This window comes from Platalea leucorodia (genome assembly GCF_965183815.1).
Source record: "Platalea leucorodia genome assembly, chromosome: 4".
Lineage (NCBI taxonomy): Eukaryota > Metazoa > Chordata > Aves > Pelecaniformes > Threskiornithidae > Platalea > Platalea leucorodia.
In genome coordinates this window covers 36,135,350-37,202,368 of record NC_138826.1, presented here as the reverse complement: position 1 = coordinate 37,202,368, position 1,067,019 = coordinate 36,135,350, and the positions used below count along the sequence as shown (strand labels likewise).

Genomic DNA, 1,067,019 nt, shown 5'->3' with positions numbered 1-1,067,019 from the left:
GGCAAGGCCAGTAAGAGCAAGCCCAGCAACTTCTTCTGACGTGGTACCAGTGAATGATGTAGGGAAACCTGAAATAAGTATTATCCCTGAAAGCTGATGACAAAGCACAAAACAGGGACTCACCTGACGTCTGTGCATACAGTAAGACAATGGCAGCATATACCTTCTCAGGGGAAAAAAAAAAAAAGGCTTTCTTCTTTTTTTTTCTTTTAAAAAAGACTGATGGTCTGTTCCCAGTACCTGCTGGTGGTCTGTGCTTCCCTCTTCTGTGTTGCACAGAAAGCCCCTGGGTATCCTCAGCTGCCAGAGCAGGCAGAAGGCAGCAGGGACTCCCGATTACTTCACAAGGCAAAAACTAGTGTTAAATGCTAACAGTAATTTTCCCACAAGTAAGAAGTGACATTTTAGATTAAGTGATATTCATGTTTAACTGAACTGCAATTGGATAGTCTGTTGGATGGCTCTGTAACCCAGTATTTATCCTTTAGGCAGAAAACTACAACACAAACATTTCTCTGAGTAAATGAATTAAGCAACAGCACTTTGAAGAGCTTAAATTGCTCTTGACCTTTGTTTTACAACTGCTGCTATGTTCAACAAAAAGCACTCAGAAAAAAGTCCTGGCATACAGTTTCCTCAGTGATGTTGCTAGGATACTCCTTGCAGGTGCAGAAACCATTGCAAGCTTGCTTTTTGTATGGGAAAAGACCATCAGCATTCAATAATAACTCTTGTGAGTAGTTTGCTGTCTCAAGTCTCTGCTGTAGGCACAGTATGCTGCTGCCAGTTTTACCATTTGCTCCTGCAGAGTGCCAAACTGCAAAGGAGTAAAACACCAACATTTATTCATTATATTTTTTATTATTATTATCTTGCTATCATTGTCTGCATCTGTCTCACAGCTTCAAATCCCATGTCTCCATTCAGGGAAGGCCCTTTCAGAATAATATTTAAAACAAAGCATTAAGCAAAAGCCAGCTTGGTACTGAAGGAAAAAACCACACCAGTAAAATTGTGTTCAAACGCAAGTCTATTTAAAATTATTACTACAGATCAATAGTGCCAGAGTACACACATGCTAACAACATGAATATTACATACCATTCCCTCCTGACTTTGAAATAAAATCTGAAATAGTGAAAGCAAGAATTAGATCATTGGCAATATTGATAAGCAATGTGGGAAAAAGCCGAGGCAGCACCCTACAAGTGTCTATCAATTTCTTATTAAAAACTTTGTTGATTTACTTTCCATAGTTAAATAACTGTTGTGGTTGCACTTCAGATGTTCTCCCAAGCTTGATAGAAACACATAAAAGCTGCATCCCTTAGATTTGCACAGGGAGCAGTCTTAACTATTTGTGCAAGCTATGTCTCATAGGCCTGGCGCAAAATCACCAAAATGCCATGCCCTTTAAAGCTTTTCAGTATCTGTCCCTTTACAGCTCAAAAAAGACTGCAGAGTCCCCTGCCCCCTTCCCTACTCTATATAAATCATCTGATGAGAATAATCTTCCTGGTTTCTTCCTAGTGTTTATGAAGGACTTGCCTATGCCTATGTGCAAGGTACCTATGTCAGCAGTCAAGGAACTCAGGCTAATCCTCTTCATCATTTAAATACAGCAGAGTTCCCATTTCACGCTCTGCAGCTCTTACAGAATCATGTTTACCAATGCCAAACTAGGCAGCTTGCCAGTACTCATGTATTGTTATCCTTCAGTTTGGTTTACCTGTCTATTCAAACTCTGCTCATTACCTGGACACCTGAAACCCAAGACGACCCTTTTGGAGCATTTATTGGTCACAATGTGGGGAAGTCATGTGTAATACGAGCATCAGATAACAAAACCCAGCACACAGAAAAGCCTCTGGGTATTCTTGACTAGCACAATGTGAATTTTTGTTCCATCTCTGTAATGTGAGCTTTACCATTTTTCGCTGAGTTGTTTAACAGTTGCAGAACTTTTGCATCTTCTGGCTTTAAGAAAAATTATATAGAAGAAAAGTTTTATCTGGGTAAAACCCAGGCTAGTTCTGGGGAAGTGAACAGAGAGGCATTTTATTACAATAGCACTCAATTTACCTCTTAAAAGTTCAGGTAAACAATTCCTATAATAATACATGGTTAACAGTAAATTCATTGAAAAAAAAAACCAAAACACAAATGCAAACCAAGAATAAACTCCCTTATATGATTCCACTTATATCTGGTGAGGCAGAGAAGACATAGCACATGGAAATGGAAGATTGACTTTTCTGTTTTGTAGCCTGAAAAATCTATCTTGGAATTGCTTTGTATGCTCTATTAAGTTGAACATACAAAAGATCCCACAGATCCTGTGCGTCTCTGCATGAGAGCCCTGGTATGTTTGGTACACTTCACTTTTTGCAGAAATGCACCAGGAAAGCCATAAACAAGTACAGTTCTTCTAGAATTGCAAGGCTTTTGTTTTTCTATAGACTAGAGTGCATCGCAGTCACATTTTATAGCAAAAATCGCATTTTATAATTAAAGACAAAGAATTTTAAGAAACAAAAAGTTAATAAGAACATAGAAAGTTGGAAACTGTAGCAAAACACTTTTTGAACATTAATGGAGATTTTAGAAGATGTTTCCTTATTAAAGAACAAAAATTCTATATAGGTTATAAAGACAGAGTTAAGATCAGTAAAACATTTTCAATTTTAAGGATATAACAGGGAAACTCTATTTTGGCATAATTATTGTGTACAAGATCCTGTTTTCAGAATCATCCTTTACTGAAGCAAAGAGTAAATAGTTCAATTGCATTAAAACTGTCAAATCTTGTAACATGTTTAATCTGTTACTGAAACAAACAAAAGCTCTCAGGAACAGCAGACAATATCTTTCTGTTGTTTGATTATTTTGTACAACTCTCAAAGAGAGAAACAAAATGGTTAAGTGTCAGTTAAGGTCACTGACACTTTGTCAGTTGATGCTAAAAAAGAAGCTACAAATACATCAAAATGTCGCATTTCCATACCTACTGCTTTCTGCAAGAACAGACACTTCCAAATCAGGACAACTAGGCAAACAATGTCCTCCATTTGGACTCAATTGCTGATTTTTACAAACAGAGGATGAGGCCATGCAACTTGGGAAAAAAAAAAAAAAAAAAAACAACCACAAACAAAACCGAACCACTTTTTCTGCCTTCCCGACAACACCCAAAAGTCTAGTCCCAACTGCAAGTGTTATGAACTTTAAAAAATACAACCTATAAATGCTTTCTGAAGTTCCTAGGCAAGAGCCATGAAATCCTAACTCTACTCTTAGGGCTAATGGCAACCCACAACCATCTTTTCTTTCATCAGCAATAAAAAAAACCCCACAGGCAGGTATGGTGAAAACAAAGCAGGATTCAAGAAGAAAGGCAAGAGTTCTCTCCTGCAATCTTGGTTCAAGCCCCCAGATAGGAACAAGTTACAGAGCAGACACCAACATGTTCGGTGTGGTACAGTTTTCCTTAAGCTGAGCACAGTGGGAAAGTTTTTGCCATTGAAACACGTATCTGATCTTCAGAGAGATCGACCCCTTCAACACTTGCCGAGGCCACTGACATGTCCACTTAAACGCTCCAAGAACATCTTGAGAGCAGGTTTCAAGCTCCAGAGGTACTGACTGAACGCGTGAGCAAGCATGCAGCTTCAAATAGACCGTTTAAAAGAAAACAGCACTGCTGCTTGCTTGAAGACAAGCAGGCAAGTTGTCCAGTAGAGATCTGTGTTTCACCCACAACAGCTGGCAAAATAGCCAACAAGCAAAACCATGTAAACACATCTGCCTTTGGGGAACTCCTGCTGTTCACTGCATAACTGGCAGAGAAATTGAACTATGAGCAACTCAAGAGAATTATTTTTCCTATACTTTAGCACGCCGATAGCTTTTAAGTCAATTCACATATGGCATTGAACATAACCAGCACAGCTGATAGCAAGGAAGATCATCTTTAACCATTTCAGCATTCAGTGTCAGGCTTGATCATAAAAGACAGATAGATTGATTTAAAAGCTTCATTGCAGGGAGATAATACAAAATGAAACAGTCCCAGGTAAGTTGCAAAACCGTCAGTGACTAGCCCATGGACAACAAACAACAGAACAGGAATAAACAAGTCATTGGCAACGTCTCTGGCTCCTTTAACTGTCTGCAGATGCTGCCATCCGCTGCTACAGGAATTTGACACAAGCACATCTTTTCCACTTGGCCTCGTCCAAAAAAGCCCCTTCGCAACCCTGGCATTTCTCCACTAAAACAGTTCCGCCTTCTCCTTGCTCCCAGCCCTGTCGTCTCTTCTGCAATAAATCTCAGACCATCCAAATAGCTCTTTAATGTCAAAACCTTTGTTCTAAGCAGAAAGTGTTACTGAGTGTTGGTTAGGTACTTACCTATACAGTACAAGACTTACTATAAAAACATCAGTGTGCAGTTGTGCATTCCTGTGCCTGTTCAGCTAAAGGTCAACTCCAACTGCTGCCATATTCCCAGGGCTGACTCCTTTGCCTGGAAATGTGCTGTCACACAAAAGGCAGTCACAAAAAGTATACAATATAAAGCTGCAGTCATAGGAGTAAGATTTACCTACGGTCATGTCTCCCCTCCCCAGAATGGACCAAAATTCATTTCTTTGCACACTCCCTGGCTTCAGCTCACATTTACCCCAGCCAAGGAGAGTCACACACCAGTCTTTCAGAAGAACAGCACCCACAGAGCTATTCAAAAGAGACACAGCCCCCTGCAGAGGGTTTCCAGCAAACCATGAATCAGGGGACACATGACAGCTATTATGTCCAACTCGCTCCCAGGCAACACTTGGCCAAATCCCACCTACCGCAGAAGAAGCTGTCAGAGAGCTTGGTGCAGTTGTAGCTTCCCTCAGACCCAGGCCCCTGGCTTGCAGTGAGGACAGGAGTCACCATCACACACTGAGGTGGAATGAAGCAGGCCTCAGATCTTGTTTCAGGACGCTACAGGGAGGTTTTTTTTCATTCAGCTGAGAACAAAGCTTTGATGGTATATGGGCAACTTCACACCTGCCTGAGCAGCTCGTGATGTGTGATGTTGATGGATGTGCACAGCCACTTTTCCTTCCACTCTCTCTAAATGGATATCCAGCTTTAAAGATGTTCTCTAGGCTAGAAAATAAGTTTCTGCACCCTTTCATTGGGCTGGAATTTATGGCCCACAGGAAAAAAAAAAACCAACAACAACAACAAAAAAAACCCAAACCAACCAAAAAACAGTTTAGAAATGAAAAGCAGCATCTTCACCACCACAAGAGGTCTCAGGGGAGTTGTTTGGACACTGCAGATTAAACAGCACTAGTTTGGAACTGAGGACCTTAGCCCGCAGTTCCCAAACCTTTCTCCATGTCTTTGGCACTATTAAACATTCTTTCCATGTTTCAGTTCATCTAAATTTCAGCCAAAAGGAAGTGATGGAAGACAAACAGAGCAACTAAGCACCTCCACTCTATTACAGAAGATTCAGTAAACATATCTTTTCAAAAGCCAGTTTAGCAGAACCCTTACTGTGAGGATACTGGGTTGTTGGATCTCACAGACCAATGGAAATTACAGAGATGTGCAGGTGTCTGCGGGATGTTGAAAATGTAGGAGAACAATTTCAGGGGAAAAAGTAAATAATGCAGTCCATGAAGTACCTAAGCAAGTGATCTGAATGACAGGCTAGCTTTGCTGCAATATTTTCTTGGGAACACGGAAAATATTTCATAATTTCAATAGAGTTTTCAACCTTGGAAATTCAGCATATAGCTGGCCATAGCCCACAAAAAAGAAATCCAGTATCCAGAAAAAAAATATTGCTACAAGACAAAAAATAAAGCTCGCTTCTTTTTTTTTTTTTTAAGAAAAGCAGAATAAAGTTCACAGAGGTTCAGTTTATTTCAGTTTTTCAAACAAATAGTGTTTCAGCTTTCAAAACAGACTGAGTTTGCTGAACAAACAGCAGTTGCAGTTTCAGTTGTTTCATTGCCCAGAAATCTTTCTGCTTCAGTACAAATCAGGCTGCTTATGGAAAAGCTGTGCACCGCCACTGAATGGAACATGGATTGCTGCTGATGCATCAGTATAAGATAAAGCACACTAGGGAAAAAAAATTGTTTCACATCATATATTAATTATTCCCAAGGCCTTCACTGTGTTCTCACCAGTGAGGGCAGTTTATTGGGTTTTGCATATTGAGCTTTCTGTTTTGATAGCACTGTGTGAGTCACATTAATGATACACACTACTAGTATATCTCTTTACTTCAGTTCTCCCAGGTGTGTTTTTATAAAACACAGTAAGGAATTGGCAGAGCAGCTCTGGATGTATGTTATTTTAGAAGTGCAGATACCTACATTTCTCTAACCTGATGTTTAAAAAAACAAACAAACAAATAAACAAAACAAAACAGATAGCAAGAAAAATCCTGTGCAAGTACCACAGCAATTTTATCAGGTTAAAGAAAACCATACTGCCATCAGCCTCAGCTTCTCTGTGCACGTCATGCTTCATTCTGCAAATTTTTAGCTCACGAACTGTATAATCAGAAGATCACTAAAGCTCTCTTAAGTATGAAACAAGAAGCAAAGTTGTCTGAATAAAGCCACTCACCTCCTTCTGATGATACTTCTAATCAATTTTTATTTGTTACTGAATGAAAGCAAGCCTTTTAACAAGGCTCCTCAGAATTGAGGAGGCTCATATTACTCACACAGCAACAAAGGCCAAGAGCATCCTGGGCTGTATTAACAGGACCAGAGCCAGTAGATCAAAGAAAATTATTGTCCGCCTCTACTTGGTGCTTGTTAAACCACGTCTGGCATTCTAAGTCTAGTTTTGGGCCCCCCAAATAGAAAAGACATCTATAAATAGGGGCAAATTCAGCAGAGGGCCACCAAGATGGTCAGGGCTAGAACACTTCCCCTGTGAGCCAAGGCTGAGGGAACAGGTCTTGTTGAACCTGGAAAAGAAATAGCTTTGAGGGGACCTGACAGCAGCCCCTTGAGAAGATGGAGCCAGGCTCTGCACAGCAGTGCGTGGTGGGAGGATGAAAGACAACAGACATCTGTCAGAACAGGAGAGGTTCAGACTGGCTATAAGGAAAACCTTTTTTCCTTTAAGGACAGCGCAGCAGCGGAGCAGGTTGCCCAGAGAGGCTGTGCAGTCTCCAATCCTGGGGTGTTTCCAAGATGTGACTGGATAAAGCCGTGAGCAACCTGGTCTGACCCCATAGCTGACCCTGCTTTGAGTAGGAGGTAGGATAGGCTCCCAGGAATAAAACAGTAGTCCAGTCATCTGGTTTAGTTGGACGCCGGTACCTGTGCCTCCCACAGCCACTCTCACCCCCCACTTCGACCACCCTGCTTTCTGTAACCCAATGCAATGGCACTTTTGACCTCTACTAGCTGTGAAGTTTTCTTGGGTTACACCAAGTTAAAGAAAAAAGGTTACACTTACATCATACTGTTAATGAGACCATGCAAAACAGTGTCTGTATGGTAAAACTATTGCTTTTCTCTTCACCCTTCAAATAAATAGCTAGTGTTTTCATAACTTTTTTTTCATAACTCAACTCCATCTGTACGGGCTCGTTGTTAGAGCTAGTGCTCTCCACGGTGATGGAGTGGACATGTCCTAAAGCAAGATGGCAGTATAGAAAAGCTAAAACTAGCCTTGAAATGAAGTCTCTGATTTTGAAACTGTATCAATGACCACAGCAGAAGCATTACTAATTAATGCAATTTGTTTCATTAACTACATGATATTAACACAAACTGTTGTATTTTCTGACTGAGACAGAGAAAAAAATTAGCACTGTTCAAATTACCCTCATCCTAAAAGAGGCTAAGGCAGTTAAGATCTGCCGTTCAGGATTCAAGGTGCAAGAACTCAAAAGACCGAGGATAGCACAGCTCAGCCTGTTTTCTTGAATTTTGTTTTCTCACTCAAAAGACAGAAGCAAGAGCTTCTGCTGAAAATCTTTAGCACTGAGAAATACACGATACATACCAAGTTCTTCATAACTAATCTTGTTAGAGGTTATTTTTACAAAAAAATCAGAGTAAATTAAACTGAATGGAGCTTATGAAAAATTATACTTGTTAAACAGTGTGACTAGAGACTACTTGCTGAGACTGTGAAAAAAATTTGCACGCACAAATGCTTTTGCAGATTACACCTTTCAGGTAATTCAATCTGAGCAGATCTGGTAAATGCATCAGGATTTTGAAGAACGTTACAGTACCTTGTACTTTGCTGCTGGGAGTTCAATCAGTAGTTTGAATACAGCATTTGGGTTTAGGGCAATACATATTCAACTGTAAAAAGGCTTTTATAATACAGGATTAATACCTTAGCAAGAATTTGATATGAAAATGCATGAAACATGCAGGGTTATCATCTCATCTGAAGTAAGTGATAAGGGCTGAATGCCAGCTAAAATTAGGTGCTAAACATTATGAAGTAATGTAAGGTTTACATAGCCATTACACAGAGAGAATTAAAATAGTAAGCAAATAATAGCAAGGTAGAGAAAAAGTAGTACTTCAAGGAGTACAAATGTTTTCTTCCTTTTTTCCTCCTGAAAATATTTCGACAGAGTCACCACTGGAACAACTGTTATAACCAGGAAAACCCAATTACAACAGAATATAAAAGTTAGTAAGTTCTGAACCAGATACCTTACTGAAAATAACTTTAAAAGTAAGGTTTGAGAATAAAACAGTTAAAAACTCAGTTACACTCTTCTTCATGTTCTGGCAGCCTATACACAGCAGTGCAAAATAAAGCACCATTTTAGGTCATCCACTCTTTTCAGGCCTGAAGAAAATAAAAAGGAACAGAACTCTAAATAATCCTAAACAGTCCAATACTAAGTATGACCACATACTGTGAGTTACACTTCACAGAAGCCAGCACCATTGAAGTACAAAATTATTCCCCTTTGACTTGCAAACCTACATCGCTGTTTGTGAGGCAGGATGAAAGACACTGGAAGAAAGGAACTCCAAAAGAAAGAAATCCCATGAAGGACATCCCCAGCCTCTTGCTGAGCTGCCATCCTCATTAAGATTGTGTGTTCCCGTGCGGAACTACAGAGTGCCTGACAAACAACATCCACTCCAGAGTCATGACCTTTCGTAAGCAAAACAGGAATCAGCTACTCACAAGGCCATAATTTCATCTGTAGTTTCATTAGACATGCAGCAGAACAATGCCGATACTGAAATTAATTGCTGTGAACAAATTTAAGTTATTCAAATGAAAATAATTCTGTTCTAGAAGCTTGCCAGGTCCATTTTGGAAAAGAATTTGTCTCTCATTTTAAGCAAGGTTGAGAATTGCTAAGAAGTAGAGAATACTCAAGTACGCAGTTATAGATGGACTCCAGGTGTACCGGTTCCACAGGTGGCACTTCAAAACTGTTCCTGAAAGCTGGCAGAAACATGCAGAGAAGCTCAGCAGGTGAGGGCCTCCACAGCGAGGTGGCCAGTGCCTGCAGAGCCATGTGTCAGCACTGCAGAGGTCACTAAATAAGTTACATTTGGGAGTCATCACACAGGAACAAATATCGTTCCCCAAAACTGCTCCCCCCCGCCCCCCCGAAGGTAATTACAGCCCATAAATACAACGGAAGTTTTACTCCTCAAGCTGTTGCTGAAACTTTTTCAGGAGATTCAATTCCACCCCTCTCCTGCCACAGGGATACTGTCTGAATACCAAATTGGCATTAAACCCGCCCCCAAAATCAAGGAGCTTCAGAGACCATCTCTGCCCATTTTTCAGCTCCTTTTCTGAGTGCTTTTCTTCTCCCTGTTCTGGGAGACTCACACAAGGGAAAAGAGAGGTGAGGAGCTAGACCTATCAGACTTCTCCACCAAATGCACAAACAACAAGAACACGATACAATTCCTTGTCTGATCTTGTTCCAGTTCGGTCAATACCTTCAGCAATAAGGGATAAAACTTAACACTTCACAGAAAAGTGTACTGTCCTTTCATGTCTCTCTTCAATAGGATATTTTCCAAGTGAGATAAGTTTGCAGCTTGCAGCAGGGACTTAAAGCTCAGCAGAGCTCAACGAGCAGACCTGAACACATTATGTGACCACAGAAAAGTCACAGTCTGCATGCCAATCCCAGCCTCAGCCTAACTGGAAAATGCAGGGCTTTCTTAGCTTTCATTGTGAATAGTTTGTAGCCCTGCAACGGGGTTGCTGAACCGGCAGCAAATTCAGCCTCTAAAGGTTAAGAAAAAGTGTTTCAATTTTCTGTTGTTCGTTTCTACCCAATAGGAACCACAAAAAAGGGAGTCAGGCAGTTCAGGCACATAGAAAATGCTGCTGTCAAGAGAGAAGGCAGGCTGGGATGACAGAAACGAGCTGGTTGTGACTAAGGACAACAAGCAAGCAGCTACCGAGATGCATTCTCCTGGACTGATCGCCCAGTTTCTCTCTTCAAAGGCTCTGGAGGTCAGTGCCTTCAAACTGAGTATTTCCAATTGTATCTATAAATCTCAGTTGAGAGCCCCCTACTCCTCTCCCAGCTCTGCCCTGCATGCATCCCCTGTGGCTGTATGGGAAAGGTGGGAGGGAGCAGTTTGCCCCTCGTTTGGTTAACAATTGACTGAACAACTCAGCTAAGCACAGGAGATGGTCCGACAGAGGGATGTTAGCATTTCGACAGAGACTGCTCAGTTATCAGATCAAGAAGAAAAGCTTTTTTAAACTAGCCCCTACTTCACCCTCTGAGGGAGATTTGAATTGCTGTGATTTTCCCTTCTTCCCTTCCATCCCCCTAGGAAGAGAATATAACAGCTCCTACCCAGTCCTGGGTGTACCACGCAAACCAGAGCTGGGCTCCACATCAGAAGGAGAGAGAAAGACATTTTGGATTTTACCTGGGAATAAATACAGAAGGACAGTTTGTGATTCTTTATAAGCTTTTGAGACTGGATTTTCCCTTTATTTGATTAATCTTCCAGTGGCCGACATCAGTCAAGGTGTAGCCTATTCTGTAAAGTCAGGATGTCCAACTCGCCGGTGTGTTTCTCTAGAACAAACCTCATTTGAACTGCTGGGATAGAGTAACACAAAGATCTGTGGGACAACAGCATCTTCTGATGATGAGGAATAGCCAGGAAAGCTCCTTGAGATACAGCACTGAGGGAGGACTTCTGAGTGCTGAGGACTTTAAAGCCAGCGTGCAACAGGGACTGGAGCATGACAAGACCCGAGTATAATTCTTCACTGAAATGTGACCATTGCTTCTCGCTTACTGTCCAGCAAACAAGCAGTTGTGGATTAAAAAGGAAAAACCTCAAAATGGCTAGCTGATTTTTGTCATGAGTCTGAAAACTCAGTCTCAATACTTTTTGTGTACCATGGCCAAGGATAAAGATACTGCAGGCCAAGTGATTCCCATCACACACACCTGGTGCCCTCAGATACCTGTGAAAATTCACCACACACTGCTGGAGTTTGCAGACACTGCTATTGCTATGTGCTGCAGGAAATGTTTCCTAAGAACCACTTAGGACATTGCTTGGTTCGCAACATCCCAGCCTTTAGTCATGAAGCATGAGAAACCCAAGTGGCTTGAATTCCACATTATTGCAAACAATAACATGAAAGCAGGTAGATCTAAAAAAAGCAGTCAAATCTCTCTCTATGTAAAATAAAGACAGCAAATGTGATACCAATCGCTTCCTTTATAAATATTATCAATTCCTTTAAAAAAAAAAAAAAAACAAAACAAACAAGAAACCTTTATTCCTTGCATTTTAGTTGTCTAACTTGTCACTTGCTTTTCTAGAGCAAAATGTATATCAGGAACAGGAGAAAAGTCTTCCAAAGCAGAAAATGGTCGTTATGATGACTGACGGAAGAGAAGGCACAAAATACATCCATTTTAACCAGAAAATTACCTAAATAAAGACACTCAAATTGCAAATTTGTTTAGGCTTCCAGAAATGGAAGTAAAACCATGAAAACATCGCTTCAACATCAATTGTCTGAAAAAGTGAAATTCACAAAGAGAAGCTTCTTCAAAGGCATTCAATTAAAGAAACGGTGAGAGAACTCTAACTTGTTAGAAACCCCTTTGGGTGTTACTGCAGCAAGAGACAAGATGATAGGGGAAATTATCTAATTCATTTACCAAAGTAATTTACATTTGGATTCAACCAGCCATGCTATGCATCAGAAAAGAGGTTACTGGGAAGCAAGGAAGTAAAAAACAAAGGAGTCAAGGACTTTCTGTAAATCATCCCCAGGAGACCGGCAAGTAACATATCAATATTCACCAGTGATATAAAACTTAAGTATAGTAAGAAAGAACCATTCCCAACATACCTAGAGGTATTACTGCTTTTAGATGGACACTAGTAAGTAAAACACTGTTCTTCCTTTTAACACCTCACCTGGCTTAATAAATAGTTAAGAAGTCAGCAGGCCACTTGTGATCAGGGAAGATGAACTCATGCTGGAGCAGATGCTACCAGAGTTTAGTGAAGTCACCAGAGTACCCAAGAAATGAGACTGCATGAAGAGATCAATTTTCTAGTCAGAGAATGGGGCTGCGACAGGCAGTGGCTGTTCTCTACAAATTATTGGGAAAGAAGGGTAAATAACAGGAAAAAAAAATCGATACGATTTAAGATAAAGCTAGCGTTAAGAAAAGCATAAAGATGTTGAGCTGGCCAAGGACACCACAGGCTAGACATCAGAAATTGTCACGTTAAAAATTTTGAAACAGAACATTGAGGAATTCCTCAAGTCTTCCAAAAGTTGACAAATTTCTTGCTTCAAGAAGTAATTCAAAACTGCACTTTTACTCAAAGAAATGCTAGTTAGCTTCAACAAAAAGCTTTTGTGATTTAATGATTTATTTGTGATCTAATTAATCTTATTTGTGATATTATTATTACCTGCCTGAGATAAAACATACTTCTAACTTAAAATATAATTCATCCCTGGACAGAGAGGATTACAGAGCTGCATCAGGGAAAAATAACAATAAACCTTTCAAATAATGACAGCTATAAAAATCCCTACTAACCTTTGGAAATCCAACTGAAAAGGGATTTGCTGGCACTTCACCAAGTACCTAGTAGTTACTGTGGGGCTGAACAGCTGTAAGTCTTCACTTCAGCATCTTCTACTTGGTCTTTGTTAGCAGCATTCTTGGTTTGGCTGCTAATGCTTCTGATCCTTTAGTTTTGGGAAAGCTAAAGCGCGAGTGGCTCACATCAAAATGTTAAAGCAGACATCTGAGCTGACACCAAGCAAGGACTACACTGCTCACTTATCACTTACCTGCATTATGCTTAGTAATTAGAACTTGGTATCTCCTATAATCACCTTCACCAGAGAGCAATCCTAATCAATCACGTCAAAACCACACAGAAAGTTGCAAGAACTACCGAAGTGCCATGGTATTGTCTCCTCCCGCTAAAGCTAAAGGTCAGTCAGAAAAGAGCAGCCTTCCAGGATGCTCCACAGGACGAACTGACCCAAGCCCCACGGGACCAAGGGTAAAACAGACTCAAGGATTAATGACCCCAGCATACCGAAGTCTGCTCCCCCTCCAGGAACTGCAAACAGTAAAGGGATTTACTGACCAAACCAATGCCTCGAGTAAAAACTGAAGAGCCGTGAGGCAACAGTCAATACCAGGAACAGAAATTTAATCTGCTGTGCTTGTGAACCGCAGTTATGCTGGCTGGCGTATTCTGCAACCACTACCGTTTCAGAGGACTTTTCGTGGCAGCCTTGCATTAAGAGCACTCAATAATCCAGCAGCTGTACTTTTATGTATAGACTAAGCCCTTGATTGCAGCCTGGCCTCATTAGACTGCAGAGGTCACTAGCACAATTAATTGAGTATGAACTAATTGCAGGTAGCAAACAGAAATGATGGCAAAATACCCACCAGTACGATCTAGTTTAAAACACTCATAAATTTCCCTCGAGGTTGTTTTGTCGTTGTTGTTACTACCGCCAGATCTCATAGCATGTTCTCTGTGTATCCCATGAAAGTTAATAAATTCCATTTAAATGATGGGGGGAAACAAGACAGTGCTGCAATATGTCATCTGCAAAACTCTCATCATCTAAATTTTTAATGTGAATAATTACATATTTAAGGTAGCAACCTGAATATGCCTGAGCCTGATTTCTTCTTAGATCTTCCATCAATTTCACTTCTATGCATTTTTAGAAAAGATTTAACAGATCACTTTGTAGTTTTTTTTGGGTTTTTTGTTTTGGTTTGGGGTTTTTTTGTCAACATTTCCAGAGGAATTAAGACTAAAAGCAGCTGCTGACTTCAGAGCATCATGTCTGCATTAGATAGCAAAGTGCCTTCCCTCCCGGGTAGCTGTCACCCCACCCACGGTGCTGTGTGACCTCCACCTTTACCTTCTCCGGTGGCAGCACGTTCTGCAGCTCTTCCTCAGAGAAATCTTTGTGCCGAGTCAATCCATAACATCCAGCCCCAGCGTTTCTTTCTATGCATCATCCTTTGTCTAAAAACGTTTGTGATGAATGAAACTAATTTAGTCTTCCGCTGGTTATGAATGCACCTTCCAGTTCATTGCAGTAGTCTCTGGGCATATTATATCCAGTCACCTCCTCCAGGAAACAACACTACCCGCAACAAAATACCGAAACCAACCAACACACCTGCTTCCTATCACATTTTCCCTAAATATTGAGTGCCCATGTCTACATTGCAATGACTCACCGGGTCACCACTGACTTGACTTCAAACCAGACTACCAGCAGCTGAAACCCAGTTTGTCCCAGTGTCCATGCTGACGGGGAGGCTGTGCCTCTGGAGAAAGCTGTGGTGGTGATGCCCTGCTTGCTCCCAGCTTTTCTGCTAGGCCGGCTGCAGGATTTTTGCCTGCCAGGATTTACACCAATACCACTAATCACAAAATGCCACAGGCAGAAGTTACCTGCCGTGAGAGAGTGGCTTGGTACTTCCAGCTGATAAAGCCTCTGATGGTAGCTCAGGCTATCCTACCCTGCTTGAATCAACCAGCAGCTCTGCAAAACAGAGAGGATCTCACCATCCGGATCACACAGGCAGGCAGCGAAGGAGACAAGAAACAGTCAAGATGAAAGCAAATAAATTCAGTGGCACCGGAGGGCTCCAACACTGGCTATGTGCTGCTACCACTGTGTTCAGCCTTGCCCCAGCTCTCCCCGCCCGTCCCTGCTGCTCCAGGATAGAGCGCTCTCCCTCCAGAAAATCCCACTCTGGGCTGGAGGAACCTGCCTCTATTTTGCGCTAAAATTTCACAGAGACGGGAGTCCCTCCCACCCCACCCCCGCGTTTTCCTCCCCCAGGACCAGGGCTGTTGCCCTGTCTCAGATTACCCTTTCATGAAGTGAGGCCCTGGCAGAGCAGGCAGGGGAGGCACCGGTGCAAAGATATACGGGCCACACTTCAGCGCGGCTCCACACGATTTTTACATGTTACTCGTGCAGTTTGTTCCTATTCTGCAAAGCTACATTACTGTGGAAAATCCTTGACAGACAAGATAAGGGCACTGCTCACTTTGGAACTTGGTGCTCACAGAGTGATTCTGTGTCCAATTCAGCGCGTTCTTTAGGCAATTCGTGTAGGTTCTTAAATCACACGTTGCATTTGAATAATCTTTTTTCAAACTGCCTTCGTTGAGAAAAAAGACGTAAAGTGGATTCGTTTTCCTTTTCTTTAAACTTTAAGCGTGAAGTAGATACCGGAATGAATTCACCGCTCAGAATATCTGCACAGCCCTCTTTTACCAATCCTACCTATTCTGAGCCCCTGCTACCCAAAGGTCACACTATCCAACTACTGCTTTTGTCTATGGATCACAATTATGGTACATTGTATTACCCTCCAAGTCCCCTTTTGTGCTGTCCATCATTACACGCCCAAATCACAAGACTGAAAATGCTGACTGCACATTCCTTGCAAGCGTATTACTGGATCCCATGGATAATCAGAGGATTTATTGATGTGCTGCCACCCATACAAGTCCCAGTACTAAAGGTCATCTATTTGTCCTCTCCCCAGTATAATGAAGATATGCCCCACCCGCTCCCGCCCCCCCCCCCCCCCCCCCAAAAAAAAGGTCATTAGCTTGATTTCAGGAGACGCTAAGGCAGAAAATCAGGTTCAATATTGGTAAGCAGCTAATCCTCATTTTCATCTGTTCAGTCACATTATGCATGGCTTCCTTATACCAGAGAAGATACTTGACAAGTATAAGCTTTTCTCTGTAAACAAACGTTTTAAGAATACTCTTAGGCTGCATTTGGAAACCCTTCCCCAACATTTTACAACTCATAACATGAATGTGCTAATAGTTACATTTAATGTAATGTACTTAGTAGAAGTACTTAATTTGCTGGAATAGTCCTTTGATGAAACAAGGTATCAGGAGACAAGCTGAAAAGGAAAGTCTGTTATGGGAGACCTAGACTAACTCTTGTGAAACAGACGAGTCTTTCCAGATGTTTAAGAGAACTTCCAAAATTCTCTCATTTCTTATTAGAGCCAAGCTGAAAGTGTAACAAGCCATCTCCCCAAGCTGCGTGTACATTATACTTACAGTGGAAATTGCCTACTTCTCTTTTACCTTTTCCTTTGCACACATGCAATAGACTGTTTTACAGTAAATCAGGTTGGTCTGCGAAACAAATGGGTTTTTTTGAGACCAGCGTTACAAGGTACTTCTATCTCCATTCATTTCTGTGACATGACATGTGCCAGCAATTTCTGCTTTTTTATATGCAGATCTGCTGGCTACCATCCAGCCCTGCTAAAAAGGAACCAAAAATGAAGGCTGCTGTTCTCCAGCTGTTTCTGCCCCTTGCATGACAAAACAGGAACGTAACCGGATGACCCTGTGTCAGGAAGACAAAAAAGAATTAAGCCGTATAGGGGAAAAAAACCAACTTGCACTCAGACAAATCCTTCTCTATACCCCTAAAAAGGTTGCAAGCAAGTAATAAAGCAAATCAGTACTCTATAAATATTTGCTGAAAAGCAGAGTAGTGAGAGTTCAGGCGGGGATTCTCTGCAGTGTTCCTCCCCTCCACTCTTCCCCTCTACCCAGCTGTTTGTTCACAATGAAATGTGAACAATGATTCAGCCGACAGGATCCTTTCCCATGTGCCCCTCACTAGACTGAGGGAAAATAATCTAGGAATCAATTTCCCATCAAAACACGTGGCTTCGGGAATCAGTTGCCTTGGCTGAAATCCAGCTCAAGAACTTTCTCTGCATTTTCAGAGCCCCCTCACAGGACTATCATTACCTACTTGTTCCAACAGATCACTACAACAGTCCAGTATCTGCTAAGGTGGAAGACCCTAGAGCATATGAGAGAAGGGACTTTCAGAGGCACCACATGGACCATATTACTTGCCTCCCACAAAGAACTGAAATGGTCAGACCTCACCACACTGGGAGATTGCTTGCCTATGGGACGTTCACATGAACACGCCTTGACACTGCAGACCAAGTTATTAGCAAGAATAAAAGCTTGCTATGCAAGCTCCTTCCTCAGCCGGGGGGGAGATAGGGAAGACTATTAGTTCTAAATAGGAGGACATCGCTGAACATTTTCAACAATTCCAATCAACAAAGTATTTAAACATGCACCTGGGGCTTAACATGCTCTGTAAATGGTCCCAGTGTAGTGAAGTACTGCCGGAACTAAGGAAAAACTCTAGTAGTTGAACCTCATAACCCAGCACCAAAAACCAAATTGCAGCATGCAAACAGATCTACTCAGCACCACTGTTCTGCTGTCATAAGAATAAAGAGAACTGAACTAATATTGTGCTAGACACAACAGCTTGCAGGATTACTGAATCACACCTGAAAAGACTCTAGTTCTTACATGTACTGTAGGGTACTCGACCTGAATCCTGAAACAAGTTAGAATCCACTCGTTAAAGAGAACAATTTAAAAACTAGCAGGATACAAGAAATCAAAGCAGCATACAGCTGCAGTGTCACATATTTTCAATACAAATTCAGGTATCGGATATCTAGAAATTCAAAAGCAACGCTCCTAACCACAGTTAAAAGACTACAAAACATATGACTTCAGGCAGTATTTGGTGTGTTCCAAAACTCTGAATTTACACTTTGTATCATGATGCCGTGGATTATATAGTGGATGAATAAAAGAGGAAAACTATTTTTGCTTGAAAGTAATGCATTTTGTTATTAGAGCTTTTTACTGTAACTACTTCCGTGCAATACATCTAATGAGACCCAGTACGCAGAAACATGAAAGTTTGGTGGGAAAACACTGGCAGTTTTGATAGCTGAGTAGAGGTATTAATTATTTATGCCATTTTTGTTGTTGCACTACGTGGCAATGTACAAGTTCCAGTTGAATTTCTACTTGAACCGTTTCTGCTTTCTGGAAAATATTAGCTAAGTGTACCGACTGTGCTACCTACACATTTTGCAACCTACTGCTGGCCATAAGACTCAGTCACTCAAAATGAATTATTTTATATTTTATATTTTTAAATATAAACTGCACTGAACAAATGCATTCAAGGTAAGAACCTGACCTGGGTACACAAAGATTACAGAGAAGCAAGAGAAAAAACACGTTTTGTGCACATTCCTGATAAAATTATCAGTGAAAGTTAACTGTGTTACATAAGTCCAAACAGATATTCACACAGTACATTACTCAGCAGAAAGATGGACTGAAAGCCATTCATCTCTCTCAAAGCAGTTAAACATTGAAAAAATGTTATGTTAAAGGACTAGGCTTCATAATGTTAGATTCTGAAACAACTCAATTGTAAATGCTGGATCTGTGGAAACCCAGGGGCAGCAGAGAATTCCAATTTCTCCATTGTACGCTTCAGGGCACCCCAGGCTGAGCCAGAGGACACCAGATAAACCAAGCAACAACAGGGAAGTGATTTTGCAGCAGCGCCCAGGCGCTACAGGCACAAGCATCAAGCACTGGGCGAGTCAAAACAACATTACGTATCTTCATCATGGCAGAACATGCAGCAGCGCTGGAAGCAACTCCATTATCCTGCATGCAATCCTCAACACTTCAGAAAACTCTGGCAAAAATTCACTATTGGTCTATTTGCCACTGTTGCTATGTAGCACTGAAACTATATACTTCTGCCTTTTCATTACCAGAGCAAAAGCAAAAGGGCCCCAAGAGAGTCTACTTTATTCTAGACCATTTTGCATGCAGATGTATCACATGGAACTTTCTTCCTAGCCTTATTCACAGACATCCACTAATCTGAATATCACTTTGTAAGGGTTTAACTCATTAATTCCCCCATACTAGACAAAATACAAAAGGGAACTGAAGTAATCTATAAACTGAGATCAGATTCCATTTACTGGCCTGCTGTAGCAGTGCCTTCTCTACAGAACAAGTCAGTCTGAGATTTACTACTTTCCACAGAGCATCTATGATGATTTTAAAACTAGAAACAAATTGGACATTGACGCATCAGAGTAAGACACGGCTTAGGCTTACTTTTACCAGCCTTTCGCCAGCAACTGATACGTAATGAAAAGCTTGAAAGTAGAAAGCCCATGAGGTGGGAAGTGTGGACATGAAATGCAAAAACATCGTTCATAAATTAAAACTCACAGAAGATTGCTTCTCCAAACCTCCATTACTGATACTGTATTTAATTTTCTTAAGAATTAGTTATATTTCTGGGAATATTACCAAGAAGCTTTAGCCAACAGCCAGCATGACACTGTGTATATACAGAACCTTGTGCTGTTTGATAAAGCGACTTAAACAGTCTGTAGAGGTGTCTGTTTTTCCTCAGATTAGTTGTGCTTCAGGAGACTGGTCAAGCTCTGTGTAGGCTGTAAAACTTTTCCTTGTTTTTTTTTCCTTTATTCTTTACCCTTTTAACTTCCTTTCCAACAAAAATGCAGACTGTACATAGTATCTGAAAGACTATTACATCAAAGCAATATACAAAAGATTACACTCATTCTAACAAATACTTTTTCCCTTAAATACTGTAAAAATCTGTATCACTAGCAACTACCTCACAGGGCCACTCACTGAAACACAAGATGAGGCCTGCTTGTTGCGACAACTGCTTTCAGCTTAGCAGTTTAAGGTAAAAACACCCTAGCAAAATATTTCAACAGATGTTTCAGTGTGCCTAAAAAGATGTTACTTTGAATTCTAGAATTCTTTTCTTGTATGTTCACATGTACTGCTGAAAATTCATGAACAAAGTATTTCAAACGCAATCCTTTCAAAGTCCATTTAAATAAACAGTGCTCAACAAAAATTAAACATGCTGTCAACAATTTGTACAAAGGTAAAGGTGAAAAATATAATTTGATTACAAAAGAATTTAACACCATCTGTACACCACAGGTAACGCTTTTCATAAGATTAATTTATCACCATCCTCATTCAATCATTCTAATGAGATGTTATCTCTTAATTCATAAAGCATGCACTTTCTGTGTACTTATATGCAATAATTAGTGTTTCTATAGTAGTTCCTACTTTAGTGTGAACAGTTAAGATATTATACAGTGACTCAACTGAGATGAATGAGGGGGAAGCTTATGCATGTTATTTTACTGAAAAGATATTTACTTGTCTAGCTCCAAAAGAGCCAAGAAAGGTAAGTGATAGAAGCACCAGCTAAGACTCTCTTGAACATAAATTCAGGCATTTTAATGTGTATCTCAGTAAAGCTACATGAGTTTCCATGTAGGTTATTCATACATATTATGGCACTTGGACTCTCCTAACAGGTATTTAGTTACCTAGGACATCTAGGCTAAAAAAGAAAAGGTCTGCTAAAATTAACCATTTCTATAAGAAAACACTTCTGTCCCAACCTTCAAAACCCTTAATTTTCCTGGAAGTTGCACCAAAATACAATTGTTCATATTTCACATTATTTGAATAAGTTGCCTTTGACAACGACGTCACGTTAACTTTTAAGTTTAGATCTCTAGTAATTTGTGAACACAAAGGAAGGCAACCTTACCCACTTTCAACAAACCAAGTTGTGCCCTGCTCCTTAGTAATTATAACATGGAGTATCGATACTTGTGTATCCATTCTTCTGTTGGACTTAAGTCTCTGAAGTAATTACACATATTAAGAAAGAAGTCCAAATTTAATTAAAGGCGGCTTACAATGGTAGCTTTTTCTCCATGTAAGGCATTATTCTGACATCTACTGGCCTGGTATCCAACCATACATTTTAATACACTGCATTTGTTATTAAAAAGGAGCATATATATTAATCCAAAGATAAGAACAATTAAAGGAACACAAATGACATACATTTAAAACAGGCCCGTGTATTTTCATATAAATCTCACAACCCTACCAGCATTTTGGTAGGTTTCTATTGCTTTCTTAACTCATCTGAACTACTGTATATTATGAGGCTTTAATACAAGCAGCTTTGGGGAAGAAAGTTACATTTGGAAGGGAAAAGAAAGTTGTGACAAGTAAAAAAAAAATCCAAGAAGCTTTTTTAAAAAAAAAAAAATCTTTACTTGCAAAATTAAGCAGCATGCTATTTTGTGATTTATATTTGAATTTAAAAAGACTAATTAGACCGAAACAAAAATAAAAACCTAAAAATGGCAATTCTATAAATAATGAAAAATTTTGATTTCACTAGACTTTAATGAAAAACATTTGGTAATTAAATACTTGCTACTGTTCATTACGTTGATGAACTTTATTAGGGTTAAAACTATAACAAAGTTCATCCTAAAACATTTTGCAATGCAAAATTATTTTCACTCGAGGAGTGTCTCAAATTGAATGCTAAGAATTACAAGCAATCTTCAGAAGCAGACACTCACATTCATAAAACTTTATACATCTTTTGGAACTAAGATATTTATACTACTAAAATCAAACATGCATCACTTCCCATACATTCTGGTATCATGATTTATATTACATTATGTAACACCATTCTTCTAAACAGCAGCAGGTTTATCATACGTTTGCTCCATTTTCTTTGGATTTCTGATCTTTATCTTCGTTCTTCACAATATCCTTTAAAAGAAAGAAAGGGAGAGGATAACATGAACTCTAGAAGCAATATTTCTCATGTGAACTGTAAAGGAGCATGAGACAAAGATACTGTTTGGTGTCAACTTTAAATGCTATGTGAACTGATATCTTACTCTGTTTACTTATAACTAATTCATATTTCCAGTATCTTCCTGAAAAATAGAGGGGGCAGAAACTAAGTGTGACCTAAGCACTTCTGAAGAGAAGCACAAAAAACATCCCCAGAAGCCCCACTTTATAACCTAAAGGTTTGGGGGTTGTTGAGACTTTTGCATAACGACACTGATGACAGATAGCTGCAAGGTATTGCCAGTTTAATAAGCTACAGTGACTTATATGATGCATCACTTGTATCCTACAAGGGGGGGAAAAAGTTCTAACGTTTGTCAAGTTTTCTAGGGGGGTGTGGGGGTGTGTAAGGGGCTGGGTGGTTTTGTTTTTAGAGCTTCTGTAGATGCTACATTGTCTTTTCAAAACAAATGTAGACAGAAGTAGAAGCAAGGCTCCCTCATAGTACCAGTTTGCCACTCAGTAGCCTTCATAACCTACTTCTATTCAACCTTACTTAACAGGCCCCCCTCCCCACAGCATTCCTAGGGAATATGCAACTATCTTTCTGTACAGGGATAGAAATGCTCTGGAACATTAGGTGGTTTGCTTAAAACTCATTTTACTGGAATACCCCCACATAAACTGAAATACTTAAGAGTAATTTTTCAAGGCAGAACCTAACTGATCAAACAGAAGAGCAGATTTGGACTGTTGAGGATGGACAAGATCAGGATAGGAAAAGATTATGATGGTTTGAGATTTACATTAATATTTATACATTTTAAAAAACAGTTAAGTCAAGAACATGTGTTTCAAGCTTATAAGATAATACTGCCCTGAATTCACGTGAAAATTCTTTTTTATTCTGAAGTTTTTGTTTTGATAATTTAGTCTACAGGAAGTCTGCATACAATAATAAAAAAATGGAATTAAACAATTCTAACCTGTTTAAGAACACACTGTATTTCATCCATAACAGTAGCTAAATTTTTGATTGTCTTATTCAGCTGACCCTCAAATTGCAAATTTTTATCATCAGAGATCTTCAAATTTTCTTGCAGTTGGCCAAGGTCCTTCTTCACTTCTTTAAGCTCCGTAGATAGACTTTTGTTAGAATTCTCCAGTTGCAGTATGGTCTTTTCATCCTCATCTGGGGGGCGGGAAGCGAGGAAGGAGAAAAAGGTCAGTCACTTCCAATGCTGTGTACTTTGCATCTTAATATTCCATTTACATGCCAACACCACAACTACTAATTTTTAAAGAATAATAAAAACTGCATTGCATTACCATTTGATAATATTCTGACTACATTTGGAAGTCTTACATTCAACTTGAATAAAAAAAAATAAAAGCATTTAAGCATGGTGACAATGGTACTGAACAACAGTTGGTGTGCAAGTTCAAAGGGCTTGGGAAATAGAAAATATAAGTTTATGGTAAGCAAATAGCTAAGAAATTTAGATTACAAATTTTACTCAAATTGGTTTATCTACTTAAAAAGTCTTAGTATCTTGCATCTATGTAAGCACCACCTTCAAAGTAATGTCCCACCTGTTTTTTCTTCTAGTAACTGAAGCTTTTGTTCTATCTCTGCCCGCACTCTTTCACTCTTCTCCAGCTTCTGTAAAAGGCTCCCAACATCCACCATAGCTCCGTTGTACACAATAAGGCCAACGTTTTCTTCTATGGCTTTTGATTCTTGCTTTATAGTAGGTGATGGTAACAGTAATCTGTTTCCTGTATTAGATTAAGCAGCATTAGGAAATAATCACTCTGTCACTTTTCAGTTCTAGTGACCAACCTCAAAAGCTTCTTAAAAGAATAAATTCCTAAAAGAATAAACATAGATTCAAGTTTGCTGGTCTATCCCTCACATTTCTCTCCTCCCTCCTTACGCCAATTTCACACACACACACCCCCACCCCCCCGCCAAAGGAGCATGTGCTTTCATTACATTCTTCCCTGCCTCCTGTCTGCAGTAATTTGTCCTAAAAAAATCAGGCTCTGTTCTAGTACCTACAGCACTGATCCTCCTGACTGCAAAACTGCTGTCAATGAGAAATGTTGTTCATCAATACTCAACATTAACCTCTGTCCTCCTTCCTGTTCCAAGATACTAAGATTTATCCTATAGATGCAACAAGATGTGTTGGAAGCCAGAAATACTGTAATTTATGAACTGCCCAAGATTTACTTTTCCAAACTGGCAGGGTCCCTGCAGACCTGAATTAGTTCTGCAAGAAAGCAAGTATCTCAGAACTCTCATTATCATTCACACAGAAACAATTCTCTGGAAGTTTGTGGCATTAAAAGAAAAAAAATAATACCACCTAACATATCTTCCTGTAGCTCTTCAGACTCTTCTTGATTTTCTTCGTCTTTAGAAGTATCTGTTAGTCTTCTGTAAAAGCAAGATTCTCTAAGCACTACTTTATTAAGTAGCTTCTTGACCTAAAACACAGCCATGGAAAGAAATAAGGTGTTACTTAATACACAGACATTGTATTACCTAAACAAGAATGTTGTAATTTGGAAAAAACTTAGACAAATCGCACAGCTTTTTTAACTTTAATATACTGGGGCTTAAAATGAAAACAAGCTGGGGCGGGAAAAGATACCATTTTGAGACAAAAGCTATGTATACAATATGGGCATACTAAGAGCTGCAAACTTTCCCTTTTCATTCCAAGACAATTTACAAAATATTGAACTATTCATTGTACATCTGAAGTGGCTACATAAAAATCAGGGTTCAAGTATGTAAGCAACAGCCTTTAGAAGCTAAACTATATTCCTGCCAGTTACAGCATTCCTTTAATATTTTCAAAGAGATTTCTATTACTATACAAAACCTGAGCACGTGACAGGTGTAGTCCAAGAGTGTACAGTATCTCCTCCATGTCCTTCTCCAGAAGATATCCACAATGACTTTGATCAAAATAAACGAAAGCCATCAGAAGATCCCTATTAAGAGTTACCATCTGCGTCTTGTCTTTCTCCTACAGAAAATTCATTATGGGATCATTAGGAAGTTAAAATATAATTTTCCCACCATCTACTAAAAACACGTAAACTTTTTGGTTAACAGAAGTCTTCCTCTGTTCATTTTAGCATTACTTTCAGTTGAGTGATTAATATAACTAGCATTTACCTACTGAGCTCAAATATAATGTAAGCAAGCTATTTAGGACAAGTAATCTTTCAAATATTTAAACAATTACAGCACAATGGAGAGTAACATCTGGTAGACATACTTTCCTTTTGCTCATGCTACTGTGTAAGAAAATTTGCAAATTACTTAACCTATTTGAACAAGTAATAGTAAACATCCCTTCTCCTCCCAATCATATATTCTACTGAAGAGCTGTTTTCAAAGTGAAATCCCTCCCCATAAACATGTAATGGATGAGCATCCAGCTCTCACAGCTACAGCAGTTCTGCAGACTGTGTTTTCCCATTATTCCTGTTCCTACATCTCCTATTTTTCCTTGAAGAAAAAAAAAAACAAAGAGTATCAGAAACTTGTTTTATTCTTGCATTTATAAAGAAAGTTTAAGCTTAACAAATCAAATTTATGCTGTTCCTTAATCTGAACTGTGGAGGCAAGCTATTGGCCTCATGACATGAAAAGCATCCATTTTCCTGCAGGGAGATGTAAAAACATCATATAACAATTCCAAGCTTCCCAATTGAAAAGCCAGTTTATCCATCAAGCTAAGCTTCAGCTTTTCTTATGTAAGAATACAGCAGTTTCAAATAATGGATAAAACAATCACATCTGCCGCCTCTTATGTGCACATACAGCATTAGTCCTCACATCTTTCAGATCAGTATCTCATCTAAGAAAGTTCTTCCAACAGCTTTCACCCAATGAACTCTAAAATCTACGTCAAAGTAGGTTGTAAGCACCTTACCCAAAGCTGTCACATGTTCCCTACCTTCTATATACACTTAATGTTTCAGCCCAGAAGTGCTGAAGGAATCAAGGAGTGCAAATAGGTCTTATAATAAAAATAAAGTTGAGGTCTAATTAGGCCACCTCTAACAAGGTTATATGTAGTTGTTAAGAAAGGTGTTAATTACTTTATCTTTCGACGACCTCTCTTTACAATGCCTGTTTCCCTCTCTTCTGTCCTCCCGTTTGTTCATTTCCTCTTCATCCCGGTCTGTAAAACAGAAAGAAAATTCAGCACATTCACAGCAGATGATTCTAGAACCATTATCTCAAAATACATATGTTCATTGAAAAAGTTCACATAAACCCCCAAATATCTGAAATTAATATATTTCCCTGAAAATAAAAAAAAACAAATGGCATATGAGTCCTGTTAAATTTTGATTTTTCTCGTCTTATTTTAACATAAGCCATTTGTCATTTTTTTTTCCCTCTGCATTTCTTTCACACACACAGGATAGAAGAGCTGAAACAAATGCTAACTAGGCCAAAATGAGTTCCGCCAGCATCACCACCTATTTAACTGGTGTGCAGAAAATTACCACAGTTCTCCCTAAATGAGGCTTGGCAGAGTCTGCATTCAGCTATGGTTATTCCTATTAGGACAAAATCAGTACTATTTACTCTCAAATAATATTTTATATCATAAAAACCGTATCAACTATATCATTAAAAGCATGTGTTTACACTCATGTCTGAGTGCGATATTACTGATCCAATGATTTGGATTCTCCAAAAAGTTACAGATCACATCGCTTATTAGATGTGAATTACAAACTACAGGTTTTTTGTTTAAAGGTAGACAGTACAGTAAAACTAAATCTAAAATCAAGAGAGAAAGAGGAATATGACAACTGCAGGGACGGATTATGGCATGCAGCTCTGTACCTTATGTGCAAGTCTTTGGTCAGAGAATCACGTGCCAAGTTCAGCTTTAAGCTCACCTTTCTTGTGAGAAAAACTTTGGAAAAAACTATGTATCGCAACACTTGTCTAATTTTGCCAACACGTTTCTGAGAACCAATAGCTTTCTCCTGCACCTCCACGGCATGTTGGATTGTTCTCAGCAACTGTGACTGGGAACGGCACAAGGACAGATTATGGGAAGTAGCAGCACTTGTACAGAACAGACAAGCCCAGGGCACTCTCACAGCCAGATTATATGCAAGTAAGAGTTATTTTGGAAACCACAGGTTAGCACCAATTTTTTTAAGGCTGGTGCAGTACTCTGCCAAAAATACAACTGAAAATGCTGGTTAGAAAATGCTGGGACTGCAGTATCTAAGCAGTTCAAACCCACATCTCTAGCAAAAACTCTCCACAAAAGGACAAAAACCCCAAAGAAGTACAAACCAAGGAGCATACACCATGTCTTACGCCTTTCTGAATCTCCGAGCAGGGAAAGAGGGCTACTGCTGCTCCCTGGAGACAAGAAAGCTCCCCAGCCCCCATTCCCAGTTTCTTCAGTAAACACAACTCCACCCAAACAGAAATCAACTCCCCATAACATCATGTAAAGAGCACCCCACACTACATTCTGGCCTAATAAAAACAGGATGACATTTCAGAACTGAGGAATAGGAAGTTAGGCACTTAAAAGTGGCTTGGTTTTTCAGAGGTGCTGAATACTCACATCTCCTACTGACTTCAATGGGAGTTGCGAGTGGTCTGCATTCTGAAAAAAATAAAACCACTTCTATATGCATGCCTTGCTTTGAGTACCGCAGCTAGTTTATATTAACTATGTTCATACAATGCCTAGCATAAAGGCACTTACATTTTAAGTAGATCTGGTTAGAATTACTAAAATAAAATTAGTCTAATAACACAGTTTTAAATTGTCTAGTTCCAGTGCATTCTCCAGTTTGAAAGAACGTATTCAGTGGCAATAAAAAAATTTCTAAAAGCCACAAAATTCATAATTCAAGATACCTTCATCCTCATCTTCAGCATCTTCTGCCTCCATTGGATCATATTCTTCTTGATTATTGTCATCTTCAGTTTCTTCTTCATCTTTAGAATCATCTTTCCTTTTATCTTCCCTCTGTAATAAAAGTTCCTAAAAATTTATCCAGTCAGAACTAAAAACCAGGAAAGTAAAAACCTCACTAACATTCATTCAAAATTTGCCTATGTTTATATTTAGTCACTTAAAAAACCAATTACAAATCTATGTGATATAGCTGAATGTTAAAATACCCCCAATACACCTGTAAAATTTTTAAATTACTGAATACAATTTAAGCATATTTAAATAGATCAATGAGTCAAATCAATTAACTAACATTACAAGACCTGAGTTTTCGAAAGCAATAAAGTAAAATTCAAATAGAAACAGTTTAATATTGATCCAGACAGGATAGTACTTCATATGAACTAGCTGCAGACCTTCTTTTCATCTCTATCTTCTTTTTTGTCTTTATCATCTCCAGATTTTCTCCTCTTAGGTTTTGGATCATCTGTTTCATCATCCTTTTCTTCTTTTTTTTCTTTTCTCTCATCTTTTTTGCTTTTTTTGTCTTTTTTGTCCTCCCTCTCTGGGAGAGAAATCAGTGCTTTGTAAATTCTGACACCAAAATCTCTCTGAAGCATTTCATTGAAGAGTTCTGCAAACAGCGATACCTGTACATAAAGGAGAATGAAAACAGAACTGACAAAAAGTTTTAAAATATGTATTAAAAATCTGTACACTTATGATTAAATAGCTATGAGGTGCTATCTTACCAACTTTCACCATGTCAGAATTTCATGTAGTGTCAGATTTCTTAATATCTGCTTTGAATACGGAAACCTTAAACAACTTTATAAAAATGCTTCTTTCCTGCACTGCAGTAGCTTAGGACCTAGACTAGCTGTATAAATTATAAACTCAGTTCCATATCTGAAAACCTGTGCATTTCTTCTGGATATCATAGAGTGAATATACTGGTATTGTAAACCATGTACCAAAGACTGGACAATTTTTTCTAGGTATTGCACAAAGAAACTAACTTAAACAAGTTTTATTTTGCCATGCTATCATAAACGATTACAACTGAAGAATACTGCAGTTATCACACAGAATTAAAAAGAAATGAGAATGGCTAAGTAGCATAGCTAAATTACCTCAAAGGAATGTTCTTTGTTATCTTCTAATCTATAGTCCAGAAGAACACTAAGAGACATAATGCTACAGTCAAACTTCCCACTCTTTGCTGCCCAGTTAGGATGTACAATGATTGCTGGTTCATCAGGCAAGATATATCGTCTCTCCCGCCGCTGACGTTCCATTTCTTCTTGACGTTTTCTTTCCTCTTCCTAAAAAGAGACAAAAAAATAATATACGGCATATTCCAAAGCTGAAGTTTCAGCCTCTATATTAGTTTTTAGGACTCACTTCTTTAAAGAAAGTGAAGGAAAGCCTAAGCTGCGGAATGCAACACAGAAGACAGACAGAAGTCACAGACTAGAATTTCCAGAATGCATGCCGTGTCCATTGCCAACACTCACCTAAGACAACTGGAAACTTGAGCAACACAAAGAAGGACATGCAGCGTTCTTTAGCCCGCAGAGCAACGAGCACCTTCCAACTATCTTATGGTGCTAACTGCAGCATGTTGATTTGACACTGGAAGGACTCAAGCTAGTTCACTTCAAAAAATGGTATGCAAGCTAGCAAAGGAGTCAATGCTCCTGAGGGGTCTATTGTTTATGTAGGGGTGTTTTTAAAGCTGTACAGTACAGCAAGTTCTCTTATTCCTTACACAGGAAGAGTAAAGGCTTCATGCATCATCTTCTCAAAGATAGCCAACACAGCTTTAACACTTAGAAGATGACAATTTCCTCAGCTCTTTTTGTTATGGGAAATGCAATCTCTATAGATACAACTGATGCAAATCAAACAAAAGGTTAAAAAAGGTAAAATACCAAGCAGCTTACTGACTGCCAAGAGAGACATATTAAAGGCTTATGAGTATGGAAAAAAAGTCATGGCAGAGCTTGTGCTTTTTAAAAAAGCAAGCACAATCAAAGCTCCCTCCCCTAATCTTAAAGAAAGCTGTGGCAAGAAACCCCAAGATAGCAGAAGCCCATCCAAGCTGTGGGAGAAGGCAGCAGCTGACAGAATTAGCAAGTACATGGCCTTTGCTCCCTCAACAAGGTTTACAGAAAATTTCAAATCATTCCATCTTGGTTAGCAGGTAATACACAAAAAGGCAGGTTTAAAAGCAACTAACACACAATACATTCTCCAGACATTTATGCCCCTTTTCTGTGGTTGAAGTTTGGCCTTACTGCACAGATCTTGTTTATCCTTGTGAAATAGCAAAACAGACTAAGTAGTACTGAAACACCAACCGCAAAACTGAGAAACTTCAATACACAGGAAGTTTATCCAAAAGCAAAAGTTAAAGGTTCATAACAAGGGAAAACAAACCTAAGCAAACCATTAGCCATGTGAAGAAACTGGACTGTTTGACACTATAACCTTCTACAGACTGGAACCTGCCCTCCTCCCATTTCCACAATAATTCCCTAAGGCCTGTATGCCACTAAAAGCCAATACAACTGAACAGCTACTTTTCACATAGGTTTAAGAAGTTAAGATCTTGTTAAGTGTGTTCACCTGTTTTCAAGCATAGTTTTTCTCAGGAGTTTGGGATTTATTTTTCCTTACATTTAAGGTCTGACATTAATTCAGACACCCTTAGTGCACTTGCACATTTCAGCTGACTTTGCTGATATAAAGAAATGCAAACTTGCCAAGATTTCACTCCAATTCAGCAGCTCAAGTTACAGCAAAAGCTCCCAGTACAGTCATCCGAGAACTACAAAATCCCAACACAACTAGGCATATTCCTCTACTTTTTATACTTATATTTATTTATACAGATTTTAGATATGATATTTTATGTATTTATGTGTATTTAATAAGACTGAAACCAAATATGTCCAAAACCTAACCTCTTTGTCATCTTCAGATTTCCTATCCTCCTCCTCTTCCTCTTCTTTCTCAGACTTCTCTAGCTCCTTTTGCTCTTCTTTTTGTTCCTCTACTTTCAGCTGCTTTGTCAGTCGAGCTATCAACTGAGATTTCAGTCCTTTAGAGCTAAGGGTTCGACTTTCTAATTCTTTGCGAAGGTCATTTACCTGGTAAATAAAAGCTCTGTAAGTGGTATCAACCAGTGACATTGCAAAACATTTGATTAGCAGAAAAGGTGAAGTAAAAATTAAGTAAGAGCACTGAAAAGTCATCTGTAGTTTTTAAATCTGTACTGAAAAACACTAATATTTACTGATATATAAAACATATTACATTTAAAGTTGTGTTCTCCTCAAAGAACCCCTTTTTGAGGAACTTTTCACAGGGGCAGGGAAAGGATTTTACTACAGTAAAAGAGTTTATTACTATTATTCCTTTCGCGGAAACTTTTTATTATGTCTCCTGACATACATTTTTGTATAATTATTGCCTTTTTAAACTAACATTTAAGTATTTTAGATCCCGCATTTTTAATACAAGTAGATACAATCCGATTACTGCAGAACCTTCATTTTCCAGTTATATGTATCATATGTGATACCCTTTAATTGTACAAAGTTCAAAAGTTCAGAATAGTTTCAATTAGCTGTATTCGCTTATTAAAATCAGGAGTCACACTTGCATACTATGATATCACATCTAATACCTACAAATCAGCAAGGAAGATAAAACACTACTGAAGTTTTTCAGTCAGTTAAGGGAATATACAGCCATATTTCAGGTTGTGCCTTAAAAATGAAAATGTACCATGGAATCAAATTTTAAGAAAAGTGTTAGTTACCTTCATTGTTTTTGGATCCAGTTTAGACCAGTGCGTAGGTGTAGAGATCTCTTTAGCTTCCCCATCATCCTTTTCCTCTTCGTCCTGACAAATAAAATTTAGAAATTATCATTCAGAAAGCTTGAAACCATTTCAGTTATTTTTTAAATTCTGTTGCTGATCTGTGCAAGGTCACAACTGTTTCAGATAGTCTTCTCCTAAAGTTATTATTTAGACAAGTTCACACACACATTCTACCACTTTATAAATGATCACAGTGCCACTCAGCCAATACAAGCCAGATCTGTGGAACACAAAAGGGTGATAAGCAACACCACAAAGATTATCGGGGTTACACAGACACTGCTGGTCTCCGTTAACCACACAGTGTGTGATCTTCCCCCAGATTTTAAATCCCCAAAATTACTCTTTGTTCAGTCAGACCTTCCCTTATTCCAAGTTGTTGATCAGCCACATGGCCTGAAATTCAGATGTTTCAGACTAGTGTTTGTTCGATTTCAAATATCACAATTAGAACTGGCCACAAGAGAGAATTTAGAAATTTTAGAAAATGGCAAAATGTTTAAAGACAGCTATTCATGAACTGCATCTCACTCAACAACTGGTCCCAGATTCCAGCAACTACGTCTATGATAAAAATTTTCTGCGCATCATAAGCACAATTTAATTCCGTTTGTGATATCAGCATACACATTTAAAGTTAGTGAACTAGCTGAAATAAAAATAAAAACCAACATTCACTACACTGCTGAAAGCTGGTTTACCAGTCATTGTTACCAGTTATGTTCCTCCTATGTATGTATGTTGTGTAGTATGTGGTGTGCATTTTGTGCCTGTGTTCCTGTGCCTGTGAGAAGCAGAAATAGAAAAAGGGATTAGCGTTCAGTGCCTGTTCTCCATCAGCCTCCTTGCGTTCACCCTGAAGCTTCTCGACCAGCTGCTGCTTGTATCCTCGGGAGAGGGTTTCCCACTCTGAGCGGGTGGGAAGGCAATGCCAAACATCCGGGAAAAATAAAACCACTGTCTCCACATGAGCTGGAACTGTACGCCCCTTGTGGGTCTCCTCAGGGCGATGGTAGCGAATCTCTGCAAAACGGTACCTGTTGCAAGGGAAGAAGCATGTTGGAAAAAAAATTCTACAATACATTTTAAAGAGCCTAGATCACTTGTAGCACATCAAGTAAAGAAACTTTGCTGCAAGACCTTGAAGTTTATCTAAAGAAAAAAATTATGAAAGCCATATTTTCTCTTCTGGCACATTTGTAGAAAGGTATCACAATTGAAAAGGAGGAAACCCAACAAAGTTCTTTTTTCTATAACTTGTTGTTTAGCACACATAGGTTTGATGCGCAAATAGAAGTTGTTGAAGCACTTCAAATTTAGCATACAATTGACCTTCCTGGTATTAGTAAAACCACAATGAGTGTTAACACAGGACAAAAACTTATCAAGAGAAAATATGGCTATATAACGAACAGCTATTTATTTATAACAAAAGAACAATGAAATGAAGTTCTCTTGACGATCTTCTCCAGCTATGCACAAAATGAAAAATATTTTCAACGCACATTCATTAAAAAAATTACAGCATAACATGTCAAAATAAACCGAGAATTTTTAATTAGTTCTTAATGCAGTATTCAGCACAGTTGGCACCAATCAAGCTTATTACAAAACAGAACATCCTTTGAGTAGTTTACCTGCACTACCAAGAGCAGCCGACAAAGAAAAAGAGGTTTTTCCTTTTTTTTTTTTTTAAACTTCTGGTAACAGACAAGTATTTCTACAGCATACTTTGTTTTGCAGTACAGTACTTACCATTGTGTGCACACACTTAAGTCAATCCCTGTAAGAGCCTTGCAACAACGAATAGCCGTCTTTATCAGCACGGAAGGGTCCTTTTCTGGATCAGGTCCATCCAGTGATGGGGACCAGTGTCCTCCAATAGCCATAGCTTCATCTTTGCCTTTCATACCCACTAAAAACTAGACAAAAAGAGTCTTCTGAATGTTCCCCAGCTAGGGGTAAAGAGTCATTTTTCCCAAAGCACAAAGAATATTTCAGAGCACACACACTGAAATCCGTGAGTAAACTGTCACATCATTTTGAAATCTGAAAATGAAAGTCAGTCAAGAAAGAGTTCAGTTATTTTCTTCCACAGAGTATTTCAGAAATGGAATAGGTTTAAAACATCATCACTCATTCTTGTTTGCAAGACTTTCCATCAAGTTGCTTTATTGGTATAGGCTTGTTCCTTTGTAATTAAAAGCTTTCTAACACAAAAGATAAACAGATACTAATTTAAATGGTGTCTTAATTCCGATACACATTTATAGACATTCCTGCTTAAAAGTGATAAAGCAAAGCTATAAAAGACCACAAGAGCATTATATCTATAAATTCAGGTACTCCCATTTGCTTTAAGACAATGGACTTTAATCGAAAACAAGTCTGTGTTGTCCTGAAACACCATAGCACTTACAGGTTGTTCAGTTAAATTTCACTTAATACAATGGTTACTTAACTGTTGCTTCATTTGTATTCTCTTCACAGCTGAGCCCTTAAAAAAAAGTCTAAAGTGCTTGTAAAAGAAGGCTAACAAGGGTAATTATTATATAATTAATACAGGTTTCTCCAAATATCTTTTGTTTAACTAAGTTGAACAAAGCAGTAAATACAAAAGCAGTGAAGATGGAGCTCCTATACACTGGAAAAAGAATTGACATATAAACTAGCTCTCTCCAGAGGAAAAATGAACCCATTATTTAGCTGCCTACAAACTCCTTCCTTATCAACAAATATTTTAAAGCTCTATAACCAACCTTTATTGCCAAAATTGTCTGGCATTGAAGCATATTTACCTTTACAAGTCTAGCAGGATGCTGAAATCCATCACGAAGTTCTTGGGGATCTTCAGCCAGAGCACATGACTTGTGATAGAGATCCTCCATACTAGGACTAGCCATCAACATCACCTGTTGTGTAAGTCAGATCAGTCTTGTGAAGGTCTCCCACTATGACTGGTAAACAATGACCACAACTTGCAAACACATACATACCACTACTTTTTCCTTAATGTCATAAAAAATCAGAACAAGTAAAGGTAAAAAAAAAAATGTAGAACTCGGTGTTAAAATGTCTGCCAATTTCCCTCCTTTCCATATGGACGTAATGTGTGATCTTATTAGAAAAAACTAAACTGAAAGCATATAAAAGCAACATGCTTCACGTGTTATCACTATATGCCAAATACCCTATACCAAGAAGCACACGGGGTACATTTCTGGTTTCAGTAACTGACTCCTCCTATTTTGTCACAATCACAAGAGAACTGATCAACGCATTCATCTGCATCCTCATAGCATCCCATTAGCCCAGTCAAATCTAACAAGGTTGCTTTATATCCTGAACAGGTTAATATTATGAAACAGGATGCTATTCCTCAGTTACTGAATACATTTTGAAACTTAACCTTCTGAAAGAGAGCTCTTGCTTTGCATCAACAGACTGAAAAAAGCAGTATGTCTGATATTTGAGCCAAGACTTCAAAGTTTTTATACACAGAAGGCAAGTAAAGTCTTTCAGAAATACAGGGGTTAAAGGCAGTTTTGTTTCTAAAAGTATCTTCAACATGAAATACTTCTAAAACAGATTGACCTAGAAATCTTAGACCTATTTTAATGAAAGTGCTTTCAAATGGAACACGTTTTAAGAAGATGTTTTGACACCGAGGTCTTTTACACATTATTATAGCCCTTGCTGCAGTGGTTTTTGACATTCAAATAATCCCAATATGCTCAATCTACTTTCAACAAAATAATAAATATTGAGATGAATCTGTAAGAAGAAAATATCACTACAGAAGACCACAAACTGCACAGAAAGGACCCTTAAAGGAGGGGAAAAAAGTGTGCTCCATTAACTATTTAGAATAAATTGCCTAAGAAATACATTCAGAGATCTTGCAGGAGCTGACTTTCCTATAATCACATCAGTGCAACTGGGTGCAGAGATTGGAAGAGACCTCAGTAAAAACAAGATTTAGGACAGCTCTAGTAACAGAAAAACAAACTGAATTTCAGCCATGATTCTTCACACTCTACATACTAGGTCTTTACTGAAAAGTTTAAAATGCTGTATTTTGCTCAAATGGCTGTAGAATATTTTCAGTTCAGTTATACTCACTTTTTCACCCTACTGGTAAAAAAATTTCTAATTAATTGTCACAATACTGGAAACCCATACAAACCTTGGCACTGTATAGATGATCAGCATCGGGTGGATCAAGGACAGCAGCGTTTTTATCTATAGGATCTACTTCTCTATGCATTACGTAGAAATTACAGTAGTTTCCCAGCTGAAATGGTCTAGACATAGGAAAAGCATCCACCCATGTAAACTGAGCATCAAAGAAATCGCTTGGGATATACAAGTTCTGGTAACGCCTCCTCAGCTCCATCATATCACAGCTACGGCTGAAATAAACAACATCATTTGAAAGATACAGCAATAAAAGAATCATTAATAAAGCACATAATTAAGAGGTATATTAATTGGAAATACAACCATTGTATATTTAATACTACATATATAAAATTTAAAGAGCAATATATTTAAGTTAGAGTGTCATGGATTGAAGTTTAAAAACAAGTAACTACTAAACACTCTTCCAATTAAGGTGTCTGTGTATTAGGGAATATTTATTAAACAGGGTTATAAAGGTATTTTGCTGTAGCATTCAAAAATAACAAAGAACCTAGAATAAGTTTATCATACAAGGTTCTCAGCCATTACATACTTGATTTTTCTTCAAAGTTAAAATCATCATTTAACACTCAGTACACACAGTAATCTGTGCCCACAATTAAAGTGAGATGTAGGTAAACATCTGGCACTATAAACATACCAGTCCAATGAAAACTTGGAAAACTGAACCGTGTAACGAGGAACAACACGTCGCGGTCTTCGAGGCGACCTCTCCCTCTCTCGCCTAGGTGATCTCTCTCTGGAGCGTTTTCTCTGGGGTGATCTCTCTCGGGACCTACGTCTCTCTCGTTCTCTTTCACGACTTAAAAAATGCATAAAAGATACAAATATTTTTGCGTGCTGGTAACACAAAATGGTTTCTAGCACAACATAAGCTAGACCCGTCAGAGATGACTCACAAAAAGGAGAGGAGAAGTTCCTCATAGTTTGTTTCAGTACACTGTCTCTTGTAAAGAGAGACTGATTACGCAATTCTTTCATTTCAGACAGACAAGAACTCGTCACTAATATCTAACAGTAAAGCCATCTGTGCATATCACCGATTCCCTCTGGAGCAAGAAGCTCAGCTCTGTTTGAAGACAGGTCTTTACCGAATGCTTTGATTATAGTCTAGTCTTCTACAACATACCTCCTGTCATCTTTTCGGTTTGGCATAGCATCTCCTCCTCTGTCATTCCTCCCAGAAAATCTGGATGGTGGGTCTAATCTTCGAGCTGGCTGAGGCTGTGAAACTAGACGAACAGGGGGCTGTAACAAACCACCTGAAACAAAAATTTACAAGATCAATACATAATAGGGGGCAACTATCTACACTTTACAAAAATTGCTGCTTTACAGTTGTTTCACTTGTGTACATCTTCTAAACTAACTCCAGAGTCAAATAAATATTAATAACACCCATCCCACAAAACTCAAGAGACCTATGCTTTTCTTCACTGATGCAAACCGAGACTCTAGTAAGTGAAACGGGTTTAAAAGCATCATCTTGAGATGGAAGCTAATATAATCTAAGCACATAGAAGCTATCATAGTAAATAGCTAAGCTTTTTCTTGGAAAAGTAATTTGTTTTAAGATAGATATACTACCTACTCATTGAACTAAAGAAAACCTAAAACTTATTTTTGAGGCTATTCATAGGTAAAAACAATTAGCTTCCTCAAAAATTATTCTTAAATCAATTTATTATACTGCTGCAGCAATCCCCCAGCATATACTTTTACTGTCTTAAGACATTTAACCAACTGATTGTAAATGGAGCAAACATTACCAACACCAATGAACAACTAGGACTAATTAGATCGTATTCAGCATTTATCCAAATTTATCCACTCAAAGTTCAAGTGACCCCACAACAACCTTTGTTTTAGATTTGCCATGTTCATGGCAGTGTTTCTTCTCCCAAATGCCAACTTGGCTAACTGAAATAAATAAAACACAAATACAGAAATAATAGTTTTAACAATACAACTGTGTGAAACCTGATCTTGTTGAATGCTCCCGAAAATGCTGAAGACGACAACTGCCATTAATAATTTCAACTCCCCAACTTGTCTGTGAAAGTGTCAGAACAAAAGCTACACTGAATTTGATTTCAGATTATGAAATCTTAATATGAACATAAGTCCACGGGGATTTCACTAACCAGGTGATTCTTGAGCTACTGCAGGCAACGTGCCTTGCATATAGGTGCAGGAAGATGCATATTCAAACTGAAAATTCTATAGGGTCCTTTCCGTATTATTTCAACTATTACTTCAGTCTTCTAACAAAAAAATAATATTCACGCACTAAGCACCAGAAGGACTACAACAAATTTTGTGCACTGAAGGAGCACCTTTCTGCTGCGGCTGCTGCAGTAATGGCTGAGGCTGTGTCTGAAGCAAAGGTGTGATTGAAGCTGCTGATATCTGTGCCTGCAACAAGGACTGCGGCTGCGGCTGTGCCTGAACACCGAATGCAGTCTGCTGTGCAATGGGCTGAAGAACTGCCGGAGGTGTCTTCAGTAATGGCTGAGCTTGTGTCTGGTTCTAACAGCAGAAGACAAAATGAGTTGTGAGTGAGCTTGAACGAAAAGCAGTCAGTACAAGTTACACTGGGTAACCCCATGTACCTGATTTGGAAGTGTCTGGATCCTTTGTGCATTCCATTTGAATGGCATATTAGGATTGTAAGTAGCTTCTACCAAAACTCTGTCACCCACCTGAGGTGTCTTTCCTTTAACCGCACTGCAAACATTGCAGAAAATGCATTGTGAGAGTCTTATTTAGCTAGTTTTACATTCGCAAGTTACATTTAAAGTGGAGAGAAAGTAGATAAAGTTCATTAAAAAAGCTTATAGGAACAGCATCCACCCCAAAATTCAGTGAAAGTACTATCTGCTTCAGTTCTGAGTAGGCACAGGAATTTAATTCCCGTCTTTGGGCCAAAAGCAGAAGTTCCCTAAACAGTACTGAGTAAAGATAGGCAGACAGAAAGTTATATGCATTTAATCACCCACAAATTCTGCAATTTCATATTATAAGGAGCTTAATACCTCCCGAGTCTCCCAGCTTTGGGTTTTGCATTAAGAAAACTCAAAAATTCACATAAAAGAACTCACATCTACTGTCTGTTAACTTATCTCACCATCTGACTTCCAGTGTTGACAGAAAAAACCATACTAACTGCAGGCACTACCAATGGAGTCACAGAATTAGAATGCAATAATCTAAACCTTTTATTTAGGGAACGTATCACGGAGTACATCTGCAGGCAAGTATTTACATCTTACCTAAGCTGAAAAAAGACATCTTCATCCACAAAACCAAATGTATCATGTAGTTTAGTAACTACCCCAGTGAAGACACGCTGCTTTTGTGGCTGGGTTTGCTGTTGACTTGACCGGGGTGCTGGATAAGAAACAGTTATCTGGGCTGCCGGTTGAGGAGTAGACAGGCTAAGACTGGTAGGTAGCGCAACAGCTGGCTGCAAGCAAAATAAAGCAAACTATAAATCTTATAACCAGCTGACATACCTACAAGGAACAGTTCCTTTACCCATGTAGACAGGAGTTTAAAACTTCTCTAACGCAATTATTCTGAATAGAGATTTTCAGAACGTGGAAGTTGGGGTTTTTTGTTTTGTTTTTTAATTTTTTTGAATTTTTTTCTACTTTGAATGAAGACTGGCTTTGTTTATCCTTTTCTTTTAAAAAAGTCAACTTCCCCAAAATACACACATTGCCTAGAAAAAAAATAAAGACTGCATTATTGTTTACAGGTAACCCGTACAGTGGGCCTGAAGAGGAGCCAAGTTCCTAACTTTGCTAGGAATACACACTTAAGAGATTATTCTCCATTTATATCCCAGCTGTAGTGCTGGAAGTCAGTAAAGGCTGAGGCTAACACGAACCCTTCCTTAACTCAACAATTCACGTGCTTGCCTTCTTGCAAAAGCAGAAGACAGTAAGATATGAAATTAAGTAACCTATTTTTACCTTTTTTTTAAAGCACGTTTAAAAGGTTAAGTGAAAACGGAACTAGAGCAACTTACAGTGTGTTAAATGGTTGCATGTTTTAAACCTGTCAAGCTCAGCAGGATTCTTTTTAAACCTCTCTATACACATACTGCAATACTGTTAACACAGAAAGTTAAATTCCTTCTAAAAGGAGAGAAAGAAAGATTTTCCCAGTTTGTTACTTACTGCAAAACAACTGAACACTTGAAGTTCAAACCAAAAAAAATTATAATGTAATCAACACGCATATTCCCTTCAAGATTAAGGAACATGGTTGCCATTAATTTTTGAAACCAAGGCTATGCATATTTTAACATCTGGATAAAATAAACCTGTACCAATAAAATGCCCATTCATGTTAGTTCATTTTACAGATTAAACTACCCAAGACGTCACAAATTTGCACTCTTGCATTATCTGTGTTTGGGGATGAAGACCAAACAATAAAACCAAACTAACCTGAGTTAAAAGGGTCTGCTGAGGTTGCTGCAACTTAAAATAAATAAAGTTATAAATTAATTTTATATGCTTAAGGAAATTGTACAATTTTACCTCCTCTTTACAAGTAAGAGTTTTTGCTTAATCTGAGTCAGTTAATGGTCCTCTGGGGCTTGGTCATTTCAGCAGTTTGCATATGCATAAAATTGTGCTCATGTGGTTAATTTTGAGATTGTATAATCTAGGTTTATTCAGTAAGCAGAAATGCTGGGTTTTTTTGTAACTGAAAGTTAATAGCAATACCAAAAAAAGTTTTGGCAGCTGGAGAAGCTTAGGCCTGTAATTTCCGTGTCCTTTTATTCTTTTTCAAAATCCTGTTAAGTTCAAAGACCATAAAAAAATGTAAAAGGGAACTTTTTTTGGACAGCATCTTTCCAGCAGTTAAAATACACGGCCCTGTTTAGACCAAACTTTAGCAGGAATCGTGTACACATGGAATAGTATACATTTTTAAATTTCCTTTTTGCATGAAGGTAGGCAGGCTTCCATTCTGGATACGTCTCTCCAAGTTTATGAACTTCAAGCTCTCTTTCACTACAAAAAAATACTACTTAGTTTCTTTAACAACTTCCCATACGAGGATGATTTCGGAGACAAATCCTACAAGACACACAACTAACATTATTTTTAAAGTTATTTGTGATGTACACAGGAAGAATCAGACAAACCTGTTGCTGTACACTATAGAGAGTCTGCTGAGGTTGTGAATATTGCTGAAACAGATAAAAGCAAAATATCTCATAAACAGGAAGTATTATTACCCCAATAATACCAAATACAAGTTATCTGCTAAGCAAGTTTTAGACAGAAACTATTCACATTTAACAACTCTAATACAAAACATAAGCAACAGTATCAACCTATATTACTTTCATAACAAATATTCTTAGCTTTTAGAGCGGACTCTGATGTGGTCTTTCTAGCTAAAATCAGCAATTTTTGTTAAACCTGACACTTATACGGTATCTAGAGCACAGTATGAAATCAGGCAAAATGCTATTAAGGATACGTATAGTGATGGAAGATACTTGGAACTTGAGATTCTCAGTTTAGGTGCAGCAAAACTCCTCGCCACAAAAGGCTTTCCATAGCTAAAGTCAGCACCTCCATAGCCAAAATTCCCACCTTCACAGATTAATACAACTATTGATAGCTGTAGACCTAAAACCCCATTGTTTTTTTAAACAGGTTTATACTGCAATGTTCACCATTTCCCATTCTGCTTTTCTCCTGGATACTTTAGCTTTACAAAGCCACTGTTTTATATTGTTAAAGTTCATACAGTCAACAGCAAATGCTCCTTTTTCTTTACCTGCTGTAACGCAGCTGCTGCAGCTGCAGCTTGCTGCTGTAAAGCAGCTGTCTGAGTTAGCTGATAGTTCGTTGGTGTTTGTGTAGTTAGGCCTGCTGCTGCCAATGCCGTCTGCTGGGTGTATATTGTAGGAGAGGCTCCAAGCAGCGATGGCTGCTGTACACCAAGAGCAGCTGAAAAGAGAAAACACACAATAAGCACTAAGAGCAACTTTAAACAGCTGAGGTTTCTGACAGTTGTACTAGACGCAGTACGTGATGCTTCACTCCTGACTCAAGCTCGTGAAGTAGACAAATCCAACTACAAAATACAAGATAAAGGATCACACCTCACTAGCTTCTCTTCTAAGTTCATTTACAAATAGTACACCACAGCAGAGGCACAGAGATCACTTAATTTCCTTCTCTCAAGTTGCTCATGATTTTATATCTCTAGTAGCTGTCATCCCCATCTGCACCCACCCCCAACGCACACGCTGTACTCTTTCTTGAATGTATTTCAGGTTTTGGATGAGCCCCATAAAGATTGTTGCTCTGTTCTGTAAATCAATTACTACATTTCATTCTATCTGAGGGCAAGAGAAATCTTTACTGTAATAGCAGCTATGAAACGGAGGCTTATAGAACGTGTCCTCTGAGAATGCACAAGGCTTCGCTTCACTCAGTACTGTCTTTGTCCCCGAGTGAGCTGGATTTTGTAGATGTGGGGGCTGGTAGAGAAGGAACAGCCTTAAAAAAACAAGGAGTTTAATCAGTCCCCACATATAAAGGGACCAAGTCAAGCTCTCTCCAGCTCTCACTAGAAAGCGTTTGTGCTGCCCAGACTCAAACTGCCTAGAAGGAAATATGAGTTTATTTTATTGTTATATCAGCTTTTAAGTCACTGCAGAAGATTAAGCAAATCATGAGGAGCAGCTATCCATATGCTATACTTCTTATGCATGCGATACTTCTGAACACGGTATGCTTAAGCCTTACGGTCAGAACTTTTAGAGACAAACTGCCCTGCACAATGCAAATCTGAGTGAAGGACTGCAAGCATATCTGGAAACCTGCTCCCTCTGTGCCAGGAGTTTCTTCTTTTTTTTTTTTTTTTAAAAAGTTATCTGCAGCTGCATGATCAAATATCACTTCATCAAGCTATCAGTCTAGTCCACATGTTTAAATAAAACCAAAGAGAAACTCAACAGGGAAACTTATTGCCAGCAAAAACAGGTCAGCCAGCCACCTTCAAAACTGAAGAACATTCAAGTTGAATAGGGTTCCTTTCTCTTCCAAAGCCATTAAAGAGGCACAATGAAATGAAGAACAGATTTACAGTATTCTTCCTGCAGAGTTTGTGCTCCTCACTGTTCTTACTGATCCAAAATGAAGCTGTCATTCCTGACCCAGGGATGCAGTTGAGATTGCTTGTAGCTGGTGATCATCACCATAGAACACACAAAAATGCTGTAACCAACTCAACAGATCTGAATAAGGTAATCCTCTCTACCATGTTGTTCTTTCCAGCAGAGCACAATCTTCAGAAAACAAGTTGATGGCACTGACCATCTTACAATTTTGGAATGAAACATGGAAGAAATATATAAGCAACAGTGAAAATAATCACCATCACTATGATCTGTATCAAATATTGTCACATAAGTGTTCCAGAAAGTAATACTATTTTAATAGTGAAATCAAGCATTCTATAGTACAGCAAAATTACAGTATTACATTATTTTTCCCTGGAAAATTCCAACATTTGGGTTTCTTTAGAAGCAAAGCAAGCCAAGTCTGAGGCTTCTCCTGTGACAGGCCCTCCATTCTCTTGATCCTCTTCCCTCCTGCTTGCCCATCAGCTGCAATTTGAATGTGCATTTTTGACCATCCAGACCACTGTCATCTGGAACCTCACCAATGCCTCACATATAACACACCTTAAACAGACCTTTACATCTAATGAAAATGCTTTGCTGCTGCATCCTGGGACAACTTTCACTTTTCTTGGCTGCACTACTTTGCTGGCTCACTCAAGGCAAATAACCAACGCACTGATCTTTCTACATGCTAAGCAGAAATTCCTATTAGTGCGGAAATTCACTTCATGCTATTACTTTTGAATCTGTTTGACTACGCTAGCTATTGTCATTCAGTCTAATGTTCTATTCTAATGTTGTACCAACACAGGGCAATGGAGCTGGGAAGCGTCATCAAGCAAGTTTCACAAGTTCTCTTACTTTTTGTACCAAGGATACCCACAAAAACATTAACATGCTTGCTCCCAAAACCAGATCTTGGAGTTACTCTGCTCTTCAGTTTCCACTATCACAATTTCCCTTCCAGCATAATCCATAATTATCTCAAACAATTCCCAGCACACCCTAAGACTCTTATCCCATTTTGTCCATTGAGGGAAAGGAGGGGAGGGGGGAAAAAAAAAAAAAAAAAATTTATTTGCCACCTCTACTGTCACTTTATGAGCATTTAATATTAACTGGGTATCATGCAATCTACAACACAGCAGATCAACTTACTAACAAAGGGGAAAGACAAAAGACTGCTGAGATCCCCTCAAAGGATAACACCTGTAGTAACAGGTTTTTCAAAGCTGTATCTTGTTCCTACGGATTTGCCCCGAAGTATTCCAGGAGTTTAATTTGACTACCTTTCATCTACGTACTCATCTTGGTCAAACAGGCTCCGATTAGACAGGCGACTGTGTTTGCATTACTAGTTTAAAACGTAAAAAAAAAAAAAAAAAAGGAAAAATGACACAGAAAACCAAGAGACAATGAATCGAAGACTGACTGTGGAACTGACATCCGACTGCCATATTATTACTACTAGCAACAAGCATCTGCAATGACAAACAATAGCTTCTTAGGATTTGTAATTATCTCTGTAAGTACAGTGATGGAGATGCCTTCCTTCAAATGCAGTCTAACCAACTTCCATTCCCACCAAATACTGCATGGCACGTCCATCTCAAAGGGCTCAGATAGAAATCGGAGTCGTAGGCTGCAGCTCAAGCATCTTTCTAGGTAACGGAAATTTCTGTTGTAGCAAACAAAGACAGTATTTAGTAGTCCCTCTTGCTGCTTCTGAATTCCAGAGACCCTTTAAGATTAGGGAAACATCTTCAAAATATGTAGCTACATGTATCTCCTTGATAAGTGATGTAGAGTTATTAGGATTACAGTAAGGGAGTACCCTATCCAGGGCTTTGGACACTTTTCACAGTTGTCAGAAATTGTGAGTTTGGGTCCTTGGGTTTTTAAGTTTCTTCAAGCTTAACACTCTTGCAATACGAATGCCATAAAACTTACTCCAAAAAGATTCCTTTTAACAGGCACACAATAGAAACTAGGCTCAGCATATTTATCACAGGACATCCGTTTACAGCAAGCCAGCACATTGTGCATGAGCTACTAGTTCTTAGTGGCTCTGAGATCCACTACATGCTTGTCCCATTCTTACACTTTTCTTTAGTCACCTCATAGGGGCCACCAGCAACTACAAGATACTGAGCGTCAGGCACTTTTGCCTTCATCAGGTGCACTGTTCTCCACTCTAATGTAATGAAGTCTTGATATAGCAAAGACAACAACACCAATCAGCCAGAACACAGCATAGCTAGGACTTCCCCTTGACTACAGTTCTATAAAAACAGGCTTCACTATGCAACCAGAACCCATAACCCTGAAAACAGCAGATGCCAAGCACGGCGATACAAAACCTAAGACCTGTAAAAAATGAATAGCTGAGAGAATAGGAGGGGATTCTCCTTTGCAGGAGTGTCAGGAACTTGCACATCGTTATGCAAGTTGAAAGTATAAAGAGTACTTGCAAAAAGCAATCTGTGCTATCTAGGAACTTTATAATTTTTAATTTTTTAAATTTAATTTTCTGTAGTAGGCATGATTTAATTTATGCTTTAACAATGCTTAACCAGCACAGCAGGGACTTTATTCTAGTTTTAGTCATGTGATGCACAAAACCATGAGACAAGGAGTAGAGAAACAATTTCACTGTGTTACAAGTAGGAGTCTCTCTTCACACACAGATCTTTGCTGGCATCTGGAATTACCCGCCTCTCTTCTAATACCACAGACAGTAATTAGTAAGTTATCCCAAAGGGATCCCAGAAACCCTTCATTACACAGCATGTCATTCTACAGCTACCTTAGAGTGTCACAGCTTAATAATTCCTTAACTCATATAGTTACTTCTTCACCAGGGATGGCCAAGACAGCATCCAAGTCAGCAATACAAAAAACCAAAAACCCACCCCTGAAATTACCATTCTGCAATTATCAAACTGGGTTTATAACACCGTCACTCACCACTTTTGACAACAGCTTAGGGAAAAAGCTATATATCATGTTGCTTGTGTTACAAAAATCAGGATCTCTTTCCCCCATACCCAAGCACCTTGATGCTTTGGAGAAGGAACCTGACACTTGGATAAAAGCCACTGGCACGCATAAATATATGTAACACCTTTTGTCAATCCTCTGAAACTATGTAAGACTTTGGTAAAAGTAGTTCTTTTAAATCAGTTTATGAACATTGAGCTTCACAAGGGTAAGCCAATCTGCACAACTTCTTGAGCGCAGCCACAGATGAGAAGCAGTACACGCTAGTCAGCATGCCTGAGCACTGACAGCGTCTCTCTTCATCAGGCATGCAACCTAGCTGAACAGTCATAGCTTCATGCTGAAAGGTGCATGAAAGGTGACTACTTAGCTGCAGTTCAATGGTAAACGCTGTTCTTCAGCTCTCAGCAGGCCCAAAGAGCGCTACACACTTTTCAAGAGAAGTTTCCTATGCTCTGTATTATAAATCATTATAAATCAAAATTGCCAATAAAAAAAGCAGGGGAACAAGTATGTACATGGCTACTAAAACAGGAGCTGGGCAGCAGAGTCCCGGGGACGGGATTCAGTAGTACAAACAGGGAAGAACGAGGACACAGGCATGGTGATTGTGTATTGCGGTAGGAACAGGAAAGGGCTGCACAGAAGGACACAAGGAACTAAATGCCTTCAAGTAATACTGGAGAGAAGATACTACAGTGTGAAGAGGGACGCTAGGAACATGAAGGAAGGTGGAACTAACGCAGGAAGAAGGTAAAAGTGCAACCAAATGTTGGTCTTTAATGGCTGTCACATTTGAGTCAGGTGCTACTGGATCAGATGAGCAGCTAAAAATCCCTGGAGATACTGTCCTCATTGAGCAGGTGAAAAAACTCCCAAAGCGACTGATGCTGACTAGTCCTATCCCAATTAAATTTTGCATTTCATTTAATTTAAGGAGGCTCAAAAGTAGGCTAGCCAAAGGCAGTCACAGGAACAGGAAAATGGATAAGTTGGTGTGTGCTTCTAGTGCCCTTGCTCCATCCACCTCTTCTCCAGGGCCCCCTTCTGGTCCTAGCTCAGCAAGGTCTAAGATGGCTGCCAGCTCCTCCCCTTCAGCAGGTTTTATGCAGCTTTCCCTCTGAAACAGGACATGGAGCTGGCCCTCAGTCTTCCACCACTATTTTTGATACACCAGCTGTTACATCAGCCAACGTACCAAGAATACGCCAGCCCAGATGCTGTCATCCTTTGATCACTCCAAGGTATCACCCAGTCACACACAAGAACCAAAAGCAAAGTTTGTCACTCCCACGCTCACAATGCCGACCCTTTCCAGCCGTTAAGCAATTTCTTACAAGAGAGTAGTGCCATTTGGATCAGGGAAGTGTGAGCTATTCAGAGAAACAGCGCAAAACTGCTTGTAGGCAGCTGGTTAGGTACAGCAACAGTCTAGGTAGAGAGTGGGACTGAATGGGCATGGAGGAAAAGGAAAAGGCACACTGGGACCGAGTATCATGAAACACATGGCGAGGGGGGCAGTGGCTGTTCCCTGATGATATGCCCTCAGATTGGACCAGTGCCCAAAGTAAAAACTGGAGATGGAGGAGTCATTTCAGGAAAGAAAACTGAGTCAGGAGAAAAATCAGATTTGTTCCTCAAACCCCCCAGCCCGACATGCACCTCCAAAGAATGGCAGGCATTCCCAACTTTTGCTAAGCTCCCAGACGTAAAACCACTGACGAAGGAGGTATGTCACTCAACCTCATATCAAACTAGGGCAAGATGCAAAGAACAACTGCAAAAAAAAATACAGCTCTTTAGAAAGACATCTCTTCAACAAGGTTACTGCCTGTGCTCACATATTGACATCCTGAAAGCTTTGCTGAAGCCTTTTCACATCAGACAATGAAACTACAGTATTTAGGAAACACTTTGTATTCAAGAAGAGAAAAAGGCAGCCCAGAACTGGAAATGGAAGCACGAAGATTCATCACGTAGCAAGCTTCACATTCTTGCCTCAAAACCTTTTATGCTACAAAACAATGTGAAACATGAAAATCTAGCCAGCTAGGTTTTTAAATACACTAGCCTGTGATTAAATAAGGCTTCTTAGCTAAACCAAAGGAAACCTTCTATCATTATCAGGGTGATATTTTTGGTTATAGGGATCCTTGAGTTCTAACCTGGCATTAAAAAAAAAAAAAAAAACAAACAAAAACAACAAAACCAAAAAACAAACCCCTCCCCATCCAAGCAGCAAATTTTAGAGACCTAGTCACTATGTGAAGTCTGTCCAACATATTAGTAAAGGTAAAATACTTTGTAAACATTGATTTAGGCTGCCCGGGAAATCAAATTCAGGCAGCACTTAAAAAAATCTGTAATGCCTTATTAGTGCTGTTATTATTTAATCTAGAGCAATGCAATTTGATGAAAGGTAATTTGATTTGCACATCTTTGGATACGAGTAACTTAATATCTTGTTTACTGACCAAGAGAATCAATAAAAATTCACCTGGGATTTTACTTATCACCCCTTAAAGAAAAACCCAACCCAACAGCTAGTATTAGGCAACCATCTTTAATGTCTCTATTGTGTGAAAAACTCTCAACTTAAACCATTTAAATAGAATTTAAATAACTTGGTTAGCATGGTGCCACTCTTAACTGCATACCCAACTACGGAACCTCCAAGTCTACTAGATGTCAGGGTTCAAACATTAAGTGATATGTAAACTGACCTGGCTGAGATACTGCAGTGGCTGTAAACTGAGTAGCCCAAGGGGGATTCTTCTGTCCTCCAAACTGAGCCATGGCGAAAGGCAAAATCTCCTGGGTGTCTATCTTCTATAACTGCAATCTATTAAAATAAAGCGCAGCTACAATCTTTGAAACATATACCATCAAGCTATTTTAATTCTGGGTCAAAAAAAAAAAAAAAAAAAAAAAAAAAGAAAAAGAAGTGTTGAAAGATTATCTTTACACCCCTAAACCTGGTGGGCAACACGCATCAAAAGCGGGAAACACAAAAAGTTGCAGGACGAGTTATTATCTTCTCCTACGGCACGATCTCCACCCTCCCCTTCTTAACAATGGGACTAACGCTATTTAAACACAAACATTTATTCACGTTTCCAACGAAGACTAAGGAAAAGGTGACCCTACGGATTTTTATTCTTTATTATTACCATCATCATTATTTCTTTCACAGGGCGGCCGCCGGGAAGCGCTGCCGGCAGAGGCGGAGCGCACGCTTTCAGCCGCCGCTCCGTCCCCCTCTCCCCGAACAAGGGCAAGTTCACCACGCGAGCACGGCAGGGCCGCTCACCAACCCCCGACTTCCCTCCCTCCCCCCATCCCTCTCCCCGCGCCCGCCGGGGGAACCGCCCGCTCCTTCCCCGCAACGATTATTTTAAAAACCGACTTCAACCCCCCTCAGCACCGCTAACCCTCCCCCCCCCCCTTTTTTTTTTGCGCGCGCGCAGCCTCCAGTACCCGCGGCGTAGCCGGGCCCCGCCGCCGAGGAGCGGAAAACACGGCACGGGAGAGAGGAAAAGGGGAGGCGGCGGGCGCCGGCCCTTCCTCCCGGCCCGGCGGGAAGCAGGCGCCTCCCCACCCCCCGCCGCGGCGAGGCCGCCGCCGCCCGCCCCTCCTCCCGCTGCTCCTCCCGCCGCCCCCGGCCAACAATGCGGGCCTGAGCGCGGGCTCGCGTCCGCCGCCTTCCCCACCCCAGGCGCCGCCGGAGCCCCCGCGCCCCGCCCGGGCCCCTTCCGCCGCCGGCGGTACCTGAGCGGCGCCTCGCCGGAGCCATCGCCAGCCCCTCCGAGCCTCCCGCACCGAGCGCGCCCCCACTGCGCAGGCGCTCCCACCCCCGCGGACGGCGGCGGGCGGCGGCGCACGCTGCTTACGTCAGGGTCTGCGACCGCACGGAGCCGGCGGGACGGAGCGCGCAGGCGCGGGGGCCGGGCTGGCGGTTGGGCGCGCGCCCGGCCTGCCGCGTGCGGAGAGGCCGTTAGGCGAGGGGAGGGGCCCCGGCGCCATCTTGGCCGGGACAGGCGGAGGTAGGGCGGGGCTGGAGGGCCGCCATCTTGCAGCTGGGCCTAGCTGGTGCCGCCTGGGCCGTGCCTGCCCTTTCGTCCCTTCTGGCCGCCGCAGGTGCGCTGCTCGACCCTCTCTCCCGCCCCAGAAACGACTCGTAGCTGGTGTCAGGCTGGGCAGTTGTCAGACACTTCCCACGCCACCTTACGGGTGCCTTATCGCTGTAGGAAATAGGCAGCCCTCAGCCTGAAGCAAAGCCACGCATGAGCCCCTGAGAGCTGATTTTATGCGCACAAGCATTCAGGCTGTTATGTGGAGGGGGGGGTGGGATAACAGGATCATCTGAGGTGAAGGAAGAGCAGACTCACCAGAGGGACTCATCAAAGCACTTAAGATGCTTTGAAACAGAGATTGCAGCCAGGAATCATTGCAGTAAGTAGTTCAATAGTTCATGGGCAACAGTAATGTCTCTTTCCTCTTTTGTTGATATTATAAAGAGCCTTCCATCCCTTAAATAGTTTTTTACACTGGTTTGCTTTGGAGTGAAATAGGCACATGGGATATTACCTAACATTTGAGAATAAAGTCAACAAGACACATTTTGTAAATGAAAATGGGACTTGGAAGTGTTTTATTGTCATTAAAAACAAAGTTAGTGATGGAATAAAATCTTGAGAGGCAACAACATTAAACTGTCACTTGCAGTGGGCTGGATTATGTTGTAGGAAGACAACCAGAGAAAGAAGCAGGAGGCCACCAGGTGAAGGTAAATTTCATGTCAGCATTTCGTACTCAATAATATACAAAGACAAATCTGCCTTAGCCCTTTAAAGTATATTGCAAATTACATGAGGGTTTAGATGTTTTACACAAATAAGCATAGTTCTTCATTTTTAAGTCTACACATTCTATACCTTACTCATGTCTTTTCCTGGCATAACTCCATCCAACTCAGTTGACTAAGGCAGAATCTGTACTCTTTAACCTGGAAATGTAGAGGCTAAAAAGGTAACAGGGCTCTCCCACGCTATAAATGAAAAGGACAGTGGCAAAATTGTATTAAAGGAGAAAATAAGAGTCAGCAAACGTCAGAATTTTATGAAGTAGCTCTGCTCTTCGGTCTTTTGGCACAGGGCCTTTTTATCAGAGGATACGTAGTTCTTAGAAAGAAAGCCTTAGAACCTCCTAAGAAACCACAAGCCTGATTTCCTGTACCTCAAGTAGAACTTTACTTCGTGTACGTTCTCCTTTCCACATACATATTGCTACCATTAGCTGGCAAATTTTGCCACTGCCATTTATAGTACACTAATGACTCCTTTTGAATTCTTTAGGTCTCTCTATCCTCTTTTCAAGATGAACCATGCTGTAGTGATGAAGAACAGTTGTAAATGAAATCGCACTGAAAAAATGTGAGCACTTCCAGTCTTGTTTCTTCAAGTAACTGTAGGTGCCCTAAGTATCTTTTAAGGACATTGGACAATTTCATCCAAAATTGATGAAGGGGCAGAAGTCTGAAAGATATGATGTATCTACAAGTTACCTTAAAATAATCGGGCAAATGGAGAAAAAGATACAAATTAGAAGGCAAAAAGTGTAACGCATCTCCTGCTTCCAGCCTTCTTGGTGGTTACGGGAGTTAAGAACAAGCTGGGGATATTGTGGAGAGAAATGATAATTTTTAGAGCTTATAATCAAAAGAAAGTCATATGTATTTTGTTACAATCACTACATTTAACAAAGATGAATGGAAAAGCACAAAGAAAAGAACTTTAGTATCAGGAAATGCTACATAGTAGTAAAATCTCCTAGTGCAAATAGTTAATACTTTGGATCTCTGGCCTTTAGTACTCAGCTGCCTCCCTTTGCTCGAGAAAGCCATGAAGTTGGTCTATGGCACCTTCCACAGTGGTGTACGTGCTCTTTACTAACCAGAGTTTTTCTGGAATGAAAACACATATATCCCCTTTGAACAGAGGCTCATTTGGTACTTGATGAAATACTGTTATTTAAAAAGGTTTAAAACTAACAGCTTTCTGGTTTGCTTTTTAAGGATCTGTGACTAAAAGAGCTCTCAGAAGCAGCACCTCTTTGTATACCACTTAACACAATCACAGAAATAAATACGTTTTCCACTGCCACAACAGGGCCTAGCATTACGGATTCAGCACTGTAAGAAGCAACAGCTAACACACCAAAAAGTATAAACACTGAAGTAGCAAGTAAAAGCACGCTGATCTTGCTGTTGCGTGTAGGTGGAGTGCAGATTGAGAAGTGGGTATCACAGGTCTCTAATAAGCATACTGGGTGTCCAAAAAGCTAGCGTATGGCTTGCTTTCAGATAGAGGAGTTTCTCCATTAGCTCAAGGAATATGAAATTGTATTGTTTCTGCATATGGTGTAAATTTTGGGCCGGCACTGATGTTGGTATGTATCAACATTTGCCACGTTGTATTTGTTGTTTGGTGCAGTATCTCGCCTTCAGCTGAGAAAGAAAGAAAAAAAATCCTGTAATTCATTTCAGAGATACAAACATAAATGCCCTTAGTGAAGCTGACTAATTACTCCAACTTCAGATCCCCAAGGTATTGAAGAAGCAGAAAAATAATCACATTTGCCATTAAACAAATCTTGATTGTCTTCAGAGTGCCCCTAAGGTGCCTCTGTGCCGCAAGGGTTTTACAATCAAAGGAATCACTGCGTATCAGCTGCAACTAATACTTGGCACTGCCTTTGGAAATAAGTTCTACCTTACAGCCTTGGAAAAGCAGAAGTCCCATTTTTGAAATAAAGTGAAACAAGAAACTGTTATAATGGTTTAACCCAGCAGGCAGCTAAACACCACACAGCCATTCACTCACTCCCCCCCACAGTGGGATGGGGGAGAGAAGCGGGGGCGGGGCTGGGGAAGTTGTTGGTTGAGATAAAGACAGTTTAATAGGACAGAAAAGGAAGGGAAAATAATAATAATAATGATAATAATGATAAAAGAATATACAAAATAAGGGATGGACAATGCAATTGTTCACCACCCACCGACCGATGCCCAGCCAGTTCCTGAGCAGCGGCCCCCTGGCCAGCTTTCCTCTAGTTTATATACTGAGCATGATGTCATATGGTACGGCATAGCCCTTTGGCCAGTTTGGGTCTGCTGTCCCGGCTGTGCCCCCTCCCAGCTTCTTGTGCACCCCCAGCCTTCTCAGTCGGTAGAGCAGGACAAGCTGAAAAGTCCTTGACTTAGTGTAAGCACTACTTAGCGACTAAAGCATCAGTGTGTTATCAACATTATTCTCATCCTAAATCCAAAACACAGCACTATGCCAGCTACTAGGAAGAAAATTAACTCTATCCTAGCTGAAACCAGGACACCTTCTTTTGAAAATGAGAACATGAGTAAGGTTGGTTGTAAGGAAATTATAAGAACTGTATGCTTCAGAGGCAAGTTCCCCTAGTATCTACACAAGCTTCACTATTACTCTTTAATAAATCACTGTATGTTATTGACACTATATATAGAGTTTGACAGCATAATCAATACATTATGGCTGAACACCTGTTACATAGTGTCCTTTATACAAAAAATAAGCACTTACCAAACAGTTGTCACTGTACAGCAGCAACAGAGGTACTGTGATATTTTCCTGCATCAGGTAGAACAAAACTAGTTTGAGATACCTTATGTGCATGCTGTGAAAGAAAAATGTAGAAGAAAATGTGGAAGAGGCTTATTTTTGGTTGAAGCAAACCAGAAACAGATTTAACTGTATTCACACTATGTATTTAGGAGAATTAATTGGAGGAGAAATTATAATTTTCTAATAAACATAGTTTTGACAATCTGTACAATTGAGAAGACACAGAAATTAGTGTTCCATACCAAACACAAAGCTACTGGACAGAAAGCTAATAATGATCAGTAACTGGTCATATTGTATCTGTCCAGTTAAATATAAGACTTTTGCCAATTACAAGGAGATGGTTATTTCACTCAATTTTGATAACGTATCAACTTTGAAGAGGAAAGATAATTATGTTTTTTTCGTATTCTTGTTGGAAATACATTTCTCTGCATGCTGCTCAGTTCCTGAATTAACTTTCAGATCTGTACGTATTACTGGAACCTGCTCTTTGTAGCTGTTGATGTGTTTATTTATGTATTCTCTTCAGAAGGCCAGAGGAGATCATTCAGAAATTCAGACACGTTTTCACCTCCCTAGATATCCAGGAATACCTGATGATAACAACAGTTCAGTTAATGGCTTTTTTGACACTTAAGTTGTAGGAGCCAAGTGCAGCATATAACCTTCTGAGCAATTTATCATCGTTTTTTTCTTGCACAAAAAATTCTGTTGTAGTCTTTATGACTGTAGTCATACGTACTGCGGCTTTACACTTCCCTATACACATGATACATTCAGTACCCTAAGTTTATTACATGCTGCTATACAAAGCATTTGACAAAAGTGTTTCTGAACTGGCCAGACGCCTCAAGAACATAGGAAGGACATAATAGAGTTAAATTAACCTGATCAGGCTTAGAAGATTGCAAATAACATTTATTTGTTTGTTTGTTTGTTTGTTTGTAAGAGTCCCAGGGTAAGGAGGGAAGGGCTTTTATGGTCTACTATATTGGGACAAAATTAAATGGGTTGAGAATGGACTTGTCACAAAGTTGAAATCAATCAGTATAAATGCTCTAGCATAAATAAAACAATTTTTAATTATTTTGAAGTTAATACACACCAGGAGCACAGGGAAAGTTTTTCATCTTGACATAAGAAAGAAATTTTTGACAGTAAGAACAATCAATCACTGGAAGAACCTCCCCAGGGATGTGGTGGAGTCCCTGTCACTTGAGGTTTTCCAGATGCAGCTGGACAGGGTGCTAGATGCTCTCGTCTAGACTCCCTTTTCCACAAAAGGTTGGCCAGATGATCTTTTGAGGTCCCCTCCAACCTGGGGTGTTCTGTGATCTATGAACAACACGCACAATATATTTAACTGGCAAAGTTCGCTGTCTAAGGGAACTGGCAGTGACTCGGTAAAATGACTTAAGATCATGCTTTCAGAGAGCTCAGAGAAGAGAATCTTATCTCTTGGTGAAAGTTGCTAGCATTTATCGATCTTGCAAAACTAGCTGGAGATCCTAGTCTGAAAAAGGTCCCATTTGTAGAGTTTTTATATAAGGACTTTTGCTGAATGGGTTGTTTGTAGATTTTTATCAGAACATATACTGTCTTGGGTTAAAAAATTGCAGTCTTACAGTACAGAGAAAGGGCAGTAAAGTCTGTACATCCCCTAAATACTGAATTTCTGTCACATCTCTAGTCTGTCATATATGTTTGTGAGACCGGATGCACTGGTAACCATTTCCTTAAATTTAAATGAAAAATACATGTATTTGACAAGAGGTTGGTCCTTCCTAAATTCAAGTTTGACCCTATGTCGTCGAGGGCTGAATCCTAGAATATTTTACAGAGCACCGCACAGCTGTCTGCATTCGTATCACATGCAGAGGTTTGACCCAGTGAAATTTTTAGGGGATTGGTCTTGATGTAGCACATTTTACTACCTGTCATATTGATGCCACTCACATCTCTAACTCAAGAATAAGGGTTTCTGCGTTTTGCTATGGTTTATACAGATTGAATACAGCATTTAATCCCACTGTGATCTCAGTAAGTGGTACAGTGTTTATTTACACTGAATTTAGAAGGTAAATGGCACGAATGTCTTTCCCAGGCATAGGAAAAAAACCTCCTTATTAAGGTTGGTAGGTGTTCATAGCTATGATTTAGCTTTATTTGAATATCTGGCACTACTCCTGGTGCTGACAGATGGTAGTGCAGGGGGGCTAAGGCATACTTTCACTGAGAAACCCCAGTGAACTCCACTGGAAGTACCAAGAATTAACTCTTAGACAAGCTTTAAAGGTCTTCAGAGGTTTACAGAATGACAAAAGGTAGAATGCACTTCTCAATACTCCGCAGCTGCATTGTGTATGGTACCACGCATATATTCCACAGCTGCATTGTGTACGATACAATTTGGAAATACATCCCAATCTATTTCATGCAAAGGTTTTTAATTGTCACTGTAATGGCTAAGGGGGATATGACAAGGGATATATAACAAGGCTGGCTTCGTTCCAAAGAGGTTCTGACAGAGAACTGAAGCAACTCCCTTCTTAATATAGTCATGTCCAAAGTTGAAGTTAATTTATGAACAAATAAAAATATTTAGAGAAACAGTACCATTTTTGGAAAAAGATTTGAAATGAGGTAAAAAATTGTGTAGAAAAATTAGTCTGGTAGTAGGATAGCGCTGCCCACAGTGGCAGCTGGACTAGAAAGGAGAGGGCTCTTTAGATGGAAGTGATGAAGGTCTTTTCTTGCAGACCTGCTTCAGTGCAGGCAATGGTAGTGGCAGTGCAGAAGAGATGCATGCTATTAAATGTAGCCTTGCTGTTAGCTGAACTGTGGTTGTTGGCTGCAGTTACGGCATAAAGCCTTCCACAGCCTCTGTGGTTACATTAAAAAAAAAAAAAAATAGGCTGAAGTGATACATAAAAATCTTCAGCTAAAAAATCTGGAACACAGACTAGATTAAAGGAAGAGACATATTTCTTTAAAAATAAGAAAAAGAAACTCTTAACGTGTTTCTGCTAATAACTTAGAAGATATTCTGAGGTAAACAGAAGAGTGAACAGATTGTCAGTGGTGCCGAGATGAAACGTCACCTCAATACCGTCTGGGTGCTCTGTCAATGCAGCGACTCACCACTAGTGAGGTAACTACTAAAAACATTTCTATTTTGGTTCTGAACTCAGATCCCACACAGAGGCCTGCAGGGTCTATGTTGTTTGCAGCTATTCTTCTGCCAATCCCATGAAAGCTTGGCTTTCATTCAGTTGAACCGACGCTTGGGCACAGTAATTTAATATAAGCAACTAAACATCGTTTCCTAACCGAGTATAAAATACACTGTTTCTTCTGAATACTCCCATTTGACACTTCAAAATTCAAAGAAATACATTGTTATGATTGAAAAGATACATTAGAAGAAAACCCTTTTGAAAATTGTTTTAGGTGATCATAGTTAATGCGAAATTTCAGAGAAACACATTTCTTGCAAAAGCGGGAAATCTCTTTTTGGAAAATGTAACTATTTTTTAAGAGTAAAGTAATGCCTGAACTAAAATCAGACAGATTTGATTTCAAATTTTATGACTTTTGGTTTGGCTTAACCATTTAACATTTGACTTTAATCAGAAGTACTTACCTGAGTCATAGTTCTTAGGGGAGTGCAGGATAGCTCTTACCTAACGTTGGTTGAAGGAGAAAATATTATTACAAATGTTAGTTTAATGTGAGGTTTCCTGTCTAGGGAGAGCCACAATGTTTGGATCATTCCTCATGATTCACAGAAGATAAAGAGGTGTAATTCACATTGACCAGGGAGCACAGGAATAGCTACCCTGCATAAGGGCATAGGTTTTAAGGATTCCTTTCTTAACCAAGCTGACTTGAATTCAAGTGCTTTAGGAAAGTCCGCAGTACCTTTAGGAAGGCCCTGTTTTTCTAGGTGTATCAGATTTGATTGCATATACGAGAAGGGATTTCTCATCTATCTACTTACAATCTTGGGGTAACCAAGCTATATGAAAGAGAGAGTTCATGCACTTCTATAGACAGGCAATAAAGAAAAGAGATCAGAAGAAGAATCCTGACCACCTTTAAAATCTTAGCTCCCTTGCTTGAAAAGCAGGAGGTTGAGAGCTGAGAATCTATTTCCCTTCCACTACCGGCTGCAACATTTAGCCTCTTCACGTAGCAGGGCACAGGGCTCTGATCTGAAGGACAGGCAGGTGTAATTCCCAGTACGGCACAGCTGAGCGTAGAGAGTCAGAGATTTAACTTGCTGTGGACCACGCGGCTGCGATTTACAGGAAGAGCAGGGAACATCTTGAGGACTTCTGTGTGCAATAACAGCCCCAAGTAATGCCCGTTTCAGCGTGAGAGGGCAAAGGAGAAAGACTGAAGCTCTAGTATTTGCTCAGATGCAATAGAAATTACATATAAAGGGAATACTTGCCTGTACTCTTTGGGGTGATCCAGGGTACTTGAAAGGGTTGCTGGTGAGCGCTCTACAGTAAAACATTCTTCTTTTTTTTCTTTTTTGGAATACATAGCTAGTCAGACCTCACAAGAGCTACAGCCTACGGGGGGGTTGTTAAGCAGTGGCACACCTGGGCCACTTACAGCTTCTTACCCTCATAGAACAGGATAATTTGCAACAGCCTAGCAAATCTCACCCTTAAAATTTGTAGCAGCTGTAACGCAGATGCATCCTTACAAGGCTTTCTGCTATTGTGGAAGTGAGTTAGGGTCTATCATAGAAGCGTTTGCTTGATGAAGCACAGGATTAGACTTCATTTCCCTGAAGGGGTTCCTCAAGTGAAGGGAGTCAGTCATCAGCACGCAAAACCAGACACCTACGTGTAAAACAAAGCAGTCACAAGAAGCTGAACTGCAGACTTGTTAAACCACAGGAGGCCCAAGTTTTACTGTTCTGAGCTGAAAAATAAGGCTAAGTCATGATGCCTTCAGCAGCAATTCGGGACTACTTCAGGATCCAACAGCGAAGTGTTACCCAGTTATGTTATGAATGAATGGAGATGTACATGCGATACAGTAGGGATTTTAAGTAATTTTTGGCTTGCGTAGAAAGACATTGACATTTTCAAGAATTCAACTGCTAAGAATTTTGTATAACTGGTGTATATCATAAAAGCAAGAGTATCCACAAATAAGCAGACTGGACAGGGAATTAAGAGGCCCATCTTGGGAACTGTGCTCCATCCAATGGTTATTTAAATAGCTGGGTTTAAATTTCCACATTTTAAATATTTTTCGAGTGTGTCTTAGATTGAAAATACAGATGGGTATCGGTGGTAATTACTTTATTTTAGACTATCTAGGACATTTCTTGAACCAAAACACTACTACTTGAAGCACTGTCTTGTGTTACATTTGAATATGATGCTTGTTCTGATGTAGAAAATTCACAGGAACTCCTATATTTCAGTGAATACCCCATGTGAAGATGTAAACTAATATTATAAAATAATATATGACAACAGTAATCAGCATGAGCCTTATCGAACAGCAGTCAGACCCTGCTGTTCTATGATCTTTATCAGGTATTAAGAGTACTGCAGAAACGTGTAACTGTAGCACTAGCAAAAAAGTTTATTCTGCAATTTAAACTAGTGTTAACAATTCATACCATTTTAATAGGTATCATAATTTAAGGCTATAGCATCTTAAGAATGTAAAAGCAACGAACTGTACGACATCAATATTCTATTATCTCTATAGTTTATATAAGAAATCTAAAATATGAGAAAGCACCGACGCCACCTCTAGGTGTTGAGCTCTACAAGATAAACTCATGTTTGGCAGCCTTTCAGGGATGTCAGGGCAGGTAAATTTGGTTTGGTTTTGTTCCCACAAGCTACAGGTGAAGCTGTGTTTTAAAATCCCAGTAACGTGCTCCATAACGTATAAAGAAATGTCGCTCTGACTGGGAACACACCAGGCAGCGGGAATGCCGGGGGAGGCAATAAGCAGTTGGCTGGCAGTTCCTGAAAGGGAACTGGAAAATGTTGCTTCTCATCAATCTCTCCCTCGATAACGATGTTCTTGGGTCTACTCCCAAGTCTTTAAGTGCCGTTCAAAAATCCACATGCTTTCTTAGAAACCTGTGCTATAGGTTACAGACTCTAATATCAAGCTGTGGAATGCATAGGTCTGTTGAAAAATGTGATGGTATGGTTTAGAGGAGGCCTGGGGCAAGTTGGGCGATGTTGCTATAAAAACCCAGTAATGATTATCCTCTGAAAGAGCAACAAATAACCCAGAAGGGTAAAGGCCTTCCTGTTGGATTACCACATTCAGCTCCCAGGAACTAGATGCACCGTATCATACAATGTAGTTTATTACTAGGCAATTATTGAAGCCTGAGGATAGCAGCATTTGTTTGCCCTCTAGGAGATTCCAGTTATCTGGAAGATTATTTTAACAGCAGCTTTTGCTACTGCGCTTACTGGAGAAGGAAAAGAAGCAAATATGAACAGTTGTATTCCTCCTTTCTTAGGATCTAAACAACAGGAATTCTGTCTAGTATTGTTGTTCTGCGCTAAAATGTCACGTAGTAAGGCGGACTAGCGCTGAGGTCTGTTTTGTTTTGAGAGAAAAAAGTACCCTCCGATTTGAAGCAAATAAAACCTGGACTGTTTCCACTGGATGGGAATTAAAAGCCACAGTGAAGGATTCCTATAACCTTGCTCTGCCAGCCCTGTCTGGCAGAAAAAAGAGACACTGTGTAGCTGTGCGAAGCATTTTGTCCTTTTTAGTCAGAAGATGATGAAGTTGAGAATTTTCTGGCTGCTTCTCTTGCTGTACGGCTCTGCCCGGGACAGGTCAGCCCTGCCCGAAGCAAAGGCAGCCTGACGACGGGGACCAGATAGCTGACAGATGTATGCCCGTCCCTTTCCATTGCAGAAACCTCGCCGACTCGGGCGAACCTACTGTAGTCCTGTAGGGCCGAGTTAATTCATAAATGCATTTCTACAGGTAACAATGGTTATTAGTGGCAAGAGCAAAATTTCTGCAGGGAAAATGGCTCATAAAATGAAAATACTTGTATTAGCAATTATTTTCTTACTCCTCCCTTAAAAAGATGTTTCACTGACTTCTGTTTTACTGACTATAGGATAAATTATATAAACGTACAGAATCTAAAGGCTAGTGTTTTCATTAGAGTAACTCCTTGCTATTGTCAGAACATCTTTGATGAGGTTCTCGGCACTCTCAGATATGCTGCAAGACTAGACTATTGCTAGCTTTAGAATCAGTCATTTTTTAATTCCTTGTCTAAAATTTCAAGCCACGTAATGGTTTGAAATGGGGCATACAGGTAGCATTATATGCTGTATTACGAAGCAGGGCATTAACTTTGCTGTAAGTTGTACGGTACAGGCTCTCCTGGCCTACATTTTTAGTCTTTACGTACGTCAGCATGACTTTGTTTTGGTTTGTAGTGGGAAAACAACTTTATTTCTCAAAGCATTTTACAAGAAGAAATGCAGGAAAAATGCAGGAAAGAAAAATTAGACGACTAAGTGCAAAATAGAAGTATAAAATTTATTTAAAACCACCCACAAAGTTCTGTGTAATCAGGAATGATACAATTTGTAATAGTCTTTTTAAAAACTCATGACAAGATTTAAAATATATTTTCAATTACAGTATTCATTTAGCCTTATTCAGTTAGGACAATAAAAAAAAAAAAAGAAAGTTTACGTTCTAAACAGATGAGACACACAAGAAAAATAGAACAGAACAGACAATTTCCACAACAACAATTTTTACATGTATGTTTCAATACTAGTATCAACATTTCAATGCATCTTGCTACATAAACATGAAATCATGTACAACAACTGCTTGCACCAAAAAACATAGCTTAATTAGATCTTTCAAGTAACATGCAGTCACAACTCACAAGTCTTCAAGTACTGCTGGTAAGGGTTCCCTTGTCTGCAAAGAAGATTTTCAGGTTCAGTTTCTCAGCTAGCGTAACTCTTCACAGCTTCACCAGACTCATGAAGCTATGCTCAGTTATACTAGGAAAGAATCAGGCCCCAAATGTTTTTTGAGAAAAGAAGTGATTTTTATACTTTCTCCTGTAAATACTGTGACATAATGAAGTGCTTTTTCTTTCTGATTTTTTTCTCCCTGTACATCATCTTTTGTTTAAAAAAGTTAATTTTATGTTCCAGATCTAAATACAGTAGGTTGGTAACTGGAAATAATCCAAAACTGCAAATTCAAAGTTGAAAAATAAATATCAAATGCATCCCAAAGAAAGAAAGAAAAAGAAAGAGAGAAGAGAAGGAAGAGAGAAGGAAAGAAAGAAAATGCTGACTTTTTTTTTTTTGCTTTGGCATACTGTTAATCTTTTAATTTTGCAAAGCAGGAAAGAGTTCATTAGCCATAGCATTTCAGTACATTGTGTCCTTACGTATTAATGTTCTTTCTTCCGACGGCGAATTCTGAACAGTATTTATGACCTGGTATGATACTGTCACATTACGAAGAGCTGTCTCTTCCAAACTGAACAAATAATGTCTGCATGTTTGCATTGGTTAGAACTGGCTTTCTTTTAGTGGTATTGGGATATCACATTTGTTTTTCTTGCCTACAGTCATTTTTTTCATTTTGAGGACAAGAGATTGATGAAGTTCAGGCGCTGCCTTTTGAGTTGCGCGGATCAGACTGGCATTCACAAAGTTAGTACGAAATCTGTTCTCATTGGGCTCTGCAGCATCACTGCAGTTTAGAAATTTAAGAATGAAAACATATTTCCCTTTCCTCAAACTTTTTTTGAAAGAGAAGTCTGCATTGCATTGCATTTCGTAACTGCAATGTTCTGGGGCACGATGCTTACTTACGTAAAGCTTCCACTGGCAGCGAGGGAAGCTCTGCGTGACTCACGCACGCCGGGCGGTGCCAACAGTTTCACTGTCGAGCATCACCACAGTTAGGGCAGTCAGAAAATGTTGGCTTTTAGCTTTGTCTCTCAAAACTCACCCCAGTGTGACAACAGCACACGATACTGCACACCCGGTTGGGTCTTCAGTCAGAAAAGAACGGAGTTCAGTAGATTGTCACAACCCCATTTTATATAATCACGTAAAAGGGATCAAGTTATAATAAAGAGAAGCAAGTATTTTAAGAGAAACTACCAAAGCTTAGAAATAGTATTACTGATGGTTCTGTGAGATTTCTGGCCAGGCCATTACCTAGAGGTACAAATCTGTTACCACATTCTCTTTGTAGACCATGTTGGGAAAAGGACAGCCAATGTAAGTGAATACTTAAAACCTGATAAAAGCCAGTTTCTTTTCAACCTGTATTTCTAAACTAAGAACAATCTGGATGTTACTTGGCCAGTATGTGCGCAATAGGGATATCATGAAATTGATTTCAGATGATTGTACAAATCAGTCATTTGGTCACGGTTTTGATTTATACTACTGACCTTTTATACCATTATCCGTGTAATGGGATACTCCGAAGGATGTAAGCTAAATCGACATCCATTTAAGGCTCCTTTATCCTTTTAATGTGATGCAAAGGACAGTAGTATAAATGAGAATCAGGGCCTTCATTCTTATTTTAAGACGACTCTCAAACCCTAGACCCTTTTCCATTACAATATTATAATAAAAATACAGATATACATATAAAATATTGATCAGGTCACGAAACTTTCCACAACAGTATTCAAATGTTCTTGGCAACAACTGCAATACTGAACATCAAACTAGCAGTTCCCTTGCTCCACTGCAACAGCACGTCTTTGGAATAGAGTTCATCTGCGGTAACTGGTAACTCTGGAGATTAACTGCCCAATCTGTCCTCCTCCGTACGTACGCAGTTTTTTGCGGTCTACACCTGCGTCCTCTGACTTGATGAGAAAAGCTGGTAAGGTGTGCAAAGTGCTGAAAACAGCGTTGTTCATCAGTCACACCAAAGAGAGCAAGTCACCTTCACGCTAAGTTATTTAGCACCCCAGTCCTGCATTTGCTGCAAGTATGCTGTTGGAAGATTCTAGCACTTTAATATAAGTATGTGTGGAAAAATTACACATATAATGGTCCAGTAGAAGAAAAGAGAAAAAGATACTGTTGTGGGAAGAACTGAGGATACAGCATCGAGAAGCATCTCATATCTTTTAAAACTGAAGTTATGAGTACGTGGTTAAACACTGCAAACAATGTTGGGATGATGAACTGGAGAACTGGACTGAAAAAAGGATCCTCAAGTCTTTATGTCTTGGAAAGAGAAAAACAGCGATGCTGACACCCCTATACCCTTTAATAAAAGGCAGTAAGTACTTAATTCTTTTCTGCTCAAGCTCAATCAATTCCACTTGCTGCTACAGAGGAAGAACAACAACAACAACAAAAATCCATTGTTCCACTCTTTTTTCCAAGCAGTCCAAGTTAAGGCATTTAACTTACACAATACTTGGGTTTCTCACAAGGACTATGACTGATCTCTGCACAGGGATATAACCCGACAATGTCAAGAAACACTCCTGCTCTTGTGATTGTGCAGGGTCTGCAGCGTCTGTCTTAGGTCTAAGATCTCAGCAGAGCTGGTGGAGTAACTCAAAAGAAAAGAGGGGATTCCACAGAGATGCTAGCAACAGAAGCAAAAATCTTGTACTCTGAGAAGGGATGACTTTCCCTTCTCAGGGGGCGAGCAGTTTTCTCGTCTAGCAAAGTCTCTTTTGTTTGGCTACTTGCAGGTATAAGAACAGAGTGTCACAATTACATCAAGAAATCTGAAAATTAACTGGAAAATTGATTATTTGATTTAAAAAGTAAGAAAACACTGATTGTGACAGATAATGAATTGTCCCTCTTTCCTGGAATGAAAAAAATATCCAACTGCAATATTCTAGGCTCCCTGTGAGAGAACATGAAGTAAAAAAAAAAAAAACAACAAACCTAGAACTGTCATATATTGAATAAAAGATGACTGAAAGAAATCGATTTTGGAAGAGTCATAAGGAGAATAAATTTTTACGATATTCCTGAGATGAAGATTGGCTGATTTACATAGAAAGCAGCGACAGGGTGCGGGGGGAATTCACGGGCAGGCTGACAGCTATACTGCTGATGCTGAGTACTGAAGCAGATCTGCAGAGGGACAGACAGGAAGAACTTGTGGAGTAGTTAGGAGCATTTAAAGCATTCAGCAGCAGGGTATAACGTGATCTAGCGCTGACTGTGAAAACAGCTAACCGCAGCAGACGATCCAGAAAGAGCCCATGGAGTGAGAAAGGTGGCTGTAGTATTCGATGTCATCTGTACAGAGTAGAAAGTAATACCTACTAATCAACACTAGTCAAATTAAGTGTTCTTCAGGGAGACAACACAGCATTAATGTAGAATTAAGTCTTCATAATTTAGTCTAGTATATCAATGACAGTATTAAACCAAAAGTTTTGCTCACTCCTCTGAAAGAACCAAAAATGTTTTAATAGGGAAGTAATAAAGTAAATACAAAATACATTTTCAGCCACTCTAGAATATGTGATACCTATGTATACTGGTGCCTGACTAGATACTATTAGAAATCCTTAGTCTTTGAGAAAACCTCGAGTATAGAACTCTTTCCTTTATGTAATTATAATATTGCAGCAACATACTGGAGCAGCACGTAGACAACTTGTGAAAACGGTCTAACTAAACATCAGGTAATTCCAGAAGACAACAAAGCCAGTTTCTATTCTGTTCCACTAAGTAGCCACATCCCAGGACTTTTGACACCGGCCACTCTGTTTAAGATTAAAGCAGAACATAAACGTGTTACAGGCTAAATTAAAAAGCTTACGAATGTAAAGTTGGATGTACCAAAAAAGTGTCAATATAAAGAAGTACCCTGGCAACTACAACGTGTACAGAGAAGGCTGTCTGTCTCAAAAGCTAATTGTACCTTCACAGCTCTGCCTGCAACTTATTTGCGCTGTGCATCCCATCAGCTTTCCACTTTCTCTACCTCTCTCTGATCGTGGGACGGAGCAGCAGACTGGTGGTGACAGCAGTGCTCGCTACCTTGTTCGTCTACACAGATTAAAGACAGAGTGACCAGCTTTCCTCCTCTTTTTTTTTTTTGTTTTGGTTTTTTTTTTTTTCCTTAAACCGGTATACGCAGGCAGAGAACAAAGGAGAGCTGTCTCCAGAGGAGCTGTGGCAAGAGATGAATTTTTAGATATATCCACAGCTGCGTGACATGACAACACATCCTTACTGGTTAGAAACAATGCTGTAACACAGACACTGCTGCGCAGTACCGTGGTGTCACAATAATCAATGGCAACTTTCTCTACAGTTGAATTTTACAAAAAGATATTCCCTCTACACTTCCTCCTGAAAGTCAGATCAACACCTGATAAAATTAAGAAGAAAGCCAGAACTTCCAGATGTGATTGGACTGTTCCTCATCTCTAATTGTGTTATTTCAGATCAGATCATAGACAGCATCACGGGTCGCAGCTGGGCAGACGCCTTTCACACACGAAATAAACGACAATTTTATGGAAGATATGTCACAAAGACCCTGATCTGAATTTTAGGGACCACAATAGACCTGAAAGAGAGTTTGTTCAACACTGCCTGAATGTAATTGCTGTTAGGTATAAAAAGTGTGGAAGTGGACATGCAATTTAGTTTTTGATATATCTGAGGGCACAGTAATTTCCTCCTGTTAACACAGGAATTACAGGATTTCTGTGGAAGAAAAGAACTAAATCATATATGTATAAATGGATTACAAAGCTGATGACTGCTTGATAGAAGGAGCTGATTTCCACATGAGAGAAATTTCATGGGAAGTGAAAGGGCAAGATTGACCTTACATTTTAAATATAAAAACATGAAGATGCAGTTTTATTAGCATGCTTCCCTAACATCTCTCTCTCATTGAGCAACCTATCAGATAAGAAAAATCAAAAAAGCTGCCAAGAGCATAAGCCTGAAGGTGGTCTGAACCAGACCTCCCTGCATGCCTGAAACTTGAGGTGAAGGTACTATGTCTCTCTACAGACCCTGAATCACATCTCATGCTACAAACAATATAACCTCTGTGTTTGACCAGAAGTACAACATTTACTCCAAATCTCTCTTGATCTGTTCTTGCAAAACCTATTAATTGTGGTAGGGTTGCAAGGGTCTGAGTCGGCACAGACTTTGGTCAACTGTATCCACATCCATCCAGTTAAGTATGAAGATTGCCTGAAAGCTTGATGAATGAGCACATTGCAGTCAACGGGGCTGCAGCAACGTAAACAGGACCCAAATTTAACCCACCAAATTTAGCGTAATACCGCAATGATATTAAAAAGGTCTTTAAAAAACCCCAAACAGTTGTATGTTACAAATAACGTTAAGTACTAAAGAAGTTGTCATTTGCCCATGCTTAACATAAAATGTTGCTTAAGATACTACACTTATTTCCTGTTCTAAGTATAGAGAAGCACTGTCATAGGTAAGATAAGGACTTCTAACAGCAGTTATTCCTAAGTAAAAGTTAGCTTAGAAAGTCCTTAAAAAAAAAAAAAAAAAAATCTGCATACAACTGTTACAGCTAGAAAGTCACAAGTATTTGTAAGTTCTTAAAAAGCTTTTTGGATCTTGTGACTAAAATATTTATAGAAATAATTTTTTCTATTTTCTGTAATACAATAGCATGTTACAAATCAGTAAGCGCAGAGAAACTGCACGAGTACAATTCACTGTTTAATTGGGCACGACTGCAGTAACTCCAGCGGGGACTCGGTGAGTCCAACAGAACCGGCTCCGGCAGAAAGCACTACTCCGTCCCTCCAGAGCGAAGGTGGAGGGGCGGTACCGGACCAGGGGACAAAGGGACGAGAGACATTTCTTCCGGCAAGTCAGAGGTGTCCCATGTTGGATCACGACAGTTTTTGCTAGCGTACTGTGACAAAGGATCAAAAGACAACCACACCTCACCACCAGCCCCCACCGGAATCCATTTTCTGTTTTTTTCACCCAGAGCGTAGTGCCAGCTGTTGGAAACCAAGTAAAATACGCAGGTCTGACCTAGCCAGCTACCTTAGTTTTAGATCCAGCTCCTAATCTGGCCATCCTGGATGGACTTTGTTACGGGGTAAGAGCAAATTACAAGTGGTTGTGTGGGCTGCAAAGGAAAGCAACAGACCCACAGATTTGCAAATTTCAAGAGACAAATACTGTTATAAAATGACAACCTTACTCAAAACAACACAGTTTGTGTACAAGACTGATAAATATTCTGAAATGTTACAATAAATAGCACACAGTTGTAAAAACAGTAAATAGTTGCATTTTCATACCGCAGTACAGCAATAGAAAATATTAGCTTCTCAAATCACAACCTGCTGTGTGCCACAGCAGGAACAGAAGTGGCCAGCTAACCTGCCTGTTAGGTCCACCTTGAAAAAGTAGTTACGTGATAGACAGTCAAGGAAAGAGCACCGCGAACGATATCTGATTGTATAGATGATATATTTTTCTCATGTAAGTAATCTTAATAAAGTAGTAACTGTGAGTTTTAGCACCTATCAGTTAATAGCATTAACTATTACGTTAAGATACACTTTTCTCTGTTAAAATTGCCATTTCAAAAAAGGTAGACCTGGACTTACGGAAAGTCTGTTGGTGCAGTCACTCGAGCGGTGACGTGCCGGGGCTATGTTCGGAGGTATCCGTTCAGATCCACCTTTCAGTTTCTCACTTCTTTGAGGGAAGCTGCTGGTTTTTTCAATGGAACATTTTTATCTTGAAGTTTCCAATCATACCGAAGTTAAACACGGGCATTTATAGGGGAAGGTTCAAGTAAAAATGATCCGCTTTAACGATCTGAACATTTTAAAAGGTAAAGAGATGGCTCTGTAACTTACTAGTTTTGCGTAGAAAAATTGTTATTCGCATGGGAGCGCTGAATGAGAAATGAGTTTTTCGATTGGCGTTATAGAAACTAAAGGTATCGGCACTATCCGTGAAACCAATAACCGAATCTTTTCTGTAAATGACCGATCGTGGTGTCGGACAAGGGTTTTCAGATAGCAAACACATGAATGGAACAGCTAGAGAACGTACAGTACTACTTACTGTATGGACAGCTGGAATTCTTACTAATCTTCGGCTCACCAAAAATATACAAGTTTTAAAATGGAAATCTAAGGCACACAAAATACCATAATGATTTGATGTATACTGTATATTACATAGTCAAGAAGCATAAAACTGCTGGTACAAAACGATGGCATAATATTGTTTCTGTTTTATTATTATTTACAATCCCTTCATATCCTCTATTTGAACTAATATTAAGCTTTGAACTAAAATTTGCAGCATACCCGGTTTTTACAAATTTTACTTAAAATAGGTAAGATACAAAGAATGGGTTCAATTCGGCCATCCTCTGCCATCGACATTTTTGTTAATTGCGACAGGAATCTGTAGAATTGAACCCAAGGTCGTTACATAGTGATTGCTACTTCAGACCTTGCTCCTGCAAACACTACACGTGTGTACATTTATACAGGAGAACCGTCTCATCGATCTACAGCCGCATTTAAGTATTTGTAGCACCAAGGTCCTAACTGGCACTATGTGTTAAAAATGCAATTTATGTACTTTTCGTACCGAAACTGTAAATATAGCGCTTACAGTTCAACTTCTCAAGGAAAAAGCACCTTGTCTAGGTTTTAAATAAAGCAGATCTAGATAGTTCATATTCCTCTGTTACAGCACCACTACGTTATAATATTATCAAGTATATTATTAGTATATTTTCGCACTGGAAAACTCTGACCTCGTTATACCTACAGGTCACCCAGCCGGGGAGGACTCCGAGGCAGAATTAAGGTACAGCTTCGTCTCTGGGGCCTGATCCTGCAGCTCTCAGTCACGAGAGGAGTCCTGGCTTGAGCGGTCCCCCTGGCTCGGACCGGGCAGGTATGGCTACGCAGAGCTGTTCCCACGGAACAAGTTGCAGGATGAGGTCGGTCCTTAGCTAACATTGTCATTTGGTAATTTGTTTAAATAAATAAGTTTAAACAAGAAATACACAGGAGAGGAGAATCAGAAAGAAGAGTGGGATGCTACAGTATTTAAAAGCAATGGAGTGTCTGTTTTTCCTCTGGTTCAGCAAATAGTCATTTCATGATATGTCACTTTTTCAACAGAAATGGAGAACATAAATTTCATATGTTTGGAAGGAAGAATACAACCCTTTCTCTACATGAAATGTATAAATCACTTAAAAATTTACAAAACATTTTTGTAAAAAAAAAAAAAAAGAACTTAGAAAGCTGGTGAATGTTACAGGTGGGTTATTCTTAAGGAAAAATTTGCGGTTCAATATTAGAAATTTCCTACTTTTCCAACACTTCCTTTGTATTTTCCCCAAATTTTTTTTTTTTTTCCCAGAATAGAATAAGGCAACTCTAGGGGGTATTTTTTTTTTATCCCAAAACAATCCTACCCCTGAGGCATTAGGAACATTTGGTTGTCATGTTAACTTATAATGCTCCAAACGAATGAGATTTATGCACTTATTGCTCAAAGAAATCATAACAAATGCTGCCTTTAAAAAACCAAATAATATTCCTAACTCCCAATAGCAACACACGTATTGACAAGACGTCTCCTAATTTCATGTTTGTACACTCTCTTGAAAATAATAAAATGTTTCTGTATTTTGTAACTGTTGTTTATATGCAACATAAAATCTTTGATGAAAAAGGGCAAGTCTAAAAACAATCACATATGCTATTAAGCATACATACTGCAGCTGTAACAATATGGAACTCTACACAGCAAGAATAAAATGATTTCTTCTGTAGAGTATGCACAAACCTTAGACAATATGATCCTTATACTATACTATTTCAAGTTAATTTTAAAAATAGAAAGTGCTTTTAAAATATATATTTACAGCTTAAAAACAACTTCCAGCCATCATTACCAATAACTTCATTTCATACATAATGACAAATCTAGAGAAGAAAATTCATTGGTTTTCTAAAAGATTTATCTGTAATTTGGACTATATAGCAATGGTTGGAAGTTGTTAAAGCAATGGCACCATGAAGTAATAATTCAGCTTATTTATTTTTAACTGTTTGATGTGGTTAAGCACCAAGAGCTGTGTAGAGCTATTACTGTATAACTTGATTTAACACCATAAAATGTGAACCTGTTAAAATCCCTATAAATGATTTTTGTAGTAAACAGACTTGATTTAAAGCACCAAAATATAAATTCCTAAAGGTAATAAACTGAATGATTCAATCAAGGTTAATAACCTAAACAAAATCTTTTTTAGAATGTATTAAAACTATACAACTTTTTTTTTTTTTTTTTGCTTAAAATGTGCTTGAGCACCACCAAATGTTAAAGTCACAGTTTAAGAAGAAATCCCCCCCCTTTTTTTACCTCAGCCTTAAAATGGTTGAGATGAGCAAATAGTAAACGACACGAGACTTGTTCTTTAACAGCACCTTAAAGAAACACTGTGTAACACTGCACCAAGAGGAGGCATTTGATACTTAAAACCTATGCCCAATGGTTGTAAGGCCCTGCAACTCGCGTAAGGGCATAAGAAGATACTGTTATCACGTTATCCTTAGTTACTGTTAATGCTCTGCGTGAGGGAATTTGGTTGAACTCATTGTCTTCATAAAAAATATCTCTGTTTTCACTCGCTTGCTTTGTTTTCCTGCTGTTAGAGTTTAGCTGAGTATTCTCCGTTCCTAATCTTTCCGCTTCTTTTTCTTTTTCTTTCGCCCTCTCAGCCATCTTTGCTTCCCACATGGCTAAACCATGTTTTGGCTCATTTAAATTTTTGTGTTGGTAGAAAACTAAAGAAATTCTCGTGGGATGATTGCGGTTGGGTTTTTTAATAGGTGTGGTAGCATGGAGTTCACGTCTTGCACATTCAATTAAGATAGAACCATGAGAAGGTGCCACAGCCACCCCGCCAATGTCATCATCCAAAAAATTGTGCTCGCTGTCTGACCACAATTCCTCAGCTTTTTCTTCAGAATCAGTCGGTTGTCCCAGTGCACTGTTTTGCTTTTCGTCACCACAGTCAAAATCGCACATCTGTTCCCGATGGGAGCTGCCCTTTTCCATTGGGCATCCATGGGAACAGTCAGCTTCGTTTCCGACTGCATCCTTTGCCGGGGAGCTTAGCGGTACTGACAAATCACAAGAGCTGATCATCTGGGAAGGAGGAGAATTGTCTAACTGAAGCTGACAATTCTGTTTGTCTGGCTGATGTTCAAGTATAGTGGGCAGGGGGTCTTTATGGGCTGGGGGGCCTGGAGCAGTGACCTCTGGAAGAATCGGTGGCACGCCATTCATCTTCTCATTCAGCAAAATTCCAGTATAATCTTTGACCGACACATCAAAGTTCTTACAATTAACATAAGGTGTCACGTGAGGTTGCTTACTACTGCATTCAAAATACCCGTAGGGAACTGAAAAATCTTGTTGAATATTAGTCACTGCTGTTAGGCCAGGCTTATGTGCTAAAGATGAATAAGGATGTAAACTATCCACCTTAAAAGGGGAGGAAGCCGTGTACTGTTTTAATAGGGAGCAATTTTTAGTAGTGTTTGAAGTATGTTTCATGGCATAGAGGTGATCGGAAGTCTCCATTTTTATTCCAGGTTTTAAAGCATCTGTTTTGTTCCCTAAAAAAAAAAAAATGCACACCAAAGCATAAGTACTTCTCCTCACTTCGTTAATAAAATATACCTTTTGTAATATTTTCATACGTGCTCTCTAATATGGAAGATACACATGATGACTACAGATTTTTTCAAAACGGTTATTTTCAGCTTTTGGGGAATATCTCTACGACCGTAAGCGCATACATAAAACCTTGCTGAATTAACGCCTTAACCTTTTCCAGTCAGACTGCTGGTATATAAAATAGATAGGTATTTCCCAGAGGGATGAATAAAATAAACAGATAAAATGAAATAACCACTCAGTCCCGATTCACACAGCCCAATTCTACGCAAGTGCTTCCCAGCAGCTGACTGCTGGCCTTCAGCACTGCCCGGGCCAGCAGGAAGCACCATGTAAAAGTTTTTACAGAATTGATGAAATTTAGTCTGTCTGAAATTAAGCCTGTGAAACAATCAAAATTCTTGGCTGCCTTAACCCCATATGATGATTGAAGGGAAAAGTGTGTTCATACATTTTGTCCATTGCAGTAAAATAGTTACTGAGTTACAATGATTTGTGCATTAGCAAGTAACTACTCAGAAATTTTCTTTAAAAAAAAAAAGAAGCATCTGGCAACATACTCCAGGTAAATCCATCCTTACAGAGCTGCATCATGTGATTTGGCTGTCTTCCATGTAATTGCCACGCATTAATTATTTCAGATCTTTGTGGAGGCGTATTTATTCAATTTACATCAGCTCCCTAATCAATTTCTAGTCATGGCCCCCTGCAGTCGTGCTTGTTTGGGGAATGGTCTCCTCAAATGACTCATTCTCCTCATGGGTAAGTTCAATCCAGGGTCCACTGGAGTAATGGGAAAGAATTCCATCGACTTTGATGGGCTTTGCATCAGGCCCTGAAATTGCTTTACATGTGTTTTGCTGGCAAGCTGGCACCCCCCAGAGAGCTCTCGCATATTCTCATAAAAGACCGTCTCTGTCAGTGCTTCTTCTTTGTTCCATAAATACACAGAATGTTTAATTGCTTTACTGAATATAGAAGAACTATTCCTTCTTCTATTCTGTCTTCTAATAATTTATAAATAGTGATGGATTGAAAAACATTACTTCAATAGGAATGCAAAAAAGGCAAAGTGGGATAAATTACGGACACAACAGTTAGTATGCAAATACTGAAGTTGTGGAGGAACATAAGGAAACCGCACCAACTCTTTAAAAACCTCTTCTATGAAATCAAGCTCAAAGCATTTAATTTAATTGAGAACACCCCGCCAGACCAAGGCCTTCCTCCAAAAGACGTGAAACACAGCATTTGAGAATTGCACTTTCCATCATCTCTGAAGAGAGACCTACATTCTCTGAAAATCAGTTTTAACAACCCGCAGCGCTCTCAAAATGGCTGTGGCTCCAGCAAATTCCCCATCTCTTGCCAGAAGCTCCTTGCCCTGCGGGGCGAAGTAGCAGAGATTAAGAGAAGCTAATTCAAATACATGGGTAGAGGGAAATCAGGAATGGTTCAGATAAGGTGGCATTGCTCCCCAGGAACACCTCCTGTTCAAAGAGAGCCTGGCGCGCCTCCGCTGGGAGCTGCTGGCCGAAGCACCGCTCTGCTGTGGCCAGCTGCGAAACTGCCTCTAAGTTGGTGGTTCGTCTCCTGTTCTATCCGATACAGGCCAAGAAGAATTGCTAGTATTTATGGAGACAAAAATAACCTTTCCGTCTGTAAAGTTTATTTGTCCAGAATAATGTGGTTAAATGACAGGACTATATAAGGGAGGATGTAAGGCCTCTTATCTTTAATACGTTATTTCATAACACTCTAGGATTTCAAAGGCTCTCAGCATTAGCACAAATGTAAAAATTAACAGCTGTGCTGCTTGCTGTTGGCAAAAGGTGCACGACAAGTGCACCCTACTTAATACACAGAGTATTACATCCTACAAAGGACTTGGCACAGTCGAGATTCAAACCAAGTCTCCACATATGCACACCCTACCAAGCCGACTTAATCTGTCTCCAGCACTCAGAAAGTCCTCCTCACCACCACCTTTGCTGCCAGGTAAAGACAGTAAAGAGGACAAGAGAGTCCTCTCTTATCCCTTTTTAATTTCCAGTTCTCTGTCTGGTGAAGGCGTGCAGGTTAGAGGAGTCTCTCAAGCTTTCCAGGCTTTCCAGCGGGGAATACTGCAATGGCTTTGAAATGACGGTCAGGTCTCTTCCAAAAGCACGTACTACATCTACCTAACAGGCGATACGGCACAGCCGGCCCCGTGACGCCTTCATGGTCCTCCCAGGCTACTCCAAAGCGCAATCGCCTCACAGGGCCGAAACCATGACTGACGGTATATACCATGGTTATCTCATCTCATCTAACTGCACGCTCTCCATGTTCTTTTTAATATTTAAAAAGCCAAACCAATATTCTAAACTGTTGTCCTCATTAGTAAATCGAGTACTATACATTGTATACACCATTTATCAATACCTTTACAGTTGAAGCATAGCTAAGTATGCTTTTGTTCTTACATTAGGAGAAAATTTAATAGTAATCTCTGACTTGCTTAACGTACCTTTAGCGGTACTTTATTCACTGCTTACCTAAAACTATAGTCAGTATTTTTTTGCTTCCCCTAGTAAGTTTTTCTATTTTTTTTTTTTTTTACTCTTTTTCAGTCCTTTGTCTTTTATGTTTAAATGGTATGACCAGATTTGAATGCCACTATTAATATGAAGGGATCCTGATTTAAAGAATCAATTGTTTCCTCTGGTTTACCATCAGGAGTGACTACTGGACTGTCTAGTTTCAACTCCCCTGTCTCACAGGCCCTTTGATTTCGTTTCCATATTAAGCCTAACAATCTCAGCTAGACTAAAATTTTCCGTTCCTCAGGACTGAAATGATGCCTCCCACTGGCAGAATGGAAAGAACCAATCAATGACTGATCCCCTATCACCGCCAAAACACTGGATGGACAAGTACAATACTGTAGTATTCTAAATCCATAATTTACCGATCTTTGCATTTTACTGTGGGTTAGGGGCAGGGCAGCAGTGGTGGGCTGAGGTCTTCACCCAGCCATCGTCCTGTATGACCAGAGTAAACACATAAATGACGTGCATAAATGCTTCAAGTTATTTATCTCCCGCAGAGCTCACCACCCGGCCCTTTGCAAACCCGAACCTCCTCTGCCGCTGCTGCCCAGGCAGCGAAGCCTCTCTGGAACGGTTCGCACGGCCAACCACAGCAATACGTGCCATCGGCAGATTTGGGGGTTACAGTGTCGACATCTATTTTGAGGGATTCCACTGTCAAAACTTCCATGACAAAACCTGCGCTTCTATGATAGAAACTAAATATTTCTATTTACATGTTTATTTTTCCATCTCTGAACACTTTTCTCACTCATAAAACTATTTCTTCTTCACTCTGTGACTTACTTTTATCAGCAGCCCTTTTAAATTACCAAAATACTTCAAGTCCAAATGAATTATCTAAGTTGGCTTGTTTACACAGTTATTTTATTATTTTTGCATGTTCAAGGAATAAAGTTCTACGTTCCCAAAGCATACGGCAAAACTCTGGATATTGTACCATTTCTTAAAGGCATGGTTTTCAGATATCGAAGCCATGCCTGTTTGTAACTACAATGTCATGTACAGGTAGGCGGTTCATAGCTCTATTTCAGTGTTTCAAAACAACGTTCCAGTGGGATCAGACAATTTCAGAATTCCTAGCCAAACCAGAGCCCTCTAATGCTTCCAGGACTTCCAGTCCGCCCCGAGCACGATGGAAGTTATTAATCATTGCTTCAGAGTTATTGCTGGACGTCATCCTCAGCCTGGGGGGGTCCTTTTATATTTGTTTCAAAGCCTGGACCGTGTCTCCTAAGCTTGCATGTAGGTTAACTGAACGTCTGTCTAATTTCCTAGGGGTGTCCGTAATGCTGCTTTTCTTGTTCTTACTCCATCTTGCTATATGCAAAGTTCATTGGTTGCCCTGACTCCTCTACTGAGACAAAGCAGGGTGCTGAGTGCAAATTACGGAAATGTGTCAAATGGATTTTTTTTTTTTTTTCATTTTTCCTCCCAAAATGCAGACATTCTGCTAAATACATTTAACCATTATTCCTCCCCTTAAATCTACTACATATGTCTCAATGCCTCTCATGAAATAAAATTCAAAATTATAGCCAATAAACGGCAGATAGGCTACGCTTTAATTCCCTCTATTTAATTTTTCCCCTCTAGACACAGAATCTAAGTCCATGGCTTCCCCCACCTCTTCCTTCTTTTCTACTTCGCATTACTGCCACGTCCCATGGAACAGTTCTGTCTTCTAACGTATTGGTCCACAATCTGACCCCAGGTACCACAGCAGAAACCAAAAGCTCAGTCACACCACGATTCTGTGTGCCACCAACACAGGTTGTAGCGGCAGACTCTGGCCACGGTCGTCATCTTGTAGCAGAGCAAACACGGCACGCCTTTCACCTGGCTGCTGAGAGGTTCCAGCTCTCTGGCCCTTGCTAATAATATTTCAAGGAACAATTTGAGCAGCGCGGTCTTATTAGAAAAAACCTGGGGTTCTTTCGCAAACCCCTTGCTTTGCAGCAGCATCCATGCCATTGATAGGAAATGATCATCAACTCCGATTCCGAGAAAGCCATCGTCTTTCATACGAAATGGATAACAGTTCTTGTACTTACAAATGACAGAAATTCACGTCTGTTATTTAGACAAACATTCCTACAACAGTATTTCAAGATGATCCTACTACCATTACTTATTAGAATAAGGGAACTTGGATATATTTCACTGGTGCTAACACACCACCAACAACTTATTTTTGGGCGATCGCCTGTTTTTTTTCCTGTGCCAAGAGACAATATTGACTACAATGACTTGCTCCTTAGCCCGTAAAATGCAGAATATGCGAGTATTTTATAAAACTGAATATTAAGGAGCTTTTCCTTCCCCTCTCATGGGTAAGAGGCAACACAATATCAGAAGAGACTGGCAAAATTTAATAAGCACCACTCACCTAAACAATGCAGAGCGTTGCCAAGATTTTCTGGGGCTTCAGTTTTCAGCTTTACTGGTGTTGAATATTTTTTGTCTATTAATGGCTGCTTTTCAGTCGGGGTCCTCCTTGTGTCTGGTTTCTTTTTCTTTGTAGCTCTGAGAGGCTCCGCTAACATTCGTACTTCTCTGGGGAAAGCTGTGAGCACCTGTATGGCTCCGGCTTTTATCTTAGCTTCCAGTCCCTCTTCGGTGCCGAATTCATCCGTTTGTGAAATTTTGTAAAGAGGCAACACATGGAGCTGTTCATCGCTTGGAATCACCCCCACTCTCCGGTTATCTTCCTTCGTTAACGTACAGACCTGGCAAGAACAGAAACATTTACAAATACAACCACATACGTAAAATACAAAAGTTATTTAAATATTTAAGCAGTCATCCTAGACTTCATTGTTTTCTCACGTTTGATGGCCTCAATGCTATGGGTCTTTCAAATGGAAACATCTGACAAATATTTTGTTTGGTTTATGATGATGCAGAAAAATTATTGGTACTTGAAGAGTAAGACCAAGGCACGTGTCCCGGAGAGGAAAAAATGAAACTTTGGCTCTACTCACACTATCCACCAATATATGCCAACCTTGGTAAATAATCTGAGCTGTAAATATACTGTAAATTCCTGAGCATTCAGATTTTTTTTTTTGGTTTTATACATATTTGATGTTCAGATTCATTTTTAAGGACTAAAAATTATGCAAAAACTTAAAATAGTCTTTTTGGATTGAACAAGAAGTTTCTACGACATGGAACTGGTTTTGGTTTTGGCTGGCAAATAAGAAAAAAGCGCCCAGGAGTCACTGATACTGCTCTAGTTTTTTAGCAAATCTGAGCTCCAACTCCCTCCCTCTCTCTTTATACACACTGTCTTAAATTAACACCCTTCCCCAACCCTGCCTGCCTGCTGTAATGAAGCCACGAGACCCAGCAAATGTTTGGTTTCTCTTAGGCCACTGACCTACTTTCTGTTATTAAATTATGTGTTGTGAGATACTGGAGCCGCGAGGAGAATGCTGGGTAGATCCAGTTTGATAAGGGCACATCAGACACGTGGATAAATATTCTAACTTATTGCAACAGTTTTCTCACTATAATTTTGCCGAATCACTGCTGAACCTTTGCAGTATTTACAATTTTCAGCACTTCTAGAGTTCCGGCCATTGTTCACATTAGCCCTTCACCTTAAAAGAAGCTCTAAAACCAGCAGTTTGCTCACTGGTTTCATTCTCTGCTTTCCAAGGGATGGCGACAGTTTTACACGTATGAACACGTGTACGAAGAGTCACGCCATTTATAGCTTTATTGACTACATTCATGAGAGACTATACTGTTTTTCACCACAATACACTACATTACTAGAAATCCATGCAGGAATATCATGGCTTAGTTAAGCTGCTGTTTCACAGGGAGCTGCTAACTACACAGATAGAGGAATGTGAGCACCATCCAAGGATGAGATGATACTCCCTAAATGGAAACATTATCATTCCATCATTGTGTGGGCAGAATGTGATGCCCATCATAAACAGCTAATCCAATTTCCCAGAATCTTGCCACCATGCCTGACATTCCAGGGGAGAAGCATAAGATTATTATTTAGGGGGGGAAAAACCAAACATTTTTTATTTTACAGCACAGCTTTCACATAAAGGCATCACACAATTATTTCTAGAATAATAAAATTACACAATCACAAACTAAAAATCCTAAAATCAATAAGGTGGTGGTTAGGGCTTTATAAATAGCTATATGCAAAGCTTGACAGTTGCAGAGCAGCAAAAGGAGAAAATCTGAGGGGCACAGACAAAGGAGAAGAGCTTTTCAGGTGGCATTTTGAAAGGATCGAGAGAAGGGCTCTTAAGAAGGCAAAGTGAAGGGGCAATTAGAAGCTGATGAGTAGCGTTTACTGATGTGCTTGCTCCATGCGTACTTACCTCTACTGGGCAGCCTTTGGACTACGAGGAAGATTTAGAAAAAACAACAAGTTGTTCCATGAGCAGCGAATGACGCCTGGTTCCCTACGGACTTCTCCGTCCCCGCGCTCCCGCGCGCCCAACCCCAGCACCGTTACCCCTGCTCCCTTCCGTGCCCCGCTACCACCTCCGCTGGGCAGCCGCCAGCGCGAGCAGGGCCCGGCCGAAGCTCGGGGCCTCCCGGCTACCGGGCCAACAGCTGCACGCGGATCAACCGGGGGCCGCGGCCGTGAGGACCCTGCCACCTCCTCAGCGGAGGAGCTAACCTGCATCTGCCTCCCCCGCGCGGCAGTCAAATTTCACAACTTGGAACAAGAGGTTAAACATCTCCACAGACAGTTAGGTTTCTGCAAAGTTCAATGAAATCTGGTTAGAATTTGCCGGCAGATTCCAAGTTATTCAGGAAGGGTGCGAGGGTAGGACACATAGAGAGCACAATTACATATGACTCATGTTCTCAGAAAGCCCAGCACATCCTTCCCTTCTAAATTAAAAACAAAAGCAGTAATAAAAGAAGCACGGAGGCCTAGTTCCCACTTGTTCTCATCAGAAACTGTGCGATTCTCACTTGCCTTTTAAAATAATTCTGTCCCACCTGTCTGGACCCATGCACTAGTCTGAAAAATGTCCAAACCTTGAAGGTTCAATCCACAATCTTGCTATTTTGAAAATTGAGACCCTCATCCAACTTACAGTTCTAAATTTTCAGGCATTTCGCCAGACACTTTCATGGAAAACTGATCTTGTACATTTATCAGTCTTTTCCATAAAAAGATTTACTCTTAAAAATGTATTAATCGTCTTTCATCTGACTTATAATGAGGCAAAGGTAGATTAGCTCTACATTTTCACAATGCTCAGCCCAGGGGAGAGCATACAAGCAGAGACAAAACTCAAAGCTCGTCTTGGTTGAAGGAAAACGTATTTTAAGCAAAAATGAGTATTTGTCACTATCACAAAGCCAGCACCCCCTTTAGAACAAGAGAGCTCAAGAACTGTTTTGAGGAACTAAAGAAGATGAGGGCTGCAGTATATTGGCAGAACTACGTTGAAAGTATAGTCAACTCCAACACACACAATATATTAAATACTGAGTTAGAATACGTAAAATTAAAGAAATTCATGTATATTAAAAATTCTGTTGAAAACCTGAAGACCAGTACGCCTACAGCCTAAATACCATGACAGCAAATTTAATATATGTAAAATTTCAAGGTCAGTGTCCCCCACAATATATTTTAATAGAAAAGGAAGGACACAGTGGCAAGTGGATAACTGCAAAGTTAATGTTACGGGGAAACCAGCTATAAATTAAGGCCCTAGAGATAAGCTAGCAATTTACAGCTGAAGTAGAGTAATCCACCAAATGAGAAACATGCGTTTCAAAAGCCAGTCTAATATTCAAATCTGTGCAAAATATTCCATGAAGAAACTTAAAGGGAAGCTATCGCTGAGAAGTTAGAAGCGCCATTTTCCATTGGTACTGATACTGTGCTGCAAACGGACCAAAATTAAACCCGAACGTGAGAAAATCATGGTCTGTGTTAAAGCCCGTTTACACAGTGAAGCTGCAGAGCCTGCTACCCTCAGTGCTTTTTCCAGAACACGCAGCTACATCATCCAGGATGCTCAAAAGCCAAAGAAAACGTTGGCCAAGTGGTTTGTTTAGGTTTCCAGTGTGCTTGGTGATCAAAATCATTACCTATTCTGGGTTTAGTGATGTCATGGTAAATCTTGCATATTCATAAAACTTTTTTTTTTTTTTTTTTTTAATTTAAAATGCACCCATGAGCTCGATGCAATTCCCCCCACAGATCTCCAAAGAAACACCTGCAGCCACGCAGCTCCCAATGCATTATTCTGGGACTCTCTGATCTGCCTTTGTCCTCTTGAACTTCACATGTAGAAATGATGTAGCCTTTCCCACTGCGTTGTAAGAACAGGTGTTTTAAATTCAAGTTTCAGCAAAGCAATCAAACAGCCTTTCTACACTTGAAAGATGGAATCAAGTTTCCTGTACTCATCTTCCCTTCGCAGATGGAAAGCAGCGGGTGCCATTTGGGACTGAGGTGCTGCTGCGTCATCACCGCTTACCGTTGCAAGTACAAATAACGTTGCTTTTCCTTTACAGCCGAGACAAATGGTATCGTTTTATCGGCCTGTTATACCCCGAGTAAGCGTGCGTAAGTCTGAGGGTCAGAGAAGGGAACCCCAAACGTATTTTCCTTCTGACCCCTACATACACACGGAGGAGGTGTCACCCGGCAGCATTTCTGTACCGTATGCTCTAACACGGGTATGGCGCACAAACCAAACCACTGTCTGGGAGCTCGCAGGTTGGCAGAGTGAACTCCTAGTGTTTCTCCATTTTCACAATATAAAGAACAGTAACAGAAATCCTTCCTTTACAGCCCTGTGGGGTTTATCTTTTCTGCTTGCTATAATCTGAACCGCCAATTTAAGCATCTAGTACTTCTGTAGCTCACAAAGCAAGCTGTGGGCATGGTCCAGAACGTAGTCTAACCCCTCAGAGAGACATTCTGTCATTTATTGCAAAGGCATGGACCTATATGCAATGACCTGATGAGCTACAACTACAGAAATAGAGTAAGTTATTGGAAGAGCAGAGGATTATTTTTCTTTAAATAAATCAGGAACAGTTTGTTGATGGATTGCTGATGGACACTACTGAGTTCTGCTGCCAATAATAAATTTTATATTGTAGCTGCCCTTGGAGCTTAGATTTATCTTCCTCCCCTTCTTCCGCAGTGCCTGCTACAGACTGCGTGGCACCGACGATTACACGTAATTGCAGCTGGTCTCTCTCCTTCCTCGACCCCAGCGAAAAGGGCACCGTGCCCCATAGGCTGAGAAACACCCATATACATGCTACAGAACTAGCGAAGTCTTCATGAAACCATTTTGTTCTTGTCACTGTAAAACCCCATACATCAGTGATTTAAACGGACTCACACAGGTGTGAAGAATGTGATCCTTTGCAGCTAATCCAATAAAGAAACAAAAATACTTACATTTCACAGACTCCATTAATAACTATAAAGCTTTTCTTTGCGCGTTGCTCATTCACAGTCTAGCTTTGTTATCCACAAGGAACGCTGCACCCTAACACTGCAGTTGTAGTGTACATCAGTGGCCTCAGGAGAACATTAAAAGATGACAAAAGAGTCTGAGTAAAAGTGGATGGTACATTTATTGACTTAAAGGTTCTTAAAAAACTCAATTCATAGGCAGAAATTACTTTCACTTCGTTCAGATAAATATGTTAGTTTACACCTCTGTAGAACTGCCAAGTGTTTTCATTCTACTACAGAGCAAATGGGGAATATTAATTTTTATTTTTAGCTTTTGTACCAAAAAGCAGCTCTGCTAAATTCAGGGCATGATTTTGCTAGCCAGGAGAGACGTTCAGCAAATCACATCTCCCATGGTAATCCTCAATTTTTGTAAATGAAGGTGTACTACGCTATCTTGTATCTACAGAAGACCTTTTCAAGACTTCTTCCCCCAGTGCTAACAAAAAGGACAGCCTCATTTATTTTCAGTCACGTACAAATAATGCAGCTGATCATCAAAACATGTACACCCAGAAAAAAAAAAGGGAATGCTTTTCTGAAATTCTGGCACAGACAGAGCAGGGAAATCGTTATTGGCAGCTCATTAGCTAATATATTCTATGAAGTACACAGTAAACTCCATGCTTATCATTAAACTCATTTAAGTGCTTTGCTGAACTCGTGTCTGCGTCTGGTTTAAATAATTTAAACAGATTCTGTTTTTCCTTTACTTTCGGTGCGCTGTGCAGCATTCCTTTCATATTTGTGGTAAAAGTGAGTCACCAACAACTGAAGGGAGAAAATGAAAAGGTGTCACTTATGCCATAAGTAGCGGTGATAGAGCTGGCAGCATTCGGAAATACCATCCTAGAAGGTATTTATTTTAACCTTTTTAGTCTAGAGGAACTTTAGGTTTTATAAACGAAGATTTTTGTGTCAGAATAAGAAGGAAGGGAAGATATCTTACCAAAACTAACGAGGTGCAAGATGAGAAGTACACTTAGTACAGACTTTAAACTGCAAGGTGTGACTACCATTTTAAAAAAATCAAATACACAAAATACAAGAGAAAAACACTAAAGAGAGTTATGGACGTTTGAGGTTTGTAAGGCAGTGCAAATCATTCTCATTCTGTTTATTACCACCTTATCAGAAAACAATCATCTATACGAAAGCTGTCACCGCAGTTAGCTGTATTACTTGCACCTAGTACATTTTACAGACAACGTATGTCATAGTTAAGATGTAAATGACTCCTCCATCAGTATTACCAGTGACCTGTAAGAAACCAGTGTATTTTAAACTAAGTGGGTAGCCAAAGCAGCTTCTGGAACTAGAAGGGAATGCAGGAGGTGACCAGACAGATGCTAGAATCACACGTAGTAATTTATTTTTGTGTTCTGACCACTAGTTTTCCTATTTTATTACAGATTTGGTTGCAAGCTAAAATTAACCACCCTAATTTTGATCATCATCACACTGGTCTAGACTGAAGAAAGCCCAGCATGTCCTATCACCCTGTTTGCAAAACAAGAAAATTCTTTGCTTTAGGCTTCCAATATGTACCACTGTAACCGTACGCCTCGACAGACTAACGGAGAGCAAGCTCTCTACGTCCTGCAAATTGCACCCACGTCTTCTCACTGCGAAGGCTGTATATAGATCATCGGGTAACTCTGAACTCCAATTCACCTTCCAAATGCCCCAATTCAAGTATATAAATCAAGTGTTAACACTTGCAACGATTTCCTATTTATACATAGCCCTTTTTTGCAAGCATGTTAAAATAAAGAGATGTCAAATCTAAATAAAGAGAATATCAGGTATGCAGTAGTTATTTCTATGAGTGAGCTATCTGATGAAAATCAGATTCCAAGGTATAGTTTTCAGCAGTTATAATGATTTGATAATGTTCTGCAAGACTTACAAAATTTGGTAGAACTTGATAGAAAGACAATTTTAAGTCCTGGCCTACATAACGAGATACCTTACACAGGTTGTAATTTTCCACGCTGCTTAGATTTGGAATTACTTGCAACACACCACGTACAATCCATAGAAAGAAAATATCAACACCAGCAAGTAAAATCTGAAGCTGGAATAACATCAGATGATTACAGATAAATATACATCCGTAGAACTATTCCCCAATAAATTCCTCAAAAAAAAAAAAAGGGCTAATTGTCCCTCCACCCACTTCTGGCCATAAGTTACGACTTTTCTGGGATCCAATATGGCAGAATGAGTAGCAGACTCAGTTTCCATTTAATTTTGTCTTTAAGTTAAGAGGCAATGTAGCACTTAACAAAATATTATTATTTTCAGAGTGCCTAAATTAAATTTCATTTAGAAGTATACCATGCTGTTTATCATGAAAAGGAAGTCTCCTTTTCAAATTTGGGATCTTCAAGAGGTTTGAATTCCTATGCTTCGGAAGCTTTGAAGTGACTGTACTTACACATGAGCTTACTCATAGCATCGTACTAATATTTTGCAAAGTACGCTTCCAGCATTTTCTTATAAAATATCTGCATGTAAGTGGCATTCAATGCTAGGAAAAAATATTAATCTATTCAGGACTGGCATTCCCGGTGAATTCCGAGACCTGCTTCCATACTTTAAAGCAACAGATATTTGCCCAACATACAAGCACAAAATTAATATTAAGCAATTGTTCAAGTCATTTCATTGCTGTTACAAACAAATGCTAAATGTTAAGTATAAATGCAGCGTTTTATTCAATCACAACAACATAATAATTCAATTTTCATTTCCAAGTTTAAAAAAAGACTGTTTCTAAGCAGGCAGAGATTTTAGATGGATTTTTTTTCTAGATACGCATCCTTTGACAGAGAAATTATTCTTGAATCTTACCTCCACTGATGTACAAGAATTCATCCTAGCTGTTTAGAGCATTACAATGCTCTAACAACTAAAAAACCCGAGATTGTCAGTTTTATTTTATCTTTTCTCTTTTGAGATTGTCTTTTCTTCACAACTACTGTCTCAATTTCTAAAAGATCACTTAACTGACTAATTCCCAACTGATCTTCTCACTAGCAATCCAGCAAAGTCTTTGGTACAATCACCACATCTAAGAAAACCACATCCGTGGGCCTTCTTTTCATACTGAGCCTTAAAGATCATCACAATCACCTGACTCCACCTCCTGCCCCTTGGTACCGTACTCCCTGCTTTCTGGCTAGTAACTGTACCAACACGAATCATAGAATCGTTTAGGTTGGAAAAGACCGTTGAGATCCTCAAGTCCCACCGTAAGCGCACAGTGCAAGAAAAAGTGAATTTGATGAGAACTGAGCCTGGGGGAGGTAAATGAATAATGAGTTTGGTTTAGCTCTTCCTCTACAGAAGTCCATACAGCTCCTCGGTTGGATCATTATTTGCCTTCAAACATCAAACCTCTACTGTGAATAGCTTATCTGTCCTACGGCCAGTCCTCTCCAAAGGGCCCGGGTGTCTTAAAAGAATTAAGGTGCTTTGTAGGAAGGCTCACTCCCATGCCTTTCTTGATCTGTTCTGTAATAAGATGAACTTATATCCTCTGCAGACCAGTAATAAATAGATGCAAATAACATGGGAATTTATAAATAGGAACATGCAGTTAATTTCATAATACCTTAAAAAACTTCATGCAAACGTACCCACTAAATCAAGCAGCATTTAAAAAACACACAGTAATCACAACAGCATACAGTACAAATGAGAAAATCCTGTGTACATACCACAGTGCTTCCATTGTGCATGTTATGTGTGTCCTTATGGGCATGGGCACAGAAATCTATGCAAGCTGTTACACCAGAGAAAGGCCTACCGTCCTTGGATCCGAGCCGACAGTCCGGGCCCATGTGTTCGTTTTCCACCTAAAAGTAAAATAAACTACAGGTACTTGGGACTGAAAGTGAGCAACGTGGAACCCCATGAGCCACATCTGCACTTGTGACGGAATAAATGCAGCCAGGAAGAATGATGGGAAAGCACGTCTTTTCCTATGAAACATGCAACACTGCGGACTGGACGGCAACGAGATAATCAGCTCAACCTGAGTCAAAATGTCTTTAAATAACAACAACATTTTATTTACAGTATTATCTGTAAGCCTTTTACGTACGCACGGCTCAGGGCATTAACTTAACCGTCAGCTGAAATAAGAAAGGTGCGGCATTTTAAAACTAACCAAATAAAGCAACCGCTGTAAGTAGGCACGGGGGTTCCCCGCAGCTGCGAGGTCTGCGGCCTCCACCCAAGAACGTACTTTGGGGTTTCATCTTGTTTTAAAACTAGGCTGCCTGTTCAGAGCTACAGCCACGCCAGCTGAACGTCACAGACCTACCTGGTTCTGGAAGGCTTCAGGAGCAAGCTTTTTATAAACCGGAGCCACATCAGTAGCTAAAGTTTGCAAATTATTTTCAAGAAGTTCCTCCTGCAGAGAAAGGCAACATTTAGAGCGCTGTAATTTGCTTTAGAAGAATCGAATCCAGTTTAGAGATGCCTGACATGTCAGCCTCGATCTTATATTTTATTAATCTGACCTCTGTTCTGCTGCCCTTTGTCACCAACCACAAATAAGCCTAGTTTTACATGACTAAAATACCAAAATTGTTAAAGATAAGTCAACCAAATAACAACGGAGGATATCTGCTAGGGCAAAGAAACCCAACACACAAGGAACTGATTTCTGCATCGTTTCCCCCTTCCGACACAGAGACAGTCAAGGAATGAGGTATGTTCCACCCAAAATAGAGAAGTAACATCTAGGAGAGAAAAAATTATATCACGTGCTGAGTGGAGATGGAACCTCAGGTCTTCTTTTAGTGTTTTGCTTATGGGGCCTTAACTTATGTCAATACAGCCCTGCTAAAAGAATCCTAGGTTTCCGCCTTCTTTTTCTTTTAATCGTATGAGTAACTCCCAATAGCATTTAACATTAATTTCAGCTCTCAGGGGAAGAGGTATGTTTCTAACATTGCAACAGAACTCTTATCAGCAACATTTACTAACTAATTTGTTCTTTGGAGGTGCAAAACTTAGGACTTATCTACTGGATTAGGAAGTAATATTCCTTTCCTTGGGGTAAACCATATAAACATGGAACTAGCTAGGTGGGCTTCTATGGCAGTGTAACATTTAAGCTCTTATTTATAGAAACAATCCCTAAATTCTTTCCCTAAATTTCTGCCTTTCCAGGAAAATCACCAGCCAACTGGGGAAGGAAAGGGTGATGGCATACTCCCTACTTTGTTTGCCTCCAAGGGCCAGGCTTTGAGAGACAACTGCAGCTTCAGTTTTGCATACTGTACAGCGGCAAAAAATAACAGCTTATTTTATTTTGTTTAAAAAAACAACCCAACCCACTTATCACCATATATTGTAAACATCAATGTATATAAACATATACGGATACTTTCACATTTTTCAGTGTGATGTTACATTACAAAATGATGCTGTATTTTTAACTCATACTGTAGTTTATCAACTGTTGATTGCTACCACAAGTTTTTCTGAACTGTGTTGAAGGCAATGCATCCTTAATTATCTATCCTACGTACTATTCTTACCTAGGTATATTACACCCTTAACCTCATCTCACTCCATCCAGTGCCTCAAATGATCCAAATCTTTCTGGACTTCGAACTATCTTCTTCTTAATTTGCTATACCTCCTAGCTTTATGTCATCTGCAAAATCATCAATATCCGATATTTAGCTAAAAGAAGCATCTGCTAGAAAAATTAACGACAAAACCAAATGAAGAGAAAAATTATTTACCATTATTTCACTTCTTTGAGACGCACTGACAACCTGCACGCACACTGCAAGTGCCCAAGCACCGCTGTCGCCTACGCTTTTCGATCACACATCTAGAAAATACCCTGGTTAAGTAATCTTCTCTTTTAGGCGACTGCTTTTACACTGTGGTAGAAAGCATTCTCCTCCAAAAATTGACAAGTTACCCGTGTCGATGAACAGGCAATGCCAGACAGCTCTCAGGAGCGGGGCATCATTTGTAGATGCGGCTGTGAATGCCGCTGTGCTCGACTCAGTGTCTGCCTGGAGCTCAGGGTGGCCATTTCACAGACTCCGCGGAGGAGATGCCACCAGCAGAGCCTGCAGTCTCACAGTGTGTTCTGATCAAAGACAGATCTATCTGAGCTCGCTCCTAAGAGATCTGGCCCAGCCTAATATTTCATTAGACAGTACGTATGAAGGTTGCCGCCTTTGTTGATTCCCCAGCTAATCTTATTAAAAACATTAGAAACCTACAGAGAAAACACATGCACAGAATGCTCCATGCACAGCACGACACAGGGGAGAACTTAAAAACACAGGGTCACAGAAAACAGAAAAGGACAAAGGAGAAGAAACAGGATTCCTAAAATGAAAGAAGGCCCAATAAATACGTTTTTCTATAAACCGAAAATTTATAAAACAAATTCCCTCTTGAGACAAGCAGGGCTATTTTCAGCTTGTACTGCCTCAGTCACGTATTCAGTGAGAAGGAGGGCAGACAGGCCCTGTGTGCTCTGTTCTGCTGAGGCAGAGGTTCCCCACTTCAAGCGCTACTGAAATTTGTGAATACCCACAATGCGAGTGGACAGCACAACTCAGAGGAAATTGAGGGTTTTGCATTCACGCACGTATGCATAAAAGATGCTTCATCAACTCTTTCAGGAAAACATTAGGACGTGGGAGGAATATTTAGCTCCAGTCAATCAAGTGACATCTCTCTCTTCCAAGAAACGATACTTCACGTTGTGCGTACATACGCATGTGTACACTACACATTAAAAAATGCAAGAATACCTCTGCTACTCTCTAGACTTCAACCAGCTAGGTCTTTTCTGTAGCTGGCAGCAGTGGAGTTCAGCAGCCGAGAAAGATTATCGGCAGGGTAACCCAAATGGACAACCAGGTACCTGGCTGCCCTATAGCCTGTGTCTCTTAAGCATGCCAGACGTGCTAGTAAAGGCGTGATACTTTTATCTAGGAGTTCCACAGGGAAGCGGGGTTAGAGACATCTACAGTCAGAGCAAAAGGCACTTTCAAGTTACCCTGAGGACTGTATGTTCATCAGGCAGCGGTTATCAGTTTACAACACCTTTATTCCTTCCTCATGAAAATATTCCCAATGTAAAAAATGAATTTGGTTGGGTTTTTTTAGAGGTTCGTTACTTCACATAATCCATCACCGTATCTTCTGTGCTATCTCAGCTTTATGTCAACACTAACACTCATAAGCAGCAATGACAGTATCCTGCATCATATTTTAGTGTACTCATTCCGCCAAGAGTGTTTAAAAAACATGCTGTCCACAGAAAAAACAGTTTATTCTAGGTGGCGGACAGAAGACCAGGTTGTCAGCTGGTCGGACAGCAGTGTGAAAGCAGTGCAATCCAAGGCACAAAATTTTCTATGACAAGGCAGAAGGACTGAATCTCTGAGGTGCAGCCTTGGTGTTTAGAAAAACCTTTAGATCTCTTTTATACTTACAAAGAATTAACATTTCATACAGAGTTACACAGTGGAGCTAAATATGCATACAGAAAAGCATTTAAGGATAATTTTAGGGCATTTAAATACCCTAGTATTTAAATACCCTAGTATTTAAATAGTAAACGACACTGAGTTTTCATACAGTGGAAAAATTATAAATACTACAGTTACAAAACATTTAGCTGGGTGCCTGTGCGATAAGCTACGCATACATGTGTGAGAGAGAAGGGGTGGATATCCATAGATTTCATTTCTAGTTCTGAAAATCATCAGACTAAGTATTTGGAGGAAAACAAAACAATAAAATAAATAAAATAAATCTTACTTGTTTAGGGTCATCAGTGAGAAGCCTGAATTTCCTGGGGTTTTTGCTTCTGGCAAACTTACAGCCATTGAAATACATACTCCACGAACAGCCAAATGAGAATGACGCTCCACAAGTTTCTGGATCAAGCCCTTGACATGCACAAGTACGACTATGAAAGGAAATAAAGACACGTCAAGTCAGCTGACAATGCAGATTTTTTTTTTTTTTTTTATGTCAATGCTATTTGCTATTTCTTTTATAACACACAGCGCAACAACACGGGAATTTATAAAACACATGGTTTAACCAGATACTTTCTGTTAAGCAAATGTTTGTGTGTAGAGGACAGACTTTCTTGCCCATAAACACAGACTCAACCCCCCGAAGTCCCCCTTCTGGGAAATACATAACACTCAGTTATAGCTAGATAAATATACCCATGCTGCTTGATTTTGACTTCTCCAGTTGGATAACATTTTCATCCAAGGAAAAAACACTCCTACTAAAGCTTACTCCTAAATCTAATAATTATTTTATTATGTATGGCAACACCGCTGGCTCCAAACCGATCCAACTTTCAAAGTGGAACAACCCTACTTAGCCCGACCCTTTACGAGCATGAGCATTAGAGTCAGGTCACTGTACAGCTATTGGAGTCTGCTTAAACGCAGGCTACACAAAAATCAGCACAACGGCAGCACTGCTACAGAGCCTCAGTAGCAATATATCATCTAGTCAATTAACTAAATTCCTCTCATAGAGACAGAGAGGAAGATCCTAATTTTGAGTGTTCAATCTCTTGTTTATTTAAAAAAAGCCACGTATCACCTTCTTAGCAGCTCTTCAGCATGGCCGTGTGTGCAAAGGGCACACTGAATGACTTGGGCAGCGTGCGCAAAGCCAGGAGAGAAGTTCACCCTTTCCCTGGGTGTAGCACGTACAACTATCCCTTTGAGCCCAGTCTCTAGGAAAAGCCGGGAACTAAGTTTTATACTGAAATGACACCTAGTGGTTTGCAATTTTAAATGGGCTTTTGTATATTTATTTTATTAGCAAATTCTCAAGTTATTTATTGCAGAACATTCAAAAGGCAACACAACAATCATTTACTATTAAAGTAACTTACTCTTCATTTAACGCACACCTACGGCTGGTGGGACAGCCGTATTTTCTGAGGCTCTGCGTCAGTTCTTTGTACAGCGTATCAGCCAGGAGATGAGGGATCCCTTCCCAGGCCAGGATGAGAATCACGATGACGGCAGTTTGACAGTGGTGTCCTGCACGCTGACGTACCAAGCACAGCAACTTTTCCTCATCACTACTTCTTCGTATCACCTGGAAGAATCATTTTGTTTATTCTTTGATAAGTGTAGGAAACAAGTAACACGTTACTCTTCTCTGGGACAGGTAAAGCCTGGAAGAGTAAGAAACACTGGTGCCCAAAGAGCGTCCATCAGCAAGCAGGACCGCGACAGCATCAAACACTGATGTCTGGTGTAGAGCGTGATTTTGCGTTGCCTTTTTACCTGTAGAAGAAATCGCAGCACATTTTACAGGAGGAGGAGTATTTCAGGTGTTCTACGCAAACAATAAAGAAGATGCATTGAGAGGAAAATAACCACTAGAAGGAAATAATAATCCTGAGACAACAGATCCACTGCGAACCTAACAGTTACCTTGAAAATAATACAGAAAATGTACTGCCACAACCCAGAATGCAGGTACCTAAAAGCACATCACAGACACACATATGCATGTGTTAGGGTGGTTACCACAGTTACTTATCAGTACATAAAATGGTTCCCACCTTGCAAAGTTAAGATTAGAAGGAAGCGATGAAAAGAAACTGTGTTCTTAGTGAAAGAAGCAATGAGATTTTTCAGAACATATCCCTAGACAACCTACATTAAAGTTCTTAGCAGAGTGCTGAAGTTTTTTACTAAACTGTATGATATGCAAAGCAATCTTTGTCAACCTTATCCATAAAACACAAAGACTAATACAATATGGAACAGTACAATATACCACTGAACTAAAAAAAAAAAAAAAGAAAAAAAAAAGCTAGACAGTCCTACTCCCACATATTTAGTTTTTTTCTCACAATCTGAAACAGAGTTGCATTGTAAGACCACCAAAAAAAATGCATTAAAGCTAAGTAATACAAGAACATCAACTTTGGAAACACGTTTATCTATTCTTCAAATGTGTTTTAGCCAGCACAGCCTGTATGAGGCCTCCAACAAAGGCATCAAGACCTCAGCATCAAGCATATTAGGCCTGGGCTTCTCTCAGGCACTAGAGGCTAAATCCTCTTCCTCAACCCTGTCGTACATAGGACGGGGATGAGCAAGTCTCTCTTCCTTACTGCGTGCTGATGGTGAGCCCTTACGTTGCAGATATCCTCTGCCAGCTCCATAGCAATGCACTTGCTGAGGGCAAGGGGTGGGTCACCCGGGTTTCCACCCAACACCCCCTCTCCATCAGCAGAGCTCCCGCAGACGTGTTACTCGTCACGGACTCTAACAGCAGGAAGGCAACAGAGTTTCGCTTACTCTTTGAATACCTCCAAATATCTGAGTTTTCACACAGATTCCCTATTGGACTGATGTCAAAGGTTCTTTGTTGCCAGACGTGCAGCTGTCACTCATATGTGACCTCTAGCCTGATCAGCTCTGAATAGCTAAATTATTTGAACTGATTAAAAGTGGGGACCAAAGTACACCTGCAATTAATCTGCAACTGAAAAGATTTTCAATAGATGAACAGTTTCAGAGGGAATCTGTGCAGGCTTTGCAGGAAGAAGCAAGCTTAAAGTTTATGTGTGTCAAGAGAGAAAGCATCACCCTTCTAAAGTTAATCATACACAGCCTTACAATCAGCCTTAAACTTAATGAGAAAACAAGAAAATGCATCTGAGACACCATGACTGACCAACCACTACAGTATTTTTTATAAAGAAAGAAAAATAATGCCACTCATTTACATTTGAGTGAGGTTTAACAGAAAATCTATTACGGCTGATGTACAATACAGGTTATTCATGTTAGTGTGAGTTTTACATTACTGAGGCAGCACAGCTCCTTCGATTCAGAAGGAGAGGGATTTCATTTTGTTACCCTGCATGAAGGGTGATGCTTTTAATCTCTTTTCTCTTTGTTTGGTTTCTAGACTTCGTAACTTCAGTAAGGAAACCTGGCACCTCTTAGTTTCTCAGGACAACATCAGGTTGCCCTTTCTGAGTTCTCGTATAGCTCTGAACTGGAAATGCACAGTCCAGGAAAAATGACAAATGGACAGGCAGGAAAGTTATAGTTTCCTTTAACACCACACACTTCCCTGGAATTAAACATAGCTGGAATGTGCTTCCTTATGCATGCAGCAGAGAATGCAATACTCTTAACGGACCTAAAAACATTTTACAATCCACCATCTTTCAGGCCACAAAGGTAACTAATGGATTTATTAGTGGCCTGAATTTAATTCCTGTGGCTCTTAAGAAGTTACATCATATCATAGAATCATAGAATCATTAAGGTTGGAAAAGACCCTTAAGATCATTGAGTCCAACCGTCAACCTATCACTGCCAAGTCCATCTATACCATGTCTTCAAGCACCGTATCTATCCATTCTTTAAATACCTCCAGGGATGGAGACTCAACCACTTCCCTGGGCAGCCTGGTCCAGTGCCTGACTACCCTCTCGGTGAAGAAGTTTTTCCTAATGTCTAACCTAAATCTCCCCTGGCGCAGCTTGAGGCCATTTCCTCTCGTCCTATCACTTGTTACTAGGGAGAAGAGACCGACCCCCACCTTGCTACAACCTCCGTTCAGGCAGTTGTAGAGAGCAATGAGGTCTCCCCTCAGCCTCCCCTTCTCCAGGCTAAACAACCCCAGCTCCCTCAGCCGCTCCTCCTAAGACTTGTGCTCTAGACCCTTCACCAGCTTCGTTGCCCTTCTCTGGACACGCTCCAGCACCTTGATGTCCTTCTTGTAGTGAGGGGCCCAAAACTGAACACAGGACTCGAGGTGCGGCCTCACCAGTGCCGAGTACAGGGGCACTATCGCCTCCCTGGTCCTGCTGGCCACACTGTTCTTGATACAAGCCAGGATGCCATTGGCCCTCTTGGCCACCTGGGCACACTGCTGGCTCATGTTCAGGCAGCTGTCAACCAACACCCCCAGGTCCTTTCCCTCCAGGCAGCTCTCCAGCCACTCCTCCCCAGGCCTGTAGCGTTGCATGGGGTTGCTGTGACCCAAGTGCAGGACCCAGCACTGAGCCTTGTTGAATCTCATGCAGTTGGCCCCGGCCCAACGATCCAGCCTGTCCATATGCTCATATGCAACCCGTCCTTTCGTTACCAGAGATAAGGCACTTTTCTCGCCTGGCTGTTATGGTCTTAGAAGAGCGCAACTTGCACCGAAACAACCACGGTTCCTCCAGGCCCGCAGCCAGTGACAGCGCGGAGAGAGCTGGAGCCGCGGTGCTTTTCTCGTATAAACCGATGATGCCCCTTCACACGCTGTGGCTGACATTCTCAAAGCAGTCATAAACAGAGCCTCCGTTTCGTAACAATAATAAATCCGCAGCAATGCCACACTCAATATACAGAAAAGCACATTTGAGCAGGACAACTGAAAACTCTGGAATAAATCCAGCCAACAGAAACACCCTGCCATTCTTAATGATTTGACAGTTTTTCTAGTGGGGGAAACTGCAACTGCACTGTTTGACTTGGTGACTTCTTAGTTACATTAATGCTGATGTAACTGTTAATTTCCAACTTGCCATTTGTTTTCCAGTGCCTGACTACATCAAATAAATTTTTGAACTCTACAATAAATTATATGTATATTGTATTATATGTATATACATATTAAGCTAAAGTAAAACGGACTGCATTTGCTTTTGTTACTAAACTTGTTATCTGAGTAGTTGGTACAATCCAAAATATGACTACAAGCTGTGTACCACTTAGCAAGATTTTGCCTGATGTGCTTACAGATCAGATTTCTTACTGTTTTTCTGAGTAATGGATGTAGTAAGGCTTTACTTGACCGATCATTTCTTCAACTACTCTTCAGCTGTCTCCAGTTTATTTCTTTATTTCTGTTCCAGTTTCTGCAGCTTGAAATTACTGGGGATGGTTCCAAGATCTTTTCGCCCTTAAACATCCCCAAACCCTACAGTGTTTTAACCAACTGCTGCCCCTCCCCCCCCCCCCCCCTTACTTTATGGAAACATCACACTTGTTAAAGTCATACAACAGCAACACTGTCTTAATGATGTCATCAGGAGAGCGGCATATATAAAATCTCAGCCTGTGCTTTAGTTCACTTGATTCTTTTCAGCGTGCCTTTGACACAGTGGTCCTCCTCAGTAAGGCAAATGGAATTAGTATACTGTCACAGCCACAGAGAATATGATAATAATGCAATTTATTAATCAATTCTTTATGTAATAATTTAAATTGCGTATTTATTTGCTATTGAAAGGTTGCAAACATAATCCCCAGTGTACTTATTGTTTACCTATGAAACACCGAGATGCCAAATATTAAGATAAATATGCAACACACAGAGCAAGTCCCTGAATGTTTCCTCAGACCGTGAACAACGCACAAATCAGCTGGCAAATCTTGTCTCCAAAAGTTGTTGGTACTACTCATGATTTCTGTGATGTAGTTAACAACAGTGATAAAGTAAATAATTTAATACTTCAGGTTTTTTAATTTTGGTCCCTAATGCATTTAAAGGGAATGAGAAAATAAACATTTGTTAAGTGGTGGAGCTTTAAAGCCAGCTTTTTAAAATGGAAGAATAAAAACTTTTCCCCCGCAATTACTTTTCCACACAAAATAACCACACCTTCTTAGTGACTCACATAGAAAAATAATATAATCAACAAAACAGACTTGTAGTAAGTTTGTAAAGTATTATGCAACACTTAAATGTCATATGGTCATCTTTTTGCAGGTATGTGGGGACAGATTATCCCTGAACTCATTTTAGCAAGCAATAACTGTCATCAGTACTGAGTATCCATCAAAACAGTCCTACGTTGACAATGAAAAATCTGCTTCAGCTGCAACGCAGCACTTCTGGAAAGCAACCGACCTGACAAACTCCTCCACAATGCTTGACCCCGATACCCATCAGCCCTCTTCTGCACTCACAATAGCTGGGCACGAAGTTACACGCTACCCACTCCCTCACCTGTCTGTAACATAACCACGTCCAGGACAAAATGAAAAAACAGCTTTCTTATGCGCATACATATTTGGATACACAATAGTATCGTCCTTGTAGGTTGCCGATTTGGGCAGGATGCTCATTTATTTCGGTCATTTTTGAAACCAAGTTTTGTACATCCCTCCCACGCTGTAGTCGGGCACCCACCACTGCTTTCTGTACCATGCCTGTCCCGCGCTACTATGGCTATCCTTGTGTTCTTGTTTATCTGTACATCTAAGGGCAGACGGCAATTCAAGCCCAGGTATTCTCAAATGGCTGAACCTGAGAATATGAGCAAGCCTTCACGGTGAGCCACAGCCTGACAGCTAGGACAGAAATACAAGCAACAGCTATTACGGCATCATACCACAGCTAAACCACTGGTTCTACAGGTCACAAAGGTAGAAGTTTACCCAATTTTCTTAACAGAAAGCATGAGCCAAAAACTAGAGTATATTTACTGGAGAGATGCTATACGCAGCAGAATTTGCTCCAGCAATTTAGCAACAAGTTATGGGATAAACAAGAGGAAAAGTTAGCTTTTCACTCCCTCACATACAAGGATAGTGAAGAGACAGAAAGGGATGCTAAGAATTAAAGAACTGAAGAATACAAGAGCAGGACGAGGTCAGAGGAGTGGGCTGCCCAGCCGTATCCTCCTCCTGACAGTGACCGGGAGGAGCTGCCTAAGGATGGGTAAGAAAGGCACTCGGATGCAGAGGGGCTTCTCAGCAACCGCCAGGCACCTTCCAGCCACCTGCCGGCAGCTCGGGGGACGTGCTCTCTCCCAGCTTTTGAAAGATTTGCCTTCTGTGCATTTGTCCGCTCACTTCTAAATCTATGCAGCATTTTACCATCCACTGCAGACCTGGGCAAAGCTTAATTCCAGACTACATGAAAGAAAAAAACATTACCTTTTCTTCGTGCGGAGCTCCCCCCCTGCTAGTGCCCTCTAGTTTTGGTACAGGATTGCTATTCAGCTCTCCATGCCACCGACGATTCGAGAGCCCTGCTTGCACCCCTTCCCTCTCTGCCAGGCTGATGAGTCTGTACCTCTACCTGTCCTTCCCAGTTCTGCTGCACTTGCTTGAGCTGGGGGACCAGAACTGCAGACAGTATTCAAAACTGGGGTGCAGCATGCTTTCTCGCAGAGGCATCATTATGCTTCATGTTTTCTTTATTCCTCCCCAGTAACTCTCACCAGTTTCTTTTGCTGTTTTCAACACTACTGAACACTGAACCTGATGTCTAATGAACTATTATCCCAAGCAGTAACAGTCAACCTAGCATCCATCACTGTGTGTATGAAACTACAACACTCCACTTTTTGTGTAACTTTGTATTTATCTATCATTTTAGTGGACATTCCTTCTGGATCACAAGTCCTTCCTGCTCTTCATGGTATCTGTCCCTCCTCTTCATTATCCTGAACAACTTTGTATCATCAGCAGTTTGTCACCTCACTGTCTCCCACTTCTTTCAGATAATTTCTGAAGGTATTTAACAGCATCAGTAAAGTTACGCTATCAATAAAACCTGCTTCAGCTGTCCAAATATGCTTGAGTTCTACGGACTTGAATTCTTTTAGATCATTGAAGCAACTGTCGCAGCCCTCGGCAGGAGCTCTAGAACAAGGCATAAGTACACCGTGAATAAAAACTACTTGATGTCCTTAAACATAAGCCAATCTATCTAAATTAGCACGTACATGACTTATGTAAGTAGCTAGGAGTCAGGCTGCAGAAGCTCAGCATACCAGATGCTGAATTACCACATGGATGAGAAATTACTTTCCAATTTAGGATCGCCAGAATAGTTGCGTTAACTTTAACATGACATAAACCAGACACCACTAGCAAATAGTATAAAATTTTAATTGCGGGTTAAATACACTGCCATAAATTACTGGATGGGGAAAAAAAAAAAAAAAGGAACCAACAAAAAGGTCCTTTTTAGGTTTATTTCATCTCCCTGTGGTTCCACTGCAATACTCCCTCCAGCCCATGCTGAATTTCTTCAGTAAAATGTCTCCTCTGCAGGATATCAGTAGTTGATTTTAAAGTGAGAACACAGCGTAACTGTTCACTGCAATTTCCTGAAATAGGCGACTCATTTAGAACAGTTTGGCTCCAGGTTTTCTAACCTGTAGATTTTGCCTCTCTGCAAAGTCTGCGTATGGAGTCCGCTCTACACAGGACAAGATTCTCGGCTAGGCTGCTACTCCATAATAACCCACACCAGCGCAAAGTGAGAGCACAGGGCTGTTAAAACCTGCTGCTGTTCTAGCAGGTGATCCTGTGTAACAGACAGCAGGAGCAATGTTCTTGTTTGCCACAGAAGTGAGTCTGCTCTCCTTTTCCTAATTCACCCCTCCATACAAATTAAACCACATTAAACTCTTTCCTTACTGGAAAATGATATATCCTTTTATTCTCAGCATGTCTAAGAGATACTAGAACGGAAATAAGTTCCACTTCCCTAAATTCTCTCGTCTCGAGTACTAGCAGACTACATCAAAAGAGTTAGCACAGAACAGTTACCGTCAGTCACACTACTATGATGTTACTTCGCTGTTTTTACAGGAATATCACTGAAGTGCGCTATCTGCAATTATCTGCAAACACCTTTTTCAAGGTGCTACTAGAAGTGGTATTGTACCATTTACAAATGAGCAAACTGCATTTATATAGGTTAAGTGATTCTTCTACAATCGTGCAACCAATACTGCAGAAATGAGGACAAAACTCCAGTCTCGACTCCCAGTGCCCTCTTACCCTCCTTACTCCCCCAAACTTCCCTTTCTGTTACATTGCGGGCAATGGTAAACTGCACTTTGTACGATACGGATGACAATAAGAATCTGCTCTCTGTTTGTTCAGATATCCCATTGGTTTTAATTAAAGTAGTGATAATAGCAACTTAAATGCTTGCTCGTTTATAATACTTAACTTTGTTTACCTTAACATAGCTTTTTCATGTTTACTCTATTAAAGTATTTGAGTAGTTCCGCATATAAACAATATTTAAACACTTCTATTTACTCCAGAAACCATGTAAAAGTTTAATAATTTTGACTCTCAAAGCATTGCAGCGCTTAACAAAGAATGGCTTTACAAACATTTTTGTCTAAAATAAACTCCTCTAATTCTGTATTTAGCAGGTATGCCTCCTAGCAAACAGTGAATATAGTGCCTGCACAGCTATCGTACCTGCTATGCACACTAACTTAACGTATTGCAATATTACGGCAAGAAAGCGATGCTCTAATACAACGTTGTCCAAAAAGGTGAACAAAACCCCCACCAACCACCCTCTCCGTGAGCCAAAATTAATTTCCTTCCAGACTTTTCGTATGGAGAGCTTCATTTAATCATAAAGACGGTTTAATAAAAGAAATAAAAGCTTGAAGTACAGTAAGCTGTTTAAAGCAGAATGGAGCTGCACATTCTACTTAAACCTGTGGCCAGGGGACAGTCAGTCCAGGAGAATTTACTTTAAAGCCCTTTTCAAATATATTTCAAAAATTCCCCGCTCTATAATGTCTCACGCAGCACAACAGCTTCACTGTCCCCTAGCTAGCAGTGCCGCACCAGACCTGCTGACCATTTCACTGCCAAGCGCGATACAGAAAATAAAGCATCAGAGTCTGCTTACAGGTACCCAGCTCCCTGATAAGGCGGTGCTGTGAGAGCTCAGTTGATCAGAAATGATCATCCGCTGCAAAGTATCTCGCTCGTCAGTCAGTTAATTTTCTTTAACAAATTACACATCTCTTCTAATACTAACAATAACTTACACACAGAGAGCCTAGAAGGTGGAGTAACTTCTCAGTTTCCTTGCTTTTTCAATTCCCAATGTCAATCACTTTCTCAACTGAAGCGAAACTAGCAAACTGAAAAAAATCATCTTCTCCGCATCTGCAGAAGAATCCATTGTTATTAAGGCTCATTCAGCACAACAAATTGTAGTTTCTGGCATGTAGTTACAAATTCCTATCAGTTCAATGATCTATAAAATCTTGGTTTTAACAGTGGGTTATCTAAGGATTACTCTTCAAAAATTCATCAATTTCAGTGGCTAATACTTATACTAATAATAGGTTCAGGTCTGTACAGGACTGTAATTTCAAATTTAACTACATTTTAGAAGTATTTGTAATCAGGTTTTTTATCCATTTTTAAGCCACCCCAACTTTTTTATTATTTATATATCCTACTAATATACAACCAACACTACAGAAAAGATAATAAAGATCTGTCAAGTTATAACTATAAAACCCAAAAAAGGCAGACAGTACAGAAGTGAAAGAGTTTGAGAAACTACTTGCAAAAGGCATAAAAGCCCCATAATACTGTATTTGCAAACAAATCAGAGCCACCAGCAGGCGAACAGAATCTGAAGGGTCAACAGATCGTCCAAGTGTTTTAAAAAAAAAAAAAAAAAAAGGGGCGCGCAGAGAAAATAAAGCTCGAGATGCAAAGCCCACTTCTGCTGTGTTCGCAAACAGGAAGCTTCTGAAGATTCCTATATCAGAAACCTTCACAGGGGACAGCTAAGGATTTTTTTTCTGAAGTTAAAGCCCTGACAAAAGTGGTTATAGGACAATAGCGACAAAAAAAACAAACCAAACCAACCATCCCCCCAACCAAACAGTAGCAATTTGCCAAGTTCAGATGATATCCACCGAAGAAACTCAAGGATGAAACAACTGAAGTATTAAATGTGATGTGCATTGTCTTGACTTATAATACATTAGTACCAAAGGGCCTGAAGATTATCAAGAGGACGCCACTTTGGGAAAAGACTCTAGAAGAAATGTTGATTCAGTGATCACATTAGCCTGGTATCTGCGTGGGGCAAAGCAGCGATCACACAGGAAAGTGTGATACACAGGGAGAAGCCAAATAAACTTTTCTGAAGTGAAGTCACAGCTCAGTCGTACTGCAGGTCTTTCTAGACTTCCAAAATCCAGTCGGTCCCTCTAGAAAGGCTCTTAAAAAAACCCTAATGTGTCTTGGGACAAATCAAAAGACCACACATGAATAATTGGTGAAAAGACACGAAACAAAGGCTGGTATGTCTCCAATGGGAGCTCTGTAGAACTGCGTCCAAGCTTGTGCTCTTGAGCGTGTTTGTTAAGGGTAAATAAAAGGATGACAACATTTGTTGATGACACTAAGCAATTCAGAGTAGTAAAGACAAGCACAATCTGCAAACAAATGAAGGAGTAGTTCCTGCTGCTGAGTGGGCAGTAAAATGGCAGACAAAATTCACTGTAGATGTGCATATTTAATGCACATGGTGAAAACAATTCTATTTTTAGACAGATACGGACTATGAGTTGGCCATTACCATGCAGGAATGAGAATCTGGCATAATGATAGTGCTATGAAAATGCCAAATCACTGCTCTGCAACAGAGAAAAAGCAAAAACAACTGCTAGGAATTACTGGGAATAGAGCACAAGGCTGAAAATATTATGCCAGCATTTTAACTCCTACCATAAGAGAACAGGAAGGAAAGGAGAAATAAAGATGACAACATTTATGAAAGGCAACTGAACACAAAGACACTGTCTCCAGCTCAGGGCACCACAGAGCTAGGAATTACTGGAAACTAAGCGAGTCTTCTGGAGGCAACTGCCCTGCTCTTACACCTTTCTGCTATCCGTCAGCGCTGGAGACAGGATATCGGCAAGAAGGACCTCCACCCTGACCTGGCCATTTTTATCACTTCTTATCTCTCGTCTTTATTCAGAGCTGGAGCCTTAAAAATTGCATTGCAACTCTGAACAAAGACAACAGATAGCAATGACAGCTAGTTGACCCAAGCCAACGTCCACTGAAACCAGGAGAAGGAACCCATAGGAAATGGGTTTAATCCAGAAAACCATGAAGACCCGAAGCTGACCTCCTCTGAGGTCAGTGACACGCATCTTTGACTTCAGTGCAGCAGGACGATGCCTACAGCGAGTTACTCATGAACAACTAAGGAATTCATAAACCATTTCACATAAATTGAAGTAATTGTAATTTACCATCAGACATACCGAGAGCAGAAAAAAAGGACCAGCAACGCATCCGTTATCAGCTAAAGCACTGATAAAACAAGTCAAGTCACTTAGCACTGGCTGGTTATAGGGGATGCACAGTAACATGAAACTTTTTATTATATGAACGGCCTACTAAGAATGACAGGCCAGTAATTTCAGTACTTCAAAGGGTTTTTTTTTCTTTAACATATTGTGAAGAAGTACAATGAACTCGGACAAAGCAAAAAAGCAAAAGAAATGCAAACACAAAAGACAGAAGAGTACATTTACCCTGGCATATGTCACAGAACGGCAAGGTATTTTCTAATCACACCGTTATCACCTACACAGATATCCACACATTTGAAATCTGTGGCAAAACTCAATTAATTCTATTTTGACGTAAAAATGAGACGATACAATTTCTGATGCAAAAAATATCAGAGGTCAAGCAGCCTCCTTGCCACCGCATGTAGTGAAAACAATAGCAAGCTCATCTTCACTGCACACAGTTCAGCTCATGTGGGTGTCAGTCTAATGCTTACACATGCAACTATAATAAGGTTTCAAACCCTAGGTAGTATGTACTGATAATATTTAGGTTCAACTAATAGGACCATTCTTGTCCAAATCCAGAGGGACAAAGTATCACCCTAAAATATAATACATCAAAAAAATACAGAAGAGACAGATGTTTATTCCTTCTCAAAAGAAGACTGAAAGAGAAAAGGTTCTGCAAGTTTACGGTAACCTGAAATCTAAGGAAGAAAACATCAGCTCCTTTTGGGGAAAGAAGTCTGTCTCAGTAAATGTTTAACACACCAGGCACATGTTTGGAGCCACTTAAGCGAAAACAATCTAGGAGGGAATCACTATTATGAAATGCAGTCACTAACAGAAGAATGTATGGACACAGGTATTTTAGAAAGCCTCCTTTAATCTTAAAATGTTTCCAGTGAACCAATAAGACAAAATAATCTAGCGGAAAGAGGGAAAATTAATTGGGAAAAAATAGTTCAATATGATCAACAGATACATTCAATTTTTTTCTTATCATATTTGCTTCATCAGAGCTCCATCGTGGTGCTCTCACCGACAAGCATCTCAGGAGCCCTAAGGGCAATAGCTTGTCCATCTGCAAAGCAGAAATGAGTCTGTCCCAAAGTACACTGTAAATGAGTAAGTGAAAGTCTCTGTGCAGCTGACGGAACCTTGTGACTGCAATTATCAGAGAGCACAGCAAACTTTTTCCATATGCTTTCAAACAAATTTCACAATTATGTTTCTTTGGTCATAGCCAAAACCCAAATATGCTCCATTATAAGGATTAAAATTAGCATTGCCAATGAGAAGTTAATGCAACACATTAAGAATACCAACCCCAAAATGTGGATTTCATACAGGATGAAACAGTTCTACAGAGGAGATTTCAGTGATTTCCTTCCCTCTCTTGTATTGAACAGTCACACAGTAACAGTTAGCAGACTTGGATAAGCATTCATCCTCTTTAGGTCTGAACTCACACACAAAAAAAGTCACTGCTGCATAAAACAAGATTGGAACTTAAGTTAAACGAACATTAAAGCTTACTCTCGCAAACACTTTGCATATAGAAATGTGAAAATGTAATTAACTGGAGAGCAGGTCCCCACACCTTAAAACAGCCTTTTCTGTATGCATCTGAGTGCTTTCTGGCTGTCATACTGTACATACATGTTGGACACCTACAGCCATGCAGATATACAATAAAAGCTATAATTTCTGTTTTACATAAAAGACAGTATGTTGGTACTGGCAACAGAAAAACCAAGGTTAAGAGTTAGTTTAAAAGGCCTTCTTCCTTTCGACTGTTCACAACTATTTCTAAGGCAAGATTTTTAACTCCTGCCCTCCGTTAAAACTGAACGTTTTATTTAGTTGAAACACTGCGAAAAATCATTCCATTCTTTTCGAGTCAGTTGTTTATGAAATTAATTTTACCATCTCTTTTTCTTGGATGCTGATTTGTTATTAAATATTATCTGAAGCAACAGGCACATATGGGATTCCTTTCTGAAAGACAGTTTATGTATTAAGTATGAAAAACACATTTTGACTGTTTCAAGCATAAGCAGCAAATGTTTAGCATGCAATACCATTCACAGACAATATGTAATAACCTTATTTTTCTCGTGTAGTTACAAACGCTAGTCTACCAACTGTACAGTTATCTTCATCGTTTTTTCAATCAAGTCTGATATTCCTAAATACAACAATAAATTTTTTTTCTTTTAACAACCAAGTTTTTTTATTAGTTTACAAGATTTCCAGTCTACTTTTTACCTCCCTCGGTGGTTTCAGCAAAGATTAAGGACAATCAAGTCTTTCCAAGCTCTTTCCTGGAGCTTGTGTCTGTTACCTCATTTCCTGGCTCCTATGAAGCAATGTGAGACAAGACTTTGGTGAAAACTATCACCATAACATTTACATTTCCAAATACTGAGTTCAGTTCCTCAAAATAGTAATGAACTCCGTGGCATATGAGATTGAACTTCCTCATCCAGCACACTCTCTTTTCTTCAGGTGTTCATACAACTGAGAAGGGTTTTAAAAAAATGTTACTGGGTAGTTTTCCAACTCGCCCAAGCAACCATCCCTTCTTTTCTCTCTTTCACACTTCCCAATAACATATTTCACTAGACACTCCAACTCTTGGACACTGTCAAGGTCTTCTTACCCTTGATTTGGTCATCTCTGCTAGCTCTATTAAGCACCTTCCACACTCATTCAAACCACAGCATAACATATAGTACCACATCCCAAATAAAAAAAAAAAAAGTTTTCCTTAACATCATCATTCAGACAGACTTGTAGATCAATTAAATGAAGAACCAGATCTTCGTTAAAGATCAGATTATATTTAAGCTCAAGGACTACACATCGTTTGGTATTTAAAAGCGACACAAAACAATTTTACTGCTGTAACATAAAAACTTACCCACTTGGCAATTGGACACCCCTGAGAGCTTTTTCCTTCCTTTCCTGTATAAACCACTACCTCTATTCTTACAGCGCTTCCTTTTGCTCCATACCTGCATTAAAAAAAGTTCATGAGTAAAACGAACTGCCATAGACCACTTTAAAACAGGAAACATTTTCAATAAAACAAGAATAACATGTTTATTTTTACTTTACTGAGAACAGAAGAAAAACTAAGTATTTATAATGTCAAAAAATACTTTTAAATTTAAAATCCTACTTGCGAGAGTCATTTTTGACATCTCTCTTCCAATAACAAGCTTCTGCCACTAAGGAAACATTATTTGGGGAAGAAAATGTTATTTGCATGTAAATCCTAGTGCACTTAGTCACCAACGTGACATTTCTGTCCACTTTGCCACAGCTTCTTTGCACGTAGGACACTAGAGAGCCTGATTCTGCCAGCTGCTGGTCTCTGTCATTCCTATTAACTTCAATGGCACCGAAGAGCACACTGCACTTGAAATTCAACCCTAAAGTTGCAAGAGCTCAGAAAAGACACATGAGTTTGGGACTGAAATGCTAGTGCTCACCTCATGCACATCTGAACAGGAAAACACTTTACAAACAAGTACTGCAAAAAGTTTAGAAAAACAAAGCTAAACATAGCACCTCATTTCTCATAGCTCTTCTTTCCTGTTTAGACAGTCAAAAATGCCGTGAGCATTAAATGCTGAATTTTCCTCACCTGTTCTCCATTATTTCTCTCACAGCAGCAACACTTGGTCCTGTCCCGAGGTGTGTGTAATATGGGCCTTCATCTTTCTCTATAATTTGCTCTGTAAGCAGGTTGAGAAAACTTAAGTTGGCATATACAAAATTTATTTACACCATTACAAGTAAGCTTAGAAATGGTTAACAGAAACATCTTCCAAATTAAATTACAATATATGAAATTTGTCCCTGAAATGTCATGAATAAAAGAGTGTGACAGATTCTTCTCCTCAGAGAAGAATCCTCATCAAAATTGTTTAATACTTGTTTCCTCCTATTAATCTGCTAGTATTTTTTCTTTATGTTATAAAGTAATCCTAATTATAGTAATATTTTGCATGCTTTACAAATTTTCATTATAGGAGCTGGCATGTATTGACTAAGCAAGCTACGCAATATCCTTGTTGGTAGGACAACATTATTAATTCATTTTAAACAAAGGAGAATTGAGGGGGGGGAAATAACTGATAGTCATATACTACAGAACAGAAAACATAATCCAGGCCTCTTAACTAGCACTCTGGTGATTCAGAACATTAAAGCAAAGATGAAACAATCTGCCTGTGTACAATTTGTTGTTAAGTCTCCAACTTGTTTTTCCATCTGTGCGCTTTGATAGTCTGAAAACACAGCATGTCTAACACCATCAGTCAAGCTGTAGTTGCAAAATCCTCAATACTGAGTTCGGTCTGACATCTCTTCCTGCAACACAAATTATTACGCATGTGGCCTTCTCACGTGAACGCCACCTCACATCTCCCCTCTGCGACGAGAGGCATCTAGTAGCCTTTGACATGGACTCTTCAAGGCAAACTGACATCGGTCATCAGGACTAAGAGTGACTGTAACAAGACCGCCCACAACTACACCCTGCCGCTTGTCTAACAGCATTTAGGCAACAATGACAACATACTAGGAAATTTTTGCCCAGTCCATCTCAGGCAAAAACTAGTTCTAAACCATAAAAATCAGAGTCTGACACACTGCAGGTAAATTCACATAGAGGACAAGTCAGCAATGACAAAACAACAAACAGAAAAACTCCCTTTTCCTCCTGGGTTTAAGTAGAGAATTTAAACCTGCCAGTTGCAATACCAAAAATACTCAATTCTGCTGTGCTTTGCAGGCCCAAAGAACACCTGGCAAAAGTTACGGGAAGGCAAAAAAATAATTTCTTCCCACTTCCTAATGGTGAAACACTGATCCTTTTGCAACAGCTCTGTGTGTCAAGTATGTTTCCTCACATTAAAGGAAACAACAGGAACACACCTCCATCTGAAAGGTACAGGCAGAAGTTAGCAAAAAGACTTACCGACACAGTCACAAGTTGGCAATTCAGATTGTCCTTTTTTTGTAGGTGTGTCTATTAAATTTTTTGTAGGGGTATCAAGAAACTTCATAGGTGATTCAAGGAAACTGCTGAGCGTGTTTTTTGCTGGAGAACACCCTGAGTTGCCTGTGCTCTGCGGGTGGTCAGTACCCAAACCGGTTGACGTCAATACGGTCACTTCGCCCGCACACTCCATATTCCTGAGAGCTTCAACGGAACCTGGTACCTGGGCCCCACCGCAGGGAACAGGCAGCACCTGCGACTTCGGATCTACGTGTTGTTCAACAGCACCCTGCTGAATATAGGTTTTGCCTTCACTACGCATTTCGTTAGCTCTCAGGTTAGACTGATTAAAAGTTTGAGGCAAAGGATGCGTCTGACTGACATTCGCTGTTTGCTGTACCTGAGAATTACATTTTTCTGTAAACATCTGTAGGTTTTCACTTGGTCTGTTCAATAAGGATGCTGTTTTCAACTGTGAAACAGCCAGAGGATTACGGGAGGACAGGTCGCTATATTGGTTATGTGCAACAACTTCATTTTTCAGTGGATCAATGCCTAGCGGGGCACCGGAGCCTGCAGTTTTGATTTGCTCATTCACCACTTCACAGCCAAACAACCTGTCTTTTTTTTTCTCTTGCGGTACCTCAGGTAAACACCTATGGAATTTTATCTGCGTTTGCGGGAGAAATAATCTAGTTTTTTCTTGTGATGCTAAAGTATTTTGATTCAGTGCTCTCTGTACTTTGGTTCTTGGAGATTTTTTTTCAGACGGGGCTATTCTGGAGTCCTGTGGCATGGTTTGACCAAGCTTGTGCAGTTTTGATGATATCCAAATGTCCTGTAACTCACTACGCTGGCATGACAACAGCTCTAGCTGGTTTTGATTATTTTGTTGATAGCGTGCTTCTTGAGGCTTCTTTTTGTGTCTTGGTTTCCATGGTACAGCATTTCCTTTTTTATTTGCTGGTTGTTTTTGCTTTAACAGTAAGGAACTATAATTATGCCTAAAAAATACAGATTCTTTTTTCTGCAACACATCTTGGTTATATTTTGGCTGCCTCTCCTGTGATATCAGATTAAGCAGTGATGCCTTTATGTCATTCTTCTGCTCTGGATTTGTCTGGTTTGATTCAATTAGCGCTGCAAGTTGAGTTAGTTGCGTAGCTACATCCTCTTCATCCTGGCTGTGAATTCCTCCTTCTTTAATCAAAGAACTAGCTTCCAAGTTCAAATCATTACAGGTTGGCTTTTGCTCTAACTGGCCAAGAGTTTCCAAGTTGTTACTTGTTTGCTGGACATGACGTGAAGCATTGCAATACCGCGCAAGGGTGACTGGATCATGAGTGTAATTTTTCTTGGTAGTATATCCTGAAAATGATTTTGCATTAGATGTTAAGTCGGTTTTGGTATCTCTTGAGGATAACTGTAATTTATACATCTCACCAGCCAGAGTGGCAGGTTTATCATGCAATTCAGAAATTGAACTTTGGCCATTGTATAACACTGCCTTATTAGGGAGCTGCTTCTGCGAGTGAGCGCAGTGAGCCAAGAGCTGTTGCTCATTCTGTAAGTAAGTGTCTTTGATTTCTTTTAATGCAGAAGATGTGAAGGAGGATGAGATATCCCTTTTATAACTATGGAGCAAGTTAGAAGTTGCTTCTTCTGTACATTCAGTACTTTCAGTTTTAGCTGGTGAAGTTGTTTCTAAAGGGACTTCGGATAACTGTGTTAAAGCTTCAATAGCTACAACCTGCTCTACAGTTAAATTTCTGTTTTTAATCAGGGACAAGAAAGTTGGCTGGAGTGAAGAATCCTCATGCTGCGTCTCTGCGTCAGGTACTTTAAAGCCATCCTTCCCTCCGTGCGCTTCCTCTTCAGGCAGTGGAGGACAACGCAAGCTTTCTTGCAGATCCGAAATGGAACCCGTCGGCAAAACTGACTTATCAGAATCCTCAAAGATGCTGCAAGTGCAGTTTTCCTCTTTCATTAAAACATTTCCTTGTTTTTCTGGGTGAACACAGCCAACGCCAGTCGTCAGAGAGTTTACTATGTTATTCAGATTGGTACCCTTCATCCATTGCATATGGGAGTTGCTTGTCAAATCTGTCCTTTCTTCTACGGATACTTTTTTCAGTGAAGCAACTGCTTCTGGTGGTGAATAATGTAGGGTTTTTATGCCATTTTTGATGGTCTGTGCAAATGATTTTTTTGGCTCAGCTAACTGACTGGGAGAGACTGCTCTTTCACCGTCTTCAGCGTTTTTCAAGTGTTCGTTGCCTGTCACAGTTCCATGGATATCTCCGTTGACATGGACACCAAAAGATGGCTTCTCGTTATGTGCCCACTTCTCTGCTTCTAAGCCTGTCATTCTTTCTTTCTCCTTAGACGGCACATTTTCAATAGGTACGGTTTGGTTTGTTTTCACCCTGTATTTTTCACCATGACCACATATACTGCATTCCATGAGTTCTGGTCTGCGGCCATTTACTGGTTTGTTTTCTAAATTTGCCTATAAAATAATAATAAAAAAAATTGTTGTAACAGCTGTTCAAAAACATTAAAAATAAGAAGTATAAGATTTACAGCAATTAAACCCTACTTTGACAGATATGAGGAATATCCTAATTAAGCACAGGCACAGACGTTGGAAAAAAACCCCAGGAAGTCATAAAAAACCCTGAAGCCTAAAGACCCTATCCATATTTATAGCTATTTTTCCCTACTGTTGGGGGGGGGGGGGGGGGGCAGAGGAAGAAAGTGTGTGCATGTGGTCATGGTGGGAGACTGAAAAAAAAAAGTCAATGAACATATAAAGGATGTTAGCATTTAGAATCAGATGTAAGGATTCCATTTTTAATGAATTTGCATAAGCAGATGAAAGTCTCCCTTGAGTTCAAAGCAGGACTGAAATCTAAAGGCTTGTACCACAGAAAGTTTAGCAGTAATTTGGTATAATTATACCAATTTGGCTAGACCAATAAACTAATACAACACTTGGTTGGACACTCTAGCAAGAATGGCTGGTTTTCAGGCAAAGTTTCAAGTCCTTAAAAAATGACAAAACCTAAGCTGAAACGGATACTAAGCCGATTAACACTAGCTCACCTGAAAGTTACCCCCTAAACACTGTTTAGGTGATAACTTCCAGGTTTCTGAATAGTCTCTCATGTAAGCTATCCTCAATGGTATTTTAGTAAACTCTAAATTCTAATATTTGGTCAAATATATTCTTCATCTTCACTGATATTATACAATTCATGTGGTTGAAGCAATGTCAAAATCTAGATAGAGTCAGGATACCGTGTCCTGGAAAGAATATGTATACGGGCCTTAAGATAGTATTAGGGATATGAAGTAAGGGGTTATGTAATTTAAGTTAAGGAAAAAAGAAAAAAAAAAAAGGGCAGGAATTCAGGCAGAAACAGCAATAAAAGGCAGGAATCCAATTTTTGTTACGTTAATCAAATTTTATTTCTATTTGTATTAAATTTTCTTTAAAAAATAATTTTAAGTCACAACAGACAGTGCTGGTACTTCATCTTATTGTAACATCTAAGAGTTATTTAAATAATCTGAAGCCTTAAGCCCTACTTAACAAGAAAACCAGTACTGCTTTTCAAACCAGATATAAGCAATACAACTGGTTAATTAACCATACGTTGGCACAGTACATCTTAGCAGTTCCCAGAAAACAGCACCCAGTTTAATATAAAACATTCAGTTAAATCAGACATGGTTTTTTGGCCATACCAACTATAAAGTGCATGGACTTCTCTGAGAAAATAACTCAGAAGAACAAATGCAAAATAGATTTATGATTAATCATAACCATCGAGATGGAATTACCAGAAACCCCCAGGCAAAACAAGGCATACGGACCCAGCTCCATCTGGAGCCCAGTGTTCACCTCACAACTGATTCCCAACTGATAAAAAACAAAACCAGGAATCCATAGCATGCCCTAGATATTATGAGAGGCATCATAAATTCTCATGGAAGTGCTATGTAAGAACCTGTCCAGCACATATGCAGCTAAGTCAAACCTATGGAAACTACATTAGGAAAGAAAGATACCTCATTTAATGCTTTTTCATTACACGGAGATGCTGACTAATGGTCTGTGAGCCTGAACTCCTCTGGATCCTGGTCATTTTCAATCAATGATCCACAGACCCAGGGGATCTCTGCACAATTTCTAAGGGATCCACAAAAGCGGTTAAGCAGCTCTGTTGTTAGCAGGGGTAAATGCATTACACAGGCCTCTGCAACCGTACCAGAAAATCTTTTAAGGGTCCACCACTGAAAAGTTAAAACGCACAATTCTATACCTGTGCAAAAGCTGAATTTCATTACCTTAACTTCAGAAAGAACCAGAATATGAAATTGCTGGGTTTTCTTCAGCAAAAGCACGCCTAAGATCTCTATCAGTCCAACAGTTGTTCCAACCATGTAAAACTGTTACTAAAAATTATTTAATTAGACAATTAGCAGGCTGAGGAGACAGAAGCAAATAGATTAAAGTAATTCCCCAGCATGTGTACGTTTTCAACACGACAACACAGTTTTGTATTCCCTTCATTTTTAGAGGGTGTCACTCACTACATTAAAAAAAGAAAAATCTAAGTCTGGTAAATTGAGAGCAATGAGAGGTGAGGGGAAGCAGGAGGGTTCATCCATGATCAGCAGAGACAAGAAGATTTGATACAGAGTCCACTGAGCACTCAAAGTGCAAAAAGGTCATCACACTTCTCTCTCAACTATGTTGCTCCTCAATAAAATACTTTAATCTGACCAAAAAGCACTGCTACGCTCAAAAATACTCAGTCTATTCCCTAATCTGCTAGTAGTGCACAGGTGCAGTGCTGTGTCCTCATAAGACTCCAGTGATCCCAGCAGTAAAGTGGGATTTCTTTTAAAATAAAATTATTCCTCATACATCATAATTTCCATTAACATTACTGGAAGCTGCCCACATGCAATGAGGAAGAAAAAAGAACCAGATGAATCATATCATTGGCATGATTTCATTCATATTTTATTTTTCCACACAAAGAATAAATATCATCATAAAATCGGATATATTTTTAAATTAAACTCTCTTTCTTTTGAGCACTATGTTGCTTTTTCTCTTCTGTTACTGAACTGCAATGAATCCTAAAACATACCTTTTTCTTTCCTCTTTTACCAGACTTTCCAGTGGCCTTTTCTGTTTAATATGTGAAATTATTGTCTCCCAGCATAAGAAGTGCAGACATACTAGAAGAGGCAGAGCTCATTTGATTCTCCTCCTCAACGTAAGTCTGGCAGACCAAAAGTAATAGCTCAGCAAAAACCTTTTGCAGCTGAACAATGTAGAAGCAATCTATCTTCAAGTCCTGAATCAGGACTCAAAAAAGGTATAGTGAAAACTACAGACAAGGATACCACAATTCCAAGCAATGGTCTTAAAATTCATGGAAGTTAAGCACATAAGTCTGATCTGATTGATTTCTAAATCTTTTACACAAGTATAATGACAAGCTGAAGAATAAACCGGATCAATAAAAGTAATTTCCTCTCTTCCTCATCAAGGAGAGCACTACTGTATCTGGAGACATAAAGCACTAACAAATCATGCTCAAGCTTAGACTCTGCAGTAGTTAGTGCTATTAGGACAGGAACCATAGAGTACAGTCTGCTGCAGCCATTGCTGTATTACTTCAACCAGATATTATCTCTTATACACACACAAAAAAATTTCACTCCATGAGCTAATGCTTCCAGCACACATGAAAAGCCAGTCACAGCAAATCACTTCACCATTCTGAAAAGGGTCAAACTTTAATATTAAACTTCTCTTTTAACAGAAGATGCCTCTGAGGTAATGCAAAGAGTTCACCAATTCACAATCAAAATACAATGCTAAAGCTACCCTAAAGACATTTCCACATCTTCTGAACAACAGAGAGCAGGCCATAGGTTTATGTCTCATTTCAAACCTCTATAGGTGGTAACAACACCTATTGTACTAAAGGCCACAACCAGAAACAATTACTCCCAGAAACCAGAAACACCAGGTGAAGCCCAGATCAACTACTGATAAAATGGCTCTACGAGCAACTTGTGACAAGTTACACGATAACCAACGCCAAGTCCCCCTAACCAGCCCTCCCAACAGGATTCTGCCCAGGTCCCTATGAGAATACAGTACCCAACAGATCAAAAAACACTTGGACCTCCTAGTTTGTGCTACGCAGTTCTTCCAAGGTCACAACGGTCATCAACATAAAAGGACGAGCGGGTGAGAAGCACTTGCACTTTGCATCTCTTTTCCATTGCAGTGCAATGGGTGAGTTTGGATCCTGCTGCCGTGTCTGCAGCCACGCAGCCAGCCCCACGTGCCCTTCCACGTTGGCACAGAGCTGGCAGATCCTCAGAGCTCAAATACCACAGCAGAAGCTTTCTTTCAGAAAAACTGTTTGGAAAAAAAACCCAAACATACTTCATCTAACATTCGAACAGGGTGTTGTTTTATTCATGGTCCAACTGTCAGATGTCACTGCTTCACCAAGAGATAAGAGAGCACCAGCCAGCTGACCAGCAGCAATTTACTCCTATGCAATTTATTCCTACCCTCCAGCGCTTGCTCCCCAGGACATGCAGAAATTCAGTGGAATTCAGGACCTGCACTGTACAGGACCAACATACAGGGATAAGGAGAGAAGACATGGACAGGACAGGGGATAGGGAGACAAAGAGCACAGGTGTGGAGAAGCAGTTGCTTATGCTGAGCGCTACGTGGAAAGCTGTGCACTGGTTAGAACAGAGACGAATGTAAGGCTGTGGGAAGTACAGGCCACCTTTAAGTACAGCCAAGTTTTTTCACATTCCAAAATAAATGCAGATACAATAATACATTTAAGGATAAACTTCTATTTAAGACCACACTACTTCATGTTTGACTACCGTAACGCAGACAACAGCAACGTGCTCTAAGCTGCTGCCCAAGGCTGCAGCCTGAGCAGGGTTTCCGAGCAGGCTACCAGCAGAGAGGGGTGGACAGCTGAGTAGGGGCCAAGCTGCAAGCTGGGGCATATCCCCATAAAGCTCATCAGAGGCATAAAGCAATTACCACCACACTTGCGTAACAACCACAGACATGAAACAGTCTCTTAGTATACTGCACTTCTACAGCGGCTCAGGTAAGGCACATTTGCTATAGGTCTTCTTGCAGAGAAACAGACTGGGGCCCTTTATAAACGTAATGCAGCCTGCGTGTACAAGATGTTTTGTTCCTCAAGAGAACATCGTTCACAGGTGGCACTGAAGGACAGGACAGGTAATAATTCTCCCATTTTAGAAGCTATTGCAATCAAAGCAAATAACCTTTACTCTTGGCAAAATGATGTAGACAAGTTTTAGCAGAGAGGCTGGTTTATACAGAAAGTCAGGGGAGCAAGAGGTTCTGCAAACCTGGAGAAAGCAACCTGACCTGGGACATGCGGCAGAGACTGCTCAGGACGCCCGGGCTTCCCTGAAGGGACCCCCCTCACTCCCCACTCCCCTGGCCCTGAGTATCAAATCCACCCAAAGCCACCAACTTGAGTATCACAGCAGGTACCATTTCACACTGGATCTTACAACAACTGGAAAGTCTGCTCTAGTTGATGGTGCATTTTTTTTCATATCCGTAGCCACAACGGCAATGAACATTCTCCAAACTACAGCTTAGCTCTCTCCTTTCAGTTTCATCTCCATTTTATCTACGTTTATATCCTCTTTGCTATGTTCTTCAAACACCAGGCAGCTTTCCCGCCAGAAAAGTTCCTTATCTTGTCTTTCCATAAGGAATTAATACATTATGGCTTAAAGTCTTTACATCTCCCTTCTCTTCATTTTTCTCTCCTACACCATTACCACAGCTCTCCTGCCCTCCTTGTGTAACAACTTCAGCGAGACCACTTACAAAGAAGATCTACAGTATCAGACCCTAAGGGATGCACTTACTAACAAAATCAAAAACTACAGGATACTAATTCTAGCTCTAAAGGCTTCAAATGGTGACCCCCAGAGAAGTGTATGTATTGGATTACTACTTGGAAACAGGCTCTCTCAGCCACAAACTCAAATTATTGTTTCCGTCAACTCTGAGCTCTAGGTTGTACGAACAGGAGCAAGAAACAACACAGAACAAAGGACACCCCGTTCTCCCACACAGGCACCCGAGAAGTAGATGTGTTAAGAAAGAAAAAAAACCCCAAACATTACAGTACTTTTTCTGCCACGGAAGCAAACACAAACAAGCATCTTGCTTGGCAGTTTTTGTTTGGTTTGGTTTTTGGGTTTGGTTTGGTTTGTTTTTTACTGGTGTTTTGAATTACTCAATCATTTGTCTTCGACATTGAAACTGAGCACTCGAAGAGATGCTGGCAGCTCTGGAAAATATAGCACACAATTAAGCCACAAAAGACAAATCATACAATCAGCAGCAATATGTATTCTCTAATACAACCTTCCCCTAATGTGCTTTCACTCAAACGCAGAGATGAAAGAAATTCAGCCTTTGAATTTATCCATCCTAGCTAATGTCTCTTGCGGTCTACTCATTTATGAAACCATCACTATAGCATTAAGAAAGTACTGCCTGGCCCTTAACTGTAAATGGAGAATCATCACAGCGCTCATAACAGGGTCTTCAGGGAACAGATCACAGCTACATATAACATTTTTAGCAACGACCTGAAAGAACAGTGAAATTAATACTGATAGAAAAATAGAAAATAATGAAAAGATCAGACATGGTGCTTCCTAACTTAACTGGCAAGCCAGCTGCAAGCACACATTTCAATACAGCTAAAGGTGAAGTTGTGTATCTAGCAACAAAGACATGGGACTATATTTACAAAATGCAGGTTTCTGTCTTAGAAAGCAATGACTTTAAGGAGGATATTAGCATGGTCAATAATCAACTACACAGTAACTATAGAAACTCCTGTTGCAACTTCATGGCCAAAAGAGTTTGTGAGATTCTTGGGTGCATAAATAACAATGTAATTAGGAAAAGACGAGTTACTTTCTATCCCGTGCTTGGCACTTTTGCACCTGCTAGTGGAATAAAGCATCCAGTTCTGGCATACCCAATTCAAGCAAGACATTGATATGCTGGAGAGGGCTTGGAGGACCATGAGGGTGACAAAGGATTGAAACATCTTGAAGTGAAAGCCTCAAGTTCACTCTCTACTCACTCTCTGCAATTTACCAAAGGAAATTGAAAAGCCACAAACTGCGGCTAAGTCTATGTGGAAAAGAAAGCTGATAACAGAAGGCTCCTTGTTCTAGCAGACAAAAGTATTACAAGACTCAATGACTTTAAGTTAAGGCCAGAGAAGTCTGGGCTGGAACTACGGTACACATTTTTGCAGCGGGACAGAGAAAGAGTAAAGAATCTTTTAAGCATCTTGTTAGGTGTTTTGACGCACTTTTCATCCATGGGAATTTTCAAATTCAAGTTCTTTGAGGTATTTTTAAAACATGATGCTTAATCCAAATGCATTGATACAGTCTTACCACCTCTCGGGACAAGAACAAGTGATCACAATGATCTTGCCTGGCATTACCATATGTGAACCAAACTGATAAGTTAATAATTTTCCTTCGGTTTCAGTTCAGTAAAGATCTGAACTGCTAAGGTAACATAATTTTTCAGTTCCTATAACGTAACCAGGAGGATATTCAGCTCCTTAATTTAGGACCCAGTGTAAGGGCCTAACCATCTGTTGTACAACCAATTGTATTATTTACAAGTTGCTACATGCTGGTAGCTGCTTTGAGACCGGATCTGCTAAAGACACACAACACCGTAAGCTAACAATGCTAAGCAGCCCTCACACATATATATCCTCCGAAATATCAGCACAGGTCCCAAATACACATTGCAACAAGTCACATACAAGTCTTCTCCAAATTTAAACATCTATATTATGGATATATTCTAGCCTGATTTTAAAGCTGACGAGGGGCCACAAGACTAAAGGAATAACTAATACTCTTTAGCAACAGAAAAGTTGGTGACAGTTATATCAGAGGAACAGCTAAAAGTAATTCAGATAAAAGAAAGAAAAATAGTCATGCTGATCACTTAAGCCACCAAGCTACAAGGCTGCAGCCCTATTCAGGATTTTGCATCTATGTTTTGCTGATTTTCATGAGGAAAAAAAAGCCTAAAAAAAGGCAAATTATGTTTCTCTTCTGTCTCTATCAGAGCTAGCACGCCTATGGTTTTAAATAAAGTTCAAAATAGAATTTACACTCTATGTAACTTCCACTTTCTCTTTACAGGAGTACCAACTTTCACTCACATACCGGAATCACAGCAATGTTGTTCTGGAGCAGCACTACAACAACAGTGGTGTTTGCATTGCAGAATTCAGACAGTGATCATCTGTCACAAAAGTAAATGCTTTACATTTTTAAATACACAGAAATTTTCCCTCTCATTCACAAGTTCAGCAAAACCTTTATTTTAGGAAAATTAAATGTAGAGCCAAATTTTACTACAGAGCGTCAATTAAATTATAATACAATACAGACAACACCATCAAAATGCTGATTGAGAAAGGAATTCACAGTCAAGTGTCAAGATACAAACCACTCAATTTTAAGTCAGCCTTGAAAAATCCTAATATTCCAAAAGGCTTCATATTAAAGCTGTTAGGACAATAAGGACAGCCAAATACATTCTATATACTGATTTTATATAAGTTAATGAAAAGTGATTATTGTTAGTTCCTTATATGTAATTCCTGTTTTCTTGATGTTGGTTAAGTTTCATGTATTTGACATTTAAAGAGAAAATACCTTTATAAGAATGCATGAATTCTTCTTACTTCCCAAATGAAACCCTATAATTACGGATTTATTTTAGTAGGAAAATCTTTTGGTCTCTACATAGGCAATGCTCCTACTAATGTCAATGGGAAATTTTGCTGCAGTAGTATCTGCTAAATTAACTTTCTCATACTTAGTAACAGTAAATATAAAAATCTTAGTATAACATCGCAGAAAGAAAAAAAAACACAGAATTGAAAATCCGGTGCCACTCAAGTAAGTTTGGGGCTTCCCACTGGTTTGCTCCCACACCAGTTACTAAAAGCAATAAACAAACTTGCTTAGCAATATGGTATCTGATTCTGAACAAGTAGTGCCCATTTTCAAAGCATTCTCCAGATATTACTATCTATAAATGTACAGACAAACAGCAAACACTGACAACAGATTTCTGGAATTTGCAAAGCTGTCTCAATTATTTCAATGCCTACATTACATACAGCAAGTACAAGTATTCAATAAAGTTCATAATTCAGTAGTAAATACAAACAATATCAACAAAACTACATGCCTGGAATAGGCAATCAGTGTTTATTTCATAAGGCTGTAACTTCATTAGAACGCCTAAAAATGTATCAGTATCCTATGCATCTGACCTTCATCGACACATGTACATTTTCCTTCCTTCCCACAAACTATGTTACTTTTAATATTTTATGACGTTTTTGATCACAAACACGTTTTCTACCTCTTTAAGAAGCTCCACCTCTAAATCCACTGAAGTGGAAGACCCAGCACTGCACTAAAATACACAACGACAGTCAAGATCTACAAAACGTGCAAAACCCCTCCAAAACCACCGTAATCACTAGGTTCAGCCTGGCCTTACTCAACACTTTCCAGCTTCATTGTGCCTCTGCCTCCACCATTCCCGGAGAAGAGGAGGAATGGCGCGATCCTCACAACTGCTCTGCTACGGCAACAAATGAGTTAAAACAGAAAACCCTACTCCTCCCTGTCCTCCCCTCAAAGGACAGCGTCCCGACATTTTGGGGAGTTGGGCTGTGGGGGCAAAGAGCAGCGTGATGGTGCTGCTGGGCAAGCAGTGCAGGGGTCCTGAGAAGGAGGTGGATGGGAGAGGGGGGCAAGGGAAGGAGAGTGTCTCTGCATCCCATCCAGCTCACCTAGCACCACAGGAAAGAGTCCACAAGGGACAGGCTTCGACTCCCCCAGAAGCTGGCTGGAAAAATTAATGATTAGAAAAGTACTAGAGTAGGATTAATAATTTACAGACCATTTCCAAAGGCCTTCTTTGTGAGGACTCCATTCAAAAAATGTCTACATACATGAGTAGTCTTAGCAGTACTGTACAAACAAAATATGGAAGTGCTTCGTATGTTCACATGAGTGCATTCATGTGGAAGTGCTGGAAAGGCTGCACATGGAAGCATACTACTAAATTACAACCATAATCATGCCTGCACACATCAAGTGAGGTACATGAGTCTATCAAGAGCAAAAAAAAAAAAATAAATTAATCCTATTTAGACAGACACGTATCCAGCTTGAAAAAGGTCAAAATTGCAAGAATATTTCTTTCAAAAAACTGATACCTACATTTTTTTAAACTAACTTAATAGCCAAGTTACTTATTTATCTTATTTTTTAAAATAAAAGTTAACTCATTTGTGTAGGCTACTCACATACCAAAAGTAAGCTCTCCCTATTAAAAAAGGGAGCAGAAAGGCACGTAAGAAATAGGCAGACACTTTCAACCAGTACTCAAAGCAATTTTAATTGGTATTTACTGAAGGAATACGTTCCAAGGTGATAATGTCCCTTTAAAAAACACAAAGAATACGGTAAGTATTTTCTCGACAACATCCTTTCCAACTTGTATGACACCATTCTGTCTTCTTCCTCTGTAAAATTCCACTGCAGTGCAATTCCATCCATTGACTTGCTCATATCTTATTTTAAAGGGGAAAAAAAGTAATAAAATTTAATTTCTTCCAGCTAAATATTCTGGCAGATATTTTGCACTAAAAACATACACCATAATTTAGAATAAATGTTCAAAACCAGTTCAATCCATGCTCACTCAAAGCATTATCATGAACATTAGCGGTTACTTTCCTTAACTCTTGTTAACACATATATGAGCTTGACAAAAAAAAGTGTATTTTTAATTTCTTTAAGCAGCAAAACTAAAACTGCATCATAAAAAGGGCAACAGCACGTCTGCAAAAGCAACTTTGTATTTTCAAAGTTGTTTTTGATAAGAAAGACTATGCTTTGTATGTGTGGAAGAAAAAAAAAAATAAGAGTGCTCAAATATATATTTGTAGCTTTGATGGAAATGAAACTTTTACTGGTTCCTAATACGATGTTTATCAACAAACCAGAAGTTCTAGATACTGAGTCATCTCTGGCTTTCAGCTTGGCTTAAACTGACAGGATTTTACAGAGTTTAGCAGGCATCGTTTGCACTTCTCTGGCACACACGATTACCGTTACAGTGTTTATGCATAAACACGTAAACAGAATCAGTCAGAGAACAAAGAATGTGCATGCAGTTATAATACTTACTTAGCACTGCATATATTATTCTGGATCTCTCCCACAGTCTCTTCCCCTTTTTGTTTTTTCTCCTTTTTATTTTTTTTCTTCTTTTTTTTTTTTTTTTTTTTTAAATCTCCATCAACGCAGCAAACATCTGTAGCCATCCAAATGGTAGCCTTGGCTCCACAGAACCTAGTAGAAAGACCATGGACTGTACTTCTTCGTCAGCTGTATCTTGATCTGTGGGAGGTTTCCTTACTGGCGCCACTGCTGTCTATACTTGGTAACTGTAGATTTCCCTGACAACATGATGCCATGTTCAACTGTCCCATTCTTCTGAGCTCTGTGTTAATCAACTTGCACGTGACTGCAAACATTTCCCCACTGTTAAGGAGAGGTGCACTGCACTGCTCAAATTGAGTGAGAACACTGCTAAGTGGCTAAAAGGAAAATTATAATAAGTGAAGCAGGGTGTATAATACGCCTTTTGAAATGCAGGCGAATGAACTTTTAAGTATTAATCCCTTCTATATAGACTTTCTATTATCAGGAATAAAATTAAAGAATCGTCTGCTCAACTGGGGAAAGCACACAATGTAAACGGTAAGAAAAACCATGAGTATATTCCTTCCTTAGTATCCATTACTATGAACTCACAAAGACTCTTTCTTCAATGAGCATTCGCTTGCTAGAAATGATGAATATTTCAGATGTTCTTTCAAAATAAACATGGAGAACCTAATACAGTATTTATGGCAGAGAAGAATTTCCTACATGACTCCTCCTACAATAACCAGAAAGGAGCACTAAAACACAAGTGTGGAAAATGACAGATAGTAAACGAAAGGTACAGTATAATAGTATGTACCACTTTTAGTCTTAATGTTTGTATCTGTCCAATCTGTTTTCAACAGGAAAGCATTGCTTATTTTCACACTGTGCAGAAGAATTTGTAAATATGTTGGTCCTAAGAAGCACAATTAGAAAGGGCACTAGCCCTCCAAGTAAATAAACATGCATCTATAAAACTTAGGAGGATTAGAGAAATACCAACTCCATGTATTACTGGAAGAGAGTACTACAAATTCTCCTTTAAGAAAATTTACAATACTATTTGAAGCAAAATACAAAGAAAAAAAAAGGAAATATTCTGTTAAAATTTTGAAGCTGTCACCGGTCGGATGCCCTCAATCACTACCGATCATTAAATTTAAGGTTGAGGTTATAATTCAATAGATACAACAATACCACCTTACATGGCAGTCCCACCAATAACAGAAGCCAGGTTAGAAGGTCATATACCAGAACGTCATATTGCTAAAAATGCCTAAAGAAGCCTGCAAATTATGTAGCTTTTTCTAAGTTTACTGCAGCTGACGGAGATAGGAAACCTAAGTTAAGATGACCAACCTCTCTCCTCCCCTCCAAAAAACAAAGGAAAACCCCACCAACCCCAACCTAGACGTTTCATGAGGTGCCTTCAGGGGTACCATGCCTTACTTGGTGCATGCAAGTGAATAAACTCTTATGAAATACACTTCAGCACCACGAAACAAAGACGAATAGTAGAAAACACAAAGAACAGCACCTAAAACCAAAGAGGAACCACTACAGAATCAACTCAGCAAAGGAAAAGTCAAACCAGAAATAAACACAAGTCCAATGACTAACATATGATACTACGCACACACAAAAACAGACAAGCCTTTCCATTTAAGAGCCAAGGAAAAAAAAAACCTCTTCAGAAGGCTTTTTGGAAAGGAGAGGAATGACAGCATCGTATTACATAGCAACCTGCCCTGCCATCAAATCAGAAACAGTGGTAAAAGGAACTCAAAGAGAAAAACCTGAAGACCCACTATGAGCGCCTACTGTAGACAGACACTTAATACAACGTATCTGCCTATCACCAAAAAAAAAAAAAAATTCACACTTTGACAGAACAGGTGTCATACCAATTACACATTGCAAAGTTGAATGACCCATTCACAAACAGTCCTTATTTTGCATGCTACTATCAACTTAACCGCACAAAACAGAATGAACAAATGCTAAAGTTTTAACTACACCTATGCGCTATGTTACAAGAGCAGCAGTAATTAAAATGAGGAATTAAAAGCATATCCATGACAATGAAAAATGCTAATTTTTTAATAGATTAATTTATTTACTGAAAGAAAAAAGCACTTGCTAGTGTTATACAATCACAATTACTGTTAGCATACAAGGAGGTCGTTTGCACAACTACTCCCACATGAAAAGACAGACACCCTTGAGGCTGGACATACTTGCAAGTCAAATAAGGTTATTTGCTCCTTGGTTAATCTTAACTTTTAACTTTGCTTTGTCTTACAACATTAGAACCCCTTTAAGCGAGTTTCTGTAACATGTAACAGTGAAGACAAAGCTAATAAGGAATTGGGATGTTTTCAAGTAAAATTACACTACAGACATTCAGCATTTATGAAATCCATTATGTCCAATAACTTCTGAAATTTTAGTGTACTGAAACAATACTAAACTATCTTATATTACGCTTAGCTGGTATAAGAGAATAGTTCTACAAAGTAAGTAAGTTTAACAACATATATTTTTTTCTCATTTTCCTCAGCTTCATCTGACGTGTACCATCCATCTTACTTGCACCATCCATCCTCCAACATGTTAGTTTGAAACAGAATGACTTATTTCTATTCAAAATATTCTAAAGACTAACCGAAAGATGCAGTATCAATGTGCTACCTGTTACTTTTTAAAAAAAACATTAGCCATGAGTGTAGTAAGTCTGTATTTCGTTACAAAAGCTAAAACATTTCCGTTTGAAACACCAATCTTTTGTTATCATGAAAGATAGCCATCTTAAAAATCTTGAAGAAACGTGTTACCATGTGAAACTGAAGGCTGTTGTAAGTTTACAAAATTTTCAGTTTCACTTGAGGTGGTCTAAAGTTTAAAGAAAAAAGGAAATCAAAACTACGGTAACGTACGCATAAAATTTCCACTTTCCTTAATTTGGTTTGCGTTATAACATTGACTTCTCGCATTAAATTTCAGATGCCATAAAATCTGCACACTAAAAACCCCACCAACATTCAACTGCTACCTTTGGAAGTATGAAACTAGGAATAGAGGAAATTAAAGTGAACCTCCAATGCACTGGAAAGCAAACTTTTTGGTCTGCAGACTCGTGCAGAAAGATTCAAGTATGTATACAACACGCTGGAGAGAAAGAGGAAAAAAAGAACATGTTCTGTGCTTTTAAAATTAGCTGATCTCCTGAATAGCTGGAAAGCGCCGCTTCCCAGAAATTAACCCTTTGGCTTCCTAGTCTATATGACAAGAAAACGCTGCTTAAAATGGGAGGGGATAAATATTAAAGCAATCATCGGTTACCTTTAAAACTCTTTGCTTCCTCCTCTGAGGTCTTTTGTTTTCAGTTAGAACCTAAAAAAACATCAAATTGCAGAATAAGTTGTGGTCACAAAGGCAGACACCTCCGATTTTATGATCAAACTGCACAATATTTCTTAAATACCCAGAATGCTTTACATGCGGCACTTTAGAGGGCTGACGGAGGCTCTACGCGGCCCCTCCGCCGCCACCCCGACACACGGCGACGCCGGAGACGGCCGAGGGGAGAGGCCCCGCCGCCCCCCTGGAGCCGGCCTCGCTGGTGCCCCGCATTCCTCACAGCGGCGCCCACCGGGCGGCCATCTTGCTTCCTGCCGCAGCGGCGCCCTCCTCCAGGCGGCGTCGCGGGCGCGAGCCTCGTGCGGCCCCGCGCCGCGCCCCGCCCCCGCCTGCCCCGCGCGCGCGCCCGCCCGCCGCCGGCGCGAGGAGCCGCGGGCCGGCCCCAGCCAATGGGGCGGCCGCGGCCCGCAGCGCCCCCCCCGGCCTCCTCCCGCGCTCGCGCCGGCCCTGCCCAAACAAAGGGTCTCCTGTGCGGGCGCCGCAGCGGCCGCCCGCAAGAGGCGGCACGGACTCGCCGCGCCGGCGGATGCGGAGCCGGCGCCGCCGCCGCGCGCCCCCGCAGGCGCGTGCACGGCCCGGGCGGGGCGGGGCACCCACCCGGGCAGCGGTCCCGGGGTCCGTCGGCTCCGCGCGGGCCGCTGCGTGCGGGGTCAGGCGAGGACACGGCCCCCGTGCACCCGCACGCATGCACGCGTGCCTCCATGCACGCGCAGAGATGCGCGCGCCCCTGCGCACGCACGCGGGCGCCGGGCAGCGAAGCGTCGGACAGGGCCGGGCGCCCTCCGTGCGGGCAACGGGGTAACGGGGTCCCCCCCCGGCCCCGCGGGGGCAGGCAGGGGTAGGGGCGCACCGTGGGGGGCAGCGGCCACGGAGCGCGCGTGGGGCCGGGGGGCCCCGCCGGGAACGCTGCCCCTCGCACCCCGGCTCCTCCCGGGAAGAGTGGAAATCGCCGCTCAACTGGAGGACGCTGCGCCTTTCCCGCTGCGCGCAGCCGAGGGCCTGCCCTCACCGGCTGCCCCCAGCCCCGGGAACCGCTGCGCCGCACCGGCCCCCTCCGAAAACTCTGCCTGGGACCAGGAGCCCAGCGCCCACCCGACCCGAAAGCCAGCCGGCTCGCGCGGACCCAGCCCGCCCGCCATAGCCCACTGCGGGCGACCCGCACGGCCCCGCCGCGAGGTACGGCCCCGTCCTCAGCGGCTCCTACAGCACCCAACGCCGCGTCCGCTGCAAACAGGTTACGATGCGAACAGGCCACCGCAGAAACGTGAAATGCAATTATTTTCCCACGTCTCCACCTGTTTAAAGCGTTCATCCAGACGGAAGGAGGACGGAGGGGTCACAGCGCTCCCGCAAGTTTTCACGCCCAGCCCTAAGGTACCAGGCAGACACTCGCTAACCCTGGACAACAAACAAACAACAACGTATCTAGCGCACCACTAGTCAACCAAGCATTTACTGAAACAATTTGCAGTTGACATCTAAACCAGAAAGTTGGCCATGGATCTATGCGCTACACACGGAAAAAAAAACTGTAAGAGCATCTTCTCAGCAGCTACAGACCGCAATTTAAAACCGTTTTCTTTATCTACTGCTAAAATACAAGAGTAATTCGTGTCCAATTTATGGACCAGTTAATGGTGCAAATCAGTTAAGTAGTGCAAACACTCAGATGTGGACACACAACTCATTCTGCAGCGTATCAATAAGCAAGAGAAAGCTGTTGCTCATTTTTCTTGTCTGATGCTACCTTGTATTTAAGCGCCTCATTTAGGCGCTTAAATAGGATTTAGGATCAGGTAAAATAAAAGTACGGGTCTGTAATGTTTTCCTGAAATACCACAAGTCTCCAAGGGTCTTTAAGCGTAATAAAAACAAGAGAGGTATGTACACTCAGTGATCTGATGATTCTTTGCAGTTTTGGCTACTTAAGATGCTTTACAGTCCAGAACAAAAAATATTAAAAAAAAAATATTTATTTTGTTTGCTTAGAAACCTAAGACCCAGTATCCTGATTCAGTCCCCAATTTGTTGCGTGCGCTGGACAGCACTTAGGCGGTAGTTTCAGGTTTCCTTGTTAGTTAGGCAGCTTCCCCTCCTGTTAGGATGGGTCCTCATACACAAGGAAGGAAAGAAACCTCTTCAAATAAAAATTTCTCTGTAAAAGCTGTAAGAAATGGCACAGAAAATAAGGAGCAGTGAAGAGGCAACTTTTTAAATGCATCCTCTGAAAATAACTAGACCCCAAACATTTCCCTGTCATTTAGGCTGCATTATAGTCCACACCCAGGATCAGAGAGAATGGCAAAGAAGTGTGAGTTGTTGTAATTATTTTTACACACCCACGGAGCATGCGTGTGTAAAATAAGAGTAAACTGCGCTACTCCAACTCCCTGCCCTGCATCCACGGAGTAAGGTGTACACAGCTTTGCTCATCTTTGCCACACGTTACCAAACTCCTCTAGCCCCCGTGCTATCCCCTCACAAAACTCTCAAGTAACATATTCAAAAGGAGTGGTTTTATGCGCAGTCATTTTAAAATTTAACTGGCTTAAATGTTTCTGGAGTCTATTGTAAAATAAATACCACAAAGTCTAAATTTCTTGATTATAACTAGGTCTGGCTAGAAAACAAGAATTCCATTTTGCTTTTATTTTTTTGAGATTTCGACATTTGGTTGTGTTCCAAAAGCAGAGCAAACCTTTCAAAAATTCAAGGGAGACAGATGGGATGTGGGAGACCAAAGTTCAAGCCCCTGGTCTGCATCAGGCAAAATGTCCTAACCACCGAGCTCCTCTGATCATTGTCTCCCCCTTTTCAAGTTTTAAGCAGAAATTTCATTTGGAACCTTGAGAAACCTTCCCCCAAGAACAGTTGCATCGAGACAGATAGTAGCTGTGAAGGCTTTCTGTTAAATCAGCATTTTCCATTCAAGGAATGGCTCACTGGAAAGTTCCCAACCAACTCTAATTGCAGCATCCTTTTTAAATATGTCTGGGTTTTCGGCAGCATGTTAAAAACCCACAAGCAAGCAGGCCCTTATTGTTATTTAATATTTCATGTTACTCAGATTACAGCTATTAAATAAGACGTCTCGAGACACCTTGGTCAACCCAGTGAACTTACACTCAGTGACCTGATTTTTTTTCAGTTTGTTGACTCCAGGTCCCACTAAACCATTAGTGGTCCCTTACCTAAAACAAACTGAAGCTCTCCCTGCCAGATGCTTTCAGCCCGAGAGGGCTCCTTGCCCAGGTAGGACCCTAGTAACGGGAGCCGCTCATCTTGGCACCCTCCTGGGCCAGGGCTGGGGCGATGGCTACGCCCAGGAGAGCAGTGGCCAGCTGGGAGCCAGATGAGATCCGAGTCCGCCCACCCAGCCGGAGCCCAGCACACCACCAAGCACAACCACCGTGCACCACAGCCAGCTCAATCAATGACTGCAAGCACCCAGAAGGCAGCGTTTTCATCCTGAGCGTGTGCTGCTGCATCTGCAACACCCGCCTGTGCAAAACAGGAATCCTTTTTTCCAAGGAGAAAATAAAATAAATGATGGACCACCTTCCCTATCTACGTGCTGGTGTTGAAGCCTACGAGATCCTTGCCCCACACTGCAACGCATCCAGACAGCCTTGACACGCGTGACGATGCAACGGCAGCAAAGACGACCGCTTCTTGAAATGAAATATGCTTTTTGGTAGAAAATAGCTGTGGAATAGCCTTCAGTAACTGCTATACTATTTCAAAAAACAGCGGTCTTGGAAAGACAAGACAAAAAAGTGGAAGCATCACACTCTCGTGTACGTAAACTCGTCAAACCCTATTTTCACTGTCAAGCATTCCCACATTATTCATTCTGAGAGGGACGGTAACCCAATATAAAGCTTTTTTCCTCTTCTTTTCAAAGTCTGCTGAAATTTTTTATTTACCAGGCTGCTCTTTCAAAAAATTCAGTAAGCAAAAAAATATATTTTACAATTTTTTCATACCAGCTCCTAACTGAGCAGCCACAGTGTGAATCCCTCAGGAAGAGGGGCATTACATATAACAATATTGCTACGCACAGGGGCTGTGAACTAGAGCTCACAATGCTTTATCCAGACTTTCATTATGTCACGTCCCTGCAAAACCCATTACATTCAGCAAGGTAAAGTATCACTGAAGGCTTATGTGGATATTATTTTTAAGTGATATTTTTCAAGTCCAATATAGTTTTCAAATCTTTATCTGGATTATGTGTGAATTAATGAAAATAACAGTAATGTAACTAATACCAGCTCCAAACATGCAACCGATACTCTCTGAGGGTTGAATGCTTGTGTACACATGGGCATGTGTGTTGGAATATGCACTTCAGTCTACATTCACGGCTTCTACCAGCCATGCCTTACTCCCTATAACTGTAAATGCACAAGTTCTTCAGGAAAAACAGCACTTTTTGCTCTTTAAACAGTACGCATGGACTGCCAACCCCTGCACTGGCTACCCTACAGCCATTTAATGTACAGAGCTCTCATTGACTTCATTGTGACTTTTGCCTTGTTTAGTTAGAATGAGAAGAGATAATTCCCTTTAAGGCAAAACACCAATGTTTAAACGATGCCCATGAAGAGCATGTCTATCCCCTACACCCTCCTCCCAGTGAATCACCTCCAAAAAATGCTTACATTCCACCAACATGAGAGAGAGATGCATGACTCTTCCGAACAAGGAATGCACTGAAGCCAACCTCATTTCTCTTAATTATTATGTTCACTTTCTATACCATGGACAGAGACCTACAGTTTTGGTTTTTCCCCAGCTGCCCTCTATTTGAAACACATTACTGTCATAGAAGTCCCAGCTGTTGCAGTCTCCGTCCTACCAGTTTGGGAAAACACAACGGGATTCCCTTCCAGGGTGCTACAATCTTATCTAAAGGATAGCTGCTGAACAGAGTGATATAGTGTTTCCCATCCCCCAACACTTTCCCCTGTATCTCAACATCTTTAAAGAGCTCTTGTAACATATCTACATTGTAGAAATGCTTTCCTCTTTCATTTTCTCAGAGCACGGTTTCTAGAGATTACAAATGAGGCAAGGCTCGCATCTAGGAATATCTAAAAAGGCACCAGGTTTCATTCAAATGTAACTTTATAAGGAAATACCTGACATGTTCTTAAATGTCAGGAATACTTCATTTCCTCCACGCAGTACTCTGAAACTTCATACGAAATTTAACAAGAAATGAAGGAGGCCTCTGGTGCAGCTTTAAAAGCATTGTACAAAATGCGACCAGTTTAATAAAATAAAAGCACACACAAAAAAAAAGCTGCCCAAGAAAAGAATAAAAACAAGGAATCTCTCATAAAGAAAGCAAAAGGAGTGCCCAAAGAGGACAAAGGTGAAGGGGCAAAGCTAATCTGCAAGGAGAAGGTCAGCCTGAGCAACAAGAAAAGAAGTATGTTTAGCCTGGAAAACAAAGGTTGACAGAAAAGCTGGAGTGCTTCCTTTCACCCACCCTGCCAAAACCCTTTTTAAAACATGGCTTTTAGATCACTTCCTACTGCAACTCCACCAATTCTCTCCCATGAGCTTCTTCAATCCCACTGACTAAGTATACAAAAGGACATAATGTCGTTACTCTTTTGCTGTAAAAAGTCACGATCAGTCTCTATCATCTTTATTCTTTTAATATATATCTTAAATCACATTATAGCTAACCCTCCCCTCACTTTTTTTTTTAAAGAGCATTTAGGAGCAGTTGAGACACAAAGATGTTTTAGAATGAACTTTGAGCCAAGCTGTTTAAACCTATTTCCCTAAACATTATAACTTAAAATATACTTCCCCTACAAAGGGCAATATATCATATCCCCTCAATGCTACAGGCCTTTTCTTTCTGCTTGCCTACCTCAAAAACAGAACAGACTTCTCTGCAAACCCTGGTAAGCACAGGACAGAGTGGTGAAAACAGGAGGTCGCCTGAGACCTCCGCAGCTGACAGGAATTCCTACCTGCTGTAAGGACACGGCGTTTTAATGGAACTGCTATCGAGAAAGGTTTTGCAGGTGCATTCTCCCCAGTGTGAACTGCTCCACTTGGGAGCACAAACTGGTGCAGAGACTTGAACCTCAGTTTCCCACATCCCAAAGCAAATGTCCCAGTGACTCAACTACCGAGACAGCATCTCCCCCTCTATGGCTCAGGCCCCATTGGATCATACGAAGCAGAATGCTTCCAGCAGGATGTGGAGGTGCAGAGGCTAACTCCGCAGCTCAGAGGTCAGGGAATTCAATTGGGATGTGGGAAATCTATGTTCAACTCCCTACTTACCTGATTTAAAGCCTGATCTTGAACTGATATCTCTCAGAAGGTCAGTGCTGTTATCACAGGGGCATACAGATTGTCTTTTCCCCTTCTCTTTGTTCCAAAAGTAATGACCTGGGTTATAAAAGGCTGATGGATCAGAAAAATGAGTAAGAAACACAGAAAAAGAAAGTATGTATGGGGGATGTGGTAAAAGACAAAGGGAGACAGGCAGGAGAAATGAAATGAGAGAAACAGAAGAATAGACAATTAGAAAGGCAGAGAGATGTGAAAGGGGAAATGCAGCTACAATTTGACCCTGAAGTTCTTAACTTTATTTCCACCAAATCTGTCATCACAAGCAAATTATTTCATCTGAATTAAAGAGCAAACAGCCTACCTTCCTTTGCTTTTTAACCTGAAGTATTTTGAAATACAGACCCTCTCCCTAATAATTTACAGTCTCTTAAGACTACCCTCATTCCTCCCCCTCCCCACATTTTGTACTTACATCTTTCTCATGTCTTCGTGCTCTCAACTAATTAATTGATGTTGGCCAATATGCGCATATCTGGAACATAGAGTTAAAGCCATACTTACCTCTGATTTTATGCATTTACACAGCAGGAACAAGAGTAACTCCAGCTCACTTTAATCTACGCCTCTACAGATGACACGAGAAAGTTACTATACAACCTGTTAGCTCCAACAGTAACCCTAAGCTCTCTAAAGCTGTACAGTGACCTTTGCAGAATTTTAAGATGTACCTCAAGCCTCAAAAGAGTGACTTAATTTGCAACTTCTTTGGCTTACCTCAAAAGGTAGTGTGATTGGCGGTGGTGGCTTTTTCAGTTCTTCACATTTTCTCTTTTTACATATCCTGTGACTAGTTTTGCGTTTCCTGCAACAGCTGCATTCTTCACAATTTGTTTTCCGCAGACAGGGCTCACAGACTCCACAACGCCTTCGTTTCTTTTTCTCTAGCATAGGGAGCAGAGATGAATATGGAACAGGGTAATCACCAGCTGGATTTTTAAGAGAGGATGGCCCTGAGGCCTCAACTGCTTCAGTGCTGCTGCTCACGTTGTCCTGAAACAAATTCAAGCTTACTCCGACTCTTCCCAGCTGTGATGAATAATCATTATGCTGCAGTCTTGAGTCAGCTGGCAAATCTGCATTTATGGCTTTTTCTGAGGCAAGAGCAGAGATTTCCATGCTTGAAGAAACAACTCCATGCAACTCCGAAACAAAACCTTCAGAGAATTGTCCAGAGCTTTCACCAGAGATTTTATCGACTGTGCTTTTTTCTAAATCTGGAGATAAAGTGGGGACATAACCTGAATTCAAAATTAATGTCTCTGCATCAATACATCTAACAAGCTGTTCAATGTCCTCCACTTCAATATTGTTTAAAGAGGTATCGGAAACTGGTTCACATACTGTAAATATGTTTTTTGAGTCAGATTCTGAATTCTCTCTTGCACAGCTCAAATCTGAATTTGAGTCAAGTTCTTTGTGAACAGGTACAAAATCCACAACCAGTTTCACGTGCGATTCTGCAAGTGAGCTTGCACTTTCAAAAGGTAAAAGTGAATTTGATTCAGTGGCAGCTACAGAGCTGGAATTTGAACCAACGTCTTTATTCTCAGACTCTAAATCCCAGCCTGCCTTCAAGCAGGACTCTGCAAGTGAGCTTGCATCTTCTAATAAATGTTCTTGTGAGCTAAACTCAGAGGTAACTATCGGTGCAGAATTTGAGTCTTGTTCTTCACTAGGTAGCACCAGGTCCGACTCTGCTTCGATGTGAGATTTGGCAAGCGGGACCGACTCTTCTAACAGTACTGCTGAGCTGAGGTCTGAGGTATCGACAGAACTGGAGTCAGGTTCCTTACTGTTAGGCACCAGATCGAAGGGAGTCTCGGCACACACCTTCGAGTTTGATTCAGAGGCGATTACGGAGTCAGAAGGAGAAGATGGAAGCACAAGCGCAGCATTTTCAACAAATGCTTCAGCCGAACTACCCGTATCGAGATTGCTGGGTGTCTGCTCACAGGGCAGGTCTTCATGCTTGTATTTCACCTCTAACGCTTCTGTATCGTCACCAGTTACCTGACTGCTTGGAATGGAGTCACTTGTTTCAGGTATTTCTACCTCTTTGTCTTGACTGGCACATGTGGTAGCAGGCTCTTCGCCTGCACTACATGGAGTATCTTCTACAGGCAGAGGAGCCAACTCATTTTGTGCTAAATCTTGTTTCAATACTCTTTCGCCTGCTTCAACGTTTTTTTCTTCTACTACTGCCAGGGCTTCCTGTTCATGTTTTTCCTTTGTTTCTAGCCTTTTTTGTGCTGCAGCTTTCCTGGGTTTTGCAATTGTTGGAGTTTGGGACAATCTACGGGAGAATGATCGGTTACGGAGAGACATTGTAAAGCCATTGATGTTGAAAGAATCCTGGTTATGAAAGAGGATATTGTCAGCTTTCTCCAAACTCACCCAAGATGCTCCAGACAAGGTTCTGGTTACACTGCTCCTGAGAAGTCTACCTGAAGAGCTCATGATTGGTTTCTTTTCTTGCTGTTTTTTCTTAACATCTTTTTCTTGTGCTGGCTTTTTGCCTTTTCCAGAACTAACAGCTTTTGTGGAAGTCTTTGTGGTTTTCTTTCTCACTTGGCTAGATTTCTTTTTGCCCTGGTTAGTTTTCCTTTTGCCTAACTCTTCCTTTTTGACTAATCTGGAAGGCCTCGCGTGGTGAGCCATGTCTGCGGAGTAGTAGAAATGTTAAGAGGAGAGATGGAAAAAAATCATGAGCTCTTGAGAGAACTTTTCAATAGAAAACTGCATACTCCCATCGCTGCTCTCTGGTGATACAGTGTTAACTCTGAAACAGAAAAAGATGTGAAATAGCATTAGTATAATTCTAATTAATGAAGGGTGCAGACATATTAAACTGACCAATTTTTAATATTTAAAAATACACGGGTAGAATTAGAAAAGCTCAAATGACCGGGCAAGATCACGTATTTACTGTTCTATGCCAGTTCTAAGAAGTTTGAATTTTCTCGGCCTTATTAACAGTTCATTAACCACCCCTTCCCTAGAGTAAGAACGGCTAAAGTTTACGTCCATAGCTTTTATGTTCAACAGCATATCTATCACTGTAAGGACGTTCGGGGAAAAAAGAACAAAGCTGAGTTTATTGTGTGTGTGTGCATTCATACACCATCACCAGGCCCTTGTCATTCCATTCGTTTACCATTTACTGGCTGCCCACCATGGTACAATTCCAGATAAAATGGTAGAAGCAACCAGCTCCCCAAAGATGTCTAACTTGGGGTGTTTCTCACAGGGAAACTGGACCAGGGAAGAATTGCCTTTCCCGGTGTAATCTCCCAGGATAACACACCAGCGCACTGTATCACATTGCAAGCCTTGATTTTGTCCTGTCTAGCTATATCGAATGTATCATGCAGGCAGTCTGCTCTGTTTCATCATTATGAACAACATATTTGCCTTCAACAAAATACCACACTTTTGTCCTAAGCTTTCATCCCCAAACACAACTGCGATGCAGAAGTCCCCCAATTCCCCAAATACTGTTGAGTCATCTCAGAAGATACAACAGATTCTTCATGCTCCAAATCAATTTCCTTCAAGGTGGGTTGGGGTTTCTTAAATGTAAAGCAATTCTCGTAAGTACATACTTTTTAAGCACATGGTGCTTTTAAGTACCTGTGGAAGGTTTTTAAAACTTTATTTAGCTGTTTGAGTAGATCAAACAGGTAGACAAAGGCATCCTAAAAAAGGGAACAGGCAGAGCAAGAGACTCTGTAGTCTCAGACAGGAGGGTGCCTTCCCTTTGTCATCATTCCTTTGAATTCCTTAAGCCCAAATCAAGTCACCTACAGGCCACCTGCACCTCACTGATGGGAAGAGGGAAAGAAAAGGAAAAACAAGAAGCATGGGGATGATGTCCAAAATCCTGACCTCTAAGGGAGGTAAAAAAAAAAAAAAAAGAAAAGAAAAAAAAAAAAAAAAAGGAATCCTCGCTTCTAAAGAAGTCGAAAAGGGAAGAAGGGTGCTACCAGGCTCCTGACACCACCACTCCTTCCTATGACCTCAACCCCACCCTGAAGGCAGCAGGGTGATCTTACAGAGGCTGCGCTTACCCACAGCCTGGTCTGAGCTCTGCTGAAGGTGGGGAGAGCTATGCTAGTGCAGCCCAGTGTACTTAACACCCCAGAAATGTTTAATGGTACTACACCAGCCACGTTTGGCTGGTGTAGGGCAAATGAAAAGGCACAGGGCACGTGAAGAGCGGGGTCCTCAAGCAGAACAGACCCCCAGACCACAGAAACATATCTACAGCACAAGGGGTGCAGAAAGCTTACAACCATCTGCACCAAACAGCACTGCACTGCGCCAAGATAAGCTCATTAGCCCGACGAAGGGATGGTCTAGCACAACCAACGTGCCTGGCCTCTGTGCGCGACCACCAGCTCCTACCACTCCCCAAACCAGCACACTGGCAGCGAGCTTGTTTCTGACTGTCTCAGCCTGGAGCAGGCTGCCCAGTGGCCACATTACCTACCAAGACTAGCAGTAACTCCCCAAACTACTTTCAAATAGCTTATTTAAAGCATTTTGAAGCCTAGCTCTCGTTTGTTCAGCAGTAGTAAGCCACCTGATCCTGTGTACTGCAACGTATAAACCAAGTATCTTACCTAAACGTGCTGTGATTATTCGGTATCATATCCTCATATGACGTATCAGATGAACATTATTACCAAGACAGGAATTTTTCCACACACTCAAATACCATTTTAGAGCCAGCACTGCTGTACAAGACAAGGCTAAACACACTTGTAAGATCAGATCAGAAAATGATGCGCAGCAAACAACACAATAAACAAGCTAACAGCATCCCTGCTCCATCACAGCAAAACATCCAACTGGAGCACCTAAATAGACAGGTGTAGTCGTTTATAATGGCAGGCAATGCTTCAAAGGCCACAGAAGAGACCTGAAGAGCTCCTGCAGAAGCACTCTATAGAAGTTGGGTCAGACACTGAAATAGCAAAATAAATACAAAGCTGAAATGAAGGTAATCTGAGTGCTCTCCTCCCCCTCCCCTTCTCTGGAGACATGTGGGGGAAGAGGGACATGGCCATTACTACTCATTCCATGAACCGAGTGTCAAAGAGGGCATGGGCATCACATCAGCAGGTCCATGAAATAGTTGTTGGCAGCCTGCAAAAAGCTTCCCCGGTTTCTTGTGGTTTTGACAGAGACTGGGCTCCTCATTCCAAAGGATAGCCTGGAGGGCTGCAAAACCAGTTGGAAGCAAGCAGCAGGCAGCATATCTGTAGCCATTAGCAGCAGGCGCTACATAACAGTGGCAGGAGAGGAAATGCGAGCTACTTTCAGAGACTATAGCCAGGAGAGCAAGGAAGAAAGCAAGCAAACAAGAAGGGCCAGGCAACCTGGGAATGTGTGAATCAGGAGGGGAACTGAAGAGATAAAGTTTTTTCTCTTTATCAGCCCTGAAACAGAAGCAGAATGATGAGAGAAAACAGGAGATCTGGAGTGGAAAGAGAGACTGGATTTTTGAAGATACTGAATGTGTGTAATGCTTTGCTCATATTACTTCTCTACATAAGCAGTTGCCACTGCTGTTGTGGAAGTTTGGGAAGCATGATCATCACAATTATCAATTACAAGCTTCATTTATAACAATTCTGTAATTTTACTTTTTAAATCATCGTTATAATTACACGATAATACGTCTTTACCTGCATTTGGAAATTGCAACATGGCTGCTTCAGGACTGAAGAAGCAAGACCATCCTGTTGGGTTTTTTTTTTTTTTTCTTTTAATACTGAAAAACATACCTGTCTGGCAAGAATGTAGAAAAGTATCAAAGCCAAAGCGTTGCTTCTTTTCAGGGCCAAAATTAGAGGCTACGAACATCCAGTGGCTGAAGACTTCCCTTTTTATTGGTAAACAAAGAATGCCAATATTTGTAGGAAATTGACTGGCATTTAAATACTGTGTTAAAGAAGACGGCAAAAGCTGCTTGTATTTGTCTTGCTCAGAGATGACAATACAGAGGCACAAGAACAGCAACGGTTTGATCCATTTTGTTTCAATCTTGTCACTGGAGTGAATTTAGGTTTTTCAGAAGAGATCTGGGTGATAGAGCCCTAAAGGAATTTTTTTTTTCCCCCCAATTAATACTTGACTTCAGTTATATTTGTCTGGGACTCTGAGCACCTGACCCCCAAGGTGACTGTAAGCTCTTGGCAAAAATGCCTGTCAGCAAGAGATCTTTGCTTCCCTTAAAGAAAGCCCATAGTCTTGATGAATACTAGTCTGCCACAATAACCTTAACCGCTAGATAAAAACTGTCTAACATTTTTTTAAATAAAGTGTCTAATAAAACTGAATTACATTGTTATTTCTTTGTTTACTCTTCCACCTTTAGGACCAAAATATTAGGTAGCTACAAGCTCAGTATTCAATTTTTGTTTTCTGTAAACACTAGGAAATATTTTACCTTCCCTTTTCCATTTAAAGCACTGGTAATGACTCTGTTGATGCCTGCAGCAGTTGCAAATTGCCTCATGTCACTTCTTAAGGACAACAAATGGCTGTATCACACTGGTCACATTTCATAGCAAGAAATTAATTATATTTCCAAAATATTTATGTGGACTTAGTGGGGATTATCAAACATAAACCTCATGGGGCAACATAAGAATTTGGCAGTTTTCCATCACCCTGGAGAGAAACAAACTTACTTCAATGCTCTCTTCCGAAAGCCAAATGAGGTGGGACCTACCGTACCCTCCCCGGGAGCAGAGGACAGGCGTCCCTATGAAGTAAAACAGGTAATAGGTACAGGAGGGTTTGCAGGGAACTGCCCTAGATAATAACACTGCATCCCGAAGCTGTTTGTTACTTGAGCTGACTTATCTCTTCTAATTCATGTGCAAAGCTGAAAGCTGGTTTTAAGGCCAGTTGCTTAAGTTTTGCTCATTCACAGTAATAAATCTGGAGCAATCCCACTGACTGCTATAATCCTCAACAAATACTGCTAAAAAGCTAATCAAGGGCTAAATCTTTTAGTCCCATCTTGGTCAAAATTCCAAGCAATTATAATGAGAATTTTACCTACAAAGTAATTGGGGAATTTAACCCCATACTGCTGGAATGCCTCCACACACACAAAAAAAAAAAACACCACACAAAAACAAAACCAAAAACCAACCCCCACAAAACCCTGCTTTTCTTATTTACTTTCCCTTTACACAAGAGAAGAAAAAAATAAAGCAAGTTTTCCTTTTAGAGTTAGTGTCCACCAAGATTCTGCTCCATACCTCGATTCTTGTTGGAAGATGGGGGTAAAAAGAGATTAAAAGATGCATTCTCATAAAATGGTGGCAGCTTTTTTATGGCATTGTGAAAGAGAGCAAGTGACCCCTGAACAAACACAGCTGCATGGGGAAAAAAATGACACAGCTAGGACTAGTTCAGCCTGGTTTCACTACAGTCAGATGCACTGATTAAATACATTTTGTTTCAGTGTTTAGGTATCTTTTTAAAACTCACTTGAGATTGGCCTGGTGGGGAAACAAGACCTGGAAGTTTCCTAAAAGCCACTTCATACACAGGTCCCAAGCAATAAGGGCCACAATTTGACTTAGAAGTTGTCACACAAGCTCAGATCTGCAACTTTGAGCTGAAAAGCATCTCATCTTCTGGCAGCAAATGCTCTAGAGGAAGATGCAAGAGACACCAGAGAAGACAGACATTAGGTAATCTAGACCCTCATGTTAGGTGCAAAAGTTTTTTTCACAGTCTTTTCAAGATTGTCACATCATCTGCATATTCTTCCCAGCTGCATCAAGCCAACCCGCTTTTCAATCTTGCCAAATTGCCTGCATCTACTGAGTGCTCTGTACAACGCTTTGTATGTGAAAAGAAGGGAAATGGGTTAGGAGGAGGGAATTACCTTTAATTTTCCCTTTCTCCCCTTCTTTAATCCTTGAGTACCCATTTGGTTTTGGTTAAGAAATAAAAATGAAACTTCTCATCCGCCTTCTTAGTACCATGAGTTATTTCATACACAGTCTTGTAAAGAGGCCTCTCCCCCTTCCCAGGGCAGGCGGCGGGATTTCCCCCAGCTCCCTCCGCAGAGGCACCCCCACTCACCACCCCGCCGCCCCCCAGACCTCTCCTCCTGCAGTCCTGTTTCAAGTGGCATTTCTATAATCTCACAAGCCATACATAGTAAAATGGAAAACAGTACTCCTGTATAAGTTTTCTGCTTTACTTTCCAGGATTATGCCACCCGAGGCATATTTTACCCACGTATATTAAACCTTGACTTAAGTCAACACTTTCCAGTAGCATAACTGCAAATCTGGGACAGGCACTGCAGGATGCCACCTCAGTTTCTCACAAAGGTGTACACTCAAAGCATAATCCTTTTGCCACTGACATCAGTAACACCAGATGATCTTGAGACCTTCATCCTCAATTTTTGTCCTCGCTGGACCTGGAAGGCCACCTCTGTGTTTGGAGGATAAGTCTGGATAAGGCAGGACTGCCACCACATCCGACCTCCCTCCACTGCGTGGGGAGCTGAAGACAGCTGCAAAATACACACTCACGATGAATTCAGCAAGAGATGTCAATGTTTAGCATTTCGCAATGTCATGATTTCAGCAGGCACCTTGGAGCCTGCACAGTGAGTGAAACAGATAAAAAAATACCACAAAAAAAAGCCCTCCTGGTTTAGGGAAAGCTCTATTAGAACAATAAAAACAGTGCGGCAAGGAACCACACATGCTTAAACCACAAAACGAGATTAAGCCTCAGACAAACAACTGGCACCAAAAATCCATTGTGAGGACTCACACCGCATGTGCAAGTACCCTCCCTCCTGCCCAGCCAGGAGCACGGGCTTGCTTTAACCTCTGTTCAGTGCAGCCAAACACTGACCTTAACAGGGGGAATGCGAAAAAGTAAAAAGATATCAAGTAATTTCTAAGGGTTCACCAAATGAAAGCCCTTTCCACCAGAACACTCCAGGTACTCTTGAATAAAAAAAAAAGCAAGCAAACCAAACAAAACCCCTCAGCAAATCATATGACCCTCTAATTCTGCATTTATGCCGTTTTAAACACTGAATTTCTTTTTTATAATATTTGACTCCATTCTTCAGGGGGTGTGCCTTTTCTTAACAAAAAAAAAAAAAAAAAAAAAGGAAAAAAAAAACCACTAACTGAATCACCTTATCTCAAACTCAATTAAAAGAAGGGGGAGGTGGAGGGAAGAACCTTCAGGCAAAGATTAAGCCTGGAAAATTTCAGCCTGAAAGGTGTTTTGAAATGTAAGTAACTGAAAACAGAAAGCAGGATGGAAATGCTTAGGCCAGCTTTAACAACCACGGGTAGCACGCCAGCCATAATAAAACGCTATCAGTCAGGATTTTGAATTATTACACAGTGAAGACTTGGGTCTTGCAGAAACCATAAACGTCAGAAAGTTCCTTGGTACGTCTCACCTTGAATCCTTCCCCGAATACCTGCTTTGTGCAATCCAGCCCTCCCTGGTCTCCTCCAAGCACAACCAACCCCTCCTGTCCAGAGGGCTGAGCCTCACCCTGAGAGCAACCACCACCCGCCCTTGTGCTGCCGGACAAACTGCTTCTAAAAAGCATAAACCAGCCTCCTCTTCCTTTACAAACAGGGTCAACCAGGCTACCTGCCCAAGTTCGCCCAGACCAAGAATAAATGCTACATTTTCTGGATTCAATCTCTGCTCCTAATTTGTGTTGACTGACATTAATGAAAACAAGGTGATTACTGCACAGACCAGCCTCTGCCTCTCCACAAGGGTACCTTAAAAATAGTACTGAGCACAGCTGGGAAGAGCTACTATTTGGAAGATTTTTTTATTATTATTATTTTCACAGGTTTCTCCATTGGCTTTAAATTTTAAACAGACACTCTTGCCCTAGAAGTCTGCTCGGTCCCGTTCAAATATCTAATGCTGCAAGTGCATCTTTGTCCAGTTTTGCCATTCCTGCATTAACGCTTCTAGAACGAGAGCTCCTTGGCCAGATCCACGCTGGTGCATCTGCCCTGGCCAGCTTGTTTACAGGGGCCGGCTCTCATTGCCCCACACAGGGCTGCGCGCTGACACTGGCGCGCTGGTGCCCTGCTCTAGATGCCTACTTGCACGCTCCCCTCTCCTCCTTAAAGGAGTAGCATCTCACCACGCTGGGCTGCCGCGACGTAGGCCAAGATGCAAGTGATGCGGACTGCGTCGCTCTTTAAATATCTTTGGGGTGCAGGATAGGCTGGCTGGGTGTAGGACAGGCTAGGCACACGATTGGCGCGACTCCTTTGACTACCGCTGTGCCTCGTCCCTTTGCAAATCCAGCATGCTCCACCGCTCCAATGCTCCTCGGGCATTAGCAGCCATACCTTTGTGAGGTTGACCGGTCCTGCCTCCCAGCAGGCCCCCCTGCTCCGTTTTCCTTACCCATCCCATTCGGTGAAACGCATCCTTCTCCCCTAGCTCCATCACGAGCCCGGCACGGACCATCCCCACCAGCACCAAACCTCCAGTTGCCACAAGGCCACCACCTCTTCGCCCCCAGCTCCCAGAGCAGCTGGATGGGCGCCCAGGAGCACCTCGGGGGCTGCAGCCCCGCCGGGCTCTGGGTCCTTTGGTGCAGGCAGGCGGACCCCGGGGGGGGGAAGGGGCAGGCAGGGCCCGCCTCGGGGGGGAGGCAGCGGCTCCTCGTGGCCCGGCCCCGCCGCCCCAGCCCCAGGAGCCCTCCCCGGGGCTGCAGACAATGGGGCCGGCCCCAGCGGGAGCGCTGGGGACCCGCGGCGCCCATCCGGACGCGCCCAGCTGCTGCGGGGCAAGAGGCGGGGAGCCGCCCCCGGGGATGCTCCCCCCGGCCCCGCACACCGGCGGCACCTCCAGGGGGTGATGCTGCTGCACGGCCCTCGCTCGCCTGTTTTTCTGGGGGGGTGGCTGCGGGGGTTTTCCGGCTGGCCGGGGGCCCCGGCTGCCGGGCAGGGTCCCTTTAATTGTTCCCTGCCCTCCGCCGAGGCTGCAGGCAGTTTCTCTCGCCTGGCGGGTTTTTCCAGGCAGGCTCTGGCTGCTGCAGCGCAAACACGCTCCAGCACAGCCAGGGAGACCGGACTTTTTCGCTCTTTCGGCCAACAAACTGCGTTTTGCATTTGAATAACCCCCAGCCTGCCCGCCTGCCTTCCTCCCCGCCTCGAAACGGCCCGACCCGCGGGGCTCCGAGCCCGGCCGCGGGGGTGCCCCTGCCTCCCCCTCCCCACTCCACCCTAGCTCAACTTTGCAACCAGCCAAGCGCCTAAGGGGGAAGGGGGGGGGGGGGGTGTTAAATAAATAAAAAAAAGAAAGGGAGGGGGTCCGAAAGCAGAGGTCTCCGTCGCCCCCCCCGCCCGCAGCAGCCCCGGGACCCGTCCCGCACACGTACCAGGGCTGCGGCACGGCCAGCCCGCAGCTCACAGGAAGGGGCGATGCTGGCATGGCTTGGCGGTCGGCGCTGCGAGGGGGGGGGCGAGGCGGGGTTCACGGCCCGGGCCCCCGCGGGCGGGCGGCTCCCATGGCGCGACGAGGCCAGGCGCGGGAGAGGGAGCCCCGGGCCGCGAAACGTGCTCTCGGCGGCGGCGGCGCGCCTCGCCCCTGGCCGGACCCTCCGGGAGGGAGCGGGGAGGGGGCGGCTCGGCGGGGCGCTCGCCGCACCGAGCCCTCCCGGCAGGCGGCAAAACGCGCCCTGGATCCCCGCGGCTGGAGCGGGATTCGCCGCCCCCCCCCACACGCCCCCGCGCTGCGGGGGGACCCGGCGGCGGCAGCGGCGGCGGCGGCAGCGGGGCTGGCCCGGCCCGGCCCCGGGGAAAGAGAGGGCGAAGAACCGCGGGGGTGGCGGCCGTCCCTCCCCGGCGGCCCCCCGGGAGCCGCAGTCGGCGTGCCGGGCTGGTAACGCCGGGGATTATTTAACAACAGCAGCAGCAACAAAATAAATAAAGTGACGATAATAAAAGACAAATTATTCCGTTACTTGCGGAGGCTGAGGTTTGACGCCGCACGCCTCCCGACCAGCAACGGAGGTGACACCCTCTGAAATCATCCCTTTTTTTAGGCTGGAAGAGGGAAAGCCCGGTCAGCGGTGACGGGCGAGGGGTTCGCCAGGGGCCAGACCCCCTTCTCCTCACACGTGCCGCCCGGCAGGACCCCCCCCAAAACGCCGGCGTCCACCCGGGCCCGGCCGTCCCACGAGGGGAGCGAAGACGCCCAGACGCGTGGGGAGATGCTGGTGGAGAGGCAGAGCTGCTGAGCTGCCCTCTCCCTCCCGCAGGGACAGGGGGGAACAAAACAAAACAAAAACAAAAACAAAACAAAAAAAAAAAACCAAACCTCCCACGAGTCTTGCTCTCCCCATCCCCCACCTCATCCATTACAAGCCGCGGATGATATTTGCTGCTCCTTCCCAGAGGGAAGCGGGTGAACAAAATGTTATAATAAGAGGAAGAGTGGGTCCAGCCTTCTCACACGGCTCATTATCGCTACAGCCTTTTGTCAGAGTGGAAAGCAGGCCACCGAGTCTAACGTCTCTTCGGACGGGAAAACAGATGTTGGAAATGGGATCTATCAAGCAATATACCCTAGCAGTACTTTTTTAAAAAAAGCTTCATTATTATTAAGTCTCTAGCTGTTGTAGTATAAAGCACTTCAAATGTGAACCAACCCATTCAAATGGGAGCCTGCAGAGAGGCTTTTCTACTGCATGCAAGACAGCAGTACTGTCCAAATCCATTCATACACGGACACTTTCAATGCCAGTGCTTTGCTAACTGTTTTAATTGACATGTGGGAAAGGAGAAGCAGTGGCACAGATCTGCACAGCTTCTTGTTACTGCTGCAGTTCAGTGCCAGTGGGTAGGTACCCCATCGCCAATTTGTACCCCCATCCTCTTCTCCCTTTTATTTCCTTGCAGTGAAAAAGGAATACAGTCTGGGAATCTTAGCTGAGCTCGCAGACATTTCAGATGCAACAAGGTGAAACCAACACCAAATACACCTGAATTTTGAACATTTGCCTGATTAGCTCTCAGTGGCAGCTAATTTCAGCAATGCACATTGAGTTCTCTTTGCTGGGTGTAACCATAGCATCTCCTCCTCAAGCTGACAGTTTGCTGAAGAGACTGCTTTTCTAGAGCGCTGGATATCAATACTTCTGTCATTCCAAAGACCTGCCCTGCTAAAAGAAGAGGTAACACAAGCTATTTTTATAAGATAAAAGAATAGAGTATTTGAGAAGTGAAAGAACTATTGCTCTCCAAGTGCTGCTGCACACAGCAAAACTAAGTAGAAGGAATTGGAACTTGATGATAAAGCCTGACATAAGCCAAGTATGTGTCTTGGGAAGATGGTAATAAGTTAGAAGTTGTGGGCTTGAACAAAATGCAGAGCAAGAAATGAGTAACTTGGAGGAAAGCAACAACCAAGGAGGGCTAAGGCTTGGTTAGAATGAGCAGGTTAATAGGAGCACCCAAACACCAACATGTACAATCACAGCTCCATGAAAACATGCCAAAGGCTAGGAAACAAACAAGAATTAACAATTGTTCATTTTCACAGCCACAGGCATATATGCTTATGGTTTTTTTCAACACTAATGAATATCTCAGGAAGCAAGTAGCACCAGATGACAATCTTTCCTGACAACACCAAGGGTACTCAGCCTACCAAGACAAGCTAAGTATAACTGTTTGGAGAAAGATCTCGCAGTAATGACTGGCTGGGCAACAAAATGGTAGATGAAATCCCTTCACAAAAATGCAAAGTGAGGCACATGGGGGGAAACACGGAAATCATGGCCTCTGAATTAGCTACTATCACTCAAAATAGAGATGCTGGTACTATGACAGATACTTCTGTGAAACTACTCTGTGTGCTCAAGCAGAGTGTTTGGACTCATTACAAAAGAAGGGGAGAACAGAACAGGAAACATCACTACACCATCGTTATTTAGTCTAGATCTACTGTCTGCTCACATCTTGAGTATAACATGCAGTTACAGTCTGCTGAAAAATTGCAAAGTGGAACTTAAAAAGGCACAGAAATGTAGCCAGGGTGGTCAAAAGCACAAGGAGCAGCTAAACACACCAAGATTTTCATCCTGGAAAGAAGGCCATCTAGGTGAAATGCCAACCAATATATTAAAAACAAGAGCAGCATGGAAAGTGTTATCAGAGAGCAAACACTCACTGTTTCCCCGAAGTAGAGGATATCAAGTCAATTTATCGAACAGATACCTCAGAACAGCAGACAGCTACTTCTTCATGCAACGTGTTGTCAAACCATGGAACTCACTGCTACAGCACATTGTAGATGCTAAAAACTCTACAGGTTAAATTTTTTTTTAAAGCAAAATTAATGGAAGAAAGTTTAATCAAAAGCTACTCAACACAAAAGTACTGTTTTAGCTATACGTTACTTGAAGGTGGAAAAGTGTGCTGAGGAAATAACCCTGTATGCTACTCAAGCCTTCTTCCCTGCATATGTGCTACTGGCTACTGTCAGGGGCAAACTTTTAAGCTGGTGGGACCTTTGGTCCAACACAGTGCTACCATCCCTGTGTTTTTATCCAGAATAACATGCAAATTGGTACATACCTGCAGAATGAATAAAACTGGACAACATAATACCAAGGAATACAGTGCATAAACCTGTAACTAGCTCTGCATTGCAGGCAGCTCTGGCAAAATTTGAGCCTGTGGTGAGTATCAGGGAGCTGTGAGGGGGTAGTTGTTCCCTAAGAGACAGGGAGCCCCACACAACAGCCAGCAGGACAAGGACCTCATGAGCCAGCAGCCAACCCCACTGTACACACACAAGGCAAACAGGACAGGCCTGGGGGAGGTATCCACATTCAGCCAGGAGTCCAGATAAGAAATCAGCTTCCAGGAGATGAGGCAGGTCTGAGGTTGAACTAAGAAGTCAGTATGCAGGTCAGAAGCAGGTCTGGCAATCCAGCACATAAGCAAAGTTAGACACAATCCAAGTAGATATGGAGCAGGCTCCATGATGACTAAACAGGGCCAAGACCAGACTCCAAGTCAACAGGACCCATAGCTCAGCCAGGGCTGAGCTTAAATAGAGCTCCTGGGCCCATGGGCAGAGGATGTGGCTGGAAGCCCCAAGTGCAGCTGGTCAAGTGCATTAAGGCCTATTAGTGCCCTCAGGGCCCTGACCCTGCAACCAGAATTGTTCAGGTATCTTGGCCCTAAATCAGTCCTGCAGTCATCTGCATCAGACCTCTGCAACAGGCACAGCATCCATCCAGGCTAGGGAAGGTTAGACGTGTCACTGATGCTGAACCTAAATTAAGTCCTCCACAAACCAAAAGCTCTTGGAATTACACTGCAAAGACACCTATGCTGCTTTGTAAGGGAAAGACTGGATCTAACCAGGCCTGTCTTGGCTCCCTTGCCTCCCTCAGTGAAAACGTGATGCTGAGACATTAGCGCTGCCTCTTTGTACAATTACAAAGCATGGACTAAAGCACCTACCTTGCAAAGCCTCCCTCACATTTGTTAGCTCGGACTCCAGTGTGACAAAGTGACCAGCCTGCTCCCAGACCAGATGTGACCTAGGGCGCTATGTGCTGCTGTACTGGGTTTGCGTGGCAAGGTTTTGGTAGCAGGGGGGGCTACAGGGGTGGCTTCTGTGAGAAGCTGCCAGAAGCTTCCCCTATGTCCGATAGAGCCAACGCCAGACGGCTCCAAGACAGACCTGCCGCTGGCCAAGGCCAAGCCCATCAGTGATAGTGGTAGCACCTCTGGGATAACATATTTAAGAAGGGGAAAAAAACCTGCACAATTGCAGTCAGAGAGAGGAGTGAGAACATGTGAGAGGAACAACCCTGCAGACACCAAGGTCAGTGAAGGAGGAGGGGGAGGAGGTGCTCCAGGCACCAGAGCAGAGGTTCCCCTGCAGCCCTTGGTGAAGCCCACGGTGAGGTAGGCTGTGCCCCTGCAGCCTATGGAGGTCCACCATGGAGCAGATCTCCATCTGCAGCCCATGGAGGACCCCACACCGGAGCAGGGGGATGCCCTAAGGAGGCTGTGACCCCAGGGGAAGCCCACGCTGGAGCAGGCTTCTGGCAGGACTTGTGACCCCGCGGGGGACCCGCGCTGGAGCAGTCTGTTCCTGAAGGACTGCAGCCCGTAGGAAGGACTCATGTTGGAGAAGTTCGTGGAGGACTGTCTCCCGTGAGAGGGACGCCACGCTGGAGTAGGGGAAGAGTGTGAGGAGTCCTCCCCCTGAGGAGGGAGCGGCAGAGACAACGTGTGATGAACTGACCCCAACCCCCATTCCCCATCCCCCTGCACCGCTGGCAGGGAGGGAGAGAAATTGGGAGTGAAGTTGAGCCTGGGAAGAAGGGAGGGGTGGGGGGAAGGTGGTTTAAGATTTAGTTTTTATTTTCTCATTACCCTACTCTGATTTCATTGGCAATAAATTAAACTGATTTCCCCAAGTTGAGTCTGTTTTGCCTGTGACAGTATTTGGCAAGTGATCTCTCCCTGCCCTTATCTCGGCCCACGAGCCTTTCATTATATTTTCTCTCCCCTGTCCAGCTGAGGAGGGGGAGTGACAGAGTGGCTTTGGTGGGCACCTGGCATCCAGCCAGGGTCAAGCCACCACAGCTGCACTGATGTGGTGCTGTGCCTGCGAACCCAGCTGAACGCAAGCCAACCACTCCTAATGCCTTTGTATTTGTAATACAGATGATCAGATAAATCACCCACAGCATTGTTAGTTGGCAGTATCTGAAAGAGAAAAGTCTTGAACAACATGAGTTTAATGCAGAAACTCTTGAATTGTAATTGTGGTTTTGACGACGACTTCCTCATTTAGTCTTTCTTGGCCCTGGTTCTGTAGATAGTATCTACCTGCCCGATTGGCACCGAAAGTAAGTTAACATTTGTAAGCGTGCTGAACACAGTTTAAGTGTTAACACCATTTTACGTGAAGTAAGGCCAGAAGGGACTATGATTTCATCTTCTGACACCCATTGTACAGGCCCATTGCATTTATTCTAAATATTTCCTATCGGATGTTCCTGACCTGTGGTAGACAGCAGTTTGCCCGCAGTTTCTGTTTTTATTGGAAATCTTGGCCCTTACTTCACTGCATGATTGTGCAGAACGACTGTGTTGCGCCTGGCCTGTGAACACTACATCTGGGAAGGCATGGCTAATTTTGCATGGACCGACCTGGCATTTTTGGATGCTTCAAGTCTACTGCACTTTTGCAGTAAGCCATGTGACATCAGAGGGCATGAAGTGCACACCTCTTCCCTGCACCCGAAAGAAAGGAAGATGCCTGCTTAGCTAGAGAAATTTGGCACCACTGTATTTGCAGACTCAATGACTTCAGAGAGTCAAATATTTCTGTTCCCTAAAGACCTCACTGACACGCTACGGGTAGGGACTGTCAGGGTCCTGAGGATGCCAACAGGCCTTAATGGCCCTCACCAGCCTCACCTGGGGCCTCCACCCACACACCTGGTCCATGGCCTGGGAGCTCCATTTAAGCTCAGGCCTGGCCAGGTAATGATTCCTTGGCTGGGCTATGTTATAGGTGTGCTTGTTTTGAGTCCTAGCTCTGGCCTTGTTTCTTGTCTGGACTTGGCTGCTAGATGAACCTCAGGCTTGCCTCCAGCCTTGTTTTGGGCTTTACCTCTTGCTGTTCCTGACTTGCCTCTCTGGATGGACCCTGGACCTGCTTTGTGCCCTTGCTGTGACTGTTGATGGAGCCGGTTCCCAGCACCCAGCTTTGCCTGTCCTGCTGCAGGACTGCGCCCTGTCGGTGAGGATACTACCTGTGCTGTGGTCACCCTTGCCTCCTAGCTCACATTGCCTCAGGAAGCAGCGCTGTCCTGTCTGCTTGCTGATAGAGATGAAGGGAACTCAAGGTGCCATATACTGGCAAAGAATTGAGATTTGCTCAGGTATTTCCAATCTGCAAGCCATAATGCTTGTTGCAGAAAGAGGGGGAAAAAAAAAAAAAAACCAAAACCAAAAAAACCCTCAAATTCCTGAGCCTCATGTGGGAAAAGTTCTGTAGTTCTGGTAGTTTTGGATATGGTTTGGGGCAAATGAACAGACAACTAGATAGATGTTACTTCAGATCACTAACTACTAAAGACCAGAAGCAAGTATAAAGTGGAGAAAATCTTTCTGATCCCTATAGCCCAGAGGCATGACAGTTGAGGATAATCTGTACAACTGTCTCAAAACAGAGCTGGATGTACATCAGCATTTTAAGAGCACTGAAAATAATCTTTTCAGCAACAACTGCCATGAGGATAGCTTATCTCACTTTAGCCTTGATAATTTTACTTCAATTGATAAATATTTGAACTATCTTTACAAAAACAAGCATCCTCAACAACAAAAAAATCAGAAACAAATTACAGCTATTGATAAAACTACCTACCTGCTTGAATTTTTCTTCAAATTAGCAGCTCTGCTCTTGAGTACCTCGACTTTAATGTCTTCCCCTGTTTATCATCAACCTGCCAGGGAAGGATGACATAGTGTCAGGCATGCGTGTAACGTGAGCGACATTAAAAATGCTGATGACTTTGAAGAACGGGTCATAAAAGAAAAGTCATGAGAGAATTCTGTAAAGGGCATAAACACTTCAAGGTAAAAAGATGAAGTGACAGCAGTGAGAATGTTAAGATTTGAAGGTGCAAATAATGAACTACTACAGAAGCTAGTAAAGAAAACAGAACTTCAGAGCATTTTATACCAGCAAGTATTAAAAAAAGAAAAAAAGCTATACACATAAAGCTCACTGCTGAATTCCTTTGTGTGTTAGTGTATCTCTACAAGATGTTCTGTTAAATTTTGCAATGCAAGTTTCTTGTTGCTTTCCTAAACAGTATGTACTCATGGTGCACACTTCCCTAAATTACAAGGGTTGACAAAGTACCTTCCTGAAATATCTTGCCTGTATCCAAAAGAAGTAACAACCCATTTATGCAGTTATCTGATTTTTTTCTAGTCACTGGTGAAACTCTAGAAACTAGATGAAACTCTAGAAACTAGATGACTTTCAGCCATTAGTGTAGTTGCAACGCTTTTCTGTGAGAAATCAGTAAATAAATTAAGTTTCTACAGTTGGAGCTGTTAAAGTAGTATGATTGCTGTGGCAGCAGGAGGCTTTTCCTGAGCAGAATCCCAAAAGAATACAAATTGGCTGGGGAAAACCACATCAACAGTGACTATAAAGCTTGCTTCAGTAACTCATAGAACAGTTGCTTTTCCATTAGAGACTTAAACATCAGTGTGACTTCAACAAAAACTATGAATTTCCCAGGTATATTAAAAAATGTAAAAAGGCTTCAGAGTTTTCTGTTATAAAGGACTTCTTCCATATTTTCTGGAAGAAATCTGTCCACCTTTGCTATGTATTTTTTTATTATTGGAAAAAATGTGTATTGTAACGGCCATTTCCCAAATATATAAATGACATAATGATCAAACAGTACAAAATAAAGTTTTTCCCAATGCTGAAGCAAACTTCATTTTAAGGAATGTAACCTATTAAGGGAAAAAATGAGTAATTTCTGTTGAAGGCAGTTTGACACAAGCAGGAAGAAAAAACGTTCCAGCAAATTTGTTTGGAAATGGGTTCATTTTATTTGTGCAAGCATTGAGACCCATTTGACTGTTTTCTTTATGTTTACAGACTGACTTGTAAAAAAGGGATTTTGGTATATGAAATACTTGAAACTCGGGTTAAGATGTATGGGGCAAAAAGTGCATGAGAAATATATGAGTAACTGCAGAAAACTGAGAGAAAAGCTGAGAGCATTAACTTTCTCACCAGTGCCTGGCATCAGGTATGCTCTCCTTCCTTATACCATGCACCAGCATTCAGCGTACGTGTGGGTTTTTTTTTCAGGAGTTGAGGACAAAAGTTTAACTAAATGCCTGCTGGAAAGCCCTATACGCTGTATTCAACAGACACTGCAGAAAACCTAAAAAATTAAAAAAATGTTGACAGCTGCAGAGATGATACTGGGTTTGACCTTCCTGATTCTAAAAAAGCTGAACTTTTTTTTTTTAATATCTACTTCCTGTTCTGATGCATTTTGAAACTCGAGTGTGAATAAAAATACCGAGTATTTTTTGCTAGATAAAGAACTGTAACTGTAGACAAAAGAAATATTGATGTTCTAGCATGAAGTTTAAGTAGCTAGTTAAATGCGTAAGAAAAATCCGTGTACTTTATTGTATAGCCTCATTAAAGCTATTCAGGTTTTGGCTGCATGCACCCGCAGGTCTAGAAATATGCATTTGTTGGGAAGGGCATGGATGAGCATTTCTAAGCAGCGGCAGGCGGTCCCCGGGGCCACTAACGCTTTCCGCCGCCAGCTGAGAAGGCGGCTCCCGGCTCCGCCACCCTCTCCGCCGCATCCCACGGGCCGGCCTGCCCTGCCCCAAGCCAGAGGTGGGAACCGGCGGCTGCGGGCGGGTTACCTCGGGCCTCGCCCGGGCGACCCGCGGCCGGCCCAGGGGAGGCGGCGGCGGGGCGGGCCGCCCCGCAACCGCCGCCTCTGACGCGATCGGCAGGCGCCGCGGCGCGGCCCGCGGGCCCCGGCCGTGGCTCGGCGCGGCCGGGACCGCAGTGACGGCGGGGGCCGCCCCGAGCTCCGCCCCTGCGCCGCGGCGGGGGCGCCGCGCGGCACCATGCGCTGCCCGCCCGCCGCCTGAGGGAGCCGCCGCCGCCCGCCTCCCGCGCCCGGCCCTGCCCCATGGCTTCCCCGGCGGCGGCGGGGCCCGGCGCCGCGCTGCCCCCGAGCGCGGCGCGCCGCGACTTCTACTGGCTGCGCTCCTTCATCGCCGGAGGTGGGTGCCCCGGGCGCGCCCCTGCCCGGCGGCGTGCGGTGCCCGGTCTCTCCGGGCCTCCCGCCGGCTGCCAGGGGCGGGGGGCCGCGCTCTGCCGGGGGAGAGCAGGGGAGCCGCGCCGGGCCGGGCCCCAGCGAGGCCGCACCGCCCTGCCGGGCGGCCGGGGCCCGGGGGCGGTGCGGCAGGCCGGCGGAGGTCGCTTCCGTGTCAGCATCCCCGGGGAAGCCGCCGTCGTCTCCGGGGGAAGCGGGGCGCGCTCTTTTTTTCCCCCTTCCTTCCCCTCATGTGCCAGCGCAGGTGACTCGCTACGGGCGAGTGACTCGCACGTGTGTCGGAACCGGCGAGGAGCCCCGAGCAGTCGCCAGCTCAGTGTTCCAGGAGCCCGAGGCCTCGCTGGGGTGCTCGGGGGCGGCGGGGTGTCCGCCTCCCGACGCTGCCGCGGCGGCTGTTGTGAGGATGAAGGTGGTGCGAAGCGGGGGCAGCCTAGCAAACGCAGCCCCACGTTATTAACCTCTCAGAGAAAAAGCCTATTTTTTCTTCCTATAGGGTGTCATCCCAGCTGCCTGGCTTGCAAGGGGCTAGGAGGATGTTTGGGTTATTTAAAGTTTTCACGCCAGGCCGCGCTCGCTGTTGGATCTCGCTCTGGAGCAGCGCGGGGTACACGGCGGGCACGGAGCCCGCTCCCCTGGGAGAGCAGCTACGGCTGTTCTCCGCAGCGGGGAGGGAGCAAGCGGGGCGGAAAACTCCCCAGTAACTTTCTCTGAAAGCTTCTGCTGTGACTTCAGCAGCTGGGAGACGGCGGCCTGGGTTTTTGTAATCTGGAAAAGTAGCTTACACATTTCGTGATGGCTTTAAGGGTTTTGTAACATACTTGTAATAGCGGCTGTTTACTTGTCATCGGGGCTTTTTTGAGGTCCTAATTAGTTTCTCCTCACCTATTCAATTTAAAAGTACATTAGAATAATCCCTTATATATCTGCTGACATAAAGAACTTTTGCATGCCGTCACTCTTCTTTTTCCCCTCTTGGAAAGGTGTTGCAGGATGTTGTGCCAAAACAACTACTGCACCACTGGATCGAGTAAAGATTTTGCTGCAAGCTCATAACCACCATTACAAACATCTAGGTAAGATGGCTGCTGCGTGTCTAATTTTTGGTTTTAAATGCAATGCGTATGGTTTGGGTATGTTGATTTATTCAGCGATGTGGCTGATAAAAAAAGGTGCTAATCAGACAGAAGGTTGTATCGGCCTGGTTAGTCTCTTTGCTATGTTTTGTTAGTATTTAAAAAGAAAAACAAGGCGAGTAAGTTGCAGTATTGGTTGATGTATTAGAGATTGAGATGTCAGAATAATCCTTAATAAGGCACGTAAGAGCTAGGCTTGATGTTCCCCTTCCTGAAGCCAGCAGGAGACTGGTAATCACAGGTTCAAAGCTTGGATCGCTTGTGTAAAAACTGTCACCCCTGGTAACTGCTGCAGTCTGCCACAGCGATGGCCCGTTTCCAGGGGCTGTGGGAATCGGTGCCTTTCAGAGCCCGGTAGCCCTCACGGGGGCTGGTGATGACAAGACAGTGACCGCCGAACCCTGCAAGACTCACGTGCGCTTACGCTCGCAGCCTGCAGCGTGGCTGATGTGAATTGAAGCTAGAAGTGGTTCTGTGCTTGGCGTAAGGTGCAGGTGGTCTGTATTTGGCATCTGTGTTGCATCATGGTGAGAGGATAAACTCACAGTTGTCGGCGTGTTCCGAACCATTCTCTGTGGGGTTGTAACAGTGCCCTCTTGTGCATAGTATTTGAGGCATTTTATGTCATATGTTCTTGAAATAGGTTATAACTCATGTTCTGAAATTTATGCATGTTACAGTTGTCAAAAAGAAAAAAATTTGAGTTGGTTAAGTTTACATGTAATGAAACTTTGGAATTTTTAACTTAGAGACCAAAGATAATTTTTTTTTTTTAAAGGCTGGAAAAATTAATCTTGAAACAAAGTTCAAGGGCTATATATGCACTTCACTGTACCAAAAAGGGAAACACAAGTAATGTGGCATTTTGGTAACACAGTCACATAAGTATGCACTCAAATCTGCAGTCTAAGAATTGAAGGCTGAAGTAAGTGGTTTGACTGAGATTAGTCAGACGGAGACTTAGTTTCCATTTGCTTTGTACTGTGCCATAATTGGCATGTAAAATCTTATATGCTTCCCTATTTAGGGTGTTAGATAGGATTCTGATTATTAGAAATGTGTCTGACTTGAATGCATGTCCTTGTTACATGTAGGCAAAAAAGAAAATTATGTGGATGGGATACCTTTCAGTGCAGAGACACTATGGATTCGTTCATCAAAGTCCTCACTAAATGTTTTTACTGCCCTGGCTCTGTGGAGTTTGTGCCACGTGGATCTCAGAGCATGTGTTTTAAGAAATAAGAACAGTAACTCATCATTCCAGGGTAGAGAGAAATTCTAATTATGGCATAAGTATTTTCAGAGGCATTTAATAATCGTGACATCTTAAAAATACGTTTAATATTGTATTCTTAGAACCCCAGAAAGTAATTAATACTTGCTTTATTTAAACTTCAAAGGAAAGTTTGTCAACCACTCTCTTTTTCTGCCTGAAAGTAAGATAAATGTGTAAGCCTTTTTCATGTTCAGCTCCTATATTATTAAGTAGTTGCATATGAATGAAAACTGTTTAACTGTTACAGTTTATTCCTTTACAAAAGAAAAAGTCAATTCGCTAGCAATTGTGCATAACTAAGAATATGTTTATAATAAAACTGTAGGTTTTTCCCAAACTTTGTGTGATCTTGCATTGTTTCCCACTTGTTAAAAGGGAATAGGATTGCTTCTTATTGCAACAACTCTGGGACAGGAAGTGTGAGATGTTTAAGTTGTAAGTAATGAGAGTCTTAAACTTGTTTACTTCATTTCCTCAGTGATGACATTTAATCTGTAATTCAGCATGTAGTAACATTGGATTGTTCTCCTGTGGTTTTAGATTTTTAAGTACTTATTTATTTATTTATTTTGAATTGACTGAATTGCAAGTCGACCAGTTTCCTTCATTCTGTTGCTAGTATTAGCTTCTGGGGGAGGATAGTATCATCTGCAGTAGGATTGCTTGCGGTCCAGGCAAGTCACGGGGCCTGAAATGCATGAATTCAGAAAGAGGTCCACTGAGTCTGGGAGGTGAGAAGGCTGATAAAACTTAACCTTAAACCTCCTGCTTCTGGCAATGTTTGGGCATTGAAAGTGGATTTTCCACTCTCCATAGTTAGATGAGCAACATGATCTGGCCTTAGTTCTATGCATACTTTCTTATTGTCAGTAATACTTGATTCCCCCCCCCCCCCTCCCCCCAGTGTAATTGTTCAATACCTCTTTTTGTATTGCTGGCAGGAGTGTTTTCTACATTGTGTGCTGTCCCCAAAAAGGAAGGTTACCTTGGGCTGTATAAAGGAAACGGGGCAATGATGATTAGAATCTTTCCGTATGGCGCAATTCAGTTTATGGCATTTGACCAATATAAAAAGGTAGTTAAATTTATTTTGTTTTCCTTGTCTTTTTTTCTGCCTACAATGAATACAGATTCTTTAAGTGATCGAAACTAACACTGAAACTTTTCTGTCTTATTAATTAGTTGCATGTCTTTTTCTAAGGTTGCTTAATTTTATCTGAATCTACCCAATAAAAATGCCAGGGCAACAGTGAAACTGTTTGCAGTGTTGCTTACGGAAAAAAAATTCCCACCGATTTTGGGACTTTTGTATTGTTGAGAGTAATACTTTTTTTTTTTTTTTTTAATGAAAGAAAAAAGTAATTAAAAGTCTGCTGCTATTTGTAATGCTAGAAGGTAGCCCTTTGTGACTAATGCAGGAACAAAATGTAAAATGGAACCTCTTTCTTAAATTGTGTTGGGATTCTTAGTACTTGACGGATGGAACAACCTAAACTTGAAAGTCTGTCTGGATATGACTGTTATATTTGACCTGACAAATGACTATGTCAGGCTCTAGATAAAAATGACCTGGAAGAGAAAATGCTCATTTCAGGGTCCCCCAAGATTTGTGGATTCCTTTCTGCTCTCATGCATTTACTCTTTCGTAATAAATACATAATAAATCCCTGCAACATCTTTTGGAGGTCAGGTGTTAGCATGAACATGTTTTTAAACATTGCTTATATGTGGTGAAAAATACCATTTTACGGTTAGCGATGAGGAATGCTGTGTTTGAAAGGTCAGATTTAGTACCCAGTGAAGTAACTTGCATGATCTTTCCTGAAGACAGTGAGATTGAAATTGTGGTTCCCTTCCCTAAAGAGCAAATTTCAGAAGGCTGATGCAAAGAAGTAACTGTAGTGAGTTTCATATGTTCTTTTTTTGTGGTGTAATCATAAAGGCTGTTGAGCTATGCTTGTTTCATGTTGTATTAAATAAAAGACTGCATGCCATGCTTTATAATGAAATGATTTATGAATCTGCAAATTTCAAGAAACCATTTAGCATCATAGCAGATTCTTTTATCTATTAATTGACAACAAACATTCAAGATGTTTTGCAGGAATGTGTAAAAGGGGAAAAAAACCCCAATTCTTAAAGAAGGAAGATAGGAAATTATCTTCTTTATAGCAATAACTGCTTCTTAAATAGTCTCAGTTATTTGATAAAAGCCTGGAAACTAGTTTCTAACTTCCTTCCAGGACATAATGTAACTTTGGAAGTTCTTGCTCTCAAATGCTTGTCCAATTTCTTTCTTCTCTCTCTCTCTCTCTTTTTTTTTTTTTTTTTAAATCCAGTTAAAGTCTTAAAAAATATCTTTATAGGAGTACATTTCACAGGCTGTGCATGGAAGAAAAATTTACTTTTCTCAAACGTGTCACGTTTCAACTTTGCTCAGTGTCCTTTGCTCTCTATCACGCAACAAGGATAGTATTCAGTTTGCCTTGTTTGACACACATTAAAGATAACTAAATAAACAATTAATCTAGTTTCTGAAGTAAACGGTACAAATACTGTCAACTAATCGTTCTGCCTTGTTAGTAGAATCTTAGCAATTTTGTGTTCCTACTGAGAAATTGGTAACAGCAGCAATGTTCAGAAAATTCTTTTAACAGTAATTAAGTGCTCTGGTTTGAATTTGTAGTGTTGTAAACTTCTTGGAAACAGCTATAGAGTTTGCATTAATGTGCTAATAAACTGTGTGATGTACTTCCCTGTATTTTCTGATATACGACTATTGTAAATGTTCCGTATTTTGTAGGTAATAAAGAAGCAACTTGGGATTTCAGGGCATGTGCATCGATTAATGGCTGGATCCATGGCAGGTATAGTTTTGTACTTGAATTTCAGACATCCCTTTTGCTGAAAAGTTAATATTTGTTTAGAGGATGATTTGTTGTGTTTTCAGGTCAAACTGTTGCAAATTTGTATTATGCAAAAATACTAGTAAATGGTTAATGTAACAACTAGTTGCCTAATTGAAAACTGTTTGTCTAAGAGTATTCTTTAAAATATATTTGTTCAAGCACTGAATTTTGTGCTATGTTGTAAAGCACAGTTTTATAGTGTTTATTATGGCTTTTAAAAAATGAAAAATCCAGTGTCATCAAGATGAAGTATAAAGATGCAGGTTTTAGTAGAATCGTCTCATCGGCCTGTCTGCCACTGCTACTACGTTGAGAATAAGCCCATAGAAATAGAGAACTGCAGCTTCTTAAATGGGTGGATTCTTTGTATTTGCCAGAAACATCTATACTTAACATCCGACACAGGATTGTCGTGATACTCTTTAGAGCATATGTGTGAACGTTAAAAAACATCATTTATCAATTAGTGCAATAGCAGCAGAAAAGCCCCACTTGTAAGCTGCCAGTATATAGTATGATTATACATTTCCATTTTCCTCTTGCTAGTCATTCAGCCAAAAGTAGCTAAGAAAAACCAGGGAAAGGTAAGTAATAGCGGACTGATTTTTAATCAAGGTGGTTCTTTGTGTGCTTTTACTTTGTAAAACAGGCTTAACACTGTCTAGTGACAGTCCTTAAGTAGTTATGAAATGAGTATTAATATTTAGCTGCTTTTGCAATAAAAATACTGGGGTTTGTTAAAACTACCTTTAGTTAAACTAGGAGGACTTCATGAAAGTATTTTGGCTTTGCATGCCATCAGACAAAAAGGAAAGACAATGAAATGAAACAATTCAGAGATCTTAAAAACTAGCAAAACCCATTTAGCACAATATGTTCCAGAACCTGGCTGGCTTTCTATCTGAAAGAAGTGGAAAAGAACCATATTTCCCCCCCCCCCCTCTTTTTTTTCTGTCTTCCCCCTGGCTTTAACTGTACTAAAGAACACCCCCCCCCCCCCCAAAAAAAAAAAAAAAAGCTTATTATTAGCTTTTTCAGGAGCCTTGTTAGAGACCTGGAACCTGACTTGTGAGGCACTGTGAAAACACTGAATAATCAGCTTAACTGTCAGTGTTGGACATGCTGGAATTCTTTGCGTAGATAAATTAATGGCATCTGGCATCATTTTAAGCACCTTACTGGTTAAATCTGTTTTGTGTAGTTAGTGTAACAGAAATAAAATTAATATACAGTACCATCTGGAAACCATGATCAAATAAAATGCTTTGTGTGGTGCATTTAAGTACGATATACTCAGTAGTCCAGTGTTGAGAACCCCAAAACTGAGTAGATGAGCTAGACTTAGGTGTGTGGTGAAATGAATATAGCAGTCAGGTATAGTAATAGTATCACATGTGAGTGTCTTACTATTTGTTTACTTGGTGGCATTAACTGCTTTCTGGGATATTCATTGGATAAATAAGAAGGGAGGGTTTATATTGAGTATGCCAAGAAGATATAGGGGAGGAAGGAGGCGCGGAGAAGAGCATAGAGTTTGAAATCTGATACAGAAGTTCACTCGGTGGATAAGGAATTGGCTGCATGGTCGCACTCAAAGAGTTGCGGTCAACGGCTCCATGTCCAAGTGGAGACCAGTGACGAGTGGCATTCCTCAGGGGTCGGTATTGGGACTGCACTGTTCAACATCTTTGTCAGCAACATGGACAGTGCGATGGAGTGCACCCTCAGCAAGTTTGCTGACGACACCAGGCTGTGTGGTGAGGTTGACATGCTGGAGGGAAGGGATGCCATCCAGAGGGACCTTGACAGGCAGGCCTGTGCAAACCTCATGGAGTTCAGCAGGGCCAAGTGCAAGGTCCTGCACCTGGGTCTGGGCAATCCCAAGCACAAATACAGGCTGGGTGGAGAACGGATTGAGAGAAGCCCCGAGGAGAAGGACTTGCAGATGTTGGTTGATAAAGAAGCCCAACGTGACCCAGCAATGTGTGTTTGCAGCCCAGAAAGCCAACCGTATCCTGGGCTGCATGAAAAGAAGCATGACCAGCGGGTCGAGGGAGGTGATTCTGCCCCTTTACTCTGCTCTCATGAGACTCCACCTGGAGCACTGTGTTCAGCTCTGGGGCACCCAACGTAAGGACATGGACCTGTTGGAGTGGGTCCAGAGGGGGGCCACAAAAATGATCAGAGGGCTGGAATGCCTCTCCTATGAGGAAAGGCTGAGAGAGTTGGAGTTGTTCAGCCCGGAGAAGAGAAGGCTCCGGGGAGACCTTAGAGCAGCCTTCCAGTACCTGAAGGGGGCCTACAAGAAAGCTGGAGAGGGACTTTTTATGAGGGCCTGTAGTGATAGGACAAGGGGTAATGGCTTTAAACTGAAAGAGGGTAGATTGAGATTAGAGATAAGGAAGAAATCCTTCACTGTGAGGGTGGTGAGGCACTGGAACAGGTTGCCCAGAGAAGCTGTGGATGCCCCATCCCTGGAAGTGTTTGAGGCCAGGTTGGATGGGGCTTTGAGCAACCTGGTCTAGTGGAAGGTGTTCCTGCCCATGGCGGGGGGTGGAACCAAATGATCTTTAAGGTCCCTTCCAACCCAAACCATTCTATGATTCTAAGTTCTCTAGACTTGCAAACAAAATAAGAAAATACTTTTAAAATCAATTGGTAATTTCTTGCTTTAAGTCCTGTGGCTTAGTCTCTTGGTGGCTCCAATAAGGGATATTATTTTGTTTCTTCCAAGTTTAAGTGACTAAAGAAGACTGAGCTGCATGCACCCCAGTGTTGGTGGAGAGGGGTCTTCACAGTTTCCTGGAATCCAATATTATGCAGTTGAAAATGGATAGCCCTTGTTTCCCTTTCCTTTTTGTCCCCTCTACACCATCTAGCCACACAGCTGTCTGCTTTCACCTCTTTGTATGCTACTGATACTTCAATCTTGCTTATGTCAGTGTTTCCAACATTACTAGCAGTCAACAGACCCGAATCAGCTTCGAAGTGGTGGGGAACATTTGAGTATCTTCTGTAACTGATAAACAGGATCAAAAGCATATCCACAGGGAAAAACAAGGCAATGAGGATGGGGGTAGTGGAGTGAGAGAAAAGAAAAACCTTTTGTAATGCATATATTTAAGGAGGCCAAGTTAAAGTTACTGTGGAAACTTTAACTCTGAATTTCCTGAGCCTTGTGTGATTCAAATTTCAGCTGTAACACCTCATTAACAGATAAATGGTGTATAACTTCTTTTAAGGAAAGACAGAGCTGGGGAGAAGATAGAGAAATCATAGAGGTTAGTGGGGTTTAGGAAACAAAATGATCAAACAACACCTGTATCACAGGATGATTTTGCAAATCTAAATATTGTTTTAGTTTTCTAATTGAAAAATCTGGATTAAAACACAGAAATGTGTATTTCCTCCCCTGCGCTTCATTAACTTCACAACAAAAAAAGCTGAAAAAGACTAGATGTTATCTAGAATAAACTCGAGTTCCATGAAACTGATACAGAAAGCATGTTTTGTTTTTATCTTTTTTACTTTTAGTAAAAGCAATTGGAAAACAGTACTGATTGAGGAGGATCCTGCTGTCTCAATTTTAAATAGCATGTAATTAACAGTTACCTAGTTGAGTCAACATTTTAAAAGAATCTGTGCTGTTTATTTCTTCAGGTGCAGTTCAGAAAGAAACAGAATTATATACTGGAGGTCTAGAAATATTAGGACTTGTAAATCGGGGAGTTCTTTAACCTGTCTGATAAATATTCTTTGTCATCAGCTATTTCTCTGTATGTATAGTTTCTGAAGCTTTGATTTGTTCAGAAGATGCCTCCTTGATAAATTAATCTGCTTTATACTAGTTAAGGAGCATATCTTCTGCAGTTCAAGGCTATGACTTGTGCTTATCGCTTTATGAATTGTATACCTCTGAATCACTTGGTAATACTTAATTTGATCTATGTAGTTATTGATAAAGTACAGAGAGCATGATACAGAAGTCATAAAAACTTGCCTATCAGATATGTTTACAGTACCTGATCTTTATAAATGTATTTCACTTGTTTGGTTTTTTTTTTTTTCTTGCTCCAGATTTTTTTTTTTTTTTTTTAATTTTCAAAGAAAGAAAATTACTAAGAATGGAGGAATAGTAGGGAAATTGGGAGACAGAGGTAAATCTTTGTCCACCTAATCTCATTGTTAACTCCCAAAGCCTGGGAAGCAAATCAAGGACAGTCTAATTCCTGTTGTGCTTCATTGACGCTAAGTCTCAGTAAAGGTCTGTGTAACCCAGTATCTTGTCCCCAAGAGTGGTCAAAGGTGCTTGAGGACAATGTGGTAAGTGAAGAATGGTCTTCCCTTGACTTCCTTGACTTCTGAGTCAGCATTTGCAATGTAGTATTTTGCTTTTTTTGAAGAAGTGGTTTCTTAAAGGAGGGAGGAGCTACATTGCTCTATTATGATTATTTCAGGTCAGATAGTGGGAATTGCAGTATGTATCTCTTAACTGTTGAGATACTTGCAATTCTGTCCTGTTTAACCAACCGTGGGAGAGATTTTTGGCTCAACTCTTGTTACTTGGGTAGACTTTGCTTCCTCAAGACAGGTAATCAGCCTTAAGATGTTGTGGTCTGACTTCTGATAAGTCATAATATTTAGGGAGTAGAGATGAGATTAGTAATTTTGTAGATTTCACCACAGTGACTTTGTGTCCCAAAGCTGGCCACCATTCCTTGCAGGAAGGATAGTGTCTCTTCTGAGCCCCAAAGGAAATCTTGATCCCTTGTATGTACATTTTGCTTATATGAACAGTAAGCAGTAACATGCCTCTCCCAGTTGCTTCAAGAAAGCATATTTTGTGGCTGATGTTAGAAATCATGTTTTCTTCCAGAATTCATGGCTAGAGGATTTTAAGTAAAAAAAAAAAAAAAAAAAAAAAAAAAATCCTATTTAAATCCTTACTACATATGGTTTCTTTCAGTTCCATCTGATTGGGTTTTTTTTCAGTTGTACTACTTTTGGAATGTGTTCACTAGTTAGTGCATTCACCGAGCTCTTGGTTGGTCTGTTTGCTAGCCTTTGTTCAGAGAATATTCCTGGATACATGTCAGTGCATGATTGGAAAGAGAAGGGGGATAAAGTCTGTTTTCTGAAGTGGGATGACTTTCCTGTGAACTCTTAATCTCTGTAAAAGCTTTTTTTCCTTTTTTAAAAAATTTTTTTTTTAAACTGCTTGAATTCATCCACTTTACAGTATTTCTGGACATCTCAGGTAATCCATTAGGAAAAGGCTGTAGTCTGAGGGATTGCATTTAATAATGTAGGTCAGTGGAAACAGTCCTAAAGTTGCTTTGGTGTTTTGCAGCTTCCAACTTTTGAACCCTATGGGTGAGATAACATCAGAAATCAAGTGCAGATGTCTGCTTTTTGTTCAGAGGAATCGTCCAAAATCTCTGAACGAGATGTTTTTGTCTTCTAAAATAAATTACTGGTAGGATACTCCGGAAGGCCACAAACTTTACTCTCAATTGACAGTTGACCTGTGTCAGCTTTTTGGATAGCTCACTTACGGTGTTCATTTTTTTTTTTTTCCCCGCCCCTCCCCATCTAATCCTGATATCTGCTGTCAGATCATTCAGCTTACTAAAGTTGCTTTTTTTTCTTTCCAAACATAAAGGTTATGAAGAGTGTGTGTGCTGGAGTTGTGTTGTGTTTGGGTTTTGTTGTTGGTTTGTTTGTTGTTTTTTTTTCTTTTCCCCCTCCCTGTTGTGGTTTTCTCTTGACCTTGTGGAAAGGAGGGGAAATGATACACCTACAAAAAGAGATATCATTAAGAGACTATTAAAACCTAAGAGGAAGTGGCAATTACCTGCCAGCATAAAAAGTGTGCTTATCTTCTGTAGGGCCCGTTTTTAAGGGTGGTGTTTAGCTAAATCAGAGCAGCTGCTAGAAGACAATCACAAAGGTTTTTGCTTTCTTTTTCTTCTTTTCCCAGCATTTGTTTTTTTTTTTTTAGTGACAGTGGTATACCACCAGAAAATGACCTCTGTTTTTAGTAAACTGTTTTAACTATTCCCTCCAAATCATTTGTCAGCATTTGAGTGGTTTACCTCAAAAACTAGCAGTAGGAAAGAATTTGTTATTCAGGTAACTGTTAGAGGAGTTGTTCTCTGTACTGGAGTTCTGTTTCCAAAATTACAAGTTGGTCAGCATCTAATCAGTTTTGAAGCAGTTCATAACTGGATGAATCCTAAGATTTTATTTTTTTGGCATCTTAAGTTTAGAAATAGCTTTTTTGTCAGAGTGCTGGTGTAACACAAAGTATTAAAATGCAGTAATATAATGCTGTTATGTACTCTTTATCAGTATGATCCTGACTTTATTTTAAATGTCATTAGAATATATTTGGTATTTTCAGATGCAGTAGATAGATACATGTATCTATATCCAGTAATCACATCAAATTCTGACACAACCTTTTTGAAATTAAACATGTAAATTTTGTGGTTTGATTTTTTTTTTTTTTTTTTTAAGATATGGTAGGATTAGGTTTCATGATTGCAATCCAGTAAAGCTGATGCACTTGACTAGCCTGATGCTTATGAGCCTTGGACTTAAATAAGATTGCTCATGTGAATATAGTTAGGCCCATAAATCTTTGGAAAATCAAAGCCTAGGTGTGCAGCTTCAGTGAACACCAAGTATAAACATAAATCCTTTGTGTGTTGCTGAAGGTAGTGTTCCTATTTGCTGATTATAAGTGACTTTAAGTGTTTCTTTAACAAAATAATTTGTATATGCTATTATATTCACTGCCACAAAAGGAAATTATAATTTTCAAAATAATCCTAGAATCAGATAAGGTGTAGGTGAGTTTTGTTTGCTTGTTTTGTTTTTGTTTTTAATAAAGGTATTACAGCAGTGATTTGTACTTACCCTCTTGATATGGTTAGAGTTCGTCTGGCATTCCAAGTAAAAGGGGAACACAAGTACATGGGAATTATCCATGCATTCAAGATGATTTACACAAAGGTATTTTTTTCTTTTAATCTTCAGTCCTGTCAAAGCAAAATATGCTCTTTTTAAAGAATGTTGCACTGCATTGAAAATAGTGGCTTGGTGGAAAATAACATGACTTCATTGCGTGCACATTATATAAAAAAATATTAAAAAAATTATCTGGATGCTTCCTTCTACTTAGGCTGCTAAGATGTAGCCAAGACTTATGTAAGTGGGAGGTCAAAGACAGCAGAGAGAAGTTGCTTTTCAAGAACAAGTAATAGTGATACAAAAAAATTTGGGGAGGAGGGATATGTATAATGCAGAGATGTCTGCTAGATTATGATGTTGGATGTAGATTTTTCTCCTTCATTTTCATGTCTCTTATCTCCTGTGGAGCCAGGCAGTTGTCCCCTCAATTCTTCAGGCACAAGAAATGGAACTTGGTATTAGCTCCTTGGTGCTAGATGATGCTAGTCAGATTGCTGTCATATGTATCAGTATGAACAGTCGTATAACTTGTTAAGGCATTTCTTGTATTTCTTGCCGCAAATGTACTCGTCTCTTTCTTTCAAAGGAAGGTGGTTTTAGTGGGTTCTACAGAGGGCTGATGCCAACTGTTGTAGGAATGGCACCATACGCGGGTAAGTTCAAAACAGAACGTGGCAGTCCTTCAGCAGTTATGTGCACTACTAAATTTATGTAATATATTTGCACACCTAGTTAATTAACTTCTGTTAAAATCAAGCATTCTGGTTTTTACTGAATGGAGAGGGGAGGCCAGTAGAAGCATTTGCAACTCTTCAATCTTAATCTAGAATTGATCAGTGTGTGTTAAAGTATCTTCAGTAGGCAAAGCCTAGCTTTTCTGAAACTTGGAGTTGAGAGGAAGAGAGGTAAAGCAGGGGTTCTTTCTCTTCTGCTTCCCAGTTTTCCCACAAGAAAGCATGTAGGATATTTCTCTTAAATACGTAGATCCATGAAAGAGCAGAGCGCTCTACAGATGGAGGCTTAGAGCCTCTGTATTGGCTCCATCTCCTGGTGACTTTTATGTGAATACTTACACGAGCTAAAGCAACGGGTGACGTGGGATGGAGGAACATCAGAACTGCCCAGCTAAACTACACCCATATTTAAAAGATAAGAGATGTTCTTCAGTTAAAAAGATCTTAGGACTTACTTTTAATAGCAATCCAGTAATTTAAAACCCACAGTCTAGCTTATTGAAATCATTCTTTTAATGTTAATTATAAACACCAATTCATTTGGACAGAAGTTACTGTGGAAGTTCAAAATATTATTTGTCTGTTTCTTTTTGCTTAAGAAAATCTTCTAAAGGAATTGGAAAATAGTTTCATTTTGTTTATGATGATGATGAATCAACAAATAGTTTGCTTTTTTGTGAAAGTACATAAAATTAAATTTCCTTTTAGGTTTTTCATTTTTTACCTTTGGTACCTTAAAGAGCATTGGACTTGCTCAAGCACCAAACTTGCTTGGACGGCCTTCATTAGATAATCCCGATGTCTTAGTTTTGAAAACACATGTAAATCTGCTGTGTGGTGGCATAGCTGGAGCAATAGCTCAGACGATATCGTAAGTTTGGGTATTGTTTTTTGTTTTTTTGTTTTTTTTTGGTTTTTTTTCCCTATATAGTTCTTCATTCTAAAGAAACTTTTATCTGAGAATATGATTTTATGTAAGTCTGGTTATTAGTAAGGTTTTTAAGTCAGGTTAATCAGACACTGGAATTCAGTTATTTCCTATTGTTTCATTTACTAAATATCTATTTGATCTTCATGGTCTTTAAAGATACACGCATTGAGTCAATTAAACAAATTCAGACAAATCTCCTAAAATCAGTTGGAATCTCGTTTGGTAAGCTATGAAATTTTGACCATGAACATAATTTGCAGAATTTTTCCAATATATTTTCAAAACAATGTAACCTGTGAAGCCATACAATTAAAAAAAGAAAAATCTTAGATATTGTATTTGGCATTAATTTTTCTTACTACCTTGCCTGCTTTCTCCATTCTCATGCTGTCCTTGCCATATTTTATTTTGTCCATAAAATAAATTAATTTAATGGACTTACATGGCATCAATTTTTCACTAAATCACTGCATTACAAATGTTATTTTCTATTAATCCTTAAACTGTCAATTTTATTTTCGATTCAGGTGTCTTCTCCCTCCAGCGTTTTACAGACTGTTTTATACTCTCATCTGATCTTCATGTGTCTTCCTTACTCGTGCCAAATGGAATATATTAAGAGATCTGATTTGCTGGTTTTGGTTGTATAGGGGAAGTCTCCCTTTTTGGAGAACTTTCAGCTGTGTTGAGAATCTGAGCCGGATTCCTGACTCACTGAAAAGGGAGCTTGGAGGTTGCACATGGACTTCTTTGTATTCTTTTTAAAACAATATTCATGTAGTCATCACACACCTGATTGATCTGCTGTTCAAATATCTCCTCTGTAGATATCCCCTTGATGTAACTCGTAGGCGAATGCAGTTAGGAGCAGTTCTCCCAGACTCGGAAAAGTGCCTGTAAGTATTTTCTTTTCATCCTTAGTAACTGATTTCTCAGATGTCTGAGCAAAGTTAAATTCTTAAAGTTTAAAAAAAAAAAAAACAAACCCAAACTACTATGTTGTTGATTTCTTCATTCTTTTAATGAATAAGTTTCCACACAGGCAAAAGCTGCCATTATCACTCTGGGGTTAAAAAAAATAACTGAAAACACAATGGCACTTTTGTTACTAATACTCTGTTTGTATTAGTAACATAGGATTTTTTTGTATTTTAACTCAACTTGCGGTGTTTTTCTTTAATATCAGCAGGATCCCTAAGAGAGAGACTGAATGCTTCTACTGAAATGAAATACTTCAGTGTTTTTTAATGGTGCAGAATCTATTCCATAAGATGAGTTTACATAATACTGTTTCATTTGACCTTTCTTGCATTTACAGTAACGTCCCACACCCCACATGTAGCTGGGGTTCCTCCCAGGTTTTTTAGTCATATGCTTCAGTCCAGTAGAAGTACCATAATAACCTTAAAATCATAGTATTAAATCAGCTCTCATCTTGAAAAACTTTCTGAATTTCAAATTTCCTCAACCAAATTCAATTCCAGGACAGTTTTATCTTGGTTACTTTCAATTTTGTAGAATTGTGTATGTCTGAATCCAGCGTGATGTAGTGTGAACCTCCTGCATGGTGAATTGGATCTTACTAACGGTAGTCTGTCTTAGTGACCCTCCATAAACAACATAGATGTTGCTTACTGTGAAAGTTGCTGTTCTGTTTTCCTTAGCAGCCTAAGTTTTGTTTGTTTTGCTGGGCTTTTTTTTTGTTGTTGTTGTTTTTTTTGCTTGGCTATTTTCCACTCCAGATACTTTTAAAACAAAAATGTGTTAATTGTTCTTGGGGTTTTACTTTCTGCATTGGTGAGAACAACCTTTACAGATGTTGGGCTTCCCAGTTTAACAATATTGTTGTGACCGTGTTTGGAGAGAGCTATGCCTTGAAGCAGAGTAGACATATATGTCTTTAGAGGATGAGAGGATAAAAAAAATAGGAAATCTTGAAGCTTTGAGGCATATGGAAGATGTTCTCAAAGAGCAATGTCTTTAATAGCTTGGAAATACCGAGCACCTTACAGATTTTTACTCAAGGGCTTTGCATTTAATGTCCATTGGCTCAGTTTCAATATAAGTGTGTGAGGAAAATCCTTCTCCTTGCATACATACTGCAAATTCTGCTTTTAATAAGGTCAAATATTATATACTTACACAAATCCTAGCATTTCTCTTTTGAGAGAAAACACTAGGCCTGTGTCATGGTGGAGCAAGCTATGCACATGCAGGATGTAGAATACAGAGCTAAACATAAATTTTATGTGCAGAGCTTTAGAAGGACAGGTACGATCCTGTGCTCAAAGAAGAAGAATGGGATGCAAGCCCTAAATAGTGATCTTTCATGCAAGAAGTGTGTGCTACATTGGGCAAATTATGTTTCTGTTACTCTGTGTTACATTTGTAAGAAGAATTGATGCTTCTCAACTCCTTCCTGCCAGATAGGCAACAGAATATGCATAGCTATTCTGGTGTAAAATGTCTTATTGTGTCTTTTAGGGCAGGTATTTTCAGACTGAAACTTCTTTAGATGGGCTTGCACTGTCCTCTGTCCAATTCGCAGCCCTTGTGCCCAAATTTCTTGCAGAAGCTCAGACTTGTCTTCTGAATCCTAAAAAGACTATAATGCTTTGCTATATGGAGTCCCCTGGGTTTTTTCTCCATAGATCTCTTAAGAACCAAGTAAACCAAGTGTCTTGTATTTGAAGAAAGTGATTTTGACTATTGATTATACGTATCCAATAATGATTTGAGTTCTTGTTTTTCCAGTACAATGGTGCAGACACTGAAATATGTGTATCAACAACATGGAATACGAAGAGGATTATACCGTGGTTTATCTCTAAATTATATTCGTTGTATTCCTTCCCAGGCTGTGGCTTTTACCACATATGAACTTATGAAACAATTCTTGCACCTCAACTAATTTTTTTTTTTTAAGACTTTCCTGTAAAACTACATTATCAGTCCTCAAATTATATTGGTGAGTAAATTACTTGAAGTTTAAAAAAAAGCTATCTGTTACTGTGGAACTGTTGTTGTCTGACATTTTTATTTGCCAAAATGTGGTTGATTTCCTGGAGTCAAACCAGGAGACAGATCAAAATAAACATTAGTTAGCTATAAACATTTTTTTTGCACTTGATCTTCTAGGCTTCATTAGATTAATGTTAAGAATTACACAGTTTTAAAATTACACCCACATTTTATATGGGTTTCAAGCTGTTAGTTATTTAGCTTTATCACCATTCCAGGAGTTACACACATGGTTGTATTGCTTTTTAAGCTAGTAGTTAGACATCTGTTCTTCTTTAAAAATTAAATTGAATAAACTGATTCGAACAAAATGCAATGATTTTCATATTCACATACTTGTGAGCTCTGTAGAAGCTGGACTCAGCAAACCACAAATCTTTTTGTTCTTTTTTTGTACACGTTTTCTGTATGCAAGAACAATGCATGTATCTTCAGATTGGTACATATGAAAGTCTCTTCAACTGTTTTAATACATAATGACAAGATGTATTTAACAGTACTAGAAATCTTGCAATTTGGAAACCAGTTTCTTGGCATATGTTCTATTCTAAAAATTGCTATATCTACACATAAAAAACCAGGGGGAACTCTTAGAGTGACAAGTGCTAGAAAAGATCTCCTTAAGGCAGTTAGTATGGGCCTAATCTTACAAGACATTTCTGTACCTATTCTGTGGAGCTGAATGTTCTCAATTCAGTTTATCGAAGGCTGAGTATTTTATGTATTTTCCAGTACTAGCTTGTGTAAACAGGTTTGTCCCTACCTTAAAACACAGTGACAAACAAGACTGCATGCTGCTGCATTTACTTATTTAAGCATATGGACCATATTCAACCTCTGCGCAAGAAAAGAAAATGAAGATTGTATTGGAGTCTGTAGATGTGTACATGTACTGTTTCTAAAGTATAGTATGCAATAGACTATTCCATGTTTTCCTCCTCCTACAATTCCTTTTGTAGAGGGAATTATTTTCCAGATTTGTTTATACATGATTTGCATTGGTACTCCGGATTTTACTCACTTGATTCAGGAAACTGTAAAGCATTTACTTTAAGTAAGTTATTTATTTATTGTAAATATTTTAGCACTGTCTTTTAAGAATTGGTAATGGTTATGTTAAGTGGTGGATGGTAAGATCGATTTCCTTAATTTTGACAAATTAGACAAACTGGATTTTGATTTATATATTCAATACCAACTTTTGTGGCTCTTTTTTTTTTTTTTTTTTTTTCCCCCCTCAGTTTCTTAAAAGTATGTATTTCTTTGATATTTAACAATGTAGCTATGGACAGAGAATGAGATGTATTTGAATTTATTTTATTAAAAGTTTTGAACTAATGTCTTTGTGTGATTTGTATGTGTTGCAGCCAGAACGAATGCATGTTTCTGGAATTATCTGTATGTTTGCCCTTGTGGGTAAATCTGCACAACATAGTCATTCTTAATTAAGAGACAACAAATAAGATTTTTTCATATGATCCTTAGTTTCACTTAAAGGAAAACTAACCAATATCACAGTGAATCTTTAAAAGTCCTTGTGGGAGAGCTAAATCCACTGTATTAAAAAAAAAAAAAAAAAAAAAAAAAAAAAAAAAAAGAAAAGAAATGTGCCATTTTTCTTTCCTGTATTGTTTTACTGTGTGAGCAAATAAGCATCTTCTCAGGTGCCAGTTCTTTATGTTAATACTGTTAAGGATGTTTAAATTCAGAGTTTTACATCTTAATTTTACTAAAAGTGATACATTCGAGGAACTCAAATAGGTTTGAGCTGTGTCATGAAAAGTTAAGCAGTTCTTATGCAGAATAAAGCAGAATCCAGCATATTCACTTTTGAGAGGAAAAGAGCAGTAAAAAGTGCCCCCTAAATAATTGAGTAGGATATTGAATGTGAAAAATAGACCTACTGGATGAAACTGTGATGTATTTTCAGGAATAGTTTTTAAAAATAAAATTTAAAAGTGTATGAATAATTTTAAATTTGGAAGCATTTTAATACTTTTGAGCAAGGTCTATGAAAGAAAAATACTTTTGTCCAGGGGATAGATGGGAGGAGACTGGAGTTTCTAAATTTTTTTTTTTTTAGTAGCTATTTCTAACTCTTTCTGAAAAGCTTATTCAAGTATTTCTTATTCAGTTAGAACACAGAATTTATTTAGAATATCTGACTACCACAATGGAAACATGGGACTCTAATTGTAAATCCTCTTTCTTTCTCCAGTGACAGTCCTATGAAAACTGGGTTGGTTTCATTTTGAACTACTGAGGGATTTATTCCTTTGTCTTTTCTTGTCTGCCTCTTCAGTATTTTCAGTGTACTGAACAAGCAACATCTAATTTTAGATAGTAAAAAGTACAAGATTAGGCTCCAGCTAAGCTCATTTCTATGCCTTAATCACATATTCTCTAATTATTTTTTCTGTTTACTTTTTCAGCAAATGGAGGGGACCTAAATATCTGTTTTTGACTTTATTTCCTAAAAATTCATATAATAATAATCTCATAACTAATAGTTCTACCCAGTGAAGTAATTATTTTTGTGAAGAACTGCTTATGTACCCTTGGATAATATTTTTAAATTCTGCTAAACCCACCTATTTCCAGTACTCTTTGCCGTGAAAGTAGAAAAGGAAGCCTCACCATTTTAGGACTCCTTCAGGTGAGGCAGTCTCATACAGGCTTATCCATGATAAGTCTTGAAAATCTGTCTCGGGGGGGTTTGTTTCCAGTGATTAAACATTGTGTCTTTAAAATAAACTCCATACTTCATCTCCACATTCTTACAATTGAAAATTTTGCCTGCTCTAACTAAGGCATATATGTATGACCAATATTTCAGTTTGCAGTCATTACACCGAAAAGTTTCATGCATTTGAACCATTTTTTCTGCATGAATTCCAATGCCTCTATTTATTTCGTTACTAATATTCTCCAGGTGTCTTTTTTTGCTCATTTAAATGAGCTGAGACCTCAAAGTGGACAAATTCTATTGACACTCTTCAAATTACTCCCCTCCTTCCCTGAAAAAGGAGCATGCACGGCACTTGTTATAAGCCTTCTTTTATGTTTGCAACTCAAAGCAACTATATTTGTTCAATTCAAATAGGTATAAAAGAAAAGATCTCTGCGCTTGGTCCTTAGCTGTGTTTTTACTCTGTGCAATTAGTGTGAGTGAGTCTGTTCAGCTCAGAGATCTCCGCTTCACTGAAGTGAGTGACAGACTGCCCCCTGAGCATCCTCAGGGTGGATCCCAGGATGCTTCAGGCTGGTCGAGTTAGGTTTCCTGTATTCTTGCTCTCCTTTCCACTCCTGTTGGCAGGATCTGACCTGTTCTCTTACCACAGTGCTAGCATGGCTGTGTAGTAAATCAGTTCAGGAAGCTGACGGCTTTCCTTGCAGCTAATTTATACTGTTTTATTCTGCTGTTTAACTGCACCTTTGGGTGCTGTTTGACATTTTGCCTCATCCGGGGTAGATAGACTAGATACCACGGTGCTTCTACTGATCTGATGAAAGGTTAACCCACCAAAAGAAATGAATGGGCTTTATTGGTCTCACCTTACTGAACCAGCTCACACTGTGGCTGCACACTTGCTAGATCTGATGCAAGGTAAATTTATCTCAGATTTAGCTTTAGGAATAAACTTGCTACCTGGGGTGGCAGCAGGCAAGTATATGTTACTGAGTCAGTTGCTGGGGAAGACACAGCTATAGGTTCCCCTCATAGATTTCCCTGATTAAATCCGTGGCCTAAAAAATGAGGGCATATAAAGCATGTTAACTGTAATTATAAACAGCTAACTCCCTGTTTGTCACAGGATTGGAAGGAACAAATTTCATTACCTTGTGATAACAAATTTTTGACAATAAATTCCTGAATTTACACAGTTCAAACTTGATGGAGAATGCTGATGTATCTTAAAATTGTAAGAACATTTTTCTCAACCACTGATAACAGAAAGAATTGAAAGAGCCATAGTCTGAACATTTTAGTGCAACTTTTGGTACTAAAGTAAGGTTTGGTATTTTTCTGGATTTCACAGACTGTGTAGAGATTCCCCAGACTGCTTGGATTTTAGCTAACTTAAAAAAAATATTTAAAGCATATTTTGTACTTTTATAACCATATTCTGTTAAGATATTTCTTTTTTAGTGTATGAGAGATGTATAGGCAAAATGAAAGAGAGTACCGAACACAAGGTTATCAAGTGTACAAAGTACAGGTATTTATGTAATCTCTTTTCATACCATACCGAATTATGTTACTGTGCATTTAATACTATCAACACATAACTATTAAATTACAAGTAAGCTTATATTAGAGGTTCTGCAATGGAAAGCAACATAAATGTAGTTCACTGCATGTATTTCAGGACTATGCCAAAGAAAAGTAAAGGGGCTAATTTAAGAATGTTCTCACCTTTTAAAATTCAAGCTTTGATCCTTCCGTCGGGATGTCTAACCATTGGCCAAAACTGTTGTTATTGCAGGACTAGAGCCTCATACTGTTTCCCAATGTTTGGCTACATTAAAGAGATAGAAGACCGAACTCTTAATACATCATTTTCCTGACATTTAAACTACAGAACAGTCATACTGATGTATTAAGAATAGATTTAATACCTGTGTCCTTCAATCTTTGCTAGAAGCGATGGTCTCAGATCCAGTTCTGCATTGCAGAAGTAGTGGCCAAAAAAAAGAGCGAAGAAAGGAAATCTGTGTATCTGAAACTTCTGTATCACCCCAGAAAGCCTCTGTCAGTGAACAGTGCCGAATGTAACAAGCAGCTCTTATCAGAGAAAAACTTTGACTCTCAGGCTGAGATTCACCCACAAGCAGTTGGGAGCAAAAGGCACTTCTAATTTTACCTCATACTACTGCACTGGTGTCAGAAGAAGGGCCACGGTTGTAACAGCAGTTGACGCTGTGGAAATAAACGACAGGTCAGACGTAACCGCCACCGCTGGGCTGCCTCACGGCGCGGGCCCCGCCCACGCGGCAGCACCTGCAGCAGCCGCGCGCCACTTCGCGCCTTCAACCCCCGCTGCCCGCGCGCGGGAAGCGCGCGCCCCACCCCGCCCGGGCGGAGAACCGCCCTCCCGGCGCCTCCCATTGGCTGCGCTGGCTCTCTCCCCGCCAGTGGCCGAGCTGGGAGGGGCGAGGGGGCGGGGCTTCTCCGGAGGCGGGCGGGCGGGGGCGGGATGCGGCTGTACTGCGCCTGCGCCCTGGCGGGGTGGCGGGGTCTTGTGGGGCGCCGGGCTGAGGGGGTCCGCGCTTACCGGTCTGTTCGCCTCGGAGCCGGCTTGCGGGCCGGGCCGTGGAGCTGAGGCGGGACGAGCCGTGGGCGGCAGAGGACCCGCTCATGGCGGAGAGGTAGCGGCCGGCGTGGGGGAGAAGAATAAGTGGGCGGAGACGGCCGCGAGCGCGGGGGGTTTGAAATTTAAAGAAAGTTGAAAACTTCCCCCGGCCTCGCGCTCCTCTCTGCCTCTCTCGGTCCCGCCGGCTCCGGGCGCGGGAAGGCGGAGAGGAGTCCTGAGGGCCGCCGGAGCGGGGACGGGGCGGCACAGGCCTTCCTCGGGGGTGGGGGAGAGGTGGGGAGCCCTCGGGACCGCCTGGAATAGGCGGTGAGAGGAACCCGCCGCTGCTTAGCCACTAACTGGTATTTGCGGTGGGCGGGGTGCGGGCGCCTGGTGTGAGCTCTGTCCTTGCCTGCGCCCTGCAACTCTGGCAGGCATCCTTCGGTGTCAGGAGAGTAGCTGGCCTGAGCGCTCTGTCTGAAGTTTTGGCCGTGGGCCAAATGAAAACTGAACGTTGAATATCAGTTTTCTAATTATCTTTATGTTGAGGTTAAGGGGGGGGGGGAGTTAGTTATCTGTGTTTAATGTACTTTGGTGATTGTGGGAATTCTTATGTGCCTTACAGTATTCAAAGAGATACAAGCTTTCTCACAAGCACAGTGTTGCAGTACAGTTATAGTTAACTTCTAAATGGATACAAATATATGGACACCAAAAGGAAGCACTAGCTGCAATGAATAGCAACTTACTTAATGTTTATGTCTCCTTCCTTATGTCCTGTATGTCCAAATGCTTGTTTTTCATCCCTATGATCCAAAGAGACAATGTGGAGACATTACCAGAGAGAAGATTTCCTACACTCTACCTGTATAGAACTAAAAAACCCACACTAAACGTATATAAAAATTGACAAGGGTTAAAGTTGGGTTTATACTTGAGGCTTTCCCACTTCTTGTATATGGGTTGGCTGTTTTCTTTTCAAATAGTGTTGTGTCTTTGTGATGAATTGTTACTTCAGTTTTCAGAAGAAAGTGACTGACTCCCCGGACACAATACTTAAGAATGGGTTGAACAACAGATACCGTGTGTTGGAAGTCAGCGTAATACAGAGAAACGGGAGTGACCCTGAGAAACACTTGACAATTACAGCATCTCAGTCACTGGAAGATACAGAACTGTGCATTCTTAGGAATGGCTGGTAATCCATACAGAAATGTAGATGTCTGGAAAGAGGATGAAATATTGGACTATTAAGTCACTTTTCTTTGTGTTGTGTTTGAGATGAGTTTTAATCTCTTAAGTGATAAGAAATCCTGAAACAACCTTTATCTAATGTAATATTGTCAGTATATTAGTGTAATGGATATTCATCTTGAGAGAACTCGTGTCATGTAAATTGTGTTGAGTGGATGTTGCTGCCTTAAAGTTTTAATTTGTTTTTGAACTAATAAACAGCAAGACAGTAAGCTCTAAGCAGGGTATTTTGTTTAAGTGTTGTCTTGCCACAATTAGAAGTGTTCTTCTAAATGATGTACCCTTATTGTACATGTAAATGTACAAAGCTATGTCTGTAAAACATGAGGTTTTATACAGTCTGTTAAAATCACCTTAGCTTGAGCTCTACTGCAAAAGTTTTTTTCAAGCGTGAATCAGTGAGGATTCTAATTTAGGTGTTTGTGCATTGTGTGGAATGTTATGGAAGACTAGCTTAGTCTTAGTGCATGCTATTTGGTGCTGCTTTTCAGTTTCCGTGCAAGCCTGAAAGATGGGAGAAAAGAAGTCTAAGGCTCCATTTCTTGGAGGAGCAAGTATAAAAGATCTTGAACCCTGACAGTTTATAAAATATCTTTAGATTTTTCTGAGTTTCTGAAACAAGTAGAAATGTTAAGTGCAAAGGTAGATCTCATGTAATGACAAAGTGTAGTATGCCAGTATAAAACATAATGATACTAAAATGGCTTAATACATGGATCTGGAATGACTTGAAAGTCAACAGGATTTCCCTACATGCAGGCTGTCCTGACACACGATCCAGTACTCAAAATTATGGAAGTTTTGTCAGTAAAAAATCTTTTATTCATTCTCAAAATTTACATAGATCAACTTAAAAAAGAATCACAATAACCTCCTGTTTCGAAGTATGTTGAATCTGATATATGAATGTATAATTTCTAATATGTGGTGTCCTTATCTTGCAAATGGTATTTCAAATGTATTGCGTTATAGGGAGTCTGTTCCGGTTGTTCCAGGAGACATCATTCATTTAGAAGGGGAGTGTAGCTCCGGTACCTGGATAATAAATGAACAGTCTGGATACCTAGTTCTTTACCCAGATCTGCTGCTTTCTGGCACTACGATATCAAATAGTATTCGATGTATGAGACGAGCAGTGCTGAACGAAAGGTTTAGGGTAAGTGTTAATTCTAGAGCATCAAGCATATCAATGGGTTACTCTTTCACTGAGACTAGTGGTTTGGCTCTATTAAAACTGGCTGAGATGCTGTATTGCAAAATGTCGTTATTGGCTATTCATAATGTTTACAACACAGAATAATTTAGAATGGAAACTGGCTGTCTCTGGCTGAGCTTCTTGTGGTTTTCTTGAGAATTTTGGCTAAAATAATCCTATATTCTTAATATAATGAATGGGGCAAAGAAATGGTCTTCCCACTTAAAATTCTGGCAACTTTTTTGATAATCTCTTGCCACATTTTGTGTGGATATGAATCTTCTGAGGGATGTGCCTCTTTTTGGCCATATGAAAACATAACCACACTTGGCCAAGTTAAAAGCCTCTGAAAAAGGAGCCCATTCAGTTAAGACTCTTTCTAAATACCCTATGAGAAGCAGGCTTTAGTTCAAGATCAAGCTGGAATATATGTGTGCTGTAATCGGGGTTTGTGTGTGCTAACTCTGGAATCTGAATCTAGCTGTTGGAACTTGGAAAGAGGAAAGGTTTCTTGTGGTAGAGTCCTTGCTGATATGTGGATTCAGCTGAGGAAAACTTATAGACATGGTGGAAGTATAAATCCAAGTGGGCAAGGGAACTGGAATGGAGTGGTGTAAACAGCCACTGGGGGCCTATGACTGAAACAAGAAATTTAAGTACAGGATGAGACAGTGTCAGGCCTTCATTAAAGGAGTAAGAGGAATAAGCTAATAATTTGGGAGTCCTGAGTCCAGGATAACACCACCCTCCACTTGTGAGTGGAAGCCACAAGTGCCAGATCTGTACAAGATACCCGTAAGTACTTAAAAAACATACTGATTAGATTTCCAGTTGTTTGGTGGTGGCTCATGAGAGGTCATAACTTACTACCACTTTCAATTCTTATGAGTCTACAGAGCGCAGTCCTGCTGATGGTTAGATGGGTTTCTGAGCCATTCTGGTGATACTTGGAATAATTTAGTGAGAGTTAGTAAAACACAGTAAACTCCTTACTGCAAAAAATAGTATCTGTAAGATTGTAAAGGTAAGTATTTGCATTAGGAAATACTGCTGTTAATACTGCCCACAGGCAAAACATGCTCAAAATTCATTTTAATCTTGTGCCTTTGTTTCTCACTTGTCAATCACATAGGGATTGTATCCTAACATTATCAGGGTTGGCATAAAGATGAGAGATAAAGCAATAGGAGAGACACATTTCAATTTGGCTGTTTTCACGGTCAGGTTTGAATAGGTTTTAATTAGTGACGTGAAAACTCTAATGATCTTGCAATTAAATAAGTGCAGTCCATGATGTGCAGCAAATAAAAACTGGAAACTTTATAGAAAAGTTTGCATGAAGTGGGCATAAATCATATATATATGTGTTATATAACATCTGTTGCAGGGCTCCGAGTCTGGTTCACGCCAAACCCTCATTGGTACAATTCTTCATGAAATTTTCCAACAAGCGGTAACAAATAACTTGGCACAAGAAAAAGTTGAAGAACTAGCAAATAAAATTGTATATGGACAAAAGTATCTCAAAGAAATGTAAGTAGCATTGCAGGTATCTTTTTATGCTTGGAAGACAGGGTAGGAACATTTGAACTAGCAGATAAATTTCTACTTTAAAAAATGTAGCACCGATATTGGGAGAATATTCTGCCAAATGACCTTGCTTAATGAAACTTGGGTATATTTTAGTAAAGTATTTCCCCGTTTCATAACGTAAACGTCACGTAAAAAACCCTATTATCTAGAATATTATAACTTGTGTGTTGGGCAATGTCTGTATCTGTTAGCTCCAGACGAGTTGGAAGTTAAAATTTTAACAAGATCTGTTACTCTAGTTCTGTTATGAAGGTGGATATTTTAAATTGTGACTGCTAAGATTACTTAAAGGCTTTTGTGTCACTCTGAGCCTCTGTGTTTGAAACTGTTGATTTGTGATTCCTCTTTGCATGTGTAGGCTACTGTTTGTTGGGATTGAAGAGTTTTATATAAAAGTCTGATGGCTGTGGTCATTTGCACTTGTATGAACCTTTTTGTGTAAAACCCACTTGCATTTCTCTGTTGCTGTAGAATAACAACAGTATTTCCAGTGAATGCCAGCACTGAATTATATAATGCCACATGATTAGGTTCTGCTTTCTTGTGTATTTGTAACTGTAGCAACTGGAGAGGATCCTGATTCCTTTCCAATTAAAATGGTCTGAAGCCTGTCAAAATGTATATGAAGAACAAACAGCAAATCAGTGTATTCAGACAAAAAGCAAATGGTCTTTTAAAAATTTTTTTAACTTTTTCAATTTTGCATAAAGCATAGCAATAGCCATTTTTAAATGCATGAGTCTGGTACTCCTTTCTTGCAGTCTGTTAGTTTTGTTTATCGCATCTACCATGCTGGTGCTTTCCTTGTGCTACACTTGTCATTTCAAAAGTGACATCAGAAATGAATATAGTGTAATTCTGTCTCTTGTAATGGATGTTCCGTTACAGTTTTATGAAGTAGTCGAGTTGAACCTTAATGAATCTGTCACTGCCTACAATTTTTAGATGTTTAGTCAAACTTGACAGTTATTTCCATTAATCTTGTTAGTACCAGCCGCAAATCTAATATTTCTGTCTCCTTAATGTGCATGGCTTTATTTTTTAGGTATTACTTAAATCTGAAACAATCAGAAATAATTCAGGAAGTGGAGGAATATTTGCCATCTTTTTTTAAATGGGCAGAAGACTTCATGCACAATCCAGCTAACCAAAATACAATGCAACTAAAACTGTAAGAAGCCAGAATTAAAAGTTTAAAACCGTTCTAAGCTGTATATCTTGTTTGGTTCGCTCTTAATCTTTAGAACAGCACCTTTTATGCAAAACAGTTCAGTGATATGGAGCTAATTCATGGCCTCACTGCCAAAATAGCTACTCTTGAGACTGCATGTTTAGCTGCCATTGTGAGTATTGGGGAAGACATTAAGACTGAGGGTGAACTGATACAGAAATCTTATTGGTCTTAAAATCCTTGTAAACTGTGGTTCAAAGTAGAAATTTTACTAATTAGAAAAGCAAGCATGTGTGATCTACTGGCTAAGCTAGAAGTTACTGTAAATATGTGCAAAACTACAAATCAGAGTGTGAAAGTATTTGTTAATCAAATGTAGTTCTTCACTGGGATAACAGTTTATCAGTGAAACGGTAATTTTACTCAACTGCTGCTGAGCTCTTCTTGTCTATGGCTTCTTGCTGCTAATGGTAATAGCCATAGGGTGTTAAAGTTTCAGCGAAATGCCAGGTCTGAGTAAAATCTGTATGCTGCTTTCCAGTGTATGTCATTAAACTTTTTGAAGAAACAAAATGTTTTAGAGTGTGCTTAGTCAGAAAAGACCAGAACCTATTAAGAACAGTTTAAGATTCTTTTTTAACTATTACATTTAGGTGAATAGCAAAACTACATGACAATGTGCAATTTAAAGTAACTTTCTGATATGCTTCCTCTATTAATGGGAAGATAGTTTGAGTGAGACTTGATGCACTTTAGAAATAAAGTTAGTGCCTAAAGAGTGCCTATAATGCAAAAATATTAAATATTTAATTCCAACACGTTTTAATATTAAGAATTACAGGAAATTGTAACTTCTGGCTTAACTTTCTTCCTAGGTCAAGTGGTGAAAAACCAGATTTCTCTTCTAAGGTAGAGATTGTAGATATCTTGGACATTGAAGAGAGTATCTGGTCTCCCAGGTTTGGGTTGAAGGGAAAGATTGATGTTACAGCCAGGGTGAAAATTCATCGCCAGTCTGGAGTACAGTCTAGGATAATGCCGTTAGAACTCAAGTCTGGCAAGGAATTGAACTCCATAGAGCACAGAAGTCAGGTACAAAACCCAAATGTCTAATTTCACTATTAGTGGTTATGTATACTTTTTTTATTTTATTAGATGACCTCTTTTGTCTTATGAATGTGAAACATGTTGTAGGTAGTATAATCTAGATTTATGGATGGCAGATCCTGGCATGCCTAAAGCTGCTGATGTAAAATGAAAGTGAACTGAGGAGTGAGAAGTATATACATTTACTACTTTCAAACACATTTATAGTTTTTTTTTTTTTATCCTGCAACAGCTGTTCCTTAGTCTCGTCTTACTACATTCAAGTATTAAGTTGAGACAAACTGCTTCAGGAATTAGTGTCGTACGTCTTTCCAGATAGCTGGTCTGATCTAGAGCGAGTAGCCTTGTATAAGCTTTTGTTAAGGAAGATGCCTTTTAATTGAAATCCGTGGTTAGGTGCCTACTACTTATGGCTTCTAGATTGCTTGTGATAGTAATGGCTGCTTAACCATATAAATGACGGAAAAACTAAATACAATGTATTTTGTTTTTAATACATTGTAATAAGTTTATGTATAATGTTTGCAGGTTATTCTGTATACACTGTTGAATTTAGAACGGAGAGTAGATCCTGAAGCTGGATTTCTTCTTTATCTTAAAACTGGTACTATGTACCCTGTTTCTGGAGCTCGCATGGACCGAAGAGGTAAAGTTGTTTCCCTTCCCCAGAAACCATAATTATCTTAATTAAAATGAAACATTTTAGTAATAGTTATAAGGTTTACTCTTGTGAACATATCTGTACTTAGTGATGTATCACTTGTTATAATGTTACTAAGTCCAATAAGCTTATGTTAAAAACTTGATTGTTTTAGTAATACTCCACTAGGGCTTTTCTATATGAATGCACACTTCTTAGCTGACTAAAAAGTTGATGGCTAGTTACTTTTGAGTTGGAAATTATTACAAACAAACCCCAAAACATCAGCTTAGTTTGTTCTTTTCTTGACAGAATTAATGAAGTTAAGAAATCATGTGGCGTTCTACTTAACACACAGTACATATAAATCTGCCGTGGGAAGACAGCAGTCGCAGCTTGCTGCTTTGCCTCCTGTAATTGATGACAGTCAAGCCTGTAAATATTGCTCCCAAATACACAATTGCTGTCTATACAGCAGGTAAAAAAAAAAAATTGACTTGTGTTTTTAAATAAGCTTGAATAATTGTAGCTTTTGATATTGATATTTCATTTTTGTGGTTGACAGTTTCTTATTTCTTTATTGAGGAGTCTTGCACCCCAAAAGAATGTTCCATAGACCCCACTGCAACTTTTATAGTGCAAGTCCCTGATCTCACACAGACTTAATGTGTTTGCTCAGGTACGCTTTCTGCAAGACAAAATCTGAGAAGTCTCAACAAAATACTTGATGACGGTAACAGATTTCTGTTATATCTAAGTTAATAATTACGATTTTAAAACGCTATATTCTTGTAACTCTTTGAAATGGGCAGTCTTTTGAGGCTGAATTATGCCTGGCTCTTTCACTTCGGTTCTATAGGAGATTGTTTCCCTGTAGGGTATCACACAAGTAATGATACATTTATATTACTCTGCTGAAGTGTTATTGCATCTCCTGTTAAAGAGAGGTCATGAGCAAATAGTTGATAAATTTTCACATAAATTTATTGAATTTTTTAAAAACCTGTTTTTCAGTCTTGTCTTTATGCTGCATAAAAACCCAGAAACATAATTGTATACTGGAGAGATCAAATGAGATATGTTAAAGCAGGGGAGCTTTTGGAGTGGTTTTGTGTAAATATAATGCCTGATCGTTTTTAAAATTGTAGGGGTAAAAGTGTATGTTGAGGGAACTAGCTTTGTGGGCCTACATGATATGTTTTTGTAAACTAGTTGTTGTGAAATATTACTTCTCATATTCAGTTGTTGCAGCAGCAGGATTATTACTAACTGGATAGCTATTCACTTCTGAACTAACTTTTTTCTCTTTGGTTGCATTTTTGTATACGTGATTAGGTATAATGTCTATTGATATTTAATTTTGAGATAAATTGACTTGAAGTCTGCCTGTGTATTAACTATTAAATCCCCTTCGCTTAGCTAAATCTCACTATAGTATTCATATGTTACAAAAAAGGAATAAAAGATCAACTATCTGAATGTATAGAGTACTATCCTTGAAATGTCTTTTAATTGGTCTTTGACTAACTTATTGTCCTTAATAATTCCAAAATACAGAAGTGATGTAAAGTTACTAATATGAGATTGTCCATATGAACAAAGGATACAGATTAATCTACCATCACTGAAATAAAGTTAAATCTATCTGCTATGTTACAGTATATATTTAGATTGGCATTACCTACATATAGACTTGCAAGAAAAAAAGGTACAAGTTGACTGTTTACTGTCTTTGGCTCTGCTCCTAGAGCTGTAGAACAAAAGATGGACAGCGTGTCTCTTCCTCCTGCTATGGTACCCATCATTGAAAGAGAGACCCAGCACCTGAAACCCTCCCACTTAGAGTATTTCAGCCTCTGGTATCTAATGTTAACCTTGGAGCTGCAAAGTGGAGAGGGTAAAAAGGGATATAAAAATATATGGATGATACCTTCTTCGGAAAGGTAAGATGCAATTTCTAACCTGGTACAAATGATGCTTCCTTCAGTAACTGGAAATGAAGCATTGTCGACTTGCGTTTTCAATATAAGTAAAACTGTTTTCTAGTGCTTGCAGAAATAGTCAAACATGCTACTTGCATAGGTAGGTTTTTTGTGAGATGTGACCTAATAGAGACATTAGCCTACTAGATTTATTGATTTTGTATTTGCAATACAATGTTTGGCTTTTTGTTGTTGTTAAGTCACACGTAGGAAGCAGCAAGCTGCAGTCTCAGTCTCCAGAAACAAAAGTGGTATAATCCTGTTTCATTTGTGTCTCTGGGGGCTGAGGCTGGGTGCTGACTGTGAGCCCAGCTCGTTGCGCTGATTTCCTGAGGGTTTACTGGACAAGCAAAGATGAGTTTTGGACGATACCTCGAGGTGTGGCTATGAATGTGGATAAAAGGAGACTAAAGGCTCTTGCTGGCTGAAGTAGTGTGTTATTGTACGTCACCTAGTCCAGCAGCTGTGGAAAAAACAATTGGCGGTTTGTAGGCCTGTTTCAAGGCACCTGTAGAAGTGAAATGTTAGCTGAGTTGTTTTACGTGAAACAAGCAGCTCCATAAGTGAATGTGGAACATCTTACTGAAGTGGATCCATACGTTTCACTATTAGTTTTTTGACAGGAAATTATAGGTAACTATAGCCTAAATATCCGAGTCTGTTCTCGGAACACGTACAAGGGTTCTACATATTTTTACAATCCTTTTCTGGTCAAAGGGGCTATTGTAAAGTGACTGTTTAATCTTCCTGGTTCTTGTTGTGTGTTTGGGTTGTTTTGGGGAATTTTTTTTGGTTTTATGTTTTGGTTTTGGTGGCTAGTTGTGGGTGGTGTGGTTTTCTTACTTGTGTTTTTTTTAATATTTCTTTTACTGAGAGGATCTTAATATTAAAATATACTTCTTTTTCTAATATCTTCACAGAGAGAAGGCTGGAGATTGTATTGGAAACATGATCAGAATTGATCAAGTGCAGGAAATTTCCGAGGGACAGTATCTACATTTTTTCCAACGTAAAAATGGTGCCATACCTGGAACAAACCTATTGGCTGGTGATAGAGTGGTTGTGAGTGGAGAAGAAAATGGTTTACTTGGTTTGGCTACTGGCTATGTTAGAGAAGTCAGTGTGACAAAAGTCTCCTGTTTGTTGGGCAGGTAATAAACAAAAGTAAAAATATCTGTTTGAAGACACTATGATACTGGCGTCAGGAAGGGTACTTCTAGGTGTCCAGAAAGCTCTGATATGGTCTGACTTTTCTTGCTGGGCTTGGGGAATTACCCTTTGGAAATTTTTGTATGTTGATTGAAAATGTCAGTACTTTGTCAGTGTATATGCCTGGCTATTTAAGTAGGTTGTTTAAAAGTATGCTTGCAAACTCCATTTACTTATGCCTCCAACACGAGACTATATGGATACTGTGATTACTATGTTAATAGTAACTTTCATTATTCAGACAATATTGCCTTTAAATTGGGTTCTGATCATGTTTTATTTAGATCAGTTAGTGTGTTTCTTCTAGCTATTGCTTCACTCTGGGATCTCTAGGAGGTATCACTTAACACTTAGTAATAAGGCTTTAATCATCAGCATACTGCTTGTAAACAGAATTATTTTGTCATGTTATTGTCATCCTTCAGGAATTTGTCAAAGCTCCCCAAGAACACTCTATTTAGGTTGGATCACGAAGAAGGAGATTTTGGTATAGGAGTCCCCTTTGAAAACCTTTCTAAATTGATGAAAGATTCCCCAGTCAGGTATGGAAAATCAAATTAATTTCACACTTCCAATATTTTCAGGTAAAGTTTCTTAACTGGTAACTCTTGATTTTTTGTTCTTTTTATCCACAGTGAAAGGCTCCGCAACTTGATAATTGACTTCCAGAAACCACATTTTATTCAGCATTTGAGCTCTGTCCTTCCTCCAGAAGCAAAGGAAACTGTTGCAAATATTTTAAAGGGTACAAAGTGGTTTCCCCAAAAATCTTCTGTTTAGTAGTACATCTCTAGCCAAAGCATTTATCACACTAAATATAAGGGTATTTTCCTACTTTGGGGTCTAGTGATAGTTTTTTGGCTTAAAAATTAAAAACAAGTTCTTACCTTGCATGTCTTCCTGTGATTAAATTAGTCATAAACTAGTTGGAAGACATGGCCAGATACTTGATTAGAACTTTATTTTACTGTTATTAGTTGCTGCAGCTTGCAGTTTCAAACAAAGTGCCATCTGACTACTTCTCTAACTCTTCAAAAGGAAGGAACAGGGAGCGGGGAAGGCTCTTGGGATAGAGGAAGCAGGCTTTGGGGGAGTGGAAGGAGATGGGCTTTTGTGTAAACATTCATTTGTATAATCACTCTTGCTGACTGTTGGCTAATCTGTAGTGTGGGATGCTTTGTGGCACACTTGTTTAAAAAAAATTTGTTTAGGTATTTGGCAGTGTCTCATTCGGTGAAAATACTTCATTGTTCTCTGACAGTTGTCTATGAAAACAGAAATCTAACGGAATTCTCTTAAAGCAAGTAGAACCTTTTATAAAAACTCAGTCTGAAAACTGAAAGATGTGCCTTGTTGCTTTGAGGACTAATTCAAATAAGAATTTTGCCCAGCTTTCTGGAAAACTGCTGACAGGATAGAAAATGAGAGGAAGGCATTTATTCTGAAACTCAAGAATGACTGATTAGAAGTACTGGAAGACAGGGAGAACAGTGTCTTCCCGTACTTGCAAGCCATATATTTTCTTTACAGAAAAGCACTGATAAACCTAGATGTTTCCTTTTTTTTTTTTTTTTTTTTTTTTTTTTTTGGCTTGAGCTTTGCCTAGTCCAAATAGCTGGAACACACTGCCTGTTTGCGTCAGACTGGGGAAAAACAGCTCTGATGCAACGTTTCTTCGAATCAAGATGATGCCATATGTGCAGATCATTTCCCTTTGCTGTGAGCCCTGTGTTTGAACATGAAAGTGGGTATGATCAAATAGAAATGCCCATACAAGATATCATATGGAGGTAGTCATTTAGGATATTAGAAAAGAAGTCACAAAAGGTCTAAGAATAAACATGTCTTCAGTGATTTATTTCTAGGACTGTAGTGCAGACCCTGTACGACTTGTCTGTGTATTACGTTTAGTATCATCACTTCATTAGAATCTACAGACTTACTCTGCTCAATTCTTTTCTTTAAGGGCTTTAGTGGAGGATGAAACTATACTTTTGTTTTATTAACTGTAGCAATTATTACAATGATTATGAAGTATCGACATTTAATTTTCATTTTTCTTCTGTAAAGGTCTGAATAAGCCGCAGAAACAGGCAATGAAACAAGTACTACTTTCAAAAGACTACACGCTTATTGTGGGTATGCCTGGAACAGGAAAAACTACTACAATATGTGCTCTAGTAAGATCACGTACCTTGATGTTGAAATTCTTTTTGTGAGATTTAGAGGAGAGCATTAAACAAACTGTGTATAAAGCATACTCTCCAAGATTAATTGTCATGACTTAGTCTACTGGTATCTACATAATTTCAAAGAAGAAAACACATTTCTTTTTACTTAAGAACTTATATTTGGTAGAACTAAAAATGTATTTTGTGGAGTAGGATTCTATTTTGCTTGTGTGGGAATATATGTGGGAGGGAGGAGACTGAAGTGTGATATTTAATCACTTCTGTGACACTATAATTTTAAAATTCTTTGGGCCCAAATGTCAGCAACTCCTCAAATCCTAAGTTACAGCTCAAAAAAAGGACTTATTGGGGAAGCCAGTAACTTGTCCATTGCAAATTGTATAAACCCACAGTGCTGAAGCTATGTGCAGCCTGGTAACCATCTCCTCTAGTTGGTGGTTCTCTTTCCCCAGGAACGGACTGTAGGAGCATACTGGATTCAGGCTGTGGGCCCAGTGAATTTTTCTTGAAATAGCAGCATCATCTCACTTCCAGTTGTCATCAGCTCATGGGGAAAGGGGAGGCTGGAGAGCAAACAGCTGCTGCTATTATCAGATCAGCTCATTCTACTGGATCTGTTGTGGCTAAATTGTCACAGAGAACAGCATTTGTGGGAATGGGCTGCATGACTTGTTCTTACAGTGAGGATCTTCAGAGTGCAGTTCTTTCTTTTCAGTGCAGTTTGCGAGTATGCATGGATGTTCTTAGCTCTTGCTGTTTGCAGCATGCATAGCAAGCCTGCTGTTTACGATAACCATTGTGTCTGTTGCCCATATTGCTTTGACAGTAGCTAACTGGCAGATCTGGCCAGAAAGACTGATATAAATGAAGACATACTTGTTAATGGCTTCCTCTGAAACTTCTTGGGTGGTTTTTTTTTTGTTTTGTTTTTTTACCCAGTCAAACATGGGATTGCTGATTCTTGTATGTAAACTAATATTTTTTTTTTTCTTTTCTTTCCCTTTGCCACTCGTTAGGTGAGAATTCTTTCTGCTTGTGGCTTCAGTGTTCTTCTGACTAGTTTTACACACACTGCTGTAGACAATATCCTGCTAAAGCTAGCCAAATTCAAAGTTGGTTTCTTGCGCTTGGGGCGAGCTCAGAAAGTTCATCCAGATATACGGAAATATACAGAAGAAGAAATTTGCAGGTCCAAATCAATTAAATCTGTAACGGATTTGGAAGAGGTCTACAACAGTCAGGTGAGAAAAGTGTTTTTGCTGGCCCTGCAAAATATTAAGGATAATTACAACTAGTATTCTGGTTCTTCAGATGCTGCAGAGAAGGAACTTATCCCAGGGGTGTGTTACTCATGTGAGAAATCTGAGCTGAAAAAGATACTTAATTTCTGCATCACTTCAATTTCTCTACAGCCAATAATGACCAATATTAACAGTCTGAAAGCTGAAAATAATTTTTTATGTCTACATAAAATAACTAATTATTATAAGTAAAATTTCCAAAGACTCCAGTGCTTTTATCTGAGATATTGTGTTGGATTGTTTACTTATATATCCTCTCCCAAAGTGCTCTCTCCTAAAGTGTGGTTCCTTGACAAACTTATCTGTTAAGAGGGCGGTGATTAACTGCTGTGACCTCCTCTGTCTTTACTTACATATTGTTCCTGTCTGTCCCTTTTTCCCTCCCACTTGTGCTAGTTGTACCATTTGTACAGTCAGGGGATGGGGAAGGGGAAGGGTGGCGTGCTGTGGAGCTGATCTGGTCAAACACTAATTTCCGATTGAAAGATTAGTGCTGCCTGTGTGAATGTGAATGCGAAGGGCTGTAATGGGATCTGGGTAAAGTCAGTGGCAGCTTTAAATTAAATTCGTTGAAAGAATGAAGCTTCATGGTAGTTGGAGTAAATGCCAGCATTGCAAAAGCCACCATTTAGTTTTTGTTGATGGATGTTGCAGGGAAATGATTGAAGTCACGAGGGAAGTGACTTAACGTTTTGTATTTCAGTCATTTTAGATTGCAGTGGAAGCACAGAGGTGGGAAGAACTGTGCTGCTCTTTTATCTTTTTGGAATTAAAAAACCGAACCAAAACACATAATTTTCTAAGGTAGTCATTTCAGCACACTCCATGAATTGTATATGCATAGAACCTGATGTCACTCTGAGCACATTGCAGGAGCGAGTTATTTGCTACAGTTTGTTCTAAAGCTGTTTTTTGTTCGTCATTTGGAGTCGATGCAAGAGTATGTGAGGCCAGTACGTACGCAAGGTGTGCTGGTCTGATTTCAAGGATTAATAATTTGATTTATTTTATCTTACATTTTAGTTTAGTTTAATGGGAAGGATTATTTTTTCTCTTAATCTGAAAAATGTAGTGCTAAAAGATATAAGATGTATCTTATCCTTAAAGCATGTCTCAATTTTCAGCCAGTGGTAGCAACGTCTTGCATGGGAGTAAATCACCCCATCTTCGTTCAGAAGCAATTTGATTTCTGTATAGTTGATGAAGCTTCCCAAATAAGCCAGCTCATCTGTCTGGGCCCACTATTCTGCTCCAAAAGGTTTGTGCTGGTAGGGGATCATCAACAGCTGCCTCCGCTTGTACTGAACGCAGAAGCAAGGTAAGATAAAAAGTTGCTGGACAATTATTAGTAACACGAGTTCTGGGAAGGCTCTTGCAATATTTTGCCTGACACGTTTTTGTATTTTTTTGTTTGTTTTGTAACAGAGATCTTGGCATGAGTGAAAGCTTATTTAAAAGGCTGGAACAAAACCAAAATGCTGTTGTCCAATTAACTGTGCAATACAGAATGAATAGGTATTTGAAACTTTTATTTATTACATTGAGTTTTTTAATGTGGGATTGAAACCACAAATTTGACGCCTTTTCTTGTTTTTTAAATCTTCAGTAAGATTATGTCACTGAGTAACATGTTAGTGTATGAAGGCAAACTGGAATGTGGCTCAGAGAAGGTGTCAAATGCCACTGTTAACTTGCCCAACCTAAAAAAACTGAAACTGGATCTTGCAGATGCTTCAAAAACATGGTTGAAAGAAGTACTTGATCCAGACACACCTGTGTGTTTTCTGAACACAGAGAAGGTAAAGTTCATTATGTTCTCCTTTCAAAATCGTATTTTTGATGCACGTTCTCAATACAGTCAACACGTGAAACTTCAGCTTAAGGTAAAATATGTAACTTTAAAAAATGGTTTTCTAGTTATGTGTAAAATGTGCAACATGCAAAAATCTTGTCAGTATAGCTGATCAGTTGGGCTGGTACAGCTACTGTTGGAAGCATTGCATCTGAGAGCAGCTGAAAAGTTTAATTCAGATAATAATTCAGACAATATTGAATGTACTATAGACTTTGTTCTCATGTACAGAATGTAGCTCAAAGCGTGTAGCCATATTGGATGCCCTTGCAACCAGAGAATGACCTCATTTCCAGCAGCTGAGCATCAGTGGTGTCGAAGCTGTGTGCTGGTGGCAGGAATAAGTGTAATTCTCCATTGAATTTTGCAGAGGTTCTATACACTGAAGTGTGAGGGAGGAGTAAGTTGGTTTAGGTGTGCCCTTTCACAGAGACTCAAATTTTTGCCAGAAAAATAAAACTCTAGAACGGGTAAGAATTATGCAGAGAAACTGACTTCTAGGCAAAATGGAGACATTTAAAAGCACGTGGAAAAAGATTAATAAATTAGTACATATTTGTGGTCTGTAGTACTTGCTGTCACTGTAGTTAGTGACTGGATTATGAAGATTTGAGTCTATCTTCCTCTCTAACAGGTTTTATGGTGATTCCTGTTAATACTATGTTTTGCTAATAGTTGTATTGATTGGTGATCTTTTATGCTGACCCTGGAAAGAACTCCCCAATCTTCCTGTGCTCTCCAGGACATTCTACAGGATTCATTTTTTTTATGACTATTCTGATAGAATCTCTTCAATGATCTAAAAAGAAACACAGTGTTTACTTTAGTGACTTAGGCATTCTTATAAGTTTCCCTAAACTAAACAGGGGGACCTTTTCCAGGAGTGCCTCCCCAGCCGCTGTCCCTTTCATAGAAAAGCAGACAACTGGTCCCAGGGAAAAGGTGTGTTCCAATAGGAAGCTGGCTGATCCACTGCTGATCTATTAATCAGACCAAAATTGGTAATGTGAAAGTCAGAGTTTCTGTTCCATTTTATTTTTTTTTCTTCCCTAGAAAGCCCATTTCAAGTAGGAGACAGCTGTTCTGTTTGTAGAACCAGGAGGAAAGTTTCACTTTCCAAAATACTCTTGGGTTTGTTGAGACATTAGGCTATAATATCCTATCTCTTTTTGGACTTCTGTCAAAACTCCATGTATTGTGGTAGTCATAAAGGGGGGAAAAAAGTCAAAAAAAGAAAAAACCCAAACAACCCAAATCCCCCTACCATAAACAAAAAGAGCATTTATTTTGTTTTCTTTGACTTTACAGTGTTTTTTTTCCCTGTATATTGTTGTTCGTAGTGTAACCAAGAAAACCTTCTGAAGAAACATATTTGAGGGGATACAAAAGGGGAGAAAGGAGAAGAAAAAATATGACACCACCAGGAAGCTTGCATTTATTATGCTTACTTTTTAAAAAAAGAAAAAAGCCGCTATTGTTTTCTGTTTAATAATGTGACATGTTTGTGACAGTAATTGCAAATGTTTGTTCCTTTTCTGCCACACCCTGTGTCAGTCTGCACTTCCTCTGGCAGCTTGGGGTCTGAATGTTGAAAAAATTATATCCTTGATTTAATGCCAGTCTTCTAAGTAATTCTAGGCTGAAGTTGTTTTTGTTGGGTTTTTTGGTGTACTATGTGAACATAAATATAAATGTAAGCATGTGTTGTTATAAGTATGACCTACCTTTTAGAACTTTTTTTTCCCCTAAAATAGTTTTTTTATATAGTTTTTGGCTACGTTAATGCTAGTATGGATAGAAACCAATTGTTGATTAAAATAGTGCAAAAAAAACCCCAACAGCACAGCTATAACAGTATAGTTCTTAATTCAGTTGTGATATGACAGGTCGTAACAACAGTTAGACTGAGTGCATGATGGCAGTATAAAAACAAGTTAGTTTACAGTAAGTATTAAGCTGTGTAGCTGTTGAGAGACAAGCTATGGAGAAACTGCTGTTTCGGAAAAGGCAACGGAATCTTCTAATAGGAAGGAATATTTTTCTGCTTCTGTAATCTACGCAACATACTGAAAACCTACTATGTCATGTAAAAGAAGCTTAGGGGGTATGTTGCAGAAAAATAGGATTCTTGCTGAAGTATGTAGTACCCTACTTAAGCAATGGAATACAGACTACTATTTTTTTGCATGTGCCTGGGATCCTAAAAGAACCTTGTGGATGCAGCAGCCTACTATTAGATATATACGTATGTGCTGCCTGGAGAAGACCGCTATGTAGAGATGCAGCAGTACCACATATGGGTTTTATGGGTTTGTCAATCTCTTAGATTATTTTATTTTTTTTGTTCATTTGCAGTGTTTTAGCGTGCTAGGCATTGAACATAGATTACCCTTGATGAGCTATGCAGTCAGTTGAACTTCTGCATTTGTGAAGCTTTTGATGCATATTGTACACACAGATTCTGTACATGTACAGTGGTACTGCTGCAGTAAGCCAATGCCACTTACCTGGCATACTCTTACAAATCTTAACTATGTATTACTTTACCCACATGTTAAACATTATAGCGATCTCCAAATTCAGCCATTCAGATGATACTGGGGCGGTTTGGAGAAGTAAAACCAGTTGTAACAGGACTCTGAGAGTGTTGCTTTAAGTCAGACTATACCACCTCCTGTGTTAAATGGCAATGCTGTCATAAAAACTTAGAAGGACAACTGAACAAAGTGGCATCTAAGAAAACAAAGTTGATGTATGTCAGTAGCATCAGAGGCAAATAGTGAAATGGGTAAAGTAGTAAATGGCAGTAAATGAGTAAGGTAGTAAATGGAATTCAGAGCCAGAAAGCAGTTGGATGCTCAGTTTTAGACATTTTAAATAAAGAGGTTTGTTACTTGACTCCAGAGGTTTAGCTGCATGCCAGTTGACTAGAAGGGACACATCAGGAACACATTCATTGCTAAAGATACTACTTAAACTTTAGAGAAGGCAAGAGCTAAGTACAGAGAATAAATTATAAAACTGTGATACCAAAATGACAAGAGTTTACATTCTAAGCTTGTTCCTGGCTTTCTGGTCTCATTCATACATGATGCAGGAAAAGGGAGTTAATAGTTAAGAAATGGTAAATTCAGTGAATACTTTTTTTTTTAATTTGGAAGTTAAATTGAATACTACTATTTTGGATAGTTCTTCCAGTAGTTTTGAATGTAGGCTTTCAAACATCTTTTAAAAAAAAAAAAATTCCTTTCTGCCATGGAAATGGGGAAAATTCACTGTAAACGTTCTTGTATGGAAAGCCTTAAAGCAAAAGTGCCATGTAAAATGTAGTTTACTCTCTTACCTTATCTGGCTGGGAAATTTTTTTTTTTTAATATGATATATATCGTGTGAACTGTGAAGTCGGCTGATAGAGCTTTGGCAGTCTCTTAAGGTGACTTGCTAGTACTAGAAGCTCATTTCAGCAGATCATTCCAATTTGTTTTGCAAATACAGTATTCTGCAGTTACGGTATAGGCTCTTACACTCTGTACAATTTAGCATTTAGCCTTATTTTTTCTTAAAACTGTTGCTACAAACATATCTATGATATGGTGAGTTAGGGATCAGAATATAGTATGCCACTGTAGACAATAAAAGTCATTATTTTCTGTTTATATTTTTAAAGGTCCCAGCACCAGAACGTGCAGAAAAAGGTGGTGTAAGTAATGTGACAGAAGCCAAACTAGTACTTTTCCTCACATCGTTATTTATTAAGGTATCTTTTACTTTATTACATTGTTTGGAAGTACAGCTTTATAATTATTAATTTTTATATTGCTATAGTAATGGCAACTATCTGTATTGGGTTATTCTTTGAGGGATAACCTTAAGGATAAATTGGAGGTTGGCTACATGTCGGTATAGGGGGCAGCTTGAGGTCTGCATTCAGTTCCCTGTCCCTTGCCTGGTTGGATTTGGGATGCAAAAAAAGCTGGATGCCAAATTCTTTTGAGAGATGAGGACTTTCTTGTGAGGGAGAGGAGAGGATTTTTCTTTCTTCCTTATTCCATCCAGTCAACTTCCGGAGCAGTACTGAGCATCCCAAGCTCACCGCAGTGATAGTGTTTTGGTTTTTTTTCCTTCTGTTTCTTCTTCATTCAGGCTGGCTGCAAGCCTTCAGACATTGGCATTATATCACCATACAGACATCAATTAAAAACAATCACTGATTTCATCGCAAAATTGAAGGAGAACAGAGTGGAAGTCAACACAGTAGACAAATACCAAGGAAGAGACAAAAGTATCATAATGGTATCTTTTGTTAGGAACAGTAATGATGAAAATGTAAGTTGGTCATATAACTATTGAAACTGACTGAAACAAAGTTTAAACCACTCATTTTCAAAATGTATCTATCTATATTAAAATCTGAAATTTAAGTAGGAAAAATTAAAATGAATTACACTTATTTATCAGCTTGGTGCCCTCCTGAAGGACTGGCGACGTCTTAATGTTGCTATCACAAGAGCCAAGCACAAACTAATCATGGTGGGCTGTGTTCCATCCCTGTGCCGCTATCCTCCTTTAGAGAAGCTACTCCGCCACTTGCAGTCTGAGGCAATGATATCCTTTTTCTCCACCCTGTTTTGTGAAAGGGGAAAGGTAAGATTGACTTACTGGATTTGAGATAAGGATGGGAAGGTCTTTGATTATTTAGGTTATACTTTTAACACTGATTGGCAACACAGAACAAAATGTGCTAGTTAAATATGCCAAAAATATACTTGATATCAAGCTAATAGATGGATTTAGGACCTTCACTGTTCTCAAAAGTAGAGAAAGTCCATGCTGATTTGCAAGTCAACTTTGACATAATTTTTTAATTTTGAGGCCAAAATTTTTAATGTTTAATGCTTTTGCATTTTTTTTCTGTGATCATCCTAGTTTCTTGGCATCTTAATGTCAGTGTGATTGTTTTCCTCAGAAGTACCATGCATTTAAACACATCTGGTGAGAGAACGGTTAATGAATAACGTTGGAATGGAAAATGGTGTAACTTTCAGATGACTTGTTAATTTTTTTCTTTGGCATTGGACAGAGTTTGATCTAGATATGGCTGTTTCCATCTCCTATTTAAATAGGAAAGGCCTTGCTAGTTGCTTTCATGGCAAACACCAACACATATTCAAACAAGTTTTGTGTTTTTGTGAAAGCGATCTGTTATCAAAATGCTTGAGAACTACTTCCTTAACTTGCTACATCCTCAATCTTCCAGCAGGGGCTCATGAAAGCATCCATAAGTGTAATGTTTTATGATTGTGAAGACGGAGAGTTTTACGGGCATTTGTGTATTTTCTTCTGGTGCTGCTGAATGTAAATAACTGGTTAGTGGGGTATGAGCGCTGATGTGCACTGGTTAATCTGAACGAAGTCAGAACAAAAACCACGTTAAATTATTTTAAAGGTTTTCTTTCGGTAAGATAACAATACACATGTCTGTCTTTAAGCTGATTAAGTTGGTCATTTTAGTACAGGTGTACTTGTAACAAACCAGAAGTATGAAGTGTTATGTTCCTTCAGGTACTGGATAGTTACGTCAATATTCACTTTTATCTTGATAAGCAGTTATCTGCATAAGTGAATGGGAAACACTTGAGGCGGAGGCAGGGGCTAAACCAATGCTGCATTGACTCAGTTTTCTGGTCTCAGTTTGGTTTTAAAGACTTTAAAATGTAGTTTACAGACAGTAATTCCATTTATTAGAATTCCTAATTAAGATGCTGTGTTGTGCTGTTTGGAAAAAAGTAGGAAAAAATTCTTCTTCAAAGCTTCACGTTCTTCTTTAAAGTGTACTTCTGATTTTTTAAATACTGAAGTCTTTGATATTTATATACATAATGTAATTAATCTCTCTTCATATGAAGATCTCTTGATGATTTTTCTAATCCCTTGATTTTGCATACATCTGGGAGAAATGTGATGTTGATTCACTTAATTCCCTTTTATGAACCAACGTATTCAGCAGATAAAACTGTTGAAGTGAAATGCTGCCCAGTTGAAGATCATAAAATGAAACCAGAGTTTTACTATATGATCTGTAGTCTTTTCTTCAAAAAAAATTCCCAAGGAACAAAACTAGAGATGCAGCTCAATGAGTAAGACGTTTACATGCTCAGGTTCTATTTTTTGTAAAGATAATAGCATATGTACAATACAAAATATCCTTTACTTGACAGATCTGTTTTTTTAGTTTCTTTATACTACCTCATACTCTAGACTATGACTGAGAAGTTTCTTTTCAAGATTGCTTGTGGAAACATTTTTTTTTTTTTTGACTCTTCAAAATCATTAGTATTTGTTTGCTCTTGGATCAGTATCAAGTAGTTGTGTACACATAGTTGCAGACAAACTTCTAGATGTTAAATGTGGGCACTTTCACTCTTTTTTTTTAAACTGCTCCCTAACTTTTTGTAATGTTTGAGATAATAAAAATTTGATGTTGGTTTTGTTATAGTTGTTTATACTTTGTTAATACTTTGCTTTATATAATACAAATATTTTGAACAGTACAAAAATAATTTGGGTAGTTGACAGGATATCCTATTTTTCAGGTGAAAATACATGCTTCATCAACTGTGTGTGTGTGTGTGCTCTGGGTCTTTCAAAAGAAAAAATAGGGTAAAATATACTCTTATTACGGTAGTGATTTCAGAATAACGTCCTTGTATAGAAAAGTTTTCTATGTTTAGGATCTATGTGTACAAAAGTCTTAAGATTTTAGCTTATCTATTTTCTTACACCAAATTATGCTTATCCAGGAAATTATCTGCATGCTATTAAAAAGTTAATAAATAAATTATAATCAGTAATAAATTGCTATCCCTCCACAAAGTTGCATGAGAAACAGCCACAAGAACAATCCCTTATTTCCTTATCTACTTCTGAAATACGCCTTTTCTTCTTGTTGCATGGTAAAAATTGAACTGAGCAGAGATCTACAGATTAAACAATGTTTTGAATAGTAGTCTCAAACAAAATTGAGATGCGATTCTCTAAACCACTCTTGCATTCTAATGAATATGTATCTCTCAAAGGAATATCTCCTAAAAGTAAAAAGCATGACTTTTTCTGTTTGGGGCCTTTAAAACAGCTTTCTAATGCAGAAAGAGTCATTGATACTGCTGGAAAATCCACAGACACAGGGTGAGCACGGGCTTCGTGCATTAGGTGTTGCTGGGATTCTTTAAAAAAAAAAAAAAAGGGGGGGGGGAGGGGAGAAGAAAGAAAGGTAAATTGTTTTATGCCAGACTAGTAGGATCAGAGCCTGACTATTAGGACTGTTCAATGTTTAAATGTATAGGTTCCTTTTTTCTTTCAAGAGGTGGGAATCATGGATGTAAGAAGCGGCCCTGTCACCATGAGCTGTGTTCTACCCCTGTGCTGCTCCTGTCCTTCGGTCGTCTTTCCTTGCAGGTGTGGCAATGATATCCTTTTTCTCCACGGCTGTTTTGTGTGTACTCTCTGAAGTTGGGCGAGGTGGAACACATCTTCTTGTCCTACCGCTTGCTGGTTAACCTTCCTTAAGAAGGGGGGAGGCAAGAGCGTGATTTAGAATAATTACTAAAGCAAAGCAAAGGGTAGCGCTTAGGGTGCAGTAAGCATAAACCAAGATCCTGACTGTATGCTAAAAATACTTGGTGTTAAACACCTCAGACTGCTGTGGCTGCAGTGGTTTTTGGTTTTTCTGGTAAGATTCAAATTTTTTTTTTTTCCAAATTAAAAATCAAAAACTTGTAATTGAGTTATCTGTGTTTTTTGAAAATACCAACTCTTATTCCCAGCACACTGTTTTTTAAGGTACTGAATTCAGAGCTTTTCCTAGGTGTTTGAATTTAAGAATAAATAGTATATATTTCTGACACACGCTATCCAGCTTTAGAGAACTATGATTTGGAATAAAAGTCAGGGCAGCGTGATGCCCTCCACGCTCAGGGAAAGGGATATAAGCCCTGTAGGTAAAAACCCCCGCTGTCGGGATGCGGGTTATCGCGATAGGAAGGAAACCGCCGCCCATCCCGGCAGGGCCGCAGCGGCCGGGCGGGGCCCGGGCCGGGGGCGGGTCCTCCCGCCGTCGGGGGCGCCGTTGGGCGCGGGCGGAGGGGCCGGGCCCACGCAGCGGCGGGGCGGGAGGAGCCGCAGGGCCCGCAGGGAGCGGCTGAGGCGGCGGCTCCTCCTCTCCAGCCATGGGTGAGCGGCGGCTGCGGCGCCCGGGGAGCGGGGCCGGGCTGCGCGGGGCGCGCCGGGGCCAGCGGCGGGGAGAAGGGGGCCTGCGGCGGCCGCCGACCCTCAGCCGCCGCGGGTAACAGCTGCGAGCCGCGCTGCGGCGGCGCCCGCACAGGCAGAAAATGTCCGCTGCGGTTGGAGCGGGGCGGGGGACGGCCCGCGGCCTCGGGGGGCGGTGGCGGGGGCGGCCCGGCCTCGGGGGCGGCCTCCGGCCCCGCGGTCTGTCAGCCGGTGCGGGGGCTCGGGCGCTGGCGGGTCTCCCTCCCTCCCAGTGGGCGGGCGGGCGGTGCGGCCGGCGCTGAGGGGAACGCGGTGGGGCGCCGGGGGGCCGCGCTGTGGGAGGGCCGGGGGGCTCGGGCCGGCCAGCACGCCCGAGTGGAGGGAAACACTCGTTTTCTGCTGTAGCTGTCGGGTGACACAGGGCGACCTTGCTCAGCCTGTAGCCGTAGTGACTACGCGCTTGGTTGTTTTTTGTTGGGTTTTTTTTTTTTTGTTTTTGGCTTTTTTCCCCACAAATAGTGCTTGCAATAAGGGTTTAGCTGCTCATCCAAACTGGGAGAGGAATATTGTCTCCTGGGCCAAGCCTTGCTAGTCAGGCTCTGGTGAGGCTGGCAACATCGGAGCCACCTGCAAATCGTCCCTTCGGGAGCTGCTGCTTTGGGGTGGGAAAAACCCTTCAGGGCCGTTCGTAGCTCATTTTGCTCCATGTATGTACAGTCTACACCATACAGCCTCTGACCAGTAGTTACTAGAAAACGTGCCATGTAAAATTCTAAATCTTGATCTTTTTTTAAGAAGCAGGTGAAGAAAAATAGCTATATGCAGGTAGACCACGCGTTAAAACAGACCTAAAATGCATTTCTGCCTCAGAAGGACCAGGCAAGAGGGCTGACAATTAAAAGGACAGTAGACTTGGACGTCTGTCTGTGGGGAGGATCAGCTCCAAAAGGCAAAATGAGGTCACCTGAAAAAGGAATTTTTAAGATGCCTTTGGGGAAATAGACTTGAATACGTAGTAAGGGAGGGCTATCCACCTGAAGTCTGAATTGACCAAGGCTTTTTCTACAATAACATTCATATTTAGTACTGTCAATAGCAAACCTACTAAAAAAGCAGGAAGTCTGACATGAGCTTTACCAACAGAGACGCTCCTGTTGTTGCAAGCCTCCATCTGTTCCAGACAGGGCTACTGATGCTGCTCTTGGTAGGGTTGGTTCAGTCCCTGGCAGCTGAGCGGGCAGGAGGTCAAGAGACAAACTAGGGAGCTGTGGCTGCTAACTGGGTAAATTTTTGCCAGAGCGCTGTTACTAATTGTTTGCTGTGTCTTCTAACATCTGTTAGTGTTTTGTGTTGAAGTACTGGTAAACTGAGAGACTATAAAAGTAGTTTTTAAGGTTATCCTAGGTACATCATCTCAGTCTTTTTTTTTTTTTTTTTCTAGAAAACTGAGATAGCTTAGGTTGTATGGTAATACAGTAATTTGATATTTGGCAGGCAGTTAGGAATACAGAAGATTAGAAAGTAATTTTCTAAGTTTCTAATATCTAATACCTAAATAACTAAAGCTGTGGTATGCAAGAAATGAGACAAGTCATTTCATTGCTGTTTGAGGAATCGAGAAAATATACATCTGTTATAATGATTCGGGTTTTTTTGGTTTTAAAGTATACAGTTCTTTATGCTTTCTGATGTGCAAAGAAATAAGGTTATACACCAATACTCAAATTTGCAGAGGAAGAGGCTCACGTTTTTTCTCAGACACAAATCTGTATAGATATTTTGACATCTGTGTCTCAATGTCTTAAAAAAAAAAAAATCTGTGTTCTTCGTTTGTTCGTTTTTTACTTCATTTGTTAGATTTAATTGCAGAAGACAGTAAATCATCGACTTTTTTCGCTTCTTTCCAAGTTACTTTGATCATGGTGAATAAACAGAGAATTGGTTTGTCTCTGTTTAAGTTTGGCAAAATAGAGGGTGGCCTGAATGTTTGAACTGCTTCATTACAAATGAAAATAAACTAAGAGTTTCCTGAACACTCTGGTCTCAGTAGCAGGAGCTCTAAGAAGAGGAACCTTGTCCATTCTGTCAGATTAAGATGATTTTAAAAAGCTATGGGTTTTTACTGACTAGATTTAATCCCCAAATGTATTTTTGTAGTGTACATTTTGTAAAGTTTACCAAAAACATAATTTTAAGTTAAAGCAAAACCTTTAGTTCTTAAGCTTTCTTGTGTAGAAAATATTTTGTAGCTGTATGAGAAACTGAAATTTCAGTATGTAATATGAGTATTTTCCTGAAACTGCTCCTGGTTTACTGGCTGAGACAATGTATAGCCTAAGAAGGAAAGCATGCGTTCATGTCACTGTGAAATTAAGACTGCAGCAGAAAGTGATTATATATAAGAAGTATGATGTCTCTTTCTGTAGGCAGACTATAATACACCAAATAGATATTTACATTAATAGGAATGCTGCTTCGATATCATGGTAAGGGCACTCGTTGCTGTTATGCAGCAGAGCTTTTGAGTGCAGCATTGATGCCTGTGTTAATTTGCAGTTACTGACTGCTTCCGAGATGTACTGAGACAACACAGTACCTGAGAACTGACATTTCCAGCCTTGTTTTTTCATTCACCTATTAAAACAATGTAAGATCTGTAAGGGTATTTGTTGGAGTGGATGCTCTTCTATTGCATGGTGGTTTATAGCACTTACTAAATTATTCCTTTGTGTTTATCTAGATTAAGATAAGTTTTTCTTTGAACAAGGCGGCCATGAAACATTTTATTATTTTGCCTCTCTTCTAAAACTTGAACGATAACTCTTTTTTTCTTCATTGTCTTAGCTGTAAAGGACCCTACAGCTGTAGAAAGAGCAAATTTACTGAACATGGCTAAATTGAGTATCAAAGGACTCATTGAATCAGCTTTGAGCTTTGGCCGCACTCTGGATTCTGACTACCCACCTTTGCAGCAGTTCTTTGTTGTCATGGAGCACTGCCTGAAGCATGGCCTTAAAGGTGTGGTAATTGCTCTAGCTGCATATTTCTCATCCCAAACGTGCCATTTTTCTTCCTTCCTTTCTTAAATGAGATAAAATCAAAGTTTGTTATGTTGCGTTAAGAAGTGAAGAAAATACGTAAATCGTCGCCTTTTCTAATTAATAGTGTCATTATTAATACTTTACAACATATATTTCCATATTTTTCAACTTTTTCTTTTGTGTACCATCTGTTGTAAGTGGTCCAGGGATTACTACAACTGCATGTATGTATGTAGCTTGTATTTTTAGCTGGTTATCTGTTTTCTATTGTTTTGTTCTAGCACAGCAATTTTATGTTCACAGTGAAGTAATTCAGAAGATGGCTTTGGATACTGGTGAACTGACCAGTGTTGCAGTTATCTGTTATCTGGAAGTCTAGGCTCAGCGGTTAACCCTTTGGTCACACTAGCTATTTTGACGGAAGCTACTCCAGTAATTTAAATTAATTCAGTTACTTAATTTTTCTTTTCCTAGTAAGAAAATCCTTTCTAAGTTACAATAAAACCATCTGGGGTCCTCTGGAACTTGTGGAGAAACTATATCCAGAAGCTGAGGAAATAGCAGCGAGTGTCAGAGATTTGCCTGGCCTTAAGTAAGTAGTATTGGTAAAATACAGCAAGAAAATAAAGGACCTGATTGACTATCTACAGATGTGTCATGGTTTTACTTGGTGTTAGTCAAACCTTTGAACAGCTAGCACGTGATATTGGGGAGAGCACAGGTGAATCTCGCTAGCTTTTAATGATCTGTACAAAACAGCTAAAAAAGTAGGATTTTTGTGTTCTTTTCGTATGTTCCTGGGAGAAAAGTTTCCTGAATGGTGGTCAAAAACGGTGCAAAAAGGAACGGGTTGTGTATCAAACAGTCTGCAGTCTAGAACTGCAGCAAACGCGCGAGTCTAGTCAGCAAAGGCTGTATAAAAACAAAAGGTAACGTACTGAAGTGGAAAGTATTAGGCAGCTTTTCAGATTCTTGTGTGTCGGGTCCTTCTCAAATGTAAGTTTATGCTGTGAACTACAGTCTCCTCTCATTCCTCTGCACTCTGCTTTTGTGTTTAGCTTTATAATTGGCTGTACATTAAATTCTAAAAGGGTTTGGTTACATTGTGATTGGTATATGGCGGCATAAGGGTTATAATTTATAGTTTTAGACTTTATCTACGGCGCATAGGTGTATAAATTATTATTTACTCTTGTATCAGGCGAGATGAAATAGTACCCTTCGCCAAGTGTGTTACACTCTTCCTATCTGATATAGCATTTACGTGCTTACCACTTCTTAACTCTGCAAACACTAGAAGAGGAGGATCTAAAGATCCAGGCTTAATTCGTTGGATATGAATGTTTGCCAGTTACATACATTTTCATCTTTTTTGAATTGTCTTTCTAACATACCACTGAATTTGTAAACAAGTATGAGTTAGAGGTGGAATTCAGTACGTGTCTTGTAGACCCAGAGAATAGGATTGGGAAGGCAAGCTTGCATGAGGAGTTGTAACGGACATTCAATTATTTTTCTCACAATTCCTCTGAAGACTTCATAAGCGAGTTGCAGAAAGGAGTCTGAATTGTCGCGGATGTTTTACTTCAGCTAGAAACAGGACTTCCAAGGTTATCTTTACAGGCACTGTCAGGTTAAGAAGAAGGTACTTACAGGAAAACAGCACCACTCTTAAATATTCTTTCCATGCTTCTAGCCATGTACTCTGTGAGAACAAAGTACATTCAAATACAACAGCGTGTAGAAAGTTGCATGTTTTTACTCTCCGAGCAAAGCAGTTACATTTACTGTCAGGCTCTTGTGCTTTCTATATTCCTGTTCTTTCCAGGGTCTGCTCCCAAGCCCAGCTGAGTTGATGAAAATTTTCCTGATATTATCCCAAAGCTTGGAGTCAAAGCCTAGACATTATGGCTTCCCAGACTGCATTGCTCAACTAATAGTTTAAAACACTTTTTCAGAAATACGAATTGCTCTACCAATAGACTGATAAGATGTTTAAGACAGTGAATTAATTGATATATTGTTGATTTGGGACTGTTGATCTTCATGGCCTTTTTTTCAGAACACCACTGGGCCGTGCCCGGGCCTGGTTACGGTTAGCACTAATGCAGAAGAAAATGGCTGACTATCTTCGCTGTTTAATCATTCAGAGAGATCTTCTCAGGTAAACTTAAGTAGATTTTGTTTGTAATTTTTTTTTTAGAGATTTAGTCTCCTGAAAAAAAATCATTATTTTCTATTTGCTACTTTTTAGCGTATCCTTAGTGTAGCAAGGTGTAGCTTCTGGCCTGTGGGCTGATTTCTTCCAGGCCTCAGGGTAGAGGGACCAAACACTGCTTCCTCATCAAGACTGAAGGCCAGCTGATGGGTGAAGAGATGTTTCCTCCTCATCATGTAGGTGGGCCTTCTGCAACGTGCCTGACTATTCTTTCATAGATGAGGTTGATGGGGAAGGGCTCCCGCTGCATTCCTCTGCCGTGCAGAATACGGACTAGAAACCTCTGGAGATGAGATGAATTCACCCCTACCATATGCATGGTTTCCTACTGAGCTACCATTCCATGGAGGACTATTGCCTTGAACTTTCCTTTTCTTTCACAGTTCTAAAACTGGCATTGCTCTCTTCTAGTATAATTTCTCCTTTCTGATGGGGCACTTGAAGCACAAAGGGGAAAAAAACCCTTGTCATCTTAATTTCAGTTCTATAACCTCTACATATATTTAAGACTTCTCTTGTATGCTTAGATAATGCTGGTATGTCAGGATGACATTGGTATTCAACAGCTATGGACTTTTCCATTGAAAGCACAGTTTGTTTCATAGAATCTAAAACTTTATTTAAAAAATGCAAGGAGGAGGAAGTAAATGTTGGTATTCTGTTGTTTAGTGGAGAGTTTTTATTTTAAAAACCTTTTTAGCTTTTCAGCCCTTTATTTTTCTTTTCTCTTACCCATTTAATCTCTTACTTGGCATCTTCAATTTCAAGCGTGTGTTCATTAAAGTCCAGACCTTTTTTCATACAAGGTAAATTTTTTACCATTATTCTTTTGCATTCTCTAGTGTTTCTTAACAACATAAGAATTGTCTGACTCAGTGTGGCCAAACGTCCATCTGCTGCAGTATTCTATTCAAAAGTGGTTAATAACAAGTGAAGAGGCGCTTTTTTTTTAAAAAAAAAAAAAAAAAAGGCAAAATAAGTCTTGCCCCCCCAGATTTCCCAGCCCTCCAGCAGCTTGTGGCTCAGATTTCTGGAGCCAAAGGTAGTATCTTTGTTTGTAGTAGCCTCTGAGACAAATCATGCACTTTCAATTTTTAAATATTTATGAGGTGAAGGTATGGGCAGACCCAGTTCATCTTTAAGGATGTGGAAGTAAGGCTAAAATAAGAGAAACAATTCAGATTTGGATGTCACTTATTATTAATTTATTGCATGTAAATATACTGAATATACCAATAAGATGGAATTTTCTTCTTTAACAGTGAATTTTATGAGTATCATGCACTAATGATGGAGGAAGAAGGAGCAGTTATTGTTGGGCTATTAGTTGGGTTAAATGTGATAGATGCCAACCTGTGTGTGAAGGGAGAAGATCTAGATTCACAAGTAAGTCAATACAGGTAAAGTAATGTACATGCAACCCCTAAGATTTTTATGTACAATGAATTTTGTTACTATGGATTTGTGACTTGTTAGAAATCTTACTAGAGACTGTTTAGGGTGTGATCCAGCTCCTGGATCAGTGGGGGCTGTTGCATTAACCTCAGTATCGGTTGGGTCAGACCTTCACGTGGTGATAATTGTCAGAGTGCAAGGGTAAAGTTTTATGCTTTGTCATCAAATGGATGCAACAGTAGCAAAGCGGAGTTCTTTCCATCTTAATTGCATAGCTCGGTCCTTTTCCTTTGCTTGAGAAGTATAGTTCCGTGATCAGTTTATCCCATTTGGTTCATTTATTGTTGTTCTGGAACATAATAGGAATGTTTCAAGGACCCAAAACAAAAACTTGCTTCGCATAGTGTAATAAAAGACCTTATAACAGGGTGACTGCTTTCAGTCTGCAAAACAAGACTTAGAATTCTTCCTCCTTTGCAAACTGCTTTGACTTTGAACTCTGATCTTTTCCAAGAAAATCTTGACGGATTCTTTTTAAAGGCAGTTGCACAAGTACTTATAAATAAATGTAGTCTGTGTTCAGTCCTGATTGTTTTTGTCTAGCTTCTTTGCGGAAAAAATCGTAATAGTTTAAGTTGGCAGTGTTAGGTTTACGGTTGGACTCGATGATCTTAAAGGTCTTTTCCAGCCTAAATGGTTCTATGATTCTAAGTGATTATTACTGTATTTCAGCATATATTTGATGAAAAAGCAATTTCTATGGCAAATAAAAGTTACAGCTAATTGGGTATGTGTGCCGTTGAATCATAGGGTTAACGTGTCTTCGATTGTTCATTCTAATTACTATCTAATGTTTTAGGCACTGATCTTGTGTTACCAGAAGACATACTATTGAAAGGCCTGTAATTATAGAAAACTTACCAACGTACTCTTCTTAGTATTGATAATTATATGAATGTATTAAAAATGACGAAATCTATTGCTAGCTACACCTTTGTTATCTAGGTCACTTGGTGGCTTTGCTGTATGACAGGAGGCAAAACTTGATTTGAGAAGGTAGTAGGTGGCTGTCCAGATGAGATTTTAGAGTAATTCGGTTTGCGAAGAGTAGTGTAAATACAGCACCTTCTTAGAGAAGCCAGAAGCAGCAAGTTGTATTGAGCAGAAAGAGAAACTTCTGAAGGACGACGGAAGTTGCATCCAGGAGCATAGTTTTGGTGTGTTAGAAGAATGCTATTCAATAGTGAAATGTGCGTATGCACACATGGAGTATTAAAGCAAAGTAACTTTTATAGACGTAACATTTTATTTTTTTATAGAAATAGTATTTTGCTTTAATAAGCAAAACGGTTTTAAAAAGCTTTTGGAGGAGCGACTTCTTAGAAAAGATATGGAAAGAACAAGTAGAAGACCATTGTAGGAAACTGACAGGAGAGTATTGTACAAACCAAGGAAATGTTAGACTTAGCAAGTTATTTGTATTCAAAAGCTAAAGGGAGCTCAAGGCGGAAGCAGTGGATCAGAGAAATTGAAATACTTTTGTGAAGAGGCTCCTAGAGACCAAAAAGGAAGGGTTTTGGTAAAGCAAACGTGGTTAAATACTTTTGTTAGAGGTTCATGAATAGAGTTGGAAGCAGAACTCATGGTAATGATGTTATTTATAGTATATATGATTAAATTACAATTGAATAGAAAATAAATTAATTAGATTCAGATTTAGAAGGTTTAAAAAAATGAATGCAGTTGAGTTGGCACAGCTGGGAATCGGCAAGTGTGGAGAGGTAGCATTATTTGGCAAGGAATATTGAAAAGCTAAACATGGGGGGGAAACATCAGTGGGAGATGTGGTGTGGTAGGAAATCACGTGAAACACTGCAGACAAATTATCACAAGTCTGCTCAATCAGTGATAGGGTTGAGTGGTATCTGATAATTCCCCGAATGAAAGTCTTGTAAGTTCTTGGCTAAGCTCAGTCAGAGGTAAGAAGTCATCTTGTCTTTGGGATTTGGTATCTGGCACGTTGTTAATTTTGTTCAAAGGTAACATAATTCTTAACAAATACGTGAGACTACACTTTAAAAAAAAAATCTTGTTTAAAATGTTATGGTTCAGTTTTTTGAGCTTCTGGCTGAAACTGGACCGATCTTAAAAAATGCTGAAGTAGCTGAGGTATTAGTGATTATGTAGATACAAGACTGTGAATATCAACAGCAGTTACTTGTATGATATGAAACTATGTACATTTGCTTTCCCCTAGGTTGGGGTGATTGATTTCTCTATGTATTTAAAGAGTGATGATGACATTGGGGGTAAGGAAAGGTACGTTCTCACCAAATACCTCAGATTTTGCATGTTAACAAATGATTTCTTGACCGGTGTCCTGTTCTTTGTAGAAATAAGTCAGGTTCCCTAAAGATGAAGTTTTCTGATCTCAGTGTTGAGAAAAATTGTACGCTACATTGTTCGGTGTTACTAGTTAGCTGGATGAATATTTGCACTCTGAAGCAAGCCTCAGCAACATCTCCTGCTTCCTTTACCTGATGGACAGTACTGGAGGATTGCAAGGCGGCAGTGAAAAAGAACCTGCTGACCTGTAAACCCTCAGCTTGGGATTTAGTCAGTATTTCAGAGAACCAGAGTTATGGCAGAGTAAACAAACATCCTTTTTCTTTTGAGACTGTATATGTTCTTATGTTTCACGTAGAGAAATTGTTTGCAGTTAAAGCATTCGGTTTTTTTGGTCTCTCACTAATGCAATGTCACAACATGTAAGTGATTAACTTCATGATTGTGAGATGAAGTTGCTTGCTTTCTTTTTAAAAAGCACAATTAAGATGGACATTTGCATATGATAGGTGTATTTTCAGTACATAGTTCACTACGTCATTTTGTGAAAGCTAATTTTATTATGTGCTTGCTTTAGAAATGTACAGATTGCTGCAATTTTGGACCAAAAGAATTATGTTGAAGAACTGAACAGACAACTGAAGTAAGTATTACTTTGAAGTATGCATGTCAGTCTAGGCTTCGAGGTAAAACATCTCTAGTTCCTTTTTTTACCACAGCTTTGTGAGAGAGAACTTCAGAGAAAGGGGCGCAAATTCTTCATGTTTAGACTGAGGATGTAGTGAGGTTGAAAAGGATACACTCTTCTGGAGAGACTCAGGAAGTCTCAGTTTTCATGCTTTTGTTTTTGACAGTCAGAACCTTCATTCTTCAAAGAAATGAAAAACAGCAGGCCAAAACTGATCAAGGTCCGCATGATTTAAAAATTCAAAGGAATGAAAAGCTTGATCTGGATTTTAACTGCATTCTATTTAACAGTTTTCAAATAGTATTATTGAGTGTTCTGGGTGAATCCACGTGTTTTTGTTTCTTTGCCTTTCGTAATATTTTAGTTTGTAGCTTTAAAGCCTAGGACCAAAACTAAATAGGTTCATTGCTTGCTGGAAACTACTTATACATTGTAGGTTGTGGTTCCTGTAAAAAGAGTTTTCAGGAAAGCAGCCTTTCCCCCTTACTTTGCTGGATGGAGCAAACATAGTCCACCACTGTGTTTGTTACTGTATAAATAGAGGAACAGTGACCGTAATTCCCTGAGGAATATTATACAAAATTAAACAGTGTGAGGAGCTAAAGAAGGAAAAAAAAACTAAAATGAAACAACAAACCCACAAAGAACTTCTGTAGAATATGTAGTATAGCTAGTCGTCTTGATCCCTTTTTGAAATGTAATCATGTTTTTTCATTTTTAATGCTGGTAATCTTGATCATTAGTTACTATATGGCTACTGTTGGGGTAAAGATATTCTGATTTGAAACTGTTGTCAGTCACTGAGCAGAAAACTTCAACAGGACAGAATAACTGAGTGTGTCAAATATGAGCAAAATGAAAAGAAGTTAAGGAGGAGAAAGGAACTATCACAATTAAGAATAGTGGTGTTTGTGTGATGATAGCTGTCATTATTCAGGTGAGCCCCTGCATATCGAGTATGTTGTTGTATGCTGGTCTATGCATGGAATTACTTGCAAACCAGTGGTTCAATAACTCTCCCATTTTATTTCAGGTCAGCCGTTCCTTTCCACACATCCTAAAATGCATTAATCTCCTTTACCTTGCCATTCGTAATGAACTGGTAACTTCTGAGGGCACCACAATAGAAATATGTGGAAAAGTAAATGGTGTTACAGAATAGTTCTGGGTTTTTACTGTGTGTGAAGTGCAGCCTAAAAAAAATGTGCTTACAGCAGAAATAGGCAATCAGGTAATGGAGAAGGCCTGGATGTAGTTTGTTATGATAAAAAAACACAGAGTAATAAAAGGGAATAAAATTCTGATGAGACTTACAAATGAAGTCAAGAAGCATCAAGAAAGAGGTAGCCTGAGGATAAATCTCAAAAAATGTGGAGAAGCAAATAATTTTATAAAAGAAATGGGTTTTGGAGGAGGAGAACCTGGAGAATGGTTCCGTTATATGGAGGGGAAAAAAACAAAAAGACGGTAAACTGTCTTTTAAGGGAACTCATTAAACATTTGGATACAATATAGTTGTGAGGATAAAGGCAAGGGAGAATGCATGTAAAGTCACACCCAACCAGGAGTTTAAGTGACAGGGGTGACATTGGAGTTGGAAAGAGGTATATAAATGTTCGACAAAGGAGACTAATTTTCTTATATTTAGGAAAACCTCAAATAATGGGAGCAGACCTTTTAGCACTTTAACCATTAATCGTTCTACCTCGCATTAAAGCTTTTGAGCTTGATGGAATGAGTTTTGATGTAATTTTGAATAACATCTTTTCTTTTTCTCTTTCAGTAGCACAGTTAGCAGTCTACATGCAAGAGTTGATTCACTAGAGAAATCAAACACTAAACTGATTGAAGAGGTATTATTTTCTTTTAGTAATGTATAATAGATACTATTTACTTTCAAACACTGTTTTTCTAAATATACTTACATAATTTTAATCTACAGAAGTTCTGCATAATATGTTCAGATACTTGTATTTTGGCTTGAAGAAAAGGTGCAGTAGCTGCAGGGATTTGAAGTCAGCTTGCCTAGGTAGCCTGAAGCATCAGTAAATTAATTCTGTAGAACATCGCAATTTTCCACTTTGGACAAAACCAAAAGCCTTTCTTAATGCCAGCTGTCAGTCTGATTTTGTGCAGATGACTAGTCCATAATGGATGACACCAGTTGCTACAAAGAGACAGAAAGTAGTTCACCAAGCAATTTCTGTTACCGTTCTCAGCTTTAGCCAAAGGAATGTTTCTTGCTTATTGTCTAGCTCTGGTTTTGTATTTATATCCTATATGTCTGGTTATCTTTGATGCTTAACTAGATTCCAATATTTTTAGCTTTATAAGAGAGAACACTATTTTTTTAATCTTGAGAAATAGTTAATGCTTGATAAATAGTTAATGAAGTGGAAAATTGAAATGTCTAAATTCAGCTGTTGAAGGGATAGCTAGCTCGCTCTGGGAGTTAATGTGTCCAGATAGAGGGAAAACATTTTTTCTGAGTGTTAATTCTCAGAGTATTCTGGTTCCTTTATAAGCCTTCAGCCCAACTGTCCACCTATTTTGATCAGCTGGCTTATAATTCTGACATTAAGGTATATACTGTAGGGCCTATATACTGTTTCCTCTTTTGTAAATATGTTTTCTTTTCATCTGGGAGAGGTTTTCTTACGTAAATTGCTCCATATGGTATATTAAGATGTCCAAAAAAGAACAAAACTGGATATATTTGAATCCAAATGGAAAGAAAAAATTTAGGATGAGGAAAGAGAATTGAGGGTCTTTAAGTCATAATGAAGCAATGAAAAAAAGCATATTCTTTACCAGACATGAAATAATGAAGTATCTTGAATACACATGCTGTTGTGTAATGAAAGTGGCTCATTACTAAAACCAGGAGTTCTATGTTTTCTTTAAAAATGATTAAATCTCTGTTTGGCAGAGTGTGAGAATAGAGCAGAGAATGTCGTGGCCTTGCATTCATCAGAACATTTTTTTCTTTTTTTCCACTCACAAAAGTGGTCACACTGCTTTTCCTTTTATTTTTTCTTTTTTGTTTCTTTTCAGTTAGCGATAGCCAAGAACAATATAATTAAACTTCAGGAAGAAAACCATCAATTAAGGAGTGAAAATACCCTTATTTTAATGAAAACACAGCATCATCTAGAGGTATGTTAGTTTTACCATATTTAATGTAGTAACATCGTGTGGTTCATTATCATTCAAACGTTCTTATCTCGCAACTTGAAGTAAGTAGTAGTTGAACCAAATCTAAAATCTTCATTGGTGGTCTGGATGAGGAGATTAAGTGCACCCTCAGGAAGTTTGCAGATGACACCAAGTTGGGTGGAAGCGTCGATCTGCTGGAGGGTAGGAAGGCCCTGCAGAGGGACCTGGACAGGCTGGATCGTTGGGCTGAGGCCAGCTGTATGAGATTCAACAAGGCTCAGTGCCGGGTCCTGCACTTGGGTCACAGCAACCCCATGCAACGCTACAGGCCTGGGGAAGAGTGGCTGGAGAGCTGCCTGGAGGGAAAGGACCTGGGGGTGTTGGTTGACAGCCACCTGAATATGAGCCAGCAGTGTGCCCAGGTGGCCAAGAAGGCTAGTGGCATCCTGGCTTGTATCAGAAATAGTGTGGCCAGCAGGACTAGGGAAGTGATAGTCCCCCTGTACTCAGCACTGGTGAGGCCGCACCTCGAGTACTGTGTTCAGTTTTGGGCCCCTCACTACAAGAAGGACATTGAGGTGCTGGAGCGTGTCCAGAGGAGGGCAGCGAAGCTGGTGAAGGGTCTAGAGCACAAGTCTTAGGAGGAGCGGCTGAGGGAGCTGGGGTTGTTTAGTCTGGAGAAGAGGAGGAGGCTGAGGGGAGACCTTATCACTCCCTACAACTACGTGAAAGGAGGTTGTGGTGAGGTGGGTATTGGTCTCTTCTCCCTAGTAACAAGCAATAGGACGAGAGGGAATGGCCTCAAGCTGCGCCAGGGGAGGTTTAGGTTGGATATTAGGAAAACCTTCTTCACTGAAAGGGTGGTCAGGCACTGGACCAGGCTGCCCAGGGAAGTGGTTGAGTCCCCATCCCTGGAGGTATTTAAAAGACGTGTAGATGTGGTACTTTAGGGACATGGTTTAGTGGTGGACTTGGCAGTGCTAGGTTAACGGTTGGACTTGGTGATCTTAAGGGTCTTTTCCAACCTTAACGATTCTATGATTCTAAAACAACTTTTATTAGGGAAAGGACCTATTAAATCTGGGAAGCTTTATAATGGCATAAATATATTAAAATTACAGGACACCAAATTGTTTTTTAACTATAGGCAAATTTTGTAGCATTTTTCCTTACAATCTTTCTATTTTTCTTCCCTTCCTCATTTAAGGCAATATTGTAAAAAAAAAAAATCTTGTCAAAATAGTGTGTGTTTTAGTTGGCAAACTGTCCATTCTGACCTGTCTCATTATATGGAATATCATTTGGAGTAATTGTGTATATGGTTGCTGAACTTTTTTTTTTTTAAGCTGTGATTGGTAGCTCCTTATGTAACTTCTTTGATGTCTTTTACAGGATAATTGGTAAAAGCACAGGTTAAGCAGATGTTTGGATTGCTCATTACTGAAATAATTGTGTATTAGAGTGACTTACTGAAAGAGGACTGTACTGCAGTACAGATGTTTATTTTGCTAGATTTACTCAATTCTCATTATAAAATTGATGACCACATAGCAGAAACAACTCTTTCCATGTTTGTACTGTGCTTGGAGAATGTATTTTTAAGTTGTGTCGTCCCCCCTCAGTGTTAAATTTATGCTATAAACTTGTGATGAAGAAAGATAGATTCTCTATATCTTTGTAGGCAACTAAAGTGGATGTTGAAGCAGAACTTCAAACATACAAGCACTCCAGGCAGGGTTTAGATGAAATGTACAATGAAGCACGGAGACAGCTTCGAGAAGAATCACAGCTTCGACAAGTAAGTGTTCTTTTCTAGGATTACACAGCACTTCCAGAAAAGATTATGCTTGAGAAGAGTCAGTATATGAATATTTCTAGTTCTGCTTTTGCTGAGCTTAGATGCTGCCTTTAATCAACTTTAACCTCCTTTTCTCTAACTGTCTGTAATAAAAAGGGTTATTTAACAGAGCAATCAATACCTCAGTATTTCTGTAACAATGTAGCTAAAGCATTGTAAAGAAAATACATTTTCTTTGAGAAATTTTTCGATAAGTTGTTAACAATACTATATGCTCTGTATGTATGCTAAATCTTTCTTGTGAAAATAGAAATCCTTTATTTTTGTAATTAATACTTAGGCAACTCTATGCAACACTGGCAGGGTGATATTTTACTATGTGGGTTGTCTTCTCCCAAAGTTTAAAAAAAATAAAAAATCGATCACTAATTACACGAGAGTGTAATGTTTATGTAGTGGATAATTTGCAAAGTTAAAGAGGGGCAGAATTTCTGAAGTGGTGAAATAGGTGGTGCTGTAGCTCTGTTAGAGTCAGCTTTTTGTGTTTTTCAAAACAGATAAAATGTTGCATAATTAATTACATATTCTGTGTTGCATTGTGTTTGTGTTTTATAGGATATGGAGAATGAGCTAGTGGTTCAAGTTAGCATGAAACATGAGATCGAACTTGCCATGAAGTTGCTGGAGAAGGACATCCACGAGAAGCAGGATGCCCTCATAGGCCTTCGACAGCAGCTTGATGAAGTTAAAGCAATTAACATGGAAATGTACCAAAAGCTGCAGGTAAAGGAACAGTCTGCTGTTAAACTGATGAAATGACTTTGATTGGAGTGAGAGATGCATTACCATTTTCTTTAGTTAAATACTGCTGTTGCCTTAATTTTTGATTTCTTTGCTTCTTTTGATTTCTTTGCTTCTTAGGTCAGCTTGTCATTTGGAACATTACCGATGCAAGCATGATTTCACACAAAGCAGTTCTTAAGGCAGTCACTTAATGTTAGTGAGTTTATAGAAGAAACGAGCATGAGAATGAGATCATAGCCTAATAACATGTTGTGTGGAATCAAGAGAGTAATAGCGTATCTAGTGATAATGACACTTTTTGGCCTGTGTTGTATAAAAAAAACAAGAGAATGTAGGCACGTAGTGAGGAGTTAAAGAGGAGATCTGAACTTTCAAAGTAAGGAAAGGAATTTGGAAAACAAGGTTGTGTTAAATGGAAAAAGCTAATTACAGGGTCTTTTTTTTCTTTTAATCTGTTAACAAACTAAGAAAATCTGTAACGATGCAGTGCTGCTTTGGGGGAATATGGATCTGAGAGACCCAACATGCAGTTAACAAATGACGAAACACCATGGAAGTTTAGCAGTGAATTATTTATGCAGAACATAAATTTGATTTATGGAATAAATTATCAAAACCAGCACAAGAAACCAGTCAAATCCGTGGCAGAATGAGGGGAAAAAAATCAGGATGCTGCAGAGAGATAATCGAGATGATGGACAAGGGATGCTACTTCTCCACCTAGAACTGTGAGGAAACTGGACCACAGGAAGAGAAATATAGAGCTGGAAAGAAAAATAATAAGAAAATGTTCTTCAGTATGTTAGGATCTGTAGGGTTTTGTTTTTCTTTTAAAGCTGTGCTTCTGGAGACCATGGGTAACACTGGTTTCACTTAATGAGATTCAGACCCACTTCCTGGGCAGAGTAAAACAGTTTAGTCATGCCCAGTCTCTGCTGTTTAGGTACCGGTTGATAGTGTTGTTCTGTATAGCAAGGATAATGCTTTACATTTTATTTAGATCTTCAGGATGCGGTTATAACAGCTCTGCAAGCAATCGAAATTGTGAAATGTGTTAGTAAAATTCTTAAAAGATTTTTAGGCGCATATGGTAGCTTGATAAGAGTTGGAGAACCTTAGGGATTTCCGGGACTAAGCATCTTAGTTCTTTATTGGTAAGGTTCTGATGGGCTACTTAAAAATATGATCAGTGAATTTAAGTTGACTTGCAAAATGATTAACTAAGAAAGGAAACCAAAATGAAAAATGTACACTTATTAAATAGCATCTACACTTGCAAAGTACAAAACTACAAATTTGCTAGGCATAAAATTGTAAGTACTGTCAACTACATTTTTTAGATGGGAATATTTAAAAAGAAACAAAACCTGAAGCCATTTTAACATTTTTCCCTTCAGATATTGAAGAAAAAAAACCCCATGAGGTAACAGTGTAATGTATACCTACTTCAGTTTTAACCTTTTTATAACGCAGGTTTCTGAAGATGCTATGAAAGAAAAGAACGAAATAATTGGTCGATTAGAGGATAAGACCAATGAAATTAATGCAACTATGAAACAACTAGAACAAAGGTACAGGCCCATCTTTGTTTTTCTTCATTCATTTCTCCATCCCCTTACATTTTACTGCATTCCTACACAGTTGTCACTGAAATGTAACTTTCAACTAGAAAATTTAAAAGGAACCTTTCTGAAACTTTAACTAGTGCTTTACTGTTTGATTTTTTTTCTTTTTAACAAATACACTTGTTTTAAATACAAACTTAATCTTTCATTTTTCTTCCTCCACCATCTTTCTTCCAGTCCTAGGTTTTTGTGCTGATATCAAAAGTTGTTCTTTCAGCTATTTCAAAATTCTGATTTATTATTATATCTTCTTTTTTTTTCCCACCTGAATGAAATGCAATAGAAACCAAAGCATTGATCTTGCTTATACTTAAGCATGTGCTTAATATAAACATTTAATGCCTTCATGGATCACTGCTGTATTTGCTGAAGCTCTTAAAATTGTTGTCTGTTGCTCTGGAAGTACCATTATTTTCAATGACGTAATGAGTTTTTACACTGAAAGGTTGAAAAGTGAAAGACTAAAATTCCAGTACATGAATTTACATTACGGTTAGACTGCATGTATTACATAATATTAAAATGTGATTCATGTGTTTCAATTTAGTGGCCTATATGCAACATCGATCTTTTTAACTGTAAAATATAACATACCCATAAGCCCCGTCATGTTGGTGTTTGACATGTCTTTTTTTTTCATTTAAATCTGATTATGAAAAACATGGTTATGTATTAAAAAATATAGTGACATGAATATTCTTTTATTGACATCCTTTTTTCCTCTTTTTTCTTTTTCTTTTTATCCTTTATCCCAATTTTTGTTTTTACTATTTTGCTGCCTTCATCTGTCTTTGATTTTTGTCTACTGCATTCATGAAGTGACAAAGATCTGTTAACTCAAACTAGGACTATTGCAATGTCATTCGTCAAATGTGCCAGCAATGAAGCTCAGCACCAGTATAAACTTGTGAAAGATATATCATTCTGAAAGCTCCTCCAGATCTGTTGTGTTTAAATAATTACTGATAAAATACACCTTAAGAATTTTAAAATTACAATTTTAAATATAAAGTGGTATTAGAAATCCTGCACTGTAACTGATCGTAGCTGGGTTCTATTTTGTTTCCTGAAAGAACATCATCTCCGATCTCACTTTACCCCTCTAAAAAAAAAAAAAAGAAAAAAAAAAAAGAAAAAAAAGTAAATTATTGCACTATTATTAAGCAAACATAAGCTAGTTTTCTAATGCTATTTAATTACTTCTTAATTGTCAAACAAAGTTTATTTTAAAAAGTTAGCTATCTTTACTTTGACTGTACATTTTTATGACATTTGTTTCTAATTAGTGATTTTTCTTGTTCTTTATGGTACTAACGGATTTCAAAAGTAGCCCTTCTGACTAGTATTTCCCTTCTCCCCTGCTTATTTCTTTCCCTTTTATGCTGTATTTATCCCAAAAGCATGCTCTCCGTTGGGTTTTTGGTTGTAACTAGCACTGTTTTCTTAAACAGCGTGACAGGAGTTTGGGGGAAGGGGGGTTGAGTGCTATATCAGAACAATATATTTAAAAAAAGAGAGTGGTGTCAACATACATGTTCAGTATGTACAGTGGAAGAATTGCAGGGCTTCGAGATAAAACAGCTGAAGCACAATTCCATTTTGCTGATGTGACGTGGGGTAAAATATTTTCACGAAGTTAAAATGTGTTTGGAGCCTGGACTTGGATGGGGCTCCAGACAGGGAAGGCAGCATGCTCTAGCAAATCCTGTAGCTGTGACTCCTGCCTAGAACAGCTGCACCATGATCGCTACAGTGGAAGTTGTAGTAATAAATAGGATTTACATTCAGGGCCCAGATCCTGAACTTGTCTAACTCGTTTGTCAGCTAAGGATCTTGCCTGTCTGTGGCTTTGTCTACGCTGTAATCACAACCTGTGGTTTTGCCCAACTCCTTTTCCCTCCCTCCACCCATCATTAGGCAGTCTTTACAACTGCTGTTTCTGCTTTGAGTTGCTGCTTGCCTGCACTGCAGAAATAAGAGCGTTTTAGCTGGTGACTGCCCTTGATGCACTTCCCACTGTTTGCTCTGAAGCGTGGAGGGGAAGTTTACTGGGAAAAGAATCTTAGGGTCTTTCAGCAGAAGGGAATGTGTTTGCAAAAGTGGAGGCAGGACGCAATAATACAGAGAGGGTTTCTACTCCATGATTATATATTACCTTACTCCTTGGTTTGGAATCAGAAAGAGCCTTTAACATGGGTTGTCTGCTAAAAAAGAAAAATAAATATCTCCCATCCTCAAAGAAAACCCAAACCAGAAGCACTGACTAAAACAACAAGTAGACCATAGCAGAAATGGGAGCGTTAACCATCTCACGGTCATCTATGCAAACAAGTATGTGCCTCAGTATCATCTGAATCGCAAATCCTGCTGCGAACTCGGTCCAGCTCAGCATTTGTCTGAATTACAGTGGTGCAGTTAGCCTTGGTGCTAGTCTAGAGGATGGTGCTGTAGCCTGGGTTGGCTAGCATGTGTCTTGGGTAGCAAGCTCCCTTTCTAACTTGGTTGTAGAAACTACTCTGCAGCTTAATTTGTGCTTTAGGGAGGGTTTTAACTTGCTTTTGGTGTTACTGTCTTGTGTAGCTTCATTCAGCTTCTTTTGCTCAGTGAACTGACCCTGCTTTTTCCCAGTGTTCTCCTTTCCATATGTGTTTTGGCCCTCTGTGCACTACTATAGCAAATGTGACTGGGAACATTCTTAAAGCAACTGGTATAGTTGAATGAGATAGTACACACTTTATAAGGTAGTTTAATTCCAGTCTTTTTTCACTTGTTTACTGGCAGCTTTTGGAAACTCCTGCTGGTGCAACTTCATCAGTAGAAGCACAAATGTAGTCATATTACTGACTTTATTTCTTTTTAGCTGACATTAGGAGTTGTGACTTACTCTGCATTCAGCTAGCTGCTGGGAAGTGAGAAATCAAGCACAGAGTATCACAGATTTCTCCCACCACTTACCTGAGAGGGCCTTGAAACAGTTTTGTTAAACAAGATGCAGCAGGTGGGGACATTCAGTGGTATTTTACAGGCGCTTTTACTCTCCTGCCTTTTCATCAAGACAGGTGTAGCCGTGATATAGCACAAATTCCATTTTAGTACCTTTACTTTTGTTACATTACATCCATCTTTTTTTGGACTGAAGAGGTGACCAAGCAGAGAGGAACCACAGTGAACTAATGGATTCCAAGGGGGGTGAAGCAGAAACAAACCCCTGGAATTCAGAAAGGAAAGGTTAAATTAAAAAAACCAATCCCTCACTTCTTGATTAATTGGTTTAATTTATTTTGTCTATAGTATGGAGCTATTTTAACCACTGTAAGAATGCATTATTTTTAATACAGATTATTTAAATTAATTTCATAATATGATGTAGTTGAGGTAGTTCTATAAATGTAGTGGGACCTGTCAGGGTGTGTCTTGCTGTATTAGGCTAGTTAAGTTTTTTTGCTGTCTGATTGCAGTGCTCTGTATTCAGCCTTATGCCTGAATTGTTTTGAGCTGCTTTTGCACAACACATGCTCTGCCCTGTCTTAATGGGTGATTAATACAAGCCAAGTACTTCTACAGGATTTACTTAAAAAAAAAAAAAGCTTCCAAAAATAACACATGAACATATGCTGAAGGAAAAAAAAAAGCATTAACGTATATGCTTCAATTCTAAAATATGTATCATTATGCTTTCGCATCTGTTATTCATGAACATAAAATAAAACAGTGATTACTTACAGTGATTACTCTCTTACTGTATGAAAAAACAGGAGCTAGTTCTCTAGGCATTGTATGGATTTCTCATTTGAGTTTGTGAGTTTCCCCCAAACTTTGTTTTTATTTAGAAATGTTTCTATTTCCCCATTTTTCTTTTATTTGTCTTCTTCACCCTCTACACCCTAGTTCTAGCTTCAGTTTTACCCAAAGTTGATTTGAATTACACCAGATTGCAGCAAGCAGAGAAGGCTCAAATGGAGGCTGAGGCCGAGGACGAGAAACTTAAACAGGAATATGTGAACAAATCTGAAAGTCTGCAGAAAGAATTCTCCCAGAAGGAGAAACAACTGTAAGTATCTTTCCTGTTTGGAAAAATATACAGTAGTAAACATTCTACATTGCAATATGTCCTGTGTCTTAATACAGGCCGGTTGTTGATAAATGGTTTTGAACAGAATGTAAATACTAAAGATCTTCATGTTAGGTACTGACAAGGTGGAAGAAAATACGCCATTCCAAGAAAGTTAAGCTACCTTTGGGTGCCTCTAAAATGGTGTGCAGCTTGAAAGGAGGGGGAAGAAGAGTACTATTTTTTGTCTAAAGTGCCAGCTTAATTCACGAGGAAATGATCGTAAGTGGGGGGCAAATACGTAGTGATGTAGTAGTAGTAATACACACTTTTAACAAAACCCACAAGTATGTAGTAGTATAAACTTAAACAGAAATGGCATAAGAATAGTTTAATTGATCAGGCTTATGGATAAGGTAAAAGTGGTTTAACTTACCACTGTGCAGGAAATAAAAAATAAAAATCCACTGGAAGCATAAATATTAAAAAGCAATATAAAAGCCAGCCCTCTACCCTTTCTCCTGTTAAATCCTTCAGTACTGATTTAAATAAATACATAATGTAAAAAGCTCCCTGTAAGGGCAGGTGTTTTCCCTGTTTGGAAAGAAAACAAGTAAATTATTTAAGGCAGTGCAAATCTGTGGCGCAAGGATTGGGGCATAAAAATTAGTGATTTCCAATCCAGTTATTAGCCCGCTCTGCCTCTCTTACAATTCTGAATGTTAATAAACTTGTTTAACTGTCATGACAAATGTTCACTTTACTACCACAGTCATCTTTGCAGATTTTGGCAAAAGAACAGTTCAGACCCCAGCCTTAGAATTCTGCAATTCTGAAACCTCAAGGTCATGTTCACTTCTGATCTTTTCCAGCCAGATGCTGAGGTAGTGTCCCAAAATGTAAGTCTTTCCTTTAAAAATGGTTTTGGTTTTAAAACAGGAAAATTAATGTGGATACAGGTTTTCCATCAAAAAACCTTGCATGACTACTCTCAGATTTTTTCCTCTTTTATTGTGTTGGCACAATTTAGATATAGAAGGTTGTCCTTTGGTTTCTCCATAACATTCTAAATACCAACTCTTCCATGAAACTGATAGTGAAATTCCAGCTAGAGTGGATCCTCAATCAGAGTAGCCCTAATTCCTCTAACTGGACTCCAGTTAAACTAATAGAATTTATATCCTTCTTTATGTTGAACCTCAGCTATGTAGGAAGCTCAATAAAAATAGTAATGTAAAGTCCTTCCTCCTTCATTTTCAATTCTGTTCAAAATGCCATAAGCCTTAGTCTAAAATAGAAGATTCATATCTAAGGGTGTAATATTAAATAATTTTTATGAGCACCAGAGATACATGCAATCATCGTCTGCATCACCAATGGCAATGTGGTTGGTTGGTTTTATTTTAGAAACAAGCTGTGTAAGGTTAAGGGGGCTTTCCCTTATGCATGTTTTAAAAATACTTTAGAATTTTGTGGTTAATCTTCTCTTGCTCATTTATTACAAAGGTCAGCTCTTCAAAATGATGCCATATTCTTGGTCCTTTAAATACATTTCTTTTTAAAAGCATTTTCTAAGTGACAGTGTTCTGTTTTATTTGTTACACCGATGTCTAAAATATTATAATATTGATACATTATTTCTGTTTTAGAAAACATGTAAGTTGATCATTTTTTATTATGATAATAGTATATTGCACCCAGAAATAAACTAATTTTTATTTTTAAAAATCATACTATTGTGCACAGTGATTGGTTTTTTTGTTTGTTTTGCATATTCTAGGCTTCAGCTGGAAACAGATTTGAAGATAGAAAAAGAGTGGCGGCAAACCTTAGAGGATGATCTTCAAAAGGAAAAGGAAACTGTATCTCATCTGAGAACAGAGACCCAAGAAATAATTAACCTTAAAAAAGTAAATTCTGCAGTAAAACTTGACTAGTAATTTAGAAATTGACTGCAAAGTTAATTATGGACTTAGACATGGTATTTTTAAGACTTTCTGCAAGTAGATAAAGGTTAGATTAATGTATTCTCACAAATAGAGTAAGAAAAAAAATGGGTTTTTTACTCCGCATTTAGTCCTCAGATCAGAACTCAGTGCTTTGAATAAGGAAAAATGAAATCCTTGTTTTCCCTTCTCAGTTGCTATGAAGACTCTGTCTTCTCGTCGTAGACCAGAAAGTGCTTCAGCTTCTCTCTGACTTGGTATACATGGCTATATAGTGTTGTTGATCTCTGCAATCAATCGTTTTTATTTTCTTCCTGGAGAGGACTGCAGAAGCAAAAATGCTTCATCTCTTGGGGTCTAAGAGTGTTCAATCCTGAGTTGTTGTTGTTCGAGATGGATTTGAGAATCATTCATTCACTTGGCTTTCTCAGTAAGATCAGCTTTGGGTAGTAGTGATTTTCTAGGCAGTAGGCAAATACAATTTTGGGAATAATTCAGGTTTTTTGTTTTGTTTGTTTTGTTTTTGTTTTAAGGAGTTCCTTAAACTTCAGGAAAAGAACAAGCAACTGAAAAGGATATGTCAAGACCAAGAAGCTGCTCTCGAAGAACTGGCATCCAAGCTGAGCGAGTAATTTTGTTATTCATGATAATAATTATTTTTGTCATATAAACTTGAATTAAGAAAAATTATAGGATGGTGGTCATGTGGGTGGTGGAGCACTGGAACAGGCTTCCCTGGGAGGTAGTCACGGCGCCAAGCCTGACAATATTTAAGAAGCACTTGGACAACACCCGCAGGCGTATGGTGTGGATTTTGGGGTTGTCCTATGCAGGGACAGGAGTTGGACTCGAGGATCCTTGTGGGTCCCTTCCAACTCAGGACATTGTATGGTTCTATGTGAATTAGACTGTATATGACAATATTACCTAGCCAGTTATCAAAAAGAAATACGTCTAGTTAGGTCAGGTCTGTTTATTTTTATTTTTGGCTGGTGGGCTACCTGTGAACTCACGGGTAATTATCGTGCTCTGAACAGAAAATCCTAGTTGAAAAGGGCCTGGGGGCATTAGGAGTTGTTTTGCATTGGAAACGGTTGGCTAGTTTGTGTGGTGGGGCATTCCCAAAGAAGAACCCAAGCAGAAGATAACAGCTCTGGCTCCAGCAGGACAGGGCTTATCTTTTTGTGAGGATGCAAGCTCATGGATTCCTTTCGTTGAAGAGATGAAGATTCTCTGTCTGACAATCGTAGGCCATTGTTGCTAAGTCTGTAGAGGATGTAAGGCATTACCTTATCTAAACCCCTTCAGACTGTAGTGAGCGATAAGCTCTGAGCACAGCTTGTTACGTGTTGTTAAAGTTTCATTTAATGATCTCTGTCTTCTAAGTAGTTTTGCTGTGCCTAGTGTGGACTTTCATGCCCTATAGAATAATTTAGCGTATAGAATCACTTACTGTGACTCAGTCAATTCTGAGTGTGTTGGCACTGGATGGCTGTGGGGACTCAGTCAGTTCTGAGTCATTATGGTTTCTCCATAATGACATCGTGCGGTCTTGTGCAAATCCAGAAGTTTAAATTCTGGTTTTGTACCAGTGCTGTGTGCTAGCTTTAGGTATTTGCACAGAGCTATGCTGGTACAAATTTCTCTTATCCACATAACCCCAAGCAAATTCACAGGCATTCAAAGGATTCTGAGCTCTTCGGAGAGAGCTTGTCTTTGTGTGGTGCTTAGTACAGCAGGGTGTGATATCGATTGCATCTCCTGGATGCTGCTGTAATACAAAATACTAACTAAAAGTTCAGAGTACTTTGCTTATAATTTTTTAAGTACCTACAACTTTTAAAGTTGTTAGACCATAACTGACAATATAGAAGTTTGAAATAGCATTATCTTATTCTTTAGATCAAAGCTGAAAATAGAAGATATAAAAGAAGCGAACAAAGCATTGCAGGTTAGTAGTATTTGGAGGAAAGAGAAACCTTTTTTTTTTTTTACTGTTCCCTTTGAAATATTTTGTAAGCATGAGAAGACTTCTCTCCAACAGCAGCTATTCAGAAGAGACCCATTGTATGACTTTCTCCAGTGGGAGAGGACCACAGACTCCCTGAAACCTCACGGGGAAAAAGATACTCAGTTCTTTTTGATTTTTCTTGTTTGTTGCACAGCTGTTCAGTTTGACACTTGTCTTGCAATGGTACACCCTTCTCTATTTTACAAAGTGTATCTGGGACAGAATATGAGCTTAAATTATGCGTTACTTCTTAGTGATCAATAAATATTTGATCAGATATTTGATCAATCAGATATTTGAATAAATATTTGATCAAAGTGCAGGGAGCACTTGAGAGCAGAGATTTTGTCTGCACATGTTCGATCATGTGATATGTCACCTTGCATATTATTTCAGTCCAAGTAAAGGTGTCTGAAATGGTTTTGTTGAGCAGATTCCTGGTTTTATTAATTGGTTTAGGCGGAAGGAAATTAACAGTTCTTGGCATATTCTTGGTTTTTTTTGCTTCTGTGCATCTTGGGGACCGTTCCTGTGTGACGGGCAGGGAAATAGGCTTCAGCTCTGAGGCTTGGATACCTTTCTGCTTTTCCCAGCTCAGCCATTGACCAGCTTTACCACCTCAAGCACGTTCTGTTTGCACCTATTCCTGCTCTGTCTTGTCTCATGAGGTTTTGCAGTGTTTTGGAGCAGTCTTGTACTGCTTTAGAGTGTCTTTGTGACATTATACCGGTCTCAGGCCATTAAGCAATTCAGGCTGTTAAATGTACTGCTATTGATTTGTCTTGTCCCCTGGAACCCAAAGTTTAACTTCATCAGATACATATAGTTACGATAATTTTTTTCTCCAGGGCCAGGTTTGGTTGAAGGACAAAGAGGCTACACATTGCAAGTTATGTGAAAAAGAATTTTCTCTTTCCAAAAGGAAGGTAAAACTTTTAATGAAATTTCTTCCAACTTGTTTACATGTATTACGAGAAAAACATTAATTATCTTAGAGATGCGGCATGAAATGTCAATGCTCAGATGAATGCGTAGTTATTTTTGAGATGTCTTTCTAGTTCTTTGATATGTACAATGCAGCTGGGCCCTAATTTGAAAAGAAACACTGCCTTTTGGTGAAGTGCCACAAAGGAACATGTTAAAAAATATTCAGCCTACTTTGTGCAATCATCATCTCAAACGCTTGTCAGCTCTGGCACTGTTACAATTTGACACGTGTGGAAGTCTTTTTATGACATTTTTTTATACAGTAGACTAAGAAATTATGAGTTTATCGTCGTTTTAAAGTAAAATGTGATGTTGATTTCCATGCTTTATTAACGTGTGCAGGAATTTTTATTTTACCTTTTAATGTTAAAGCTCAGTCAGCTACCTGACAGAATCATCCACTGTCTTGAATATCATTGCTTATATTTTTATATAGCAGAGTATGTTCTTAATCCAGGGATTGAATGAAATCTGCAAAGCATATATACACATATATATAAAAAAGTATTTATATATACGGTCCTAGACAGACCATCTATCTATCTATCTATCTGTGGTCTGTCTAGGATTGCGTCATAGATCGGGATTTAGATGATCTTTTGAAAACTGATTCCGTGCTCAGACCAAAGAAGTAGAAGGAATCACATTTCAGATTGCTCTGCACATATTGTTTATTGGTATCCAATTACCAACTATATTTCCATTGTAAATTTTAATTTTTAATCTCCTCCCCGTTATTTAGCATCATTGTAGAAACTGCGGTGAGATCTTCTGTAATGCCTGTTCTGACAATGAACTGCCTCTGCCTTCTTCACCAAAGCCTGTTCGGGTCTGTGATTCCTGCCACGCAATACTTATACAGAGGTGCTCTTCTAACGTGCCATAAGATTATTTTACAAGATATTTATTACCTTTTGGTATTTATCTAATCCTGTTTAAAAAAAAAAAAAAAAAAAAACCAAACCAGAACAAAACCAACCAACTAAAGAATGTACAGCAGTATTTCCAGAATTTCAGGTAAGCAGTTGAGAGTTGCGTTTTCAAGGTACCGTGGAGGAGTTACTTGTCTACTTCCTCTTGAAACAAATAGAGAAAATGGGACCCAAACGTAGAAGATGCTCGTGTTAAAACTACAGATGACAACGTTAGTCTAACAAACGGCTCAGAAACTCTTTTGCAGGAAGCAGGGCAGTTTAGAGAGGAGACTCGGCGTTAACGTGTATTTGATGAGTATCTTAGTTGTTATGATGGTCTCGAAAAAGGTGATACGCTTACCTGCTTTTACAGGCTAGTCTGCAACAAGTCCAACCTAATTCTGCTACAGGATGTGCCTGTGATACGCTGTTGTGAAGCAAAACTGTTGGGTAGCTAGTTTGAAATTGTATTTTCAATTTTCAATTGTATTTTCAATTTCAATTTTCACTGCAATTCATGCAGTGGTCCGATAAGTTATTGCCAAGTACCCTATTTGTTTACTTCCCCTCAATTATCAAGATTTGGTACATCCAAGGGTATTGCGCTGACAGCTCTGTTCTTTGTAGTCACGGGTGTAAGGGGAGATTTTGTCAGACTGGTAATCAACAGTGCCTCTAGGCACTTGATGAAAGGTGCGTTTTGCTGAATTATTTTTAGAAAATTAACTGTTCATTTGATACATCCGTGTTTCCATTAAGAGAGAGATGTCCGTCACAAAGTCTTTGCCTGACGTTGTCTGTAACCTTGAACAAATATCTTTGCGTGACTTTAAGTCCTGCTTTCAAGCTTGTACGTGCAGGCACTGCGTAGCTCCAGAAGCAGAGTGAATCTGCTGCTAAGAGAGGCTAGGACTGGATTCCGTACTGGGGACCATGTCCTTTCTGTGTTGGACAGGAAGGTTCTTCCTTCTTTTGTCATCATCTTTCTCAAACTTCCAGAGTTTGTTCCTAAACTTCATTTTTTTTCCCAGAGCGCTTTTGAGTACGTACTCTTCACGCTGATGGTAACTTCTGCTGGAATGTAAATTCTTATTCTTCCTGTAGGCGAATACAAATACATCCTTGGATAAATTGTCCTCACTTCCACGTCACTGCACTAGAGCCCGTCTGCCCTCTTCCCGTAGCCGCTCCTGCGATGGGGTCCAGCCGTGGAATCCCCACGCTCTGCTCAGCGCTGACCAGCCGTCAGCCGAATTACCGGCCCCGTAGTTCCTTCAGCCATGGGCTTGGAGTATTCTTACTAACGGGAAAAGGGAGGCTTTGCAACAGGTCTTTTAATTGTTCTTGCACTTTGTTTAGCTTAGCTTTGTCTTCTGAGGATAGGTATTTAGTTAACATTCTAAAAGCTAATACAGCTGTTCTTTTTAACACCTGAATGTAGTTGCTTTGTGTAGCTTTTGTAAAGAAAAATGTTTTTAAAATTACCTGATGTAACTTTTTGTAAAATACAAAACAAATACTTGTACATCTGTAAATAGCTTTTGGAAAAAAATAAATTTAATTGATCTGCAACTTAACTATGGGAATAATGTCACTTTATTTAAATTTGTAATTCGGAGTGTTTTGAGTATTTTATTATGACTCGCTCAAGTTGCTTAGAAAGTCTTTGCATACGCTGGGGAGTGGGGAGCTGCCCCGCTAATGAAATAACAAACCAAGTGCTGCTCACGTGCCTCCTGAAAGCATTCCGAGAATTTTTTCCGGTGGCTTTTATGTGGGGCAGGTATGGAGGCAGCAGGGTTTGATCTAGGATACAGACGCTGCTAACCTGTACTGCTTTAATAAGAAACTTTTCAAAAAGTATGCAACTAAACAAAATTAATTTTAGAATGGGCAATCTTTTAAAAGAAGAATATAGTGCATTTCCATAACATGCAATAAATTAAATTTCTATTACTTAACTGCACTCCTTTCCTCTCCTCTGTGCTGCCCTGTTTGCATGGGAAACTGTCACCGAAGTAGTGGGTAAATTATTCAGGTTGCTTTTACTTACTCTAAGTAAAACTTCCGCGTTGAACTAAGTGGTGAATATTGCACGTTCAGTGTGGTTTTATTTCCCTTAGCATCAAACTACGTACCTGGCCTGCTTTTAGCAGTTTTTTGGGCCGCGCTATTATTAATCCTGTATCCTTGTCTTTCTATAAAGCCCTGTTCTTGGACAGACGGTGATTCTCTATCAATCATCCTCGCAGCCAGAGTAGGAAGAGCTGCGGGCTACCTACTCCATTCATCAAAAGAACAGAGCAGCCTCGTTTGTATTCTCGGGAAACGACTTCTGACTTAGCAAGTAAACAGAGAAAAATACGCTCCTGCTCCTGCTCCTCCTCCGCCCCACACAGGGATGGTAGGAGCTGCGCCTACCTTCTTGCAAAGGTGGTTCACTTACCTGCCCGCGCGCCTGCTTCTCTGACAGCAAAGGGGAAGCCCGGCCGCTGCCTGGCCCTCATCATGGCGCACCGGCCTGCACCGGCCGCTCTCGGCAGGCGAACGCGCGCTTCAGCGCCTTGTACCCTCCGCAGCAAAGGCTAGGAGATATCCTCGCGTGCAGCGATCAAATCTAAAACTTCCTCACCGACCGAGCGACCTTTTTCCATAGGTTTTCTTCTCAAGACCACTCCCTCTGGCGTAACTCCCAACCTGCTCTCGAAAGGTAAGGCTTCAACAGGCGTTAGCCTGCCTTCTCGTAAAACGGAACGCAAAGTAGGCCCGAGCGAGGCAAGGGCACAGCGCCGACTCCGTTTTACAGGTATCCGCTGTGCTGCTAGAAAAAAACACGCTTCCATTAAGCGCAGACACCCTCTACCTTACTCTCAAGCTATTTTTTTCCTGCAACTGGGTTAACTCTTGCCCTGACCGTTGCCATCCTAGTTCTGTGAAACACACGAGCTTTTTCAGCAACAGACCAAGAACCCACTAGTTTTTTACAAGCACCGAGTCAGAACAGAGCCCTGTAAGATCACTGGTGCTGAGATCTCATCTTCCCTCCCCTTCCTAGCCAAAAATACTCCAGTACTTGGAAAGCGTCCTGTGCCAATTACCCTTTCCGCTGGTATTTCCAGCCACTTTGACACAAGAACACGCTCCTGCTAGTGAAATAAACTCCATTCTCCTCTCTCCCACAGCAAGACATTTATTACATAGATAACACAGTACTAGCAAAACAGGTGACAGACTTTCAATACCCAAGATCACATTTTGACATTTGAAGGGAGGCATCGAGGACAAAGCAGTTAGTCTGGGAGATCACACTGGCTCAGAAGAATAAATACCTTTTTTCATTACACACCAGGTATGTTAAGTGTTGTCAAACAACAGTTTCTTACATATCTTACATGTTACAAATGCACAAAAAGGTTTTACCGACGTGTTTGGGTTGTGTGTCATTTGACAGGTATTGGGCTTGTAGTTATTTTGGAGATACTTTGCTTCCGATGAGCTCACCCGTGTTAACGGCTTGTCAAGTTTTGAACAAATACAGACAAATCAGCTCTGCGCAACAAAAAAAAAAAAGCTGAACCATGTTTAAATACAATTTCTAACTTGCTTCCGAATCCCCCACTCTTCCCAAAAAGCAGCGTTTGTGGGAGAAAAAAATACCACGTAGATAGCTCCAAATTAACCTGTATCTGACCTATTTCACCTTGGCTAAAAGCTCTGCTAGTGTTTTAGTTTGCAAGTTACACACGTGAAATGCGGTATCCAGGGCTCTACGGCAAAGCGTGGAAATGAACGTTGTTGCTCGGTTTTGTGGAGGCGCAAACCTGGGGCACGAGGCGTTTAGGCAGCTGGGCGGTGGAAGGGGACGGCAGAGCGGGCAGTACAAGCAAGAAAGCCAGAACGATGACTTTGAGCCTCCACAGCTTTACGCTGTGTCGAAATTATTACATACAGCTTATCAAAAGGGTCTAGGAAAGATTGTTACCAAATAAACTAAACTTTCATCTACCTTTTTCCCCTTAAACAAGTGAATTTTCCAAACTCGTTCACTACACCAAGATTACATAGAACTGAATCAGTGTTCATAGGAGTTACAGTACAACCACCTTTATTGAACCATAGTACAACATCTTAAACCGACTGTAGTCTCGAATATGTAATACATCCTTAGGAGTAACTAGTATAAAAAGTATCAACATCAGTGGTTTGAATATAAAAATTTATTTAAAGTCAGAGTATGCAACAAATAAAACCTACAGAAAACAGATTTTCCCATCACAATCTGTTGCTTACCAAATAATATTGTGAAAACACATTCCTTCAGTCATTATAAAGTTCTTAAAATACAAAAGAAATTAAATTTTGTAAGAAAGTCTAGTAGACCAGAGACTGTTTCTTCCAGGATGTTTTGTAGGAGCAAGGCTATCCTTCAATACATTCCACGCCATCCTCCTCCACCCATACTGCCTTGCCCATAGTATCCTCCACTATTTCCACTGCCACGACCTGCAAACAATTGACACAACGTCACGCATACATACCTTAAAAAAAGAAAAAATGTGATGGGTAATAACAGTTGGTTGAAGATGACTTAACTTACACTAAAATAACAATACTTCAGCGCTGTTTTTCTAAACGAGCATTTGCTGCAGTAGCAAAATGCATAAACCCCCAAGCGATTTACGGTTTAAATTAAACCACCCCCCTCCTTCCCCTTCTCCCAGCACAAATACTCCGCAGCCCACCACCCTTCCCGACTGATTGTCCATCGGAAGACGGACGCAGCAACGTTTTCACAACGTAATACATTTAAAACAGAACTTTTACTTACTATATCCGCCCAAGCCGTCGGGAGTTCCGTATCCGCCACTGTAATTGCTACCCATTCCCATTCTACCAACAGAGCCGTAACCTTGATCTGAAAAGCAGGAAGCGCACCGTTACAAGCCTGGGACTCGTTAGACTCGGCACAACGTCAGCTAAAGCGGGAATTGATGCGTACCCATTCCATCTCTGCCATAGCCTCCCATTCCAGAGCCACCTCCAGCAGTTGAATTCAGGAATAGCTCAATATATCGATGCTCTGTAGGAAACAAAAAAGCCTTACTTTCTATTTTGTTTCAGAAACCAGAAGCACAGATACAAAGCAAAAAAACCCCCACCTTACAAGGAACGGTTAGAAGCCCACAAAAACCGAGTTTGAAATGTGGTAAGTGGCAAAAAGTCTTTATCATAATTTGTGTATTTACTGCACAGCAGCTTAAGTGAAATGCAGTTTAAACCCTTATATTCCGTTTACCCTTATATACCCTGCTAAAGCCCGGTCAACGGAAGCTTCAGGTGAAGACGACACTCACGCATGTGATTTTTATCCTTAGACATGGCAGCTACTGCATCCTCGTGTGTTACGAATTCCACGTCTGCCTCTCCTGTGGCTCTTCCATCTGCCCCAATATCAATGTGAACTCTTATAGGATTCAATGGTGAGAAAAACTAAGAATAAAAACAAAAACAATAACAAAAAAAAATCACATTAATGCAGAATTCAAGCCAGGTACTTTTTTTTCATCCCAGTGGTTAGTGGAGCACTGCATTAATTTCATCTCATCCTACCACATAAATGTAATTACTAATTTCCAAAGTCTTACTTAGTGATAGCGGACCTTCAACATGAGGTCAATCTACACTTACAATCTATTATTATTACACAACACGAAGGCCTCCAGCTATAGAGCTTGAGGAGCTTTCTTTAAAAGCAAAGATACAACAAAAATTCCTGCCCACACACGTTGCTTTAAGCAACAAGTTCTAATATGATACTATCCTGGAAAAGGAAAATAATTACTTTGTTTTTGAAGAAGCGGAGACAAATCTCTCAAAGCCATATTTATGGAATACAAAAAAAGCTCGCTGTCAATCAGAAAGAACTCAAAGAGCTACAGTGGTATTTCTGACTAACAGCCTTTTACTGAACAGAATGTGCAAACAAACCTTTGGTACAGTACTGGAGTACTACTCATCAACTTGCAATAACATGCTCTGAATCAAAGCCTGAAGTTTGGCCCTTGTTCTCGAAGAATCTTTAGACTAAAGAAAACAATCAAACTGATAGAAGAAAATATAGCTCCCTTAAAAAAAAACCACACAAAACCAACCAACAACAAAAACTAAAAAGAAAACAAGCACAAGCTTCAGAATGGGGTTCCGCATGTATAATATATAGGTGCAACTAGTAACGATGGAGCCCCCCTGGAGAGAGGCTATGTTTAAACCAGGCCTTATGTCCCAGGAAAACTTCTCCTACAAACAACCCACCTATACTGAAACAAGAACGTCTTCTCTAAATCTTGCAGATGTGCTTTTATCTGCTACCCCGATCTCTTACGAGATGTGGGATACCGTCCCCTCCAGCCGAACACAGCTCCCCACAGTCTTCCCACCCTGTCCCTCCTAAAATAAGTCTCAGGTCAACAAACAAATATACAAGCCACAGTCAAAGTTTCACATCCTCTATCGCTCTTTTACAAGATTATAAATCTTCAGTTCAGCTTAAACAAACTTCTGAAAGCCTTAAAACGAAGATACTGATTGCAACAACTGTTCTCTCTCCAGTACACCTTTTATGGAAATGAAGGAGCAGAGTACAGAGATTAATGTTAAATATAGTTTGGCTGACTTCTTCAGTAATCTTACCTCAGACATTACCTTTATAAAAGCTCATTTACTACTAAGCTTTGTAAAACTCCCATAAAGGGCCATGACTTTAGTTAGCAGATGTCTTAGAGCTATCGATCACTTGTTTGAGAACTTTAACCGAGTTTGGAATACAAAAGACAAGATCATGCAAACTCCTGCCATCAGAAAGCCCTCTTCCCCCATTGTACTTACATTAGCAATATCATTTTCTGTTGCTCGAAAAGGCAGTCCTCTCATGTGAACAAAATGACCGCCACCATGGAAACCCGACCCTGCATCTCCAGCTCCACCATAGCCATGTCCTCCCATGCCTATTACAAAACCCAAATCAGACAAAACCACACACCTGTGAGATCATCATGGAAAGCCAGAAAAGTCATTACTACTGTTCTTCTGAAAGCACTCACTTTATGCCACTGAATAGAAGATGTTTACGCTTCCCGTCCATCAACCCAAACACTTAACCAGAAGATATCCTAAGCAATATATTTACATTGTCCTGAGATATATATTCCCTCTGCCCCCGTTTTTAAACAACCTTCTTTCTTTACAAAACAATCTAATGAAGAAAGTGATTATTTCTGACTTGGAAATACTACGTCTTACAACTCAAATAATACAAAAATCTCTCTAAACCAGCCATTAAATTTTTTTTTACCTCTCCCATCTCTCATTCTGTCATCATAGCCATCATTTCCATAGCCATAGTTATTATAGCCACCATAATCATCAAAGCCACCATATCCTGTGCAATGGAGAGAAAGAAAGGAATGATTACATTACTACTGAAAATTCACCAAGCGATGCACAAGAGTCAATTTTTCAGTCTTTGGGCACCCGGAAGAAGCCTCGACAGACTGTTAAACCTGGATTTCTGAACAGAGTGAGAATGTAAAATTCCATTTACATAGTAAGAAGACTGAAACATGCAAGTGAGAGATCAAATTCTGCTGAAAATACAGTTTCCTTATGACTTCCATTAATCTTAAATACTAAGCCACATTTTTTGATACATTACAAATAAAAATTTTTTGAGAGGCGTGTCAAACCTAACAGGCACTGCAGCTACTGCCATTTCTTTATTTCTTGACAAAGATGTCAGAAACATGACACTGACAACAGAACCTCCATTCATTAGATAAACATACCACCGTCATATCCACCACCTCCTCGACGCATTCTGTCATACATACTTCCACGCCCAGCTCCATAATAACCCCCTCTTCCTCCTAATGGTCTATCATATGGTCCAGGTCGTTGTTGTCCCATCATTCTTCTTGGCATGTCACAGAATCCTCTGATTTCGCTCTTACTACTTTTGAAGATTTCAATATATCTAATAAAAGAGGATTTTCAAGGCACCAATGAGAATACATGCATAAGCTGTCTGAATATTACAAAAGGCCATACTACGTTTTCTACAACTAAACGTACAATCCAATAGAAGTGACTAGAGATACCATACAACTTAAGTTTCTCCTCAAAACCGTAAGAATCTTAAGTGTATTAAAAAACCCAAAACACTTTACAGTGGCAAAAATTACTGTGTGAAAATTCTAGCTGTACAAATTAAGCATAAAACATGTCTTTCGTGTATGAGAAACATACTGTTGAAAAACAATGTCTAGCTATAGTAGTATTTAGCACAAATTACCCTACACAAGAACGATTGAAACAATTTTCTGAGTTTAGCAAACTACCCAGAGCAATACTGTCTCCCCCACCCCCCAAATCTACTGTATTCCCCAAGTTAACTTAGGATCAGTTATAAAAATTCTTAAAAACAGCCAGTTCCATATAATGGTCCCCAACCCCCCCAAAAGCATTACTGACCCACAACCCCCAAAAAATAAAGATTTAACACCATCCCAAACTCTCCATCCCCACCTGTGCCCTATTCTTTCCTTGTGTTTCCCCAGAGCATTTTCTGCTATCTCCTTTGAAGCAAACTGCACGAAGGCCTCCCCTGTGCTTCTCCCCTGGTAGTCCAGCGTCAATGTTATCCCATTTGGCACGATTTCCAACCCTTTAACCCAAGGACAAATAACCCCATCAAGGGGAACAGTGTTAAAGGCTGAAACATTCCCATCTGTAGCAAATACTTAAAGCATATCTAAACAACAACAACGAAAAAGAAAACCACCTTGTTTCCCCCATCACCCAACAATACAAGCCAATGATCTTTCATTAAACATTTATGGATTTAGCCATACTTCTGTTTATACTATGCAAAAATACAACCACCTAAGTTACATGAAGAAAATATAGCTACCAATCAAGCAATTTAACTGATCCAAATGCTAACATTCAGGTTATCCCCATATGCATAATAGGTTTACCACCTCGACAAAATTAGATACATACTGTGTTTTACTACATCTACGGTTATTTGTACTTCATTTACAGGGCATAATTCTTACTTAAGATAAACTAATTGAACACAATCCCTCCCATCCACCCCATTAACAGCTATTACAAATTAAAATGTGCAAAACATCGCGTAAAAGGTACATGAAAACTCAGTCACTATTCTTCGACTACACTAGAGGTACCTTGGAAAAACTGAACAATCTCTTCTTTGCTGCAACCAAAGGGCAGGCCTCGAAGTCGTACCACTGTTCCATCATTAGTCGTATCATTTGGCCCGTTATGTTTTCCACTCCAGTCCATCTTTTGTTTAAATCAAACCCTACAAAAATAAAAAAAAGAAGGAAAAATTTTGAGATTCCATATATGCCGAAGTCCCTCCCCTCCAAGAAAATTTGGTAGTTTTTCTTCAGATAACTACTATTACGGATAACGAGCTTTATTTCTGTTACATATTTAAAATCGCACTTTACCACATCTACGGCACGCACACATCTAAAACCACCCCAAACTCTGATAGGGAACGCAGCGTGCAGGGAGGGCAGCACGTGGGTAGGCACAGCACATAAAGCTCATTATTTACTCAGAGCACATTGAACATCTATCCTATAAGGTTCTGCGGGTTTTTTTTGTTGTTGTTGTTTTGCTTAGTTGGTTTTTTTTTTTTTTTTTTAAGCACGGCGGTTGAATAAGGAGTAGGAACCACGCAACGGTTCCTGCGTGGAAGCACAAGGCCTTCCTTTGTCTGCAAACAAAGCGCCACGGGCCGCGCTCCCACTTGTTTTTTGTTTGGGTTTGTTTTTTTCATTCCCCCCCTTCCGGATTCACCGGCGGCGCGTTACCTCCAGTCACAGGGGCCCGGGACAAGAGAGGGAACCGCAGGATCACCTTGAGGGGCAGCGGCGGCGGCGGGGTCGGTGCGGGCCGGGCAGCGAGGCGGGCGCCCCGTACCGAGACCCCGACGGGGAAGGGGAGCTCGGACCGGCGCGGCGGGGGCGGCTCGCACCGCCCTCAGCCGGCGTCCGTGTGTGTGTGTGTGTGAGGGGGGCACGGTGAGCGCCCCACAATGGGCCGTGCAGCCGCCCAGCCCCAACAGCGAGGGAACCGCGATCGCCGCCCTCGTCAGGCGCGGAGCGACACCCCTCCCCTCCCCCCGCCCCGCCTCGCCCGCCGCCGTCCTTCCGACCCGCGGCGCCGACTACCGCCGAAACCGCGGCCCTGACCCACCGCCCGCTCCCCGGCGCCATTTACCGCGCCTCCCCAGGGCCGCCCCCCTCCCGCCTCCCCCGCTCCCGCCCAGCTCCCCGCCGCGCCCCGCTGCCACCTCTCCGCCTCGGAGGAGCTGCCCGGCCTCCGCCCGCGCAACCTCAGTCCCCCGGGAGCCCCTCGCCGCCGCACGCCGCTCTCCTGGGGCCGTCGCCGCCCTCAGCTCCACCACTCAAAATGGCGGCCGCGCTCGGGAACGAGGCTCCGCGGAGAAGCGCCGCGCCGCCCCCTCCCCCACGCCCTCCTCCGGGAGCGCCGCTGCCCGCGGCTGCCGCAGGCGGGCGCCGGCCCCGGCCCCGCGCCGAGGGGCGGGAAGGCCCGCCCGCCTCAGGGCCCCAGCTCCCGCTGCTATCGCCACCCCGCCTGCGGGCACCGCGGGCGGGCCCGGCCGGGGCTCGCTCGGCCCGCTCCCCCCGTCCACTCACCGGGAGAGCCTCGCACACCCCTCGACGTGCCCCGGCAGGAGCTTCTGCCGGGAAGGAAGCTCCTCCTCACTTCCAACCGGCCGGCGGGCTCGAAACCTACGCAACGAAGATGGGCAGGATGGCGTCCCGGCCGCGCAAGTATCGCGATAGCCACGCCGCGCTCCTCAGCCCCGCCTGGGCGGCACCGGCACATGCGCGCCTCCGGGGAGAGGCGGTGGCGGCGCATGCGCGGCGGGGCGGGGGGGAGGGGGGCTTCCCGCCTATTCCTCTCACAGCGCCGGCGGCGGGGCGCGTGCGCGCTGGGGCGGCGGTCACGCGGGCCCTTGTGTGCGCTTGGCGCCAAGCGGTCCCGCGCTGGGGGCGGGTTGCGCGAGCGCCTCGGCGGGTGCCGGCCGCGGCGCGTGCGCGTGAGGGCCGCCGCGGGATCGGCTCCTCACAGGGGCGGCGGTGGCGGCCGTGGCGGCCGGACGCGCCCGCACGCGCCCGCGGGTCTGCGTCCCTCAGGGTGTCCGGTTCCCTCGGCTCGGGCGGCCCGATGGGGAAGGCTGTCCCCCGTGGGCGCACGCAATGGCTGCCCGCGTCTCCTCGGCTTTGCAGCCGCGGTAAACCCGCGGCAGGCCGCACCCGGGGGGAACCTCGCACGGCTCCTGCCTTCCTAAATGCCTCCCCGCGGGACAGGCTGGGCCGGGCGCCGGTGGTGGCAGGGCCCGTTAGAGCGTTCTGGAGCTGGTAGCAAGCGGTGCAAGAGGGAGGTTAAAATCTGTTTTAAAGAACTGAGCACAATCGGTGCTGAGCGCTGGGGGTGTGGAAGGAGGCTTGAGTCCACGTCCGTGCTCGGACGTGACGGGATGGGGGCCGCTGGCTCCTCCTGCCGTTAGGGAAACATTAACTTAGAGTTCTGCTGTCATTTGGGGGTAAAACAGGTTAGAAAGTACCTTGCAGAAAACAGCTTAAGACTAAATAGACGCAAACGACAATGCAAATTCCCGTTTTTACGGTCGATGCGTTCACAAACCGGCCATTTTCTGGAAATCCTGCGGCAGTTTGTCTGCTTGAAAATGTAAGTTTAAAAAATAACTATTTTCTGAGGGACCGCAGTGGCATTTAGCATTCTGTACTTGACCTGAGCACTCAGCACTGTATTAGGCTTTGCTTCCTTTACTTAGGAACTCCGCTTGCAAGCGTAGTTTGCCGTTGCTCCAGAATACAGAGGCATTAGCACAGGTGTGCTCTTTTTCCATCAGAACGATTTCATACAAGACATGCTTTATATTTTTGTGGGTTTAAAATTTTTTTTTAAAGGAATATACTGGTTTTATTCTGAGTTAAGTCAAAAAGAAATGGCTTAATTTCTTGAGCCAATGGATTCAGAATGAAATCTCTGAAAGGAAATTCAATACCATACAATCATTACGCAGGGTTTTTTTTTGAATGAAATATTAAAGTGTGTTTTTTAGTTTTGGTGTGGGTTTTTTTTGTGTGGGGTTCCCCCCCCCCCCCCTTTTTTTTTCTCTTTATTTTTTTTTCTCTTTCTATGGAGGGAAAGAGGGGGAGTAGAGACCTGGATCTGAGTCTTTCACTGTTAGTGTGTCGGGTTCAGCTTTAGCCAAGTTTAAACAGCCAGTTTTTATTGCTTCAAAGTTGCATGGTAGTTTTAGTGCAATTGACAGTAGTCATTCTCCTTATCAAGGTGTTCTGAACAGTTGGTACTAATTGGTACACTGTTGACAATTTCTACCAAAAACTAATTATTAAACTGGATTAGAAATTTGTAGGCCTTATATTATTTGTATAGTAACACTTGATGAGAATTGTAAGTATGAAAATATATGTAGAGCAGTCAGTGGCAGTAGCTTGTACTGACAAAAGGAACCCTTTCTAGATGTTCCTAAGCCTATCTAGATCTCGTACAATATAGCCTACTTACCAGATCAGCTAAAGTTATGACTGAGAACATCTCACTTCAGAGGTATTTTTGGCCCCCTAAAATCTAAATACTCCCTCTCAGAATGAACTTACTTTAAAACTATGAGCTTCTAATTGTATTTTTATATTAATTTTACTCTATTACATTAATATATTGTGAAGGCAACTTGCTTGCATGTTGCCTTTGGAGTGTTGAGATTTTAAAGTTTTTTTCTACAGTACCTGGGGCTAGAGGCTTTAGTGTCAAAGTTAAAGCTGAGATTCTAATTAATAATTTTATTCTAAGCTCCGAGAAACTATTGTGCAGCTAGCAGCAATATTTCTGTTCACTGTTCCCTTCAGAATCTCAGCAAATGCTTTACAACAACCGTTGGGAGCAATGCAAGAATGGCAAAACAAGCCCTTTCTGTGTTTCAGAAGTGCCACAGGATGGCAGTATTTCAATAAAGTTCTATTATTTTTAATAACGTTTTGGTTGGTCTTTGTTCTGGTTTAGAATCGGTTTAGTATCTTAAGTGACAGAACTATTTTCCTGAGGAGAGATGCTTGCTACTGGAAAAGTCAGAATGTTGTTTCATTGTATAGAATTTACTCTGCCAATGCAGGTCTGTGGTATGCATCAGTAATTGTTTCATGTCTGTAGTATGGGATCATTGGCTGAGAAGGTTTAAAATTGTTAAGGGAAATAAGTAAAGTTGGCAGGGCAAGTTTTTCTCTCTCAGAGGTTGAACCTGACCAGGTCTGCTTGGTACTTTGTTTCATTTGTGTTTCAATGTTTTAAAGACCAGATTCTCAAACCTGGCCAGTCAGCGTAATTATGGGGAAAGAGCAATGGAACAAGGGTGAAGTAGAATTTTGTACAGTTGCTACAGCTCATGTATCCTGGGATCAATGTTCACTGGTTTAAATCTGCAGGCAGTTAGAGCAGAACGTAGTGAGCTCCAGCATTTTTGTTTTTCGGTTTATCTCCTCTCAGCTTCTACTGACTTAGCATATTGTTCCTGTTGTTCAAAGAGTAGTATCGAGGGTACAGCCCTTAAGCGCTGATCAGCCATCTTGGCCATTGCCCTAGCCAGTACTACATACCTCTTGCTGGCATGGATTTTTCAGAGTTATAAAAAGAGAGTTGTCGTTATTTTTAGATTATGTTAATAACGACTTCTCAGTGTGAGTTTAATCATGACTTTAAAAAAATACTAGTGTTCATGGAAAGACTGAGTTTAGGTTTTTTGGTGATTTTATTTTCCATGTATTCCAAGAATTTGTAAGCTAATAGGATAGATATTAGAAATGCCCATGTATCATAATGATTGAGCTAGGTATCCCATATTATGCTTCAAGTTTTTTTTTTTTACTCTCAGAAGGTATTTTCAACTAATAATGAATCTATGTTTTCTTATAATAGAAAAGGAAATGACTGTATTTATTTGACAGAAAGTTTGATTCTGCATTTTTTGGCCTGCTTTTAATTGGATTTGTTGTTTCATCATTAGGACTTGGATGAAGATTTGCACCAAAAAATTGCAACAGAAATGAACCTTTCAGAAACAGCTTTCATCAGAAAACTGCACCCTGGAGATGACTTTACCAAAAGTGAGTGCTTCTGTTTACCTACCAAAATCTCTCACAAGGGAACAGGAAGACACTGTGGGTGCATTTATAAGGAATGGTGCTAATTTGCAAGACAGCCAAAGCAAAATCTTGGAGTTGTGATGTGTCTTACGTAAGATAGTAATAATAAGCCTTTTGCACATGGATTCTTTAAAGTATTTGTGCTGCATATCAAATTTATTTTGCAATATACAAACATTTATTATTCATAAGTTGGACCATTTGTTTTAGTGCCTTTTACTAAGTAAGCAAGTTGTATATAGAAATTCTCCTAAAAATGCTGTGCAAAGATCCTTCAATTAATACTTCCATTACTACCAATAATCTCCTGAGAAAATTTCTTATTATACCAGCAGAAGAATAGAGACGGAATGTGCTTATTCCATGCAAAGTGAGTAGAATCTGGCTTGGCTGTTCAGGAAATCATCACTGGGGTAACTGTAAGCTATTATTTGAGTTTGTCACAAAATCTCATAAGCTGCCTGTGGAGCCAGTACTGGAAAATACAGGTTTCCAACAAAACTGGGAAGTCTGAAGTTGCCCAAATCAAACACATTAGGCTGCTCATTTGATTGGTTTGAGTGGAAGGACTTCACTGGTGTTCTTTGGTAGGGCATGTATATATGATGGGAGAGGAAATGGAGAGATGCTAGACAAGCTAGCAAATATCAGACAAATACAGAGCCTAGTCAAAATTGCTCTGTGGATTAGTTTTCAGCTGAATCAGTTTGCTGAATCTGCTCACTTTGCAGTTGTGTGGTGGCGTGAGCCAAGGGGCTGGAACACCACTAGCCTGGAGTTAGATTCCAGGTTAAGGTATCATGTTGACATGCCCTCGCTTTGATGTGACATAGTGGCAGAGAGAGATAAACAGCTTTGGGGTTATCGGCTGTCTGAAAGAGGCCCTAGAACAGTATGCAAAGAAACTGTTCTTGATCGTTTGATTGTTTGTTCAGGAAGTGGGATTTTGCACAGTCTCTGTAATTAAAGAGAATTTTCTTAAAGTAGTAACTATCATCACTCCTATTGTTAATAAACTGGAATTTGTTTTAGGGTTAGATTAATTGCTTGAATCAAGAAGTGATAATGCTTTTCATTTTTCATGTTGACATTTTTCATGTTAACAGCTTGCCAGTATGTTTAATACATTTATACAGCATATCAAATGCCAGCTGCTTTCTCATTAAGGTGCTTTTGATATTAATGGAAATAGAATTTGTGACATCAGACCCACACAGCTGCTGAAGAGGGACACAATGTTTTCAAAGGAATTTAGTCACTGAGCTACACCTGAGAATGTGTGTATTGAGGGGTGGTAGGAGCAAGAGGAGACCAGGAATATCAGAATGTCATTTATAAGACTATCATCTGCTTTTGGAACATTAATTGGTATAGTAAGGGCTCCTGGGCAAAGAGTATGTCATTGCAGGAATATGAGTTTGTGATCAGTGTGTTTCATTTAATTGTGATTTAAAAAAAAAACTGCATTATTTTAGGGATACATTAATTTATGAGAGTACAAAATGTCTTCTCAGTCTGAGTACAGCTGTAGGTCTCAAGCATCCAGGCAGGTGTTCTGAGTCACAGAGCTTGTCTGTCTCTGGTCAGTCATGGCTGACTCCATTTCGTCCTGCTTTCAGCCAGGATTTCCACTTGGGGGAGCGCATTAACACCACAGGGAAGGCTCACAGATGGGTTCTGTGTCTGTCCTGTCTCAGAGCACTTCTCTGCCGTGCCCATTAGTTTCATCCACTAGGTTTTGTTGGAATTGTATTTTGTTTTCTTTAGATAGGGGACTGACTTCAATGCACTAATTTTTCACAGGTTTGGGTTTTTTGTTAAATATCATTTGTTTCTTTTGCACCTTTTAGTTGTGTTTGTGTGGTAATTATTCACTGTAAATATATTTTCATAAGCATTATCTTAAATGCCGTGGTGCAAGAACTCTGCAAAAGCTACAGGAAACCAAGTATAGTGAACTTGGGTTCCAGTTTTTTAAAACAAGAAATAGAAATATGATTTCTAGTGAAATGAAGGGTTAGTATACATTAGAGGCTTTTACCAGACTTGACTGGTGATTTAAGCAAAATAATTCGTAACTGACCTAGCTCTGATACAGGTTCCATTATACCAACAAAACTATTGTTAACCCTTAAAGGGTAACCCAGCCTGCAGGTGTATAGAGATCGCGACCGTGACTTCGTAGGATTCCATAATACACAAGGACATGGAGGCTTTATCTTCTAAATTCTCTACTTTATTACAGATTACCACAAATACCACAAAAATCACCACTAGCAAGCGTACCTATAATTAATAAAGTGAATGTATATATCTCAACCTATTACAAATTATTGTCAGTGATCAATAGTATAGCAGGAATCAATAATAGCAGCGAGAAGTATATATATAATATTACAGGTTACTACAAACATCACTAGTCAATAATCAAACTTATCAATAATATAACATTAGATGTACTTATGATAGATTACTTATGTGTATCTATATATATGGTACCAGGCACATTAAATAGATTCCAGAGGGGAGGACAAACAGATCCCAGAAGGGGATGAAGCCATCTCAGAAGCAGCAGGACAAACCAAACCAAGCCCAGAAGTGGGCCCAGAGGGGGACCAGTAAAGTAACAGAGTCTCACTTCAAAGCTGATCTGTGTCATGGAGTTTGGAGTCAGCCACGTGTCCCTGGCAAGGGTCCATAACCTCATAGAAAGTTCGTGCAGACCTGTTTAGGAAAGGGAAAAATATATGCAGCACAGAAAGTTCTTGGAGAGAGTAGCTCCATTTTCAGTAAAAATTAAGTAATTTTTATACAATAGAGACATAAAAGAACATAGGACACCACCACTTCAAGAAGCCAGTAGATCCTGTTAATTTCTATTTTTCACCTGGAACAGTCAGTAGATGATGGTGTTTTCTGTTCTCTCAGACCAGTTTTTATTTTTCCAGACTGGTTTTCTGTTCTTTCAGTTAGAACAGCCAGCGGCAGTAACCAATTCTTACTTTCTCAGGATGTTTCCAGACTATTTTCACCTTTTCAGGTGCTAAGTTGCTGTTACAGTTTGTTGGTTTTGTGCTTACCGATGATATCTCTGCATGTCTCCAGTTTCTAGCTACCCAGCAGCACTTCAAAGGTGCCAGCTGTGCTTCTCAGGGATGCTTCTGGTTCTCAGGCCTAGTTCCCAGGCCAGCAGGCGTTTCTACCCTGCAGCCCCTTTGCTCTTGTAACAAAGCAGGTTTCCTCTGTTAGCAGTAGACTCCTGTTGTTGACGCGACTCAAAAGCACTAGTCCAAAAATCAGTACAAAATAGGTTCATATAAAAGTGTGTTTAAGACCAAGACTGATTATAACATGCATTTTGATTAGCTGAAATGTCATCACTGTGTAAAGTTTTGAGATAAAGTGAAGAAACAGACTTCTTCCACTTAGTACCGCTAAATAAACTTTATTTTCAAGGTTCCTGCTTTGGACTCAGGTGGTTCACCCCAGCCAGTGAAGTTCCTCTCTGTGGTCATGCTACACTTGCAGCAGCTGCTGTGTTGTTTCACATACAAAGTATGTTTATTACTATAACTTTTTAGAAAATTTACTTCTAATTAAGAAAGTCTCTGTTTTCTGCAACAAAGGCAATTAATATTCAGAACATTTAGAGAACACATATGGGGATACCTTAGGTATTGTCTTTTACAACCGCTCTGTCATTATAAGGTTGTAGTCTGATGCCTACACTTGGATTCTGATGCCCTACTATTACTCTTGTTTAAGAAAAGTGCTAAATATGCAAATGGCATCTGGGAGAGGTACAGTAGAATTTGATGAATAGCGAATATTGCTCTTCCTGTTAAAAGGAAATTCCCATTCATTCTAGGAACATGCAGGAAAGATTCACTGGCAATTGCTGTGTTTATTAGTCTCAGCAGATTATTTATTGAGTTAGATGGGAATTTTGTCTCAGAATATAGGTTTACTGTAGTTATTATATTTTAGCTGTTTAACTTTTTCTGAATATACTGAGCTAATCTAAGAGCTATAATAATTTAGATTCAAATTCTTATGTTTGATAATGTTGCAATGTTCTCTCTCTAGAAAACACAAATTCAGTTCTCACATTTGTGACGCTGAGTGGGGAATTAAAAGCCAGACAAGCAGAAGATCATATTGTCCTGGACTTACCACTTTACTTAACCTACCCACAGGTCTGTCAAAATTTTATTCATTAAAGGCTTTCAAGGAAAGTATGTGTTTACGTTTCTATGTGTATGTAAGTATATCTGTCTATCTGTAGTTGGATAGATACATACATATATATGCTCTGTTTTTTACAGTGTGGCTTTTTTTTTTTTTTTTTTTTCCCCTTCAGGTACTTCAGGAAGTAGAAGAGTTAATAAAGGTAAAAAAAAGAATCTATATGTGGTCTTAGAAGCACATTTACAATAACTATACCTGGTTTTATATATTAAAATGGCTGAAAAGTGGCAACGTGGCATTGCTTGACGTACTCCTGAACTTGAAACGCTAAACTTTAAAGGTCTGAGTCATGCAGCTCAGGAAATGGAATTCTCCAAAATGCTGCAGTTGAACTTTTGTCTTCCACTACCATTGGCTCGAGTGTCAATATTTATTTTAGTGGCATTTTCAGCCTATTGTATGCATGTGAGAGCAATCTAGTGTCCTTGCCCTCTTCTAGGTCCCTGAATTTCTTTCCAAGTTGACATATACAGAGCCCTTAGCACCTAGCCATATCCATTCATGCACTTGGTGCATTTACTTTTCTTGCTTGCATGTGCTTGAGGGCTGCGTGAAAGACCTTGCATAAGCCCTGTTCTAGCAGGGAATTTGTTCGACAAAAATGTTAAGGAAATAACATTTCGTATTCCAATGGTGATGCTTTTCTTTGTCTCCTTTAACTTTTTCACCAGGCAGCCGTTGGTGACATGATTGTTCAAGATCTCCGTTATTCTCCTGACACAAAGAAACTCTTAGTCCGCCTCAGTGATACTTATGAAAGGTGTCTTATACTTTTTTTTTTAAAATAATCCAGTGTGCAGAAATTGAGTCTGCTTCTTTAACCTCTGTTCCTTGCAAACTAGGCTCTCTTATCTAGTTTTAAAACAGATGGATATTAAAAACTCTAACTTAAACTCCAGTGTTAAGTAGTTGTTTTATCTTCTCATGTGAGCTTATTGAACCCGGAAAACTGAATAAGATCAATCTGAAATCTATCTCCAAGAAAAGGAGGTGTAGGAAACAGTTTTAAGGATGGCGTATTTTCCCCCTCCCTCTGAGTAAAAAAATGATCCAGTAACCTAGCAGGAAATTAGGAGTCTTGCTTCTCAAATGAAGGAGTAATAGTTACATAGCTGTAGAGGTCCGCTTAGTGAGACAGGGCATACTGACAGAATGCCATGGATTCTTATTCCCGTTTGACTGTAATCTGCTTACACATACTTAACAGCATCATAACTAGCTTTATAGAGGAAATTCCAATTCAAATGATTTCAAAGCATTTGTTAATCTCAGAGAGCTGAATTCATTGTTAAGTTGAGTATGATTTGGATATATATTGCCGAAACACAAATTCTTTAATCAGGCCAAATTACTATTATTTTCACTTGAAGTTTGGCCTAACTAATGTTTAAAGGTTGGGCTAGTGGGGAGATAAAAATATTCTCAGCTGAGTACTTTTTATTTTTATTCTTTTAGACTTTATTTTGTAGGGAGGTATCTGCAACTTCACAGACTTGAAGCTGTTGTAGAGTGCTTTAGAATCCTGTGAAGATCTGAATGGTGTTAGTTGTTTGCTTGCTCTGAAAGGAGGTGGAGTGCCTACTCTTTGCATTCTGTAGTGATGAAGTATTTCTTTCAATGATTGAAATGTTGAAACAAAAGTGTGCATTTTTGTAGCTAATATTCCAGCATGCTTTGTTTTCAGAAATAAATAGGAAATGCATGGCTTGAACTTTTTTCTCTGCTCACTTGGAGTGTATTGTATTCAGGGTAGTCTTCTGTCCAATGACATTGGGAGGACAATGCTAGGAATCTTGTCTCCTCTAACATTTTACTATGGCTGTTTTGGGATTGTAGAGAAGATGATTTTGTAGTTTTCTGTTTCTTTTCAATACTTAAAGTAATGTAAAATGAAGAATACGGGCCACTAAAATTCTATAATTATATTCAAGGTCTGTGTTGGAAGAACTGCAAGTGAGCGCACAACACTTTTTGTCAGCTGAAAAGACAGGAAAGGTGAAAGGACTCGTACTCACTCTTAAGGGAAATCCCAGTGGAAAACATAAAGGCCATGATTTTTACTCCAGATATTTTACACCTTGGTATGGAGTTCTGGAAGACCCTGTTACAGGTATGTGTTTGTGTGATAAGTGACTCTTACTCTTGTTTCAATTCCATTAAAAGGTTCTTATTAAACTTTACGAATCTGGTTTTGTACTTTGGATTCTCTCTCCTAAATTACTGTTTTATATGGACAGCAGGAGTCTGCTCATTAAACTGAAAGCTTTCATGACTGATGCCAGCTCATTCAGAAAAAATCAGCTTCTTGCTGTCATCAGGCCAGATATTCCCGTGTCTTTTTCAGATCTTTTCCCTGAAGTATTCCAATTAGAGAAAAGCAAAAGACTGGTTTGATACTGAATGAGTATTGCAGTAGAAGTTCATATCCGCTTCTGTTGGTGTTCTTTTTTTTTTTTTTTTTGCGCTTCAGCTGAGGTCTCCTCTGGTTCCATGACACTTATTGTGGGTATTCTCAGGCCTATGAATAATATGAACCCAGCTAGTTGCATATTTAGGGGCAGGAAGGCTAGTTCTCTGCCTGTTCCTTTGATGTTCCACTCAGTAGGTGTGATGATGATTGCTGCAGAATGATGTTATTTGCTTATTAACCAGTTAATCACAGGTTAATTATTAGTCAGCTGAGAACTTGATCAAAAACGCTCATTAAATGTTTTGCTAAATAAAGAGAAAACTATTTGTTGGAATAATGCTAGTTATTTAGCACTCCTAGCAGAAAGAAAGGTTTACAAAGAAATATAATCCATGTATTTCAGTTATTTTTTTTTTTAAGCTTTCAGTCCTGCTTTCCTGATAAAGCCGGGGACAGAGTCTGGTAGACATATCTAATCCCAGAGCTCATTCCTTAGGATTTCTGGGAAGACTAGTATTGATATGTAGGAATAGCTAGAAGTTTCTTGAATATCTGACATTTTTCTAGGCTTGTTATAGCTCACTGTTGCTTGTCTTCCATCTTTGTGTCCTTTCTTTTATAGAAATAAATCTTTGTATTGTATTGCTGAAGTACAATTTTAACAGTGTTATGGCTTTGTATTAGATTTCTTCGTAATGATTTCTTAATAATGCTACATGTCCTGGTTTCCTTGAGCCCTGATAATTATCATTACTTCACAGTAGGGTTTCCAGCGGAGTGTCTTTGCCCCTAGCTGCTAATGTAGGCTGAAGCAGCATTTCTAGCTATGAATCTGAGGAGTCATCCTAAGTTTTTAAGCCATCTGTTGGTCAGGAAACAAGAAATTGGTCTTTTAGTTTTCCGAAGCTGTGGTCGAGACCTTAAAGATCTCCTTGAGTTACATCCTGATGCTTACCAGCATTCAACACTGAAAAAACCCCCGAGGTTTTGTTGTGGAAACTGTTAGGAGAGAAAATGCTTTTGTTTTACACAGTGACTCCTATCCACCTGTTCCTATTCTCAAAAAATATCCAAAAGCCTGTTCAGATTTTTGATGGGTAGCTGTTCATGTTTCATTGAATAACATCATGTTTAGATGAAGAATATTTTGAGATTCTGTTATTAGGAAACTTCACTTTTGGTGGACAAATGAGTACTTTGTCTCAAGTATTTTAATCGGTCCTATTAGTTATTCCTACTAATTGTGGCTAATCATGAAGCCCTCACCTCGGCGAAATTGAAGCCAAAGGATGAGGAAGTAATACTGCTTTATTGTAAATAAATGAAATGTTAAAGCCTTAAGTTCTGTCTGCTGTGCAAACACTTAGGTGGTTTTGCCCTAGACACATGTGGCACTCGATTTGTTTATGGCACTTAGATTTTGAATGTGCTTGCTCTATAAAGTAGTGATTCTAATTTAATTCTGTACTTTGTTTTCCAATTTCTTTTAAGGATCTGCCCATGCTGTTTTAAGCAGCTACTGGTCAGAGCAGCTGGGGAAGAAAGAAATGCTCGGTAAGAGAAACTGTGTTCTTGCAAAGCTGCCTGCTTATGTAAAAGCTACTCACTAAAAAAGTTATATTATTACTACAATCCAAACTGTAGCAATAACTCCCTATCCATTTTCTCAATATGAATAGAATATTATATGGCATTTTGTGTGTGCGGTAATCTTTAAGAAATTGCTTTCTTCCCTACCCTCCAACGTGGCACATCATGCCTGCAGGGAGTTAGAAGTCTCAGTTTCTGTATTGTAACTCTCTGCAGTTAGTTTTTGATCTCATCTTTTGTATTTTAGTTCTCATAGCCTTTCATCATAACTGAAGCTTGGTGAACTTCAGATGATATTGTTTTTATGTTGTGATTGAATTTTACTTTACTTCTTGGTCTTTATGGCTTGCAGTTCACGTATTTGGAACAGGTATCGGTATTTCCATTCACAATGTGTACTTTTCAGTACAATTTGGACAGTGTTTTCCTTTCTCCTCATGTGTATTGAGATGAGATTGAAAAAAGTCATATGGTTTCTGCCTGATTTGGGAATTTTCTTGAGAATTACTCCAGATTAATCCCTTCAGTGACTTCTTTAGGAAACTTAGGGTTTAGAATAACTAGTGTTACTATTGCTAGATAAGAAGAGATGATGTATTTTTAAGTCAGATTCTATTTACAGAATGTGCTTTATGGTACAATTTTTTTTTTTCTGGTTTCTGATACATCTGTATTTAGGTATGAAGATCAGTTTTCCTCAGGATGATGATCTTTTACATGGTAGCAAGGAAGGATATAATAAAGAATAGTCACATTACAAGAACAGAAAGAACATGACTGATCTTAAATATTTGAGAATGGGGACAAGATACATGGGCATTGGCAAATTTTATTTGTTTGTGATTTTACTTGCAGTCTTAGTTTTAAGTGATTAAGCCTTAAAGGAATCTGAGATGACTGGACCTCTGAAGTCAAAGAAGAGATTTATTGGTGGTATTACAATCAATGAGATATGCTCATTAGATCACATATTTGTTGTTAAGCAAGAAACTGAAGAAGTTGGTGGGGAAAAAAGGAGAGAAACTGTTAATACATGACAACACTAGATAAAGAGACATGGGGTGTCTTTTTGCTTCCCGTGTTTCTAGTGCTTTGCCAGAGAATGGAGGAACAACAGAAGCAATACAAAATACCCTAGTACCTATCTGATTCCCTGAGAGGGGGCAGGGGATTACAATTCTTTTGTGCGCCTGACAACAATTAAGTCTTTGGTAACATTTAGTTTAGAACAGAGATTACATCCCTCATCTAATAGGGTTCCTTGTCTATAAAAGTAAACAGTTTTCCAAATAAACAGCTACCTTGAATATAAGCCTTCCTATATTTGGTCAAATGAATCTCAAAATAGATCTTCTTAAGAATGATAAACTCTTTGAAGGATCTGTTTGCGCTCTATAGCTCGGTATGGTAATCCACAATGACTGAAACCGCCTCCATTGTGAATTGAAGGAAAGGTTTAACATTCTGTTCCAAAGGTCTCATATTTGCATTTACATCACAGAAATCAGTGATAGTTTCCATAATGTTAGGGGGAAAAATCCCAACATATTTTCTGAAGAGGAGAAACTGTCTTTGGTAATGCGTCCTTATGGACTGGCTGTTTCTCAGAAGATTTGGACATTTTCAGATGTTAATGTGGAATTTAAAACTCTTCCATGCCATCTATAGACACTGCCTCTTTAAGTAATGAAACAGACAGGAATTCTGTCTGTATTTTTAGATGATACTTTCTACCTGTTTTGCATTTTCATGTATTTTGTATATACTGTGCCATTTCGTCTTTTAGAGAAACTATCTCAAGTAGCAAAGGCAATTGATACTGTAAACAGTTTCTCTAATGTGTTTAGCACAAAAAAAAAGTCCTATCTTCCCACAAGATAGATTCCCCCCCCCCCCCCCCCCCCTTTCATGCATATATGTCCTCAAACTTCTTTTGTGGTAAAAATCGTACAAAACAGATTTAAAGAGAACAAGTTCATTTGCCATCTGATCAACATGTGGCCTTTACGTGGGTTTATGAGAAATAACTTTTCCTTACATGCACATGACTGAGGGGTATCAGGTAGTACTGAGGTGAATTCTATTACTAATGAGAGTATTTGGAAAAGATGGCTGGCAATCAAAAAGATTCCATATCACCAAAGATTAATAAATAAGAGCATCTTTTGACTTTTTAGAAACCTTTGTGGTAGTGTCATGGTTTAACCCCAGCTGGCAACTAAGCACCACACAGCCACTTGCTCACTCCCCACTGGTGAAACAGGGGAGAGAATCAGAAGAGTAAAAGCGAGAAAACTCGAGCGTTGAGATAAAGACAGTTTAATAGGTAAAGCAAAAGCAGTGCACACAAGCAAAGCAAACCAAGAATTCATTCACTACTTCCCATGGGCAGGCAGGTGTTCAGCCATCCCCAGGAAAGCAGGGCTCCATCAGGTGTAACGGTTACTCGGGAAGACAAAGCACCATCACTCAGAACGTCCTCCCTTTCCTCCTTCTTCCCCCAGCTTTATATGCTGAGCATGGTGTGATATGGCATGGAATAGCCCTTTGGTCAGTTGGGGTCAGCTGTCCCAGCTGTGTCCCCTCCCAACTTCTTGTGCCCCCCCAGCCTCCTCGCTGGTGGGGTGGGGTGAGAAGCAGAAAAGGCCTTGGCTCTGTGTAAGCACTGCTCAGCAAGAACTGAAACACCCCGGTGTTATCAATCAACACTGTTTCCAGCACAAATCCAAAACATAGTCCCATGCTAGCTACTATGAAGAAAATTCACTCTACCCCAGCCAGAACCAGCACAGGTAGCTTCTGTAATATCCGATACCTTTTATTGCAAGATTAAAGGAAGATTTTCTTCCATAAAATGAAAGATCTGTTAGTTCCAAAATAGATCAGATATGAAATAATATAAAAATGAGGAATGTTAAATCTATTGGCAGATCTCTCTGGGTGTTGTGACCTCTAGGAGGAGGTCAGCTGCATCTGCTGAAGTATCAGACATAATTTCCTGTGTTTGGGTTCTCTTCCTACTTTTTTTAGACCAAATTGTCAAACAACAACCAATCCCATCAACTACAAAGAGAATTTTCCAGTCTTTTTACAAGGTGAAATACTTTATGATCTTTCTTGAAACTGTGTACATATCCTTGAATTTAAGCTGTCTGTTAGATCAGAGTTCAGTATCAGTCCTTGCCCTTTTTTCATTTGAAGAGTCTCTGCAATATTTAAAAAATCATAATCTCTCATATCAGATGTATAGACTTTCATAATTGCTAATGAATGCAATATTTAGCATCTGTCTCTGTATACAGCCCTTCACATAGTTTTCTCGTTTCTAAGATAACATTTATAAACATGCATAAGGAATTCAATATAATGAAAGGGATTATGGAGGACTTTCCAAATTATTGTGAAGAGGCTTTATCCAGGACAATTTTTAGTCTCAGGTGAAGCTAGAGGAATCTTTCTGTACCTGTTTACTTAATAATTCGACGGGAAATTTTGGCTCTTGTTACTGCCTTTAACTTCTCTGATTCCTTCCCAGCAGAGGACAGGTTTATAGCATTTGAGGGGGGGGGGCACAAAACCCAACCAAAAAACAAACCTTACTTTGATAACTGTAAGATCATACTTTCACAAATTTTACCAGGATTTCTTTCAACACAAAGTCTGTCCCATCTTCTAACTTTTCAGTCTCCTCACTTTTTTTTTTTTTTGGTAAAGAAGCTGCTTTATTCAGGTAGACTAAATCTGCCTGTATTTAAGTTTTTGCTAATTTGAATTCTCATGAAGCGAAGAGTTTTGCAGAGTTGTAATTGCAGCTTTCATTTTTCCCAAGTAATCTCAACATATAGATTGGCCACATCAGATTTATACACAAGTGTAACACTTCTGCCAAAGGAGAGCTGTTTCCTTCCATCGATCATCAGATTTATCCACCTTCTTTCCTAGAATAAAAAGAAAGTCTTGGCAATCTTAACTTCACTTAAGGAACAAGTGTTCCTTTCATCAGTCTTTTTATATAGGATTTAGAAATTTAACCAAAATAATGGTGATTTCTAAAAATAGTTATTTTCACAAGAGTGGCACTTGTTCCTGAGTTGATGTCATTATGATGACATCATGAAGAAAATCCATTACTCCTCAAATTCTGTAAGCAATGGTCGTTTAGATACATCTAGGCTGATAAGAAGCTCCTCAAAACAACAGGATAATGTTCATACAAGGCCACTGGCCACCTTGTGAATGCAGTGGTGCATGATTCTATGATTCTGTAATATCAGCATGCTCAATCTCACAGTCCTTGTACCTACTCTTAAACTTTCCTCTGTCTCAAGTTAATCACAGAGGAATTGAGGGCACTGTGAATTCAGCTGTTACGTATTATTTCTACAGATCAGAATGTACCTATTTGTTTTTGTACCAAACATGTATAAAATGTATACATAGTACCAGATACTCCTAGTAAATACAGACATGGAATGGATGTGCAGCAACTTTGTGATCCAAAACACGAGTGCACATCAGAGATGCTTGAATGTCTCTGGAGATGTTGCTATTCAATGAAATCCTCTAGTTATTGAAATGTTCCATGCAGGTCTGTGTGAAATACCAATGCGTCTGCATGAGAGAAGGAAAAGATCAAGTATTATTTTCATGTAAGCTTGGGTAAAATTTTTTCTTTTTTTTTTTTTTTTTTAATTTTATTTTCCTTCTTTTCCTCTACTTTGAAGGTTTCTTTAAAATAAAATGAACCAGTATCAAAACAGTCTCAGTAATCCTGCCATCAGACAGACAGCACTGGTTCCACATTTACAGAAAGAAGAAAACCCCCCAACCAACCTCTGAAGATTAAAAATAATTAATCTCTTTTATTTAAGTCTACTATCAGGAGGACGTGGGAGAGTTTAGCTGTGTATCCCCACTTGGCAATAATAATTGATCAAATTTAGCACGGTCTGGATCTTTAAGTGTCCAAAACACTCCAACTGAAGGCATTACTCCGTGCATAGATGTCGTTCTGACAAGTTAAAAACAATAACTGGCAGTTCTATAAATGGAAAAGAACAGAAAGTATGAATATCAATCTTTCTATACCTCCTGTTTCCACTGTTTTGGAGTGTTTGCTTTGTCTGAGAATCTAATATCCTGTTATAAGGAAGAGGTTTCTTGTCAGCTGTGGCTGAGAAATTGTTTTAAAGCGTACCGTATATATGCCATCTGTTAGAGATCCTACGCTCTGTCAGGATCTGAATATAATCTCTACCCAATTTACAAATTGTGGGTTTGTGAAGAAAAACGTGCTCTTTGGCTTTGAACAACTTTTGTAGTAGTTGGAAATTCACTGAGTAAGGAGACTGTGAACATTAATTCCTTGTCATCCATTTACAGCCTTTTACAAAAACAACACTATATGAAACTCAAACCTTTGCTAAATGCCATCTGAACCAGACCATTTTCTGATCAAGTAGTTGTGCAGCTAAAATTGGACTACTGAACAAGTCTACAGACTCAACATGCTAAATGAGCATTATCATCCCACCTGTATATGACTAAACAGTTTAGGCAAAAGTTCAGTTTTGTAATCATTTACAGGTGGAAAGCTATTTCTGTTGAAACTTTATCCAGCTGTATTAAATGATGTATTCAGGATTATATAAATCAATATCTTTTCCCGTCTATGTAAAAATTTGGTCTCAGTTTGTGACAGCTGAAGCAGCATCTATGTTTCTTTGTAGACTTTTTCCACTGGCTGCTTGAGTTTTATTTACCCCTTAGCTAAACACATTCTTTGAACCTAGTATCTGCTTCAGGTGTTCAATACCGGTAAACTGGTTCTTCATTCTTATGCAGATAATACTTGGTGTTCTTCCTTCCTACCCACAGAAACTGTCTGTCCCATGAATGGGAGAATTCAAGACTTCTTTAGATACACAAAGGAAACTTGGTTGGCTACAGCACAGCAAACTATCCTTCACTACTCGTATTAACTAGCATCTTTGTCAGACTCAATAGACAAGTTCTAGTCTGAGATACACCCTCAGCTAATCTTCATCCATAAAGACGATTCATCTAGAGTGTTACTGGTGCAGTGCTTGCCCTGGTGCTGCTTGCTTTCTGGAGACAGAGGCCTTATTTCCCTGAATTTTCATGGATTTTTAAATAATTTGTGATAGATACTAGTTTTTTAACTGTGGATTCTTGTTTCCATTTAGCTTTTCAATGTTCCCGCCGTGGAGGAGAGTTGAAGATTTCACTGCGTAATGATGGAAGAGTTGACATTGCGGGGCAAATAGCTATTGTATTAAAAGGAAAACTGACTTTCTGAAGAAATCGACACTAACAATTTCATCTCCCACACCTTCAAACTATTCATATTATGCTGATTATATCTTAGCTCTAGGCAGTGAATCACCACTGCCCTCAAAAGTCTTTGATCACATATTGTCCATTTTTAAAAAGTGCTTGAAAATGCTCACTTCTAATCTTCAAGATCCTTGGTATTGTTTTCTTCACTTTTATCTTGCCGTTTCATATGTACTCTGACTTCAGAAAATGTCCAAGGACAGCTATCTTGATTTTCTGCTTTTAAATGATTCTTTCCTTTATTTCCAAATTCCATGTTAAAAGCCATTCCTGCTTCCTGGATTGAATTGTACACTTTTCTGACTGATAAAATAATCAAACTTTTTCCATATTCAGTCATTCTCCATGAAATCTGACTACAGTCCTTTTAAAAAAACCCAATCGTTTCTCTGCCATATATTGAAATGATGCTATGTTCATTAATTTACTTGAATTAAAATATGAAGAAAAAAAAAAAAAAAAGGTTTAGAAATGTGCTTTATGGTTCCCTTTTCCAAACAGTATTTTTCAAAGATGAATGGTATTGCAGTGGCTCGTAGTACTGCTGCTTAGTCAATATTTTTAATTAAAGTTTTAGCAGAAAGATTTAAGCGATTGACATAGTGATGCACATAAAACTCGTTAAAATCCGAAAGAAAACTTTATTGGTTACAACAGTATCATTTACTTTTCAAAGACTGAAGATCTGCTCCCAAATTAAAAGTTTCTTCTGTAATTTTCTTCATGAGATGTACTGCTTCAGATTTTGTCACTTTTTCCTTTAGTGTTCTCATCTTTCTCTGGATTTATTAGGAATATTGAACTGTTTCAGTTACTGTAGCTAAAACTCTATTTTCCCTTTCAAATCACTTTTGTCCTAAGCTTTCCTTTAGTTCTTTTCTTTGCAATATTTCAGGATGAAGTACTTTGAACTGAAAGGTGTTTTCATACTGTGGGAACAGCTGGATGCCAGCCCTTTGTAAATGATGAGGAACTTAGTTGTGCCAAGTTCCCCTATTCCCAGTTATTTTGAATTTTATCGTAACTCGTAACTTACGTGTTACTTAAGCCCAAGTAGCTGGAGGCAAGTAACAGTGTGAGAACCCTAGGATTCATTTGAAATAAAAGTTTCTAGCTCCTACCGCTACACAGAACATACCGAAAATATGATTTAAATGCACTACAAAGCTTGAGAGCTAGGTGGCAAGCAAAAGGAACTGCCAAATGGAAATGCATGTTCTTCTTCCGTATTCGGTCTTGCTGAAGTTCATGGACCTGAAATGTGGTTTATAAACACGGACTCATCATCCGATGCAAGACACAGCTATGGAGGCAGCTTAACAGCAATGTTGCAACGGCATATTTAGCAGCTACCTTGACCTTGCCTTCTCACAAAGCAAATTGATCACTTTCCGGCTAGTGACCTGGATCTTCTTGAGGAGCAATCCTGCAAGCTTGTTTTGCTGCATTTGCTACTTCCTACTGGCTCACGCAAAGAGTGAATCTGGCCCATAAGCTGAGATGCTTTGGAAAAAAACAGCCCTCCTTAAGAATATAAATGAACCGAAGAAGCAATTATTGTTCACCTGTCCACATTTAACAAATAGACAGTACAATTATTTTTTTTTACTCAAGGGGACTAATAACGAGCAAAGCCCAGTAAATTTTAAATATACTTGCTATCTAAATTTCCTGACCAAACCAATATCTTTGCTGCTTAATGCATTTTTTTATAATTTACTACTACTTTGTCTCTATTTCTGTTCAGGATAGAAAAATCACCAGAGCTCAGATGGGAGACTATGCAGTAATGTGTTTGTAATCAACAGATTAGTTAATCAGCCATGATTTATTAATGATGAATTAATTATACCTGATTGTGCAGTTCTGCTGCTTAAATGGAGCTTTAAAGGAGTTATTTTATTAATCATCATGGTGCTAATTGCAGACACTTACAGAAGGATTGCTAATTAAACATGCAACCGTATGCAAAACAAGCAAGGCTGCTGAGAGTGGCAAGAAAAAGAGCACTCATTTTCTGAGTAGCAACTTTATTCTCATGAAATATTGTGTAGTTGACCTGGTGATCCTAATGACTCACTAAGATTTTAATACATTGCACATTTTCAGTCAACAGTAAAGGAAATTAATTGTGACAAATTCTGTCCATCTTTCCTAGTGCAAAAAATAAGTTGCACAAACTTCAAATAAAACTGTTTAGAATTTGTGTGGCCTTGTTTCACGTTTTCATGCAAACCTGTTGGTTTTATTAGCTGTATATAGATAACTGTCTTAACTTCAAGCAAGATCCTGAATGCTAAGTTACCTTAGCACCAAATGAAATGTCTGATTACACCTGAAATGGGAATTCAGATTCAAAATCGCATGAGTTTCACATCAAGAAAAAGAGGAACACAGTGATGTTTAACTAAGTTAATTTCGAAAAGCCAAAGTCAGCACAGAAAATGCAGAAAGGGAACAGTACAGGTAGATTTCTGTGAAGAGACTACTATAATTTAAATAAATATTAGTGCCATGTGATCTTCAACCTATGCAACACAATTTTTAGGTCCTTATGATGCTAAATACAATCTTTTGAGTGCTATAGAATTTCATGCAGGCTTCATCATCATGGACTTTCCATGGACTCTTTTTTTTTTTTTTTTAATGCAAGTTGCTAGGCCTTCCTCATTAATTAAATAAAAGTTTGTTTAAGAATTTTCTGGAACTGCCTGCATCATATTACAGCTATTAACATAGAATTTTGGAATTTAGTAGTTCTCTAAGAAAATGGTTAACTTGCATTGTTTGATTAAATTAAAATATTGAATCAAAAGTTAAAATAAGTGAAGATACTAAGTGGAAGGTTGGAAAAATGCAATGTCTCTTTGTTTAGTGTTTCTGGTGCAGAGGATTTGCAGCACTGCTTTGTGCTGCTCTCTTAATTAAGACTGTAGCATAGGGCTGTGTTGAACCAGGAGCAAATTATGTGAAGGGAAAACACAATTCCAAAAATTCCTGTGCGCTTGAGAGTTATTTATCATGAGAGTGTCCAACAGAAGGTCATTAAGTTACAGGCCACTGTAAGGTTTGAGTAAATCCCTGGCTAGATCCAACAGCCAAAACATGAAAATTTAAATGCGTGTTTGCTCATTTTACTTTTTTGGTGTGTGCCTCTGCCAAGGCATAGCTCATATAGGGACCAGGATGAAAGCACATAACCCTGAGAAAGGAAGCAAAATAAGAAAAAAAAATATTGAGCAACCAAAACCACTTAAGTTTGTTGCTATGGAAATGAATGTACAGCTAAAAGGGATGAAAAGAAAATGGGAAGCCATTTTTTAATTCAGTAAGCCATTTAACAGGTTTTCTTAAAGGATTCATGAAAATACTTTGCATTTCTTTTGTGTTGTCTGGATGAGGATAGACAGAAAACATATACTGAAACGTTGTTACCAAAATGGGAAAATTTTGCAAAAGGTGGGAATAAAAGATCTCATGAATGTGTACACAGCAAGACGTCATAGAAGGGAGCCATGTGTTCTATAAGGGATAGGGAGGGAAATTAGCAACAGATGAGGCAGTTATTTCTGGGAAAGGAAAGATTTCTTTGTCTCAGTATTCATCAGAGTGACAGGGAAACATGCCAGGAACAGAGGGAACCTTCCCAGAAGTAAGAAAAGGGAGCTAAATGACAATTAAGGGTGATGACAGATCAGGTAAAAATTAAATTAGTTCAATTAAAAACTAAAAAATCTGCCAATTAAACAGTTTGATTCTGACTTCTAATTTTTTTTTCCCCCCAGAGGAGTAGATGTCTTTAAAGTAATTACCAGGCTTAAACAAAAAGACAGAACAAGGGATTTTTCTCAATTGCTGAGTCACTGTCCTCTTATTGTCTAAAATTTACTACAAACCACAATTAAAAATTTTCAAAAGAATGGGAAAGTGGAATAACAAAACCCAATATATTACCAGATAGTTGAAAAGTGTGAAAATTTTTTTACTACAAGTCAGTTTTAGACTAAGACCTCTAGTTTAGACTTAACATCTAAAGCAGAATGTGAAAAAATAAACATTTCTAACTGTTAGTTTCCTTAGTGAGAGGTGCAGTTTGACTTGTGTTTTTGCCTCATTGACTGGCGAAGGAGGACATTCCCTGGTTTTTAATGTCGTGAATCACATAAGCCTAAGTTTTATCCACTTTCCAGTGTTCTGTGACTTTTTTTGGTGACACACCCAAACCAAGAAACCACTTTCCCATACGTAATTTTTGTCCTGTTAAGAATTACAGGGTAGATAAAATACATTAAGCAAACCCAAGAAAAATTCTCAAGAACGTTTCTAGAATTGTGAAGAGGAAGGAGTTTGAAGGAGATGAAGTAGGTTTGTGAGGAGCAGGAAGAGGAGAAGGAGGTGCAATACCTGTGTAGAGACTCTGTAATATGTGGGCATAGTTAAAACACTTCAGGGCATGCCCTCAGTTTTTGCCACTAGTTGAAGCTGATGATGCAAAGACAGTTTGTATGATCCGGGAGTCAGGTTGAGAGATGTTAGGCTAGAGAAGAGATTATGTAGAATCTAGTAGAGCTGGAGCAGAGTATGAGGTGCAGCAAAGCCAGGAACCTGAATTTGAATTCAAATGTATTCTCTGCTGACCTTCTGCTGTGCTTTGGATCCAAACCAAATGGGACTCACCAGAGTGCCCATCCCACCAAGCTCAATTCAGGTGGGAAATTCCAGCTGGAATTCTTGAATTTTTCTTTTGTTTCAGAAAGCCTCCTTTCTCCGTATACATTTATGGCTGTAAACAGAAATAAATTATAATCTTAATGACTATGATGATTTCAGTCACCCATATTCAGAAAGAAATGCCTCCTTTCTGAACAAATTAATTCTGTTTTAAAAACAGCCTTTTGGACTTTAATATATTTATGCATAGCAGCTTTCTGAAGATGTGTCTGATTGACTTACGTATTTAACATCACAGCCTCTGTTCTTACCCGTGTTTTTAATGAGTATGGTTACTACAACTTTCAGAAACCTTTCAGCAGTTAATAGGAGCAATAAACAAAGTACCCTCTTAATAACAAACTGCAGGCACTTTCTCAATAAAGTTACAATTTCAGCAGAAAAAAAATGTGGATTAAAAGGAAACACCTGCTCCTGTAAATTACTATGCTGCAGGTAGCAACCCAGGAGACTCTGCAGATGGTTCTGTATTTGCAAGCCTGACCTCACCACCCCTTCATCAATCTCTGACTGATTGATTCTCTCCAAAGCAGAACACACCATATCCCAAGGTACTAGAAGACACCTTTGAATTAGTCCCAGACAGAATACCAATTAAGTGGTACTTTTGTTTCATTTTGGAAGGTCTTAACAAAGGATTCAACTGTCTCATCAAGCAATAGCGCTGACTAAAAGGTGGATACAGTCAGAAAGTTCCAGGAAGAGCTGCAAAAGGGAATTGTACTTCAGGAGGTATAATCTTTGCTAGATTTCCCTGCTGACTGGGAGTGTGGATTAAGTTGTGCTATGCCCTAGGATTTTGAGGTGGACCAAAAGAAGGTGGAATCTTGATCCTTAAAATGGTACAGTACGAATTCTTGACTTCAGTTAGCCTTCCCTGCCAGCCAAGAAAAAGTAGAAGAGACATCATAAGTTCTGTATGTTCATTTTCACTCTTCAACTGTTTTCAGGCATCTTACTTCTCTTATTGAGACCTGAGACTGATTATGTTGATCTTTTCTTAACTAGGACAAATTTTCTCGCGTGCTTCTTCCAATGTGTACCTATTCAAAGGCCTTGTACAATGGTCTGAGATGAGTCTGATCAATACATCCTTTTTCTTTGTGGAAGAATACATTAACACACTTTCTAGAAAACAACCCTTCTGAAAAAAACAGATACAAGCTTGCGTTCCCTGCCCAGTCTTACATGTTCCTATTTTGTTACCCACACTCCTCAAAATTCAGAGGAAGACAGAGTGAGATGGTGATACATTTTGGGCTTCAGTGATACCAGTAAAATATTTGGGTTTGTTTCCTCTTCAGCACTTTGAATTTTACAGTTTCTTTATTCTTTATTTATACTATTTTGCTCAGATACTTTTTTTTAAGCTGTAAGGAAAAACAAAGTAATACATACCTTTTTGCTTCTCAATCGTGTATGAAGAAGACCAGCTGCACCAGAAACATAGCTGCCTTACTGCATTTTTTGCAGTAGGAATTAAGGTCCGTGAGCAGTTGATGACATAGACCACAAAGTATGCAATTAAATAAGCAAGATTGTGTCATTTATTTGGTATATCAAAAAGGAAACCTGTTTAACAGAAGTGGCTGAATAGATTGCTGTAAAAAGCTTTTCATTTGAAATTTCCACTGTGATATTAAGTCTGAGAAAACTTCCCCATCCTCAAGTTTGGATAATTCAAGAGAAGACTCCACTAAAATATGATAGAATGCTGTCATTCGAGATTCTCGAAATCTCTGAAATAATAAGGAATGAAAAGAAACAACTAGCTTCATGGGAGAAAAAACAAACAACAAACTTTTTGATACCAAATATTCAGTCCTTTTTCTATATACATTGGATGAAGTGAGTTTTTGCTCTTCTAGTCATGGTTGATCACTTTTTATTCTCATGTACCTAACAGGGAACGTTGTCCTTTGTGCATTCTAAATCCAGCAATATGTATTAGTGATCACTACGTTAAGTGTTTCTTTATTCACAACCAGCTTTACTAGTAGCTTTTAGAATATACCCGTCACATCTAATTCATTATAGTTTGGAAATGTGACACTTGGGAGATTTGAAAATCTGAAACATCAAATGTTACCATGTGCCGAACTAGAACATCTTAATCTTTTAGAATTGCATTTCTTTTGATGGAAAAACCTCTGTGGCGTCCTGCTGTCCATTTGGACAAAAGAGCAGATGTGTTATATGCATGTGTGCATGTGCACTCATCTGTCTATGGCAGGATGCAAACCAATATAGCTACAAAAGTTCCTAGTTAATTTGGAAAGCATTAATTGCAACATCAGCCCTTACAGTTAATAGTGTAAACTTTTGCTTAAACTGAATGTAGATAACATAATTTGCATAACAGTTTGATTAGAAAGTAAAAATCTAATGGTAAAGTACTATAAAAAATGAAGTGTGTATATATATATATATTTATATGTGTGTATGTATATGTATCTATCAATTTGGTTTAAGGTTTCCCTTTTTTTTAAATATATATTTGGTCCTTGCCATTTTTCAGTGTTTCAAATTTTAGCAAGTAAAGATAACCTTATTGTAAAGTTTTTTTTAAAAAATAAGTAAAAATGTGCTTATGGAAAACATAAAGGTTTAACACATGCCCTCCCAGAAAAGGTGAATGCTATGCTTTCATTAAACAAGTCACTTTCTAGTTCACACTAAAAGCATTATGAACTGAGGTCCTGGATGACCAAAACTTAGAGCTATTTTTAACTTTGGACACTTGATTAGTCCCATTAACTGCAGTAAGATTACATAAACATGTGAAATTAAGCATGTATGTAAAATTAGTATATAGAACATCTAATTAGAATTCTCATTTTCTTCCCTAACGGGATTTTTGTAGGGCATTTCTTCACTTAACATTCTGAAACATATTCATGGAATATTTACGTGATAACTATTATACATTACCAAAAGAAAAGAAGTTAAGTCTGCAGTAGTGTATTTTAAAATATAGTGTACCCTTATGGACATACAATATTTAAAATGCCATGAGAGAGGATTTTTAATTCACAAAACTGAATACATTAAATCAGAATTATATATATCAAAAGCATTTGATCCATTATTTAAATAATTCAGCTGATTTCTTTAAATATATATTATTTTGCATTTAAATAATTCAACTGATTTCTTTATATATGTTCTTCTATATGTATTCTCTATATGTATTTCTTTAAATAGAAGTGCCTTGAAAAAGGCACTTAGCTAACATTTTTTTTTAAAGTTGCTAAATATGTTATTAAATAAGAGAATTCTTCTACCTCATTTTTATGAAGCGCCATTTGACAGTTCAAATCCTTGAAAATGTTACTGAAAATGCTGTCATTTCTTATTTGTACATATTTCTTGGTGGTCATATTTATTTTCTGTATTTTTTCAGTGCAAAAGTGAAAGTTAAGAATGCTTACGAATAAATATCTGGACTTCACGGCTCTTACCCGAGAAATGCTGTTGTGAAAACTGATTGTAAGTACATTTATGTAACAGTTTTGCAAGTATATAAAGTGAAAGATAATCGACAAAAGTCTCATTTGTGTAACAGCTTTGACCCATTAGGGGCTTTTAAATCATGCATCACTGACTTTGGGATTGCTGTTGTCGAGCTACTTACAGATCCTAGTTAAATCAAGCATTTCATATTTTTGCCCTCATTCGCTTTTGTTTACCAGCAGGAGACAAAATATTTAATTAGTTTTGGGGCATTTATAATCTCCTCTGGGCCAGCTCCAGCCACAACGCTGGACGCCACTTCTGAGTTAATTCCAGTCAGGCTGGCCCCTCCACTACAACATATGGGTAACCTCTAAGCCTTTAGCAAAAGTTGCAACCGAACTATTAGCGGGGTGGGACCTCCCTGCTGGGAAAATACTGCGCAACAAAGCAAAAAGGGGCCAGCGTCACCAGTGGAGGTCAAGGCAACACTTAGACCAAACAGCATCTGGCAAACTGTGCCAAGTAGAAATCAATGAGAAGCAGGGCAGTGGGTAGTAATTTTATGCCTATTTGCACGAGAAAATAACTCCTTCTGCACTGAAAAATTATTTTATAAAAAACTTACAGCATCCTTTGGCATCACCCTCTCCATTGTTGCTTCATATATTTTTATTTTAGTCAATAAGCTATATGGCACAACCTATGCACGATTTTGTTTTGGGCAAGCAACATTAATTGTAGCATTAATTATGTTTCAGGAGATGAGGAGTTTTGAGTCTTCTTCCTAATTGGTTAGGAACCAGATGTATAACTGTAATTAATTTCCAAAGTGCATTACATTCTCTTCTTCATGTTACAACAATGAGTCAAAGGGTTTGAGAAGAAAAAAAAAAAACCAGTCAGTTCCTAATATTAGAGACTCTAGATTCCAGCCACTGTACACTGTTGCAGCTCAGCTCACTTGAAACCTGCCCTTGTTTTTCATCTTCCTTTTATTCTCACTTTCTGCTCCTGCCTGTATCTCTGCTTATATCTCATCTTGTGGCCCTTGTTTTTCCCCATTGTCTTTCTTTGCTTTTTCTCTTTTCCCTGAAATTCCAAATGCTGGTGTTTATCTTAAATATTGTAAGCAGGCTGCCATTGAATTCAGTGGGATTACTCAGGGCTTAATATTAAACACACTCAAGTCTTTACAGGTTCATGACATTAGACACCATATTTTATCCCGTACAGAGCTTCTTTCTTGTGCACTTTTCTGCTTCTCAAAACAGGGACCATTCTCCATGGGTTTTGGTTTATGTCTGCTAGTCAAGAAGTATTTCTATTTACAGCAATTTCAACACTCATTTTCATACTTAAACTACTTTGTGTTTTCCTGCACATTAATTCTTTTTCTACTTTGAGTGAAGCAGGTTGCAGATTGCAAGTCTTTATGGTATAGAAATTATACACAAGTAATAGTGTTTCATAAATAGATTGACTATCTTGAAGCACCCACTTACATGTCTCCTTAGTTTTCTGTGGTGCTGGGAAGATGTCAGCTTCAGCCTGGCAGTCTTCATGCCTCTTGGTAGAGAAAAGAATAGACTATAGACAGTGACTTTTCACTGTAGGAAAAAATGAAGAAAATGAATGTTCCAGCACTTTGGTGGAGGGAATAGAAACCTGAATGTTCGTAGAGTCTGTTATTGGTCCTGTGCCATGCAAGGATGCCATATGAGGAAAAAGAACTCACTGGAAGTGGACTAGCTGTTCGTGTCCAGGGGGAGAAAGGTACTTCTACTCAAAGACTGCAATTTTTTGACAGTTATAAATTATACAGGAAAGTTTTAATACAGTAGATAAAATGCTGCAAATTTTTTTTTGTTCTGCTTTTGAAGTATGTCAAGCTACTTGCTTGAACAAAATCTGCATGTGCAAGCAGGTTGTTTGTTTGTTAGTTCATTTTTAAATAAGATTTTTTCTCTGCTGATGTATCTGGGGAACTCAGTGGGAGCACATTCTTATATTCCTCTCCTTTGATACCATGAAGCGCCTTTTATGTCTCCCTTTCTCTACTCCTCTTTCTCCCCTCAGAAAACTCCACTACTGTAACAGCTGTCTCTTCCCTAGGCTGTGATAAAATAAGTTCATTGCCAATACAAAGAATCTCTGCTACTGTATGAACAGCTTTAGTTTTCTCCTGTGTATCAGCAAGACAATCCCCACATATTAAGAGAAAAAGGCTTATGAGAAAATAAAAAGGAGTTGTCTTTTCACACTTTGATAATTAATGATCTTCAACAGCTAGCTGGGGAGAGCCCTAACACCCCATAACTCTGAGAACCTGCTATGACGTCTGCAACATATAGTTAGCATTGTTGCCCATGGTCTTGTGAAAGCTGGAAACCACAGCTCTCAACAAAGCCTAAGTAAAATACATATTACTGATTAGGAAGTAGTTGGATACAGGCATAATTGAATTGGAAATTATAGTATTTGCCATTTTAGGTATAGGATTAGACATGTTCTCAGGAGGAATTTTGGTAAATGTAATACTTGCACTGAAAAAAAGGCATGGATACTTCTAGGGAAGTAATTTCATTCCAGGATGAAATTCCAAACTGTCTCTCAGCATAGCTACCTGTTTAGTTTCTGTGTTTAGGAATTTTTGTGGCTTTCATTCTGAATTCCAAAGAAAAAAAAAATTTAAAGGCTAACTTTTGAATGATCTTGGTAGTTTTTGTCTAATTAAAAAAGAAGAAAAAGTTTTTTTAAATGTAGAACAACTAAAATTAGGTTTGTTTTTTTTTAAACAGTGATTGTTTCCAATAACATTAGTTTTTTTCTTATGCTTCAGGTGGCATAGCAAATAGGTAATTTAAGAGTTAGTTGCTACAATATAAGAAAGAATATTTTTAGCAAAGTCACGTTGGGGAACTGACTCACCCTATGGCTGCATTATTGCCTATGTTGCCAGTGTTTGGGAGGAAGCAAGAACCTAGGGACGGGAAAAGAGTAAGAGCACCTGTTTCAGCAAAAGCCTGAAGTTTCAGCAGATAAGATGTAATAACAAATTACACCCTCTGCTGAGATGACATCCTAAACTGCATTACCTTTGTTGCTTGAGATTGACCGTATCTTTTGATTAAGGAAGAACACTGAGCTGATTTTCCTGTTAAGAAGCTGTAGTTTATCCATTCTTTGTAACAAGCTTAGAAGTTTTTGGTTTTGTTTTGCTTGTAGCACTGGTGTTGCTTCAGTGTCAGGGATCTCGTTAAAATTAGTTACGTTTATAAACTTTTAAAAATAAGCGCATGAATCCTAGTTCACATGTGCTGGTTCATAAATTGTTGGGCTTTGGCTGTTGCCATCTCTGCAGAATCCATTTGGAACAAACGTCTCTGGTTTGAGGTTAAAAGGACCATCTCATTGTATTTGGAGGGCAGTGCGCACAGGAGGTGAAACATGGGAGTTTATCTCACTGTAATCTCAAAGATACCCTTGTATTTACAGAGGTGATTGTGATGCACAGGAGTGAGGAATGGGCAGGATGACAACTGGATGAGAGACATCTGAAAAATTTAGAGTGTAGGGGCCACAAAAGAGGGAAGTCAGGACCAAGAGATAAATAACCCCTGGAATACTGCTCCCTCCAGAACCTGGAGTTGAACCCCAGAGTCCTGAGTTTATAATTTCCTTCTGCGGTGAAGAAATACGGTCAAGTCAGCAGATGAAATATGTCCCAACCACCTACTTTATCCTTCTAATCCTGAGGTACCTGATATATTAAAAGATAATAGTTTATCACTTGTGCTGCTAGTTATCCCGTTAGAGGTTTTTCAGAACAGATTAGAAAAACATCTGTCAGAGATCATAAAAACAGTAATTCCTGTCTGGAGTCAGGAGAGTAAACTAGATCCCTTCCCTCATCTGTTTCTCGGTGCATAGCACAGGTATAGTGCTTTTAGTAAGTCTCAAGCTATATAGTAAAGGAAGGTCTTCTCTGGAAGACTCTTGCCTCATTGAAATTGGGTACATAGGAAAATAAAAGATGGTTGAAGAAACTGAATTACATCTTAAATAGCTGGATTCTGCTCTTGCCCGTGCCAGAACGCCTATGTAATTCCTAACAAGTAATTTTAATTTTTTTGACGTGGTTGCTGTAGGCATATTTGTACTGCCCAGTGCTACTGAAGCTAGTGCCAACAAGTTAATTCATGTTTGAAAGATGAACAGAGGATCAGTGTTTTGCCCAGGCTAGTTAGTTCAGCTGTAGAGAAAAACTTACACAGCTGTACTACTTCAGTGTCCCAGCTTCCTTGCACAACGCTAGTTGGATGGTGAACAGTGAACATTGTGCCAGGTAACTGTGTGTCCCTTATTGCGTGTTGCCTATAGGTCCCTTTGTGAAAAACTTCAGGCCAGCTTTTGCAGATCGCTGAGCATGCACAGGTGGAACTGATCTTGATAGATAGCTATATTTTTAAGCACGCAAGAACCTATATGATGTCAAGTAGTGAGAAAATTTGCTAGCTTTGTAATGATATGTCAAAGCTTTTTTTGCTGCTTTAGTGGTGCAATGGGTTGCAATAGCATTCTAAGTGGAATCTGAGGGGATCAAGTGCACCCTCAGTAAGTTTGCAGATGACACCAAGTTGTCCGGGAGTGTCGATCTGCTGGAGGGCAGGAAGGCCCTACAGAGGGATCTGGACAGGCTGCATTGTTGGGCTGGGGCCAACTGTATGAGGTTCAACAAGGCTCAGTGCTGGGTCCTGCACTTGGGTCACAGCAACCCCATGCAACGCTACAGGCCTGGGGAGGAGTGGCTGGAGAGCTGCCTGGAGGGAAAGGACCTGGGGATGCTGGTCGACAGCCACCTGAATATGAGCCAGCAGTGTGCCCAGGTGGCCAAGAGGGCCAATGGCATCCTGGCTTGTATCAGAAATAGTGTGGCCAGCAGGACTAGGGAAATGATAGTCCCCCTGTACTCGGCACTGGTGAGGCCGCACCTTGAGTATTGTGTTCAGTTTTGGGCCCCTCACCACAAGAAGGACATTGAGGTGCTGGAGCGTGTCCAGAGGAGGGCAACGAAGCTGGTGAAGGGTCTAGAGCACAAGTCTTAGGAGGAGCGGCTGAGGGAGCTGGGGTTGTTTAGTCTGGAGAAGAGGAGGAGGCTGAGGGGAGACCTTATCACTCCCTACAACTACGTGAAAGGAGGTTGTGGTGAGGTGGGTATTGGTCTCTTCTCCCTAGTAACAAGCAATAGGACGAGAGGGAATGGCCTCAAGCTGCACCAGGGGAGGTTTAGGTTGGATATTAGGAAAACCTTCTTCACTGAAAGGGTGGTCAGGCACTGGACCAGGCTGCCGAGGGAAGTGGTTGAGTCTCCTTCCCTGGAGGTATTTAAAAGAAGGGTAGATGTGGTGCTTAGGGACGTGGTTTAGTGGTGGGCTTGGCAGTGCTAGGTTAACGGTTGGACTTGGTGATCTTAAGGGTCTTTTCCAACCTTAATGATTCTATGATTCTATGATTCTTTTAATGAGCTGTCTTGTGTATATGTATGTGTGTACATATATGTATGTAATAGTAATCATATTCAATATATAATATAGGTGAGAAACATTTTAGTTAAAGATTTGAAACATGGTCCTCTAGTACCATGATAAAATGAACCCTTTCTCTTTTTTTTTTAAGAGGTTTTACACCTCCTGTTGTAGAAGCATACTTTAAAACAAAGTTACATTGTAAGGGTGTTCTGTGCAGGATCACTGAGGAAAGCTATGCTTTTTGAGCCTCACCTGAGGGAAAGCTACTTAAGAAAGATAACGTGGATCAGAAAAGGATGACTGGCAAGGAGAAATGGGTAAATTGAGAAGAAGTGACAGTTGGAGGGTAGTATGGCAAGCAGAGACTTAAGTGTGGTTGGGAGACTTACTTGTTGAACTATTAGAAAGAAAAACTCACCCCAGAGAGACTTCAGAGGAAAATGAAATGTTTTAAAAACTCTGTAGAAAAAGGTGTCCAGTATGAGGTTGGGAAGCCCTGGGTGAAATGATTGTAAACTCATCTTACTGCTGTAGATTGCTATTCAGCTTCCCAGTATGAGTCAGTGTCTAAATTCCCCTTCAGTTCAGGGTACAACATTCATTTGTGAATTATTCCATTTTCTGATTGTCCTATAGCCATGATAGGGAAAACAATGTAAATAACGAAGGAAGGAAAATACATTATTCTGCACACCGTGGATTTCTAGCCTGTCTCGTCAGCTGCGTCAAATATTACTAGAAACTGGGCCCTTAAGGATGGTCATATTTTGGTAGTTACCCACCTGCTCTTAATTAAGCACCATACGGCATGCCAGTCTTTCAGCTTTGCTCAGTGTAAACTACAGTGGTAAGAAGTCTTGATAAAGCTTTTAGAAAGGATCTACCTGAGATGAAATAGTGAGTTCTGGCTAGAAAGATGAGGTAAGATTCTTGCTTTGATATATTGCTTGTATATGTTATTTTTAGTACAGTTAGAGAAGAGAAGGTATTGAATTAGACTTTAACCAGAAATATTACTTTCACTTCCTTTTAAAATTAGTATTTGGCCACAGTCATTCCACAACAAAAGTAATTAGGTTGTGTTTTCCATAGTAGTACAGGTGAAAGATAGCCAGCTCTTCTTAGTGGGTGCTGTGATAATCACATCTGAGTTACTAACTTGGATATCTAGCAGACAATTTTTTATGTATTTCTGTATGTAGCCATAAACCCCAAAACTAGTTAATTTCTTTAATGGACTGAAATTATCCCTTATTTTCCTAATATCAGTGGTGACTTAAAGATGATAAAATAATTTGGTTTGTTACTGAAATAGCATTCTTACCTGTCTCTCGTTTTTCTTTGAGAAAAACATAATGTTTTGATTAAAGATACTGTTTTAGAATTAAAATATGAATCAAGAATAATGCTGCTAGGGTCATGGAGTAGCACTGAATTTGTACCTGCATAGTTAGACATTCAAAGATTGAAATCTGAGTAATTGAGTAGACACAGAACTTTTTTCTAATTCTAATGTTCTTCTGGCTTGAGATTATTTTATGTCAATAAAATACAAGTAAAAGGGAAATTCTTGAGAAATGATTGATGTACAATAAAGATGAGACTAATATAAGCTGGAATCTAGAAAAGTTTTTAGCACCACAGCAGCATTTCCCATCAGACTATATTAATAGCTTTTTCAAAACTTATATCATAAAAATCTTGAGAATCATTTGAAAAAGTATTTCAAAGAATAAGACCTCTGAGAAATGATTAAAAATAAATGGAGAAGGGAATAGAATTACATAAGCAATAACTGAGACAATCTGAAATATAAAGAAAATCAAACAAGGTGAAGGAAACCTGGGAAAATTTCACTGACACCCTTTCTATTATTGACTGAGCAATAAAGCAGTTGATTTTCTAGCTTGAGATAACATATTTTCATATGGCTGGTGGGCTATGCAAATGAACTAAATTAATTTGTGTGGATAAGACCTTAATACTTAATTTTCTTCTTTCTCTTTCATAAAGCAGAAACTTAAAAAAATTGTAAGTAAGTGATGAAAAAGCAGGCATTTTGATCTGCCACGGAACAATTTTTAGCCTTGCGTGTAAGCTGTAAAATCCTGTTAGGGGTTCGTTATTAATCCAGATGGATTTGGGCCCTCGTCCTGTGATTTGCTAGTAAATCATTTAAGGTAAAGTTACAATTTGTTCAGTAAGAGAGATAAATCACAGCTTCTCTCTTGAGATTATACCACTGTATTAGTCAAAGCATGATAATGGTGGTGAGTCAATTAGGAAAGGGAAAATTAACAGCACTGTCATGTACTATGTTGCTATGCATTAGTGGAGTAAAATACAAAGTTTTTAAGAACTGTGATTTTCAATATATTTGAAGTCTTCATTGTAATTCATACTGGCAGGACATATTAAGTTAAAAATAGGAAAACTGATGACAAATGAAAAAATACAGTATTATACCATATGATATTTTAAAGGCGTGCTTTTCTTATTTCTGGTATGAAGTTAACAGCACTCTTAACACTCAGAGTGATTAATTATTTGAATTGAGTAATAGCTACCTCATGAGAATGCACGATATTTATTAACTTACAAAACACCTTAATTTTATTGTGTTCTTTTATGTTAAAAATCCCTTGAGATTCGTTTTAAGAGACAAAGGATTTAACTAACAAACTTATTTGGGCATAGAAGGCTGTAGCACTAAAATATGCTCAAGCAATAGCATGAGGATCAGAGGTGTATTCTTTTTTTTCTACTGCACATGCAATACTTTCCGTGAAGCGTCTTCAGAAAAAGAAATATCTCACAAGTGATAATTGCTGATCCTTCTGTGAAAGACTTACGGTTATGTGGTTTTTGAAAGGTGCTTTTCTCAACTCTCATCTCTCACACACACAAATAGTCAGAAATTTTCACTCAGAAAGTAGCATTTTCATGTGTGGTAGTAATTCTTTATGTTTGGGAGAATAGGTCAATGCACACAGATAGAAATGTTGAACATTTATAATGAAACGTGATGGAGTTGTACGTCTTTAAAAATTGAAGATGTGGCATACATTTTGATAATGGACTAATGGAGAATCCTTACCCCAACCATCATCTCTGTTCAAGACCATTAGGATTCAGAATATTAAGAGCAGAGCAACTGGGCGTAACAGCCTACGTTCAACATCTGTCATGCTGGAGTCCATTAGTGTTCAATTGCATCCTATTGTTTTTGGATTATTCAACCTCATTTCATTGTCATTGCTTCTGCTAGGGATTAATCAGCTGTTTACAACTACACCAAGTTTTGGAGTCATAATGAAAACAATTGAGCTATAGTTCTAAATAAATATACAGTATTCAGTCTCTAATGAAAAAAGTTACTAATTTATGAATGCTGGTAACAATTTAATTAAGTTTGAAATCAATACAGATAATAAATCATTGTGTGGCGGGTTTTTTTTTTTTACCTTTTGTATATATCATAAAACGATCATACGATATTTCCTTGCAAGTTTATGTAGCTAATGGTTTTAGAAATACAAGCACAGTAAAGCAAAGATGTTTTGATTATGCGGTGTGAGTGTGTGTATGGTGGCTTCTCTGTCATTACAATTGGTAGCAGAAATGATCCCTTACTGCCAGCAAGCAGATTTCTTTTTTTCCCATCCTCTTGTTTTCTCTTTACCTATTTAGGGATATGACTAAAAAGACACATTTTTTTGAAAAATTCACATAAAATACACATATATACTTTAAAATGGTGTATTAAAAAGGGCAGTTTTCAGACTATTTGTATACTTACATGTTTTTGTGCATGTCCTAACCTATCCAAACATTTTTACAATCTTTATTAGAGAAATCCATAGTTACATTTTAAGTGTTTAAATATATTTTAAATTATTTTAATGACATTGGATTTCCTGACGTGCGAATACATAATCCCCATTTTTCTCAAGGTACTACTCTCTCTGCAATGTTGTCTACTTCATACAATATTAAAATTGTGAGTCCTGAAGGGTTTCTAATAATTTGAGTCTACTTATTTTGGTATCGTATAGTGCAAAACAGTAGTATTCTTGGCCATATACCATTAAGCTAATTCTCCTCTGTTTCATTAGAACAGTTATTTCTTCTACCCTTAATACTATCTAACCAGAATTTTCACATGTTTTAATGTACGAATACTACAATGAACAGAGATTTTTTTTTTCCTGAGTTGCAACAGATTATCCATTGAAAGGATCTTTTGCTTAACTGCCCAGAGTCTTGTGGGGCCAGCCAGACAGTACTCCAGATGGCAAGTTGTTAGGGCTGGACAGAATGGCTTTGGAAGACTTCTCAACAGATGAAGGCTGTTCGGATTTTACTGTTTTTTTTTTTTTTTTTCCCCCTGTAGTTCCCAGGGTGGGAAGGTACTGGGATGGAAGCAGAGTGCCGCCCGCCCACCTGCTACCACCTGTTTAGCTTTTGCAGTTTCTATAAAGCCTCATCTTGTCTGTAAGACACAATCATTGCTTGCCGGCAGGAGTCAAGAAAGGAGAGATTTCTGTTACGAAGTTATGTCCAGATCGCAACAGTTCATCATTTCAAAATACTCTCCTAAACTGAATCAGAACTTCTTTCTTTTGAAATGATCATTTGGAATTGATGTGTTTTTAATCTATTAAGATCCTTGTTGGACTAAATGGACCATTTTCTTTAGTAACACACATTTTGAGAATGGAGACTTCAGTGTTTTCTATCTATCTCTCTGAGTTTAAAGAAATTAAAAGAATGAAAGCATAAGACATTAAAAACTCTTTATTCTTTCTTTAAACAATAAGAAGCAATCTCCAGACATTTCCAGAAGAACTAGAAGACCTTTTATTTTATTATTATTATTTTTTCGGATGCTAAGAAAAATATCCCATCGTTGATATCTGGAAAGATTCAAGAGGTACGCAGGCTACTCACATGAGTGCTTTCCCTACCGCTTTTTAGATTCCTAATTTTTAAAAAGTAATCTTTGTGTGTGTGAAACTGAAGCTGCATCAAATATGAAAACCTGTAAATCCAGTCATTTGGATTCAGGCGTAGAATCAGACATCCAGTGCAGAAGTGGACCAGGCTGTGTTGTGAAGTGCAGTTCAGAAAGGATGGAAAATGCTGCAAAGAGAAGACTGGCTGCCAATGCCAGGGAGAGAAGACGGATGCAAGGACTGAACACAGCCTTTGATCGTTTGAGAAAGGTGGTTCCACAGTGGGGTCAAGATAAGAAGCTGTCCAAGTATGAGACCCTTCAGATGGCTTTGAGTTATATCATGGCTCTCACTAGAATACTTGCTGAGGCAGAAAGATACAGTACGGAAAGAGAATGGATTAACCTTCACTGTGAACACTTTCATCCGGAGAGCTACCACCATTACGCAGGACAAAAAATGGCAATGGACAGTGATCCTTACACACAGCGAATATTCAGCTATCACCCTGAACACTTTCAAATAGCTAATTAGAACTTCTTACGAACTAAGAATATGCAGCAGGCCAGATGTGTAATTTAATAATTAGCAAGAGTTAATCTGCTTGAATAAGGTAATATTGGCATTATAATAGCTCATTCTTGTTTGCATCTTATACTAATTTGACAAAATAAATTTTCTTTGAGAACTTTAAATCAATATGCATTTAAGAAGACTGAATTGATTTAATGCTGGTGGAAAGCATACTTTTAATTTGAAATTTTTCTGACAATTTCTTCCTAGTTCATCTAGTTCATTTGACTCTTTTATTAAATACGTTTTTAGTGTTTTGGTTTTGGTTTTTTTTTTTTTTACTGTAATGAATCATGACAGTATTTTCTACAGATCATGGGCCAAAATGACCTGTGGTATAACTGAATGGAGTAACACTAGAAGTTAACTTCATTCCATGTTTTTATTTTTATGTCAGCTTTAAAGTTATTCTTTCATTTCTTTTCACATAAATGGCTCCCATGGAAAAACTTTTATAATGTATTGGAGTTCTAGTCCTCAGAGAACCAACTTTCTTAAACTTTGTAAGTTTGACGTATGGGTTCCAAGGTTGTGTAGGTTTGCTTTAATCCAATTTATGGTATCTCCTGTATGCTTGAAAAAGAGCTATTTTCAAGTCACGGAAGGAATGTTATTATTTTCAATGGCTGTGAAAGCACATGTGGTTATATACCATAAATGAGAATGCTCGTGTGAAAATAATCTAAACTTCTAGATTTTTGTAGACTTTAAATGTTTGAATTTTATTTTTCAATTTTATGTTATCTGGAAACAATAACAGATTTTGTAAATCATAAATAAAGTGTTTTCTATGATATGACCTCAGCAACTACCTGAAATTCCTACTCTAGGAATTACTTACTAGTGGCTTTCCCACCCTAAATGTTACACTACTTCCATCACAGTCCTGGCAGTTTAATGTGCAGAAGAATCAACTAGCAAATGATGCTGGCTTCCCAGTTAGAGTAATTATGTACCTTCTGAAAAACAGCCTTTAAAGCTAAGAGTTTGGTAAAAAGTTCCAGAGTATTCTTGCAAAGCAGTTGAGTTCATTTCAGCCCCGGTGATGCCCTGAATTGCCTTTTGCTTGTTTGCTTCTTTCACTTGTGGAGGAGAGAAGGATCTGGGTAGAAAAGGCAGAAGAGGAAAGGAGGTTGGGAGGGTCAAAAAATGAGTAGGAGCAGGAGCAGGACAGCTCCTGTGTGTAGCAGGATGCAGAGTCCCCAAGAGTTTGACCGCCGATGGCTGTTGTGATGGCAGCAGACTATGAAGCTGAAGGGTAATTCTGCCGGTGCTTGTTTCCAGAAACAAGCCTTAGCTACTGTTAGCCATGAGGGAGAAGGAGAAAAGGAGCTGCTGTCCCAGAACAGCTGTTGGTGGGTTTCCAGCAGGGAAGGCTGGCAGGTTCCCTGCTGGCTGCTGCCATATCTTATCTTTTAGAATTCTTTCAAATGACAAATGAATAGCTTTGATGATAGGAGTTATTCTCAACAATTAAGCGACTTTCAGTGACAAACAAAAGCATCAATAGGAATTAAGCTCTGTTTTGGGGGAGAGGGACTCTGCTGCAGGAACAGTTATATACAAAGACCTGACCTGACTGTCTGGCTTCTCTCAGAACCCTTATTGACGTTTTGCCCTTGGTCACCGTCGTGCAGACTGGTACGTTTCCTGAGGTGGGATTTGGACTGTTCCCGGAGTGAAAGCTGCTGGGACAGACTTTCAGGCTAGGTTAAACACATATAGAAGAGGCTCTAGATATTCTGAGCAACTCTCGCCTTTAAATGCCGGCATTCGGGACTGTTTTTTAATGTATATTTTAGCCTCTTTAAAGGTAATGAATAGTGTTAATTATTAAAATATGGGCTTTTGCTTCTTGTGAATTACATTAGATCTTTATTGGCAAACAGCGAATTCAGCCTTCTGGGAATATGAAGTCATGTTATTCACCAATTTCTTTGCTGAAGTTTATATAGAGAGAATAGAATTAATTGTAGTCCATCATATAGCCAAGTTAATACTGTTTGAATATTACTCATCATTAAGTGGCAAGTTTATGTATGTAATAACAATCAATACAATCCTTAAATAATTAAATGATGTGCCATCTTACACTAATTTATTAGCTGTAAACTTTAGCCAGACATTGTGTCACCTGCACTGCTAGCACAGTAGTGGGTTTTCAATCCTGAAATGGGAATATGATACAAATAAATTGTGCAATTGTATGACATGGAAAACTTGGCTTGGTGAAAGATTGCCTTCTAAACCTTAGGTGGGAAGGGTAATACCATACAAAAGTATAAATACCAGAGTAGCGGGCGAGAACAGTACTGATGTGTTTCTGCACTACTGGCATATAATTTGATTTTGTGGGACATGACATTGCGGTTTATATGTAATTTACATAAAAGTACTTAACATCTATTTCTCTTCCAATTTTGTTTCTTCCATGCAGCGTTGTAATTTACTGTCTACTGCATAAGATGATAGATATAATTGTAAAAATAACGGATTAGTATGCAGTGAATGATTAAATGATAGTAAGCTCACACCAGGACAAAACATAAAATACCTGTGGTCATGCTACCAAAAATTATTAAGAAATGAAACTGAAGTCCTAAAAAGCACTTTAGTGCAGTACATAGCTTGTGAACACTTTGTAAATCAGGTCATTGCATCAATCTCTGCTGTTGAACAATATGATAAGATTATAATCCCCATTCTCTTAGATTTGGTTGTGCTAGTGGGAGGGGAATGTTTTATTGATCTCTTTATGTTTTGATAATAATTAGTAATATTACTAGTGGAAAAATTGTGATTTTATATAATGCTGTAGTACTTCTGTTTCTTGGGAGGGTACAGTGTTGAGCTGGAAGTTGGAATTTCCAATTTACTATAGCACAGAAGGCAGCAGAGTAAGTTCTTTGTAGTGTATAGACAGCTGTCTGTTTATTGATGATCTGTCAAAGCTTTTTGGGGAGTGAATTGGGGCGAGGGGGAAGTTTAATCATTAAAACTTCTTTCTGAAGGCAGTCTGAAAAGCAGCTATTATCCATGCTGGTTTGGACTTCTCAAACTCAACAACTATTCAGGAAGTCATTGGTTTCTTTTCATAGCTTTCCTTTACAAATACTTTAGTGATGCTTTGTGAAATGTAAACTTGACTGTTTAACCTGGGTTTGATTATTGCTCCCAAATATTTGTTCCCCACTGGCTGTTTGATGCTTTTTGATGGCTGTGACCCTTCTTCTGTACTCGACTTCACTGGTATGGGCATTTGAAGCCTCCTCCCCTTAAATAATAATTGCTAAATTAACCTTTATTCTTCTAAAAGGTTCAGACTGCAGGGTTTTCTATTCGAAGTAGCTATAGATACTCTGCTTCTATGATTCTTTGAATCATGTCACCCTGTGTTGACAAGTTGACCAGAGTTATTTTTGAGCTTGGAACTGGAGTGACATTTTTTAACTGCAGTGACTTTTCAGCGACTGAAAGCAGAACTAGGGTAGCGTGTTCCGAAAATGTATGTATGTTAGTAACGAAAAGTCAGTGGTTTCCTCCTGTCTAAGTATTGAGGTCACCAGTGGATATGTATTAGCACATCTTACAACTTTAATTAATTCCAATTTTTTAGGCTTCTATTTTCCATCTCAGCATTTATAAAGTATTTAGGACACAGTCCATCTTGTACTATACACACATACAGGACAAAGCTCAGTTCTTGACTGGAATTCCTAAATGGTGCTGCAGTACAAATTCTGAAAAGTAAAAATACTGCTAACCTTAGTTATAGTCTTGTAAAGTCAATGACATTACAACTTCTTCACATGGGGAAGCATGAGTATCATCAGATTTTTTTAATATTTAGCTAAGTTTCCTATACCATGTTAAGTAGAACTTCCCTGGTGAAATCTTTTGGGAAGTCCCTACTGTGATGTGATTTGCTAGGCACAAATTTTAAAAAATACAATTTCCAGTCAAATTTTTTATTTTCCAAAATAAGCTTTTGCCTTAAGATGGGTACCCTTACACTTCCAGTTAGTTTCCAGCTATTTGGGCTAAGCAATATGGATGCAGTTTTCTGTAATTTAGGAGTGAAATTTATCTAGATTTTAAAAATTCAATAAGAATTTACAGAACAGCTTCTTTTTGCTCTAAATATGTTCAGCTGTTCTATCTCTACAAAATATCCAGGGAAAAAACAAAGGCACTGAGAATAAAGACATGTTTATTAATTGAAGAAGCAGTCCAGTGTTGCCTCCACACGGATATCTTGTAACAAACATTGATTTCACCTGGTACTTGGGCACTTTAAAAAAAATACTTTATGTTTTTAACTTTAATTACATTTCAAGAAAACATGGCTTTAAAAAACCCAAAGCAGCCCCATGTATAATGTTAAAATATATTTTCTACCAAAGAGTAGATTTTACTATTGTCTACTGATTTTTTTTTCTAATTTGTAATTCATTTTCAATTTGTACAGAAATTAGCATGCAAAATGTATCTTTATAGCCAGGTAGAAATGCAGAAGCATGGTTACAGTTACATGGGAAAGCAAAAGCAGTACCAGCAGATGTAATGGGGTGCATCCGTTTTTGCCCCTGTTCTCTTCTGTATCTGAGCTGTAAGATCCAGCTTCCTTCAAGTGTTGGTTTTGCATCTGCTGCTCATTTAAAATTCATTCCAAAGTCTACTAATGGACCCTTATCCAAAGAATATGCTAAATAATTCAAGTGGAAGACCTGTATAGGGAAGAGTGAAATTCAGTGTGGTTTGTGTGTTTGATTGGCCCTCATTCAATGTTCACTTGTTCAAGTGCTGGATACACAGCTAAGTGTTGAAAAATAAGTCCTCTGTAACAGGTCTCCAGTGCCCTACTGCACAGAAAGACTTCTAGGAGCATCGGTCTAGGCCCAGCAAACAGGTATTTCAGGGTCTGTGTGGGCTAGGCAACCAATGCAGTTAGACAGATTCTGCATGAATTTTTGAGATACAATGGCGTTCAGCTATGACAGTCTGTAGGTAGAACTATAGGCTCAAGCGTAGGCTTTGGAGACTAATTCTCCAAGATACCGAGAATTTGGCAGATCTATTGACCTTGGAAACGTGCAAATTGCCCTACAGACTCCTTGGCTTCTGCTCTGGTACTCCTGAGAAAACTTGTCCTTTCAAACTTGGAGGAAGGGGCTGAGGTTATCAGAAAAAGAAACCATGATTTAAACCCAAAGCAAATTGATATTAAGAATTGTTTAAAAAAGCAACAACTGTATTTCACAACTACCTGCTAGAAGCATGGCTAGTATATAACTTGACAGTATTTTATGATTTTCTTCTAAATAATGTAAGGTCTGATTCCATTAATCAGCTGTCACAGTAAAGTTCTGAGGAAACCTCTGGTCTTGTTGCAGATTTTCACAATTACTTCAACACGTGAAGGACACTCTTGTATGCAACTCTGAAGCATTTATTTAAGTTTAGGTGAGACGAAGGGAAATACATTACTGAACAGGCAGGTGTTTGATTTTTTCTTTCATATGCACTTAAAATACACTTTAAAACTGACATTAACATTTTTCTTCCCAGTGAGAATGACTTTGGATCAAAAAATAAAAAATAGCAACTTTAATAAAGAAAAAATTATAAAATAGAATTTTAAGGCTCAAAGTGAACATCTTTGTATTGGAAATAGTAAGGCAATTAACAGTTAATAACTTCTCCAATATTTAACAGTTAAAATAGTTCATTAGGTTTTGCTAATCATTTTGTATGAAGACATTTTCCAGAAACTAATGCTTTTAAACCTGGTAGCATTAAGAACTTTCTTAAAGGAATTTTTATTCCAGATTTGTTGCTTTGAAGTACCTAAGATTACTGTAAACAGTTGGAATTGGCAGTTGTTTACATATTAAGATAAAGACTGGAGACATGGCTTTTTGTGTTTTGAAGCGTATGCTCTCATCTTCTCCTCATGTTAGCAGACGTGAGGCATTCAGAAGGTATGCTTCACCTTCCATATGGAAGCAAAGGAACTCAGTCCAGCTGTTCTAAGGCACGAAGTCCAACGGTATCAATCCAAACGGCTATGCGATGCTGCTGAGGACTGGGTTTGCACCAAGCTGGACCAAAATTTTAAAGCAAAGATAATACTTTTGCTTTCTAGAATTGCAATACAAAAGTTGTCATTTCTGCTCTTCTGTGAAATACGCTGTGCCTCTGTTTGATTGTATACAAAACCAGGACTAGAACGAAAGAGGAAACTAAATAAACCTACAAGATTCTGAGTCAGAAAACACTGAGAGGTTACAAAACTGAGCATTTCTGTATCTCACTGATACAATGTTATGCTCCACAGTGTGGTGATTTAACAGACTTTTGGAAGATAATAGCTAACACTGACTTCAGTGGAAGTTCTGACATTGATTTTTGTTGTTGCAGTAGCCTGCCCTGAATAAGAGAATGAAATACCACAGTAGTGTGAAGTCAAATCAGTTATTCAATTACACAAAAACAATGAACAGCCAAGCTGTTCTGGAAGGGAGCACAGTTGCATAGTCTCTAGTGCATCTTGACACAGTATGATTAGGTAGTGCCGTCCTTCATAGGACATGAACTCAAACAGCATCACATGTTTTGTGACAACTCAGTGTTGTCTCCACTGCTCACACAAGCCTTTTTCCCTTGGCTTTTCCATCAGTTGACAACACAAACATAATTTTTGTGTCTTTTTCTAGCAAGTCGTCTTTGTGATGAGCACATCAGTACTACTATTAACAGCATTTACATCCATTCACATATGCTTCCTTTACATACTCATTTTATGGGCTCAGTATATGCAGAGGAGAAATGTCCTGTAGCAGTTAATGAGCAAAATTTAATGACTACAGAATATTTAGGATCAGATTCTGATTTTGTTTCTATCATCGGATGCACTGAACGTAATTGAAATTACTGACTTCTGCATTATGTAAGGAGATGTGATGGGTAAAGTTTTGATCCTTTTGCTAGTAAATACTGCCAAGGAGAGAATATTATAGTTCAGCCAACAGACTTTGGTGATCCACTCTCTGTAGGCTACCTCTCAGTGAGACTGCTGGGGCCCCTTCTTGAATGACTAAGAATTAATCCTTCTTACACAGATTTTTGGGAAAAGTCTTTCAGCCGTAGCTTCTTGTCCTCTCACTTCCAAAGAACTGAATGTACATTTTAAAAAACATTGTACCACTTAATCCTCAGCTTGTCAGTTCAGGTTATAAGGATGTAAGTTTGGAGACATTCCACTGAAGTCACGGAGAAAAGGTTGAAGAGAGATGGTTTACATATTTTTCTCTGTGCACTTTGTGTTTTAATTTGTACTGAGTTTTTGGGTGTGTTGTCTGATGTTGTAAAATGTGAGAACCACTACAACTGTCAGTAATATTAACAAGTATGATTCCAGCACTGGTAACTAGATATTTGTTCATAGTAAGTACTAGTGTTCCTTTCTTCTAAAGTACGTAAAGGACTCCAATTAAAGTGATCACTCTCGTAGTTAGAATTGCCCGATAGGATATATCCCAGTCAAAAAGGAAAAGTTTGTGCTTGCTTGAATTCTTAGTTTCTACTCAGTCAATAGGTAACTTCATCCACATAGGGTATTTGGACAAGCAGTGGAAAGTAAAATAATTTAGGAAGTATAGAGTGATTTAGTTCTGAAGGAACCTCAGGAGGTCATCTGCTCCAACCCCTCACTCAAGGCCAGACAAGGGGGCCACAGGGGAGTTCTAAGCAGACAATTCGCTTGACTAAGCCTGTGCTAGGTATAAAGCCTGATGCCTGATACACAACTTGGAATATGTTGAATCAACATCTACTCTTCAGTTCTGGCGTGAAATAATGGGAAGACCAGGGCTGTAGGTGGGAGTAGAATTTGACCTTTTGTGTCTTAATTTTCTCTCTTCCCACTTCCCAACAGCACTGGATTAAGTAAGCGAAATTCAATAACTTTCCTTGGATTATTTTCCCAAGAGTAGTTACTAATATGGGAAACTTTAACCTTTGGGTTGCCCAACTCTGACTCAGTCTAGGTTTAGTTTTGGAATCCCTAAGGTATCCTAAAAACAAGTGAAGATAAGAGGAGCAGTAGGTTCTCTATCCTGGAAAATCAGACCCACAATGTGTCCTAAGTTGGGCACCCCATAACTGAAGTCACTTGAATCAATGCATCACTTTTAATAGCTATTAGTTTTATTTTGTTTGCCAGGGAGGAGGTACAACATGGGCAACAGCTGGTATTTCTGCTTTCCCACTGAAATATGTGCACCTTCTTTTGTCTCTCAGGATACGAATGTATTTTAGCTTCCTGGTCTGTTCAGTCTGGGGTGAATTGCCTGAGATTTCTAACAAAAGCATGAAAGTTTTAATGATGGTTTTGTTTTATGGTCTTCACTCAGGTGGGAAGTGGAACAATACAAGAAATTCACTTCCTCTAAACCCTTAGGGAACCAACAGTTAGAGACAACATAAGCTGTATTTGTAGAAAACCCAATGAAAGGCTCTCTCTTTCTCAGTCTCAGGTGTATCCAGTATCCTTTGCTCTTAAGATAACTCCTTATTGTTTTCTTTGTGTATGTAATTATTTTTAAGTTACATTTCTAGCTTTTAAAAAATCCAAATAAGGTCTAAAATGAAAGTATCTGTTAATTTTTCGTTTCATCTCTGTGACTTTCATCAGGACTTTGTTGCATTCTCCAGCCGTGTTGAGAGCAGTAAGAAAGAACTGCTTGAAAACGATGTCCAAAGAAGAGGGATAGCAATAATTTAAAGATGCAGGAAATCATTTTAGATATTCACAGATTCTAAGTGCTGGGAGGTATTAATACAACTGTATAGATGCTAAATATATTTAAATCAATCACTAAGTGTTGTCACTTAACACCTTCTGTTGCACTTTCATTAAATTGCTTTATATATTACCACTATTAGTTACAGTAGGTTTTTTAGCTCTTTGCACCTAACTGTTGCTTAACTTCATAACTTTTATATATTAACAGAATTTTCTCTGTCTTTATAGTAGACACCACACTGGTGATTATTTCCTAAATGATGGCGAAAATCTAAAGTCCACCAGATCATAATTCCTTTTCAGTTAGTTAAAAAATGAGCTAGATGGTAGATGCACTTTTCTTTTAGTCATGTTAAAAATTAGAAAAAAAGAGACTGATACTTAAAAACGGTGAAGTTACAAGCCTGTGTTTAAAGACAGAGAATCACTATCATGGTAAAGAAAAAAATATGAAGCACATCTGGAAAATAGTTTCAGCTATGGGCTCTAGAGAACATGCTTCAGACAACAGGAGTTTTGGTTTCCTATGTTAGTGTCCTATGCACGTGCCCTGTGCCTTACTTTATGAATCCTTACACCATGAGTACACAGTTCATGGAGTACACACACACAAAAATATAAATATATAGGGTATACAGCTGTACCTACATGAAACGCTATATTTTATCTAGTCTTGAGTTCAAAAATTCTAAGATTATCTGGCATAATAATATATAAAAATGAGTTACATCTTTTCCCTTTAACTTGTGCTTTGTGATTATCTGGCATGGTTTTTTTTAGAATTACATTCAAAGTCATGTTGTTTACCCTCATTCAGGATTGTTGTTATTGTAATGTCAATGTTTTCACTGGCAGTATTCCAGCAAAACATCATCAATCCTTAACATGGCTTGCTACGGTACCGTAGCTTTAATTCAAGCAGTAAAAGTGGTATTGGCTTTTAAGTGCTGAAAACTATGTTTACTATGTAGTTCTTAACAAACTACACAGTACTGAATTTATTGCACAACACTCCATACCACAATTATCCTGCAGTAAAATAATATGCAAAAGTCTTGTATGATATGTTACTTGCAACATTTGCAGCAGCAGTACACTTAATTACAAACAAGTTGCTTGTAAACTTTGAGCATCTTGACTTGTACCTCTTTTTTTTTTTTTTTTTTCTTTTTCTTCACAGTTCTAGTATCTCTGCAGGTGTAACTGGAACAATTGTTTGTTTTTCAAAGTTCTTCACTCTCCACCACCTTCTGGGTTGGGGATGAAAACAGTATAGGGCTTTCAGTAGTTGGGAAGGCAGAAAAAATATCAAGTCCTTGACCGGTAAGGTTTGCGTACCGGCTGCCACCAGGTCGAAGCTTTATTGGTTGTGGAATTTGACGGTGCCACTGAGCTGAAGCAACAGAAACAGAATAGGCTGTATAAACCTCCAATGAAGTTAGCAATGAAACAACAGAAATCAACACACACAACTGAAAAGTTACTTCCAACATCCTTGAAGTGAGCACAGCGTTGTTGTTCCCTGTTTTAGGCTCTGTTCCTTCAAATATTATCGTTTACGTAGTTTATATGTTGAGTATTTTTATTGATGTCTACAGGTGGAATTCCATCCCTGTTCAGTTCAATGGCAACATTTACATAGATTTCACTAAGTCCAAAATTTAATCATTTAATCTTTGGAGCCTTCTCCAAAGCTCTTGCAATCAAAACTAAAAACATACCATAGCATGAACAGAGATGAACGAGCTGGACATGGCTCTGATTTTATACTACTCCATCCTCTGGGGGACTTTTCTTTCTGTTTTTTTGTTTGTTTGTTTGTTTTTGTTTTTGTTTTTTTTATTATTTTTTTGTGGTATTTAATTTCAAAGTAATAATATAGGGATTTTTTTTAAAGAAGCAATTACAATTTTTATTTCCCTTTACTACTTACTTACTACTTACTACTAGTAACACATTTCCTAGATTTTTTTCAAGATACTGAAAGAAATGTAATCCAAAGACACATATTCAGTAATTTAAAAGTAACATTCAGCATGCTCCTATATAAACAAATATCTGTCAGCATTTAAAATGAAAGGGTAGAAGTTCAGGCTACAATACTCTGAGAAAAGCTTGGTGTGGGAGACCTACAATCTACATGTTAAGCATTGAGAGGAAATGTTCATTATCTTTCCATGCTGAATTTTGGCCCTGTCTATCTGGAAATACTTGAGAGAGAGCCTCCATTTTTCTTGCAGCCCCAAATTTGTTTCTATTTGAACAATACAATCATTATTTACTGTACTGCTTTCTTTGCACATGGAATTGCAAATATCAGACCACACTTTCAATCCCCCAACCCCATCCATTCAAAATCGCACAAAGAAAAATGATTTCTGACACTGCTTTTGGTGTCCAAGACTTGCAGGGTCTTTAGAAAATATGGTTGGAATCAGGAAGCATTTCTTTCTGTTTTTTTCCTGTTTGTACCTTGAATCCTTTATATGAAAATTTAATTTATGTCTTGCAACATTTAGATACCTCAGGAATTATTGTTCATTTTATGTGACCTTTTTTGAATCAGACTCGCCAGCCCTCTTGAACTTTACATTACTATTGTCTCTATCACCACAAGGTGGCGGAAAACTGACAGAGATGCACCGGTGACTTGTAGTTATCCCCGATAATTAAGTCATTAAGTGTTTGTTTGTTTGTTTGTTTGTAATGAGAAATACAAGGTTGAAAACGTGGGTTTTTTTTCTTTTAGGGTATGGCTATAACCCAATAGTTTGTGGAATGTGTTTTCTGTTTTATTATGCTGCTTAAGTGATCAAAATACTCTCTTGCTCTAGATAAATTCTTTTAACTATTACATCTGGCATAGATACAGAGTCATTAAATGATGTGCGGTAGTTCTTGAACTGGGCTGGGGCCTTCCGAGTCCTAGACAAACATACTAGATGCAAACTAGCCTCCATTAATTAGACATAGTTTGTATCATCATACATACTCCATAGAAGAAGGGGTCTGCTTTCTTGTGTGCGATTTATTGTTCCATCTCAGGTCAGGGCTGTAGCATAGGCATACGTCAGAGGGAAGAGAGTTAAGGTTCAACTTGAACACATGTTTATTATATGCTTCTGTATCTGGGGAATTTGGAAGGTGTAAAATGGAAGTAGAGAATACTGTGAAAAACCCCTCCTCTGTTTTTTCTCTTTACCTGCCTTTAAACTGATGCAGGAGAGGTAATTTGGCCATTTAGCTGTATCGTTATACCTCCTCCTGGTGGCCATATTAAGCTGTGGCCATGCTGTGACACTAATTTCTAATCCACGTTAAAACCAGCAATTTACGGAGTAAGAACTAGGTGAGGGCTGGGGCCAGTCAAAGAAAATAAATTCTGATTTGTTTTATTTACTAGCCAATACCTACCGTATATGTCAAGCCTAGCAGTACAAGAGGCAATACCAGCTTCGTTTTTTGCAGACAAGGTATACCAGCCAGCATCTGCTTTCTTGGCAGGTTGAATCAGGAGGCAGACATACCCTGTTGTATCTTGATGCATGCTGGGAAAACAAGTGTTTTGGAATTAGTATTTCTCAAGAGCATATCAACTTTGAGATTTTACAATATATACATTAAATATGAAATAGATAAGTTGTAACTTCTATTCTCAAAGAAGTAGCAGTCCAAGACATTTATAGTCAATAGATTTGCTTTCAGTATGGCCTCAACCAATAATCAGAGTAGCTGAAATCTGTTCTTGCTCCTCTCAGCTGTGCAAAGCCACGGTGTGACAGTGTGAGCAGAATTGTTGCTCTGTATGTGTTCGTATTGGAATTGTTTATTGAATTCCAATGAAGTAAACCCATGCAAAGCTGCTGCACAGTCATATTGTATTTTCTAGTTCAGAAACTGGAAGAATAACATAACAAAATACCAAGAACACTTGTACAAAGTTATGATATTTTTCACAACAGTAGCCTGAGTGAGTCAGAGACTTTCTTATGGCACCCTTTTCCATGAGAAAATGCCTGAGTGGCAAAATCGTAAAGATTCGTTTGGCCAACACCGCTAAAAGAAATCAACTGCTTCATTATTCCCTCTTCTTCCTTTGCTCTTCAGTGATCCAAGACCTTCTGGCTGCAACTTCCAGGAAAAAAATATTCAGTAGTGTATCAGAGAACTGGGGATCCTCTGCTCTGTAGGCTGTGGTTGGTCCTTTTTATCAACCCAAGTGTTTCCCTCATTATAAAGGAAGAGGTGGGAGATGAGCACATCACAATACTTGAAGTTGCAGGATGTTCTGAAATTTGAAATTTTGTTTCCTTGTGAACTGGAATGAAACATCAAACCACAGAATTTCAGGTCAAGAGGACATTTTGTGCTTCTGACGGCTCTAATAAAAAAGGGAACGTTCACCCTTTGCTCCCTGCACTACATAATTTGCCTTATGCTGGGGGTGCAGTAGTATAGAAGCTCATGCGTGTCCATATCTTGATACAAAAACGGTCTCTTGGCATCAGGCAGGAAGATAATAGTGAGGCAAGATAGGGGCGAACAAGGACAATGCTGCCCATCGCTGGCGTGGATCTATGCAGAACCCCTTGGAAGCCTTGGGGGCCGGCAGTTTGGTCGTGACTGGCTGAAATAGCAGAGGTGTTACGAGCCTGATGTTAGCTCCTGGCATTGTGAGGTGTGGGAGGTTTCCCTTAGTCATTCCTCTGCTGAGCTGAAGCAAAAACTTGTTTTCTAACCTTCTGTGAAACAACTAGAAATGAGGCATTTTAGGACAGTTGTCAATTTTACATTAACTACAGAGTTTGCATGTGTATAACCATAATTCCTGTGAAAGTACCAGTACTTGAAATAAATCCTTGAGTAGTCTGCCTAGAGGCCGAGGAATAAAGACTACAGGCTGTAGAAGATGAGAGGCAGGTGGGCTTTTTGGAGGGACAGCAGTATCTGAGTGGGGACAAGGAGACCACTGAAAGATTTTTTTCAGGTAAGCTTTCCCTTGTGATAGGTGTGCATTCATAACAAGTGCTGCTGCGGAGCCAGTTTTCTTTACAGAGAGCCTGCAGGGTACGCATGTGAAAATGTAGTACTTCTTGAAGTTGATCTCAGAGATCCAGCGACTGCATCAAATCATTAGCTGGAGCCAAGTGAAATAAAATATTAAAAATCAGATTTGTGCCAAAGTAGAAATCTTTAAAAAATAAATGAAAGCAATTAATTTCTCATTAATTACAGCCAGGCACATTATTTCATCAGCTTTTCTTTTGCAAAATCTAAAAGATAGCTATGCATTTGAATGCAAGAGCTGAATCTGAACATTGTTGTATTTTGTAAGCATGGATCAAAGTTTTTGCCTGTGTTTGTGACCAAACTTTGTTATCAGCCTCTGTATCTGATATGCTAAACTCTCTATTATCCTGTGCTCTGGGGCATTCAAAACCATGTTCTAACTGTTCTGAGTTTGAATTCATCCGTAGTTGGAAGTAAACTGAGGAAAAAATAGTTTAGAGAGAGAATAAGGTGCTAAAATGCATTAAAATACCATATCATAGCATCTTTGATAAGAAGATGCATGTGCTGTATCAGGCCTATGGCCCAAAAGGTCTGTCTATCCCCACTCTCTGAAGCAGTGGCACATTGTGCTCCAGGCCTTTATTCTGAACCAAGGAAGTAGCTATTGTTCACCTCACAGTGAAGCTAGCTTTTTAAAACTTTATGTGAGTGAAAGAAGTTGTTTTAAGAACACCACCTGTACTTATCACACAGGTTTTCATGGAAACAATTGGTCCAGCCACAAGAAACTCCAAGCATGGGTACGATGGTACAGTACCTCATCCTCTCTCTGTTTGATGGGATGGTCTCATTATCCTTCTTCCAGTAAAATATGGGGGGTGGCATTCCCACAACTCTGCACTCTAATCTGACGGGGTACCCTTCAGGAACACCACAGTTCTGAAGCTTCTCCAAAAACATGGGGGCTTTTTTTACTTCCTTTGCTGGAAAAAGAAAAAGAATTCTTGAACAACAGGTATTTTATTCTTTGTTTCTCTTTGAACAGTATGGAAGAACACGACCAAAAAGTATTCTTGTGGTATCAAAATAAGTTGTGAATTTTTAATGGGATATTGGAAGGAAAGTGAAATGCTGTGACATAGCCTCCGCAAGGGAACATAAAATAATAGGCAGAACTGGTGCTTGTAAACAGCTGCATGCATATCTACTGGGTCTAAACATATTAGCGTTGCAGGAAATTAATGCCAGATCTATGAATTTCAATATCTTGCATCTTGTAAGACTTTATTAAAGAACAGTATTCAGATTTGTGTTTTCCTATTTAAAAACATTTTTAAACTAATAAAATTGGGACAGAAATCTAGGAGACCTCAATGTGTATTATGAATTCAAATCCTAAGCATTTTCTGGGGAGAAAATTAAGAATGTCATTTTGCCAAGGCAAGAGAGGTAAAGTGATGATGAGACAGAATTCTTACAGCCCTCTGCTAATAACACAAGTGCACCTATTGACTGACCACCAGGTCCATTTCCCTCCATCAGATGACTTTTATAGCTGTTGAACTCTCCTACTATCAGTGGATTAACTATTTATTTATACTTGTCTGTAGGGAAACTACGTAAGGTAAGTTTGAAGAAGTGCGTACAAATAACTTCATCATTGCGACTAGTTTTTCAATGATTCTTACCTACAACAGTGAGCTCCAGACTGAATGAATTTTGTCCTGTTTTATTAGTGGCAAGGCAAGTGTAAGTTCCAGCATCATTTTGTGAGAGAGGATCAATAAGCAGAGAGTGGACTCCAGTCTCTCTGACCAGCATCTTGTGGGTGCCATCTGGCAGCACAGGTTTGCCGTTCAGAAGCCACGTCAGGTCTGGAGTTGGTAACCCACTCACCTAACAGACAGTGAAACAGTTAGAGACAAATGTCAAACTGACAAATAGATTTTAGTAAATTCATAGGTAAGCCTTTTTTCAGATACCCTCTGAATTATATCAGACTCTAGAACAGAAAGATTTTTTTTTTTTTTTTTTTTTCTCAGCTTCTGTTTTTCTACTGATTAGTTCCAACAGGGAGAAAAACAGAAAACAAACGAGCAACAAAATCTCAAGAGAAACAAATACATGAAATGCCTAGATTTTTCTGTCAGAAAGGAAGAAACTTGGTTATATATCAGATTCACAAAAGACTCCTAGTAATCTGCTGGTTTTCTTTTTTTTTTTAGCACTGAGTATAAATCAAAACCCTGGATCTAAACCACTACAGAGTTTAATAGAGGTGTAAGAGAGTTCTATACAAATGACTTTGTATCTTGTAAAATTTGATGAAGAATGATATAGTTCTTTGTAGCTGTTAAACTTACATGCTTTAGAACACTATAGATTAAGTATTTTTTAGAAAGATTATTAGACTGTATTATAGTTGTAAAGATCTTTCCAATAGATAAAAGTACTTACTCATGTCTAAAATATTGCCTTCCAAACAATATTCTGCAAACCAAAGAAAGAGGGAAGTGGAACTTGCCTGAACGAGGACTGCTGTCTTCCAGGTTTGTGCGATACCAGACATGCTTTAAGGCTTCACAAGCTCTGCCAGGATAGCAGAGCTAAGAATAACCAAATTCTTTGGCATACTCCCTAGTAAACTTTACATCGTAAATTAAGTAGTAATGAATCTTGTTCATCTTCAGGGCATTAACTTCTGCTTCAGAGCTTCTACCCTCTTCAGGGTAGGAGACATTCTGGAGTATGGAAGAGGTCAGTGTCAGCACCGCCACCTTTGCTGTGCTACTGGGACATAGAGGGACTACCAAAATATGTTGGAGCAGATGAGTTTCTTAAAGCTGTCCAATAACAGGATGTTCACTGCGTGTACTCTAACCTCTGACAACTCTCTCATGAGGGGATTTGAATCTGTAAATGGGGATGTTTCTGCATTTGTGCATGCTGGGGAAGCATAAAATGAACTGGGCTCTGTTCCCTCTTTTCAGGGAGTATTAATCTTCAGTAATTCAGTCCAATACAATGGGAACATTTGTTTGAACAGAATGCAACATGCTGAATCCTCTCTTTCTCATGCGTTTGTGCTATTCTGGATTATGTTCAAGAATCTGATAATGGAGCAGAAGGACCTGTCATTCCCAGGTGAACTTCTGGAGTTTGGACTGGTAAAGGACGCAGTGAACTTATCTAGTAATTTGAACAACCTTGTAAGTGAGCCTTCTGTTTCTGGGGTTGTTTTTTCTGTGTTCTTCATTCCGTGTAGCATGTGTTGAAAAGAAATCCCCTGAATCAGCTCAGAGGCAATGGCAGTAAGAAATATTTTTTTTAAATTAAGCATTAAAACTTTAACAAAAAGTGTTCATGCATGCAATAAAGAACATGAAAACACCTAGCAATATATGTACAGAGGTAGGGAAAGTGAAAATGAACAGAGGAAACAGGTAATACCTTACAGTCCAACCTGCAAAGTCGCCCTTCATGTGCTACCATGTCACCTGGAGCCTGTAGAAAGTATGGCCTGAAAAAGCGTTCTTGAACTGCCTCTTTGTCTCCTTCTGGAACCCGGGGTCGTGTTCTGCAACACAAAAATTGCATGTATATGTTTGGAAGTCAAACTTTTTTTTCCTAATGCTTAAAAAAAGGAAGAAATTGTGGAAAAGAATGAACAGATAGCTTGGGTTAAATAAAAGGGCAGAAAGAAATGGACTGATTGTAATTTAATACTTGCATATTTTCCATTTAGAAAAATTATCAAATTAACTCTATCATGGAGTATCGTTGGATTCCCAAGCTGTCCTTCACTTCTTTTTGCTTTTTTGGCTGAATTTCAACTTGCTAATCCGTCCCTTGCCTTTAACTCCACTGCAACAGGTAAATGAAATCATACTTTACACTTAAACTTCCCTGTATTTGAAGATGACCTTCAAAAATGTTACATTCTAGAAGTGACCTGTTGGGAGGGAATTGCTGCTGTTATTTCCATTTTATGGTTGAGAACTGAAGTACAGAGTGCATTAAAGTACAGTAGCTAGTTATTTTGAATGCCTTCAGTAAGAAGCATAAAGAGGGTCTGAAGGACTTGTCTTTCCTTTTACCTGTGAGGCTGAATTGTTGATATTCGGCCCCGAACAGGGATACTCTGAACCATCAGATGGCCTGAACAACTGATTCTCCCCTGCAAATCACAATGGAAACAGAATTAATAGTTGGTTAATAGCTCATTTCATTTTAAAGTATAAATATTTAACATTTACAATGCATTAGGATTTATTTTTATAAAGTAACTGAGCTATAGTGTAAATATTACTTTTTCAAAGCAAATGCTATTTAGCATGCGGTGGAGTGCAGTTGAGGCAGGGGTTTCTTTGCGTGCCTAGAGCAGTGTGTTTCTCAGACTCTTCAAGGCTGTGGCAACGCATTTAGCAGTGGTGCTGTGTAAACCAGCTTAAGCAGTGTCTGTCCCTGCTTGTTCATTCCTGCCACGGTCTCTCCACAGGTACTGTCTGATAGTGCCTTTGTACTAGCATCCTTGTTTGTGCAGCCACGCAGAAACTGAAAAGTAGTTGGGCTGAAATATGATTCAGAAAAAAGGAAAAATATAAACTGCAAAAAGTTGCCTGGTCTACTTGACTGTACTGCTGAATAAACAGCTAAGCTAGCACATAGGGTGACGGACAATGGTATTAGGGGATGAGCCTATTTGCAGATCCACATCTTTGCATCCTAGATAGAGACTAATTGTGTTTAGTAACACTTCCAAATTTCATGTAACTTTTTGTTTCCCCTTGCTCTGTTCTTTCTGCCTGAAATATCATGTCTTTCTTGTCACCACATCTCAAAAGGTATCTATCAGCAACAGAGGGGGGGGTCAGAAGATAGAGCAGGAGTTATTAATGTGAAAAAATATCCTTAATGATTGTGACTGGGATGTGTAAGAATAGGGGAGGAGTTTCATCATTCTTCATTACATGGTTTCCTCTGCTGTCCTCTGAAGCATCTGATTTTTGATACAGTCACCACTCAACGTCAGACTAGGTGGCCCAATCTGTGTTCCTATTAACATATATTAGAAAAAGATGAAACAAGCATTTTTGTAGAGGAAAATAAAACACCTTACTTGTGGGTTTGCAGCCATAATTGTGTAGTTGCCATCATCATCATTAGTAGAAGCCTCGATATGTAAAGAACATGTTCCATCTTCTTCTCTGTTCATTTTGAAATGCGTGTTTTTCTTTGAAATCTGCTTGCCATCCTTGAACCAGTATACCTGTAGTGATCAGATCCCCCCCCAGTGACTTAACACTTGCTCTGTAGTGGAATAGTGACTAGAAAAAATGTAGATAAGAACATGATATAAGTTGACCAATTGCTAGTAAAAATTTTAGAATATTATAAAATTTGCAGATCAGTTACAATGTGAAATAGAATGATTCCAGGTTGAACTCAGAAAGCTGCATATCTCCTTTACATAGCTGGGCCTGTCAGGCTCTCTTTTCTTGGCTATAGACACATTACTGGTTATCTCAGATCAGTTCTCATCTTTCTGAGAAGTTAATTTTTGGGGGGTTTATGAAGTTCTGTTTCTCTTGGAGTCAGGTGGTTGTGAGGCAGTCCATACAGTACGTCAAGGCCTGATACATGCTCAGGAGCAGATGTTGCTATTTTAGAAAGCCGGGGGGGGAATAATTTGTTTTAGAGCTCTCTCTGCAGAGCCATGTTCTTAGGAGTGAGACTTTCCAGAGGGATGTATAGAAAATAGCGGGTAGTTGATTTTTATTCCTTTACCACTAACAGTGAGAATGACCTACCTTGGGAACTGGTATTCCAACTATTTTGCAAGTGAATGTAATAGGAGATCCTTCCATTACCCGAAAATGCTTGAGTCTCTTGTCAAAGATCGGTGCTATGTATTTGCCTGTAGGGATTTCCTCGTGTTGGACTTCATCGTCTGATTCATCCACTGGGGTGCGTTCAAGGCGAAATTCAATTTCATTCATCAGTCTCTGCTCAAAGCTTGAAATCCTGTATTCCTGCAGAGTGAGAGAGGCACGGTTCTGAACAAGACGAGTCGTGTTCTGTGGTATTTGTAGTCATTTGCGCTTTTAGACTAATTCTAAAATGGGTGAAAATAGAAAAGCCTACATGAACTAGGACATATTGAAACATTCTGAATTTGGTCTGCAGACACAGATTCTCACTGCATCTTAAGTCTGCAGAATGTAACTAATGAAACTGAGTTTTTTCAAAGGCAGCTAAAAAAATCAAACACGTAATTCCTTGAACTCCCTATGAAAAACCTGTACTCTTGTACACTGTTGATCAAAAAAGATCATTAAAATATACCAAATTTCTGAGGATTTTGTGTTCAAATATTACTCATCTGCTAATTATAGAAATGAATACCGCTATACATTTCCATTCAGAATTAAAAAAGGGAAACTATACCTACTAAAAGGGAAAGCTAGGAAGGAAGTGAAATATTTTCAGAGTAATTTACCTTCAGGTTAAAACTTGACCAGATTTCTAGCTGGTGTAACTGAGAAAGCAAAACATAACACATTTAAATCCTTAGAAGATTAAACAGATGAGGCAAGAAAACCAGTATATTTCTACATAAATGACCATTTCCAGATAGTTTGATGTGATTATGAGCCTCCTCCTAATCCCCTGAAGTCAATTAGAAACCTCTTGTTACTCAGCTGGTTTGCACGAGGATGTCTCTTGGCTAGACCAAGAGACATGTGACCAAACGTCTCTTGCTGGGGCATGTGAAGCTTCAGACCAACAACCAGCTTCAGGTTTTGACACCAAACCAATGTTCATCCTGGGCATGGTGGAGCACTACAGATACACCTGAATGGACTTCTCTGGGAGCAGATGCTGCCTAGTTACACTAACACAGACAGCTACGAGAATATCTTGCTTAAGTCATTAAACTATCTTGTGAGGAAGCTTGTATGTACCATATTGTACCATATGTAGGCCCATAGCAGTAACCAAATTGGTTTGCTCAGACCTGGATTTAGGCAGTTTGTAAGTCCAGAGCTTGCATTCCTGCTTCTGTTGAAGGGCACTGACATCTCTGAGAGCAGGCTTATGTTTTATTCTACTTCTGTGGCAAGCTTGGATCTTCTGAATCTCACTTTAATCTGTCAGATAGTGCTGTTACGATGGGTTTTGTTGCTTTGTTATAGCAAGGAAATGATCTATGGCTTGGAAGAGAAATACTTGAGCAATTCCGAAAGTGCAATTCTCATTTTTTAGATAGAATTTTAGAAACTGGTGAATAGTAAATAAGGACGTAGCCTATCCTTAGATAGATTCCATTTGCTGAAAAAACAAGGTTCAGAAAATGCATCTTGTCTGAAATCTTGTAGAAAGTTAATTAAAGAACCAGAAAAGATCCCAAATCACTGGGACTTACATCCCTGATCATTTAGCCATTCCATCATGCTGATGATGATGCTCTTGACCAGCAGTTCCCAAATAGTAAGGAGCAAAGATGGAGAGGCACCACAAATTTTTAGCTGACAAAGTCTTCCGATTTCCTCAGGAGACCAAGGAGACAGAAGTGGCCAAAGGTTGAGAGGTTACAGGGGAGTTTTGAGGAGAGAGGGGTCTGTGGGATTTGGGGGTGAGAGGAGGAAAACATGGCAGCCACGAAGTAAAAGAAGTTGGAAATTGTCATGGTGAAATAAACGCCCTGGTAATACCTGATTTTGGTACTGTAGTGGTAGATGTTGTATATCAGTCTCTTCATCTAAAATCTTTTTTTGGGGGGGTTGCTGTAAGGTCAGCTCTAGTAAAGATTAACTATGGTAGGAAAAGGCAGACAGCTCAGAGTAGGACAGGACTTTGACGAATGAACTCTCTTTACTGGAAACTGAGTCCTCCTTCCACCCCTCCCTTCTTCTCTGATGCTGCCGGGCTGTTCCTTCCACACAGCTTTGGAGCAGTGCTGATAATTACAAGGTAACGGGAGTGTTCACAGGGAGCTTAGATCGCTGGATCCCCCCTTCAAGATACCTTCCTTACCTTTACAACTCTCCCTCCACTCTGACAAGGACAGTCTGCTCTTTGAGACTTTCTTCAAATGTACCTCTGTGAGTACAGCTTTGCCAAGCAGGAGTTTTTGAGCTTGCAGGTCTGTCGAAGTGTGCGAGATGATAGGCGCCAAAGGGTGGGAGCCAGCCACTAGATGGTATCATCCACTTTCTTGGTTGGCTTTGTTTGCTCTGTGGGCTGGCCCACAGCTGGCGATCAGCAAACCCTTATAAAGTTTCATCTTGTTGAGCTTTTTTTTTCTTTCACACAGCATGTCTCAACAAATCACTTTACTCGATCAAATTCTAATCTCAGTTAAGCCAGTGTAAAACCAGACATTCTCTCATTTCTGACCAACCAAAGCTATCATTTTTCCCTTCAGATGGTGAGAGCTGATTATAGAGTTCTAAGGGAAAGTTAAGCATCAGTCTTTTACCCTTGATACTGACAAAAAGCCTGTGTATTTTTAGGAACGAAGAATCAAGTAAAAATCAGGGAGTGACTACTATGTTTTAAGCAGCAGCCATGTCACCAAAATGGCTGCAGCCATATTTTGGTTCTCGAGTCTCCCATAAGTTAAGGAATTCAGACTTAAATACTTTGTTGCTAGCAATGTACTGAAGAACATATTTGAAGTTTTGCTTTCCTTCCGTTTCTTTGAGAGCTTTAATAGTTTCCTTCATGTTGTTTAAGTAGCTCTTGACAGCAGAGAGCAAAATCTGTGGCAAAAAAATTGCACCTACCGAGAAAGGATTACCTTGAGTCTCTGAATTTTCCAGTAGGACCTGAAGATACTATACATAATTCTTCTAAGAACGAAATTGTTTTCAGGGATTTCACGTGCTGTGGAGGCTAATTAAGGATTAATTAAGCTAGGGGTAATCTCTTTTCCTCCTTCCCTTTCCATCATCTAATGATTTGTCACATGAATAAAGGCCAGGGCAATATCACAAGTATGGTACAGAGAGTCTAATTTCTGCCTGTTTAAACATGTTACTGTTTATTGTGTAATGACCTTCTCAAAAATTCTGTGATTATTTCTGGATATTGGTTATATGACAGCATAATTATAAAGCTAAATACAATGTTTTGCATACATGTTTCTCATTTATCATATTTGAGCACTTTTGAGCACTGTTATTCCCTTTGTAAAGATAAGCCACTTTTCAAGTGTTAGGTATGTTTAGAGGGCAACAGGGCTGATGGACAGAGTAGGTGAAGTGACTCACAAATTGGTTATCTCAGAAGCTAGACACAGTAAGCCCATGAAGAATTTTTACTCTAAGAGGGCAACTCTGAACTCAGATTAGAATAAAATGAGTGGGGATGAAAAGTGTTAAGACTTCTCAGACTCAAATAACAACCAAAAGCAGGAGTCTAGAAGACTAAAAATTGGAAGAGGGCTTTTGGAAGAGCCAACACCTTTTATTTGTTAAGTGCAACATAATAAATAACAAGGGAAGAAAAAGTAAGGGGCCTGCATCTGCTCCCACATCCAAAACCATTCAATCAGTGTAATCTGGAAGTCAGCACACCAGTTATTTACTGCCCTGTGAACCTTAGCAACAGTTAACATCATTCTTTTATGGCAATACATAAATCTGCCACTGGCCTATCTTAGTTGAATACAGTCTTCAACTTTATTGAGCTCCATACACGTTTCATTAGAACTACGAAGCATGAATGTGATGACTTTTTTCAGAACGATGTAACTAATCTCTAGATCAAATTTTTCTTTAGTTCACTTTTCTGGTGACTGTGGTAAAAGCAGGTTTTGGAAATGAAAATTGCTAATGACAAGAATAATGTTTCAAATTAAAAAGGCAGTATGGTACTTTTATACTTTTAATACATCCTTAACGGTATTGTTGAAGATTGGGGAATCATTGCTTGGTCCCTGAAGTGAGTTTTTCATCATATGGTGTTCTCTAGCAGAGAGAAGTAATGGGGCTAGGAAGGCATTACCATTACACTTTCAAGGCATGATGTTAATAAGTATGGTATTGACTCCAGAACAAAATGCTATAGAGTGGAGCTAAGAGGCAATGAAATACTGCAAGCTAATGGGAGAGCTCAGTATTGTTTATAGACAGTTGAGTTTAGTCAGCAATTTTTCATACTGGTTTTTTTTTCAGATTCATTGCTGTTCAAAAGAAGTTGTGGTATGTAATAAGAAATTGATAGTGTAGGGTTGCTGTAGCCATGATAGCCTACAGATGAAACCAAGCAATGCTGATAGAGACAGTTAACATCTTTTATTACCTCTACTCCAGGTACAGGTTTGTCTTAAGTTGTCTAACCAACTAACATAAATTAAACTTAGAGCAATTATTTTCAAACTGTAATTAACCTAGTGTTTCTTGCCTCTGTTTTAGATCTGAAAAAGTTTTCTGTGAACACAAGTGTATCATTTTTTTCCTGACTGATGTGCTGAAGAGACTAACTTCTTACAAACTTGACTTCATTAAGAAATATGGGCAGTTCTTCCTTTTCAAACGTCTGCTTGCAGTAGAAAATATGATAGAGGAAGGAATGCATTTCATGGGGCCACTTTGAAATTAATCATGGACAGGATTTCTTTGACATTTCTTGAGTGCATGTGACTCTGGATGTATGTGCCCGCACAGAAAAAGGTGTAAAATAAAAGTAGCAGTTTGTCAGAACAAATGCGTATTGCTGCACTGTCAGCGCTGGGCTGTCATTACTGACGGCTGCTTCTCTGCCCACAGAAGCCACAAGAGTCATTGTGTTTCCGTGCTAACGCAACAATCTCTGGCTAGGAACTGTGCAGGCTGACTGCATGTGTTTGGGCTGATCATTTTAAGGAGTTATATTCAAAAATACATTTTAAATTAGAAAATACTGAAGTTAGGGTTCCCACGGCCCCAAAGTGTTGCCTGTGTGTTATGCTTCTACTTCAGTCTTTGTCTTTCTAAATGTGTTGTTTAGTGTGCATATATATGCTTATATAAATTTACACACAAACCAACAAGACTAAATTAACATTGCTGTGAAAATTTTAATGCCATCATACGTAGACTGAAGGCGTTATACCAAACTTCTTATAAAGAACAGGAATCTCTGAAGTAAGTGGATATACACAATTGTACAGAGAATATAATCTCGGGGTTTTTTGCTTGTTTGGTAGATTTTCTTCTAGGATTAGCAAGAACAGAAAATATTTGCTAATATAGCTTTCTGAAGAACTGGTTGTATCACATAAGCCATAAAGCTATTTCTGAATGTGATTACATAAGTGGAGTAGGGCAAAGTGTTTGTGGTTGTGGTTCAGACAAGTATTTCGTAAAGCGTCACACAAAGAACAAGTCAATGTGATCGCTGGGTACAATGTTAAAACTAGGCTGCAGTTCAGCATACTAAGGAGACTAAGGGAAAGAGTGCAAAGGTTCAAGCTCTGGTTTTGGGTCAAAAATGTAGGGTACCAGCTGCTTTTTGGCAACTTTCCTGGAGCATGAAATTTTTACAGACAGGAATTCACACACTTGTTTAATATAGTAGCCAGATGTTTAAAAATGTGCTATCTCCCAGCTAGGAAACTGTAAAATTCAAGCTCCTATCTAGAGGTAAATGTTCTTTACAAATTATAATATATATAATACATATATGTATTATAATTGTATATAATTATCTATATCGATATATGCTGAGTAGACTGCAACTTTTGAAACCTGGATATTTCACTTACATGCAAAAGGGGAGTAGGCAGTGGTGGTTCCATTAATATTGGCAGGGTATAAGTAGAAGGGTACAAGACTGTTAAAACTGGCCAGAGCAAAGCCAGGAAATGCGCTGGTGAACATCTGTCTTAAGCAGTTTTGTACCATTTTTCTCTAGTCATTAGTAGCACCTAGTAAGTGAGCTGTGCAGCATTATTGCCACAGAGATGTGTAGCGCATTCAGTATATGATTTGACGATGTAGCTGAACCAGTTTAGTTGCCAGCTTGTGCTAGCAGCAGCATTCCCTTGCTTCTCTCCCTGCTCATATTCATATGCTCCCACATGTCCCTCATGCTATCACGGGCGGTCATCCGGTCCCACAGTGACCTGCTCTGCAGGAGTGAGCTAGAAGAAAGTTAACTCAAAAAGGAAAAAAAAAAAAACAAAAAAAAAAAGCCAGACAAGTGCTAGTGGGAATTTGGGGCAGGAGAAGTGAAATGCAACCCCTCTTCTGAGGAATTGCTAGCCTCTGCGCTGCCTTGGCAATATTGTAGGGTGCTGCTGGATGGTAGTAATTTGACCAGCATGGCAAACAAAATCTTCTCTCAATGCAAGTCTTGTTGAAGGTATGGATTCACATCAGTTTGTCTCTGTGATTGATCTATTTGGCCCCATCACCATCATTTTTTGAGCACCTGACAGCAAGGCGCCCTTCAGTGCAGGGCTATTACAGGCATTTTACATATGAGAAATTGAGGCCTAAAGAAGCTAAGTGACCTGTTAAGGTAACACAGAAAGTCTGTGACAGAGCAGGTAGTTGGATCATGTTCTCCTAGATCTTGAGTCAAGTAATCTAGCTCCTGGGCCATTCTGCTACCTGTGAACCTTTTTGGCAAAAAGGGGAATTGCATAGACTGTAGTAATTCCTGTAAGTTTTTAAGCACCTTTGTGTGTGAATATGCGTTCTAAAATCCTGGATCTGTTGAAGTTAAAACCCATCTTGCTGTTGACTTTAGCAGGATTCAGATCTTAGTGAAAATACATGCTTACAGTTAGTAGAAGCTTGTAGCATCAAAATATTCTGATTTTAGCATAGTACCCCATGGAAATTACCACAAATAGAAACGCTGGAAGAACTTTATTTGAATGTTGATTCTCATATACTGTATAAAAACATAATTCTGTTTGCCACTCATTGCCAACTCCAGACAAATTTCCCAATTTAATCCCAGTTTTGTAACTTCTACTAGATTGGCTTTTTGGCAGAGTTATTCTAAATCCAGTTAACAGTTTATCTAAAAAACTGGCATATATTTTATCTCAGTGTCTGTTTCCAAGCTGTAACACTACTTGGCTTCAATGTCTAAACTAGGCTACTCTGACTGAAATCTTCTGTTTTGTTTGGATTCTTTCTCTCCTCCCCGACTCTCTCTTTCAGCAGCGGGAATCAAAAACCAACAGATTCAACGTGCATGCTTTTCTTCACTTATCATGTCCCATGGAGAGGTATCACTTAAGTGACTTATTTCTTGCCATTGGGCCCTCTTATATGGAACAAGGTATGAATATCATGCTATCCAAATGTAAACACAAGCCCTTGAAGAGTCTAGCGAGTCATCTGTGGTACACAGCTAGACAATATTCAAAATGCAGTTCAGCTCAAAGTGATAGAGCAGGAGGAAAACAAAAGAGAAAGCAAATGAGGTTTGCATCTCCAACTCCCACAGACTTATCAGCTGGAGTGAGCGGCTTAGGAGTGTGTGTGAAAGCATGAGGAGCTCAGGTTCCATTTCCTAGGTAATAAGTTCTGCAAGCTGGGATCCTTACCAGAAAAATCTGTCTGTACTTTGTTGTTGATTAGATCTAGATCTTGAGAAGACAGCTACAAGTGGTTGTTCAACTATTCATTCCCACAATTATTGGGAGTTTATAACTATTAATGTCAAGATCTAGTAATTGGTCTTGGTCAGGTTCTTAAATCTCTTGTCATTTCTAGTATAGAGCAAACATCCTTAGTCTAAAATTGCCTACATTTGCTGGCCTTTGGGAGATAGTGTCAAGCTTGTTTTTGAGGAAGATTTTTGGAGTGATTGAATTAAGTGTAATTCTTGTGCTCTGGAGAACAGAGCTCTTGGTGGTTCTTGCAGCCTTTCTGAGGCTGACTGCTTAGTATGGGAACTGCAAGGAGATGATTCTGTTTGATCAGTGTTAGTGGTGATGTGGCCTGTGTGATGAGTTGGGCTCTGCATATGGCTTTGCAGGCTGTGGTTTTTAATGATCTCAAAGCTTTTGGACAAACCCTGCATCTCTTCTGCTCTGAAATTTCTTATGAAGCTTTCCCTAGCAAAAGTAAAGAATATTCATGTGAGGGCTGTGCATAATTTTCTAAACAGCTGTAGCTTTACTCTTTGTCCTAAAAATTAGGCAGTGACCACACTGCTATCTTGGTCTTAGATATGACGCAACCAACCAGCATTGCTACATGATACTCTTCACAGTAAATGACACAGATATGTGAGCACAGTTTGTAGCTCTTATAACCAAAAAGTATAAACCAGGCCCAGGTACTTAACTCACCTTTCCTTTATTATTGCACAGTTAATTCCTTTATTACTGTACAGGATTTTGAGGTTTAATTATCTCATTTTTCTATTTTATAGTACTTGTATAGCAAAGTTTTGAGGAGATAATATCATTAATTTATAAGTTTTGCCTGTAAAGCTGAATTCCCTCTATTTATAGTCCCATTGGTGAAGCCTGTAAATGTTTTCAAATACCAGGGTAAAAGAATCAGTTTGCATTGCACATTTACATTTTTTTCCCATTTGCCAGAGTCCCCCCAAATTCTCCATCTGTCCTTTTCTGCCCACATGTCTTTTTGTTTCTACATGGTGTAGTCTGATTGAACATTACCAAGACATTTTGCTTGTGAGGAAGACAAAAGGTCCAGTGAACTAGATTGACAGAGTTTGGGAAGCGGAGATAACACTGGCTGTGCTCTCCTTTTGTCAAATGGTGCAGTAGGCCAGACACTCACTGAGGTTATGAGACTTGGATGCTTTGTCTCACAGGATTTCAACCTCAGTCTCCAAAAGGAAGGTCTGAGCTCCATGCTAATAAAACATTATGGGGGCAGAGATGAGAGGACGGGGAAGTTCTTTGTCCTTCTTGTCCTTTTGCTTTGCAGAAATACTGAAACATCCACTACAGCAAGGACAAGAATCCAGGAGTTTATTCTAGTTCCTAGGCAGGAGAGTGATTCTCTTTCTCTCTCTCTCTCTGTCTCTCTCAGTCTGTCTCTGTTTCTTTTCTCCAACACAAACTGGAAGAAAGGATTCTAGCAGCTTCTTCAGACATCCCTAACCATTAAGCTGAAATGCTCTCTGAAATGTCCTGCTAAAGGAGGGCCTGTTCCACACTGCCTGAAAATCTTAAGTTTTATTCATTGAACTGGAGAAGGTGAGAGAAAGGCTCCTGTTAAGGGAGCTGTTCTGAAAGGTGGAATTTCCAGATTTTTATCCTGCTGATAAAGAATGCTTAATTATTTGTGAAACCTGGGACAGCACCAACAGTACACATACCCCCTGGCAAGGGGTTAAGCTGTCCTTACGGGAGTTAAGAGTTATGAATTGAACTGGCCAAGGAAGAAACTGAGTTAAGTCTCCTGTATCCTGGGATTTGTCCTAACGTCTTCCTGCAACTGCCTAAAGCTAATCCTCATTTAGTGTATCTTCTGTTTGAAAGAACTGAGCAAATCTGACTGAAGATGTTTGGTATAACTGAACCTCTTTTTTTCAACCCTCCTAATTGTGATGAAATTTCACCTGGCAATGTAGCATACTACCATCTGCATAAATGACAAGTATGGTATTTTTTTCTGGTAAAAATGACAGCTTGTTAGTGCAGGTACTTGGTCAAAGTTGCAGCTAGAATCTTAGCAAAATCATGTTTGTATTTCTGTCAGCACTGCATGATTATCATAGCTGTAGAAGACCAGAGACTAATCTGTTCTGTCGCATGCAACATCAGCAAAATTACCAGCTATGTTCTGATTCTGGGTTTCTTTATTGTTGGTGATGAATGATGTACTGGATGAAACAGAAGGAGTACATCTGGATTATTAGATATCACGCTGAGTGCATAATGCTGACACTTAGGAAAATCTTGACTTGTAAGCTAAACACTTTTCATATGGAAGTCAATGACAGATAATAAATAGAGCACCAGGATGTAAATCACTCATGTTCATTACTGCACTTTATATAGTAATATAAGACAATACCAGTGCTTTAAGACACAGACTTGTCATCTGCAGCTTTCATTCTGGATGATCCCTACGTGCTCTGCAGATATTGTAAATGAGACCAAATGCTACTATTGAAATATGGGGTTACAATACAATTCTCTAAATAAAAATATGCTATAGGGCACATTTTATGAGAAGGAATCCTTAAAATAGCATGTAGAAAATACAAGGAAGCCAATAGTTTGAGATTCTTATCGGATGCTGTACTGCATTCATTATGCAGTGATCTCTCATACAGAGGAGAGTTGCATTCGTATTTATGAGAAAGTGAATAAGAAGCCCTTCCCTACCATTATAATAATCAATTTAATGCAGATATGCTGTATATAGGATGAAAATGTCTCCTTTTTAATTCTGTGTTAACTACAAGAGGAAAAAACAGGACAAAATCTATGGGTGTGAATCCAGCACTCCAACATATTATTTTCACGATGTTGATTGGTCTATGAACGGCAAAGCAATAAGAATTTTGGAAAATACTATGCATCCTCACATCGCTTTAAATAATCACTGCTTTCACTGAGGAGAAAACTCAGACTTGAATTTGCTGGAGTCAGTCTGAGCAGTGATTTTCCTGGATGTGGAAGAATAAAATCAGAAGTGATTAAAGGTGGGAACTGAGGGGAAAATCAGGGAACTTTTATTGAGCAATCCTAAAATTGTTTTCTAGTTCATTACCATTGGCATTCTAATTACCGTAACAATTAGAGAAGTGCCAGCTTTGAAGTTTTTCAGTGTTTGAGGGATTTGGGAATCGAGATTTTGGTTTGGTCTCATACAGAATAGCAAATAAGTGTATAAATAACTTCTGCTGTCAGCAGATAACTGACACTAGTAGTGATCATCATTGTTTCTAAAGGGGTTATCATGCAGTTAAGTTGAAAGACTGATTGGTATTTCACAGTAGCTCTCTAAATAATTTGTCTTACTACCATAGCAAGTACAAATTGTAACACTTGTGATTCATCTGCAGAACACACTGCTTGCCAGTTGTTTTACTCAAAGTGCTTTGGCAGCGTGATCTGTCAGAAAGAAAGGTCAACAGCAAGATTAAAAAAACAGGGATTACACTGCAGTTGTCCACAGAGGGTAATTTACTCCAGAGACTCCATGGCTTTTTGCTTATCTTTGCATGTTCTCTGTCAGAAGGGCTAACAGACCTTGTGAAAAGTTCCCTTGTTGACGACAGATCAGGGTAAACCATTATTTGCTGTGTTAAGCCTGAGCTGGCGGGACAACTATGGAGGGCTCTGTGGCCAAGGTGAGAGTACCATAATTGCCTACAGACAGAAAGTTAGCTAGCAGTCCTTAGTGTGTCCTACTGTTGTCTGAGGGTGGCTGAACCTGATTTACAGTGATTTCAACCTCAAAATATTATTTCGTTTTTTATTTCTTCCTTAATTTTGTAGACACTGCCCAGACCCAGTGAATTGATTGATTCCAGTTAAGAATGAACTGATATTTAGTTCCTTGAACTGCCTAAAAGGCTTGTTATTTTGCTAAACTCTAATAATGCTAGGCCTAAAGTTCAGTGTAAGCCAGTAACAGCTACCAAAAACTTTATTAAGGTCCTAACAAGTCCCTGTCAATTCATATAAGTCGGGAAAAATTGAATACTGCATTTTAGTTCAACCAAAGTAAAAACAGAAACGATTTCTTAAGCACTCCTTAATTTGTGGTAAAAATATAATGTATGAATGTGTATGTGTGCTATAAGTTGAGCAACTTGTAAGGTGAAAAAATGAAATCCAATGTACAGAAGCTTCCATGAAAAGAAAAAAGTTTTACATTCCTACTACTCTCTAATAGAGATGATGAGAAATTAAAAATGCTACTCAGTCACAAAGTAAACCCTCTGCAACTGTATCCTCTCATGCTTCCTATTTAAGGCTCCAGTCTGCTATTCCAAACCAGTACTTACCACAAAACTTTACTCTGCAAAGTAGTGTAGCAGCTCAACCACACAAACACCCTGTGTTTCACAAGTCATAATACATATCTTGTTCATGAGTGACATTTATTTTAATAACACTCAGTTTTCTTACCTGCTGACTACTTTGTTGATTAACATCCTCTCTGAAACGCAGTTTTCTTTCCAGGTCCTTTACAAGTGCAGCTTTATTTTCCCGAATGGAATCATCTGTTGCTAATGGCAGAGGCTTCACATTTTTCTTTGTTAATCCCTGGGTTGGGCTATTAAAAGAAAATTCTAACATGCAGCAACCACTATATATATTTTGTTGTTATTTGTGTGATATGATATGTTACACTTCAGTTGTCTGAAGGAGCCTATTATTTATTTATGTAGAAGCCAAAGCACAATATGAGATTTGATTTTTTGGTACTATTTTAATGGTGCCTCCCATTCCCATGCCAGTAGGAATTAAGGACACACATCTTAAAGAGAATAAGCATTATAATACTATAATAAGCATCTAAGTTCCATGATATTTATCCTGGAATAATGATGTCACAATGAATGCTAAAGAAATGTGTATAGGTGTTACCACAGGTATGCAATTTGTACATTTTACTGTATCAGGCAATAATTTAAAAGTTGATACAATTTCTTATTGATCTTTATCTCACATCTTCATTGATCATTTACTCTTCCCATGAACTTTTACTTCTTTCATTTCTCTCACCCTTTTATGTCACCTTACATCAACAGTTCTTTTTATTTTTATTTTATAGATGTAGTCTGTTTTATTTTAGTAAGGTTTGAAAATAGTTGAATTCTTAAATAAGACTGTCGGGAGACTGTGGGAGTGCACTGCTGAAGCACAGCAGCCGCACACTACTAGAGAGTGTGCAACGTTCTAGTAGTTTACCAGGAGTTGGCATCTTAATAACAGGGGGTCTAGGTAAAAGGCATAACTAATGGTTGCTGTGCAAGCTATCTTCCTTTTGTTGTTCTGCAGACATGGTGATCTCTCGCTGCTTTTGTAACCAGAATTATTTTAATTGATAATGCCAAAAAAGGAAGCTGAAACTTCAATAGATATTCACAGATCAGCACGGATATTGTTCAGGTTCCTTCCTGATCTTTTGTGCTCTCACTTTGACTCTCTCCCATGTGGAGATCTAGATTTGAATCTCAGCACAATGAACTCTAGTTATGTGGGAATTCAGCTCTGGGCTGGGACCCAGGAAACGTGAAATGAAGAAAACAATATTTAACTAACTACTCTACTTGGTAGGCATTTAGGATTTAGGTAGGTAAGGATTTATTTGGTAAAGCCTGTACAACAGTTAGAAAAAGTAAAGCACTTTGCAAGGGTTAAGTGCCGTTAATGAAAAGAGAACAGCGTGCTTGAGCACTTGGGCACCAGCTCTGAAGGGGAGGAAGGGGAGTGGATGAGTAGTTGCAGTTGATTTTTGCTTGCTGTTGGTACAGTTAAAACCTTCACTGTGACCCTTATAACTTTATTATGTATGCCCGCCCATAATGCCAGGGCCAGGAAGGCCTCCAGGCCTGTGCCAGAGGGTGATGGTGATTATGTGGCTGTGCTGGGGAACTAGGAGGTCTGGGAGTAGGAGTGCAATAATGGTTTAAAGGCAGGATTTCTTGGCACACAGAGTGGTGAATGTTATGTATACAGGGACACTTTTTTTCTGTTATAATTACAGATTGGTTGATGTGGTATCAGCAAAATAGTTACGAGATCATGACTTACTGATGGCTATCACTACCTTGAAGTGTACCATTGGTAAAAGGGGGAAATATTCCTTGCTTTGTGCAGAATTTGGAGTTCTATGAATAAAAAGTTGTATCCATCTACTGGTGCTAGCCATGCTAACATAGGGCTCGCCTGTTCCACAAAAGGGATATTAATTTCAATTCTGCTAGTAAAGAAGGAACTCTTAAGGTCACAACCTTTCCAGTACATCATCATCCTTATTTGCTTGTATGGTAGTAGCCATTTTGTCACAGAAATCATGCTGGCTGTCAATTAAAATATTTGTGTGCAAAACATTAAATCTCCTGAGATTTTCTGGGGGACTTTAAATATAGAAAGTATTGCAACCAGAAAAATACCTTTACATAAGTTATTTCTTAGATTTACCTGGACTAAGAAATAACTTAGATTATGAGGTACCTTTTAAAACTTTACTCGTTGCTTAAAATAGGTAAGAATGTTTTTATAGCTCATATAGGCAAATGGTCTTAGAGTGACTTATCCTGCAAGCTCATGAAATCTCTTTTACATAGCACAGTGTTATGAATCTCTGAGCCCCCAAATTCTTGTATATATCTGTTTATAAACTCCCATTTCTCTATCTTGAATTTATCTTACCCTTGATGTATCTTATTATAGAAGGTACTATCCCTTCCTTTCTTAACTGAAAGTAAAGGTTAGTTGAAATGACCAGAATATATGAATAACTCGCTTTTCTATTTTATGAATTACTTGCATTTCGGTAAACTCTCCACTGAACCCTTGAACAGAAATACATCTTAGTTTCCTTTACGAGTATTTCTTGCCCCTGCTTCTGCACGTATGGTTTACGCTACTTACGTGGCTGGTGTACTTCGGGGCAGTCCCATAGCATTGGTTGATGGCACCGTAGGAAGTGAAGGAAGAACAGCACTAAGGAAAGCTACTGGATTCTGAATCCGGCCAGTTGGGGAGATAGGAGCAGGAGTCACGCTCTGCGGCTGAAACTGTTTTACACTAGATGTAGAAAGTGTTAACGGAGGCACCATGGATTCTTTAGGGCTTGGTAGAGACTGTTCACTTTTGCTTGTAAACCCTCCTGAAGACCTTGACTGGGCAGGTGGAGGATTTCCCGCGAAATTTTCCTTGTTATTTGTTCTTTGAGTTCCTTGAGGGACGTTGCTGAATGTTGTAACTGAGGAGCTAGAAGAGGAGCTGGTAGGCGGTGTGGTTTGTGATGGTAGGAACTGCTTAGGTCGGGTATAGATGAATGCTTGTGAAGCAGAGGCTTTGCTTTGTTTGTACATAGTTGAGGTGGACTGTTGATGGAGCGAAGTAGCAGAATTCAATAAAGCTGTGTTGAATGACAGCTCTCTTGTAGGTGTCTGATGCACCTGCTGTTGTTCAAGCAAGACTTGGTTGTGGAGCTGTTTTAACTGGGTCTGATCACTGCATATAAAACAAAGATGAGCAAAATTGGTCATGAGCCCTGAATATGCTGGCTGACTACATTTCCATATGTGAATTGCAAGAGAAAAATGCTATGATGTCTTGTGATACAGTAAGAGGTAGGGGAAACTGCTACATGACATATTCTCTAACATTATGAGAAGAACATAATATTAGTTTGCTACTAAAATAAGTTTTTCCTTCCTCTCCCCTTCTTTGCCAGAGGCACAAAAGCTTTTTGTCTGAAAATTATTTGACTGAAGATGATTCTTACATTTTAACACATGAAATATAAATATAAATCTTATTTGAAGATATTTAAGGGATAGCATTGTCAATTTCTGCTCTACGTCACCTTAGAACCTCTCTGCTTGTGTAAATAGGAGTAGGATTTGGTTTATCGATTTTAAATGAGCGTTTGTAAGCCAGATTGCAGTTATTTGGCCCCTGTTAAAGTGAGCTCTGAAACCAGCATTTTGGCTAATAAAGCTTTGTAATCCACCAAAAGAGATATTACCAACGTAGTTTAAGTGGTGTTGACATTTGGTGACAGGCAGGAGTGCATAATTCAGAGAGGACTTGTGTTTCATGCAATTGTTGTTCCCTAGATGCTATCTACTGTATATGTCTTCAGGGCTTTTTTACTTTGCAATTAAGGAAAATTATTTTGCCTTGTCAAGTGGTTTATTTAGTTATTATGTATATGGAAATACAGCATATGGAAAACAGGCTTTTCCCTTTCCAAAACCAAAAAGGACATAGAGGATATGGAAAATGATCATGTAATAAATTGTCAAGTATTAAATGACTATTGTTAAAAAGTGAAAAATGCAGAAGTAGAGACCAACCACAACTGGTACTGACAAACCAAATACATGAAGTCAACAGAACTTCTTTTTATTTAAAAAGATTATTGTTTCTATAATGTACTAAACAAAAATCACATTAAAGGTAAAGATAGCACAGATAAAGATAGCAATTTCAAGCTTTCAAAAAGTAGGATGTTAGAGAGTTAGAAGTTGTGCAGTCCTGATTTTGTGTCCTTCATATACACATCTGCATAGTAATACACGCCTTTGTTACAGTATTTTGGGGGACGGTTTTGAGAGATATTCCGCTTTATGCAAGCATTGGGCAACTTAAATACTGCTTCTGCTCTGCCCCTAAACAGACTATAGCTCTGAAAGTAAATAGGGCTGTGAATATGGGCTTAACAAATTAGAAAAACACTGCTCCAAGTTCTTCCTCTGCTACATGGTATGTACGTTCTGTCTTCTCACTTGTAATGTTTATGCTCTGAAATTACATCCCTGCTGAAGAGTACCAATGAATTACTTCATAAAGTACTTCCTGAGCCTTTGGTTAAAGCTTCTGCCTATTTAAGAAATGAAATTAAGGACTCCGCATGCTTTTTGTTAAACTAGATTTGGGAGGTTTCAGAAATGCTGAAAATATATTTCTTAAACTGCAGTGTGAATTCCATAAATTGTCCTCTAAGAAAACTACACTACTTCTTAAAATTTCCCCTTGAGCTCACAGTGCACTAATCATGCAGGTGCTTTTTAGTTTAAGCGGTTTCACATTTTCAAACATTTCAAAGTATTTTATCTGTTTTAGGAGGAGATTACATTTGTGAGACATAAAAGTCACGAGGCATGGCCTTTGGGACTACAGTTGCTGGCTAGTCGCTAGCCCATACTATGTATGAGACTGAATATGTCTGGTTTTGGCAAAATTGCATAGTCAGAATTGAGCGAGAGATATTTGAAGAACCTGCTTTTATTTTGCCTGCATAAAAGCAGTGTTGTTCACCTTTTGTTTGCAGCAGAAAACATTGTGGAATTAAATACAATTTCAAAGGGAAAACATTTTCCTTTTAAATTTGGAGAACACTTTTCCCAAGAGGGATATAGAGAAAAAATATCTAGCTCTGTAGAATATGTTTTCTAAGAGTATGGTTAATTATGCCAGCACCATGTGATACTATCTTTTTGTTCTGAGTTTTTTGCTCTAGTGCAATAGTGTCCTGGTCTATTGATACTAAATAATATCAGTGATGCTCCTGAGACTTAGAATCCCTTTTACTTACAGCTTTGGCTTAGCCAGTACTGGGGGGGGTTCCTTGGATGGCGATGTTGGCTCTGGTATTTTCATTGGCTGTCCATTTATCCTCTCTTGGAAATAGTTGGGTCTGATTTGGTTTGTAGCGCCAGGTCCATCCTCTGGTGATGATTCACTTCCTTTGTCATCTTCAGGCAGCTTGAAGTGCACACGGAGACCTATCTTGGAACTCGATCTGGGTTCATTGTGGTTCACAAGAACACCTTCAAGCTTAGGTTTGGGGGTTTGATTTACTACATGATGGGAAGGAGTACGTGGGGGAGGTTGATGTTCAGCAGCAATTAAGTTGATTGAGCTCATTGTGTGAAGGGTAGCAGCATTACTACTGTCTTCAGATGCTGAAATAGCAAATATCAAACTTTTGGTGATATGTAAATACCATAAGTTATAGTGAAATGGAATCACAAGAGTTACAGTTAGAAAAACTTACTCTGATGTCCTTCCAGCTGTTGGACTCAGTTGTTTGACCTCATTTGTTTAACAACAAATTCCCTTAACAAAGGAATATTGTAAAGGCGGGGGAAAAAGAGACACAGTTCTAGTTTGGAAGACCCAGCAGTGGTCTTCAGCCATGTCCCCTGTGATTTCCACCAGCATCTTTGAAATACAAACTTTCTTTTCAGAGAATTCTCTTAACTTTTTAGTTATGAAGAACACTGCCAGAACTTGAGCTGAATTGGAGTCAACAGTGCACTGTTGTTTTATGTACTGTACTTTGCTCACCTAACTGCTTAGTGCATTGGCAGCATAAATCGTGTAAGCAGTATGAAAGAATCTGTTTTGAGGTTTCCTTTTTTGGGCTCTGTACCAAAGGGTTATTGAAACAGCAAACTAGACACTCCATACAAATTCCAAAAATGGCTATTGCCCAAATCTTGAGGTCAGCAAGAGTTGTGTTTTTGGAAGGGCTGTGTGGGATTCGTTCCCTAACATTCCTTGTTCGTTCACGTTTCTAATTGGGGAAGGACACTTTGAGAAGACATAGCAATCTGTATGTTCAATAAGCAGCTTGGACTGTACAGTGCAACAGCCTGCTCTGCTTGTATTTACTAGCAAGCAAAGGACTAAAACAAACTCTTACCTTTGACAGTTAGATGAGCTATACTAGATACTGTGCCGTATTTATTGCTTGCAGTACAGGTGAAACTGCCAGAATCTTCTGAAAATACTTCAGCAATAACAAGAGTACAAATTTCCTCTGCAAAGCATCAGAGCAGTATTATTACTTGAAGTGAACATGCATTGAACAAACACACAAAGCCTTGACGGCCCTCGGGGACATTTCCTTAAGGTTTTCCACCTTGCTCCATCTGATTTTAGTTTCATCAGTATTATCAAATTTGGCAGCCTTTGTGTGCAGCAGCTGTTATCAGCATTGTCTGCAGCAACTGGTACCCTCTGTGCTCCAGCATGCCCAACGAAAGTGAAGAACAGGTGTCAGCAGTGTTTGGAAAACATTAGAAAATGTTTTCCTAATCACATGAAGTACAGACTTTCCGAAGAACTTAAAATTTAATTTGGAGAAATACAGCGTACTCTATACTCACAACTCACTAAAATATATGTATTTTTCTCTCTTTACAGATTGAAAGATTAGTTATAATTAACTGGGAACAATTCAAGTGTAAGATGTAGAAATACAAACCACATACATATAGGCTGGCATTTTCCAAAAGTACCAGTGCAGATTTGCGGATAGAGGGGATTGTGCTAATTGTGCTTATAGAAAGTTGCCTTTTCACTTCTTTGTGAAGACGACTAATGGGCACCAAACATGTGCTAGCAAAATTGTACTAGCAAAAATTAAATTCCATCTTGAAAAGTCAGTCTGGGGTTATGACATTCCTGTCTGACCAGTATCTGACATGTCCGGGCAGGAGTACCAGCTAATAAATACCTCTGGTGATAGGATTTTAAATCTTTCATTTAGCTGGGTAGCTGGGATGGGGAGGGAGAGTAACATCTAAAGTGTATTGAACTGTGGGCTGATAGCATTTCTTCAACTAGTCAGTGACTATTTTGCTACCATTTTGCAAGGAACTTTCCTAAAACCCCACAGGATTAATATTTTATGAGTATTTCTGTAGAAGACCATACCACACTTAAACTTGATTGTTTCATGTCATCACTGAGGAAAATCTAGTAGCAACAAAGAGATTATTTGCTAACAACTATAGAAGAATAATAGTTTATTATAGTACTAGGATTATAGAACTAGTTTAAGGCATTATAGTATCTAGTTTATAGTACTTGGGTTTGCCAACCACTGCATGCATGGAAATCCAGATTCCTTCTGAATGAGCAGCAGGTGATGAGGCAGTGACAACTGCACCCAACTGATTACCCTCTAAAAACTGCTTCACATTACTCAGCAGTGATGCCACTGGACAGTAAAGGAACGGCATTGGTGGGTTCTGGTAGAAGCTCCATTTATTCATTCCTAAGTCTGAGCGAAAGACATTGCAGAGAGAGGGAGTCTCTTTCAAGACACTTTTTGGGGTAAAAAACTTTCAATAGGGCAAGGAGAAGAGTTACAGAAGTTTATATTCCATAAGAATTAATACTCCTTTGGTAATTCTCTGTCTGAAGAGGGGCAGCTTTATATTTTTAATAGTGAAAAGCGTAACGGGGAGAGTGATTGTCTCATGGAGAAGTGATCAAAATCTATAAGGCTCCTTTGCTCCAATCATGCAGAGTAGCCCACATTCTGCTCTGACTCTTGAAATAGTAGCAAATCCAGCCACTTTTATAGGATTTGCTGATATCAGGGGTGGAACACCTGATGTGATACTCTCATATTACGCTGGTAGGGAGCAAAGGGAATGGCTCACATGGCTAAACATCTGATGCAATGTTCCCTAACTGGTAAACTAGATAAAAATAGCTCAGTCCTACATCATCTGGTGTACTTCTGAACCTCAGATGTACAGGGCACCCTCATACATTAATTTTGCTAATCTTTAGCTCATAAGGTAGTAACGTTTAGGTCCTAAGTTGGAACTGGGTAAAAGCAGAATGAGAACATTATTTTCTTCAAAAGTGATAAAATTAATTCAAATTATATGTTTATGGAACAGTCTATAGTGAAATGCATCTAACTAGTAGCTATAGAACATAAGGAATTATGTTAATTAAATTATGGACTTTAAATAATTGATATTTTGTGAGGTTAAATCACCACATTTGTATAATCAAAAAAGCGTGAGCCTTTTGATGGTCCTCACCTGGTTCAGCCATAGATCGTGGTTCTAAAGGGAAGGAGAGCAGAATTAGTAGATTGAATAGACTTACTTTTGCCAATAATTTTTTTTTTCTTAAGCACTAAATATGAAGCTTGCTCTTCTCAATATGACGCAATACTCCTTTTGATCCAATTCTCTGTTTAAGGGGTGGTGGAGACAGCCAGGCCTTGTACTCAATGGTATGTCAAATCCACTGAACAATATGAACACTTATGAACACTTCTGAGAACGTATGAGTAGGAAATAAATTCTGCAAGAAGTATTTTTTTGCAATCTTAGTACTACTTTATTGTGTCTTGAAGACAATTTCTGAAACTATTACATACATGAAATCAAGTTATGATAAAACATTGTTTCATTTAGGTGTGATTTAATGTGGTATTTAAGGAATTTCTATTGAGTTTTAGCAATTTTAGCATTCCAGTGACTTATGAGGAAACTGCAGATGTTTTGACTGCATTTGAAAATTAAAGTAGAAGTATATGTTTACAACCTATCATGTGCACACACATGTATGTGTAAGCATGCTAACATGTACATTAGGTTGCTTTTGTGGATAAATAAGCAATCGGCTGCCCATAAGCACTATTGTAATACCACTTAACTAAAAGATGAGGGATTTATGGGCAATGGAACTCTACATAAATGGTGGAAAACCAAAACCAAATGGCAGAAGTCAGGCTGAATTAGAAAAGGACATTGAAGTGGCAAAGGGATCAAAGCAGAAATTCAGTAGTTTGGGGAATCTCAGACAAATACTATCTGTGAGTATGCCATTCAATTCATCCACAGTTTTGGCTTCTGGAACCCAGATTTATTGCCATAAATATGGCTTATATAGTTCTTACCATTGTAATAAGCAATTCAACGTGTTGCTATGTTGCTATGCAATTTTGTTGCTTGCCTATATTTTATTACACACAATATTTCCACACAAGAAACATACTTTTCTGTAATATCCTAAAATCTGGAGAATCTTCTATCAGTGTTCCTTCTCTATACCATTCAACCTTTGGGGAAGGAGCTCCTTTCACCCGACATTCAAAGACAACAAGCTGCCCCTCAGAAGCTGAAATATCCTGTAACATCTAATAGAGAAAATGAATAGACAGTCAGTAAATGTCTTATTGGTCTGGAAGTAATACTGATTTCAGTAAGATTTCATAAAGCCACTTAAATCCTTGAATGGCTTAAGAAATGCATAATTCCTTTTTTTATCTTTGGTAGCTAAAAAAATTAATTATCTGTCCATACAATTAATTGACCTCTTTAGTTTTCAAATATGTCACAGAACAAATTACCTTTGTAAATACAGGAGCGGCAATTATAGGTCTTCCATCCAGTCCTTGCAAATAGTTAGTGGGGCTTTGAGCCTGTAGATTGCAAAACATCACATGATGGTGTTTAGGTGTACAGAGGATATTTTTCCACATACAGGAGAAACATGTCTTGGAATGACACAAAAGAGATTTTGGTGGGTGAAGTCCAAAGCTAAATATTTAATGCAATGAATAGAAGTTGCTCTATTGCAGACAACTGGTAGCGATCTTCCTGGATGGGTTACTGCCTGAGTAACAAAAATGCTGTTATTGCCTTATTGAGCTAATCATGGCAAGGAAAACTTCACTGCAGTGTATTATAACATCTGGTATTAATACTTCACTAAGGCAAATTTATGTAGGCTGCTTGGTGGTAGTATCCTTTTAAGAATTCTTACTTACAAAATATTTATGGATGTTAATAAGGAAAAGCTAAGTCAAGTCACGTGTGTGACTGCTGCTGTAATTCTTCTCCTTTGCCAAACCCAAACAATTTACAGAGGTGGAACATCACCCTATTGATCCTCAGTGAAATCAGAGTGAAATTATTCTCCCCCTGGAAAACTTCCTTATATAACTTGATTAACAGAGTTTTTCATTTTAGTGAAATAGAAGCTGCCCCAGAACAGCAGAATTAGTGATTCAGTATCTCAGGAAACATAGTCAAATTTTATAGATGGTGTCTTATAAGCCAACAAGATTAAAAGTGGTAATTTTTGAGATAACTATCACTCTTGACTTAGGCAACCTCTGTCAAAACGGCAAAATGTCGCAAAGGCTTGGTTCTATTCTCTTTGTAGTCAAACGTAAACGTGCATTACTTCACCTATTCAGTATCTGTTTATTGGTTACCACCTAATTCTAGGCTGTAAACATTGAAAAGGCAGTGTAAAGCAAGTTTCTCATTAACTTTTCAGTTTTATTTTTGAGTAAACCTGGCTCTTCATTCCTATTGGGTAAGAATTCACAGTTATGAATATTCTGATAGTTTTCAACAAAAAGGACTCAAAATGCTTGCTAACTTTAATTAGAAGCTCTTTGATATGGATATTAAAATGTGATGTGGTAAATAAGCGTATCTACATATAAAGTAAACATAGGAGTGAAGTGATTTAGCTTAAAATAAGTTTCATAGAAAGAAAATGATTTCAATTGAGTTCTGTAGAAAGGGAGAGGAAAAACTTATAGGCTGCCGCTATTGAAAGTGAATGAGTCAGTCTGCAATGTGAAGAGGCCAGTGAGTTGACTTACACATCCAAGTGCCCTTCACGGCATGCAGTCTCTGACCTGCTGGAGTGCACACAGATTCCCGCCGCTGGCTGAGCTAGCAGCAGCTGCTCCTTCTGCTCACTACCGCCGAGATGCCTGTAACCTGGGGATGAAAGGTTCCCTTCCCTTTGCCAGGTGCTAAAGGTTAGCTAGTAGGCAGGACATCTTTTCTGTATATGCAACTACTGTATGGCTGTAAGGCTCAAACCTGAAGTTCAACAGGAAAGTGAAAACTAGAAAATTTGGGGGTTCTGAGTCACAATCTGTAGAAGAAACACCTTTTTAAGAGCTTGCTTTTAGTGCTTGAAATTCACCGTATTGTCTCCCTTACCTGATTAACTGGTGTTGACACAGGCTGGACAGGTACAGACGCAGGCTGAACCATGGCAGATGGTGCCTTGGAGGTTTCTTGATGCTTGGTTGCAGCTCTAACAGCAGGAGATGCTGCATTCAAGGAGGTGTCAGCTGGCTTTGGTTTGCTGTGAAATAGTAACCAAAAACAAGTTCTCTAATTGGAAGCTAGAGCTATGTGTGTGTCTCTTAGTTATGTCTGCCCCAGTTACATGTCAACCCCAGCCTCACTTCTGGGATTGAGTTCCAGTTGATCTAAACTGATGCATGCTCCTAGGTAAACTGCATTTGATAAGCATCAGGCTGCATGTCTTGCCACTCTAATCTCTCATACTTAGTTCAGTTACACCAAGTGTAATAAATGGCCTGGATTAACCCAACTGTGGCTTGAAAGCTGCTGTTACCAGCTCTGAGCAGCATGAGAGAGCGATGCTAGTTTCTCAGAACACAACGCTAGTTTCTCTTGCGCTGCTCCCTGAGCTTGTATGAAGATTTGGGCCTATAAGGTAATGAAGATACCATGGTCTGCTTGGATATAGATTCAATAATTTACTGCTGAAAAATAAAAAAAGAGAGGTATGCTTTCTGACCAACATATCACTCAATTTTGGTAGTGTACAGGTTGGCACCTCTTCACTTCTTCTAGGTTGTTACTATATGGAAGTAAAAGAGTTGACCCTGTTTATTTTTATTGCAAAGTAAAATAATGCAGACAATGAAGAGATGGTCTTTTTATTCAGTTTGAGGTACGCACTGGCTGCTCTGGAATGTACCACAGGTCCCCCCAGGAAAGCCAGCCTTCAAACTGGAGGAAGCCTTACTCAGAGTGAACATACAGTTGTTGAGATCACTGATTTCTCTTTTGAAATTGTGAACTTCTTTTTGCACCTGTTCTCATATTAATTCCCTTTTAATTACAGGTGTTCAGATTCATGTGACGACAGCTGGAAGCTAAGCAAAAATAAAGACACTCTGATTATACCCAAACCTGATCTTTCATAATTCTATCATTGGAGGACATCCCGCTACAATGTCAGAGCAGTGTTCTTTTTTTTTTTTTTTTTCCTAAGAAATACAGAATGCAATACATTACTTCACAGTTTAATGAGGTAAGCAACTTAGAGATGCCATCAAGTGATCAGGATCATGGTCAACACTACATTAACACCTAATGAGATGAATAAGAAAAACCATTATGCCTGAGACATTTGGAAAAATCTGAGCTAGAACTATGAAAAATGTAGCAATTCATCCCAAAACCTTTGAGGTCGTGTTGATCTTAAGTTTTATATTAAACCCTTACATTTATCAAAGTCCATAAACCAATCCAGTCTGGAGTATTTTATGACTGAAGTAAAAATCACCTAAGGGAGGATTTGCTGTCAGCCTGAGGTCTTCGGTCAAATACACTGTAGTGTTTTGTATTTGCACTTTAAAAGAAAATGACATTTGTAATGAGTATAACCCTCCTTGATAAATAATGGAAAATAACCAGGGTGCATAAGTCTATATGATTAGAATTTCCTCTTTATAAAGCACTGGTTGCTTTTGGGATTGAATTAATGCATACAAAGGAGTTCAAAATAAACGATTGATTATTGTAGTTTTCAACGAGTCTGATGCCCTTTCCAGTTAATAGAAAGACTTTGATTCTGAAAGACTGTAGATTTTAACAGCACTGGATCAGGTTCTAAATGCACAGGGAATGGATTTCATTTAGGAAAAATACAATTATTTCCTAGGTTTTAGATTGCATCTGACATGTTTTCTTTGTTTTTATAATTAAGTCTTTTATACCTGTCATTTCAGTTTACTCTAATTAATATGTATTAATTTCCTTATCTTAAATCTAAGTAATCCAGGTATAGCCATCTTCTGCCAAAAACTTCATGACGTGCCATATTTTCATGTGAGAAATTTTACTACACTGTTTTTCCAAGTCAGATGCTTAAACAAACCCATTTAAGTTGGGTCTAGTCAAATGGCATCTGTTTTAGTAAATTAATTTTAGTAGCTTAATCATGAAGGTAACATATTTTTTCTTATGTTTATATTTAATATTAAAGTTTCAATTCTTAAGCTAAAGTTGAAGACATGCAAGCAAATGTGTATTTGTTCCATACTATTTGTAAAGCAAACAAACAAACACACAAACAAAACCCAACCCAAACAATCCAAACAAATCCCAAACAAAAGCCTAATATGTTGGAAGTTGCAAAATATTAATGGAAACTGAAATATCTACACTTGTGGGGTTTTTTAACTGGAACTATGGAAGATGTAATTGATTTTAAACTTACTGATCCATTTCGTCTTTGATTATTTCACCTTCAGAGTCAGAAGAAGAGACTCCTATGAAAAAGAAAAGAAAATCACTTAGCAGAGGTCTTTTTGGAGAAGTTTATCTATGAATCATACAAACCTTTATTCAAATTTCCTCTAGAGCATTTTAAGGATATATATTATAAAGCTATGCTGAAAAAAAAGATTACATTGCAGTGGAAATGAACCAATGTTGCATACTCTGTAAGATGCAGAACTGCTATTGACATGAGGCAGATTTGGGATGAGGTGCGACTGAAATGAGGAAAAACAGCATCCAAGAGTGAATGTATACTTGGGTCTTCCTCAGGTTCTCTTTAAAATGCCACTACTACGATTTAGTCTGTAACTGCTGTTGTGAATCAACTAAGAGCTTTTTTTCCTCAGACACCTGATACTACCAGTTTAAAAAAAAAAAAGGAGGGAGAAGAAAAGAGAGATAGACCTGGAATCATAGCTATTATTCTTAAACTAGTGCCTTGTAGCAGAGTTTGGAGAAGATACTAGCTTGGTTTACTAACAGCTGTCCTATGAGACATTTTACACTTCTGATTCAGCCTTCACTGAGTTTGGAATTTGCATTTTCTGTGCAGTTCCTCCCAGTGAGCATCTCCATCATCCATGGCTTCCATCCAGCATCCACTGAGTTAGGTAAAAGCAGGCCTTGACCCCAGTCTTGAGAACTAGTAAATCCCTGCCAAGCACAGACATCTCCCATTAATGTCAGGGGCAGTGCAGATACTAAAAAAGGATTCGTCCTTTCACTGTCAGATTAGAGACGTGAAAGAAGAATAACAGTAGAGCAAAGTTAACCTCGTATTAAGTAGGGTAGGTGCTGTAATTTATGAATGGTCCCACTGTTGTCAGTGATGGTACTCATAGTATATTTCTCTGCCTGAGAAATGGAAAAAAGACAAAAGAAAAAAAAGATTCCATGTCTTTATTTTAAATTTGTAATCCTGCTAGCACAATGATGGATGCAACCTAAAACCTTACCCCCAAAAAAATGTTAAAAAGAAATATAATAAACAGACCTCTGTTAAGTCAAGTAGGATACATTAAAAAGCATAAGGAGAAAGAAGAGAGACCTAAATCTGCAGATATATATTCTGTTTACAGCATTTATTGTGCAAGTAAAATATCAGATTGCTGGCATATTTATTTTGGTTACAAGGTCCCAGTAATGGGTTAGGATGAAGCTATCCTATATTCAATTTGTAATAATGACTGTAGGGAAAAGGGATTAATAAAAATTAGACACAAAGTTTAGGTTCTTGTATTTCTGTAGAGTAACCACAGACAAAAAATATAAGGTGGCATCAGAATCTGAATATTTCTAGACTTCAGTCTGGCAGTGAGATATATAAAATCTCTGGGAAGCAACAAAATAAAATTATATATAAAGGGCAGTCACTTGTCTGAAGGGTATTTTACAGAGAAATAATAAATATGTTAATAATGATGAAAAGTGTTGACTCCCTGCTATGTATTTTTTGTGACAAAACATACAAAATACATAATTGTATCTTAATCCTGTATGACCAACTTCAAGAACCAATTTCCACAACAATTCTAACATTACCTTCTATGTAAATCTCTGCAGAAGTGGAGTCTGTTCCATAGATGTTTGAAGCAAAGCACGAGTAACGTCCTGTATCCTCCTCAAAAGCTTCAACAATAACCAATGAGTGCTGATCACCTGTCTGGATAATTTGAATGTCTGGTGAGTTTTCAAGCTCCTTCCCTTCACAGTACCACCTGCAAGGCAAAAAATATTGTTTATCAGTGCGAACAACTTGACAACTAGAATGACAATGTTGGAAGTCTTTCTGATGATAAAATGGGTGGGTTTTAGCCTGAAGATTCTGACAGAGTACTGCAGCTAAATGTTGAATCAACAGTCATAGGAATTAAATATTTATGATTTTCATAATCTTCAATTACAGCAAATAATAGAGCTCCTTTCTTTGCAGTATTTAAACATACTAACAAACTCATTTATGTAAGTGATTCTAGCACTTATTTTTCTTGACATACAGATTTCAGTAATAGAGTAGAAGAGCTCTGAATATGGAACGCTATCAATCCAGCTCTGAATTTCTCTTCAAGTACATTCAGATCTGTGTTGTGACTTAAGATGTAGCAAAAAAAACCCCAAAAACAATCTAACTAAACAAATTTCTCTCAAACTTGTGATTCCAAAGTTCATGTTGAGTCAGAATGTGACTGAAATTTACTATAATGTTACTCTTTGTTTTGTCATATATTTAAGATGATCTGCTTTTTATAAAAGATGGCATAAGTGCATCACAGGGAAAGAGAAATGCTCTATTACAATATACAGGCACGTCCTTACAGGGACACAGCCAGTGAGACAGCTGGACCTTGAATTCTTTTCTGCATCATGGTGCTGTATTTCTCTTTTAAACCCAGCTACATATCCAAGAATATACTGGGCCTTTTAGAGACTTCACGCTCTCATCTAAGGCATTTCTAAGTCCTTCAGTGCTCAGAAGAGTTGTTTCAGTAGAAAATGCAGGAATCCAAGCAAAGTAAAATCAGCACCTGAAAAGACAGCTGCATAGGATGTGTTAATCACCGTAACCATCAGCTCAACCTGAGAGCTAGTAGGAGGGCAGAGCAGGCCTGATTGCTACTGCTTGTTAATATGGAAAAGACAGAACAGAAAGAGAAAAAGCAGGTGGGTTTGCAGAACCAGATTCAAATTTAATACGACAATCTAGGTTTTATAGAGAAGGTGTAGTACTATGTATAGGATCCAGAGTTAAATGTTTGGGATAATACCTGTATTTTTAGATAACTAGCTAAATTTGAAAAGCCAAACTAAGGTGCATTCATCTTCACCACCATAACTTTCTCATAAATATAGATAGATATAAAACTCCACAGAAATATTTGTATTTTCTGTTTACTGCTGCTTTCTTAACTAGGTATGGTTGATTAATGCATCTTGTGCATGTGTGCGCTGTCATACTGATAACATTTTTTATTCAATTGATTTTTTAAAATTAAGAATTGCTTCCTCCATCTTTATATGGTAACTGGGTAAAAGTACCTGCTGGCTTTTGAGTGCATACAAATGCTATCAAAGCAATGGCAAATGTATTTACTGTTATATATTACAGCATAAGATTAGTTGTGGAAAGGATAAGGATAGGGTTTTGAGTAATAAATTGTAATAATTCATATTTCCTGGCTTGTACTATAAGGTACTTTGATACATTACCATCTTGGATAATTTAGAAAAACATCAATTAATAAATTTGTTTAACCATTCGATTCTATTCACCTCTTGGAAGCACAACTTTTTACAGGTTTGTGCTACAAATTGAGCATAAAAAAACCCCCCAAATTAATATATTGGAAAAAAAAAAAACCCTATAAGACAGTCCATACCAATGGAAAACAAGAATTTAATAGAAGTATAATGTAGAATTGAAAAAGGAGCCTCAAAGGGACTATGAGGTATGAAGGAGTACAGATTTGGAACTTAAATACTGATTACATAGCTAAGAAGTAAACCATGCACTATTTGTGCACCATCAGTCCTAGCCGTCCAACATGGCTTTCTTAAAGTAGACAGGGTATTCCCCAGTCCACTTCAAGTTGCATATTAGTGTAATCTGTAGCTGTACAGTCAACTGACTTGAATGTACATCTTGGAAAGCGTACAGGTCTGCCTGTTACAGAGGGAAGCTCCTGCACTGTAGAATGAATCATACTGCTTAACACAATTTCCCCTTTTAGAAAGGCAAACCCTTGTAGCTAGAGAGCTAGAATTTAAAAGTCTTGGTTCGTGTCTACATCTGCTTGCTTATCCTCGTTTACAAGCCTCCATTGTAAAAAGAATTGAAAACAGGTCTAAGAAAATTACTTTTATAAATTCAACATTTCCGATTGCAACAGACAGTCATGTAGTAAATATCGTCATGTTAAAAGAGGATGCCAGTAGGGTATAAAATGTCCCAGCTCTCTTCCCTGACATTTCACAGCTGCAATCCAGCTTTGCTTCACTGAAATACATCCACATCATTCTTGCAGGGTTTTACCAACGAGAAACTGGCACTGCTTTATGCAGAGAACTTTAAACAAAGTTACTCATTTCCATTGGAGCCTTAGGGCTCTGATAGACAAACTCTTGCAGATTTGGCAGCAGTACTTTAAAATGTTAAAATCCCAATGCCGACTTCTTTGCTGGGGGTTTATCACTCTGAAGCAAGGATGGCGAGTTCAAATGTGTTCCCAGGCCCAGATGCCCCAGTTCTGGTCTAATGAAAAGGGGTTTGCGCCAGGACACTAGACATGTGGATCTATGATAAATGAACCATACAAATTCTCCTATATATCACTTCTGGTGAATGTTAATAACCATAAAAGAAGGGATTGGGCAGTCAGGAGGCTACAGCTGCATCTTAAATTGCCACAGGTGTTTGCCTGAACTCAATGTGTGCCACAATGATAAGGGAGTATTCCTCCTTCCCTCTGAAGTTCAACATAGTTCATTTGCTAGGTTTTCTACCAAGCTGGTGGGCAAAATGAGATGCTCCAAGGTACTTTATGTCAGTGAACAATCTGCCTAGGACAACACTTTACTCTAGGGTAGCTTTCAGCAGCCATTCATGCTACTTTTCAAACCTCAGTGGAAGCTGTTTAAGGTGCTTCACAATACAGTGTAAACAGTGTTCTGGATATTAATTATATAGGATTCCTGTGATCCTGAAGGGGGAATTTTTGTTATTCTATGTACAATATTGTTTATTCTTTTGTTGTTTTCAAGATTTGCAGTTAGTGATAATCAACAATGGTCACATTTTCAGGAGAGAAGACCTGAGGTTCATGTACGGTTATATGACTACAAGCACAAATTAGGTATATGAACATACAAGTCACCTACTAGGTGTGTAATTCATGTAGGCAACTGGGTACTTTGGGAGCTGAGTCATGGCACTTACTCATGTCTTTTTATATACCTACCTCATGCCACTTCCTTATAATGTAGTCTTGTTTAGCATGTTAGCTTTAGCAAATATGTAAAACTATTAAAGAGAATACCCATGTTCTAGAATTTGATCTCATTTTCAGCAGCATCTTTTCAGAACATTAACATAACTTATGTAGTACAGTGATATTTTTGTGTCCGCTCAAATGTGGCTCCTCACTGCTTTATGTGACACACAAAGGAAAACACATTACACAAAATGCTGCGATATAATCACCAGTAAGATATAAGAACTCTTTGTGTTCCTACTGATCAGCTTTTTCAATTAACCTGTTGTGTTTGTGTAGAGATAAGTCTGTATTGCATGCCTTTGTGAGGCACAATTCTAATTGCCTATAAGCAAAATTAAATACATCATGTAAGCTATTTCTCCAGTTATTTTAGTAGTATGTGAATAGTATGTTCTTTTAGTAGACTCAAACAGAGAATGAAGCAGGATTGAGTTAATTCTTTTCTTTGCAGTTATTTTTTCCTTTGACTAGTCCAAAATTTGCAACATAAGTGATTTAAAACTTCAGGAATAAACTTCTGTTTCCAACCTGTGTTTGGTTCTCCTATGCAGCGTGTTCTTTAGGTGCTATTTTAACCATAATGTTAAAGTATTTTGAGATTAAGCCAAGAAAAAGAGTGTGCTATGTGAATGTTATCTCTTCACAATGCTTATGAATGAAAGACAATTCTCTCTTATGAAATTAAGCCTTACGTAAATCTTTGGTATGGCCATATCTACTCGTTGCTTATGAACATTTTATTTTATTCTTACCATCAAAATGTTGTACGTGGTAGCAATGAAATGTCAGTTCCAAGGGGAGTTCTGACATTGAGATACGTGGCATGACTGAAGTGGCAATACTCTCTGTCACTGACATTTCATTCCTGCCATGAATTTTAATGATAGCTTCATCATACAAGGCAGGTTCACATTAAGCACAAGCAGCGTCATTCACTGTGCCAAATTCATCCTAGGTCTTAATCCATTGACTTGATTGGAGTTGCCTGTAAGAGAAGTTTGGCTGTCTAGGCTTTGAGCACTAAAGCAGATAAATGTTTTCATTTGTCAGCCAGGGAAAAAAAAAAATCTGAATCAATCTTAAGTTACTTCAGTCTCTAAAAATCTGTGATTAGTTGCAGATCTAGTCTCCTTAAACAAAGCAGCACTAAAATGCACTTTTTAAGCTTTGTATGCCTATGTTAAAGAATGTTTTCATGGAAACCTTATGACATACAGCCTGTTTTTAGAACATCAAATCCTCATGACACTTCCAGGATAGCTGTGTATGCCAAACCATGCAATGTGATTCATAAGTAAAATTAACCTAGGAGTGATGTGCCAAACAGTTTGGAAAAATGTAGGCACCTCTGAACTGGAGGGAATAAAGAGTGCTCTCTTCACGGAGAGGAGTGAGTGTCACACCTATCATTACTCATACAGAAACTGAGCTGTAGAAGGAAGCATGAGAAGGAGGTCATCAAAACCTTTAACGCTTTGGAAATACGCTACACACTTCTCTTAAATGCTTATTTCTAACCTGCAGTATAGTCAGAGTAAAGTAATCAATCAATAATTGTAGCAGTGCTCTTTAATTGTGAGCTAATGTTTGAGCTAGCTAGAGGCCCATATACTATAGTATCAATCTTTGTTCGTCTCTTCTATGTCACTGCATTCAGCTGATGATAAGTGAAAAATGGGTAACGTTTCATTGAAACTTCTTTCTAGATAGGTAGGCTTAACGAGCTTCCTCTGACATGTGGGCTTGTCACAGTAAGGCTGAGTTATCTTAAAAAGCGGTTGAACAGGTCTATCTGTATTCAGCCAAGCAGGATTTAGCTTTCCATATATTGATACTTCAGATCTGTTCCCGGTTTCTTCTCTTGCTCCACCATCCAATTTTGTGTCCCTCAGTGAGCCCTGGTATATGCCAGACAGTTACCTACCAAGCCTGTAAAGTATACTGCTTTATCATTGCCAATGATATTTTGACCCTGATCCGTCGTGAACGTCATTTACACCTTTTACATCATCAATTTTGTTTTGTACTGTCTTCCTTTCAAACATGGTATCTATCCATCATATTTTCCAGTCCTTTCCATTCCTGTGATCAGCTTCTTTCTAAATCTCCTGTCTCTAATTTCTCTCTTATAATCCCCATTACATCAGTTTAACCATCTGATTGCTCCTAGTGTTGACTGAGAAACTACGTTACAGAGCTTGTTGAATCTTGTTCTTGTTTCACAATGCTCTGAGTTCCCACAGTACCACTTCTACATTGTAAGTGTATATATTATAAGTAACTTGGGATTCCTTTCTGTAGTTAGGAAGTCCATTTTAAGTCAAAGGTCACACGCAAGCATGCGTTAGCACACGTGTGTCCAAAGGATGCTTGTTTACTGAGCGTGGTCATTCAGCTAAGTTGGAGGAAGAAGAAATGCCTTAAAGCCAGTCCATATTAAGCTTTCTTTCATCAGTTGCCACCTTGCCAGTTAGTCCTTTCCTGGGACTACTGATTTTTGTATCTGTCTTGCTTATCTATTAGGATTCTTCTCTCCTTGCCCAGCTCCACAGGTACTGACCTAACTCACCACAAACCTCAGAAAACTGTTACCCTCAAAGCAAGACAGTTGCCAGTTCTGAGGCCAGTTTTGGACACAGTTCCACAACTATGGCCAACAAGGTGCTTCCTTCACTGTTTTGGAACCTTTGCACACTAGATCAAAGACAAGCACTATTTTTAGTGAGAAAACCTGCATTCTCATGGTCCCCATGGTTAATGGAACACATACCCCAAATTACACTATATTTTCTGGTTTCTTCTTGCTGTAGCAGTGACTAAAAAGGTCATGATCACTGGAAGCTCATGAATATTTATCACTCAGGCAAGTGAATTTTTTTACACCCTTTCTTGGTGTTACTCCTGCACATTGGTGGAGTTGAAAGAATCTTGGATGAACAGGACAAAAGTTTTCTGAACAAACAAATATGATCAGGAAACTGCTCAAGCCGCTAACATTCCCAGCTTTCTCCTTAATACAGCATGTATTACATACAGACACACACAAAAACACAGGGGGAGAGAGAGTTCAAACTTACCCCCTTGTGATTTATCTTTTATTTGTTGGTTTAAATTGTGAAACTGAAAGCTGAGCCTGATCTTTTTCTTGAGCTTGACTGCTTGGGACTGATTTTCCCTATGGGACTTCTTTCTCCCTGTCCCTACTTCCCTTGGCCTTGGGGCATCAGCGTGTGAGTTCTGGACTTCTGTGTTAGCTCCTGTAAGACTCTGATTTGGCTACAAGCATGAGTCAGTAAACCAAGTGTGCATTTCTGTTTGGAGCACTGTATTATTGGAAAAGGCTGATGGATGCTTATTCTATAGAAGTGTAACAGCTCCTGTATTGACTGTCATTCACACAAGTACCTTATTTTATTATTTACAGTAACCAAAATCAAATGTTGAGATAGAAATTTCAATGGAAAAGCTTCAGTTTTCTTGGGACAAAAATAGACCTAAGTTACCCATCATCCAGTTCTGTGGAATCAAGCGGTCCCTGAATTGGATGCATAGGCATCCTGGCCATCCCTGGATACTCCATGGGATGAGTCATTGTTCCTGGGTTCTCCGATCTGCCCTTGCGAGGCTTCAGTGACTTTATAGTGTCAGCTTCTAATTCAGATAGTTATAAAAGTCTAAACTTAGATGGCATGAATACCTTGTCGCTTTTATGTATGTGTCAACGGCATGGGCACGATGTGCTGTTATAAGGATGGTGGTGTGGCCTTCTGGAGAAATACATAAAATTAACATTGTACGCCAGAGTATATGTCTATAAACAAGCAATTCAGTGTTCACCTTTTCTGAATACAAAGAAAGCCAGATTGAGTTTGTGTACAGGTCTATATACATAAGAGAAGACTGTTTCAGTTGTTTTCTTTGTATTACAAACTATGAATGATGAGAGCAGAAAAAAATTATTTCTCATGTCCAGGGGTCCTGCTGACATTTTTAATATCAGAAAGATTTATCAAGGCAAGTGCCTGGAGAAATAAGGCTCAAAGTCTTTTATAAGGAAGTCTTCAGAGAGTGGTGCTAATATCTAGGGGATGATGATAGTTCCTGTCTGTTTTCTGTCAAAAAACCCAAATTGCTGTTTTCTCTTTTGATCAGACTCCTCTCTGAATTTAAGGGCTGAACACAATACACCATTTATAATGGCATAAACCCCATCAAGGGAATGCCTCAAAATTGTTAATTGAAGCAGTGAGTTTAGACATGAAGCATAGTAGAAAGCATATTCTTCCCAAACAAGGTATTTCCCCCAGCTTTAGAACAGATTCCTTTTCTATAAACAAACTATTTAGTCCTTTGGAAGTTCACATTCCTGTCATGTACAAGAGACCTTGCGTGGCACAACGGATCAGGACAATGATCAATGGATCAGGACTGAGAACCTACATGTTACTACTAAAGGCGCTAGTGGGGCAAAATGGTCTGGCAGTCACAGCGCAGGGATCCTATGAACTGGGTAACTTCTTGTCTTCCTGACAAGGTTGTCCATAACTGCAGACAGGCCAAAACAAGAGGATTCATTTGTAGATCCTTGTTCCTATGTACTTAATATTGTGTCATAAAAGTTTCTTTCTTCTGAAAAATTAGCAGCCGGTGTGCCAGAAATCCAAGGGAGTGGAAGACAAAGATTCTTTACCACAGAAATCTTTGGAGCTTCTGTCTTTGGACGTTGAGATAGTTTTCATTTGATGAGAGTGCCTTTTAGTTTAGTGAGAAAGATGATAAAAGCTGTTGACTGCAGTAGAAGTGGTAGTAGTGCTGTACCCAGCATTGTCTAAGGTAGACAATGAACTGACAACTGGAAAAAGTGGACCATCTGTGAGGCTCAAAGTCCTTTAATTAGATGCTGAAGATGCAGACAGTTCTTTTCAATATTTAGAAAAGCAACACAGATTTCTAAAATGCCTATAAAAGGATAGGCAACCATCTAGACTAAGGGTATCTATTTATGATACTGCAGATATTAGGATGTAAATATGTATAGTACATCTCTAAAAGATGGATAGACTTTTCCTTTCTATTGGATTGCTAGAGTCCCAGCAAAGAAAATATAATACCACCACTGTAACTGAGAAGTAAATTTGGCTAATGAGCTCTAGATGAACAAATTTAGATTTAGAAATGCTGATGAGATCTAAGAATTTTCAAGATGAATTTAAAAGTTACAATAATCTGTTTCTCATTCCACTGATGTCATTGAGAAATAAAGTGTAGCTTCTCCACATTTCCTTTCATCTCCAGTGATCTTTGCAAATGTTACTTATTTAAGTTTCAAAATCCTCATAGATATCCATAGGTGAAAACCGAAGCATCAGAATTAGCATGCTACTCACACAACATGAATAAGTATCAATTAATAAGGGTGTCTTATACTGATAAAATGGAAGTGTTTTTTCTAAGGTGACAGCAGAATCGTTGTCAGAATCTGAATTAGAACTGAGCTGTTCCTGGGTATTTGTATAATAACTTAAATTAACTCCTTTCCTCTGTTCACGTATGGATGTTTTTGGTTTATAGGAACCTATGTTTACTCATCTCAAATACCTTCAGACATCGGCCTGAGGTCTCATGGCCACTGGTGTTCGTGCATAGATGGTTTTGGTTTATAGGAGCCTATATGTTCACTCATCTCAAATACCTTCAGACATCAGCCTGGGATCTCACGGCCATTGGTGTTTTTAGCTGGTTTACACAATCAGTCTTCATTTCCATAAAGATAACTAACATTTCTCTCGCTAAGGAGTTAGCACTTTCTTTTAATTATGGCATTTCAGTATTTAAAAACAGTTCTCTAAAATTCAAAGAAAATAATGTGTCCCAAAATATGTTGTCTTAAAATACAAGCAACCTTTGATAAGACTTAAAGAAAGCAATTTTTATTCTTAATAAATTTTAATAACCAAGATTAAGGGACTTCTGCTGCAGATTACTGGAACATACGCATCAAAATACCTGGAAAGAGTTAGGCATACACCTACTGTTACAGAAATACAAAATGGCACGTGCGGAATATGTTTACCTGACTTCAGGTGCTGGGATTCCTACCACAATGCAGTCCAATTGCACTTTGGTTCCTTCAGGAACTTCCCTGCTCTTCAGTTTTTGAGTAAAGCGTGGTGGTTGTCCAATAGGCTCATCAGAATATACAGATGCAGATTCTGACTCTGGTTTTAGCTCTGCACTTGTTAATTGATTGATAGATTCCAAGTTTGCTGCCTGCTGATCATCTGTTTGTTCAAATGTTTTCTCTGCTTTGTTTTCCAGGTCTTGAGGTACTGGAATGGAAAGCCTTTCTCTGCTTTCTGATGTGCTAGATAGGCTAGAGCTACCTTTTTGCGCAGACTTATTCTTCGAATCAATTTTGCTCCTGTAGTTTTTGCATGTTCGGGGTCTTATTCTTTCAGAATTGTGAGCTTTGAAAAGTGATGAGAGCTCCTCAATAAAATCTGCTGCCTTGTTTAGGAATTCCTTTTTTGATTCTGATTCAGAAGGAAGGTGTTGCTTCTTTAGGTCTTGAGAGCTCCCTTTGGAGCCCTTTGTATTTCTGACACGGTCCTGACAAAAGTTTGAGTGCAGGCCATTGTCTGATGTTTTCAAAGCTGAAGACTGGGCCATTTGTTTGTGTTTTCCTGTGTTTTTCAGCTGATCTGGGGGATGCTGTGAACGTGCCTGAAGCTCATCCTGTTTCGTTTCCAGTGGATTCTGACCAATAGCTTGTCTTGCCAGGTTTACGCTTTCATCTAACTCTTCTTGGCTCAAAAAGGCAGAGAGATCTGGAAGGTCATCTTGGGCAGCTACCTCGTCTGAATCACCAGAAGCATTGCCATAATGGAAATTATGAGAAGCTGGTTCTGATCTGCTTCTTTCACTCTTCCCTTGATGTTTAGTTTCAGCTAAATAACTTTCTCTCAGAAGCTGAGATATTGAAGTTGAGGATTCTAAACTGTCGTCTTGCATGCTGCCAACAAAAAGGACAAATAGGACCACACCTTATCAATAGTAAATTTTTTGATTGCACACAATTACAGGCTGCTGAAAAGCAGAACACATTTTCAAAGTGCATCTGTGTGCTGAATATTAACTTGTAAGTAAGCCTTGTTTTAAAGGCCTGCTTCTGTACATACTGCCAGATACTATTGCCTTTACCCAGTAAAATCCATCTTTTATCACTTTCTACTGTTGGTAGCCTTGCATAGATAAAGCAACGGCAAGTGTGGTAATTTATACTTTGTTCCAGGCAAAACTTCAACTACAGAGCTATTAACTGAGTCTCAATGTCAAATCTTTATCATTGCTGATGTGTGTTTCTTAGCTAAGAAACAACCTCATCAGGTAGATAAAATGCTGGATATTTCAAGGACTGAAAGTTGTGAGAGAATAACAGTATTTTTAAATTAAGTAAATTTAGCTTGGAAGACACTGTAGTAGTAAGTAGATGAACCCTCAAAAAGCATTTGAGGGATGAGAGGAGGAAGGAGAAGGGGAGAAAAAAACAAAAATATTCTATAATGACAATTTTTCATTTAAAATTCTTAAAGATATTACATTATAGGAAACAATAATGGTGCTAAATGTACTATGCCTTCTTAAATTAAATATTATTTCTAATAAACTATTTAAAGTAAGTAGAGAATTATGTCATTATTCGATACGAACATCATTTCTACAACAGGCCTTTCAAAATCATTATCTTAAGTCATCCTGATTCTGAAAAAATGTACCACAGATGAGAAGACAGTATCAGAAAGCCCATATTTAACCTGCATGCCTGATAAGCAAAGCTAAAGTATCTCTTTTGGTTCTTAAGTAAGTACGTCTGCCTAATATTCTCCCTTTTATTTACACAAGAGCTGTGATGAATGTAGAGGGATTCAGACATCCTACTAACACACTCATCTTAAGGTGGCTTAAATATGAAGACAAATAAGACAAATACTCTTCACAACCTTTCAGCGAGCTGATACTTCACAGATATTGAAACAGGTGCGTGACTAGTTACTGGATCTGTCTCTCAGAATATGCAGTGCACGGTACCGCTCTCCTACTTCATTTATGGCCTGACAGGTCTTGCTGTGGTGGTTGCAAAATATTCCTACCCCAAGGTGTCTGATTTGTCGCACTGCAGAAGGTTCTGTTCCTGTCGTGGCATCAAGAGGAGGGAACGCGCACGCCCTTGCCTCAGCCATTTCCATTCCTACCCTTATGTAACAGCTTCAGTTGCCAGAGAAAGAGAAGAAAAGTAAAAAAGGTATCTACGCTGTGAAAGGCTTTCTGCTCTGCTAGTGGGACAGTTGTCCCTGGAAAAGGGATGGTAAAAAGCAAATGATGTGGTAATATCTCAGACACTATTTCTTCCTGGAATGTGAGTTGCATTTCCTTATTTACAGAAAGGAAAGCTTCAATTTAAACTGTATATATTCTTCTTCAATGAATGAACATAAAACTATCATATTCTGATGTGCATTTTGAGACCTTACTCCCTCTCCCTGCGGCACAATCGTTATAATGAAGTTCTTTTTCTTACGTAAATATTTGGCGGTTTAGGTTTATTGATTTTATTATTTTATTCTGGTAACATGAAACAAGCAAAATCAGTAAGACAACAAAGGCACACAGCCAAAATATTAGTAAGTTTTTGCCTGTACGAAAAATGACAATAAAATACCATATCAATTATATGCTTCTAAGCACCCAATCTAGTCCCTGCAGCTGAGCCAGGGTCTGCAATACTAATTGAACACTTGGCGTTAGGTTATCTGGCACAGTGGTTCAGTGAAGCTGTGGCACGTAAGAGAACATTGATTTGGGAAGCCCACATGAGATAATGTTGTAAGCTGTTTCATGACTGGACAGAGTATGTAATTTAACCTCTTCAGAGAACAAAGAGGTCTCCGTGAGGCTTAAAGTTCCTGCTCTACGGATACTACTTTTGCTTGCTCAGCTTTTACTTCTTAAACAGCTGTGCAACCTTACTGAAGCTGAACGTGTTTAAGGGGTTATATTATCTTGTTTATGTGCTGATAGCATACTATGTGCTGTAAAGGTCACAGCTGAAGCTACAGTTTCAACTTCGAAGAGTTTAAATACATTCTAACATAAGGAATTTACAGCCTGGAAGACAAACCTCGCACGTGAATGAACTGAAGACCTGGAATATAGCTGTAACATAGGGCAAGTTTGCTTTAGACCTCCTTCCCATGTGCCACCTCGTATCTACTTAAAAACAGAAGGGAAGACGGAGAGCCACAGCCAGCTCTTTTCTCTGCACCGTGCAGCTGGCTTAGCCTGCAAAAGGAGAGCAGGGTGTGCTTTTAGTGGGATGTCATAGAAGGTACAGTCTCTCAGAATAGCTCTGGAGGGATGCAGCTCCATGCTAACCTCTCTACATCTGGCTATGGCTAAATTATAACATCCAGCTGTATGTATCTTTGTGTAGCTTTAGATGCTACAGTGGAAGGCTGTATTTTACATGGTTGGAGAGGTACGTATTTTACATGGTTGCAGAATTTAGTTTGCTGTATTTCTTGACCACTCTTTCTGAAACATTTCAGAATAGCACGTCTTCATTTCATCTCAATGTCTGTAAATGTCATCAGAGCTTAAAAAAGAAGATGCAGTTCTTCAGAGAACACTGGACACTCTAAGGAGGAGATGCAAGTAGGGAAATAATACTGTGTGATCAAAACCTGCCGAAGTAAAATGAAGTTAAAGAACTCCTGCAGTAATGTTGTTGAGAGGGTATATGAAAATCATCTGCCTGTGACTATTCGGGGTTTCATTTTCCTCTGTTGTAGAGCTATTGCTTGGTTTTCTCATTTAAGTGCTACGTCTGTTTCAACAGAGGTTGTTAATCACAGTGCAGCTTTCCTGCAGATAACTATTGTAAAGCAACTGTTTGTTCAGTATGGTCATTTGAGACTTTGTTCTGGGTCTTGCATATATTCTATTCATCTTTGGAACAATGCACTGAAACATGAAAGAAATAATTCTGCTAACGTAAGAAATAATTTCTGCTAATTCTCTTAAGGGGTATTACTCCAATATGAGGAGGTGCTCTCAAAGAAGATGTGTTTAGATTGGCAAAATAGCTTTATAATTCTATAATTTAAAATTTATAATTTGCAAAAAAGTATAATGAAGAAGCCACTGTCTGGTAGCAAAAGGAGGAAAATTACATGCAAATTACTGTAAAGTAACAAAAGCAGGGGTGCCTATACCTGGTGAAAATATAAAATTATAGAGGAAATTAAAGTAGTCAAATCAAAACTTTCTTGTACTGATGGTTCATTTTGGCTAGCTGTATTGCAGTTGTATATAGCATCCTCCATTCAGATGACCAGCCTAGACAGCACAGCCATACGTGGAAGAGCAAAACCCACTTGTCTGTCACAGTCCTGAGTGAACATGTAGGAAGCAAAGGGACAAATCGCTGGTTCAACCCTGTCTCTGCCCCTCTGAGGGCAGTTGAGCAGGTGTGAATGGGAGAAAACAAACAGTCGCCCAGCAAAGGAGCTGGAACAACTTCCTTCCTTCTGCCCATCTGAACAGAAGGGGTAGAAGGGAGCAGAGTGCTCCTTCTGGTCTTGGGAAGCAAGATATTGATGAGAATGACTCTGATGCCAAATTCTTGATCCTTAGAGAGCCGTCACTTTTCTTTAGAGCTCACCCAGGGTCAGAATATTATATCTAACTCTTCTCTATTTTCAGCTTGTGTAGAAGATAGATAACTTTTTATTCTATTTTTAGTAAGGAAGAAGTTGGGTACTAGTCAAATGTAGCACTTTGAGGCAGTGCTTGGCTACTGAAGTTTTAAGATATTTTTAATTATGTGATATTTCTAATTAAATGGAAAATGTTGAGTTTCAGCAAATGTTGCTGTGAGGCTACCAGACAATCCAGTTACAATTATTAATTATGCCTTGCTTATGCCTTGAGAGATGTCCAGTTTCTTTTTTTTTTTTTTTCTTACTACAAGTAGTTATACTCTACAAGGACTACAGAGGACTGATTGAGGGAAGCGCTGGGTAGGCTGAGTCATTCAGATTTCACAGTCAGGGGAGGACAGCTTTGGTTCAAATGAGACCAAGAATACAGCCTCACAAGGTCTCTGGGCTAGACAGCAATAAGGCTGAATTCAATATATTTTCTAAAATATCTATTAAACCAGCTTTCTAGTGAGCAAAAAGATACCACCAGAGGAACAACTATGCTAATACAGGGTTGATTAATTATAATTAATAATAATTTAGTCTTTCTGTAGCCAAAATTGGAATCTAAACTCCAAAATTAAGATCTGGTCTTGAATTCAGCCTTTCTCTTTGCCTGACTTTCTGGATTGTTTAGACTGAGATGTGGAATTGGCCTTGATATGCCTTGAGCCTTCCCTTTAATTTTTCCTGATTGGGACTTTGGAACAAAAGCATCTTTGTGGCTGCACAGAAGCCATCCCACGGTCCCCCAGAGCGCAGTGGCACAGAATGCTGGCACTGAGTGGCAGTGCATGGCAGACCGCTGCCATATCATGGGGCTAGCAAAATGTATACAGTAATTGCAGATGTTTCTGATGAGCAGATAACTGAAAACAACTTTGCAGATAACTGTGTTGAGTAAGCAGTAAGAAGGACAAACTAGAAAAAGCAGAGTAGAGAGCAATCCGTGGTGTCAATGAAAGCACCAATAATTTTGCAGACTGTAAAAATCTGTTTTATAGTGAACCAGTATTAAGGGGAGGAATTGTAATGCAAGTTACAAAAAAATAGCCCTAAACTGGTATTATTTAGGATTGAAAATGGGATGCCTGACTCCAGCAGTCAGCAGTTCTCTACTCTTGACTGGTTCATTACCTACATCACCAAACAAATGCATTGAGGGCAACATTTTTTGCTTTCCTGGAACAGTAACAGCAGTGACCTTGGGCACCTGTTGTCTTGAGAGGGATCAGAGGATATCATGAACAAAACGGACTGCATGAACTTCTTCAGTCTGCTAAGTCAGTTTCCACTAGCCAACTAATTGCACAAGCTTTCTGAGTTTCCAAGAGCCTATATTTATGGCAATGTTCTCTTATTAGCCAAGTGATCTGTAGGATAAAATATTCATAAAGGTAGAATTAGTTTCCACAGTTTGTTTTGGCAGTGACTCGACCTGAAAATCCTTACATGGAAGGCAGGAAAATCGCACCCCAGGAAGCTTGCACAGTGTGACACCAAACCCTTTCATCTCCTCTTGTTTGAGGCTTGTTAGACTCATTGCGGTCGTCACTGAAAGAATCTGAGCTTTTCCTAAGAAAACAGCAGTAGTGAAATCTCAGCAAAACTGAAGGGAATCCCGGATATATCTGAGTGCAGATCCTCTGTTTTATTTGCTGAGAGACAGCTTTGAATGCTTGATGCCCTAAAGAAGTTTTTTTCAAACACTCCTTCTCTTTATCGTAATAAAGAGGTTATCTGCAAATAGTATATTTAATGCAAAAAGCATTTGAACATCTTCTTTCACCTTCAGTTGTGGTTAAAAATGAGTAATTCTAGTCAGTACCTGTTGTTCCTGTCTGGCTTTTCAAGCTACTGTTACTTTAATTGAGACTGCTTTTGTTTGCAACCCCAGTATCAGGACAGCTAGCAAACTGCCGCTTCTTCCTCTGCATAGTGGCACCTTTGTGGCCTTTACACAGCAAGGCTCTGGACCTGTACGCCCACCACCTCTGTTTGGAAACTGCAAAGTTTAGCATGTATTGGAGGCTATATCCTTTTTCCATTTAATTTAATTGCACATAAATTGCATTTACCCGTACACTGTTGAACACTAACAGTTATATGGGTGTTTCAAGTGTATGATTACAGCTATGAAAAACAAGCTAGGAGATGACACAAGTGATCTGTCTTGCAGACGTTTAACGATCACAATCACATTCTTACGTCCTTGCAGGAATTCTCACTTAGCCGCTGCCATTGTCACCGTTTCCTTTACTGCCTGTTGACAAGCTGTAGCTGCTGCAAGACAGATCTTGAGACTCCAGGCATAGGAAAGGTTAGGCTGGAGCAGGGGACTAAGGCTAGAGGTCTTGTGTGTGTTTGGTACTGTGAATGTAAGGTATTTTTAATAATTGCATTTAGAAAGCTATGTACAAGAAGGTGGTTTACCTTTCTTTGTGTCATTGAATTCTATTCCTTGTAATGAATCAAGAAATTTAGATAACTACACTCCCATTTCCAAGTAATGTAATTAAATAATGGAAAATAAGGAGAGAGCCTCCAAGCCCAGGAGTGTAACAGCTTCTGATGGTAACAAAGTCCCTCTAAGAACAAGTAGGCTAAAGTTTATGTCCATGTTTAGGAAACATCCTACTTCTTTGTGTGTATTTCTCAATATAATATTTTAATGTTCTAAGCATATTTTGCATTTTCTTCTGTCTCTAATCCATTTTATAAATTCTAGACCTTAAAACACTCATTTGATTGAAAGTCTAAAAGAGGCTGGTAGCTATTTCTTGCTCGCTGTTACATAATTTTGTAAATAGTGAAAAGACTGGTGGTGATGGTGTTTTAAGTATCTTCACATACTGCTGCTCTTTGCTTTAATGTAGATGTCTGCTGTTCAAGGGATTTTTTAATTGCTGTTACAACTGATGTATGGCTACTACTGCTTCTGTTCAGAAAAATAAGTAGAATCAGGCCCTCTTCTGTAAATAAAACCTCTAATAGTCCAGCTTCTGCCCTTGGGTACATTACAGTATAGATCTGGAGCAACTTCACTTAAACTGCCTAGGATTTACTTGAAGTAGCTGTGAACACAATTATTAACTCCCACCTCGCAGCCCATCTATTTGTAAATGCCACACAGTTAAATTTTTTAAGTAGTTTTGAGGTAAAATACAAAGTTTTCCTCTACAAACTTGAATCTTAAACCTTGAAAAGTGTTACCTACGTACAATTTTCTAAAAGGAAGGGAAAAGAGAGAAAGGAAGGGAAGAAAGGGAAGGAAAAGGGAAGAAAGAAGGAAAAAGAAGATAAATATAGAACATCCACTATTTAGAATTTTGGGTAAATTTCATTATTTTTAATAAATTTTTAATGGCTTGGCAGTTGAACAATGCCTTATCTTTTTAATACTTGTGATAGTGGATTGGGGCCTTAACTGGTAAAACTAATTCTAAATTCCTTTTAAACTGAAATTGCTATCTGGCTTTTCATTAGAAGGGGAATATAGAATTGAATTATCTATATACAGTTATATATAATCTATATTTAGTTTAAAATATTATGCTGGAGTAATAAATAATTTGAATTTACAGAGATATAATTTAACATGTGAATATTTTATGAACATTAGGCAAATAATATCAAACCACAAGCAAGTGATTTGAAGCTGGGAATATTTAAGAGTCTAGGTTTCTGTAGCAGATGCTCTATCTAGACTGTTTTTTGCAGTGATATTGGTCTCCTCTAACACAGCTCTTTTCCTCTTGTCTGGAGGTATTCACGATTTCACCCACAGGCATTTGAATGGGACTCGAAGTGTACAAATGTTAAAGCCTTAAAAGCACCTATTTTGCTTTAAGAAACTTTTAATGAGCCTTAAGAGAACCTATTTTGCAAGCAAACAGTGATACTTGTCCTTCTGGTGCTAGAAATGTGAGAGGTGAAATGCGTTCTTCACTACCACTGTATTTAGTCCCTGATGTCTCTTCCCTTTCCTGCTGACAGCATACTCACACAGCCCACAAAATAAAAAAAGTTGGAATTCATCATCTCAGGAATGGAATGGGATAAATCTTCTCTCTAAGTCATTCTGCAGAAGACACTCAAGAGGCCTGTGTGCACTTGGAGTCATGCCCTGGCCTGTGACCTCAGTGTTACAGTAGTGGGCACCCTAAGCAGCATAAAATACTCAACTCTTCTTCAAGGAAAAACCACATTCAACGCTGTTTGTTTAACCTTTTCAACATTTCCTTTGTACTATCATATAATCAAAAGACTTTTTTTTTACTCTGATCACAAAAAGTCTTTATTTTTTCATAATTAATATTGCCCCTTAGTAGTTCTCAAAATGAGAACTGAGACCCTTCCTTACCCATGTCTCAAGTTCTCTTTGCCTCTTCAGTGAATCTCCTTGAACTACAAGGTAAACAATATCTTGAAGAAACTCCATATTAAGTCAAATTGAAACTGAAATAAATTTAATCTGATGTTTAAATTAGGTGGTCAAAAAAGAATCACGTGACGGCTGTCTTTGAGGCCTGCCTGGGGTGCTTCTCCATCCTCCTCTCCCATTGACCTGTGAAGGCTGGGCTTCAGATGTCAGGGCAAGCTCTGAGTGTAGCACTTCAAGTGCTCGTAATGTAGAACAAGTTTTTATTGACTCAAGTAATGTATGCAGTCCAGTTTCCTTCAAGGATTGCCCATATGAGAAAGAGTTTATATGAAAGCTCAAAAAGATACAGCAGAGGTCCACAATTTGGTGCTGAATGTACATAGAATCGTAGAATCATTAAGGTTGGAAAAGACCCTTAAGATCATAGAGTCCAACTGTTAACCTCTCACTGCCAAGTCCACCACTAAACCATGTCCTCGAGCACCACGTCTACCCTTCTTCTAAATACCTCCAGGGATGGAGACTCACACAGAAGTCCTCAATGGAAAATATAACTAACAGGCAACAATATTAATTTACCCTGGTCCAAACACAGGCACACCACTCCGCAAGCTTTTCATGGCTAAAACTGCAAATCCACTTTCATGGACTGTGACCCAAATGATTTAAACGAGGTAATTTCTATTATTCCTGCTAACAGTATGCGTGAGCAGTGTAGAAATCCACAAACGTATGCGGTTGAGGACTACTGTAAAGTTTGAGTTCAGGACTGAAGCTACAGCTTAGCTCCAGTGTTAAAAAGTGATTTACATGTTGCATGGGCTCAGCCTAGACTGACAAATTACAGCACTGCACAAGGTACTGTAATGAGAATCTGCACAACTTAAACCACTTAGCAAATGTTTCTGTTCTACCCGTGTATGTAAGTGGCACCGATGTCAAGGGAATTGTGCACGTGTATCTGAAGACCGGACAACGGACTGCTTGTGTAGCCAGACTGCACAAAGCACAAACTGCACAAAGAAAAGCCCTGAAAAGCAGGGGTGTGCAAACTAGATGGCATTTGCCCATCTTTTTGTCTGGTAATTGCAAATCTATGGGCTGTTTTGTTTTTAAAATGAGATTCAATTTTCATACAAATACTGGTTCCTAGTGAAAAAGGGAACTAAAGCCTTAAATTAGACGCAAAAGAAATCTGGCCTGCATTTTTTCGCCCAAGGTTTTTCCAATTGTGCCTTTCTTTTTTCACACTTTCACTGTATTTATTTCTTTTTGTCTGCTGTTCTGTCTTTTTTATGCTTTTTCATCAGCCCTCGCTAAGAACATTGTAACATAAAAACCTTCACATTTGAATCATATTTTCAAACTATGATGTTTAAATGAGATTTATATTAGGCAGAATTAACTTGCCTGTCCCTGCAGAATATTACTGTTTATGAAAACAAGTACTAAACCAGTTCAGTTTTAAACAGAAAAGTAAAAAGATTTTTTTTTTTTTTTTTGCTAGTGATTTAGATTTCATTGTCCAATTGCTGTTCTGGTATTGTGGAAATTTTTAACAAACCATCTTAATGTTGTATTTATGTGCAAATATACCTAGACTGCTAATTCTTAGCAGCTGTTGTTAAGAAACATTCCGTCAGTACCACAGCAAGACCTGCTGTAAAATCTCTAAAGAATGCAGAGGAATAGCAAACCAGCACAGAGCACACAGTTCTCCTTTGTCTTTGATAGTCTGTCACATAGAAAACCTAGCTAACTCCTGAATTGACTACAAATGATTTTTGATATGTAAACATCGTTCTGCTCAGCTACAGGAACTAACACACCTCCTTTTGCTGTTGAATTTCGTTAGCCCTTTCTGAAAGAAAAAAGAAAGGCAGGAAGAAATATCCTGACCTTAGGAACCTTCAGGAGGTGTAGGAGAGGGAGCAGAGCAGTGTTGAAGTTTATGAAATTGTTCCATTAACATTTGCTGATTTTGTTTCCACTCTTAAACTCTAGAGCTTCTTCACAAATGTAAACCTCACGACCAAAACAAAACTGCTGATAAAGTAATCAGTGTCTTTAGCATGATTTGTAGAATGTTCTATTGACGTAAACTCAAGAGCTACTCTGTTCTCTTGTCAATTGTTGACATATTATTTTGTAAAACTTAAGATGGGCTTCTGATTACTGCTTAATGTTGCAATATATTGGGCCAAACATTTGCTACTGACAGTCAAATACTTTTCTGAGAGAAACAGAGCAAGGGAAATAGTGAGAGCTCAAGGGGGAGAGCTATGCCCTTCTAGCAGGACTGTTTCTGCAGCTGTTGTGTACATTAATCCAGAGAGCAGATCTCCCAGCACTAAATATAGCCAGTGGGGTCATTTTACACGACAAAATAAATAAATAAATAAATAGAAAGCATTTAACTATGGGCTCACGTTAAATTAGGTTTGATTTTGCTTAAGAAGGAAACCCAAATTATGGCATCTCGGTTTAAGGGTGAATACCAGAATGTAAATATTTCAGAATGTGGAGGGAAAATAAGCGGCAAGAAGAAGAACACAGTCCCGGCAAGGAACTTGTCAGGTCATTACAATCTTCTGTTCACTCTTTGGAGGAGTCAGACTGGCTCCGAGGGATTTTGAGAAGCCCACCAATGCTATTCAAGCCCTTTATAATGCTGCAGAACATTGTTTCTCTTTCACTGCAATACACATGCCTCAGCATAATTTAAGTCAGTCAGTTTAAAAATTATTTGTTCCCTGTATATGTCTTATCAGCAATAATTAGCATTCATATATACATGCTTATCAAACCCTTCTGCACCTGTGCTGCAAAATCAAAATGTAGACCGATCTAAAGTTGAGGGATTACCTTTTTTAATTCCTCCAGAGGTTGCTGCCCAACCCTGGCAGTTAGTAGCGATGACAATTATCCAGAAGTGCGAGATTAAAGTTAAGGAAGCAAAGGAGTTCTTCGAGTCCTCAGGAACAGAAACAGCTAGGAGTCCATAGAGTGAAGGAAGTTAACCTTCGTTATTGTGAGGATGGCTGTAAGAAGCTGGACAACCTGTCACCACCGGAGCAATAGCATTTGTCAGTTTGCAGGTCCCAAGTTATTTTGAGCGGCGTAAACCATGTGCCCGCGGAGCATTCCACCTCATTGGACAGGGAATCCACTGCTCCGACAGCACCTATGGGCACCGAGTGCCTTCTCCTCACTCATGAAACGTCCCCTATAGATGCTTATGTGGGTTTTGCTGATTCATCCAAGAGGCACTGTAGTGGCATTATATTATTCTTGTCAGCCGGTTTAGACTTCAGCCTTTTAAATTTACTAGTTATTGCTATTGTCTTTATGTTTTGATCAGAACTTGAAGACTGCAGTCACTGGGAAACCCATTAGCCGGTAACAATGTAAAAGTTCTGCAACTCCAAAGGCAAACTTGGCAAATGCCTGTGATTTAATAGTAAAATATTCCTGACTTCTTTGAAGTGTTCGATTTAATAAACACAGCGCAACAATGTAGAAATCCTTAAGGATGGCCTGTAACTACAAATCCTCAGAAAGCTAGGACTTCTAAACTTGTTATTGAATGCACAGAAATAAACTGCTGAGGGAAAAGTAATTAAAAGAGGCAAGTGAAACGTAGCTGTAAATAAAATTGAGATACAAATATAGGTGGAATAATTTCAAAATATTTTAAGGAGTACACAGAGAAACCCTATTACAATATAGAATTTCATTTTGTAAAACTGAGCTACTGGTTAAAACCTTGAGTAACTAAAACCTACCACATCACTTGGAAAACATAGAGACTGTTTTCTTTTCTACTCATCCTAGACAACCGCAACAGAAAAAAATCTGTAATTCTAAACAGTTCAGCTTACCAAAAATGATGCTTGATTGTTGATATATTGTTTTATTAAAAATGCTCATCACAATTCCAGTTTTAAAAGAAAGATTATTAAAATGTTATGCATTTATTATGGGGAATTGATATATAGCCCTTTCTACAGCTGATGATGTAATTAGCTGGCCTTTTGACCTTCTCCCAATTCTCTCAAAATGTTATCAAGTGAGTGCCTTTGCTAGAAAAGAAGTTCTACCATGGGATGTAGTTCTTCAGAAAGATGTTTTGTGAGGCATAACAGTATGAAAAATCAGAGGTAGAGGCAAGTCTTTGATGAAACATTTTCTGATGCATTGGAGGTAGTTTTCTTTTGTTTCTCTCTCTTTTTGTAAAATATCATTGTCAGAATAGCTTGTGAATCAGCTTGTCCTATGTTTCAGATAAGCATCTATCATCTGAAAGGGTCTGGATGTATTTGGGTATCTTTGCCTACAAGAATAGCTTGCGATACTTCCTCACCTGGCAGTGTCTCTGGTAAGGAAAGCTCATTCTAATGTCCTCTTGCCTTTGTTGTGTCATTATTTCAGAAGAACATAACAGCACTCAGTGTGTTTATTCTGGGGTGTTAGAAAGTGCCACCAGTGTCTACAGGAGAAAGAATTGTCTGTTTTACAGCTCATCAGTCTCTTGGCTTAATTTTTAAACCCATAAAAGGAGTTTGCAGTATGATTAAAGATACAGGCAATGATGTGCACATCACAGATTGTGATTCTGTACTAAAAGTGTTGGTTAATGGGCAAATACAGATTGCTGTTGCCACGTCTGCCTCTGCAAGGGACAGGCGAGAGTGCTGAGGCAGATCCAGAGAGAGTTGATATATGAGAGTTGAGTATATATATCTCACATTAGAAAAAAAAATAACAAACAAAAAGAGAAAATGATGGTCCAGCACTGCTTCTACATTGCAAAAAGCAAGTTGACCGTTGTGCTGGTTTTGGCTGGGGTAGAGTTAATTTTCTTCATAGTAGCTAGTATGGGACTATGTTTTGGATTTGTGCTGGAAACCGTGTTGATTGATAATGCAGGGATGTTTCAGTTCTTGCCGAGCAGTGCTTACACAGAGCCAAGGCCTTTTCTGCTTCTCACCCCATCCCACCAGTGAGGAGGCTGGGGGGGCACAAGAAGTTGGGAGGGGACACAGCTGGGACAGCTGACCCCAACTGGCCAAAGGGATATCCCATATCATATGACGTCATGCTCAGCATATAAAGCTGGGGGAATGAAGGAAGGGGGGGACCTTTCGAGTGATGTCGTTTGTCTTCCCAAGTAACCGTTACGCGTGATGGAGCCCTGCTTTCCTGGAGATGGCTGAACACCTGCCTGCCGATGGGAAGTAGTGAATGAATTCCTTATTTTGCTTTGCTTGTGTGCACGGCTTTTGCTTTACCTGTTAAACTGTCTTTATCTCAACCCTCGAGTTTTCTCACCTTCCAATTCTCTCCCCCATCCCCCCGGAGGGGGAGTGAGCGAGTGGCTGTGTGGTGCTTAGTTGCCAGCTGAGGTTAAACCACTACAACTGTCACTCACCCAACAGTGGGCAATTTCCTTCCTCTAAAAGAACACCTAAGTACAACTAGACTATATATTATTGTGAAGAAGGTCTGCATATTCTGAGAATTACAGTTGGGAATGTACTGGGATCCTCCAGGAGCTTTGTGTGGAGACCAGGAACTGATACACAAATGGTAGAAATGACGAATCAGTGTTTGGATTGTCAGCAAACTCGTGTCCCACTGTCTCTCCGAGACTGACAAAGGGGTTTACATCCAAAGGGCTCCAACTGATAGCAAGAAAAGCTGGCATCAGGTACGTCATAATAACTTCTTACCATGCTGTCACAAATGGGTTCGCGAAAGTGTATGTAATCTTTGCCATTAAGCTGATGAAGGTGCTATACAATGCAACAGAAATTTGCTGTTGATTTACAGGAACACAGTACATGCTTTTGAAAATCACTTACTTCCTATAAGATATAATTACAGGTTTCACATGGACTTTATTAAAGTCTACAAAAGAAAAGAGATAAAGAAAAGAAACAAAAGAAACAGTGATATCATACTAATAATAACACTTGTGTCTTCAATTTTCATCTATAAGAAAAAGTTTTGAGAAAAGACACACAAAACACCTTCTGCATACTAGTTTTATTGATTTTTTTTCTGAGAGATGATTGGGAAACACCCAATATACAATACAACAGCAGACTCTGTTATTGCCCATAAATATGTGCAATAGCAGCAATAATCATTGTGTTCTTGTGACTACCACATGTGACCTTCAGTTACACGGAGCAGGAAGATGATGTTTATATAGCTATCTCACAAACAGAAAATGTGGAGAGATGGGGAAAACTGGAAAAGGAGGAAAAAAATCTCATTATGTCTAAGCAAGATTTTCTACAAGATCATGTTTTTGCCCATGATTGTAATCCAATTCCAAATTACTGTCCAAAATATTGTCTTTGTTGTTGGTCCTAGATTTCTGATAGGGTGTCAGATTGTGATTTTTTAAAATTTTCCTTGGAAATTCTGGAACCAAAATACTAGATGTTCCATTTCTCTGAAAGCTTCCTTAAGGTTCTTTGCAGTCAAATGCTAGTGAGGTGGTGATTTTGCAGATCTCTCTGGAGCCCTGTGGAGCACAGGGTTACTACCCACTTTTGGTTTGCATCCCACCAACCACTGGTCTTGCTCATAGCAAAGCTGAACTCCTTTCTTTCTAATGTGGAGCATGAAATAGACATCGAGTTAGACAAGTTTGCTCTGATGGGCTGAAGGAGTAACTTCAGAAGGGAAGTTTAGCAGATCTGTAACCATTTTGCTGGTCAAATATGAATGTTGACTCATAAAGTACCCAATTTGTCTTTTGCTATACTAGCCTGGTTGTGCTAGCTTATTCCAAGGGCAGTGAATTGCTCCCTACCTGTACAGCTTTGGACAAGAGCAATGATGTCTTTCCTTGAAGCATCAGTGACTCGTTGCTGCTTGAGATATTACATTTAAAGGCCCCGTAATTTGAACAGGAGTGGCAAGCCCTATTTCTTTTTCAGGTTATAGACTTTAATGAATTATCTTGAGGCCGTTACTCTTTTGGTAAGAAAAGTGTTAACAGCAGTTTTCTGGATATTTCTGGTAAAGTTAGTTTCATAGTGACTTGCAAACCTTGTGTAAGATAATATGAGTTGGATATTTTCTATTCATATCATTATGCAGTGCATCTCTTAGCATGAGCCTGCCAGGTATTGTGTGATTCTAACTCAGATTCTAATTTTAGAAGTGCAGACATATCAGAAGGATGAAAGAAATGGTAGCTCTTTTCTGTTAAAGGCACAAATAAAAATGTTGACATATTCCTTCAGTGTCTATTTCTTTTTCACCCAGCCGAAAACAGGCTTTATCATTTCACAGGGCAGCACTCGTGAGGATTGCCTGAGTGTTACTACAGAATTTTTCGGTCTCATTAATTATTTACATGAAATGTACTAGTAATTTATGGGGCCTGATGCTGTTTCCAATGAAATCAGTGATTGTTCTGTCACTAACATCAATAGGAGACGAGTCAGACTTTTCCAAAAAGTTAATTATAACCATAGTAATGAAAGCAGTCTTTCAGTCATCCACACAGAGCCACAATCTCTTGTGCTATCCTCATCCAGTTTCATCCAATGTTCCATCTATTTGCTTTTCAAAATGAATCAGTAGGTAAAAATATACCAGTATTTTGCTTTGTTGCAGTAGAAATGGTACAGCTGAAAAATGTTATAAAGATTTCTATAAAACACAGAGATAATCCCCAGAACATGAAATAATTGATGTTATGCGTGGCAATTGCAAAAGGGGATTTGTAAAATCTCTTTTTTGTAAAAAACTTTTACTCAACTGTAGAAGTGTCAGATTCTTTAAGGTAGATTCCCTGCCTAAAAAACATGGAGGATACTGTGTCCTTATTTTAAATTTTGATTTTTTTTCTTGTGCAGTATTATCCATTGTACAATACTATCTCATATCATATTAGGCTTTCAGAGAATTTGGTCAGCTTGCAAAGGTACCTGTAATACAAAAGAGTCAGCAAAAAGTGTCTGTTCACAACCATTTTACTGTTCCCTGTGTCATTAATATTTTATTAGGTTCTCCTACATTCTTCCTTTTGTAAAAGAAATTATTTTTTTTATGTTGGGATATCTAAACAATGTTCTACAAGCAGCTGGGTTCTTTAATTTGCTAGCATTCAAATTTTATAGTGGATAGTTTCCCTTTATGGTTGAAATATAAAGTGCATGAGCTCTACCTGGAAGTGCTCATGTGGCTGTGTAGGATCTCCTTGAAGTTACCACCATCTCTGGGTGCAGGGTTTGGCTCACATCAGCCTTCTTTCTGGGGCTACCAGACTTCTATGATTTGTAGAGCACACAGCAAATATTGATAAATAGAGACTGACAGTTGCCCAAAGAAGCAAAAGTTTGATGCAACCTGTTATATAAGGTTGTTTTTAAAAATCATTAAAAAATCAAATACAGAAGAAATGGAGATAATACTAATGAGGATTCCTATCTATAAAATCCAATGACTTGGTGGAGGCTATGTCTGGTAATCAACAGAAACACAAGATCAGAAATCAATGGCTTAAAATTAATAACCCAGAAACTGGGTTTGATTACTGAACAAAATATCAAGGGGATGTGCTGTTCCATTCGTGACTTTCTTGGGGCAAGTGAAGCAGGAGGAAGCTTGATTTGACACTGATGCCAAAAAAACAGCTTGATCGAAAGGTGTGAGATTTACAGTCAGGTTACTACTCCCAGCATCATCAGAGACTACAGGCTCCATTCTGACACTAAGGATTTCACTGGCCTGATTGTGAGGCATGACTAGTCCAAAACAGACCATAAAAGGGGGTCTGAGAGTGCCAGTTCTACTGTCTTCATCTAATTTGGGACACTATGATATGTGAGATTTGCATTCTTTCTTACTATGACCCTCTCCTTCCCCATCTTCTTTTATTTCCTCACTTTATTTCTTGACTTTCATGTCTTTCCTTCTCTTGTTGTTAATAAGAACTCAGCTTAGCAGACAAGACTAATTCTGCTATGTTGTTTCAGGTCTCCAACTAAGAGAGCACCAGTTGGCACCAACTCAGTCCAATGCTGGTACGGGTTTGCCAGATCTTGCTGTAGCTGATACGACGATGGACTTGTTTTCCTCAGATTATATGTAAGAGAGGGCACTAAGCCAAACACTGTGTTTGTACTTCTGCTGCTCTTTTCTGGGTTTTGCTCTCCCCTTTTTTGTGGCTCGTCTAATTTGTTCTTCAGATAAAACAGGATTAAACCCTAGCAGCTACAGATCTATCCATTCCAGTTGGCTTCTTTACCTTTCTTCAGAACATACATTTCCAAAACATCTAAAAAGGGTGTTTATAGCCATGATTAATACCAACTGAACAGATTGTCAGCGGGACTGGTAGAAAGAGGGGAGGTACCTAAATCTAAAGGAAACGGAAATACAGGAACATTACTAAAGTGAAAGACATATTATATACTTTATATTTTGATTATTTGAACTTTTTCTCCTTTTATTTGTATTGTAATAGAAGTGTTTTTTTTTTTATCATGGTGGCTATTTCTATGGTTGATATTAAGCAGACCTGACATCTACACTGTCTGCCTCTGTTAACCACTTACTGTTGGCCAGAGACAGGGTTATATACATGAATGCTTTTGATTTGGGGTTGAGATTAACACAATAACACATTATGGATTGTATTTTTAAAAGTGGATTAAGAGTCAGTCTAGAGAGGAGTATTTTGCAACCACACAGTCTCTATTTCCAATTACACATTTGTCAGAGATTTACAGTGCAGTCCTTATTCTTATCACTTAAATGGCATTGCACATCTAGAACAGAGAGCAGCATTTCATCCAGGCTACTTACAAAGGAATTCCAAAATCCTTAAAGAACTGAGAGACTTCACTGAGAGTCCATCTGTAAGTGCTTTTAACATAAAAGAACAAAATAACTGTGGCTATTATTTGTGGAAACCTGATTAATGTGAGTTGCAGGGTAATGAGGAAAATATACTCAGAGGTTCTTGCCTTCTGTCTGAACTAAGAACATAGATATCATTTATATAAAATATAGGTATCTTCAGTATCTTTTTTCTAATTAGGTATAGTGGCTTTCCAGTGTATTTCTTCATTTTATATTAGAGGCCCTGAGGCCTACAGCAAATTAAACACAAAGGGCCAGGCAGCTGGCAGGAGCCTGAGGCAACTCAGCCTAATGGCAGTGTAGATCAGGACCTTTAGGATTTTAGAGTAACCAAAACCGGAATGAATGGCTGGTGTTTTGACCATCAGAGGCTTTGGTGCCTGTTATAGACAACTAGAACTGTAGAGAAAATCAGCTCTAGTCAGATGTTTAATAGGACAAAACATTCAATAACTTAGTTGCCAAAATTACACTTCATGAGATACTCCCCTAGAAGAGAATCAGGAGAGGGCATTCATGGATAGTCCGCATTTTTAAAATAGTTTCTTGAGACCTCTTCCTTTCCAAGCACACTCTGATAAGAGTTTCAGTGGTTTATCAGCAGTGTGCATGGCAGTCAGCTCACCTCTGCACTTGTGGTCATCGGATCACTTCAGCTAGGTAGGCCTGGGATAAATGGTTTGGAGGACAGTGACATGGTTGTTCAGCGAGGTGACTAGAGGAACTAACTAAAGACAAGAGCTTGACATGCATAGATTAGGTAGCAGAAGAGCATAGTTTGTTAACAGTTTGCTAAAATACAACAGAAGCAAACTCCATGGAAAGGAGAGACTGTGTCTAGTGTATCACAATGGTGCGACAGGGTGAACTGAGAAATGGTCAATCTGAAGGGCCGCAGCTGGTGAAGAGAGATTGTATCCATCCATACTTACGTGGAGCCTATCATCTCGACACATGGTGGCAGCAGAAAAGCATGGCAGTCTTTGTGCCAACAAATAAAATGCAGTAATGGCCTGTGGGTTAGGGGAATCGTGTTGTCTGGTTAGAGCTAGGGGAATGAGTGCTAGCTGCTATTATTTGACACCTTGTGCATAGGGTTCAGAAAGCATTGACTCTGCCCATCTCTCTGTACAGACAAGGGGAAAAAAACCCCACTTCTGAAGAAGTTCTATGGCTTCTAAAATTATCCTCCTTTCTATTAAAACAATGCCATTTTGTAATGAAACAATAACTAGCATCTCATTCCCAAACTCTGAATCTCATTAGGCGACTGATTTGAGAAATAGTTACTGTTTTACCAGCACTTTAGTGTGTCACCTTATTATGCACACTTGAGATCAGCTTACCAGCCCCTCCCAACGATGCTGGCACTCTTTCCCTTATGCTGCCTCATCTGTCTGGAACGCCTTCCCTCAGGCCACTGAGTCACCTTCCCACTTTAAATGTTGCTTTTTTCATTGTAATTTTAAACTGACTTGCATTATAACATAATTTGGAAAAATTTATATGAAAATGCACTGCCAAAATTGTATCTATAGATACCAATGACGCTTCAAAAAAACTGGGTTTTTTTAGGATACAACTTTATTGACAGAATTAATTTTAAAATAAGGGTCTTTTTTGTCAAAGCACAAGCAAACTGTCAGAAGGAACAGAGATGAGAATTAAAGGAATTTGATAGTACCATCTTATTAAACACCAGAAGTATCAGAATCACTCTGTCTAGCTAAAGAACAAGTGATACTCAGATAATGTAAGCTCACTTACCAAAGTAAGGATCGTGACCCAGAAAATTACCTCAGAGCAACAATAGCAGGAGGTACTGGCCATTCTGACTAGCCGTGCAAACTGTTAACTATGCCAAACGTGACTTTTTCATAAGTATATAAGACAGAGGAAGAAAGAGAGAGGAGGATATACCTTTTATAACAGGAAACTAAATAAGACCTCTAATTCATTTCAAATAAATTACCTAGTAATCAAAAATGTTTACGACTGCTTTCCCAGGCCACTTTTAAGCCAGTGGTTCTGCTTATGCAGTTGTCAGTCTCCAGAACCATCTAATTTCCAAACAGTCAAAATATCAATTTACTCAATGGAAGGAGTCAAAAGATATCTCACAGATTTAAAATATATTCTGATCTGATAAACCACACATATTACAAGCCAAGCTTAGACCAACTCATATATCAGTGACATATAGTAATGCCATGTGCTATCACACAAGTTATAAAACGGAATTTTCTTTCTGCCTAGGGTGCCTTTGAAAGTGCTTTTTTAAATGTCTCACTTCTTTTTGCTTCAGAAAAGGAAGAATATTGGAAGACTGAACTGTGACACTTAGAAAGAAAATGCAAATATTATGGTAAGTATTTTTCATTTAATCTAATTAGTAAAGGCCTCTTAAAACACAAAAAACCCTTTTTGGTGTGCTTAATTGGTGGTGTGGGGCTGTGGAAACTCGATATTTGAACTAAATTTTAGACATAATGCTCTTAAAGTATATGCTTAATGTTAAATCAGGACAACATAGTAAATCAAGAAAACATCTATTTTATAAAGAAGTATTTGCTAGTTTGGAAATTCAAAGACAGGATATGAAGACCAAGCCTATGTTTTCAATAAATAGTTAAAAAGATATACTTTCAATTTTCTTACCTATTTGTTGAAAAGCTAAGGGATTACTTGTGTAGATCCAGTTGTATATTCTCATTTGGGGTATTTATGTACCTTCATATTGGCCAAGATTCTGACACTTGAGTAACTAGAGGCAGTCACTTAAATCTTTACTCAACATTTTTTGAAAATCAAAATACACGTTTTGAAGAGACATACATTAGAAAGTCTCAACCATAATGTTTATAATCCATGGATATTGTATATGAAAACTATTCCTCCTGTATAGAGCAGGTTTGTTTTGTTGTGTATTGAGCTGTTAAATAGAATTTAAGGTGTTTGAGTGAACAGAGAAGTTTAAGTGGGGGCTGGAGCAGGAAGGGGAGCCAGAACTGCTGGTATCATGCTGTGATGGATAGAGTTTCGTGAAATGCATTTCAGTTTGCTGACTGCACTGCATGAAAGGAGTATGAACATGTATTTTTTTCATACTTGACATACTCAGTTGCGGGTTTTTGAGCTCTGATATAAACCCATCAAAACTCAGCTAGTTTAAATTGGCATTAGTTCCATTGACTTCCATTGAGAAACAATTTACCCATCTGAGGGTTTGACCTAGAGGAAAGGGAAGCAGGGAAAATGACGGCTTTGACTTAATGGCCAGGGAGGGCCAAGAGAAAGAACTCAGTGGAAAGAACTTCCAGAGGTTTCCCAGCTTTAGTTAAGATAATAAAGTTTAAAATCCAAGAACCAATGAATAATTTGATTTCCAAGAATGAGGCCTCTAATGACAGTCTCCACCTTGCAGATACAGCTACTTTCTGTGCCCTCTCATCATCTCCTTTTGATTGTGTTACTGAAACTATTAAGGAGGGATAACAGTGCTCCAAGCAGTATTGTTTCCTTTCCTGGTTTTAAAAAAACTTAGGAAAGAAACTCTTTACATACTGTATGCTTCCTAATCCTGAAATACTTGCTCTCTATTTATGCGGAGCAAGAGAAAACCTTTGGTTCTTTTGCAGAGATGTGAAGATCTCACTGGTTTAGATATTGAGATGCAGGATTTGATGCAGCCAAATGTTTACATCGGAAAATATGTGACGATGAATATATTATTAGTTTCTGGTTTTATTCTTTTTATGTTGATCACTCTATGTCCAAAGAAATTATGGCAAAGGCAAGCATGTTATTTGAATCTTTAATTTCTCAAATATTTAAAAAATTACAAGTTTCCTGAAATATAGCTATAAACTTAAATTTATCTGGTAATTCTTGAGCTTTTAAATCTCACTTCAAAATATGTAAATTTAAATTATATTTTAAAAAACATTTTAATTCTACTTGTCAAATGGTATTTCTTTTAACTTGCTGTGGTTTTGTTAGAAAACATTAGGAAAATTAATGTAACAGTATTTGTTTTGTTGTTACTTGGGCAAATAGTGAGTTCTGTATCCAGTCAAAATTAGCCGTAAAACTAATCATGTAGGAACTTTTAAAGTGAAGACTTTAAAATTGTATGTATTGCTATTAACTATTCTAAACTAAATATTAGCCAAAAGATAACAATTTTAATAAATTTAACTTGAAAATGTGCAGACGCTGTAATCTCAAATACTAGATTCTTAAGAGATCATTGCTGATATAACTCACTGGGAATTATGACTATTTGTAATGGTTATAAATGAAATGCATCTAGGTTCATGTTTATTATAATTCTGCAGGGAAGCCAGTAGGGATTATTATAGTATGAACAGACTATTTTAACGCTTATGGTTATTATAAACTCAGAAGATAACCTAAACAGGTTTATAATGGTGATGAGCTATTTAGAGGCTTAAACTTGAACAAGAGGTCGGGAAAAATTATAGAGATCACATATCATTTGCCTCTCAGGAAAAGTGATTTTTAATCCTAACACTGTTTATTACAAAGCAATCACTTGGCCATAAGGCCAAATAAGCATTATTTTCATTCATTTAAAAAAAAAAAAAAAAAAAAGTTATAGTCAAAGGAATTTAATTTGTAATATTTATACTGTCTGCTAAAGGGCCAGTTTGCCTGGCTGAGTTTGCTGCAAGCTTATAAGCCTACAATATTGTTTGTATTGAATTGTTCGTATTTGCAAAAGTTTTATCATGTTGGGCACAATATTTTTTTACAAGTCTGTTGGCTAAAAAATGTTGTGGGAGTGTTTTCTGATTAAATTGGAGTTTCAAGCTGAGTTTCCTGCTGGTAATCTGTCTGGTTTTGGATGTCTCCACTGGGTCATGGGGTGAACAGAAGCTGCTGTGTCTCAGTTGGATACTGTGGAAATGCTGTGTCTTTTCCCAAGACAGTCTCGGGAACAATCTCTCTTGAATCTCCAGGGATCCAAGCCCTAAGACTACTTTCAAATTGATCTCTATGTATGTTTAAGAGTAATTCTGCTGCTCTAGAACCCTGCCCAGAAGCTGAAAGTAGCCCTTTATTGTTCTTTTACGAAAGTAAATATACGTGTCTTAAGTGGGGACTATCCAGTGCCCCGCAAATGATCATTTCTGATTGGGATCAGTGATCATATTTAGTGGTGGCCTAGTGGCTTGCTGACATTAATGACAAGAAAGCCTTCATCAGTCACACGTGGGTGATGAATCACTGCTACCTCCCTCCCTATCCAAGAAAAAAAAAAGCCAGCTAAATGCAATGGAGGTTTGGCACAGGTGGCTGCTCTACTGTTTCTGCTTCCAAATGATATAGAGTTGCTTTGGCCTCCCCTTTACAAGCTTGAAATTTTAAACTGAAACAGTTTTTTGTGCACTGGTAGACTAAATAAACAAAGAAACATTATCCCAAAAACACTGTCCCAAGATTTTCTGGAGAGAAATAAGAGCCTCTAAATCACTCATATTAAAAAATCAACAAGAAGATTGTCAGCATTTTGCACAACTCCAGTGTCAGTAAACAGAAACGAAAGATTACAAGTTTGTGGCAGTTTTTCTTTCCTAAATGGGAGCTTAGTAAATATTGGCATAGGAGAGCTCTGGGCACATGAGGAGTCAATAGGTTTCTGTACATACGAATTGTGCAGTGGGTAGCAGCAGAGATTCCATTTTTCACACACTTATGCGGATTTGATTGCTCATCTCATACAGCTTAGTTACCTTCTGTCTCCAAAATCAAATAAAATTTTTTCGAAATCTTTTATTCTAATGCTAAGGTTGAGACTTACGTCATAGGGAATTCAGAGTTACAGTTCTCCAAGGACTCCAAGCTCTGACTGCTCACATATAATTTCTGTGGAGCCCCTTAACAACCTCTGCAAGAGTAATCTAATTTTCCATCTGTCCAAGAGTCTTCATCCCCTATGAATATTTAATCCACTTTTTGAACAGAGATGTCCTATACTGTAGTTGATACAAATGGCGCAGATTCATTACCACTTTGACACCACATTTCAGTCCATGCTATACCAAATATCTATCAGTTGCTAACTGCACCAAAATAGATCTCACAGTATCATGCCCCTCTGGGTTTCAGTAATACATGTGAAATCATGAGTCTTTTCTTGAATTAAATCACAAAAGCTGCAGAGTACTGTCCAGCCATCTTTACTAAACAGAAATATCTTTGTTGCAAAATAGTCCCATATTTTTGAGCGGCAGAAACAGATGGATGTAGTTTGAACATACAGGTCACAGTTCATGCCTCAGAGTTATTATTTTCTTCCCAGCTATTCTTCGCAGAGTCCTACCATAGGAATAGAGAAAACAGCATGTCCTGACAATTGTTTAGGCACAGGGCCACAGGCTGTTACACGGAGCTGATGGCGGAGTCCCCTGCTTCCTAGAGACGCATGCTGTGTCATCTTCTCTCCTAGCAATCAGCCCTAACATCCATTTCATGTCATGCCTATTGCGCTCTCCGATATTGAAATGTTTCCTTACAGTTTCTTTTTTTCTCCTCATCTGCAAGGTTTATTCTGGTCTAAGACCTTTTCCTTCACTATTTCTGTTCCCATACCCAAAGACATCCATGCTTATCGTCATACTGCCTGGAAGTTTTTTTCTCTCAAATCTTACTCCTTGTAAAGCCAAGGACTTTATCACCCAAGCAACGGGGCAGAGAGAGAGCTGAATATCAGGAAAAATTCAGTCTGGCTCAGCAGAGAGGGGGCTTTATCATGGTATTTCTGGTTTCCATACCAGCACTATTTTTTCTTCCATTCCCAGTCCTGTTCCATTAACAACAAACTTAATTCTGTGAATCAAATGCGACCTCCTACCACACCTCTAAGAAAAGAGACCATCGGTGTCATTTTCACAGTTAGTTTTCCCCTGTGCTGTCTCCCAAGCCCCCTGAGAGAACAGATCCCTCCACCCCACCTCTGTTTACACGAGCACCTTTCTTCTTTCACAATCAGGTCACTCTGTGCTTGGGATAAGAAATGACACCAAACAATCCAACATGGAAATCTGCAAAGAAGCCAAGACTGCTCACCATGAAGTGTTGTGACCAGCCCGCGTGTGAGCCTCAGTTCTCGTCCTCCCCCGTGTCTCTTTGTTCTCCTCAGGGCAGTCTGCTACCTTTCTGCCTGCTCTTTACGAAATAGTAAGAAGGCTAATTTTAGGGTGCTTCATCATCCTGCCATGCAAAGACACAGTGTCATGTCAGAATCAGCAGCATGTGGCGCCGCTTGGAGCTGCTATTTTATGAGCTGAGGTTCAGTGTGTTCTCAAATTGGTCTCTGCAGGGCAGAACTGGCTCAATTATTGATCTTGTATTCCTGTAGGATTGCACCTTAAAAATCAAAGATCAGTTTTGGCCTGACCAAAAGCCCAGTTTAATGACATCGGAACTGGTGTCTCAGCATCCAATACTTAAGCCAAAAACCCAAAAGGTTACATGGGAATTTCCTGGTGTTCAGTTAGCACCTGGCCTGCTGATCTATTTATAACAGAAAAATTCATGTAATAGTGTGAAACATCATTGCAACAGGAAGAGAACGTGAGGGGCTGCACTCCCAGCCCTCTGTGCGGGATGTCGAAAATGTTCAGCATCTTCAGCCCCAACCTGAAGGTGCCTGGGCACTTATGTGGCTTCTGCCGTACTGCCAGGATATGGGGTAGTCGCTCCGAGTGCCAGCTGCAATTTGTGTGGGCTTGGGGATATTGGATCCACACAGGAGTTTGCGAGGACAGGAGCTTCATACCTAACGCAAAGGTCAGCTGGTTTCCTTCATTATACTCTTCCTGTCCAGGATTCATTGTTGTCCTTCATTGCTTTTCCATTTTCTTTACATCTGTGATCCTATGAATTGCATTCTTTTGGCTATTTCAGCTATATTTTGTGTCCTGAGAGGATGAAGGGAATGGGGCATTGCAGGGTTTTGTTCTTGCTTATTTTATTTGAAGGTATGCCTCCTCAGCTTATTAAGCTTATTAAACAGCTCCCTTCATTAGGTGCCTTGAGTTAGACACAGAACTTGCAATATTCTAGATTTAGTATTTATACAGTGATTTACCTTCACAAACAGGTCCAAAACTGTTCATTTTTTTTCACCGTATCACCATCAGTTAATAATTAACTGGACTTACTGGTAAGCACATTTGCATTTGAGCTAACCAGAATCATTACAGTGAGCAGGGTGGGCAGACAGAGAACTAAAACACGCTCAGCTATAAAGTAGCAGAGCATATAAAACAGGTACTCTGTGTGTGTGTGAGTCTGTCTACATAGGCACTTTCAATAATTATTAACATCAAAATACTGATACTGTGAAGAATATAAGGATAAAATGTAAAACAAATGGCATAAAAGGGTCTGACCGTACCTTGTTTGTACGGCTATTTGCATTCTAAAGCCTTTCCTTTGTCTTAATCAAGAATATTCTACACAAAGGTTAGTAATTTCTCACAGCAAAATGCTGACATCCCTAATTTCATGTTATCAGCTGTTCTGGACACCCATTTCTATTTTCCGTAGTCTGTGACACATCAAAGTATAAAACAAGGGGGTTTGAAATGAGGAAATAATGTTTATAAAGTAGGTACTGACTGTTGCCAGGAGAAAATGGAGCCAGAGAGCAGAGTCCATTGCTGTTATTAGCTATACAGAAAGTTTTGTGCCATAACACTGTAGCCTTCAAAAACACTTATATTAACTGAAAGATGTTTTCCCATAATAAAGCATAAAGTATACATTAGTTAACGCTATATATGATTTTTTTTAATTTTTGTATTATCTGAATGGGTGATTAACTGGGGTGCAATTTAAAAAACGCAAGTGTGTGGACAGCAATCACCGGGCAGTAGCCACACATTGCTATTTTAATAATGGCAGGGCAACTGAAAATAGTTTCCTGCTTGTTGTGACCATCAATAAGGCGGCTGTGCAATTGTAATAGGAAACCCTCTGTGCTAAGGCACTTAGAAGGAATAAATCTCTTCCCTGAAGTTAACCAGATTTACATTTCTTGTTTTCACTGGATTTTGCATCACTGCAAAATACTGGGGTTTTTTGCAAGTACTAAAATGGACATTGGGAATTCTGAGGCGCAAGCATGCCCGCCTGCGGTTCTCTTGACCGCTGCAACTACAGAACCACATTTTGGCAGATCTGATGCCAGTGGATGTAGAACTGGTTGTACTGAGTGGCTGGGAGTCCAAGCAGGGATGTGGCATCAGGGCAGGCACTCCCTTCCCCCCACTGCCTGTGTATCCTTAGCCCCATGAAGGAAGGGGCTTTCTCAAGGCATTAAGACAGGCACGATATGGCTCCTCTGGCACAGAAAAGAAAATATTCTAAGATAGGTAGTAAGTGGAATAAAAATATGGCTTATACTTTATTTGAAGACACATTTGAATTATTTAACTCACAGTAATCTGATTTTAGGACTAAAATAGTGCTTTTAAATAACATAGCTATGTCTGTTACACAAGGAAGTTGAGATTTGTGCAACATTGTATGTTGTTTCATGCTTTATATATTTCTTATTTAATGTGTTAGGCCAGTTATACCAAAATACTTTCCTATGTAAAAATTGTACTGGGCATATAATGTCCTCTTCAAGTACATGGACATATCCCCACATGCTGGTCAGAGGACACACTGCACAATGAATGACAATATTTAAAATCTACTTCACAGTGTATTTATTCGCAGTTACTACTGTGGTGGTCTCATAAATGAAAGGAAAAGGAAGTTTAGAAGATAATGAATGTTGTGTTTTCCTCCCTTTGCTATGTCTACCAGCTACTGCTAACCTTCCATTCTTACATGCAGAATGGAAAAAGGCAAATCACTCACATCTCTCCTTTAAATAACAAACCGGTGTATTTGCTACCCTGAAAAGTGCTGCGTCATTTAGCCTTTGTCAGCTATGCAGTGATCTCATTTTCTCCATGTATAAATTTAATATTGCTGGTTTGGATCTTTGCTGATAAATTTACAACCACAAATCCTGAGAAGTCCTGTAGAATCTTACCTATTTAGATACACAAAGGAATGTTTAATGGCTGGACCAAGACAGCTCATTTGTTGGGTTTTTTAAAATGCTTTCCATTACAGGGCAAAATGGCACCAAACACAGAACCTTTCTTACCCATAGTTTGGAAAATCACTTGCTGTGAAGTATGCCTGGTCCTGGCCTTTTTTACTTCCTGACCTACATAAAGGTGGATCGCAGAACTACTATAGAGAGGCTGCTAAATAAGGAAACCGCATTTGGATTCCCAACCCAGTCCACTAAATCGCAGTGGATTTTCCTCCCAGTAAGTAAGCAAAATCCTAGGAAAAAGCCACAAAATGTGTCTAGCGTGTAAACTTATCTTTAGTTGCTCCACTAGTGAAAACACCGTTTTAACATGCCCACCTCATGTATGCACCGACACCGAGAAAAGCTTGTAACCGGAACTCAGAATTCAGAAAACCGCATTAATTCCTGCCGGAGGGGTACAGCAAAGCCCCGCAACCCAGCCCTCGCCCTGACCCAGGAGGGCCAGCGTTCACGCTGCTGCCTCACCGCCATCGGGATCGCCCCCAGGGAGCAAGTCCGTTGCGTCCCAAGTTAATGACAGGGAATTGGAGTATGAAGAACAGTTTGTTCCTGCTTCTACCCTGGAGGATCCGGTTCCTTCCCGCTCACTGAGCTCACTCTTTTTGTGCCCTCAGAGATCAAGCAGAGGCTCCTGCAGATCTCTGTAGATCACGGATAAGGAATAGCAACACACAGCCAAGTCTCTAACCACTCTGCAAGGAAGCAGAAATATGCCATCACGAAGACCTCTCCTCAGCAAACACAGAGGGAGTGATTTGCCCCAGAACACACTCAATTTTTTTAATGCTTGATTTAAAACCAGGGATGTAATACAACGATGGTTTGCTTTAAAGCTGCTGTGTCGTTTTGCGCTCACTTGTTCCCAAGCCAGGAGTACGTACAGCTGCAGTCGCCACCCCGGAGCCAGCACCTGAGCTAACGGCACCCTCCCGCACCCCGCTCTGCTCTTCTCCACTGCCGTTCTCCAGGCGCACCGGGAGGACGAAGGCATCACTCCAGCATTCGTCACTTCACCGTCACTCTCCTAAATGCCTTTTTTTGTTGTCAACTTCTCGCTACAGCCGCTTCACGGCCCGACAGCGGGAACCGAAGCCCCGCGGTGACTCCGACCGCAACCTCCCTCCGAGCCTTGCTCGGGGCCCGGCCCCGGCCCCGGCCCGGCTCCAACTCAGCGCCCGCCGGCACAGCCTCCGCGCGGGGCCGCTGAGCCGCCGCCGCCACGGGCCTCTCGCCCCGCCGCCCGGGCGGTGCCTCCCGCTGCCGAGCCCCGCCGAGGTCCGGGCTGACGTCACGCCGCGCCGCCGCTGCGTCACCGCCCCTGACCACGAGGCCGGGGAGGGAGGCGTGCGGGGCAGCGGGCGCGCTGCGGCCCCGCCCGCCGTGTTCGCGCCTGCGCAGTAGCGGCGGCCGGGCCCTGTCAGCGCTCCGCGTTGGGGCCGCTCACGCCCTCGCGGTGGCCGGTGGGTGCCTGCGGCGGGCGCGCCGGCCTTGGGCGCGGCCTGGCGGGGAGCGGAGCCGAGCGCCTCGCCGCCGGTGAGTGCCGCCGGGCCGTGGGGCGCCGCCGGACCTCTGCGGACCCGGGCGCTGCCGCCCTTCGGCCCCACGGGGCGGAGGGGAAAGTGGACGGGGCCGCGCTCGGCCCGCGGGGCCCCGCCGCGGGGCCGGTGGGACGGCGGGAGCGGGGCGGGACGAGCGGCGGTGCCCGCGGCGCGGGGGGGCAGGTGCGGGGCGGCCGGTGGGCCGGGGCGGTTGGGACCGTTACGGGCGACGCCGCTTAGCAGCTGCGGGGCGCGCTGAGGGGATCTTGGCGCCTGGCGCCGCCCCGCCGGAACGGGCGGAGGCCCCACTCCGGCCGCTGACCTGCGCTCCTCCGCCGGGGCCGCCCCGGCCCCGCCCGCGGCGCGGCCGCTCTCTCCGGACCCCAGCCCGGCGGCGGCGGCCGGTGGAGCTGCGCTCGCGGGAGGGGAACCGTTAAGCCGGTGCCGCAGGCTGACCGCGTTCGGCAGCGGCGGCGGCCAAGGCGGGCGGCTTCCCGCTCCGCGGGGCAGCCGGAGCCCGTGGTACAGCCCTGGGCATCGCCGGGCGCGCAGCCCGCGGCTGGGGCGCGTTAAGAGCGCGTCAGTGCCCCTGCACGGTGAGATTACACGGCCCGCTGCAGCCTGCGGGAAACATCCAGACCCTTCCGTAGCTCTGTTACTCGCTCTCTGCTAGTAGAAAATGAGTTGGGTGGTTTCCCTCGCGTTCTGTGTTTCGTGTCGGCATTGGACTGCTTTTGACGTCACGCACGGTAGTATCCAGCAGCTGACAACGTGAGCTGGCTTTCGTGACTACATACAGGGATAACATACTGCCGTGATTTGAGATCAAAGTACAGAACGTCTTTGGCTACTGACTCTTCAAACAAAACAAAACAAAACAAAAACCCCGCCTTCTGTGAAAATACACATCTGTTTTAACAGAAGGGATAACTTTTTTTCTTTTTGCCCCGCTGGAGATGGAGATAAATCTTGACTACAGCAATCTTGAAGCACTATAATCATACATCTTTTCTACCTTCTTGTGTTGCAGGTTGAAGCTTGCATTGCAGTCGTTGCTACAGATTTGTGAAGCTTGCATAGCTATGTCTTAACCGAAGGAGTCTTCGTTTTGATATCCCCTTCTGAATGTGGTAGGATATAGCTAGTGATAGCTAGGGAAATATTTGATCATGCGTCATCTCCTGCGATAGGTAAACAGAATGCAATATATTTTAAGATGTTTGGCTCTTTTGGTTTTTTTTGTTTTGTTTTTTTATGAGATCACAAAAATAAGCATCTTGTTTACTGCATTTTGACTTTTGCAGAGAAAAATAGTTCATCCTGTTGTGCTGACAAGAATTCTGCCCTTTGGTTTATGTAACACTTGGCTGCTAACTAATAGCTTGCTTCTCTGAGCAGTTTTATGTTTAGGCGGTTTATACGTGTTATGACCCCGCAGAATGTAAGACTGAATGCATTTGTAGCGCATTGTATTCCACATTCCATTATTCATGCTGTCTTCCAAATAATGGTTACAGATGAAAATTTATAACAATTTTACACTGTATTGCATTGATTTTTAAATTGCTCTGAAAATATGGGGAAACTTACACTACACGTCCGTTGACAGTAAGTAATAGTGAAAACATTGTCATAAATTCTTCGTCATCTGCAATACTGAAAATGAAGGAGCGGTGTAGCTTTGTATCCTTTCCAAATAGGTACAGAGTCTGTCAACATATATACTGGTAATTGTAGTTTAGGCATTAGGGATGGGGGTTTGCCTGGATGAGTTTGTATATGTGGCCTCCTGTTACTGCAGAGTAACTATGAAGCTGTAGCCTGTGTTGATTTCAGTGCAAGATGGGGGACTTGAGTTTCAGCTGTTTATTTTCTTTTAAATTCTAAGTGTAGTTGACTCATGGTTGTTTAAATGTAATGATTGACACATCGTATTATTCTTTGTGTTGCATAACTGGATTTGATTAGAGCTGACCAATTTTTTCCAAGATATGAGTCAAGTGTTGTTTTTGGGGATGATCTCGAGGCCGTACACAGCGCTTTCTGGAGTCATGCAGCTCTCTGGGTAAAGCAACAAGCCTGTACTGTCTCCTTAAAAGATGCTTGAAGTCATTTCCACTGGCTAGCATTAGTTGTGACTGCCATTTGTATAGTTCTGGATTAGACATCAGAGAAGTTTTACAAAAAATGATATTTGAAATTTTTAAAACAAAGTTTTATAAAACTGAGGACCTGCACATCTTAAAAGTTGTATCTGAAATGGGAAGGAAAGCATTTTACTGCAGAGTTAATGTAAATGCTGTCCAAGAAAGTAAATCACACTCTTAAAAATTGTTCAGTGTTTCAATATATTGGTATATAGAAAGTGAACTTGTGGATTACATGCCATATAAAAGATAACATAAATGTTAGGGACAATACTGAAAAACTGTACGTTTGTTGTTTGTTTGTTTGTTTTTTTTGAACAGCTACACAGAAGGGATATTCTAGAAAAGTGAAGTTGGAAGATCTCTGCGATCAAGAGAAGCATAAACATGTTGTGCTGGGGAAATGCATCTTTTGGACAGCTTGGATTGGGTGGAATTGATGAAGAGATTGTTTTAGAACCCAGAAAAAGTGACTTTTTCTTAAATAAAAGGGTCAGAGATGTAGGATGTGGACTGAGACATACTGTTTTTGTCCTGGATGATGGGACTGTTTATACATGTGGATGCAATGATCTAGGACAGCTAGGGCATGAAAAAGCCAGGAAAAGACCCGGTAAGTTTAGAAGAAATGAATCGTGGAGAGTACACGTGGTTGTGCATGTATTTTTTTGTTTCATTATGGTACATCAAACCCAAGACTGCCAGCGTCTGTGCATGTGCTGAATTGTATGCACAGTAGTTCTTCCAAGAATGGGCATATTTTTAACTTAAAAAGCATTCCTTTGCTTGGATTGCCTCTTCTGACAGTTGGAAATAACCAACTGTGAAACGTGGCTGTCCCCGCATAGTTTTGCCTGCCATGCAGCTGGATAGTGCCACTATTTTTTATTTCCAGCATGGAATCAGTTTACCTGAGGCCGTGGGGACTCAGTGGCTGGTTTTAATCTCAAGGGGAGGTGACCTGCTTCAATACATGGATTAGCATTGTGCTATATGTATGGGTTTGGCTACTGGAATACAGTAGAAAAGAATATTTGGCATACCTTAGTTGAGAAACATGCTGTGTGTTTTTAATCGTTTAATATGTGATGTAGAGCAGGTCTGATTAAAGCAAGGTTCTGAATTTTCTTTTTCTTGAGAACTAAAAATAAAACTTTTGATAAGACTTTTCAGCATATGCAGTGCTACAGGAAGAGGATTTGGAAAAGCCTAAAAGATACAACGTAAAACTTCTTTGGGCTTTTTTCTTCCTATCTATGTTATATGCGTGTTTCTGCTTCCTGCTAGTGCAGTTCTATAGCAGCAGTGGGTACACGTCTTGCAGGAACTGCAGAGGAGTGTGCACACGGGCTCCCTTCAGAGCTGTGCGTGAGTCATATCTGCGTGCTACTAAGAGATATGGAGCAGTGCTTCTGACTGTTCTTATAGCGTAACATAAGCAAACTGAAAAGGCTTCCTAAGAGTTTATTCTAATCACCGCTATAGCAATTTTACAAGTTACTTGGCACAATAATTGATATTTCAAATATTTCAAATGGAAATAAGGCATTATGCAGTATTTCAGTAGTTCTCCATTATTCAGAGTTTCGGATTTGGTGCCAAGTAAAGATTTTTCGTGTAGTTGATATGTAACTTTTAAAACTAATTTGGACTTCTATTGGGAAACAGTAAATGGATATTAAAACTGATAAACTTGAATCCTGTGCAAACATCTGCTTCATGAACATGAATAGGAACTCAGCTTGTCAAACTTAGTCTGAATACTTGTTACCCACTTTGAAAATTATGCTGAATTGTCTTTTAAATCTGAAAGTTACAATAAAAACATCTGGCCTTTAATTTTTTGTTTTTTTTTAAAACAGCTTTGTGTGAGCTTTCATATGTAATGGACAAACACCTACTATTTTTTTTTTTTTAACATGCTCAGATACAGCAGTCATTAGGATTGTAATGTCCTCCTCCCTAATTTTTCTTTCATCTGGAGGTTACTGACAATACTGTTGAATGTTCTAATGTGAAGTTGGTGCATTGGGATAACTTTACTTGCGGAGTCTAAAGAGGCTCAGTATCTTTACAAATGGGTGGATGCTCTCTTTTGAATGTATTTCTGCTAGCTGAAGATAATTTTGTTGCTGACTGCATGTCTTTGCCACCTCAGTGTCACCACTGGCACTATTTAGCCGTCCCTCTTTCCTCCCCACAGAGCTCTGCTTGCCATAGGGACTGGGTGAATGTTTCTTAACCCGTATTAGGCAAAGTCAGCCTGGCTGGTTTAGCAGCTGGTGAAGATAGTCTGAGCTAAGCTGCATGCTGTTGCCTGAACTGGAGAGTGCTTTCATGACCTCTTCCACTGGCAGAGCTGTGGAGGCCGTAATGGGCTGAATTGGGGTGGTAACCTCTTTAATCAGACCAGCTGTTTAAAAAAAATGAACTTATGTCTGCTGCCTGTGTTACTTTATTTTGGGAACTGAGTACCTGTAATGTTGCACATACTGTTTTAAAATTGACTTAGGCTATGCTAGCCTGTGTTTACAGCGCACGTTACGTTGATGATACACAGGCTTTTTCAGTGATGTGCCATTCTTAGGCAGGAATAGAATATATGTGTTTGAAAACTGGGCGTAAAATGTCCAAGCAGGCTCTTATTTAAGGGGGCTGTTGAAAATTCCCGCCTTCATGACAGGCCCTGATGATATTTCTCCACTGTTGCTGAAGTGAAAATGTTAGACTTCTGATCACAAATGCTAAGCATGAAAACAAACTTCGAGTTTTTCCAAATGTATTTAAAGGTATTGATGCAGGCTACTGGAAGAAAAATCACAGATATTTTAGTGTTTGCTTTTCAGGGGTGTGCACTGCATATCTAGAAAAATTACTCTTTAGCATCTGTTTCTACAGTATTTTGCATTATAAAGAGGACATTGTGTTAGCTCATTGCAAAATCAGTAGCTTTAGTCTTTAATTTGCCCTGCCTTGTTTTGCAGGCTTTTTTGTTAATAATGAATAGGTGAATTTAACTTGCTGTGGTGGAATGTTTTCCTCTTACATAATGTCTACACGTGTAGTCATTTGACAATAATCTGTTTGACCTTAATGTTAATTGAGTTTCTACACTCATTTTCAGATGGCAAGGTTAGAAGGAACCATTATGATCAAGCTGCAGTTTTTGTACACTTCTGTATATTGCCCCAGATACAGTGGTTGTTTAGTTACCTTGGGGTGTCAAATTTAACTTACTTCTCCTAGAACAGCATGCTTATAATTTTAAATAAAGGATGTTTTGGCAGACTTCTGGGCTTACTTCTGTGTCATTTCAGTTGATACTGTAGTACTGAGTATAGCTGTCTTGAACCAACACTAGCTTGTTAGTAGCTTTTTTTTAAACAACTAACTTTTTTTTTTTTTTTTAAGAGCATGTTGGTGCACTGGATGCCCAAAATATTGTAGCTGTATCGTGTGGAGAAGCCCACACTCTTGCATTAAATGACAAAGGTCAGGTGTATGCTTGGGGTCTGGCTACTGATGGACAGCTTGGCTTGCCGGGAACAGAGGAATGCATCAGAGTGCCCAGGTTAAAAATAATTAGTATATATAATAAGTTGTTTGTTTGTTTGGTGTTTGTTTGTTTGTTTGGTGTTTGTTTGTTTGGTGTTTGTTTTTTGTTTGTTTGTTTTTTGGTTTTGTTTGTTTTTAAAAAAAGTACTTAAATCACACTGGTTAAGATATTCTGCTGTTATAATTAAAAACACGCATTAGAAAGTGTATTTTAGCTATGGCACTTGCATGCGGTAGATGGTTTCCTTTCTCAGAAAGTCAGCTTATGTGAGAAGTGTGTTACAGGTTTGCTTGGTTTCGTTTGTTGTGTTTTTTTTTTTTTTCCCTTTTTTTTTTTTTTTTAATAGTCATCTACTAAAAATGAGAGTTATGTTGGAAAAGTAGGATGGGTATTTTAGGAATGTAAATGGGGATTGATAACTGCCCATTTAAGAGAAGTTAAAGAGAAGTAGAATGTTAAACTTTAAAAACCAGTTGTGGGAGTACGTTTGCTATCTGATCTTCATACTTCAGTTTTCACCCTGAAGTTTTTCAGCTGTGCTCAAATAATATGCCTTCTAGTTACAAAAATGAATGCTAGCCAGATTTCACTTGCTTGTTTTCAGAATGCTGTAGGCATTCCGGCTAGCTGAAGTCCACATTTTTACTGCGATGAATAGGTTCACTGAAATCAGTGGAACTGTCTGTAGCCGTAAGTTTGCATGTTTGCAAGCTGCAGGTTTTCGTCTCTAAATTTTCTTTTTTACATAGGAAAATGACACATGAAAGTAACAATTTCTTGGAACGTTAGTAATATATAACTTTTTCGTGGCTCTCTGTGACATACGTATAAATACGAAAGGTGTAAATAGCTAATACAAAGGTTATTCATTTCTATATCAAATTTAAAAGCCCCCAGGCCTTTAGAAACTCCCATTTTTTCTCAACAAAAGTTCAAAGCGTACTAGATTTAATGTACGTTTGTATGTATTTGCAACTTCTTTATAATATTTTGCAATACTTGGTAGCTCTGTAAACTGAAGTTTCGATTGAAGTTAATGTTGGTAGAGATGAAAAATTGAGTGTTCAAATTTTAACAGAAAGTAATTCAATCTTTATATCCAATATTCATATGAAGAAGATCGTAAAACCTTTTCTCTTTTGGAAACTAGAAAGTAAGAATCATTTTCTTCTTGCATCTGATATTCATTTCCTCCATTCAGCTGGGTGACACCTTCCTAGCACATGAACCTCCCTCATTCTTCATTATGGTCTTTTACTGACTTTATTAATTTGAAAATAAGACAGAACCTGCCCTTGAAGCTGTTAGAAAAGAAGCAGTTTTGACTTAAGACTTTACTAAATAGCTTCTAATTAAAGTTAGGATATTTAAATTACTTTCATATATACTTCAGTGAAAAGGATTCACTTTTTGTATATTACCCTTTGGCGTGACTTTATATTTCATACCATGACCTAGTAGCTTAATTCTTTCTTTGTTTTCTTCCCCCAATAGAAATATTAAAAGCCTATCAGAGATCCAAATTGTTCAAGTTGCCTGTGGTTATTATCACTCATTAGCACTCTCAAAAGGTAAGCCAAATTCTTCTGAAGTTTTGTGTAATTTCTTACCAGGTAATTCTAAAGGTTTCAACATTTATTTTGTTGTCTTTTAAAAGGAAATTTTTTTTTTAAACATACTACCACTCAGCACAGCTGGCGTTTCAGGTTGGTAGGAGAAGTGTAATTTAATGATGGAAGCTTGAATTTAAAAAATATATGTACAAACAAATGTTGTGGTGTTCTGCTTTTTTTTTCTTGCTTTTTTGCTTTTTATCATCTTGCTTTCATGTAATTTCCTTTTTAAATTCATTTTGGTTTTTCTCCTTTTTTTGGTCCCATTTCTTTTTCATCCTGCTAGCATGCTGCTTTGTCACTCTTTTAACCTCTAACTTCAGGTTACTGATCCTTGCAGGCAACGACTTCCTTGCCTGCTTTTCTTTTGCAAAGCCTCTGTTTTGTTGGTGCTTCTATAGTTAAAATGTAATGTCACATTATCACCCCCCTTTTGAAAGGTTTAAACATCTGTCTTCAAAATTTTGCTGGGGCTAGTTAGTATAGCTATCCAGAAATGAATATAAATTTAAATTTGCTGCTTGTTTGTTTCATCATGACAAAGGAATATTTGGAAGAAGTGGCTGCTGGATGGGGTTAATGGAAACTTAGAAACTCAAAACAAAAATTCCAGAAAGATTGTAAAGTTTGACAGTGTTTCTTAACAATGTGTAGCTAAAATATAAACTAAATAAACTGTGGGGAAGGAGGTGTTAATTGTATGCTGAATGATTTTTTTTTTTCTTTTTCTTTAAATATAATAGTTTATACTGACTACACGTGCCTTGATTCTGTATGTGACTTTTCATGGGCTCATATTGAGTGTTTTCTGTGCCATGATGTATTCCCAGGCATCTTTACCATTATAACCTAGTGAGGTTCCTTTGTTTTCAGGACAGGCAGGCAGAGATTTACAAATAACCCTTTGCCTGGGTAAAGATCAGCAGTAGAACATGGGGAGTATCAGAACTGTGCTGTTAAGCCTTCTATTGGTCCAAGGTGCAAGAATATAATAAGAATAATTGCAATTTAAAATTCACTTAGTGTTCTAAATAGTTACAAGCTTCAAGTACAGCATCGCTATCCTATTGCCAATTCATGGATTTGCAGCTCTGTGTTTCTGTTCTTCACATGCATTGCAGGGTGTTTTTCTGTTGTTTTCTTTTTTCCTGGTTCTAAGAGAACCTGCAGAAATACTTGCAATGTAGCAAGGTTATGGTCTTAAAAATAAACCCACACAGGGAGGAAAATGGGATGAACTTACTTGAATCGGGCATTTTGAGAGGAGACTTCGTAGTATTTTTGGATCTGTATATGCGATATTGATCAGGTGGATGAGTTCATGTGATTCTAAATGATTGGTATAGGATTTCTTTGGTGTTATGAAGATTGTTTTGTATAAAAGTGGTGGTTTGGGTTTGTTGGCTTTTTTTGTCTGGTTTGTTTTGGTTCGGTTTTTTGGTGGTTGTTGTTGTTTAAATAAATAAATAAAATCTGAGAGACCTGTACCCCAGGGGATGGGTTTCATTGCTTTCCATCTTGATAAAACTGTTATTGGAAGGGTGGAGGTAGGAGAGACATAGGAAACAGTACTGTTTGAAACGTATCACAGAAGCAAAAGCAAAATATCTTTAGGTGTTGGTCTTCAGGATGGTAAATACCTTGACAAAATGTTGGTTGTTCAGTAGAACGTTTTCTTTTGGAGGCAATCTTAACATAAATAGCTCTCTGATTTGTGATCTTTAAAATGTTTTTTTCTTTATATGGCATCAAATGACGTTTTAAACTTTGTGCTTCATTGATCATATCAGTGATACAATTTAAGTGACATTTTAAATTTCAAAATATTGTATGTGAAAATTAAGTATGTTACTGTATAAAAGATTAAATGAGGCTTGTGATTGGAAAATGGAAATTTTTGCGTGTCCACTATGCAACCTCAACAAGTATCTCTGCATAAAAATATGCAATGGAACAGGATCTTGCTTAGTAATGACCAAAGTTAACTTATCTAATGCTTTCGAAACAGGAATCTTAAGAGCAGTTTTGAGGGTTTTGAACGTGATTTAAATACTTTGTCTGATTAAATATTTGAGTTGAATATCTGCAAATTACACAAGAATGCTTAGCTTCACAAGTCCGTAGTTCGTATGCGTTTTCAAATTCAAAAATATTTGAAGAGTAACTGTGTAACTTTTAGCTTTTCTTACAGTAAATAAACTTTATATAATTAAACTATATTGATTGGTTTTTTGTTTTTTTTTTTTCCTTTAATCAGGAAGTGAAGTGTTTTCCTGGGGACAAAATAAATATGGCCAGCTGGGCTTAGGTTATGAGTATAAAAAACAAAACTCCCCACATGTGATCAAATCTCTGCTGGGAATCCCTTTTGCACAGATTGCAGCAGGAGGAGCTCATAGTTTTGTACTAACTCTTTCTGGAGCCATTTTTGGATGGGGACGAAACAAATTTGGGCAGCTGGGTCTTAATGATGATAATGGTAAGTAAACATTACTTCTGTTAAATTTCATGCTGAAGGTCTTGGTTTGTGAATCTAAAGACAGAGGTATTCCTAGAGAAGGAGCAGACAGAACAAACCTTTGCTGAATACTGTCAGAGAGTGCTGATATCATGTGAGATTGCATAAGGAAGAGACAGTTTTTTTCCTCAGCTGTTTTGTAGTGAAAATTCTGACAGTGTTATGTTGAAATTCTAGCCCGCTTGACTTGTTTTCTTTCCCTGTTCTAGATTTTTCTGACTTAAACTTTCTAAATGGGATTGAATTAAGATACTGTGCAGTAGTTACAGTTTGAACTGAATTTTAGGTAGATGAAATTGCTTGACAAAACCAGTAATCTATCAAAACTATTTGGTTGTCCTTAGTAGACACATTTAAGGCATCTTCGTTGCTTTACTGCCATGTGGGTATCTGCCTTTTTCAGGCCACTTTTGATAATCATTCACGATTTTCAGCTAACCATTTCCAAAATTTCCTCTATTAGGGTGTTGATACTCATTAACTATTTTAAGTGAGTAGTTAGGTTAGACAAAAAATTGTTTCTTTGCTGGTTGTATTATGTTACACGCACGCTATCCATGTGCAGGGCTCCAAGAGGGGAGTTTATGTGATGAGGTTCATGTAATACACAGTTTAGTATAGGATGATCTATAGCTAGTTTCATTAATTTAAATTCTCTCAGTGGTTCATTGTTCTCAACACCATTTAAAATAAGAAAAACGTGTTGTAGTTAAAATGTGTATCTGAATTAATGCTTTAAATCTGGTCACACTCATGTAGTAAGAAAATTACATGTACTTTTCAGAAATCAAATTTTCATGGGAGACTTCAGTTGCTTCTACATATTATTTGGAATATGTATGACCCCAGTTTTTTATATAGCATCACTTCTCAGTAAAATCCCTTTTTTGTGTCTTGATAGGGCTTCTTCCAGGCATCTTAGTGTACCTGACAAATTTTAAGACATTAGCATTAACATTTAAAAAAATTGCCTTTGTGCAACTGGATGACAAAGTTGATTTGTTCCGGTGATGGAGGGAAATTAGTTGCGCTTCCTAATTATTCAGTGTTCCATTCTATTGTACATTTAGTAATATTGAACTATGGCCAACTGATACCAACTTACACTTTAAAAACATGAAGCACATAAACAACTTAAAACAACGGTCATCTGTTTTCTTTTCTCATGGCCAGTGGCAGGTCTAATGTACTGTTCCATATTTCATGATTTATGTATTGACATATGATCCTATGTGAGTGAAAATGAGACTATTTGCTACAAAGTATATCGGTATACTAGTCTCTCTGTTTTTCTGTAATAACGCTTCTGTCTCAAAGGTACGTAAACTCAGTCACAATGATTGCATTACGCTAACAAATTTAAAGTGCTTGTTTGATTGGAACCCGATTAGAATAAATGAGCAAAACTATTTGTTTTCTGCTTTTTATTTTCAAAATAAGCGATCTACTGCTGTATTAAACCTTTCAGACAGGTATGTTCCTACGCTGCTAAAGTCACTGAGAACTCAGAAGGTTGTTCATATATGTTGTGGAGAAGATCATACTGCTGCCCTTACAAAGGTACAATATTTAAAGATACGTTTAGGCTTTGATTTTTGAATGTTTTCAGGAGAAGATGCTACCTGAATAGGAAATAATAAACAAAATTCCACATAAAATTTCTTCAGAGTTTATTGGATGAAGTTGAGGAAGCCCTGGAAGAATGGTTAAATATTTGAAAAAAACCTTACCAAATACAAGGGAATCTTTCTGTAATTTTAAACATTCGTCAGATTTGGTGAAATTGAGCGTACAAAATGTAGCATTTTTGATATGACAGTGCATATTGCATTATTAAAATTGTGCAGATATTGAAATTTACATTAGTGTATCCTAAAAAGATTAGCCGTTTTCTGACTGTAATGCCTCTGGCGTTGCTGTTACCACTGTTCAGACCAAGTTAATTTTGAATTTAAATTAAATGCTCAGGGGATTGGTGTGTGTGGTTGTTTAAAGTTTTCTTAGTGAATTGCTGTTTGCTATTGTGGTGGGTTGACCCTGGCTGGATGCCAGGTGCCCACCAAAGCCACTCTGTCACTCTCCCTCCTCAGCTGGGCAGGGGAGAGAAAATATAATGAAAGGCTCATGGGCCGAGATAAGGACAGGGAGACCACTCACCAGTTACCGTCACAGGCAAAACAGACTGGACTTGGGGAAATTAATTTATTGCTAATCAAATCAGAGTAGGGTAATGAGAAATAAAACCAAATCTTAAAACACATTCCCCCCGCCCCTCCCTTCTTCCGGGGCTTAACTTCACTCTTGGTTTCTCTACCTCCTTCTCTCCAATGGCACAGGCGGACGGGGACTGGGGGTTGGGGTCAGTTCATCCCATGTTGTCTCTGCTGCTTCTTCCTCCTTGCTCTCTTCCCCTGCTCCAGCCTGGGGTCCCTCCCACAGGAGACAGTCCTCCACGAGCTTCTCCAGTGTGGGTTCTTCCCACGGGCTGCAGTTCTTCACGAACTGCTCCAGCGTGGGTCCCTTCTACAGGGTGCAGTCCTTCAGGAACAGACTGCTCCAGCATGAGTCCCCGCGGGGTCACAAGTCCTGCCAGCAAACCTGCTCCAGCGTGGGCTCTCCAGGGGGTCACAGCCTCCCCCGGGCGCATCCACCTGCTCCAGTGTGGGGTCCTCCATGGGCTGCAGGTGGAGATCTGCTCCACTGTTAACCTCCATGGGCTGCAGGGGCACAGCCTGCCTCGCCATGGTCTTCACCAGGGGCTGCAGGGGAATCTCCGCTCCGGCGCCTGGAGCACCTCCTCCCCCTCCTTCTTCACTGACCTTGGGGTCTGCAGGGTTGTTCTCTCACATATTCTCACTCCTCTCCCTTCTGGCTGCTGTCGTGCAGCAGCTATTTATGTACTATTGGCAAACCAATAGAAGAAATTGAAGGTTTACATAATTTGCTACTCAGTATGATAGTGTGAGGTTCTATGAAAAGTTGGTCATTTATTTCAAGGTCAATTTGGGAAAAAAGCATGTATTCTGTGTCAGTGTGGCATGTTTGTACAGAGATGTAGGAATTGATTAAAACAGAGCTGAAATGTGTCAAATTGCCTTATACATAACTTGGCTAAATGCATCATTTTGAGTCTTATTTTAAACTTTTAAACTTATTCGGAAACTTTTAGGAGCAACATAGAATGTATAATGCTAGTGCTTTTTCTTACACTCATTTTAGCAACAAATAGTGTATTTCAAGCATCAAGTGATGATAACTACCTTTATTTTGTGATGGGTAAAACAGCACATATGCATCTGTCTTTAAATGATTGACTCCTGTACTTTTCTTTTTGTGTTTTGATAGTTGGATTGGACTTCAACATTTAGGTATAAATGACATTTCCTGTTGTTCATTACACTCAATAAAATGTATCCATTTATAAACAGAATATTTTGAGCTTACTACTCATAGCAGTAGAAAACAATTCTGGGCGATCAAGATTTGGGCAAGTGACTAAATAGACATTTCATGTCTGAATCTGTTGAATTCAGAATATTGTAGTAGAAGGCATTGGAATTTTGAAAGTAATTATTTTTAATGTTTTATTTCTGAAGAAAACAAAACTGTGTTTATTTACTTTTGGAAAATGTATGGGGTTTTTTAATGTGTTTGTTTGAATTTTTACACTGCAAAAAGTGAAAAGTTGTTTTGAAGAATTTGATTTGCCTAAATGTGACCATAGTTTTGTTGTTTATACACACTTAATTTTCTACAGTGAAAGGAAAAGACCATTCACAAACAATTGCTTTTTGTCCTAAAATGTTCTCTCACTTTGACTGAAAAAGATGTGGCAACTTTACATTCCTGAAATTGATGTTGATGTATTGTGCAGTTAGGGAAGTACAGAATGTAAAGAAAACAGCAATCTGTAACTTGGATTCTAAATGTCTTTCCCTTTTTAATGTATAGAAGTTAATTTCAAATTTGCTTTAAAGCTGATGGACTCAATTAAAATACTGAATTTACTGTAAATGTTTCTACAGATTATTTATGTCACCCATTTGTATAGCTCCATTTTCCCTTGCCTGATAGGCCTTGCAGAACGAGTGGTCTTGATTTATATCTCTTGTAGACAGTACTGTGTGTATGTGCGAGCATTCTTCAAGTCCTCCTGAAATTCAGAAAAAACCTGTCACTGTTTGTTATCCTGATTCAGTGAATGAGGCTGTTGGTTTTTCTCAGTGGATGCTGCCATTTTAATGATGATTTCCAGCAGAGGTCCAGTCTGATGCAGAGTAGAATTGAAAGAAACAGCTTTACAATTTCAAAGCATTTGAAAACGGAAAGTTTCAAAGTTGTTGTAAGGTAAGTTGTATAACTTCTGAAAATGTTTCTGATTTAACATTCTTTCATTAAAGTTTTTGGTTAATTTATTGATTAAATTAATCAAAAACACTTTTAAAAAATTACTTGCCTTACAACAAAGTTTACATTTTCTGGTTTCTCACACTTTCAAATAATGAAGCTGACTATTTCAGTCATACTCTGCATCATCTGCCTGAGGAGGGCGGCTTCCTGTTTGGTAATTGCTTTGAAATTTATATTCAGAATTTAAAAGCCAAAGTACACTTTTATAATTGTGTGAGTTTATATGCTGTTGTAGTTCATCAACAAAACTGGAAAAGAGGGAAAACGAGGATTAGTATCTGTTAATGACACAAGTTAATGGCAGGACTATTGTATAGTAATATGGAAATTACAAGAACGCGATTTAACATGAATAAGGTAACACTTGGTACCTGTGCCACATTTTCATAACTGCAGTTAACTTGTGACCCTCCTGTATCTCAGGGCCCTCTTGTGCACGTCTATTTTCTTTCCTTTCCCCACAATTCCAAAATCGTCAGAGAAGGAGATTTATGAAACCCCTATCTCTGTTAAGTTTCTTGTTCTGAGATATACTATCGTTTTAATGCAAATAATTTATTTGTTTAGGAAGGTGGGGTTTTTACATTTGGAGCTGGAGGCTATGGTCAGTTGGGTCATAACTCTACCAGCCACGAGATAAACCCAAGGAAAGTTTTTGAACTTATGGGAAGTGTTGTGACGCAAATCACTTGCGGCAGGTAAGGTTTATTCTGTGCTAGCGCTATGAACCTTATAAATAACTTGTTTTGTATAAAACTTCATGTATATTGCAGTATGAAGTGTTTTTTGGCTTACCCTTTGTGGTTAGGGAAGACAAGGTGGTCTCTAACAAAAGATATTTAGAGACCTTGCTGGGACTTTAAAAACATTCAATAGAAGAACTAAAGGAAGTTATACTATTTGAGAGGCTCTGATTTTCTAAACTGAAACTGTGAATAATCAGTGTGAAGGTGTTGTTTATTGCTGTCACTTTATCATTTCCTATTAAAGAACAAGTGTGTTTGGGGAGATACATGAGCATCACTGAGGATAAGTTTAAAATTTGGAAACATAACTTGTTTTGTGAAATACCTGAAATACTGTATGGTGCTTCAGTTCCTAATGGGTTTTTATTGTATTTTATTTTACCTGTATTATACCACCACTCAAGAAATTGGAAAAATTCCCAGCGCACGTGAAAATGCTCTTGTCCGAAGAATTACATTCTAAGAAGACAGAATGAGGGAGACAACATAATTTTTTAAGAGATGGGCGCACTTTGTTATTTGGGTTAAAGAATATGTGAACGTAAACCTATCTTTCTAGCCGTTTGGTTGACATGGAGCGGACCCATTCCGTTTTAATAGTTTACATAAATTCCATCCTGGTTCTTCCCAGGCTCATGATGGGAGAGAGGGCATCTGGAGTTGAGGGGGTGGGAGAGGAAAGGAAATGCAGCCAGTCTGGTAGAAACTTCAAATTTCTGAATGTCTAGAGATATGCTCTAAAGGTCAGACTGTGGCTAAGCAGGGGTTTGAGGCAGAACCTGGCATCGCTGTTCCATGAACTTTTCCATGGAATATTGCCTGTTGGAGTATAAATGGAGTATTGCCAGTAGCAGTGTTTTGCCAGTAGACAAGTGGAGTGTTTGATACTACAGGACCTTTAACATACTGTTCAACACAGTTCTTAGGCTGGCCAGCACAAAGCGTGTTATAATGCTTAGGTTTTTGTTACTGAATTTTGTTTGCCCTAGGCAGCACACTACTGCGTTTGTTCCTTCATCTGGAAGAATTTATTCTTTTGGACTCGGAGGTAATGGGCAATTAGGTACAGGCACAACCAGTAATAGGAAAAGTCCCTTCACAGTAAAAGGAAACTGGCTTCCTTATAGTACTCAATGCCCGATAATCACAGGTAAGCAACATCTGGCATATTTTCTTCTTGGATTCCTGTTCCTTTATAGTGTTTTACAAACCTTGAGATTTAAATGAAATGCGGGCTATAATTGCTTTCTTCCAAACAGTACGTGTTCACTGTGCTTTGTTCCCTAAAGTCCATTTCTGCTGTAGGAAATACATGCTTACTTGTGTTGTCGGATTAGGTCCTTTGTTAGCACTAGAGCTAAAACTTAGAGCTGTTAGCATTTACCTCAGTTAAAGGTAGTCTTAACTATTGTATTGCAAAGATTTGCTTCAGCGAGGTTACGTAATGAGGGAACCTTTTTCTAATTGAGTGTTGATTGATGTGTCCTAATCACTTCTCAAATTCACATTTTCACAGTTGCCTTTTTTTTTTTTATTTGCAGACAGCGAGGAGTGTTACTGTGTAAAGAAAATTTTCTCTGGTGGGGACCAAAGTTTTGCACACTACTTTTATCCACAGGTAACAAATCAAATATACTTTGGTTCCAAAGTCTGTCAGAGTTAAATTTTAGTTTTTCTGATGCATTTTAAAAGATTTTCATATTGAAAGTGCATGGGTACATTGTGAAGTTCGTTAGAGCAATGTGGAAGCACAAGACACTAAGTCAATTTAGAAATTGGAGGACTTGTATCCAGTTATTGAGTGTTAGCTGTCAGTTAAGGTCCTGAGGCTTTTTGGCATAAGCTTTTTTCCTCAGTGATGGATTCATGCACTTCTTTTCCTTTTATAAAGGAAAAGGTGATCGAATATTTGAGCTCTTCACCCCTGCCCAGCCCTCCTCAGTAACTCCTGACTGCAGCTATGCTGTCTTCTGCTCTGTAGCCATGTTAGCATACCACAAGGATGAGGAAACAAATAGAGCTTTTCGCTAAAAACGATAGGTGGTGACATAGTTTGTTATGTGATAGAGTTTTTTGCTAGTCTTAAGTTTTAAAAGGACAAGAATTGATCTGTTTAAATTCTAGTACGGGGAAAAAAGTCTAGAATAACTTTACAGTACAAATGGCAATGTGAGAGTATGATGGAAACGAAATGCTACTGGAGGATGAGTTGGGAGGAAAAACCAAGATGAAGATACATGACTGGATTTGTATAGCGACTGTTTCCAATATAGCCCAGCAGATATTAGAGCATAGGGATTAATGAAGCATCAAGAGTTGAGTATGTGGGGTGCAGACTAATTTGGACACAAAGGAAAACAGATTTTAGTGGGAAACATGTTTGTCAAGAAAAACTGAGTACAGGTCAGGCTTGCAGCAGCCCTTTGTTCCCACAGCCTGTTGTGGTTGTACAGAATCAACAATTTTTCTAGATTTTTTTTTATTTTTCCCTAAATTTTGATTGAGTTGTGGTAACTATTGCTGTATTTGAGAGAAGCTTGTTTAGCAGGTGTAGACTAATATAGGCTCAAAACTTCTTTACTAAAACTCCTTTCTTAAAAACTTTATCGTCTGCAATTTTCTAATCACTGAAGTAGATTTTGACTGACTAATTGAGGTGAACTGGAGACTGTATGAATGCAGTTATTGTGGCTTGTTCTGTACAAAAAGTATTAGCAATAGATGAACTTTGATGCTGCAAAAGTATTCCTTTCGGTACTCCTTAGTTTGGTAATTTGTATTGAACTCTTCCAAAGTTATGTGAGTACTGTACTCCTGGGACTTGTGTGTCCTTGCCAGTTAAGGGGTCTCAGCCAAAATCTGTTTGTTTTCTCAAGTTAGTTTTTGGGCAGCTCAGTTCCCTGAGTTGTTTCATTGTGGGTTTAAATAACACTTCTGCTGGACACAAGGGAAACAGCAAGAGGGTTTCTCAACCTCATCCTGTAGGTTGAGATCAGAAGTACTGACTTTGGCAACAGCTAGTCATCATTATACTGAGTCAGCTGTGTTGTCAGACTGCACCCTCAGAAGATACATGGTTCCTTTTACTAGTTTAACCTTATTTTTGGCGCTGTTTACCATTTCTTTTTGAACAGTGCTCCTACTCAAAACTGTGGTCTTGGTTCTGTTCCTCTTTAGTATTAGAAATCTTACTGGAATTCATGTGGTATGAGCAGCACATCAAAATGCAGCTCATCTGGTGATGCAGTAATGTTCAGAGAAACATGATTCATTCTCAGAGGAGTCTGATGGAAGTGGGGTGGGAGAGCAGCTGTCCAAAAAACTGAATGGCTCTTTTTCTGTATGCTCACAGACTGGCTCATAGTGACTAGGGAGAAGAGGTGCTTGCTAGTCTTGTATAAAGCTTGTTTAGCGTTCGTCGTCTAGAAAAGTACTTGTATGTTTAGGGAGTTTACCATGAAGTAAGCTGTGGTATAAATTAATCTAGATGTTTTTAGTGTATGCTCTGCTTTCATAGTGAATGCAGAACTGCTAGAATACAGTAAATTTATCCATGGGCTTATTTCACAGTAATAGTCCAGGTAGGCAAATTATCAGTCAATGAAGAGATAAAGAGCTCAACCACAGGATTGATTTTTCTGGAAATCAATTTTGTGTGCCTGATTCTTTACACTTTCTCTTAAAATTTAGAACATGGTGCCACCAGATGACTTTAGGTATCCTGACTTTTTGAAGCAGATCTGGACTGTGAATGAAACGTTTATTCAAAGATTGCTGACTTTCCCATCTGGAAGACTTCCTGTAGAGATAGCTAAGTGAGTGATGTTGAGGAAAGAAGTTGTCTTTCATAATTTTACTTATGAATTGGACATTAATGGAGTTTTGTACATACATAGCAAAGCTATTTTTAATTACTGATTTTATTATGTGCAGAGCTTTTGCTGTGCTTTCATTGTCATGCTTGTCAACTAGTTTAGATCCTTTAGTCTGTCATTTCTGTCACAGTTTAGATGACTATACAAGATGAAATTAAGTATCTAGTTGCACATTAAAAAATAACAGTACATGTAAAGGAATATGAGAACAACTCAAAGATTATTGCTTCTACTTTAATAAAGGAGGATGCAAAGAAACTAAAAACAAATTGCAAAACTTGCTTTGATTTGAGCTGTCTTAAGCACTGCGTCTTGAACGGAGGTTTTATCTAGTGTTGTTTAGTCATGTTAAAGTCAGAGTTCCATCCTATGTACGATGTAATTTATTAGGGATTAAATATAGTTTTTTATTGCAAATGCTAATTTGTAAAAAGAAAACAAAATAAATGTAACTTATTTCATATGAACAATTTCAGTGAAATTGATGGAACATTCTCTTCAGCTGGGTGCCTGAATGGCAGCTTTTTGGCTTTGAGGTAAGTGGTTAGGCTTTTAAGCAAATATTCCTGTGAACAGAATTAATGGTGACTACCTTCCTAGTGTCTCTTGTTTCAACTGTAACACCTTCCCAGCATTTCCTTATCTTACTGTTACTCTGATAGCCACAGTTTAAACTTCTAGCTCCTTTACTGCCATATGGTTTGTCAGCTGGTCCAAATGCAGCATGTCTTCTGCCACTCTTTGGAAGCGTGTGCCACCTGGCTGCTACCACGTAAGCCAGCAAAACTCATTACTTCTCAGCCACAGTTTGTATATAATTCAAGGGGAATATATTGCACAGGCTGTTTTAGATCCTAGTGTTTTTACACGATTGTGTTGCAGTTAGAGAAGATTTTTTTTCAGTTGTTTCAAAGGTCATATAAGAAATGGAAGTCTGATACTGTGATCTCTCATGTTTTAATTCCTTAGTAAGTAGGACTAAAAATTCAAGGTGGAAAAAGTTCTTGAGTTGCCAAGAATACAGGATTCAGTCTTTTTCTCTGTATTTTTTGTCTTGCTGCAGCAATGATGATCATTACAAAACCAGCACTAGGTTCTCAGGGGTTGATATGAATGCTGCTAGACTACTATTTCACAAACTTATACAGCCTGACCACGCTCATATATCACAACAGGTTTGTGCTGCGTATTTTCTTTGTTTGGGATTATCTCTCTGTGTTACACCTATCCAGAAGTACTATGGTTATGCTTGCTCTGACCCTTTTAATAACTTCCTTTACTCAATAATATATCAACTGCAAATACGTAAAACTGTGTTGTGTTGTGCCAATTAGGTAACACATCAGCATATTGTATGTGTCTGTATTTTAATATTTAATATAATGTCTTTTTTCCTAAATGTAGAATAGTGTAATTTAAACTCTTGATGATTGTTTTGTAGGTTATTTTTTATCTAGATGGGCATTTGTTTGAATTCACAACTGCATTAAAATAAACTGAATTTTATGATGTACTGTAGGTGGCAGCTAGTTTGGAAAAGAACCTTATTCCCAAGTTGACCAGCTCCTTGCCAGATGTTGAAGCTTTGAGGCTGTATCTCACTCTACCAGAATGCCCACTGATGAGTGATGCAAACAATTTCACAACGTTAGCTATTCCCTTTGGAACAGCTATTCTGAACCTAGAAAAGGCTCCTCTGAAAGTTCTTGGTAAGGAAACTGAATTCTTCACTGTTAAAACTAAGGATCTCCAGGTGAAAATGTGTAGAAAGTCCATCAGTGAATACATGGTTTCAGCAACACCTGCTGTGCATTTACAGTTCTATAGAATTCCCCACTGAGAAGGTTAAGGGTTAACATTGCTCGATGCGTAAGAAAACACCTGTTATTTTGCTTCTGGGTGAGTTAACTGGCCATCCGTATGAATTTATCTGGTATTGTAATTTTTGGACTGATTCCATTTGGGAGGAATTAAACTGTGTAGTTCAGTGTATCTGATAGGTGTCTTCACACTTTGAAGTGAAAATTACATGGTCAGACAGCTAACAAGCTCTAAGCAATTTACAGGAGTGTTGCAGAGCAGATGTTAAATTGTCTTTTTTGACTACAGCACCTGTTCTGTTTCTTCTGAGAGGTTTTCTCACTGATCCTAAGATGTGGTCTTCAAATATGCAGCTGAGAAAAGCTCTGTTTTTTCTAAATCTGCTTCCTTACACCTACTTATTGTGACTCCTGTCACCTGAAACTCAGCTTAAAGAGCTGAGGTTTCAGAATATTTACTTTTTAATTGGTATCTTTTTGAGAGGGTGCTTTCTTCTTCCTCAGTTATTTTTTGTAACCCATCTCTTGTGTTTTTCAGTAGTTTTTGGTGAGAGTAAAGAGCTTGTCTGCTGTAAAGAAAAGCAAACTGATAATTTCTTTGAACTGTATATCCCTTGTTTGCGTTGCTTCACTTTCTGTTGCTCTCAGGACTGTTTGCTTAAGTCAAGGCTTCAGCATTTGAGCCATCTGTTTTTATGTCTAAAGTTACTTTGTGATACTGTTGTGTACTCTGGATGAACAGACAATTTAAAGAGTTGGTGTGTAACAATAGAGCATTTGAATAGAGGTTTCATTGTTTATACAAAGAGTAGTTTGTTGTTTAAAAGTCTGCACCACTCTTGCTGTGTTTTTTTGTTTTTTGTTTTTTGTTTTTTGTTTTTTTTCAGCAGGAGGGAGTCTTTGGTAACTGACAAGTAGCAAAACATGTTTTTTAGTTAAAAAGATAGCATAACATAATGTTGTAGTGGCAAGTACTAACTTTGTGTGTTCACCATTTGTTGACAGAAAATTGGTGGTCTGTACTTGAACCTCCATTGTTTCTCAAGATAGTGGAACTCTACAAGGATGTCGTAGTCCACCTCTTGAAGTTGTGCAAGATTGGCATTCCAGCTTCTGAAAGAAGAATACTTACCAATTTTCTACACACGGCTTTCAGAGTTCTGGAAATATTGCACAGAGTATGTTTACATCAGTTTTAACCAGTTTACTTATCTGTTTGTTTTTGTCAGCATGTGTGTGCTGTGTAGTTGTTAAAAGAAGTTAAGTTACTAAAGAGTTTTAAATACTTAGGCTTGCATCTACAGAGGTATCTGTAGTTGTTCAGTCTGGACCTATGAACCATTGGAATTCTGGATTCCAATCTGACATGGTGATGGAATGACCTATTTTCTTGGGAACACAGACTGCCCCAGTCAATTGCATCTGTGAGGGTATGTTGGAAAGAATTGCCTCTTAAGCTTAAAATGATAGCAAATAAGATCACAAATGGAAGATAAGAGCAAGCTGCATTTTGAACAAGAAAGATCTGCACAGTTTTGCCAAGACAAACATTTATTTTCTGATTTGTTTATTCTGTTTGTTAGTGTTGTAACTTAATTCATGAAAACTAATGAATTTATGAACTTTGAACAAAAATAGCCTAAATCGTTTGGGGTAAGCAGACTGTGCACATCACAGTGTATTATCTAATTGCTGCTGGGGTTTCCCCTCCCAACCCCTATTTTTTTCCCCTCTGTAGTTTATTCTGGTCCTATGGCATTTTGTGTTTATGTGATAAAAGAGCATTTTAGGCACTCCTTAAGGGTGTTGGTCAAGTACTGTATTTGTACAATCTAGCAAAATGGGCACAGGTGTCTAAATGTGCTGTACGTAACAGCCCTCCTCCCCAAGCTGTCAGAGAGAATGGAAAAGATTTCTGCTTTGGAAGTTGGAATTTGTATGCTATGGTTGGCTCAGCTTTTCTTTATTCTTTATGGAGACCATCAAATTAAGGCCAAGAGTAAGACTGTTAAGTAACTGTCTTGTGTTACAAGTGCAAGATGTCCATTACAGATTCCCATTTGGAAAGCTGTTGGTATATAATAAATGATTATTTTGCTGCCTTTAGAATTTCTGTCACTGCTCAGGCTTGCAGTAGCTTTAAGTCTTAACAGCTGAAGTTGATCCTAAAATCTTAAAGCCTTGTGGGTAGTTGTAGAATTGTAATGTGGCTCTCCTAAGTTCCTAATTTTTTTTTTTGAAACCCAACTTTGACTAATATGTAGCTACACTGTAGAAATAGTTAAATTTGTACCTATCCTGCTGCCCAGCTATTTATGTTGGTATAGTCTTAATATTTAGCTGGTGTGGACTAAAGTAAGAGTTAAAAAAGGGCCAACATATCTGGGGTACTTCGTGGATTTAGTATCTAGTGGTTTGGGACAGGTCGGGGAGATGTTCGAGAAAAATAGGCTTAGATTATCTGGTTATAAAGCCAGAATTGGGGATCTTGCTGTTTTGGGAGGTAATGGTGCTTAACAGTCCTTGGAAAAAGAAGTGTGTGTTAGGAAAGTGTGGATGCTTCTGGATTAAAATTATACTGTAGAGACAAGCCTTTATATAAAGTTATTTTTCCACATCCCCCTCTTTTTCTAAGCTTAATGTTTTTGAATAGAAACTGTTCCTCTGGTCATGGGTAATAGCAATAGTATTCATACTGTAATTAAGAATAGAGTTCTTGAATCGTAGTTCTTAAGCAAATACAGGAACAAGTATTTGTTCCATTGTATACACGAATATGTATTCATCACTGTTCCTGTGAGATCATATGATGTTTCAAAGTGGCAGCACTGTATTGTGCGATGCTGTATGCTCAGTTAGTCTTATTCTGCTTTGCATCTTTGATGGGATTCTGAATAATCCATGTGTCCATGTCTTTAACATTGTATTTTGCATTCTTGTAGGCACTGTTGTTTTTCTAGAATTTCTTTAGTAGCTGGGTGTCTGTGGCTGATGTATCAAATGCTTGGAAAACATGGAAAATGTCCTTTTGAAAACTGTTACGCAAAGTGCTAATAAAAAAATAAATTGCACTTCTTCAGGTAAATGAAAGAGGACAAGTTATACAGTACGACAGATTTTACATTCATGAGATACAAGATTTGATAGATATCAGAAATGACTATGTCAACTGGGTCCAGCAGCAGGTATTTGGAATGGTAAGTTGTGTTGGTTTTGGTTTTCTTGTGGTGTTTCCCCCTCTCCACATTTCGTTTTGGTTTTGTCCCTTTAGAAGCCTGTAGATTCTCTAAATATGGGCACTTCTTTTCATAAAAATATCTTCACAGGTCACTGATGCTGAACAGACTCCTCATGTCAGGTATTAGCTAAGGAAGAATTGTTAAATAGCTGTGCTCCTTGTAGGGTGTCATTCTTAGGACTGACACTGTTCAACATTTTAATCCATCAATTAAAAAGTGATTTAGAATGCTGTCACTTGACACTTGCCATGTCAAAAAAGTTAGGAAAGTGATAATTCATGATAGGAAAACATCCAGAATAACCTGAATTGCTATATAAGATAGGCTCAGTCAATGAGAAAGCTGAAACTGTCTTGGAAAACTAAGTCTAGAAGCATAATAGGGAGTTACAAGGGACAGATTACTAACACAGTTTTCTGCTTTGAGTATAGCAGCAGGAACTGAGCTAATTAATTCCTGGATCTGTAAACAGGAGAGTGGTAAGTGGGAGTAAATTAATGACTCTGCAGAGAATTAGTGAGTTGGACAGGATTTTGCCACACAGTTCTTTGACTTAGACCTTGAAAGAATATTGAATAAGTTAATATGCTTTCTCTAGCCACCTAAATTTAATTTTTATGCCACGGTACCTGGAAGGTCCTGAGCATGGGAGACCTACTTTTGCTGTATTTTATGAATACAAAGCAAGTGATGCTATCTACCAAAGAATTAAAATTGCAATGTAAAATAACAACAGCAGGGAGACTGGGGAGCGTAAAGAAATAATGAGTCAGTACTGGCAGTCATGACAGACATTTGTTTCAGCCAAGTTTGTCTGAAAAAATAACCGGCGTGTGATGTAGGCTGGTGTTGGTAGCTAAGAGGGGTGGTATGCTAAATGAGATGTAGAAGCTAGGGATAAGTATTGCAGGGCCTTGGAATTAGAGACAGGTTGTATATTTGGAACAGAGAAGGGTATGCCAGTGAAGGGTACAGAAGTGGTGGAATTTAAAAGATGATGACTTTTGCAGCTATGCTTTAAATGGATGTAAACAAACCCAGATTGCACATGTCATGATCAGAGAAGAAAATACTGAATATGGGAAAATGAGAGGTGGAAAATTGCTTTGTAATGAAAGTCTTAAGCTCCATTTGTTAATTAAATCGGAAGGTTGAGCAGTAGCTTGATGTTACTGAGAAAATACCAGACACTGACTTTTTCTTTAATCATCATTATTTTGTCATGCATTTGTGTGGTTTCAAGTTCAGCAGAAAAAGTTACTTTGATAAGTTATTTATTATAGGACTGAAAGAAATTCCGTGGCCTTAGTCAGATCTCCTTCGTAAATGGGGTTGATGGCCTTTTCCTGCCTTCAGGTCCACTAGTTTCCTGTGTTCTTGCTTTTAAAATGATAAGAAGCCCTACTTGCCTATCAAACCAGTAGTAATGAATCAAAATTTCTTTTGCTAGTGTAATTTTTATTGTCATAACTTGAGGCAAAGCTGTTTGCTCAGTTCCTTAATTAAAATGTGGAGGGGAAAATAAAGAAGAAAAGAGAATCTCAGAAGTATTCAGAGTATTCTCAGAGAGAAACTTGTAATAAAAAACTTTTATTCTTTCAACAACAGAAAAATGAGTGGGGGAAAAAATGGAGCTACTAAATAATGAACTATTGATCTGAAGAAGTATTCTTGAGATACAACTTAAAGGAGTTGAGAAAAACCATTTTAATTAGGAATAAATAATGGCAGATACAGTAGGAGTACAGAATTGCATAAATCTGTGATGAATGGGGTGCTCAAATCTGATGTTTCGTGTAGGAATTGGGGATAGAGATAGAAAGCAAAATATTCTGGCCCTCACTTTCTGTGAGTGATGGATGTCTACATATTTGACTTCTGAGTCTCATATATATAGTCAAATTTAAAATTTATTAGTTTGTCATTACCTTTATTCTTTTTCATTCCCCCTGCTGGGTGGAAACAAACTTAGCTTTCAGTGCAGGATAAGGAGGGTAGCATGGCACCAGCTGGATAACATAATTTCTTAGCACAGTTAATCTAGCTTGTTGTGGAAGTCTCCACACAGTCCCAGCGATATGTATTGGTCTGTCTCAAATTTCAAGAGTCAATTGCTTTTCTCATATCATATCTTATCATAGACCCAAATGATTCTTAAGACTTTATGACAAAGTGGTGGGGTTCTTTTGTATTTTTAAATTTTTACTTGTTAAAAATGTTTTTTGCATTTAATTTGACATGCTGCAGTCATTTGAGAATGAAAATACGTAGGTAAAAGCAAATGTCATTTATTATTGTATGGAAATAAACATTTAAAAGGTTTAATTTTTTGCATCCAAGAAAACTTTAATGGTCCTTTTTTAAAGACTGATATATAGGGTGTTGAAGGGCATGGTTGTGTTTGATAGATTAATTAGAATGTTTATGGTTGATATTTATTTCTCAATAAACATTCTCTTGGGGGGGGGGGAAGCTGTAGATGAATATTTTTAATTCTACACCAGAGATGAATAATCAATGCAGACACTAATGCTGCTTTTTCATCTTAATTATTGCTACCTTTGTGCAAATGCTGTCATAGGATGTCAACCATGGATTAACTGAGGTAAGATTGGTTGCAGTCTGATTTCTTTTGCAGAATGTAAGGAAATCAGAAATATGAATGTTAAGGATTGTCTGATGTGTTCTATTGGGAGTAAAGCTTAAAGTTAGTATGGCTGTAATCTGAAAAGATTTTTGTGGGACAAAAGTATGTAATGCTTTGTATTGCAAATTCAGAGCAGCATTTGAAAACAAGGACTACTTTGATATATACTAGCTGTAATAAAAGTTCTGAAATTAAAATGTACTAAGTGAGAGTGGTGTTTGTGTGTTGTGGTTTTTTTTTTTCTTCTGAAGTACTAAACAATCGAAAATCTACTTAATTTTCCTAAGATGCTTTGGCCCTTCATTGACGATGAGTAAAGACTTCTTTCTCTTTTCAGTAAAATAGATGTATTAAATGAATACTATTGCAATGGCTTCTTTAACCATGATTGTGGGTTTTAAATAAACAGAGATATGACATGGTTCTTTTCATTCTAGTTAACAGATATTCCTGTTACAATTTGCACATACCCATTTGTGTTTGATGCCCAGGCAAAGACAACTCTCCTACAAACAGATGCAGTCATACAGATGCAGGTAAGAGTCTGTTTTTAATGTTATGAATTTTTTATTTTTATTTATTTCTTTTTTTTTTTTAGTTGGGGGTCTTAGGGTGTTGCTGGTTGTGGGGTTTTTTGTTTGTTTTTTGTTATTTTTAAACTCTGTAATCTCTTCTCCATAAGAATGAGGGGTCTAGTTTTAATCTCAGGGTATATACATGATAGAAGCCAGTGGTTTTGTGGGTTTGGGATCTCATTGAAATTAGATTGTTTAATAATTGCATAAATTTCTAAGGAACTTCTTTTCCTTTCGTACATGAGATGGCTTGAGGTGTTAACAACCCATAATACAGGTATTAAAAAAACCCAACCAAACAAAAAAAAACCAACCACCACCACCCAACCAAAAAACAACCCCACCTCCCATATGAGCAGACTTTAAATGGTATATGTGTAGAGCCTAGAGTTGGAAGTCAGTTTATCTTGTTAGAGGCAGCAGCCAGTTACAGTTACTTTTAATTTCTTACCTTGATGGGACTAGGTGCTAGTGCTTTTCTTAAGATTGGTGGTATCAGAGAGACAACATGTTGGCACCACATGAATATCTAGCACACACCTAATTTCTCATTTCATCTGTCATGCCACCCTCAAAACACTGGTAAACTCTGAAGTCTGATCAGTCTGCAAGGCAGTAGAAAAGAAGCTTATCTTGAAAATCTAGCACCTACTTGGGACAGTGGGAGTAGGTTTCCTGATCTTGCAGTTTGCTGAAGTTTTTGGCTCTTTTCCTGTTAAATGCAATTATATGTTACTCCTAATTTGTTCACTTATGTTTTTAACTAGAAACTTTCCTAGAAATTAGGTACTTGATACAAACAATTCTATATCTTAACCCATATCTTGTCTAGAGATAGATACGCTAGACAGCCATAGAGTAACTGAGAGGATCTTATGTGTTTTCATGATTGTCTAGGTAGAACTGAAACCAGTATGATGTGGTGAGCTATACTTTTGTTCGATGTTTGGAAATTTTTTTTAACAAATATAATCCATACCTGTTCAGTTGCTGTAAGGGTATAATAAGTCATATCCTTAAAAAAGGAAAGGAAGAATGAAGAGACACTACAGCAAAAGTAACAGCAGTAAGAGCACCAGCCCTCCCCCATGTTTATAATGTTTAACGTAATAAAAGTTACTGTTTTGAGTCTCAAATGAAACGGAAGAGAGAAGTCATGCTCAAGTAATGGGCTCATGAAGAAAAATACTAGCTTGCTTTTGTAGTTCATAATAAAAATAGTTTCTTATGCCTTTAAAAATGTATATACAGAGTCAGTACCAACATTTGATGAATTCAGGGAAATGTTCACATTGAATCTTTCTATTAATGATATTAAATAGTATTAAAAATCACGAACTTTCAAGAGTTCTATGCCATTCAGAACATTTGCAACAGTATTTTGTTTTTTAATAGTTGTAATACAAAAATTATAATACAAATTAAATAAATGAACAAATCACTTTTCATTCTGTGAATTAGTTTTTAATGGATGTTTTCATGCCAGATTTATATTAAACAGCTTACTCTTCATTAGATGAAGTGCAGTATTTTTTTGCTTCTTTCTGTTATCCGAAGTATTTTGACTGGAATGTCAAAAACTGTATCCTAACACTTCCCTCAACATTAGCATTGATGAAGCTAATGGGTAAAGGAAAAATATTTCCCGAGATTAAACATTTCCCAAGATAAAAGGAATATGAAGCAAATTTGGGGAAATTCGGTAGCTCTCATAACGGCTATTCCCATTCATGTCTTCTGCACTTTTTAAGACAAGACTGATGGACATTTAATCTTGGCAGGAATCTTATGTTACCTACTGACACTTCCACTTTGTGTTTTTTTTTTTTTTTTTTTTTTTTTTTCCAGATGGCTGTTGATCAGGCTCACAGGCAGAATTTGTCTTCTCTCTTTCTGCCAGTATTTGAATCTGTCAACCCATGCCTGATACTAATGGTACGGAGAGACAATATTGTAGGAGATGCTGTCGAAGTCCTAAGAAAAACAAAGAATGTAGACTACAAGAAGCCACTCAAGGTATTATCAGTACATACTGCTCAAAGTGTCTTTCTCTGACATGCAAGTAATTGGGAGTATTTTTGGACAAATCTTGTTTCACAATCCGTTTTAATTCAGTGCTAACTGAATTGTGTGTTTCAGGTTATTTTTGTAGGGGAAGAAGCTGTTGATGCTGGAGGTGTTCGCAAAGAATTTTTTTTGCTCATCATGAGGGAGTTGCTAGATCCCAAATATGGAATGTTCAGGTATTATGAAGAGTCCAGGCTGATCTGGTTCTCTGACAAGGTAGGGTGCAATCTATAGTAATTAGTTTTCTTTTAACTTAAAATATTTATATTACTAATATATGAACATAGTAGTTTGTAGTAGTTTTATTTCAAGAAAAGCTGAAATAAGTATTCTCAAAAAATGTTCATTTTTGTCATTGTTAGATCAAAACTTTCCCCTTCTGTTTTTCCCCATTCCTCACTTACTCCTTACCAGTTGTCTCCAACCCAGACAAGCTTAGTAGGAAGAAGTGGCAGCCAGAGTAAACTGATTCCAAGAGCAGAATCAGTAAATCAAGGTGGCAGGGAAAAATTCTTGAGGTGTCATGTTGAACAGGTCTTTCTGTGTTCAGTCATGTTTATGGGTCTGTTTGTAGCTAGTCATCTGGTCATACTTTCTCAAAAGTTTTGGTCACTGACTTTTTAGCCCTCTTTCAGAGAAAAACAGTGACTAGGGGGGCTATATCACAAATACCTGAAAGTTAACATTTCCACAGTGGTGTTTTAAGCCTTGGCTATTAACTCCAAGGGAGTCAATAGTGAGCTCCTCGCTCCTCCTCCCAAAAACATTTTTTAAAAAAATTGACATACATTTAAGCACTCAATAGTAAGTCACTAGCAAAACCAGAATCTTATTCCAGTGCTTTCAGCACTATGCATCACTTGTAACACAAAATATGTTGTATCTCAGCTTTTTTTTTTTTTTAAGTAGAAGAGTTTTTTTTCCTTGGATTTCAGTGTTTCTCTCAGCTGATTAAAACTTTATCCTGTTTTCTCAGTACTTATGGATATATACACGTTCAAAGAAAATATTAATGAAACTCAGATTATACTGTACTGTATGCTTTTTTCTGGACTCTGCAAGATTAAAATAACTATTTGAAACCATTGTGTCTGTTTTCTGTTCTTAGACCTTTGAAGACAGCGACTTGTTTCATTTGATTGGTGTTGTCTGTGGGCTAGCAATATATAATTTTACTATTGTAGACCTTCATTTCCCTTTGGCTTTGTACAAAAAACTATTGAATAAGAAACCATCCCTGGATGACTTAAAAGAGTTGATGCCAGATGTTGGCAGGTAAGCAAGACAGAAAAATGAGTGTTACTAGGAATTAATTTTTAATTCAATGTTTTCCTTTAAGAACATAAAGAAAATGTGTTATTTTCACACTAACAGGATAAACAGCTCAGAGTAACTTGCAGCCATCATGTCATTTGAGAAAGGATACATGCTGTTGTAAAACACCTGCTTCTAAATGCTTAGGTTTAGTATTTGTGTCTTCCGTTTTATTATCCTGCAAGAAATTTAGGGGAAAATAATATTTGAAATTCAAAACCTTCGAGTTTTAGCCATTAATTTTATAACCCTAAGTGTGAGCCTAGTTTTAATTCTGAACAGCTGATTTAGTCCATCAAGGAAACATTTTTGCTTATTTCAGGAACAAGTACGTGCTAAGTATCTGCCCTTGAGTAGGGATTTGAACACATAGGACGTTCAAACAAGCGGAAGTGGATGTTTGATTGCCTCAGTGTTGTGAAGGCTAAAGTTTTCATAGATTCAAGGAGAAATCAAACAAGTTAATCGAAGAGGCCATCAACAGTTATTAAGTACTTACCACCTCTGGTATGGGAATCCCTTAGCTGAAGACTAGGATATGAATCTTCTCTCTTCACCTCTGGAGATATTCAAAAGGAAATAACGCTACAAGTAATAGCAAAATGATTGCTTGAGATTTTCCAGCACTGCAAAAGGTGCAAGCCAATGCACTAATAAATGAAATAACAGTAGAAAGATTTTTTTTTTTTTAAACTGGAATTATCAGAGCATAAAGAATACTTCAGGATAATAAGTTCATCTTGCTTTCCACTGGTACAAGTACTTTGCAACTTATTTTGCAGGGGAATGCAACAGTTACTGGACTATCCAGAGGATGACATAGAAGAAGCATTTTGTCTTAATTTTACTGTGAGTTTTATACAGTGTTTATCTAAGTGTATATACTGTAAGTGTTTATGTAGTATTTCTTATCAAGCTAATACCAGTCTATTATAACTGCCTCTGATGGAGTGTTTGAGCAAAAGCATCAGCTGCTGATTCCCATGAATTTTAGCATCTGTGTCTGCTGTTCATGTTGCTGTTAGCTAAGTGGTGGGAAGAAGTACTCTACACAGTAAATAAGATTTATACTATTTTTGTTTGTTTTAAATAGATCACTGTGGAAAATTTTGGTACAACAGAAATTAAAGAGCTTGTTCCTAATGGTGCTGACATTCCTGTAGTCAAACAAAATAGGTGAGTTTTATGGGTTACAGGGTAGTTCACTGTTGCTGTCTGCCTTGGGAATGTCACTGGGCTGCTATAAATACCCTTTGCCAAGCTGTTACAATAATGTTGGAGGCAAAACTACTTTGCTTGTTTTTCCAAGCTGTTCTCATGTGCATTGTTAAAATAGCTACTGTATTTAAGAATTTGCTAGCTGTGGAGAGGCTATCTAATTTTACTCAGAATGTGTAATACTTCTTTTTCACTTTGAACTTAAAGGTATTTTGAAGCTCTTTAGGGCCCTTTTTGACTACACAATATTCATTTTATAAGATTAAAAATGGTTGTGGTTCTGCAGGAAGTTATATATAATTGGAATTCAGTGAGTAATGATGAAGACTTCAACCTAGATGCCATTATGTGGCAACTGTTCATATATGAAATATTATTTCAGAGAAGTCTTCCCTATGTGGAGTGGAAAAATTAATCTCATGTTAGGTAGTGTTATTGTCAGAAGAGTGTGTGAGGGGTGGGGTTTTTTTCCTTGGTCAAGGATTCTGTTACTTCTATTTATAAAAGCAGCCTCTTCCACCCTTTGTTACCTTTCTGCTCCTGGAGGATAGGCAGAATATATCTGGTGGTGCTTTTGTCCCTTTTTGCAGAATACTACCATTTTCCTCTCTCTTTCTGTCCATCCCTCTCATGTATTCCTGTCTGTTCTTTAATCTTCGTGAATTCTCTGTGCTTTTACTTCTCCTAGAGTAAAGGGGGTATTGAATGGAAAGAACACACTCTACGAGACCAGAATGCACCTAGGCTGTGCATGGTAGGAATGAGGGAGAAAATGTACCTCTAGGCATGTTCCTAGAGGGCAAATGTTTTGGGCAACATTTTCTGTAACTACCTAGGTCTGTTGTAGAGGAAAGAGTGATGATAGAAGATTCTGAGGGTATCATAAACCTGCACATGGCCATGTGCAGTGACAGTACCTCCTACAATGGAGTGATTTTTATCCTACCATTAAGAACTGCAATCACCACCTATACCTGTCACACTTTTTTTTTTTTTTTTAAATCCTTGGCTCATAGCTGAGGATTTGTGATACCTTATCTTAAACATGGTAACTTTGAAGTTCTGTGGTGGTGGTTTGGTGTTCTGTGACAGTATGACAGTAAAATTGCAGTTGAATTACGAGAAAAGTTTTCAAGGTGTCCATGGAATGTATGCTGCACTGTTGTCACGTGTTGTCTTGCAGCAATGAAGAATTCCTGTTTCTCAAGATCCAAGTATTCTATGATGCTTTAATTCAGTTTTAAAAATATTAACATAGAGTATAATAATGCTAATTAGCTTATTACTATGAATTTTCTCTGGAGCAGCCTTTCCTTCTACTGTTAGTATTACACAAGTTACCTGCCTTTCCGTTAATTACATAGCGTGCATAAAATGGATATCTCATAGAGCGCTGGAAGAGGAGGAGCATGATTCACCACTTTGCTCATCTCCAGTATTTTCAGTTCAACAACTTTAATAAATGTGTCGTCAAAATGTGTTTAGTTGATTCTTTAAATTATTGGTGATGTTATTCAGATACTGTGGGTGTTGTTCAAATACCTTGGGTTTCCACAGAGAATGTACGTTGATAGGATAATTGTAATCTACAACTGAAGTCACTCTCGGCGTAGAAACGAGCAGTGTTAACTAGGCTTGATGAAAATGGAAACTAAAAAAAAGTCATAATCATAAATACTGCCTCACATCAAGGAATTTTAGTTCTCCCCTGAAATGCTGTGGAAGATGCTTCCAACAAGATATGAGAACTCCTTGTACCAAAGCACAGATAACAGGCAGTCTGTTTTTCAGTATCCTAGCTCCTTTGTGCTGATCTTTCTACTGTATAGGACTCAAATGTCCATTTGAAGTTGATCTGCGTTTTCAGTGCAGATATGATAATCTTTTTAATTAAAAAATTCACCAGCAAGTACGACTAGTTGGTTTGAGGACACTGCATGTAACTCAGGCCTTTAAGCTTATTGCCATTCAGTCCAATTCACTGCAATGCATACAAATAAGAGAAATGTTTATAGCACCTGAAATAAATCACACTAAACCTTACTGTTTTTCCTCTGTACATTACAGACTCTGTCTTGAGGGGTGTGGAGGGGAAATCATTGAGGTTATCTTCACTGTGGTTGTAACGTGAAGCAGACAATATAATATCTTAGGATCCTTTTTGCTTAACTTTCAATGCTGTGTTCTATACAGAAATGGGTACTGTTTTATTCCTAGAAGGGTGACGTGCTTTTGGTTTTTTTCCCCTCTCAACATAATTCTTTTTTTCTTCTTTGTACAGGCAAGATTTTGTAGATGCATATGTGGATTACATCTTCAATAAATCTGTGGCTTCCTTATTCAGTGCATTCCATGCAGGCTTCCACAAAGTATGTGGAGGTAAAGTTCTTCAGCTCTTCCAGCCCAGCGAGTTGCAGGCAATGGTGATTGGGAACACAAATTATGATTGGAAAGAACTGGAGAAGGTAAGAACCATAGTTAGCTATTTGTTTCATACATTTTTAATTTCAAGATGCAAAAGCAAAATCTTGAAGTATCCTTTTGAGCTCTGTTTTAACTAATGTGACTTCCAGCCTTGATTGGATTGACTGCATGATATTTTTTTTTTAAATATCAGTGAATGAAGACACTAAAATATTATTTACCTTCCTGCTTAAAGTTTTTCCATCTAATTTCTGAAGGAAATCAGACTTAGAAGGAGAGGAAGAAAAATCCACAGAGCCAAAAGGCAGCTTTATACAATGTATTATGTTAGAAGGGGGGAAGCGAACAAAATGCACACGGTTAATAAAAGTAAATATTCTTGATTGCCAAAACTCACTGTGAGACTTTGTCACTACTTTATTGGGATTGAAAATGCTTTGGAGTACATGCAATTATCCATGTAGTTGAAGTCAGACAGAACAGCTGAAGAAAATTGACCGAAGAAAACAGTAATGTCATTTGCAGTATCCCTTTACACAAACCGCATTCATTCTACTTTAATGTCAGATTATCCTGTTAGTTCTACGTCCAAACAATAACCTCATCTCCTGTTCATTTTAGAATACAGAATACAAAGGAGAATACTGGGCAGACCATCCTACAATTAAAATATTCTGGGAGGTTTTTCATGAGTTGTCTTTGGAGAAGAAAAAACAGTTTTTGTGTAAGTATTTGAAACTACTTTGCAGAAGTTGCTAACTGAACAGGATCACTGTGATTTCAGGCTCTTGCTATAAGAGGGCAGACTAAGTATTTGTCTATAATGATGTGATATAACTTTATTTGGAAGGAAAAAAATCATAGTAGAAGAAAGTGATTATGAGCTTGTCTCTGATTTTGTGGGGTTGCCCTGAATGATTCTGGGTGGTGGGCAGTTACAAGATCACACTAGACCAGAGCAGCATTAAAAAAACAAGGGGGGGGTGGGGGGGAGAAAACCCAAACCCAAAAAACCCCAGCAACCTAAACTGCTAGTGTCATTTATCTGATGACTAGGAATTTTTTTTCTGTTTTTGACATAAGGTTCACATCCTCCAGTTTTTTCATTGCACATAAATGGAATTTTTGACTTATAACTGATTGTAAATACCTCGAGGGGCTGATATGAGTGGAAATGTACAGGGAAGAAACAAAATTACAGAAGCTTCCTGTGAACAAGCTTTTGTTGAGAATAGATCACAGATTAGTTTCCAATTCAGATAAATTTCTTACTGAGCAAACTAATTCTGTGTATTTACAAGATGCTTGCAAATGCTCAGTAAAGGTATAGCCAGTGGATTTTAAATAACAAATTCTGATGCATTGAGAACTTCCTACTCTTTTTCCTACTTTTTTTTTTTTGTAGGACTGTTTGGTTTCATATGCTAATACGAAAGGTTTTGCTTTATATATCACCTGTTTTGTTACAGTTAAGAGTTCATATGTGTAAGCTGGAGATGGAGTTAAGTCATTATTCCCTGTTTTTCAAACTTGTCAGAACAACTTCAGTATGAAAAGCTAACCACTGCTGGAATAATTAAAAAATACGAATAACTATTAGAACTGCATATATGACATACACAATGTTAGTCTTAAACTGCTTTCAAGACTTTGTTTGTCTGTTTTTTCTTGGCAGTGTTTCTGACAGGCAGTGATCGTATTCCAATTCTTGGAATGAAGTGTCTTAAACTAGTCATCCAACCAACAGGAGGTGGAGAAGGTTATCTTCCGGTAGCTCACACTTGCTTTAATCTTCTTGATCTTCCAAAATACACAGATAAAGAAACCCTAAAATCTAAGTTGATCCAGGCTATAGATCACTACGAAGGTTTCAGTTTAGTATAACTTCAGAAATGAGAGTTCTGTGTAACGTGGGATCATTAAACTAACTTTTTGTGTCTTTCTTGTGGTGGTAAATTCAGTGGATTAAATGATGGCGTTGATAATATAACTGATTATTCACAAAAACGTTCAGTGGTACAGATATTCCTGGGAGCCAAAAAACATTTACAAAAATGAGGAACTGTCTTAATACATAGCTTCTTGTACAGAACCATGTGGATTTTGCCATCTTACAATAAAAACGAGAGTATTGTGAATGGGAGTCAAGTGTCACTAACATGAATTAACATTTCACCTTATGCAAACAATTTGGCGTGTGAGTGCATGAGAGACTTGCTTAAGTTTTTCAGATCACTTAGTAAGAACATTTAACTTTTTCCCTGATAAATTCACTTGGTAACTTTTCATTTTGTAAATAATAAATTTTTGTGATAAAATAATTATGTTCCGATAGCAGTATGGTTTCTATTGCTTGTAATTGAATATGAGCTTATTTTATGGCTTTTAACAAAAAAGTGACTACTCTGATTTCTGAAGATATATTTTTCTGGTTTGTTTTAAGAACCTTAATAATGAAAGTGAGTGTTTAAGAGACATTCATCTTCATGATGTACAATCCATGAAGCAGTCACTTAGTGCCGCTGCATACAATGGCATTTTTAATATGTGGATGGACAAGCTGACTTAATACACTGTTTTATTTTTAAGGACTAATTATGTAATTAAGTGGACACAATTATAAAAGAGGTTGATTTATCATTTGAAACCTCTGCAGCCATGTGTCAAAAATACAGCTTATAAGATGCACCGGACAATTGTTGCTGTCAAGAGGTTAAACGTTTATTTTTAAATGCTGAAAGCGTAGTTTATGGTTTCTAATAGAATTTTCACTTTTTTCCAGATGAATGCATTTGAAATAACTCTTTAACACCCCTCTCCCCTTTTCTTAAGATTTTATTTTTAGTATAATTGCCCTGAGACGATTGTGCTTAGCTGGACACTTTTGGATTTGACTTTCCTTCTCTGGTTAAATTCCAGATTTTGTGGTGTTAATGCATATGTGACTTGCAGCTGTGAAACAAATATTTATTTTTTTTAGATTTTTAAATGCAGTGAAAAAATTCAAGCTATAATAAAAGACTTGAATGAAAACCTTTGTTGGTTTATGTGTATGGATGCTTGCATCATGCATATTTCTTCAACTGGAGGGCAACTTTTGCATGCATTAAATCCAGAGTACAGCTAGGATACCAAGATCTCGCTTGAAAAGCAGGGGAATTCATTCATTGTAATAAATTGTATAACATGCAGTTTCTGTGCTGGCAGTAGATGTGGTTATAATACAAAGCAGTCAGTACAGTTAAAATCTTTCTTTTTTCCTTAACACTGGGTTTTTACAGCTTTCTCATGCAGTGTAACCTCCAGTAATTTCTTTGTATGAAGCCCATATTCCATCTTTTCCAACATTTGTTACCTACCTGGCTGGGAAATTCTCCCTCTTGTGAAAAACAGGAAACCAACAAATACTAAAGCACCTTAGTCTTAATATACATGGAAGAAAGAAAAGGAGAAAAGAAAACCAAAAAAAATTATCCCTTCATTTTACCAGGTAATATTAAAACACTGTTTTTGTAAATTATTAAACACGAATTTGCAAAGGCAAATTTTCAAAAATTAGGAAGTGGCTAATGTAAACCTGTCTTCTTCCTTTTTCCGTTGTGTATTACTACATGATCAAGTGCTAGTTTTTTTTTTCTATGGGACTCTTGTTTCATTCAGTATATGCAGTTGATGGTGTTCACTGAATAATAGGGGTTTTTTATATTCAGTTGTGCAGGTCCAAGTCTAATTTAGTGTGTATCATCTAAACCCAGCACTATGTATATGTATTTAATTTCCTTATGGGACTTTCTCCAATTTTTGCTGTATTGGATTTTTCATTAATATCAATACTAATTGGAAAGTTGAGTAACAACCTTATTCTGTAGATGAGGGGGTCTGAGACAGAATCCAAGCCGTAGTTACTGAACACTTGCCAATTTTTGGTGCCTGATTTAGGGTGTGCTAGAGAACTTAGGTCCTTTGTCTTTGAAGTGTGACTAAAACTGCTGTGGCAGTTACTTCATGTTGCTGCAGAAGTTTCTCCAGCATCAGCAAGACATGTTTTTTACTCTCTTGGAACATTAGTGGACATCAGTAAGCGTTGGGAGGGTTGGGGGGTGTTGAATGGTTGGTTAAATGTCAAGACTGGCAGAGCAGGGCTAGAGTCATTTCCCTCAGCCCAGCGTTCACCCGAGACTACTTTTTGCAGTTTTGGCCTTGGTTTTATCCACCTCTGCAAGAAGTGGAGCTGGGTCCTACAGAGCATGATCGTATTTGCTAAACGCTCCTGATTATCTTACAGGTGTTAGCTCAGGCTGTGCAGTGAGACAGGTACCCTATTGCAAAACAGACATTATCTGCGTAAGAAGGTAAAAGACTTTTATGTAGTACTAGAACAATTAATAGTCATTCTGTTGCTTCTGTTAAGTAGTTTAATACTTTCTGCAATGCTTTTGTTGCCGTCAGTTCTGTTAACAGTTGTAACAGCCCTGTGAAGGATCTCTACAAAAGTTGTATGCTTAAGTGTTTCCTCTGCCTGGAAAAAGGTGGGCAGCGGGAAGCGCTTTCTCTTTCTTGGATCGAGTGTCATTTTGCGTACAGTATTTGATGCTGTGCGTCATGTGAGAAAGGGGGGGGGAGAAGAACCCTTCCATTCTATGCTTAGCTAAAATAGCCATGGTGTTAATGAAGAATGCCTAGGGCCTTCCTCCTTGTCAAATCTCCAATTAGTCAGGAAAGCTTGCATATCACTTTTTAAAAAGGATAATGCAAGCAACTGGGGGATAGTAGTGGTTTGGGCTGCAGTGGGAGCATTTTACAGTAACTAAAAATCTTTAAAGAAAGTATTTTTATTTGATAATTAGATTAGCATTTTGATAAAGATTCAGAATTATCACTGGAGAATGCTCGTTGCACGTCAAACTTGTATCCATCTCCATCATGGTTACTAAAGGAGGACTTGCCATAGCAGTGCAGTCATGTACTGGATTTATTGCACCTGTCACGTTAGTACAGGGCTGAAGATTGAATTTGCATGACAGAACTACACAGGGTGTTTCAACTATACATGTAGCAGAAGTTTGTCCCTCATTTTCCAGGGAAAATCGAAGAACGCTGTTGCCCTGCGCCAGTGTAGAGCTATTAAAGCAGTGAGCCCTGCTTAAGCATAATGACTTGTCTCCTTTGGCACTTTATGGGAGTTACTACTACTAAGGCTGTTATTAATGTAGAGCATCAAGTTGCGGTATTCCCTTCAAGAAGGTTTATGTGCTACTTTAAAAAGGATTTTAATTCATTGCACTGCTCTCTGCTGCAATAACCTTGATTTATCAGGAATAAATGAAGTTTAATGTAATCAAATATAAACCACCATAAAAGAGAGCTCTTTATTTAAAGGCACAAGATGTTCTGCAGTTAAGATAAATACAGAATAAAAGCTTCTTTTAATAATATAGTTTTCAGCATGATAGACTGGTATATAGCGAGCACCATAAAAACGGCCATGTTGACTTTCTCCAGTGTGCAACCAGAACTATGTACTTGGGTGCACTATGTACAACTGTCTTAGTTGTTCGAGAAGGGGGGGAGAGGAAGAACAAAATATTTGTTTCTTCCGATAAGTGACAGTTGCCATTGCTTACCAAGTGGGTATTTCTTAATTGGTAGGTCAATGTGGGGTTTGGGAGAACTAATCATCAAGATACTATTTTTGTCTTTCAAGGTGCTGTTCAGGGTTTTGTTGATCAGGTTTGGAGCAGTAACTTGAAATAGTTACTGTCACTTGCCATAGCCAGATTTAATACTACACCTTAGAGCCCCAAGAAATCCCCTTGACTGTTTCTCTGGAACACGTACACACTTGATCAGTAAAATACCACCACTGGCCATAGTTGCTATACACTTGATTTCCCTGACCATTTGACTGAGTCCTCGTTTTTTTTTTCTTGAAGGAGCCTGTTCATGCCTATACACATTATTTAACTCTGTGCTACCTGTTACACTGAATTCCTTTCTGCAAGTGGAGTATGCTAAAACTCTCACTGCAAAACTCCCCATTTCTGCACTGATGCAGATCTGTTGAATGAAAAAGATGTCTTTTATCTTCTGACCACAAGACAAGCAGGAGAAAAAAAAAAAATGCGCCTAAAACCAACTGTGGCGATACCATAGGTGTACCAGAACTGTGTAAAAGTATCGTATGTACAGACCGACTGCCCTGTTATTAGCGGTAGACTGAACAGTGTGAGTTCCTGCATATCCCTTGGGTTTGAACATACTGTATCGATCTTTAACAAAATAACAAAAATCATCTGTTGCTGATGCCAGGAGTGCAATCAAAGAACTTGTGTGGGCTACGGTAGCAGTCAGCGGTTTTTTTTTTTTTTTTTTTTTTTCTCAGACTCAGATTATTAGAAAGGAAAGTGAGGTCTATGAATATTGTTCCACATACAAACTACAGAGACCTTGCGTTGAGCACAGTTAGTGTGTGTGGTGCTAGTGGGGATCTCTATCTCACCGAGGCTCCAGGCTCGTCTTACCAACGGGTCGTGCCCGGAGCACATGAATCCTACACTGTGCAGTGCCTGGGGGGCTGTGAATGTCTACAGGCATTCGCTGCCTCCCCCCACATGCCTGATTCCGGGAGGAATTTCAGTGAGGAAACAAAAGATTAATGTTGCATGAAGACTTCAGTTTGAGTAGCGTGCAAAACTTCACTTTCCTTCCCTTTTGTGAGCAAATACACCAGCTTTTCCATTAGAAGGAACAGAGCTGGCAGACGGTAGCTAAACAGCTTCCACAGAAATTGCATTTGCTGTGTCTTTGAAAAACGTTAAAGGTGAAACTAATTTAATTATTTGTGGCTTAATTCTGCACAGAGGCTATGTGGGTGCACCTGCTAGCAGCAGCGCTTGACTGCTCTGGGAGCTACGTGCAGCACCTCAACAAGCCTGAGGCTGGCCACGGGCAAGGTACGAACATCCTAACGCCCTCCGAGGTGCCAAGAGTAAATCGGCAGTAAACAAAGGGAGAGGGTAACTGAGGAGATAAGGGAGATCAATAGTGTCTTTAGATGAGGGAGTAGCTGGAATAGACCTATAGCGGCAGCTCGGAGGAGCTCTGTGCTGCCCACACGCTGGCCACAGGGCATTAGAGATGTCTGTAACCTCTTCTCTGCCAGTGGCCAGTGGTGAATGCCTAGAGAAGTTTTCAGGGTTGGCGTATGAAGGTGGCGATACCCCCCTGTAAGGACTAAGGGTAATCCCCTTGAGCGCGCAGTGTTTCTGGGCTAGTTGCTGCGTGGAGCCCAGGGCGGGGATGCGCAGCAGCTTCTGCAGCACAGCTGCAGAGCAAGCGGGGGCCGAGCTGGTGTCGGCGCCTGCAAGGCCTGCTTCGCATGGCGCTACCGGAGCCCCGAGCCGCGGGGGAGGGAGCCGAGCCGGGCTGCCGGCAGCTTGCAGAGCGCTGTCCCGTCTGACAACGGACCGGTCCTTGCAGCCGGCAGGAACGGGGGCCGTGCGGCCATCGCGTGCTTACCCGAAGGGCGCGGTGCAGCCTTAAACCTCTTTCCCTTGCTGGCAGAAGGCCTCTCGCCAAGCACCCTCGTTTCCCCGGGTGCCCTGTCGGGAGCAGCCTGGGGGGGGCCGCCCCGCCCCGCCCTTCCCCTCCCTTCCCCTCCCCTCCCCGCGGCGGGAAGCCCGCCGGCCCCTGAGGCGGCGGCGGGAAGCGGGGCTGCCGGCGCGGTCTGTCACGGCGTGTGAGAGCCGGGCTCCAGCGCGGCGGGGCTGGCGCTGTAAGTGCGTTTCTCTGTAGCTTTCAAAAGCTTATTCGCTTACTAGGAATATATAACGTCTATGACTTCATTTGTAGTTTGCATGTCAGTTGCTTTGCTAGCAGCTCCTTCACAGGTGATGCTGGTGGAGGGGCTGCTCTGTGAGGGGCTGGGCTGTGGGGAAGCGGGGTTCGCCGGGACGGCAGGGTGTCTCTTGCTCCGTGACGGTCAAAACAACAGTCCCCTGGCCACAGAGCCCTCGGGTTTGTGTCTCTTAAGAAACTTAGTCCTTTAAAGACCTGTGGTCATGTATCTGCTCCTACCATCTCCAAGGCAGGGTAAATATACGCTTAGGGTGTGCCTTACAAGTGGTTGCTTGGTCTGTTGTTTAAAAGGTCCAGTATAAATAGTTGTAGCGCAGCTCTTGGAAGTACTCTTGTTTCTGTATTTCACTTGAGAACTGCTGTCCTGGGTTAATCTGAGGTACAAATTGTCTCCACCTGTAGCTGGTCCGGGTGCTTACAGGAGAGCGTAGGGAGAGGAAAATACTCTTTTCCTTGGAATCCTCCTCAAGGAGCTTCAGTAGTCCTGTCCTGCCTGAGTTTGCCCAATTCCTTTTTCAGGCCACTTTGGGCTCCCACAGCGTCCTACGTGAGTGAGTTCCACAGTTTGTGTGCGATGGTTTACTTCATTGCTTCTGCTTTTCTGCATCTGCTGCTGACTGGTCCTTGGGCCTCATCTTGTGAGAGTAAATAGCAACTCTCTTCCCTTCATGCACCATTACTAATATTATTATTACTTTCCTTACTAAGTCCTAGCAGCCTGTGTGTCTTCTCAAAACTGCTGAGCAAAGAGTGACTATACTAAGGGTACTGTTATGACTCCATGACTTTTCTGGATTAGTTATAGCTGGTTTAGAACCCTTTGTTACATAGACATGGCCAGTTGTTTTAGCCTGAAATTCTGCATTTGGAACTGGATTTTATTCTCCAGTCACTCTGTAGATAGATAAGTATATTATGCAAGTAATTGCAACTGCCTTAAGATTTGACCATTCTGATTTGGTATTTAAGCATAGCTATTGAACTTAAGGTACTGAACTGCGTCTTCCTTTTTCTCAAACTTTTTTCAGCTTTTCAGATTGATTCTGAATGCTGGTTTCATTCAAATTTTGTACTCCTATAGCCCCTCCCAATTTGATATTGTTCAACACTTTGCTGTCATGCATTTAAAAACATCGTGTATTTTCCATAATCAAAAACACTAATTAAAAATGTACTGGATTCAAGATAGACCCATAGAGAATACATTAAGAAAAAAATCATCACAACATTTTAAAATATGGACTTCTTTTACATCACTTGAAATACTTTTGCAAGGTCATTATTGCATCTAATGCATCCAAATAGGCTGAAAGGGGGCTGGGGAATGGCACCGTCTTATTGAACAAATGCTTGTACTTTGCTTTTTTTTAGTCTGTCTATTTAATATAAATACTAAGAAAGAGGGTTAAGATGCTTTCATAGGGTAGTAACGCAAATTATGAGAAAAATAAGTAATCTCCCTTTTTGAGACTGTACGTATTACAGCTGGAACTGAACACGCTCTTCCGTGCTTCCAGATGAATTTCATGTAAGATGCTGAATACTTCGGGGTAACAAAGAGCTGTGATACCAAATGTTTCCTCTCCTCATCCCCATCATTTGCCTTATGGTTGTTTTAAGCAATATTTAAAGATGACATCTTCGCTACAGGGAAAGGATAGCGTGTGAAATGGAGGAATAAGGCGACACATTGTAGTTTGGGGTTCCTCTTCTGTTCAAATAATATTGGCAAAGATACAAGAAAGAACAAAAAGCAGAACTTCTTCATCTAGATGCAGAAAAAGGTGCAGCTGTTTTATTCTAGAGGAAAAACATTTTCAAGTCCTTTCAGAGTAATAAGCAATTGATAGGGAAACATCTGTGTAAAAAAATTCTTAGTGTTTTTAATACTTTATTTCATGTCTGAAGTGTGCAAGTTTTATAAATATTTTTTTTTGCCTAATACAAATGTAATTTATATTTGAGGGATGGTGGTTCAGAAGTACAGTGGAATCAACGACATAGTAACGTGTTGCGTAGTGGAGAACCAGTTAAACTGGGCCCTGGCCCTCGAGGGCCACCAGGAGCAGATCTTTGCAGTGTGCGTGGGGTCAGTACGGCTGCAGCCCCCAGGAAGCCACGGGACAAACCAAGGACCGTCCCACCCAGGGCTCTCGGCAGTCAGGCTTCATTTGCGGGCGCGCCGGGCAGGTGAGAACACCACCCAAAGGGAAACACGGGCTTTACCTGTCAGTGTTACCTGCGTGAAGACAAAACACAAGCGCAATATTTGTGTACGCGATGCCAAAACATGCCCCGAACTCCCATGGTGCAGGTTCCTTACAGGGAGAAGCTCCCAGACGCGGCTGTTCGGGGTTGGGGTGGAAGCAGCAAGCGCCAAACAGCAAGGAGGCTTTGGGCTGGGTAGAGAAAGGGCGGCAGAGCTGCAAGGTACTGGAATGCCAGCAGAAATAAACACTCTTGTTCAGCAAATACATCTAAAGTTAACGTAGGGTTTGGAAGGAGAAAAGTAGTTTTCTGAAGGACAACAATGCATTGTGGTTTAGGAGGTCATTTTACCAAGACAGTGCAGAGTAGCTTCATGCAGGCTGTTTTTTTTTCTCCCCAAGGAGGTAGGTGGAAAAAAAGCAATTTACTATATAATGCCTTACATTAGCTAGAGTATACCTTGACTTTATAGGGCGTCTTTTGCTAAGATTTTAAGATCTAACTAGAAATTAACAGAAACCAGAAATCAAATGACAATTTTAATAGACTTTAGAACAGAGTGTACGAGTATAAAACACTGGTTTTGTATTTCAAAAGTTGCAGGAAGATAGCCAGTCATTTTAAACAGTCTTCTACAAAACATATGCCAGTAGATTACATAAAAGACACTATATACAATATAAAAGAGCAGAAAACAATCCTCACTGTAAAAATAATTTAAAACAAAGTATTTCAATTTAAAATATCTCCTATAGCACAAACTAATACATTGTGACATGCAAGTGAAAACTAAACATATTGCATTCTTTAGTGTAGCCAAATAAGAGCTGTATTAAATTTGGACAATGAGACAACATGCCAACATTTTCTCATGAATACAGGAAGCTGTTCTTAAATATTTATTAACTGATGTATCTTATGTTCAAAGAACAGCTACTATACATCTTCCAAAATGTAATAAATATTAAAGCAAAGTATATGAATAATCTACATCGTAGAGTTCATTTGGGCCAATGTTGAAAAAGTGGTTTATAGAAAAATGCTGTTTCACTTACTACTGCACTGTGCAATTTTACAAAATAGTTCTAAAGGCTTGGAAACAATCTGCACTTGAAAATTTGCAACATCCAGTTTTAAGGCAGCCTAGCACTTGAATATACAATGTAATAATTTGAGAAGCTGCTTTGCTTTTAATATGCAAGGTGGAGCTAGCAGGTGGAAAATTATTTTCCTAACCTGAGATATGACCTCAAAACAGCGTGCTTCCAGGTTAGGTTATTAATCTGTGTTTTATCCACTCAGCAGTGTAAGCAGAGGCCCTTGGTATCTGAGCTAGCTTCTCCTGGTTTCGTTGCATCCATAAGTATAAAGGAAGAGCTTATTTTTTTGCACCTTCTCAGATGCTGGTAGAAACACTATTCTGAACTCAGCCTAGCTTCCACATTAGAGCCTTGGCAATTTATTTTCAATGCAAGCTGTGCTATATTTGACTTTTGTATGCAATGTGAAAAACTTCTACCGTGGGGGATCCATTTTGTTTAAAATGCCAGTATTATAATTGCTAAGGAGCCAATGTCAACATCGCTTCATGTCCACAGGAAGTATTAAACTCAGTAACCTAAGCATTTTCACAGCACTTCTTGATCAGTCTAAAAAACATAGGATTTCTCAAGTGCTCGCTGTCTTGTTTCCATTTAATTATCTACTCACATTTAAGTATGTCTCAAACATACAAAGTAACTGTTAAAGCAAAAAATTAGCTGCCACAGTAGGTCTTAGAAAATGCCAGTGTTTAATGACAGACTAGGCGAGAATGAAAGGTTTAGCAGAAGCGTAAGAAGGTTTTAAATAAACCAAACTGTTACAAAGCAAGAGGTGTGAAAATACCATTCTTTGGTCTAAATTAGCTGTTCCCTTTATATTAGTTTAACATTCCAATGGCTTTTTCAAAACTGTTTAAAAATAATATAAGCTGAAATTCGTTAAGCAAAAATATGTATTATATACATGGATGCCTGATCAGACAGATGAACTTAAAAGTGAACATAGTGACAATTGTTTAGATATTCCTAGTACCTTTAAAAAAAAAAAAAAAAAGATGAGTTAGTGTTGAGTGCGCAGTAATAGAATTTATTGAAAAAGGTAAAAAACTAAGCATGAAAATCTGTTTTAGTTGTTTATAAACACTACATCCTTATGGTTTTGTTGCTCTAAATTCAGACGTAAACATTCATTCTGACATGCCAAAGCTCCTAATGCTGGTGGAAAGTTCCTGTAACCAGTCAGTGATCACTTTACAAGTTGTTGCTTGGATGATCAGTCCCTGCAGCTTCATTTGCATAAGCTGATTCATCGGCTGCCGATTCATCTTGTTCAACTCCATCTTCCCCGAATCCAGGTTCCTCTTCCCTTTCAGGAGCATCCTCATCCTCTATGCCATTGTAAAACTCTTCGATCTCACTCTCATCCTCCACATCTAAGCTCTGACTACGACATGAACCACTTTCACTACTACTCCCGCAAGAGCTAGAAGATATGATATCGTCTTCAGAATCTGAGTAGACCTCAGCGCCGTGGAAAATATAGCGATTTGGTGGCAAAAATAGATACTGAGTACCTGAAACAGAATTTTAAAAGTCAATAAAAGGCTAAAATAAATTATTCATACAAGCTCTTGCAGACTTCTGGTTAGAAGGTACCTACCTGCATATATGTATTTTCAACAGCGAAACTTAACTGACAAATCAGGTTACATTAGAATGCATTTATTTCACTGTATATGTATTTATTATGAAGCACATAAACGCTTCGCTGGAAAGCTCAGCATTCCTTCTCCCCCCTCCCTCTGACACAAAAGAGCATTTAAACTTCAGTTTTTAGCAGTTTTTTTCATTGGTACACGTATTCACAGCTAGATTTCCATTATTTGTAACAGAACTGGAACCCACTGCACAGAGTACTTGACAAAGTTTAAAAACAGCCTTTGCTTTGGAAAGTTGCAATTTAATACCTCTTTCTTCATCTATACTGATTTTCTAGTGTGATAACTCCTTACATCAGTTAAGAGACTGCATACTGGAAGGCTTCCTTGGCAAGTCTAAAGTTTCCTTCACAATGTGCCTGGCTCCAGCTGCAAGATTTGCTTTTCAACTCCTATCATGACTTCATCTTTCAGTTCTACTACCATACCAAATTATGACCTAGTGTGACCAGCTTCTCAACACTTGAGGATCAAACTAATTTTTCTGAAAATGCATTTGAAAATGTTAGAAACGGATTTATTTTTTTATACATACCTTCAACCTCCTAAACTTTGATCTTTTTAGGGAGTATGTAATCACTGATTATGAAAACTATTATGAATTACAAAAAAACTTCCTATTGGCTTCTCCAAAAGAAATAAACGATACAATGATGAGTTACGTAGACACTTGTCTGAACAAAAATAACCACCAAAGCCCACTGATTCCCTCAAGGGTAACTTATTTATTGCTTTAAAGTAAGTCTAGAATAAACACCTTGGCCAAAAAATGCAAAATACTGAAATGAGTCAAGACTTACCATCCAGCCTTTTGCTAATCTGTTCTTTCGCAGATCTGTTTACCCAGCACTTCTTCAATATTTCATTTTTTTCTTTATTTTCTCCATTGTTAGATCCATTTTCCTTCATTGTTTCAGAGTTCATTAATTCACTAGTAGGATTTTCAGGGTTTTCTGATGTCTGTGTCTCCTGAAGCTTTTCCTCTGTGCAGGTGCCTTTAGTTTCTGAGGCAGGATCACAGTTTTCTACCTTACATTCAGCTGGGTGTTCTGAAGACACCACCGAAGTATCTGGTGGAGTCATCCTTTCTGGTGAACTAGAGTCTTCTGAAATGTTTAAAGGGGTAGGCGGTAGCTCGGCTGAGTGTATTTCAAGCTCCTTGTGCGTTCGTGGAGGCTTTTCTGTTATTTCTGAAAGTTTTACTGAGTTGTAGCAAAGTTTTGTATATTCGCTACCTAGCCTTTGACATAATTCATTAATAATAACATCACAGTCTCCAAGAAGCTCCACGTCAAAGTGTAGATGAGGCAAAGGTTCCCTATTAATTAAGATCTGAGGCACTTCATGGGGGATGGAACCTATAGAGAGAGAATTTAAAGGTAGTCACTTCAGTTGCACTTTCAGCAGAGATCTTAGACAGTTTGATTCCTCAGACTCCTCTTCATACATTCACTTGCAACAAGACCAAAACAGACAGATCAGGAAGAAGACAAGCAAATCTCAAATTTAACAATAGTAGTTTGAGGTGCTATGCCTACTGTAGCCTATATAGATTTTTTTCCCTCTGTTTTTTTTCCAGCAAAAACTGTTCCTCTACTCCATCACCAAGAAACACATGCACAGAAATACTGACTACAGCAATGTTAGGTCAAGTGTTAAAAAGATTATTAAAATTAGTACTATAATTTCTTAGAAGAACGGTGTTGATTTTGTATATTTATTTTATGTCCTTAAGTGCACATAAAGAATATACTGCTGGTAAATGACATCCCATTAATTAGGTCAAAATACTTCCAGGTATGGCCTACACTGTACAGGGTTGCTCAACCCATTTCTGACATTTAGGCTTCCAAAACCCGCCAGTTTGGTAACCTAGCATCGATTCTTCAGATAACCAGCTGATGAAATCCAGTTCTAGGACACAGGAAGAGCAATGGTTTGTGTAGTGGATCCTAACTTTCCAGTCCTTATGCGTTTCCCATCAGCCTAAACACTAGGCTCTGCCTCTTGTACAGCGAAGAGGATGTTATTACAAAGGCCGTGGGTGCGGTACTGTTCCCAGTTAATAGCAGACACTAAGCCCATGTGCTTCTCAGGCTACACCTGAAGAGAATTTCTTCAGTACCAGTAGCTCTCGCACTCAGTAGGCAAATAAATTGCCTGTCATGGGATTTTCTCAGCCTTCCCGAAGGGCATTTTTCTGTAACGTATATTAGCAGAGATGTTTTTCTATATCACTTTTAAAAGCTAAGGATCCAAATAGTGACACGCTAATATAATGCCCACTGCGTATCATTTAGTATTAAGTACTGACTTTAACATAAGCTACAACTCAGACACTTGATGTACTTGATCTCATTTTTTGATGCTACATTTATCTTTTTAAAGATGATTCCTTTCTAAATCTTTCAAGTAACTCTGAAAGCATATTGCAAGCAGGGAGAGAAATGAATTGAATCTCAGAACGAAGTCAAGTTTTAGGAGAGTATTTTTTCACATTATCATTTCACTACTTCGAGATCTGCCTGAAGCGTAGAAAAAGCACTTAGAATTTGTTACTTTCTCTATTTTGCATTTCAGCTTTACATAGGCAATCAGTTTTCATCTTGGAAAACTAAATGCTTAATCTAGTTTCGTCACTGAATCAAGCCTAAAGCATTTTTTAGAGCTCTTAACTGAGAATTTCACTTTTGATCCAAATTTTTGGAAGAAAATATTACCAGAGATAGTCACTTACTTGGAATCAATGCTACTGGTCTTACTTTCAGTGAAGACCCAATAACAATAAGGAGATCAACTTCATTTTTGTCGTACTTCATGGCACGATGGAACTGCTCAGGTAAGTTCTCTCCAAAGAACACTATGTCTGGCTTCATGATAGCGAGCGGTTCATCAGGTGGACATCTGGGACATCGAGGCACAACCTGCATGAGAACAGCTTCTATTACTACAGTTCAAGGCTGCGCCCTTGAAAACCTCAGATTTTAGCAATTCAGAGTGACTTATTTTGGGAAAAGACAAGGAAGTTTCAGTGATTATTTCCTCATTTCTTTTTTCTGTGGATGTACAGACAAGTACATTTCCTGCTCTAGCCTGCAGCAACTACACACAGAAATAAAACTGCAGCAGGAATACAGAGGGAGTCCTCTTAAGTCAAAAGGGAGAAACCACGCAGATCTACACCACGGTTCTTATCTGACGACTAAGCCAAAGTCCCGAAGTCATGCTCAGCACCAATGACTAATTACCTCCTACTTGACAGGAATGTATTTTTCTTGGTTTAATCAGAGCAAAACCATAGATTTCACTGTCAGTTTCCACTATAGGATCTGATACAAACCCCTTCCTAATCAAAGAGCATATTGCAGAGCTTTACCGCTCTACTTTCTCCTCTCCTCCAAAAGCCTATGTGTGTTACACACATAAAGCAACATGGCGCTGTAGCAGGTGGCTTGCAAAAAGCATACAGGACAAGAACATAGGGAAGAACTTTTGTTTGGTCTCCCCTTTTAAACTTTTCCAGTTCCTCCAAAAATAGAGCATAATCCTTGTTCACTAAAAAAAGTGGACAAGATTTACATTTCAAATAGTTCGTGTCTTCTCAGCTTTAGTGTTAAAATATGATACCGCAGAATAAATCTAAGGAGCTAAATGTAGCTGCAATCCTACAGCAGCCATCACAAGCAAATTAGTGCTATGTAAAGGTGTAGAGAGATGTATATTACCTATTGTAATAGGAAAATAGATGAAAACTGACATTTAAATGTCAACAACTCCCTCTTGTACACAGAATATATGCAGAAAAAATAATACAGAACTTAGAAAGTTTAAATCAAAGAACTAGTTTATGGATGTCTGCAGTAGGACAAAAGACAATGCTTTCCATATGAGAAAACATCACAAATAAAAGGTCTTCCTCTAGTGTCAAAGGACCTTTCCCAAAAATTTAAGTCTTCGAACAAAGAATCCAGTCCTTCTTTGAAGAAAACCTTGTAGGAGGGATGCGTAAGAAGCAATATGGCACAAGACCTAGGAACTGGTATGGAGGAAACCTTCACAACATAGCCAAGCGAAAGAGTGTCTAGTAACCCCATGCTAAAGGGAAACCAACTAAAGTATTCCCCAAAAAGGAGCAGATGGGTAGAATGGATCTTGAACTTTTTTCTCGGATCTTCACATATTAGAAAGAGAGCTCGTAACACACCAACAGCTGAAACTTTTCTGAAGCTTTTTACCCTGCTGTCTCTTCTGTTGTGTTAGTGATGCCTTTGCACTTTCAGTTGGAAGCTTAAGGAGGGAAAAGAATTTGCTCTGTATTAAGAGGAGGATGAAATGAAGACCTCTAACTTTTGATTTAAAGAGACCAAGTAATATTAACTCTGTTTCCATCATTTCTCACAGAAGTCCGATGACTTGTGACTTAGTGGATCTCTGTAGAGCAACTGATGTCCCTATCCAAATCATCTGAGTCGCTGTAATGGGCCCATAAATGCGTTTCAACACTACACTACTCGCCAGCTTCTCTGCTAATCCTCAGAAAGGTCGTCAGTAAGGGGGAAAATCTATTCCAAGAGCTGAAATTGATACAAAGAAGTTAAAGCTAGATAATTGGCCACTCACTTGCCTAGGGTCCTCTCTCCCTCCAGAAGTAGCGCTCCCCTAAAACCCAACCACCTCTGCTGATGTATTTCTCTAATGAAAGAGAAATGGCATTTCTCGTTGACTATTAATGTTATCCACGTATCAAAAACGAGATTAGTAAAGATTACGTTGGTTTAAGAATATCCAAGAACCGGTGCATGTTTTCCATTTCTTGGGCCTTTTCCTAAATCTGAGACCCTTTCACTATTTCTTGAAGCTGTCTAAAATAGTCAAAAGCAAAGTAAAAGTGATATTTTTGGAAGTGACTGAAAATTGTTTCACTCCAAAGTTCTATCTGTGTGATTTAGAACTATTGCTGCTTCTCATCCAGAAGCACGGCTGCGTACAGCAACCAAGAGAAAGAATCATGCTATAGGGAACTAGCACGTTATCTTGGAAGTGGCAAAGAATGAAGAGCAGTAACAAGAAATTGGTAGTTTTCTAAACAGATGATCTCAAACAATTTTCAGTCTGTAATATGTTGAAAGATTTTCCTGGCAGAAAGATGCTGAAACACGACCATCAGAGGATGGACCAGAGCAAAGGAAAGGTAGTATTTTTAGGGAAAACTAAGGACCTGGGGCCGTGTATAACTGAACTTTCAAGTAGTGGAGGACAGTAGAGACTAGAAACTGGACTATCTTTTGGGACCCAGCTGCCAAAACCGTTTTTGTGACAGGGGACTTGTTAGAGAACAAAGCTGTTGAAATGGATGGTGTTTTGTTTCCTAAGTACAGAAAAGGTTTCTTTTGATATCTAAGGAACCAGATTCTATATCCTAGGGAGGCAACAGAAAAAGAAACTGCATAGCACTGGTTTGGGAAATGCAGGCTACGGAATAAAGATAATGATGACAAATAGAACAATTTTTTTTTTCAGGCATAAAGGAGGAAGGATATGTTTTCTTTCAATAGCGCTATTTCTTGTTGTGTGAAATTATATTTGGCAATATGAAAATAATTCAGTATTACAGCTAGGGCCTGCCCTGGAAAGATATACCTGGCAACAGTACTGTAAGATTAGGGCTGAGAGACTGAGTGTAAAAAGCTCCTTCAGTCTCATCGCGGGAGAGAGACCCCTCTTTGTTCTCATGCAGAAGTGCTGCTACAGGCTTCTTCTCTCCACTTCCCCACGCTTCCATTACTGACCACCAGCAGGGATGGGCAATCAGGGCAGAAGTTTGGTTCAGCATATAAATGTACAATGATTAAAGTGCTGTTAGGAAAAGGAGTCCTGACCACTAACAATCAAAACAGAAAATTACAGAATGCTTAGGAATGGTTGCTTAGAAGGAAAAAAACCCTAAACTCCAACCAGCTGGCTTTGAAGGGAAAGGAGCAGCAAACATCTGCAAGACAAAAAGTTCTCAAAAATAATATTCTTAATAGCAAAGTAAACCAGATTTCACATTCAATATTTCAGTGTTACAAAGCTTCAGGCTTATGAGGGTCACATTTCTTAAAGCTTTAACTCAAACATCTCTTCTGGAAGGCTTTCATCGAGTTTCATTTCAAATGTAATACTTGAAAAATTTACATCCGTTCCATGTTTCTCATCTAAAGTTGCAACTGTGGACTCTAAGCATTAATCAAAAGCACATGAGCCTGCAGAAAGAGAGTCCCCTTCCATTTGTATAAACAAGATCTTTTTGATCGGAGAATCATCATCTCTCTTCCTTCAAAAGAAGAAGAGCACAGAGGGTCTCACCAAGCCAAAGGTTCCCCTGCTCTGACAGAGCAGAAGTAACTCCTGCCTTGGCCCTGGGGCACTTCACACACAGATGTGGGGAGTTTGGAATACGGAATAGTTCAGAAGTCCTAGAAAGCACATGTCAGACATCTCATTTGATCCTCTTCCTTGCTCAGAGGCTGCTCTGTAGTTAGCAATTTCTCCGTGCATCATCTACTGTTTAAACATATTTTTAACGTAGGTAAATGCTCAAAGAGCAACTGATGTTATAAATAGCTAAGAATGCTTTCTCAGTGTGACCGAGATTAACTTAAAACAGGTATAAATACAACTTTCTACTTACCATTTTAACCTCTACTTTTCTTGGAGGTGCCATTAAAGATGGATTCCTATGGTTTTGTTCTGCTTTTTCCCATTACCTAATTTTTGCAGTATAGGATTTGAGTATACTTTTAAATACTAGAGGCAATGCTAAAATACAGATAGGCACTTTTATGAAATACATGAGAAGATATGTAGCCCTTTAAAAGCAGATCTTTTAAGCAATCCAAGGGTGGTGTTTGGGGGGGGGGGGGGGGGGGGGGGGCTGAGAGTTACTTATTAGAAAGCTGCAGTGAGTTAAAGTAGATTTTTACCTGATTGAAAATATCTCCTCGAACAACTTCACAATCGACTTTGTATTTACAGATCAGGCAGGAAGCTGTTGCAAAGGAACCTGAGGGGAAAAACCCGTATGGTAGAAATAAGGATTTTCAGTCATTCAGATTTGGTCTTTTTGCCCAACCTGTTTTGACACAAAGGCTGTTATGCTGCAATGCTATAAAAATCAGTCATTAAAAAGTAATTTAAAATAAAGATAAGATACTTGTAGTACTAAAAATAGTTCTTCTAGATGTTAGTCAGCAGAAATCTTGTTTTAGGAGTAGGATATACCACATATATGTCAACAAAAATTATGTTGTGTCCTCTCATTCCCCCAACCTGTGCAAGCATATACAAGGAGGAGAGAACAGAACCTTCCCTTTTCCCCTTTACACAATTAACGGTAGCAGCGACAGCTCTGCAAACAGCAGTGGCAGGACATGAACCCACGTGAACTCAAGAAACTGTAGTTATCAAAGGACAAAACAACTAAGAAAATGCATGAGTAAGGACTTCAGCAGGGATTGAAGGGATTGACAGCAGCCCTGAGGAGAAGGACGTGGGGGTGCTGGTAGATGAAAAGCTGGACATGAGCCGGGAATGTGCTCTCGCAGCCCAGAAGGCCAACCGTATCCTGGGCTGCATCAAAAGAAGTGTGGCCAGCAGGTCGAGGGAGGGGATTCTGCCCCTCTGCTCTGCTCTGGTGAGCCCCCACCTGGAGCCCTGCCTCCAGCTCTGGGGCCCTCAGCACAGGAAGGACATGGACCTGTTGGAGTGGGTCCAGAGGAGGCCACAAAAATGATCAGAGGGCTGGAGCAGCCCTCCTATGAGGAAAGGCTGAGAGAGCTGGGATTGTTCAGCCTGGAGAAGAGAAGGCTGCGGGGAGACCTTACTGCAGCCTTTCAGTACTTAAAGGGGGCCTACAAGAAAGATGGGGACAGTCTTTTTAGCAAGGCCTGCTGCGACAGGACAAGGGCTAATGGTTTTAAACTAAAGGAGGGTAGATTTAGAGTAAACACAAGGAAAAAAGTTTTCACGATGAGGGTGGTGAAACACTGGAATGGGTTGCCCAGAGAGGTGGTGGATGCCCCATCCTTGCAAACATTCAAGGCCAGGCTGGATGGGGGCTCTGAGCAACCTGATCTAGTTGAGGATGTCCCTGCCAATTGCAGGGGGGGTGGACTAGATGACCTTTAAAGGTCCCTTCCTTCCCAAAGCATTCTATGATTCACTACAGGCAACTAAATAGCAGTACTGTTCCTTTCAGCAGAAGTGAGAAGTTACATTATTCAAATTGAATTACTGCTCTGAACTTGGTATCAAGCTTAGCTACCGTGTTTGTATTTGGCAAGACCGTGTTAAGTTGGTTGCTCCATCCAGCCACTTGGTAGCTCTAACTGGCCTGTTTCTAAAGCAGCTGAAGGTGATGCCCAAGTATCTGGTAGAGGATTCATGTCTCTATCTGTCTAAAGGGAAAGCTTATCAAGTGGCTATCACACCAAAATACACAGTGTGAAGTCACTGTGGCAAACTAGAGTGGCCTTTTGGTGTGCACGTGTCCAGGAGAGAAAGGCCTACAAGGCGTTTTATCTGCTGAAGAAATAATACTGGAAGCTGACAGAATGCTGAAGAATGAAGTGAAAAAATGACAGATTTTCTCCTAACCATGAAACAACGCTTAAAAAAAAAATAAATAAATTTTTTTTGGAGATATTTTTGACCGTGCCCTGGAATGTGCCAGTCATACAGTAAAAGTCTGGAGCTCTCCAATCTCTAATGGTGACACGAGGGCAGTAGGAAAGCCCTGTGACCAAGTAATGTACGGGGGGATACAAAAGCCTGTCTTCAAAAGGAAACTTTTAGAAAGGTAACCATTAAGACGTTGAAAGCTTTGCAGAAGCTAGGAACAGCTAAAAATCTCTGGTACCAAAAACTTTATTTGGAGTATTATTTTAAACCACTCAAACCAAAGATATTTTCTGCTTATAACCTACGCACAGCAGCCAACCAACACTTACACTGCTAAATGAAGGGATTCTGGGACTAAGTACAGTATCCAAATATGCTTTGGGGGTATTGTATGTGGGTAAAACAGAGTGAAAGCACAGAAAAACTTGGAGCAGATCATTTATGAACGACTGGCGGTTCAGGTCTGCTAATCACTGCTGGCATGGAAAGTGTACAGCTTCTGAACTGCTTGCTCAGCATGGCAACTCCCACAACTTGAGGGGTTCCAAAGATTACAGGAAGTATGACAGTTATTATTTGCTCATTATAATCTGTTTATAGTAACAATTTAGTCCTTTTTGCAGCATGTTAGGGACACGCCTGTCAGGCTAGCAGACCTAACCCTGTCTGAAACATCTGTTGCTACTGACTTGCAACTGTATTATGTGAGTTATTTTTCACCCTCAAAAGGACTCGATCAAGAAGTTATGCTGCCCCATACACGAGTCGTGTAGCCAGCAAGCCACTGCCTCTGATCGCTCAGCTACAGCAATGGCAAGGAATATGATCTAATTCCAGACATGCTGGTTGAATGGAAAAGCCATTTTAAATTCAGAAAATGCATCCAAGACACAGTAGTTTTCATAGTAGCAACCGTACTGTAGGTCTGCAGTGTGAAGTGGGTTCAGAGGCTCATATCATTACAAGGTTCCTTGTCATTTGGCACACCGGTGATTAACTTGCCGTTGCCACAGCTAGCCAAAAAAACCCCAGAATAAATATAGCAGTATGAACCCTTACGTAACAGAGTTTCGGTTTCTCTTTAGCCACTACCAGTGTCAACTAGCATTTGTTAAAGAGCAGCATAACTGTATGTCAGATAAAGCTTGATACGCCCAAAACAGCCTTTGCTAATTTCCAAAGGCCTCAAAATCTCCAAGTCCATCGCGTGTTTTTAAAGAATCTTTTTAATTTAAAATCAACTTATACAGGACATAAACTAAAGATGGTCTGAAATCTAATTACTGTAGCGTGCAACTGAAAAAAATGGGAAGCTTAAGTGTGGCAGTGATGTGCAAAAACAGAGCTGTGTAAGAAGTTCATGATAAATACCTCATACGGAATGACAACCAAAAGAAAACGCATGACACACTAAGCACAAATGGCAACTAGCACTAGATTTGGGTTATTTGACAGGTAGGATTCTACTGCGTGCTGTTTGGTCACCATGACAGAGCACCATGTTTGCTCTGTCTGAAAAAAGAAAATTGATGAATGTGGCACTGAGCTAAGCTTTGTAGACAAGGAAATCAAGTGAGTTTGGTCCCTGGAAAAGGTGGAATTAGACAGACAGCTCTTACAGACATGCCAACACTGCTTTTAAACAATGTATTTGCCAGAAGTCTACTAAATGATCCAAACATGCACTTTAAGAACTAATTTTCTGCGTCCTTTCCTTAAAAATGAATCCTTGGACTTTTAGCTTGACATTTGCAAGTCCTTGGAAATGGAAAGCATATCAAGCAACTATTAAGAGATTCCATTTGATTTGGTATCGTAATTACAGAATGTGTATGACACTGAAGGTGTAACAAGATGATCTTCAATTCAACTGAACAGAAATGGTGATTAATGCACAATATTTTATACATGAGGTAAAGTCACTGAAGTGTCACGATATTTTAAGATTTCAATAGAATATAACCTAAACAAAGAATCAGGTAACAGCCAAAATCCATTTCATTGATAGACAGTGAGAGGGACCTGTGCAAAGCCTGATTTCCACACCATGTTCTCACACATGAATACAGAGAAGCACCAAATACATTTTAAAAGTTAAGGTCTAAGCTCGTGCAAACAGGGTGTGGATCTTCACTGATACACAAAGACCACCATTTATCAAGCATAATTTTTGAAAGAAGTATTTCCACTTGAAACACTTCTGATTTAAATACTTAAGCTACCTAAAAAAAAAAAAAAAATCAACATTTTAAAAGCAGAATATTTGTTGCCAAGAGATACCAATTCAAGAAAAAAAACCCTTAATTGCAATAGTGATTACCTTGTCACATGCCCCAGTAAATATCATTCCTACACATAAGAAAAGTGAAACCAAAACCACTAACCGTGACACTGTATTATCCTTTGGATTCCTGCAACCTGTTCCAACGTGTCTATGTTCTGAGTATAGTTGCGCAGTAGTTTTCCTTCTTTATCCATCAAAGCTATGAACTTGTGACAGAGAGATGGCTGGAATTGTCCTGGATAGATTTCCTAGGGAATTCAGAAGTACGTTAGAAAGTGTAAATGGGTGGATACACAATGTCTTTATTTCAACTGCAGCAATTCACACAGAGCTAAATATTATCAATAATGATTATGTCAGCAGTTAATGTTGTCACTCCCTTTGCATTTTGCCATTTCTCTCAGATCCAACTCTTCTACCAACAGCTGAGCTTCTGATCATGTCAGGGTGACGTATACGGTTTAACTGCAGTCTGACAAAAATTTCATGAGGAATTTGGATTCTGGTCTTTTGGTTTGGGATAAGCAGTTTTTACTCCTCAGCATTATCAGCAGCCGTTCCTAGAAGATGGAAGCCCAGAAAGCAGAATGGCATTGGATATAAAGGGGAAGACAGGTGGTACTCAGACCAGCTTTGCCAGTTTAGCCAGTTAGAGCAGTCATCCAATTAAAACCATACAGCTTAGCAGAGCAATTCCACCGTGCCTGATAGATGCTTAGCCCTCCCATTAGATCAAGGTAAAGGAGGAAGGTATATCTAAAGAGCATATGGAAAAAAATGTAGGCGCTTTTGTAGAACGATTTGATGTCTGCTCACAGGAGCCTGCCAAAAGGAAAAATTACATGTGAGCACCCAGCTGAAAGTGCCACACTAGGAATCTCTGCCTGGAGTCGACCACCCCGGGTGGTACCTCTGGTTGCTGTGCCACAAGGAGGACAGCAGCAGCAGCAGCACCACCGCTCTGCTGCTCAGGAGCACTTATTTAGGGGAGGAACTTGAATTCCAGACCCTCTGCTCTCCAGTCACTCTCTCACTACTGAACAGCAACTGGGCTGGAGTCCCACCTGGGCAAGTGAGGCCTTGTTACAGAAAAAGCACAAGAGTCACTGGCCAAAAGAAAGTTAACAAGAAGGAGGCTGCTGCCTACCTTTACCAGTAGATACTTAAAGCTGAACCGAAAGTTCCAGCGCAATAGTGAACTGTTAAATTAATCTTTGTGACGGCTCTGCCTTCAGCTACCGTATAGCCTAACTACTAACAAACAAAAAAGACTTTTTGAAAGCACTTGTTTTTCCCCAAAATATTTCAAGTTACTCATAATTCTGAAGCTACGTGGGTCTTTGGAGTTAAACTGCAGCAATGATCAATGACTGCTCATAGTGCTATTACCTAGATTATGACTAGGCTATTACACAATTATAATCAGATATTCATGTGGTCCTAACAGCTTTTATATCTTAGTCTGAAGAAGCAAGACATGCTCTGCCACTGAGCTCTGCAAATTTATTTGGCCGTTCTTTGCCCCTAGAATTAAAGGAACTTAAGATTTCACAGAGTAAGAAATCAATATTCTAACTGAGCTGATGGAGAGAAAAGGAGAAGGAGGAGAAATTATTTTAGTAAAAAAGTATCAGCCAAATTGGATTTGGACTCTTCTGGTAAAACCTGTCTAGAGACAGGCTTCAAGTAAGTTGGGTTTTTTTGTTTGCTGTGGGTTTTTGTTTGGTTGGTGTTTTTTTTTTTCTTTTTTTAATATTAAAAACCAACGAACTGAGTATACCAGCGAGCATCAAAACATGTTAGTATCTGCATAGGTGGCTTTCAGAGAAAGCCAAGCAGCTGAAGAATGCATTCATTTTTCTTTTCCAATCTTTGTAACTTAATAGAGCAGTAGTATAAATTGTGAGCAAAGGCAGAAAAGAGCGAGCACAACTAGTAGTGACTGATTTTCAAAAGTCCTTACTGGTCCTGTAGTAATTCTTATAATATTTTGGGTTTGTTTTTTTTTTCCCCCAAGAAAATTCCGGAATAAATGCAATTATTTTTTTGTTTCTACATATGTCTACAGCTTCTACAATTCCTTCTTGTCTCGGAGATGTACTCCCTGCTTTTTGAACTCTTTAGTATCACTAACATCTTTCCAAAAACTGCTGTGTTCTCCCTTTTAAGCAAACACAGTCCCTGCAAAAAGGCTTTAATTCTCCAAGATGTACAGATCCTTGTGATAGCTATATCAAAACCTGAAACAAGAACTTATTAGTGCATGAAACTGCTTTAGTTCTCTTTACTGTAAATACAGTGATAAAATGTGAATATATTTTATGACATTGAAGAGCATGCCATAGCATATCAAATTCAAATGTAGCTTTCCACATTACTCCTGTGCTGGCCAAAAGTTTCTCATATTCTTTCATTTTTCAGAGAAAGTAACAGCAGCTAAGATTACTGAGGTTTGATCAAATAACTACAAGTTTTCATTTATCCTCCCTAAAACTAGAGACGCCATCTAGAATGGCTGTCTATATACTGAACTTACAAGAAGAGCAGTAGAAATAAGCTTAAAAAAAAAAGAGAGAGAATGTTGCTAAATATTTCTAATAAGGCTAATATGTGGTTGCATACAATGACTGAAGTGACACTGAGAATAGAAAACCGATACATTGCAAAGACCTGCCCAAGGAGAGAGTTATTATGCCACTGAATGAAGTCTCTCATTAAAGTAAATTCAATATATTAACATATTTTTCTATCTTGTCTATAAAAGATGACAAAGATAGCATTTTGTTAACTGAATAGTTTTGTATCTGATTTATGCATTTTAATATTGTTATCTGTCTTTACTGACCAAGATAAGAACTGTTGGAAAACCATACCTTTGCAAACTTAAAAAATGGCCTGGGATCCTTTCTGAAGTATTCTATATCAAACATTGCTTGAGGATCTGGAAGGTCTGGGAAGTCTACCGCAAGGCGTGCATAGATGCCATCTCTTGATCTAAAGTCAGGTATTCCACAAGACACAGACACCTGAAATATATTTTTGCAATCTGAAATAAGTGAAACTGCATATTCGGCTATAAAGAGTTGCTACGATACAAACTATTTGGGAAATTACATTTCTGTATGCTCACAGTGCTCAGAGACATTAAGAACAAAACCAGTCTGGGTTCTCTGTATTTATTTTTCTTTTCTTTTTTTTTCATTTTTTTTCTTTTTTTGGATCAATATAACAATTCCCCAATCACAAGCAGGTGAAACAGCACTGAAACAAAGTTTGACAAAAAAACCCTTTAGTACAATCCGGACAGGCAGTAATGGGATATCAGAACTTACTTTTACTACTGGAAGTTTTGTAAGAAGTGAACACAAATTTAAAATACCGTTGCATTAAATTTGATTAGTAAGTGTTCACTGATCTGCCAGCTTAGGCCGGAATATTTTTTTACATGCTATCACAGTAATAGAATAGATTACTTTTGATGAATAAACCCCTTTTGATAAAAAATCATTGTTTATCAAAGCATTGTAGTAGTCAATAAAGACTAAAATTTATTGTCTCAGACTACCCCAAAATACTATGGGAAGGGGAGGAGAAATAGGTGTGTGAGAGCAATTATAGGAAGAGCAAGGCTGGGTAATAGGAGTAGCAGTGCTTTTCTAGCACGCCGATTTGAATTACTCGGCTTTTCTGAATGGTGTCACACCCTCTGCGTATGAACACCACAAGCAAAAAATGATCAACTTTTGTATCGTGATCTGGTACATAGGTATAAAGCTGCAAATGTACAACAGTTTTAAAATATTCTTTAGTAAACCAGAGAGTAATCTTATTACCATCATAGAGCAGCACGTTAAAAGTAAAATTCAGTCTACTGAAATCTAATCAAACTCTCCTTATAATCCTCCCCCCCCAACTCTTTGCTTGTTTTTCTTTTCGAGTCCTATTCTTCTAGCCTCTCTAGCTCCATCAGGTATTTTAAGAGATCCACTGACATTTTGTTTAAAAAATTATTGCCTTTGTTTCAAATGAAAAAACGCCTAGGATAGAAAATGATCTGGAACACGTAGGTGTGATCTTATTCCATAACTATTTTGCATGGAAGCAACTGTTTGAGAGTTTAAATGTTTAAGAATATTTTCTTATAAGAAGAGAGATCTTGTAATTTCCAACTTAAGCTCCAGTCTTGCAGTGTGCACCGTTCTAGCGGACAGCTGTGCCTCCTCTTCCCATCTAGCACAATTATTTGATTATGAACGTTGCGAGGGTCACATCACCTGTGTGCTGTAAAGCACTGGGTAAGTATTTAACCAACTGTCTATATATTCTGTCACTGTCATTGCAGCAATACGTACCCCAGCTCCAGTCAAGACCATTATTTTTTTGCATTCTTGTAAAAGTTTCACAGCATCATCAATAGTATTAATGTCTTTTCGTTTTTTTCTTTTTGGTGGTTCTGAAAGAATGTTTATAACAATTTGCCACAGTGTCATATCATCCAGTTCAGGTGGAGGGATTGTTTCTGGTAGCAGGTCTTTCAGAATTGTCCGTGGGTCTGTACCTAACATGAGATGCTGCTGAACAAAAGTGTAGGGACCTAAGAAAATGAAAAAAATATATAAATATTTAAAATTGAGTCAAGTATTTTAGATCATTACAATCATCATGCCATCTATTAATGCTTGCTACTAGAATTTTATTAATCCAATTTAATGCTTCGTCCATCAAAACCCCTGGATGTTTTGGTCTAAATTCTGAAGTGATAGTATAGCTGGGGTTTTTACTTATTATTTTATGTTAACCCATGAAGGATTTCATAGAAAGTTAGTCAAGGTAGAAATCCCAGTTGATGGGAAACTTGATGGCTCTTAGAGGTGCACTTATTTAGCAGCAAGATTTTCACAAGGTATCTCCATTTTATGGCTTCATTTGTATTTTTCCAACATTTTGTAAGGTATTTACAGTAATAAGTTGAAGAGACAAGAAACATACATATACTTTCTAGTCAGAGTATAAAACATCACTCTAAAGAGACAAATAGGGCCCACCAATCCATGGATTTCTGTTGTTCTTTTAGTTGCCTAACACTAATGATTTCAGACATGACCTCCTAAAGCCATCAAATCAATCTTTCCAGAAACACTCAAGATTAGAGCGGTAGAAGAAAAATAGGTAAATCTTAAGACGCTGAACTGACTAAGAGGACCCAAACAGCTATCACTACGGCTACTTACAATACATATAAAGAAAACAATTGTTCTACATATTTACCCAAAAGGTACCAACAGTGATCTCCTAACGAGGGATCAGCAAAGACAACGTATGGGCAGATTTTAAGCGGAATATTGCGTTACCGTAATGTGTTCTCTTGCTGCTATTCTTATCAAGACTGGCAAAATGAATGCTGTGGTATTATCACGCCTGCGTAAGACAAAAGACCTCAAGTGCCAACCCCACTGCACCCTGGAAGCCACTGTCCCACGCAAATCACCACTGACCTTAGCAGTTTCCTTGCCTCCGTGTGAGGCGAGAACTTTCTACCGAGTTCCTAACTGCCGTGCTTAACTTATCTGCTGCTAATATGCAATATATATGCAGGCTAATAATTCCCAAGCTGATGTTACACTTAGGACAGTGAGCCCTACAGACTGGCTAAAATCATACAAGAATCATCGTCTTGTTCCTTAAAGAATTCATACGAATACGTAGGCTAGAAATATGCCATAAATCTGTTCAATTTAGTGAGTCTGTGTGTATGCTTTTAATATGGATCACGGCAGGATTTCTACACAAAAAAAAGACATTGACAATTTTAATCAAAATACAGCAAGTTGAAAGAGGTTCATTTTTAAACGCCTTAAATACCATACAGAATACAGTCAGCAACTCTAAGCTGCTCCAAAGCAGTAACTGCTGTTTTTTTTTGCAACAGAAGGAATCATTTGAAGACTGGGAAGAATTAAGTAACTCTTCAAAGGCAAACAGCATCTAAGAACATTATACAGGCTTCTACCTATACGTGGTCTTGGGGTCCAGTCACTAGAACTTGCATGTGAGGCTCTGTCATCTTCATCACTATCACAGGAGTGAAAACCATTGGCTATGATTTCATCGCTAAAAAGGAAGTTATCTGCAAGACAGCACAACAATGACGGGTTACACTTGAGCCACCTGGCACAGGTATATATATTAAAATATATCACAAAACCTAAAATCATATGCTTTTACATTTTATTCCAATGAATTACAAATAGGCAGTTTTGTCACTTAGACACAGAAAATGTCTACTTTTTTTGACTGTATAGATATGCTTTCAAGCCTTCAGTAGATTTACTGCAGGATTTGCTATCTTAAAAGTGGGCTTCAGTGGGCTGGATGTTGACCTTAGTGAAATTTTCATTCTATAAAGTGTTGGGCATTAAGGATTTTGTATCTCAAAAAAAAAAAAAATCCAAATGTTTTAAAAGTACAATTAAAAATTCCTTTTTCTTACAATTCTCACTCCATTCAGCTCACTGAGAAATTGGGATAAAATGAAACCGTGTCACCATTTAGAGACCAATCTTTGACTAGGTTTTAGGAGCACAGCATTTAAAAAAAAAAACAAACACCCATATGCATTTGGCTACGACTAAGTTAGAGAATTTCGTTAGGCTGTCATCTCGCAGCTGAGCTGCAGCAGGTGACCACATACACGCTTTTATGACATTTCAGTTGTGACAGAAAATGTGCTACCTTGAACCACCCTCACTAAGTTTATCTCACCCATTTTACCCTGCAGCTGGGTTTGGCGTAGAGTACCGCACAGTTACTTCAGCGCAGCTCGTGGCCTTAAGCCAGAGTAACTCAATCTAACTTCATCACGTATTTAGATGAAGGAGTCCAAAGAAGAACGAGATACTTGTCTTACAGCATGCGTTACTAAGCTAACACATAAGGGGAAATCTAAATTTTAACCTGAGCGGCTTATTAGACGACTAAACTTCTTTTATTGGCTTTATTAGAAATAGCCACAGCAACTGTAGCTTAATTTGCTGAAAATCTACGACTATGAACAAAGAACAAGTTTCAGTCATGCTCTCTAAAGCGAAGAATCACTGTAATAGCTTTTGACCTCTACTTGAATAAACCCCACCAATATTTTAGCTAGGTTACTTCCCTTTACTCTTAAATAAAGACCACCACAAAACACCATCATTTTTTATTCAGAGATTGTGTTGTCCTGTTCTTTCCCTTGTTGGCATAAATACTTTATTCTGATTAGAAAGGGAAGAGGTAGAGGACAGAAATTTGCTTTTTGTACTTGCTGTCTTGTTCTTCCGAGACCACGGGTGCTCGCTGACGTTACTATTTCTTATTAGTCATCTACGTATTTACAGCATTTCACTTCCATCTCATTATGCATTAAATCAGCCAACACATTATGCAAAAAGCATTACGAAGAAGAAAAAAGTTGATTAGTACGCATCAGCAAGTGTGAAGCGCAAGTTTTACTAAAACGACCTTTATGTCTACCGCACAACGAATCAAAGCTGACATTGTTCAAGACCTAGCATATCCAGGTCACATTGTCTTGTATTTACGAAACACTGTGACAGATACAGGCAGGCTAAAGCGACAGTTTGAACCGTAACCCTCCCTGGGTATTCATTTGATTCCTCAAAGGACTAAAGGGGATGCTTGCCAGAAGGAAGCGATCCACAGCAAAATGCGCCTGAGGATCTGAGTAACTCAAGCAAAAAGGCTTCGTATAAGATGCTGATGAGCGATCGTGAGCTTTACTCTCCTGCTGTTCCGGTGAAGTTTTCAAATACCAAGGCTGCTCCAAGCTTATCATACAGCTCTGTTCCCTTTTGCATTGCTTTTGCCCAGGCAGAAATTTTCTGTAGGGTTTTACTATGGAGTTAAAGGTAAAGTATCTTTAACTGCATTCCAGGATAAAACATAAAGACTTCACTGGCAGAATGCAGTATACTTGTACCTTTTAAGAAGTCTTTCCAAAGCACTACTTTAAAAAACAAAAGGAATAAAAAAACCACCTCAAAACCTATCTATCTGTTTCAACAATGCAATGCAAGGTGCTTTCCTACTGGTACTGCCTAACCAGTACGCTCCGAACAGGATCTGCGAAGAAACTTCATGGAAGATTACAGGTTACTTTTGTGCTGCAGTCACTGAAATCTTAACCAAGACTGCCACTTGAAGTTATTTACAGAATTGTTCAAGACTGCTGCTCCTGTGCAAGTTTCCAAGAAACAGAAAAAAAATTATTATCACGGCAGAAACTGTGAAAAGGAAACAGGGCTTATGATTTTTTTTCCTTTTTAATAGCTTGTTGCCAGCAACACAGCGAAGTAAACGTTTTCAGAGGCGAGAGCCGAGTCGACCTCCTCCTACGAAGCCCGGCACAAGAAACGGCGGGCTCCGACAGGGAGCGACTAGGACGAGGACTGATTAGGTTTAGAAAAATGGATGCGGCAGCTCGCTCGTTAGGGGTACGGAGGGCGCGCCGGGCACCGAGCGGACACCGAGCCCCCCCCGAGCGACGCGGCCCGCGGGGCCATCGCTGGGCGGGAGAGCCCGGGCGGCCGCCGCGGCGAGGCGCCGGCGGGGGGAGCCGGCGCGGAGCCGGCCCCGAGCGCCCGCGCAGGGAGGAGGGAGCCCGCCGCGGCCGCCGCCTCTCCCGACGCGGGCTGCGCGGCCGGGCCGCCCCCTCCCGGCGGCGAGGGAGCGGCCCGCGGCCCGTCCCGCCGGGCCGAGCGGAGGAGGGGAGGGATGGGGTCCTCACCGGGATGCGGGGCCGGCGCCTCGGCCGCCCCGTTTGAACACTGCGCCCGCCTGCAGCCAATGGCCGCCTCCGCCGCGTCTTCGCCGGGCGCCGCCTCCGCCCCCTCCCCCCGGCCCCGCTGCCGCGGCTGCGGAGGCGGCTCCGCCCGGGGCAGGCCCCGCAGCCCGGCCCTATTGTCCGCGCCGCTCCAGACCGCCGCCGCCGCCGCCTCTTCGTCCTCCTCCTCCTCCTCCGCCCGGCGGCCGCCATCGGCGCTCACGGCCGCCGCCTCGCCCGGCAGCTCCGCCGCCACGGCGGCGGCGGGCGGCGGCCCCGCGCCCCGGTCCGGGCGTTGGGCGGGCGCCGCGCCCCGCCCGCAGCCGCCGTCTCCCGAGTCCAGGCGCTGGCGCTTCAGAGCGGGCTCGGCGCTCTCGGCGGGGCCGCCGTCGCGCAGACGGAGGAGCGGACTCTCCTCGTCCGCCATCTTGGCGTAGCAACCGCCGCCCCCCTCCCGCCCGCCCGGCGCAGCGCGCAGCAGCGCCTCCGCCGCGGCCCCCTCCCCCACCCCCAGGGAGCGATTTAAACCCGGCACGTGACCGCGCCGCCGCCCACGCGGGCACCCGCCCCGCGGAGGCCGCAACAACAACAAACCGGGTCACGTGAGGGGGGGAGGCGGAGGGGGCGGGGGCGCTGCCGCCGTCACGTGACGCTCGTGCCGGCTCGGCCCTCGCGCGGCGGGGCTCTTTTCCTTTCTCCCCCCTCCAGCCCCCCTCCTCCCCCCTCCGCGCACGCCCCGCGCGCCATGGCGGTTTCTCGTCACGTGGCCGCGTGTCCCCGCGCGAGCCTCGCCCGGGAGGGGGCAGGGAGCGGCGCGGCCGCCGCTGAGGGGAGCGGAGCGGGGCGGGGCGGGGCGGGCGCCGGCGCTGCTCCTCGCCGCGGCGCCCAGGGGCGGCCTCCGCTCCGCGGCAGGCGGCAGCCGTCGCGGCAGGCCGCCCGCGGCGGGAAGGGGGAGCCCCGTCCCTGCGGAGCTTGTCCGTCCCCCCGGGCTCACCCCGCGGCGCGCCGCTCCGCCGGGGCGCTCCTGGCAAATGGCGGCTGCGGTGCGGCTCGGCGGGTCTCGGCGCTCCTCTCGTCCCGAGCCGCGTGGGAAGCCCGCGGGCTCCCCGCGATGGCGTTCCGCACATCAGATCGAGACCGCGTCTTCCCGAGGGGCAAGCGGCGTTCGCGGGCACGGGCTTCGCGCTGCGGGCGCCCTGTGTCGGGCTGCCGGGTAGCTCTGCCGCACCGGGCCGGGTGAAACCCGCCGGGGGGAAGGCGTGCGAGCCTCCCCGCCGGCTCCTCTGCCCGTCAGGTGGCGTTACCGACAGGTCGGTAGCGGCCCTTCGCGCTCTGCAAACCCAGAGCAGAGCTGAGGGTAAGAGGAGACACGTGTACGGGGTGACAGCTCCCGCCGGGGCCGTTGGCGTGCCCGCCGGCTGCCTGGGAGAGGTTTTGCACCTGCAGGTTGAGCTTTTGGTAGGGACGCTTAAACGCATTCCCGTGGGACTCGAGCTCCTCAGCTACGGGAGGTTTTGGGGGTTGGGGGGGTCAGCACTCGTCGGAGCAACGGCTGTTTGAGGGATGGAGCCCCCGTAGCGTACGAGAGACCTGGTGGTAAATGGCAAGAGTTGGGCTTTGCTCTAAAGACGTTCGCGCATTCGTTCTTCTTCACATCGGCGTTCCCTGGTGCGCAACTCGTAGCTGGGGCGACCTGCGCTTTTCCAGTGGTCTCCTCTGTTATGTGAATCGTAGAGACAATCCTTAGCGGCCGGCCTCGGTGCTGCGTGGTGGACCATCACCGTACAGGGAATACGGAGGTACCGCGCCTGGGCTTCCTTAGATGCAGCGTCTCTTTCTGCCTGGAGCCCTTGTCTGGATAGAACTCATCCCCTTTCCCGGGACTTTTACCGATACAGAATTTTGATCTAAACTTCATGGATATAAGTGTAAATAGTGTTTTGTCGTAGGTTACTGCTTAACATCACAAACTATTTGCAGAATGGTTTTAGTGAATTTAATACAACTGAATCCCTAAGTTGAGTGGCAAGACCAAGATTAGACAGGTAGAATTTCTCCCTTGCGGGCCTTGATAACAACAGCTTTTAAAAAACTTTGGGTTAAAATTGTTGATATGTGGGTTTTGGCTTCCAAAGGGATTATTTTATAGATAACTGACTTTATAGGTAGTAAATGGGATACTAGGGGAGATTTTTTTCCTGGTTCTTTTGGGTATTTAACAACCCCCAAAAAGATGTACGTGCCATTTCTCGCACTACCTATTTCTTAACAACAAGCTGTGAAGTAACCAGATGTGAATCAGAACGTTTTTATTATTCCGTGCAAATTTGTATGCAAGCGTTCTTCTTCCTTATTGAAGCTGAGGCAAGGTTCAGATTTCTTAAGAAGCACGTGTGAGATGCTTTTGTCAGCGTGTAAAGGAGAGGTGTGACTTTAATATTGTTGTTTTGGTGCTTATTTATGTGAAGACTGCCTTCTAAGGAAGAAAAGGTGTAAGTGATGCAGGTGTACGATCTAAAGCTCTCTGCGAAGGTGTCGGTGAGGAAACGATTCAAGGATCCTAAAGCTGACTCCAATATTGCAAGCATGTATCCATGCTAGTGATGGTGTTGCAGTAGGTAGGTTCTGAGTTAAATCGGGAGGTGGGTTTGGTAGTGCTTAGGTCCTCTTCTGTTTCTGCAGCTTGGAGCGTGTGTGGGGACAAGGATGGAGTATGAAATGCAAAACTCAGATTCTGGGTTATATTGTGCCTCGAACTTCTTGAAAATGCGTACTCTGCCCTCAGGAAGCAAAACAGCTCAAGTCAGTTGAGAAGAACTGGTATTGGAAGATTTGGTGTATTTTATGGGAATAAATTCAAAGATTTCCAGATCTTGCTGTTTTATTTAAAGGGCCATTTATGACTTTTACAAGTTGATGGTAAACCTCACTGTTACACTGAACCAGAATTTAGTTTCACTCTTGGCTCTAAACAAGCAAAATTGTTGATAATGTGTTAGGAACACACAGAAACGTTTTGTTCGTGGTTGGGTGCAGAGAACAAATACGAGATTTCCTCACTTTCAGTACTGTTTGTATGTTCTGAGCAACGCTAACCAACACGTGCAGACACGTAAGCTGTGCCGTGATTCTCTTTCAAATAAAGTTTATGTCCTGAAGGCAACCTTTGTGCTTTTGTCTGCGTATTACGTACAGGTTCTCTTGCTCTCCTTTTTTTTTTTTTTTGATGTTGCTTTGCTCTGTCAGTTGTCCCACTGAAGTCAGTAGGAGCAGTAAAAGACTGAGTTCTTATTCAGTATCAGTATTTTGTGTCCTCCGCACGCAAACCTTCAGGCTGTGCTGTGGGACCCGTTGTGCCCCCAAGCACTGGAAGCCTCAGCGGTGCGAGTCGCTGCTGCCGTTTGCGTCAAAGCCCTTGTTTATTTGGCCTGAAGAGCCAGGAGCGTAGATGGGACCAAGGCTTCAGCCAGCAAATGCCCTGGGAAGAAGCAGCTTGCAAATCTCGGGGTTTTGTCGTCCGAATCCGGCCCTTGGCCCTGCAGTTCACCTTGCAGCACAGAAACAGCCGCTGAAGGCTGGAGGGGAAAGAGGGTTAAAGAGCTTTCCCTCTCACCTTACGCAAATACGCAAGAAATACTTGGACAAGAACTGCACGTCAGGGGTGCTGTTGGGAAGAGGGATGGCTGTTTGTTTTTTATCCTCCCCCAAAGTACAATCTATTTAAATATTTACATGATCTCTTGCTAAAAGGCTTTCTTTTTTTTCCTATACTGTTCTGGTTTATAATTAAGTTATGAATGGGGGAGAGGGAGATATTTGTAACTGCTAATTCTTCCACTTTGATGAAAAAGTGTATCTATTGTTTTATTTACTCAGAGAAATATGGTAGTAGTGTTTTCCAACAGATTTAAATGGTTTCACTGAGGCTTGTGCTTTGCTGTTTAATATTATTGCTTCTTTTCATGTACTCTATGTATTTTGTGATCTTAATAGGTTATCTGAACATACAGTAAAAATAGGAAATTTCAGACAATACGACCTTGAAGAGAAGGCAGTGGAAGACTAATATTATATGTAGATAATTTCAGAAGATTAATAGTATAGGTAATAAAGCAAAGCATTTGTAAACGCAGGAATGATATCTTCAGTGTTTTACAAACAGTTGGGAATGGCCACGGGGTCCTTCACTGATGAAGACACACTTCTTCTAGCCTTGGTCGCACCCTGTCTGTTCTGCACAGACTCTCCTACTAGGTCACTGCATCTAAAATTGTATAACTATTCAAGGCATCTCTTTGTAAATGTTAGTTTAAAGAGTCAGCCATGTTTAATGACGTGAAACGTCTTGGATTACAAAGCTCTTGCAGGGATGGGAAAAGTAAAAATAGAGCTCCGTAGGCTCCAGAGGAAAGACTTCAGCAAGTGGTTAGTATTACACCTAGGAAGTAATCTTTTTACATCAGTAAATCATAGGAGACACTACAGTTAAACGCGTCTGTAGTCTTTGTTGGACTGAGGCCTTGATCATTAATCACGGTTCAAAATTTAAAGTATTTGACTTCAGTGCAAAATGAGTTTTACAAGGAACGTGTTTTGCACACAGACCTTCCAGACGCAATTTGAAAGTAATTTAGCACGAGAAAGAGTCTCTATTTAATTTGATAGTAGTCAGTAAGTATTTCATGTTGTCTTTTCGTAGTCTTAATTTTGTCAGACATGCAACTGAGGTGCAAGAGCCGTTTGACTTTGAGGCGTGGTATGTATGTACGTACCCTAGGCAGCCTTCAGAGAGTAAAGACTCACCCCTTTCTGTTGCAGCGACTGGCAGAACTCTGAGGGGCTTTGGCAAGGTCGGTGCTTCATTCTCAAAAGTTTGCAGCCCTGTAATCGTTACTTTGGAAGCGATCCTTACTCTTCCCTGTCATTACCCGTGTAAGCCCTTTGACAAAGACTGTGGCAAAAGTTGCAATTAAAAATTAAGCAGAACATAGATTTTGGTATATGTAGGCTCAGGTGCAGGAAAGCCTTTAAGCACGTGCCTGATTTCAGGTGGCTATACACGTGATGGCCTGACCTCAATCGCAAATGCAGCTGGATTTTGGTTCCTCCCCAGAGCTCTCTTCAGCCTGGACGAGCCCCAGGGTTTAATGTTGAAGCGACTTTGGCAACTACAAATCCCAGGGAGCGTTGCCGTCGGCAGGTTTGTGCAAGCGGATTGGCATCCTGCAGGGACCAATGGCAGCAGAGAATTCAAGAAAATTCACGTGCGTCGGCTGCCGGTATTAAAAAGCGCTGGGGAGAGCTGTCGCCCGAGTGGAAATTGCCTGTTTCCCTGCGCTACTTTTAACTCCCCGTGCGAGCTTCGTATCGATACCGTATTTTGCACCCTCTGTGCCTGGGCTTGAAAAAGCCCGCTGGGCTAGTCCCGATGGATGCAATTCTGAACTGCAGAGCGGATGACTTGGAAGATTACTACAAGTTGTTAGGATGCGATGAGCTGTCTACGGTAAGAGCCTTCCCCGCCTCCCCTCCAGGTTAATAACAGTCCGACTGTGCCCTCCTGGCTGCGGGGGGGGAGCTGAAGTTGTTTATCTCTACAGGCAGGACTACCTGAAATGCGTCGGGAACCTGCTTTCTTGCCACTTTTCTCTTTTAGTATCTCCCTTCGTAAAGCTCAATGTTCTGATCTGTATACCGATGTTAAGATCCTAGAATAAGGCTTGTATTAAAAGTGTCTTCTAGAACAGGACTGTATTATAGATGCAGCTGAAATAACGGTTTATTTACGCGTGTAGTTGAGCATGTGATATGGTTATGCATCAGGAGCCAACTGCACGCATTTGACAGCATCCAAATAATATTTTGGAATATATTTTCGGTTTTAAAAGATGAAAAAAGCTATTTATATGCAACTAACACAACGAATGTTCACAGCTGTAGGTCACTGATAATGCTATTGAGTTTCTCAGGTTTTATACAGATTTTAAAAATTGTAAAACCTGTATTCATTGGTTGGAAGGAAAAACAAAAATAATATCTCTTTTGCATTCATCATATTAATGATTTTTGAACGCTAATTTTAATGACATTCAAATACTAGTTTTGCTAATTTGTTTTGGTAGCAGATGCATACTTTATAATGAGATCTAGCTAAGCAATTGTTGAATGACTTGTAGCTAAAATGAGTGTTCTTTTTCCTAAAGGCATCCGTATAACATTTTTTGGATAGTCTGAGTTAGTGGTGTGCTAATATTTTTTAATCTAGTTGTTGTGTGAACTGGAATTGTGTTTCAGTTTTGGAAAAGGAGTTTTGGTTACTCTGCTGCAATGAAGGATGTAGTCAGTGTGATTAAAAGCTGTATTTTGCTCAGTAAATTTAACCAGATGCTCTCATCTGTCCTAGTGCTCAAATGCTGGGAAAATACCTCTGTCTTTTCTGTCACTGAAAGCATACGAGTAAGCATCTTCGATCTGTTACAGGGGGCGATTTAAAGCTTTTCATGAGGTAACTCCCAAAACGTCACCCCAGCAGAGGGCGGTGTTAAAAGTTTCTACGTAGCCTTGTTTCGCAGCTGCTATTTCTCATTTTCCACCCCACGCTACTTGAGGGCTTAGCAATTACCGAATAGTTCAAGTACATAGGAGAATGATTTTTCAAATTGCTTAAAAATGAAATTAAAAAGATGGAATAAATGCTCATGGGTCCTGAAAAATAATCTGTCAAGTAGTATTTGTTGTGAGAAGCAGCAGACGTTACTAGATCATTTTTGACGTGGAAGCGGGAACTGAGATCACAAGTGGACCGAGTGGTGCACACCACTTGTAACATTTAACAGAAAGTCGAAGCGTTACGGGTGTTTTGCAATCACGTTACTTTGTGTACGCAGTCGAGTGTTGGTAGCAGCACAGGCTTCTTCAGGCATCTACAGCACGTTCCCAGCTGCAGCACTTTCATCTAAGCTGCTGAATATTCTGGTCTTGATCTGACCTGGTTAAATTTAAGCACAAATAGTCTCAATTTCTACAGATTTCCCCTGTGTTCAAGTAAATACCCACCTTCGTTCTCAGCTTCTTGTAGAATTGAGCTCACAGACACCTAGTTCATCTTCAGACTTGCGAGGAAGAGGGGAGATTTAATCTACATCCTTCTTCCAAGAACAGTGTTATTCATATGTAGTGGGTGTTGGATACCTTTCTTGGTAAAACATCTCACTGAGTAGTTTATATGCTTCATATATTTTATGTAAACATCCTATAAACTTTCCGTCTACTGATTTTTTTTTAAACTAAAGACTTCCGTGCTACCCCTCTGCTACTGTACGTACTTTAACTTTAAAGTTCCCCTTTATATAACGAAGTTTTAGAGATGGTAGCTACCTATATAGTAACCAGTTTCAACAAGTTCTCTGTACAATGTGTACGTTTTTAAGTGTCTTACTGACTGGAAATGTACCACCTTGTATCTGTCCCTCTGGAAGGAGTTACTGAGGAGAGCAAAAAGTGTAGAATTCTTAAAATACCACTGTAGACCACATTTTTCCAAGCATACGACAACAAAATCTGGCCAGCTAGTTGAGTAAACTGTAATTTTATTCTGAAGAAAAAGTGTTATGACCCTTAATTTGGAAATAAATAATTTAAATTGTATATGAGTATCAGGGTTTGAAGAAGGATGAGGAATTTATATAAACAGCCTTTCTAGCATGGGAAAGAATAGTAGCTAATTGATACCTCAGGGCAAATTGTTGTGAAAGCTTAAGCTGTACTGGAATGATATAAAGAAGTTTTGGCTTCTGAATTGTAATAACCATAGAATCATAGCATCGTTAAGGTTGGAAAAGACCTTTAAGATCATTGAGTCCAACTGTTAACCTAGCGCTGCCAAGCCCACCACTAAACCATGTCCCATAGCACCACATCCACCCGTCTTTTAAATACCCCCAGGGATGGGGAGTCAACCACTTCCCTGGGCAGCCTGGTCCAGTGCCTGACCACCCTTTCAGTGAAGAAGTTTTTCCTAATATCCAACCTAAACCTCCCCTGGCGCAGCTTGAGGCCGTTTCCTCTCGTCCTATTGCTTGTTACTAGGGAGAAGAGACCGACCCCCACCTCGCTACAACCTCCGTTCAGGTAGTTGTACAGAGCAATAAGGTCTCCCCTCAGCCTCCTTTTCTCCAGACTAAACAACCCCAGCTCCCTCAGCTGCTCCTCATAAGACTTGTGCTCCAGACCCTTCACCAGCTTCGTTGCCCTCCTCTGGACACGCTCCAGCACCTCAATGTCCTTCCTGTAGCGATGGGCCCAAAGAAGCACGATACTGTGAAAAATCTGAAAATTTGAAAATCTAAGCTGATGCCCACTCCGGTGGTTTCCTGTATTTTGTCAACTGTTAATATGTCTGTGTTTTTCCGGTGGTTGTAATACTTTATGGTACTACTAGCTGTGTGGGAACTTGTAATTAACTGATAAACTAATACATGCCAATATTCTAATACGGAATATAAATTTATTCTATTCCAAGCCAACCTTTTTGCACGGAAGATTAACTTGACAGGAAGAATGTGAACTGCTAGTTATCTAGCTTTGGGCTATCCAAGATGGAACAGTCATGTGCTACTGGCTAAAGGTCCTATGAAGAGGAGACGGAGAAAGCCACCCGGTCCCACAAACTGATCTCCAGCAATAGAGAAGGTCTTTGCTTCCTGCAACGAGACTTTTTTAAAAGTTAGAGTTGATTAAACAAAGTGAAGAGCAACTGAAGTGATGCATTTTGCCGGTGTGGTCAAATGTGCGGAAAGGGTTTCGCGCATGTGATCTTTACGCTTTTTTCTTGAAGCCAGCTTGCTGTATTGGGTGACTGAGCTTCACAAAAACAAGAATAAAGATGAATGCATGGAAAATGAAATTAGATAAGCAGTGTCACCGACAGATGGTTGTTGTTGTTACCTATTTTGCTTGGACTAAAGCTTGTACAAATGAACAGGAAAAAATCTTTCAGCATTCTTTTTTTGTTCCTCCCAACCCCTTTCAAAAGGAAAATTTGAAAATCTTTTCTGTGTGTACGTATTTACTCACTTTAAGTCTCGACATTCCGTTTAGGTTGAACAAATTCTTGCAGAATTTAAGGTTAAAGCCCTTGAATGTCATCCTGACAAGCATCCTGGAAACCCCAAAGCAGGTATGTATTCTTCCCTATTTAAAACCAATCTATTTTTTTCTTATATGAACATGACTACTAAGATATTAAATTCAGCCTTAAAACTTCATTAAATATTCTTTTCCCCAATATATTTTGTCATGTGTATTGAGCATATTGTCTTTAAATAGCAAGCTTTAATATTCTTTTCCAGCCCTTGCACACTCCTAGGTGATAGAGCAGGAAGACAAGTTTTGGATTTCCCCCCCCCCCCCCCCCCCATGACTTTTTTTTTTTTTCTTTCTATAGTAGAACATCTTTTAATCCAGAAATCACTTATGGAGTGTATCCCTTTCTAGACCTATGAAGTTGGCGTGCTTCCATGCTCAGTGGCGTTCAAGTGCCATGCTTGCGTCAATTAGTTAATTTCCTTCCACGAAGAAGCCCATCAGGAACACGTTAAACGTACTTTAGTTTCTTCTAATGTAATTTAGTGACTGGAACTAACGAGAAGGCAGCACCACGTGGGCAGTCATCTGTTTGCAGAACAGCAGCTAACATCTGTGTTCAGGAAAGCGTGCGGTTCATCCTACCTGTGACGGCTAAGCAGCACCTGAGCTATTTGGAGACAATCTTACCCATTCATAACCACCAGATAGCTCTAATCGGTGCTCACCCATGTCTGTCATCTCCTGAACACCGTAGCCTACCTACTTGTGTGAGTTTGACCTCATCCACACCCTGCCCTGAGATCGCGGAGCTGGGAGTATGGCAGATGTTAAATGAGGCTCGCGCTCCGGTGCCTCCAGCAGGGCTCTCGGCAGGGCTTGGCTGTCCTTACTGGTGCCATCCTCGCCCAGAATCAGAGAGCTGACGGAGCAGGGGGGTGTTGAGAGGCGAAATAGGTGGGATTTTTCACTTTGACGTTCCCTGACAAGGAACCCCCTGAGATTTGGTGCTTGAGAGACAATCTACCACCTGTTAACAATAACCCGAATATTTAATTTCTTCCAAATGATAGCACAAGTACCAATGAAACCAATGGAATCAACTCTGCAGAAAATCCTGGCTGTTCCAGCAGGGAAACGAGAGACGATTCCAGTGCACGGTCCTGTCCTGTCTGCCCCACTCCCCCGTCCCCTCCCGTCCCCCCCAGTTAACTGAACCCAAGTAACTCAAAAAGGGAGGCCGAGCGCCCAATGTTGGAGCAGCTTTGTTTGTCAAGGAGAAATATTTTATGCTCCATTTACCTGAACACGCTGTATTTCCTTTAAATACCCTTTTACACTACTGGTGAAAGTTTTCTTTATTTTTATTTATTTCATCAACTTAAAGTTTAATAAAGAGTAATTAAAGTAGACCTTTTATTTGTTGAAAAGTAGTAACACTAGAAAAAGGATACCTAATAGAACACCCCCCTCAGCCTGTTGTCTGTTGTTTGATTTATAGGTATCCGTTTCGATTAGTGTTTGGGCTTACTGTATTTCAAAAGAACTCTCTCTGATTTGTAAACTGGAATAAATGAATAATAGTAATAATAGATCACTGCAACATAGGTGACTCATAGATAAAATCTAAATCTTTATAACCCTTCTACAAATAGTAACATGCAGCTGCATCCTTAGTAACCATTTAATGAGAAATTACCCTGTAGGGAAAAACAGGAGCTCTCATTCGTGCAGTCTGGTATTCAAGATAACGTTTTAACATATGTAGAAAACATGCCTAATAAAATGCACAAGTTACTTAATTTGAACTATATTTAGATTCTTCTTCTTGCTTGTCGATTTTTGCTTGTAATTTTTTTTTTCTTCCCCCCCCTGCTCATGGCTTCTTGGTGTCGTGCTTTGCTCTGGCTTCCTTGCCGCCGTGGGCGCGCGTTCCTCCTAAGCGTTCTTGCTGCCTTGGTAAGGTTGTCTCCAGGGGGCGACTTGTGCCTTTTGCCTGCTGTACTCCGTCCGTTTCTCCGAACTTAAATTTAGGGGATTTTGAAGCCGGTAGACAAATGAGCATTTTAGTCCTCGTTTGAAAAGGATTTCAGTTGTCGGCCAAAGGTGCTACGATCCTAAAGCCGGCTAACACTTTGCGAAGCTGGAAGCAGAACAGCCACATACCTTCGTCCCTCAGCTGTCCTCCCGTCTGCTCTGCTCTGTTTCCTCTAAGCCGTTGTTGGCAGCTCCCCTTTCACATCTGAACTAATTTCTTTGAAAAGAAATACTGGCTTTAGTATCTTTTTGGGTTTTGTTCTAGTGGAGAGTTTCCAGAAGCTGCAGCAAGCTAAAGAGACTCTTACGAACGAAGAGAGTCGAGCGCGTTACGATTACTGGCGACGAAGCAAAATTACCGTTCCGTTCCCGCAGTGGGAGGCCCTGAGCAATTCTGTGAAAACGGTTGGTGGTGTCGAAGTTTGGGCCTTCAGGAGGAGGGGGCGGGAGGGCCGGTCCGGAGGCAAGGTGGCAGTGAGCGAGGGGATGAGTTCAACGCTGCTGCTGCCGTGGTGGGTTTTGGGGATGGGAATAGTGCGGAGGGATTCCTGCACTGAAGAAATTAAGGCAATTCAGGAAAAATTGGAAGGCTATAGAAGCCCATTCGCAGCAGGGTTTTAGGCTAGTAGTTTTAGAGTGAATTTATCAAGTTGCTGTTTTCATGTGTATTCTATGAAGTTTAAGTAACTTAAGGGCTGTTTTCAAATGCTTCAGCACACGTTGCATCTATGGGAACCCTTTCTTTATTTTCAAAGCTAGGACCTTTGTATAATATATTCTCCTTGTGGTATATTGCTTATCAGATAGGTTTTCATGCTATCCAATTAAATAAAGAGCTGATTGAAAAATCTAGAAGGTAGGGTCCTTGGAACCCTGCGCTTGACACAGGTCTTTGGAGGGGCCCTGCTATGCTAGTGGGTGATTTGTGACAGACACAGATGCTCCGAAGGTTTTTCCCTCCTAATTTTGCTAGTGAGATAATCTGATAGTGTGTTCCTAGTAGATCCTAATTCCATAATGTTTGATTTATTTTTTTTCTGCCTTATTAGGGTGAATGATAGTTACAAGTTGACATGGGCAGATTTTAAGGCGGGTGTATAAACGTTTCCCTTGCCAGTTCTGCCCACCTCCATTCTGCTTATGAGAGAAGTCTGAGAGCCTCTTCAACTACAGCATTACGCCCCAGCCCAAATGTTTGCTGGCAGTATCCCATCAAGCTTAGTTCAGTTCCGAACAGAAGTCATCCCACAGACTTTAATAGTAAAGCTTTCCAAATTGTCTCGTTTTCAAAGGGCACCTTGGAGTCAAAGACAACTTTGAAAATGGACATTTTCAAAGTCACTCAAGCCCTCTTAAGAAAGTGTCCGAAGTCATGACAGAAGAAACTGGACAAGAGACCCTTAGAATTATTTGATGCATTTGTACATTTTGGTTTTCATCCTCACCTGACGTAAACGATCTTCTCAAATGCTATTTGTAGTATGTAACCATGCTTTCCCCTCTCCTATTGACCTGCAGGCTTCTCTCTAATACGTGCTTTGTTTAACCATTTATTACAACGATATAAGAAAGAAAAGTTCATTAAAAATCCTTTCAGGCATAGGAGTAAGTTCTTTATTTGTTATTTTTGCATTTCTTTAGTCAATGCACTGGGCTGTCCAAAGTAAGAAGGACCAAATGCTGGAAGCTCCTGACTTGAATAATAGCAACAACCTCACGAATGAGATTTGGACCCAACAGGCTGCAAACAATGCAGACGGATTGTCAGATGGGAACAGCGAGCGAGAAGATGTTGCAATTCCTGATGTGAAACCAGAGTCTTCAAAGAATCCAGACTCCCCAAGTAAGTGAAACCAGCAGTTACAGAAAATTGCAGTATCCAGGGATTGGCCTGAAACAGAGGCTTTTAGTCATGAGAAATTCTTCTCCTGAATAATATGTTTAACTGGTAGCTTTTTTAATGTGGTTTTGGGTTGGGGTTTTGTTTTGGGTTTTATGTTGTTTGTTATTTATTTAATTTTGAAGCTTTCAGACCTTTCTTCCTCCCTACCCCATGTTTGCTCGCTTGTTTGCTAGTAAAACCAGAAACTGGAGAAGGAAAATAAAATTCTTCTAAAACCAAGATGGAAAGTTCAGTTTTGCTGCTATATCAAAATTTTAAAAAAACAATTATTTTCAGTGAATTTTTTTTTTAAAATAACTTTAAAAAATGTTAAAGAAAATATTAAGGTATTATATATATATATATATATTTTTTATCCAGCAATCAGTACTTATGCACAGTTTGCATCTGATGAGTTGATGAGGGCTAAAAATTGAGACTTGAAGGCTTCTTTTGGATTTGAACAGGTTTTTTAAAAAACAGTGCATGCACCAGAATAAATGTGTGTTTCAAAAGCTGTCATCTGGCCGGTCAGTATTTCCTGTCCGTTGTTTAGGTTAGTATGCCTGAATCAAAGTTTACTTACCACAACGGCCACCCTCTGTTTGCTTGATCCTTCAGGAGTTTCATAATCTTAGGCTTCTGTTATCAGAGAACCATTACTAAACAAAGTCCTGTCATTTCTTCCCAGCTTGATCAAACAGGAAATTAAGTTGAACTGTGAGGGTAGCAAAACCTGATTTAATCCCAAACATCTGTGGAACGCAGAAAATAATAGATAAGAAAACTCTACAAACAAATGTATGTGAGGAATAACTGAAAAGTTTATATTTAAAAATTATTCTCTATAAAATTATCCTATTTGCTATTGTTTTGTAATTAAATCATCACTGATTCCTTTGTAAAACAGTAAAATTTCACAGGAAAGAAAACATCATCTTGTTCCTTGTAATCATAGAATCATGGAACGGTTTGGGATGGCAGGGACCTTTAAAGGTCACCTAATCCAACCCCCCTGCAATGAGTAGGGACACTCCAACTGGATCAGGTTGCTCGGAGCCCCATCCAACCTGGCCTTGAATGCTTCCAAGGATGGGGCATCCACCACCTCTCTGGGCAACCTGTGCCAGTCTTTCACCACCCTCATCATAAAAAAACGTCTTCCTTTTATCTAGTCTAAGGTCTAATGGTGAGCTTTCTTTGCAGGCATTTTCTTTCTCGTAAATTTTTTAAATTTTAATTTAATTTCCATAGATTTGAATGGGAAAAATATCAAACCTGTCAAATGCCTACTTTATTTATCCAGTGGGCATATATTTATATTAATAAATGTTAATATTAGAATATACTTACTTGACAGGGCCTGTATGCGCTTCAGTAGCTATTTCAGCCTGAATAAGAGATTTTAACATTGAGTCTGGTAATAGATTTCAGCTGCCCAATATAGGAAGATCACATTTTAGTATTAACAGCCCATAGATCATAAAACCGTAGCGCAGGGTCTGAAAAACTCCTTTACTCCCTAGTATTTGGAAAGGGCCATCTGTGCCTTCCCTCCGCCCTGCTGCCTTTCACGTACTTGGAGATTTGTCAAGTCACCCTTTATCTCTTTTTCTTTTGATGAAGCAAATGCAATTTGTTCAGTTTTTCTTTGCAAGTCCATTGTTCTTGCTATTCTCCTTCGGAGTCTTCCCAGCTGATGTATATCTTGAAGTTTGGTGTTTGCTTGAGTTCTTGTTGAAACGGTGCCAAGAATACGGACGTTGTCCCTGCTAGTCAAGAGCATTGGAAGTGACCAATTTTCTACTTACTTTTTTGGGGGGAAGATTATAAAGTATTATTTCAGAGAACGTAGCTTTATACATGTTTATAATAATTTACTTGCCTTTCTCTTTTTTTTTTTTTTCTCAGGATTTTCAGAGGGAAATTACTGGCACTTGCGTTTCCGCTGGTCAGGGGATGCTCCATCAGAGCTTCTGAGGAAATTCAGAAACTACGAGATCTAAAATGCAAAATACACAAGAGCGTGAGATCATCTGTTCAACAATTCAGTATTTTTGTTGTCAGCAGTTATAAGTTATTTGTATTTTGTATTTGTTCATTGTGATGTGAAGGTTGTTTGAATAAATGTCTTAATACTGATTTGTTAACACACGTGCTATGAGCATTACAGATGGAGGTCTTTTTATTTAATAAGCAAACTTTAATAAGCAAAGCCCTTTTCAGTATTAACATAAAGTGATTATTGTGAAGTTATCTAACATCTTATGTGTTGTTTCTTGTATTCTTGAATATTGGGTAGTGAATAATATTTTTCTGAATACCGTGATGTTATAAAGAACGGACTCTCGGTAGAACCAAAAGTCAATGTCAGACTCCAGCGTATCATCCCGTTCAGTGATGATCTTCCAAAAGCTGTATGACAATGAACTTTAAACAAAACTGTGCTTATTTCTAAACTATGTACTCTGGTTCGCTTCTCCATTGCATTGTACTGACTGTAGCGATTTATAATGCACGCGTGCACAATACTATTACAAACTTAACTTGTTGGAGAATTGTGATCTTACGATATAGGTAAAATAAGAACCTTCTTCTTATCCGAGAAGGTCACTGTGATAGATCAAGCACTCTTAAAAATCACTTGCTTTCTATCTTAACAAGAAGACTTTTCGCACCAGCTATTTATTTTGGAAGGCAGTTCCAGAACTTCACTTCTCCAGCTGGCAACTTTCTTCTTAAGCTTTATTGGGGGACAACTGATACCCCTTGCGTGGGTGCCAGCCTTGTCGTGGGGCTTAATAGTAATTTCCCTCCCTGCTCTGGCCTGGTAGACGGGGTCTTAACCGGGGTTTTGTATGGTGAGGAATCAGGCCAGTCAGCATTAACCTGTACAAAATCTTACAGGGAAGGTTTTTGATATTTTGGGCAACTTTTCAAATTCTGCATTGTGTTTGTTTATTTTGTATTTGCTTTCTTCTTTGTAAACCTGGCTAATATGTCAGGTATCGACATTGTGGTTTTGTGCAGGCAAGTAATTCCATCAGCAACAAATAAAACTGCATGCATACAGAAAGGGGTTGTTTTCATTTTTTTTAATTGAAATCCTCTACCCACCACAGAGATCCCTTTTGAATTTCTTGGGTTTTGCCCCCTCAGTGGGTAAAAGCTTAAGGGAGTGCAGTTATGAATCTTGAGCATCTCCACGAAAAGTCTAATCTGCAAACTACAGTCTTCTCCCAGCGTGGCTCCAGTATTACCATCCCTGCCTCTGCCTGCAGTGACACCTTTGGCGCTGCCGTGCAGGGGTGCGACGTGCGGACTGACCTACTGCGCTTCTCCTGCTTGGTGCACACTGTAACACAAATGCCTGCCCACAGAACCCCGATAATACCTCTATCTTAGTAACCTCATTAGTATATTTATTCTGGTGCCAGTTTTCTTTAGAGGGGTTGATACCAGCGTTAGTGCTGGGTATGCTTGTACCAGTTTATAAAAGCTCAAAGTACTGGTGTTCTGCTGATGCAGCTGCCTTGATCCTAGATTTGATGGCATCAGTAGCAATAGCTATTTTTACATCACATCATCCTGCTTATCCAAAATATTTTTTTCTTCTATGTGCTTTTCCCTCGCATATTTTGCAGCTGAAAACGTTACAGAGATGAGATTACTAATTCTCTTATATCTGCTAAATGTAATTACAAGTTTTCTTCTAGTGCATATACTGCTTTCCTTTATAGACAGGTATTTGCTCAAGAAAGACTTTCTACCCATTTTGTAGGGAGGGACTGTAAAGAATGTCAAACAGAAGAAACTCTAGTTCATGCCAAGGCTAGAAAGGAATAGGGTGCAATTTTTTCTCTCTTTCACAAAAAAATGGCAATGCAACCAGCTGGAGTACTTTGAATCAGATGGCAGCTGAGATTCTCCTCTCCCAGTCTCACTTGCTTGTACAGGTAAAAGGGGGTGGTTGGATGGATGATTTAGCACTGAACCAGCTGGTTTCCCTTGAGAACTGAGCGTACAATAGGCCTTTGAACAGCAAACTCATTTTTCACGTCATTAAAACTGATGTCATTATTAGCCAGTTATTACATGGTTGGTTTTGGCACAGCACTTTTAGATATTTGTTCCGGAAGAGTAATTGCAGATATTTTGAAGCCTCTTCGCCCGCTGAAAGCTGATGGCAAAACTTGCATTTTGCAACATACTTGCTAGAGATCAGTACTCTGATTTCTATTTGCCCTAGGGAAGGGGGCATATTATTAACTGGTCCTCTAGTACACTGATACAGACTTTTCCTATTTATGTATATATTTGACTTGAAATGGTTCACATTTCTGTATTTCTCAAATAGAATTGAATTAACCGATTCCTAGCAGAGCAAACCCAGAGGTACTGGAGAGCAAGAGGAGGCTGTGCAGCCTGTTTTGCTTTTGGGACAGTACTGGTAGGACTTGACCTGTTGGCCAGTAAGAGCAGTTAACTGGAATAAGTGGGCAGCCCAGTTCTCCCTCATGTGAGAAAGGAAAGAAAGAAGAAGCAGACAAATTACTCCATGTTAGACCATTCAGGGCCCACACCCCAAGCATAAACTGCTTGTCTTTTTTTTTTTTTTTTTTTAAATAGATAGTGTTTTTAGAAGTTTTTTTGCTAGTAGCATGAAAAGACCCAGCAAATGTCCCCCGTGACATCACCCACGATAACGCGGTGCGTTGGCCTCTGCACTGGTAAGCACAGAACACACTTAATGTGCTTAAACGTTGAGTGGAGCAGGGGTTGGATCTCTCAAGCTCTGCAAAGATGTGATAAAAAGGCAAGAGAGTCGGGTATACATGGTTTTTCAGTGGCCAACAGAGTACTTTTAACCTTCTTTGCAAAGTGGAAACAGCTGCAAAAGGACAGTTTTGTACAACAGCAAACAACAGACACTTTGTATTAGAACGAGGGTCTGTGAATCTCAAGCTGGGGGAGAGGGCAGCTGCCTGCAAGGGATGGCGAGGTCCCATTTTCTTCTCTAGCACTGCCTGGAGTTGTTTAGGTGGGTGACAACGGGTCCTGAGCCTTCTGGGTGTCTGAGGGGTCTGACTCGGTGGGTGCTTCCGCTGCACAGCCATTGAGCGTTACCATGCTTGAGTGCTTTGTTAGCTAAATGACTTTTAGCTGAGCTTGGTATGAAAACAAACAGCCCTGTGAGGTGAGCCTAGATCCTCTGGCGCCCAGTCGAAAGTGGGGATTGAACTTGGCCGTTACTGGGCTTGCGAGGGCTGATGAGGTTTCAGCTGGAAGTTATGAGATGGCAGATGGGGGTGCAGGTGGATGATGATGGTAACAAAAGACAGAGAATAGGGCTTGTTGTTTAATATCGTGTTTCTAGGGCTCTCAAACTGTATCAACCAGTTTTGTAATGTCAGAAATTAAGCAACTATTTAGCCAGCTGTTTACAATGAAACTGAACAGCTCTGGGGGGGAGGTTCTTGAGTTATATAAAATTAATGTGTCTTTAATTACTGCTGTCATGCCTGTTCTTGTGCAAGTGCTGAATATATAAGATTGAGAATGTTCTAGTTCTTCACAAACTTTTTGTTTTGCCAGTATTTGCCAAGTTGTTTTGCCAACATTTCCCGGGTGGCAATGTAAGAGTTAAAAGTTTTGCTGATGAATACAGATAGTATATGACTGAAAATCTCAGGCTGGGTAATGCTGAATGATAGGTAAGGTCGTTTCCTGAGTGCTTGCTTTCCTCTTTGAATGAGAGAGGGGGGGAGGAAAAAAAGAAAAAGGCAGTTTATATGTTCTATAATAGAAGCAAGTATTCTGATGATTAAAACAGATACTGGGTAACTTTAATTTCCTGAGCATGAACATGGCTGTCTTACGCTTTCATATCCTGAAATGAGCAACAAGACTGCTGGGAAGGTAAGCAGTGAAGCTGTTATAAAGCTGATGAAATTACACAGCAAAAGATAAAGCAAGTCAGTAAGTTGTCAGCCTCTGTCACTGTCAGATAGGGTGATATTTATCAGTTAGTTTATGCTGGGTGTTTTTATTGCAGCCCCATGTACATGCTGCTCCTGCTGTTCTAAGAGTTGCCAGGCCTCCCCCCCGATGGTAGGCACTGCGTACGTTTGGTCTCTCTTTTCACGATATTAGTGTCTTCTCCCTCCCGTGTTAATGAAGATGAGACTCTTCATGTTCTCTGTTTGTCCCAGCTTTGAAAGGCTCGTGTCTGAGTCGTTACAGTGGTGCGCAATATAGGCTGGGAGCTTTTACACATCTTAGGTCTCTGATGGCTATCAATCATAACATGTCACGGGTGATGGATGCTGGAGAAAACGGATTTTCTTTCCTCTCTATTCCATCTTCACAGTGATTTGTTCTTGCTCCCTTCTTCTGGCGGGGCAGTGAAGGGAGAGGGGTTGGTTACTTTTAGAAAATGAAATTTGCTGCCAATGTTCAGAAGGTTTCCAGTCGTGATGTGCGATGTGGGTCTCGGTGCTTCGGACAAAACGGCTTGCTTGCTGCTTTGTCAAAACCGCTTCTCTGAAAATATCGAAGGGCTCTTGGCACCACCGCAGACAGCCCTTCTAAGGAGATGCTGTTCGACTCTCAGGCATCAATCCTTACAGAAACTACATTTACTTCGTCAGGGTTGTCAGAGCTGGTCCTCTACTAGCAGTTAATTTCCATGGAGCCCCCAAATTTATGCTGGGTAGAGGACTGTCAGCTCCTCCTCTTTCTCATAAACAACTTTGTGTGAATGATATCGATGGGACGGGGGAGGCAGGAGAATGAGCAGAAAGGTCCAGAGGAGTAAGAGACTCTTCCACCTGGTTGGGCCTGGGTGCCTTTGGTGCTTTCTGCTACTTGCGGTCCTCGCTTTTGAAGGATCTGAGTCTTCCCCAGGATTCTCATGTCTATCCTTGGCCTGCCACTGCCACAGGATGAGGCTGCTTGCTTCAGTGTGGGTTGTCAATGATAAAAAGGAGCATGGACATCTTAAGCATCTCTTTGCTACGCTGGCTGGAGGCACCCTGATCCCTGAAGGTACTCTGCAGTGGGCCTGAGCCAGGTTTGGGGAGGAAAACGGCACCAAGTGGCAGAGATAGGGAGCAGTCCCATGCTGAGCCCATATGTACCTTTTGGGGTCTGGACTCCAGCACCAGCTTCATTACTGCCTTGCTCTTTCTCACTCTTATAGCTGAGGTTTAAAACGGGAAGCAGATCAGAAAAGTAGCACTTCAACTCTTTTTGCTGCAAAACGGAGACGAAAAGCGATAGGAGTCAAGAGGAGAGCACGGAACCTGCAACACTAGTGCTGCTGATGCGTATAGAGCTTTAGTAGGCTGTTTGGCAGCCTTTACTTACTTTCGCCTGTAATTACAAAAAAATTACAAAAAAATAACTGCAATTAAAACCATATGGTTCTTCCCCTTTAGTGCCTTGATGGGAACATTTTCATAAATCTTGCTGAAGGGTGAGGGTGGGAAATAACTTGGGTGTTCGCTGCTGCTCTTTTATTTTTCAACTGCAAATTTTAGGGAAAATCAGTTTCAAGGCAAAAAAGTTCACTGAATGCAAATACTTCCTTAGACAGAGGAGATTTTTGTTGCTTTTCTGACAGACTGGCCTCTTATTTTTCAATATAAAATTTAAAATAACCATGCCTTTTGGTGTTGGTCATTTGGTATTTCCATCCCCAGCAAGGTCGCAGTGAAAAGGACATCTTAAAGTTGCAAACTTCCTAATAAATATTTGTTGGGTTGGTGCTTTGTCTTCAGAACTACTAAAGCAATGAAACACGTCTCTTGGAAATAAGACAGACACTTAAACTGGTCAGTAAAAAAACTGGCAGCTTCTTCAGTGATGCAGTGGGAAGGAAGGACTCCGTGCAAAGCTTGCCCGCTGTGTTTAGTATTTTGACTCTTTTAATGCTTTCTTTTTATTAATTTGGAATGCTGCCCAAAACAACATTACACAAAAGAGAGTTTCTCTCATCTGTTCCAGATTACAGGGGTGGGTGGGATCTTTGAGTTATAAAAGAACAAAAAAGTTTAAATTCCTGGCTGATTAAACAAAATCAAGCCTTACATGTGGAAAAGAAGTTATATATTTTTAATTTGGTATCTGAAATGTGCACACTCACTACAAATTTTGATATTTTGCAGAGTGACTAAGACGTTGTACTGCGCTAAGCACACAATTTTAAACTGCTGTTAGAATACAAATACGCTAAGGTGAAAGTAGCACATGTACTGCACCTTAGCAAAGGATGCTTAAGTCGGTACTCTTGAATTTAAAAACTGTCTCTTCTGCCACGTCTGAGATAAGGTGTCTGATTCCGGTATCCCTTGGCACCTACCTTCACATGTGAGAACTTAAGGGAAATGCCTAATGTTATGGTCACATATTACACAGTGTCATTGTCGGTTATTTACCAGTTTAAGATGCCCTCTGGAGTGTTACCTCTAACACTTGATGTGCCCTAACAGAAACCAACACCCAAACCTGAACTCCCTGGAAACCTTGTTAGGGAGCGCTTTGAAATGTTCATTTTGCTGCCAGCTTAAACAATTGTTTGTTTGTCTTCTCTTTCTTTTATTTTGTTCTGAGCGGGGATATTTCCATGTTTCCTCTTCTTCCCCCGCCTCCATTTTCTGATTAAATGAAGTTGCACTAACAAAACATGATGCTAGAAAGAATGGGTTTGCATGTGTTTTTGTCTTGTCTTTAAGAGAGATAGGAGAGAAAAGTGGTTGTTCCTGCTCTGGCCTATTTTGGCCTCTGTGGAAATGGCCTTTTTCTTATGTCCAGCCTTCTCTTACCCGACTTTGCAAATTTTTCAGCTCTTCACTAATGCTGGGGCTACACATAGGAAGAGATTGACACATCTGAGTGGTGAAAGGTCAGTTTAAGCCGGTCAGAAAGAGGGGATATGTGCGTGGGTGTAGGGGGAAGTGCCTTGTTCTGCTGTTTTTCCTGGTTATTAGTTGCATAATAACTTCTGTGGGGTTTTTTCCCCTCATTGCCAGATTGCGCCTGTGCAGAAGGCCATCGAGGATAGGAAAAGATGATCTGGGACCCCCTCACCAGAGGTCTAGGAGTAATCAGCTCAGCTTCCTTCGGGAAAGGGAGGGTTTGACAGAGCAAATGCATTCAGTATAGAGCAGCCTGCTGCTGACAAGATTTTATTTATTTTGTATCAGCTGTAGGACACAGGGGCAGGACAACAGCTCTTTAGGGTAAATCAGGACACTGTCTGTGTGTAATGCATCGGATTAATCCTGAGCCTTGCACTTGGGCAGCGCCTGTCCTGCCTGCAGAGGCCCTAGAAGGCCAGCTGTGGAAAGCGCACTGATCCATCCCCATGTGTCCCCCTCCCAAGCGCTGTTTATCACCAGTGTTTTCCATGCAACGCTGGAAGCTCGCCCTGGCACCTGTTGCTGCGTCGGTACTACTTTTGTTGCTTGCCAAGAGCAGGGGAGCACCACGTAGGCACCGACTAAGGAGTTGCAATCGGGCAAACGCTAGATGATCCCTGTCGCTGCAGCACCCTTAACGGGGAGAAACGAGGAGTAAAACGCGCGCATTGGACGCAGTAAAAGGGGGAAGCGGGGAAAAGTAACCCCCACGGGCCGCAGCGAGCAGGGTTCGAACCTGCGCGGGGAGACCCCATTGGATTTCAAGTCCAACGCCTTAACCACTCGGCCATCGCTGCTGCTGATAGCTCCTTCCCCGGGCTGAACTCCTTATTGAGCGTTCCGCCGGCGGAAGTTCCCGCCCTCAACCATGCGAGTGGCCAATGAGCGCCGCCGCGTCTCACCGCCGCTCGCTCCTCCGTAATGGCCGCCCTTCAGTCTTCCCCTGGCCGGAGCGGCGGGCCGGTGGAGTGGTTTTGTTAAAAACTAACATTTGGGCGTGGGGAAGCAGATGTGTTAGTTGCCGCTGCCGCCTTTTTTATTTCTTTTTTATTTTTTTTTTCTTCTCCCCCGTTAAAAGAATCGCGTTGTGCTCGGTGGCTCGCGTCACCGCCAAGGCGCGGCGCGGCCGGCGGTTTGCGGCCGGGGGAACCGGTGCCGCCGGGCGCACGGTGCCTTTTGGCGGCGGCAGGCATCCGCTCTTGCCGTTGAGAAGGCAAGAGAGAAGGGGGTAATCACCTGAATAAACGGCCCGTGCAGCTGTTCAGCTCAGGAAAAATAAATGTCGGTTTGTATGCTGCTGGGTTTTTCAGCCTGAAACATAGAGGCCCTGTCTGCTCCTGTGAATTAAACCTGCCTGGCGGCGTTTGCAGGCACACTTGCATTTGCTGGTGAAGATGCGGCCAGCGACTACTACAAAATACAGTAACTATTAGGCATTGCATTAATTTTTACAGTGGTATTAAGTTTTTTCCTGTTTTTTCTAGTTCTGTTCTCTCCACTGTTACAAAAGTTCTGTATCGTAGAGCTTTTAGATGTAATTTCATTCACTGTAGATATTTTTTTTTACCTTAGCAATAGTTAATTGCGTCAGCAGTAGTGTAACAGAAATTAAATCTAACTTGACTTTATACATATGCTGTAATGGGTAAAAATAATCATTTTCCTTTTCATCCTTGTTGCAGGGTATGTTTATGCTAGGAATTTTACCCTATTTTCCCTGCTATAGTCACAGCTCTTGTTAACGCTTTTTTTTTTTTTTTAAATAGCTGGAGTGATGTTGATGATTGTGCCCCCCCCCCCCCCTTTTTTTTTTTCTAATGAGCTATTGATCAAGAAGCCCTCTTAATAATTCTTTAACTTTCCTCAGTACCAAAAATATTGCTGGACTAATGAAGATCTTAAAATAGGATTATGAAATTAGACTTTTGGGACTTTTCTCTGGAACCTGGCCTGGCGAACATAGAGGACAGACAGACATTAGAAAGCACAAGGTGTTTCTATCATTTTAAAAGAACTCAAGTTATTTTGTTCTACTTCAATATTTATTAAATTCTCTTTACCGTTCAAGTTAATGCAGCTTTTAAAAAGGTTTTGCGTCATTGTCATTAACTGCTGATTAGCAACTGGGAGTTAGGTTAGTTTGTGGTCATTGTCAGACAGCTACGGCCGCTCCGTTCTGCGTTAGGAAAACCAACAGAGGATTTGTCACTGGTTTCAATGGGAAACGCTAAGAACAGCAGTGTTTGTGGACCACCTCTAGAAACGGGGCTGGTCCCTCGGCTGCACGCAGGCCTGCTGTGGTCACGGGCCTTTAATCATCCCTCTGAAGTAGCCAGTAAAAGGCTGCATTGATACAGAAAATTTGATGCTACGTGTCAGTGATTTTTTTTTTTCTTGCACTTAACCGCATAGGGTTCAATGTTACTGTTGATATTATCTGTACATTTCTTCTTTCTCTCCTGTACATCTTTTTGTGTTATTGTGGATATTAAAAAAAAAAAAAAAATCAAACTTCATTTAGAGTTTATGCTTGTGCTGTTTGCTGTGTTTTAGATAATGAGGTACATGTTAAAAACATTAACATATAAAATGGCCCTTATTATCTTACTTTGAATCCCCCTATCCAACTCAGTAGTTTAGCATCATAATAATCTTTGTTTAAATTGTTGGTTGTTTAATGTGCTTATACCCAGAGTGATTTGGACTGTTTTGCTTATGCCCGTGTAGCTTTGTGTGTTTGGGTAAGGCTCTCAGAAGCTGCATTATGCCTGATAAGATGCTATCTTTATCCCATGGTATACCTGATTTCATATACGTGAAGACAAAAAGCATGATTATACCAAATTTTTATGATTATGTAAATAGCAAATGTATGAAGAGCAGGGTGAGAAAAAGTAGGGCCTTCAGTATACCACATTATAGCCAAGGGGAACTTCTTAAAGAACAGACATGGAAGTGGAGACAGTCAGAGATCACGTTTGCTGGTGGAGAAACATGTATTTCTCAGGTGTAAATGCCAGAAAAGACGTGTTGGGGCTTTGAGTACAAAGCTTTTTTTTTTTTTTTTTTTTTTTTTAATTGATTTGAGGACAAGGAGCAGAGCTGTTTACTTCTACACTAATGGATCTGCTTAAGATTTATTTTCTTTTCAGAAAACAGACGTCTTGAAATCCATACAAGCAGTTTGGTTCAGGAAGATCTTATGAAATGCAAGAACATTTTTACTATTCAAAGCCAAAGGAAACCAAATTATAACAACACATCAAAGTTCAGATTTGGTAATACCCCTTCAAGTAAGGGTATTTGTTCTAACTGTTCCTGAAGGGATTGAACCACAGCTGTTGTTTCTTGGTTGTTTTTTCCCCCTCCCTTGGATGGACATTTATGTGTATGTGCTATATATTGGTCTTCATGTGCTTCTTGCACGTATTTGCCTCACAGCACATGCATGATGGATAGGACTGAGATTTCCAGTCATCTAGCAAGCAATTTGAAGCTTTGAGTGAACTGTTGGATATTTATAAATCCTGGATGATTAAACAAAATCTTCACCTTCTGAATAGATGACATTTCCAGGATGAGTAAAGGGTGGTAACTTAGACATATATTCTGGTCATGAATGAAGGCCTTTTGCCACTTAAGGTTGTTTTAATGACCTAGAGATCCATGCAATAAATGGCGTATTATCACCTGAGTCTTTTATGTTATTTGCACAAAGTTATTTTACCCAGAAAACACTAACAGAAAACTTTTTAAATGCTTCACATTTTGAATTTTGTCCACTTATTAAGGACAGTTTGTAAGAGGGAAAAATTCCCCTTATCTGTATGAAATACAAAATATGCCTGCCCTGCTTTTCCAGATGCCGTGTTCTGTTATTCTCATTGAAGAAATGTGCAAAAAAAACCTATTATATTACTGGGAGTCATAAATTTAACATGTTCTTAAAGTCTAAATCAATATGGTCTTGTTTTTAGACTCCAGAAACAATTCTTGCATTTAATTCTACTGAAGTAGTACTTAGTACAGTGGTTTCTGAGAACTCTAGAGAACTTTTTTCTGTACTTTATTGAAGGAGGGTCTTTTTAAATACTCCTTTTCTTGACTGAAATGTTAAATACAGTTCTTTAGTTAATAATTTTTGATACCTGTTTTTTTTATTAGGATAATTCTCTGTAAGTTGAGAAAATATGGAAACTGTTACTTATCTACAGAGAGATTTTGGGCTGCATAAGGAAAATGTTCAAGAAAAAATGAAGAACTGGTATGTTTCTTACTATTTTACATGTGTTTGATAGCAGGCAAAATCAATGTGAATGGTATCATTAATGTCTGTGAATGGTATCATTACTGTCTGGGAATGGTATCATTAATGCCTGTACTATGCAAATATTCACATCACAGGAGGTCTCATGCTATTTGACCTCTGTTCTAATAGCTGCCCCAAACTATAATAGTACAATTCCTTTGTCTCAGGAATGAAGTTAATTAGCATCAATACTAAATTATGGGATCATGTTTTGGAGTTTGTATTTGATCTCCTTGTCAAGACATGTGTTTTAAATCTACTGAAAATTATGCTGGGAAGACAATTATATTCTGAAGCCATGCAAAATGCAGAGAACCCAAACAAGACACAGCAAAAATAAATTACAGTGTGGTCTCAGTAACAAAAGAACTTATTTACTTGGAAGAAAGAGAGGGGTGGTTACAGACATTGACTGAATACAGGCTCAGACTATACTCAGCCTTTGGATTCAATGGAAATGCCCCTGCTACCTATTAGCAAATCCAAGCTGCTTCTTTAAACCAAACTTATTTGATGCCAAAACCAAGGTTACCCGTCTGCGCTTACAAATGGTAAGACCGTGTCCTTTGGAGCACTGTATACTTGAGCACAGTTCTGTGCGGTGACACAAAGACACATGGACCGCTTACTCATTGTCGACCTGGAAACCCTTGGGTGGCCGACAGCTATGTAGGAATAGCCAATGCATTTCTAAAACCACTGAGGTCTGAGGGTTTGGATCTGGAGCTTGCAGGAACACTTCAGTTTAGTTGTTCTTCATCAGGCCTTCCTTGGAAGGTGAAAGCCTTTAGCCTAACTGTTCCAGGCCTATAAGGCTTTTGCCTTATAGCAATGAACACAGACTTGTAAAGAGCCATCTAAAACATACATGCAGTATCCTGAGCCATTGAAACTTGGAAATAGTCTCAGTGTTCCTTTCATCTCGCAATTTGCAATGTCTAACTTTTATATTTTGAATTTAGGTGCCTTTTTTTTCCTAGCAGGACTAAGAAGAAACTTATCTTTTTCTTTAAATGATAGTTGCTTTTGTTTTGTGTTCACGTGAATCTAGAACTTGAGTTAAATATGCAATTTCAGTAAAACATAATCAATCATGAGAGTTGGCTGATATGTAAATGACACACCAAGTGTTATATTTAACCAACTACATTCCACTGAATCTTGAAAAACTCTGTGTCTGTCTCTCTTTAGAGAAAATTGTTACTTGAGCAATGCTAGAGTGACCTCCAGTGTTCTTTGTGCAAGCTGCAAGGAAAAGAGCAGATAGGATGTGTTGCAGGTATCACATGCAGAAGGAGGAGGTTTAAGCACTTTCATATAATAATCTTTGAAGATGAGCAGTGATCAAAAAGGGATTAGGGAAGAATGGTATCATTTGCAGAGTGCTATTTGAATTCTAGCACTTCACTATGAAGCTATTGTGTTCCCAAGACAGAAGATCTTACTACAACAAAAATCACTAAAAATATTCTAAGAAAGCCTCAACTAAAGTAGCATTGCGGTGTTAATTCCTAGATACCAAGATAGGGAAACTCAACAATTTCTAAAAACGTCATTAAAACCTTGAGATACAAGCCTGAAGTAAAACACTGAAATTCCTGAAATGTAATAAGGTTTGTTGCCAAGTGCTGGAGAGCCTCTGCACGTACAGGTCTTTAATTAATAAAGAATGCTACCTATTGTACATAATCTTGTTTTAAAGACCTTAAGGTCTGAGATATTTGGCTACATCTAAGAGGCTGAGGCAATGTGAGGGGAGAGAGGTCAAATGAAAACTGGTCTCGGGCAGATTGAGTAGGATAGACCTTCCCCAGCATTCAAGTGGGCACTTGGCTTTTAGATGCCTCAGCCAGCTGCTCAGGTCATCTTTTACAGGTATCGAAGAGGGAGATCCTTGTCCCCGGTGGGCAAGTAAGCTCACCTATTTCGGAATGGTATGAGCAACTCTTCGGAAATACTTTCCACTAGCTGTTGAGCAGCCCTGAAGATAACTAGATATGAGACTAAAAGCCTAAAAGCATTTGGTATGTCATAGGCTAAAGTTAGCAATGTTTATGCATATATGTGGTTAATTTGCATACAACAGTATTGTCAAAGAATTGGTTCATTATCAGAATTCATGCATATAACATTGCTTTATGAATGTATTGTTCTATAATTTTAGAATATTTTAACCTATGGCACCTGTTTTTAAATGGGAATAAAAATTACAGCTGACAGCCTTCAGGAAGGAATGTGGTATTTAGAAAGTTTTCATAAACTGAAAATGCAATTATAACATACTTGCTTAGGAAATGCAAACTAAACTAAAACCATCAGTGCCTAGAATTTTCCTTTACGGCAGTACTAAATGTGAAGTAAACACTAAAAAAAGCTTTAGTATATCTCATGGGCTTTTAATGAAGATTTAACTGGTCAAGAATGAACAGAGGATAACAGATAAAATTTCCCAATGGATAAGTGTATTTTGAAAAGTAAATTTATCTCCCAAAGGAATCTTAAAAGTTTTATTTCTTAGTCACTTAAAACTAGCAAGAGCTGGACACTGGAATAGATAATGGAGAGAGAAAAATCTGGTTTAGGACTGTTCTATAAAATAATGGTACTAGGATAGGTTTGCCCCTATATTTATTTTTCATGTCTTTAACTTCTGTAAGTAAAGAGGACAGATACTGCAAAATCTTTAATAGGAACATGGACAATTTAACCAACCAGTAGGAAAAATGCACAAGTGATAATCAGCATGCAAATACATTCTTCAGCATTAAATAATCTCTATATTATTACTGTCGTCTTTAGAAATACAGGACTGAGCCCCAAGCACTTCAATGTTCATTTGGTAATGCCTATTCTGTCTCTTCTCACACATTTGCCCTGTGGCCTTTTACTGAATTGATCTCTATCAGCTTTGCAAATGCAATAGTTTCAACATTTATTCCTGTTAGAAATTATTAATATGTTATATCTGTGATGCTTGCAACAGAAAAATTAGATTAGATTCTGCCTAAGTTAACAAGAAACATTTCCAGCAATGTCAGTGGAACAGTAACTTTGTGATTATGTGTAACTTAGAATATTCAAGAGTAAATTTTACGTCCCCCTTGAAGAACGTGAATGAATTAATGAACCCAACACAAATTGTGTATTACAACAGATAATGCTACCACCACTAGACTACATCATTTCATGTTTTCTTACTGAAGAAACTAATGAGTAACAATAGCAAAAATAATGCTGTATACTGAAGTATATTTCTTCTGTATTTCTCTCATTTTATCTCTTAGCTTTGTAGATCATTTAACAAAGCTGAATGCCTGAACCATACAATCAAGAAAAATAAGAATTTACTTCAGAAAACTCTATATGGATAAAATTTTCCATTCTGTTTGCCTGAGAATGGATTTGGAGGCCAGTTTCAGGTACAGAATCAAAAGTGGCTTCATTTTGGAGCTGCTATATAATCACATTATAGCCTGCCCCTATCGCCTATTGTTTCATCAGCTCCTCCCCAGAGTAGTTTGTTCATGCTGTGCTGTACACCCTTACTCTTAGTCCACTTATTGAAATTCTTAAATATAGAATTAGTTTTTAACATTATTCTTCTGTATTTTATTTATCCTAAACTTTGGGAGTTCTTATGGCATCTCCGACATCACTGAAAAGCCCTTTAGGGATCATTTGCTGTTTCCATCTATCTTATGCATAATAGATATATTCATGGTGTAAGACTGATGTTAAATGCATGTTATTTCTCGTGTGCTGGTGGTTTTAATACAATATCCTTACAATCGTTTAGGATCATTTGGGGAAGAGTGATTTATTTAGCTTTTCTCCAAGTTTTTGTTGCTAGTTCCATTAAGACATTTGGAGATTATTAGGTATGAATGCTAAATAAAATGAAAAGCTATTATTCATCACTTATAATTCTAACCACTACACCCGATTAACTTGCCTGTGAAACAGATACTAATTTAGTGTGACTTTTTTTTTTTTTTTGCATGCTCTATGAGAATTCTCCCTAATTGGTTAGTCAATAGAGTTGTCAAGTTTCAAGGAGTTTACATTTCATCATATTATGCTTTCTGGTACAATTTATTTAAAAAAGAACCTAGGTAATTCTTTCATGACATGGGTATGTTTCCTCCTTCCTTTCCTAGTTCAGAGCCCTGTACTGTGCTCCTCCTCTTCACTGTTTGTTATCAAACACGGTCAGTCCCTTTCCCTGATTTACCATTGTGCTTCCTTGTTTTGTGGCTCCTGTCTCTTTGTTGGGGCTAGTACAATGGTGTTCCACTTTCCTTCTCTTTGGTTGAAAACATTCTGACAGAAGTATACTAAAATTCCATATTAAGTGATTGCTAGCTTGTGAAGTATTTTACCTGCTTCGCTTTATTTGCTTGCCTCCACATTTACAGCACCAGGATCTATTGCTAACAACTGAAATGCTATTTCTGGTATGATAAAATGCAAGAGAACTTTCAATCAACTGAAGCGCTTAAGACTTGACACAATCTGATCTAGTAATCATGCATTAACATTAGAAATGTTGAATGGAATCCTGCTATCTTAAACCAAAAGGCTATTTAATGGATATTGCAGATGCTTATCTGGATAATGGAAAAGATTAAACCCTTTTCCTTTATTGAGATTAAGACATTAATTACTGGTTGGGGGATGGTAGCATTTTTAGAAACTTTTAGCATGTTTGCTACTTAAAGTCAGAGCTCTGCTCTGGCTTCCCCTCTTCTGGTCTCCCTCAGATATGAATAGTGAGTACCAATGTGGTCTCTGAGACACAACTCTAATAAAACTTTCTCTGTCCTGAAACAGAGAAGGGTTCTCATGGAATATATGTTATTTTGCCATTTTCTTTTTCTGCTATGGATAGCTGTAATTTTTGTGAATATGGAATTTATTCTGGGACTGAACTGCAACTAGAGGATGCCAAGAACTGGAGGACTCAGATGGCTCAGGTCCCTGGTTATGACATGTGGAACTTTTCCTTGTTTGTCAACTTGTCAATGATGACAAAACTTTGTGCAATATAATAGCTGCTGGGCAGCTTCCATGGAATTAATTGGTATCACAAGGTATTTTTTATAGACATTATCTGGAAAAACAACAAAAAAATCCTGATAGTTACATAAACCAAACTGTTCTTCTGGTGCTGGCCCTTTCTGGTCAAAGACTCAAGGCTGTTGGCCGGGTAGTGCTGAAAAAAGTGCTGATGCTTTTGACTGACGTGTTCATTGTATGCAAACGTAGCTGCAGTTTCCTGTGCATCTGTCTGGCTCTACTCACAGATGCTTAATCAACTTAGTTAAAGCAGCATTTTAGAAGAAGAAAGTATGACATCTGTCAACACAAGTATGTGAATAAACATGTACTGTTTGCTAATCCTGCTTATGCAGCTAAATATTAATTTAGGTGTCTAAAAATCCATGCATATGCAAAAAGAGGCACACAATTTTATGTTGAAACTTTCACCTAACTCTTGAAACTGTGACTCTTAAAGTTAACAGGCTGTATAGAGTCTGCTTTTCCTTTTAATCTTCTCATATGTTCATTAATGGATCCTTTTTAGAAAGATGCTATTAGTTCTACTTAAATTTTAATGGAGTTATAGGCTCAGTGTTACAAGATTATCAAATTATATCACTGAACATCATTGTAGGTGTCAATGCAGCCAAATGTTTAGTTGCATTCTTATTTTTAAGTAAATAATCCAAGTAAATTTAGGCACGTGTGCAGTGCACTACTGGAGCCTTTTTCCTGAATGCATTTTTACTGGATTTATTGGATTTTATACAAAAAGCATATTCCATGTTTCTACTTGGAACTGCTTTATACACACATTTACTACATTTTTATGAAAACAGAAACAAGGTAAGTGGATAGGCAAATACCTCTAATGTTGCAGGTAAGTGGATATGCTTTCAAAATCCGAGTATGCTAAGTATCTTATTAAAACGCTTCTCTATGTGCCAAAAATACCCTCATGGTAGGATTATTAATTAGACCTGGCTTTCACAATGCATCTGCAACACTGTAAATGAAGAGCAACATATTTACGACCTGTATGAAAACAAAATATGCTTTTGGCTCCCATTCTGTATTGCTTGACTTTTGTCCCTGTTCTGAGCACAAATCCCTATGTAGGAATGGAGACCCTGATTTACTTCAAAGATTTGTTGCCTTTTGTACAATTCAAATCTTAAAATACAAGACTTTTTTTTTTTTCATTTTTCATTTCATCATATTTTTCCAGTTTGATAGATTTTTTGCCATAAAAATAATATATACAGAGTCTATTTAATAGTTGTAATTAAAAACTGTGACTTTGCTGAGTTTTACAGGCTATTTTTCTCATTGTCATTACACAGAGGAATTATGATATTGGGTAAAACCAGTAGGTGCATCTAGCGTTAATACCTCCATATTAGCAGATGCTTTAGAAGAAAGTTTAAATGAGATAGTAGGCAATTATGAAAAAATCCCTTCATCGGAAAATCTCCCTGTTGATCAGTGGTTGGCTTAACCCTGAAACATATATTTGTGCCTAAACATAAAGTCTATTTTTAGTATTGACAGGTTGCAATTATCCTGACCACCCTAACTTCAATTCCTATTAAGCCTCAGTGACAGATTCTAGCAATAAACCTTTGCAATTCTTTATACATGTAAAATGAAATACTTTGTATATTTTGAATTGTAAGACCTTGAATGTAGGGAAGCTAAACCTCAGTAACAGGTAGAATAGATGCAACCTTGATTATCCTTTAAAGTCAATTTACCATGGGTCTTTCAGCTCAATGTCCTCTTTTGTTTCAAACTAAGCTTCTACATATACTCTGTTATACAATATTAGAAGATCTACTCCTTACACACTACTGTTAGCATTTTGCTTGTGCAGAAATCTGTGGTATACAATATTAGCACTCATGGTTAAAAGTTTGATTTTTATACGTCTATATTGTTGACAATTTGTGTCGCTGGTGGGCTGCATGTGGAGAAACACAGTGGTAAGGTGCTTTTGTTGAATTGTCTGAGAACCTTGTGGTCTTCATGAATATTCTAATCTTTTTTGTTCTTTGGTTATTCTCACCTTTATAGCCTACATTTCCTACTTAAGAAAAATATTCCTGGTGAAAATTCCAAAAGATAGTTGGAAGAAATAAACTTCAAGCAATGGAAGTCTTGAGATTTGTGTCTTCTGTTTGTGTGGATCCCGAAAAGACCTAAACATGCTGTTTCATTTCTGACACTCACGGTGATATGATTAATTTTGCACTTTAAGCTTCCATACTGCTAATTTCATACTGCATGGCTTCTCAGTAGTAGTGGGCAGTAGTGCCTTATAAGCAGGCTGTTTTAAAAGAGTTCTTATTTTAAATAATATTGTTTGTATAAAATTACACCTTATGGATTCAATTACAGTTCTGACAAGTTTTATTAAATAATAATGTACAAACATGAAATATATTAACTCTGCTCAGTACTTCCATTAAAAATAAGTAAGTTAGTAAAGCAACTGAAAATAGAAATTACTAATTACTGAATTTACTTACAGATAATAGTTGAAGGCAAATGGACAGTCAGAATATTGGAATGTGCTGTCTGTAAAAGGAAAAAAGAAATATTTTCTTTCCAAAGTGATTCAAGTGACAGCTGACATCAGAAGTTATTGCAGCAGTGTGAAATTTTGTTAAAGAATATGATTTTAAAATTTCCTTTGCCTTAGTGTAGTCTAAATTATTTAAGTAAAGGTGATGACATCTATACTGGTGGACATAGGGGTAAGTCTAAGGTCCTGGGTCTGGTCACACATTCTGTCCATGCCCTGATGCCATGTTGGGGCTAAATTCAGCCACTCACCTGTTACGAATTTTTTACTTGCCTTCTGTGGGAATGAAATTCAGGTGCATGAAATGTATGAAACCCTGATGTTCACCAGCCAAGTTCATTACCTGGATGATCACAGACCAAGACTGGGATGCACTACAGATTGTATCCACCCAATGCCGATATGGATACCTCGTTTGATTTGAAATTTGATTTATTAACGTTCCAACATGCGTTGCCAGAAGTACTGGGTCTGACTAGGTCTAGCTCTCATTCAAAGCCGTGAAATTGTATCCAGAGTCCTATAGCAGAACATATGAAAGCAGAACCTTGCGTTGTGAACCAAAGGAGAAAAAATCATGACAGTTAGTAAAACAGACAGGAAAACCCACTACCTGAAAAAATAGCATATGTCAGAAGGAGTGATACATGAACACTGACATAAAATGATTTAGCTTAAAAAACCCAAACAAATAGGCTTAGTGCACATTTGTATGTATGTTCACTTCTCACAACTACTGCTAGGAAGTGGATCTGACAGGAACATTTGCCAATAGCAGGATCTGTTTGTGGAAATTTCATTTTCCACTCCCTGGGAGCAGAACTGGCGTTGTGGTGGCAGGTCTTCTCACAAGTTTGCTTACCAAACAGCTTTCTCGGTAGGCGCTGTTGGCAAACAAACCGCAGAACAAGGGCTGTTTATCGCACGGTGTAAAAGAAGAAACTTTGTTGATAAAACAGCAGATTGGCGGGCAGTGGGTGAATTAAAAGCGTGAGATTCCCTCTATAAGTTACCTGTCGCGGCACAAACGGAGAGCGGAGGGCAGCGCCCCCTCAGCGGGGCTCGCGGGAAGGCGGCCTTTGGGGCGGGGCCGCGGCCGCCAGGGCCGTTGGCGCGCGCAGAGCCGTTGGGGCGGGGCCGCGGCTGTTGGCGCGCGCAGAGCCGGGGCGAGGTGGCAGCGCCGTCCCTCCGCGTCTCCTGTCCGCGGTTAATACCGGCCGTGTTGTCGTTCTGCGCCCGTTCGGGTGCGAGCCAGGGCCAGAGCGGGGTGAGGAGCAGAGGGCGGCAGGAGGCGGGCTCCCCCCACCTCAGACCTGCCCTCAGTCCGGGGGGCGTTTCGTGCCTGCCTCAAGTAATGGGGCAAGAGCACCTGTGTCCTCCTGTGGAGGAGAAGGAGAAGGGGCAGAGAGCGGGAGGAGAGCGAGGTGGAAACGGAGCTGGGCATGTTAGAATGCAGGTTGTAACAGGAGTGTGTGTCTTCGACAGGCTGTTGAGACAGCCCCCTTGGCATAGAAACTGGGAAGACTCTGAGGGGCAAAGAATGTCCCCTCTTACTGAAGAGAGAATGTGGCTCAGGGAGGCGTTTCTAGATACAATGGTAATACTCCGGTGTATCACGGAGCTGGTTGCTTTTTGCTCAGAGCTGTTTTGGGATTTTAAACTGACTTCTGTGGCGTGAATGGTATGAGCATGTACGTAGGCAAAAATATATTTAATATAGGGGTTTTGACAGATGTCTTTTAGTGTAGCGTCTTCTGCTTTCATCCATCTTGCCAGCCCACTTGCCAGGGAAATGCATGCACTCGCCTCTGCTGCCCTGTTTCTGGCACATTAGTGGAAACTCTCCTGTCAACCTTTACCAGCAACTGCCTCAGCAGAATTTGGAAGTTCTTCAAGGGACTTTGGTAACAAGGTGCTTGTTTTTATTGGTTTGGGAAGGCAAGACCCTTTTTCAAAACCTGCCAATTCTGACTGCAGCCCTGAAGTCACCAGAGCTTTTGAAGTAAGCCCTCTGAACAAATGCCATGAATTGGAGAGAGAAATGGAGGGAAAGAAGGGTTGGGAGTAGGGTTTTGTCTCCTTTTGCTGTTGACTTCTTTTTCTCTGTTGGGTTAAACCTTTTGATATTGCTTAGTGGATATGCTGCTTAGTTGGTTCAGTTTGTTTTAAAAAAATGAAGAATAAACTCCCTTGGTATGAGAGAATGAAATTACTCCAGCATATAGAGCTCTTGTAATTTGTCAGAGGAATTGCCAAACTGCTGGCCTATAAGAAGCTACTGAATTCTGTAAGTACCTGAATGCGTGATCACCTATTTTGTAAATTTATTAAATGTAACAGAAAAGGACAGAAATCTTTGAACAAAGGAATACATTCATCTATCTAAACATACACCTTTTAAAAAATAATTTAGATGTAGAAGAGCACAAGTCATATGAGGAGCAGCTGAGGGAGCTGGGGTTGTTTAGCCTGGAGAAGAGGAGGCTGAGGGGAGACCTCATCGCTCTCCTCAACTACCTGAAAGGAGGCTGTAGTGAGGTGGGTATTGATCTCTTCTCCCAAGTAACAAGTGATAGGATGAGAGGAAATGGCCTCAAGTTGCGCCAGGAGGGGTTTAGGTTGGATATTAGGAAAAACTTCTTCACTGAAAGGGTGGTCAGGCACTGGACCAGGCTGCCCAGGGAAGTGGTTGAGTCCCCATCCCTGGAGGTGTTGAAGAGACAGGTAGAGGTGATGCTATGGGACATGGTTTAGTGGTGGACTTGGCAGTGCTAGGTTAACGGTTGGACTCGATGATTTTGAAGGTTTTTTCCAACCTAGATCATTCTATGATTCTAGAACAAGGGAATTGAGGAGAAACTCCAACAAGTTTTATTTCATGATTACTTTAATGTAGTTTTCATAGCAAAATGACTGGTATTTCTGTGGTGAGAACTCATTTTTCTGTGTGAATGCTATCAGATTGGATTGACCAGCAAAACATTGCACAACATCAGATTAAAACTGCTCAGTGAAGTTAGTGACAGATGGGCTAGGTATAGAAGTCAGAGGATTAAATTTAGCAAGATGTAAAGTTATGAGATAAGGAGTTACGACTAGTTAGTGGAGAGCAAATGCTGAAGAGGCTTGGACAAGGTTACGAGAAGTCTGTTAAGGAAATCTGGAAGACAGCCAAGGTGGAAAAGTATAGTAGTTTAATCCATACCATTAACATATTTTTAGATAGTGTGTGTGTAATATTCTAATGGTACTTAAGAATTGGTGCTGCAGTGGCATTTGCAGTGGGTACTGCAGAACTTCAAAATTTGCAATGCTTACTTGTAATGACATGTGCCTACCACTTTAAGTGTTTCACAGGTGACCTGTCAAACCCAAGTTTGAGTGGAAAAGCTTTATACCAACAAATTAATAGGAGGGTTTGTTAAGATAAAGACATCTTGGGAATGAATCAGGTGCCTGAGCGTAAGTGTCTAGAGCTATTTTAGACACTTTTGGCCTCATAAAGCATCCCCATATCCAGCCCTGGCATATGTGGTTAAAGTCTATGGGAGACATGCAGTACCCTAGAGGCTTGTATGATGGATACCCTACGGTATCTAAAATGGCACTAGCTCCTTCACTTAAGCAAGTGAATCCCATTCCTCATTTGATAATGCAGATGACGGGACAAAGAATCAAGCGTTTTCTACACCTCTCCTTAGTTTCCCTATTAAAATAAGGAGGATCTCTGTTCACCACGGTAGTTAAAAAGATCTAATGATTAAAAAAAGTGTAATAGGGATCATCTACATAACTCCATTTGTCTATATTGAATCTTGCAGTTAAGTGAATTGCATTTTTGTTTGTTCTTAACCTTCAAATAACATTCATGAAGTAAATAAGAGAGCTAAGAAATGCTGAGAAATACTAACTGCAGTTAGTAAGATTTAGACTTGGATTGCATCACATAATTTTAATATCGTGCTCAGAAAATGATATCTTTCTCAGTCCAGCAGCTTTCCTCTCTGACTATTGTTGTTCATGCCTTCTAAATTCATGAGTTGAAGGTGAGCAAAGAAAGGATTATCTTTCAAGGTCGAACCTTGAAAAAATTCTGAGGAATGAATTGTGAATAAAATTGTAAGTTTAACATGGCAATACCAGGTACATTTCCCCATAATAAATTATTGTATCATCTAGGAAGGTCTGCTTAGTTTCTATGAATAATATTTGATGCTTTTGCAGGGGAACAAAATCTTCTGTAGGATGTTCTGTATATACCTTTTCTCTGACTTTCAAATCTTTTCCTTCTATGCAGCTTTAAGTGCAGAAGATGCTACTGAAGTTGGTTGGCCATTGCATGACAGGGCCCAAATGTGATTGGTTCCCCCCACCCCCCCTTCCCTCCAACTATTTCGGTACTGTCTCTTATGCCTGTCCAAGTCTTGTTTTTTTTCCCCCTTACCTGTGAGTAGTCACAATATGTACTCATTCCTCAGGTCTCTTTCTTCCCCCCCCCCCCCCCAGTTGAGCCTCTCCAATGCTATTGGCTGGTGTCGGATTACCTCAGCCTTCAGTCTGTCTGTGCCCTTTTTACCTCTAAATTAACTAAAAATACCCAAGCTCCTGTGGTTGAAATTTTCCAAAAAGAAAATTCAGCCTGACACGTGGACCGCATACAAATTTTCAGACTGAATGGTTTAATACCATTAAGATCTTAAGCAGCAGGATAGAGAGTGTCTAGCAGAATAGATATAAGTATTGAGCAGCCTCTGCCTTTTCGGAGTTACCAGAGATTTTTTACATGAGTGCTATTGCAAACTACACTTCAGGGTACTCAAATTTGCAATAATAGCAAATTAGCAAAACTTCACTGATGTCCATTTCCTAAATGGCTGCCTTGGTGGAAAATCTTATAAATGTGGGATTATTGATCTGGAAGTACGTTTTGGCTATTTTGTGAAGGTAAATGAGGAAGATTGTCATGTACAGTATGGTTTGTATGAACTTTTATGATGTGTACATTGCAACTATATTTGACCTGGGTTTTACAATAATGGTCTTTGCTTTCCTTCTTACCCTTTCCCCTCTCATGTTCAACCTAAAAGTCATTGATTTCTGAGGGGGCTTTGCCGTTGACTTCAGTGGTGTCTGATTTAGGGTCTAAAAGCTCAGTGCCAAACTATGTTTGCGAGACGAGGAGTGAGCTTGGAGTTTCTTTAAGTGGTATTTTCAGTACTAAGTTGTCAGTGAAGTCAAGAACTAACAGTTAGGAGGAGGTCCCAAATGGGTACTACCCTCCCCATTTTGACTCTTTTCCCCTCCTATTTTGTTTCTCATAGACTAGGAATGACAAGCAACCATTTGCTATCTCACTGTCAGTGCCTCTGGAGTCAAGCTGCATCAAGAGGAGTTGTTCACAGAGCTGTTTCTAGGATCTTTTGTTAGATTCTTGATACAAAAGGTAAGATTGAAGAGGAATGAAGGGAATTTTCCACTTAGTGAGAGAATATGAAGCTGTGAATGGGACTATAGTTGCTTAATCAAACAATTGGCTCAAAAGTTTGAGTTAAAAAGCCAGTTTTCTTAACCAACTTTCTAGAAAAAGAGCTTTTAAACATGATTTTTTAAATGTTCTGAATATTTTAAATCATCATGATCTTGTCACTTGAAGCCAGTAGCCAAAGTTGTGCAATGTGTTTGCGTATTTTCCAAATATGAAAAAACATATTGGAATATTGGAAAAGGAAGGATAAAATATTATGTGGATACTGTTATTTTAAAAAGTTTAACTTACTTCCTGGTACTTTGCTGGATTTTGCATCTAATGCAAGGAAGGTTTATGTAAACATATGTTTACCACCTCCGTGTTGAAAATACTGAATTACTGTGCAAGGCAATTTTATACAATTATTTTTTTTATTTTAAAATATAAAAGGCACTTGTTTATAAGTGAGGGGTAATGGAGGGCTGTTAGATTCAATATAACACTTGGCATATTTAAAAAAATTTATGTATACTAAGACAATTTTCCATTATGTAAAATCCATTTGGATTCCTCTTATTAAAGACAAGGGCTATGTTCAGAGCTAGTGAAGCCCCAAAGACATCCAACAGCAAAGAATTAGGGCTGATGACAGGCATTTAGAAAAAACCCACATAATAAATTATTGCTGTTCTCTCCTATTCCTAATCCGTTGGTCGATGTTAGAAAACTACTCCACCTTGGAATGTTCTTTAGCCACATCCTTTTGAGTTGGAATGAGAGCAGAGGTCAAAATGGGCAGGGATATCTTTAGTCTTTATTTCTGATGCTGTTTCACTAGAAATGATGTATCAACTACGTAGGGTTTTTCTTCTGAGCCACATTTTGTTTTGAAACCGGTTGTCTGAGTCGATAGAGGAAATAGGGTGCCATGCAGTGCCAGGAGCCCCATTGGAAGAATTAATCTGCATGTCAGAGGTCTGTCCGTGTATACAGGAATGGCATGGGGGGATTACAGTTTTGCTTAAATACTGTTTTTCTGTCCCCTGTTTTTTATCATGCTTTTGTGCGTGCTAGCTAACTAGCTGCTTGCCAACATCCAAAATGATGCAGTTTCTGAGAACAATTTCTCTTTTATTTTCATGGATATCTCAAAATTATATGCTTAAGAAGTATCAATCACGTGCTACCCTTAATTTTGGGGTTGTTTTGTGCATGTCTGTAGACAACAGGGAAGAAGAATTATGCTATTTGGGTCACTGGACAAAACAAATAATGCAAACCTTTATATCAATTTGAAAATGGTAACATAACATGGTACGTGATGGTGAAGCATCCTGGGGTAGTGCATGGGTATAAAACAACAAAATCAGTTGGCAAGAGTAGCAGCTCTACAAAGAGAAGGGAAAAATGGGAGGTTTTTTTACCTCATTGCAACTGAGCAAGAGATAGATATTTGTTACACAAAACAGTATAGTATAATGTTGCAATAGATAACCCTCAGCAAATAACAGAAAAGGGAAATGAGGGGATTGCATTTAACAAAAATAAAATAAAAAAAACCTTTTAGTAGCACATCATGGAATTTTTTTTGTCTTTCTTTTCTTAATGAGTTGAACAATATCCTATTTTTAGTGGAAGGTCAACTTGAACTTTATTTAAACAGAGTCTCTGGTTCTGCATAGAGATAGGAACACTTAAAAAGTGATAACAAAAGGGAGGGCTTGGAGCCAGACCTTCTTAACCTATCGTTACCAGCACAGGATAGCCATCCACGTAGGAACCGTATGCTACTTAAATAGAGAGGGGTCCTTGTTCCACACTCAAACTGCATGCAGTGAAAATAGCACAGAGACTCATGTGGAAAGATTTTCTTTTTTCTTTAAGAATTTGAAATGGGTCCAAAGAGAATTAATCAAAACCTTTTCTTTTTGAATGAAATGCTGCCATCTGATGTCACACCACCTTCTCTTTTTGTCTTTTTTGAAGTAAATGCTCTTTCAATATCTTAAATATTACAACTGCAGTTCCGAGACCAAAAACTCCAGTACCTGCCAAAATGTACCTGGAGAAGTGCTATGGAGATAAGATTGGTAAAGCATTTCTAAACCAAGCAGGATTGTGTTGATTCTGCTGTCACCTATAATGGTGTATATCCGCTAGAATTTCATTTATATCAGTGGAATTACTTCATTTACTGCTAATATAGTGAGAGCATTGTCAGGTTCACAAGTTTCCATGGTTACACTTCAGTGGAGAATATTTTCCTTGGTGTGGCTATAGTCTCAGGACCATAACACACATTTTTGGATAGCTGTTGGTTGAAAAGCAGAGTCTGGTATGCTAATGCAAAGCCAAAAATTCTGTAGCTGGTCAGGCTGTAGGATTCACACCTCTGCTGGAACGTCTCCTAGAATTTGTCAGTGTGTCGCAACTGGCTGGAAGTGCGTGCATTCAATGAAGGCAGTAATTTTGATAGTATGTTTAAGGGAGAAGAATGTATTAGCTGACCTTACTAAGAATAAGAAATACTGGTATCTGGGTAACTTTGACGTGAGTATGGAAGATGAGATTATATTCTTCAGATTTATAGTGTAAATTGCATTTGGAAACATTTTACTCTTCTTAGCCTGTTTATTGGCCTCAGTTAAAGAAAGTGTGGGTAAGGTGCTCTAGTGACTAGATGGTTGTATAGTTGCAACTAGGTAGTTGCACTCCATCCCTGATTCTGCCACTGGCATTCTGTGTGATCTTGAGTAAATAATTTTTCCTCTGTGACTCTATTTCCTTATGTGATATTGGAAGATGACCTCTACTTGAAAAAGTGCTTTGATGGAATGCACTGTGGAAAAAGTAGACATGACTATTAAACAGGGAAAAGAGAGCATGTTCTGAATGTTATAACCCTGGGAAAAATCTTCATTTGCAATTTCACTAGACATCAGAAAGTCTGCATGAGACAAGTTCATTGAGGTGTAGTGCTTTCCCCATCTCAAACGTTTTTTTCCTTAAACCTTAATTAAAGCTTTTCATGCCTTTACGTCAGTCATAACCTGCTCCTTGCCATGTGGATTCTCTGGTATCCAGTAAGAACTAGGCTTACGCTGTGTTCTTTGCCTTGATAGATTCATTATAAGGGATGATGTATGAATCTATTTATGCTGAGAACTATGTTGAAGAACTTGGTGGAAATCTTGTGTCCTTGGGAATTTCAGCTGCTTTTCACATGTAGTTGAAGTTGGCTAATGGATTAAAAAATTGCTCTAGGGAGAAAGTAGACACAGAGGGAAGTCAAAGGGAGTGTAAAAAACCCATTTGTTTTCTTTTTTGCTCTCAGTGTTAAAAATTATCTTCCAGTTACTTCACTGCAGATCTACACCTAAATGCAAAGCCTGTTTAAATATAGTAGCCTTCAGTGAATAAATTTTATTAACGGATCTGAATCTTGCCACCTTCTTCAGTTCTCCAGCTCTTCTTTCCTTTGTGGTGTCATTGCATTAACAGACATGTTTCCTGTTACTAGGGATAAGAAGTGATAAAATCTGAGGTGGTTAGAGTGTAACCTGACAGCTTTGTATGGAAATTTAAATAATTTGGCGGGTGCATTATAGGTTTTCCCTGGTGTTAAATGGGCCAGATCCTTCCCAGGTGTCAGAGGTATTGCTCCATTCCAGGGCATGGTCTGGCCCACAAAGTACAGCAGGTCTTCGAGCAAAAAAAAGTCCATGCTGTTGTGTTGCAAACAGAACTAGTAGATTTTAGCATTCTGAATATCTTATTTCATGTATCAGCTAGAGGATTAAAGAAAAACGCAGAGGCTGTTTTTGTGGCTTCTATAAAACCTGATTTGCACTTGACGTACTGACTCTGTAGCAAAAGGACTAACAAATTTTATTCCCAGAGTGGTGTTGATACTGGTTGATGAAGCTATATAATAAATATTGAAATTAAGAACAAATAATACAGCATATTCTATTACATATTCTCAGCAATGTTTCATGTCTTGGAAATCCTCAGGTGTCTTGTCCATGTGTATCTTGTTTAAAAATACTAATCCAGACAACTTTGTTTTAATATTTTGTCTTGTCTTCCCTGTTTTTTAGAAGGCAATAGGCCTGTGCATTTTATGAAATTGATAGGATAATATATTGTATGTCAGTGTAGAGTAACACACAATAGGAAAAAAAAAACCCAAAGAAAAAAAATTTGGTGCCAAGTTACTGGGTGAGAGCCTTATGAATCCCTTTGCTGTCCAGCTCAAAAATCTGAGACTGAGTCATTGCTTCGAGACAGAAGTTGGCATACAATCAGAATGTATGGGAAAACAATAGCTGTGCTGAAAATTATGAGAATAAGCACCAGAAGTATCTGTAATGACACGTTTCATGCCATCTAATTGTTCAAAAGCTTTTTAACTTTGAATTTTTTGGACATATTTGTGCTCTAGTATATAGCTTTAAGGATGCCCATCCCCCTGCCACCCCTCCAGCAGCCACTGTGTCCTGTCAGTCATCCTGAAATACACTGGAGAGCTTGTCAGGCAGTCCCTTGCAGATGCCTCAGAAGCCAAATAGTGAGCCATAGCAGTTGCACTGAAGTTCCTAACACAAGGAAATTACATAGACAGTTGCTTTAGTGCTGAATATGGACCATTTATATTCTAGGATAGGTGAGTGATGTGCTATTGGCTTTCTAATGATCTAGCAGGAAATGGATTCTAAAGTTAACGTTTTCTAATTTATGCAGAATATCTTTGGCTCTGCTTTCTGACACTAATTAGTTTATCTATGTCTGTATACAGTGTACTTATAGATTGTGTAAAAGCTGCAGGTACTATGTTCACATTGTATTGCAGATGGATACAAACTTTGACTGTTTTTCCTGTGTCTCTCTTTCTTACACCAAAAGACTCAGCAGTTTCAGTTTGGACACGACTGCTGAAAAGACAAAATTCTCATTATCTTAAAGTTTGTAGCACTTCGTAGGAGTGTGCAGGTGGTTGCTTTTCTGGCTGTTCTGAGACACAACTGTATCTTGTGACACATGCTTAACATCCTAAGTGTTGTAAGAGCTGCTGGTCTACAGTGCTGAAATTGCCTACTGTAAAGGTTAATATAATTGAGTGTGAGGTTATAGCAGCCTTTTACCAAAATATCTCGCAGTCAAGATCCCTACTGTAATTAGAGAGCATGATATACTGGAGTAGACCTATGTATTTAAAAAAAACAGAAGATGGACTATGATTCTCTTTTTTTTCCTGAGTCAAGCACGAAAATTTGTCGTCTTAAGGAAGATGATCTGGAAGGACAGAAGTTCACTTTCTAAGTGGAAATACCAGAGAAAACCCCAGAGCGATCTTTACTGGCTGCATGTTTTTCTTTCTATCACCTATTGCCCTTGCCTTGATTAAAAAAAAAAAAAAATCCTATTTAAATACTGATTAAGTTATATGGTAAATAACAGTAAGGAGAGCCTGGTAAGTTAAAAATATGTAGTCAGGGTATCAAAATAATTTAAGATTTTGTAGTTTTCACTGCATTGGCTTGCAAGCTTGTTTTCATATTTTGGCTGCTTTAAGGAAGTTTCAGGAAGCATTAGAATTTTACTTTTGAAAAAAAAAAAAAGACTAGAATCAGCAAGTGAGCCCTTAAGTAGGTTATTTATACCTTAGAATATAATTGAAATTTTCAAACCCAACAATTTTTGCGACTGATTTTTCAGTTAGTGATAAGTTATGGGCCTGACCCAAGGCTAAAAAGCTATTGTTGAATTCAAAGCCTGTTGAGCCAGGTCTCAAGTGAAGAATAAAAATGCTTATGTTAGACAATATGCTAAGGTTGAAAAAAACAAAACACTAAAAAACACCAAAACAACCAAAAAACCCAGAAAAGGGAAAGTCACAGCACATAGATTTACCTTTTTCTGATCTGCAAAGGTGAGATTGGATTTGTAACGCTTCCCAAGCTTGAGACTGCTAAGTGGTAGGATTCTGGAGCACAGTGATCTCTAGTAAGAGGAAGTGACTGTCATTACATTTTTATCTGCCAAATTTTAGAAAAGATCTCATCATTGTAGATGACCTGTAGTATAGGAATTAGTGCTGCAAGAATGGAGAGCAGCTCTTGCTGCAAGCAGCAAAGGTTTTATTTCTGAATTTTGAGTGAAGCAGCTGCTAACACCCTTCTATCAAGGAATTGTGGGGAGGCCACTGTGAAGTTGTATGAATATATCTGCAGAAAAAATAACCTGAAAATCATCTAGTGATTTCTTCAAATCTCAGTAGAAGCATGAAGTGCTATCTCCATCCAGTTCTTACCTGTCCCCTTGCAACTGACGTATGTCTTTACCAGAAAAAAATTCACAGCACAATCGATACCATCTATTTGCAACTGTTGTGATGGATTTCAAGAAGTACCCATATACTGGGAGGCTTGTAAAAATGTCAAAGATAAGGGTTGTGAACCAGCAATATCATGAAGATTTTTTTTTTTTTAATGTGAATAAAAGGCAGATTAATTGAAGTGTTGGCCAAAGATTTAGAGAACCAGTGAACTGCAGATGGTAAAAGAAAAAAAAGGTCTGTCTTTCCAAGAGTGTGAAATGATGTGGTTTGATGCAATCCCAGTGAAGCTGGAGGAGAGTATCTTGTTGAATTGGAAGGCTTTTTGATTCATGGGTGGACACAGCAGAAACATCTTTTCAGCAGCATGGGTGCTTCTCTGCTGTATATTGATAGGCTGCACCAACACGCTGGCAGGTAGGCACACACATGACACACTATTTGCCAACACTGCAGAGTGACCCAAAGGTGCGTGCACTACTGTTTTATTATGGGAGAGGCAGTTTAAGAAGCTATTAAATCGCAGTGCAGTTTGGAATTGAAGCTAACTGAGAAGAGCAGGGATGTGAAGGACAGACATTTGTGGCTTTCAGAGCAAGTTATTAGTACTGTAGGAAAGCTTACTTTATTGGGTTAAAAAGGATCTCCCGTTAATATTTGCTATCTTGAATTCAAGAGATTGTGTGGAGGTCTGAATGTCTGTGGGAACCTGGCCTCCAGGTTACTGATAGTTCCCTTGCTAGTACAGTAAATGTTGTTGGAAATAACTATATAGCTGTAGCTATAAAAAAGCACGAATTTTAATCTACTTTGCAGACACAGAACCTTTCTGAATATTCATTGTTCAATAAAATGATGCAGTTGTTAAATGTTGGCCCTTTGAGATAGCATTTTGTACTAGACCTCTCACTCTTGAGACTTTACTTATATCATTATATATTTAGTGTATTTCCAAAGAATTATATGGTTGAGAAATTGGTTTTGTTTTTAGTTTCCATACATAAAGAACCAATGGGTATTAAAACAGTAAAAATCAATATAGATAAAATTAAAAGTAAAAACACCCCAAACTTGCTTCTGTGAGTACCGAGTGGGCATGTCTTTGGCCTGAGCTGTAAGAATAAGCTCTTGTTGCAGAGCTCAGCTCACCAAGGATGTTATGTGCGCAATATAAAGGAACCAGGAGGTGTTGCACTTTCATGATGACTTAAGTTGTAGTTGTATGAAGCCCTCTGGGTGATTGTGAATTTATCTTTTAGTGATTCCTCCACTAAACAGCAGATGGAAAGAGCCTGCCTTATTTCTTGCTTTGTTGCATATGCAGTGTATTATCAAGAACTGATAGCCTGACCATAACAAACATACTGGGCTAGATGGACCGTTGATCTGATTCAGTAGGACATTAATTGTGTTAAATGTGCTTGTAGATATTTTGAGTTTGTTGACTTTTGATGTTGTCTGTCTCTTGTGGTTCTCCTTAGTCTGAAATTCTGAAAACATTAGTTAAGCAAGGTTTGGAAACAAAATATTTTGCCTTCTGGGAGCATGCCCTAACCACTAGCCTCTACAGCTATGCTGTGTTTTCAGCCTGTTTTGTTCTGAGCTCAGTGAGTAAATAAGTATTTTACATTGAGTAGAACAGAACCAGCAGAAGATACTGAGTCATCCATCTCAAAGCACTTTGTAACAGCTGCAATGAGGCTTTGTGAATAAGAGGTGTGGTCTGTACACTGGCATAGCTACAACTTGGTCACATGAAGGAGGATACATAACAGTTTGAGCTGGCAGAAGGGCTGCAGTCCTTTTCCTGACTAGGACCCACCACTTGTTTCTCAAGCAGTGAATGATGAGGGGACCCAGTTCCCTTCAAACAGAGGGACAAGTTAAACTGGAGTATTTCAAAACCGTGGGAGTATCCTACCTACTGATTCATTGGACAGAAAGAGAACCACTGACACTGGCCATTTTGGGAGTCTCAAATTTTACTTCCTTGGGGTTTGTTACAAGTATCTAAAAGTTAAATGTGTAAAATATGGCCAAATAATTGGCATTGACGTTTCTAGAGTTCTCTTTCTATTATTAATTTCTGTGGAAGCAAAAATATAATTCTGGTCAGTCTGATCTCAAGTTTTTGTTCTCTTTATCTTTTGACTTGGAATTAAAACCGTAAAATCAGTTCTTTGCATATGCTATCACCTGACTGTATGCAGCTGAATCTGTGGGTTAGGGCTGCGACTAGTGTAGCTTGTAATAAAAGAATAAACTTGGCCCTTGTATAACCTTTACTAAGAATGGCAAAACCCTAAATTACCTTTAACCTTAATTCTTCAATTATCATTCATTTTATCTTTGCTTGCAAGTGAAATGTGGATAACTATTCAGTGATAAACAATTTGGATCCATTTCTACACAACTTGCTATAGAAACCCTAAACTTACTGTGTTGTATTAAATCGATGCTAGGTTCCCCGGAAGGTGACAATATCTCTCTTTAGCCTGCACAGTTGCGGTACCTTATTACTTTATTATACAGCAGCGATGGTTGTAATAAGTCCTGCTTAAAAAGGACAGATATCCATTATTTGTGTGTTTGAAGTCTTTATTGACTAAAAAGGCTTTGCTGAGCTATGTTTTATGGGAAGTTAAGTTACAGGAAAATTTAAAATGTCTTTTATTTTGGGACAATAATCAGTTGCATTCCTACTAAAGCACAGTTATAATTCTTTGTTGGCACACACACATTTCATTGCGGCTAAAGGTCTGAACCACAGCCCAGTGAACTCAGTGAAAACCCTTAAATTAACATCAGTGGGCTTTGGCTCAAGCTCCTAATGAATGATTTATTCACTTTAAAGACCTTACTTAGCTTTACTTCCATCTTATTGACTTCAGTAATAGGCCTTCTTGACTTAATCTGTCTTGACACTTAGAAAATATTTGTTATTACAGGGTGTAAAATAGCTAAATGTTTCACTTAGTCCTGCTATTAATTGCCAGGACTTTTAAGGGCTGCTGAATATATTTTTATTCTTAAAGTGTTTATTATGACCACTGTAATTTGGCACGTGGAATAAGATACAGGTATTGTGCACATAGCATTAATGTTTTTGTTTTGTGATAAATTCAATAATGTAATATATAATTTTTGCTTTAAAGCTCCTTTTTATTGACTACTAGAGAACTTACATTCAAAGATCTTCCAATGCAATTATCCTTTTGTGTTTTTTAATATACGGTCAATTTAGAAATCCGGAAGAGAAGACAAGGAATTATATGTACTTTAAATCTATTATTTTACAGTTTATGCAAGTATCTGCATATTTTTGTCACAATTTAGAAATGAGGAATCAGAAAAATTCATTTTATCTCTTGAAATCCTAAGCTTGTTGTGGAACCTAGTCTGTACTCCCATAGGCAGTCTCTGGGCTCTGACAGAGGGCAATGAGACTTGTGGTCGTGGCTAATAATTGCTTATTGCAATTTTTTTTTTTTGTTTTGTACCTAGGTGAAATGTCAGCAAAAGTGCCAAGCATTAAACTGAAAATTGATCCTCGGGATCTGCAGATCCAGACGTTTACAGTGGAGAAATTATTGGAACCATTGATCATTCAGGTATTATAGTATTGCAGAAAATAAACTGGATAACCATAGAGGGAAGGGAACAAGGCTGAAGAACTTTGGCTAAGGACACTGTTATGAAAGGCATACCCACAGCTCTTCTGTATTTGTAGTTTACTCTGGCTCAGAAATTGTCCAGGGGGATCTGTCTTCTTCCAGGTTTGGTCATTCATTTAGTCACTTCCATTTTTGCAAGTGCCACACAGTATATCATAGCAAATGTTGCATGTTCTAGCTAGTCTCTTGTGCAGTATTATTTAGTGGATGTTGAAATGTAGAATACACTGCAAATGGATTTCCAACACATGAAAAGTTTCATATTGTAAGTAGTGGACAGAGTGGAAAAGAAGAGCCTTGAAATCTGTAGGTGAGTTTCTGTACCTGAATTTTGAAAAGAATTGCATTCTGGTGCGTTTTAGAAGAGATGCCCTAAGAACAGTGCAATTGTTGCATATTGCATAAACCTATTTTAGTGCTTTTCCTTCCAACTAAAGAAAACTTGGACTGAGGGATTTACAGAAATGCTTTCAGGTTTGTTGACAAAACTTTTTTTAGGAGGAGTAATCTTACTGCGTATTCCAGTTCTGTTTCAAGTATTCACTGGTTAAATATGCAGTGCTTAGTGTGTTAAAGATTCTCTCGTTATATCTATATTTGGCATGGATTAGAAATGTCTTTTTTAATACAATGGAAAGGACCTACTTGAAGACCTGACCTCATTTTGCAAATAATGTGTGTAACTAAGAAAGTGTTAAAAGACCTCTGTAGCAATATGTTACAGGGTAAAGAACAGAAAGGATATCTTCCATGTTGAAACTCAAGCTATTTTGAATTTTCTCTTCATTGTACTTAGAACAAAGATATTGGGGTACCTGCGTTTAATTAGTCATTTACACATAGCACAAGGATGCCAGCTTATCACTGTCCTTCAGCCTTGCCAAGATGATGTAGATCAAACTACTTGTCACAGCTGTACACTGCTTACTTAGTATTCTTTTCCTGGTGCCTGAAGGTATGTTTACATGGCAGTCACTGCTCTGGCTGCAGTTTGTGTAGGTACAGAAAGGTGTGACTTCATTCAGAATTCTTTCACTTGCTGATGTACAAAGAATACTTTGTTGTTTTTCAGGTTGTAAAGATGGTCAGGTATAATGGCTATGAAGTAGTTTCACTAGGTGGTTGATTAAGATCTTTCCGAGCTCTTTGAGTAATGCCTCTTACAAGACAATAATTTTGTTAAATAGGTTGTGTTAGCAATCAAGAAACAAAACTGATACTGGGAGGATGACCGTTGGTAAACAGAACAAAGCCAGACTGAATACTGTACTCTGGCTGTTATTCTATTTATATACATGTAAGAGTTGGGGGTGTACAGCTTATCAAAAAAAGGTAAGGACATATCTACGAAGTTTTCTATTATTTCAATTTTTTCAATTTGCAACTTTTCTATTAAAAAAAAAATAAATAAAATTGTTTTAATTAAGACTGAAACAATTATTATTGCACCTGGACAGATATTAAAGGAAAAAATATTTTTTTCTCATACAGCTCATGGGCTTCATTTGACTGCACTCAGCCACTTAGGTACATGGTAAATTTTGTTATTCCAGGAATGCACTTCTTTTCACGCACACTGCTCTGATGACATCTTTCCTTCTTTGCCCTGGGAGCCAGTCCTTTGCATGCTGTTTCCCTGGGCTTGCCAAAGGGTGGTGACGAGATACAGGGGAACAGTCAGATTATAATTAAAGAGGAAGCACATAATGATTGGAGGGAAGAATACAGAGATGAAAGATGAGGACACTAAAATGATGAGTATGTTTGGTGTGGTGGTTCCTATGTTTATTTGGACTTTCCTGTTGGAAAAGTCCTTTATTTATTCCAGAAGTGCTCTAAGAGCTAGGAAAAGCGAAGAGGTGCTGATCATGTTTTATAACAGTTCTAGGAAAAGTTGCTTTTAAAAAAATCAGTTAATTCATTGAAATAAGTTTCTCTTTAACAAATAAATTTGTATTTTCCCCATTTGAAACTTTTACCTCTCCCTAACTCATCCAGTTTCTTTTATTCATTTTTCATTATCATCCTCAAAGTTTTTTCTCTTATTTTTGGCTTGATCTTTTTTTCCTCCCTTACTCATTTGTCCCTTTTTTTCTGAAGATTATTTTCTTCAGAAAGTAACCTTTTCTTTTTATCATTACTTCATTTCCAGCTGTTATTAAGTGAGCTGCCTCTCACTCATTTTGTCTGCCTCTATTTATTTATTTTTGCCTGGGTGTGATTGACGGTGTATAAAACCTCGGTTAACAGTTCAGTGGTTTGTGGGAAGTCGTGAAGCTGGAGCATCATATGTGGATGGATTATAAAATTACTTTCAGAGTAGTAGGAATAGATGTCTTGATAGACTGCATTTTAAAACCTTCTCTTGTACACCAGTAGGTCAGACTGTGCTCGGGTAGCTGCAACACTGTGGGTATTTTTAGAGGAGATGAAGAAATGTAAATTTTGGCCTGAGTTTTGCAGGATCAAAGAAACCTGACAAAACAAAGAAATACAGTTCCAGAACAAAACAAAGGAACCATCTAACTATTTTTTTTTTTTTTTTTAAAGCTGTTCTCAAGCATCTTTAAAAAGCTTGAGTCTGTTAAAAATGGAAATGCTTTAGTTCAAAGAGAATACGATTTTGGCTGTCTTTTCCACTTTTCAACCTTAATGCTTTGTTTGTTTCATAACAGAACTGTGGAAAGGAAACTTGCATTTTGAGTGGGAAGGAGATGGAGAAAAAAAAATGTTGAAAATGCAAAACCAGGGATTAAAACTAATACTCAGTGAAGGATGATTGAGATGCTGGAAATGAAAACTGATCTATGATTAGAAAGAGAATTAGACCAGTCGCAGATAAAAATGAATAGTATTATGGTCTGGCCTGATTCACTTAGCAGCTGCTGCTTTGAACAGAGTTTAAACTTTATTTTGAGATTTATGTTCTAATTTAATAGTCTTGTAATGCTCTGGTAGGAAGGAGTCAGTGGAAGTACTTGAGCTTCTCTGAAGGCTGTCCTAGCGAGTGATGCTAAGTGTTAGAGCAATCATTAGGTTAACAGCATCAATATGGGAGAAAATGAAGGCAAAACCAGCCTATGTGGAAGTAACTTTGCAAATGACTTTGCTAGATTCTCTCTCTTCCCTGCAATCTGCAATTGGCAGTGGTGATCACTTTGAAACTGTGAAAACAGTATGACACATGGTTTTGTATAAAACGCTCTCCGACTTGGGAACTTCTCCACCCTTGGAATAAAACAATGCCCTTAAATTGCAATGTTTGGGGGATTGCAGGGGCAGCAGTCTCACTTCATTTCCCTCTTTGCATCCCGAACAGTGGCCTGACCCAGGGTGGTAAGTTCAAGTAGTGCTGTGTGGGGCTCTGTAGAGGTAGAAACTCATATGTTGGAAGTGGCATAACTGCATTAGTGTAATTCTTTGTCCAACCTTATAAACTGTACTCTCATGGGGATGTACTACTACTAGTTGCACTCTATTTTCTGTGTATTGCAAAAAAGTTTCTTTAATCCTGTCCAATTGCCCCCTCACCAGCAGGGGTTCTCTCTGTCTGTGGCCTTTATTTTATTTTATTCCAGGTGCTTTGAGGACATTAGTTTTGAAAGGAAGGCTTTTAGGTAAAGTTCTCTACCAATGCATCTGGCACATTAAAAATGATAGCTGTCAAAATTTACATCATTCAGCTGACAGCTGCCTTGATGTAAATTGGGTACATGCTCAGACAAACAATCTTTCTTTAATTCTGGGCTTTTGTTAGAGATGGACTCTGTCATGGAGCAATTAGTGTGAAGCAATCAGTAGGTCATAACGCATTTTCATTCGCATAGCTGATGTCTAATATTTGCCATGTTTGTGCTAGATTTACTCACAAAATATAACAATTAATGTATGGAAAATATCCTCTTGTTTTATCTCATCCTCAGAGACTGAAGTCTGTTTATTCTTTTTGCTATACTATGTAATGATTACAGTTATGGCTAGGTATAAATTTGCTTCTGTAGCAAGCTATTATACGACTTTTCTCCTTTTGAATTTACGAACAAGTAAAAGTTTTGAAAGATATGACCTGATGAGATTCATATAGCTTCATTAATTCATGCAGAAAACACTTCATAACTGCCTTTGCTCTGCAGTCATTGCAAGTCTTATAAGCTGTAAATTTGCTACTTATTTGGATATTGTATCTAAAGCTCTCTCTATATTTGTGTGTATACACACACACACTTAATATATGTGTTGTGTGTGTATGTATACATAAGCAAATATTTGTAAGAGCTTTTCCTTGCCAAACCTCTTGTCTTCCATCTCTTTATATTTTATACATACATACGAGCTAAGGAGAGTTTATGGCTGCAAAAGATAGGTAGGTTTTATAGAATATGTAGAAACACCCATGTATTTTAGAGTCCTTTGCATCACTGATGAAAGACAGGCAAGTTGAAAGGCATTTATTCTCACTTGTCATCCACACCAACAAAAGTTTGCTCACACAGAAAACATACACTGTTGGTTTTAGTTCTATGTATGGTAAGTTTACTTTATGCGCACTGAAAGTGATTAACAAGTATTTATTTGTATGGGCAATACTTTGTTATCCTCAAACATCTGAAACAGGGAGCAGGGGGCTCTGCTGTTCTCGTTGGATCACTGAGTTCATGTCTTGTTTTTTCAAATGTCTAGGAATTGCAGTTACACTGAACTAAATTTTAAACAAAAAAGAATGTTTTATGATTGATGCTTTAAAATACTTTTATATTAATATCAAAGGTGAACCAAATCTTTTTGATACTCAAGGTACCAAGACATTGTTTCCTTAACTACTGCACTATTAAAAGATTGTCTGTAAAGGCTGGCAGGAACTGAATATAGCATCGGAAGAACTGCTGCACAGTTCCTTAGGAATTCAGTATTTGGGATAACCATGACAAAAAATCCTACCCCTTCAGCCTAATAAATAATGGCAATAACGGGCAACAACAACATGATTCAGCTTTGCAGCTGTGATGGCATATGGGCTTGAAAATCTCACTTAAAAAAAACCTTGTGCATCTAGCACAATGCTGTTGCTCCTTCCAGAGATACAAAATAACCTCTTGACAATGATTTTCATTGAATGCTGGGAAACATGCTATATATGGCAATAAGAAGGTGTTAATAACTGGAAAGGCAACCAGGCATGAGCAGGATTAATGGGGATATGTTTTTTCTTATAATGATATAATTTTGACTGTGTATTCTGCCACTACAGTACAAGCTGTGTTGACAATGGATCAAAAGGGCACACTATATTAGCTGCTGTGTAGTTCAATTATTTCTGTGCAGGATCTGCATAAACTTTTTGCATTCAACACTGGGATTCTGTGTTAGAGAATTCAGATCAATTTTTTCTGTATTCCTTAATCTCCATGAGCCAAGAACTACCTATCAAATTTTAACTTGTATTTGAGATCAGAAGCTGCCTCTGATATTTCCTGACAGTGATGCTAAAGATGAAGGGTCTTACAGTCAAGAGTTTTCACTTGCAGGAATGATTATTTTTTCATATTTTTCCATTTGTTTTGTTTCCTTTCCTTTTCCTCCAAAACATATGAATTAACAGTACATAGAATAGTATTTTACATAAAAAGGAGACTACAGTAAAAATCTGAGAAATAGAATATATTATTTTCTGGGAAGGATGATTAAATAGTTAAGACATTTAAAAATGTCTTTTACTTGATAGGTTTTTGGGGCAGCTTCTAATTTTTTATAATGTTTTATGCATTTCTTGTTGGAAGTATCTGCCTGTAATCTCTTTAACCTGGTCTTAAAAATATGATCATTGAAACTGCATTAAATGCTCTAGAAATAATGTTATAGGGTTTGTAAAAATAAAAGCTATTAAGATTCTTATTCCCAGTGCATTCTCTACCAGCTGGCTGATTTATGTGCGATGAATAATTTCATTTACTTTCTTTGAGCCACAGTCAGAAAAATACGCAAGCCCTCTTTCTTTAACAATCTAAGCTAGAGTTATTTATGTTGCTGTCTCCCTTGTGACATGCCAAAGCAGTTGATGTCAAGTGGCTGGTCTTCCTTTTCCCCCCAAAATTCCACATGAATGATGTAGGGGTCAGGGCTTTTGTCTTTGAAAGATGTGTTTATAGAAATGCTTCCCAGAGGATATTTCATGAAAAGCACAAAAGTGCGTGAATTTGTGAACAAGATCTAAAGGTGAGCTAGGGCACAGCTAGCATGCTTCTCATTATATACCTGTGAATGGAGCCCTTTTCCAGAGACCAGCTCAAACCACAAGCTGTACTGCAGCCATTAGCTAAGTTTGCCTGCTGGACTGAGAAATTCATACACAGCTTTTGCTTTGCTTATACAATATTGTTGAAGATTGGAATGCCATTTAATAAAATGAAGCAATTGTATACATATAAAATGTGTTCATTGAGCTCCAAGACTAGATCTGTACTTAATACTATATTGTCCATGTTCTGGCACAGAGAACAGAATAGAAGGAGGATTACAAAACATCAGTGAACTTAATGAAAAAAAAGTATGTTTTAAAATAGCTATATAACACTTTTCTTTTAAAATCTTTTAGGAGTCTTTCCTTAGTGTGACAGCTCAAGCAATGCCTTAGAGAATAGTCTGTTAGAAACATTCTGTTGGAGTGTGGAGGCTGTGCTCAGATGATGAGGAATGTGGAGTGGGATGCTATGTAAAAATAAGTTCTTTATGGATGTTGAAGTGCATTGTTAAAAAACGTGATTTGGACAAAGCTGCAGTAAACCTACCAGATAACTTGGGAGATTGAAGCTGGAAGTATGGGAAGATTCAGCACTGATTGTAATTCCTGCCTTGGCTGAAGCCTCCTTAGTTAGCATTAGTAATTTTTTTTTATCATGAGGCAATTTTAAAATAAGCAGTGTCAGGAGTTTGCATCAGGGTTAATATAACAATGAGATTTCTATTGACTTTGCTTTGGTCGTACAGAAAGAAGAATACAAAGATGAGGCATATTAAGTAAAATTATCTGTCAAATTTGATTCAATAGTTCTGTCCATTCTCAGTATGTATGCTGAGGTTGCCTGTCTCTCGCTAAAGCAGAGGGAATCTCATTGCCTATTCTCAACTATATTGTTTTTTTTATTTAAATTTGAGAACAACATAAATTCACTTATTATAGAACTTACACCACTATTGTCTTTTTTGTTTCTTTTAAATGTAGGTTACAACACTAGTAAACTGTCCACAGAATCCTTCTAGTAAGAAAAAGGGCCGTTCCAAAAGAGCTCGTGTCTTGCTAGCTTCTGTGGAAGAAGCCACTTGGAATCTGTTGGACAAGGGGGAAAAAATTGCCAAGGAAGCAATTGTGTTTAAAGAAGAACTTCATGCAGCACTTGCTGATGTCCGGAAAGAGAGTAAGTATGTGACAAATAATTTAGGCACCACAAGGAATTAGTTTAACCATGTAACAGTGGTATCAAAATGAAGCTAGGATATCCATGAGAAATATATTTTGATGTGCAAATGTCTGAACTTTGAGTTCTCTAATTGCATGTTCTCAGCTACCATTTATAAGGAGGTAAAGTGTGCAAGCTGGTCCCCATTGTGGAAAAACACTTAAGTCAGTGGAAGTTTTGTTGTTTTGTGTGGTGTGTCCCGTCCGTTCCCCCCTGCCCCAAATGAAGACAGGATGCCCCTTGTTGATTTTAGTGGCTGTTAAGCACAAGTTTAAGTTAATGCATGCATTAATGCTCTTTTTGAAAAGAACTATTTACCTGAATCTGGGATTAAGGCCTTCTAGTTAAAAATTTAAAAACAGAAGTCTTCCCTCTTTTGTGCATTAGCAAGGGCTTAATTTGGGAAGGTGTAATAGTCCTGTTTGGAGGTATGTTTTGAGACTTCAGTAGGAGGAAGATGGATTCTTTAACCTACTGTAAGAGTCATCCCCTCACGATAGAGCAGCAAATCTTTGGTGAGTTTTGCCATACTCCATTTCCTCATGACCTATCTCCCCATTTGCAACCGGACTCCCAGAATAGGACTAGGTTTTATGATCTGCTGAGAACACTGTATTAGCCACTTTCTTTGAGGTTCTCTGTTGCTTTGTTGATTTTTACTCTCAGCATGGATAATCAGGGCCTATTGGGTGAATATGAAGGCCAGGCTCAAACAGTAGTAAGCTGGATGACAGATATCCAAAATGTGTTCCTGCAGAAATCAGCCTTGAAAATTGGTTCAGGAGAAGGTTTCAGAGGAAAAAGGGGACAGAAGAGTAATGCTTTTAGTGCCTGGTCATTTGAGAATTATGTCCTTTCATCAGTGCTCTCTGAATTTTGTAAACAAATGGTTCCCAAGGGTTGCCTGGAATGGGATTAAGAGGTGCTGATGAAAGCCTTCCCAAACAACTGGGAGCAGACAAGCAAAGAACAATGGTCTGTACTGTAAAGTTATTGTCAGGCCATGTTATTGAATGAGCCAGCAACCAGGCTTGGTTTTATCAAGGGGCAAAGTGGGCTTCAGTTGCCTTTTCACTACTGAGCAGTGTGGTTTATGTTCTTATGCCGTGTGACAACTTGTGCCTGAAGGACTGCATGTTAGCCATTTATATCAGGTCTTTATATCACCCTGCTCTTACTAAAGTTGCAACTTAATCAGGATTTTTTTTGTTGCCTTTTTTTATTTTGTCTTCCTCCATGTGCAGCTGGGACAGTTTCTGAGTTTCCGCTGTTGTTCAAGGTAGTCATTACTAGCTATTGGCTTCCTCTGGATCCAGAGATGGCTGCATTTTAGAGTCTGATATATGCATATGGTGTCTGAGATACCTTAAGGTCCGTTGTGATTAAAAGCGTTATGACCAGCAAATATCATTGTTATCTGTCACACTGATCAGCTGAGGCTTTTAAAAAAAATCATTCCTTTTGGAGTACTCTTAAAATGTTAGCCCATCCATTCCAGGCCAATAACACAAGACAAGAATAAAATATATAGTTCTATATTGATTTTTATACATAGATAATAGAAAAATATTTCACATTTTAAATTTATTTATTGATTCTCAGCCAAGACCAGAGATAACTACAAAAATAAATAATCCATAAAGGAGATTATATACACCTCATACATTTTAAAAGAAAGTTAAGTCCATGTTATCACCTGTCGTTATGCAATGACAAATTGAGTGTTCACAGCTGATCTTCCTCCAAGGATTTGCCAAACTGCATGAGTTAATTTTAAGAAGTTGGTGAACAATTGCAAAATAAATAGCAGTTTGTTAATTTTGAAGATATTTTTAGTCCTTTGAAGCGATGTATTATTTTTAATTTGTGGTGTGCCACATCATATGTAACTTTATTGCCTGTTATTCAAGTCACATTCTGCTGCTGTTAAATGTCTCATGTTATTTACTTCAAGCTCTTTGAAAGGATGTGGGTCATAAATTCTGGTAAACTGTACTTGCATGCCATGCATGTCATAGCCTATAGTATTTAATTTTCTGTGGGCATATTTTTCTGTGGTGACTGGCAGGTATTTTTATTAATATGCTCTTAAATAAATTATGAATTTTTGCATGTGGCTACAGCTTGTATTTACTGTGTGGTGGAATTTTGAAACAATGCTCTGGATGATTTCACTCAGATGTGAGCCAAACCATCAGTCCCAGAGTTGCATATCAACATCTGGAAAGAATAAATACTCTCTCACCTCTTCTCTCATTTTAGCTTGTGTCACTCACTGAGGTTGTTGAGTTGAAGACTGTGACATGAGAATTAAACGCTTATTTCTTCTGAATGTCAATTGCCAGTGTGAAAATGCTGCTTTGTTACTTTTGGAGCTCATTAATAGGGGTTCCTTTCAGAGGAGTGATAGACTTTTTCCAAGCTGCTGCTGATAGTCATGTTCATAATAATGTGTTGGGGAATAAAGGGGCAAATTAGTAGGATAAAAGTGAACGATGGAGATAAGATAAATAGAAGATTTGCTGTATTTAATTCATGTGATGCATTTGTGACTCATCTAATGTCTTCAGAAATGGGGGCATGGGTGTGGTTTTGCTGACTGCAGTTTGGTCTTGACAAACACTGTCAGCAGATGAGAGTTTGGTCTCTCAAATTCAATTGAGTTCTGCTAGTGACATCTGAAAGAAAGTGTTGCTATAATGGGTGGGAGGCACGTTCCCTGGATAAATCTAGTTTCTGCTTCCTTTGACATCTGCGAAGTTTTACTGAAGATTTGTAGTCTTGGAGCTGATCATTTTAATACAGAGGTCCTCTGCATTTTTCTTTGAGTTTCCTCTTGAGAAACGTACTTTTTAAGGCCTGTCTCTAGCCACATCTTGATTCACCTTCTTCTGGAACTCTGCTAAATGAGACACCAGGGAGGCCTGTGGGTGGTGGACGATGTGCATAGTCCTAGGAACTGCCTAGTAACTGAAGAACTGCCACGTTTTCCTGTTGAGCTGGTTTGGTGAAGCTTTGTTAAAGGGCACTCATGTACTTATTTTTATTCTAAAATAGTGTAATAAACCCAAATATAAGTATTTTGAAAAATTCTCACTGCCAGATTTGATGTCTACAGCATTTCAAAAAATTGCTTTCTGACTCATAATGTGCTGTCAATTAATAGTAAAATAATTGACCCCTGTACAAAGAAGCAAGAAGCATTGTTCAACCATGAATGCTTCTGACACTAAACATCAGACTATAATTAATGTCCTGATTCTGATATTTAATCAATTTTAAGACAAAACAGTGATGTAGTTTACATGGGGAAATGATATCTTAGGAATTTGCATTAAATTCTAGCGTTATACTTAGGGTAATGGTATTTTGCTTTTACGTCAAGGTGTGATTGCTTATGGTTTTCAAACAGTTGTACAGGCATAGCTGAAATGTTTGGTATTTATTGCCATTGCTTACTGACTATATATGGTCAGAAAGACAACAGTTGTTGTCTGTGTTGTTTCTATCTATTGCAGGGTCTGTGTTTCATGTGTTTAGCTGTTATCATGCTCAAGTGTGTTCCTAGATAAGCCTTTCATCACACATAACAGTGAATTGAAAGCAAGTTACTTGCTGGAGTTATGTTTTGGGCCTTCAGTTACTCTTTAGAAGGAAATAAAAAAAAAAAAAAATTGATATTCCGAATGTCCATATTTAATGTCTTTTGACATTAAACAGGGGAGGCAAGACTTTGATGGCATGGAAGAAATGACCATTCACTGGCAAGAAATGGGGAGTATACTGTAAGGATATTTACTAAAGGAAGGGGATAGTGATCTCTTGTATTATACTGTGTTCTATTTGTCCCCTCGCAAAAATCTTAAACATGAGCGTAGCTTTCTCATTCTGCATTGAGGTACATGTGTATGCTCTCCATCTAAGACTTTCATTCTGGGAGACAGAATTTAGATATCCAAGTGGCTTAAAATAATCTGTGCTGTACACACTGTTCATCAAACCAAGAACAGATCCCTTGTAGAAAAGCTTCTGACATCACCATCACTGGATCAGGTGTCCCTGAGTGGGAAAGGGGGAATGAAGAGATGGGTGTAAGGCACAAAGGGGGTGTGTGGTGGCTCTGATTACACATTAGGAAGAACTGTATGAGATGTGGAAGTGGAACTTCCTGGTAGGCAGCAGTGAAATAATTGCAATGCAACAGAATACAATGGTATCTGAGTGGGGTAAGAGACTGTGTGGCAGGAGAAAAATGTCCTGTAACATCTACAGAAAGCTATTGTGAGAATCTGAGTTATCATGGTGTTGATACGTCCTGCATGTTTCTAATATTCAATCTGCTTTGCCCTGACACTGATAGTGTCACTTCCAGCTGGCTGGCTGAAGCAGAATCCTTTATTTGCTGTAGCAGATGAAGATGGTATTTGTGGGAGCAGAACAGGTGATTATACTAGTGACTGGTGTTGTTTAATCTCTTGTTTTTAGAAAGGGTAGTTGTTTTGTGCTCTGATACGACATTGACTCCCAGCCTTCTCTGGTACTGATTCTACTTGTGTTAGTTCATGTCTGCAGAACCTGAGGTTGCAAATACTAGTGTAAAACAGTTTTTATAAGTTTTCTATTATTGGTATAAACCATTGTTTGTTTTTTTTCTCTCAAGTTTGAGACTAGGACATTGGAAATCCTCTCTTTTTACTGACTCTGGTACCTCCCTCCCTCTCTTAGTCAATGGGCTCCCTTTCACAACTGTGTTTCTCTGGAACTGTAAATCCACCAGCATCTAAGGGTGCAGTTCAGAGGAGTGGGTGACAGGACTTTCTTGGCGACAATATCTCCTTGTGGGAAGACAAAAGAGTGGCATAAAATTCACTGCATTCCATGTGGATTTCACACTGCTGCAGTTAAAAATAAGAAATGAGTCAGACGTAAAAACAAATGGAAGAGAGAGAAATGTGATGCTTGGGTAGGATTTAGTAGGAGAAAGAAAATCTATTCAAAGAAATAACAGAAGAAAGCATAATTCTGATGGTCTTGCCTAAACCAATAAAGAACACTTAGCTGTTGCCTGAGTGTGATCTTCAACACTGTCTCTGAGGGGTGCTCACTGACTGCAGTTAGTGGTATTACTGCAAGTATCTGTATAGACAGATTGCCTGCCATCGGCTAGCAGCCCAGCAGAAGTGTGTACCTTTTGTCAGCTATTTGCCGACAGCAAATTTGCCAGCAGTTGACTTGTTTTTAAAGCAATTTTCATGTAAGTTTTTGGATATTTTTGGTGCTGCATAAAGTGCACGGATCCTCTAACTTTTTTAAAAATTACCTGTGGTTGAACTGTGTTTTTACCTTTCCCTATGCCTGAGCATAGATTTTTGTAAGCACATGCATAAGTAGTGGTCATTTGACAGTAGCAGTCAGTAGCTGATCAGCTAATGGAGGTAACACCATTTACTTTGGGAGTCATCTATCTGTGTGTGCTGAATAGAGTCTTGGAAGTATCTGCCTTCCAATAATTATGTAGTTACAATATATTCTGACTTTGATTCTTTGAATTGCTTCTCACTTGAATGTCCAAAATAATTGGAATAGTATGAATACTCCCATCTTTCTGCTTCCCTATTTGTGCCACTAAAAGGGCACTGTCTTTCATGTTTCATTGTTTGTGACAAATTTAATTATGGAAGAATATCCACTTGATGGGAATTACAATAAAATGGATGAAATTGCATCGAACTGTCATGCTGTCTACTGCATTTTAAGAAAGTTCTAACATCATGTTGTTGTTGGAGCTGTCACTTTCTGCTGCTGCTTGTACTCAGAGCGCCTATCTGCCTAGGCTGCATCACATAGCTCTGTTTTAGGGTCACGACTTTATACTTGTTCATCTGGCCATCCCAGCTTATGTCCAACTCATTTCTAAGGGGTTGGTTATATTTCAGACCCTTCTGGCTTGTCTTTGCTCACACATTCACTCTCAGAATCGCAGAATGGTTGAGGTTGGAAGGGACCTCTGCAGGTCATCTGGTCCAACCTCCTGGCTCAGGCAGGTCCACCAGTCTGCCCAGGACCATGTCCAGTCAGCTTTTGAATATCTGCAAGGATGGAGACTCGACAACCTTCCTGGTCAGCCTGTGCCACTGCTAAGTCACTCTCACAGTGAGAAAAATATTTTCTGTTGTTTAGACGGAACCTCCTGTGTGTTAGTTTATGCCCATTGCCTCTGGGCCGGCTACTGGTCACCACTAAAAAGAGTCTGGCTCCATCTTCTTTGCACCCTCCCTTCAGGTGGTTATAAATACTGATAAGATGCCACTGAGCTTTCTCTTCTCTAGCCTGAACAGTCCCAGCTCTCTCGGCCTTCCCTCATATGAGAGGTGCTCAGGTCCCTTAATCATGTTTGTGGCTCAGGTACCCGGAAGGTATCAGTGTTGAAATGGTACTATTTTCAGATTTTAGGACTATTTGAAGTTTGGAAGTGTCTGAGGTTCTTGAAGCACACCCAAATCCATATGGCCATTCTCATCTGGAAGGCATAATAGCAGAGACCTGGGCAAGTAATCAAATGTGGGACCTATGAACATACAGTTCAACCTTGTGTTTATGGATGGGGAAACATTACATTAGAGGTTTCTGAGGAGCTGCTGTGCTGTCAGAAGATTATGTTTTTGTTCCCAACTTCTATTAAATATTCTTGGAAATAGCACCATCTCCTATCCTCAGCTAAGCTATATCTCACTTCTCTCCTGATCCGTTCAGTTATGAACTCATAGGCTCACCATTCACTCCTGTCTGGGCTTCTCACAACTGAGTACTTTCACTCCTTCCTAACCAACCAGTTCCTTTCTAATCTGTAGCTCTGCTTCCCTGGTTGGTTTTGGTTGGACAATTTTTACAGTGCACAAAGAGACTCTACTAGCAGGATATACAGAACTTAAAAAATAAAAAGTAGTTGGTTAGTGGCCGACACATACAACACACAGCTAAGGCTAATGACTGACTGAGCAAAGTGTTAATGTACTTATTACCCCCAGTGATGCTGGCCAGACAGTTGGCAGTCATCTGGGAGAATGTTGTCCTCTGCTCCTTTGGAACTGTGGCTCAGTTTTGCACAGTTATTTTGCAAGTTCCTGGGTCTTTTTGCCTAAGGTTTATAACTTTTCATGTCATTATTTTTTTTTTCCTCTTAGATTCTTTGACTGCTAATTACTACTATCTCTGCAACTCTGCTTCTGTCTGTGTTTTTACTTATCTTGTGTGGTGTTAGCTCACATACTTTCTTGCACGTTACCAAAAATTTTCCAGCTAAGGTCACACAGTTGTACTATACCAAACTAGGCTGTGGATCACAGAGAGCTGAACCACAGGGCTGAGGATTCCACGTAGTCTTCCTCTGGTTGGTTGATTCTCTCCCTCTCTCCGCCCCCTCTCCAAATTTTCTTCTCAAAGTAGCCAGTTCTTTTTTCTTTTCTTATTGCCTTCCCTTCATTAATTATCTTCTAAGTTTCTCCAGACTTAACTAGTTTTCAACAGAAGTTCTTCTGAACTGCAGTTGATTCTGTGCCGAAGAAGTTTTAAGTTCCCTAAAGGTCACCAAGTTGACTTGCTACTTATCCTTTTATCCTGGGAAGTATGTGAGGTTGACAGACCACATTTATCTTGGGCTACAAACCTATTTGCAATTCTGGCTTAAAGTGCTGGGTTAAAATACGTTAATAGCTGTTTTGGCTTTGCTCGCATGGCACAAGGCACTGCAGAAATAGTAGTGAATCTGGTCTTTTTGCTTTACCTTGTAAGTAAATGTGAATAAATAACAGGTAGTAGAATACTGCATGCTGTTTTCTTCCTCTCCTTATAAACACTTCAGATGTTCTGTATGTCTTAAAAAAAACCCAAAAAAACCCAAAACAAACAAACAAAAAACAACAAAACAAGCCAAAAAACCAAAACAAACCTCCGTCTATAAATAGTGGAACAAGGACAGCCTGTCTTCCTTCAAATTTGCATCTCAACACTTCTGTAGATTCTTTGAAGCTTAGTAGTAGGTGAACTTTTACTGCCAGCCCCAGCCTGCCATCAGTGAAGGCTTTAACTTGGTCTCTTTCCTAATTTCCTGTTTTCATGGAAAAGTAGTTAGCTAACTTTTAATATCTTCCCCTGTGTAAAAATTTTATTGAAGTTGGTCAGAAAGTTCAAAAGTTAGCAGGTGGCCAGTCAAACAGTGATGATGTTAATTTTATTGTCTTGGGAAACAGTGTCTCCCTGATGCTTTAGTCGGTATTTGATAAAATGAATCCTCAGGGACCAAGGTGGACAGCTTTACACTCATACATCTTAATTGAAGAAAAAATTTCCATTGTTTCATGCTTTCTTGTCTTATTAAGACATTGCATATGTCAGCTTCCTGTTTTTGTGCAAATGTTTTTAAGAATCTGACAGCTATAATGGTCTGAATTAATACTACAGTGTACACATTCCAAATACATAAAAAATATGTGATGTTAACTTTTACTTTTACAGCCTGAAAGATAACATGTCAAATTTAAGATATTCAAAACCAGTAATTGGCAGGACAAACAGATGGTAGTTAAATACTATGAAATAAAATGGAGACAGTTTGTCAGGTTATTCATTGACATTGCTTGTTCTCAGAAATTTGGAAAGTTTTCTTTGTATTTGAAGCCATAAGAGAAATGAAAGGGCAAAGATTTTAGTTTTATGGTAGTGTGTATGCACTGTATTTCCCATGTCCTTATTAAGGCACAGTGAATTTCCAGAGTTAGTATCTTAAATTCCTACTAAAACTTCCTAAATTGCTATTAATTTATTAACATTTGTAGCAGTCACCCTCAAAAATACATCTAAAGATATGTATGTGTGTAAGTAGCATTTTCTCTCTCCGTTTACTTCCCCCCCCTCCAGGATTACTGGGCTCAAATCAGTGCTTTGAAACTTCTTCCAGTACTGAAAACAGGACTCATCTGGAGAAGCGTTTCTGTCCATTTTAGATGGGGAAATAAAAAACCTTAAAAATCGGTGGTTCTGATTAATATTTGATTTTTATTTCCCATAGTTTTATTTGTTGTGATGTGCTCAGCTATGGTGCGTTATCTCACCAACTACTAGGGAAAAGTTCTAATTTGCTGTCCTGAGCACGAGAAACTGATATTTTTTTAATTTTCACTGTTTTGTGATGTAGCAGGTGCTAGATCTCAAATTAGTGTGATTTTTATTTATTTATGGAGTTTGCTAAGCATGTCCTTAAGATACGTAATTTGCACAAAGACTTTAACAAATCCAAGAGAAAACCAGAGAGCACTATTCAAGATGGGTGTTCCTGGAAAACTGATGAGTTTCAGCATGTTGGAAGTATTCAGTGTTCTGACAATCAGGCCAGTACTATCTCAGGTGCTGGTATGGGGACTCTGTAGTAATTGGTAGATTTATTTTTGTAGCCTGTGCTCAATATTTTTCTCAAATACAGTTTCTAGTAAGAGCAGCAAAGCTTGTTTTTTCTCTGAAACTTAAGAAGTGAAGTCACATATAGAACCAGTCTGGCAAACCCTGGTGCACTTGAATAGTTCTCACTCAGTTCTGATTTAGGGAGCACATAGAAGTCTATATCTATGTAATTACAGGAAATCTCTTAAGTTTGTATGTATTTCTATGAATATGCATTAATTACTGATTGTATGTATTTTGTGCAAACCTTGTTGCCTATTTTTTGATTTGAGGACTCCAAAGCTTATAAAAACACATATTTGGTTCAGGTAGCAAAACTCTTTGCATGACTTAGCTTTGACTTTACTACCAGATATTCTGAAGTAGACATGCCAGTAGCATGCCTGCATGAGGCCTGTCCAGACTTCTTGCCTTTGAGTGAAGCTATACAGTGCTAAGGGTACTGTGAATTTTATTTCAAAAGGCAATATTCTCTCCTTTTCATCAGAATTTGTAGAACAAAATTAAACAAAAATTACATGTTCCTGCACTCTCTCTTTCTATGTAGAAAACCTCCGTGATACAAATGACTGCTTGGAGAAATGTACCCCATTCTTATATCGAGACTTGGGTAATTTAGATATAGGAAGAAAGACTATTGCATAATAAAGGATTTAACTCTGCAGCAACATCAAATTTTTTTCTTTACTGTTGCATCCAAAATCCAGGACATGCGTAAGGCAGTTGTCAACAAAGGGCTGGCCCCATGAATATGTAGTCTTTTAATAGCTGCATTTACTAATGATGTTTCCTAATTTTAGCACAGCCGAAACTATTCATTTTTGTGACTTTTGATCCATCTTTGGTTTCCAAGCTGATACAGAGAGTTTAATTGGTCAAATGTTTATTTTAGCAGTTTGTGCTTGTGTGACAAGAGTTTTCCAGTGCTATTCTGTGTAGAGTGAGTTCTGTCAAGGTTGTGCCATCACTAGCAAAGCTCCTCAGGTGATAGCAGACTTTTAAATGCTTTTAGAAATTAATTCAATGGCATTCTTTTTCTCAGAGTAAGTCTAGGTGACAGACTGCTGAAAGTAAACTTAGGTGTTTGTCATCATTGTTCTTATTGTTAAATTTCATTTGCAAAACTTGATGTTTGAGAGCAGTATATTATTGTCTACTGGCACAGTTACTAGCTCCATTGCATAGATTTCACCTATTTTATGTCAGAGTCAGATGTTTGAGTGTATGAGATTTTCATTCCATTAACTTATATTTGTAATGAGAAGAACAATATTTGATTCCCTTCTGTGACCAGGAATTATTTAATAGCAAGGACAGCAAAGTACATAGTAATATAAAAAGCAGTGACTAGAAAAGTTTAACATAGAGCCCCTGGCCTCGTTGTGTACAGCTAAGAGTAATGGTGTGATTGCCAAGGGAATTATTTCAGAGTTAAATGATTCAGAAGAACAGAAAGGGAACATCATTCAAAACGTAGAACATTCTGCACGATCTGTAATAATTGACCTTCATTTCAAGGCATTAGGGCAACAAAGAGATTCCAAATTTATTGGCAATACTTGTGACTTGCCAAATAACTGATTGAGTTTTAACTATTTTTTTTCCTGGGTGTTGCAATATAGCCTAAGGGAATTTATGTCTTCATTTTGCAGGTCAAGCCTTAAAGGTATCAGCAGAGGCATTTACCAGTGATCCCTGCTATCTGCCTAAGAGGCAGGCTGTTGTCCAAGCAGCACGATCTCTGCTTACAGCTGTCACAAGGCTTCTAATTCTGGCGGACATGGTTGATGTGGCATACTTACTGGAACATTTAACTGTGGTGAGTAGAATTTGACTTAACTCAGACTCCCTTTAGCCAGAAAAGTGTCTGCTGATGGTTCTTTCTGCCCTGCAAATTCTTTTTGCACTTGAAAATTGCAGATCTCATGCACATAACACCTTGGCAATTGGTAAAAGTGTAGATTCTAGATGAGATTTGTAGAACGTACCAAAAAAAAAAAAAAAAAAACAACCAAACTCGTCTACTTCTAACTCGATGTATTTGATCTGGGGAAGCAGATGGTTATCTGTACAGTTATATTTTAACTTCCTTTTATTTCTTATTTCCTATTTTATTACTTGAATTGTTGTATAGCTTTTTATGCATGAAACTTTCTTGATATTTGTGGCGATAGTAGGGAATAATTTATTTGTTGAGAATGTTAAAGGTGGAATTTTACGTGAATATTTATGGAGGGAAAGAACTGAGTATGTAAGAGTCTATCTCTGTATTCAAGTTGGTTTGTGAGAGAGACCAGCTAAAAGGAGAGGGAGGAGATGTGTGAGAGGCCTCTGGCGACTCCTCAGCTCCAGCTATATATTCTACACTGCAGACAGAAGACTAGAAAGTCCTAATGTTTGCAAAGCTTTAAAAATTGTGCAGAGAAAATATTCTCTAAAAGCCACTTAATTTTTTCCCTCAAGGGAATGATATGTTTCAGAAGTGCATATCATCGGAGTGCTATGTTTTGGGTCATCTTTTTTCCCCCTCGGCTCTCTTTATACAGAAGGGGTGGTCTCATTCTTCTCTTCCCACATAAAACTTACCAGTGGTTGGGCCACTATTGCTGAATTAGGCAAAATGGTCACACTTCTGTTGTTCAACATCAAAATACTTTCTTTTCTGCATAAACTTGACTCCCTTTAATGTCAGCCATAGTGTCCCATGTGAGCAGGCTTCCTTTCTGTTTTGAACAGTCTGATTTTAATCTTCCCAGCATCACGTGTCTGACCACAAAAATGTGTTTACTGAGTTTTTTGTCTGGGTACTTAACTCCATTCAATCTGGTGTGTGTCTTCACTGGGAAGAGCAAGGAATTGTTCTATTTTTGTTTCCTTTTTTTTTTTTCCTAATATCTTCAGTAATGTGTGACAGACTGATAAAAATTCAAAGTTCTATTGACTTCTTAATGTTTCAGGGCATAGGTGAATAGTCAGTACCACCTCTAATGCCTCATTGCACAGGAGTCACTGACTTAAAGGGGACCATTGTGAAGCAAGTTCAGTTTGGTGAGGACGGGGGGAATGAAAATGTAGCTCCCAATCAGAGTAGGAACAGTATTTCATAATAAAACAATGTTGTGTGGGTTTCAGTGCTGTGTTTGAAACATCCAACATTGACAATTGTTGGAGATGCAGTATAGGCTAAATGAATGCTGACTTGCAGAAGCTTCTATGTTGTTATATATGTATGAAATTTGTTAGCTGTGAGAGGGGTGGCCTATGTCTCTTGTACTGTTTGTGGAAAATTTTCTTAAATTATGTTTTTCATTGGTAGCCTGTTAAATTTTTACATACGTATTTTCATAATCCTAGGTGCACCCTTCTAAAATGTTTTCAATATGTTTTACATGAGAGAACTAAAATTGGGTAGTTTGCTTTCCTCGAGTTTCATTATTTCTTAACAACTGTATAATTCACTTCATGATTTCCATTTGAAAATGAAAACAAACAATAATTGAAAATCATAAAAGAATGCAAAGAATCATTCAGGAAAAACTCCAACACTGCAAAGAGTACAATTAAGTTTTCTTCTTCTTCCATAGTTTAATTTAGTTCTCTTAGTAGGAGTGAGAACTGAATTCTTCAATTAACTCTTAGATTAAATTATTGTGGCATAACACTCTCCAAAATGCCTATGTAAAAAGACTCATCCTAGTCCTCAGAGGAAGGTGGTACATTTTCCATATTTATTTAGTCTCTGCCCTGGCTGTTGAACTTGCCAACAGTGGTATTAGCTGTAACGATGTCTTTCTATGTTGACATCTAATTAGGAAATCGACTTAGAAGATAGAGTAATTTCAGCATATGCTACTGAACAACCTTCAAATTAGAACAACTTTTGGTCACGACTAACTGAGCCAGATTTAAATGCAATTAAATATTTTAATGAGTCTCCTTAACTTTTATATAATTTAAAACTCTCTTAGGCATTCAGTTTTTCTTTAATGTGGACTTGCTCCAACAAAAAGACATTGTATTCACACAGGGGCTGCAGCATAGAAAGTAGACCTTGTCTTTGCTATATCAGCTTTAATACTCTCAATGTTTGCATGCTCATATGACTTGAAACAACTCTCTTTAAAAGTCATTAGCAGTTTTTCTTTGAACTTGTTCTAAAATTTTAATACTCCTACTGTTTTATCCTCTTCACAAAAACATGGATGTTACAGCTGTTATGAATCATTTAAGAGAGGAGAAATTTCATTGCCCTTTATTTCCATAACTCTGAGCTCTATAATTGTCATAGAACAAAATTAAGAAATTGAAAGAACTGAGCCAAAATTAGTTTTAAAAATGGAAAAAAACCCCGGAAGTAATAGCAGAATAAATGAAATGAAAATTCTAACCAAGGAAGTTTTCTTTGTTTGTATGTATAAAATGAAAGAAAGTCGTCCAGCATCATCAAAGAACTCCGTAGAGTATTAATCAGATCTTATTCAATATGAAAGTATTTCATGGGAAGTATCTATTTATGTATCTAAAGAGCGCTGAAAGTTTTTAGTCTTGCTCACTCAGTAAGGCTGGTTAATTCCAATGCTGCCATTCAAAACATTTGAAACCATACTTACTTCTACTGACAGAATGCAGTCTGGATCATTAAACTTTAATTTCCTCTGTCATCTGTGCATAAAAATAGAAAGGAAACAATGACGATGTGACTAGCTGTCACATAAAGCCTCGTCTAGTGTTACCTGTCACATCTGCCATTCTAAGTATACCTAGGGAAAAAGATGAACCTCAGCTACCTCCTTCCAGTTTATGTAGTCTGTAAGAGTATTGTTTTCTGTACATTTTACCTAGACTTTGGACTGTTTTTGACTTCTGTGTAATAAAATCTTTATATAAAACAGAGTATAATGATGAAAATACAGAATATTTTTGTCACAAAAATACTGAAATGCAACTTTTAAACTAGAAATAACAGGTCAGTCTATTTGGAAGAATTTGATAAGCCTGGCAGGAATTTCACTCCAAATATCCAAAACCACCTTTGTGAACATGAGATTAGCTTTTTTGAAATTCCACTAATAAAGTGGAGAGAATTTTGGTTGTTTTATGGATTCTATAGAATCTTCACCCAGTAAAGTGTGTATCAAATAATGCATATTAGAAGCCAGTACAGATTCTCAGTGAGTGATCATATTCTGGCACACATATTCTAGCCATTTGTGGAATTTACCTCCTTATAAGAGTATGATGGTGCGGTGCAAACAGCAAGCTCGTTTTAGAGTTGACTGAGAAAATAAAGTACATCACACTGACAAGAAAGGTTTTGCTTCTTTAAACAACTTAAATTTTTTTAAACAGGGAAGAGTCTAAATAAATAGCTGTCCACATCTGAGTTTCCATACATATTTTAGAGTTTCAAGTCTCTAATCAAAAAACTGTGTTGTGAAAAATGTAGTCAGATGAAGGGCTTATATCATGTATTGCACTCTTTGATTCAGAGTTGTATTACCAGCCTCATTCATTATGGTTAGTAATGCTCGGTATTATTTAATTAAGTGAATTAACAGACTAATGGAATTGCTTGAATTTATTGATCAGAGGAGAACAGCAAGAAGGTAACAAGTTCTGAGAATTTAATTCAAAGCGCATTGGCAGTCTGTCTTTCTCTAATCTATTTCAGATCATGCTGAGCCAACATGTTTTATCTGCCTTTTTTCCCTTCTTGTCATGCTTGTAGATTTACTGTTTAAGTCTTCATATTTTTCATGAACGCCTCAGACAGCGTGATCTTTATAAAATGCTTGCTTAGAGTTATTTAAAACGCTTGCCATGAAAAAAAAAATGAGAATGGCTACAGATAAGAAGCAACTTGTGAACTTGGGCCCTGTAGGCATAGTGCTGTCTGTTCCTCCCTTCCCTGCAGAGTATTCATCAGCATTAAAAATGTTTTGAGCAGGAGAAACACAGTACGGTTACCTAAAAGAAGAGAGGTAAGTCATCTCAGGCTTACCTATGCTTCAGATTTTAGGCATTTGGTTCGACTCGCATAACTCTGCTCAAACTAGAATTTGACTTGCTCCCTGCATTACCTTCTGACTGTTTTGATATTGTGGCATCATGCAGTAAAACATCAAAAAACTGAAAAAGGGCAAAAAAGAACGTAGGCTACCCTGGGGGTACAGGGCCAGGTTGTGAAACTGAAAATGATCAGAATCTTCCCACCTTCCTTTTGGTGGGCATGGGTCACCCCCATGGCAAGAGAAATCTCTGAAGATAAGGGGTGTTAAGAAGATGACAGGCATCTTTGGGAGAGGATTTGGCTTCTCCTTTGGTTCATACTCATATTTATTTTCTCATCAACCAGCAGAAATGGATTCTTGCTACCAATCTGAGGTCAGTATATGCCACGTAGGATGCAGTTGTTTGTAATCAGGGTTACAGTGTTTATCATTGCACTTCGCAAATTCTGTGGCAGTCTGTAATGTGCAATAAATGACAGAGAAAAAGCAGGTCCTGAAGAATTACTTTTAAGAGTTGGGCTTTTCAAAGTGAACATCTTTTTGAGTGCAACAGGAACCTGGATCCACTTCTGTTCTTGGTATAGTGGCCTCTTGACTGCTGCTTTGTACTCCCTAATGACTCGTGGCTTTACAACCCTTAAGGCATCCCTTGAAACAGCCATATTCTTAAGGACTCTCTTCTCACAAACCGTTGCTAAGGAACGGACTCCCCAGTCACTGCAGTTCTGTTTATGTAATATCTGGTTTTGGTCTTAGCATGGGGAATTTTTGGTCTTAGCATGGGAATTTGGTCCTAGCATGGAAAAAAAGAGCATTTATCCTTTTCTTGCCAGTCAGAAATATGGCTTTGAAGGGACCCTAATTGGCCAGCTTCCGGTACTACTGTTCCAAAATATCTTTGAAGTGAGCAAGCCTGAAGGCTCCTGAACCTGTTTTACCAGAGCACAAGAAAACCAAAGGGGGTGTAGTGGCTGTATTTCTAAGAGAAAAACACAATTGCTGCGTTAAAAACACACTTAAATGAAAAGGTTTGAAAAGAAATCCAATCCTTGCTTCTTTGCAGTATAGAACCTTCCCTTCAGTCTTATTTCTAGTTCAGTACCTCTCAGCGATTTGTGTCTGCAATAGACTCTTCAGTGTCATCTTTATGTGTATTGAAAACTTTTCTTTGCTGTCGTGTCTAAGACTTAGGTGTGGGTCAGCTCCCTCAGGAATTTCTACTTCTCGGGAATTTCCTAGTTTTGCTTCTGCTGCAGGCACCCTGACTACCGTCTTTCACTGTTTTCTGTCCTACCTAGAAGGGTCTCCACGAGCAAAGCATGCTTGGTAGATTTGAGAGAGGATCATTTCCATTTCTTCCAGAGTGTCTGCGTGATTTAGAGTACAGTAGGAGCAGACCCTCAGCCTTAGTGGTGGCAGGGCAGATAAATACACAGCCTTCCTCCCTACTGCTCAGCCACTGCCTTTTTAATAGAGTCACGGCTCACAATAGCAAATCAAAATTATGCCCATTTACCACACTGTAGCAAAAAACCCCAACCCAAACAAAAACAAAAAACAACAAAAAAGCCAACACCCTGCCAAAACAAAACAAAACAACAGGGAGAGAAAGCAACAGGAGGGAATAGGTTGCCCTCTTAAAACTCCTGCCTAGGAGGGAGGGAGTTTTGACATCTCTTGAAAACTGTGCATGTAGGGGTGGGTAGACAGACCGGGGAAGGGAGGATATAAACCTTTTTTTATTATGAATTAAGAAAAAGAGTTAAGGAAATGATTCCTAAAGCTGGGAAAAGCTGCCTTAGACAACAGTGGTATCTGTTTGTATCCCTGAGATGATGAGAGAGAATATAAGCAGCAACCTGTCAGTTACACAAACCAGGAGAAAATAGTGATGAAAGCAAATTTATCTGGACTTACTTGGTCCTAAGCTTTATGCAAACTGTTTGCACAACCCCGTTATAAGGGGAGGGGGAGTGAAAGAAGTGAGGCTTATTTTGAATGGATAAGGCTTTCTTTAAGTAAGATGGAATTTTTCTGGTTTGGTTTAACATACATAGTATGAAACATATTTATATACTAATATCTGTAAAAATAAATAATTGTAAAGTTGTGAGATAATTTCAAAATGGAATAAGTTGTAAGCATAAAGGTTGGGGAGATCTGTGATACAAAGGTGGTTTGTAGCATAGGTTAACATGAAATGCATGAAGTTTCCAGAAGTACAACTGAGTTTGAGAAATCTGTATTATGTCTGGTGATGAAGTTTGAAAAATATTTTGGGCAAGTTGGAAGGTGGGATGTTAGAAAAGCAGACACCTATTTTAAATTATTATTTGGACTATGTAAATGCCTGCATGCTCCAGTCAGTGACTAGGTCTCCATTGCAGTAGACTCTCTTTGAACCTATCAGGAAAAAAAGCGCATTGCTAAATTGTTTCCTTCTGAGTACTTATTACTGTGTTTTGCTTCTACTGCAACACTTACTTAACACTGAAGTGCAGTGTGCAGTGCTTGTAAGAGAATAAGATGGAAGTGATGCTGTGGAATTTCCGTCTATGAGTGCTAATCTTGGAAGGCAAATTCTAGGTTGGTAAAATAACCTTGGAAAATCAGTTTCTCTTGGCAGATTATTGTAGTATTGTAATGAAGTCAGTGTAATGTAGAGTGGCTTGTCTGGTCAACAATTATTTGTATCTCAAGCATGCACAGATCATTCTGATCTAGAGAAATTTATTTTATAACTCACTCTTGCTTTGGGAAGCAAAAATGAGGAAATGCATGCAAAACAAACAGTATCTGCTTTATCATTAAAATGCATGTCTTCAGACCTTCTTAAAATGAGAGCAAAATCATCTGATATTTTCTGAATGGAAAAAGCTGTGTGACTTACTCTGCATAAACCTCTCCAAAGAGGCACATTGCCCATTCCATTACACCAAAATACTGGGAGAGCAACTATTTTCTCATAAGTATATGTGTTCAGTAATTGGAATTTAAGAGAAGTTTTGAATGGGTTTTTTTCAACCATATCTCCTGGTGATTTAAAATAGTAAATTTGGTATAATTTAGTCTTTTAAAGAAGCAGTATGTTATTAAAACAGGAAGGTATTTTTTAATGAATGACTTCCTTATGTCAGAATGGAAATAGAATTTGCTTCTCGTCCTTAATTCAACTCCTATTAATCCATGAAAATAAAGAGAAATAGTTCACAAATGGATAAAATAGCTCAGTGATATTTTGCTGCCCTGCGCAGTGTAGGATGATAATATTGATATTCTGAAAGACAAATACTCTTTCACTTCTGCAGCTCTAGACAAACCAGAAAAGAGCCATTTCTCCTTATTCTTGAATAACAGATTGGCTTTTTGCAGCCCTGGCCCTAAATCTGAACCAAGTATGTAGAAGGAGACCAAGCAAAGATGTGCAGCAGGCGATTTGATTATATCACCCTTATAACTTAGCTAGACTCCCAGGCAAATGACATTAAAGGTATGTGGTTTATCAAACAGCATAATACACAAACTGAAGAAACGGTATCTGCTGCCTCCCATACCTCTTTCTGTTTATATGGAGATTGTAAGGTTATTACCAGGAATAAGACTTTGTACTCCATATGTAATGATGTCTCCTCCCACATCTCTGAATTGTAAGCAACGAAGTACTCGGCACTGCATGTTTATAACCTCATATTTTATGTGGCTTTGCCTCCTGTTTAGCTGACAAGCCATTGATTTTCATGGCCCACATTGAGGTTCCCAGGCTTGCCAAGGGAGTGACATTAAACTTGGAGAGAATTTTGTCCACCTCAGACCAAACAAGCTCAAACTTGTCTAGTGCAGAAGCTATTTCCTTGGGATTCCATAAAGGATGCTATGAAGTGCAGCTGCAAAGTTACGTTATCGAAATGTAATAATTAAACTAGACTTTAAAAATCAGAGAGCAAGTGCCTTTAATATCATTACTTGTTCCACTCATATTATGAATCCAGTTTGCTTGCAAAAGCTAAACATGGTAGCAACAGTGAACAGTGACCTTAACCTTTTACAAAAAGATGCAGGGCTAAGCTGCAACATGAAGAGACTTTTAAGTCTTTATTAAATTGGATAAATTAATTTGAATGAAGATCAAACATAGTAAATTTTAACTTAAGTAGTATCAAAATTTTAGTATGATTTCCTGTTGAAACATTATGCAACCACTCTGTTCATGTCTCAGCCTCTTCTCTTTGAACTGATTGCCTCCTTTCCATTACATATGACAGGAGAACAGAAGTTCCAAGGTTCCTGAAAATAGGTAGATGGGTAGTGGAGAAAAAGCCAAAAAGGCTACATCAGGAGCTTACAAAGACACCAGAGGATTCTCAGCCCTTATAAACAACTTTACTGCAGGAGAAACTTCAGTCAGAGCTCACATCTCTTCTTTGACACTACAATGAGTAAACTGTGAGACTATAGGAAGTTTAGTCCTGATGCTTACAGTTTTACTTACTAATTAGATAGAACCATGATCATTGTTTGAGAGGAAGTTGCAGAACTTTACCATCCTAATCAGGGTCATCATACTTATGAAGAGGCCACAATAATAACACTTTTCTGGTCCATCCACATTTGGGATCTTCATCACTTTCAGAGTTTTAATGGTATTTGTTGCTTCAAGATACCTAAAATGGGACTGTGAGAGTTGCTCCACTTAGTTTAAGACATCCATCGTGTGTTGATTTCCAGTCAGATAAGCGTGCAACCTTCATTCAGCAACGTCTTGACAGTGCATGTTCAGGACATAGTGTCTGGTGTGTTACCCACCTTGTGTGTTTTAGTGCCAGGGTGCTTGGTTCTAGCTTTACAGTTGTTAATTTTGGTTTTTTTTTTTTTTTTTTTTTTTTTATTGTGAAAGAAATGTTGTAATGTTCATTAATGTAATGTACTGTTCTTGTGTTTTGAAAGGTTAGGAAGTTGTAGCAGTATCCGTGCTATGGAGTTACCTATGGTAACTTGACAAACAGAAGCAGCTCTTCAGAATTGTTGAAATACTGAGGCGAGCAGCTCCAGTGCTGGCACAATCGGCTCCAGTGCGGTGCACAGGGTGGGTTTCCTGGACCGGGGGAACCTCATGGGGAGCAGAGCGAGCCGCTAGGAGCCCGCAACTCAGGCAACAGTGGCTGACAAGACCTGGCCAGGGCCAGGAGAAACGGTGGCCAAGCCGCCCCATGCATATAAAAGAAGCCCTTAGGGAGCACTAGTGACCAGCAGCGCGGCCAAAAGGGCAGGCAAACAGGATGTGGCGCAGCAGCAAGGGCATGGCACGGCAGTTTGCACAGAAGGGCATGCAGGAGGGGCACTGAAGCTCTGCCAGCTGAACCAGGGAGCAATGATCCCAGCAGAAAGCCATGGCCTCTCTAAGCTCTGCACCCACCACAACTGATGCAGCTTCCCAGACAGAGCTCTGGTGGGAACACACTGCCACCCAGGTGTCAGGCTGCAGGGTGTGCCCCTGCTCTTATGCCAGTGCCAGATGGCAGCAGTGAGCACACCTGTGGGAGGTGTGCCTAGGTAGAGGAACTTCTCTGCTTAGGGACAGAGCTCTGGGCAGAGGTGAGTAGGCTGAAGAGTATCAGGGAGAGCGAAAGAGTTGCACCCTGAGACAGGCCCAACAGACAGACAGGACGCATGATACAGAGGATTCCCTATCCTCTCTCTGCCTGGCTGAACACAGTGACTTAAGGGATAGGGGGCAATGGTGACAAGTTCCTGCCTGGCACAGCAGGTGCGTCTCCTCTGTAACTACCCCACATTCTCAGGTGCCCTTGCACAATAGTTATGAGGCTCTGCAAGTGGAACCGAACAATAACAAGGACGATGGTTCATCCAGCTTGGAGGTGTCTCTGAGGTTAAGTCAGCCTATGCCCTGCATCAAAATTGTTTCCATAAAGAAAAAAAAGATGGGTCATTGTCATAGGAGACTCCCTTCTGAAGGGAACAAAAGGCCCAATATGCAGACCTGACCCACTTCTTAGGGAAGTCTGCTGCCTCCCTGTGGCCCGTGTGAAAGACATGAAGAGAGAGCTTCCTACCCTGGTACACCCTCAGATTACTATCCATAATTGATTTTTCAGGTAGGCAGAGATGAAGTTGCAACAGGAAGTCCAAGGACAATAAAGAGAGACTTACAGGCCTTGGGATAACTTGTTAAGGGATCAGGAGCACAAGTAGTTTTCTCCTCTATCCTGCCGGTTGCAGAGGATGATGACTGAAGAAACAGGAAGAGCCAGCAGATCAATTCCTGGCTCTGAGCCTGGTGTCACCAGCAGAATTTTGGGGTTTTTGATCATGGGTTGGTCTACACGACACCAGGCCTGCTGGCGACAGACAAGGTGCACCTGTTTCAAAGGGAGAAAAGGATCTTTGCACAGGAGTTAGCAGAGCTCATTGAAAGAGCTTTAAACTAGATTTGAAGGGGGAAAGGGATAAAACCAGGCTCACTAGAGATAAGCCTGGGGGAGGCACGCCAGTGTTTGAGGGATGGTGTGCTAGCGAGGTCCTTCGGTCTGCCGTCTTAGTGGAGGTAGGGGATGGAGATCCACGCAGCAGCAAAGACACAAAGGCTATGGATGTGTTAGAAACAACAGAAACACCTGAGAATGGTCACGGAGGAATTAGGGCTTCTCCCTGCAAAAAGGTGGCAGGATCAATAGCCCGACTGAAGTGCACCTACACCAATGCACGCAGCATAGGCAACAAACAGGAGGAGCTGGAAGCCATTGTGCAGCAGGAAAACTATGATATAGTTGCCATCATGGAAACATGGTGGGATGACTCGCACAACTGGAGTGCTGCAATGGACAGCTACAACCTCTTCAGAAGGGATAGGCAAGGAAGGAGAGGCAGTGGGGTAGCCTTGTTTGTTAGGGAATGTTTTCATTGTCGAGATTAATGATGGTGACGATGGGGTTGAGTGTTTAGGGGTAAGAATCAGGCGGAAGGCCAACAAGGCTGGTATCATGGTGGGAGTCTGTTACAGACCACCCAACAAGGAGAAAGAGGCAGACAAAGTATTCTATAAGCAGCTGGGAGAAGTCTCACAATCAGTAGCCCTTGTTCTCGTGGGGGACTTCAACTTACCGGATGCCTGCTGGAAATACAATACAGCAGAGAGGAAACAGTCTAGGAGGTTCCTGGAGTGCGTGGAAGATAACTTCCCAACGCAGCTGGTGAGGGAGCCAAATAGGGAAGGCGCCCTGCTGGACCTCTTGTTTGCAAACAGAGAAGGACTGGGGGGTGGTGTGATGGTTGGAGGCTGTCTTGGGCATAGTGATCATGAAATGATAGAGTTAATGATTCTCGGAGAAGTAAAGAGAACGGGGGTCAGCAGAACTGCTGCCTTGGACTTTCAGAGGGCAGACTTTGGCCTGTTTAGGAGCCTGGTTGACAGAGTCCCTTGGGAGGCAGCAGCCCTGAAGGGCAAAGGAGTCCAGGAAGGCTGGGCGTTCTTCAGGAAGGAAGTCTTACAGGCGCAGGAGCAGGCCGTCCCCATGGCCCAAAAGACGAGCCGGCAGAGGAGAAGACCGGCCTGGCTGAACAGAGAGCTTTGGCTGGGACTCAGGAATAAAATGAGAGTTTACGACCATAGAAGAAGGGGCAGTCAACTCAGGAGAACTACAAGGATGTCGTGAGGTTATGCAGGGAGAAAATTGGAACGGTCAAAGCCCATCTGGAACGTAATCTGGCTACTGCTGTAAGAGACAATAAAAAAATGTTTCTATAAATATATTAGCAACAAAAGGAGGGCTAAGGAGAATCTCCATCCTTTATTGGATGTGGGGGGAAACATAGTGACAAAGGATGAGGAAAAGGCTGAGGTACTTAATGCCTTCTTTGCCTCAGTCTTTAATAGTCAGACCAGTTGTTCTCTGTGTACCCAGCCCCCTGAGCTGGAAGACAGGGTCGGGGAGCAGAAGGAAGCCCTCATAATCCAAGGGGAAATGGTTAGCGACCTGCTACGCCATGTAGACACACACAAGTCTATGGGGCTGGATGGGATCCACCCAAGGGTACTGAGGGAGCTGGCGGAGGGGCTCACCAAACCACTCTCCATCACCTATCAGCAGTCCTGGCTAACTGGGGAGGTCCCAGTTGACTGGAGGTTAGCAAATGTGATGTCCATCTACAAGAAGGGCCGGAAGGCGGATCCGGGGAACTACAGGCCTGTCAGCCTGACCTTGGTGCCAGGGAAGGTTATGGAGCAGATCAACCTGAGTGCTATCATGTGGCACGTACAGGACAACCAGGGGATCAGGCCCAGTCAGCATGGGTTTATGAAAGGCAGGTCCTGCTTTGACTAACCTGGTCTCCTTCTATGACAAGCTGACCTGCTTAGTGGATGAGGGAAAGGCTGTGGATGTCATCTACCTAGGCTTTAGTAAAGCCTTTGACACAGTTTCCCACAGCACTCTCCTGGAGAAACTGGCTGCTCATGGCTTGGATGGGCGTACTCTTTGCTAGGTTAAAGACTGGCTGGATGGCCAGGCCCAAAGAGTTGTGGTGAATGGAGTTAAATCCAGCTGGCGGCCGGTCACAAGTGGTGTTCCCCAGGGCTCAGTATTGGGACCAGTTCTGTTTAATATCTTTCTCAATGATCTGGACGAGGGCATTGAGTGCTCACTCAGTAAGTTTGCAGACAACACCAAGGTAGCCGGGAGTGTTGATCTGCTGGAGGGTAGGAAGGACCTGCAGAGGGACCTGGACAGGCTGCATCGATGGGCCAAGGCCAACTGTATGAGGTTCAACAAGGCTCAGTGCTGGATCCTGCACTTGGGTCACAGCAACCCCATGCAATGCTACAGGCTTGGGGAGAAGTGGCTGGAGAGCTGCCTGGCAGAAAAGGACCTGGGGGTGTTGGTTGGCAGCCGGCTGAATATGAGCCAGCAGTGTGCCCAGGTGGCCAAGAGGGCCAATGGCATCCTGGCTTGTATCAGGAATAGTGTGGCCAGCAGGACCAGGGAGGTGATAGTGCCCCTGTACTTGGCACTGGTGAGGCCGCACCTCGAGTACTGTGTTCAGTTTTGGGTGCCTCACTACAAGAAGGACATTGAGGTGCTGGAGCGTGTCCAAAGAAGGGCAATGAAGCTGGTGAAGGGTCTGGAGCACAAGTCTTATGAGGAGCGGCTGAGGGAGCTGGGGTTGTTTAGCCTGGAGAAGAGGAGGCTGAGGGGAGACCTTATTCCTCTCTACAGTTACCTGAAAGGAGGTTGTAGCGAGGTGGGGGTCGGTCTCTTCTCCCAAGTAACAAGCGATAGGATGAGAGGGAATGGCCTCAAGTTGCGCCAGGGGAGGTTTAGGTTGGATATTAGGAAAAACTTCTTCACTGAAAGGGTGGTCAGGCACTGGACCAGGCTGCCCAGGGAAGTGGTTGAGTCCCCATCCCTGGAGGTATTGAAAAGACGTGTAGATGTGGTGCTTAGGGAGATGATCTAGTGGTGGACTTGGCAGTGCTAGGTTAACAGTTGGACTTGATCTTAAGGGTCTTTTCCAACCTAAACGATTCTATGATTCTATTCTATGATTTCTTTTCTACTTGTGGTCCAGCTTTCCTCAGAGGAAAAATCAGTCCAGGTAGTTGCCCAGTAGTGCCACAGAGAGCAAAAGTAGTAAAGGAATGCTACTTCTCAACTTCCAGAAACTATGTTCAAAGTACTTTGAAAAAGTGACAGGCAAAAAAGAGCTTCTGTGGATCTTTTATGATTATTTACATTTGGTTATTCGTGAGAGAGAGAAAAAAAAGTAAGTTCTGGAGTACTAGTCTTTCCTTATACCTCTAGACAGTAAAAATGTCAATGAGAGGGGTTTTCTTGCCATTCACCCAAAAATGGTGTTTCACACTGATAGCAGAATGATACAGAAAGATCCAGATGTGGTTTTAAGTTTAAAACATGTTGTATGTCCAAGGCAGATTTTTCTGATTTCTTGTTGATGGCAGTGAGAAGAGCATATGTATGTTTTCTTGAAATTGCTTGTTTGTTTTTTATTTACTTTTGAGTTAAATTTTAAAAAAGCATTTTTCCCTTGCATCTAAAGACAGACAACTTCTAAGTGGATGTCCTGGCCATTACCCATCTATTTTCCTGAAGTATATCACCCTTATAGTTGCACAGTTGGTTTGTATTTACTCATCCTCTCATGCTGGTTCTTATATCTCTTTCCAGAGAGCCAAATGCATTATTAATGTTTGGGTTGCTTCAGGACATAAGGAAGTGAGTGAGCTTGCTAGCAGAGTTCCTGCCAAAGGAAGAATTGAAGCTATGGGATTAAGTACATCCTTAAGAGAATGATGTTGATTCTACAACTGTACAACTGTACTATAGTCTAACATGTTGATGATAAAAAAAAAAAGATGCGTAAAAAATGCTGTACCTTATGTCCACTTAGTGAGTTTGGGAATCATTAGAGACCTTTTCCTTGTATTACTCAACCCCATAACAGGGTGCAGCAGCTTTGGGGTAATTTCTGGAGAAGCGTGTCATGGTTTGGAGGTGAGGGTATATGATGAGCTTGTACAGATATATTATGAGCAGTTTCTTACACACTTATAAGGAGCGAGCAGTATGGATAGCTTTTGGTCAGCTTAAACTGTACTCAGGTCTTGCCTGCAGATGTTGTAATTAAATTGCTTCCACCTACCGGGATACCCTGGGAGTGGGAACTGGTGAAAGCAAGCATTGCAAACTCAAGGCTTTCACAGCAATTCTGGAGCTGAAAACAACAGATCCTACAAAAGGTGAAAGATAATGAAGTCAAACAGAAAAGAATAGAGAGTCTTGCGGTTTTGTCCTAGCACATATGTTCTGTCACTCATGTTGTTACAGAATTCAGTGAAGCATACTTTGGATGAGAAAGCTTTCTTTTACTTGTTGGTAGCAAACGTTTCAAATGCAACTAGAAAGTCTGCAGTTAACCTCTAGTGGTGCTGAATGAGGTGTAGTAAGATAAATTACAAATAGATGTAAATATTGCCTTAACTTGCTTCTTGGTTATGAGAGCAATGAGACTGAAATAAAGGCTGCAATGTGGCGAACGAGAAGTGCTAACTTGCCTGAAGATTCCAGGATGTATCTGTCTGTTGTAAATTGTCAGCTGCAATCCACTGCAGCTGCTTATTATCCCCAAAGAGGAATTACCCAGTGGCTGTTCAACAGCGTGTACAACTTGGGCTTGATCTCAGTCAAATGCCCACAGAATGAGTCACACTATGGAGCAGTCTACATCCACAGTCAACACTAGATGTCAGCTCTGTTGTGAGCGTTTTAAAGAGGGACTGCAGATGAGTGGAATTTTTTTCCCTTCTGCTCCTATGGTTCATTTTTCCAATTCAATGACTGTAGTTTTAGCAAAGGTATAGAGAAATGTGCACTGTAGTTACTACCGAAGTGCTTGGTTTTCCAGAACTGACTGGAAAGCAGTCTGTTTCTTTTGGTCTTTTGCCTCATTCCCAGGACATCAGTACCACATGCAAGCTTACAGTAGGGACTTCCTCTACAGGGCTGTAACTGTAGTAAGCTAAGTCAATATTTTGGATGGTTTTAGAAGACCTGTAGTTCTTCCTGATTATATCAGTGTAAATAAATGTTCATAGACTTGCTTCTGGTGGTAATAACAAAATATGTGATAACAAAATATTTCTAAACTGCTTACAGCTTTACAGCTGTCACATGCTTGTGAGGTGTAGAAGAATATTTATGGATGGGGAAATAGAGAAAGTCAGAGAAGGTTCATGATTTCCTAAAGGTAGCAAGGAAGCTGTAGCTCCCATTCTCCTTTTGAAGAAATCTTAGCCTTTCTGTTACAGTTCCCTACAGTTGGGTTGGTATTGTTCATCTCTTTGAAAAATGCCAGTGCTATTTTTAATAATAGCGTATGCATGAAAGAAGTTTTAAATTTAAAAGTAAGATCTGTAATGAAGCATAATTAATGTTGTCACAGTTTTCATACAGAATGTGAGCACATTGCCTATGTGAGTATCCGGTCTTGCAAATTACTCTTAAGTAAATTAATTTGATAAGGAGTACCCTGTTATATATAAAATCCACTGTTATGCTTGATAGGATGAGGAGTTCATGGCCTGTATAAAGTTGCATATGCTTTTATTAGTTGAAAAAAAAAAAAAAAGGAAAGAAATCTATATGAATATATTCCATCCTGTAACATGGCATAGAAAAAGAGCTAACCTTTAGAGATTGTGTTGATTGCTAATGTTTTGTCTTATGCAAGTCTGACCTATGAAGTTAGAGGAGGCATATGTACTATGCTTTGAATTCTGGGATTGACTTCGAAACAAAATTGTAGGAATGTCTAGAAGGTGGTATACTCAAGAGGTGACACAGCTCCATAACATTAGTATTTTAGTATTTAGTAGAATAAAATCCTAATACAGCAAAAAATACAGCAACTGTGTGAATGATGTGGGTTTTTTTTTTTTTTTTTACTATCACAGTTTCAAAGAACATTTGAATCTTTAAGAAATGTATCCAGTAAATCTGATCTACAGAAAACCTACCAGAAGTTTCGAAAAGATCTGGAAAATCTTGATTATTTGGCATACAAACGTCAGCAGGTAAGAACATGGAAGCTCGGTAGGAAGACATAGAATACTGGCCATAAACATGGTGGGTGGTAAAACTGATGCGTTTGATATTGTTCTATCAGTAGGGTTTTATGCTTTGTGTAATGTCATCAGTTAAGGCAGTAGGAGGGGTGACAATTCTATTTAATGCATATGATGTTGGACTGCATGGTTTTTGATTTCTCAACAGCGAGTAAAATGGGTAAAGCAAATGAGTGAGACTTAGCAGACTATTAAACTTTTCATTAACACGTAACAAGATTTTTTTTTTAATTAAAGGGCATAAAAGTTGGATTTTTTGACTTGAAAAATGAACTAAATCCACATAAGTTAATGGAATCAGATATTGACTGTGCATGCAAACCACTAATTTTTTCTTCTTTAGAAATGAATTTACAAGGCTAGATTGCATAAAACTTTGAAGTGTACGCAGTCTTTGATTTGTGCTTGCAAGATCAAGGTTAAATCAAATTGTTAACATGTATTTAATGCTTGACATACTTTCTGTCACTTACGCATGGTTTCTGTGAAAATGTCAGCTCTCATAATAAGTCTTCACTTCTTTTTTGTGTTCTTGGTAAAATAAGACTTTGCCTCTTTCAGAGTGTACTGATGAAATGCTCTAACGTTTCTGTGTGGGGGTTGTTTTGATTTATATTTTTCTGAATTCTGTCGCTTGGTGTCAGTGTTGTCAAACACTTCACTTGCTTGGGGGCAGATCACCTACAGTTGTTTATATCAGGTAATTGATTAGATAGTTAAAAATTAGAAAAGGGCTCAGGGACAGATGGTATCTGAACACATGAATATTTGATTCTTGAAACAGGGAGGTCAGGGAGCAATTGGCTTGGGTGAGTTTCAGTGTGGTGGGAGCTGTTATTCTGGTAGCACTGTAGCATAGTTCTTTGTGCCCTTTGACATGGGGCTGCCAGCAACCAAAAGACAATGTTTTAACTGGCAACTAATGTGGGTTTATGTTATCTGATCTCATAATTATGTCAAACATAATAAATGTCACATCTGCAAGGGCTTGGAGAGTGTTTCTGAGCCAGGGAAGTGTAAATTCTATAATTACTTCTCAGGCTATCATCACAGTTTTATTGGGAGTAGCTTTCTCCACTCTGAATTCTCACTCCTGACTCTACAAAATTCCTTGTTATTTCAAGTGATACATGTCTGGTTCTCTAGCAGACTCTGAATATGCTTCAGTAACATACTTCATTTCACCTTGAGCAGGGCATCTTTTCTCCTGTTTTCAGATCTTCACTACCCTTCCCATCTCAATACTTTGCACTTCAAGCCATTTGGAGAATCTCAACATGCTTGTTTAATATCAGGCATGCATATATCTCCCCATGCTGTTTCTGCTCTATATTTAACTATGTTGGCAGAAGCTTTTGCATTTGGAGGTACTAAAGGTGTATTACGTGTAAAATCACCTCCTGCTTTCAATCACAGAACAGAAGATAGGCTGTTCTATCTTCTGTGATTGAATTTTTCTAAAATGTTACACAATGCTATTAAGAAAATAAACTAGGCAAAGGCTGTTATTATTAAAATACCCCAACCCCCAAAGCAAAACCAAATGAGGGAGACTAGAGATGTTCTCTGTGTCTTAGTTAATTTGCTTGGTATACCTGATCAGTAGTTTTATGGTTCTCTTGAGTACTGTTTTACCTGGTTGAGATACTGAGATTTTAATCTCAATAGAACTTGCTTGGAGAATCCGCAGTGAGGGATTTGAAAAGCTGCCCTATCTATTTATTATAGAAGATGCTTTAAATTGTGTCCTGTTTTAGAAAGAAAGTGATCTGTCTGTGAAAAGATTAACATTTGGTTTGATTACTGTGCAAAAAGCACAGACCTGGATTGGGACTGAAGCTGTTCTGAGTTTGTGACATTTGTATCTGAGTTTGTGGAGTGTGCGCATTTAATTGATAAAGACTTACACGGTCTCTGATTAGATTAAGGGTATATTCATAGCCCCACTGGCAAAATGTTGAGTCATTACCATCTGTTTGGAGACAAACAATTGTGTACAATGTGAATATGAATCCATTCATGGTAAAGTAAGTGTTTTATGTAGTCAAAGTAATGAATATTGCTTTTGAATGAAATATGGTTGTCTGCTTCTGTCATTTTTTAGACATGAGACATAAAGTGCAATATAGCAATGTAATTCTTCAGTGTTGAAGTTTACAGGACAGATGGGAAATTAAAACTGTGCTTTTTAAAGGATGTTTAAAATGACCCATGTTGACTCTGATTTATAAATATAGGCCAAACTTCTATGAGTGGTACAAGTATACAAGAGGCAAACATGTTTGGGATGATGGTTTATATTAAGTTGTTTTTAACTGACAGTTTTCAGAATGGGGTAGAAGATCTTGAGTTTTCAGATAGCCAGAAGATTGCCAACAGAAATGTCTCTTTAAAATGGTCAGTAAGTTCAAGAATTCAGTTCTGGCTCTTTTTATACAAAACCCCCAAAGTTGTTAGCATACGTTGGTCAACCTTCTCAGAGTTTTCAGATTCTAATTTTGCGAATAGGCTGAGTGTATGTATGAGCTGGCATGGAACGGATCAGGCTGGCTAAATTCTTTGGTGATTACAGAGGGGGAAGATGGGCAGTTCTTGGAGACTTTAATGTTGCAAAGCTGAACTGTGTGGATGACATCTAGTATTGTGGTCAAGAAGCCTGAACGATGCTCTTCACCATTCTTCTGTGCCCCAAACACAATATGAAATATTGAATTGCATCTATATGCCAAGTCTAGTTACTATTGCTGTCTGCGATGAGCTCCCACCATATTCAAGTCTGCTCCCAAATATATTGCTGCATGTCAGAGCTTTCCTTCTTACTGTTGGTTAGTGGAACACACATCTCCGTCTCTACAGACTTGCCATACTTTTCCGAGAGAGATGGCTTATTAGCCAGGTTAGTTGGAAGTATGTTTAACTGAGGCCAAATAAAGATAAAATACAAACAAATAACTTATACTCAAGAGTGGAATGTAGGCTGACCCTTTGCAAACGTTGATAAATGATGGAGGTGAAGAAATGCACAGGATCTGCTCACACTCAGGTTGTGGTCACTTCGTTGGCCAAGCTAAGTGCTGGCTACTGCAGACCCACCCACCACAGCCCTGGCATGGGCTTCGTGTTCCCATGCCTTTCATTCTTCCCATTCTGGTATTTGTGTGACCCTGCACAGAGATGCTTCAGCATGCTAAACTGACTTAAAACTACTTGCTTTTTGGTAATCTCATATTGTTACTCAGTTGTTCACTTAGCACTCTCTCTCCCCCATCCAAATGGATGTCCCTTCATCCATCTAACTTGCGGTGACCTAATCTTTCTGCAAGTTTCTAGGGTTGGGTTGCATCCACTAGGGAAATTTGTTTGGGTTGAGAATATCAGATTATAGCCAGGCTGCCGTTTTTAAGCCTTCCAGGAGATACCTGTCTCCAAGAAATGTAGTGTTTCTTTCTTGTCCAGGAGATAGTCTGGCAATTCCTTTGAATTAAAACGAGCTTTTAATTTCCTTGATACTGACTGTCATCTCTGAAATTTGACTAAAAAAGAATAACTCCATGCCACAATGAGTAGTAAAACTATTCTCTTGCTTTGTGACTTTTTGGAATGCTTCCAGTAAGAGTTAAGTAAGCTTTACATTGAGCATTGCTTTATATCAAGGTAAATATTAACACATCTGCAATATGAATATTTACAGGGGAAATGATGACAGGACAGGACAAAATGGTAAAGCACTTTGGGATAAGAGGGGACTTAGTGATAGATCCCAACACTCTTCTTGGGATACTGTAGTAGGTGCACACTTCCTTTTTTCTTATATGGGACTTTGTTCCTATTGAAGGGAAGTTGTCCATATATTGTTCAGCTGGAACAGTACTGGTTTAAGGCCATTCATTATAATGATCTTACTGTAAGGTCATTTCAGGAGTGTTAGGCAACAGCTACAATAAAAATGGAATTATAATCAAATTCAGTGGTATTTAGCACCTGTCACACTGAAAAATTATTGCTGCTGCTGCTGTTCTTAGTGTTAACAGTGCCTTTAGGACGCCTGTAGCAGTGCTGGCTGTAATCCAAAGACACTTAGTTTTTGCCTAGAAGTCTCCAGCAATGTGGTAATCTAACAGTTGACAACAGACCTTTAGTATGTGAACACACACAAAAGCAGTATCCTATTGTAAAGTTATGCTAATTTAAGGTTTACTTATTTGATTTTGATTGTATGCCCTCAAGGTAATTGTGTGTTAAAGGACTGAACCTATGTGAAACCGCTTTGATTATTCCATTTTAAAATATTTTTAGGATTGCTTCCTGATGATTGCTGTATTTAGAAATGTTTTAAGAAGTTGCGTTAGAAACTGAAGGAGTTAAGGGCTGTATCAGAGACAGTTATGGGGTACGCAGTAATTTACTTTGCTTATGGGAAATAATGCTTCCAGGAGCTGTAGCAGAGCCCTTAACCTGTTTTACTTCAGAGCAGTCCGTTGTTATCAGTACTGCAGTTGTCTTCATGATCATACAGGTCAAATTTACATTTTAAAAATGTTAATTTTGGAATGAAGACTTGTTTCTACAGTCAAATGGTATTTCTCTTTGTTAAAATGGAATAAGTGCTCTTTTATTCTCTACCTTTGATTGTTCTCTTTGCTTTTTAAGATGGCATTGTGTTGAGCATGAGATTTGTTCACCAAAGTGGTCTACTCCAGAAACTGGAGCTGAGTTTTCAAAAGAGATTATCACCTATCAACTGGCAGGTTTATTGTGTGACCAACACTTTAAAAAGTATGCTGAAAATTGGAGTGAATTCAGGGTAGAGGTGAATTATTTGTTGTCAAGAAAACAAGTATTATCATGAAAAACTTAAGAAGCTCAGTCATTGTAGCTTATCTGGAAAAGGTTATGGCTTAGAAATACCACAAATAGAGGTACTTAACTAAATCTTTATTCTAGTACACAGAAGTACGACAAGATCCAGTGGATGGAAGTCAGAAAAGTTCAAACCAGAAAGCAAATGAATGTTTTTGACAATTAACTACTGAGATGGCTTAGTACTGCTTGTAGCCTTTATATCCATAATCCATACCTTTCTAAAAGATGGGCAGTAACTGAGATGCAAATCAAAGAGGAGAAATTATTATGGAAATTTTTAAGGCTTGTGCTATTCAATGGATTTTAATAATAATTTTTTTCTAGACTTAAGAATGACAGTACATTTGGCTGTGTATTTGAGGGTAAGCGCCGAATTATGTCTTTTGAATTGCCATCCTGGATTAATAAATGGATGATTTGTTTACTTTTGTATTTACCACTCTGCCACTGTCTATTCTTCTGCACGGTTGGATGTGTTAAGAGTTCTTGTTTAGGAATTTTCAAACAAGCCTAGCACTTCACTTTAGAGTAATTTTAAGCACATGTAGGCATTTGATTCTTACAGGCTTTTCTGAAAATGCCTTCTTTCCTTTCCTTCTTTAATATTTAGTCACACAATATAAATTATAAAATGGGAATATAGGCTGTATTTCCAGTATTCTAGCTTATTATCTCCCCTTGACATAAGAACAACTATCTATCATGTTGTTGTGTAATTAAAATAATTGATTTATGCATTCATTTAAAAAAAGTAGACAACAAATCAGTTTCAGTAGCTAAGAGACTGTAAAATTATGACAATTCTGTTTTCAGCCACCTGACGCTTCTTTGTAGTTCCATGATTATAGCTCTGTCATTTAGCCATTGCTTCTGTCTGTCCTGTGTGTCTATATGGTTTGCTTAATGGATGAGGAGGTTTTCCTTTCCCCTGCCCACCCAAAAGTGCTGATATTCCCTTGTTTACAATTTTTATTATGTATTCAGGGTGGTGGGGTGGAAGAGTTTTGTATCCCTCATCAACTTTGCCACTGTATGCACTATAGTTTTACAGCTCAGCTCTTCAATTGGATTTGTCTCTCTGTAGTGCTAGTCTTGCAGGATTTTAAGCTGCAAGCAGTTCATATCTCCATGTGCGCAATTTTTCCATCTGTGCATGGAAGCCAGATCTCTGAGAAAAAGTCATGCCTTTTCCATTTGAAGGAAAGAGAAATCGAATGACAAGGGGGAAAAAAAGGAACGTGGTAGAGAATTTCTTTAAAAAAACCCTACTGTTTGGCAGCTTCTGGGTTTTTATTTTTGTGTGTGGCTCATGATATGGAGATCTGGTGTGCTCACTGAAGAAGCTGATTTTTAGTAAATAATTAGAAGTTTCATTATAAAGGGATACTCTAATTTTAAAAAGGTATTGAAATTTCTGCTGAAAGTATGAACACTGACGAACTGAAGAGTGCCTGGGATTCCTCTTTTGGACCAATAAAGGTGTATATAAAACTCAAGGAGGAACCATTTGCACTTAATTGCTTTTTCCACAGCTGTGATAAATGGATGAAATTTAAAGAAACATATTTTTGTCATCCAAATGGAGGAGGAGAGTAGTAGTCACTCAAATCCTGCTGTGAAAATCCAGTCATGAAGGTGAAAGCATACTGTCTTGCATGTCTTTGAAATATTCTCATGTGAGCTAGTGTGTTTTGGAATTTGGGGGAAATGGACAGAATTCGGGTTTATCTTGCATCCAGAATGAGAATTGTGAGAATTAACCTCTTTCCCCCTTTCATATAGTCTGTGGAGGATATATGTAGTTAGTACGTAAAGCCTTCAGCCTCCAAGATATGAAGAGTCAAACTATTATCTGAGGTGCCCATGGCAAAAAGCCCTTTAAAACTTTGATATTACAAGGGAAGTAAAATAAAGTAAAAAAGGGATGTTCTGAAACAGTTATATATTTTTCAGGAATAAAACCAGCGGTGCTGTAAAGAGGTTGAGATAGATGTGTAGGGTTTATTTAAACCTGCTTCTCACTTTCTTGAGAAAACAGAAGGATCTGTAGGGAGCCTGGGACTTGAGCAGAGGGCTAAAGAGGCTTCCCGCCCTGCCCCAGTCTTTCTGAAGCTCAGTCTGTTGCTGCTTCTGTGAAACTGAGTTACTGTTTACCTGCACCCAAAATGTCCTCAGTTTGGGTAAAAGATTGGAGTCTAGTCTTGTCTCTGACAAATGTATGTAAAATGTCTTGGGAGCCAAGGATGGATGATGCTTTAAGTTTAACCATGGAGTGCCCAGGTAACTTAAAAACAAACAAACCATACAAAATTGAGTATAACAGTGGGAAGGAAATGAGATCTTCAGCTAGGAATTAAATTACAGTAAAAACTAAGTAAGTAACGCTAAAAGGGCATGACTTAAAAAGCTGATAAAGAATTTTGAGTGCATGCCATGGGGGACTTGCAAACACCACTTATTTTGTAGCTGAACATTTGGTATGGTACCATATAGGTGTCCTATATGAATTTTGATGTGTGGGTATTTTATTTCAGTGGTATCTTGTGGTTCAGATTAGAACCCTATTCTTTCAGTAGACTATAAACCAATTTTTGTTTTTTCCCCAAATGAAATATGCTGATACTTAAGATGATACATTTATTCTAATGCAGGACAAAACCAGAATTTGTGTAATGTAAATGGGGTCAGAGTCTAAAGCGAATGGTGTTTACTGATCAACAATAACTGATAATATGACAATTACAGTATTCTGTTAGGCAGCAGTGTCCTCTCAAGGAGCTAATAAAACTGTGTTTTTATACAGCAGGAGTGAGGTGAGCCTTAAAAGGAATAAATCATTTGGGGTTAATAGTTTTTGATTTCTCAGGAGAGTTTACTGAAAAAAAAAAAGTGCTAAGTATTTATCAAGTGTATTTTAACAGTTGATATCACTGGTAAAGCAGAGTTAAGTACTCCGTTTCATGTTGATGCTAGATGAAGCTGTGCTACTTGCTGAGCTCCCCCCGGCCACTTTTAAAAAACAATGACTGATTACCCTGACCTGATTTAATCAGCTGCTAATCACCCATGTCATCCTAATAAATTCCTGTCCCACAATCCTTCAATGCTATGGTTAGTGGAGATGCTAGTCTGTCCTTGCTGCTTCCCATTTGCTTGCAAATGTTGACCAAAAGGATTGGCTATTCCCTCGCCAGGACCTTGTAGAGTGCAGTTTTAAGAGAGGGCAGATCTACTGCTTTAATCGTAACCAAGGAAGTAAGGAGTAAGGTGGAAGGAAGGAAGTGTGGTGAAAAAGGGAGAGGCAGATTTTGTGTGATGAACCAGGGAAAGTTCCAGGTGATAGGTTAAAGTGGACACCTTTAATTTCACTCTGTTGCTCCTGCTCTCCAGGAACACATTACTGGGTGGTTGAGTACAAGCAGTGAAAAATGTCATTTTGCAGATAGTGTGCTATCTTTTGAAGTAATAGTAGCTTTTGATTGGTCCTCAGGCATAATCCATAGCAGTGTATGTCTTAATTATTTAGCCCTAATCAAACATGTGGGAAAGCAGAAGATCATTTCTTTCAGATACAATTTGCTCTACCAACAGGGGTATCCTTGCTAAACCTTTTTTCTACAGCTCAATTTGTACCCAGCGATGGTTCAGGGTGTGGCTGTTGTAACTGCCTGCAATGTCAGTAAGCATACTGTGGATTAGGCAATGTGATGAATAAAGCAGGATGTTGTGTAGCAGAGTAGAATTTTAATGATGGAAAAACGGTCAGATGAGAGACTACTGGAGAACCACTCCCATACAGGCCAGTATTTGGACTTATTTCTCTTTGTTTTATATCAAGAAAATACAGTGCAAATTTAGGATGATGCAGAGATTCAAAGCGGAAACATTCAGTGCTTGAAAAAGAAGCAAAGTGATTTAGAATTAATTTGATTAAGTTTGTGAGCCTTGTTCCTTCAGCCTTTCCTAACGCAAATCTATTGTTAACTTTAAGTGGTATTGGATTTTCTTAAGCAGAGACCGTAAGATCAGGCTCTCTATCCTAATGATTAGGATTTTTAAAGAAAAAGGTATTCTCTGAGCTGCTGGAGATGCAGTGACATTAACTAGCCTTGGGTGCATATGTTGAGAATCTTCGATTAGAGAGTGGTTTGACAAAGTGACTACTTGCCCTTATTTCAATGATAATTTTTCTGGCCTAAATAATTAGAGTTCCTCACACTTGCAAGGACGATAGAAATAAAGAGCATCTGATATGGAGGAATAACTGTGGGTGAGACAGATACAGTGCTCTAAAGTAGATTATATGATTTAGCCGAGAGTAAAGGTGAAATAATGAATCTGTGTATTAAAATGCACAAAGGAATAATTCTGTGCTACAGAGCCTAGACTCTCTGAAATGGCAGTCATTAGCTGTGACATTTCTGGTACAGATAACTGCTGGAGCTGGTTGGATCTTTTTTATTTAAAAGTTATGTTTGGGTATATATGTTTGTTTTTTTTTTTTTTTAAGAGCATGAGACGGACAGACTGACTGCCTTCTACCCAGACAAAGGTAATGATAAGGTTGAGTGCTTATGGGTAAAGATCAGAGGGAAGGCTAATAAGGCAGATATCCTGGTGGGAGTCTGTTACAGACCACCCAACCTGGATGAGGAAACAGATGAAGTATTCTACAAGTGGTTGGCTGAAGTCTCACAGTCTCTAGCCCTTGTTCTTGTGGGAGACTTCAACTTACCAGATATCTGCTGGAAATACAACACAGCAGAGAGAAAGCAGTCTAGGAGGTTCCTGGAGTGTGTGGAAGATAACTTCCTGACGCAGCAGGGAAGCAAGCTAACCAGGGTAGGTGCCCCGCTGGACCTGCTGTTCATGAACAGAGAAGGCCTGGTGGGTGATGTGGTGGTTGGAGGCTGTCTTGGGCTCAGCGACCATGAAATGATAGTTTTCAATTCTTGGAGAAGTAAGGAAGGGGGTCAGCAAAACTGCTACCCTGAACTTCAGAAGGGCAGACTTTGGATTGTTTAGGAGTCTGGTTAACAGAGTCCCTTGGGAGGCAGTCCTGAAGGGCAGAGGAGTCCAGGAAGGCTGGATGTTATTCAAGAAGGAAGTCTTAAAGGCGCAGGAGCCATGTACCATAAGTCAAGCAGGCGGGGGAGAAGACCGGCCTGGCTGAACAGAGAGCTTTGGCTGGAACTCAGGAAAAAAAGGAGAGCCTGCTGCCTTTGGAAGAAGGGGCAGGTGACTCAGGAGGACTACAAGGATGTTGTGAGGTTTTGCAGGGAGAAGATTAGAAAGGCGAAGGCCCAGCGAGAACTCAAACTGGCCACTGCCGTTAAAGATAACAAAAAATGTTTTTACAAATACATCAGCGACAAAAGGAGGGCCAGGGAGAATCTCCCTCCTTTGTTGGATGCGGAGGGAAATATTGCCATGAAGGATGAGGAGAAGGCTGAGGTACTTAATGCCTTCTTTGCCTCAGTCTTTAATAGTCAGACTGGTCATCCTCGGGGTTTTCAGGCCCCTGAGCTGGGAGATGGCGATAGGATCCAGAATGAAGCCCCAGTTGTTGAAGAGGTGTCAGTCACCGACCTGCTCCTCCACCTGGATGATCACAAGTCCATGGAGCCAGACAGGATCCACCCGAGGATACTGAGGGAGCTGGCAGAGGAGCTGGCCAAGCCACTCTTCATCATTTATCAGCAGTCCTGGTCAACCGGGGAGGTCCCAGATGACTGGAAGCTAGCAAATGTGATGCTCCTCTACAAGAAGGGTCAGAAGGAGGATCCGGGGAACTACAGGCCTGTCAGCCTGACCTTGGTGCTGGGAAAAGTCATGGAGCAGATCATCTTGAGTGCCATCACGCGGCACATGTGGGACAACCAGGGGATCAGGCTCCGCCAGCATGGGTTTATGAAAGGCAGGTCCTGCTTGACTAACCTGGTCTACTTCTATGGCAAGGTGACCCGCTTAGTGGATGAGGGGAAGGCTGTGGATGTTGTCTACTTGGACTTTGCTAAGGCCTTTGACACCGTCTCCCACAGCATTCTCCTGGAGAAGCTGGCTGCTCATGGCTTGGATAAGTGCACTCTGCACTGGGTTAAAAACTGGATGGACGGCCGAGCCCAGAGAGTGGTGGTGAATGGAGTCAAATCCAGCTGGCAGCCGGTCACGAGTGGTGTTCCCCAGGGCTCAGTGTTGGGGCCGGTCCTGTTCAATATCTTCATTGATGATCTGTATGAGGGGACTGAGTGCACCCTCAGTAAGTTTGCAGATGACACCAAGCTGGGCAGGAGTGTTGATCTGCTGGAGGGTAGGAAGGCCCTGCAGAGGGACCTGGACAGGCTGGATTGTTGGGCTGGGGCCAACTATATGAGGTTCAACAAGGCTCAGTGCTGGATCCTGCACTTGGGTCACAGCAACCCCATGCAATGCTACAGGCTTGGGGAGAAGTGGCTGGAGAGCTGCCTGGCAGAAAAGGACCTGGGGGTGTTCGTTGACAGCTGGCTGAATATGAGCCAGCAGTGTGCCCAGGTGGCCAAGAAGGCCAATGGCATCCTGGCTTGCATCAGAAATAGTGTGGCCAGCAGGACCAGGGAGGCAATAGTGCCCCTGTACTCGGCACTGGTGAGGCCGCACCTCGAGTACTGTGTTCAGTTTTGGGCCCTTCACTACAAGAAGGACATCGAGGTGCTGGAGCGTGTCCAAAGAAGGGCAACGGAGTTGGTGAAGGTTCTAGAGCACAAGTCTTATGAGGAGTGGCTGAGGGAGCTGGGGTTGTTTAGCCTGGAGAAGAGGAGGCTGAGGGGAGACCTTATTCCTCTCTACAGTTACCTGAAAGGAGGTTGTAGCGAGGTGGGGGTCGGTCTCTTCTCCCAAGTAACAAGCGATAGGATGAGAGGAAATGGCCTCAAGCTGCACCAGGGGAGGTTTAGGTTGGATAGTAGGAAAAACTTCTTCACTGAAAGGGTGGTCAGGCACCGGACCAGGCTGCCCAGGGAAGTGGTTGAGTCCCCATCCCTGGAGGTATTTAAAAGACATGTAGATGTGGTACTTTAGGGACATGGTTTAGTGGTGGACTTGGCAGTGCTAGGTTAATGGTTGGACTTGATGATCTTAAGGGTCTTTTCCAACCTTAATGATTCTATGATTCTATGATTCAAAAATAGTATTTGCTCCAAATTCAGATTAAAATTCCTGTTCTATTTGATTTGTGAGGCTTCAACCAACATGGTCTAATGAGTTTGATATTTGTAATTCTGGGTAATGTGTCTCTTCTCTTGACAGAGGTTTTTCAGAGTGCTTCATTTGCTGGTCCACTGCAAAATGGGAAAAATCTTGAAATCTCTGGGATGATTTTACAATTACAAGTGGTCACCAGCACTTCTGATGAACGAGAGAAATCAATGTGTCAGAGCATTAACATTGTGTCTAGTGATCCAACATATGTTAATTACTTTAAATGGATGATTTTTTCAAAATTAGATTGAAAACAGTTAAATACAAGATTTTAAAAAAATTGGATTGAAAGCAACTAAATACAAGGTTCTTGGTATACTGGCCTGTTAGTCGTAATACCTAAAATCCTAACAGCACTGAAGTAATCAGCTGGGTAGAATTCAGCTAGCCACTGAGAGAAATTCCATTTTTTGACCTTAAAGTTATAAAAGGCATAGTTTCATACCTCCAAATGCTGATATCAAACAGGCATCTTGTGTTGATTTCCAAAGTCCACAGGAAATTTAAACTGTTTCAGCATGCTCTAATATTTTATAAAACCACAAAGAATTGCAAACCACTCCACTATCTTTTCTGAAAGTTGTCTGGGTTTGCTTTCTTCTGATAATAGTCATGGCAGTCTGAGTTCACCTGGAAGTTCCTGGGCAGTCAGTGTGGGTTTGCATTCTGGGATATTGCATGGGATTCCTAGGGAGTTTCTGTAGCTACAGAGACACCACCTTTCCTGGAGAAAGATGAGACAACATAGTGCAGTGGCTGCAGGCTCCTGCTTAGTTCAGAACTCAGGGGTAATTGAAGTACTGTCTCCTTACAGATAGAAAATTGTGCTGATCTTGTTGCAGTGATAGGCAGCTTGCTCCTCTGGGCATACAGTGCATCAGATGATTGATAGCTGTTTGCCTCTGGGCTGATTTGCTGGGCTCCTCTGAGCCCCTTATGCACATCTAGGATACACACAGAATGAGACACAGAAGCTGTGTTTCTGTGTGTCTTGTCTACTTTATGATCCACATCTGAACTGTAATCAATGCAAATTTTGTCATCATATTCATTCTGTACATGATCAGCTTCTTATTCATGAACTCGCTCCATAACAGAGAACAAGTCATAAATTTTAAGAAAAAACCCTGGATGAGTTTATGGTGCCTAATACGATAATCCCGATGTTAGCCAAATTGCTTTGAGGTATACAAAGTTTTTGAGAATGGTAATGGAAATGGTAAGAGAGCAGTGGTTTGAGAAACATATCTGAGCTTGGCATACTTCCAAGTTTGTATGACATATTTTCTGATGAGTGGAAGCTCCTCTGAATAGAGGATTACTTTTTAGTAAACTTATGTATTGAGGAAATAATCAAGGATCATAAATGATCCACTTTGCAGGGGACTTCTTTTATACTGTCCTGCCTGCTTCCAATTTATACTTCGTTTTGTCTAGTGTCTCTGTTACAATCAGTATCAATAGATCTATATGACCCACGTGGTCTATGGAGACTGTTTTGAGAATTACCATCTTAGGTCTTCTGCCTTTCATTTTGTTTTATTGACTTCAATACTTAGTTTCTATATTCTGAGCTGACTTTATTTATACTGGTTTAAATCTGAAGTAGTTTCAGGAAGTTAATAGTGTTATAAACTTACACCAATATTGCTAAGGTCAGAATCTCTTCTAATTGGACAAGAGCAATTTCAGTAAATTAAATGTTTTAAAACTAAATTGCTTGCCTCTTACTTTGAGGCCTGGCTTTGTTCGCTACCAGAACACAATTCATGTGAATTGTACTCAGAATGAACATTAAGAAGACACAGCAGTATTACTATTACTGTATAATTCACTTCGAGATAATAGAAAAACTTTAAAAAATTGTCTTACTTTGGTTGCATGGGTAGACTTCTTCCACAGATATTTTCTGTGCAGGGAGTACCAAGATGGGGGTATGTGTGTGTGTTTCGTTTGGGTTTTTTTTTTTAGTATCTGTAGTTGTACTTTTATTATCTTCCTGAATAGTTTTGTGTTCAGGAGAGCACAAAGCATTCTACCTTTTAGAAGAGTCCAAAGAATAGTAGCATCAAGCCGGCTCTATAACAATTCCCCATGTTTTAACACTCCCAGCTAAAATAACAATTCTTTGAAGTGTTTCAGGAGATATCGAGCAATCTTTTTCTTTTTTTTTTGTTTGTTTTGTTTTGCTTACTCTTCCTTGTTCAGAAATAATGCTCCTCCTGCAATCCCTTGTGGTGATTTCCATTAATTATACTTAGTCCTGTTGCTGGGGAAGAATTTAACAGCAGTAAGCTTTGCATGGACTAATGTAAATTTAACCATTACACAGCTGTGAGCACCACACATCTCTCTCCTTTGCAAATGAGTATGAACTTAATGAATTATATCCTGGACTTTTGGAATAGATAATAACCTACTAGAGAAGAGAATAAAATACTCTGTGTGTTCAGGAGTGGTTAAGAGCAGGCTTAGCAACTGGGAAAAAAATGGACTTGATAGGTGAGTCTTAGTTGCTGTGTTTGCTCTGTTGATCTTTTCCAGATAGACAGGCAAAGTAAATTTTTTGAAACCTGCAAGAATTTTGCAATAGAAAGGCACTGATACAGATGTTAAAAGAAAAAAAAAATCTCTATATGGTCATAGAGGAAGAAATGTAGTACTTTGAATTGTTGTGAACTGCTTATGGATATAAGGGAACTGAATAGTGGCATCAGTGAATCCAAGAGATGTGGGAAGAGAGAGTAAGCAGAATTGAAAGTACAAAGAAAAGACAAAGTACAACCTCAAACTTGATCACAATTCTTGTTCCTGAATGTTTCTCCTTCAAATTATTCTGGCCAAGAAATTTGATCTGATCTTTAACAGGATCAGATAACACTTGTTTCATGTATGTGTGAAGCTACATGAAAATTAATGGGATTGCTTGTTGAAGACATTTGGATATATATCTTTCCTGTTTTGCAAAACTCTTGCTAGGATGGAGGACATTAGGGAGGGAAAAGAAGTAGCAGTTAATGGGGAGGGAAGATAGATGAGAGAGAATCAGAGGAATTCTCTTTTCTTCTAAGTGCTATTTTGGGGCAACTCAAAGTGTGCCTGTGGATATGGAAGTCTGTATGGGTTTTCTTTGGTTGTTAATAAGAACCATTAGTATTAGAAAAGTCTAAAACATTAGAAAAGTTGAAATATAAGTGTAGATGTCGCCAGAGAACCTGAGCTTTCAAGGCTAGTGCTCAGTGGGGGACATCCTTTTGGAAACAAAGGCTGTGCCTGATGCCCTTGTGCCTCAGAACCATGGAAGGCCTGCGTTTGTGGGCTGTGCAGGTCTTAAGACCTCCTTCTGCTGTGCATAGGAAGGTTGGGAATATTTTCATCTCCCTCCTGTTTTCTTGAATACCTTTTCCACTTCTATAAAAGAGTAAATTATACAGTGTTCAGTATCTGTTAGTATTTTTCCCTTTTGCTAAACTGTGGCATTCTACCCGGAGAGCAAAATATATTCTGTTGGCTGTTCCTATTGGAGCAATAGAACTTTTAGCTATGAGTTGAGTGCTGTATAACTTGTCTCAGAACCAGGCAAGGAAGGTCAAACCCTTCCATGTTCAAAAAGCCATCAGTCAGATTAAGCATAAATTAGGTTTCCTGTGGTTCAAACCACGTCTCAGTAAGTTATCATTAACGTATCTTAGAATGGAGAAAGAAGTAGCTGAGAGGTATTTGAAGGAATCATAGAATAATTTAGGTTGGAAAAGACCCCTGAGATCATAGAGTCCAAGTGTTAACCTAACACTACCGAGTCCACCACTGAACCATGTCCTTAAGTGCCACGTCAAGGAGTGTGTTTTGGGGAGCATGTTCGTCTTTTCTGGCTCTGATTTTGCCTGATAAAAAATATTTTATCAATAGAGATTTTACGCGATACACATGAGGGCCAACATGTAGTTTGTTTTAAGCAGTCAGTGCACTTTGGAAGGAATGTCTTAGTGTTCATGTCAAGATACAGCTAAACTATCCCAGGGTAATCTTAAGAATTAAATTAGGCTGAAAATAACAGGGCCAATTATTTGATAATGGAAGTTTCTGTGATTGTGGCCATCTGTTCTGTGTAGAAAAACAAAACCTGTTCTTTTTAGTTCTGATAAGTCTTATTTAAAAGCGTAAGTACTAAAAAAATTAAAGACGTTAAGTATAGTTGAAGTATACATGATTAAATTAGCAGAGAAACTACATGCAAAACTCTTTTGCAGGCAAGACGAGTGTTTTGACAGGTGTGGTACATGTATCACAACACCCGTCTCTATCATTCAAATAGTATTTTTCTTTTCTGCTTTTGTTTGCTTTCTTCATTGTATCTGCTATTTTAGTTTTTAGAAAACAATGGTGTTGCATGCATCAATGGGATTGTAGGCTTCCTGACTTCCATTCTAGTTTGCCCCCCAAGCTGATACACTGTGGTGTTTGTAAGATTCTGAATACTGGAAATGGATCATGAACTTACCAGGAATCACTTCCAGCAAATAAAAGTGCTAAGCTCTTCTCCATAGACCTAGTCCTACTGTATTAATGCCAGACAATTTTGAACCTGGAGCTCTGCCAGTAGGCAAGGTCCCTGCAGTCAGAAGCTTTCTGCCTTCTCTTTGGAAACTACATCCTCTTTTATCATATGCTTAGGTAAGAACCTTGGGGTAAAGATCCTGACATACCATATGCATTGCACAATGCCAAAAGCCTCCATTACTTAAAATAATCTAACTCTTCAAAAACTTCATCATAATGCTCTGGACTGTGAATGTCAACAGGCTATGGACCTGCCAGTTGTCTGGGTTTTCCTGGGCTTGCCCTGGGCTTGGAGAATGGTTTTTCACACAGTGCTCTTTTTTTAAGGGAGAAAAGTCTTAGCTATCTTGATTTTGGGGTACTTCCTTCTGTTTCCCCTTAAAAAGCAGCAGATGATTATTTTTTCTTGAGGCACCCTTTTTTCCCCACCCCATGTATCACCTTCTCGATTCTCTCTTGCATCTTTATGTTCCTAAGTGATTGGTGTATAAGGAAGGGGGAGAATATTAAAACAAAAATCATGTAAAAAAGAATGTAACTATGCCACTACACATGGAGAACTCTGATAACAAGGTGCTAAACATAGTTGCAGAGATCATAGATGGAGATGAAGAGCAGCAGGATGTGTTACAGAATGTGGCTTGCTCAAGGACGGTATACACTGATTCCAAGCAAAGCACCAGTCCTTTACCTTGCTTTGAATAGATCTTATTCAGTTCTATCCTTAAATATGCAGTTAATAGCCCCTGGTATCTCAACTATTAGTTGACTAGGTTTTCAGAGCCCAGCTTAGCCTTAGGTCACCGTAAGCAATTGCTGAGATTGGCTGAATGAAGGGTTGTAGTATTCGCATTCTCTCTGCCTGTGCTTCAGGTTGCATCAGATGTAAGAGCAGAGCTCCTTTTGCATTCCCTGTGAGGCTGGGTTATTTCCGTGTACCAGACTCTGCTTTTATTGAATCCCCCAAGACCCTATGGAATGCTGCAGCACGCAGTTACATCTTGGCCCTTCACTTTCCGTCTCTCTCTCTATTCTCACACAGCTCACCAAAAAGGGCTGGCACTGTACTTTTTTCTGCATCCTGATGCTGGGCTATTGTGCAGATCTGAGTGGATCTATTTAATGTGGGAAAGTTCAGTGATGCTAAAGATGTACTATGCACTCTAGCATTTTATGTAGCTGGGTATGAGGAAGAGGGTGGGGTAGCAGGCATGCTCTATAACTTTCTGAGAGCAGGTAGAAGGAGGCGGTCCTTCAATGTTTTTTGTGACACAAAATGTGTCTACCTACTCCTGGCCTCCCTGTCCTTGTACTGTTCTTAGGTGTTGGACGACACATGCAATACAGCCCTGTGAAACCTGAAAGAGGCAAGTGATAACTCTGTTTTGAGAATGGATTGAATATGCTTTGGGGAAACTTTTGCTCACAGGACCCCAATAATGGACTGATTACCTCCAGTGTCTTCATCCATCCACAACTGCCTGAAATGCTATGGCTCTCTGCCAGCTTCATTTTCTTAGGACCCACTGTGCTGAAGACCTGATCTTGGCTCTCCAACAAGGAGGACAAAATAGGCTTACCAAAATTATTTGTCTGCACTGCTGAGGACTAATGATTTTCACCTGAAATGGTCCTATTAGGGTTTTTTTGTGTGCAACAGTTCGAGAGAGAAATGCAGATGTCTGGCAGGAGAAAACTTAAGTGTTTGTAGGCTGCAGAACACAAAATTTACTCATATAAACCAACAGCGATCTCATGTGCTAGATAGTCGGTTGATAATTTTCCATTAAATTCTAATTAGTCGTCACCAAAAAAAAAAAAGTAGTATTTCTAGTTTTCAAACTTGTTTCTTTTTCATGACTTTTATTCCATGTAGCAATGGTGGGACTAAAATCCAAAATGCTACTTTTTGGCTCTTAACAGTCAAGGGTCGTGAAGATAAATACATGAACAGTTAATTGAAAACTGCCTGAGAGCAGGAGATCAGCAGCAACAAAGCACTGAATCAACGAACTTCATCGGTTACAAAAGACAGCTTAAAAATCTTTAAAATCTGGCAGGTCAGTTCATAGCTTCAAAGTGATTTCCTGTTACTGGCACACACTATATGTACTTGCAATGAAAATGGAGCACAAAGATGACTTAAAGAACAGTAGTTATTTTCTATAAGGTTTGTATATCATATGTGAAGTTTTTTACCATGACTTTTCCTCTGTTTTTCACCACTTACAAAATAATTTCCGGATTCTATCTGTGAACACAGTTTTGATGAATGCAACTTAGAGGTCAAGCACGGACATACTGCTGGTGATACCCTTTTTTTTTTTTTTTTTTTTTACTTTTTTTTCTTCCATTTACCAGTCTGTTACTGGGCAAGCTGCTTAGCCTTGCCAGTAACATGTCAAAGCAAATCTGATTTTTGTTGCTGTTGAACTGCCCATATGTTGTGGTTTAAGCCCAGCCAGCAACTAAGCACCACACTGCCGGTCTCTCTCTCCCCCCTCCCCGGTGGAATGGGGGAGAGAATGGAAAGAGTAAAAGTGAGAAAACTTGTGGGTTGAGATAAGAACAGTTTAATAATTGAAATAAAAAACCCTAAAATAGTAGTAGTTGTAATAATAATAAATAATAATAGTAATAATAGTAATCATAGTAATAATAATAATAATAATATACAAAGCAAATGATGCACGATGCAGTTGCTTACTGCCTGCTGACTAACGGCTAGCCCGTCCCCGAGCAGCAGTCACTGTCCCCCGGCCAACTCCCCTCAGCTTATATACTGAGCATGATGTCATACGGTACGGCATAGCCCTTTGGCCAGGTTGGGTCAGCTGTCCCGGCTGTGCCCCCTCCCAGCTTCTTGTGCACCTGGCAGAGCACGGGAAGCTGAAAAATCCTTGACTTAGTGTAAACACTCCTTAGCAACAACTAAAACATCAGTGTGTTATCAACATTATTCTCATCCTAAAACCAAAATGCAGCACTATGCCAGCTACTAGGAAGAAAATTAACTCTATCCCAGCCGAAACCAGGACACCATAACATACTTGTCCAGGTGAGAGAGAGGAAAATATACAAAAGAAAAAAGATACCAACCAGCATGGGTCTTCCCGCTTCCACTGTGGGAACCAGCTATTACATGTTACTCTCTCCTCTCAGTAAATCACTGCAGTGAAGGCTGTAAGAAAATCAAATACATCAAGGTTCCATCTTATTTCTTGTATGAATGTGGTTGTGCTAAAATGAATGTTCTCACTGCTGAATGAGAAAAACAATCACAATCCTAGATGTCTCTGAAGATAAAATAGAAATACATTATGTTGTGGAATGTACAACTGAAAAATCTGCTGTCTTCTGAGAATTAATAAATGAACATATAAACTCCCTGGTGATCTAATAACCCCCAAATAAGCCAACATTTTTTCCACTAGTGAACTGAAAACACATTTTTCTTGTATATATGTATTATTAGTTATAGAGTTGGCCAGGTATTTCATGTTGGAGTAATCTGATAGGAGAAAAATGTTCCATCCTTAAATTAAGAGGTTCTTTTTCTTGCAGAATTGCATTTCAAGGGCATCAGATTGACTAAATTCAAGCTACTACGACACGGACACTTTATGTCTTAAACTGTGTATTCAGAACATGTAGAAAGTCAGAAATGGGGGGGCAATGAAGCATTTACTAAAACTTGCATTAAGCAAGTTAGATTTATATCAAATGTTAGGCTTTTCTTACTGATATCAACTAGTCTAAAGAAAGTAGTGGGCCCTGATAGCTTCTTAAATTCATAAGAACATTCTGTTTATAGTAGTACTCCTGGCAAAATATTCATGACATATAGTGTTGCTTAGGCTCAAATCTGTTTCATTCCTGTAGATGGCAAAGATCTGGTCCTTTGGAGTTCGTGCAGATATGTTGTCTTAAGGCAGATTGCTCGATGCTCTAAATGTAGCTAAGTGCATTTGTTTGTGAGGAACTGCAGTTTAGCTTTATTTTGCATGCAGGTGTCAGTCATGACTGCATGTTGGTACAGTAATGTTAGACTACTGTTTTGCTTTAATGCAGATGAATTGTATTTAATATTTTCTGTTTGTCGTCTTCCTCTCTGGAAGTGCTCCAAATACTTTATAAGACTATATATGAGACTTCTATAAATTAACAAGTAAGGGGGTCAAAATACATATTAATCCCATAAATTGGTGTTGAGGTATGAGTGTTGTTTCAAGAAGAGGTGAATGCAAAATAAAAACTAGGAGTTTTTTTGTTTGTTTTTCCACATCATGGAGCATACAGTAATTAACACCCTGAGCAGGGCAACAATCCACATTACAATTAGACAAAAGAGAGACAAAAGCACCAGTTTTAAGTTAGAAGACTAGACCAGCTAAAGAGAAAAAATCTAGAAGCATATTGCAGATAAGAACATACTGTATTTTGGACAAAGATTTTACTGTCACTGTCAAATTCCCCCCAGCTACCTCAGTTTAGGCCAGTGAGTTTACAGCATGAATTACAGACAGAGCTTGTAATATACAAACTTGAAACTACTTCTTCAAATAAATGTTACAATAGAGTACTGAGATCCAAATGTTTTGCAGCATTTAGGATATAGTTGTTTGTTCACAACAATGCACTCTCGAAGTATTTAATGCCATTTATACAGCCTTTGGTTTGTAACCCTAATATATGTACAGTGGTAAAAAGAGGTGATGGCCTACTAGAATAGCAAACCAGAGATGTTTGCACTCTGGAAATACTTCCAGCTCCCTCTCTGGTTCCAGTTATTTCTTCTATGTTTTACCAACTTCAGCTTCACCCCTTAACAAGTATCTGACAGCCATTTGCACCACCCACTCCACTAGTGCATGTTTGTTTTTCCTGTGCTGGCATGTGGGAGTGCCATTCTGCCAGAAGAGTTGGGGAGTGCTTGTCCTGGAATGCTTCGGTAATAGGATCAGTGCATTTGTGGTTTGTTTTTTTTATGGGGGAAAGTAATTATTTTTGTACAGGCCTCTGACATTTTCAGAATATGAATGCTGCACAGCAGATCACTGTGATAAAGTAGTACGCGTGCGTGTTATCGTTTCTTCTATATGGGTGTTACGGGATCCTCGTTTAGGAGAATATAGAGAAAAACACCTTTCTTTGTCTATGCAACTTGCGTATTGTATTTAGTGATAAGGTTTTGGTTTGTTTTTCTCTCTATGTTCCTGTTGAGTTAAAAGGATTAAAAACATTCTTGGGTTTGCTTGCCCACTCTGTGATCTGCAGAAGTCTATGTCCGTGTAGACTTAGTTCATAGCTACTTGCAGTGAAACTTAAATTTATTGAATAAAGTGTTCTGATTGCCTTTGATATAATGTAGAAAGTACTCTTGGATTTTTCCAAATTAATATTGCTATTTAAATGTGAGTGGTTTGTAACTGGGGGCAAATGTTTGATTTGTGTGGGTGAGTGATTTGGAAGAAAGAGTTCATGCTTGTATGTTTTTACTCTATTGTTCATGCAGTGGAGATGGCAAAACAAGTAGATTTGTATGAATATAAAGTATCATAAGGGAGTGGGGTGTTTTGTAAGTGAAAGATTAATCTTTTACTAGAGTCATCTACTTGCTTGTAAGAAAGTGATTGTGTCTTCATTTTTATGAGAACTATGAGAAACTTGAAAGTTGTAGTGGTGCTGCTTCATGATACTAAATTTGGTTGTCAGATGTTAAACCATTTGTGACTTTTATTTTTCCATATTTACCTCAAAGTTTTGAGACTGAAGTATGCCTGTGTCCTGGAACTGAATGACTGAATATTTTCAGAAGTAATCTGCATGTTCAGGTGTAGTGTATTTGATTTCCTTACACTGTGATTTGTGCATATGCATTTCTTTTTGTATTTGGCAATCATGAAATGTGTTTATGGGGTTTTTATGAACATGGAGAAGATTGCAGCTATCCCTACCAAGGACAACCTAATGCTGTTACATTTTTAGGTGTTGCAGAGTTATGTGCAAGCCGTGTGAGGCTTAAGGAAGCAGTAAGTTTATTGACTGATGGTCCTCGTTACCCTATCAATTAACCCAGCAGGATGTCTACAAGCAGCTTAGATTCCAATGGGAGAGCCAGTGCTCAGAGATTAAACTAGAGGGGTTTTACTGGGGGGGAATAAAAATTTTTTGTAAGAATGGTTTGTCAGTCTTCCATTTATTCTTGGTAAAGGAATATATATATATATTTTTTTTTTTGTAAAAAAGGTTTCTGCTCTATCTAGACAGTAAATAAAAAATAACCTTTTTTTTTTTTCATGTGCCAGGGTAACAAGCATGTGCTTTCTCACGAAAGTCGGTAATCTTTTTTTTAATCATCTTTCAAGGGTTGAGATAGCAGGGTTGACACTCAAACAGTTGCTGTTTGAGTAAATTTTCCCTGTTTCTGCTATCTAGACTGTCTCACATGGAAGCATCTTCTCGTTTGCAAGGAAATCATAAATTTCATTCCAGGTAGATCTTGCCACAGCGTAGCTAATCTCTCTGACAAGAAATAAGCTCATGCATTAGATGGAATCATAGTGGGATAACAGCTCTATAAAGCTGTGACATATACAGAGTCGAAGTTTTATTGGTAACATCTTTAGCACAAAAAAGTTGAGTCATGTTTTAGTTGCTCCATGAAATTCAGAATTTTGAGAACTCGGGTTAGTTTTCTTACAATAAAAGATTGCAATATGCAGGACAGCCAGAAGGCCAATGATACATAATTTGCTTCATAAAATGCTCTGAATTTCATGGAAAAAAATGTATGTTGGTGTCTGAATTTGACTGCAGAATCTCCATATCACTGAGAACAGGCCACTCCAAATTTTTCTTTCCCTCTCATATTAAGAGCATTAAAAACAAAAAAAAAATTCATAATTTTTTGAACATAACCACAGAGGCAAAGTTCTCCATTTAGGTACAGTTTATACTAAGAAGGTGAGTTTATTTGGCAATATAAATGATACCTTTTCTAGACAGAATTTTATTGGTAAGGATATATTGATAAAGCCTTTGTGTTGTGGTAGTCTTTGTGTCAAATTGCTTTGGGAGTTACTAAAAGTATGGAAAAAAATCTGAAGAAAAAATATATTCAAATCTATTTGTGTTTTTGTTTTTTGTTTTTGTTTTTTTAAAACATAAACTAAAAGGTACATCAAGAGAACATTATTCTGGTTTTCCACTACAGAATTAGATAAACTCTATCAGTAACGTCAGAGTGTGACCTCCTCTGACAGTTGTCTTTATCTAAAATTTTGTTAAAACCTCCAGTGACAGATTCCACAACATCCCTTGGCTGTCCTTACGTTTCACTGAAAGTTCCTCTTGCTAATGTCTAATCTGAATCCTCCTTAATACATTTAAGATCATTGCATCTTATACTTTCTACTATGGACATAAGAAGCAGATTATTCCTTTTTGCTTTGCTGTGGTCTCGTGTGTATTATTGTGCCTTCTCTCGGGCTTCTCTGCTTTAAAACAATTAGCCACAAATAATTCGGTCTTTCCTCCTAGGTCATGCATTTGACACCTTCTGTTATATCCTAGGGCTCAAATAGTTCTACCCCTTTATTAAAGGATGGTATTGATAAGTAGAACAGAAGGATTTCTTCTGGTGTCTTCTATTTACACATGTGTGATTTGACTTTTCTTGTATGCACAATCGTCTTTATGATCCTTGAACAATCTCCTGTGAAGTGTTGCCTAATCAGTTGTTTCTAATCATGCGTTGTGCAGCTGCCTACATGTGATGACTTGTACTCATCCTTACTGAACTGTATCCTATCTGAGAGCATCACACCTATTTATGAACATTACTTTGAGTTCAAATCCTGCCTTCTAGTGCACTAAGGGTCCCTTGTCCTCCTCCCCCAACAATCCTTTTCTGTTTTCTTATCCAAGTTATGTTCCATATTGAGGCACCCAAAACAGACCCCTGCAGAAAATCTTGTAATGCATTCTTTGTAGTTGCAATGAATCATTGGTAACTACTCTTAAATCTTCATTGATTCCAGAGTAATTTAATCTCTTTTTTTCCCATTTATTTATGAGAAACTCACATGAGACTGTCAAAAGTCTAGTCATATTATGAGACATTTACTACTAATCCTATGGCTACAAGAACAGAAGAAGAAGGAAATTAGACTGATTTGGCAAGACTTGCTCTGGACAAACCCATGGGGGCTATTGCTCATTCCTGCATTTATTTCTAGATAACTAGTGTATTTCATTATTTCTTCTATTTTTTTCCCCCAGGAATTTAAGTGTAACTGACTGGTCTAATTCCTTCATTTCTTTCTTTGAAAAAGGAGTAGGCAAGTTTGCTCCCTTTCAGTCTTCCCCTGTCATGCAGGTCTCCACACTCTGTCACAGGGGAACATTGGTAGCAAGGAGCATTGATAGCTTTGTCATCAATCGGTGAGTTCTCTATTGTCATAGGATGATGTTCGTTCAACCGAACTGCCTTAGTGGAACACATTGCTGTTTATGTTGCAGGTTTTCATCATGCCTTTCCAAGAGTAACAAGTGCCATCATTAAACTGAAGTGGCTTTCAGTACTTCACATAGTTTCTCCACATTGGTTAAAATCAAATCTAAAAGAGTTTCCTTCTCACCACTTGCTCCACCTTCATTACCAAACACTAATGCATTTCAAGATCTTGCTGAACATTTTCTATGCTACTATATTCCCTTCCCCACTGGGTAGTTCAAAGCCTGTGTTGCAAGTCCTGCACTTTGGGTGCTTCTACTAGCTGTATACAGAAAAAATTCATTTATGTTCTCAGTATGGTTTGCTGTACAGATCTTCCCCTCCCCTGCTGGTTCACTCTTGAGAACTCCTGTTTGCAGCAGCTTGCTTGCAGGTCTTGCTGGGACACAGGACTGCTGGGTTTTAATGTCCTCATTCACACACCTGTCAAGATTTCTGTATTATATAAACCTTGTGTAAAAGCTTATGCAACATTATGATCTGTAACGTGTCCCACTCTAAGGAATTTTGACAAACTTTTTTATTAAAAATATTATAAAACATAACACTTTCATATTTGTGCATGAGAATCAATATTTATATTTGGACTAGGTCTAAATGCTGACTTTATATATCTGGAAATAATAAAAATTTGGCTTGAAAGCTGAAATGCTTAAGGGATGTTATTTTCAAAGACTGTGCCAAGTTCTTTGCCCTTGTCTTATAGATCTACTGCTCAGTATGTTTTTATTGGTTGAAATCACCACCTAGTGAAATGATGCATGATTGGTAGCCATAATTGAAGGAGAAAATACATTCCCTAATTTTCAGGGAAGTAACATATCTGAATATTCTACAGAAGAATCAAGAATTACAGAGGATGCTTCATTTGTTGAATATTGTCAAAGATGATGTATGTGCTATTTTGGTTTGACCTTCTTTTCTTTTTTTAAGTAAACCAGTCTGGAGCAGTAGGGAGTGGTGGTTAGAATAAGATTTTCCTCACTGAAAAGTGAAGAAAAAGAAAGAGAAGAGGGAGGTATGTATATAGATGTCTTGTAAACATTTTCAGATTTGCTTTCTCACAGCTTTCTTGTGTGACCTTGAGCAAGCCTCTTAGTACTAGACCTACTGGAGGACATAACTAAATGCCTCCATCCAAGAGCTAAAAATCTATACGTGTATAAGGACTTGCCAGTAAAATTCTGTGGGTATTTGAAGTTCCTTTTGTCAGACTGTGACAGATTTATGTCAGACTAGGTAAATCCTGTCAGCATAAGATGAGAAGACAGGAGGTTGGCCCCTATACTAGGCCAATCTGGCATGGAATCTTCATATTAAGAATTTGGTGTCACTTGTCTCACCCAAGTGAAGTGGTTCCGTGAAGTTCAGTCTGAGCACAACTGACACACCTTTACAGGGTCAGAGGCAGCATAAAACATATAGTCTGAGCCACTGTTTTTGTGTTTGTGGTGGTGTTTTTTTTTTGTTTGGTTTGGTTTGGTTTGTTTTTTTTTAAATATGAGAAATACCTGTTGTTCAGATGCTGAAATAATGCAAGTTAAAAGTGGAATAACAGTTTGGAATGTGGAGCCCTGATGAGGAAAGACTGTCTAATGAGTGATGTTATGTCATGGTGAACATGACAGTAATAGTAGTTGGTAAAAGAGTATCTGAAGGGGATGTTATATTGTATTGATCCAAGCCTGACAGACATATACTAGTTTCTCACAAAAAAATAAATTATCTTATAAAATGTTTCCCTACCTTGGCACTTCATAAAAGTCAGGTTAGATGAAATTCAAAACTTTGCAAAATGACTGAGCTGTGAATGGAAAATGGTTTGAGAACATAGTGCTTGGGAACGATGGACAAATCCTGCAGGAACACTGTTCCTGAAGTGCTTGCTCCGGGAACCCTTAGTACACAACAGCAAAAACAGATTCTGCCAGGAGCAGTTGTGTTGTCTTGCTGTATTTTTCTAAGGCTGAGCTTGTGTTGCAGTTACTATGCCCGTACTGCTTGCCCATACTTCAGTGCTTTAGTAGATAGAACATTCACACTGGCAATGGAAAACTGGGATTTAGTGCACTCCTTGAACCTGAGAGAGTTAATGCAGGATGTAGATTTTTTTTTTATCATGTGGATACTCCTGCCTGGCCACAGGTTAGGAGGTAGAGACGGGGATCTCTCTGTCTCCTATGAACCTCAAGTTCTGTAACCAGTTAGAATTATGTAACAGGTGAGCTTCATAGCTCACTCCTGGCTAACAACTTTGTTTTGAGAGAAGAACTCATAAGCCCTATTCATGAGGTTTCTGTCACTTGAACAGTAGGTACCCATACAGCCTTTGGATTCCAGCTGTTTGAGGATACTGCTAAGCTGGAACAATGCTACACAGGGCTGAAACAAAACTCTAAAGATAGAAATCAGTGTTGCATACACTAACAAATTACTTGTTAGTCTTGTCTTGAATCCAAGACAATATTCTTACTTTGTAGTTTGTGACATTATTGAGTTGGGCTCTTAGTCCCTCTTTTTGTCTTGTCTCCCGAACACACCCACCCACCCCTTCCCCAGCACATATTCTGCATAAAGTTGCATTCTATATTTTGCATTTACATAATGTTATCCATGTGCAGTTTCCCTCTAAAACTCACTCTAGTTATTCAGCACTTAAATTTCTTATCCAGTCACTCTGCATCAATTTTTGTTCAATCTGTCTCCTTCCTCCTCCAAGCCTTTCTGTCATCTGTCATCCACCCCTCATTTCCATTTGTTCATTCTAAAGGTATTTACTCATTCATTTTGCTCACAGAAAGATGTTTATTGCATTAGATTCAAACAAACATAGCAATTCCACCCACATGTATACCGTTTTCTTTTATTCTCTTCTGTCCATGCACAAAAGATACAGTACTTTTGGGTGTGTATGTTTTTACGTAGGGTCTGAAGGATTACTATTAAGAGTTGGAGCGCATGTATGTGTGGACTGACAGGTCACAGTGATTTTGTGCATGGAGGAAGGAGGGCAAAGGATGGGTCATGACAGAGGTCACTGCCCCAACCTAGTTTTGACCTTCATGATCTGAATTCATCCTTCCTGTCTCTCTAGAACTCCAGATCCTTGTCCCAACCGCTGAAATGCATCTGATTGTCTGCGATATATAGGCCTGTCATCACTGACTCTTTTTCTCAAGGACTTGGGAGAGCACAGCTGGACATTCCCCTTGCTTGATGGGGCTCACCAGGCTCAAATATTTTCCTTTATTTGTTACCTAGCTTTTGTTAAAACATGAGTCTGTATTGTAAGATCTGGTTCCTTTTTAGCATAGACCTTACTACTCAGTTGATCTACCTTGAAGTCTGCCTTCATGTCATTTAGCGAAATTGTGGCTTTATAGATGGTCATTACGGAGCAAAACTGTCTTTGTAGGTAAGATTTGATACTTGTAACAGTGCTTTTATAACTAATGATAATAAATGCTGCTGGCAATGGAACAGTGAACGCTTTCCTATGTCCAGTTTAAATCTAGGTTTATTTCCTTGAGTAAGAAAGATTTTTTTTTTCCCTGCATTAATTTAACCATGGATCTAACTTTACATTGTAAGAGCAAGAGATAATATTTAATAAAATCTTACTCTTCAGTCAAGCTTTACATATGCAAGAACAATGATATTAATTTTAGCTGTAACCTGGTTGGTTAGCACTGGGAGAAAGATGAGCATCCTCTGATTTGTAGGAGAGAAGTACAAACTGTACTGCAGGACAATATTATGTAGTTGTTTTTTTTAGCTAGATCACAAAGGGTTGCCAAAAAAAAGGCGCATTTTATTGTATAAACTTACCAGGTTATGTTATCTGCACTCAAGAAATTCAGCACTGGATTCACTGAAGTCTAAAAGAGATTAACAGACCACATGGTCACAGAGTACAGTTAAATATCCTTTGGGGAAAGGAGAACTGGATGCTAAGATCTCCTAATGATGATTCCCTTTTTCATTTTTGGGACCTGGGAAAGATGTCTCTGAGCAGTTCCTGCAGATGGTATGTCTGAAGTGCAGAGTTACTGTACTAAAGAGATGTATTTAATTTGCATTTGGCACATGGCCCAGAAATGGAGAACGAGACCTAGAAGAATTGCTGTTATGGATTCAAAAGTTCTGATTAGCAGACTACTGGTTGGTCTTACATGATCTTGACATGGTCTAGTAATCTGCAGTGAGTATAGACTGAATATATAAAAAGTTACAGTTCAAACATATTATCAGGAAAGTACTTCAGATCGTACTATAATACAATCAATACTAAATCTAGCTTGGAACAGTCAGTTTAGGCACAGTCAGATCAGAAAACATTTGAGAAAAAAGCAGCTATTGCAAGTACTGTTTGAATGGGAGCTACAAGCATGGAGGAATCAGGTGTTTGAGGCATATTCATGATTCAGTTTTAGTATATGATTTCTAATCAGGGACTGAAAAACTGTTAAAAAGCTAGGAGAAGGCAGAGCCTTGTTACTATCTTCCAGATCCTTCTGTATGCTGCTGCATTGAGTAAATGCTAACCATGAAAATATAGTATTGAGAAAGAGAAAGCAATTCTATTTACACAATAGCAATTTCACTGTAAGACTCTGTCCACAGTATATTCTTTGTACATGTATTTTAGTGACATTACAGCTGTATGGCATGGCTTAAATTAACTTTTACAATCATTAGAGAGATAAATGAATGTCGTAGCTATGTTTGTTTGTGGATATCACTGATATTGTCCAGTCTCTTCTGTAACTAAGCAAGCCTGCTGCTGAGTTTCTTGTATGCAGAAACCTAGTTGTGCTCCAGCCCAGTACTTAGTTGTACTCAGAAATACTAGTTGTGTTCTCCAAACTATTCGCATACTCACAAACCATTGTAGGAAATGTCAAAGGGAAAGTAAGAGGCAGAAGTCCTTGGAGCTGATGGTGTCAATAACCTTGATATATATTTTGAATAATAGCTTGCTATTTTGGTTAGTTATTGATTGTCTTTACTGACTGATACAGATGCTATCTTCTATCTAAGATACCTATGCTTCTGTCAAGGACAGACACTAAATAGAAGTGTGATACATTTCTTCATACATTCAGATGAGTAAGCTAATGTTAAGTTAGTCTTTGCTTGAGCATCTTGAGAAAATACTGCAGTATTTCTCCTCTTCTGCTAAGTTAGCAGAGGCCAATAAATTGTTTCAGGATCTGAACAGAGTGTGCAGCATTACATTTTACTTCCTTACTGATTATTAGTTTATAGACAAATAACACATGTTCCAGAAATAAGCTGCTCACCATATGTCTGTGGGTAAGATTCCTGGCAAAGGTTATGTTTTCACTAATGCTAATAGCCAGCGTTCTTAGAGCAGTACTTTGTATGTCAAAGATCTGAACCTAAATGGAGGGGCGAAAGTCCATGGAACTAAAATTTGATTGCAGACCAAAACTGTGGAGATGCTGATTATGTTTTATTACTAAATTGATAGATGGAGAGGAGAGTATAGGTACAGAGACAATATAAGGAGTAATTTTATCTCTTTATTTTCTTCTCTTTTTTTCTTTTTTTTTTTTTTTAATTTTTTCTTTTTCATTGTACAGGTAGGTTGTAGTTTTTAAACACAAGTAAAATGATAGCAAATTGTCCTGATACACTTGAGCCTATCCCCTCTCAACTCAATGGGAAGTGTCTGTTAGAGAAGTGGACTGCATTTCATCACAGGAAGGGTGGATAGATTCATTACTATGAACTGTATAGAATTGAACCTAGGAGTTCAGGGAAAGGAGTTAGTGAGGAAGATAATTGAAAGCATGCAAAAAAGTTCTTGATCCTGGCCTTGGCCACTTTCTTGGCTTATGGGAAATAAAATGGGAAGGTTTTTATGTTGCCCTGGAAAATGATTCATTGGAATTGCAAAGAGCTAGCTGAGAAGCTCTTAAGGATCTTAAAAAGGTTAGAACAAATGAAGATTAAGTTAAAGAAATGTGTGTATCTCTGCCTGCACACTGCATGAATCTTGCCTAATCTTTTTCCACCACTATTGTCAGCAGTAAAGGATAGCCCAGAAAGGCAATGTACTCCCTTTCCAAGTGTCTTCAGTAGTTTAGGGAAGAAATGACAGATGCTTCTGACGTAGTTGTGAAATTAAAACAGTTGTCAGGGGAGGGAGCAAAGAAGGCAATTCTGAAAATAAAATATGAACAGAAATAATGTAAAAAAGATTTGAGCACTGTTGGAGTCCTCAAAAGAAGATGCAGAAGAGAAATACTTCAAGAAGATTCAAAATAATTTCAATGCATTCTCTCTCTGTCCTTTCTTCACTACTTTTAGTAGCTCCTTTCTTCACTGCTTTTAGTAGTGTCAGTAAGACAGCTCTTAAAATCTTTGTCTGTAAGTAGAGATAAACCTTAACTCAGGAGTCTTACAAGGATTGTTACTAGGAATGAGATTTTTAAAAATGTTATTAGAGATGACACCTTCAAGTATTTATGCAGGGAGGTGTCACCTATCAACTGCGTGCTGGTACCCTTCCCTCTAGCAGTCAGTGCCCATGGAGGAAGCAGAACTGAGGATTACCGACCACCCACGTCTCTTAGCAGTCTGTGGGTTGCTGGTAGGTGACTCTGCCATAGGTGCAATTGTACTAGTGACCTGCAAGGCCATTGTTCGTACAGCTGTTCCTGCTAGTCATATTGCTCTTATTCTCATGGTCCCACAGTTTATGGATCTTTGCCTAGGGTGAACTCCTCAGTGTGGGATGAGGGCTGTCAATATTCACACACATCTGAGTGGCATGGGAACTAGACAAGAAAAAAGAAGTAGTGTTTATTTAGACTCCAGCTAGTCAGATGACTAGTATAGAGATCAACCTACCTATCTATTAAAAAAAAAAAAAAAAATTAAAGCTAGAAAGCAGTATTTTTTAGTTGGGCAACAATGTACTTGACAGCCAGGAAAGGAAAATGTGTTTAATTGGGTTAAGTACTTGTTCTCTTTCCTGCCGTTCATTTACAATCACCTTTGTTCATGTGACTTGTGACAAAGGACTCTTTGTAGTGCTCATTCCTAAACCAAATCAGAAGTTTGTGAAGCTATGTGTGAGGCATCCTGTGAGCTACACACCCCAATATTGCTAATTTTCCAGGTTCTACTGTAGGAAATACCCAAAAACCCCAACCAGAGAAGTCAGACCCTGGTGCATTCATTGATGTTCTTTGAGGCAGCTGTGACTGACCTAGTCCTATTCAGATGTCAGAGACAGGATGCTTGAATAAATATACATTTAGTCTGATCCATATAGGTTATTCTTTTGTGTCATTTATGGATCTTGCTTTGTGCATGTGTCCTCTGAAAGTGAAGTGTTCTGCTGAGATCTTGTTTCCAGCCTTCTCTGATAGAGAATTTGACAGATGTAGGAAATAGGTGTACAAACGTGACTGCATGCTCTTGAAAAGCTGCTTTGGGGATGGAACTGAACCATGTTTTGTGTAGTCAGGTATAGAAACATTAAGGCATATCTCACACAGTTTAAAAAAAAAAAAAACCAAACCAAAACAACAACAACAAAACACCCCTGTTCTGGTGGGTTCAGGTGAATTGATGTTAGCCATAATGTAAACAAGGTTCCAGGATATTGCAGCGCATTTGCTATTCTGGTAGTTAAGTTGGAAAGTCAGACTTAGGGGACAAAATGAAAAGAGTGGTCCTAGTCAAAGAACCTAGTTTGAATTAGAGCTTCCTTTGTATTGTTAATGTGAGTTCATAGAGGCAGTACTAGCACCAGTGGGAATTGTTCTGTAAGATTTTCTGGCACAGACAAGATTTATTTAGTTAGAAAATCAAAGTTAAAAGCTGAAGCATGTCCATTAATTAAATATTAAAATGCATACTTGCCTTTTAGCAAGATGTGCTTAATTGTAATACTCAATCCTCTTTTTTGGAAGGAAGTAATGCTAATAAAATGTAACTAGTTAAATCTTATAAAAGTTTTAAATTAGAAATTTTACCATGCATATAAATTTTACGATGTTCATGCATACTGTAAGAATCGTTTGTGAACTTTTGTATAAAGGATTTATACTCTTGTATAATAATTTTACTGCAATATTATTTTATATGTCACAAAAATGTCACAATGCTTTATTTATGACTACCAGCTCCTCTAGTTTCTCCTTACAATTATAGAATCACAGAATAGTTCAGATTGGAAGAGACCTCATGAGGGTCCTAGTACAACCTCCTGCTCAAAGCAGGGTCAGCTTGGAGGTCAGATGAGGTTGCTCAGGGCTTTATCCCGTTGCGTCTTGGAAATCTCTGAGGATGGAGGCTGCACAACGTCTCTGGGCAACCTGCTCCACTGTCAGGGTGTCCTCCTGGGGAAAAAGATTTTGCTTAAATTGAGCCTGGACCTTTCTTTTTTCAACTTATGCCTGTTGTCTCTCATCCTCCTACCATGCACTGCTGTGCAGACCTTGACTCTGTCTTATTGATGACCTCCTTGTAGGTACTGGAGGGGCTGCTGTTAGGTGCACCCAAAGCTGTATCTTCCCCAGGCTAGGCAAGCCCCATTCTCTCAGCCACTCCTTACAGGGAAGTGCTCCAGCCCCCTGGGAATTTGATGGCTCTCCACTTACATCACCGCAGCTCACCCATGTCTTTCCTGTATCAGAGGGCCCAAAATTAGACACAGTTTTCTAGATGTGGTCTAACAAGCCACAAGTAAAGGGGAATACTTACTTCCCTTGACCTCCTGGCTACGATTCTGTTAACACAGCCCAGAATACTTTAGATCCCTCAATTCCTTAAGCATCTTCCCAGAGAATCACTTTGGCACTACACCTGCAAGCTCATATCTTCGTTGGTATGACCAATGTCAGTGAAGTATGCGTTTGAAGGGTCGTGGCCTTAGAACTATATTGTGTGTGTAAATTATACAGCAAATCACTTTTCTGTGGAAGATGCATTTAAATAGAATATAGTGCACAGACTTTATAAATTCTATTCTGTAAATAGAATGGTATGTCTGCTTATGGTTCAGGTGTTGTTAAGGGCAGTATCATAAAGCCATTTTCTGTATTCCTTTACATGAAGAAACTTTTTCCTGCAACCTTGTACACTGCTTCGTTTTGTAACTTGCAGCAGTGGCAGACCAAACGACTTAGAATTCAGTAGGTTGGTAGAATCAGTGGTCACTCCAATATATGGTTGTCTTGAGTGGAAGAGGATTTAATCTTATTTAACAATTATTTTGCAGTTGTCTTAGAAGATGAATTGTTTTCCATTATGTCTAATCCACAGGTATTTTTGAGTATAGGGGAGTTGTCTCAAAACCAAAGGAAGGAAATACTTGCTTTGCTGGAAAGAAATACTATCTCCTGGTTTATGTTTTGCCACTCATAAGAATTCTAAATAAATAAATCAATAATGCTTGCTCTTCGTTGCAGTGGGACTGGGAACTGCTAGATAGGAACGCATGATACTGTTTCACAGTGGATGACTCCTCTATACTTGTTACTTCCATAATGCATTGTGGTATCGTGAGCAGTAGTGACTGTAATCAGGGTGGCATGAGAAGGGGGAAAGGCAGTCTGCCTGATTAGAGACTTGTTTCCATGTGCTGGTTCCCTCATCTCTCCGGAAAGAGTTTGTTCCCCTGACAGCATCTGATTCTTTGGGCACCTTTGAGGAGTCCTGAGTACTACTGAGGGACCATCTATTTTCATGCCCCTTTCTGAAACTTTAGTTTTAATACTTTCTCCTCACTGCTGTTCTTATTTTCATGTTAGCTCCTTGGAAGCATTGTGCCTCAGCTCAGCAGAGGGGCAGCCTAGGGACAGTTTGCACTTTCTGTGGGTTCTGATAGGCATTCAAACCTTGTGTCAGCCCCTTTATCCAGAAGAATTACTGCTAGTAAAATTTTTACCAGGTGTCGTAGTTTGATACCTGTACTCCTTTGCTGCAAAAATTATCTGTGTAGATGTTCGCTTGGAAGAATTGTAGAACTCATAGCTATGTGATTGTAGATCTATTCATAGTATAGTAATAAATACTTTGTGAAAATAATGGAGTTTTCATAAGACAAAATTTCTGCCACCTCCACTGTTACATCTTTCCATAGATATGGGGAGAGACTTGGAGAAGTTTGTGAATTGACAGGTTTTACCTGTACATTGTAATTCATTATGACATTGATGAGAATTTCTATGTGGCACAGAGAAAAAGTTATTTTCATAATAGAAAATATAAAATTGTATTCTCGTATCATGTCCATTCAGTGTAATCCTGTCATGACAGGAAGACAGAAATGCAGCTGCTACACTAGTAACAGAAGAATGAAAGGCAATATATCTCTGCTACAGAGAATCATTTACTGTTGCCCTTTTTTAATACCATTTTTAAAGAACAAATCAGAAATTTTAGCTATAAATACTTTATGAGCAGGACTTTGGGACAGCTCTAGTAGTCATGACACCTGTTTCCCATAAGTTTTTTACTCCATGAGCTGGACAGTGGCTTGTTAAAATGATATTGTTGAGTACATTTTTATAATTACCTCTTTCTGTGAATATATATAACAGAGACAGGCAGATGGTGTGTATATGCACATACTATCAATTCTAAATTTAAACACAGAGACAATGCAAAGAGATGTGTACCTGTTCTGCTTCATGTCTGACACTACCTGTCATGTACATTATTTATTAGATTTATTTCTGTAATATTGATTAATTCTGATCACATAGAAAGGTCCCTTCCAACACAAACTATTAAAAAAACCCCAAAACAAGACACGTGACTGGACCAAATGAAGATTTTTTTTTTTTTCCTCTTTAATTCTCTTTCATTTCTCTTTTATATGCTCTTAAAAGCAGTCTTTCAAATATTTTACTTAAGATATTATTTTACTTTAGTCCATTAATCTTTGGCGGTGATTATAATTTAGATTCTCCAGTCAAAACTGATAATTTTAGCGTAAATAATGTCTTACTAAACAGAATGTTCTTTCACAGATATATGTTTGTGTTTCCCTCATTGGACTTCTCTTTACCTTCACGGTCATCTAGTTAAGTCAGCATTTCCTAAACATCACCAATAGTTTTCTGTAATACCTAAATATATATAAATATATATTAACTTCAGTTTGGTTTTGTACCTGTTAACTTCTCTTAACAGATGAAACACTAAATACAAGGTTAATTCCTTGAAATGTTCTGGCCTCTAAATCAGAATATGAGATAATGATTTGATATTCGGGTTTTTTTTTAATGTTAGCTTCTGAAACTTGTCAACTCTTCCTGCCTATTTGTCTTTTATAAAGGATTCTTCCAAAATACCAGTTTGTGTGCCCAGGAAAACTTTTACCATATACACTTTTGTTCTTTGGGTAAGTTAAACCTACATGAAGTACAAAACTTTGCAACACAACGTTATGTCCTAGAATGAAGGTTTAAAGCCAGTGATTGTGTTGTAGCTGTAGCAGTTTGAAAATAAAAACTTGTCCAGGTCGCAGGAGAGCTAATGCTTTTATTAGCTAATAGACAGTGCTTTCAAACAAAAGCATGCCTACTTTGTTCTCCAGATCCATGAATTGTTCTAGTAAAATACATTATCGGCCCATAAAGAATCCCATTGTTTATATGACTGTTTTTTTCTTTTCTTTTGCCTTCTGAGAAGGCAAAAAAATCTTCTGAGAAAAATATAAAGTAACTGTTTTCTCTAGTCCAAAGATGCTATTTTTTGGAACAGAAAGACAAATCTTACTTTTAAAAAATTCTAGTTTCTTTCTCATCTCCCTACCCTACTTTTTTCTTATTTTACACTGGAACTTAAACATTCATGGCTCAGAGTGGCATTGAGATCTAAGGATTCCAGTCTAGCATTGGCTTGCTTCTATGAGCAAAATACTAAAAACTGCTTCATACTGTCAGTCAGACAGCTTATGGAGGCAATTACCCATCTTTGACAGTCCTTATTATTATGAAACTGTCATTTTTGTATTTGCTTCTCACATGTCTGATTCTGTTGCTATGAATAGCCTTAATGATGAGATGGGGACTATACATGTCAGTGAAGCCTTATGGTTTGATTTGAGTGGTAGTTTGTATGTGTAAATACTGATACGTTGTACCATGACCTGTAGGCTTGCTTTTCAGAATGATTAAGGAAGCCTGCTAGACCAAGCTAGGAGGACTACCATTTTGCCATCATACATGTTGATTTAGGAAACTTTCCTTGCTGTTAAATTTTAGTAGCCTCAGTCTGCTGTTAGTAACGTTACTGACATTCGTAAGGTCTGCATGTGCATTAGGGAACAGTAAGCCATTTTAAATTTCCTGGAGAGCCTGGTCTTTGAAAGCTTGTATGATATATTGGGTGTCTCTGTTGAAAACCAACACCCACCTCCCCCCACCCAACCCTACAAAAGCATTGCATGATGTTAACTTATTGTCAAATACTGTGCGTCTTCATTATTGGGTTTAATTATATTGCATAAATGATAAACAAATATACGCTGTTCCTTGCATTTTTCATATTATATTTGACTTGTTGCAAACAATTTTTTAGCTCTTTGGCTGTAGGGCTTTTTCCTTAAGATTACAGTATTTTTCCATTATGAATGGTTAGAAAATACTTTCTTTTCATAGCAAACCACTAAACCAGATGTTAGCTTTATCCCATGATTGAAGATAGCATGCAGTTACAGAAGCATTTCTATCTGGGAAAACCATATTTTTTCATCTGGAATAATTTGAATAGGATAACCTTTGTTCAAGTCGCCTTTTAATGATTTGTATTTTTTTGCAATACTGGTAAAACTCAACAGAATTTAGTGCAAATATTTAGCACGTTATAAATATCTTGTATTCGTATTTTTAATGGCTTATACATTCTTGGGAATTCAATTATATGGATGGTGCTATTTTAAGAAATTCAGGAAGGAATTAAAAGACAGTGGCAGAATAAATCTTGTATGACAAGCATTCAGTATTTTCAGGTTATGTACTCTCTTCATCTGGGAAATAAGTTGTTTCAGTGGCCCCTAATTGCCTTAAACACAGTATTAATAAACAAAAAACAGTGCTTCAAAGGGATGAAGTGGAGCAGTTTTTGAGGTACTACAAAATCTGCCACTGAAAAAAATGGAAAGTCACTTTGCTAGGCTTACAGTTTCTCACCATTTGACTCTACAAAGATTTTATTAAGGAGTTGTAGGGGAAATCAAAATGTGAAGAAGCAGTACATTTTGAAGGTAAAATATGAACAGATGCACTGGACAATAGGAGGGCTGCATGAGGCAGTCTGCAGGTGTACAGAGCAGCAGGAGGTTTACAAAAGTCAACATTCATCTTCATTTTGAAAAATTCAGTAATAAAACCTGAAAGAACTACATTAACTTCTTTATAATAGAGAAGTCATTAATTACCACTGAGTTACAGTGCATTGGGGAAGACTGGTATAGAAGTAAACTATTTTTTTTTTTTTTTGAAGTTGAATATTTGTGGGGATGTAAATGATATACACTTATTTATGACATAAATAAGACGAACCATTTAGAAATACGGACTGTAATTAATTTTCCTCTATATCTGTGGAAGTCTGCAGGATGTTAATAGTTTGTTCATTAAAGCCTTACTCACATGAGTCCTGTATTAGCCACCTTAGCGTAATGAACAGCTGACCTCTAAACTGGTTACTTTAAAAGATTAAATTCTTTCCATGTATATGTCTAAATGTCTTGGTGCAGAGGTAAAGAAAACAAAACAAAATAGTAAAAGTACATTATATATTTGCATTGTAAATGTTTTAACAGTCACTGACTGAAGTCCAATGCTTTACTTTAGAAACATTTGTGAAAGAACAGGCCTTGTAATTTTAAAGAGTCAGCTCTAACTTTTGGGCACAAATATTTCCTTAGGGTACTGCATATTCCATGACTATGTTAATTCACCCTTAGGAGAGTAAAAAGTCAATATTCATATGATACTGTAATCCAAGCCAAAAGGCCATATGGCTTTGGTTCTGCCATGTTTTAGTGGATAAAAATCCTGTTGAGTTGAATGAGGCTTCTGTGTACAGAGACTTAAAGCATCAGTCTTGATGGCCATAATCCAAAAAAGCTGTTTAAATGTGTAAGTAGATTCACATGCATGGAGTGGTGGCATAAATATAAGCAAGGATACATTTATATATCGCAAAATTGCTTCCAGGAACCAGTCAGCTCTCTAAAACTTGAGTTTACCTTGAAAAAATTGGAAAATAATTTTGGTTTTGAAAGTGTGTTTCCATTGAAACTAACCTACACAAAATTATTTTAATATTGTCAACATTTCATTTCTAAGAAACTTTTAAAAAAAGGAAAAAAAAAGAGGGGGCAGGGGGAAGAGTTTTGACGAGATAGAATTGCTGTGTTTTGACATTTGTTGTCAAGGTAATGCTAATCTACTACAGCAAGTTTGGAAGTTCAGTTCAGCACCGCTCAGTCACTTACTTAACAAGACCACAGTCAACCGTTCGAAAAAATACACCTTACTAAGTTCTTCCTAGCATTCAAAGGGGTGCTGTAATCTTACAAAGATCAGCTTTCTATTTTTCATTCATGCTCTAAATTTTTCATTATGTCATGCATTGAACAGCACATACGACCTTATGTAGATTTATGGATTATTTGGGTCACTTCATGATCTTTCTTGATACATCTGCTTTTAAACACAGGGTAACAGAAAGAATGTAGACTGCAGTACTTAAATATATGATAAATAATAAATTCACAGTACTAAAAAGTAAATGCTAACAAGCATGTTGACTGATCCAAAATATGATTAGCCTGTAGATTAAAACAAGTCTAGCTAATCCTTCCATAGTTAGCAGCATTTTATAGAAGTGAGGTTCACAACGTAGCTTGAGATTGTAGGCCTAATCTGTTAGAATACGAATTAAAGTCCATATCAAAGCATTTTGGAATGTTATATTTTGATCATTCATTTTCAACAGTTTTTTCATTTAAAGCATCTTAATTCTTTATATAAAGATTAACAATAGAAGAAAACATAAGATTTTCAAATTTTTTTCTAGAGGGTAAGACAGGAAAGAGTTTCTCAAAATGCATTGCAAAATGGCATTTCATCATCCATAGTACTTTTGGCAACAAGTAATAGTGACACATAAGATATCCTTGCATGTCCTGGCTTGTATGTGCCACACTAAAAATATTTTCCTCCTCTGTTGATGTCTGGCAAGTGAAAAAAAGAAACAAAATACTCTGCCTCTTATATATTCCTGTATACTGTCACCTTGATATTTGAACCCTGCTGCAGTGTCTTTCCAGTGACCCTACCTCTAAAGACCTGTCAAAATGTCGATTATATTGTCTTAAAGAACTTCTGTAAGATTAGTAAGGAGCTAAGTAGGAAATCAGTAATGTCAGTACACATGCAAACAAAGAGTTACGACTCTGAGAAAATTTGTTTTTAACTAATAATCTTTAAACTGTAATATTAGGAAACAGGGAAATATTATGCTATTCTGTATTTATTCAAACAAACAAAACCCTGGGTTGATAGTTGGTTAGATTGAGTAAACAGAGGTTACGACAGTCATTAGATTTGCTAGACTTACTTCTAACAAGTGAAAGGATATAAGATTGTAAGTGATGGAAATTCAGTGGTATTGTTAGCATTTTTTATTGCTAAAATTAAAGCAATTTATTGTAGCGCTAGTTTGTAGTGTGTAGTGCTTGTAGTTTTTTTTAAAAAAAGAAGTTCATAAACTGTGACAAGTACCTGCTGTTGTTCTTTAGCACGTTTGTGGGGGTTTATCACAGGATGCTAGCTTCTTTCTTCTGCTACATTGTAAAGGAGCTAAATCATAGAGTGTATTTCTTCTCTGAAAGGCGATTTAGTAACAATGGAACAGTACAGCTATACATTTGTTTCTGACTTCTGTATTGAATATCCCTACCACAAAAGTAGAAAATTCACCAAAATAATCTCCAGTCTTAAAACTGGCATTTGATTGGAACTTGGTCCTTTAGATGTTACTACAGTAATAAAAATGCACCACAGTGTGACAGACGAGTTTTATTCTGCATGGATTATATATAATTATAAAGCCAATTAATAATGAGTGAATAAGTAAAAAAAACCCTGCAAACTTGTATCCCAAAAATCAGATTGGTTTTGATTTGGTACCTGCAACTAATGCCATCAATATGCTATCCAAGTAGAACAACTTGCACAGAGTTATGGGTTCTTTGTATTTGTTTCCCCCTCCCCTGCAAAAGGCTCTGAAAAGCCTTTTGGGACAGTGTTCATTGGGTTCCATGTAATTCTGGAAGGCATAATTCTGCTGATTGGCAACAACTCCAGCTCTGTGGAATCCAAGACTGTCTTTGACAGAATGGCTTGCAAGAAGAGTAAACAGGGAAAGGTGTTTTTTAGAAATATGGGTGTTCCCCTCCAGCCAGGGCATGGTGGCTGCAGCAAAGGCTGTGTTCAGCTCTATAGTGTGGTTTTCTTCTACTAAAAGTACTGTCAGGGCCTCAAGACTCAACCAAGGACATTGGGTTCACATTATCAATAGCAGCTGCACCTTCCCTGTTCTTTGCTTCTAAACATGTTAACCATAATGCTGTATTCCAGTATGCTGCTGCCTTCAGCAGTGCTGGAGCTGGATCTTTTTATTATGGTTTTTGAACTGATTACAACTCTGAATGAAATGCAGAGGCACCTTGTGCCCTCTATTGCCAGATAACGAACTGAAGCTTCACTAACTAACCTTCCTCCCTTTTAAATTCAAGAGTTTTAAACTTCAGTGAGATTTCTATCCAAGTTTGAAGGGTTACTGTACTGTGTGTAGACAGCAAAACACATTTTTAAGCTCTGACAACCAGTGTATCTCCTTTATCTGTCTCAGGACTTACATCTTCAAAGAACTCCAGCAGATTCTTTTTCTCACACTCACCTTAGACTTACAGGTCTGTAATTTCCTCATGTATCTATTGAGTGCTTCCTTAAACAGTGTTGATGCTTAGTGTTCATCTCTCATCCATGGTCAGTCTTCAGAGTATTTTATGTATGAATAAAAGAGATGGTTCATACAAAACCTAATCTCCCCACTCTTGTTAAAAAAAACCCCACAAACAAACAAACCAGCCAAACAAAAAAAAAATTTGCATGCAGAGTAGCTGATTCTTCAGACACTTGATGGCAGGAACCATATTTAAACAGCATAGTTTGTCCAGCAATAGAGGACTGTTATAATTTTATTTTGGTTATTTTCTTACTGCAATAGCAGTGACTTCGGTTAGGTGAATCTCAAGGTTTTCAGATTTATGGTGCTTTGTTTTTGTAAAACGGTGTCTTAATGTGATGCAGTGTAAACTGCAATTCCGCAGTCTTTCCTAAAGTCAGTCTATATTACGAGGCTTTATGGTGAAAAGAGTCTCTTCTTGCATGTGAAGTAGAGGGACTTTAGTAAATGGAGTACTTAATAAAGCAGAGTACAGCCTGTATAGGTATGAATAAGCTAAGAATAATTGAGATTACTGTGAAAACATATTTATGGTTATTCTTGTTGTTTTAGACATATATTTGACCTATATAATATACATGATACACTGTAATATATGAAATACAAAAGCACTTCAGAAAAATAATTTCTAGCTAGCTGCATTGCAAGGCTGGTGAGGAAATTGAATTTAATGTGTACACACACTCATTGTAACTGTTAGTATGATCAGATCTATTTTTACCTATTTTATTGAATATCTGAGTAGTTTGTTAACCATCTCTACAATGTCTACTCTTTTGGATATGAGCATCCATATTCTTTCCTTCTGTGAATTTCCATCAAAGCACTTTAATTGATCCGTATGTCTCTTCACGGACTTCCATCAACTCCATGCATGCAGCATATCGGAAACAGGGTTACTGGACTTCTAAGCGATCAGGGACCATCTTCATTTACATGTTTTGGTGAAGCCAGACCCCGAGGGCCTGTCATGTTGGGATGGCTCTGTAGCTGACCTAAAATTCTCTGATAGACTGAACTGCTTTTGCTTCTCTGTTCCTGCTATGATGACATGCACAGAACTGTGACCTTAGTAATATGCAGTATACATGGAAACAAGAAAGATGTGTAGACCAAATATAGTCTCTGCCCTGCCAGTTCGCTATCGCTCTTCTGAAGAGCAGTGTTGCAGCACTTCCAGTGCACAAACACACCAAGCAGCAAAGGTGAAATCTAGACCCCCAGTGGCAGGATCCTCTTGATTTCAGTGGACCAAGGATTTCATGCCTGATCACAGCCTGTTGGTGGCAGAAATAGTCCTAAACTGGAGGCATCACTACTTTTGGGTCTCTTCAGCAGTCCTGTTTTGAGTAAAGTTTCCCTTGATTTCACTGGGAATTATGCTTAAGGACGAAGAGCTGAGCAGAGGCTTCATTGCAGAGTATTGTATTGCACTACTCATCTGTGCAGGAAAAGGTTTCTGTAAACTTGGAGAGCGTTGTACTCAAGGTAAGATCAATAGTAAAGCAATCTCATTTTGGTTGATCTCTTAATATGCTAAAGGAGCATGTTCAAATATTTCTAGTGGGGTCTTACTTGGTATACAAATAGCTAATATTTTTTTTTACGGTGTGTGGAAATGCTTGGTTGAAAGGTAGTGGACCTGAAAAATTTCCCACATTGAAAGTTAATTTGCTTTTCTATCAAAATATAATTTAATCTTCCAAAGGTCAGTTATGTAAAATTTCACAATAGTCATAGGATCTTGTAAGTCTGAAGGACTGCTATTAACAAGATGGAATTGTATTATTCCTGCATTTACAATTTAGCAGTGGCTTATGTAAAAAGATAATAACCCATCTTTCCTCCCATTGCTATGCCTAGAAGGCCAAGAATTATGGAATATTGTGAAGCCAAGAGATGTTTTTCAAGATCTGCTGTGAATGAATTGCGTGGACTACTGTCAGGTGTGCTCTTGCCCATTTTGCTCCAATTTACAGCTGAATTTTTGCAGCCTAAAGAATCTATCAAGGATCTCAGTTTTTTGCCTACTTCTTGAACCAGTATGAGGTAGCCAGTAGAACTTCTGTGTGTGTTGAAGTCTTAAAAATGCTTTCAGTACAAAGCAGGGAGGAATCTCTTCTGGAGAGAGGAGGCAGCTGGTTTTTGTCAGAAGGCACAGACCATGCTGGGCTCTGCATGTGACATTTAGGTTTTGGGGTACAGAAGGACAGACAATGGCATACAGCAGGTATGGCCTCAGTGTGGACTGAGTGGCACCTGAAAAGAACAGAGGTGAGGTGATGAGGGTGCTTTCCTGAGGGACCAGTAATGATGGGGTAGAGTGGGACAAGAAGCAATGACCTGAGCCTCAGGGACAGTGTGGCCAGAGAGCTGTCAGGTTCTCAGATCTCATATAGGAGCTCTCTCCTAGCACAGCTCGGGGTTTTGTTTGTTGTTTTGGTTTTTTTTCTTTTCTCTTCCCCCTCTTTTTGAAGATGTCTCCTTGTTCTAAGTTGCTGTTTTGCACAGTGTCAAATCACAGCTTTATCAAAGGGCTGCCACTCTCTTATCTTTTTGTATGCTTACCTGATGGAAAAGGTGCAAAACTCCTGTTACCTATCAGTAGCAAATAGAATAACCCATCTTCAACAAACACAGAAGATTATTTATTTATTTTGACCATTAATGGTTATGATTCTTTTAGTGGGAGTGGCTGCCTGCATGTTTCGAAAAAGTATCATCAAGCTGATCCAATGTGTATTTGTGGTAATCTCTGCATTTGTTGGTATTAGGGACTGAATCAGGGACTTCCAGCGTCAGGACCAAGTATATGCATTGATGTAACTTAACCAGAAGAAGCAGAATCTGTAGTTCAGAATGCTGCTTGTGAGAATCTCCTGTGGAGGAGCAGGTGTACTGTAGTGGCATTGCTGGCTTACACATGCAGTCCTGTCTTCTTCTATGCACCAAATGTTAATAGTTCATATGAAAGCAATGTGAGCCTTGACTGCTGATAAATTTGGCCTTCATGTATTTGGAGTGGTTTTCCTGTTCCTAATCAAAACATGTATGAATGTGAAACACTTCCGAGATAGCTTATCAAGGTGTATTGAAAATTAATTTGAGCCCCAGACACTTCTGAAGTCATTTTTTTGTCATTTCTGCTTTTTTCTTTACTGTTGGTGGATAAAAAAATATAATGCTGCTTCTCACAGTTCTTTTAACTTGCAGTTATTTACAGTCTTTCCAATAGACATTTACAACGTATAGTTTTATTTTGCTCTCCATTATAGTCCTGACTGAATCTTTAAATCTAAATGTTAGCAGAGCTGTATTTTAGAGTCTTCTGTGGTTCAGGTTGCCCAAAAGCCAATGAAATCACAGTCATGTCAAACGGAGCCAAAATGTGGGAGAGATGGGGGCTCATGTAAGTGTCTGAAACAATTCTTGAAGGTATAATAGACAGTAAAGATCCATGTTTGGTAAACTGTATGCAGTACATTTAATTATGTACAAATTTTCATGAGAACAAAGTGAGTTAGCACTTCTCAGTGCAAATAATGGAGCAAATGGATTATTTAAAGTGCACATTGAAATGGAAAATACTTGACCTCGTTTTGACCTGCTCTTCCTTCTACAGGTCATCCCTGAAAATACCTGAGCAGAAAGAGTTTTCAACCATGTTTCTGTTTTTAATGTATATAATGTACTTGTGGTTTATTTACCACCAGTAGTGAAACCGAAAATATATTTTATATATAATGAAAATACAGGAAAATGTACATAGATATCTGTGTATACTTACTGTTTAGTTGAGAAACTACAACTTTAATTAGTCTAGATTTGAAAGATTTTGTTTCATTTGATTGCAGCATTGGAATGGGAGATAGTAAACCTGACGTGGTATAAAAAGGTTTTAAGGAAATAGATAAATAAATAACATTATACTCTGTATAGGTTTTCCAATGTACTTTCCCATAGAGAGTGAACTTTCAGGCTATAATCTTTGGAACGGAATGACTGAGAAAGAGACTTCCTGGTCCCTAGTGTGTGTTGTTAAAAGAAACTGCAAAATAGACGAGGATGTAGCTCATTAGAATTCTCTATGGGGAAGAAAAGTCTACCTGCAGGCTATTAATATTAGTTCTAGAAATAAATCCAATCAGGTTGTTACCCACTATTGCAGTTTGTGCCTTATATTTGTGCATGAATTCCTTATTCTTATCGGTATTATAAATACAGTTAAAATGTGCTCTCCCATAACTTTAGATAAATTTTTCTTTCTTACATACAGTTTATCTAGAAGAAAGGAGGTAATACGGCTTTGATAAAATTGTTTAAACAAAAAAATTTCATTTTCCAAAACGAGTGACTTCTCAAGGAAAATAAATTCCTTTGGTCACTATTTTTGGTGAGGAAGTAAAGATTTGCAGTAGCAGTAGAATATATTTCTCCTTCAAAATCTGCTGGTTCAGAACACCAGTCTGTAGTTTGAGTTGCAATAATATTTTTCTTTTGGCATTCTGTTTTATATGCTCAGAGCTTTCCAAATATTCGTCCTTAAGGCTGAAATTTTTCATGGATGACCTTTTCTCAGAGGTGAACTTAGTTCCGAATGCAGGAGAAAACACTGTCTAGTTCCTTTACTTATAAAGTTACGGGGAAGATACAGAAATTGAATCTACTCTGGAAGATTCTTAGAAGTTAGTTTTATGTTTAGTATGCTCAGTATGAGTCATGATATGTGCTTTGGTGCTTTTAAGATTAAAATTTCCTTTTAAATTGGCAGACAATATATACCTTGAGATTCTGTATTACTTTTTCTGATACAATTCTAAACAATCCCCGAATTCTTAAGGAACCATAACATCCACATTTGGACATAATTTTAAGATAACTTCTAAAGAATTGTCTGTTCCAGTTTTCCCTCCTGACTGACTCATGTAATACTAATGTTTTAATCACAGCAGCTTCTGTAGGCAGGGAAATACAGTTTCTCTTTTAAATAAATTCCCCCCAAACCAAAAAATAAGTCATTATTTATCTATACAACCTGGAAAATGTGGAGATTGTTGTTCATGTTTGTTTGTTCTTTGAAACTACTAGGGTCCTGAAGCAGCCAAGCATCTGAGTATCTTTTTAACCACAAATAGGCAAGTATTCCAACTGATTCCTAAACCATGTGCTTCAAAGCTTTGCTGTTGTAGACCAATATTTGCAACATGTCTGTGCAAATCTAAGGAATAGAGGGCATAAAGTGCAGCGGGAACATCAAACAGTCTTTTTTTTGTTCCCCCCCCTGTGCCTTTTTTTTCCTTTCCACAGATCTGAAAGGGTGGGAAACGGTGATCAAGTAATGAGCAAAAAAATAGCAGTAAAAGGAGAGCATTTGGTAGAAACATATTTATGAGACTGAAATTTCCAAGAGTAGAACTCTTGGGTTATGCTGGCAAAACTTCATGCCCTAAATATTCTTTTCTCTGAAACTGTTAACGACCTATCTAAAGAGAGCTGGAGCTGGCTTTCCACCTAGGTAATGAATTCCAGGCAGTATGTTGTGTGCATTTGAAGATGGGGCTTTAGAACCTTTGTAGTAAGTTTCTTGGGGAGAAGAAACTGGGCATATTCTCAAAGCAGGTTGGTTTTTCTTGGTTCTCTTCTACAGATTTTTCTTCCTCTCTCTACCCTAATCTAGAAAATCTTCCTTTTTGCTCGCTTTCTAACTTCTCTCTGCAAATATCTTCATACTGCACTTGATAACCTTGCTGAACAATTCAGGTTGCCTAGGTCTTGATGTGGGATTATTCATTTTCAGTTGTGGTCCTTGTATCATGCAGACAGATCAGTGTTTTCAAATGCAGTAGCCTGGTTTTCCTAACTGCTAGCTACACCTTTTTTCTCACTGAATGGTTGGTGTTACGTGCCTAATGCTTCTTAAAAATATATCTCACTGACTTAAGACCTCAATGGCTAACTGGCTGGCCACAATTGAAAAAAATAATGCCTGTTGAGAACATTGGCAGCAGAAGAGTCCATAAAGTTGCTACAAAAACCACTAAGTATTTGTATGTTCAGGCAGCAAGTGCTGAAAATTCCAAACCAGCTGTCTTACAGGCAGATGGGATTTTTTTTTAAAGTGGATTTTAGTGGATTTTAAAAAGCAGTGATGAGTGACATCTGTATGGAGATAACTGTGTGTTATGAGGACTTTTTCTATACCATGGTGCTAATGTTATAAGGAGATGTCTATACCATGGTGCTAATTGTAACACTTCGCCACACAAGTTTGCAATGATAAGATTATTTTTCTTACTCGTGGACCTGTTCTGCAACCCTTTCTGATGCTGAGTGGTAGTGCTATATACTGACATGTACACGTTGTATATGTGGTCAGCATACCTGCTTTTGATGTGCTGGTCTAATTGCAATTATTAAAAAATTATGGCAAGAAATCTCAATGTTCTAATCTAGATGTAAATTTAAAACAGCCTGCAGGATAGCTTTGATTTTACATGGTTCTTTAGTTTCTGGCTTGTTAGTGAAATCAGCAGAAACTTTATTAGCAATGTTAAGCTGCAAGAAAATGCAGTATGTTTTGATTGGTGGTGATATTTGTGAACTGAATTTGTCTTTTGGATGTGAGGGGTCATTTCCTGCTATAGAATAAAATCAAAGCATTGACCAAGACCTTTCTGGTTTAGGTAAAAGAACATGATTCAAGTTTTAACTTTAGCACAGTGTGGCACTGAAAAGATAGTATTCTACAAGTCTGTTGCCATGTAGCTTTACCAAGTTGAGGTACGTGGTTGGTTTTTTTTTTTTTCCCCTCCTTAGGTCCTACTTCTTCAGATACCTGGGTATTTCCTGCCATCTGAGACTGCAAATGTTGTAGCAATTCTTTTTAATACCGCATCAGATGCTATGCTGATGACTGTTGCTTAATTTTGACCTGTTACTCAAAGATCTGTTAGTGCTTTTCACACCAAAATCACTTTTTGACTACGATCAGGGAGGGGAAGACAGCTGAGTAGCTGTGCCATTGTCCACCTGCCAAAATTTTAATGCACCCACTTCTAAATCTGCACAGAAGGATCAAACATGAGCTTTTTCTTGTCACTGTTGCTTCTGGCTTGCACTGCTTCAGACCTTTCAGACATTGAGATTTTCTCACAGGAGGAGTGAATGTGGAGACAAAATGAGTGCTCACATACAAAATAAAAGGAATTTTTGAATAATCTTTTGCAGAAGATCATGTACTATCTATATAGAGTCACTTCATGTCTGAAAATAGGTAACAACAGATATGGTAGAGCAGGCAAACTGCTGTAGATTCAACTTGATCACTCCCAATTAAAGAATAAACAATCAAGCAACAATAATATAACTCTGCTGTAAGAACTCACCTAGTACATTGCATCAACAAAATCAAACATAAGGATTCTTTCAGGTCTTGTAACCCAAAGCTTTTGGAACAGCACATGAAATGTAAGAAATAATCCAGAAGTGTTATCTATAGGTGTGTTTGAAATACATGCATAAATATTTTGTTTATTTTTTCAGTATTACTTAGGTAAAACTGAATGTGTTTGGTAACTTCTGTAATTATAATTCATTTATGATTCCTTGCCTAAATGGTCGTTGTCTCTTACCACACACATATAAGCTCTTCTGCTTCTCCATGGATAGTTTCCTCAAACAGTAGCCAGAAAAGAATATATATGAAATTCACTGTGGTTTTGGTTAGTAGCCATCCAGGGCTGTGATAAACTGGTAATACTGGAACAAATGTTAGAGCCGCTGCTTATATGTGACCTTGAGACATCCAGGTCTTGTGCTTCCCTGCAGCAATTCTGGCTTTCTGGGTCTGTGTTTAAGGCAGAGATATTTCAGCCAACCCAGTAACTATATTAGGTGTTTGCCTAATCTCTCACTGTTTTTAAGAATTGGCATAGGGTTTTGCTCCAGCTCCACTGTGTTCTCAGTGGGGTGTACATGCCTCTCACTGAAGCCTTAATTTTCTTCTTGCGTCAGTGATCTTGGTTGAAGGCATGAGGGCAAAAAGCTTTGGCTGGGTTTCCTCTACGTAAAATAGATAGGGGAGTTTAGGTAATAATACTTTCACTTACTTGTGCGCTCAAAGTATTTTATTTAGGAAAGTAGTTTAGACCGAGAATCAGAACATTGCTTTTTAGTAATATTTGATGTAAATATATTTCTAAATCTGCCTAAATTCTATTCATTATTTTTGCAACATTTCCCCAGGGATAGGTCCGTGGTACAAAGAAGTGATTGCTGGTGGGAAATATAATCTTTTGTGTATGTTTTCATCTTCGTCTTGCATTTTTAATAAACAAAAAACTGGTAAGTGAAATACTGCATACATTTTGTAACACTAATAAGAATATCAAGAAATGCAGTGTACCACAGGTGGTCAAAGTTCCTGGCCTTCTGACTGCATACCCTAACCTTTGTATGTCCAATAGCCACGAGAGACATGGCGTAAAACCTTGGAAAGCCTAAGGGAGGGAGAGGTGACTTTAAGTTCACAAGCAGGTGTTCCTGTGATCCCTCAGGATACAGCTGAACCCTGGGGTGATTCGGTGATGGTGGCCTGCTTCCTTGAAGAGCCAGGGCTTTTGATTATCTAATATCCTCCCTTGCATTCCTGCTCCCGTAGTTGGAGATTACTCATGTGATCAGCAACATGCGAGGGCCATTTAAACTGCTTTTATGTCACGTGCAGTTCAAGGGGCACAGACACCCCATTTGCATATAGAGAGACGTGTCTGCATTTAAAATAGATGTGACAGCTGGGGTCAGATGGAAATAAGATCCTAGCTATAGGAACACAAATTCTGTTTAATATTAGCACTAACTGTTTTGTTTGTGAGGCGTGCTGGCTTGTAAGGAAATACTTGACAACAACTTTGAAAAAGAAATTGGAAACGTTTTTTGTAATGAAAATATTTGAGACCTTCACAGGAGTTTACTCAGGAACTGCAGTAGTGCCTAGAACCCATTGAAAAAGCTAAACCTGTTTGGAATAACAGAGTATAGAAGTAGTGCAGAAGAGAGCAGGCATCTGTGATGAAAAATTCTAACCACACTTACTCTTTTTAAGAACTGCTTTTAAAGCCTATTGTAGTCACGTGATAATGAAAAATGATGGGAACAGCATGCAGCTCATCCTGGCAAGAATTCAGTAATCAGTGAAGACAGAGCTCAGTATGATGCCAAATTATATAGTTACATTATAGTCTTCTACAAAGAGAAAGATTTTGGAGATTTGTAAACATTAGGGCCTTCGACCTTCTCTGAAAAACCTGTTTACTGTTAAATGACTGCAACATTAAGTGCTTGAAAAATATAAAAATAGGGACAGCTATATAACCATTGGACTAATGTAGAATCTGTTGCTGTCAGAGAAGGGTCTGTCTGTTGGGCTTTGGATCAAACTGGATTTAACAGGAAGTTGCCAGCATTCCTGTTAGTACTGGCCTAAATCCTCACGGACAGCATTTCAGAAGCTTGTGAAAAGAAGAGTTGGAACATAACCCATTCTTTCCAAAACATTCTCAAAAAATAAATGAGCGCCATTCAGTCAATACATTATGTGCAGTGGGTATAAATCTTTCAGGGCTGCAGATGAAATCCAATGTGAAAAAATCTTAAGAGTTGAACTGCACAGTATCTGGTTCTATGGGAAGAGAATTCTAACTGTTCCTGTGTACTATCGAATATGGCTACCTTCCATTTTGTTAGGAGAAATTATTTTGGCTTCCACAGTCTTTAGTTTTTTAATGAATAAATTTTTATCAAAATGAAACTGCTTCAGTATTACTACGGTAATACAGAATTCAGTAGACTTCTGTTCATCCTTGAGTGTCAGAGAAAATGTAAGATTTTTAACATTACACAGGTCCCTGGTACATGAGAGGTGTTCATTTCCCTTCTAGCTCATGACCTATTTAAAACTGAGCAATGTGATGTGCTTTACATATTCCTTCTAGTACAACCTGAATAAATCTTATTTTTTTTCTTATTATTTCAACATTTGCTGCAATAATTTTCACGTGATTGATCACAGCAACCATTAGGGATGTAAGGTTACAGGATTTGGAACAAAACGCTAGTGAGACAATGTTATACCAGGTTGTTTTCAATGACAAACTGAAAATAAAAAGTATGATGAGCAGTGATATTCTGACTGTTAACATCTTTGACCTGCAGGGTCAAGAAAAGTATAAATGTTGAAAGAAAAGAATATGCTTAAACTTTTTGTTCTAACTTTATTATGTAAATTAGCATTTGTAGTATTTAAGTATATTTATAGATTTTTTTTTTTTTGGGGTCACATATTTTTGCAGTCTCAAAAGTATTTTCAATATCATAGATGATTTTATGGATCTAGTGGAAACATGGATTTAAATTCTCTTGAATAACCTCTCAGGTTTTTCCTTGGCTTTGTGAAATAACTGAAGCTCTTTTTAATGTATTGCTATATATGCTTCCCGTTTTCTTGTTAAATTGGTATGACCATAAAAGATTATACACATTTGATAAAATCTTTTTTGTCCTTTTTGTATGCATAGCTTATTCAGAAAAAATGACATAACTATGCTTTTCCTAGAGTTTGTTTTATGTAAATACATTTTAGTGTCTGAATCTTAAATATCTCATTATTTCTTCCAATTGGACAAGAGCCCTGGCTGTTTACACAGCTGCTCATACAGGCATCCTCCCTTTTTGTTTTGTCTTTTGGGTGGCATAGTCACCCCAGGGAGTGTTACGTTGGCCAGAGAGTGCTGAAGCCACTGCCTCCTGCTGCTTTGCAGTCCCTTCATGCTGGCGTGCAGTACGCAGGCTGGGGACTTGACTTCCTCCCTCCAGCAGAAGAAGGGGAGATATGAAAAAGTTTTCTTCTTTCTATAGAAGTCTAAACAAGATAGAAATGGAAGATGGTTTGTCTCCTCTGTAACCCCCACCCCTTCTTTAATCCTTGGTGCAGTAGCTAGGAAATACAATAGGCTATCCTTGGCAACCATAGGGAAATAAAGGTCAATTATCATTAATGTGTGGTTGCTAAGGATTTCCAGCTGTCATGATTGGGACTACAGGGATTTTTTCTTTGTCCCTGCAAGTGAATCTCCCCATCTACAACTCAAAAAGAGAGCTACCTCCCTTTTCTTTTTTTCCCTCAAAGTTGCTGAATGGTCCATTGATGTAGAGGAGGAGGGAACAGGGCTACAAGAGAAATAATTGCACTGCACTATGAAGAAACTGCTAGGTGTGATAAGGACTGGCTTTCAGGTCTGTGGGAGAATGAATTCGATGGAGAGTTTTTATGTAGCTGAATTAAGGTGTTTGTAAATTGCAGGGTTGGAGTTGGTACTCCTTGTTAAACCTTTCAACTATTTATTAATGTATATACATATTATACATTGACAGGGTGTGTTTCTGACATAGTACTGTAGGAAGAATGCCCTTATACAATGTTTATTACCTATCACTCATTGGATTTCATAAATATTTGGTTGTCTGCATTTTCAGTAATACATATTTTCAACACTAATAGTTTTAAAATTTTCAAAAATTGCTTAGCTTTACAGCTTGTCAAAGAACGCACACTGATTAAATAGCCATTTTTGGTTTCCTTACTGAACGTACATTTTTATCATATTTACTCAGTTTCCAAACAATCTGACATTCAGTAAACTAATCAGTAGAGATATTTTCCATTATTTACTGAAACATTTCCAAAGAAATGTCAAAATTTTTCCATGTATTTTCCTAATTCTTAATAGTTTTTAGCACTTGTGAAGGAATGTAACATTTAATCGATTCTGCTGCTGTTACATACTATTTTTAGATTGAGCCAGTGGTAACTCAACTGTGTTACCAAGGTAAGGCCTTCTGTGGGATTTAAAAACGTGTGGTGTCATAGTCGTTAAGGGTTGGTCTGAAGTTGTGTGTGGGTTCACTGATCTATTGGAATAATTCTCTATTTTCCAGAGATTCTTTTGATTTTTTTAGTATTTGTAAGAGTAATTTTCTAATTGAAATGCCTGTCAGTAGTGCTGCAGATATTACTGCTTTCTGTTTAAATGGACAGACTTCTCAAATGTTAGAATTTCTTTTTTATGATCAGGTGGAACAAAGTAATCTTGGCCGCCTTCTTTTCTTGTGTAAAATGTCGTTGAGACCAGCAAGTATTTTGCTTTATAAATGACTTAAGACACTTAAAATGTATTTTTCTTTTCTCCTTCTCCTTCTTCTCCTTCTCCTTCTCCTTCTTTTTCATCAAAGTCAGTACTAAAGGTCTGATGGGGCCAGGATGCCAGCCCAAATATTTTAAAGGTGTTCCTTTAAAGTTGTTGCTTTAAAGCTGTTCCTTAGCTCTGTGCCTAAGTGTTTAGGAAATTCATTGAGTGCAAAATGACCGACAGACTGCTGAGCAGTGACTGTTGTTTATGAAATGTGTAGAGATATGTCAAGGTAGCTTGTTCTTTCTAAGCTTGTGAGTTGTATCAGAACTTCCACAATTACAAAAGTAACTTCATTGAAGCTTTAATTTTAGGATTTTCAGTTCTCAATCTTGCAGTCATTAAGGACAAAACACAAATGTAGATGAAAATGTTTTTAACATCGCAGCCAGTCTCTGCCTTTTCGGAAAAATTCTTTCCTGTTTCTAGTAGGCTGTGAATTGCATGTCGGAGTAAGGATAACTTCAGGGGGATTATGTGAACTGTAATTTCTGTGTGAAGGGCTGGGCTGGGGTATTGAAGAGCTGTGTGTTCATCAAGGCTGGATTTGATGTTTTCATCTACACAAATGCCTCTTCATATTTTCTAAGTGCTGAAGTGAAGCAAATGAACTTGAACACTTGCAATGAAACACGACCAGTGTCGCACCATGATCAGCCACTAATCATGTTTCATGTATGAGAACATTATATATCTGTTGTGGTGGACTGGAAATAATAAACTGAGAAGACAGTCTTCAGATGAATAGATAGAGGCTATGGCATGAAAATCTGAGGTTGGAGAGCTGACTCCCAAACTGTGAGAAACTATTTGAAAATTAGTTCAGTTCAGGAATGTCTATGTTCAAATGAAAAGACAGGTTTTCACATTTAGCATAGGATTCACAGAATCAATTGATATACAACCAAATTAAGAGAAAAGGAGTATAACAACTACTCAGATCTTAGTGCAAAAAATACATCAAAATTTTCATTAATTTACTAATCTACCCAGAGTTTCCAAGAAATGAAAATGGAAGGTGACTCATTCACGGTAAACATGGAATTTAAAAAAAATGTATTAAATGCTGTGAGTCTTAGCCCTCTAGCCATCCATATGTACTTTTGAAACAGCAATCATTTTTATATTCTCATGCTGATTTATTCAAACACATAGTGAAGAAATATATGTTAATTGATTTAACTTTCCTACCCTTTGTCTTCTTTCAAAATGTTGCAGTGATGTAAAATGTGAGATAGGTGGCTTAATACAGCTTTATGGTGGATATGAAATTTGGAGAGCAGGAAGATAGTTGAAAAATGTTCGAGTACTATAAAGTGTCATGAGTTATGACTAGGGATACACAAAAAATGTTTTAAAATAGAACTGGTGTAGACTAAGTTAAGTTGTTTTGTAAAACAAAGCATGGCTCTCAATTGTCCTTGTGTGCTGGACTGTGAATAGAAAGAGGTGATCCAGTGCATTGCTTTTGGGGGAAGGAAGTTATAGGAAGCTCTTTCTGTTCCTTAGCCATGAGTACTTACTGCTGGACTTCTTTGTGGATGACCCCATCAAAGTATATGACTGGCCTGAAAGGACAGACCTTCTGAGATCGCATGCTTTTTCAAGGCAGGTCCTGGTCATCACTACCGATAACCGACTAGCTGATTTTTGAAGGCTCGTTAGTTTCAGTAAAGCAGTTCCTGACCCTGCAACCCTGTTGCATGACATTGTTTGTAAGAAAGAGAGTAATTGTGAGAGATCCCACAATGACTAAATGCAAAACTATCATGAATATGATCTAAACACGCTGTAAGAGGAGAGATTTCAGGGTGATTACTGGTTTGGTGTAGTTAAAAAAGACCCAGGGTGGTCTAAACCAATAATAACAGATGTTTGTAAACATTATTTGTCACATGCTTGCATGGAGAGGGTAAGAAGACTTTGAAACCTCCATTGCCCTTAGAACAGATTAATGCCACGTCTATAATTTGCCTGCCTCGCTCACAAGACCAATAAAGCAAGTAAACAAAGGGCTCTTAGATGAGGAAATTGAAGAGGAGGGGAAGAAGATGATGGCAGAGGCCCATCAGAGGCCCATGATTTTAATCAGTGAGGGCAAAAAACCACCACTTGATGGGATGCCTGTTGAATTTGACAGAACCTTTAACAGTTATTAAATAAGTTCTCTGCTTATGTTTAATCATCTCTCTCTGCTACTTTTCAGTCTGTATAGCACTAATTACAGCGCTCTTGTGATGTATAAAGATCCTCTAGATTAGTGGTCTGCAAAGCTGTGGAGTGTCAGGGTATGCGGCCAATTCATGGAACAGTTGTAAGTGGTGTTTTCCCAAGAGATTTTTTCATTTAAAAGTTTGAGATTTGTTCAAGAGTCTGTGAGAAGTTTTTAGGCCTGATAGTGTGTTTGGTGCTAAGCTTCAGAATTGTTGTAATAATACAGATTCCAGAATATGAGTAATAGCTTCTAAAAGATTTTTGTGAAAGGTTGGAAGATACATCACTAAATTATTACTATTAATCATTAAATGAATATTACTATGATTCATGAATTATTTTCCACAGGTTCTGTGAAAGAAAAATTATATCTCTCAGCAAACACTGCTGTATGTATGTTCAGTAAAATATCTGAGGTTCACATAGTAGAGACACAAAGTGTATGGAATGGATTTAACCTGTCGCAAGGAAACAGAGAAGCAAAGGAATACGGTAGGCACACACATCTGAATAAGTGCTGATTCAAACTGTCATGTCTGTATACAACTGTACAGAGATGGTCAAGAATCCCAAAGTTGTCCAGCTGCATCAGCACAACTTTGCACAAGGCTAATAAACTTGGATTTCCTTTCACCGTGCTACACTGATCATTGTAAGACAGCCCCAAATATTAATCCTCTGTATCTGGAGGCGTTATTCTGGGACAGTAAAGTTACACAGTGGCATTGTCACGGCACAGCACTGTGCTAGCATATTGAAGTATCTTCTGCAGTTGAGGCTGTTATCTCTGTATCTCTGTGCTGTGGAGATGTATTACACTGGGTCAGTGCTAGAGTGGGGATCTCTTCACCATGCTTCGCTGCACAGGATTAGTGTTCAGGCTTTTAAGTAACACTTTCAGGTCCAGTCTGATGCTCCCTGAAATAATTTCAAACCTACTTGATAAATAAATTTGAGATGCCAACACTACTGAACTAAGGATACTTAAAACCTGGGGCCAAAACACAAAGCATTACATTCCATGTTAGGTCGTTCTGTAATTTAGGAACTTGCTCAGACATAGTGAATGAGAAGAACATACATGCGTAGTAATTAGTTGTTTTTAATGTCTTCTTTTTAGATTTCTGTACTTCACATGCAGCTTGCTCATTAGACCATTGTTATAATTGCTGTGTGTTTTTGTTTTGTAGCATTTAATGTAGTGGCTGTGCAACCTGCTGAATTGAGCAAAATTCACATGCACGGGTCTGTTTAGCCACAAGGCCAGCAGAGCAGAAGCACAGCCCCTGCATACTTCTGGCTTGTTCTGACAACGTGCCTGATAGTTTTACGTAAGTCTGTGCAAGACAGTTATTTTGGTCATGACCAGAGAAACAGATTCAGTTTACTGACCCGTAATGAAAACCTCTTTATGCCTTTCTAACTCTCTTCTGTTAGTCAGGCACATTTCCTTCTGTTTTGGAGGTGAAATCTCGCTTTGCATAGTCTGGTGGAGAGTTGTGATATTTGTTATCTGTTTGAAAATGTGTGTTCATAGAATCAGAAAAGTAGGTCTGAAGGGAATGCAGGAAGTCATGCAGTATCCGTGCATCCCAAACCAGAATTGAATATAAGTGAGCAATTCCAACAGATTTTTTTTTTCTTTAAAATATCTATCCCTATCTGTGCTTCAGCCTCTTTGTACAATCTATCCCGGTATTTCACTATCCTTGCTGTTAAAATGTTTTCCCTTTTATTTAATTGTTTTCCTTGCTGTCATTTAAATCTGGTTTTTTTCTTATCTATCGTCCACAGTGATCACAGAGAACAGATGATTCACTTCCTTTTTATATATTTGAAAAAGATCCATAATTCCTGTAACTTCTTTCTTTGCAGCCTCAGACTCCTCTGTTATTACTCTTAATTAAAGTGTTTTTTTTAGGACTCTTGTGCATACTTAGTGCTCTCTTTTGTTTTGAAGAGAGGTTTTTGGAGGGGCGGCAGGGATTATAGTGCCCACAACTATTCAAAGGACTTCAGCTCTGGATTTATCATTGTTAAAGATGCTGAAAGGTAACCAGAAGTTTTTGCAGGCTACGATCTATGAATTCACTTCACTTTGATATTTGCTGTTTTGGGCAGAAATGGAGAAGGATTTACAACAGGGCAGCATGTTTCCCTTGCACTAAGCTTGCGAATTCACTATTGTGATTCTTTTTTGTAGGAATGTAATATAGCCAGCAGTTTATTTTTTCCAGTTTGAGTACAGACATTTGTGCATGTTGAAATGTGTGCTTTTTAAATTGTTTTTAGGTTTAGGTCTGCTTCTGCAAGTTATCATGACTATTTCAGTTTTAATCTTGCCCTGTGTCATCTTTATGTTCTCTTTCAGCTTCCTCTCTTTTTTGTAACCTTGGTTGAGAATATTTAGTTTTTCTAGACGCGGAAAAAATTTCTAAAGAGCCTTATTTGATACATATTTCCATTTGATAGTGGTCCATTGTTATCTATTCCAAGATGCTCCCACTGCCAATGTTTTTGTACAGTCCTTAACACTAGTTTCATTCAGAGCATGTTTTCTAAACCTGCTTTGAAGAAGCTCGTTTGTGATGGGGTTAAAAACTATGCTAGAGAAATGGCATATGTTATTGTCTACTTGTTTTAGTCACACACCCATGGCCCTGTTATAGAAAGAAATGAGATTGTTTGAGCCAACCCAAATTAGCTTAATTCACTTGTCACTTTTCTTTTTTGTGCTTACAAATAATCTTCTTTCTTTTTTCTTCACAGTTAGTTAAATTTCTATCCCTTACTCTTCCTTTTTTTCCTCTTTTTAAAGAATCCCTGCTTTCAAGGATTTTTTTTTTTTTTTTTCCTAGTTCTCTAATTACCTCATCCATACTCCAGTAGAGTCTCAGTTTAATGACTTATGACTCTCAGGCTTGATCAGGGTATGATGGGATGAAATTAAACAGGTTTAGGCAATTTGAATGCTGCCAGGTTCTCCTAAGGATTCTTTAATGTGTTCTTTTCCAATATTAATCCGAAATCTTACTGGTTTTTTCTGATTTTAATTAATGATTGCAACTAATCTTTCAAGTCAAGTCTGAAGCAAAAAAAAAAAAAAAGGCAGTGAACATTTGAACATTTTGTCTTTCACAGTATAATCTGTCTCTGGAGATTTCCCTCTAGACTTCCAGCACTTACTTCCTCATCCTCCTACTAGTTCAGCACTTCCAGAACCTTTTCTTGCTGTGTTTGGTGTCCCTGGTTAATTCAACATTTTATGTCTTGCCAGTATTGATTTTTGTCCTTTATGTGTTTGTGTTATTCTTTTAAATTTGATTATAGCAATCTGACCTAGTTTCTATTTTGGATAGGCTGCTTTCATCCTTCTGAGTAGGTAAAGAAATATTTGAGGATTAACCCATTTGGTCTTTTTCTCTCCATTTCCCACATTGTGACTGTTTGTCATAGGTCACTTTGTGTTTGTCAAAGTAATCTTTCTTCAAGTCCTTTCCTTTTATTTTGCTAAAGGAAAAAAGTAATCAAAACTGTATCATGACAGAGTAAAACACATGAGTCAAATGGCATCCTGCATGCATATGATGGTGTAACCTAGATGCAGAAAGCAGCAACAGGCTGTAACCTGTGGGCTTTTTGCTCTGATGTGGCAATTACTAGAGTAGAACTAGGTTGCAGAAGAATCAGTGGTCACTAGCATGAGAAGGAAAGCTTGTAATCCTTGGGAATGCAGAGACTAGACCTGTGACTTGCCCTGATCTGTTGAAGAGAGATGAGCAGTGCAGGAATAGATTAAGAACTGTACTGTAATTTATTTGGAAAAAACATAAGGATATCTGACCTGTAAAACTTGTGCTGAAGTGCATTAGCCCTGAGGCATTTCTAGCAGGATTGGTTAGTGGAGATAAAATGGCTCCAAAATGCAACACACTCAGCTCCTTCTTTGTCTAAATGGTAACAGATGGCATGCATCCACTAGAGAATTATTTCATTGAGAACTCCAGCTCCTTGTTAGCAACTGTGGAAGAACACCACAGATTATTGTGAAAACAAACAGGACTTCAGTGCTTTGTTTTGAAGGTTGGGTAGTGAGTGGTGCGGGTTTGGTATCTATGCTCTAGCTCTGCTGCTCACCAAGCAATTTCTGGTTTCCCGTGTAATCCCAGTCATTGTACAGCAACAGCAGTATGGAAGAGTGTGTGTCTTTGTATAACCTGGATGTCGTAACTTCTTTATTTGAGCTTAGTAGCCTTATTTCTAATGGCACTCTTTGTCTGTGGACCTACTTGTTTATTCATTCATACATGTTTTTGCTTGGCACTGAAGCTGCTGCAACAAATTAAATATTTTTGCTGACTGTCCTGAGCAAATACTTTTGATAATTAATCTGAGAAAACGGAACCGTTCAGAAATTTTCTGAATTAAAATGAAGTTAAAATGAGTTACTGGGATCTGTTTTTTCAACTTGTTGCCCCTTGAAGCACTTCTGAATATGGTAAGGGTTTTTTTCCTTTAATGATTTAAATATTGTGAGTAGTGCATTGCAACATGACTGTGCATAAGGCTTCCTAATGAAGCGGTAGCATAACGTAATTTAGTTGCTATAGCTTATCCCTTTGATCTTTAGTGTGATAGTAAACTGCAAATGCAAAAGTATAATATTCTTCAAAGCAAATCCACATAATTTAGAGAATTGCAGATGACGTATAAACAGAGAAGTAGTTCTTTACAGCTATTATTCTAATCACTCTAATCCTCCCTCAATTGAAAGTTTTGCCAAGGAACTGCAAGCAAAGAGGTTTCAAAAAGGTTTGCAGCATTTAAGAGTGGAGTATTGAGTGCTACAGAACTTAATCTATTTGTGCTAGTACATAGAACCATAATCCTGACAAAAAAGGTATCTATATCTGCAAAAACTGGAGCTCCTGTGCACTAATGTGGAAAGTGGAAAATATGGGAATTTTATGTTGAATATTTCTGGATTTTGATATATAAGACAGGCTGCCTTGATCTCTTGGCTATGTTAACTACATCATATTGTGAGCATATGCCTCTTGGCTTTCTCATAACTACCATCATGAATTGTCTATTCATGAAAAGCTGAATGCCTTCTATTGATTTCAGAGTGAAAATGTCTGTTTTTCTTTCTTAACTGGACAACAGAAAAGATAAACTCATTACCTGTAGTTTTCCTAATGGGCAGTCTTGCTTTGTGGTTTGTACAAACTATCAATTTGAAGCCTTAGATTCCTTTTAAAACCTAAATCTTTAATCTTTTCTAAAATAAAAGAATCTGGCAAATTCTGAGAAATGTATTCTATCTAAGTGATAGAATGATTTTTCTTCTAGGATTCATTACTGACTAGGAAGACTTGATTAGAGTCTTTGATTTTTGACGTATGGTATTTGATGAACTGTTTGGTCCAAGGATTTGATACCAGGATATGACATGACATGTAACAGCTGTTCTCTGTCTTACTGGCAATCATCTATGTCCGTTTATTAGTCTACCAATGCCCACATCATAATTATTTTAAATTAAGCAGAAAGTATGTGTCTAGTCCCATGGAGGCTGGTGACGTCACTTGTGTTTTCAGTTAGATTTATGTAGTCCTTTGCTGAATCAGAACCTGAGTAAGAGAATGACTTCAGCAGAGAGTAGGCGCTGAGCCTCTCATGAATCAGGTCCCTTTGCTAACTTAAAAAAGTTACGTCTAAAAAATGTTCCTTGCAGAAAAAGAATGAGTTTTAATGACTTTGAAACGGATTTTCCCGGTGTTAATGGATAGATGGGTAATCTATTGAAAAATTCTGTACCTCTCCCCGGAGAGAAACTGCAGAATAAATTATTACTTAATGTAACAATAAAGTTTGGGTCAATTCTTTGAAAATAAATTATTCCTCATTTGAAGGTCATGCTGTGACTGGTACTGTTTCCAGCTCAATGACTAAAAGCTTAGTCATCCTCTTCAGTTTCTCCTGGATTGGTGCCCTGTGTGTAGGAACTGATCTGAGCCTGACAGGTACCAATAGGCCGGTACATTGGTCTGCGTATTGATAAGGAGCCTTTTTGAAGAGCAGGATATTAGTAACATTCATTTTTTGGTTTTGTTCTCTTTAAGAAGCAAACTGCTATGGTTTTGAAGCAATTTTTCTTTGCACATCAAAAATAGCTAAAACTTGTTTTACTGATTTATCCTGTGAAGGCGTCTCTTTTTTTTCTTTTTTCTCCCCCCGCCCCCCCCCTTTTATAGCAGGAAAGAACAGACCTGTTTTCATTGGGAAGTGAAAACTTAGGGAAACATGGACTTAAGTAGTCATTGTTTCTCTCTGGGTTTCCAGATGCACAGAAGGGTTCTGTATGGTTCCTTCACTCTAGACTCCTCTTCTAATCAGAGAAGAAATGTGTTCGGTTGTTGGAGGTCACAGCGCTTGCTGGTTCTCCAGCATTCTCTGTTAACCACATCCACATCCCACTCAGAACAAGCTGGAGCTCAGTGAGTTTCCATTCGACATGTGATTTTTTTATCAGAGGGAGGACATCAGAAAGGAGCACTTTAGAATATAAGGCTGCTTTGAGCTGCACCTTTGCAAAGCTTTCCAAAAGCTACTAATTAGTCCCTGCAGGTTTTGCTTAAGTCCTTAGTAGTAATGTTAACAAGGTTTTGCACACTGTGGTACTCTTCAGATACAATGTCTCAGGGAAGGAGGAGGAAATCTGTCATCTCTGTTGGAGGAGTTAAGCAGCCTCATTTGAAAGCAGTGATAATTATCGCATTATTTCCAGAGGGGGGTAAGGAGTGTTGCATTTCCTCCAAGTTGACAGCAAGCCACAGATCCTAACTTCTCTTGCACAACCAGTTTGACTCAGAATTTTCACTTGGAGGGGGTATCCTTTTACTCAGGCAGTCTGTGAAGTGCCATACTCCTGCAGCAGTACTGGCCACACAGCAACCAGTGGGGGAAGAGGTACCTAGATACTTTAATTGCACAGACAATTAACTTTCGCTCCCTTTATAATATATGCTAGTTGGCTATGTAGTTTTCTCAGCGGATTGCTTTTTTTCTGGCATGTATATCCATTTATACCACTATTTTTGCCATTTACTGAAACTGCAAGTTTAGCCAGGTCAGATAAAATGTGTGTTTTGGTTTTGCTAGTTACTCTAATTGCTGTAAACTGTCATGATTATCATCACTGGAATTCTCAATACATAGTTTATGTACTTATTGGCAGTCAGCTACACATCTCATTCTCTCTTTTGAAGGATTCTCACTAATTGACACACAAACCTCCTTGCAGATGACTAGGCGCAAGTCCACAAGCAGTGCCTCGTAAGGAGAGTTGCCAGATCTACCAAGTTGTCTGACAACATACATGGCACTGCTCCAGAGCCATCAGAAAGTTTCCTTGCAATATAGCACCTATTGAATGCAACATACAAATGCTATGGAAAAATTTTGTTACGATAGGAAAAAAAAGTTCTTATAAAGATATTACACTTTTTTTTCTTGTTTATCTGAAGAGACTGTAATTATCAAAATTGTTTTCCAGTGGGAATTGTTATTATGTGGTTGGATTTTTTGGCAGCTTCCTATTCTTACTGTGGCATTAACAGGCTGAATCAGCAGCAGACTTGAACATATTTCACCGACTTTCACAAACCTGAGTTTTTAATACAGTGCTCAAAAGAATTTCAAATGTTTTGCTTTTGGGACATTTTTCTGTGCTGAAGTGATTGATGAGACTGATTTTTAAATCTAGAAATTGGCATTCTGTGACTGCTTAACAAGGACGAATTATTTTGTCTAAGTTAGAAGATGAGTGTCTAAAAAGCCGGAAAAGTAGGTAATAACAGACATTCCACAGCTGCTGTGTGGGTGTTGTAAGTTGAGTAAGTATGCAGAATGCAGGTGTATGCATTTGTTAAATATCTTTTTCAGGTGGGATTTTTTTTGTTGTTGTTAGTGTATGAGTAGCACTTTAAGGGAAGAATATTTTCCATGCTACAATTTCCTAATAGAGTTTCCAGTTTGGTCACAATTCTGTAGAGAAAATGTGGGATGAAGAACATTGAAATTATGTTTGAGACTTGGGCAATTTTTAAACAGATTTCTTTGGTTTCAGTGGATGGCTCCAAAAATAAAAAATAAAAAAACCCAAAAACCCAAAACAACAAAAAACCCCAAACAAAACAAAACCCCCACCACCACCCCCCCAACACAAAAAGAAGCCCCCAAATTGGGTAATATATGGCTTCTTAGACTGAGATAGGAGTAGTTTTTACTTATACTTGATTAACATTAGTAATGCTTGAAGTGAAGGATTATTTAGCTGTGGAAGAGTATGGTTGCCAAGATGCTGTAGGACTCCATGTGCAGAACTTTCTTCTTCACTCCATATCACAAGCTGTGGAGTGAGCGCACAGTACAGCTGGGCTGTCCAGAACCTCAAAACAGTCTGTGGGCTTGCAGTAGTCCAGATGGCTTTTGTTCCTCTTTGGGACCACTATTCTTTTGTTCTCCGTTAGATGACTCCTGTGCCAGGTGCTATTCTTTCCATTTCTGTAATCTTTAAAAGGACTGAGATTTCTTTTTTACTATTACTATTATTGAGATACTGAGAATATCCAGTACATTTAACAAGCTTTCCTAGGATTGCTGCAGTCCCATATAATTAAGAACGTTTCCTGCCTCCTCCTATTCCATTCCTTTCTCCCTCTAGCCTGATTGTGATTAAGAGAACAAAAAGCAGAATGTGTGGCTAAAATGATGTATCCCTCTGCTCACATGTTTATTTTCTCCTTTCCATGCAGTTTCTCTTATCTATTTATAGCATGACCTATTTCTGTTATTTTGTGTCAGGAGCAGAGCATCCCTCATGTTAGGTTTATGCAGTGCCTGTATGCTGAGGCCTAAGCTGCTACTATGCAATCCTGCAGCAAATTGTGCCAGCAGAGGAATGGAGATCCTGTACCTCTCTCTTAAAGAGCTAATACTGCAGAATCAGAATATGGTTCACAAATTTAAAATCTATTGCATGGGGGAAACCTATGAAACTCACTTTTGAAATACATAAATACAGAACTGCATCTCACATCCGTGCTGAAAGAAGTTTATATTAGAAATGTTGGAGCTTTTTTCATGAGCAAGAATAACTTTTCCAATATTGTGTAAAAATTGACTATTATAATAAAATACAGAAGATTTGTTCCTTTTCAGAAGGCAGTTATGCTTCTTAGCTTTGAAGATGAGGTCTCTGAAGGATTACACTTTTTAAAAATTCTGTTCACTTTTCAGAAATGATGTTCTAATAATAATCTAAAAAGTAAATTGATTACATACTCATTGAGTGTGATTTATAATTTTACCAGTGAGGTATTGTCTTATGAAAAAAGTTTTAATGCTGCGTTAATATATCACAAGAATAATCTAGAAGAAAGGAAACATTTCAGAAAGGTTATTTTCATGTTAAATAAACTTTCCAAGACAAAAGAACTCTACTGCAGTTTTTATATAAATGCAATTCACAGTCCTGAAATCATAAGATATTATGTTGATTGTAGGGTGGCTTAGGGTGGATACAGAGAGAATATAATTTACTGCATTCTAGTCTCAGCAACCCAGGAAGTTACACTGCTCATCCAGAACTATAAATGGAAAGCACTCTGGATACTTGTAAATCTTAGAATTTGTGAGTGTGCTGCAAACGGAAGACTGATACTGTAATGAGATGAAAGTAATTAAATTTAAATTAATTGGGCGGAACTTAGCTAGTCAATGAAAGAAATGCTTAAGTCAACTTTTTAAAAAACAGATAATCCAGAAATAGAAAAGAAGACTCTGTTGTTTATGTTACGATATTCACAATTTTTGCAAAGACTTACATAACAGTTTCCCCTTGGCTTGCGGAGATTATGAATCAAATCTGTGTTTAGTGAAATTGTAATTAATAATGGGAAATTATAGGCTCATTAGTAACATGGTATTCATCTCAGAGGAGTGACTGCTAGCAAGAAGTATACAGTGGCATGAAGTCCTAATGCTTATGTATTCAGCACTTGCTGAGCACATGAAACTAAGCTTCTGCATGAAATGTGGAAAAAAGTTTTTACATGTGTTGAGATGGTTTCTATTTGATAAATGATTTGGTCATGTGAAGTACAGTGTTGCTTAGACTGCCTGACGTGGCCTCATTTTACTAATGAGGCCTTACGAAGGGAAATCTAAAATACAAGGTTATGGCTATGGTAGTAGCTTCAGTGGTAGTTGTTGAGCCTCTGTTCCCATCTACCTTATGTTATTTCCTTCCTTAACACACAGCTGGAGAGAAGAAAGGAGTCTGTTGCAGAGGAAACCAGGGGACAGAGAAACTGAGGTTTCCCTCTGTGTTCTGTGACACTTGGGATGTTGGAATCTATCTTTCCCCCCTTATCAGGAGAGACTGCTGTGTTTACCTGTCAAATCACATACCCTGAGAAGATCTTAGGCCTCACAAGATGCATGATACCGAGGCCTGATGGCCCTGTGTACTAGTCTGCTATATCTGCTATTCCTTCTGTTTGTTGCAGAACTTTTCTCCTACCTCCTTCCTTAATTTAGCATTCCTGCTTTTTAACTTATTTTCTTCCTCCTTATCTACTTACCTACATATCTTTCCCTAATTTTCTCCCTCATTTTTGCTTCCTCTAATGTATGCAGAGCCTATATTCCAATCACAGTCTCTCTCATTCTCAAGAGCATGAGGAGAATATGTGAGGACTGGAGGAAATCACTTTTATATTGACTGGTCATAATTGACAAACTTCTGCTGTGTGATATGTAGCCATGTTATTGTGGAGTCTTTTCTGATTAGAGGTGGGGGAAGGTGGGCTTCTGTGCACAAGTCTTGCTCATGGCTGCAGCTGTGAGCAGCAAAGGGGCTGTCTCCGCAGGAAGCTGATAGAGCAGATCAAAACACCGGCCACTGTTTCGATGAGAAAAGTATGTGGCAAGGATCAGGTAATATATAAGAAGTATGCCTTCTGATGATGAATAGGCTTGGGTGGGATACAGATAGAAAAAATAAAAGAGCCTACAGACAGCAAACCGTCAGGCCTCCAAAGGTTAATATGGCAATTACAGATAATTGCTTTAATTCTGTAGTTTTGCTTTTATTTTTTGAGGAGTAGCCAAACTATGCACTGAGTGACTAACTGGAAGAATAGTGTGTGATTACTTCAATACAATGTCTTATAATTAGTATGGAGGAATAACTTACTTGCTTAGAGTATAGTTTTTAAAACCAATTTAGATAAAATTGCTTTTTCATATTGAATTTGTGATGTAGGCTTAAGGTTAGAAAGTATTTTCAGTGTGACAAAACAAATAAGGAGGCGATAGAGATACTGTCTTTCTGCTCCTTTACCTTGTCTACCTTGGCGCACTTACGTGATGTGGCTTCTTTGTCAGAGCAGTCTCCCAGGATGATGGATTCTGAGTTTTCTTCTCTCTGAAAAGTGCCCTAACCATTGTAGAGTATTTTGTACTTGATCTTTATTGTTGCAGCTGCAACTTTACATGATACTAAGGGAAGCAAATTTCAAGTCAGTTCTTCAAAAAATGGAAATACTATGATTGATAGACTATGAAAGACTATATTAACATGGGGAGAATGCTTTCCTTAGCCTTTAAGTTGAAAGTGTCTGAAGTCATCTTTTCTGTAGACAAACAAAGCATCAAATAAGAAAAACCAAACAACTCTCTCCATATATCTGAAGTGATCAGTTTTAGCCCAACCTATTCATTCATCAAAATTATCAATGGCTGAAAGCAGGTTTTTTGGTAGTGGAAAATGTTACACAAGGCAATGCAAAGTAAACCAATTTTTTTCACACTTTATATCTCACCTGCAATTTGTGGTTTATTTTATCTTCATTAAGTTTCTCCAAACTGAACTGGAATTTGAAGTTCTGCGGGGGGGGGGCTGGGGGGCGGGGAGAGGTATACTAAAATATTTCCTCCTCCCAGTGTGTCAGATTTGTGGAATATGGGGTAGTTAGCCTTTCACCATGACAAGTTTTGCATATCCTAAATAGGAGCTTTCTGCATCAAAGATGCAGAAAGAGTACTTTGAGGTTAGTGATTTACATGTATGTGGTTCTGAATCTTCCATAACAATACATAGCTTATCCTTTACCCTGACAGGGACCATTCAAGCAGGACTTGGTTATTATATATTCCCTGAAAGGGAAGATTCCTGACTTTTCATAAAGCTACAGCATATTCACTTTCAGCCCTTGAATAATGAAAGTTAGGATCATATTTTAGCTGAAAGGGACCTCCAGAGACCTAGTCCAATGTTTTGCTCAAAGCAGGGCTAAGTAATGAGTTAGATCAGGTTGCTCAGGTCCTGTCTGGTTGACTTCTGAATATCCTTAAGGATGAAAATTTCATAGCCTCTCTAGGTCCCTGTGCAGTGCATCACCCACTTGTGGTGAACTTTTTTCCTCCCTGTAAGTCTTGATGGCAATTTGCTTTCCTCTCATCCTTTAGCTGTGGACCTCTGAGAAGAGTCTGGCTCCATCTTCTCTACAACAGCCTTTTTTGTAATGAATGACTATAAATGGGATCCCTCACTTTGTACAACCTTATCTTTTTAAGCCTGAGCAAGCCTAGTTCCTCCAGCCTCATGGTATGTGCTCCAGCACAGCTAGCAATCCTAGCTGCCTTCCACTAAACTCTTGAAAGCTTGACTAACCTGAAAGCTTGTGATTTATTTTTGAGGAAGCATAAAATATACCTGTCTTTCCAAAATTTTCTAAACTATCTGCACAGAATCATGTCATAACTTTTGTTTTTGTTCCTTTATTATTATCAAGGGAAGCAGAGAAAGATTGATGTTATTTTTAACCTCTTCAATTTTCTTTCTTAAATAAAATAATTTGATTTTCTCTAGGTTTTTACCATGAGCACTTAATGTTTGTGTCATTTATTTTACAATTTATAAGGTTCTGGGGTTTAACTAATACTAATGAGGACTCTTTTGATTCAACAGGGGAAAGAATGGCTTATTTAAAAACACTGAAGTTTGACTAATGTAAATACTTCTTGATCAAGAAGGCTGTCCTAGACTCTCTAAATTGTCTGAGGTCCTTACAGTATTGTAGTTTCTAACTAGAAATGCTACTGATGAGGACATTTTCTTTGACAGTGAACTTTCCTCAATGGAAAAACTAACCTCATTATCATTTGTGCAAAAATGCTAGTCATAGAAATTAGTGTATTCTATTAAGGCTTATTATGCTGAAGCGTTTATAAGAAAAATAGTAAGTTGCTCCAAAGCAAGAATTTGATACTACAGAGAATAACTGTACTTAAACAAAACCCTTGAACTCAAATCCTCAAGCAGTTTAATTAGGTGAATCTCTGGATGTTATAATTCACCAGTGTTCTTCCATGCTGTTGTTTTAAAACTGTATGATTAAAAAAACCAAAAAAAACCCCAAACAAAACAAAAAGGAAAACCAAACCCAACTAATTCCAGTAACACTTTTTAGCCATTTAGAGGAATTTTCCATTTCTAGTGAAAAGTTTGAATTCATAAGGAAATATTATGAATATAAGGAAAGGTAACTATAGGTTTCTCTCAAAAATAATAGGGAAGTCAGCACGTGGACAGGTAGAGGACATTTTGGCAAAACTGCTGCCACTGCTGCGTGAAGCTGGAAGTTCTTCACCATTTCCTCTCTTCTAGGGAAAGACCATTATAGGCTACTTTGATCTCTGCTGGGGTAGGGAGATGATGAAAACAAGGTGAAGCAGATTTGTTTGTTTCTGATGATGACTGCGATCAGCTGTGGATTAGTATTTTATTCTTTAGGAGATACAGTGCAACTCTGTAACTAATATATTCAGGGATGATTTGGTGAAGGTAAAAATTTCACTGTTTCACAGTGTCCATAGGGTCCTCATCAAATTTTTCCTAATGAACTTTAAACTGCGACTACTTTTCACTGCTTTTTCTTGTATTAATGAGGATCTTTATATTTTGGATGATGTTTCTATTGAACACAGCTGTCTTAGAGCATGTTGCCTGTGATACCCCTTGTATTAAGAATTGTGTTGAACCCACTGAATCATAACAGCTAGTGCCATATGAGATAATACTTACAAACAGGCTTGCTGTTTTGTTTTGTAGTATTATGTGTCTGATACTGGGATAAAGCTGAATTCTGACCAGTTTGAAGGGCTTTTATGTGACTGAACGTCTTACAGAGCATTCAGTTCAGAAAAATGGAAATTATGTATTGGAACTTTTCTGATTTTCTGCAACAGAAATTATAATGAAATGTCTTATTTCAGATCAGCTTATCTCAGTTGGATTTTTTCATGGGACTTGAACACCTTATTGCTTATATATTTAGAGATCAAGAAAACTGCATTTACCAACCTTATTACTATAGAAGAAATGCACTACGGGGTTAGCTGTCACTTGCTATGAGACCATGAAGACATTGTCTCCTACTAAGTCATTTCAACTATACAAGTTGGAAGCTGACATATAAATTAAAATGGGGGTTTAAACTACTGTTGACAGTAGTCTCTTAAGGCAATATACATACTAGGCAACGCAGTTCCATACTGATCTCATTCTTGAAGGAACTATTTGTAATGCCTTCAACAGAACAAAATCATTTTGGCTCCACAGATTTTGAAATTACTTGTGTTAATAAAGATGTTATTACAGAATGTTTTTATAAATACAAATGTTAAAATGTCTGTTGTCCGAAAAAAAAAAAAAATTCAGAAGTTGTTCTCATTTTCTGAATCAAAACCACAGGCTGATAAGTAGTACTTCCTTGTTAGTGAAAAATTCAGATCTTGTTCATCCCTTAAAAATCCATTGCTTGGTGTTCACAAATCAGCAATCATGTATAACTGTTGAATGGTCTTGTGACTTTGGGACCTAAAACTTCAGATTTCTTCCATAAAATTAATGAAATTCTGCAGTTTTTAGATATTGGTTACAGTGTATACCATTGTTATAGCTACTGTGTTATACTACATATTTTTATAGTATATTGGGTCATACTCCTGGGCGGGTCACACTATGCTGTGAAGGTGATGCAAAATTCTCTCAAGCGTAAAGAAGAATAAGAGTGTGTGATATGGTGGCTGTCAGTACTGTTGGTAAGGATGCACCTTGAGAAAAATCCCAACTGTTTAAACCTTTGCTCCTGACATTTGCTTCTTGTGGATTTGTATAGCATACATCTGTTGTATAGTATAAATCATCTGATCAGATTTTCTCAAAGCATATTCCATGCAAAATATAACATGCTAATCATTAGCTTTTTACACATTTCTTACATTTATTTTATAAAACTCTTCTGTTATTTATGCTTTTTGAATTTCGTTTAACACTGGTAAGAATTAAATGGCATTCTGCATTGAAGTGCCATCAGAGAATATGAATAAAAGTTCTAATCTAAATAGAATCTATGTAAGGGTAATTTCTAAATTTTATAGGAATGTTAAAACGAAGAAATCAAGTTCTGTATTTGCAGCATTTCTTGACAGATACTGATGCTGTAAATTATACAGCTGTTCTTCCTCTGTATGGATTTTGTAGTACTCACAGCGATTTATAGGTCCAGAGTGCAGCTGCTGGAAGTCATGTATTCTCAGTTCTGTATTAAATCTATCATATACAAATGCATTAACATTCAGTACAGAGCTCAAGGGCTTATGGCTTTTTCTTTCTTGCTCTGAGTTGCTGTCCTGTAAGTGTTTGCAAGGTATGCAGAAAACAACATTAAAAAACCTTAAACTGATATACAAGGGGAAAAAAAAGAAACAGTGTTGTTCATGATAAATACTTGAAACCAGCTCATTTTGCAGTTTAAGCTGAACAGCAAAAACAAATTTCTGAAATTGGTAATGCTGATGTACTTGTTTTGATGGATTAGCACTTCAGTTGCATTTGCTTGAGCACCACTCTTTATGCATGTCAATTGTATGTGTCTTCATGTTACAGAAACTTAATATTCCCTGCAGTGTTTGAATTGTGTGTACCTTAAGAGAGTGTGTGAGGCTAGGTCATTGATACATTTCAGCTTGTTTCAGTTTCGGATTTTTTTAATTAGAAAAAAGGAAACTAGCTTACTTTAAATATTTGCGAAGTACCTGTAATGAATGTTTAAAAACAGTTAAACCGTAACTGGACTTTGACAGAAGAATAGGGGCAAGGGCCATGAATATTTGTTGCATATATAATCTGTGAGAAAATAGCAGTTGAAACAGGCTGCCTGATATGTGTTGTGTACCTGTTTACTGTTGACAATTTCACATCTTTCATATTGAGATATTAAATCTAGGAAAATTGAACTGTGCTCTGTTCAAGACCAGGAGAAACTTGTACCTAGGGGAACTTGAGCTGATTTGTTGGAGAAAGAGATCCTGAGCACTTGTGGCAGATGGAATACATTTAGACATGATTATGTGTATAAAAAGAAAGCTAAACCAGAACAGGCTAAATGTGAAAGACCTATCTGTTTGGTATCGGTTAAACTGTGTATCAGTGAAAATGCTAGTGGACCATGTATAACATGATCTTCCACTACTTATAGTTTTACTTGTTGATTCTAAGTAGCCCAATACCACTAAGGCAGTGAATGAAACAAGTTTTCAATCTAATAAATATCCCCAAATGCCTTCTAATTTTAAAATCTCAAAAAAGAAGCAAGTAAAAATAATCACATATGGTATTATGAGAATTTAATAAAATTGCAGAAATAAGTAATTGTGGATAAATGTCATTCTGCCACATTTTTCAATGAGTCATCTTCCATTGAAAAAATTCCAGGCCAAAATATTTCTTGAAAGCTCTAACAGCTCTATTCTGTGCATTGTACTATATATGAATGTTGGTACTTTCTATTTTCCATACCTTTGAAATAACTACAGTATGAAAGATTTGTATTGAGTCTTGCTCCATGTGTTTTACTTTGATTTTTTTGTATGAATGTTTACAGAATAGTTTTAACCTGTCATTTCTCACAAATGCCAATTTTCAGGTTTCTTTACTCCTATGAAAGAAGTTGGCTCCTGCTTTGACATATCTGCATTGTTTGCCTTGTATTACTTTACTTAGGTAGATGTGTATGCACAAATTCCTTGTCTATTGAAAACTGTGATAGGTTGCTTTAATATCAAGCTTTACATTAAATTATAAATTATCTTCACTGCCAGAAATACATGTCAATCTCTGAGCTCTTTTCTCTCAAGGGTGGATGTTAACCAGCAGATTATTTAGCTCAAAGTGTGAGATGGAATTTTAAACAACATAGGTCAAACTGACACTAACTGATAAAACACGCTTCTGAAACAAATGCTTAGACCTACCAGCTCTTTAGCTTTCTGGAAAGGTGCTTGGAATCAAGTGAGGTTGGTATATCACTGCCTCCTTCCCATCCATTATTTCTTCATCTTAATCTTCCTTATGCTTTTTCACTCTCACTTTTGTGTTGTATCTCCCCTGTTTCTTGTTTTCCTCTCTTTAAATTAATCTGTATTTCTGCTGTATGTCCTACCACTCTTTTTCCTCGTTTCCTCTCCTTCACATCTTCATGACCCCTTTCCTTCTCTTCAAGATGTGATAAGACCTTCTGGAAGTTCCTGACTTCAGAGCCCTCTCCCTGATGAATGTTTCCTGCCCTAGTTGCAGGCAGGCTCATTGATGACAAATGTGACCATAACTGGACTAGGAGAAAACCTTTGCGAGCTAATATATTAAGAGGGATATGTTTGCAGAAAAAGGATTGCTGGACTTAAAGAAAAATTCTTACATTAATTCTTACAGGGAAAAATTGCTTTGCTACCTTTCAAAATCAGCTACTTCATTTAGGAGACTGATAGTTAACAGAACAGGGTATTAGAAGTGTGGGGATCAAATCCTGAAATAATAGATAGAGAAGTGACAGCAAGGTGTTGCTCTGTCATCTGTAACTGGGCTAGAAGTTGCTGAAGCATATGAGATACAGAATATTGTGCAGTAGTTGCAATCTGATGCAACAAAGTCATCAAAAGAAACTGTATCTTCCCTAGCTGAACAGCAAATTCTGGAAAAACATTAGTAAATTAAAAAAGCTTGGATATTAACCAGTCATGGGCAGTTTTGATACTTTGTATAAGATACCTTTGCTTTTCTGTGGTATTATATATCAGTTTGAGTATGATTAATGATAAATAGGTATAGATACAGAGAGAAAGTCGCAAGGCTTCACCACTAGTGGGAACCTCAGTCCTGTAAATCTGTTTCCTACTTGCTCTAAGTTGACTGCAAGTTACGGTTTTATAAAGACAGTGCAGAGTCGTCTTAGGGGCAGAGGGTATTACTTCAGGCTTAGTCCTATGATAACATTGACAAGGCTTGGTACTGTAACACTTCACATTTTGTGTATTCATGCATAAGGCTGATGCAACCAAACTCTGCCTACAGTTTATAGCCATACAGAGTATGTATATTTTGTGTGTGTGTGTATATATGGTGTATATATACTCTGTATACACACTGTAGTATAGTTTAGCACAAGACACGACGAACTGCTGATGACTTCTGAAGTCAGGAAAAATAAATCTAGAGGCCAGTTAAGACTTTTTTAGTAGAAAGTTAGCTTGGAATTCCTGACAATCAAACACATGCTCTGTTGCTGCTTTGTGAAGTTAGGTTCCTGTTTTTGTCTCCAGACCTAGCCAATCTGTAAGATACATCTTTTAAAATGGCTTACTTCTGTGGTGCCTGCAAGCACTGTTGTTTTGGGGATTGTCAGTGTTTCAGCATTGTCTGTCTATTGGAGAAAATAAGAAAGGAAAAAAATTTTAATGTTTCTGAAGTGTAACAGTGTCCATTTATTGCCTGAATACCTGTTCGAACTGGAGTCATCTCTGGAAACCTATGTATTTAAAAAAAAAAAGCAAAATGCGAACAAACGGGCTTTGGGAATACATGCTTTCTCTACGAAGGAGCAGATGAGATATTTTTAAGAAGAGTTTCTAGTGAGTTTCCATCTCTATGACACTGGAAGATTTAATCATTTGCTTTCTAGAGTAGTTAAATCTAACAGTGACTGGTGAAGGTAATGGCAGGATTTTGACTCAGTCAATGAGAAATGCATAAAGGCATGTTTAAACAAATGCCTTTGATTCAGTGCTGTTCTGAACTTACTGCCGTACCTTCTCAGTGGTGTTTAACTTGCTGTGAATGCATGTAAGGTAGCCTTCTATGGTCGGTGTAGTATAGCTCTGTGATCTAGTGGTGTTTCATTTGTGCTAACAAAGCCATTATCATAAGTCGGCATTTTCCCAATGTGTGTTTGTGTCTGTCTTTTGTACAGTTATAGTCACTTGTGTAGGTAGTCAGTTCGGATGTATAGTTAAAAGCCTGATGTGGAGGAAAGGAGCCATTAGGTTATGCTGTCCAACTACTGTAAACTTTGCATTTTGTAGAGTAGGCAGGGTCAGCTTTATGATAGCGTTTATAACAGGTGATCCCTGCTGATGATAAACGCTTATCTGTTTAGAATAAAAGGTATTGTGGGGATGCAGCGAGGGCTGGCTGCTCTCTGAGGCGGGAGCCTCACCAGCCAGGGCCCTGAACCACTGCCCTGCATCAAGGTACATGAGCCGGGCATGCCAGGTAATGGTAACCTGGTTCAACCAAGAGTCCAGACTATCAGGAAAGTTTGTGGTGAGGTCAGAGGACAAGCTGGGAAGTCAGTCCGTGGATCAGGTTGAGGGTCAGGCCTGGCGAGGGTAACCAGTTGAGAGACAACCCAGTGATTGCTCAAAAGCACCATGGTGACAGGGCAGGACTGAGCTCAGGAGGTCAGTCTGTGGGCTGAGGCTTGGATTGGGGGGCCCATGGCCTCGTAGAGGGCAGCTGTGGCTGAGCTAGAGACCAGCACTTCTACGACATAGCTCAGACAGGGACTGAAGGTCTCAGGGTGAGCTGAACTGGGGCTCCTGGGCCCAAGGGTGAGTGGATGGAGCCCCCAGCTGAGGCTGGGCAGGGCCTTTGAGGCCTAGTAGTGCTCTCAGGGCCCTGACAGGCATAAGCCTTTAAAACCTGTGTGAAAGGAGTATTATCTTGCAAAAACTGGTACAGCTGAAGAGCAATGTGGCAGTCAGTATCAACCCCAGATCTTTTTGACTTTCTTGTCTGTGAGAAATTTTCCTTTCACTGCATAAGACTACACAGTACTTAGGAAATATGTAAACTGGAGCCTTACCCAGATAAACAGTGCATGAATACACTCAGAAGAGTTTCAGCTTTGTTACTGTCTGTGATTCACTAAATACATGCAATTTTGCAGTCACTTTTGGCTGAAAGCTGAACAGTAAAGCCCAAGTTTTAGCTGTGATAAAAAGTAATGTTTTTGTCCCCCAGCCCTATACTAGTATGAAATTGTGGGGGTTTGTATGTCTCTGTTTTTCCTGGATATGGAACTCAGTTCAATGACATCTGTCTCTGCAAAGAGTGAGCTAGGGGACTGCAGCGCACTTTATTTGAAGCTGCCTTTGTGAACCTCATGTTGGCTGCAGCCGGTGCAAAACACGGCAGTGTGATTTATACCAACAGTGATGCTTGGATCCCATGAGTTGTGCTGATACGAGTACTCAGTGAACAAGAGCTGGCTTCCTGGTGTATTGTGCTGTCAAACCTTAAATGTATTAAGTGTGATAAAGAGCAGGTTGGGTTTTTTTTTCTTTTTTTTTTTTTCTTCTTATTGAAGTGCAACTGAAGCTTAACTGCGAAGGTAGTTTTCAAGTTTTCCGTTCAAAATCTTCTTGTCCATTGACCATGTTTGGCTGGAACAATCCACAGCTGGGAATCTGTGACTATCCATTCATTTTCCATTCTTATCAGGGACAACCAGGTATGAGGAAGACATAATAGTATGTCCCAGGGGAGCTGGGACAGCAGCCTGGGGAAGTATACTGTACTGGGCCTCTTAGACTGGCAGTGGTTGGAGACAGGATTATCTTTGATCTAAACTGGTCTCATATGACATATCTAGAGCTCAGTTGCTGACTAAGTATGGAAGAACACATCCCAGACCAGTGGAAATAGTCCCCTAGTCTAAAAAGACATTGGAATAAGAAGAAGGTGGTAAGCTGTGAAGAAAAAGAAAAATAAGCTAAAGCTCAGTAATGTAGCTGGATGAACTACAGATGCTCAGATATTATGGTATGAAGAGACTAGTAGTAAGAACTGGTTTGGAAAATTTCTTCTCTGTAGTTCTATTTGTCTTCTGCCTCTGTGCAGGTGGAAGATGATCCATCCATACTTACAACAATCTCTGAGTAACAAAAAATATGGTTGTAGTATGTGTTCGCCTGTTGATTTTGTTCTGGTGCCATGTTTTACAGATATTTCAGTCCTATATGTGCTTATTTTTCCCTGTATGATTCTTTTGCACGCTTGAGTAACATGTTGTCTTGCTGCATTCTGTGCCAAAGTTAATGTAGTATATTTGGGCAAGGGTCAGTACGTAGAGTACCTATTTGAGTCCAACTTTCAGTGCAGCCAGATTTAACGCACTGACCTTTAAAAGTCCATGGTCTTAGTTTGGAAACTTGTCTAAAAGTGTGCAAGTCATTCAAACACGTTCTATCAAAGGATAACTTAAAATAAATGGTATACTTCCTCAGTGTTGCTTCCTTGTGTTTCCTAGTGGTATATTCTCTTTGACAAGTAAAAAAGGAATCGGACCGTTTCTGTATTTTTCTCTCCAGTGGAAAAAGTTTATGGACTATGGGTTAATAATCTGTTTGTAGAGACTAACTTCCTTCTTCAGAGAACTAGCTACATTATTCTGATAATCCACATATGCAAAGATTTGATAGAGAAATCACTCAATTGTAGAGTTTTTTGCCCGTTTGTGCAGAAGATCAGACTAAGATTATCAACTGTCTCTTCCTGTTCACATGAAAAGTCTTGAGGAATTAATTCTTCATCAGGGTGGAAAATAACAGTGGCCCTACAGCTTCTTTTGGGGTTGTCCAAGGCTCACAACTGAACAACAAAGCAGTGATGAATTTCATGGGTCTAAGCATTAATTTTTTTTAAATGTTATTGAACAAAAGTGAGGGTCTTCATAGGTGAATTTACCAATACCATGATTCTGAAACTCTACACAATATTATGTGAAACAAAATATTCCGTGTTTTAAAAACATTAACATATTGGAATTTTTGGACTGTTTCCGGACATGTTTCCAGATGCTGTGTTATTGACTTGCTGTTACTGGCTTTGTGCTACTGGCTACTGGCCACTTTTGGATTTCTTATGAATCCCTCGTTTCTGGCTAGAGAGTACTGTTTTAGAGGGAAAAAGTCATTTGGAAGGACTTTTGAGTTTGATTATTTGCATATGATGCAGCAAAGTAAGAAATGGTTAAGAACAAAAGCCTAGACTGAAGTGTTGTATTGACTTACCATTGTATCTCCAGGTCTGTAGCTTCCTTGCAACACAGGAGAAAAGAGGGCATGCTGTTGTCTTTTCATTTATTTGTAGGAAATGTAGATTCGCGAATTAGAACAAGAGTCTGCGTTTAAAAATAATAACACTTTTTGCTGAGAGTGCACTGGATGAATTGCAGATGCTTTACCAATGTTGGAGGTGGAGTAGTATTTAGATTTGAGCACACTGGGCAATGAAGTCATTCCTGCACAGTGGTGATTCATTTATATACTGAAAATATAAAAATCTGTTAAGTATTAATATACCCAAGAAAAGAACTCAGTTTTCTAATTCGGATGATCAGCTGGTGAAACAATTGCCTGCTTCTGTTTAAGGCTCCACCTCTCTCTCTCCCCCCTCCCTGCGCTGTTTGTGGTGGTTTTGTTGGTTGGTTGTTTTTTACTCTATCCCTGAGATTTCCAAGTTAGCCTGAGGAAGTAAGAAGCAATCCTGTGTTCAATGCATATCTTGCGGTAAATGAGATTTTTAAAAACATAGGACTGGTTCATTTAATATTGTATGCTTTTTTCTTCAGCCATAAACTTATAAACTTTATGCAGTGAGAAGTGGACACTGTGATGCTTTTGTAAATAATGCATTATAATTAGACTTCAGCTTGCTTTAGAGCAGGCTGCAAGCAGCTTTGTATGCATTTTGTTTTTCATTCTTCATTGTGCCTCTTCTCATCGTTTGAAGCTGGTGCCACAGGCTTTTATTGTTCTGATGTGCTATTTTCCCTTCCTTTTTTATTTTTCCCCTGAATTTAACTGTCTCCTTCACCAAAGCCATTTTGCGAATATCTACTAGGTTTTTTTTCAAAGAGAGACGATGCAGAAGGAGAGTGGGGAGAATGTCTAGAGTAAAATAGGATGCAACAGGAGGTTCCTTACAATCCTGATGTTGACTTCATGATTGCACCAAAGTCCGTAACTTTCAACTGTCCAAATAACAGCTTCTGAGCTTGATTCCTAGAAACAGTTAAATCTGACTTGGCAGCTCTGTCGAGCTGTGTGTTACTTGTCTGGGCTGGCAGGAGGCAGTAGGGTTTTGAGAAGATCTGGGTGGAGAAGGGAGGAACAAGATGACTGTGGTAAGATCCCTGCGTGCTTTGAGTGTGTACATAGCAGGGAGAGAGGAGAAACAGGCAGTGGCACTCACAGGGTTGGCTTCTCACAAGCACCTTTTTCATTTCCAAACCTTCCATGCTTCCCATTTCCCAGGAGTACAGGTTTCTCATCCCTGACCTGCTGTTCCTTTCTGCGGTGTGCTCCGTACATGTACTGGTGGGGCAGGGAAGCAAACAGAGGAAACTTGTTTAGATGCGACAATCACAGAATTCCTTCCTTAATCTTGTCTGCACCTCTGTCCTTCTCTATTGCTTATGAAGAAAGACATGTCTGGGAGGAAAGACAGCTAATTTCCAAGCCAGTTTTCTCATAGGAAAACTGTGCTTAAAAACAAGAAAAACATGGACAGTTCATGGTGCTGGTTATAAGACACGATAAAAATTGGTGTTGTTTTACACAGACTTTGTTCATTTCTCATAAGATAAAGACGATTCAATTGTAAGAACTGTTGTAGCCCATTGTCACAATCTTTGATGAATTTAACTCAATGTTTCCTTAAACAGAGTAGAGATAGAAAAAAAATTGTGTATACATTACTTGTCAGTTTTGAAGTTTTGAAGTGCTTTTGGAAATAAACAGCATGTTCTTTTGCTGACAGGATTTGAAATCTAGCAATCAGCGAGATGAAATTGCTGCAGCACGTGCATCCCTGAAGGAAAATTCCTCTCTCCTACATTCAATATGTTCAGCTTGTTTGGAACATTCAGATGTTGCATCCCTTACAGCCAGCAAGGATTCAATTTGCAATGAAATACAGAATGCTCTCAACGTAATTTCTAATGCTTCCCAAGGAGTTGGAAATAAAATGGGACAACCTACGTCTCACACAGCTACTCTTGGAAGTGCACTTGATGAGCTTGAGGTACGTGAACCCGTAAACCTGTGAGGCTGCAACATTTTTGGAAAAATGGTTTATTTCTTTTTTTTTTTTTTTTTTTTTAATTAACTATTGCTATCATAAGTGATGGCCCAAAAGGCACTGGAAAATGATAGTCTGCTTAGTCCTAGTCTAAATAGTATCACTCTAAATTATTTCATTGGAAGGGATCACTTCCTTCAAAAGAGTTTGGAATTAAGTCTTCATGTATGTTCAATATTTGACTTCCTTTGAACAGCAGGCAAGAATTAGTTCCAAGTATGTCACTAATGGTGGAGAATTCACATCCTTGAATAAGTGGACAGAACCCATGAGTTTAGTTTACAAATAACAGTGATTGTCAGATGATGGTGATCACTGCTACCTTGACTGCATTTGAACTACTGCAACACAAGTTGAAGTCCTTTACTACAAAACTTGTCATTGGGATCATGGTGGAATTTATGTAATTGAAGGATTTAGACACCTAATTATGTTTTCTGCTTATCATTAGATAAAGTGTCATAACCAGTATGTTTTCACAAATTGTGCATTTCTACTGCCATTATTTAACCAAATACTTGGGGAAAGTCAGTTTTTTCTCTACTTCTGACGAGATCCTAAGCTTTTGTATGGAGCTTTCCCTTTTTCTCATGGCTTCTCTGGCTCTTACCAGTGTTATTTTCCGTTGTCCTGCCAAAAATGGTAAAAGGCTTCCTGTAGATGAGATTACAGACCATGCTCCTCAGCTGGTGTAACTGATGTAGGCCCAGATCAACAAAAGGAATGGAAGTTTCTAAACACATTTGCAAATATAGGTCTTTTTGGTTGTGAATTCTCGGACTTATGAGATCTCCACCTTGGAACTCCAATGTTGTTGACACATTTTCAGGAGAATTGATGTTACGACTGATGGTAATAGATTTTGTCTAAAATTTTCAATGAAAGGTTAGAGAAATACATTGAAATCCATATATGACACAAATCTTGTAGTGGCAGTTTATTGATCAAAACAGACCTCTCGGTCATGCTCAAAGTTGAATCTGGCAGTGTTTTTCCCCCCAGAGGACCAGGCTACAATTGCACGTTACATGTCCTTGCTTCCCACAGCAGGTTTTAAAATTATAGTTTCTAATCTATTTGCTTAATGAATGGAAGAAAAAAAGAAACATTCAAGAGTAATACATGATTTGTTACAATGAAACTCTGAATGACAAATGATATACTTTAAATGAGAGCTATTATTTACCTGGTTTACTTACAAATTTTTCAAACAAAATTTTGCAAAATAATTACATCTTCTGACTGTAGATGAATTCATCTTGACTGTATGTGAGCAATACCATTTTAATGATTTTTTTTTTTTTACATGTAATTAAATGTATTATTGTGTTAAAAATTAAGAATCGTGATAATCACAAAATGAAAAAGACTCTCTTATGGATTGAATTTGTTTTTATTTGGAAACATAAGAACATAGAAGTCTGACTGTTGTAAAAAGCCATTTGTTTATGGAGTTTTAAATATAGTTTTACCTAGGTAACACAAATGGGAATTGAAGCTGTGTGAGTTAGATAAAGCACATTTATAGAGCATTTAACTTCTTAAAATGATTTTATGAATTTGATGGTTGCACTTTTCTTTCTTTACAGAAAGTTCTTTTGGCTAAGGACCTGAAATAACCTTTGCTCTGTCTTCCTGTTGCAAATACAGTGCCATGAAATAGATTGATGTAGTAAATAGTCTGTTGGGAACAAATCTCATTAAATGTTTATAGTGTGGAAATGTATCATGGAGCTGACCCAACAATCTAGTATCTAGATGTTTTGCAATGTCATTCTTCCTTTGCCAGTGCTGGCAGTGTGAACGTTATTGCAGATTTATAGGTGAGGAAATCACCAGTAAAATTCGAGCAGATAATTCTTAAATCAGTAGATTCTCAAGAATTTCTCTTAAAGGCTTCATATAACTAGCATGTCATTAATAAATAAACACAAAATTGTAACATTACAAATTTAATTGCATATTAAGATCTGTGTTAAAAGAACGTATGGGTGCACGTTATCTAATGCCTTTCACGGGTCTTGCGTCTTCTGAATGCAAAGAGATTTCTCACAAAATGATATGGGTCTTGCATGCCTGCTTCTCGGTCAGTGTATTCATGTGATACGTGGTCCTTTTAATGACCATGGCTATCTAGCAGAGCAATTACGTATGAGATGTCAAAGTACTGTAAATCAATCCAAAATGTCAGGAAATATAACCAGGTTTCTGGATACCCATGGTCCCTCTTTTTCACGGATCAGAAGACCAATGAGGGAGAAAATAGTGATCTAATAATTCAGTTTTAAATGCTTGCTTATGTTTAAGAACTCAGGTAACAACCCACTGTTCAGCCCTGTTAAAGCAAAACCGCAAAACTGCTTGTTGCGTATCTGGTGTCTTCTGATTGGTTGGAAATTGGATTGTCTTTTCTGTGTAGATGTACTGATCATAAATATTTGACGAAATTGCTTGAAGAATTTAATCTGTGGGCAGAATCTTAAGTCATATTTTCCTAGTTCTAATTGCCTAGTTGTTTTTTTGTTTGTTTGTTTAGAGCTGAACTGTGGTAGCTTTTTTGCCAGTGCTATTTGTCCATCTTTGCATGAACTTTCTACAAAGTGTCTCCTAAAGGAAGACATTGCTATTCCTGCTTCATCTGAGATTTGAAAGCAGTCATTTTGCTAGCTAAATGGCTAATTGGCTGTAGCCTTCAAGTGTGTCTTAGTTTTCCACAATCAATGAAGCTGTTTCTTTCTGTAGTAACACTTACATATTCTACGTCACAGGTGTGTTTTACATTATGATGGACATTGTATGTATAGCCTAGTGTTGAGGGTGTTTACTTGAGGTATAGGAGCGCAACAGTGAAGTTGCTGCTCCAGTGACCAAGTGGCACAACTCCAGCAGAGGTGAGGTACCACAGAACACTTTGGTATTAAGGACTGTAACGTGAATGAGGGAGACAGAGTTTCAAATTTCGAATACAAATAAAACTGTCTTCCATGTCAGAAATTAATGTCCTGACCTCTGGATAATGGCTGTCTTAGAATGCCTTCCCTTGTCATTCTTAGAAGATCATCGTGGATGAGTCTTTCATGTATAAGATTAGTTTGAAATTACCTATTGAGTGTAAGTTAATTATATATTTTTAAAGGTAAATATTTAAACATTAATGACTAGTTTTCCAAATCTGTATTAATATGCTAGTTATTAAAGTTATTTAATTTCACGATGTCTTTGGATATCGTCAAAGTGATGAAGACATAATGCGGTCATTAAACACTTGTTATGCAGGAAAACACAGTTCCAACTGCTGAGAACTGTTTTGATTCTGCTTTTAAAGTTATGCATTCTTACTTAGAGAGGTGACAGCAGGAAGGGGTTAATTTCCCCTGCATTTCAGCATCCTTAATGGCACTTACCACTTATTTACAATTTCCTGTACTGCCTTTCCCTAATTTCCTGAACTACATATTGTGTTTTGAGACATGTAGTAACTTAGCTTGCCTCCAGGTAAATTGGGTGCAGTTTTCCTTTCCATTCAGCAATAATCTTACTATTGTAAGGAAGCTCAGCAAAGAGAAGAAATGAGGAAAAAATGGATGCCCTATACTAATACTCACTGTGCCTCTAAGTTATCCTTGTGAACAAGTGGTGTCTTACTACCTTCATCTTTCCAGAGAAGTATCTTCAGGTACATTTCCTTTCTTCTGTGGAAATTATTATAGAAAAGGACACAGAAGTCCTAATGTTTTAATTGCAATAGGAAGGCTTCTGATGACAACATTAAGAGCTGGATTACTCCTCCTATCAGGCCTGGCTCTAGAAGTTGCCTGCAAAAGCAAAATGACTATGCCAATCCGGCTCCATCTGCTGCCAGTAAGAGGTGAGGGTATATGGAGATATTTCAGATTAGAAGAGCAAGCCATCTTCATTGTGTCCAAGCCCTCTTTCTTTTCCTTAGATTTTAGCCTTCATGGCAGGGTCTGCCAGACCCTGGCAAAATTTCAGCTTTTCTTCTCTCTTTCTCGGAGAGGGCAAGAGTTGGATTTTTTTGTAAGTACCAAGTAGTTCTTAACTGGCTCCAACTTCTCTGCTTCTGCCAAAGAGGATGAAAGCAGTGGACTGCCTGTTTCCTTTGCTCTATCTTTGCTAGTGGGCAAATTATGGTTCCATCCCAGTTTGGCTTTGGTTCCAAAGTTGCATGCGAGATTAATGTTTCCATGATCAATGTATTTTTTACGTCTTTCAATTAGGAAATAATTAAGAGATACGTAGGGTTAATATGCTGCTTTTATGGATATACAAATAGCTGTATTTTTCATCTTCAAAATATTTAAGCTCTTCCCTTCCTGCTTGCACATAAACTCCTTTTTGGTATATTATATGTATCTGGATAGGTGAACATTGGTTTGAGAAAATCCAGGAGCTTGGAAATACATAGTTAATATTTTAACTTAATCTAAGGTTGCATCTGCTGGATGCACATAAACACCTGACATGGACCCATAAACTGTTTTAATGGTCTATTCTGTCACTTGCTGAAAGAAGTCCATAAACTTAGTTTTAGACTTTTTATAGTCTCTCAGAATAGACAACAGAAAATTGCACTAGCAGTAGCACTGGCCTGATTTTTTGTGATACTCTGCAGTGGTATGAAAATCCCAAAATTCAACATGGAAAATGTGGAGACAGACAGAAATTCACTAGTACCTTTTCTTTCTAGTCATCGTCTGTGGAAATTTGAGGACTGAAGTTCATGTAGTTTCTGGTACAAAGCATAACATAATCCTAGAACTTTAGGCCCCAGAAGGTCTTACAGAGGTTGTTTAAGAAGATTAATTGTCCACAGATTTTATGTATGTTAATAGGTAGTAAGCATGGGGCTGAAGTACTGACAGTACTTCAATAACTAGAATGCCTTTAAATGAGATGGAGGACTTCGGGGCAGTGGAACAGTAGTGGAGGTGAAATGTTTAGAAACCTACACTGATCCTGCAAGTTGGGAAATACAAGCTTCCATTTGAATGATGCACTAAAGCAGAAAGAACCTGCACTGGTTTCCTTTGGAAATATTCAGATTATGAAGTCTGATTTTTCTCTATTTTTGCTGGAGAATCTCCCAGCTGTCTCAAAACAATTCTTGTATGTTTCAGAAAAGATGGGAGGATTGAACCTGTAACAAAGTCTTCCTTTCCCTAAATCATACCTCCCGTGTACGAGAATGTTAATAATAACCAGTAAGAAAATTTCAAGGTGACTGAAGTCCCCTTTCCTAGCTGTTGAAGCTTTTATCTTACGATGTTCTAATAGAACACTTTCACTACTCTTAGAATTGCCTAAGCTAGACAGTACCTGAAATTGTGATATTAAATCTAAATTGAAAAAATAATTAAAATTCTCCAGGTTAAAAGTAGTCTGGCACATACTGGATAAGCACAGATAAGTTCTGATTTACCTGACCTAAATTCCACTTAAGGGTATGTGGCATAGTTTTCTTGTTTAACATTTCTTCTGAAAGCTTGACACCACACATGGATGTAACGGGTGAATGGATTTATGTGGAATATAGGCTTGGTTATCTGGACCATAATGACACTGTTTCAGATGTTCAGTTAGATTAAAAATTGCTACTTTGAATTTCTTTAAATGCTGAAGCTCGAATATACTTACTTTCACAGTTCATTAAAATATCACCTCTCCTTTTCTTTCTCTTTAGAATATTTGCTTGACAGACGAATGTAATTAATTTTATCATGCCAAACCAGTTGTCTGCTTTTGTTTACCCTAGCTAGTGAAAGCAAGAGGACACTTATATCTATGTCCTTTTAATTTTTGAACAAAAGCTACTATTTTGATCTTTGCTCTTGTTCAGCCTGTTAAAGGTAGTAGCAGTGACTTTCTGCCACAGTGTGGGATTGCATTAGACTAAAAATCAGCAGAACTACACTGCTCATGTAATCTGATTTAACATTCTCAGCTGTGACCTAGCACTGCTGGTTTTGTATTAAATCCTGAGGTCCTCCTGATCTCTAAAAGTCTAAATTTTGAAGGTGTTGAACCCCTCTTTCAAACAAAGCTGAGACTCTGGTCTGAGATAGTTAGATAAAACATGGAATATTACTACGTTGTAAACTCATACACAGTGTCATAATTGTACATAGACTTTACAAGCTTAGTGTAAGATACATATCTTTTCAAGAATTTACAAGGTAAATATACAAGACAGGCTCACTGTATGGGAGGATAAGGACAACAGATGACCCTCAAGAAGTGAGGACAGACACAGGAAAGAGTTTGAAAGAACAAATACTTTTTTTTACAACTGCAGTGACAAAACTTGAAGAAGAGAAACTATGCTGGCTGAGAACTTGGAAAGGTGACATGCAGTTGCCTGTTTTAAGACACACCTTCTGTATGGCTGTGAACCTGGCAGTCTGGGCCTCGGTTCTTTGCTTATAAAATGGGGTTGATGATAGTTTTTCATTGTAGAGTTGTGAAGACTGATAGAGCAAATAGATACTGCAGTGATAAGAATGCATGCATATTTATAAGGGTAGACAAATAGCATTTCTGTTTCCAGGAGAAGTGAAATGCCTTGTAGAGGAAGAAATGCCAGATACAGGTGTAGGAGAGACTGAAGCCAAGGATGAAAATCTTGAATCTCATGCAGCAAAAGTAGGAAACAGAGGAAGGACTCAGAGACAAGGCAGTTGTAGTCAGAAGATGTCAACATGGCCTGCAGGTAGATGTGATCTTGTTCTACTTGTTCTGTGAGCTGCTTAGGTGTGAACTAGCTCTGGCTGGAAAGCTCTGTTGCCGTCTTAGCACTGGGTCCAGGCGAGTTGGATTTGATAATATGGGTATTGGCTTATAGAATCATAGAATACTTTGGTATGGAAGGGACCTTTAAAGGTCATCTAGTCCATCCCCCCTGCAATTAGAACTAGTGAGATCTGAATGGCAGGGAGAACTTGGCTTGGTCTGCAAATGACCTGCATGCATAGCCCCAGTAGGGAAAACAGAATCCACCATGGTCAAAAGTATTTTGGATACTTCAAGGGGAAAGGGCTAGTTGCAAGTCTAGGAAGCATAATGTCACTGTAGTTCATGCAAGTAAAACATAAAGCCGCAACTTAATTGGCCTGACTTTTCTTACCTGTACTCCTAATGTTTTCCAGAATTTAATTATCCTGGACCCTCTAGTAGTGAATGAAGAGAAAATAAGGCCATCACTAGAGAAACGTCTGGAAGCTATTATCAGTGGAGCAGCTTTGCTAGCTGATTCTTCCTGCACGCGTGATTTTCATCGAGAACGCATCATTGCTGAATGCAACGCTATCCGCCAAGCTCTCCAAGACCTGCTTTCTGAATACATAAACAATGTAGGTAACCAGACTTTTTTCCTTTTTTAAATTTCTATCTCAAATCCTATTTTAGTGTATATTAGAATTTAACTTATAACTAGTGTAAATTAGAGTTTAACCTATATTTTTCAACACGCTCTTTAAAAGGTTGAAAGGAACATTTTTCTACATAAATCTAAGCAAAAGCTAAATAAATACGAATCTCCAGAAATAGTAGGAATTATATCATATCATACAGTCTGTGAAAAATGCTATATTGCCGATACAATGTACACATGTTTAGGTTATTTTATGCTTACTGTGAACTGTCACTAGAACAGAACATAGTCCTTCGTATGCTAGCAACAAGAGTTTCTTGATAATTTCACTTCCTGAACCAGAGTTTTAAAATGTAATCTCTGTTCCTGTAGAATGCAACACTTTAATAATAATTTGTTAAAATGTAAGTAATCTGTTAGTATCATTTTAAAGTAGTGTTCACACCACTATATTTGATCGGTATAAGAAGCACCAAGTTACAAGTGTAGAAATGACTTAATTGCTAAATTAGAAAGATAGGACTGTTTCTGTAAATCCAGAAATGTGGTTGTCTGGCATGCCTATAGGCCAATTCATCTGTGAATTTTTGAAAAGGAATACAGTTTGATTGTGTTTTAAAAATAACTACTAGATTTAAAGAATGGATTTGGCACTTCGTATATCTGCCAGTTAAATGATAAAACAGTGGAGACTCGGATGCTATTAATATGGGTACACAGTGTTAATCTCATGCTTTTCCTCTGGAAACATTTTCTGTAGGCATACTGTTCTTATCTAAAGATACTTCAAGATGATTCATCAAGCACATTGAGAGGATAATTGTACGATACAGCTATTTGTTTCTTTTTTTGGAAGCTGAAATTCCTTTCTATTGTGTAAGTCATACTAGTTAACCCAGTCCAAAGCTGTTCTAATGAGACTGTTTTCTTTGTCTTATCCTGTTGTCATTAGGATAGTGGAGTGTAGGGACTAAGATAATCGATGCATATCAGATGTTTTTTCATGTCACAGATATTGTGCTTGTTGGTATTTTCTTTTTATTTATGGGATGGGGGAGGGGTGGATGGGATTTACAGCTGATTTATTTCATTTTCTGTGAATTCAAGTTGCTCTTTCAGTCCCTGTACCAGACAAAGATGCTTTCATATTTTTACTCAAAATTTAACCGCAGTTTCTGTTGAATGCAACATAATTCTTGAACCTCTCTGGTGGTGCTCTATACATGGGTTAGCTGTATGAGATTTCTTTAGCTCTGGATAGCTTGGAAAGTTAGTCTTTGATACCTTCTTGTCATAGATGTCTGTTGCAATATCTGTTCTAGGATGGATCAGGTTTGCTGTTACATGGCTGAAAGTTTAATAAGGGAAAGCATCAACCCATAGTAGCCAGAGCGCATGGGAAGATGCAGACGTGGTGTATAGCAACCCATATTAGTCCAAAAGATTGCTGTGGGTTTGTCGCAAGAAAGCTTTAGGGCAATTCTATGTCTTGCAGGAGTAAAACTACATGATAGTAAGTCAGAAGGTCTTAAATTCTTGGACTCTTGAAACAAAATTGTGATTATCTTTTCTATTTCAGAAATAATCATGATTTTAGGGTTACATAATGCAGACTAAGGGGAAAAGAAAATACATAACCCACTCCACTGACTTGAGAAAGTCAGGAAGCAGCTATTTAAATATGGCAAAAAGGGAAAGTGTCATATAATTTGTTGCAGAACGCAGTGTTTGCGCAAGGTGGCAAAGATGAGGAGGGAAGCAGAAAAGAAGAAATACAAAAGATTTAAAGGTGTGAGGTGTTACACTAGGGTTAAATGACAGGAATGAATTTAAAGTTTTTAGTTTCTTTTAGTGCTCTTGATCTGCTTATACAATTAATATTGATCTCAATGGAAAAACTCTCACCAAGAATAGTTTATGTCTATTACTGAGACTGGATTAAATAAGTTTTTCAATGAGAAGATTATCAGGTGTCAGTTACTTTATTTCACAACTCTAACTCACTGAAGAATAGATGATAGATCCAGGAGACAGTGCTGATTTATCACTGTCTTCTGGGCTCTTCTATTAATAATTACAATAAGCTAGGACTGTGAATTGAATGAGCTATAAAAATTATGCCAGCAATTTGTTAACGTAGTACAATTTAAGGACTAGGTTGTGATTCCCTTCTTCTCCTAGGGAACACTGTTGTACTCCACAAGCAATCGCGCTCTCTACGTAATACTTCACGTGGGTCTAAGTGTGTGTTCTCATGGTGTATTTGTGCCCTATGCCCAGAGTGAGGTACAGAGGCTCTGTACCACAGCTTGTATGTGGGAGTGGAAAGTTTTCCTCGCCCACTATCCACAAAGGGCATGTTTTTGCTCCTGTCTTTGTCCTGATGGTGTATGGTTCACAAAACATAGCCTACCCACTGTCATTTCAGTTCTTGTCAATCACTCTCATGAGAGGTAGTAGTCAGCTGCTTGAAAGATATTTTTTTTTTTTTCTGGATATGTGTCTGTCATATCTTACTAGTATATTGGTTTGATTGCTGATGGTGGATGTGGCCTGCCTGGTAAGCGTTTAGCTTTAACAGGATCATTGCCAAGGACTTGAGTGCCTAAATTCTGTGTAAGTTCTGCATTGTCTGTTTTTTTTTTTTTTTTTTTCGAAACTAGCCCTCAGTGCCTAAACAAATATACAGGAACTTAAGATTTAGCCCTAACTATTTGGAACAGTCTAAGGAATATAGCTTTTGTGGTTCCTAAATTAGGTGCTTGGTTTTTTTTCCCTTGAATTATTCCAAGTCTCTAATAAGCCTTAAGGACAGCACATGAAATCAAGGGCCTGTTGGTGTCAGTGATAAAATTTAGAGTTTTTACTGCAAGCTGGGAGAAACATCTTTTTAGCAGATACTGCCTTTTACATAAGTGGCTGTTTTTCACAGAGTGAGGTGATGAAATGGAAAGTTAAGCAAAATGTTCTCTATAGTAATAAAGACCCACTCTGTCTCCAAGAAGCTTTAAGTTTTTCTGTTCACAAAGTAATTCAGACATATAGTAAATTGCAAATATATTTATAATTCTTCTGAAAGGCAGCAATTTTTCTTCTGATATTTTGGAACTATTTGTGCACTATTGTTATCCTCTCTGAAATTTACTCATAGACATGTATTGTCGAGGGATATATTTGCATTTCAGGACATCAAATAACAGGAATTACTACTGTGAATTTGGATAGCTTATCAATGGCAAAATCATACTATGGTGTGTGGATAATAATGTATCCATAGGAGCAATCATTTTGTTCTAGTAATAAGCACTTGCATTTTCCAAATGACAAGCTCTTGTCTTGTCTCTGCTCATCCTTTAAAATGAAAAGTTATTGAATACATTGGAGTGCAGCAATACTAACTCTGTGTTTCTTGAGTTCTCTGCTTCTACTCCCAGTGACAATAGGGATATGCACTTAGCTGGGTGATCAAAAGGGATAATAGAGTTGTGATTGAGTGTGGGTTAAAGTGGCTGTTGTGAGCAGCAATTAGGATGATTGCAGGCAGTGCTTTCTCTGCCTTCATTAAATAGGGAGGATATGTCTGAATAATTATTCTGCACCCACCTGTGGGTTTGAATAAAGATCACTGGCTAGATTGTTCCGACAAGGCTGAAAAAAAGTTGGTAAAGAAAGGTCGGATATACTGATGGTATGATAGCTGCTTTTCTGAATTAAAGTTTCCTTACTTTTGGAACGTTGTTTCATATTTGAGCTTTATTCGTTTCTCAGCTTATTCTGGATATTCGTTGGATGTGTGTGTATACACAGTCTGCACATGTGGACTGAAGTTGACCATATTGTACATATTTATAAACATATCTAGGGTACTGTTAATCAAGCCCTGACCATCCATGTAGCCTAAGGGCAGGCCAAGCTGAGGCTGACTATAAATCTCATCTGCTTTGTGGCAGACAGCATTGGACCACTCCAGGAATGATGCTGCAAGGGAGATGAAGTAGTTGGTGGCAGATAGTGAAGCACCTGTATTGCACGTAGGGCATACTTGAATCTCACAGGGAATGCAGCTGCTGGAGCTTTATCTCTTTGGGTTCCCTGAAGGTTCTCTGAAGCCTGTTGCTTCACTGCAGGTTTGTGTCCACAACTTCTGGATATGAGACACATTTGGATTTGAGGTGTATTTGGATCTTAGCACATAAACTGAAATGCTGTGAGAATGAGACTAGGAGCTAGGATCCATGAAAATAGGGGAAAACCTGAGACAGAGTGAGCTGGACTGTGCTGAGCCCTCCAAGGAAAAGGTATGCAGTACAGAGCTCTCTGTAGCCGTGGGGAAGGTTCAACTGCGGGAAAGGTGATACAGTGGATAGTTGGGACTTGTGCAGTGGTGTCTGTCTAGACTTCAAATTGTAATTATTGTTCACTTAATGGAACCTGAGCATTGGAAATTCAAAAGCAGAAAGTGGATGGAAACCCAGGAGTCTTTATTTATTGATGGCATGGTTCTGGGCCTCACCCTTTGTCTCAACTCATAAATTTGAGTGCTGTGGAGTGCTAATGCCTTGCTTTACCCCTGTATTGAGTACTCTTCAGCAACAGCTTAAGGTCTGAGCCACTGTCTCTACGTAGAGACTGCCTGTGATTGATAACATTTTGTGCAGTATTTTATTGCCATTCTTACTCTTTTAGAGTGGAAGGACATACAGATACCTCAAACTTCATGTTACTTTATGGTTTCCTGATGAAGACTTTTAACACTTCCCTGGATAGAGGGAATACCAGACACTTTGGTTTATCATCACCGTGGTGTAGTGTATCTTGCATTTAAGCTACTGAATCTTGCACTGGGCAGTGGATTTTTCATTTCAGTGCTCAGGAGGAACATTTTTGGTAGTTCTAGAAATTGCAAGAATTCCTCCAAAAGAGTTATTTCAGAGTGAAGAAAACATTTTATTCAGCTTAAAAAGGGAATGTTTCATATTTTTAATTTAAAGAATCGACTGGTCGTCTTTGTTAGATATTTGCATCTCTTGGGGCTATTTTCCCTTAATCATCCATGTGCTATAGCTGCAGGAAAGTGGATTACTGATGGTTAATAATATGTATATGAAAAGACTGGTACTCCATAAATATGAAATTAGGGCACGAAATGGTGTCTCTTACCAGAGGAAACTCACATTGCATGAATCAAATAGCTGAACTTGTGAAAAAGCTCCAGACATTTTTCATATCTGCTACAGCTCTTCATGGTAAAGCTTATGTTCTCCATTCACATAAGGGTTCACCTAACCTGTTCCTGTCAGATAGGCTTCAGAGAACACAGGCTATTTCAGAAAACATAATGTTTGCCACTTTTTCAGTTTCATTAATTTGGGGCTAATTTGCGTTTATGTTTTAGAGTGGGGGTATAGTGAGCAGTCTAATATGAATATTTTTAATAGTATGCTGAAAATCTATTTGGAATGTATAATTTCCTTCATGATTACATTTTTCATGACTTAAAGAGTTAAACCTTCTCATCTCAGTACCGGCCAGCTACTGTTTCCTCTTCTATAGAAAACTGCTATGGTTATGTGTGTTAAGATTTTGTCATAAGAGATCTTCTTGCCAGATATCAAAAGTATTACAACCAGTCCACAGATCATATATTGATACGTGTCTAAATATGTGCATTCTACCATTTTCACATTGTTTTTCCTTTGTTGTTGTTGTTGATGGTGAAACTACTGGAAGGACGTTACCAGTTCGGCTAAGGTATGTACATCTTTTTACAGAGCTCCAAAACGTGGTTTTATTGTAGCTTCCAGTGAAATTGTCTGCGTGGCTACATGATACTGTGAATCTGTAAAATTGATAATTCAGCTCATTAATTAAATAATCTAAGAGCTATGACTGAAGAAATGCATTTGCGTATACAGCTTTGTACCTTTATCTGTTTAGTTTGATGTGTCTCTAACTTTCTCCATGTAATGAAAATGATTCCAAACAATCATCTATGCACAGCTGAAGATTACAGAAACTGTTTAGAGTTATGTTAGATATGTTAGTTGTTCAATAATATACTTTAGTATCGGATGCTCCAAATTGTTGCCAGTGATGTCTAGGGAGCTAAGAATAGGGAACTGTTTGACTTGTCCTTCTTGGTTACTTCCACTTTCTTTCACTAATATGTATCTTGAAAAGTTCTGTGTAATTGCTCTCTGGTTGAAGAACTGAGCCTAAACTTGGCAGACTAGACTAACCAGGTAGTTTGAAGAAATTCCTTATTAAAGTCTTCAAGAACAGAATAGCTGTCAGCTATTCATGCAAGTGGTTGAACTGACTGACTTCCTGAAATCCTTTTTTCTGTATTTCTGTATAGGAACATGAACAAACAGAGCTTGTATTCACGTCTTTTTGTAAAAAGAATGGATTCAAATGTTCTTATTTTACTGTCCTCTTCATATTCAAACATTTTAAAAAACTGCTGTTCCAGAGAAGTTTGGAAGTCAGGTATAGAAAAATGTAAACTATAAAAATTTCAGTGTGTGATGTGTGGGTGGAAAGTGTCACTCAGATTTTTCTTATTCAGGGTTTTTTTAATGACTTCATCGAGTATTATGTTTTCAGAGAAAAGATTTATTCCAGTAAAATTGGTATGCCCATATGGCATATTCTGCTGGCATTTATGCAGGAAAACATGTAGTTTTCATAATTCTGATGTTGACATTGGCCAAATACTTAGTTCAGTTGACTCTGAACACTCCTACAGTGGGTTTTCTTACATTTTATATGCAGTATGTGTAATTGAAAACTATTTTTCTAAATGTTAGATTTTGTCAAACATTTAATTTTATAGAGAAATTAGATATGAACTGTTCAGGAAGAGGATTTTTAGTGTGCTTAGAAGACAAAAGTAGTCTAGTGAATTCTCCAAATAGATTTACAGTTGAAAAATAAGCTGCAGTTAAACTTACCTGATTATAGATGGTCCTACAAAATTTCCAATAAACTGGCATCTATGCACATGAGCTTGAGAAAGATAATGAAAGATTTTCTATTCTTAAGCCCTGTTTTTCATTTAACGGTTCTGAGCCAAGCCATTTCAGGATTAATCGGATCTTAACTTAAGGCTTGCATTGAAGTAATGTAGCGTGATGAGCGACTCATGGCTCTGTAGAGGACGATTCAGTACAATAGTCAGTAATTTGTATTTGGTATACCTGACAGGATTGGAAATATATTGGGTTGCTGAAGACTAATTTTTTTTTCAGGGAACCTTCAATAAAGTAGCATTTTCCTCTCCAAGATGAAATAAATCCTTGATTATGGTAATAAAGTATTTGTTAATTCAACATCTACCTAGCTGTTTAATTTACAAGACTTTGTTTTGTTTTGTTTTGTTACAGTTTATGGAAAATGGTTGTCATTATATGAGGTTTTTCTTGACCAGCTTCCTATTTTCTGGAGGGTGTTAAAGACTGATGATTTTTCTAAATGTTAGTGTGCCATTTCTAGGAACACTACTGAAGTCTGGTGTTTCAGAATGCATTTATTTTGTTTTTCATCCTCTGTATAGGACAGCTGATTTTTGTTGTCCAAATACATGTCTAAATTGTATTCTGTTTCAGGTTAAAAGGTATTTACTTCTTGTTTACATATCACTTCTTGTTAAAAAGATTGGTCATTGTTAGTTTAGGGAACTCTTAATAGAATATTGATATGGCAGACAAATGAAGACCAAACCCAACTTTTTAATGAAAGAATTATTTTTTCTGAACAAATCCAAAATGCCTTAAGTTCTTCTCTTAAAAAAAACTTAATTACTAAGTATGTAACCTACACTACCCCAAATATCTCTGTGCAATCTTTAAACACGTGTTTAGTGTGATAGAATGCTGGATGTTGTTTACCATGAATTTAGTCAGACTTCTGACACTGTCTCCCATAACACAAACTGATGAAGTATGGGCTAGGTAAGTTGACAGTGAGGTGGGCTGAAAACTGGCTAAAGTGCTGTGCTCAAAGGGTTGGGATCAGCAGCACAGGGTCCAGATGAAAGCCAGTAGCTAGTGGTATACCCCTGGGGTCAATACTGGGTCCAGTACTGTTTAACCGATTAATGCTCTGGATGATGGGAGAGTGCACTGTTGGCAAGCTTGCAGATAATACAGAAATGGGAGGAATGGCTGATGCACCAACTGGTTGTGCTGCCCTTTAGAGGGACCTAAACAGGTAGGAGAAAAGGGCTGACGAGGAACTTCATGAAGTTCAACAAACGGAAAGGCCAAGCCCTACACCAAGTTGGCCGTGAACCAGCAATGTGCTCTTGCAGCAAAGGCCAACAGCCTCCTGGGGTCCATTAGGAAGAGCATAGCCAGCAGGTCAAGGGGGTGATCCTTCACCTTTACTGAGCTCTGCAGAGACACATCTGGAGTGCTGTGTCCAGTGCTGGGCTCTCCAGTACAAAGGAGACATGACTATACTGGATGGACTCCAGCGCAGGGCTGTGAAGCTGGTTAAAGATTTGGAGCGTTGACCATACAAGGAGAGGCTGAGAGAACTGGGGGGGGCGTTCAGGCTGGAGAAGAGAAGGCTCCAGGGGGATCTTGTCAGTGTGTACAAATATCTGATGGGAGGGAGTAAAGAACACAAAGCTAGACACATCTGACAGGACAAGAGGCAATGGCCACAAACTGAAATACAGAAAATTGCATTTAAACAAGAAGAAACTTCTTTACCTGTGAGGGTGGTTGGACACTGCAACAGGTTTCCCCGAGAGGTTGTGGAGTTCCCATCCAAAACCCAAACGAACATGGCTGTACTTCACTGTGCTTTAAGCAGTGGGTTGGACTGGATGATCTCCAGATGTCCATGTTGACTTCAGTTTGTGGAGTCTGTGATTCTAAACATTTGAATAAATTCCAGAGTCTGTGCAACTTCCTGGATGCCAGCTTCTTTTAATATAAAAAAAAATCCTATTATTTACTAATAGAAGATAAAAAGATACTCTGGTAATGGGGGTAGGACAAGAAATTATGTAAAGTAGTAAAAAGAAAGTTTCTTTAATTTGAATAATCTCTTGCAATCTTGATGTGGTGAAAGGGACAGTAGTTACTGAGTTAAAAGTTCTGGGGTAGTTAATTCTCTATATAAAACAAAGGTTAGAATGACACCTTGAATTCCTTGTAGAAATCATTTGGGAAGTGGTTGATTAAAAGCTCTCCCTATGAATTTCATCAGCCAGAGTGTTGAAGTCTACAGCATGGCTAAAAAAAAAATGCTTTTTCTAGTAGTTACTCAGATTTCAGATATTTGTATGCCAGCAACCTATGAGATGCTGCAGTTCTTAATTTATAGAACCAGAAGTAACTTCTCTTTGACAGAAATGGAGATACCTGCATAGTTGTCAACTGGCTTTTCAACTTAATTTCTTGCTTAACTTCTATTGATCTTTTTTTATGAGGAATGAACAATGGAATTTTATGTGAAATAGCTTATGATCACTTTTAATGAAATCAGTACTGTATCATAAAACTATAGCATAAAAAATTCTAATGCTTTGTCTTTACTGTTCAGCCAGATCTTAAAACAGTGATTAAAGAGAGATTGGGGGCCTGGATCTAAATCCAAGTTCCACATTTCCATTTTTTTTTCCGAAAAGAAAATCAAAATGTAGCTTAAAGAACAAAAATCAGATCTTTGTCTGTGGTCATAAACAGCATTTATTGGCACTCCCTTTTTATGTTAACTTTCATTTTAGTGGATTCATTTCCAGTTGTTTTTTCTCTATCTGATGTGCTACTCTTCTTTTTCTTAATTAACTAAAAATAAAAAAGGAAGAATATTCTTTTATATCATTGCATTTGTGACCAATGTGTATTATCAGAAGGCTGGAAAAGTAAACAATTAAACCAACCCCCACCATCATATTAATTAAAAAAAAAAAGTCCTTTCAGGATCAGCTTTTCTCAAGAACTGCTTCTCGCGGTTGTTTTCTAAGCCTGCGTTGCCATTTGGCACATTTTCTTTCTGTTTGAGTGTGTGAAGAAAAGAAATGTCTCAAATCAGACAGCTGCAATGCTTAGTAGAATACATTAAATAAAGTAAATTATTCTAATTACTCTATTTACTGGAAAATCCTTGCTATCTTAGGTTCTTCTAATTATTTTTAACCATCGTTTCATTATCAGTAGCAGAAATTAAAGAAAATTTATACGAAGATGGAAAGAAAAGATAAGCCAGCTACTTAACTAGGGGCTGTACTCAGGAATAATCTAGGATTATCTTTTCTATCAAGTAGAGATGTTTCTAATTTTTTCAAAACCTTAATATGGTATAGGAGGAATTATCAGTCTGTAAAAGAAGATAACTGGTAAAGGAATCCCTCCTTGCATTCTCTTACTGAATATATTTAGCTCTTTGCAGGAGAAATGAAGAATAATAATCAATTTGAATTCCTCATAAATAGGAGAAAGTAAGAAATATAATAATTACGTACACCCTGGAAGCAGTTAGTGGAAAACAAAATGTGGAGCCCAAAGTAAATGTCTTCTCTGGAAACTTGATTAGTACTTTTTTTTTTTTCTTAATACAGCAAAAGAGCACTGTATTATTAATGTGTCTTTACTAACTGTGCACATGCACAAATGGACAATGTGTATGTGAGAGAGCATACAAGCAGGAACTGTTTTGGTCTGGTAATGATGTTTCCAGTCTACTGTTTGGAATAATAAGGAAGAGAAATAGATGAAGACTTTGCAAAGTTCCAGTAGAAAGTGTGAACGAAATCAAACCAAACAATGACTAGGTAAAGGAATCACGAAATGCTATGTGACAGCTTGTAGCCATTTTTTAAGGAGGCAAGTTCATAGCGACATTTTTGATCCTTGCTACAATTGGCTAGGAAACGGACTTTTTATTTCTTGGCTTTCAAGTTATTGGAAAATGTTTTGCTTCTAATTTGAAAAAAAGAGGCCTAATAATCTTCTGGATTCTGCCCGCCACTTCCTGTGTTCAGCTGTCCACACATTAAAGCAAGATTTTGAAATAAAATACACTGGGATGTCTTAGGTGACGCTGACTGGTATTGCCAAGATTATGATCAGTTTTATACCTGTCCACTCCTGAACAGCTGTGGACCAACTGACCAGATTGTTGGGATGAGAGATGAAGTATTATTCTAGATCCCAATGGGAAACCAGAGTGCTGTTGCATATGAGTGAGCATGCAAAATCTGAATAAGCCCCTGGTAAGGCTGCCAGGTTCTTAGGCTGTTTGGCTTCTTAGTTATTGTGATCCTCATAACACCTGCCTCTCTGAGCTGTAAGAACAGAATTTTTGTACAGCAAGACTACTCAGGGACTGGTACCTCCAAGTTCTTCTCAGAACACACTGCGAGCAGCAAATCTGAAACTTTCAGATTTTGATTCCAAGGCCATCTTGTAGAGCTGGTAGAGCGTATGCCCGTGTTTTGTCAGAAGATCTGTTGTGCTTGCTCTATTTCCATGGAATATTCCGCTTTTGATAAACTGGCAAAATTCAATAGAAGAAAGATTCCTCCGGAGAATTTCCAGTCAGCTGTATTCCTGATTTCTGATGTTGTGCTTCGATTCTTGTTATGTTTGTTTTCCAGTTAGTCTGTAGCATTGTCAATGCCATTTTAAATGTTTGATAGAATTGTAAGTAAATAGTAAGCCCTCTGACGGCTTCATTTTTTCTCTGTACCTTTCACCAATATTAACTTAATCGTTGAAACTATTAGGTAAAATGCAATCATATAATATTTTAGGTTATCAGGGACATCTGACACCTGGTGATACTCCCTGCTCAAAGAAGGGCCCATTACAAAGTTAGATCAGATTGCTCAGGGCCATGTTCAGCCAGGTCAGATTTCTAAGGATGCAAATTCCACTGATTCTCTGGGTGCCTATTCCAGTGTTTTATCATCCTCATTGTGAAGCAGTTTTTTCCCTCTGACTCATCAGAGTTTCCTTTTTTCCCCTTGCTTTGATCTAAGTGCTCAGTTCAGCTGGAATAGGTAGTCCCATTGTGTACTTCGCATGTTTGTGCTGTCAGCCGCTCAGATCTGTCCCCTTCCTTGTGCTAGCTCTGATACTTAGGTTACCCTGTCTGTCAGTTCAGTCAGCTTGCCAAACTGCCTATTCACTTGTTGGATTAATTTTCTTTCACTTTTACTGAGCTAAGTCAAACTCTGAGAAGGGCACACAAGCTCTGTATACCTCCCCAGGGAAACAGGAATGAGTAACTCAGAGAGCAGAAGTGGACTAGCTGAGCACAACTGTCCCTTTTGTGGGCTGTGAGCTGTTAACTCAGCCCACCTTTGGAAGTCAGAGACACCCTCGCACTTTCTCCCACATCCATCTGACTCATCATCCTTTCCTGGCAAGGTGTGTGTTACGGATTCATTCTTAATGTATGTCCTAAGCCTCAGGTTGCACCCATAGAGAGGTTCTCATTAGAGAACTTCCTAACACCTGTTAGTTCTTGCAGCTAATTCCTCCTTAGTAAGCTTAGAGGAGTTTTTCCTCCCTGAATTTTTTCTAGTTTTCACTTCCATAGAAAAATAATGCTTATTTTAATGAAGAAACGTGAGCCTGTTTCACTTTCTTGGATATACCAACACCTCTTTTTTGATTAACAGCTCTTCCTCTCAGAAACAGCAGAGGCCTCCTGCCTCCTTTCACCCGTTTTTGTTTTGTTTCAGTATGAAAAGTGGTTTATGCTAGTCTATATGTTCTGCACGTATCTGTAGATTATAACTGGCTCTTCGTTGAGACAAAAAATAAAAATGTAGTTAGCCAGGTTGGGGAAACTGGGTTTTCCAGAAACACACTGTAACTGAATGGCGTGTGGGTTGTGCATGAGCTACATGGTGGCAGTTTCCAAGGATGAGGTTAAAGAAGGAGGCAGATGACATTCCCTTGAACATACATTAAAAAAAAAAAAAAAGGAAAAGAAAGGTAAGTTTTATTAGTAGAAGGATCATTTGCAACATGGGGAGGAGGTGATCCTACTCTTAACACTGGTTAGGACAGAGGTGAATTAGGTGATGTAATTCAGGCTTCCGTATATTCATAGACATTGCTAAAGAGGCTTTTCCATGTCTGGAGCAAAAGTGATGTTTGGCAAAGGTTAGTTATTCAAATTATTTGCCTGGCATTTATTTAGATACAGCTCCAGTGGAATACTACTACAAACCCAAATAGTTATTACAATTTAATTAAAATAGGGAGGTTGAAAAAATAACCAGGAGGAGCGTTTTTAAATTTTTGTTTTGACCACTAATTCGGGGTGGAAGTTTAAATTTTTTTTATTCTCTAGTTTATTATTGTAGTGGAGAGTCTGTGTGTATCTATGATGCAGATCTATAGGCCAGCCTGTAAATCTGGAATTATGCATTGTTTGCAAACAGCCGGAATATGATCCTGGCCTTGGTATCCCCCTGGCTGGTGGTGAGAGTGAATCTTCAGTGGCAGGAGGAAGTAAATGAGGCGGAGTTTGAAAATAGTATCATGGGATTGCTGTGAGATCTAGCTCCGTGCTTAGGGCAACCTTGCAACATAGTGCTCCTGTGGGAGTGCTGGGAAACCATTGCCGTCATCTAAGAAAGTCCTACCTTCCCCTCAGTTCTGAAAGGCCTGGCTGTTGGCTAGATGAAGATTTTTGTATGTGGTTTCTAGGTCAGAATGGCTGTTTGCTTCTTTGTCCAAATAACAAACATTCCGTTGCAAAAATAATACAGCAAGGCACGCTCCAACATGTTCTTGCATAGCATCAAAGACTTTTTTGCTCTGTTAAAAGAAAGAAGTAACTAGTGAATTTGAATAGTGAAGAAGAGGATGGAAATCTGAGCATTGGAAGTAATTTAGTCAAAAATACCATGAGAAAATAAGAAACATGATTCTAAAGATTACAAGTGAAACGGCAAAATCATTAATTAAAAAAGATTGCAATGAAGACAAGGGATTCAAAAGAGGGTAGAGGGTAGGAGCTATTTAAAGCACAAGAGCAAACTTCTGGAAATGTGGAAAGCATAGAAAGAGACCAACTTGCCTGTATCAGGAGCTTTTTAGTGACTGGAAAATAAAATAGAGATGCAGTGTAAATAAAAAGACAAGCCAAAAAAGCTGTGGCACAGAATGTGTTAAAATCAGTAGAAGTTGCATAAGGTAAGAAGAGAAGTTTCTACTGAACCATTATTAACAAGAGGAACTAAGAAGGAAAGTAAAGACCTTTCTAAATGGGGGACAGTAACTCAAAAATACTATTACTTTTCAACCTGCTTCAGGCTTCATATAAATAGTTCGCTGGGAATAAGTGCATAATGCAGTTAATAAGACAAAATGAAATACATGCCAGAAAGAGGTTAAGGAATATTTAAGAAAGGAATTTCTGAACCATTGGCCTTGGTTGTAAAAAACAGTGAGGAATGAGTATTTGCAAGTAATAGAAAAGCAAAACTTATCTTAAAACTAGGGTATTTGCAGATCAGTCCCTGTAACTTTGATAGCCAGGAGGAAGCTGCAGGAAATCCTTAAATGTTAATTTCCTAAAAATCTTCAGGATAAGAAGGTGGTGATAAACAACAAGCATGAATTTTCAAAATACATTTTGTCAAATACTTCTAGATCTTTTAACAGAATAGCTGGCTAGTGGTTAAAGGGGAAGTAGTAACCATGATGTAACTTTGCACACAGCGTTTCACACTGAGAGGAGGAGGTTTTCATAAGCAAACTTGAGACACATAGTTAACTTTGTATTAATGGAAAATATAGTTCACTGAAAAATAACATTCCTAGTGAATCGTTATTTACACTATTGCAGGTCAACTTGGGATAGTTTAAAAAAGTGTGATTCTGCAAGGACTGGCCTGGGTCCACATATATTGCATGTTTTCATTAATAAGGTGGCTGAGGGAATGAAGAGTGGACTTACTGAGAGTTCGAGTGATGCTACCGTGGTGAGAGTTCTAAGTATTTTATAGGATAGTAAAAGCACAGCCCCCCCCCCCCCCCCCTTTTTTTTTTTTTTTTACATTTGGAGAGATGGTCTGAAATCTGCAAGTTGAAATGACAAGTGCAAATGATTACCCTTGGGAAGAAGTCAGCTGTATAAATAAAAATACAGGATTTCTGGCTCAGCAGTGGTACTGTTAATAAGGCATTGGGAGCTGTGGAGATGAACTGTCAGTAAGGCGCAGCTCAGCATGTGCTTTTGGGCATCACAGTTTAAGAACAGCATGGACTGATAAGAGGAACAAAAAGAAGCAAGGATTTTAGAACATAAAAGTAAGAAGAAGCTGACTTAACTGAGTTTGTGTAATTTAGAAAGGAAAAGATGGAGAAGAAGAGGAACAAAATAATGTTTTCAAATATGGAAAAGGTTTTTATAAGGTGTATGTCGTTAAGTTGTTCTCCGTATTTGTTAAGAGAAAGACAAATGTAATTGGCAAAAGGTGAAATCTATGCAGTGTTAGGTTAAAAAAATCAACCATATAGATGAGTAGACACTGGAGCAGGTTACCTTGGGAGGCCATAGAGATTCGTTTATGGATACAGTTAAAGACAAACATCTGTTTGGGCAGCTCTAGGACCATTTGTGCTGTTTCAGAGTGGTCAGGATGGAAAAAGTGACCATGAGGTCCTTTCTAGCCCCACTGATTATTGGCTTACATTTTTATTAAAGTAATATTCCCAGTCTTCGTTGTGCATTTTCTTACTACAAATTGTTTTTTTCCCAGATTAGTGTAAAATTGTAATGGTGAATGCTTTTCATATGCAGTGATCAAAACCGGACTGAAATTTGGTGGGGCTTTTAGACTTTCAGGTTATCTACAGGTAATAATCTGTCCCTTCTACAATTTTGCTTTCAGTATTTGGGGAAAGCTGGATAGTAGTATGCATACTAAGAGTCTGTTTCCTCATGAGCTGTGTGCATGAAGGTAGTACATTTAACAGTGATTCAGCTTATTGTATCAGTAGGATTTTTTTTACCCTGCCAAATTTATAACTACATTAGAAAGATTTATCTAAATTTAGTATTTTAGAATCTACCTAACAATTTTACATCCTATAATCTGTTCATGAACTAGAACTCAAGTACAAGAAATAGAAGATTGGAATTTTGCTGTACAAGATTAAAACTTTAGCAACCAAATTGCATTTGTGTAATGTAATATGTGAGCTGTTCTCTCATATTAACATTTTGCTCTAAAGAAAGTTGATATGCACTGTAAAAAAAACAACCAACCAAGCAACAAAACAAATCTTTCTAGAATTTGGTTGTATGGCAGAAATCTGCAATAATTTCCCAGTGTTAATATAAAATCTAATAAATAATATTTAATATTTAACATCACTCTTTGTAATTACTGTTACTTTTAATATTAATTATTCTAATAATTATTTAATAATTTAAGAAATGTCAATATCACTGTTCTTAGTGCTTTTATGTAAGAGGGAATATCACTTTGCTTTTTTTTTGACTCTGATTGGAGGAGTGATTTACCTAATGTTTTGTCAAGCAGATGAAACTTTGCCTAACCTGTTAGCAGGGAAACAGCCAGCATGATTGTGTTGTTAAATGTTTATGCTCTCAGTGTATTCTGTATGCACTTTATACCATGCTATTTTAAAACCGGGATGCATTGACCTACCAGTTGTGATTGCTGCACTTTGGATTTGAGGGAGCTCTACAAGGTCCTGGAGGCTGCTCCTGCCTTCGGGGTGTGCATAAGTGAGGAAACGGCCTGGAGCGCGGAGTGGGCCAGGGCACACCTGGGAGGCAGGAGGCTGTCCCAGGCCTGCACGTCCATTGGGAGTGGACCTCCAGTCAAGCCTCACCTGAAATTTGGAGAGAGGAAATTTTCCCAAGGTTCTAGAGGAGGCTCTCTAAGATTGCTGCAAGCCAGGAAGCTGCTGCAAGGTGTTGGACTAGGAAGAAAGAAAGGAATAAGCTACCCACTGTGTCAGGGTACAGATGAGGGGGAAGTAACCATTTTTATATGTTTTGAGTCACTTGGCCATCTGAGCTTTCTTTCTCATATAGTTACTGTGTTCAACTTCATAATCTTTCTGTGTGCTTCTACTACAATCACGCGAAAATAAAAGCTGGTCCTGTTCCACCCCAGGACCCTGTCACACTGTGACACACTTTTTCTGAAATCTGGTATGCCAAATGAGTAGAAAATTTGCAAGGGTGATGATGTGATTTTGTGTCACTAACTGCAGTGCTATCTGCTTCATGAACTTCTGCCAAATGTCAGGTAGGTTTCTTGTAGAAAAGCTGTTCATGAAAACGTGTCTGCAAAAACAGCACCATGAAAACTGGAGCAGGGCACTATGTTGGGTATGTTGAAGATGTGACTCCTGTTGTCAGCTGAAAGGTCCTTTTATAGTAACTGGTTGATGTTTCACTGGCTGGAATATAAAACCAACCCAGAATATGTTTTTGCTTTTCATTGGGCAGAAATCATGTAAATATAAGACACAAGAGAGCTTCACAATTCTTTCTGAATTTTTACTGGAGCTTTAATTACAAATGGATGGATTTATTCTGGAATGGATTGTAGTTTGTTCATCTGCTTTAGTTGAATCAGCTTTTTTCCTCTTTTTTTCTTTTTTCTATAATTCAGTTTGGTGGTTACAAAGGAAGAATGACTTCATTATGTGTTGAACTGACTTTCACAATAAGCTTGAGAATCTGAAAACATACTATCAAATGTCACTATTTTATGTGATATATTTCACAGTTTAAAACACAAATTTTTTCCAGAGATGAAATGAGAATTGCTGACAGTAAGGAAATAAAAATGATTGATGGACTGCTTACACTTGACCAGCTGCTAATGAATTCTCACACAATATCTTGTTAGCTTGTGCTGAAGTAATACATAAGGCAACCTAGAAAATAGCCTGAAGTTCCTAAAACAATAAAGAAGAAAAATATAAGTTATTCTGATGCTTTTGATCTATGAACTGTGATATAAGCTGTGACTTTTGATGTTCTGAGATGATGTGATTGATAGTATAATTTTTGTTATTTGATTGTTTACTCTTTACGGAATGTTACTGTATGTTATATTTTGGCTCAGAGGCAGGGAGAAACATTGCTTATTTTCCTTGTTGGCCCCTGGAGCCCTTGTTCAAGTGGAGCTTTCCGGAAGAAAGGGAGAATGCACTTCCTTTGAGGACAGCTGAGCGTGCTCAGCTGAGGGAGAAATTTCTAGAGTTTCCTAAGCTAGGAACTGGTCTCTTGGAGGAGACTTCAAAGAAATAAGGTAATATTTCTGCAGATCCTAAGGGAGTTTTATAAAGTTATTGCATCTCAAAAAACCCCCAGTGAGAATTCTTAGTCTGAGAACAAGCTTGTAGGAAAGGAAGGGTACATGATGAGCAAGGGAGGGATTGGCTGACTAACACTTTGATTTTCAGTTTCTTTTATCCAGCAGGGCAGCTTTTTCGCTCTTTCAGAATTGTGCTGCAGTAAAGCATAACTGTGATTCAGTGTCTTTTTGATTCTTTTAAGGAGAAGGTGGAGGAGGTTCTGGTCAAGAGGGGGGCAGTCTCTGGGAGGCTTCTAATAGCTGCTTCTCAGTGACACATACAATTTAAATTCTTAAATCACTATATGAATGAGTTGTTTTTTTCAGTATGAGAAGGAAGGAGTTACCCTCTCATCAAATATTCTTTCAAGTATAGCAAATGTCTCAGAAGGCTGCAGGTGAGTATTTAATTATGAGATTAGCTGGTGTGTTGTGGCTATTGCCTATGTCAAACTGCTACCTAAAACACTCATTCTTATCTCCATTGCTGACTCCTGGCTGTCATCTGTATAAGTGCAAAAATCTGACTACTTTAAAAGGTCAAATCCTCTAAAGCCAATGGTGGAACTTCAACTAACTTTAATGGAGCCAGAATATCATCTTGTGTCAAGGAGTTAAGCTCAACTCTGTGGATGTAAAAGGACAGCTGTGTAGCATCTGGTAAAAATAAGGGGGGGGGGGGGGGGGGCGCGAAGGGGTCTTATTAATTTTTTAAAAAGTGTGGTCTATGTTGAGTCTTTAATGATGTGGTTTTTGTTGCTGTCTATATTGCCAGACACCCCTGTTTATTGTAGTGTCTCATAAACATTCTTTGAAAAATACACTCAATATTTTTGTTAAAATACAGTCCTGGTTATATCTCTTTTTTATTGAAATTATGCTGTGGTTTTGATGTTTTGACATTCTCTCTATGCAGTTTGGCTATTCCTTTTTCTGTTGACATTCATGATGCAAGATGGAAGAATTTCTGCAAAGCAGAAGGAAGAAATTGCAGTTTGACCTACTGTTTAAGCTACGGAAATTAATAAAAGAAAAAATGTTGAAAATTAGTGTGAATTCATCCTGTTTTCCTCATGCATTTTTTTATCCGTATTTTGTGGCAGCTGAAATTTCTGACCAGGACTAGACGCTGTATATCTCTCTTGGCCTCAAACTGCACGTAATTATTCAGAGTATGCCATTTCTCCTTGTAGGAAGCCTTATTACCCACAGGCAAATGTAATCTATCATCTTTTCCTTCACCAATTCCCCTTTTCCCTGTACCCCAAAAAAAACCAGAAAAGATTTATAAGGTTCTGCAGCCCACAAAACCTGCTTCATTATCCTTAAATCAAGTATATCTGATTGCAAAGCTCTTATTTCTATAAGAATTTTGGGAGCAGAGGAGCAGAGTATTTTACTGGTTTTGGTGTGCTTTTACTAAAGGTGAAAAATGCATTTTTTAGAACTAATTCTTTTGAGAGTTATTGCTGCAAAGTAAATGCGCTTTTTGTCAGGAGAAAAATAATGGATGTACCTTGAGATGTCCAAACAGAATGAAGTATTCAAGCTGAAAAGATAACATCAATTCAGATAGTATTGTTTTAATATATATATTGTGTTATTATCCTATCCTTCTGACATAACGTAACATCTTATTCACCTGTTTTACTGCCTAGACAGCTTGTTGAATCTAAATGTTGTTGTGTTCACTCCCCTTCCCCAGAGGATTAAATCTGATTTGGGACCAATCAATATGAATGAGCAGCTTAATTTGTGCCTTCCCATTTTCATTACTTCCTGTTTACTTGCTTATCTTAATCTATTACCATAATGACCAGTCACACAGTTTTGTCAAGTCCTTCATAGTTGAATCATTTTGGTGTTCCTTTTACGTCTGCTTCTCTTACTGTTTTCTCTCCTTTCTTTCTCCATTTTATACATCTACCCCTTCTCCTGTAGAGATAGAATTAATTTTTTTCCTAGTTGGATGTATTTCCTGAAGTTTGTGGCACAGGAAAAGATGTTTTTCAGTGAAATGCTGATTCATTTTTGGACAACTTTAATGGAGATACTGGCTTTGCATGAGAAATAACTGTAAGGATCTCAAGAGTTGTTACTGGTAGTTAGCACATTTCGCCCTCATTCTTAATTGCTGGTTTGCTTATTTCTCTCTTCAGTCAGACAGTAAGCTTATAAAGCAGCTCATACTAATTCAGCTTAGTTGACCTGTTGATGCTACAGTATATATGCTAAAGGTTTTCCTTTTATAATGCTTGCTTAGTTTTTAAATTATTTTCCAAGGTTACCTTTATAACTGAGAGTCTTGAAAACTGCAGTATTAATGGAAAAATACACCACTAAAGCATAGCAGACCTCTGATTTTGATAGGCAGCATTGTATGTCCTCATTGCTCCATGTAATTGAATTAATTTTCATATGAGCAATATTTTGGTGTCCTTACATATATTATTGCTTATTTATTTATTTATTATTAATCCTGTCTTTGATTTACTTTTCCACTTCCCTTGGTTTCCCTTAAGTCCTCTTAGGTGAAACAGGTCATAAGCAATAAGTTATTTTTAACATAAAAGCACTTGATTGAAGCTCTAATGTAGAGTTATTTATTTGCCTCCTAGAGCAGTTAGAGAACCGAGATTTAAATGTTTGCATGTGTGGGTCTTGTCTTCTTTTTCTCTGTGGTCAGTTACTCCTTTTAGTTCATGTATATAAGGCCAGCTTTTTTATCCCTCTTAATGATTTACATTTGGATACTGTCTTACTGTTTACTCAGTTATACAGGCGATATTTAGTACTAGACAAAATGGAAATAAAATGTTTTTCATTTGGGAGGAAGGCAGAAGCCTTTTTCATTATCAGGTTGTTTGCCTGTGTGTATTCAGTCCAGACTTAAATTTAATCCTTCTCATCTCCTATTTTATTTAGTGCCTTATTAGCCCATACGTCCTTTTAAAAACCAGCCTTAAATATTTTCTATTCTAGCTCCATATAATTTTTGAGAATATATTTTTTTGTTCCTGCAGCATAACTTAGTTGCATCTATGATGTTCATGTCCCCTTTCTTTACATCCTCTCTCAAGAGTAACACTGAATTATCTCTGCATTTGAATCACTTCAAGTTTTAGCTAGCAATGTGAGTGTTTTATTTCAGTAACTATCGTATTTTTGTGGTATTAGCAATGCCCCTGCATAAATTTCCCCCGCTCCTCCAAATTTTGTAAAAGAAAAACTTAAAGTCTTACAATAGGCCATTAATGCTTATTTCGGGAAGCATAAATTAATTCATTCTTTTTCTAAGAATAATTTTGGTTTTTAGTAAGATACTTGCATATTACATGAAGGAATCTTAGAATATAATTTAGCAGTATAAATGATGTGAAATCAGTTTTTAATTTCAGTGGGTTTCTTAATGTCTTTGCTAAAGAGAAGGTGGAACTTCAAAAGTCCTGAGGCGAAATGCATGCAGGTAGGGAAGAATGAACAAGTGCCAAAGCTTGTGAATATGGGAGAAGCAATTGGCAGCAATTTACATTTGAGTTGTCATTTTAAATTTAAACCATGAGATTAATCTGGCAGTGCAGAACAGAGGCAGATCTTTATGCCTGTTTGGGATCCAGGTATCTTTAGCAAGATTCTTTGTAGATTCAAGGAGTTATTCAAAGAAATAAAGAAATGGAAGAAAGCTTCAGGAAAAAAATAGCATAGAAATGGCTATATTTAAGCCAGACAGTAGACAGGATTACGAATCCTGTCTTACAAATCTTATGAATTATAATGTCTTAAAAATGGAAATAGAAATTTAATCAATAATGCTTATTCCCAATCAGGTTCACTAACTCCATTCCTATTTAAGTATATAATTTTTAAAAGATTAAAAAAAAAAAAAAAAGTACTTGTCATCTTCACAAGCAGTACATCTGTCTTTCCAAAAGCTCAAATTTTGGAAAATATCTTACTTTCTTCTCTTGAAACACCATGAGACTTTCAGTCAGTAGTAACCTGTATGGCATTTTTCAAGGTGGCCCTGACATATATGGGTGTAGACCTCCAACGGCTACAGTAGCAATTAGGTTAGGCATAAGGAAAAATATTCTAATAGCGAGAATAGTTAAGCATGGATACAGATTGATGTAGATACTGTGTTCCCCAGAGACTGAAGGTTTTTGAAGAAGTTAAGAGAAGCATCTGTCACAGTAAAGTTGATTTTGCTTTGAGATGGGGAGGGCGTCATGTTCACCCCTCCCAGTTCCACTTTTAAAGTTTGTTTTGTAATCACTTGATGAAAGTGGGATTAGGACAGTTTATGCTGACATCTATTAACCATATGTGTTCAAGCTTTAGAGTGCAAAGAGACAAAAAAAACCAACCCCAAAACCCAGCACCACCTTGTGTAGTGGTAGAATGAAAAAAAGATTGATTTTGATTAGCATGTTATAGCATCAGCGTATTTATGAGTTTATATTTGCAAGATCTAGTGGTGAAATAAAGGGCACTTGAGTCAGACAAGCTTTAGCGTGTGCTCGGTAGGCAGCAAACCTGTTCAGCTCTGGAGATGGATACCTGAAAGGCATTTAACACTGTTTTTTTTCCCCTCCAGTAACTCAGCCTGAATATTTTTTTTTTTATTTCTGGCATTCTCAATTGTGACAGTTAGAACTTGGAGAAAGAGGCAAGTTGCAGAAGTGTAAGGAGAGGAAATATGAACTGTCTAGATAATGCTAAAGCAGAAGACAAGAAGAAAAAATCTTAATGAATCTTATTTGCATATTCAGATATACCGTTGATAGTTGTATTTTTTCCTGTCCTGAAAATGAGAATAAGGCTTTTGGATAATGAAGTCTAGACTAATTATGTGAGCTTACAGGTTCTTTAAAAATAAAGTAACCAACAGCAAGACATAAAAGGGAGGTGCATCATCATTACTAGAAAAATAAATCAGTTTCATTGTTTCTTTTGAAAGAATAAATGACAACAAAATGTACTGAATATGAATGGTTCAGTTAATGGCTTTCCATGCCTCCTTTATGACACACTCTTGTATAAAACTAATGAAATTATTGAAGTGCACAGTGCTGGAGGGACACATCGTTTTCTTTTAATGAGTATTCTTATCCCTAGTTGATGAGTTTTTATTCTCTAAGAAGCACAGAATTAGTGTATACAATGTTTAAATTATTTGACTTTGAAATATGTTTCACTGGTGCAATCACTTTATTGTAGATAGAACTCTTGCTGAATTGCATTCACCTTAAAAGTCTTTTTCTTATGGAATACAAAGTGGAAGGTACTCTCTATGAAAGCTGGTAAAACCATATTCTTATATAACTGAACAGTTTGAATTCCTTTAGTGTTTATTACAATAACATCCATCCTGGTTACTTCAGTTGACCTAAGGCAATTAATAAGGCAATCGTTAATGTTAATCCAAAGAAATTCCATACTAACGCAACATTAATTAATGCTCATTTGTATATTAGTATCGTTACATGTGTCATGTCTATAGTGGTGATACTTTGAAGTGTCCACTATTATGAATGCGTTAGACTTTTAATGTAACAGGACTGGGTATAATGAATTCCATGTTGCAGGCTCATTTGCCATTGCACAGCAGGTGCTCCTTTGTAGTTAACCATCTAAAGAGACAGTTTTAAGAATGAGTTATTGACATACAAAATTGATGTTGATAAAGTAGAATATAAGCTCCATGCCATGTGGGATTTTCACAGTTGTACATGCTGCGCTTCAGCTTTCATAAAAATTCTTGGCAAGGTTCTAGTGGCAAAATGTTAATTCCTTAGGTGTTCATTAAAATAATATTAATCATGAACCCTGATGATGTTCACGTTGATTTATTCTGAAACTTTATAATTAAAATTAATCAGGTTCTATAATTAGGTAGAGCAGGAAAATGGAATTTGGCCTTGTTACTTTATAATAGAACTATTAGTTCACTTAAATGTTAGAATTTTTTTGAGGAATTTAATGAACATCTGCTTTTAAATATGGATCATACAGTCAAACTTGTATCTAATAAGAGGTTCATGTGTGTCTTTCTATGTTGAAAAGTGTTTTGCAATACTTACAAAACAGGCTTAGTTTTTGTTTACCGTTGTGATGGACTTGAGAAAGCTGAAAAAATATTCTGCTTTCTGGTGAGCTGAATCTTGATTTTAAGAACCCCCCGAGGGAAATCTGATAATGAAATCTACAGGGTTTCAGATAATGTCTGTATGTTAGATGACTGGATAGATATTATTCAAGCTACCTGGAAGTTGTCGGTCTGTCATTATTAATTACGTGATAATCATATTTCTGTGTCAAAAATGGAAGTGAAAAGTGTTATTATTACACTACTCTATCATTCATTTCTACTAGAACAAAGAAAAGAGGCAGCTTTTCTTGTCAAAGTAAATTTACTTTCTGCAGGACTTGCGAATGTTACAAATTTATATGGCTTCAAAGAAGCCGTGCACATGTTCAAAGGGGGACTATTAAGACACCACATTTGGCTCAGTAAGTCCCTGACCTACAAATTGTTGGGCACTGTAGGGGCGTTCTGGGGAAATACTGCTGTGTGCTTGTCCCAGTCTTCAGTTCTTTCGGTTTCATCTTTCAGCTGCTGTTCGAGACAGGTTATCAAGCCTAGCTGTACCTTTGACCTGACCAAGTAAAACCATTATTATAGTCATTTGCAGATGTTTATGCTTTACTGGTAAGATTTGCCTTCAGGAAGCCCAGGCCCCTGAGACCCATGCAAAAGTCTGGAGCAAAAAGATCTTTCCCTCAAGAGAGTAGGATCAGGCTAGGGAACATGAGTTGAACTGTTTTTTCTCACCTGTTCAACAGACTATTTCTGCTAGACCAGTTGGGAACTAAATACAGCTGCTTGTATTTGACACTACACATGATCAGTAATTTGTTTACATTAACCATCTTTGAGTTGAGTACCTACATTGCTAATAAAGCAATTTCCAGAATTTATTACAGTTCTGTTGATACTGGAATCCTGGCTTTATTTTTCTAGTCAGTGGTGTTGCCCTTGCAGTTTTGGTTTGGTTTTTTTACCATTCACGTTATGGTTTTTGCACAATTTCTCTCCTCTTGTCCAATCTGAGGATTGAAAATAACAGTAAGAGATAAAAAATGCCTTGAGAGAGGAGAAATTGAGTGGCTGTGAGTAAAGCAAGCTAGTACACAACTTCTGAGGTTTGTACATTTCCTCTTTGTTGTATGTTGCCAAAAGAAGTCTGATATGTGTGATGTATCTCTGAAAACTGTGTGTGTGTATATATATATATTTTTTTTTGGGGGGGTTTTTTTGTTAGTGGTAGCTCTCAGATCCCTTGCGAATATTTTATATGATGCCTTATACTGCAAATTTTGATCACTTTTTAATTGAAACTATCATTTGCTTTCTTGTATAGGTGTTATTTTGGTGTTTGTTATTTTTTTGCATACTGTCTTGAGACATATGCAGTAATTTGTCAGATTAATCATTAATCTTCCTATATACCTTCTTCTTTAGATAGGACCTCCGTTCAGACGCTAGTGCTCAATTTCCTAATGGGTGTTTCAAGCCTGTAAATCGCTGTACAAGCGTGATCTGCTGGTGGATGGTATGAATGGTTGCTTGTAGCTAGATGTATTTTTAAAATTATCTGGGATTTTTTATTGATAGAGGTTATACTCTCTATCAGTTTGTATTTTGCAAGCGTAATGAATTCGCCTAGCTTTTTCTTGATAAAATGATCTACTGGGGTATGGAAGTGTCACTTGACTGTAAGATTGAGATTGATGCTGTTGGCTACCTCTATTTCTGGTTTATGGATCTTATTGCAAAGGGAAATGATATATGAAAATGACCCTCTGTAAATAAATATTTGAACTCATAGGCTCAGCATACTTTCTTCTTGCTAACTTGTAGCTTAGATGATACTTTTTTGTTTTGTCCACATAACTAGAGCTTTTACTATTTCTGTGCACTCCGAGTCAGTATATAGCTGGCAATAATCTGTTAGAAAGCAGGCATACAAACACTAACATAGGATCTTAGGAGTGAGTCCTTGTTTGGGTTAGCTTAACTTAGATTTTTTTCATTATATGGGTTTTTTAGGGAAGGTACCTACCTGCCGTCTAGTTTTCTTGAAGACATCCATCTTGTTGAGAATAGCAGATTTCAGGTTGATGTAGTCCATTAAAAAATGGTATCCAGTTATATGTATGACAATGTATATTTGAACACTCTAGATTTGGGATGGGCAGGTATTCCGCTGCTGCTTTGGGCCCTGGGATGTTGCATCTGTCTTTCAGAGCACTGGAGTGGCCCACTGGAGTTACAGAGAGCCTGGCACTACAAACGCCCCAGGAGTGGATTGTGACAGTATAGCAGACCTGTGAGGTGCAGAATCGCTGCTACTTCTGTGACCCTGCTGTTCTACCATTTGTCTATTGATATGTTGGTCTGAAACTACAAGTCTTTCGGGAGAGGTCCAAGACAAACCAGATTCATTAAAGTATGCTTCATTATTGAGGAAAAGAAACAAAAGGAGAAATATTTGCGTGTACGTGAATATATACCCAGTTGTGCTTGTTTAACCAGATACATCAAAAAGATTTTGTGTCTCTTGGCATAAGAAAATATTTTATCATGTTCCTTAGCCTAAGTTCATTAGAGTGTCTAGCACTGAAAATATTTATGTTGTACAGTTCTCCATACATTCAAAGTACATGGTGCCTTTGAACATATGTGCATCTTGAGTAACTGCATCTGTGCCAGGACCACGTTCATGCACTATAAGTATTTGAGGGCAGTGGGTCAAGGTAAAGAAAAGGAAGGACAAAGCAAGAATAACTAAAATAATCTTTTGGGAGGATGGTATTTGATCCTAACAGCTCAGGCCTTCTATTATGACCAGAATGCCTAAACATTAAACATTAAAAACAACTTTGAAATGAAACAGTTAAATTCTTCCTGTACTACAAAAGTCACTCGACTCCAGAATGACACCTGCATTTTTGGTTTCATTTTATAATTAGCAAAATGTATTTTCAAACTGTGCATAGTAAAATTCCAGCACTGTAGATGATGACCAGAAATTCAAGAACCCATGTAGTAAAGAAATAAGAAACTGAAGTGTGAATGTTTAAGATGAGTCTTGAAAAGACAAGTAATGTTTTGAATAGCAAATAATTTATGCAAAATATGTTACAAAATCTAAGATGCTAAATAAATAACCAATACAATGTATTCTGGTTTGACACTTTGTTTCCACTTAAAAGATAGTGAATGCAGATTCGTTAACAATATTTTGAAGCTATTTTTCATTATATTTGCTTTATATTTTGTACAAACAGTTGAACTGTAATTTTAAATTCCAGTCTTCTGCTTTGAAGCTACACGAAAATACGGTGGGATAAACATTCAGAAAAATAGATTTGTGGTTATATAATTTCTCTTTATTATAAAAAGTTACTTCACCATATGAAACTTTTTTCTCCTATATTTTGGAAGGCTCGTGTTCCCTTTCATATTTCACCGAGTTGTCATGATATAATGTGTTTCTAATTTCTGTAATCTTTTATGATTACAACATGAGGGTAGTATTATAAAAGTTATTCTCATACGGTATTGAGAAGTCTTGAAGATTTAAAACCAAAGAATGGGATATAAGAATGCTTCAATCCAGATATTAAATGGTAGACAAATAAGCAATGTAGTAATTGTTAAAGACTTAATACTACATTTTTTTTTGTATTTAAAGGTTTTGGATTTTTTTTCTTAGCTTGATGCATCATAACGTTACAGGACTATTAACCTTTATGATTTGGTCTGAATTACTATATTTTTAAGCAAAGTAGAAGTTTCTTACTTTTGAGAAACATTTCACATTCTAGGAGTAGTATAACTCTTAAGGGCTTGTTTCTGTTGCCGCTTCTGTCATCAGCTGTCTTTGACAGAAATAGGTTTTGGGCCCATTTGTCTTTAAGTAGAAATACAAAGGCCTGATTTGGCAGGCTATACTTTCACAGCAGATTTTTGTAAAGACAGCTGCCTATCTAAGTCTCCTGTCCATATTGTCTTGCAGAACAGTGAAACTTTACAAAATATCATCAGCATCGGCTAACAGTTGCATACATAAACTTTGTTGTTAAAATATATCTGTTTATCATTACATTTTTCTGATTTAGAAGTCAGGCTGTATTTCAAGGCAACAGGTAAGTTTGAGGAGAATTGTTACTTTTTTTTAAAATTTTCATTTATAAGAAAACTTGGCTATGTATTTCAAGAATTTCTTAGAAGTCTGAATAGTTAAACCCTCCTTTTGGTTAATGCATTACTTCTGGAATGAGTAGATAAAATTCTACGCATTAAACACGGTAAAAACGGTGCATATTCTGCAAAGGACAGAATTCTAGATTAAAGTTTTCTGGGCACAAAAGCAGTAACAAAATGATCCCTACAAAACAGAGTAACTTAATAACACAAGAAATAACTTTTGTTAATTTGAAACTTTAGAAACTGAAACTTGTAAAGTAAGATGTAATTAAATTATGGTACTGTACATACCAGCTGTTCTTGGTAATTGAAACTTTACAATATGAAAAATACATTACATCTGTACAGTTTATACAGGTAGGTAGGATGAGTTTTGAAAAAGATTCACTGTAAGGGTCATACTCTGAAGTCAAAAAAATACTGCACAACTTAACTAATTACAAATTGTAGACTTGAAACAATTAATCTTTGTGATTCCTTTTTAATTTGAACAGGGATCCTAGAATCCATAATATTATGTCTTCTCACTTCTGTCCATAACATTACATAGAATTTGGTTGCAGCCTCTGCTACAGGAAAAAAAATGACAACAAAAAACCCCAGTTAAGCCAGCTGCTGACTGTGTTCCTTGATTCGTGCTGCTGTTGTTATTGTGCTCAGATCCAGATCAGTTTCTAGGTGCGTTTCCACTGTTTCTTCCCGGTTACTCGAGTCATAGGGCTTGTGAGCAAGCAGTTCATGATGTACTCCACAGTAACTTATCGTGGGCTGATCGTAGGCAAGAAATGTTGACACATTCATAGACAATGGTATCTAGGGGAAAAACAAAGATGAAAACCAGCCAGTTACCAAAAGATATGATCAAATTGTACTTGCCTGAATTTGATATTGAAGAAAAGGACTGTCTGAAAACATCGGCTAATGCCAAATATAGTGCTGCATGTAAAAAATCTCTTCTTTCTCTCTATCCCTCCACCCTCTCCACTCCACCCAAACCCTAGTCTTTATTAGGGTGTTTTAAGCCTAACCACTGCCACCTTTGATCTTGTGGCCCAGGGCTAGGTGTGTGCTTGAATGTGTTTGTGAGGATTAAGATGTGAATGAACTCAAATTATCTTTAGAATGTAATTAGCCTCTGCTAAAATCAGTCTGTCAGGGAGGAGAAAGAGGAGTGACTCCATTGGGGATATATGGAATATTTCAAATGAAATTTAAATGGCTTTCAAGTTTAAGAGTGGGTAGTGGATCTTCCCTGAATATATCAGTGAGTGTGATACCTTTGGTCTGCTGGGAAATACTCACAGATGACACGTTTCCTATTATTTATAGCATAAGCATCAATTTGAATCTGGCAGCTTTCAGTAAATATTGGACCATGGCAGATGATAGCTTCATCCACTGTTATGCTAAGGTAGCTCTGGAAGCTTCACTATTGCAGGTTTAATTCAAATGCTTTAGGCTGAAAAGTTATTAAATTTTTTTTACTATTTTCTTGGGAATTTTGAACACACTTCAGCATAGAATTATTTACAATACACTGTAGAATCAGAGGTGAAATTAATACAGATCTTGAATTGTATGTATTTGTATTATTAGATTTATTTTTATATATATTGAGACAATTGAAGGATGAAAAAGGTGACTATATTGCAATGGCTGTGTGAGTCATGCATTAGTATTTAAAAATCAGATTTTCAGTCCATTGTAAAAGTAAAGAGAACAACTTTTATTTGTTACTTTTATTGTTCTCTTGCTGTTATTTTGAAGACTCAGTGAAATGTAATAAAACTAAATATGAGGACAGATAATATTTAAAAGCATTTTAATTTGAAATATGAAATAATACAAGACAAAACTGTTTCTCATTAGCACAGCTGGTTGATGCATTTGGATGTCCCACCTGTACCTCTACAGGCTCATGACAGCATGGTGCAAGTTCCATTATAAACACTGCACATACGCTATGCAAAACAGAGAGATAGACTGAAAAATATAAGGAAATGGATGACTTTTCTACCTACATATGAGATATTGATAGCTTGTGAAGACCTAAATAACATTCAGCTTAGAAGGTGGATGTATGTAGCATATCATGTGATCCCACTGTCTGAATTGGAAGAATATCAGTTAAACCTGTGACAAAACTGTATCTTCATAGAATAGAATCAGAAAACCAGTGGAATGTATCTTTTTCTATCATGACTCTTGTATTTGAATGATTTAAGGTTAAAGACACCATACTGTATCATAGGTGTCTGGTGATCTGTATCTCTTCACTCACAAAAATTCATGTAGCCACCTTGGATGTTTTGGTTTTGGTTTTTTTGGGTTTTTTTTGTTTTGTTTTGTTTTTTTTCCTCATGTTGAAACACTGGATGAGCACTTCAGGCTTTCTTAAAATAATGAAAAGACTTTACCTGAGGAAGAACTCTGGCATTTTAAATACATGCAATAAGAAGAAATGCTCCACATTTTTCCCCCTTCATAAACACTAACGGTATCTTTTCTTAAACTGTTGAACCTTTCCTTTTACAGCTTAAAATGTGTTTCCTAACCTAATTCCATTAATGTGGCCCGATATTGGATGGTGTCACCTTGGGCATGGATTACTTTTGGAGGCTGCAGTGCAATGAACATGTACTGCCTCCTGCAGCCTTGCTCGCATGATAGAGGAAAGGCTACCGAGCTATGCTATATCCTCATCATTACTGTGATCAAACCCAGAACCCTGACCCCTAAGTGATCTCCTCAAGTAGCAATTTCAATACAGCCAACACAATTCTTAAGCCCTACTGTAAAGAGGACTGATCCCCTCCCTCCCAGGTTGATTGTGCCTTCAGTTACCCTGGTACTGTAGGGTAAAAACATCTCTGGTCCTCTTTGTACCTAACCTACAGACTGCCATAAATTCTGGAGATGGGATGTAAGCAAAGCCACTTCCATCTCCATTCATGTTCTTTTGACCAGACATATGTGCCTGAGAGATATACAGAATTTCTTGCTGAATGAACCACCTTAGTAAACAGTGAGGCTAGAAGGCATGAGATGTCCCAAAAAGTGTACAAAAAGGAAAAGTGGCTTAAAGGCTCTGGCTGTACAGGGATTCATGTAGACATATTGGTACTTACTTCTTCTCTGCCCACCCAACTAATTTAGTCATATTTGCGTTGCCCTTTTTTTACAGGAGCAAAAGGTGATGAATGGCCTTGAATCACTAATGCCTATCCACACTTCCATGGAAACCAGACAAAATGTTGTACAATCTGGCTTCAAAAGTGCTGTTGCCCACATTTTGGTTGGAATAGTCAGTGAAGAGATATTTAGTGCCACATCTATCACAATAGAAGATATGGGTTGACATGCTTCATAAAAATTAAAATCTGTCTCTGTATGTTCGGCGTAAGAGCTGAGGCTTGCATACATATTTGAAAAAGGTTTGTTGTATGTATGTTGGACTGGAAAAAGTATGTGTGTGTGTGTGTGTGTTATGATCTTAATACCTGGTCATATTCTCAGTAGCCTTTTTTCATGTATTTTTCATGTAATGTGTCTAAATTGCTGACAGTTGATCGTACCCTGTTTTCAGCAACATCAGAATGGAAAGGAAGCAGAAGGGATGAAAGGAGCACTTTAACTGCTTCAGACCTATAGGCAGAAACAAGCTGATTATGGTTATGGGCTTGTTCTGATTTCTTTCTGATGCTGACGTGATGGCCTTGCAGAAAAGCAACTCTGCAGGAAGTTGGTCAGCAGCGTAAGGTGAGCTAGGCAAGCTATATGTGCAATTGCCATGAAATGTAGACAATTGCATACATGCATTCTTTCATGCATACACATACAGGCCTGACTGGGAAGCCACATAGGAGGAGATCTAAGGCCTAGCTGAGATTAGAGAAACAACTTTGGATTAATGATATTTTCCTTAGTCTGGTAAAGTTTCCATTCTGAAAAAAGATTAGCTTGTGTAGTGTTCTCCATTGCTGTTTTCTGAAGTGAAAAATTGTGTTGGCAATTCTACCTTATTCTGGGCAAGCATGAGCCAGGAATGATGGCACTCTTCAAAAGAATCTGCACTGGTTCTCTTGTAACCAGGTCGTTCCTGTAGAATGCAAAATCTGCACCTTTTAGGAAATCAGTGATTTTTAATCACTAATTTTAATTTATAATTTTAGAAAATTAGATCTGTTACAAATCTCCCAGATAGTTTCTTCTGACCTACTCTTTTTCTCCTGTTGCATCTTTTTTCCCCTCCTTAACTATGTTGCCTTCTGTCTCTCTTTCCTAGAATGGTCAGGATCTGACCACCTGCCGTATTTCTTTTTAGTGTAAGTATTTGGGAATGAGACTTCTTGGTCACTCCAGTTCATAGCGCAGCTCATTTGTAACCAGCCCGTGAAGCTGCTACCACCTGCTGCTTTATTGCTGTCTAAGTGTGCTGGATCACTTTGGGCTTCTCAGGTTATAGTCCTGGAAAAGAGATGTCAACCCTCATGGCATGGTCATTAAACAAGGAACATCCCTGTTTGTATTTCCTCCTTTGCATTTTTCCTTCCTGTTTTCCTTCTGATAGTGGTATGTGTCTCAGTAAAAGTTCTCTCTCTATAAACTTCCTGTTCTTTGAACTTTTTAAAAATTCAAATAAATAATACCACAGCATTTCTAATGATAGCTCTCATCTCTTTGACAGCAATTCTGGAGTAAAAAACGCTGCATTGTTTAATTACTAGTGATGTGTGAACTTCATATTGTTTGGAGTTCAGGTTCAGATGAGCATCCAAAAAGCCTTGGCTTATCTCAGATTTACAGTTCAGAAGCCTTAAAATTGCAATTACTGTTCAAGGAAGCATCTGTCCTGCAAGCTGAATTTCATTGCATAGTATTAAATTTCTGTACAGTGTGGGGGGGGAAGAGTTCCAGCAATCCTATATCTTTTCAGTAAGGAAGTCTAAAACTCCAGACTTGTTTTACCTAGAAAATGTGCCTAAAAGGTTGCATTTACAAAACTGTATAGCAAACCAGATTTTTTAAAAAAATAATTCTGTTCAGTCCTGGAAAGAATGTAACCCAGTGTTTGGGATGTTGATGTTTTTGCATTTCTGTTTTGATCCTCACTGGCAGTTGAAAAGTTACCACAGATTAAAAAGAAAGTTGGGTTTTTTTAGGTTTTTTTTGTTTGTTTTTGGTTTTTGTTTTTTTTTTAAATGAGACTGAGAATTTGGTTCTGGCTTCTCTCTAGCAATTACAGGGATCTGCAGGAAATAGGTTGTTTTATCCAGACTGCAGAAGTATATTCACTACTAAACAGATGTGAACTGGTTGGGGAGGCGAATGCTTCTAGCTACAGATGAGTATCTTGGCAGTCAGCAAAGATGGGAAAGGTTCTAGGAAAGGCGTACAGCATTTATTAAGCTTCTGGTGTTGTGGTTATGTTCTTATCTGATTGCTTGACCTTGGCTTGGCTTTCATAAGAAACAGAATTGCATTTTTTTCTGAATTTATTATATTTAGAATTAGAGGCAATATTTTCAGCCTAAGGATTTTGGTATTTTGTTAAATTTAATGGACATGGGGTGTTCAAACCTCCTGGGGGGATTTCAAGACTCATCCACAGAATCCTGGAAATGAAAGCTTGGAAACTAAAGGCATAAGGGTATAGCCTGGAGTGGCTTAGGGATGTAGGCATGGGAATATATGATAGGGCAAAGGAATATTATCCATGGAGATGGCAGAGATAAGGAGCTGAAAAACAGAAAATCATGAACAGGAGGGATGAAAATAAGTGAACCAGGTTGTATGCTGAAATAGGAGAATAAAATGAGCTGAAGGATGGAAGCAATAGAAGTGATGGAGTTGTGATATATCATTCTGAAAAGGTACAGAATATAGGAATTACAACATAGGCATGGGAATATATCAGCATATGGTCAACATATGAGAATTAAATCTATTTCATATAGAAGTCAGTGGAATTTTGCTATTGGCTTCAGTAAAAAAAAAAAAAAAAGGAACAAGCCCTTGTAATATATACCACGCAACCATAAGGTTTTATTGGCATAAATCAAAATTAAATGCTTTATTCATGATCACTGTGAAGAGTCCTGTTATTTCAAATGAACCTCAAAAAAACCCTGATACTTTACCATCCATTAGTCTGTCTTTGTGATGTATTTGCCGTATTATTTACATTTATTGGAGGTTCAATTTTGAATAGTACTGTTTTTGAATCCTTATGCCTGTAAAACAGAAAAAGGCTTGGAAGGAATAGAATACCTTGGGTTTATTAGCTAGAGAATACATTAGAATAAATTATAATTAATGTGTTTAAGAAATCTGATCTAAATTGGCTCTTTCATGAATCTTAACAACTTGATTTCAGACTTTGAATTACAAGTGAAGGCAGTTTCTGTCTTCATTTGGGAACCCCCTGAATTCCTAGTTTCTCTTCTGTTTCCTATACCTGCGAACCTCACTATTGAATGTTGTTCTCAGCAAAGCATCACTGAACCCATTTTATTCATATTTACTAGCCAATATTTCCGGAATACATTTGATTCTTCTCTAAATACCCCTATTTCCCACAAGCTTTCGTGTTTGCAAACCACTTGTCAAATTGTGCTTTGTTTTTGCTACCTCTGTTTTCTCAGCCCCCTCTCAGCTTCCCAACTTGCCTACTCTGAACTTCGTTGCGCTGTTCTCTTTAGCATGTTCAGACACATTTACCTGTTTTCCTCTGTCACCCTCTGTCCTATTTTCCCATATTTCTCATCTGCATGTTTCCTGTCTTGCCCTCTGCTTTTCCTTTCCGTTTCTCTAAGTCTTTGCTTCACACAATGCCTGGTGACTTCTTCTGCATCTGCCTTTCGTTCTCCAGTGACTCCATCACTCTGCCAACCCACTGGTTCTGTCCTCTGGCCTACCCCAAGCTCATTCCACTGAAATGCATCTTACCCTGCCCTCTCCGAAAGCTGTCTCTTGTAGCCAGAACTACCTTGCATAATGGAGGCTATAGGCACAGTTTCTCGGTTTTTCCTGTCTGCCTCTTTTCCATGCAGTCTTCCATAGGTGCCCTTTTGTTTTCATAGGCAATGTTGCAGGGCGTTGTAACGCCTGTCCCAGATTTTACTGCAGACCTTTCAGAACATTTTACCCTGTTTTCTATATCCTGGTTTTCACTCAAGAGAAACTGATTTTCCCCAAATCCTTTTCCATTGCTCTCTAACACTGTTATTGCCCTAAGAGGGCTATATTAACTTGGTTGTTTCTTTTTCTTCTGTTGCAATAAGGTGCAGAGAAAATGCTATGTAAGAGTGTAACCCGAAAGTCTTGTTCCAGTGCTGCTGGACTATAGCAGTTCTGTGAATTTTTTGAGTCATGATAGAAACTTCTTTTTGTTCTAAATGGAGAAAACCCGTTGAATATACACCCCCGGGCACAGTGTAGTAGCCTTGCAGATACTCCACTCCTTAGTGGTTCCTGTTTTGTTCCAATAACCTAGGTAGGTTTTGGGATATTCGAGGTACTTTGCAGGGCTCTGGTTTATTGATAAAGTTGCACAAGAATTACCTGAACACTCTTTCAAGCTTCTTAACTGGCTTCTCCTTGAAGCTGAGTCCCTGTTCCTTATGGAGTCTTAGGACAGGACGGTAACAAGATTGTTCTGTGCCTTTGCCTACGTCTCCTGCCCCTGCACCCCTGGATTTAAAGCCTGTCTCTGATCTAGGCAGGTCTTGCATGTAACAAGTCCCTTATTTTCTCTCTTAAGTAGCATGTCCAATGGCTTTCTGTGAAACCCCTAGAGGTGTCTGGTAGGTATAGTTATGAAAAGAAAGTACCTATCTGATTATGATCTTGTCCCATTTCTTTCATTGTCTGCTTCTCCAAGCATGTATTTGCCTAAAAGTGCTGTGCCGTGAAGCAGGGGAGATAATTAAACTCAAGCTTCTGTTAAAGGAATAGATAAACCTGTTATAGCCAATTTGTGACAGTCATGGATTTACAGTTCAGATCCTCCTAGCTCCTCTACCAAAATGTAACTCGGCCATGGGGGTAAGGTTACCGGAAGTTACTTTTTGTTGTTGTTGGTATTTGCATACACTGTGAGGAGGCCTTACTGTAAGGCAATGAGTACCTCGGATTAAATTGTGGTCGCTTTAAAGTGCTGAAAATGGATGGCTGCAAGGAGTGCTAGTCACTTTTAAAGATCTTAGTTTTCCTTTAAACTTCTAAATTCTAGGTGGTTGTTCTTTCAAACTTGTGTCTGCATATTTCAACCTTTCAAAGTCCAAATTCTAAAGGCCTGGGAAAGGGCAATATGTCGTTAGATCGACTGGTGAGAACTTTGGCATGAAATGTCACAAGGCGTTGGTATTAAACTCACCCAGCTTTACTCGTGAATGGCAGGGAGAAGTTGTGCAAGTGAAGGAATGCAAAGGGAAGGATGCTTTCAAGCTTTTTTTGCTTCTTTCAAAATTAATTTCTACTCAGTTGAGGCTGTAATTAAAAATCTACCAAAAGTGAAAGCAGTGACAATAGCTTTCATCAAATAGCAAAATTTTTCTTCACACAAACGTTACGTTAATGCCCTCTTGGTGAGGGAGAATTGTGTTTTCTGCTCAAAGGACACATCTGTTCAGATGTTGTACATTATTTCAACATGAAAATTTCTTTTCTGTTGCTCAAGAACACTTGTTTTTCTTCTGCTATGATTTTCCTTCTCTGCAGTACATCTAGGCAAGAAAGTACAGTAGCGATCTGCTTGGGTTTGGTAGTTTTTCTATTCCAACGTGTTCATCTCTGGTTACCTAAATTGAGGTCCTACATTGTGAGAAACAAATGCAACCGAAACCAAACATGTATTACTATGCATTTGTTTTGTGCCCAGTCTTCACTGCCACGTTAGACTAAACATGTGTCGTAACTGTACGTTCTTATCAGAGAAAGACAAGAGTGAGGAAGCAGAGGACAGATGAGAGGTCTGCATCACATCTGTATTTTAAGCTTTTTAAACTATCCGTTCAGTCACACTGAATGTGAGGACAGTTGTCTCCATGGCAATATAAGAAACATTATTTCAAAGCTCCTATTGAAGTAGCTGCTGCTTCTAGACTTGACTTGTTCTAGTGCCTGAATGCCCTGTGTTTATATTGATACCAAAAAAGAAAAAGCTTTAGTAAGTGCATGATTAGAATTATAGTCCATCAGTAATAGTATTCGTATCTGTTCAATGTTTAACATGAATTTTCAGTAATTTATGATGCAGCATATTCCCTGGGAGAGGAGGGTGGTGTTAAAAAGTAAAAATCACCTTTAAAAACAGAGGCCAGTACTTTTGAACCTTTGTGTTGAATGTTGGACATGTAAACAGTAAGCTGATTTATTCTGAGGGATGGGAGAGGGTACAGAGAGCATTCAACCACTGTTGGGTTCCATGAGAAAACCGTGCAATTTTTTTTTAGTTATATCAATGTAGATTTGGTATCTTAAAGTAGAAGGAATTGGCAAAAATTTTTCAGCAAGTTGAATATACTAGATTTGACAATGGCCTTTGCCAGTTTTTGAAATGCCAAAGTGAACAGCTGCTAACAGCTGCTACAGAGTATCACCCCTTTCATTTTATTTTTAAGAAGCAGAAGATAAGGAAGAGGAGGAAGCAGAACTAAAAAGGTTTTATTTTTCATTCTGATTCGGTTCATTGGGGTTCAGACTAAGAAATAGTGAGCTGTTGTTTCCTAGTTGCTGGACGTTTTGTCTTGCATGTTATTAGTTTTCTCAAAATTTGAACAGGGTGACATTTGCTTAACATCTTTCCTTCCTGCAAAGAATGTGACATTCGTGGGATGAGAACAACTTGTGACTTGATTAGCTTTAATTGCTTGCTTGACTTTGAAAGCAGCATGTATTACATTTTATTTTAGTTAGACATTCATGTTAGCTATTAATGTTAAAAAATTAACAAGTTATAAATACTGTTCTGCCTGACAAGGTAAGTATCTGCCCTGCCTTTTTGAGTTTTTTTATTTGTTTGTGTGGGGGGGTTCTTTTGGTTTGCTTTGGGTTTTTTTTTGTTTTTGTTTTTGTTTTTTTTAACTTTAACAGGCTGCAGTTTGGGATTTTTTTTTTTTTTTTTTTAAAGTAACAGTCCTTCAAGTTCTAATGTAGTAAATTGAGTTGGGGAAGTAAGTATGAGAGTGTATGATTATGAGTAAAAATTTATCCTTTCAGTTGATGCATTGTTTGAAATATGCTTCATAATATTTAATAATGAGGTGTATATTACTCTAAAGTATTTCTAAAAATGTTATTACAATTAGATCCATATCTCTTGAGCACTAACCTTTCTAGGTTTCTCATTTGTTTTTCATTTGTATACAACACTTGGTGTTTATTAATAGGCTGTGAAGGCATAATTACTGAAGTATCATTTAAAAAAGACAGCTCTGAACTTTGTTGGACTAAAAGTAAATCAACACAGATAAAGCTTTTACTTTAGATGCTGGATAAATGATAGATTCCGTTCAAAGTATTAGATAGCAAGCATTTGTTACATATAAAAAAAGCTATCTGTTTTTGTCTTAGTAAAGTTTGTTGCAGCTTGCAGAACCTCACCATCATACTGTATCTTAGTTATAATTCATTATTTAGCCATCAGTAGATAAAATATGAAGAATTTACATGAATAAAAAGCACATGAAAAAAGACACCTTTGAAAAGTAAATAATGTGTTTGTAGAGACATCTCAAAGAGAATATGTTTGTAAGCCACACATATGTAGGTAGATGTGTATATATTGTACGCGTACACTTCTAAGTTTTGTGGACAAACCCTAGAAGGGGTCAATGCAGCTCCTTCCCTTCTCCCCTGAAAGTTTTAGAATACTAAAAAGGAAACTAGACTTTATTGGTATATGTAGAAGGAAAGGGAGCTGAATGAAAGGAACCGGTGAGATTAGTTTGATTTATATTATAGATTTGTTTCATGTTTAGGGGAGGTCTATCTGCCTTAAAAAAAACCCTATTGTATCATAAAGTTGAAGAAACAAAGTAACACAGTTAAGTTTAGAAAAACTTGTCCAAGCCAGGCTTAATTAAAGTGCCTTGTTTAGTTAAATATCCTAGGGCCTGGTCATGCAGGATGTTTTGCAGAATCCCAAGGGAGGACTTTTTGTTTAGGAGAGCTCTGTGGAGAGTAAGGCCTGTGCATGGTATTCTGTGGTATTCCTCTTAATGAGCAAAAATCGCTGAAGAGTGGCTATATCCAATATCTAATCGGTTATGGCACAGACTGCAGTTATTTTTACAGATTTTCATGAAGTGTGATGGTTTTGGTTGGTAGTTGAACTTTTTGGCCCATCATAGCGCTATAAGTAGGTTTTTTTTGAGGACTCTATTCCTCAAAGTTTAGATTCTTATATATTGGATAGGCTTCTGTAGAGTGTGATTAATATGATCTTATTTTCTTTATTCTTCTCTAATTATTTTAATGTAACAAGCAATTTTAATATCCCCTAAGTGCTATAACAGGCAATCTCATTACTTTTCATCAGGCTTGTTTACAAAGAAATAAAATAGCAGCAAAATAAATAACACTGAATAAACCAGAAGCTGAAGTATTACCTACTCTGAGTGTTCAGAACCATGAGTCAGACTCTGAAGAAGTCTTGAGCCTACCTTAAGAAAAGGCGGGTATTTTTGTTGATAGAATCTTTAGCTTCTTGTTTACTTTTTGGTGTGTGAGCAGTTGGGGAATATGATCCAGCTTTTGTATCTAACTATGAAGACTAGGTTCTAACTGCAGTGAAAGCTGAAGTTCTTAAAGCTCCAGTAGTAGGGGCTTTAGGAAACATCAGGAAACTTGATAATACAGACAATATAGATGTCTTTCTTTTTCTACTTTGCCCTTTCTCTCTGTGTTATCTCCCAGCTGTTAACCTCTTCTTTCTTACTTCTCTTGTTTTATTGTTTTCCCCCTATTTCTGTCTTTAAGAGGAAGCATTCTTCTTATTATTAACCATATTAATCATGTGTGTAACCTCTCCATCTTCCAGTTATGTTGTTGTTGGCTGCCATTAGTCTATTATCTCATTTACCTTTGCTTTTCCTTGTATTCTACTGTATCTCTTTGGCTACTTTTCAGTAAGGTGCCCTAACGCTCTCTTTCCTTAAGCGTCAAATCCCAAAATACGCTTTCTTGACTCCAGGAAAGGAGACAGGAAAGCCTGGTGGTGCTGAGACAAACTCACAGTGAAACCACCTGCTGCACTTTCACATTTTGAGCATTAGCTTTTAGCCCTTGACATTTAAACAGTTCTCCTGCTGAATGGACTGTGATTGTGGGTTTCCTAGTGTCCAAAGTCTGATCCTGCCAACTGTTGCATGCGGTTGTGACTAGCCTACTAGAATGAGCTGATGAGACATCCACGTAGTTAATCTAGTGTTTGTATAAATTAGAGCTGTATGGGCCAACAGATGCCAGGGCCAAAAGATTTATAGATCTGAAGGGAAAAGAACTTGCACTATCCCTGAGACCAAGAAGGAAGCCTTACTTACTCTGCTAGTTTGATTTTTCTCTCTCAAAATTTTGTGTGTAGAAAACTGAGTTGAAGACCAACTTGATGTATTTCGTTTGAATTCTGCGTTACTGATAGCTTGAGATTAAACTGGGGTACCAATTTAAAAACCACAACAAGCAACAACTGAAACCTGATGCTTTCAATCCTCTTCGCCTGACATTTCTGGAGAAGAGGTTTTCCAGTCACATCTATAGCTGGCAGAATCACGTCCACAGTGTTCTTGTAACTGAAAAGACATCACACACTTTCAGCAGCACAGGCGTGCTGGCAAAACCCTTCATGCAGATGCAGCCATGCTTAATTTTATTAGCTTAGCTGCTATCAGTCAGGAGTTCTTCAGCTGGTGCAGGAGGTCTGCTGTTAGATTGTTCTGATGAGTGCGACTGCTATTACAGCGCTCTCGGCTGACTTTCAGTAATATTCAGGCATTGGATGGTCAGTGATATGTTATGATATTAGGAATATTCCTATGTAATGAAATCTCAAGTCCCAGGAGCCTTAGGAAGTGTGTAAGAAAAGTTACAAAAAACCAATACCGCCCCCTCCCCCCCTTACCCTTCTCTGATACCTCTTTGTACTGCTGCATTATTTTGTGAGGCAATGCTGATCAGTACTTGAGGTTGGCCAAAGCATACATAGATACATATGGCATGTGCGGATTAATTTAAAAAGCATATCATGAAAATGTCTCTTTGGATATAGGAAACTGCTTATGAAGAATGAGAATGTTAAGCATGTGTGTTTTATTTCATTCTCAAGTGTGTTGCAATATAAATTCCACTTTTTACATTTTAAACAACCAGTTTCCATGGAGTGGTGTCCTCTTGTGTACAGTGTTCTCAAACAAATTAATAAATCAAATTAAAAAAAAATCTAACTTACATTCATAGCTTGCATCAGCTTATGATATGAGTAACATTATTAGAATGAGTAATCCAGACACACCTGTCAGAGATGGAAAACCTGTACTGAGACTGCTTTAATCCATTTGCTGATTTTTATGGTCGCAAAGTCCTTTGAAGTACCTGACTGAAATCCAAATGTGCTCCACATGCTGAGTTTTGCATGTAGATCTTTAAATTAGTTGGAAGACATAGACAGAGCCCCTTGGGATTCAATCATTTGTTGACGCTTAAATGGTTTGTTTATTGCAGGAAGTGTTTTATTTTTAAAATCTATTTTGCACTGTATAATGCATCTGTTCTCATTGAAAAACTTGGTACATGCTGCACAGAATTTCAGGTATTTTTCTCCCATCCTTCCTTTCTTGTTCCTTCTCCCCACCAAGCTGATAAAAGGCTATTTTTTTTTTTTTTCCTATTGTTGCTCTGAAATACACCTTGCTTTGCTGAAGAAGCAAGAGCTGGGAGCTCCTGGCTTGGCTAGAGGCAAGTTAGTGCTATCCGTGGTAATTTGCAGCTGTGTGTCACAGCAAGTGTTATGCCGAAACTCAGGCAACGCCAGGACATCACAGAATGGGGGGTGGAGGCAGACAGGTTGAGGGGGGTTAACTTGGGTGTACACAGCCACAAAACAACGGTTAAGGAGTAGGAGTCCTTGTTCTGTGAGGTGGGTTTGTGTTGCTCAAAGAGTACAAGTGAGGAGTGGAAAGAATCGGATCATCATCTACCTATTCAAAGAATAACTAAAATAGGAAAAAATATCGGTTGTCCATATAGTTACCATTACACTTTAGTTAAATAACTAGCATATTGCTCTTTTCTAATTGTTTGAACAAGGGCAATTTCATTTATCTTAAAAAACCCTTTTGAACGATGGCAAAATGCTAGTGCAGCTTTGGCAGAGGCTCTCCTGGAATGAAGTCCTCTTTCTTTGTTAGTGGTAGGAGAATTGACATGTTCACCCAGAGAGAAGAGACTTCCTGAAGGATATTGGGAGAAACAACTCAAAACACAGAAGAATTTAAACCAAAAGTCCAATTTCTAACTGGAAACTTATAAAATTAATAGGGATTAATATATCTAAAAGAAGAAAAAGGGAAATTTACATTTAATGTTCAAATAAAATACTGCTTTAACAGACTTGGTTCTTGGAATTTACCATGCAATGAGCAGCGTTTTGTTTACTTCTACAAAATAGTGTAATTTCATGAAACTCATCTGAGTGACATATTTCTGAATACATTAGTGCATAAGCTCTGCATAATTATTTAAGGAAATTAAAGAAAGATCTTTGTTAAAAATGGAATGATATTATAACAGAAGGCTAATACCAGATGCAGCTTGAAAGGCAAGAGCAGGGGTTAATATAATTTATATATCTCGTGGATGAGGAGCATGGGATATATGGTTCTTTCAGTTCTCAGGAAAGGTTCTTAATAAGTTCACCGTGTTTACCTGACAAATATAAAATTGTTATTTTCTGATGTGACAGTAGTAATGATACAGTGTTTCTTTTCTTTAACCAAGACATCCTCTACATATTTTGTTTAATATTTGTGCTAATGAAATAATTCTATTCTTTTAAACTTCTTTCCCTCTGCGAGTGTAAGTGGCCTTCATATTATATTTTATCACTGTATAGTTCTAGAGAGAAAAAGCTCTGTAACATTCCCAAGCAGTAAATGCTAGATTATTTCTATTGATAAGAAATATTAATATTTGCACTTGTTAAAATATTTATATCATATGCATCAGTTGCACTGCTCCTAAGATATTTATGTGGCAGTCAGGCTGGATATTTGTATATCTGTCCATAATGAAACAATTCTTCAATGTAGGACTACAAATTTTTCAGGGCAGGAAAGCATTATTTGGCCAATTTAATATTAATTCTTTTAAAATCCAGGCCAAACATTCAGAGCATAAAGTGGCAGTTTATTGATAGCCAGGCTGTTCATGATCCTTTTCACTCTTAAATGCTGCACTAGTTAGCTGCTGTAGCAGATTTTCAGGAAAATTATAGGAAGCAAGGGAGCATAGACAATACACTGACAGAGTTAGAGGTGTGCAGGCAGGGGACCAAAGCTGAGTAGAGCAGTTTAAAAAGAGAAAAAACAAACCTGGAAAAGTTGTCATAGGCCTTTTTGGTTCATTAAAGATGACCTTAATTGCTGGTTTGCATGGGTCATAGAATTGGGACTGGAATTTGAGATTTAGATCTCCAGGTGACTCATCTGCTTAGCCCAGTGTGGTAGTTACCAAAAGCCATTAGGAGGCTGCTCTGTTATCTCTGTATAGCTGACTCTTTTAGAGCCCTCGTGGTACAGGAACTTGAATAGGGCTAATATACAAAAGACCCTCTCTCAGTCTCTATCTGGGTTATTACTCCCCTTCATGGCTTTTTTGACAAGTGGACCTTAAAACCCCGTCCTCCTGTTGATACCAGTGGTATCCCTTTCAGATTTGTACAGGTAAAGCACATTTCCCCTTTAAAGAAATGCTCAAGTAGTGAAGGAAATGAAAACTGCTTAGGATATTTAGAGGCAGCCAGTTAAACCCAGTCACTTTGATCTTTTCTAGTACCCAGTCATGCAAATATGTTTACTTTCTTATATTAACTGTGGAGAGAGACATCAGTACATACTTACTGCATAGCTGTTTTGGTTAGCATGTTTTCTTTAGGTCAAAATGGAGTCATGTTGCTGTGATAAAAGAAGCAACTTGTACTATTTTTGGTATTGTGGGTAGGCAGAGGATGGTTCTCTTCAGAACGTGCAACCTGAGATTTTAAACAGTATTAAAAAAAGCCCACATATATAGCAGGAGCCCAGCATGAGTTTAAAGGAGCACACAAAATGGGTGATGAGCAGCACTGCCAGAACTTCTAACAGGTCTGGCCTGGAGAAGAAGAATGGAGCCTGAATATTTTTGAAACAAGTGAAAATATTACAGAAAATGTAATAAATATATTCCATTTATGTAATTCTATATGGAAACTTCCACAGAATCTACAAGAGAAGATGTGTTTCTGTTCAGATAGCTTATTTGCTGTTAGAACAAGTGAGAAAACTCTGTGGAAAACAAGACAAACTTCGAGGGCTCAAGAGCTGGGCATAGTAAACCAGCCCAGCTGTGTGCAAAGAAAAATTAAATACAGGTATACTAGATGTTTGTCAGTCTGCTTGGCCTAGTGGCGGTATTTACTGCCTGCAGGTGGTAGCGATAGCAGGGACAAGAGGGGGAAGACTGTGCTGGTAATAAAGGAAATCACCCTCTGTATTTGAGAAATATGAAGATGATGTGTGAGCCATCCGTATTAATGGGTGTGAGCGTGTTAAAGATAATTAAATAGTGCTGCTTTTCAAAATGTTGAGAGACGTACATTCTGAAGCATGCATGCTCTACCTGCACTAGCTCTAGGCAGCTCCTGATGATAGAATATGAACTTTCACTTAGGTGGAAATTGAAAAAACAGATTTTGGATACACAGTGAATTAGAATGAAAAATAATTCAGGACTTTTGAAGTTTTTCACAGCACTGAAGCATTTTCATTTTGAATTAGAATATTTTTTCTAACTCTTTTTGTTGCACACGGTATTAATAATTGAAGTTGCAACAATATGAATTATCAAAATTGTTTTTTGAAAAGTTAATTAGAGTTTAAAAATGGCAACAGTGTATTAAAATCGTAATGAGAACATTTTGGTCTAATCCAAATGTTCCAGAATTTTTAGTGAAGTATTGTGGATAGATTTTCCTTTTTTTTTTTTTTTTTAAAATTTTTTAAAACACATTTCATTAGTTGGAATTTTCTGATGGAAAAAAGGCATCCATGTGTTTTTGACCAATTCTGAGTACCTTCAGAATAATTCCAAGGATTGGTTCCTTTGCTGAGGCCAGATCATGCCATTAGCATATGGTGTTCGCAAAGTACCATCACATCTTGTCTGAGACATCACGTTCAGACACAAAAGGCCATCTAGCAACAACAGATTGAGTTACTGATAGTAGTAATTCAATGCTTAGTGGCTGTTACTAATTAAAGGACTTAATTAAGTTGTCATGAAAGAATATAGATAATCACTATGTCAGTTGTTCCTTATCGCCTGGCTGCTTGAGCAAACCACTGTTTGGTGTATGTTATGCACCAGTATGTGGCATGGATCCCCTTTTTCTTCCTTTCAATTGCCATAGGCATTTCTGGGTTCTCTCTTTTGGAGTATAGCAATAAAAAATAGGAACAGACTTTGACTTGTCTCATATGAAGGGCTCTGATGCCACCTATTCTATATAGTATTAGGAGTTTTAAGGCAAAAGGTGTTATGAGTAATGTGGCTTTATGTAATCATAAATTTCTGTTTTAATATTTATTAGCCATAAAGAAACAAAAAGGTCAGTTAGTATGTGTCACTTCTTTGGAGTGTTCTCTTTCATGGGATTGCTGACAATAGTATGGTAACAGCTTGCTTGCATTTGCTTGACTTTGATTCACGGCTCAAGTAGTGTTTTGTCAGTGAAGGAAGAATAGGATTTTCCTCTATTTGGTTAGTCACCATGGAGTGCTCTTGTGGTTCTGTAATCCTAGGCAATGCAAGATTACCTTTGAAAAACTGCTTTTGAATTAGAGGATGCTGGCATGCATTTGGATCGTTCCCTGTGAAAGTACTGGATGTTCAAAGTAATGTTTACGGATCTGATTTTAGAAGTCATGCAGCAGATTCAAGGCCTCATTGACAGAAGGATGTACAAGCTTAAATGGCACTTAAGTGCATGCTAACGTACATGAACCAGAGACAGCAACCCCAAGTCATCTTCCTTAGTTTTTTGACCTGTAAGTTCCTGGGGTGCTGCAGTTCAGCAGCATTTGTGGACTCAGAACCATCCTAATTTGACCACCAGGGAATCCATCAGCTGTGCTAAGTGGTGTTTGGATCTGGAAGCTGGATTAAGTGGTGCTGAACACTGCAGGAATGGAAGATAGATGTTTGTTTACAGCACTGGTTACACGTGCTGACAGCACTACACTTCATCCAAAGAAACTGAATAGACCTGAAGAAGGGCCAGTATAGGTGCTTGATGAGCCTATATCTTTTGAGACCACTGTGTGATTCCACAGAGAATTGTCTTGGCTAACTTTACCTCTTATAAAACCCCCTCTAAATCCATCTTCTTTGAAAACCTTTGTGTAGAACTTTCATTACAGGAATTTACATGAGAATGACCAAAACATGATTAATTTCTAGGACAACTTTTTCAAAATCTGGATTTGCATGCTTTAATATGCACGCCAGATGGGCTGAAAATCTGACCAAATTTCATAATCAGGTGTCACAGGCAACATCTAATTAAATGTACAAAGCAAATTTTTAAATATTTGGGCAGAATTTCTTTAGGGTGATTTTAGACTAAAAGAGAAATGTTTTATATAACTTCATATGGAGAGAGATGTTTTCTGCCTTTTTAAAGAATAGTTTGCTATTTATCATTTTGTTCCTTTTGGTAATGTGCTTCGCACATTAAAAATAGATGAACAGAGAACTATTCAGCTGAGCTTACCAAAGACGCAGATGGCTAGTACAGAAATCTGCCAGTCTCTCAAATTTATATTGGAAAATTCCTTATGAAAGACTTTTTACTTTGAAGCTAGTGAAGTTAACTGGAGTGGATCACATGTTTGTTTTCTAGCAATGGATTTTACGGTTGTACAGACAAAATTTCTCTAATGTCATGAACGTTAACAACACATTTTATAAGTCACATAAGGATTCAAAAGTAGTAGTATTGCTCAAGGAAAGGATTTAATTACAGGGAAGCTAATGTAGATTTCAGTGCTCTTGAGATAGTTCATTCCTTTATGTGCTGAGTCTGTGGCACCTGCTCCTACATCAGAGCTGGCTTTGGTCAGCTAGAAGTCTGTTAGAAGACTTTGTGCCTCCACAGTGGCTTTGTGTCCCAGCCACACAGGTGGGTCCTCACTTGTAATTTGCCTTCCACACAGCCGTCTGGGCAGCCACAATCTTTTGACGTATCTGCACTCTGGATCTGGCATTGATAGGAAATGGATCTGGAGAAGGCAAAGCGTTGCCTGGAAAAGATTACTTTTTCCTAGGGCTGTTTCAGAACTTGGCGATAAAATAATTATTTTATATATTATTTATATATTATATAATATTTATATTTTATATTATTATTAAAAAATAATCATCATGATTTTTGAAAGATACAGCCAAGTTATTGATTGTTGAAGGCAAATGCACTAATTTCACATGTATGAATTTCTGTAGTAAGTGAAGACTGGCTTGAGAAAGAAGTTACTTTAAAGCAAACTGATGTGTAGATTGATTTATGCTGCAGTGATTGCCCAAGAAAATGCTCTTCCTTTACTGTCAACACAAGGTAATCCTTGGTAGTTTTCTTGCCACTTAAAATAGTACCTTGCATTTTCTCTACGAATGTTTTCACCATTCCCTAAGGTATCAAAGACATGTCATATCTGAAGATCATGTCCTTGGCAGTACAGTGAAATGCACTGATTGGACTTCTGGAAATCTGAAAACACTGAGCAAAGGTATTCTACTCAAGGAAGTAAATCTCTTAGCCTACAGTCCAATGAAAATGCTCTTAAGGGAGTTTCTACATTACACACTGTGGTACAGAGCTGCTAATTCAAATCCCAGAAACAACATAGCCACATTAGGTCGGTGTATCTTAGTAGCACTGCCAGCCCCATTGCCTTTTGTTTATAAGCAAGCTTACTCAGAGTTGGGTTACTTCCTTTCTCCATCGCTCTGTGTTCTACAGTGCAGACTTATGTGCAGTGTTTTTTAAATCTTGTAACAGCAATAGCTTAAAATTGGCTTATACAGAAATAATAACTTGTGGTTTGAAAGTAAGAAAGCAAAACGATAAAGAACACTGTATTCAGTGTTACCATTGTCTGGATGTTACTGGGAGAAGGGATGGAAAAATTCTGTTGCAACCTACTCCAGAGATAAGGTGGCAACTTGGAAAGAGTGCAACAAGGAAAGGAGGAACAATTAATTTTAAACTGAGGTTGTATCTGTAAGATATACCACTCAGCATCCTAGATATCCAGCTTTTTCAGTACACGCCGTCATTCAGTTTATGGAGTAAATGTAAAAATTGCAGTAGAGCTTTCAAAACAGTCTTATGAAGTCATTTTGTGAAAAGTAGTTACGCACTTTGCATAAATGACACACTATTTTTTTTGTTTAGAAAGAAAAACTCTAACAAGCAAAAAAATGAGAAGAGTAAAAATTGTTATTTGCCATTCAGAGAAGTTATTGTATTGCTGGGCTGATGATTTGCATTAAATTGTTGATATATTCGTTTGTTCTCCATGACATGGTCTGTTTTAATCCATAAGAACAATACCTGCAGCCTAATGGGATTTTCAGTTTCTGAGGTTCTTTATATTTTGTTTTTATTTGATTAGTATGTGGTGCTTTCACACATGTTGTTTGACTAAAAGAAACTGAAGAGACACAAACAAGCAAACAAATCCTTAAAGCATTCTAGTCTCTAGCCTTAATCTACCTATTCCTTTCTGCCCCTGGAGATGTTTGAGCAACATGTGCTACTGCTTTATATCACCTCTTTGCTTCCCTGCAGCAAACACAGTCTCTAGACTGTAGCGTTTTTACTGCATGTGAGAAACCAGATTGTTATTCTTGCTGCATTTACTGTACTTCTTTCACTGATACTGCTCTGCTGCCCCCAAGGTCTGAATGACATTGATCTGATGCTCACAGCCTAGAAATAAAGCCAGTATGAGCTGGAAATCATTAACTCTTGCAGCTTGTTCGGATGAATAACAGAAGGTAAGGAAGTTGCAACTTAGCCAAAATATGAGAAGCATGATGATATTGCTGGGACAGAATCTCCACAGAGAGCAACACAAATGCACATGCCATGAGAAGAAGGTTTTAAAAAGCTAAACTTGTCTAGCTGTCTGATTGGGAAAAACTAGCGCAGTGAGAGCAGTACTATTTGAGAACTAGTTAATGCTAGGTTTTCAGAGTTATGGGAAGCTTTGCCATTGTCAAGCTATCTATCTTTGTTAATCTCCTTGTTGAAAACACCCTTCTAGAGAAAAACTCTCCATCAATGAAACAGTTTTCCTGAGAAGTATTGTGGGTTTATTTTATTTTTTTTTTAAAGCATAGTATAATTTATTGATATATCTCTCCAGTGTTGTTCTCCTTGGTCAGGGGTCCTTTTTAATCTCCCAGTTGTGCTGTGATCGTAATATATTGAGTTCTGTGCAACATCATGGTAGCTATTTGGATAGGTACTTTTTAATTTCCTTTTCTCCTTTACCTGAGGTAAAGTAGCATATCTTCCTATGTAGTTTTGCTTGTTAGTGACTCTGTCACAGGGCGTCCCTTTGTACGTGTGTGGCACAGCACCTCATTTGCTTGTAAGAGCTCCATTATATGGACGTGGTAACACGAGGATTGGCAGAGCTTTTTATCTATCTTCATTTTATTTTGTAATCAGGAATATGCCTGTTCAGTAGATTACTCTAACATCTAAAATATATGCAACAAATGTGTTTTTTACTGAATTTTGTGGCATCTTCTGCTTTGATGGGTAGAACGGTATGTCCCTTTTTATTTTTATTTTTTTCAGTGTTGGAGGATTATTAATACTTCTCAGCTGCCTCTCTAAATGTTTTTCTTCAATCAGGGCCAACTCTAACTTGATTGAACAGGTGGTTGCTTAACCAGCAAATTGTTTAACATAAAGCCCCAGCCAGGATGTAGCTTCTTATAATTAAAAGACTCATACTGCTCCTGCCAGCCATCTTTTCCCTTGCTCAGCATTGCACCACCATTTCAGACAGAATGTGCAACAGTAAAATAAAGAACATCTCCAATGTTAACCCTGTCTCATCCAAATCACCCAAACGTTTCTCATATGTATTGTGATATTAAAGTGCCATAAAACTGGATGGGGCCTGATTTCCATGTCTCAGGAGAAAGTATTTCTTTTTATTTCTACATTTCTTTTGAAGATAGCAATCTCTTGTCATTTTAGGGGGAAAAACCCCCACCCAAGCATATGGTTCCACCTTTACATTGCAAAATGCTGTCACTCAGGGACTCCAAAGCCAGGGCATGAAGTGAGTGTTTGGATTGCATTACTGAAACAGCAAATGAATAGCCACTGACACGGGGGCAGAAAGAGAGAGGCTCTTTGTGTTCTCCTCCTTACCTTATGGCCTGACTCCCTCAAAGACTGGCCCTCCCTATTCTTATTCGGAGGCTGTGGCTGGCAGGGAAGGGAAACGGTTATGCGTGTGGGCAAGAGGTCCAAATAATGGCCATTTTTTCCCTCAGTAGTTTGAGGACATATTCAAAACCTGTAGGATGCTTACTCTTGGCAAATAGTTGTCAAAACAAACCAGCCAACCTGGTAGCTAATTTTTAGGAGGTTGTTAACATATAAGCCATCATTAACTTCCTGGATGACAGAGTCAGCATTACTTTGCAGTGAAACAAATGGACTCCTCCATCACCTAAGCAGGCAGACTGCTCCATTGCCCATATTATAATACTGTATACTAGCATGATTGTTAATCATATAAACATCATAACTATAGGGCATTACAGGGTCTTTAAATTGGCTGGTCTGTATTCTATGTTGAAATCTGTAGTTTGGGCTCTTTTTTTTATTTGTAGAAGTATTTGCTATAAATATAAGGTGGATGGTTGTACCAAGATGCATAATTGGCAAAACGAGATTGTTACCACTGGAGTCCTAATTTTTGGATTTGAAAAATGTAATAGAATTCCAAATATTTATGGTGACCTACTTAGAAAAGATGCAGTGCTACTATTACCATACTATTTATGTAGACATGCCAAATATAAAAGAAGTCTGATATTGTTACATTATAAAATATTATCCCTGTTTTTTGGGGTAAAGTGCTTTTCTCATGTACCAGTTAATAGTGTATGCAAAGAGTTTTTTACCAGATGTCTGAAAAAGGATCCAAAAATGCTTTGTTCAGAACAAATCTAATGTTGATTGCCACCAAAGGGGGAATTGGAGCCTCCAGTATAGTTCAGCCTTTGTAGTCTGAACTAAGGAACTGGCAGCTTGTTTACATATAAATCTGCACTGAAATAACAGAAATTCCATTTAATTTACATCCTTTTCTTTTCTTTTTTTTTTTTTTTTTAGTGAAATTCTTGATGCAGAAAGATTTTAGCATAAAACTTTCCTACTCCACTTTTGCATTTTTTTTTCCCTGAAGTTTAAACAGTTGCTTCTGGTGTCTGTAGAATATGCGAGAAGTTAAAGCTGTATACTGCAGATTGAAAAGGCTGTTTAGACTGGTTTTGTTTAAGCAGCAAGAGAACTACATACATATTTATTCCTAATGTTACTGGGTGCTTATTGCCAAATTATCTTGCTTGAAGTATAGGATGGGGATCTTTAAACTAGTCACCATTAAATATTCCTTTTCTCTTTTAGTTGTCAGTGTCTTAACAATTTCATAGATATTTCACATTTTTGTTGCATCTACTTACATCTCATAGAGTAGTATATCTCTGTGTTCAAATAAATGATAAGAATTGAAGATTGATACATCATCTTGGTATTGTACCTAATCTGTTACTAAACTTTAAAGCATTAGGGATGCTTTGATCAAATAATATTTTCAACTGACTACTGAATTAACAGTGAGACACAGATATATTCACTCTCATTGACAAATATACTATTAGTCCTTGAATAATTCCACAAATCCAGGCTTTGTATCACAGTCTGGCCTCTTGTATGTACAGGTTGAAATCACTCATTTATTAGAAATCAGGATGAGAGCATTTACTAAATCAAGATTTCAGAGTATTGAAAGAGTATTCAGTATCATTTGATGTCCTTTCGGAAATCTCCTAGTTAACTGTGACATCAGGGCTTAATACATGATAACGGGTTATCACGTACAAAATCTCAGTTTTATACACGGCACTGAGCACCTGTTTATTGTAAGTGATTTTTTTAAAAGCTGTAGTCAGATTGTAAACTGACTTTATTTCTAACATCCCCTGTTAAACTCTCCCGTGCATCCACCCTGCATAGTTGCATTTGTACACTAGTTGCAAGTTACACCTTTTCAAAATGAATATGTTGAGTAACACTGTAGTTTGGTGTGTATAATAGCCTGGCTTTGAAGTGTTTGTTAATTGGTTATGATGATGTCTGTTAGGTACGTAAAAGTGTTACAAAGAACATCTGCTCCTGTCGTAATTGATGCCACTTTTCATCAAGATCAGTAGTTTAAGCTGAATAGGGCACTAATTAATATCAGAACTGGTCCAATTGTGAAGAATTTTTCCTCTGTGTACAACTGTGGTCCATTTGGCTAGTATAACAGTACTAATCCTGATTTCAGTCCCGTCCAGATGAAAGGTTCTTACACTTTTTCCATTTTTCAAGGAAATCCTTTGTGTTCCTGGCTCCAGCTCTCAGTTCTTTTGCAGTATGCTGCATTTCCAGGAGGGAAGTGAAACAGAAATCTGATGAATCCTGCCCTTGAAGAAATACTGTGCTGTTACACTGTTTCATGGCAGTTCTTGTAATTCTCTCCATTTGTGCATATGTGTATTTTCATTTTTCACTTCAATACGCACATAAAATATGACAGAGTTCCAGTTGCTCTGGGAACTTTGATTTCCAATTTTCTTATCTTTACTTTTAAAATCAAAGTGTTTCATTAATGCCTATTTCTTCTGCTAAGTTTTAAAAAGAGTGTATTTCATTCTCAGCCTACAGCTACGACTGGTTAAAGCAATTTTCACGGTAGCTATAGACAAATGCATGGTAAGTGAATTAGCTTTTATTATACTCACAGTTGCTTCTCTTTTCTATTTGATTTCTGCATGTTCTTGTGTGAATTCTCAAATTTATGTATATTAAAATAAGAGAGATGATTTCAAAGCTGTATGCCTGAATTTTTTTCTAAGAGGTCACTCCGTGCTCCTGAGCTGCACTTATGAAGAGTAGAGCTGGCATACTTCTATTTTTTGAATGCATGCAATTGATCTGCATAGCACATTTGGCTCAGCAGGTTCAGGGTGTATTGAACAGAGGCAGTAGACGTGCCTGTCTCAGGAAATCTGCTTAGGGCACGTGCCAGAACACCAAAATATCCTATGTGTCTCAGGTTCCTTGTGACGCTCGTGGTACACAGCGTCATAACCACAGTTTTCTATCTGGTAGCCATACAAAGTACAAACACTTTAGAAGAAATCTGAATGTGTATTTTGCATATTATATGTATTTTAACAGCGTGTTTTGAAAGTAGATTTTTAATGTATTTTTAGCATAGGCTGTCTTTCTGGTTATTTACACACAGCGTGAATGTTATTAAATTGAAAAAACAGTGATAAAATGGGTACTTTAAATTAGATCTGTTAGTGTATGTTAATTTGACCGTGATGCCACGGGAAAACCTTGAAAGTGAAAGAGGACATGTTAGGGAATGTGGACTGGAAGGTGCACTTATTCGTTATGTGCTGAAATGCAGGTGAGGGGATGGGAGGAGCATTCTAACAAGTGAGCTGTACAGTTTCATTCTCAGGTTGGAAGAATGTAGCAAATAAAGTCCTGCAGGAGCCTCTCCTAGATAATGTTGGTCCTAAAGCAGCTTCTTAATGGAGCCGAGTATTAGATTTGTAGGAGGAGACTACAGGTATGTTGGAGGACAGAACTAGAAATTAGATTCACTGGCAAATAGGAGAGGTGGTTTGAAAAGACAGGGTGCCCGGTTCTGTGCTCACGTGGGACTAGTCAGCTGTGTCCCCATAGGGTGAGAAACAACTGGGTAAGTGCAATTCAGCAAGAAAGTGTCCGTGCATGGCACAGGGCATGCGAGTCAGCATTATCATGCTATTATGAAAAAGGCATGGCATATGAGGTAGTTCACTGCCAAGGCACGTGTAATAATTCTTTTACTCTGTCCAGCACTGATGAGGCATTGGCTGGAGAGGAATATTGTCTAGTATTGAGCAGTGTGGTTAAAGAAAGATACAAAATAATTGGAGACTGAAGGACAGCATCAGGAGAAATCAGAATCTAGAAATGATGACTTAGGGGGAATGGTTTGGAGTCTTTAGTTAAGAGAAGATGAAGTAAGACATGATAAAACCCTTCAGATATATAAAATGCTGCTGCAAAGAAGGGAAGATCTGTTCTCCATCCATGGTGGGTAAAACAAGAAGCAGGTCTTAAATAGGATTAAATTGGATTAAACTCCTCATGTTAGGAATAATTAAGCACTGTAATAGATTGCTGGAGGAAATAGTAATGTGTACTTCACAGGAAGGAAGGTAGAAATAGATTAGCCAGACTTCTGTCAAGGATGACAGCATCACGGCCATTCCTGCTGGGGCAAGTGACGGACAAGGTGATCTCCCCAAGTCCCTCCAGCCTTATTCTAAAACGTATGTTTTCAAAGATGCTTTGAATCTGAACAAAAAAATTCCCTTTATAGTGTTTCCAAAGGCTGGTTTGATGTAAACATTTTCTCAGTAAGCTTCTAGATAGAAGATTTTTATTGTTGTAGTTGTGATTGGTGTATCTCCCCCCCCCCAAGAAAACAAACCCCTTTTTAGCCTTGAAAAGCTCCTAGATAAGTAAAGACTGTTGATTGTTTCCAGAATTAGAAAGTATACATCAAAGAAACACACTTTTGAGTGAGGATAATTCTTGTTAGGTAGAGAAATAGAGCCAACAAGCAAGTTAAGAGAGAATTTGGAGAGATCTGTGTTTTGTGTGGGATCAGAGACGTTCTTGCCAAAGTCCCATCTGTTCAGTTTTTATTCGGCTCTGTTTTCTTTTCACCTCTCTGTTGTGCTAGCACTCCAAATGGAGACATAACTGACTGACTGAAGTGAAGTCCTGAAGTCATGCTGGTTGTCTCTTCAAATGCAGGTATCACAAATAGTGACTGAGTTTTCATGGAGAGGTTTCATTGGTAGTAAAGTCACCTGATTAAGGAGTGGTCTGGTCCAGGAAAGCTGAAGCCGTCTTTAACAATTGGGGAGCAAGTAAAGGAATGATTATGCTATTCTGGACATAGATGGCAGCCCCGCTCCCCAAGATTTCTGCGACTGACTGAGAAACCCTGTATTCAGGACTCTTTGCAAAGTCTGTCTATGTTAGTGTATGTGTTAATCACACCTATGATGTTCCTCTTTAAGAGTTAAACTGTGAAACAGGAAAATTGCACCTTAATTGAAATTATGGGAAAAGATGTGCCTAAAACGGAGAACTGAATCCTCTGTCATAAGTATGTAGCTTATAGCATATGGCATAGCTCTGTCATAAGGAAATCCTGGATAGCCTGTAGCCTGGGAATGTATTTAGGGGCTGAGTGATTGAAGGGTAGCACCTACAGCAGGCTTAAAACATTGGAAATTCTGCATTTGCATCTTATTGCAGCACCCTTGTGGGTGGCCTGTAGGTCTGAGGAATATTTCTTTGTGTTGATTGTTGGTGGCTCATTGGAGATACAAGAGAATATTTCCTCTTGAGAGAGGCACTCCTAGGAAAAGAGATTTTTTCTATTTTATCTTGAACTGGTTTTGCTGAGGTAATATTTTGCTCAAAATAGATGGCTGCCATTTCTGTCTGTTCTCTGTAGAAGTTCTAATGGTGTTTCTCTCTTCCCCTATCCTGAAGAAAGAGACCTTGGTGAAAGTGGTAGCAGTAATTGGGAGAGAGCCCTGTAGGATGGACAGCACGGGCTTTCATGTTTGAATTACAAAAGATTTGGGCTAGATGGAATATTTTTCCCCTCATCAAGCCACTTAGAATGGTACATATCATAGTTTATTTCTGGGAGAGTGGGATAATGGATTTTATTAGTCTCCTAGTTAAAGCATCATAAATCAGACCTGATTCGACTGGGCTTATGCTAATAACACAGTAGATGTAAAAGGAAAACAGGGGGTTAATCTGCTGATATATTTCATTGGGGTTTAATAAATTCACGACACTTGTCAAAATAACTCTTGGGTAATTTGCAAAATTAAATGTATATGTTCTATGCTACTCGGTTTTTGTTTGGAAGCTAGGCATCTTTTTGCTAATGCTTCTTTCAGAACCCTTAACTTTGGCAACGTGTTCTGGCCTGGCCCTCTTTTCATATTGCGCATGGCAATGAGCTGAATATACTGCAGTACAGTAGCAGAATGAGTGTCGAAGCAGTGTGGAGTTGGCATAGGCTACTTGCTTCAGAACAAATTCAGAAAGGATTGAAAAGTTCTCACTGTCAGATCTGTTTGTGAAGAAAATCATTCAATGGCTAGGAGGGTATCTGCAATTGCATGATAAGCAGCGGGGGGTATCTGTAACTGCTGTCTATTCCATATACTTTTTTCTGAGAGCACAAGTCCATACAATTGCAGAAAATCAGCTTGAAGTTCGGGAGTTGTTAATTGGCCTCAAGGTTTGTCTTCATCTGTCTACAACAGTTTTGCCCAAGCTTTGAGAGTGCTAAGTTATTGGCAAAGATAGTGAAGTTTTATTGGAAATTATTTATTGGTATTTTATAATTCAGATAATTAAATAAAGCAGATTCACAGTTTTGGCCTCACCAGTGTGGCTAAATAGCATAATGTGGTGTGCGAGAGAATCAATGTGTAGGTAGAGCCTGTGTGCAGTACAGTTGGCTTGAGTTGCCTCTCCAAGCACAAAGATGCGTGAAGTTTCCATCTCTATTTCTGTATCAGCAACATTATTAATTGAATTGATAGTAACCTGATAGTAATCCTGGTGGATACCACACGGGGAGCTTAAAAGCTGCTTTGGTGAAAGGGGCTTGCTCTCCTGGACTGAGACTGATAGGAAGCAACAGGCTGCGTTTGTTTTAATACTAACGATAGCAAAAAAAAAAAAAAAAAAAAAGAGCAGTTTGTGTAGGGAAGGTGTGGATTCTCTCTCATGGGGACATCTTTAGATATCTGTCAGAATGATCTAGGAAAAGTTGATTGTGTCCTTTGGCTGAGGGTGCACTAGGTGACTTCTTGACAACAGAGCAATGTTGTACAGTAAAAGGAGACTTTGCCATCTTGGCCTACAGTAGAAACAAACTGTCTTTTGTATTAGAGTTACAGATATGTCAGAAGACAACTCAGTAAGTATTTTGTTTGACATAATATCACACTGGAACAGCAGTTTCCCACTGTGCTCGAGGTCTGTGTGCTACGATATCCATGCAGCATCGGAATCTACAGAGTTTGCTTTGCAATTCTTTCCTGTGCAGTACTCAGGTATTCGCTGCAGGTACTACATCTGCTTTTAGACATAGCTAAATGATAGCGGTCTGGTTTTTGTCACAAGTAGTTTCCTCCCAAGATTGGCTAGCCATCTCTAGCATATAACAAGTTATAATAAGCGATTTTATTTCTAAAGCAGGTGAGTTTCCTACAAGCTCTCAGTGAGAACTAAACTGATTGTAGTACAAAACTTAGGAGGTATGTTTCTGGTTTTTCATATATGACCAGAATGGAACTATTTTAAATGTTGAAATCCTCTTTACTGGAGCATAGACTACAGAAAGCTTTGTGAATAAATACTTTGCTAACTCCAGTCTATAAGTTTCCTAGGGAAGCTGATCACATTTGACAAGGGAAATAGGATTCCACAGGAGGTTATATGAAATTATGAGATGATGCTAATGGAAATATATTTTCTTGGGGGGAGGAGAGAGAACAACTTCTCTGTAATTGAGTTACAGATAAAATATAATTTAAAGGGTCCAGCAGGCTTGTTTGAAGTTCAAAGAAGCTTGTGCATAAATTTGGCCTGCCTGGAGTTATTGCATCTTAACATATATAGCTTGATCAAAAGAAAAGTAGAAATGGAGTAGTTCCAGAAATCCAGACTGATTAAGTCAATCTTTCTTGCCCAATGATGGAATTTAGAAAAATATCATTTGGTCTTCTCTAAAGTATTATCCTCCTGGATCAAAGGATTTCTCTTCCAGCCTTTCTATACTAATCACACAGTGAAATAAAAATGAACTTCTGTAGGGAAAAGATGATGTTCTTTGTGATCTGTTCAAGTTAGCAGTTCATGGGGGCTGCTGTCCTGAAATATAAGCTACAGAAATGCTAAGTCAGTAAAACTATTCCTTGCCCCTTTAATAGCTTGAATTTACCTTTACGACAAAGTTGGAGAATGAAATAGTAAAATGCAGTGTGATCTGTAGAAGTGTACTTATTTTGTGTGGTGATTTATTATTTTGTTTCTGTGAAATGGGGGGCCTATTACTTGAAGAACTTCTGGATGATTCTGCTGGCAGTGCTCTACATCAGGAAGAGGTCAGTAGCAATACAGAATGTTTGTGGGATAGGACCTGAGTATCCAAGAGTACACAGAATACGGGTTCTTTGGGAGCTATGCATTTCAATTAGCAGGAATAGATGCTTTTTAATTAGCTTGACTGAAAAATCTAGGTAGTGACAAATGCTCTGGTACCATCTTAGCATCCCTAGTTTCTGGAAGCCTTAATTTAAGGAAGCAGGACTTGAAAGTATAATTTATGCCCTAAGATGGGACAGGGTTGGACGAAGATTGATGAGGATAGAGAAAATCTGTGGGACTGTAACCTTTCACATAGCAAATACGGTTCTGTGATACTGACAATTTTCCAGTCTTTTAAAGTCTAATAAAAGCTAACTTAGGGGAAATAAGTACAAAAGTTTCCCATGCATGTATTTCCATATATTCCATATATAGTGGAAATACAAACAAGGAAATTATAAAATGTGCTATTTAATGAATTTTGATCTGCGAGACACAATGCCAATTTGGAGCTCAGCTGACTGAAAGAGGTCTTTTTGTAGGCCTGCTAATCTACCAGTGTGAAGCTAATTGCAGTAGTAGAACCTGCCATATTTTATACATATCGTGATTTTACTTTCTACTGTGACAGTATACGTATCATTTCAGTGCCTCATAAATAGCCTTTCACAGTATTTAAATAGGCCAAAGAAAAGATATTTAGGTGAGGTAGTTTTAGTATAATGAGCAACTTCTCCTTTCCCAGCAAATTTTTGTGCAATTCTGAAGGCCTATAAGAGCCACTGAGGAAGCTGACTTTTATGCAACGTGGGAAGCGTTGTAGCTCATTTTAAGTGTGTGTCTAATGTTCCTACATGCCTAGTAACTTAAAATCTGGCCTCTGTTCGAGGTGGTGCAACCCTTTAATTCTATTAGGCTGTTAAAAAGAATATAAATCTGTTCAGTCACTGACAGCATGTTTTTTTATTGTGTGGTGATTTGGGATTATGAGAGTTATGGGGGAAGGTGACCTTGATGCAGGTTTAAGTGCAGCACTTCTCAACACAATGCAGTAGAGAACAGCACCAGTGTTACCTTAATTATGTTGTTAAATGCACTAGGGATGAATTACTTGAAACAAATTAAACAAGTGATGTTCATATTTCACAAACTGCATTTAATCTCATGCATGGGTGTGTTTATGATAGAGTTACAGCAATACAGTAAATTAAATGTGAATAGAAGGCTTGCCAATATCTTCATAAGCAGGTGTTTTATATTGAACTAACATAGAAAGAGGATATATCTTAAGTCATTCAGGACAAGAAGGTTGTCGTCTCATGTATTTACTAAAAAAGATAAATTTGCAATTTTGAATAGTTAATATTTACTCTCTTATTTGGTCTGAAGCATTCAGCAAGAAATTAGGCTGATAGTCATGGAGTAAAACTACACTAAACAGAATTTTGCAATGGAATTTTGCAAATACGCACAGGTCATAGTATAATCAACTTCAAGGCTGCTGATACTCATTTAGTATGGGCCTTGACATTTTTTAGCCATTGTAGGAGTTCAGTTTGTCATTGATGTTAATTAGAAAACCTGTATAATGTATGAAAAAGTTGTAAACGTATTAAAAAAAATTGCTACCTGTCAGTATATTTCTTACTGTATTTAATGAAATTTCGCCACAACCTTTTCTCAACAACTCTAACTAGCTATGGGAAGAGTTGAAGAACCTAAATAAAGGAAAAAAAGGTTTGAGTTACATTGGTATCCTTGATATTCCCTTATTTTTTTAGTGTTTTGGCCAAAACAATTTGGTACATTTGACCCACATTTGTCAAATAGCATTAGGAAATCATTGTTGCCTTTTGTGGTAAATAAACTGTTTGGAAGGAAAATTCAGGCAGCTCTGCTCCTTTGTAATTGTGGTGCAGAAATGTACTCATAATATTGTGAAACCCCTATGTACCCATTCACATGTGGGTAGAATTTGTAATTCAATAGTTTATCTAATGATTGCATTCCATTTTGCAGTGACAGTTTTCATTAAGACTACATTTATTCAGAGGAAAGCTAACCTAATAAGAGTGCCTCAAGTTAAGGGATTTATTCTTGTCCTTTTCTAATATTTTACTTATTCTGAAATGGTATAATTTAGGCATAACAAAAAGTTGTTGTGTTGTTTTTGGTTTTTTTTAACTTGTGCAACATTTTTTCCAGTTGTTTAATGTGTGTTACTTGGAGAGTGTGCAGTACGTATTTGAAAAATCACATTTTTCCTGAGGCAGGACTGAAATGACTGTTAAAAAAAAAAAAAAAAAAGATAAAGTGTTTGGTCAAAGCTATAGCCACAGATTTAATTTGAAAGTCATAGGGACCTCCATAATTTTACCTTCTGCATGGTATTTTTACAATTTTATTTGGGTTTGTTTCAGCATTAAAATAAAAGTTTACATGAGGTGGGGAGTGGGGCTTTTCAGGTCATTAGCTTAAACACACTGTAGAAAAAAATTGTTTTTATTATAAAGATTAGTATTTAGCTTAACTTTTACATTATATGTCCCATCCAACATGGTATATATTTAATAAACCTGTGACTACTTTTTATACCTGTAGATTTTGAGTTAAAATCTCATCAGTGGACTAGAACCCATATAAAAGAAGTCGAGTTGTTTGGAGTTTGATGTTAAAACTGGGGACATCTGAATATAGGCATGACAGGCCCAGCGAATCTTAATTTTACTGCGATTTTTATTGCAGCAAAATTGAGAGAATGGAATTCAGTCACATAGTTTGAAAATAGTTCTCTCTTTGTTTCAAGAGGTTTTGAGTTCTGCAGGGTGTCTGCGTGGAGATTGCCTGTCCTCCTCCTGGGAGATGGACAAGGTGGCGTGGGAACTGTGCTGTGTGAGGGAACGTTGGCGTTTCTTTCCCCTGCGTGCGTTTTGGTGTGCTGGTTGCTCGGAGAAAGGTTTTGCCCCACCTTCTGCTCTGATTTAAGTTATCATACCCACCAAAGGAACCTTGCTTTACCCATTTTAGCCTCTAAAGTGTTACGGGCCAAATGCAACGCTCTCAAACCTGACCTCTCATCTGTATTTGCAGATAGAGACACATGTAAGGCAGAAGCAGTTTTAAGTGAAGAACAATTAGAGACAAACATACCTGCCATAATAGTATATGTATATACATAGTATAATTGTTCCTTATGTTGTAAGAATGGTCCTTATGTTTCAGAGGTCTTTTTTATGCCTAAAAAATTTTTTTTGCTCTCATCTAATAAAGCCATCATTTTTGTCACACATTTTTCATAAAACTAAAGCTGTAAAGTCATTGCTCTAAATTTATGAGTATGTGCACGTACAAGCACAGAGCATTATGGGTTTTGCATTTCTCTGTTTTAAAGGAGGCAAGAATCAAGCCTGTAAAGTCTAACACAAAAATAAAGCATGACAAAGTCTGGAAAAAATAATTTCAAATAATTACTAAATGAGCTTTTAAGTGGGAAACCAGATATGCCTTTCGAGGAGAAAGTGAATTTGAAAGGTGCCAGCAATATGATTTATCATGCATTCCTGGATAATACATCACACCAAAATCCTATTTATCTAGTCTATTACTGTTGGCAATTAATTTCAAACACGGACACGAAGCATACTGAGAAAGGTGAAATGACAAAACAGAAAGGTGTCTGTACCTGCTATAGGATCTTCTGTAATAGCTTTATAGTCTGAAGCATCAACCAGACAGAGATCAGGAGGAGATTTCTCCTCTGCCCGTGTTCTGTGTTGATGTAATCCTGTTTGGCACTTAATGAACATCTTGGTGGTGTAGTGTTTTTTTTTTAATTTCACAGCTGTACCAAATTTTATTTCATGTTACTATCACCAGAAGGGTTGGAAAACAAAATTTGTGCATTGTATAGAGAAGAACAAGGTAAATCCTGGCTTTAAGAGCTTTGTATTAGTTAATAGCATTATAGTAGGTAAATATGGTTGCTACTTGATTGAGTTACCTCCTCTTTTTTTTTTTTTCCCTTTCTTTCTTTCTTACTTCCCTTGTCCCCCATAAGACAGGTACTTGGAAACTGTGGTTTCAGGACATTTGATTGAAGATTTATTTAAGATTAGTAGAAATAGACTTGAATTGCAAAATTTGCATCTAGATCTTAATATCTTATGTCTCAGATTCTGGGAGACATTATTTGTATTGTAACATTTTAAAAACAGTGCTTGGGATCTACAAATGAGCTCAGAATTCAAATGCCAGCAAAATAAACACATTTTTGGGTTGTGCCTATTTGTAATTATGATGGATGCAGAATTTGTTAGGGAGGTCTCTCACAGCAGTTGCATACAAAATAATTTGCTTGTTACCTTCCCCTTCTTCTCATACCTCATCTCCTTTGAAAGTCCCTATTTATCATTTTATGGGACTGGTGAGTAAGTGCTGCTGAGTCAATGCTTGATTAGTTTCCAGCTGGTCCTGTGTGAGTAATTTATTTAGATGCCAAACAATCAAATTAAATTTTCAGAGTATTATGGCTTTACTAGAACTGCGGTGTGGTGGTGTCGTCATGGTGCCATCCCCAAAGACTCTCATGGCCAGCGACTACTCTGAAGTCATCTCCCCAGACTGGCAGTGACATCATTCTGCCATAGTACAGCAATCCCTCTGGATCTTCGTTACCTTTTCCAACAGTGTGATGTTGTTGCAGTACCATCAATGGCTTCCATTAATACCAGCCTGAAACTATTTTGACAGGAAACATTGCAGAGGGATATTTGTCAAGAACATATGAAAAGTTTTCTTTTACTGCAGAGGCAATGTTTTGCAAAGAAAATTACCAGTAAAATAATTCTTCTTGTAAAATTTTTAAAAATACTAGTACATTTTCTATGCATCTATATTATCTAACCATGCATATTGATGTGTATTTGATTTTTTAATTAAAAAAGTCTGAAATTGATGTGACATGAAACAGAAAGCATTCCTTAATTTGCCAAATGAAAATTTGGGAAATTGTGATTAGGTGATATTTATGTACCTTTGCTGATGTTAAAATTCAGTCTTTTAATGTAGTTGATGCAAATGTCAAATTTTACTTGAAATGTTAATGTGGCCTGATTTCATATCTTCTCATACCTTGTACTCATCACACCTGCTGTGGAAGAGGGAAAAGAGTTGAAAATATGCATGTTGCTTATGTAAAATGGCCTAGCATGCAGATGATAGTTTGAAAGTTTAGACCTGTTTCATGGGGAGAGTGGCTTCTGCATATCACGATGGGTATCTTTGGGAGAAGGCAACCTCATTTTTCTTTTTACTCTTTAATCTAGGGTCTCCTCTGCGTTACAGAAACTTCGCAATATGGTACCAGATTAAATTATTAATACTTTTATCTTTCATTAGGCAAAAAAAAAAAAAAAAAGATATGGCTAATTATTGACTTCACTCAGCTTCCACTGTTCCAAGAACTGTGAGGGCCAATGGGCAAAGTTTCAGGCCAGTATTGCGTGTGTTAGAGGAGCTTCTAGAGAAACCACTGGCTACATCTGGATTAGTGAGTGCAATAGAGGCATATGTGTAGAGTGAAATGGTTGGTGAGGAGGACTCAGAGTTTGCACTGCGTGTATTTTCTTTCAGACCATGTCTGATCTTGCGGAGGGAGCACTCACAAGCAGTTGAAACATTCTTGGAGCACATCCTCAGATTTAGTTTCATGCAAAAGGAGCGCAGTTGGTTTGCTTTGAGACCGCTATGCAATGCCAGCCAAAATGTGATAAGCTGCTAAAGTGCTTGTCTAAACGCACTGAGACACATGTATGTTCAAATGGGTCAAGGTGGAAATTCTGCACTGTTTAAACTGTGGATTTTGTCAGACATTTTTCCTCAACCAGTAAGGCAGTCCACAGCTATAGTTAAATGGAGATAGGGATGGCAACCTCTCAATAGGTATAGGGTCACCACAGATAAAAGGTGGGAGGAACAACAAATAATACAAAATAGCTATATTGCTGATAATGGATAAGCTTAATGATTCCCATGCCTCCCAAATGGTCATTGTTTTTTTCAAATGGGAGTACCTTAAGTGTCTTAAATATTTACTGTGATCCGTCTGAAAGCTACAGCAGCTTCTGTAAACAAGAGAGTTTAAACCTCACTGAATTCAGAAAAGTCATCAGTTCCCCTGCTTTCAGGTTTCTATATAATCCTAAAGTTCTCTGGAGAAGTGTTAGAGCATTACAGGGTGTGATATTTGGCATCTGCATTGCCTCAGGAATATTTTAATGCTTAAGGCTTGTCATTCATCTCCTAAAATCCCTGAGAATAAAAATACATTTTATACTAACATGATTTCTGAAACAACACAGTCAAGAAAGCAGCTGGGGCACATTTCACCTTTATTAAGGAGTTTGGTAAATGAATAGACTAGTGCCATAAAAATCTACTTCTCTCATAATTGAGGATTCACTGTAGAAACCATAACCATGACCTTAAACATTCTGTGTCCAAAAGGGAATGTATAACAAAACGTGTGTCAAAAGGTAGTGTGTCACTGGAGGACCATAACAAGATTGCTAGGCTCTCTAGTTAGCTCTGCTTCCTTTATTGGTAATCTTTTTTTCATGCTAGAAGAAGATCTTTTAGGGGCAAGAAAAAGGTCTGTGTATTTACCTGTTGGTAGTTGTTTGATTAAATCTTGTGATGGCCAAAGAACTCTGCTTCTAAAATCTTAGTACAGATGCCTTAAAAATAGCTCAGTAAGCATTTCTTGTATTTATCAGAACTAAATTTAGTACAGCATCTGTCAGAGATTTGAGGTTTCCCATAATTCAAAGCATATAACCAGAGATCATGTTTTGTATGAATATCAGTTAGTCAAGCGAACCTAGGGAGGTAGGTTAGTCTAAAATCCAATGCGATTAATCCAATTGCAAGATACTATCAAACGTAACCTGGGGAAAAAGATATCTTATCTAAGGGCAAAGGCTTGTGAAACATCACTTTGCTGAATCCAGCTTTTGATTCTCATACAAAGGGCTCGAGAACTACTTCCTAGCGCCTCAGGAACCTACACCGATAATTTTTAAAGAGGTTACTTCAAAACAGCGGTGTGTTGGAATGAGTTAGCTATTTCTGAGATGTCCTCCTCATTCATTTCCTGATATTCCTTCATTCCCTGTACACTCAAATGTGCAGAAGTTGCTAACAGAAGACAGTCTGCATTCTTGTCGTAAACCCCCAGGCCTCCGTGCAATCCCACCAAGGCTGTGTTGATAGAGAGCAAGAAGAGACAAGTCTCAGGAAGGGTTCTGTATAACACAATGGTTTGAGATAAACAGAACATAAATTTGGAGGTTCCTTTTTTGCTGTTTAAGCTCATCATTGAAACCCAGGTTTATTCCCTTCCCTTTTCTTTTATTAATTTTTCTCTGGGACCTCATTTTCCTGATGTTAGAAATTCTTTAATTTCTGATTACAATGTTATAGGGTCAATATAAACATGTTTCGCTGCCTTTCAGTTTAAATTAACCTTTTTTCTCTGGGGTTTATTTACTGATATATACCTAATTTTTTCCTTTGTCCTTCATTTTTGTATACTAAAAATCTAACCTGTTAATATCCTTTCATCCATCCTAGTGACTGTCATGCAGGTTCTTCTCTGCATCAGAGATTCACTTTGAATCTCTTTCTCAAATATACCTGAACAGAATTATGTGCTATCCAAGAGAAACTCCCACTTGTACCTTTTATAATAATGTTAACACCTCTCTCTTTACTGAAAATTACTCAATTGACATGTTTAGGATCAGCTTTACCTTTTTCACAGCCATATTGCATTACCCTTTCATAGCGGTTGGAATTGATTAATACATTAAAATCTTTTTTCTCGCTGTTATTTCCAGTGGATAAGCCCATTGCTTACGAAAAAAAAAAAAAAATCTCTTAATGCATGACTTTCCCATCAATTTTAATCTTTTTCCTACTACTGCAATCTTCTCTGACATCTCTCCCTTTCAATGTAAAACTCCAATCCCCCTCTATTGATGATTCTTCATAAATTTGTGTATCAGCAAATTTCATTAGCATAAATTTACTTTTTTGTGCTAAGATCATTAATGAAAATACTGAGATAACCCATCTATAATCTCTCACCAGCCCTTTACTTTCTCTTCAAACACTAAATTTTTGCTTCTCATTTAACTAATTCCTTATGCACCACAGAATTCTCATACTAATCTTCATTTCTTCATCAAAACTAATAGTTTTTCCAGGCAATATATCAGCTGTTTTATCAAAGCGCAAAGGGGAGCTGTGGCACAGAGAATCTGTGTATCTTTGTGGGGAAGAAGTTTCAGAAATGTAGAATTGGCAAGTAAAAGCCTTACACAGGAATGAGGGTGAAAAAATAAGATGTTAATTCTAGAACATGGCAAGGCAAAGGTGTCATTAGAGTCGGAGAGAGTTGATAACATGGTCAGTTTGATAGACAGGTTGTTAGATTGTTAGATAGGTAACATTTTAGATTAAATTATAGATGCATATGTTATATGTTTGGGGCAAGGGGAGTAATACAGTCCCTTGAAAAGTTAATCAGCAAACCTCAGTGGTTTGATCAGGAGGCTGACACACAGTGGAAGTACTTCTCACATGAAATTGATTTTCTGTTTTCTTTGATTCAGGAGCCACCATTGCATCTTTAGACTAGCTGATAAAGTTTCGTTATGACTGCTCCTTTTGCAATCGGTACTTGTTATATCCTTTACCCTTAACTGATAGCTCATGTTGTAGGAAATAGGACTGAAACTAAACTGTTTGTCCTGGAGTGACAGAATTCAGGAATCAGAATCTGCTGCTTTGCTTGAAAAATGCAACAAATTAATTGCTAATGACTGATTTACTTATTTCTCTTGTTTTTGATGTTGTATCCTTTAAGCAGGTCTTAATATAACTATATACAGGTCTTAGTATAAATATATACAGTGTGAAAATGTTGACTCTTATTCTCTGAGTTTATAATCTATTTAAGTAATTGGAAGTAGTTGGATTATCAGTCAATTAAGGGAAGCAGAAGATCACAGTCACATTATAATGTGTATATAGGCATCCTGACAAAGATAAATGTTAGGCGATAATCTGGGGGCAGAAAGCTGTTAGAAGGCTGTTCAAATTTATGAAACTGTATATCTTAGAAAGCTTGTAAAATCCAACTGTGTAAGAACCTGTTTTACATCCCATGGGTGAGATTCTTAGTGTTAGAGGCCACGTCTAAGCAATGTAATGTCAGGCACCTGTTTTGAAAATGTTTTATGTCATTATTTCTTTGATTCCCCCCAAGAGGTGTGACTGCATTAGTTCAAAAGGTTTGTCCACCACCAGCAAATGTCACAGCTGGTAGGGGCACCCATAGCTTCCAGAGCTGCTTTGCAGTTTTAAGAGCTACTCTTGCTTGCAGTGAATCGTAAATAGCACCTAAAAATATACTTCCAGCTGGAAGCCTTCATGCAGTCCCCCTTCTCACTCTTTTAAAATTACCCCGGTGGGCACCATTGTGCCAATTTCATCAGAGTCTAACAACTTAATGGGCATGAGTTTCTTTTGCTAATCTGGAGGTGGTCTCTGCAGAGCAAGAGAGAGTAGCAATAAAGAATCATTTTCAGCAGGCGTCTCCTGAGATGAGGAAACGAGTGGGCATTTGATGAACAGGAATGCACGGAATCTTAACCAAAAGAATTCCGGTGGGCTTTGTGTTTGAAGTGCTGCTATTATGTCACCTTTCTGAGGAAGTAATCCTTTTTGAACACAGAAACCTTTCAAGAACTTTTACAAAGGAACTTTGTATTTATATTTGCATGCGTGTAGAATACAGGAGGCTGGATTTATTTGAGAAGTGCGACTAAAATATGAATTAGCACGCTGTTTTGTGGCTTTTCCCATTAATTTCAGAAGTTGGTATTATAAAATAAAAATCAGATGGTAATTTTACAATGAATCAGCATCCATAACTTTCAGGTTTGGTCCAGATGAGCATTTACATGTTTAGATACTAGTGTCTATATTGATGATCCTCCCTTGCTTGTCCCATCGTCGTGATATATCTGATATAACAGTCTAAGCATCAGGCCACCGGGCTGTTTTATCCAACTATTAACATAGCATCAAGAAATAATGCAACTTTTTATTCCTGAAGTTGACTCAGTCTGGTAGCTCATTGCAGTCCTCAGTCAGATTACACCAAGTGGGCATGAACTACACCTTCTTTTTGTCTTCTGCTCCTCCTATTCCTTACGTAGTTGGTAAGAAACTTCCATATTGGAAGTTTGAGCTTATTTTATAACATTCATTATAAAAATGAGTGGAAGAAGCTGTAAATCTGATTACATTTATTAAATAGAGACCATGCACTTCAGATGTGAATAGGATAGTAAGAATCTGAAAGAAAATGAGAAATATTATAATTTATCCTATTAGAAGTTCACATTAAGTGAACTTTAGTGGGAACACGAGCAAGCTGTATAACATTTTGGCATATCAAAACTATCCTTCATGTATAAAAATACTTAACCATTGAAACATTAGAGAGAAATGTGACATAAGGCTGAGCTTTCAACACATAGTCATGTCCGAAATGCATCCTATTGTTGCTGGCTTTAGCCATTCCCTTGTTCCCCTGGTTTCTGTGTCTCCTACAAAAGCATGACTTCTAACAGCTGGAGGAGAAGGCAGCGTACTAAGAGTGCATGGAAGGGATTAGTGAAGTTAATTTTCAAATACTCCAGATGAGTTTCTTGGCTGTCAGCTACTTCCATTAGGCAGAAACCTGATGAGTTCCAATTTGTGCCTCCACAAAAATGCTGAAATGTGTCTGCTGATACATTATTAAATCTGTAGGGCCAAATTTTCTGCCAGTGTAAAAATGCCACTGATGACATTTACAGCATCCAAAGATTTGGCCCATTATTAGCTAGTTCCTTAGCATTTAATTTCTTGTATTGGCACTATAATTTATTCAGGAGACTGTGACACCCAATTACAGCTTTTTATTCATAAGAAAATACTGTAAGATACCTACTCAATCTCAGAATTATTTTAAAGTCACTGAAAACTAGTGATTGCTACTGGGAGGGATGCCTATATGGGGTAAGATGACAGAGAAGTGACTAGTAAAATCCAGTCAGGAATCTGAAATAGGTAATACTCTCCAAGGCTTTCAATGTCTTTTAATGCTGTTGTCAGACCACGAAGAGGAAAGACCAGTGGTAGCATAAAGTACTAATGGACTACTGCCCTGATTAAGACAGTTTCCTAAAGATCTGAAGTAGAGCAGTCCTAAAAATTGTGGCATGGTTGATAAAATTGATTACTGTGAAAATGTTACTAATTCTGCATACAGGCTAGAAAGTAATGTGTTTTACCTAGTATTTTCTTTAGGCAGCAAAGACTTTTGTCCTTCTAAACTTCCAGCATTTCTGCCTCACATTTTCAGCTCAATTGCATTGGTGTTAGTCTTGAATACTTCCACTGTATTCAGTGGAGTGACATTGTGCTTGCTTTGCAGCAGTTGAGAAAAGAATAAAGCTAAATGCTGGTAACTGTTTTTGGAAGAAACAAAAGGCATTACGGAAGTTGTATTTTATTTTATGATTGCTGTTAATTTTAGAGTTTGCTGCAATGGCTTGCTTGGCACTCATCAATTGTTTACTAGGGAGCTGGATTATAGAATTATCTGGTTGATATAGACAACGACACCTTTTTATCTGTCTCTTCTTTTGCTGAATTCATAAGTCTAAGACCTTTTAAAACTGTGATTATCAGCAAGGCAATGGTTGCTTTTACTGCAAACAAAGGCACAGATTGAGAGGTAGGACCAGTGGATTCTTCCCTTTAGTGAGTCTGCTAGTGTAAAGGAAGCTTCAGCTAATGAAAAATCCTCATGTTCAGGGGCTGTTTGCGAGGGAGAGAAAGCAGTGTTGCCAGGTCATACTTTCTTGCCTAAATGGACAGGGAGGATTTAATCAGAGTTAATGCTCCTGTATAGGGGACTTGCCCATCCTCCTGCTGGCCCTGTTATTTAATGAACATAAAGGCAGCTAACAAAAGTCTGGCAAGACTACAGGTTCTGAAATCATATTTCCTGTAATTTTTTTCCATCTTAACTTTTCTTGATCAACAGCAGTCTTAAGAAATGTCATGAATAGTAATCATTTTTTTACCTTTTTATTCATGAAGAGTGAAACGTTTAAGATCCGCTGGAGAAGCAGTCTTGGAAAAGGCACACCACGACATCAGAGGTTAGGACTCATGAGTATTCACAGAGCTCTATGGAAATGTATGAACAAGACCTTCCTGGCCTTGTTCATTAATATCAATGCTTCACTTTCATAAAGACTACATTTTATATCCACATTTACTATGCACCAAAGCTATGCTTCTACTAGCAATGTGCTTCCAATACTGAGTCTTTTGAACTCTCACTTTAAAGGTGGAATTATTGCAAATCAACTGGTTTTGTGTTTAATGGTTGATACGATATAGTATGCTATGCCCACATAATCCTGAAACTTTAGCTATAAAATCTTGGCTAATCAAATAAAGAGGAAGTTCAGATGACTCTCTATATTAGTTACATTATCCTGAACAGTTAAACAATTTGTTTCTGTGAACTGACATGTTTCCTTTTTAACACCATTGCCTGGGTTTACAAAGGGTCAGTAAACTGTGGTGGGATTTCAGAGTTGTGTCAGTCCAGTGCAGAGGCTAAGAGGTGCAGGAAACCTGGCTTCTGTCACCTGCCTCTGCCAATGGCCTGGTCATCTTTGGGACTTCCCTTTCTGAAACTCAGTTCCCTCATCAATTATATATTTTAATGTTGACCTTTGGACAGTGCTTTTTGATTTAGTGATAAACTGGGTGATGTTATTAGTCATTACCTATTCATGCCTATCCACATCTTTATAAAACTGTTTTGGAGATAAGTCGTAACTGCAAATTTTGGGCTGATGTATTATGGCATGAGAAATCATGCACTGAAGTATCAGACCCGAGAGTTGATGTGTACAGCGCAACAGGAAGGGCCGTGAATGAAATGGGAACATTCTTGTGAAAGCAGCACTGCAGAAATGCGGGACATGCTGTGGTGGTTGTCCTGCTCCAATAAAATAGAGAGGCAGCTGGCATCAGAACAATTAGAAATTAGAAAAAAATACTGCAAGTAGAAGTACAGGTATCTGTAATGTGATGTAGAAGAGTGATGCTTTGAATCACACTATCAATGGCCTAGGTATTTGAGTTATGCTGTTTATTTTGCAAAACAGAGAACACACTGACATGTCAGGTTATTCAGAACTCCAGCATCAGAGTTGCGTTACTCTTCATATGAAAAATAAAAATGCCTCTCTTATAGCAAAACAAGCATTGGCTGCATGGAAAGAAGTGCCTGACAACTTAAGACTCCCTGTAAAGGGTTTTGAGGGCTTGCATTGGATACACTTGTGAAAATAAAAGGTGAATGGGTACTTTATAGTTCTTTCAACAAGGTTTTGCTTTTTTTTCCTGATAGAAATTGAATTTGTGCTTGTCTGTGATAGCTTGAGAATTAAGTGGTTCTTCGCCTTTTTTGAAGTCTTTTTGTGCTGAGTTGTCTGTTGGCTTAAAATACATTTGATTTTTATCACCCATGGAAACAAGTATAACTGAAGAAAAAAGCTTTTTAGGAATAAGTTTGTGCCTCTTTTTATACAGTGTTAAATAAGATGAATAGAAAGGTTTTAACCTTTGTGTTAAGTTTTTTGAGCCTTTAACTTCTGCTGGCATGATTCCATGTGTCTTCTACTTTCTTACATTACTTTTCTCATGTCACGCTTAAAATTATCAAGTCAAAATCAATGTTAAATTGAAGAATTGTATCTACTGAAGACAGAACTTCACATGTCTTTTGTGCACAATGAAAATACATGTGGAAATTGCTTTCTCTGACCTTAAGCCATTTTTCATTCTTAGAGATCATGTGAAAGAACTTAATCCAAATGAGATTTTCAGCTTCAGTTTTTCCAGAGTATTCTTCCCAACATCCATCATGATATGTAAGGCTGAAAAACTGGTCTAGAACACTTTTTAATGAGCTATGTGTGACAGTATTCATTTTCCTTTGGAAACAGGAAATGTAAAGTGATGTTAAGAATCAAATTATAAAATTCATAGTATGGACCCAGTTACTTATGACTTCCATTACTCTAGTGCAGAGAGCATACCAGGTCAGTAGATATCTTTTTATTCTAAATGTAGCAGAGAAAAGGGTTTTCAGGGCTGCCTTTTGCTTTGTTTCTTATATGAAGCACTGGCAACTTTTCAAAAGTGGGAAGTGTTCAAAAGTCATCAACTGGACTGTCCAAAATCACAATATAAGGTTTGGAAAAAGGAGATGAGGAATGAATGCATTTAAAAATTATTTTTATTTTTCACCTCAATTTTGGAATCTTTACTGTTGACTTAATTCATATTTTCAGTCTTTTCCTCACAGCCAAGACAGCAAGACTTGAATTTTTTTTTTTTTTTTTTAAGTAACATGTAATTCATTTTTCTCACCTTTGTATGCTGGGAAAATACGCACACAGCAAAATCTGAAGAGGTGGGAGACTCAGTTGTATTTTTACAAAGATAACATATTGCTGAAACATTTACAATACTCATGCTTAGGATAAGTGCAGTTTGGACACTACTTAGTTATGAAAATGAAGTATATTGTGTTGGGTTTGGGCATCACTCTTAGGATGTAGACAAGCTGGAGAAATAGAAATGGTAAGAGGCTTAGAAAATAATACCTATGAGGAAAGATTGAAAAAGCTGGGCTTGCCAAATCTAGAAATGAGAAGATGAAAAGTGATGAAGCAGTTTTTCAGTACGTAAAATACTGTCGAATTTGCTCAATGCCTTCAGAAGAAGATATGTTCTAGCAGTTTAAATTTAACCCTTGAAGTCAAAGTGCCAGACTTCAAGGCTAAAACTGATATGAGGCACTCTGCAGCCTTTTGCAGGTGAGAGAGGAAAAAAATTACAGATTTGATTGTTTCCATTTTAGTATTCTGTTTCTGAGATATAAGACCACATTTTGAGGTTGTCCTGTGGTCTTTGGGTGAATCCTTGATTGTCTCATGTTGGATTCCAAAAAAATTATTGAGAGCTTGGGCAGAAGGATGGGTGTCAAGATAGCCTGAGTAGTTTGATTTAGTTTTCTAAACTTTCTTCAGTGCGTATGCTGTCACTGCCACATAGCATATCACTCAATATTATTTCATTTGAACAAGATCAAACCCAAACAACTCATGTCCTTATACTATGGCTGTCATAGAATTAACAGAGTGAAGTTGCTTCCTGCAAAGACTAACGGATGCACACCATCAGAAGATGAAGCTGTAAGAAATGAAATTTCAATGGAGATTCCTCTTCAAATACCTCCAGTGGTGCTTTAATTATTTCTTAGAATTTGAATAACTTATCTTCATCCCCTGTTAAGCAGCAGAGCTCAACTAATGTCAAGGAAACTTAATTTAAACTTGCTGAGGATATATATGGCTGTGAATCATTTGAAAGAGCCAGAAATAGTTCTTATTCTAAATTTGCTTTTGATTGAAATCTCTTTTGTCAGTGCAATTCCTTATCTGATGTGTTGGGGTACCTTGAACATAAGTTGCATTTCTTGGCTCTTTTTTTACAAGGGCAGGCACTGGTAATGATGTGTGTGGGGAAAAAGAAGTAATGGACAGATGTATGCAGCATAATGCAACAGGGCTGAATTTAGGTCTGGGTCCAGCTTCACTGGTGGTGGTGGTGGTAGACATCAGCAGAGCTTCTCTCTGACATGTTCTGAAATACATATTTTGGGATGGGGATACTGAAATACAGCCAATATCTTTCCATCATTGGGAAATTTACCCTAGCTGCTTTATGTACCAGTTACAGGTAGTGTACAGTAACAAGTCCCCTCTTACAAACATCTCTGTAATACATTTCTGATAATATATGCTAGAGTCAATACAGTCCCACTGAATCAAAAACTATAATACTTTAAAGTGACTCATGCACAGTAATTTAGAGGATGGCTGCCTACAATTTCCAGGTGCCATCAATCTCCTTGGTAAGGTAATTTCCTGCCTTCATATATACGGAGGAGGAAAGGATACACCATGAATTTCTGATGATGGGGATGATACTTAGCCTTCATATAGTGTTTTTTGCCTTCAAGGCAGTTTACAAGTATGACAATGTTCATCATATCCCTCAAAGTTGTTAAGTATTAGTATTCCCATTTTATAGAGGGGGAAATCGAAGGAAAGAAGTTAGATAACTTTCCCAAGACTTTGGAAGGAGTCATGGGAGTAATTTTCAATCCTCTGCCTAGACTATGTATCCCTTCTTTTCCTCAGATGTTTCTGTATTTATCCCACTGTTTACTAGTGTAAAGGACTGTACCGGTATTGGACACTATGCAGTGTCAGAGGGTGTGCTGACAATTAGAAGAAGCAAATAGTTGCTCTTGGACATTTTTTTTGAAATTCGTAAGCTAAGAATTTGAAAACTTCTGAAAAATGCTACCAAATGGTATTTAACATAAGCACAAAAGATTTAAATCAGGTGGTTAGCTCACTGGGAGACATGAAAAAGTCTTCAAAAACCCTTCAGCCACAAGAATGAAGCAATGTAACTGCTTGGTCGGAATCTTACTCAATTCAATGTTGTTGGGTGTTCTCCATTAACTTCAGTGAACTTAAATGGAAATCTTGGAGGTAGCACTTGCAGATATTTATTTATTTATTTATTTATTTATTTATTTATTTATGTCTGTGTCTGCCATTGCTTTTAACTTTTCTATAGCCTGAAACAAAAATACAAGTGAAAGCTGCAGATAGAGAAGGTTTCTTCTGAAGCAATGGGGAGTCTGCCAGGGAGACAATAGTGGAAAACATTGATGTTTGCTTACAAAACCCTGGTGTCTGTCAGAAACATATTTTATTAATGTAAGACAATTCATAAAGGGTCAAAAAATAAGAGAAACTTTATTTACTCCATTCTTTTAAGCAGAACGTTGGCACAGTTGAATAGGAGTGCCAGATCTAATGAAAGGACACGATTTTTGTAAGATGTGCAGATCTAAAAGCTATATTTTATACTGTGTATTTATATGATGACCATTATGGTACAGAAATGTATGTAGTATTGAAGGGACTCTTCAGGAATTTACAAAAAGTAAAGATCATGGTTTCTGATGTGTAGATAACAGCAATTCAGTGTTCTTTGGCAAGAACTACATTTTTCTACTTGATTTGACTCTGGAACTTTTATACATTTAAGTCCATTCACTTGCCAAGCCAAATGCACATACAGTTGAAGGGTATGATTTCTTATACACCTGATAAAGTGATAAAATTATCAAACTAAACATATTATTTTATTTGTATGAATTCAGTGGTTGTGAAAGCCAGAATTGGTATATAGTCAGCTATCGGCTCCTTTCCTAAGCTAGCTTTACTAATGGGTTTTGAGTCCCAAGTTTCAAACTTTATTTCACAGACCTGGGTCCCTAAAATGAAGAGACATTAATCTATGCTGAATTAATTCAACTAGCTTTGGTAAGGTGAATATTTTTTTAAAATTAGTTTTGTAGACTGGCATTCCGTTGTAATGCCCTCAGTATAGTGGCAGTTAATGCAAAAGTTCTGTATGATGCGATTCGTGAGATGATAGGACGCCAAGGCATTTAGGTCGCGCTCGGTGTGCTAGCACAGGTGGAGAGAAGGGCTGTAAAGCAAATATACAGCGTTGACTGTGCGCAGATGAGAGAAAAAGGAAAAAAATATAGGTAGGAAAGAGAATAGAAAACAAATTAGAAAGGCTTTTTGATTCAAACCCAAAAGGATTCGAATGGTTTCTTAATGATTTCTTGAGTCTGAATATTTTCGGAACTAAATTTGTGATTTCTGACTGAGGTTTCATGCTTAGAAAAATAAGCATTTAGCTAAACTAATTGTGTGCCTGTGGTGATAGCCATGCTTGTGCATCCATTTCTAGAATTTAGAAGTACTAAGCTTGCTTAACACTTTCTTCTTTCACTTCAGTGCTAATGTGGTGAGCATAGACTCAAAATACATGAATGTTTAGTCTTTCCCTCTGTTCTTTTGGTCACTAGGAGCATCTGAGTCCTCCTGTCTTTGCGCAAGTTTTTTCTTGGTTTTGGGTGGTTTTTTTGTTTCTCTGTTTTGTGTTTTAAGAATGAATCTAGTAACTTCTAATTCATTGTCACATCATGGGGGAAGGTTGGCTATTTTGGGGTTAAATGTAAATTTTTTTATTCTGGTAAAACAAGCTAATAATCCTTTGGGTTTGAAAAGTAGCTTTTTGTACTGATGTGAAAGCTAATGTTTAATTTTTAGGCAGTATATTTTTTAAAAAGTTTTTCATTCGTTAATACCTTTGGTGCAAAAAAAAAATCATTTGTAATGATAAGAATTTTTTTAAAATTTGAAAATATTGAAACATTTTAAAATTTTTAACTCTTTCAGCCTACTTTTATTCAGTTTCTGAAATTTTCAGGCATTTAAAAATAGTGAAAATACTTTCACAGCTCAATTTTTTTCAGCAATTTAGTTTCATTTAATTTCCAAGTGCTTTAATGGCAAGTGTTGTAAAAATGCAAAGCCTTTAAGCTTCACATTCATTTGACTCTCCTGTAGAACTGACGTTTCTAATGACACAAATTGTTGTGCCTTCTCCTGTCTTTCCAAATTAAAAATCACTTGTGTCTTAAAAAAGGTAGGGTCAAACTCGGCGAGAACAGGCTAGCTGGTTAAAAACTAACAGGAATGGAGACAAATGGACACATAGTGATATCCAACCACATCTCCTCACCCAGACGTATCTGGAACAAAATTTTCTCTGGCTTAATTCTGTTTCTTCCTTCCCTTTATGGAAAGAGACAGCACATTTCACTAACAAATGATTTGCAAGGTGAATATATTTATTGACGTTCTTTGTGGTTTTTAAATGTGATTGGTACAGCCCAGCAAACTGAGGCATAACACACCAACGTGAGGTGCAGAATGCTTCAACTCTCTTCCCTGGCTGAGAGCGCTGCTTTTTTCAGTACCAGCGAAACACTTTCCTGCCTTTCTTTAGAGTGATGGGCATCCTTTCAAGACAATTAACAGCCATTCTTTTTGCAAACTTAGCATCTGCTACTGAAGTATGTGTGGCAAACAGCATTATCAGAGGTTCGCTGTTGATGGATGTTCAGTGTTGATGGAAGCTTTTACTGCCTTGGAGGGAGAAGTTACTTCTTTTCAATTCTGTTGCATCTAATGAGCTGAATGGTCCCCTGCGTCTTTCCTTCAACGAGAATACTCGTACAGTCTCTCTCTTACATTCTGCTCCCATTATTCACAGAATTTGTAAGAACTTTATATTTTTAAGAGCTCTGCCCTCTACTAAGTTAGGCCAAAAATAGGCTAGTTGGCTAAAAACCAACAAGAAAAGAGACAAATTGGCACTTGCGTATATACAAGCACAGAAAAACATTATGATTTCCGAAGGAAATCAGGCTTAAGAGAGAGGCTAAAAGTAGCAGACACCTTCATACCCCCAACACAGCTCTGCCCCTCTAAATGTTCTCCCCTTCTCCCCTCCTTTTTGAGAGCATTACGGGAGATGTGCTAAGTAAAGACAAGCTTCATATAGCTGTTTACTAAAGCTCTTGGGAAAGTCTAGCAAAATATGCTTTCATAAATAAAACAGAGTTAATTAAGAACCACTTGAAAAGCTACCACAGGGGAAAGTTGGGAGAAAATTACCATGTAATGTGTATGTGGTTAGCAGAAGCGTATTCTAGCTGAAATGAGGCTGATAACCTTACTGGGAGCTGGATTCATCCATTCTTTCTCATGTTGGGTAGTATCTCATTAACAAACAATGCCATTAAATTTGCTTGAACTACTTGGCAATAATAATGGCAGCAGAATAAGGCCTTCCCTAAGTAACTTGCCGCTAAAAAATGCGAAAAAGGCCTGATGAAGTTACAGGGAAGGGTACTGTGTAATTATAAAAAAAAGACAATTTTAATGCATGTGTTTATTTTCAAGTCAAAAGCAATTAATTGTATAAGAAACACCAAGGGGATAGTGGTTACCTGTAATATAGTAGGGAAATTTAGTACATTTCCTAAATCAAGTTTTATGGGGCATAGTTAGAAAAGGAGAGCAAACCTGGTCCTTGAGAATAGGGTGTCTCGAAAGTTAGTAACTAGATGTGTAATCTGCGCCAATGGGCATTTAGACAAAGGTGGCAACTGTTAATGCTGTTACCATCTGCTGTGTGGTTGCCTCTGAGAAGGGAGTTGGGTTTGAATCCATTTCCTCGCAGTCAGATGAGAGTGGCATAGCTCTTACGAAGGTATTGGAGAACTGGTCTCATTTGTCCGAATATGGCGCAGTGGAAAGAGATGCTATTAGGTCTCTGGATGAATATGCCTGTCACAAGAATTAGGTAGTTTTGATATATTTTAAAATTGCATTAGGGGAAAAAAGAACAACTGTGGGGGCTATAGAGAAGCTTTCATTTGGGCTTTCAGTGGTTGGAAGTACTAGGACACGTCAAACATAGAGGAGAGGTTCTTGGGAGATTGTGCCTTTTAATGTCCTCTGGCCTCATGGCTGGTTTTTGCATACATTTTATGCACATGGAACACACCTGACTGATATTGTCTGTTTTTATTAGCACTTAATTTTGGCATGTAAAATCTGTACCATCATTTTTTAGTTTGGATCTGCTCACAAATTGGCTAATATCGTCTCAGTGCTGCAAGACAGATTATGTAATGTCTCGTATCTATCTCACCTGTGGGGAAAAGATGGCAAGACCACACATTTGGAAACAAATGTGAAGAGAAAAGCCACAGATACTTTGTTGCTTGCAAAAAATCTTTGTACTTGCTATGTTGGGTAAATGCCTAATTTGTTAGTCCCCTTTGGCATACTGGCACATACTTATTTCATCCAGTTATGCAAACAAAATCAGTCATGATGAGGATGGCTTTGCCTTCAAATGGGGATAAGTTATTTTTTCTCAGCTTACATCCTAGCAGGCTTCTAAGTAGAGAGCGGTCACAAAGTTTGCAGACATATTTCTTAAGAGGACTGCTTGCTGTCCAGTATTGGGACTTTCCAGTGTTTGGGATGCCGATCAGGTCTAGGATTTTGATTCAAGAGCATCTCTGACTTGTATTTAGGTTTTCTGCTGCTGCTTGTCTCTGAAATGTTTTATTCAAACATAACATTAGACAAGCCTAGCTGCCCTATTGACTTTTGTTCTTGGTAGGAAGCCTGCACAGACACAATACTGCTCTGTAGGAGGTGTACCTTCGAGTGACAGTTTCTCCTGTAGCATTTGGCAGAGACTCAGTAGCAGCTGAGCTGGGATTAGCCAAGCCTACCCTTTTCTTCTGGTTTAGGTACAGGAGAGAGACCTATAGGACTGATGAAGGCCAGTTTTCTACTGAAATGCATTTTCTCCTGTATTGTATACGTCAGAGTCAGTTATAGCAAGACCTGTGGCTGTTGGCTTGTGAAGTGAGAATTTTAGCTAAGGATCAAAAAGAGAAACTATTCAAACACTGAAAAACAAGACAGTTGTAGCAGTTCCAGCTGCAGTATATGGTACAAGGAAGTGGAGAGCTGGAGTTTTCACTTGATACAGAAAAAAAAAAAAATTACTAGTCCTGTTTGTGTAATTGTCCAGGCAAAGGACAGCTATTAGGCATTGCAGAATTTACATGCACACATGCCAACAAAAATTATTCTTCTCAGAGGATTTTTAAGACTTTTGGGCTGTGGAAGAGCAGCATGGGACGCTATGTAAGCCCTAAGAACCATCATGATCCCCTGTATCAGGTGGGCTGTCCTGTCAGTGCACTGCTGAGCCATCCATTTAATTCAGACAAATACTATCTATTCACATTTCATTTAATGAAGCATACTTGTTAAAATCCCATGTTTTGAAAAATCCATCTGTATTTTCTTTCACAGTTTTGGTATTTCTAATCGTATTTTATATTCATATTCTGCAGTTTTTCAGCTCCAAAGTGTTGGCAAGTTTCATGATTGCACCAAAACCCTAGGTGGCATTTCAAATCAGCTGTTAAGACAATAGTATACAGCACAAGTGAGGAAAACTAAACTGATATAATCTGTTGTCTTTACACAATCTGCTTGCTGAATTAATTTCACTGACTGGCAGCAGGTGAAAGGGTGTGAACATTAGAAAGGTTTGGGTAAATGGCAAGCCTTAACTTTATTTTTCAATGTGATAGTCAGGTTTAAAATCTGCCCATTATGTCTGGAGCCTGTGCTGTATACCGGGGAGATGGGACGCAAGTCTGATTCCATTTGCTTTAGGGATTTTGGGGGGGACATGGAAAAAAAGGTAGGATTATTGTAAGTTTTTGTCCCTTCACACAAAGTTTTAGTTGCATCTCATAACACCCTGTTGTGTTAACCACTTTTTTATGTTTGGCTCTTTTTTTTTTTTTTTTTTTTTGAGAACTGTTTGTAACATGGGCTATCAAACCAGACTCCACAACTAAGTGCCATACACATCACTTGTCCTAAATATTATCCTTCTGTATCTGCCAGAAGCTAAATACCTTTCAGCCATATGTATTTACGCATGATAAAAGGTCGTAGTCATCTCTGAACAACTTTGCATGCTTAAAACACTTGCTAATCTGTCCACTCATATTGCTGCGAAATTCCACACCATATTAGCAACCTCCTAACTGAGCTGCCTTGAAATATGCTACTGCATATTGCCATTTCTACAGAGAAGGATGTACCTTGAAAAATCGAGCTTATACCGACTTTCAGGGAGATGCAAGGAAGTAAGAATCTTCATCATGTTTCTTCATCTTGCAGTTAGTGCATAGACTTGATTTATCCTGAAAGGTGGAATGAGCTTGGCCTGTTATAATTAGCTTTAGGTAAATTTTAAATGAGCTTGATGACATCATATCTGGCTACTTCTGCTTCTCCTATATTTCTGAGGCATCTTTATTACTCATTGTGCTGAATATATGATTTGTAGTTTATTGGTGCAGTTTCTGTATTGGTGGTTTCGAGTCTCTCTTTACTGGAATACATGCTGATTTTACTCTTTGATCCAGGAGGGAGAAGCTTTTAGGACATCTTGTCATTATTTGGTCCTGGAACCTCATCGTTCACCTCTCTTGCTAGCCTATTGACAATCGCTCATCTTTCTCTGTATTGTTTATACATCTAGCTGTTTATGTTTTGTCATGCGCAAATCTGTGTTTCTTTTCAGTCTATTTTTCTACTTACACTGACAAATTTGTAATCCATTACATTGCTTTAACCTAAGACCACTTCATGTTTTTGATAGTCTAATATAGGAAGTATTAAAGTTGCATAGAACCTCAGATAAATTGTGGTTTTTATTTGTGGCTTGTAAGAAGCTTATGTATTCTTTGCCAACATCTGGCAACTCAGAAGCATGGATGAAACCGAAGGAAAGTTGCTCTTAGCTACGAATTGTGTTTGCTTCAGTGCCTAACAGTGTGCTTTTACACAGTGGTCTTTCTACAGATCAGGCTTTCTTCCCTGGGTAGGATAGAGGCAGTAAATACTATTGCTGTGAGAGAAGGATGAAGAAAAACCTGCAAATGGAGTTTGAAGAAGTGCTTTCTCTTACCCAGCCTAAATCTTTATTGCAAATTACTGGATTTTTTTCTTGTTGTTTATTTTTTTTTCCCCTCCCCATTTGTTATTGATAATGTTAATTATTAATCCTTTTGGTACAAATTTTTATAAGTGGGGGATTGTTCTCTCGTTTCCCTCAGTCTTTTCCAAACTGAACCAATTTCAACACATCATAGGTAATTTTAACAATATTTCTTCTAATTTTCTTTTCTCTTCTCTAGATTATTTTACCTTTTTCTTTGTTTTCCTGAAAATGCCGTATCTGCAACTGGATGCAGTGTATCAGCTCAGGTCAATTAGAGTGAAATAATTCTGCTAGACTTCCTATGCTTTATATAAAATATCTATAAAATATCCTGGAGCCAACATTAATTGCTTATCCTATTTGAAGGTAACTCTGGTATCTGTTCTTTCCTCTCTCCAATTCCATTTTGTATATAATCATTCTTCTTGAGTACTATCTCCTCCAGATTTCCCATCAGCGCTATTTTCAGCTTTTCTTGAAAATCTTCTTTCTCCTAAATTTGGGTGTGCTAGGCTAATTAGAACTGTGGGGCAGAATTTTAAAAAAGATGCTCCCATTCATCCACAGTTCTTCTGAAATGTAATTAAGTAACAAATGTTACAGTGCCTTATGCATAAAAAAATCTAGTGACCCACATCCACAGTACTTATGCACCATGGTAGGTAGTTTTGATGCCACTAACCCTTATTCTGAGCTGTATTTCGGATGTTTTAAAAATCTTCTGGGTGAATTATTAGTGGGAATCATGGAATTTCATTTGTTATGGGAATCGGCTTTTCAGATAGTTATTTTCTTTGGCTAATGAGAATTCGTATCTCTTCCTTTCCCCACAGCCCTTTCCTGGCCCATTAGAAATCACAAAGAGAGAGGACTAATGGCCTCCGACACTGAAACAAAGCTAAGGCACCATCCGATTCCCATGATAAAACACTAGCAAGTCTTTCATTAACTTTCATGAACGTTATTTCAGAGTGAGACCAGTTTTGTCTCTTACATAGCAGTAGGATTATTTCTCTAGACTTGCAGCTTGAACTATATTTGGGTCTGATCCTGTGTTTGTTTTTATCCAAGATTCCCACTGAAGTCAATTACGTTTACTGTTAGTATATTATGGGATTGGGGATTTTTTCTGTTTGACAATTTTTTCTGTTTGACAGTTAATCGGTGTGTTATCAGTAAATACCTCTTAATGCTATGCTGTTTTGTACTACTTAAATTTAGTAATATTGTCAAATTAAACAATAATTGCATACTTCTTTTTGTATGAACAAAAGGCTTGCTTGCATCATAAACATGTTTGAAAAGTGTTTTGAATTTATGAGGTTCATTTTGCTTGTCTTTCTCTTGTGATGGTGTAGGAATTATGTGTGTGTGAACTTTGGGCAGCAGAATGAGCGTGTCCCTGACTTCCAATACAAATAGATACCACTCCTTTTCTTTCATCTTTAAATGGGAAAGATTACACTCTGAACTAATTTACTTACTAATTGAAAAATATGACAACATGGAGTTTTAAAGCACGATAAATGAAACTGTGACCAAGTCTGCTCCTTTGTTTGTTTATTCAGCCACTGGCAGCAGCATAATCAATTACAGCTCCCCAGGGGTGCATTTAGTCTGCTAAGAGCTCCACTGGGGAATATGTTGTTTCACAAGCAGTCTAGGGTTTCTCATCCAGCCTTATTAGAAGCTCTGGGTTTGTGCAAAGCTGAAGCTTTTTAAGGATCCTACCTAAGCTGCTTTTTGGCAGAGGTCAATGGAATTAAGCATTTTGCATTATTTTTGTAAATTAGGCCTCTACACCTGTTTATGTGCAAAGCTGTTTCTCAGAAAGCTGTTTCCCCACTTTCCTCTTCATTTTCCATTGATGAAAAGATGTCTTTGTCCTCAGGGAGAAGGAACAAATGAATTTTTCACTCATCCTGTTCCAATTACCTCTTTCAACTCAGTGACATTTAAAAAGTTGCATTTTCTATAAACATACTACTAGGATATTCCACACTGCATATTAACCTGGGTAATGAAATGTTGCAGTAAATATCTGTTAACTATGGTTGCATTACATAAAAAAAAAACAGAAAGAAATGATCTTGTCATTTGTCATCAAGCGTGAAAGAAACACTCTATGACAAATTGAGTTTCACATTGAAAAGGCAGAGTTCTTATTTTAATTCATGGTTATGTAATCATGTTAAATGAAGATCAGTCAGCTCTTCAGTGCCAGCTAGTTTTGAACAGAACTTGTTTGTTGTAAATCACTTCTGTCTATACTGTCTGGCAGATATTTAAGACTTCACAAGGTGCACACAGCACTAGAAAATTCTACAGTAGTTTACAAAACTTTTTCACTTACTTCTTCCAACCATGTTTCAAGGATTCAGTGGTACCAGCCATCATTTCAGACCTATGGAGGTCAATATTTACAGCATTAGTTTTCTTTGAGTCACTGACTTGACCTTTATTTTAATATGAAACAAAAAGGGGAAGAATAATTCTTGGTGGTTAGGAAATGTGGGAAAATATTATTTTCTCTTCTGTTCTTATAAGAGTAATCTGATTCCACTTTCCAGTAAAGCAGCTATGTTAGGGACTGTATTTTGTCAACTCTCAAAAAAACGTTTCATTAAATGATTTTTCATAACTTTCTCGTTTGTTCTCCATGAAGCACAAGAAGCTGGTTTTGATGAGATTAAGAAGACATGCTATAATTGCTTTAATTATTCACCATGCTACACCAAATTCGACTGGAATTCGTAAAGTGAAAAATCGTCTTTCATAAAGATTTTGTATGTGAAGTGTTCTACGCCTACAGCATAAAGTACTTTCTCTTGCTATCAGATACACTGCGAGGAGTCTAAACCGGGTTTGAGTGAACCTGAATGGTATGGCTTATTCATGGCAACAATGATCCAAGAAAATGCTGAAATATTTTCAGTTATTTCAGTGTTCTTGGGAAATACCAGTAAGGTAATATTTTTCATAGACTTATGGCTTAGGAAATTAATAGATAATCTGTGCAAAATTGGTCTTAAGTGAATTCTCTGCAAGGATGAGCTCTCGGTGTTCATCTGCACATCCACAGCCATTTTAGCGTATGTGTGGATTGGCAGTGAACATACTAAATTTCATGATTAAGTTCAACCAAGAGTTTTCTAAAATCTGTTAGTGTGAAAGTAAAGGCAGATACAAGAGTTTTAAGGATAGATCTATCAAAGATGGTATTTGTGAGTTGCTATGTGCTCACTCCCGACTTACATGGGTCTTGCTTTGTCTGTTTCAGTAGGCCTGTTCCCCTCACATTTCATGAATATAGCTGATGCACAGTAATGGAAGAATTTTACAGTTAGACCCATATGCTAAGTGGTAGCTTCCATAAAGAACATTTCATGCTAATTTTTGGCAGTAGTGACTTTGTTTCTGGATTTGTCTTTGACTTGTAATTACTTCTGCAGTCTCAGTTCCAAGGGCCCGTGATATAATTTCTCTGCTTCCTTTTCACCCTACTCCTCTCTCCTTATTCCAGATGAAGTGAACTGTGATGCACTTCCTAAAAGGTCCTACAGCTGAACTGTGTGTGTCTGAAGCCAGGTTGTTTCAGCAGGACCCCAAAATTATTGTCTTGGTACCTCTGCGCTTTTTCAGTTTAGAATGAGAGAGACTGGGGCAGGGTGGAATAAAACCTAACAAAAAACCCTAAAAGAAAACTTTGTCAAGTATGGAGCTAGATGTAAGCCAGAAGGCGTGACTTTTAAGCCATTGAACAAGGACAAGGGCCTAGAGAATTGCCAAAAGGCAATTCTTGCATCTATTTAGTGTCATTGAGAAACATCAAAGAGCTTCAAAGATGGTTTGTCTGAGCAGGATCTGAAAAGAAATAAATTGCTTATTTACAGACAAATATAAATGGTAATTCTGCCTATAAAGAAATTCTTATTTCATTTTTGAATGATTACTGCTGGATTTGCAGAACTGGAGCTGCTGCCATTTGATCCCTCTTTTAGTTTATCACATGAATTAATTTCTGGCCATTTGTGTCTGTGAAGCATGTGGCCTTCCAGCCAAAAACCACAAAGACGTCAACTTTAAATCTCAGAAGTATGAAGTCTGTTCTGAACATTTATATAAAATAATGAGATAAAGAACTGAAAATAGAAAAGCAACAGATTTCTAGAACTTGAACAGCTTTTTTGCAAATTGGCTATTTATGGAAAACTCATAGCCAAATGTTCTTCCCCGATGCCTTGCTAAACTGTGTCATGTTACTGGAAGTCTAAAAATCTGTCTCCACTACACACTGCATACGTTGTAACTGCTTGTTTGCAGTCTGGTAGGCACACAGAGGCTTTCTGTCTTGTAGCCTACTGCTGTGAATAAAAAACCTTAGTGATTTGAGCAGGATGGAAATGTTCATAAAGTAGTGGTGGATGTGACCTCTTAAGAACCGCAGGGAGATGCTATAAAGGTAGGAGAGTTGCCCAGGACCGTGGATATTTTCTGTCTTTCTACGTGGAGCTGGAGCCGTCAGTTGTGGTTTCATGCCCTGCTTAATCTAAGTGTGCCCTTGATTTGCTTGGGCTGAGCCAAAGGAGGGAACTGATCCAGCCTTGGTAACTTGATAAGGATTTAAAAACAGCAGAAAAAAATCGTTTTCAATTGAATCAGTGCCCTGTGTGAAACCCCAAATTCTGCTCAGTGTGCCCAGTACCAGGTGTAGTGCCAGCACAAGAGAGGGAGAGCAAATCCCGACTGTCTTTCCCATCCTCTTTCACAACAGTCTGTAATTAGGTCAGTTTAAAGTAATTGTGAAGCTGCAGCCTGGGGTGGAAAAGATCAGCGAATTCTCCTCCTTGATAAGGGTTTCTGTCTCATTATCTAGTCTGCTAATTTTTCTGAAGGCCTTGCAGAAAATACATAGACTTTTGATTGTCTTGTGTCAGCAGCAGAGTCTAGCTTGTGCAGTGAAAGCATGCGTAAGGCTCAGTCCTCTTTCCCCCGTCCTTGCCTGCCTGCAGCACCCTGGAACTTCCCTCCAATGCTCCAGGCCTCCTGGTACCGCTCATTAGCACCTTTCTTCTCACTTCTTGACTCCTATCAGCTACCCTATTGCTCCTCAGGATTTATTCCTGCATCTCACTGCCACTATAGTTTGCAGCTAGAAGTATTACTGTCGTTAGGGAGCTTGGAGAGTAGCTTTGCATCTGCAGTTGCTTTTGGAAGCTGACGTAGTTAAGAACAAACAAGCAAACTAAACCAAAATCACAGAGAAATGTGTTTGGTTTTTTTTTCATGCTGAAATTGTAACATTTTATCAGCTGAATTAATTGAATTGAACAAATGATTTAAAAAAGAGAGTGGGTAACTGGGTAGTTTAGACACTGATTTGGGACAGTGGTGCTAAACTGTAAATCCCAGCTCTGCCTAATTTGAAAAGAACAGATTTAATAAAAAAAAACAACAACCAAAGCCACCCAACAGTCTGTCTCTCTCTAGTTATCTATCTCAGGCTGAGCTCAGGACTTAAGAGTTGATTTTCTACAAAATGTTTAGAACAGTGTCCCAGGCACCGGGGAGATATCTAAATGGTCTGTCTTCATCCTTCCCTAGAACAAAAATGACATCAAAGCCTCACCAGTGTTTTGTCGGATCTAAATACAAATTCCCTCTGGAGAAGGGAATCATTAGCAGTACTCACTGGTAAGTGATAGACCTCACAGTGGTTACCTAAGGGAATTTTAAAGTGCCAAGTCATTGTAAACCTTTTGGGAGTTTCTTTTTTGTCAGCACAGTAGCCTGCTGGCTAATGAGTGTTGGTTCTCTTGCATGAAATACTGTTTGTTATCCTGTGTTCTCTGGGCAGGAGGAAGAATCTTGAATTTGCAGGAGCTTTGCTTATCTTAAAGATTTTTTTTTTTTTCTTCTTCTATTATATTCCCAGTCTTCTGTGTTTTCAGACCTAGATAGTGATGTCCTTAGCTCCTGTGGAGATAAGTTACTCATACGAGTTTATGGAAACACCATTGATTAACATTAGCCAATATAAGTAAGGGGATCACACTCTGGCCCTTAAGCTTTGTTTTTTCTTCTTTATTACAACTTATAACACATTTAAAGGAGACATTAGCCCTGGCTAATTCTAGACCTGGGCAAATCCTTCACAATAAATAATTTGCTCTAGACTTTATTTTTACTCTTGGAATGCTGGGGTGTGGATCCTAATGCTATATTAATAAAATTTTCATTTATATTATTTTTTTTCAGTATTGTTGATCAGTAATGTAATTTTTCTTTCTTGATGTTTGATTCTGAAAATAAAAAAAATGAGGGATGTTGTTTTATTAGTATTAGACGGATGAGTCATGTGGGAGAACTCAAGTTTCCTGACTGTTCAAGTAGGTAGCCATTTCTGGCTTGCATACTGATAGAAAATGTTTTCAAATAATAAGTTTGTGACTCAGGCCAGAAAAGCATAATCACTCATAAATGTATGGGAAGTAGACAGAAAAAGCATTGTTAGACTGGTAATAAGGAACCAATTTTAAAAGACTGTTCTGGAAAATCTGCACAATTTGGGCCGTCCTACTTAGTACAAGAAAATGCAGATTGCATCTAGGTGTAGAGCTTCCATACAGCAGATTTGTTCAAGGATCACTGCAAGCAGGATGAATTCCTGCTGCGCCATTGACAGGGCACACATACTTTGAGCTGATTTTTAAATTATGCACCTCCTTGAGATTACGTTAGTATAATGATGCGATATAAACCTCACGAGAATATCTTTCTGAGCAAAATTCTCTCTCAGCTTTTTTTGCTTAAATGTTTGGCTTGCTCAGAGACCCTGACCATGGGGCTTTGTGTAGCTGGCTGACAGGAGCTGTCCTGCTGCCTTTCTGCTTTAAAGGGAACACTGCATCATTCCTTTTTGTATTTTTAAACTGCAAATAATTTTTAAAGCATGAAAAACAGATAAATTAGAAGGAGTCATCCCTGTATTTTGAAAGACTGTTGTTTTGACATAAGAACTGCTTAACGTACTACCCTTGCTTCTCTGAACAGTAATGTTGAGTCACTGAAGGCTGTATGTTATTTGAAAGACCATATGCTTCTGATTAATGTGAAGTGTAATGTATTAGAGCTTTTTGGAAGTTGAAGTTTAGAGTTACTTCTGTTGTATTTCACTGAGGCTGACTGAAGAATCTTGTCAAACCAGAAAATTTTTTTCACATGTAACAGCTGATCTGGCAACTATAGCTGCATTAGAGAGCTTACTAAATGAAAGCAGTGGTGGGTTATGGACTATGCATTAATGCAGATATATTAAAAGTCTTCTGAAGATGTTGGCAGAATTCTCATATTGCTAAATGAAATACAAATTAAGGTTTAATTGCTAAATCAAATCTCTTCTGTATTATAAAGCTTTTCCTTTTACTGTTGTCAGAGAAGAAGTACTAGCATAGCATATTAAATTAACATTTCTTCTAGAAGTCACAATGGTACTATGTAAGTAAAGCTGCTCAAAAAATATCTTGTAGAAGTTAATAGAAAAATATTTAAAAGCTTTGCAGCAGAAGGTTTAATTATGAGCTGCCTCACATGCCTGGGCAGGAAATGAATGCCCTGCAGTTCCTTCAGTGTCCTGAGCAGCCTCACAACAGGGGGAGATTATTTCTCCCAGCACTGTGTTTAAGGCTGAAGAGTGGGCAGGCATGACTCGGAAGAGGGTTGAAGGTCTCCATCTCATCGACTCCTGAGACTGTGAGCAGGACACTTAAGCCAGCTTGCCAGGCAAAATGGTCTACACTAAATACTAGCAGGCAGAGATGCAGACTGCAGCAGAAAGTGCACAGGCTGAGAGAGAGGACTCGGGTTGCTGCTACCCGTGGACATGTAGAATTTCTCCAAATCTGAGCATGCTGTACAACTTTTAGATATTTAGGGTGTAGCTTTAAAACTAGCCTAAATCAGTTTGTTTCATTCCCCCTAAGGCTCTGTTCAAGGAAATAATGATTAAAGTGAAGATGGTGGCTGTGAAGCGTTGGTTTTGGAAAGAATGAGTGGATCCCTTGTTTTCTTCACTCTTGTTTTTTAGAACAGATTTAAAGATCCATTTGTATTTTTTTTTCCATAGAAGTGTACGCGTGACACACTATGCACAACTTTTGTTTAGATTTATAAAACTGCAGTGCTTTAGTGAATCTCCAAGGCTTTTGTGCCTGATCTTGATTAAAGCAGTGCCCTTCCAAAGAAGAAACTGCTACAAGGTAGAAGCAGAAAACAACCGCCATACCTGCGCTTCAGTGCAATATTTAACACTGCTATATTAAACTGCAGAGCTACAGTCATCTGTTTTTTTTTCTTTTAATCCCCTTGTGTCTCCAAAAGTGCTTGGATTCTCCTCTTCATTATCCTACTTTCCCTCTTACTCCCCCCCTCTCCCCAGCCTCTTAACTTTCCTCTTTCTCTAACTTCTACTTTAAAACCTCATGAGTAGGGACGTGCTGTACAAAACCAGAAGCTTGCTTTGACGTCATGGACCTCGGGCCCCATGTGTGAGTTGACAGGGAAGCTTGAAGGGGAAAAGGAAAAGAGCTGCCTTCTGAATCGGGCGCAGGCAGCTTGGCTTTTGGGGGAGAGGGGCAGTAACAAATAGAAGCAGAGCTTCCTGGGGGCGCTTTTTAACAGGGTGTCCCCCTGCCCGTCTCCGTCCTCCTTCGGTGAGCTCTTACTTCAGTCTGCCTTGGGGGCATCCCCTTACATACAGCCTTCCCTTTGCTTAGGAAAAGGGGGAGGTCACAGATATTCACTGCCTGGAAAATAGCTGTCTTTCTCGTCAAAAACTTTAAAAGTATATTTGTGTTAGGTGTCTGCCATGTTGTCAGCTATCAAATACCTATTGGAGTGTGATGAATAAGGGCTGGGAGAATTTTGAAGGTAGGGGAACAGAGACGGTGAAAGAAAAACAATGTGTCTATTTTAAACTAGTAACTTGGGGTTTGTATAATTATGGTGTTCAAGCCGCAAAATAACACCACTCCAGGAATTAATTTTACCTTGAAATAACAGAAATGAGTTGGAGGAAGTTGTTAGTGGAATGGCTGGAGCTAACTTTGCCACAGAACTACAACAAAAAATGTTAAATTCCAGTATTTAAAGAAGTGCCCATTGGTGCCCAATTCTGTTAACCTTTGAAAACCCCAGCTGAGAGATATGGGATTGAGAGTCGAGAAAGCTGGATTTTATTCTGTCTGTGTGACAATTTTGATTTTACATTTTATAAGTCAATCTCTCCACAATGGATATAATTTTAAGAGGTTTCTAGATTTTTAATTAAGAACTAGTTGTAAAGCTCTCCCAGCTCTTATTGGAGTCCTACAGAAAGTTTCAGTAGCTTTGCGAGGTGTGACTTTGCTTTGCAAAAGTCTCCTTAACTCTTTGTAAAGACTTTGTAATTGTCCATGTGCCTGTTACTTTGGTTCTTTATTATTGTTACGACTATTTCATGTTGGATGGACATTGTGTGTACTGGTATCCAGTTCCTTGTGTTCAAGGCTTTTTAATAACAACCTGAGTCACACGTGCTGCCTTCTGATCTTCTGATACAGGTGTGGTTTCAAAGCATTAGATGGCATGCCACAGTGATTAGTTTACTTGAATTTCCTTTGAATTTGGGGGTGAATTCTGGCTGGTGCTGATGAGTTCTTATGGTTTACTCTTTCAATTTATTCTGCAATGAAATGTCATTTCTTTTTTGGTCACGTTTTCAGCTGCATCGTCCTTTGAGAAGGATTCATTTATGGAAACCTCCCAAAGATTTTCTGCACTAAATGTGCAAAAAGACTCGTGTAGATTTTCTGCAATCACTGTGTCTTCTGTGGTTAGTCCACCTTGACAATCCCACAGACTTTGACAGCCTTCCTGCTCTTGATGAAAGGATAAAGTGGATGTGCTATAGCTTACTGTATTGTTGCAGCTTGCTCCTTAAACTCTTTTGTGGTCTGTCATACTGTGTTTTTTACAACTAACCTGCCATGATTTATATTCCTTTCTGTTATACTGATATGCATACGCCATGATCTTTTTTGACACTGTTGTTTCTTATACCCTCTCTTAACCTGCTGTTTAAACACAATGCCTTTTTTGCTGTTAGTCTTTCAGCAGATGTTTTAGAGGCGGGTGATATATGCTTGCTCTCACCTTCTACTATGCGATGCTTACCTAACCTTCGTGCTACCTGCCAACACTTACCTTTTGATATTTTGTTTTCTTTTAATAAGCTTTCATTTTTATTTAGCTCACCTTTTTAAAATCAAGTGGATTATTTTGGGCTTTTGTCTCCTGTAGAGATGTTGAATCTAAATATATCAGGGTCCCTCTTACAGACTGTCTTCTTGGTAGTAATATTCTCGATGAGGTCCTTGACATTGCTGGTGACTGTGTCACAAGTTGGTTTTCTTTTACTGGGTTCCCTGTCTAGCCTCTCCATGAAGTACAATCTACAGATTAGGTTTGGCACCACAGCATGTCTGAAATAACTAAACCCTACCATTATTGCTGGTTTTCCTGTGCTAGCAATTATTCTAATTTCTCTGGGCTTGACAGGGTTGCTGTTGCAAATGACGGAGATACGATTGTCCTTAATAATATATTTCTCCTGTATTTGTACACAGACTTTCAATTTTGTAGAGGTTCTATGTTATTTATTGCTACATTTCACCAAGCTGTGATTTGATTCTAAGCTATTTGTAGTATGATTTCTTAACACGATTTCTCTATTGACATGAGTTATCACATCTTTTCTTTATCCTTTATGCCCAGGTACTAATGTACCAATAATTGATCTCTCTCCTCCAAGTGAAAGAGATCAATTTTATCATGCTTCAAAACATACTCACTTCGAAGTAGGTGTTCTAGGTTACCTGTCTCCTTTTTAACCTTCTCAGCATTTGTATAGAAACACATGTACGTTTGGTTTGGTTTTCTTCTACCTGTTTTGGGAAATGCTCTCGCTGTTTCATGTTTGACTTTGGCCTATGTCTTTTCTACACTCATGCCTGTGGACAGACGGGGGAAAGGAGACATGAAGTCTCACCACGCATTTGTCTTTCTCTGGGGATCCTCTGCTTCTTTTACGAAGTGTCAATACTCAGATGAATTTTGCAGGTAGACTGATGAGTGTCCATGCTCTATTATGGATTTATGTTTATGGGGGTGGGTGACTCAAATTAATGAAACTTCAGTCAGTTGCTTAAATCCATTCCTGAGTCAGCCTTAGTTAATATGTTTGTCATGATTGATTTTGAGCATAGTTGGAGATGCTGAGGCTGAAGACATGCCCTGAAATCTGCAGAACGCCAGGGGACATTGTGAGGCATGCTGCTTGTTGATAGCATTAGATAAATTTTTTGATACTATTGCAGTTCCACTTTAGAAATACAAGGCAGGTGATACAAGGACAAGAGGGAGCTGCAGTATTTTTAGTGAGAAAAGAGAGTGTTTGTGTCATTGTGCATGCTGGCTCGTGAAGAATAAGCTCCCAAACAATTAGGGTTAAATGTTTTTCCATACTGCTTTGCTCTAGAAATTTGACCAAATCATTTCCTAAAATAATCTTAAAATTATTAGCAATAACGTATCCCAGAGAGAATAATGCAAGATAATCTTTAGTCTTGTTTTTGCAGTGAGATGCATAAAGCTATATAATGAAAAGATTTTGAACCACAGCAAATTTTGGACTCGTATGGCAATCGTGTTCCCTCCTTTCTCTCACCACCAGGTGCTGTTTTACAAGTATGTAACATCTTACATGCAAGCAGAGAACAGCTGATGGATTACAGAAGTGAGAGAATATTTAACCTTCTAGGGGGCTGTAAGGACAACATTAGCACAAATACATCTAATCTTGATCTAATAATAGCAGGCAGATGAACTAACCATATTCTGTATTACATGGAAATTTCTGTAACCTACTTGCAAATGGTTTTTCATTTAAGGTTTGTTTGCTTAAATTGATTACAAAAAGAAAAAATAAACCCTGCTCTGTTGGCACCTGCAAGATAACTATTTCTCTGGGTTTTTTTGTAAATAGAGGTCTGCATTTCATTGACTATGAAAATTGCAGTATTTCTACCTTTGCACAACACAGCTAGTTTTCTGAAGCGTCTCTCTCAACAGGTGTGTTATAATGGCTTCATAATTTGAAAAGGTATGCCTTTTCTAAATACATATCTACAAATATTTGGAGTAGATTAAGAATGAACACTCTACAGAACTGTTGAAGGGAAAATGTATATGAACAATGTTCAAACCAGAGCTAAATTTTTAAAACCCTGTTTCAGCCACCTAAAGAGAAATTGCCTGTGGAGACCTGAATCTTAAAAAAAAAAAAACCCTATTAAAGTAGTCATCCAAATGTTATTTTAAGAACATCCATCAGCTCGTTCAGTTTGATGGAATTAAGCAGGACTATTCATACCACTAAGATTTTACTGTGTCTAATTTAGATGGATGGATGATAAGAGACTTCATTCATAATTTAGGGATCGAGTTTGCTCCAGTGAAGTTAGGTGTGGTTGCCTGTCCTTTCCTCTCCCACAGTGGCATGAGGCCACCTCATGCTAGTAATATACCTCTGGAATAGAAGTTAAGGTGATTATGTTTGGATTTGGTAGCCTAGCTATAAGCACACAGGCTTGTATCTTTTTACGTGGATTAGCATTCAAAAGAAGTTGTTCTGTTTGGATTATAGTGCCATGAAGATATCTGGAGATATCATTTAATGGTATTTGATTATTGTTGTTAATAAGCAGTGGCTTCTGTTTTTATATATGTAAGATGTATAAAAATATGTTTAATTAAAATGTGTTAATCTATGGTGTCTCTATTTGTGGCATAAAGAGGGCAAATTACCTGTTTAGTGAAAAATAGCTCGGAATAGATAGTATTAGTTTTTGTAAGGTGGTATTTTAATAGGACAGCCAAAAATGTGACTGATCTCAAATATGTGTTTTATAAACAAATAATTTATATAATGTTATTTTTCTTCTCTTTTTACTCTAGTATGGTGGCATTCATGCATGGATTGTTAGAATAACAGACATTACTTGAAGTAAATATGCCTTTATCTGAACATTGGCTATGCTTGTAAACTTGCATACTATTTGTGTCTAGTATTACATACACTTTGATTTGCCAACTGTAAAATAAATAGATTTTAATTTTTGTCATTTACATGCTTTTGCAGTGTACCTCAATAAGATTCTAATAAGATTTAATTCTACACACATTACCGAATGGTAGTTTTTGACATAATAAGTCTTGATTTTCATATTCATCTCACTGATTTCCAAAGGGAAAGTAAGAGAACTGCATCCTCCCTCCAGAATGATAGCTTTGTAATAAACTTTTCTAGATTTAATCCAGTGCGTATGAATGAAGATAACAGCTGTATCTTTACACTCTGTTAAGCCTTAGTGCTTTGTAGTATGTCTAGCCTAATATAAGCACATCCTGTTGGAAACTAGCACTAAACATAATTAAATCAGGAAACAAATAAATTAAAGATAACATTATGGGGTTGACCTGAACTCACCAAAGAGAAAAATTCAGAACTGCTGCTGGAAAGTCCTTCTTATGTGTTTCCTGGGAGGTGGTACGGTAGATACTTCAAATATTGCACATAGCTGCTTTTTATCCGTCTCCTAAATGTCATGTCAAGTAGCTGTGGTAAATGGGGGCTAACTACTACTGTCTTAGGTGCTTAAAAGTAGCACCAACCCAGAAAATAATTTTTTTTTTTTTTTTTCTAGAACAGCTTTACCACAATAGCTAATCAATACTGTCTGACTGGGTAAAGAAGAGCACATTGACAGAATTTATTTGGACTCTCAGAAAGCCTTTGCTAGGGTTCCTCGTAAGAAGCTATATAGGAAACTAAATAGTCCCGAGGTGAAAGGGGAACTACTCTGCGGGGGAAGGGACTGGCTGGAGATAGAAAATGAAGAGAAGGAATGAAGTGTCAGTTTTCCACATGGCGAAAGGTTAACAGCAGGGAGCCCTCAGGTATTCAGGTTAGATGCATGCGGTACAATTTGAAGTCTCTGTGAAAGGGAAAATGGCAAAATGTGCAGATAATATACATTTGTTTAGGTCTGTCAAACCTAGGAACTGCAACCAGGACCTTCCAGAACTCAGCAAAGCTAGATGACTGGGCAGTACCATACCAAGCAAAATTAATTGACAAATTTAAAGTAATGCCTGTTGGCAATGGTAGGAATAATTTGAACTATAAACATCTGCTGTTAATATTTAAGCAAAGTGTTAGCAGTGAGAAAAAAGTGTGTGGTGTCCTTCTTTGTTCAAAAGGCTTGTTCAGAGTACAGCGATGACATAAATGGGCTTATATGTGATAGACTAGAAAATACACTGAAAATTAATAAATGCCTCTGTGTAAATATTTCACCTTTTCTCTTGAGTCTATGTTCAATTCTAATTATGTAATATGAAGGATGATTAGTTGAAACAGAAATGGTTTGGAGCCTGCTGAGCAAAATGTTTAGAAGCATTTGATTCAAGGGATAAGGAATTGATTTTAAAATGGCCTATTAAAATCTTTTTATTCACAGTCCATAATTCATCAGTAGAACTTGCTGCCAGAACTCAGTGATGTTAAGGTTTCAGTAGAATTTCTTCATAAAAAGATTTCATTTCTAAATGTATAATGAGAACACTTACAAGTATGTTATTTAAAATTAAAAGTATGATACGTGATCTACATGCCTGAAGGGATAATATGTTAAGGGCTAAGATGGTAGCATCTTTTTCTCTAACTATTGTAGCCTGTCTTTTGTTATTTTTTTAAATATGTACTTCTACCTGTTGTTAGACACCAGTTACTCACAGTTAGAAAGCCTGCTAGGCAGGTCTAGTATGACATTTCCTAGTGTGATTGTGATATCCTTAGCTCAGGAGAAAGTACAAATAGTTAAATACCCTGTCTATATATTCTTTCAGTTTATGAGGTATTGCAATTGTCTGTGCTTCTGCAAATGCATCCCTGAATTTAAGGTAGATCATTGTATCATGTAGCATCATGATCTGAGCTTTTTAAACAGAGTCACAATGGGATTAAAGAAAACAATTTTCAGGTTGATATTTATTTCAGTTTGATTCCGAGTTTCTCTAGAGCCATAATCTCATTAGTATTCCAACTCCTTTGTGATGCTAATGTGGTCAGTGGAAGCTGGAACAGAATTTTCAACTTGTTAAACACCACTTACACCCCCTCCTCACCTGCCATCATGTTTTGCAGGGAGAAATGGAGAAAAGCAGCATTTGGCAGTGTGTAGCTGGTCCCCATTTAGGAATGCAGGAGAACTCTCCTGAGCTGCTTCTGCTGTAGAGGATGTGGTTTCCTCACGCAGAGGGTAGGGTAGCACATTCCTCGGTCTAGTCCGGTTCCTTCTTCATGATCCCCTGTTCTTTCTGCACGGGCAAGCCTCGCTCTGTGTGCTCAGAATGTGTCACTTTATTATAATATTTCTTATATTAAAAAAAAATTGACTATATCTTTCAAGTTGTCTGGTTTTTGGATGACACATCTTTCATTTCTATATGTAGTATTTGTGGTGAAGCATAATACTGACATGTGGTCGTTGCCAGGTTAGATCACTGCTTGTCTTTATCTAAGCTGGATTTCATTAGTTTATCATAGACAAGTGTGTTTCAGTGCTACTTGTTGGTACTAATAAAAATACTAGGATCAAAATGGGTTGCTTTTGATCAGTAAACTTGGATCTTTTGGAAAAGATAACCACAACATCGGCATGCTTTTGCCAAGTCATGTTGGGTAGGACAAATAGTAGAAATCAATATATAGAGATTAGCTATGAAACTGAATTTTGTCTGGCACTATAAATACAAAGTTGTTATTTCAGCTGTTGTTAATAAAAAAAAGTTTATTAATACTTGATTATTAGATGCTAAATACAAAATCTGATTTTAGTAATTTTCTCAATTTATAGAAAGTATTCATCTGAATAGACATTCACAGTAATAATTTTACAATAACCTGACTGTACATGAGTCTCTAGGCAATCATGTATTCACATCAGATCATGAGCCACTTTAGAAAGAATAGCCATAATTCACAAAGTAGAATGAGTCTTTTAAAACTAAAAAACTCAAACACTGGATTTATTATGGTGGTCATAATTGCTGGAATGGATATTATGAGAGTTTTAGTTTGTTTATTTTATTGGAAGATATACAATACTTCTCAATGCAGTGTTGTTCTGCTGTCAAGCATTATGCTTCCCTAAAGTTCTGTAGGCCACCATCATCTGTTTTATATTTGTCAGCATAGGAGGAAAGCCTGCCAAACCACAACAGGCCTACTTGATTTCTGTGGTGATTATAAGCTCTGAGTAATTTCATTTTATGGTTTGACAGGTTATAGATCTTCAAGCAACACTTCTGAAAGTGCGCTATTATGGGATTAAGGTTATATCTTAATTTCAAAAATTCTGTACCTTTCTAAATTCAGATGGTAGCGTCTGGGGTTGCTCCCTTGCTGCTGCATAATCCTTCGCTCTCACTTCATCTGACTCATGTCTCCTACCCAATTGCCACTTTCTTTGTGAGTAAGAAAAAACAATAAAATAGTGTTAATGAATAAACTTTAAAAAATAAAGTAAGGATATGGAAGGAATAATATATAATTTTCACTTTATAAAATGAGATTTTGTTCATCTGACAAGCAAAAATGTGATCAGCACTGCTGCTGAAGAAGGGGCTAGACAGTAGCTAAGATGAAAATGTAATGTTTTCCATGTATGCTGGGGTGAAGGCAATTCCCATTAGGGTGTCCTGAACTGCAGCTGAGAGCTACGTAGTTTAGGAGAGCCGGACTCCCTTGCACATTTGAAGCTATTTGGCACATCTGAGAGTTACAGCATACATGCCTTTGGGAAAACCCTATAAAGTTGCCCTGATGGTTGTGAGGCACCCATCATGTGTGTGATGGGTGTTCTTCCCACCCACCCCACAAAGAGGTCACTGTTTGAAAAAGTTCTTAAAATGCAGTGAGGGGCAGCCCTTTTCCCCAACTACTGATAATGTACAACATTTATTTGAGTACCAGTTTTAAGGTATAAACAGCAATGGAAATCCACTCTGGCTCGATTAAACAAAGTTGCCCTGAGTTGTGCTGAATCAGCAGTCACACAGATCTAATGGTCAGAGCTGGGGACTGGCGGTGGGAGGCTGAGGATCGGCTCCCAGTGCTGCCATAGTCTATACGGAAACCAGATTAGGTGTCTTTTCTGTATAAATGTCATTAATAATATCTTGTAAAGTGTTTCAAGACTCTCTAATGAAAGGTGCTTCAATATTTTTGTTGTTAAGATTACTTTAAGGAGTGACATTTATTTCTGATTACAACTAATTAATTCTATTATGAAGCAGTTGGGGAGGAATGTTATAATCTTTAATTTATTAATTAATAGATACCTGACTTGATGAGCTGTTTATTTTCTGTTAGAAATTCCTGGAAAATTACGTAGGGTTTTTTGTATTTGATACTAAAACTCTGAGTATGAAGAATAATTACTTGCCAGATTGATGAGTTTTATTTCTGCATACACCAAGCAAAGAAACAAAGCAAAGGAGATGTAGTTCTGTTTTACTTTGTTCTTCTTGAGGGTATAATTTAGAGGAAATCTTTGTCTTCATGTCCTTATTTACTGCCTTCCCAAAACATAAACAAATGTGAAGGTGAGCAGGCAAACATCACAACAGATATTTGGCTCACTGGGGGACTGACTTGACTTGGAAAAGTGAAAATAATTTGGTGCTTTGTGGCCTCCTTTGGTTTGGGAGGGATTGGGGGCTGGTGGGCAGCAGCCCGACGCTTCTGCAGCGGCACACTGCAGCGTGTCAGAACACTGCCTGTGCCTGTTGCCAGACCTTCCCACCTGGAGCATTAAACACAGGAAAGGCAGTGATATAAAAGATTTACAGAATCCATTACTGAAAGCCATCAACCTGTAAAACTCGGAAACAAAAAAACACAACCCCTTTTACAGTGTGTGGTGGCTCTAGATTCTTCTCCCTGAGGAGGATTTGGGACATGACATAAAGGGTATTAGCAGCTGTTTCTCACCTACAGGCCAAGATGGCCTGAACCCCCTGAACCTGATTTCTAGAAGACATGAAGAATCAATGGTGCCATCTTCCTTTCCACTGAACAGATTGGCCCTCTTCTGCAGCTTTTGTGTGTAATAGGAGCTAATGAATATTATTTAATCAATCAAGCCTTTGAAAAATAGCATGCAAAAAGGGCTGTTTATGATGAAATCATCCTTTCTCTGTAGTGCTGGCTTCCCTCACACCTTGTACAGTCATCATGAATTTTCTAAATCTTAGACCAAATGGTTCTGTATCTTTCATAAGGGACTGTAATTTCAACAGGAATAACATTGCGTGTTGCCTTAGCAAAATGCATGTCTGTTAAGATCTGTGTAAAGTGTAGGCCATTTGTGGTTTCTGGGTCTATCCCTCCACAACAGTAGCATAATGTTTCAGCTTCTCCAGCCTGGTCCTCATGCGGTACAGAAGTATGTGGATGCTATGGAAAGGGCACGCTTCAACTGCTATACCTTGTGTTGAGAAGGGGAGGTGACATGTTAGGCTTCTTTTCCCTGTCTCCTTCCCTCTCTCAATGGCTGTGCTGAAGAGCTGATACTGAAAAGAGTGGATTTGTTGCAGCCATCGCAAGTCATGCTTCTTTAGTGAGGAAATTGTTAAATGCTAAGGCCTCTTGTCAGCATGATACCGCTGTCCTACTTTCATATTGCTGATTTACAAACTGCAGCGTATGACAGTCTTGTGTAAAATTCAGCTAACCTTTTGGAACGCTTTGATGTATGAATTAGTTATGAGGGTTAAACTTTCTGAAACACCCTTGTGGCTTTATGGTAACCATACCCACAAAGTCCTCTGTCTTCCTTTGAGTTTTATGGGACGCTTATCCTTCGGAAAACTCTTAACTTGTCTTGAGTTCCAGTGGACCAATCTGAGTTGAACAAAAGGAGAGAATGAGGGTACGGGAGTGATTTCCTGCTTTTTAGTAGCAGTGGAGTTTTCTGCTGGATTCATATGGATGGCAAAAATGAAGAGATGAGTGTGCTGTCCTAGCCATCCTTCCAGCCCTGATCCTTCCAGTCGATTGACAAGAAATTCAGGGTTTGAAAGATAGTCAGGTGTTGCCTACTCAACATGACTTCTCAGGGAGGTTTGGGGACTTACTGACATGGCCACTATCAAACCAGGAGGCATTTCTTTGTTACAAAAGCAGATAGCGTCTGTGGTGCAAAGTTAGTGGAAATTTCACAGGATTATTGTAGAATCATAGAACCATTTAGGTTGGAAAGGACCTTTAAGACTGTCAGGTCTAACCGTTAACCTAGCACTGCCAAGTCCACCACTAAACCATGTCCCTAAGCACCACATCTACCCGTCTTTTCAATACCTCCAGGGATGGGGACTCAACCAGTTCCCTGGGCAGCCTGGTCCAATGCCTGACTACCCTTTCCGTGAAGTTGTTTTTCCTAATATCCAACCTAAACCTCCCCTGGCGCAACTTTAGGCCATTTCCTCTCGTCCTATCGCTTGTTACTTGCGAGAAGAGACCTTAGGTTCTTAGTGAAGATTTGAAAATCTCTCTGCCTCGTCTATTTGAAATCAAAACTCTGTCACATTTACTCCAAGTATGGAAAAATATGATAAATGCCTAGAAATAAATTTTGCATTAGGACTGGGGGAGACGACCGGGGTCTTGGGAAAAGAGCTTTTTTAACTTGTGCCGCATGTTTGCTTCTTTGCTGTATTTAGTTCAATCTCAACTCTGCAGCCCGAAGGCTGCAAGCCTGAAATTAAACTCCTAAAATTATAAAAGGTTAAAATAAAGTGAAGGTTAATGGTCACTGGCTTCTTTCCCACAAGCTCTGCAAGCTTTGATTTCTGGAACGTTAATAGAATAGCAAAGCATAAGGCTATTGCTGTTATATATTGTTCTTCTTATAGTCAGTGTTACTACTGTCAAGCAAAACAGCACTTCCTAAAAAATAACACACCTGAGCTGACAGTTAACCTGAGAAAGCTAATGCTACTGTTGAAGATCCTGGCAAGTGCACTGTTTTGTCCATTAAACAAACTCTTAAACAGAATGAAACAAGCAGAAAAGGGATGTGCAGTGATTCTTCACTAATCTATGTTGCTTCAGTGGCATAAAAAGAATGTAAAGGCATTTGCAAAGGTAATTGGAGCGCCCTGAACACCCATTCAGTATGGCTTTGCCAATAAGGAGCCCTTTTGCAGGCTGCACCATGGAGGCCTACTTGAATTTGCCCATTAGAAAGGAAAATATGGCTTAGAGAACAGCTTCTTTTCAGTCATTTTTGGTAGGCTCATTGGACGGCTGAACTTTATGTTCAGATGAGACCTAATATATAATCTTTCTCTGAAGGATACAGAAGTTCGTCAACGTACTGAAGTTTTCCAGTACTCCTTGAAAAAGATACATAGGCCAGCTCAGTCAAGGTATTTGACTAGAGGTCTTGAGTTAGAGGTTTGAATTAGAGGATCGTTTTAGAGTACTGTCACAAATTGTCCACATTAGCTCTGGGTGAATGACCAACTGGTCCAACCCGTGAAGGAACTGAGTCAGATACAGTCAGAACTGAAATTGAACTGAAGACGTTTCATTTTCAGGTATCCACATGTTTTACCATTATTGACTAAATGAGCCTTGTAATTATCGCAGTGATTTTTACAATGTATAAACAGAAATAGGGAGGGGCTGTGTTTTCATGTGTCTGCTAGTTTTGAATGGTTGACTTTTATTCCAGGCTGTTTTCCAAACAGTTTAATGCCGATACATCTTCAAAGTTAACATTCCTTAGCAAATCCCCTTCTTCTTTCTCTTACTTATATTAGCATGCAGCACCACTGCAGTGTGTTAGCAAATGCTACATAGCAGGTGGATTTCCACTTTCAGTCCTGCTCCATCCTCTGCCTGGCACAGGTTTTCTATCAGCTTTTGCAGTTCTTCCAGTTACCCTCCCCCTTCAAAGCTGTTAATGCGTTCTCCTGAATTCATTCAACAAAACCGGACTTACAGATTGATGCTGGAAAGACCATGTGATAGTGTTGTTTGTTTTTTCTCTGTGTTGGAGATGCAGGGAAGTGGAAGAGGAAGTATTAAATTGTATAAAACAAGCATTAAATTGAATGAAGGTGCAGGTAAGGGGCACGGGCTACAGATATTCAGAAGGGACCTCTATGAAAATGGGTGTTTTATTTTAAACCTTTTAAAAAGGGAGAGACTCCTTGTTCCAGAATGTAGATTGGAAATCTTTGATTAAATCCTGAAACAGCCCTATTAAATAGACGCAAAGTGTTCTGTGGTACTGAGAAAAAAGGGATCATGGGTTATTCAGCTGCAGTTCTAAGAGAGCCTGTTATAACCATGCATTTTAATTAACCAGATCAGCTGAAGAAATGTTGTCTATATACTGCAGCATAGCTGTCCGCCTTGAAAACTATGCTATCGATAAACAGAGGACTTCTATTTGCAAAGGCCTTTTTAAGTACGTTAAAAAATGCATTTGGGAGAGATTAATTAATAATTAAGCTAGTGTGGAACTAACCTTAGGCAAATCTGCTGCCTTTTTTCAGTGTAGGGACATGTCCTGTCTGTCCTATCCATATAGTGCCCCAGTAAAGCATTGATACAAAAAATTCAGTTCTCTGTAACTAATCAGCATGCTGTTATGGCAAGGCCTATAATGTGAGATAACTTTTGTTTTCTCACGCATAACAATTTTTGAACAGTATGTTAATTTTCAGTTAAAATTGATAGGATAGGGTTCCTGCAGAAAGGTACAAGTATTCAAAACGGCTTTATTTTATTTTTTCTTAGTATTTGAGCATAAATCACTTCACTGTATCTCATTTTACTTGTTATTTGATCAATGAGTCTTCTCTACTGGGGGAAGTAATTTAAAACTATTGTGAAAATGTCTCTAACGTTTCTTTGTTGCTGAAAGCTTGCTTGGTGTTGGAGCTGAGGTTGTTTGTAAACAAGGCTTTGCAGGGGCAGAACTTGGGAGACTTGGTCGAAATTCAAGGGCATCTGGTACGCTTATATGTAGCCCTTGGATTCTCTTTTTATTTCTGGGAAGTAGATAATCAAAAGAGAGGAGGACCCCAGACTGGAGGAAAGAAAGGGAGTGGAGTGGGAGAGAGAAATCTGAAAAACAAATCAAAATAATGATACTTTTCCTTTCTATGAGAAGTAAGCCTGATCTAGGGGATCCCAATCTTGCAATTGGGAAATCCCCATAATAACCTTCCTTACGGTTATAAGCACATACAGAAAATCCTGCGATCTACAATAAGGATGAAAATTCATGAATCCTGATGGGGCTAAATTGAAATGAAATTTGCAACTTTCGGAGAACGGGGATGTGTTCCTCTGACTCTCATGTCTTCCCCCCATCCTGCTGTAGTAGTTCACCCGTAGTTCTGTAAATCTCTTTCCATTGCTCTGCTAAATTAATTCAAATAGAGGATCTATCCAAATTCATTATAAAAATTTATAAGCTCGGGCATGCTGTGCAGTCTGCCATTAGTGTTCATATTACTTATTTGAAAAATTAAAATGCTGGACAGTTAGTCTAAAATACCATTTTGACAATTTCCTCTCTCCTCGCCTTATCACCCATACAGCTTAAAAGACAGACTCTTCTGTTTTGATTCTGAGGCAGAATTTTGGTACCTGCCAGGTGAACTTAGTTTTGGATAGCCATGCTGCTGGATGGCTGAGGAAAGGTTTGGGAATATGGAATGCTTTTTCAAATTAGCTGCTGGGACTGCGCAAAAAAGTTATCAAATAGCTATAGCAAGCTCTGCGCAGAAGGTGGCTTGAAGTTTGAATCAGCGGCAGATCACAGCTGGTTAGAGTGTCGCACTGGCTGTTATGGGACGTTAGGGAAGAAGGTCATCTCTCTTGGAAATGACTGTCAAGCCCCAAATATATATACATGCACATTCACAAACAAACAGGATTATTTTGGTATCTTTTTTTGTTGATACTGGAGTGTTGACATAAATATGGGACACTTTCTTAAGTACATGAACTAAGTGGAAATAATGAATGCGTATAATAAATTCTTACTACAGTCTGTAAGTAGGAGCATTTTCTTTTCATCATCTCATTTATGGGTTTGAGCCATTAACAGCTTAGAGTGCTGAATAAGGATTTATATTTAATTGAAGTCCTCTGTTCTTAGCTGACAAAATGTATTTTACACACTTGATGGATGTAATTAGTGTGATGAGGCTTTGAAAGAAATTGGCTTTGTTAAATTTAGAATTTGCCATGTCAGTTTATACATGAAGTCAAAGCATACATATCAGTATTTCTCTGGCTTTGGAAAAATGCATTTTATTATTATTACTGATATATTGGTGTTTTTAATTTAGGATACTGTTACAGTCCAAATACAGCATGCCTACAGATTTGAGATTGCAATCTATTACGTTATGATATCAAATTATTTTATACTGCTGCAAGATATTTCTTACATGTCAGAACTTACCATTATATGCTATGGCTACAGAAAAACCTGTATCCTTTGGATAGCAAGGAATTGTCCATAACTGTTTAAGTTACTGTGCTTTATTAAGCTTTCATAGAAACAACCTCCATGAATACTGCTGGCCTTTAGTGCATGCAAATTAAGGGCAACTGCATACCACTCTCAGTCACTTTTTCCCCTACAATGTTACCACCTTCTCCTGAGCCTGATAGCCAATAACTTCTCACTTTAAAATATTTCAAGGTTTGTCCCAAGAAAGGTCATATGCAAAAATTAATAAAAAAGTAAGAAAATGTTGAGATGCCATACCTGTGTACTGTAGGCTTCCTTAGGCTCTAAAATAAACACTGGATATAAGTTCAAACTCTCAGTGAAAGGAACTTGGTTACTGGCAATTACATGCAGACTGCCTCACGAAGTTTATTGCTTCCCCTGTGGCAAACAGGCTATTTTTGACATACCTATTTTAAAAATAGGAAGTCACTTATGCAAAATGTGGAAGGTATAAAGATTCAATATACAGGATTCTGATTTAGAATGTTTCCACCCATATTCTCTGGGATTGTGACTTATTCACTGAGAAAAATGAAAAATTATTTTTGTGTTGCTAGTGTCACTAGAGATGAATAGAAATATGCTGCCCAGCATCATGTATGTTTGAAGTAAATGTGTTCTTCAATGAAGAACAAGTTGCTGGCTAGTAATTGGAGCTTCTGAGCTCGTATAATAATATTGCTAGTTTTTGCTGCAGGCCCACATTTTGTATCAGTAGTGTAGCCTGGAAACTGTTGTTAAGGATAAATAAAAGTAGGGAAAACTGAACATTTAGTCCCAAAAGTACAGAGGCTGTTTGTGATAGGTACAATTAGCCTTAGGAAAAGTTCCAGCTGAAGGGTTTCTGTCCCCGTCCGTTGTGATCCTTTGTTGGAAGGTGGATAAGTATATTACACTGAGTCACAGGCGTAACATCACATGAAATTAATTTTTGAATTGAAAATTTCTATTATATGCAATGCGTATATATTCTGGATAGTACAGTGTGATTCAGGAGAAGCTGACTGGTAGGAAGCAATGTAGAATGAAGCCTGCGCTGTTCTAAGGATATGAGTCATTACAGATGGCTGGAAGGCTAATGCTGTGATACAGAAGTACTATATTACAAGTAGTAGTGCACTGCTAACAAAACTCTGAGGTACTGGGATGATTATTTGATCTTATTCTTTTTTTGAAGAGGAAAAGATGATCCTTTTCTCAAACTTTGGCTAAATATTTTTGTATAAGATTACTATGATTGTTATTAGTGAGGAATGCAGGGAATGAACTCATCTGGTTAAGAAACAGACTCCAGAATCTGTAGCTGTTTTTTAAACAGGTAATTATTTTTCTAAGGTCAGTTAATTTTAACTGTGTGCCAGGAATTAGTGGCAGTCCCTTTTGTAGTAGGTTAGAAGGCCATTTCCCAGTATATACCCTTTTTCAATATGCACCGCACCCAATGATAATAAGATACTTCTGCCGCCGTCTGCACATCATTGAGGTCCAACTGCTTCCTTTCACTTGCAAGAAAACTTGCCAAAGTCTGTGGGAAGGTAATTTTATAGACTAACTTCATGAAGCTGGTTAGAGCACTTCATAGACCGTACATACAGTCTTGTTCAAATTTCAAATTCTGTGTAGAAGGGGAGAGGAGGTAATGTTCTGTCACAAAGGTTAAGTGCTCAACTATTGCAAGAAGTGGGTGGGATCTGAGTGTTTAAATTCCCATTTGCAGCTTTGAGAATCTTTCCTATAGTCTGTTTTAAAATGAACAGGGTAATCTATAGGAAAGTGAAAAATTAGTAATAAAACACTAACTAAGATGAAGTCTAAAGTGTTTTTCTATTTGACTCCAGTTTGCATTTTGTAAACTGTGTTCCCTTTTTTATACTTTTATCATCTGCACCTTTTGCACAACTTACCACAAGCCAAATAGATGCTTCTGCATAATGTGTGTTAAAAAAAAAAAAAAAAAAAAAGGAAAAGAAAAAGAAAAGCAAACAAGAAACAATGTGTATGCTAGAATATACATTATAAAGTCTGTATTTTGGAATAAGGAATCCATTTATGACGGTTGTATTTTCAGTGGCTCAGAGATTGTATGACTAATGTATTATTATTGCTTATTATCTACACTCTAGCAAAACACATGTTCAGTCTTCACGTTTCCTTCATCTACAGCTACTTTTAATCTTGAGGGCAATGAAGGGAAGAATTACAAAGGCAATTAGGATGCCCAGCTTCCATTGGAGATCTTGTTTTGTACCTTTGAACATGTTGCGCACGTTTTCTCCCCTGAGTTACGGCTGAACCAGGAAGGGGATGGTAATCTCATTACATTATTTTGAAGTTGATTTGTGAGTTTTGCAGCCTTTAAGGAAGTGGAAAATATAAGTGCCTGATTTAAAATCAGAAACATGAGTTCTACAGCACCAATTATTATAGACACTAGCTACAGAACTGGTATTCAAACATTCAGTAAGATGTTCCTGGCCATAAAGGGCACATGTAAGACTCAACAACAAAACCCATGATTTGACATGAAGCACAGAATAAACACCAGGAGAATGTGCGCAGCTAGAGTACTGTACATGTTACCAGTTAGCAGTATCATATAATTCCTACAGGTGTTGAAAATAATCATACAAGAAACAGTAAAATAGTAAGATGAAATATATTTTGATTATTCCCATATCAACTCAGTCCCACAGCTTCATAAAAAGGTGTCTTACATTATAAGAAGGTATTTTCTCCCTCTCATTAAGTTAGGTGTGAAATAAAAGTTAGAGAAGTTTTTTGTTTGATCTTTAAAGATGCCCAGAACCAGAGAGTAGCAATTTAAAAAAAAAATAGATGCTTAAAATACTTTCAAGAAATGCACAAACATTTCTTTAACATTCCAGTTTTGCTTTAGAATGTGATTTTCTCTCTTTTGAAACCAGTTAACTTCTGAAAAAGCTGAGTGATCTTCCCTAACTTTTTACTAGCCCTGTAAGCTATATGCAGTCCTTTCCCTGAGTCTTTTCTGTTTTCCACCTCTCTATATAATTATGCACATGAACAGAAGTGCCCATAAAGATGCAAAGTTTTCAGATAGTACATCACACTATGGGATACAGTGCAGGTGTAATACATGACAAGTATAGGAGCTACTGCTGGATTTCAATGAGAAGAACAAATAAGGGCTGAGTTCATGAGAGCAACTTCTGCAGACTGCTGCCAGTAGCAACGTGTTTAGTTTTTTTCTTTCAGCGTTAAGCAATGAAGTTCCTGAGAGACCTAGCTAGTTAAATGTTTTTTTTTAATATGAAGAAGAAAAGGATTTGCACACAGAACCGGGCAGATGATTTTCTCAATGGTGTAGTGAAGCAATAAACCTTGTAATGCATTTATGTCCTTGTTTGGAGTCTAAGTAGATGAGTAATTAGGATGTTTTATTTTCATATGTCCTTATGATGTATTAGTAGAGTCTGGCTGTCCTGCCACAAAATGCTTTGAGAATTTGCAAGGTTGAACTGTAATTATGAAGTCCTACATGATGTCAATGCTACTGCTAATGTTGAAGTAATAGAAATTTAGCATTCAGTCAAGAGTGTAAGCTGTGACACATAGTCAATGTATTAGTCACACAGGAACATAGGAAGGGAATGGTTTTAGTGGTTAAGAAGACATGTTTGAGGGCTTTTTGGAGAACTCTTTTTCAAGATTACTTCTCCAGTCATTCAGTTTCTTCTTGGCAAGCAAAAGAGTTTTTGAGAAATAGCAAGAAACCGTAAGTAAAGAATGAAATATTTTGTTCTGTTAAAGAGTTTGGTTGATTTCAGTAATGAATAATCTTAAACTTGTGATTTTTCACATGAATATAAAATATTTCCTGTAATAACTTCAGTAAGTTTCATTAAGCTGTTCAGAAAGAAAAAGTTAATAAATAGGGATTAACCGCCCTTTTGTCCCTTCTTAGTATACAGTGCTCATTCTTACATTAGAATGCTAATGCTATGGTGATAGTCTAACAATACGAGCAAGACAAGAATTGTAGGGAGATGTGATTTCTATGATGAGTTGGTAAAATAAAAGATACTGCCTGCTACTTGCAAATCTTTTTTTCGTTATTGCTTTTACGATGTTTGTGCTCATTCTAAATGAGATTTGCAATTTCTCTGGTAGGTAAAACGTTGGCCATCAACTCACAGCTAGCCATCCCAGAGTGTCTTGAATAAACTCCTTTTTATTACTTTACAACCTCCTTGGTGATCTGTTCATAGCTGTTGAACATAGTCACTTTGTACTTCTGCTCCCTACTGCATTCCATTCACTGTTATGTCAAGAAATAGTTTGGCTATAACCCTGAGGATCGCATCAAAATCCCATACTGTACCACTGTGATGACACCCATTCTAGAAAGCCTACCTAGGAATAAAAATCAAGGCTACATGTCATGGACTGATAGGTGACCTCCAAACACACCTAAGTACATAAAAGTTAGAAACACGACTGTATTTCATTCAGTGTGGAGTGAAATGAGTTCTTGTGCATCTTCTTAAGGGAAATGAAATCTGTCTGTTATCAACAGAGCCGTAATCCTGATTTCATTGGCTTATGTCATTCACTGTGGTTTAAAATTACTGCCAGTAACATTGGCATAGAGTTACTCTGAGGCTTAAAGTAGGTGCTGCAAAACATAGCAGAGGTTGCTGCAAGCAACCTCTGCCCAAGCAAATATGCTGCATATTCATGTCACTGGTGAGTTTCCCATTGTTTGGCTTTTTTAGTGCTTGTGAATTTGATCTTTCATCATTGGCTTCTTGTCCCTCTTGTACATTGTGTGTTTTCGAGATGAAGCTGTTACTTTAACTTGTTCCCAGATGGTGAGTGCCCTTCCTTTTGATGTCTAATAATATCTTTCTCTCATCATTGTAAAAATAAACTCAAAATTTTTAGGTTTGGGTTTTTTTTTTTTTTTTAAATTTCTGCTGGTAGGAAGTTGAATGAGTTGTTCGTAGTCTGAGTTTATTTTATAATATCTTAAAGTCACTTAGTGGTGTTTTATAAGTAATAAGTTGTAAATCAGTGGCCACGAATTTGTTACAACTCCTGTCCTTCCTTACTTATGATATGCTCCTTGCCTTTTACTGACAGTGGTGACTTACACACTGGATAGACCGTTTCTCGCTAGCATTCATCTGCTCTTACTTTCTCCACTCATTCACTACGTTCAAGTTATGACTCCTATACACAGAGATGAAGTTAAAATACAGTTGAATACCTAGTATGCTGAAAGGATTTGATGCTACTATCATGTGATACAGAAGAATACAAAGTAGAAAGGCAAACGCATCTGTATGTGAATTGATATAGACAATAGATACCTGTGATTAAGCTAACTACCCGCTGGATGTCACTATTGTTCCACAGAAATTCATCTAAGAGAATATTTATCTAGAGTTGAGTGGCTGACAGCAAGGACCATTAGCTTGCAGCAAACTGAAAATTTCTAATTGTGTTTGCAGGAATATTGTACATTTATGTTCATTTTGCAATTGCATTTTATATCAAGGTTCACTATTTCATAATAATAAAAAAAAAATTGCCAAACCTTAAGCTGTGATGACTGTGTAAGTGCAGATAGTGAGTAATGAAAACCTACCAGCCAGTAGAGAAGCTTGCATTCATTATACTCAAGCCACTTGTTCTCATTATTATTCTCTTACTCTGCAATTGCTGGAGGTAATCTCAACACAGTGAAACATTACCAGCCTCCTTGAATTTGCTTAGTACATTAGTTATTTTCTTTTTCCAAAGATGTGCATTCTGTGTGGTTTATTATTCTGAAATACCACTTGAATATTCCAGGAGCTAGGTTGGTTAGTTGAGAGGCCAAGTAGTTCACTGGCTAGGAGGATGTCTTGGTGTGAGGAGACTGGATTATATTCCCAGTATTCAACTGGTGCGTGATCTTGGGCAAATTACCTCAAATCTGTCATGTTTATTTGCCATCTTCTGTCTTCTCAACATCCTTTCTAAACATTTAATGTAAGAGATTGTTGGAAGGTGTTTGCACAGTGGCTAGCAGAGGAAGTCCTGACTTCTTTTAAGACTTTTAGGGTGCTACCATAAAATGAAACAGTCTTGTGTGGTGATTCCACCTAACGTTTGTCCCCACATTGTTTAAATAAATGTAGACTGCAAAACCAATGAAAAAGAAAACAGGCATGGAAGAGTACTGCACTTTGTGGCTTCAAAAGCCCTGGTCTTCGAGTGGTAGCCCCAGAACACCATGTATGACTCAGGAAAAGGAGTAGAAGTCGATTAAAAAACCCGCAAACCACAACAAAACAAAACCTAGACACCTTCAAAATGCATTGTTGCTCTCCTAAACTTGGAATATGTAGGCAGCATCAGATCCATTAAGGGATAGCCAGGTCATTAGAGACACTCAATCACATCTCCTCCCTTAAGTTGGTGCCCAAAATATTTGTCTGAAGGCTTAGGGGTTTGTAAGAGCCATCATAGCTGTTGCACATTCTCTGAGGATTCCTTGGCATCACCCCAGCAAGGTTTTAACAGTTTTGTGAGAGACTGGCACCAAAATATCCAAAACCCAAGACAAAGTGGGATCAGAATTCTAGATACCTGCTGCCCAAACTGGAGAGAAGCAAAGGAGAAATTTCTTCTCCGGAATCTTTGAGGCTTTAACACTTCATTTTTATTCAGGAAAGGGGCAGCCTTTCACAGGGACTGAAAGTTGCTCAGCTAAGACCAGGTTGTTTCCTACGAGATTATTAGAATTTGTGACTGGTGGCCTAGCCACCCAAACCGAGTCACTTCTATAGTGTTTAATTTGACAGTGGTGAGACTAAGTTTAGCTTAGTTCGTATAGTCTTTGCACAGATGAAAGCATGGGGTTTGTAATGTGTTTTAACATGCTGTGAAGCTGGTTTAAAATGTTTTCTAAGCCATAGCCACTAGAGTGGGATTTAACAACTCAGCTCGCAGGCCTCAGGCTGCGCAAGAAGGTTCAAAGAGTTACACTGGGCATCTTACTTCGTGTAATGAGACAATGGTTTCATTATCAATGACTATAGCAACAATTACGCATTCATCTGTGCTTGGTATGTGTTTGGAAATTCATGAAAAGTGAATCTGTATTTTTTCAGGCAATGAATTAATTAGTTGACCTAAGCATGTCTGTGCTTGAATATAGACATGCTGGATTTTCATTATTATTTTTGTTATCCATCTATGATTAATGACATACTGGCCTTATTTTCTTTTTCATGCCCGTAATTAAATATTTTTCAAAGAGAACTAGTGATAATTTTACAGGTATTGCTTTCTGTAGGAGGTTATGGATTGGTTCTTTCTGAGTATTGTTATGGTTAGAACAAGGCATTAAAGAAACATAAAATGAAGCATATAAAGTCAAACTCAGTTATATAGAACTCATTGATAATCACAGTCCATTAAGAAGTATTAGAAGAGGTATTGAATATTTTCAAATAGCAAAAATTCTAAATTAATAGTATGAAATTCTTTTCTGGTTGCAGTTAGCACTCCCAAAACTAAATAGCAAAATTTTCTTTTATTTTTATATATATTTATATATATATATACACACACACATACACACATGTGTGTGTATGTATATATGAACATACGTATGTTTTGGGCCAAATCTGTCTTGTTTTGTCTGTGCCTAATATTGGTCACCACTGCAGACATTAAAGCCTGTAGAAGTACAGAGATGGTTCTTAACACGAAGTTTACAGCAAACTCTAATCCTTCAGTACAGAGATAACCAAGACCTGCTGGTAGGAAACTGAATCCCATAATAGCTAAGATAATTCAATGTGTATTGACTTTTTAATAGCAACTTCTAAGGTACAACTCAGGTTAAAAATCAGTCTGCTCAGTGCTGCTAAAGCGTCTCAAGCACTTGCATTATTAATTGTGTGGGGTCCTCTTTGTACTCAGTAAAACGGGGTCTCAGTGTTGAGGGTTCAGTATAGTCTCAAGCTTCTACTCTCAGGTATTTCCTCACTACAGTCCTTGAAAATGAGAATGGCTTCGTTATATGAAAATAAACAAAACAAAACCCCTTCAAGTGTATTAGTTCTTTTTAAGAGATGCTTTCTAGCTTTGTTTTCATTGTATCTAGCATATTTCAAGGTGATTGGCTGTGATTGGGTTTTTTCCAGTAAAAATTCAGGGGAACATTCTGCTAAGGTTTTGCTTTTTCTAATCTGCTGCAGTGAAACTGCTTTGTAGAAACGTTCCCTCCCAAGGGATTGAAGACGTACAGTTTACTAAGCCAAAACAAGTCACAAAATAGAGATAATTAAATTACTGACTTGCTTCTATATAGGTGCTGCTGTATTATTTCAAGAATGAACCACCTGCCCCGTCCCCCCCTTCCTGATAATCAGAATAGGAAAAATGATTTCTTTGGAAATATGGGGGATGTTATATTCTTCTGCAACCAACAAGAAGACATGACTTTGGGAGAGGGAGGGCAGGGAGTAGCTGGGTTACAAATCTGTATTTTGTCCAGAAACACTGACGAATGACTACACATTAAAAATGAGTATCTGTGAATTCTGGTAATGTCATTAGGGTTTTGCTAAGAGAGAAAAATAATTTGTCACTGTTTTCTTTAAGGGTTTTTGGATGCACTCTTCTCAGATCAGTGAGTAACCAATTTTCTCTAAAAGCTCTTTACAGTTGTAGTATTTCTAAAATGTACACTGTTTGGCTTTGTAAGTAATGCAGCTTTATTTAGTTATTAGAGGGACAGTGTGCAAAACACATCACACAACCTGAAGAAGCCCAGCCCAGCAAATAAAAAGAAAGAGAAGAAAATGACAGATTTAATGATTTCCTCAGCTACATTAATGTCTTTGACAGTCTTGAAAAGAGAATTTCTAATGAGTGCTGAAACAAATGTGTGCAGGAAGTGGTCTTGCTTTTGCTGCTGCACATTTGAGCTCCTCTAATTGCATCAATAAGGAATTTCTGCTCCTCATTTAATGAATGCCTTTTGACTACTTTCTGAAAGGCAACTGGATGTAAGGGATAAACACTGGCACCTTTTGTATGAAGTCACATAAACAGGTTTCAATTAATAGTTTTCAGCCCTAGAAACACTGTATTATAAGGCAGTACAGTAAATCCCATTGTACATTTTTATTTTAAAATTTTTATTAAGCCTAGATTTCCCTCTGCTTTGCTTTTGGTGTGATACCTCATGTCCTAAGACAGTGCTTTAACTCCCCACTGGCTTTTTGTTATACCTTGTGTTGGGGAGAAATCAGGCATTCTTTCACAGCTGTTCCTGCACCATCTCTCTCCTCAGACAACTCAGAATTCATATGATGCTACAGTACCTGGATCTTTAGTTTGGTTTTGGTTCAAAAAGTGAGTTTCAGAGCAAGGGCTGGGCTTAGGTTGGGGGCGGGTGGGGGTGGGAAGCTGAATTTGATTTTTTTTTTTTTTTTCATTGTTGTCATTTTTCTCCCTAAACAGAGGCACACTCGCTGCAGGTGCAGTGGATTACTTATGAAAGAAGTTTTCTATTTAAAAGCAAGAGAGACTTTAATGAAATCAGTAGAGGGTTTGTACAATAGGTATTGTATTAAACCAGAGCTCAGGCTTCACATTGATTGCGGTATTTAAATTTCAATGAGTTGATTATGTATGAGAGTAAAATGACCAGTATTATGAATGTACAAAAAAGTGACATGGAATAGCTGTGCCAGAAAAGTGAGAAAAACGTTCCCTTTATAGTCCCTAGAGTTCAATAAAGCACCACTATTTCCCAGCTTTTAAAAGCTCTTTTATCACAATGGTTCATACCTCACATTCCCTGGAGCCTGATTTGTTATACGTGCAGGGTCCCGTTCCATTCAGCAGCATCTCACTGGTTTCAGTGTTGGTAGGTTTGTAATCTACATAAAATTCCTGTGTGCTTGGAGTCATTTGCTTCAGTGACTGTCTTTTCTTTTTCCTGTGCCTTCGCATGAGAGAGCGCTGCTGCAGCTGCTTCATACTGGCTGGGTAACGCTTCCATGACACATAGATTACCAGCAGGATCACAAGCACAGACAAGAAAAGGGCCACGCTGCCTGCTATGATTTTATGGAAGGAGATGTGTTCTGTGTCGTGCTCAGGTTCGGAGCTCGATTCAGTCGCTCCAATAGTTGGGGGCAGAGGGGGCTTGCTGTCATGTTTAGGCCTGGTGAGTTTTGGTTTAAACGTTGGCTTTGGGAGAGCTCGAGCTAATTCAAACCTTTCCGTGGTACTTTTGCTACAGATGCTGTAGTTTTTCACTGCATCAATAACATTCACCCCTTGCAGCTCTTTGGGGCTGGCACAGATAATTGTATTTTCCCTCAGCCCTTTAAAACTTTTAAGCCAGTTTACCAGAGAGCAAATGTTTCTGCTGCATTCCCATATATTCCCGGCAAGGCTGATGTCATTGAGGGATATCCAAGAATCCAAAATTTCTTGACCAATAAATGTGAGCTTGTTTGAATCCAGGTTGAGGCGCTGTAAATTGGGCACACACTGAAAAACACTAGGTCCACTGAAAGCTTCTATTTCATTGCCAGATAAATCAAGTCTTTGTAATGAGCTCCAGGTCCAGGACATAGTTTGTCCTATCACACTGATTTTATTCCACTGTAAATAAAGGTTTTGAAGGCTGACTAGCCTTGGAAAAAGTGCCAGGTTGAGCTTAGAAAATTGATTGTGCTCCAGATGAAGCTCTTTCAGTCTGATCATGCCCGCAAAGACATTCCTTGCTAAACTTCGGATGCGATTATAACCCAGGTCCAACAGTTCAAGGTTCCTACAGTCTTGAAATATTCGAACAGGGATGGTTCTTAGGGAATTGGACCGCAAATGTAAACTCAGCAGCTTCCTTAAGCCCCTGAACTGTTCAGATCCCAGAGACTGCAGCTGATTGTATGACAGATCCAAATTCCGGAGATTTGTCACAGGTCTGAAGGTATTATTAAGAAAATAGGAGATTCTGTTGGAACTCAAGATCAACTCTTTTAGTCTGCGTATTCCATTGAAAGCATTTTCGTCAATATTGCTGATGTGGTTATGGTCTAAATAGAGCCAGGTGAGTTGATTAAGACCTTTAAATTGATTGTATTTTAGTTTTTGGAGGCTGTTATATCGAAGGGACAAACCTAAACAACCAGCAGATATACTTGAGGGAATCTCCTGCAATTTCTGAGATTCACAATATACCATTTTGCCTTCACACCTACAGCCCTTAGGGCATCCTCGTTCAGCAGAAGAAAGCATTGTCAGTAATACAGTAGGGGCTATTACCAGAGCTACAGCTGATCCGCTCAGTAGCCTAATTACATTGAAACCTGGAAATAAAAACAACTTAGAAAAGTTATCCCCCCACACATCAGTCATTTCTTTCAATCATGCTACAATCTTTTATTTCAACAATCATTTAAAAATCCCTAGCTCGACTCAACTACTTTTCACATTGTTTTCTTTACTCAGATTTTTTTAAAGAATGCCTTTATAGAAATACTGAAAAACAGTTGGGTAAAAGGTGTAATCCCTAAGCAATTTAACTGTAATAACAAATCACAGCAAGGTAAGTCTATGGAGTAATTAAAGCACAGGCTATGCAGTGGCTATGAACTATACATTAAAAAAATAACATGAAAAACATACCCATCCTTTGTGTTGTTCAAAGGTCGTCCTTAGGTCTTTTGTTTTTTGCTTAGTGTGCCACAAGCATGGCAGCCCCTGTCAGCTGCACTGTAGTGAGTCAGGGCTCGCTGACACCCAGGAAGAAAAATTGGACCCCTTGGGAGATGGACCGATTTTGGAACATTATTCTTTGCCAGCCATGCAGAACACTCCAAGAATAAATCAATCCCAACACAGCATTCGCAGCAAAATGTCAAATTCTTCCTAGGTAATAGGATCTTCATGGATATTACGTTTTTGCATCTTTATAGTTAGGAACCTGGCTTTTAAAATTTCTCTTTATAGGAAAGCATGTTAGATTCCTCCAAGCACCATTTAGCTATCTGAATTCACACATCTGTATTCCATAGCACAGCAGTTCCCTCACTTAGTACCCGATCCGGCTAGGAAGCTGCTTTGTAGCATAGAAGGTAGAATAAGCCCGTACAATGAATAAGCTCTGCTCACTTCTGCATACTGTCATTCTGAAAGCTCCGTCCGACTGTTGCTTTGGTTTCGGCGAACGCAGTCTTATGTAAAGCTGCCCCCAGTGGTGAAGAATATTATGGGCATGTGCAGAAATGTCTTCCTTTTATCTTGCAAATGAGTAAGCTCTGCTGGGAAAAGAGTGATTGTTCTGAGTGACTAATAGGAGCAGAATGGTCAGCTTCGATGTAAACTAGTGAGGTGTGCTGAAATAGCCAAATCCTCTTAGTCTCTTTTGCTCTTTGTGAAAGCTGTTTTGCATCCTTGAGCTTAATAGCTCAGCATGCGCTGCCGAGACTTTCGTCTGAAGGGCTAACATGACATTTGTAGGACATAGATACAAATTTTCGGTCCTAAGGGGTTTTTTTCTTACTGCATTAGCCGTGTGTTCACATGACCTTTTTGCAATAACTCACTATTTTTTAGTGAAGTATCAGCCCCCTCAGTGTGTCTCTTATCAAGCGTTTCAGTGGGGGCACTATATTTTACAACATGAAAAATGTTTTGGAGCTGACATATTGCCTTTTTGCTTTTTTCTTCTCTGTTAAAAGGCACAGTGCCAGCAGGTTAGCAGAGAGTATTGTGCTCATTTATTTCCCAACTTGCTGTCACTTCGTTCCACAACACTAACACTTCTAACACAGGCTTCCATAACCCTTACAATATAGGGGCTAAGCAGCTTGGTGTAGTACCTTAATCAGGTGAATTGTTTTGACTGTAACTTATGACGTGGTCAGAATTTTACGTGAAGTTACAATATGCAGAGCTTTTTTAGATGTGTGACTCTGGGCAGTCCTTCTATATCACATAAAGAGCCTTTTTCTCCTTTGCTCTTCCCTTCTTTCCTGCGTGCTGTAGAGAAAGGACACATCCTCTTACCTGGGCAGAGCAAAGGTAAGATGGCATTACAGCAAATGCACCATGCTGGCAGTCTTCCTTCACCAAGAAATATGTGATCAGAGATGATGGTGGGGAAGTGTAAAATCATGGCTCTTTGTCGTGCAAGGATAGGCTGGAGCCTGACGAGAAATGTGCTGCTCGTTAAAAGAAGAGTGCAGATTACAGTCCCTCAAATGCAACCAGACAGCTCTGAGAACTGCTTTTCCTTTCTGAGGCAGAATCCTTACCCCTTGGAATAATGTGCTTTGACTTTTCCCTTATTATTCACTGCTGTGAGCATAGAAGAACTTAAAATGAGGTGAAACCTGAAAATTTCCATGCATTAAAATGCCAACATTGCCTCGTACTCAGTCTGTGAATGACTTCAGGCTTAGAGTAATCCCTCTAGTATTAATGCACCTATCTATAGTGCCTAAATTAGGAGCACAGTCGCCCCTGGCTAACAACTAGGAACATCTTTCATATCAGGAGTCAGAAATACGTACCTGCATCAAGGCACATCCTGTGAAAATTCTCCCCTTTGGGTCAGATTTGTGGAGAGGGAAAGGGTTAATTCCTCCATTAATCTCTGTCACCGTCACCATCTCCCATTCTCTACTACAGCTTGTTTCTGGCTCTTAAATCTCATCTGTAGGGTTGAGGAGCCAGCGACAAACTGCAGACTGCACTGGGAACTGTGATAGTCTGGGGAGCTGTTCTGCTGACAGGAGTGTCACGTGCCAGTCCTGGTGTGCCTGTTATGGGTTTTCCATCACGGCCTTGGGGGCTCTCTGTACTTGATGGAGCAGGATTGGCAGCTTCAGAGGGCAATTCAGACCTTCGGTAAGCCACTGTGCCTCTTGGAACTGCTACTCTTCCTCTGTTGACAGTAGAGGATGCCTGTGACAAGTAAACTCTTTATTGAAATGGCTCAGCTAGGTTCCTAAACTTAGATGGCATGAAATTAGATGTAAATCTTCACCTGGTTCAAACACAGCATGTAAAGCTTCAGATAACATACAAATTCTTTCTCCTGAAGAGCTGGTGCTCCTTAGTATGCCGGCTCAGTCTGAGCCTTCTCCCCAAACTTTGCCTCTTCTCTGGCTTTTCCTCTTTCTGTCTTCTCGCCCTGCTCCATCTTCATTGTGGAGTTAACGAGTAACTTCTCTGCCACCATGAGTCAGCAGAGATTCAGTAGCTTTTTCCAGGGTTTTAATAATTGCCAATATACTGGACAAATAAGAGGGAACAGCCACTCTTTTACCATGAGTTATCTTCATTTTTCTGAAAGGGGTGAGACATCAAGAGATGAACAGAGAGAGCATCAAATCTATGTTAATGGATTGCCAAATTCAATTTTCTTTACTGAGATCCTTTTTGAATTACACAAGCAGGAAAAGTGCCAGTGTCTGATAAACAGTTTTTTAAAATTACATTTCTGTATCTTCATACAGCTGAATGGGTTCTTTTCAAATTGTGGAAATAAAGCTGCTCCCAGTATGAAACATTCCATACAAAATTTTGGACCAGTTTGGCCATATTATAAACTATGAAAAATAGAGAATTAAGTTAAAGCTGCATTTTAGATAAGAAGATACCCTTTGTAAGTGGTTTAACCTTTGCCTTGTATCAACTACACGTTATGTATCTATGCAGCCCCATTGCATTACCATTTCACTCATGTAACCAGGAAAAAAGAACTCAAGGCCAAACTGGTTAACTTCTCTTATGGATAAGCCAGCTTTCATTAGCACTAATACTGCAACTCCTGAGTGCCTAAAATCCAGGAATCTGTTGAAGGCTGAGTGTGAATTTAACTCGTACTCCATGTGAGTTTGTGTGTATTCATTCTGCAGGATAGTTGCTGTAGTCACAGGGCGTTTTTAGTTCACCTCTGCACCATTGCTTAGATGGCCCTGCCTCCTGTCCTGGAACAGCAGTTCCCAGTCAGGAACAGGAGGTAAAAACTGCAAGTAACAGAAGTCTCAGTGACTTCACACTGACTGAATATTAGTGCTCAGAAACAATTTATTCCTTCCCTTCTGCCTATGAAGACAGCATTTTAGGCAATTCTGCAAAGAGAGATACTCCTAAGAGAAATATTTCATTTATTTGTGTGCTCTCACACACAGTCTGTGTTTTGGGATTTCAGCCTTAGACATAAACTGAGATGCCACAGAACCTGGGAAGCTTATTAGTTTTGGATTGTATGCCTCCATGTTCACTCCGATTTGTTTCTCTGGGCTTTTTCTGAGGAGGAAGATGACATACCTCAGAAAACACATTGACAAATATGCTGCTAAATATGTCTTAACATTCATACAGATGAAAAGCGATGTGTTGGGCGGAGCTGTGATGAACACATTGTTTTCTTCATCAGCACGACAGGCAAATTAAATTCAAAGTTGTTTGGAAATGATGCAGTATCCCAAGGTAGTGATGGCCCAGATTTTTCTCTTGGTACTAAACTTGCAATAGGTTTTCTGCCTGGAAATTGTTCTAGATAGATTTCACTACTATCTGTTTTTGCAGTAATTTGCTTTAATTTAATTTTATGTTTGGTTTTGCTTATGTAGTTAAATTTTAGTATATTTTCTTCTTCCCTTCATTCTGGCTGTGGTCTCTGTACCTAGCTGCAACTTCCCTATGGAAAGCTTAACATGAACTGCAACCAGAATAGTAAAGGGTGAATCAAAACATGGCATTCACTGTGAAAGCCTGTTCCTCCAGAGAACTGGTTTGGAATTGAAACATTTTGCAGAGGAAAGGGGAAACGGCAAATCTTGCATTTTTCAGGGTTATGAGAAGGTACCTGTAATGACCAGGTACATCTGTTTGCTAAGTACATTTGAAAAGGAGAGATGACAGAATTATCGGGCTGCAGTAGAATGGGGATGAGGGGTGCAAGGAAGAGATGTATACTTCCCAGAGCATAAGGAACCAGCAGTTACCAGGTGCTAGTAGGAGTCCATGTAAATCAGCAGTCAAAAGCCTTCCCCTGTTCCGTCACTTGCTTCTCATCAGCCTTCCTCAGGACATTTCATGCTTACTCTTTAAAATGCAGCTCTTGTTTAATGATGTTGTTACAAAAAAAGAAATCATTTTAAAAAAGAGTTTCCATTTCTGTTACTCCCGTAAGAAATCCATTCAGAAAAGCAGTATGATCCTTTCTAGCCACAGTGCATTACGTTCTTAATGCGCAAACTTCAGAATTTAGACTTCTGGATACGGCATTTTTCTGTTCACATATAGAGCTCCTGGGTCCAGGAGTGCCTTTATGTGTGTAATCGCGTGTCCCTTTGGGGAACCAGAGTTAACAAGTGCTGCACTGTGTTCTTTTTGGGTTTGTGAACTGACAATGTATGTCTTTCCCTTGAGTTTATTTCACTATAAAGAAACTAGGAGTCAGCTGGGTTAGCAATAGTAGCTTGTTCTAAATGGTACTGCAGCGTACTATCGCTGTATCATTAAGAGTAGATAAGTCTAATAAAATGTGTTTGCAGCTTTTGAGCCAGTGATTAAATGAACCTACTGTTCCATGAGGATCAGATTAGAGCTGGGGGAGTATAACTCCTAGTGTAAATATCAGAGCGTGGGAAGACAGAGGGAAACTCAGGATGCAGCATTTGCCAAAGGCAGACATAAGGAAAGGGAAGTGTGGGAAAGCCAGGTTCAAGGAACATGCAGGCAAGGGAAGCCAAGGCAAGAGAAAATGCCCTGAAGAAACAGGGAAAGAGGACTGCGAGTAGGGAGGGTCTTATCCCAGCAGTTTGTCAGTAGTGACCTAAAGGACCATGGTGGTACGTGTAGATGGGGGAGGTGGATAAATGAAAATATCCCCTTGCTCTCCCGCTAGGAACAATTAGCTTTGCAGGGCCTCCCCGGCCTCTGTGAGGGTGAAAGGATCCCACGTTATAAATTCTGTGATAAGCTGAAGGAACATCTGAAGCTGAATAGAAGCCGTGCCCCCTTTCCAGGAGTCAGTAACCTCCATAACATCTGATTGCTTGTAGAGGACATCAGGGACACATCTGTCAGTTTGTGTATACCCGGAGGATCTCCTCAGTGCTGTGGTTCACAGGGCAACACAGGCTATTGCTTTCCTCATGCACAGTTACACACTGTTGAATAATGAAGCTTTTCCAGCTGTACAGTTTTGTTTAAATCTCTGCTTTGTGGATAGGTCACAGGGGCCTCTAACTGTCCCAGGGTAGATAATGCTGTGCATACAAGCCTACAACCTTTGTTCATGGCATCCAGTGGCTAGATTTTCTGGATCCTATCATAACTCCTGCATCCTTAGTGAGGCATTGGACACTCAACTGTTCCCCAATTGACATTTTGTCCTGTGATTTTGAAGGTGTTTGAAGGCAAGCAGCCTGTGCATCAGTGTCATCCTCTGGAGACATGACTACAGGAGATGCAAAGCTATCATTTTACTTTCTGAAATCAGTAGGTGCCGCTTCTGTTTCAGTGGATTTAGTCTTGATTCATTCAGGCTTGTCCTCCAGCATCTTGGTGAAAGGGGAATATGAGTAGAAGCAGCAGAAGGCAAATGATAATCACTGAAGGAAATTAATTACATCTTAGACAGAGTGCTAGCTTCAACTGGCAGAGCATGAACGATACACGCCAGTAGTGCCCTGGAGATGTGTAGGTGCAAAATGAAAGGCAGTCTTAGTGGCCTCTGCTTGTGATTCTTCCTGTAGTCTCTGTGAAGATGCCAGGGAGGTTAGGTTAGAACAAACCCAGGCTTGTTGCAAATGCTTCCCACTTTTTTATGGGCCAGGATGCCATTGCTGGAAGAGTGCCTGCTGTCTTATTGTCCATGCAGCACGTCTGGGGTTTATGTAGCCTGAAGTATTCAGAAACCCTTAGGTGTCACCATGAAATATGCTTGCCTATGAAGTATGATTTGTTCTCCTAGGGGTATCTGACTTCTACCTTGCTATAACAATTCCACATATGCGTCAGTGGCAGACTATGATAGGTGGCAAAGGTAATGAACTTGCTTCTTGGGGAACCAGATTAACATGGAGACCTTCTAGAAAAGTTTTGTTCATGGAGAACTCTATAATGGCTGGGACATCAGGCTGGAAGCATTGCGTAGCTGAATTCAAGCAGAGTTGCAGCCTGGTCCCAGCAATGTGACATCCCTGGTGCAGCTCTGTGCTACCATGTGAAGAATCAGAGGGGATGGGGAGCAGCTGATTTCAGAACATGTACCTGGGTGGCCCTTGAGGCTCTGTTTGATATCACAGGCTGCTCCAAGCTCTCATCGGCTGAAGAGTACGTGACTTGCCAATGATAGTCATGGTTGATGAGTAGCAAAAGGAAGGAGTGTAGGTCTCTGGTGTCTCGATAAGACTGAAGAGAAAACCATGGGGCTACTCAGGATATTGGAATGTCTGGCTCTATCTGATAGTCTACCTAGAAATATGCATGCACATAAATACTTTTTCTTCTTTGGAGAATGAATTGGAAAACTGCAGTCATCCTCCGATGACATTTTCCTTTCAATGGATATGTTTCAACAGAAGATTTATACAAATAAATGTTTTCTGACAGAAAGACACTTTATTGGGGGGGGGGGCAGAAATCCTGACAGTGTCCAGTTCTGGCCAGAGGGAAAGGAGGGATCTCCTGTCTTATTGGTAAGAATAGGAACGGTAACATTTGGCTAAGGACTAATGAGGTCGTGGTAGTGTCAGTAATGTGGCCATTTTGACAGTGTTTTATTTTCCACCAAACCCTAGACCTTTTCAGTCTTCAGTGTTAATGTGTAAAAAACCTCAGGGCTAGCCTTTCCTCCTCAGCTGTTCCCTCTACCTTCATGCCTTTGCCTATAGCTTCTCCTTCTGAACTCCTACCCTATGTATACTCCCTGAGGAATTAATATTTGTCAGTTGCTCCAGCATAGAGCATATATATACAATGAATGTTCACACATATTCCTATGAATTTCAGATGTGTTCCCTATTGTGCATTTAACTAGTTGCACCTTGGCTCTCCAAATGAAACTGCTTTGCTATCTCACTATATGCTGAAGATGTAGAGTTAGTTATTCTGTCAGGTCAGTGTGGGAATGTCTGTTGGCTGCTGTGGCTCCTTGACTGCTGGAGGGAGGCAGCTGGCAAGAACTTTCCTTATAGGAAAACCATGACATCCGCATCGTATCAAAAGCCATTAAAAAAATCTTATAACTTGCTTTCCAAACTTCAGCTTTTACCCTAATTTTCTTTGGATCTCAGTATCCCCACTTATGAGAGAGGGATAGTGACGTTTAATTATCCTATAGTTGATCAGCACGATAGAGGACTTGCTTCACTTTTTGTCTGACACTAGTTATTTTCAAAGATGTCTTTTCCATTAGCTAAGCCATCTATTCCGTTTTGGACTTCCAACACAACTTATTCCACATCTGTTGTCATTTTTATTACTTGCTATGGGTATCATTTATTTTGATGCATTTTTTTTGAGCTAGAATGACTAAATAGCAATATTCCATGTGAGGACAACATAGTCATCAAATATAGGGAAACAGGCTTCTTTTTAAAATGCAAAATTATCTCAAATCTTTAGCTAATAAGCTTCTCAACTTCTGTTCACTGTAGGACCTTTTTTGATCTTACAAGAGTACCATTTTGAAAACTATTTAAAAATCCGCTGGATATTACCTTTAATTTTCCATATAAAAATAGCGATGGGTGACTAACATTTTTCAGCTAGTTGAAATGAAAGATATGTATACATAGCATTTCTTAGGATCAGACCTAGATTAGTAGATGAGACTATTCTTGTAGGTAGAGCTACTTCCTAGTCTGATTGCTCTTCAGTGTAAACAGGCATACAGGCATAAGCAATTGAAGAGTGCAGAACACCTTGATTTCATTTGACCTGTTGAAATATTCTAAAATAATTTCCAGTTTCTCCTTTCACTTGCTTATGCATGAAAAACTCTGCAGAGAAAAAAGCATTCTAGCTTACATCTATTAGGACTCATGCTTGGACTCAAGCGTGGTGTTCGGAGATTGTGATTTCAAATCCAAAGACAGTCAGAGTGATGTGTTACTATACAGCGTTAGTAACATTTTGAAGAGAAAACTAAACATGACAGTTGAGCAGATTTGCAACTGAAAGAGAAAAACATGAACAAAGTTAAGAAGCATATAATTATGTTCATTCACACTGTGACTAGCATAAAAATGATTTATCCCAAATGGTTACAGTTGCATGCTTACTCACTTCCTTCCCTGGCTTCAGCCTAATTCTGTTTTCTGGCATTTTCCTGCAAAAAATGTTTGTTCTTTTTTTCATCAAGAGTTTCAGATTTTTGTAGCTTTTAATAATTCAATCAAGTCTTTTTCAATTAAGCAAGCTACAGCAGTTTTTAGATATTCCAGCTTTGGTAGCTGGTGTTCCTGAGAAAGCTCAGAATCTTAATTATACTGACGGTCTTGGTTAGTTAACCAGCCTGTAATCTGCTTCTACTTAGTCACAGAGGTCACTTGTCTGTGCCTGGTAATGATGGACTAGAACTTTCTGGTTTAAAAAAAAAGAATACGAAAGGTGAATTGTTGCAGGTATGTTTGGACTATTCCATTCTGTATTTGCCATCCTTCTTATTCTTTTCCCATTGGTGTGTCTGGCAAACAGAGGTTTGAAGAAACCATATGTGATTTAAATGACGTATTAGCTCATCTTTTCAGGTCATGTCTACCCGAGAAAATTGTCTTAAATTAAACGTGATTCAATAAAAAATCAACATACAATCAAACCCCAGCATATTTAAGTGATTTACAAAAGTGCAACGGACTCCCTTACAATTCATTTCAAAACAAAAATCTTGGTTACTGCAGACTTATTTTGATTTCTGTGACAGTATACTCTCCTGTTTATTAAAGCTAAGTGTCTTATCCAGTAGATATGACAGCAAACAAAATGACAAAACCAACTCAGAGGGACTCAAATATTATGCATGGCATTTGCCTGCTGTGTCACAGTGTAAAACAATAAATATCTGCAAAATGTTAATTTCTGATTGACCAAAATGTTGAAGAGTGCTGCAGGCACAGGGAGGAAGAGAGGAAGCTGACATGAGGAGAAGAATTAGAGTTTTCACCCTTTCTTCTCGTTCTTGCAACAGTAGTGGGATAGGCATGTTGTAGTTTTTGCATTTTGTAAATCCTTCTATCCAGTATTCTGTATCTCCTAAGTAGGTAAGAAGATTAAAAAGACCTTTCTCTCTTACAGCTTAGTTGCATACAGAAAAGGTTAGAAAGCAAGGAATGCTGCCAACTGATAATCAAGTAGAGACTCTGGTCAGCCCACATAGTGGAGACACAGGAGAGCTGAACCTGAGTGAGTCAGCGGCTCCATTTCTGTGTCCCTAAATGGTTAAAGGAATTGGGAGAAAATAGTCAGGACTTATAAACATGAACTCGTTTCAAAACCAAACATTTTGCTTCCAGAGGTGCAGGAAGCAGACGCATCTCCCTCCACTTGTTCTTACAAGGTACCTCTGTTGTCATAGATATATGACAGAAAAATCTTCTGTCTATGTAATAGGGAAATCATGTGGCTTGCTGATTTGATCTTACAGCATATGTTTGTGTCATCATTTATTTGTCATTTGGACAAATTGACCGGATTGAAATCCAGAGCATGAATAGACATGTAGCAATATAATTAGCACAACAAAAATACTTCCTGTGGGGATTTCTGCTGCTGTGTGTTGAGCAGTTTGCCATGTTCCTTTGTAAGACTGTAAGCTCCTAGGAAAGGAATGTACTTTATTCTATCAACGTAAGACTAGAAAGGACCCTAATCTTAAGATAACTATGTACAAATCTAATACAGGGAACAATTGTAAATAGAATGATGACAAAATGTTGTTTAGTTTGAAATTCATGGGAAAAGTAGTAAAGAAAGACTTTTCAGGGGAAGCTAAATATACATTTGACTTTTTTTTTACTTCATCAATATGCATCACTTCAGCTGTACAGTTTGGTTTATACTATGACAATCGAACCCCACAATACAACCTCTGTGGGATTCCTTCTGAGGTGATGTGCCTTGGCGCTGTTTACATGCATAAAGAATTTACATAGGGTAGTAAAAGCTAAGACATAAAATTCTCATGTTTCAATGTAAAAGCCAGAAAGTAACTAATGGGTGTTAGGAAAAGAAAAAAAAAAAAAAAGGTACTGTGTGGCCATGTTACTGAGTAAGAGCTGTCTCCTATGAAGATCTTTGCAGTTTCCTTTAAAATACCTAGTACTTGCCACTCTGAGACAGAAAGCTGGAAGAGATCCAGTGCTCTTATCTGACAGCAATTTCAATGTTCTTCTCTCTCTGTGTGATTTAAAGTCAAGTAGAAATATGCTGTTAGAATAGAGATATCTGTAAATGGATAAAAGTCTTGGAGTTCTATCAGAACACCACTGTATGAGAGAATCTCCAAAAAGAAAACTATGAATGTCCTTGATATATTTTCTCCTCACATAAATATCAGATACTTGCTGATCAAAAGATTAACATTTTAAAGAAGTTGATAATTCATATGTTCATGTAAAGACCAGGGTTTAACATTCCACCCTTTCGTACACACAGAAACACGAGAGGAACACAGGAGTGAATATGCCAGGCTCTCTAACAGTTGAACTGCAAGACTTGATTTTGCAAAGCTCCTTAATTTTGATAAAACAAAGTTTTATCCAAAGCCAGATGTAGAAAAGGTTTCCAGTAACAGTTACTACTCTGGTTATTCGTGTCTGCGCATAAAGTTCAAATCTGCTTGTGATGGTTATTGTACCTTTAGTGAGGACTGTGGAAGCCTGCTTCTGTCATTACCCATTACTGACATGGTGGGAATTAGCATAGTACTGATAAACTTCCAACTTGGATCTTCTACTTAAAAAAGGTTGTTGTAAATTAGATTGGGGACACTGAGAAAGAGAGAATTCCTACTCTTTGTAGCACAGTTTTTTACAGTCAAATGTCTTAACTGATGACAGTATTAATTATCACATAATGAATGTGGTTCATTTGCAGAATTTCACAGTGGGAGAGGATTCTCCATTGCTATATTTCTCTCTCTCTCTGAATATTTAATTCTATATCATATCAGGAACTAATACAACAAGTTGCATCCAAAAGATTAAGGGGGGGAGTTGCTGATCCTTTTAAGTCTGGCAAAATTAGCCTCTTAAATGTTCAGCATATAATTTAATAGATATGCTAGTGACCTTTCTTCTGTTGCTGTTCTTTTTCACAGCTACTAGAAGTATTTGATGGCTATTTTATGTCCTTTTATTTTAAAGTGTTTATCTAGTACGTTTGTATTCTTTGCTTACATTGCCACTTACTTGGTATTTTTTACTTTAGGCCACTTGCAGCACAAATGTATGAAATCCTGTGTGTCCCACTGTGCCTAGAATATACTTCAAAAAGAGTAAATGCTTTCAGCGCTTTGCAGGTTTGCAGCCTCTGCCACCCTTTGCTAGTATTTGTCTTTTGCTTTCTGCACGATTTGCTTGGTACCGTGCGCTGCTTCCTTGTCAGAGGCTGGCTGGAAGTGTCATGTGTGTCAGGAGCAGCTTATTTGACTTGCTGCAGTTTAATGCGAAAGCAGTCAGCAGCAGCAAAGGAATCTGCTTTGTTTCAGTTCCCATTCTTGAATTGCCATTCAAGAATGGCAGAAACCACATATGAAACCAGTTATGAAATCATTAGGGAGTTTCTCATGTTCTACAACAAAGAAGAATTAAAAATTATGGAAAGTTTAACTCCTCATTTTATGGAGCAATATACTATTTAAATACTTTCCAGGAGTGCTAGTGAATAGGCATATCGGTGAGTCAGGTGTGAATGTGTATGTCCGAACAACAGTATCCTTCAGCACGTTTTTTTGATATCTGTCAGAGGTCATTATTAGGAACTTAGTGACAAGTTTCATGATGTAACATAACAGTTACTGGGAGTATATTTTGCTGATTTCTGTTCCCTATGGAATTAGACTGTCTCTATTTGTCTCTAATTTGTACTCTACATGATTAGAACAAGGGTCAGAGGTAAATATTTTATGTAGAGTCACTGTTTGGATAGTTTTACTCCTGATATTCAAGGTGATTCATCTATCATATTTTATACTAAGATTCCATTTATGCATTTTTAATTTAAGCATTAATAACTCTTATAGAACTTGTGAGTATGTGTTAGACATGCTTGTGTGTGCTGTAGGCGATGTTTTTAGAAGACTGATAAAATCCAAAATGGAAATATTTTGTTGTCTTGGAGTCTAAGACAATCTATAGGAGTTGTTGCTGGGTTTGAAACAAAACGAATAAATGGCACTCACTATAAAGTGCTGCTGCCTCTCCTGAGTTTTGGCATTACCTTTATTTAATGGAATAGGTTTTGGCATTCATCAGTCAGCTGTACTGGCCTCCCATTGTCTTTACTTCCCCAAGAAAGGGAATTATTTCATGTGAAGAAAACACAGTATGAATCTGTCTGTTAATGGAGACTGCCTTCATAAGTCAGGAGCCATGTAAACACCATAAAGTTAAAATTTGCTTGGCTCTGGTTGCCTCGAGAGGTATATACCATTTAGTCTAAACATACTGGCATGAAAAATGTTCTTCTGTTATAAGTAGCTGTCCCTCGTACTATTAAATGTTTTCATTTAGGGTTAGGGAGCTATGCTGTAACATTGTGTCTTCAATTTGCATCTTAATTAACTTTGAACTGAAGCAGATATCTTATTTGCCATTCTAAAGGGGAGCTTTTGTGTCCAGTTATTCAGGATTAGTATTCCATGGGGAAAGAGGCTGAGATAATGAGATTCTCACCACCTTGTGAAAAGTCCCTCAGGTACTGGTTAAAAGTCTTGTTTGCAAGGTTCATTTCTGCTAAGTAGTATGAGAATATAGGATGTCATGTTTCACCCTTCTCAGACCCTTCTTAGATCTACAATTAAAGGTCAGTTTAAGTCATGCATATTCATCCACATTACACTGAAGTGAGTAGTTTCTGTGAGCCTGCGTGTGTATCCAAGTGCACTGGTACCAGTTTGTAGGGTGTCAGCCTTCAGGTTCATGACAGCTTGCTGACGGTGGTGGTGTTCTGTGATTTGAGGTGTTTTATTTCTCTGTGCCACTCCCTTTAATCAATATAGAAATCTAAGTTGAATCACTTTCTAATGCACAAAGAAGTAAATAAACATCCATTTGATATTTATTTATAGGAATTCTTCTATAGCAGACAAGGGATGTGTTTTGATTTTCCTGAAGACTGTTGCAAAATGTTATTGCTCTGGAAAAAGATTACAAGGGAAATGCGATAATCCTTTTATCAAGATACTTGTCATTCCCGTTTAATCGTAGCTGAAACAATAATGAATGCTTCTGAAGACAGTCAGTCTATCTGTGCTCACAGCATTTATTCAGTTGGTGCAAGCACTGTAGAGAGAAACAGTTTTGTGTGACTTTCAAGTAAATTTCACTGCTATTCGTGAGCTGTTCAAAAGTGCAAGCTCCTATGCACACAGCTGGAAAGAAACTGAAGTTATTGTATGCATCATGGTTCAAAAAATTAACATAAAGAGTTTTTCAAGATAATATAACATTCATGAAAATTCAGTGCACTTTTCTCTGTAACGCATTTCCTGTGACTCAGACCTCTTGTTTCAGTTGAGCCAAATAGGGATTATTCCATAAAAAAGCGCAAAGCATTATATTTACTGCCATATGTAATGGCTTTATCTCAGTCTATGGTATGTAATTATTCTTGCCAGTTCCATAGGATGCTTAACAAGAAATTCAGAAGAGGTTGTTAAGGAAATTTCTATTTGTAATGTCTAACTTTTAACCTGTTGAGTTTAGCAGGTCAGATTAAAAAAAAAAAAAAAAAAAAAAAGAAACAAAAGAACAGTATTATTGTGAATTCCAAATAGCTAAAAAGGTTTTTCTTAGGCATTCGTGCAGTCTCTTTGGGATCCATTTCTTGTTCAGGAAATGCAAATGAAAATAAAAATATGCTTGAACCTCAGAAAGTAACTACAGAAGCTAGATAAAAAGGTATCAATTTATTCAAACCTTTTCTAACCATGAGGAACTTTGCTATTCTCATTTTGTCCATTAAAAACAAACAAACAAAACCACCTGATTTTCTAGTCGGCTGCTGACCATGCAGGTTTCCATCTCATGAGGTGAACGTATGTTTTCAACTTTCTTTCCATAAGACAGTATCTTATTTTGTTGTGCAGTTGGTCACTGTTGCATGTCAGCCTACCTTACTGTTACCACCTTTAAACTGGGAACAGCTTCTCTAGATCTATAATATAGCTTTTTTTTTTTTTTTCCCCTCTCTCTCTCTGGACAGGCAATACATTTTACTAATGTAAAATGATTAGAATTTTTCCACATATGTAATTTGCTTTCTCAAAATCCTGAAATCTCTCCTCTCTAAAGCCTTGAAAATCCTTACTATAAACAAGAGTAACATACTTAATAAGTAAGTATAACCCTGTGTTTCCATCCTTATAGTTTTAGCCCTGTAAAGGTTTGGAGTTTTTCCCCCTTCTACTTCAGCCTTTCGATGTTTGAAAACAATAGTCAATCATGGAGCAGCTCTTCAGTGCTTTCTTTGGTGGCTGAAGAAAAGAGGGAGTCACTGAATTTTGAAACGGAGATTTTAATTTTTTTCCTGACATCAGGACTTCTTGCTGTCTTACCCATCGTCAAGGACTTGTGCAAATGAGCCAGAGAGCCTCAACGCTAACATTTGTTACTGTCGAAGAAGTAAATCAACAAGAATACATGTGAAATGAGTGGGTTATCACCAAGAAACACTTCTTTCTAAAGAAGAATTCCATTCCTTACATTTATTTATGTCTTCTTCCCTATCTGGCTTTTTTATTTTGATCTTTTCACCCAGAGGAGCACCACCTGTGACCCTCTTTACATGTTTTTGGACTGTCTAGATGGTATTGTGCGTTCATATAGAAATTATATATATATTTTTTATTTTTTTTTCCCTAGGAGCTGCTGTTTTAGTAAACTGACATCAGATTTTATGTTGTAGATATTAGAAACTGGCAGGGAAAGTTACCCCTACCCTTTACCAGTTTTCAAGTTTGGTTTTTTTTTTTTTTTTTTTTTTAAAGTCACAAATTGTGTTGAAAATCAAGGCTTCACGGTTTATTTAATGAGGTGATGATTTTCAAAATGAGTACAAAATTGTTTCAGCTTGTTTGAAGTACTTTATGCTGATAATTTAGAAATGTTTCATTTAAATATAAATGAATGTAGAGAAATAGAAATTTTATTAATAATGTGCTTAAAATATTAGAGTTAGTTTTTGAATTTCTTTGAATTTGAAATGGTTTTCATTTGCACCCACTGGCCTGATTTGGTTTTGGATTCTTGTAAAAAGAGTCAAAACTTCCAACACATTTTATCAACGAAAAATAGAGACCGATGTTTTCCCACAAGTCATTTCAGATTAAGTTAATCAGCATTTTAAGTATGATTCATTAGAAAGTTAATCTACTAATTTAATGATATTGTGTATATTTATGTAGAACCATGAGTTTTTAGATACATAAAACTGATCTAAAAAAAGGTCGGTAAATAGAGGCCAACATGGAAACTAGTTTTCATAGATAACATTGCAGTCTGTGCAAATTTTGTAGGTGGGCTGTTTGGCAATCTAAATAGATTAACATCTTCAGAGATTGACTTCTAGAAATTGTTTAAATGTGTCTATAGTTTATTGTAATTTATTGTTTATCTTGGTCCAGAAATTTGGAAAGTTGAATTTTTTAGGGTTTTTTTTTTTTTTCACTGGTCATTTTTCGAATTAGCTGTTCCCTTTATACATAATAAAAACTTACAAGACATATTCTTGAAACTATAGGAACTGGGAAGTAAAGTTAAGAATCTGTTTCCTCAGAGAAGAGTCACAGCTCTAGGTGTGTTTGGGCATGTCTGTATTGGTATCCCCCTTGATGTGAGAGGTAGACAAATGTTACAGTTCTGCTTAGGAGGAAGGGTAAATGTTGGAGGCAGAGATTATCTTCTTTGTTAACTCCAGTTTCCCTGTACGTGACAAGAATCAAAGAGCAGGTGAGTTAAGCCTTGTCAGTACTGTTTCAAATCTCTTTCAGCTGGACCGCAGCCCAAAAAACATGCTCCGTTAGTTTTTTCTGGGTGCTACAGTCCCAGGGTCTGATGAGATTAGATCTTCTAACTTATTTTGTGACTCATTTTCTGTGATATTTCTCCCTGCTTTTCCCTGCTGTACATATACAAGCCTCCATGAAACAACAGCCATTACCACTTTAACTATATGGTCTAATTTCTGACCAGTTTTGCACGTCTTGGTTTTTTGTGTGACACTGACATATGCTTGTCTTATATCCAGATAAAGGCTTCTGTGGCCATTATTGGACTGATTCTGTGGAAGTGTAAGGACTCCTCACAGTTATTTTCAATAAAATATTTTTTTAGAGTTATAGTTGAGGTTAGGATTTTCTCGGGCTGTCACGCCTGGGCCCAGACTGGATGTGCCAAATGTAAGGTTGTGCTGAGGATTAAAGTTACAGATTCTCATGTTAAGGAAGGTGCTCAGAAGCAGAGTTGCAGTAGAGCTGGGGCAAGGAAGATCACTGCTCTTACTGAGGAGGCATTTTATCATTTATGGACATTTCATTATTTACTGAAGCTATATGGAGGTAGATGTGGTTAGGGTTAGGGAAAGATTAGAGCTCTCCATTTTGGGGTTGGTCTAAACAGTACTGACAGAGTGAGGATAGGGCAAGTGGTATTCGTTGCTTGGGAAAAAAATTTAGTATTTCCCTGTTCAAGTCCAAAGAAGGGTTTGTCTTATCTATACTAATATTATGTCCTCTTCAGATTAAATCTGAGTGTCTATGGCCAAAGAGTTTTTGTGTAATTGCCATAACTTTATTTAAAAAGGCAATAGCAGGTCAAACTCAGAAATAGTATACGTTATTATATGCCTATTTTCATATCTGGGATCTTCCAGAGCTTTATAATCAGACAAACATGTTTTGAATGGAAAAAAAAAAAAAAAAAAAAACAAAAAAAACGAACAGCTTTGTTTTAAGGCACAGAATGGTTAATACTCCTTCCCTTATTTCTTCTCTGCCAGATAAAACTCCCACCACTTCAGTGTGGCCAGGCAATAAATTTTGTGGTGTTGTTTTTTTTCCTCCTTTTACTGGTGATTCATTGAGATTAAGCATTTGTTAAACTGTACTTTTAAAATTTCTGTTTATTATTTTTCTATGATTGGTATTCTGAGGGCTGCTTGAGAAAGTCCACACGTTTTTCCACCAGGCTAACCCTAACTCAGATTTTCTAGAATTAATTTTATTTAAAGAAATACAAGTTAAAAGTCACTTTGCAAGATTTTTGATTTTTTCATAGAGAACAGACAAATGGATGTATTTGCTATTGAGCTTGGATGAATACTAGGGAAAACCACCATGCAATGTTGCTCTCCTCCACTCAGTTCCAAAGCATTTTCTTGTCACTATGCTCTCATCAGGAAAGACTTTTTTTGATAATTGCTGTCTTGAGTGGAGTTTTTTAAAATTGCTCTTTCATTCCCCTTCTTCCCCATGTCTGCACCCAAACAACTCCACCCTACAAACCTTAAGTTGCTTAATTGAGGTAAAAAACAGGCATACGTTGGACTCAAACAGCTGTACTGAAAGAGGGATCAAAGAAGGGTGGTTAGCGTAAATGGAGTGCTGGATTATAGTCATTGTGGGATTAGGGTAGCAGAACACAAATCCGGATACAAATCCAGGGCAGGAAGGTTTGAGATGACAGCATGGTGTAGCAGGAAGATAGGAGAAAGGAAAGCAAACCGCAGGATCTAGAGGGAATTTTGGGAAACAAGGAAAAGCAGGACCTCTGATAGTAAAAATGTAAATATATAATATTTTATAATATATATATAAAATATCTTTTTGTTTTACATATGCCCACAGAATCTCTGATATTTTAATAGGAGGACTTTCCATTTATTAGACTGTTGCCAGGGTCCAGGTAGTACAAAAGTATTAGTGCCGGATCCTGCACTTGGGTCACAACAACCCCATGCAACGCTACAGGCTTGGGGAAGAGGAGCTGGAGAGCTGCCTGGCAGAAAAGGACCTGGGGGCATTGGTTGACACCTGGCTGAATATGAGCCAGCAGTGTGCCCAGGTGGCCAAAAAGGCCAATAGCATCCTGGCTTGTATTGGGAATAGCGTGGCCAGCAGGACCAGGGAAGTGATCGTCGCCCTGTACTCGGCACTGGTGAGGCCGCACCATGAGTACTGTGTTCAGTTTTGGGCCCCTCACTACAAGAAGGACATCGAGGTTCTGGAGTGTGTCCAAAGAAGGGCAACGAAGTTCATGAAGGGTCTGGAGCACAAGTCTTATGAGGAGCGGCTGAGGGAACTGGGGTTGTTTTATCCTGGAGGAGGCTGAGAGGAGACCTTATCACTCTCTACACCTACCTGAAAGGAGGTTGTAATGAGGTTGGGGTTGGTCTCTTCTTGCAAGTAACAGGCGATGGGACGAGAGGAAATGGCCTAAAGTTGCACCAGGGGAGGTTTAGGTTGGATATTAGGAAAAACAACTTCACGGAAAGGGTAGTCAGGCATTGGACCAGGCTGCCCAGGGAACTGGTTGAGTCCCCATCCCTGGAGGTATTGAAAAGACGTGTAGAGGTGGTGCTTAGGGACATGGTTTAGTGGTGGACTTGGCAGCGCTAGGTTAATGGTTGGACTCGATGATCTTAAAGGTCCTTTCCAACCTAAATGACTCTGTGATTCTATGATAAATCTCATGCTCCCTGTTGGCTACCCTTGACATCACCTTTATCCTTTGGACCTCACCACCTCTACAGGAGTAAAGCACTGAGAAACTGATTGGGACTAATATCACAGTAATGTGGTTACTTCATTTATTCTAGGTTAGAAGTGCAATTGGGGGAAGTTGTCAGCTGACAGGGAGTAACTTGCTGGTGTATCAAACTCCTTGAATGCATTTGTATTAAGAAACTTTCTTACATACTTGCTGCAATGAACTAGTAATGGCTGAAGTTGTACTTTCATGCAGTCCAAATCCAGCTGTGTGTTCTGCTGCCAGACATTTAACCAAGTCCAAAAATTTGATAATTTAATATTCTGTACATAATTTTTTCTGAACACCACTGCTAGTATGATTGTCGTATAATAACTGAGGTGGATGTGTTTGATATTCTCAGATACTCACTGGTTGCTGATTAGGGCTTTTATATAACACAGACTACAGAATAGGTTCTGATGGCCTTTCCTTGTTGGGAGGTCATGTAATCTTTCAGTTTAATGAAACCATTTGGGTATACTGAATAAGAGAAAAATCAATTTCTGAGGTATTGATTGGAACAAAATTCTGAAGGTCAAGTATAATGCTTGATCTTGAAGTCTCTGGCTTAATTCTCTGTTCAGCTACGTATTAAATATTAGGCTTGGCTGCTCATCATGGATCAGGATCATGAAATAAAAAATGAAATGCTGTTTTAGGCAAGAGTAGCTGTCTGTCTCTCTGCATTTAGGACCACTGAATGGGGAGCGTTCAGGGATGGAATGGTTCTAGATTTATCAATCTTCTTCAACACTTGCTAACAGAATTTTAAATTCTAATACAAATTCTCTGTAGGTCTTTAATGCATAAATTATTGGCTGGAGCAGTGACAGTGGACAGTATACAGAAAGGGTTAATCCCAGCCTTAGGAGTTTATAATCCAACTGAGAAAAAGACGTGACAAGTGTTTTCAAAAGACTGGAAGAATGGAAGATAGGATAGTTCTTTTCAGAACTGTGCATAGACCAACTTTCTGTACAGCTTGATGGTTTGACTTCATTGACCCATATTGACTTCATTGGAAAGTTGAGAGTAGTTGCTGCCATTATTTAACTGATGCTATGAAGCTATCACAACAGACACAAAGTATATACAGTAGCTTCACTGCTGTTAGAATCATAGTGCTTTAGTTTCATAGCGTTTTATACACTGATAAATCAGGGTAATCTACCAGCTTTACCTGAAAGATGGACCTTAGCAGAGATAGGAAAAGCATATCAGACAATAGGCAGACAGACAATTAGACAGAGGAAAACCTGACCGTACTTTGGATTTCAGTCTCAGTGTACTTACGTCTTTAACACAAACTATTCTTGTCCACATTCTGTGATGGAAGATTTTTGAGAGATTTCTTTGGATTAGCTAAATATTTAGTAGTGTTGTTATTACTGCTTCTCTTTTCAGAGTTATAGCTGTGTTTAGGGAATGAAATGCATATTTCTCTCTCCACCCTCACTGTTTTAGTTAATGATAGTATGTAAGGGTGTTAACCTGTTGTATTGGGTATGGAATGCCCATCTCCAGAAGGTCTCCCATAGTTGTGCTACCCAACATCACATTTGTTTTCTTCCCCACTAGTTAGGCTTACGTGAAAAGACAACTTGGGAGATGGAAAGACATGGTGAATCTTTCTGCATAGAGTAATTGAACATAACAAAAAGAGAGGAGGAAGAGAGTAAACAGACTCCAGCAAGACACATTTTCTGGTTGGAGCGTAACGTAGTCAGACTGAAGGTAGTGGACACTGCATGGAATGAGTTAAACTTCAGTCCCAAATCTTTAAAATTCTGTTTATCCTGCAGCAAGAAAAGGTCTCTCTCTTTAAGGGAAGTTAAAATTATTCAATGGGAATAAAACTTTTATGGCAAAAATTGTTCCCTGAGGAAGAATGGAATTATAGGAACATAGAGCCTTGCCTGCCAGTCTGGTCTCAGTGGAAACGACACCTTGCAGAAACAGCATTTGTTCATTTCTGAGTGTGTATTAAAGTGATTTCTTTGGACGCTTGTGGTGATGCAACTCTCAGACTGCAGCCAAATCATCTCCCACAGTGGAAGCTATTTGAATTCAAATAATTAGAAAAGTTCTGTTAGAAACATGTGACTCACAGAGTTTTGCTATTGCAGCAAAAGGCAATTCATTCCTCAGGACAATAGAAAGGTATTTGCTTTAAAATCTGTTGGCAAACTGGATTTAACCAATGCCTAATAAACATGGAATTAATAAAAACTAAGGCAGATACAGAATAGTCTTAATTTATCGTACTCATTGCATTAGCACTTTTAAATGACATTAAGTTTTAGAATGTATAATGTTTGAATGCATACATTTCCCGAGATTGCAAGCAGCTTAACATTATTGCAAAATATCATGGGCTGATAACAATAAAAGAAATCAGCAGTTTTATTGTTTTGTTTAGATTCTGAAAATCAGAGATGAGGAACAAGATAACTGTGTTCATAGATTTTATTGGTAAATTCCTCATCTGCATAAATGTGACTCAGTTAATGACAGCCAAATGGTTCGATGCTGAAGTGAGGATGCTTTAGAAAAGGCTCTTTACTGAGAGGTTTATTTTGCTTTCAAGGAAGATAGTATAAATATAAATCATATTAACCTACTGATGATAAAAAATATAGCTTTAAATGCCACCAGTGCTAGCAAAATTTTTAAGGTTGGTTGACCTGAATAGAGCTGGCAGCCACCACCTCTGGCATGCTTGTGGCTGAGGTGACATACTGAAATCAGTGATGAGGTACAATTTTTAATCCACAGTGTGCCTATGGGGCTGGACAAATACCCTTTCCCTGAAGGTATACTGCATTTTCAGAGTATTTAAAAAGCTAATTAGGGGCAGGAGCTATGCCGAGCTTCATGCTTCCACTGTTTTAAAATCCCAGCTCCTCCTACAACTGGTAAATATCAGTGTAGGCAGAACTATGTGGTTTGTGTTGAGCAGACTTCTCTGTTAAATTAATACTGGGTATATGCCTTTGCCTTATGATAGGCTGTAAATGAAATGAAAATATTTATGTTTTTTCTGCTTTGATAGAAATGCATTTTGGTTTACTGGTTTGTCAAATTACCATTGATTAAATAACTAACCCATATGATTTCCACTGAAAGCCAGAGAAATAGAACTTTGTATTTTGTATCTTCCATATAAGCTCAGATGATCTGAGAAATCTGTGTCACTTCAGTGAGCTGCTTTCCTTAAATCCTCTGTGGGCCAGAGGGCATTAATCGTGATCCTTCAGTTAGCCATCCCACAGTAGCGCTCAAATGCTTATTCCGCACTCAGGGCCAAATTCAAATTGTAGTAGAAATAGTTGCAGTTCTGTGTGCTGTAGAAGAGTTTAATCGGGTTTAGCATGCCAGATTTGAAGTCTCTGTTCCTCAGGCATTTTTGTAGATGTTTTACCTGTATCCAACTCTATCCTTGTGTTGTCTGGAAACTTTGTTTTAAAGTACCGAGAATTTTTTTGAATGCCTAATTGTCACCATAGGGGCTGGAAATGAAATGATAGGAAAAAAAGAGGGTTTATGAGACATCTCTAGCAACTGAACTGTATTTTATAGAAATAAACTTGTAATTGCAGTGTGTAAAGTATGAAAATATTAGCTTCAGTGTTTAGCATTAGGTTTGATGGGGAAATAAACACACAAATGTTGCAACTCTGCAGAATTGTCATCCCAGAGTCAAAACTTGAAATGTAAGTTGCAGAAATGTTACTAGTAGTTTGAGCTGAGATGCTGAACTTCAGAAATAGGCTGTAAAAGTATAAAATGTTCTTTGTAAGGAGGCTTCGGTTTCTTCATTTCAAAAATGATTATACTTAGCAGTTACTTGATTTTAATTTTTTGCACAATCGGACCTAAATGCAAGACTATGTATGCACGTGATGACTAAAATTAATTTTATAGAAATGAACACATTTTCAAGTGAAGTCGGATCCTTGGAATACCAGTTACGAGAGGCAGCAACAAAAGCAAAAGCATTTATGCCTCTAGATGCGCCCAGCAGGCATGTGACAGTCTCTCAAAATTAAGAGTGAAGTGTTTTGGAGTGAAAAGACAGCATCTGGGCTTGTGGATTTGTGAGCTGGGAACCACTGAGGGGTGAAAGCACAAACATGAGGGATCCAAACTCTGAGGGAGGAAAACTGAGAAGTGAAGGCTGTAGGGCAGGACAGACTGGGAGACAGAGTGGGAAATATAAGGAGTACCTGGGGGCAACGTTTACTTGGCATTTGGAAAGGCGGACACTTGAAGATGACTGCCCGATACCCCGTAGGACAGCTGGGTGTCTATCCTTCCTCCTCTGTTCCCTGCAGACCAAGACTGCTGGGTATGTCCTTCCCTGGCTGTTCATGGCCCTCCCAGGGCTGTTTTCCACCTTCTCACAATTCCTAGATCTCAATTTTGATTATAGTATAAATATCTGTTAAGGCAAATGTTAGCTATGTTAATGACTTCACTTTATCAGGAAATGCATTAAGCAGGCATGTAAAACTATATGCACAGCTGTTCATATGCCTGTGACCCACGTTTTTGTTTTCAAAAGTATTTAGATTCATAGCTAAGATTTGGGCTATTTACTCATGAAAAAAACCACATTTTTGAGGTGCGTGTTTCACACGTTTTGTATTTGCACTGACTGGAAGGCCAAGGAAAATGTCATTTTCAGAGTGTGTGGCATAATATGGTTGGTCTGATGACAAAATCATTAGCACTGGTATATTTTGTCTTCATTGCCGTTCAAAACAGTGAGGAATTCTGATGTGTGAGAGAGTATATTTGTTACTGGACTAAGAGATGCTTCATTTTAAGTAGTATCTAGAAACACATGTGCTTTCTGCTGACGCTCATATTTTATATGAATTCATGTGGCAAAGATTGAAAATAGTAGTGGTATGTACAGTGAATACTATTATAATGGTATACACATTTTATGAACTGTAAAACAAAGAGGATAACCTACTAAGTTTATTTTGGTGAACAAGATTCGGAAGAATAAGAATATATGTATAATTTCTTTAGCAATTGGCAGACCTGTTGGAAATATTCTGTTTCTCTGGCTTCATTTACTATGGGCTATTTTTTTTAATGTATACTTTAGTTAATATATTATGTTATTGTTTAGTCCTTCATAATAAAGGAGAAAACTTGTAGGAATCTTCAGTATTTCAATATGAACTTTTCAAAGCAGTGCAAGTGATTTAGAAACACAACTTATGGAATGTGATGACAAATCTAGTAGCTAAGGCTTGTTATCATCATGGAGTTTATTCGGTTAACTTGAATAGTATGGGATCAATCCCCCCTCCTCTTGTATTTTAATCATCTAGCAATGCAGATCCCCGATGGGACCTGGAGGGGTGAAGAAAAGGGGAGACCACCAAAACGGGCAGTTCTCTGAGCACGGGAGTTGGCCAAACTCTTTATCACAAAAGAATTATCTAGCTAAAGTAGCATTTATTTTATCTGTAAATTGTTCCTGAACAGGCATTCCTCTTCACTTATATATTATTCACAAATGTTGAAATATTTTGTGAACAAATATTAGCCCATGGGCATAAACTGTTTGCTTGAATTATTTGCAATTTATTGTTCATGGTGTGCGTGGTCACCTAGGTCAGAGAGTATTGTTTCTGCTTTTAGATTCAGTGACTAAAGAGTAATGAATTATGCCTGGCTTGCAATAAGACACATTTTTATTCACTGCAGCTGTGGATTTGTACTAGGAGGTGGATACCACCTCTGGCTCAAAAAGTCCCTTATGCTGTATATTGCCAATAGGTGGGAGCACATAATTTAGAAAGTATCAGTGTGTATTTTTTCTGCCCTACATACTTTTCCTAACCCTTCTCGGTTGATCACTGTCAGAGATGGAGCAGTGGGGACCTGTGGTCTGATCTCTTACACATGTTCTTGAATTTATATGAAATCCCAAACACTTGTGTATATACCCGTTTTGATGTGGTTGGGTTTAATGGAACACTAAATTAACTGGGACTGATCTTTCAGGGACCATCTGAAAAAGCTTTTGCACATGAGCACAAACATCATACCTGGGGTCATTTTTATGAGTTGCTTTTGTATTATGTAGATTGTTCTGCTGAACTGCAGCAAAGATTAGTTTTGCCCACTTTACTATTGTAAACTAGGTGAATGGTTCTTATTGGACCTGTACTGTACTCTTAAAGAGAGAGATAGTCATATGAAAATTCAGTGAATTGTAAGTCTGGGAAACAGGGAGTAATAAAATATTTTGTATTTTTTAGAGATTTTTCAGTATAGTTTGGAGTAGGTGAATGGGATGAAGGAAACTTAGTAACAACAACATACTGAAGATTTGACATCTATTCATTTGAATCTTTCCTTTCATATTTATTGTTTAAGAGCATTCCTTCTTCTTGTTAAAGGCTTCCTCACACCAGTCTATTCCTGCACTCCATTATAAATGCAGTATATGTCCTATACAGATATGGTAAACTTCTTTCCATGGCATTACATTTTCTGTTGTTGTTTACAATTGAGAGGAAAAAGGGGGCGAAAGATAGTAAAAACACAATGTCATTTTAATGGTACATTAAAATTGTTTATTCATATGTATTATAAATAATTGGTTGCTGCATAAAGTAGTTTCAGTATTTTTTTTTTATATGCTACTATCTACATTTTGTAGCATACTCTTGCAGGCAGTGTCATTAACACAATTCCAGCTACATTACTGAGCAATGTAAAGCCATATTTTACTGGTCAGATCATTAGTAAGAAATCTCTCTCAAAAGCAATTTTTTCCCATCTTGAAATTTTGTTCAAGCTCGAGATTAAAAATACACGTATATAGATTAGAGTGAATGCTAAAACAATACTGTACACATTGTTTTGGTTAAAAGGAATCTATATCCCAAAATAAAAACAAGGAAAACCTTCTAAAAACAAGGAGAAAAGTCTTATTTACATCATCAGAGGAGGAAATGTCATGAGCTCATTAGTCTCTGCTTAAATTAAGCCTGTCCCATTGGTGTCCAGTGCTGGTTTCACTTGCAGGTGGGAGAAGGTGAGACCAGTATGAGGGCTCTCTTATTTGTTGGTATGCAAAGTTTTACTGCACTCAAAAACCTTCTGCTATGCTACTGCTTATTTGATTGGACTTCTTCATACTTAAAATTGGAAACTTATTTAATGTGTTTTCCTGGCTTGGGGCTTTTATAAAATAATCGCTATTAGCTTGGCTTCTTAGGAAAATGAAGTTTAAGTGATTACGCTGCCGACTGTGGGCCCCCACTTGATAATTTTTGAACTTTTCGCTGATTTCAGCCAAATCTGTCTGATTGTTGAAGTCACTATGATAAAGATTTAAAAAAAAAATCAGTTATTGGTTGGAGAAAAGAGGTCCACGTTAACGTTTCCGTGGAGCATAAAGCAGTTGTAACTACCCATTAGCCATAGGGGGGAGTCATCGGCCTGTTGGCCAGTCAGCATAGTTGGATGGGTGAATTGGCACCTATCTTACACCAGGCTTCCCGTGCTGTCTGCTGCCACGAGGCCTGTTAAATGAACAGGGCATGTGGGAGGGAGAGCCGACAATGGGACGGGCTGTTAGGCATATGGTACAAATCCACTGGAAAGCACACTTCATGGATGTTCTGCTCATTTTTCAAAAGCTTGTATAGTCCTATATGTCCTTCTAAGAAGAGCCAAGATGATGTGTCCTAAATATGAGTTGGGTTTACTTTCAGTAGGTTTTGAATTTCACATCACATTACGTTGGCTCCTGTGGGCTTACTCATGTCTTACTCTGTAATGTGTTGAATATAAGCAAAAAAAAATCTGAAAATAATTTATGTGAGAAACATTAGTGTAGTTCTCAATATAGTAATGGGTATGAATGGAGGATTAATAGATGAGTCTTGAGAACATTCTAGAAACCTCACAGAATCCATTTACTCTTCAAGGTATTCAGCATTGCTGCGGTTATGATGAATTGGTTTGTCTTCAGTAAGCAAGAAATCCTTGTACATTAACTGTAGCGATGTCAATATGTTCTTAGTACACCAGTCAGCTATGTTATAATCTCAAAGGCAAGAATATTGATTTGAGAGCACACTTAACCCAGAGGAGTGCACTTCTTTCCTTCTTTCACGTACTATGAATCTTCTCATATCACCTTAAATAAAGAAAGTGAGTAAGCAACAGACACCCTCCCACCTGCCCTCCACCTCAGCAGCGTGGAAGTACTGTTGTGAGGCTTGGCCATGTTCCTTCCACCACTGGGTAAGTTGCAGGGCACAGATTTCTGCTTTTGGGGGGGGTGGGGAGAAAGAGAGGGAGAGGGAGAGAGAGTATACTCAGGGTACTCTTTGCAGTGCTACCTAACTTTAGTGGCTTTCATGGATACAGGACTTCTAAAACCTGATATCCTACTTCTCACCTCTAATTGCACTATAGAGGTGTATCTGAGACCTTTTGCAGTATGCAAAAATGACAATGATGCATCTAGAATGACTTCAAAGGGGCAGAGTTCATCATCATGCCTTCAAGAAGCATTTCGGGTGACAGGAAACTTCTGCTGGGTTCTCCCTGAAGTCACCCAACAGGATCAGGTTCACCAAATTTGGAAGGCTCAGTCAGCTTCTTCACAGAGGATATGCAGGGGCTGGGGCTACTCTCATGGTCATTGCACGTCTCCCAGCTGAGGAGTGAAGGCAGGACAGTACCCTTCGATTGTCTTTATTCACATGTGACTATCTTGAGGCAGTGGAATGGCCCCAAACTAGGTGCAGTGAGATTGTTTCCAGTCTCTGTGACGAAAGGATGCAGGGTCGCTTCTGGAGGGGAAAACACTATGTGAAAGACCTCTGGTGCGGGCTCTGGCTCTTGAAAGATATACAAAGACTGTGAACAGGGAATTAGTAATCAGAGGAATTCAGGGATGAAGCAAGCTTGGGGAGGAAATGAAAACAGAGAATTGTGATTTCATAGCAGATGAAATGAAGGTAGCAAAAGAGAGGCCATGCTAAATGTAATCAGGGATTGATTCCCTGTGGGGGATGATAGAATAGGCAATGCTGCTGGGTCTGTGTGCCAGTTACACTCATAGCCAAAGTATGCATACAGCTGTTGTTTTGAGATAGCATTTCTCTGTAGTGTGCCATTCTGTTTTATTCCTGTGAGTGGTGAAGCGACAGCTAGTTTATTTGAAATCCATCAATGTAAAATGTATTGCAAACAAAGGCTGCACATGCTATCATCTTATAGTTCTCCCCATTTTTATAGTCTCTCTGCATAAATATGTACACCCTCCTTCAGATTGTTCAGTTGAGGGGCTGTACGTGAGTGACTTGTGGAGTACACCGGGCTCTTGCTCTGAATAATAAGCAAAATTAACTTAATTGTGTAGAAAAACACGTTATTTATGCTTGTTTAGAATGAAGTAGCTTAGGTCTTAAGGGAAATGTCCTGTTGTATCTTGTTGGATACAAACAGAAATGCATGTGCTGATGATTGGCTAGTGCAATGTTCTGCCACTCCCTGGGCACTGAGCTGTCTGTCTTCAAGCATCCTCAGTTCAGCTCTGAGGAAACGGCTTTTGCCCACCTGTATTCTCGCAGCTACTGCTGGAGACGCAATTGGAGGTGTTCTCTATGAGAAGATTAGTCCATCACTAGGACAGTCAGGACCTTCTTCTGTCTCAAAGACTTCATATCTGAAACAGCCGAAGAGCCAAACTTCGGACAAGCAAAGAAAAATTTTAAACCAGGAATTTTATCTTTAAAAATCAGAACATAGTATCAGGCTGATTCTGAGGAGCGGGGTAAATAGTTTGCCATAATTTTATCATATATGTTCATTCCACATTTTTAACTGTAGTTAAAGTCCAACCTCTTTACCATATTCTGCTGGAAACAAATAACAAAAGGAACAATGGAAACCGAGGAGATGAAAATATCAATGTATTTGCATACACAGCAACACAGTTTCTCTCTTTTATCCTTTGGATCAGTTAAATCTAACGATCTAGACCAGCTGCTCTACGTTAAGCTACACTAATCAGGGTAATGTCCATAGGAAATGCTATAAGATATATTTTAGAAAATTCAGCTATAACAACAAAACGAGAACTAGCATTAAATTAGTTCTTTGAATTAAGTTATACAAAACCTCCTCCATTTTTTTTGCAAGTATAACAGCAAAATACTGTTAAAATTCACACATCTAATTGATATCTGTATATTGCTAAAATTTCTAGTTTAGACTTGGTCTAGTGCATAACACAGGCTTTTCTTTGGCTAAAAAAGTGCTTGTTTCTCTAAACTAATGACAGGCAGTAAGGGAGATTTAAAGCGGATGGGTTTACGGTAGAAAATAAAATTAGAATTAGCTTTGTGAGCAGAATTTAAGAGCTATACAAAGCATCAACCTCTGTCCTGTTTACTCATCTTTGGCTTTTTATCAGGTAGACATTATTTGCTGCTTTCACTGAGTTAATATTTGCTTTCAGTTGCCATATTCTTTCTTGGCTAGTGTTACAGATTGTGCCTATAGTTTAATTATATTAAATTATCTCTAAGTTTCATAATATGCTGTATCTGTCAATGAATATAGAGCCACAAGGTAAGGTTTTATCTGTAAATCTGAAAAAGGTTTTTTTTTTGTGCAGAAATCTGTCTTGGAAACCAACGTTAAAAAACCCAAAAGTCTCTGCCCCGGTTCCTGGAGCACCACCACCTCCCGCCCTGCCATGACCTAGGTCCTCGCTGGGCTGTTCCTCACACTGTTTTTCATTATTCCTCTCCTTTTTGGTGCTTTTGTCCTTTATTAAATCTGTTTCCCCAAGGCACGACCAGTGTGGCTGAGGGGCTCAGCTGTGTCTGACTCCAGTGCTCCAGAACCTTCCGGAACCTTCCGGAACCTGCTGGAACCGGCGGGAACCAGCTGTGTCCAGCACAGGGCAGCCCCCGCCTCCTCTCACAGAGACCTCTCAGCCCTGCTTCCAGCGCCTGGGCATGGGCCCCTGATACACTTTTAAATGGCATTCCCAGTAGTAATGTTTATTTTCCCATAGAACATATCGAACAAAACATTTTGGTTTGAAACTGCAATTTCAATCTTCTGGAAAACTCCAACTTTAAATCATTATTCTTGCTCTGAAAAGGGACTTTGAGGTAAGAAAATGCTGTCTAAGGCTATGGAAACATGGATGTTTATAACATTGTAACATTTTTGATCGGAATAGAAAGCTTTTTACATTTTAAAATTAGAAGTGTGTGTTTGACTTTGCATAACTGACTGGACAGAGAGCCAGGCTGAGGGGAACAGTGTGGAAGGAGGGAGGCATCAGCTTCTTTGGCTCAACAGCCACCTCCTGTTAGGTATCCAGAGACAGCCAGCTCTCTCTCAGGCAGTGTACAGGTTTTCTCATGTGGTTTTATTATTGTGAGGGAGATGCATAGGGCTTCTATGGAATCCCAGATATAGTTCCAGTTATTAAATGTACCGGAAAGAAAATAAAATGTTAGGCTTTTCTGTGTCCTAACTTCAAACGAAACTCTCCATATCATTGTAGTACAATGAAATCTTCCCATTTGGCTTGAACTGCTGAAAGAGAATATGTTGGTATGATTTTTACATCTGGATTTTTCACCACTCACAGGAATAAAACAGAATGGCATGCTACAGAGAAATGCTATCTCAAAATCTGGATTTTTCAGTAACATTTCTCTAAGACTGCCCTTCTTGTTTGAAAATCATTCAAGCAGGAAATCCTAGTTTTCATTTCATTTTTACTTTAGAAGTACTTAGGAGTTTTTGAATTAAAAAAACTCAGGAAAAAAAAACCTAAATCAAATGTATATTTCTAAAAAATATATATTTTTTTGAAAATACATGTTTTAGTTTGAAAATAGTTCAAAACCTTCTTGTGCAAAAATGTTCATATTCAGTTCTGCTTCCATTTAAACAAGTGGTAGTGTTCCTGCTGCCTTCAGTGGAGACAGCATTACGTCTTCTACTATTTTCTATCAAATCTTTGAAATAATTTTTGTATGTTCTATACATTTTCATTCAGGTTTGCTGATAGGTAAACAATTTCAGATGTTTTAATTTAGTGCCTAGGGAAGTTATAAAAAGTTTGCTTGACTCAGGGGACATGCCTTTTATGTTGCTTTGCAAAAAGAAAATACAGAAAAGAGTGAGGCCTTTAATTTACAATGATGCAGTGAAAGAAATTTTTATAATGACATCATCAAACTCATCTAAAAAGAAAGGGATCTCTGCTTTTTGGACACTGAGAGTAGAACTCATGTTGCTTAATTTTCAGTATCTTCAGTGTAGTGATCTACACCTAACCTAGCTGTCTAGGTTCCCATCACAGTGCTGGGAGGCTGAGTCAGTACAGTCAGTGGAGTCTGCAGTCTGACCAAATATAAAGGCCAAATTCAGGCTGAGTTTAATTCCATGGTCTATGTTGATTCAGTAAGAGTTCAAAGCATCTCGTTCAGGTGTAGATATCAATACTGTAGATACTAAAAGTCAAATGATTTGAACTGAATAAGAAAGATGTCTTTTTTTCTATATCTCAGTGTGTGACTTTTCTCATTGTTGCATTGCCAAGCATTGACGAATCAATAGACCCAGATATTAAAAACAGATGACTTGAAATTTAAAGTAGCAAACATGTAATACACTAGGATCTTTCAAATATTGACTAAAAATAACTAGAAAATAGATCAGTACTTTTAATTTAATCTGTTAATTTATACTGTTAAAGATTAATGAGCTTCATCAAAATATAAGAGGTTGGAATAGAATTCAGAAGCTAACTAACCTTTAAGATCAGAAGCATAAGTTCCTATACATATACTTCCTCCCTCTACCCCACCAGCTGTCAAATGCAATATTGTCAACATAACGCAAACACTAAATTCTGAGATCTCATAAACTAGCTAGAAAGTAGATGTGAGTTGTTTGAGACTATCCTAAACAAGACAGGTTGTTTTAGAAAGATGAATTTGCAGTTCTGAATGTGATGCTAGATGTCCAGCCAGCATTTATTCCAGTTCTGTTTTACATTCTATGCAGCTTTTAAGCCATTCAAAGGGAATTGATATTTCTAAGATCTATGACTATACCAGTCAGCTAGGCCCATTTGGGCGTAAATCCCAAAGACTACACAAATCATTTTAAAGTAAAAAGAAAACAAATAAATCTAAGTTTTGTGGTGGTCAAGTGCAAAATTGTGAAAGCTTGATTTTTTTCCTTCATCCAAATTGGAATGACTATGAACCTAATCAAAATACTCTGTGAAGGAAAATGAATACCAGGTTAGGAACACAACAAATAAAAGAAATAAATAACCATTGTGTAGCACTATAAGATTTGTGGCCTAAAGGCCGAGAAAATTAAAGGGAATTTGCCTGTAATAAAGGTACTGTATCATAGCAAAGTGTAACGCAGTTTTTATGTTAAGTCCATTTTGTAGGAACAATAAAAAAGACCTTAAAAAGGATTTTTTAAAAAAACTTATCCCATGTGACATGGCAAGTAAGCCATACAAATATTTCTCATTCTTAATGATTACTTACTTTAAGCAAATCTACTTGACACGCACACCAGTAAATTCCCATTCGGCATGTATCGATATTAAATTAGACCCTGTATTTCCTGGCAATCTGAACAGCTTGAAGGTGCTTGTTTTTATGTTTTATTTGTATAGCTATTGCTTCTGAAGTAATTGATTCTAGGTGTCTGAGAATCTTTTTTTTTTTTTTTTCATGCTGAAGCCAGTTGAAATCTCGTCCAGAGATATTTCTCTGTACTTAGCAAATAATTGTGTTCCTGTAATGGCGATAAACAGTATTTCATGTGCATATCTCATAAAAAGAATAGAGAAGCAAAGTATGAATAGCATCAAGACTCTGCCTTTCACATTATATGAGACGCTACATTATAGGATTGTCCTGCTGAGTTATTAACAAAGGCTTGGCTGGTCATAAACATTTCACAACTGCAAAGTACGCTTTGCAAACTGGATAATACTAACAGCCTTTTAGTCCAGAGTATTCATCATGACTAAATGCATTAAAAGTTGGCTGCTTATCTCCATGATTGTACTCCTATGTGGCAAAGCTACCCTGTGGAACAGCGAAGCCGGAAAGGCATGTAGGAGGAAAGGCATCCCTGTTGTCAGGCCTGTAAAGCAGCCGTGGATGTTGCTTCTACAGTCTTGATGTGACAGCAGGTTATACAGCCTCAATATTCAGCTTCTTGACTGGAAAATGACGACATGACAGTCTTTTGGCTCCATTTCTGGATCCACACAGCCCCTTATGACTTCTGACATTGAGTAAGCCACAGTACACTGGAGTTGCAAACCCCGGTTTTGGTTTCTGCATAATGTATTTGCACTTTTTTTCTGCCAGGTGATCTGTAGTGGGAGAGGAGATGTCATTGTACTGAATATCCCACCTAATGAAATGTTTTCAATTAGGGGAGGCATTGACTTGGCAATTAATAGATTTTTTAGTGCTCAGCTTTTTTGTAGATGTAGCTTGCAACCTCAAGTTATTAGCGACCAAAAAATGCCTACTTTGTGAAGGCTCAATGTTGGTTCACGTACAGCAATGATCACATTTTGGACTATTCAAAAGATTGATTCATAAATCTATCAAAATCTGGATGGATTAGCTGTTCTGGTAGCTAATAGATATGCACGAGTGGCTCCTGCCTCAGTCTCAGGCTGGATGTTTCTGGCTTTTCCATCCTGTCACCTTTTGGAGTTCATATGATTTTATACTTAACGCATCCTGCATTAACACTTCTTATCAGTCGCCCTAAGACACAAAGTACTTCACTATTCTCTTTCTGTCCTCAGACAGCTTTTGTACTGATGGTATATTTCAGGGGTACCATTGATTCCTAAACCGTGTAAGAGCTGAAGAGCTTTAAAGCTTCATGATATCGTCCTCTTTTTCCCAACAGAATAATGGGAGACCTCTGCACACTCCCCTCCAACCATATGTTTGTTATCTGTGAGTGCTATGTGCAGTGGCCCCGCTTGTTCCCTGCAGGCTGGAGCGTGGTGCTAGGGCAGCCTTCTGGGTACAGGCCCGTGGGGAATTGCCCCATAATGGCTAATAAACCTCCTCTGTGCCATTGCCACTGTGTAGGGAGAGGTTGCAAGGACAGTGAGAGAGTCTGTTCTTTGCTCTGCTCTGGGAAGCACATGCATCCTTTCTCTTTTTGGAGAGACAGATCTCAGCATACACACGCATTATCACAATGGAGATTCACCACTGCTCTGTAGAAGTGCTGGAATGGCAGCACCTGAGAATGTAAGTGGTAAGGAAAAGAGCTTCTGGGGTTAAGTTGTATGTCCTTAGAAAATAAGAGGAAAACTGAAACTTCAAAACATGCAGCTGTGTTTGGTCTGCTGAAAAAAGGGTATATCAACTGCAGTCAGAAGGGTGGTGCTTACTTTTATTTACTGGCATCCTTGTTTATTATCTTAAGCCCAAAGCTAAGGACTGTGTGGAGGTGTAAAATGAATTAATTTCATTCTGAGAGTTATTTCCTAATGTGAGAGAAGAAGAAATCATGAATGATAGCTTGCTGTGCTCTGACCTGCCTTTTGACTGTAGTTTCATAGCTAAACAAAGAACTGTTCATCCAAAACACTCTGAACTGTCACCTTAGAGAACTTAAATAAGATTTATCCATCCCCAAATCCATGGAACAAAACAATAACAGAAAGTGATTTTCAGTACTGCTTGTTTAACGATGACCAAGACAGACAGGGATGGCACTGCTCGTAATGTTATGTGATGTACACCATTCCAAAGACACTGAAACAACTTGCAGAGACTCATTCATCTTGGAAGTGATAAATTTAAGCTTCTGCTGTAATCTTTAATTTGTGTCTTAGTTTGTAATGTGCAGCAGTACTCCAGCCAACTCAGATTCTTTCTATAGCCCCAACTCCATAACATTTGCAGAATGCGTTTCTGGAATTTATAGGGGTTAGTTCAGGAAAATGTATCTAATTTGTGGGTCCTTGTTAAGATGAGTAATGAAACAATTATTTCATTCTTCTAATGCCACACAGAGTAAGATCCAGGTTAAGCAGAATAAATGCATTTTAATTTTTCTAGTTTGCATGACCTGCAAATTATTTTGTTCTCCAGCAGTGAGTTCATTCCTACCACAGTTATCCTGTTCTTACTTTCCATTTGCCTGATATCCATAAACTGTAAAAAGAGATCTCTACAACTCTGTTTTATCTTTTTTCTTTGAAACTTGTTATTGCTCCCAGGAGATATGAAAAGTTTCTACTGATTATTGCCCTAGATGGATTTTTGACTGAAAAAACCCAAGGAGGTTGGGATTCCCTTCTTGTTAACCTTGTCTTGAGCTGATGGAAGGTACTTTTCCATTACTCAGCAAGTCAGACTGGCAAAGGTAGAAGTTGGACTCTTCTGCTTTTATGAAGGGGGGAAAATGATTATAAGATTAAGACATAGCTTTGTAAGCACAAAAGCAGGGAGATTCAAAGGTGAAATGATTCAGCTTTTGGTAAATTGAGGCTGTCTATTCAGTTTCCCATGTATGCCTCTTCAGTTTAAGACTGTTAGCTGGGTAATGGCAGACTTCTATTTGACATTGTATTTCATTTTCTTCACAGCAATAAGTTACAGTAACAATTGGTGTCAATGGATACTGAGTTTGTATGGTGAAACCCTGGCCTGCATCGGGAGTCTTGTGGCAGGAAACAAAGATTATCCTATTGTCTGCAGTGTTGGTTACCCCATATATGTATTCAGTTGTGCTTTCAAGTGTGACCGCTTTGAGTTAAAGATTGCTTTTTTTAGTTTTATTTTCTATTCCTGGCTTTGCTATTGGTCTGAAGGTGGCAATGGCCAAGTAACTTCACCATTCCATGCCTCAATTTTCTTATGGCAAAATAAGGGAAGAGTACTTGCTTTCTTTACAAAACACTTCGAGAAAAGCTCAGTGTTAGAGTTAATTATTGCTATTATATTTTACAGTTCTGCAGTGGTACTCATGACAATATGAATGATATATTACATTAGACTGATTGTATTGACATAATAACAAAGTATAAATACTGATGAGTCAATATATGTCCCCCCAAGTCACAGAAGACCTTTTGGCTATAGATCTGATTCTTTTGCAGGAGGAGTAAAATAAACCAAGAAAGTAGTGTATCAGTGGCTGAGCTGAAAGTGTCTCTCAGGAGTGTCTGCATTTTGTAAACTGTGGGCTCGTAGCTCTATTCCAGATTCACTGAGAAGTCCAGGGCACTGCTTATTAGGTCTGTCAGATGATGAGTGCTTAAAATTGTCTCATTTCTGTGCTTAAAAGCATCAGAAGATGTAGTGGGAGAAAAGCTACTGTTGATCACACGCTGCTGAGCGTCTAGTTACTGTGATTATGCTCAAGTTGATTATTTGCTTTGGAGGTTATGAGAGAAGTAGGAGCAAGGCAGATAATAAGATTTTAATCTTTTCTGTGTTTACATATGCTTTAACTAGAGTGGGTTTTAACAGCAACGTTAAAATTGTATGTGCATCTCCCTCCTGTATTAGAGATGGCTTGCTGTACAACTGAGCTTACTCTTTTGACTGTAAACTTCATAGCTAAAGTGGTCTGCCTCTATATGAGACTAAGCTGCCTTAAATTTTCAGTTTTCATGCCTATTACAGCTGGGGCAGTTATGTAGCAGGTGGTACCTGTATTTTTTGTTATCTCTGAACAAGTTTATGTTGTGTGGATTTGTATCTCAAAGAGGGGTTTCTCTTTAAGTAATAACATGCCACTTACATCCTTAAATTATTTTCTCATTGTAAAGAATGGCCTAGTCAAAATCAGGCAGTTCATGGAATTGCCTCTGAATATGAAAGTACCCAGGTTTTTGGCTTTTTGCCCTTAAAAATATCTTTCTTTTAAACTAATGATACAAAATTGTCTGTAACAGAAATACACTTGAAAAAAGCATTGACATCTTGAAAATAGGATTGGCAATTGCTTTAGAAAATGCAAGGAATTCACACAGAAATTCAGTTATGAATTAATTTCCTGTGGATTTTAGGTGATTTGGGGTGTTTTTTCCAGCAAACTAATGTTTTTTTTTTTAACATTATATATTAAGGAAAGGATTTTATAGGGGAGATACCATTATATATGCACACGTGCTCACCTACACGGATGTATAAAGAGGTAAACTTTACTGAAAGTCAAAAGCATCTGCGTGAAGAATCGTAATGGCATTCATTCTGATTCAGCAGCACCTTACACGTACGTGCTTAACACGGGCAATCTTGCCTCTTTTTACTGGTCTTTTTTAGTTCTTTTCTACTATCTGTCCATTGAAGTCCATGTAAATGGGTCCTATTGACTTTGTTTCAGGCTCTTAAAGCATATGCTCATTTTAAAAGCCTATTTTTATCATGCTTCAGTGAAAAAGATGGAATTATTCATATGATAAAACCTCTCTACTGAATAAAGTTCCTAATTAGAGCTATAGTGAAAAATAGTTCCAGTCTGGCCAAGTTCTTGTTTCATATTGTCTGGGTAGATTTATGTTTTAGTTATAGATACCCAGATAGTACAGATACCCAGAAGACTGTTTTTTAAAAAAAATGCTTAAGTCCTTCAAGGTTAGATGTCATTGTATTCTGAAGTTTTAGCTAGGATAAAAAGCACTGATACAGCATCATTCTTTTGGCATCATTATCTACCTGTTTTAATTCTCATTAAAAAAATACAGTTAAATCACAGTATATAAAATAATGAAGAAAAGGCAGAAGTGGGCGTAGTACCTCTTAAATGAATTCACATCAGATGAGAAGAAATACACTAGGCAGGAACAAGAACTATGGTTAGATTTGGTATATGAAATGTGGCTATCATAACAAACACAGGTTTTGCCCTTATATAATCATGCTGCATATATCAAAATTGGAGTACTCTAGGTGTGCGTATGTAATTTTTTTTTGTTAACCAAATGTTAATGATCAGAAATCAGCAACAGTGCCCATGTTAGGAAACTTTTAAATCACACACTGATTGACAGTTTCAACAAACAAGCCAAATGATAAATGAGTATGAGCAGAAATTGAATTACTCCTTCACCACCAACTTTCGTTGGCTGCCTTTAACATACAGTTCTTTAACAAACCATACAAATTTGGCAGGTCTTTGATGTAGGAGCACTACAATATGACTGAGTCCTGGGAACACTTAATTGAAAAAAAGGGAAGGGAAGAGAACACGGCCAATTTCAACTTCAGCATGCACAGTAAGCATGACACTTTTCACAACCACTGCAAAAATATAATAACAAAAGTGGACAGCACTTCAGAGTAAGATATAGATACAATATTATCTGTTGTCTGAAATGACATTTGTTGTTTTTATTATTATAACTTCCTCCTTTTAGTTGAGGCTAAAAAAGGAATGCAGAGATGTGGCCATCCAGGCAGGTTTCTGTACTATTCTACCTTCTCTTGAGAAGCCATAAATGAACCCATGTTCACTTATAAAGAGGTTTCTTATGTGAATATAGAGTCTCCCAATTACATATATCTGGTGCAGCAAATTATGCTTCTGCGGAAGACTGCAGCATAACTCAGTCCTGAGGATATATCACAGATTCCTCCCTCCCTTATGCCTATTTTTCCTTTCTGGGGTACAAGAACTGGCTGGTGTATTTCCTGAATTGCAGTCTGCATCTCTTTGACTGTTCAGCTACTTTGTTGCTTGCCCTCCTCCCAGTTCTTTTTAGGTGTAAAGTAAGAAGAAACTCCTCAGTTATTCTTGAATGGCACACTGAACTTAGTTCAAAATGTTCTTTTTAAGAGCTGCTATATAATGCGTGTAGATTTAACGTCTTTGCAGAAGCAGCAAAAGTAAAAACATCTGATATGCTAGTGCTTGATTTGGAACAGAGGAATTAAGATAAACAAAAGATCAGTTACGAGTGAACCCTTTCAAAATTATGTGGAGACTGTTTGAATATACCGTATTAGAGGCCCAGAGCAAACACATAGTACCTATCAGAGAAGACTTTGAAACAGCTGCAGAAAGCTAAAATGGCTGAACAATAATGTGAATGTAAATACGAACAAAATAAAGTTAAATCAGAGTGACTTTAAACTAAGAGCATGCAGAAAAGCTTGCAAGAACTGCATAAAGAGAACCCTCTTTCAAATAGCTCAGGTCCAGCAAGTCTTAAGAGAGTCTGTAAGATGAGCCAGAAATGACTGAAATATATTCAAGAGTGCTCAGTGAGTGCGAGTTCCTCCATGTTCATTATGAAAGTGGTTGATAGGATTCTTACTCCTACCTTTACAATGGACATCAGAGGTCTTCCTCACAAAGCACTGGTAAAAGAAATCACAGAGAAACTGACAGAATGAATAGCCATAAGTCTTCAAAACCCTTTATTCTTCCTTTTACTAAAGGTAAAGAATCACTTTACTAAAGGTGATTGCCAAGCTACTGGCTGTGGTGTGTAAGCATACTAAAAAGTGCTTCTGCGCTAGAGTACTGCTACTGCTGTCTCTGTTTCTGCAACAGTTTTCATGTAAACTTCTAGTGCCATATGATAAACAACATCAAGGCAGTAGAGATGCTTATGTGAAGAGTTTTAGTGAGAATCTTGTTTGCTGGTAAACATGGATGTAAGGCACTAAACAGGTAAGCTAAATCTACTGCATAATGGTTTATATGACTAGACAGACTTTTTTCATGTGGTGTGGTTTCAAATCAAATCCCTATTTGCTCTTGCCCTCAGAGACTCCTGCATTACAAAAATGTTGAGACCAAATCTATTAATGCATTTATAGTTGTGCCACAACCTCATCTGCTGTCATGGGAAGCTGTTATTATTATTGTGTAGGCTATGTTTATGATTGTTGCATTTCTTTCCTTGATTCAATGCTCTGGCCCGCTTGGTTTTGGTGGCCTGTCTGCTAAAGTCCAATATTACCCAGTCAAGTTTTCAAGGATCTAAAAGAGCCTGCTAAATACAGCTTGAATATATAAATGTTTTTTCCAACCAGTTAACATAAAAACACTTACAGTGTAGCCTGTGAAACCATTCTAATGTACAGTTATGAAGAAATACCTAACTGTGATGTTGAAGCATAAATATTTCAAAGTAAGCCTAGTACTTAGGGTACTTAGTCTTATTCACAATATAACATATTTGGTATATCAGTTAAGAAATGCTTTTCGAAGATGTTGCAAGTTGTAGATGTACTGTTTTCTTTCCTAGTCTTCATTGTTTCCAGATCGGTATTATAACTCATATTTTACAATAGACTAAAGATGAATATTTCATGAAAATCTCACAGCGTTAACTACTGTGCAATAAAAGTCGATGAGAACAGTTTTATACCAGCACTCCATTACTGTTAATTAATATTACCTTCATTGCACTTACTTGTTTCCAGCAGGGGCCTTATTGTATTTGATTGTGTCTAAACAAATGAGAAGGATTGTCAAGAGTTTAATATATACAGATGAATGTTAGAAAAACAGGATAATAGCATGATTAATATGACAGCTTATCTTGTCTTAGTAATACAGTATTGGCTCTTTGTTACATAAACTGCAGCTACGCTTTGTCCATCAGGCTTGATAATACTCATCAGTCAAATTTTCTTGCCACAGTAGCACTGAATCTTTGGAAAGAAAGGACTGTGGTCCTGCAGACTGAAGCAGGATGATAATTCCACTTGTATATGTGCTGGCCCTTTCAGAAACCAGATGTGCACACTCCTCAGTGGTGTGCCCTGTAGTAACACATTAATTAGAGTGGCTGATACTGTCTACTCTTTGGCAGTTTGCTGTTGTCTTCCTGCTTGTCTGTTCTGTGTTTACCTGTGCCAGCTTCCAAATTACTTTCAGTGTTACATTTGAATAGTTTTTTTTTTTTTTTTTTTTTGAGATTGTATCTTTGGCTTGACCTTGCTTTTATTTCTTGGCAGACACCTTTCCCTGGCACTAGAAGTAATATTCCTTGGTTTCAGCTGTTTCCCACCCAAAGTGAATTTGTGAGAGTCTGGCTCCATCCATATATTGTCTTTTTCATATTAAGATATACCCAGTTAATACTTGCTGGTGAACAGGTATCACAGACCATGCTTGAAATTTATTTCTTATTTTCTGTTGAGTGATGAAAATATGCCTCCCTGTTTTGTAACAGACCAGCACACTTTCTCTCTTTTCCCTTTCAGAGTGGAAATAGTGTTTTAATCTAATAGAAAATAATTTGCAAAAATAGTTATTTTAAAAGGGACAGGCGTTTCATAAATTTTTCAGTGATTTCTCAGTTTAGTCATAGAATCACAGAATCATAGTCCATGCTTACCACCATAACATAACTCCCTGTCACTCACAGGCAGGTTGTCCAGGCTGCAGATTAACTGTGTGTCAGGTGTGGAGGCCTCTGACTGGTTCCCTGCCCGAGCTTTGCGCTGTCAAAAATACCACGGCCCCACTGGAGCCGGCTCCATGCTGCTTCTACCACTTTGAGAGCAGTTATCCGCCTTCTGGTTTTCCTCTGTGGAGATCTACATGGAGAATTGTTGTGGCCATCTGGATGTGACACTTGAGTCAGTGGAAGACACATGGTCTAAAGTTACATAATGACATTTGTGTGTCGCCCCCCATTATTTTTTACTTCTCCTATAATTTAAATATATTCTGAATAACTGACTTTTTTTTCTCTACTTGGGCTCTCAAACATCTTTCTCCCTTATTTCAGATAAAGTCAGAGTTGATGGTATCATATAACAGAAACGTTAATGACAGAAGTATTTTTTGCTAATTCTGGATTAGACTATTTATTTTAAAGACATTATGCTATGTTATTAATTTCTGCTATTTTCAGAGGAGTGTTTTCATTCTGAAATGAGCACCTGTGGGAAAGCATGCATCTGTAGTGTAACCTGCTCTTTTTGTCTTGGCTTATTTCACTGTGGGGCTTAGAGAAAGCGTGTAAAGTGAAAACAATTTTAAGAAAAAAGGTGAGAGTTATATAGAACAAAATACCTGCACAGATACATATTCTCCCTCTCTCTCCTTTCACTCAGCTTCTCTCTTACTTACATGGAAAGCTAATGCAACAAGTTATGTGCAGGAGAAGACATGATTTAAATAATCTCTTCAAAGATCCTACACAGAATCTACCACACAAAACTTCTGTAAATCCATGAATGATGAATGCAAAGGTAGACAAGAGCAATAACCAGAGACTATCAGTTGGAGAAAAGCTGGATATGGAGGAGGCTGGTATAGTATCTTTGATTATTATGAGAAAAAAAGAGGACTGAAGGCAGCGTGCGTATAGAGAGAAGCTGTAAGGAAGATGCTCAAGCAGGACTGTCCTGAAGCAAATACAATTCAGAAAAGGATTTGATATGTGTATAGAAGATGAGTGAAGCTTATAGCGAGTTAGACTGTTCCAAGCAAGGACTGTTGTGATTTTGCCTTCTGCTTTATGGAAAATAATGGTGATTCTAAATTGGCTCAGTTTTGTTTCCTTTCACTGAGATTTTGATTTCTTCCTCACTCTTATCTCTTCTTGCTGTTGCAGCTTGTGTGCTTTAAATTTCCTGCCACATGAATATTCTTTATGCTAATTTTTTTCTTTGCTTCCTTGTAAAAATTATTTTCCTAGCCCTGTATCCATCTTTTGAGCCTATAAAGAGTATATTATGCATATTTTAAAGTAACTGTATACTATTTATGAACACAGACAGAACTCCCACTTGTATAATACAATTGTGTAACTTAAGTAAAGAGCCCATACAGTGCTCAGAAAGCTCCAGGTAATAACATCTCCAAATAGTCTGTGTTGCTTGTACTAAATTATCCATCAGGAGTGCGTTCTCATGGACAGTGTTTAGCCAGTTTGATTGCACGCTGTGTATTCACTCACGGAAGAAAAATCAGGAAGATTGCTACTTGCTATGGACTCTCCTGATTTTCTGATGAATAACATTCTTGTGCTAAAGAACACTCACGTTAAGTTTTTTCCATTTATAGTTCTCCTGTGGTAGCATCTGGATTTTCTTGTTGTGAACTGGGACTCTGCTAGGCACAGTATAAACACATTGATGTCCTCTCCCTTACACTGTTTGGCTTGGGGTACTCCCATTGCTGGACTGAGGACTTCTGCCCCAAGGTGCCCAGTGTACATTCTTACCTTTTGCTCTCCATCTGCCAGTGGTACCACTCCCACATCTGACTCTCCACAGCAGGGATCTTTGCTTAGTGATCAGGGCACTTAAAAAAGACTGATCTTAAGTTAGCCCATTCAAGTGCATTCATATTGCACAGACACCCAGAGAAGGATCTGTTTGCTATTCTGTGTTTCAGGGGGTCAGGCCAGAGAAATTTAAATTGGGCTTTAACTCTTTAGATGGAGATACATTAGTGTTTGAAGCTGGAGTTCTGACCTGGGGGTAACAACGTGACACAAACCTATTCAGAAAGCTGTTTCTGGTAAAATTATTTGCAGTGATTTTGCCCAATATGTGTATGCACATTCCGGTATTGTCTTTGTTCAGTATTTGTTGTGTGTCTGGCTACAAGCTTGTTGAGAAAAATGAGAAATGACTGTAAACAGAGGTAGACTTCGAACTTCATCTCCCATTTCTCTGATCACTAGGGGTAGCTGTTCTTCGGCATTCTCTTTATTGAGAAAGTTACCTTAATCTCTATGTGGATCTGGCAAGAAATTATTAACTAACATGACACAGATAACAAGCATTGCTGTATTTCTAGGGCCATGTCATATGAGATATATATTAGAGAGTCCAAGTAATTACTTAATGACAAGGTGTAGTTTTCAAAAGCTTTTGACCTACCCAAGTTAATACTTAAGGTATGAAGAATAAGAGGGACAGAATCTAAACAGACTCTTGTAGCAGAATCTGAAAATGTTTACAACTTTTGTATCGTTAAACTACAAGTGGGGCTTAGATATTTCAAAGGTTAAAAAGAGAACTTTATTTTTTTTAGCATAGCATTTTGCAGTCTGCAGACAGGAAGGTATTTTACAAAACTTACTGATCTTGATTTGCAATCAAATCAAGTTGTCATCATTGAGCCTCAGGTGAATGAGTTTCTGCAGTTAGCAAAACTGAGTAAGAAAGGCTTTAATTTTGTTCTGGCACATGTCCAAAAAATGAAGAGATTTTTGGAATGCGTTGTTAGAACTGTGCTGAATGGTCCGAAAACTTGTCGAGGTTAAATTCTTTATGAGGTCACAGATGGTACCTAGCATCCTTTGTATGAACCACTAGCTTTTAGAGTTTCAGTCTGAGTCTTCTGTGCTGGCTTCTATCACTTTGCAGTACATGTGCTAATGAAGGGAGATAATTTAAAAGCATTTTTCAGTTTAGCAACTTTTTATATTCATTTAAATATAAATTCCAAGAGTAGTACTGATGTTGTCTGTGCTCTAAATAAGTGCATGTTGTGCACACATAAAATTTATGGCATTTTCTGGCTTATTTATCAGTGTGTTGAATCTGACTTAATATGGATTAAAAATTGGATCAGTCTTTTCTTGTGACAATTTAAGTGTTTTAACAGTGCATGTCATTATGCAGCAAGGAATATGACCCATACTTTGTGAAAGGTGTATTGTAGTCGGTAAGAGTCAGAGGACGCTAATTGAACTACTTCTGTAATAGTAGAGACATTTTTGGACCAAAGATTTAGTTTCTTGAGCTTCAGTTTCTCTTTCAAAAGATTGGACAAAACTGCTTGATAAAGCCCTGCTTTGCAATTCCACATTGCTGCCTAATAAGTGAACAGTAAACCTGTTGAAAATTATAGATATCGTTTTCAGACCTCCTTGTGTTAGCCTTCCCAAGATGCCATTCTGTCATCTGGCTTCTTCATGCTCAGCTTTCCATTTTCCATTAGTAAACTTATTCCCTAAGCGGGAAGCTGTTCATTTTCTGCCTCAGTCTCCAGAGTCGGTCAATGCCTTCATTTTACGGCAATGTCTCTTCATATCATGCTTGAAGTGGATGAGGAACTGGCTTCTAAGTGATGATGTGTTTTTTAATTCTAATTAGTACTTTATAAATTCAGGGATGGCAGTGTTGCATGGAACAACCTCAGAAATTTAAAGTTATGAAGAAGTGGCAATTCCTGTCATTCTCTGCCCTATGTTGAATGTTCTGTAGGATTGATGCTGGATTCCAGTTGCTTGATTTTTGTTTCTTCACTGATTTCCATCATACATCATTTAGAGCCTCTGAGTATACTACTCTTCGGTATTTCAATTATATATGAAAATGAAAGCAAAGCATTGTTTGTGCTTCTTAGCAGCTTGTTCTTATTTTCTTTTTTGGCTTTATCAACAAAGTTGCCCACTGTGTATTTAGGTTTACCAGCTCTTTCAACTAATGCATTGAATCTTTCAGTTTTGTTGACTTGTATTTATTTAGGCTCAGGTTACAGGTAAAATTTAAGGTATTTATCTTTCAAAATTATTTTGGATGCCATTAGGTAGGATAATATTTTAGTGATGAAATTTGTTAAAAGCATAGCACTTATTTGTATATTGCACATTTCATAACATTGTGATTGCTAACAAACTAATGTTAAAACAGTTAATAATGTTAAAAGTGCAATATTTTCAGTAAATGCCATAACTAATACATAGAGTGATAAGTGGTTAAAGATATTTTGCATATCATGGGATCTTTATCTCTTTATTGTATGAGAAATAAGAGGATATTATTCAGTGTATTTAATCTGGTCTGTTTAATCTACCCTATGCATGTAATTTCTGCTATCACTTGAGTAGCGGTGGGTGCTTACTGCAAAAACAGTAACAAAGCTAACATGGCTATAAGCATCATTTTTTGAGCTTCTGTAGAGTACGTATGTACTTGGGTATTCTAAACAAAACTTGCTGCTCTTAATGTTTTTCACAAATTTAACAACCTCCTTCCCTCTCAAAACTTTTTGAAACATGGATAAAAATAGCCAGAGGCTCCAAGTACACATTGTCCATATATTGTTAGGGACTTTTCAGAGCACACTGTTGTTGTGCTGCTTACGGTGGATTTAACTGACATGTTTTAAAAGCTCTGTTTTGTCCCAGTCTCTATAGCCTCTATCTACCTGTTTTTCTTCAAATGTCACTAATTTAAGAAAGAGAACGTTGTTTTTTAGACGCTTGAAAGTGCCATGGGATTACCACTGATAAATAATGATGATTTAATTAAATTGTTACGTTGGACATCTCTCAGCTTTTGCGTTTGGACTCGGTCAGTATGGAATATGTGAAGTGATCCTGTCTATGCAGTTTGCAACACAAAGTTACTTTTTCCCTTTCCTTAGGTCGGGTTTAGATTGTCTTCTCAGGGTAGTGTAAATCAGACATAGCTTCTGTGCCCTGTAGCTCTGTCTTCTGTTCTCCTCTCTTGATCACTCAGTGGGCACAAGCAGTTGCCATGAGGAGCTTAATGGGATTCCTCCAAAGCAAGAGAATCTTTTAGTTGGCACCTGCTCTGCTAACATAGGCTTAATGTCTTTAGGCAAAGAGTAGTGTGCAGGGATCATGGCATGTCATTTATTGCCATCTTCTGACTTCAGACAGTGGCATAGTTCTCTATGGCTTTCTTTAACTGCCATAGTTTCATTAGATGGTGTGTGAGGATGCAGGTCCTTCTGAACCTGATTTAGCAGAAAGATAATCTGGAAGCATTTTGGCTCTTCTCACCCAAGTTCCTGCACTCAGCATAGCTTAACAAAGCACCAAGATTGAAGTCTTTGGTAAGAAGAGCCTTCAGCTTTGTCACTTTCATGGTTGAGAGTTTTGTTTGGTTTTTTCATCTCCGTACCTTTCAGTTTAAGATAGTCAGTGTATGTCTGTAGTAGCAGTTATGTGTTCGTTCCCATTTGAGGTTCCCTGAGCATGGCAAAAATGTCCTATATATTTGCTGTTGTTATGAATGAGCATAAAAGAAGTGTATCACTAATCTTAAAAAAAAAAAAAAAAAAAAAATCACGAGCCTGAGTTTGATAGTCTAACACAAGCAAAACCAAGCCCTGGTTCTACAAACTCGTTTCGGTTCCAAGTACCCTTCTCACTCATGCCTTTTGAGTAGGAAATAACAGCTCTTCCATAATTTATTGTTTAATTTCTCTTTTGTAATTACAGAACAAACCTTGCCTGGAATATTTGCTTTGCCTTTTCTGCTTAGCTTTCCCATTCTCTTTTTTATGATTTTGATTTTGTTCTTACTAACATTCTTTGCAGACACACTGTCACATCAGATTTGCTCTTTATGTAATATGGTTTACTACAGCACCCATTTTCTCTTATGCTATCAGCACAATCTGACATAAAGCCTTTTCATGTACAATTGCTCTTACATTTTCTTGGATCCCATTAATGTGGTTTTGTTCAATTACTATTTTAGTTGTTTTTAATATATAATACTGTCATGTGATTGTAGAGGTATTTTGTCTACACTGGAACACATACTCTAGTTAAAAATGAACATATGCACCCTTTAATATCCCTGAAAGACAGATATTTAAATGTGTACCTTCAGTGTGATAGATTTAAGTAGTTTGACAAAGGAGATATCCACAAACATTTGTTTTTAGGCAGTGTTTGTTGTGGCAGTTTGGAAGCATAGCACACTGAAATGTATTTCATATTACAAGTGTATTTTAAAATATATTTATTTACATACAAAAGATGATGCCAAACTGAAGTTATACTTTTAGCACTGAGTTTTTTAATATTCATAAACTTTCATAAACAGTTGATATTTTAACTGATTCCACTTTTTTCCCCCCACAAATAGGCATATAATTTTCCTTGTGATTTTAAAATAGGGATGTAGGGATATCTTTTGGTGCAACGAGAGTGGAGTGGGAGGGATTACAGAAGAAAGTTTACTTTCTGCCATACTGTTCATAGTACAATAGCAAGTATTCTATTCAGGAAAGCCTGAAGTAAGATAAATATATCTAATAAGTATCAACATTATCTTCATTCTCAGAATCTCATTCACAATTTTACTACATGCTAAACTCTCATGGCATTTATTAACAGTATTTTCCATGGTAACTGTGAGTATGTTTCAAATTAATAGAAAATTTGGTTTTCTTTGATTTGCAATGCTTGAACAGGTGGCTCTCAAATATGGTAAGTTGTCAGGTTAGTCACTCAGTTCTGTGCACTTGCTGTTTTCGGATTTCGATCAGGTCAGCATGCAGTATTGGCAGTTCTTTCAGTCTAAAGAGTGTTTATAAAGTAAACCAGATACAGTCTGACATACTGTTATCTGTATATTTATATATGTATGTATGGGTATTACGATGTGTTTGAATATATGTCTATGTGTATCATCAAGTGCATAGGTATATAGTTAATAGCAACAAAACTTGAAGCAGCAGGGAGATGGTGGAATTAAGATTCTTCTTCACACCTATCATGTCCTATCAGCAGGATGCATACTAGCGCAATCTTTAAACGCGTGCCTGAATACTGTGTTTTCTCCACATAAATGATGTTTCATACACCACATAGAGTCAATGAACTGTCCCTTTCTGAAGTTTTTCAACTTACTGATGCTTACTATTGGGAGACCTTTGTGTCCAACTGTTTCCGAGAGGACTATCTAAGTGGGTAGCAAGCTGTATCTGGGCCTGCTGGTAAACTGCTGAAAGGAGCCATCCTACAATAGTCAGAGCATGTTGTAAGAGTCCTCAAAAACTTCTTTGGCTGGGCTGAGATTGTAACCGTAGATGGCAGCTGTGTTGCCACCTGGAGCTCCATTGCCACTTTTATTAAATGCTACAGCATCTTTGAAGAATCAGGAGATGATGTGGCTTTTGGCAGGGTGGCACTACCATCAGTAGTTGCATGAGAAACTTCAAAACTCTCTGCTAGCTAATAAATGAAAATGGTAATGGACTGCACTTGTTTTTAGAATATATACAAGGACTTGCAAAGGATAAAGACAACTTCCTTACCAATAAACTGTTCCTTGAAGTTTGCAGTCTCTGTGGACGTTTGACTTCCACCTGGCTTTTCTTATTCTTCTTTATCTGCCAGTCGTGTAGTTGAGAGTTAACTGAACTAGTGGCAGTTACTCTGACCTACATGCACTATCTTGAGGAACAATAAGGGAGGTCCGAGAGCAAACACTCTGTAGATATTATATGGAAAAAATTCAAATCTTATATAGTGGTGCATGAATGTGCCCACTTTTACAGTATGCAAACAGACAGCATATCTTTTAAGACCCTGGTTATAGGTCATTATAACAGCCTGAATATTTCTTTAATATAAATGCATGTATCTGAATTTACGTGTACATTACAACTAGTGAACAACATTTACAATGATCCTACTTAACCTTTTGCTTTTAATCTTCTGACTTTGTGTATTTTTAACATTCTTTAAACTTCACATATAATTCAGTAGTGCACATTTCTAGAAAGAGGAAGTTACTCATTAGATTTCAGCCATGTATTTCATTTATTTCATTGAAAGTGAAGGAATTAGTATAAATCTTAAAGTAAAAAAATGTTCTTTGAGCTCTGTGGTATTACTGTATTGGGGAAAAACCTCACATTATTTTATTTTTCTGATTTTTATTTTTTTTAAAGCTCCTTTTCTCACCTTTTTTTCTACTGTGTGGTGGCAGTGTACCACCATATCTCTGCCAATAAAGGTATACCAAGTGGGTGCGGTGCCTTAAAGAAGCAGAATGCTTGCCTACCTTCAACACAGCCTTTGGTAGACCCTGGGTTTGTAATTTTTATTGATCTTTTGATAAGACATAAGTAGCATACTTTTAAAATGTTATGCTCCACTCAAAACTTAATTTGAACTTGTTAGGTTTTTTTCTTCTGATACACTATGTGCGTTCAGTGGTGATAGTCCATGAAACTAGCTCAAGTTATTGGGTATTCAGACACCTTGCCTGGTTCTACTTCAACTGAGATAACTGGTGTCATTGCAAAATACTGTCACCAGATTGCCAACCATTAATTCTCTTTTACAGAGCATTTATGTTACCCATTGCTTCATTATGTATTGCTACCTAAAAGTATGAACACTACTGTTAAAATCAATAGGCCATACCTCCACAGGGTATGTTCCTCTTGACCTTCGAACTTCATCAGTCTGCATGAGTCTTACCTTATATAGTCACAAGTCACTATGCTTCCTGTATCTTTTCTTCTACCTATGTATTAATAGTTGTCCTTGAGCTTTCTGCTAATGTCAAGGACTTTTCATTACTCTTTACTTGATCTTCAGTGCTGCCTGTCAGTTAAAAGCTTACTCTGTACAATTAATGATGCATCAGCACAGGTTTTTAACTTACACACGTCTCTCTTAAACCTTTAATGAATCTTTCTGCTTCTAGCTTTACCCAACATAATTCCTAGTTAGTTTTCTACTGATTCTGTTCTAGTTAGATACTTCTATTTCCTTTCCTTTTTTGCTATACTCTTTCATGGAGCTGATGGCAATTGTATGCAAGTTAATTTATAGTATATTAATTCTTTGCTAATTAGGGATGTAAATGGTTAAAAAAATGAAACATGAAACTTGGAAATCTTAAGTTAGACAAAAATTCTCTACAATGTTTAAACTAAAAGTCCTGCAGAAAAAGAACTTCCAACATAAAGTATGATCACTTCCTTAGAATGTCAAAAATGTTTCATGCTGAGTTTGAATTTTTCCACAGGTATATTTGGGTTTTTTTCTGTGTAAAAATAAATAGGAGAAAAAAGCCCAGAGAATTTCTGCATAGAACTGCAGAGGAATATGCCCTGAATAACAGACTTTCTTGATCTCATGCAGGATTCTGCAAATCCCTGCCCTGTAGGAGACTGTAATTTTCAGTTGTCTTCCCTGCATGCCATCACATACAGCCTCCCTTGCTCCGTTTGTTAGCTGCTACATTTAACAAATTGCTTTTTTTTCTCTCTTGTAGCACAGAAGCCCAGGATCTTCAAACTTGTACTGAGAGTGTAATCTAACAGCCACAGTAATGCTCCGGTTTCTCACTGTCCAAATCAATCTGCTAAATAAATGGCTACGCAATGGCCTCTTTCCTGGCAGTTGTCAGTGTAAAAGGATCATTCAAGTGCTCTTTTATCAATCTCTTTCATGTTCTTTCCCCCATAAGTGCTAACAGCAGAAACTATCTGAAGTAGAATAGATTTTCTCTAGTTAACAATAGTGATTTTTTTAAAATAACATTTGAGTATTGAAAACATTTAGTCACGAGCTTCTGGGAATAACACCTTGGAGTCATTTCATTGTGTTGCTATAAATAATGGTAAGTTTTATTCAGGAGTGACTGATAGTACTGAATTCACCTGGTGAAGTGATTGCATCAAGTATTATTCGCTCTGACAATCCCCAAAACATCTTATGTTGCCATCCTCTTATCTTAGTCCTCTGTGTAGGCACGTATAAAGGAATTCATACAATCTGGATTCATTATATGTACAGGATGCTGGTGAGTGTTTAGCTGAAGTATTTGTAAATTTGAGAGCTAAATGTTTAAACCACTCACCTTAGTCCTCTCCCTAAAAGCTGGATTTTCATTCACTGCACATTCTTAAGTGACTCCTAGCCTCCTAGATTCACATATTACATCACAGTATGGTGTTAAATTAAATTAATTGCTCTGGATTAGAAAGGGATTAACTAATACACTGAATACATAATTACATGTAATTACAATTTTTGCCTGTTTGGGGTTTCAGCCTCTAACTTTTATTTAAAAATACAGTTATGAACAAAACCAAATCCATAACGTGCATGTTAGCTGAAATGACCAGACTTTGCCTGGTTTAGAGCTGAAGTCTTTGACAAGTAGCTATTTGCATAAGGTTTCTGTCTGTAGACCAAGTTCTGTCATGGTTTCACCCACGTGTGTCTCAAAGAGCTTCCTCCAAATCATTCCACAGAAATGTTACAGAGTGTGAGTTATGTGTGAGTGAAACTAAATGTTTTTTTAAAATAATTACAAGTGGAATTTCCTTTGTTTATGGACATGTGCACAGCTGAAATCTCAGATCAAGGGAATCAGGGAAATCAATCTTCATTACCCATCCATGGTGATACAAGAGTATGCTGGTTTTCTGTTAAAAGAAATATCATGGCATGTCTGTTCTATAAATGATCATGAATAGGATCATACAGATTATCTCAGAATAATAAATATGTCAACATAGCAAACTTCATAAAGTAAAAAAAGAAATTACCTTCTTAGTTTTACTGTTCTACCTTCTTTATCTCTTCATGTTACTCTGTTATAATGGGAATATAAGGAGAAAGTGTGATGTTATTGGATGGTATGGAGTGGCTATGCGGACTTGAAAGAGATCTTTTTTTCAGAAATATATTTGTAATCACTACATATATTTTTTAAAAAAAGTGTGTGTGTGTGTGTGTATAATGCTGTTTGATTTGAATGCTGTTGCACTCCTCGTAAGTCTATTGGAATCTATTTATGTAATACATAGTGCATTAAAATACCACATCTAAAACCACAGTAAGATTGTTTTTGTTATCTTGAGAAATGCAGGATGTGCCTTTGCTCTGCTGCAGAAATACCACTTTGGAACTTGTACTAACTCAGTCTATCCCTAGGTATGGAAGAATTCGAGTAGCTTAGCGCTGGACATTTTTCCCTGTTTGTGTCTCCTGTTTAAGACTATAACTTTCTGATTTAGAGTACAGCTAAGACCTCTAAACAATCTGGATGAGAAGGACTGTCTCAGCAACTCTACTATATTTTATTTTGAATTTTCTTCCCCCTCCATCCCCTTCCTCCCTCTCATAACAGCGTGTAATCTCCAAGCAATTTATATGATAGTTCATCATAGGGAAGTCTTATGCTGCTGCTGTAGGATGAGCTTTTCTCCAACTAATTTCCTAGTTTCCTGCTGTAAAACTGCCGGAACACTTTGGTGAATGGTAGATGGATATTCAATTAAAAACTTCTGTACTAGGAACTTAGAAAATTGCTTCTTAGTAAAAGCAGATTAACCTTAAGTATGCTTATTGTTGTCAGTTCAATAGTATGGATATTGCTCTATTTCTAGTTATGTTTGCCTTTCCTTCCTGCATCATCAGTGAATGACAGTAACATCTGATTAAAAGAAATTTGAAATGTCTTTTTTACTCCCTGCCAATTCCTCCAATAGTTTTAAAGTTGAAATACAAACCAAAATAAAGTAACATTGGCCTTTATGATTTCTCTGTCAAGTGTAAGGACTGTCATATTTCAAATATGAAGTAACTGTGGCTTTTGATTTTGCATTAGAAATAGTAAGTGGTCATTATATTTGCTTTGCGACAGACCAGTTAGGATGCATTCACTTCCTGTGACTCTTTTCCCCAAATAAGTAGTAGAAAAACATGGAGGTTTTTTAGGATCACCGTGGAATTATGCTGAATTTTTCTAGTGTTGCCAATGTGAAAAAGTAAGAGAAAAACTGATATAATGAGATATTCGCCTTATATATCAGAAAGAAACAATAAAAATTGAAAAGAGCATAGGTTCCTCCTTCCTCCCTTGGCTTGCTCACAGTCACTTTCAAGAGAATTTAAGATCCTTATTCTCTTACCAGAAACCAGGGATCCAGCTCTGTCCTTTGAGACACCCCGGCTACCGTCCCCGACTTCGGCTGTCTGACACTGATGTTTCGGAGAGTGGATTAGAACGTGCAATATTACGCATACTCCAGCAACGTAATTTTTTCTGAGAATTTAGGATCTGAAAATTTCTGCGGTTATTATTTTTTTTTAATTAAAGGCTTATACAATCTAAATATTTTTTCTCTTTTTTTTTTTTTTTTTTGGCTGTTTCATGCATGCTCATTTAGAATTAAATTTGTTTTGCAGTATTAGGAACTAGATATAACTGAATGCTAAAAGAGAGTTATACTGAGAGGCTTTAAATTCAAGACTTTTCCTGCATATTGATTGAGAAAGGGTAATTGACACAGTGAGGAGAGCCCTCGGTACTCCAACTGATATCGATAGAGGTTGAGGTAATTCATTTCTTATGAGGTGCTTCACATCTCACAGCATTAGATCCATAGGGAGCTGTCCATGATGGCTTGAAGAGGAAAAAAATGACGATCTCATATTACAGCTATTGAGGAGAAAAAAAAATCTATAATGAGAAAAAAAAATCTATAATGAGAAACAGTTCCACATGAAAGATTCCTTATTTGCTCAGTTGCATATGATTTTCCATGCCCTTGTTGGTTTTTTTTTTTTTTCCTTGGCTCCCCCCCCTTTTTAAAATATACTTACTTGTTCTTCACAGAAATAGGTTTTCTTGAGTCAGGTGTCTTTAAAAAAAGTGCACTAGTCTTGTTTTATTAGAGTAGGGAATCTGTGTTACTGAGTAAATATAGTGATTTTCAACTTAAAATACTCATGGGTTATTCATTCTTTGTGTTTCCTATATTAACAAAGAAAGGTAATAAATATACTTCAAAATGAATTTCCTTTTGCAGGTTTTTGATGTACAGTAAAAATATGCTTTGAAATGCTGTATGAAAAGGCCTGGGAGCTTTTGCCTTTTCAAAGGAATTTTTGTTCTTTAAAATGTCAGAAATGTCAAGTTCTACCTTTACTGTCTTGTCAGAGGATTCCTTGAATAACTTCTAAAATGTTCATTTAAGAGATTTCTCAGGCAGCAGTTAATAAGCTGTGAATCCTTAAAGATTTTGGAGAAAAAAAAAGAAAAAAATAGAAAAACAGGCATATAATTGTTCATGCATCTAAATAGTCCCATTGTTTCAATTAGGTTATTTGCACTCAAAAAGTTATTCCTATCCGCTTCCAGGATGGGGAACAAAGAGGTCTTTTAAAAAGTTTGTTTAAAAGCATGAAACATACTTGAAAACTAGAATTGTAAACAACTGGCTTCCTTTTGTGTTCGAATCTGACACAAACTTGTCCATTGAGATCTATAGCTTTGCAGAAGATCATAGTTTTGGTTTATTTAACTATACACAGGACCTTCAACAGGGGATCTTGTTTTTTACTTGGAAGTTGTACTTTGAGGAGCAAGTTGAAAATTTGAAGGGTAAAATATTGTTTCCATTAATTCTGCATTTAAGGGGCAAATATTCTTAGGGCCTAGTGATATACAAATTGGTACAAGAAAGTACAAAGAGCATTTAAATTTCTTTGATTTTGCCTACTGATTACAAGAGTTTTTGTTCCTACTGTGCTGGGAACTGTAGGCTTGGGACTGAACAGTAATGGGACTGAAGGATTTATCAGTCTAAAATGAGACAAGAAGGCAGTAAGAAAGAAAACTTACTTGAGAGGTCTCCTCTTTATATTAGATTGAACTAGGAAGCCAGATGCATTTGGGTACAAATCACTGTTTGATGAGAAGACAGCTGGGGCTTGATTTTCATGTTCTGGTAATACTATTCGTACGGTGCCCCAAGAAAAACAGGGACTCCAAGGGGCCTAACGCCAGAGAAGTTTCTGTTGCTGTGCAGTGCAGACTCTGCAGCTAGCAGAGACAGTGCAAGGAGCAAGGGGCAGGGAGCAGGCTCACACAGCAGCCTGGCGGCAAGCAAGTTGACTGGAGTAAGGCCCACTGGTGGGAGAAGGGTTTAGATGATATGGTTCGAGTTACTTGTTCCTCAAGAGGAGGTGTCGGAGGGAGGGAGGCTATCCATATGGAAATAGCTGCCCCGAGGCCTCACTTTGGCAAGAACTATGAAAAAGACAGAGGTTATTCAAACACTGCTGATTTGGACCTTCCATGCTGTATTATGCTGTTCCCATCATCAGGGTGTTTCTGGGGCCCTGTTACGTTCTTGTGGTGTGGCTGCCCCAGACTTGGCACTTCTCACAGCCAAGCATACATCTCTGATTTCTTCACTATTCATGTGACCTTCAAGGTGACACGTCCTTTGCCTTCTCCCAGCAAAGTACGTAAGCAGTGAAATTAGTTTTATTTACTTATTGATGACTGAAGCACTGTGTTAACTAATTTTGGCAGAAACAAACCCACTGTAATCAAGTTGACAAACCTCTTGGCCCGTCTCTATTAGTTCATATGTTTTAATATAAATGAAGACTGCAACAGGATTGAACTGCATCTTCCCTTATAAAGGCTTATGGTTTTTTGTTTTTTTCTGAGACAGATGCTTGCAGTTGTCTTTGTTGAATTGCACAACAGGATTTGAAAGATCAGGGTTTCTACGAGCTGGGTATGAAAAAAAAGTCTTATTTTTGTCTTTGCACAACAAATCCATGCATGGAATGTTCCCAAGTAATGGCAACATTATTTCAACACACACAAAAACTGTGAAACTGCTTTTTATACAACTTTTTTTTCATCACTGTTATGGTTTTCTCTAGAATTCAGAATGACTTTATGATTCAAAAGAGGAAACATTTATAAGCACCATATACCAAAAAAATGTTAAATGTTAAATGCTGAATTATAACAACAGACATAAAATGCCTGGTATCTCTATAAGGCCTGTGACTTTGTTTTAATATCTTATTTAGGGTGGGTGAGGGTTTGGTTTTTTTTTTTTTTATTAAGGTACAATGTACAGGACCCTATAATTATTGAGTACAGGATTATTGTCAGTCAACACATAGTCTGAAATGATCAGTCATTTAATTAGAGCTCTGACATTTATTAACTTATCATAGTATTGATCGGTGTTTACCTTTTTGCCTGACTTTTTTTTAATATTTCCATAGAGAACTGATTTCAATAAATGTGCTAGTCTTTTTAAAAATAAAATTGTCCTTGGATACATTGAACTAAATCAAAAGGTGCTTATCACAGAGTCATGGTAGAGCTGCTGGAGATAAGCAATGAAAATCATGCTAGTGGGTTGGATTTTTTTTCTATTCAGTCCTCCCAAGATTGTACAGTGAGTGTTTGGGAACAGACACATCCCAGGAAACAAAACATGTGCTCAGTTTCTCGCCATAGGCCTTTAAGTATGGAAATCTATTTTCAAGACAGCCTTTGAGTACAATGTGGATTAAGGTTATAAAGTTGCTTTTAATTGTATATGTAATTTTAAACCTTCCAGTGAAGTATCATTGCTTTCTTTTAACTTCTGTTATTTTAAACCAATACGTAAGCCCAGGGATGCAAGAGGAACTTGCATCTGAATATCCTCAAACATCAGGAATGCCCTGAATCTCAAGCCTGTTTCGTGTGTTTACAAATAACTCTTTATAAGTCAGGATGCCTATCAAGATAAGTTACTGCTTTGTAGTTTCTGTAGTCAATGGCACACACAGACGTGTATGATATAACTAGGCTTAGATTGATGTAGTCTGTTTATAATCTTATACTGCCCAGTACCTGCATATATTTATTCCTTTACAGACAGCTTGGCTGAGCAGGACAGTTCTTAAAAATTTAGAGTGAGACTCAGGGGTCAGGCTTTCCATTCACTACTCCAGCATCACTTTTCCTGTATATGGGACCCAGATAGATCCTGACCGCTTCTGCTGTTTGCAGTCTAGATCCTAATTCAGCTGTTGTGTCTTGAGGCCCTGCATAATGGCATGGATAGAATCTCCTGACTGTGTTGTTGCCATACAAATACTGGAAGGAATCCTTTAGGACTAAACTAAAATAGGTTTTAAGTTTATAGCTAAGACTCCAGCAGTTCTGGAATATGGAATTCAGAAGACATCTGATCTCACCATGGATGTTATACGTTAATATTGTTCCCTTTTACTCCACAACATTGAAAAGCTAGAGTCTACAGATGCTTTTTTGAACATGTATGGCTACTTTTGAAAAGCAATGACTTTATATTTGAAATCTTCATACCTATTTCAGGTGGATATGTCCAAAATATCCAGCGTGCTTCATGAAGGCCTAGTACAATTTACTTTTAAAAGTTTGTGGGAGTTTTTTAATATAAAATGAGTATTTTCAGGGACTATTCACAAGACAAAACTTCAACCTACCAAACTACGTCTCTCTCACCACTCTTTAAGCGAGTAGAGGCTCAGGACCTTCAGAGGTGATTCAAAAGTGATTACTTTCTCTGGTGACTATAAGGGGACCTCAAGGAGTGCGGCCTTGCAAGATTTAAGTAAATCCTTGTGAATACTTTATCACCAGTACATACCTAAATAAACTGGCTCCATTTCACTTGGTCAGATCTTGTTTATTTTAGTCCTGCTAATGAGAGTACTTCAGTTCTGTGTTGTAACTGAATTCTTGATTATGGCTAAAGGGGGTGGTGTTCTTTGATTCACATAATGAATACTAATAGTATTTACTCTTTTAATACTGATTTGTATTGTATTGTATCCTTTTATATATCCTTTTTAATATAATTTTTCATAAATTTAGCCCATATCTATTAGCCTCAGTACTTGAAGAGATTAGGTGATCACTTAAGTAGTTCTGCCCAAATCTTCTTTATAACCTACTGATCAGTTTTCAGATGGGAGACACAGTGCAACTATTAGGTAAACATTTGTAGCACTTCAGAAGTATAAACAAAGTGAAATTAAAAACCTTATCAAAATAACTATATTCCTTTGTTTACGCTATCTCTTCAAGTCAACGAAGTATGAAGGTTATAGAATTACTGTTGTCTTTGTTAATACTGTTAACTGTTGGCACAGAGGCTCCACTGGAGACATGTTCTTGAGTCCTTCAAGGTTGTGTGGCCAAACATATTAGTTTGCATCTGTATACCTTGGAGTGCAGAAGGATCTGTAATGCCTGTGAAGGTCATGACCCCTGCTGATATAAATGAACTCCATTAAAAAGAGTGGAGATATGGTGATTTGTTTCAACTGAGAATCTGCCCTTAGATCTGTACTGTTTTAAATGAAAATCCGACAGGAAAGATTTTCTGCACATGTGGTTTTTGAGTCATTCCACTAATGTTGTTTGCCAGTGTGTGAAATAGATAGGCCTGTATTATTGGCAATACTCAGCATTTATCTTCAGGCTATGCAGTGTTAATTAAAAATACTTGTTTTCACTTAGTGCAGTATTAATAACAATGTGACTTGGTGCTTGTAAAATGTTTCATATGCTAAAAATGCATTGAAATAGGAGCTGGATATTGCTTGTAATATCTTCACAAGGGAGCCGTATAGCCGTTATTACATATATTTTACAGAATAAAACTAGCTGAGTGCAGGAAAACTGAGAGAAAGGAATGAGCTCAACTGCATGATTTTTGAAATCCAGAGCCTAGAATAATGTGCATAATTTTCCTAGCCCTTTTCTTCATTCAGTCACCCTGTACAAGAACGAACTATTTCAGGATAGACTTGTTTGTTTTTAAGTACAGCAGTCATGAGAAGAATGTTAATTGACAAGCAGATGCAGAGTGTTGCAAATACAGACATGTTAGCTATATTACTGGAGAGTGGAACATAGTGTAGAGAAGTTCAGATCATGTTTAGTTACACTATGCCATTGTTTTAATATACACTTTTAAAATATTAAATCTGGTATTTTTCAGCTATTAAAAAGTAATCTTGAACTGTTACTGTCACGTACATGTTTGAGATGGAAGTCTGCAGAGGAATATAAACTTAACTTAAAGGAGTAATTCAGCATTCAAAGGTACTTGGGACCAATGGACAATACCTTACAGAAGCTGGACAACATGGCATGAGGCCATTGATGTTTAAAACTACTCCCACAGTAAACTTTGTAGTCAGGTGTCCCCCTGACTTTAACAGACTGTGCACAATTTTGAAATACTTAAATCTTTGTAAGAAGGATTCATCCAAACAGTAATGTGTTTTTTTGAGTTTTAAATTTCTTTAAGGAAGAATGAGAGTCTGCAGTTAGGAGGTTACCGATATTCTAGACCTGTCCACATTCTACAGTCTGAAGCTGCATTTTACAGTGTTTTTAGTTCTTGGGGAAAACAGGAGGTGAAGGATAACTTCAGTTATAGTTAGGTTTACTTTCTAGACATTGACTATTGACAATTACGTTAAGAATTTGCAAATAAAGTATTTTTTCCTTGTTCACTGTTCAATATTTTTATGCCACTTGCTGAGTGAGGTTTTTGGTGGGTTGACCTTGGCTGGACGCCAGGTGCCACCAAGCTGCTCTATCACTCCCCTCCTCGGAAAGATGGGGTGGAGGGGGAGAAAATGAGATGGGAAAAAAAGCCCACCTTGTGGGTCAAGATAAAGGCATTTTAATAAAAGCAAAAGTAAAGGCTGTGCACAGAAGCAAAAGGAAAACAAAGATTTTATTCTCTACTTCCCATGAGCAGGCAACGTCTAGCCACTTCCCGGGAAGCAGGGCTTCAGTACACATAGTGGTTGCTCCGGAAGACAAATGTTGTAAATAATGAATGCCCCCCTTTCCTCCTCCTTTCTCATAGCTTTTATTGCTGAGTGGACATCATCTGGTATGGAATATCCCTTTGGTCAGTTTGGGTCAGCTATCCTGGCTACATCCCCTTCCAAGATCTTGCCCATCCCTGGCTCACTGGTGAGGGGGGGAAATGTTGGAGAGACAGCCTTGATGCTGTGCGAGGACTGCTCAGCAGCAGCCAAAATACTGGTGTGTTATCAACGCCTTTCTAGCTACCAATACAAAGCACAGCACAATTGAGGGCTGCTGTGGGGAAAATTAACTCCATCTCAGCCAGACCCAATACTGGTTATTTCATATTAGCTGCCTCGAAGATTTAGGTTTGCTTAGAGCCAGTTGCATCATTAGTTGCCAACTTTAAAAAAATCCCAATATTTTACATTGATTCTGTCTTCTTAGAAAAATAGGCTCTAAATACAAAGCTTTTAAAGGATGTGCCAATGTGGAACTGCATCTTTGTCATCTGAAAACGCATAGGCATAAGCTGAGTTGTATCCACAATGCTTTTACTGGTCCTGTTTACCTAGCAGTTTAGAAAGGATCAATTTTGTTGTCAAGGCTGACAATAACTTGCAAAACATAGTAGAAGATTCATTATTTACTTCGGTTCCTATGCAAGCATTGGTATGAGAAATGGTCACATTACTGTGAAATACAAAGTCATTATCTACCTTTAGGGATTCCTTGAAGGTTTCAAGGGGAAGTTCAGACCTCTCTCCAAGACCTGTGTTTGATCATCTGTTCCCTGCAAAGACTGTTAGCAATTTCAGAAATGGGAATTAGTAGGAAAATTACTAAGTCACCCTGAATATATAAGCTCAGTTTTTTAAAGTAATTGTTCCTTTCAGTTGATAGAGAATGTACTAATCATTTCAAGGCATTTATTACACTACACATTCATTTGCAATGTAAAAGTTCTTTCCTGATCATCTCTAGTCCTTACTTTAATATTAACCGTATTGCTCTGTTCACAGATTTTTTTTTTCTTTTTTTTTTTTTTTAGCAAGGACATTAATTCTGACTGAAGTATGATATATTGTACATAACAAGGTTATACACCTAGGTGCCTACCAAGATATTACTACTTTTGTTTTTACTAGTAATTATTTTAGTATGATTTACAAAATGAGACAGTCATGCTCATAATACAGACTTCCTAGCGTACTATAACTGAAGCCCAAATATTATGGTCAGTATACATAGCTATTTCTTTAACATTTATGAGAATCTGGTCCTTTCCCTGGAAATGTAATGTGTACTGACTTAAGACTTGTGTAATAACACTTTCACTGTCTGTGGTTTCTTTCCTTTAGACCAGGGCAGTCCAAGGTAGTGAGTAATGAATAATTGCTTTAGAGAAACAGAGTTCATCAGATATTTTGGATTTTCATATAGTTTCTGTACTAACATGAAAAGAAGATTATTCAAAACAGCTAGTAGACACAGAACTACTATGGTAATATTGTATGGAAAAAATGCTGGGCACTACAATAAAAGTGTTAACTATACTTTTCAAATAGCTAATAATGATATAAGCACTTTGGTTATAGATAGAAATAAAAAGTTAAGATTGTTTGGAAAGTATACAACTGATCCTCTGAAGAGCTCTCAATTGTCTCAAGACCTCAACCTTCTATTGATGCTGAGAATGAATGTGCTGTTAAATGAAGAGATTGTCCATTTTCACTGACAGTGTTTGCATTGCAACATCTTGGACATTTTGGAGCTCACCCATTCTGTTTTACAGGAGTAAAATAATGAATGCTGCAGACTAAAGCACTACCAAACTGCATTGTGGGCATCTGAATTTATAAATTGGTTGTAGAGAGATAACATGATTTTTCATATTAATATGGTGATAATGGATTGGTATCAATAATAATAATTATATTAGTGTTGTTCCATAAGTAACCCTGGACTATAGAAAGAGTATTACAGCAATTCAGAAGATAAAAAGTGTTTCATTTCATTCCTATATACTGCTAGTAAAGCATATGTTTTGATTCAGTGGATTATGCTTAACGTCACAAATTGGCATTCTGCGAGTATTGTGCTACTGGCTTCTGAAACGTATTAAAATTCAAAAAAATCCTTAAGCATGTATGATTTACCAAATGCTCTGATGAATTGAGGACACAAAGAACATACTTGCTAAGAGATCACAAATAACCATTGTTGTGTTTTCTATATATTTATTACAGACTGACAAGAAAGAGAGAAGTAATGCCTTGAATGTTGCAATAGATAGTATGTGCAAGAAGACAAGAGACCTCCGCAGACAGGTAAGCAACCTGGGGAACTGAAAAGGTAGAAAAGGACACTTGAAGGACGCTTTTCCAAATTGCTATTTTCAGGTTTTGTCGCACTGTATTTTGAAAATAAAGATTTCTTCTATATTAAAAAAATACTGAAGATAGTTACACTATTCCATAGAAATACATACATACAAATTTTCAAAATTCTGGGAAAAAACCCTACCAAATGATACTGGCTAAATATTTGTATGTACATAGGCAAAACTCTGCATGTGTACATGTCTAAATATATATTTGCTATAGAAACATATCAGTGATGTACTCTGGATATCAAGATTCGTTTTATTTTAAATAAGCTTGAATTATTATTGGTTGTTGGAACAGATACCTTGAAGGGACCACTGGGCCAATGTGTCTAGTTCTTTACAGTTGTGAGAACTCATACAACAGAAAAGGGTCCTTGGAGTACCTGGTCCACAGTCTACCCACCCATTTTGCACCCCAATATCCTAAAACTAACGTAAGACATGAACCAAAAGCCACAACTTCAGTGTACTGCAGAAGATGAGCAGAAGACATCAGCTGTGTTTACATCCTTTCTCTGCAAGGAACACCTTTGAGAAAAATTGCAAATCATGTTGAATGTATATAATATGCCAGTTTAGAAAAGAGAGAGCTAGAAAGCCAGTAGTTTTCTCAGCCAGGCTGCCCCAACCAACTATGTGAAAATTTATGGCTACACAGAACATGAGCACACGCTGCTTTCATCCTGTCTCTAGCTGTGGCTATTTATCAACTCTCTGGTGGAAGAATATCCCTCCCAACTTTGTGTGCAGTCTTACAAGCCAGCCTATGCTTCATGATGATGAATAAATTCCTTCCTGTCTCCCATAATCAGCCAGGGGAAGCCTTGAAAGATGAGATGAATATAATATAAATATAGTGTTTACAACTAACTAGCTATCCAATTTCTGCTCACATTCCATCAAAAATATGTTCAGCTCAGACACCCAGCAACTTGCATCACAAGCTCAGTGTGTCTAGGAACTCTCCCATTCTGTCCTACAGTCTCTTCCATGAGTTAATTAAACTCTAGCTTATTACAGTTTACTGACTCTCTTACAGTGTTTAAAATCTGTTAACTAATTCAATTTGTGTGTTTCTGTAAACCTTTGTAAAATGTTCAGGCTGAATCTAATCATGCCCAATTTATAGTCAATCTATAACTAGTAGTTTTCTCTAACCAGAGTAGCTCTATGGCTTCTTGACATTTTCCACTGCAAGGTATCTATGAGAAATATTTAATCTATTTCCTCCAATTCTGTGTTCATGCATGTGAATTGTATAAGAATTGTTTTAGGAAGAGTGCTTACTGCACATCTGATTCCTGATCTGGGAAACATGAAATTGTGAGTTCTGTGCCTGCAGATATTGCAGTAGAGTCTTATTTGCTTTCACTTACGAACATTCATTATTCTGTCTCCCAGCACTTTTACTAGAAAGATGAAAATTATTATTTGGTCTACTCTTACAGGTTTTATAATACTTAATTTTTTTTTTTAATGATACTGTGTACCACAGCTGATATTACATTAGACACTCATAGTGGATTCGGGGCTATAGTGTGCACAATGTACTCTGCTTTCAGTCAATTACTGGGATTGCCTCTGCAAAATTGAGGTTGAAGATGAAATCTTATGAAGTTGTATTTTTGAAATCTCTTCAGTGTAGTGCACAATAAGCAAAACCATCACATAAGCGCTGGCCCAGTCACCACCTGATTGTGGGTTATGCCATAGGCCCCTATGGAACATCTTTGTAGACCACAGTAAGTAAAGCAAAGGAAGGCTTGCATCTGGGAAGACTTGAAGGCAAAAGTAGCTATCTCAAGAACAGTGTCTTCTGGAAGTTGTAAAAATCTCTGACTTTTCAAATGAAATTATTTGTATTCACTTCAGGAACTTGGACAGTACTTGTGGGGATTTTAAACTATTTGGTTTGTTTTGATTTTTACTTGTATTGTGCCAGAGATGTGCATGTCATTTCTGTGTATGCAGTTTTACCTAGATCACTGCTTCCCTTCCTAGTAGACCTGTGTGAATATTTAGGAAGGAATTGCCTATTCATTCCAGTTTCTAATTTGGAGAAATTACCATACTCCGTTCTTACCTCCCAGTTGTTTCCCAGAGTACTGTGAATGGACTGCACAGATGTTTCTCTTATGGTTGTTCCACAGTTTTGGTTGGTTGGGCTTTTTTATAAATGTTATTCCTGATGATATTCTTATGTTTCTATGTTGCTTCTTCATCATGAATAGCTTTTTCTGAACACAAAAGAGATTGTCTCCCTGGCATCCCTTCAAAGCAGAAAAGAGAGATCCCTCAATAACAACTAGTTCTTCCAGGACTTTTGCCAGTGTAGTCTTGTGAGGCAATAGACAAATAGAGGCAAACACAGTTTTCTGTACTCATCAGGATACTGATGTTTAGTAGTGTTGCAAACAGCTGCTGGGATTTTTTTCTCTACCTTCCACTGTTTGTTTTTGACAACCTTATGCCCCATGTTTTATAAACAACATGTTTCTATGTTATTTTTTAATGCACTTTGATATCAAAACAAAAACTCTTCACGCTTCCACTTCTGTAACAGTCTGCTCAAAGGGTAAGAATAAGACCTTGCACCTTAAAAATAAAACAATTTGTCAGACATCATCCTCCCTCTGCTTTCCCTCTTCTGATGGTGTCTCTTTCACTTAAAAATATGAGAAAAATTTTAATTCTAGCACAATAGCTTCCCTATTATTGCCTGCTAGCACTACTGGTGCTGTTCTTTGTCTGTTTCTATGTCTCCCTATGTGGCTACTTAGCTTTTAGCATTTTGCTCGGAGTCAGAAACAGACTTATCAAGTCATGGAAAAAATGATTGTTATGATTAGGATGAAGAGAAATAGATACTGCTTCAGATATTCCTTTTTTCTTTTGTCTTTTTCCTTTCTTTTTTCTACATTGTAATTTTTAATTCTTGAATGCTACACAAGCCATCTTTTGAAAATCTCAGCTTCATGTATTCCTTCGCATAGCTGAAACAGGAACATAATTTCAAACTTGTTTGTATTCAGCAAAGACACAGCATTATCTTTTTTTGAAGAAGAAGATGCGTTTCACTGTTTAATTGCAGGATAGAGGATTTCTTAGAACAGAATAATAATGATAATTTATATGTGAAAGGTTAATTAAACCAAGCAAACCAGTAAAAAGCTACAGCAAAGAATTATGTGATGAGAGAGAAAATTAGGCTGCTGGTTTGAAAATTGGATGCCTCAAGCTCACCACAAATGTGACTCAGGTCATTGCAGTCACTGGTCCTCAAATAATACATTAAGGCTGCCAAAGTCCTACAATCTGGGCTATGCAGAACCCAAAAATATTTCTCTTGGAGATAATGAATCATCGGCCATGGATATCGGTCCACAGCTTTTTGTTGCTGGTTATTGTAAAATGAAATCTTAAAGTTTAAACTATGATTCCTCAAGGTCACATTCACGTACTTAATTTTAAGCAGGCGAGTATGTCTGTTTTCTTCAGTTGGACTTTTCCAACACAGAAATTTTAACAGATAACTTGGCAGGACTGGAGGTTCAATGTATTTTATTCCTGGTAGTGAATTTTTTTATTATCTCTTTCTTCTTATTTTTTAAAACTCCAGCCTGAATCAAGCTGGGAATGTGAACATGACAGTAAAAATCCAATTTTGTATTGGAAACCCATAGCCTTTGTCTTTGTAAATTACTTTTGAGAACATACAATGTATCCAGATAGTAGCTGAGATATGCTACAGTAAGTTAGAAGACAGAAAAACATTCCAAACGTAAACTTACCTGTAGTTTTTTGGAAGATTTGTCTGTCCCATGTACCTGGTGAGTCAATGAGAGCTGGCTTTAATGGTGAGGCTGTCCAAAAGCTAGTGATGGAATTCCTATCCAAGTCTTGTCCTGATAATCAACAGATTTCTCTGCTATTATTTCTGCTGTGCATGTTCACTGCCCTACCTACGAGGACAGAAGCATCAAAAAGATTGTGGTTTTTTTCATTTTTCTAGCTGTAGGAGTCTTTACTTCTACTGAGTTTTTACATAGATACATTGGAGCAAAATGCTAAGTGAAAACTCGTCCTTTGGCAACAAACCTGTCAGTATGTAAAAGCTTAAAAGCTTTTTGTGTTCTTTTCTGTTCCAGTCAATATCTTTTATATATATTGTAAAAATAATTTTTTGCAGTAAGAAATTCAGTGGACTTGGTAATTTAGTTGCGCTGCATGTATTGTTACGATTGGTGTATTTCTTGTAGTGTTCTACGATTAAAATGAACAGTTGCCATGTGTAGGTTTATAACATGGAAAATAACCTCTTAAATGAAGTAATGTCCCAGTGATCAGTTATAAGGTTACATGAAACCTAATTTGAGAGGTCATTTGTAGCAGAATGTTACACTTCTTTAATAATTTAAGTAAGAAGTTCAAGAACAATTAATTTAAATAGAGAAAATTGAACTTCAGACTCATTTGTAGGTCTTCTTGCTCTATTAATCTATTATCAGGTGGCATAATCAGTAATCTCATAATTACCATGAAGGCTACCATTTTGCTAATCAAACTGTATTGTTGCGTTTTCCAACAAGGCAGAAAATACTTGGGTAATTTTGCAATTATGAAAACAGGTGATGTAGACTATTTTGTGAGTGCAAACATAATTAAATTATTATTTTCTTTGTAAAATGAAATAGCCTTCTCCCTTGGCATCCGAACTTCAAGAGAGAATACCCAGGAGACATTAGAGTTGGTCTAACAGTAATTTTTCATGTGTGGAATCATTTAAGTAGTCTATTCTATTCATCAAAGAACATGAATATTTGTTTGGCTCCCTTGATTTCAACAGAACTAATACATGTTTAAGTGTTTTATATATCTGTACTCACACATACACTCACACATACAAACATGCATATTTAGGTAGTGGTATATTAAAATTGTTCCTAAAATTAAATAGAGTTTTCTGTGTAATAGATAAATTGCAGCTGCAGTAGGTTTCAGACACATAATCCTGCAAATAATGCAGGAATACAGTGTGTACCTGTTTATGTTATAAAATACTAATGGACAATAATTACAGTAGACTTTAACAAATAGTCCAATTATCAGATACTAATGTAATGTTTTCTTTTGCAGCTCCGCAAAGCCATTATAGATCACATCTCGGACTCCTTCTTAGATACCACTGTTCCACTTTTAGTTCTCATTGAAGCTGCTAAAAATGGGAGAGATAAAGAAATAAAGGAATATGCTGCCATATTTCGAGAACATACCAGCAGGCTTGTGGAGGTATGTTTGATGGAGTTGCACTCTTTTTTGAATATACGTTATAAGTGACTTGCCACTGCACATTTCCTTTGCTGGCAGATATCATAAAACAATTAGGCCTGGCATTTCAGGAAAGAATACATAGATGGCCTAGGGTAATAGTAAGCATACTCCATTTTTTATATAATGATATGCAGTAAGATGGTGGGTTTTGTGGTATCGGAATTTATATAGCATTTCATTGCATAGAAATTAGGTGGTGGGGAATTCTAATTTGAGAAATTAGTCTAAGCCTTTCCACAAAGATATTCAGTGGGAACTTGATCAAATGTGTGATTCTAAGGAGTATTAGCTCAAAGTGTGCAGAATACTACTACTCAAACTACATGAGACACCATATTAGTGTTAGTTGTCTGCCAGCTTTCTCACGTTGAAAGTTTATAGCGTGTGTAATGAAGAGGAAATGGTGCTCTGACTCACCGTTTAGAGCCATGAACCCCCTAGCAGACTGAAAGCATGTTGACATATATGCTGAATAAATTCACTTGCATACATTGTATACTCAGTATTCATTTCTAATGGATATACTTCTTTATTACTTATAAATGATACTTCTTTGTCACTTAGAAATTTGCAAATAGAATTGGGGGGAGATTTTAGTTTGTTGGACAATCGGTCCTGCAAACCTGACTAAATGTTCACTAATTTAAACTCATTCAAACTGGAGCTTGAAACACTGCTGGAATACTGAAGTCATGGATTTTGCAGGAATATTATCTCAAGTGCCTGTAAGGAACCCATTGCTAATTTTTGTGGGGTTTTTTAAGCTTTTAGTGCTTTTGTGTGCTGTAATGCAAAAATGGGAAAAATCAATGAGTTCACTCTGTGGCTGAAAATTTACTTAGGAAAACTATTTTGCTCAGAGTGAATTCATTAATCTTGGGTCATCTACAGATAATGAAAGACAAAGAGGTAAACAGCTAAAGTAAAAGTAGAGTATTGCATTTATGTTTCTCTTCATGGTCATGTAGTTACAGAATAAAACTAGTTATTATTCTCCAATTTACAAGAGTGTCTTATTTTGACCATGCTGCGAAATTAAATGAAAGCTAAAACACAAACCCAAAGTTTTTAAAGTTTTTCAGATTTTTAATACTGAAGCTGAACCAGCCTGAAGTGGCTTTATTTTTAGAAAGGACAGGTGATCTCTGAAGATCAGATCACTTTACTGAATTTGGAATTGAGTCCAGGTCAGCTGAAATACCCAAATCATTATTCAATTTAGAAGATGTGAACCTAAAAATCCAATATTAATTTCCTTTCATGGGTTTGATTTTGTTTCCCAAATGCAAGGAATAGCTGGCCATCAGGGTAGGTTTGTGATTAAAGGGGCTGATGGCTGCACACATACACTGCCTAAAAAATCTACAAGGACATGTAGCAGCTGCTTGTGAACATTAAGACTGCGCGGAAGACAGCTATTCTTAGTGATGTAGGAAAAACTATAGCATAGTTTTGCAATTCCAGCATAGTTACTACCTAGAAAGGAGAGGGGGGGAAAAAAAAAGTCAAATGTCCTTTTTCAGCATAGACATTACTAGTCCATTTTGCAGTGTCCCTTCTGCAAAGTGATAACCAGACTAGACAGTGATGCCTCAAAAACTTAGAGATTGCCTTTGGTCACCTCACTGAATGATTACCTTCAGAACCTTCTGTTTTTACCTAAACTTATTACTTAACTGCTATTAAGCAGAGCAGTCTAAGAGGGAAAGTATGTGTATAGTTCATGAATGTAAATACTAGCGAGAGATTCATTTATCCAGATTATTCTGAGGACATCAGACATATTTATTTTACAAGCAAATCAATGAATGATAAAAAAATCATGTGAGGAGATAAAAGCAAGTCTCATGACTGTTGTATAAAAGAGTTCTATTACATGGTAGACTGATCTAACTGTATGTGTAAATATACAGTGTGTGTGTACATATTTATATTTATACTGTGACTTGATATGCTGCCTACAGTGAAGAAAACATACTTTTAAAAATGTTTTAAGTAACTGGCTTTCAGAGAAACTGTATACAGTGCCACCTCCTTGTTGAATTAGTTGTTCCAAATTGTTGCTTTACTGGTGCTTATATTGTTGTCGTGGTTTAACCCCAGCCAGCAACTAAGCACCACGCAGCCGCTCGCTCACTCCCCACCAGTGGGATGGGGGAGAGAATCAGAAGGGTAAAAGGGAGAAAACTCGTGGGTTGAGATAAGAACAGTTTAATAACTAAAGTAAAATAAAAATAGAACGGTAGTAATAATAATAATAATAACAAGTAATAATAGTACAATAGTAATACAAAGCAAACGATACACTCTACAATTGCTCACCACCCTCCGACCGATGGCCAGCCCGTCCCCCAAGCCGCGATCGTTGCCCCCCTCCCCCGGCTAACTCCCCCAGTTTATATATACTGAGCATGACGTCACATGGTATGGAATAGCCCCTTGGCCAGTCTGGGTCAGCTGTCCTGGCTGTGGCCCCCCCCAGCTTCTTGTGCACCCGGCAGAGCATGGGCAGTTGAAAAGTCCTTTACCACTGTGAGCGCCACTTAGCAACTACTTAGCAAGAACAAAACGTCAGTGTATCCTCGACATTGTTCTCATCCTAAACCCAAAACACAGCCCCATACCAGCTACCAAGAAGAAAATTAACTCTATCCCAGCTGAAACCAGGACAATTGTATACTGCTATTGAAAATTATTGTAAAATAAAATGGAAGTTATCTTCCGGATATCTACTAGACCTGAAGTATTTTATTTAAAAGTTGTTTATATTAGTTTAATGCACTTACCAGTATCTTCAAGTGAGAGCTTGATTAATGGCTTTTTGAGAAACTGTACTGCTAAACACTCCAGCAAATTAATTAGATAGTAGTTGTACTGCATCCGTCAACTGCTAGCCTATCAGACGTAAAACAAAACAAAAATGAGAAAGTATTGACGGCTAAGCAAGTGGCCACAAAGGGGCTTTGTACATATAAAGAGATTTATCTGATTTTTAAGAAAAATTCAGTCATTTCCGACAGCATCATTAAAGAAAAATAATTATGGCAGCTGTTTTGTGGAAAGTGTAATACCAATGCAATTGATAAAACTGGAATAGCATTTAAATACATTAGAGCTGTAAATTGGAGGCATATTTTGGTTTTTTAGTGGCCTAAAACCTGGTAAGCTGAGAATACATATATATATATTTTAATTGACAGTAGTAGAGCACTGCACTGTTGCTTTAATTTGTCAAGGAATATGACAGATAGATAGACTTAGATCTTACTAATCTTAGTTTTCACAAGTGTACGTACTTTAGAAATACACACATACTTCAGAAACTGAGAAGTGGCAAATATGTATGGAGCTTGGTTTCCAACTGAACATGGTGCCATGGGTAATGGATATTCCATAGAAATCAGGTATAGCTAAAAGTACTACCAAAATCAGGGGGCCTGATTCTGCAAGAAGGACAGGACAGATAGAAAGGAGATGAGTTGGCTCTGCATCCTTGCTATGTCTATTGTCCATTGATTTATCAAAGAATTTACTTTTTCTTGGTGAAACTTCTAATGTAGAAACATTACCTGTCCCCTTTGGGACAGCTGCCCAGCCTTTTGCCAGGGATATGTTTCATAACATGGTGTTGTCTGCCATCTGTAAGTTGGATGACAGGTTAAGTTAAGATCCAACCCTGTACAACATTTCCAGAGTTTATGAGAAAGTTGTCAAGCATCTTTGTATTTTATTAGAAGATTCTTAAATGACAGTTATGATTTGCATGTTTGCAGGAGAGTCTTCATATTCATTCCTTTGTTATTTATTTCCTTCACTGCTATAAAATCCAACAAACAAATCCCCTTACAACTTTCAGGTTATGAAATATAAATCTGGAAAGCTAGTCATGTATGCTATAACAGAATTGGGCTTGATCTCTGCAACTGAGAATAACTTAAGTCAAGTATTGCAGTGCAAGATCATGGTGGCCAGATACCTGGCTATGGAATACTAACAGAGACAACAGTTGAAGGTAAAATATTTTAAAAGCTAAACAACTAAGAAAAAATTGTTGCAAAAAATGGCATATGACAGTAACCATACTAGAGAAGGCTGGTAGGTGAGGTAGATGAGACATCAGACAATTTTAATATAACCATGAAGGCAGCTTTACCATCTACATGTAGCTGTGACATCCAAGGGTTTAGATGGATTGCGGGCACCAAACAATACAGCAAAGGCCAGTGATGCAAGCAAGACTGCCCATATTGTTAAATACAAAATACCTTCTTTATCAGAAGAAAAAAAGTCTTTTTCTTTTGTCAGCTGCAAATAGCCTTTATAGAACATAGGACATAGTGAAGATGCTGAGCATTGAGATGTGAAAACCAGCTCAGATGCTGGCAATCCCTAGTTTTTGTCTTGGAGAACAAAAGCTAAGAAAAAAAGGATTTACATTCTCACTGTCCTTTTTTTCTGAATGTAAAACACTCTAGGTATGGATCTGAGCCCCTTGTAAACCTTTGACATCCATAACATCCCATGGTAAAGAATTTCACAGCTTGACTGTGTGTTGTGTAGAGAAGTATCCATGAAACCCCCACATGATCATTTATTTCACTTGCTATCCCTGAATTCTTGTATTAGAAGAGAAAATGAGCACCAGTCCCTATTTTCCTTCTCCATGCCACTTACAGACCTCTGTCATATCCTCCTTCAATTGTCTGTTTTCCAAGTTGAGTATTTCTGGTCTTTTTAAATTTTCGTTGTTTGGAAGCCATAAAAGGATCACCTTGGTACGTTGCCTATACCTTTGCCCACACCTTCCAGCTCATGAGCTGGTAGGTCAGAACTGTGCATGCTATTCAAGATATTCAGATATTTCATGATGTTCTCTGTTTCCACATCTATTTAATTCCTAACAGTGTTTCTTCTCAGACGACTGGTGAACACTAAACTGCAACTTTCACAGAAAGTTTATATGATAATCCCAAAATCTTATTCCTGATTAGTACTAGTCTGCTGAAGTCCATCATAGATATGTAATACTGGATTTTTTTTTTTTCCAAAATGACTCGCTTTGCATCTCTCTAGATTGAATTTCATCTTCTGTGTTATCATCTAGTCATCTAGTACCATGAGGTCCTTTTGCAAATCTTCATTAGTTCTTTTATTTACTACTCCGAATAACTTGGTAAAAGATGCGTAAAAAAAATTAATAAAAAGTTAATGCAGACACTGTGACCACAAGGAAATTTCTGGCTCACGGCTTTCTCCCAGTTTCCTGCTTATTTGTTCCTGAGCTTGAAAAAATGATGTTAATCTATCTGTATCAGCTGAGAATTACTGGTTCTCAGCCACCCCGATTCTTGGAGGAGTCATAGGATCTCCATGCCTGGATCTCAGTACTGCATACACAGCAACCTCAGGGAGGGCATTCTTCCATCGCCTCCATGTATGGAAACAGGCCTGTCCATTTCAGCTTGATTTTAACATTGCTCTTCTAAAAGATATTTATCGCATCAAAAAGCTTTATGACTATTTTCTTTTCATCATATAAAAGTAACTTTTTGCACTTGAAGATATGTGCTGTGAAATCAGCTGTATGTACTGTCTGCTGAAGTTTAATTCTCTCCAAACTAAGGAAACAGTATTTTAAAAAAATGTAGCTTTTCCTGAATCCATTCATGCATTCAACTTCAGTAAGTCTCCTCCTTAAAAAGCAGTGTCTCAGCTCTATCCTGTCAAACACACTGTTCCAGCTGAACACGTTCCACAGACCTACAAGGCTTCAGAGCAACACCATTGAGCTGGGATGATGATGTTAGTATTGCACCATTGATGAATTTGATAATATCAATTTAAAAATGGAGACAGGACAACATATTGTAATAAAGAGATGATATTACATTCTCAAAATAATCAGTGAGCTGTAATTTGAATCAGCATAGTTTTATTACTTACTCTAATATGTCCTTTGTAAATGTTAATATACACTGTTATTCTATGACTCTGTGAGTTGTAAATGATGCTGTTGTTGCTATATTGATAAAACCATCAGTGTTTAATTTTCATTCCCTGATATTTTACTTGATTGCAGAAACTTGCAAAATAAATTTCTGAATCTGGTCATAGAATCATAGAATGGTCTGGGTTGGAAGCGACCTTCAAGTTTATCTAGTTCCAACCCCACTGCCATGGGCAGGGACACCTTCCACTAGACCAGGTTGCTCAAAGCCCCATCCAACCTGATCTTCCAGGGATGAAACACTTCCAGGGATGGGGCATCCACAACTTCTCTGGGCAACCTGTGCCAGTGCCTCACCACCCTCACAGTGAAGAATTTCTTCCTTATATGTAATCTCAATCTACCCTCTTTCAGTTTAAAATCATTACCCCTTGTCCTATCACTACCTGCCCTTGTAAAAAGTCCCTCTCCAGCTTTCTTGTAGGCCCCCTTCAGGTACTGGAAGGCTGCTCTAAGGTCTCCCCGGAGCCTTCTCTTCTCCAGGCTGAGCAACCCCAACTCTCTCAGCCTTTCCTCATAGGAGAGGTGCTCCAGCCCTCTCATCATTTTTGTGGCCCCCCTCTGGACTCGCTCCAACAGGTCCATGTCCTTCTTCTGTGGGGGCCCCAGAGCTGAACACAGTGCTCCAGGTGGACTTTTCAATTTAAAACCTTATTTACCCCGTTTACTCGTAACCCAAGATAAAGTTTTCCTGAAGAAGATTTATCTTGCTTATATTAAGTGCCTGTCTCTCCTTTGACTAAATGACTTGTTTAGTCTGGATGTCTAATTTCTGGATAGCTGAAGTGAGGTGAGATGAATTGTACCTTGAGAGATGAGTGTTGGTCTATTTTGAGACATACATTATGTTGCATTTTCTTATGCTCCATATAGCAGTTTTTAATCAGGTGTATCCTGTTGTTCCGTGCATTTTCTCATCTTTTTTTGAAAGATCCAGGATGTTTGAATAGTAGGTTATGATATTGTTTTGTATATAAATACAGTAAACTGAGTTGGACGTTATGAAAACAAAAGTTCATCTTCTCACAAAGGTTTCTCCAACAATGAATTTGATATGGAAATTAGAAGTAGTATTTGAAATATCAAGAGAGATTTTCTGTGGTTTCTATTTTAATCTGAAAATGAAAACTTCTCAAATAGAAACGAGGTCTTGAGAAAGAACATACTTTTTTTTTTTTTTGTCTTTGAATATGAAATGTTAATTAAGCTAAGCTAAATCGCCCGCTACACTGACTCTGTGCTTATATTGTAATTTAAGAAACAAACAGTATCCTCGTAGGCCGGTGACCTTTGTAAATCAGCTTGAGGATTAATATCTCTTACAAATACCTCTCTTCTGAATTAGCATTTGGAAGTTACACTCTTTCCTTTCAAAATTGATTTAACACATAACAATATAATACAGTTCAGAAGTACGTATATAAATTCAGTGAAGTACAAAACATCAGCAAAATGGAAAGACTGAATACCACACCAAATCTGGGGTGATGTTTCCAAAGGTGGTAGCAACTACAGGTAATATCTTCTCCCTTGTTTTCTTATGTTTTCTCTCTCTCCTGAGTTTATTAACTATTCTGTGCTCTTGCCCTAGAGGTTCTAGCTTCTGTTAAAAAATGCATACACTTGGGAGGTTAGGCAGACTTACCAGGAATATTGGCTGGTGCTTTGTGGACAGTGATAGTATTCGAAAAGTTCAAACAGTGGCAGAGTATTTGAGATACCTTGGTTAACATCTTTGCAGTATCATAGCTGCACAATAATTGCACAAAACAGAATCTCGTAGTTGTAAAAGTATCTATCTGAATAGTATCTTCAGATATATGGGGGAAGTGAAATAGTCCTAGTAACACAGTAAAAAAAAAAAACCCCAAACATTAAAATGCCCACTTTGGCTATTACATTGAATGCTTCCCACATATGAAATGGAAACCCAGCAGCTGAAGTATTTTCATGAGTACCAAAGGTCACATTAAACATTCTTCAGATGGAGGTTATTCTAGGCTACAGTGCCTTATATTGCTCATATACTGCATCAAATATTTGTAAGTCTGAATATTGATTTTGTGACACTGAAAAACTAGGATATATTGCAGAATGAAAAAAGCAACCAGATTTGTGTTAAGATTCTGTCTGTACTCTGTCTGTGGGCCTTGGCTAAAATAAATTCCCAAAAGATACGTTTCTGTTAGAAAATGCTTGTTATTAATTGGAATTCCTTATTATAATGCAGCAATTTTGATAAAAATATTTCAAAAAATGAAGATTAACTGCTTTGAGATTTCACACATTTAGCTTTTCCTTTGAAATGCCTTTTCATTTAAAATGTTACAATTAAATTGCAAATCCAATTGAAATATTTGATTATATGGAAACGTTTTCGAACGGTGTCTTCTTGTCTTCTAGGAAATTTCAAAATTAGCTGTGAATATAAACACAATTTAATATTATGAAAATTATGACAAAATAACAATAAAACGCTTTAGGGGACTTGTTTGTACTTTATAGTCCCTTGTAAGACATGCCCGGTTTCAGTGAATATAGTGTTCTGGGCTGTGGTTCACTTCTACCAAAGACCAAAAGAAAGTCTGATATTGAGAGAATACGTACGTAAAAATGAATAAAAGATAGGTAAAAAGGAAGACTGAAATGTCACATCTACACAAGAAAAAAAGCAGGTCCTCCGTAACTAGAAATTTCTTGTTTGGGAAAGCTGACAGGCTGTTCTCCTGAGCTGATCTATCAAAGAGATGTAATGCTTTCTGAGAGGAGGAGTGATAGGCTGGGTGAACTTGAGATTAAAAAAGGAATTTGATGGGAGCAGGGAAGAATCCTCTGATTATCTTTTCTTTTGGCACAGATGCAAATCTCCCACTGCAGTGTTTAAAGGTCAGCTGTACCAAGCAGAGGCTGAGAGATTTAATAGGAGAAGTGGAGGCAATGATGAAGTGAACTTGGTGTTCTTCATCTCTCAGTACCCGAATATATCATATTCTCTGTAGTTCGATCTAATAACACTGACTTCAGATCCACTACTCTGATACATAAACTTGAGGGTTTAGCCTATTGCCTAATTCTTGCCCTTGTGTTTTTCAGTTTTGACTGTATTCCAATATGACAATGCTGGCTTCTAGGAATTAGGATTTCTAAGGTTGAATCTGTTACACACAATGGACAGTAACAGAGAGCACATATATTTAAGTGCATCAGTGTTGTAATGTGTTGATATAGAACAGTAAAGGCATGCAGGACATACAGAGTGTTGTTAAAAAACAAGTTTGCCAATTAACATAAAGATTTCTAGTGCAGGAAATCCAGCACATCCGTCGAAGGTGAATTCTCCTTAAGAAATCATTCTTTTTAAATGAAGTTAAAAGCTGTAAAGGAGAAAAAAATCTTGAGTTATAAAAATATATGTAGAGAAATAAATTGTTTTGTCACTTTCCAGTTGAACAAGATACAAGATGCATAGGAACAAACTATACAAATACTGACAGAATCTTTAAGTTTCTTTAGGAAAAAATATTATTAAGATCTTGAATAAAATAACTTGCTGGCTCTTGTTACTTCAGCTACTTCTAAAACTAGCTTTTAAAAAGTTGAGACTGACGTCCTGAATGTGTTGGGACAACTTTGCTTCACAGCTTATAATTTGGGTCCAGGCACTCCTTGCTTAATATAGGGCTCCTGGCCCCTTACCTGGGGAGGTTGTCTCTGTCTCTGGATAGCAGAACACAATGATAAGGATACGAGAAATTCATTTAAACCACCTTCATAGGAGAGTTCATAGCTTTTTGCCACTTTAACATGACCAAACTATTGTGTGTGGAATGACTGCAGTCTGGGATTGGCACCTTTATTATTTTAAATTGAAGTATAAATATTTTTTGAGTTTCTTGGTTTAGAGCCTTTCCTATTTACCTAAGAGCTGGACCCAGAAAATGTGTTTGAACTAACATGAGCCAAGTTCATGGAATTGCTCATCCTTCACAGTAATTAAGTTCTTCAAAGGTAGAATTTATTTCATTTGTGTTTCAGTAGCACTCTGGAGACTCCAAGAAATATCTGGGTCCCTAGATTTGGGAAACCAGATGAGACAGATAAACTGCAGAAGGAGACAGAAAGGGAGAATGAATCTGTCATGTGGATCAATGACAGGGCCTGGAATAAACCAGAGATAAGTGAATTTAGCTAACTCAAAATCAGTCACCATTAAACTCAGTTAAGAATATCCATGTAAGGGTTTATCTGAATTAACTCTTTCTATTTAGCAAACCATTAACTGGTGCAATTTCTATGAAGAAACTGAGGTTTGAGATATACAGAGATATAAAAATAATTTTTCATTCAATGCTATTAGAAGTACAATGCCATTTTGGCAAACAATATGGAAGAACTTACATATGGTGCAAATGAAATGTGTTCAGGGTTAAACATACTAATCAAAATGTTTGTAAAACCCAGCACAGTGGAAATAATAGTAAGTATTGGGTAATCAAAAGGGATCTATATTGACAATAACTTAATAAGCATACTACAAGAAAACTCATGCTTTCTCTCAAGCAAAACACAGGGCTACTGGCTCTTGAACTAAAGCTTTCTACATCTGCCTCCTGTGGAAAACAGCTCTGCCAAAAGTCAGTTTCAACATGGAATCTACAACTTAATCGTGATAAGTTGCTTTTCATTTTCTATACAAACAGTAAATATTTCTCTTCAAGTACAATGGGAAAATTCTCACTACTTCAATCTGTTTTATTGACATATATATAAAAGATGATAGCTCTTTTTTGCCACTTTGTCTGATTTTGTATGTAATTTGCTACATCTTTCTATGTCAAATTTTAAATATACTGACCCAGAAAATTGGGTTCTGAGAGGAACTCACCATAGTTCTGAAAGATGCAGGAAAAAAAACCCTGAAAAAATCACCTCACTTTTGTACTTTCCTGGGTCTACAACAACGAACCTTCAAGCAGCCTGTGACGGCTATTATTTTTTTTTAACTTGAATTCTGAAAACAAAAAAAAAAACAACCCAGATTTGCCATCCAAGGTGACACTTACATAGTTTCCTGGCAGATAGCAACTTAATCTAAAATTTAATTTAACAATCATTAAATGAACTTTGCTTTACATATTAAAGTGCTGCATATACAAAGTACTGTCAACTGGAAGATTCTGATTTATTTCTACCACCTTCAAAGACAATAGGGCATTGAGTATTCTCAGCACTGCACCCACTTTTATGGGTTTTCATCACAGACTGGTAAACTCTAAATAAAAATAACATTGTAATGCTTCATTACTAGTTCTTTAGTATTGATTTTACAGAGGTATTGAAAAACAAAGCTACTACTGACAGTGGCAAAACTCCACAACAACTGCATGTGGAAGGGTCAAATTGACAGATTCCTGGAACATCTTTATTAACTTTCAGGATATCAGAAGAGAGCAGAATCTTTTATCATTCTTCTTAGGATCATAATCAGAAGACAAGAAACATGAATCCTATTATGTAGAAGTTTTTAGTTTCAGACAGTTCAATGCTAAGGAATTTCATCCCCAGACATAAGGTCCTAGTCTAGGCCTTGTAATTTTTTTGCTGGCACTTTTGTTGTTACTATTCTTTAACCCGTAATATACTTTCAGTGGTATCATCATGTAATCACATCTGTGTCAAAATAGCAATTAAAGACCCCAAGTTGAAGAGTATATTATCGTCCCTATTTTTGCATTACAGTTTAACTTCTGTTAGTCATGTACATAAACATACAGAGCAGCCGTCACTAGGATGCAGGATCCTGTTGTACACTACGATCTGCAGACACAGAACTTAAATGTGGTTCTCTGCTTGAAAGAGCATATATCTAAGTATGAAACATGAAGCAGTTAGCATATAGAGACATGCATGCAGAATATCGGTCAGCATTTGGGGAATAAAATGTACCTGTCAGCAGACTAACTGCTGTAGGACATTTTTTGTAAATAAGATAAGCACTTTTAAGCATCATCAATATTTATGAATGGGAAGTGGATTTTCATTACGTTACCATACTAATTTCTATAATCAGTCTATCCTTGACAAATTAACTCCCCTCCCTTATCACGTTTTTTATTCTTTTTTTTTTACTCTTATTTAGCTAGTTAACACAATGCTTTGTTTTTAAGAGGAAAACCACCTTCAGTTTGCTAATTTCTATGCATCCTCAGTTGTATGATTCAGATTCCCATTCAGCACTCCCCTGTTTTTGTCTGACTTTTTCACTTTCAAGAGAGACCAGTGTGCAGCCTGCTTGTTCAGGCAGCGTTTAGTTAACGGCACATCCACGACATCTGGGCAGCGGAGGTTCCTTTCTTGTAGGATCTTCGTTGCCGCAGTTCAGTTAAATCCAAAAATCTTAGTGGATCCATTTTAGCAATCCAACTGCTGACTTCGCTAATTTTAGCAAATCTGGGATTAGATAGGTCTGTAGCAAGCAATACCAATCTAACTACAAAACCAAAAAATACACTTCCTCATTTACTTACAGATAGTTTTTTTCTGCAACTTTTTTAAAAATCAAAATGTTAATGTCTGAAATGCAAATTTAATGCCAGTAAGCCCAAGAGTTAGGTCTAAACCCCTGCTTTCCCATTTCAGCAATTTCCCATTTCTGTGCTGAAGGCTCTGAGAGTTCTTCAGCAAACTGACCTGCTTGTCCAGATGATGTGACAGCATAGACAGCCTTACTGGTTACAGCCTACAGACCCTCTGTTGTCAGGTGTTGCTCTGTTTGGTTGTTTGTTTGCAGATAGCATGCAAAAGGGAAGCCTAAAGATGGTAATCGCATTTGTGGGGGATGTGTGGAATTATTTCTAAAATGAAAGGCAGCACAGGAAAAATGTGCAAATGCTTTAAATTCTGATAGAAGCAGCCTGGCAACAGTAATTGAGAGGTGGCAGGCAGATGGAAGGAGGCCTTTGAAGACAGGTAACTTGTTCTTGATGTATTGGAGCTGGTAGATAGATGCTTAATGGAGAGCTAATGTGGTCAAAATAGTGAATTAGGAAAATTAATTCAATAAAATTAGCTTAAAGTCAAACATGTACTTCTAAGCGTATCTAAACTTTAAGACTTTGAACCTTGCTATTTTGGGTCTCACAGAGTTCCAGCATCTTGCAGCAAGTCCTGAATTAATAATGTGAGAATTTTTGCACCTTTATGTAATTAATCAAATAAGGCCCAACTTTCCTATTACTGATTGAGCTTCAGGTGATAAATGGTGACATTTTCATTAATCCTTTTAATCAGAGGCTTTATTGCATAAGTGTGAAGCAAGGGAACAAAAGATAAACAACCCAAAGATTTATCAGACTTTCTACGTCTGAGGGGCATATTTCAACAGCTAGAAACGTCAGCCACCTAGTACGGTGAGGCAGGGTGTACCATACGTTATGTGAGCTCCAAAAGGGAAATTGTCTTGCTTCAACATGGACTCCTCATCATAATACACATAATACACAATTAACATTTTTGCTGATCATGTAAAGACAGCCGACGCAAGTGCAGTGGTAGTGACTTTTTTCTTGTATTACTGCAGAAACCAGATTTAGAAGTTCCTCAGAATATTAGAAATTGTGATAAATGTGATTCCATCTTACGTCCCCAAAAGTCTCATAGTTCTGATAGTACTGATCTGTAATGAGTCAGTCACCTGTAAAAGAATAATTCTGAAGGTGCTAAAAAAGGCACACGTCATCATAATGTTAACATCAGTTTACTGAAGCTTCTGCTTCTTAAGTACCAAATATCTCTGTGAGTGTGTGTACTTGTTAGGGTTTGTTGTTGTTGGTTGGTTTTTTTGTTTTTTTTTTTTTTTTTTCCGTTAGAACATGGATGCTGTGATATCTGGTGAAGGAGGAGGTTTATTCCTGTCAGTGGAGGTGCTGAATATTCTTTTCTCTATGTGACCCTCTATGCAAATTGTCAGAAGTGCATCAATTAGAGGCTGTTATCCTTCTGTCAAACGATCTGGTCCTTATTGGGTCAAATTGGCTAATGAGATCTCAAGTTCTTGAGGACAAACATATCTATATGCATAATGTGTGTGTGTGTATATATATATATATGCATGTATGCATAGAGAATAGGTTTGCATTAATTTCACCTCTTTTGGAAACCAGATTTCTAGCCTAAGACATGAGGTTTTGTTTAAAGTTGTTATTCCACAGGCTAAGAGAACTCAAGAGGCATATGGATGACAGGGAGGTGATTAGGGACGGCCAACATGGCTTCACAAAGGGCAATTTGTGCCTGACTAATCTGGTGGCCTTCTACAATGGAGTGACCGTGCTGGTGAATAAGGGAAGAGCAACAGATGTCATCTGTCTTGACTTCCGTAAGGCCTTTGACACAGTCCCATACAACATCCTTGTTGCTAAATTGGAGACATAAGAGTTTGATGGATGGACTATTTGGTGGATAAAGAACTGGCTGGATGGCTGCATCCAAAGAGTTGCAGTCAATGGCTTAGCGTCCAAATGGAGATCAGTAACAAGTGGTGTCCTTCAGGGGTCCGTATTGGGACCCGTACTGTTCAGTATCTTTATCAATGACATTGACGGTGGGACTGAGTGCACCCTCAGCAAGTCTGTGGGTGACACCGAGCTGGTGCAGTTGATATGCTTGGGGGAGGGGCTGCCATCGAGAGGGACATTGACAGGCTTGAGGAGTGGGCCCATGTGAACCTCATGAAGTTCAACAAGGCCAAGGGCAAGGTCCTACACATGGGTTGGGGCAATCACCAGTGCCAGTACAGAATGGAGGATGAATTGTTTGAGAGCAGTCCTATGGAAAAGGACTTGGGGATATTGGTAGATGAAAAATTAGATATGACCCAGCAATGTGTGCTTGCAGCCCAGGAAGCCAACCATATTCTGGGCTGCATCAAAAGAAGCATGGCCAGCAGGTCGAGGGAGGGGATTCTGCCCCTCTACTCTGCTCCCGTGAGACCCTACCTGGAGCACTGCATCCAGCTCTGGGGCCCTCAGCACAGGAAGGACATGGACCTGTTGGAGTGGGTCCAGAGGAGGGCCACAAAAACGATCAGAGGGCTGGAGCAGCCCTCCTATGAGGACAGGCTGAGAGAGCTGGGGTTGTTCAGCCTGGAGAAGAGAAGGCTGCAGGGAGACCTTAGAGCAGCCTTTTGGCACTTAAAGGGGGCTTATAAAAAAGATTGAGAGAGTTATTTTTTTTTTACTGGGGCGTGTAGTGATAGGACAAGGGGTAATGGTTTTAAACTGAGAGAAGGTAGATTGAGATTAGATATAAGGAAGAAATCCTTCACTGTGAGGGTGGTGAGGCACTGGCACAGGTTGCCCAGAGAAGCTGTGGATGCCCCATCCCTGGAAGTGTTCAAGGCCTGGTTGGATGGGGCTTTGAGCAACCTGGTCTAGTGGAAGTTGTCCCTGCCCATGGCGGGGGGGTGGAACCAGATGATCCCTTCCAACCAAAAGCATTCTATGATTTTAAGAGTATTTTCTAGAGGATCAGGCAACATGTTTGTTTGCTCAATTTAATCACTTCTCTAGGAATCTTTCTAGGTATTTTACCACTGCCAAATGGCTTTTGAACTAGTATTTTTTCCCCCATTGCCAGCATGATGCTTTTTATAAGACTGTACTTAGCAACGTGAATTCTTGAATACCTTGAAGTAACTGAGAAATAGTCTTGTTCTGAAATGCAGTTTGTGCACAATACTTAGAGAAGCTATCTAATATCTTGTATTTAAGGCAAGAAAACAAAAAGTAGGACAAATCCTTTCATAATACAGACTTAACAGCATAAATAAAATTAAAAGAATAGTGGCTGAACTCTCAAAAAAAAGGCAAGGAAATTATCAAGAAAACATACTATGGGAAGTCATGGACTAGAATTTCTGATCACAAGGAAGGCAAGCGATCTTTGTTTAGCAGGAAAGATGGGTGGTTTTGTTTTTGATGACTTGGGTGAGACAAAAGGCACATACTGTTAGCTGTTTCCCTTTGGTATAATTCATGCTCTGCAGCAGCTCTTTCAAAGAAACTGAACAACAAACTCAAGCAGTATGCAATCATGTCAACATAGTTCCTTCCAAGGAAATCACAATGCTTACATTTTACCATCATTACCTTATACTGCTTTTTAATAACTGTTAGCCTAGTATTCAAAATACTGAGTTCATGCCAAATTTCTAAAACTTTCTTCTTCTGGAAAACACAGGCTGGTCTTGCTAGACCCAAGGAACCTCCTTGCTGGACTCAGTAGGACAGAATTAAAGCATCTAGGCACATTTTCTCTTAATGAACTGTCCTCAGTCACAACACTGTCAGCTCTCTTTTACCCAACTGGTCCAGTAAAGGGACAGACGGACAGTAGTAGCCACACCCCATGTACTTTTGTGATGGGAAGTTCAGATCACCGCTCTGAGTTTTAGCTTAATTAACATGTACCCTGTCAGCCCTTTATTAGGAATCATTTACAGGTTATAATTCTAGACTTCCTTGCACAGAGATTTGTTTCCTTTGAAACACATCAGTTACCCCCACATCTCTTACGCTGTTGCTCTTGGATGGATGTCTGCTGTGCATTAGGATTGTTTCTCATCTGTGCATCGCTTTACAGTCATTAACAGTGAATTCATTTGCCCTTTTTCAAGGCCAGTGTACTGTAAACAAGATACAGTCGCCACAGGAGTTTTGTCAGGGAATTTAGTAAGATCACAATCCTACACTTCGAATTCTATCCACATGCTTAAGGGTGAGCCCACACGATGCCTCAGACTGCATTGCAATCTGCAGATGGAAGTCTGGATGATTTTATATGTAAGTTTTGGTTGCAAGGCTGATAAATGGTTTTAAGTGTTTTCCCTTGTGATCAGTTTTACCTTTCCTAGACCAGAGATGGCATTGCAAAAATGAGTCAAGGATTTCTTATAAAATGTTTTATGAACCTTTAAACTCGATTAACATGAGATAAAGACTTCCACTGGCACAGAAACATTTTATGTTAGTACAACATTCATTCCATATAAACGACAGTAGCTAGGAGACTACCTCCAGCTCCACTGCAATTGGAATTCGCTGTCTATGGATGGCTTTCACAGTAGCTGCAGGAACGCAGCTCACGACACCATTCACAAAGAGGAGAAGAAAAACTAATTAAACCTGAGAAAAATTACTTAGATACTCATTTAAGGGATAAAGGAAGGGTAAAAATGAACGAGAGGGTTAATTATATTTTTACAAGATATTTGAAATGTAGCCTATAGTGAATGCATAAGAATATATTGCAACGCAGTAACGACGTAATGTAATGCACGAGAATATACTATGTGCCTGTGGCACAGATTAGATTTTTACCACTGGAGCAGTGTAACATCTCTTTTGCTTCACAGACAAGTTAGTTATCTAGTATACGTACACGTATGTACTTCGTTATGAGTGAATTATGGATTGTTTTATAGCCACTGCAAATACAATTGGCTTTTTTTTTTTCTTCATGAACAGCTTTCTGAGCATGTTTACAGCTTTAAATTTCAATTTAAAATTTCGATTCATTTCAGTATGGAAAGTTTTTTGAATAGAGGTAGCACGCACCCCGACCTCATGCCTGTCCTGTACGGCTAGTTAATATTCAGCGAGAAGAAAACAAAACCCTCGGGAGCAGGAAATCACGGTGTTCAAAGTGCCTTCTCACGAGGCTACCCTTTCAAGGAAAAGGCTCTCTGAGGCTTTCCAGGCACGGGCCCTTCCGCCCCGGCCGTTGGTGTCTCGAGGGCCGGGCCGGCTGCCGCGGCCCCTCGCTTCCCGGCGGGGGAGGGCCGCCTCCGCCCTCAGCCGCCCGCCCGCCGCCGCGGCCTGAGCGGGTGACGGCTGGCTGCCGAGGCCCGGGCGCCCATCCCTTGGACTCGGTCCCGTTCCAGCGCTGCTGGCTTGGGACGCAGGCACCAGATGGCCGCGGCGCGGAACAAGCCGGGGAGCGGCTGGGCGGAACAGGCCGGAGGGCGCTCCGCCCTCCGGCAGCGCCCGCCCCGCCTCGCCCCGCTCCTTCTGGAAGGTTCGGCGGGCAGCCCGCGGCTGTGGCGTGGCGGAGCGCTCGGCGGGGTGAGTGATGGCGGGTCCTGCCCAGGGGGAGCAGGTGGTTTGGTTAGACATTTCCCTGCTGAGCTTTTAACGTGGGTTGCCAAACACGGGTTGGCGTCTTCTGGAAGGAGAATTCCGCAGCTCCTGGCCGAGGCTCTTCTGAGTGCCGAGCTGCCAGGTGCGGAGGAGGAACCTGCGTGGGCCCGCAGCGCGCGGCCCAGAGCATGCAGGGCGATACGGGCTGCTAAAAACTACTAATATCTGTGCTTTTTTTCTTCCTTATCAAGTCGTCGGTGTTAAGAGGTGGTCTTTTCCTTTTGCAAGCAGTGAGCTCAGTGACCTTGTCGTTTTAAGGCCTAATTTTGTGCAGTGTAAAATTTAAAATAGCAATCCGTGAGGCAATGATAGAGAACAATATATTAAGAAGTACCTTTTTTCCTAGGTTGCCAAATTTTCAGTTTCAGTTCGAGTCAGAATGTTTGGCTTTTTTTGAGATGAAGGACTGCATTTAAGCAACAGTGAGCTTTTGGGAGCACTTGTGTGAGCAGCTGCTCATCAGTGGAAGTGAGGGATATACAGTCCAGTTTAGAGTAGTATTTTGGTCAGGGTTTGTACTTAATTATTATGCATTATCCTTATGCTTAAAGTTGTTTGGTAATGGAGTGGTAAAGTAGTTCTTCTCCATTGGATAATTTTTTTTTCAAGTCCTGTTCAGTGGAAGCAGACAAGAATAGACTAAAGGTCTCTGTAATAAAACACTAAGGTGTATTTTGTCCTGTGTACCTCTGTGAAATGCATGCATTTTTTTGTTTATGGTAGATACAGAACACAGAGGCATAAATTTGTGATTGTTTCCTGTCTTGAATGAGGCTATATGAAAGACTGTACCGTGCTTTCTGGTAATCCTTAAGGTAGCCTTCTCTAGGAGGGTTCCTCTGAGTTACTCTCCTTTATTTTAATTCTAGGAAACAGCAGTTGTCAACATTTGAATCGTTGGAAGGCCTGGGGGGGGAAAATGAGTCATCCAATTAATCATAAAGCGTAAAACCAAAAATTTTTCTGAAAATAAGATTTTTTTATTATTATTATTTTTCTGTGTGCAAACATGCTGTGAGGGTTGCACACCGTTCAGCGCTGAATTGGTGCTATCCTGTCCCAAAGGTTGGAGGGAGACAGTTGGGTTGGAGGAAGATTTTAAGAAACTGAAAGAGAGACTTAACTCATGACAAGTTCTGAAATGGGACTTTTTTTCTTTCTGAAAAACGAATATTTGAAAAGAATTTTTTAAACACATCTGATGTGTTTATTTGTGTGAGATAGGAGGAGCTGGTGGTTGTGCCTTAGGTGCCTTAGGCTCTGACCCAGTTTCTTCAGGAAATTTCGTCCTCTGTTAAGTTGGGAGATGGACCTTGTACTTGCTCTGGGAAGGCTTTCAGAGTGGTAGAATTCAGATATTGCCACAAGCTGAATCTTGAAGAAGTTGGATGACTTTTTTTTTTTTTTTTTTTTTCTCCCAAGGGCGGGAGGACCTCTGACTATACTTTTGCATGGCTATCAGGAAAATTATTTCTATGATAAAGTATTTTTTTCCCTTTTGAGGAGAAGTCTTCTCAGGATTGACAATAAGACTGCCTAAAGTTTCAGGTTAATCCTTCCTGTTATGCAGTATGAAAAGATATGCAGCTTTACCCTATTTCCCAATTTTGTTATATATTCATTCTATCTATCTTTTAATTTGGATTTTCATTATAGTACTAACCAATTTGTACCGTTATTAATAAGTTAGCAAATACTGCCTTCATTGATACTTTGTTGTCCCAGTTTACCAACCATGTATGCTGGTATACATGATTGAATGGTTTTGTGCATTTATTTTGCAGTACTGATTTGTTTGAATTAAATATCTAGGGAGGAAAGCAGTGTGTTTCTGGAAAGTCGGTGTCAACTTTTGGTGCGAACCTTAACCGAAGTCAGTGATAGTATTTGGGATTTTCACATGTAAAGTGAAATTAGAATCTTGTCCTATGCATTGCTATGTTTTAGTATTCCTTTGGTTATTGCTAGTATCATTGAACTTCTGTTCAGTAGTTTCCAGGGAAATACAGAGTTGCTGCTCTGATTTCAGGATTAAGGATCTAAGGTAGTCCGTTTGCTCTTAGCCCTGTTAACAAAACGACAACTCATCATAACAAAATTTTGTTTGTTGTCTCAAGAAGTGATTACTTCAAGAGAAATTGGACATGCTGAATTCTGTAGTAATTTTTAGAGGATAAATAGTTTCACTGGTTTTGAATTTGTCATGTGCAATTTGTAACACAGTACTGTGTCCTGCAGAAAATAAAGTAGGTACTATTAATGGCGGATGTGTGAAAATTAGTATCAAAGTTTGTATGGCTGATGTGAGCTGCTTTATTTTTGGTAATATGGTGAATTGAATTTGTATTATTGAGTAAGTGTATGCTTGTGTCTCCCTGTCTTGTTTCCTTTCAACTATGGAGAAGAAAGTGTTCTTTTGTTGCTGAAGAGTTTATTTATGCTTCTAGGTAATGTGCATGAACGTTCTGCATGTCAAATTTTATTTGGCTGTAGCTAACCCTCCATGTGTTATTGTTGACTCTCCTGTTATTCTCAGATTTGATTGTAAGTGCTCAAGCACCACACACATCTATAATTCTGTACTAGTAGTTAATGATAGTTGGGAATGAACTAGAATATAGATTAACTGATTCTTAGTGCAAAAAATACGTATTCCAGAAACCTGTACTGCTACATATTTTCTATATTGCCAAAGCAGGTTGTCAATATTAATGTTAGATATAAAATGAATTGCCATACTTTCTGCAGAGGCAGAAGTTCTGTAAAGGGCTGATCCGGAGATGGATTAAATTCTGAAGGTATGTTTTGTTGCACTGATCTTTCATTTTCTCTGATTATCTCTGGGTTTGTTGCTGGGTCCGTCCGTCCCCCCCCCCCTTATGTTATGAGGTTTTGTAAGTGTTTGTGATACAGTATTTATTATATTTCCGAGTGGTTATTCTTTGTAACTTTCCAGAGGTGAATTCTGTTTTTCATGTAGTGTCAAATTAATTTATACTTAGTATGGTTGGCCTTTTATTTATAAAAATGTAAATATGCAGCACGTATAAGCAGTCCAGGTGTTGCATTGGAACAATATGCTTAAAGCATAGCTGTTTTTGTAAAAGGATAAATATCTAATTTTTGTAGGGGACTGCTTCAATTTTGAACTCTTTTAAGAACTGTTACATGAACTGTGTTTTTGTTTCTTATTCAGAAACAACCATTTAATGTTTTATTTGTCAGGTGTCCTACTTCTTCAAGGAATTGAAAACAGTTACATTGAAATGAAAGAATTTTTGGCATTGTAACGAAGTGATTACACTGCTGGAAAGAAGTCTGTTTCCTCTCCTGCTCCACTAACATTTATTCAGTGCTAAGTGAGAGCTGTGTGGTTTCATTTTGTTAGCATACTGAGTCTTCTTAGCTCACGCTGATTTAAATAATAGAGGGTGTATGCATCTTGGAGGAAATATGCTGCATCTCCTGGGATCAATTTCCATCTCAGTTAACCAGTCAGAGGCAAAGAGGTGAAGATTTTGATTCTGACGACAGGAAGAGTGTAAGATTTTGTGGCTAGGGGAAACAAAGGTCACCTGAGTATGCTTGGGTATGACAAAACTGTGTGTTACTTAGTCTAAGGCAGAAAGCCTTAAAACAAGGGTAATGGATATTGTTTCGTAGAATATTTGAATAATGAGCAGTAAGAAAATAAATGAGGATGTATTCATACATATGTTTGGATCTTACCTTTGTTTTATGGAGGAAAAGGGCCTGAAATCTTGAGTACTCTAACAACAGTTTATTTTATGTGTTTTATTTGCCTCTTTAGTATTTAGGTGCAGGAGATAGAGGGTTTCATGCAGGGAGGAAAGGAAAAAATATTAATGCAGAAGGAAAGACATATTTTGAAATTTTACACTGAAACACCTAAGAAGATACAAAAAGATTAGGTGATGGGGGAGAACAGGCAAAATATTGCCTCTCATAAGATGGTATTTTAGTTAAAAACTGGAAAATATATGGGATATTTGGAATTTGAGATGCTGTATTTGTTTTGAGAACTAGTTGATGCACCCTGATCCTTACTGGCTTTCACTGGTGGGAACTGTTTATCAAATCCTGCTAGTGTCAGACAGGTCAATGTCAGACAGTTGAGCCCAGCTCACTGATATGTTCAAAAGTACTTCAGTGTGTATTGTGCCTAGTGCCTAGTTCCCTCAAGGACTGTATATTCTGGCAGTGAGTTTTGATCACTCCTCTTCTTAGATGTTTTAAGGAGTTGGCTAATTCTGTGCGTGACGGATGGTCTCTTTCTCTTGCTCCATGGTTAACTGCTATCTTTCTTGCCATGTTTGTTGTCAGACTGAGATAAGGAAAATCTAGAAGGTTGGTTATTGGTTAGATGATTATAGGATTGGGTAGTCGCTTTCTCCTTTTGAAAAGCATGCTTTCTTCCAGTTTGATACAACATACAACACTTCTGTCTACTGCTAAAATAATTTTTTTACTTTATACTGGCATTTTTTTCTGTCTGCATGAAGAAAGAGGTAGGGACAAGGCAGTAAACTGGCTGGGTTTTAGTCAGTTCTTTGCTTGTCCTATTCTCCTTTTCAGGTAGTTTTCGTTATGCTCCTGTACTCATGTGGTACTGCTGGAAAGCCCTCTGTTGCTAACGTTTCAGCAAGCAGTGCTAAGGGATAGGTTACATAAAGTAGTTTACATTTAGATCTTTCATGTGCTGTTATGTTTGGGCCCAAGGAAGGACCTTTCTTAAGATATCACAGGCCACTTTGTGGTTATTCCAGTGGATTAAGTCTGACGCTGGTGTGGATGGTACATGTTTTGAGAAACTGTCAGTGAGAGACAGGTCACACCTGTAGACAGTTTCTGTTTAGTGAACTCTTCAGCTAACTTGGGCTGCCAGAGCACAGATGTAATCCAAATACAATCTCTTACAATCTCTTTTCTTTGGTTGTAACCAGGGCTCTGCTTACTGAGGTCTAGAGAGGAAATCCTTAACTTAGTTCTTCAGCTGTCTTTACTGTGACCCAAAGCAGTGAGAGAAAGCCTAATGGGGCTCTGCATCAAGCCTGACACCTTTATTGAAAAGGAAATTATTTCTGAAATGTTATTGTGCAGAATTCTCCCTTACACGTGTGTGATCTTTGCCTCAGAGTATTGTTTGTTTAATTTATTTTCCATTTTTATTTTGGTTGAGGCCCAGTTTATCAAAACAATCTCCTAAATGAACTTGTATGAGAGACGACTTGTCTGAGCACATGGAACTTGAAATAAACAAGTTGCAGTGGGTTATTCTAGATTTATGTTGGGTAAAAAAAAAAAAAAAGAGAACAATCTAGTCCATTGGTATTCAAATACCATTTATTAATTAATTATGGAAATAGAATCTGTAGCATGCATGACAAATAACATTAGAGAAAACGTTTAAAGTTACATAATACTCTGAGGAGTTTCTTCATGTTAACAAGGTAGTTGGTTACAGTTGAACGGGGCAGTGGTAAGCCTCTGGTGCACAAGCCGGAGCTAGTCTTGTGTCAGTATTGATTATGGCATTAATGGAGTACTATATAATTCAGTTCTGCAGAAAATGGAAGAGGTAGACACATGCAAAATTAAGAGAAGTGCAAAAGGAACCAAAAGATGAGTGAAGAGGCTTGCAGACATGTAGTGCCCCACAGTAGATAAATCAGCAGATTCAAGAATCTGTCTGGAAGAGTGGAAGGTGAAAAGCTAAAAGAGACAGGGAAAGCAACATAATATATGTTAAAAGTATTTTTGAGTATCGTTTCTAACTTTATTCTCACAAAAGAAAAAACTAATAAAAGTTAAAATAATAGTGTAACTTTTGACCTGAAGTATCCTAAAGCATTTTATAAGCAATGCAAAAATAACATATAAACTCTGGCAGCATCTTATAAATAGCTCAGTATTACTATTTGACTTGATCTGGAAAGAAATTAAGTTTTACGGTGGAAAATGGGTTGAAAACAAGCAACATTGTGATACCTCTTTATTGCTCACTGGAGGTAAGTTTTCAGTACACAGGAATACGTTTTTTCACTCTAAGCAAATATTCTAGTCTATGTAAGTTTTATTAAGCTCATAAAAATGCACATAGTAATCATAAATGCATATAAAAATGCAGCAACAGCTAGAAGACATACATACATCAATGTAGCCCTTTCCTTAAAAAAAGTATAGAGTGTTGACCTTCCTAGTTTTTCCATGGCATTTCTTTGTATGAACAGTCATTTTCCTCAGAAGACTTTGTAGGGCTTCAGAATAAAACTAGTGGTAGAAGCTAAGAACACTTAATAAACTTGTAGAAGATAATTCAGTATACCACAAAATTAGAAGCAAAGAATATGTTAGTACCTTTTTTCATTTGGAGTTGGAGGAGAGCAGACTAACAGTTAAAATCAATTTACATAGAGTATCTAATTTATATCAAAAGCCACGTTGACTGCTGTAATGATGAAATTCAGATGTTATTCCCCAGTTTAGTATTCAGTTGCTCTCAACTCCTACAAATGAAATATTTTCTGGACTGTGATTACTCAGGATTAATCTCTACCTCAATGGATTGCTTTATTGTCCATTTGTGTCATAGAATCATAGAATGATTCAATAGAATTCCTCCAGATTCCTTTGTTTGTATTTGGTGCCCATCTCTTTGGCGGTTACAAAGATAAAGCTTAATGGATCAGAAGGTCTTTGAGGCTTTGTCTCTTGTGAAACTTTTGGCAAAGCAAGGTCCTCATCTTGGTTTAGGCCTTCTTAACCCCCTACATTACAACCATCGTGTCAGTGACTTGGTAAATTCATATACACGTTAAAATGACAGTGTATCTGGTTAGTGTTCTCAAGAGGTATGTATAAGAAATACTTGTGCTTGGTTTTGAGGAACAGCAATAGGTTTTTGTTGTGATCTTTTATTACCTGCATTTAAAAAAAAAAAAAAAAAAGCCTGGCAAACCGACAGGATCAGTATTTTAACCTTTATCTAGTAGAGACGATATTTGAAATCTTGAGACATGCAAGTTAAATTTTATTGAAATTTGAAACATGCCAGATTTTATTTCAGACATACCATTGTTTTTCCTTGTTTTTAATTAAGGGTATATTCCAAACATTTAAATATCAACAGAGCATTTGTCATCCAAGGCTATATGTGCTCCTAGCATGATCTTAAGAATATCTGTAGGGTTATCAACGGGAGGGATTGGGTTGCCAGAGAGTTCTTCACACTATGCTAAAAAATTTTAAAAAAGACAAACTTCGGGCTTACCCTGCAGTGTGGTGAAGGACCTGGTTAACTTTAGGGTAGGCAGAGCTTTGGAAGGTCTTTTCTCGGTGGAAAGAATTTCTTGACAGAAAGTATTTACTATGAAGAATAGGAAGTCTTCACCAAGAAGAGGACACACAAGTTTTCTTGGAATTAACAACTTAGTCATCCTTAGTGATTTACAGTATAAGTGAGTTAAGCATCTGGATAAAATAATGAGAAGATACTGAGCTCGTATTGGTGAAGTGAGGAGGATCGCATCTAAAGAATGTGTTGCTTCATTTAGTAAAAGTTACATAAGAGGAGTTTACTTAGTTGGCTGACTATCTAGTCCCAAGAAAATGCTCATTTTGGGGAGTTAGTGCAGTGAATTTGGCTGAAAAAAATTGTTGGGGGTGCATTTTAATCCTAAACTAAGGATTAACTTAGTTTGTGGTGTGGACAATTGAACAGTAAAGCTATTCTCTACTGAGAATGAAACAGGTGGTGATGCACTGCAGTGATTTATTTATTCTTTTGGTACTTAAAAATCTCACTTTTGCATTTGGCTTTGCATATGTGTTCTTGCCTTGGAGTTAACTCTGAACCATGATTCATTCTTAAACCACTATCATGCATCCTTGAGTTGCGGTTGGAATGTCTCTCCCAAGGATTCTTGCCAACAGAATTCATGCTTTCCTCTTTCTTGTCAGCAGAATCAACATGGTAAGACCTCTTGGTCCTCTCACAGTGAAGAGGCAGTCTCACTTTCCATGTGAACTTGTGAACTTGTCCTGAGGCTCTTAATGGATTGGGAGTGCTTTTCTTTTGTCTACAGGAAGGATATTACATTATCTTAATTATCTCCAGCAATATATGGCTTTAGGACATTGGCTGTTGCAAATTATCACGCCTTTCTGAAGAATCTTTCTTGTCACACTTTTCTGGAGATCCACTGGGAGAAGTTAGTGGATCTCCAAGATGTTTTGCCTATATGTATTTTCTCTTTTTGCCTTGTAATCTCCAGTGGAAAGCATTTGGAAATCTGAGGTCGAAAGAAGCTGAGGACTTCTTAAAAGCATGTTTCTTCAGCTTGGGGAGAGAACATTAGGATACACAGTGTGAGTGCACTTGTGTGAGCATAGTCAAGGTAAAAAGCCTTTCATCTTGAAGAATTTTTGACAACAGTGCAAACTTGTGTGTGTATAATGTATCTCAGCCTTTAAATACTTCTTCCTTTTCCTTTCAATTGTTAGATAAAGAGTAGGAACTGAAAAAGTTCATGCACACGTTTTCAGATAAAAGCTTTTCCAGTTGTGCTCTCTCCTAGATATACACGCATGCTCCATGTAATGTCTAAGTCAGTGAGAGGAATATGATTAGTTGGGTTTTTTGTGTGTTGTGGGTGGGGTTTTTTTTTCTTTACTGATTGCATCTAGTATAATAACAATAATGAGACACAGGTCTTATTCTTCAACAATTTCTAGCCTGAAAAATTGCTGGCTCACCAGATTCTAAAGAGAGGAACCTCCTCCCCCCAATAAAGAAAGGCAGACTCTCAGTCAATAGTAAAAATAAAAACACAAGTTAAAGTGCCTGTAAGAAGCTTATTTAATAACTTCAGGAGTATAAAAGAAATGTGCATTGGTATAGGTTTTGTGTACAGGTGATGGGCATCAAATAATATAGTCTTTGGTGCCTTCATAATCTAAAAATCCATCAGGCTAATGGAGTATTTTGTCTATTGTCAGTGCTGCACTTACCTGCTCAGTTCAAAGTCTTCCTATTCCCACTGCACCTTAATTAGTGTATTAATTTATGTTGCTAAAACTCATCATGGATGGTTTGTTCACTGTTCTTCAGGTTTTCAAGGAAGAGCTGTGCAACTGCTTTCGTAGTATCTTGGAAATGTTGGAGAGAATGATTACAAATAGACATGTTGCATTGAGTAGTAGAAGTTGAACAAATATGCTTTCTCACATGGTAAAAAGAAAGTTGAAAATTTTCTGATGGCCTTTTTTTTTTTTTTTTTAAAAAGTTCTGTTGGAGCTGATTTGAGTCAGACCAGCCTCCAAGAAAGCTTTGTGTTTGTCCTGACAAACTTTGCTCTTCAGAAAGAGAATGATATTCTGACTGAGAGGAATCACTGGCTCTTCATTTTGCAATTTTACTTATTTTTGAAGTTGCAGTGTACTTGGGCTTGAAGTCCCTTTAAGGGAAGCTCATGACTTTCTCAGAGAATACAAAAGAAATATGATGTATTTGTGTAGCTTGTATTGCTTAGTGGGGAGACTGTAGCGTAATAAGGGATTTTTGCTGTTTGAGAAACCTTCCAAGATGTGCATGATACTTTCAGGAAAGTAAGGTGATAGGTCCTCTCTGAGCTAGGGCTTGATTTTCTTACGGGTTACAGGCATTTAGTACTGATGAAACAGCTTGTCATCCTTATTAGCAACATTACAGATTTGAAAGAGACCTCAGGTTCTCAAATGCCCTGCCCTATGCTTGGAAAAATTACACACAGAGCACCCCCCACTCCCCTCACCCTGTTTGACTCTTTCAGTTTGATTTATTTGGATTACTGTGTTTTGGATTTGTGTTAAGGAGATCTCTTCAGGAGCTGGTGAGGAGAATACTAACAGTGAGTGCACTGGTGGTTGAGAACATGCTAATGACTTACTGGAATCTGGATTGTCTTTTGGGTGGAACAGCTATTAGTCTAATCACCTACTGAGATTGCCAGAGAACCCTTGTACATATGCATAAGCTACATGTAGAAAAGTGGTGTCACTTAAATGCCAGGAGAAGAAAATTCTACCCGTTTTCTAATGGAAACGGAAGATTTGCTTATGTCAATCAAAATGAAAGGCAAAGGACTAAATTCACTGTCAGTACAGGACTGTAGTATGAATTCCAAATACACAGCAGAAATGTGACATGATGAATGTATTTATTCTAAAGTAGCCAAATACTACTTTCTTTAACTTTATTGATTTTTAAAGGACATCTAATGTAAATAATACAGGCCTCTGTTTGTTGTCGTAAAGTGGCTTAACATAAATTCCTAATGCTTATCTCCTTAGTTTGCTACTTGTGTTTTGAGAATACTATTATGAATTGAGCCATCACGAAGGAATACTTAGAGCTGAAAAATCAGGAATGGAAGCGTAAGATCAGAAACATTTTTCCCTCAATATATATTAAAAAAACCCCATGGCTGTTGACTTCAAATAAAAGAGAATACTTGTGGATTAAGAGATTCTTTCTAACCTGAGCATGTTTTGTCAGAGACGAGCCATGCTTTTTTACCCTTCCAGTCTTCAGCGTGGTCTGGTATCATATACATAATTTGTCCCCACATGCTGATCTGCTACACAGAGCAATTGGCACAGATTGGTTTAGAGTTCATTCTCGTGTTTTGAGCAGGGGGTTGGACTACATGACCTCTGGAAACCTCTTCCAACCTGAATTATTATTCTGTCGTTCTATGACAGAATTTTTGTTAAGGACTGGATTTGTACCAAGATGTTTCAGCCAGTGCAACTGGGAAACAGGATAAAAAAAAAAAAAAAAAGTTTTAAGCTGTCTCTGTATCTGCCTTGCACATCAAGACGGGGACAAAACATTTAATGCTTACAGCACAGAACTCAATCTTAAAACTGTTGTTACTGATAAACAGGAGCTACGTATCACACATGTTTGCAGTGGGTCCCAAGAAATTAAAAGTAAAGTTTTTCTGGGAACTGTGAAATGAAATTGGAAAACCTGAGGAACCTTATGGCAAAGAGAAAAAGCTGCTGAGAGTGTTTATTTTGTTCTGATGGAATGGCTTGTGCTGCCTCCCCCCCCTTTGAAATGTTACTGCTTTAGGCATCGAGGAGCTCTTTAAGAGATAGATAAGTAATATTTGCACTGAGCCTTGCAGAGTGCTGCTTTTTATATATGATGGTTTATTAATGCAGTGTGAAAGAATGCAGGGTTACATTTGGGATACACAAGCAGCTCAGTGACTGGGGCAAAGAAATTAAAATATTCAAACCAGCGTGGCTTAGTTGTTGTAACCAATATTGAAAAACCCTGACCTTCAATCCCAAGAAAAATAACTGATTTTTTTTGGAGGGGATAGTGTCTTTTAGAGTTGTATTATGATGATACCAACACATCTGTAGGTAACTTTCAGCTGAAGAGTCAGGAGGGGAAGCATAGGATCAAAAACAATTTTTCTCAAATACTGTGTTAAAAAACCCATGGCAGTTTACTTCAAATAAAAGAGAACACAGCTTGAGTGCATCTATGAAAATTGGATTTCTTCAGTCTTAACCCTTATTTTTTATGTGGACAAGATAACACATTACACAGGTGGGGAACCAGTGGGTTCTATTGGAATACCAGGGATAGGTTCATAAAGTATTTATATGTAGGCACAGGTGTATATGAAAGGCCATGCTTTCCTAGCCCTCATCCTCTTCAGAAAGTATCTTACTTTAGTCTCTTCTGAATTTTGGATAGGAAAAGTAATTAATTTGGCTATGCTCTGACTAATTCCTTGCAATTATTTACATCAATTAAGTAAGAATAATAAAAGCCTTCGGTAATAGATCATCATTGAACTATTGTTCTCACTTAGAAATAGCGTCCTAAAATGTTGATAAATGAAGATTTGCTTTTATTTTGCAGCAGCTGGACTATAGAACTCATTGCATGAGTTTTGAATAGTTACAAATTAACTATGCATATCTGTGTTTATATCTGTGTTGGTATTTGCAGCACTAGAGACATCTATTTCTCAGGCAGTTCTTGATCTACATGAACAATGGAGTGATATATATGTGTAATATAGCTACTTCAGTGAAGGCTATGAAGACTAAGAAGTGTGTAGGAGTTTACATAAGGAAATTATATGACTTCAGTAGGTTGAAAAGATCTACTGGATCCCAGTATCCCAACCCCTCTTGTGCCTTTGTCAAGCCTGTGTGTTACAGCCTGTTGATATTGAGTTGCAGTGAGCTGAAGTGAGTGCTCTTTTTCCTTCACCTCTTCAAACGTGTTGAACTGTGGAGTGTCATGGAAGAGCTTTTTTCCTTTGAAGGAAGCTGTATCTCCGTGGTGTATAGTAAAATAAAACAGAAAGTAGACTTGTTCTTTCACAGATTTCAAGTTTCCTTACAGAGAAAATGTATAAGTTGCACCGATATGACTACTTCAGTAGAAAATCGTACCACTAATTAAAATAATGATCTGTGCATAGCTCAGGGCATAAATCATTCTGTATTTCATTACAACAAATAGAGGCAAATGTAATTTGATCTTCAAGGTCTTAAAACTATGTTTAAAAAAAATGTAAAAGTTGGACATGGTTTGAAAGGCTCTGAAAAATTAACAGGCATGATCACAAGCAGTGAAGCTGAAGCCTTAGGATCTTACTTTGAAATTTCCTGATATTACCTAAACACCACTTTACAGCTATTATGTACTGAACATAAGCTGAGGAGAGGTCATGAGATTTCTTGTTACTGTCACCCCTTTCCACGGCTCCTTTTTTTTTTTCTTTTTCCTCTTGTGTTTCCTTGTTCAGATATGTTCTTTGACAAATTAATTTCCCCAAATAGTGAAAGCTTTCTAGCAGAGATGTTTGTTGGCAAGTTTGAGAGTCTGGGGATGAATACTTGCTAACAAAACTGTTTTTTTGTTTATTTAAGGTTGCTAATCTTGCTTGTTCGTTGTCAACAAATGAAGATGGAATGAAAATTGTCCAAGTGGCAGCTAATCACATAGAGACTTTGTGCCCACAGGTATGACTTTTTCAGTTAATCCCCATGACAGCGCACTGAGCACACACTGTATATTTGTCACACAACACAGATGTTTAGTCATGCTCCTTCAGTCTAAATTCACATTCCATTCACACAGCTTAGCGTAGTAAATAGAGACCAAATGTTAAATCAAGGGCAAATACTCAGTTAATTTGTTTATTTTTTCTTAGTGGTTAATATAGGAATTGTTAATAGTCTGTATTGATTGGGAGTTTTAAAAAGCTGTAAAAATTGCAGTTGAAGAAACATGCTGTTCTGTTTCTGAAACTAAGCCTGATTGAATGAACAGTGTAATGTGACAGGCAAATTGGGAGTATTTTTATTCTTAGAAAGCAAGACATGTTTTGACCTTTAACTTGAAATATTATTACCACTTGATTTGTTTTTTGTCTATGTGAATGTTAAAGTATGAATTCTTCTGATTATCATCAATTCAAAAGCTTGAGCTTTTGTCTTAAGCAAATGAATGAAAAACAGCACAGATACAGATAAATTTTTGGTACTTAATATCTTATAAAAAGTATTCAGTCTGTATTTGTCACATTCAGAATTACAGAGAGAGAAAAACTGCAGTTACATCTGTTTAAAGGAAAGATTTTACTGAGGTGTGTGAATCTGAGTGTTTCAGCCTTGAGGCTGCATAATTTCAAGATCATTAGTTCTTTGAAGAACACTATAGTTTACAGGGTGGCCTAAATATTCTTACCCTTTTGCGTGTTTGAATGCTAAATGTAGTTGAAATAGAAGGTGAAGAGCAAATGTTAATAATGTGTTCAATTACAAGCTTGAGAAGTCCATTTTATGCCTGTTGAGTAAATGCAACACTTGGGGAGAAAGAAACTTCTATCAAGGAAATGTGATATTCTGAAAATATCACAGATCAGTGTTTTCTCTTGAATCATTCAGTTTCTTGGGAGTTTGGCAGGTTTGACCAGCAAAACTTGCCTTGTAGCACTGGGGAAAAGGCAGATACAGAATTGGCAGACCCTGGAGGAAAGCCTTTTAATTGTTAGAATTCATAGACATGCTTAATGCATAGACATTAATTATACTGTACTGTAGTTAAAATGTAGAGGGTTGATTCTGAACTCTGACAATATTTTCTTTTTTCCTCAGGTGAGATTATTAGCAAATATTTTGACTGTTCAATAAATGAAATAATTTAGGCATGTATGTTAGAGCTGATATGAAACACATAATACCTGTTGTTCCTGAAATTTCATGAATGCTTCATGCGAAATAAATTTTAAAAATATTTAATGTTCAATAAATAATAATGAATAGAATAAAGAAATAAAGAGCTGCTAGCCTATGTTTTGATGAAGGAAGAATTATTTCTGTTCATGTTACTAGCTTTTGGTTGGGAGAATTTTGTTGAGTATTGTCAGGTAGGTAAAATCTACAATGTCACTTGTTCTGTGTGGGTGTCCATGTTACCTCCCTGGTGTGCAAACAAAATCATGACCTCATCAAATGCATGAGAAAGAAAGAAAAGGAAAAGAACCCACAAAAGCAAACAAACTTCTGTTTTTGAACAGCAAGGATATAAATCTGTAAAGCTGTTTTGCTAATACAGATCTTGGGTTTGTTACCCTTATGCTTCAGTTCAGTGGTATGTTTGAAGAAGTCTCTGGTTCCTCTAATAGTTGGTTCTCTGGAATAGGCAAAGATACCTGATAAGAGGGTAAACCTGTCAATATAGAGATGGAAAAATATCCCAAATGTAGGAAACCAGAGATTAGCAGACAAGGATCTGGCTTGTCTGTTTAAATTCTTGATAGGTTTTTACATTTTTACGGGCTAATCAGCTTTCGGGTGGTTCAACAAGTATGTCTGTCACACTAGGCCAACCAGAGGAGGAACAAGGGAGGAAAGACTGAGAAAAACCTGTGTATTTGTGTATAGGGAGGATCTGGCCTGTTATTTGACCTGGCTTCTGTATTAGTACTAGGTCTTCTTTCCTTACCTGCCTTAAGGTGGGCCTCTGGTTTTGCTGGGTTGGGGAGCTCTGCTGAGGGATAAGCTTGAGGAGTAAGATGCCTTCTGCAACAGGCTCTGAAGGAGCGAGGAGGTGAGAAGGAAGCCGTTGATCGGATCTTGGATGGAGTTGAAGGCTTTAGATATGTGACTTAACCTGGGATAAGGATATGATGTTGGGGGAGAGCAGAGAAGAAAGACTGAACTGTAGCTAAGGTAGGTGAAGGTGTGCTTGTTCTCTATGAAGCTCATGTTTGTCAGAAACACATGTAGTGGAGGTGCTGTGATGCACATAATGAGAGATAATGACATTTTCCTCCGTGAGGGAATGGGAGCCAGGGAGTGCTGAGAGCATTAATGCAAACGGATCCTGAGCTGATACTTTGGAGGGGAGGAATGACCTTGAGCCTAAAGCTGGAACAGATGTTTCAAAGTGGAGATCAGAAGTGGCTAGTCTCAAGGCAGCAGCTGGTAAGAGCTTCAGCATGTCAAAGGGCTCTGGCTAGAGCCTTTTTATTAGCATAAAGATCCCTGGAGAGTTTTAAGGAGCAGGAGGTTTGGGCTTCTTTTGGAAGAACCACACCTGAAAAAGTGAATTTTAGGCTCACTTCCTTTGAAGATGAGATCTTGCTGGAGCTTGCTACTAGTTACTGAAATGGCGCAGTGTGATTAGTTCTGCAGGGAGCCACGTCTGTTCTGGTATGTCATGCAGTGAAGCAAAATGCAGGAAAAGCACATGAATGTTCATGGTTTAGCTTAATCTTTATTTGGTGATAAATTTTTAAAAATCATTCAACCCTATGCAATGTTTTTATCCGATATTTTAAAAAAGATTAGGTATACACTGGTATAACCAGAACCTCAGACAGTGACTTCTGTTTTTCTCTTAAGTATTGAGAGAGAGATGGAAACCATCTAGTTATAAAGCTATTAGGTGAGAAGGAAATCTATGTAACAGGAAATCCATTAGAGGTTGAGTTGCTCTTTGTGTTTAGAAAATAAAAATAGAGGTGAGGGAAAGTAGCCTTAAAAAAAGAGAGAGAGTGTGCATCTTGAGCTGTTTTAAATGTATATTAAGCTGTCACCTCATTTCTCTTCTTAACTTGCACCTAACCAGGAATATATTGGAACCTAAGGCAGATATTACAGCATATTTCAGAACTACTTCCTAAGCTGCTGGAGGAAGTTTGCAAAGACATAAATGTCCTTCTTTATAGGTAGCTGTTGTCAATGCAAAATGTATTATGTGGAAAATGTTGATTCAATGGGTATGAAATGCACACTGAGCAAGGTAAACTTGTGGTCACTTTGGATGTGAAGCGTACATGCTCAGATAGTGATACTGACTCGGAGAATGCTGTCTCCCTGAGTCTCATCTTTGTATTCAAGCTATTCGAGCTATTGGCTAAAAAGTAGTGCCCATTACACATAATTTACTGAGTACATATGATGAAGAGTGAGTGCCTTGTGGTAGGCCAAAAACTTTGTCACAAGCAAGATAGAGTTACAGCCCGTAGGAGATCTGGATACTAGGGTTTATTTAAGAACCAGGGAGATCAGTTTTTACCCTGCTTGATGATACCACATGTGCACTCATTTGTTTTCTCCCCAGTGTTTATTTTCACTAGATCTCGACTTTCCTTCCCTGCAGGGAGATTGCTGCTAGACTGGGAAGGTTGGGCAGAAAGTTACGATGGTTTTGTCCTGCACATGTGCTTGCAGTCACCTGTCTTGGGTCTTACTGTCCCAGGTCCCTGGGTGTCTCCCAGTATTTTATCTCCTCATATTTTCCTGACCTCCAGGATCTTTCCTCACTTCCAAGACTGTTTCTCCTGCCAGGATCTTCATCAGCCTCTTTTTGGGTCCCTAAACCTTCGATTTTTCCCAGTCTAAGCACATGTGCAGAAGCATGAAGTGTGATCCGCCTCCTAATTGGTGGCTCTGTTTTGTGTCTCGCTGTTAATTGGACAATTGGATATGTCAGCTTTGTTCAGTTGAGATGTTAACAGAATTTAAAACCAGCACATACCAGTTGCAGCTAGCTAGTACCAAGCTTGAGCTTGAGAGTTCAGACATTCCTCTTCCCCTGCCCCAGTTATCTGCTGCTTTTAAGTGTTCACAATTTAAACTATTTTTTGCCTACCACAGCCGTACGCCATTCTGAAGGAACCATTTGGAAGTAGGGGAGGTGAGTGAGCGGACCTTTAATGACAGCATCAGCCTCACAGCCACTGTAAGACCTTATGGCTCTCAGGCATCCAAGTGGATTGGTGTGGTTGACTCCTATGGCAGGATATGATGCCAAGGGCACCTTACAGCTTGCTTTGAAAAGGAACAACTTGCAGTACAGACTACGCTGTCCAATAAAACTACACATCATGCTGTGCCTGTTACACGTGGAGGCTGAGGACCAAGACTTGCATCCCAATATGGTAGAATTTGTGTAGTGAAATATTTATTGTTGCTTAGGTGGAAGCTGGTTTCCTCTTAGTCCTTGGCACTCTATCTAAGGGCATGTTTCTTCTGAGAACCATGGAACATTTGGTTCTGTATTCTCTCATATGCTGGTGTAACATCGGTAGAGGCTAGTGCTTTGCCTTGATGACTAATTATTGAGGAAAAGTATGAACGGGAAGATGTTATTTTTAAAACAAATTGCATGGTTCTAACATGTCTTGACTTTCACCGCTGGTGTATGTAGAGTGTCTCCGTTTGGAAACAAATATTTGAGATTTGATATGGTTTTGATTTATTTGTTTTGTAGTGGTAGTTGATGTGTGTGTTCTCTTGATGCCTATAATACCTTGATACCTCTAATCTTAAAATTGTTCTACAGTGGAGTACCCAATTGTAGGTGGGGTTTGGTACCTGTGATAGCATTTCTGCCCTGCACTGCTTGTTCAGAACTGACAAAGAATACTGACTACTGACAAAGAATAAGATGTTTTTTGTCAGTAAGCTTCGTGTCACAGGCTTTGCTCTTACCTATTCATATTGGTTTACAGAGTTCGTAATATGCAGCAAATGCATATCTAAGTGTGTTTTGTTTCTCCCTTATCCTACTTCTCCTTCAGTAGAAATGTATTCTGTAGTTCTTTTAGTGCCCATACTTCCCTTCCCTTCCCACCCTCATTTACTTTGTACGTCTGCACCTACAGTTCCTCTTATGCCTTAGCAAAGCACTATTCAAGAAGTTAAGTTGGCATACTTGGAAACAGAGGCATAAGTTTGTTAGTCCTGTTCCTACAACACTTCTAGTTCAGCTGTGAGGAAAAAGCTGTAACAAACACAAAAACCTAATTAGGATCTAGCTAAATGCGTGATTCTGTAGGTATATGAAAAGGAGTGAGAAACGGACACCAGTTGAGGTTAGACTCTAGCAACTTGTAGTGATGACTCATGACAGCAGACTTAATTTTGAGATCTTGCAAAAACCTTCTGAGAATACTTCACACCAGATTTCTGACAACTCTTAAAATGGGAGAATTATACTGTTACGAAACATCCATACTGAAACATCTGATATCAAAAAAAGAGTGTGTGTCTGTTGGATTCCATGCTTGTGAAACTAAACTGCCTCTTAGAGAAAACCCTTTGCTGTTTCACTCCAACTTCGGTTAGTAGGGACACATGGACTGACTTCATTGGGCCCCGTAATTTGCTCTTCTTCATCCAAATTCCGTTAGAAGAGTCCGTCTTCTATTTAGGCTCGTAAATTCACTGATCAAAATGTAAGAAACTGCTTAATGCTTCTGTTGTTCTCAATGCTATTCACAGGGGAGCTCAAATCACATGATTTCACTTACGAACTCTTGCACAACTTGTTGGGGGATTTGGGAGAGAGACCCCTATCAGTCTTTGTGATAGATTAGAAAGGACACAAGACATTTTGGTTAGAAAGGACACAAGGCAAGTGTTCCCACTCTTGAAGGATGTCTCAGAAATTTCCAGTGCTTCTGTTTAAATTTCAGAGCATAAAAATATATGTATAGACTCATCTTCTCTCACTCTAAAAACTCTCAGGGACAAAAGATGAACGTTCTGGTCATATTTCTTTTTCTTTCTTTCCTGAAAAGAGCCCTGTTAGTATTTAAATCAGGCTGATTATTATTTTGGTTTGCAGTGCATTAGGACCTGTTTTGGGTGACTGGCTTTGCTGGGATCATTTTGCTGAGATGTAATTTTTCTTTCAATATGGAATTCAATGCAGAAATTACATAAAACACAGAATTACTACTTCTTAAGCGAGGGCTTTCACCTTTCCCACAGAAAGAACTCTGACTAAGAATGTTTAATGTATGCAAAAGCATCTGCTAAGCATCCTATTTCAGTGTAGTTTTCAGCACTTTCACAATCTGAATCAAAATGTTTATTTCTAGGCAGGTGTATCTGTCATCTTTTAAGTAATATTTGGATTATGTTATTTAACACCATTCAGTAAAATAAAATCTACTGTTAGTAAATTCTTAGTAAAATGGCCAGCTCCCAAAATGGAGTGTAGATGTGGCCAACAGTCAAAAGTCCTGCTGATAACTGTCTCTGAAAACAGCTACTGCTATTCTGCAACCCTGCTGGTCATAGACTGGAACAGACAACGTGTGGTATGTATTGACCTGTGTTACCTGAGCACTGATCTCTAATATACTTAGTGTATGGTATACTGGGTTCATTGTTGCAGTTGGTTTTTATTTTTATATTTGCTGTTCTTTCCCCTCCTACAATACATGTAAAAAAAATTGTACTAATGAAAAGAGCATAACACTTGCACATTTGTGGAAGATACAGCTCTAATTCTCAATGCCATCTTTTCTTGCTGCTTGGAACTTAATATGCTGTTAGCTATTTTTAATATTAGTTGGTATGTGATAAACCACTAAAGATAGAAGCTGAAGTTTTGGCTGTGTGAGTTTGTAAATAAATCAGTGTGGTAGTTCAAGTAACATGGAGAGGTATTAAGGTAAGCAAGATGCTGAGCTGCTCAGTGGGAATATATTTATGCACGTCGTATTTCCAGGCCATTCAAATACTGATCGGACAGCTGTCTTCAACATTTTGTATTTGGCTCGTCCAGCATAATTCATCTGTGTTTTCAATGCCAACATGACTGTCTGGAACTTATGCTGTATTTTGGTTTTACAGATTTGCTTTTCTATTGACACATGTACCTGCAGTGAGGAGAATGGCAAAAACCGCCAAGACTCCTTGCAAGAAACCAGCCCCTGCAGCGTTCCTTTCTTTGAATTTCAGTAATTTCAGCACTGTTGTAGTGATGCTTTCTTTCCTGTCTCTCTTGTGTGTTTTTTTAGGATCATGTGAAATGGTCTGTGCTTATCAGTAAATTCAGCAATACTGGGGAACCAGGAGTTGAGGAACTGAGGTGGTTTCTTTGGAGAGTGTGTGTGTGTGTGTGTGTGTGTTTGTCTGTAGAAGAGATCCAGACAAAGCATCTCCAGTCCAGTCTACAAGCCACTTCTGTCCTCTTCCAAAGTACACTGAGTACACCTACAATTTGGTGCAAAGTAGCATGGAAGCCTTCAGCAGCCAAACAGTGACAGCAGCGTGCCCTACACATACTAATATTCAACTGAGAAGCTCTAATTTGCAAGCAGGGCTTGCATGTTCTCTGCATTCTTTCTTAAAGCTATGATCATAACTTTTGCTATGCTTCCTATATGTTTTGCTCAAGCTTTAAATGTGAATGTCCTCTAAATTTTTTTTTTCTCTAAATTAAACATTTTATCAGTGTGTTTTTTACCTTATAAAAGTGAACAGGGGAATTTAGTCTTTCCTTTGAGCTATGTTTCGATTTACACTTAAATTGTTTCGCCCTTTTTGGCTGATACAGATAGATGGATATTATTTGCGTCTGTGTTATTTTCTAGAAAGTAGGTACTGTATTGAACAAACCTGAAGATTCTCGTTCACAAAAATGAGACTTGATAGCTAATAAGTGGGCAGCATCTTTTGATGTGTTACATTTTTCCGGTATTGGAGTTTAATTATATATTTTATGATGCTGTGGATTTCTGAAGCTAGCAATTTACATCTCCTACATATTTACTTTTTCATCAGAGAAAATCAATCATCCATTTTGTTATTTGCTCTGGTACATTAAATGGTGGGGGACACTGAGGAAGTTTTTTATTAACCTCATAAAAACTCTTCACCAATATCACTTTAATAACCACAATTGTTTCATCTTCTTGGTTGAACCGTCTGTGTGGCATCTCCTTTTATCTGTCTTAATACCATTTTCTTCAAATATAGCAGACTTGTGCAAGGGCAGAAGTAATGGGGGGGAACATAGTAAATCAGTGAGTTCTCTACCATCTGCTTTAAAAGAGATAAAACAGATGTTAGTTATCTCTAACAGTATCAGACATCTTCTTAAGTACCATCTCCAGCCTTTCAATTGAGAGATTAATTAAAAGTACATATCATGCCTTAATATTTCTAAAACAAAAGGAAAGATATTTTGGTGAAGTGATACATTTTTCATGTAGGTTTTCACGATGTTAGAAAAGTCCACACACAATGCTGCTAAAGTTAATGAAGCAATTGTCATTAACCTTGATAGCTATGGTAGTCTGCTTGAGCATTCCTATGTTTAATTCTTTCTCTTACACCTTTGTTATACAACCAGTTTAATCTGGCATGCATTATCAGTGCTGCTAGAGACTTAATCTCCCTCCCTACTCTCAAGCTGTTATTTCTGCCTCCTTCCTTATGACTAACAATAGCAATCATACAGCTATTCAGTGATCTGGCTCAGGAAACTGATACAGCTGAGGATTAACCTGGGAAGCAAGGAAGAAGGTTAGTTTTCATCGAAGTCAGTTGCCTGATGTAGTTTGCCGTCTGGGTGTATGAATACTGCTTGCTGACTCAAGGGAAGGAATGAGGAAAAAGGGGTCTAAAGGAGGAGCAGGGCACTGCTTTTGGCGGCAGTGCAGACTAATGCCAGGTTGAGCTGACAGTGACGCAGCTTTGGTGTTAGAAGTTAATGTTTCTTTTCAGTATTAGTAGATAGCTATGGTTACCAGCTATCAGGAGACATTGCATGGAAAAAAGTTGTTAGTCTAGTCCTCAAGTATAATAATATATGATCCTATTTGGACGGATAGTCCATTGAACCATCAGAACACTGCAGCCTTAATGTGATGGGCAACCCGCAGAAAAGGAACATGTACAAAACCAGCTGTGCTCCAGTTTCGAGTCTGGCTATCTGACGAGGACTGAAAATGATACAAAAAAGAACCTCTGTCATATCCTCTAGCATCATTTACAGACATTAGTAGTTGTAGGATGTTACCTTTTTCTGTTTGTGAAAATTGAGGTTTGTTGTTTTAAAAAGATGATAAAGCATGTGGTATTTTTAGCTGGCCAGGGTACTATGGAATCCTAAAGCTGTGGGCTACCAAAACGTATTGGAAGGCCTAATGCTTTGTGCTGTTATAAAAATAGTTAGCTGGATGTTTGCTTTGGCTTGAACTTTTCCAATAAACAGCGTTTGAAGGGGGGGAAAAAATAATAATATGACTCTTAGATTGCCCTGGAAGTCTCATGTTGGCTGTGACTGCTTGGCTGTTTTGTGATAGTACTTGGAGAGAGAATAATTAACTACAAAATGCCTTGAGGTTTTGAGTCTTCACTTTCATCTTCCAGCATCTGTTGTTTTAGAATAGAATCTTCAACAAATTCTCAGTTTGTAGTATTAAAAAAAAATACCAACCCTGAGTGGCCTCAACTTCTGTAGTGGTACAGAAGCTGTTCTGCTTTATCCTCTTCTGCTTGCCCCACTTGCAGTTAGTGGACACAAGACACGAGAATGATCAAGTTTCTTAAAGTTGCTGGAAAGGCATTTGCTGTAGATTCATACTGCACAAAAGTGCTATCAATGTTTTGGAAACAATTTATTTTTCCCTGTGCGTTTAAAACTTGAAAGTATTCTTCCTGGAAAGGTATTTCTTTCTTATCTCTTCAACTTCATCCTTTTTCCTGAATTTATACATTTTCCTGAGATGCCACATTTTGTTGGTGGCAGTCCTGCAGCAGAATGCCAGGGAAGGAAAGAAAGGCAATAAAACATTATTAGAGACTTGCTGTGATAAAAAAAATCTACTGAGTGTGGGGAGGAGGGTGGTCATACAGTAGGAAAGCTTAAAGTAGTACAAGATAACAAAATAATACGGCTGTTAAAGAGATGTAGTTTTGCATGGTTTTTGGAAGAGGGGGCTGGATAGCAATAAGGAGCAGAGAATATAAATAGCTATAGCATGCAGTAATAGTGAGGTGTAAATAGCATAGGTTGACAAGGGAATACGTTTCTCTTGTTGAAGCAAGAAGCTAAAACCACGCTATTGATATGTGGTTCCATCTGCCATAACTTTGTTCTGTGGCATTGGGCATATCGCTGTTATCAGCTGTTTACCTAATTTTGAGATGCTTTTCAGCTGGAATATTGGAAGTGTGATGGACGTCCTTATGGGTGCTTCAGCACCCTGGAGGCAACTGGTGATATAGATGGTGGGGAACATACGCAAGCGCTTAGTCTGGCAAGCATCAAGGGAAGTGAATGAGGTAGACATAAGTTCGATGTAGTTGCAGCATCGACAGGGTGGGGCTGCATGGTCCACATTCTTGTATGTGAATATACGTCCTATGAGCTGCAGCTAAGGAACAGCCTTTTTGGCAATTTCTAGTGTCTTCTGCGCAAGCTGGCAAAGCGAAGGCACAAGAATTTTTTTCTTTTTTTCCCTGCACACCTTTCTTCTTCCTCTGTCACTGATGCATGGTCAGTGAGTTGGGGAAATTCTAGCACGTCTCTCAGGGAAGTGTCTGACCTGGAGAAGTGTGAAGAGGTGGATCTTGCAAATTTTGGCTGATTCATGTTTGTGATGAGCTTCCAAGTTTTTAAATTGAGCTTTTAAATGGTTTCTTTCAAGTTTTTAAATTGAGCTTTCAAATGGTGTCCATTGAAGTAGCATCAAATTCAAGGCAGAAGATGACGACTATTCTTGTGTTCTCATGATTTCTTCCTGGAAACTAAGATGCTAAAATGTCATTAAAGAAGGCAAAGAGAGGCGACGTGATCTGCAAGTGGATTTTCTGTGTTGTATTTGTGGAATGATAAATGGAAAGTATATCTGGCAATTTGACTATCTGCTTTTACTAAATTCCAAATCAAAAGTCATTAGGAAATATATAGGTAAGAGCAGCATTGGAAGTAATAGTAAAAGTAGCAAGTACAGCACCAGTTTGTTTGATTCGAGTATCTCTTGGGTGATTGTGCCTTACTGTTGATATTGACACAGAGTCTGGGCTAATTTGCTCTTCTGAGTTAGAAAAAGCTTCATGTACCATCCTAAAGCTGTCACTGCTACTTTAAACAGAATAATTTCAGGCAAAGTTTTCTTTCTAATTTCTGCAAAATGAATTTTAAATTAATAACTGCAGTCACACTGACTTTGTGTTCCACTGTACCGTCACTGAAACTCTTGAAGAATGCAGATTCTGTTGCTGCTTGATCTGTATCTCCAAGGCAGAATTATTACCCATACGTGCATAGTCTACTGGGAAAGATGTTTTCACAAGGAGTTTTTTTCTGGATAGCGCACTCTTTTTAGCTCTGTATATAAACTTAATCCATATATGTGTTCCTCTTACCAAATATTCAAAGACTGTAATAGTAGTGTAGTTACACTGCAGTTTTTCTAGTTCCATTGCAGTTGTATTTTGTGTGTGTGAAGTTTGCTACATGAATGAAGAGTTCATAAGGACCTTTCTATTTTATATGCAGTACACTGTAAATTGGACTAAAGATTTACTTGGATATGAAATCCAATAAACAGAAGGTTAATTACATAAGCTTCATTTTTATATTGTCATTTCAGTATGCAACTAACTTAATTGATAGTTATGGGTGTTGTGTTCAGACACGGGTTTTTAATGCTGAACACCTTTCAAGATCAAGTCCCAAGACTGTAAACTCCCACGGAGAGTTTCCTTTATGTCTGCATACTCCGGAAAGGTTTACTGCAGCTATAGGAGTATAACTTGTGCTATTGACAGTATGGCTTATCCTAGTTTGATCAGCAAACTCAGCTATCACCAGTGCTGATAATTTTTATACTGGTATAGTTGGTATACTGTGATAGAGCATTTACGCAGCCTAAGAGAATGCAGAAGCAGCTTACATCTCTAAAAAGCATTGCTATGTCAAGAGGCTTTGTTCTCACTTTAATATGTTTATACTGAACTGCAGATAGTGGAGCTCCAGTTCTGGATGGAGCACTGTTGAAGATAAGACTTCCACTATGGTTTTCAGTGTAAAATAATAAATGAAACATGATAAACGGAACTCTGTTGTGCTTTTTTGTTTGGTTTTTTTTTTATTTTTTTTTATTTCCTCTTTCACTTATCAGTAAGTCTTGAGGATTATTTTAGCCTTCCATTTCAAGAATTTGCTTCTCTTGAAATTAAAATTTGCATTTGAGAAGGTATTGGTCAAGGCTTGATTAAAATTTTGTGGTCTGTGCTTTCTGGGCAGAATCTCTTTGTCCCCCACATATGTAAAACTGTGGACACAAGAATGTAATTGTGTAGTTAGAAAATTGAAACTGTGGCTAAAATTGGTTAAAATAACTGACCAGTGTTATGATTTGCTTGCTCCTAAGTGACATACACACCCAGTATCCCTTATCTAATAAAAAAAATACAGTTTGAGGAACAGTGTTTTTTGGTTGAGTGGAAAAATGCACTTTTGATTCTTGAAATAAACTAGGGGATTTGTGCGGTCCGCTCCCTATACCTTTGAATATCATATCCAGAACATTCCCTGGGTCATTTACAGACACTATTCAATAAGGGAGGAACAGAAGTATGTGTTTTCTGGTTAACTTCTGTTTCAGTATTGCAAAATAGAGAAATTGAAAGTACTTCACAACTGAAATTACTAATTTCATGCAAATCAGGCACCTGCAATCTGACCTGTAAAAAACCTGCAATGTGTTTTGTGATCTGCTTCACTTGTCAGGTCAAGTGAATTAGTTCTGGAAGGAAGGTGCTGTCAAATGGATTTAAAAATCAGTCTTTAAGTGTTAAAGTCTGTTTTGTCCTCTGTCTCCAAAAAACAAACTATGCACCCAAATGTGAATACTGAATACTTTACTGCATTTTCAGTTCTTCTGCACTTTCATAACATTTTAAACTAAAATAATGGGAATGTCTCTTTTCTAAGCTTTATTTTTATTTTCTTGTCTCAGAATATTTTATTAGGGTTTCTGCTCCATCCCTGAAGTGTTAAAGATAGCTTTGTATGCCTTTTCTGTAGGTTTCCAAATGCATTCAGAAATGTGCATGTAGTCCCTATATAAAACCAAGACATAGTTATTTATGGGGGTGAGGGGGAGCTTTAGAGGACTGCTTGGTGTGTGTGTTTTTGGTTTGGTAGGGGGTGGTTTTTGTTTGGTTGGCTTTTTTTGTTTGTGTTTGGTTTTGTTTTTGTTTTCTTCCTGAGGGGTGCACCATGCCTCTGAGCAGTGCTAGGCTATGTTGGGAGGTATGCTTTTGAGTGAAGTTACACAAATTGTTTTAATAAAATACAAAGCTTTACCCCAATATAATAAAAACATACTTCTGTGTGTCACTAGCAACCACTGTCCAGACATTAGGAGATAAAGCTATGCAGGATGGTCTTTGATTTCTAATTTGGAGTATCAGATCAATGATGTTTGTAGTATTGTTGGCTTACTCCCTACCCCACAATTCTCTTTGTTCTTGAGGGGTTGCTTTACCTGTGCGCTTGTCATTTATTTGCAAGATTCTTGGCCGGTAGCTTGTAATAACAACGTAGAAATTAAATCTGCCCTTAATGGTTGGTATCAAGGCCTTTGCTAGATTTGAACAGTGGGTTAATTTATACGAACTTTGTTCAGTGACCTTTTCTCAAAACTTAGTTACTTAATAATCTCAGAATAAGTAAATCCATATTTAACTTCTAAAACTTATTACCAAACATAGTCAACTATGTCACTATCAAACGAAGTGCCTCCAGTGCAATCCCTTCTTCCTACTTTAAATTATAGGAAAGGAGGAAGAAACAGAATCATACAATACATTATTTAAATGCTAGTTCTGCCAAAATAGAGAGAGATTGCAAATAGGACTTTGAAATTTTATGTTGGATCGTAATTTGTCCTAAGTATTTTAACCATTGCATTTAGTATTTTAGGGATTGCTGTGTTCTTACTATTGCATTATTATTTCTTGCTGGAATTTTTGAGTCTCTGTCCGAAGCAATAGGTGTCTTAATCTTTTCTGAATATAATGTAAAAACTTATGGTCATGTGTTTATCCCATCATACCACCAGTACACCTAACTCCTCATAACTATCAGTATTTGATAATGCTGCTGAGATAGAAGGTTTTCAGGATGTTGTGAGAGAGAGCAGTGGGCTGTGGATGGAACTTCTCTTTTCAGAAGAGGAGGGAAGTTTCTTGTGGAAGTACAATCTTGCTTTTTCACTGATGTGTCACTTTTGATACAATGATTAAATGATCTTCCCTAACCTTGTGTCTCCTTTTAGTTATTTTCAGTGGGGATAGATTTCACCTTTTAAATTCACTGAACAATTAAAGTTGATTTTATTAATAAATATAGCAGATAATTTATTTACTCTTGGAAGGCACTTGCCCCGTGGGTAGAATCTGCCTATTGTCTAGAGCTGTGTTATCAATATGATCTCAATTTTATTTAATGATATTGACTGAAATACATTTTATGATTAAGTATTTTATATACAAGGTACTCTGCTTTCGAAGCTTTTAAATTGTTAGGGGTTTTTCATACCTTTGTTATTTTAATGGCATTTTATGGTACATGCCAAAGCAACAGTGTCATATATCCCTGAGCCTTTTTATCATTATAGTGGGTTTTTTTTGCTTGCAAGTTTGTTTTTTGGGTTAGTAGTAAATACGGATGCTGTCTTACAGAGCTTGGGGATGTCCTGATACTTAAGCTCCCCCACTGCGTTGTTTGAGAAATACAAGGCACAGCTTGACAGAAATAAAGTTCTGCACAATTTTCTGTTAAAAGAACAAAAATAGCAGACTGCCAACATGTTTCTGTGGTTTCTTTAGTAGCGATCCTTGTGTTAGGAAATACTATTTCATGATGTTGCTGCATTATCTATTGATAATGATCAGTTTAAATTTCTATTACCTGTCATTCAACTGACAATCAGTTGATCATTTTGGAAAGGAGGAAGAAAAACTTCAGGTTCTCTTAGACCAAAAATAGTTGGACATGAGTTTTACATCATGCTGTCCCAATTACTTTTGTGAAGTGGAATGAGAGGATTAGTTCAGTAATAGCTTGGAAAAAATCCACCTTCTGAAAGCTCAAAAAATAGTTTTCTGTGTTATTTTGGTGCGTTACTCATGCACACACCTTGATGAATCTTGTGAGGTATGCTTAGAAACTGTTCACATAAATGAATTGGAATTAATATAAGATGCACAAAATAGTGTTGATTTTAAACAAAGACATGCATTCTGATCTCTAGACATGACAGAATCAAATGGCACATCTGATGTACTGTTCACCTTGAGTATAACCGTCCCATTATACTTTCTTTAGCTATAAAAATATGCAACTATGAAGTTCCATCTTCCAGTAACAAAACTATGGTCAAATTAAACGCTTTGAATTAAGTTTCTGTTTATTTACATGAATGTAGAGTGCGCTATCCTATACAGAGGAAGAACTGATTGGAGACCGTTTTTTTTATTACTGTATTTCAGGAAGCAGGATGGCAGTTAAACCTACCAGTTTTCAACTACATTTAGTTATCCTGTAATATTAAGACACAAAATAATTCTTTCTCATAAGAGATTATATTCATGCATATATGATAGATGTACAGTTTTAATACTAAGAAATATGAGTTAGTTTAATGTTTGGGGCCAGGGTTCTCAATCATGTATCAGATTTTGGAGACATTAGCTCTGCATGCAAATCAAGAGAACTTCATGGCCTTTCACATCTTCTGTGAACATGAGCAGTTCTTCAGAATCGCCAGCTTTACAGACTGTTGTGCTTGCCAGTTTGGTGAGACTAGAGAAGGCAACAAGCAGAGTCCCCATCTGGACTTTGCCTTGTGAGACTGTTTTTTATATTTCTGCAATAGAGATTGGTACTAAATCTTTGTATTCTATGCACAAGAGGTATACTTTAGGTATGTGTGTCTGAAAGTCCCTTTTGGCTGAGTCCATGAGAGCTGTGCTGCACTAGGTTTGAGTGCAATCTATTTTCCGTATACATACTATTGTATATATAGATGTTATTTTTCTGTGTCGTTGTCCACGCCTTTCCCTTAGAGATGAACGCCCCAGCCATGCACAGCAAATGAAGCATGTCATCATTCTAAAGGCTAGGATGAAGTAGTCAGTCACTTGACGGTCAAGTCTGAAGAGCAAAGTTGCCCATGCTTTGGTTAGAGTTTGTGCCTTTCATGCTAATTTGTTTTAAACATTAGTCACTGTGAACACTGTAGCTTTGTTTACTGCATCATGTGGGTAAAGGTGGCATAGTGTGGCCAGTGGAGAAAAGAAAATGAGTGACAGAATGCGAAACAAACAGAAATGTAAACTCGGTGTCCGAAGCCTCTTTTTATGGGGACTCCAGTCTTAAGATCTTGTTTTGAAAAGTGTGAACTGAGTTCTAAATAGAAAAGACTCTCATTTCAGAAACATGTTTCTGAAGTTCTTGGATTTGATATGGTAGCTGCTTTTGAGATGTCGTTGCATGTAACTGGAGAAGATACTGCATACAGAAAACGCAGTGAATTAATTCTGGTGGGACAGTTCTTAAGGGCAGTAAGATAATGACTATCAACTTTGGTTTGTTAGTGCATCAGATGAACTGTGACACATTCACCTTTGTAGCAACCTCCTACAGAGGCAGGATTATAAGAATATCAGTGGCATAGAAATGTGTAGGTGATTGAAAGGCTGGTTACAGATGTTGACAAAAGTGAGATAAATGAAATGGATGCCTGAGAATTCAGTTATAAATGAGAGAGGGCTTAAATACCCTCTCTTCTCCGTCACGTGAAATCATACATAGTTACACGTAGACTGTAATTACACGTAGACTTCTAAGGTGTTACTGATCTCCCTGATGAATAAAATGGTTTGAGAATATTTATTCCCAAAGCAAGCTATATGTGTTCCTGTTTTGATTACATTGCTAAACCATGTTATCCTGGGGTGAGCTTTTCCAAATTCAGCCCCTTCAACTTCACTGTATAAGTTTACACTAGGGCAGAATTGACCCTTCTTTTCTTGGAGGTAAATTTCTCTAGCATATTTGAGAAATATTTGACTGAGTTTGGCTCTGCTGTTACTGTGTCAAGTTGGTGGATCTGCCCACTTAATTTTGTTGGAAACTCATCTGCTGGAGGTGCAGATGAATGTAAAGCTGGGTGACCAGCCATTCAACTGCAAAAAAAGACAATCACCAAGCAAAACCCAAGCAATTAATTAAGACTTGATTTGGTTAGAGAGACTAACAGTTTTCAGTATTCACCATATCCTTATATTCTACTTCTAAGAAATTTCTAGTTTTCTTCTGCTGTAGTTACTGCTACATCAGACCTTTGCCCTTGCTTCTTTCCTTGTTTTATTTAATTAAAACGCTGATAAAAGTATTCTCTTGTAATGTTACTCCAACCCTGCTATGCACTTCTTACTCTTTTGTTGTCTCCTTTTGCCTGACCTTAAGCTGGGTGACTCATCCTTACCTGAAGGCACCATCTCACTGAACATTGCTTCCTTCCCTTGTGTGACAGGATAGATGTCTGTTGGACTCCAGTTTGTTATTTCTAAAATAAAGGAGTAACTGTCCTATAGCCTAAGGCTACCCCCTGAATGCTGTTCAGGTGGGTTTTGGTTTTTTGTTTTGTTTTGAGTTTTGTTGGGGCCCCTTTCCCCTTTCCCCTTTCCCCTTTCCCCTTTCCCCTTTCCCCTTTCCCCTTTCCCCTTTCCCCTTTCCCCTTTCCCCTTTCCCCTTTCCCCTTTCCCCTTTCCCCTTTCCCCTTTCCCCTTTCCCCTTTCCCCTTTCCCCTTTCCCCTTTCCCCTTTCCCCTTTCCCCTTTCCCCTTTCCCCTTTCCCCTTTTTTCCCTCGTTTTAAACTGTTAGGCACAGGAGTAGCTCCCTGAAAGCTACACCTACTGTGTATGCCTCAAATCTCGTTTTACCTTAGCTGTATTTTTATGTAGCCATCAACTGTTCAGAAGCTAGTTAGTAGAGTGCATGTAGGATTGTTTTATTATTGTCATCATTTCGCTCTATCCTCAAGCTTCCCTTAACTTGTGCAATCTTCTGTTATTGTTCTGTTAACTTCTTGAGACTGGCTTTCATTTAATGGAGTGTGTAGAATGTGGTTTATCCTGTACTTGATGAGGACATATGTATGTTACTGCAGTACAAGTAGTAATAATAAATGCTGCCCTCAGCTAACTTGTGCTCAGAAGTGCAAGGAGATATTTGAAAACTATTAATTTAGCTCCTGGCGATATGCCCAAGCAGTAGAGCAGGAGGAATAACAACTTTCTGGTAATGTTTACCTGAAGTGTGAGATCTGTAGTGCAGAAATACAACATTTGGGACAACATTTGGGGAAAAAATAATGATAGGTAATGATGGAATTAGAACAGCCTAAATATGCTGTAATAAGATAGAGTAAGGCTGTATTTAATTGGCCAGCAACAAATTATAACCCTGTTTTAGATCAGGAAGCAGTGATGAAACAATGACTTCAGATTAGTTTTGTTCTCATTGTGTCTTGAGGTCAATTCAGATTATGATAAATTTATGCCATAAATGATAATTGGAGTGAGGCAGAAAAGCTAATTAAGCTCCACGAAGCCTAAGAAATTGGCTAAAACTCTTTCAGCTTGGTCTCTTGCTGGTAAGAATGTGAGCGCCCTGGTGTGAAGTATGTGTGTTTTCTTTTTTGATTTTTCTTCTTTTTACAGGAAAAGAGGGTTTAAAACTCCATTTTACTTGCATGATAATGTATCTCTTCAAGTTTCTTAGAGCATATTGAAAATAGCTCAGTCTAAATCATACATTTTAGGTTTTTTGTATGTGAGTGCCACTGGTGGATTCACATTTTTTCTGGATTTCTAGTTATATTTTGTTCTGAACCTCAAAATATTAGTGATGTTCCAGTATTTCAAAAGATTTTAAAGACATACATCGTATCATTTCTTAATAAAAAACAGATAAAGCTTCTTGCCAAGTTTGATTTTTCTACAATTAAGTAAAAAAAAAATAAAAAAATCAGATGATTCAAAAAAAATAACATGAGACTGATCTTGATGAACAGCATTGTATTGCACTGTTTCGCTGAGCAAAAGTGGCAGTTGCCTCTTGCTTACTGTTTTTGTTCCTATTGGATCTGAGGTGGATCTGAGCCCCCTTTTCCAGTCATACTGGGAATGTCCAACGAAGACTGATGACTACAGGTTTGGAACTCCTTCTAAGCCTATACAAAGGACCTTTTCATGGTTGCTGCTCCTAATTTAATGAATCTTGGCTATCGGGACAGTTCCAGATAGAAGAAAGCCAATAGCATAGCAGTGCTTAGCCAAGCTTTAGCAACCTTGCTTAACCCTTAGGTCTGTCACCTTGACATGGTTCCCAGGGAAAACAAAGACACATGGTCTATACCCTGCTCTGCAACTTGGCTATGATAGGATTTTAATTTAATCGATATCAATTTCAGTTGTTTTATGGAATGTAGGTATTGTCACACCATGGAAGTCACATTTATTCAAAGTGGAATTAAGTCTCTTTTCTTAATAGGATATTAAGCAGTAGAATGATTTACCTTGGGAACCATAAGGAACATTGCCACCTGAAATATTTAATTCAGGATTAACTGCCTTTATGTAGAAGGTAAATGATATAACCTCTAGCTGTAAACTTCCTGAGGGAAGCCTTAGGTAACTTCTATGGTTTGTGTTATTTAGGTGGTCAGACTAGCTGATTTGCAGATCTTGTGTAGCCTTAGAGTCCATTATTCTCTGTGTCAGTGCAATCTCTGTACTGTTAGATAAGGATGCCTGCCTGCCTGTGCTGAGGTTTTTGCATTTAGTAAAGGTTTTGGGACTTTATTTCCAGAGAAATTTGGAGTCATCTGGATTTCTAAATTCACCCATTTAATAAAGTTGATTACATTCTTGGAACAGTTTTGGTGATCTTCCCAAGCAGTTTACCTCTTTACTGCATTTGGCAAGATAAAAATTTTATGGTTCTTCTGAAACCGAAACAGCTTTTTACAGAGTCTCACTTTTATTTTTACCAATCCCCTGGTAAATCTACCAAAACAAAGAAGAAAATACAGGAAGAAAAAGACTTTATTATATCCAACCAGAAATAAGGTTTGACTTTCAGATAATATCTTATTGGAGGCTTGAACAGAAAAGTTAGAAATTACTTGTGTAGTATTTCAGCCTCGATGGACACATTTTAAAATGTAAACTGTTTAGTTAGTGTGGTGAATGCAAACAGGACCAATGTGACCTAAGAACTATTGAGGTGAAATTTTGAGCCCCTAGCTCAGAAAACGGATCCTGTGGAATTGGATCAAATGTGATAGCAATGAAAACAGTGAAGATTCAACTCCTGCAAATTTCTTACCTTTAAGACAGCGTTGGGGAAGCTGCTGTAGAACCAAACAGAAATGGGCTTTTATGTATTACCACTGTATGTGGAAAGTTCTTGTATCTTTGGTATTGATGTTGAAATAAAGAAACCAGAGGTTATTTCTCGTATGGAACTGTGGAATATCCAAATGTGATCAGATGTACAGATCCTGTTTTGGTTTAGGAGGCTCAGAGGGTATTTAATCGGGTGCTAGGACTTGGCCACACTTTCCTCCATCTTTGTAGCCCATCTCCTGGACCCTTTTGGCAGCAGACACTGGTATAGTTGTATAGCCAGTGTTCTCAGTGCTTTATTACCGGCTCATGTTGTAGGCTGCTGGGTGTGTGGAGGATGGGACCTAATGCTTGCAAATCATGCAGAAGTCTTTGTGCTGCAAAGCCTAGCTTCGTGAGGACTCCCATGCATGTTTCTCACTGTCAGCACGAGAGAAAGCACCCCAGTTACACTCTTTCTGAAAGCTCTTTGCAAGTTTGCCCATCTCACAGTATGGTTTAGGAAGCAGTTCTGAGATCAGAGCAGCAAAGGCAGAACAGATCTGCTCCTTCTGTATTAGCTGAGTAGTATTTCTTCCTGCCTGCTGCAGATCTGTGCAGTCCACGTCCTAGAAACAAAATTTGGGCTGGATCTCCACCTGGCAGAAGCTCAAAATCTTTGTTGTAAAATCCCTGGCATGAACAGGGATTGGCAGTGAATCGTTTTTTGAGTGTGTTTTGCATCTTAAAAAAATTTCATGAATTGTATAGAAATATGTGCTGGTTGCTTGAAACATGCTTTCCAAAAAGTACTGAATTTTGAGACTTAACTAGTAATGTCAAGTATTTATTCACTGTATAACATTTTCAAATGTTTACAGTTAGTATTGAAAAAAACCATGAATTACAAATCAATCATCCGAACCCTTTTAAAAGTGTCCCATAGTATGTAGATGATGCTTGTTTGATGCCAGCCTTTATGCCTTTTCTCCCTGGCAGTATTAGAACTTCTGCTCTTCTCCTGTACTATAACAAATGTTTGTTACCAAGTCAGAAAACCATTTAATTTTAGCTCTATTTTGATGTCATGTGCAGTCCGCTTTCCCTCTCCTCTTTTTCCCACCAGTACAGGATCAACTTTTCTGTGGTTTAGAGATATAAAATATTCCTGGCAGATGTTTTAACTACCCTGCCCTTAAGTACCTCCAGTGATGGAGAGTTTAGAGTCTATCCAGGCAGTCTGTTTCTGTGCATATTAACTGTCCCTTCAGTTAGGCATTATATTTAAGAAACAAACAGACAATAAAAAATCAACAGAAAAAACTAAACAACCTTCTCTCTTGCTACACTTCTGTCCAGTACTTCCTGCCTTATTCCTGGTGGCAGAGATTGCAGTTTCATTTCTCCTACTTAGTAGCTACCTGTCATGGATTTGAAAATTGTCATATATCCCCTCACTTCTATACTACAGTTTATATATGCTGCCAGTACTACTAGTCCTTTCTATCACAGTCTTTCCTATAACAAATTTGCAACATAAAGGATTGCTAGTAATAGGCTGACCAAAACGGTGAAGGTTGCATTCTCATTGCTAATGTACCAGCATATACTGTTCTATTAAGGTATTTTGCTAAGTCTTTTTATGGCTTTTTCTGGGACCAATGTGCCATTTGAACTGTTTCTTCCTTTTTTAGAAAGCGGAAGATAACTCGCAATATATTTTACTGGGGATGTTGGTTTTATTCTTCTCTTCTGCTTCTCCTCCTCTGGTTTTTAATTCTCCCCCATTTATTTGTGTACATGGACATTGTCCTGCTGTTGTTAAATTGTACATTTTCAGAGTATAGTGTTGGAATAGTTATAAGCACCCAACATTAAGAATGTCGTTTGCTTTATAAATTCTTGTTCTGCGTGTTTACTGAAATTTTTATTCTTTTTCTCGTGATGTATTGTGTTCTGGCTGATGAAAGGAAAGCTTAAGGTGGAGTAGGATAAATTACATTAAGTGTAAGTGCTTATCAGTATGGCTTGAACCTTTGAAAAACAATGAGTCTTGCAAGGTCAAAGGAAACAGAGTTTTCTGCTAATTCCTATACTAAGTCCTAAAATGGTTAAACTGCTAATAGTATTTTAAAAAATATATGGAAGCAGACTAGTACTACACTGAATTTTCTGTTTGTATATTCTACACTTCATACAAAAAGAGCATCACAGGCAGCGTTGCCTCTCAACCAAAGAGGTTTGGGCACTGAGCTGAAGCTAAGTCGGGTTGCTTTTGTTCCACAGAAGCTTCTGTGAGGAGCTGAAGGATGTGATACGTACTGTCATCAGAAGTCGTACTCCTGAAATACCAAATGCAGAATTGTTTTGGAAACATGGTCTCTGTGTAGGTCTTGAGTCACCATGTTTTCTTCCTCATTTTCCATGTCTGGGAGTTAAAATTAGGCACTATCAAGAAGGCCTTGTGCCTCTAGTCTACACCTGGGAGAACAGTGTTCAGGAACTGAAAGCTCAGTCTATTTTAAAAGGGATAAAGAAAATGAAGGGGTATTAGTGCAGGCCCTTCCTACCTTAGTTTGTTCATTTGTACATGTGTGGGATTTTTTATTAGTTTTACCAGGTTACTTGGAATAGCCACAGTCTGCAGTTCCTTACAGATTAGAAATAAAGTTGTCCTGGCAAATTAAAACTTCCATTTCATCCTATTGCTGAAGCACTGTCAGTCCAATAGAAACCTTCAGCAATGGACTCCCATCACCACAGATCCTGAGAAACGTGGCAACAGAATTGAAAAGATGATCTGAAGTCTAGTTCACAAACTGCTTACAGTTGCGTATTTTGAATTTTAAGCATTTGTTTTAATAAACAAAGGAAGTAGTTTGTATTACTGGTGAAACTGGAAGTCAATTGAGGCTGGCTTTAGCATAGTGTGTTACTGCCTACTTCAAAGTATTTATTCAGAGTATGTTTAGTGCCAAAGGTAGTGCTATAACAGAGGAAAATGCTGGACACTTATCTTCATAAAATTGAACCCTAATAAGCTTTTAAATTCCCTGCTTTAACTCTTTGGTGGGGAAAAAAAAAAAAAAAAAAATCTGTACTTGCAGAGCCTTCAGTAGAACCAGTGTACGTAAATGGAAATTTAAACCTTCAACAGCTTGAGTGGTCTGTTGACTTATTTGAGAAGCCAGAAGGAATTGGCTATCCAAGCATAAATAAATGTTTGCAGGAAGAGACCCTACATTTCCAAAGTGGTGCTGCAAATGAAATGTGGGAATGTAGGCAGAGGGTTTGTTACGGTAGTTTGCTTATGCCTAGGAGATAGACACCTTTGGTGTTTTTGAATAGGGCTTCAGAGTCCCTGGTGACTTTTTTAATGTCTACATTCTGATGAGCTATAAATTTAAATTACACACAGCATTGCTGTGTGTAAAGTCCTGGTCCGATTCCGATTCTGGGCTCGGGGAAGGTTTGTAATGATCCCAAGAGTGAGATTGAGACACAAACAAGATCAAATGCCGCCTATCAGGCCGTTTTTATTGGATAAAAGCAGAAGAATGGAGCGATAGGAAAGGCAGGAAATATTAGGAGGAAACCAAGCATTCGGAAAGATAAGCAAAGGATAGTCACCACCATGGATCCAGGGGCATCCCGTTGGTCCTCAGTCTTCAGTTCTTCAGTGGTGGGTGCACACTGCAGTTTGTTTCCACAGTCTATGGCACGTGTCCGCAGTCCGGTACATGCATATATGTCCCATGCATCGTTCACGTGCTTTAGGTCTCGCCTACGTCTCGCCTATATATGACCATTGTCGGGTAACAATGTGTATTACTGGCGGGCCTCTGGCTCAGCCCAGATGATGGTTGGTATCTTGCTTTGATGGTGCCTGATAAGCAAAGGAATGGTCTGCTGCCTCAGTAGGTTTGCTTAAGTTTCCCCGCAGGCTGCAGTGTCACCAGGTTTCGTGGGTTCCGCAATTCCGCTGTGTCTTATCAGGCAAGCATACACAAGCAAGCTTTGAGGCAGTGGTTTGACATTCCAGTCTCTTACACTGTGCTATTACTATTTTTCAGATGTTAGAAACAAAGCATGATTTTAGCAGCACTCCAGGCTGCACTCAGCATTCATTTGGGAGAGCTTCTCCTCTAATCTCCCTGGAAGTTATGATGATTCTTTCCTCCAATTTATTAGAGGAGAGAATGTTATTTACAAACTAAAATATAAGGCACCTTCTGCACATTCAGTGTTTTAACCATGTATGTTTCTTGGCAATTGCATTTAAAAAAACCCAATAAATAAGAGTGGGGAATTGGGATTGTGTTTTTCACATGAGACACATAAATGGTGTGCCTGCTTTTAGGGGTAGGATCATACACCATCAAGACAGATCTGCTGCCAGATGATACAGCTGATAAATGTTTTTGCTGCCGATTTTGTGCATCTGTAGCATGGATAAGATAAAATTGTATTAGAGATAACGAAGGGGCTATATTGAAAGGACGTCTGAAAACTATGTATAAAACCATGTTTAGCACAAACCAAATTATAATCAGAAAAGGAAAAATAGTAGTCGGTTCTAAGTCCTTACTGGGCATGGCTAGAGCAGTGTTCTGTCACCCGCTTGTAACATCTACTGTTTTAAAAGTCAGTGGCTTTGTTTTAAGGATACTGCATGAAATCAGACTTCTTTTGAGTGAGCCTTTAGGCTTCTTTATGTATGTGCTGTACGGCTTGTGAGCTGGACTTTTCTGTAAAATTGTTTCATAGGCAAACTGCTGAAACCGTAGCTGTCGGTAATGCTTTTTTTTGGAGACGCTTTTTTTTTTTTTTAAAAACTTTAAAGAGTATCCCATATTGTCTGAGGTGCAGATAGAGTGATTTTATTGTTGTTGTTATCATCAGCTATTTTTAAAACAACAAGCTGTGCAGACTGATCAGACTCAGGACTTTCAAACTATAATTGCTCAACTGTTCAGCACTTTTTTCCTATAGCATGCACTTTTTCCCTTTAATCAGAACTAACTTGATACTTTACTTTGGTTCTTTACTAAAATTTTAAATTCTTTTCCAAATACGGGTAATCTGATAGTATGTTCTTTAAGGTAGCTGCATGGTGCCATGCTGTACATATGAAGGCAGAATTCATTGTCAAATGGATTAAGTAAATTAATAGTCCAATGAATTAAATAATTTGGGTATTAGTAATCTGGAAAACGGGGGGAATGACAACTTCAGCTTTATTCAGTGTATTTTGTGGTTTTCAAAATGGATAGGGTATTTTAAAAATTTAATAGTGCAAAACTAGAGCAAAACACTTGCCTCATGTTTTTTCAGGTATTTCTTCTGTTTTTACTTCTCAGGCTGTTAGTTTCTCAGATAGTACCTTGTTTTTTTCAACTACTTGGCATGGTGGACTTGCATTTATTGACTGATGCACTGTAAATGCAGATGCATTTTTGCTGCTACCTGTCCACTTGGTTCCAATTCTAAATTCCTTTTGCCTAGTGGGATTTTTTTTTTTTCTTGCTGGACAATAGGATGCTTTTATATTTGTGCTTATGGGGTAGAATTCTGGTTTTTTAGATCACTTGTGGAGTTGATGAAGAAATCTTCTCCTTTTCTTCATTCTAGTTGCATACTCTTCTCTTTCTCCAACTACCTGGTAAAGTAATAAGCACATGGTCTATTCTTCCTTACCAAAATCATTAGTAAAAAGGCTCAATCCCAGCAGTATCCTTGTGAAAGCCTAATTGTGTATGTTCCTTCATTATGAGAGCACAAATGTTAGCAAGTTTGTCATTATTTAGATTTCAGCAGCTGTGTAAGTTCATGTGATATGTAAAGATACCAACCAAACAAAACTGATTACAAATTTAGCTTCTGATCCAGAAGAAGGTCAAGAGGACTGATATCATTGTAAAGACACATCAGATAGGCTTAGGATGAGGAATTTCCTAGTTCTTATTCTTTGGTGCAATGACTTGATTACAGTGGCATGATACACAACAATGTTCCATGTATATATACTGTCAGCACTGGGGATTGTGGTATATCGTGGTATATTGTTTTTATTCTTCCCCTTTTTTTGCTTTACATGGTGTTTTGTCTTCTCTTGATATATAAGCAATATTGGGAAGGGGAAAACACGTTAGTGTAAGGTTAATATTAAGCATCTACCTGGGATATGTATTAGTTTAGTTTAAATAATGTTTACAGATACAGCATCAACAAAGAGCCATATTAGGAGAAAAAACCTCTCTAGCTAATGAACTGATTGAAGAGGTATCTGTAAAAGTAATCACTTCAGGATCCAATATTTCCATCTTCAATTAGTCATTCCTGAGAGAGATAGAATCTACCCTCTTCATGTGAACATAGTTACTATTTTTACACCTAACTGATTTAGAAATATCAGTCTGCTGCTTTTATATAGATGTAGTATGTGTTATGCCCCATGCCACTGATGCTAAAAGAGATACCTGTTTTCCTGGTAAAACCTTCCACTTTTACATGATAGAGGCTGCTAATATCTCTTTCAGTGAAGATACACCATAATAAGCTCTGTAATGATAGTTGTTAAAGAGTTTAAACTCAAAACTGAAGGGATGTATGCTGTACTGATATGTGTGTGCCTTAAGTGTGTGTAAGTAAAAACTTCCGTGTATTAGTATCTTCTAAACTGGAATAGTATGAATTCTCCTATTCCATTAGCTTCTTAATTGATGAAGCTAAAACGGAAGTTAGTCTGAATGATCTGAATGATATTGCTGCTGAGAACAGAAACAAAAGCTGAGCAATGCTTTTGCTTAGAGAACAGAAATGCTGCTCTGCAATTTTAAGTAAAACATAAAATTTTATTTCTGAAGACATAATTATTTAGATGTCGGGTTTTGTGTTTATTTTTGGTACAGGTTATTAATGCTGCTTTAGCTCTTGCTGCCAGACCAAAAAGTCAAGTTGTGAAAAACAACATGGAGATGTATAGGAGTACATGGGAGAATCACATCCATGTTCTTACTGAAGCTGTGGATGATATAACAAGTATCGATGATTTTCTTGCTGTATCAGGTATGATAATTTTCAGAATCTGATTATTCTTTTATATGCTCTGAAAACTTCGTAACATTTCAACAGGAAACCAATGGAAGATAAGATTGTGTAAGGTTTTGTGAAGCTGTTGCTTCTGTTAAAAATGTCCCTGCGCGGTAGATATTTCTACTCTGCACAATGTAGAGCTGGGTAGAAGTTACTTGAGCAAACTAGGTGCATGAAGCAGAGTGGTTATCTTATAGTGGGTACATTTATCCCCCTTGCAGGTTCATTTAGCTTTAAGTTTCAGAATCCTCTCTGCAGCTGTCAGAAGGCTCCTTCTAGAGCTCCTTCTACATAAAACAGGAGATTCTCATGATATCCTGTGTTCCAATTACTGTGGAATGCACTGTAGCATTCCCAGAATTCTCAGAGTTACAAATATTTGTCAAACAAAATGTACTTCTAAATCTCCTCACTGAAGAGACCTTTGATAGCAGTAAGCTATTTACTGAAGCAGTGAGTGTCTTCAACATTTAAACAGAAGACAGAAAACAGTTTTACTTGTTGCGGTTTAAAGATCCCAATTCTAAGTTTTTGACTTCTCTTAATTGAGTGTAATATGGACAGGAAGGAAAAACTTGTCTCATCTTCATTAAATGTGGTTTAACTTTTGTGTTTCCTTATGGCCAGTGGGACCCTGTGCTTGCCCCATTTTTGTCTGGGCATGTTCAACGGGCTTAATTCCATTTGTGAGGGTTATTTGGTTTATGCAGCATTATAGAACGTGACTAGTTCTGCAGATGTCAGCAGTTTGAAACCATTGTAAGTGAAGTCAGAACTAAGTTCATTTTCCCAAATTATTCTTTGCTCATTAAACATGAGGGTGGACTCTTGTATAAAAGGGGACTTAGCTTGGATATTCATTGCTCTAAAACTTACTTGTATATCTTAAAAAATACCAACTTTACTGTGGTAACTGGAAGCTGCTGGACTGGAGGCCTCGTAACTGAGTGGTGTTTTTTTTCTAGTGATTGGGATGTGGATATTACAGTGCAAAAACTGTAAGCGGAGATGGCTGTTCAGGCTCTTTCTGGGCCTGCTGATGCTGGATACAGACTTCTCCTCAGAACATGAAAGTTCTCCTTGCTTTACAGTGGTCAGTTGGTATACCTAGCAAGTGATTTAGGTCTGAATGTAGAAGAATTTACTGCAATTAATGTGAGTTGGTTATTCATTGAGCTACTCTCCTATGTATCTCAGCATCTCAGTACAGAAAAACATAACCAGAGGATTCTGCCCCGCCACCCCTCCCGTGTAAATTAACCTTTAATTGAAGCCAATCATCCAATCATGAACCTTCCTATTGCTTATAGGGTCTGGGAGGTTGCAAATCTTTCCTGTTGGACTGAAACTGAAATTTCTGCAGGTAGTGCTAGAGCTGTTAATAAAGGGAAGAAACAAGTCAATCACTAATGAATTAAATATATGAATCTTTTTAACCTACTCTGAAATCTCATGAGTTTTAAAATTCTGCTTTCAAATTCATTAAGCTAAACGTTTCTTTTTAACTACATAACTGTGATTCAATTAAATGGCACATTTCAGGTATTTTTTCAAAATTTCCTTGTCTTGAAGAATAGAGTTAGACATTCCAATAATAATTGGGGAAAAAAAAATCTGTCATTGGGCAGTGACTCTTTTCAGAGTAGGCTCCTGGCTTTTTGGTGTATTTTATATTATTTGGTTGAGCACAGCTGAAAGATTAATAATATTTCACAGTAAGTAAAAGCAGAAACTGTAACTTAAGTAGCAGTGATGTGTAGGCCTACGTATCATGAGGTCCAAAAAAGTAAAGGTTCATATATTTGCTCTAAACCATGTGTAGAGCATCTTCTGTAAGCTTTGGTAGAACCTTTTGGCACATGCTAATTTAATTTGTTTAACTTCAAGTGTCAGGCTTGTTCTTAAGTGATCTGCTGAGTAGATGTTTCCCTATGGCAGTGTCACCTACTTGCTTTGGAAAGACTTTTTTTTTTTTTTTTTTTTTTTTTAATTAGCTCATGTACAAAGAAGTAATTATTAAGACTAATTATAAGGAATGGTGCAAGCTGCTCTCGGTCGGCTCCTTAGTGTATTAGCACCATTACCGTGTTCTGAGGGAGTAAAACATTCATATATTGCTCTGTCTAAATAGAAGAGTTAAATGTGTAATAGAAGATGATATCTAACTTTTTCGGAAATTACTTGGTAATTAGGAAAGATAATGTATGTTGTGTCATGTTTCAGGTGAAAGGAATATGAGAATAGATATATAATGGATCTGTGTTTTCTACAGAAAATAGTATTCTACAGCACATGCCAACGTGGGCATATGGGGGGAAAATGTTTTTTAAATAACATACTTCATTCAGAATTGATTCTGGGCTGTCTCAAGAGTGTCAGATATTCACATTTGAGTTGAATGGTGGAGTTTGCATCCCTGACTGCATCTTCCAGTTTGGCAAGGGAAATGATCAGTCCTGTAGTGTTAAAATCATATTAGAAATACGGTACACTTCTTTTTGTAAATACAGTAAATGCACCTTCCCTAGTAATTCTGATGATTCAGACTTATAAATCATACAACAGAATTGCCTTCTTAAAAATTTATTTTTAATTATATCTCTGATTGATAGGCTAGATTTTTCTACCAGATACAAAATGTACTTCCCAAACCTGTTAAGAGTTGGGAATATCTATTTCGTGGTTTACATTATGTATCTCCTTTTCACACAGTGTCACCTGGATGGCAAGTCATTCTATAAAATGATGTTATTAATGTGAGTTATTCTGGATAACTGATGATTTGGAGGGTAAATTCAGTCCTTGTAGCTGCGTTACTGCTGTGGAAATTTTTAAGGTACAATGTAACTTCAGTTAATGTCACCATAAAAATTTTGCACAGAGCTCAGTAGTGAGTGGATTAGTCTCTGTGTTTCTTGAATCCAGGATGTTATGTTTCTGTCCTTAAAATAAGCTGAATAAGGGAGCTATAGCTCAGAGGATGGAAAGGAACGCATCTCCCTGTGAAAATATCTCCTTGTGACTCTTTGCAAGCCACTTGTGGGGTTGCTGAAACGAAATGTATGCATACGGGAAAATTGTCTCTCTCCTGTTGTGATACATGCACTTCTCTAAGGTAGCATTGGGGAAGGAGAATTCTGTGGCAGATCAAAAAGGGTGAATTGTGAGCGTTTGAAAGGTTGAGTTTTTTTATTGTTGTTTGTTTTTAAAGTGCTAATACGACATTTATTGAATGTGCTAGTAATGCGGTTCTTATTTTTCCAGTGTATTGGTCTTTCCTTTTTAGATTCACCTCTCCTCATAAAATTGGATTTTCTTTTGCCTCAGTTCTGTTTTATTCTTTCTATTTATTTGTATGTGATACTGTGTTCAAAGGAAACTAGCACTGCAGAAGACAAAAAAGAGATGAAATCAGGTCTTTACAAGTGAAAAAGAGGACTGATTGCAAATAGCCAGTTTAAACAATAGTCTGTTCCTTATAAAGGAAAGCAAGAGTTAATGAAATGTATAAAAAATGCCATTGCAATTATGAAACGTTATAAATGATGATACCATTGTTCATAGATTTGTTATACCTCCTAAGAACAGAGGATCGGCTTTGGCCTATCAGTTTTGAATAGTCAATTTATGCAAGGAAGAATGTGGGTATTAATCTTTATAACCCACTGACGTTAAGTTTAAAAAATACTGTCATCCATTTATCATGATGATGTGAAGTTTTTAGATTCATATAAGTAAATTGAAATGTGCTATTGCATTTGATGCATGAATTTCCAGGAAACTAGTTTTGATATGCTTGTAATTTTGTTTATATTGGTAAATCTTAAGTTTTATCCTCAACTCTGCTCTTGTAAACTGGCTCTTAAGTGTCTCTCTTCTGATACAGTTAGGCTGAAGACCTAGTTTGTGATGTTCATTTTCTGATGTTGATTCTTCTGTGTTATTTTAATACCTTTATTCAAAATTACATGAATAAAGCTTTTGGATATAGATGGAAAATATGAAATGTCAGTATTTCCTTCCTTTGTGTGTGTATTTTCCTCTCCTGGTGATGGTGTGTAATTGCAATGACATGTTAATGTATTTTTACATTTTTATGTGTTAGCAAATCAGTAAAAGAAGAGTTAGATCTTTTAATCCAAGGGTTAACTTCTACAAGGACTGTATAGGTAAGAAAAGCATCAGAAGTGTGTTTATATATACAAAATTCTCAGGACCTGTGATTTTTCCTTTCTCTTGTCCTCTTGAAGAGCTTGAATGGCAGACCCCTGTGCTGCTTTTCTGTGCTCCTCTCAATGTCCTTGCCCGAACTATGATTATTTCATCTAATGAACCTTCTCTCCACCCTTCCATACTATCTGAGCTTTGGCCTGTCATATTTGTAATATCACTATGGTTAAATCCTTATTATGTTAGCTCTTCTGCCAAATGGAAGTTTCATGTTTTCATAAAAACATTTCCTTGTTCATATCTTTTTTTCCCCCCCTCATCCCTCCTCATGTATGAATATATCCTCCTCTTCATGTACTGTGTGCAAATAACATAGACCCTTTCCTGTTGTGTTCTCAGTGTAACGATGTCTCCACTCTCTGCCCTTCCAAACACCTCCTTAAGATACAATTTGTCAAAAGTGCATTTTGACTCATGTAATCTCATCAACACTTTCAATTGAACCAGTTTTTTTTTTTTTTAAAGGTAAATACATTCCCAATAATGGATAATAAGTCATTTGACTTTCAGGTGGTTTTGTCTGATGTTCAGTTTGTTTATCTACCAGAAATTCTGTTACTTGCCATTTATTTAATGGAGTGATAGTGAGTGGAATGACTTAAATGTTTGCCTCAGGTAAGGGTTTCTGTAACTCCCCCGTGCAGTTTCTGCTGCTAAATTGATAGTGGTACATGTGGACATCTGCAGATCAATCTGAAGCAGAATTTGGAGAAGATGCTATTTTTAGTATTGTGAACAGAAGAGTATACCATAATGTATGCAGAAGTGCTCCACAATTCAACTTCTTACAGAAATTGGACTGAAATGTCTTGAATAGATAGATGAAGACTTCAGAGACTGCACAGGAAGTTCTGTGATAGGACTAACGATCATTCAAGCAGACTTCAGTAGGCAAAAGGGAATAATTTTTTAACTGAAGAATTGGCACAAATCAGTTACTGCTGGCAAGGGGGAGAAGAGTCATAGTTCACCTTCCTATTACACTCGTGATCCAGTGTCACGTAGAGACTTGGAGAGGACGTTCAGGGGAATGTTGCATGGCTCTCCCTCTGAACGGAGGTGAGAAGAGCACACTACAAACTGGAGTGTGCAAGGCATTCTCTAAAAATCTGAAATCGTGTGGGCTAGAAACTTGTTTTAAGTCTCTTAATCCTTCCCTTGGAATCTAAGAATATGTTAAGTCTTTTCAAGCATAGTGGAAAACAGTGAGATACCACAGTGTTAGAACAGAAGTTGCCTTTTCATGTAAACCTCTGCCATCAGAAACTATTTTTAAGTCATGAAAAGCAGCAGAAGGTAGAACGTTATCGTAAAGCTGTTGGAGAGTGCGGTAGTTGCGTTGTGGTGAAGACTACCATTTATATACGTCAGAAAGCATACCCTTTCTTATAATAGAAAAGGCTTTACCATAAGCATTTCATTTGTAATTGTTTGCTTAAAATTATTTACTAAACTGAGCAACTGAAAGTTACAGGAGCATACCGTTATTTGATATAAAAATAACTGCAATTAGCATTATTGTACAGCTCTTCTTGTTTTCAAGTATTTCAGTACATTAAATAAACATTTAAGTAGATGGAAAGCAAAAACTTTGTTATTTATGTAACAACATATTTCAAAATATTTTGACCATGTATTGGTGTTCGAGAATTTGCTTCAGAAAAAGTAGACTGCCTTCTTACTTAAGAATGTAGTCATCTGTTTTTACTGAAATGCATGTAATTTTGTAAGGTCTGAAATGCCCATGTAATTATCCTTCCCCTTCTCGGGTTTCAGACTGGTATCACTGAAGCATTGGGTGGCGGGGAAAGCAGTGCTTTATTATTTCTGTGTAGTACTAAAACAGAGTTGTTGAAAACTTTTAGAAGAGGTCCCTGGCAGAAACCTCTTGGATCGTTAGACTCGTTGGCTGAATTTCATAGCACCTCAATTTCTGTTTGGTAATTTTCTTCTCTAAGCTGTTCTGGTTTGTAAGTGCTATTTTTAGTTTTTTACATCCTTTGGAAGAGCTGTGTGAGATGGACTTTTGTGTCTCAACTCTATCTCTGCCTGCATTGTTTGTGTTCCTTGTAGACTTTCTCTTAGTTTCTGTTGTAGGATTGGTTGCAGAAGTTTGTTGATTTAAGTTTGGTACAGTTCTTCCCTCTCTTACTCGCCTAGACTCATGAGTACAATTGAGTCCACTGAGCAGTTCTGTTAAACTTACCACAGTTTACCCTTAAGAGACCTTAAGTTATGGAGTCATAGTCTTTCCATATAGCGCTCTCTGAATTAAAATCAAACCAGTGTTTGTTCTGAATCATAATATCATAATCTGTTCTTAAGAAAAGCAGTTCTTAAATAGGTGAATTTTTTGACAAAATCTGTTGAGCATTTATTCTTCAATCGACAGCTGAATGCATTTCCTAAACTTAATTTAATATCCCCTTTTTTCTTCTGTACTCAGTGGACAGAGATACAGTCATTTAGAGATATTTGGGAGGGCATCACTTTTTCTTCTGGATGTTCAGTCTGTCTCTCCCGAATACAGAAAAAGGTTGTTGAGATTAGACTAACGTAAAATTTTATGAATTCTCCCCTTGATCTTCCAGTCTGATGTATTTCCATTTGGTAGCTAGGTTTCTAATAACTTTTGAAGTTTGTTGGTTGGTGTGGTTTTGTTTTTTTTGGTTTTGTGGTTCCCGCCCCCCCCCCCCCTTTTCCTCTACAAACCTGTAGCGGATCCCTAGCATTATCCAATCTCGTACAATAAAAGTAGATTTTTTTTCCCTATACATCTTCAAAATTACTTTGAATCAGTCATTTTTTTTAAAAAAAAAATCATGCCATCGTCTGACTGCTCACATCCCTAACATGCAATTATATGCAACTACATTTCCAATTTTTGTAATACTCTCTGAATATCACACATTCTTCATTATCTCTGCCCTGTAGGAGTTACTTTGCTGTTGAACCTTTGTTCTTCATTATCCAGCATCACATTCTGTATAAGGGTATTCTTAAGAAATAACTTTCTTTATGCTGCCTGTCCTTTTAATCTCATCATATTCATTTATCCAGGATTGTGTCGTAGTCTGCCCAGTGCTGTTTTTTTCTTTTTTTTCTGGGACCTCAAAGATGTGAAACAATATTTAAACTTGCCATCACAGTCTGAGGATGGAAACGGGCCAAGATGTGAAGGGGGTATTAGTATCTTTCTGTTACATTTGAAGGGAAGAGAAAGCTTTGGTTTTTAGTACAAAACCCTTTTTTCTTGTTTGAAACAGAAGCAGCAGACTTCAAGGTAAAAATAGCTTAGGATTTAACTTACGCTAATGGATGACATTTTGAAAGAGAAGGATGCTGAGCACCAGAGGTAATTAACATAATTCACCCTGTCCTGCTCTGTGCATTCTGTCTGCTAACCAGAGGTCATGGTTCTTTCAGGATCTATGTGATGACTCACACTGATTGTCACAGTTCAGCATTGAAATTGGCATCCAAACTAAAATTGCAGTCATTGTTCCAGCTTCAGGCAGTCTTCTGCTGATGGATTGACAGATGAGAGGGAAGGAGGTGTTTAAACATAGATTATTCTTTGCGTTGGGGTCGTGTTGTGCTGGAATCGCACTGAACGATTTCTTCATTTTTGGGTATATATCAGTTATTTCATAATTGCAGGAATTGTTAAATAGTGGAGCTCCATAAATAAGTTGGTCATGCAGTAGGGAAACATTGTATGATAGCCAAGTTAGCTAATATAAGGGAAAACAACTTACCTGTTCACAATGTTCACTTCTGATGTGTATTCATTTGCAAGTCCTTAAATTGTCTTGTGCTTACCTAGTTTTATCTGGAGTGACTGAGGCATGTTGATTTTCTTTTATGTAATAACCGATGTTATTTTCCCCAGGTTAATTGCCAGAAGGTTTGGATGGTAAAAAGGACTGTTTGCCCCATTGGTTTGAATTGAGTGACAAATTCCGGATAGGAGGCAACTGGAAGAAGAGTGGAGATTAGATATGATAGGTTTTCAGCTCTTTGTATATCACGCCTTCCTGCCAAAATACAGGTTCTAATTCTCATGCCATGATCTGTCCTTCGCTGCACTAAATCAGTGTCTGGAAACAAACTATTTTTGTGCTCTTTGTGCCATTACTAGAGAACCCATCATAGGTGTTAGACCTAGTATTTTTATCCTCTGCAAACTCTTAACTTGTAGAACTAGTTATTGCAATATACTGATGACATCAGTGTTGTTGAATTGTGATACTAACCTTGCGAAAAATTTTGGAAATCAATGACCTATTTATTGAATTCTTCCTTCTGATCTCTGCTTTGATGATCATCTTGGATTTTTACATGTAAAAAATTGCTACAGGTATGAGCCTAGGCATGGCGAGAGCTCTTTGTAGAGGTGCCATTCATAATAAAGGCCACTGTAAGTATGTAGATAGAGGCAAATGATAGAACATTCAGAAGTGCTGAAACTGTTTTGAAAGTGTAGTGGAAGAGAATCCCTACATTGTCTAGATGCCTTTTGAAAAATACTACTCCAACTCTGTAAAATCCTGTTCGTCCTTACTAATTCTTCTCATATTCCACTGGAAGTTTTAGATATGCTAGGAAATTTATTTAATGCCCACTACTGAAACTCATTTAAAAATTCAGAAACGTTATATTCAATGTTGTAGCATTTCAAGGTTCAGAAACCATTCTGTACATGCTTTCTTCTCATTTTATTCCTAAGTCTCCTCAGTTCTCTAGTACTGTGCATTTCCACTGAAGATTTCCCATTTCCTTCCCCTCGCATCCCAGAATCTTCTAATTTCTTTCCTTTGAAGTTTATCTTCTAAAATTTCTAGAATTTCTAGAATCTCCTTCTTCCCTACGCTCCCATTCTCATTTAAAAAAATCCAAACTTCCACAGTGTTCTAGTACATTGTGGGTAAGGCTGTAAAACATTAATGCTTTGTCTGCTAATTTAGCAGAACCACTTGCAAACAGAAACAGTGTATGACATCTCTGCAGTTTTTTCAGATGCACTTTATTCTGTTGTGGTTTTATTCAGTGATTTAGGAATGTGTGTTAGCTTTCATCTTTCTGAACACCTACAGTAAGCCTGCATTAAGTAAGGAAGGTTCTCGTGTGAGGTTATTGCAGTCCAGGTACTTCTCCAGGCAGAACTATTTATGCTTTACTAATCACTTGTTCTTTGCCAAAATACGCAGTTGTGCTTAATCCGCATAAAAAGTGTTGGATGTAATTTGGGCTCATCAGATTAGTATGTTATTTCATTGTCTTCAAGGTTTTACCTTTTGCCTCTGGAGTTAAGTCTTTCTTTTAGTCTTTTTTTTTTCTTTTTTTTTTTTTTTTTCTTTCATTTTAAAAATTTGCCTGTGACCAACAACTGTTGTCTTACAGGAGCAAGTCTAATGAGTGAAATCTTTCTTTCATTGCAGAACAGCTTGCATAGAGACAACCCAGTAGATTTTAAGGAGCATCACTGAAGAAGTTACTCATTTCCTACCTATATCTGCTAGCAAATAGTTAGGTATATTGTAGGGAGAATGAGGACTGTTGGAACACCTCAAACTTTGCTACTTCAGGTATTTGCAGTAACTTTGCTATTGTAGTACTATAACAAAGGACTATGAACTCATCAAAGCCATGAATAATACCGTTAAGGCCGTTCACTTCAAGTCATGCATCACTGCAGTTACAGGACTGATTGCATGTTTGGGCATTTGTATGTGTGTGATTGAATTACTGTGGGTAAAGCTCTCTCATCTCTAATTTTAATTAGTCTCAATTTATGGTAGTTGGACATTACCTATGACTGTTGTAATTGAGCAGATGGGTATTATATGAACCCAGGACTTGGCTTTGGTGAGATTGCTTCTATTAGCTACGGTTGCTTTTTTATTAACCCCTAAAGGAAAACAAAACTAGGCTGTTTATAAAATACTGTTTTTTAAAAAAACAGAGCATAAAAAGCATAAAATGAGTTCATGCCATATCACTGGTCTCTACCATTGTAGCTAGATTTAGCTGTTGCCTAAAATTTCTCTCCTTTGCCAAAGCCAGCAGAGGTCATTGCACTGTTGGAACATGTGTGTACTTCCCTTAAATTCCACATACAGGTTTTATTTAAAAATCTTGTGCAACTTGTAGCTATATTTATATGCCATGTACTTGCACAAAGACATCCTGCTTCGTTTTCGTAAGTGCGCACATAAGCACAAGTCACAAAATCTTAGGCCTGTTGATTCTGTTGCCACGGAAAATCTACCTTGTTCCTTGTCCCTGATGGTTTCTGCTGCTTGGCAGCGTGGGAGGCCTTTAAGCCTGTGCAGGAGGGCCTCTTCCTGGATGAGTCCTGAGTGTCAGTGGTGCCTCGTTGCTCCTGGTTTTAGTGCCCAGTTCATGGGTAAGCAGTGGAATTTGTTGTCCTGGGCCTCCTGCGTGTTCCTTTGTGGATGTGATTTGGACCATAGTGGGTAGGTTTGTTTTTTTTCTGGAGGAAGGGGAAGCCCTTATTCTGGTTCCTGTTGAACTGTTGCGTAAACTGCAATCACACTAGAACGTTTTTCATGTTCTAGAACACAGAAGAGAGTCTGTGTTCTTATTAAATGCTTTTAGTTTAAAAAACGCACAAACCCACCCCCACACCCCAACAACTAAACATGTTATGGGTGGGAGAATGTTCTTTTTACCACTTACAAAGGAAAACATTATAATGCCCGTTCACTAACGCCATCCATTTCTTCTTTATGGATGCTGAAAAGCTCTTAGTCTGGACTCTGGGATTAAGAGATCTAAGATGCTCTGTGGTGCTTGTTTGGAAAGCTGAGATCACCCTTTTTTTAACCTTGTAACATTGCTACATCTTCTATTACATGAAAAAAACGCACTTGATGAATAGTACTCAGATGCAATGAATCAGAAGGCCAGGCCTCAGTCTGTAAGTATAGCATTAAATTTTAGATTTTGATAAGGCTCATGTTTCAAATTACTTTGCACAGCTAAAATCATTAAGATGGCAATCTGGACAGTTGAAGTCACTCAAAGTAAACTGCAAAATATACTGTAAATACTTGGGCAAGGAGTAAGAGAATGATTCAGATTTCTGGCTTGCTTATCTCTCTTGATATAATTAGTTTTCCATCAATGGTTCAAAGTTCTGTTTCAGTTTATTACTGTTTTTCCAGTCTATGTAGCATGTTTACAGATGAATGCATCGCAAAAATTGCCAATTATAGATTCACTCTTAGCATAGCATGGAGATAGGGAAAAAAACAAGATGCTATTCAGAGATTTAAGATTAAATTTCATGTTTTCATGCTGGCTTTTTGGCACCTGCAATAGCAAAATACCATGCCATGCTTTTTGAAAGAGAATAAATGTAAGAATCTAAGTAGAGATGGATGCACTTATGGTGCAACGGTATTCAAACAGGAAGGTAAATTACACAGTGGGTTTTTCAATACCATTTACCTCAGGTTTGTTTGGCCTGGCTATAATGCGCTACAGGATAAATATGAATTCACTAAGCTAAAACAGTCAAGCTCCCTCTTCATGGGTCTCACCATGGAGCGTAAGAAAATGGCTTTGAATTTTTCCCTTTTTGATCAAGACTAAAGGCTTGATGTGTGTGTCACTGAGCATGCAAAGTTTGCTTCTGCTGGTGTAGCTTTCATCAGTCATCAGTTTAATGACCCACCTGAAAGTTCTGTCAGAGCCATCATACGACTTCGCCCTTGCTGGGCATATCCTTTACTGTCTCCTACTCTTTCTTTTAACCTGTTTATCTTCTGTAACATTATATAACTGTTATTTCAAAAATTTAGAGATCTATTTTGGAAGAAGTAGGGTTTTTTGGTTTTAGTCCTGCTGCTTACTGAAATAGATGTTTTTAGATGACAGTAAGGACAAGAAATGTTCACAGCATGTAAGATGTAGGCATATCATAGATTATGCTGTCATAGTAAAACTCTTGCTTTACTGTCAGGTCTTCCTTGGGAAATCCTAGCATTGTTTTACCTTTTAATCATCATGGAGCTAGTGTGCTTCTAGAATTTTCTTACTTGACTTCAGAAATTTCTATGCTTAATAGTAACTAATTTATAGCTCAGTATTTTATATAGACTTAGGGCTTTTTTTCAGTATACAAATTAATTTGAGTTTATTGACATTTTAATGTGTTGTGTTTTATTGACTGATCACTTGGTACTATGATAGCCATCTTCAATTCTTCCTTGTCAACTTGGAGTTCCTAAATGAGAAAAGACAAAAAAATCCCTCCTTTTGTTATTTCAGTACTCTATTTTTATATTATTTCTGAAAGTATTGAATCGCACCATTTCAGAGCCAATCCCTGTGGAACTGCTGGCTTACGTAATTGTGAAAACTGCTTATTTCTATCCTTTGTTTTCTGTTTTGTAAGAAGTAAGTAACACCTAGGAAAAATCTGTCATCTTATCCCATGCCATCTCAGAGTTGTCCAGGAATAGTAGTTGCAAGACTATTTTGAAAGCCTTTTGGAAATCCCATCTGTAATTACCAAGTGAATCACGTATCCCACTGTTCACTGGTGCCTTTAAAAATCTCCAGTTTGTGATACATGGCTTTCTGCTCTACAAAGCTATTTTGACTCTTCTTAATTACATCATATTCAGATCTCTCTCTGTTCTATTTTATATAAAAGTTCTTACCAGTTTGCCCAACAGAAATATTATATATAGGTTTTAGTTTCCCCTGATTCCTACCAAACACCTTGGAGAAGCTATCACCATGGTCATCAATTTTTCGTAGTCTGTTGTCAAGGTTAATAGAACTTGCTATGTTACATGTCACAACTAATAGTTCAACAATTTGTTTTCAGTTTTCTTTAGAGGAATGTCTTGTTCCTGGAAATTTGTTGTTGCTGACTGTATCCATTTTGTTTTAACTGAAAATCTAGTGTCGCCTCCTACCTCCCTTTGATACCCATATCCCTGCTCCAAAAGTAGCAGGCAGTCCCTGATACACCAATCTAAATGCGAATTACTCGTGTAACACTGATTGCGTAGACTCAAGGGCAAACATTATAATGGTGTTATACTTCTTAGATAATTGATGCATTCTTAGAGACTGCTTGTTTAGGTATGCCATATCCTAGTAACCAAATTGGACCATATATCAGACGCTGATTTTGGGAAACCATTTTGGCAAGTGTTGTCCCATAAAAACCTGCTATTTCAAGTTAGCATTTTCTAATTTAAGATCATCTGTACCTGTTACTGAGGTCATGGGAACGTTTTAGTGGTGACCTTCTTGCAGAGCTGTAGAGGATAAGAGCAAATCAGATGTATAAAGTCATTCAGTAAATAGGCAGGACTAAGGAGCTCAGTGGTGCAGTTCAGCAGTGGTCTTAATAATAATTTTTGATTATTCAAAGTTTCCATCCACAAACTGAAATTTCATATTGAATTCCTGCTGACTTTTTACTGAATTTCAGTAAGTTGTTGCTGAGATCTAGTTATCTACAAGATTTGTTTCTCATCACAAGCTTTGCAAACTACTGGCATCCTCTTCCAGAGTTTTGAAGATATTTGGAATTCACTTTGTATTTGATCTGGCTGAGTTCAGATTTGGCAGCCTTTGGAGCATGGTCTAAGATGCATCAGCTTGATGCAGATTGGGATTAATTTTTTGTGTGTTTATTTCCTAACAGCTTGGTTGCTAATAGCTTTCCAGCTGCAGCTGTGGCAGTAGCTTTTAATGGTTTTGTGCAGCTTTGCAGGAATTGATTTGCTTGCTTTTTGTAATGAGGCCTACTGGAAACATACACAAGTATTCTAAAAAATGGTATCTAAACAAGCACAACCAAATGATGAGGGAAGAGTTTTGATCAGCGGTACTGAGAGTTTAAAGTGACAATGCTACTGTGGTGCAGAATGCCAGACCTTCTGTTTCTAGGATATGATACAAAATCTTTACCTGGGAGAGCAGGTTCCAGTTGTGTTGTGGTTCTGAAACTTCTGGTGTGTGCTTTTATTACTGCAAGTTAGCCAGCCGGGCTAGTGTGCAGCATGTCAAACACATTTTCTTTAAAAATGAAACTTGAGAAGACAGACATACGTATATGCACAAGATGAGCAGAAGCTGGTGTGGAGCAGAATGGGATGTGTTCCCTTAAGGTCCCCTCTTGTGAACTTGATAACAAGCGGTAGGATACTAATGAGGTTTTCTTGACGATCAGAAGGCGGCCTACCCTTTGGAACCTCCAGCAGAGGGGTAGGACATGTGCCTGTTTGCTACTAAGCTGGGAATCCTTAGCACATCGGCGCGGGGGGGGCGTACAAAATCAAGGAACGTGCCTAATTGAATTCATGGGTTGCACAAAGTCTGACTTACGTATCCAAACTTCTGTTGCCAATAAATTTAGAAGGTACTTTAAGTTTAGTCCCAGAAATGTGGTGCATGGTACTGTAAAACAAACAAACCAAACCCCAAGCCTTAAGCTGTCCAAAACCCAAAAAACGCCCAAATGAAAACAACGTCCACTCCCCACCCCCAACAAAAATGATACCAGCTTACGCTTCAGTGGAAAAACTGATCTAATGAAAAGATTTTTCTTTCTGCAAGTTTGATACTTCAAGAGATTACTATTTTCAACAGTAAACAATGCAATTCACAGATGAGTATAATGCTTTCACCAGGAAAATGGACAAATTTATCACAACTTAGAATTTATCATTTTTGTAGGGAGACTTTGGAGTTTCCTACCCAAAATGATCTCGTCAATTAAATGTTTTCCATCTGTTAACATTTGCCCTATCTTTGGGTTGGCTGTTGTGTTAAACAGAATTATTAGGTGTTCATCAGATGTTCAGTATAGCAGATACAAAGCTATTACAAGAGAATATTATCATAAAGTCAGTGTTTTCACCTGAACAATTATCTAAGAGTGACAGATGGCTATTATGTTTTGACAGTATTTTATAGACCTAAATGAAATAGTTACCATTTAACATAATATGGTCTGCTTTGTTGCACACATTGTAAAACAGGTAACGCAAAAGGTCTCCAATTATACACCACTAATCTAGCAGAAGGAAATAGATGATAAATTTTCATGTTTGTTAATGCTCCCCACTCCCCCCCTTCCCCCACCCCTGAGGAAATTAAATCTTTTGAAGGTGATAAATTGACCAAATCCTCCAGCTGATCCAAAGACAGACATTGAGTATTCCCCAGCAATTGCAAATTTCTTTTATGCTGTTTGGTCCAAACTAGGAAGATTGCCAGCTCTTCATTCTATAGCATCTGCCCTGAAATTATTAACTAGGATATCAGCTATGCATTGATTTTTAAGATACATGCTGTGAACTATTTCCCTGTAATCTGGCTAATTATTTCACTGTTCAAAAGACTTTAATATCCAATGAGATTAAGACTGGAGCTCAATGGAAAAACTCTTACGTAATTCCTGGTATAAAGTAATTCCTTTAGATAATCTGTTATTCAGAAAACATTGCTTTTGCCATTTTAAACTTAAGGATTTATGATTTATCAAGGCCTTTCTGAGTTTTTAAGAGATATTTTCATGAAGTTAGATAATACTTTAGCTAGATTTGGATTTTGAATGCAGAATTTAGAAAGCAACAATAAATTTTCCATTTCCCAGCCATAGAAGGGCAGAAAACAGATTTATTTATGCCCAGTTTAGGGCCAGCTCATATTTCACCTAAGGCAATAAAACTGCAGACTTCAGCTCTTCTCTTTTGGCAGAGCAAATGATATGGAAAATTGAATCTCTACTTTCATAGCAGTGAGAATACAACTTTTTTTTTTTTTCCTCCTGGTAGTGTCTTATCTGCTTTAATTCATCAGCTGTGTAAGCAACTCTGCCTTCAAAAGGGGCAAGTGGGGCACAAAAGACTGAACAAAGGCTTGTGGAGCATTTTGTGTGTGACGCACAGGCTTCTGCTCATATGCTGAAGGAGAATCCTCTCTTGCAGTTAAGAATTCTCCCCCAGACAGTTCTAGTAGACTGCTGAAAAGCTGATGGGAATGAAAAAAACAAATGAAAAAAAAAAAAAAAAAACAACTCCAAAGAAAAGTCTCTCCCCTTTTGTAGTTCATCTACCAGAAAAAGAAGCCTCTGAGAATTTTTACCTGAGGTTTATAAAGGTGACAGAAAGGGAAAATGTCTCCTCTATTTTTTGAGAGGGAATGTTCTGAGGAGAATAATAAATGCTTTGGTTGTGCGTTGCTGTGTAAGTGAAGGGAACAGGCCCAGATGGAGTATAAAGAAAATGGTTTTCCTGTGTATTTTATGAACTGGGTGCCACATACTAAGGAAAATAGGACATGACTTTGCAAACAATTCTTCATTATCCAATAGCTAAAGGGAAGAGTGAAAAGCAATTATTCTGTCTAAGATAACCAACTGAGAAGAAAAGTCTAGGTTAAGGCTGACAGTTGGTGGCAAATGTTCTGGATAATTCTATGACCAAATCTGTAAGAGGACTTGCTGATGCAGAGAAGGTGTGTTTCAGTAATTTGTGGAGCCTGGATATGTCAGCCCGTGCTTTTTTTGCTGGCAGTTCTGACCGGTTTTTCCTTCTATATCAGAGAGTCATAAAATCATTCTGGTTGGAAGGGGCCTCAAGGTCTAGTCTATCCTACTGCTCACAGCTGGGCCCACACTGAATTCAGACTAAGAACAGAGATTTTACAGCCTCTCTGAGCAACTGTTAATTATTCTGGTGAACCTTATTATCCTTGCAGTGATTTCCCCCCCCAACCCCCCACCCCCTTCAGATCCTCACCTGTTCCATTTTGACTGCTATCTCTCATTCACCAGCCTCACACCTCAGCGAAGAAGTGAAAGACCAGAGTCAATTAATCTGTTAATGCAGAGTTAAGGTTACCTGGCAGTGTTCTTCCAGCATGCTGTGTTCACTAAAACTTAAATTTCTAGGAGGTGGTATAGGAGATGAGGGATGTATGCTGATTAACTCATGTCTTCTTGGATCTGTCTGGAAGCACTTACTGCATTAGGTGTAAATGTGCTTAAATGGTGGAGGCACTTTTTGGAGCAGTTTAGCAAAGCTGGGTGTGTAATGCAGGTCCATTGAAGTACTAGTTGCTATGGAAGAGGAAGGGGGGGTCGTTTGCCAGTCCCCACATTGGTGTTCAGGTGTAAGAGATGTACATGTACCATGAGAATTCCAGTATAAATAATGTAACATTGAAGTATCAGTCTGTCTGTAGTAACTGAGACCAAAAAAAGGTCTTCTAGTCCAGTGCTGCCTAGTCTCCTAGTCTAGGCCAAATGGCCTTCTAGTCAGTGTTATGAGGAGTTACCATGGTCAAATTAAAGTTGAAGGGGTTTATTCCATTGTACTTCGAGAAGCTGAAGTTGTTGAACTTGGTTTTTTTGGAAGGTAAATTACACTCTTTGAAAAATTTTACTGTATGTTGGCTATAGCTACTTTGATGACGAGAATGCTCTTTTAGGAGAGAATAATTATAGTTACCTAGGTTCATAGCTGAGACATGGCTAGTCCGAGTACAATTTGCTATGTACATTCTAGAAGTTAGTAGCAGTTGGGAAGGAGAGGGCATATTGCAGACATGATTTGTGGTTATGGATTTCCAAGGATTAAACAAGAATGCTCTATTTCTTTTTCTCGCTCATTGTCTTCTCTTTCATGTCCTGCTGCCATTTCCAATTCATTATTTTTCCCTTGTTGTCATATAAATTCAGCGTCATATTACAGAGTATTAATACATAAAAAATTACTTGTTGCCCTGTACATTATCGTGGATAAGGGGAGTATGAACCATCTCCTGTAATTTTTGGAATAAAAACTGAGTTAAGCATTCTCAGCTTTTTATAGCCAGAGGAGAGAAATGGGCACTTCTAAGGCCTGAGTCAGTTGAACACATTTGCATGTGTATGTAAAGGATGAGGTGGATTGTCCCTAAAACGTATAATTTATCTCAGTTGGCGGAAGAAGGGTGTGTTTAAGATGACTAGGCCACAGGAAGAGGCGAGGGGCAAGTTGTATGAGTGCATAGCACCCTTATGTGTTTCTGGAGGAAAGTGTTTCCTTGGTCTTGTAGCCCAGGAGAGAATTGGAGTATGTAGATAGAGAAGTGACCCTTACCCAGCTGGGTATGCTTATGTTTCTGCTTCTTCTGGTGTCTCTTTATCTCTTGCCCATCCAGGTGTCCATGCTTCTGGTCTGCTTTTTCTCTGCCTTTCCTTTCTCCAGATCATCTAGACATCAAGATGGCCTGTATACTTTTAGAGTGTACTTCCTCATTTTCAGAGATCTGAGAGCCTGGCTCATGTAAAGCTCTAGGAAGGAAGAGAGACTTAAACATGCTGAGAATTTAATACTGTGATTTCTTCATTTCCCCAAGATCCTGGAATACATCTGGATGCTGAATGGGGAAGCTGACAATCCAGGAACCTGCCTGTAAGCTGAATTTTGTGTCCAAGAAATTGAGGGCAAGGATTGAAGCACAAGCAGTTAGCATCTCAAACCAACCAAATCTTATTGTAAGCATGTTAAAATGAATGAGGGAAAGAAATATAACTCTGGAAAGGATTAATATTGATATAAGGTTCTCGCTCATGCAGGGAGAGAAATTTTCTGTAATCTGAAACCTTCGTTAGCCAATTAAACTGATGGTTTTGGGCTGCCAACTCTGTAATTAATAGACACTCACTTTAAGAAACATTCTTATTTTCAGATATTCTTTTTTGGTGGTGATGTGGTGGGGGATTTGGGGTTTTTTGTTTGTTTTTTTTTCCTTTTTATCTTTCTTGAGTTTAAATGCTAACATCTTGGAATCATTTGTGCAAATGTGAATGAAAATGAACCTCAAGGAGAGGCTGCCAACTCAATCAATCCTTTGTTCACCCTAAGGTAAAATCCAAAAGAAATACACACTTCAGTATTTTCTGTGAACAGAACTGAAGTTAATGTTTCAGACTACAGAATGAAGTTTCTGAAAACATAAACAAGAAATTTATTATACATTTTTAAAGTGTTGCTTTCCTTTTCCTTCAAAAGTTGTCTATAGGGACTTGCACAGATAGTGATAGATCCTGAAGAACTTTCAGCACCTTGCCTCGGGGGGTGCCTTTATGCCATCCCCTCTTTTCTCTGCGCACATTCATCTTCATTTTCCATCCCTGTTCTTCTGTTGTCTTGTAGCTTTTGTCTTGCAGCCTCCAGCTCACTGTTTGAGATAGCCACCATATTTTTGTGCTTATGTCCCGTGATACTGGACACTCTTAGATTTACCTTTCTTCAAGTTAGCTCACTCTTTCCTGGAGCTCTCTGGCACGCTTCCTAGTCATATTCTTTCAGGAAAATCTGTCCTTACAGCTGAATACCCATTAACATGAAGCATGCCTATTAACTCAGGAGGCTTTCCATGTACGTGCTTTTCCAAATTTGATCTCTTGGCATCACAATTCCCCTTTCAGGAAGAGATTGTAGTTGTGGCAGACTTTCTCAGTGTTGTTTGAAAGTAATGGTGATTTATTTTATGTAGCACCTGAAAACAAAAGCATGTGCACCCATTTCTCTGCATCAGTTCTGGTCTCTGCAGGCAATTTGTTCAAGTGTTTCACCATGTTCATAATGAAGAATTCCCCACCTCCCCCCCCCCGTTACATCAAGTCCTAAGTTTCCTTTGCTTCAACTTCTGACCACTTGCCTGTTGGCGCATTTGTCCAGCTTGTCAGGGCTGCTCTGAACGGCAGCGCTGTCCTCTAGAGTACCAGCCAGCCAGTCTGCCAAGTCGATGTCACCTCCAGACTTGCTGAGGATGTGTTCTATGTCATTGCAGAAGGTGTTAATGAAGAAATTAAAGGTATCAGCCCCAGCATCGACTCTTCTGAAGAGTAGCTATCCTAACTAGCCTCTGATTTGACTTTGAACTACTGACCACTCCTCTCTGAGCCTGATGGTCTGACTGCTGCTTCATCCACCTGGTGGTTCACCCACCCAGATGCTGTCACTCTAGTTTTTCTGTAAGGAGGCTGTGGGAGACTGTGTCAAAAACGTTCTTGAAGTAAGCAGTAACCATTGCACTCCTGTCATCCATGGAGCCAGCCCTTCATCATTGAAAGCAATCAGTCTGGTCACGCTTGATTTGCCCTTGTTAAATCAATGCTGTTTGTTCATAATCATCTTCCTGTCCCTCATGTGCCTGGAAATGCCTTCCGTGAGGTCTTGTTCCGTAATTTTTCCAGGAACTGAGGTGAAGCACTAGCCCGTAGCTTTCTGGATCCTCCTCTTTGCCTTTTTTAAGATGGACATAACAATAGACATTTACATGCATTTTATTTTATAGCTGTATGTGTCTAAAAACTGAGCATTTTGGAAGCAGCATGTGTGCGTTTGAGTGAATATTAGACCATTGTGAACCCTGCCTCTCAATACCACTCTTGGTCTGAGACGGAATGACAGTGTTGTCAGCTGTATTAGTGACAAATAATATTAGAAATTATCATCTAGCTTTTTCATTTTGGCAGATAAAATATATTTAGTTAATACAATCAGAGAAGAAAGGATATTTATTTTCCTTGTTCTGAGTAATTCTTTTTCTCCACTACTTTATTCATTTAAAAAATTCTTCTATTGAAGTTGCCAGGGACTTTGAACATTAAGTGATTACCAGTGATTTCTTTTTTGAATAGTGACTAAGAGATTGTCTTGCTTGTAGAATGTAGATATAAGAACCCCAGGTGCCAAGAAAATGTATTTCATGAGATTGCTCATGGAGAGTTAGCCTTGAGTATTCTCTGAACTTCAGTATGTAGGAAGAAGGTGGGAATTGAATGCAGCTTCGTTTTTTGTCTGAATGCAGGAGGAGTGAAAACAGGGAATTGTATACTGGGACTTGTACCTTCCCCTTGGTGATCTTGTTCTTTTAACTTAGCACCAGAAATTGATAAATCTAAGTATGGATACTGTTAATAATTATTTGCTTCCAAATATGTTTTTGGGGTTCACTAAAGCATCATGAGTCTGCGTGAGCCTGTCTTTTGCCATATTAGGTAGTGCCATTATCGGAAAACTTGGAATCCTTTTCTGAGTAATGCTATAAGGTACCACATCCAGGGAATAGGAGTGGTCTGAAAGGAAGTTTACTTTTTGTACAAAGTTTTTTTGCTTCACATTTTATCATGCCAACAGATGGTAAAAGAAAGAAATAATTTTGATCAGGCTAAACTATCACTGCATACATTTCTACATTTAATTTTATGGTTTAGGGCTTGCAGGACACTATGTTTTATTTTCCATCTTCTCTGTAGGAGCCCAAACAAATTGAGTTTCCTAATGCCTCTTCATATACTATATTTCTTAAATCTCTAATAATTCTTTTTTCTTTTTCTTTTTTCTGTAATGTCTCCATTTGGTCCACAATTTTCTTGAACTGAGCAGAGAAGCTTTATTAAAGAAGTGCTTCAACTGAGGCCTTATCAGTGCCAAGTGGAGTGGAAGGGCACCACCTGTCTTTTTCTTCAGATGACATGCAAAGGAAGAGCTATTGATTTTGTCCCAGAGACAGTCTGAGTCATGGCTTTGTCAAAGACAGCTTTATTATCCAGTGGTTAGTTCAGCTGAGATATGGGTTTTGGCCAGTACGACTAACACTAAGATCCCAAAGGAAAATCAAAGTACAGTGCACTGCTCATGATAATTGCTGTGGTGATGGTGACAATCTGACAATTTCTTTAAACATCTATCAATCCACTGTTACAATTAACTCTTATACTAGGCACTCTGACTCATGACAAAGAGATGGTACATCATCCTAATCTTCCTTGTCTGCTTTGGAAATTAGAATACTTGGATGGAAATCAAAAGTTGATCTAATGCATTTTGTATAGGAGGAGGAAGCATGTGTAAGATACAGGTTAAAACAATCTCAGCTGGACTGTGATGAGTGCTGATTTCTTTCCTTTTCCATTAGATGTGCTAAGGCAAATGTAGAAGCTTGTTTGTGCCTTGGGAAAGTTAAGTTAAGCAATGTTTTATTGATTGTGAAGTACCTCATCTGGGAAGAGCTTCAGAACACCGTGAGAGACTGTGTGTTGGCTGTGGATATTCAGAAAGGCTACTGCTGTATAGTACCAGTGTGGGGGGACAAGGTCGTTTGTGCTCATTGAGTGCGTGTATCGTCTGTGCATTCTGTTACGCTGACAAGAATTTGTGAATTTTTGCCGGAAGTATGGCATTTGTTGTCAACTGACTCCTTACATGTGACAATGTATGGATGTAGCAAGAAAAGGTGTTGCACATCTTTTCTAGTACAAGGTGGATGGACAATATACAGCCTATATGTTTGGCATAGGTGGAAATAAAATAGTTGCCAGTCCTCTCATTGCCCTACTTCCATGTAGATGGTAGTCCATGGGTGTAGTTACAGAATATGCACAGACTGAACGAACAGTGCTAACAAAGTCACCACTATTAAACTTTTCTTTTTTCTGCTGACCTTGGAGATTGGTGACATGTACCTGAAAGGATATGGACATGCCATATTCACAGAGGCATTCTGTGATGTAGCAGCTTCATAAACTGAACCAGAACTCGTAATTTTTGCATAGGTACAATCCCGAGATGCTCATGCCGGATGCAGTTAGTAATTCAGGATTACCTAATGGTGTGTTTTGTCTGTCCGAGTTACCATGGTTGTCCAATTTATTGTATAATATAAAACATAATTTCATACTGACAAACTGAACAGCAGTCATGTGAGTTAACAAGAAACACGTAAGCTCTGAATTATTTCATGGCTTAGTGCAAGAGAAGTTTCACAATGGTACTTCTGAAGATAGAGCAAATTTATTATCTTCACATCTTGCATTTCTAATGTGCTTGTATTACATTCTCTGGGAGACAGCAGATTTTAGGCCTGTGTAGGAAAGGAGAATCAATAACAAAACTAATACGGTAGCTTTTAAGATGTGTTTACGCTTTAAAGCCATAAACATATTATCTTTTAAATTAAATTTTGTGGTATTACCCTCTATACCGTAAGTTAAATTTTGTATTTACATTACTTTGCCTGAAAAAATGAAATATGCCCTTCAGTATTGGTGCTACAGATGGGAATTCTAGCATACCACATACCTGTTCTCTCTAAATCTTGACATTACTGACACTGTCTTCTAGCTCGATCTAAATTCTTATGTAGGTCTGTTACACTTTGGTTTTACTTCAGTACCAGTTTTACTTCAGTACCAGTATTTTCTCCTTTGTCTCCATCCTCCTTGCTGATGTTCTTTTTTCCATTACTGTATATTTGAGTATCAAAAACCAGTTTGTTAAGCACAAATACAGCTTTACTGTTGCCATTGGTAAAATAGCACAAATACAGCTTTACTATCGCCATTTAAAAATATTAAGAAAATGGATGTTCAGAAAGACAGAAGGGTAGTAATATATAAGAAGAATTGTATAATTCTTCTTTGCTTGGCACTCTTCTGCATTTGTCTACATTTTCATTTGTGACTGTGTCAACCCAACAGTTGCTTCCATCAGTCTTTAAGCAACCATTTTCTCGTTGTGCTTCCCTCTATCCAAATCTTTGTTCTTTTTTAACTGTTGATGTTATGCATGAGTGACTTGGAAATGCCAATGTGCCATGCTCATGTTGTATTTATATATGTTATAATAATTTTTCTTCTCTGGCTCAGACACAAATCAACATCAAACTCCCTTCAGTCAGGTCATTAAATCATATAGAGTGGAGTGAAATAGCAAAGAAAGGTTCAAGATGAGTTAAGTGTCTTCTGTACTGAGTGTTCGGTGCCTTTTAGTGTGGAAGTGTGTCAAGCAGCTGAATTTGTTTTGGCATAGGGCAACTGCCTCCCCCCCCCCCCCCCCCCCCCCCCCCAAAAAAAAAAAAAAAAAAAAAAGACAGTCTGTCAAAGTTCTGCCTGCATCAGAGGTGACTGCCAGGTATAAACATGTTTGATCTGTAAGGAAGAGAGAGTCAGCTTATTTCAACTCCCATGCTTAGCAAAGACACCACTAGGGACCTCTTTGGTTGACTGTGTAACGTACACTTCTTCAGCTCCCAGGTGTTTCTTTACCTTACGTTATCAAATATTGAAGAAGCCCTGTGAATGTTAAATATTGTCTATATTCAGAAGATGTTCCCCAGGGCTCAGTATTGGAGCCGGTTCTGTTTAACATCTTTATCAATGATCTGGACGAAGGGATCGAGTGCACCCTCAGTAAGTTTGCAGATGACACCAAGTTGGGTGGAAGTGTCGATCTGCTCGAGGGTAGGAAGGCTCTACAGAGGGATCTGGACAGGCTGGATCGATGGGCCGAGGCCAACTGTATGAGGTTCAACAAGGCTCGGTGCCGGGTCCTGCACTTGGGTCGCAACAACCCCATGCTACGCTACAGGCCTGGGGAGGAGTGGCTGGAGAGCTGCCTGGCAGGAAAGGACCTGGGGGGCGTTGGTCGACACCCGGCTGAATATGAGCCAGCAGTGTGCTCAGGTGGCCAAGGCCAATGGCATCCTGGCCTGTATCAGGAATGGTGTGGCCAGCAGGACCAGGGAGGTGATCGTCCCCCTGTACTCGGCACTGGTGAGGCCGCACCTCGAGTACTGTGTTCAGTTTTGGGCCCCTCACTCCAAGAAGGACATCGAGGTTCTGGAGCGTGTCCAGAGAAGGGCAGTGAAGCTGCTGAAGGGACTAGAGCACAAGTCTTAGGAGGGAGCTGGGGTTGTTTAGCCTGGAGAAGAGGAGGCTGAGGGGAGACCTTATTCCTCTCTACAGTTACCTGAAAGGAGGTTGTAGCGAGGTGGGGGTCGGTCTCTTCTCCCAAGTAACAAGCGACAGGACGAGAGGAAATGGCCTCAAGTTGTGCCAGGGGAGATTTAGATTAGATATTAGGAAAAATTTCTTCACTGAGAGAGTGGTTAAGCATTGGAACAGACTGCCCGGGGAAGTGGTGCAATCACAGCCCCTGGAAGTATTCAAAAAAACGTGTGGATGTGGTGCTTAGGGACGTGGTTTAGAGGTGGAGCAGGCAGTTACGTTAACAGGTTGGGCTCACTGATCTCAGAGGTCCTTTCCAAACTCAACGATTCCATGATTCTATGATACATACTGCTGTGGTTTCGTTTGTTTGTTTGTTTTTTTTAAATGGAAGAATAGTCCTGTTTTATTGCTTCTTTCAGCCCTTTAGTAATGGCACGATTTTATGCATGTTTATTTTTTTCTTAAAGCTTTTTACTAGGAGGATGATCTTTAACCCATTTAATCTCGCATCCGAGAACTGGTCCCTAAAAGACTTTCTGACTTTCAGAGATTCTGTCTTACTTCGTTTTTCACATAGATTAACAACGTTGTCCTGCCTATTCCCAAACTTTATGTTCTGCTTTGTGCCGGAAATGTAAAATTTTGAATGTATGTGTATTTGGACAGACAGGTCATTATAACATACATATGTTTTAAATAGTAAAGTAAAAATGGGTAGGCTTTGGGTATGTTGTGGCAAGTCGTTTAACTAGCGTTGACAATAAACCAGTTGCCATGCTGTAGAAAAGATGAAGAAAACTAGAATTTATTTCCTCAATGTGGCTTTCAATTTGTGAGGTGATGATGAATTCTAAAGAGGGAAATTCTAATAAGGAAAAAAATACTGTAGGAATGAACACATGATGATAGAAAAGACATATCATATCATTAGGAGATGACAGAGATAGCTGAAGGGTGCAAGAAGGCACAATGAAAGTAGCTGTAGCAGGAAAGCCAGTGCTGCATAATTGTGTTATGTATTGGTAAGTGATACTGTATGTATGTATGTATACATAGAGATATATTTGCACATATTTATTTAAATGTCACCAATAGTATATAGACCAATAACATATATGGTAATATAGTAAATATATGACTATAAGAAGAAATGTAAATTGTATGAAAAATAGGTAATTACTACACATTTTGTAATAATGACACGTATTGCAATAATTTAATAAGTAATAGTGTAATTTTAGTACTAGGCAAAAATACTGCTCTTTCTGTTCACAAAAGAATTTGGTTTAGCATGAACATCCTAACACATTGATGTAAAAGTAGTTAGTTTAGTTGTTGGGGCAATTGTTTGTCAACATAGATACAACTCGTAACAGAACCTGTTGTCACAGTGGCTTAAGAAGGTCTCTACAATAAGTAACAGCTTTAATCCCTTCAAATTTTCCTTTATTCTGCAAATATTTGCTACATATGTAAGATTTTGTGGTTTTCTTATTTTTCTAACACTTTCTGACTCAATATTTTATTGTTGCTGTTGCTTTTAGGGGAGTATTACTGTACCTTTGAATTCTAGGAATCAATAAGTTATTTTAAGGATTAAAAGGACAGTTACCATGTTGCAAGTTTTTTATCCAAGCCTGTGTTGGACGGTGCATTTCAACAGGGAAGGAAAAAAAATGCAGTCAATTCCGTGTCTAAAATATGTCTGATTGCTTAAGATGTGCCATCTTAAAAGAAATGTTGTTTTATTTGCAGAAAGCCATATTCTTGAGGATGTAAACAAGTGTATCATTGCACTGAGAGAGCAAAATGCGGACAATTTAGATCGTGCAGCAGGTGCAATCCGAGGGCGTGCTTCAAGAGTAGCTCATATTGTTTCGGGTGAGATGGACAATTATGAGCCAGGGGCTTACACTGAAGGAGTGATGACGAATGTTCAATATTTGACCAAGAATGGTAAGTCTGATTTCTAAGCTATGTTCTCAGTTTCTTTAGTGGTATAAACTTTCCTTTATATGCTACAGGTAAAGTGAATCCTGTGATTCTCTGACCTAATGCACTAATTATGCACTAATGATTCACTATATGGTCTCTTATCTCCTTTCAGCATGCTATCCAATTATGATGATACCATGCAGTTCAAAACTAATTCATAAATTTTTATTTGAATTATGTAATTTATGTAAGTTTTTTTTAAGTTATGGAAGACTTTTACCGGAGTTTTTAAAGAAATGCAAATAACGACATTTGGAGACTTCTAACTGATGAGGCAGCAGCTTTCCACTTCGTTGTACTGATCTTGCCACATCTGTTCTAAGCAGATGAAAGGCAAACTCAGAGAAAAAGAAGCAGGTTCATGATTTGTGTGTACGTACACTTTAAGGACTGTTGAACAGTGGTTAAATATCCCCAAATATCTTCAGTTTTGCTATGCTCATTTGGAACATCCTAAAATGGTTAGTAGCGTCCATTTCCTTTTTCATGATATTGAAAAAGAGGGTATGCTGTACTGGAATATCCCTGTACTGGCAGCAGGGCTGTAACCGCACTGTTCTATAAATAGATTCTGTTGTTCATGTAACCAGTTGTTCATATAAATGAATCTCTGGCCTTTCATAGTGTATACTTAATAAAAAAAAAATTATCTGTGGAGCTTCCAGGGCTTCCATGTTTTCAGTGGTTGCAAGTCTAATGGTTGGCCAGTTAAAAAATTGCCATTAGGAAGTTTTCTGGCAAGTCCATACATCCCTGGAATCTAGGATTTAGCTTCATGAACTCAGAGGTCTAAATCATACCTGTGTCAGTCTAAACAAATTTCTGGTATCTTACATTTGACTGACATTTACTTTATTTTACCGCAAGAAAAGACAGGAATTTTGTATGAGCTCTTTCTTAATCAGTTCAAATAGGTTCAGGACAGAATTGTCTTCATGTGAAACAAGAGTGAAATGACATTGCAATGAAGTGGCAAAAGGGACAAAATAGAAGAGTTTGAAATAGACTTGCCTATTTTTATGTCCTTTTCTGACATTTTGATGAGAAAGTCTGAGAACTTTCAACGACATTATTTTTTTATAACTTCTGAAAGTACTATGACAAATACCAAGGCAAGCAGCAATTATAGGAAAGCATAGTTTTCATTCCCATGTAAAAGCTAAGCCCTTCTTTCTTAAAACTGGTAGTGTTTAAACACATTAGAAGTTGACACTTGATTTCTGTTCTGTTGCCTTGCTTTGACAGTAGTATATAATGTACCTCAATCTGTGTATCTGCAAAAGACAGGAAGACATAAAACTGATTTTGGTTGGAATGTTTGCTTGTGTCAAGGGACATCAAGCATGGTGTCATCTGCTCAAATGTCTTTGCAGTACTTCAAACCTTAGAATCCACTATCTTTGCATTAGTCAATAAGAGTGGAAAAAAGAAACATGTACTTTTCATTCTTACCTGTATTTATATGATCTGCAGTGAACAGACATCAAATTGTACAAGGTTTTTTGGTTGCTTGATGACTTTCTTTTGTTTTGTTTGTTTGAATTGTTTCAGCTTATAGGAAAAATGCACGTAGGCTGCAGCCCTCAGGTGTAACCCAAAACATTGTATCACTGCTGGGTCTTTCAGGAGCCAGCTGATTGCAAGGTGACACTTCACTAGGAGAGAACTGGGTATTTATGCTGCGATTAGCTCCTATGTTAGCTTACCTGAGTAACCCAGGGCAGTGAAGTGCATCCTTTATGCCCAGTTAAAAGGTAGTGTGTTACTGAAGAGAAATTATTGCAGGCAGGGCATAGAATTAGTGAAAATAGAGTTATAGAGTAATAGCATACATGGAAATTGCAGAGAAATAAAAACGCAAATGAAAGAGAACAGGAGCCAGAAATGGTAAGGATGCAAATGGGAGTTAACAGAACAGAGAAATTGTGCATAAAGAAAAACAGATGCATTTACTGTTTGTTAAAATGAAGACTGAGGTTAAATTGTAAAAAAAGAGGTTAAGTTCTCTGCATTACAGTATATTCAAGAGAAGAGCATAAGATCGCTGAATCTCTTCAGCTGGAAGACATCAGATATATTTGAGATGGTACAGTGAGATATTCAACCATAATACCACAATACTGCTGTACAATGGGTATTAAAACCTGGTGCTTAACTTCTTAGCTCAAGTTGTGTAGTCCTGTTTAGGTACAAGTTGTTGACAGCCGAATGGTTCTCTACACCACCATATGATGCAGTGTCTGCTTTCTCAGGCTTATGTTATGCTGCTCCTCCATTTTGCCCCTTCCCTTTCCACCAACAAGAAGAAAAACCCCAAGCAAACCAACAAGGCCCTGTAAGAGCACCATTTATATTGTGGAGTCGAGCTCTTAGAAGTTAGGTAATACCAGAACTAAAGTTGTCTTTGCAGCCTTGATTTGCACTCTGTGTGTGTATGCATTATGACATTGTGATTATGTGATTGTACACCGTTACGTTACGAAACAGCTGCTTAATTCAGGTCAGTGGATGGATGTGCTTTAGACATATGCCAGGGTCACATATTAGAGGAGGCTGGTGTCCATAGGATCAATTTGGAAAGTAACGAAGCAGAAGACTGCAGGAAGATAGTGTGTGATCTGAGAGTGAGGATAGTTCATTTGGACTGCCGCTGTCTGTACAGAGGTCCTGTGTGATACCGTGTAAGTTCATGGAGCTACAACTAATTGTGGCATGCAGGAACACTTCCCAGCTCCTGGTCTGAGTGAGACTACGTCCTTGTTCTACATCACAACAAGACAGGGACATGCTCTGTCCCCTCTTGTTCTCAAGTTTCAGTGGGAAGGTCATATACGTATGTGGGTAGGAAGGAGAGCTGGAAAGCATTCCAGCCACCTCCCTACTCTAGATGATTGGAAGTCAGCATTGACAATCATGCCCTGGAAATACGTGCCCCAGGGTCTGTATGAAACCTTTATGCACCACTGGAGAAAAGAGTGTTCAATCATATGGTCTGTATGCTCCGTGCAGGCAATTGTTTAAACTGGCATTTCCTATCTCGGTTTTCTAAGTACAAAGGTGGTTGTGGTTCAGGCTGTTCTGGTATGGTTAAGACTGTGAAAATGTTAGTACTGGTACCTCTCTGTCATTCCTAATGTCTGGCACTGTTGATTAGATTGAAATATGCAGATCCTTGCATTTTGATAGGGTTTGTGTACTGTTGGATGAAAGCAAAATGAAACCTTTAGAAACACTGTTGATAAAAACCTAAGGTATTTCCCCTTCAAAACTGGAGGAGTAACCTTTTACTGAATTTTTAAATACCAAAGTCTACTCTATTATTTTACTGCCTGACAGAATCTGCAGCAGTTAAATTTAGAGTAAAGCAGTTATATTATGGCATTTATCTGTTGATGTAGTAAAAGCGCCTGAATTTCTTGTAAATTTTGTCTATGGTTTTGCTTTCATGTCAAAGTAAAATGATACACTACATGCATATATATGTATGTATACACATATATAAATCCTCTAGTTATTTAGATCTAAGGATCTTGTAAAAAACAAGGAAAAGGGTGGAGACAAAGATGATAAGTATTTTAACTGTCTTAAGGAACTAGTGGAGGTATCTTTCTCGGAATCACTGGAGTTTTCAGTCCATGTTTTTTTATTCCAGTAGTGCTGATACAATTACAGCAAACCATTGCCCACAGCTTCTTACAACCAGAAGTATGAAATACTTTGTAATTCACATAGGGATAGGGCTTAACTTTAAGTTTAGGAATAGTAATGAAGTTGTACTTGGAATTAAAAGCAAATGTAACTGTTCTCAAAGGTCAGCTGTAGGCATTGTTCTGAGACAGATACTGGTATGACACACAATACTGTTCTCCCTTAGAAGTATGGAGTAAGACAGAGTTTAATCTCTGAGTCAGGATGGTGGTATCAAATGTGAATTTGAAGATGGATTTGAAAATTTCTTCCTGCCTCAGAAAATGTTTATAAACCTGTGCCCATAACTGTGAATTCCAAACACTTTCTCAGTATGAGGGACATAAGTCAGATTTTTACAAATACCCATATGCCTAAATTGTATAAGTATCGTTGGAAGTCATTAAAACTGTTGTTCATGTGATACTTGCGCCCATAAAATATGAAGTAGTAGTTGAATTGACTGGAATGTAACAGTTTTAGATAATACTGCTCTTCTGATGTGATACCAGCAGTGTTACTTGTAATTGGGGATTGAAGGGCAAAGTACACAAGAAGTGTTTTTCATTAAGTGAGTCATCATCTGGGTAAGTACAAGTTTTTAGACATTACAGAGTGAGGGGGAAAACCTCATATCCAGACAGTGCCCATGACTTACTCATGAGGCTCAAGGAGCTTTATGTTGAGTATTACATAATTGTAGTTCTTTGACATAGCAGGGGGATACCAAGGGCCATTTGTGGCCCCATTATCTCCTTGAGAGCTGTGTAAGCCTATTACTTCTAATGAAAGATTTTCCTCAAGTTTCTAGCATTTATGCATGGCCAGTTTGTACGTTTTGTTCTTGTGTCAATGTGAACAATTCTTCTGTCTCCACCTGGATTAAAAACACTTGGCCCTAGTGGGCCAAACACATTGAACTTTTAGACCTGTTCTGGAGGGACTGAGTTTGCGCTCAGTGTTTTTTCTTTAAAACCTTCACAAGTTTGTTACCTTTTTTTGAAGTCCTTTCCTATGGTTTTGTACTAAAAGTCTTTCTATTCTTCCTGACCCAGCTGTCTTCTATATTGGTAGCATGTTTTAACATCTTACTGTTGGCCAGTGTCACTAATGAATATATATATTTGTTTATTTCTTGGTCCCAAGATCATTATTTTGGCCACCTTTTAGAGTCTCCTTTCACTTTATAGCCCTTACAGTGTGATCAGTTGTGTAGCCTCCATACTAATACTGATCTACTCCACCTGAAACAGAGCTTTCCTGTACAGTACCTTATTAAATCCACTGCAGGGTAGATTAAATCTATTGCGTTGCTTTTCTCTGGGAAAAGATAATTTATCTTAGCAATAAAAGATATTAGTGTTATCTGATACGAGCTTCCTTCCATCTTCTGCTTTTTATTCAGCTTTTCTGTTTACCTCCATGTCTTGCATGCTTATGTGCACAAGCTAATGACTTTGTATTTTCCTAGATGCTTCACATGCCTTTTTCAAATACAGTTTGCAGACTTGTCGCAACAGCTTATGCAAAATGACTGACGGTTCCCTTTGTCCAGTGTCTGAGCCTTTCGCAGTGGGGTTTGTCTGTTTTCTCCAGTTCAAGAATGTTACGCTCTCTCTCACCCAAAGGACACCTACCAAGGAGGAAACATAAGAAGGCTTTGTGTTCTGTTTTCTCCTGCCCACTCTGACATTTGATACGTATTTTATCCTCTTTTGGCACACCATCTAAGCCAAAATGGGGAGAGAGAAGAACCCCCAGAGACTTGGTTGACTTTTCCTAAGACACATCTTCAGATTAGATAGAATGAATGAAGCTCCTTATCTCTTCTTGTAGTATAAAAGATACCAATATGACCAACATTATTCTGGGTGATTTATTTGGGGGTAGCTAAAATGAGGTGGATGAATCTCGCTCATTCTATGGTGCGTGCAAAATCAAAAGTTTTCATTAATTTAAAACACAAGTATTTTTAATGAAAAAATATTTTCTACTGCTCATTCATCATCCTCAGAATGAGATTTAAAGATATTTGCTATTCAAGTCTGTTTAGTATTCAGAGGTTTTTACCCTTGCTTGTGAAGCCCGAAGACAGCTAAAGAGGACTGAGTCTTTTCACTGTAAAATATTAAAAATATCCCCAAAGCATTTGATAGAAAAACTGGAGTGAGGCTTAAGTATGCAAGCTTATGGAATTGGTGAACTTGTGAAATTGGTGTACTACTCAGAGAAGGAACAGCTTGTAAGAAACTATTCAACAGAGAATTATTGTAAGAGCTAAGAGGGGGAAAAGGCATGCAAAAAAATGCTGAGGATGTTTGCATGACTTATCCTAAAATATTTTGTTTATAATTACACAATGATTGTAAGACTGTAACTTAAGCAATAACCCTTCATTCTTGTGACTATTACTCTATTACAAAGTCAAAAACCTCCATTCGGTTAAGTAAGCAGCTAGCTTTGTTTTCTGTAAGGCTCTGTTCTAATCCTTCTGTGAAACTATGTTAAAAATGTTGGCTTTAAAAACTGTAAGATTTGCTTCAGATGTGAAGAATGTTCTGAAAAATAGGAAGAAATGTCATCAAATTTTTTTTTGTGTTCCAGATAATCAAAAAATGACCCTGAACATAATGCCGTTTCTTTTTGCCAGTCTTTTTTTCATTTCCTGTAGCTCAAAAATAGCTTTTCCTCACTCTTAAGAACAGTAATGTCCATGTTGATTATAAACACCGTGTGGGAGTTAAGATGCCTTTAACTACACATTTGCTTGCTTTAAAATGCTGTTGCACTGAGTGATCATCCAAGGTACTGAGAGGAAACTCCTCTTCAGTGCACTGTTCCAGCAGGCTTTGCTCAGTAAAAGCTTCAGAGTGCCCAGTGCAGACTCCCTGTCTAGGGCACTAGTTCTTAAACACAGTCTCCAAAAACTTTTCCTCCTTCTCAGGGTAGAAGTTAGTAAGAATAGCATTTAAAGCACAGCATTAATATAAAATAAATTTATGAATAAGCTAATAACTTTCTTTTTACAGTTTTCAGTTTAGTTTTGATATTTTTTTGGTTGTTAGATCACTTTCCTGAATTAGGATAGTAAATACAAATGTATTAGCAGCATGGATTTGACATACATGGTCTTGCTCCCAGGTAGTTACACGGGGAGAGGGGAGGGAGATGAGGGAAGAGTGTCTTGGTTTAAGCGGCATTTGCAGAAGAAACTGGAAAAGGGAGAATTTCTTGTGAATTCTAAATCTTGCTCCCATGATAATGAATTTGCCGTGTACCCTGGTGAAGCGAGGTTTACTTGCAGTCTGATTCTGGAGCAGAGGATACTTGTGTAAGCCTTCCTTAAAGTAAGAACACCACTGTTGTCCTTGTTTCTTTAATTTCTACAAGCCCCTAGTAAAACCAGTTTTTTATTCCTGTAGGGGAATTGAGGATGATAGTATAATAATGTACAGTAAGCACTTTGTTTTTCCACTCAGTATAGTAAATCTACATCTACGTGTGTTCCAGGAGACAATTTTTGTTGGGTGGGTTGGTTTTTTTGTTGTTGTTCTCTTGTTTTTAAGTAGAATTGCCCTTCTGTGTTCATTATATGTGTCACTTTGGGGTAAATCTTCACTGCTTCTCTTCACTTGAGGCTACTTTAAGAAATGACTCATGACTTTCCAATGTGTATATAACCTTTATCTATCCCTTTTAATGTATTTTCTCTTTTAGATCTTACGAATCACTGTCCTGGTCCCATTCAGTAGAGTCCATTTGTAATGACAGCCCTTCCTTAAGCTGATAACAAGATCAGGAACTACTGCTGCTCTTTGTACTAGGTATTTCTACCTGAAGCACACTCTCTAACATGGGCATGTTTTATCTGTGTGCCCATATCAAAACCATTACCTTCTCAGCTGTGACTTTCTTGCACAGGATCTTAAGTGCCTTAATCTCTGTAATGTTAGGACCATTCATTTGCAATTCTGTAGTCTGCCTTTCACTTCCAGCTCTGTAACCTTTCGGGTGGTTATTTTGAATGTATTTTCCAGAGGCTCTGTGGCAGTGTTTTTGCATTACTGTTGTCATAATGTTTTTTCTTGTGGTCTTGCACCTACAAACCCTGATACTATGGTTATTTTGCATTCTTTTGAGAATTATGATGAACATGCTGTGCCTGTTGCATTTGTCCATGATTAACTTCTATGTCTCAGACACCAGTTTAACAATTATTTCCTTTGCCATTCAACATTCAAAGTTGTCTAAAATGTCTTTTAGAACAGCATACTGCATTGGAGATGACATCTGCCTTACAGCAGTCTGGTTTTGTCTATTTTATAAATTCTTTGTAATAGGAACATTTTACTTCTTAACTTAGCAGCTTTGGCTTTTTCTGATGCTTCCTGGAGCCAGTTGGTAAGGCATACCTACTGTTTTTTTCCTACAGACCAAAATGTTTTGAATTCTTTGGGATTTACCGCTCTTCTAACCATTTAGTTTTGTAACATTTACATGTCAGAGCATTATCTGCCTCCTAAACAGAACTGTGGACTGAGTAACTATTTCATAAATCACTAGTGCTTAAGAGTTACTTCTGTATTCCATAGTCTATGAGGACTTTCTTGTTTTAAGGCTTCAACATGAATCCAGTCTCAATTAAGGATTTCCATAGACCTGAAAAATTGCGATAACTTCTTCTTCTTCAGTCTTAGATCACTCTCAGTTCTTCATAGTTATCATTTGTTGTTGTTTTCTAACCTGAGTTTACAAAAAGCATCTTCCACAGTTTTCATTTTTGCATGGAATACTTTTTTTAATGTTTAATAGTAAAATTCATAATTGTCATAACATGCTGACCTGGTTTCAGCTGGGATAGTGTTGTTTTTTTTCTTCCTAGTAGCTGGTATAATGCTAGTATGAGAATAATGTTGGTAACACGCTGATGTTTTCGTTGTTGCTGAGTAGTGCTTACACTAGTTAATGACTTTTTCAGCTTCCCGTGCTGTGCCCGGTGCACAAGAAGCTGGGAGGGGGCACAGCCAGGACAGCTGACCCAGACTGGCCAAGGGGCTATGCCGTACCGTATGACGTCATGCTCAGTATATACACTGCGGGGAGCTGCCTGGGGGGCAGTGGTCGCTGCCTGGGGACAGGCTGGGCATTGGTTGGCGGGTCGTGAGCAGTTGTATCATGTATCACTTGCTTTGTATATTATTATTGTATTATTATTACTACTACTACTGCTATTCTGTTTCATTTTACGTCAATTATTAAACTGTTCTTATCTCAACCCACGGGTGTTTCTGACTTTCACCCTTCCAGTTCTCTCCCCCATCCCACTGGGGTAAGGGGAGTGAGCGAGCGGCTGTGGGCTGTGTGGTGCTTAGTTGCTGGCTGCAGTTAAACCACGACACGTGCTGTATCATAATAATAAAATTATATGGTCTCCCCCCTTCCCCCAATAGTATTTCCAACTGTATACAGCTAACCATTCCAAACTGTGCTCTGCTTAAGATTTTCATGGTGTCTCACCCAGATTCCTTTCTGGCAAACATGCCCTCAGCTCTGCCTGGTTCCCTCCCTAGTAACTATGAACTGTTAAGATTTGGAAATGATGCAACAGATCTTGATGGGGGAACGTATGCATAATTCAGTAGGATGTATGTATGCACGTTTGTTTATGTATGGATTATAAATCTGTTAATTAGTAAAACTGAGTCTTGCTGAAATCATACATGATATGCTTGTGGCCATTTTGTTCACCTCAGATCTCAGCAAGTCTCTCAGCACTGCCATTCATGGCAGTATTTGGAGAAGTGGCATTGAACGCATTATATGCTGAGTAAAGATTTCTGTAAATAGCGCTTCTCCTTACTTTCTGGGGACCAGATTCTGTTTTCTACCAGAATCCTACCACTGCCAGCACTGTACAAGGTCATCTCTGAAGGCAGTTTTGTCTGCTGTGGGCTTTGTTTCGACTCGCAGTTGATGAGAACACCAGACCAGGCTCCTCAGTTTACCCAGGGCTATTAAACAACTGCAAGTAGAAGAGTTTTGTAATAATTCAGTAGATAGCAGTCAAAGTTTAAGTAATAGATCTATTTTAGAGCATTCATCATGGAGTTTCATGCAGGAATATACAACTATCTGTCACTCATGCTCCTTTATGATTGCTGTCAAGAATTAAAAATTAAAAAGTAGATAGCTTCAGTCAGCAGATTGGGATGTGTGTGCCTTGGGCATTGTACAAAAAATTCATTACAGAAACCTTCACCCTTCCAAAGCAATATAAAGTGGCAGCCATGCTTCTCTCATGGAATACTCAGAGCTTGACAGCTAGGTTAGGCAGTAAACAGTTTGATGCCCCTCCTAATCAACAGAAATGCTTGGGAGAAGCCATAAATGTTTCAACAGCTTGTTGTTTGGTTGGTTAGTTTGTTTTGGTTTTTTTTTATCTGAAGCAATTGGATAACTTATTTCCTGAACTGAAGCTGCAAGGTAGCATTTCTTGTATCAGACTATTAGTGTTTTTCCAGTAACTTTATTCTTGATGTTGAGGGAGGCTTAAAATAATTTCCTGAAACTGATTTCTAGGTTTGAAGTCAGAAGTGTTTAGTGATCTGTTCTAGAAGATGGCTACAAGTAATAGACCTGGTTTTATTGTTCTTAGATTTCCTGGAGTGCTTTTTTTTTTTTTCCTATGCTTGGTTTTTAGGAAGGGGAGGCTAGATTGCAGGAAATAACAATGAAGCAGATCGCTGAGGAAGCATTCGTGGTAAAATAAATAATATTCAATGGTAGCACACCAAACATTAAAGAAAGGTGATGTATTGATTATAACAAGAATGCCAAAAAGAAGGCGAGGAAAAATCTGAGAATGTGTCTTTTGGAAACAGGAAGGTACTCACTGTACACTCTCCAAAAAGGCCTTGCCAAATTCAGAAATGCTGGGAAAGGATGTCTGGAAAACTGAGGGCTCTCAGGATGGCCAGGGGCCTAGAGCAGGTGACCTGTGAGGAGGGGGAGAGATTGAGGGTTTGTTTAACCTGGGGAGGTGGAGGCCAAGGGGCAATCGACTAGAAGCCTACAGCTTCTTGAGAGATGGTTACAGAGGCAATGGTGCCAGGCTCTTCTTGGTAGAGATAGATAGCACAACAAAGGGCAATAGCCACAAGTTGCAGCATGAGAAGTTCAGGTAGGACATGGGGGCCAGGGTGGAGGTGTGTGGGGGGAATTTATTAAAAGTGTAGTGCAGCGCTAGAACAGAGATGCAATGAAATTTGTGTCTTTGGAGGTTTCTAAGACTTAGCTGGACAAAACTATGACTGACCTGATGTAGCGTTGGTCTTATTTTTAAGGAGGAGACTGATCCAAGTGATACGTTGAAGTCCTTTTCAACAATGTGTTTATGATTTTTTTTCCTCATGTTAGACACCAGCTGCATTCATATGAGAGTCATCTTTTCTGCGTAATTAAATGTTTCAATGTGTGCATACATATTCTGTAGTAGCAATGTCAAATTCCCAGAGAGGAGTTCCTTCTCTTCCTTAGTGGCTTGCTTGCTGTTAAAAATATGTAACGTTAGTATTTGAGAAGGATATTTAGTGTAAAAGGGTTGCAGATACCTCATTCTGAATCCATGAATTTCTCCACAATGCTAATGCAGCTTTCTTATATGAAGTAGCATGTATTAAATGGAGGTGAAGCATAGCAACATTGCAAATGGATGTAATCAATCTACGTGATTTAATCTGATACATTTCCAGATAGTCAGATAAACATTTAAAGCCTATTGGTACTCTATTTTTCAAAGTGTTTGTTCGCTCTGTAGCGTGCTCTTTTATAACTATGTTGATCCCCCCCCCGAGAGCTAATAGGAAGATTTTCAGCAGTGCTCCAGATTTCATCTAAATAACAACAGTCATCTTGTATTTACTCAATTTCTTCACTTGTCTTGCTTATATATTATTCTGTGAAAGAAATAAGGCAAATAAGTACGTGTACCTAAGAACACCCTCAGAGATCATATCTTAATGGTGTTAGAAGCACTGTTAGTTCTGTTCACATAGTTTTATTCAGTTTCTAACTGTTCGTGAGTATATTTAGAGTTGATCGCTGACCTTCTTGAATCTTTATTAAAGCTCGCTATTCTGAGTAGTGGAGAAAAGTTATTCTTTTCTGCATTGCAGGTTAGGAGGAAGTATTCTTGTAGCCAGCCTTTGTAAACTCCAAACCACAGAACAAAAAAATCTCCTGGAACTTTTTCAGCCTTTCCATACTCTCTACATAGAATTGAAAGTAGCAGGAAATCTAATTGACAATCACTTTCTTGTCTGTCAGCAGTCCGTTGCAGTTGGAGTTCACCCTGACTGTATGTGCAGAACAGTCAGTGCCCATTATAATTAATCATTCTCATGGTTTCTCTAGGTTCTTGTACAGAACTCTCTTGACCTAAAGAACTTCTTCCTGCTGATAACACTAGCATCAGGACTAATATCCATAAATGTTGCTGATTTAAGTAGTCACTAGTTGACTAAGTTTCAGGTAAATACTGAAGAATGTTCTTTTTAATGTTATTGGTAGCTGGTTGGTTAAGGCAAGGTTTCTGTCGTGGGGCAAAATATGTGCTGCAAGATGCAGTTATTGTCAGTATACTGAGTGCAAACAGCCCATTCAGTTTGGTTCTTTGAATGCTTTTTTACCTCTGGGATAAGAATCAAGGGAAGGAGCAAGCTGAATAGTATGACTGGAATTAGTTCAATAGTCTACAATTTTTTTTTGCCTTTATTTTGTATGGTATCCTATCCTGTTTTCAATAGAGAACTGGTACATGAGAGCATCATGTTCTCTGTCTCTTCATCTTCTGGTATAAAAATAAGAAAGATACAAGCAATTTTGTTAGGTTGTGTGAATAGTTTCATTCTTCATGACAGTCCTGTCTGATTTGGGGGCCCTTGTGTATCTGATCATCTGCTCACTCTGTTCTGTCTATGCTTGATCTTTTGGGCTTCCAGGTATCTTCAAATTCCACTTGAAACAGTTTTCATTATCACTTTTCCATTTGGTTTTAGGTTTTAATTAGATATTTGTCGTGGTTTAACCCCAGCCAGCAACTAAGCACCACACAGCCACTTGCTCATTCCCCCCCCCCCCCCCCCCGGTGGGATGGGGGAGAGAATCGGAAGGGTAAAAGTAAGAAAACTCATGGGCTGAGATAAAGACAGTTTAACAGATAAAGCAAAAGCTGTGCACACAAGCAAAGCAAAATAAGGAATTCATTCACTACTTCCCATCGGCAGGCAGGTGTTCAGCCATCTCCAGGAAAGCAGGGCTCCGTCATGCCTAATGGTTACTTGGGAAGACAAAATGCCATCACTCCGAGTGTGCCCCGCTTCCTTTTTCTTCCCCCAGCTTTATATGCTGAGCATGGTGTGATATGGCATGGAATAGCCCTTTGGCCAGTTGGGGTCAGCTGTCCCAGCTGTGTCCCCTCCCAGCTTCTTGTGCCCCCCCCAGCCTCCTCGCTGGTGGGGTGGGGTGAGAAGCAGAAAAGGCCTTGGCTCTGTGTAAGCACTGCTCGGCAGTAGCTAAAACATCTCTGTGTTACCAACATTGTTTCCAGCACAAATGCAAGACATAGCCCCATACTAGCTACTATGAAGAAAATTAACTCTGTCCCAGCCAAACCCAGTGCAATATACAAAAAATGTTCTAAAATAGTTGTGTTCCTTGTGGTAGATACAGTTAAATTAGTTTTGATAACATAAGAAGATACACAGGTTTTATCCAAATGTATGTGACTGCTTTTAAAAGGTTGCCCAGGGAGGTTCTGGTCAAAGCTCAATTGGACCAAGCCTGGCACAACTTACACTGCTTTGAGCAGATGGCGAACTAGATGACTTCTCAAGTTCTTTCGTTGGGTTGGTTTATTTTTCCCTGGAGCCCTGTCTGTATGTGGGAATTTTTGCAGAGCACCTGGAGATGCCCCTCCTTTGATGCATGCTTTGATGCTTACTATGCTTTTCAGTCATCTGCTTTGAGGAAATTTCTGCTTCCTGACACTTGTTTCAGTGAACTAAAACTGCCCCCCCACCCCTCCCCGACTGGTTTTATTCATTTTGTATTGCTAAGTGGTTTAAGGTAGATGTGGGGAACCTGAGCCTTCTGAAACCCATAGCAAGCAGGAGCCAGTAGAAGTGGGTTCCTTCATTTCCTTATCCAGACCCAAGCTTTTTTTGTGAAAGTCCTGAAGCACAGCAGAATTGTTCTCTACAAGAGAAAGGTGTTCTGTGTTTTCTTCTGACTCTAATTGCCATTATGTTCTTTAGAGGAGTGTGAGCAAAAGGGTTGAGTGTCCCAAGACTGAAAACTTCTCTTCTGATATGTCTTCACCTTCAGGGAAGCCATGTGTCCAGAGGGCTACTCTGCTGCTTGCAGCAAGGGAAGGATATGATAATTTCCATTTTTCATTATACCCAAAATTCTAGTAATTTCCACCCTGGGTTCCTTTGTTATAAAGTCTTTTTCTTTGGCCTCCTTTTTTAGCTCAGTCAGATGGTGAGCTCATGCCTCAACACATTTGACGGGAAGTCTTTAAAACCTCAGCTGTAATAAAAACAGAGATCTGTGAGTCTGGAGATTGGATTGCTAATTTGGGTTTGCAGTTGTATTTACGACATAGCTAGATGCTTGATTATGTGATAAGTGTGCTTAGTGTGTTCGTGTGCAGAAACAGTTTGATTTGCTTAATTGCAGTTATTTTGCTCCCTAATCTGAAAATTATTCTCCACTACAAATAGGACCACCAAGATAAAACTCTTGGGGTAGGGTTTACTCATGTTCTTATAGTTGATTTTAACAGGTGCAACCTTACATATTAAAATGCAGCATTCTAAGTGTCTGTAAGTTTGAGAACTATGTATACTTTCAGAGTATTCAGGAATGTAATAGGAGAATCCCAAAGCCATCCAAATTGGGGACCCTCCTACAGGTTATATCAATATGGTAGCAGCTACTCCAGGCCCTGTCTCAAGCTGGGAGCTATACTTCCAGGTCATCTTTGTCTTCCGGCATGGATGTGAATGTGGTTTGGCCTTTGCAGTAGGCGCAGGTGAGGGAAGAATGTTACTAGGACACCATTTGCTGCCTGAACAGTCATTTCTTACCTTCCTGGAGTAGAAATGGTTGTCCAGAAGGCAACATTGTGAAGGCTGGAAAAAATTTCCGTTTTTTTAAAATGAAAAGGCAATTACAAAATGATTCAAAAAGGCAGAAAGCCCATGAATAGCACAACAAAAAGGCCACACGTGGTAATAAAATACTGCTTAAAGTCTAGAGGGAACCTTGAGGTTTTTGTCACCTTGGCCACAAACAAGCTACCCAATGGTATTTCATTTTCTGCAGCTGGCAGGCTTAGTGGTTTCAGGTGATTCCATACTATAATTGAACATATTTCTTAAATATCCCAACATAGCTTTATCAGTTTTCATTTAAAACAGTTTCAGTAATACCATGTTCTAGTAATGAAAGTTTCTGTGTGGTCGCTTACGCCATGGGCTTTAGCATTTAGGACATATTTCAAATCCACTGGAACTGCTGGAATGATTGCCGCTGACTCTGCTGATCGTGTCTCAAACCCCATGGGTCCCAGTTCTTATTTACAGAGTTTCACCATTGTTCATTGTCATATGGAACAGTAAAGAAGAGGTAGGGTACGAGTGCACAGTCCACTAAGGTGGTACAGCAAAGACAGGAAGCAGACATACAAAGTTTGTCTTTGTCACGGGGCAGTGTTTTCCGAATCATTTTGAGGCTAGCTATTAATATTAAATTTAGAGTCAGTATTTTTCTGGAACCATTCAGAAAAATATCTTTTCTGCAGTTGACAGTGTTTATTGCTATTTCACTGTAATTGGGAACTGGAGGACTTTGGGTACCAAGCTGTATTTTTCTTGTGCTTGCTTTTTAAATGTCAGCAGTCTTCCATGAAATATAATTCTTCTTGATTAAATTACTTAATTCCAAGTTACTATTGTAGTAGGCATAGTACTAAAAAGTAGCATGACCCTTTTCCCAAATACATTTTGCCAAAGGCAATTTTTTCTTTTATGTTTTTGTTGTTTGCTAACATATGTGTCAAAACCAAAATATCTGATTCTGCCTAAAATAACAGTGTTTATTTCTGATATTTCCCAGTGGGATATGCAATTTCTTTTGTCTTTGGGCCAAAGCAAGCTGGGAATCTTGTGCAGGGTTGTCTCTTCTGGCTAATTGAATTACTTTTAGGTTTTGTAAGGTGATACTACACCCACTGGGAACCAGATTTCTAAAAAGACAATATTTCTAGTAATCTACCAAAGTAAATGGCTGCATTTCAAAAGGAACTGTTTAGGTTGTTGTCTACTGCTAATGTTTTGAAGACCAACTTATTGTGAGCATGGTTATAATATTGGGACAGTTTGGCCCAGTTACACGTTCTGAGCTTCTGAAACTATGCTGGTGCCTCCTGACATAACATCACCATAGTACATGAAAACCTCCCTGTACCAAGCACGTAATAACCACTTCAACACCAGTCTTCTGTCTTCCCCTGTCACTGAAGGACTCCCTGGGGCTAAGACAGAAGTTTGTATATTACTAACTGCTGGGATCAGGGTTGTTTTTTCCTACTTCTCTAATTTACAGGATGACTGGAGCTAACTCAGATTTAGGCATTCCATTTTCCTGATACTTCACTAAATCTGGTGCTCATCAGCCTTATGGAGGTTTTATTCTTGTTTTGTTTCCTAAGTTTTGTTGAGAGAGGACTTTGAAGTTTTATATCACTTGAAATTTAAATATTACAGAAGTTCTCCCTATAGCGCCGTAATTCTTGGCCTCAGGGTTTTTTTTGGCGGGGGTTGTATTGTTGGTTGTTTTCTAATGAGTGATCTGTTTTGGGTGAGGTTCGTATTAAGATAGCCAATTAATTATGCAAGAGAACTGAATTGTGTCTAACCTTTCAGTATCATGCTTAAAATATTATGGACTAATGTTCTTTTGTCTTAGTATTAGGAATTAACACCTAAATAAATGGATTTAGGTCAATATTAGCACAGCAGGAGTAAGTACTGGATGAGCAGCAGATCTGTAATGTGTGCACAGATCTCTGGAGGTATCTGAATGGAACTATTGCTTCAAGATGTTTCAGACCTGGAAACATTTTTAAAAACAAAATACAAGCTTTGCAAATTGAACTTTGCATGTAATTTGGAGCTTTTAATGAGACCAGAGTTCCTCAGCTATATGAACAGAGTGTTTGCATGTGCACTGTACAATGTCTTTTGATGATGAGGCGAAACAGCCATTTCTCAAGATACAGCTCACCGCTGTTGGACCCCACATCCTCAGAAGCAGGTTCTCAAGTACTGTTGGAGCACGTTCTAGCCCAGAAACTTAGGTATAGTCATTTAATACCCTGCAGGTTGTCTGCAAGCGGGCAAGATGCAAAGAGGAGACAGAGTATCTCTTGTGACTTCTTTGAAGGCTCTCTTTCAGAACACTGTAGTCATAGCCATTAGTTTTCATTTCTGGTGCACCATTTATTTTCTCTAGTTAGGGTAGTACATAGAGGGAGAAATTTGAAGAATGCTGTTGCTTCAATTCTTTCTCTATACCTGCAGATTCAGTCCACCTTTGCTTGTGAGCATTCCCCTGTTTTCATGGGAAACCCTTTCTCACCACTAGGAAACCAATTCTTTCTGTCCCTATAGGATGATTGCTTCGTTTAATACCAGTTTAAATAGCTATGCCTTGTGGCCAACTGTTAACAATGATAACATTCAGATTTGTTTTGATTCTTTATCTTACAGGTATGAAATAATCTAAGTTACAGTTGGGAAATAAATCATTCATATGTCAAAGATGCAGCTGATTTTATAGGGATATATTTTTACTGCCAAAGGCAAGAAATGTAGCAATCTTGTTTTCTGGTTTCTGGCAGTGTTGAGCAGAGGTGTCTGCAAGTGTTCTTGTTCCTGTTCACGTACACCTGCCCATGTGCCTTTCTAAATTTCATCCTTCTAGCAAGAGATGGGCAGAAAGACTGCAGTTATTGCTCACATATTCTGCCTGCTCTGGCCCTTTTTTCAGTAACTGAGAACGTTTGGTGTAGTCTGGTCTTCTGTTACAGGTATGTATTTGGCTCAAGAGCCCATTATGTTTGGTACTCAAAACAGTATACACCCAGTGCTTAATGCTGTGTAGACAAATTCATTCTTGCTATGTTTGGTAAAACAGAATCTCTAGTCTGAAACATTATTTATGAAACTCTGACATTTTACTACTTTTGCCATTGCAAAAGAGGCATTCTTGCAGTGTCTCAAAATCAATCATCAAAAATAAAAATAGAAATAAAAATGGCTTTGCCTTTTTTTTTTTTTTTTTTTTTTTTGTAAAGGGTCTTGCTTTTACATTCCTGTATTTTGTCTCTTATGAATTGCATGAAGTGTAGTGGGGCATGCAAAGGAAAAACAAAAGCATGTTTCATTTTTGTCCTTTAGATGTAAACTAAAAACAAAAAAAAAAATCCCAAATTGTTGTAAAAACTGCAAAGAAAAGTGGCTAGATGAGAAATATTAAGAAGGATCATACAAACCGAGCATGTGTTAGGGTACAAAGGGTTCCTTTGCAGATTTGTGGCCTGGACTTGTTCTCCTTAAAATAAATGGATTTTCTGCCTTTTCCTCTGTAGAAAGCATATAGTACTGAAGGATTCCATTGACCATTTGACGTTGCAAGTCAGACTGAAATAAGATGTGACAGGTAGTGACGTGAACCACTAGTCAAAGTACTGTATATTTAATTCTAGTGTTTTACTGAAAACATGCATGCCAGTCTATGGGTATTACAAACATAAGGAACATCTTACTCATTTTAGACAGAGGGTCCCTCTTGGAGTAGTGAAGCAGGATTAGATAATATCTTCCTATTTTGTTCTTATTTCTGTGTTTGGTGATTTTTTTTTTTTTTTCTAAATTGGGGCATCCTTTGCTCTGCTATAAAAGTAGGGCCTGAAAAGCATCTATAGTTACATCCCCAAGAGAATACAATAGGGTGGAGAAAATGAGATGACATTGTATCAGACAACATTGCTTGTTTGTTTTGAATAGAATTTGAACTTTTTTTAGTTAAAAAAATCACTTGGAGAAATTTGATTTCTGTTTGTCATTGAATTGGATTATTCTTTGTCCCTCAGAAAATCTTATTTAGTGGAAACATTACTTTTGTGAAGAGGAAGAAATGTCTCAGTCAGAGTTCCTGACCTTGTTTACTTGAATGACCTTTAAATTTTTTAGATTATTTTATAATTGAAACTCTGATTCAAGAAAGCCTTAAAAATATCATTTTAAAACCACTCCTGTATAGCAAAACAAATAAGCATTCAGTTAGTGTTCCTTCTGGTGAGTAGGGTGTTGTGCAGTAATTGGGACCAGAATGCAGAAGTAATCAACCTTGCACCTTACGAAAGCAGCGTACTCCTTCAGCGCAGCAATTGACACACGCCAACCTGAGATAAAGGTGCCTAGAACAAAGTCATTGTGCTGTTGAGTTCATTAGAAGTTAAATGGCGATCAGTAAGCAAAGCCTAGAAGAGGCTGATGCAGGCATCACAGACCTGTTTCTTTCCAAAATGATGCAATTTATTTTTATGCTGTGTCTACAGATTTATGGCAAAACGTAGAAACAAGTGTTCTTTGCCATTGTGTAAGTGACAAAAGCTTCCCCTTTGTAAAGATGATGACTTCTTTCTATTGCTAGGACTCCCATGCAATAAGCACTGCTCAATACAAAAAGAAAAGTCCTATACCGGGTACCTTAAGAGTAGATGCTCCTCTGCCTTGCACGCGCTTGGTCCTGTTCAAGTCGTCATGTTTCTTGCTGTCATTAAGAGCATTTTCTGGACCATTTTCAAGCTGTGCCCTATTATCTGTTTTCATAAAAGGCAGAACTAAAGGTAACTATTTCAGAAGATGTACTATCAGTGATTATTACACTGATGTAAGGTAACAAATGCTAAATCCCATTCTGGTTTCTGCTCTGTCTTTTATGCAGCTATAGCAATTCAGAGTGTTTCTGGAAACCTTGGGGGAGTGTCGAGAGCAAGGGCAACACACAGAAAACAGCTAGCCCTACATCATTCTTGTTGTTGAGTCCAACGCAAGGGTCTGTTCCCTTTCCCATTTGAGAGGCAGCCATATTTGTTACTATGTGTTACCTAAGCTTAATGAAACTTAACGGGACTAAATCCTGTCCTGAATTGCACTGCCTGGCTTTCCCCAAGTGTCTTAAGTATGTCTGGAGACCACTGCAGTCTTGAAAACATTTAATCACTCCGTATGACAGGAAGGAGTCTGGCTTTGTCCCTTTGCTAGCTTTGTCCCTTTAAAAATGTCCACGTTAGCTACAGTATTAACTTTAAACTCCGTTACTCTTACTGTATGTGTTAGCAGAGGGATGTATTTTTGTCCATTGATCTGTGCTGAAGGCCCTAAGGGAATGAAGGATACCAACTACTTGTCATGCCCGGATAACTCTTAAAGGTATGTGAATGTGAAAGTGTCTATGAATAATAGTCTTCACCCCTGCTGATCTGTTGAAGCACCATATGCTTAACTCCTCACTGCTCAGGGGAGACGCCTGTCACTTTAAATTTCTTTCCTACCACTTTCAGCTTTTAATCCATGGCAATCCTTTGCCCCTTGCCCTGTGGCTTTTTTCCCTCTATAGTTTCATGTATCAGCCGTTCCCCTTATATTAGCATTTTCAGAGTACTGCAGCGGATTAGAGACACCCACTTTCACAGGCTAAGGCATTTGGACATTGTAGTGTTAGATCTGTCCAGATGTTACCAGTGTGTCTTCAGCGAGGCTTTCTGTGCACGTGCTTTCCCCCCACCTCCCCTTTGGGAGGGGGACTGGCAGATAATGTAAAAATGCCAGTATGTGTTTCTCTTGGTTCTTTGTACATTTTTATTTCATTTTTGGAGACAATGTTAGTGATCTAATTTTCAAGAGTAGTAGTTGTACTTAGCCATTTGCACTGTAGTTTAGGGAAAAGGCAGAGCCTTTTAGCACAAAGTGATCTGTACAGTTTTAATAAGAGCATGCGGAAAGACTTCATAGGTGAACATGCTCATATCTACAGTGAACACTGCTGTATAAAAACAAAAGTGTAGTCCATATATCTAACATTCAGAAATGATCTTACAGCAATTTTGTTTCTTTCACAAAGTCCCTTTCCCAGAATGAATTGCCATTAACTTCAGTGAATGTAGCACTGTCTCATAGACATAATGTCTGAGATTTCCATTACCTCAAGACCCATCTTAATTGGTTTTCCCTGCTTACCCTCTCTGTATTTTTCAAAACTGTGTTTGTAAAAAAACAATTATCAATTAATTTTAATAAAATGTGTCTGCATTTTTCCAGGTAAGTCAGTATGTTCATGCAGCATAAGCTGTGTTTTGGGAACGATTATAGGATGAGAACAGAACTTTGCACTTAAAAATACAGTTCGTTTTCTGTGACTTTTCACTAAGCAGAGCTCAGAGATACTTAGAGATATTTAGTGACAGATACTTAAGTGTTTGTCCATTGATTTTATTGTTCTAGCTAGCTTTCCCCAGTACTTCTACATGCTTAAATTAAATTACCTGTCTTCCTTATCCTCCAAATGAAAACAGTAACTTGCCACATCCCACCCACTGTAACAGTGTTTAATTGGAAATGAAATCAGATACTAGGTATTAAAAATCAGAGAGTGCTTTGTCTATCCTGACATAAAATTAGCAAAAAATCAGTGAGAGTAGCCTGCTATCGTACTGATATTGTTTGATAACAGAATCAAGTGCTAGAAACTGGTTGGTTTGTTATTAACATCCCTACAGATTATCCTCCATTCTTGTGGACTGCTAATTCTTCTCCCGCTGATTTAGAACAGGTTTCATTTTTCTTTTTTCCAGTTGCAAGTGATAAGACAAAGAGATTGTAGTATTTCTGGAATCTTTTTTTTTTCTTCTTTTTTTTTTTGGTCTTCAATAGATATGAGAGAGAGAGAGAGAGTGTGTGTGTGTACACATAGTGTTTATGCAGTTGAATAGAAGGTTACAGAGACGGCATTTAAAATGATAAAGTGTTACGGTCATGCTCAAGAAAATAAATGAAACCAGTCTTCTAAGACTCAAAAATTGTAATCTATCAGACAAAAGGCGAAAAAATAATTTTGCAGTATTTTTTTCTTTTTTAAAAAATCATAGTGTTTACAGACACAATGCTTATATGGATTGTGTCTGATACTTACAGTAGGTATGTTTACAAACAAATTCATCTTACCCAGCAACATACTGTTTTCTGGAATTCCTTTTTTATTGGATGAAGCCTGAATGCTTTGGGGATCTTCTGAAGATGCTTGGATTGCCTTCAAGGGCAGGAGAAGGTGCACTAAGAGTTACAAGCCCAGGGCATAGGCCAGGGTAATGCTAACCAGTAATTTCTGGGATGTAACAGTAAATATGTGGAATAAGCAGATGGGCAGTCTGCAGGTAGTCTCAGCATTCATAAGTGAGCATGCGAGGAAACCCACACTTTAGTCATGGCAATGTTAATGTATAAAACCTTAGCCAAAATGGGGGCTGTATTGCACACGGAGTAAGAACATATTCCCTGTTCCAGGATGTCTGTTACCCAAGTAGGTAGACTCTAATACAATGGTGAATTTATTGCATGAAGTGAATTCTGTCTTCTTTTCGGTACTTCTCTCCAGATCAGCCTTAATAAGATTTCTATTTTAGTTCAAAAAAGGTAATTCTTTTTCAGTGCTCTTAAATGACTTCAAATGACCTTTTCAAAGGTTGGTCTTTTTAAAGACTAAAGTAGTCTTACCCCAAAATATCCCTTTAATATACTTTGCTAAGCATATTCTTATTACTTAAATTTCATGGGAATTGCGTACTAAACATAAAATTAACAGAAAACAGCATGTAATAATACTCATAGAAGTCTGACTGGTTTAGGTTTTTTGCTAATTAACACCATTCTCTAGCTTAAGCAGTATATAGCATAATGCTTATTCATTAGAAACAACCAATTCAACTCTAAGGATTTCTCTTCCCCACCTAAATTACTGAGAAGCTGTTCTCTGTTCAGATAGTCTCCTTTACATATAATGGAGGGACTCCCCTGTAGGAAGACCTCCATTTCCTCTTAATGGTTTGTACAGCACTTCCTGCGTCCTGTTTAGTACATTTGAACAATCCCTATTTGGGAGTATTTGTTCAGGAGCCTTTAGAAATTGCTTGATGTGTTAGTCGGCCCCCTGCTCTTGCTGGCAGAGCTTTGGCCTTGGATATAACAATGCCAGTGAAGAAAAACATTAGAAATCTGTGGTAACAAATTCTAGTCATAGAAATGGAGGCTGCAGTTCACAGTCATTTTAAACAGCTCTAAATGCAGCTTTTCTTGACGGCAGTGGTGCCCATCTGCCCCATCTGCCTTTTCCTAACGCCTTCCTTGTACCAGTACTCGCATGTCAACTATCTGGCCTGGTAGCAAGTTGGACTAGAATAGCAAAGCACCTCAAAACTAGCTTGGCAGCCAAAACACAAAGTCTTCAACTGCTTCAGTTCATTGAACTTTGTCATCATGCTGCTGTATGATCCCTGGTTCTGAAGTGAGGACATACATGTGGAGGTTTGATGGTAGTCTGCAGTTGGACTGAAGGTAAACTGAAGCCTCTGCGTGCCCCATGAAATTCGAAAAGTAATAATGCCTTTTTTTTTTCCCCTTTCCCCCTCCTTTCCCCCCCCCTTTCCCCCCCCCTTTTTTTTCTTTTTTTCGCAGATACAGGCTTAGGGTATTTACTAGTCTTACCTTATGTGTATCACAAGACATTCTATTTAGTGCAGATGCCTCTAAGTTAAGCCCAGTGACTTCAGTTAGACTAAAGAAGGTCATGCTGTTCTGTACTGTGATCTGAGTTCAGGAGGAGTGGATATTTCCGCAGCACATAAGGCCCTGCAATAGCAGGGAACTGATGAGACAAGACAGGCCCACATGGTCCATACTGTCTGCTAAGAAATGCGAAAAAAAAATTTATGAAATTCTTCGCCAGTATGACCTAGGGGAAAATGTCTTTCTCATCTGAGATCTCATGGTCAGTCTGTCCTTGAGCATGGCAGCAAAATGCAGTAGATAGAGAGCTTTAAAAAAGGTAGACTATTTATATGATCTCAAAGTATCTTTCTGTTCTTTCAGATGCTGTGACCTGCCTCTGATACCTCCTACAGGGAAATCAATCTACCCCCTCAAAACCTAAAACCACCTCCCCCCCCCCGATATTTTTGCAGTGGGGGGGAAAAGAACCCTTTAAGTCACCACTGAAGTCTTGAACCGTGATGTTTAATTGCAGGCACTGCCTTAGTTCCCAGCTGCAGTGTTATGTGCGTTTGTCAGGCTGTGCAAGGACTGTGGAGAGAGAACTGGAGTAGGGGAAAGTCCAGAGGCTCACAGATTCTGAAGTCACAAGCAATTACCCATACCCATACCCGTCCAGTCCGCTGGCTTAGCAACAGTGACTTTGTATATATCTCAGTTGTCGTGGTGCAAATGAAAATAACCTGTTTTCCAGGTAGGAAGTTGAATCACTGTCGTGCGTGTGTTTAAAAGAGGGATAAATTAGGGCCTTTTCAAACTTAAAAGCAGCAATTTACTGGATTGTCATTCATTAATAATACACACTGCCAATAATTAGGTCTCACTCATTATCATTAATTTTTCACATTCAGGACAGTTAACTCTTAAAAATCTTACGCTTATTAGCTGTAAAGATGTAATACCACAAAACTGCTGTCATATATTCAGCATAGCTTAGGTATAAATATATATGTAAACATGTATGTATATTGTAAAGAAATATTTATTCTATACATTTATATATAAATATGTAATTTTTATGTATTTATTTTATATATATTTTTATATATGCTTAGCTATGTTACTAAATGCTTGTTGGTAATGCCCGTAGTCTTACAACCTTGCGAGTGCATACAGTGTTGCAAAACGCTTATGCACAGTTTCTGGTTTCACTATTCTAGTATGCATATGTCTGGGTTAAAGAGAAGCAAATACTAATTATATCTTGCTTTTAGTATGCAGCTTCTTTTTATGTGTAACAGGCCTCTGCCTTGGCTATTTCATGTTGTAGTATACTTTCAGTATGCAAAAACTTTGGCATGAAATACTAAATCCCATGAAGATCATTTATAGTTCTTTATGCTCTAAATAGTCAAGGGGCAGGCGTGGGCATAAGGGGTGATTCAGAGATCTTTTCTCTCATATGTTGGCCTAGGATTGAGATTGGCAGAAGAACATGAGCTAAGTGTGTCACATGTTAGACATTCCAAAAATCTTAATCCCTTTTCCTGCATATAACCTATAAGCTTGTTACCAAAAGACGATGATTAAATATGAATGGTAATACTGGAAGAAGTAGACGGGATATATAAAACAAACAGTCACAAAGTTCTTCTACTCCTTTCATATATATATATATATATACCTATATGTATGTCTTGGCAAGTCATCTGATACAGTATTATAATTAAATGTCACTAATTTTAACATTGTATCACAAAAATACAGGCTTGAAGTTAAGTGTCTGTACCACAGTTAAATTTAGAAACAGCTTGATTTTCATAATAGCATTGTATTAGGTGGATTTGTAACAGAGTCATAAATGATTGGTGTTTCAAAAAACCGTTTATGTTGTTCAGTTCAACCTTTTGCAGTGAGTGCAGGATCATCTTTCTTTGCAGTAATTCCATTATTATTTAAATGTATTTTTGAATACATCTAATGAAGATGTCTCCATCAGTCATTAAACAGTTTATTCCATTGTAAATAGCATGCCTTGGGTGGTGTAGCTCAAGCTTCTGCCAGAAGGAGCCCTTATATTTCAGATGGCATGCCTTGGCCAGTGCAGTTGCCTTAGCTTAAATGGTTTTTATTTAATTTATTTATTAGTTCTTCGTATACCATTTTAGATTGAAATGACATTAAGAATAGACATAATACCTAGCAGTAAAACTGGATTAGCAGAATATACGATGTTCTTACTATCTGGAATTCTTAGATACCACTCCAGAAGAAATTTGCAAATGCTTTTTTTTAAATTACAAGAAGTGCAAACTATTCTTTGGTATCAAAGAGTGAAATGAAATAAAGAAGTACTGAATAAAGACTCTGCAGTTATTAACTGGGTTTCTTATTTGCTCTAGTATTACCCTGCATTTAATTGGTATCTGTGTTTTTAATCTTTTCAACCGAACTTTGCTTATGGTTCACTTTAGCTGAATTCCTGCAACTGGAGAACTATTTAAACCCTCTGAAAGCCAACTATCTATACCCATCACACTGACTTTCATGCTAGGTGATCATATTATGGGGGATAATAAAATACTTGAGATACACACCAATTGCCCCAACTCTATGCTTTTGCTGCCACAGGAGGAATCATGTGAACTTCCTGCTGAAAGATGAAGGACATCCTTAAAGCAAATCTTTCTTTCTCATGAATAAATTCTAGATGAGTTCAATCTAACATAGTGTACAATTCCAGGATATAGTATTGAAAAGCATCCTCAGGGAGGGTAGAGTTCAAGCACTTATTCCTTTTACTGTGTGGCTTTCTCAATGCTAAACAAAATTAGATGAACATAATAAAAGTTAAACTCAAGCTATGCTGATGAGCATAGAGGAAAATGAAAAGGCATACAGAGAAGAAATAGTGAATTACCTCACATGACAAGAAAAAAATTATTTATTTTTTCCTGACGGAAGAGTAACTGTTACTTTGCTGCTTTACTACTTTTTTTTTTTTTTCTTCTTCTTCATTTTTATTTTACTTTTGTTTTTATTTTACTTTTGTCTTAGGTTTTTTTGCTTTACCATTGTTGTTTTTTTTGGATTGTTAACCTGAGGGATGGAAGGTATGCCTATACCCTTGCTGCTTGCCTGTAGCATTTACCTGGTGCAAGTGTACATGGCAAGTCTTTTCTTTATAAGGATTGTATAAGTGCCTTCCTTTAAATAGGAAAGTCAGGAGACTGTTAAAAAATTATCATCTGCTAGCTGTCTGTTACAAGGATAGATTTCTTTTTCCTAATCAACAGCTCCTGATAATTTTTACCTACAGAACTCAAAAGCATCAATGGTATATTTCTCTGAAATGGAAATGTTAAATTTTTACTCTTAGAAAAGGAAGGGAATTTCAGATTTGATGGACAATATAGTTCCTTTATTTAGGAAAGACTGTGAGTTAGCATATTGCAATGCATGAGGTCTTGATTGAAGGCCAGTATCCATCCTAGTGTGATGCCTCACCTACTGAGGTCAAAGCAAGAGCCCCCTATGGTATGGGTAGATTTTAGATCAGGTTCTCAAAGTTCAGTAGGTGCTTTTTTAGATAGAGTAGTGAAAAACTGAGTTCAGTTTTTCAGGGTATTTTATAAAGAGATGTAACAATTTTTTTTAAAGTTCTGTCTTTCTTCCATTGTTCAGAATGCCTTGAGTGTTCATCATAATGATAAAAATACCTATGCTGTGAAAGGAGTTGATGGGCCAAGAACATGATTAAATGTTAGGAGGATAGTAGGTTCTGCAATACTAGGATACTAGGCTCTGCAATAACTGATTTTGTATGAAACCAATGTATTTCATATCATTAAGTGTGGTGTTTAGAAACCGTGATATAGAAGGCATATTTTAAAAATGGGATCAGAGTCAATGATCAGTGGATTTATTCTATGGGCTATGAAAAAAATATCCTAATGTGGTCCAGCAATTGAGTAAAATTCAGTGCTCTTTTGGGAAAAACTTGTTTTAGTTTAGAGAATGTTTTGGATAGAAATATAAATTGTTCAGTTGAAGAGAATTTAAACAGTCAATAACAGAATAAAGAACATGGTACAACAGTTTTAAATAGTAATGTGGGATTGTGGTTTTGAATAGTATTTAATAGTAGTTATTATTTTTGTTGTTTTTTGTCAACACTGAGGTTTTTCCCAAAAGCTTTTTCGTATTTTTGTGGTTTTATTTTTGCTTCACAACTGTTCTTTGACCTACATGCACTGTGCTTTCATACTGTTTCACTGTGGCGCCTTGATGTGTAAATAATGGCCTCCACTCTAAAGAGGTGTTTTTATATGTACAATTAAGAATAAGACATAAGATGTACACTTAAATATTCTTTAATAGTTAAACAATAGTGGACAGAGTACACAAACACTCTATTTTTGGAGATTAATGTGGCAGAGACATTTAAAAAAGAATTTCCATGCATGCCTATTAATAGGAGAGAGCAGATAGCACCAATTCCTATTATTCTTTGGGTTCGGATTCATTTTGTTTGTGTAGGGAGTGTGAGTGCAGTGTTCTGAATGTCATCTAGTATTCGTATGGGTCGTGTCCTTCTTGTGTTACGTGTGTTATACTAAAATACATGTGTTATACAGCAATGAAAGTGTAATTGTGCAGTAGCACAGAAAGTAATACTGGTCAGGAGATTTAAAGCCCACCAAAAATGTCAACAGAATTATTTTTTCTCCTTTAAATGTCAGTCAGTTTTAATAGACGTAATGTGAATACTTACTGAAAACGAGGTAATTTTTTACCTTGCCACCTGAAAAGGCTTTCCAGAGTTGGTTGGACTTTCTAGGTCCTTGACACTCAGAAGAGAAGAGAAAATCACTTCAAGCAGCATTCTTCGTATCCATATCTTAAGATTAACTACATCTGCAAGGGGTAATTTCCTTGGTAACATAAGATATAAGATCCCTGGTTCTGACTTTTATGAGTTCTCATGAGCTCTTGGTGCCTAGAATAATTTTGAGCTCATTTTTGAAGTAGGAGACTTGGAGATTTCCGTGGACTGCTTCCACTGTTGTCTCTTCAATTTTTTACCTCTTTTTCAAGGTAAAATATGAGAGATCACATACAGAATCATAGAATCATTTAGGTTGGAAAAGACCCTTAAGATCATTGAGTCCGACTGTAAACCTAACACTGCCAAGTCCACCACTAAACCATGTCCCTAAGCACCACATCTGCCCGTCTTTTAAATACCTCCAGAGATGGTGGCTCCACCACTTCCCCAGGCGGCCTATTCCCATTCTTTGTAACACTTCCAGTGAAGCAATTTTTCCTAATATCCAATCTAAACTCCCCTGGAGCAACTTGAGGACATTTCTTCTTGTCCTATCACTTGCTACTTGGGAGAAGAGACTGACACCCACCTTGTTACAACCTCCTTTCAGGTAGTTGTAGAGAGTGAGAAGGTCTCCCCTCAGCCTCCTTTTCTCCTGACAGTCATAGCTCGCTTGTAGAGATATGGCAAGTGCTTCTGGAAAGGTAAGGTATAAAACATGTATTTGGGATCCTTCTGTAAGTCTAGACTGTACTGCCTTTGTAGAACAAGAAGATAGAAATCTATCCATATACTTCAATGTCAACAATGGACTTACTAGATCTAATGAGTTGGGCTTCATATACTATAGCTATATTTCCATTCTTAGGAAAGCCCTAGCTATGACAAACTGTTTTCATGGCTTCACCATCTTTAACAGCCCTGAAGGCTGTGAACGCAGGCAGCCTTTAGTGCTCTTTTAGTTCTGCTGTGTCACAGACTTCGCAAGTTACAAGCCACTCTATCTAATTTTATGATTAAATAAAAAAGTTCATCTGTCTACTCTTCATCTTTAGAAGGCTTAGAGCCATCTTGTTCAGGTGGTTTGGTCTTCTTTCATGTTGCTTATGATTACAGCTCCCTCTTAGAGCTTTGGTAGCTAAATTTACCTTTAAATGTTATTCTAGAGTAACTCTGAAAGTTTCTTCGGTTTAAAATTGCCCTGGAAGCAATAACAGTGTAGGATTCTGGGTTTTGTTTTCTCTGCAGCACTTAAGCTTTTAATAAAAAGACTGCTCCTAATGATTGCTTATGCTTGAGGCTAGCATTTTCTCTCTCTGGATTGAGAGCTTTGGATTCATATATTATTGAGTTATCTCCAAGGAGCCCTCCTGGTCTTGTAGGCAACTGAAGTTCCTTTAGGCTGATGTACAGAAATGGGGAGCTACAGCATTACCCAGGCAGTTTTGGTGTCAGGACTTGCTGTGTCTCTTAGATTGGAGACCTGTAGCTCTTCCTGTGATTTCAGATCTTCTTGCAACAAACTGAGGCCATTATCAAGACCTGAGCCTCTGGTTTTTGCCATCTTACTGTCTAAATGGTGGATGGTTTTCAAGATTTTAGTGGGGCTGTTCTTTTCTGCTTGGAGGCTAATTAATAGGCCTAGTGTGCTGAAAGAAGGTATTAGGCTTCATGGTTGAAACGTGGCTTGGCATAGGTCTAGGCTGCATTCATCTCTTTTAACTTGCCTGCCTGCAAATCTGGTTTATTTCTGTGATCTGTGATCATACTAGGTTCATATTAGGTTAATTCAGCATCTTTTCAGGCATTACATGACCATGCTTTTGGCTTTTGCTTATTTCTTTAGAATCTGTCTTCTGGTGGGCTTTTGAAAGTTCTCATGGGACTTTTTCCTCCTGTTAGAATCCTAATTCATCAATAGTAACTGAGCCTGATTTTATTATCTCCTGGAGGAAAACCATTTTTTCACTCAGTTTTTCCCACATTTTTTTAAAAAAAACAATGGTCTTTTTCATAGCAATTACTTCGGCTGACTGCGGAAGGTGGAGATTCCTGTTCTTACAACAAATCCTCCTTATGCCATTCTCGTTAAGTTCTCCTGCACTCTTTGCTCACTTTGATATTAGAGGTTGAGTTTAGGTGCTAACCTTCATGTGATTTTTATTCTGAGTGTTTCATTAGTTGAAACTTCTTATTCACTCTGGGTATTCTTTTGTTTTGTATATTGACAAGACAAACTTTTTAGGAAGGCTGCTCATGTTTTCGTATCTCCTGCCAAAAAGTCCTGTGGCTCTTTTATTTGAGCATAGAAGGTGTCTCACTGGATGGCTGACTGCCCAACAAAGAGTCTTCTCCTTTGTTGAAAGGTCACTGAACTGAAAGTTCAAGCAATAGCTATGGCAGTCTTACAGAGTCTACCTGTAGCTGGGATCTGTAGGTCTGCCACAGAGAACTTCATTCATTCATCTGGGCACTGTGTTTTCATTTCCATTTCAAAGCTGCCTTTGAAAGAGTAGTTTTTCAGTCTTCATTCTAGTGGGAGCTCTTGAACCTTTTTCCAGTCTATTTACACCTTACAGTAAGTTGCTCACAGTGTTTATACATACAGATAAACATTGAAGGTGAAAGTTTGGTTATTTACCACAAATCCTTTTTCTTGAGATAAATTGTGTGTATGTGCATTTAGTAATCCACCACATCTGCTCTCCCTTGACATCCTTTGAGAAACTGTGGCATTCTAAGGTGAGAGGAACTGAGAGGGAGAACCATACCCTACCTATATCATTCCAACATAAGCACAAGAGATGGGACCTGGGGATTGTCCTGCAGAGATGGCAAGACCAGATAGTCTTATTTTCAGTACTTGAGTATAAGAATGATGAAAAATAAGTAACCCATGTTTCATTTTTTACAAAGATGATGCTTGTCTTTTTTCCCTCTTTGTCAAATAAATGAAAGAGGGGTTTTGTGTTTTTTTTTTTCCCTTTCTTTTTGTTCCCAATTAAAAACCATAAACATTTTGAATCGAAAAAAAAAATTAAAAAGAAGTAATTATTTTTTGATCTAGGAGGTCATATCTGTCCATGTCTATTATATTAATTTTGTTAAGGCATTCTTTAAGTGAGTGTTGCAAACGTGTGGATGTTCTAGCTGTAGAGACTGTTGCTTTTTCAATATTTATCTTGATCGCTGATGAAGTGATGTTAATCACTTAACTTCATTAAAAGGTACAAGTAGAATGGCTTGTGTTTTCACATGTTATCACTGGCCTTCTGAAAAGTTGGAAACCTGTTGTCCGGATTATTTTGTTATTAAAAATAACAGGCACAGAGTTGCTAACTGGAATAAAGTGATTAGTGAAGTTTACTTTTTTGTATTACCTAATGTGATTGTAACATATAGATGTGGTAGCCTCTGATTTAAGAGCTGGGCCATGACAGCATTAAACTACAAACAGGATTCGTTAGTTGGTTTTCATTGAAGATAACAAAATCAAGCAAGAATTATTAGAGGTCTAAGAAGACATGGCCTACAAGAAAAGACAAATAATATTGTTTATTTAAAACAGGAGAGGAATTAAGGAAGACATGATGAATTTTAAAATAAATAAGCTTAATTTCAAGAAGAGTGCAGAACGTATTTTTGGCGGCACAAAATCTGTAAATTAGTTTGGGGACTTGCGCTCATAATCGTAATGCTGATATTGGTACTTTCCAAAACATCCTCCTCCTTTCCACACCTTCCCCCTCAGGAAAGGCAGGATTACAGATGTTCATGTTGAAATTTGCTCATAATTTTCGGGGGGTGGGGGTGGGGGGTGGGATGCAAATAAAAATTGTAAGTTTACTTCAAAAATGTTTTAATATTAAAATAAAAAAACTATTAATACTTCTCAGTTGTATAACACTTGCAATTTTTCATTTTACTTACAACCTGTTCAATTTTTCTTTGCTTTTGAAGTATTGAAAAAATCAGTCTTGTCCAGCTTATTTTTACCTGCATCCACTTCTCCTCTATATTTAGGCTGCCTAGAACAGTAGAGTACAGCAAAGATGCACATTATTAATGTAATTCTAGTCCACTTCATGCAGTGTTTCAGAGCAATGCCTGAACCATCTGAGGGTGTGTGAAGTGAAAGTATTTTTGATACAAGTGATCCATAGATAAGAACTCTCATATCCACCAAAACCTCTTTCTGAGTAGTCATTTGGTTAAATAAATCACATGCAGTCAAGAAAGGAGTCTTGGATTTGAGGGAACTATCCAGTCAGATACAGGGTAAATGACCAAATAATAAGAACTGTTTGATAACCTAATAATAGCCCAAGTGTATTTTTATACCTGATTAGCAGATTGTTATGTACATGTTTTAGAGTTATAGTTTAGTCTTGTGTTTTAATTGTCTGTGTGTAAAATGATATTGCTGAAAAGCAGCCATCTTAAAAGTGTTATCAGCGGGAAGTCACTGAGATCATATTTCTGTAATCAAGTGCAGCCTGTGGTTTAGCACTGACTCCACCGAGTTGTGGAGTACATATTTGCGTAAAATCCTTTTTCACAAGTGATGTATTCATTCAGACAAAAAAATACACCGTGATAATGAGTTTGGCCTCAGAAGAAGCTGTAAAAAGGCCATCAGTAAGCATATGGAATAAGAATGGAGTGCAAGATGGAGCCTGAATAGATAACTGAGAAGAAGTATCCTGTCCTGTAGAGGAGGGCTGCAGGCAGTTAGCAGCCACTGAAAATGCTGCTGGTAAGCAGGGAGTCTGTGCTTCACAATACTGCAAGTGAAAGTTTATGAAGTACAATGAACTGAGAAGTGAGGATGTGGGAGACTGGAAAAGACCTCATGATTTTGACTATGCCAATGGAAATCTTGAATTCCTGGAAACTTCTTATATTCTCTTTTGCAGCATTTTTGCAGCGGATGTGAGGAGCTGAACGTTTAATTTTATGTAAACGTATGAAGTGACTGTTTAGTTCAAAATTGCCACACTTGCAATTATTTTGACAATCTAGGAGCCAAGATCTTTGTTTAACAGAAAAAAAAAAAAGATGTCATATTCTAATATCGTATATTTGTGTTTCTTAAAAAAAAAACCAAACATTAAAAAAGCACTAAATAAATACGTGCTTGCTCTCCCCAATTATTCCATTTGGTTGCTAATGAAAAACGTACCTTGTCTTTTTTTCCATATCATTTGAGAAATCTGTTCTTCCCACAGACCTTTTCAGAAGGCAAGGTAATTCGAGTGATAATCTGAAGAGAGGAGAAAGGATTTTAAATATCCTATTTTTCAAATTAAATAGCATCTACTTGTCTCGCATTTGTGGACACCTGTTTTTACAGAGGAAAATGAGCCTTCACACTATCACTGAATTAACTGAAGTTTGTTATTTCTGAGAACTGACAAATGAAGTAACTGTTCTGCACTCTAGAGAGAAACAGCTGAGCTCAAAGACAGTGAAGTTACTGTAATTTAAGAGTGAATTTAAATGTCTCCAAGGGTTATGTGGGCTTCTCCATGTAAAGTTAGGGGTTAAAGCATTATTGTGGCATCTTTCTTAATATTTAAAGTATATGTTGCCAGGTTATCTAATTCAGAAGTCCTGTTAACTTCAGCTGAAGCTGTGTCTGTGCCTGCATAAACATTTATTATATACTTCAAAGTTTGCCTGAAATGATTCATACTCAAGGTATTGGTAGTGTTGCTTTCATGTGGTATGAATTCATGAATTACGCAGCATGTAATTGTGGAGGGAGGGATGGAATTATTATTATACTTGTATTTGAAACCAGCACATTGCCTGAAAAAAGCTTCTGTTCCACAAGGTATACATTACTCATACTGAATATTACAGAAGTTGAGTTCTATCCCTTTACTTCCCATTTTTTCTGTGTCTTCAGTCTCCAAGTGATAGGAAATGAGATGTTGCAAATGAGTTTGATCTGTACTTGTTTGAGGTCTTTCTGTGTGCGATGGGTTTTCTGGCTGTATTCTTTCTTCACCCTATTCTGTGTGTTGGGTTTCCTTTGCTTCGAATTCATGTGAAGGATCAAGGGAGATGTAGTGGTACCAAGTCACTATGCAAAATAAGGCCATGGAGCACCAGAAGAAAATTCCCAGGACATTCTGGGTAAAGCACAGGTTAATATCAAACTGACTCAAAATTTACAATTTGTTTGATTCAATCAAACAAGGTAAACTGCCTTGGTAAGTCCAGGTTACAATTGTGCGACTTTTTAATTTGGACAATAAGCATCAAACTCTCAGTAGTTTTGTCTGCATTCAGACCGAAAGCAGATTCTGAAATAGTAGGCATCTGTTGAATAGTAGTTCCAACTTTGAGCCAGGTTATTCATCCTGATTCTTTGGGTAAAATTACTATTGAAATCACTGGCAAGTTTTTACAACTGCTTCCTTGACTCCCCTTTTAATACTTTCTTCTTTGTTGTACTGTATAACCATCCACAGCTTACATGCCCACCAAGTGCGTGTTTATCACCGATAAAAATTACAAATGTATTCCCAATTTAAACTAGTCATGTTATTACTATAATGCTTTTTTTAAAAAAACGTTTTAATCAATGTGAGGGAACTTGCCAGAAAGAAAAATTACATGTTTTATCCTTTTTATGCTCACCGAGTTTTGTTTCTGTTTTCTTTTTTGAATAGTGATTCCAGAGTTTATTAGTCAAGTAAATATTGCATTGGAGAGCTTAAGCAAGAACACAGTGCATACGTTTGATGATAATCAGTTTGTGGACATTTCTAAGAAGGTGTATGATACAATTCATAACATCAGATGCTCAGTCATGATGATTCGGGTAAGTTTTTTATTTGTTAATTTAATATTCATTTCTGAGATAGTTCAAGACATCGTGGTGTTTTCAGGAGAATTTAGAACTGTGTATGTGAACAATGCCCCTGAGCTGAAATCCAGATTGAACTGATTTGGGAAATTTGGATGACAATAAAACACACATGATTATAACTCAAGAAGGCTGGAATTGCATTGAGTACCAGGTCAGAATGTTGCAAAAAAATGTGTTTTGTTCTTTAAAAATATTTATTTATGTTTGGTTGATAAAGATCTTCATTCACTTCATTAATTATCAACTTGTGGCTACAACCCCAAATCTGCTTGTAGCTTTTCAACCTTAGCCTTATTTAGTGGAATGTAGGAAGGGAGAGTATATTCAGGTGATCCTGATAATCTCTTGTTGAAGTTTTGTCAGCTTCACACCAGAAGACTTAACAGCCTGATTTCTGTCAGTCTTACACAATCACAATCGATGTGCTTATCCTAGTGTTTTTCCTGCAGTTCAGGAAAATGCTTCAGAACAGCTTATTTTTAAAATTTGAAACAGAATTTTGTCAGATGCAGAATTTCCCCCAAATATCTTTAGTCCACAAAGCCCATTTCAAATGATTTAACAACTGAGCTGCAATATCTATATGTTCAGCAATTTTGTTTTTAAATAAAATTAAACATTAATAAAATGTAGATACATTTTTCAAAGGAAGATTGTCTTCTGCATTGTCTTTTTGGCTGAGAAGAAAGTAAGAAACAGATTCCTCTTTTCTTTTAAATATAAAAACATGTTACAGGCTAGCATGGCCAGCAGGTCAAGGGATGTGATGCCCCACTACTCCGCTGTCGTGAGACAAGAAAGCACAAGAAAGACATGGACCTGTTGGAGTGGGTCCAGAGGAGGCCACAAAAATGATCAGAGGGATGGAGCAGCCCTCCTATGAGGAAAGGCTGAGAGAGCTGGGGTTGTTCAGCCTGGAGAAGAGAAGGCTGCGAGGAGACCTTACTGCAGCCTTTCAGTACTTAAAGGGAGCCTACAAGAAAGATGGGGACAGTCTTTTTAGCAAGGCCTGCTGTGACAGGACAAGGGGTAGTGGTTTTAAACTAAAAGAGGGTAGATTCAGACTAGGTATAAGGAAGAAATTTTTTTACAAAGAGGGTAGTGAAACACTGGCACAGGTTGCCCAGAGAGGTGGTAGATGCCCTGTCCTTGGAAACATTCAAGGCCAGGTTGGGATGGGGCTCTGAGCAACCTGATCTAGTTTAAGATGTCCCTGCCAATTGCAGGGGGGTTGGACTAGATGACCTTTAAAGGTCCCTTCCAACCCAAGCCGTTCTGTGATTCTAATATGGAAAATAGTAGTGAATCTTGACATAGTGCAGCGTATACGTTAAACAGTTTCAGTAGGAATGTAAATGTGCAAAATCTTCAAAATGTTTCATCCTTATTGCAGTCGTCAATTATGAAATTGTTTTTATACTGAAGAGAGATCCTGAAACATAAAGGATATTGCCCATGGCAGGAGGAGTTTATGTGAGTTGGATTTATCTGGAAAAACAAACCAGATTAAGGCCAATCCTCTGTTAGGTCTTCTGATCAGTTCCTGTTTTCAGTGAATATAGGCTGAGTTTTTGTTAGGACATGTCATTTTCTTTCTAGATCAGTTAAGCTTCATTTAATGCCTGCATTGCTCATCCCACCTTCCCTTAGTGACTCAGGGACTCTTGTTTTTTTAAGATTAAAAAAATGTTTCTGTGTGTTCCTCAGTGAGATCTGGGTCTTCCATATGTCCAGCCTTCTTGGGCTTGAACTCCAGATGACGATGACTGACTATTCCTTTATGGAGTTTTTCATTTGTGGGAAATGCACTGAGGAGTGTAACAAAGCTTCACTCAGTTTCTATGAAGACGTGGACACTGCTCTGCAGGAAACTCTGAGCGTATAATCTTAGTCCTCTGTGATGTGTGTATGTATGTAGACAGTCACTCAAAAAAGAAAAGAATATTATATCCCCTGTACTTCTTCCTGAAGCATGAGGGGAGAACACTTTCATCTGAAGAGACTGTACATATGCATAGCACAAAGTCAGTGCACAGTGTCTGTGTACTATGTAAGCGCATAGTGCATCTGTAACATCGTAAGTCATTGCACGCCACCTAGATAGACAGTATTAAGATGAAGATTTCTCAGTGCCATCTTCCACTTCTGCTTTGCAAGTGAAAAGAATATTATATTTTATATTGATTTGATATTTTATATCAATTTATGTCAATATTTAATATTATATTTGATATTGATTTAATATTGATTTGACAAGGCAAGAAGAAACAAAGTATCAGCAATTACCTTGTTGGCTGTACCTGGAGCTGTGGGTAGCAAAGGGCAGATGCTCCTCCTCCTCTGAATTGAGGTTGTGACCAATGGGATAAGAGCCTGCCTTCACCTGCACTGAACCTCCCATTATCCTAAACAATGTTTGTGTTTGCCTTGGAAATGAATGTGGCTTGAAGTGCATTCAACTGTATTTGAATGTATTCAACAGCCCAGCAGTTGCAGAGTCTTAACAAAAGCTCAGGAGATTTAAAAAAAATAATAATTCATTAAAAAGGACATGTGCAGCTTTCTACTTAATGAATACCATTATTCAGACACTGTCATGAGAGGGTTTTTTTGAGGTTTGGTGAAATGATAGTCAGCTACTCCACCATCCCTTAGAGATACTGACTGCCAGCACAGAGTGCTGAGGAAACCCTGGCATTCATTTTTTGAGTAAGGATGTATTTGCATTCCTAATTAGATACATTCCAGACAATGCCAGTTTCATTTCAGTCTGCCTGTAAGAAGCTTTAGTAAATCTGATGGTTATTCAGACATATGCTGTTACCACAGCAGCCAAGGTGAGGAAATAAAAGTGTTCTGTGGCCAACTTAATAGGGGCTTACTGATACAGTGCCAAAGAACAATGCGTTGCCGATTACAGGGGATTGCAAGACTGAATCAGGGAAAGAAATTGTTGATCAAAATATAATTGAGAAGTGTAAATGAACAAGGACACTGATTCACAGGGAGGCAATTTTTCAACATCAAAGTAAAAGCAGAAACTCTCCAGATCAGTTCCTCAGGAAGCATTTCAAGCATGTAATTACAGAGAGAGAATGCTTTTAAAAATAGAGTTCCTAACTATAAAACGCTGCCAAATACTATTGTTAATGCAAATTATCAGATATGCTTTTCAACATCCAAGCTTAAGCCTAGATACATAAAACATTCATTCCAGTCCTGCAGGTATAATGTGAATAACACTTCAGAGCAACTAAAAAGTGGAAGGTGTGCTGCACTGATGAGCTGTAATAGAAAGGCTTCTGGAAGTGCAAGGTGCTTCCCTTAAGATGCTTTTCATTGTTTCACTCTCAAGAATTAATTCATCCAGTGGTAGCTGTTGATTTGAAATCATCAGATATTTGATCCAGGGCGTATAGCTGCATGTGCTTATTAGCGTCCACATTCCTCAGTCCTTTTTTGACTCTTGAAGCATCTGATTTTGGTTAAATTGTAGAGGCTTTGGAAGCTTGATTTTGCACAGGAACATTTGGGCATTATCTGGATAGTGTTTTAATCAGAATATTGCTGTTATGGAAATAGATTAGGGTAGATAGCAGAATTAAAGACAAGAATTCTGCCATGTGAAATATATAGAGAAGTCAAAGGAAACACGCTGACAGTTTTTGAGACAATATGTATTAAATGTTGCATAATGTTAAGACTGATGAAAGAATCTTTAAAAATAAAAGGAGCTTCTATATGAAAGTGTAGTTTGTTGAAGAATATGAGACAGCTGGATTGAAGTAACAGCTAATAATATCCCATTAGGATATTAAACACAGTGGAAAGTGGTAATGACTTCAAATGAATAATAACTACTGATAGCTGAAGCAGTAGTTAAGTCATCCTAACAGAAATACACACAAGAACAGTGGAAAAGAATTCACCAAGTCAAAGTTTCATGGAATTCCTTGTTTTTATTGGAGGATAAAAAGTGAACTGCTGTGAGTTTTCCAGAGAGGAAGAAGAGCGCAAAATGTTCATATACTCTATTCAAAATGCTTTTACTACTCTTACGTTCATGGAAGCAGTGAGTGAGGAACTTCTGTTCCCTAATTTTATGAAAGGTGGAAAATGGATATGAGATTGTAGTTCTTATTTGATACAATGCATCATTTTGATGCATTTCTTAAAAATCCTTTCTGCTGAATGTGTATTCCATGTGCTGTTTCTTTCAGGATTCTGGCATGGAGACCATAGGTTCCATCAGTTTATGGTGTTAGGCTTTTTGAGTGTTTCTTTTGCAGACTGTGCCTTTATTACTGTTGAGCAGCCATTCTCTGCACCATGTTATACATGATCTCCACCCCCAGTCGTGTGTCATCGTCCCCCCGTCCGTGTGTGTGTCGTCGTGTCGTCGTCCCCCGTCCCCCCCCGTCCCCCAACTGAGGCGAAGCATTCATTTTGGTTTTCTGTCATACCTAGATACTTTTATTTCAGCTGGATCCTCACTACATCCCCATTCCATTCCTTATCTTCCTGTTTATTTAGCTAATAGTCTTTTACTTCGGGTTTTAATTTCCTTTGTAAAAGCAAACTCAGTTTAGCTACACATTCAGGTGTCTACAGCATGCCCCTTTTAAAAAATGTTTTGCCTACCTCGGAATACCCTTGGGATGGGTTCCCTTTTTCTCCTTTTGTTGGTTGCAAATTCTGGGTAGTTTTTCATTCTGTTTTAAAGAAATGGAAGAGTTCATCCATAACAGAGCTTGTGAGCTCTTCAATACGCTTGATTTCTCTCAATAAGAGACATCACAGCAGACTTCGATTTCTCGTATCCAGGAGAGTTACAGGAATTTTCAGAACATGGACTTCTTGGAAAGGAAGATAAGTGGTGAAAACCTTATCATCCTGTTTCTCTTTCAGCCAGTTAATAAGTGTCTAGTTTAAATTCTACCTTAGCTTTTATTAATGACAGAATTATCCTACACATGCAGGGTTTTCTACCTGTTTTTACTTCTGTAGTAGGAATGAGTTAGATCCTGTCAGATGCAGGCAATAGCACACATGAATTGAACCTCTATTTAAAAGCTAGAGAAAACAAAGCAAAGCAGGGAAGCGTTGGAGAAAAAAGGCATGTACTGCAGTCTTAAAATTGTTTGTTTTTCCAAGAGAACCCTGAGACCTCATGGGGAGGAAAGACAAAGAACAATTCATATAGTCTTGGTAGACTTCATTGTTGTTGGTCTGAAATCTACGAGTGACGCTAATTCATTACAAATATATATTGGGAAGTTTGTTAAATACCTTTTTCTTCATTTTTCTATCCTACACCAATTGCACAAGAGGAAGATCTTCTGCAGCGGTAGTTAGCAAGCCAGTTGGACCTGCAGGTCTCATCACTTTCTTGCCATTTCTGACTGAAGTAGGTCAGAGCTGACCTTTCCTTCCCTCAGCTCCTTGTCAACTTCCCTGGCAGAAAGCAGGAACTTTCTTGTGTATTTTCACTTGTGCTCCCTTATGCACTAGGCTTCTGGTATAAACATAGTTAGTACTTGTTGTGTTGTCATCTTTTTTTAACCAGGAGAGGATTTTCTTTCCTTGTTATTTAGGAAGACACATGCTCTATACTCGTAGTTACGAAGCAGATGTTTCCATTCAAATGATGCTTTCATTGCTTATTCTATCAGTCCTGTCATCCAAAGATTGAGATATCTAGATGCAATGTGACTGAAAAAGGATATAATATCTGATGTCCTTTAAAAAAGAGCCTAGAAGTGGTGCCTGTCGTCTGTTAAAGATAGCTGGACACCTGTTCCTTTTTCAGGTTTTTATCCCAAGTCACATAAAAGGTGTTAACTGGGGGATGTTATGTTTGTGCTGCAGAAACCAAGTAAGAGGTGAGTTAAAACTGCTTAGTGCCATGGTCAAATATGCGTACTTGCAAGTAAAAGCTTCTGGCAGCTATTTGGCCCTGACATATTACTTGGCTTTTTAATGTCTCGAGTCAGGATCACCAACCTTGAGGTACCATTATGGGGAAAACTTAACTCAAAGCACTATCCCGCATAAGTTACATTTCATATCGTAATTGATCTATGTAGGTATTTTCCAATAATGTCTATGTTCTTTACCCCATGGTATACCTGGGAAGTCATCTCATGTTGTAGAAATACTTACCTGTTTATATTTACATCTGTATTAGCATCATAAACTCAGTCAGTATTATTATGACTCTACCTTCCAGATGTCTTATCAAAATGCTCTGTACTGCAACAGTTTTGGGACACAGTCTGCATATATTTCAATTTCACATGCTGACATATTTTTAAATGCTAATCTCCATTTAGTACCAGGTCAGTTTGTGTTCCCAAATAAATAAAGCTGATTTCTGTTTTCTGGCAAACATCTACATATATCATTTTGCTTGTATTTCATGTTTATGTACCATATAACAAACTCTCAAAGGTCTGATTTTCTGCCAATTTCATTAGTTTAAGGACTTTAATTAATCTTCAACAAATCAGATGACTGTTCTGGTTCTCTGTGTAATAGTGTTGCTGGTTTTGTTGCTTTATAGAGCAAAAAGCTGCTCAACAGTGTATCTGTAAATGAAACCCAGCCTCTGGTTTTCCTTGAAAGTTGCATCCTGTTTTCTTAACCATGTGGACAGGTTGTTACCCTAAGAAATATCTGCAGAGTTTGGGGTTGCCACAATTGCCGTAACAAATATCCATTCTTAAGAGTTGAGGTGTTTCCACAAAAAAAATTTAAAACTTAGTTAGTAGAAAACCAGATCAATTTTTTGATTTGAAAAACAGATGGTGTGTTCACATCTTGGGTAGAGGGAGGGAGCCTGAAGAGGAAAAAGTGAATGCTCACCCTTTTAATCTCAGACATGGGAGTGGAAGCCAAAGCACAGATACATTATTTCACCCAAGGAGGGATGGCCCTTCTCCTCCCACATCTTCAGGTCCCCTTTGCTTAAACTGTTGAATTAGAGTCAGCAGGGTGGTTGGGGAATGCTAGATTTCCCCCTTCCCCCCCCCCTTCCCCCTTCTTCCTCCTTCTTCCCCTTTTTCCTTCCTTTTTTTCCTTTTTTTTCTTTTTTTAACAAAATATAAGAGAAACTGCACAGCTTTTGTGCTTCGACATTCTTGTGCTTTCAGACTAAGAAGTTTTAACTTTCCAGTTCATTGTACATCCTTATGACTGCTGCCCCTGCTCCCATTGTCCAGCCATTCGCTTGGTTTTTACATGGAGATTTCTGATTTTAGATTCTGGGTTCTTTTGACATATAAAATGAATAGTGGGTAGGAAAATAAGTGCCTCCTTCATCCCCATATGTGCAATTCCAAAATTGTCCTTTTACATCCATGTACTATATTATTTCTATACAGAGAAATCATCCTGTGGTATAGGAGTGTCAAAAGCTGATGCCCCCTTCCAAGCAGGAATATGTAGAATTTTCATATTGTTTTATGTATATGTTGGAGTAGTAGACTCTTTCTCTAATTGCATGTGTAAGCATCTGAGAAAGGACTTGATGTTGTCAGGCTACATTTTGCGTACAGGTCTGAAGGTGAAGATTTTCTTTCCCCTCCAAAGCAGCAGCTCACATGCGCCATCCAGGTGACTCTAGACATGACTAAATGGAAGTAAGTACTTAAAAGGAGTGCCAGGAACTCACCACTTGGATAGTACCACATTCAAGCCTGTAGTTGCTGTATGTTAACATTTATTACTTTTTTTTTTAATTTGAAATTCTTCTAATGCTATTCAGTATTACTCTTGTTGTCCAAAATATTATGGTTAACTGTGCCTTCCTTCTAAACCAAAAATACTGCAGTATCTCTTGAAGCAAACCTCACTTTTCACTGTCACACATTTTACTCGTCTCACACTCTTGTCAGTGAGGGAAAAGAGAGGAGAGAAACATACGCAGAGGATCACAGAAGGAAGGGACCTCAGGAGATCATCTGGTCCAACCTCCTGTTGGAAGCAGGGTGTTATCCAGGGCCCTGTCAAGCCAAGTCTGACTTTACTGTCTGTTTTTTGCTTTTATATATTAGTGTTAAGGCAGTAATGGAGAATTGGTGGGGCAAACAAAGCAATAGTGTGTGGTGATCTTATTTATAAAAGCAAACTGCTTGTTACATTGCATGCAACTACTAGACTATAATATTTTCACCAGTTGCTGTGTTTATGCCTGCTTGTTTACATTCAGCACATGACTGTATGACCCATCTTCTCTTTTTTATTCTTTTTCCAGTTAAAAATGTAATTTTCTTAAATCTGCTTTAGGTTTCCGGTTTGTAAAGTGCCAGCTAATGGCAAAGATGTTGTGTTGGTTTTTAAAAAAGAAAGGGGAAAAAAAAGGCTTTATGGGTATATACAGACAAAAATAGTCAATGATTTCAGAAACGCTGATATAGGGACCAGTGGTGAAAGTGTCGGCTGCATACCGTATCCATTACAACAGAAATGTGCAATTATCCATCCTGGCAAATCTGCATTATCTTCTGCCCAAGCTGTACAGCCTTAGGCATCATGTAAGGCTGTGAATTAAGAACTTCTCAGCAGCAAATTGCTACATGGCTTACCATCAAAGTCTTTTAGTGGTAGGGTTACTGGTTCAGACAGAGAAGCCAGTATGCTTTGTACAGAAATGGATGGCATGAACAGTTCTGACTTACATACTACTTCAAATTTCAATTCTTCCCAGTTTAGAGATGAAATTATATTGCAACTATGTCACATATGTTCATGTTTTTAATTGTTCACAATACTATTCCTCTCTTTCAGGGAAACAGAACTTTCCAGAATGATTTGGTGGCTTTAGTTTAGTGGCTCATTGGAAACTGAAGCACAAGGCAGTGTGTTTTCTGGAACATTAAAATCTTTGCTGAGGTTTTTTTTCTTATAGCAAGGAAAAGTGATGCGTATTCCTTCCTTGCCATTTGGTGCTTACAGTCTAATATAAATTATATTCCCAGAGAAATGGAATTAATATTATTCTGTTAAAAGGGAAGAGCTGAATTCCTGGAACTAAAACTGGGAGGCACAGCAAAAGTGTTACAAATCACAGATATTCTATTAAAATACGCATCCTGCCACATGGTTCACTGGACTATGAGAAATGCAGGCCTGGAAATGGAGACTGCAGTCTCTCAGTAGTGTTAATAGCTCAGGCTGTGGTTCTGATTCTGAAATCAGGCCTGTCAGTGCTAGTGCCAGTTCTGGCTCAGAGATCTTCATTGCTCGGTGTAAATCTGGCCATAGATCCCTTTTACTGATCATAATCATCTGTATAGTCCATGGCCTAGTTGAAATTTCTCAATTGCCATTATTTTCGCTGTGGAATCATTTAACTGGTAGGATGGACTCTTCTTAGCATGATGCAGAAGAGCAATGAAGTCTACATTAAAAATGTATTCAATATATAACTGGACTTCAAAAATGTAATAATAATTATCTGTGTGCTAGATTGTGATCTCAGTTTTGCTGGTACAAGAATGGAGTAGCAGAGCTGTGGTCTGTGTCATTCTGTGCTTTGACATTGGTGTAACAGCATAAGATCTGGTCCTGTTGTCATGCATGTCCTTGCTGATGCAGCAGGGTGACAGTGAAAAAGCTTTGGGAGGAATTTATTTATTTATTTAACCCTGAATAGTTCCTTTGGCTTATGTTTTTATAATTCCTTAATATTCCATAGGTATATTTGAATTCAGGTTTTGCTGTTAATGATACCTTCCTGCCCTTTTTTTTTTTTAAAAAAAAAAAGGTTGCTTGTGAACTTGAATCACAGCAGATTACTTTCTTGAAAATGTGCTCATAGAGTTGGAATGCAGAGTTGATGAAGGCAGGTGGGCAATACCAAGTAAGGAGGCATAGTAATAACAGGGAAACTGACTCAGAAAAAAAACAGAAGCCTTGAAAGAGAATTCTTTGGAGAAATAATAAAAAAAAAAATCCTCCACTGAGCTTGATAAATGGAAGATGGTATTTTTAAGTACTGCTTACCTGAAAAGATTCTGTAGAGGCTGACAAACCAGATACTACCTAATTACCTGAAAACTTCTGGGACTTACAGCCTGTTCTTAAAACGAGAGAAGAGAGACCCTTCATTGCATTTGGTATCAACAAAGTCAATGTATATTGATACTGAAGTGAAGTGTGTTGCAGCAAGGGAGTACTGTGCATCATCTAGCACATGGATTGTGTTGAAATTGCAGTTTTAAAGCACCATTCCCTCAATGTAACTTAGGTATTAGCTTTTGAGGCCCTCTTGCTGTTCGCTATACCAAATACTTCAGTTATTAGCAAATTAGAGCAGTAATATTAACATTAGTTTGTTACTCCAAGTGCCTTGTTATCTGGGTCTCCATCTGCATAAAATGATTATACAAAATATAAGAAAATCCAATTATTCAGCAAGTTGGGCAGAATTCTTTCTGAAAATAGACGCCTTCTTTTTCCTAGACATGGTCCAGCATGAAATAGTGCATGAGAAATGATCATATGTGCCAATTCCATTAGCCTTTAAAGTATCCTGAAATTTGTTACAGTGTTAAATTCACCTACGAAAATAGTAAGAACTGCCATGTTATCATACAGCAAAGCATATCCATGGGAAGCACTGGGAATAAAGAGCTGCCGGTAAGAGTGAGACGGTGGCAGCTTGGGGATGCACACAGATACATGTCCCTGAGAACGGCTTTGTCAACAGATGACTGACTTAGCCCCCTTACACCCAGAGCAGCTGCATGGCCCCCATTGCAGCAATGGCTCATCCCCTCACTACAGCGTAATCAGGTTTTCTCCAGTAGGATCATGGCCAGCACAGGTAGGGGAATATCATCATTCTTTCAGGGGCACTGAAATTCACTGGCTGGCTGTGTGTAGTCTTGCAGTGAGGGCCACATGCTTGACCGCAGTAATTGGTGTCAGAGCCAGCTGGATAACTGACATCCACTGTTCTTCTACCTCCGTTTATTGTATTAATCATACCACTGCCTGCCTTTTATCTTCTTCATAATCGGTGTGTAGTTTGCTCATTGAGGAAATCAGATAAGCAGATGTCAGCCAACTCCACATTCTTTATATTTGTTGCTGATGTGCTGTCAGAATGGGAATCAGTCCCTTTTGCCTTAGTGAGAAACCAGTCTGGCATCCCACCTGAACATGGCATACTGTGCTATGTCTGTGAGTTTTGCTGACCCCACAGGGTTGTTCTGTCAAATACGCTCTGAAAATGTTTGTGCGTTTGTGAAAGCTGGATTCCAAATGTGTAAAAAAACAAGTATGAGGCTTAATTAAGCAGCGAGGAAGAGCTAACCACAACAAGCAACGGTAAACCCCTTGTAGCCCACAGTTACATGCTTGAAGTGATGATGAGATCTCACCAATATCCTCGACCTGTATAAGTACAAAGCTCAGTCTGACTCATTGTGGTCAACAAATAAAATAAGCTTGTCACCTTGGTAAGCGAAGCCAGAAGTAGAACTTACCCAGATTTTAAGCAGAGCAGCACAAGCGCAAATTGTAGCTTCATTTGCCAGTGTTGGGGTTTGCAGACTAATCACTTCTGAAATGGAGCCAGTCCCCAGCAGAGATGAAACCTAAAATTGTATCTGTCTAAACTTAGCCTTCCCTTTCCACTTTGCTGTTCCATTCCATTAATATGGCCTTAAGCCTTCCGTCTCACAGCTTCCACCATCTCAGGCTTGACTGCTTGATTTGCTCTTGCCATTTGTAGGAAACTCACAGATCAGAAAGCAGATGACTCACCCTGGTTGCCTTTTAACTGCAGAAAAGATCTGCATGAAGGGATTTACTTTTTCCTGAATGAAAAGACCATCCTATCTGATAGTGTTGCTGCTGTACTGTTGGTTTTGTTTGAGTGTTTGCGTTTTTTTGGTATATGAAATTGAACTGTGCATTTGTAGAACATAAAAGCATGTAATTCATAGGACTCTTTTCTCCCTATAAAATTATCATGTGTTTCTTGGCTGGTAGAGTTAAATCCAGATGAAATTTTACTCTGTGTTTAGTTCCTGAATAAAAAACTTCGTTTTCTCCTGATACTTTCTATTCTAGAAAACTCAATAGCAAGTATTACCTGCAGCCCAGATATTTAGAGATGGAATGATTCACTCTTACACTGTCTGTAGGATTGCCAGATAGCTTGGAGGTTTGGCAGGCAGCTTTTACGTGGCATAATTGGGTTTTAGGCTGTGATACGTCTCTGCTCCTTTTTTTGTTTATTCTTGCATATGTTGATGAGCTCAGAGATTTATCTACTGCCTAGGCAAAAAAAATGGAGAGCATTATTAATTGCCAAAAAATACCATCTTCCACAAAGAGAAAGTAAAAGAACAACTGAAACTCATGTTAGCGCCCATTCAACTACTGACATGAATAGCTTACCGTGGACATAGGATAGTATTCTTTGAAGAATCGTGATGCTGCCTTACAGCCATAGCTATGCGTTGTCCTGCCTCACATAGTATTGTTTGTTTGTGTCCTTTTCATTTCTTTTTCTTCCTCTCCTTTTTTTCATTCATTTTCCATTTTCTTCCTGTTACCTTCAGGTTGTCTCATGTTGTTTATGTGCAGATTTACTTCTCATGCCTGTTACTAAGTTAGTATAAGTATTATCTTTTGTAAAGCATGAAAACTGGAATTCCCACAGGGTGCCATGTCGTTTGGAAAAGGGTAACTAGTGCATGAATTCTGATTTTTATCTTAGCTAAAATAGATACTGTAATCAAGTATGATATTTAAAGATACTAAACTATGTATAGAAATTGTATACAACAGCAATCCGATTCAAAAAGTCTTGTTAGAAGCGGGGACATACACAGTAAAAGCTACCTTGGCATATGGATGTAGATTAGAAGATGGATGTTTAAATACAAAGTTTGACGCCAAGACACACATGTTCACATGCTCTGAAGCCTGTCTCAGTCTATGTATTTAGTAGTTTCTACACACCAGGGAAGTCGTTTGAGCTAGACAAAAATAAAACAAGTGGCACCATGACTTTAGTCTGCCTCAGTCTCATCTCCAGAGTTAAATTCACCACTCTGCCATGCCTTCCCATACAAGATAAGGGAAGTGATGGACAAACCAGGATAGGATCTGCAACAGCCATAGTACTGGCTGGGAATGCAATTTAAAACAGTTGGCATTTTAGTGAAAATACTGTCATCCTCAAAATTAGTAGCTTCCATTTTCTCCTGGGCCAGGTGACCTTGCTAAAGGCTTCTGTAGCCTGGGACTTTTCTTACGAAAAAGGAACGTTTAGCCTTGTCTGAACCATGATTGCTTTTCTAGAAACCAACCAAAAAAAAAACCCCAAAACCACCACAAACCCAACCAAAACCAACAAACCCACTGCAAATAAAATGGTTGGTAGAAAAGAAATCACCATTTTGTTGTAATAAGATACCTGGAGCACCCATGGTGTTGTGGGTTTTCTCAATTTGTTTCCCTGATTGACAGTGTTGATCATGGTATGGTCTGTGTGACACCAGGCCTGCGGGGGCCTGGCAGGATTCACCTTTCTCAGTGGGGGAAAATGGTCTATGACCTTTCTCTGAGCCTACACCTTCTGTGCTTATCATGAAGTTATGAAGGGTCAGAGCAAGCTTACTTTAAAAGCATGTTAAACATTTAATAATACTGATCAACTTTGGGCTGCCCGGTCCCCTGAGTTGGAGAACCACAAGTGTGGAAACAGTGACTTTCCATTTGTGCACACTGAAATTGTAAGGGACCAGGTGTATCAGCTGAATGCTCACAAGTCCATGGGGCCTGATGGGATTCATCCCAGAGTACTGAAGGAGCTAGCAGATGTTACGGCAGGACGCCTCTCAATCATCTGTCAAAGGTCTTGGGAGTCTGAGGAGGTCCCTGCTAGCCAGTGCTCCCTGGAAGCTAGCCAGTGTTATTCCTGTCTACAAAAAGGGCGTGAGGGAAGACCCAGGGCACTACAAACCTGTTAGTCTAACCTCAGCTCTGGAAAAATTATGGAGAAGATTATACCGCATGCTGTTGAAAGGCATGTAAAGAATAAGGCAGTCATCGGGCACAGTCAACATGGGTTCAAAAAGGGAAAGTCCTGTTCTATGATAAGGTCACCTGCCTCGTGGATGAAGTGAAGACAGTGGATGTCGTTTTTCTGGATTTTAGTAAGGTGTTTGATATGTCCCTCACAGCATCCTTCTGGACAAGTTGTCCAGCTGTGGGATGAGCGGGTTCTCGGTGCGCTGGGTGAAGAACTGGCCGACTGGCAGGGCTCAAAGGATTGCAGTGAATAGGAATACATCTGGCTAGCGACTGGTCCCCCGTGGTGTTCCTCAGGGCTCAATTCTAGGGCCAGTTCTGTTCAATATGTTTATCAACAATCTGGATGCAGGAGCTGAATGCACCATTAGCAAGTTTGCTGATGACACCAAACTGGGGGGTGCTGTTGAGTCTCTTGAGGAACAAGAGGCCTTGCAGAGGGATGTAGATAGATTGGAGCATTGGGCTATGATTAATGGGATTAAATTTAGCAAGTCAAAATGCTGGATTCTGCCCCCAGGATGGACTAATGCCCGGCAGAAGTATAAACTAGGAGGGGAGTGGCTGGAGATGCAGCCATGCAGAAAGGGATCTGGGGGTGCTGGTCAACAGCAGGCTCAATATAAGCCATCAGTGTGCCCTGGCAGCCAAGAGGGCAAACCACATCCTGGGGTGCATCAAACCCAGTATAACCAGCTGGACAGAAGAGGTGATTATCCCGCCGTATTCAGCATTGGGTGTGGCCTCACTGTACTGTGTCCAGTTCTGGGCACCACAGTTTAAGAAGGGTGTTAAGGTACTCAAATGCATCCAGAGGAGGGCAGCGAAGCTGGTGACAGGGCTGGAAGGCATGGCCTATGAGGAGTGGCTAAGGAGACTGGGTTTCTCTAGTTTGGAGAAAAGGAGGCTGAGGGGCGACCTCATTGCTCTCTGCAGCTTCCTGAGGAGGGGAAGTGGAGAGGGAGGTGCTGAGCTCTTCTCCCTGCGATCCAGCAGTAGGACGCATGGAAATGGTTCAAAGCTGCACCAGAGAAGGTTTAGACTGGAGGTTAGGAAGCATTTCTTTACCGAGAGGGTAGTCAAACACTGGAACAGGCTTCCTCGAGAGGTGGTCGATGCCCCAAGCCTGTCGGTGTTTAAGAGGCATTCAGACAATGCTCTTAATAACATTTTTTTTTTAACTTTTGGTCAGCCCCAAAGTGGTCAGGCAGTTGGACTAGGTGGTGGTTGTAGGTCCCTTCCAACTGAAAATACTCTCTTCCTTCTATTCTCTTATATATGCTCCAAAAAATCAGAGCAAACTATATACTGAGGAAGTCATTAGGTGGTATTTTTTTACTTTCTTTTACCATTACATAGAATAATTGCCAACTAATTAGTTGGGAAGAATGTATTTTACCGAAAATAACATGAAAGCAAATTGAAATCTCACGGGAATTTAATGTATTTTTAGCCTCTGGCAGAGCACACCACTGAACAGTGGGCCATTGCGAACTGATACATGTAGATGTCATGGGCCACATCTTCTGCTTTTAGAAACTTAGCAGCTGTGTTAAAATCAGTAAACTGGCAATTACTCTGCTTGAAGGTCTGACTCATTACTTTGTATGACAGAGAAATATGAGTTTGTTGATAAAATATTTAAAAGGGGAAATAAAGGCCATTCCACCATTGTGAGCTGCAGACCTCATTTACCTGTCTTGCTCAGCCTGTATCTGGTCTTTATGTGGTCCTGTGGTATGGCACAGTTCATTGAGCATTCATGACTAGTTATTTCCTGTCTTTTTAACTTTTTGAAGTCATCTTATACCCTTTCCCCTCCCCCATTTGGAATTTGATTTCTTATTTGTGAAAGTAAGCTGCCTCCCTCTTCTCTTTTAAATCTTAAAGTCTCTCAGACTCATCTGGATGTTTGCGCCTGATTTCTTTCCCTTCTCTGTTTCTTATGTTGCCTCTTATCTATGTTAAAATACTACACTAAAAAACTGAATGTTTTAGAAACAAGCACTTAAAAGTTAGTAAATAGCACTGTTGAGGTTTTCTGCAAACTTAATGCACTATATCTGAATAATGTGTCGTCATATGATCCCTAGTGTATATTTAGCAAGCAGGGGTATTTTTTCATGGTATCTCAGTAATTAACAATAGTAAATCTTCTTGCACTGCATTAAATAAGTACACCTTAATATCCATGCTGCCTGCATATATATGCATACTAATATGTTAGTATTTCCATAAAAGAAAAAGGTTTAAACGAAATCAATGAGTAGATTATGGTTTTTATTTAGGATAAGAGAAAATTTTAGAGTTTGGATGATTGAAATGATTCTGAATAGTGTACTGGGTGTCTGAACAACATATAAATTCAAGCAAATAAATTTATATACATGAATTAAAGTATCATTCATGTCATCACTGATCTCAAAAGTGATTTTCCTATATGAATCAAGGATCTACGACCAATTAGGTGCAAAATCTATTCAATTGTGTAAGTCTGTTTTTTACATTACATTAAGTATCACAAGTCCCATTCTGAACTTTCAAGCAGTAATAACTCCTACAACAAATTAACAGTAGTGTGCTGCATTAATGAAGAAATACGCACAAAGAGTGCTGGATGTTTTTTCATCTATTTCTCAGGATTTACACTGTCTAATTAGAATGAAAGTATCGTTCCTGTATATATCAATTTGTATTTAAATTTATCATTCTTGTTAAGTCCTTACTTGTACTCTTAACAGCAGGTATTCCATAGTGTAATCTGTGCATAACAAGATATCTTAACTTTAAAAAAAACCTGTTTGGTAGCAGTGTTTACAACTTGAAGCTTGTATAATATTTGCTTCTGTTTCCTTCATGCCCAGTTACAGTTCAGTAGTTCAAGCACAGTGGTACTCTTATCCATACTGTTTCTTGTGCAGACCAGGATTAACTTTAAGTAATTCCCAGTGTTCATTTGTCTGGCCTGTTCTTAGAAACACCCACAGCTGGAAGCTCCCCAGTATCTTCAAGCAATCTATTCCACTCCTTCATTACCTTTAGAAAGTTCTTCCTAAAATCCGTCCTACATGTCTGCTTATGGCAGCTGAAGGCACTTCTTGTGTGGTCCATCAAGGATGTGGAGAACAGGCTGTCTTCTCCTTCTTGTTTCTTGTATACTTGAAGAGCGTTTCTTTTCATATCATGCTCATGCTTGTTTCAATCCTTTTCTTCAGCTGGTTTACCTCCTTTTGGAGTTGCAGTGCCCAACACTAGATACAGTACTTCCAGTGGAGGCCTCAACTGTGAGTTGAGTAGAAGGCTTATTTCATACACTTGCTGACTGTGCTCCTGCAGATACTTCTAACAGTCTGGTTGCCTTTATTTTCAAGAACAGGACATTGCTGCTTCCTGTTTAGCCTGTGATCCACTGTAATTCTTGATGCTTTCTGTAGGGCTCCTGCTTAGCCACTTAGTTCCCATCTCTTATTTGTACAGTTGATTTTTTCTTGCCTAAATTCAGTACTTTACATTTGTCCTACTGTGCTAGCTTCCTTTCTTAGTCCGTTTGTCATAATTAGGTTACATTTTAACACTGGCTTTATAATCACAGTCTCTCTTAAGAATTCGGTATCACCTACAGACTTAGTAAGCTCACTCTATTCCATTGTACAAAGTTTTTATTAAAATACTGGGCTTGGTGCAAATGCCCATTGAATTCTAGTTGACAAATCCTGTCATTTTGACAGACAAATTTTGGTAACTATTTTGGAGTATATTTTTTTAACCAATTATGTACAAACACTATCATAGGTTCATCTAGAACCTATTTCTCAAGCTTGCTTAAAAGGAGATCATGTGAAAGTGTACAAAACCTTCTACTTCTCTAGCCACAAAGGGGCATTATCCCATCAAAGAAGTATGTTTGATTGTTTTGCCATGATTTATTCTTGATAAATCCATGTTTGCTATTCGTCAGCTTGTTTCCTTTCAAGTTTTCCTTTATTTAGCAGCAAGTGTCATTAAGGCACATTTTGTATTCTCTCTGTATTAAAATGGGCACTGTTCTTTCTGTATAAAGATCAGCACTGATGAAGAGGCTTCTCTGTATGGCTTTTGCCATTTCATGGAAGCATAAGCTCTGCTTCATGTTGTATACTGTTCAATTTAAAATACCAGTTCACCCAGTTCACAGGACAGACCTCTGTTCTGCTGCCTTAGATTTCTGTGAGTTGCAGATTAATATAAATGAACAAACTACTATTCATGTCAGAGACTTAGGCTTTGAAGTGCTGAGTTTATTCATGAAAGGAGTATAGCTTCATCCTTGCTGTCCCACTGCTCTGGTTTGTGGAGACAAGAGAACATACTCACCAGGGCCCTATTCTCACCACAGCTTTTGGGTATCAGTAATTTAGAATGAAAGACTTCAGTGAAGTTGGTGCTCTTACGCACATGTGTACAGGTTGGAATTCGTGCGCTTTACAAACCCGTCCTCTGTTGAGATACCTGGGGCATCACGTCAGCTACATTCTGTAATGCCCACAGCTCTCTTAGTTTATCGGGGAGGTTTGTTCTCATTGCCAAAATTAAACTTTTTCAAGAGATTTGAAACCAGATCTGGTTCTAATACTTAACTTACTGTGAAAGGGTTTTATTGAAATTATTCATGTGCCTGACCAGTTTCCACAAAACAGTAACATTATGGGTAGGCAGCACCAATGACAAACCAAATGAATTTCATTAATGCTTTTCTAACAAGTATTTATCAGAGGCATTTTTTTCTTTTCATGAAAAAAAGTCTTTATTCCATTCTGTTCTGGTAAGAAAGATTTTTTTTTTTTTTTTTTTTTTTTTAAATCCATTGCCATGGGATAAAAATATTGCTGATCAGCTCCAGTTACTGATTGAATTTAAGCTGGTTATGGTTAATTGGTATTCAGACTCATTAGTTCTTGCTGTTCAAGTCAGATAATACTGGAGATCTCTGAAAGACCAATTTCACCTCATGTAACCGAGCAAGATTTTATTCAGTTACAATTGGCTGCAGTTATCCTGCTTTTTATGTACCTTAGTTAAAAATAAAGAAAGTGGGGTTTTATGGTCCCAAGATGAGCAGTGAGCACCTCCAAAATTCCCTAGTTGTTTATGCAAATGCACTCTGATTTATTGCAGCTAGAGTAATCAGAGTACTAGAAAATGTGACCTATGAGAAAAATACCGAATGGGTTAGTCTTCATTAGCCTAGCAAATAGAGCAACAGAAGGGGAAAGAGAAGGGAAAGCTATGATAGCCATTTTCAGTTATATAAAATGTTGTTGCGCAAGAAAGGAGAAAATCTGTGTCACATGTTCATAACGGATACAAAGAGAATAAGCTCTGACTACATGGGGGAAGATTGAGTTTAGACATTAGGAAAACCAAATTTCGTAAGTAAGACTTTGTTAAATTTTCATAGATATTAAGGATCTGGTGTCTGTGTCATTTTTATCTTTGGCAGTCTGGGTTTGTGTATTACACCTATGTTGTGTATCTCCCCTTCCATTTCACTGGCCAGCAGAGGCTGTAAAAGATGCATATTGTGAAAAAATATGCAAAGGGAAAATACTGATCTGAACAAATTTCTCATTTGATGTGTTAGAGGGGAATATTCCTTGCTTACTTGTTTCACATAACTTTGTCACGAAACCTTCTCAAATTAAAGAAATAATTTCACATACACAACGAAGAATTTTCCATGGACTGTTAAATGCATTAGTATTAACAGTGTACATATAACTAAAAAGCTGTTGTTGTAGGATTCTTTTCAGCACCTATAAAAATTATAACAAAATCGTGTAATAAATGATTTGTTCAGAAACAAGAGCTGAAATAGTGTTCTTTGAGGGGTGATTGGGAGGGTGGGTGTGTTTAATTCCACTTCACTTGGGGAGCCTACTTAGTAGTAAAGGCTATCAGCCTCTTAAAGCAGAATCAAATTACTGATTTGTGACATGAAGGCTGGTTTGCACGATGATGTGCTTAATGGGTTATTTAGTTCCACATCAGCTGGCACTGATCACTCAGTTAAACAGTTATTGGTTACTGAATGACTAAATGTGGGTGGATGCATGTTCTAGGCATCAGAAGCCTCTTGATAATTAAAAGCAGGAATGGACAGGTTCATGGCTAGGGTGGTTTTATTTTTACTGTCTCAGTGTCTGGGAGGAACATCTGCTAAAACTGAGAAGTTTACATTTCAATAATAAGTCATAGGTGGGAATGTGTGGGAAGGATGATGGTAGTGGTACCTGTGCATTCAGAAGTGAGCTATGCATTAGATTCTGTATTTTTACAATTATGCACAAGTTTTTGATTGACAAGCTTATTCTGTGTACCTTTTTTTAAGATATATTTTACTTGCGGGTCAGATAGTAGAGAGGGTCAGTTGAGACTGAAGAAACTTGAGCAAATCTTGAGGTTGTAGATAATAATTTCATCTATTCCAGTTTGAGAAATGTACTTACCATTGGTAATCTTTTGCTAAGGGATATATTCATCTATCCAAGGGTAATTTATTTTTTTTTTTTTAGTATGATCATTTAGCATAATTCATTTAACAGAAACAGATGGATTTGGCATGTTAGAGAAAAATCTTTGATGCAGGGGCTGCCATTGCTCAGGCTATATTAATCTGATAAACCTACATTAATCTGATAAACCTATTAATCTGATAAACCTACATTTCTTATGGAATTCTGAATTGTCTGTTTTGTCTCTTGTTCCTTGTCCTTTCTGGGCACTGAAATGTCTTTTTAAGAGAGACAAACTTTGAGGTATTCACTGCACCTTTTTTACCTTTAACATATTGATGTTTTCCAAAAGCAGTTTCAGTTTTCTTATCTGCATTTCAGAGGATGTGTGTGCCTTGAAATAATTTTTTTGTTTTGGCTTTGGGGATGAGGCTCTGGGATATACTCTCCTTTTCCACAAAAAATGGAGTCTTGTAGGGAGGAAAGGGAGTTTCTGCAGGAAGGCAGGCTGTATCATATGTTTTCACAGCTTAATTTCAAATCTCTTGTTCACAGAAGTGGATTTATCTTACCACATCTCACTACATCTTATCACAAGGAAGAAGCATTTGTGCAAAGTTCACCATTAGGTGAGATTAAAATACAAACTAAACATTAAAAAAAACCCAAACCAACCAACCAAACAAAAAAACCCACAGAAAACCAAACAAGCATGAAAAATGAGGAAGGAAATAAAGGCTTTTGTTGAAAGTACCCGGAACCTTGGATGGTATGTAGCTAAGTGGATCTTCACTGTAATCATCCCCTCTGCTTTGGGAGGTTTTCCTGCCCTCCGTGGGATGACTCAGTCCTCATGGTGAAAAAGGTTTTCTTCATGGCCAGGCTGAACCTCTGTTTTTCCAACGTATGCCTATTACCTTTCATCCTACCACCGTGCACAGCTATGTGGAGTCTAGCTCCATCTTCTTGATGATCTCCTCATAGGTTTTGGCGGGCTGCTGTTAGATGCCATGAAGCCACCTCCTCTCTAGGCAGAACAAGCCCAGTTCCCTCAGCCTCTCCTTGTAACAAGTATTCCAGCCACCAACTGTCTCGATGGTCCTCTGCTGACCTTGCTGCAGTTAATCAAGTGTCGTCTTTATATCAGGTAGGGACCAAAACTGGATGCAGCGTTCTGGGTGCTGTCTAAAAGAGCCAAGTAACGGCAGATAGTCAGTTCCCTCAATTTGCTCGCTCTGCTGTGGTTCATACAGCCCAGGGTGCTGTTGGCGGTCGTTGCTGCCAGGACACATTGCTGGCTCGTGCCCAGCTTGCTATGTGCCGAGGCCCTCAGGTCCTTTTCAGCTGATCTGCTCTCCAGCCGGGCAGCTGCAGCTTGCTTTGATTGTAGCAAGGGGTTCTCCCTTCCCAGCTGCCAGACTTTGCATTTATCCTTGGTGAATTTTAGAAGATTCCTGTCAGCCCATTTCTACAGTGTGCTTAAATCCCTCTGAATGGCAGCCCTGCCCTTAATCATATCGACTGGTCCCCAATCTGGTGTCATCTGTAAACTTGCTAAGTGCGCACTTCATCACCTCCTCCAGACCCTTGGTAAAGATGTCATACAGAACTGGTCTTAGGATAGACTTCTGTGGTACTCCTCTTGTTCCCAGCCACCAGGTAGGCTACAACCCGTGAACCGTTGCCATCTGAGCCTGATCATCCAACCAGTTTTTATCCATCTAGTTGTTCAACCATCCAAAGTCTGATGTCCCAGCTTGGTTACAGAAACTGGGAGATGATAGCCATTGTTCTTCCCTCATCCAGAGATGTGGGAGAAGGTAGTTAGGTTGATGAGGTGTGATTTACCCTTGGGAGATCTATGCTGACTCTCCATAGTCACCACTGTGTCCTTCATGTGCCTAGAAGTGTATTCCAAGAAGAGTCAGTCCATGATTTTCCCAGGGACTGAAGAGAGGCTGAGCAACCTGTACTTCACGAGTTCTGTCTTTTTTTGAAAATGGGAACCATTATGAATTTTTGAAGAGTCAAAATGCAAAGCATCTGTTTGGTTGCCTTTGGAGTTAACCAGTGCTATAGTAATGACATTTTAGACTACTTTTAATACATACAGATGTGATAGAGAAAACAAGTTCTATTCTCTTTTCATTTTCAAATGTTGGAGTAATGTTTAGAAATAAAATCTATTTCAAACACAACTATAAAATTGGTAGGCCATATGTAATTTACTTTATAAAGATTACTGGCAAAAGTGAGAACAATGGCTCAATTGGCTTTTCACTATATGTTTTCAAACAACAATATTTCCATCATAAATGAAACATCTTAATTAGCTTCCCACTAGATGGAGCAAATGTATGTCAACCCAGCAAAGGAAACAGGAATACATTTTAGATCAGCAGAACAACAGATCACTTCTGTTAAAAACTACTGTTCTGCCCTTGTTAATTATTAACATTTTGAGTTTAAAATGGAAGCTTCTAAGCCATGTGGTGAAGTTTCCTACTCAGTAAGCATAAGCAAAGGATACACTTTGCATGGAGCTGTGTATCAGTTGTCATGGTTTTCACAGAGTGAAGGCAGGGACTTCGGTTACAACAGAGGTGTACGACTGTAATAGCTATGTTTGATGTTTTTTCTGTTGTTGTTGTTTGGGATTTAAAATTCTTTTTTTTTTTTAAAATGTCATACCAAAAAAGCACTTCTTTGAAATGAAATAACTGGAAAAAAGTAACAAGCTTTCAGGTTCGCAAGTAAGTCCTCAGATACCGGATGAAGAATTTGTACTCCTGAAATCTTAGCTTCTTTTCTGATCACGCTCTTTTTTATAAAAACTGCTACTTCGTCTATAAATTCTATCTTCCTTGTATCTTTTGTCCCTCACGGTTACAATACCATTACTAGTTGTGATTTTCAGGCAACTTTCAAGTTTCCCCCAACTTTTTAGATTTAAATATGTCTTCAGTGCTTTTACAACAGCATAACTAGGTCAGTATTTTCAGGAGTAAAACTCTCTTCAAATTCTTCTAGGCTAATGCCTAATGCAAGAGTGGCATACCTACAAAATACCATCAGTGTTTCAAGAGGTAAAATCAAACTTCAAGAAAGGAAGGAATGAAAACAGGGCTGAAATACAGATTTCCATCAAAAGAGGTGTAACCTAGGACAGAAAATAGGTGCTAAAACTCTCTGTGCCAACTTATTCAGCTGTGACAACTTCACAGTTTTTACTTCAAAAGGATTTTCAGAAGGCAGTTCTCAAAAATTTCACATTAAACTTTTCAATTACATTCCTCACATCCTTCCTAACTGCCAGGCCGTTTATTGAGAAGACTGTTATCCTAATTGTATGCTTAGTGAGAACTGAAAATACAGGAATCGTCACATGGAGTGAGGCTATTGATCTGTCTAGCTGTTTCTAATGGTGATTAATCTTAACTTTTTTGTCATAATCTCCTGGAGCAGAATGTTGTAAGTTGGCTTATTGTTAAGTGAGCAAACAAAACCTCCTAGCATCCAGTAGTAATAAGGTAACTTTTGCCCCATACTATGAGTTCACGGCATTTATTATTTTTAAAACCTCAATTTTTACCATATAACATAATATTTTTTTATTGAAAATACTTTCATCTTTCAGTGTTGAAGGTCATCATTTAGTCTCATCATTAATTAAACTGTTTGGTCTTCACCAAAGTTTATGTTCTCACCACTAATCTTACCTGAAATTACAGCTTAAATATATTAAAAAAAAATATCTTTTGCACAATTTCCTCTGTTAGTAACAAGAACTGTTTATCACCTACATTTGAAAATTAACTATCTGTAATGTGTGCAGGCTATGGCAGGATAGTGATTTTACTATTATTTGATGCAAGTTCCTTGCCAGCAGTTGGTGACAATACTGCTATAAAAGACAGAGTTCTGATCTCTGGTTTAATTAATCGTTTGTTCACTTTATATTAATAATTTCCCAAATAATGTGGTATGCAAAAGATGTCATTTTAAGGGAAGTGCCAAGAACAGATTTCAGGACTAGACATATGATCATTTTTAATAATAAATAGGGGGGATGGTATTTGCCGTAGCATTGAGATGTCACAATATTGACAGATTAAGAACATAGAATTTTTAATTTGCCCTTTATAATGTGGGTTTTTATTGTTTTCAAAATAACACTCTAAGTAATTGTTTTAAGCAAGAACCTGAGAAGTGCTTTTAGTGAACAGACAGCAACAATTATATGAGGTTCTTACTAAATTAGTCAGGAAAAATAAATAATGCTTGCAATTTCTTGTTCTCCCTCTAGTGCATCAAAACTCTTTCTCTGGCAGCCTGTCATCTGGCAGAATTAAGTGTGGGATAACGGTGGTATTGTGACTAATACACAAAAATATCAGACACTAGCTAAATATTTGCAGAGGCCCCATTTGTGAGACATATACCATAGTTTGTTACACTGAATGACATGCTGCTTGACATGATGAAATTTTCAAAATACGGGCCTTAGTCAAATGTCCACAGTAGAATAAATAATCTCTTTAAACCCATTCTGTTCTCCGTGAAGAACATAATAGACAAATTCTGGTCCTCCTAGAGTGCATACAAGCATTTCTGTTGCTGCTGTGGTATTTATATACCAGAAATAACTCTGTATTTGCAGTGGTATAATAAAGACATCACTCGTCAACTTAGCTCCTATTAAGGTATTAGTCTGCACTGCATTTTAGTATTCATTTGGGAAGAAAAATGACTGATAGGGGGTGTTGAAACCAAGATAAGATAAAGCATAAAAGCATATAATGACAGTTTAAAAAGGTCAACATTTAATTGAATGTTAGATAAGAGGAGATAGCTTCCTTCTTTCACATCATGATGCCTCTTTGACCATTTACATTGTATGTCTTGAGATTTTAGGCTTGGCTCTGCATTGTTTTCTAACAGCCAAGACCCTTTATTTGCCAGATTGATGGTTTAACAGGTGTATGTGACCTTTAAAAATGAATGATCTAGATAAAGCTGTTTGGATAATCACTTTTGAGGAGGGTTTGCATAAGAAACTTTGTGTTGGAGAAATTGCTGTGAAACCTGGTCAGACACGTTGTTCTACAAAGCTTGGATTAAAAAGCAAATAAGCTAAAGAGCACATTTGCACCCAGTTTGGAAAGGCTGGCAGACATCTAAAGACTAAGGCCAGACCTTGCTTTTATTAATTATTCTCTTCAAAATCCTAGTAGAAAAGCAAATTGAAAAGTTTGTCATCAGAGAGTGTTTTTCATTTCATAGATGAAAAGGTAATTCATAGCCTGAAATCACCCATGTGCAATAGTAACGACTTGCTGTTGCAGCTTGAAGTTGAATACCAAGACGGTGTAAAATTCATCAGTACTAGACTTGGCTATAAATATGATTTTAAGTCCTCAGCCTGAGCCTTCAGTAGCAAAGCCATCGAGAATGCCGATTTATTACAAGCATTGAAATGTGGAAAGGTATACACACTACTTGTGTAACATGTCAGCAGTAGTAATGTAATTATAGTCCGAAATGTGTAGCGACATAACTTGAATGCATTTTTGTTGGGGTCAACAAAGGCTTTTCACAAAAGACCAAAATCTCTCTTAGAATCATGGGCCTGGAGGCTGGGGCAGACGTCCCATCCCGTCTCACGCCTCCGCTCTTTCAGCCAGCTGTTAAATAACCTGGGTTGTAGGCTGCTCAAGCTTCATCTTATAATTGATTTCTCTCCTCCTCCAGCACTCCTAGGGGAGGCTATTCAAGAGTTCTGCTCCTGTGATTGCTGGAAACCTTTTCCTAAATTTTCCTCTTTACATTTATTTCCAAACTCTTTTTACTACTGTCCTTGACGCATGAGTTTGTAAGTTGTTGCTGGCCGGAGTCTTGCACAGGACTTCATTTTACCTCAACATTCTTCCTTACATTTACTGGAAATTCCATACTTTGTATGTCTTAATAGTGAATTTGCCATTTATGTCTTATATTCATCCTGTTACTGACTACCTATACCCAACCCTCTTCCTCTTCTGTCACTTGCAGTTGCTGAGACTCCAGTTTATGTCGGAGGTTACGTACAGTTTATGTCAGAGCCCTTAATACTCAACCTTAAACAATACTTTCAAATTTCTTCCACTCTTCTTATTCCAGTCCTCAAGCTCTGCTGCTCTTCCTGTGCAAAATTTATGTTTATGGATGATAGCACCCTATTTTGTTTTGCAAGCCCTGGTAGTCCATACCAGTTCAAACATATAATAATGTTTTCTTACTGTAGCATTTAAAGTGAGTGTAGAATTCAGAATCAGCAGAGAGCTGCATTATGTTCAGTTCTCCCAATATGGAACATCCATGTGTTCACACATGGAATATTCATATAAGCAGATACATGTGTGTCTCAGGTATTTAATAATAGCGGATCATGAAAGCAATATGAAAAACCATAAGTCTTGCATTGAATTACATAAAACAGCTTCCAAGGAGAGAAAACAATTGAGTAGCTACTTCTATTGTTCTCATTATTATGGTGGGTCGTCCGTTCCCCCCCCCCCCCCCCCCCCCCCAATTTTTGATGCTTTGTGTCTGAAAATGACTATGGTTTATGGTTTGTGATTTAAGGTTTGATAAATCAAGAGCTTCTTTCTGCTTGAAACTTCATCCTTAGTCTTTAACAACTGGATAGGTTTTTCTTCTGAATTCTGTAGTACCAATAGTTCAAAACCTGGCAGATCTGGACTTTGGAGAAAATGACTTAGGAAGAACTAAATGGGAGTGCACTCTTCTGGGTAGGAAAATGGGCTTTCTGCAAGAAACCTCTCATCCCAGCCACAAATAAATTTTACTAACCTGAAAGGACATATGCATTATTAAAAAAAAAAAAATTTCTGACAACATTTGGGCCAAGAGCGGCTCAGAGATGAGCCCAGTTGCACTTAGACTCTGACCCAATGTTCTGCATTTGAGTAAGGAATTGAAGAGTGAATCCCTATGCCAGTGCAGCTGGAAAGAGATCTCTGTTCTACAACTTGCAGTTTTGAAAGTGCCATATCAGATTACTAGATCGATGTTTTCGTCTACGGAAAGCTTACCTGAGACTGTCGTTAAGAGATGCCTCATACTAATGTCATTTTCCTGTCCTCTTTGCTCTCTAAGGTTTCTATGTTTAGGCTGGTAGTGTTTATGTAGTTCAACTTTACAGAAAAATAGTATTAATACAATTCTACAAAATTCTCTCAATACCTCCAAAAATAATCTTTTCATAAATACATCAGTTTGTTGTGGGGTGGTGATGGTATAAAGCTCTTACTGACATGACCTAAAATTCACTTACAAATAATATGTCTGTCTTAAAATTATTAACCATTCTGCTTTGTCACAACATCTTGTATTCTATGTTTTATAAAAGAAAAAAAGCTGTATTGAAAATGTGGGATTGTCAAACATTCCCAACTATGTGTTCACCCAGGAAGGAATGGTGCCCTGCTACTGTAAATCCAATGTTATGATCTCTGGGGGAAAAAAATTGTAACTAATGTTTAGAAAAAACCCAAGAATCACAATATATTTCTCTATCTAGTAACCAAGTATCATGTAGCTTTAAAAAGAAACTGATTTCTTTTTTCTGTAAAGCTCTCACTGAATCAAGGCTATTACCTGCCTGAGGGCCCTGGTCAGTGTAATCCTGAGAAGCTAAAGTTACTCCGTTCTAATACCCTTTCTATTATTGGTCCTCTAATAAGAGTGTCTGTAAGTGTTTCCATTAAAGTGATAGCTTTTTTATTTCATGGATATACACCCACAGCAAAATCTGATTTTCCTTCCACATTGCAGGTTTTCAAACAACTTTTGCATGGTAACAGCTTTTGGCTACTGTAGAATTCTTCCTATGTCTAATTCCAGGACTAAAGCTGAGAGACTTCATCGCATTGTTGGTCTTTGCCTGAAAATAAAATGTTCCTTTTCGCTGCTTTACCAGTGTAGCATTATGCTCATCTTTGCCCCCAAAATGGATTGCCTCTCTGTTTTCTTGAGGAAGTCCAGGTGTATTTTTTACCACCAGCATTATATTTCTGCCAGCTCATGCACCAGCTTTGAGTTTTTTATTTCTTACAATGTTATCTCATAGAAATTATTGTTACTTTGTTCAGTCAGTGAAATTTACTTGTGCGCTCTTGAAGTAATGGTGTGCTATTTAAACCTTGTTTCAAGGCTGCCATTGAAGTCTAGTGGTTTATATACCACCCTCTGGCCACAGAGGAACTTGCCCAAATGATAAGAATGTATGCAGGTGGATTTATTCAGTTTAATGTAGCGCCATTACCATGCTATGGACCCAGAAATAAAATAACAGAACCGTACAGTGTCCCTCTCAGCAGATCTTGTTTATATGTAACTTGACAATAGAAGTAAGAAGATGAGAACATATAGCAATACTGGATTTAAAAAATTACATTTGACATGATTGAAAATGGGGTAGAAGTAATGACCAGATTTTTTTCTGCCTGTCTTTTTGTAGGGTTATCTGATAGTCCTTCTCTTGTCATGTTCTCTTGGCACATCAGGCCTTTGGGATACTAAGAACATCAGGATTTCCCTCTAATTGGAACTCTAGATGTCAAGCTGGTAGTAGATCATTCAGTAGTAGATCTGTTGCCAGTTATGTATTGAGTCTGGTTCTATGTATTTTTTTGGTTCTTTAAAATGTGAATCTGCTTGATAAAGGAAAATGTTTTGAGTGCCCTATTGCATCGGCAGAACCAATATTATTTTTTAAATAGTTCATAATCTCGAAAGTTTTGTGTGCTTCGTTGTGCAGTGTTTTGTTAATATGAGTAAACTTGTTTTAAATGTTTTATTTAGTGTCCTTTATACAGCCATGTTCATTATGCTTTTTATACTGTTATTTATGATAAAATCAGAACTCCTGCATGAAGACTTTTTTTTTTAAATAATATGTTAGTAAGTGGGAAGGAGGAAATAAATGTGAAGACCTGGATTGTATAGAAAATTGGTCTTCTCATAAATTAAACAATGTTTTTTGATGGAGTTGCTCATGTATGGTTGAAGAAATTAGTACCCAAAACCTGTGTTAGCAAAACAGATTCATTTAGCTGTGGGTACGTTACAGTACGTACAGTATACACAGTGAAAGCCATAGACTGGCCTGAATCACTCATGTTTTGGAGTTTATTGGGGGAAAAAAAAGGTAAAAAAAAAAATGAATGGAGAGGAAGAGAGAAGAAGAGAATTTGGAGAGCATATTAAGAGAGAAGGCTAGAAATAGAATTTACATTTTTTTCCCAACATATATAATAACTGTTTGAAAGATAATAGTTTAATGGTTGTGAAAGGCTTATATGCTGAATAAAGTGTAAATATATTTACCTAATGCTGTTGGGATTAACTTGCCTTTGTTGAGAAGATGGCTTAATACCATTAATTGGTATCTGCAAGAACTACTTCTTCCTATCCACCTACAGGCAAAAACCACACAGCCCTAAGAAAACATCGCAACAGTAGAAGAGGATAGCAAATTATCGTAATGCAAATGTGTATTTTCATGTAGTAAACTGGTGTTGCTTAAATGGCAGTTGAGGTGACTAGAAAGAACAGACGGTGGTATATGAAATAATGCCATGTATACAAATAGCAAATTAGGGCCACTTAATTTTTCCTGTAGTGTAGCAACTCGTGCTGCTTGATAGAATTGAGAGGTGACACATTCAAAACTGGGGAAGAGGTGTTCTTTCCCTCCCAGAGCGCATAGCTGACTTGGAGCACAATTTGATGTCAGTGTAGCAACAAAAATCAGCAGGATTCTGAAGCCTCTTGCTCCCACTGACAAAATATTAGACTCTTTTGAGGGCCTACTAGATCTACTGTGTCTAACATGGAGATGGGAGAGTTGGGCACACGAGTATTTCTGGACAGTGAAGAGAAGTAGTAGAAAAACTTGTAAAAAAAAATCGTTTGGTTCTAAAAACATAGGCATCCATTCTGGTCATGTACAGGTTTCTTGTAAGACACCTTTGCTAGCAGCAATAACACAATATTTAAATACAAAATAACTTCCCTGAGTACTAACTTTAAAAGTCAGTGCTTTTATTAAAGCATGGCTATTCTGAACTAGTTCAGAGCTGACTGACACAATTTGATTTTAGTTAGCATTTAGTAACCAGTGCACTGCTAGAACAGGACTGTTTTTTGTTTGTCAGACATTATCTTGGACCAAATTATAATATATGTTTGACATTAATACCAAAGTTACTAACCGTAAAAGAGAATAATCCATTTTTACATTTTTTCCCCAGACACCTGAGGAGCTAGAAGATGTATCTGACCTTGAAGAAGACCATGATGCACGTAGTCGTACAAGTATTCAGACTGAAGGGAAAACTGACAGGGTATGTATTACACCAGTTTATTTGAAAAGTAATTTGTTGAGGGGAAAAATGCTACTGTATTACTGTTCCAGTGAAGCTACTTAAAGTCATGCAGTGAATCATTACAATCATGGTCAACTGTTAACAGATTTCTGAAAATGTGCAGAGGGCATAGAACAATGTGTATGACCTGAGAGAGAAAAAGTGTAAATAAGTTGTAAATACTTGGTGAAGATGTAGAATCATAGACTATCTCATATTGGAAGGGACCTATAAGGATCATTGAGTCCAACTCCATGCTCCTCACAGGACTACCGAAAATGAAACCATATGACTAAGAGTGTTGTCCAGATGCTTCTCGAACTCTGACAGGCTTGATGCTGTGAGCACTTCCCTGGGGAGCCTGTTCCAGTGACCAATGTCAATTAGGCAGAAAACTTCTTAGACTTACCGAATGAAATTCTAACAGGTTACAGTTTCATAAATGTGGCTTGGTCTAACAGAAGCTAGGTTAATAAGGAATTTTTTATATCCGGGTCTTACTGAAGCCTGCAATGCGTATTAACTAAAAATAACCTACATATGAGAAAGTTAACGTGCACAGAAGAGAAAGGGCTATATCTGGAATCTTAGGCACTGCAGTGTGTGAGTTACAGACTTCTCCTGCTGTGTTCATGTGTGAACCTATTCTACAGTTTATTGCTTAACTAGTGAATTCTGAGGAAGTATGAAAAACTTAGTACAGTATTTGACAATTTCTGTATTTCTGGAAGTTCTGAATCTGACTTTCCTGTTGTATCATCATTTAACCTGAGGACTTCACTACATTGCTGGTTATTGTTTATTGTTTACAGTCAAACATTTCTAAGAGCCTGAAAACATTTTTGAGATAGCCAAAGGTTTCTTAGTACAAAATTGATGTATTTAGCAAACATTAATCTCTATGTTTCAATTTTAAATAATATTTCAGCAAAACTGTACTCTGTTCACAACTTTCTGATGTGGAAAGGTCCATGGGGCCAGAAATGTCTATTTCATTACCTGTTTGCTCAATACCTAGAGCAATAGCAATAACAGATCTCTCACACTTGATTGATTCTAGTGTTATTCCCATAATGGAAATTATAAATTATAGAACTAGTTGGGAAAAAGCAAAACTTTTCAATGTAAAAAGAATTCTGTGAAGAAAACGGCATTTTAATTTACATTTGTTTTTCAGCAAGCACATATTTTTTTAATTCACCAAACACAAATATTAAGACCCTAAATATTAATGAAAAACTACTAACCAAAATGAATGCTGTTCACTTGTGTTGCATATGTGCATATCAATTACATGTTAATGAACTGTCAGTTGATTCTTAAAACTGTGAGAAATGTAACAACTATGTGAAAGATCACCCCATACAATCTTATTACTCAATAAACATAATTGGCGATTAAAATATACTAGCTGCCCTTTCCAATTAAAATTACTCTTTGTAAATCTTAGCACATTTTCCCCACATTACAGGCTAAAATTTCTGTTGTAGTTAAGAAAGGCAAGGTTTTCCTTCAGAATGTTATCCATATAAGATGCTATGAATTTGTTTGGAACAGGTACAGATGGTGTGCTTGCATATTGCTGTAAATATCTCATAAACATAGACTCATAGAATTGTTTAGCATTTGAAGGTTTTCTCTCACTGGGAAAACAGTAGTAGTAGTTTGTAGATGTTTACTGTTCTAATGCAGTAACAAAAGATCCACTAAAGCTTTAAAAGATCACATTTTCACACATCGTCTTCTACTTCTCAGATAAACCAGAATACTTCTTTAAAGGGAGTGTTCTTTGAAAAGAAAACCATAAATAACACATACTTCCAGATGTCTACACAGAGCAAGAAGTAAATGCTGAGGACTGTTGTAGGTAGGGAGCTGGCTATCAAGAATCAGAGGAATAGGTTATTGCTGTGGAGAGAGATCTCTGGGGTACGCTTTTCCTTGTACTACAAACACAAGATATAATCTGCACTGTCAGTGAATTTGGTGCAGAGGTGGAAGGGAGAGTTATTTATAGATAAACTATGGTTAATACATAAAAATACGTAATGCATAAAAGAGTGTTTTAACAGTATAGGATGTACATTTCTATTTTTTCTTGCATTTCTCCCAAAAATAATACAATTACTGTAAATGTTCCTTCTTAGAGGATTTAGATAGCAGTCATTACTTAAAGCCTGTTTCTGTATCTTTACTTGGGAACAGTTTTCGTAGTTTTCTGACTATGGTATCAGGGCTATAAATGGCACAGTACCCAGAAAATTTATCGAAAATTATAGGTTTGACTGAATTAGAAACATACCCCTTTAACTTAATTTTTTTTTTTAAACAAATGTTTGAACAAATTTGTTTGCTGCTGCAGCAAATGTGAACAATGATTTAAGGCCTCTTTGTTTGGAGTGCTATTTGATCTTGATATTTGAAGATTTATACCTAGAGCTTATTTAGCAATGTGAAGAATCTGTATAAGGAAGATAGATTTTAAGGTTTAGACAGGGATCGTCTTTTCTTTTGTCCTCTGCAGCAGATTTCCTGTGCTATTGTGAGGCTTTTGCGTGCAGTGGTAATACCAAGAGTGTCTGTGTTCCAGAAGTGGTATGGCAAGATTGCAGAAGAACTTTTTTTCCTCCTTGAGTTCTTTCTCTTGGGCACTTCCACTACAGTAATTCAATTTTATTTATACATACCTGTCTTGTTACTAGATCTGCATAACAGCACTCTGGATTCCTCTTGCTTTGTCAAGAGTGTCGTATTTTCTCCTATGTCACATCTTTCACTGCTCCAACAGGGAATTAGTGCCTATGAAAGCACCTTTTCTCTTTCTGTTTTTATCACAACATAAAAACATATCACAGCATGTAAAACCAGATGTGATGTGCATATGCCACTTGTAACAAAGACTACATTTTAACTAGCAAATCTCATTTTCCTTATGTAGGAAAAATTCCTATCTTATTAATTATAACTTCTTCAGAATCTCTCTCTCTGTATAGAGAGTATAGATTAGTGGTGAGATGGCAGGGTGAGATTTGACCTTGTATTCATGTTCCTGACTCTGCAAGTATATAGGTAATCTTGGAAATGTTACTTCGTTGATCTTTCCCTCAGATAATTCCATATCTTTAAGATGAATATGATAGTGCTTATGGCACCGTCCCACACCATGGGATGCAGGTTAACTTGGGCAATGTGCTGTGGGATATCTCAGTAATTAAACTGGATAGAAATACTGATTATTATTTGTAGGGTGGTTCTGTATCCCTGAAGATGATCTTTAGGACTAAATCCTTAGCTGCTATAAAAACAGGTACTGCTTGTGGATCCAAGGACTAACACAGTTTTTCTCAGCTGCAAGTTAGACCTTCCTCTGGTTCTTGTGTCTAATTAGTGTAGTCTGCAAGCTTATCACACAGTAATTTTGCTTGAGGAAATTTATGCCATCATGACCAGTGTAATTCCACTGAGGTAGTTAGTGGCTTATTATCGTGTGATTTTGCATTGAAGAGAAGGTCAAGTAAGTATTTGCCCAGTTAATTTTCAGATTTAGAAGACAATGTGCATTCTGATGATAGGAGAAAATTTAAGTGTTTAAAGTTACTAAATTAGTGAAGAGATCAGCTTAGCTTAATTTTAAAGTCATTGCTACAGGTTAGGTGTTCATACTGAAGAAGAGGTGAAATGTTTTAGCTCATACATAATCCACTTACAGATGACAAGAACAGAAATGCTTTCAGTCAACCACGCACTCACATTTTATCTCAGAGTTCTGCAGACTGTTTTGTGAAAACATAGACAAAAGCGCCTGAGAATAAGATCTTTTATACAGATTTGTTGCATACTATGTTTGCACAACAATTCATGGCTGATGAAGAGTTGACTCAGCGTGTATTATGTTGTGAATGAGAAAATCCAGGCTGAATTACTTTATTGTTTTAGTTGTATTACATCTTAAATACAACAGTCATTAATATATGTCTAAAAATATATTTGGCCTTGAAATTATAGCCATATAAAAGTCTTACTAAACTGTCCAAGAAGAGAGAATACATATAAAAGCAAACACCAAGAACACCTATTGATACTTGCAGAAGACAATACTTTGAAGGGAAGTCAATTTGAATCAGCTATTTGAAGGGAAGCTATTTGAAGGGAAGTCAAATGAATCAGCTATTCTTACTCAAGTAAGAAGTACTTTACATCTAAGTTCCTAGGTTAATGTAAATGCTGGTATACATTAACAGGAAATGTACTATTTTGTTAATAAAAAGCCAAGTTTAAAGTATTTTGTAAATTTAGTTTCTATCAAAGCCACACAGAACCTTGAAATTCTGATTATAAGAATTCAAGCATGATGCAAATAACTACTGTAATTTCGAGTAGGTTCTACTAACAATAATTTTGACATTTAATACATGGTAAAAGATTCCTTGTCAGGAGTCACGATCTATAAAAAGTGTTTAATTTCCTTGCTAATTCTTAAGTTACCCCAATTTCAGTAAGGGGAAGAGATGAAGTTAATGGAGGACTCAAGGTTGTAGCAGTATAATACTATATACTATTACAAAGTAGGACTGGAAAGAATGCCAAGAAGTAAGCTAATCCATCCATTTGTCCCAAGGTAGAATAAATATACCTCTTCCTGACACGTACATATATAAGAGCAGTTGCATTGCTGTCTCTATTTAGCTCATTACTGAAATTGATTGTTTACTGGAAAGTTTTTTCTTTATACCTCATATGTTGCAATTAAGCATGTTAGTCTCATCTGCAATGGACACACAGGATCTGAGCTTTCCTTTTTTGTGTATGTAATTTTATTTTGTACTTGTAGATCCTTGTTCCATGTCCTCTCTGTTTTCTAAACTCCATATTAAATAACTCCAATACCCTCTGTTTATCCTTTAAGACAGTGCTTTCTGTATGTCTTTTTGCTCTGTTTTTCTCTCCTCTGGATGATCTTCAGCTGGTTAATGACTTCTTGAGTTTTGTGGCCAGACTATTCATATTGTTAAATGCATTATGCCAGCTGTGGTCTCAACAACAAGCACTAGTGTAAGGTTTACACTATATTCTTCTGTATGCATACTTTAGAATGAGTTTTGTATGACATTTGCCCTTTTGCCAAGAGTACATTTTGATCAACTACAAATCCTCACCCACAGAATCGCTGATAACCGCTTGCGTCTCAGTTCTGTGTGCATATTGGTGATTTTTCTTAGGTGTAAAACCGTGTACATGTCTCGGCTGAAATACATCCTGTTATTTTTTCAGATCAGTTCTCAAATTTCTCAAAATCGCTTTAAATTGTAAACCAGGACTTTTACATGTCAAACCAGGCCTCTTAACACTGCAGATGTGTGATGTGTACTCGTGGTTCTGTCATCCACGCCATTAGTGAAAATACTGAATAATGCCAGAGTCCAGGCAGGTCCCTTCAGAATTTCGCCTGATAGATCCCTCTGGTTTGGCACGCATTCTTGATAAGTATTCTGTGAGCAGTTTTCTAACCAGTATCACAGCCACCCAGTGGCAATTACATCTAGATCATATTTCCCTAGATTATTTATGAGGATAACATGAGAACCAGTGAGAAAACCCTGGTGAAGCCCAGATTCATGACATGTTGCTTTTTCATCTATAGGCCTGTTACCCTGGGACAGAGAGAAATTAGATTTAATATGACACAATTGCCTCATCTAAGTCAGCCTTTTTAGTGAAGGCTGATGCAAAAATGGCATTAAACAGCTTGTTCTTTTGGTGTTCTCTCCTGATAGCTTTACCTCTTTATCCAATTATATTGTATCTAAAAATATACAGGAACTGACATGGCAGCACAAATGAGGCACTCTCTGAACTTGTTCAAAGAATGCTGGCCTTCAGCAGGCATGCTACAATTCTTAAAATTGGAAGAAGAGAACTGATGACAGCAGATAGTAAACCTGACAAAAGAAATCCAGCTTCTCCCAACTGTCAGTAGCACACACCCACACAGTTCATCTCTAGGGAACAGCCTGTGTATTCACTTTGCCATGAATTGCTGAATATCCACCATTCTCTCTTTCACCTCTTTATCCAAACTTGAACAATTATTCACTCTGTAGAAACAGTAGTATGTTTTGTAAAAGGTAGTGGACACATTTTACTCATTTTAACAGAATCACTCTTAACTCTGTGCCATATTCAAGAAAAGGACTTCTATATTGGCATTCAAAACACATCTGTATAATAGTCTTTATAAGTGCATATCTTATGCTCACCTTCATGATAAAATAGGCTCAGCTGATGTGCACATATTTTATGACAGTGATCTACAAAGTTAGTTCAAGAAAAAACAAGGAAATGTCACAATTGGAACTGTCATAAAAGAGTTAGATTGAAGTCTATTCCTGTCCTTTGAGTGATTTGGAGAGAGCTTGTTCACTTCCACCAAATGTTCAGCTGACTGCAGCAGGGGAACAAGAACATAGGTGAGATGGCTTCTTGTCGCTGCCGAGTCTGTGGTGGAATGAAGAGCTTAGCTCTCAACTAAGGCAAAGCAGGGACATGAATCAGGTCTTTTTGAATCTATGCCATTATCTTATAACTACACTATGTGAAGAGCATGTTATTTTGTATTCTTGTTTGTAAGAGCTCTGAAAAGTTTTTCATGTGCTCCGTCGGGAGAGCGGGGCTTGTTTTCTTTGAAATGTACAAAATTGTAGAAAAACAAGAGTTTTTGTCTCTTTCTTCTCTATAGTGACATGGCACACTACAACCTACAAAGCAGGAAGTGTTAAATAATTTTCAAAGGGAGGTTCTTCCCTTTGGAAAGGATATCTGGCTCACCTCTGTCTCAGACAGGAGTTTTCGATAACACAAACAGTTGTTTGAATGTGTTGTGCTTCTTGTGGCTTTTCTTTCCTTCCTTCCTCCCTGTAAGTGGTAAGAATTTTGGTGGTGTGGATCTGGCCCGTCATTTATTTTAGGGGATCAGGAAAGAAAAAATGCATGTCAGTCTAAGACTTGGAGAGAATAATCGTAAGTTTATATGAAAGTCAATTCCTTAGAGTGTAGCCAGGGACAAAGGTAGGCGAAAGGCCAGTTCTTTGGGTTGGGATCTCAGTGGTGAGTAATACAGCAGTGAGAGAAGAATCAAAATCTTCACCAAGTAGTTGCTCCCTATGTGTCCTCTATTTGTATCATTATATGGACAATTTGTTCTGACCTTAAAATTTCGGTATCTGTGATAGCAAATTGACTGAAATTTGGAAGGGGCTGAAATGAAAAGAAACGCCAATCTTGCATGGTAAATCAGGTGGCAAATGGGACAATGCAGATAACCCCAGTGCTGGAGACTCCCAGCTACCAGGGATAAATAGCCTTCTGAAGAGTTAATTCAAGGAAATTAAAGGAAAAAATATATACTGGGGGTTTTGTAATAGAAGAAAGAAAACTATCAACAATATAACTACTTCTCTCACGTAGTTTTAACTCTGTTATCTGCTACTGCAATTAAAAACATTTTGTCTTAGAAGTAATGAAAAAATAGTTTCTTCCTGGTGGACAAAATAAACCTGCACTCATGTAATAGCAGTCATTCAATTTAGATCTTTATTTCACATTTACCATTATGTTGTCTGTTTTGATAGAAAATCATATCTGCGCTTAAAAGGCTGTGTATACAGTTGTTTTATTTTGTTGCTGTACATGGTTTTAAAGCAGTATGAGGGAAATGAAGAAAAAATCAAGGTCAGAATTGCAGTTTCCTTTGCCCCTTTGTTCCAGTGGAGAGTGTCTCACTCCCTGAAACTCATTGTTGGCACATAGCAGGATACTGTATGTCACAGTTCCCTCATTCAGATTTCATCTTTCTTGTGATTTCCAGCTCTAGGCCTGCATTCTTGAACTCAAAACAGTATTGAAGCTGGGGGCTAGGAAATAACCATAAGCGTCCACCGATCAGCAAATATGTATTAGATTATAAAAAGGTCTACTTCAGTTCTCTTGACTCTGTAGCCCAACTCTTATTTTTGTCTGTTTCATACCTGTTTCAGCAAGCTTATCCTACAAGCATGAGGAAAACATGTCTTGGTCTTCTCTGGTCTGTTCTAGTTTGGGGTTTTTTTTTAACAAAACAGGAAAAGTATTACTTAATATAGTTACACTTTCTAATTCTGTGACTGCAGTTGTAATATGGTTATACTTTGGGAGACCTGTAATTTCCAGTAATTCATACAAATGGGAAAATTAACCTTGTGACAGAGTGATTCAAGCATAAATAAAATCCCTGAAATGGCATGGCTTGCAAAACATACCATTACATATTAAACTGCTTATCCATTGTACTAATTATAAGTAATTCACCCACTGCCTTAACTTTCCTTTTTATGGATGGTAGATGTTTTATAAACAAGAATAAGTCACAAAATATTTATTGTTTAATTGCAGCATAATTACAGTATGTTAATAGTTGCTGTATGTAACTGTAAGTTCCTGATGGCCTGCAGTGCAAAAGATGGACCACTTCACAGAGAATGTGATAGATAAAAACCATTATGGCAGTAGAGCCATCAAGACCAACAGGCCAAAAGGTCTCCTCACTTCCTGTGGTAGAAGGTATCATGAAGGGCCAGGGCTACTATATGGCCACGTAGCCCACATCTTAGCCTCTGTCTGCTGCCTGGCCTGTTTCTGACACAGGAAGTGTATCTGACCCTTGTCTGGAGTAGACTGATAATCTTGCTCATGAAGAAGGATATTAAGTAAAATATTTCTCTCACCATGCTGCATTTTCAGAATTTGTTTCACTCTTTATATATTAAATACTTCACTAACGCTTAAATACAGGAAGAATACATGCATTCAGTGTAGGTTGAATGTTCTGATTCCATAGTCTGAACTTGCACAAAACACGCTACTTTTCTAGCTATACTAAACCTTTATTTGAAACAGTTTTAACTGGCGGAATGTTTGCAAACAGTCCAGTCTAGAGCCGCAGCCAAGTATAGAGCTGTGTCCTGCTGGAGCCCAGTTTGGCTGTGGCTTGATTTGAATATTGGATGTTTTCCTGTTGGCATTCAAAAGACTTTTTTGGTAACCTTATTCACATACTGATTTCTGACATGTTAATCTATCTTCCTCGAAGACAGAAGGTGCATATTTGAACTGTTAAGTCTTTCTCAGTTCTTAAAATGATACTGTAGAACCTTCTCAGGAGAGAGGGCAAGCATACCTGGAAGTTTTAGGACAATTAAACCTTTTCCTTTGTTCTTTGCTACCTGAAAGAATATTGCATTTTGTAACTTGCATACTTAAAAACACTTAGGCTCCTTCATCCCTAAGAAAAAGGAAAACCTATCAGTCATATTTCATAAAGGCTCTTTGGAAGAATTTAGTCTTCTTTCTCTCACTACATTAATATTAATGGTTTCATGGACACCACTGTCCCCATTATACTGAGGTAATTTATTTGGCCCAACCCAATGATAGCATACAGATTTTGAAATTCAGAAGTGCTCAGGCCGGAACAGTTGGCTCAGGCCACAGAGTGTTTAAACTGTATATTTAATAATATCCAGTGATTTTGTTTAAAAAAAGGAAAAACACTCTTACATGGACGTTTTGCAAATCAAATTATTTTGTGTTTCAGGCAAAGATGACTCAACTGCCAGAGGCTGAAAAGGAAAAGATAGCTGAGCAAGTGGCTGACTTCAAAAAAGTCAAGAGTAAGCTTGATGCAGAAATTGAAATATGGGACGATACCAGCAATGACATCATTGTTTTGGCCAAGAGGATGTGTGTGATTATGATGGAGATGACTGACTTCACAAGGTAATTACGCAAAAAAAGGGTCTTCATTATTTATAAACGTTGGAGGCCATTGTATTATTGGTATGGCAGGAAATACGGAGTTTTTAATGTCAGGTGACAGCGTCTTTACAAAATCGAGTGGCTAAGCTAATGTAGTTAGCTTTACCACACTAGCTAGTAGTACTGAAATGTTGGAAGGGAGGTTTGAAGTTTTAAACTATGCTTGTCCTTATTTTATTTTTTTTTCTTGTCCCCTTTTATTCATTTGGTTGGTTGGGGTTTTTGCACATTTTTAGCGCTTTATTTCTGCTCTTAATGAAAGGGAAAAAGTAACAAAATCTTAATTCTAAGGCATAGCTCTGTCTCACCTGTTGGTTCTTTCTACTTGTACCATACCATGCTGTCAAGCATAAAACATGTTGTACAGAGCATATGTCTGCCAGTACACATTCAGACTCATGCATATTTAATATCACATTACTTGCTGTTGCTTTCATCAGAACTGTATCATGCTGCTATATGTAGTTTTAAAGAATAAAGTGTCCTGTAGCAGATAGCTTTCAAAGCTGGCATTTCTCTCTGCTGTCAGTATGTATATGTTCTATGATACTTGTATACAGGAAACAATCTTAAGTTCAGGAGCTTTTCCTGCCATGCACGGAATAAATGTTCAGTAAACATCATCAAATTAATTGTACCAAAGGGAGGTACTGTTGTTTGGGTTTTTTTCCAACTGGTTACTAATAAAATAGTTGCTGATCGGTAAGTGAAGCCTTAAAACACAACCACTCTTGCAAGACACTTCATGTCTCTCAAAATAAGTCCTTTCATGCAAGATACAAAGAAAAATCTAAGCCTCTTGGACAAATTCTTCAGGAGTGTACATTAAGCAGAGTTGCATAGAGCTGAACCAGCTAACAAAGCTGGGGTCTGGCTTAGGCCTGTTCTGGGGAAGACAGTTGTTCCATTTTATCGTGCTAGCACTTTTCAAAGTCACCCTCATGTGAGAGAAATTTAAAGACCTGCATGTTGAACTCTGCAACCCTTTTATTCTTTTTAAAGAGTATATGATTTGTATTGAGACCTTTGAAAACGAACATGCTGTGCCATAAAGTCAGTCTTTACAATTAAAGTCACCTTCCTCACCAAATTATTAGCTTTAGATTAATCAAGATTAACAAGGCCAGTTCACAGTCTTAGTTTTGCATCTGTGGCTCCTAGTTGAACGCAGCATAATCTGCAGTTTTAAGTTGAAGAGCAGCTCTTGTCCAGTGTTGCTGATATCCAGAGTCCACGGAGAACTCTGAAATGACTCCGGTAAAATCATAGAAAACCAGGTTGGAAGGGACCTCAAGGATCATCTGGTCCAACCTTTCTTGGCAAAAGCACAGTCTAGACAAGGTGGCCCAGCACCCTGTCCAGCCGAATCTTAAAAGTGTCCAATGTCGGGGAATCCACCGTGTCTATGGAGAGATTATTCCAATCACTGATGTTTCTCATTGTAAAAAAATTTTCCTCTTGTGTCCAATTGGAATCTCCCCAGGAGTAACTTGTACCCATTATCCCTCATGTTTTCTATGTGGCTCCTTGTAAAAAGGGAGTCTCCATCTTCTTTGTAGCCACCCTTTAAATACTGGAACATGGTGAGAAGGTCTCTCTTAAGCCTTCTTTTTGCAAGGCTGAACAAACCCAGCTCTCTCAGCCTCTCCTCATATGGCACACTTCCCAGTCCTTTGATCATCTTTGTGGCCCTTCTCTGGAGCCCCTCCAGCCTGTCCACATCTTTTTTGCGTAGCGGGGACCAAAACTGTACACAGTATTCCAGGGGTGGCCTGACAAGTGCTGAGTAGAGTGGGATAATGACTTCTTTATTCCTGCTGGCGATGCCCTTGTTGATGCAACCCAGCATCCTGTTGGCTTTCTTCGCCGCCGCAGCACACTGTTGTCTCATATTGAGCTTGTTATCCACCAGGACTGCTGGGTCCCTTTCCATAGAGCTGCTCCCAGCTGGGTAGTTCCCAGCCTGTGCTGCACTCCTGGATTACGTTTTCCCAAGTGTAAGACCTTACACTTGTCTTTTTTGAACTTCATAAGGTTCTTCTTAGCTGACTCTTCCAGCCTATCCAGGTCTTCCTGCAGGGGGGCTCTCCCTTCCAAAGTGTCTGCTTCCCCACTCAGTTTGGTATCATCAGCAAACTTCATCAGAGTGCATTAGATCCCATCATCCAGATCACTTATGAAGATATTAAACAGCATTTGGGCCCAATATCAGTCCCTGTGGGACTCCACTTGTGACTTGAAAAGGAGCTATTTACTACCACCTTCTGCGTGTGGCCTGTCAGCCAGTTCCCCACCCACCGCACAGACCACTTATCTAGACTGTAACGCATCAGTTTCTCTAGGAGGAGGCTGTGGGAAACTGTATTGAAACCCTTGGGAGAAATCCAAGTAGACGATGTCCACTGCTCACCCTGCATCAAATGAGCAGGTTGCTTTGTTGCAGAAGGCGATCGGGTTTGCCAAGTATGATTTGCCTTTGGTGAATCCATGCTGGCTTTTCCCAGTCACATGCTTCATTTGACTTGTGATAGCCCCCAGGAGGATTTGTTCCATAACTCTCCCAGGGACTGAAGTAAGACTGATGGGCCTATAATTTCCTGGATCCTCCTTTAAGCCCTTCTTGTAGATGGGGGTGACATTAGCCTTCTTCCAGTCTTCTGGGATGTTTCCCAGTCTCCACAACTTCTCAAAGGTTATGGAGAGTGGCCTCCTAATGACGTCAGCCAGCTCTCTTAACACCCTTGGGTGGATATTGTCACAGCCCATCAATTTCTAGGGGTCAAGCTCCTGTAATAGTTCACATACCAACTCTTCCTTCACTGATGGTGGGTCTGTGCTTGCATCAACCTGGATTTTTGTTCCCAAGGCCTGAGGCCCGACAGTGCTGGTAAAGACAGAGGTGAAGAAAGTGCTGAGAACCTCTGCCTTTTTGGCGTTGTTGGTGACTAATTCACCTCTCCTGTTTAACAGCGGGCCAATATTTTCCTTCTAATAACTTAACTGAAGGTAAAATTAAAATCTATTGGGCAGAGAGAGCAGAAATCCTAGTCTTTACTTCAGAGTATGGTAGAGAACTACATTATTGGAAGATGGATTTTTATTATTGTCTTCCAAATTTTAGGAACTGTACTAATCTTTTTTCTTCATAGATTTTTTTAGACTATAATTTGAGATATGCAAGTATATAAAAATATATACTCCTGTATTATGTGTTTGATGCTGAAGTTGTAATTTCTTGGGGGTAGGACTGTCCTACCAAGTCTTTTGTTCAGTTTCTAGGACTGTTAGTAACAGAAACCAAAGTCACCCTATAAAACTGTATATACAATAATCGTTTTACAAGATACTTTTGTATCTTACATAGCTTCACCTCACATCTTTAGAAATCTGGTTTTGAATAAGTCCATCAGTAATATGTTTTCAAGTTTTGTTTCTGCTTTAACAGTGCCAAAGTCTTGTAAAGTGAAAGTTTGTATCTGTCTAAACAATAGGTGAACTCTTGTGGATCTTCCCCTTCCTCTTATTGTTGTTCTATCAAAGGTGGGAGTTAAGTGCTGAGGAACCCAGCTGGCTTTCTCACTTCCTTCTCCGTGAAAATCTGGGGATGAGTAGTGCAGAGGTCACAGCAAACACCAGCTCACCTCGGGGTTTGATCTCTCCAGTCTGCAATTCCAAGTTCTTGGACACAAAAGAAATAAAAGATTCTGACATTTTGTATTTGTTACATCAGAAGCTACTCAGGCAAATGGTAAATTTCTGTATTTGAGTCACTTGTTACTTAAGCTGATCTCTGTTTTCCTTCAAATGTATTACCTTGCATTCGTTTTTATTTAATCTCAGTGAGTGCTTTCCAAAGCTTTAGTTTTTTGAGGTCATCTTGGCATCTTAGTGTGATTGTGTATTATCCTCAACATTTATGCCACAGTTACATATTCAGCTAAAATCAAGTTAACGTTGGTATCAGAATAACTCGTTATTCAGACAGAAGGTAATGGGAATGATGATGGCATAAAGTATTGATATGTATGCCTCAGATGATTAACAAAAATACTTCAGGATGACTTCAGTGAAGGCCAGTGATAATCAGCGATTGCTTAGCAGAAGTTAGGACTGGTTTAAAGAGTAACCATCTGAAGTAGCTTATTATGGCTTAGCTTCCTTATTTGATTATAGAGGCAGATGTCTCTGCTTTTTCTGAGTCTTGGCAGAAGGGACCTGCAGAACCTCATTTGAAACAATTCTTACCCTGCTGAACATTCATGAGCACGTCCTCTGCAGAGAGACACTAGGCCAGGCTACTGTAATTTTATGTAACACGTATTTTTCCAGCTTGCTTTAAACTTTGTATGTGCTACGTGACATAAGCTTACTAAAACTTGATGATGAACCTTGTTGCGGTGAGCCATCCTATAAATCATTGTCACAGAAAACTTATACTTGACAGATGGAAAAGTAATTGAGCAAGAGCAAAGTAATTGAGCAAAAGCAGAAGTCTGTTGTTGCAATTTTGTAGCAGCTAGCAGCAGCTGCTGATTGGTGGTATGAACATGATAATCAGGCCTGTTTATGCAAAACTGGTTATATTGATTACTGGAATCTGTTAAAAATTCTGTAAAAATACCATCATATTTGCAGTAGTAAGCTTTGGCCCTGACAGGCAGAGGTGGAGGCAGTGGATAACAGGCATTTGCTCTGCTGAAAGTGTGGTCCCGTGTTCCTGTTTGGACTCCACCAGACTTGTTGCTTGTTGGGGATAACATATGAAGTTCCTGCCAATTTTATTCTGTCTGTTTGCTGAAGGTTGTTGCTGCTAGAAATGAGAGTTTCGTAGAGGTTTCTTTCCTGAATTTTACTTTGCTGAAATTTAACTGCATTGTTGTTTTAGTTTCTTGGGGGGGGGAGGCTACAGTGAATAAGGCAAAAAGAACAAGGAGTGTGAAATAGTTCCTGTATTTCCATGGCTTCAACAGCAAAGGCATTCAGCGAAGCTGAGAAACAAGTGAGGTTATCAGTGGGTCTGCTGATGTTTTCTATCTGTCTTCAGCCTGTAGCTGCAGCCCCATTTCTGTCTTTCTCTTGAAACACCATCTCGGCTTGGCTCTGCTGGCTTCCCCAGTGGTTGACCAGAATCCCGTACTTCTCCCTCTGGCCTTATGCAGAACTGAGCAAAGCCTGGGAGACGGTTCCCTTGTGCCTGTCACTTACCATCCTCCTCTGAATATGCAGGAGAGCTGCTTTGTCACTTCTCTGTTCAAAGGGGCTAGGCATTTTCAGAGCACCTTATTGGGTCAGAGTCTATCCAAAGTGCGTATCTACATCTCCTTTGAATGCCTGCTGTGCAGAACTGTACAGAATAGGGTTTGTTTGGTTTTCTGATACCTTAGGGATTCATTCAAGATAGCAGGGCATTTGGTTTCTTTGGCTAGAGGAGGTTTAAACTTACTTTTCACTTTCCAGAGTATTAGGCTATAAATTATCGGGAATTGTGGGAGATACGTCAACACCATCTGTGGATACATCTGTGTGCAAAAGAGGAGTTTGCTTGGCTAGTGTTTAGGCATTCCATTTGCTGTTCCAAAAGCCGCATATGTATTTGTCTTTTAAATATTCATTGGATAGTTTGGGGACAGGAATATGAATATTAGGTTCCCCCTTTCCACAAAGGCATAATTTCTATAGTCCTCACACATGGTGTACCCTGTAGCCTAGCAGTTACGGCATTTCTTAGTAAGAGGTGGCAATAGACACGGATTTATACTTCTATGCACTGAAGTCACACTCGGCTCACATTCTGCCACTGTGGTGAGTGTTGACCAGTTATGTTATGGAGAAGGAAAAGCAGGATTTCAGTTCTTGGTTCAGCTTTTGAAAGGCTTCTGTTCCCTGGGTGAGGATGAGATACAAGGATTTCTTTGTCCATAGTTTTTCCTATTGTCCATCTTAGATGACTTCATGAGGAGGATTTTGTTTTGTGTAGATCCCATTCTGAATTACTTAACTCTCATTTACAGGGTGTCCCGCTGTCTAGCAGTGCAGTGGTTGTGATATGAGGATTGCTGAAGATGTATTTAAGTGCTGTGATATTCACTTAGTTGCACCTAAGCACCTTTGTAGTCTTAGGTGTCTGATGTCTGAAATGCCATAGCTGTACAAGGACTATTACTGACTTGAAAACTCAGTCCAAAATTTATGCCTGCTGGCAGTAGTTCATTCTGGTTTTGCGCTTCCACTTTTCCAGCAGCGACAGATCTGTCCTGCTGTGTGGGAATATACCATTTTAAAGGAATAGCTTCTGTCTCAGCAATGAATGAGTTTTCTTCCTTTAAATTGAGCTTTTAAGTGAACATAATTCCTGGAAAGGATCTATATAAACATAGAGCAGTCAATTAATTTAACTTGCTGCTTAGACTTCATTATATGTGACATTATTTTATTGTATTGATGGGTGGTACCTAAATGAAAGATAAGAACAGAACCGGCATCTGAACAGGCAGACTTTTAGGGGAGTAAGAGGAAGCTATTTGGATTTGGGACGTAGGATCTATCTGGGAAGCAGATACTGTGCACTGTATTTTAGTTTTAAATCTTGTCCCATGAGCCAGTTGGTTCACCCCAAACAAAAGAGAACTTACAAAGATTTGACATTAAAGAAAACACAGTTTCTTGGAACAAGGAACTCTGAAGCACTTATAAACAACTACATTAGGGTACAGCCAGCATCTATGACTCAGAGTTGTCTTAAGAAAGACTGGTTACAATTTTTTAAGCAATTAATTCAAAGGTCTCCTCTGACTTCTAGAGTTACTATTTTTCAAAGCTGTATTTTACAGAAATTGATCAAGTAGCTAACAAACAGGCTTGGATTCATCATTGATTCAGTGTCCCAAATGCACTCATTTTTCCTCTCAATAAGAAAATACTTTTTTTCCCAAGCTTTCTAATCATTTTCAAATTACATTATTGGTAGGAAACCTTGAAGGGCTTTTGAAATAACTGCTTATTTATATATTTATCTCAAATATAGGCATGAATTATGTTTTTAAACACATGAAAAAGTATGGACGAAATTACTCCAAAGACAGCGTTGGGTTAGGGAGATACACACACACACACGTGTGTGTGCATATATATATTCTCCTTAGGAAGCAATGCTGCTATACAGTAGTTTATTCTCCACCAATGTTTTGGAATGTACAGCAGGCAGAATTACCTGTAAAAGAAATGGAATGGTGAAAGAATAGGGATTTTGGTATATGTAAACATATGTGCATGCTTACAGAATTTGAATTTTTCTTCCTCATGTCCTGTCACATTATATTTTCCCCAGTGCAAAAGCATGAACATTCACTGATTGAAAATGCCTAAGTTTAAGAAGTTGTTAGAGCTTTTAATTTTATGGGAAAAATGTATTTAATCACATGGGTCAATCACACGTCAAAGTTCTGTCTTTTTGCCGTGTCTTCTGTGGAGGTAAATAACAAGAAATTGCCTCATCTGCTATAATAGTTTAAATAATAATCTGGTGAAAATATTCCAATTTCTCTGCTGATTGGCTAAAAATGTACAAGAAAAATCCTGGAGTTGTGGGGTTTTTTTCCCCCATTGCCACAGCAGATTTATAATTAAGAGGGTATTTACCAATAAACAGACACAGGTCCTCTTTCAATCATATAAACGAATGTATATCTAATTCAAGCAATGCTTAGGATCAGAACACTGCAATTTTTAATTCATATTGAGAAAGTAACAAGATAGGGTCAATGGTTTAAGCAGAAAGGGAAGTCTGTCATGAACTTCTTGAGAACAGTTTTAGTGGACAGCCTCACTGTTCTCACCAAGGAAAGTTCCTTCATAATAACTGCAGGATGTCTTCGCTGCAAGTTTTTCACAGCACTTTGCCAACAGGAAAGATACTACCAGGTCCGCAGATGAGATTTGGACATACAAGACAGAGCTTGCTGCCCTGTCTGTGGTGAGTTTAAAGACATGCCAGGGAGAGACTAGCTCTGGTAACTGATTTCTGCTAGGCTGTTTCACAGCATGCCCTAATGGCATGCAGTCCATGGATTCAGGATTCATAGTGCCTGGTTGAAGTCTCTATGACAATCCCTTTCAGTTTTCTGTGGTATAAACAGTAAATGAGAATCACTGGGCTTTTTACTCCTACCTATTTTGTAGGTTTGTTGAGATTCCAAATGGGGCCATATGAACACTTTTTTTTTTTTTTTTAAAGTGCAGCTCTTAGCAAACTGTTCAGAAAATGTCTAATGTTTGCTCTTGATACCTGACATTTGTTTATAAAATGGCATCAATATCAGAGTTAGTATTAGAAAAATAGTAAGAAGAGCAAAACAAATTAGCAAGACAAAAAAATAAATCTAGCAAAGTCATTCCCCAAAAGGTGTGCCCCTTTATCCTTACAGTAAGCCTAAATATAATTCTGCTTATACCTCTAGTACTTCCAAGGACTGCAGCTTAGCCTGAAATTTTCTCTCTGTAGTACTCTTGGTTAAGAGCAAGTGCAGCTGCCCAATCTAGCAAGTCTCCTCACCTGGTAACAGCCACAGTCTTCAGCCTTAATTAATCTGCTCTCCCTGGTCTTCTGTCTTTGCTTGGGAAAGCAAGAGAGGGGATCTAAAAAGAAGATGGGAAGTCAAGATGACAGTTCTGTAGTTACTGGGATTTGAAAAGACCATCGGACAAAAAGATGAGGAGAGAAGAGGGATTCTATTCCTGTTCAAGTTTATCCATGAAGCTCCTCACCATAACTCACTATTAGATTTACCTTTCCTGGCGTCCCTTTCCACTTCAGAGTTATCCATGATCCTGCTAGTTTCCCTTCAGTGGCCAGATGCTTCTGAAATACTGTGGAGCTTTTCCATTGCACCCTGAAGTCCACTGACTTCCTTGCCTTTTTCTGGCCCCTCCTAGCCCTCAGATTTCTGTCAGTTCCGTCCAGCTCCTCTCACCCATCTGGAAATGACTCACATGTCTCAGCTCTCTACTCCGTCTTCTCCCTGGTCACCAACTCAGTCTGTCACTGCCACAAAACTTAATGGTACCTTTATTACTAAAACCTCTGATCTGACTAAGTGCCTTTACAACTACAGTTCATCTTCAGATACATATAAAAATTTCCCCTTTCTCTCTCCTCATTGCTCATATCATAGAATTCATAGATCAGAATTATTTAATTCATCAGTCTGGGATGCTTTTGAGAGTCTATAGCTACTCAATGTTTGCATCATAAGATGCATATGAGAACAAACAACTTCCACTTTTAAGTATTTCATAAAAAATCACGCAAAGATTTAAGGTTGTGTAAGTTCTGTCAACAGTGATGTTGTCCAGCTGAGTCATGAGAAAGGACAGAGTTGTTTTGGACAAAACTACTGTGGGCAAAGTAGGTGAACCCTCCTTAGGGTTCTATCATAAGAGCAACTTTTACTAGCGTTAATCATATAAAGATGTTCTTTAAGATAAATTTATTTCTAAAGCAAGTACAGTTTAGTGTGTGCATATTTGCGTGTGTTTTATCATACATGCTGTGATAAACAAAACCACCAGGATTTACTTGTTGCAACATATTAGATTAAGCAGATAAATTTTACTGTTAAAATGAGCAGCAGAAGTGCATTAGCTAGAGTAGTGTAAATGTTAGTTATGATTTTGCAGTACTTGCAGGATACTGACTGTCCTGCCAGAACTACATGTTGTAGCCTCAGGCAGTTGTTACCCTCAAGTAGAAACATGGTCTCTCAAATTTGTGATGAATTGTTGAGATGTGTAAAGTTAAATTGTATCCTGTAACACAGAATCAGCTGATATTGCTCATTCTTCCCGAATGTCACAGAGCTTCTAAAATGTATACAAATTCAACTTCCACAAATAAATGAGGATTTTGAAGGCTAACATCCTGTATCTGTCCTGCCCAGCTCGAAAGATTTTAACTGAGTCTGTATTTCATGCATGGTACTACTGTGTCTTTGCTAATGATATTTACATAGTATATGATAGCTCATATGGTACTCATGTAGATGCTCTTTTACCAGTTTTCTAGTAAAAATATTTTCAGCTGATTCCTAAAGACATATACCAGCAAATACTTAATCAGAAATGACAATTGCTACTCTGGTGGCCTCAATATAATTCTAAAAAGTGCTAAATATTCATTCTCTGATAGTACAATTTCTTTTAAAAAAAAAAAAAAAAAGACATACAAATATATTAGTCATTTTATACAACCATATATTTCAAAGTGATAATCACCTTGTGGAATGAAGTCTTAGAACCAAAAGAGAAATGCTTCAAGAAAAAAAAAATCTAAACAGTTTGGCTCTACTGCTCAGACTATTACTGAAAGTATTTAGATATCCAGTTTGCCTGCAAGTTGAGTGGATTTTTTTCCCTGTAGTATTCATAATTAACATCAGTAGCACTATTATTAAACAGACATGATAAATCATGGATGTATAGTGTGTTTTAGATATTTTTGTTAGGAATTACAAAGTCAGAATTTACTTTTAGACGGTGACACAAACAGGTTCTAAATGGATAAACAGTATGCAGCTAAAGAGGAGGTTAGGTAAGAAGAGTAGCAAATACAATGTTAAGATGCTTGCTGTTTTGCAGGTTAACAAAGCATATTAAATACTCATAAACCAATACAGTGAACAGCTAATGACCAAAATAATGAGCATAACATTGCTTTCTTTCCTCTGCAACATTATTGTTACAAAATACAGCTAAACCATGTGTAACTACCTTCAGTAAATGATTTTTTGCTATTGCTCACAAATGGGCTAGAGGTACTAAAGGGAAGGGATAAACTATAGCTCCATGTCAGCATCAAAGTAGGAAGAGGGTAGGTACACGTGCATGGCTATATGCATTGGCTTTGTTTTGAATCTGCATTTTTGCAGCCTCTTGTTTCTTTTGCATCACCTCTGTTGTTCCTTTAACCACAACCTTTTTACACACTTCTTTTTTCACCTCTGCTGCGTCAAACAAACCATCTGCCTTCACTGCCAAAACCCTTAAGCACACCTCTTTCATCTCTCACCCAGTACTGCTTCTGTGTCCAGTCAGCTCATAACATTCATAATACCACCCTATTCCTTTAACACCTACTAAGTTTCTTTTTTAAACGTGTCCTTTCAGTGCTGTACTGTGGAAACTTATTATTCTCCTTTACATCACAGAAACACTCCAGGTTGAGAAGTGGACACTGGTAGGCATGTTAGTTTGCTGGGGTCACTTGCTATCCAGCAGTCCAGTCTCATCTCATTGCTTATCGGTTTCTTCCTACCAACTCATAGAAAAAAGTAGGTTAGAAGGGACCTTTGGAGGTCATCCAGTCCAGCCTCTTCAAAGCAGACTAATTTCTACATTATATCAACTTGCCCAGGGGCTTATCCAGTAAAGCTTTGAAAATTACTAAGATTGGAGATTCTAGCATGTCCAACCTCTCTGGGCAATGTCACAGAGTAAAGAATTTTTCCATCTTCATTTAACAGGAATTTTTTAGCTGCAGCTTGTATCCCATGCACCTTATTTTTTTACTGTGCATCTCTCAGGAAAAAGTCAGTGTCCTTTGTATCATTCCCTTCAGGTAGTGGAAGCACGCAGATTAGACCCTTCCTTTGCCTTCTTTTCTTAAGGCTGAAGCTTTGTTCCCTCAGCCTCTGCTCCATACATCATACGCTCCAGGCCCAAATCTCTGGACTCTCTTCGGTTTGACAGTGTCTCTGTAGCACTGAGGGCCTCAAGATGCAGCCTTGTAAGGGCCAAGTACAGGGCCATCACTTCTCTCAGCCTGTTGGCTATGCTTTTAGTAATTCAGCACATGATGTGGTTTGCCTTCACTGTGCAAGGGCACATTGCTAACTCAGGTCATTTTATGCAAAGTCATTACCTAAGCAGTTAGTTCTGCCTCTGCACTGGTACATGGAGTTGTTCCATTCCAGGTACAGGAACATGTGTTTTATTTTGTTGAACTTCAGAAGGTTTGTCAGCTCATTCTTCCAGCTTGCTGAGGTCCTTCTGAATGGCAGCCCAACCATTCAAGTATCAGCTGCTACCTCCACTTGGTATCATCTGCAGACTTCTGAGGGTGTGTTCTGCCCCATCATCCAGGTCATCAATGAAGGCGTTAGACAGCTTGTAACAATTCATCAGTTAAACTTCAAACCACCGACCATTAACCAACAATCCAGCCAGCTTTTCACCTACTTTGTGGTCCACCTATCTAGCCATGCCTCAGTTTGTCTGCAAGGATACTGTAGGAGACCCAAAAGCTTTGTTAAGGTGGTCAACATCCACTGCTGTCCCCACATCCACAGAACTAGCCATTCCATCACAGAAGACAATTGATTTGGCAGACCCACAATTTGCCATTTGCCCTTTGCCCTTGCTAATCATATTCCTGCCCTCAAAATGCCTTCCATGAGGACCTCCTCCATGATTTTCCCCAGGACTGAGGTGAGGCCTTAGCCTGTAGGTCTGCAGATCCTCTTAAACTTTTTGAAGATGAACTTGAAGACTAGCTTGGAGCTGTCTGTTGTTTCTTCTTCTGTGTTAGCGTGCAAGTTCTTTGGCAGCAGGTACCTAGCATGTACTTAGTGGGTCCAGAACAGTGTCAGGTTCATGGTAGTAATTACTGTGATATCTGATTCTGCATCTTTGAACATATCACACATTATTGTCACTGTTACTTCCCAGCCTCTCAAGTTCATTGTAAAGTTTTAAGTTACAAATGTGTGATTCAAAACTAAAAGCTGCTAGAATACGGCAGGTACTTAAGTTCCCCCCCCCCCCCCCCCCGCGAATGCTATTAACTTTCAAATAATTCAGTTAACATATGATGTAGTTACCTAGTAACTCTTGGTTATTAAACTGCTGCATGGGCAGTTGCTTATGTCTTCACTGAATCCTGATCTTCTCTTCAAGCTATTACGCTTCCAGTTCTGGAAAGGAAGAAAAATGCTGATCTGTGAGTTATGATTTCAGAGCAAGGCTTTAATGGAAAAGATTGGTTTGGGGTAAGCTAATTTCACAAAATTTGCAGGAACTGTTCTACTAGTTAATCACTGTTGGATCTGTGTGAGATGATGTTTTCTCCCCTGTATGGGGAGAAGGATAGGCTTCTAAGTCCCCAAAATTGTTCACGGAGAGAGAAGTCATACTAGGAAAACAGAAGCTCTTCAGCAAAATGTCAGGACAGAGCGATGTTCTGTTGCTAATTTTTCCTTCTCTCAGTGGCATAACTACGTTGTGGATATCTTTCTACACTATAAGCATGTGTAATTATTTCATTGTTTTTCTAGTTGCCTCTTTCCTTCGAAGGCTGAGGCATTCACAGTCTGGTCTTCTATTTAACAACTATTTTTTTAAAAAGACACTTTCTTTGTGTAACTTGCATTTCTTTGGATCAAAGCTGAAAGTGAACATACGCTTGATAATAAAAAAGCATTAAATGTTACACTTAAACTTTTGATAGAAAAGTGGGAAAAAATTATTTTAGCTTGACATTTGACCTTCCTAATTTCAACTTTTATATTGCCAATGCTTGCAAACCATTTTTTTAATTCTTCTTTTTCCTGCAAGAAATCCAGGTATTGATGCAAGTAGCAGGGCTCAGAAGTGGAGCCTTTTTCACGTAGACATGAAGTTCTTTTAAAGCAATACTTTAATTGATTGGAAACAGAGTCACTTGCCAGCTGGAATAGAAAGTAACTCTTAAATTTAATATATACAGGCAGAAATTCAGACACGGTCTCTCACACAGAATTCTGCTAGTCATCTGGTTAAAATTCTATGTAAAACTCCTTAACTTAAAAATTCTGGTGATGGTTTGCTTTTGTGATGTTTTTAGTTGACTCACTGCTGGACTGTACAAAGCCATTTCTGAATCATTTCTTTCATGTTGTAGAATGCCTTGTAGTCGTAGAAGCTGTGAAGATTAATTCCCCTGATTAGGGCAATTACATGCTCCACAACCTAAAAGAATTTTACAGATTTAAGACCAAGAAAATGTGTTCCATTTGAAAAACAGTGAGCCTCTTAATTCTACTGTTTCTGTATAAATCGTTTGTTTGTGTTGACATGTTAGTTATACCTCATGTATAAGGTAAACAAATTGTATACAAAGGACAAAACAATTACTAATAGGAACAGAAAAATATTTTTAGACCTCCCTGTCTCAGCATCTCTAAGTGTAACTAGTATTTCCTTGAAAACACTGGGTCCTCAAGAAATCAGATAAGTAACAGCTGTTGCTACTTTACTATTTTTTCCTCTACTCCTTTGCAAGATTTCAATGAATTCCTGGCATTTTTAGCAATCTTACAAATAGTCTTAACAGTTATTTCAAGGTACCTAGTACTTCTTGATACCAGTACCGCAGCCCTTAGCATAAAAGTTGAGGCACAAAAGTAAAGGGATAAAGAGATGTTTGTTGCTTGGGCAAGGAGGTTAATGAGGAACTAATGTCCATGCTTCATGTACATAGCCAAAGACAACTTAATAAAATGGAGACATACTCAAATATAGAAAAATCATGAATAAGACAGATAAATTGATCTATCTACCCATTGGTATAAATCCATCTAGGACTAGAAGCAAATCAACTACAAAGTCACAGCATACATTACAGCAAATACACCTTGTCATTAAAGTAGGATTGTATCTCTTGTGCCAGAAAGAGCCATCTTTTGCCTTTCATCTTTAGGTACTACTATAGTCAGAGGCCAAAGTGAGTTCAGGACTCCCAAGTATTAGCTCCTGCCAACAGAGACATAAGGAGTGTAAAGCAAGAGGGGTTCAGGCAGTAATTTAACAGCTTCCAGGCCAGTTTCCATAGGCAACTGGGAAGCCTGTGGCAGGGCGGTCTCCATTGGGCACGACAGACCAAGGGAAAACTGTACCTGTATGAGCAGCATTAGGCCCAGCATAAAGCCAGATGCAGTGCCACCTCACAGCAGTTCAGGTTGTGCTCTGTGGACATTCACCATTTAGCAGGGATGGGCAAAGGTGGCATCAGCTCCCTAGCAAGGGGAAGCTGAGCACCCCAGAGGTAATAGCTACCTGCTCAGTTGCAGGCTTCTGCAGGGGCAGCCAGCACCACCACTCTGGCTGGGGCTGCTCAGTTTCTGTCCATGGTCATCTTCCTCCTCGTCCTTTGAGGCACCAGGAGTGAAATCCTGAGGTTGTGTAAGGATATAGGCCAGTGTCAGTGAGTAGCAAAGGCCAGCTGCTCTTTAAGGGAAGCAAGCCAGGATCCAAGGGCAGTCCCAGTGCAGACAGAGCTTGCACTGAGCACAGCTCACTCTGACAGCATCTGAACGTAGCAAGGAACACAGGGTGCTGTTAACAATATCCATCAGCCATCCCAGTCAAGGTAAGCAGTGAAACAGCTGTATGGTCTATCCGGGAGCAAAAGAAGGGGCCAAAGCCAAACTCTAGCATGCACATGAGGGGTCCATCCAGGAGACAAGCAATTGGCCAGGTAAGTCCAAAGTCCATCCAGGGGGTAGGGCTAGAAACAGGGCTGAAGACAGGTATACCTGTGATTAGGTCAGGGCTTAGGAGTGCTGCAGGCCAGAGCTTAAATGGAGCTCTTGGGCCAATGGCCAGAGGCTGTGGGGTGAGGCCTCAGGTGAGACTGGTCAGGACCATTAAGGCCTATTGGTGCACTCAGGGCCATCGCAGCTGGAGCAGAGGAGAGCTGTTTCTCCTCTGTCCCTTTCCTCGATCTATTCTGATGGCTCAGGCTCACCCAGAAGGGGAAGCCAAGAAGACAATGTCCAAACTGGATATGAGGTCATGATCAGTGACATATTACAATTTGATGTTCTTGTGATAATGTTCAGGGAAGTGACAGTTTTTGTAGCGTTCCCCAGTTGGTGCGTCATTGAGCCTGCCTTGTGAACTTTAATGGCTTGATGCAAGACTTGTTTTTCTGTTTATTTTGCTCAAGCTGTTGTTGGGTAAGAACACCCAGCAATGTCTCCTAGAGAAAGAAAGAAGTAGTCATTAAAAAGGCAAAGCACCTCTCCCAGCTTTTTTCCCCTTTAAAATGTAGGCCTATTTTTATGGAATTTATTTGCTATATTTTGTACGTGCTATATATTTTTTGCTATAACACCATATGTTCAGGTTCCTCCTGAATTAATTAGCAGAAATGAGAAGCTTAAACCTTTGGAGAGTTTCCAAGAAATAAAGACAGGAAACTTTTGCAGTTATCAGCCCCTTCATTGGAAGTGTAGGCACATCAGTGAATTAATTATGACCAGAAATTTGACATAAAATATTAGTTACTTTTTTTTCCTGTGAATTTAATGCTGATTCAACTGAAAGTTTTGCTTACTTCTACAAGAGATCAGTCACATTCAGACTGTGATGCACACCCACATTTCTCTTGACTATTTATTGTCCAAGGGTGAAAAAAACTGATTTATGGCAGTTACTGCACTGTTGACCTGGCTGGTGTTTGTGAAATAGAAGACTGGAGTTTTAATTGTCAAGGCAGAGTCTGTGAGCTGGATAATATAGATAGTACCCAATGTGGGTACATAAAAATGAGTAGTAACTGTTAAAAGAAGGAAGGTAAATAGTAATTGCAGATAGTGAAATAGAAAGGAAACAGATCAGTGGGATTTTATTTTATAAAGCGAAAGGGAGTGCTTTTGATGCTGTGTAGGCTTTGCAGTGCTGGTCACCACAGTTTGCAGATACTCTTCAGAGGTTTGCTTGTGATTATCAGGATGAGATGAATCTAGTAAAGGCGTGTCGTTTTCTGGGCTGCTGCTCTGATCTTAGTGAGGAGGCAAGTGGGCAGTCCGGAGAAAGGGGAATGCTTGTAGTCAGGGACTTCTCTGCCATCTTCTTCCCTCTTCTTTAGCCTTAGAGGCAGTGCTATCAACTTTGTTTTTCAAGGCTTCTCTATCAGAATGTAAAACATGAAAAAATTTTGAGGCCATAAGTCGTATTTTCCAAAGCAAAGAGATTTTGTAACATTTTTATAAGAATCAGTTACTTTAAGCAAATTATCTTTTACATTGCCATGTCCAATAATGCATAAGCATTGGAGAAAAATTAGGCTTTGGCCTTTCGTGTACTGGATGTATCCCATATCCTTTAACATGTAGATGAGGTGAAGGCACAGCACACCCTAAAAAGCAGGTTTCATGGGGGTACCCGGCCACATCCAAATCAGCTAGCAGCTTTCCAAATTGTGTGCCTGGCTTTGGTTGTTTGGTATATCAGAAGTACATTATAGGGTGGGGAGAGGAAGTATGGTTAGAATTTTCTTTTCAGTATATGACTTCAGTCTTTCCTAAGGGATTATTTTACTATTATTTTCCCCTCCTCCCTAAACTGGGTTACAGACCAGTTGTTTCACAGCACCGTAGCACTTGCTATAGTCACCCTCCTCTGTGCAGATGAAGCCATGGTTATTTCAGAAAGATAAGGCCTCATCTTCATAAAAATCAATTCACCTGTATTGTTTTTCCTCTGCCTGTTCACCCTACGAAATATCTGACTTTCTTCTGTCTGAGTGATCAATCCACAGGAAATAATTTCAGTTGAACCTTTGGTTTCTTTATGGCCAAGAGTCAAGCTAGGATGGAGTTGCCATCTAATAAAATATAATTGATCCCAGAAGCTGCAGGGCTACAAGCAGCCTTACTGTATTTTCTATATGATTCATTTTATTTAGTATCCTTTTAGTTTAGTTTTCTTTTCTGAATATGCATCCTTCTGAGAAAAACTATTCACAAATGCTCACCTTGGGAGCATGGTAAACAACAGAAACAGTGCTGAACTGCTGTGTTTTCTGCTAAAAATATGACGGGAGTCTGTTCCAACGTTTTTTAATTAAACCAGGACCTTTCAGGGTTCACACAGCCTGCCAATGATTTTCACAGTTTTTTCTTCAACACTATACAGCATTTTTTAACACACATTTTTTATTCAGTGCCTTCGGCAGCTGCTGTTTTGGTACCCTTGGGGATTAAAACTCCATCTTTCTCCTTAAAATGGCACTGGTAGTGGCATTCAGCTTTTCTTAGTATGCCTCGGACCTGATGTAGTACTGTTCATAAAGGTTAGCAAATAGTTTTGCCTCTCCGTCCTACTATGTTCTTGACACCTTTGAGGCATAATATGTAGGGCAGAAAGAGGTATGCCCATACCAAGCCTCTGGCCCAAACTCCTGACTGCCCTGACACCAGCTGAGAGGAGATTTCAGCTTTCTTAGTATGAAGGTGGTATTTCCCTTGTCACGGCCTGTGTTCTGTGTAGAGACATACCTCTGGCTTGCTGGAAAGAAGGTGAGATGAGAAATGATGGACAAAGCTTGTGTTTGGATGGACTGGCTTGTAGCACTAGATTTTCTGTAAGCCTTGTGGTCACCAGTCACCATTATTGCAGTGAGGCGTGTTCACACGAATACCTGCATGGTGCTGCCTCCCTGCACCAGATCTTGTTTTCATCAGCCAAGTTTAGGTACAAGCAGAGTAGGTGCCCTTCTGTCTGCTACAGACCATGTGGCCGGGGGAATTATTGCTGCTTCAAGGCCGATTTGTAGAATGACCACAGCCAGTTGACCACTTGAAGGTCAGTACCTGGGGATATGGAGAGTGTGTGACCTTAATGTGAGTAAACATGATATGGATATTTGGGAATATCCACGTCACGCAAATGTAGTCTTAATGCAGCGTAGGCCCAACAGCAGTAATCCCATGATTTCTTTATTGAAAGATTGCATCATGGCTGTTAGAAGATGGCAAAAGGTAGAAATGTAGAGGGATCTGTATCACAGATGGCAAACATAAGATTTTCTTTCACAATATTTTCCCATAGCTGTCTCAATCCTGAACTCTTAAGGTTCCGAGAGCTATCGTTATTGTCAGCAAGTAGTGGATCAAACAATTCCCCTAGTTCGGTGCGCTCTGTGATGGCAGAGGGAAGGAGTGACGCTGTTCAGTATACCCTGGGTGGGTGAGAGTTAATGGAAGGAGTCTCGGAGGTCAGCAGGGTATCTTCATTTCACGGTAGACTTATTGAAAAGCTATTGTTTAAAGATACCTGCTGTAGTCATACTTGTTTCACTGACCATTGAGATCATCCCTACATATGCACCTCTGTTATCCCCCTAAAAGAAGTAGCTGACATTGTCATTGAGGTCATCTTTAGATTTATGGAAAGGCCAGGTGTCATCAACATACTGAGAAGCAAAATAAATAAAATGCAACCAGAGCTGTAAAGGAGGAGGGGAGGGGGGTTGTGAGCACCCTTGGGCCCATAGGCCTACCCCCAGGGATGGATGGTATTCTGGAGACAGCATGCTTCTGGTTAGTGTTGTGTCAGAGAAGGAGGAAGCAGAGAAATGTAGTTTTGCTTTTCACCATTCAGGTCAGCTTCCCACTTCCACCTGGATGACTTGATGACTAGTTTTCTTGCTGTCCTGAGGTGGGTCTGTCTCTCTTTCCCTAGAGCTGAAGGTAAACTGTATAAGCTAGGACTAAAATTAAGAAAGTACTTGGCCATGTACACAAACACCTTTGATTTATATTTAGCATTAGGCAGTGGTTTATTTTCAGAGTTCCATTCATTGGTTTAAACATCATCTTTTTCCTGTTGGCTGAATCATCTGTGCAGAGCAGCGTATTCTTCAGTGAGTAATGGCTGAGAAGCCTCTTCTGTATGTATGGGCCTGTGGTAATTGCTAGACATACTGTAATGCTCTGCTCTTAAATAACATTTTCTTTTGCTAAATAGTTATAAATAGATCATAGTTCCCAGTTAATTTAGCACTTCAAGGTTTCTATACTGGAATATACATGACTCCGTTTCTCTCTCTTGAGTATCTTCCTTAATGCTGTCTGGTCTCTGTCTATATTGCTTTTCAAGTGGGCAGTCAGAGGTAGCAGATGAGGACAACATGAATATTGTAGAAGTGATTTCCTTAAAGAGTTCTCAGTGCTTATACAGGAAGGCATGAGCTGCAGGCACCAGATGCTGGGCATTTGTTACTGGCAACTGTGAGAGCTTGGTGCTATGTTACACCAAGGGGTTTGCTGTCGTGGTGTGGGTAACACAGGATATGGCAGGAAAAAGTTCCTGCCAAAGAAGTTACTGCTGTTGGAAGGGGTATCGCAAGTGTTCACTCAGTATTTCCACTAATGTTCCTTTTATGCCTGAAATACTCTCAGAGGATACCTCTCCCTTTCAGTCCTAGGAAGGTTCAACTACTGTGATATAATTTAAAAGTCTCATTCACCAGAGAGCCTGTGCCAAACATCTTTTCCAATGCTTTCATCTCAGCGTAGCAAAGTGACAGTGACACTTGCCGATGGCAAGTAACTTGCCCCGTTGAATTGTGTTAATTGTGTTGAATATAATTTTCTGCAGAAACTGTGTGTCCATTAAGAAAAGTTTCTAGCCGCCTTGGTTGAGAAGAAAACCTTTGAAGTACATAATTAATATAACCAGGAATGGCCTGTCTTGCTGAGGTTGCACCAGGCAGTTCAAAACAGTAAGGGATGATCTATGTAAGACCCAAATTCTGGCTCTGGTTTGCAGTCTCTGCAGCCAAGCATTTCAGCGGGAGAGTCCTTGCATCACTGCGGGGAAGGAAATCCCTTCCTCCCCCCCAGCATTCTGCAGCAGGAGCAACGAATGCTCTCTGTTGCCAGTCAGTAGCAAATTCTGTATTGAGCTGGGGCAGAGCAGGAAAAGTGAGCTAAGCAGCTTTGTACAACACTATAAGCAGGCATAACCGTCTGCCAGAGGGTATACATGCTAGCAAACAGCACCCATGTTAATAATTTTTCCCACATCTTTGCTTTTTTGGTTGGTGGTTTGTTCTTCTTTTTTTTTTTTTTTTTTTTTTTGGCATCAGTGATGGATTCTAGCCAGTGACCACATCCTCCTCTCGTACTACCACTTATCTCTCACCACCGTGCGGCTGCAGGAGAGCTTTCTTACTGATGTTTGATGAGCAGAACAGGAATTAAGACCTTCCATGTTTTAACTGCTCTTTTCTTGCACTCAGATAGTGAGTGTTGACGATTCACAACATTATTAGAAATCTTTCTATATATATTTACTTCCGTGAGATATGTTATTGTAGGTGAAACTTACCTCCAGCATTTTTTAAGTAAGTTTCATGGCTGTTAAGCAAATCCTGAAAATGTGACCCCTGAAGCCTTGGAAAACAGAGAGTAAATATAAAGAACCTCAGGTTTAGTATTTCAAGTTTCATGGTATTTATTCCAGTTCTGCGATATTTTCAAGTCTGACTCATGATATTTGAATGCTTGAGGCTGACAATACAAAGATCTCATTTACACACTCTGTATGTTACACTGTGTTTACATAAGTAGTTAAGAGCGACGAGGAGAGGAATTTCTCTGGAATTTCATGGAATTTCTCCCATGAAAAATGTGGGAAATTTGGGAGGATGAGAACATCATGACCCTTTTCCTTTGGTGCTGTAGAGCTGTTCGTAACTCTGTGAGTTGTCAACAGTATGAGACTGAGTATGAGAATTGTTTACTTCTTTTTCAAAGCATGAATAAGGCAAGTAGCAAATTGATAAAATACAAAGGAAACACAATACAGTCTGTCTCTAAAATTGTTCTTTTTCATTATGCAAAGTATATATTTTTATTCTAAAAATCTGAAATTAGTTTCCTCTTTGCACAGCATTTTAAAGCCAGGTACTTTTTCAGTAAAAGTCAAGTAAGTAGTGCAGTCATGAAGACTAGCTAGGACTGAAATTGCTTCCTCTGGTTATGCCCGTTAGGCAATTGTAGTATGGAGGAAGTAAAAGTAAAAAATGTACTTACTGGTTTTATTCGGAAAAAAAACAAAACACAAACAAACCCAAACCCCCTGACCCTTGAAATGCAACAAATAGGATGACACTAGGTGGTGTTTCAGCTCTGAAGAGTTGTATCTGAAAGATTCTGATCATATCTGGTGTCTAAGGCAACACTGTCAAGAACTTGTGTTGCCTTTTAGTCTGATTCTGTGGCCGCATGAAACAGCAACTTGTCGGTGAGCTAGACAGTGTCTAGTAGAAAATAAATGGGACTAAAGTAGTATCAGACAAACCAAGGCAATTGAAAAATTCAAGCCCAACAAGTCCAGCTTGTTCATCGTCTGTGAACTTACTTGTAATAAAGTAAGCTTTACCTGTACCTTCATAGGGGCTTAGAAGGTAAGAGAAGAGTTGGTAAGAGAATATGTCCACAGTAAAGGTGAGTACAAATGTGTAGTGGACATCAGTAGTTAATGGCTGGGAAAAGGATGCTATGATCTTTAATTTAATAAACCATTATTATTTCCACAGTTGGAGGAATCTTAAAACACTGATGCTCAGCTGTAACCAACTATTTCAATAATTAACTGAATTGTCTAATTGTCTAACTAATTAACTCTCTAACTAAATGCCAGCATTTCAAATAAGTGCATGGTCTGTAGTACTCTGGCAGGAAGATGTGAGATTTTCTACTTGGAGATTTTGAAGTTGAACAAGAAAAAGAAAATTGAAAATCAGCATCCTGTTTTGATGTGGGGAAATTTAGTCATTTCCTCTGGACATGAGAACCAAACTGAGAGGAAAAAACAGGTTGCAGGTTGCAAGGCATAGAAATTTTAGGGTGGGCTAATGCATGAGGAAGTAGTATTTGGGATCTATACATTCCTGAAGATAACTGAAAGGAGTAGAGTCCAGCGGAGTCACCTGGTCCATGGTCACCAGCCTTACCATAGAACATGTTCTTTCAAGAGATCTCATATCAAAACACATTTCTATTAATTTTAGCTGATTTTTGTACTAGTTCTCAGATTAAAGGAAATGTCTTTAAAGTAAGTCTTTCATACAACGTACATATTATAAACACAACATGTTGTATGTATTGCTATGATAGAATTGTACGTTGTTGTTGAAACAAAACTGCGAGTTAATTCTGCTTTTCAGAGGCCATAGAAGAAGTAATTCCAAAGAAGTAATTCTTTGGAAATATTTTGATAATTGGTTCAACATATAATTAGAAACTTGAGTGGTATTTAGAAGATGGATTACTGAGCCATTAGCAACCTAGCAATATGATTAGATACCCATATTAATAAACATCTGTCACAATGGCATAGCAGATGTGCTAGGTGCATGTATAACATAAAATGTAAATTTTTGATGAGTACGTTCTTACTTTTTACTGCAAAATGTTTTAATTACATTGTATATATCATTTGTTTTATTTTGCAACACTGAAAGTGCTTTTTTTAAAAAAAAACAAATCTGTGAGGACAGTTTTCTGGTAAATTCTAAAATATGACTCTGCTAATGGAATGAACTAATTTTGAAAGGTGAATTTTATTATCGTCCGTTACCGACCTACAGCTTATCATTACAGGTTTGTTGCAGCATTTTGTTTCCGGTAATCCTGATTTTGGTACCTCCCTAGGCTCAACAGCATCTTTAATTCCAGTTGCTGTTGAATTTATAATGCATGGCATGTAGAGTGTACAACTTCATGACTCCCTTTTCTAAATGTTTGGTGTCACAATCAGGCAAAAATTGCCATTGTTTTCTGAAGATGAAACTTGAAAACTTGATGAATGCATATAAGGTATAGTAGTTTAACTACCAGAAAACTGACTCCTTAACTCCAAAAATTTCTTTCATTCCCATGTTCTGTGTCCTAAACTTCATTCAACTTAAAATCCATTTATCATATTTGCAAAATCTTTGAATGTTGTGAATTTTTTCTTTGCAAAACACTAGATGAACACTCTGAAAAAGAATTTTGCAGTATTTTTATATACCATTAGTCAAATACATCTTTCTGAGCAAAAATGTTAGCAGGTTACTGATAGCCCAGGTGAGTTTTTGAATCAAACTTTGGTATTAATTTGAATTTTTCTGGAGATTTTTCAGAAGACTGATTCCTTTGTTGTGACATACTAGGTAGTTAAAATTATAGTTGCACCACTGAGAGGTCTTGTTCTTTCAAGTAGTTTTAAAAGCTATTAATGATAGCTTGTGGGTAGAAGTGTTGAAAAATATGATTATTAATAGCACGTGTTAACGCCAGGAGTAGGATAGCAAATGTAAACTCTGAAAATGGCATGACTGGTGATTAGCAAGATGATGTCACATGTAGTAAAGGCATTCTGAAAGATTAATTTTGGAATCAACATTTCAGTGGAATGATAAACCCTTTGGTAAAGAACATTGCAGTAGGAATGGGCAAGAAAGAGGTAAAATGATTGTGCTGTGAATCAACTTAAAGAATTCGAAAAATGTTAGAGGGAAGGTGAAGAAGAGATTTACAGAGGCTAACTGCGTAGAGTAAAACAATACCATAAGACAGACCTGATTGTAGCATGGCCTCCTTTCTAGCACGTGGTATTACTACTATTAATTAGTTTTGCCAGTTCTCCCAATTTTCTTCTGCATCTAGCAATACAGTGAGCCTCTTGGGGCTCTGCTTCACGTGGGAGGATATATTTTGTTCTTCCAGCCATCATCTCTCCCCTCTGTTCTTGCAGAGGTGTCCACTCTGAGTACAGTCATGGCACCAAGCTGCACCACATCAAGGTCTCCTGTTGCTCCTGCCTGGCAGGGTAGGGACGCTGGAGAGGATTGGCCTGGCAGAGTGGCCACTCATCATAGCTGTCCCTGCTAAGGAAGCCCTTGTTTTGAGTTGGACAGAGCCTTAACCCTTATTTAAAGGTAAAATGGTTTGGGCTTTCATGATTAAGAGATTAGAAGCTTGAAGACATGACCAGTGTGCAGCCTTGAGCTTTAGAAATAAAACAAGCTCAAAATAATCTAAGCGCCATACTTTTTGGCCAGTCTTGTGATTTTTGAGATTTGGATGAGGTTTTTTAATTACTATGATTGAAGATACAGTCAAGGGGAATGAGAAAATTTGAGATAAGAAGGGTTCAGAATTAAAACTGTATGTCATTGATACAGCTCTTAGCTTAATTGTGTTAAAAGACCTTTCAGCAGCTGTGTTCACACCTGCATGGACTGCACAGCTAGGTTCTGGCTTTCTGTTCTATTTTCAGGTAGCCTCTGACATACTCTCAAGCAGGAAACATGTATCTTAGGAGTCTCATAACATTCTAAATACAGAAACCTAAATTTGTAAAGGCGCTTATTTATCTCCATCATCCATTGAGGAGTCATGTTTTCTAAATACCTGAAAGCCCCGAAGTGGAATTCTTCATGTAAATGGCAGTAGACCATGATGCCTGTGGTGTATCCAAGGCATACCTGCCGTGCGTAGGTAGTCCTTGTGTCAGGGTGGCTGCATGCAGCAATAGATGCGGTCAATAAACCGCCCAGACACTTAGCGGTTCTAGGGAAGCGCCGAAGGGAGTTGCCAGGTGAGCTGGTGGCAGGTTAATAGTGCTCTGCCTGCTAGAATGCAGAGAATTGCATGGAGAACGTTCTCCAGCCCTCGTTGCTCGTCCTCACCCCTGTTTCATAGCTGGAGTTTATGGCAGAGTGGGACTACCATGATTTGTTTTGGCGAGCTGCATAAAATACCTATGTTTGATCCATTGGCCCTAGATATTTCCAAGGAAGTCAGGTGGTGGATGTGGAGAAGGATCCTGCATTTCGTCTGTTTATGTACTATGTGCTGTGTTAATCTGGGAGGTGTAATGAAAGCTAGAAACGTGTTAAGAAAGCAGGTCAGTCTGTGTGGCTCTGTGTGTGTGTGTGTGAGAGACAGGTTTCCTAGACTTTCCAGTTCGTTTGGCTGGTATTGAAATCTAGATACTCTGTCTTTACTTGCAAGGTAGTGTCCATGTAGAGGCAGTTATCCAAAAGTTATCTAATTGTCTTGCCACAAAATATATGTGGTGTTTAATGATGTGAACTATGACATATGTGAGAGCAAACTGAAATCATTAATCTACCTTCCTTTGCAATTTCTACTGTCATCTGATTAATGGCATTGTGGTCAATTGGTTTAGGGAAAAAAAAACAGATCAAAAGTGTAAGCTCAAGAATGACAGATTGGTCATATACTACATATAAATGCATAATTACAGCTACTTGGGTGTATAATGCAGCTAGCACTATTACCCTGTATTACTGAATCGGAGGTCTCATTCTGTGACTCTAGTTCATAACAGTCTTTTTGTCTTACTATAATTCATAAAAAAGTTTGGGTTTTTCAATGTTTATTTTTACGTAATGAATTTACTATCTCTTCTGTTTGCTTTCATGTTTGAAAATCTAAAAATCCATTAGAAGACGGTTCTTCACAGTGTCTACATCTTCTTTTGCTACCATCCATTTTTTTCCCCAGGAATAAGTAAAGCATACCGTATATTTTACTCTGGGTTTGTTATGATGTAATTAAAAGCTTCTCTATAACTCCATGTCCAGAGGGTAGATGGCATCTTCAACCTTTAGCTCAGCCCTTCTGAATTTAAGTGTTTAGTTATGCATCTGCCAGAGTTCCTAATGGTTTTCTTCAAGTAGTTTGTGTTTTTAAATTGCATCAATTTATTCTGATTAGCTTATTTTCTGCATCCAGAAACGATCATACCTGCTTGAGGCCAGAGGGGGAAGTACTTTCTGCTTGCCATTTGTTTTACTAAGTGTTAAAACGTGGGGTCAGATCGGACCATGCACTCCATCCCTGCTTTGTTCTAAAAACATGGAAGAGATTTCAAAAATTAGAAAAATGTGACAATTTCATGTTTCACAGAATGTGCTAGTAAATTAATTTAATTGCCTGTGTGGTCCAGGTGCTCCCCGTGTAGTCATTCGTATCCATGAGACAATGGCCTTGGAGCAGTGGACTGAGCGCAGACAAGGTGATTGACTGAACTTCTAGCCACCTTCACCAAGAAGGATGTAACCAAGTGGTGCAGGAGCTCTCCAGATGGGAGTTCTTGAATGTCCTTCAGGTTTCCCCAGACAGCTCCTGTTGTGGGCCGAGGTGGTGCCGAGGTGGAGACTCTGGCCCATCCAGACTCCCCAGGCTGTTCCTGCTGCAAAACTGATGAAACGCTACACAGAAGGTACTTGTAAATAGCCAGTCGAAATTGTTGCTGCAGATGCAGAAATGATGACTTAGGACAGTCCTTTGTACCTCACTGCAGTCGTGAGGATGCATGTGGTTTGGTTAATGAATAGCAATGGATTGATTATGCACAGGCTGGAGTGGTCGTGTAGGACCACAGGCCAGCTGAATGATAAAAACTCAGCAGAGGGATGGTTTGGGAAGTCTCTCACAATCCAGCTGAAGATGCTGTTGAGAGGGCACTTGCAATAGGCAGTCCAGGGAGAGATCAGCTGTCCCGCTTTAGAGGGATGATTTCCCACAAGAGTGTTACCCTGTGCCACGTTCCCAGTAACTCAGTTTTAACACTGTTCATGAGTGTCTGTGCACTGCTGTAAAATTTCAAAAGGTAAGGTCTGCCATGAACTTAATTTTTTTTAATGACACAATTAGACGAGACACAAATACCCTCAAAAAAATCAGAGTATAGTGGTCATAAAGCACCAAATTCAAATTTGCCGTTTGACTTTCAGCCTCTACCTTTTGGGATTCACTGAGTTTGAACTGCTGTAACAGGCCTTGCTACAAGGCATGTTCTGAAACAGTAAGGAAACAGTCTGGATGTATATATGGCTGGATTCTTTTAAAGAAAAAAAGTTAGTAGAAAACAGATGCAACAAATGATGTTCAGAACAATTCATTTGCTTTCTGTCATTGGAGAACTGAAAAGATAGACTTTCAAGAACAAAGGGAATGTTTCTTTCATTTTTTAAAGGTTACAGCATAGCAAGAGGATTTTATAAGACAATATTGACTTACTTAAGTGGCATTGCTATCTGTTTGCACTGTGCTGCTTACATTCCTATTTGGTTTCATTAGTAACCCTCCGATGGCTTTTTTCTGCTTCCAGGCTGTTACGACTTGCCTTTTCTAGACCATGTTATAACTCCTGTTGAAAATTCAGCACAGAGTGGGAAGCAGATGGGCCACTCTGCAGTGGGAGTCCTTAGAGATAACGCTGACTTTCTGACTCGGTCATAATTTGCCTCTGTGCTTTGAGAAAGTGCAGATACGGAGCTGCGGTGCTGTTACATTTGAAACGTATTCCACATAGCCAAACACCTCCGTGTTTGCTCTTTCGGCTCTCACAGGAGACAACCCTAAGTACCTCTGCAGACAGGCTGTCAGCGCCTACAGAAGTATCATGGACAGCGTGTCTGGCCTGTTTGCAGAGGACAAGATTTGGCATCTCCTTTTGCATTGTCCACTTTGTTGCGTAATCCAGGTCAGACTGCAAGGAAGCTGTGCATTTATTAACATGTATGCATACCATTTTAATGTTATTTGTTCATAACCGCATAGTTTTTACTTATGGAAAGGCTTGGGTTTTAAAAATTACTGAAACATACAGTCTGTGAGGCTATTGCATGGTTTCTTACATTAGAGATGTTAAAGTCCCTGGATAATTTCTGGTCATGACAGGGAAAATAGGAGAAGGGAGATTCATGAAGCAAACAGCACAGACTTTCCCTGTAATCAACACAACAATAACTGTAGATATGTAACATAGTGATTAAAAATGACAGACATCCAAATTAAAGCCCATGACTGGTAAGATCTGCTGACCTTCTTAGCAACTAAAAAAAATCAAAGTGTCCTTTGAAAAGCTGGATTTGGAAGCAGAAAGAGATGGAGAAACATCTGAGAGATAATGAGAGGAAAAAGAGGTGAGAAACAAATAATTGATGCCTGGTTTAAATACCAGAAGTCACTCACTTGTGATGTTGTGGTATCCTCTTGCATTGTACCAATACTGTTTGTGTATGGGTGTGATGAATAGATCAGAGGCAGATTTGGGGAGAGATTTCTGGTGGCACAGGAAAAAGTGGCTATGAAATAGCTAACTGGGAGAACCAGTTTCTACATCTGTAAATTGTTTCCTCTGTAACTAAACAAAACACAAATCATTGAGCTTCATGGATGGCATCTGCTCAGTAATAGCATCATGAAATTTATTCAGTTGTGCTATATTGTACAAACCACTGCTTTTGTTACAATTTCATCTCTATTTTTTATAAACTGCCAGCAAACACAGAAGAGCTGAAAATCTAAGAATTGCGAGCTGTTTCCGTACTTACACTCGTGCGCACAGATGGACACTGTTGGACATTTGGACTTCTCTTGCAGTCTTTGATGAAATGCATCATCAAAGCGTCCAGTTTATACCCAGCTGTGACCTGCTGCAGGATGACAGCTTCCTGTCTTTCCACTGTTTTTATCACTACAGGCTTTTGGCATTCTTCTCTTTTTTTCTTCTTCCTTTTTTCTTTTTTTTTTTTTTTCCTTTTTTGAGTCCAGTGTAAAATGCATGGATAAAATAGTTCAGTAACAACAACTAGCTTTGTGAAGCACTATGAAGTGCTTTTCATCTTCAGATCACAATGACAATTTTATATCGTTATTATTTTTTATATATATAAAAATATATATTTAATTATATGGTTGGTTGGTTGGTTGTTTTTAATATATACACCTCCTGCAGCTGGTCTCAACTGGGTAGAAATTGGATGATTCCATTAATGCATTTCATCAGGGCTGGCAAGAGAAGTCCAGACATCTTTGAGATCTGGACTTTGGGATTTATAAGTGAAGGGTGTCTGTCTGTGTGCATGTTGCGAATGGAGGTGATTTACAACCCTTAAGGAATCACCGACAGAGGTATTAGCAAAAGTGGTCTTAATACGATGTTGTAAAAGTGCGACTTCACGAAGTTCGATGGCAGGGTTCACTCTGTGAATTACTGCATGGAAGAATCATACAAAGGGAAACTGAGTTCCACTCGAGTTAGACTGGAGATGCAGAGAGTAAGGAAGACCCTCGCATTGAGTCATGAGGTTCAGAGTAGACGCCCTTTAGGTGTGGCTAGGTCCAGTCTTAGTCTCAGACTTGGACAACGGTTTATGTCTAAAGGAAGAAATACAAAGAGTAAAGAAGACCCTCCCGTTGAGTCACGAGGTTCAGAGAGGACCCCCTTGCTTCCTAAACTCCTTCCTCAGAGAGGAGTCTAGGTGCCGCTGGATCCAATCCTAGTCTCAGACTTGGTCAGCAGTTTATATCTAAAGGATTATATATGCAAAGCTTATATAATATTTCATTAGCATCAATTCCACATGCAAAGTTACCAAGACAAAAGGTTAAGCGCGATATTGGTTGCTTACCAAAGATGGGTCATTGGTAAAAGGTCTCTCTGCCTCAAGGAGCAACCTTGAGAGGTGTCCCAGGGCAGGGGGGAGTGGGTCACCACCATGCAGCCGCACTGCCTAGCAGGGAGAGCTCCAAAAAGGCTCACTTATGCCATCATGTTTATAGGATAAAGTGGCTGGCTTGTAGTCAGATTCCGAGAGATAGAAAAGGTATGCAGGAGACTGTTGTACCCACAACTAACTTTGTTCCTTGATAAAGGAGTTGCTCTGTTCCTTGATAAAGGAATCGCTCTGTTCCTTTGTGGGTTTTCAGCAAACATTGAAAACAGAGGAATTCACAGCCCGTGTACAGCTCAGGCCTTTATCTCTTTTGGAGCCTGCACCAAACCACCGCCAGTCTGGTCAAGGGGACAAGCACATCTGTCACAGCGCACAAGTGTGACTATGGGAAGATCTCACAATTCTTAGATTTTCATCTCTGTAAGTGTGTGTAAACATACAGACTCTTCTGTGTTTGGTTGTTGCACATATAAATATTTAATGCATATCCATACACATCAGAGTCAGACATGTACAAACATAGCCCTTTGATGCTTTGCTTTCCACAGTCTGTTGTTGCTATGATTAGCTTTGTCAGACTTCTGATACAAGAACTTGCAGTCAGAGTTTCAGCTGCTCTTCCACCTCCCAGGCTACACGTGCAGCTCCTCTCCTGACATACCTTCTTTTCTGTTCCCACTTGACTTCTGCCTCACATTCTCTTCTCTTCTCTTCTTTTCCATGCTATTTTAAGTATGGAAAAAATTATGAGGCATCCTTGACAGGTAACATAATGTTCAGTAACTATTCAAGTAATATCAGCATTTTTTCCCTACTAACTATTTCAGGATTTCTCAGTTTCAAAAGTGTCGTGATTAGGATGATGGAGCAGCGCTCTGCTATATAGGACTACATTCTGAAGCAAGAATTCCTCGGTGTTAAGCCATATGCTTTTTAAAATTGGAGACCAGAAATAGCACTTCTAGTGACAGTTATTTTGCAGTACTGTCATGTTCACCTTTGACCCTGCAGCCAAGTTTTTAGTGCCTGGATTTTTCTAACAAAGTTTATACAGCTGACAAACTAGGATATGTGAGCTTAGAAACAAGAGTTTTGTCCTTTTCCTGTTCAAATCGCTGTATTCCTACTTCATTAATCAAAGCAGAGAGAGGAAGAAGACACAGTGGATCATTGAGAAAATATTTTAATATTCTCAAATACTGTTTTAATATTGTCAAATACTTTGTCCAAACAGTAATACAAATGAAGGGCATTTTGTTTGTTGTTACGCAGTCACATTGTATTTTACAGGGTCAGAAATGGCCTGCTTTGGGAAAAGTATGAAGAGGTCGGGAACAGACACTATGAAGCATGGACCCAAGGGCTTTTGCAGACCGATAGCCAGGGACTATGCCACTTGAAAGCCGCTGGGGGCGAAGGGGGAGGCAGGGCCATGCTGTTCTGCGTTGTAGTGCCTGCAGGGGCAGTGGTGGCCCATGAATGAGAATCCCTGTTGCATAGGCATGGCACCGAAGATGAACTACAGATATACCATAGAGTCTTCGTGATGTTTTGTGAAGCTACTAGAAGACTCGGATATTCTTGAGAGAGCACACAAGTGATCGTGATTTTAGTGAAATTCAGAGAATTTTGGACATCACTATCAGAATTGCAGTTGGTCGACACTAAAGGCCTTTGAAAAATCTGCTGCTGTATTGTCTGCTAAGTGCTGAGAAAATTTTTGATTGCTCTGTTTTGGTCTTGGGTGGCAAAATACAGGAAGTAGGAGCAACAAAAAGAAATAAATGACTGGGTTCCTCTTAGAGCAAAGCCTTCTAAATAATAGCTTTATTAATTTTGTAAAGCTGGTGAAAGTGCAAGGGATTTGGGGAGACAAGGATGACCTAGATAAGAAAATGACCAACATGAGATCAACAGTGAGGTATCTAGATAGCAGAATCTGCCCCAGAGGAGAAGAAGAAAGAAATCATAGGACTGATATAAACTTGTACTGATGTTAAAAAAAAATTGCTGTAAATAACAGTACTTTCCAGTTCCCATTCAAATACCACACTGGTGTAAAGGATTTAACCGCTCCTGTGGATTATTACACTGGCCTTCATTTTCAGTATTTCTTTAGCCACAGTTGCATTATCATTCTGTAAAGGTCTGGGAGAAGAAGAAAGTATAGTTTAATTTAACTCAAGGGAAAAGTGGACTTTTGAACTGTTTCTGTGTTTAGTATTTTTCCCACTTCTTTGGTTTCTTCAAAGCTAGTGCTGTAGAATTCATTGGGCTAATTATTGCAGGTTCGTCCAGAAACTCTGTGGCACTTCCTACTCTTCCCTAGGTCAGAAGGTGGCTGCTTTGACAGAATAGATGCCTTCAAGATAAGACATGCATGATGTTAGATAAGTTGTCGTTGTTGATAGACCATGTCACCATATGACTGTGTAAGTGCCATATAATCCTCTTGTGCCAGGTAACCCAGTGACTGCAGTTGAAGAGGAGTTTCCATGTCAAGATTTTTGACGGAGCCTTACTGCTTATTCCACCATAATAAGCTGAAGCTTTAGGAAGCAAACCCAAATCCATTCCATTGGCACTCAGTCTTCTCTTTTCTAAACTAAGTCTTATGTCTTTCCAGGAATTCTCCTACAGAGACTCATTTCTGTAAAAAAGAGCAGAAGTTTTCCTCCTGTGTGCTTACCATTTTCCCATTGCCTTTTCTTCTGCAGCATGCTCGTATTGATTCCCGATGGATTTTTATGCACTGAAACTCCAGGTTGCTTCTTGCTGTCCTGTTGTGTAGGGACTGACTCTCCACTTGCATCTGTGCATTTGATTTTCCTACGGGAATGCACATACCCTTTTTTAATTGTATCTGCTTTTTCTTCCATGCTTTTCTCAAGATAATTCTTAATTCCAAGTGTGGCCTCCCAGCCTATTTCCTTCCCCTTCCACATCAGTATCAAGTTTAAGTTCATTAAGCATTCTCTTTTTTTCCTTCCTTCAAGTCATAAATAAAGAACTGAGCAGCGCAGAAACAAAGGCAGATCCTGGCAAAACCAGGTTCCTTCTTCTATTTTTCCCCTCATTGTGACAGCGGCCCTTTGATAACCAGTCTGTCTTGGAATATGCTATTCCAACAGTTTTGCATCCCCCTTGCAATTATTTTGTCTAGACCACATATTCTTTAGGTAATTTATGAAAATACAACAGGAGACAGTTTCAGAAGCCTATCTGAAGATACACGGTATTTACAGCTTCTGATCTTCCCAGAAGCCATAAAAGCTTATTTTATGTTGGTCTGACAATATTTATCCTTGAAAAATCATCTTGGCTGTTACTCATCTCTTTGTTCTATTATGCATGCTTCCAACTTGTTTGTTTGATTATGAATTGATAGGATTTATTGGTTCTCAGCAGACACAATTTGGAACTGATAGACAAAATGAGGTCGATTGCCAACATACCTACCAAGAGAGTTTGAAGGGCAGCACTCAGAACTCCAGCAGGGTCTGTGGATGACTTCTGCACACTCAAAGGTACCAATCCAATAAAAAACAGTCTTAGCCAGATCAGCCCATGTAATACTCATTTACAAAGTGTATTTGTTTGATATATATCACCCCACTCTTGCTGTAAAAAAGCACATGCTTTTGGACCTCCTCTCCCTTATTCCTCTGTGTTGTGGTTTAACCCCAGCCGGCAACCAAGCACCACGCAGCCTCTCACTCACTCCCCCCCGGTGGGATGGGGGAGAGAATCAGAAGAGCAAAAGTGAGAAAACTCGTGGGTTGAGATAAAGACAGTTTAATAGGTAAAGCAAAAGCTGCGCACGCAAGCAAAGCAAAGCAAGGAATTCATTCACTACTTCCCATCGGCAGGCAGGTGTTCAACCATCCTCAGGAAAGCAGGGCTCCATCAAGCGTAACGGTTACTTGGGAAGACAAACGCCATCACTCCGAACGTCCCCCCCCTTCCTTCTTCTTCATGGAATAGCCCCTTGGCCGGTCTGGGTCAGCTGTCTTGGCTCTGCTCCCTCCCAGCTTCTTGTGCACGAGGCAGAGCATGGGAAGCTGAAGAGTCCTTGGCTAGTGTAAACTCTACTCAGCAAGAACCAGAACATCAGTGTGTTATCAACATTATTCTCATCCTAAATCCAAAACACAGCACTATGCCAGCTACTAGGAAGAAAATTAACTCTATGCCAGCTGAAACCAGGACACTCTGTGAGGGAGATACAGACCTGATATATTGCCAGTGCAGGAAGGCAAAAAAGAAGAGGGAAGAGAAACTTCTGTCTTAAACTCATTTTCATTTCCAGAATTATAGAATAGTTAGTAATATATGCACCGTGTTCACATTACCTGGAACGTCACTGAGCCATTCCATATAATCCAGGTATTTTTGTAAGTCTTACATTCCTTTACTCACAGAAAGTATTTATAGCTACAAAATAATACAGAGAGTTTACGGTCATTTACCTCATACCTTTTAGCATTTCTTCACACTGTTCCATTCTCATCTGGCTACACTTATTTATACTACATTTATTTTGTTAACGAGTGGAACTGCTTCAGCCATTGCATCTGTGAATGTTGAGTGTGAGTTTGGCCTTTAGTGAGTTACGCTACCAGTTTTGCTAGCATTAAGAATTTTTTCTCCTAATTTCCAAACCTGTAAACTCAGACTGGGATAGAAAGTGAGTGAAACTAGAATCTTTCTTGCTCCTGTGTCCCCAGCTGCAATGAAATGGCAAAGGTCAGCTCTGGGATCCACCTGTACAATCTACAATTATGTTCTCCCAAACTGAATTTCTGGTTTGTTGAGGTATAACTGATAGAGACCTGCAGACAGGTGTAATAAGCTATGCCAGTATTAGAAGGATTTTGCAAAGCAGCAGCAGGAAGGTAGAAGAACTTAGGAACACACTACGTATTTGAGGAAGAACTGCAGGAAGCACAAGTGGAACCATGGAATGTAGTAACAACTGAATTAACTAAATACTGTAGTGTGTATAAAATGCAATGAATTTGTGTAGGAATATCGTTCTGTCTCTGTGGATGAGATAATGGATGTACCTTATAAAACTAAATACCCTGATAGCAATGTAATCAATGCACTTTCCCCAAGGGCAGACACGTACCTTAATACGTGACCATGATAGTCACCTGCATGAGCACTCTGACCTTCTTCACAAAGTCAAGAAATGCTGCAGTTGATTCCCATCAACCAGGAGCCCTAGCCAACAGTCAGCCTCATCCAGGCCAAGCCTGAACCCTAGCTGATGATACAAGTTGGGGCTTCTCAGATGGACATTGGTCAGGGGTAGGCCAGGATTGCCAGGCTGGATCCATTGCTGAACTTCAATTGCAACAGCGATGACCGAAGAGACAGATGTATTGGGTCTGTACTGGTTTGGAGTTAGTGCCGCCTTCTGCGGTGCCCCCATAAACCTAGAGTTACAGTAGGAGTTGTCAGGATTTGCTGAGCTAGAAATTAGGACTGATAGCTCAAGAATTTCACACGACAAAGACCACTCAGGTTGTGGTTTGGAGATGACAGTAGTTGCAAAGCTTAAGTTCACGCCTTGAAATGCTTGCAGCGCTACGAAATGCTGGTGTTTGATGGTAGCTTATGGTGTTTGATGTATGTTAGGTAGGAGTTCATTTTTTGAGACTGACTTGTCAGTAGAGCTCCCTATTGTTGTTTCTGATGCAGGGGAAGTACAAAACATTTGTTGAGGTGAGTACAGTGAGTAGGGGTAAGCCACTCAGCCTTGCTCAGAGACAGAAGACTCTATTCCTGGAAAATGTGATGGCAAAGGCCTTTTGGATTTGAGGTAAGTTTCTGTTAATGTAAGAATGAAGAGAATATTTTCGATCATTACTTTTCAGAGTGAAATTCCAGTGTGAAGGAAAAAAAGAAAATAATGCCCAATACTGATTCCTGCTGATCATTGTTGTTAAGTTTAGGCAGACAGGGATGGAGTTACCCTGCAGACAAACTGTTTATCATGGCTTGGAGCGAGAATGATTACAGTGAGAGGCTTAGGTCTCTCTTTCACAATTTTCCAAACCCCTCAATGTCATCCCAGTTAACACGGTCCAGCTTTTTTCTTCTGATAGTACCTTCCAAGAAACATTTTTGTGAAGCTTGTTTTTCTCATACAACTTTGCTGAGATATTCTAAACTGATTTCATTGTACACAATCTAACTACATTCCTTCTAGTTAGACTTAGCTGGACGTCTGTCTCAAATTATTTATGATCTATTCCTGGTTTCCTCATTGGATAGAGCAGGTGGCATGTAATTGCTCATAAGTATAGTACTTTCTGTCTCATCTCTGTTTTCATAGCCTTGAATGTTTTATCAACTTATTTAGCTAGTAGGGCTTTATGCTTGGAAATAGTGAAGTAAAATAGATATACTAGATCTTCCATGCAATGAATCAAAATCAGGCATTCAGAGTCTGCTGTATGGCTGTCAACCCAGTGAAATCATTGGGAAAGAATTTCAGTAAATGCAGTAACTGAGTGCGTGAGATGAAGTTTGGCTTGGAAGCAGGGGAAAAAATAAGGTCAGGCTGACTTTAAAAAAAAGGTACATGGACATCATAGCAAAGAAATTAGAATTTCTCTCACAGAAGAGGGAAAAAGATGGAAAACTCTGCAAAGAAGTTTTGTGATGCTGTTGACCAGCAGATGGTACATGGTGGGAAGGATTTTTTTGTGTGTCTTTAAGCATCTGCTGTAGGTGCATGAGCTAAGCTTCTTAAGCTTCTGCATGCAAATCGATATTATCTACAGTAATTTGGTTATTCTTAACAACTGGACCAGTACCACAATAGTCTCTCAGATTAGACAGGGATGCTTCTGCACCTGGTGGACAAGAATCATGGACTGCATTTGTAGAATGAGAAGGGTGTTGGTACAATGATGTAGAGAGAGAACTAAGTGAAATATCTGAAAAAAAAATCCAGACAGAGAGATGGATAGCTGAGGGAAACAGCCTCCCAAGTGAAGTGTTTTGGCATACTTCAGACTTGTCAGAAAAAATGCAAGTAAATATAAAACTGGTAGGAAGCTGTGTGCTGGCTGGGGAAAACAACCTAGATGATTTAAGAGACTTTTTGTGTCTCTAACATCTGGATTCAAGGAGTTAATCTGAGCTAGTGGCGTTCTGAATCTGGTGCTAAAACAGGAAAACTGGGAATTCACAAAATGCACAGCTGCACCGATAACATTAGAAGGTAACACGCATTGAAACCGCTAATCACTCACCAAACAACATGAAACTTCTTTGTTAAATTGAAAATAGCAAAATCGTGGGACTGGAAGAGACCTCAGAAGGGGACTTGAATCCTCCCATCATTCATAACAGCTGTCTGTCTTGTCTTGTCCAGTGGTGGAGATGCCACAGCCTCCTGGCTGCTCTGTTGCGGTTCCTCATGATCTCAGCGCCTCACCTGAAACTTCTTTACTAGAATGTAAGCAATACTGCCTCCCCGCTCCACTACAGCCATGAAGCCCATTTGGAGACTGTTACCATGTGTATCCTGCAGCCTCTCTTGCTTATGCTTCCTCCTTTGCCCCACTCCTAACTTTGAAATTTCTGTATCAAAGAAGGGTTTAAACCCTTCAGTCTTTCCTTATTGGTCATGTTTATGACATGCTTTATCATCCTATTTGCACAGTCTCCAATCGTATCAAAACTTTCTTCATGGAAACCCACACAAAACTGCAGCTGCAGTCTTACCAAAACTGAGAAAGCAAAAGGAAAACTTTGGTTTGGATAGCCACCTATTTGCGTACCTTGGTGTAGCATCCGCTGTTTTCATAGCAGCACTACCTCATGGACTTGTGTTCAGACTTACCCACTGTAATAACCCCTATATTGTTTTTAAAACCTGCTATATAGGCTCTAGCTCTCTCTTTCTATGCAATTGATTATTTATGTCCAAATTTAGAGTTTGCAGTTGTCCCCGTAGAAATTTCATCCTGTTTTTTTTTCTGTCTGTTTCTTCCATTTGGCTGGTGATTCAGCAGATTTGGTGTATTCTCCCAAGTATTCTTTTAAAAGAAGTATTTAGTGGATAGAATTGCCAAACATCATAAATTGGGACTAATGGCTTATTATGCCATACCCCAAGGCAATTAAACCTGTGCTTTATTTAAAAGGGTCTGGCTTTTACATGAAGGTAAAAAAAGGGGCACAGATAGTTCTTGGTTGTGTAGAAAAGGATCCCTCTTGGTATGTGTAACTTAAGATGCTGAGTTTTTCAACACTTTTTAATATAATTAAGTCTGAGGCATTCTTAAATACTATTTCTAAGCATTTGTTTCAAGACCTAGCTGGGGTTTATAGCTCATAAGCATCCTGCTCCATATTTCTTACAGAATGTAGTAGAGTAGAACTTGAACCATTGATGCAACTAGGTGGCAAGTGGAGCAGAAGTCCTGTCAGTCTTCATTGCTGAGTGTTTCTCTAATGACTCTCATGGTGGCTGTATTTGCGGTGGAAAGAAATACTTTCTATTATTTGTTTGAAATACCTTTCTTGGGCACAGTTGCTTCATCTCGTTAGCAGATCCTCTGAGGACCTTGCACAGGTACAAGAAAATTGCTAGTTTAATTGAACAGCTTCACCTCCAAAATACTCGGCCAGCATATCTTCAGGTGGCAAAAAAGCTGCTAGCTGATACACCAATTACCTAAGCAGAAATTACTTGCACTGTTATGCTATCTCTCCTTTCGCTGCTTCTTTAGTTCTGGGTTATGTTCGCCTTTTCTGTTGTTTGACTGGTAGACTGGGTTGTAACTTTCCAGGAGGGTACTGGACTGCTTATAGTTTGTACAGCACCTAAAGGACTGCCTCGGAACAACTGACATACAGACCGCTGGAACTTGCCACAGTGCAGATAGATAGCAATGAAAAACTAATTGGCGGACTGAAATGGTGGGAAGGTGCAGTATGCAGTCGTCAATGAAGGGAAAATACTAGGAAAGGCAAATGAAGGGTATGGTGAAGTACTTTTAATCCTGGATGCATGGGATTGCGTTTGCAAATGCATTCCTCACATGCACTATAAATTTCTTCTATAAATTCTGATCAATTTGCTACGTAGGTTTTCCATAACAAGAAGATAACTTCCTGTAGAAAAGTAACATGTACAATACCCGATTCTAGGTTGTTCCAAATGTGGCCTTCAAAAGTTGAGAATAAAGAATTGTAATTTGTAAAATATGCTTTTTCCCCAGGGATCAACAAATAGTTCTTCGCTAAACAATATAATTAATCAAGAAAAGCAGAGATTAAATATTACCTGCCATGTTGTGTTGTCATCACTGTCTTTTTACTGAATGAAATGTTTGTATAACTACATATGATAGTATTTTTAGGCTAAACGAGTTTTTTACTGGAATAGTTTACTGCCTTTATACATGAAACCATATTGACTTCAAGGAAAAAAGGTCTTCTCATTTGCACACAGAAGTATAGTCATTTTTATCATGTTTTCTACTTCCTTCATCCATGGCAGAACTTGTGAATTGGTATGAGGCCTTCAGGAATTAAATGTTTCTACAATAAAACTAAAAAAAGTATTCTTGCCAAAGATGTTAAATGCAAAGTTGAATTTAGCAGGGTTGCTCACTTTATACACATGTGAAGTATATAATGAAGTGTTGATTTTAGTTTAGCTGAAGTATTTCAGCATTGAAGAAGCTGAAGCACAAGAGACTGTGAAGATGATAACGGTTGTCAGTATTTCCTACCTTAAGTAGTCACATTTTACTTCTTGAGTTCTAGAAACATTCTCATGTAATTAAAGAAGTTTTTTGGGTTTGGGGGGAGCGTTTGTACACAAAAAAAAAAAAAGAGGTTGGCTTCTTGACAACCTGTTCACAAGAACTTTACAGTTTTCCTAAACTGAAAATTGTTCTTTGAATAACTTATGAAATTATTTGGGAAGTACTTTCAGATATGGCATAACTGTATTTTGAATGGCATTTGTTAGTTTTAATTGCAGCCCTGTTCGAATATTTCCATTCTCGCTTGTGTACACCAATTAAATAAGAAAAAACCACGTAGTTTTTCTGACCAGATATCCATGGTGAGTCTCAGAATACATCACTGTGCTGAACTTTCTTTGAACATATTTACTAGAAAATTCCTGGAAGGGAAAGGAACATAAACTTCATATAACCATGGGAAAAGCAAATGGTACAAAAGTACTCTCCTAAACTCTGTATCCTCAGGATTTGGCATGGGTTGTGCTTCCAGTATGAAAAAACTGTGTGACGTCTTTCTGGTGCTTCTGCGTTCAGTTGATGCCAAACAATACAAATATGTGGGACATGAAAACAGAACAGTTGGGGAGGCGGGGATTTAATTAATGTTGCTTCTGTATGGATTAGTTGCTTTATTCAGTTGAGTTCTTCTCTGCCTAATTTGCAAGGATATGATTTATTCTCATTTTTTGAATAATGTAATAGGGTTCTTTGTTTCATTTGAAGGGGTAGAGGACCACTGAAGAACACATCTGATGTAATTAATGCAGCAAAAATGATTTCAGAGTCAGGATCAAGGATGGATGTCCTAGCACGGCTGATTGCTGATCAGGTAGGTCATTTGTGCAGCAATGCATTAAACTTTGTCACAGATGACTCCGTCCACAGAACCTCCAACACCTAAGAAAGTCACTTAAAAAAGCACTTGTGACATTTTTAGATCTACCTGTCTGATTTTCCTTTTCTTCTCAATTTCTGAACCGCTTTATACATAGATCCTGCCTTAATTGTATGTGTGGATTCTCTTCTTCATATATATCGACGTGTGTGTTGTTATATATACACTTACAAACACACATAAATGTGTATGTACTTATATCACAGATATATATGTACATATATTTATGTACATATGTGTATATTTGTGAGCTCCCTGAAGCTATCAATGTAACATTTTAGAGATACAGTATATATGAATATATATGTATGTATATAAATATATATATGTTCATAAAAATATATATATATTTTCATAGCTCCTTTAACCTATGAATGCAACATTTTAGATGTATAGTATAGACCGTTCTTGACTTCCTTGGGTAAGTTACCCAGAAACAACTTGAGTTGTTTCAGGTCAGTCAGCTTAGATGTGGGAACACAGGATTACTGTGTTGGCATAGAGTTCTGCTGAGCAGGCTTACTGTTTTGGACAGGTGCTAGGTCTCAGCACCATGCTTAGTAAGGTTAGTGACTTTTCTTCTGTGTCTTTGAAATTATTTATTTGCTTTCCACCCTAATCTCTCTATGTATTACAGAATCTGTGCTCTTGCTGTACCTGTTATCTTTCCTAGCTCTCCCCCCCCAACACCGGCCGTTTCTTTGGAGCATTGACATCCAATGGTTTTCCACGTAAATACCCTTCTGGATAGTCAAAGAGTTTTGGCCTCTGCATAGCTGCAGTCTTGAGGTGATTTTTTTTTAGCATTTAAAAGAAATACATATCATCATCAAATGCAAAGGGTTAGAGCTGTAAGGTCTACTTTATTTCCACTGGATTTTTAAAGCATCAGATAGCCTAAAAAAACCCACCAGAAAGTCCAAACCAGGATCTACATAGATCAATAAGCATGCTCATTTTCCTGGCTAAGACAACTGCATAGTAGCTTAGTAAACGAATACACCAAGCAACTCGTCAGATGCAGCCCTCTTTACTAAGGTTGGTTGGTTTAGGTCCAGGCGGTGCCAATAGACCAGTATAGTGAAATGTCAGGGTGCAAGTATCAAATCTAAAGCATTTATGATGTTCCTGGTCTTTGTAACTGCCTTTTAGGCACAGGGTAGCATGGTATAGTCACTGTCTTCCACGCCCTCACGTACTGTCTCTCTTCCCCTCACTTTTGATTTTCATATACAATGCTTGCTTTTCTAGTATCTATGAAGCAGCAACAATCTGTTAGTGTTTTCTATCATATGTCTCTCTGAATTCCAGATAACAAGACAAAGACTTTCTCTTCTCTGTCTATACAGCTGTGACCTGATTTGTGGACAAACTAGGTAAAATGTCTTGAGTCCCCATTTCTGATCTTGACAGATACTCTTCCAGCACACCTCTCGTTTCAAGAGCATTAGAGAATGTGTCCTTTTAAGATTTTATCAGTTACAAATTAAAATTCAAAACTGTAACTTGTCACTGATCTATTGCAGAAAATGATGTGGTACCAAAGCCAAAGATGAGTAAGGGTCATAATCTCTTGTTCTTTTTAGAATAGGGAATCCAGTTTCGCTGAAATATTTCTCTCCTAAAATTTTCCTTTTTCTGTATTATTACAGTGACTCCAGACTAGAAACATGAACAAATTAGTGTGAGGATAAAGTAGCTATGAATCATTAGTGCTCATAATTTGTGTGTACCCTCGTAGCTGCTGGGAAATGTGACATCATTCACGTTACTGTAACTTTTTTACTGGATTCACTCAAATTATTTCCATTTGTCCTAACAGCTGATACCCTTGAGCCACATGACCCCTGGTATTTATTCCCTGTGGCATCTTGTATGCATCTGAAATACACTAGTCAGTTATAGGTGTATTTTAGACATAATTTCACATTATAAGCACTAGAAGCTTATTAAAAAAAAAAAAAAAGAACAACAAAAAAAAGATGAACCAAAGCAGCCCTTCCAGTACCTCTGTGGTGAACACAACTACAATCAGTGCTAGACACATGTCAAAGTAAAAAAGAGACTCTTGCCTTTACTCCTCCTATTACAAAGATGCTTCATATGATCCCCTCATTTCTCAGATGGCTAGAAATCTTTTAACTTCTCTAACCTTTTTTCCCCACGCCAAATCGTCCTTTAACTTTCAGAGCTCTTTTCTCACTGTGGTTTTTTTTTTTTTTTAATCTCCAAGGTATTTGTGAAGACCAATAATTCCTTTTCTCAGCTGTTACTTTGCCAAATTTCTGTGCCTTGCTTGCTTGGGGTCCTAAAATAAAAGAAACTACAGTCCTCTGGGCTACCTAATAGCTGTTCTCTGAAGTTGGTCCAAACTGAAGGAACCCTTCAAGAATTTGGTGCCCAGACTGGAACATGAATTCTAACGAGGTTTTATGAGTGCCTTTCTCAGCAGTGTTACTACTTTGTAGTGGAACATTTCACCTGTTGCCTTTCAGTAACATCCAAATTTTTATTCCATGCAAAAATGGATTTGTATGATTTGCTTCAAAAGTGAAAATAGATAGCTCTCCATTGTACCAATTTTCAAGTAACTGTTATAGGTCCTTGTATTCTTCCTGCATACTTTTCTTGACACTTTTTCACCACTTGCTATTGAGCTTAGGCTACCCTATAAGTATTTGTTACCACTTCTGATGCTGTCATTTAATTAGGCCACATCACTGTACTGTTCACAGTTGTCCCATGACACAACTATTACTCTGCCTTTGCAGATAACAGGACCACAGTAATGTAGGATAGCGTTTTCAGTATTCAAAGCTACATGCAAGGAAGAAAAGCAAAAACCTCGCTGTATTTCCTCTGTCTAGCTTCAGAACTGAGCAAGAACCCAAAATAAGCAATCACTGCATGATGAAGAATCCCTGTCGTATCTCTTTGACCTTTTCCTGTTCATAAAACATTTTCAAATGAATTATTTTGGTTCACACTCCATGTCATTTCAGAGATTCAAAACTGAGAACTGTGGAATTACATCATGCATACGGTTTTTCTGTTGGGAGGAAAAAAACAGAAAAAAAACCACCCTGAAACTGCATTTGCAGTACTTTATAACACATCAGTACCTCTCTAATACATTGTTCTTCATTTCAGATTTTTATAAATCCCTCTTCCTGTGTTTGAAGGAAAGGGACACAGTGTAGTAAAATTACCAGAATTCAGTTATATTTCAGTCCTTACTCACAGCGCTTTAAGATGACTCAGAGTTAACAACTGTGAAAATAATCACAGTACAGCATCAACATAAACCTAGCCAAATTAATCACAAGTACACTGATAATAAATTTAGTTTAAAATAAGATTGTTCCAAACTCATTGTTAAATTTGTGACCTGAAAGCCCTGAGATAATTAAGGCAGTTAGTACATCCTGGTTTTAATGGAGTGTGCTGTAGATTAAGATCTTTATTAAAAGCCTCCTGAGCATTCCAGTTGTTTTGCACCAGGAGGTGCTCATCCGTTATCCCAGTAAGAAAGGCACTCAGACTCTGAGGTGTCATTTAAATTGCTATTTGTCAGAGCCAACGCTGTAAGGAAAGAATAGCGTAGATAATCTTACATCCCTTTCAATGGTGGGAGCCCCAGGTGGTGGAGCATCGAACAGGCCTCCAGTCCACGCACAGCACCCTGGGCAGACCCTGTCCATAGAAGAGACTCCCCCATTTTGGCCATGTGAGCTGTTACGGGATTTTTCTTACAAGGAAACAACTCTATTAATCATTTCCACTGTCAGACGGGGTGTTCACATGAGAACAACTTTCTGCAGTCTTAGATAGATAAAGGCAAGGATATGCAGGTGACCTTATCACCAGTACCAAGTGGGAGCTGCCCGCAAACTCCTCTGCTGCTGTCCGTTAGCTAGGTGTACGCTGCGGCCAAGGGATCTGTGCACCACAGCACGGCCTGAAGGCCAAGGCAGCTTAACTGCTGTGTGCGTCAGTAACTCCTCGATGTACAGCAGTCTCTCGGTCAGGATCAATACAGCAACGCAATAAAATGTTATGTACTTTTAAATTCTGGAAGTCTAGGGATCAATACGAAACATCTCTTTCTATAGAACCAGGTAGTCTCCCAACTTAGAAGCTGATTTCATGTACTTTAGAAAGTAAAACTAAAAAGGCATTCATTAAAATGATGAGTTGATAAATACGATCCAAGCACATGTGCTGAAAAGATCTTCTGACTACAGGATCATCTTACCTAAAAGCTTACAATTAATAAATAGCTGCAATACATTATACATTTATATTTATAGTAGTGGGTCTGTGTGCGATTATACCCAGTATTAATCATCGTGAAGACGGATTCAGATTCTAGTGAAATGCTACTGACTTCATTAGCAAAGGAATGACATCAAAGTAAAGCAAGAACAGTATTGTTCACAGTCAGAATTTCCTGCAGAATTGTTTGTCCTAATCTTTTGTGCCAGTGGCTTTTTCACTGGGGTTGTGAATGTTGGTTTCACTGTGGTTTTAATCACTGCATAACTTATCAAATCACTTTGAGGTTTCTGTGGGTATTATTTCTGTTAGGTAGAACACCACTGCATCTTTTGGATGCAAGTCAGTTCTGATGCCGTTCTTATGGGAAGCTCTTGTTAACACCCCACTACCTTCAATGTGTATGGGAAAGAACCTCTCATAATTTGCCAGGATCTCTAGCTAAGAATGTGAGGCATTAAACTGGTAACCATCAATTGCGTGTGCGATGATTAAACTCAGAATTTATTAATTGTCCTTCTGTTGCAGCATAGTGTTTGGTTTCACTAGTAAGCAAGTGTTACTTTTACCACATGCTTCTGAGCAATACGTAGAGGCTTCCTTATGGAATATCCTCTCTACACAGCACATTTCTAACATCTGTTTATGGTTGATTTGGATATGCTATAAGGCCTGAGGCATTAATTTTTTTGTAGTGCTTTATCCTGCTTGAAGTAGTGTAGAATGTTATCTTTACCCCTGCAAATGCCTCCTCTTTGTATTGTGTTGGTCCCTGCCTTGAACGTATCATCTTGAAAAGTTTTATGGGTAAAGTACATAAAAATGAGCACACTTGGTCAGACTGTAGGTTCATTTAGGCCAATATCCTGTTGCTGAAAATAGTTAATAGTGAATATATACAGAACTCGGTGAGATAATGGTATGCGTTTCATGATACTTCTACAACATGGTCTCCCAACCTCCAGCAGCCATTCAAAAATTTACTTAACCAAACATACTTTTGATACACTTGATACATGACATAGTCCTTGATTCTTTTTTCATTGATTTGTCCAGTAATTTTTTAACCCATGTAAGCTTTTAGTATAACCATTCTGCAGCAAAGATTTCTGCAACTTAACAACACAGTGTTAAGAACTATCATCTCCTTTTGTTTTAAACTCATGCTAGTTACTTTTAATGACCTCTTTGTTTTGTATTGGAGGAAAGAATACCTGACTCCATGAAAATCTTTGTTGTCCTTTTCCTGTTTTCTTATGTGCCTTGTAGTAGGCAAGAGAGGCAAAAGATGCACCATACCTACACGGGGTAGTAAAGCTGCGGGTTGCATAATTACATTTCAAAAGTCTTTTCCTAATAATGCCTAGCATTGAGTGCTACTGAGCACCGAACCAGTGTTTTCATAGAACTATTTTAACCTCAAGGTCTTGTTCTTGAGTGGCAATTTCCCGGTCTTTGATGCATATCATCTTTAGCATTCCTAAAATGTTACACATTTCTTCTCTAATGGTATATAAGGAAGACAGTAAATGTGACTGGCCTGCCAATATTATTGTATAAGAGAGTACTACATAATAAGGTTAAAATATTCCTGTCTTTGAACTTCTTTAATTGACATTGTCGGTATCTGAAGTGGGTGAGACACTATATCAGCACCCTATCTGCCCATCTCTTTTGAGTTTTTCCAGTGGAAAAAAAAATAAATCCCAGTGTATTTAAGAAGAGAAAAAGAAAAAATTGAGGATCAAGCATCTTGTTCCAGGAAACACACCCTGTCTTGATGTAATTAGTTCTGATGCTTAAAGGGCTTACAGTTGCATTTGACTCGAAGGACAGATTAATTAAAATTAAACAAACAATGAGTATACCAGTTTTCTAAACAGTCACTGAGATACCAGTATTTAAATACTGATTTGTGCATTTCTTAAAGCGGTGCTGAATGAGGAAGAAACAAAGACATATTTTAGTGTCGTTTCCCGTAATACACTAACACTTTGACAATGTCACACATAAGAAAGAGAGGATGTCAAGACACTCTTCTATTTTTCCTCTAAATCATGCCAAAATACAGAAAACATTTTAGTAATGGATCTAGCAGAACACTTCATATTAATTAATTTAAAATTGTTCACTTTAATTTCTTCGTTACTCCTTGTTATCTTTTCCTAAGCCTAAAACACGTACTTGTTTGCTTAACCAAACATTTCTATTCTGTTGCATAGTAATGAAGAGTAGAATCGTTACACCCCCATTTTAAAAAAGTATCAAGTTTCTTCAGCAAAGCCAGTAGTTTAGGTAAAGTATTTAACGAATTAAGTAGAACTGGTGCTTTTTCCAATTTCTAGCAGGTTTTGGATGTAAATCACTACTGCACGGACCATAGTTCCATAAGACCAAAGGTTTAATAACCGTTCAAAACCATAGATGGCTGTTGCCACTGCAGCTGGTGGAAGGGTATCTTTTCTTTTTCAATCTACAAAGCTGAATACAATTTCCTATCAAAGGAGAGCGACCGTATTTATAATGTAAGTACAGCATTCAGGCTAAAAACACGGCTCTGAAAAACTGTAGGGATCTATTTCTTATTTATCATACTCGCTTTTTAGAGCTGTGATAGCACGATGGGGACTCACCATTCACCTTAAGATCCCTTTATTCTGCCAGAGCAATGAAAAGCAGCTTTAGAACAAACGTATACCAGGCCTTAGGTGTCTAGCCTGGTACTCACCTCACAGAGCAATATTTCCCCTCCAAGTACTCCAGGTATTCTGGGAGTTGACAGAAGTGAGGGTAGAAGGATGGTATTTTTATAAAAAATACTATGTTGTTGAAAATATTTAGATCAGTGAGTTTTCTGTAAGACATGCTTATTTTCCTGTTCCCATTCATACAGAAGATCTGTGGATCAAGATGAATAAATTCTGGATGGAACACAAAAAACCATATATTGCATTAGAAAATAAAGCATAATTTCATACAAATGTTAACATTGCTCTTCATTTATGTTTACAGTTGCCCACATAAGTATTACTGTTAATGTAGGTATCTTCTTAAAAAAAAAATCATAACCTCTTAGGAATTGAAGGGAAAGTAATTATTCTATACATTAAAGAATTTGTTTAGAAATATTGCTAAGGCAAGCCCAGCAGTGTTAAATAAAAAGTGAATATGGGGAAGTTAGGATTATTCTGAGCTTCTCCAATTATTTTGTTAAAAATCTTCACAAGAGGAATGAACTACGCAACCTGATGCAGCTGCAATGAAAAACAAGGCTACACTCACGTACAATTTGAATACTCTCAGTGATGTATTACCCTGATGTCTGAGACAAGTTGCTGAAATGCTTTCTTAATTGTTCTGTTCTTAATCTTCAGTGTCCAGACCAATCGTGCAAACAGGATTTGTTGGCTTACCTAGAACAGATCAAGCTGTACTCCCATCAGCTCAAAATCTGCAGTCAAGTTAAAGCAGAAATCCAGAACCTAGGTGGAGAGCTCATCATGTCTGCTGTAAGTAGAAGAATGGTATAGATTACTCTCTTAATCAAAATAGATCTTAAATATGAGCTGTGCTTCCCTGTGCTTGTGAAATGTTCCAGTGTAGCCCTGAATCTCGTTTTATTCCTCCTTGTTTTTTACACTCAGTTAACACAGAGAATCTAAGACAGGTGGTTTAAAAGGCATAGCAATCACCTGCATTTTTTTTTTTCTTTTAAATTCTCAAAACATATTATTCTTCACTGTTTTTCTGGAGTAATTTGATTTTAAAAACTGTGACCCGTTTCAAGATAGTGGTTCGTTTACTTCCATGTATGGAGTATGCACATATGTGTGTCTATACACAAAAAGAAATCCCCAGAGATGTACTTAAGACTTCAGAAGGAAAAGATGAAGGACATTCTACATCCCTACGGAAACAAAGAAAATTAAGAGCAAGGTGACTTGATTCTTGAGCAGATTTCTTGATTTTGAATTAATTTAAGAGTCATTAGCGCCGTTACAGCTAAGTATTGTTAGCCGTGGAAAAGATGCTGTTTGTGATTTTGTGGAACTTTTATGCACTTGTCCTCAGCACAGATCCGATCACGGGCATTCATATAATGCCTTCACTTTCACATATTCTTTGATTATTAGTGTTATTACCTGTAACATATGGAATTACAATTTCAAGACATAAAATCTGCTAAATGGTACAAAAAACAACTAACAAAAGCTTCCCACCCCACATTCTTACCATTTAAATACTCTCCTCTTTATGATAACTTCACATTCACATAGTCTGGAATATATATATCAGTAAAACTATTAGTACATTGTGTATGGTTTATGAACTAAATGGAAATGAACCCTCTATTGCTGATGTGAGATTTGAAACACTGATTTTTCTAGGATATTTTTGTTGGCTATTCAAACGATAATTCAGAGGCCATATTTAAACCTCTGGAATCTGCAGGTAAGTAATTTTGAATTGAATGTATACTTTCTGAAGCAAATACTTGTTTTTACTTGGGTTGTAAATTAAACAGGTTTATCTTCATTATCCGTGTCTTCTTTCTTTTTACAAGCAGTTCCATGAGCAGTGTGGGTTAATAAAGCTGGATTTCATTGTTTCGTGCCCTTTGTGCATGATGTGTCCTCTGCTATCAGTGCTCTCAACTTCCCCATGTTGTCTGTAGATTGTGTCATTGACCTCCAGGGGTCCCACACAACAGAAATCCACGTATCCCTCTGTACTTAGAGGCCTTGTTTCAGTACTTCATTCTCCCACTCAACCTGCACATAAACTGTTCACATCTTCTTTGAGTACTGGTGCTTTTTGCCCCAACTTCTGTGCTTCTAACATGCTCCCCTGATCATGATTGATTGATCGATTGATTGATCAAGCTTTGAATCCGCCATAAACCTCCCCCGAAGTCCACTATAGCTGCGCAACAAGCAGCAGTAGTGCAGATACTGACTGTGCAGTCTGTGCTGACAGGCTGCTGGCCGCCCGCTTTGGAGCCAACAAGAATTGGGCTGTCTCTGTCTTTTCTTCTCTGGGACCTCTCATTTGGGACTCTCTATACAGTCCCTCATTTTGTGAGCTGATAGATATTTATTATTTGTCTTTGGCATTCTTGTGTCTCTGTGAAATTTAGAAATCTGAGATTAGCTAACTAGTAAGTTAAAAAGTTACTGGAGGACTGACAAATGAACAAATGCACAACACAAATAGATGAACCTTATTCGCTTACAAAACTAGTTAAAAGATACAGCTTCTTGCACATCACAATTGTCCTACTTTGGCAAATTGGGATTCACATGGATCCTTGACCTACAAAAATCTGCATACCGCTTGACACATACGATCTGTAATTTTCCTGGTCCTGTTCCCATTACTGAGCACAGCTGATCGGTGGACTCACTGCAAGAAATTTTGGAAGCCTGGTTTGGTTCTTGCCCTTTTTTTCTCCTGCTGGAATGATACTCACATTGTTTTCTTTATCATTTTATTGTGTCACCCGTATGTCAGCAGTGGGAAGTACTTAATACTGGTGCAAGAATCTTAATTCTAAAAATGAAACCCCAAACTTAACTTCATTCATAATCCCAGAGGGATGACTATAGATCTTAATCCTCAAGGAAGGAGGGTCAGGACATATATTGTGTGCACCTAGAAGTTCCAGTTCAGGAAAGCAATTACTTGTTCAAATAAATGCTTAACTCAGTCCCAGTTCAAGAAACACACTTAAACAGGTGCTTAGCTTGGAGTCAGTGGAAATGAAGAACATGCTTAGAGTCCTGGCCAGTTTTGGAAGTGTTTTGTGGCGTCAAGGTGAGATGCTGTAAATTCTGGTTGTTATTCTGTTAAAGCAAACTTGGAAAATGCTCCAACAGTGATTGTATTTTTTTTTTTTTTTTAAATACAGGTGATATGGTTAGGCCTATAAAAGAGAGGAAAATTTTATAAAATTCAAAAAAAAAGTCTCACTGGTCTAACTGTCTGTTACTGGGAAGGGGAGGGCATTCATGATTGACTGGGCTCAACTGTCCCTTTTCAATTAAAATTGTGGTTATGTGAAAATACAACCAAACTAGACCGTAATGGCTTTCCTATAAGGCTTGTCCTAATTTATATGTAAATGAACTTATTTGTGTTTGACTTGCTTCAATTTTAGGAGAATATGGGAATTAAAAATATGTTGTATGGACAAAGTGAGAAGTAGAGAGGGAGAGAAATTCAGTACTGATACAAAATGGCTGATTGTTGAATTGCTTTCCTTAAAAGCTGGCGCAAATTCTGGCTTCAAAAGTCCATGTAGGGCTTTAGAATTTGATCATGTAGGGTGGCTGGCCTTGGAAAAAGTGACAGAACAAAATTCTGCGTAAGAAAGCACAGAGGTTCTCTCTCTCCCCTGCCTCTCTCTCAGACACATGCACACACACAGAAGATCTGGGAGCATAGTAAGGAAAAAAACTATGGAAAATACGCGGATCTGTGCCCTGATTATCTGTCAAGTATCTGCTCAGGCAGCTGAATTTCACTGTTCTAGCCAAAAGGGGTTTTTTAATGGTTTATGCAACACTACTAAATCTTCAGATTTTGCTCACATAAAATCAATAGCAAAGTTCTTTTTCCAAGGAGTCAGAACTGTAGCTGGAATAGGACTATATTCTCCCCAGTCCTGATCTTCTCTCATTTATCTGTTTATGCTAATAAAGAATGAGAATTGGAAAAAGAGACATCAGGTGTGATTAACGAAAAAAAGAGGGCAGGCCCTTGTAGATAGTAAAGTTTTCATTATGTATTAAGTAAAAAAATGATGGGTCTCAAAATATCTGAAACTGTATCCTTCCTCTAGATAGTGAAGACCTCCTACAGGAAAGAGTGTATTAGAAAGGGTATTAGGAAATAAACATACTTACAGGTTGCTCCCTTTTTTGCTTTCACTGTTTCCCTGCGATTTCTCTCTTTGTACCCATGTACATGCAGGCTCAAGATTGAACTACCTGATTCTTGGTCATCCCTCAGCTGTCTGTTGCTGGCTCCTTGCAGTTGCCCTCCGTTATCTCCTGTCTCCCTCACGAGCTGTGATTGATAGGTGTACACAAACAGAAGAGCTGAGGAGGAAGGCTCCTCTCCTGTGAGAAATTAGAGATTTCCACATTCAGATGGTTAATATCAGCTTCCACACTGGCAAGTCAACTTTGCTGTACAAAGTGGGAATGATTGAGCACAAGCTGATGACAGACCACAAATCCACACATAAAAGCACTGTTGTACCGATGTAAGGTGGCACTTGCAGCCACCCCACACTTCCCTTCCTCCAACAATAAGAACTGTACACAAGGATCTCAGATTTAAATTGGCCTCAAGGAATTTTAAAGTTTTTTTTTCTCAGAAGAAGTGGTTCATGAAAAGAAATCCTCTATTGAAGCCTAAAGACCAAGTCAGAGGAAAGAACAGAGTGATGAAGAGCAGAGGATGTAGTCTTATTCTATTACATATTTGTCGATCTGTAAAAGAAAGAGCTGTCTTCTTGAAATAGAGCTAAGTCACAACATCTGTCTTACCAATGCCTTCTTTTGGATGAAGCTATGGAGGAGAAAGTAAAGTAGACATAAAATGGCATTACAGATCAGTCTTATATACTACTATTTAACAGTGGTCAGCAATGCCATGGTATAAGGGCACCTCTATCTCTGTCAACAGGAAAATGGATTCTCATCCATGGAAGCACTGCACTGGTGCTGGTGACTGCCAGCATAGTTCAGTTTGGGAGTTATCCCCATGACAACGAAGAACATTATGCACATAAAAAAGTTTGTTGTAATCCACAAACACAGCTCATATAGTCATTAATTTCCTATATCATGGTATCTTCTCTAGTTGTTCTTCATCTGTCCCCCCTGTGCCCTTGTCCTTGTCTTCCCTGTAAGGCTCCTCTGACAACCTCCCCTCAAATGTTTCTTACTTAAAATTAATACCCCTGCCATCTCATTAGTGTAGCTTAAATAGGGCTGTTTGCCTGGGGCAGCTGGAATGCTTCCGGGAGTATCCAGCTGATTGATAGTCCTCCTAACTGCTCTCCTCAGTCAGTGGCTTTTTGACTTCAGGCCATATTATCTTGTAATCTCCTGCTGCAGTTCCATGGACGCCTGCCTTTCTCACTGCCCTTCCCTGAGCTCCAGTACCTTCATTCTAGTCAGTGGCACAGTAATGCCGAGAGCCCCAGTTATGGTGGTTATAAAGGGTCATGCATGGATAACGAGGGGAAGAGATGTGTCACTCATTAGCTTCTAATTCTTCACTCACTGCAGTTTTGGTTTCGTCATTCATTAAAAAATTCGTTGATCAGTATTTAGTCTTTCGTGCTCCCATAAAATACTTCTTAAATTTTTAAATAACGCATCCAGCATTGCCAGTTTGTAAACTGGACAAGTACAAATGGTGAGGATTCAGTAAGTTTTCACTAGGTGTGATTAAACAGGAAACGGACAATTGCTTCTATTAATTAGAATTAATTCTGCAGGCACAAAATAATGGAGTAACATTTGCAGTATGCAGATTGACAGTAATTGCATTCATTTATGTAGATAATCTGATAATTCATTGGCAAGTACTGCACAATGATAGGCTTGCACGTTGACAGCTTGCTTTTTTCCCAACAGTGGCTTTAAATAAAGAGAATTATATCACAGGGCAGAAAAATTAACATATCTTATATGTGAGCATTGCGGTCACTTGTGCCAGGCAATTCTGTTTCATGCTATTTATAGTCATTATCTTCTTGTATTTCATTTTATATTGTATTTGGCAAGGGAGACAAAGCTTTTTGGCCTTAAAAAGGAAACAGAAATCTGGAAGAGTTAGTTCTCAGAGTTCCAGTATCACAGAATTTGATGAATGGCATGGAAAAGATCTCTCAGGTTAGCCAGCCTTACCTGTGCACTGAAGGCTGTTTCGCTCTATTTTTCTTGCAAATGTCTCATTTATCTTGGACTCTTCGTGTTGGAAGCTCAAGAACCAGACTTACTTAAACAGTGACATAAGTCCACTTTTGTGCCAAATGTAGGTGCTTTAATACTTTTAACTTCATGCTTCAAGGCTGGATTTAAATGTCCATTTCACTTACCGAGCTACCACTGAGTTCCCATGCCAGTTAAATCAAAAGTTGCCTGCACGATATTGCTAAGAGCATGTTTCAGCTTTGAAGGCCATACCGCATGGAGTCAAACCTATAAGCTAGCGTGTGGAAAAATACATGGTAGGGGATCTGGAGCTGCCACCAGGCCTTTGGCTGACACAGTTCCAATCCTTGGATAACCATACCCCAGGAAAATCATGTCTCAGCCAGCATGCGAGGACTGTGGCAGCTGGCAGGCTGCTCAACGCCTTCGTTACAGTTGGAGGTTTTCAGTTACTGCTAGAGAGGAGCCAGGCAGCAAGAGCTGGCATCTTGCTGAAGTCTTTAAGAGCTGCTCTTTTGGCAGGGGAGGGGACGGGGAGCAGTGCATTTCAGGTCCTTTTAGGGCTTCTGTTTGGGTTTGCTTTTTCCTCCTAAAATAGAAGTCAAGATGGGCAGAACGGCTTCTTAGCTGCAGCTCCTGTAGGACTGGAGAATGGGAGCAAAGGGCTAAGCAGCAAGCTGGCAATCATATGGAAATATTGGCTACTGTAACAGCACACTTGATTTATTTATTATAGATAGACAGTTGGTTCCACTGTCTTCAGTACCACTGTCATGCTTTTACTGCTGTGCGACCTTCAGTGAAAAAACTTCTCTTTTGCTTTGCTTTAAGTCCATAGCTGCTGTTCTGACAAAGCTGATGCCTGCGTGTGCCAGAGGCACACCTACTGCTCCTTGTTCAGCCAGTTTGTTTCTCCTTGCTGCTATTTCTCCATGTCATTGGGAACGTGTAGTTCAGTTTGTTTGAACTAATGGTGGAAGGCTATTTGTAGGGCTTTACGCTATGCATAAAATTACTTCTTATTTCACCATTTGATTCTGAAAATAACAAAAAGCTAATTTTCTAAAAGTTGACATTAACCCCTAAGAGTTGGTATATTGTTTTAATTTTGTTTTTACTGAGAGTTGACAGAAATGTTTCGCCTTTTTTTTTTTTTTTTTTTTTTATATATGTAATAACACTACATCTTTCACTGCTTTTGCCTAGTGTATGCTGGTAGGTGCATGTATAGAAAACTCCTGGCCTTTGGAAGCAGAGCAAGGGATATGTTTTTTCCTGTTAATTACTTACAGACAGCTCAGTTGCTATTGCTTTCTAAACTGCATCTACCAAGAAGAACTAATTTAACGCAGCAAGAAGTATTACTGGTAATGTGCACTACAAGACAGTTAACTTTTCCTAATAATAATTACTTTGCTAATTAGCAAAATCAGGATGTATTTTATAGTTCTTAGCCTCAGTGCATGTAAAAGATTCTTGCAGCAAGCACTCTCTTTCTTCACAAACTAAAGCAACTGATGGAAACAGCAAGGAAAGGATTTATATTAAACCATTATTCTCTTTTTCTCAAGGATCTGTTTTTCAAATCAGCGTTTCCTTTTTTAAAACCTTTTGCAAGTGAAAGCAGCAGTACTTGGGAGGGACTGAGCTAACCGCCTGTCTAAGCATATGTGCCATTATGGTGTTTCAGGGAAACGGTGTTACAGTACTTACGTAAGTTGTTTATCATTTAACTTGGACACAGGGCCTGGTCTAATTATAGGACTCAGTTTCAGTTCTTTGAATCTTACATAGCCTGAAGCAGATTCTGGTAATGGTTAGTTATTCAGTTCATTAGATTCAATTTCCCCACCTGAAAAATGGGTAAAACACAGAACAAACCCCAGATCCCTTGAGCTGTATAATATAATCACTAGATAGACAGACAGACATAGATAACCAACGGAATAGCCACATTTTTAGGAAAACTCAGCTCATTGAAAATAAACACCCCCAGATGACCCACCCAAATGGTGAGGCAGATTTCCCAAGGCCAGTTCCACAAATCAGGATGAAATCTCTCCAATATCCCAGAAGGAGAGCATGGCAAAGCAGAGGTGGGCAAAAGGCAAGGGAGCAGTTTCCAGTAACGGGAAAAAAAGAATGGCAATGGGAAGTCTCCCTTTGGCTTATTTGATACATAACCTGTACTGGGATTGAATCCGTGAAGGGTTTTAGGTATCATCTGGAACTTCTGTGAAGAAACGTGGTAGTTAATGAAGCACTTCCAACTCTTGAACTTTTTCCTGTGCTTTCTTGAACACCCATCTTCTAGTGTCACTGTTACACTAAGATCTACGCTTTCATTAAAATGAAATTACCACTACTGTGGGTGGAGAAAAAACTGTGGAAATATAAACGTCCTCAGCTCAGAAAACAAGGCAGGTAACTAGTGTTAACATCCTGGCCCAGGCCAAGGAAAACTCTGATGTCTCTAACAGTCAGGATTTCACTCTTTAATAATTTACCTGTTTGGATTGTTCTGCTCCTTTTCATCTTAAGGGATTAAATCACTTCATTTTATATAGCAATCTTACTGAAAGAACCATAAAATAATTCATAACAGCAAATTGTTACACACAGTAAAAAAGTGGGAAGAAAATGGAAAGCACAATGTAGTAAGTACTCCTTACCTTAAATGCATCACTACTCAGAAGGTCACTGCTCTTCATGGACATGTAGAATTCATGTTATTTTCAGAAGTAGCTGTCAAAGAAATAAAAATTCAGTCTTAGTCTCTCAGTATAATGTAACAAAGAAAATCTGCTTCTAGGAATGTATTTAAACATAGCAGTTCAATTAAGATAAATTTTTAATAACTGACCTTGTATCCAAAAGAATTTTAAGTTCAGACTTCAAATATTGATTAAAGAACTGTGTATTTGATACTAAATTCTTAGTTTTCACCTGTATAGAACATGAAACTCTGGTTGAACTGTAACTAGGACTTGGGAGACTGTAAAGAGCCAATTGATAAATCTGTGCTCAAATAGTAAAATTTCAGTTCCCTGCAGAAATATTAATGCTCACAGCAGACCAATCCCGAGTATCACAACTGGGGTTCTAGCAGACTTGCACGTTACATATCAAGAAATGTTTTGTGAGTATTGTTTTGCATAGTCTCTTATAGATTTATTCCAGAAGGCAATTGTCTGCCAATTCTTTATGTCAAAGAGACAGCGTCTGCAAATCTACGTGAAGAATGTGAGTGGGAGACTGACTGACTGACTTACATGCTTTGAGAATAAGGAAATTCTGTATTTGTTTAACTGCTACAGAAACAACTCCTACTGACACATGACAAGGCAAGCATTTCTTTGAACAGAAAACACTTTGACAGAGAAAGAGTTTCTTTAAATTCTAAGTCATGATTTTCTTAATCATTCTGAATGTTAAATAACTGACCATATCAGTCATTATATTGTTAAACTTCTTATAGTAATAGATTACTACTATTGCCAAGACATAAAATTATTTTACAAAAAAGTGAAAAATATAATGCACGTAAACAAATTGAAAATGAAGTTTCAAAATTCATTTTTTTCTGAACTCCCTTTTCTTCAGCTTTGTTATTCAATGGAGAGTTTCCTTACTTGCACACAAGACTTATTACAGAGGAGGAGTGCAAGTGTTGGAGATGAGGGAGAGTTGATTTCAGCATGAGTGCTGCCAGTCTCATTTTTGTTGATGGTGGGGTTTGGGTGATTGTGGTGTTTGTTTGGGTTTTTTTAAATTACTATCTTCAGGTCTCTATCTTCTGTGTTTCGCCACAATATGAAGTTACAGTGGTTATAGAATCATTCGGTATTCCGTTTGCAATGGAAACAAAGTACTAATGCTCACAGGACAGAGGACATATTTAAATGAGGAAAGATATGGTAAGGGATGCTTTTCCTAAATCTTTTAATGAATTACTGTCTTGACTGACACAGTCAGACCTGTGAAATGTAGAGGCTGGAATGTCGTGTCTCCATGGAAGGTGCTGAAAGAGCAAAAGTGCGAGTTGCACAAAAATAAAACGGCTTTTAGTTTGGGGCTGGCTGGGTTTTTTTGTTTTGCTAGTGAATCTTTATGTACCGCTTGCTATACATTGAACAGTTTGCAGCTACATCTCTCTAAATGAAATGATCTTAAATGCTCAATGAATATTTTATCAGTCTTTCATTTATGCCAAGTTTCATTTCATCAGTTTTCCTAGATATGTTATGAGACCTTGAAAAGCCTGCTGAATGTCTGAGATAAAAGCATCCAAGTGAAGGCAGTCCTTGAGTACGTTAAGATTTATAGAAGAACAATAGATGTACACCAAACTCTACAATGTTACTGGCATTGAAGTATAAACCAAGCTGTTCTCTAGAGACAAAAAAAGATAAAATGTATGGCCTGATTATTACCATCTGTAGTACCTGTCCAAGAACATCTTCTAAAAGCTTCTCCAAAATTTTGAATGCCGTTAAGAAATACCTTCCCCCCCCGCCAACATCCACATTTTCTGTATAGAAGTAAGACTAGTGTGAGATGCATACAGAAAACTGCGAGGGAATCAGACACTGCAAATCACGTGGACAGCCTAAAGGGCAGCATTTAGTAACATTTCATTGCCTATGCAGAGATGTCAAGGGCAAAGTAAAAGTAATGGTGAGTGCTGCCTGCCCTGCCATACACCACCTCCCCCCCGCTCCCCCGCCACCACGGTAACTGCAGCAAACACCCTAATTTAAACAGCCTTCAGGGTAGCCAGGGTGTCTGCTTTTCAGCAGGGAGGCACACAGCAGGTCTTTTTTTATATTTTTGTTTTAGGTATCTGTTTCAGCAAGCCTGTTTGTATCTTAGGGCATCTTTTGTAGAGCTTAAATAAAACGGCAGATATTCAGTTCCACTGGCATGGCAAGGGGGCAGCCGCTCCAGTTTGGTACAGCTGTACAACTGGGTTTATAATTCAGTCTTTGGATTTTTAGCATTTAAAATGCCAGAGTTGATAGGTGTCCACTGCCCAGAGCTCGTGTCAAACGATGAGGCTAACATGCCACATATTGGTTTGTAGTTACAACCTCATCAAAATTAGACCCATGAAGTTTATTTATTACTCATTTATAGTAGATAGATATGATTATAGTTTAAGAAATAAAAATACAGTTTTCGTGATCACAGTGGTGTGGTGTAGGAGCTGTGGACTGTTCCACAGCTACAGCCATTTTGTGAATGGCTACAGATGCCAGAATGAGGTGATAACTAACTGTTCGGTTTCCACAGGAGAGGAAAGGCAAGTAAATCGTAACAGTCTCCTGATAGGATTCCATTTCATTATCCATATTTCACAGTATAAACTAGAGTCACAGTAAAAACTGGATGAAGTTTTGGGACAACCTTCTATCCTGCCTCGATGCTGCTACCAATTTCTTCTACAAGCTCTTTCCCTTCCATGGAAACAGATCGATTTTCTCCCCACTCCAGAGCAGCAGTCACTAGACCTGCCACTGCCAGCCCAGCCCAGCTTGCTGCCCAGCTCGCCATCCTCCTGGCATGGCTCTAACTCCAGGCAGCTTTAAAAAAGTTGAAGGATTAAAGACACTGAAGTCACTGAGAAACTGCAGGGAAAAACCTGCCCCTTAAGCCCATACACTTTCTGCCATAGAAACAAAACTATCTTTTCCTTTGCCCCCTCCGGCGCACAGCACACAGCAGCTTCATAGTGGTGTTACTACACAGCCAATGCTAGAAAAGTGAGTGTGTACAATGCCACCAGTGTTGACCACTGGGGGAAAAAAACCAGATTATTCAAAGCTCTGAAGAAGCTGTCGGGCTCATGGTGTTGTCAGCTGTTCTAGAAAAGAACAGATAATTAAAATTGTGTGTGTGCACATGTGTGCACGTGTGTCTGTGTATAATTAATCCTCCGGTTAGTTAGCATGAAAGAAAAAAGTTCATATGAAACTTTGTCTCTCTCTCTCTTCTTCTCATTCCTTCTACCCAAATAATCTATATTGTGACAGTGAGTATCCAGCAGTTTGAAGTTTAGACAGGACATCAGTTCATCTGCCAGTAAGCTAATGCTACAGCACTAGTCAGCCTCCCTAGAAGAAGGGATACGCTGGGGATTGAAGTGTATCGGGAGTCTAATGACAAGGCCTCTGAGCAGAACACCTCACTGACAGCCTGGAAGTTTATAAAATGTTTGGATTAAAAGCAGCATTTGAAATAAGCTTTAGGCTTGGAGGTCACCATGTGCTTTGAACTTCAAATCATATCACAAAAACTATGTTGTACTGCTAAACCTAGCAGACTGGCTAGGCAGCCTGCTTCCCTAAAGTTAACAGCCCCAAATATACCTACCATCTTATGTTAAAATACCGCCATGCAAAGATTACATGACTATTATAAACTGGAAATCCTTTCTAAAAAGCTCACTTGCTGCAGCAAGGAATGAACTTTAGAGGCCATCTGGTAAATTTTACACCTTTTCTTAGCATACAGAGATCATTTTGGTTTGCCATCACACATATGTGTGCATTCAACCAGTCCGCTAAGTATATTAACTTTGGGGGGGGGAGAATTGGTACGGGTTTTTTGGCACGTTCAGAGAGAAGCAGTAAATGTGATATTAACTGGAGGGGTTTTTTTCTGCCACTTACTTCAGAGGAGTTGCCAAAAATGCAACTAAATCTAGCCCCTTGGCTGCATTTTTATTATTGCCTTATTTGCATTTGCGCGGATGTATATAGTGTGTTACACAGTCAACACGAATACACATCATAACACACTCCTCTCATCTGATCAATTCATTTGACGTGGCAAAGGGGAGAAGACCTTGACCCTTTCCTAACCACTCAGTTTGCAAATCTGCATATTGCAAAAGAGTATGTGGTTAGGCTGGATGACAAAGCTGAAGATCATTCTCCCACAAAAACCGATGGCCCTTTTAGAGAACTGGCTTCATTGCTTTTACACAAGACAAATGCTTCAACAAAGAGGTTGTTTAGAAGTTGAAATGCAGGCTCTCCAGTTACCTAGAGTAATCCTCCTATTTTTACATCCAAACCACAGTGGGCTTCCTCAGTGTTAGCATTTAGGCAAGCAACAGATATTCCTGAACCATGTGCTTTGAGTATGTAAGTGTGTGCGCTCATACTCTTACATTCTCTGTGTGTGTACACACACGTTTACACGCATACTCTCTAGAAAATAGACCATCTCGCATTTGAAGTTCATCTGTGCTCCTAAAACCAATACTGTTCTCATCCTGGCACACTGATGTAAATTTGACTTTTAACACTCCTCTTCCCTGTTTTGGGGAGGGTGTCATAAAATGACAGGTAGAATGTATCTATTTATTAAATAATATTTATAATAACAAATATTTCTAAATAACTCTATAAAATATTAAATAATACTAAAATAAATAATAAATATGTAAAACAGGGCTTTATTAAAGGCATTCAGACTGGCGATTCCTTTCCAAATTGAAATTGTCAGCCTTGCAATTAAATAGGAGTGTAGTATCTTCTTTGAAGATAAAAAGCTACTCATTTAGGTCACTGAGATGATTTATGCCCTATATTTGTCCCTAGTAGTTCTTCAGTGTACTATGACAACAGCCAAGGTACCTGGAGTTGAAGGGGGAAGACAGCCTTTATTTCAAGCAAATAAATCCAAAAGAAATTTAATGGTACAAAAAGCACTGTGCTCAAAATGAAATATGGCATCATTCAGCTTTTAGCCAACCCTGTAAAAAAAATTTTCCATATGACTAAAACTAAAATCATAAACGTTTCACCTAAAATGGTGTCATTTTTTCCTGTTTGAGTGCACTGGATGTGTGGTGATACCTTCTGAAGTGCCCAGGGTGGCATACAATGCCTAACATTAGACGCAGCTGTAGCAAACATACACCGAGCAATTCTCCGCTCTTGGACTTTAAGACCAGAAGACGTGGAAGGACACCCCCGTACACACACGCACGCGCTCCCCCCACACACCCAGTTCCTCCCCTTCTGAGTGTTTGTTGTCCCTATCAATTCTGAAAGGATGAGCCTGAGCCTTATCGGTCTGTGTTTTGAGAGCATGAGCAATGAGAAAAAGGTTGAAGTAATACTGATTGGCCAATTACAGGCATCAGTACTTTTGCCAGTGTTGGCCTTTTGTCAAATACTTGTGCTTATTCTTGGTTTTGTCAAGCCACAGCCCCCGAGATAGGTGCTCCCCACCAGAGTAGAAACTCCGTTCTGCATACAGCCTGCTTGAAGTCTCTTTCTGGAGCATGTTGGACCAGATCTATGCCTAGAGTTTGAGAGTAAGATTCACTGGGGGGGTTAAGACAGAATAAAAATGCCTCTACTCAACACACATCATAGAATCCTATTTGCTATTCGCACAGTGCAGCGTTGGTAAGTCAGTCGGCCTCTGGCTAGGCTGCCACAGTCACTGGGGCTGAGGAGGTGACTAAGACAGTGAAGTGTCCCCAGCACTCTCTGCTTTCAGCCCACAGACGCTGCGCAGCCTGCAGGCCTCAAATGTAGGAAGGGAGCAGTGCAATCAGTGAGTTTGCTTGTATTACGCTACAGAGCAGTATGCGGAGGCAACTTGCTTGTTAAAGCTGCCATTTTTGTTCCAGTTAGCAGATTTTCAGTTTGAATTAAGTGCACCAGTTCCTGTTCCCATGAGTATTGATGGAAAATGGCTTTGCTTTAACGCTTGTATGCCTATGTAGTATGCTATTGAAGACAGTAGTAGGTGATAGGGATTAGTTTGTTACGCATTCTGCCTCTTAGGTTGGCACTCCTTAAACAGTTTGAGAGGCCACACAGTCACTGCAATTTGTGTGCTGTCCCGCTCTTAATTACCCTTAGAAATCTTGGCCGCTGAGAGGGGGTTCAGGAGCTCTGACAAAGCCAGCCACTTCATAGTATCCCGGCATTGCTCAGGAGCGTGTGTGGGAGCCTGGAATGGGACAGGAGCAGCTGGAGACTTTGCCTAGTGCGGATACAAAGGAAATAACGGGTCACATTTTCATAGCTCTTCTTTGAGGTGGTTTCATTGCCTGTCAGTAGCAATTGCAATGAGACCCTGCAGACAAGCATCATGAATTCACGATTAAAAAAAGAAAACAACAAACATTATCTACATAAGCATTTATATTCCACCAGCACAAATGTCTATGTATCACTTCAAATCTGAGTAGTGGAACATGAATACAATGATCGAACACACCAAAGGAAAAAAAAGAAATCAGGGTTTGGTATGTTAGTCTTTCTTACTTTTTAACTGTTGTTTATTCCTGAGCATATTGTGATTAAAAGCAGACTGGCTTCCTAGGCTAACGTTTCTGTTTCTTATTACAGCTGGATAGCGTCACTTCGCTAATTCAGGCTGCCAAAAATTTAATGAATGCTGTGGTGCAGACAGTGAAGATGTCCTATATTGCATCCACAAAGATTATCAAGATTCAGAGTCCTACTGGCCCACGACATCCTGTTGTGATGTGGAGAATGAAGGCTCCAGAGAAGAAGCCCCTAATTAAAAGAGAGAAGCCAGAAGAAATCTATGCAGCTGTCAGAAAAGGTTCTGCAAAGAAGAGAATCCATCCTGTTCAAGTCATGAGTGAATTTAGAGGCAGAGAAATAGTCTAATATTCTGCCACTTCTTGTGTTCCTATATTGAATTTCTAGTGATTTTTCATCTTTTCCCTCACTTATTTAATAATTATATATGTTAATGTGTTGCTTTTCTCTAAATCTGTAAGATAACACTTGCTTAAATTATTTGAAAATGCTGTTGGATTAATTAGCAGTTGAAAGAAATACCCATTTTCTTGCAGTGACAAACTATCATGTCTTTATACTGGCATGCTTTCAGCAGAGCACTTCGAGTGATACATGATGGGACTGTGCTGTAGTTGGAAAGGGGGATGCAACGTGCCAACCTGCCCAAAGTTGTACTGCATTCACTAGGCTTAGGCGTTGTTCACCAGGGATGAATGTGACCGATACTAAACTGCATATATTTTACAACATACAGCTTTTTAAACACTGTGCTACTGGGCCAGATCCTTCCTCAGCATCATTACACCGTGATCAAATCAGCTGGACTGCTTGATTCTAGCTGAGAGTCTGGGCCCTCAACTTGTATCTATATTGAAAGATCTAAAGATCTCCCCTCCTCCAAGGCCCAGCCTTGGAAATAAAAGTGTGAAAATGTTTCATGAAACACAGAACGTGTTACAACAACATGGATGTAACAATGTAATAAAAAAGGCATTAACTGCAATATAGCAGCAATAATAGCTCTTTAAAAGGCCTTTCGAAACATTAACGTTAATCTGTGTTCTGCTTCCTACTATATTCTGTGAGCCCTAATAAATCTGGTGACTTATATTTGGAAGTTCAGATAAATCAGATATTAACAAAAAACTTTTCTAATCACTGCACAAAAGAAATACGAAATACATCATTATTGTGAGATCAGTGTGTGAAATACACATATGCATATCTTGAATCTTAGGAACGATGAGATTTTTGCAAGGTAACTGCAACGATTTAAATTACTTTTCTTATGACAGTAAGGTCCTAAATGCAGGACTGTGCCAGTAATCGACTTCCTAAATGGCTGCACTATATCTCAAAGTATGTAATGAAGATAAGTGCTATTAGTCTGTGATCACCACTAGGCTTCTGTAAGAGAGTGAAAGATAATTTTTCTACATCTGTTTAAATCTGAAATCCACTTGGACTGATGTTTTTTTAAAGAATCTAACTTGTCTGCCCTGCCATGTCACTAAGTTTTCCCAGACTCCACATGCTACTCAAGATGTCTTTGCTTGGCAATTAAGTAGATCCTTTGGTATGATTTTTTGTATTTGCTAAGGTGAAAGGGCTCCCTCAAATGCCAGAACTTCATGATGCATCAGTGACTGCCATGATGAGGCGGCTCCAGAATATGGGCTGCTGCTCCATCTCATTTATTACCATGTTTTGCACAGCAGTGCACCGACCTAGCACGATGTGGGCAGCAAAAATAACCATAAACTGTGTTTTTCCTCTTGGGGGCCACTTTGTTTTTAAGCTCAGGACAGTGCAGCAGTATAATTTCTAGGTTGTTGGTTAAGAAACCCCATGAAACCTACAGCGATCATGAATTAAAAATTTTACAGATCGCTATTCCACCTTGCATAACTTTACTATCTGTTAAATGAAACAAAAGGAGAAGTTCGGAAGAAAAAGTACTTCTTTCCAACCCAGATTCCCTCCAGCATGTTTGCATCAAGATCTCAGTAACGTGTATAGGTCTTTGCTAGTCCTCTTAGGGCGACAGAGTGGGAAGCAGCTAACAGTCAAGTGGAGCGGGCAGAGGTAATATAGAGCAGGTCCGTAGGGCTGCTGGCAGACTAAGCAGAGCTGAGAGAAAGATTGTGTGTGGTATAGAGGTCAGGAGAGTGTAGGTTATTGTCACACCTCAAAGCCAAAAGTTCCATGTAGTATGTCGGGTTCTGGTCCACCCCCTTAGACTACCTACTCCCCCAGCAAGGTTCAGGTCCAGAAGCCAGCAGGTGAAGTCGACATAACCTTGTTGGGGGGGCGTTACTCTCTTAATAAATCCCCTCGTGTCTCTGGGTTACACCTTTGATACAGGTCACCCTGACATCAAATGTTTGTAACTCATGGCTTGTTATCACATTATTAATAAAAAGCATGTACGCCACTGAGAATACGTCTTTTAGTGTTGTCGGTTTTGTGTTTTTTTTTTTTTTTTTTTTAAATGTGTCTCCTTATTGGTCTCCAACACGAGTGAACACCCAGTTCAAAAGCCTGCCAGGTTTGCTTATAGGAGTGCCAGCCTTCCAGCACACTAAGCGTACTCTGTTAGTCTTGTCTAAATCAGAATTTTTCTAGCATTAGTATCACTAAAGCACAGTTTATTGCATAATTTAATGCTCCTTCCTGCAATGGTAGTCGCTACTCTCTTATCCTGGCCATACTCAATAGCCAGTTTGATCTCAACTTCCAATACAATTCCTATTCCATAGGAATTTATTAGGCAAAAACCAATCTTCTAAATGAACAAGAAAATCAAAACCCACTCCTGGTTTTTGAGAAGAGCCAAAAGAATGATGAGTTAATTGTATCTAGTCATCTTTTCCTTGGCTAGAGTTCAAACCCAAGGGAAAACATAACAAGGTAAAGTTTTATTCCTGGCTAAGGAGGCAGAGGGATAAGAAACAAGTCCTGGAGATGTAAAAAGCCCAGTGCATTAGCTCACTACCCCCCTCAGCAGGTCCGTGAAGCAGGGAACCACCACTTCTATGCCACTATTCATAATGCTGAAAGAGGATGCGCTGCTGAGTAAGTTTTATTCAAAAGCGGCTACTCGATTCATCCTGCAATCTACTCATTCCTTCCTAATCCCAGTTTTCAGAGTATAATTTTTCACTCCGTTGTTGCTTGCCTCTGCGTTTGCATGATGTCCGTAGTGTATCGGCACGTCCCTTGAGAACAATGCTCTTAGCTGCAGCTTTGCAAGCCTTTCTCACCTCAGCAGCTCAGATTATTTCATTAGCTTGCCTTGTTCTCTCCCCACTACCACTTTACAGAGTGAAGTATGATGGACAATTGAAGGCAATTTTATTTAAAAAATTCAGTGGAGCACTAAAAAATGCGATAGATTGTATTTTTCATTGTTGAAGCACATTAGTACAAGAGGACACATTCAAGCCATTTCCATGAAACTCAAAGCTGTTGATTTTTAATTTGTTTTAATAAACAACTTGGCTGTGTCACTCTGCTCTCACTGCTGATGTTGTTTCCTTTAGTATTTAGCAGCAATTCTAATTTGTAAACAACAGTTTCTGTCACTGCAGATTGTGCTGAGCATAGTTTGCCGTTTGTCCCAATTACTTCATTATTACCTTGACTTAGTGAGCCATTCCTGGTAAGTAACCCAAGTCCTCTCATCTCTTGGGCCCTCAGAAAAATGCAAAACCACAAGTCCCTCTACCTCTGCCCACCCCTGGAGCCCTGCTCTTGTGCAGGGTAAAAACTGTTCGGACATAACTAATTGGCTTTTTTTTTGGAGGGGATCGGGAGAGGGGAGGGTGGGGAACAGATGTGGTAACCCTCTCTGCACTTACACCGATGTACTTTTCCCCCCAACTGAACCTGGTATCACTTGGGAAGCCCTACAGCTCATCTCTACTGAAGAAGATGCTCAAGCAGCCTGACATCACGCAGGTCCGATGTTCCAGATGGTTTTAAAAGGTCTGCAGCTCTTCTGGAAAGGCGTTTTGTGTTGTTTATTTTCTGTGGATCCACAATGGAAGCATTTAAGAAAAATGTGTTTATACGACAAGTTCTTTAATGAGCTTTTAGAAGTTTTATTTTTGAAGAAAATATTTGTAAGTCTTCACCAGCAGTAGACAGTAAAATTCTATGTGGTCATACCTGCTGTTTTTGCTTCCAAGTATTACTTCTCCCTTGTGTATTGCTCTTGGTTTGGGGATTTGCCTGTGTATTCGGCTAAGGAAATAAGGAGCTAAATAAAACCCTGTTCCCTCAGGTTGGATTTAAAAACAAAACAGAACAAATGCCCTGCATTGGAAGAGACAGAGCGGGACCGGTACGTGTGTGTGTGCGGGACAGGAAAGAAGTCTTGGGCCCTGGAATGAGGGGAGAAGCGAGGGTGGTAAGCGGGGGTGGTACTTTCGGCAGAGGACACAGAAGTTGTTGAAACTTGAGAGACAGAAGGGCTTGATAAAATAGCACTGGACATCTTGATCTGGTACCTGAGACCGGCACTTTGGATTCAGCAAGTGAATGGTGCCGGTTCTCTGCCTCACAGCCTTGCAACCCCCTGAATCCATTCACCACCATTCACCCCCCCATCCTCCCGGTCCTCGCCCGCAGCTCTCGGTGCTCACTTGAGGCACGAGTGACCTTCCCCAGCCGCCTTCTGGCCTCCCGCCTCCATTCTTATTCTACAGTCTCCTCTGCAGCCCACTGAATTTTGCCTGTAGCACTCAGGTAGCTCTGGTTATACACAACTGTTAATAACCCGCTTCCTCTCTAATAACCCACTAAAACCACTGGGGTGCTGGGAAGAAAAAGTTCACATCATAAAAGCAGTCATCTGAAATTGTCCAATAGAGTGCAATTTAAGAGCCTATTAGTAGAGTAATTAAATAATAATTAAAGATCAAGCAGATGACACTATACACTTCATTTTTTTTTTTTCCCCGGGAGATCATTAGAACTGGCTTACTCTTTCTCCTAAGATGGTTATTGGGCCTGTTTTTTTGCAGAACTACTTCTTAAAGCGAAGAAAATGCGCTAGCACTGTTGATGAAAAAATCTTACGGATTTTGTGTTGTACACAGAAAGTGGTATTGCTGCAATGAAAAATATCACCTTTCAATTAAATAAACCGCAACTCTCTGGAAACTTTCTTGCGATAAAGAGAAACAAAATACATCCAAAGCAGAAATGGCTTAAGAGTTATGTAAAAACAAACCAGAAAAATGCTTCAAGGCCCCTGTTGTCTACCGTCAACAGGAGAAACTGCTACGGTCAAAGGAATTGAAAGCTCAGGGGCTAATTTTTGATTCCAGCATCTAAGGAATAGTTAAGATGAAAGCTTGCAGGGCAAGAGATGGATCTAGCAATTTTTTTTAAAGGAGCTATTTACAGGAAAGGAAATATTCATTTTCTACTTCCTGATGGCGAAAATGACTGCATTTAAGCAGGCTGGCGACTACAGAGATGCCTTGTCATGCAGGATGATGTTGCCTGTGGACTCTCAGTCTTCTATCAGCCTGGCCATTTTAGAGCCATTGACTTCTCTGCTGTACTTCTCAATTATTTTTACAGAAGACAGCAAATGATTTAACAGCAGCTGAAAACAGTCATGTAGCTCATTAGCTGTGGGGGAGACTGTGCCTTTTTGGCACTGCTCTTGCATGGAGGCAGGGGGGCAGGATGTTAAGGGAGCTGGTGCTAACTGCTCCAGCAAGCCTGCTGGTAGGTATTTTCTCTGCTTAGTTCCCAGACTCCCTTATTAGATGGAAGCACGATAGGAAATCGCTCCCATGCTTTCAAAATAGAGAACAGAGCACCATGCTCTGTTTGCCCGAATAGTCAGCATGGCTGAGGGGATAGGAGAAAGGAAGAGAAGTAACTTTTTTGTGTTTTTTTCAGTTTCCCTGGTGGAGAAAGACCATCATTCCAAGGAATGATTTCTCCAGGAAAACGGAATTTCCCAGGAGTCACGGCTTTACAAGGATCAAGGAAAAAACAGCAAGCGTTTCTTTTATGCCTTCCACTCCTTCTATGGAACCCAACCTAGTCCTCCGTTTCTCTGTCCTAAATTTGCTCCTAATTGCAGATCATCCAAGTATAAATTTTGCATTATTCACCCAGCTGTTATTTCACAGCAACTGATGCATGTACCGGAAGCCTTCCTAACGGTACGTTGCACTGATTAATTGTTTCATATTACTTCTTATTTTTATTTGAGGTACTAAGGACCTCACCCAGCAAGCAGCAAAGCCCAAAGCTTCAGTGATGTCTCGCAGAGCTTGGATAGGCAGCAAACCATTTGTACTGCTACGTGTGTAAATATTTTGTGTGCAAAAATGTTATGGGGTTTGCACCACATTCCTCTGCTCAGTAGTGACTGCTACACTGTCATAACTAAGCCCTCTTCTGGAGGAAAGGGAATAGCACTATAGATGTAATGTTGTATGTAGATGGTACCTAGTCACACATTAAGATTCAAGCTGCCATGGCAGGCTACGTATTTAAAGCACCACCAGCTGAGGTCCTGCACGTTTGGGATGTGGCTGCTTTCACAGCGTTCTGTATTTTGCCCTTTGCTGTCAGGTGTGGGAACGGGCTTGCTTTATTGTCCATCATCTGACACACCGTAACCACACTGTGCAGACTCAGAGGAGCCGCAGCTCATACGACATTCAGGAATTTAATTGGGAGTGGGTCCTGAAAGCTCCACAGCGGTGGCTGGCTTGCTTCTCTGCAAGCTTAGCCAAGAAAGGAGGAGAGGAACCACTGAATCCCTTCCCCACAACTTCCTAGCATTATTTGTACGCAGTGACTGAGTAACCCATCTGTCCTGTTCCCCTCTGATCCACCTTTTAATTTCCATCTATCCTATATTCATGTCATTTTGGTATCTATGCTCTCCCTCAGCATTAGCTCCCTTTCTTCTGTCCTGGACACTGTGACTTCTTTAAACAAAAGGACAGCATACAGGTTTTTCAGCACCTCCACCCCCATTTCCCAAGATCCTGTTTCACTTCATCTTCTTCTCAAAACACTACAACGAAAGAAGGAGAAATGGTGTGTGGCCAGCTCAGCAGTGAGGCTAAATCAGCACAGCTATTTTGAGTTCAGTGGTAAAATATCCCCTTGACAGTAGTTACTGTAGTCCTTCCTCTGTAGCAGCTCTCTAAAAATGTTATCCCTCATTCAGGCTGGCTAAGACCGATCAGTCACCGTGAAGTTTGCTTTTGAACAGGTAGAAAGCACTCCACCAGTAGAGAGATATGCTCCCCAAAAGAAAATATGTCTTCCTTGCCCTTTCCTCTTGCTGCATTTCAAACAACTTGTCTTTATTTAGGCATCTCAGGGCCAACTTTAAAATACCAAAATACAAAATATGAAGGTTATTAATACAGCAATCCAAAGGGCAAAGAGCTTATTGGTAGTATGAGCTATTGAGTCATGTGGGTGGTGATGGCACATCCTCAAGCACTCTATTATCATAATGCCTGGGCTGAAGACTCCATTAATTTTCTGCATCACCAACAGCTGAGGACCAAAGCAGACAGCCAATAATACGAGTCCAGTGTAAGCAAAATACATGCACAAACAAACCTTCTCATCACCTCATAAAATACTAACAGCAGAATATAACAGATCAGAAAATATGCAGCAAAAGAAGGAATAAAAAGAAAATTGTTCTTAAGTATAAGAGCCCTTAAAATATTGTTTTTCAGAAACATTATACTTCAGCTCCCAAGCAGCCATGCATTTATCTTTTTCATTACTAGGTGAATTCTGAAGGTCTGAATGTGCTAAAATAAATTCATGTACTTTGATTTTTCAAGGTAGCAAAGGAGAGAAAGGGAGCAGCTCTTCCTGAGTTTTTGCTTAAGGTATATATTACACGGAATGCATTCCCCACCAGTGACTTACACATTAAGAGATGCGTGCCGTTCTAGGAAGGGATTTCTGTGAATTAATTTTGGTTGGCTACTCATCAGCTAAAATGGCATGTCTTTTTTTGTTAACAAAAGCACGTTCAGCCATATTTTAAATGGAACAATTTGCAAGAGGTGTTTTAAAAAGCCCCTTTTCTGGCCAATCTGAAATCCTCATCCAGAAACTTTGCACCCTGATACTGTAATCTTATTTTCCTTAAACATCATCTAAAGAAGAATGGATATCCAACCACATCTAGCTATGAGATTCACACTTTGGAACAGAACTTGCCTCTAAGTATTTGAAGGTTCCAAAGTTTATTTCCATTGCAGAAGGACTGGAAAAGCTACTAGAAACTTAAAGACTACAATTTAGTATTTCTTTTGAAAACTAATTAAATCTTATTATCATTGGTATTTGACTTTTATATAAACAGACTTAACAAAAACTTGAAAGGAACATACAATATGCTACCTAGACAATGGATACAGACTTACTTACACCAAGCACTATGCCAAGTTACTAGATAGCATATAGTAGACTTTTCACATCTTTGTTGGTTTGGTATTTTTTGACAGATGCATGTACTTTGTTGTAATGAAAAATGGAATTACTCATTTCAGATGGAGTACTCTGTAACATGCAAATGTTGGGTAAAATATTGAGTGTGTGTGGGGAAACCTTGGCCGAAATACCTTTTTTTTTAAAAAAAAAAAAACAAAAAAACCAACCAAAAAAAAACCAAAACCAAAAACAGTAATGTAGCCTTTGGTATGGCCACTGAATTGACAGCTACTACTATTTGGTCAGACTAATGGTAACATGCTTTACCTTCCAGCACATACTGAAATAACATACTTCATCACATTTTATCACAGTGAGCATAAGGCAATGATTCCCACTGAAAAGAACTCTCATGGATTTGCCAGTACTACAAACAATATAATTAAGTCTCTGCTTAAATGATCTGTTCAGCAGGCCTGGTCTTAGGATTGTATATAGGTGCTTTGCTGAATCAAAGCCATGCTGCTGGCACAACCTATCTCAGGAATCAGTAAGGTATATATTTGTAGAATTAGATAATATTTAGCTATTGATAAACGTTCTAACATTGTTAGAATTCATAGGCAGTACTATGGTAAGTACGGGTATGTTTAAACTTAGTAAAGTACAGCATTTCCATATTCAGCCTCACTTTTTTGCTTTTTGAAATAATCTGACCAAAAAAAAAAAAAAAAATTCAGCTGCAGCTTATGGCAAAAGTACAGCAACGGCATCTAGTCAGTCAGAAAGTAACCTGGAACCTAAAACCCCAGCAATTAAAAACAGAGCACGGAATAAATATGTCTACAAACCTCTGAAGAGTTTGAATAGGATATTCATATTTGGTAAAATATAAAAAAGTGAAACGACAACTTTTTGGCTAACAATGAGCTCTGTTTTCACTGAAATCATCTTTGTCTAGCTGCAAACATTACACAAGCCAATATAATTTCAAGGCGTTGTGTTAACGCCTTGTTAACAAGAATGACTAAGATGCTTCATTTCCCCCAGGGTCCTATCCTCCAACTATTCTTCCTTCTTTTCCTCCCAGAAGAACCTCTTGTTCGCAGGGCTCTGGAAGGAATGTAGCATGTACAAATGTACTAACATTTCAGCAAGTGTATCCACCTGAGAGATCTCATGTGAAACAGTTATTGTGAATTAAACCCATAATCTTGGCTAAAAATAAATAGGGTGTAGGCAACCCTGTTATTGGAATGAAATTCAAGACTCAACACTGCCAAACTATTCTGTGTTCATTCCTCTTGTCCCAGGCTCTTCTCTATTCTATTTTGATTTTTTTTTTAGCTTGTATGTAAGACACTGCCTGTCACTGGATATTACTAGATATAGATTTCACAATATAATGGGCTCAGTTTGTGATCGAAACAAAAATTTGGTTTTTTTGGAAATCTGGTCACAAACCAGACTCCATTATAATACCTTGGAGCCTGGTGTCTCACAAACACAAAGCTTTAAGGCGACAGTCTCATCTCCCCCTCATTCAAGTACCTCTAATAATTCCAGCTCATGTGCCACCTGGTCTCACCGTCACCCTCCCGCTACTTTGCTCACAAATATGTCCTGGAGTTTTCACTGCTGGCCACGCTCCCTCTTCCGAGTCACTTAGCTCTGCAGCAGCTTTAACTCTAAGTGCGGGGCCTACAGTCTAGGACAATACTTAGGGAAGTTCATCCATCCCCCCGCAGCCATGTGTGGGTGCCAGCAGCAATCCCTAGTCATCTCTGTGCTGCTGCCGGGTACTGCTGAGACTACTTTTGCATGAGAGAACGCATTACCCATTTCCGAGCTGAGGGGAAAAAAAGGAGAGAAGGAGGGAAAGTGACATTTACAGAACATGGAAAACTTCTGGTTTATAATTCCATTGTAAAGCCAGCATTTCCTGAGGGAGCAGAAAAAAGTGCTGTTTTTCTCCAGAAAGGCCTCTGGAGTTTCTTTGTATGGAGTTCCTACACACGCCCACCTTGTACTCACCACTTTGCAGCTACCGATTATCAGTACACAGTGAGGATTTTGAAAGTAACCACCAAACGCCTTCCTAAGTAAGTTCACTTTTCATTTTCATTGAATTGCTCTCTAAAGGTGGGATTCAGGGGACACACTGCTTGTTCACTGAGGAAGAAGGCAGCGTTAGGACTCTCTGACACATCCGTAAGTACTGGGTAACAAATACCCTAACAGGCCAACCTGCCAGAAGCAGATGAGCTGGGACAGCAGTCAGATCACTTTGCAGTGGTTTTAATACTGGTATTATTTATACAAGTCCAATATTTACCTGAACCCTATCCCTGCCTCTAGAGTGAAAGGTCTTTCTCCCTCCTGTCAAATCCATGTGATCCTGCCCCGCTCATGCCCTCCTGCTTTTCCAACCTGGCAGAAGCAGATAGATATAAACTCCCCATATTGCTTCAACACCTCTTTTTTCCCTTACAGATAAGTCTCCATAAATAAAGAAAAGATCCATTGGCCAGCTTCTACCACAGCCTCAGCCTAATCGTAATCGTTCACAACACTTCCTCCCTGGCAATAGGACTCCAGCTTTCTTTTTTACTGAAGCGGCAAGCTGTTTTAGCAAGCTGTGTTAACTGCCCACTGTAACGCCAAAAGATTCTGATAGCTAAAGGGAGGAAAAAAGAGGGACTAGTAGCAAAATACTGAAGAATTAATGCAGCACACACAGAGAAGAGCTTACAAAAACCTCAGAACCTTAGACTGCAAACAGAGCGGGCTATACTTGCAAAGTCAACAAACTAATTGCAGTGGCCAAGGGCTTCTCCCCCTGATTTTGCAAAACACGATGTGATTTGTCAACAGCAACAGTATTTCCTTGTTTAGAAAAAGGCTACCTCGTTTTTTTTAAAACTCCCACCCTTAAACTTGTGTGCTCTGGGAACAGACGGGAAGCCACATGTCATAAACCAAGAATTTTAGACAGAAGAGAGATGAAAAACAAGTTTTCTCCTTTAAAAACAGGAATTCTTCATTGGACTCCTGAAACCACTGCACTGCAATCCCTTGTTGCATATGCTAGTCCAACAGGGTCTCAAATAAATCAGCTATCTCCTGAGAAAGGAGATCTTGAAAAAGGGGATAACATGAAGTATCAAAAGGACCTCAGCCACCTCTCTGTCACTGCTTACTTCTGTAGCTGTCTCTGAGTTTTAGGGACACTGGTTTCAATATTCTGTGATCACTAAAGTCTGGCTCTTCCAGAAGCACAGTGACCATCAGATTTTTATTTTTTTCATTTCTTTCTGAATCTCAGAGGGAGCCATTTTATTTCTTTCTTAGCCACGTAGGTAAGGAATGTAACGGATATGCAACATTGCAGGGCAATTCCAAGAAACATCTGGCATAGAAAAAAGGGCCATTGCCTATTGCTCTCCATCAAAATGGTGATAGCTTGTAGGCAATCTTCCCAAGATCTCTTGTGCCAAGTAACCTACTGCGAGCAGACCCAGTTTATTTTATGAGAGGAAAGCCGTTCCTCTAGCAGACTCAGATACATTATAATCTTATCATGTTTCTCTAAGACATGTTTAGGAAGATTATTGCATCTGAAAGGAGCTTTGAAAATGTTAGTGACTGCCTGAACTGAGCAGGAGAAGGAAGAGAGATGGATGAACGTGTGTCAGAGATGCAGAGTTTACACAAGGGAGCTTCCCTCCAGGCTCCCACACCTGCACAACTGACCCCAGGCTGCTCTGATTTCCAGGAGCAGGAAGGCACTGAATGGGCCAGCACGGGGCCGTGTCCCCAGCTCTCAGGGCAGCATGCGCTCCAAAATGACTTTGTATCATCTCCCAGGAATGAGACAATTGAATGTGAATGGGACAACTGTGGACATTTCATTGCAGGAGAGTAAAATACAGACCATAACAAGGATTCATATTTAATGCGTGGCAACAAAACAAAGCCAGTACTTATGTACTGTTTCAAAAATCAAGACAATTTTACTTTGTATTTTGCTAGGCCACCGAAGCACCAGGCCATGTCTTGTTTCCTGAGTAGTGATGACTTTCTGGAGCATAGCATGCATTATTCAAACAGAGGAACTGACTGGGAACAGCTAGACTGTAAGTATATTGTAACTGTATAAACTCCTGCAAACATTTAAATTGCTGTGTTTTGGTGGTGATGAATTAGTTTAGTATGAATTTATATAAAGTACAGACAAGAATAAATGATTTGGAAAAATCTTTTGCGCACAAGACTTATCTGGATGATAATATCATCTTCCATAATTTTGTTATATTTTATTGAAGAAAACTGAAACATTTGAAGACTCAGATAAATGAATTATTAAAACCAGCTGAACTTTCTTCTTCCAATTATTTGCCATATTGAGAGAGTGGATTTTTATAATAGAATTGGACATAATTAAATTCATAAAATGAGAAATTGAAATGAATTAAAAACATTGATTTTTCTTCCAAAGATGCATTTTCTCTTGACAACTCTCACTTTTTCCCCTATCTTTAGCAGGATCACTAAGTACCATATGCAGAAGGCACCTGGCTTCTCCAAAGCAAAAGAAATTGATTTTTGTACTATGATGGCAGTACAGTAGCAAAACTGCCATTTTTATTCACCCTATTCTGTTGGAGGAGGGAGACATTTGGATGGACATGTCTTTGTGTATGTGTGTGTGTTCTGTCTACATCCACATATTTTCAAGTTAATAAGGCTGTACAAAGAATAACTGGACCTACGGTAGATTTTATGGATAATTTTTCATATGCACACATTTTCAACACGCTTTATTCTTTAGCAAGGTTTTGCACTGAAGCTCCTTATTTTTTGTCCAGAATACAATATGTAATTTGAGACTTTTGTCTCAGTTTCTTACATATGACCTTAGGGAAGTCACTTGGCCTTTCTGAGAATTATTATAATGCATAATTATTATATAACACAAGTGATGCAATTATAAAATGTATGTAATTAACTTCTGTAAAGCAATTCAAATCAAATGTAAAGAGTAAAGCAGAATAGTAATTGATTTTGACATGGCAACCAGATTTTACCGCATGTTTTTACCCCATATGTCAGCACCTTAAAAAGCAAATTTAATTTTTTCTGCCTGTATATAGGGAACTGGTTTGTTCTCCATAGTTCTCCATGAAAGTTAGTATTCACCCCACTATTGCTGGGATGCCTTAACTGTTGACTACTGTAACTGAGCACTATGAAATGATATTATCACCAAGCTCATTTTTCCAGCTCCTCCCATAATTAAATGAATTTTATTCAATACACAGTGCTTCACACACATAGAAACAACTGAAGAGAAGAAAGCCACATAGAGCTTATTTCAGCTTAAGAACAGCAACATATAAAACAAAACCTTTAAATGAAAGTCCCTCATAAGACGACAGAAAGTAAGACACAAACAATGACTGATGAGCTTAATGTGATGTGGAAGGCCTGCATACTCTGATGATTCACTGATGACTGGAGAACAAGTGAAATGCTCTTAAAAGTGAAGAGTAAATTCTGAGCAATACAGAAGAATAGACTGCAATAGAAAAATGAAACTCTGGCCTGTTTTGAGGAGGGAGAAGTAGCAGAGGGAGATGGCAGGAATTCAAAGTACTTAGTGTTTAGAAAGAGATTTGAATTTGCTTGTTAAATATACTGAGGAAATGCCCTATTTGTTAAAGATTCCATACCTTCACCACTATAGTTAGCTAACAAAATATTCAGCTAGAATTTAAAAGGTACTGGAACATAGAACAAAAGTGAACTAAGATTAGAAAAAAGCAGATTTCTTAATATCATAAAGAAATTAATTTAAAAAAAAAAAAAAAAGACTTGGCACATCACACAGAAGTAAATGCCCATAAGAAACTTCCTTAGGAAGCTGCAAACTTAAATGTCTTTGGGCCACTGGTGATTTGCTTCATTCAAGCTAAGTTCCTAGTGAAAGCACCTGGAGTTTTGCTGCAGTATGAAGTGCAGGAATAGTACATAATTTATCTATGGTAATTAAAAAATGCGTAAGATGATTTATAATGGAACAGCTGGATTCTCTACAGTGAGAAGAGAGGTAAAATACACAAGACAGTATGTGAAGGCTGTTAAGTGAAGTCAGTAAAGATAAGAAGAACAGTTATCTTGGATGCTAGGGACATCTAAGATCTTGTTTACATGCCAGTAGTGTAACGTTTGGTATTTTTGTGAATGAAGTAGATATACTGCATGACAATCAGAAAACAAACCAGAAAAATTAAAGTTGCCTTGAAAAAATCATTGTGCCAATGCTTTCAATGCTATTGTGCCCCATGAAAAACATTGCCGATTGTGAGCTTGTCCAGCTACTTGGAAGGACTTGTTAAGGAAGTCCTGTGTCTTGAAGAGATGAAACCATGAGTGACACCAGAAATATACTTCTGGAAGAGGTCTTCCAGTTAAAGCCTGGCTCCTCCTTCTGGATCCTTCATATTGTCATTTATAAAACTTTGTAAAAATTTATAGAAAAAGTAAAAAAGTAACAAGGACTTTTGTGTTAATCCTAAAGAAACTCTGTTTTACTTTGACTTCATATCTTGGTGGCAGCTGTACAGAACAACATCCACAAATATATTTTTTGCTTCTTATTATGATAAAACAGTAGAGAGCCTGCCTGGAACCTCCTGGGAGACCATGAACTGGAGCAGCAGGCAGAATGCTTGAGCAGGAAGAAACTGGGCAAACAGCAGAGGGGGGAATGGATTGATTGACACTGAGCTGCTTCTGAAGAACAAAGGAGAATTTCTGAGAAGTTTGGATACACTGTATTTGTGGTCAAAGCTTTCTGGGATTAAGAAAGTTTTCAAATCATATACAATTGATTAGTCAAGAAAACCTTTAAGATAAAACTCTAAGTTTCATGCCCGTGTAGCCCCTTTGCTGTAGGATACATGACACAGCGCTGCAGGAGGACATGTAGCCTGGAAGACTTCCATACATACTGCTGCGTCACCATGAGCGCTGTAGGCCAAGGGAAGCAACAGCTTACAGAATCTAGCAATCACCAAGATTACATCTGCAAATGAACCCTCAAGATTCGGTGAGTCTTGGAGAGCACACAGAAACTTTGGAAGTATTCGCATTGTTCCAACTTTAGGCACCTAAATTAGCTAATTACGCAAACTAACTAAATCTCCACTTGTGATTTAAACTCCTGTGGGCAATTCAGAGCACCTGAAACAGCAGCATGCTTCGAATTATCCTGTGGCAGCACTCTCATCTCTCTCCACTGAGCGGGCCTAGGGAGATTAACCATGTAGCCAGACTAGCTAGCTGAGGTCCCAAACTTGGGAGGGACTCATCTCCCTGCATTCAATGCACACACGTTGCTGGGAAGGGAGCTGCTGGTGACTGCAGCAGAGCTCAGCTCTGCCTGTCCATCTTGCCCTAATGCTGCCCTTGACTGCAGCTGGGAACCTGCCTGCAGCGGGGTATGGCTGGGCAAACAGTGCGGGAGGGGACCATGCCATGCTCCCTAGCGCTACGTATGCAACAGTGATGCCACCACAAGGGAATTTATCTGCTGGGAATCACTAGCTGGCCCAAAGCCACTTCATGCTATGCGTGGACCAAAAACTGATCACAGCACGCTGAAAATCCATTAATATAATCACTGCACCTTAGATACCTGAAAGAATGCCCCTGACATCTCAAACCTATTAATTTACTTGAACTCTAAAGAGGAGGAAATCACTGCTGAATATGATTAAAGCTTACTGCCAAGAAGGAGAAATTATTTTCTGAAAGTTAGGGGAAAGAAAAAAAAAAAAAAAAAAAAGTCCCTTGTTTTTCCTAGCAGCTATAAGACTCCAAAAATGCTGCTTGCACTGAAAATAAGCAAAAATGTGCTGAAAGGACTCAGAAGGGTGCTCTGCTATTTGGTTATGCACAGAAATAAAGAAATCATCTTTCATTTAAGCACTGAAACAGAAATCCAGGAGGTGAGAGCAGCAGTCAGACCTATATTTATCTAAGAAGGAAGGAAGTGAAGGGAATCATCCAGTTTCAGCATCGTCCTCCCTTTGACTGATCTTTGCTTGCTTAAAGAGCTGTTTTCTCTTTATGACTGTCAGATTAGTAAAAAGTCGTATCACCTCTACAGTCAGTAAGCTAAGGAGCTGAAAGGTACTGCATGGACTGTGCAAGGTATCTAATGCTTGATCTGCACGGACAACACTTGCCACTGGGCTTTGTCTCTGTATTGTACTGCTACTTTTCTAATTAAGTGTGACAGAGTCATTTTCTTCTTTCAGTCACTCCCCAAACTGCAATGAGCTACTGCCTGAACTGTCTCCATTTGTACAGCTATGATGCCATGCTGTCTGTAATGCTCTCTTGTCCGTTTTAATACATTAAGCCATCTGCCAACAACAGAGCATGAATAACAAGATTCAATCCATCTCTAATATGAGCGTAGTGCTCTTCTGTGCCATTTCCACCCATTTGATTAGCTTTCCTTCCATTTCTGTTCAGGATGGGAAAAAGATAACATTTTCACTTTCCTATTTTCTGCAAGTACAAACATATATATTATTTCAAAATTCAGCCTAAAATAAGCATCATCTCTTTTATTTACTTCAGCTAAGTAAGACACAAGAAAGGCTGTGCCACCTACTGAGAAGCAAACTGGGACACAGTGCATTTGAATAAATTTTATGGGTAACCCTATGTCTTTCACTTGAGACACACAGCTGGCGTACTACCTGCACTTGGCAAGCCCGTATTCCGCGGTCCAATACGCTATTCTCTGCCTGTTATTCCAACCTAAATTACAGGGGGAGCTGAATAATGTTCAGCAGGAGAAATAAATTACATTATTGGGCAGGTTTACAGTACATCTATAGGAAGGACCCCAGGAAAGACTATTGCACACAAACATCACTGTGGGTTAAGCCAGTATTTTACCCTATTCTAATAAACAATCCTGAATCTGCCCATATAGATTCGGGATCTAGAGCAGCACTAACAATAGCACTAAGACAAAATCTTAGGCTGATCATCCACAGCAACACAACCTGAAAAACCCAATTGCCAGGATTCTGAAGATGATGCATTTCCCCTGTTTGGGAATCCCAGTGCAAAGGGCTGGGCGCTTCTGCCAGGATGCCTTTGTAAGCTGTTGCCCTGGTGAACATCTGAACTCCACGCAAGTGAAGACATCTGTTCATCAACTGCAGTGATCATACACAATTTTGGGAAAAATTTTGTCACTGCCTCCCTTTTCAGCTTTTCCTAAAGTATCTGTGCATATAATATCCAGGATCAGCATCCGATTTAATTTTAATTTTGTTACCTGAAGTATCCTAGACATTTCTTTGTTCTTACTTGAAAATTCAGATGCCTTGCTGAAATCTAGATGCTGTATTGTTTTGGGAGAACAGATACAGAATCTGATTCTTATGTACACTATGATCTCTTGGCAGTGCAAAGAGTATAAATTACACCTTCATCCATGGGAAAGCTCTTCGCACTCCCAGAGCAATTTAAAGGTATCTTAGTACGAATAAGAATCAGAACCTGTGAGACATTTCTGATATAGATTCTGCTGGAAAACTGTGTTCTGCTGTCCTAGCTGCTTGGACACGCTATTTTCACATTTTCTGCTGCTTCTATGTCAGGACAGTCTAGCGTGAATATGAGAGACACATTGGCTTCTTCACAGTAAAGAAGAGAAAACTTAATTTTCTGCTTCAGAAAACAGAACTGCTGGTTCAGAAGGTCATCAAATACCAGGCTCCTCTATGGAGAGAAAACACTGAAAGGGAGTCTTGTAAAGGAAAACTCTCATATGCCATTAGATCCTAACAAGCTGACTTTTGGTAGTGTGTATGAAAGAAGATGGAGAAAGTACAGAAGGCAGATCTATAACTCTGCAAAAAGACTAGTGTTACTTTTTTTGCAGAAATATTTATGTATTTATTTATTCCGTCCTGCACTGATACAGTAGTTGCAGCTCAGAACCCTTCTTCAAAACTTTAAGACTGACAATAAGAAATATTCAATACGGCAATTTGTATTTTGAAGCTACGATTAAAGAAAATGGACTACTGCGCTTTATATGCATGTTTTGAACTATTATGAAACAGAAAAGAGAAGTTTTTCTTACACTATTTCAGACATTGAAGAGTGCAAGACAATTAACTCAAAACTGTCTTTATAAGCATAGAATTTTAATGAGAAATCTAATGTAAACCAATAATCTAAATAAGTATAGAAATCAAGACTACCAATTCTGTTCATGTTGGTCTTACAAAAAATAATAATCTGTTCTCTTTATCTCAATGTGAATTATAAGAGATGGGTATGAATCACATCAGACTGATTTTTCCAGAATTAATCTAGTTGCCTATTTCCAGCAAAGAATTGCCCACGGGTAACCCTGTAATATTAGGAGTCTTCACAGCACCTAACTAAAGTCACCCATCTTAAGGGCTACAAACCATCCTTTGGAAGTGTGTATCTCTTTCCTTGACTATGCAAAAAACTTAAGCTCTTTGTAACCTAGCATAACCTACATAAATGGTGAGAGCATCCCTCCTATTATCAAAGAAATAGAACAATTTCTGCTGAAGCCCATGCTATTTATTAGTCATATTAACTGCAAATACTAAACAGTTTAGAGCTGGACACATGGAAGGTTTGACACATCTAACAATCTCATACTTCAGCTATTCTGAACTTGCATGTTGCTATTGCCTCCACTGCACAGACACACAGATTTCCTAAAAGCCTCATTTTCCACCAGTAGGGGTTCCCTAGATGACTAAATAAGTGCTCTGAGGAATGTGTTGTCACCTATGACATGACTGCATTAAAGTGTAAGATACTTCAGCCTTAAGAAGATTCAAAACTGATTTTTTTTTTTGTTATTGTTGTTGTTGTAGTAGTGGGGCTTGTTTGTTGTTTTTCTTCAGCTTCAAGACTTATTTTGGTGGGCAAAGGAAAAGGACAGTGTCACACAGTGAGCTAAGCAGTTCAACCAATTCAAACGCTGCTCCAAAATACAGGACAGAGCTCTCTTTTCTGCTTGATTTGGACTGATGGCCACGCTACTCTGTTTTCTCAAAGCTGTTCCAAACTGTGTTAAAATAAACAAACAAAACTGAACACTGTAACAGGGGCATGACTTTGATTCTTTAGATTTCTGGGGCATGCTCTTATTCAAATTATTTTCCTCTATGAGGCAGTGAAAATATACATTTTACTGTGGAAAGTGGAACAGCTTCAACAGATAAGCATAACAGATGGAAAGCTCAGACAATGAAAGCATAAGTTGCATGGATTATAAAATAGTGATTTTTGCAAGGCTTATAAATGGACTACACTTAGGAGATTTTTAAAGGAGAAAGGTATTACTATTCTGTAACTACCCCTCTGCTAAAAAGCATGCCCAGCTCAAAACTTTTTTAATACTATTTATTGAATTGAAATAAAGACTGAACATAGAAAATAGCAGTACAAGTGGAGTTTGCCAAAATCAAAGGTGATCAATATACAAAGGTAACTTCAGATTGGGGGGGGGGGGGGGGGGGGGAGGCCTAACTCTCAAGTATCCTGGCACCCAGTAGAAAACATAACCCTAATCTAGCCCTGCATGTTCCCTGTGGATGAGTATTTAAGACAGCTTGCTGAGTTGACTCCTAACTCATCAGCATCTCTTTAGAAATAGCCAAATAGAACCAGATTTTTGATATCTTCCTGATCAATTACCCTTTAAATTTAATTGAAAGAAATTCAGCAGTTCAAATGCCAAGTTTCAACCTCACCTCTTTGACCGAGTTATTGTTAAAGAACGGAAATTGAAGTAATTTACTTCCATGAATACAGATCCTTATATATACTACTTATTTACTTAATAAAGCAAGTCTTAGCAGAGCAACTTCTTCACCAGTACTCACAGTGAAATATTTCAGCACTGTTGATGTTCTACCATGACCCTATGTAATTATAAATTGGAATGGCCAGCTAATCAATGACATCAAAACAAGAAAGATTTCTAGGTTCTTTATAATACATAAAAGCAGATATCCAAGATTTTGCTAAATTTTTAGTGTTATCTGTAGTAAAGAATAAAATTTCATAACCATAGGTGTAACTTAAATTTCCTTTAAGGCAGTAAAGCAGTACATAAATCAGAACCTCTTATTGTATATTCAGATCAGCTCAATTGGGAAAAATTCCTTTTTAAAATGTTTAAACTTAAAGAAATCTAAAAGCCAAATTACCTCTGAAAGCCTGCAGTGCTTGTAGAAGAACAGATTAATATATCTCAGAATGAATACATTAGCAATGAAGTCACAGGACGCTTGCATCAGGTTTTCCTGCAACATTTCATGGTATATTAAATAATTGGTTCCACAGAGCAAAGCAGAAATGTAGAAATGCATTTCCAGAAAGCTAGAAGTAATGCACGTAAGTCTGCATTACATGTGCACTGCTGTGCATTTTAGAAGTTCAATAGATTCTGGAAGCACCACCCACTGAACATAGTACATTCACCGTACCTCAAATACTTTAACTGGAAATAAAAACGGAAGTCAAAGGTATGAGGTGAAAACCACAAAACCTCAAGAGCAACCTATGTGTTAAGAGTCCTCACAAAACTTACCACATTTAGCTGTGGAACCCAGCATGGGATTCTGTGTGCACAGGACATTGACTGAAGCATCTGTGAAGCACAGTGGGGACGACAATGGCAGTGGAAGACGTACAAAGGGAATTCTGCCCCAGAACAACTTCGGCACACAGAAAGGCTGCATGTGTTTCATTCATTTGCAATAACCTAAGTAACTATTGGTTAATAACTTCACTGGTTAGCTATTGCTTCACTGGATTTACTGAATCCCAATGACGTCTGCCAGAACATAACTTTGAAAGTTTGTCTCCCTACCGTCAAGAGAAACAAATACACCTCAAATGTCAATCTTTTCTCTTACCATTATAACAGGGACAAGGAAGAATCTGTACTGTTCCTAAGTGTAGGTGCTAGCTAGCCCTACCTCAAAATAGGTAACGTTGTATCTGAGCATACACTGATTAACTTGATTAACATACTGTTGAGATTTGGTTATAAAAGGGACACATGAGGAAATAAAACAAGCAAACAAACAAACAAAAACAAACCCCAAACCCCAACACGCTCAAGACCTAAAACAAACTCAAGACCTAAGCTACACATAATGATGTAAGGAAGCTCTGGAGGGAATAGCTGGGCAGCTGCCAAGTAAGGCATGCAGAAGTACATTAAGTCATGAAGCCGCAGTGAAAGGACAGTGGAAAGGAACTGCAGGAAAAAGATTACACATTCACTTAAGAAAGAAAGAAGACAGACAGACTTCTGGGCCACTGATTAAAGACCTAAGTAGGAAAGTGAGTAACTGAGGAGGAACATTAGGGAAATGATTCAGGAAAGGAACTCCATTTCTTCTCGTGCCATTTAGGGAAAGTAGCACTTTAAAAGAAGAAGAATATAATGAATTGAAAAGGTAACATAAAATACTAGTATCTGGAACAAAAAGGAACAATTAGGCAAGTGTTTACCCTGAGCAGATTGCCGATTTACATTTTCAGCTTGTAGGCTCTTGAAATACATGAAAAATACCTCTGTAATGGAACTACATCTCTCTCTAATGCCTGACTGCTTCTTTCTCCCCCTGCCCCCAACTAATAAAATCCAATGTCTATTTAAATCCACGTTAGTACATTGGATCCAAGACTGAATATCTGTAAATGGCAGGTACTGATATGCATCTTTGGATACTGTTCCTTCCTTTACTAACTTTGATGGAAGCTTTCTCTTCTCTTTCTGCAGCTTACAGAAAAAGTGATGGTCCTTTCCTGCTGTCTCAGGAGACAGAGTTGTATTAGCCACAATGCAATGGAGCAGAGGAGTTCAGCTGAAAAGCAGCATCCTGAAGAACATTTGCAATAAGTGATAGTAGCATATATAATTTTTGAGAAATGTTCCTTGTACCATGCTTATCTCTCAGGTGATAATATAGATCTCACCCATAGCCACCTTTGCTTTAAATGCTTCTGTGTTTTGCCACTTCCCTCTCCTTTTCTTTTCACTTGCTTTACTTTCCTTTCTACCCGCTCCCCCGCCCCGATTAGCAACATGTTCTTTGTTTCCTGTATTTCTTTCTTTTTCTCAGATGTTACTCATTTTCCCTTCCCAGATGAATTTTCCCCGACTGTTTTGATTCTCTCTTACTCCTCATCCCGTGAGACAACCCTGGAAGCTAACGTTTTCAAATGTTACCTGCACTACATACTCTACAAGCTTCAAATCCAGTGCTGGCAAACTTCAAATCCAGCATATTTTAGTTAAGTTCCAGGGTCAATAGCTGGTCAATCTCTTTCCTTTGTACTTAGGACAGTGACAATCATTCACCATAGATAAAACAAGGCCTTGACAAATAGTTTCTGAGTGTACTTGACTTGATTTTCTAACCACATTTAGATCAGATGGACTACTGCCTTCAAAGGAGACTAATTATGTATGTCAATGTTATTTAACACAAAAAAGGCTGCAGATTTGGAGCCACAGGGTTTCAAGGGAACAATAATTTTACAATTCAACTTCATGGCGAATTCAGTGTTCCTTAAAAAAGGTTGGAGTCTGCTTGATCACAAACAATAGGAAGAAAAGCATCCGTGTTCCTCCTCTCCAGCGTGCTGCTGCTGTGCCCGCAACCATCGCTGCTGGATGAGGGAACTGTTCATTCCCCTTCACATCCAGTAAGGTTCTTGGGCTGTCTCCCTAGTGATCACCATCACTATTGCTTTTTGCACTGACTACGATGACATCTTTCACCCAAAAGTGAAAAGCACTGTATTTCATTATCAATTGCCTGAGCTATTTAGAGTCCAGCCTGAGAATTTAATAAAATGACAGTATTTCATTTGAATTTTACATGCACACACACACAAACATACACACAGTGCCAGCCATTATTTTGGCTTCCTGACAAAAGATCCCAATTAATCATTTTGCCAGTATGAAATATGTTGCTTAATTGCTCAGAAATCAAGTTACATTAACACTAGCATTAGCTATTGAAAATTGGCAGAAATACCATTAACAGATGAAGCATCATTTAAATTAAATGCTTCATTTGTTTTTTTTTTCCTATCAAAATTAATGCATAGGAAATGGGCATACCCAACTTCAAAAATAGTATTTCTTGTTGGTGAGGAAGAAAGTGAAAATGAATTTTCCACTGAATAAAACTCAATTACATTTGTTTTGTTACATAATTTTAGAAACAGAAATGAGCACTCGACCTACCACTTTTCAAAGTAAATGTAGGCACTTCTGAAAGAAATGATAAGGCGATATGTAAGTAGTTTCAAATATTCATTTAGATATCTAACTTTGGACATCTCTATTTGAAAATCTGTACTTGCATTTTCTATTATAGCATATATTATAAATGATACAATATTTATAAAAATATTTTATTATAACCTTGCCAAGTAACAGGTCCAAAACAAACAAAAGGAAGGGTTTTTTTTTTCAGCATATAATGTTGGAATTTACTGCCACAAAATGCTGTAGAAACTAAAAATATAAATGGGTTAAAAATGAGAATGGAGAATAGGCTGCCTCACAGATGTTAACACAATTTGTGGGCAAATCCCTGGTTCAGAATTCAGGTCTTTCAGGGATACCTTCCCGCTTTCCAGCAAAGAATCCCATTATACATGTCCTGCTCCTACACAAATTCCCTTTGAATTTGCTACTGCACAGTTTCACAGGCTATGAGCCAGATGACCCTCGATGCCTAAATACACATGGAAGTCTTTATGATTAAACAGTAACGTCCAGCAACTACAGTAAGGCTAAGTTGTCCTTGCAGAAAGCATAGATACAAGGAATTGCAACAGCTGAAAAAGTTCTGATAATCAAGAGTAAGGTTTCATGTTCTTAAAGTAACACAGCTATTCATGTTTACCTGTGCTTTGTTCTCAGTGACATTGCACAGTTACCTTCATATTGAACCTCTATAAAGCAGAAGCTGGTAACTTGTTTCAGAGGCATTGCGTAACATTGTCTTGCTCAAGGATTCCAGTAAGGGCTAGTGCTAGCTGTCAAAAACTGCAGCTGTGAGATTATGTTCAATAATTAGTCAAGTAAGAGACATTTTTCTTTTCAGTTATGCAGATTCCTTTATCTTTTTTTTTTTTTTCCTAGGGGTGGAGAAAGGGAGGAATTCATTGTAATACACAGTACTTACCAGAGTTATTCTTAGGCAAATGCACATGAAAGCAATTACATGCAATACATGTAAATGTTAATTATACTGAGTTTTTTAAAAATCTTAATAAGTTATCTCCTCTGAGAAAAGTCTTACGTTTATTCTTAGAACTCTTTGCTCATGAGCCTTTTTCCTGCACAAAGAAAGTTAGTAACACATTTTCTTCCTCAGCTCTCTCTTTGTAGTTTATAAAATGTTGAGTTGTCCTGTGGAAAAGCCAAAGGCTAATCACCAGGAGGCAGGTATGTTTCTAACTAGGTTTTCAAAGGGTCTGGACCCACTGAGCTTTATAAAAGAAAGCAGCAGGTTGGTGGGTTTGGCTTTTGTTTTTTTAAATTTAAACAAAAAGTTGAACAAATGAAAACATATCACCCAGAGTCACTTGAGTAATACTAACACACTGTAATGAAGAATAACACAATTTAACTTTTAAATCAAAATCAAATAAAGGTGAAATTAATACATCAATAGGTTAGCCTCAATGTTGGTTGAATTAAATTAAATAAATTAGATCAAAAGATTAATACTATGACTAATCAATCTTTATAAACACTAAAGGTGACAATAAGCTAACCTAGCTGGTTGGTTATAAACTTAGCTAAAGAATTTCATTTGTAGCTGAGCTTAGGAGCTTATTAAATATCCTAAAACTGAAACCAAAGTCTAAGTCAAAATGTCAAAAGCACCTCCTCTAATGTAACCAAGTCTTTTCTCTCTGGCCCCACATTCTTCCTCCCCCAGCAGGAGCAAAAAATACATTAAAAGGAGTCCCTAAAAAGCAAAAATGTTATAACCGTTGTGACTTTTAATGGTAGGACATACCCTAATGAGAACTTTCATGACGCATACTCAATGGGAACGTTTTCCTATTTTCCCTGTATTCAGGTACTAGTGCTCGTATGCACATGCCTACGGATTCATACAGTAACGCTGAAGACTAGAAAAAGGCTGGACTCTCTCTGACTGCTTATACTTTTAAAGTAGTTAAATAAAATAGCTACGAAACGGAAACAGTATGAAACTTCTTCCTGAACCACTGACCTTTCACAGCCTCTTGCCTGGGAGCATAAACTATGGCTACAAAACATATTCTCCTGGCACTGAGCTTCCCAATCAAAGCTTTTTCCAGAAGCAGGGACATAGGTCAAATACTCACGCAGAAAATTTATCTTAATGTCACAACTACTTCCACCTAAGGCAACTGTGTTTTGAGAGATTATGAAGTTTACCTGTTTCCCTTAAGATTTTTCACTACTTCCCTTAAGATTTTTCACTGCTCCAGAAGGCAACAAGGGAATTTTCCTGCTGTCAAAGTTTAACTTGCTCTCAATGATGTCAAGTGCTTCAGGGAAATCTGGTAAAATGCTACTCTGGAGCCGTGGAACTTGGTACAATCAAGTCTTATATAGGAAATATTTCTTAGTGTACGGATTGGCTGCTGTACTTCTGAGCTGTCTTCAGACAAAGTAGATCGATTAGTATCTCTTTCTTTATTAGTTATATCTTTGGCAGAGTCACACATAGGGGGGTGGACAGTTCACGTGCTTATTCAACTACTTGTTGAAAAAACTATCAAGATGAAAATAACATGGAAAATACAGACCAAATTACTTCATTTTTTCTTTCACTGCTAAGTCCTGACAGTAGATTTCTATTTCCCTAAAACTGCGTATGTGTTTGATTGCTGACACAAAAATAATAGTCAAACTAGGGAAAAAAAAAGTAACATGATATTTTAATGGGTCAAATTATGGAAACTCAGGTGCAAGTTCCATCTTAGAACCTCTTGCCACTAAAGACATCCATAAGAATTACTATTTCAGTCACTGCCATTTTAAAGCAAAATAATAATAAAAAAAAAATATCATTTTCAATTAGCTTACTAAAAGCTCTGTTCAGTCCAAACTATAAGAATTAGACCTTGTGTCACAGTATTTCAAAGCCAAATATTTTATATTAATCATATTACATTATATTCGAGACATTCATAAGAACAATCTTGTGGCAGTGGTCTATGTCATAACAGTGCTGCTACAGTTTGGAGTTATGTTTCCAGTGGTTTACACTCTGGTAGAAAAATTCACAGCAGTAAGAAAATCCAGACACTAAGATAATTCCACCCAGGCCATAAATACTTTCATTATAGGCTACCATTGTTAGAAAAAAAAAAAATTTTGTTTTATAGTGTTTCGCTCATCTGCAGACCACATATTCAAGACTTTTTGGATTAAAGAGTCATCAATGAGATTATGAAAGGATTGACTTACTGCTTTGAAGGCATGACTGCATTCAGTTGCAGCAAAATATGCATATGTATGGTACATAACGAGCCTTTTAAAAATCCCCTAACCATGTATTTATGTAATTGGAGCTATTTTGCTTTATGTCACGTCAAGTGAAGAAGAAAATACCAAATAATTAAAGCAGCACTCACTAGTGATATGAAGTTGGCAGCTCTATGAATAGAAAAAACACCATTAGTTTCTTTTCTGTAGCATTAAAATCCTGTTTGCAGTGTGTCTTGCTTATCTGTAGGTTACATGTAAACAAAAACACCCACAATGACCTAATATTTGAATAATTAGCTACCTTCCCACCTACCCAGAGAGGAAGTGGGAGCTTCAGCATTAACTTTATAGAAGTGCAAACTGATCACTGAGGCTCAGCCAAGCCAAAAGTATGATCCTGTGGCTTTTTCTGTCTTTATAAAAATACATCAAAGAGACGAGTGAGGAGGGGAAAAAAAAAAAAAAAAGCAATACTGGAATTAACACCCAATAGTAAATACAGGCCATGAAACAACTCTGTTTCATCCGATATCTCTTATTGTGTTGATTACATGAAGTATAACATGTAATTCACTGATTTTTGGTGGATTCCCAGACAGCACTTCAAGGCTCACAAAACAGAACTGGATTCTGAAGCTTAGTCATTGAGGTTTTCTGTCTTAGCAAAATGTTCTCTCGACTGATGGGTGACTGTGTTCCCATACCATAGATCAACGATTGTTAAGTTCCAAAAGACAAAAATGATATGAAAACCTTTTATAGGAAGAAAACTAAAAACATGATTATGTGTTTCCATGATCTCAATACACAACAGATGCTAAAACTGAAAAAAAGAGTCTAATGTGGAAGAGTTCTACATGTGGAAGCGATAATAGTAAGTAAAACTGTGGATAGATACAGGACAGTGAGGAGTGAAATATGAGTGACTGGTCAAGCAGATCAAGGAGGCTGGATTTTTTGGGGGGTTTAGGGCAGTTTAAAAATATGAGAACATAAAAATAATGCAATTATAAACACAGATCCCCTTCTTTCTAGCAGTTCTATACAGAAAGGCCCCTTGGAGCTATCCATATTTCACCGACTGCTCTATCAAAGCAACATTATATATTTATAAAATAGGAAAGCATTTATTTGAAATCTATGTTTTATTAGTTTGCTGATGTGATCTGGATTTGAACTTCCTCCAAACCTGCCAAAGGACATTCAGACCATATGGTAACCTTCCAACAAGCTGGTTTTGTACATCTGCTGGCTTCTGCATGTCAAGTGCTCTGAATAATTTTACTTGGGTCTCTTCATCACACACTAAATTAATGTAAGCAAACAATTCAATGGGTACCTGTAACAACACTTGTTATACATCCAAAGTTGCCAAATAAAGAGCTAGGACATTGCTTTTATTTTTCATTAAATACATCTTCACTGCAAGGATTGGTTTATGTATTATTTTCTAAATAAACACGCAGTGTCTGATTCCATATAATCATTTTGCAGTTAGTTATAAATTTTCTAGGTATGACACTGTTGAGGGATATGGCCAAAAATGTCCTTAAGTAAGTTAACATATAGATTTTAGGATAGTATGTAAGAATACGATGTTTCTAGAAAAGTGTGTATTGCAACTCTTGAGACCCTAGGGAAGCGCTAGTGTAAAATTCAATGGAAAGAAGACTAGAGTGAGGGAAGAGAAACCATACCAAATATCTTATTTTCTGGAGTTTCATGGAAGAAGAGCAGATTCGATGGGAAGGTTGGAGAGGCAGAGGAACCACTGGGTTAGCTTCCACAAATCAGGACAAGAGACAAGACAAATACTTCAAAGATCAGGACTCTGGCAGGAAGGCACTTGGCACCCACAGGCTGAGATGGGGCTCCAGCAAAGGATTAGTCTAGCTCTCCACTTTCTGAAGCAAACCTCTTTCCCACCCCTCAGGGGAACTGGCCATGGGATCAGGACTGCACTTGGGCTCGGCTTCTGCCAATGAGTAATTGCATACCTTCAGGCAGCAGCGTTATCTGTGAGTAGCTAAATTTATGATTATCACTGCTGTTTCTGACTAGCCTTTGCAGTATGGAGTAGTAAAACCGGTGTTCTGGGACTCATATGTAGCCAAAGGTAAATGACTTGCTAGGACAGCAAGTTTCAGAAGACACAGGGCAAACCAATTAGATTTTTTAAAATACATAATTAAACAAACCAAGAAGTAATCACTAAAAACAGATTTTTCATACATGTGGTTTAGCACCCAAAACTGAAGAAAATCCATAATTCACGAGAAATTTTGCCCTTCTTAAAAAGGCAGCACACCAGTTACCAGCTGTAACTCATGTCAGTCACTTATTCTCTCAACAATTACATCAACTGTACCAGCCAATATGACAGGCTGTGCAACAACCTTAATGTGGCCTTGCAGGAATAAGAACTTAGGAATTATATGAATTCTTATCTTATAGGATCTGGTTATGTACATAAGGAAAAGTCTTCAAGCCCTGCGATCTTAGGCATATAAGAACTGGAGCTAGCCGAAGTAATGGACAGACCAGAAGGCAGGACCCTGAATTAGTAATGATCCTGATTTGTCTAGAAATAATGATTTTTCTGATATAAAGAGATGATCAAGGTGCAGTTGTAAACATCCTACAGGCTGAGAGAGACAAACGGATCTCCCTTTTGAAAAAAGGGATTGTGCACAAAAGCTGCTACTCCCAAAGTCAGTTTTCACATAAAAATGACTCAAACGTTTCTCAGTCAGAATTGCTGTCCATCCTCTGTTCTTGCTAGAATGCAGAAAACCTCTAAAAGCCCCTTTTGTCAATGTTTTAGCACTGAGTCTCCTACAGGAGGCTCTCACAAGAGCATTCCCTAAAAGGGAGAAGAGAAGGCTCAGAGCCAGTTAAAAGGTGGGCTGGGAATAGTGTATTTTTAATAATAGAAGTATAAAAAGTTACGGGATAAGTGTGCCAAACAATTTTTTTTTTTAATTGTAGGCTACCAAATCCAATTAAAAAAAAAATTGCACCTCATTCCTGAAAATATGTTTGTAAACAGCAACAAATAGAAATAAGGACTATAATTTTTTTTTTTTTTAGCTCTGCAATTTATCTCAAAATTTTGTCAAGGTGCTGAGGTGCCTGAGGTTTGAAGGCTAAAGAGATAAATCACATAGCTACAATGTTTCCCTCTAGAGAGCACAGGTGGGACGTATGCCCATCAGATACTTTCAAGACACAGATCTTGGAACTAGTGGGAGAGGTTACCATCATACATGAGAGCATACATGCTAGAAGAAACCAAGGCCTAGGCCCCATAAAGGAATAAAGCCCACTAATACAGGCTCTTGAAGGTACTGAAAGAAGACTTAAAACCAATAGAAGTTGAAAGCAAGATTCAGCAATTAGACTCAACTGCAATGAGCAAAAAAAGAACATCTAGCTCAGTCAGCAGCATAAATGAAAGTGTGTGATGTTTTCTGCCCATTTAATGATCAAATGCTGCACATGGGAGGAGGCTCGAAAGCAGTGCTGTGCATCCAGGTGAAGTAAAAAATTCTGTAATCAACAGTTCTTGCATAGATGTTCCCAAAGCATGATGTACATACAAACAAGAACTTGAAAGAGAATTTATGAGAACAATCACAGTGATGGTGGGATACCTCCAGGTTTAGCCCCAGGCTGACTGAAGGAGAATGCATGCCTTTCTCTCTAGACTGTAATGCTGCTACAGAATTGCCATTATGATCCCTCTACTGCTAAAGTTAATTTAACCTGGACTTCAAAAGCTGGTAAGAATCCTGTACCAATTTGATTCCTGTAAGAGAAGCAGAACCACGGCATAGATAAAAAGCATCAGCTAGTGATACTTAAATATTCAATGCATAAATATTTAACTAGCATTTCTTCATCCTTCTATTTGAGTATGGACTCAAACTGACTTAGGGAGTCAGAAGTTGGATTCAGGTTCAAATTTCAAAACCCTCCAAGTTAAATTCCATCTGGAGCCAGTGGTCTAGTCTGCAGGTCTCGGAGTCTGTGACCCTTCTTTTGAAGGAAGTCCTCGTTCTTTCAGATAGCTGCTGCCACCAGCCTTTTCACCATAAAGCTCTAAGTGTAAGAGAGAGCAGATACAGCATGGTATGTATACTTGGGAGAGAAGAAGGTATCATGCTAGATAGACTTTGAAAAATAATGCTATGTTATCCATTTACATATCATCACCGACAACAGTCCCTGCTCCTACAAGTAAGCAGGGAAAACAATGAGTATAAACCACACTTCAAATCAGTGTAGTGGCATTTTCTGTTGTAGGCAGAGTACGTTTGATGGGCAATGAATTCAGCATGATCACGTGGTTTCCTGGAGGCTTCCTCCCCCATCAGGAAAAATATTTCTTAGTGACTTTGTGTAATACCATCTTTGGTCTTTAGATCCTGGTCACATTAAGTATTATATTGGTATCAATGGTTCAGTGAACATTTATGTTGTAAATACTCTTTAAAATCGAAGCACGCTGTTGGAATAAGTGGTTTAGTAACTATTGCTTTTTCAGTTCTACAGAAAGACTGCTGCATTAAAAAAAACTATAGCATTCAAGAGCTTTTATCCAAACACTTTGCACATATAGTAAAAAGGCATAAACATTTTTGTCTTATTTGACATTTCAAGGATATTCCCAACATTTGTAATAACAGTAAACCAGGTGGAACAAATCTCTGAAGAGTATAAAACAGAATATCCAATCTTTTCTAATTACTTTCCAAAATCTTTATGTCTACTTCACATCTGCCTCCTCCATACAGGCTGCATTTCCCCCCAAGTAAACCTTGAAACAGTTGTTGCATTCTCAGGCTAAAAAGAAATGTGACATCTGGATCCAAAAATCAGCCAGATGGCAGTTTTTCATTGAGGACATACAATTTCACTTTTCATTTGACCTGCTGTAATCCCTGATGCTAACCCCAGTGATATGGGATGCTCTGCTCTTCCGTGCTCTTTCAGTTCTCCTCATTTGTGTACCTTATGCGCTTGAAGAAAGCCAAATCATATGTTGGTTCTCTGCTTCACACACTAATCTATTGCTCAGAAGGCTAGATAAATTCTGATGTAGAGGAGTGGTAATTCAGAAATGTAAAACCTATGAAAATAAGATTGGATTTCTGGTACTTCAAACATTTTATCCCTCACATTCAGAGGATAAATAAGTATGTTTCAAGAGAAAATAATTCTATTAATTGAATAACATTTTCTTTGAGAAAAACAGGACTACCCATGACTGTGAGACTGCAGAATGATGTCTAGAAAAGATTTTGAAGTCAACGTCCATAGATACCTATTTGTATACATACACTAATTCCAGCAAAGCTATCAATATGGCTTTAAAATATTTTCCATCATCTCCTCTGCATGAAGATGGTCTGAAAATATTTCATTTTGATATTAAACTTTCATATACACAGCCCCAAATCAAAATATTTCTTCTCGGAATGTTTGAGATTTCATTCAGCTAGTTTTTAGACATCTGAGATGTTTAGAATGTATTTTCCATTTTCATACACACAGGGCATAATTTTATTGTCATTGCTGCTGTTAAAAAGCTACTGTTTAAAATTTCAGTTTGTGTAACCTACATGTAGAGTATCCTGGCTTTAAATTGAGAAAATAAGAGCTAGAAGATACTGAAAGAAGTACCATGCTGAACACGTGCAATAAGTTTTGCTGAGACCATTAGCCCAATAGCTTGACTTATGATATCATGGAGAGAATTGCACATTTTAAGTACTTACAACACAGCTTACTTATAAAATCTGAAAAAAACATCCTTGCTCTGGAGTACAACAGTGCTGGGTACATCCTCTTAATGGAGGAGAAATCCTGTTTAGATGTATATGAAATACATGCTATAAATCAGACAGACCTATGAATAGGAGAAATAATTTCTGATTTCACAACAGAAGCAGGTACTTAACCTTTTCCAATAAGCTTATCAATGCAAAGGAAATTAATTTTCCATTGGGGCAGACTGAACTACTTTACCTGAAAGACTCAGAGCAGAAATCACTGAGATTCCTCTCAATCCTCTCCTTCTCTCATTGAAGTATGAAATCAGCAGGTGGGTGACGGAAGAGAGGGGTTAGACTTTGAGAAAGCACTTTTATGATGTAACTTGGCCAAAGCCAGCTGTTGTGGCTACCAAGTGCAAAAATCGAAATCAACCAAATTTAAGAAAACAAATTAATGGGTGGAACTTCTAAACATCTTGCACTGAAGTAATTACATTAATTGTAAAATAATTACAATTGCAGACAGCAGATATGCTGGGAATTGTGGCCATGAGTTAGGTCAAAATAATTTAAAAATATCAGTAAAGAACACAGTGGTATTTTATACCACTGGAGGGGGAATCACAACCTACATGGCTACTTCTGCATTATGAATGAATGGAAGAGTTAAACAGTTACATTTAGAAAGGGAGAGGTACTTATAGTTTATTGTGATGAATGCCAAACTTGGGAAACATGAAGAAAAAAAAATAGGCAAGAATAAAAGAAAAAGGAAGGGCTAGCAGCTAGTGGAATTCTGTACTGAAAGTCTGTCCAAGCAAAATGTGTGTACCTTGACACTACTAAACCTACAGTCAGGAAATCAGAAGGACACCTGCACAGAGTCAGTCAGATGGAAACCACTACAGCATGAAAGGAGAATTTACTCCGGTACAGTTTGTGGTTCATTAGCTGTACTTGAGAGTTAGAAGGAAGAGAAGGCCTTGATTTGTTGAGTTTCAACCTTGTGTATGTAACAGAACACATACTCCAGATACTAAAACCTGGTTTCAAGCACTCTTGAAACTGAAAGAGCAGCAAAATCCAAACATAAAGTAACAGACCAAATTTTAGTAAAACAAATATTACTAATGTTCTTGAAATATGTGAGAATAGAACATTACTAAGAAAGAGGGTTCCTAGATAAGCTACTAGGGGTTATTTAGGATAGGAAAAAAAAATATAAGCAAAGAATGATTTATACAAATTCAATAACAATTTTTAAAACTGCAATGAGGAGATCAAAAGGTGTACCAAAAATTCAGAAGATAGCATAACGGTTGATTCAAATAAGGTATTTATAGCACTGTCACTACAATGTTGCTTAAATGCTCTCATCACAGGTACTCAGTCAAAGGTGACAGTCTGGGTAAAAGAAAAGCAAGTAATCGCAGACAGAAAGACTACTGTCAAAAACTATGTAAGGGTAAGGAACAGATAAATGATATCGATTGAGCAGGTAAAACAGAACCGCCACCATTATAGTCTAAAGCAGTACATGCTGCTAAAAGAATGAAGAATGGAAAAGTTCAAAGACAGGATAATGCACCAATAAAGCTTCTTGAACAGCAGCAGTAGAAAAGTTGCTTTCTATACTTGTGAAGCTATGGGAAACTGGAGGGCAGCCAGATTCTTGGAAAAGATCAATGTATGTTCCAGGACCTAAGAAAGAATACTGGAAGAAACATACAACTCCAAATCAATCTCACTGATGCTGCATGGAAGCAAGGTCATTATTCTGGAAAGGATTCAAAGATTAAAAAAACAACTCAGAATATCAACGTGAATTGGTATGACATGCACTTGGAAGAAGAACAAGGGGCAAACCTGAAGACCATGATCAGTCACGTTCAAATACTTTAGTAATCATCTCTCATTTGTTGACTTCACTAAAGCATTTGACTCAGTGGGAAATGATTGGTTATGGCTGATGATGCTTGAAATGGGTTTTCTATCACACTTAGACGAGCTACTGTGTAAAACTTACCACAATCATAAATTTGTTGTACAAGAAGCGAGAATAATGTAAGAGTGACTCTCAAACAACAAAGGCATACAAGGAAAAGGTGAGTTGTCCAGCATTCTAGCAGAGATGGCACAGAGGGAAGCATTAAAAGATTTGAGAGGAAGTCTGTGACTTTAGGTATGCAGACTGTGTAACATTCATTACCAGCTGGTCCAAGGAGCCACAGAACATTTCAACATGGTATATATACTAGGCGTGTAGATTCTCAGTTAATCTCTAAGTAAAAAAAAGAGATCATTCTATGGTTCTAATGCAAGAGAAAGAACATCAGTGGGTTGAAGAGTTTTTATATCTAGGCTCAAGTACTGACCAAAGCAATTCCCACGAAAATAATACTTGAAGGAAATTAAGTACTACAGAACCAAAGAAGACAAATGTATCAATGATCTGGAAAAAAATAAGGGTCAGCATGAAAAACAGAAATTCATGCTTTTTGAAGACAACAGCTTGCTAAAAAGCAACACATATACCTATGCGAGTTGGAGGTTGAGAAAAACGGGTGCTTCAGAGATTTCAGTTTTAATGTTGCTTGCTTTACAGAAAAAAAAGAAGAGAGACAGATTTGGGGGGGTGGGTAGTAATGTTAGTTAGATCAAATACAACCTCCCCAGCTTTCAGAGCTGCTGTAACCACAGTTTCAGCAACAATCTTATAACTGGATGCTAAAAGAGTGTTATGTCAAAAGACCCTGTCAATATGATTAACAGGAAATTACAAAACAAGATCATGGGATCAGGAGGGAAAAAAAAGTGACAGTCAAAAGAAGATAACCATTCAAGAATGTATTGAAAAGAGGAAGAAGAGAGGAAGACCAAGAAGAGCACAGATAAAAGATATAGACTGCTGGATTTAACTACAAATCAAGCAAGCAAAAGGACTGGCAAAGAGAAACAAGTGTGGAAACAACTGGTTTACCATGACATAAAGCAAAGGAGAATTCATATTGATAAGAAAATTCCTCAAATAGAAGTGCACGTAGAAGCCTCACAAAATTCTAAGGTCTTAAATAAGACGTATCTTTTCTTCTTTAATCTTCTTAATCAGATATAAAAACAACTTAACCTGGTCACATTCAGTTGACCTGATTACATGGCTTAAATGCTGTGCAGAGATATCTGTGCTGTCATGGACACTCCCAGCAGGAAAGCGATGTCAGCATGGAGGCCTATTTGGGTTAATGCAGTTTGCTTCTTGGCAGACCCAGTAAGCCAGGGTGGACAGGAAAATTCTCTGCCAATTTTCTGTTGATGTGCTCTTTTACAGGCACTGCTTTTGGCTTTATCTTTTAGCTAGCTTTTCTGTGTTGCTTCTTCATCATATTGGTAAACTTTACATCAACAAATATTACTTTTAAAATACAGAAAATAGTATATGCAATGAAACAGTGTAATGATATTGGGAGTTTTCTGAGAGCAGTTAAATCCTAAAGCCTGCCACTCAGCTTCAACTAATCTTGCTCTTACAGCTAGGACTGAATATCATTTGACTTTTTAGATCTCAGCATTTTATGATCCTTGAATTTTTTAAGTATCTCACACATTGTCAAAGAATGATTAGTTGAACACTATTATTTCATTGGAAAGATGAATTTTATGGTGTTTCACATACTATACTTTGCCTTTAACTGTAAAGCTCAGTTAAATAATTTGATTAAAATTTCATTCTTTCCAGTGACAGCACTAGACGGCCATTCTGTCTCACACTTAAATTTGAACATATCAATATAACAAAACAAGCATTTTCCACATTAATATAAATACAGACAACAAGAAAATTAAAGAGCCTTGTGTGTTTAACCATGTCAGAGTGCAACTCTTTGTAAAAGAAACCAACCAAAAAATTGCAATGCACTGATTTTCTTTCAAACCCACAGAGCTAAGTAGTTTTCTCTTCAACTATGGATATATCCCATATAAAAATATTCATTAATGCAAGTATAAATTCTATATGCATCCATATATATTTAAAATTCATACATATAATATATACATGCATTTATGACTGCATTATAGGAAATCCATTTCCACAACTTAGACTTACCCACCAAAGTCCTAAATAACATTTAATTCAATTACATCAATAGTGTTTTATAGTGATCATAAGTGGGTCCAAAGCAGTTCATATTTCCTCTGTTACAAGTAGTACTTCCAAGGTTGTTTTTATTTCATTGTGTTCAGCTGTATCAGAATTATGTCAGGTATTTGGAGCAAGCATAGTCCCAACTGTACTATGGACATACTGAAAGAATTCTTGTTAATGTTTATGGACAACTTTCTATTATAGTACTAATTTGGCTGAGTTTTAGCCATTCTTCACACTTAGCATGGCTATTCAATTTATTTATAACAGGTCAAATAAGTTCTAACCTCATTTCCATCAGTACCTGGAACAGCTCCAGGGAAGCAAAATTAGTTACCCTTTTTTATATACCAGTATAACAAAATAGAACGTATGCCAGGAATTCGCCCATAAACCATGCCAAAGTTAGTGACCTCTCTTAGCATTACAGTTTCTTATGAATTATAGTATGTATATCATGAAAACATTTTTCAGCATACCTTCAATACCATGTTTGAATGGAAACATGGGAAAAGAACACATATAGGAAGAGTCTCAAGCTAAGCTATAAGGAATTAATAACACATGCTATCATGATCACAGGTCTCAAGGTCAGAAGAAGAAAAAAAAACAGGTTAATTGCTTCTTAATGACCTATTAATACAGTCCTTTTATTTTGTTAGTTCTGCATTCGGGAATGTATTTAAGCAGTTACCTAGATTCGAGTTTGTTAATCGCCTCATTAAATTCCGTGGGCCTCCTCTCCTACTAGTCATTTTAAACATATTCTTGATTTGGGACCAGAGCCAAGTAGATAAGTAAAGAAGTCAGCACAGAGAGGGTTATGAAATTGCAACACTTTTTAAGAATGTTTCTATTATCTGTTGAATGCAAGACATTCAACAAAGTGAGCAACTCATGGATGGGGAATGAAGCTTTAGTGAATCCTGATTACATTCTAGGAAGTACAGCTGGGTCAAAGTAATATCACAGAAAATATCTAAAACAAGAAGTATACAGGCAAAGAGATTTCACACGACAAGCAATTTATGTGCAATATGCACGTGCAACTTCCTTTCTCCCTCACCCAGGAACTGATGCAATCTGCCAATTATTTCAGATGAAAGCCACATTTCTTAACTATCCTGCAGCAACAATCTAAGAAGCTAATATGATAAGAAAGCAGACAATAAAATGAGCTTCTTCATCCACTAAAATTAAAAAGAACAAATGTGACAAGGCAGGTGTGAGACAAAAGAGCAAACATCAGGAGGATATTAAAAAAAAAGTTTTATAAATGAAAGAGCAACAAAACTGAGTAAAGAGAGAAGGGTGATTTTATTACGTTATTAGAATAAATGAGGGAAAAACGTGTGATAGTAACAAAATGTATGGACCATTTATATTTTTTACCTATTCTTCTAAAATAAATTTGCCTTCATCTCTCTTACCGAAACATCCCCGCTTCTGACATTTCAGAAATTCTATACCTTTAAAGAAAAATTATTCTAACAAGACCAATGACCCTTATCTTCATATTTATATATTTTCATGTAACAATCCCCCAAGGATACAGTAGTCATGATAGGTCTTCTAAGTGGCAGTTGCTAGAATGAAAATAAAAATACCAACTAAGAGTTTTACAGTGATCAAAAATATCAAGAGATTCTTTGGGATGCATAGTTTGTCAATATATTCATGCCATAGGTGGGTACAAGCATAACAAGCTAGAGGCGTTTTAGCCCTAGCAGTGTCCGAACAGTGTGGATCTCTTATTATCACAAGTGCACTGCTCAATCCCGGACCTCAGATTATATCCTGGTAGAACTCCAAGGCAAAACAGAAAGACACCAGGACCAAAAAAAACGCATGTAGGAACAGGAATTCTCAAAAAATGTCAGGGTAAGTCGAAGTAACCTATATCTTTATTTGCAGTGATTGTTCACATGCACATATGAGTGACTGTTACCAGTATAAACCTAACCTGTGTAGATTACAAACATGAAGATTTCCTAGAAGAACAGTAACTGGAAAGTCACCTTTCAGAGACCTGTATCAGGCCTCATAGTTTCCACAAAGCATACTACTTAGCAAAGGTGTGTACAAAACTTCAGACAAGTCTTGGGAACAAAGACATTCATCAGAGGTGCTCTAAGGTTGCCTGTATCCTCCTGAAGAATGTTCAGGTCATTGATGCAGCTTGACCTTTGCAGAAAAGGCTTAATATAGTCCTCCTATTCAGTGCAACAGCCTCCGAGTCTAGTTACCTTAATGGCCTTTCTGCCATGGAAACAAAGAGGTTAAGCCTCTCCCAAAATGGCTTTAACCTATAGAGATGGAAATGGAAAGAACCACCAAACATACAGCGTGAACTGATTTTTTTGAGACCCAGGTGGCGTGAGGTTTAGAGATACAGTGGGCTGAATAGTTTTTTGACTTAAATTCAATTGAGTGACAGTTTGAGGAATGAACTGGGCATACTAGAAAAAGAACAGGTAAAGAAGGTGAGTTGTTATGACTTGAATCTCCAGCTCATCCAGCAGAGTCAACAGCCACCAAAGAAGCCACCTTCATCTCACCATAGAGGAAGAGGAAGGGGACCATGAGACTCAAAGACTTTCTCACGAGAGGTTTTAGCACCAACTGCAATTCCATTAGGGATGGAATGCTTCACTGAACTCTGAAAGACCTGTAGCTGTTAAGAAAACAGCAAAGAAAACTAGCAAACATGTCTTCCCATGACACAAGCATAAGTTGCATCTCCTTTCTTACTGATTTATCAGACATAAGCTAAAATCCAAGTCTTACTCACAAAAACGTTCATTTTTCTCACTTTTGCCTGGGACAGTTCAGCATTTCTGATGGCTTGGGCTTTGAATTTACTCTCAGCACTTGTTTAAAACACCTCCACAAAGTCATCTATTCTATGGTTGCATTTGGATTGAGACAAGTTCTTCAACAGTTCTATTTGCTGCTCCTCAATGTTAAGCTAGCCTTAGCCATATCACATACACTGTCCAGCTGGTAGAGAATTTTGTCATGCAAATATGGCTTAATTGTTACATAGGTGCTTAAATCCAAAACGTAAATCCCTAAAACACTTGTGCAGCTACCACTTATGGTGTTGCCGCCTGACGTCCTTACAAGTTTGCATTGGTACAGGTTCTTCCAGGCCTGGAATGAGCCAACACACTTCCCCCCCCCCCCATCTTAGTTTTTTCACCTGATTATATTTTACAAAATCAGAACAAATTCCCATGCAAATCCATCTCTACACACACAGGCATTTTTTGGCAGTGTAAACAACAATAACAAAGTGACCAAAGCTTGATTCCCAAAGGCTGGACCTCTCTTAATCAGATGATTTTTTAGTTACTAAGAAAAGTTACAGACATCCAATCTTTTGCCCAGGAAATTATGATTTTGAACATCTAGGGATAGGAGACAGATATTATTCCTGTGCTCTGGATCCTGTGGCTCTTTGAGCCTGAAGGTAGGGTATGCATAGGATGAATCCATATGTTCCTGCTCATTTCCATGGGAACCAAAAGCAGGAGAACATTTGTTCCCCAGTGAGGAAAACGACCTATGCCCATCCACTTATCCAGGCACGCACATACATGCATAAGCATATACAATGTATATTAACACTTGCAGTCATTACGGAAAAGTACAGATTTCCTATCCTTTCTCTTCCTATGTCTAGATATCCAGACCTTACCATAAACCTTGGACTCATTCAAGCAGATGTGCAGAGCTGCCTGTTTAAGAGGCATGGAGCTTATGTAATTAACCTACCTGTCACAGTTTGTTCCCAAAGTTAAGTTTGCTTCTTCAAATATAAGCAGAATCTAAGGCCTAGCTTCTCAGGATTGTTAGGCCAATGAACAACTGAACTTTATAGGACCTCAAGCCCTTCAGTGCCCCATATCTACAATGTTCAGTGATAGCAAACTAGAGTGGATGGAAAGCATCTATGTTTTCTCCTTCATAGCATTAATTTTAAAATAAAAATAGGTACACATACAAAAAAAAAAAAATCTTTTTTTATTCTGGAGCTTAAGAAACCTTATCCCTATAGGCTCATCTGGAGTACTAAACTGGACATCTACTATTTTTAATCAAAATGGTTTTAGGTAAGTGTTAACTGCATTCACTAACATTTATGTACAAGCTGCTCAGCACTAAAAGTAAAGCTTTGCAGTTATCTTGGGAGCCAAAACCTCCTAGATCTGCCACAGAATTAATGTGTGACTTTGTGTGAGCTGTTTAACCTACATGTCCTCTGGTTCAGAACTTTAAAACAGGACTGATGTCAACTCTCAGATGTGTTGGGAGAAGGACTTCATTAACCTTTACATAAAGCACTCCAACATCCTGTATAGAGAACAAACTATATTCTTGAATATTTATACAACCCTCAATGTAAAAGCAGGATATGCTCTGTATAGGCACGTAAGACAAAGCCCTTGACCTGAATGCTTACCCTCTAAAATAAATATGCATCAGGAAAGTCAGCATGCTTATGCCACCAAAGCATTCCATCTTCTAAAGCTAGGTTTTATTAAGACACAATCCAAACCAAGTTGATTCTTGAAGCAAAGAAAACTCAGATCTGTTGGGTATGACAGCACCTATGAATAACTTGCTGGTCTCATAAATTGATTATTTTAGTCTCTCAAAAAAAGGGGAGAGGGAAGGAAATAAAGCAATGAAAGCAACACCTAAGCAAACCTGCACAACCAGATTCTAATTTCCACTTAACTGTGTAAAGATGCTGTAAATTCTAGAACTGCTGACAAAATATTCCAAGTCCATACAGTTTGACAGAAATTCAGTATGTATTTTAGCACATCAGTGGAGTGGGTGATGCTGCAAGATGCCAACAAATCGCAATTAGAAAATAAGCCAGATCAGAACATATCTATTTAAAAAAACATCATAGTGAGTTCTCTCCTTCTTCTTGGGCAGGTAAGTATTTCAAGCCCTGGGGCCCTTAAAGGACTTGCTTTTATAATAAATCTTACATAAGCTAGGCTACAGGAGTGACCCAAACTCCTCTGACAGTACGAGCTGCAAACTGAAAATAAAATGTTAACATCAGAAAGGCAGTACTATATCAGACAAAGGTCATGAGAATCAATATCCTACCTCCAAGAGTGGCAATGAGCACTTTTAACGTAAAACTCTTCTAACTCGTTTAGCTTTTTAAGTAGAACTCTTCAAACCATCAACTATTTTTGGCCTAGGGACTTCCTGATTTTGACGATGGGTCTATAAATTTAGCATCCCTTCACAGACATCTCTTCCATTAACTCATTTCTTGAATTCATCCAAACTTTTAGCATCCACAGCTTCTTTGCTGGGAGGTTCCACAGCTCAATTACTTGTTCCATAGGGAACCTTGCCCTTCTTTTTGTTTTGAAACTGGCTCTTACCACCTTCACTTGATCCACCTCATTCTTGTACTGAAATAAGAGTGTGAAAAACTGATCCCAGTTTACTCTCTCCATTTGGTTTCATGCATCTCCATCAAATCACCACTGAGTTATCTTAGTATATGCCCCTTGATGATGTAACTCAAGAAGCCAAAGAAAGGAATATGCAATTCACTTTCTAGTACTTCAAGGAAATGAGCCACCACTGTGTCAGTGATTTAAATTACCCCATCGTCCCCACTGCCAGCACAGACTACTGCTGGTCACATGCTATAACCCTAGCACAATAATAGCTTTCACAGCCCTTTGGAGTGACCCTTCCTTCATTAAAAGCCCTGACTATTTGATGCATTTATAACTAACTTTTGACCCATTACTTTGGTGATTTTATTTTTCAGATTGCTTTTTGACAGATGAAATATAAACAAACCTGAGTTGCTTATCATAGAATTCACCCATTTTTCTAATTATAAGACAGTTGTTAATGATTTATTCGATCTAGCTGCCTATTTGCATTCCTTAGTGTATTTGGGAGCTTTGATTTAAAGAGGGATTCAGACCAAACATAGGATGCAAGTCCTTCAGTGTTTCTTTTATCATTTAGTGGGAAAACTTTGAGCCACCTCCATGCAAAATAACAAACTGCACTGAATTTTTGTGCAGTTTTATAAAACACAAATGAGACGAGCATACTAGCCAGTTCCTCAAGTACAGAACAGAAAACTGTGCTTTTTAGCTGTTTAAGGCAAAGCTCTCATCTACGTCAGTAGCTATCTGTAATACGGAGTGTCACAGAGACTGTGCTGATGGTGTGGAAAAAGCTTTTCTGGAAGGGCAGCTTCCTTGAATTCATAATGTCAGAGATATGCCTGTGTAATGAGCAGTTCTTTAACAATGCACATCAGTAAAAGATACTGTTCCTTGCCAAGTTTAAAATATCTGTTAAGCCTCAACGATAGTGAATTTGCCAGTTTTACAGAGTAACACATCCCTTAACTGAAAATAGAGATTTACAAAAAACATTTCAAAAGGCCTCAGTAAAGACCGGCATTGTATTTCCATTTGAAATGTTCATCTACATAATTAATTCCCCAATAAACAACTGATGAATTCAGAACAGACTGGTCTGAAAATAAGTTTTACATGCTAACTAGAAGCCTTGCAAATACATATATAAGCTATTTCCTCTTACTCATCTATACCATACAAATGGTTTCAAATCACTTAACTGCTTATTCAGGAAAAAAAACCCTACCCTCCGCATTTGCAAACCAAATAAATTTCATAATAAGAGTGTAATTTTAATAATTCATGTTAATGGGGAGCCAAAAAAAAATTCTTCCCTGAAGTGTGCTGTGTATCCATAGAAATAATCCACACGTTGTTACACCCACCCCCACCTAAAGTGTCTCTATGTATCTTGTACTAAAGCTTATATGCCTTCTATCTTTTCCAAAACCCATTAAAATAGGTTTCAAAATCAAAATTAAACAGGAAGATAAATTTAAAGAGATGGAAAAAGACACTATTCCTAAAATTGTATCAGCAACTGCACTGACTTTAGTGTGACACATAAAGAATCATGTGAAAATGTAGCTGACCACATAATAAGATCCACCCAGAGCCCTCTCTTCTCCAGGCTGAACAACCCCAGCTCTCTCAGCCTTTCCTCATAGGAGGGCTGCTCCAGCCCTCTGATCGTTTTTGTGGCCCTCCTCTGGACCCACTCCAACAAGTCCATGTCTTTCCTGTGCTGAGGGCTCCAGAGCTGGATGCAGTGCTCCAGGTGGGGGCTCACCTGAGTGGAGGGGCAGAATCCCCTCCCTCGACCTGCTGGCCACGCTTCTTTTGATGCAGCCCAGGATACGGTTGGCCTTCTGGGTCATGTCCAGCTTTTCGCTCACCAGTACTCCCAAGTCCTTCTCGGCAGGGCTGCTCTCAATCCCTTCATCCCCCAGCCTGTATTGATACCTGAAACACTGGCACAGGTTGCCCAGAGAGGTGGTAGATGCCCCATCCCTGGAAACATTCAAGGTCAGGTTGGACGGGACTCTGAGCAACCTGATCTAGTTGAAGTGTCCCTACTCATTGCAGTGGGCTTGGACTAGATGACCTTTAAAGGCCCCTTCCAATGCAAACCATTCCATGATTCTATGATTAACAGCTAACCTTATACTTTTCAAGGGGAGACTATTCATTGTGTTCCATTTGTAACTCCAGTGGCTTGTTTGTTGTTAGGCACTTTAGCAATAAAATATACAGAAAAGAGTGACTATAACCTTTGTTTGAGGAGAAAATATGACCACATCAGACACGATTATTTTTATCCATAAACAAGAGAGAAGTACTGCTGTCTAGAAAATGAACGTTTCATAAACGATTCACTCCAAGGTTGCCTGCTTTTCTCGACTGTCTCCGCTCATCACTGCAGCTACTACAACTCTTGAGTGTTCCATCTGCCTTTTTGGCAGGAACCACAGTGACAGGCCAGTATCTTCAAATTTCTCTCATTCAGGAACCATGAGGAAGTCCCTGAATCGAACAGATTAAAAATAACTGAAACAATACTGAAAACATTTGCTCCCTCAAATTATAATTTGCTTGTCTTCAGTACTATGAGCTGAAATTAAAATTGCCATGTGGCTAAAGTTATGGAAGAAACCAAATATACCATGAATACTTTCAAGCTTTCAAAGTTCAGCTTTAACCAACCAGATTTTATGAATACATAAGAAAACAGATGAGAGTAGGCAAGACTGAGAATAAACTTAACGACAAATGACTGAGTGGTAGGTACAGTAAATGCTGTTTTAATACACTGGGTATTTCCTTTGTTAGATGCAATTTAGAAGGCACTAATAGAATCCATCTGATCCTAGGCTGCTATTTTGTATTAATTATGGGTGTGGGGGGATTTAATTAGTAATTTGAAGCATGAAGGCTGGTACTATTCATCAGCTGAATACTTTTGCCTATTGCCCTCCCCTAGCTACTCCTAACACCATTTGCAGGGTCTAGCCTTAGCACCTACTGCTTCTCATCCCATCCCAACAGAGTGAGTTCAAAGGCAAGGTAATTTTGAGATAATACTTTAAAGAGATTTCACCCTTCTTTTCCCTCTCTTTCCTACTCATTATTGACTCCTGAGGTAGGCTGACCAAGCTGAAGGAATTCTTTCTATGAACCAGCAACCAAGTGGAGTACTTTAGCACTGATAGAAATGCTACAAAAGAAGAGTGTGTCTTCCAGCTCCTATTGTACTTCTGAAAAACAGAGACAAGCGAAAGTCTGAAAAATAAGGGACTCTTCTGTTCTACTTTGGTACTGTACATCCTTGCTCACTACCCTGATGTGAAATTTGCCCCTCACTCTGTAATCTTGGATTTAATTGCAGTAGAAGGAGTAAATGGAATAACATGCTCTGTTCTTTGTGTACAGCCTATGTTTGATCACACATCTTTTTCTCTACAGTAAAATAGTTTGAAAAGAAATGCAGCCTTCCCCCAATATGGACTAAACACTCTTTATTGTATATTGGTAATCTACTGATGAATGACAGCAAAATAAACACTCTAGTAGTCCTGCCAAGTACAAAAGAAAGTAAGAACGAACTGTGACATGGCACACTGACAAATGGTATCCTGTTAGTATTTCAGATGATTGCTCTGTTTCACCCTAACTATTGAAGTAGCTGTAGACAACTTTTATGTTATCTTGAAGAATAAAATATATCTGAAAATCTAGCATACTTGTACTAGTAATCAGTATCTTAGAAATTCTATCTTAAAACAGAACTAAGCTTTCTCAACACTGTTCTAGAAAGTTGAATGCAATGCAATGTCTATGAAGGCAGACTGCTAATCAAACAAATGTTTCTTTAAAAAAAATTGTAAGCCAGTAAACCTTTTCTCCTCAATAAAAGACCCCACACACATTACTAAGTTACAAAATGATGATGTCCCCATTGCCTCTTAAATTTAGACAAACCAGTAAAACCTTTCATGTATCTTTTACAGATGGTGACAAAGAGGCTGAGGGTATTGTAAATAAAATTACAAAACACTTTATTTGTGGCAAGAAGTCTTGATTTAATCCTATAATAGCAACTGAGGCTATGGAAAAAAGTTTGTATAAAATATTAACTTTAATTAATATTAAATATTAACACATGCCCAGCCCCCTCCCGTCATTCCTGGGACAAATCTTTTTCTTAGGCCTAATGAGTCAATTCTCAGCTGCCATCTTCTAGTTTTATTTTTACGGAGAAAAATATGAAAATGTCTCCATGCTGCCTCATTTTTTTAATGACCCTTCCTCGTGTAGCCTTTGTCCTTACCAATCTTATTTGGTTTCAATATAGTAAAATGCTACCTCTCCTGATCACTTTCTCTCCCTCTTTCTCAGTGCCAGCATTATTAATTACAAGCCTGGGAAATTTTAGTAGGTGTCATATGCAACAAAGCCATATAAACTATGACAAATTTCTGTCTCCAAAAGTGCTTGCTTTACCTTATCTGGCTGATATAATTACATCCTGACAGAAATAAGGAGTTACTGTGAAACACGCATTTCTTTTTAAAGTGTAAGAGTCATTTTTATTGAGCTAACCTATATGAAAATTACTTTGAAGTGTATTGTGCCCATAATATAATCTAAGATAATTCTGGTTAGCCTTTGAGCTCTGCATTAAGAGGCAGTTTTAGAAACATAAAAATTTCAAACTACCTATACCTAAAACATCAAAAAGACAAAGAAAATACTAGAAAATCTGAAGTGTGACAAGACACAGCAGTAGTTTTTACAGCAGAAATAGTTATTTGAAAGTAAAGACATGCTTCTGATTGTAGTATTACTTGAATACAACTCTGTGACTTACTATTTCAATCCACACTCCTTGCGAAGTCTAGTTACTAATCCATGAATCTGTTTTCATAGTTTTACCCATTCTTCTGAGTCTCCCAGATGTCCATCTGCAAGTCTAGGCCTTGCATGTATGAGAGGAAAAGCAGGTGGTACGCGTTGGACATACAGACTTAAGCACACAGTAGAACATGAGGTGATACTTGGTATTGCTGTACGTTACATAACTTTCTGGCTCCATCCCCCCTTTCTGTTATACAGACTTGCATTTTGGTGCAGTGCCAACAGCCCGTAACAAAGGTGCACTTTGTGCCAGCAGAAACCCTTGATAGAGGCATGGTTTTAGTGATCAAAGGTGTATTCCAAGAAAGTCCAAATCTTTCTCCAACAGGACGTGGCTTTCAGGGAGCAAATGCAAGACAGTTTAAGGGGGATGCTTTCTACAGACAGAACTGTACAGAAGTGACTGGTGCTGCACTAACATTAGGAGCACTTGTAGGGCAGATTCTTTCAAGAGGTGAATAACATGAACAGCCCCAACTGGAAGCGTGGAAGAAATTGCACATAGGTAACTACGGCCACATTCATTTGATCCAAAATACAAGTGTGCTGTGTAGACATACATCCCAAACTCCCTGTTGTAGGGTATTTCTTTTCAGTGCAGCAGAAACGACAGATTTCCACGTTCTGACTCACAATGAGCTTACCCTAGAAGATGGCAGGGTTGTTTGCCAGGTGGCAACAGTTACTAAAGCTAAAACAATATTTTAAGTTTTTGCTAGCCCTATTAGGTCAGGTGTGTAATGAGACATGATATGTGCCTGCCATAGCAGTATCAGCAAAAATCCCTACTGTAAATAGTTATGGTGACAAAACCCTTTCTACTGCTCTGACTTGTTTCTCTCTGATCAGGTATAATTGTACACCTGTAAAGGAGCATCTCCTATGTATCTCACTAGAACTTTCAAACACGTCCTCACAAAAGTTCAAAAAAATTTCAGGCTACTCCATGTTCTTGTGCACCTATGTTTGAGTAATTTTATTTCTGGTTATCTTACCTTGTTTTCCATAGGTGTACACCTGCTCTTCCAGGTCCCAGTCCAGAATACCTGTATTTGCAAGAGGGGTTGCTCCTTCCTTTTCCTCACTGTGAGTGACTTCTGCTACAGGCAGTCCAAGCAGCAGTTTGAAGCACTGGGCTCATGACTCTCCATCCTGCTCCAGACCAGTCTTTCAAAGGCAGAACCTACTTCAGTGTTTTCCCTGGTCCTCTTCCTACTTTCTGTCCCAAGTGTGCTTTGTTTGTTCCTTGTTTCTGTCACAAACAGTGAAAAAGTTCTCTAAGACAGCCTCTTACCTGCTGGGTGGGCTGTGCATGTTACACAGCTGGTTCCTGTTTGCTACTCAGGCACAGGTGGAAAAGGTGATGAGGCCACATTAGGCTTTAGGGGGAGGGAGGCTGCCTGTCCTTTCACAGGTGTCTCAGGATTGGCTGCTACCCATGGTGGTATCTCAGGTGCTGCAAGTTTTCAATATGCAGAAAAATAACTGAGATCTCAAATACTGCTATGCAGCCATTTGCTTTCAAAAAGTCAGTACTACAATAAGTAACGTTGGCTTGTGTTTTGTTTTGTTTCAATATTCATTTCTAACATTCAGAAACTTGATATGAAACAACTGAGAAGGCACTTAGTTGTGTCTGTAGAGGAAGTGGAGGAACTTTTGTTTACTGCAAGTGGGCTAGCATCAGGTCTGGAAAGAGTAACTTCCCTTCCCTTGCAGCCAAGTGAGACTCCAGACGGTCAGGTGCTGAGGTAAACTGGAGCAACGTCAGTGGAGCCAGACTTTTTACAGGTAGAGGACATGGCTCACAGGATTCTCTGAAGAAGTCTTTAACTGTCTGTTCAGACTTTGTTTATTGATAACTCTTTGACAGAACACATTTTCATGTACTACAAACTCCCATACTCTTGAGTTATGGATGAATATTGAAAATAGTCAGCAACTCACTGAGAAATTTCAATCCAACAACTTTTCCTAGAAAAAAAAATTAAAAATACGTCAGCTAGGATCTAAAGAACTCTAAGTGATATGTTCTTACTGCAAGCTTAGCTTTTACTGGCTATGCTATCATACTGCATAGTCCTTGCTTATGACAAGACTGCAGAATTGTAGTATAGCAGTTTGCTAAGCATCACAACATTATTTACTCTACAGGAAATGAGTAATAAGTATCTCAATTTCACAGCAGTTTATATGATGTGTATCTATTAAAACGGCTTGGCTTTTTATTGTATTTTCTAACTCAATAAAAACCCCACAGTATTTATGATTAAGAAGCTATATTACAGTGATCAAGCTCTACAATTGCCAGTCCCAAGCCACACTGTACTGCTATGGCTTCTACAACACAGTTTATAACCATACTCTACTTAGCTTACTGAAATTTCACTGGATATGATCCAGTCTGTAACCAAACCTTAACAGCTATGAAGAGTTTCACATAGGACACTTGAATGCCAAAAATGGATGGCTAAATATTTAGCCTGACCTTCTTCACAAGTCATCTATAGAATTTCACTCAATATTCCTGCATGGTAACTTCTAGTTGAGCTAATTTGTAAGACACACCTCTCTGCCCCCTTTGGTGAGGAATTCGTTTGGAGGGGCTGAAAGGATCCCTTGAGAAAGCTGTCTTAATCACCAAAGACTAAAGATTCTTGCTAATTTCTGTCCTGCCCACACATTTCTAACTTTTGAAATCCAATCTGCTTGTATTGTTAGTGCTTCTCTCAAACTGCTACACCCCTTGCCTTTTCTGCCAAACTTTTATTACATAGATCAGACATTTACACTACTACAATTGTGAGTATTATCTGGACAAATTTCTTGTATAATAGCTGCTCACAGTCTCTCTGGTTCTAGTTTTGTTAGCTCTCCTGCATGCTTGTACAGAGCATTTTAGATGTGAAATATTTCTGTGACACATCTTGATACAGGAGCATCACAGATACTTGACTGAATGGAGTGTTAAATAAATTAGCTCTCTTCCATCTAACCTTACCCTCACAGTTAGGATTTGTCTGAGCTGGGTCAGTGGTAAGGCTATTGTGAGGCCTCTGTTGTTCCAGAATCAAGTATCATGCAAGCATGTGATTCTTTCATACATTATTTTCTTTTGTAAGGAATGATACTATGTTGTACTGACTTTGTCACTGGAGCTGAGCTAGCACCACTCTGAAATGAAAAGGACAAGCAGGTCACAGCCCTTCAAGCTGTTATTCCAGCTTTAGATGTCTCTGTCTCAGTCACAATTTTTTGGAGTCTCTTTGTAACCCAAGACCACTAGGAATTCACTTTGAAAAAGCAAATTAAAACTGAGTGTATGCCTGCAGTGCACATGGTAGTGCAGAAAGGTCGGGCTAGTGCTGACTGGTACGTCTGCACAGAACAGTGTTAACGTGTTAGTGATGTGCTGTGTCTGTGCTCACAACTCCTGCCTCTCATGAGGTCTTATTAACTGTAGTGCAATGCTAGCTCCAACTTCTCTGCAGCATGTACCACAGTGATCTTGAATGCCAGCACAATCAAATCAAAAGCCTGTTTGCCTCAAACAACCAAATTCAAATTTGCATGTTCCCTAGCATCACCTTTACTAAAATTGCTCCTTATGAGGGTGAAGTTACTACACGAAATCTGCTTGCTTCATGAGAAATATTAACGCAATAGGGGAGGGTCACAATGCATACTAAAAGAAAACAGACTTGAAATTCAAGGGCTTTTTTTTCCAAGTAAAATACGCATGATCTTGAAAAACACTGACCAAGACCAGAAAGGGATGAGAATTCCCAATAACTAAAAATTCTTATTGTTATTAAATATTTGACATTGAAGATTTTTTTTCATAACCCTTGCTTACTCTCTATCCTCCGCTTTTTACAATAATTGACCATTTTACTTTGATGCATGAGAGATCTAGGAATTATCTACTAGAATGGAAAGAAAAAAAAATATTTTACATAAACTTTTTTCTATATTTAGATAATATTAATAGCTTCAACAGAATCCACATAAGGAGAGATTAAAAGATTCCTGAAGTATTCAGATATGTTATTTATCTTTAACTGCTGAATGTTCAGATCTAACAAAGTTTGGGTAAATTGCCATGACTGCAAAAATTAGATATACTGAGTTACTGCATTCTGGATGAAGGAAAGGTTAATGTATTGCTGCAATAAATTCACATGATATCGAAAGCCTACAAGAAGTCAAAAACTTTTTTTTGTCATCCTTTGCTTTAATTCTAAGTTCAAGTCAAGGAAAAAAGGAAGCTTTACTTAGAGCCACTAGCCAGATGACGAAATGCATCCTTCCATAAAAATCATTATTAAAGAGAGAATAAGATTAGAAAAATTAAGTAGTTACTATTCTATATGGTCAGAAAATGATTTTCAGTTCGTTTGGAATCAAAGATCATTAAGCTTACTGATCATACATTGCAAACAAGTGGCAAGAAATAGGTCCTATTTATCAAATTAATTACCAATATAACCTTCAACATGTAGCATTAATAATGATTTACTAAATCTTCCTAATCAAAGTATGGTTCTCAATTGCCAATTTTCTGCAATGCTACTGAGCATGATGTGTGTTTCTTCAGAAATTTACAAATACAGTTTTTAACAGTATTTTGGTCACCACTTAAAAATGGAGAGGAATACTGTCTTTTTTCTTTTTTACAGTATTAGATAATGTTAACAGCAGTATCTCAGAGCTGAAGAAAATGCAATTCCTGACAGCATTTCTAAAAAGTTACAAGCAGAAATGGAGTTGCTTCTTTGCAATAGAAAGTTATAATCCTCCAAGTCAATGTGAGGAAACAATCTTAAATGTTGTACATCAGTGTTTGACTGGCAGGTATGAGTATGCGTTCTGAAAGTATTTCAAAAAACAGTTAGCAGTTAAATAGAAACACTGACAAAGAAACAGTAATTCTAACCTTTTTCATAGGCAAGTATCTCACAAAACATAATTCCATACTGTTTCCAAGTCATATTAGGAGTACCTGGAGTTTAACAGTTTAATCAAATTATCTTTGTCTTTGCTTCATTTGGTGAAGAGATGTGACAATCCTACGTGTTTGCTTAGACACTCAAATCTACCCATGCATCTCGGTCCTAAATGTGCTTCATCCTCTCCTCTGATTTACATCATACAATTGGTTGGTAGTAAAGATGGGATTCATGAAATAATAGTCCAGTTGATATGAAGAATCTGAGATCACAATCTCACACACTGTTGGGAGAAAAAAAGATAATTCTGTCACTAAGACAGTGAAGCAGATGGAAGCCTGGCTCTGCCATAGACACATTCTATAGCCTTGGTGAAGTCACTCTTTGTCATGTCAGTTTAGACTATATTTCCTAGATGACGGATACTATATTATTTACCTCTGTAGTCCTTTGCTCAATGTGGGCTATAAGTTGAATAAAATAGATTACTATTTGGTAATGGGAAGCACATTCTCAAGGGTGTATTATTAAACTTGCAGTATTCAAGTCCACTAACCTCAAACAAGCAATAAATGTACACAGCCCTGACGGAAGCATCACACGCTATAGCTTTAAGCATCTAGGGTGATCTGAAGACAACCACCACTAAATATGAAACCTAACAAGTAATAGCACTATAAAATGGAGGGAAAAGATCAATGCTCTCTACTCATATTTCTAGTAAAAATGAGCTTTCAGGGATCTCAGCAGTGCTCTTGAAAAGTCCACAAATTGTAGGTGTAATAATCATGATAAGGAAAATAGTGAAACAAATAGACAAAGGGCACCCTGGAACAGTCAAATCAAATAGGAGAGCTACAGAAAGCATATGAACTACCGACATCAATAGTGACATCAAAGAGCTGGTGAGTAGATGTGTAACGTGTCACACCCAGTGATTCCCTACAGGACAAATCATATTATGTGAACAACTAAAATTCCATGGAACCAAGTTGGAATTGCTATGTTTGGGTTGAAAAACAAAGTAGCAAATGGCTACTAAAATTTTCCAGGCTAGTCTCAATTTGAAGAATTACAGCTGCATTATAGTAGTTGCTAAAACCATTAGATCTCTATTTA

General features: G+C 38.7%; 14 protein-coding genes across 35 annotated transcripts; 8 read left to right on the top strand and 6 right to left on the bottom strand.

Annotated features, from left to right (window-relative positions):
• Positions 1 to 16,806: 16,806 nt before the first annotated feature.
• Positions 16,807 to 50,236, bottom strand: CCAR1 (cell division cycle and apoptosis regulator 1). 8 transcript variants are annotated; one of them, XM_082309810.1, is made up of 25 exons: positions 50,124 to 50,232; positions 49,079 to 49,197; positions 41,999 to 42,171; positions 41,355 to 41,399; positions 40,648 to 40,680; positions 39,463 to 39,656; positions 38,803 to 38,917; positions 38,527 to 38,719; positions 37,320 to 37,452; positions 36,831 to 36,992; positions 36,174 to 36,399; positions 34,786 to 34,899; positions 31,925 to 32,008; positions 31,065 to 31,250; positions 29,229 to 29,420; positions 28,512 to 28,745; positions 28,056 to 28,167; positions 27,757 to 27,798; positions 26,252 to 26,334; positions 25,021 to 25,167; positions 24,499 to 24,619; positions 23,720 to 23,905; positions 23,113 to 23,318; positions 22,002 to 22,099; positions 16,807 to 16,928 (listed from the first exon to the last, which is right to left on the bottom strand). In XM_082309810.1, the coding sequence occupies exons 2-24, from the start codon at positions 49,149 to 49,151 to the stop codon at positions 22,040 to 22,042; spliced, it is 3,114 nt and encodes a 1,037-aa protein (XP_082165936.1). In that variant the 5' UTR covers positions 49,152 to 49,197; positions 50,124 to 50,232; the 3' UTR covers positions 16,807 to 16,928; positions 22,002 to 22,039. The 8 variants fall into 8 exon arrangements, with proteins under 8 accessions (XP_082165936.1, XP_082165942.1, XP_082165935.1 ...); XM_082309816.1 differs by lacking the exons at positions 16,807 to 16,928; positions 27,757 to 27,798 and adding exons at positions 32,814 to 33,024; positions 33,743 to 33,909 and having other exon boundaries at positions 20,725 to 22,099; XM_082309809.1 differs by lacking the exon at positions 16,807 to 16,928 and having other exon boundaries at positions 20,725 to 22,099.
• Positions 50,237 to 71,469: 21,233 nt separating this feature from the next.
• TET1 (tet methylcytosine dioxygenase 1) lies at positions 71,470 to 133,868 on the bottom strand (the record flags this gene model as incomplete). The annotated part of the gene is made up of 12 exons (XM_082308698.1): positions 71,470 to 72,719; positions 77,761 to 78,100; positions 79,730 to 79,750; positions 86,586 to 86,723; positions 87,194 to 87,283; positions 90,679 to 90,829; positions 91,787 to 91,995; positions 105,900 to 105,993; positions 106,629 to 106,719; positions 107,967 to 110,496; positions 124,749 to 124,799; positions 131,925 to 133,868. 12 exons carry the CDS (start codon positions 133,866 to 133,868, stop codon positions 71,578 to 71,580), a joined length of 6,801 nt encoding a protein of 2,266 aa, XP_082164824.1. The 3' UTR covers positions 71,470 to 71,577.
• Positions 133,869 to 152,001: 18,133 nt separating this feature from the next.
• On the top strand, positions 152,002 to 170,354 carry SLC25A16 (solute carrier family 25 member 16; the record flags this gene model as incomplete). 5 transcript variants are annotated; one of them, XM_082311369.1, is made up of 9 exons in its annotated part: positions 152,002 to 152,095; positions 153,129 to 153,221; positions 155,499 to 155,632; positions 157,361 to 157,424; positions 164,362 to 164,483; positions 165,028 to 165,094; positions 165,884 to 166,046; positions 166,934 to 167,002; positions 168,861 to 170,354. In XM_082311369.1, 9 exons carry the CDS (start codon positions 152,002 to 152,004, stop codon positions 169,015 to 169,017), a joined length of 963 nt encoding a protein of 320 aa, XP_082167495.1. In that variant the 3' UTR covers positions 169,018 to 170,354. The 5 variants fall into 5 exon arrangements, with proteins under 5 accessions (XP_082167495.1, XP_082167496.1, XP_082167498.1 ...); XM_082311370.1 differs by lacking the exon at positions 168,861 to 170,354 and adding an exon at positions 167,296 to 167,352; XM_082311372.1 differs by lacking the exons at positions 153,129 to 153,221; positions 155,499 to 155,632 and having other exon boundaries at positions 152,027 to 152,095.
• A 4,132-nt stretch (positions 170,355 to 174,486) lies between these two features.
• On the top strand, positions 174,487 to 195,536 carry DNA2 (DNA replication helicase/nuclease 2; the record flags this gene model as incomplete). The annotated part of the gene is made up of 21 exons (XM_082308786.1): positions 174,487 to 174,497; positions 175,440 to 175,619; positions 176,648 to 176,831; positions 178,258 to 178,403; positions 179,509 to 179,634; positions 180,510 to 180,726; positions 181,270 to 181,387; positions 181,694 to 181,859; positions 183,130 to 183,324; positions 184,284 to 184,514; positions 184,998 to 185,114; positions 185,208 to 185,317; positions 186,643 to 186,752; positions 187,781 to 188,005; positions 189,190 to 189,383; positions 189,491 to 189,580; positions 189,672 to 189,864; positions 193,585 to 193,674; positions 194,061 to 194,243; positions 194,376 to 194,561; positions 195,480 to 195,536. 21 exons carry the CDS (start codon positions 174,487 to 174,489, stop codon positions 195,534 to 195,536), a joined length of 3,129 nt encoding a protein of 1,042 aa, XP_082164912.1.
• Positions 195,537 to 198,088: 2,552 nt separating this feature from the next.
• On the top strand, positions 198,089 to 226,699 carry RUFY2 (RUN and FYVE domain containing 2). Of its 2 annotated transcripts, XM_082309956.1 has the most exons (18): positions 198,089 to 198,146; positions 201,027 to 201,200; positions 201,698 to 201,815; positions 203,286 to 203,387; positions 204,704 to 204,827; positions 207,094 to 207,155; positions 207,760 to 207,825; positions 209,654 to 209,723; positions 210,925 to 211,026; positions 212,708 to 212,824; positions 213,440 to 213,607; positions 215,102 to 215,199; positions 219,185 to 219,304; positions 221,085 to 221,214; positions 221,784 to 221,878; positions 223,153 to 223,201; positions 224,110 to 224,187; positions 224,991 to 226,699. In XM_082309956.1, exons 1-18 carry the CDS (start codon positions 198,143 to 198,145, stop codon positions 225,132 to 225,134), a joined length of 1,821 nt encoding a protein of 606 aa, XP_082166082.1. In that variant the 5' UTR covers positions 198,089 to 198,142; the 3' UTR covers positions 225,135 to 226,699. The 2 variants fall into 2 exon arrangements, with proteins under 2 accessions (XP_082166082.1, XP_082166083.1); XM_082309957.1 differs by lacking the exons at positions 223,153 to 223,201; positions 224,110 to 224,187; positions 224,991 to 226,699 and having other exon boundaries at positions 221,445 to 221,853.
• Positions 226,700 to 228,409: 1,710 nt separating this feature from the next.
• On the bottom strand, positions 228,410 to 236,053 carry HNRNPH3 (heterogeneous nuclear ribonucleoprotein H3). Of its 4 annotated transcripts, none has more exons than XM_082309961.1 (10): positions 235,914 to 236,053; positions 234,408 to 234,544; positions 233,743 to 233,881; positions 233,004 to 233,191; positions 232,514 to 232,600; positions 232,048 to 232,166; positions 230,517 to 230,652; positions 230,162 to 230,242; positions 229,991 to 230,077; positions 228,410 to 229,700 (listed from the first exon to the last, which is right to left on the bottom strand). In XM_082309961.1, exons 2-10 carry the CDS (start codon positions 234,523 to 234,525, stop codon positions 229,687 to 229,689), a joined length of 969 nt encoding a protein of 322 aa, XP_082166087.1. In that variant the 5' UTR covers positions 234,526 to 234,544; positions 235,914 to 236,053; the 3' UTR covers positions 228,410 to 229,686. The 4 variants fall into 4 exon arrangements, with proteins under 4 accessions (XP_082166087.1, XP_082166086.1, XP_082166085.1 ...); XM_082309960.1 differs by having other exon boundaries at positions 228,410 to 229,665; positions 233,049 to 233,191; XM_082309959.1 differs by lacking the exon at positions 235,914 to 236,053 and adding an exon at positions 235,547 to 235,731 and having other exon boundaries at positions 228,411 to 229,665.
• Positions 236,054 to 236,388: 335 nt separating this feature from the next.
• On the top strand, positions 236,389 to 254,546 carry PBLD (phenazine biosynthesis like protein domain containing). 2 transcript variants are annotated; one of them, XM_082309962.1, is made up of 9 exons: positions 236,389 to 236,973; positions 239,333 to 239,432; positions 242,928 to 243,026; positions 243,558 to 243,667; positions 243,832 to 243,861; positions 244,391 to 244,479; positions 245,651 to 245,829; positions 247,621 to 247,683; positions 253,926 to 254,546. In XM_082309962.1, the coding sequence occupies exons 1-9, from the start codon at positions 236,890 to 236,892 to the stop codon at positions 254,036 to 254,038; spliced, it is 867 nt and encodes a 288-aa protein (XP_082166088.1). In that variant the 5' UTR covers positions 236,389 to 236,889; the 3' UTR covers positions 254,039 to 254,546. The 2 variants fall into 2 exon arrangements, with proteins under 2 accessions (XP_082166088.1, XP_082166089.1); XM_082309963.1 differs by lacking the exon at positions 253,926 to 254,546 and adding an exon at positions 248,575 to 248,622.
• Positions 254,547 to 272,824: 18,278 nt separating this feature from the next.
• On the top strand, positions 272,825 to 273,280 carry ATOH7 (atonal bHLH transcription factor 7; the record flags this gene model as incomplete). Its single annotated transcript, XM_082308783.1, has 1 exon — positions 272,825 to 273,280. One exon carries the CDS (start codon positions 272,825 to 272,827, stop codon positions 273,278 to 273,280), a length of 456 nt encoding a protein of 151 aa, XP_082164909.1.
• A 9,238-nt stretch (positions 273,281 to 282,518) lies between these two features.
• Positions 282,519 to 330,943, bottom strand: MYPN (myopalladin; the record flags this gene model as incomplete). Its single annotated transcript, XM_082308383.1, has 20 exons — positions 282,519 to 283,518; positions 285,540 to 285,673; positions 287,956 to 288,121; positions 288,827 to 289,034; positions 289,790 to 289,879; positions 290,589 to 290,715; positions 291,236 to 291,315; positions 292,258 to 292,407; positions 292,949 to 293,170; positions 305,215 to 305,362; positions 307,690 to 308,277; positions 310,367 to 310,736; positions 311,480 to 311,596; positions 313,623 to 313,646; positions 314,587 to 314,728; positions 314,942 to 315,013; positions 316,560 to 316,707; positions 318,880 to 318,931; positions 320,484 to 320,659; positions 330,006 to 330,943. The coding sequence occupies 20 exons, from the start codon at positions 330,941 to 330,943 to the stop codon at positions 283,349 to 283,351; spliced, it is 4,122 nt and encodes a 1,373-aa protein (XP_082164509.1). The 3' UTR covers positions 282,519 to 283,348.
• Positions 330,944 to 360,534: 29,591 nt separating this feature from the next.
• HERC4 (HECT and RLD domain containing E3 ubiquitin protein ligase 4) lies at positions 360,535 to 397,829 on the top strand. Of its 4 annotated transcripts, none has more exons than XM_082309876.1 (26): positions 360,535 to 360,650; positions 361,686 to 361,785; positions 363,124 to 363,415; positions 366,214 to 366,373; positions 367,853 to 367,929; positions 370,229 to 370,450; positions 371,958 to 372,049; positions 375,467 to 375,597; positions 376,635 to 376,795; positions 377,187 to 377,263; positions 379,336 to 379,460; positions 379,997 to 380,056; positions 380,584 to 380,695; positions 381,040 to 381,229; positions 382,346 to 382,518; positions 384,421 to 384,537; positions 387,161 to 387,184; positions 387,664 to 387,762; positions 389,650 to 389,817; positions 389,941 to 390,084; positions 390,977 to 391,143; positions 391,965 to 392,031; positions 392,276 to 392,358; positions 394,682 to 394,865; positions 395,446 to 395,548; positions 396,500 to 397,829. In XM_082309876.1, the coding sequence occupies exons 3-26, from the start codon at positions 363,190 to 363,192 to the stop codon at positions 396,706 to 396,708; spliced, it is 3,171 nt and encodes a 1,056-aa protein (XP_082166002.1). In that variant the 5' UTR covers positions 360,535 to 360,650; positions 361,686 to 361,785; positions 363,124 to 363,189; the 3' UTR covers positions 396,709 to 397,829. The 4 variants fall into 4 exon arrangements, with proteins under 4 accessions (XP_082166002.1, XP_082166000.1, XP_082166003.1 ...); XM_082309874.1 differs by having other exon boundaries at positions 361,686 to 361,845; XM_082309875.1 differs by lacking the exon at positions 360,535 to 360,650 and adding an exon at positions 361,225 to 361,251 and having other exon boundaries at positions 361,686 to 361,845.
• A 9,169-nt stretch (positions 397,830 to 406,998) lies between these two features.
• Positions 406,999 to 427,872, bottom strand: SIRT1 (sirtuin 1). Its single transcript, XM_082310286.1, has 9 exons — positions 427,381 to 427,872; positions 424,606 to 424,722; positions 422,948 to 423,189; positions 421,469 to 421,621; positions 418,696 to 418,843; positions 414,616 to 414,695; positions 410,388 to 410,574; positions 408,451 to 409,008; positions 406,999 to 407,506 (listed from the first exon to the last, which is right to left on the bottom strand). The coding sequence occupies exons 1-9, from the start codon at positions 427,841 to 427,843 to the stop codon at positions 407,184 to 407,186; spliced, it is 2,271 nt and encodes a 756-aa protein (XP_082166412.1). The 5' UTR covers positions 427,844 to 427,872; the 3' UTR covers positions 406,999 to 407,183.
• Positions 427,873 to 428,318: 446 nt separating this feature from the next.
• On the top strand, positions 428,319 to 443,454 carry DNAJC12 (DnaJ heat shock protein family (Hsp40) member C12). Of its 3 annotated transcripts, none has more exons than XM_082309557.1 (6): positions 428,319 to 428,773; positions 432,530 to 432,922; positions 436,516 to 436,594; positions 438,803 to 438,942; positions 440,179 to 440,380; positions 442,331 to 443,454. In XM_082309557.1, exons 2-6 carry the CDS (start codon positions 432,845 to 432,847, stop codon positions 442,423 to 442,425), a joined length of 594 nt encoding a protein of 197 aa, XP_082165683.1. In that variant the 5' UTR covers positions 428,319 to 428,773; positions 432,530 to 432,844; the 3' UTR covers positions 442,426 to 443,454. The 3 variants fall into 3 exon arrangements, with proteins under 3 accessions (XP_082165683.1, XP_082165682.1, XP_082165681.1); XM_082309556.1 differs by having other exon boundaries at positions 432,466 to 432,922; XM_082309555.1 differs by having other exon boundaries at positions 428,319 to 429,215; positions 432,466 to 432,922.
• A 27,927-nt stretch (positions 443,455 to 471,381) lies between these two features.
• Positions 471,382 to 1,013,992, top strand: CTNNA3 (catenin alpha 3; the record flags this gene model as incomplete). Its single annotated transcript, XM_082309238.1, has 18 exons — positions 471,382 to 471,406; positions 476,582 to 476,688; positions 483,971 to 484,163; positions 495,314 to 495,480; positions 512,157 to 512,276; positions 593,230 to 593,493; positions 600,714 to 600,917; positions 782,464 to 782,544; positions 787,740 to 787,892; positions 819,105 to 819,197; positions 846,815 to 846,971; positions 873,769 to 873,969; positions 909,099 to 909,250; positions 940,158 to 940,250; positions 949,900 to 950,081; positions 990,930 to 991,035; positions 998,751 to 998,885; positions 1,013,705 to 1,013,992. The coding sequence occupies 18 exons, from the start codon at positions 471,382 to 471,384 to the stop codon at positions 1,013,990 to 1,013,992; spliced, it is 2,721 nt and encodes a 906-aa protein (XP_082165364.1).
• On the bottom strand, positions 630,139 to 719,241 carry LRRTM3 (leucine rich repeat transmembrane neuronal 3; the record flags this gene model as incomplete). The annotated part of the gene is made up of 2 exons (XM_082308967.1): positions 630,139 to 630,348; positions 717,661 to 719,241. The coding sequence occupies 2 exons, from the start codon at positions 719,239 to 719,241 to the stop codon at positions 630,139 to 630,141; spliced, it is 1,791 nt and encodes a 596-aa protein (XP_082165093.1).
• Positions 1,013,993 to 1,067,019: the final 53,027 nt, after the last annotated feature.

Coding starts and splice junctions, on each gene's coding strand:
- RUFY2 (XM_082309956.1), top strand. Junction 207,826..209,653: donor GAACTGAACAGACAACTGAA/GTAAGTATTACT, acceptor TTTCTCTTTCAG/TAGCACAGTTAGCAGTCTAC. Junction 219,305..221,084: donor TCCCAGAAGGAGAAACAACT/GTAAGTATCTTT, acceptor TGCATATTCTAG/GCTTCAGCTGGAAACAGATT.
- CCAR1 (XM_082309816.1), bottom strand. CDS start 49,151: ATGGCTCAGTTTGGAGGACAGAAGAATCCCCCTTGGGCTACTCAGTTT. Junction 24,620..25,020: donor TACACCTGTCACGTGCTCAG/GTTTTGTATAGT, acceptor GCTGTGTTTTAG/GTCAAGAAGCTACTTAATAA. Junction 23,906..24,498: donor GCTACAGGAAGATATGTTAG/GTGGTATTATTT, acceptor AATCTAATACAG/GAAACAGATTACTGTTACCA.
- HNRNPH3 (XM_082309958.1), bottom strand. CDS start 234,525: ATGGACTGGAGTGGAAAACATAACGGGCCAAATGATACGACTAATGAT. Junction 232,601..233,003: donor AGGTGGTGGATATGACGGTG/GTATGTTTATCT, acceptor TCCATTGCACAG/GATATGGTGGCTTTGATGAT. Junction 230,078..230,161: donor CTATGGCAGAGATGGAATGG/GTACGCATCAAT, acceptor CCTGCTTTTCAG/ATCAAGGTTACGGCTCTGTT.
- HERC4 (XM_082309876.1), top strand. CDS start 363,190: ATGTTGTGCTGGGGAAATGCATCTTTTGGACAGCTTGGATTGGGTGGA. Junction 379,461..379,996: donor CTTCCTGTAGAGATAGCTAA/GTGAGTGATGTT, acceptor GAACAATTTCAG/TGAAATTGATGGAACATTCT. Junction 387,185..387,663: donor TCAACCATGGATTAACTGAG/GTAAGATTGGTT, acceptor TTTTCATTCTAG/TTAACAGATATTCCTGTTAC.
- DNAJC12 (XM_082309557.1), top strand. CDS start 432,845: ATGGATGCAATTCTGAACTGCAGAGCGGATGACTTGGAAGATTACTAC. Junction 432,923..436,515: donor GATGCGATGAGCTGTCTACG/GTAAGAGCCTTC, acceptor CATTCCGTTTAG/GTTGAACAAATTCTTGCAGA. Junction 436,595..438,802: donor TCCTGGAAACCCCAAAGCAG/GTATGTATTCTT, acceptor GTTTTGTTCTAG/TGGAGAGTTTCCAGAAGCTG.
- PBLD (XM_082309962.1), top strand. CDS start 236,890: ATGCAAATTCCCGTTTTTACGGTCGATGCGTTCACAAACCGGCCATTT. Junction 244,480..245,650: donor CTCAGTGATACTTATGAAAG/GTGTCTTATACT, acceptor ATTATATTCAAG/GTCTGTGTTGGAAGAACTGC. Junction 245,830..247,620: donor TCTGGAAGACCCTGTTACAG/GTATGTGTTTGT, acceptor ATTTCTTTTAAG/GATCTGCCCATGCTGTTTTA.
- SIRT1 (XM_082310286.1), bottom strand. CDS start 427,843: ATGGCGGACGAGGAGAGTCCGCTCCTCCGTCTGCGCGACGGCGGCCCC. Junction 424,723..427,380: donor GGCGCCGGCCCCGCATCCCG/GTGAGGACCCCA, acceptor GCTGTCTTGCAG/ATAACTTCCTTTTTAGCGAT. Junction 421,622..422,947: donor TGGTCTTGACTGGAGCTGGG/GTACGTATTGCT, acceptor AATATATTTCAG/GTGTCTGTGTCTTGTGGAAT.